Genomic DNA, 1,153,433 nt, shown 5'->3' with positions numbered 1-1,153,433 from the left:
ACTGTGAAGAAGTTCCCATGCACATTTGTGTGGAACTTCCAGTGCCTTAGTTTGTGGCCATTTCCCCTCGTCCTATCACCATGCACTGCTGAGGAGAGTCTGGCCTCATCCCTTTGCCTCCCCCTCCTTAGGTATTGATAGACATTGAACAAATCCCCTCTGCGTCGTCTTTTCGCAGGGCTGACCAGCCCCAGGTCTCTTAGCCTTTCCTCTTAAGGGAGGTGTTTCATGCCCTGTGTCATCTCTGTAGCCCTCTGCTCGACTCTTTCAAGGAGATCCCTTGAAAGAGTCTTTTTTGTACCAGTTGAGCCCAGAACTGCACACAGTACTCCAGGTGAGGCCTCACCAGAGCAGAGCAGAGAGGGAGGATCACCTCCCTCGACCTGCTGGCCATATTCTTTTTAATGTACCCCAGGATCCCATTGTACTTCTTGGCCACCAGGGCACACTGCTGGCTCATGACCAGCTTGTCATGCATGTCCCTCTCCTCAGAGCTCCTCTCCAGCAGCTCATCCCCCAGCCTGTACTGGTGCATGCGGTTATTCCTCCCTAGGTGCAAGACTCCACACTTGCTTTTGTTAAACCTCATCTGGTTCCCTTCTCCCCAACTCTCTGTCCTGTCCAGGTTTTGATGAAGGCAGCACAGCCATTCCTCCCAACTTTGTATCATCAGCAAACTTGCTGAGGGTGGACTCTATCCCCTCATCAAGGTCATTGAAGATGTTGAACAGGACCGGACCCAGCACTGCCCCCTGAGAAACACCGCTAAGTGCAGGCCTCCAACTGGACTCCATGCCACCGATCACAACCTTCTGAGCTCTGCCAGTCAGCCAGTTCTCAACCCACCTCACCATCCACTCATCTATTCCACACCTCCTCAACTTTGATATAGGGATGCTGTGGGAGACAGAGTCAAAAGCCTTGCTGAAATCAAGGTAGACTACATCCACTGCTCTCCCCCCATCTACCCGGCCAGTAATGACAGCATAGAAAGCCACCGGGTTGGTTGAGCACGACCTTCTCCTGGTGAACCCATGCTGGCTATTCCTGAAAGGAAGGTGTGGCTGCTGTTTGGGATTTCTGCTGCTTAACTTGCAGCTACGTGTGCTGGGCAGATCTGTCCAGAACTTGAAATGAGAACATCTGCAAATCCTAATTCTTTCTGGCACTTCTTTGTTCTCCACAACCTCTCTTGACTCTGCAGACTGCTTGAGGAAGAAATATCACAACCATAAAACTGAAGCTCAGGGAGATAGCGACAAAGTTTTGGATTGCACTCTTGTTCTTCAGTGCTGTCTTGTAGCACAGGAGAGCACTCAGCATTCACTGGACTTCAGATGCCATGGTAGGAGAATATCGAAAGATGAAATGTCACCAGAAATTCAGTTTCCCAACCAGCATCAGGTGAGGAATTTCTTGGATATTATGGGTTCACAGCAAGTCATAGCATTTAACTGTAAGTGCTGTTATTAGATTTGTTTAGTTAGATAGGATTTCACTGTCCCCTCATGCATTTACTTCCTTTCCTTGCGTCCTGTGAGGGCTTTTTGTAGTGTTAGCATCTCCACAGGTGCTATTAGCTGTATAATTAAAGTGGTCTTGTGCATAAGCATCTGCATTTTTGCTGTGGCGTAATCATCAATGTGTCTGTCACAACTGTTTAATTTGAAATTGTGATTCAGAGATGAAAAATCCCTCTAGCTGCTTTGAACAAAAGCAAGGAAGATCTGAGGAAAATAGCTCTGGCTTCATGCATTGTTGGATTGCTGTGTGACATCCTCAGTGATTTGTATGGAAATATTTGTGGTTGGGCATCGCTCCTTTGCAGGAAGATGGCAGAAGGCAACTACTTTATACTGGGGACCTAGGTGAAGCAAATTGGTAAGCACCTTTAACCCCCTATGAGTCCCATTTCCTCCCTCCTCTATGTCAGCAGTTTGTTTTCATGCCAAAAGGTAATACAGAGGTTTTTCCGTGCTTGACAGCTGATCAGGATTTATAGCTGAGGCTTATCCAAACAACCTGTTAAAATGTTATGAAGTGTTTCAAGAATAACAGTTGTCATAATTCAAACGAAGAACAAATAAACGTTCATTGTCATGTTCTACTCAGTGTGCACAAAACTGTGTGCACACGTCTGCTGCGATTGGAGGGACAAATATTAGTCCGAGATTTCTTTCTGTCTGAAAGGGGCTGTCTAAATATTCTGTTTTAGTAATACAGAGGCATTAGAGCTCTGCAGACTGCATCAGTTTGCTTGACCTTTATACACAGAACAGCATCATATCCTCCCTTGCAATAAAAGAAAGTAGTGTGCAGATTTACTGTTCACCATATGTAAGACTTGTTAGATTTATTTCTTGACCTTAAATGCAGATTGTGCAAGTAGAATTTGGATGGAACAGCACAGTACATACCAGCTCTCTCAGATCACTGCCAAAAACTGGCAGGTATGTATGCATAAAACCAACAGGTGAAGACTGGCTGTTGTGTTTGTAAGGCCTCTTGCCTTGGATTTTAGCTGACGCCTAAGAGTTACGGTCTGGGAGGAAAGAAACGTGATATGATGAGCACCCCTAATGCCACTGATTGCTAAAATCATGCGCCGTAAAGAAGAATGGGGGAGGCCAAATCTTAGTAATGTGTTTAGCATCAGTTTATGGACATTACAAATAATGTTTTAGAGAGCTTTTGTCTTGAAGTTTAAAGATAAGCAAGAGACTGGCAATTTTGTTATTATAATTAAAGTTGAGAATTGACGCAGGTAGACAAAACTGAGTAACTAGGTCAATTTGCAAGAGGTGGGTATGGTATCTGTTCTCAGCGTTTCATCCTGGAAAAACTGCAGAGATTTTTTCTTCTGGAGTGAATCTGCCTCACAGGAGCACAGATAAAATTAAAGGGCGTTTCCAAAGAACTGTCTGTGTACAGCAGATAGTTTAAAAAATAACCAAAAAACACAAAAGAGTTTTGTTAGGTGAGCAGAGGAATTTCATTTAGCATAGGTGAATCCTGCATTACCCAGTGGGTGACCTACACTCTATACGTGTTAGGGCAAATAAGCTGAAGTCCTTCAAATTTAAAGAAGGTTTAAAACTTGCAACAAAGGCAAGCTTAAAAATGCAGTTCTGTAGACGAGCGAGCAAAGGAGTGCACAGAGATCAGCTGATGATTTTGGTATTGTCACAGAGCTGTCTTTTACCTCCAGCTGCTGTTGCTGTTTGCTAGCAGGGAGGAGATAATAGGCTGAATTTAGGTTGGGGGAAAAATCCAACAACTGCAAGCTCTGCTGTTTGCTCATTCACTTGGAAGGTTTGTATATTTTTGCTCCATAAACTCACTCCAGGGAGGTTTTTTTCCAGGAGCTTGTGTCAGTCACTTTCTTGGCTCATTGGTTTAACATGAGCTTGGACTGATCTTTCTGCCCTTGAATATGTGTTATATTAATGTATGTTCTGAGGACTTGGATTTGCTTTTGACTTTGGGGCAAAGAACTGTCTGAATGTCTTTAAAATGCAGTTAAATGTCTTCTAAGTAGTGCTCTTTGGGTTTGTCAGAGTTAAAGTTTTTTGAATTGTTTCAGCTCACTCTTGTAGTTCCTGTTTCCTATTCCAAACTAACTCCCTGGCATGCATTTTCCCTCCATCTCGTTAGCTGTTTCTGTGTATTCCTTCATGTAAATATTTCCAAAATGTAGCCTGTGTACTTTGGAACAAACTGAAATGTGAGAGAATTGTAGCAATGCTTTTCAAGGAGTGAACAAAACTGCATTCCTTATTCTGTAAAACTTTTGGGACAGAGGAAGCTAACTGCTTCCCTGGAGAGCCACACATGGGAGGACCACTCTCTCCAGCCCTTTCTCATATGCTTATTCCACTTCTGTGTGTGTGTGTTTCCTCCTCTGCCTTTTCCCACCAAACCTTACATGAGATATCACCTGCATCTAGCTCTTGCACACTGAGCCCTCAGGGCCCTCCTGTCTTGCTCAGCTCTGTTTACAAGCAGGCTATGTCTTCCTGCAGACTTTTGCCTCCTGGCCCAAAGCTCAGCTGCTTGTGCTCTGTTGCAGGCTGCAGTTTCCTCAAGCCCAGCAAAGGAGCTGAGTGGTGGAAGGACAGAGCAAAGGAAACCATATGATGCACTGGGAATGTTGAGTAAGGTACTCAGAGGATAAAGGACGACCCGAAGTTGTTGTGTCTGCAGCATGCATTTCTGGTTTTGAAGGCGGTGTGGGAAGGTGCTAAGACTTAAGTGGAGAGTAACAGGATAGTAATGCAAGGAAAACAAAATAACCACGATGCACTGTAGGCATATGAGCAAACTTTTCTGTTCATATGGTGCAAATAAATATCACTTGATTGTGTGGTCTTCTCTGGCTTACTTTTTCTGTCTTTTCACTGTCATGAGATGTGTTTCTGCCCTCCATTTAGAGCCTTCCAGATGGTCTGTACTTGAGGACCTTGGCAACAGACTGGCAGCACTTCTTCATTATAAATGGTGGGCAGCAGTGCCGTTGATAACTGCCCACAGCTATAACATATGTTGCAGTGGGTGCTTTTAAATAGGTGCGTGATGAAGCCATCCATCTTCTGTGTGTCATACATTGTAAGCTTTTGGGGAGAAACAGTGAAGACTGTTAGCACTTGATGCTGAAGTATGGGATACCAATGGCCAAGTAGCATCTTCCTTTGGATTTCATATGATATAACAAATCGTAGATTCGGGACATCATTTGTAAAGGTGAGTTGGTTTTTCAGGCTCTGCTGCTTAAGGATTAAAAAGATAATCCTTGCTGCAGCTGTTGGAGCTGTCTTGCATTCCTCTGAGTGAGATTCAGGTATTTTGATATTTCCTCTAGTGTGATTCTTTGCACTTTCAAATCCTTGTTGCTCTTTGTTTACCGACGAGCACATCAGTATGCATCTGTCCTTTTTACTGTTGCGCTTGCTTTATCATCATCCCATCTGTGTTCACCCAGTCTGCATCTGAGGTGCTTGAAAGAGGATTCCCTATCCCCTGCTGTGACAGCAACAAGCTGCAGCTACATTTCATGCACCCCGCCTTTGAGAGCAGAGCCTTGCTTGCTGTCTGCTGAGCCCATCCTGCAATGGCAAATAGATATGTCTCCCTTCACTCATGTCTCAACAGAAAGAATCTTGAGCATTCCTGTCTTATTAAAAGAATTGCTTTCTTGGCTTTGGAGGAGGCAGAGTAGTAATCTACTTAATGCATGTTGTAGGCTATACTCCAGAAACAAGCAGTGAGGTTGTTTCTTGCTGAAAGGGTCCCGCCTGTAAAAAGCAGAGTTCTCCCTTGGGAGCACCTCAGTGTTTCTCATGCTGTGATTATGGCTTGCTTTTCTGCTAGGCTGTAACGCCAGTAGGTTACAGTTGCTTGTAGGGGAGGGTGCTTTACACTGCAATCATCAAAACTTGCTCAGAGGGATGATTTCCCAGTTGAGCATGCTGTTCCTTGGCCTTACCTTGGCAGTACATGTTTATGTTGCTGCCTCCTCCTTTTGCTTTTGCATGCGTCCATTCCTGTTAGCGTTCCCTGCGGGCAAGTGGTGCCATACAGTGTGAGATTACCAGTATGCTGCTAGTGCAAAAAAGTCCTCTTCTTTGCAAGAAATAGGATGTTTCCCTTGACAGTGTACTTCCAGGCTAAAGTTCCTGGAAGCGTTCACATCTTCTGGATGGCAGTTGTTTTGATCAAAGGAGAACCATTTCCTAGAGTCCTTGAAATCAGTCCATCTTTTCCTTGCCTTCTCTTTAAACTTGGTGCCCTTCTGATGTCATGTTTTGTCATGTTTAGTCTTCAAAACAATTATTTTAACTTCTTTCTGACTTGCATGTACTCTTGACTGGATGGAGTGGAATAGCAAATATGCCTTGAGTTTATCTCTGGATAGTATACATGAGAAATAGGGAGATTTCTCTGAATTTCCAGCATCTCTGCTGTTGCCATCTATAGGTTATCCTTTAGAAGGCAGTCTGGGACTTTTTGGATGCTGCATTATTTGTAGACATCCTAAAACAAGTTTGAGCAAAGCATGTTGCTGTTGGGATGTTCTTCAAAGTTCAGTCAGAAGGATGGTAGCTACTCATGCAGTGGAAATACAGATTAGAGAGTAATACTTTGAATGTGACCATCTCTCCCTGATCTGGCTTGGAATAGAGAGAGACTGCAGGTGGTTGCTTCCTGGTGTGATCCCCATCCTCACTGCTTTTCCGTAGGCCATATATGAGTTTCCTGCTGCTGTTCTGTCTCCATTTAAATGCTATAAAGTTGAATGACTTGTTTCCTTAGAGTTCATGTTGTCTGCCAAAAGGTGCTTGTCCGAATGTAATCTGGTTTATTAGTAGACTAGACAGAGCCCACATAATGGTGCTCCCACAGCTCTGTTCAGGACTGCTGTGTCCCCAAAGCGACCTTTCTGAGTGCAGATCCAGTGGCAGCACTCGCCTTTAAATCCCTGCAGCCTGCTCCTTGGCCCCTGGGTGAGGATGTTATTTAGGTAATCCCATACATCCTTCCAATATTTGTGTCTAAAAGCGTGGCTGCTAGTGTCGGTCCTTTTACTGACCCTTAACAAAGGAAGAAATACTTCTTCCTCAATTCCTAGAATTATTTATTGAAGGACTAAGGCTCCAAATGCTTTTCTGCATGCTGCTCCTGAACACCTATATTATTTAAACCAGTGACTTTGCCAGGTAGCAGAAAAGCAGAAGCAGTGAAACAACTTTCATGGTGACAGTGCCATCCATCAGAAGTGTTAGGTGAATCAGTAACTGATGTTAAATCTGTCACTTTTTTTTTCATAAATCACATTTACTGTGAAGCCTCATGCTAAACCTACAGCTGTATTTTTGCACTGTTGTGATAGCTTTCCCTGCTGATGCTCTTCTGCTGAGGAGGAGCAAAGTGTTTTTGCAGAGCACATTCATTTTGCCTGGACAACAGCACATTTAGAAAAGCTTGCAGTGTGTTTGTAGCCTCTAATCCAAGAGACGAGAGCGAGCTGTCTCTGCTCAGAGGATCTCTAATTGGATTTCTGCATCTATTTAAATTAGGTTATCATCCACTTGGCAGATTTCCTGCTTTTTCCACCAGGGTAAAGTCCATCTCTGCAGCAGCTATCTGTGACTTTCTTCTCCAGGGCATCTGAATGCAGTTCTCTGTCTAAGTGTTCATTTATCACTGTGAAGCCATGCAGACCTCAAAATATGCTAATAAACTTTGGGAAACCGTTTTAGTTGCCATTTAGCTGCAGTCCTCATACCTGCCTCCAGTCAGCTTGCTGCTTGGAGCTGCCAGGAGGAGATGCCCTTAAAGTAGGCGGTTCCTTCAAGACATTTTGCCTAGATCTCCATGGCTTAGTCTTGCAAACTGAACCCTGCTGGAGGAGTTTGGGTGTTGCTGCATCCCTTGGCGCTGTGGCATATGGGTGCATACATTTTCTCTGCTATTTCTGTTGATGTGATAAGTCTCCAGCATGGTTACACTGGATGTGAGCACCAAAACTGAGAGATTTGTGAGAACACCATCCTTCAAAATACCGTGCTGTTTAGCATGTAGCTTGTATCATTCCTCCTCTGGCATTCACTTGCTATGTGTGCTTACCTCTAAGCTGCCCAAAGTCTCTGCTTCCTTCATCTAATCAAGTAGCTTTTCGATCTTGTTGAGAGGTTTTGGTAGTGGCTTCTCAAAATGAAGCTCCTGTGGGAGTTTTTCAGAGGTGTCAGGCATTTCAGAAGTAAGCAAATAGTGTTGGGAGGAGACGATTTTCCTGCTGACAGTGCCAACCATTTCCAATATCTGTAGGATGGAAAATACTAGCCTAGAAAAGGGTGGTGAAGATATGTGGGGTGAGATGTATTTAAATACAGGAGTTAACAAAAAAAAAACTTCCTCCAAAGAGCCTTGCCTACAGAATTTTTATCCTAACAACAGTTTTCAGTAAGAGAAATTAAGGAGAAATTAACATTCTTTTCCTTAAATTATTTTGCCTCTTAAATGTTGAATACCAAAATATGATATAATGAGCAGCAGTGTAAATGAACGGCATGTTTTACTGACATATTTAGAAATGCTAAGTGGAGCTTTCTCATCAACACATGCTCTGCAAAGCTCCTCTGTTCTGCAACTACAGGTCATATTTACACACAAGCAAAATGGAAACATGAGGTTTATTTTCCTTTTTTAAAGGTTTAGATCAGGGCACAGTTGCTTCTCTATAGTTGCATCTCTAAACAAAGTGTCAGTTTGAATTGTTTTTAGTGTACACTTCTGAAGTTCAGAACACACTCTTCCATCCAGCTAAGCTGTAATGGCTTGGCTCAGGATGCTTCACATCCCTCCCAGAAATGTTCTCTCGCGACCTGAAGCCACACCACCTCTGTCTGTGGTGGGAAAGGCAAGCACTGTCATGAACATCAGCAAGTATAGCCAAGGCTCCGTGTTACTCCGCCCTGAACTTGAGTCCTGCTCTATTTCCAGTTAATGGGACAAGAATAGCTCTCCTGAGTTATATTTACATTTCCCTTTAAGAAACGTTTAAAGTTATCTTAGTCTGTAGCCAAAACAAACATCTAGTGCAGAGTTATCAGCTATTAACGGTGTTGCAGACGAGCGGGACTGAGATTTTACCCCAAGGTCTTTTCTGTCCTGTTCTGCTGCCACAGTGTGTGAGTCTTAAAAGAGGATCCATTTATCCTTTTGCAGGCTGCATTTTTAAAGCCAGCGTGATGTACTCCAGCCAGCTAGCATTTTTATTGCATTGCTGTCATGCAAGAAGTACCCACTGCCAGCCTGCAGTGCCAGATCTCCTGGGGCAGTTGCAGGGGCAGACCTCCACATTTCTGTAATTGACTTGTCAGAAATAATTCTTCTAACAACATAAACGCTTTTGTTTCAAAACCACCTTTCCCGAGGGCAGCAGAGCTGAAGTTGCTGGTTGAGGGACTGAACAGGCATCCCTGAAAGCTGTGCTTTCTGCCTCTCTTCTGCAGGAGCTGAAGGGATGCCCACTCTGAGTAACAGTGCAGGGAAGAGACTTTAGCTGTGTTGCTGACAGTTGTTTTGATGCCACGGAAGGCTTTCTGATTTCTAGGCTGTTCTTAAACCTGTGTGTGTGTGACTGGCTGTGTGGCAGTATTCATAAACAGAAGATGAAGTGTCCAGATGAATTGGTGGCTGAGTGGGATGTGCAGCCTTGCTTGTAGATTGAATAATCACACAGTAAGCTACAGCAATTGTACAGCAATACTTTTGTGCCAGACACTGCTGGTTTTTGGAGGATGTGGGCCTTTTTGTGCTCAAGGAACATCTCTAAAGAGAGCTTTAAAACATCTTATTCAGTGGACTTAACTTGGCTACTTTTGATGATGCTGTCCTTTTCTGTAAGTTTTCCTGCTTTTGTGCATTGAAGAGGAGGATGTTGAGGTCCCATTCCAGGGCAGTGTGTGAGCACGTGTTCTGTTCTTGTGTGAATAAGGGCTTAGAAACAGTGAAGTGCTCTGTGCACGTGCAGTCTTTGCTTTTTGTGCTGCTTAGAACTGACACCCCTTGTAAAAGGGAGGTTGGCCTAGGCACAAGTTAAAGACAAATTCTGCAGTTTTGTTTGATACTTTTTGCAGAGCATTTCTGTTCTGCCGTATAGTTTCTGTAAGGCTGGAGCAGTCTGGAGCTGTGTGCTCCTTTTGGAAAGATTTTTTTTTTTCCACAGCCACATTTTGTAGAAGTGTAAACACTTTTAAACATTTCACCGTGTGGATTTCAAACAGGCAGTTGTTGTACATCTGTTGTATTTAGTTCAAACTACATTTTTAGAGCAGTGAAGAAACAGAACAAGAACGATGCTGTGGGTTGCAGTGCTGTTGAACAAGGTCTGCCTATCAGTAAATGCTAAGTCCTCATCTTGTTGAAATTAGACCTTTTGGGACAAAGATTAGCTTTTTGTTCTGATATCGATCGTACGTGTCTGAAGGTGCATATCTAGCATGGAGCATGTGGATTCTGGCTGTGAGTTAAGTGACTGAGATGTCTATTGATGTTGCTCTTTGTAAAATGTAGATTACTGACAGAGTAATGATAGGCTGTACTGTGGGGTTTGGTATATCACTCTGTTCACTACCAACCACTGCAGTCTTCGCTTTTCTTCTTATCTAGGGCTGCACAATACTTCCCGTCTGTATCTGCTGCATTCATGTTAGTTTGTGTTGCCAGCAGGTGTTAGCAGAAGGGCTTTGTGCACTGTGCTAGAACAGGTTTTGCATTTTATGACCACTGCAGCAAAGCAGACCTTTAAACCTTGCCTTTTCCAGCACCCATGAAGAGTCTCAATGTCCTGGATCAGAAAGTGCAGATGAACTTTTTGCAGACATTTTGCATTTTACTCGGAGGTTGAGATGCTGGGTTGCTGTCTCTGGGGAACTGGAGAAGCCCCTGCTTGGGGCTGAGCAGTGTGCAAAGTAACGTGCTTCTGTATTGCTGTTCTGAGGGGCAAATGTTTTCATGGATGAAATTCATTTATAACAGACTTCTTACGGTGCTTTTTGCATGACTTCTGCAGATTAGGATGCAATTAGCTTGTTCCTCCTGATGCTTTATTAGTTACCATGATGGGCTTAAACTCATTTGGGAACGGATGTATCACAGATGATTATGCCCTTTTTATTTTTTAAAAATTTTCTATCGCTTTTGACGGTTATTTTTTCAGAAAGCATAGTTGCAGATTCCTGCCTCTGGAAAGTAAAGTTTACAGCTTCACTTTCTGTTCTGAATGGCCCTCTGCATTGTGAACTGTTCAATTCAGCCCGAAGTAAATATTCCTGAAAGCGCCCCATTCCCGAAACAAGGTCACTCAGAAGAAGTCTTTTGCAAATACTCTAGGTTTATTTTGTTTGCAGGCTGTTTCTGTTAGAAACTTCAATCAAAAAATGCAGACTAAATGCAGTAAGAGATATTGCAACAGCTGTAGCTTGTTTAAATCACTTGCAGGAGTGTTTTTTTGACTATTTTAGATACCTTTTTTGTATCAGTAGGTAGACTCGTGTGTTAACACTTCTGCAGTGGATGCAGCTTTCAGATAGTAATGGAGATGATTAAGGAACGAGTGGTTCACAAAGGCATTAGTTACGGGTTAATTGGGAATTATGAGCTAATTTATGTGCTTTGAGTTTCACATAGTATAAAAATAAATAGAGAAGAAGAAAAATCTATTTACCTGGAGCTTCATCTGTGAATTACATTGAAATAAAGCTGTGTAATAAAATAATATGGAAATTGCTGAAGGCCCTGTATGCACAAGTATGCAGGAATAGCAATCTACATTGGATGAATAATTTTTTAAATTACTAAACTGACGAATACTCTCTTGCAGGAAACAATAGAGTAAATCTTATTGTAGCTATGACAATGTATTTTTAGTATCAACCAATTTTCAAATACATCAAGCTAAGCTTTGCTTTTTTTTTTTTTGAGGTGGATGGAATATTTCTAGATGAAAAGGTTTGTGGCTTACTAGCTACAAAGCGTGGTTTGGTTTGATGCTAATATGCTCAAAACATGCTGTTTGGGTCATAGGGTGCGTGTTCACTTAACAGGCACTGCTCTGGGGCTGCTGAAGGTTCTTTTCTCTTGTGCTGGGCTAGTTGTATTTGAAGTCCCATTTTAACTAACTATCCTTAAATACGGTAAGGTGTGAGGTTAACACAATGGACAATACCAAATGGTATTATAGCCAATGTATGTTATAGATGGTACAGTTAGATTATTGTGATGGAAAAGAGACAAGGGAAAAAATGCTCACCCATGTCCTAGACTCACAATAGGAAACTCCAAAGGAGCGATCTCCAAAAAGAAATCCTTCCCCAGTGGTGGTCAGCCCTTAAATGGGGGTCTGGGAGAGGTGGAGCCAGGCTCCACCCCTTCTGCTCACACAGATGCATTGCCTTCAGCTGTGCTTCTGCAGCTGACTCAGTGCTCGCCTCAGATGATCAACAGTTCCCATACAAATACTGACACCTATTTTGGTCATATTCAAGTGTGATAGAGTTATTTCCGGAATGCTCAGTATTTAGCTTTAAGATGCTTAGGGTTGAGAGGTGGAACTGCTGTTGATGTCCTGTGTCTTTCTCTTGGAATGCTAGCATGCTTCTGCTGTTAAAAGCATTTGAATGACTCAATGGATCTCTTCAATTTCTCTAGTATTTCTATGAGAGCTGCTCCGAAAATAATGCCTCTTATTTTATTACGTTGGCCCGTGATGTCAGAGGCAGATGTTGGTGGAATGGCAGTAGAGGCTGCACCTTTCCTCCAATATCCCATTCCAATTTGTTGCTGTGTGACAGATGGCAGCAGAGGGGCCCTCTGAGAGAGTGGTACCTGACATGGGAGTGCGTATGAAGTGAAGGTGTGTCATTGAATTCCTCCATGCAGAAGATGTGGCACCCACTGATGTTCATCGATGCTTGCTGAACATTTATTGAGACCAAACAGTGGGTGTGAGCACAGTGAGGTGGCGGGTGGTGTGTTTCAACAGTGGCAACAGCAAGGTGCCATGTTCTGGATGGCCGTGCAAAGCTGTCACAACATGAAATGAGGAGTGTCTCAATCAGCTCATTTATGTGAATTGGTGGATTAGAACCAGGGAACTCTGTAGGAAGCTGAATATTGGCCTCAGTGAATTGGAAACAAAGGTGGCAATGCTGGAATATCACAAAGCTTGCCCCATGTGGGTCCCACATATGCTCATGCAGAAACAGGAAGAACACTGTGCAAGTTTATCAGGACCTATTGAACCAATAGGAGGCTGAATGTGGCAGTTGCCTGGATTGCAGCATTACTGATGCCAAGATATAGTGTCACCACTATGAGCCGAAGTCAAAATGGCTGTTCATGGACTGGTAATGTGTGAATTCCCCATTAAAGAAAATGTTCAAGACAGATCTCGGTGGCTAAAGTGATGTATTTGTCTTTTGGGATAAGAAAGTGATGATCTTTCTAGAGTTCTTAGAACTTGGAAAGGGCATCAGTTTTGACAGCTGCATCACATTGCTGACAATGCTGAAGGCTTAAACTTCCAGAGTCAGGCCAGAGAAGAAGACAACCTTTCTCCTGCAACGTGATAATACCAGATCCAGAGCCAGTTTGAAGACCATGAAGCACACTGCTAATTTTGGCTAGACTGTCCTTCCACATCCGCCGTACAATCTGGATTTGGCACTTTGTGATTTCCATGTGTTTGAACCGATTAAAGATAGACTGTGAGGGCAACATTTTCTTTGCAACTATGCCATCACATCAGCATGAATTAGTGGGCCACCTCTGTTGGTGCAGATTTTTATGAGCGCAACATGCAGGCTGTTTTTCATTACTGGTGAAGATGCGCAGCTAGTGGTGGTGATAACTATGTTGAGAAACTGTGTTTTGTTGCTGAGGATTTGCTGTTTTCACGAGTGTTATTGTGTTCTTCATATCTGTTGTGTTTTCCTGAGAAATAAATAGAAGGCATTACTTTCAGAGCAACCTACATATGTTGAAGAGGTTTTTGATGCCATGAATCTGTTGGCTAGAGTTACTCTTAGGCTTTACTCACAATACTATTAAGCTCACAAATTCCAAACGTTTGTTCATCTTGTGCATATTTGGCTGCTTCTCCCCAGAATGGTTTTGTAGCAGATTATTTTAGTCCTTGTGCTGCTCCTTTGCTACTCCCTGGACCAGGCTTCTCAGATCCTTTCAAATCCTTTGTTGTCCTTCATTCCTACAAGAACATTATTGCTTCTTTCTGTGGGCCCTAAATTAGCAGGGAGGTCCAACATACCCATGTCTGAATTCCCTGCAGCTCTTGTGGCTCCTGAAAGGCTGACTTTATTTTGTCAGGGAGACAGTCTCATTTTGAGCCTTGCAATGGAACAAATGGCTTGAATTGGAATGCTGGCTGGTATGACTACTGTGAAAGCTTTTATTATGCGTTCTTCTTCAGCATGCTGTTTGAGTAATGCTAATAATTGGTGTCTTTGTTGTGAGATTTTTGTGGACCTGTGGGGGTGGCTGAGACCAAAAGAGCCATCAAAGCACAGCGTAGAAAGTCTGCTCTTGCTGTACTACATGAAACAAATAAGGAAAGTTAATTTTCTGCCATATAACCAACCTTAAAATTATCAGCTTCTATGTTACTAAAAGCAACGGAAGAATAACACAGATGTAGTTTTCTTCCTGGTGGTTTTTATCTGCTTGAACAAGGGATTAGAATAATAGCGTGTGAAGTTAAACTAAATTTCTCAAGAACAAGGTTTCTGGAACAGTTCAAGTTAATGGCTTTTTGCAGGCAGTGCTTGAAGTCCAGTCTACTTTGCATCCAGTGCTTCCATAGCTCTGTGCTGATGGCCTCTCATGTAAAGTAGAGCATTTCGGTTAAGTGGGTGCTTTTAGGGACTCTAGTTTTGTCTGTACCTAGATGTAGTGTCCACACTTGTTCTTTTGCATAAGTTACTTTAGGAGGTCTTGCAAGGTGTTATAATATTGTGGTTACAGTCAGATCGGAGGCTTCGCCTGTGTTGTCAGAAACAATTTCCTTACTAAACCTCGCACATTTTAGAACTTCAGACTGTTTGCGTGCCAAGCCAAAATTGAGTGTCTAATTCTGTGTGTGCTAATACAACTTCTGGATTTTCCCATTAGTAGTCAAAGCAATTAATTGGTGATGTTCAGCAGTGGTGCCTCCTCTGCTGGATGTCATGGTCTTTGGAATTTGATTAATACTCAGGGAATCACTGCAGTATCACATGCTCTTGTGTTCTCCAGTTTCTGTGATTTAGTAGGGATATGATAAACTACGCAGTAAATCCTTGAACTTGTTGTTTGTATTTCCTTTCACTTTTGTATATGGAAGATATTTTGGGTAGCTCTGTTATTCTTCAGCGTTATTACTGATGTAGCTAAAAAGGGATCTTGCAATTGCATGAGATCTATTTTCATTTCAAAACTGCATCTAAAATTATTTACAAAAATCATTACAAGTTTTTTTTCCCAACTTCTCTGATTCCATCACATTTTTAGAGAAAAAAAAGTCTGGAAATAGTCACTGAAGTACTGTGTGGTTGTGCCAGACTTCATGGGCTATTACTGAGTTCAGAGGATGGACATTTGGCTAAACCTTGCTTTTTTTTTTTTCCCTATTCTGCAGGTCCAAGGAGCTAATAAAGGAAGCAATCCTCGACAATGACTTCATGAAGAATCTGGAACTATCCCAGATCCAGGAGATTGTGGATTGTATGTATCCTGTGGAGTATGGCAAAGACAGCTGCATCATCAAGGAGGGAGATGTGGGTTCCCTGGTTTATGTCATGGAAGGTATGGTTTCAAAAGCTGATATCTTTTTCCTTTGTTTTCCAACATACATGGAGATGAAAAGTTGTTTTCATGGGAAAAATCATTTTGAAGAAAGAGTCTGAAGACATTTTCTAAATATGGTTGTTGAAGAATAGTGCAGACTACTTTTGCTTGGAAAATTCCATGCTAGAATTGTGTGCCTCCCTATATAAAGAAAGAGAGCTAAAGCTCTTAACCCAGCACTGAGATCTGTTGGAATAAGCCACCACTAAATATAGTTCTTGGGCTTTGAGGCAATACATAATGCTTTGCTGTATCAGTGATGGACTTAACAGAAATGGTGGTGACACGGAAATGGAAAGTGACTGTAGAAGGAGGAGAATGTGGTAATAGCTTGCTACCTTATAGGGTGTTGTGAGAATGAGCTTTTACATGTTGATAATGCACAGGGGCATCTCTGCAGGAGCAATATGTTTCATAGTAGGAAATGGTATTTTTCTGCCCTCTGCACAAAATGAGTGTAGCATCTGCAGTTTAGCGTGTCTGATTTGTCACAGTATGTGTTGTGTCAGGGTTTTATATTCTTGTTGAGATGTGAGTGCAGCAGTGGATGTTCTGGTTTGGGGAGCCATTGGCTTTCTGAAAGTCTCATAGCTGGATGGGGGTTGTCAGCGCAACTGGTTTTCCAGAGTGTCAGCTATTTGCATTTTGCATCTTACTCTTTCCACGTTCTGTAGCTTTGCATGTTGAATTGAACATATTTAATATAGGTATATTTTTTATAGGAAGTTTGTGTTTCATCTGTAGGAGTTAACTAAGCTTGATCAAACCCGAGTTCTGCCTACTGCAATGTCCATCTACCTCTGGCAAGTGTCTGATAGCAAGTTCTGAGGTAATTGTTGCTGTTTTAATTCAGTTAATGCAACAAATGAGTTCTCGGCTTGGTTTGATACAGTACACATAGACACATACTTACAAAATATCTTCATACTCCTTAGGAAGCATTTTGTCCAGGTAATACCCAAGGAGAAAAGAGGTATTCTGCTTGTCTTTTGACCAAATATGAGAAAACTCCAGATTATGTATAAACTTGCGTGTTTCTGTGTATTTGCACATGCACAAATTGACTTCTTAAATTGTCTTTTAAACAAAAATATTTTTGAGGCAGAAAGCCATTCTTTAAACATGGTTTCCTGCCAAACTCATAATGCTGTATAGTTGCAAACGCTCTTCACTAGTTTCCCAAAACAGCTTTCAGGTTCTGCCCTTTTAAGGTTAAATCCTTTCTCATGGCACAGCTTTAAGTCCCCCAGCTTTTAGTATTTACATATTTTCCACATTCAAATGGCATTTTGCATTATGAAGTAGTTAGTGGGAGATTCCAAAGCAGATATACGCCCACCTCAGCATTATGTGGAAAGGTGTAGCTTTTTCAGTCTCACATTTTCAATACAGAAACTATGTTTTTGAAGTGCAAGATCTATCTTAGCACTGTTAACAAACTTTTCTGAAGCAATGCTTTATTTTTTATTTTTTTTATTTTTATTTTCTGTTTTTATTTTTGTCTTTATTTTTATTTTTAACTTTTATTTTTGTAAAATAGTGAAGTTTTCATATCACACAACCTGTTTGTTTCCCAGATGCCATCGTGTTGGAAGTATACTTCTCCTGTGTGACTGGGTTTGGATGATGTGTTCCATGTTGTCCCTTGATGAAACCTCATAGCACCAGGGTTCGCTTATCTCCTATATAGTGCTGTTGCATTCTTTGGAGAGGAATTCTGGGAGATTTGCAGGCAGACCTCTTCCCAATGTGGTTTGAAGCACTGAACATGACTTGTGACTCACATGGCCTTTATTTGATATATCTGATGTTGTACTATTACTGTGGCTTTTCTGAATTTATGAGATGTTTCTAATTATTGTTCCAGACTCTATCCTTTGAATCTTATCTTATAAAACAACTGTATGTCAAAGACAACCTCATGGCTTTTGGGCTCTTCAGCTTATTCGTGCTCTTCTGGCAGTTCTCTGTGTGTGAGGGCAGGATTGACTCACCCCCAGTATTTGGTTGGTCTTGTGATTTAATTTAAGATTATTTAGATAGCTATGTAAATATGTATAATGCTTTACAAACAAAATTATGTAGAGTTTATAGTCTATGTTTAGAAGTAATGCAATGATTGATGATGAAGTAATGGAAATGAGAGATGATGTTATCATATGGCTTGGTTTATGGTTGTTACTGTGGGCTCATTTGCTCTTTTTGGCTTATCACAGTATCCTTTCAGCTATTCAAACAAACAAACAAAAGACCTGTAGCCACTCAACTATAAACTTAATTCTTCATAGAGTTCTACTGAAAAAAACCACCCTTATGAATATTAGTAAAAGGTATAAAACTGCATAAGCATTGCAAATGTTGTTTTGATGTATTCCTCTTTCCTTCCTTTCTTGGGCTTAGAACTATGATGAATATGAATACAAATTAGTAATGTTGAGTGTTTGATAACCAGTACTATCATACAAATTTCTAATTTATGAATTCAACATTTAGATAGAATCTCTTACCATAAGTGTGAGTTATATATGGGTGATGTTTCCTAAGACTAATTATAAACCATAATTTAAGTAAGATGGATTTGAAAACAACCGTCACTTTCATTGTTGCTTCCTACGTTCCCTGGTCACTGTGAAGCAGCAGTAGTCTCCACTTTAAATTTTCACTTATCTTCATACAGCTTATTAGACCTGAATTCTCTACAGTAATTATGATCTCTGAGTATTTGGGTTCTTTATCCTAGAGGTTAAGATGCATACTTATGTGACACTTGATATGCTTGGTGAATCTTAGAAGGCTGAATAATGATGAGCCCCAAACTCTTCCTTCATCAGTATGGCTTGATTATGCTTTTGGAAAGTCTAGCAGCACTACTATATTCCAGGGGTGAAAATGGCCATCGTAGCTCAGTGAAGAGTCAAAAAAGTGTTGACTACTTTTCCATTCTGTCTTTGATCCAGTCAGAAAGGTAATTCACTACTGCCCAATATCAGATTTGGGTGAGCTGTCATTTTTATTCATGCATTTGCCCATGCTGACAGGTTTGATTCTTTCTACTCTGCTTTTGTGCTCTCATGCATGTGATGATAGAGTAAAAACTGTGGTCTGTGTCCTATTATTTTTTGCCTTTTGTCAGATTTCCTGCCCTCCTTGTGTTTCTTTTTATTTTCAGGACTGCTAGCACAAACTCCAGAGATTACAAGTTGTTTAATAGAGTGAAGTTTGAGAAAAGACCGAAGCTACTGAGAGCACAAGGAGAAAGCCTTCCATATTATTTCCATATATCAAAATTCAAAGCTGAGCAGGGAGAAGTGAAACACAGTATGGGAAGACAGGAGGATATTGGAAAATGGGAGTCATGCTTGTTAGAGAGTCCTCCAAGGTTACACTCCCTCAGGACAGCCGAGCTGCATGGAGGCACAGGGGGTCCAGCTCATGAAAACCCAAGGATCACCATTTCTCTTGCAGCACCCAAGAAGTTCTCTTATAGCCGTGTTTGAAGGTGAAAATTAATCATGATATAAACAAATATTTATTAGGGGCTGAGATTCTTGGAAAAATGAGCATGCATTCTCTGACCAACTACAGCAAAAGCATGCCTTCGGGCTGTTGAAGTTGGTAATGAAAGAAGGGATGAGTGATCCTTGGCTTATGCATATGAACTAGTCTCTGCTGGCACTCTGACTGCAAGTCAAGCAATTTTGAGGATAAAATAAGCCTACCAAAAATGCTACCTTTCTTATTAGTGTGTGTGCTGCTCTCAGAGTGCTTCATCAGGTTTTTGTCCTAAAAATTTCTTCTAGAGTGAAAAAGGGATTATCTCTGTTGGTCAGTTGTATTCTGCCTCTAGAATTTGTTTTACCTCTTCCAGTTCGTTTCAAGGTTAAGGGAATAAAAAAAAAAAAGTTCTCCAAGCTCTAGTTTTAGAGGTTTGATTTGATTGACTTGAAGCCTTTTTTGGGGGATTACATTTCTAAAACTTCTCAGAAATCTGAAAACCAGGAAAGGTCTCTTTCTGAGAGATGCATCTAGATCTGTACCGTGTTGACAGCTTTGAGTTATGTGTGGGTGTTACCTCGCACTAATGAGGATAAATGTGATATCCCACATCTGAAACCAAATGTTTCCTCTTTTGCTCCTTCTCTGTCTGAACCTGTCAGCTGCAAGATGTCACATTTGATGGCTACATTATGAAAGGAAAATATGTCAGCAGAGCTGCAGATAAATCAGGTGACAATGTACAAGTTTTAGGCTCTCATGTGGATAACAGTCATACCACTATAAACAGATGTTCTAATTTTTTTAGGAGCTGTATTAACAGGTGCGAAGTCTATCTTTCATGTTTGTTGCTATTCCCATGAAAAAATGGAAGAAATAACACTGTGAGAGGAGTGGAAGAGACCTAAAATACTTTAAACGACTGTTTTGCGGCTTAGGATTTTGTGTTGGCTGTGGGTGCTGTAGCATCCTCCTTGGCTGTTTGTTCTTCTGCAAATGAATATTGAGGTTGCACCAAAACTCCAGAAGCTGAGCTGAAGGAAAACAGCCCCACCAACACCTGTTAGGCTTCCCGTGCCACAGGTTTGGAAAGGGAAGAAGCAATTTTGAGAAGAGCCCATAGTGAGAAACAGTCTACTTTCCTCAGCCCTTATTTTAATAGTTTTTCCTCTTAAACATCCTTGAATTTCATTTTATTTTCATCTTCAGTCAAGAGGATTGTCCTTTGGGAGACTTTGTTCCTTACTTTACTCTTCATAGCTTCTCCAAAGTGATGAAACATCTAATTCCTTCCCATGGGGGAAATAGGGTTTGGGGCATCAGAGAAGTCTTGGGAAGGAACATATTCCTAGAAAGTGCAGGATTTACAAAGATACCGAGCTCAGAGTTTGCACAGGAAGACGAGTGCAGTTGTTGTAGCCATTTGAACCACAAAGGGAGATGCAGGAGCTTGTAGGAGATCTCCCAGCAGAGGTGGCAGAGCTGTCTCAGATGAGATCTTCAGGATCTCGAAGCAGCTGCCCAATCTGTTGGGATTTCTGCCAGTGAATCAAAACCAAAGAAGGCTTATAGATACTTTCTGTCTTCCAGAAGACATCAGCTTGATGCTGCTTGGAGGTTATCATAGCTTTTGTCCAACTTTTGTGGCACTGTAAGGTTTTATCATCATTCTGTTGGCCAGCGTGCTTATCTACACTCTCATTTCTGAAGGTGTACCTGGAGCTCATCATCCTTTTCCTCTCCTCTTTGCTTTTGGCAACTGTGCAGTTATGTTGGTCATTTTTTGTTTGTTTGGTTTTAACTGGAGAATGATCGCTGCAGGCTCTTGGCTTCTATATGATCATGCACAAATACTGCGTTCAATCTGACTCTGTGTCACCCTCTCTCTGCCCACTCGTTTGTTTCTTTTTATGGACTATTTTCAGTAAGAATCTGATTTAATAGGACATAATTGCTCTTCTAGCCCTGGGGTCTTCTGAGTTTGTTCCTTCTCAGGCAGAGGATTTGGTACAGCTGTATTTTTTAAAGGAGATGGAGAACAGAGATGAGTTCAGGATTTAAGGAGGCTCTGTGATTTGTTCCCAAATACAAGTGCAGAATTGGGAACTATGATGCAGTCACCTCAGTGCAGCATGTCTTTTGACATTCACATTTATTTTTGTATTATTGTACATTGTGTTTGCAAGAGGTCCCTTACTTTGTAATGGCCTGCTGCTGTTGCTCTCACCCAGCCCCAGTGTGCAAACTTCTCCTGGTTCTGCTGGTGTTCTCCAACAGTGATGGTGGTCATTGTTCATCTCAGAGAAAACTGTAGACACTTGAGGCATTTCTACATTAAAACTTATGCTGCCTTTCACTAGAGTGTTTCAGGCTCTGCATGAGTCTCTAAACCTCTTCTCAAGGCGCTGGATCATCCTTTCCAAGCAAACAGCAAAAAGTAGCATTTCCTGGCACAGATGTTAGATGGCTCTTGAAGTTGGAGAACGTTTACTCAGTGTCCATAAGGGGCACTGTGTAGGAAGAAGTTAATTAGGTATTTATGACAAAGTGGGATCTTCTGCACAGCATGCCAGCAAATCCGCAGTCTCTGAAGAAGCAACCTCTCGCAGTACTAGTTGTGTAAAAATCAATTGTGGCATCAGTTTATTTTTTCACTCATCTACTTATTGTTTTCTGCTGGTTTTTTTTTGTTTTTGTTTTTGTTTTGTTTGTTTTGTTATTGTAGAATTAGATCAAGGTTTTTTTTTGTGCAGTCTGAGAAACTCACTGGCATCCTGCAACCTTTGTGGGTTTCCCATGAAATAATGTTTCCTAAGGGAATAAGTGGTTTAGTAGCTCTCACCCCTCTGGGAAATTTTCATACCCCTGTCCCTGATTCCTTTCCAAATCCAGTCCAGTACTGACACTACTAGATATCAGGAAAGGATCTTTTTGTAAGATTAAATTCTTAAGAATTGTTTAGGACTGCTGTCTTCTCTCTTAAGATCACCTCACTGCAGAACAAGCTGTGTGAGGACCTTTTGGAGGATGCGAAGGAAGAAATACCACTTGTCATTCCAGCCATGCGAGGCATCTCAGGAGCCTCCAATTGGATACTGGTCTTTTGTAGAGCTAGTGTTACTGCGAAACTTGAAGACCACTCTTTGGGCAATGCAGATGTATTAAAAAAGTATTTTTAAAGCTCCTTACGATATGAATTTACGTATGGATCCAAGGTGCAAGGGAGGTTGCCAGCCAGGTTTCTTTGAACAACGCATGCTTCATGCCTGCAAGTGCAAAGTCCTGGGGAGGAATCTGCAGGGCAGAACAGTGAAGGGCTGAGATCTTAGGGTTGTTCAAGTGCCTCACCATCATTACACGTTCACCTTTTGGTTGCTAATTAGTGTGAGGATTTCTTTGGAGTTCACTCCTCCTCCCTTGGAGATCAGGCTTGTTTCTAGTGGTCAGTTGATGTTTTTTGAAACTGTTTAATTTTTAGCCTGAATGTTTGCAAAAAACTTGGTAATGTTACTATGAGTCCTGCTCACCTTAAGAAAACAGTTCTGTTGGTTTTGACACTGTTTAGCAGCTGCACTTGTACTGTTGGCCCATAATACCGTCATGTCCCAGTCTGTTTATATGCTGCATGAAAATGTGGAGCTCTCAAAGTCACCATAACTTATACACTGAATCAGGGAAGCACCTACATGATTGCTATGGCAGTCTGAGCCTCCAGCTAAGATTTGCTTCAGCATTTCAGTGGGGTCTTAATTCATCCTCATAGGTTTCTGGGCATTATAAAAGTACAACATATGTCACTGATGAAGCAAAAACCTGTTCGTTAACTTCTGAGGGTTTCTTACTGAAAGTATATGAAAAGCAAGCTTTGGGATGGATGCTGCGTTACTACAGCTTGGTTTTGCTCTCTTGTGGCCCAGTCTGTGTGAGCACCATTACGTATGTTTGTACTTATATTTTTCCAAATTAATGTATCAACTTAGAACTTGCTTCTAGCACTCCTCCAGTATGGGATATATCAAATGTTCAGAACTTACTGTGTTAGAGCTTTGTGCGTGGCCTGTCTCTTAGAGAAATGGGATTGTTGTATACTACTGTTTTCATACATAGTACATACAAAAGCAAGTTCTCCACCTGTATCTTCCAGTTTCTTAAATTTTACAGTGTCTGAATAACTGACTCTCCTACTTGTAGTTAAATAACTCATATTGGACAGACAGAAGTAAGTATTTCTTGTGCTTATTTCATGACATGTTCATGAGGTCAGATAGGATATGAAATTATGACTGCCACAGTGGTGGTGTTTGTCGACAGCGATTGTGCTCGTGATTAGATGCAGCTTGTATAAAGTAACTATTTTAAGGCTACAGAACTGACTCTGCATTTAAAGTAAGAGCAATAGGGATATATAAACGAAGTACTGGAATACTGCTGCAGGAGACTGCAGGGGGTGCACTCTTTTACCCTATCTATCACCAACGAAATTTCAAGTTGATATATATATTTTAATAGGAGCTCATATGAAACTGATAGACTTTGTTAGCAATACTGCTGAATATGAGCAAACCTGGCTTTGCAGAATGAAAGATTATTGTGTTTTTTTAAAGATGGTGGGGACACCCGTTGTCACCTGAGCCAGGATTTAGGAAAGAAAGCCTGAATAAATCTCACAAGATTTAGATTCTGAGCTTGCAGAAGAGAGATACAGCTCAGATGGGAGCAATGCAGTGCTGTGATGGGTGCCCCACAGCCTACTCCACTGCTCGACCAAGGTACTGCGTGGGGTGAGTGGATGAATCAGCACTGGCAAGCTGCAGGTTATGTACTAACCTCTTCATTAAGAGTGATCCAAACCCCTAACCCTATGTAATTTGTGTTAAGTAATGGCATGAGTTTGCACTTAAACTCAAAGGATGCTATTTGAGTAAGTGATTTCTTCCCAGTAATCAAAACTTAACCTGTGATTAGGCTAAACCAGTGTTTGGTAGCAGGGGAGGAAAAGAAGCAATAAAATCTGTGAACTAACGACTTCAGACCTATCTACTGCTTCCTGGTGGCTATGTGATAATAATAATAATAAAACCACTTCCTGTGTCTCAAGGTACTGTCAAGTGCTGGTCAGTGGACTGGAGGGACTGCACAGTGTTCAATGCCTTTATGTGCGTGCTGCCAAGCACCCAAGTAACTGAGTTGGATGTATCTGTTCTCTCAAGTCATGCTGTCAGCATGAGCTTCACTTTTAGATTCAGCAGAGAGCAGCTGGCAGGCTCTTAAACAATGCTTTTGTAGTTCTAGTGTCAAGATGACCCAAAAGTATTGCCATTTTAGAAATCGATGTCCAGCTTTTTTTGTGACCTGCTCATGTACATAGTTATTTACTGCTCTTGCCAGTTTGCTCATCATTAGATTCTGAGAAGACAACAAATGAAGTTCTCAGCATAGTACTGCAGCGTAATACTGGAGCAAATTCAGAGAATGCTGTAGTCTTTATCGTTAGGGAGGAGTATTCAGAGTTTATCAAATAGATATGTTGTTCTGTAAGTGCATTCATATTCATACAGCCTTGCTCATCTGTAGGCAGCCAAGTGCTCATTTCCCCTTTTCAGGGCAGCAGATGCATAGGTGTAAGCTCTTAAGAAATAAAAATAAATTAAAAAGTAAAGATTTCCAACGTTTTCTCCTCACATTAGATCATAATTGTTGAAGGGCTATTTATTTTTCAATTTCTCAGCATTCTCAGTGGTTATGCAAGGGCTACTTTTGTCCTCAAGCAGGCTTTTATTTACAAAATAAATCGGTTAGATAAAGCTCCATTCATTTTATTAATAGCAGCTGAAAAGGGAGGCACAAATGTATTTGTCTCCTCCACTGTTCCATGATTCCCTTTTACTGAAACTCCTACAACCAAAACATAAAATGAAAGGACTTTTCATTGTAATAGTATACATGAAAGTGTATTTTGACCTTTGTTTCTTCCTATTAAAATACACGGCTGTATAATTTAGACTGTGTATGCTGATAGAAAGACTCCGGTGTTAGCAATCCAAACTATTATTAAGGGAACATTAGAGGCAAGATGTTCTCTTCTGTTAGGTTTGATTCGTTTTGAATTGACTGTTTACTTTGAAAGTTGACCTATAAAAAAAAGAAACAAAACAAAAAACCAACCCAAAAAAGCCAATCAACCCTGAGAGTCCCGTGCTCTTTCTTATGGCTCTAGGAACAAAGGGAGCTCAAAATTAACACTTTGGGAAAGGAGAGAGACTTCTTGGAAACTGGAAAATCAGGTCATCTCTACCTTGTAAGATGTTTTTCTTTAGATAATCTGTGGAAAACAAGAGGATAAAGACAAGGAAATTGGGAAAGAAAGGGACTGCTGCTCTGGAGAAACCCGGGGACTCGGGTACCCAGATCAGAAAGCACCCCATTATAGAGCAGATGAAATGGAGCAGAAGGAGTAGTTTTTAGTTTCCTTGTTTTTCTTTTGGTTTAATGCATCTGGTTCTGATCTCAAACTTTATGCTCCCTGTAGTCAAGTCCTGGGGAAAATGGAGGATTTTGTTCTTAGGAAACTGATCTGATGTTTTGATATCTAAAAGATTTATGTTTGCACTATATTCTTCTAAAATAATGGAGATTACAATGTTTCCCAGCAGCTGCTATTTGTGGCACATTCAGACAGAGATTATAATTAAATGCCATCTGAATACGTAGGAATTTAAGATCGAAAAACTAATAAAAACAAGATGCTTGCCATCCTTTTACTAAACATTTTTATAACCTCTCACTTCTGACTGAAAACAGATATTTTGTGAAATGACTAGGACATGAAATGACTCTGGCTAGGCTTTCTCATATTAAAAATAAAAACAGCTGCTGAGCTTTGAGATGATGCAGATCTGGAAAAGCAATAATCCTGGTGTAGTTATGCAGTTCCATCCTTCCAGTGGAGATCCACAGGGGACTGCTTATCACTGCTGAAATGATAGAAGCTCTTATCTTGGAGGAGAAGGAAATGGGAAGGTCTTTTCTGCCTGGATTGGGGTATTCTTTTCTGGTAATGGTATATATAGCTTTACAGGTTTCTCTGGCCCAATTGTACGTGGTGTTGTTGCTTGACCTTCATCAGCCTTTCCAATTCTGTCATTGCTCAAGGGAGGATGGAGGGATCCAGGAGCTTCAGAAAGGCCTATGTTCTTAGGTACTTGAAACTGTACTTCAGTGAGCTATCAGGCCAAAAAGTTATGTTCCTTGTCATGTCCTCTTGTGGCAGCTATTTCCATTGGAAAACCAAAGCCAATCTGTACTATTAATAAAAGATATTCAGTGGGAAATAAAGAACATTCTGTGCTAAAGCCTTTCTACCTGTACCACTGTAAGGGGTGAAGAACTTGTGAATTTTGGCCCAGGCAACCCTTGGAAAAGATTCCTATGCATCATGGGTTGATTTCTGTCCCTAAGCCTTTTAGTTTTCCAGTGATCCATTGCAGTTTGGAGTAATCCACACGTTAGACATTCTTCAGTTTTTGCTGGGTAGTCAGCATGCCCCAAAATGATAGTTGTCTCCAGAGGTCTCCTGTAAGCACTGGTTTTTCTGTGTTGAAACTAGGACTAGACTGAACCTATGGAAGATTTTTTACCTGAGAATGTGTTTACTCCCAGTCAGTATGAGATAAGAGAAGGTGGTGTCCTTAGTAATGTTCATCTGGAGGGAATAATTGGACCTCACGGCTGCATGATGAATGAAAAGAGAGGAAGTTTATTTTCTGCTTTTCATCAGCAGCTCCTACTTATTATCAGTTGTCAGCTATCTGCAGTACACTGTTTTCCTTTCTGGAAAAATAACAAGTCTTTTTCACTGACCCCACGTGGTTGGAAATATTTAACACTGCAGGACTAACCTTGCTCATAACTGCTGCTCGGAGGATAATTTATTTCCTAGCCATGTGCTCTGTTGTTTGAACAGATCTTAGGGGCATTCAAACATTTACATTTTCATAGGTGCTTTTGGTGATGGTTGGATAGACTGAAGCACTGGAGAGTGCTCAGATGTCCCAGCAGATTCCCGTGTTGTTTTGCCCCATTAAATGTTATTGGTAATCTCAATTTTCTATCTTAACTTTGCAAAGTAGAAGTCTTTCAATAAGCAAACCTACTGGGAAGAAGGCTAGCAAATCAAAGAGCCGAGTGTGTGTTCGTGGTCAATTCTGTTTTTTCCCCGTAAGTGTGAAGAATCTGGGGCCTCAGAGTGCATCCTTGGCAACATCCATTATATTTTACACTGGATATAAGGAAATTTTTTTTTTTTTTTTAGTGATAAGAGTAATCAAGCACTGGAACAGGCTGCACAGAGAGGTTGTGGATGTGCTTCTCCCAGAGACACTCAAAGTCAGTCTGGATGGGAATCTGAGCGACCTGGTCTAGCTGTAGGGGTCCATGTTCATAGCAAGGGAGAAGGACCAGATGGACTTTAAAAAACTAGTATTGCAGCAATTTAGAAACTCGTCTGCTGCACTGTATGTTAAGTGTAGACATTGACTGTTTGAGAGTGGAGGAGATGAAAGTGGAGGAGCACAGTGATGCGGCTGCAGTACTGTCACATCAGCAGGACAGTCTCCATGGGGGGTGTGTCAGGACGCTATAAAAAGGGCAGCGCTGCAGCCCCACTCCCCAGTCGCTGTTTGGTGAGTGCAGCACACACCTCCTAAGGGCCATAGCTCAGGCCATCTTCATTGTCCTGGCTTTGCTGGGGATCTTGCGGAAGCCTGAGCTTCTAGATGTGGATGTGGATGCACACGAGAGCGGTGAGCAGCAGCTGTGTCAGGCCATGGCATGGCTGCTGAATGATCTGAAGCAGGGGAGTGAGGAGCAGAGCCGGGTGGCCAAGGAAGCTCTGCTCTGCACTGCCTTGACACTCGGGCAGCTCTGTGCCTTTGCTGGGCTCCTTGTCGAGCTCCTTGTCCTGCTGGTCGGGCTCTGCTGCTGCCTTGGGAAAAGGAGAGGGAAGCTGGACAGCGGTGGTGAGTCCCAAAGCTCCTTAAGGAAGGAGGAAGAACACAGTGAGGCAGAGGAAGACAGTGACTCCAATGAGATGTGCTGACCTGGGCAGAGTTTGGCTGCCATCATACATGGCTGCCAGGTGCCATATTGGTGGAGCAGCTGGTGAACAACCTTCTGTGGGCCTGCCGAAGCCTCTCCTGCCACAGCTTCATGCCCTGGCTGCAGCAGGTCATCATGGTGGCCTGGGTCTATGAGGGATGGAGCAGCCCTGATTAGAATGTTCTCTACTGCATGCTGGTGTCCCTGAGGCCTCACCCTGGGCACACATTCCGCCTGGAACTAGGCGATGTGGAGGAGATGACAGCAAGGAAGTGCTTCCTGAATGTGGAGCTAGAGGCTTTTCTTCCTTTTTCAGTGTGGGAACTCCCTCTCAGGAGTCTTGGACACTAGAGGTGAGTGTGAGTGTCTGGGGAATGGAAGATTCCCCTTTGGTGAGGCAGGAAGATGGTCTCAGAGTGTCTATGCAACGCAACATCAGTGTGTGTAAATCCATGGGCCGCAATGGGATGCATCCACACGTCCTGAGGGATTTGGCAGAGGTGATCTCTCTGTCATCTTTGAGAGGTCTTGGAGAATGGGAGAGGTGGCTGTAGGCTGTAGGATAGCCAGTGTCACTCCGGTCTTCAAAAGGGCAAGAAGGAGATCCAGGAAACTGCAGGCCAGTCAGCTTATCTTCCGTCCCTAGAAAGGTGATGGAACAGTTTGTTCTGGATGCCCTCTCCAGGCAGTTGGAAGTGAAGAGAGTAGGAGTAATCAGCATGGGTCCACCAGGGGGAGGTCGTACTTGACCAACCTGGTGCCTTCTGTGATGTCAGTACTGGCTGGGTGGATGGAGGGAGAGCAGTGGATGTAGTCTACCTTGATTTCAGCAAGGCATTTGACACTGTTTCCCACAGCATCCATATGACAAAGTTGAGAAAGCGTGGAACAGATAAGTGGACCATGTGGTGAGCTGATAACTGGCTGACTGGCAGAGCTCTGAAGGTTGTGATCAGTGGCACAGAGTCCATTTAGAGGCCTGCACTTAGCGGTGTTCCTCAGGGGGCAGTGCTGGGTATGGTCCTGTTCAACATCTTCATCAGTGACCTTGATGAGGGGATAGGGTCCACCCTCAGCAAGTTTGCTGATGAGGCAAAGCTGGCTGACACACCGGAAGGTTGTGCTGCCATTCAGCAAGACCTGGACAGGCTGGAGAGTTGGGGAGAAAGGACCCGCCAATTCTTTTTAGATCTTTTAGGATGAAATTGTGGTCTTTTTTTCTTGTTTCCCCAAACTGTGTCTATGGTACTTCAGCATTTGGAGCAAGGTCCTTGCATGACAGCAAAGTCCTGTCTTGATGTGTTGCTGTCTCTGGGTTGTAGTAATCTGGTGCTGTGTTTTTACCACATGAAGGTGGTCAGTAAGTTCAACATTCCTCTTAATGTCTTGTCCTCAAGTATGGCAAATAAGATGAAGGAGAATGAAAGGTTATGCCAAAGTGAGAATAAATAAATAAATAAAACGCTCACAGGAAAAAAAATATGAATGGGAATAAATGTGGAGCAGAACAGTGTTTTTATACAGGGACTTTTTGAGATGATTTTTCAACACTGATCAGGCTAGGTCAGTAAGAAATGAAGCAACAAGAGAAATGCTGTAACCTAGGTGACTTACATCTCAGCAGTCTGTGGGTTAACAATTCTCACTGGGCTTTCATTAACCCTTGATAAGTTAGAAGGATGATATGACTTAAATAGGCAGTTTTAGTTTTCAAATAGCTGCAATCTCAAATTGGCATTCAGGAGGCCTTTTCCATAAATCTTGTATTGTATCACAGCATGCAGAAGAGCAATGTACTGAAGGCTTACTTCACTGCCTTGAGAGTTGTTATGCTCTATATTCACAATATTATGCAGATCAGCTGTCACATTGTGGAATATCTGAGTGAAGAACTGCTCTGATCTGAAAATAGAATTCATTCTAATATTACAAATTAATGATTTTGAAGAGCTGCATAAGAAGTAGAAAGAATCCTCATATATAAAAGCTTGCTGCAGACAACTGTGTTGTGTTTCAGCATTGTGGCTGTCATGTCAGTGGTACTTTTTCTTTTCAGCTGAGCTTGTTTGGGAAGTTGCTCCCGCAAACGTCATTTTACAGAGCTGCTGGTGAGAAGGGAGTTCCGCTCTGACCTTGCAGAACTGACCCCCAGTGAATGCAGCACACCTTAACCTCTCACCTCTGTTCCTGAGTAGGGGACTTCATCTCACATCCTTTGACAGCCCATTGTGAGTAACTGGATTTTCAGAATCCACTGGGAAGGGCAGAGAATCTTTCCTGAAGCTGTTAAGAAGGGTTAGAAATGCTTATGCGGAAATAAATAAAAAATTGTGAATGTGCCATTGTAAATCCACCAAAATAATCCCATTAGTACAAAGGGCTGTTTACTAAATAGAGAAGTAAGTGGTACGTACATTTCTTGTATGAAGTCAGCCCTAGAAAAAATTTGCAAATAAATTTAATCTGACTGTCTGGGAAGAACTGTTCCAAGGTGTGCTACCGTGAACTGAATTAGATACACGCTATTACTCGATTAGCAAATGACTTTTCCTTAATTACCATTCTGTCCCCCTTGGAAGCTGCAGCATCTATGGCAACAAATGTCAGAGTACGGAGGCATTTTCCCTCACCTGAATGAAAGTGAAAGCAGGCAGCTTGTTTCTCCATAAGGTTGTGGGGGGACTTGTGGTTGTGCTTCATGTATGGGGTCATTGTGCTTTTATTTTTGCTGTTACGCTGTGGTAAATGGAGCATGTTTCAGTTCTACCGTCAGTCAGTGAACAGCTTTGCAGATTGACACTAATGATTTAACACCAGAAACCCCTTTCTCACTTTTACAAATAAAATTAAGTGGGAAAAAGAAGAAACAGTTATTCAAAGCTGTGTTAGTGATTTAAAAATGATCACAGAAAGGAAAATTTTATTACATATACCAGGGAAGGCTAAAAAAGGCATAACTGTAACATGTAAATACTGAAAATATTGATTTTTTGCATCTTGTATTGGTGGAGGAGTTATGTGCTTGCTGGTTAACAGTAATGAGCAGTTCTGCTAAGCATGTTTTGAGGTCACCTGCTTGCTTTGCCAACACAGGTCAGCACTGCCTATTTGCTCCACTAAGTTTCGTGAGCAGGGAACAGGCTCTGTTCCACTTTGGATTTTGCAGCCTCAGAAGCCACCTTTTTTTATTGTTTATCATTTTTATTTTTAAATCACAGATTGAGTTTTACTTAATTTGTCAGCTATAGAAGTAGTTTTTGTATGCGTAAGCTGAGCACAGCTACTATCAGTGAACTCTCATGACTAAATCTCGCTACTGTGTGGTGGAGGGCTTGGTGTGTCCCCATGTTAAATCTCTGCAGTGCTGATGCTATACCAAAAAGGTGCAATAAGAGCTCCAAGTGCTGTAGGGAGAGGGGTGCTCAGACATGTGTACTAGTTTTACTGGGAGGAATGTCCTAATAACTATTATGTTTCCTTTGAGTGAAGCATGTTACCAACATTACCCTCCCATCCTTCTTAACAAGCCTAGTGATTACCAAATCAACAGGATCATATTTGGGTGTGAGCACAGACATAACTGTTCAACATCTAAGCTTAGTATCAGGGCACGATGAGGAAAAATGTTAGCAAACCAATAACAGATGATTGCTGATGCGCTGAAATATTACTGTTGGCTCTCTCTAGCCCGCTTTGATTTCTGACATCATTCTGTAATATGGTCAGAAAACTGAAAACTATGAAAACACCCTGGTTTTCCTAGAGATGTTGAAGTCCTCTATGTCATGCAGTCAAGCAGACTTAGAAAGAAAAAAAAGACTGAGCTCATTTTCTAAAATAGTTCCTTGCTGCTCTGCATTAGCTTCAGTAGTTCAGATGGCAGCTGTCTCTCTCTAGTGAAGGGTGTTGCTCGTCAGAAGACCATAGATTTTATTGACTTTACAGGCCAACCAGAATTAACTTACTGTGTTTTGAGTGCATAACACCCATCTGCTCTGTGAATAGGTGAGTTTGCACCCACTCAGTTACATAAAAAATGATGATTTTACCTAGAGTTCTGTTGGGATGCAACTCAGCTCTTCTCCAATGTTTCCGATCACGACAAGACTGCTTTCCCATTCTTCTTTGATAGCAGGGAGAAAACAAGGATTAAGCTTGATTCTCGGCTTGTTAACAAAAGTGCGTGACTGCTCCAGCAGTGTGCCTCAGCTTTCTCCTAGCTGGTACTCTGGAAGCGGACAGCTGGAGCTCTTGTCTGTGAAAACCCTCACCTGAACAGAGAAACTGAGTGCTTTATCCTGAAGCCCATATTGGAGAAGGCTAAAAGTCCCTCTAGTGTGGAGTCTGGAGATCAGCTTCTTCTGGCTGAGTTCTCACTGCCAAGAGGATTTCCACCCATCAGCTGCCACATCTCTGTGAATGACTAATGATGCAGTGAAACAGAATAGAAAAGAATTGGGAAGTAAGGGATCATCTGTGTATACCAAGATACCAAAATACAGACTATGCACAAAACAGTAGAAGTACTTATTAGCCATTGGTGACTTTGTCCCCATGGAGAATAGGCTCTGAGCCTGCACGCCAACTGCGCTGCCTGAGGAGGACATGAAGGAAACCAAAAAGTGGACTGGAGTAAGCTGCAACCATCAGTTCTCCCCAGCACATGCTGGCTTTGCAGTTGGCCATGGGAAGGGATGCACCTAGAGGGCCATCCCCTTGGCTCTTGTAGCAGACATTTATTCTTCATGTTTCGACAGGCTCTAAGGAAGAAGAGTCAGGAATATTTTGAGAACTAAAATAGTGCCAAAACCGCAAATCTCCATGAGACAGTGTTGGCATTATGGTTTAAGAAACTGCCTAAGCAAAAGGTGTGTTTTCACTTGCCAAAAGCAGTCACTTGGTTTGAATTGCTCTGCAGTAGAGTTCCTTCTTGGGTGTTGCACGCAGACAAGTGATCAGGTGAGATTTAGGTGTGCTCATCAGTACAAAGGAGGAATCTAAAGGAATAGTTTGTCTCACTTAATAGAAAAGACACAGGCTCATGCAGAGCTAATAAATTTACAACTGTCTTCTGAAGTTCAGTGTGTATTAAAACGCCTGCTATACATAGTAGTAATTAAACCATTTTTTCCTGTTCATTTAAAGTCCATGTTAATGACATAAAAAAAAAGACTTCTATTATTCTGTTGGATAGAAATGGTTTGTGGCATTCTTTTTTCTAAAAGAAGGAAAAAAAATTGTATTGGACTTGGGATTGCAACTTTGTCCTTCAAATTTAAAGCCCGTTTGCTGAAGAACAAGAAGATCTCACATTTTGTCTTCCACCCTATTTCCAGAAAATAGGATTTAATGCAGCAATTTACACTGGAGGGACTCTCCAAGTGAAAATCCTTCATAAGGCAGTCTCTGTCACAGCGTCATGTTAAGTAAATTTGTGTTTTCATTAGATTTGCTTTAGCATCAGTGAGACACGCTAACCTACTGTCCCTAAGCCTCACGTTCCACTTAGGATGGAGAGATGTGGCTGTTTGGATAGTAAGGCAGTACTATCTGCTTGTAAATGCAGAGCAGAGCACTTTAGAACTTCCTTGCAATTTATCTATCTTTTGATCATAAACAAACAAAACAACAAAATACATACCTTCACTCCAGAAAACCAACCAGCCAAACAAAAAGCCATAAAACAAAACCCAAAGCCTCCAAAACCATCACTAAATCTCTTCAATATGACAAGCATCTGGCTGAATTGGAGGAAACTCTTTGGCTAACTCGTCTCTGGCTTTGAGGATATCTGTATTTTTTTTTCTTCTTTTCAGCTTTCCTGAATGATGTCCTGATGGTAGTTACCAGTAAGTTTGCTAACGTGATCCATTTTTCTTGATCTCTTCTTGTACTTCAGCTTCCAAGTGTGATGGAGACTTTCAGAGTGAGCTTGTAAAGGGATCTTCTTATCCAGCAACTAAAGTATTAAATGTAGAACTGAAGGTTTTTCTTTCTTCCTTTAGCTGATAAAACCGGTTCTTTAGTAAGAGATACCAAAACCTATCTGTACAGGGTTCCTGGGGCATCACATCACCTTGTCTTGCAACCGTGGCAGTACACATCTCCTCTGCACCTAAAGCCACGAAGTACAGCACATCCTAAACTGCTATTCTGAAGCTGGCTGAGGCACTTCACTGTCCATTAGTGCACTAAAACAGCATCTTGCATAATCTTTTTCGCATCTTTCTTGTCCTTTCCCAGCAGTATTACCATGTAAAGCATAATTTATACAGCACAAGAGCAGTCAGATAACATTAACAATTTTTAACGAAAAACTTACAAGAGGTTGTTGATTTTTGTTCCTGTTTTCCTGCCTTTTATATTTGTAGTCATTCTCCCTTTAGCTGTTGTTGCTGAGATGCCTTAAGAATTTGCATTTCAAGGCAATCTCCAACTGTCTTAATTTAAAGAACAGCCTCAGCAAGAGACTCCATATCCCCAGACAGAAGCAGAGCTGAAACACTTTCAGGTATGTTAGGTGTATTAATCATGCCAATGGAGAACTGTTTATGCTGCTGTGTGAAGCAGAGGAATCCATTTTATAAGATGCACACAATTCTCATCAGTTCCCCAGCTCAGGTTAATAACCTTAAAAATGATTTTGATTCACAGCCAATATGGGTGAGGCTTTCAGGGGAAGGCAGTATGGGCTTCAGAAAAGGCAGTCTGAGTTTGTCTTTCAAAAGATACCATTTCTTGCACCTTGGGAGCCTGGAGAATGGTACAATGTCATGTGGGATGTGTCCTCTGAACGACCAGGGGAAAAGAAGATGCCTAAACAGATGAAGCTGTTCAGAAAAGTAGTGAGGAAAGATACAAAGGTCTGACTGAATGCTGGCATTGAACAGCAGAATGGTGTTGGTAGCCAAGTCACTGTACCTATTTTAGGCGTAAAGGAGGGCAAGGCTTGTAGGAAGGGAAAATTCTTGTTGATATAGTTTGGAACATCAGGTAGACCTAGGCAGTCGGGTGCTGACTCTTAGCATCAGCCTTGGGTGAACATCAAATAACAACTGCATGCCCTGGGAGGTGAAGGTGATTACACAGGGGGCAGAATGAGAAAGAGTGATGGAGTGCCGTGTGTCCAAGGGATCCCATCCTACACCTTTGGGCTGCATTCAGCACTGATGGACGTGGACCTGTGTGCCCAGAGTGTGCAGCACTTCTCAGAGGGCCGGGGAGTTGTATTTCATCTGCAATGCAACACAACCAAATCCTCTTTCATCTGGGAGAAGATGCTTGGTTTTAGAAGCAAGCTGGTCTCATGCACACAGGTTGTATTCATGTGCTCAGGTTGTAAGTATTCCAGGTACCAGTTCTGAGCAATACGCACATCGAGAACTGGTCTGTGGACCCTTGTGTGAATAATCTGGAGAAATGTGTATTAGGCCATTACTCAATTTTTTCGTTATCGACTCAGGTAAAGATCATCTGATTTGTTTTGGTATGCACTATGAACCAAACCTCATGAAAGCACCGAGTAGCTGAGTATTTCATTGTCCTTCTTGGTGTCCTTTGCTCGATAAGAAATAGCTTGCTCTCCCGCAGACTCGCACTCCGTTATCTTGTCTCACATGACAGACAGCGTGCCTGTTTGTGGTATGTGTGGGTGCTGGTACTCCCAGCTGACAGTGCAGATCAGCTCTTCCCTGGAACAGGCATTGCAGGGAACATGTCACAGCAGTGGGCTCTGCACCAGCACCTCGCTCTGTGGAGTCACCTAAAAGCCACGAAGTCATACATATCGTAATTGCCGTTTCAGGAACTGAGGTGACTTGCACCCTGTTGTTTCTGCCCCAGTCTTCCATCCTCGCATCAGGGGAATTGCGTTTGCCCTTTGGATTCCCATTTCCCAGTCTGAAAACACTTTCTTTCCTGTCATTCATTATCTGCTTCACATTTATGAGTGGGTCAGGAAACAACCTTTTTAGAGAGAGAATAAAGGTGCGGGAGGCGTTTTCTCCCAGTAATTTGAAGGCAGTACAGGAGATTGGCTCGGTGAATCTTGGAAGGCTTAAAAATGTCTCCGTCTTTCATATCTGAGAAAGAAAACCTGTCTGTGATCTTTTATGTAACTTTGTTTACTCTTCTGGAGTGTACTTAAAGAAAAAGAAACCAAGATCTAAGGGGAGTTGAGTATTTAATGCGAAGATAAAGTAGCTGATGAGGTGAGAATAATAACAAATATCACTTACTTAAATACCATTTTTTTGGTCAAAATAAATATCCCTACATGATCCTGAGACTGAGAAAGCTCTCAGCAGCAGCTATGAAGAAATAGGGATGATGTCTGATGTTGCCATCTAAACATTGCTGTGGCTTTTCATCCACAGCAGTAGCGTCTGCCTCTGATTCATCCCACATTCTCTGTTGGTTCTGGCAGGCATTTGGATGTTTTATTTTCTTCAGACATCAAGGTAATTTGTAGAGGTGTTTAATAGCTGGTTCAGATTTGAATTGGAAGCGATTCTATCCTTTCAGAAGATGCTCAGAATTTCTCAGCGTCTGCCCTTTCCAAAGAAAAAAGATCTTGTGGCAAGCTGCAACCATATGTTTATGAGTTCATATTTTTAGGTGGATTTGTGTACTGAATATGATCTATTGGGAGATCTGTGCTTTGCTTCTGTGCGATGGGCATATAACAACACATAGGCATTTTCAGGATGCTTATTATGTTTTGTGGTGTTTTGGTTTGAAGATGTTCATACCCAGTGTCAGAAAATGTGGACTTTTGTCTTGCATATTAACTGAAATATTTTGGCTTTTCCTTCAAGGAGAAAGAATGGTGAGCTGCCTACAAGTGTTGCAGGTGCTGGATGAGGTTTTGGAGTTCCCTTTCAGTTGTAGGTGCGTAGGGAGAGCGGAGGAAGTTGAGCTGATGTTTATGTAATTAAGTGGTTTGCCCCTCTCTGCATATTACTCTTGAATAGTTGTGGCTTTCAAAATGCCATTTTCGATAAGTATTTGGCTGCTGAATATAGCAACATGAGGAAACAAGGGCTAAATGCCTGCTGAATACAGCTTCCCAGGAGCCCCAAAAAGCATAAGAACTTGAGTTTCCCAAATGGCTTTGGGAACTTGTACAGGGAACTGTCCTCAAGTGAGCAGAGTGTATCAGTGCAGTTAGCATCTCAGACTTCTAACACTCCTTGTCCTCTTTGAGGTTGTGCTTCAGCATGTGTGTACTGTGATGGACACAACCTGCCTTACCAAACTGATAGTTTGAGACCTTGCAGTTTTGCTGTAATACTTTCTGAGTTCTGGAGGGGAAGCAGCATATCTGCAGAAGGCAAACTGCCTATGGTCTGAAGTCATCATGGGGGGTGGTATGCTGGGTTGGTCAGCTGAAAAATGTTTGCTTAGTCAGGGCTGAAGTTCAGGTCTGTGTGTGAGAGTCAGGTGAGGAGCACTGTTACCTTCTGGATTACACTCATCTTATCTGAGTTGTCAGAAGCCCTGGTGGAGCCTGGAGCCACTTTTGTCACCTGAAGTCATTCTGGAGCACTGGTGCCAAGTGCTTATGAGGAACTGAACAACAGATGTGGGTTTTGGATCACCACTGCACTGCAAATAACACCTCCTGTGTGAAGTCATCCTGCATTTCACACCCTAGCTATGAAACCTCAACGTTTCCAAACTTTTGAGGATGTGGCATACAAGGAGCTTCCCTCTATCATCCCCAGGGCTCCTTGGAACATAACCTGGCACGGTGCCTGCCCCAGGCAGCTGTTAGCAGGCAGGCAGAGCAGCCAGGGCTGGAAATCGGTCTGGACTGCACTCTCGTAGCGCTTGATGAGACAGTGACCTCATCAAGCTCCAGGAGGAGAAGTGGGGCTTTGCAAACAGACCAAGCCACCAGTGCAGAATTGCATTTTCACTCTGAAGGAAGCCTGGCAACGGTACTGATAACCCCTAAGCAGGGGAGAGCAGAGAAGCAACCAGATGGAGGACTCCCGCAATGCAGAGGCATTATGCTGATGTAAATCTCACCAATTCAGACTTATTTTGTTTGAGAAAAATGATAGCTTGCCTTGCTAAATGCCTGAAGTGTTCCCAGTGAGAGAGAGCTCATGTAGAGGTGCATAGCAAATCTCTGTAGAGGTGCAGAGAAAGAGTTTTCTAACTTAGATGAACCCCAAGAGAGAAATGGCACAGCCTGAGTGTTAAGCTTCACCCATGTGCCAAGTTTTGGATTAAGCATTTAGTTCCTGCTCATTTTGTAAAATAGATTCATCGAAGCTGCTGACGTACTGGTTTGAACCAGGATACTCAGTTATTCGTCTGTTCTGACAACTCTTTTAATCATTTTATTTATTTATTTATTTATTTTTAATTAAGTGTCCATGTGTTGAATTTCATTGTGCTTGCACCAAGCTGCTGATATTTGCATTTGAATTACTTTCCTGGGTCTGATCAAACTTTAGTTTTCAATTTCACAATTCTTTTGCAGTTAGAGATAGTCGAATGAATAAAAGATGAAATGTTGCTGGCTCTGTTTTGACCTGTACGAATTTTGCATTTCAGAAAACTTGCAGAAGAGAAGGTTAGCTGTGTTTGTGCACTGCTATTTGTACTCTTCAAACACCTCGAGTGTTCCAAAATGAGAGTACAAAGCAGAAGGTAATGGCCAGTGCTGAGGACATAAGATAGGTTATGAATTTTGGAGCAAAGATCACCTCTCTGCGTATCAGCCTGTTGAGCAGAGCTTGGTGCACTGTGCTGCATACAGGTCCGAGTCAAACAGCCTCTATTTCTCCATGATACTTCAGGTAGAGTTCGAGTGGTTCAGACCTTTATTCCTAATGGTGATGCTGTCAGACCTAGAGGAAGGATGCCAAGGGAAGGTGTTTGTAGAACTGAGCACAAGCATGTGTTACAGACCACTGCGGTCCTTTGGAGCTTCATTCAGTAGCTGAGTACACATAACCTGAAGGAGATGTGTGTTATTAAGGAAGGAGACAGCCAGGCATTGGTACCTAAAGGTGAATCAACCACAGTGACGCTGCTGCCTTCCTATTGCCGTTCACATTGGGTTTGTGGGCAGCTAGCTGTGCCACTTGTACAACACAGGAAGGCAGTTCATTGCATCAGTAGCAATTCAGCACAGCAGCCAGTAATTCAGGCTGGGTAAGTGGTGGTAATGTGGTCTCAAACGACCAGAGTGGCTGTTTGTTGAGTTAGCTTTATTGATGTGTCTCCCACAACGCTCCCATTACTTCTTGGGCTATTTTTCTGTATTCAGAATAACGTGCTGTTCGACTTCCTTAAGTAACTGTGTTTCTTGATCAAATAACCTCCTAGCTTACTCTGCACAAACAGGAGTTATTGATGCTCTTGTTATACGCTTATTCTCTTAAGGTCTTTAGAGACTGCATCTTCTCCCCCACCATTACTCAGCTGAGCCCCCACTAATCTAACAGGGCCATGTGACTGTGAATATTGACCAGCAGCAGCTAACAGTGGGGTCAGATCCTTCTTGCCCATGTAGGATGGTTCTGCTGGCTGTAAGAGAGAATGGCAATGAGCAGGGAGTGGCAGTGCATCCTGGCCAGCATTTGGCTCTAGGCTTTCTGAATGTTCCCCCAGCATAGGCTAATTCTCCCCTCTCCACCTCTTGACTGAGACTCTGAGGCAGCCTCCATCCACAACAAACAGTAGTTGCATTATTTGGTTCTTCTTTGGGATGTTTTTCTCCTCCAGGAATGAAGTAAATGCCCTTTGCACTGAGATCAGCTTGCTGCCTGAAATGGAAGCTCACTCATTTTCCATAGGACCTAAAACCATTTCCCCACCAGTTCTAATTAAGTACTGTTTGCACTTGAAATCAGGACTGTTTATACAAAATTAATGCTTTCAACTGTGATTAAAAAAGAGTTGAACATAATCTCTGCAAACTGATGAAAAGGAAAAAAGTGGAACAGTTGAAACCAACTTTGTTTACACTCCAGAGTTACTTTGTATGCACATTCACTGCTTTTTCAAATCCACATACACTTTTTCAAATCTAACTGCACTTTTTCCACCAAGCAGCTGATAATCAGATTTGCATGTTCAGTTTAAAGAAACAAAGCATGCTTAAAAGAAACAAGCAAAGAAAAAGCTCACCCCAAACCCAGCTTTTGTTTTCTGTCTTTCCCAGTTGGAGCTGGTGTCAAGAAGCAACCAGGGCAAGGGTTGTGTCCTTAGCAACACAGATTATGATGTTGTCTCTGTTTCAAAGATAGCTAAAGTAGTCTTTTTCTTTCCTGAAATGCAACCAGCTCTTTGTCCCAAAAGAAGCCAGTGTGGTAATTATGTACTGGGGTTAGTGCACAGAGAGCTTGCAAGAAACTGTGCTAATTTAATTAATCCTTCTCTTTTTGTTGTTGTTTTTTCCCTGCAACAGAAAGAGCAACAGCTGAGACTCTTGCAGGGTAAAAACCACAGATGCACTGATCTACAGATTGTGGTTTTGTTTGTCTGGAAGGGTTCACAGACCCGAAGCATTTGCTGCGTTCCTCTTTCCTCCCATATTTTCAGCCTGGAAAATCCTTTTTGCAAAGTGCTGTCAGCATGTCAAGCTCAAATCTGCAGAGGGGCTTTCAGCCCTTTTTCAGAGGTAGGTAAAGGCAGCAGCTGGACGGCCGTGCTAGGCTTGAGGTGAGTCACTGGGACTCATAGTTCTGCTTCAGTTAGTACATGATGTGCTCAGATCTTGGCAGTAAGGGTTGCTGTTGGTGGAGGATGTGAGGACAAGCAGCTTTCCAGTACCTGGACTACTTGAAGACATGGGGTGTTCAAGGCTTTTGTTGAGAGAGCTCATTCTCATGGTAATCTGCATTTGATGCCTTTTTTTTTTTAAGGAGGCTATGGCTGCTGCAGTGATAAGAAGAGAAGTGAATGTTTGGAAGAATTAGCAGAAACTTCTGTTTTCTTTTTGAATTGAATGAAACAGAAGCACTAAAGGAGAACTTGGTGCTTTTTTTTCCTTTTTCCCCTTTTCATACTGCCCAGGGGTACATGTGTCAGTCTGAGGCCATCAACCACTCCTCTTCTTGTCACCTCATTGAGACAAGTCTTCTTGGAAAAGATCTCACATGAATCTTTGGCTGGACTAATTCACTCCTTCTAGGTTATCTCATGCTATGCCTTCAGCTGCTGAGCAAAGTAAATCAACTGTGAGTGAGCAGCTACAGAGAACCCAGATCCTTCCCTTTGCTGGTGGGATGTGCAGATTTAGCAGGGGGATGCCTGGCATATGAAGTGCTGGTGGAAGATCCTCCAGCTCCATCTGGTATAGTTCTGTTTCTTTATTGACATTACTGCTTCAGGTCTCCAGCTGGGATGGCTTTAATTATTGTAGTACTTTATGTTGTGTTTGGAAAATATATAGGTAAAGAAACAGTATTCTTGTGACAGTGGTGTTGTCATCTAGACAGTGCCAGCATCCCAATCTGGCAGGAGGTGGTTAAATGTGACCTCAGCCACATCCTTTTCAGAAGCAAAACTAGGGAAAAGGGAGAAACCAGAGATATGTGCACCAGCATGCTCACTCTTGGGAATTAGAAAACCAGGTTATGTGCACCAGCATGCTCACTCTTGGGAATTAGATACTGACCACTGAAGAAGGTGACGCAGCAAGATTTGAAACTTGCTTGTGTTGCAAGGCTCAGGTTTTCTTAACTGAGAAGAACCAGTGGATGAAAAAAAAATATGTACAGACTTGCTGCCAGCAGTGCTTTTGGGACTGTTTACTTTTTGCAGTTTTCTGTGACCCTTTGGCTTCCCATTTCTCTCCAATTTTGCCTTCTGTCTGCCTGCTCCCACATTTGTCTTGCCTTGCTCTCTTTTGATAGATGTCTGCTGGAAAAAAATTTGATGGCAGGTCTCCTGCAGAAGACCCTTGAGATGGGAGAAGAGTACATGCATGTCACTCTAAACTTACTGTAAGCCCTATACACTGAGAGTAGCAGCTGAAATAGTGGGTTTTGAGTCTCCATGGCAATTTCTTTTTAACGTTTCTTCAGTTGATTGACCAAGGCATTATCCAAAGGCAGTGTGTGCATGGTGAGAACTCTCAAATTGTAGGTGATGAAAGGAGAAGCTAAGAAGAATGCAGATCCTTACACTGACTTTTTTTCTTCAAAGTTGGACTTTCTGCAGTGCTATGGACTGCAGAAAGATGAGCAAAGGGCAGAACAGGAAGCAAAGGTGCTTGGGGGAAGGATGTGCAGGGATGATGACTGCTGTTCCTCAGAGGAGAAGGCCAGTGGTGGGGAGATGTCTTTCAAAGCAGAAAGGCTGAGCAGGCAGAGCCTAGCTTGGATGGCCTGATTGATTCCTGGCACCTCCTAGGCTAAGCCAAAGCACCCACTAGGTCGATAGCTGAAGTTTGTTGGAGCAGGAGAGAAGGATTTACTGAGCTGGGAGGGCAGAATTGCAGCTTATCCCTTGGTTGATACAGAAAGAAGAAGATGAGAACCTGGTGTGAAGCTGCTGCGGCACACTGCATCTCTTCTCCAAGCCTGGGCATTGCTCTCACTGCATGGCTTCATATTGCCCTCCTATTAATTGCTGTTATAAATTGCTAACAGGTAAAATAATAACAGAGTAATTAGTGTATTAAAAAACCCCAGGGCTTGATGTACTTACTATCTGAAAAAACACAAGAGGAATGTGAGCTACACTAAATATTTGGCTGTTAGGGTTATGATTGTAGCTAGATTGCACCAAATGGAGGTTTTCATTTTATTTCCTTTCTGCTTACCTCTGAGTATTAAATTGCACAAGAATTATGAAGTTTGCAAGCAGTGTTTTATTTTGGAATTTCCTTCATATTTTTGCTGTCTTGGGGTTGCATTAATCTTCCTTTGTGTGGGCAAAGCTTTGAAGGCAAGGCTTGGAAATGGCATGTTCCTCCCAATCCAGGAACAAGGCAGCCCTGCAGGGGAGGGTGTCAGTATTGAGCCCAGCTTTTTGTCCTAGCACAAGGAACATTACATTGTGCTGCCAGAAAAAGCTCACCTCGGTAGTCAGAAGAGTTGTTTGCTTCTGGCTCATGCAACATCTCTAGGAGTAAATATTAAAATATTCATTTTTCTCTGCTGTTGTATACTACAACAACCATTAAATGCACGTTGCTGAGTGCTGTCTTCTGCAGTAAACTAATCTGTAGTCATAAAATCATAAAAGGCTGCTGAGGTGTGACTTTCTCAGGAAAAATGATTACTGCCCCAGGCTTTAAGCTTACGTCTTCCTTAGTGGCAGTGCTTGTTGCAGCTGTGTACATCTACAGCTTGTGTTAATGCAAGAGTGATGACAAAAGGTGCTTATGAGTCTATGTAATGTCTGTAATAATCTTGAAAACAATGTTGTGTTACAAAAAAAATGTTCTTCTTGGTATCGTAGGGGGCCAAACTGAATAAACAGCCGCAGTGCTGTGATTTGCTGCACAGCACTGCAAGAGCAGCACTGCTGTGACCATCTCTTAGAAGTTGCACTGTGGGAGCCCCAGATCTGCTTCACCGTGCCACATCTGGAGGAATGTGCAGTGCTGAACCTGCCAGTTTATTCAGTAACTGTTGCTTGCTGATCACTTTTAGCCATAATTACTGCTTGGCTCCCAGAGCTTGCCTGTTAGCATCCCCACAAGATGCATTCAATATGGGGGCATTCATGGGCCAGCCCGGTTCTCTCACCCCTCTAGCCTCTCAGGAAGAACTCTGCAGCTGGGCTTAAAAAAACAACTCAGGTCATTTTAAGAGAAAAGAATTACCTTTCAACCCCAAGCTGATAAAGTAGAGCTCAGAGTTGAGAAGCTCTGGCACTCACTTTCTGTACAGAATGCATACAGATCTGCTGCTTCATGGCCCTTGTGGTTATGCTGTATTCACAAAGCATTGGACCATCCCAGGCTTGCTTAAAGGTTTGCAACTTTCTAGTTGTGATGCTGAGCTTTGCATTTTCAGTGATAACAAAGTGGTAATAAAAATAATAATTAAGAAGTTCTTAAACGTTAAAGGGAAGTATTTTGGAAATGATAAATGAAAAAGAGCATAACTCAAGACCAATGCATGCATGTTCTTTGTGAGGTTATCAGTTATAGCATGAAGTGATGTTAAAGTGACTTTCTGAGCCTGGAGTAATGAGGACTAACGTTTGGTGGGAGGTTGGACAGCAGCACTCGTTGAACATGATGGCTCTGGTGCTGTGCTGCACGTAACAAAGAATGGCAAAGAAAGTTTCTGGACCCAAATCCTCGTTCGAACGCCCGCTGTCCTCTTGTTTAAAGAGAACATACGGTGATCACAATATTCTAAATCACACAGACCGTTTTTAATGTGCTCTTGTTTTGGTCTAATTTTTTATTCCATGTGTTTATTCAGAGACGTTTTGTATTCCCCAGGTGACCCTCATCTTTAAAATACTCTTAAGTGAAGGTCAGTTTTGCCACGCACAGCTCTGTTTTAAAGGATACCCCATGACCATGCGTTTTTCAGCTTGTCCTCTGAAATAAATTTGGGAGCCTGTCCAAGTGCATCAGCAGCTTTAACATGTGAAAATACATCCCAGGGTTCCCTGAGGATTTTGACTAACGCATTTCTACTGAAATGGAGAGAAATTTTGGCTGGTGCAACAGCTGATATAAATCAGTGTAACTTCATTGGCTCCAGCCAAGCCTCTCGCATTTGTAGTAGCCAAGCTTCCAGGCTATACGGAGCAGATTATTTTGTTGAATCGAATACTTTGTCAAAAAGATTAACTTGAACGATTGCTCCCGTCACAGAGCGAGAGTTTGTTGATGGCAATGAGTAGGTTTTCATTTGGCAGGACGTGATTAATGAGTGCTGGAAGCCGGTGACAGAAATCAGTATATTTTTGCTGCAGATCTGATACAGTTGAGGTTTTGCCAAGATATACCACACGTGCATTCTTGGAGCTGAAAACACTTGGAGTTCCCAATTCCTTCAGCTGTGCATCTCCTTTCTGCGTTCGTGGTCTGGAAGATTTAGCGTGAACGTTTTCTTTATCGCTCCGCAGCCTGATAAAAACACGGCGGTGTATTTACAGAGAAGTGGAACTGCAGAAATTGGTGAGGATGCTCTTTGAGCACAGCCGGCGATGTTGCACAGGCACACAGCCTGGGTATGTGGAGCAGATGGAGCTGAGCTGTGGAGCTGCGGTGCTGTTATGCTGTATCTTCCAGAAGATGTGTCGTCCTGGGTGTGAAAGCCTTCGAACCAAAGGCTCAGTTGGGATGTCCATGTGAAACAGCATGTGGGAAATCAGTGTCACTATCACCAGAATAAAAAAACATAGCGGTAAAAGAAACAGATAATTTGAGTTAAACAAATACCTCTTTTCTTCCACTTTTTTTTTTTTTGTTTGTTTGTTTCTTTTAAGGCCAACTCTTTTCTGCAATGTGCAGTGCTTGTCTGTGGTTTCCATTCAGCAGTAAGCAGGGGGAGAATAGGTGTCACCTTCGCTTCTGTGGCAGTGCTTGTTTGCTCATAGGATTATTTCATGTGCTTTCTGGCATCACGTTTGTGCTGATGGAAGTCAACACTGTACTTTTTTAGCAGTGTGAGAAAGCTTTGAAGAAATCTCGGCTACATGTCAACTCACATAAAGGAGTTGTTTGTGTTTACCTTGGGTGTACAGGTTAGAACTGTTCATTTTCAGTCTGCAATGGAATTGCTCTGTCTGTCTGCACGCACTAGCTGAAACAGAGCATTTTGATTCCTGCTGACATGCGTCAGTCCGAGCTCAGTGCTGCCATAGTCAAAGCAGTAAGTGGGAGAGTAATGGAGACACAGTTTGTGAAATGTCACCCTCGTGTAAACACATTGTTCGGCACCTTGTGAGGGAGAACAGCTATGTGTGTTGTGTTGTCTTTGGGCAGAGGGAGACTGCTCTGCTTTCTGCTGCTCAGAATTGTTGAGAGAGAACAGTGCTTTCAGTCCCAAGCAGTGCAAGACATACAGTAGTATTTTCTCTGCTTGAGTACTTGGCCACAGGCTGATTTGTGCTCTTATGAATGTGGTGCTGTTGCCTTCTGACCCATCACTGAGTGCTTAATATTCAGCTGGTTCTTCACCAGACTTCTTAGATCTTGACTCATTTATTTCCTTAAATTGGGTTTAAGCTTGTGAGATTGCTGGGCCCCTCAGTGCAGTTGCTTAGAGGATGCCCACGTGTTAATAGGACTTCGCTACTGTTCTATGGAAGCACTGCAGATTTGGAAGAGATTTTGGACATTTGTTCTCCTTACTGGCAAATGAAGTGCAGATGAAACATGGAGTGGGCTCAGTCTCTGCTGGAAGCTGCAGAACATGCAGCATTTTACAAGTGGAGCTCAACTGGTTTCACTGCATAATGCAATTGGAAAACACAGGGAATAAAGCACTGGGAACTTCAGATTCATGTTCCAAAAGGATGCTAAATGAATTTTTTTTTTAGTTTTGATTATGTGAAACCATGGGAATTGTCCAAGCTTTAGACATTTGGTATTCCTCTGAATATCATGTTAATTAAACTGGTAAATCTCCTTTTTCAAGGCTACTTTTCTTCAGAAGGTCAAAGCAGAAGTCACCATCTGCTACTTAAGTACTGCAGAAAAACAAGCCCCTCTCTGCTCTTGATTTCTCTCTGAGCCTTGAGGTCGTTCTAATAATTGCTGACTTGTATGAGCGCTTGTGTAAATTTTACATGACCTTAATTTTAGCAACATTTGCCCAGTTCCCCGTGCCATTAGGAATTTGGGAAGGTCGTTAAGGGAAAGCTTGCTTGACTTCCATCTCCCCAGTGTGCGTGCAGTAGGGTTGGAGAGTTTCATGCAGTAACTCAGCTTTAGGATAGAAGTAGAAGCAGAAACTGTTAATTTGGGAACAAGGCTTCCCAGGCAGTTGTGTGGCTTGGGCACTGTCCGAGTCCAAGCAGTTGTGATGGAGTTAGTTATGGTTTCCATGAATCTGTTCTGCAGTGCTTTATTTAGGATGCCTTATTTAGGTTTTGGTGATGTTCTTCTGCTTCTTTCTTGCTCTGCATGTAAATATCCATCTCGCTGAAGCCCATCTCATCTTAACATTAATTTTTCAATACGTCTTTGAGAACTTTCTCAGGGCCACTTAGAATAAAAAAAGTTGATGATCTTTCTCTCTGCAAGAAGATGAAACGGTTGTTTACCTTAACTGGCACAAGTTTGGAGCTGGCACTGAGTTGCCCTCTGTGTGAGCATTATTTTTGCTGCTTCTGTGCTGGAAAACAACTGTGTAGCTGTCATCTAGTTATATTCCCACATGCTTCTGGGAGCTGCTGTGCCAGCTGCCAAACCCTGGCTGGTAATTTTGATTGAATAGTATTTACTTAGCATTTAAATCGATACAGGAACAGAACAATTATTGAAGCCTCAAAAACATGGGAAAGTCTTCCGAGGAGAGGTGTACATTGCAGCCTGATATGTGAAAGGAAGGCTACTTCTGATGAGCAGTGTAAAGAAGGTAGAACAACAGGGTTTTCACCTAAAATGTATTTTATAGTGCGTCTTTAAGCTGCTTTATGGGCAAAACCCAATGCACTTGGGTTGCTCCATATAGACAGATAACACAGCAGAGCAACTGGTGGAAGAATGCTCCTGTTTTAGGAGAGAGAAAGAAATGACTGCGTATGAGACAGCTGTAACTACGTGCCTGATGCCACCGTCTGAAATAATGAAGGGTGAATGTGGGAAGTGAGTGCAATGTGGTAAGCATACTGTGAGGTTTGCTCTGTCATGGTGATGGAGAATGGGCAGAAGCAATCCACGTGAGTCCAAGCACTGCTGTTTCACTGGTTGTGGGAGAGAAAGTAAACAGTGGTTTTGGGTAATGATGATCTTCTTTCTTACTTTCCCCTGTCCATCCCTAGCTCTTAGAAAGTCACCATGAAGACACCCATTAGTTGAAAGCAAAGTGAGGATTAATCAAGGAGACAAGCTGCTGCACTGATCTGCTGGAAATGAGCTCTGAGAGAAGGGCCTGGGTGCTCTGGTGGACAGCAGGCTGTCCATGAGCCAGCAGTGTGCCCTTGTGGCCAAGAAGGCCAATGATATCCTGGGGTGCATTGGAAAGAGCATGGCCAGCAGGTCGAGGAGGTTATTCTCTTCTATTCTGCTCTGATGAGGCCACATCTGGAATGCTACCTCCCAGTCTCAGCTCCTCGGAAAAGGATGGGAATCTTCTAGAGAGAGTCCAGTGAATGGCCACAATGATGATTGGAGGCCTGGAGCATCTCCCTTATGAGGAAAGGCTGAGACCCCTGGTGCTGTTTAGCCTGGAGAAGTCTGAGAGGGGATCTTAACGATGCTTACTAATATCTAAAGGCTCAGCGACAGTGGTCATTTCTGGTATTGGTGTCTTGTGGAGAGGGCAATTGTAGAAAGCTTCTGGTGAGACTTCATCCATTTTTTGTGTGTTTAGGTCATCTAGAAACCCATGCCTACAACTTCTTTAGAGTTTTTTGTTCTCAAAAGCCTTAAAAAAATTGGTTATTGTATATTTCTTCCTTAGATTGAAAGCTATAGCTTTGGCTGGAGAGCTGTCTTGTTTGGTTAATTCTTAGAAATGGGAATAGCTTTACAGAGAAATTACTAAGTTATCCTGGGAGCTGCTTTTGGAGGTTTTTCCCCAGGGATCCACCGGCCAACCATCATCACTTTCTTCTAACTTCAGCTCAGCTCCAGAGTATGGCTGCTGTTCCTCCAGTGCAGTGACGTGATAGCGATCCAGTTTCCAGTCTGAGAGGGTCAGGGGAATGTCTGGTTTCCAAAGCCTTTATTTTTTATAGACTCAGCTGTATGCTTTGTGAAGCTGTTCCCAAGAGAAGGAAGTATTCATCTTTGAGAAGAGTGAGCCCTCGTCAACCATCACCTCGGGCAAAAAGGAGGAGTGTTTTGGAAAACCTCACAACTTTCCATATGAGACTGAGGTAAGCAAAAGGCCTGGTCGTCTAGGACTAGTGCTGTGGGAAATTCCTTGTCAAGTGCAGATCTGCATTCTCTTTAGATTTGGTCTTTTTTTTACCAAGCAAATGGAGTGCTCCAGCTCAGGACATGTTGCTGATAAAGGACCATGTTAAGGAACACTCTCAATACTGGATAACAGCATGAAAAGTATATGTGGATGCCTGAGACTTCAAGATTTCTTGGGAACGTATTCATGTGATAAAGGAGAACATTACTTTTAGCAGTGTGGAAGTTTTTTGCATGTTTCATCTGTTGACATTTCTTCCAGAGTTTGGGTACTGCTAATATCAGCTGTTTCCTATGGGAAAGATTGAAACAAAACATGTCCATTACATAAGAAAGAAAAATAAAGTACCCTTCAGAGCAACTTCTTTTATTTTTTTACTTGCCATCCATGAAAATGAAAATGATTAGTAAGCCAGTCCAAATCTCCAGAAAACAGCATTCTGAAGCCTTGGAAATAGAACTTATTGCAGAATGATATTCTATTTCAACACAGTAGTTTTCATGCCAGAAATCAAATATTCTCCAGGAGTTTTGTCCCTGAACTGGATTTACTGAGAACAATACATTAAAAAGCTCCAGTCCAAGCATTATCTCAGCCATGGAAAAAAAAAAAAAAGCCATCTATTCTGCCTCCAAGGACCTCTTGCTTTGGTTCATTTTTAAGGTCACTGATACTGTTTTGTTTGCATTCGCCATCTGAAATGCCATAAACTGTTTGATCAAGATCTTTCTTCTTTTTCAACCTTTGCACCTGTTTTATGTAATCTCAATTTGGCATTTCTGGAAAGCGTGCCTGGCTTGCTGTGTCCTGCACTAAGATTGCCTCTCAGTGGAAAATGACAGACTCAGGATCTCAAAAACCTGCACCAAGGTGCATCCAGTGCCCCTTGGTAAGCAAGTGCTGTGTGGAGTGTGTCCCCATTCAGCTGAAGATCATGGATTTCAATTCTAAGGAGAAGGCAATTGTGAATGGTTTCTGTGATCTTCCTGTAAGCAGGGATTTAACAGAAAAAAATGTGGTTTTGTGCAGGCCTCCGAGAATAAGATTTTAAAATAATTACTCTAATAGATTGTTTTTTTTTTTTTTTTTTGAATACTGCCTGAAATATTAAAAAAAAAAAAAAGTAAAAAAGACCTTCCCAAAGATGAGCAGTTAGAAGTTAATTGCTGATAGGAAAGATCCATTTTCTTCTCCATGTTTTGTAATAAAAAAGCTTCATTCTAAGACAAATCAATCACCAGCAACTCCAGTGTGGAAATCAATAATAATGCTGTTCTGGTGAAAGGAAAAAAGAAGGGAATAGAAAGGAAACCCCGCAGAGAACATGAAACCCCTCCTTTTCATAAAGGTTTCAGTAGAAGAAATATGTGGCAAACTCGAACTTAACTTCACAGCTTTCCTGCGTTCTGCAAAGAAGGAAACAGCCACACAGCTGGGTGGCAAAGCCCAGGGACTGTAGTGCAGTCAGGCACTTCTCTTGTATGTATGAAAAGAGCATCTTGGGCTTTGCAGTTAAAAGTGATGTGTTACAATTCAGCACTTTTCTCCAGTGACTGACTGTAGGCATTGCTTGTCCCCCATCATCTCTCTCCAGTCACAACTAATATTCCTTTATTAATTATTATTCCTAGTAGAGAATAATTTCAATCACCTATTTTTCTGATAAGAAATGCTTGTCTGAATGTTACAAAAATGACGTAAGGGGGAAAAGATCTACCCCAGCTCGGCATAATTGTGACTGAAAGGCAACCTCCAGTGAAGAGAACAAATGGCTTATGGGCAGGGATCCCTGGAATCACCCTTGACTTTCTCCTCCCAGATATGGGGCTTGTTTTGTAGTGCGTATGCTGAGCCTCGTTACCCGAGGCTGTACTTGCACCAGCTGCTGCAAACACAGCTGATCTGATGTCTGGAATTTAAATATCTTCATTTTCTACATAAAAGTTGAACAATAACATGAATTAACACAGTTAAATTAAATTAAAGGTGTTGCCTCTCAGGTATCCTTCCCTCCTGTTTTACTTAGAAGTGTTTGCCCCGAGGAGAAGAGGTGGTCAGCAGAGTGAACAGCAGGAAGTTTTTTGTGGCATCCCTTATGAGAAGGGCATCCTAAACCAGGACCTAGGTGGGTCTTGGTTTTAAGCCTGTAGTTATGTGAAGGGATAGAGTAGATTGAATGAAATACCTCTGTATTTCCATACTTAAAATTTTCACGCTTAAAAAATGAAGCTTTTGCAAACTCTTTTTAAGACATCTTGTATTTTTTGGAAGAGAGGATAAAATTTATTGTAGTTGTGATTTCACATGTTCTCTCCAATCCTTTTGTTCTTTTTCATTTCATAAAGATATTTGGCAGGCCACGTATTTCTGAATCTCGCCTTTTCTTCTCTTTCATATGGACTAAGTTTTGGTTTGGTACAAGGGCTTTATATGGCATATACTTACTGAAAGGAAAATAAACCCAAACTGAAAATCCTTGTATCCCGTCTGGCTTCAAGCCGTACTTTTAAACTGTGTAAGAATATTTTAAGGTCTGGGTCCAAGTTAAACACAGCATTTGCTGTATGAAATAACTGCTGTGCTGTGGATAATATATACATCCCAGGGTCACCTGGAGGATCAGCCCTTGGATTGCTGCTGCAGAGCAGAGTTAATGATGGGCAGATGTTTTAACCAAAGTCCTTCTGCATCTGGTTCGAAAGTTACATTTACATTGTTGCTTCTGGTTCCTTGAATCGACAGAAACGTGTTTCATACTGGTGCCAAAACTGGTCTCAAAGGCGCCAGTCAGCTCAGCTCCGGGAAATCAGATCATGTGTTGTTCGTTGGCTTTGGCAGCGTGCGACAGGCTTGCAATAATATTTTTGATTGTGATGAAAAGGTTTTCAATATTTTCGATGTAATCCACTCATAACCTCCCCTTCGTGGGTGTACGAAATGGTGTTTTTTAAATAAATGCACTTTGTAGGTCCGAGAGACTGACTTGAGTGGTGGGTATGAATGGATAGGCCTTGCTTAGCTATGAAGTCTCTGTCTCTTACGCTGTAGGAACAAAGAGAAGAGATGGAAACCCTAATGGAAGTCCCAGTGCAGCACCTTGGCAGTAGTGGAAAGCCTTCTCCCTGAGATTAATGTGCTGGAAAAGATACAAGAGAGATAAACTGGCTGTTTTTGTAGTGAGAATTTTGTTAATGCCATCTTAAAACTTCAGTGCAAAAATAGTTATGAAAGAAACAGGCAGCAAGCAAGCAAAACATTAGTGCTTCAAAGCTATTTCTTTCTGTGTCAGTTGCCCAAAATCTCTTTTGCCGTCGTTTTCTTCCTTACACCCCAGTTGGTTGAATACAGAAGATTCCTTCTGCTTAATCAGCCTGAAAATGCAGAAGTTTTCTCAGTTAATCCTGTGGTAGTTGGTTTTTCAATGGAGTACTGTCCTGTAGCCTAGCCCAGTGTTTTTTACCTCTGAGGAGAGTGCAGCCACAGCCTTTGTGGTCTGTGTTTTAAGAAGACCAAGGCTGAAGTTATGATGTCCCAGAAGACCTCATGAGCTCATAGAGTTTGAAGTGCTGCTCCCTTTAAGCTCAGAGAGGGAGGGGCTCAGCAGAAGGGTTTCTGTATGTGACTGTCTCATATTAATCTGCTGTCATTTCCATGAATGTCCCTAGGACTCCAAGAGCTCTTGCATTGGAAGTCCTAGCCCAGGAAACACTGCCCAGGCAGCTTCATGTTGTTTCTGGTTCTTGATGGTTCTGAAGACTTTGGCTATTTCAGTCCACATTCCAACACTCTCTCTCCTACCTACTCTTTCCAATATCGTGCCATGCTGAAACTTCTCATTGGTTTAATAAATTGCCTAAGCAAAAAAGAAAGCCCTGTTTGGATATTTGTGTTATCATTTCTCTATGCTTAAGCAAACACTTGCTTCGGTCCAAAAATATATGGCAGCTGGCAAATAGACTGAGAAAAGTTACAGAAAAACAGTGCATGTTTATTTGTGATAATGTGAATGTTTTCTACAGTTTGCCAGTTCGTTGTCATGTGCTTGTGTGTAGGAAATTGCATACTCAACTCTCATTAAAATAATTAAACACAGTTTGCAAAAGGAGCTGCTGGGTGAGGCTAAACCTGCTGAGGCTTTTAGTGTGGCTGTAGGATTGGTGCAGTGAAAACAAATGGGTAAAAATGTAGTCTCTTCTGTGTCTTATGCATTTCACGTTGGTAATTTAAAGAATTTGAGAACTCTGTTTTTCATTAGCAGAAAAAAGTTCTGATTTATTGAATCATTTTCATTTGCAGGTTCTGAAATAGCTTGTTTGTTCAGTCGAATACCAAGAGGCATCTGCAGTTCTGATAACCCAAGACGTTAACTCTGCTCAGACATTATTTTTGCTTACAGCCAGGAGAATAGAAGTTTGACATGGAAATAATGTGCTTTAATGAAGTATTCATCGCTTCTCCCCATTTTTCATCATTAAAACATCCATTTCAATTTAGAAATGGACCTGAAAAGCCATGAAATCCACCATGCAGAACAGATGGTTTTCACTGCAGATGGAAAAAATTCAAGCTGTTCCTGAACAGCAGTGTATGTATTTTAAGCAATTAGCTGCTTTTCTGAAGGTGTAATAGGTCAGCTCCTTACTTCTGTAGGAGGCAGAGGTTATTTGGCTGTAGTGATTAACTTCACATTTTGTCTTGAAATCAGCTAAATGAAGTTCCTATTTCAGTACTATGATTAAATGCAAGGAAGACATAGCTTTTTGGAAGGGCCTGTGGCCATTAAGAGGACATTTTGTTTTTGTGCTTTTGTCCAGTTAACTTCTGCATACCTGTATGTGGTTGGGTTTGGTTCTGGTTTATTGTAGAAATGCTTTGCTGGAAGCATGGCTAATGTTTGTTGGCTGCGTGCTCAGCTGCAGGTTGCAGCTCTGGGGCATGGAGGTTCTCTTTCATGTTCATCCTTCCCACAGAACCCAAAAGAGCACACAATGGGAAAAAACTTTCCTTTGAGATGTTATTCTCTAAGATATTTGTTCCAGTCTCTGAAGGAATGTTTTCCAGACTTCTCTGTGATGCCATAGAGTTTCCCTGTAACTTCTTAGGATCTAGGAAGTTCCTATTCCTTTTCCACAGGTGAGATCTGGGGATGGACTTGCATGCTTGTGCCAGGCTGCTCCTCAAGTCAGCCTAACGCATCAGCACGGCTTTTCCTGAGCCTGCATTGCCACAGCCAAGACCAGATCTGACCCAAGATATTTTGTGCAAGAACAAATCCTCACTGTGGTGCGAGAAGTGCAGATCAGCTCCTAGCTTAGACAGATTTAAGCAGAGGATGCTGCGGCCAGAGTGATTTAAAATGTTCCAGCTCTGGTTATTTTTGAATTGAAAACCTACAGAGGCACTTTCTATTCCGTGTTCATCAGCTTCCAGAAGATTAAATTTCTCTTTGTAGTACTGCAGACAGTGTGACCCCGCTGGATTGTAAAATCCTGATAGGGTGCAATATTTAACACAGTGATGCCCCCGCTGTGAGCCAGGCATGGTTTCCAGTTTATAAATACTGGCGTTTTGTTCTCCCTTTGTTTCTGCATTATCTGTCGTGCTTCAGCCCCGTTTGGGTTAGCAGACTTGTGGCAGGAGCTAATAAAGAAAGTTGACTTGACATCTAACTCCTTCCATAGAGTTGAAGCAGCTCTCGGCTCTCTGTGAAATTTGAAGCCATGTTTCATTTGCATCTTTAGGCAAGGCTGGCAACTGTTTAACCTATTAAAGCCAAGTTTTGGAATGCTTTATTAATGACTTCTGTTTTTCCCAGCAGTACTCCTGTCTGCCAGACTCCGAAAGCAAGACTTAAAGGATTTATGCATAGCTCTGTGACACTTGTGACAGCCACGGATAGGGTGAGGAGCAGTGGCTTCCATGGATGGGAGCCACTCACACTTCCCTGTTTTGTCACACGAGACCCAAAAACACTTCCTTCCATCTGTGCCTTTGGGACTCAAGTTGTGTGGGCAGAAGGAGGGATTTGATAGTGTTGTTCAGAGGAGATGAGTGATTGTTGCATCAGGAGAAAGGGATGTTTCATTTCAACCTTACACTTGATGCCAATCTACAGTTTGACTGCAGATGAAGAAGAGTGAGACCTGGGCATCTGTACTGAGCAGAGTGGGCCAGCAACACCATGGAGGTCTTCTGCCCTCACCATGTGCCTGCTGGGGCAGGATAAGTTCATCTGAACTGTGGTAGTGAAATGAGCATTGATCTTTTCCAGTCAAGATAAAACATCTAATACCAGCAGAAATCCTACTTAAAATATGAGAATAGGCAGCTTGCCTTAATAGATTAACAAGTCAGCCTTGTCTAGAAGGGCAGAAGAGATTGGTCCTCGGATCTATTCCACTGCTGTGGGAGCTGTATTGAGTTAAAGGTGCTTTAACTACAACAGAAATCTTGTGGCAGTATTGAGTATCCTACAGAAGAAAATTGCAATGCAGTTTTTTTTTTTTTTTCCCACTGCACACAGAGTATGTTACAAATATTATTCATACCCCAAATATAGAATGAATATTGGTTAGGTGCTGGGTCAAACATTTCCATTTCCATTTCCATTTCCATTTCCATTTCCATTTCCATTTCCATTTCCACTTCCACGTGCAAGGAGCCCATAACTTGCTGTGGGGCAGGCCATCAGCAAGAAAAAAATCTATGTGGAGAACATCAGTGACTTTTAATGGAAATGAAGTTCTGCTTGCCCTTCTATTTTTGTCCTGCTGAAGGGCAGTAAGACCTACAAGCAATGAAATGTTAGATCAGTTCTCTGGTTTATGTACTGTGGTATTTTGGAGGATTTGCTAGCAGAGTGATGTTTGTTGTGAAGGTGTTCTGCTGTGAGCTTTAAACATTTTGCTGCATTCCAGGACTGACAATTGCAGTTCATGCAGGGAGCTGCCATCTCTCTCACAGGAACAAAGAAGTGCCTTCCTTACACACTGCTAGAAAGCTTTAGACTTTTTCTCTCTTTTCTCCTTCCCATTTTAGAAGGTCAGTGTCATAAAGAGACAGGGATATCACATCATTTCTGGACTTTTCTTATTACGCAGACAAACCAGTGGCCTTCATAATTGAAATATTACACTGGTATGTCAAATAGCCATTGTCAAGCTAATGAAACAAAAGGCGTCTGCCCCTTCTGACAGCTGTAACCTTGCAAGTTTTGATGAACAGATGTAAGAGCAAATGCCAGTGAAGAAAGATCGAGCACTAAACCTTCTCAGCTTTGCCCAGAATTTCCTTATCTGTGCCAGTTATATATAAACAGTATTTAAATAAATAAATGAACCAAATGAACATATTTATTCCCCTTGCTGCTTCTTTGCACTTGTTTGCAGCATTTCCTCCTGTAAACCTGAAGGGTTTCCATGTTTTTCTTATAAACACGGCCAAGCCAAACATACACGAACAGTCAGGAATTCAGAAATCTCTGAATTTGCAAAAAAAAAAAAAAAACCCACTTCTTTTCTGAAGTTTAGAACTTAGTTAATTATTCCCATATGTGCATGTTGTGAATGTAGAGCCTCTATTTAAACGACTGTGCTTTGCTTATGCTAGGGCAGCCATCCCTCTCTTCTCTCCGGGCTTCTGGGTTGGAGCCCAGGAGGCCTGATGGTCCTCCAGGGGCTGGATTTTGCATTGCCTCTCTTTACCCCAAGATCTCCATCCCAAACATCATCATTTAATGACTGGCTCCAGGTGTTCCTTCTCAGGACATTTGATAACATGCCTGTGTACAAGAGGGAAGTGCACCACTGCTTGTTTCAGAGGTTAATCTTATGGATGGATCATGGTGGAGGACATGAATCCTCAGGTGGGAGAGGACCCATCCTACTCAGCATCAAAGGCATCAAGACCCATTTGATTATCACGGAGATGATTGCTGTATTGGATTATCGCACCTTCCTAGTCAAGCAGGAGCTGTAGTCTCACTGTTCTCACTGCAGAAAAGCAGCAGAAACAAATACTTGCCTGATAAACGTAAGAACAGAGGTTTGGGAAAGTCAAAAGCCAGTCTGGAGCCCCACAGTTTCCCATCCCTATTGCTGATACCTCTGGTGGAAGGTCTCTTTGGCTGTGCCAGGCATGGCATTGAAGCCGTGCCTGCACTTGGCCAACATTGGCTGCGCTCAGCCATCACGTGTGTTAACCACCCATACAGAGCTCATCCTTCTATCTGGGGAGATAATTGGTTTGCCTTCTCTCTCTCCCCAGAGAGCAGGACTTGCAGTGAGAATTGCCTCTGTGCTTTGAAACAGATTGGAGCTTTTCTACATTAAAAACAAACAAACAAACAAACAACATAAGACCAGCCAGAGCCATCAGTATAATACTGCAGGCAGTCCCACGGTCAGAACACATTTCTGGCTTTCTGGAAGGACTATGGATGGCATTAATAAAACCTGGTATTTGGACTCTGGCTTCTCCTTTTCATTATGTTGCAGCCACCAAGCCTCTGAACCTCTTGCTGCAGAAGGAACAGGCCCTTTGGTGCTGCTGCTCATCTCTTCATTAAGGGAGCACACGTTGGGATGGGAAGGCAGGAGCCTAGCAGCAGTTCTCATGCTTCAAAGCGATCTACAGAGATTGCTCTCGTTGTCAGCCTTTTCCTTCAAGGCAGAAGGGACTGACACAAAATCCTGGCTTTCGCCCACTCTGGCAGTGCAACACAGCACAGGCTCCAGGTTGGAGCCCAGGGCTGAAGGACCTGAGGGTGCTTGGGGCTTGACATCAGACACTCAGTTAGCTAACACTCAGTTAGCACTCCTTTTTCATTCAAAGACACGGGCTTCTGCAAGAGCACAGTACTCTGGGCTAAGAACACCTCACTACTGTTGGATCCCCCGTGTTGTGAGGCTAAATCCTACTCTTTGCCAGCTTTTTCTGAAAGATGGAGCAACCCATTGCAAGCAATAGCCACACTGTTTAGCGCCCACCATCTCACATTTTTAATGTGTTTAACTCCAAGACCCTCACTCAAGCCTTGGTTCCCATGGGAGATTCTCCTGAATGCTGGGTGCATGCAAGCTGATCTCTTCATTGAATTGTTTCCTCTCAGCTGCATGTGTCACTCATTTGCAGACAAGGTGAAAGTGCAAACACTGAGCCACTGCAAAAAGGGAACGAGCTATTTCCACTTTGACCAAAATTTAGGAATACAGGAATTTTTGCAGTAGTGTTTTTTTCTCCTAGGATTTCCAGTCTGGCTCAAAGAAACCTTGATATACACTTGAACTCTTAGATGGTTATCTGTACAAAACTGCAACTCAAACCTGCTGAGATTCTCCAAACTCTGGTTCACAGGAAATAGTTATTCTTGTTAGGGGGGAAAAATCCCCTAGAGTTAACTTGTAAGTGACTATTTTCCAAAAGAAATATTCCACATCTGAGAGAGCAGGGCATGAAAATGATTTTCACACTTATGCATGCTTTCTTTTTTTTTTCCCTCATCATCCTTTTAACCCCACAGAGACCTCATATGCCAATTACATGCATATTGCCCTTCCTCTAAAACCTTTGTTAAAACCCAGGATGATATAGAGCCGGCTAAGAGAAATGTGCTCTAGAGCTGTTTACTGCTGGTGAAAACGTGCCCACCTCTGCTCCTTGTCTTTGTGCATGTGCTCAGAGTAGCACACTGCAGGTTCACTCTTGCCCTGTTTTATCCCTTCTAAGCACAAGGTGGTCAAAGATATCACAGAGTACTGGCTGACTTGAGGGTTAGGGGCCACCACATCTTTCTCCTGTTTGTATTCAATAGGTTGTGGATGGCTCTTAGAAGCTTTGTTTATTTTAGATATTAACTGGAAAGCCAGAGCAGATGCAGTACAGCTTTTGGATCGTGAACTCCTGGGGACTTTTCAACATTGATCTCAAGGCATGATCCATCCATTCAGTGGCAATTATGATATAAAGTTGTGGGTCAGGAAGCTCAGAGTTGCCTGTATCTGCTTCTGATTTCCCCTCATGTACTCCAGGAGAAGCACATCTGTGGAGCAGGGCAGCAGCTCCCCATTGGCACCTTCACTCCTAGCCAGAGCTGCACCCATGAAACTCCTCATTTCTCACCTGCTCACAAAAAAAACACCAAACAAGAACCAGGAGCAAAGATCGAGCCCTGGACAGCCAGTCACCTGCAAGGGTGAAGTAAGCAGCAGTCATCCCCAAGAGCTCTCACAGCAGCTAATGCCCAGAAAACATCATCCACCACGGGTGGAGGATGCTGCTTTGCTTTGCTTTTGCTGTTTATCTACTTGAAGGCATCTTGATGGTCATTAAAATGCAAGTTGATGCAGTTTGAAATGCTTGGAGCTGGCTGCCAACATGTAGGATCTCGGGTGGCAACCCAGGCATGGATGACTGTGGTCCTCAGTTTGGTTTGTTTGTTTTTGTCAGTATCCTGAGCTAATACATGGTTAGGCTGGCTGTATGTCGCAAGGTACAGCGGGTAGGACTGAATAGTGTGCACTGGTGGAGCTGCTTCAGGATGAAACCGCTTGTGGGATGTGCTTCATTTGTGATGTAATCATTAGGGCTCTCTAAAATTTAGTCTGTGGGGTGTGGTGGGTTTTATGCTCCTTGATCTTTCTGCTCGTTAAAAGCTGTGTGTGGTAACACATGCAAAGCACTGATGAAAGCTTTGTAAGTTGAGCATTAGGACTTCATACTAAGTTAGATTGCATGGATGTGAGTGCAGTTTCTTGAAGGATGCTTCAGGTTGACTTGCACATATCCTCACTTATTTGCTTGTTGAGGAAAACCAAGAGACATTTTCATTAAGCATATACAAGAAATAGGTGTGTCAGTGCTGCAGGAAAGGTAGAAAAGAAAGCAAGCAAAGAATGCTGAAGCCATCTTTCTGGATTGTTGCATTTTCCTCCTCTGTTACTCCATGACTTACTGCATGTTGGTCAGTGTAGTTAGGTGTGAGATCGAGCTGTGCGTCAGGAGCTGCCTGGTGGATTTGAGCCAAGGTTTGCCGTGCTGTCGCAGCCTGACGTCAGTGCATTGGCCAACACACACATTAAGCTGTGCAGCACAAATTGCATGTCAGCTTCCTACGTTGCTCCTTGCCAGCACCTCTTCAGGTCATGAATGCAATTCATATCTCAGTTTGAATGGAACCATAACATTCTGGAAGATTTTGCTTCCACTCTTTGAAACCTTAGGGCACAGCAGGAAAACCATGTATGTATATAGGCCCCCTCAGATACTGCTTGAGTTTGCTGCCACCAGTGCTTTTTTTCAATTAAAGGGGGAGCCAAATGCCTGTTCAGTGTCAAGAGTATCAGTACTGGCAGAGTCTTTCCTCCTGACAGGTGACTGCACATGCTGATGAGACTGTGCTAGCTGATTGCAGTAAAAGAACAGTCTGTATAGACACAGCTCTCACCTTGTTTCATGCTGCAGCCAAATTGTCAGGTCACAGCCTGAACCCGTGGTAGAGCACCAGGTGAGAAAGCATGACTAACTTAGGTGCAAGCAGTGCACCTGAGTGACCAGAGGGGCTGGAGCCTGGATCCACCTCTCCTCACCCTCAGTTAAGGGTTAGCAGCCAAGGGGGCAGTATCTCTCTGGATAGAGTTTGTGTTCTTCTTGAACTGTTGCCTGCTGTTGGAAGGGGTGAGTCAATTTTTCTTCCTTATTACATGCTATTGCTCTGTGGTGCCTGTATCCCATTTGAAGGTACTGTCATTGCCTTCTTTTGCCACACGCTCGCTCATGTGCTGCTTTCCTGCTCAGGGAAGTAGAACACTTGTTGTATATGAAGAAGTTGGGTCATCAGTAGGTTGGAGTGTGCTGCCCACGACCTGTGCTGCCATTTGGGAGAGCAAAAGGCTGCTGCAGTACTTCTGTGCTATGCAAAAATGATGACAACCTGAAGATTTAATTGTGCCAGTGTTAGCAGCTGCGTGGGAATGCATGTGCATGCACATGTCGTGTGTCATGGTGTTGGCAGGGAACTGCATGTCGTGTTTCTCAGTGCTGTTTGCACCCACTGTGGGAAACAGTTGACTGTGATGCAGATTGCCTCCCAATTGATTTTTAGCTAAATCAAATTCTGTAGGGAAGTATGTTGTTCTAGCAGTTTCTAATATGCACTTGGTGTTAAAGGTTCAGAATTGGAGCATAACCAGCAAAACTGGGACCACAGCCCTGTGGATAAGGTATTTACCTTCTGACTAGCATGTATATAAAGTTGGCCAGTCCTGCTGCCTTTCATTTGGGAAATATTTGTGTGTGATTGTGACAATTTCTAGCAATTGGATTGCAATTAAAATAATTTACTTTTAACATGTTATTAAAAAACACTTATTAGTAAGCTTTTGACTATGTGTGAGCACATGGAGTGTTTCTTCTGGTGTAAGGATCTATATTGTTATGGGCTCAAGGTTTACAGTGTATGATGCTATTACAATTTGCATATAATCCAGTTTAGAGATGTATGAAAGTATTCATTCGGGGGGAAAACAAGCAAACACAAACATTTTCCAGTGATTAAAACAATTATTTCCAGAGAATGAAGCATTTGTGTCTGGAGTTCCAGGAAAGCAAGATAATAAAAACTAAAATTGCACAGCTTGCTTGAGTGCTAGCAATTGCTTAGTATGGATTCTGTTTCACTCCATATTTCCAGCTCAGACAAACTATCAGGATGTTTTACCTTTGTTCCAAGATGTTCAGGGTGTGCCAAAACCTCTCCTTAAATCTCTGCTGCCCAACGTAGGGTCTTGTAGGCATGTTCCAACACTGCTCAGGTGGCAAGTGCAGGGCTGAGCATCTCTGCAAGAACTGGGGGGAAGGAGGTGCCTGAGGTCCCCTGCAGGTGGGGTGGGTAGGAACATGCTGGGAGGCAGCAGTGCCATTGTTGCTAAAACTGGACACAGCAGTGCTGGAGTGGCTTCAGTGTTTCAGTATTTACTGGAAAGCAGCAAATTTCATGCGATTTCTGAAGCTTTCCCAAAGGGTTTCTTATTGTTTTCTCTTTTGCTGTAACTTACTTGAAGAGTACTTCATTAAATGTGCAGGAGGCTAATTAAAAAACATTTTTTTTCTTAGTAAATTGTGTTTTATATGACATAACTCTGAAGTAGCCTTCTGCAAGCTGCCAGGCTGTACCCTACCACCCTAATTAGCAACTGTTTTGGAATTCCTCCTTAAAAACATATGTTCTGAGTGACCTGAGGCCTCAGCATGCCCTTCTGTCTGCCCTGCTGTTGTTTATGTCCACGCTGTAAGTGTGGTTAGGATTCATTCAAGAGAATTTGAGATTACTTGGACTTGATAATGTTATGGTCTCAAGGATGCGGGCTTTGTAGCCCAGGCTGTGGCAGCAGCTCTTCTGTCTGTGTGGAAATAGATGGTGATGTGGGACCACGGTTCCCAGGTTTGGCAGCTGGGGCACTTGCCACAGTGTTTTGCGCGGTTAAATTAAGTTCATCTTAGTGCTGCTGGCTCAGGCCCTGCATTTCCACAGGCTGCGCTGCAGGAATCCGGCCCTTCAGGCGCTAATTACTGGGGATGGTGGTGAGCACGGTAATTAAGTGAATACTCTTAAGAAACATTCAACAAGGCTGTTTGCAGCTTGCAGGCTGGTGCTGTCTCCTGTGCCTTGCAGCCGAGTTCTGCACGCTGCTGCGGTAATGCAGAGGTGTGTTGATGTGGCAAAAAAAAAAAGAAGAAAATGTTATTAAAATAACACAACCTAAATTTTTCCAGATCCACAGAACTTAAAGTTGCACTACACATTCAGGTGTTGTTGTAAGTAATTAATTCTTCAGGGGAGGGTCATGGTCGGATATTAATTGGGTGCTTAAATCTGTTGGATGCAACTTGTGTTTCTTCAGATGTAGATGTAAAAGTTTCCTCTTTCTGAAGAGCTGCTGTTTTCCTATGGTGTTGTAACACTGATTCTGTTCTGCTTGTGTGGTGGTAGCACTGGTGCACAGGCATTAAAACAGTAAGAAGTAATTAATATGCTTATGATGTTACAAGAGACAGTGGAAAAGGCTCTCCAACCTATAGGGCTGTCTTCTCACACATGGTTTCAAATCTGCCTATTGTGTCTTACATAAGATGCAGGGTAGAATGATCAGGAATGTACTGCAGAGCCTCGTATCAGCTTTTTTTAATCCAGGTAGTCTTAAAAAAGGATATTGCAAAGCAAATGCTAGGTTAATTGCCATACATAATTGTATTATAGTGGAGAAAAGAATTGTAACAAGCTTGGGAATTAAAGCCAACCATTTAGCTGGAGGAAGGTCTGATTTCTATGATTTGTTGAATTAATTCAATTTAGTGTAAAATTTTATTTAGCTTGTAAGAGTGCTCATTTTCAGGAACTTTGGTGGGGAATAAAGCAAGACTAAGATGTGGCCAGCTTAAGCAATGCAGACAGTGATGTGTGCTGTGTGAGAGGAGCAGCTTGACAGCATTTAAGTTATGGTAAAAGCAGATAAAATCCAGCTGCTATAGCTAAGAGTTGTTTTGCTCTTTTTTTTTTTTTTAAGGAAGTCAGACCTGTCTCTTTGTCTCGCTGATGATCTGTGGTGCTTAAATACAGTAGTGTGCACCTGTGCTCTCTGACTGCTGTTCCCTGGTGTTCTGCCTCACCTGCTCCTTCTCATGTCTGTCCTGCAGGTGCCAGTGATGGACACATACTCGAAGCTGTCAGTTGCCAATGCGATCTGTCCATGTGATGCCCTGAATTGTTTGCAGTTGCGCAGTCTCATACCTAATGCTGCAGTAGAGACAAGTGGCTTGCAATGGAACTGCATTTGTGTTGAAAACCCTCAGTTGTGTCCTCCTTGGGTTTGCATACCCTTGACTCTGGTGTGCAGTGGCTGCCCCATCCACTCCTTGCATCCTCAGTCCAGCTCCTCCATCTATGAGTGCCAGGAAGGGATTTATGTCATTTCCAAACTTCTTCAGAACACAGCAAAGCTATGGGATGCTCCATCCCTGGAGGTGCTCAAGGCCTGGTTGCATGGGGCCCTGAGTAGCCCCATCTGGTGGGGGCGACCACAGCAAAGGTGTTGGAACTAGATGATCATTGAGGTCCCTTCCAACCTGAGCCATTTTATCACTCTGTGAAGCTGAATAGCAGTGAGGAGAATCATTTCTGTTCCTTACCATCAATTGCACTGAAATGATGTTGTGCTGTGTGAGGATCTCATAAATACCTCTGCTTGAAGTCATTGCCCTCCTATGCCTTGTGCTCTTCCCCTCTGTAATAGCATTGGTATGTTTGTGCTTTGTGTGTTCTTGACTATGTTAGAGCAGTCTGAGCATCAGTCATGTCCTCTGCTTCACTCCTTCTCCCTATGAAAGGGAGAGGGAGATGGCTTATGTTCCCAGTAGCATTTACTTCCTGCTGCTGTATTCTTGACTGTAACTTGCATGGACCTGGTGTTTTCACTCATAGTCTATTTGAATTCACCTTCCTGTGCATTGCCTCATTCTGATATCCTGCAGAACAGTCAGGACTTAATCACTATCTTTGATACTTATATTTTTAAACAACATATCTTCCAGCTTGTTTCTTTTTCTTTATTATTTCTCCTTTTCAGTCGGATCTACCCTTCCTTTCTCTTTTTTCTTTTTTTTTTACCCTTCTCTTTTTTTTGGCCTCAACACAGATTTTTTTTTCCCTTCCATTTAAGGTTTTAGCAGACCTTGAAGGTGGTCAGTGTCTCTTGGACCCAGTACTGAAGTATTTTGGGGCAGTAAATCACCTTTTTGGTTGGCCAAGAACCTAATTCTTTCCTTATGGTGTCAGAATCAGGGTGTGCCTGTGGAAAGGCCTGTAGGTGCACCTTGTGTTCCCATGAGAAATATTCCCCTTGCAGATGACACCAAGTTGGGAGGATGTGTCAAACTGCCTGAGGGTAGGGAGGCCCTTCAGAGGGATTTGGATAGGCTGAACAGCTGGGCTGAGCAAAACGGGATGAGGTTCAATAAGACCAAGTGCCGGGTCCTGCACTTTGGCCACAATAACCCCATGCAATGCTATAGGCTTGGGGCAGAATGGCTTGAAGAATGTAGAGAGGAAAAGGACCTGGGGGTGTTGGTTGATGCTCGGCTTAACGTGAGCCGGCAGTGTGCCCAGGTGGCCAAGAAGGCCAACGGCATCCTGGCCTGTATTAGAAATAGTGTAGCCAGCAGGAGCAGGGAGGTGATCATCCCCCTGTACTCAGCTCTGGTACGGCCGCACCTCGAGTACTGTGTTCAGTTTTGGGCCCCTCACTACAAGAAGGACATTGAGGCCCTGGAGCGTGTTCAGAGAAGGGCAAGAAAACTGGTTAGGGGTCTGGAGCACAAGTCTTATGAAGAGCTGCTGAGGGAGCTGGGATTGTTTAGTCTGGAGAAGAGGAGGCTCAGAGGAGACCTTATTGCACTCTGCCACTTCCTGAAGGGGGGTTGTGGTGAGGAGGGGGTGGGCCTCTTCTCCCTGATTAATAACGACAGGACGAGAGGGAATGGCCACAAGTTGTACCAGGGAAGATTTAGATTAGATTTGAGGAAATATTTTTTCTCAGCAAGAGTGGTCAGGCACTGGAATGGCCTGCCTAGGGAGGTGGTTGAGGCACCATCCCTAGCGCTGTTCAAGAAGCATTTAGATGAGGTGCTAAGGGATTTGATTTAGTAGTTGGGTAGGGATGGTGATAGGAGGGTGGTTGGACTAGATGGTCTTGTAGGTCCTTTCCAACCTTATGAACCTATGAACCTATTTACTTAATTTCATCTGTGTGAAAACTCTAGCATTTACCTGGTCTGGTGCTTATAATGCATGGGGATCTCCCATATGGTTTCTCCTCCAAGTGCCTTTGGTTGCAGATGCCTTAGGTGCATGGAAAACCTCCATGTCCCTCTCAATGCCTTGCTTTTAACTTAGACTGCTTTGCATTTAGGACCAGTGCACATGTCTGAAGGTCACCTGGCTGCAGTGACCTGCATTTTTCTGCTTGATTATGCCATGAGGATGCTTTGTCATCTAGGTAAACTGTACTGCTGTAGTGGTTTTGCAGCACAGGTGAAGCACTTAGTGATTGACATCTCTGTAGATGATTGAGTTGTTTTCATAATGAAAATAACAAAGCAGTTGTACTAGTCTGGGACCAGACCACCGGGGACAAATCCAAGTCTATTGGCCTTGACTGTGTGAAAGTTTGACCAAAGCACACGGTGCTGTTGAAAATTCATCATGCTGACATGGACTTGAATGCTAATAAGGGAACAGTAAATGGCAAGATGCTTAAAGATAATGTTACTGCCTAGTAACAATGAGTGCTGGAGGGAAGATGAAAAACAGCAGCATAGAAAACTGCACACCTGCTTTCAACAGTGAGAGTTGCTTGTGCTGAGAATTTTTCACACAGTGAGCGTACACATGCTAAATGCTTGTTTTAGAGTGTTATGTGCTGTTAGCTTCGATTTCCTTGTGCATACAAGTGTTATTTTGGAAACAACTGTTAAAGGGCACTTTCCCCCGCTGGTTTATTTAACAGAAGGACCTAACCACTGCTAAGCAAAATAATACTAATAATGATTCTGAAGTAGCTTGTGCAATGAGAGGCAAATAGAAAAGCACAGAGATGGAGGAGAATCAATCCCTTTTCCAGGGGCGATATCCAGTTTTCTGCTGTTGGCTAGTGGGAACAATGCACATGGATTTATAAAAAAGGATGTCTGTGTGGGAGCACATCTTTTGGGCTTACTTTGCTGGAGACTCAACAAGTGAGTTAGAAAAAAATCTACCTGTACTGTCCTGTTCATCTCTGTCTTCATGTTGCCCAAAGACCAGACATCACAGTTTCATGTTTTGTTTCATTTCAGAACACAGCAAGATCAAAAGAATAATAAAGGCTTCTATAGGTACATCAGCTGGAAAAGGAAAGTCCAGGAGGGCATATGTCCCCTAGTGAGTAGCACAGGTAGGCTGGTGCCAACAGACATGGAGCAGGCTGAGCTGCTTTTTGCCTAAGTCTTCACTAGCAACTGCTCTACACACAGTCTTGAGCGAATAGTTCAGAATGTGAGAGCTGGGGGAGTGATGTCCCTTCTGATGGAAGATCAGGTTCCCAACCATCTGATGAATCTGAACATTTCTAAGTCTGTAGGTCCCAATGAGATCATAGAATCACAAAGGTTGGAAAAGGCCTGCAGTATCATCGAGTCTTGTCTGTCCACCTATCACTAATAGTTCTCACTAAACCATGTTCTTCAACACAACATCTAAACATCCCTTGAATACCTCCAGGGTCGGGGCCTTTACCACCTCCCTGGGAGATGCATTCCAGAGACCTCAGGAATTTGGCTGATGTAGCCACCAAGTCACTCTTGATGATATTTGGAAAGTCACGGTGGTCAGGTGAATTTCTTAGTGACTGGAAAAGGCAATGTCACACCCATTTTTAAAAAGGGTAGAAAAGGAGCCCATAACAACCTATTGATGTATAGCAAATCTGAGCGTGAAGTCTTGCACCTGGGTCATGACAACCCCAACTATCAGTACAAGCTGAGGGATGTAGGGATGGAGCACAACCCTACCAAAAAAGACCTGGGAGTACTAGCTGATGGCAAGCCAGCAGTGTGCACTTGCAACCTGGAAAGCCAGCTGTGGATGTCCCTGTTCATTGCAGTGGAACTGGACTAGGTAACCTTTAAAGATCCCTTTCAACTCAGAAAATTCTATGACAAATTTCCAAACAAGTTTAATTCTTTGCCAAAAGGAAACAAGTTCAGAGGTTTTTGAGGCACTGTAGACTTAAACTTTGTATACGTGTTGAATGGAGTTTTTCCAAAGAGCTGAAATAAAATTTGAAGCCTCCTGTTCCAAAACAAACTAAGATGAGATGCATCGATCTTCCCGATACATTGAACAAGTTTTAAGATGCAGTGTCAAACTCAGTACCTTTGTGCAGAGGTGTCAGGTTCTGAAAATGCCCAGCAGAAAGCCCTGCCAGTTGCTGTGTGAGTTATCCAGTCTTGGGGATCATTCACCTTGAGGGTGAATAACTACTCCATTTCAATCTTGATTATTTTTTTTTTCCAAGTGTTGTTCCTTAGCTGAAGTTTGAGCCAAAGGGTACTTACGCAATGTGACCAGTGAGCTAGAAGTATGCTGCAGAAGAGCTCAGGCACATCAGTGAGCTGCTTTTTTTTTTGTCTCTTTTGCTTGCCTGCATTGTCCATCTAGAACCCACAGGAGTTTATCAAGTGCAGTATTTCATACTGCTGTTGCTGCATGGGGATCAGAGGCTGAAAAGTTGCTGTTCTCCTGGGGATGCTGTATATATGTGTGTTTTCAGTGCTCTTATTTGTGCAGAAGCTCATTCCTTGTTGCTGTGTTGCTGCAGGGAGGGAACCGACTCTCCTATATCATGGAAAGTCCACGTGCAGCAACTGGGAGAACGAAAGCTCATGTTGGCAGCTTGACTTCTCTCTTGTCCAGGAATCTTTATCTGCTCCTTTCTCACTGCAGTTCTTGAGGTGATATATTTTGTTCACAGACACGTTTTGGTGCTGGAGCTGTTTCAATGTGGGGTTGAGCATTAGCCACTCACAATCCTTACTTCACTCTGGACCCTGGATTTCTGCTGCAAGTCCCATTCTTCTGGAGAGCATCGCTCTTTTGTAGCACCTGCAGGCAACAAACAATTCAGATGATTGTCATGTGAAAATTAGAGATGACTGAAGGGAAATGAGGTTTGCAAGGTTTGGCAAGGATGAACTACTTTAATATTCAGGTGCTATCTTTGTGTAGTAAGTTATGTACATGCATTCAGACAGTCCTTTGCAGAACTCCTGCTTACTTCTCAAGGGAAACCTGTGGATGAGCAACCCCCTATGCACCTGCATCCAGAGGGGCAGGTGAGTTGGTAGAGCTCGGTTTGGGGGTGTTCACTACCACCTGCATTAAATACATCTGTTCACCAAGGAAATGGAATAAAGCAAAGCTGCTGTAGGAAGGCATCAAGATGTACAGCGCATCCTTGGAAAGAAAGGAATCAAATCCCCAACCCGTACAGTCATCAAGTATTTGCACAGACATGCATCACTTGAGCAGTTCTGTGGGTCTGCATTATACTGAGCTGTAGAGCAGTGCTGTATGTTTGAGGGAGATTAAAAAAGAAAAAAATTAAGCTCTTCATATCTAAGAAGTGAAGTGTTTATTCCCGGGAAATACAGAGAAAGCCTTCAGAAATGTTGATCTCATTTTGGCATTGAGTTTTCGGGTTTGGAGTGAAAACAATAGCTTTGTTGTTACTTAAAAAAAAACAACCAAACAAAAACTCACCAGGCAAAGGTTGGTTTTTATAATAGGAAGCAGTAATCATTTTCACAGCTTTGTGCATAGTGTTTTTAGAAGAAATAACACAAAAGCAATATCTTCTTGGCACTGGTGACCTTGCAGGCAAAGCTCTTTCTGTGGCTTATGGATGATTAATGGAGCACATGTTCATACCAGCTCTTTGCAGAGGGCAGGGGGTCCATTCCTCTTCGCAGTATTCCTTTTGTCCATTTGAGTACTGTACTATGAGAAGCATGATTTCAGAAAGGATGTGAACGTAGAAGCTAGATGAACTGATTTGCTTAAGCCATGGATGGGGTGCCATCTTTTCTGTCAGCTGTTGGTGTAAACATCACATGGGTCTTTGAGACTTTCTGCTTGTGGACAGCATCTTATCATAGAACTATAGAATCATTAAGATTAGAAAAGACTTCTAAGATCACCGAGTCCAACTATCGACCCATTTTCACCATGCTCTCTTAGCCATGTCCCTTAGTGCCACATCTCCACATTTCTTGAGCACCTACTGGGACAGTGAGTCCACCACATCCCTGGGCAGCTTGTTCCAATAACTTACTGCCCTTTTTGAGATACTTTTCCTAATATCCAACCTGAACCTATCCTGGCACAAGCTGAAACTATCATTTCTCTTCTGGGGAGCAGAGGCCAAGCTCCACCTTTCCATAACATCCTTTCAGTTGGAGAGAGCAATAACGTTACCCCTGGGCCTTCTGTTCTCCAGACTGAACCATCTCAGTTCTCTCAGTTGCTCCTCGTAAGACCTGTGCTCCAGACCCCACACAGCTTCTCTGTCCTTCTCTGTACATACTCTAGAAGAAAGCCCTTCTTGTACTGAGAGGCCCAGCACTGAATGCTGCACTTGAGGTGAGGCCTCACCAGATCCTACTACAGAGGGACGTTCACCTCCTTGCTCCTGCTGGCTGTGCTATGTCTGATGCAAGGCAGGATGCTGCTGGCCTTCTTGGCCACCTGGGCACACTGCTGGCACATGTTCAGCAGCTCATCTTGGAGGACCCAGGAACCTGTTGCCTACCAGGGTTTTTGAAGCCATCTACGTTTCCATCTCAGGATGGGTTTGCAGCTGGAGGTATCTCAGCTCTTAGGGTGCATGAAGAAGATGAGTCTACAGGGGACTAGGCACAGAGGACAAACATCAATGTATATTAAGTTTTTCTGGGGTTGCAGGGAAAAATCAGTTGCCTTTGCAGGTATTCCAGACTAACAGAGAGGGGAGCAGTGAAACTGACGTTTCAGAGCAAAGACAGATACTGTTTTGTGGTACTGTACTCCTCATTGTGTTCTCATGAGGCTCTATCTCCTACCTTTTCTTTTTTGTCTTATTTACTGTGCTCTCTGATTTCCCCTCTAGACTTGCTATTGCCGTCCAGGCCTATCCACTTTATCCTTTAAATTCAAGGGAATCAGTGATAGCAGGCTTCACTGTCCTTCCTGACAAAAAAGGAGCTACTGCAGGCATTTCCTCATGGTACTAAGTCTGAAGAAGTTCACCTATGTTTCACTCATCACCACTTTGTTTCCAGTAGCAGGCGCATGCCGTTGTGCCAACGCATGAGGAAGTTGCTGTCATCTCGACATGCCTGTCCTGCTGCTGCTGAGCTGTTTGCAGTCCTCCTAGTCCTGGAACATAAGGCAGTAGAATAGCTAACGCAGTGCACTTCATTAGCAGCTGCTATTTGTTGAGCCCTCCTAAGCTGTTCTCCACGGAGTTTCCTGCTGTTTTATTCTTGTCAGCAAAAAAACAGAGTGGAAATCTACTCTTCCAGTTGTCACTGGTTTGTCTCCGTTTGGGTTAATTTGCAAGGGAAGTTGGCAAGCTTTGGAAGATCATTGTTAAAGCAGAATGTGGCTTGCTTTTGGACACTGAATTCCTGGTAGCACGTGCCATCACCCCAAGGCAGGGTTTGCATAGGAGGTACAGGAGTCCTAATAATTTGGGCATCCTTGCTATATTTGCTAGGGTCTCACAGTGCATTCCTTGTGCTTGGGTATGCTCTTCTGGCTGTAAACTTCTTGTCGTGGTGTCTGCTTCTCATGGTGTGTTTTCGTTCCCTACAAGGTTGGAGTTGTTTTAGGATGGTGGTCAAAATATCCCATCTCCTTCCCTCTCATTTTCCACCACCTGCTGTGGCCATAGGGACTTAGCAAGAGGCTGCATGCTTTCAGGCACAGGTATTCAACAAAACAGAAGCTAGAAAAAAGAAATGTTTGTTGTATGTTGTGCAAGGTCTATTTTCTGCACCAAAACCTGCAGCTTTTACTCGAACTGTCTCCCTAAGTGCTTCCCTTTCTTGAGTAGCCCTGGGCATGTGGGTATTGAGAGTGACAGAAATCCATCATTGACTCGTAATTGCCCCCTTGGCACGGCAGCTCGTGTCTGGCAGCAGGCAACCCGCTCTCGAGCCTTGAGCATGGATGTGTATCGCAGCAAACAGACCTGAGTGCAGAGTGGGAGAGGCAAGTACTGGGGGAAGGCTCTTGGTTCTCAGGTTTGCGTGCTGCTTTCCTTGCTGCCTCCGCTTCCTTTCTGTAACTTAATTCAATACTCAATGTTCAAATTTCTTTATTTAAAGTATGTTCTTGTAAACTTCAAATGTGCCAGACAAGCACTGGAATGTATTTTTCCAAGCATCAGGCTAAAGATGAATTTTTCTATGATCGCCCTAGAAATAAATGATGGGCTGGTTTAAAAATGCATCAGGAATATGTAATTTATTAATGTGCTGAATCAGCTGCCTCTGCAGCATACTCTTGAGTGGCATTTTGACTACAAATTTATATAAAATCATGTATACTCTCATTCAGTTCCTTCCTATTAGCAAGAATGTCTTCAAGTTGACCGTGATGTGAAATTATTGCAGTTATTTATGCACTGACCGCTCAGTGCAACCATGTAGTTATTTGATCCTTTTGCCAAAGGAAAGTATTCCTCATGTAATCATCTGGAGATGGGAGCATATGGCACTTTCTATTCATTTCAGAGAAATGGATCACCCTCTTATTTCTCCAGGAGCTTTTGTCACAGGTGCTGTGTTGTCTGGAAAAAAAACAAACCTGGTTGGCTCAGAGCCTTTTATTTCACAGAGCTGATTTTCTGAGGTGTTGGTGCACAGATTTCTCTTCTATTCATCCATTCCCTTGAAAATCTCTAGTAGCTAAACTTCTGTTGTCTTCTCTGTTTGCCTGCAAGTGAGTAACACCATTTTCTTTTTTGACTGTCTGGATTTCTTTCTCTGCACTTGCAGATGGAGAACAAAGAAAAAAAGCAGAGAACTCAATCCAGCAAATAGCTACAATACATCAATTGTTGCCAGATTAAAAATCTCTCTGTATCTGCAAATAATAACCAGAAAAATAAGAGATGTTACTGTAGGATCCTTTCGTATCTGTAGGAAAGTTCCCAGCAAGTTTTCTAATATAACAAATTGTTTTGGTTGGGCTTTGTTTTGTTTTTCCCAATTTTAAATCAGGAAATGCATTTTCCTTGCTTCTTAACAAATTCAGTGTCAGAACAGTACAGAGATGTGAAGAGAACTGCACACGGTCACAGCTTGTGGTGGGTGCCAGCCTTTAATTCACGTGGTCTGAGGTGACAGGTTCAACTGCGTGCCTCTTTTTGGTACAGACTGGCCAAGTAATGCATGGTTTGGATGCTTTTAATAGATAATGAAAGCTGTAAAAAGCTCTTCTAGTACATATGTTGCAATAAGTACTTGAGGATCACAGATGCCCATCTTGCTTTTAACTAGGCAAAGTTGTGAAACTATGTGTTTCTATTGCCGGCTCTCTAATTGCATTAGTAGAACGAGCTGTCTCTTTTCCTAAGAGCATAAACTGGATGGAATACTCACAATTAATTAGAAGGCCAGAAATAGTAGCTGGGAACCACAGGGCAAGCTGATCCATTTTGTGTCCCAAGGGAAGAAGGTGCCCACGCAGCTTGTAGTTAGCTGCCGATGGCTGGAAGTGTTTGTACCCACTTCAGTCCTGCTGCCCTGCCCTTCTCCGTTGTGTTTTCATCCTCCTCAGCTAAGTTCCCCTTCTCCCAAGAATATTCTCCATATTTGTGCAGCCTAGCAGAGGCGCAGCTCAACACTTTTGCACTGAAGCCATCGATGGCTGGTGACCGCCTGGATGTTCTGCCCAAATTTTGAGTCTCACTGGCCACTGGCCACAATAGTTGGCATGTCATAAGTCACACTTGTGACATCCCAGTGTGCATCCCAAGCACTTGGAGATGCTGGTGATGCTGTTCTACTTGCAAATGCATGAGGCTGCTTGCTGCAACTAGCAAGGGATGAAGGTGATCTGAAAAAGCAGCCTCTGGAAGGAAAGCTCTTGGTTTTGGAGAGAACTTGTTTGTTTATTTCTCTCCATTTTCACACAGAGTAATTGGAAAGTATCACCAGAAAGCTCTCTGACACGTGTGATTAAGGCATTGCATGAATTGTCAGTGAATGGCTGCAGCCCTTTGACTATTCTCCTGTGGTTTGTTCTTAGATGAATGCTGCCTTATGAGTTAAAAAGGAGAGATGCAATCCAAACATGATGACAACATCTGTATGTTTCTAAGGACGGATTTTTGGTGAAAGCTAAATTTCCAAACTCTGACCAGGTATTTCAGTCCTGCCATTGTGGGCAGAAGGGAGCCCAGGTTTGACTGTGCTCCGCATGCTGTTCCTCAAACAGCTTTGCCTTCGTCTCTGCTACAGAGTGCTTGCTGTGTTTTGGTAAGAGAGTTGAATCCACTGCCTTGCTGGGGCATTGCTCAGCTATAAAACATCCATGTTTGTCCCTGTGCAACTCACAAGCAAGAGTATCAGCCCTGCAAATAGCAAGTAGTTTGCGGTAATATGTGTGGCTTGCACAAGAAGATAGCTTGCTCACTTATTTGAACTATCTTTGCAACAGGGGAGTCTGTGTGATTCAGACCCAGCTTCTCTTGTTTTGCTGCTGTTGAAATGTTCTGTTTATAGATGGTAGAGAGCATCGAATTTGGGGTACTTTGCTTCGACTCCGATTCTGAAGCATAGTATAACCAGCAACAGGCCTCAGACATTTGTTTTAGTTTTAGCATGCTATTCAACATTCTGTATTTTAAAGAGCATCCATTGAAATTATCAATTTAAAGCACACTTTCTTCCTTGAAAAAAAGCACACTGACCTTATCATTAAAATAAAGGCTGCTAATTTGTTTTCCTGACAGAAAATTAAAGCTTTCCATTTTTTAATTTTTTTCTTTTGATCTGGAATTGAATTTCTCTGAGAATTTTGTTTCAGCTAATTACGGTTTTTTTTTCCCCCACTCCACTCTGCATGAAGACCTGAGTATGCCTTACTAGAATATTAAAATGCTGTCCTTGTGGGGAGGAAAGTTGGATTTGGGGATTTAGCGGGGCTGCTGCTGCCAACATCTAGGCATGCTGCGGGTAAGTGAAGCAACAACAGAACTCTGTGCACCAGTGAGATGCCAAAGGCCCCCTCATCACTTGCTTTCTTCATTGTTTGTTTGTTAACAGCATTCATTAAACCATCATTTTTTCAGAAGCAGCACAGTGATACAAGTGAATGGATCTGAAAGCTCATTTCAAACAGTGCCTGGGGGGGGAAGGCTGGTGGAGCCCTGAGCTGAAGCATGGCAGCTGGAGTTGGGTAGAACTTTCCAGTGTTTTTGAATGCAAGGTTAAATTTTGTGAATGAAACTCATTCAGGCTTCCAGATCAACCCTGATGGTGTGAATAACTAATGTAGCTGGTTTTTCAGGCAGGAAATGAGAGCATTATTGTGGAACGATGGGTATGTGTGACTGTGAGAGAGTATTTTTCTTGCTGGCTGTGTAAATAAGAAGCACCAACGCTCAGTTTTCTTTTGTTTTTCATGGCTGTATCTCGCGATCAATTCTTCGGTGGTGCTTTCTAGCTGGGCCATATGAGGATCGATACGTCTGAATATTCTGTGCACCAAAAGAGAAAAAAGTGAATTATTGATAGCTCTTAGTAAGCATTACTATACCTTTTCATCTCCGTTGGGCATTGCTGGTGCTCTTCCTGGTGACTAGCTGCAGTTACGTGTTTTGATTCAGCAACTTCTGCCCCTGTTTGCATTTAGCAGGTAATCCAGATGGTAAAGGAGCAGGGATTGGTATCTCCCCCTAATGAGACCAAGAGAACAAAAAGATGTTTTCAATGTTGAATCCAATAAATGTCAAACCTGTGGCAAATCCAAGCACACCAAAGTCTTAATAAAACACAGCAGGGGAACAAGTAACCCAAATGTACTCTTCCTAATGATTCTTCAACAAAACTGCTCTTTATGTTGCTCAAAGCTGGCATTTGATGGAGCATTAGAGGACAGTTGGCTGTTGCCAGTTTACCATTGCTGTCTGCATGAATCAAAAAGAAAAAGCAAGTGTGTGCTTCTGCAAGAGAGGTGAAATCTTTTGCAAGCAACAGATTCTGCACACTTTCAGTTGTTCTTTATTTTTTTAATAATTAATTGTAAGCTGCTGTTTTTGCTGGAAGCTGAAACACTGTTGGGTTCTAATTATGACTTTCCCCCCTCGTTTGGCTGTTCAGCAGCCTTCACTCCTTTCACCCATTACTGCTAAGTGGTTTTGAAGTGCGTCTTTCCCACCTTCATTTACAAAGGCAGATCATTTTGCTTGATGAGAAAGGTATCTGTGATTTATTTTTAACAGCCTATAATTTTGTGGGCACAACTTGGCTTACCACTGTGTTCTTCTAACATCGCGCTTTCTGGATATTCTGTAGCAATTTTTCGATGTAAACAGGCATATAATACAAATATTCTCATCTGTGTGTTTTCTGTAATAATCAAGGATTGTATCGAGGGCTTTTTGCCCTCTGAAAGAAAAAAAACAACAAAACCCCACAAAATCCAACAAACTTTCAACACAAATTTGGTTCTCAGCCGTCATTTTGAACCGCTTTGTTTTGCTATGCATCCCTAAGCCATTCATTTAACCTCAATCTCTCTCATTCCTCCTCATCTAGCAGGCTTCGCTCAAGCACTTGACATAAAAACAGGGATTACAGCTTGGTAGGTAGTAACACATAGCAACTGCTTCCAGATTGTTTGATACCATCAAAGCACTGCTGTTAATTTTAGTCCCAGTATGTTCCTTGTTAAGCACATTTTTATTTTTTTTCCTGAATAAAGAGCATAGAAATTGTTAGGTTATTGCAAAACAAGTATTTTAAATGGATTTTTGAAGCTGCAGAGGACAATCCTGTGCTGGTTCAGCATCCGCTTGGAGACCACCAGTGGTGGCATGACTCTGCTTTGTGCTGCTATGATTGAGGTTACAGTTAGGACCAGAACTGAAAATGAGATGTCAGCTCCTACCGTGGCACATCTTCAGTTGGTCAGATGCAGAGAGACATTTTTAATCCCACTGGGTCCTGAAATACACTAAAATGTGTAGCTTCTGGTGGCATCTTCATGGGAACACCAGAGCACAAAAGTATTTAACTGATGCCTTACCTTGGCTGGTGCAGCTGATGGAAAGGGTTGCATAAAACCTCCCTGCTTTTTGCTGTAATGAGTTACTCTCAATGTCGATTGCAGCTCAGTACCTACAGTGAGCCTGGAACGTGGTGGCAGTTTGCTTTTCAGAAACAAGGAATTAATGAAGAGATGTTTTTGCCAGCGCAGCCAAGTACATTCAACTCTCCAAGGCAAGCACTTCATTAAGACTCAAGTCTTCCATGTGCAAGGACCCAGTGTGCTCAGGCTTACCAGTTGGTGCAAGAGCTCTGAAGACTTTTTCTGCATGTCCCCATTAAGGAATTTCCACCTTGATACTCGTATGGAGAAGAAATCAGAACATTTTCTCTTCCTGTATTTTTGGCAGCTGTCAATGCAAACCATGTATCTCCTCTGCTGAAGCAACATTTTGCTTCTTGACCATGAGAATACCTAATGATCCCAATGAGGACTGGTGTGCTCTGGGTTGAGGCCACAGGGGCATCTATTTGCATCAGGTCCTGCTGATTTTAACTGAAAAAAAAATCTACCAAGCCTTTCAATATCTGTGGTGATCAGGTGTGTTTCTGAGTGTGGGCCCCCCAGCTGTGCTCAGGAAGTCTTTCCTGATAGCGTTATCGCAAAAGAAACGATGCACATTGCATACATGCCCCTTAGTCTTATTTGTTTTTGTTATTAAGCTTATTTAGGTATTGTGGGGTAAATAACTTCCAAGGATGGTACTTCACAAAGAAATAGTATAGATGATGGTATATTTTGAGCAGTTCTGTTATAGACAGGATGCAAATAATACAAAAGAGAGAATAGCTCACCTTCAAGATGGCAAGGCTCACAGGGGACTCCATTAAGAGATCCTTCCCTGGTGGTGGTCAGCCCTTAAATGGGGTTTGGGAGAGGTGGAGCCAGGCTCCACCCCTTCCAATCACACAGGTATATCACCTCCACCTGTGGCCCCATGGCTGACTCGGTGCTCACCTTGGGTGACCAATCAGTGGTTCAGGCTGTGATTCAGCAGTTCCTATGTGGGTATATACATGACAAAGTTTGTCCAAGATAGTTTCAAAAAAAAAAACAAAAACCAAAACCCTTGTCTCCTGGAGGGCTTTCACAGTTATGTGTTTCAGTGTAGGTGGAAGGAGATCTGAACTTAAATGTATCATTAGTTAAGGAAGAAAAATGATTATTTCTGGCCAGGGGTATGCAGCAGGCTTGTTATTTCAAGCTGTCTTTCTTTTGAGAAGCTAATAGTGTTATTTTTAGTAGCTTTTCGAGTAAATGCAATGATCAGTTTGATTGGAAATGGATTTGGTTATATTCCAGCTGGTCTGGCCAGGGAAGCTTGAGTGTTAGCAGGAGAGCTGGTGAGCACACAGCCTGTGCTGTGTTTCCTAGGTGTGGTGTGAGCATCTTTTATACAAGGGAACATCACGTATGTGCTTCCTTCCTTTATTTCCCCCTCTGTGAGAGCCTGTGTGATGCTTGAATGCACTTTGCATTTGTTGTGAAGATGGGTGCTTCCTATGTGACTCTCACGGTTGTGACCCCAGCTCGGGCCCTGCAGAGCTGTGGACACTATAGAGCTGTAAGGAGTTGGTTTTGGTTTATTGGCTTTGAAAGCTGTAGTAAACTCTTAACTTGTGAGAATAGCAGAAGGCATATAAAGGCATCTCAAGACAGTAGTTAGAGGGAATTGTTGCAGGAGGTCTTTAGGTTGCTTTGCAGCCTGGAATATGTTATCCTGGCAAGGCAAAATAGTATTTTTAGTACTGTTTTCTAAATCTTCCAGATCAGAAAAATCTCATTTTCTTTGTTCTATGCAAAGAGAAGTAATAGTAGCGTGTAATAGCATTTTATGTGAATGCAGACTTGAAACAGAGTGAAGTTCTGTTCTGCACAGTAGGAATTTTTAACTCTCCTTCTGCTTTGTATTAAGCACCATCAGACAGTGTAGCTTCTGTTTCAGAATGGTACTTCTTTCCTTTTCCTTTGTGCTTGCTAACAAACAGGACACTTTTGGTGAGTTTGAAAGGACATGGCATCTCTGCTTAAGCTTGCAACTAACCTGTGTTGGCAGCCCATGCGGCTTGCCCTGTGCTTGTGATAGTCGATTCTTTGGTGTATTGAAAGGCTTTTGGTGTGATGTGGTCGTGAGAGAGGGAGAAAGGAGATGGTTTGGTGGGAAAGCTCTTTTTTTTAACATGTACTTATTCAAAATATGCATTTGAGGGTAGAGCCTTATTCTCTTGAATAACATCAATAATAAACCATTAAGGCGACCAAGTTATTAGCTTTTAAAAATAAGCTTAGCTCTTCTGGATCTGCTTTGCAGTGCTGTGTTTGGGGGTAATTCAGTTGTTCAGCCGGCTATGACAAGCACGTTATTCTTGTGTGTGGATGCCTAGGAGCATAGGTGAATGCCTGCCTGCCATCTGCAACTTCACCTACGTGGGTTTTAATTAGCAGTGCTGCTTGGGATGGGCTTTCTTCCTACACGAATCTTCGGAAGGAAGCTGAGCGTGTTTCAATGTCCATGGAAGATTTTTCCCCACTTCCTCAGGCACCTGTTGCTGAAGAAGGCATTAATACAGACAGTGACTGCCTCTGGTGACAGCATTTAGTCCTAACAAGCTCAAATGAGTAGGAAATGCTGGACAGCTTTAGCAATTGCCAGCTCTAGACTGGCCAAGAAATGTGAGTTAGCATCATCTATATTTCAAAAAGTACCAAGGGACCCTTAATGAGGCATTAACCTCTTCTCTCATCCTGCAAACAGCTCTTCCCAGCAGTGCTGCCAGTGCCCAGCTGCTGTGGGGCAAACCTAAAGGGACGCGGCCAGTTTGCTGATTTAACAATGCCATGCCCTGCAGAACACGGGCTGCTCAGAAGGCAGCAGCTCCTTTCCTTGTGGGATGGATTGTTTGTTGTGTCTTTGCTGCTGGTGCTCTCTGCGAGGAAACCTAGTATCCATCTGTCCGGGTTATTACATTACCTCCATGTACCATAGCAAACTAATTTCAGCATAAAAAGCCCTGAGGCTCGAACACAGAGGATTTCAAGTACTGCTTTAAGTTACATTAGACTCATTAGTAATGTGTTTGCTTCTCCTCCTCTACCTCTTTCGAGCAGCACTTGATGCGAAAGGCAGGCCTTGCTGGCACTGATAGTACCTCAAAGTCTTTATGGTAATGTCTAGGCTTCCCACTGCCTATTTATCTAAAATCTGATAGCAAAGCAAGGAGGAGAGACTTAGCATTTCTTACTTGAGAAGGTGGGTTTGGATATCTTTAGTTCCCAAACCTTCTCACAGCTGACTTAATGCCTTGCCAGCGCTGCTGGAGGATATCATGAGAGATATAAGGAAATAATGCATTTATAATGGAATTTTCACTCTAGGAGATACTTTGTGAGTGCCAACATGCTCTTATGCTCTTCTCCTTTTCTGTCACTCCTTGCCTCTGTAAGAATTCTGTTTTGTTTTGGTTTTTTTTTGGGGGGGGGGGCTGGGGCAGGACAGACCTGCACTGCTGAGACATTTGTCACAGCCCAAATGCAGTCCTGGCAGCACTCGGTACTCTCCACATGCTGAAATCATCATGGAGGGAATTCAAGGCTTCATATACTTGTTCCTTTAGAAGTTGTGCTATCAAAGGTAGTCGTTTTGTGTTGTTTGTGTGATCTCTCTCACTCCCTCCGTTTGCTTCCTTGCTAAGGTCTCGTTACTGAGCACAGAGAACATCAAAGCTGGGGACTGACACTTGCTAAGCAGACCCAACAGTACTGCAGGAGAGGTTTTCTCCAAATATGAGTTTTCTTTTTCTTCTTCAAAGAGCAAATGGATGCCCTCAGTCATAGTTAATCTCACTTTAGATCAGAATGAAGAAAGAGTGATTTTAACGCCTTTTGATGAAGCCTGGAGTGTTTGCTTCCTCTAGCTGGCTGAGAGTTGGGCATCGCAGTGGAACAGTGTCAGGAAACAGGTGAAAACTGTGGATGCAATAGCAAAATGGGTGTATGTCTTCACATTGAAGATATTTCTTCTTCTGTAGCGTTCACGCGCTGCAAATCAAAGTCCTTTGCATTTGGAGTCGCTTTCAGCAGCATTATGTAAATGTTGGAAGAAACCTGGCAGGCCACAAAGGCTTTTAGGAACTTCCACGTAGTACTGCAGTACTGTTCTCACAAGATTCACTTTGATTAAATGCCTGGCCTTCCCATTTAGGGGACTGCCCTGCCCTCTCATTCACATTTGGTTTGTATGAATTAATCACCCATTTTGTCGTGCTGAGGTAATGAAGCTGAAGCTTGAAGCGAGGAGTGGGATAATGATGGTCCTGTTTTGCCCTTAAGATATGCCAAATGCACAATTGCCCAGCACCACCTTCAAAGGAAAAAAGAACCTGAAGGGCAGATGAAAGCTCCTTCATGAGCTGCTGTGAAAAGCGCTGAGCAAAATGAACATCTATGGGTTGTGAAGTTATGGCAAGGATTTCAAGCATTAATATTTTAGTGCTAGGTGATCTGCAGAAAGCTTGTGAAGGCTGAGATTATCTGTTGGGAGCCCAGGATGGCAGGCACAGCTGCCTGATGAGCTGGCAGAGGAAATTAAAGGGAGAATCCTTAGGATCAGACAAGGAAATGGGTGCCTGGGATGAGGCTGAGCTTCTAGGTGGGGAACTGGAGGACTGAAGGAAAAGAAATCTAGTGCTCAAAATGAATTATTTCTATGAAGTGCTTCTTTCAACGCAGTTGATGAGTTTTCTTTTTCATTTAGCTTCTGAAACGCTTTTCTGCAGAGGGGATCTTTGGCAGGTTGACAGTCACTCAAAGACTCCTGCTGTGATGTGCCATTGTAGCCCACACTTAAATTAGTAGCGTCCCAATCACACACCTTAATTACACTTTAAACCATTATTAACATTCATCAAAAATAAATGTCTCTTCAGCGTTAAAGTTGCCTTAAATTGCTGCTGGACAACCTAGAGATTCTTTCTGAGTCTCAGTATGGTTTTGCTATGCTTTACAGTGTGAAAAAATGCAGGCTTGAAATGCTGTGACTTCATTCTGGTTGTTTTGCATGTCTAATATTAATGCACGGTGGGCGGTTGGACTGCTCTGGTTTTAGAAGCCAGGCAGTTTTGGGCATGACCTGCTGGGACACTGCTTTCTGTTCACATTTCAACCACCACGTTTCCTTCTGTAAACAGTTTGTTACCAGTGTGTGATAAATCAGATAAAGAAGAACCTGCCAGCTTTTAGTATCTTCTCCCATTTTCTGCTCAGAGGTGACTGATCGACTTTGCTTTCCTTATTTTTCCCCTTTTCTCCGCTGTCCCTTGGTAAATTACTAAAACCCAATTTAAGGCTTTATTGAATCACAGTGTTTTAAGGAACTGGGTAAGCCAGGTGCTGAGATGTATACCTTGGGTTGCACTGTGAAGCTTATAGATACCCGGGGAAAAAGAAGAGCTGACCTGTAGTGAATGATGCTTTTGTTTGCTGTATGAGGCAGTAAAATTGCACAGAGAATCTTTTCGTAAAAGGGCATAATGGAGCATGCAGTTCTTAGTGAACGGGTCTTTTTGGAGTTCTTCCTCAGTTGTTCTGGTGTTAATATGAAACAGGACTCCTCTATCCTCATGGAGCAGCTCAAACTTGCCTTCTCTCTGGAGTATAACTGCTCCAACAAATGAGTCTCATGAATTTCATTGCCAGTGCAGTGTGTTCTTCACCTCTGGGCTTTAGTCTCTGCCATCTGCCTCTAACTCTCTGCTATGACTACAGCTTCTCTTAAAGAAACGTTCAAAGAGAAAAAAAAAAAAGACTTTTAATATTAAGTCCTCTTATTAAGTATATATTAAGTCACTCGCTTCCCTAGCGAACGAGGCAGCCCCGTACCACTGCGAGGGTATGTCATCAGAGAAAACTGCCAGAGTCATGACATATACCAGTATGGTTAAACCATGCTCCGTTCATTACCTGAGAGCCTTATTCTTGTAGAGTTTAAGACAGGGGTGTACAGAGAATAGCACGCAATCATTGGCTGAGAGCCTTGGAGAAAAACACTCCCAGCTGTTAACAGCTCTGCAAAACACATCCCGAGGAGGTAACTTTCGATTGTGAGATCGTACTAGTTCTGCAGACTCTCTGCTGAAGGTCAGCTCCGTGAGTCGTCCCAAGCCATGCACTCTTCCTCCAATTAGGGTCTGCCATCCCACAGCTTGAACTCGTTTTCCTCTTCTTCTGGAAGTGTCCTTGGTTCTCAGCCTTCCTTTCTCATGCTGTTTATCCTGTTCCACAGCTTCTGCACTAAATACACCTTCTTTTATTCCCACAATTCCCTCCCCCCCCGTTGTTGTTGTTGTTTTTGTTTGTTTGTTTTTGTTTATCAGCCATATATTAATCTACTACAAAATCATAACACAAATTGCATTAATAAGATAATCACACCTTGTACACAGCAGCCCAACCGCCTGATTTACAGCTTTCTTCATTTTGTGTAACACTTTGTAACAGCGTTGAACAGTTCATTTAGGCTATCACAACTTAGTCAAGGCTTCAGTAGTTAACACACTGAATGTAAGAAGATACAAGGCAATCGTATCGTAATGACAAGAAATACTGTTAAACTTATTGACAAAAGAACAAACATGCTTAAGTTCCTGCAACCTGAAAAAGAGTCACTGAGGGTCCCATTCTGTGTGAATCAGTAACTGATTAGGAAGAATCTTCAATTTTTATATACTGATATAGTGCTTTTTAATGTTCCCTAAGATTTATACAACACGTGCCCTTAAAATCCTCACAGTTACATAATTAATCACCTTTGATTAATAATGGAAGATCAGTGGTGGCACAACCTTATGAAGTTGCTTGTCAGATAGAATTAACATCAGTGGGCAAGCCTCCTGGAGCTAGTGGTATTGCTTTCCTTTGCCAGCTAACATCCTAACTTGGAGAGTGGGGCTGAAGCTTGAGCGGTGCTGTTTCGGGGTACGTTTGGATCTGAGAGACAGGATGTCTCAGGAGCATAGGAAAACAAACTGTGCATTCAGAGCAACACAGAGGGTTAGAGTTTTAGTCAACATGCACTCACACACACACTCATCCATTTTAGACGAGTGTAAGCATGAAACAGAAACATCCTAAGCAAGCGCTACCTACTGACCCTTGAGAAATGGCAAGTTGACAGAGAGGAGAGACAGAAGGAACATGCTGGCGGTGGATGCAATAGGCAGTGCCAGCAGGGTGTCCCCTGCTTCAAGGTGCACTTTTCCTTTCTCACCCATCACAGATTCTCTCCTGCTTTTACTCTTCTCAGGGTATGCAGTTTTTTCCATTTGTACACTGCATCCGCATGGCCAGTGCGTGATAGAGCCCAAGTGGAACACCTGCTTGCAAAACAGAATGACCTACTGAAGTCAGCTCTCTCTAAAAATACTTATAAATATCAGTTGCCTTAAAACTATCAGAATACTCTGTTCCTTCCCAAGATCGCTCTTCTGTCAGGGGCCTTTAGGTCCCTGATATAGGTGCTAATTGAAAGAAGCAGTGAACTTAAATATCTGTTGGGCAATATTCAAGCATTCTCTATTAAAATCGTGTGTTGAATTGAAGTAAGATAGTGTGTGCCTTTGTCTCAAGTGATGCATAGTCATATTTTTTAAATTCTGATTAGTGGATGAAAGAGAGTGAATCGTTCTATAGTATAGGGTTAACCCTTTGTCTGGGATTCCTTTCCAGGTTCTGTCTTGACAAACTAAGAAAAGGCTCACTGATAGGCTAAAAACATCATAACCAATGATGAAAGGATAAAACTAAATTAAAAAGGTTATTTCCATGGATTCCAACAGTAGAAACATCAAATCCTGTTCATTTTTATATTTAATCTACCACTAAAAATAGAAAAAGCAGCACACAACAACCTAAATAATACCTAACAATTCTAATTCTTAAGGCAACATTGGTAACACAGAAAAATCACCCATTTTTCTCATACCATGATCAGTATTATTACTGAGATACCATCCAGTGGGTAATCCAGCTGTTTCTCATCACTTACTGTGGCATGCATAGGTTATTTACAGTACAACAATTTAGAAAACAATAGGTAAGAAACACACAATCCCAGTTCTTATGAGGGCTGGATGCTATTTTTCTGTCTTGAGATGAGGCCAAATGTACCACACTGGAATCCATATTCGGCTACTGCTTGAGGAAACACATGGATATTCACGACCCTAAGTTATCTGTAGTAATGGACATTTCCAATGCCCTGTGGCCACATTCTGAATATTAACCATCAGCTGTTCCTTGAGCATTGGGGAGGCCCCAAAATGACAGTCTACTCGAGGTGTATCTGTATGATCACGATTCAAGAAAAATTCAGCACAAAGTCTTACATAACTGTTCTTGTGGCGTGTCTCCCATATTTCCCCCCCCCCCTTTTTTTTTTTTAAGAACGGATTTCAATGTTTGATGAGCACACTCAATGATAGCTTGTCCGGTGGGAGAATGAAGAATGAGTAGCTATTGTTACAGGGACAAATTTTATATGGCCAAATTCGGGAACATGAGTGACATCTGTCTGACACAGTTGAAGAGGTGCTGTGCCATGGGGATTTGTCCCAATTTGAGACAAAGGGACAATTGCCTGGCATGTGAGAATAATGTCATGGGCGTGGTCCACTGTCATTTGTAATTGTTTTTGTAAGGTTCTCCTATTCTGATGGAGAAATGGATGGGAAAGTCATGCCTGTTGAAATAATTGAGGGGTAGCAAGGCGACTGTGGCTTGATCAGCCTTAAGGTTGCACTCAGTTAACTGACCAGTGTGTAATCAAATATGCATAATAAGGGAGAGTACGGTGAGAGACATAATGAAAAACTTGCTTGAGCCGTGCAAACAAAACAGGGTTGTCAACTTCCTTAAGAAAAGATCCTTCAATTCACTGAATGATACCTGCAACATACAAAGAATTAGTTATTAAAATAATCATTGATCTGCAACAATTTGAAAGGGTTGAGCCATTCCAGTATGCTCTACAACTTGAGGTGACCCACTGATGATATGCACGTCTGACTGCCATTGTGTAGCAGTCGCACGCCAGAGAACCACTTCTTGGTGTGTCTTGCCAGAGCCATCTGTAAATACAGTAACAGCATTAGGTATTGAAACATGTGAAAGTAAAACATTTCTAGTAAGGGACAGATCACTCAAATTATGCAGTAACTGATGTTTGGGGGGGATGAATGGAGGTTTGTCCGGTATAATCAGCCATAGCAGTTTGCAAAGCAAGTGAATGTATGAGCATCCAAGATAGATTCGTTTTATTAGTGGGTGTGTAGATACAATCTGGATCAGAAGCTTGTAAAATTTGTAAACGATGTTGACCTCACCATACTAGTATTGCAAACACCCCCACTCGTGATGTAATGGTTTTTGAAAAGGTATGCGGTAAGAATATCCATTCCAGGATAATGAGAGGATCGTTTCTTGAGGTATCCCACTGACATAACAAGCTATACAGCTAATAGGAATTTGTATTATTACAAGAGATACCGGTAGTGATAAACACGATGGCATAATCGATGTTGCAGTGATGTTATTATTACGGAGTCTTAAGCATTGTAGAGCTTGTGGTGTTAACTGTCTTTTATAGGTTAAATCCGGGTCTCCTTTGAGTAGCTGGAACAGAGGGTACAGCTCTTGAGTAATAATACCCAAAAGCAGTCATAACCAGTTGATGGTTCCTAACGATTTTGCAGACCATTCAATGTCTGTATGTGAGGTACTATTTTGAGGATTTGTGGCTGAATGGTGCGAGATGTAATTTTTCATCCTAAATATTTCCATAGAGAACTAAGTTGCCCCTTTTCTTCTGCTATTTGTAAACCAACAGATTGAACTGCCTGCCATATGAGCATTAAAGTGTCCTTTAGACTCTCTTCTCGTTCTGCTGCTATTAATATATCATCCATGTAATGATAAATAAGGACGTGAGGCCTAGCCTTTCATACTGGTTGTAATGCATTTGTCACAGTCAGTTGGCATATTGTTGGGCTATTAAGCATTCCTTGTGGTAAAACAGCCCAATGATATGTCTGAGCAAGGCTTTGTTGGTTAATGCCAGCATCTATAACTCCCGATAAAATAAAAAGTCCCATCTGTGTAACAGAAGAACGTCCTAACAAAAGCGCTCTGCGACCGTTCCCAAAGGGGCCATGACAGCTGCTGGGATAAGAGTCACATTGGTATCGATCAGCATCACAGAAGGCGGTGCTGCGGTCTCAGTGGTGACACGTAGAACCACTTGAGGCAGTGCACAGCTCAGGGCAGCTAAGGGCTCAGGTCTCTGAGACCACAGGCTGAAACATGGTCTCCACGAGACAGCGGGTGTATTCTAAGAAGACTGTGGCTACCCAGACGGAGAGCCTGCCGAGAAATGTTGCTGTTCAGATCTCTGGCTGCAAGGAGTGCCTGAGCCTTCTTCTGCCCTGGGACAGTGGCAGGGACTCCACCTGTGTGAGGTGTGAGCAGATGGACGAGCTGCTCAGCCTGGTGGTGGAGCTCAAGGATGAGGTCCGAGACTTAGGACCATCAGGGTGTGTGAGCGGGAGGTCGACTGGTGGAGTAACTTGCTGGCTTACTAGAGGGAAGAGTTCCGGGAAAAAAAAAACCCAGAAAGGTGGTGGACCCCTGCCCTATCACAGTCGGACAGACCTAACTGATGGGGAAGGTTGGAAGAGAGTCTTGACTCAGTGTCACAGGAGACACCCTCGCCTGCCCAGCCCACTTCCCCATCTCCCTCTAAGTAACAGGTTCCAGTTGCTGGAGGTTGAAGGGGAGCTGAGTGGAGAGGTATGGAGGATCAGCCTAGGAGAGAGCCTAGGTTGAGGCATTCACCCCCACACCTTGAGACTGCCTCTACAGGAAAGAAAGAAAGAAGAGTGGTCATGGTGGGTGTCAACGGTTTACGGGCAGGTTCATCCCGGTTCCGTGACGATTGGTGCGGGGGACCCATGGACCCACGCCCCAGGAAAGGGGAAGGGGGAAAGGGAAAAGGGAGATGGGCCTAGAAACAAAACAGCGGCAACGATCTGAGGAGGAAACTAATTTACTAAATAGATATTGGAAAGCAAAATAACACAATCTAATACAATATAATGGGAATTGAGGCTAATAAATAAAATGAGCAAGAGAGAGTGTCCGATAAACCGAAGGCCTTACGCTAACGCTGAAGGCGGATGGCAGCGAGCACCCACTGCTGAGTCGATCCCAAAGGAAAGAGCGTGTCCCGTGACCGCAGACAGTTTTTATCTTTCCTTCTGAGTGTAAACACGTAACAACACAAAGCATCGCAAAGTCCTCTGGGGAATGGAGTTCTTCTTCTCTTCTGAGACAGGTATACCTGGAACTATCGCTGATCCATGGAGCTGGAGCATTAACTCTTTAACTCTAAATGCACTACATGATGTTATGATGTGGAATACCAGTACCAAAAATCATAAAACCATGACAGTGGGTGATTCCCTTCTCAGAGGAATGGAGGGCCCCATATGCAGATGTGACCCAGGCCATTGGGAAGTGTGCTGCCTTCCTGGGGGTGGAAAGTAAAGGTGACCAAGTGCAGAAGTGAAAGGTACCAAGCAGATCTGCAACCCTATGGCAAGTATATGTCCTAAGTGCAATTTAATTAGCTTCCAGTAAGGGAGATTACAGGCTCATTGTTCACGCTGCTTCCCTTTGGTCCCTAGCTGGTATCCACCCACCTCTTCCTTGCAGACATTTTCTGCTTGGAGTCCTTCACAAAAGCTTTGTAGGGCAGGAGCTCTCCAGCATCGATGGCTCTTTCTATGATGTTCCTCACTCTGGGCTCATCTGTGTAGTCCACACACAGCACAGACTCCACTGTCCTGTCCATGTCACCCTCAAAATCCGCGTAGGCTGATTTAATACCCACTAGCTCCTTCTCTGAATCTTTGTAGTTCTTCTCGAAGTCATGAATATTGATGGTGATCAGCAGCATTATAGGCTTGGGGATGAGTGGCTAGATGATTGTAGAGAAGAAATGTTGGGAAATGGCAGCAGGAGCAGGGAGGGCACGGTGATATGTACGAGCATAGTCTGCACAGCAGCACAGACTATATACTCATGGAAAAGTATTAGATGTTGATAGGAGGTCATGATGTCCCTGGACCAAGTGACAAACAACTCAAAGCGGGCATGAACTGCTTCAGCTGAGCAACCCAAGTTGCCAAGATGTCTATGGGAAACTTCTGTGATTATGTTGTTCAGCCTGCCTTCAGCAAAGGGGGCCTCACAGGACTGCCGATAATTGTAACTATAGGTATTTCTTAGAGTAAGCTGTCCTTGATGGTCTATTCTGTTTAGCTAGCAGGTGTTCCCTTTGGGTTCTGTGTTATGCATTGGCCACGCTGATACCGTGCTCAAAGGAAACTACACTGTGTGAACCTTGAGAAAAGTAAAAGCAGGAGATGGTCTGTGGCGAGTGGGAGAGGAAAAGTGCACTTTGAAACAAGGGACGCCCTGCCAGCACTGCCTTTCACATCCGCTGCCGACGCATTCCTGCCTGGTTTCTTAGGATTAGGATGATATCAAAAGTCGCCTCCTCCAGAATGTGTTTCTCACTGCTGTTAATTGTTGGGAGTTGTTTTAAAGTTGTTTTTCTCAAGGCTCTCTACCAATGGTTGTGTGATATTTTCTATATGCCCCTGTCTTAAACACTATAAGGCTGTCCGGGTAATAAACTGAAGCCTGATCATTCATATATTGAGTCCTGTCGTGCTTCCCCGCCCGAGAGCAATCCACTCGGACCCTGATATCCGCAGCAGTTGGCGCCCGAACAAACGGAGGATTGACTCGCCGAGCTGGGGGGCGATATCGCCTACACCGACCACGAGGGGTCTGCACGGATCCGGAGGGCACAGAAGTGGAGCTCCAGCACATCCCAGAGTGGGCACTGCGTGCAGCGGTGGGACGCGGGTTGCAGTGCACCATGGAAGGACAGGTAGCCCTGCATTTTTTTCAGAGCTTCTTAGCAAAGCAGGAGGTAGATTCTAGCACTATTAAGCAGGTGCCGGGGTTAATAGCCTTTAGTGAAGCAGAGGGATTGTTTGCTCATTCAGACGGGTTCTTTGGGGACACAGAGTGGAGCAGGCTCAGGGATATTCTCTGGTATAAGGTTATTAAAGGGGCGAAGAAATTGATGAAACCATGGCGGAATGTAATAGATTGCATTAAGAAGCATAAAATAGAGAAACAAATAGAGGCTTCTGCCTCACGCCAGCTGGAAGCCTCGGGTCCTGACGCCGGCCGCATTAAGCCCGGGGTCGGCTATATACCAGCACCCCACGTAGGCGACCCTGTGCCTTTTCACCGTGGCGGTGCTTTGGGAGACAGGTCGGCAGCGGCCCCCTTTGCGATGATGACGACGATGACGGGCCCGATTTGTTTCCACCGGACCCTGACGGGGGCAACGGCCAGGAGCTGCGGACTGCACCCCCTGCCAATCCCCCCTCCCTTCCCCCCTCCGCGCCTGTTGGCGGGGGAACTGGCTCGATAACGGTTGCTTCGCCCCTCGAGAGTAAACAGGTCGGCAGTGGCCAGAGAGGCTATGGGTGCCGGGGATATGGGGATGATGGAGGCGGTGAGTCAGGCATTCCCGGTCCTGTATGAGCGCGGGAGTGATGGAGGCTGGCAGGGGGACTATGCCCCGATAGGTTGGAAAACCCTTTCCCAATTAAGGGCTACGGTCAATGATAGTGGCTTACACGGGGAGCCCACTAAACAGATATTAAATTATATTTGGGGGACTAGTGTGCTTGTTCCGGAGGATATCAAGGTGATAGTACGTATGATAATGAGCCAGTCAGAGCAGTTGTTATGGCAGGCCCATTGACAGAGACTGTGCGAAATTAGTGCTAACACCCCGCGGGCTGACACCGACCCTTTGTTCGGAGTAATAGCCCAGCAATTAATGGGTACGGGGCCATTTGCCACTCCCGGGATACAGATGCAAATGGAGCCTAATGTGTGTTTGGAAGGTATGCGGTGGGCAATGGAGATGGTTAAGTCATCTGCACCAACCCCCTCATACGTGTCCCTTAAGCAGGGCCGTGAGGAGTCTTTTGGCAGTTTTATAGATAGAGTAACAGATGCTATTAATCGAGCTGATGTTCCAGATTGGATGAAGCAGGCATTACTTCGTCAGTGCGCGATGGAGAACTGTAACTCCTCCGCTAGGTCCATATTAATTACTTTTCCCATTGATGCTACTATTGAAATTGGGTCGTTGGGTCGTTTAATTGGGTCGTTTCCAACCTTGTAGATTCTATGATTCTGTGATTCTTGGCTCTTGCAAAGTGCTTTGCACAAACCCTTTTCAGCAGCTCATGGTGAGGGCACTCACCATGCTCACAGTGGAGAAGGAGACGTTTCTCCCTGTATAGGAACTGTTGAATCACAGCCACTGATTGATCCACGTGAACTGAACCACTGATTGATCACATGAAGCGAGCACTGAGTCAACTGCAGGGGCACAGGTGGAGGTAATATACCTGTGTGATTGGAAGGGGTGGAGCCTGGCTCCACCTCTTCCAGACCCCATTTAAGGGCTGACCACCATCAGGGAAGGATCTCCTCTAATCTCTTCTTGGAGATCCCTCTTGTGTGGAGTAAGTGGCGAGCCTCCGCCATCATAAAGGTGAGCAACTCTCCTTTTGCTAGTTGTTTGTATACCATCTACAAAAGCCTACCAAAAACATACCATCTTCTGCACTATTTTCCTTGAGTGCTATTCTTGGGGGTTATTTGCCCTACACTCCCTTCCCTCTGAGCATTCTTCCTCCATCACTGGTCTGGTTCTGTGATCCTTGCCATATTGACTGTGGTCGCAGTGGTGGTGGCATCTCCTGTTTCATCCGTCAAGGTCTCGTTGAGTTACACTTAGCAGTCAGAAGGAATCAGCTCACATTTTCACGCTCGCTTCTGGATTTTATTTTGCCAGTAGCAGTGGCTGTTGGAAATAACTTCCTTTTTTTAAGGCAGTGTCATGATTTTTGGTACTGGTATTCCACATCATAACATCATGTAGTGTATTTAGAGTTAAAGAGTTAACGCTCCAGCTCCGTGGATCATCAATAGTTCTGGGTATACTTGTCTCAGCAGAGAAGAAGAGCTATGTTTCCCAGAGGACTTTGCGATGCTTTGCATTCTTACGTGTTTACGCTCAGAGGGAAAGATAAAAACTGTCTGCAGTCACGGGACACTCTCTTTCCTTAGGGATGGACTCAGCAGTGGGTGCTCACTGCCATGCGCCTTCAGCGTTAGCGTAAGGCCTTCGGTTTATCGGACACTCTCTTGCTCATTTTATTTGGTTTATTAGCTTTAATTCCAATTATATTGCATTATATTGTGTTATTTTGCTTTCCGGTATCTTATTTAGTAAATTAGCTTTCCTCCAGATCGTTGCCGCTGTTTTGTTTCTAGGCCCATCTCCATTTTCCCCTTTCCTGGGACGTGGGTCCGTGGGTTCCCTGCACCAATTGTCATGGAACCGGGCTGAACCTGCCCGTAAACTGTTGCTTGGCAGTTCCTTTGCCATGAGCCTCATTTCCCAGCCCTCGTTGTTCAGAGCCTCTCTCAGACCCACCTGGGGGTCTCTGGACTCCAGGAGAGGCCCCACAGGTAGCAGATCATATGGACCACTGCTGAAAAAGTTCATTTTCTGAGTTTCCTCAAGGAGAGACCCACCCACATCTGCTCAGAGTAGTGCTCAGCAGCTGAGAAGGAAGCTGGGAAGACTTTGGGTTTGTAGCTGCAACTGTCGAGTGCCAGAGTTTGAGCAGATTGCATTTAAAAGGGATGGGTCAGCCCAAGTAGCCTCCTTGGCTGTCATTGTCTTTTGTCAACCAGATCATATCCCGCTCTTAAAAAGAAAAGTAGCGGTTGGTCTTGGAAAACCCTTACTTAAATTTCGTCTTGTTTAGAATTTATTTCTGTATTCAGAGTACTGTTTTCTCTGGTTCATTAGTAGATAGTGGTCCAATATCGGTATTAGCATTTAATAGTACATTTTTCGGTGTTCTTTTAGGCTGCTTTCCTAAGGGAATTGGCCACCAGCATCTGGGGTTCCCCAGAGGCAGCTCTGGGTGCTAGCAGAGGCTTCACAGCTTTGGATTACCATCCAGTTGCACTTGTTAATCCTTCCTTTGTTTTTGTTCTCAATGAACACGTGGGGCTCTTAGTTTCGCTGGGTTTTCCTATGGAGCCAGCTGGGGAGAGCTGTGGTGGTATGGAGAGGCAGAATAGTTTCCTGCATGATTCATTCTGCAGAACTCTCCTAGGGATTTGTCATTTCAGACGGCCTCTCCTGCAGGTATATTAGCCTTAGCACAAGTATAATTAGCGGGCATATGGGTTGAGACGCATGTTCAGGGAGAAGAATGGCAGAAGGAAGCTGAGAGCCAAAATGAAAGTCACCCTCCTGTGCAGGAAGGAAGGAAATATAAGCAACAACTATTTTGTTTCCTTTGTGAAATGTTTTTATTTCCATTTCCACTTGAAGGCTTCCTTGTCATTTTCATCCAGCTTCACTGGGCTTTGGATTCCCTTGCATTCACCAGCACACACTGAGATGGCTTTCCTTTGGAAAGCTGTAGTCAGCATCCTACCAAGCCCTGTGCTTGCCTCTGACCGTGAGGTCTTTGCTTGTTTGTGTCCTTCGAAAACTTGGCTTGGCTTGAGAGCAAGGACTGGTGTGCTTATTGCCATGAGGCTGAAGGGGGGCTAATTCTGCCTCCAGATGCTTTTTATAGATGCTAAAGAGGCTGGTGCCAGCTGAAGAATGTGAACATCAGTTCCTAGGTAAATTATTTCTGCTCCCAGTGTCTTCTCAGTGGCCATTTGGCAGGCAATTAACCTTACAATAGAATATGAAAGATAAGTGGCGTAGCGGGTGAGAATTGAAAATTGTAAAGATTTTAAAATTGCTTCTTCAATCAGCATTGCCTGCTTCTTTTCCATTACCCCTCTTCTGCCGTGGCTCAATTGCTGCTGTGATTTGGAAGTGAGTAAAAGGCTGCTTGGTCTCCCCCCTTCCCCTCTCTAAAGGCTTTGACATATGTGTTGCTTCCTTTTAAGCCATGGGTGTCTGACCTTTTGGCTTGCCTGGGCCATGCTGAGTGAAGGGGAATTATCTTGGGCTGCATTTATGTAGGTCACTCTGAAAGTAATGCCTCTTATTTATTTCCATGGAAACTACAACAGATAGAAAGAGTACAATAATGCTATTTGATAGGGCACATTCTCTGCTAGAAAACCATATTTTTCAACATGGTCACCACCAATAGCTGTGCATTTTCACCAGCCTGCATGGCAAGCTTGCAAAAATCTGTACCAGCAGAGCTGACCCACCCCTGTCGTTGCTGCTGTTGAAATGCACCCCGTGCTGCCTCTCTGTGCTCACATCTACTGGCTGGTCTCCATGAACATTCAGCAGGCATCAGTAGGTGTCAATGGCTGCCATGTTTTCCACATGGGGGAATTCAATGACATCTTTGCTCCACATGCAGTCCCACATCAGACACCATTCTGTCTGAGTACCCCTCTGCTGCCATCTCACATGGCAACAAAGTGGGATGTTGGAGGGAAGGTTCAGCCACTACTGCCACATCACCAGTATCTGCTTCTGATGTCATGGGCCAACTTAATAACATAGGGAGCATTACTTTTGGAGCAGTCCTCATGAAATACATAATATAGTTAATGTATGTAAGTAACAAATCTTATTTAATCTTCTGGTTTTTTTGTTGTTGTTGCTTTTTTTAATTAAGCCATAAACAAAAAAAGAAGTGACAAAACCAGTGGAATATTTGGCCTTGTTTTAGTGAGACTAATACAGAATACAGCAGTGTGGTTTGGTGGCAGTGGCTGCAATTGTAGTGATATCTCAAGGTATTTGTCAGAGATTTTTCATGAAACTTTACACTGAAAATAGCTGCTCACAAATTCATGTACTGCCAAAAAGTGATGACATGAATCAGGTGTATCTGCAAGTGGAGGGATATCTCTGCTACACAAATCTCAGAGAAGGAGTCAGGTAATGCTGTATAACCCTGATCTCTTCATGTTTTTCCACACATTCCAGGTTTTGAGGTTTCTCTTTGCTCTGTACCATCCCTATAAAGGGACTGGATCAAGACAGGGGTTTCTTTATACCGTGTCCTTGAGGCATCTTCCATTGCTGCCAACTTGGTTATGTGGTGTGGACAAGTCCTGTTTTGTTGTTCTTGATTTTAAACTTTGATTAAAAACAATACCGAGCACCTCTTAAAAGGTTTTATGTAATGTGATTGAGTTAAGATGTTGTGTATATTGGAAGCCTTAGCTTGTAGAGGAAAACAGAGCTTCTGGCAGCTGTGGCTGAGGCTGTGGGTTTAGGCCCCAGTAGATGTCTGGGTTATAAGAATCACTCTATAATGGCAGCACCTGAAGGAGCTGTTTGTACTGTGTTCATAAACATAGGCAGCGAAGCTGCCTTCAGTCTGAGAGAAATAATGAGTTTTAGGTAATTTGAATACGTCTTTAATTTTCTTTTCCCTTCGTTCTGTCCCTTCTGTCCAGATCTCTAGGCACTACTGACAGCACTTCTGTGGTGTATTTTGCTGCCACCATCCCCTCAACAGGAACAGAGTTGTGATGGGCACATGCATAGCAGCAAGCCCACGAGCTGCTTTTGATTTCCTGTTGCTTTCTAAGGCACGTGTCTCCACGGGCACTGCAGCCTTAGCACTGGTTTTAAGCAGATAGGGTAGGTTGGCACCTTGTCTTCAAAGAGGCAGAACTTAAATCCATCAGACTTATCAACGCGTCACTTTGGCAGAGGAATAGTATGTGTCCTGAAGCACAAAGTGGTTGTATGAGCTCCTTATTTGGGTGTATTTGGAATAATGCTCCTGCATGGGTTGCTGTAATTTTAGCAGATTATCTCCTCATGTCTTCTATCTGAATGTTACTGGTATCAGCCACTACTACTGCTGACAGTGGGAGCACTTGTTGAAGAGGAAGAAAAGAAGTAAAATAAAAACCAAGAAATTGTTAATGTTGCACTGTGTTAAAGCAGCTTTTTTACACAAAACTTTGTTTGATCAGTGCATTGATATATCCATCAGGTGAAATCCTTGTCAAAGTTCACAGTTTCTGTTTTCTGCCCGTCTTCAAAGAACAAAGGGTGAATGAGTCACTCTGAATGAATTGGCTGCCACCTACAAGTGGACTTTTATTACTAATTTCTAATAAATAAGCTTAATGGCTACTTTAAAAAGTAGAATTGTACAGCATAACCACAGTGCAAAGAGATGAGCTTAAGAAACACATTAATTAAAGATGCACCTAGAAATCAAATTCTTTCCTGCCCTTTCAGCATCTGGGTCAGCTTCTGCCTCTTGACTCCAGCCGAGGAGCACCTGCCCCAAACTGCTCCTCATTAGCTGGTGTTATTCCATTCTTCAGTCACCTGTTCTTCCTGAACCCTTGTTCTGTCTGACTGCTTTCTGATAACAAGCCCAGCCAGGTGAGCATGTTTTTTTCCTCCTCCTTCATTCAGATCCATGAATTAGCATTTTGTACTGTACCTCTGTAAACATACTGTTTAGGCCTCAGCCTATTCTTTTCCTTTGTAGTCTTCTAAAATGCCTTGTTAGTACACTCAGGAAGACAAATAAATGTACTTTTTCCTGCTAGGGTCATAACCAACCTCACTGTGGGACTTTTCTTTAAATTCTGGGCCACTTTCTCTGTGTGCTGCATCCTCCATCCAACAAGCACAGCTGGGTATTCTGGTTTCCCTTCTTCAGGCTCTGGCTCCTTTCCCTTTGCATCCTTCTATGCATGGTGAATATGAGCTTCCTGACACTAAATCCTGCTGCCGTTGGCAGGCCCACACACTGCAGTCCCAGAACGGGGCTGTCAGTTGTGACTTTCAGCTGTAGTGATTTGCAGGTGCCAGAGTGTTTCCCGTTACAGGGGAATGTGTGACTTCAGCCTGCCAACAGCAGCCCCACTTTTCCTGCTCACCTTCTGCTGAGTGATTCTCTTCAAAGCCACGGTCCACAGAGCTACAAAATTGTATTCATTACTGGTACTGCTTTACTGTCAGTAAACTTTTATCTAACCCTTTATTTATGGCACCTGCCTCACGTACTGACTGAGCTTTCTTTAGAAGCCCCATCCATCATTGGAAGTACCATCAGCCACTTTATCTCTGAGGATATAGCCTCCTGTTTCTTTCTATCTTTTTTTTTTTCTTTATTTTGTTTGTTTTCCTCTGGAAGAGTATCAGCATGGAGATTATCATTCCTTGCTCCTGCTGGCTGCTCTATACAAGCCAGGATGTTGTTGGCCTTTTTGGCCACCTGGACACACTGCTGGCTTGTGCTCAGCTGAGCGTCAACTAGCACCCTCAGGTCTATTTCTTTTACAGTCTTCCTGCAGCTCTGCCCTAAGCCTGTGGGGAGTTAGACTGGGGTGGTACACCTGTCAAAGTGTAACGCAGGTGTCCTAAGGTGAGCTCAGGGAGGCCAGAAACCTCCCGTGGAGGAGAACGGCAGAAGCTTGCTTGATCTTGATTTTCAGTACGAATACAGACTGTGAAAGCGGGGCCTCGTGATCCTTCTCACTTGTTGTTTGGGCCAAACTGCAAAACACAGCACTTGGTCTTGCTGAGTCTCACCCCACTGGCCACAGCCCAGAGACCCAGCTTGTCCAGATCCTCCTCTGTCTAGGGCCATCCTACCCACAGGCAAATAGACACTTTCTGCCAGCTTGGTGTCATCTATGGAAAGGAGAGGACAAAGGCAGTAATTGAACAGATTTTGCAGACTTCACATGGTAAATTTGCCCTTTCTCACACCATGATTTTGGTGCCCATCTCGTTCGTGGGAGCACAGCTCTTGCAGCAGGCAGAGTGGTGTCCACATGCTGCTGTCTTAAGAAAGCACCAAAGGGAGAGCTAACCCCAGATTAAAGCACTTCTCTGTAAAAGAAACACTTTGGGACTGTGCAGGAGGGGAAAACAGTTTCTCAGGTGCTCAGGTTTGCGCCCGCAGTTGCCATAGGCTGACAGTGGAATGTACTGAGATTGACTGAAGTTAGCAGTGTTAATCAAATAACTTGAGCTTACTAATAAATTGCTCAAATGTACTGAAGACTGACAAATAACTTTATAAACAAGAAAAACGGTATGTTTTCTTGACATACGCTGTCTCCTCATTGTGAGTTAGCAAAAAAAAAGAAATGTCAGAACTCTGTTATCCTTACCTAAATTCCCACTGGTTTCATTATTGCAGAAATGCAAGGGAATGGGGGAAGACAGGAAAATGGCAATGCATGGCACGGTGATCATCTCATCAGGCTGAGCTGCCCCAGGCACTTACAGCACTCACACTGGAGGATGGAAGATTTTTTCCTTTCATTAATGCCCAGAGCTGGGGTTTGGGTCTGAGAAACAGCACTGTGGACTTTGGCTGCTGCTTTCTCAGCTGCACACTGCACAAATAGGTGTTCGCATCCAGCAAGTACAGTCTGTGCGCTGTTCTTGTTTGAGGGGAAAAACAAAAAGGTGAACTGAATGGGCGTGAGTGGAGGAAGAAAACAGTTGAGCGTGGCTTTCCTGGAATCTTAGGAATGATCTGATAGCCCAGTTCTTGGTGTGCCTGATAAGGAAATTGTTCTCCTCTGGCACATGGCTGTAATGCCAGTGCCACCTGCCCTTTCGGAGGTGCTGTTACTTTATTTGATCTGAATTTATTTATTTTTTTAAGACTAGTGAGAACTTCCCTGTGAAAGCAAAGCAGTCATGAGATTGATCTTGGTGTTACAGTGCAGAGGGCAGAAGAATTTGGAGATGGAACACCTAGTGAGGGAATTTTGCTAAGCAGAATTAGGGCAAGATGATATTTGGTCCGTCTCCAACTTAGCAGGTGTGAGGTGTTCGAACATCAAAAGTTCCTCTGCCTGAGCTGCTTCTGGGATTTGGCCAGGACTCAAGTTTGCTGTTGTGTTCAGTTTCATGCTGCTCTCAGCCAGACACTTGCATAAAGATTTTCAGAACATTTAATACATAGTTTTAAGCACTGAAGTTATTCTGTGTGAATTACAAAGGATGCTCCTGTCATCTGGGGTGAACAAGTGGGGAATTGGGACATATCAAATATCACTTTACACAGTTGTCAATAGGAATACTGAAGCTTGATTGTTGGAACTTTGTTCTCTACTCTTGTTTTATTAGAAACTTGGTCAAAATAGCCATGCTTCATGAAGAAACCAGCCACAGTGCCCTGCAGGGTACCTGCTGCACCTCTCTGCACTCTGAGATGACACCAAAATACCTTCACTGCTGCAGGGAATGCAGGAAATGTGCTGCTGCAGTGGATGAAATACCACTCTGGGCAGCAAAATGGCTAAGCAGCTATTTATGTCAGTTCTTCTTTAATGCGTACTTTGATTTGTATCTATTATAACATATGCTCCGATTACAAAATATTTACCTAACAATTTCTCCAGATTGGTCTTTGGAAAATTCTCCAAATGAGAAGGCAACAGCGATGAGAGATATCCTGTAGCTTTTATGTTGACTAAAATACACTTGATTGGCAAGCAGAAGCAGTGTGTGCTGGGGAAAAATATCTGTAGCTCCAAAGTTTATTGCTTTATGCCAATGTAAGCACTCTTTCCACAAAGCACACAGGTTTATTCCAGCAACAGCACAAGCATCCCTGGAGGAGAATCTCTCCCAGCTTCCAGAAATATTTTCTGTTCATCTCACTGAGGGATGGGGCACCCATCGCTGTGTCATGCCCAACACCTATACTCACTGTACACCTCCTCACTTGTACCTACCCCTCTCCTTCATTCATTCCTCTCGACTCAGCTTGCTGCACTGGAGTCATTGTGGGGCTCACCCAGAGCATCCAGGGATGGACTGAGGTAGGCTGCAGGCTCAGAGAGGTGAGTTCAGCTAACCCTGGGAGAGCTGCATCACCCAGAAATCTATCCAGGTGACTGCAAAGTGATGGCTTCCTTGGGTCATTACTGACTCTCTTGGAATATCCAGTGGAATTTGGTTATTTCCAATTGAAATAACAAGCAAACAACTAAAATCTTTGAGTTTGAAATTCCCGTTTCATAGATAATAATGGAAGGCACCCTGCTTTCATGCAGGGTGCTGCCATATAGATTGGGTTGTCTGTTAAGAATCTGTACGGACAGTTGTTGTGGTTTTATGATTTTTTTGTCATTAATATTCTCTTCGTTATCGTTGTGCTCCTAATTACAGTTGTTCACTCTTACAGTTAGATGTTGTGCAATAGTGTGTTTTGCCTGATCATTTCTTTCTCCTTTTCCTGTTCCTTTTCCTATTCCTTTTCCTTTTTTGCTGTCAAGAGCAATTACATTGAATTACTGATTGGTCACAATGCAAATGCCTGCTGCTCTCTGTAAATGAAGGCTGCAAGATCTTAGCAGTCATCCTCTGATGAAGTGGGCACATCTCCCAGTGCGCTGAGATCTGTGCTGTGCAAAGCAGCTCTGTCTGCCTTGTGTTGCTCCTCCTATTTCCATAGGATTTCTTTTTCCATTTAACTTCTTTCTGCCTTTAAGATTTGATGGTTAGCTGTTGATGGTGGCTTGGGGTGTTTGATTTTTTTCTTCTTTTTTATTTATTTATTTTTTTTTACCTGCGTATAGGTAGCCTTGAGGGATCCTTTCCATAAGAAGAGCTTTCAGCCCCCACAGAAAACCCCAAACAAGCCCATGTGTTAGCATTGCCATTTGTCAAATTAGGGAGTGTGCACTAATGACCATGATACTTCTGTGTTAATAAGGAGCTGCCTTGGAGCTGGCTTTATAAAGTGCTGCATCAACCTCCTGCCCTGGATGGTTTTGTCAGCTGTGAAAGCAGGCACCTACGGAGCCATGTGCTTTTCCCTTCTCTCCTTCATTCTCCTCTACCTCCGAACTTTCTAGTATAACCGAGGAAACAGGGAGCCATGCTTAGGGTGGGATGATGAGTTGCTCCAGAAGAGTGAAATTGACCTTGGTTCTTGCTGTTTTATGTTCTTGGTGTGCTTCTGGTGATGGTTGAGCATATAATGGGCATTTGGGGTGAGCCAAAGGGATAGCTCATGGTATTGAGTTGTAGGAGAATATACAGCTGTGTGGAGCCAACCAGTGAAAATCTGAAATGTCTGTGAGGTGGAAAAGCAGTATATCTGTTATTCCCATTAAACCATGGTTGTCTGCTTGCATTTGAATCTCCTGAGCTTGCGTCTGCGTAGGGCTGAGTTTTACTGTGTCAGTTGCCTCTAAGTATTTATTTGTGGTGCTGAGTTAAACAATCATAGCAAATTATTATTAAGGTTGTAAAGCCCAATGCAGTAACATGAGCAGATCTTATCCATGGGTTTCCTTGCTTTCAGCACAGTTGTGCTCCTGGCTGGTGCAGAGTCCACATCTCGGTGCCCCAGTTTTCCCCACATGACTAGGTTTCAGGTGGAGTATGGGTTGGGGTGCCAGGAGGGTGCCAGCCAGCTCTCCACCTCATTAAGCACGGGGCTGACACATCTGGGACTTGCTTCCCTGTGGTCCCCCAGCTTCTCCCCGCAGCATTGGTTTGGCTTTCCCAGGTTGTTCTTACCCGTGTACCCGAAACAGAGCTGGTACATATGTAGGGGTTGTATGCACAGTCCTTGGCTACGTTTCTCAGATGGACTAGCATTAGGAAGCAGGAGAACCCTGAGCTGCTGAGAACAGAGCCGAAGGACCTGTTCTGAATCTCAGGAGAGAAAGCACATGTTTTATGGTGAGACAGCTGGGTTAGTAACAGTTGGTTTAGCTAAAAGAAATCAATTGTACATTAAAATTGAGCATGCAGATTAAAAGAAATTCAGATGCACTGAACAGCTACTTCTGGAGAGGACAGACAGAGGGAAGCTTTAAATAGGATGCAGATATGGCTCCTGTGGTCATGTGCTAACATGTCGGGGCCTTTGTGCTGCTCCTCAGAAATCATTTGGAATAAGTTGCTCATAACTGGCTACTAAATGTAAAGAAATCATTGACCTTCACTTGCTGAATCATAAATCAGGAATGCAGCAGTCTTGATTTTGTAACTCATGCTTGTCCATGGATTTGTGTGTTCAGCACCAGTACAAGGTAGAAAAATGACTAATATGCTACTAAATGGGTGATATGTAAACGTGTTTATACTAAAAGACACTTGTTGAGCAGTTCTGTGATCAAGAGCTAAGCTTCCAGAGAGGTAGAACAAAGTACACCACAAGCTGTGCTTACTGATCTGAAAATATTTCCAATTTTTTACAATCAGTAGGGTACACATTCCTGATGCTGTTCATGAGTTCACAGCTATTGTTTTGTAAGGGAGTTTTAATTAGCTTCTGAATTGCAATGCAGCACATCTGCTGTAAGCGTGTAGGGGGAGATAAGAGGGGGTGAAATATGTCGTCGCGCTGACAAGCCTGGGAACTATATGGTGCTGGTGCTGCCTGACATAAAGAAACTGTACCAGTGTGGTGTGGCAAAAGTTCCACTTTTATTGTCCAGTACATCTCCTTATATCTTCTTCCATGGCTACGCCTCTTAGGGTCTGTCCCTAACTTTTCTACCAACCCCGTATTGCCACATTTTCTCCTTTTGCTTCCTTCTACAGCTACTATTGTTTATACTTAATCAAGCTTAACCTGTTAGTTACTGTGTAAGCTTAGTCATTAGTTACTGTGGTTACTATGGTTATGCCTTACTGCTTTTTCAGCTACTACAGAAATAAGAGCAGTAGGTCTTGCATGACTTCCTTTCGCTGCCAAATTGTTCTAAAAAAGAGCAAACAGGAGGAGGGTTTCTATCGCAATCTTCCACTGTCGGGTGCACAACAGTTTTAAAATATTAATGCAAACTTAATTTCATCATTAAACCTTTGGGGCAGCTTGCGTTGCATTGCCTTTTTCTCTTGTAGCTTTTGGCCATTCTTCCCTTAAATTGAATTTGATACAAATTGCATTGCTATTAATAGATGTCATTGCTCAGAATAAATGGTGGGAGCCACAAGCCTTCCTGCTCAAGTCCTTTCAGCCACGCAACAAAGGCAGGCTTCTCCTCTTCCTCCCCTGTGAGACACAGGTGCATGAAACTAACCACGTAACTGCCTCCATTACATTCTTGTTTTCCATATTGCTGATAAATGCAATTGTCCAAGTAAGGAAAAGTTAAGTAAGAACAATAAAATGCTTCAAGGATTAAGGTGAGCATGCTTTTAACCTAGAAAGGAAGGCCTTGTGTGGAATAAACAAATGATTTCCAAGTGAGAAAAGGTAAGTGCAATGTAAAGCAGTTGTAGTTGTTCAAAGTCACCTATTTGAACACCAGTGCAGATCAGGATTAGAATTTGTATTTGGTTTTACTTGGATCCCTTGTCCACGTTCTGTTCTCCGCAGCCCATCCCTGCTGTTTTCCAGTTTCACCTCTCCAGTGCTCTAGGTGGATCAAACACTTAAAATGACAAATGGAGAACAAAGTTAATTAAATACAGAGCCTTAGATCTCCCCAGGGGAGGAAAAGTATCTGACACCTCATGGTGAAATTGCTGCCACCCCTTCTGCCTCCCAGATTTTGCTTCTGCTGAGTGAGAAGATGGGAAGATGCATCTCTTTATGACCAGAAAGTCAACAAATGAGGAAGATGGAAAGGGATATCCATAGAACCATAGAATCAGCAAGGTTGGAAAAGACCCACAAGATCATCCAGTCCAACATATCATTAGTAGATCCCTCTAAACCATGTGCTTCAGCACAGCATCTAAACATTCCTTGAACTCCTCCAGGGTCGGTGACTCCACCACCTCCCTTGGCAGTCCATTTCAGTGCCAGTTCATATTCATACTGTTTCTCCCCTCGGAGCTGCAGGGGTACACATCCCCTGTGTGCTTACTGGGTGTGTGAGCAGTCTTACTTTATGTTACTCAGGAGGACTCCAATCAGAGCATGGCTCCACTGTAGAGCTTGGCTGTGCAGGTGGGCCAGGAGCTGATGGATTAGTTGATGGCCCTACTAATACAGGGGTCCACATTTTGCTTTCACAGCTGCAGGGTTGCACACGTGAGCCACCAAAATGCATCCTGCCTTGGTTTGGCTGACAGTGTACGATAGCAGGAATAAATTAATGTGCTCTCTGGATGTAGCAGCTCCTGCAGGCTTGCCAGTGAACTACTCTGAAGCCATTTTCTTCTGCCTTCTCCTCTTACCCTTTCCTTATTTCCCTTACCAGCAAATAAAACCAGTTCATAAGACACAGCAGGCACATCTCTGCCTCTCAACAAAGCACCAAACACTAAAAAGCTTCTCTTTTAAGAGAAGTCTATGTGTACCTCTAAGCTGTTAGGCAGCTGTTACCATTCCAGAGTGCTTGGACTGATGTTTCTTCGGGGTTTGCTTGAGGTCTGTATATCTTATTCTGGGACATGCACTCAGTGGACCATCCGTACACATTTCTGTATTGGGATTTTTACTGGTGTTTTTATTCTTCTGTTTGAATCCTGCCTTCTCGTGGTATCCAAAGTAACATGGTTGTAAAGTTGGTGTGAGCTTGCTTCAGGATCATCCAGTGACTGAAGCCAGGAAGCATTCAGCTATCAGTGGTCATTTGGGAGTTAGATGATGCTGTTAACAGTGAGCCCTACTCTCATAACTCTGCTTCTGTTTGGGAAATCCTTACTTCTCTGTGTTTGCTGAGGTTTGTGAAAACAGTGCAAAAGCCTACTCTCCCTCACCCTGAATTGCCCTCAGGTAATTCAATGCAGATAGGTAGGTAAATGCCACCCGAAGGCAACCACAGTGCTGGTGGAGGAAGGCATGGTGGCCAAAAGTGGCCACTATGCAACATAATCAATGCTTCCTGCTCTTCCACTGGGGGAGAAGAATCACAGAACTGTAGGGGTTGGTAGGGACCTCCAGAGATTATTGAGTCCAACCTCCCTGCCAAAGCAACTCCCTAGCCCAGGTTGCACGGGTGAGCATCCAGGTAGTCCTTGAATGTCTCCAGAGAAGGAGGCTCCACCATCTTTCTGGGCAGTCTGTTCCAGTGCTCTGTCACTGCACTGTGAAGAAGTTCCCATGCACATTTGTGTGGAACTTCCTATGCTTCAGTTTGTTGCTGTTTCCCCTCATCCTATCACCACGTACTGCTGAGAAGAGTCCAGCCTCATCCCTTTGCCTCCTGCTGCTTAGATATTTATAGAGTGGATCAGACCTTCCTAGCTCTCCAGCCTGTGCAGGACTCATTGAATGGCAGCACAGCCTTCCAGTGTGTCAGCCATTCCTTCCAGCTTTGTATCATCAGAAAATTTGCTGAGGGTGGACTCTATCCCCTCATCAAGGTCATTGATGAAGATGTTGAACAGGTCCGGACCCTCCACTGACCCCTGAGGAGCACCACTAAGTGCAGGCCTCCAACTGGACTCCATGCCACCAATCACAACCTTCTGAGCTCTGCCAGTCAGCCAGTTCTCAACCCACCTCACCATCCACTCATCTATTCCACGCTTCCTCAAGTTTCTTGTATGGATGCTGTGGGAGACAGTGTCATATGCCTTGCTGAAATCAAGGTAGACTACATCCACTGCTCTCCCCTCATCCACCTAGCCAGTAATGACATCACAGAAGGCACCAGGTTGGTCGAGCATGACCTCCCCCTGGTGAACCCATGCTGACTACTGATAACTGTTTTTTCTTCCAAGTGCCTGGAGATGGCATCCAGAACAAACTGTTCTATTGCCTTTCCAGGGACAGAAGTGAGGCTGACTGGCCTGTAGTTCCCTGGATCCTTCTCCTTGCCCTTTTTGAAGACCGGAGTGATACTGACTATCCTCCAGCCTACAGGCACCTCTCCCTTTCTCCAGGGCCTCTCAGAGATGATAGAGAGATCATTTCTTCCAACTCCCTCAGAAGACATGGATGCATCCCAATCAGAACCCATGGACTTATGTACATGGATGTTTCACAGACACTCTTGGACCATCTCCTCCCTCACCAAAGGGGACCTTTCCATAACCCAGACCCTCTCACTTACAGGACAGTCCAGGAGTCCTGAGAGGGAGTTCCCACAGTGAAGACAGAAGCAAAGAAGACGTTCAGCATCTTTGCCTTTTCTGCATCCCCCATTACCAGAACACCTGCCTCAGTTAGTAGGGGACCCACATTTTCCCTAGTCTTCCTTTTACTACATCCTTAAAAAAACCTTTCTTATTATCCTTTATCTCCTTTGCCAGGTTTAATTTCAGGTTGGCTTTGGCCTTCCTCGTCACATCCTTGTAGGCCCGGACAACATTCCTATATTTTTCTTAAATGGTCAGTTCCACATTTCATGGGTCTTTCTCTTCCCTTTGAGTTTATGCATGAGATCCTTTCTCATCCACACAGGTCTCCTGCCACCCTTACGCAATTTCTTACTCACAGGGACGTACTGTTCCTGAGCTTGAAAGAAGCACTGTTTAAATGCTGACTAGCTCTCACAGGCCCCTTTGCCTTCTGAAACCATAGCCCAGGGGGTAGCTCCAAGAAGGTCCTGAAAGAGATCAAAGTCAGCTCTCCCGAAGTCCAGATTAGCAATCCTACTTTTTGGTTTGCTTCTACATCTTGAACTCCACCATCTCATGATCATTACATCCCAATCTGCCCCTAACCTTCACTTTCCTAACAAGTCCATCATTATTAGTAAGAGCAAGGTCCGGCAACCCCCCACTCCTCATCGGCTCCTTTACCATCTGCATCAGTAAGTTATCTTCAACATACTGCAGGAGCCATCTGGAGCACAGTGCCTGGCCATGTTGCTTTCCCAACAAATATCTGGATAATTGAAGTCCCCCATAAGAACCAGCACCTGAGATCATGAGGCTACTTCCTGCTTCTTGTAGAAGGCCTCATCAACTTCCTCATCCTGATCAGGGGGCCTATAATACACCCCCACAACAGTGTCACCCACACTAGCCTGCCCCTTAATTCTCACCCAGAAGTTCTCCACTGGTACATCACCCTCCCCCAGGTGAACAACATCCCAGCTGCTCTCTCACATAAAGAGCAACTCCACCACCCCACCCTGCCATCCTGTCTTTCCTAAAAAGCACATAGGCAACCATGGCAGCATTCCAGTCATGAGGGCTGTCCCACCACATCTCTGTGATCACTATGAGATTGTGGCCTTGTGACCACATGCAGACCTCTAACCCTTTATTTTTCGTGCTGCATGCCTTAATATACAGGCACTTTAGGGAAGCAACAGGTGCAGGTATCCCTAAAGGGGCTTGAGAAGATTTCAGGCAGAGAATTTGCAATGGGAACTCCTCTGAGTAGTCCTCACAAGATCCTACAGGACAATCCAGAGATGTTTCTCTGCTATCTCCTATGACAGCAACATCCCCAAGCCCTTCTCTGTCCCGTTAGCCTCCACCCTCTTCCCCCATCACATCTAGCTGACAACTCTGAATTACTCGCTCCACCATAGCGAGGGACATTTTCTCCCCTTCCCCTTTTCATACCTAGCTTAATGCTCTCTCAATGAGCCCTGCAAGCTCCTGGGCTAGGATCCACTTTCCTCTCGGAGACAGGCAAGATCTGTCCATAGCCATTAGGCCAGGCACCGAGTAAACCACCCTATGATTGAAAAACCCAAAGTTCTTGTGGTGGCACCAGCCTTTCAGCCACTTATTCATAGCCTGAAGACATCTGCACTTGGCAAGAGCCTTCTCCATGCAACCTTTTCAGCAACCCTAATCGCTATGGTGGATTCCATGCCGAGAACTAACAATGGAGCCAGCACCCTCCAGGGATGAGCCTTCAGCTTGCTCCCAGCACGGCTGGGTCACACACAGCCTGGGAGCCTTGAAGGTGAGATGAAATAGCTTTAAAAGTGTCATTTCCTCCTAAATCTCTGAACTGCTCTTGCTGCAGATTTCCTGTCCCTGTTGATGTTGGCAGAGGGGAAGGCAGGAGGGAACTCTTGAGGAGTAACTAAGAGTGGTTCTGCTTTTGTCAGCCAGCTCTCTCCTTATTAGTGGCTCAGTGTGGCATCACTTACTTGCTTTCAGACCTCTTGGTTGACCTGAGACTGCAATGAGCCACCTCCCTGCACTTTGGTTGGCAGTGGTCCAGTCCTTATTTGCAGCTGATGGGTGTGATTTAGAGGCTGTTTAGGCTTGTATCCTGTACTGGTGCTGAGCCATCGCTGTTGTTTTCCTGTGGAAAATGTAAAAAATCTGTCTCCTACACTGCAGTGGCCACATATTTTCCAGATCTGCTCATTTTGAGTAACAGTACAGGTAGAAATACACCAAATCTACATCTGTTTCATAAAACTGGCATCTTCTTATTTGAATGCCATTATCCTTTGCAGTTGCTCTGCCCTGAAAGTATCCCAAGTTTTTGACTTTGGTGTTTTTTTCCCCGTCCTACACAAAACTTGGAGACTCTTCAACCATGGAAGGAAATCTCAGCATGTTCTGCTGGGGTATAGTCTCATGGTTATCACAAATGGTCACTTTCACTGTGCTTTTCATGCTTGGAGGATGCTAAACCAAGTAATACTTTCAAGCAATACACACCATACTTCTGGAACGTAGAAGCTCCCCTGGCTTTGGGAGGCAGTGACATCTGCTTTGGATACAAATCCTTTGCTGATTCATATTGCAGAAAGTGAATCGGATGTCTACCTACTATTCACTTGAAGATGATATCAACTATAGTTTCTCTCAGGCAGCTCTATATACTGTTGTGTTTTTTTTTCTTAACGTTCTTTAGTACAATCTAATTTGCAAAGGTTTATGCTCAAAGGTGGATCATTGATTTAAGGGCTGTGGAACTGTTATGTCATTCAAAAGGGGAAATCATGATAAAGGAGGATCTATACAATCACAGAATCATTGAGAGGAGTGATCTTACCCATCCAGAGCACAATAAATATAACTGTGATTTTACAGAGCACAGCAGGTGAGTTTGGAGTATCCTCACTGTGCTTCTCTATGAGCTGGTTTATACCGTATTGATGACAAACACAACACACTACAGAAGCCTGCAACTGTCCTCTGCGTTTGTGACTTTGATAAAGGTAGCTTTCCATGTACTAGTGTTCAATGTAAAATGATATACTTGTTATTAAAAACGTGGAGAAGTGTCAGAGCAATTATGAGTTGTAGGAGGAAGGCAACCGCTAGGAGAAGCTGTAGAAAAAAAGCTTTGAATTCAAACTGCTCAAAGAAAGGGAAATTGATAGATCCTCTTGGGAAATAAGTGGGAGTTAGTTCTTGAACATATGATGTTCCTGTGAATAAGAGTAAATAACATCCTGTGGAGCACGGTCTGTGTGGAAGCCCAGTGGTGGGATCACCTCTGGATTTTTCTCCTCCTCTCATCTCCCTGTGCACATGCAGAGCCAAAAAAACAAAGAAAATGAGATTTGTGAGTGGTTCTGCTTCTTGTTTTCTGAATCCCTTGTCCATAACCTTCCACGAACATAACCACTATCTTAGTGCATCTTGTTCCTTAAGTTCCTTCTGCACTTTCGTTCTTTGACCATTTATTTCAACCTGGGGTGAATTTCTCTGATTTACTCTGTTGTATGTCTTCATCTGAGCTCCCAGCACTTGTGTTTGTTTTGCTTTTTGGTGAAACAGGGTGTGATGGTGTGATGGTGGAGCAGCACAGAATGCAGGTACCTGGGAGCCAGGAAGCTTTTGGGCAGGAGGAAATAAGAATGAACAGAAAAAAAGGGCTGATACTCCCCCACAGTGAAAGAGAAGTAGATTGCCCAGGTTCAGCAGCAAGCTTTGGGCTTGTTTCAATATCCATCAGCATCCACAGGGTGCTCCTATGGGACATGGGCATGAAGGCAAGTGTTTGCCATGCAGAAATGATTCCAAACATGCCAAGCCTGCCAAACCAAAACTGCTGCTCTGATTCTGTTGGCATATGCATCAGCCTGTGATCCATTTGATTTTAATGTTTTTCCCTTATGCTTATCAAATATGGATTTTGCCATTTGGATGGGAATGCCTGAACTGGCTTCTAAGTAAAGCTTGTTTCGTTGCCCCATGTAAGGTAAATCTGCTGACTGTGAGCTGAAGAATTGTCTGTAGGCAGCTCATCAGACCTGTCTGCTGTGTTTTCTGAGATTGCATGCCCAAGGACTGCAGCATTAGATTTTTTTTTCCTCCCACTGACAAGAGGCTGGTGATAGAAGGCAGAAGCAAAATGGGATTTGCCAGTCTATATTACCTGGCGAGTTAATGCCGGTGCAGTGGTTCTGGTCTCTCTCTGATGTCTACAGGCAGTAATAAATCACATTTGATCGAGCTGAGGCAACATGCTGATTTGCAAACACAAAGTAACATCTAATAAAAGTCCGCATTTCAGATTCTTAAAGAACAGCCTTTAGATTAACCTGGAGTAGTGCAGGGCGCAGTTGTGAACCCAAGCTTGCCACCTGAAGTTCAGCAAATACTGTATGTATGCAAAACTAATTAAAACTCAATTTACTTCTGTTTCCAGAAGAGACTTTTCTAATACATTAGACTCAGAAATCATGTCTGTCTATACCGCAAGGTGTTTTTCATCTGGTAATTTTCCCATTTGTCAACTTTGATTTTAAACAAGAGCTTGTAGCACAAAGCAGTCTTTTTGTATTGCAGTGATCACCCGGCAAGCCTCATGAGAATCAACATTCACACCTCAGCATTTCAAGCACTGTACAAAACATCTCTGGGTATTTTCACAGCCCTTTTGGCTGTCTGTCTGTGGAGGAGAGGAACCATGATTGTTAGCCCCATCTACACCTTAGAGGATATCCATTCCCAGAAGTGCTTCTCCCCCATATCACAGAATCACAGAGTTGTAGGGGTTGGAAGGGACCTCTAGAGATCATCGAGTCCAAACCCCATGCCAAAGCAGCTCCCCAGACCAGGTTGCATAGGTTGGCACCCAGGAGGGCCTTGAACCTAAGCTTTCTCTTCCAAAGTGCAGCATAGTTTTATATATGCTTGCTTCTTCCCATTCCTTGGCGTGGTTCATTGAAGGTACTTCTTGCACCAACTCAGTTGTTGCACATTCTTCATGCTGGTGTGGCTTTGGAGTGTTGGACCTTTCTAGAGCAAAATGAGGATGAAGAACAGGGCTGGTAAAAATCAAACTGAACAGAAGATTTCTGGTTGCTTACAGTGCTTTTAAGAAAAATCTAGTCTAGTTAACTTCAGTCTTAATTTTGAAAAAATGAGGTTACATGTGGCTATGGAGGCTCCATTTAACAAAAGTGAACTGGTGCCTATGCTCCAGTTTCTGTGTATGGAAAATGCCTTTTTGGCCTTGCATCTTGCTCTTGCCTGAGCCTACAAACACGTACATTTTTGGAGCATTCACAAGATGCCTTTCATTGCTTCCATAGGAAGCAGGTAACACAAATACACAGCTCTGCATGAGGAGAGGAAAAAGGAGGCTGAGTAATGTACTCAGTTTCTCTCACTTCCTACTTTTTATTCTTAAAATCCAGTGTCTTACTAGAGCTGACATACCACAGATTTCCTCTGAATTTCTGACTCCATATTGTGCTCCAGAACAGCCCCTTGATTCCATTCCAGCATCAGGATCGAGGAGAGGGCAACTGCTTGTGTCAGCTGAAGTGCATTGGATAGTTTTGGGGAGTTATGCTGTGTGCAGTATGCAGGGAGAGGGAATTTGGGGCAATGCTGAGCAATACAAGAGTGACAAATGAAGGCTGTTAGGTACACGATCTGCACTAGTTTATTTCGAAATCTAGATCATCCTCATGTGAGAGAGTCCCTGAGGAGTCAGCAGTTTGGTTGCTCTTGACACTTATTTGTACTCTTTGTTCTCATCTTGATTGTTTTGGATGGTTTTTGTCACACTTGACATTTTTCATAGGAGTTATGCTGAGCCAGTGATGCTATTTTCCCTGCTCTCTTACGCAGAAAATGTTGCAAACAGTCCTTCCTTCACATACAATGCTTTTAAGGTCTGGTTGAGGTGCTTCAGATTGTTCTGAAGGTGCTTGGGAATCCAGCAGTGCTTCTCGTGGTGGTAGAGTGTTTTGGTTCTATGGAAAATTAACTGTTTTCAAAAATAAATAAATAAAAGGTTGGCTTTTTGCCTTAGAGAAGTTGCTGATTTTGGCATAGGATGAAGAGTGAGCTTTACCCAGCTCCCAAGCCTACTAATCTGCATGGTTCAACCGTGTCCCAGGTATTTAGGTACCACAAGAACAAGAAAAATAGGACAGTGGGGACCAGGGAGGAGTGCTGCTTTGGGAGCTTGAGAGCTGCCATCATACATAGGTAACCTTGGCTTCTGAGCACTGTGTGTTATGGGGCCACATTTCCTAAGAGTGCAGCTTTGGAAATCTCTCTGCCAGACCAGAGCACTCCCACGTCAGGGACAGTGCTTGCTTCTCTATCTCTGAGGGCAGAGCTGAGCAAAGGACATGCCTACCTATCTGGTGTCCCACTCCTGTGGAGCCTGGTGCCTTTGGTCTAGCCCCATGATGTCTCTTCTGGGATTGTGGCCAGGATCAGGGGCTGGAAAACCTTATTACCCAGGATTTTCCTTGAGTAATTTGTATTTTGCAAAGTCTAATTTCCATTTAGAGCTGTATGTGTTGGGCAGTCAACAGCATTATTTGTTCCAAGCCATATTCGCTGTGTACTTACATGTGGGTAGACAACATATATAATCATAGAATGGCTTAGGTTGAAGGAGACCTTGAAGTTCATCTAGCTCCAAGCCTCCTGCCATGGGATGGGCAGAGTTGATAGCCACCAGATGAGGCTGCACAGGGCTGCATCCAGCCTGGCCATGGGCACTTCCAGGGACAGGACACTCACAGCTTACTGGGCAGTCAGTGCCAGCACCCTCCGAGTGAAAAATTTCCTCCTAACACCTAACTTAAATATCCCCTCTTCTGGTTTAGAGCCATTCCCCATTGTCCCGTCACTATCAGACCATGTAAAAAGTTGGTCCCCCAGTAATAATGGGTAAAAAATAATCAGTGCATAAATGTTTGTCAGTTTTGGGTTTTCTTTTTTTGTTGTTGAATTTCCAACTTTTAGTATTTTTTGGTGCATCTGTTCTCTTATCATGGTGTTTTGAAGTACGTGTTCATCATGTGCAGAAGGGGGGGGAGAGAGGAGAGGATGCTTTTGCCATTCAGAGGATCTCGGCCTTTGGTTTTGCTCTGTTTTGTTTAATAAGAGATTGCAGTGGTTGCATGCCCCACTGTCACTTATCACAGCACATACTAAATGGAGTTTTCATTTGAATTAAAAGAAGAAATGAAAATTGACTGGTCAGTTCCAGCATTTTACAGGTTTATAGCTGGAATTGTTTGTTGTTGTTATTGGTTTTTTTTTTGTTTGTTTGTTTGTTTTATGACACTTTGAAATACTTCCAAAATATTTTGAAAAGCCAGGAAATGAAAGCCAGAGCTCTGAAGAGTGTAGTAGCTAGGAAATAAACTCAGATAGTATAATCCCACAGCCTTTTAGCCAGGTGAACAAAACATTTAGGGCACTCACCAGGAAACTTTGCAGTGTTCTATTTTGTGTAGAAGTCCTGAAGCATCCTTGTATCCGAAGGGATCTCTGAGTACACTGATGCAAAATGCTGGGGTCTAAGGAAGAGCTGGTTGGTGTGCTGCACGCTGCACATGTTTCCTGCAACCAGGGCAAGAAATGACTCATGGAATGGGTTTGTTTTCACAGTGCTGCCTAGTTCCAGCAAAGCCCTGCTCACACTGCCCACCAGTGTATGGATGCTCTATGGGTCGTGCTCACAGCAGGCGTGGAGTACCAAAATGAAGTGACCTGTGCTTGTGGGCATCGTGGTGGCAGTGCCAGGTCAGGAGCCAAAGTGTGAGATTGGCATGAGAGCAGCACTTTGCACAGAGTCGCCTGCTTTGGGGAATGCAGTCTGTGTTGAGGTTGTTGGTTTGTTTGTTGTTGAGGTTGGGATTGTTTGTTCTCGAGATTGAAACATATTTTTTATCGAGATAAGGCTGAGTCAAATTAGAAAAGCAAACAAACCCAGTGTTCCCTGAAAAGTGTTCAGTATTTTACCTAGCGATAAACATGCTGCTCATCTGTTCTCTCTGGTTGACTTTATTTCACGTGCAGCTTCCAAAAGCAGCAGGGCAGCTCTGCGTAGGAGTACAGAGCCCACGGCTTCTAAACCAGGGCTCGGGGCTGTGCAGGATGTTGTACAGAAACTAACATTTGATTTGACTTTGTCTTCATGGTTTCATTTTCTCTGTCTCCTCAGTCCTCGTTATCCCTCTCTCTTTGAGAGAGGCTTCTCTATCAGTGTTTTTCAGCATCCTATAGATTTTTAACACTGTCTCACAGCCTCCAATTCATTATATAGTGCTCGCCTATGCAAGTTGTGAAACTGTACATACCCATCTTCAGTCTAAAGCTGTCAGAAGTAATTCAGAGACAAAAAATACTGAGGGCAGAAGGGATTCTTGAGGCGACCTATCCACACCTTGCACGACTGTATCCCAGCAGTGAGGATTTGGTATTTGAGCCTGGTAAGAGAGGATGCATGTCTCACCCATATACATTTGTAACTATTCTGAGTGGTATTTGAGGACGTGCATCTCCAGGTGGGCTGGATTCTCCAGGTTCTGCTGTGAACCTTCATGTCACCCCTGTAATTCAAATTACAAGTGTCCCGTTAGAAGCTCTGCTTTGCTGGGACTGCTTCGTCCTTCTGGTGGTTGGCTTTGCTGTTGTGCCTTCCTCTCATCTTGGGTTTGCAGCCTGGGGAAGCTTCTTTATCCTTCTTGCAGCTTCCCCTGGCTCCTCTCTGCCCCAGGATGTTGCTCACAGCTTTTGGTGATCACCTGTACCCCTATTCCTCATTTTTCAAAACTGTTTCCACAGTCAGGATGGGAACTGGGACAAAGATCTGCTCTTACTGTCTCTCATCCTTCCTCTGGAGTAGGTCTGAATTTTAAACCAAGGGGAGATTGCTGCTGTTTGCATCTCTGGTCTTCTGAGATGTCACATATTAATTCCCTGTTCCCAGCCCATTTCTTAACAGCAAGCACTAAAAACAAGTTCATTTAGGAAACAGCACTTGCAAAACTCAGAGGTTGAGCTTCAAACCACTGCTGCAGATGCCAGCTTAAAATGAAATAATTCTGGAAAAAGTCACCCAAAATGGTTTTATCTTTTCCAAGAAAGCATCTAAAGACAAAAGTCATTTTTCTCCGTATTCAAAATATTCTCACAACAACTTGCAGTGTCGCCATGTTTTGGAACACATCTTCAAATTTGGCAAAATGTGCTTTTTGTTGTCTTCTCTCTCCACCTTACTGCAGTTCTTCTGCAAAACTTACCCAGATTTGGCTAAAAGGAGAATCATACCAGTGCTTGCAGGGGCTGGGATACTGCTGGGCAACTGAGGAGTGATGGGTGGTGGCTTTACCCCCTTCTCTTCCTTTTAGTGGGGCTCTATCCCCTTGTCTTCCATTTGATCATGATTTTAACCCCTTGTCTTTTATTCCTCCCTTTTCCCTCACCTGTATAATTTTTTTTAAGTATTGTTATAGTAAATTAAATTCTAAATTGATTCTTGCCTGTTGGGCACTTCAGAGTGGGAAACTTTGCTATATAACACAATAACTCCTGCCTCATCGCAGGCTTGGCATTTGGAATATATTCACCAGTGTTCAGGAAAATCTCCAGATCCACAGTGATGATTCCTAAAGAAAATTAACTAGCAGTAATTACTGCTCTGCCTTTAGAGCAGAGCTTGAATAGCATCCGATAAATAAAGCTGTGGTTTGGAGATTTGCCCATTTTTGTGGGGGCTTCTAGGGCCTAGGGTGTAAACCGAGACCCATCACTTGAGAAGTGATAAAACTGCTAAGTCCCATCCATGTCTCAGAAGCACTACTAAGATACACAACTGAAAGTGAAGGAAAGGGTTGGTCTTTCCAAATGACTCTTTTATTGCTCAGGAGGAGAAATAAAGAAGCAGCGATAGAGTTGGGGAGAGTAGCACAAGTTTGCCCATTATATGAATTACATACAGGCTGACAAATTCTTCAAGTCATCTTAATCTGTTTTTCTCTGCGCCTGGAAAGAGAAAATGGCCATTTAATTATTAGGATTAAAAATAACCTTGCTAACTGGGAGAGTCACATGAGTGCAGTTTGCCTTGTAGTTCAATTTGTTGGAGCATGGATGCAGTTGAGACAGGGATGCTATTTAATGTTTTATTGGACAGACCCAACATGATGAAGAAGCACGTATTCTCATCAAAACAGAGCAGCCTGGGAGCTCTGCTTGTCATTGCACAGAGAATGTGTGTGGGATTTTGGGATGCTTGATCAATTGATTTTACCCAAAGGTGGGAAAATAAGTCTGAAAAAGAAGCTGGGAGCCTACTGTGCAGCTGGGATGTTGGAGCATCTGACAGAAGAACAGTGCTTTCAGCTGTTGCCAATCTGTCTGACCTCTTGGAGCAGGCAGGTGGTTCTGGAAGTGCCCTCGTGCCAGTCCCTTGTCACAATCTTGAGGAACCCACACTATGGTCACCGTTTGAGGTGCATGTTTTGACCATATAAGAGTATGGAAGAATAAGAATTTGGGGGAAACCCTGAGTTTAGTCACCAAAGTGCAGCTGCCAGCTTTTACTCTGGGTAAGTAGCTAAGACATTAGACTTTTATTTTACTTTATGCTCTGCCTACATCAAAAATACTTGTGTTGTCCTCCGTCAGTATCTGATATTTTCTTATGGCTGATAGAAAAACATATAGTTTGAATGCAGGCTACATCTCTGCAAAGGCAGCTGTGCTGCAAATGAAATAACGATACTGAATCCAGTAGCACTCAATGCTTTGGCAGAAACATGGCATTTTTGGATGGTTTCTTCTTGCCACGAGTATCACCTGTATAATACTCAGTATTTGCCTTCTGGAGATGGTGCACATTTATGTTAATCACCATTAAATGATCAGTATTGCTTTGCATTTCTTTAGGCTTCTGCATCTAGTTGATGTAACAAAGCAAGCAATTTATTCCCAGCTTGGAAGGTGCCCTGCATAGGCTGCCTGCTAGGAGCAGCAAAGGGATGAAATCCCTTCTTTTTCGGGCTGTGTTTTCAAGGGGGGTGACTTTGGATCATGCTCTGTCGAGTTTGTTGTTAGGTTCTTCATGTTCCAGATTGCTTTATTGCAAAGCAGGAGAATGGGACACTTGCTCTGGTGCAATCAATTGCAATTAGGCAGCACATTTGTCCTGTAGCATACTGAAGAAGAGGCAGCCATGTTCACTTGCAGGCATGTCAGGGGTCCACTGCTTTTGCCTTTCAATTGCTTAAAACATTCTTATGAGAAATTCAACTAGCCTGAGTGCAAATGTTAAATGAGCAAGTAAATCCTTGTTTCTTAAACCAGCAAAGTTTCACTGTTTATTGTTGCATGCCTCTGAAGTCGAGCAGTTCTCATGTAGAAGATCCACACTGAATTCATCAAAAGAAAGTCTTGTATTTTTTTGCTGACTGATAACCAAACCTACACCACCTTTGGGGCATGGGAAACACAAAATGTAATCTTTCTGGTTTTGAGTTAGCCATGAGACTAAAACAACACGGAAATTGAGCATCTCTTGCTTTCTCGGGGCTTTCCTGAAGCCTCTGGTTTTCTGCTCAGCTCTGTAGCTGCATCTTGAAACTCAAAGTAAGGTGGGATAACAACTCATGAGTCAAATAACTTCAGCATTTTTGATCCCCTCTTCTGTAAGTAAAACTAGTTTGCTTTAGCTTTAGTTTTGTAGAACATCATCTTGTGTATTCTTGCTTGTATCCAAATATTTTGGTGAGAAGTCTCCATGCTTTGAAAGTTAGTATTTCAGTTTCATCACCATTATGCTTCTGGTGTACTGGGAGAAACAGTTGATGCTGTAAAGGACCATAAAGACTACATTAAAACAGCGCGGGCAATATTTGTGCCTTCATCTCAGTTCTCAAAGTCTGCTGTGGTGCCCGGGCAGGATGTGGGAAGCAGGCTGCGTGCTGATGGTGTCTGAGATAACACAGAAATGCTAAAGCCCAGCTTGAAATTAGGCTGGCTACTGCTGTAAAGGAGAACAGGAAACCCTTTTACAAATATATTAACAGCAGGAGAAAAACTAAGGAAAATTTCCCTCCTTTACTCAACAAGGCAGGCAATATAACCACAGATGATAAGGAAAAGGCTGAGGTTCTCAATGCCTTCTTCACATCTGTCTTTAATAGACAGGACAGTTGTCCACATGGTACTTGCCCTGACCTGGAAGTCCGGGACGGGGTGCATAATGCACCCCTTGTGATCCAAGCAGAGATGGTGAGAGATCTACTCCTCCATCTGAACTGCCACAAGTCCATGGGGCCAGATGGGATCCACCCAAGGGTGCTGAGGGAGCTAGCAGAGGTGATTGCCGAGCCACTTTCTGCAATCTATCAGCATTCCTGGTTATCTGGAGAGGTCCCACAAGATTGGAGGCTTGCCGATGTGACTCCCATCTACAAGAAAGGCCGTAAGGAAGACCCGGGGAACTACAGGCCTGTCAGCCTGACCTCGGTATCAGGGAAAGTTATGGAACAGATGATCTTGAGGGAAATCACACGACATGTGCATGGCAATAAAGGGATCAGACCCAGCCAGCACGGGTTAACCAGGGGCAGGTTGTGCTTGTCCAACCTCATCTCCTTCTATGACTGGGTGACCAGACAGGTAGATGAGGGAAAGGCTGTTGATGTAGTCTACCTGGACTTCAGCAAGGCCTTTGACACGGTCTCCCACAGTATTCTCCTAAGGAAACTGGCAGCCCGTGGTGTGGACAGGTTCACTCTTCTCTGGGTGGAGAACTGGCTGGAGGGCCATGCCCAGAGGGTAGTGGTTAATGGAGTTAAGTCCAGCTGGCGTCCTGTAACGAGTGGTGTCCCCCAAGGGTCAGTTTTGGGGCCCATCTTGTTTAATATCTTTATTGATGACCTAGACGAGGGAATTGAGTGTACCCTCAGTAAGTTTGCAGATGACATAAAGTTGGGAGGATGTGTCAAACTGCCTGAGGGTAGGGAGGCCCTTCAGAGGGATTTGGATAGGCTGAACAGCTGGGCTGAGCTCAATGGGATGAGGTTCAATAAGACCAAGTGCCGGGTCCTGCACTTTGGCCACAATAACCCCATGCAATGCTATAGGCTTGGGGCAGAATGGCTTGAAGAATGTAGAGAGGAAAAGGACCTGGGGGTGTTGGTTGATGCTCGGCTCAACATGAGCCGGCAGTGTGCCCAGGTGGCCAAGAAGGCCAACAGCATCCTGGCCTGTATTAGAAATAGTGTAGCCAGCAGGAGCAGGGAGGTGATCATCCCCCTGTACTCAGCTCTGGTACGGCCGCACCTCGAGTACTGTGTTCAGTTTTGGGCCCCTCACTACAAGAAGGACATTGAGGCCCTGGAGCGTGTTCAGAGAAGGGCAACAAAACTGATGAGGGGTCTGGAGCACAAGTCTTATGAGGAGCTGCTGAGGGAGCTGGGATTGTTTAGTCTGGAGAAGAGGAGGCTCAGAGGAGACCTTATTGCACTCTGCCACTTCCTGAAGGGGAGTTGTGGTGAGGAGGAGGTGAGCCTCTTCTCCCTGATAAAATAATGACAGGACGAGAGGGAATGGCCACAAGTTGCGCCGGGGAAGATTTAGATTAGACCTGAGGAAGCATTTCTTTTCTGAAAGAGTGGTCAGGCACTGGAATGGCCTGCCTAGGGAGGTGGTTGAGGCACCATCCCTAGCGCTGTTCAAGAAGCGTTTAGATGAGGTGCTAAAGGATTTAATTTAGTAGTTGGGTAGAGATAGTGATAGGAGGATGGTTGGACTAGATGATCTTATAGGTCCTTTCCAACCTTATGAACTTATGAACTTATGAACTTCTGTGTCTAACACTTTCCAGCCCCAGGGCAATCCTTCCCAGCCTTCATCACTCCGCGGGATTTTCGTCTCCTCTTTCTCCCTGTCCAAAGGGATCATCCGTGTTTGAGGAAGTGTTGACTTATGATCAAGTACCAGTGTGAGCACACAATGTGGTTCTTAGCAATAAGACTTTTTAGGGAAACTAATGGTCCATGGGAGAACATAGGCAGCTTTTGACCCGAAGTGGATGATCCACATGGCTTGCTTTGAGAGCAACATTTGCAGCAATGGGACAGATCTCAAAATGCTTCTTAATAATGGTGTCACTTGTGTCCTACTGCTCAGATTTCCTCAGCTTTTCTCTAAAAACGTCTTTGTGAGCTGGAATTGAGGTAGCCCCCTTCCCTTTGCTGATGTTTGTTGTAGAGCTGTGGCAGAAAAATCCCCATGTATTTTTGAAGCATTCCAGGCCATGTTTGGAGTCCCGAATGAATATAAGTTGTTCTGGAGCAAACAAACCACAGGCCCTGAGCTGCTTTCTTTCTGTTCACCCTTTGCTTTTAAACCCCCCTCACATGTCTCCTCTTTGCAGGGTTGGCAAGCACACAGAACAGAGTTGCTGTCCTAGGGTGAAATGCTCACAAACAAAACGTTCTGTAGGATGTGAATTAAATAACAGCCATGGGTCAAAGTAATTTTCCTTTTGGTAATAGCTGTGTTATTCACGGATGAGTGTGCTCGGGGATTAGTTGCCTGGTGAAAATGAGCAAAATTGCTCCATGGTTTTCATCTGTGGTGTTACAGACCTAAACCTTTTTCTTTTTTAATTAAGGAAAAAATGAAGAAAATTTCACCTGAAGTATAATACATGAAGCAAAGTTGACAATGAGCTTAATATACTACTGTTTCCTGACAGATGCTCCACTAAGAAAACTCAAGCGTTGGAAACATATATATTCAAGCTTTTTACAGCTTTTCCGAAGGTTATGTGCTCCCCTGCATAGTGTTTGCTTTGTCTGAAGGAAATTTCCCCTTTTAAGTGGCCTTTTTTTTTGTTTCCCTTCACACAGATGGGAAGGTTGAAGTGACGAAAGAAGGTGTGAAGCTGTGCACCATGGGACCGGGCAAGGTGTTTGGGGAGCTGGCCATCCTCTACAACTGCACTCGAACAGCAACTGTCAAAAGTAAGATCATTTCTGAACTTCACTGTTGAATGGCTTAGGATTTCCTTGGGAAGCAGGCTTCTCCTAGTCTTCCCTTTGGGGTTCCAGTCTCTGTTAGAAGCTGAGCTTGCCTAATTAATTAAACTCTCTGAGGCACAGATTATATTGTTGAATTTAGGAACTGTGAGCAGGAGGAAGATAGAAACGAAATGCTTCACTGGGCTCTTTCACTGAGGTTTGTTCTCACAGGGCACCTCCTGCATTAATACAGTGGTTAATGCTACCATATGTCTGTAGGTTTCTGTATGACAATGATGCCTACAGTAGGGATCAGGACAAGGTATAGGATAGGAGCTTTCATACTACTTGATCACAGATCTTGTGTAATTACCCAAGAAGCATGGGTGAGTCTTGTTAGTCCTGCTCCTGCATTCCTATCCTCTGCAGTATATACTCTTATTTCAAGCCCTATGGATGGACACCAACAGGCCAGGTGGGTGAAAGGTTTCCCAGCACCTTGCTCCATAAGCATTCAAGGGGAACTTTGGAATTAAGGTCAGTTTTTTTCAGGATGAGTAAGCCAGCAAACTGGAAAAAAATCCGGATGGCAGTGATCTTCTGCACTAAGTCTTTGGCTCTTCTCCTTCAATCTGGTTTGTTTGCACAAAAGCGTGGGTTGCACAATAGGTGGAGGGAAATTACATTACTATATGTGCTGTACATATGTTTTCATTTAAATACAGATTATACTTAGTTGGGAGTTCTTGATCTCGAGGATAAGATGAAATCTTAAATGGAGAGATTTTATAAGGGATGGAGTATAGTTCTGTGATATAAAGGTGCTGTAGGGAAAGAGTTAGGACACAGATGGGCTAGATCATGAAACTAATACAAAGACAAAAAAAAATGTGGTATGAAAACAGCAAGGTACACGAGTCCCTCTTTGGAAAAGAGTCTTTCAAAAATATCCGATTTTTGCCTCAAAGAGAGAAGAGGAGCAATGGACAGGAGTTTCAAAACAAGAATGGGTAACTGGATGTTTTGGGAAGAACATGCTGTTCTACATAATCCTAGAGAGGCAGACTGACGCACTTTTGCTTTTGCCTGCATAAACGTTGCCTCTTAACAAGTATTTTTTATTGCGAGGAGATCCTTGGCTAACCCAAGGTCACATCATTGGCAGCACAGTTTATGCTTTGGAGCAATCCATAATCCCAAATGACTGAACAAATGCTCACAGCACTCGGGTTGTGCTAAGCCTTGGGGCACAGCCCTGGCCCCAGAGCCCTCTGGGATGCTTTGTTGGGATGCTTCCTGTGCTCATACTGCTCCAAATCCATGTGGGAAGCACTGCATTGTGGGTATGGGTGGGAAGCAGATGCTGATCCACTCTGGCTTCCTGCCCTTTGGGTCCATTCTCTGTGCAGCCCTATCACCTGTGCTTCCATCCAGTGTAAGATCCAGAGGCTTGGTGATGGAGATACTACAGTGACAGGAGGCTGGGGAGAGCAAAGTGCTCTGTCACCACAAGCGGTACATCACCTTGCACAGTCACACTGGGTTTTGTTCAGTGTCCATTTTGCAGCAAGTTTGTAAAACTGATAAATTATATAGAGATTTGACTACCAGTTTACAGCGTCATAGAATGGTTTGGGATAGTGTAGTTCCAACCTCCTGCCATGAGAAGAGTTATCAGCCACTGTCGGTTCTACTAGACTCTACTAGACATCCTCAGAGACCTTCATTCAAGAAGGAAGTGTTCAACTCTATCCTTCTCCCACTGGCATCGTAAAATTTTGAGAATTCTGCACCTCCTTGGGTTTGCAATCTCCTTTTTAATGCAAGGAAGTAACTGTTAGGTGGTTTCTCTCTACTTAATGCAAAGTCAGTTGCAGTTGTGGTTTTGATTGACTTTGTGTCCTTTAAGGTGCAGTGGTGAGCAAGGTCACAGCTCGTTTTTTGAGAGCTGTTTCAGCTGGACCTAATTGAGCAGAGCCAGGTCTCTGAGGCATATGGATCAATTTAGGGCATTATTGACTTAAATTGCTCCTGAAGCTGCTAATAACCAGCTTCAGACATCTGTTTGTTCTTTTGGCTAAACGATAGAAATGTCATAGATCTTTAGAAGGGCAAACACCGGCAAATATTGCATTAGATCTGATGATAACTTTGATCATTACAAGGTTTGTTTCGGGAGAAATGAACAATTGATGATTATAATGAGAGCAGACACCCAGTCGTCATCAATGCTGGCGGTTGGGAGGTGTGTCACGGGGCATCATTTTGCAGAAGCGCTTTCCATCAGGCCTTCCCAATTTTCAGGAGATGGATTTTCATTACCTCCAGTGTCAGAAGTGCTCTCTCAAGTGCTTTCATTACAGGAATGCTACATATTTCTTCTAAAAATAGAAGTTGCACAAAGACCAAACAAGGATGCATGGTGGTGGTGGAAGCCCAGCGGTGCCTTCAGGCTGTAATGTGCCTTGAGACCATATCAATATCTTCCATTCTAACTTGTGTGTATGTGTGTGTGTGTGGGGTGAATAACCAGGTTTTCAATGTCATTAGCCAGCAGCCTGCTGCGGCTCCTCAGCTTCCATGCACTCCATGGAGCTTGCAACTTCAAGGGATCAGTCGCTACACAGGAGGTCCTTTGCCTTTTGACAGCACTTGAGAAGACTTTAAGGTATAATTGTTTTGAACTGGCTCCTTCTGGTTCCCTATAACCTCTTTCATGAGGCAACGCAGGTCTTTTGAAAGATTGCCCTAAGAGAATTATTGTGGTATTTTTGTAGTGCTATTACAATCTTAGGTGAAAGCACGATGGGGTCTGAGGTTACCCAAGCTGCAGAGTAACAAGGGCTTCCTCCCATCTGAAGCCTTTGCTTTACACTTCTAGTTACTATAAGGAGAATTGAATTTTTCTGCTGGAAAATTCTCAGTATGAGGCACTGTCAGAGCTTTCCAAAATGCAGTCATTTGCATATCACTTCCCTGTGTAAGGGAATCTAAATCCCAGTCACCAGCTGCACTTTTCATGGGTCCATATTGCATTACCTACATGCAAACTTGAGGCTCCTTGTAATGTAAAACAGAATCATAGATCGTATATCATAGCCAACAGGTCATTTTTTTCAGTGCATTAGAATAAGGAAAAGGGAATCCTACATATTACTGTGGATAACTTAGGTGAAAAGGGTGCATCAAGTACCCTGGCAGAGAAGCATTCTCTAAATATGGCTTTTTACTTAGATATCTCAAATTGCTATTGGCACCTCTTGGAGGGAGCAGGTTGTGTCTTAAAATATAAGTTGTTAAGATACAACTTATTGTCTTAAAATCTGTGTTTTCAGACAGGATGCGGGGTAGGAAGGAGATGGATTTGTGCCCATGTACCCTGGCTGTCCCCCAACCACCCTGCTCAGTAGCAGACCCCTTAGGTAGGAGGCTTTTTTTCCCTCCAAATTATGCAGATAGTGGATTAATAGTTCAGGACTGTCATACAGGAAGGCTTGATCCTCATCTTTTGAGGAGTTTGAGGAGCACTGTCCATTGGAAGATCTCTTTGACTCTAGCTTTCACTACTGAAAAACGGTACAGAATGCTGATAGACCGGTTTAAGAAATAGATTGTTTCATACATTAAATCTCTACCTCTGGTAGTAAAACAGAAGGAAAGTTAGTATCTTTTTCTGACTTAAACACTATAACCCAAGCATTGTAAAGTTTCGTTCTTTGTTCTTTTCTCCCTATTTCAGCATTTTTAACCTAGAAAGTCTGAGTGAAGGCAAAGCCCTATTTATCCAGCTCTTAAAAATCACAAAACTGAAATAAAAAATTACTTATTCATAAGGAAGGTTGCAAGCTCTGGCAGCATTTTGTATGATTCTCTGAAATAAAAGGTTTGTCCTTCCCATTGTATTGGCTCCATTGATAAATGAGCACGGCACTTACTTCAGTGCCTGCACATGGGGCAGCTGAAGCATGGGTGATGGTGCAGAGGTGGGTGCTGGTGCTTCCTGCTCTGCTGTGCTACAGAGCACTGAGTGGCCCTGCATGTTTCTCCTTGTCTGTTTATTTTAGCTTTTAGTCTGTTTCCTCATTTTCTCTAAGTCCTTCTTTGGCACCTACTTTTAGGCTGTAGAAAATCTGCTAGAAAGCAGTTAGGATTCACTCTCAGGGATGGGACTTTTAAACTCATTGCAGCTGTGCTTGCAAAATGGAGCATGAAGAAAACCAGAATGCTAGTTTTATGGAATAGCTGGAGAGCAAAAGGTTTGCACAGTGAGTCAGACCGGGAAGATTCTTGGAGAGTGTTATGACTTTCTCCAGGCCATCCTTGGAGAAGTAGCTAACAGCAACTGTAAAATAATTACTTCACAAAAGCTTCTTTTCCATCCTCTTGTTGTTCATGTCTCCAAAAACGTTATTGATGCATGAAATCAGGCTAGAGCAGTTCTGATAAATGGGAGAGCTGAACTTTGCTGATGATAGTAAGCCTTTGCTTTGAGCAGAGTTTGATAAACAAGGGCATGCAATAACAGTATTTGCAGCTTATATTAATTTACAGGCTCAGCTACACGCAGCCTTTTCTCAAGCTGAGACACAAGAGACTGCAAAGGGTCTGGTTTTGATACATCACTATATAAAAGTTTCTTACTCCAGACTATTTCCTGGCACTAATTGCAGAAGAATGATCTGCTTGGTACTAAGACAGACACAGAAAAGAACAATTTGTGGTTCAAAACCAAAGCAAGCCTTCTTTTTTCTTTGAAACCACTTTAGGAGATGATTGGTAACATGAAATTATCTCATGCTACCTTTCCTTATGTATGTGAAAACATACTTTGAAAAGCTATATTTCTTTCTGACAGTAGATAAATTTTAAAGATTTGAGTATAACTTTCTTTACTGGAGGAATTATTCCCTACATTGGAAATCCATCACTTTTAGCAAGTTCCCACTGAAGTTGCCTTAAAACAAAATATCCCAATCATGGGGATAAGCCTAAATACCTAATTAGTCAGGAAATTTTCAACCAAGCTGTAGCATCATCACATGTCATGCTGCCATCTGTAGCATCAAGGACATTATTATAAATAGAGAATTCAGTACTAGTGTAGAACACTGCCAAACCACTCAGACTTTCTGGTTTTCTCTAAACAAACAAACAAACAAAACTCAGAAAAAAGAAACAAATATAATATTACCATTGTTCATTGAAAGTGCATTGGAAGGATGTTTTTATTCTTCAAGTATTGAAAGACTTTTTCTTTCACTGTGATAAATAAGAGTTCAACAGTGAGTAGCTGCATCTGCTCTGTTTTGCTATCTTCTAAATAATGAGCTCTTTCTCTCTTACTTAGCCTTTTATATTTGCACCTGAAGGACTTATGGTGAAGTCTTTAGCTTCAGTAGGATTTCTGACTTTAAATATTAATGATAGAAGAATCTCCGGTTGCCAACACTGTGTCCATGAGCTATGAGCTTGAGATGAGCTTGAAGCCTACTTTTACACCCATGGAAATCTGTTTCATAGGAGTAAGGTCACTTTCCTTGTCCTCCTTGTGCTCCATGTCCTGGATCCCAACCCAAGGTGCTTTGTCCCTGTGTCAAGACCTTTCCCCTGCCCAGGGCAGTGCAGGATGCATTGTATCATCAGCACAAGATTTATTCTCTCGGTGTCTAAAGGTCATCAATAGATCTCTACAGGCCTTTAAAGAGCACATAAAACATTCCCAAAGTGCTTTTGTTGACAGATCAGCACTAACTGTAGTCGCATGCGGTTTTACAATGACTCCTGCCTAATGGAAATGTAGACTCAGCAATGTAAAAATGTGTGCAAACACTGAAACTGCAAGTAGTCTTTTCTGAGTTGCCCCCAAATATGATGCTAATTATTTTTTCCTAATTTTTTGTGTTTTTTTTTAGCTGAGGCAGAGCACAGAGGCAGGCAGGCACCTCACAGCAGTGCTGTATGGGAAGAATACATCTTCCCGTCACGCCTCCGGGCACCTCCAAGGAGTGGAAATCTGGTAGCTGAGAATGGGGAGAGGCAGGAGGTGGGCAGAAAGCCTGTGAGGGGATGGAGAGAAGCTTCTGTGGGAAAGCAGGAGGGTTTGTGGGGTTTGTTGTGGCTGGCGAGCCTGCCCTTGCTGGTGGGAAGGAGGTGGCTCTTCTGAAAGTGGGCTGCTCTCTCGACTTCGCTACCCATGTGTTTCCTGAGTAAGAGCTGTTGGTGGAGCAGATGGGAATGCCACGTGCTGCATTGCGTAGTAGTTGCACTTACTTGTAATGCATAGAAAAACAAAATAGAGATGGGAAACGTGTCTGCCTACCACACTGTTGGCTTTGCTGTAGGTTTTTGTTGCTGTTCACCATGAGTGGTTGCTGACTTACCTTTGGGAGCAGTTGAGACAGGGTCGGTGCCCTCCTGCACATTACCATGCTCTTTTTGAGGGCTGACACTAGTGCCCAGCTTCTCAGCATCTCTCAAAACAATGGGCTGGTATAGTGGCACACCAATTGTTCACAAGCTCCTATTCAGGGAAAACAGGCCACATAACACTGAATTCTTGAATCAGCATTAAGGACCAAGTATGAACAGATGCAAATCTTTTCTCTCCCTCCTTCCAGGAGGAAGCAGTCTCTAAAGCAGAGACACAGCCAGCACCAAGGGTGGCTTTTCAAGCAGCCCTCCCCCCTGATGGCCCCGCAGGCATTCTGCAGAATGAAGGTCCTGGAAAGGTTTACTCAGTACCTGCACACAATGTGGAGTGTGAGAACGTCACCTCCCATATGGGCTCTCGGGGCTGATCACAAGCTAAAGGGAGCTGGGGATGTTTGCTGACAGCTTGTGGTAATACCGAGCTGTGGGCATTATTTAATGTCCAGCACTTTCTTTATTCGTGGTCCTTTTGCCTTTGCTCTCATATTGCTGAGCTGTTCAGCATCTCCATTTAATGGATGCTGTTGGAAGTGGGACATTTTAGCCCAGGTGTTGGGAAAATGCTTAAAGTTGAGAAAGCTGTTTGGGGCAACTGAAGTTGTGCATCAGCTGTCGTCACTGCGATGACAAGAGAAGGAGTTTTTAATCTCCCATTAGGGTTATTTTCTTTTAATCCGCCCATTTAAGGAGGTTTTAATCTGCCATTAACATCTCCTGGAAGCTGTCAATACTGAAGCATTAGCAAATGTTGCTAATAATACTCTGTGATCCTGGTGAGTTGTAATGTTACACCTGTCCAGTAGTGTTTGCACTTCCATTGATTGTTTTCAGGGAAATGTATGCAGCCTCTTAAATTGAGGTTTCTAAATAATGACTTAAAAATGAGGTATTTTGAACCTGAATATTTCAAAGGAGTTAAATACTATTTTATTTCAAGCTTCATCTGGGAATTTTCTGCCATTCCACACTGTGCAGATATTTGACTGCTTTGATTTAATTACAGGAGGTTTATGATATTTACTCAAGCATTGTCCCATTTTTAATTGTTGCTTGGCAAACACTGTAATGCCTAAAAAGACGTGCTAACAGCTGTGCACAGCGAAGCAGTGGTAAATAGGCCGAGCTGTTGGGTTTGGCTGCTGCTACAGTGGGTGTTGGCATGATTTGAAGGAAATTTGTCTTCCTTCGTTTTGTAATAGACGAAGATGAGGATGGTTCAAGAGCTGTTATTCAACTCCTGCTTCATTGGTGGGATATTACTTTCTCCATTCTGGGCCAATAAAAGGTACATCAGCACATTAATAAGTGATGTTATTGTGGTCAGGTGCCCTTCTTTCTTTCTAGCTCTCAACAGCAGCATGGAAAGACGTGGGTGAAAGCATTTTTTTCGTTCATTGGCCAACAGACCTCCATAACTGGGGTGTGTTACAAAGATACGTAAAGATAAGCTTTGTATTAATTAAACCAGTGACTGCTTTGTCCCTTGATGTTTAAATACATGCTCTAAAGACTTGGACATCAGCATCAAGAAGACATCTCTCCCATCCTTCCTGTTACTGAGCCCATTCAACCTTCCCACCCTGCTGAGCACAAATTCACTTGTCTGTACATATTGTATAAGTTCTTCTGAGATTGCAGAATATGGCCGTGTCTTCCTCTTTCCATTTGAAGCCTGTGAAATACTTGAAAGGTTTTCAGAGTATCCTAGAGTTGTCATATAGTTCTACAGTCTGAAGGCAGGGTGGCTAAAATTCACGGATTTGGTTCAACTCTGCAGCATGCCAACAGGGTGGATAAATCAGTAAAAGAAGTAGGGCCCCAAATCCATTAAAGCCTGCAAGATCTTCTTTCACTTCATAGGACTTAAGATTATACCCTGAGTAATTTTTTGGCCATATCATTCTTCTTTATTAATAAATTTAGAGTGATTTCTGTACTGCAAATGAACATGCCAGGAATGAGTTTGAGTTATGCTGGGCTTGGCCAAAAAGGATTCAAGATACAGACTGTGTTTGCAGCCCTGCTCACAGCTGCACCTACATGGGGTACGTGAGGTTTTTCCTTCCAAAACATTCCTTCTTTGTTTAATAAGGGAGTGAAAGCAGCCAACAATGCTGCTTGCTTTTCAAGGAACCCTGGTGGGTTACAGCCTGCTGGTCCCCCAGCCCTGAGATGGTTTGGAAGATCTGGAGGAAGGGCTCTTACTTTTCCAACTCATTTTGGAAATGTAGTCTTTTCTGTGTGTTCACTGTGTGTGCTGGGTGCTGAAAGATGAATGATAACATTATGAAAATAGTCCTTATTTGCTTTTAGTCTGATAAAATGTTACCACCTTCCTTCCCTAGTCTCAATTTATCCTTGAGCGGCATAAGAACAGAAGTCAGTTGGGAAGTAAGTTCTCGTGGAAAGAAATATTCCATTAATATGAATCAAGTAAAACACAGGCAGATTTTATTTTATTGAAGAAAGTAAGGGATGCAAACTCTATGGATCCATCTATATTTCCTAACATGCATCTCTAGCATGACTTCCGACTGAGTGTAGAAGATCACTACATTTTCCTGGGTCACTTTGAAGCTCGTCTTGAGGCACAAATAAAGCTCTGCTTAATGTCCTTCTGTCTCCAGTCCTGGAGTCCCCAGCACTTTGGCACTGGGCAGCAGCAGCACTGGGATCTCAGACCCTCTACTTGCTGACCTTGTCCATCCAGAATGGGGTTGCTTACAAGTCAGTGCTTGCCTTGCTCAGCATTCCTAAACATTTTGGGTTTGATATCTTGGACATGGATAAGGAGAAGAGTCGGGTTCTTTGGACCCTCATGAGGAGAATGGCCTGTCTAGAAGACCTTCAGTTGGATAGATTTTGTTTTAATATGGAGTTATTTCTCAGCTTCTGCTGCATATTTTTAAACATGTATTGGTCAAGATCCATGTAATATTTCTCCAGCAGTAGAGACATTAACCTTTATTAACCACTGTGCAATCTGTGACTACTTAAAGGCTAGCATGATCATTAAAATTAGATCTTGGGCTGTGTTCCTTCCTACTCCAAGTTCATTAACTTTTATGACAATGATAAAGTAGTAATTTGTTTTCCCTCTGCATGGAAAAACATGTGAAGCACTCTGTACTCTGCATCCAAAAGGCTACCAGACATTTGTGCTCATGAATAACACTACCTATAGTTTAGCAAGAGTACCATAGTGACTACAGCTTGTTACTGACACCACTAATTTCATATTCTGAGGAGCATATGTTGAATGGAAAAGCAAAGATAACCCCAAGCTGGGAAAAAAATCACGTCTGGATTTACTCACTCTGCCCAGAGCTATACCTGTGCTATAAATCTCAATTGCAACACCAAGCAAAAGGACTCGTGGTACAGTCACCTCCCTCTTATATTTATATGCTACCGAGTGTCATCCTGGCCACTTTAATATGTTTTTGCCCTGGGTAGCAAGGGTGCGATTTCTTTGCTGTAGGCAAAGTTCCATTGGGAATGTTTTGCTCATCATCTATCAGCTGTTTTCTTGGAACTTATTCTGCATGGCATCCAAAGCTGCTCGCAATGTGCATGCAGTCAATCATTTCAGGATAATTGCTGAGTGCATTTTGATTTGTGTCTATTTTTCAGTAACAGCATTTTTCATCATTTCTCCTTACTAGAGTTTCCAAACCTGTGTGAAGCTGGCACTATAAACAGCAGTGATGCACGTAGGGGGGAAAGTATATTTAAATACGTGGTGAGGCTGACTGTGTGGGCAGGCAGTAGAAGAGGTTCAGAGCTTGCTGCAGGCTTCTGCTCACATCACTATTTCTGCCAGTGGCACGTAGGGTTGGGCTGGTTACATCCCACTGTGATTTGTGCATCTGCAGTTTTATTTCTCCCATCTGCCCGAACATTCTTTTTGTGTTAAGTGGATACCTCAGTGGTCCGAGCGCTTTCTGATTTCTGAGTCAACATTTTCATTTTCTGTGGAAATATTATATTCTGTTCTTGAAACTTTCATTTATACACAGTGATCTTTGAACATTTCTTAGTAACAGAAATGCCCTGAGATACTAAGGAAGGAACTGCACTCCAACGGGCTTACAGAGAAGATTATCCAATGTATTTGGTTAAAACCACATTTCCCATTAAGTTTAGTTACTAATTGCTGTTTTCACTGATTTCTGTGCTTGTTTTGAATAGCTGCTTGAAAGAGCTCTACAGAAGCAAATTTGTTTTCGTAATTCAAAGCATAACACACCCAGTTATTACATCACATGAATGAAGTATATTAAAAGGCATTAAATTATCAGAATATAGACCAGAATTTGTTTGTGAGCAAACATACTAATTAATCCACCATTTCCATAACGTTATTTTATAAGTATGCCAGTACTCCTGTGCTGCAGCAATGTTTACTGGTGTGATTACTATGCAAGTTTAAAATGAGTAAATCATAGTAAATTATAATTTATTTTTAATTAAGTATGACTACATAATAGCTTTTTAACAAGGAGATGTGCTCCAGGGCTGTGTCTTGGCCCTTGTGACATTCCCTGCCAGTGCCTGTCCTGTGTGCATATGTAGGATGGGTTCTTCATCCTTAGGGATGCTAAAACATCTTTTAGTTGCTATGGAGGGTGCCGGAGCACAGACTCATGGAGTTTCCTTGAGTTTTTTAAAAGTTATTTTATTAAACGTGTGCCATAAAATAAAATGAACAAAAAGGTATTTCAGGTTGCTTTCAGCATGTACATACAGTGGCCTCTGGTTCTCTCTTTCTAAAATGTATTTATCCAGATACACAACTCTAAACAAAACAGTGCTAAAATGCAAGCGCAATTGGTTACCATTTTGCAAATGTGCTTCTGCCATTATTTGCAGTAATTTAAATGGTGTGTGGAGAGAAAACAGGCCAAGACAACAAGGGTGCGAGACCAAAGAGATACAGGGATGATCACAGGGATTGATGCTGCTAAAAGGAGAATTAATTTTCTCCGTGTTTTTGTCCTGTTATGGCTGGAGTCACGCCTTCTTAGTAGGGCAGCTTTCTGTGCATACACACAGATTTGTGTGCTTATTTTGGTAGCTTGCATAAATTGTCAGCGCTTTGTTTAGTGCCTTTTAAAACTCCTGGGATGGCTCATTTTGGGCGGACAGGCTCGATATTTTTAGCAACATGTGGACTGCCAGCTGCATGCAGAACAGGCTGCTGACAGCGGTGCGTAACGGAGCCAGAGCCCATCCTGACTTTTAGACCCCAGAGTGATTCTGATGGTTTTATGCTGCAAACATATTAGCTGTAAAATGAGACCAATGAGATACAGCAAACTGGGGAGCTCACGATCTGTTACAACAGATAGCATTGGGTGTGAGCAAGTGCTTGCCTTTACTTACTTAGATATTTTGCAGTTCATTTTAGCAAATTCTTTATTTTCCAGAGCATCCGAAGGCCAGCCTTTGGTTTTCCAGCTCTGTGACCAATTCAAACCGTGATACAAAGGCACCATGAAAACTGCAACAACCTTATACTCTTGTTTAGTCCCTCTCCAGTGCTGCTGCTTCACCTGACCCTTGTTTTCATGCATGCTGTCACTCTGGACTTCAGTGCTTCCCATCAGGCAGTTCATTAGTTGCACTGATCCCTCTGTGCTACTCAAATAGAGCTGAATGAATTTAATTCAGCCTCACAATGCACCTACAGACAGGTAAAACCTCATCTCATTGTCATCATTCATTGAGATTGCTTTTTAATTAGTTTTTATAATTAGACCAAGAATATTCTTGAATTGACAAAGGGTTTTAAAATGTTTTTCACCCCAGGGAACTGTTTTTAGATAGCGCAAATAAATGTGGTTATAGAAAGCAGCATGCTTTTGAGATAGGATGATTTTGTTTTGGTTCAGCACCTGCGGGCAGCTTGGGAAGATGAAGCCCACGTGGAATGGTTTTGATGTTCCATCCATTCTCAGAGCTGTTCCCAAATTGGAAGGTGTGTGCAGTAGTTTTGAAACAAAACAAATCCAATACGTTCAATTTTTTTTCTTCATATTGTTAATGAGGTTTTGCAACTTAAGAAAGTCCATCCGCTCTTTTTGATAATGTGTACAATGAAAATAAAGGCCAGACAAATTCATTACATCAACAGTCATCATAGTATAGTGCAGTGAACAATCTATGGCCAAGGAAGCCAGCAATTACAGAAAAATCAGTGTAACAAAAGGAGGATTCCTCCAAAAATTCTTTCCATGTTTACCAAGCTTTAGATGCACAATACACCTTTGTTCTCATCCAACCTCTTTCCATGGCATGCTTTGGAACAGTGCAGCTGTTTCATGAAGAACAATTGCTTACCATTACCCAAGATAGATACTGGGAAATAAATTCAGCTTTGGCAACGCGTGGCTATCCACATCCCTGATGATGCTTCAGGAATCTTATTTAAAATGTTTAGCATGTTATTGTGTAAAATCACCCTGGAGTTCCATGGAACAGAAAAGCAAACCTTGTATAATCCCTTCCACTGTGCTGATTACCAAAACCTAATCCACAGGAAAGCCTGCAGCAGTTTTATCACGAGCGTCTGTGTTCTTTTCTTACATATCTCAGAGCGGAAGCAATCTGTGTTTTATGCTGAAAAGTAGATGGATGCATGAGGAAAGCCAAATAAATCCATTTTTTACTTAATACCAGCTGAAAATTTCCTCTGAGTTCTCTCTCCCACTCCACAGCCCAGGTTGTAGACATGACGTGTGACGGGGTTCTCGTCCACGTGTTTTGTGTAGCACTCCAGAGAGCAGGAAACCCTCACGTTCCTGAAGGTAAAGGCTCCGCTCCATCTGCACCCCAAGGAAGTGACCCATTCTGTAGGAAAACTACTGTATAAGATTTCCCATCTTCCCAGAATTTGGCTTTGCAAGTTACTTTATGTACTGATTTTGGAAAAGGCAACCTTGTGTCTTGGTGGAAGGATGGTTCATTGCTTTCTTGTTTATTTCCAGTGTAGAAGATGGGGTAAGATATTTCCTATCCAGAAGAGAAGAACATTTTCCAAGTGAAAAAAAATTGCAACAGGAGCACCGATATGTATGTTTTTGGGCAAATATCTCCTTGATGCCATTCACTTAAGTGCTATGGACGAGCATGGATGAGTCAGTGCCTTACGTCAAAGGCTGGCTTTCAAATGGAGAGGCAGCTTGACAGGGGAACATTACCAGCATTACTCCACCAAGTGACATTATTGCGACCACAGTGTTAAGGAAAAAAAAAGAAAATATGGAGATTATGGGATGGAATAATCGCATGAGAAAAGTCCCCTTTCCCTTTGATGGAAAGAGGCAATTCCTGCCTGCCACTCCTTGCTTATGCTAAATACAATATTTGTGCTTTCCCAAATGAAAATGGGCGTAACTCAAAGGGAGGGGGCTGGAGAATGCCGTCTTAGAAGGCGCACGGTTGGGGTAGTGGGGGGCAGGGGAACATCTCTATTTCCATTATTCACTATTTTCTTTGCTCATTAAATGCTCTGTAACTCGCATCTCCAAACTTCTCAACGGGCGTACTGAAATTAATTGGTTGCCTCTCAGAATAAAGATAGCGCTCATACATCATGAATTTGACAGCTGCACTCCCAAATGTGAAGCAAACAGAGAAGCAATTTTGCTTTACATCACCGAGCGGGCTCTTAAAATATGAAATAGAGGGAGGGCATCAGAAATAGCAGCAGCACCAGGATGCTATCAGGTTGCCTTTCCCTAAACGTGTCAGTGAGCAACCTATGCGCTGTCATGCTGGGTCTTAGCATCAGCCCTGTGGAGGAGCTGAGTACTTAGCTCGTTATTGCAAAGCTCCTTGTTCTCTCCCATCAGCCTGCAGCCTGTATGCTGGGGCTGGTTTGCCTTTGGTTTGATTTAGTTAGCTCTTGGGTTGTTTTCAGTCTGATGAATGTGGAAATGTAACTCCTTAAGTGAAATGCCCAGTGTGTCTGTGCTGGGGGGAAGATCTGGGGTTGGATGTCTCCATTCCGATGCAACATCGCTTCCATTAGGTGGCACCGCCAGGAGTTTGGCACCTGCCTTCTGCTATCCAAGTCACACTTTACATAGTCACAGAACTGTGAAAGAAAATGGGTAGAGCAGCTTCTGCCTAACTTGATGCTTTTCCTACAGTCCTGGAATGGAAGACAAGGCATGAGAGATCGGAGAGGGAAAAAGAGCAGTAAGTGGGATGGTTGGGCTTTGAACTCTCCTCCAGAGCCATCCAGAGGGTTTCCACCTTGGGCTTGGCCTTGTGGGTGACTAAGCTCTCAAGTTCAAAAGTACCCCAGGAGTCTTTTTACCTTCAGGTTTTGGAAGTGCCTAAGCATTGGCATTATTAGTAACTTAAGCTGCAGGTGTTGATGTCTGGAAACTGAGGGAGAGGTAAAGGACCTTAAGTAGGCAGGAGAAAGGACTTAAACAACAATAAAAAAATTAAACTTAGAGAAGCACAGCATAGGTGCTTGGCTCTGAATAATAAATCCATTTTCCTCAAAGTGTTGTGATTCCTAAGGATCGCATTGCATTCTTTTAAAGGAATGTGGCCTTGATCTTAAATTGCAATTTCCAGAGGTTAATACCTGGCACATTGTTTGCTGGATGGTTCTTAAGTTGAATGATTGTGTTCTTCCTAAATCACAGCACTTAATTAACTGATGAGATACGAGGTGTTACTCTTGCCTCGGGGTCATGGAAGCTGGCAGGTGTGCTTCCAGAGAAGAGAAAAGCCCTGTCTTGTTGGCTGCAGGAAGGACAGCACTAAACGCTTCCCACATATTGGTTTTGTTTTGTTTTCTTAAATAAGCCCTTCCCTTGTTACTTCTGGTAGTGCCTTCTCTTTTCTAGGGGTGATTCCTCTTGTGCTTACATTAACAAATTAATTAGAGAGGAGAACCGAAAGACCCAGTGATGCAGCTTGTCGTAATTACGCCGAGGAGCTTAAAACATGCAAAACTCCCCAAATTAATTGTGAAGCTGTTTCATATATGAGTAGCCAGAATTAATCACTAACCTAATAATTCCCTTTCCTACATTATTTCTTTGTTAAAAATGAGTAAATTTAATTGGATAATGAGGTGCCAGCGCGACTCATGAATTGTACATTACCCAAGCTAATGGAGGGACGGGAGCTTATGCAAGGAGCATCACAGATGCTGTTACAAATGCCTCCACAGTGAACATTTTATTCTGATAAATTCTTAATTTATTTCCAGATGGCTTCTGAATTCCTAGCATGGTTACTGTCTGCTGTCACTCCCCCGTGTACTGTTTGGCTTTCATGGGCTGTGTGAGTGAGGCTCAGCCCCTTGGGCATGGCCTGTTCCCCAGCTCCTGGCTTTATGTCCCTTCTCATGGCACCAATGGGTGCATGAAGGTTGCTGGATTAGCAGACTGGTGCCAAATAGAGAGGTTACAAGAGGGTGGAAATACTTACTCGTTTTGACTCTGGTTTCAAAAGCATGGAGAACTTTTCTTGTGGGATTATCAGAAAAAATACATAAGTTTCTTCTTGAAATACACTAGTCTGATGGGTCGCTTTTAAAGAACCCACTTTTCTTTTAGAATGAATGTGGTTTTAAGAAAGGATGGTAATTTAAAAACTACAGAGCCATTCTCATCTACTTGTCCTGGCCTCCCCTCCCCTCCTAACTCCTGGTTACATTAATTGTGCTCCTTGAAGCTAATTAGAAATGAGTGAGCTAAGTGGATAATTATTTCCCCATATCAAGGTGCATGTAGGTTAAATGGGTGAGAGCACTCTGCAAGGAAATGCCTTACATATCTGATAATTGAAGAAGGATGTCAACTCTCTTAATACATTTCCAGGTGGCTTGGTCTGATTTGTATCCCCCCAATATTAAATCATTTTTATAAAAAAATAGCCAGTATCTTTAAGACACCAAAACAGTCTGTGAAATTTCAGAAGAGGGATCTCATGGACTTTATTCGGAGCTTCAGGGTTAAAGGCATTCATACAGCTTTAAAAACAAATTGAGTCATCTTGTACCCAGAACCTATACCCAGTACATTGGTTTTGATACCCTCAGCAAGCATTTAAAGTAGGTGTTTGTATAATTACTGTCTTCAAGGAACACACACTCTTCTTTTTTTGCTTTCAAAATAGGGCAAGGAATATGGTGAGGAAACCTAGTTGGCCTTCTTTGTGTTCCTATGGAGTTAGTTAATCAGGTCTTAATCCAAGCAGCTAGATCACTGGAAGTTTTGTGGGTATTCCAGTACTCGGAATCTTACATTAATCTTCCAGTATTTGGAATCTTACATTTAATGTGTGCATAGAGACAATCTGTATTTTGCAAAGTCAGTGAGTACAGACCAATATACCTCTGGCTGGAATCAGGCAGTGATACTGGATGGAAACCAGGAACCATCTCAGGAAACAATCCTGTGTTGCTGCAGTTCAGCAATCAGGAGCTTTGGCTTTGACTTTTTTGAGCTCTGCAGTGCTCATAAGGGTGCCAGTCTCCCAGAACCCCACCCCTCCTCATTTATTGCTTCCAAACCTCACCTGTTTACTTCTAGTTCTGTGTTTTTGTTACTCTTTTGTTTTATGTTTTAATTAAAAAATATTTTAAAAGGAAGTTTTTTTTACTTACGTACATCAACTATATTATATATTTTATATACAGCCCAAGGCAATGCCTCCAAAAGGTTGGACACCCATGCTTCACATTTTGTGAAATTTGGCTTTCCATTTTTTTAATGTCTTAATAAGATTGTTGAATCATAAAACCTTCTGCACTCTTCGGTAGTAGTAGCATCTTGCTTGTTTTTTGATTGATTTCATTATTTTTGCTTTTATTGCTCCTCACTGCTCTGTTGATACTGTATATTGTTTTCTTGTTATTAGTTTTGCAGAAAAAAAAATAAATGGGGATTTTACAAAGACTAAAATAAACCAAAGGAATGAGAAAAGTAGAAATACACTCACTAAAGATCTGTGATATAATATTGTGCATAAAGCTTTTTTCAAGCTTTAGGAATGTGGGTTTGGTGAGGAGAAGGCTGAGCCTTGTCAGAGGCAGAAGGGTTGTGGGCATCAGCTAGTGTTAGACGCTTGAGAATCCACATGTAACACTGATGGGAACGACCCAAAGGTAAGAGGAGCTGTAACTCTGAGCAAATGGGATAGAATAGAAATATTTGAGTGCATTCCAAGCCGACTCTGAGAACAGTGCTGTAAGGAAACAAAGAGAACTTGTGAAATGGAAATGCACCAGTTTAGCAATCTTATTCTGTCTGATGGGTTGAGCCGTCTCACCTTATAGGTGGGATTTACAACAAGATATGCTGCACAAATGTAGGAGCTTTTGCTTGTTCAGGGTACATTTTCTGTCTAGACATTGAGATCACCCTTTGTCTCCCGCTTCCCCATGTGAATTCCCTAACCATTGCTGCTTTCTTTCAAACTTGAGCGAGTTACAACTTCCTTATGAATAAATGAGCACTTGCAAACAGCTGTAGGACTGAGTAACAACAAGCACTTGCTTCTAGTCTTGCTGAAGAATGATAGAGGTGAGATAATGAAGAGCCAAATCTAGAAAAATCGTTGGACTTTAGAGATCATGTCAGAATGGATGGAGGGAATCTTCTTAAAAAAAAGTCTAAGTAATTTGATTTTAATTATGTGATTTCCTACTGGGGTTTTCTGAACAACAGCAAAAAGTCCTAAAGTGGGTAGAAGTTATTGAATAAATTTGTGATAAGAAAGAAATATTCCTGGTGTGCGTGAAATATAAGAGGTAGGTCATTTTTTAAGCTCACCTACCGAATTTGTAGGAGAGGTCGGAAGGAGTAAAAAAAATGATAAAAATTAATGGTTTTATTATGAAAAGTGTGATCAGCATTTTCATTTCCCAGATCTAATAAAAAATATTGACAAAAGCCAGAGTACATCCTGTCAATTAGTAATGAATGTTCATTTAATATTTGCCTTTTAGAACAGCATGCTGGCAGCTTATCGCTTTGCAAGGTAAATTTGTTGCACAAAACAAATTGTCTGCAATAGAAAGAGTATTATCCTTAAAAAAAATAAAAAGAAAAGAAAATCCATAATCCATAGTAATCAGCTGCTCCTTTAACGTCTTTTGGTGCTGTTCATTTGTCATAGAAGTACCTACAGAGTTCATTTCCTTCTGTTGCTGAGGGTTTTGCATACCTTATTTCAGATGTAAAACCATGGTTGTTCACTTAAATTAATATGGTCCCAGTTTCCATGGGTTATTCTGACATTTTTGTCTTAGCAGTCCAAGCAAGATGCCAAGCTGTGGGCATCGAACACCTCCCATAAATGCTCATTGGCATCAGGATCACATTTTACAGCATTAGTTGCATGGTAGCCACCATCCTATCTTCTGGTAAAGCTTTCCAGCGATAAAATTATTTTTATCTTTAGCAGCAATTCAGTGATACAGAAGTCATTGTAAGTGATGTAGGAGATACCATGCAACTTCAGCATTCCTGAAATCTGGCCTTGAAAAATTCAGACTATTAAACTATGGCCAAATCTGTACTGCTTTGTCCTCCATGAACTTTGGTGCCAGACTGCAGACCTGAACACATTTATTTTTTGTGGTGAATTTATCCAGAAATGCGGCAGCCTCCACTGAATCTCTTGCCTTACATATTCAAGGTCCAACACTTGTGAAGACATCTGTCAACTGTCAGGAAGGTTTTGCTTTATTTTGTTTGTAAATGGCTTTTGAAGCAATGATGTCTTACGGAGCTGTGAAGGAAAGGCAGGATGATCCTCTGGACTGAATATAAGACCCCTAAGCTCTTTTCCTGGCTCTGTGCTGTGTGCTCACTGTGGCAAAGCCTCTCCTTTGCATATTGTTTGGTTTGGATAAAGACAAGTTAATTTTTCAGTGGTTCCTCAGCATTTTAGTGGCTTTTAATTTCCATGTTTCCTAGCTTTAGTAAAATGTGAGTTCATATTAGTAGCATTAAAATAAATTTCTCTCTCTAAGTCCTGCCATCCTCTTTTTTTCCCAGACTGCATCTGATTAGTGATAAAGGAGCATAAATGAATACACCAAACTGGAAGGATACCTTGTACCATTTTTTCTTGGTTTCTGAAAGAAGTGTTTCCACCTCTCTCCTCTTCGTAATACCATCTGTGTGTGTGTGTGTGTGTGTGTGTGTGTGTGATAACAGCCTCAGGCAAGTCTGTGAGGTTGGAGTAATTGGGAAGTATGGCAATACTGGATGGGGCAAAAAGGCCTTCTAGCACTGCAATATCCTGGATATTAAGTAGCTAATAACAATTGTATATTATAAATGCAAGTTTGGGATATGAAAATGCACTTCCAAGAGGAGACAGGGAAAACTGTTGTTTTGTTGTTGTTGTTGTTTTTAATTTTTTTTATTTTTATGTAGGCTCTAGCAATTATGGGAAACCCCCTTCCAGAGGTAGCAGCCACTTCTGATCTAGCCTCAAACATTTCCAAGCCATTTTCACCATGCGACATCTTTCTTTATTCCGTATGAAACTGTCCTGTTTTTCAGATATCAGACTTCTAAGTCTGCACAGGACTGCACCCCTGGAATTCAAAATTTACTGCTGTAGTTTGGGAAGCCTTCTGTAAAGAGGTCAGGGAATGTCTCAGAGAGGAAACCCACCTCTTGGGGTTGTCAGGTCCTTGAGATAAATTGTGGGTGAACAAAGACATTTAGAATATATCATTTCTCCAAAGTGGGATGACAAATGATTTTTTTATTAACTTCTGGGAGTCCTGTTGGCTAAGTAAATTGAGGCAGTGACCTGGCATGATAGAGAGCAGAGCAATTTTAACGCAGGGAAAAGCTGTGAAGTCTGCTTTTTTTGTGTTTTTTGTCTGCTTGGTGTATTCACTCTCACCACCCCAGAAATACTTAGGGAGGAGTACTGTTATCTTTGTTGGCAGTGTATGCATCCATATTCCGTCTGACAAGGTCATGAGCTCCACAGAATAGGTGGAGCTCTGTTTTCACATATGCATCAGGCAGTAACTTGTAGTTATTTGGTTTGATCATTGGGCTTTGATAAGTGGCCAAAGCCCTCATCCCCAATTTCTCTACCAATCAGTTTTAACGCTGTGACTCTGCCATCACACTATGTAGTGGAGGACAGGTTAGTGTCGCCAACTCTTTGCTTGCTTCCCTCTGTGAGACTTAGAAACAAAAATGTATGGGTTGATGGGCTGGGAAGAATATTACATAACTCCCATCTGTGTGCGAGGCGAGCACAGGATGCTGGATGTCCGATGTGTTGGATTTGGTGCTTGAAGGCATGGTTAAAGGGCATTTGTACAAGCGTGTGTTTTTGACAGAGGAGTTTCTGGTAGACAGAACACTGAAATGAGACATGTAGATGTAAACTTGCCATACCACAAACTCCACATTCAGTAAGCTTTTGTATTGAGGAAATTTATGGAGCTTGATCACAGTTGCCCATATAATTACCTTTAAAGAGAGAACTGGGTAGGTAAGGACTCTATTACAATCTAGAGAAAAGTACTAAGATGATTTTCAGTTCCCAAGGACCCTGCTAAGTGCTTTGATGCTTCATAGTGGCATAAAAATGTATAGTTTTCACCATCGTTAGCATTGTAGTACAGGCTGGGGTTAGCGACAGCATGATTTGTACTTCTACCTAAATGGAAATAGCAATTTATTCTTTGTGATAAGGTGAAAAAACAAACAAACCAGAAACAAAATAACAGAGCAAGGGCTGAAAACCGACTTCTTGTGAGTAACAGCCTAGATTTGCTCATGGTAACTAGGTGCAGTGCTTCCGGCATCTTTGTTCAGCAACTTTAACAACACAGGTTGAGATTTCTGGCACCTGAGAGCCTAACTGGAAAGCTTTTCAAAAGGGAAAGAAAGGGAAATAAATAGCTTGATGCAATTGCTTTTGGGTTAATTCACAAAATTAATCTTTCAAATGCATACTTTTATGTTCACCCATATGTTTAGATTTAGAAGTTAGGAATAACCTCATAACCCCCTCTTATGCAACAGTGTGATCCTCCCTTCACCTTCATCCTCAGATCCCTCTGTAAATGCATTTTTTTTGATGCTACCTCTAGGGGTGGTTAATTATCAGCAGATGTCAGGTTTTTTTGCTGTCTTCATTTGAATCCTGTGCTAAATTTTAAATCTGGGAAACGTATAATTGTGCTTGCCTGTGAGAATCTCCCCAGCAGCAATAGCTGTTGTAAAACAGAAGGACAGAAATTAAAATCCTGGTGATAGCCAAGTGCTTGCACTTCAGTAATTGGTAGTGTTTCACAGACGCAAGTCCAGGCACTTCAGAAGTACAGAGCTGGCATAGCAGTTCTCATTTCCACACAGTGATGTTGATGATGAAAGTACTGCAAGCCACTATGACGTGACTGTTGTCATTGCTTTTTATTGCCCATCCACAATCAAATAAGGAAGTCAGATATCAGGGCAGCTTCCAGCAACAGAATAGGGAAATGAAGAAGAAAATGCCTGCCAAAAGATGCTGTTACATACAACATCAGTTGAAATTCTCTCTCTGACATTTCCATGTAAAACAAGAGGTTCATCTAATTCTTATTCACGTGATAAATCTTTTGGCAAGGTGAAAGATTTCACTTGTGGGCTGTCCGTTGGTTAGCTAACAGATTTGGTTACTATTTTGTCACCAGAAAATATAGATCAGCATGGTGTCAGAATGTTCTCAGCAGTTTTCAAAACATGCAAATAATAGGATTTTGTGTGAGAAATTGTATAGCTTTTTAACCCACACATTTTCTGTAAAGTGTAAGAGGTGCCTTCTTAAGAGGTGCTCTGGGGTACAGGTAGGTGGCTTTGTATGGATAGAGAAACCTGCACCAGTGTGATCATTCATCACTGACGGTATCTGTGTAAAATGACCTGGTTTCTCCAATGACCAAAGCTGATTATTCCCATTCTCTAATTACATCAACAAATTTCACGTCCACAGGAGCCAGCACTACAAATCCCCATGTTCATAGTGTGGATAAGTCTGATAGCCTGTGAGGCTGTCCCCTTCTGGTGCTGAGGGTAAGGCCATTGGATTTTCCACCAGGGAGTGCTGGAGGCGTCAGTGAGCTTTGTGGCGATATATAAACAGTGTCAATTTACATCTACCTAAAGCTTTAAAAAGGCATAACTCCACACTGGGACATTTACTTGCACTCTAAAATCACTGCAGAACGTTGGTTTACAGAATCATTGTCTAGAATACATAAGAGTATCTTTGGAAAATTGTCTTAAATTTTCATCAGTGTCTCACCTTTATCGGTTATTTCCCAAGCAAGCATTCCTTAATGCTTTGATTTTCCAAGCTAGCAAAGGATTTTTCTGCCTTTTTTTCTGTGAGAAGAGCATAGGAACCCCATTTTAAAATCACATCCCATTTTGATGTGCCTGCTAATATTTAGCAGAAGAATAGAGGGACACAACAAGCATGAAGATTAATTTCTGTCATGGAAATGAGGTGGTGTCAGGTGAAGCAGGGTCTGGTAGCATTCTCCGGCACGCGGTCAGTGATCCGTCAGCTTTTCCTTGCCAATTCCTAATCGTAGCGAATGAGCTGCCTTGCAGAGTTCAGGCTGGCTTCAGATAAAAGTAGTGTTTGAAATTAAGATGAATATGGAATAAATATGCAGATATGTTGCAACAGCTGGTGAGATCTTTGTGGGGACAATTTAATGATGCTCAGAAATTCTTTTGCTTCTGGAGACAAGAGAGTTGGCAGACGGTCTTTTTAACTCTGGAAGGTCTGTTCTCTGAACCAAGGTGTTTGGGTTTTTTCAGCTGAACCTAGGATGGAGCACGTCTGTTTAACAGAGCATAGCATATTAGCAAAAGGATTTGGAATAGGAAGTAAATATTGAACTGAACTGAATACTACATTAAATAGGGAGTGTAGGAAGAGCTTTGCATCTGATTCACAACGGGCTATTGGTTAAATTCCCCTGGCTCAAGAAGGTGCCACCTTTGAAGTTTAATAGTCAAATCTTGTTAGAAGTTGAGCTTTCTCCTGCTCTGTTATGTAGCACCAATCCTGCCAGTAAGATGTTGAGCTTAACCACATAGCCCCAAACAAAACTTGATAAAGTGGCCAAAATTTCCTGCATCACCTAAGCCCCCCAAAGATCTTCCATCTCTGAATTAATTAACCTGATCCTGATTAACTCTGAGCTATGAAGGCATTAGAAAACCAGATGAAGACATTTTCTAATTTGTCAGTGTACTCACTGTCAGGTCATTAACATTATTTCACTGTATTATTTCCTAGAAAACAGTATTTCAGAGTTAACTTGCTGCTTACAGCTGGAAACCCTCAGGAAAAAGCTTGTAAATCCATGTAATAACTAATATTCAGGTTGGATTGTAGGAAAAATGTCTTCTCAGTAGGAGTGTTGAGGCATTGGAAAGGGCTGCCCAGAAAGGTGGTGAAGTCCCTGTTCCTGAAGGTGTTAAACCAACGTGGAGATGTGGCGCCAAGGGACATGGCTTAGTGGGCATGGTTGGGATGGGTTGATGGTTGGAATTGGTGAACTTACTGTGCTTTTCTTACCTTCATGATTCTGTGGATATTTTGAAGGTCCCATTTGCCTGTCTGTCCTCATGTGTGTGGTTCTGTTGTTTGAAGAGAGCCTTTGGGAAGGTTGTAGCAAGCATCAGCAGGTCTCAGAAGGTTTTGAATTTGGAAGATTGCTTGTTAAATTATTTATGTTTGCTGAGTGTGAGTGATACCAAGTGAGAATTAAATTATTATTTTAGATTAGACCACAATAAAGCTGTACACACTGTGAAATACTAAGGATGACTTACCATTTATAGGAAAAAGCAGCCCTTATGTGCCCGTGGGACTTCAAATTTTCATGTTATTACCAAAATTCATCTCTTATTTACTGTTTTTGGATCTCTTTGAATTTAGTAAAATATACCATTTCTGAGAAATCGATGAAGTTTTTCAGTGGTGAGCCATGTGAAATGTGCTGATTGGTTTATTAAAGGAGTGTAATGTATGTGAATGCACATTCAGAAATTCATGATCCTTTTGTTGGTGGGGCAGCAAATAATACAGCTCAACTTCACAGCTCTCTGTTTTGTAATATCTTATTTGATAGAATAGTGAATGTTAATTGTTAACATAGGTATCTCTGTATCTGGGAACAAAACTTCCACTAGTTTTCCAAACAAGTATTACTTTGGGAGTGGAAGAGGCATCACATTTTGCATATATTCCTCATTAGTTCCTCTATATTCAGATTCAATATTCCTTTGTAACAGAAAGCAATACAAACACTGACAGCATTCCTCTTCCCTGTCCTTAGTCTTGCCATTCCAAATGTGTCAGCAAGGAGCGGACAGAAAGATCCATGTGATGACATGAAGTCTGTCTTTGGTAGACGGATCTGAAACATGAGCATATATAATTGGAGTGGAGTGCTAAAGGGAGAGTAGTTCCCACTTGTGTGAACTGCTGTCAGAGAGAGGTTGGCCATAACACTGTGAGAAGCTTCATTTACATGATACAAAGAATATGTTCAGCTGTTTCCTTGGTAATGTTTATTAATTATCTAACAGTATAGTTACTATAAAGCAATTGGAGGGAAATACTGACTTGTCTGTATGCTTATAATGATATTGGTGGGTGTTTTGGGCAGTGATTCTTTGCTCCCTGGAAGCCAGATTATCCCTGCTCCTTTTCTTTTCTTGACAAGCACAGGTTTTTACCTCCTGGATTTTTGACTGTAGAACTTGGAGTGCCTTATCGGGCCAAACCATCCCTGCTTCTCAGAGATGGGTCTGGCTGCTCTAAATCCTGTGTCGTAATCTGGGCTAGACTTGAGGTCAGTACTTTTATTTCTCAAAAAGGATTAAATGAAAGAGCAATCTGTGAATCCTGTTACCCAGGGGAAAACATGTCCTTTTGGGGCAGAAGGGAAATATCCAAGGAACAGATTTCCCATTTAGCTTGCAATAGCCGGTAGCCAAGCAGTGAGATCCTTTCTGCTGTGCCACTCAGACAGAATGTGAATAACTGTAGGTGTCCTGGGCTTTGATTCTGCTATGGATACCTCTCTTCAACACCACCTTTGACAAAAGCAGAGGAAATAGGAACCAAAATGCAATTTTTCCTTCCCTGAGCAGAAGCTGATAGGAGTATTGCTTCTGTTGTTGAGCAGTAAATCAGATTTCTGTCCTCCAGTCCAACTATTTTAATAAAAACTACTAGTCCTCTGCAACTAGCACTGTGAAGGGGCAATTGAATGGCACACAAACTGCCTGCCTGCATTTTTTTTGGCGTGAAGGGACTGACAGTTCAGAGATCACTCTTGGCAATCCACATTCCCATCAGTGCACTTCCCATCCAACCACAAAGCCCCACACTTCCACCCCACCTTCAGCTTGTTCCCCCAAAACTGGAGGCATCTGATGTCCCCACAGAGATGAGCAAGGATGAGTTAGTGCAGGAAAACATGCTGCTCTTGGAGTGATCATAGCAATTATTGATGCATTTCAGCCTGGCCATTAATGTGTTGCTTTCTTGCATTATCCTCCGTGATTTTCAACAGTTTTAGAAATGCTTTCAGAATATCTGCAGTGAACTGGAGCTGTAAATAGTTTCGAGCATGAGGAGAATTTTGTGGGACAGTTTGTGGGTTTTTTTTTTTTTTTTTTTTTTTACTTCATGTTGCTGATTCTAACAAATTTTTTAACAGTGAATTAATAATGGTTTTAATTTGCATGATACTTTTCTGCTTCATCAAGTGCATTACTACCACTGGTAATGCCAGCAGCGCTCTTGTGTGCTTCAGATGGGTTAATATTTCTCTTTTAATCCAAGTAATAAAGAGCAGAGAGACAAAGGGACTTCTGTAGGACACCAGACAGCAGCAAAGCTGGTCTGCCAGTGTGGTGGAAGATCCGGGACCACCTGAATGTGCTGTATGCTCATGTATGTTAGTTTTGAGCCACTTACCTCCAGCTCCCCGTGCCTTTTTAGTTCTCTTCTGTCCCCAAATAGTGAACAAACATAATTACAGAGGTATCCTGCTTGTCTCAAGTTCATTGTGAAGCCAGCAATAGGCTGGAATGATGATGTGATACTTAGTGTTCATTAGGTTAAATAGTTGGTCCTTTGATGTGCAGGAGAAGCTCAGCATGCTGTTTCCCTGAAGAAAATGTGCCTGTGAAATAAACTCTGGAAAAATGCTTTTCCCTGCCTGCATAAATGGTGGCTAAACTTATCTACCGTGGGCATGGCAGGCCCTGTAGCTCATGTGTCCATCTTCTGCAGGCATCTGTCCTGCAAGATTCTTCAAGAAGTATACATTTTTTTAAATCACTTTCAGAATCTTTTAGAAAAATAACAGGAATGCCTTGTTTTCTACCTTTGGAGACTTAATTTAAGAGCTCCATAACTGTGTTTGAAAGGACAGTCTGGAGGTGGTATGTCTGCCCACTGCGTGGCCAGTGAATTGCTCCTTCCACTTTCTTCCCTCATCCTTTGGACTTAGTGGCTGCAAAGTCTGTCTTACTGGTAAAATTATTGCTGCTGTAAACTCTTGAGTATCATGAGAGCCTTACTGTAGTCTTTTTTCTATATCAAGAGCATGCGGTGCCTCTCGAGTGGGAGGCAGTCCTGGTCCACAGCATGGTGCTCTAATTGTGGTTACTGTTCTTAGAATGTGGAGGAAGCATGGGAGTAAGCAATACGTATAGCAAATCCTGTAGGACTGTTGGAAGCAGAGGGTTTTTTTGAGCTACAAAGATTACTCTGTATTAGTCTGGTGGTTGTCTACAGACACAGGTGCAGCCTCTTGTGACTTCTTTCTTCAGTTCTATAACAAAATATCCACCCTCCTTAATATGCTGCCACAGAACTTCTCCAGTTAAATCATTTGCTGAACTTTCTTCCCATTTATTTAATCATGTAATGTTTTTCTGTAGTTGATCATTCCACTGTTCTCCAGGCATGGTGCCTATGACAGCTTAATATCTGTAATACCAAAACACTGGGAAGGCAAAGGCAGCCTCTTAACGACTCAGTAGTGTACAAAGAAATCAAAAGAATTGTTATTAATCACTATTTTAAGTCAACAGTGAAGCATATACCCTTACGGAGCACAGCTTGCAAAGCACACATTACGATGTAAATGGATGTCATTGCTGTTAATGATAGGCAGCAATTGCCACTTCCATGTAATTAAAAATAACATCGCCTATAATAATATGTGTAGTCTCTGGAATGTTTGCATCCTTGTTGTTCAACCTTGAATGGCTGAGCAGCCAATTAGTCATTGAAGAGACTTACAGCAAAACAGAAAATAATCATGGCCAACATCCTGCCATTGCATCGATTAACTTGTCACTATAACTCAGAGCAGCAATAAAAATATTGGAGAACAGCATCAAGATGATGATTATTTTGCACTGCTGTAGCAGATGACATCCAGTTTTCTTTCTCCCTTCAAAAACGTATTTTTCATTCTGTTCCCCGGGAGGAGATAGAGGACACTCCTTTGTGGTCCTTTGCAGCATGTTCTGGTCACTTTTAATCTATTATAAGTCAGCACCTGCAATATTTGAGCTGGATTTACAGTGTCTGCTTCCATTACGATTAAAACTGTAGGTTCAGCACCCAGGCAAGCAGTCACAGAGGGCAAGGTGGGTCTCAAGCAGCTGCTGATCTCATTTAGATCTCTTGAAATAGAAGAAAATTAAGGCTACCCCAATTGCTTTTCTTCTAATACACACACACACACACAAGAAAAAAAAAAAGGCTTGCTCAGGGGATAAAGGGCAGATCAAATGAAGTATGTGTTCATAATGGTATGGGTTTTGCCTTTGGACAAGGACAGTGTTCTAATTGTGTGGCACTAAAACAATACATTATTTTGTACGAGGTTTAAACCTGCGCCAAACCGTGACAGAAGATAATGTTTTTCATGAGGAAGGTCTGCACCTTCCCCCAGCCATCACTCCTATGGGTAAGTGGACACATTCAGAGCAAAACTGTTCTCACATTTCATCACAGAGTTCTCCAAGCTGGAAGGGCCCACAAGGCTCACTGTGTACAACCACTAGCTCAACACAAGTTGCAGCCGCATCAGGCAGAGCAAAGCAGGACAATCTCTTCCTTCAGCTGTCTAGCAATAGTAAATATCTTCGTGTTTGTTCTCTATTACCCTTTCCTCTAGTTTTGTATATGTATTTCAGTTCTGTTTACGATTTTTTTAGGAATGCATTCAGAGTATGCTATACTGTTTTCCTCATTCTCTTCTAATGACCTAATCCTTTAATACTGGAAGTCTCACTCATGTTCTGTAAACTAGATACTTGTCGTAACTAAGTGTTCTTCACTGGAACTGTTGCTCCTGACACCAAACTTTGTACAGTCTCAGTATCAGGATTAGTTACCACTCCCACAGCAGTTGTTTGGAGCCGGCACAGCGAGTGCTAACTGTCTGGTCCACAAAGGAATACCAAAAATAATTGCTTCATTAAATCGCTGCAAACATTGCTTATTGGGCAAAAGGCAAAATATTCTGTCCTTTTGATAAGAACGCATCATTGTGTTAGGTGGTTCAGATAAGTGAAGGGAGAGACATCTTTAAAAGCAATTACTTTGAACATTTTTGTTGCCATAGCAATGAGATGCAGCTCTTGATGAGCTATCATTGCCTTAATGCTGTTAAAAAGTTTAGTTGCCGTAACAACAGCATGCATTTTTAGTTTAAGTAAGTGACACTTCTGCTTTTTACCCTGTGCCTGTAGAAGCAACCTGCATTTTTGGTCTGCCAAATGTTCATGTATGTCAGCATACGATAGGAATGGTGAATGTTGAACTGCTTTGCTGGGGTATGTTGGAATGAGCTCGTTGATCTCTGTGTCATCTTTTGTATGTCCAATTTGGCTTTTAATAATTACCTAGAGTGTGGGAACTTCCTTGGGGTCTCAAAGGAGAGGCTTTGTTCCTTGAGCGTTCAGCATCACTCAGCTGAATCTGTACCCACAAGTGCAAACTGGGGACTGCTTTGTTTGATTTTAACTGTAACCTGTTATGACTCCAGCTTGATAAATTGTGCATTTTAAAAACCTAGGTTTTTCTTTGCGGAATTGTTTGCATCTGGAAGAAGTGGCCATATGAATTACCTCTGCTTCAAAACGTTCAGTAGTTCACAGATTTGAAAAGGCAAAAAGGAGATGCTGGGAAAACTCAGGAAATGGTGTTAGCGTCAGTGTGTGACAGCTAGTTCGAGGCAACCCAAACAAACCAGCAGCCAGTAAATTAGTGATTGCAAGAACCTCACCTTCCCAAATGCTTCTCTTTAACCTCTCCAACGATGCTGCAGTCCTGTCATCACCTCGGCCATAGGACTTCTGCTGACCTTTCCAAAGTTCATGCATGTGTATGCCCCAAGTGTTAGGCTTTCAACATTAAGGAGCTTAATGAACAGAGAGAGATTGAAATAGAGAGAATTCCCCTTTCCACAGCTCCAGCTGTATGCTTCCAGTCTGGATACAAACCTGTTGTTGTGGATGCTTTTAATTGGCACTAATTGCAGGAGCGGCCTTGTGCTTCCATGCTGCCAGCAAAGTGCAAGTAACAAAACTTTAAGACAAAAGAAAAGAAGTTCTGTGTGGGTGAGTGGGAGCAACAGAAGGATGGTGAAGTTATTATCTCAATTATGCAGTGCAGTTTAAAAACCCTCTTCTCATTAGCTTCATGTTTTTAGTTAGTGCTTCTTATGTAAACTGAATTGTCTCAGCCTCCTCCCTCTTGCCTTTTTCCACATTATTTCCCAGTGACTTAGGATATCATTATTCTTCATTAAAGCCACACATGGACAGCATGTTGAGAACTGCCTGTAACCAAACAGCACCTATTGCATAAAGCCCCAGTGCTGCCATTGCCCAGTTTCTTCCTGCCCCACGGAGCAGTGAGGTGTGCACGCCAGCACTTCTATCTCCTCTCTCTCTCAGATGTTGATTTTTAGATGTGTTTTCTGCTTTAAATTATACATGAAAGTGGCTGAGCTTGCTCTATTTGCAGCTGCATGTACTACGGGCTCAGAAATTATTTTTGCTCCATGAAGTTATCTTTAGCTGCATTGCAGTTATACTATTGAACTTATTTCAGAGATTTACTGCATGGTGCAAATTATTTTAGGCTTTCTTCTTTTAGTTTTTCCTCTCCACCCTACCACGGCAGCTGTTTACAAGGCATTCCATGATGCACAGGCTTTCATATGTAAATATCACTACATTTCTTGACAGTAAAACATTTCACCAGCATACGTGGATTTTTGTTGAATGGCAACTCAGCTGTTTTCCAGGCTGTTTAAAGAACACTTCCATGGGGGGAGTGAGTTCATTTGCAGCTTTTCTCTGCAGCTTGTCCTAATTGCAGTTATACCCATTGCTAACATCTCTCCTTGGGAAGGAGGCACACGAGAGTCTCACACATTCCTGTGGGACTTTCTGTAGCACTTTTAATGGGCAAATGTTAAAAATGCAGAATTAAAAATGAATTATTCTTTAATTTCCAAGGAAAGTGGTTTCTTCTGTGCCCTAGGAAGCAGTGAGCTATAGAGAGGTGGGGCCAGGGGCATTATTAAGAAATTGTAATCATAAAATCACAGACCAATATGGATTGTTAAGATCACCTAGTTCCAAACTCTCCTGCTATAGGCAGGGGCACCTCTCATTGGACTAAGTTGCTCAAAGCCTCATCCAGCCTGGGATAATATTAAACATTACTTCAGTGGAAATACTTATGTAAGTCTTGAGTGGATATTGGTTTTCTTTACCAATTTTTGGAAGTGGGAAAGAAAAAGAGATTTTAGTAATGGAATCTGAGGAGATATACCTCCAGGTCCATCCAGAAGCAAAACTAAATTTTATGAGTCCTTAATGTATGCATTGTGTTATGAGGTGGCTTAGTGGGAAGGAAATTCAGGACAAGCAAGGAAGTTATTTCGCTATCTGGGAAATTACTGGTCAGGGCCTCCTGAAAACTGAGGACAGCAAAGGTAGCATTTGTTCTTCGCCACAGAATAAAATAATGCAACAAAAATAGCAATAGGAATGCCACTGAGCCAAAGAGAGGGGCAATGTAGATTTCCTGGCGTATGTAGAATGCAAATCGATCTATTTTATGTTAGCTGCTAACACTCTAGTTGTACTGAAAGCAGTATTTCCCAGTTACGTGTGATTAAAGTTCTGCAAATAATTCTTCACTGTTGGTGTCAAGAGCTACACATCAAATCTAGGGGCTGTCAAAAATTTATCCTAGTTAGCCTTTCCAAAGAAAATTGCTGCAAGGATAGGATAGGATAGGGTAGGGTAGGGCTGGGTAGGGCAGGGTAGGGTAGGGTAGGGTAGGGTAGGGTAGGGTAGGGTAGGGTAGGGTAGGGTAGGGTAGGGTAGGGTAGGGTAGACTGGAGAAGAGTAGAATTGAGTAGAGATAATGATTCTGACGTATTCATATGTGAAGTGATGGCTCTATTGCACAAGTTTTGGAGAATAGGCACAACGTTTTAAGTATATCTCATCAAAGATTGTACCCTGTAATCAAAGAATTGCAAATATGGTACCTTTAATTAATAAAGGTTTACAAACCAAAAGATGCAAATAGGGGAGGTATCACATGCTATTAGTCTGAGATCAAAAGCACACAAAGCTTTAGAAGAAGTTCCAGTAGAAAAGCTAATTAAAGATGTGGAGTTAAATGCAGTGTTGAGAAAGCTTCCCATCTTTCTCTGATGGGGAGGTAGATATTTCACCTGCCCTGATCAAGAAGACATGGATTATTTTTTGCTATGGATTTCTGATAGAAATCTTCATCTCACTCCCAGGCTGATGCACACAAATGCTTGTCACCATCTAGTTTCTGTTGGTGGGTTTTCACAGCAAATGTTCTCTTTTTTATTTCATTTATTTATTTATTTTTTTTTGCAGTGATTTGGTTCAATAGAAACAACACAAAACTCTAATGCAATGCATTGCTAGGTGCCATTAATTATTTAAAATCATTTCAGATGTCAGATTTTCTAGTTACAGTAAGTTGCAACTCCCTGGTGATCCTGGAGCCATAATGCTTGAAAAATAACCCATATTACATTTAATAATTCAGAACCATCTACTCTGGTGCTTTTGTATCAAATGTTAGAGTGACATTTAATGCTCATTAGAAAGCTGTTGGTTTTTTTAAATACTCCATTGCTCCAAGACAGCAGCACAGGGATATGTTGATTTTAATTATATTTTGTTCTGGCTAAAAAAAAAAAAAAAGAAAAGAAAAAGAAAATCACTAAGAAGTTGTCAAAATGTGCCATTTGACCTCAAGCTGTTTTTTCTTTTAACAGTAGTTATTTCATTAGAAAATTCTTTTATGCATTACATTAATTATAACATAAAATTGATGGAATTTTAGAATGAAGGCATATCTCAACAATCTTCAATGGACATAAAGTATTTTCTAAGGTTCAAAATTCCACTTTATGTCTTAATTTATTATTTTATTTAATATTTAAATTTTCTGTAAAATATTCAAGCACATTTTACCCATTTCTAGCACTCTGGTACTACTGGAATACCATATATTCCTTAAGTGAATTAAACTTGTGAAGGAAGACTCCTGAACTATTTGAGAAACAGTGAGAATACCCCATATATCTGTCTGATCTGATGCTGAAATGGTTGTTTTTTTCTTAAGCAATGTTACAAGAATGAAAAAGGAGGCAAAAGGATAACAAATCCCATCTTTCATATTCAGAAAATAATTGTTGTTGCCTTCTTTATGACTTTTCCCATTGCCCTTCTCTCCAGCCCTCTCAAATCAATTGGATTTGGCTCTGCTGTTTCCATGCTAATCAATCTCCTGGCCCCTGAAAGATTCCTGAGAGCCTGTTGACATCACTTCCTAAATTATAAGGGCTGCAAGCACGCCCTGATGCACTTAGGGGCTGAGAGACAGTAAGAGTGAAAAGCTTTCTCTTAGATATGCCAGAGCATTACCGTAACCCCGAGGAGAGCTTCATTAATCCAGGCACTCAGCCAGGAAGCTCCGTCCCAGCTGGCCCTATTCGTTTCTTCCATCTCGATCAATTGAATCCAGTTCTGTCAACTGTATCATTTTCCAAATATAAAAATGCTCAGAGTCAGAGGTTTCTGTGAATGTGTTTGAGCTGCTCCTATTTGCTCAAACAGCAGAAGTTCGGTGAGGACGTACTGGAGTTGTGCGTGGCTGGGGTTTAATCTGCTTTGCATTGATTTTGCTTTAAATTGATTTTCCTTGCAAGCCTTGTGTTAGCTAGTGACTCTGTAATGTGTCAATTTCCTTTTTTCCTTTTTTTTTTCTTTTAATTTGAACCTCAGATACTGCCTATATTTGGCGAATGATGATGATTTCTTGCAGGGGACCTAAAGCTGCCCTCTTATAACCAGATGGGCACTTCTCCCACCTCCTGAAGTCTTCTTTTTGCTTTGGTGCTTGTGGTGAAGTGTCAGAGCACAGTTAAATGCACAGACTGTTGGTTAGGGTTTTGGGGCCTGATTTGCTCATTCCCCTTCTTGCCTCGTTACTAGACACTGCTCTGGGATTGACTTCTCCATCACCAATTGACTTGGAAATGGAGCAGAGTGATGGTGGGATCTTTCCCAACCACAAGGAAAACCAACTGAGAAATCAAAGAGCCTGGCAGAGTTTTCTTCCCTGTGAAGGTGCCACTTGTGGCTATGCTGAATCCCCAAAACAAGCTGCTTCTGTTTTCTGTATACTGAAGCTTTTGCTGTCATTTTGAAAATCTTCTCTCCTAATCCATTATTTTCTTTGCTCTGCAAATATGCCTCTTCTCAAGCCAGCACTGAAGATTTTGTGAGCCCAGCCTTAGCACACTGACCCAAGCTCCTGTCTGGCTTGATTGCAGGGATGGAGTGAGCCTAGCTGTCCCTAGGCTGGAATTTAAATGGTTCATGAAATTGTTTTGCTGGGAAGAGTAACCCAGGCAGGTTTAGTGTAGTGGAAGGGATTTGGTGGAGATAATGTGCTGTGAGAGGAAGAAGTATCGCCTTGCATCTTTATCACAGGGTCTTGCTGTTGGCATTTCCCCCAAATCCAAGGCAAGTATACCCTGAGAGCTTGAAACACATTAATGTCAAAGACATTGTCCTGACATTTTATATCCTACAGCATTAATGGCGTTGGGATGCAGATGATCATTGTCAGGACACTCATAATTCCACACTTTATCTCCAGCAAAATTGTTTCTGCTTCGGAATGTGCTAAGTGTTTCCTTTTGGACTTTTCAACTGAACAACCAGCACTTGCCATGTAGGTAGGAAATGCCAACGTCAGAGAAGCGGTGTAACTGCAACACCCACACTGAGAATGAGGACAACAGAGCGACCATTTGAAGCTGTGTGCAGCATGCATTTTGCACTACAGCTGCATTAACATAATCATATCAATGGCTTTTCCCTCCACAACTAACTAAGCATTAGTAAGACAGTGGCTCTGTTTCCGTGCTTCCCACACTTCTCTGTGATGTGAGCTGCAGTGTTCTCTTGGAAGGTTTTAATGGAGCTCTTGAGATGTCAGACGAAGTCACGTGGGCACGTGCTGTCTTAGAGCTGCTTATTAAAACGAGCAGAATGAAAATCTGCTTGCAGATTGTCGCTGTTGTGGATTTGCTCTTTACTAGCACATGTATTTTCATTCATTTGATGTGCTGAAATGATAGAATAAGCCTGGGCTGTATTTCCTTATCTTGGTTCTTTGCGCACCTCTGCCTATCTGTATAAATACATATTTTAAAAACTTCCAGTTTATAAAGGTATTTTTTTAATGTCAGTAGCTGTATCCAGGCCTTTGGGGTCATTTTTACTCAAAAAGAATAGGTTAAATACAGATTTTCTCATACTCTATCACTGCAGACAATGACAACAGAGAGTTCTCTTGCTTTCTAAGCACTCCTCATCTCGTGAGGAAGAGAAATCTTCAGATAGGCTTCTGTAATCAACATGTATTAATGCATATTCTTCTGAAACAATGTCACAGTGAAACAGTGTGCTGGATAAAGACTTGGACAAGTAATTTCTTGTTAATCATCCCTGTAAGGTGGAACTTCAGCAAGATAGCTCTGACTAAAGCCATAAACTGCTTAGGTTTAGAAACAGAAGCGGGCAGGATTATTCCCAGGCAATTTTCTTTTAGCAGATATTGCATCAAGACATGTCGACCCCAGCAGCAGGGTTTTGACTAGGAGGAGTCACTATTGTAGCCTGCAATAAACATGTTTAGCTCAGTGAGGCCAGCTGCTTTTATCACGAAAGAAGCAGCACAATATCTCAGCGAAGCTATAAGCAATCACACCTCTGGGGCAGAGGATCCAGTAATTTTAGTGGCCACGCATCTAACGAGATGGCAAATCCTGCAAGGCTCCTTTTGAATATCAAATTATATCATTCCCTGAAACAGTCTCCTGTTAAAAACAGTGCAGTGGTGCCTTTCTTTCAGGTATTTTCTATTAGTTTCTCCGATACATTGATTTGGTGTACAAATTCTAGTTAAACAGTATTTTACAATTTTATTTCTGTTAATTTATAGAAACTAGAGAAACCTGGGAACCCCGGGTTTTGATCATGCCTCTGGTTTTAAGTCTTCTTGACCCCAAAGACTCTCCAGTGCAGGGGAAAATATGGCATGGCTCATGAGATCCTCTTTTAGTATACATTTATAGAAATGAGTGTTCTAGTTGGTTATTGCTTGGTATGTTTTTACAGGTTTGCTTTGTTTCCTTAAAACTTTTGTTGTTTCCCCTGAATAGCAAAATTCATCATAGAACAGCACTGTATGCTGAAGCCATCTTTGTAGGATAGTTTAACCAAAAACAGGAGTAATAAACACCGTCTTGAGAAGCAGAAAGGGAAACTTAACAAGTATTATAATTCATTTTACTGTGTGGTTTGTTTGTTTTTTTTTGCTATGAGAAGCTACATGAGTCTGCAGAGCAGATTATATCTGATGTTTGTGTAATAATATGATAATCAGAGCTGCAGTGTTGGGAAGGATTGGACAAAGTCTGCAGCTGACAGGCATTGCTGGTGGGACCCAGAACTTTGTATTAAAATTATTGATCTTGCAGGGAGAGGCACCAAATAGCGTGCTAAGGCAGAAGGATGTATCCTGTAATGGATAACATTTCATGCCCACACACAGGATTTTGATCTGCACTGTTAAGACTTAATGTTTTTATAAAATCACAGAATGGCTCAGGGTGGAACAGTCCTCAAAGTGTTGGAGGCATTTGTTCCAAATAACATTGTCTTTTGATTTAAATGGGAAAAATAAACACAAACTTTCTGAGTAAGCCTAAATTTTAAACCTTAATTAACAAATTCTGCTCACAGATAATACTGGTCTTTTTTGTCATAAGACCCATGTTTGGTGGTTTTGGTGCCTGTGGCTGTGCTGGGGCTTGGGACCATCCCACTGTTCTCCGAGCCTGGAAAATATCACATGGAGAAATATCAATGGTCATTTTTCATACACTAAATACTGTGGGTCTTTCATCACCCATGAAGCCGTTCTTTTGGAGTCATGGAACAACCTAAGTTAGAGGGAATCCCAGAAGGTCTCTATCCTTTGCATAGAGAGAGCCTCCATCCACTTTGTAGCTGCCCTTTGTGTGGGTCTGGCTGCTCGGTGTTCCATGCTGGGAGGAGGTGGAGATTTGATGGTTCAAACCGCATTTGAACTTTCATTGTAGGAATCCAGGGAAAGTTTGAACATCTTTCTGCTTGCTGCTTGGATGGTGCTGTGAAATAGTTTGGGAACTGCTGGCTTTAAGGACACAGAGAGAAAGATCAGTGGGCCAGATGCTAATCACAAAAAAAGCTGTGTCAAAACTTTTCAAAGTTGGATTGTTGACCTGGAAAACAGGCTCAGATTAAGAAGTGTCAAGTTGGTTTGATGTACAGAAAGCAAAAGAATAAGCAAATGGAGATATTTAGTGGTAGCACAGACAGACTGGAAGCAGATTACTTTGGACTTCTTTTGACATGTGCTGTCAGTGCAATATCACAAGATGCAAGATGCTCATTGCTTCGAAGAGAGCAGATTTACTGTGGGATGAGTGGCAGATCCTGGGAATCACTGTGCAAAACTCTTAATGGTCTGTGCAAGCTGTATGAATGGGAGAGTGGTGGTCAGAATCTCTATCTTGAGTCAGGAGCATATGAATCATGAGCATTTTGGATTTATTCTTTCAGGATTATACAGCTCAGTGTGACCTGCTTTTCCATTTGGGTGAGACCTGTGGTAAGGACTAGGTCATCAGAACAGAATGAAGGAAACAATTTTGCATACTCTGAATGCGTTAGTGAAAAAATCTTAAACACAATCGAAATATATGCACAAGAAATAGGGCAGTGGAGAACAAAAATGAAAATACTTAGCCTTCCTGGATGATTGAGGGCAGGGATTGTCCTGCTCTGCTCTGCCTGATGCGGCCTCACTCACTAGCTAAGCACTGTGCACATTTTATTCAGAAATTGTCCCTTTGAGAGTTCATAGTCAACAACATGGCACGTTGCAGACTGATTGCAGAACAAGATGCAAAGTTAAATAGCTGTAGCTCTGTTTTTTGTTTTTTGTTTTTTCTTTAATTATTGCTGATGTAGGTTTGGTGAGTTCCAGAGATTAAAAGTTCTTTGTTTTTACCTAAAAAATGACTTTTTTCACCAGCTTTTGCCCTTAACTCCAAAGCACTAGGCTGGCCCCAGCCTTGTTTGGTAATTTCTTAGGCACCACAAGGGAATGGTGTGACAGAGCCTGTGTTTCTTTCAGTCCCTGTGGTTGCTTTTGGTGTGGCAAATACGTGGGGCTGAGGAAGGGCTGACTGGAGCAAACAGGGCTGCTCAGGCAGGCAGAGCACGTTGCTTGATTTAAAGGCCTCAGTGGTGCGATTGGATTACCATCCTCGTTTAAGCTAACAAAATAGGGAAAATTTGGAATTAGTGTGATTATTTCCTCGTTAACCCAGTGAGTTGTGTGTAATGCACAAGCACATGACTGTACAATGTTGACCCCTGGCCAAGAAAAGTGTCAAATCTTGCCATTTCTTCTTCTTTCTTTCTTTCTTTCTTTCTTTTTTTCTTCTTGGATGTTCTTGCTCTGTTGCTGCTCTTGGAAGTGGCAGTTAAATGACTGAACTTTGCAGGGTAGCCTCAGCAGAAAAAGCACAAGTCAGAAAGGTGGAATGCCTTTTTTGTGAAAGTAAACCTTGAGCTGCTTTCCTTTGTGGATTTTGTCAAAATAACAGTGTTTCACTGCATGGTATGTAAAATATACATTTCAATTCACTGAGTAATGCTTGGAGGAACCTTCTGTTTCTGCCAGTTCAGTAGCTCTGAGCAGTAGGGCACGTAGGCTGGAGGGCAGCCCTCAGTACAGCAGTGTATCTCACCGGTTTGCAACACAGGAATTTGTTTTATTTTATTTTTTTACATGAGATCTTTTTCTAATAGAGTCTATCCTCTCAGTTGTGCAAGTATTGAGAATTTCTCTAGTGCAGAAGTTTTTGAACTGCAAGAAATGAAGGAGACCTCATTTGGGCCTTCTGATATTTAAAGGGAGATTATAAACAGGAGTGAAATCAACTTTTTACATAGGTAGATAATGACAGGACAAGGGGGAATGGTTTTAAACTAAAGCAAGGGTGATTTAGATTAGAAGTCAGGGGGAAGTTTTTCACTGAGAGGGGGTTGAGATGCTGGAACAGGCTGCATGGAGTGGCTGTGGATGCTCCATCCCTGGAGGTATTTAAAGCTAGGTTGGACAGGGGCCTTGTGCACCCTGATGCAGTACTTGATCTAGTGACTGGAACCCTGCCTGTGGCGGGGGAGTTGGAACTTAGTGACCTTTGAGGTCCTTCCAACCCAAGCCATTTATGATTATGATTGTTATGGCTCTGTGGTAAACTAGTGAATTAAGAAGTCAAATGAGCTGCTTCACAAAGATCATATAATCTAATCCTGACTCCATACATGAGAAATAACATAAACTTATCTAGAAAAGAATAGAGAGAAAACGCAGTGTCCTGATAGTTAGTAAAGTTCACTGTATCATGCAGATTTGAGACTGAAAAGTGGGCAGTTGAGTGGATACCAAAGGAGAATATTTGGTTAGAGAAAGGTACTGGTGTGGCGCTGATCACTAAGGTAAGTTAAACTTACCTTCTCCTTCATGTTCCCTACTTTACATAGTCTTACATGCCGTTGGCACACTTATCCCTTCTGTAAGCTAAGATCCAGTAAGACACTTTCTGCCATTTAGTTCCCTTTTCTAGAAGTCCTTTCCCTCTCTTTCCCCGAGCCTTAATCTTTATTAAGATGAACAAATAAACAAAAAATACCAAAATACAATACAAATAAGTATGGTTAAATGTCATCACTGGAATGCTGTGCAATTTTGAACTCCAATGTGAGAACCATGCTTATCTTTAATGCCAGCTATTCAATAATAAAAAACCGGTCTGGTGTAATTGAAGGCAGATCTTCTCCCAGTATGCTGGGAGTCCTCCTTCACTTTGCAGGTCTAGATGGATAGATTTATTTTCCTTTTGTTACCCTAAGACTTCGCTGGCATATTGAATTTCATATATACATTGCATATATACTTCCCCTAAATTTTCCTGACCTTGCTCATCAGTGGAGATAGACTGAAGGAGGAAAAGAATTGTAAATGTAAGTCAAAGGAGCAACTGTGAATTGCCTTCAGTAATTTCTAGGTTGAAATCCTTAGGTGCACAAGACTTTCAGATGAGGTTCGCAGTGTCAGGATTCTATCCCCGTGATTAAAATTGGTGCTCATTACGTACTGGGCACCAGGATGTAATGTAATTGGAAAACACACTGTGTGTTATCAGCATGGAGCCTTCCATCCAGCAGGAAAAAGGTTATTTACTTTCTGTTTGTTTAATGTCTCTGCCTTAATCCAGTGCTCCATAAACCAATTTCTCAGCTCTTACCAAACAATTTAAATGGAAACTAATTTAAGACCTCTAAAATGAAGCGATCTAGTGTCGTGATGGGCAAACATTGCTAATTACTTTTCAATAAACGAGTGAAATCATCATCTCCGGTGCAGAAATAATTTTAGTCACAGTATGTAGATGGCATCGTTTTGACCTGGTTACAACCAGCAGCAAGGACTGTTGTGGCTCTTGGTGTGCCCTGAGCTCAAGCATCAGCCTGCACCCACCTGTGGCTGAGTCCCATGGCCAGGGATGCAAGATTGCTTATTTTACAGCAAAAGCATTCCAGATACAGGGAGAGATGCAATTGGGCACAAAACTGATTGGAGAACACCAAACACTGCACCATGCAGATGTTTGTTAAGAGTGGGACCTGCTGAACATTAAGCCCTGGGTTTCCAATTGTGCTTTGTAGAACAACATCGGTTTTGGTTCTCAATTTCTTCAAACTTCTCAGAGGAAATCTTCTTGTACTGAAAATTAATTTTGTGCTTATAACCTTCCTGAAATGTAATGAGGAATAAATATATGTTTTCAGAAGGGAAAATGAGCTTTCAGAAGCTGAACTATAGTGTTCAGCAAATGTAGAATTTTTCAGAAGGCTTTAATATGTTTGTTAATTTCCCCCTAATTCCAATCAGTTAAATATTTGCCAAAATTAGTTCCCATTTCAAATCTCCATATCTCATGGGCTACTTCATCTGAAATTATATAAAGCTGAAAATCATCTTTGGTATCTAATGAGAAGTTTAGGGTTCCCTCCTGAGAGCTGTAACTTTTTCATTTAGAAAAGAATGGAGTGCTAGCATTTTCAGTCACAAAAGGAGTCCTGTGGACGTGCCCAACAAGTGCTGCTTGCAGTATTAACTGTTCATGTTACAGTATGTTGAAACCCTCTGTATTTCTTTGAAATACTGCTTTATTTTCACCCTTGACAGCATCGCTGTCATGGAAAATTCTCTTAGTCTGTTGGACTGGAGGTGAATCTTGTGAATCTGGGAATTTGTGATTTGTGCATGTGTGCGTGTCATATATCTCATTAGTTGTATATGAATGTGCCCTATCATAGTAGAACTTTTGTAATAAGTCACCCTCACACAAAGCAGCCTGGGCTGGCAGTGGTTGAAGCTTAGCATCCTCAGCCTTGACTTCCTTTAGAAAGCATTAGAGATGTTCATGTTATCTCTGGATTGTACCCTCACTATGGTCACTTTTTCCAAAGTTATCTCTTTGATTCCAAATGTGTAAGAGGCCTTTAAAAAAGCATTTCCTTCCCCTCCCTCCCTCCCTCCCTCCCTCCCTCCCTCCCTCCCTCCCTCCCTCCCTCCCTCCCTCCCTCCCTCCCTCCCTCCCTCCCTCCCTCCCTCCCTCCCTCCCTCCCTCCCTCCCTCCCTCCCTCCCTCTTTGTAACAGCGACTGTTTTCTGCATACGTGCACACTGACATATTTATTTTTCAGTTGGAAACTGAATCAGGAGATATGCCTTTTATTTTTCCACGAAATAAGATAAAACCTCACTGAGTTTTTTAGGCAATGAATTAATAATGAGGTATAAGCAAGATACTCCTGGAAGGCTGAGTATGTACTCACTGTTTGGACTTACTTAGCATTACTGAATCTGTCAGGGATAATTTATATTCTTGGAAACTTGATGGAGAAGGACGCATGTTGTTCAGGAGAGGCAAAGAAGTAAGGACACAGACTTGCAAGTGGGTGGTACATAGATCAGCAACATTTGGGTAATGGTAAATGGAGGAAATGAAACAGATGCTATGTGCTATAGACCACCGTGAAAACTCAGCAAAGGAAGATTCCAGTCACTGGGAATCAGGAAGAGTAGGGAAACTGTGGGGATGAAACTGTTGTCTGGTTCTGAAGGCTGGACCTGGTGATCTTCACTGTTTTCATGAAAGCAGAGCAATGCAAAAGTATCCAGAAATCTCATTTGGTCTCTCACTAACAAAGTAAAGAGGAAGATCACCCTGCAAAGGAGCTCAGTAGCTGAATTGTTTCTACAGAGGACTGTTGTGGCCCATGGTTGCTTTCCTATGGTTTCAGCATTTTACAACCTTTTCCTTCATCGAGGAAGGGAAAAAAGTATGGTAATGAAATCTGTGCTGTGCATAAATGCTCAAGTGCTCAAGTGCTCAGCTCCCATTTGAAGAAGCACCAGACATCTTGGAACCAAAACACCTTTTAAAAAATCACCTTGTCATCCTTTCTAATGAGTGTTGCAAAATGGGAGTTAGGTTCATGAGTCAGTCAAATGGTTTTTGATGTTTGCTTATAGGATTTCCTGAATACTTGGCTGCATTTGGAAAGCTGATTTGAATGCTTGGTGAAAGTGTACCCATCTGATGGTTGCTACTGCACATAATAAAAGTAATTCAGGAGGTGGAAACCCTGTTGAATGCAAACCACTATCAATGAGGAAATGTGTATCCTGCTGAAGTGTGGGAAGTTGTGCTGTTGGATAAGCTCAGAGTTGAAGTAGAGGAATGGGGAGGAGTCCACGTCACTTTGTTTCTTGATGACACCACACATTAGTTGCTTAGCTTTGATTAGCAAATAGTAAAATATAGTTTTATGAGTATTAAAACAGTTCTTTGAAAGTTTAGCCCTTGTTTTCATCAGGTTTATTGCCTGTGGGCTTGAGAGGTGCCATGGAGGTGGGATGCTGGTATGTGTCAGACTGTCTGGGTTTCTGTCCTCTCCTGGGGCTATATACTGTGGGCTTTTCAGACTTCAGATGATATTGCAGCTGGCAGTTTGATCTAAATCCAAAAATAGATTTAATTATTGCTGAAGAATAGGACCTTGTGGTAATTGAGTCATTTTGATCGACTTCCTAATCAGGTTGTCATATCTGACCCTAACAGTGCTCTGCTAAAAGTAGTCATATGGCCTTAGACTCTGTGTCCTGTGTACATCTAATAGGATTTGCATATCTGAATTAACATCAGATGAATACAAAAAAGTCAGTTCAGCTGCTGAGCAGAGCCCACAGGTGAATTTGTACAAGTGGGGTTCTTTTTTTTTCTTTTTTTTTGATATTCCCACTTGTGGCATTGTCGTCAGCAGCAGGCTGTGTATGGATATATTTTCTTAATTTTCTTTCCTCACCCACTGACAACCCAAAGGGCGATGAGACATGCTGCTGTCTGACAGCCCTTCAGTTTGAGGGCAGCCGTTGTTCTTACGTAGCTTTGTGATGCTGGCCATCAAAATCTCTTTCCTCATCCGTCCATCAGGGTTGGGTCTCACCATGATCTCTGATTCACTTGGATAAGTGTTAACTTTGTTGCTCAACTACATGAAGAGTAATCCAGAAAACAGAGCCCCGAGCCTGATGGACACAAATATAGTCTTTGCAGCTAATGAGCCCCATTCAGCATAAATTTATATTAAAATGTGTATATGTAGATATAATACACACACATATCGTAGCTATTTTATATGATTCTGTGATATTTCTTTATATCTCTGTAGTGACAGAGAGCTACATCTGTATAGAGAGATCATTCATGTTCTTATTTGATAGGTATCTGTACTGACATGTATCAGAAGCAGTGCATGGTCATTTGTCCTTTTAGTACGTCTTTAATGCAGTATTTTATAGATTTATACATTTCTAGTCTCCATGGAGAAATAATACTTGGAGAACCGTAAATGTTTCAGTATAGTATTTTTTTTCAGATTTTTCCTACACTGTTTTCAAGGAAATGGAATGAGGCTATCATTTATATGAAAAATAGAAAGTTATAACATGCGGGCAATTAAGATTTATCTGCTGTAGTGTGCCTCTGACATAAGTAAAAAGCCTTGACATTTTTAAAAACCAAAGCTCGAAGTTCTAGCTTATTTTAATCTAGATTCTTATTAAGTAAGAACCAACTCTCACATTGATTATCCTTTTATATGAAGCAGAGCCTCCTCAGTAGCTCTCAGGAAAAGCAAAGCAAAGGAAAGGCTTCCCTAAGAAGCAGTCTGTTGATGTCTGCTATTGCAGCCCAAAGTGTAACCGAGATAGGGTTATTCTGCATTTGTGCTTGACAGCAGCTTAGTGAAACAAACAAATAAACCAACTACTAAAAACAATAACAGACCAAAACCTAACCCAGCAGACCCACAAAAGTCAATGCCCTAAAATAATTGTGACTAGCTTTGAAAGAGATTGCGAGATCAGTGAGGTTGGGGTAGCTCTTCAGACCCTCTGATGAAATGCTGGCCCATGGCTTTGACCTAATGCCTTTTCCCCTTTTCTTTTTGTTATCATACAAATTGCAATTTCTTGTGGCCCCAGACTACTCATAAGAATTCATGGAATGCTTTTCCAGCCTCATGTGGGGCTGGGGTTGGGCATCTGTCCAGATGGATGAACAGATTTGGTAAATTTGGGAAGCAGAGTTAGAAAATGAGTTCTTTCCCTTACAAATATATGCTAGTGAAGTAATAATAGTAATGATGATGATGATGATAATAATAATAATCTTGATGTGACTGACTACATTGGCTTTCACATCATATTCACCAGTGTGAGGCCTTTGTCTCACCAAATCTTTTGCTGAGGGTAGGGGTAAGCTGTGCACCCACATCATCATCACTATGGGCTGATGGAGCAGTCTTCCCCACATCACATCCTTCCCCTGTAGTGTTGCACGCATCCTGAGTCAGAAAGGACTATCTATCTATCTGCATACACTACATTTTATGATGGATTAGATATTATTAAATCAGACTGCCAATTCCCAACTTGGTGGTTTTATTCTTAAAAGTACCAATATGAAAGGTCCAGCTTTCCATCTCATTCCCACATCCATGAGTTTGCACATCCCATTAAAAATGGTGGTGGCAGAGGGGCTTCTTGTGAGCATGCCCTGCAGCTGAGGGTACACAGAGGAAGTTCTGCAGGATTCACTGATAGATACCACAGGTATTGTTTGTGGCATGTAGAAAGCTGTGGTTTCCTGTAGTTTAGGAAAGGAAATGCTGGAATGACTCTTTACTTTTATAAGTAAACTGCAGTGAGTCAGGCTCTCTAGCAACGATACATTCATGCTGCCATCCCTTGACAAAAATGACTTGTTTTCAAGGAGGGATTCATTCCCTTCTGTGCAACAATCACAGGTTAAAAATATGAATGCATTTGGCTGGCACAGATGGATTTCTGCTCTTGACAGTGTCTTTGCCATTCTGGCCTCAGCTGAATGTAATTGAACACAGGTAATAATTGTGTTCGTTTATGGTGCTTGTAATGGAGTGGGATATGATAACCACTTAAAAAAAATTGCTTTTTAGAAATACTTTTATTCATAATACCATACACTTCAATATGAAGTGAGGACAGCTTGAAAAAAAGACAAATGGAGACCCTAAAATCTTATTCAGAAGAAGCAGCACTAAATACAACAGGGCCCAATTTGTTAAAGGTAGAATCCTTTCCAAGTTCTTCTTTTTTTCCATCTGAAAACTGGAAATTTGAGGGCTGTGGAAGAGTGAGAGCAGCAGTGCTCAAACTGACATTGGCACTTGCACCCTTCCTTTGGATGGGGCCATCACTGCTTCCGGGGCATGACTTTGTCTAGTAATGAGGCTATAGCTTATTATTTGTGGCTGAGTATATGAAGTTTGAGGACTCCATGAAGGCTTTGTAGGTCTGTGAGGGACGTTAGAAGAAATCAGAGGACTGGCTGTGGTATGCCTCTCCGAGTCAGGCCTGGCTGATAAGCTCTGGAAGTTATCTGCTCAAGGGACTTGAGGCATGGGTTGCATCTTCCACATATTTCCTCTGTTTTTCCAACACTTCATTTTCCTATCCTCTAACCCTCCTGCTCTTAGGAGAAAATGGTTTTTTTTTTTGTTTTTTTTTTGCATGCCCCGAGAAATGCAGAGTGCCCAGTTCTCTTAAGTTTTCATATACCCTGGGTACTGCAGGAGGGTGCACTTTCCTCTGCTGTGGGAACAACTGTTTTGAATCATTCACAGTTAAAAGCTGACTTCTTGAGTGTATATCTAAGCGTACTTGCAGGAAAGCAAGCCCCCTGCATTGCTGAGGATAATTCAAGTCATCAGGACATGTGTTTAGAAGTCCAACTCTCTTAATCTGCCTAATGTGAGCTAATGCCCTGTGTGCTGCCTGTATGGACTAAATTAGTAATTTTCTCATCAGCAAAATTGCCTTGCCATACTGATGTTTCTTAAAAGCTCTTCTCCTTGCCTATTTGTAAAACAGTTTGATAAGCGTTTCATATCAGCTCAAGTTGCAGCTCATGTTGTTTGGATTAGCTTCTACCCTCCGTGCTGGAGCATGCTGATGTGTCTCCTGACCCTTTTTTGTCACCCAAAAGTGGAGTGGCATTTCGAATTGGCCTCCTGGTGATCTCTGCAAGGCATTTGGAACTGCTGAGCTCCATCACAGTGACCTCTAGCATCAAGCTTCCTGGCAAATGAAGGTGTCCCAGTGGGCACTGCCGCAGCTTGCCTGAGACAGGGACACCCTGCAGCAGCTGTCAAAGATCTGGAAGGCATTTAGTGCCTCAGTGGCAGGTGGGGGAAGCTGTTTCTCTAGAAGAGCTGAGAAGAGAGGGTATGTGAAATCCAGAGGGATCCCACGCAATACAAAGTATGCTTCAGGGCTAAAAGAGCCCGAGAAGAAAACTGGATAGATTTTTTCATTAGAGGGCTTGTGGGGTGTGAAAGTGCTTTGTGTCCTGGCTGACGTGAGCTGGCAGGGAGCACAGCTGAAAATGTTGTGGCAAAAAGTGTCAAGATTTTCTTCAATTTTATTGCCATGTGTTTTAAGAGGTTTCCTGGAAGTTCTAAGTACTAGAAAATGGCTAGTACTTAGAAGTCCAAGCTAGCAGCAACAGTGCTGGCTCTACCTAGACCTGATTATTTATCATGAGTGCCAAGGGAAGCTTTTTTGAAGTACTTTACACACGCTTGTTAATTCCCAGATTTGCTTTTGAGTGCATCTAAAATGAGGACTTGAACCCACTCGGCTTCAAGAGGACATTTGTCAGACTTTTCAAAGAGAAAGGTGGACCCCTGTGCTTATCATTGAATCATCTGAGTTGGAAGGGACCCTCAAAAGTCCCAACAGCCCTCCACTGAACAAGGAGATCTATAGCTGTAGATCCCTGCAGCAAGCCAGCAAGATAGCAGTGATTCCTTAGGCATCTTTCCCCATGCTACAGCTTGGTGTGCCACACAGCTGTGGGAGCCCTGGGAGGACAGGTGGAAGCAATTCACCTGTGCAACTGGAAGGGGTGTTGTTGGTTTTTTTTAGCAGTGGGTGTCATTAATACAATGATCTGAGCAGAGGCTTGAGGAAAAAACAAATGCATGCTTGGATATTAGGAGAAAATTCTTCTCTGAAAGAGTGGTGAGGAATTGGCACAGGCTGCCCAGAGTCACAACCCATGGAGGTGTTGGACTCGATGATCTCTTGAGATCCCTTCCAACCCCCGTGGTTCTGAGACTCCGTGTTGTAGAACTGTTGAGCCATGGTACTGAGGGCTGTGGACAGTATTGGCTGTGACAGGTTGATGATTGGACTTTGTTATCTTAGTGATCTTTTCCAACCTTAATGTTTCTGTGATTTTATGTAGAAACAATGAGTATATAAGGAACAGGATTAAGACAAGATAGAGAAGATATTCATAAAGTCATTACTGATGAAAGCGTTGGCATCCCAGAGTGGTATTACAGTAGATAGCATTTCTAATGGTATTTTCTTCAACGTGCAAATAAATACTTAATATTCCATGTGCATCTTTTGAAGGTTTCATTACTTGAGCCTTGAGACAATAGAAATCACATCAGAGTTGCATCTTTTTGAGATTTAACCAAGGAGTGTTTGTTTGTTTTCAGCAATCTGTTAGTTTGTGTGAATTCTGGTTCGCTCAGCTCTTGGAGATAAGGAATACATAGCAGTAAACTGTCTGCCAACAGATAGGCATGCAGGAGTGTCACGTACACCTCATGTGCAAGGTAAAATCCTGCCTGAAATTCTTAATTCTGGAACACCCATATATATATATATCAGTGAATGTCTATGATACAATATAATGATAGCATAACCATGGCAGGGAGCCTTTCTGCAGCACGTCCCCAGATGTTAATAGCTTCTGCAGAGAATGGATTTAAACATAGAAGCTTCTTTGCTTTGGAAAGAGGTAGGATTGTAATAAACTACAGTAAAAATAAAAAAAAAAACCCTAAATAGCTGCTAAATTATATAGTGAAGTATAAAATCTATAATTAAATAATAATGTAGGTTTAATATAAAGTAGTCAGTACCTCTTTTATCACCAAATATTTGAGTAGTGATTATCCTATTGTAAAATACATGGCAGGCCCATCAAATACACGTCCTTCTGCACACTCCTTTTGGTCTATTTTTTTCTATTCCCCAAATCAGTAGTCTGAACATTTAGATGTGAGTGACTTAAAGTAGCAGTCTATTACAGGACAGTGTTTGTAGGGCTACTTTTAAAGGCGTCTCCTACACAACCACAAAACACATCTCAGTGGGATGGCAAATACTTACAAAGCTTAGCTATAGGGAAAGCAGTATTTCACTCAACAGTCATGATTTGTCTTGGGCCCATTAATAACAGAAAAACATTGGGGGTATTTTAGGGAAATGTGTGATGGTGTTACAAAGGAGAATGAATGCAGGTAAACTAGAAGCTAGATGGAAAGAATAACGGTCCTGTTTCTCCATGAGAGCTGGTGGCCTTGGAGCTGGGGTTTATGATTTAGGACTGAGGTCTGTGTTGATGATAGATTGTTCTGTGAAAGCATCAGGCTGAGGATCTCTCAGAAAATTTGAGTGGTAGGAGAAAAATAGTGGCATAAAAAGAAAAGTAAATCTATGGCTTGGAGTTGGGCTGACAGCTTATTATGGGTGGTGGTGCAGATGGAAGTAAGGAAATGCTCATTAATGGGATAACACCCAACAGCTGCCAGGAGCAGCAGGAGGTATGTTGTAGATAGAGCACTGAGCATTGCCTCGCTAGCCCAAGCTGCAGGAAACCAGCAGCCAGCTTAGGGAGAGACTCTGTTTTGGTCCTTTCATTTTAAAGATAAAATAGAATGTGATGTCTTACATGTATCTTAGGGTGGATAATTCAAAAGGATGGAATTCAGAGGAGATATCACAGAGGATGGTACATTTCCATAAGACTTTATACAAATGGTACACAGACTACCAGTAAGTTAAGGGTGGCTCACCTTTTACAATGGTTGAGGCTCACTGAGGACTCCACACAGGAGGGATTTCCAACAAGAGATCCTTCCTAGGTGTTGGTCAGCCCTTAAATGGGGTCTGGGAGAGGTGGAGCCAGGCTCCACCCCTTCCAATCACACAGGTATATCACCTTCAGCTGTGCCCCTGTGGCTGACTCAGTGCTCGCCTCAGGTGATCCATCAGTGGTTCAGGCCGTGATTCAACAGTTCCCATACAGTATATAATGAACCAGATGGAAAGGAATTCAAGTAAATAAGCGGAAGAAAAGGAGGTAAAGAAAGGAGATGGAAGCCTTAAAATTGGCTGTTTGAGTAAAATACCTGAATGTGCTTGTTTACAGCAAAGAAATGTTAGTCTTTTCTTCTGAGAAAGTGAAGATCTGTGTTGAGGCTATGGCTGTAGAGGAGCTCTGCTTCCACCTTTTGTTGTGTGTTCTGAGTCTTGTTGCAGTATGAAGGTTGGATGGCATGATAGTCGTGCTGCTGATGTGTGTATATCCTTAACCTCTTCCCATTGATAAGTACAGTCGTAGGAGAGGATTAACTGGGGTTACTCTTACCTCATGCCATAAGAATGAGGCAGAAAGTCCAGATGATCCATGGTTCCAGCCTTTGTCCAAAAGGATCCCAGTAGAAGCCCTGTGAAGAAAGATGGCCTCACATAGAGTGCTGTGTCCAGATGTGGAGTTCTCAGTGCAGGAGAAACATGGACCTGTTGGAGTGTGTGTAGAGGATGGCCACAAACATGATCCAAGGGATGGATTGCTGTCCCTATTGAAGCCAGGCTGAGAGAGCCGGGCCTGTGCTGCCTGAAAAAGAGAAGGCTGTGAGGTGGCTTGATAGTGTCTGTCAGTATCTACAGGGAAGCTACAGGAAAGAAGGGGACACTCAATAGCAGGGTCTGTGGTGATAGAAGGGAAAATGGCTTCAAGCTAAGAGAGGCAGATTTAGGTAAGATATAAGGAACAAGTCTTATACAGTGGGGGTGGTGAGGCACTAGAACAGGTTGCATAGTGATGTGGTGGATGCCCCATTCCTGGAGACTTTCAGGGTGAAGCTGGTCTGGTTGAGCTTTGGTGTCTCTGTTCATTGCAGGGGAGTTGGGCTGGGGGCCCTCAGAGGTCCCTTCCAGCTCTAAGGATTCTGTGCTGGCAGTTGCAGGGCACAGAGCCACAAATGGGTATTTCCCAAATAGGCTTCAGCTGGTTTAACACACAGTGCTCACTGGAATTAATCTTGGAATTCTGCACAATTCAAGCTGAAAATGGGCTAAAACAGCCAAATCTATCATGCCACTGATACTGATGTGGGGTGAAATAATGTGAAAGCTTCCTCCAGATCCAGCTGATAAGGAATTATGGGCCAGGCATATTTGCCATGCCAGTTGGGATGTATGTAAACTCGCCAGCTGGGACTGATTTGCCAGCCGTACCCTGGGCTGTGTTGTAAGCAGGGTGGGGAAAGGGATCCTGCCCCTCTGCGGGTCGTGGTGATGCAGATGGAAGTAAGGAAATGCTCATTAATGGGGTAACACCCATTAAAACCAGGTGTGCAGTACTCAGTGCAGGAGAAATGTGGGCCTGTTGGGGTGCTACAAGAAAAGGGTGACCAAAGTGACCCAAGGGGTGGAACATCTCTTCTAGCAGGGCAAGCTGAGAGGGCTGGGGCTGTGCAGCCTAAAGAACAGAAGGCTCTGGAGGGACCTGAGAGTGGCCTGTCAGTATCTAAACGGACTGTAAATAAGGGGGTGGACTCTTCACTGGGGTCTGTCCTGGTAAGACCAGGGGATATGGTTTCAAACTAACAGAGGAGAAATTTAGATTGGAGATGAGGAAAAAAGTTATTTACAGAAAGGGCATTACAGCACAGGTTGCCCAGAGATGTAATGGGTACCCCCTCCTTGGAGGCACCCAAGGTCAGACTGGATGGGGTTCTGGGCACCTGATGGAGCTGTAGGTATCCCTTTTCATTGCAGGGGAGTTGGACCAGATTGCCTTTATATGATCCCTTCCAACTGAAAAGATTCTATGATTTCTGCCTGGGGGAGGTCTGGTACAGATCAGTGGGTTGAGTTGTTTGCTTTGTTGCCACTCAGCTCTTTGATTTCCAGTGCGTGGCACTGGGCAGAGCCAGCAGCAGGTGTGCAGAAGCACTTCGTTTCTCGCTGAAGGGATTGGTGCGGGTCAGGTGTGCGTACTCTTAGTGATCCAAAAACGCATAAAACATGCCAGTGGTAAAATTGGCAGGCTGATTTCTCAAGCTTTGATGATTAGTGCAGTTTACGGTGTAGAGACCTCCATAGCTCAGTCTTGGTGCAGTACCTGATCATAGAAATTTAAAGGCAGCATTTCCAAAGGATGTTTTCTAGTTGCAACTTTAGGGGAGTGGGGCTAGACAGTGCAAGTCTGCAGAGCTTTTTGTTTTTAAGTAAAAAAGAGCAGCTTTTCTTGGATGGATATATGTGAGCATTTGTTCTTGTGCAATTTGCAGGGAATGATTAAGTTGCATGGGATTTCATGGGTTCTCATCGTCTCCCTTGTTTAAGTACTAGATTTTTCTATAGGTTAGACAATCATGTAAAACCCATAGAACTCTGCAAGCTATTCAGATTATTGTCACAATTGTTTTCCCTGTTTGTGCTTTAAGTTGGTTTTTGTGCGTCTGTTGCTGGAGGGTTTTGGTTTTCTAGCAGCCTGGCACAGCTTGACACTGCTCTTGTGACATTCCTGCTCTTCTCCTTTCCGTCATTCGGATGTGCAATCACCATTTTAAAGGTTATCTTTTTTACTTCTGCTATCTTTCTGCACTTTGCCATTTACCCATTATAGCACTTTATTGCTTTATTTAAAGTCCTGTAGGGGACAGATTATATATATTTCCTCCAAAACTCTCATAGGTGCAGTGAGGCAGTTTTTATGCCGCCTTGAATTTTTTCTTTTCCCTTCTGACTGCTCACTTTCATTTCCTTTTGACAAATTTCCTCATTTCTAGATAGCTTCTCTTTGGAAATGAAGCATGCTGTAGGGGGTGGCTTTGATTTATTTATTTATTTTTTCACTTTCTCAGGGATACTGAATGTGAGTATTCTATGTCACAGCAGCGAGCAGACCTCTGGCTCTGGCTCAGGGGGTGCTTTTCTACCAAGTTGAGGCTCTGCTGTGAGGAGGAGACTTTGATGTTAATGAAACAGCTCTGGGATTCCTTCTTCTAAGAACGGTGGAAGTCCTCCAGTGTCTGGCATTGCTGTTTCCATTGGGTTTTGTGCTCTATTACCAAGCATTTCCCAACAAGTTTCTGAGGCACTGAATACCTTTCCTTTAAAATAAGGTGTTGTCATTCGTGTATCTTAACTTACAGATTTTCAAATGCTTATGCAGAAGTGTCTGTAGCTGTACAAAAATAGGTAGCAGAACTAAGGCCATTTTTAGTAATGCTCCTTCAGTAGTCTTTTATACTTGGATGTCACTACTGCCCTACTTCTGTTGGGTCCCCATTGCTAGGGATACAGGCTTCTGAATTGAATGGTTTTCTGCTCCTATAAGCTTCCTTCGTTCATTGCCTTAGAAAACTTTCCAATGAAATCTTATTTTTGGAGCATCATCAGCTGATGGTCACTGTTTGTGATCCCTGGCAAGCAGATCCGGTGGGAAGTTCAGAGAGTGATGGCTAGAACAGGAGCACAAATGCAATATTTTTTTCTTAAGAGCTACTTTTTATTGCTTTGGAGCACTGTTGTTGCAGAAATGTGGTGTGATGCAAGACATAGGGAGAGTGTTTGGCTTCAGTCTTGGCATGGGCATTACTGAAGGTGCATTAGGCATGCCTTGCTTCCCATCTCTCATACAGTGCCTTAAACAATTTTTTCACAAGGATCATGGATGCACAAAGGTTGGAGATAACCAACTGCTTAAAGCTCTCAGATATCAGTATGGGTCTGTAAATGCCTTCAGCTCTTTCCTGTTAATGCTATGCTAAAATAAGCTGGTTCTGAATCTCCCTCTGAATATTATGTTGTAAAAACATATTTAATAAGCCTGCAAGTTCATCTTGGCAGAGCGCAGAAAGATGCACTTCATAAAAATTCAAGGAGATGGTGGAGGTAAACGTAAAGGATTTTGTTCTCTCTGACCAGAATCACAGGTCAGCAACCTGTGCCTCATTCCTCCGCTGGAGAAGGGCTGGGGAACGGAGCTCTCACTGTCTTGTCTCATTCCAATTTCTGCCCAAGTTGCAGGTTCTGCATACTTGCAGAAAACAATTTCTTTCTTATTTAAGGCACCTAATTCAGTCAATTTGCAGTAATTTCAGTGGTGGGATTAGAGCAAGCTAATTCAATCAGTGGAATGGCGATGAGCTGTAAGCACTGAAATAGCGCTGCTGGGGCAGGAGGTCTCAATTCTCATTCTCTTAATATGCATCTGCACTTATATACTTCCCTGGATCATCTCCAGCTCACTCAGCATTTTGCAGAAGCAAAATTCTATGTTAATGTGTTGCAATTCCCCGAACTGGGGGTGGGGGCATGTATGGGCAGCAATCACCTGTGAAGTGTGGCTCCTGCAGGTCAGCACATCCCAGCAGGTGTCATTCACTGAAAAACAGATTTCACACACATTTTAGACTGTGGGAGGCTGCAGTGCTTCTTATCTTCAATTATCTCTTGCCTTTGGGGAGGTAGTGTCAAGTCATAGAAACTACTGCAAATTGCTGCTGGCTGGGGATGGGAGAATTGTAACATAATTAATGAATGTTTTCATCGGAAGAAAAAGAGTCTGGAATCTTCTCTTTTTAAGCATGATTTTTGAACACTAAAAGGCTTCAGTATAGCTAGGATGCCCGCTATGAGCACTGGCTTTCAGTGAGCTGTGTTCTCCTCCAGAGCTGAAGGGATCAGTAATGATGAGACGTTGCTCCTGCAAATCAGCAGGAAAGTTTTATGGGATGCCCCTTTACCTCAAGCCTGAACAAGCGAGGTGAGCAGATCTTGGCTGCTGTCCCTTTCCACGCTCTGGCTGTGTATGAGGAGAGCTGTTGAACTCTGCATGCCCATGGCTCATGCTGCAGTCCCAGTGCAAGGTTTCCCCAGAGGGAAACCGTGGGGTGAAAGATCAACTAACGTGCTATTAGGCCAAGTAGGAGCAGCAGTAAGATGAGATGACATTGTCTGGATGCTTGCCTGTGTGTCTTACTGTGGGCAGAAAGCAGTCTCCTGGAAAGACACTTTAAATCTGATTAACAGACATCAGATGCTATGGTCCTTTTTTAATTCTGCTTGGGAATACAGGTGTGGAGGCTCAGGGCTGGGCTGTAATCCTTCTGAAGGAAAGCTGAGCCTGGAACTTGCTGTCTCTGCTGTGGTTGGGTCTGGTGTTTATCAAGGAGACACCAATTTGTTTAAGAACTGTATTTCAGAATATTAACTTTGGCACCAACTGAAATGTAATGCTGACTCCTGAATGCGGTTGCTTGTTAAAACTTGTTAAAGTAAATGTGCCACCAAAGCAGACAGGTACTGAAGCAACTCAAGTAAGGGACTGTTGTGCCTCTTGCCAGGAGAAGCAGCATCATTTGCCTTGCAGCAAAACATGCTCCCTGCTTTGGTTTTGACTCCTTGCAATAGATGCTGGTGGATGGTACTTAGCCAGTTTTTCCTCTCCATAGAACCAAAGCTGGTCAGATGGGACTTGCTACCCAGAGGTAGGACATTCTTGTTGCCTTTCCCAGACATGAGGCTGCACTTCTCGTTCTCTGTGACGTTAGCTGCTCATGCCAATGTTTGCTGCTGAGTGAATGGAAGTATTAAAAGCTCAGTATTTTAGGCTGTAATGAGGTTTGGGAAAAAAAAAAGAAGCTGTGAGACCACAGAATGTTTTCCCTAGCTGATCACAGTCCTTGGTGCCTTTCCACCAGCACAAAAGGGAGGGGAGGCTGATCACCCCAGGAGCCCTGCATTATCTACATTGTGCCTGCACATCCCTGCTGTAAAGACAACGACCTGGGCAAGCTATATGCTTGCTCCCCTGTAATCATTTGTTAATTAAAATCTAGGGGAAAAAAGCTTAGAAATGGGCTGAATGATCTGATTTACGCATCTCTCAAAGCTCAGTCCCTTTGCTTGGAAAGCAGAGAAGTTCCCACACAGCTCTGGTTGACTGTGCTACTGCTCTGTGGGAATGGAGATTACCAATAGATTGCATTAGCTTGTAGCACTGCTGTATGGTTCCCAGCCAAACTCTGTAGTGTGCTCTTTTCATGGCTTGGCACTCAACAGCTTGAACGTGTCAGAATTAATGAGGGGGAGAATGAAGCTGTAGTGAGTGGAAGTGCAGAAAAGAAGATATAAAGGAAGAGGAGATGAGTGTTTGAGTCACAGCTTAAAGCTTTGAAGAATTAGAGCGCTATTATCTTGTCACATCGTTCAGCTGCTTTATAACAACACAACCAGCATTCTTTTATATCTGTTGGTCTCAGTCACACTGTCCTGGGGACTTCTGCCCTTTCCCATGAAGGTATCTCAGGTACATCTTGCCATCTCAGATACCTACATCTGTTTGGCTGGGGACTCACTTGAGTTTTGAGCTACTTTAACAGGTGCTGTTAAGGCATAGCTAAAACACCAGGGGCTGCTAAGACTTTTTGTAGGCACCCCTGCAGCTTGCCCCATAAACTGGAGGGCTGTGGGAGGTGGTATCTCTGAAATGGGGAAGGTTTTGGATCTTGGGGGAGAGCATGCAGAGGTGGTGAAGAGGTAAGGAACTAGAAGAAATGGGACTGGGATTACATTTTTAGGCAACAAGAGGTGATGAGCAGCCAGAAGGAAAGAATTTAGGTAATACCTAAAATTACCTTTCTCATTGGTAATACCATGGCATCCATAAAACACCTGGAAAGGGAATGTAAAGCAAATGGACCCAAGAGATAGCTGGTAAACCAGGCCTCTAAAAGGTGTGCTTGGGGGAAATTGCTAGTGCCCAGGAGAGAAAGGTCTTGAGCCTTTTGGGGCTGGTGCAAGCCCTTGGACCTCCTGTGTTCTAATGCATTACCTGATTGGCAGGGCACTGGTCTATGATGGGTTATTTCATTATCCCGTTGGAAATGCTGCTGTTGGGAAATAGGGAGAGGTTTTAAAAATGTATTTTAAGCTTTGTTTAAAGTTCAGCTTGCAGACTCTCTGTTCTGCTCCCTGTAATGAGCAGTTTCCGTCTTGTTGAAGTTTCCAGTGTTTGATACTCCTAGCGTGCTGCCAAAGCTACGATTTAGCTTTTCTGGCCCTCTCAAAACATTGTGACTCAAACTCATATCTCAAAGCCTAGTATTATTTACAGACAGCAATTTGTAGTACGCCGCATTTCAGAATTATAGGCAATATTTTGCTGGAAGTACACAGCTGCAAATGGTGAGGGGTGACAAAAATCTTCCCTTGTGATGCTGTACTTGGGTGAGTACCTGGCCATTTGTGATACCTTAAGTTTGTGTGACTGGTGATTAGAAACATAGGTGTATTTTAATCAGAATGTGGAAAACAAAGATGGTTTGTACCTTAGCTCTGCCTTCCTGTTGGTCAGGAGCATGGCTAATCTCAGAGAGGTGGATATTCCCATTTTGTACTGCCCTGGACTCAGCTGTCACTGCTTCTACACCATCCACATAATAAGCTAAGCAATGGAGTTCACATTAATACCATGAACCTCTTCTACATGCAGCAGTTCCTGAACTCATCTTTTGTTTGTGTGTGTGTCCTTTTGCTCAGCAGAATAAAGCTGCCATTGATTTTGATTGTTCTGCTGATAACATTAAGTGAAAAAAAAAAATCTTTATATTCCTTTGCTTTCATATAGGCAGCTGTGTTTTTGCTTTTCTGTTGCAGTTATACTTTATTGTGTAGTTACCGTGGAGTAAATGTTAAGTGTTCATACCCAAAGCCCCAGTGAGCAGCTATGCTCTTTGGCAGGACAGTAATTCCAGATGCACACTTGAACTGTCTTATGCATAAATAAGTGAAAAATGGCAAGAAGGTGCCTTCTGTAGCTTATGCCATGATGAAGCAGCTGAGAAACAGCACTGTCCTTCCACTTTGAGACACCCCAGCCACACACATGGGCACAGCTCTGCAGATCCGAATGGCACAATGCATCCGAGGAGTGGCTGTACTAAGAGGGAGGAGACAGCAAACTGAAATGAGGCCCAGGGGATCCCATTAGTTCCTGCAGCAAACTCTGCATGCTGGAGCTGTGAAGGGGTTTTATGCATAGCAGGGTGAGAAAGGTAGCATGAGAGTATTTTCATAACTTCTGCTGCATTAATTAGGCTTCTCAATCAATAAAATTGTCTTGCCAGAAAGATGCGACCAGTCAATTAGTTATACATGGCCAAGTCATACGTGACACTTCTCTCTTCTCTGATGTTGTTATTCATAAATTGAGGTGTCCCATGGTGTGGAATTGCAAGTGTAAGTGTCCTGCTGTGTAAATGGGTTTCTGCATAGCTTCATGCTGATCTGTCTGCTTGACTAAGCTGTATAGGAAGTTGGAGGTAAGAGCTACCTTTTGGAATTAAACAGACAAGCAGCACCTGGAGCTGTAAGGTAGTGGTTTGTACTTTTAGGAAGCATAATTAATTTTTCTATATGTAAACAGCTATTGCTAGAGTTTTGTATCCCCATGCATGTTCTCCTGTAGGAAGACCTCTACCCCTTAAGGTCTTCTCCACAAGAAGGGAAGAGCTGAACTTGCCTGGTTTGGGTGTTAGCACTATCTTAGGTGTGAAAAAAGAGCAAATGCAGATGTGGAGAGTGAAAAGATGGGTTCATCTGCCTGAGAAACTGGGTGCAGGAGATCTGAAGTCCTTTGAGCAGAAGCAGAGGTGCTTGGCTTTTCTTTTCCAAGGATGTAGTGCAACACGCCATGCTTAACAGCTTTCACAAATACAGTTACTTACAAAGTGCTATAGCTTTCTTTTTAGAAAAGGCATCACATGTGCACTCCTTTTTGTTGTTTTTCACAAGCAGGCCTTTTCTGGTAGCCACATACCCTTAAAGCAGTATTCTTTCAAACAGAATATCAAATCTTACGTTTGTTTTTCCATCATTTTAAAAGTACTCAGCTCCATTGCGATTTCTATGTGTACGTATCCTCTTTAGGATATGGACTACTTTCATCTTTTATTTATTCTTTTAGCCCTGATGAATAATGAAAATAGCTCTAAACTTGTGCAGATTATCTTAAAAATTGACTCTGAGTTCTGCCCTTTTGGTTCCTATTTCCATGCTCGTGTTGTGTACGTTTTCACCAACTTGCCAAGCCATTTCACAAGGTTGTTTTTCAGGCTGAACACCAAAACATGTCTGTTCTTCAGCTACTCTTTCAGTGGAAGTATGATCAAAGCTGTGTTGGTCCAGCTATGCAGACTTATAAGAAATAGAGCAAGTGAAGCCTGTAGGACATACTTATGTGGTCGTTATAAACTCCTCATAAGGCTCTTGTCTATATCAAAATTAACAAGAGCTGTAGATACTGAAGCCCAATGTTTTTCTTTTCTTTAGGGCCCTTTCTACCCTAGTAATGTAAGCTGTATGCATATCTTCTACCCCATTTTGTTTGACAGCAGCAGGGCAATTCCTCCCTTCCCAAATACAGCCCCCACCCATGTAGCAGGACATTGGTTTCCACACTGGGCAGTCTCTTCAAGATGTCTCATCTGTTCACTCCTCTTTTTTCCAGTTGCTTTTTAACAGTGCCTCAACCTTGATTCCTGATTTATCAGTAGCTTCTCTTTCAAATTAGGTCAATATTAAAATATCTCATGTAATAGGGTGTGTTAATCTTCTCTGTTGTTAGGAGCCTGTTTTTCTCCTTTTCTCAAATCATTGGAGGCATTTTGTTTCAGCCCCTCTTCAGGAGCTCAAATGCAGTTATAAGTATTTGTTATATTAAATTAGATATTTGAGCAACTACATTTTAAGCTTCTGACCCTTGCTGGTTTTTCATTAGCTCACCCAATAGTTACCAGCTGCCATCAAACTTAGAGTAATATTCAAAAGTTTATTTTATGCCTTTCAAATTGTTCTTTCTCAACTACTTTAAGGATTGCCTTCAGCTTTCATCCTTTATACAGATGTTCAGTACTGTAATAAATACAGTTTCTGAAGAAGTTGATGAGCTTTTTGTTGAGGAAGGTGAGTTTAATTAAAAACCTAGAGAAATGTCTGTATTGTAGAACTGTAAAAAGGGTAGAACTGTATTTATACAGAAGGGATGAATAAAATGACACAGTAAAGGTTATGTAAAATAGCGTTTAGCTTAAAGACAGCAAATGACATGTAATTACCAGTTTTTGTAATACAAATTATGGGGATGTGCTTTGAAATTCAAAGGAAAAAAAAAACCAATAAAATGAAAGTCTTTTATAAAGCCTAATTAATGCTTGTCTTGGTAAGTTTTGTGTCTCACAAGGAGGACTGAGATATCTGAGGAGGCTTTGGAATTGGTTACAGTCAAATACCAATATATACCCTCAGACAAGCACTGTGAGTTGTACTGAACAGAACCAACCCGGATGGGATTACAGAATCACAGAATTGTAGGGGTTGGAAGAGACTTCTAGAAATCAGCTAGTCCAACACTCCCTGCCAAAGCAGCTCCCCAGCCCAGGTTGCACAGCTCGGTGTCCAGGCAGCTCTTGAACACCTCCAGAGAAGGAGACCCCACCACCTCTGTGTGCAGCTCCAGTGCTCCGTCACTGCACTGTGAAGAAGTTCCCACAAATGTTTGTGTGGAATTTCTTAGGCTTCAGTTTGTAGCCATTTCCCCTCATCCTCTCACCACACACTGCTAAGAAGAGCCCAGCCTTGATGATGTCAAATCATTTGGTAGGAGACATGAGATCGCTTCCTTGGAAGCAGTGGGTGAAGGCTGGGTCATGCAGCTTGCTCTTGAGAGAGAACCATATTAAAATTGGCAATGAGGTGGATGAGTCCCTTTTTAATTTCTATTTCAAATGGACCATTTTGTTATCAGGGTAGTGCCCAGGAGCTTCAGTGGGAAAAGGAGTTGGCCTATGTTCTCCAGCTTGAAATACAGAATCGTAATAAAGGCATAGTGAATTCTCTTAGTTATGCATACTTAAATATCAACTGTTACCCTTTTTCTGAGCTTCTTCTTAAAGACAGCTGGAAGTTGTGGTTGTAGAAAGGACTCGATGGAAATTACAGCTCACCTGCAGCATTTCATGTGGGACAACTTTGATTTCCCCACATATTTTCCCAGTTTTAACTTTAACTGTGGGTAAGTACGAGATGACTTAATTGTGGAGGAAACGAGAACAACCAAGATGCAGGCAGCTAGAAACAGATCGAGTTAGATGGAGAGGGGCAGTCTGTCAGAGAGCCGCTCTATGCGTCACATTATACAATTTGGGAGAATTTTCTGGCAGCCTACTTGAAGATTTTGTGTACTCCGTGTATTCTTTCTGTTACTTTGAAAAAAGACTTTTGTGTGCTGCGCTTTCTGTAGAGCTTGCTGAGCCCTCTCCTTTACACTCAGAGAAGTCCCAGGAGGGGGGCAGTTTTGACGTTGTTGGCTTTGTTTTTTTAATATTTGTTAGGTCTTATTAGTAACCATTTCCATTGGTTTATTGTTGTAGTCATAGTTGATCTTCTCCAGGTATTTCTATGCAGAACATCCAGTGCTTATTCCTATGCAAAATATACACAGATCCTGGGATATCCTGGGTCTTCATAGTTTATTGTAGTGAGAGAAAAACTCTGGAACGCTTTCATTAAGTCATTTCCTTCCTGATTATTTCTTCCTCCGTAATACATCATCAGCCTCTACAGAGAGCAGTGTGTGTCCAGCAGCCAAACACAGCTCTATAAAAAGCAGTACCATTCTGATGCTTACCCAATAGTCTACTTATGAATTTATATACGTATAAAGCACTGGGAAGGGGTCTGGTGCCAAGGGGAAAGGCATGTGGAGAAATGGCAAAAACCTTGGGGTTTTGTATCCCAGACATCGTGGCTGAGAAAACAGTGTTCAACATCTGCATCTCTCTGCTTTATCATATTTGGTAGTCAGTGGTGGCTTTCCTTCTTCCTCAGCTGCTGTGACCTTGCAATCGACCTTCATTTATGATGAAGCTATAGCAATTACAAGAGCAAAAACCTTGGTATCAGGGAGGAGGAGCCCTGCTCAGCTCTGACATCAGAATGCCTGTTGCTCAGTGTGAGTTGGGCATACAAAGGGGCTGCCTCCAGATGAGTGCCCTGGCCACGCAGTGGGACCTTAGAAGCTGAGCATTCTGCAGCTGTAGCTGTGTGCTTCTGCCTCCAGTTCAGTCCATCCTTCACTGCAGGCAAAGACGTGCTATTTTACTCAAATGTTGTGCAAATTCAGATGAGAAATTGATTTTACTTGAAGCCTGAAAAAAGCTTGCTCAAGTACCGAAGCACCATGAACAGCACTTACCCTCAGTAGTCTGGATGAGCACTACAGCCTGGGAGCTTCAGCGCGCTGTGGTTTTGTGTTACATCCAGTATGTACATTTTTGACATTGCAATAGTCAAGTTCAGAAGGAGAGATGATGGGGAGAAAAACAAGGAAGATCAAAGTGAAGATGCAGTCTGGCTCTGCCTCTGCTGGCTCACACTGACGTACTGGCAATTCAAGCACTCATAAAAGCACACATTTATGGGCACTCTGCTTTTAAGGCCATTCCTAATGGGCAGTCCAGAAGACATGGAAGGAGCAGAGGCAGACTTCACTGCACACGTAGCATAGTGCTGAATTATGCTGTGTGTGCTATGAAGCCATGCTCTCACCATGAGAAAGATGTATTTGTATGCCAGGAGAAACCACAGCTCCAGCCACAGGATGCAAAAGTATTGTCTGCTGCTTCTGTGGATATGTTTTCATTTTTGAATATTGAAATCCAATTCTAGGAACACATGGATATAAGTCATGCTGAGAGAAGAAACATTAACATGTTTTTCTCTATCTCTGCTTGAATGCTGCATCTTTCATTGTCCTGGTATAAAACTACTCCTTTGTTTGTGCAGCATGAAGCGGCAAAATACCACAGTGAGATTCAGTTGGGGGGTTTGTTGAGAAAGCAGATGGTATTGGGATGAACCCTTCCTTGTACTGGTGCCACCGTTGTCAGAAACTGGAAGCACAAATGTCTGAGAGTGGAGAAATTTGTTGTTGCTCCAGCTGTTAAATAAATCTGCTCTGTGCCACATCCTGAAGCAGAGCCTGCTGGGGCTTCCTACATCATTCATGGTGCGTCTGGAGGGGAAGAATAATGCAATATGCTCCTTCTGTTTAGTTAAATGTACACATGCTTTTCATCATTATTTTATAAGATAGACACTATGAAACACAAGTACTGGAAATGACTTTGTTCCTGCTGCAGCTTAATTTTCTCAACAATCCCACAAAACTCAGCACAAGTTAGGATGGGTACTTTACTTACACCCCATTGCCAGAAAGACCCTGAGGACACAGTTCTTTGCCTGAGGCTTTCCTGAGCAGAGAAACAGTGATTAGAATAAAACAGCCTAAAAGCAGAAGTGAGGCAATGAGTTCTGCCTGCGGTGCCCAGCAATGAGGGGCTCCAGACCCTGCAGCACAGTCAGCAGGTACCTCTGCTGAGAATATTTTAAATTAAACTTTCTAGTCCCCTCCCCGCCCTACTTTCCTTTCCTTTGCATATGATGTAAAAAAAAAAAAAAAAAAAAAAAAAAAAAGGAGCAGCTCCTCTCTGAGCCTCAGGCTCTTGAGTTTCACCCCCTGGGTCCTCAGGGGTAAAAGAATGGAAAAGCAAAACTTCTTCCTCTAGCAGGACATGCCCCAGCTCTCACCACACTGCAGCATCTCCATCAAAACAGTAAGTCCTGCCATGCTGAACACTGGAAATGCAAACTTGGATATCAGGTTTTTTTTTCCCTGTCCTTTTCTCATCTGAAGAACTATGGCTCCAACAAATGCAGTGGTGATGCCGTGTCAACACTCCTGATCTACAACGTCGTGAAAAACAAAGAAGAGTGTCGGCATGTTTACAAGTGAGATTTAGAAATCAAATAACCCATTTCTTTGTCCTGGGTATCCCTATTGCCCCTACATGTTTATCGCAGTTTTTACAATGTACCCTGGGTAGTGAGTATGCCTACTACAGCAGCACCCATAATTTTTTTTTTGTTATTGACAGCCAAAACTTAGTGGCTTCTGGGATGATCAGTGATTGCATGGTGTGCAATTACAGAAGTAAAACTAAACCCCAGCTATAACATCTGAAGTTTGAAAAAGTGCAAAGGAGCAAATCAACTTAAATTGTAGTATCGCTCCCTTTAGCTCCTTTGATTGCAGTATAGCATTTTATTGAGAAATCTTATGAAACCCACATTACAGATGGGTGTACATACATCTGTTTTCAGTGCGTTATTTACTACTTTCCCTTATGAAAGGGAATCAGAGAATAAGATTTCCTCCTGAAATCATGCTTCCCAAGAAGTTTTCTAACACGTGCACTGTGCAGAGGGATGGATGAGAAAATCACTGCATCACTCTTTATCTTTTATGGCTTAGTTGCTCACTTTGGGATTGGCTTCATGGTATGCATCCCACATACATAGCTTTCATCTCTGGGGCACTCATAATGGTATCTCTTTGAAGCTGCTAACATCCTCCAGTCTCTCAGAGCTTGTGCTGCTCTGCACTCATCCTCCAACACATTTACAGAGGATTTTAAGCATAATGGGATGATGCCCACACCTGATTATTGGCATCTAAATCCCTGCTGTCATTAGCTGTAGTTAGAATATCTGTTTACCATCAAGCACAGTAAATGTGAATGCGAAGTATCAGCAGAGAGTATAATGAGTGGTACAGAAGGGCACGGTCTGCATGTACCTTCACCTGAGCTGCTTGGCCCTGTAGCAAGCTGCTGTGTATCTATAATCTGGTTATATGAAGTGGGTGTGTGTAAACATGTGAAGTTACACCAGTAGAGCTGTAGTTGCTCACATATACTTGCGTGTATATGCATACGTAACTTGGGGGTATGAGAGAGAGCTGTGGCTTTTTCTAGGCTTGTTGAAAGCCCTTCCTCCTGTGCTCCCATGCAGACTGCCAGAGCTGCAGCCATTTGTCTTTCAGGGCAATATCCAGCAGACATAAACAGATCCTTGTTTCGATCAAAATGTTACCTTTGCTGTTAACCTGACCGTAATAAAAAGCTGAGTACGAGCGTGCATGGTTTCTGGTCTTGGGGGATTGATATCAGAAATGTTGTAGTGCTTATGTGGTGCCTGTATCAGAGGGGAATGAGGGAGTGTTGGCTGCTTATCTGGCTCCTTGGTGCCTGCGTGGATCACAGAGATAGGTGCTATCTCTGCAGCTACAGCTGACCCCATTGTGCAAAGGAAAATACACCATGTACAACTGCCATTGACTACATATGTGAAATAGCAAGATGAGTTAGCTGCTAGCTATCAGTCAGATTTAAGGCAGTGATACTGCACCTCCTATGATGTAAGTGTAAGTGGCAGATCTCCAGCATGGCAGTGCGGTTCCTCAGGTGGTGCTGGAGCTGAGCTGAGATGAGCTGAGCTGAGATGAGCTGAGCTGAGCTGAGATGGAGCCCAGCAGGAGTTCGGCTCTGGGTGCCAACCAGACACAGCCATGAGGGGCCAGCTGGCTGGGTCTTCCAGGAGGAAGCTCCTGTTCTTCACCTCTTAGCATGCGGTGATGAATCTGTTAAAATACATCATGAAATTGCATCAGGCAGAATTATTTATGGGAAGGATGCCCTTTCTTTCAGAATTACAGGAGGCAGTAGAAAGAATGGTGAACTTGGATAATTGCAGCCTTTGGAGCTCACTCAACTCGTGGTGTCAGCCGAGCAGCGAAGCCTTTGCTATGAAGATTGTATGAAAACAATATAGGTGGAACCTCTAATTTCTCCCTACAGAGTGTCTGTACTTGATGAACGGATGAACTGCTAAGATGTTTTGGAAGTACATGTTCACATCAGAGCACTGTGATGCTGTTTTATCATTTATTCCAAAATGTAAACTGTATTCACTGGTTGTTTTCTCATTTGCTAATTTTTTAAAATTCTTTTCTACTATTAAGTTATCCATGGTTTTGTCATTTGTGACCAACCAGATTGTCTTATGTACCAGTTATTCATTGTATAAAATCAGCCTGAAATGGCCAGGATAGCTGAAATGACCTACACTTCTTCATGTCTGATGGAAAGCAGCTCCTTTACAAGCCATTGTTTTCCAAGTCACTTTCTAGTGACCTGATGTCAACCTTCAGCAGCAGCAGCAGCAGCAGCAAATACAGCAGGAGAGTTTCCTTTTCAGTGTCCCCCACTGCACTGACAAACAACATTCATTTCTTCCTCTATTATTAGAACTAATCTGAAAACAAATGAAAATGCCTGCTTTACGTAAGAGCAGAACAGAAAAACTGGGGTCCCCTTCATATTACCTGCCTCCTCCACTTTGCAGACTGGGAAGTGAAAGACTGTATTTTACGGAAAGATCTTATACTGAAAGCTATAAATCATACGTTCCCATCCATTTAATTCTAAAACTAAAAGCATTTATCTACAAGGATCTTCTGTATCAAAAACTGTGCTCTAAAAAGAGATTTCTGATAAATTCACTTTGTTCAGCAATTCAGTTTGAGAAGTAAAATCGGGATTTGCACTTGTAAGGTTTTACTTCCTGTGACTGTTGAGGGAGAACCTCAATAACCAGATTGCAAACTAAAAGACTAGAAAATAAAAGCAAAATAATTTCTTGGATTTTATTCATGAGAATATTTCTAAATATTTTATTGAAACTATTTTCTCATTATTTTTCCCTGTAGTGAAATGGGATATGAAGATGAAATTCATTGCATTTATTCTCTGAAAAAAATATGACTGCAGAGGTCTTGAGAGTAGTTTTGTTTATCTGAACTATTCCTCTAAGGAGAAACTCTTTTATTAGGAGAACTGTGTATGAAAATGTTTATAGTTAATACAAATGTCTAAGCTGCTTCTAAGATGAAAATCTGAACCATTTTGGGTTCTGTGCATCGTGTTCACATGATACTGTTTCCTTTGAGCTTAATGCAATGTTAATCTTTTCTATTTGGTTTTTGTTGTGGGATTCTTACTTTAGAAATATGGTGTGTAGTACTGAGAACTTGGAACTTATCAGAAATGTGGCCATCAAAGTTGAAAGAAAAGCACCTGAAAACTCCAAAAAACAGTAATAACGCAACCACAGATGCCTCTGAAGGTCAATGAGAAGTGAGAAGTTTTTCATAGAATCATAGACCTATAGAATTCATTTGAGTTGGAGAGGACCTTTAAAGGCCATCTGGTCCAACCATCTACAGTGAACAGGGGCAGGCTCAGATCCATCACGTGCTCTGATCTCCATCCAACCTAACTCTGTCACCAAGGATGGGGCATCCACCACCTCACTGGGTAACCTGTGCCAGTGCCTCACAGCCCTTGTTGTAAAAAACGTATATCTAAACTTGTCACATACATTGGAAGTAGAATGAAACCTTAATGATTTGTTTTGCCCCTGAAACGTGATAATGTGCTAAAAATGTCCCCAGATCACTAATTGTCATTGGCCACACATCAAGAATGATGCATCCCAGTTGATGATAAACCCAGCCCCTAATTCATTGCCTGCTTTCAGCCTGAGTTCTCCCCATCTCAATGACGCGGTAGGTTATAGCCAATCTTCCCAAAGCCCATGTACAGTAGAGATAAATGTTAGCTAGATATGTATTTAGGATCATTTCTGTGCATGCTTAGTCCATTGTCTGTCAGATGAGTTTTAACATTTATATTTTTGAGGTGTGTACCCATTTTCATGTTTTATCGTGATGTCATTAGTTTCCTCTGCATTTCACAACAGATTTTCAAGTTTTGAAACTTTGCTAATTACGTTTTTCCCCTTGTCTTGTTTTTTTTTTTCTTTTCTTTTTTTTTTTTTTCCAGCTCTCGTAAATGTGAAACTTTGGGCTATTGATCGGCAATGTTTTCAAACAATTATGATGAGGACGGGCCTCATCAAGCATACTGAGTATATGGAATTTTTAAAAAGGTATGACGCTTGTTTTCTTTATAAGAAATACAGTGAAACTGTTGTCCTCATCTCTGACTTTTTGTGAAGACAGTATTTGATTTCTGTTCTTTTCATTTCTTTTTGTTTGCTGTTTAACCATCTCTAAACTGTATCCTCCAGCCAAAGATGGGTGATCGCCAAGAGGTGTTGCACTGCTCTTTAGTTTCATTCCCACTGTGAGTTATTCATTTGCAATGAGTCCCAAAGCCATCATGTAAATGAAGAAGCGTTGCTATGAGTCATTCAAAGCTTCCCTGATTGTAGCAAATGCCCATCAAATAAAAACCTCCCTACGGAAGCATCTGGTTTGCCAACTGTTGTAGAACCAAGTCCATTCAAAGTGTACTTTTGTATTTCTAGAGCCAAAATGCAAGTTTCTAGTGAAGGAAAGGCTGTAGATTTCTGTAAAGTATGGTTTAGATGAGTAGCAAGAAAAGCATAAACTTTCACTCCTTAATTTTGACCTCAGTCTCTCAAGCATCATTTAGTTAGTGCTGTTAACCTGAAGTATGACAAATACTCCTTACCAAAGCAGTGGCTATTATCCTAATAATTCAGGTCTGTCATAGTGGTGAAGAACTGCCTACATTTCATGTCAGCAAAGTGATAGCAAATAGGAGCATAGCATCACTGAATCCTAGAGAAAAAAGTTGCCTGAGTCAGAGTGACGTTGTAATTCCATTGTTTTTAAGTCATTACTGCTGCAGATTTGTCCCAGATCAGAATGTTCCCTGCTGAATCATTCCCCTTCTGAGCAAAAATGATGAGAGATAATGTACCCAAGAGGTACATTTTTATGCTGGAATGTGGAAACTTGCACAAATTCAGTTGGATTTGGACTCCTTCCTCCTTTGCCCCAGCCTCTCTCCATGGAGAAGTTATTCTTGATTTCCCTCTCTTTTTTTTTTAATTTATTTTGAATTCAGCTAATTTTCAATACAGGGAAATGTCTTTTAAATGATGATATAATTTCCAAAATAAGCTGTTTATTTGTTTGATTGATTAATTGATTGTTTTTAATACAAATACGGCTTGGGATATTTGGGGAGAAATGTGTTCTTAGAAGATTAGAAGATCTTGAAGTTTGCAAACTGTAGTAGCTTGAGTAATGATGCATTGCCTTTGAAGGAATATTTTTAACACAAAGTGAATTTCATGCAGTCATATCAGATGGCAGATAATGTATCTACCTAATGTGGGCACACTGATTTTTACCTCACTAAGTCACATGCTTGGTTTACTTTTGTCTCTGAACTTTTAAGTGTAGTTTCAAACATAAAACTTCTAAAATTAGGTGAACATGCACAGTTCATTTGAGTTTTCAGTAGCATAAATTCTAGGAGTGGCCTGTAGAAAAAGGGAGATAGTAAAAATAACGTATAGACGTTAAAGAAATCTATGCAGTACTTCAGCTGATCACCACAAAATTGGGCTGTCGCATGTGGGCCACAGGGGATGACCTCAGTCTTTTCATCTGCAGAGAAGGCTTTGAGGATAATGCAATAATAGTGAAAGATTATTAACGAAGTAGTGAAACTAAAGTGATTGGTGATGCAGCCTGGTCTCTAATGGGGACAAGATGTTACCCCAGGGAGGACCATGAGCTCCATGGAGATGTTCTGCTGCTCAGAGATTACATACAGGAGCAGCCATCAAAGCCCAGCTTTTTCCGGGTGTCTCAGTGGTTATTCACAGGTGTACTCAGGAGAGGAAACAAAAACCTGTTGCTGGGTTGGAAGCACTTAAAAAATCATGAATTCAAATGTTAACGAGCAGTGGCCTTTCCCTTGTGCTGGTGAACGAAACTGAAAAATGAATGTAAGATCAGTTCTGGTTGTTAGCACTTCTGGCTCTCTTTGGAAACAGAAGCTGTGCACGTACTAAGCTCTTAAGCTTAGAGCTTTAATAGAGCTTTTCTAGAAGATCATCAAGATTAATTTGGGTGCATGTTGCACAGAGCCTGCCCAGCTTTCATTTTAGAGCAGATAGTGTATGGAAGCAACTGAGAATTTTTCTTGCTCACAACTTACTACAGGGTGTCGAGAGTGTATTAATGCTAAAGGGCTAAAAAGAAAGCCAAAAGAAAGCAAATGCATTTTAGAAAGGCAAAAAGAGAGCGAACACATTTTCTTTAAATCTTGCTGTTTCATCTTTAGAAAATATTTGCCATGTGCAGCAATTGCAGTGTGGAGCAGTTAGTTGTTTGTATCAAACAATAACTTTCCATTGCACTATCTCAAGCTCAACATAAATTATTTTCTTGATTTCAATGAGGTACTAAATGGTCATTTCCAAGGATGCTCCCCTTCTAAATGTTTAAGGAAAAAAGTACATTAAATCTCGAGAAGGAGGAGTATGTCAGTTGTTCACCTTATTCGTTCATTTTTCCTTTCTCTTATTAATAAGTTAATGAAATTGTTCATTAAGAAATGAAATCAAAATAAATATTTAAATGAAACCTGTTCACAGAAAAGTGGGTGAGGCTGGAAAGCATTATCTTTGCTCATAGCACTCTGAAAAAGTTGTCCTTCATAATCTATTCATTAGTCACAGTAGTCTAACAGTCATTCCCTTCAGCAGAATGCTTTTGCCTACAGACAAAACATGATAGAAATGCAGCTTGTCAGAGTTAGATGAGATCCTTTCTATCTTCTCATACATCTTACTGACAGTAGCCACTGTACATGCACAGGTGTCACCAGGGCTCCATTTGGTCACTACAAAATACTACCCCTTTGGCCAGTATTTCTCATTTGCTGTGGTTTTCTGTAGAAAGAACATACTGATGAAACGGGTCTGCTATTATTTGCTTGGTTTCACCTTTGTATCTTCAGAGAATATGGTCTAGTCCTTTCTTCTGAATGCTGTGGGAAAGCCATAAAGAGTACATTTCCTGATTAAGAAATCCCGATCTCTCGTTCCAATGGTGACTGTGCCAGAAAACGATTCCCTTATCTGCTCCAAGGAGAGATAAATAGTTTTCACGGATTTATAAAAGTTGAAATACTATTTGATTTACATAAAGCAGTGATAGACTGGAGCTAGGAGCAACTGGACATCTTCCTTTTCATAGTTTTTAGGAGGAACTGGTCTCTTTATCCCACTCTGTTGCCTGTAAAGTCCATGGATGATCCTTGAAGTGATCAAAAGATGGCCTAGTTCCATAGCAGCACCTGCTTCAAGTAAGGATGAAAAACCCAGGCTGTTTTTTGATCCCTTCATGTATGCTAAACACCAAATCATAGCACTGATTCCCTTTGAAACACAGATTTTCAGTAGCTCATTATGTCACTAAATCCATGCTAGATTAAGCTAGTTCAAAGCCCAGCTAACATGCAGGCAATGGTAAAGAGTTAAATTATATCGTCTAAAAAAATCCTGTAGATTTGGTAACAACTTATGGATGAAAACGCTGAACATTTCATCTTCAATCTTTACCCAACTAACCGCTTACTTTATGTCATCGAATATATCTGCCCTTACGCAAACAGGAAGCAGCATTATTCTGCAGTAAAGGTTATGGCTATGCTAAATCCACCGCACGGCTCACTGCAGCATTCATAATTTTAAGGCTGTAGTAATTTTCTTCTCAAGTCTGTAATGAAGAACGCTGCTTAAGCAAGATCAGAGTATTTCAGTTAAGGAAAGGAAACATTTATACAATAAAATTGTCCAGAAAATAACATGGGAAAAGGGAGCAGGTGTAATCATTTCCTGCTAAATCATAAAAGTTTTAGGGAGGGTTACAAATACCTTCAAAAAGACCAGGATGCCTTGGAAGAGTAAACATTATAGTTTTCTTTTTGCAAAAACTTTTTAGATGTTCCATAAAGCAGTGCTTCATGTTCTCGTCCACTGTGTAAACTCTGATTCATCCAAGAGCCTGGAACGGATCAGCAACAAATGATGAATATTGTATGTAGCCTTGGAGGAAGAATCTAACTTTAGAAGCAGAAAATTAAAGGAAGTTACATGGATACACTCACACAACCTTTAATCTTGCTTAAACTTTACATGAATGTCAAAAAATCTAATCCTGCTGAAAAAATCCCAGTCTTCAACTTTTAATGCTTTGTTGTAGTGCTTTGGCTTGATCTCAGATCTCACTTACAGTCTCACTTAAGCTAAATAAGTTTAAGTGGGAAGTTTTAATCTGATAAGTATGTCAGTAATGTGACTCTATGCCCTCATGGCTTATTGGCATGGGTAATTGTGCTGGTGAAGATATTTGTGTAGAAATACAGATGTAACTGTTTCAACGCTGAAATACTGAAATTGGTTCAAGGTAGAGTGATGAATTTAGAGAAACTGTTTGCATTTCATTTGAGTCATTTATCACTCAGTGGAAAGCAAATACAAAAATGTGTGAAAGTTTATGGTATGACTGTCTGACGGACTGCCTGCAGTTTCATGCAAAACATTTCACACAGGGCATTGTTGGATGAAATTATACTGGACGGAAGTGGGAGAGAAATGGAAAGAATGAGGCAAAGGGAGGACAGGCTTTTGAAAAAGACAGTTGGAAAGTGAGTTAGTGGAGTATGTATACATTAGGACTGTTTCAAATGACTGAATCTGTGAAACAGGCTTTGGCCTAAAGAAGGCAGTTTTTGTGGAGGACTGGAACATAGGCAAAGTGAACAGGGGAGATAGCTGAGAGAGAGGAAAAGGAAAAATATTTCCAGAAGATAAATAAACACATTTATTCTTAATGCAAATTTATATGAAAAGACAGCAGTACTGATTCAAACTGGGACCTCATCTAGACCAGAATCCTTTTCATACCAAGGTGGTGCCCAAGGCCAAAATGATTGGCCCATCCTACCTGAGACAAGTGTGCAGGGTAGGATTTTTGAACACCAAGTATATCATCTTCCAGTAGTGATGCTCACCTCCCTAAGATATACCCATCAGCCACTTCTAGGATGTGCAGATTTTCCAGGACATCCAGGGAGTGTCACTTGCAGGAAGGAGTTGAACTGTTGTGTCATTACCATGTTCCCTCTGACCACAGAGGCACCAACAAGGCATTCACCCCAGCTGTCCAGGCTGACACCAGCTCGATCCTGTGATCCATGAACTGTGCAGTGTGAGTTACAGAATTGCAGGGGTTGGAAGAGACCTCTAGAGATCATCATCGAGTCCAGCCCCCCTGCCCAAGCAGCTCCCTAGCCCATTGCACAGGTAGGTGTCCAGGTGGGTCTTGAATGTTTCATAGAATCATAGAATGGCCTGGGTTGAAAAGGAGCTCAAAGATCATGAAGTTTCAACCTCCCTGCCATGGGCAGATTCACTAACCACTAGACCAGGCTGTCTAGAGCCACATCTAGCCTTGCCTTGAATACCTCCAGAGAAGGAGACTCCACAACCTCCCTGGACAGCCTCTTGCAGTACTCCATCACCCTTACTGTGAAGAAGTTCTTACACACATTAGTGTGGAAATTCCTGTGTTTCATTTTGTGGCCATTTGCTATCACCACGCACCACTGAAAAGACAGAAACCATACCTCCAGGCTGTGATCTGCTGGATGGAGCAGGAATTCTTGAAACATTTAGCCAGCATCTCTCAAAACCTGAAGATGAAATGATGGGACTTACATGTCAGCTTACCATGCCCCAAAGTGACCACATATGTTATGCGGTCATACTGCATATGGCATACTGCTCAGGAAAGAGTTAAAAACAGAATGAGGTAATTAATACATAGTTAGACTGAGCTGGCTTTCCAACTCCTATCAGTGGAAAGCTCTGAATCTTTTCTCTCTTCTGAAGTATTCACAGGTGCTTTTCAGACCTCTCTTGCCTGTTAGCATAACTCAGGTGAGGCAGATCGCATGCCAGCCACAAATCCAGTTTGTTTTGCAGAACTGTCATATCTTCCTTTCTCTCTTAAGATTCACTGCTTCTTTAGTCACCTAACACTGCCTAAAATTCATTGATCTGCTAAGAGGGGGAAGTTTGAATGATTGATCTGCGTTAAAACACAGTGGTGATTTTAGCTGGAAAATGTAATCAGCTGGCCTCTTTCCACATCCTCAGAGCAAGACTGGCTTTGAAGAGAACACTTGGAAATAATGGGAGCTTATTCAGTGCAGACCATTGAGTTCAGAATTCTTCATAGGATTGTAGGACTACTCCTCAGTTATCCATAAATGAAGAGTTAATTCATTCTTGTTTGCAGCCAGTCAAAGAACTTTCCTAGATGGTATGCCTTGCAGTGTGTTTTTTTTAAGGTGAGACAAAAATACAGCTTAGCTGTTGACTCTGAAGGTGGTGTCTAGTGAAAAAGTCTAAGCTATGTTTTGGATGTGGAAATGGCACCAAGACCCGCCTGTCTGGCCTGTCTGTTTTTACCGCCTTGCTTTAAACTCACTTGGGCTCAGGACACTTGAGGACACCTTGAAGGAAGTTTACATGTACAAGTGGCTGAGCGTAAGGGATGCTTTTTGCTGTGGCATGGTGCGTGGGCAGGTGCTGAAGCAGAACTGAAACGATGTGCCTCAGTATCAAGCTGTCAGCTTGCAACAGGAAAAACGGTCTCTGTGTGATCTTCCGGAGGCAAGAAAGGCAGGACAGGAGATTTAAAAAAAGTTTTGTAATGACTGTGTTTTATTTTCTTTTTTTTTTTTTTAATATAGCCTCCATAATTCTATGTGACGCTATTAATACCTGTGAAGTGGCTGGGACAGGCAATTTTTAAGTAGATGAGAGTTAATATTGACAAATTATGGATTTAATCTAAGGAAAAATCTCTACTGGAGGCAGTGTACCACAAGGGAAAGGGAGGGAGACTGAAGAAAAGGAAAAAGTATAATGTCTCTCATGATACAAAGCAGGAGAAAGAGGGAGGAAAAAATGCTTTTTTATTTCAGTCCAAGCAACCACAGTAGTCCAACCAACAAAGGGGCTGAAGATAGCAGACCCCAGACCACATTATGGAGATTTGCTGCCATTTTCTCTCACTACTGCCACAGATTAACGGAATCTGTGCTTTCACACAGCATATCTGGGTGCTTATCCAGCACCTGATTGTGAATTCAGCATCTGCTGCTAGGAACACCGTTAGTACAGACTGATTTTCTCTGATGCTGCTTTGCATATCTTTATCATCAGTCAGAGAGAATTCTCACTTAAAGCTTGTGGGACTGTTTCTGTTTACACAGGTGCTTAATGCAGCTTAGCAAGTTCGTCCTGAAGTAAAATGGCTTTTCCCTATTAAACATGCTCCCAGCTGTAGCAGTGTTAGGATTTGATTTGCAAAGCAGCAAATAATTTACTGTTGGTGAGGTGATGAGCGACAGGCAATTAGTTTGGCTCTGCTGTCCGTTCTTGGGGCAGCTCAGGGATTTGCTGAAATGTGGGGTTGACTTCTCTTGTGGGGAGACCCGACAAGCGAGAGTGCAGAGAGATGAAAAAGGATTTTGGAGCGCTTGACTTTCTTTTGGTCAGGTCTTATTTTGTTCAACCTGGAGTTTTCTGAGAGAGGTAAAATCTAATTTGCTGGTAGGCTGTGTGACATACTTTTATTACATTTCAAAGGAAAGCAAATCAAGTTCACGTCTCTGTTCTGCCACATAAGGGCTTTTTTTTTCCCCCATAGCAGTGATTGTATCAGTAAATACCTTCAAAGATCTGGTAATGATCTCAGTTGACACAAGATCATATTTTGGTTTTGTCAGCCTTTAAAAATAATGGCTTTTTTTTTTTTACTTTTAAATTTTAAAATCACTTTTCTATGATGAATGCTGTCTTTAATCTGCCATCAGTTACTGTTTTGTTCTATATGGGAATCATAGTTTGCCTTTCTGTGCATGTAGTGTCTGATTTGAAGTTCAGGTCTGTCAGGAAGAAGTATTTTACTGGCAAACCAGGTATCGGGATGGTTTCTTGCTGGTAGAAGTGACCACAGCCTGATTCTGTATTGTTGCAGTGGTGCTTCAGAGCCATTGGGGTGGTTACACTGACATTCTGACTGTCAGGAAAATGAAAATTCCTGTTGGTAATTTTGTGTCAGAGCAAAACAAATTCCTTCTTGCTACCTAACCATCACTGCTGTCAGGATTTGGAGGACAGTGGCTTTCTAAGCTCTGAGACAAACTGGGCTGAGCAATGGCTTTAATGGCTGTGTTGTCTGTGGCAAGTAAGAAATCAAGCTCCTTACAGCTCAGTGCAGAACATTCGGAGTAACTGGAAATATGTTTAGGTCTCGCAGTTTGCTTAATGTAATTCAGTTCATCCTTATGCAGTTGACATTTTGTATTGTGATACTGCGTGGATGTTTGTGTCTGCATACATGACGATTATTTTCCTTTGCTTGCTAAAATGTACTGAAAAGTAGGCACCTTGAGATTTGGGGATCATTCTGCAAATATTGAAGTAGATGAAATTATTGTATTTAAAGGTATTCTATTCTGATCACATTATAGTGTTGCTTAAAAAGGAGACTCAGCATGAGCTCCAGAACAAGACCTGCAGCACATTGCTGTGTACTCGAAAGCCATGAATGGCTTCATTGGGGTGCCCATTGCACCTGAGAAGATGAGCAGGCAGCCCAGAATAACTAAGCAAGACGTACTCAGTTGTTATTTTTCAAGTGCTAGATGGTGATAATCATAGAATATCCTGAGTGGCAATGAACTCATAAGGATCAACAGTGTTTCTGATATTTGTCCAGTTTAGTTGGTTTTGGTCAATAACACTGATTCTAATGAATTATGCAACAGCTCAGAGGTGGAAGTGAAAAAGACAGCAAATACAAAGCCATCATTTATTAAATGGGATGATAATGTTCTTAGGTAAAATACATAACTACTGAAATGGGTTTCAGATCATAAAAGAGGATGATAGAGTGGTGAGAAACAGTAAGCCTTTCTAAAGGCCTACTGTTTTGTTTATTGTAAGATAAGAAATGTGGCCAGAGGTTGAGTTAGAATAGCAATAAGCCCGGTGTTATAGCACTGGTAATTCTGAATTATTGAAAGAAGGTGTAGAAGATTATGATGGATTCTATAATTCATTTCAAAGTCAAGTATTAATGCTTCTCTAATAATTGCATGCTGCTATGAAGTAATTAGTTCCAAAACGTCCTATGCCATGTGTTGTAACAGACTTCAGAGTAAATGGTTTATTATCTGACTTCTTCAATTTACTAATCTGTTATTCTAAATGGGTATTAGTTACTTATAAATAACTCATGCAAATATTGATATTAGTTTTAAAGGCTAGGAGTAATCACAGAGAAGTCAGTCCTAATGCCTTTATCCTGGTAAAATGCAATTGTCTTTACTTCTCCATTTATCAGACTGTACTGCTGTAGCTCACTGGCAGTACTGGAAATAGCAAGGGGTGGACAGTGAAGTGGGTTGAGAACTGGCTGACTGGCAGAGCACAGAGGGTTGTCGTTGGCGGTGCAGAGTCCGGTTGGAGGCCTGTAACCAGCGGTACCCCCCAGGAGTCTGTGCTGGGTCCAGTCTTGTTCAACATCTTCATCAATGACCTTGATGAGGGGATAGTGGCCACCCTCAGCAAGTTTGCTGGTGATATGAAGTTGGGAGGATTGGCTGACATACCTGAAGGCTGTGCTGCCATTCAGCAAGACCTGGACAGGCTGGAGAGCTGGGCAATCAGAAACCTGATGAAATTTAACATAAGCAAGTGTAGAGTCTTGCACCTAGGGAGGAATAATTGCATGCACCAGTAGAGGCTGGGGGATGAGCTGCTGGAGAGGAGCTCTGTAGAGAGGGATCTGGGTGTCCTGGTGGATGACAGGTTGACCATGAGCCAGCAATGTGCTCTCGTGGCCAAGAGGGCCAGTGGCATTCTGGGATGCATTAAAAAGAGCGTGGCCAGCAGGTCAAGGGAGGTGATCCTCACCCTCTACTCTGCCCTGGTGAGGCCTCATCTGGAGTACTGTGTCCAGTTCTGGGCTCCCCAGTACAAAAAAGACAGGGATCTCTTTGAAAGAGTCCAGCGCAGGGCCACAAAGATGGTGAAGAGCCTGGAGGATCTCCCCTATGAAGAAAGGCTAAGTGAACTGGGTCTCTTTAGCCTTGAGAAAAGAGGGGACCTGATCCAGGTTTATAAATATCTGAGATGTGGGGGACAAAGTGGCGAGACCAGACTCTTCAGTAGTGTGTGGAGACAGGACAAGGGGAAATGGACAGAAACTGCAGCACAGGAGGTTCCGCACAAATGTGTGCAAGAACTTCTTTACGGTGAGGGTGACGGAGCACTGGCACAGCTGCACAGGGGGGATGTGGGGTCTCCTTCTCTGGAGATATTCAGGACCCACCTGGACCTGTGCAACCTGGTGTAGGGAACCTGCTTTGACAGGGGGTTGGACTCCATGATCTCTAGAGGTCCCTCCATAGAATCACGATCCCATTGTGATTCTATGATTCTGTGTTCCCTGTCCATCGCTCTGCCCTCAACTTTCATGACCACATGTGACATCTCTCACCTATGGCTCAACTGAATTTTGTACAATTGAAAATCCAGGTTCATTTCTTACCGTTCTTTTTCGGAGGTGAGTTTCCGAAGACATACAGCTCTCTCCATCTCATCCAGCTTGCTATCGCACCAGACAGTCTCCATTCCATAGTCTATTTTCCTGCTCAAATTACAGGTAGATACCTTCACAAGCATCTGACAGTCCCTTATACTCCAAGGAATTAAGTGACATTCAGGAGAAGGATTTCAGTAGTGCCAGCTGTCCAGTTTAAAACATTCTGGGGTTTGACCAGGCAAACTGGAACTGGCCTTCATGATAGTAGCTGCTCCAAATTGATTTCTGTGCAGGCAGAAATGCATCTGCAGGCTGCAGGTACTAATAGGCGTCCAATCCCCTGTGAAAGGATTATTATGATCATTATTACTTACTTAAATGAGTGAGTTAGCTAAACATTTATTGACAGGAATGTGCAGGCTGAAGCTCCTGTATCTCTTTTTTTCTCCTATTGTAAGAAGAAATTTTGCTACACAAAAGCCCTCAGATTTAACAGATTTTTTTATTACCTTTTTTTTTTGGATGAAGCACTATGGTCTGACATCAGTACTTGGATGAGGTGGGTTAATATTGTCTATTATTTGCCTAAATGATGTAACTTCAGAGTTGCTTGCATGGCACCAAACAGTCTTATCAACTTGCAGCCTGAAACAATAGGTACTGAAAAATGGGCTGTAAGTAACAGCCTGGATTTCCTTCAATTCCTTATTCTGCATGCAATGTGGTTTCAGAAATCAATTTTAACTTCTCTTTGCTTTTCCTTTTTTGGTCCAAAGCAACAATTGAATGGGCAGTGGACCAGTGTTCTTCACTGATCTTGCTTTATTAACCATGCAAACCCGTAGCAGAGAAACTTTCTTGCCAGCACTTGTGTGCAAGCATTGTGTCTGGCCAGGGACAATCATGCCTTTGGGTTATATTTGTCTGGAAAAACCTTTGTCATGGGATTCTGCTATGTAGCATTTGAGTGTGCTCCAAATCACGTTTTTGGCTTCCTGTCAATTTCTATTTTCCCATTTTGAGTCTGCATAGCAAGTCATTAACTGGACTGGCCACAAAATGGCATCCAGTGTTGCACAAATAACTCATCTCCAAGGGAAATCACTGCTCCCTTGCTGGATACTGAGCATTTGCTGTAAAACTGACTTCTTCCTTTCTTATCCCAATAAAAGGGATAAGTGCACATTGAAGCACTCTGCATGTCTGGTCATATCTTGGTCCTCCAGCACTTCACAAAGCCTTTGTTTTGGCACATGCCAATACTAGAACTGTTAATCTCCTTGAGTTGGTATTTGGAAAGCCAACTGATGTCTCCAAGTGTTAAGGAATTACCTATGGCCTCCAAGGAAATGATGTTTACATGCTTGCAAATAGAAATGTTTTAAACTTGTTTGACTTTCAAGAGGGAAAACAGTAGAGGAAGTGTTCTTTTTCTGATGCTGGTGGAAAGGTTTGAGTACCTGCTGATTTCTAGAAGGTTATTTCAGACTTCATGTTTAAAAATAGTGTATCCAAACTGTCAGTTGATCCTAATGGAAAAATGTGCCTTCAAATGCACAATGGCAAACAGCTTTTTTGCTAACCATTTATTTGATGAAAAATGCAGATTTAGGGCTGAGTAATTTGTTGACAGAATATTTTGGAAGCAATGAAAGAAACTTCAGCACTCTAGGGGATGGATTCCTTGCACAGTGAAATGTGTTGCTGCAAAGGTGATGAGAGTGTGGTGGTTGAAATTCATTCTGTTTAGAAAGGCTTTTGGCACTGTTGCCCACAGTACTGCCTTTTGGGAGCTGGAGACACATGAGTTACATGCACAGGGGTTAGATGGGCTAAAAGTTGTCTTGGAGAGAGGTAACCAACAGCTTTGATGTTCAACTGATGCCAGTGGAGATTGCAGTATGTCACGGTTGATGCTGGGGTAGGTATTCCACATCTCTATTGGCACCTTGGCTGGTTGTGGCAAACCAGAGTTTGAGAAAGACCTTCAGAAAGTTGTCTATTGCATCAAAACAGAATCATAGAAATTGTTTGAATTGGAAGGGACCTTTAAAAGTCATCTCATCAAAAATTTTGTCCGGGGGAAGCTATGTAACTCCTAATAAAGAGCATGCTTTTGGTTTTGCAATAGTAGAAAAAGCTTACTGTAATTCAGATTGCAAATAAACAGGCAAAAAATTTAAAACACGCTTTAAAAATATACTGTTAGATAAATGTAGCCATGACTTTTGCATACAGTATCTTTGATAGGGAGGAAAAAAAAAAGGCTGTTGCTTAGGCCTAAGCAGTTAACAAGCTGATCTTTTAATTTCAAGGTTAGATACTTACCAAGAGGTAACACTTCATATGATGACCACCACTTGTGGGAAAAATGGGTCAGGCAGGATCACCTTTATTACTATGGCAACTGCCTAATTGATGGTTGGAAGACTAACTTGATGCCTAAGTGTACCATTAGTGAAACGTTAGTTTCATTGCTAGGTCTTAATGAGGCTTATTTTTACAATGACCTGATGGGCACTAAAATCACTAAAACAGCAGTTACCTTCCTAGTACTCTGTGTGTACTTAGAGGTCATATTTAGGCTCTTTTCTGTGTTTCTGCACACTGGAGGTTGTGGTTTATGTATGAGTGAGCTTTCTGCTGGAGGGTTTATGTGTATTTCCTCCTCCTGGCAGTGTTAACACCACTGTAGCTTTATGGGAATGACAGACTGGAGTTATTTGAAGCCATCCTGACTTAGCAGTGTGAGGCGATTGGATTATTCCTATTAGATCCAGCTCCAATGGAAGCAACAGGAAATGTCAACATCAAACTAATGCACTTGCGGGTATATACTTCATTTTTATCTTTTTATTTTTATTGTCTAAACTGAATGGACACGATAAAGCTCTTAAAAACTGAAGCAGTCTGTGCAAGAAGGTGGTTGCAGTTTCATACCTTCTATTTAGCTTCCATGGCAGAACTTTTCATCTATTCCTGGTACTTGCAGATTGTTTTTTATGAAGCTGCAGAGACGACCTTGGTGTGCAACATCCACACACTTTGCATGAGAGAAATACCCAGTAATTGTATTACCAAGTTTGTTAAATTGCTTTGACAAATTCAAGTTGCCACTAACAGAGTCTGGTATGGCAACAAGTCCCAAGCATTAAGACACAGCCAGAAAGAAAATAGCTGAGAGTCTAGGAGGAGGATGAAGGCACGAATAAAAGCTCCAGCTTTGCAGGGCAAAGAGTAAATATTTCATGTTTAATGAGTGTCTCTCACTTTCTGTCTCCTTACAGATAATCTCTGAATTCAAGCCTGTTCTTTAGACCATTCCCAAACTCTAAAATTGTGCATGAGGTTTAAGGGAAGATAAATTTTGTTGAGATTTGGTTTGAAAGGTTCAGGCAGGAATTACAATGCCAGTAAGTAGTTAGCACTCCATTAATTAGGAGTCCACTTTCTTATGAAGTATTTGTTGAAATATAAATTTGCTGTGAACTTGTTCAGTCTTGAGCAACTCGTTCTGCAGTGCAAAGACCAGGTGTTTTGAAGAAAGCTGTAGACTCAGTGGAAACAGCCTCTGTCCTCGGTGCTTTCTCCTGGCACTGCTAGTAGTACTTAGTAATGTGATACTGGCTGAGAACCTGCTTTGGACTCCGTTACAAAAGATGCTTTAGAAACAGTTTTAGAACAGATTGCCTGGCTTGAAAGATTTGCAGCTTGACTCAAAGCATGGAAAATTAATGTTTCATGTCTGGGGAATGGAGGAAAATTTGGGATAGTACTGCAAGAGTAGAGTAATGTGGTACTTAGATGTTGTTAGTTCTTTTAAGAAATTGGAAAGGACTCCAATGACACTTTTGTCTACCATTCCCAACTGAGAAAGCAAGCCTCCTCTAATAGAGGACCATGTTAGAAGTTGAAGAAAGGTGTTATTTCTTGGTGTTATCTAATTGACATTTCTTTTGTGTAAGTTGTAAAGATCCAATACAGAGGCATGTTGATAACTGTTACTTAAATAGCATTATGGAGAAGTGATTTTTCTCTTTGCTGAAAAGGGTTAGCTAGTACATTTGAAGAGAACAGTACATATGTTTTAGTAAGCAAACTTGCATATCAAAGGGTTTAGCTTTCGTTTCATCTTTCCTTATGGATGTCTGACAGCCACCATGTTGTCCAGCTAACTCAGCTGTTGATGAGAAACAGGCTGATGTAAAAATAGAAATTGATGTGCACTTGTACCTGAAATCTTTTTATTTTTCCTGAGGTCATTTGGTAAACCTTTGCTAAAAATTTATCTCAGCAAGAACAAAGATTTCTTCAAGAGTCAGATATTATCTGTCCCTTCAGTTAACTCTTAATAAACACAAAACCCTTAAGATGTGCTTGTTTGAATAAGATGTGCTCTTTTTAAAAATTCACATAATTGTGTTTTGCTGATTGGAAATCTTTTGGGGATTAATATGTGTCGAAGTATACATTTGTTCAAGCAAAAATGAAGTAGTATTCACTGGCTCTTAGGAACTTTGAAATAAAATTAATTATTGCTTCCTCTGCAAATTGGAAGCATACATGTGGGAACATAAAATACATGAATTGAAGTAGATCCTTCTGTGCAGTGATTTTAGGCTTTGTTAATAATCTGGATGAAACAGTTGCTGACTGCAAATAAAACCATGTTGCTGAATACAAAATAATCTGTACTGAGATTAAAAATAGGGACAGGGTCTTTGAATTCGTCTTGTCACAATGCATAACCTGAGAGCACATCACGTGTACTGAACAGTATTAGAGTTTAAAGGCCAAATTAAGTAAAGAACTGGGCATGCTTCCAAAAGAATAGCTCATTAAACTTCAGCCCTCTGTTGGGCTGTCTGTTAGGAAGTGTGCAGGAAGGCCACCCTTTGATACTTTTTGGCAGGGAATAGTGCATCTAATTTTGGATTTGACATTAGAAAAAGATGTAATTTCTTCTACAAATTTCTTCTACACCAAAGCGTACTGCACTGGAGATGATGCCTGAGCAGAGAAAAAGCTGTTACTTTGGTATTTGGGTGCAATTAGAGGTGTGAATATAATATTGTGATAATATTGCATTATATTCATGGGAAAATAACAGTAATTTGCACAGAAAATAGATCCTTTCTGTATTTAGATTTGTATAAAGTGTCCAGGATGAAGGATGCTTTGTGTGTTATGCTAGTGCAGTCTGTATTTATCCACTTTTATATACTGTGTATGCTAATATACTTTCAGTATATGCTTTATGTTTTTATATCCCATATAATAATTACTCTTACAAATTACATCTACAGGTAGGCAAGATTGTCAGTGTCTATTTTGGCAGGCCAAAGACTCAAATGGACTTTAATGAGTACTGAAATACATTTTAAGTTGTCAGCCAAAATCCAGGAAGAAAACTAATTCCAATGTGGTGTTAGAAAGGGTCATTCCTTCATTCTTCACGTTACGTGCTGGACAAGTTGATAAATCAAGCGCACACCTTCAGAGTTCAAGTTCTACATTTAAACAGTTAAGATATACATATGCAGTACTTTTGCATATATATTCATTCTTTTCCAAGAACTCATTAGTATATGTGCATGTGCAGTAATGGCCTCTGGTGGCCTTTGACCACTTACTTTCTTCCCATTTTTCCATCATCAGCCTCATTGCAGTGACTTTTGCCTGAGCCCTGGCAGTTTTTTTTTCCCAATTTGGTAAATTTCCATTGTTTGTTAGACCATAATGAGCAACTTTCTATCTTAGTGCTCTCTAATCCAAAGCAGCATATGTGAAATCCAATGAAAAAGACCTTTCACATGGTGGACACAAAAATAAAAGTAGTCTGTTGTGACTCCAGCGTTTCCATGATGCAGAATCATTGAAAAAAACAAGGCTGTTCACACACCAAGCCAAGTTAAAATGAAAATTTTTATAACTAACACTCACTGATTTCTTTTTCTGAACTAATGTATTGGTACTTAAGCTAATATACTGATCTTGTTGCTAAACAAGTCTACTTTAAGGTCAAGAAGATGGCTTAGGGAGCTTGTACCCTTTCTTCTGTTGTGCTACATGTGGCTGGTTCTGCTCCTCTTGATTCCCAAACCATTCCTCTTAGAGCCACTGATGACCATGGGTAAATCTAGGAGCAAAGCAAGTATCCCAGGCTTTTCTTGAATTAAATATCTCTGTCTTTGACATTAACTTTTACTGGCTTTAGTGATGTAGTACTTCTTAAGTTCTGGGGTTCTGAAGGAGGTGACAGACTGGCAGGAGATGAAGAACAGTACTTGGGTATGAGTAACACTTAAACCTGTGACATTCTGGGCTGCCTTAGATCTTCTTCTTCCTGACTACGTTAAAACATTCACACAGGCACGGGATTTCACATTTTTTCTGAGCATACTGTCATGCTCTTTTGATTTCTCACAGGTAATACTGTCTTTGGAAATACCAATCTGATAGGCAATAGGATTTCTGGCCTGTGCATTAATTCCTGATTTTTCCCCAAGGCACTGGGTGAGAGCAGAATGAGATTACCATCGTGTTCTGGACATGGGTAATGGAGTATGATGAATGGCAGTGGCTCATAAAGCTTGCCCTGCTACCTGAGCAGCCGCTGGGAATGTTTTCTCTATTTCTTCATGACTTACATGCTTCCAAACATCGCATCTGTCCTCTGTGTGCTTTTTCTCTCCTGTAACTTGGAACAAGATGAGCAAACTGATGAAGGTGATGATTTTTATTCTTCTGTTTAAATAACCCATGGTATTACTTCAGGCATTTATCTTCAAAACAGAAAAAAGAAATATTTGTGATGTCTGTGGCATAAATCAATAGCCTTTACAGGGAAGGAAATCTGAAGGGAATGCTTAGCATATCGTTCTGATGCATCTTCTATTGTTTTAGCCTGAGCCTGTACTATTATGAGAATGTAAGGCATTGTTAGCTTTTGGCCACAGAATACTACTTTTTTGGAAGGACAGTGTTTCCCACAGACGTGTGGAATCTGCAGTCTTGGATGTAGATTATCCACCAATGTACAAACACAGATGAAGGGAAGAGTATCAGGGAGTTCAGAAGTCAAGTAGATAGAAAAGCAGTGGATGCTGAAGTGCTGCTGCCTTGCAGGAAAAAGAGTATAATGCCGTTACTGTTCATAGCTGCAGGAGAAATATGGTATCGATGCACATTTGAGTATCGGTGGTTAAAGAAATTTTCTGAGATGGTCTGTTGTTATGGGAGAAGTGTATTGTGATAATGTGACAATAGAAAGGTTATTTGCTCATTCAAATGTGAAGATGCTTTTCCAGCATGAAAACCCGTTGAGGAAGATAAGTTCTCATTTTTATGGTGATATGCCTGAAGGCTAACAAAAGGCACAACTTATGCAGTTTGCAAAGCACATCTTCATTCAAGTCTCTAGTAGAATCCATTTTTTTTGCCTAGTAATTGCTGTGTATTAGCAAAGTACAAAGCCTTTAACGTGATTAGAAATAGCTGTTTAGTTGTATATCTCATTTATTATTTGTAATTATCGTGAGACTTAACAATCTGTGTTATACATACAAATAGTAACTTCCTTTCAGAATGGTTTAACAAGATGAAGTATGAAGATACAGAAAGCATTGATCTACAGATAGGCAAATATAATTAGCAGAAAATAAATGATTACAGAAAGTATCCACTGGCATTTACAAGGGTAGGTCTCATTCAGAAGCTTTTGTTCCATGTGATATCTTGCTGATTATAATTAACTTATTTGATCACTAAATCTTGAAGATCACAGGTTTGGTAAAGTGTTTATTTTGTGTTCCTTGCCCCTGGCTTACGGCATCTCTCTGTATCACAATATGTATGAAATTATTCCCTATGTGATGTGATCCAACTTCCTAAGGACACTGCATATTTCTAATGACATGCGTAAGGCTGGGAGTGCCTGAGGTAGAGGGTTTTTTGGTGACCAGAAAGTAAAAGATTTTTAATGAATGATATTTTCTCCTTCATTGAACTGCAACTGCTAAGTTCGTGTTGGTTTGAACAGAACAAATGTGGTTCCTGTTTGGGAGCTTGCAGCAGAAGTGCCTTAAAATGTGAGCATAGGAGCTTCAGCAAATCAGAGTAAAGTGGAGTTCTACTCTTCAATCTGCTTTGAGCCAAAGAATCTAGATTTGTATCTGATAGATCGAGTTCTATTCTCATTCTTGGGCTGACCTAACCCTGCTTCTCAGGATAATGCCATAACTATCAGATACTTGCCAGGGGCTATTGCTTAATCTCTCCTGGTGAGGAGATTCCCAGTGAAGTGACTATCCAAAAGAAGTGCAAGTGTTTACTAGTGCTTGGTCTTGATCTCAGGAGTCTCTTGCTCCCGTGAGCTGATTTTTTTTGTGGCTATCGATGAAGATATTTTTACATGCACACTGAACAGTTTCCTCAGCAAAGGCTGTGGAAAGAGTGTTTTGATGGTGTGAGCATTTTCCTGAGATCTTCCAATCAAAACTACATGGTAAAGTGTGACAGCACCTGAGAATAATTTTTGAATGGCCAAAACTGCATTATTTTTAATACATTTTTCATTCAGATGAGCAGGTACCTTTCTTTCCTGAGTAATGTTTGAGTTTTATTCAAAACCAGTATTTTGGGGTTGGCTTTTTGTTGTTGTTTTGGAAGAAGGGCTTTTGTTTGTCATGTCTCTGAGGATCTGGGGAGATGGTTCTTGCTCCAGTAAGTGTTTTTTGGTGTGTTTTTTTTTTCTCCCCTTTAAAAGGTATCAATTACATCTTGATGTTGTTACTTACAAATAAGATTGACTGTTAGCATGAATTTAGTCAGAAAATGATTACTCAGAACGAAGGTGAGAAGATGAGAGTGCAAAGTGATGTCAAGCTGGGGCTACAAGCCACCTCCAGCAACTTTACCTGCTGCTGGAGCATGAACTAAAATGTTCTGCTAGCTTAAATCATTTCCAGTTCTGTATGTTTAAATAACTCTACAAAGTGTTTTAGGTATAACAAGCTTTCAGCACCACAACAACATGGAGCATATAGCATTCTTAGTACTGAACAGCATCTGTATTCCTGGAGGCATTTGCATTTGAATTAGCGCAGGCAGAGGAGGAAAACCCATCAGCTTGGATGTACTTCCCGGATGGCTCTCAGCCAGGCTCTGAAAAACAATGCAGTGAAACAAGTGGGGTTTGATCCAGGGTTGCAGTAACGAAAATCAGTCAATTTTGAGATTGGAAAAAGAGGCCATACACAATATTTCACTCTTATGAAAAAAATAAGCCATATGAGCAGAAGATGAATTTGAATTTCTATTTCTCATTTTTCAGAAGAGTCCCCAGGAGTCTTGGGGTAATGACTCGTGATGCACTTCATTACCTGTTAATGTAGTTGTGTGCTGAGCAGGCAAAAAAAAGGGAGTGTTGAGCAAGGTCCAAAAAGAGGCATATTTCCTTGTCAGATATAGACAGATAGAAGGTAAGAAGGGAATTAAAAGCATCATGATTAAGAGCCATTTGCTTGAGGTTATGCACCAGAAGAGTACCCAAGTCAGCAAAAGTTGTTGGATTTTCTGGGGTGTATTTCCATGCCCAGTCCCCTGACACAGACTAGCTTGAAGCTTTTGGTGAGTTTAATATAAATTCAAGTGTGGAAAAAAAAAAAGCTAAACAGAAGTGTATGAAGCAGGAAGGAAGAAAAAAAAGTAGAAGGTGTGCATGGATGTTAGTTTAGAAGAGGGGAAAAAAAGACTGGCATCTCCAATCTCCTTTGTCCCAGGTCCATGGAAACAGCTATCTACTGCAAGACAGAGCTAAGTTTCTGGACTTATATATATATATATGTATATATATATATATATGGTATATTTATATGCTGAAGTTCTATTCTGAATGGGAATAGCTTTAAAATGCTAATAGTCTCCCTTTGGCTCTGTATGTATATCACAAAAGTTGTCAAATAATTTGACAATCTAGATAGGATTACTTAACATGAAACATTGCTTTTGTTTATTTATTTCAAGGAACAAATTCTAAGTTCATAGAAGTTCTACATTCTTATTGATACCAATAGGAATTATGTTTTTGAAATGAAGTGAATTGGGCTTTGTGAAGTTGCTAACAGGAGTGCTTTTTCTTTGGTGACTTCAGAAAAGTTCAGTAAGCATTACCATTTGAGTCTGGATCTGTTAAATGTTTTAACTTCCAGCCTGAGACTAGTATTGTTTTCCTGTATCCTTTGCACATTTGCAAATTGTAATGATCTTTTTATGTGTTTGTCCTCTACTTTCAAGTGATAAATATGTAATGTGCAGACAGAAGGTGACAGCTTTATTGCTTCTATGAACATCGGGAATACATTCTAAATTCAATTATATACTGTCTCTGGAAATATCACGCAAGCATCTTGCCAATAAATATAATTCTTAGATTACTGAAAACTGAGGACAGTAATCACCAGACTGACTTGAACTATGGGATCTGAGTAGAATTCTGCTTTGGACTTTGAAAAATACAAGGTAATGTGTATTGGGAAGAGTAATTTATATCCACTATTAAACATCATAGTTATTTCTGGAAAATGATGGAAGAGTTTCTACAGCTCAAGAGAAGAGAAGGATGAGATTCTGCCCCAGCAGTTCACCGTGCCATTAGAAACATGTATTTTAAAGTGCAGAAAAAACAGGGTGTTATATACAACAAAAATATCACAGAACGTATCTATAGGAATTACACTGATGAGTTAACTTCAGATCAACATGTCCAACCTGATAGTCTTATGTTTTTATTACTCCTTTATTTTAATGTTTTATTAAAAAGTACTTTTTAAAATAGAACAGATCTTGTTGCATAAATACATGAACTATATTGTATATTTCATCCATGGCCCAAGACAATTCCTCTTCACTCAGTGCACTCCAGGCAAGCCACCAAGGTCAGACACCCATGCTTTAGATGAAGAAAAATCAGACTTAGACTACAACATCCTCAGAGGGACAGAGCCAAAAAAGCCAAAACATTTTTCAAGTATAAATAGGATAGATCTTTTTGGAAGGGCCCTTGAGGTCCAGGACAGTGGGATTTACGCTACCAAGTGGCACTAGAAATCCACAAGGTCTTGTTCCTCTGTGTTTTAAGATAGCAGGTCATTGTAATATTTCAGTAAATTTCCACCCTTCATATATGAACTGTGATTAGATTGTAGAACACTGAAACTTTTTAATTGTGCCAAGGTGTTTGCTCACTGGGAAACAGTAAAATAACATTATTATGTTATATATGTCTGGATATATATTAAAGAGAGTAAAGATAACAGAAGTCATCCTCAGGGTCTTCTTTTAATCTCATTACAGGACTAACATAAATATAGTCTTTGCTTTCAGTAAAAATATATCATAATATTTTGGTCAAAAATCTCAGAAACAAAGTTCTCTTTACACTTGCTGTGAATGTGAGGTTTCAGCAGGCACAACAATTCAGAAAGCAAGTGACTCCCAAAACCCCTCTGCTCCATGGGTTAGAAAGCTGCATTGAGGGTGTCTTGGATGACTGAAGGACAACAGAAAGTAACGGTCTCCTCATCCACTACGATTCATTGCAGCCTCCACAGACAGACATATGCCACCAATTTTTTCATAGAGGAGAAAAGGAGTCTCTATTTGAAAAATAAGTAAGTAAATCTTGCCTTGTTGCTACAAACTGGGAAATGAAATCACATCTCAGTTTATCTGATATTTCCACTGTACCTTACCTTTCTTTATCTGTAAGATGATAGAAATATTCAGTCTTAATTTCATTCTAGTGCAAGTAAAAATATTACTGTTTATCTATATCCAACAGTAAAGCACCCCTTTTCCACATTGATTAGCTTAATTATTGTAATATCCCTTGAGCTCTTCCCAGTATTATTCTTTCCTTAGGTATGTGGGAACAGGACACAGTGTTTCTGGACTGTCTCAACCTTGGAAGTGGTGTCACTCATTGCTTATGTGCTGTTACTTCAACAAATGGTAGCTGAGGTGGTGTTTTTTTTTTGGAGGAGGTTATCTAGGAGTACCTATCTTGTTTTAACTCAGTGCTTGTGTGCCTGCACTGATGTTGTGGCTATGATCTGTATGCCTGTTCCAAAAATGAGTTACTGAGTAGTTGGGCTTTAAAAGGGTTATTTTGATAGATGTTAATCACCTGAGGGGAGTAAATTGCCTCATCTGCAAACTTGAGAAACGATCATCGATAAAACAGAAGTGACAGTGAACAAGTAATAGATTTATGGAAAGTGCTTTCAACTGCCATTGCTCACTTATTTTAACTATCTTTTGATACCTATCAATGAGTCAGATTTTAATTAATCTAAAGTGTTCCCTTCTAAAAATATATAATGGCACTTTTAATCAAGATGCCACATAGCCTTCAATAAATCAAAGTAAATCAGCCAATTTGCCATTGTCAGCCAGAGCCATAATCTTATCCCGACAACCTTCTTTATGTGAAGGATAACTCAACAAAACAGACTGACATAAATTATATTTCTAAAATAATTTTTGAGAGAGTCCTATATTCACTTTTATTAGAACAGGTTCTGCTCATCACCAGGCTAACTGGATGTTGTCATGTGCAAAAAGGGTCAGAATAACACGTCCTGTGTTACAGGGCTCAAGGCAAAGATTCAAAACAAAAAATGAATATACCAACTTCTAACCTTTTAGATCTGTCTCCTTTGTTGCTTGTACTTCATTGACATGCTCTTAAGCTAATTTCAGTGTCAAATTTCCATTCTGTGTTCCACTTTTCCCATGTATTATCTCTCTATCTAAATATCAACCATGTTGGCTGAAGGAATACCCACTAAAAGAAGCTCACAAACACTGGAATTTCAGCAGTAGTTTCACTATTCTTCTGAAACATGACAAGTGGAAAAGTGTTAGAGGTTTGACTGTGGACCAAAGATCATTGGGTATCAAAGGACTTAGTCCCTATCAGCTCAGAAAGATTGAAATAGAATCAGAAAATCATCTAGGTTGAAAAAGATCTTGAAAATAATCAAATACATATGTTACCCTGAATTCAAGTCCCACCGGTAAATCATGTCACTTAGTACCATGCCTATGAGTCTATTAAATACTTCTGTGGGTGGGGACTCCACTGATGCTCTGGGCAGCCCGTTCCAATGTCTAACCACACTTTCCATGAAGAAGTCCTCAAAATATTCGATCTAAGCTTCACCTGACACAACTTGAGGCAATTTCCTTGCTCAGTACCTGAGGTGTGATCTCACCAGTGCTGCATGAAGGTGGACAGTCATTTCTATAACTTTGCTGGCCACGCTACTTCTGATGCAGTAGGTACTTGGCTTTCTTTGGCATGCTGCTGTCTCATATTAGCTGGCCGTTGACCAGCATACCCAAGTCTTTTTCTGTTGAGTGCTTTTCCCTGGGCCTGTATTACTTTATGGGGTTATTATGACCCAAGTCTAGCACCCAGTACAACCTTGCTGAATGCTATACAGCTGGATGTGATCCACCGATCCAACTCATCCAGATCCCTCTGCAGAACCTTCTTTCCCTCAGGCACTCCCATCCAGCTTGGTGTCATCTGCAAACTTAAGTGAGGAGGCAGTTGATCTTCTCTCATCAAGGTCATGGATCAAAATATGAAACAAAACTAGCACAAATACTGAGCCCCACCAAGGAACACCGCTTGTGACTGGCTGCCAAACTGATTTAACAATTTTCACAATGATGATTTGGGCCTGACCATGTAGCCAGTTTGAGACAAAGAATATTTACTAAAATACTTTACTAAAGTCCACATATCCATAGCTTTTTCCTTATCTATTAAGTGGGTCATCTTGTCATAGAAAGAGTTCAGTTTGGTAATAGTAGCATTCTCACTGAGATTCATTTTTGGCATACAGAAGCATTTATGAAGACTGCTGATATTTCATATGTTGAATAGCAATTAATTAAACAAATTGATAGATGCTAGTGAAGCTTTCATGCTACAGTAGAAAAAAAAATGGAAAAATAAGATGTACCCGATAGAGAGCAAAGTTATACATCTGTTGCCATTCAAGTGGAGAAAGACAAATTGAGCTTTCACAAAGCCACAATGCAGCTGAACAGATCCAACATGTGTTGGTACAACAAAATCCAGTAATTTCCCAAGAGTTTCCCCTCCAGTACAGGAGTGGCTATTACATGGATCAACTGAACCATAGTCCGTCTGTCTCACTGACTGCCAAGAAGTTTCCCCCATTCTCCAAACCATTTTGCAACTGGTGTACATTGCAGATGCATCCACCAGGCTGGATCCATGTTCACTCTGCTGTTCATCCAAACCCAAGACATGTTTTGGCTCCAGTTTTAGAGTTATGTCAGTTGGACTTCATGCTCCCATTTTGCGATGAGCCCAAGCATGGGGTCGCACCTGGTCTTGAGAGAGATCTCTAAAACTCTGGGAGTCAATTTTGGGGTTACAGCACTTAGATGTCTTTGAGCAAATGCAGAGGAAGTGGTAAATGATCATTTGACAGCAACTGAATAGAGTTGTATTTAACAGTTGAAATAATCTTCCTGGCATGTATGTTGTTGTTGTCGATATTTTAATACTGGTTGTATTTCTTGCCTGTTTGCAATATTCTCAAGATTATTTTCTTAAACAATTGAATTTTCAAACCTTATTTTGAATCTGTCAGTCTTATTTGATTATTTCTCCAATACAATTTAAGCCACTTGAAAATCCTTGACATTTAATTTGTTCTCAGCTGTGATTCATTTTCAGTGCAAAAAAAAATACTATTGAAGTTTTTTGTACATAGCAAATTTTGACTCCTGCGATGCAAGGATTTTACTGATGGGAGAAAAAAACAACAACAACATTATAAACTCAAAGATTAAATTATTCTTCTCCTTTCTTTAATTTAATAACAAGAGTGAAAGTTATCATGGAGAAAGGAAGGTGTACCATTTACAGCTGTAGATGTATTTTTAAGGCATTTGGTCTGCTAAGTTTCCTGAAACATACAGTAGTATAATATATTTCAATCAGGTCCAAACTCTATTCAGCCAAGCATCTATAAAAAGGCATCCAGAGATAACAGAGTTCTACAAAAAGATGAAGAGCAACAGCAGCAGCTGTTCCAAAAGCATGAATAAAAGCCATTAGAAATCAGGAATTAAGATGACCTACCATCTGTTAGCCTTCAGAGGTTCACAAAGGATGAATGTCCCGAATTACACCCCCAAATCAATAATGCGTGTGCCATCCTTACTGCTGTGACCAGCAAATGAGTACACTGATGAGAGAATAATTTTTCTTAAAATAGGAAGGGATTTACTGGCAGTATATTTTTGCCTCGGGCAAAACTTGAAGTCAGTGTTTCTCTTCTGTCTCCAGCTGGGTAGTAATTCAGCTCTGATCTGTGGTTGTACAGGTTAGAAATTAGGAATAAGTGGGTTTTTGCCCTTTAATGTGTTGGGCTAGAAGCTGTCTTTCATACTTACTAAAGTACCTGGGGCTTGCCACAATACTCCTTGACTGTACCAAGGTCTGAAATGCCTCTGTCAAACACTCCAAGATTATCTGATGTAATTCTGTTCTCTTATCTACATACAAGCCTACTTACTGCAGATCTGCACTATGAAGAGAATTGAGCTGTTTCTGGATTCTATTGGCTTGTTCGTAACTTGTTTCTCTGTAGAGGAGGTAACTAAGTCAGTTCCTGGACTATTTTCACTGTTGATCTACTGAAGTGCTTTTGTTTTGATTTGTCCCTCTTTGAATCAACTAAGATGCATTGATCTGGACTGAGAAGTTCAAAGTTGCTTCTAGTCAGTACTGCTTTTTACTGCATCTAGCAATTGATGACATGGCCAGACATGGTGTATTGGCTTTGCACAGTAAGGCTTTGATAGCAAGGGCAGCAGGGGTGACCTCTCTGAGCCCAGAGCTGCCCCGTGGCAGATCAGAGCCAAAAAAGACCTGCTGCTGCCAGAGCTAAGCCATGAGTGATGCTGGCTGTAATTCTGGGAGAGCAGACTTCAAAAAGGAAAAACTGCTGCAACAGCAGCTGGCAGTGAGAAGAGAGAAAATGTGAGAGAAACAGCCCTGCAGACACCAAGGTCAGTGCAGAAGTAGGGCAGGAGGTACTCCAGGTGCAACACCACACAGAGCAATCTCACCAGCCTTACCTCAAGCCTTGAGCCCCTTTTCATCATTTTTTCTCCCTGTTTTTCTGAGAGTGGTGTAGTGGAGTTTAGCTGTTGTATGGGAACTGTTGAATCATGGTCTGATGGATCACCTGAGGCGAGCACTGAGTCAGCCACAGGAGCACAGGTGAAGGCAATGTACCTGTGTGACTAGAACGGGTGGAGTCTGGCTTCACTTCTCCCAGACCCCATTTAAGGGCTGACCACTACTGGGGAAGGATCTCTTGTTGGAGAGCCCTCCCATGCGGAGTTCCAGGTGAGCTTTGACTATCAGTGACAGGTGAGCCCTTCCTAATTTACTGGTTGTCTTTATACCATCTGGATAAGCCATACAAAAACATACTGCCCACCTTCATTATTCTGTGTGTGCTATTCTTTCAGAGTATTCATCCTACAGCTGTCCATCAGGGTGAAACCATCCCCAAGGGTCAGACATGTGAATTGACATGTATAGGAAATCCTGTCCAGTGTATTCTTTCTTCCTTTTTTTATCAGTAAGGTGGGAAAAGATATCTAAGATTATCTAGTCCAATCATCCACCTACCCCCAGCATTGCCTACTAAACTGAGTCCCTAAGTACTATATCTGCTCTTTGTTTAAACACCTCCAGGGTTGATGATTTTGCCACTTCCCTGGGCGATTTGTTCCAATGCCTGACAACTCTCGTCCTGTCATTGCTGCCTGGGAGAGGAAACCACCCCCCACCCTACCACAGTCTCCTTGCATGTAGAGGTATAGAGCAATAAGGTCTCACCTGAGCCTCCTGCTCTCCAGACTGAACAACCCCAGTCCCCTCAGGCACTCCCCGTGAGACTTGTGCTCCAGACAGCCTTGCTGCCCTTCTCTGGATAAGCTCCTAGGCCTCCATGTCCTTCTTGTAGTGAGGGCCCAACTCTGAGCACAGTGCTCAATGTATGAGGTATCCCATATCATTGCTTTCCTCTAGTGCAGAAACTCTTTCAACACTTTCTGTAGTAATTAAAGAACAAAACAAAGAAGAATTATAACGTTTAGGTATTTTAATGCCTGCTTTATGAATCACAGGTTTGTGAATCTCAGCAGCTGTGTCAGGGAGTACCTTTTCTTTGGAAGTTCATTGTACAGTCTCTACTTTCAGATCCCTTTGGTTTGGTGGGTGCTGAAATGCCCACCAGTCTTCCAACAGGTGTTAAATTGCCTGTGAGAATGTAAAATGCTTGTGATTCTGATGATCTTAAAAACAACTACAGCTTTTCTTTTTCTAGTATGTATGTAATTTTGAAGGCAGAAAACAATAATAATCTTTTTAATATGTTTGTTTAATGGTGCTGGATAAAAGGCGGGGTGCAGCATTAGAACAGTGTAACAGCAGTGAACGCTGCAAATCAGAGCCTGTGATTTGGAAATAGTACCGTCAGTGTCATCATCAAACATGTATTATTATGACAATTTGCTGTCAAATGCAGTAGACATCTGTTAGAAAGAAAATGTTTGGCTTATATTGTTTTTGAAGATGTTGTAAATTTCCAATTTGGAGAAATGTGACAAAATGAAGTATGTGTGCAAATACAGCTTTTTGTTTCTTTAGTCTCTGCAGTGCAAAGTTGTCTTCAAAATATTAATTGGTGTTCAAGAATCTCTTTTGAGATAGCTCGAGAGTCAGTAGTGAACATCTTTAATTTTCTACTCGTGGTGTTTGTATCTTGTGTGAAATCATGGTTTTCATACAGTTGGTCTTTATTCCATACCACACTGATGTTTTTGTGGTTTGTTTAGATTCACATGAGAAGAAATCAGGCTAAATGTACTGATTTGGGATTTTCCATGCAGGCTGGGGAATAAGTGTTCATTTCCCACAAAATCTCCCAAAGAAAGTGAAAAAAGCTGGAGAAAAACTCATCGACAGTGACCTTTTCAGTGGTAATGATTACTAGGCATTGTCAGCCATAGGGAATTTAATTTTGGCTATGTTGAGAACGCAGGATCATGGGAAGAAAACTGTACAGAGGTGTGATATTTCTTGTGAGTATTTTTTTAATAGTGTACATAATATTTTAAGAAGAGTCAGAAGATACAGAAGCTTTCCTTTAGGATTATAATTTGATTTACAAATATGAAGAAATACCAACTGCTGCAGCAGGACAAAGCATAAAAAATGGTGTGTTTGAAAGGTAGCTATTGGGTTTCCTGCAGCAAGAGTGGTAGAATAGTAGCACTACTGGTGATGTGAATGCTCTGACTTGAAATGGGTGACCAAACCTGTGCACCGTTAGGGTTGTTGATATTTCCAATTATTTCATTGGTATTGAGAATTTGTAGCAACTGTCCTTTTCAAGAATAATAATCTTGACTAAATTTATCTAAAATAGGTGAATGAGTTTATATACCTACTAATTTTGCTTCTTTTCTCTCATTATGACGGAATATTTTTTCTTCCAATTGTGCAGTCTCCCCAGTGACTGTAAAATGCAGTGGGAGGTCTGTCTCTGATAATGAACCCCTTCTGGGGGAAGGCAGAGATTGACAGAAGCAGGGAAAAAAAAAAACAAAACAAAACTGCAGAATACCTGAGCAGCTTATTGAACACAAACAGTGTGTGGAGGTCTACAACCACATCCTTTTCTGATCCTTTGTCTGCCCGCAGTGGCAGGGAAACCTGTGTTTTCTCCTCATGATGTCAGTAGAACAGTTCAACCATTAGCACCATCATTTCATCATGAGATTTAGAATAAATAAATAAAAGTGCAGTCCTTCAAACTTGCTTTACTTCAGTGTTCTGTTCAGAAGAAAAAATCAGTTCTTTCGCTTTCTGCATCCTGCTGATGTTTATGTATATTGCAACTTGTATTATGCAACCCGGCATCAAAATCCCAAAAAGAGTGGGTTAGCTGGCCCACAGGCAGCACGAAGTAATTGTTGCAGAATTAGAAGTAGTAATAAGGTACTGAGAGGTACTGTCAGTAACACAGAAATTAATATAGGTTGTATCAGTGATACTCTGGCATTGAAAATACTTAGTGATTACCGATTGTTGATACTGTAACAGCAGATACTCATTATGATAGATAGTACTTATCAGGAGCATACTTAAGGTAGGTTATGCTTAGCAGCACTGTATTTACATGAGGGGTTATGTACATATATTTGTACCACTACAGTGACCAGTACCCAGTGCATCAAAGGGATCCCAGAAGGGAAGGCCTTGGTCATACCAAGTGCAGACGGCTTTAATTGAGAAACCATACTCAGAAGATACCAACCTTGAAGGGGTCTAGGGAACCAACCCCAGGAATGGGCCCACAAAGAGGACCAAAATGGTAGATGGAAGTGAACCATGCTGCAGAGTTTAGGAGTCAGTTTTGCAGTGGTGCTGATTCAGCACATTCCAGAGAAGATCTGTCCTGCCCAAGGACAAGTGAGAAGTAATAGTAGAGAGGGAAGCACATGCATGAGCTGCTTGAGAATGTTCTTAGAGAAGCTCCATGTTATGGCAAAAAAGCTGATCCTTTTATATCATTAAGACATAGATGGGTGTAGTACCCGTCATGTAACGAGTAGGTGAGAAATCCGATGGAGGATGGTGCTTCTTCTTTTCCTTTATATTCTTTAAACAACATTTTATTTCCCACCTCAATTCCCACTTTCTGAGGTGATAAGTCGTTTCCTAGTCTCTTGTTTTGTCTTTATCAATGGTATCTTTGGGACATCTCTGGATCTCCTTTGTCCCTGGCTGCCTGGTGGGTGACCAGGCAGTCATTTCCCCATGGTGGTGCTTGGCAGCCATTTTGTGTCAGCACTTTCTCACTGCAATCCAGTTACTGCTCTCACCACTCTCATCTTAAGAAATTGTTTTATTTACTACAAGCACCGCTAAGGAGTTTGTTTACCACAATAAGTTTTATGTTATGGGTGGCAGAGCTTTAGAACTGTAGCTATAACACGTTCTGCCTGGGATGAACAATTGCAGGTTTTTTTGTTTGGTTGTTTGTTTGTTTGTTTTTTGCATTTGTAGGCTGAGCATAGCAGACAGGTCATCTGTGGCAACTGTAGAATAAATGTATTCACTGTTTCTAAAGTTGTGTTATTTGCACTGGTTTCAAGGCTGAGCATAAGTGTAATTAATGCAGGTGTGAATGAATGTCATTTTCTATTTCCCTGCCTTTTTTTTCTACTAATGGTCTCTAATATAAGCAAAATGTCCAGGAAATTGCTTCAGGAAAGCTAGCCTTGACTTACCAATTGCATCTGTAATAGGTAAATACTGTGTTTCTAGAGAAGAAAATAAGCCTTTTCTGAACTTATTAAGTGCTTCATCTTTCCCTCTTCATTCCATGTAGTGCAAAGAAAGTTTGTCCTCTAAGGAATACTCATTATCTGATGGAAAAGAGAAATTGCATTTTTATGCTGAAACAAAATGTCACATTATGGAACATAGAATCAAACCTTTCTTGGTATTTCTGCTCTCTGCCTTTATCAGTGTTTGTTTTTTTGCTACACATGCCATTAACACGTGTGACAGGAACAGAGTCTGTCCTATAACGTGCAAGTGTGATGTGGGAGCCATATAGCTTCTTCAAAAGCCTGGATGAGGCCAGTCTCTTTTCAGTGGTGTGTTGTGATAGGTCAAGGAGTAATGGCCTAAAACTTGAACAGAGGAAGTTCCGTAATAATGTGTGGGACAGCTTCTTTATGGTGTGGGTGATAGAGCTCTGGAGCAGGATGCTCAGAGAGGTTGTGGAGTCTCCTTCTGTGGAGATATTTAAGACCCATCTGGACACCTACCTGTGCGACCTATTACAGGGTACGTGCTTTAGCGGCGGTGGGGGTGGTTGGACTTGATGATCTCCTGATGTCTCTTCCTACCCCTGCAATTCTGTGGTTCTGTAAGCTCCCACTTGAGCCAATGCCGCCCAGCTCTCAGGACAAATGTCGAAGTGGAAAGATAAGCTCTACTTTGTGCCATGTGGCTACGTAGGATTTTCTGGAGCAGTACATGTTGGTTTAAGAAGGCAAAGAGAAGATAACGTAAGTGATTTCACAGTGAATTTGTAAGTGTTTACAAATAAGGCTGGAAGCAAGTTTCTTAGCTCTTTTGTTAAGGCCAGACCCTGGCAGAGCTAATAGTTCCTATCTGACACAACTTGATGGCCCTGGATGGCTGCCTGTTATGGAACATTTCTAGCTTGAGTTGTTGAAAACATTGTTTTATGTGAAAATCCTAAATCAAGTTGTAGTTTCTATTAGGTGAGATTTATCCTCTGTTCGTTCAGAGAGGAGCAGTGGTGCTTTAGGGGCATCTCAAATGTGGTAAAGCAAGAGCAAAAGCATTTAGCATTTTTCAACTTTCATTCCAGCTGGGTGCAAAAGGAGTTTCAGGGAATGCAGACAGGCTTCATTCCCTGTTACTGATTTATTTTGATTTTTAAACTATGCTTACCCATCTGGCCTAAGGCACAGAACAGTGACAACAACTGCATTTGTTACAGTGCCAACCAGTAATAAAAGATAAAGGCTTTGTTTCTCCGTTAACCCACAAGGGCTGCTGACTGCAAAGCTAGATGAACACTTCTAATGAATACTCTTTAAAAGTTGAGGAAACACAACTTGAAGTGCATTTAGGAAGTGAATAACTGCTTTTGTGTTGGGCTGAATACAAAAGACAGCCAAGGACCCTGCATCATTTTCATAACGTCAGAAAACAGATGTGCTGTTGGAGTGCTGGCATCTGTGCCACAGAGCATTTCTTAGGTTAAAATCAGTCCCTTGAGTTGCAGCCAGGAATATTTGGAAGCCCTTGCTAGCTGAGTACTGGGGTAGTCCCCTGGGATGAATCAAAACATAGGCAGTCACCTACTGCATGCGCTTCCTTGCAGATTGTGGTTGTTGCTAGTGAGAAATGTTGCTTGTGTCTAAGTCAGAGGCTACAGATCACTGGAGATCAAGGCCTGACCTTTTGAGCCTCTTCTACCCCCTTTCAGATTAGAAACATCTTTGCTTTTGTATTTGGACAGAGATTCCACCTGGACATTTTTGTGCACCTGTTTTTCCCCATTTTGGCATCCTCTGTTTAACATGTTGAGCTCCCTGTTAGCTTTCAGAGCCAGCAGGAAAGCTGCTCTGCAGTTCCTACTGACAGCAAGCAATTCCCTACAGTGCCCTCATGAGGTCTATGGATTGTCATCAAGTACAAAAGATTCCACAGCTGAATAGCATGAGATATAGCTAACAAAGTTACCTCACTGCCAGCTTGAGCAGCTCTTCCACCAATGAAGCTAGTTCAGTTCTGTTTTGTGGTCAAAGGGAAGTTAGCAAAGCTTGGGACAGGAAGCAATAAAACATTGTGGTTGTGGATTGATTTAGAAACATGAAGGTTTCTGCCATTTGCTGTAGAACTAAATTTGCTTATGCAGACTTGAGCTATGAAGCCACTAACCAGGCAGAAACCCCTGAGTAAGGATCTGGCTATCCTCATCATGTGCTAAAAAGCAGCTTTGTAGGACAGCTGGTTTTGGACTGTGTTTTTGCAGACGGTGCGTATGAAATAGATGTTAGTAGTCCAAGCATTTCTGAGTAACCATGCCACTGTAAAAAATCTTGAAGAGTAGGGTATACTGCAGGTGAGTAGAACTTCAGTGTCTTTATTCCATACCCAGATTTATGCCAGCGATCTCATCATGTAGGCAGAGTTTTTTGTGTTTGTTTTCTTTTGAAACTATTACTTTTATGGGCACTAGGTGTTGCAGTGCTGATTGCCAAACAGCTCTTCGCTTTGCAGGGGTTTTTGTAGCAGAACCAGAGCATGTTCTACAAGGAAGCACTCAACCACTTTTTCCTCAAAATACATTTAAAGGATTAGGCAGCAGGAAAGGTCCTGGTCACCTTCAGTCTGGCCTAGGTGTGCCCAGCGTGTTCAGCCAGGATGAAGAAGAAGCGATGCTGATTCATCCCCCTGCCTGGGTGGGTCTGAGTACAGATCTTTGCCTTCCAATAATGTATTCAGTGCAGGTGGAGGAATACTGGGAAATATTGGGTAGATATTTCAATATTGGGAATACAAGGCAGTTGGAGGAAGTCCCTAGGGCAAGATATTAAGACTTGTGGGAAACGCAGCTTGAAGGAAAGGCTACACAAGTTGTTAGTGTCCAGTCTGTGGAAGGTGTGGTTCTTTCACTATGTACGTGAGGTTATGAAAAGAACATCGCATGGATGTTTTAAAGCCTTCATTACTGAAGTTTCTTAAGGTCTGGGGATAAAAAACACTTGATTGAGAACATTTGGATTTACTTAATACTGCTTTTTCTTAGTCATGGGCAGGGCATAAATCATTTCATAGTGAAGTTGAGCCATGTTTACTATGATTTCTTCTGTCATAAACAATGGATATAGCTGAACTGAAATGCTGGATGTTCTGTTTTCAGACTGAAGTTTTGCAACATGTTAGAAAACAGAATGTAACTCTGCTTCCATGTTGCTGTGCTGCAAAATCTTTAAAGATTTCTTTCTTTGGTGCCTTCCGTTCCTGTTTGCTTTTCCAGTGTATGTTTTATGATCTGCAGCAGTGTGCTACTCAGATGTTTTCCTCTAAGCTGAGGCTTTGTTTTCCTGTGAGTGTGGGTACCTATAAGTGAAAGTATTTTTCAAAGTATCAGGCTTCATATGCAGATCTTAAAATACTATAGGCAGATTTTGGAAGGAGGTAAGGATCTAATTTAGGACTCTGTTTAATACTCTCGTGAGGGAAATGAGATTATATCTTATTTTAAACTGCCAAATCAAAGTGAGAATTCAATACTGCATTATATACTTCAGCACTTTTTGGTGTCTTTTTTGGTCAGTGCTACCATCAGCTCTGTAAGTCTGGATTTATAATGTATTTTTAACAAGTTGGTAAATGTTTCCTCACTTTTTTTTTTTTTTTTCAGAAAGGCATTTGTTTGATGTAGGTTGGGTTTTTTTGGTTTGTGGTTTTTTTGGGGTGTGTGATTTTTCCACACTGATGGGCAGTCCTGTATGGCTTCTTCCAGTGAAGCCCCACTGCAATTGGGCTGTACTGCCACCTCCAGCTGTTTTGAATGTTACTCAATCTGTGATGTGTTTTTGATAATTTGTTTTGTGTTCTTGTTGCATTGTGAAGCCATGTATTTCCATTGAAAAAGAGTGTTTTCTAAGGAGGGGAAGAACAATTGAGAGCCTGAATAGTCACATTTTTTTTCCACGTCAGGTTGTTCAGTTCTGTTCCGCTATTAATACATATATTCTTGTTAGTGTTGTTTTTTATTTTTTGCTGGTTTTGTTTTTAATAAATAGAAAGTCTGGAAATATGTTTTAATTTCACTACAGCGTGGCATACATTTAAGTTAATAAAAGCAAATTCTCCTTATAATTGTGCTTCCAAATTAAGTTCACTAGGCACTTCATGTAACTAAGAAGCTTGGCCTCGGACAGAATATTACTTGCAGTCTTGTTCTCTGTGAAGTCTGCATACAAATTTGTACGGCTACATTTCTTCTGGATGCACAAACCGCCACCAAATTGTGTGTCTAGAAACTGCTTAGGACTCGTGGGATGTGGGTGGGTTGATTATCACCTAGGCAAAGGACAAGACCTGTTCTGGAGCAAGTTCTGGGTTGCAGAAATCTTGTGAGTTTGATTTTTTGTTTGTTTTGTTTTGTTTTTTTGTGTCTAGCTCTGGAAGTTGTGGAGAATAATTTCTGTGCAGTTATGCGATCAAAAGTAAAATGTGAAACCTTGTGTAGAAGGAAAAATCTCATTTATTTAGGGTTCTGTTCACTTCTCTACGGGGAACTCCCCCCAGGGGTCCAGTTGCTCCTAACTTTGCAACTGATCGTCAATGTTTCTGAGACTAGAGCGACACGCTAGGGATCTAAATTTAATATTAGGAGTATAATCTTATGTATATACTTTTTTACTAAGCAAGATAAAGCAGCTCATGTTCTTGGAAATAAAAGAGCAATAGCATCTTGGTGCCACATTTGTACTAATATCTCATGCAGTTGCATTGCTAATTAGGTTACTGATGGATAGGTGTTTTTTAATTACGGCAGTTACAGTGTTTCTTTCCTACCTCAGAAATGTACATAATGTGTATGTGTTTTGTTTGGCATCACCTGGGTATGTTGATGACTCAGTCGACTTCACATTGCTTATCCTCTGAGAATTCAATCTCAATCATGTAGACCATGGGTGTATTTCTCTCCCACTTTGACCAGAAGGTCAAGTCTGTTGTGGGAGATAATAGGCAAGTGAAATTGTACCAAAAAAAAAAAAAAATGAAGTTCCCACTTGGACAAAAGAAAGCAAGCAAACCTTGGATGAGATCTTCAGGAATTTTAACAGATATTCAGTTCTTTTTTGTTGCAGTCCCTGTTCCCTTTGTTTTCCACATTTACGTCTGTGTAGTTTCAATCATTCCTTTATATGCTGCTGATTAGATTTATCTATTTTGCATTTGTGGTCTGCTTATTTCTTTGTTTATGGTGGAGTGGCACAGGAAAAGTTTGTATGGTCATATACATGACTGAACAGATTTGCTGTGCATATTCATTCCAGTTAACCCTTAATTGAGTCATAGTTGATTACCAGCTTTACGATTGGTTCTCTGTATATTTATCACAAGTGGTCTCCCATCGTAACAAGTCAACACTTAAAAATACATCTGAGCTGGTAGATGAAGATTGGATTCCAATGATATATGCTGATTTTCTGCTGAACGCTTGTTCAGTCTCAAATGATGAGGGCCATATATATATGAGACAACTGCAGCTGAGTTTAAAAAATATATATGAATATATGCATTAATTAAAGTTTTAATTGTATTGCAGTGTTCCCACATTCCAGAGCCTTCCTGAGGAGATACTCAGTAAGCTTGCAGATGTCCTTGAAGAGGTAAGTACATTGAATTTTGAGAGCTAATGAGTTCAGAGTTTGTGAGCCTTCTGGTAGCAATATCCAGGATCTTTTCTGAAAGAACAGCTTCACTATTTTACTCCCAATTATGGTTGACTACTCCAGCACGTCAAGATGATGAGAGGAGTCGTATGGAAAAAACAAAAAGGATCCAATTCTGAACAGGGCTTACATATCCTTAATTGAATTTCCATCCTATCAAGGATCAAAACAGTTGTTTCCTGTGTTGTGCAAAGAGGAAACCTTTTGCCCTGGGTCAGTGGTGGAGAAGAGGGCATGTGGAAATGCCATTTCCTCCCAGATATGATAGGAAATTTATGTTGTAGGATAAAACTAGGCCTTAATGTAGGTGCTATGAAAAAGGAACTCTCCTTAGCATTACAGCAGAGATGGGCAGATATAATACATCAAGATATTTGAAAGTCTGGAGTTGTCTTGCCTACCTGGCTGTAGCTGGTATCTCATTATAGTGTCAGGCTCTCAGTGAGTCTTTATTTAAAATCTTGTCCTGTAAACAAATGTGTAAATTGGATGCAAAATGAGTTGCACTGCAGGCAGTTTGTCCACATAGTGTATTCAGATAGCTCTCTATTCTGGACCTGACAAATTGCTTGTTACCGAACGTTACAGAAACTGTTAATAAATCCTTTCAAAATGTAGCTTTGTGTGATTTAACTGTGGGAAATCTGTGTACAACAACTGTGTTTTATGTCATTCCTTGTTACTATTTTTTTTAAATGTATGCCTTGCCATAAGAGCCAGTCCTAATAAATGTTTATAGAAAAATGTTTCTCTATACTAAGTACTGCCTCTGCTACTGATTTTATGAAACAAAGGTGCTGACATTTAACTTGATTTTCAAAGCATTGATAGGACATTATTTTTTTGTCTATTTATTTAGCATACAGATGAATTCATGTTTGTCACGCAACGTAATTGCATATTCATAGATAAGTTTTATTTCCTTTACTGCCAGAGAAGTCTTCAGACATAGAGAAGAGAACTGTAATGCCTCTTGAAGCTATGAATTAAATGTGTATATCTCCAAACAACACGCTTAATCAGAAACAGGTAGTTAACTTGCTTGGATTGCATAACTAATGCTAAGCTCCCTATTGAGAGTCGTCAAAAAGTTTCAAGGGAGAGTGGGCTTCAAGGGGGAATTCAGAACATCAGTGAATAAATCAGGCATGAAAGTAGTAATCATCTGTAGGCTGGTCCAAGACCACTGTCATTGATTTTAAACTCTAAACCTAGGGCAGCTGCTACAGCTATTTTGTAAGATCATTCCCAGTCCTTACTGAGTAACCTGCAGGATATGGCTCCCTAAACGTATTGCTTCATTTCTGACTTGAAGTCATCCTCATTATTCCTTGTGTTTTTCTTTGACTTAATATATTTGTGTGAACTATAAAATCTTATACATTGGGAAATTTCCTTTTCAACTGCTGCAGTTCCGACTTACGTATGATCACTCACATCACTGCAATTGCTCATGTTTTATAGGCATGTGAAAGTCAAAGCACATGTATGGAGCTCAGTATTAGCAGATGCAAATTCAGGCTACCCATTAGACGGAGACACAGCTGCTCCCACTTCCAGGTCCCCTCGTTCTGGGGCTGAAGTTTCCCTGGATCCAGGCTGCCATAGCAGGCACTTATCTTGTACATTACACCTGCAACCAAACAATAGCCAGACTTGGGCACAGTTTCTGCAGGTGCCCAACGCCTGCCTCTGTCTCCTTCCATCCCATTTTTTTATTAAATTAATATCTATCAAAATGATATAGGTGCTTGCTAATTACACAGTGTGTAGCTGACTCTTTAATAACATTTTGAAAATGTTATGTGACCACTGCATATTTCCACTACCATGGGAAGCTGAGCAGCCCTTTCAGCAAAGAGGTTGATTTAGCTTGGCTTTGATGACATCTCTGTTGAAACAGCTCTGCTTGGCCTGTGATTTTTATTGTGTTGTTTACTTTTGTGCTTGCTGAGCATAATGCATGAGTCAATGAGTAATATGTTTCTGCAGCCCAAGACTTGATGTTTATTTTATTTGGGCTTTGGTATTATTAAGGAGGTGGTTTGTGCAGTCACTATCTGCCTGTAGGACAGTCCCCTCAAAGCACTTTTAACTGCTTGCCTAAAACAAGCTTGCTAAGTGGGGGGAAGTATCAGCAATGCAGAGTTCTTATGAAATTGGTCAAAATTATTGGATAAGTAGGGAAAACTACATTTAAATTATTACATATAGGGACACTCACGCACATTTTGTGATCAGCTTAGCCTCTACTTCAAGTAAACTGAGCAAGTGGCAGAGGTAGTTGTCTGAGAGAGCTGGGGAAGCAAAGGTTAATGATGCCCATGCTGCTCAGGGAATTAAGGACCCAAGTTAATTAGTTATTCTGCATGACAAACAACTTTCTTTGTAGGACAATACATATCATCCCTCTTTTGCTGTGTGTTTGAGATGTGAGAGATAACACATTATTATCAAATACACATTACTGTGTTATCTGTCTAGAAAAAGTTCGCTAATGACATTTTTCTATTATTCCCAATATCTTCCTCACTTTCCTTCTTTAGTTCTCGCTTTTTCATACTTTTCTTCAGCTGAAAAATTCTTCCTTGACCTCACTGTGTCCTTGGCTGCTCTCTGTTAATGAAGATGCTCAATGACAGTTGCCTCTGTCATGTATTCACACTCTTGCTACATAATTGCATAGAACTGGTAATGAAGTAGTTTGTTTTTCGTAAAGCCAATTGTCATGTTTATGTTTATAAGGTGTGAGGATAACAGAATGAATTATACCAAATGGTATTGTAGCCAAGATGCGTTATAGATGGTATAGTTAAACAGATTATTGTGGTGAAAAAGAGACAAAGGGAAAAAATGATCACCTGCATCCTAGGCTTGCAATAAGAAACTCTAAAAGAGCAGTCTCCAAAAAGAGATCCTCCCCCAGTGGTGGTCAACCCTTAAATGGGGTTTAAGAGAGGAGAAGTCAGACTCCACCCCTTCTGGTCACACAGGTGAATTGTCTTCACCTGTGCTGCCGCAGCTGACTCAGTGCTCGCCTCAGGTGATCAATCAGTGGTTCAGCCTTGATTCAACAGTTTCCATACAATATTTAAATACTGGAGTATTAATATAATAAGACGAGATAAGTTGCCAACCTGCTGCTTAAACATCGCTGTATGCCTTAACTGTAACTGAGAGGTGTATCTCAGGTGTCCAAATACCTGAACCAGCTGTATAAGTATCCTTGCTCTGTTTCCTTTGGGAAAAAGTTTGTAAAAGTGCCTTTTTGTATATCATTTTTAGTCATGAAACATCTGAATACTTTCAGTTTCCTTGTGTGAAAGAGGGGAACTTATTTGCAAACCAGAAGATTTACTGTAAGTGATTAAGAGCCAAGATCTCTTTGAAAAGGCAAAAGCCAGGCCTATCTTTCCCCAACTTCTGTAGACTTCGAAACAATTTATGATCGTCACATCTGAATAAAGGCATTCTGATTTTTCTTGGAGCTTGAAAAAGTCTCTTTCACCAGGCACTGTTCAATATGTATCAGTTATATGATACATCAGTATGTGTATGTGTCAGTTATATGATACATATCAATATGTATCACGAAAATTAACGCATTTTTATTAGTAAAGAGTTCCTTTGTAAGAACATACATCTTTAGTTTTCTGTGGAGCATATAACAGGAGGTGGTAAATTACAGGTTTTTGGAATGTGCTGAAATACCCACAGAATGAACTTAATTCTGGCACTGTTCAGTTTAAGTTTTGGCCTGGCCTCCAAACTCCATGATACCAGGAAGCTGCAGCTGTCCTAGTGTGTTTTATGGGAAATGTGGGAAGAGAAGATGCAATGTCTGCTGCAGTCTTGGGGACTTTCCCCTCTTCTTCTCATGGGAATAGAGGAACTACTATCTCTAAGGACTAAGGAGTTTCAAAAAGCTTTGTGAGTCATAGCACTGAAAATATTATGTGGACAACATGTGTCCAGTGTTGGAGTTAATGGTATTGGTGGACAAAGGAAGAGCAACTGATGTTGTCTAGCCAGACTTGTGCAAGACCTTTAACATGGTCCCACACACCATTGTCAATTCTAAATTGGAGAGATATGAATATGAAGGCTGGACTATTTAGTGGATAAAGAAGAGTGGTGGTCCGTGGCTCTGTGTCCAGGTGGAAGTTAGTGACAAGTGATGTCTCACAGGAGTCAGTCATGGGATTGGTGTTCTTCAACATCTTTGTCTATGATGTAGATAAAGGGATCGAGTGTACCCTCTGTGAGTTTGTTGATGGCATCAAACTGAGTGATACAGTCGATACAATAGAAGGGATAGGTAATCTTGAATGAGATCACACATTATGTGTGGAATAATCAGAGGATCAGGCCCACCAGCTTGGGTTCACAAAAGGCAAGTTCTGCTTGACTGATTTGATCCTCTATGATCAAATGATGTGCCTGATGAATGAGGGAAAAGTTATTGATGTAGTGTACCTGGACTTTGATGCTGTCTCGCACAGCATTGTCAAGTAGAAGCTGGCAGCCTGTGGCTTGGACAGGTACACTCTTCCATGGGTAAAGAGCTGGCTGGAGGGCCAGGCCTAGAGAGTGGTGGTGAATGGAGTTAAATGCAGCTGACAACCCATCACAAGTGCTGTTCCACTGGGGCTGCACTTTGGACACAACAACCTCAGGCACTGCTGCAAACTTCGGGCAGAGTGATTGGAAGACTGTGTAGAACAAATGGGCCTGGGGGGGCTGATCAGTGCTTGGCTGAACATGAGCCAGCAGTGTGCCCAGGTGGCCTTCTTGGCCAGTAGCATCCTTGTGCTGTAGTAGTGTAGCCAGCAGGAGGTGGGAGGTGATTGTCCAATACACAGCGCTGGTGGGGGTGCACCTCAAGTACTGTATTTGGGCCCTTCACTATAAGAAAGACATCGAGGCCCTGGATCACGTCCAGAGGAAGGTAACAAAACTGGTGAGGGGTCTGGAGCACAAGTCTTACGGGGAGCAGCTGAGGGAATTGGGATTGTTTAGCACGGGAGGCTCAGGAGAGACCTTATCACACTCTACCTTTCCCTGAAAGGAGGCTGTGCTCTGTATGAAGAAAGGTTAAGGGTTTGTTCAGCTTGGAGAAGAGAAGGCTCCAGGGAGGCATTGCAGCCTACCAGTACTTGAAGGGAGCTTATAAACAGGAGGAGGACTGATGTTTTACACAGTCTGATAGTGGTAGAACAAGAAAGAATGTTTTTGAACTGAAAGAGGCGAGATTTATGTTATACTTTCAGTATGTGATTCCTCATGGTCAATGTATTGCGGTCCAAAGAGTCTTGAGAGCAGGTACTGTGAGAAAGGAATTCATGGGCAAACAGAAGGACAGCTGAGCTTGAGATGTCTGTGACATATCTGAGGAGTTAACCTAGCATCTTTGTTCCCTCTGTGGCCAAGGGTAGGAATGAGCAAGAAGTGAGCATGGGTAGTGCTCAGACTCCGTGGGCTCTGACATCTCTTTCTGTTTTTCCTTAGGACAAGAAAAAAAATCATTTTGTGCTGGTTTCCACTGAGACAATGTTAATATTAATAGCACAGCAGTGTTGTGGTTGTTGCTGAGTGTTGGGAATGCTCCAGGAGGTTGGGTGGAGCCTGGACAGCTGGTCTGAATTAGGCAAGAGCTTATTCTGCACCAACTGACATCATGTAGGAGGCTATAGAGCTGTGAGGAGTAGGGATCAGCTGCTGCTTGGGCATTGATGGGCTTTTGGTGTTGTTTCTGTTTTCCTTTTCTGTCTTAGTAAATACTTTTTGTCTCAACCTCTGAGTTCTGTTTTGCTTCCAGTTCTCTCCCTCATCCCACTTGGGGGAATGAGCAGACGGCTGTGTGCTGCTGAGCTGCCTGCCAGGTTAAACCACAACACATTTCCATCTTGAGGTTGGTTCCATTTCTTGTAGCCTTTTCCTCCTTCAGACATATCCTCTGTGTCATTCAAATGTAAAGCTTATATCCTTGGAAGATTTATATTGAGTATCGGTATTACAGTTAACAATACCTCATAATTAAGGTTGTTTGACCTCTTCTGAAACTGTTTCCACTAGCTTTAGATTTTGATGGCTTATCCATTTGATGTAAAATTATTCCTTGCAGCTGCTGGCCTACAGGTGATTTTTCTAAACTTTTTTCTGAGTCGCACTACTAATCTTGTTTCAAAGGGCAAGACTGCTTTGCCTTTGTGTTGAGAATGGGTGTGTAATCTTCCTGAGTATCTGTCCTGGGTTTACTGATTTATGTAAGATAGGGGAAGGGGGTAGTAATCACAGAATGCAGAGAGCCTGGAGAGAATAATGGGTGATCTTACGATTTAAAAGCTTTGTAGTTATAAATGCATAGAAAGGGGTTGAAATAAGGTTTCACTGACGTTTCTGATGCTGGGATTTTCTAAATCCTGTGTACTTGACATTCCTTCGCTGTTTCAGATTTAGCATGTTAATCCACGTCAGATGTTTTCTATGAATCTGAGTGGTTTGATCAACAGAAAGCAACAAAATATTGTCCCTTGTCACAGATAATGTCAAACCTAACTACACTGAATATATTTTCCTATGTATTATGTAGCCAGGGCCATAGATATCTCTGCAATATATACCCTAATGCTGGAGTGTGTATTCCTAGAAATGACTTAAATTCCCCAAATCAAGGAAGCCAGCCACTTAATTAACAAGTCCTATGCTTTGTTTAGACCCTGGGACTTCAGTTCCTTATGTTCCATATCCATTTGGGAAACTCTCACTCTGAAGTGCTATTTCAGAATCTTAATTTATTGTGTTATGGAGTCTTAAGTGCTAGTAATGTGCTTTCCCTAATCCCAGGAGGCTGTGGTTTGGCTACCTCGTTGATCCTGAAGTAGACAAAAGAAGCTGCCAAACTCTTGAGCAGTACAAGGCAAGAGAAATGTGTTAAATACCACAGGCTGATTACGCCCATCCTGAACTGTGTTGGGGCAGCTCATTGGTTGCACGTAGAGCGTGTTCTGGGAGCATGATCTCCAAGTGCTGAAAGCACGGATTGCAGCAACGTGTCTTCAGCCATTTAATTAATGCTGCTGTAAATTTATTTGAAGAGAACTTCTTGCCACTCCTTTTTTCCCCCTCTAAAAGGAATTATGAACTGAATAAGTCATGAATGGTGAAAGGAAAAAAAAACAGAGTTCATTTTCCGTTCATCACTGCTGCTTCTGTTGCGGGGCCTGTGCTTTGACAGCTTCCATGCTAAGATACCAACCATCCTTCTTTCTCCACGTTGTGAATTTAATACAAATTAGAAATTCCTATGATACCTCCATTTAATTAACAGAGTCTGAATGCAGTCCTCTTTTTATATGGAATCACATAGTAACAGTGAGGAGAACAGAATAAATACGCAAAGTTAATTGGCTTTCAGTATTATCAGTACTCTTTCCAAATAAGGCTGAGGATTATCCTTAGGTCTGTGTAGTCCTCAGCTGGTCCATCTTGCTGGTGACAGCTGACTCCTGAATGTACAGTTTGATGGCGGGTTGTGCCTGGGCCAAAGGTGGTCAGCAAGAAATTAGTAACTCTATTCTAGAGGCACAGACAAGATCTAAGCAGAGATAGAAATAAGCAGGGAAGAACAAGAAGTTTGGGTTAGGAGAGGTTTTATTTTCTCTCTTCTGATTAAAGCTCGCACTCTATTAGAGTACATTTAATATTTACCACAGGGGCTTTGGGATATAGATGACGTGCTAGCTGTGGGGGAAACAAAGCAAATTCAATTGCCATTGTTTCATGTACAGACAGAATTTCAATTTCTGATAACTCTATTTCTTCTTATCTCATTTGAAAAATTAATATATATGAAAACATAGTGCAGATTTTGGGTTTACTATGAAAAAACCCCAAACTCATGCATTAGAAAAAAAAAAAAAAAAGAAAAGCAGTTGGAAAAATCATATGCAGCGATACAACAGAGTAGTCAGCTGCAATGTGTGGAGCAGTGGGATAGAATAGCATCTTCCTCTGAAGTATGTGATGCTTTTTCTGACTTTTAAGCCTATGTGCTTCTGAGCGTAGAGCCTTTGACTGATGCTGTTATGGAGCTAATGCCTACCAGCATGTTTTGATCAGTGAAATGTGTGTGTACACAGTGTACGTGTGCTTTATTTTCCACTGCAAATTGCAGCTGTTCAAAGAACTCCAGCATGAAAAAAAAAATTAAGGAGTGCTAAACTAATTGTAAAATCGTTATCTTTCCTTTTCTGTGAAGGTGTAAAACACAGATAAATTACCTAAATATAATTCTAGAGGATACCAGGGAGTAAGAGAAAAACAGTAATGCTTTCCTTTACCTGCTGACATGACTGTATAGCGATGCTAACTTAAAAGTTGCTCTAACATTTCCATTGGGATAAAAGGTATTATTTTGATAAAAGCTTTTCTTCTGGCTTTCTCTAGCCTGTTTTGGCACTGTAAAGGCAGTGATGAATGACCTCACCCTTAGTTATAACAGCAGAGAAAAGGAGTTGTTTGAATATTCCCTGGTCCTTGCAGATATGTCAAGAACCTCAGCATCCATTTATGCCTTACAATTACCATCCTGATTACTATGTTATTCTGCAGTGGTAGAAATGAAAAAGTGTTTCTTGCCATAGCAGTTAGGTTTTATATTGTTTCCTTATTCTTCCTGAAGCACACACTTGCAGTGGATATTGAAGAGAGGATGCTGAGCATGGCAAACCGTTGATCTGATACCACAGAGCCCCTTCCTTTGTTTGCAAGAAGCCATTCATTGATGTTCAGAGTAACTTCTTGAAAGTTTGGGGATGAGAAAGGATAACTTTGTGACTGCACACATCAAAGTACATTCCACCAGTATGAGACTGGGCTCAGGTCAAGACCATCAAATATCTAGTGAGTTTGTCAGAATGAGTGAGTTCTGTAAAAGCACTCAAAATTTCATCAGCTGTACGGTTCAGTCTAACTAGAACAATTTTTTTTTTTTTGTATTTAAGACTGCTGTTTGATTTCATGTGAAATCCAATTGAATCCATGCAGTTCTGTTGTTATTATTTTTTTTTTTTGCAAACAAATGGAATAAGCTATTATTTAAGTCTTTGATACTACTAAAAAATGCATGCAACTTATTTTGATGGTTTCTGTGTCCATTCCATCCAAGCAGAAATGAACACAGAAAGACTAAATGAGAAACACTGGCACAGGATGCTATTTTTCTCTCCTTCCTTTGGATCTGATGCCCAAGGTACACCCAACTGTGCTTTTGTTGTGGGTGGGTATTGAGTGGAAAGCTGCCCTTTTGTCAGCAGTACTGATTCTCTGAAAGCAAAAACCAACCAAATAATGTCTTGCAGAAATTAAACAGGAATGGAGAACTGAAGGGAAGAGAGAAGTACACCTCATATGACTCATGTAAATACCCTAGAAAAATAGGGCTAAATATTGGTTCGTATTATGTGGTTGGGGAAAATTACCACTGATGTTTACAGTAAAGGTGCTGAGAAGTCAAGGTGTCACAAATCCTTGACTCCTTTTTCTCAATTTTATTGCTTTCTATATAAGCATAATGCTATCAGCACCAGCAAACACTGGCACCATCTATACTAACAGGGCATATCTTTAGAAAAAGCATCAAGGGTTGTAAATGCATAAAATTTCCTGAAAATGTACATGTAGCCATTAGTGTAAAGAAGTTTATTAGTGAACCTGTGAGTAGATACTAGTATCACTACCCTTGCAAAATTTAGATATCATAATGAACATAAAGTTTCAGCATCTATATGGCCAAGACCTTGAATGAGTTAATCATTATGTACTCTGAAAGAAAAAAAAACAAGTCCCCTATACAAGAAATGTTTAGCCTGGATCCCTGTAGACCTCAGTTGAGTCTTGGCTGGATTTAAGAGGCAAAAAAACAGATACTTGGATACGTGCAGGGTAGCTTCTCTGCACGTCTGCTTTCTTATTCTAGTTTGGTCCCTTTGCTTGTGTTAATTGTACTCTGGTTTGAACCCATGCCATCAGTGAGAAATAGCAGTTGATTCACCTGTTAACAGCACCCCTGTCAAATGGGGTGGAACAGGAGCTCTCCCTTTGGCTTCAGCAGGCCAAAGGCTGTGGTGGAACCCTGACCTCTGCTCACTATAAAATGCAGAGATCAAATGGCACCAATGGAACAAGAATTGAATCCCTAGTATGCCAAGAAATACCTAAGATCCTGGATGCTAATAAAACTGGGATGATCCTTTAGTGTCATCAGTGTATCTCTGAAATACATTACACTTGTGTTCTGCTCATCTCAGGTGTTTTCCTTAGAAACAGCTCAATATTCCCATCTTGACTAAATCTATCCCTGGCTATTATAATAGCAGCCGCTGCCCTTGCAGCTTTGCAGATCCTGGTCTCTCTTACAATTTCCTTTCCATCTGGGTCAGCTTGGTGATGATGGTCTTGCTCTTTGCAAAATCCCTATTGAATTTTCTTCTCCCCCCTTTTCCTTCACTTACTGCTGAAGCCCTCTTTTCTCTAATAAAATCCCTTTAGTGAATGTGTGTGAGGCCATTTCTGCATCTTCGAAATGACTTCTGAACTGCAAACATATATAGCTTGTGTGTCTTTGTTAGCAGTTGAGCCCTTCTCACAGTGGGACCTGTTGAGTGTTTGCAGTGGCCTATGGTCATTGACCAGATCAAGGCCTGCAGCCACACAGGGCTCCTGCCAAATCATCTTTATGATTGGAGACTTGTGCTATCTTTTTAACTGAGTTTTACTGAATGACTTTTAAAATCTCTCAAGAAGCGGCTTGTGTTTACACTGAAAATTCCAGCTTCTTTGGAAGGATCTCATTCAGAGGCTTTTCATAGGGAGCTGGATTGCTCCAGGGACAGCAGGAATTTATTGTTATTTAATTGGCTGTCAGAAGTACTCCTGTCTTTTTATTTTGGTTGACTTCTTAAGCCACAAACACAAATCTATTTGTTTGTTTTCCAGTGCAAAATGCACCAAAGTTTTGTCAAAGCTTTTGTGACACTATGCTGGAGAATTGCGACGTGTACGGCCCACCAAAGCACGTGGATATATTTGTGTGTACAGAGACAGTAAATCTGTGCAAGAATCTCAGAAGATATTCGGATGGGTGGGAGTTTGAGGTTTTAAAGAGATCTCCGTAGCTGTTAATACAGCATGGTTTTGGCATGGAGCAGGGAGCTGGATATTTAAATGGATGAAGGAGAGAGAGTAGCTGAAGTGCAGGGATGTGCCTCCCCACCTAGAGAAGCTATAGGCTCCTCATTAAGATAAAGCATTAGCTCTCCTGGCTCTTCAGCAGCATCCTTCAGTGAGGGTGAGAAAGCCACTGCTGGTCTTCATTGTGCAGGTGGAGAGGTCTGCAGGGAGGTATGGGGTCATGCTACAACGTGGCACTGGTGTGTACTGGGGAAACAACTGTTTCCAGGTAGGCGCAGTCATGGATGACTTCCAGATATTTCTTATGGAAATAATAATCCAAGGTCATGTCTTGCTGTTACCACTCCTGAGGTGCTGCTCTGGCAGAGGCTCTCAGAGCACAGCCTTAAAAATCTCTAATTATGGCTTATTCTTTGAATGCCTGCAGAGGTCAACAGAGATGATGGAGTTGTGAAATCACGTAGTAGGAATGGCAATAACCTGAAAACAAGTAGAGACTTTTATTTTCAGTCTGAATCTCGAAGTGCAATGTTCTTTTACTGCAAGCTTCTTCATGCGTCTTCCAGTGGAGTTTCAGCCTTGCCTGTTTGTCAGTTGCCTCTGGAGGAGCGTTATCTATTCATGGTTATTATGCTGTCCCCCTGTGTTAAGCATCCCTCTCATTAGTAAATCCCTCTCACGTAGCTCACTGGGTAGAAAAAACACTTCTGTTGTGATGGGTTTGCTGTCAGAGCACATGGCAGTGACGGTGTCGTGGAAGAGTTTCTAAAAGAAGTAACTGAAATGGCACTTCAAGCTTTAGGGTTTTTTTTTTTTAATTGTTTTATATTTTTGTAACAATGGATTGAGTGGTGATTCAATCCTCTTTATGATAACTCCCTGATAAGTTGCTCATTTACAAAGCTGCCACATTTGATGATGCGTACCTGGTTGCTCTGACAGCTTGGATTAAAACCATCTCTGACCTATCTGGAATGTATTTCTGTACTATTTGTAAATGGATTTTTCAACCTGTCCATCACAGCCATAAGAGAAAAAAAAAAAAACACAAACAAAAAAAACCTGTGCTTTTGTTTCTATTGTGATATGATCTCCAGGGTTTCATAGATTTGAAGAAAAGGATTTAAGGAAATCTGTAACATATCATTTGCGTGAGCAGATTTGCTTTTTTAAGCATGCAAGATTGATTTGAATTTTTCATAGCATGTGGGCCAACAGCTCAGTCACAGCAAAGCTCTGAAGATTCAGATAGGTGTCTCCTTTGTGGTCCAGTCATGTGTTTTGTGTTGCAATACTCTCTAGCTCACAGCAGTTTGTAAGAGGCATTGTTGCATGCCTGAATATTGAAACCAATCATGGGTTTGTTTTTGTGATGAGGTTGGAAGGAATGGACAAACATCCACCTCCTTGCTGTCTTTAAGTGAGTTTGAAAGGTTGGTACCATCTTAACTCCAGCACTATGGGCAGAGTACAGATTCATACAGCTAAGAATAGTAAAGTATTATTCTTACTGAGTTTTACCTAACACGATACAGCTTTGTTTCCTCCCAGTGAATTGCACAAGGAGAAAACCGCACGCACCTGTCACACTCCTGATGCCTCCTGCGTCAGCCAGCTAAGCTCAGGCCCAGCAGCCTGGTTTGCAAAGAGTGCCTTTGGGGCTGAAAGCAGCGCCTGCTGGAGCTGTTGTGACAGCCTGTGCACATGGCATCTAAGCTTTATATCCACATCAGTGAGATATTTGCTCAGTGCCATGGCTTTGTGCAGGGGAGATAGAGACTGGGGGCTTCAGCTTGCTATAATGGGAAGCCTGCAAGGAGAGCACATGGCTATTTCTATCTGGTGAGATCACCTCCTGTGAGCTTAATCTAATAGCATCTCAAAAATGCCTTATTTTAACCCACACATCACTGGTTACATTTGTATACAGGCTCAAGTCGGTGGCAGTGAGCTTGCCTGACTTGCCTCATTTTTGTTTTCTGGAACCAAAGAAACAAAATCCAACCTTATTTGCAAATGTTGCGTGAATTGCAATCTGCTGAAAGTGAATTGTTTCTAGTAAAGCTCCTTTTGTCCATAGAAGGTGCATTGTCTGCACTTTATCTGTAAAAGCAGAAAAATACAATTAGCAATTATGATGAATATTAATTAATTTGATGGGTGTTTTCCCTTTGATTTAAATTGGCTTCCCCTATACCATTGCCCACAGTGACACCTACTGGCATTCCAGACAAGGCTGGCTTGCAGGCTCTGGCCTCCTGGGCAAGTCATGCAGGGGATGAATTAATAAAATCCAGAAGATACTAAATATGGCCTTGGAGATACCTCTGGCCACTGAAGGAATGGCTCTGGACCAAGCTGTGAGTTCTGCCTCTCCACCCTGTGCTGGGCATCGTGCTTGGAGTCTTGTCTATAAGTTAAATGAGAGCCTTCAGTAATGGCGATGGTCGATCTCAGTTTCGTGCTAAGAGAGCAAGCAAGCATTAGAATGGGAAGATATATCCCTTCCACATGCTGCAGTGGCTTCTCAAAGCACACCCTTGCTGGCAGGTGTTACTGTTGCCAGGGAGTTTATTTTCCTTGGGAAATGAACTTGCTTGTGCCCTTCTGTGTAGCTTTCATTTTTGTGTCTGTGTATTAAACATTCAATTAAGGTCCTGGGGTTATATGTGAACTGACTTCTTATTTGCCACTATTGGTGTGGTATTTGCAGTGTCTCACAGTTGTAATAATAGTAATCGAAAGTGTCTTTTTGATAACAGAAATTCATTTCATTCTTAATCCATGAAATAGTAGGCATTGGATATCTTAATAGATAACCACAAGACTAAGCTGCTGGAAGAAAGCAGAAAGGCATTAGGGAAGGAGTTACTGATGTGGCAAAATTGAAATGGCCTTATTTCCATACTGAGCAGAATGCAACAAAACAGCCTTTGATATAAGTTTTATTTACGTTTTTAATATGTTTCTGTCATCCTTAATAGGAAATTTTTAGTGAAGCTTCCCAAAGTGAAATTTCTGACTCTGTAGGGGTCAGATGTTGGTCAAGGATAAAGGGACAACGCTTCAGCCTGTGCTGGGTGACTTCAGGGCTTCCTGCTGACCGAATCTGTGTGCCATCCGTCCAACAAGGCTACCTCCTGAGCTTTCCATACCAGCCTTCACTCACCAGAGCCTTCTCACAGCATGGTGAGCAGGAATGCTGGGGTTGTCAGAAGGAAAGATGGAGTGATGCACAGCATCAGCACTCCCTGAGGAACTCATTTGGTACCAGAGGGACCCTTGGGCACACCTTTGTCCACCGGCAGCTGCAGTCCTGATATGTCAAACTGAGAATCTTTCACTTGGAAATCCTGCCAAGCCCACCTAGAGCCATAGTAATGGCAAAGGGCAACCTTTTCTTTTGTCAAGTTCCTTGCGAGTACAAAACCTGGAAATTGAAGTAAGCAACTGCCAGTAAAGCAGGTTTTCCTCTTAATAGTGAGTTTATCATTGACTGGAACAGATTGCTTGGTAGTGGCTGAATCCTCCTCCCACACAACCTGTGAATGGAAATGGGTCGGCTGTCTGCTGTAGGAGTGCTTTGGTTCAATAATGGGTTATCAGGATAAGTGAAGGGAGTGTTGATTTTTGGCTTTACGGGTTTCTTAGGATGGCTGATTCGAATAGATCCACTGACCTTAAAATGGTACAGAACTTAAAATATGTGTTCCTAATCCTCACAGTGTTCAGAGAGTTGGGCACAGCTGAGACCTTTGGCCTTTCGTTGGTGATCTTTAAGGATTATGGAAATTGAAGCACAGGACTGTACTTGAGTGTCATATGTAAGATTGGGGTATGTGGCTTTGGACCCTGTAATGGAATGGGAGTTAAATTTATATCAAAACGTCACAAGAGACCCCTCAGAGTTCAAAACGTAAGCCTCAAGTGGAACTGCTGGTCTATCCCACATCTGAAGGACAATAAATCTTGGGGACTGGCACAATTCTGTCCTGTGGTGCACTGTCCTTGGTTTGGAAGGTTTGGAAAGATGAATGCAAAGCCTGGTCTTGTTGTAAACGTACCCTAGGAACTCTAGGTTGTACAGGTTTTCCTCGTGCTGTCAAGTGGGAGCTTAGGGCATTCCATCATTGCATGTGGAAATATTACAGATACTTGAACATAACTTGTCAGTGTGGCATGAAGATGAGGTCAGCTGCTTTCTAAATGTGAATTTTACAGCAGATTACTTGCAGCTAGATCTCAGAGCTGTGTCGAGGACAAGAAGAACCATCTTTGCAGTGTGTAAGTGCTCATCATCCTCAGGCTTACACGCCAGATGGAAGCTGATGGGTTAGAGCACACAGGGTTGGGCTAGCATCTCCCCAAAGCCTCCTGCTCTATGCACCAAAGAGCACTTTGATCCCCTGCTCCTGTCATTTGATTCTTCATCAGCAGCTTTGACAGCAGATGTCCAGCATTAGAAATGAAATATTAGCTGCTCTGTGGACTCCATATGCTTGGGAAGCTGTAATGCGGACAGATAGCTGAAGCTATATGACTTTCATTTTCCACATTAGGGTGCAAGTGAACAGCTGTGGTGTCAGGAGGTCACCTGTTCTCAGCACATCTCACTGCACCTAGGCAACCCCAAAAAAGGCCTTGTAAGGAGCAAGGTGTGTGTTGGGAAGGCATTGGCACGGATGACAAAGCCTGGAAGTCAGCACCCTACTCAGCTGCAGGCTTCTGGGGAGTGACCATTTGGGCTGCCTTTGGTTCTTCAGTGGAAAGTCCTGGGAAAAAGGATCTTTTGCTGGAGATCCATGTCCTTCAGATATCCCTCCTTCAATCATTGTTACAGCTCATGCTGAAAAATAAAACTCCGAAGTATCTCAGAAATAATATAAAATGAAAACAACTGACTATGTTTGTAATTCAGGAGGAAGACAAGTGCAAAAATAACTCATTGCTGGGAAAACTTACGATACCACTGCAGAAGAAAATGCTGATGTCCTAAATCAGGGCATCAGTGGAAGAGATGCGCTCTCTCCCTTCTGGTTCTGGTTTGCTGCACTGGACTGGGAAATGTGAATAATGTGCCTGGTGTTACCAGCATGCACTTTTGTGTGTGATCTTTTACTGGAGAGTGAATGTTTTCCCTGACTGTGTAGGAGTGGGATTTATCAAGTATCACGATGAGCAATCTTGTTTCTGTTGAAATAAGCTCAGTTCCATGCTTGTACACCCTTAAATCCAAGTTGTAATTTTTCATGAAAGATATAAGATAGAATTCACTGTGCTTTGGAGTTCAAAAAACTCACGAAGTAATCTCTGGATCAGTGTGCCATCCTTGCCTGGTAAGGAAATAGTCAGCTGTCCATTATGAGTGCTGTGTCTTCAGCCAAAAAATGTGACCTAGACGATATTTCCCAGTGTTGTTCTGGTTTTCTTTTCAGGACTAATATTAACATACACTCCAAAAATGCTTTAAAGCACACAGTAGATGTCATCAGTCAAACAGTAATACTCATGGCATGAAAGATAGATGAAGATGTTGCTGGTATAGGGTTAATTCTTTGTATTCTCTGTTAGTAATCTGAAGTTTTATCATGTTCTGAATTATTAATATGATTTTAGTTTCATGTTTCATTACTCATTGGACAAAAGTCTGGAATATGTTGTATGCAGTGGAAAGATCTGGTAATGTTGTTTGTATAGCAGCTTTGTAGCAAAGTTCAAAATGAGATGGTTAGAACTCTTTTTTTTATCACTTTGTGAAGTATTAATGTTGTTCTCTTTTCATTGACAAAAGTTGTTTTTTGCTATTTGAAATAATAGCTTTTCATTTCTCCCATTTCAGTGCATGTTCAGACTAAAAGTTTACCCATCATTGCTTTAATGAGTACATTTTAGGTTCTTTATCTTGCTTACACCAGTGCAATTCTCTTCCAAAACCCATCGTAATCCAGAGCATTTGTTGGCAGGTTGGGAGCAGAGCCTGCTATTTATATATGTGCAGGCTGATAAAGCTGCAGTTCCCTTTGTATAGTTAATGAGAGAAATCTAGGTAAATGGACAGTATTTTCTATCAGCAGACAAAACCCACAGAAGGGAGCAAAAGCTGCAGTAGGTGCTGTTTGATTTGATGCTGTAAGGCTTACGTGCTCAGTCAGAATTGATAGTCACATACTGAAAACCATACAGAAGCTGCCAAACTGGAAGAAACTGGTGAACTCAATGGGTAAAATTACCTGCCTCAGTAAAAAAAAGTAATGCTTTCCATGCTTTTGCTGCCAGTAAATTCTGTTCCTGGGCAGACGTGCATTTGCATATGGAAGGATAGGCATTCTTCCTTGATTCAGACTACAAAAAGAAAATATATTTCATTGGAGGTTACTTCAAGAGTGGCTAAATATATTCAATTAATGTGCTCTTCTATTCCTCTTGATAGATTAGAAAATTGGTTTTGATCCTCATGGCAATACAAATAACTTCTCTGAATAAGCATACAAAATTTGTTGCAAACTAAGAAAATATATAAAGCATACATGAAGATTTACAGTGTTTACTTCCAATTTCATTGTTGTGAGGAATTGATTGCCGTTTTAATAGTTGTGGAATGGCTTTTTGGATTTATGGAGGAAGATTAGTGTTCCATAGACAGTCTTCCACTAAGAAGGGAAAAATAAATCAAAGGTATTCAAGAAAGATGGGGAGAAGAGGGGCTACTTTTCATCCATTTCAATGAAATTTAATTAAAAACCCATATATTTATAAAAATGTTGCTTGTAGTTTTAGAGAAATTTGATGATGCGGTGACACAACATTATGTGAACAGATGCTGCAGTGGTTTTGTGTTTGATGCATTCTGGAAACGTCATGGGACGTTGAGTTGTTCAGATAGAGATTTCAGTTCTACAAAAATTAAATGTGAAATTAAACGTGTGTGGCCCATCATAGGCCTGCAGTACTCTTTCCTCGTGTTAGCATTTCTGATTTCCAGTGGGCAACTTAATGTTAGCATTTCTGATTTCCAGTGGGCAACTTAATTTCTGCCTCCGCCTGCCTCGAGTCTGCATCGACCCTATGCAATTGACTTGCTCTATCATTTTTTTAACTTAAATTTTACTTGATTTAACTGTTCATTGATTTTCAGTCAGAGTAACTGGTTAATTAATTCCAGCCTGTTGCCTAGGTATCCTCTTTCTAATTACTTATCACTCAGTTAATTCTGCACATTTCATGTTCGTTATCCATGAATCTGTGATTATTATAGTCAGCAGGCAAAGTATTGGTTTTTCTACCCCAGTCCATCGATGGTCGATCTGTGGTCTGAGTTCACCATTAACTTTCACCCAGCTAACTTGTTGTCTTTCCTTGTCACCATCACCTCTCCTGCATGTAGGTAGGTGCCTACCTTCAGTGGCTCCACCTCCAAAAATCAACATTTCTATATTCCTGGAAGCTTCCCCTCTACAGAGGTGTTGGGCTGCAGCTTGGGCATCTGCTGACTCGGTGCCCTGTGCTCCCAGTGCTGGAGCAGTCACTGGCCTTGGGTCAGCACCAGACTTGGGGTCAGGATGTGCTGGCTCCTGTGCCAGCTGGTGACAACAGCTTGCAACATAGTGCATTTTCCAGGCAGAAACAGATGTTGGCCTCAGCACCATGGAGAAGAGGAGGCTGCGGGGTGGCTGCCTCAGGGCTTAGGAAACCTGATTGTGCTCCAGAATTACCTGTCAGATCGTGGTTTGGGAGCAGTGGGGAATGGAATGAAAGTTAAAATGTGGTTTCAAATATGTTCATCTACTTTTAGAGCAAATTCAGGCAGGGAATTTATTTAGCAATAATGCATTAAACTGAATAATGTACTTTTGAGATTCTCCTTCTTCCTCTTTCTCCCTTAAAATGACAGAGTGCATTTAGAAATGAAAACTGTTTCTCAGGTCTGCATTACAAACCCTAATGGACTTAGCCAGCCCACATTGTCCTGGCTCACAATCTGTCCCACTGTCAGGTGGCTGTTCTTTTCTACCGTTTAGATTTAGATGTGGCTAAATAACATCTTTAAAGTAAGTCTTTATCCGTTCAAGCCAGAATCTGCTGTTCAGCCAATGCTGAGGGCATTGCAGAGTCTCTAAGTATGATTAGCTTTCCTTGAGACTATTTTGACAGTGGACTGGGAAAGGAACTTGAAGGTAATGGCAGGACTTACCTACTGTCCAAGAAATGTACAAAAGAGGGACAAGCCCCAGCACTGAGCTGATCACTTACATAAGGCATGGAGGGGACAGGAGGGCACTTTTTCTTATAATGGGGCTGTCCTCTGCCTTGGGTGGTGAGGAAGAGGGTCACTACCTTTACAATGAGGAATGGGATGGACCAGAAGCTCCTTCTATCAAATGCATGTTTCTTCCTCCTTGCATGCAGGATACTGGCCCAGCATTTGTAAAATGTAGTTCTTTCTACATTTTGTTGCTTTTTATATAGCTGTGAAAATTGTGTCTCGTGCACTGAAGTCCAGTAGAACCAAGGAAGGAAGCAAAACATGTTTTCAGTATGACTAGATGATACTGCCTAAGTTTTAGCCCTTCTTTGTACCCTTTTTCCTTAGTGTTGCTTCACATAGGGCGTTTTTACAAAGAAGCACATTTATTAAGCGCAAGACTGAAAAAACTCATTTGAGTGTGTATTGCATACAAGTTACAAATGGTCTTATTGTCATGAGGAGAGTATGCATCTTCTGGTGCGATAACTTTTAACTTCTATCGTTTAAATGGAAACAGTACTGATTATCTGTACACCGTGGGTCCTAGAAGGAGCAAGGTATGGACTACTTCTTTCAAGTCAACCAGGGAACATAGGAAGCTCTAAAACTATCAGCTGCAACATCGTATTTACAGAACGGTGCAAAAGTTTTGTGTTTATAGTGAAAACTCAACCAGTGTTTCAAGATTTCACCCAAGTGGTCGTTGAAGCTCTGATCAGAATGGGAAATGACAGTTCAAACATTTCCTTTTGCTCTAAACCAGTTTTGTTAAGTTGCTTGAATTTGTCTAACTTGTGCAGTTTGCATTTCTGTTACCTTATTTCTGTCGCCTGTTTTGCCTTGTCTGTAGCAGTGCTGGTAGGTGCTGCCCAGAGCTGGAAGGAGGCTGTTTCCAGCTCAGAGTCTTTCTGTGGGACTCTGGGAGATGGGGAATTTTTGAGAAAAGGAAGTAAAGAGGGTATCAGTCCCAACTCCATCCCTGTGTTGCATATTCCCCTCCTTAGCAGCTCTCTGTGTAGCGCAGTGAAATTCAAATTTATGGAGCAGTAATACCAAACCCCCAAAGAGACAAACAGGAAATTAAAGCGGTCTTTTAACCAAAGAAGGCAAAATTAGGAACATCTATCACATTGTTACATTTCAGAAGCAGCAAGGAGTGTTGTAGGATGGCTCATTTCAATTTGTACCCGGTGGAATTGGTGTAGGCTGTTCTTGTTTGCATTAACAAAGATAATTGTTGCATATGCCTCTTGGACTGCTGCTGTAATCCATGTTATGTTCCTTTCAGCAGGAGAAATCAATATGTTATTCTCAGAAGGATGCATTATGCCTTGTTGTTGGGAGGTGAGCCACCAACTTCTCAGACTAAGCTAAAGGTTTCTGCTGTCTTACTGGTTGCTATTCGGTGTTGCACTGAAGCTCACCATTTTGCAGGACTTACAGTTTGCCTTTTTCAGGAAATGCAATGAATTGTTGTCAGATTCTTGCCTTCTGTCTCAGGAGAATGCTAAGACAGCTGCAGCAGAGGACAGATAAAGTAGCCATGTGAAGTGGTCAGTATTCCAACACACTGGATGTGAATGTCTGCATGCAGATATTCCCTTTTGGTGCATTACAACTTGTTCAGGGATCTGATGGAGCACAAATCAGAAGCAAACTGGATGGTCTGCAGGGTACCATGTCTGGCCATGATGCCCAAGCAGTGCAGAATGTGTTGAGGAGCACACTGATTTCTCACCAGCTGTGTCTGGATGCTCAGGCTGGTTAAACAGAGGGCTGCAGTATCATGATGATACTGCCCTTCAACCATCTTGAGGGGCAACATTTTTAGGTATTTCATGAGTGGGTCACAGAGTACAGCCAAAGGAACAACGTTTTATGATTCCCCAAAAGTTAATAAAGGGGACTACTGTTTTCCCAAGTTGCCTTTGCAGCATTTTCTGGCATCTAAACACTTTATTTTGCTGACGTTGCTGTTGTCGGTTTAGAGTTGGAAAAAATATTTAATACAACAATATTGTAAATAATATTTTGAAAGCTGCTTATGTTTGAAGTTTTGCGGATATTTTTTAAACAGCAGAATAACATATTTAGATGTATTTTATATATATATATATATATATATATATATATATATATATATATATACACACACGTATATACACCGTGAGGGAGATGGATTATACATTCAGAACTGTCATCAAAGCCCTGTTATCCTCCTTGGTTTATGCAGTGCAAACCTCTGACTGGATTGAATGGAGCGCTCGGCTGCCCAGGGTGAAGCTCTGTGCCTTAAAGCTCCCTTTGTCCTTCAGTTTCCCTTACGTGACCTCATAAAGGATTTGGGCCCCTCCACACTGCAGCTGATGTGGGTTATGTAGCACTCCAAATGTTCCATCCTTTTTTTTTTACCCTTTTCAGATGTTCTCAGAGTAAACACAGAAGTCAAAGGCATCCAGCTGGAGAAAAATGAAGTTTTCTGAAGCCTAGCCATTAGGTTAGCCCCGGTTTCAAGGTTTCTTCTCATGGCTTGTGTCAATATGCCTTAGGTTTTGATGGTGGCCAGCATCTGAAATTGGTGATGGACAAAATGAGTTTGGTGGAGCAGAACCTTCCTTGAGGCACAGGTGGATGATGCTGCCAAGCCTGCACTTTCTCTGATGCATCCTCTAGCTTGCTGAGGAAGCTTTCAGTGCAGTGTGATGGTTTGCTGAATGGACAAGGCTTCTGGAGCTGGAGTGGGAAGCACAGATGTATGGTGGTGCCACAAGGCTGGGTCCTGTGCAGCCCTGTGTCCCCAGCACACACCTGGGATACCCTGCTTGCCAGTTCCACCAAACCAAATTCTGTCTTTTGGGGTACAGTTTTAGGAAATAAGTAAAATGAATAAAATGTTTTCAGTTTCTGAGCTGCAAGTCATTTCTATACTCAACAGAGGGCCTCTCTGAGAAGGACAAAGTGTAGAAATTCAGATTTCTATCTCTTCTCATCTTATTCTGTTAACAGTGTCACCATTGCAAAGGAGAAAAACAATGATAAAGCAAGTGCAGTGTATCATGCTACATCACTTAACAGCTCGTGCAGGAAATAAATTGCACAAACAACTTTCCATAGAGGGATGGCATTAGTGATCTCTGAGAGCACCCGGTCTAGTTTATGCATGTGGTCAGACAAGCACTTCCATGTGGATTTGCTTTCAGTGGAGACTTTGCTTATTGAAGACTTCTGCTTTCAGGTATCACCGACTCCAAAAATGCAGTTATTATCAGAACTGGTGCAGTTCTGGTGGCTAACACCTTGCTGCTTCTTATTTTGTTAATGTTTAGGACTCATCTCATAAAATTCCAACTACTTCTCAAGAGAGTTTCGGTTTCAGGGATGTTCTTCCATTCAAGGCTGGGGCACTGCTGTTCTGCATAGAACCAAAGACTTCCTATTTCCCTTTCCAAAGCTCAACTTGGTTAGACTGCTATAAATATCAGTGTGTTATCAGCATTGTTTTTCTCCTAGAACCAAAACACAGCATCATTCCAGACAGTCTGAAGAAAATAATTCTTTCCCAGCCAAGACTAAAACATTAAATTGCAAAAGATGCCTTATGAAAGATTCAGGCTTCTCTGTATGCTGAGGTTGATTTTAATCTAACTGTATGTGAAGGCCATTTAGACAGAGTACTACATGAATTGGATTAAGATCTGCCTCTGATAAGTAGAGTTGTTAAATAGAAACTACTCGTGTTTAGTTTTTTAACAACCTTAGTTTTTTAAGCAACCTTTATTTCCATTTTATCTTTCCTATGATGAAATGGCAGTTGGGAATGACCATAGCAATCAGAATAAAACTCTGACTGTTACCAAGATTTCAATTTGTTCTGTGAATATTGAATAATCACTGTATCTACGTCTGGCTTGGATGTGCCAAATAGCTGTCATGTGTCTTTCAGCAATGTTTTCATGAAAAATCTCATTGTTGTGGTTGCATTCCAGTGTTGTAAATACAGTATCCCTGGTGTGCTTAGGGCTTTGCTGTAAGTGCTAAACCTTGAGGCAGCTGGGGATGATGGTAAGGTTGATGGCGATGGAGAGCTTAAGGGACGGTGCAAGATATACTGTTCACTGTTTGATCTTGATTCAGATGGTAAAATTTTTGTTGTTCCTAATATCAAAATAAATGCAAGTTAGCTGTCTGAATAGCTTTTGATGCACCTGAGATATTCAGTTTTCCGTGCTGGCAGCTGAAATCTACCATTTAGGGGTGTAGCTATCGCCAACTCCATTTAGCTTCATCCTCCCTTAGACCTTGTAAGGCTGAAATACAGACAGAGGTGCATAGCCTAGCCCAGAACTCTTTTTAAACTGCTGTTGTTTCATTCTGTTCAAAGTCATCTAGGGCCTCATAATCTATGAACACTGCTGTTCAAGCCTTGTTCTCTCAGCCTGACTAATGTTACGTGATTGCAAAGCATGAAGGTAAAGGTTTGCCCAGATGGGCTGTGTCTCATGAAGGTGAGATCTTACCCATCCCAAAACTATGTAGGTGAATTCATGGATCCCCTTGAACTGTGGGGAAAATAAATCTTATATTGGTTTTTGGTGAGGAAATGAAGATACAATGGAAAGCCAATAATTATACAGGTCTCTTTGTTACAAATGTTGCCTAGTGTTGTGTTATCTGAACCAATTAGATTAGAAACCAATTAGATTAGGAAAAAAACAGCTATCAGTTTAGCTTCTGAATGGCTTACAAACATATTTCGGGTTAATCACAGGTGCCTGATAAACTCCCAGGTATTGTTAAAAATAAGGGGTGCTGTGAGTTGTGTACCCAGTCCTGGAGCATCATGCTCAATACTGTACAAGAGACCAGAAGCTGGCAGTTATCCTAGCGAGAATTCTGGATTTAACAAGTTGTTGTGCAGAATCTGCAGGGGAAATAAAAAAGTCAGTCATAAAGGTTGAGAGGTCAGAAAGTGGGCTGCTCTGAAGTGCTAGCAGTGATGTATGACATTGGGCTGGCATAGGGCACTCGAGAAATGCTCTGGTGACTTTGTTATGCTAATTGGGCTGGCTCTCTAATTTTACTTTTCAGTTCACCTTGCTCTTGTCAGTCCTGTGTTGGCATGCATGAAGTAAATTTAATAGGAATTTGAGTTAATGTAGCGTATATGTGACTTTCTTTTGCCTATATTTATATATTGTGTTTGTTTCCTATTAAAATGTTCTGTTTTAGGACCTGCCCTTCTTTCCATGAGAAAACTGATTGCAGCTGCCTCTTTCATTAGCTTTGTCCTTTTCAGACACATCCTTTCTGTGAATGGAATTGAGTGGCTTTGAGCTAAGAGCTCTGCTTCATTGCAAAGACTAGGGAACCTTGATGATGTGAAAGTCCTGTGTCCATAACTCCTCTCCTTAGTGGAGAACAGTAGTATTGAAATGCTTCTAGGATGTATGGGTCAAATTAAAATTGAAATATTAATGGAAGAGTTGGATCTTTGTGGGTTGGTTGGTTGTTCTTAAGAAAACTCTTAATTCTCAAGTTCAGACACACGTTTGCCAAAAAGCAGAAAAAAAGAAAACAAAGGACATTGTGATTTTATCCCTTATTTTCTCAGGAAGAAGCCTACTATCAGACATCAGCTATCCCCAGGGGCACACACAGGACACAGGGTTGTAAGCTCTTCACAGAGCAAACTCCTCTCCATGGGCATCTCTGCATTGGGAAGGAGAATGTCATCCCCTCTATCTGATCTCAGTTGATAAGGAAATGAAGTCTTACAAGGTGTTTCACTAGTTGTATTTCTAGTTACTTATTTGCTGATTGCAAGGGCCACTGGAACTAGTTGATAACTGTTTTAAAGGCAAACTGGGAATTCTTTAACCAGTTATACAGGGCTTTGAAGCTGGAGTTGAAGAAGCTGCCTACTGGTGGCTGTTACCTCCATCAGAAGGGTGCCCTTCTGTGGAGCCCAGCTTTTAACAGCTTGCTGGAGCTTAGCCATTGCATTGCATCTTGCAAGTGCAAGCCTGGAAATAGTGATGAGGTCAGTCTAAGGCTAGTAAAGGCGTGTTTATTGGCCTCCTTCCTTTAATTCAAATACTGCTACGCTGTATGTGCCACCACACTCCAAGAAGTCCCTGTTTTCTCACGTTGCTCTCAAAGTGGTTTTCTCATGATGAGATGGAGCTTGTGATTCTGAAAGCAATGCCATGAATTTATGCAACATACTTGCCAAACTGCTTTTTGCACAGGATACCTAGTTGGCACCATGTGTACCTGAGAAGCCCTGCTACCTTTAAGTGGACATCTAAAAGCGAGAGGCTCGTAATTATTTTTATTTGCATGTGCCATATGTGAGCACTTCTGCACTTTTCTGACTTGGCACAGTGCTTTCAGTCTAAATGGTCAGAAGTAATTTGGTTAGAAGGGCAATGCACACGGATGAGCAGCTTTGTGTTAGAGAAGGAGGAAGTATAAGAGGATGGGAGCGTTGTTGGAGACAGGTTGATTCAAGCAAAAAGAAGCACAGTGGGATTAGTCATCAAAGAAATGGGCTTGAAATACCTAAAGATGAAGACGTGGACCAAAGGAGTGTGGCAGGAAGAAGTGCCAAGGAGGAGGTCAAGCGAAACGAGAGCTCTGCATGACTGGGAACTAAACAAAGCACTGGAGGAAAGTGATTAGAATGTGAGGAGAGAGGCTTGCAGTGATTTGAGTGAGCCAAGAGCCCAGGAAAAAGAAGATAAGGTAGATAAGAAGTGTTGAAGCATCAGAGGCAGGTTGGGATCCTTGAAAGCCTGAGTCGCAAGGCTGGGAGAACTCAAGTTGGGAATTGCACGTGTCTGCAGGACTTGAGTCACAGCTGCACCAGCTGCTCAGTGATGGGATGGGTGGTGAAGAGCAAGAAACAGGGCTGCCTGAGGAAGAACATTTACTGTGTTGAATGTGTTATGTGTAGTGAAATGAAAACCTATATTGAAAATCCTAGGTGTGTATTTTGAACCTTTAGCAATAAATGGAGAATGATGCTTCCTTCCTTCTCTCTCTCTCGTACTTGGAACAGAAGAAGGAATCTGATTGCTGGAGTCCAGCAGGGACAGGGCAACCCAAGCCCTTTCCAGAGTGCTTTCTGAAAGCGTTTGTGACTCATAGATAGTGGACTTTATTTTTTCAATCATTTCACTCTGGAAAGCCTAAGGGTATTGTTTACTGATATGTTCCTTGGATGGTTTGGTTTCTTTCACCCCAGTTTCACCCCACAGTACCCCAGTATTGTGCACACGTTTTTAAGTACTAGCCTAATTCATTACATAATATAGTTCACTAAGATATATTTTCTTAAGGGAATTATTCTCCATTAGTTATCACTACATGCCCAGTGCTTCCGAAGCAAGGAGTCATTTCTGTCAGATGCAACAGATATTTCAGTGTGTACCTTTATGTGTTTTCATGTTGGAGCCTGTTAAGTGGAAACAAGAAATTGGAGTGTAAAAAACCAATAAACACAGGTCAATAAAATACCATTGGGATAAAAAAATAAATCTTTAGTGGAATTCTAGCGCTCGGATTAATTCATCTTTCTTAGCTCAGATCCATGCTGTTGTTTATACATACTTTGGGTTTAAAAGATCTGGCATTCTTTTCTGGAGTTTTGTACTCACTGTAGCTTCAAACAATATCCAACATCTGCACCAGAGCTCAGTGCGTGCTGTCTTGGGGCAGGTTTGGCACAGTTCAGTGCTGGGGCACAGCAGAGCTGACACCCGCAGCCATGTCTACGCTCTCTGCAGAAGCTTGATTAAACTGCAGCATTAGTTTTACCAGCAGGAGGTTTAGGGAAGATGCTAGGTCTTTGCATATCCCTCCAGCTGCTTACGGTTGAAGTGATGTTTGTTGAGTTTGCAGGGTGCAGAGCATCTCTGAAGGAGATGCTAGTTTTTGAGGGATGCTAAATATTTCTGTGGAGTCTTTATTTTTGGTGATGTATAAATGCATAGTGAATTTGATGGGGGTAATGCAAAGGATGAAGCTATCCTATTAAGTTTGTATGCAAGCTCTGATAAGGTATGACATTCAGCAATAAATATTCCAGAAGATAAGACAAAAAAAATAAGAATTAAAAAAAATGCAGACATTAGATTAGACTACTGAAATAACAGGAGAAGAGCAAAAAATTATTTGTTTGATAAAATCTTTGCTCGCAATGCTGGGGAAAAAAAAAAAAACAAAAAAAAAGAAAAATGAGAATATGTTTGTTTGTAAAAATAGTTATTGCAGTTTAATTCATGTGCTGTATTCCCTGTCAAAAAACGCCTGTGTTAAGTTTACTTAGTATAAGTGGATTTAGGCTGTGAAGATAATTCATCTGGGCAAAAGCTGGCACCAGCACAGTAATAAGAAAAATAGGCAAGCCACAAATAGTTTCTTTTTAGTTATTACATTCCTGGACGTAGGGCAATTCTTAAATCACAGCCAGTGCCAAACTCAGATAAAAATGGTCCAGGGCTCTGTTTCCCTAAGTGTTATCCTGCAGAACTGCCAAATTATCTACTGAATAACTGTCTCTGCTTATGTTTGTTTGTGTTCATTTTTTAATTTTTTTATATATATATATATATATTTTTTTTCTTTACAGACACACTATGAAAGTGGGGAGTATATTATCCGACAAGGTGCTCGAGGGGACACTTTCTTTATAATCAGCAAAGGAAAGGTGAGTTGACAGTCTTCTAAGGAAAATGCAATGGTCATGATGTGCTCTTAAAATTCAGTGCCAGGCAGTGCTTTCTTTCCCCTCCCTAAGGCACAAATGTTGCAACACTTGACATTTAATTAAACTTCTTGGCATTGTATCAGTAGGGAAGAGCCACCTGAAGGGAAAAGCAAAAAAAAAAAAAAAAAAAAGATCTCATGCTGTTTTACACGTGTTCACTGTGAACACTTTGGGATTTGAAAAGAGCTATTTAGTCTCAGTAAATGACCATAAAGATCTGTCTTTTCTATTTGGATGGGTTATCTGCACTGGGGACTTCTGTGCCACCCCAAGCAGCTAGCTCAGTTTCTGCATGCCATGTGTATCTCCCTGCTTTGTCTCTCTTTTTATTTTTGCTTTTTATTTGATGACGGATGTTCCCTTACTCTTCTTGGAGTCCCTGCAGGCTTCTTTATCCCATAGCCTTTTTCTTCTTTTTTTTCTTTCCCTTTTCCCAATATACCCTGCAATACTCAACTTTTCTTTGCCGAGAGTCCTTCTTGGAGGACTGACTTCCAGAGTTTATTCCCATGACTATCACTTTATAGCTCTTCCAAATTAAATAATAGGAACCCAAAGCAATCTCAGCTTTCTCTTTGGGGAACTAAAAAGGGTCAAAGTTTTGCTGCTCCTCTGCTCAGAGGGAAAATTTGCTTTTTGACCTCTTTTCACATAAATCCTGGTGGGATTTTATAGATCCAGTTTTTTCCTTCCTCTTGACTTTTTGTTTTTTTTTTTTTAGCTGGCATAATACTATTACACTTGAGAAACATTTGGCTTCTTTCCATGTAGCAGGAGAGAGATGTTTAAGAGAATATACAGTGATTTCCCACTGCAGATCAGATGTGATACGTGAAAAGTAAATACAAGTGAATAAATATACTAGAAAGCAGGCCAACTCCAGACTCCTGGTTTGTGTGTTTGATATTTGCACCAAGACAGATGTTAATATAGTCCTGGCAAAATTAAGGACAGTAAAAAAAAACACTTCATCCAGAGAGGAAGAGTGTGCATGATGTACACACAGTTGTGCTGTTTCCTGAGGTAACCATTAGCTCTCAGATATTAAAAGTAGCTTTCATCATTTTTCCCTCTATCTCTGGGAGCTAATATTTGTCAGGAGAAAAAAAACAGTCTTTTTCAGATGAATAGGATCACAGGCAGGGTGCTGAAATGAAGCTAATAATGGACTGAAGATGTCTAAATTTGATGGTATTTCCTTGTGCTTTTGAGTAGAGTTTCATCTTCCAGAATAAGGACAGCTATGACATGCGCTAGAAATCCTTTCTGCTCAGACCATGTCTGCTGCACCTCCCTTTCCCAGCAAGTGTTAAAACTGCTCCTTGGTACACAAACCACCAGCCTGTTGGTGAGGATGCTTTTGACCAACTTGATCTGGTGGCTCCATCCCTTCCTAGCAGTCTTCGATCCTCACAGTTTCTTGGTTGTAAAAATCAAATCCCTGTTGTTGACACCAGCTGGGCAACCAGTAGTTGACCTGCCTGATCTGTCCACTCCTCCTCAAATCCTTGCAAGGAGGAGAAAGCCACCTGGTCCCTGTGTCCTTGGCCATTGCTCTGAGCTCTCTAATCCCCACAGAGAAGCTCCTTGTCTTTATCTCCCAGGCCCTTACTGCTTTATCTTAGTGTGTCAGCTGATGACCAGAAAAGGGAGTTCAAAGCAATACACATGGGCTTGCTGAGAAATTCCCAGAGCCTCAGCTGGATCTTGATGGCTTGACAGAAGTTCCCACAGGGATGGTTAAATTCAGCCTAGTTTTTTCTTCCATCCTCACTGAATTGCAGAAGAGATATTGGTGACTGAGGAAGGATGGAAGCGAGAGTGTGTTCAGTTTTAATGCCTGTATTTGGACATATGAGCTACACAGTGATATGGAACTACTCCATGCAAAGGATACAGCCCAGGCTAGGAGGAGCAGTGCACTGGCAGTGAAACATGGAATAATCATAGCAGTGCATGCTGACTGGGACTTTTGGAGGCAGAGACGTGACTCTCATGTGCTGAAAGCAGACCCAGGAGGCTTAGTAAGCTAGAAGAAAGGCTGGCTCCATCTTGCATACTTGGGATCTTGCATGTACTTCCTATATTCAACATCATCGTTGAAAGCTTTTGAAAGCTCTCTCCTGCCTTTTTTGAAGCTAGAGCTTCTGTCATGACAGTCAAGTGATAGTTTTTACAAGTGATATTTTTTAGATTTCTGAGCACAACAGTTTTTTCTTCCAACCTATGCTTTGTGGGTATTTCTCTTCATAGCGAAGGCCTTTTCCTTTTTATTCTCCCTCAGCTCCAACCACTGCACTTGATCTGGCTCCTGTTGTCATTTATTTGTGTGGGGCATGTGGCTACTAATTTAACCCACACACATTCCCCTATTGGAGTCTGCCTGTGATCAGCAAGCAGCTCCTTGCAAAATTGAGAGGTGCTTTTAACGCTCCAAAAATGTCTGGGAAACTGTTTATTAGAATGTATTTCCCCAAGCCCATCTGAATAGAAATCAACTTTTGTTCAAAACAGCCTATGTACAGAGATCTGTGAAATGATACATCCATTGAAAACAGTTCGATCCCTTCTGGTTGCTCCTTGCTGCTGCTCTGTCCCATTCAGCATCCTTCATTTACCAAAGAGGCTGCATGTGTCATGCTGTGCCATTGTACACTATTTTCTCCTGAATAGCAATGTTGTGGCACCAATTTGATACTACATCGTCAGTGGTACCGTGGCTGCTCAGATGTGTCATCACATTGAGCTGAGCAGAAATTGCACTCTGGTAATCCCTTGGCATTCATTTCTTAGGATCAGCAGAGGTCACGGAGAAGGAGCTTAAATACATATTAAAGTTGCCTTTGTTTGTCCAAATTTGTTTTTCATCAGCTACAAATCTTCCTGGCTCATCTGTTACGCTCTCCCTACTCTCATCTGATCTCCAGTGAGTCACTGCAGATGTTAAATGTAGTATGTATTCAGTGCTCACTAATGACTCAAATCCTCTGTTCTACCACCCGCTCAAGAGAAGGTACAGGGCAGTACAGTTAAACTAGAATGTCTCTAAATCAGAAGTGAAAGTGTCTCTGAAGTCCCCAGTTTTGTCTTTGTGGATTTGCATATCCAAAGGCTCGTATTAAAACAAATGAACAGCCTGAAATGGAGAAGTGAGATGAAGGATTCTCCCTTGTAAATCCTCCAGAGGGTTACTCATCCAGCCTGAATTTTGGATAGCTCAGTCTTTGGAAATGCTGTTCCTTTTTATTGACTATAGACAGAATCTGGACAAGCAGATTTATAGTTGGTTAATGCTAGGGGAGATCATCCCCATTACACACCTATTGCTGTAATTCACCCACTTGGACATACAGTAGGAAACATGAGTTCCCTCTAATAAAGCTTAGCTGAAAAGGAGAAAATATTTCTCATAGAGGGCTATTAGATCCACAACACACATCTTTCATGAAATCTTGGTAATGAGCAGAGTATGCCATGCCATCCTCAGCTCCCAGTGTTGTGCTGGGGCTTTGTCATTACATGGCTGCTGGGACTTACAGCCCATGCTGGTTTGGGGAACCAGGGCCACTTATAGAGATAATACAAAGTAGAAGCATGTTTAGATGACCCCTTACTGTTTTTCTTCTGATATTTTTTCAGAAAATAAAAAGGACTCCCAGTGATAGGGTGTCATCACTCACAGATGTGAAGCCATCTGCCTGTTATTGCAGTGTCTTCTCAAACTTAGGCATGCATTAGGTTAGGCAACCCAACATTGTACAGGGGGTAAAAGTCTCCATTTCATCAGCACTAATTGCTTTTCTATTTTCCTGCAAAAATCAAGAATAAAAATAAGATGGTATTTTCCTTTAACCTGTGATTTTTTTCCCTAGCTAGGATTATCTCCTCTCTGAATTCAGGACATGATTAGCAAAGGAGCCATTCTTCAGCCCACAGTGCTTCAAACTATTTCATTTCAATTATGACTAAACGTAGATTTTTATTTTTTTTTCACTCCCTTAAGTCAACTTAGCAATGCAAGAAATTGTGTGGAACAAAACTAACAGAAGCCTATGCCATGTGTCTGTCTTAGACACATAAAATATTTGAAACCTGTTTGTGCCATTGACTCCATATGGCCAATGACTGTGCTTGTGCAGTCATCTCCATGTTTAGAGCTTAAAACCTCTGAAAACACGTAAGTACTGAGTTTTTCCAAGACTGGTAGTTATCTTAGTGGAAAATAGCTTCATTTTCTTGAATGGTTTGAGACTGGCTTATGGAGAACTAGTAACTGCTTGCTGATGCTAAGGGTAGAGTGCAGGCCTGGAGAATTACATGATTCCCAGAGAGGATATGGACTGGAGCATTTTCTGAGAGATGTGGGAGATGACTAACCCCTCTCTGAACAAATATGCTATATTCATCAATGAAAGATTTTCTAAATGCTGTGCGTTTTGGCTTTTCAACAGGTGAACGTTACTCGTGAAGACTCCCCCAGTGAAGATCCAGTTTTTCTCCGTACTTTAGGAAAAGGAGATTGGTTTGGAGAAAAAGCACTACAAGGGTAAGTGCTCCTCATGATGTGGCTCTTACTTTGAGATAATTTTTCAAGGACTTCTGTGATCCTCAAAGGGCTCTTGCAATTTGAAAATAGCCTAGAATTACATGGGAAGTGGTGTTATGCCTTTGAAGTTGTGCTTTGTCAGTTAGTGCTCTATGTTGCAACGAGGCCGTGCCTTAAATGAGGATACAATTTCCTGCAGCTCAGTGGCAAAATGTGGATCTTGCCTTGTTTGTAGGCATAAGAAAATAGTGTATGTTGGCACTGATCCTGATCATTCATTTGAAGATCTGAAATGTTTGATATTTTGCTGTTTGACATTTTGCAAATTTGGGCGTATTTCTCATTGATGTTAAGGATACCATTGCACTGTTATGGCTGGAGTAAACAGCTGAAGGCAGGGTAGTGGTGGTGTGTTTCAAATTGTCTTATTGTGTAACTAGGATTTTGGTGGTGCTGGTAATTGTGTACGTGTGACCTGCTTTATATAAACAATTTTCTTTGGAGATGACTTGGGTCAACTAGAAGAATAACAACTATAAATCCATATTCAACAGATTATAAAAATACACTTTACTTCTATAGGGAATAATAAGAATAGGAAAGCATGCTTTAGGCAAGAGCATGGGGCACCCATTAATCTTAGCTGACAAATGTTTTGTTTCACTCCGAGTTCTTATCTCTGCATGCAAGCTGTTGTTCTTCTGGGTACTGTGATAATGTGTTCACTCCCTCTTAAATCTTCCAAAAAGAAACTGGAATGCTTGAAGCCCAAATTTTCTGTTGCTTCTGGCAGCCAGCTAGACCTGTCCAGCACAAAGCTTGTCTTGCTTCTGAAAACCTATGCATTCATTTTAAAATAATATAGTTACTAAGTGTATGCTCTTATTTTGGTGACTTCCTTTAATACTAATAGCAAAAACAGGCAAAACTTCCATCTTTTGAAGACCACACATGGAAAACAAAAAACCTTGCATCTCTAAATAATTGCAGTAGCATGCACCGCCACCTTTAGGAGGATTTCTCAGCATTTGAAATAAAGCATTTTGGCTAACTGACTCAGTCTGCAATTAGTTATTTAAAACAAATAACTCGTTTGTGTGTATTTGAATTTTCAGTATATAATGAGTATAATCTATTGAAAATGTTAGGTTATATGTTGTGATTTCATGTATGGAGGTTGTAATAGTAACTAAAGGCATTTCTTTCTGGGCAGTATAATGTAATAGCTGCAGTGTTGATTCTGCATATTGCAGCACAGAAGGAAGATGGATAACAAACATTGTCTAATCTCTGCTAGAAATATTTATACTGACATCGAAATCCAGCGCTGATAATACGTTATTCTGTTTCTCTCACTTGCACCAGATGGCAGGCATTACTTCACAGTATCCCATTTCACACCATCAGGAACAAAACAAGTCATGAAATTATCAGCCCCATCATCTTAACCTAATACTCAGGGCTCCCAACTATTACACTGCTCTCTTACCTTCCTGGCTAACTAAATCTGAGATCACAGATGTGTAGTTTACAGTGTAACAATATGTCATTTGCAATTACTCACAATCAGTTACTTCTCGTGATGTTTTCTTAATTGAAAAAAAAAAAAACCCTTAGTGCCATTTACAATAATTATTTTTATCAACAGGGAAATAACAGAATTCATTCAAATAGGCAATGGAAAAGAACTTAATGCAACTTTATGGCTAATTTACTTCTCACTAAAACTCTCTAACAGTTACATCATGCTGCTTTGGTTGTATCACAGCTGAATTCTTGAGCAGGAGCATCATCTGTATTGTGCTGCACTGATAGAAAAAGTGTTTCAGCCTACATTAGACAGTCTTGGGGAGAACAGTGGAGGAATTAAAAAGGTCAGGGGGACAAGTTGGAAATTATTTCCCATTGGCTGACCCCAAAGAGCAGCAGTTTGAGCCACTGCTTCCCTACTATAATGTTATTTTTTACATCGTGTATTTGGATAGAACTGTAACCTCGGATGCTGAGGAAGGGTTACCAAGTTTGGAAACCAGGAGCAGCTCCACTTCTTAAGATGAAACAGTAATGGCACGTGGCTTCTGTTTTGAAGGTACAGTGTGGGAGCCTGCCTTGGTTGAATAAAGGGGGTATTCTGAAAGAAATACTAATAATTCGGTTTGTAACACTTGGACTTGAGCTAGAAAATAATGCGTCCAAGGCTTATATCCAACAAGTGGTATTTTCTGATGAGTGCTTTGTTTTATGGAGGAGAGGACTTGTAAAAACTTTGCAAATCTCCCAGGGGTGGCAAGGGCAGAAGAATTGATGGAGAATATGCTTGGTTGGGCAAGGTCTTGGTTGAGTGCTCTAAAATTATTTATATATTTATATTAACATTAATAAACATGCTGAGGTTACACAGTACTGAAAGAGAATAACAGAAACCTAGAGGTTATGCTTTGATTTAAACTTTCAGAAATGCATTACACGCTTCTTTCAGAGATGTTTTCCAGATAGAAAGATGAAAATGGCAGCTTGCTTGTTATAATGCTTTTCTGCTTTATTTCCAGGCTGTTGCTTTTGAAAGGTGTGTTTTTAAGGTGTTTGCCATCAGAGGAAGCTAGTTCAGTGTGGTTGAAGCAGATGCTGGGGAGGCAAAAGAGACTTATTAAAACAAAGCTTAGTCTGCTCATTTGTGCTATCTTTGAAAATGATGATTTGTTTTTCACTTAGAGTTTATCGTCTTCAATCATGTTGATTTATATATCCCCTAGAACACACATTTGCCCTGCAGATCATGTTTTGTGTCTTTAGTTAAGCCGAAATGAAACATTAAGCAAGCAAAACTATAGCTGGGTGACAGCCTGTCAGAAGAGATGAGGATGTCTTGGCAACTGGTTTTAATTGCTTGCCAGCATGGCATATTAAAAAGGTGTGGGGACTGGGAGAGTCTCCCTGCCTCCAGCAGTGGTGGAGTGGGGGCCCAGCGGTGAGCCCTGGAGCAGTAGCTCCTGGCCAAGGCAGCCCCAGCACAGGGCTTCCTCTGCTCTGCATCCTCCTTTGTAAAGAATAAAACAGAGGGTTTACAAATCCTATTATTTTTTTCAGTGTCTGTGGTGCACAAAGTGAAGAAGAAATACTGGTCCTCAGGTCATGGACAAAGTGCTCTGCCATGGTGATGATTATAATGATATTTCAGCTCCTACTGTAACATATATACATTCTTTGTTACCTTTGTGGTGATCTGAAAATGAGTACAGCAGTGCTAGTCTCTCATGGGACATAGCAGCACGTCTTTCAAGAGGTTTTTGTGCTGCTTCCCATTGATATCCCCAGCTCTGCAGGCTTCTGTGTAGTTGCATTCCTGCTGTTACAGAAAGCACTCGTCCTCTGTCTACCTTCCCAATATCTCTGTTATGTGTGCTGTTAATTCACATGATAGATGGAATACATTAGCTGTAGCTGTGTGTAGTAGAGTGAAAATAAAATTTCCTTGTTATTTACATGGAGAAGATACTGTGATGTATTTAGGGACAAATGGCATAAGAAGTAATGCATGTGGAAGTCATAGAAACATGGAATGGCTTGGGTTGGAAGGTACCTCAAAGGTCATCTGGTTCTAGGTCCCCTCCCACAGGCAGGGTCTCCATCTGCTGAATCAGGCACTAAACCAGGTTGCCCAGGGCCCCATCCAACCTGGCCTTGAACACCTCCAGACATAGGGCATCCACAGCTTCTCTGGGCAGACTGTGCCATGGCCTCACTGCCCTCTCAGTGAAAAATTTCCCCTGACGTCTAGCTTAAGTCTCCCCTCTTTTGATTTAAAACCATTAGCTTTGTCCTATCACTATTTACCCATGTTAAAAGTTGACATCTCTCCTCCTTTTAAACATCCTTTAAATCCCAGTAGGCCAGTATCAGGTCTCGCTTGAGACTTCTCCAGGGTAAATAAGCCCCATTCTCTTGTCCTGTTAATAGGAGAGGTTCTCCAGCCCTCCCTATGTGAGATTGTCTTTGTTGCCCTGCTCTGGACCTATTCCAAAAGTTCCACATGTGGAGGGCCCTGGACCTGGATGTAGTACCCAAGGTGGGGCATCACGAGGGCACAGTAGACAGGGACAATTACCACCTTACCCTGCTGGCCACCCCTCTTCTGATACAGCCCAAAATACTGTCCGCTTTCCAAACTACAAGTGCACACTGCTGGCTTGTATTGAGTTTTCTGTCTACCAGGAGCTCTAAGTCCTTCTTGTCAGGGCCGCTCTGCGTGAGCTCCTGTCTTAGTCTGTACACACATCTGGGTTTGCCCTGATCTAAGTGCGATTCCTTGCACTTGGTTTTGTTGAACCCCATTAGGTTTACATGCACACACTTTTCAAGCCTGTCCTGGATAGCATCTCTTCCTTCTCTTCTATCTACTACACCACTTTAATTGATATAATCTGCAAACTTGCTGAGGGTACACTTGATCCCATCATCTGTGTCATAGATTAAGACGTTGAAGAGCACTGGTCCCAAGACAGACCCCTGGGTTTGGGGGGGAGGGGAGGGACAAGCATCACCAGCCTCTACCTGGACATAGGACCATCAATTGTGACCTTCTAAATAATTCCATATCCACCAGATAGTCCACTCTTCAAACCCATCTCTCTTTAATTTAGAGATAAGGATGTGGTGCGGGACCATGTCAAAGGCCTTGCATAAGTCTGAGCACACATCAGTTGCCCTTCTTTTTTCTACTGTTACTCCATTGTAGAAGGCCAGCACATTGATCAGGTGTGATCTGTCCCTGGTGAAGCCATGCTGGCTGTCTCAGATCACGTCCATATCTTGCACATGCTTTAACATCTCTTCTAGTAGAATCTGTTTCATGGTCTTCTCAGGCACAGACATGAGACCAAGCAGTCTGTAACTCCCTGAATCTTGTCCAGCCCCATAGTCTTGTATACATTCATCTTTATGAGGCCATCTTATGTTTGTCTACTCTGCTCTTACAGTGGGATGGATTTTGCTCCCCCAGATCCTATCAAGAGGTTAAGGATTTGAGGTCCAGGGATATGAGATGTGAGAAGTCTGACAGATAGTGAGGGCTGGGGCAAACAACTCGTTGAGTACCTCAGCCTTCTCCATGTCTGTTGTAGGCAGTTCTCCTTTCTCATTTGTACGAGGAGATATGCTCTCTTTTGCCTGTCTCTTCTGACTGACGTACCTGTCAAACCCCTTCTTATTACTTTTCACATCCGTAACCAAGTGATCTTTGTCTTTAGTGATCCCATATCTGTATGTCTATGTGGCATCACAGTATTATTCTTGGGCAGCACATCCCTGCTCCCAATGCCTGTGCATGTCCTTTTTTTCCACCTCAGTTTGACCAGCAGGTCCTTGCCACCCATGCTGGTTTCCTGGTTCCTCTCCTTTTTCTGTGCTAGGAGACAGGAAAGGAGAAGGGGAAAGGCTTCCTTAAGGAGCTGCCAGCTCTGCCCTGCTCCTCTGTCTTTGAGGACAGCTTCCCAGGGGATCTTGTCCAATAGTTCCTTAAGCAGCCTGAAGTGTGTTCTCCTGAACACTGGAGTCTCAACACTGATTTTTGCCAGGCCCATCTTCATCAAGATCAAAAACTCCAAGAGCATGGTCATTACAGCCCATAGTGCCTCCAGTCTTAACGTTTTTAATGAGCTCCTCTGCATTAGTGGACACTTTTAAAGCATCTTTATATCAGCTGACAACATCAGAGCTTTTACTTTTTCAATTAAATTAATATAGGAATTAAATATAATCCCCAAAACTTTTTACAACATCTTTTAGTGGACAGCCAAGATGAAAATGAGACATCAGTAGGGCATTAGAGTATTGACAGTGGCATTGATGTACTTATTTTTCTGGAAAGCTGCTGTTTTCTTTTGCCGTGACTTGGTTTACAATCAAGCCTCCAAAATAAATCATTTTTGTTAAGTGTGTTTAAATACTGCAAGAGGTGCTGGGATTCTGCTAACATTCTTTGTCCTCCTCCCCACAGTAACAGCAATTTTTTCTGTGTGATTACAACATTTCTGCTGCTCAGCTTAACTTTGTATTAATTCTTCCCCAGATTAGAGCTCAGTAGTTGTTTTTAATCAAAAACTGAAATGCCAATACCTGGAAACCTGTTGAACTGACTGCCTGGCCACCAAGCTGTTTTCTCTTCACTTTCTACCCTAGACCTATTTCTCTTCCTGTTCTTCCAGAAATGTTTTTCTATAGTTGCTCACCAATAGCTTTTGAAGGACTACCAGGCTTTATTTACTTGGTTCAAATGGCGAGGGAGCAAGGCTTTTACTCAGCAGTTAGAAAATATCTGATTAGGATGGTAAAACAGATTCATAGTCCATTTGAAATATTTTGTGCAATGCATGACCCCTCACTCAGTGCCCCTTACAATTCACTGCAGCCATAGCTGTTCTGCAGAGGAAAAGTGCCAGCTGTGGTGGCTGCTATTTTTAATTGCTGTTCAGATATATTTGTTTTGTTGCTTTGTTGTTGTTTTGGTAAAATGGGTACTGCTCTTCAAATCGATCTTCACACTCACAGTAACACTGGGTATGTTTCATAATCCCTTGCTGTCAAATGTTTCCTATTTTACCCCATCACTGGACACACAGAGATCTCTGATTATTACAGATCACCTGTTTGGGACATGTGCCTGAAGAGTTGTGGACAGAGAAACCATTTTCATGTCCTTGGCTGAACCTATCAGAGAACACAAGAGTCATGTTTCACCTTGATCGGACGCTTTGCTCTCAGCGTTATTCTTCCACTAAAATCTCAGCATCTGCTGACCTGTTAACCCAATTACCTTGATTTTTATTTTTTTATTTTTTTTTAGAGAAGGAAAAGGTGAGGGTGGCTGGAATTGCTTATTGCTCTGTGGCATTCCTTGGCTGGCCGGGAGGTGTGTTCACACGAATGTATAGGTGGCAAACAGAAGTCTCAGCACAGGCTGGTGTTACAGGTCAGGAGCTCAGGTTCTGTTCTGCCAAGGAGAGAAGTACCAATCTCTCTGTTTTGTTTTGTTTTCTCCTGGGACACACGATGTACCTCACAGCAGCTTTCTGCCCTGTTCTAATTTTTGAGTCACCGTTTTTCAGTGTTCACAGCTAAATCAGGTTTCTTTACCTCTGCTTATGCATCAATATAAGCTCCTAGAGACTGTCCACTTGCCTTAAAAGGAAGCTGTGTGTTGTAGCACTGCAGAATTGAAAACTACCCATCTTTTCCTTGGGGTTCATGACAGACCTTGGGCACAGGAACAAGCCCCTGTGGTTCTCGAGTTCCCCAAATATCCATTGTGCTCCTTCCCCACTGTCTGCCTGCACTGGCCTCAGCTGAATGTATGTTGGTTGAACCTTTTCTTTGGAAGCCATCGGTGCCCTTGGGAAGCAGGTGTCACACCACTAGAAGCACAAAGGGGGCTGTAAGAAAGGAAAGGAGCCTGTGAAGGGGACCAGGATGCCCACTGGGGTGGCGGTCATAAAACTGAAGCAGTGTTTCAAGCGGTGAGGCACAGGGGGACACAATCAACTTTTATCTCTGGCTTATAGGAAGGAGTGTACTTCATCACTCCTGTTGCTAAATAATGGGACTTTTACCCCGACTGTTCAGCTGCCCTTCTCATGTGTGGCTCCTTGACTGTACATCCGGCGTGTGGTCTCCAGAGACCTGCAGGAAGTTATTTTATCCATTACATCAGCTGCTTTTTACATTTATTACCAGTGTTAGGCAATCTTAAAAGGTTTTTTCAGCTATGATGGCCTTATTTCCTGCCCTCTCCTCTGTATAAGATAGATCCGTGCCTGTAATGCCATGGGAAGCCTGGGAGCTGTGCATGGGGGTGTGGGCTGATGGGTTTTGATGGCAGAGGAAGCTGGGGGTTTGGAATAAGGAGCTTGGATAATGGTTTGCGAACAGCCCAGGGGAGCCCTGATTTGATCAGCATGGCACTGAGCAGTTTCAGTCTTCATCCCACAACACTGGGAGTTCCAGGATTTGGGAAAGGGTTCCGGAAAGCTGCTGGCAAAGACCTGAAGTAAATCCTCCGAGGCTCTGGGAGGGCAAGATCCCCAACATCTGGAAGCGAGGAGTGACACCTCAGGAGTGTCACCATCTGCTGCCCCCCTGGACTCTGCATCCTCCCCAAGCATCTGGCCCTGCTGGAGCCAAGAATGGTGACAGGGAGACCTCTGCATTGGTCTCATGAGTGCTCACCACGTTTTCCATGCACCATTAACTTCTAGTAAATGAGTAGGCAGGTTTGCACCAATTCCTGCTATACGTGCTCCAACTCTCAGCCACAGAGACATAGGTATGCCTTTCTCACCTGGTAAAAGTCAAGAGTTCCTTTTAACGCCCCTGCTGCCTTGAAGAAGATGAGGAAGAAGGGGATGAAAGGAAGCAAAGGGACAAGTGGTATCAGCTTTAACAGCATCCTGCCTGTGAGAGCAGAATTGCGACTACAGTGATGAAGGCTGCATTATACTTTTCAGACACCAATAAATTGACAGCATTGACTCTTGCTGCCCTAAGTAGGAGCACAGATTGATCACACTCAGTGAAACCAAAGGTCCATCTCTCCCAGAATCCCTTCTGCTAAAGCAACCAAATGCAAAGCAAGAAAGTCCTGAACCAGAGCTCTGGCTTTGATTTACAGTTCTTGATGGATTTTCAATTTGCCATCAAACTCAAGTGAGTGTTTTTAAAATCCATGGCCTTCTGTGCCAATTAGTTCCACCGTTTAAGTAAGCAAGATGAGAAGAAATACCATTTGGAGGGTCAGTGCTAGATGGGGGAGGGTTGTTCATTTTTGGATGGGCCATCTGCTCCACTCACGAGATGCATCCTAGTTCTTAGTTGTGCAGTTGCCTACAGACATGGCAACAAGCTATTTACTAAGGCTAATAGTTTTTTCTTACTGTGTCTACAGTTTCTGCATCTCAAATGACTTGCTAAGATCTCTGAAACTTGATCTTTTTTCTTTAACAAGAAGTCCAATTTTTATGTGAAGGCCTTTGCAGCAAGCAGAAACTGGGTGTTATAGCACCCTGCATTTTGACAAATGGTTATTCAGTCAGTAACTAGTTTCATTTTAGTTCATGTCCTGGTGATACAGGATACTTAGCCAGGTATTGGTGGCATTTGTGGCAAGGTGTCCAGGAGCTACTTTTCCAGACTTGCATAGACTAAGACTTTCTTTAGGTTCAAGGCAATACAGCAATGAGGGAATGCAGCAAAACCATCTGATTTGGCTGAGTTAGAAGGAGAGTCATACGTACAGTTTTGGGTACTCCATTTTCTATTCCTTGGCTTTAAGATTCTATTATTAGTATTACTATTAAGATTCTATTATTATTCTATAATCTAATAAGATTTCTATTGTCTCATTTAAAGGTCTCACACCTCACTTTTTATTCCAAATACTTTTCCTAAGCTAAACTATCTGAAGAGCAGTTTCTCCATGTCTTCTCCCACCTATCCTATAGGGGAAGATTTGAGGTACACAGCTCACCCAGATTTCCACATCTCCCTCCTGGCTGTGTGGTGCTCGCTGAGGCTGTGCTTGGCAGCAAGAGGTGTTCTGCCAGTTCTTTGCACTCCTACATCCACGCTTTCAAGCAGAAAAAGTGAAGTAACTAGCAAAAAAATCATATCCACAAGAGGTTTTCCAGTGCCTGTGTTCAGATGAACACTGAAAAAGCTTGAGTAAGGGCTGCATTTATGCAATAAAATTGTGAAACTGGGGGGTTTAGCTGCTTGATTTTTTCATTGTCAAATATGTTTCCACGTTTCTTGAATTTCAGTGCATTTGACTTGGAAATCAGATGCAGCTTTATTTTGTAATAAAGCTGAACAAAACCCATTCCAGTTGAATAACAGTAAACACTGAATTAAGATGGAAAAACAAATGATTATATACTTAAGCAAGATCAGTGAACACCAGAATTGGAGTCCTTTGTGTCTTATCAATTGCCTGCCTTGCTCTGCATTCTGAGTAGTTGCTTTGCATTGCAGAAGCCTGTTTACATCAAATACATAATCATGGCAATACATCAGTTGCTGAAGGAATGTAGACAGTCATATTAATAGAAGGCCTTTGCACAAAATCATCTGTGGTTTTTTTTATTGTCTGAGAGAAGGAAAACAAATATCTGGCTTTTTATTTAGCCTATCAAACAGACATGTTCTTTTGGAAAAAAAAAATAGCCATTAGGAGGTAATAAGCCGTAAATCCAAAGTACCTGCTTTCCTACTAAAACGCAGAATATAAAGTTGCATCAGTTTCTACAAGGGAAGTCATGCTCAGAGCCAGCGTCATGACTCAAGATCATAAATAATCAGCTTTCTCTGAGTCTTAAAGATAGTTATCATTAGTTTATAAAGCACATATTTTTAATAGTTCTGGCTTTTTTTCTTGGCGACTGAATTGTAGCCTGGGAACTCAAACTGTCTATTTGTTTTCCTTTGATAATACAGTCCTACAGAGCAAACATGCTGTTCTTCCTGTTGAGTTTAATACATATATATATATACATTTTACATGGGGCAGCAAGAATTTGCCAAATGAAAGAAAGCAAAATTACAAGGGTTTTATTGTCATGAATGTCCACTTGCTGCAGTTTGGGTCTCTGAATTTTACTCTGATGTCTTTATCCCTTAGCATTATTTCAGAGCTTGAAAAGTAGCCCTATTGCTGAAATAAGTACTGCACAGGCAATACCACAGAGGTATTATATTGCTACTTTTTGTTAGATGTCTAAGCTCCTAGAGCACCATTCCTATGAAGTATACGTTCTTATAAGGTATAAAAACAGCACAATTTGGGGGTGTGTCCCCTTGAGGAGTGAAACCGGTTAGCAATAGAAATGATTGCAGGGATCAGGACTGGTAATTCTTGCTTATTTAAAAGCGTGTAAGCCTCAGGCTGCAATTTGCTTCTTCGCCTGGGGAATGTGAAGTAGCCATGAAGGACTGCGGGCTGTCCCCTGGAAGCAGGCACTGTACCTGAAAACGCCTATGGAAGGAAATCACACATTTCCTTAGCAAACCATCTCCGTGAAAATCCGCCTGCTAGCTCTGCTCACGTTTGTAAGCACTAAGTGAAAACTGAAACATGCAGCACAGCTTTATAATTCTCTCTTGGCTGCTCTGGAGTAAACAAATAACATTGCTGCCCGGGGATGCAGGAGCACAAGCCTGAGCTACTGCAGGGTGAGCAGTGCGTGCACTCGCAGCCCTCCAGCTGCTCTGTGTAACTGCCTGTGCTGCACACAGGATAATTCATGTTGGCTAACCCTCAGAGCAGGTTTGCCACTGTATGTAATCATAGAGGAAAAAAAAGAGAGCAAAGCTTTCACGCGATGTCTCTTTTCTATGACCAGCTCCTAAGTCAGTGAGCCAATGTGAGTGGCAGTGCATACATCCCTGAGTATCATTGCACCCATGGCATTCCACAAATGATGTCTGTTTCTGCCTCCTCCCAGCGTGGCTGCTTCCCAGGGTAAGATACTTAATTTATAGATGAGCCCAGGTAGGGCATGTGGCTCCTCTTCAGATCTCCTCATTGTGATGGGGATGGACTTGGCCTTTCACATCACACTTATGACTCCCTTTACAATAACTGTCCTTTATAAAATGTTTATGCGTAGAGAACAGAATGCTTTTCTGCAAGCATTCATAGTAACCTGGTATTGGGATGCAGTGCCGACTCATTTTGTGATTGTTCTAAGGTATTGTCATGATACAGACTATTTGATAATGAGGCTTGTGATTCAAAAACAGAATGCTCCTTAGAGAAGCGTATCAAAGTAATTCTAAAACAGAGAGTAATAAATTGTCATGGCTTTCTTTCTGAATGCCAAGTAATTTGAATAGAAATAGTAGGCCATTTAAATTGGTGGTCTTAACACAGTTGTGATTTAGCCATAGTATATTGTATTAATATAGTATATTAATATAAAACCCGCATCCTTGGAAGAACAAGCTGGTGCAAGTTTAGTACGTATAATCTGTTATTTTCTTAATTATGCTCTCATACTGATTTTTATGTACAATACTTAATCACTTTTCGATGTAACTTATGTCACCCAGGATATTCAGTGCTGCGGGAAGGCGAAGCCACACCTCTGCTGTTTGTAAGATGACTCCTCTGTAGCTATGCTGTGGGTGTCACACTTGGGCAGCCTGTTCCCTTTCTGATCTCTCAGGCAAATCAGGGTCACAACTGATGCTGCCATCCTTCAGCATCACGTACTGGCCACAGGTTATCTCCTGCAAGGCAGGAATCCAGACCTTGCTTTTGCTAAGAGCAAAACATGAATTATGAGTTAAGAAGAAGGAAAAAAACATAGCAGCAGCGAAAATGAAGTTAGCTCTTAAGAAATGTTGGATGGATTGCATAGTTCTACACCACCATGAAATAATCTATGCTTGTTCCAATTTATAGACATTTTCAGAGCGCTGCACATTCCATCCTACTTCGGGGTCAGTAGGCTATAGTTGTTTCTATGATTATCAGAGACACAGTCACCCTTCCAAGGGATATGACTCGTGCTATAGTGAAACTCCTCTGGGGTCTGTCCCTTCCAGACTTGCCGTCTGTCCATGGCATGCAGACAGATGGCTGGTCAAGATCCCTCCCTTTTAGCAGCCTAATGGAGAGCAGCTTTATTTCCTTTGGGGTTAAAAAAAGAAAAAGCCTCTGAGTGGTTGCTTGTAAGTACTGCCAGTGGGAAGCCTAGCGTTGGACATCTATTCTCCAGATTTCACATTACTGCTGTCCAAACATTCAGTAATGCAGTTAACTGCCATGGACATGCTCAGAATTAAGGATGAAATGTTTATAAGATTGGAGCCGGCTGTTTGCATGAATGCCTATTTAATTCTAGTTTGTTAGGAACTCTACTATATTAAAATACCAGTTGAAGATCACCCTTTTCATTGAAGAGTGATAGGCTGATTGAAGGCTCATTGAAGTATATATATAGATATATAAGATAGCAGCGCTCTCTTGTAGAGCTCATAATCTGCTTGTGCCTGGAGTACCCAATTGTGAATTTTTTGGAGGTTTTTTTTTTTCTTGTTCTGTCTGAGGCGTGTGGTTGGTGATGGGCTAAAAGGTCTCTCTGCAGCAGAGCCTCAGAGATATAATGTCACTTGTACATGGAAGGCTTCAAAGTTGTATTGCCAAAAGTCTAGACAGGAGAATCTGATGCACTCATACGAAGTTATGACTCAGCCTCATGCCTCAAGGAGCATTTCTGCAAATAATTGAGTTTTTCACAGACCAGGCTCTGAGTTTTCTTTTCCTGAGCAAGAACAAGGAGCAAAGTTTGGGGTCACCTGCCCTCTGTCAGAAGCCCTCTCCCATTTTCTTCGGAGCAGGGGAATTTAATTGCCCTCCAGACCTGAGCTTAACCTAGCACTTCTCACTTAAAACTTAATGAAGCAAACAAAGCTCTATTTCTCCTGATGTTTAGCTGCCTTTATCTTCTTCTGCATCCTATCCATGGCCCTGCTATTATCCCTCAGGATGCTGAGCCATGCTTGTTTTTCAGCCAGTGCCTACCAGCATTTGATGCATCCCAAAAGGCACTGGGCAGGCACGGATGCCTATGGCATAGGGAGCGACTGCAAGAATGCAGGAGAGCCGGCAGACTCAGAGAACACAAACTTACTTTCAGTTTTAAGTGCTGGAGCTGTTTTCTGTTGAAGAGTAAACATACTGTGGTTCTTGTGGCAGAGAATGGTGGGTAAGCAGCTACTGCTGCTGAAAACCTGGTGTGTAATTATGGTGGTATTGTGTCCTGCAGCAGAAAAGCTATTCAGCCCACATGGGCCCATCTAGCTACTAAACTGAAGAGAGAAATCATTTCTGCAAATGCATTTAATGATATCTGCTGAGCTAATTAACTTTCCAGCTCGTGGTATGCCACCCTGCAAAACGTAGCTGTGTTGCCATAGGCAAAGAGTTACTGAATGTGTAACATCAACCCAATAGTAGTGTGGGGATGGGCCTCTGTACACTACATACACATTTCCAGTGAAAAGCTGCCATTTAGCTCTTCTTGATGTGTGGAGTTTTGCATCCTGAGTGGATCCAGCCACTGGAGATGTTCAAGCAGTGCTGGCTGCATTAGCAGTGGGAAATGTGTGCACACTGAGGTTGGATGGTAGGTGCAAGACTCTGGACCAGGTTTCTTAAGGTTTGCTTTTCTCCCTTCTTAAGTACAAGGAATTTCCCAGAATGTCTGCTATTCCTGTGCCATATATATTTCTATTTCGTGGCAATTACCTTTCTTCCAGGCCCCATCTCTGAAATTAATTCAGGCATTAATTCGGCATTGTTTTCAAGTCTTGGAATAGATCTTTTCCCCATTTCAAGACTTTGCAGTGGGACCTTTCCTTGCTGGCAATGCAGAATCAGGCTCTATCATTGGTTATCAGTTTCGGTTGCAGCCCCTGGACACAAAATAAGTGTCACTGGCTGTTCCTGTGAATGATACAGTTAAGCTTCTAAGTATGCGGTGCATTAAAGCAAATCCATCTTGTTCAGCCTGTCCCTGTCACCGTTTGGTGATGGTGAGGTTCCCAGAGCTACTGGGAGTGTGGAGACCAACTGGAAATACCATTCCTTAGTGTTTCAACATTTAAAAATAAACAGACTGTGTTTATCACTGAACAAAGTCAGGTTTTATTTTAGGCAAACACGAAATCTGAGCATAGCTTTTGTAATACACTGCAGTGCTCCTGTTACAGCGTCAGTTCTCCATGTGGAAAGCTCGTGTTACATTTATGTTTGGCTCCCATAGTAAACAGTCAAAAGCAGATTTTCAGAAATGGCTTTCCCAGTAAGAGTGTATTATTTATATATATTGTTGATATACATATCTGCCTAAGGTATCTGTTTAGTCAACACAAAAGATTCAGGTTATATGCAGCGTTATTTAGAAACGTTCCTCGCTGCAGGTGATTAATGACCTACTAATATTTTGCTAGGATGATCCAAGTTATTAGTGAGCCTTAAAAATTTCATCTGGGGCTCTGGGTTTCCATTTTAAATTTGCTTTTAAGCAAGCCGTGAGCTGTAACTGTGCCAGTTGTGTGGGACATGGCTTGAACTGGACCGACCCCACTCCTGGAATGGGAGCTGTGCTGCCAAGCTTTCCTCTAACCTTCATAGCTGGGATGCTGCAAAGCCCTGCAAACAGAACTTAAATGATGGTTTATTACTGTGCCACTCTGGTAAACAATTATTTTTATTTTTCTCTCTTTTTCTTTTTTTTTTTCTCCAAGATCTATCCAGATGGGAAGAATACTCTCTGCTCTGAAGGCTGCCTTAATGCACGCCTCAGTGAAGTATGAAGAAAGAGTGGTACAAAGCCTGAAAATTATTGAGAGTGGCAAAGCAATTGATTGTGTGTGTGTGTGAGATATTTGAAGTAGTTCAAGTAGAAATGAAGTTAAAATCTCATCCATCTTCAGCTTCACATGATGGTTGTGTTGTTTTGATTGAAATAAGCATTTGGAAATTCTGTTCTTAGTCAAACAAATATTGCCTTTAAAGTCACTGACTTAATGAAATTAAAGGGGACTGTGCATATTCGTGGGTCTCAACATTTATGCAGTATTTTAGAACTGTTAATGCTTATCTGAGAAATAATCTTTCCATCTTATGCCAAATATTTTTTAAAGTGAGTACAAATTGTCTGTCCAAATGCAATAGACCTGGTTTTGTTTTTTTAGAGATGAAGCTAAGAAGCCCAGCCTCAGCATTAGGTTAACCCTTTATTTCTTGAACTTTGTGACAGACAGGGCCGTGATACCTTTTCTATCTCTGAGTTACCTGCTCTATTAAAGCATCTCCCTCAGATCTGCTCCATTAGCAAGCATTTGGCTGGAGGAGAGTCCCACCCATCCCTCTCTGTGGTGACCAAGGCTTCTTTCCCTCCCATGGTCCTGTCTTGCTCTGACAGCCTGGCAGCAGGTGATACTCTGCAGGTTTAACACTCCATACACTCCAAGCCTCCTCTCTCTTTTTGTCCTCTTAAGTGCAGTCCTTATTCTCAATTCCATTTGCTTTCATGCTGTCTATCTACCCTGGCACAAATGCTGCAGCCATACTGATTTCCTTAGTTATGATTGTCTTCCCCATTCTGCCATCTCTCTAAGTAAACAGTGGTCCCCAGATGTCTTTTCTTTCCCTGAGTCATTCATCAAGCTCACATCTCCTTTCTCTGCCCAGCATTTAACTGCTTTTCTCTAAAAGGAAATGGACAAGATGCAACCCTCTTGGCTTGCTGTCCCACCTCCCACCACAGCTCTGTCCAACCTCTTGGCTGTTGTGGGTGCCAGAACTTTTCGGCTGCTCTGTTCTAACCCAAAGGGATATCTTCATTGCTTCTGGTCACATATAAAATTGATGCATAAAACAAAAAACAAACAAACAAAAAAAACACCAAACAGTGGGAGAAAAGCGGGGAATAAAGCAGTGTAGCAGAGCCAGGGAGAGACAGTATTGCCTCGTGCTCACTGCTGCTCAGCTCTCCCAGCTGGGAGGAGATGTGCCTTGCCCCAGTATCCTGCCCCATCCCAACTTCATACTAAGTAATGAGGCTGTGGCCAGCCTTCGTTTCGTATTTTTTCCTGGGTTTGTTCAGGCTGAAACAAATATTACACATTTATGTGGCAGAATTTCCCTAATGAAGCAATTTTCCTGTGGCAGCTAAAGGGGCTGAAATTTAAATTCATATAATTTTTATACTACTATACAGTTCATTTTTTCCCCCAGCCTCTGGGCTTTGTAAAACCAAGTTCTTGATTCCTGAAGTCTAAAGCTATAAAACGCACGTCTTCTAGGCACTTGCTAAATTTCATTATTTCCTCAATCATGCTATAATTAAGTGAAAAAATGTTTTCAATTATAGAATTGGGAAGAAGATAGAACATTTGAGAAAATTTTCTGTCTTGATCTTATTAAAATGATAATGATTATTAAAACAGGCTAGTCATCATTTATCCTAGGTGCTATTTTATTTTCCCGTTACATAGTGTAACTTTAGGTGCAAGATGTTTGGGAACTTCTCAAATAAGTTGTCTTGAACTACTTAATAGTACGTCTGACTTTTTTTGCTTTCAAACAGAGGCCACAAGCCATTGAAATGGATATAAATTTGGCAAGAGGGGCTAAGCATTAAATATGGAAGGAGAGATGATGGGTTTGCTGGCTTGACTTTGACTTTTTGGGTCTAAAACCATTTTATATTGCCCTGGTATTGATTTCTTTAAAAATATTGACTATGACAGTATAACAAAAATAAGTTTTAGAATTTCTTCCAAATTAAGCTATTCCCTTAGGTAACTTCAGTGTTGTGAGCAGCCCAAGTCAGTGCTGTGTGAGCAGTTAGTAACATTAGCAGGAGCCCAATAATTAGCTACAAGTCAAGGAAAAAGCATTATTTATTTCTAATGCTCACATCTGATTTCTGCAAGGTCTGAATGACTTCTGCAGCATTCTGAGATGGGGATGGCAATGTCAGATACAGAGGTGAGCTTCTTTTGGTGCTGGATAGATTCACAGAATCACAGTCATAGAATCCTTAGAGTTGAAAGAGACCTTTGAAAGTCATCTAGGCCAGCTCCCCTTCAGTAAACAGGGACATCTACAAATAGATCAGGCTGCCCAGGGCCTGATCCAACCATGCCTTGGTAGTCTCCAGGGACAGGGCATCAACCACATCTCAGGGCAACCTGTTACAGTGCCTCAGCACTCACACTGTGAAAGACTTTTTCCTTTTATCTAACCTACATCACAGATTGATGCCATCAGTAAACTTGCTGAGAGTGCACTCACCCCCACTGTCAACGTCATTGATGAAGACATTAAAGAGTATTGGTCCCAGCATTGACCCCTCTGAGACACCACTCCTTACCAGTCTCCATCCAGACATGGAACCATTGTCCACCACTCTCTGGACTCAATGCTGCAGCCAGTTCTTTGTCCATTGAACAGTCCATCCATCAAATCGATATCTTTCAAGTTTGGAGAGAAGGACGTTGTGGGGTACTGTGTCAAAGGCCTTTCAGAAATCAAGACAAATGATATCAGTGCCTCTTCCCTTGTCCATTGATGCAGTGACATGATCATAAAAGACCACCAGGTTGTTCAAACAGGATTTGCCCTTGCTGAAGTCTTGGTGGTTCTTCTGTATCACCTCTCTCTCTTCCATGTGCCTTGGTGTAGCTTCCAGGATGATCTGCTCTATGATAGGTGAGGGGAGACTGACAGGACAGTAGTTCCTGGGATCACCCTTTTTACCCTTCTTAAAAATGGGTGTGATGTTGCCTTTTTTCCAGTCACCTGATTGCTACAACTTCTCAAATAACATTAAGTGGCTTGGCAACTACATCAGCTGGTTTTCCTCAGGACTCTGGGATGTATCTCTTCGGAACCCATGGACTTGTGGATGTTCAGGTTCCTCAGAGGTGGTCACAAACCTGATCTTTGTTTATGGTGGAAGGGACATTGCTTCTCCCATCCTCTCCTACCAAACCAAACATTTGAAGACTGCACGGTGAGCAGCTGTCAGTGAAGAGTAAGGCAAAAAAGTTAAGTACCTCAGCATCACAGTGCCTCCTGAAGCTGGAAGTACCAGGCCTCATTGATAAGCTCCACTTGATCAGGTGGGCTGTAGTACACACTGATCACAAGTCTCCTTTTGGCTTGGTCTCTAGCTGTCACTCATAGGCTTTCAACTCACTCGTGACTATGCTTTAGGGACAGTTTTTCACATTCTGTTCCTTTCCTGACGTGGATAGCAATACTCCCTCCCCTCCTTCCTTGCCTGTCCCTTCTGAACAGCTTATAGGTGTCGATAGCCACATTCCAGTCATGAGAATCACCCCACCAGGTTTTGGTGATGGCAACTACGTCGTGGTTCCCTAGTAGCGCAGTAGCTTCCTGCTCTTCCTATTTATTTCCCAAACTGCATGCATTGGTGTAGAGGTGCCTCAGCTGGGCAGCTAGTCTTGTCACCTCCTTAAAGGATAACTCCTTGATTCCTTTTAAATATTTCCCTTGACCTTCCCCATTGCCTTCTCCTATTGCTCTAGCAGTCACTGCCTCATCATCATAAGGATTTGTATGTGCTGCACTGTTGCCAGCACCTCTCAAGGCAGCGGTCCTTCAAGGCCCCTGCTAGCACCCTGTCCATTTAATCTAGCTCTGCCATCCCACAGTTTGTAGTGGGTAGACTCACAATCCCCCCACCTCACTTCAGACCAAGTTTAAAGCACTCCTAAAGAGCCCCATTTGCTTTTCCCCAAGAACCCTTCTCCCCTTTGAGAAAGGCAAACCCCATCCAGTGCCTACAAACCTGGTGCCATATAGGCCATTTGATTATCAAAATACTGATCATCAAAATGGTTTCTTGACTTCTAGATTTGGGTAGACAGGGTCACACGTAACATGGGGGAAGAAAAACTGAAATTCAGGAGGAGGTAAACATATACAATTATTTACCAAGGAACTGACAGACTGGAGACGTACAGCTCCTTCATATCAAGCTGGTGTGCAGTCTCTCTAGAGCCAGCTCATCTACATACTTGATTGCAGAGTTGGTCAAGAGCACCTTCCTATCTCTGCACTGATGACAGTAGTTAAGCAAGGTAAAACTTGATGAAAATATTTGGAGATTAAAAGTGCTGTAATCTATTATTCAGTCCATAAGTAGTTTGACAGATTTTGCAGAAAGTATACACAAACTTTTATGAAAAAGCTGTGAACTAAAGCTTTGTTCCATCACCTAGAGCCTGCAAATAAGTGTGCTTTACCCTTTGCATCTGCTGGCAGAGGATTCCCCATGATTTTCCTATCCTGACCCTTGGACATTTTGAAATTTCCTCCAGTAATAGTTGAGGCCTTGAGAAAAGAGATGGAATGAACTTGAAACTCAGTATTTTCCTGTTTTGAAGCTGGGGATTTCCAACACCTTTCATTACCATAGGTTAATGCAGTATTTTAAAGATGACTCTAGTTGTGATTTTCTTTCCTGTCTTGCATCTGCAATCCTCATCTAAAATTCTCTCAGTGAGAATATTTGTCTGAATATATATCTTCTTTAAGAAGAATGAAGAGGCTGGCATAAAAAGGCCTCTGGTTCCTATTGTTCAGGTGATCTGAAGTTTATACCATGGTTTTTAATGCTCTTAGTGCCAGAGTGAAAGTTTTAGTCTATAAAGTAACCATTGCATTACTTTTCTTGTAATTAGTTGAATTGCAGCTGCTGCATTCAAATAGTTCTCTGGGAAGAAATAGTAACAGATGTAATTGAAACCAAACAGGCTGGCATTTAACAGGGATTATTGTAGCTATTGGCTTCAGAAAGCTGCTGAACCCACTCTTTTATTGCAATGGAAATGGTAATGCATCTTTTCTGCTGCATGAGTTTCAGGGGGGCCACAAGAATCGAGGACTTACCGTATGCCTCACAAATTATATTTGTGTTTTAAAAATTGCATCATCTGTCCTTCTCTGGAGTCCTGGAGCCTCTGAGAAGGACTTCTGTAATTTGGCATTTTTTGAGAGATTCCTGTACCTAGGACAGTAGAAAGCATTTTGAATGCTGCAAAAAGCTTGAGCCTTTTGGGCTTATTATTGCCCAGCTGCTACAAATAAATTATAAAAAAAAATTAGGATTTAAGTTAACCCCAAAGAGTGTCCTTGAGCAGGCTGATGTTTTACAGATAGATATGGCCCTTCTAAGCCAGGGCACCTCACAGGAATGCAAGCTAATTTATAAATTATTTTATAGTTTTAAATCTGAATTTTTTTAGTTAACCTTATAGCCCTATTTTTCCTTTGTCATCTTTCTTTTTTGTTTGTTTTTGTTGTCTCCTTCCTGTTAAGGCTGTAGAAGCTACTTCTCCCATACAGAGATTCCAGATTAAAGATAATGAAAGAGTGGAAAGGAAGTATTTTAATTGTCTGATGCCACGGTGAGACACTGCCACCGTGGCTCTGTGTCTCACTTGGTATTCGAGAATTCTCCCAACAATGATGGGAGTGATGAGGCAACCACAGAATAGGGATATTAATTCAGACCCCAAACCCAGAAATTCTCCCAGATTTTGTTCCAGCTGCAGAAGTTGCAGCGATTTTGTCAGTGGTATTGTTGGCAGTATTTACATACTCAAACAGCTATGGTGATGAAATTAATTGTGCCTTCAGAGGTCCCTTCCAACTCCAAGGATTCTATGATTCTATGTTCCCTCTTCTTTCTATAAATGAAAGAGGAAATCAGTCTTGTTTGTTTGAAAAATGTCACTCCTACATAAAAAGAAAAGTACCATGTTCAGGGTATTAGTGAGCATATGTGTCAGCAGCCATATGGGAATCCAGGGCTGCGGTTGTATCCTTATGAGCCCTGTGGCAGCAGAGCGAGACTTTGCAGCCCCCAAACTCATTTAAGATGTTCAAAGTCAGCTGGGTTATCTGCACAGCACTGCTGTGACACAGAAGCAAACCTCTGCATTCAGATTTAGCTGGAATAAAAACGGCTCACTGTGTGGAGGTTATTTTTCACAAACAGCAGATCTACCTTCATAGTGGGAGCTGCTAGAACTGTGCCTCAGATGGTATTTATTCACCACCATAGGCATGGCTTATTGGATCATTTGATATATAGTGAAGTCCACTGTGCTGGAATTCATAGTTATGGGCGTGAATTTTATCTCATTCCCCTGTTATGAACATGTGATGAGCCAAATGAAATTATTCCAATAATGGGATCTCTTGTGCTCAGAGGCCAGCAAGAGTCGTGCTCTCTTGTACTCCAAGCACAAAATCCAAATGAGTAGCACAGTTAATAGGAAGTGGGTAATTAATGAGTTCACAGTTTGGTATAAAGGTGGATAGTTTGATGCTAGGCTTTACTAAGATTTTACTAAGATTTGTTTGCATTGCAGACTTCTGCTAATCACTGCATTGATTCTTTGGAAATCTTACTTTCTGACTTAATCTTTTAATAACAGAGAATGGGAGGAGTAGTGTTTACATTGCTTTCCAGTTTTATTTAAGAAGGTGTATGGGAACTGTTGAATCAAGGCCTGAACCACTGATTGATCACCTGAAGCTAGCACTAAGTCAGCCACAGGGGAACAGGTGAAGGTGATATACCTGTGTGATTGGAAGGGGTGGAGCCTGGCTCCACCTCTCCCAAACCCCATTTAAGGGCTGACCACCACCAGGGAAGGATCTTTTGTTGGAGTTCCCCCTCCTGTGGAGTTCCTGGCAAGCCTTAACAATCAGTGACAGGTGAGCCTTTTATAATTTACTGCTTGTTCTACCATCTGGATAAGCCATACAAAAATATATTGTCCACCTTCATTATTTTGTGTGGGTACTATTCTTTCAGGGTATAGGGTAAATAACCCCCAAGAATGGTATTCAATGAAAATAGCATGGAAGATGGTATATTTTAGTAGGCCTATATAGATAATACACAGCTAGCAAAAGAGGGTGGCTCACCTGTATGATGATAGAGGCTTGCTGAGGACTCCACACAGGAGGGATCTCCAAGAAGAAATCTTCCCTGGTCGTGGTCAGCCCTTAAATGGGGTTTGGGAGAGGTGGAGCCAGGCTCCACCCCTTCCAATCACACAGGTATATTACCTTCACCTGTGGCACCATGGCTGACTTGGTGCTCACCTCAGGTGATCAATCAGTGGTTCAGGTTGTGATTCAGCAGTTCCCATACACAGGCTATTCACCCTACAGAAGGTAAAGCTTCTTTTGTGCATTTCATCTTTGTGTCATAGACAGTGCAAGGGAGGTGTAGGACTTCTGTTTCTTTCCTGTGTCTGTGGGTTATGCCTTTGTGAGGAGCAGGGTCTGAATAAGCTGTAAAGAAACAGGCATGGAGCAAATCCCTGTAATTTCATTCAGAGATAACATTTCACTAGGCTTCCCTGATTGAAATAGCTTAAGATAAAATGAAACAGAACCCCAAGTTCTTAATCTGATTGTTCAATTCTGTACAGGTTAATCAGAAGAGCATCTGTTTTGTTTTAACTGGACTTTGAGCTCAGATTTTATCTGTGCTATTTAGCTGGATGGAATTTTGCTCATTAATATGTTTTGAAAATTAACTGGTTTACTAATAATAGGACTTTGCTCCCACCAAAGTCTTTGATTCTTTAATAAGGTTAAAATATCAATATATCCCAACATGAGGTAATTATTGGAAAATGTGATTTTTTTTTTCTGTTCTCTGTTTATATTTGTCTCTAGTGACTTATTAAATAATATGCTAAAGAGTAGCTCTAGAGCACTTCACAAAGAAAATGGGTCAGACCCTGACTCATGGGGCTCCCTATGCCAAATTCTGTTGTTGCTGTTCTGCAGTTTACTTTTCTGCCTGTAATATTTGTAGAATTTTATGGTTTGCTACTTATTTCCTTTTCAAAGTACTTTCAATAGAGCACTTTATAACATTTAAAATGTAAAATAAGTTAGAAAAGTAAGAATAATGTGCAGGTATGTTTATGACTTATGTTGTTCAAAACTTACTAAAATATGATGCTTGCTCTTTTCAACTATGATAACACTTGTCTTGAGGAAGCCTACACAGATAGGTGCTTTCCTGTTTATAAATGCTAGTTTCTTTGTCTGTTGGCTTTGTCTAGCCTTATGCTGACAGATCAAGGATGGTAGATAGCTACCTTGTGCAAACATTCTACCTTGCCCCAAATTTAATCAGTCTTGAATGGGATAATTAGAATTTAATATGCCTTAAAAACACTCTTGTTGCCCTCTTGATGTTTGAAATAGTGATGTAATGTGTGAGTTGGACAGTAGTGTCATTAAAGGAGAGCTTGTACTTCAAGGAAAAGATCGGTCATCTCATACTTCTGAGTTGTTTTACGTAGTGACCATCTTAATTACTCGTTCATTGCTGATCATTGCATTACAGACATAATTAGTTTATAATTTAAGCATTAATAGGTGTGGCAAATAAGTAGGTATTGACTACTTTGCTTTGCGATGGTAGAAATCCAGAAGGATTGTGGTGGATATTGGGGAAGCTGGAAGAGTTTGTGTTTTCCCCACAATGGCTCTGTGCAGGATCAGACAAGCAGAGAAAAACTGCAATAGAGTTGAGGTAAAACCAGTGAAGGTTCAAAAGAGTATTAAAAAAAGCCCAAGGTCTTTGTTCTTGTGGTAAGAATTACATTATGAAGCAGGAGGAAGCAACAGTGCTTCCCATAAAGAAAAGGCTGGGGTAATACTGGTAGTAACTGATGCTAAAACCAGAGGTTGTACAAATCTCTTTTATAACACACTTGAAAATTAGCATTTCATGGAGGAAAAGTAGGAGGTTGTAAATGAGCAAGGTTTTATTCCCTAGGCACTCAAGGCAGCGAGCTGTACATATTAATAGATATGAAATCCATGCTAACTTTTTTGGGGGTAGAAATTAAACTGGAATTGGTTGTTCTAACTTAGATCCTTGTCACATAAGGTGGTACAACAAAGATCCTTGTTTTGGAATTGATCAATAGGATGAGAGTTTTGTAATCATCCAGTGCAGGGTCCAGTGCTGAAATTACATGTAGGGAAGTTGCAAATCCCTGCTGTAGTACAAACTCTTGTAGTCCTGGCACAGGAAGTCTAAAAACTCCCAACAGTTGCTAAAAATCCTTAAAACAGTGAATAGGAGAAGAGAAAGTTTAGGGGGGAATGAACCAGTTGTCACCAAAGACATCATTTCTCCATGACAAATCATCTGTGGGAATCGAATTACCACAACTTGATCCAAAAAGCTGTGACTGCGAGTAGGCCAGAGCTTGGAAATGCCTCTGTGCTGTGTACCTTCGTGTGCTCTTCAGACAGTGTTTTGAGTCTGCTGGTGTGATGTGCCTGGGCTTTCAGAAGAAGACTGAAAGAGCACTGTGATCAGAGTTGGCACGGACAGCGGTATGCTCAACAAGTCAAGCCGTGATGAGATTGGCGCAATTACAGTGTTTCAACCCAAATAATGTTCTGTGCATGACTCAGTTGCACAGGATAAAGGAGATATTTATCTCTTCTTTTCCTCTTTGCTCTTAAAAGACTGTAAAACAAGAATGATTTCAGTTGAGTATCCGTAGTGTATTTCCTAAATGTAGTTTCACAGCTGTTCTGCCTTTACTGGATTTCCCTTACCAGCTAGATGGATTCCCCAGGGGACAGCAAAAAACAGAGGCTTTGAGCAGGTTATCCTGCTAAAAAGGCAGAGCAGAGCCTGCCTAAGATAATAGCCTGCAAGTACTCCACTTTCAAGTGTCCTGCACACCCTGATGTTGCCAATAATCCCTTTGTTTCCCTGAAGCAATAAGAAAAGCTGATTAAAATTAATAAAGAGAGGGCTTTTTCAAAGTATGTCATACTGGCTGCATGCTCCTGTGCTCTAGTAATTGATGTTTTGTGCTTTCAAGTGTTAACACCTGGGTGAACAGCTGATGAGAGGATAACTGGTAGCTCTTGCAGGTTTGTAGGTGCACTTCCCAAGTTCATCTGCTATGTTCCCAAAAATGATGCTTTGGCTTCTGCAGCATGGCTGACTCGTATCTAATTTTCCAGCCCAGATGTTAGAAACTTAGTCCATCTGGTCTTTGTTAGCTGTTATTTGTAACTCTTGGTAAGTGCTATTTTCAGAAAACCACCTGGTATACTTTCTTGCATCTTTTGCAGGATGCTGTTAATATTTGGCTTTCTTAAACGTTTGGTGAAGATGTGAATTTAAGACACATCATAAAATGATACCAAGGGATTCAGATCAGGTTTTCTTTTGGAAAGGTAGCACTAGTACAGGCATAGAAGCTTGAACAAAATCTTACTGACAGTTCATTTGAGTTTTATTTTTGTTTTTCAGAGAGCAGGGAATAATCATAATTTTAGTCAGGAAAAGTGATGGAGAGATGTAAGAACCTATTTTCTTACTGTTACTTACCTTTGGTATTTCTCTGTGGCACCTGGAATTTCTCATGGATTGGTTTCCACTGCTGTCTTTGTCTTTCTGCTCTGTGATTCTATGAAGGATGGTGCTCAGCTAGTAATACTTCATTCAGGTTATGGCCCAAAGGTTTGAAATAAACCCAGCCCCCTCTTCAAAAACACACACAACACATGTACAAAACCAGGATGAGTGAAAGCTGCGTAGCAGATATTTCAAGTTTAGCTTCTTGGTTGTATACGCTATTTGGCATCACATTGTTTTATGGATGATTCTCAAAAAAGGAAAAAAAAACCACAAACACAAACTCTTAGATTAATACTTCACAACCTTTTTGATTCTGGGGATGTCTTTATTTTGCCTTCATAAAACTAATAGTTAACCTTACTGGAAATATTCCTGTGAAAGTTTAGTGCTCTAGGAAGACAGTAATTTTATTTAGTCTTTTATGTTTCTTTTTTAAATCTAATATTTTACTATGTGATGAGTGCATCAGAATTTCACATCTTCAGAAAATTAATGGAGAAGAAATTACATTTTCATAGACTTTGATATCTTGAGAACACCTAGTGGTGTTAGTACTGTCAAGCAAAGTCCACACTGAATATTAATATATTAATGAATATTAATGTTGCAGTAAGAACATGTGTAAAGATATATCATTCTAGGTGTCCAGATCACTTCTGTAGGTCCTGAGTGGGTCTTGAACTACTGTATTCAGAAACAGTCTGTATTATTTGGCTGTAGACCTTGGTTCTATGCCTGAGCTTCCTGGGCTTGCCACTGCTCTCACTGCTGCAGGTAAAGTGAAAGTTGCAGGTAGATTCAAAAACCCACCAGATACCTCAGTCATTTAGTGCAGGGTTTAGCTTTGCTGTTATGGAAGATGAAATGGGCTTCAAAATAGTAGAAGAGTACAAAGTAATCCTTGTCAAAGTAATTTTGTAAAGTTTTATGAGTTAGGAGAAATGATATCCATAAATTACAAGTATAGCCTACTTAAAATTCTGCTCTTATCAGCAGTGGTTTGCTGGCATTTGAGCTATATAATGATTATAGGGAAGAAAGTCTGGGTAATCTTTCTGTTACTGAATACATAAAAAAGTCTTATTTTTCTTGTTCTGTAGCTGCTATTACTGAAATAGTGGGATTTTAGCAAGTCGATATGACAACAAACCATAAGCAAGCCTCCAGCAGTTTGCATTAGGTAACTGAAGTTTTGTTTCTAATAGGTTTTATGTCCAAATTCAGACCTTGGCTGAACTTAGTCCCTTTCCAGCTCTAGACGATAAGATTTTCTTCATATATACTGAAGTGGGTTAATGTTAAATGAATTAAGAAATGGTTGCAATCCAACTTACTTTGATGTTTACAATCATTTTATTTAAGCTCAGGCTCATATTTTTCTTCATCCTACTGTATTTTTAAGCCTTTACATCTGTAATCAAATTTAAATAAGAGATTGCCTGTTTTAACACAGGAGATGGATGGTTTAATGCTACTCCAGAGGGGCACCTCACTCAGAAGAGGAATGCCTCAATGCAGTGAGCTTGCTTGCATCCATGCACAAGTCACTCAGTCCCAGTCCTTCAAGTACTGGGTTGTGTGGTTCCATTTCAAGTCCTTCTGTCCTTCCAAGTTTGGGTTTGAATTACAAATACTGCACATACTGGGGCACGTGTATCCTACCAAAAGAAGTTAAGTTCTCACTTGACTGAGAGCCATGTAGCACCTTAGCACTAGTATGTGGGGCTGCAGCATATGGAGGGTTTTCCTTCATGTGATGGTGGTTCAATAAATTGTCCATAAACCAAATGGCTGAGGAGCTGTGCTCCTGCAATGCAATGCCTTTGCATGCTGGATGTATGAAGGAGGGGGAGTCTAAATTTGCATCTGCTTATTCTTACAGATGCAAGTTTCCCATGCTAATTGGCCTAGTATTCAAACATGATATTAGGATTCATCTCAGATTATTTTTTAAATACCTGATCTAAATTATGAAGGGGGGGAAAAAAAGAGAATAAGTTTCTTGAAGAACTGTAATGGCTGCTGGATCTTCCACCTTGATATTCAGGTGTTCATCAGTGCATGTCGTACCAAACTAGCCCTTGAGGTAATAAAATCTATCTTACCAGGCTGGTCTGTGTTCATCCAGGACAAGAGCAGCTCCTCAGTTTTCCCAGCACCATGCTGAAAGAGCAGCTATAACAACATGCTGCCAAGGCATAGGGCCGTCCCTGTGGTAACGTACTTAAGCTGTCACATTTCTTCTGTCCAAGTTGTCAGGTTTTCTTCAGTTGTTTTGGTGGAAAATGTCAGAAACGAGGCACAGCAGGGCACAGTCTCTGTGGTAAGGTATGGAGGGAAGGAGCTCTGGCTACCATCACTTTCCTTGTGTATTAAGGCAACAGTAAGATTCACCACCAAGGCAGTGTCTAGGACCGGAGGCAAGGAATGAGAATCCATCACTTTCCTCCTGGGAATATGATAGGTGACAACCCTAATTGCTCTCTTAACACTTTTATCATACTCCCAGCAACATAATTTCCTGTAGGTCAAACAAGTGGCACCCCCACTGGGGCTGGAATCTAATTCGTTTCTCTTCATGTCAGCTCAGTTCCGTGGTAGGATGCTCAAAGTGACAGAGTAGAGCTGCTCACAGCCACTATTTATAACTCTTTCAGAAGTGTTGGTTGTAAAACTTAATTTACTGCAATGTTAAAAAATAGTCATTTTTATCAGCATATTACACTCACTCGTAGCAGTTGTAATAATCTCAGACAATAAATATGAAGGATATTCATTTTATAAGAATGTGTCAGAGTTCATTTTGATATTATTTTTACAGCTGGTCTACTGAGCAGGCTCATGGAGAGTCAAAAGCATCTTAGATGCTTGCTTTATGACTTCTTGCTGTTATCGGGAGGTGGGGTGATTCAGGCAGCTACAAGCTGAGAAATGGCAATATTATGCATTATTTCAATAATGCTTCCCTTCAAATGTTGTTGTGGCAGCTTGAAGAAAGATGGGTGTCGGCACAGAACCATTTTTTAGGATGAGTTAATGTAGATTATCTGTTTGGCTTGAATGTGAGATTTTAAGTAGCAACACGTGCAGATTAAACAGCATGGGATGGAGATTAGCAAAAGAATTGTAAAGTGAGTATGGATTGGGTAGTATGAGAAGTTCTTGCTGTGCTGGAGTAGAATCTAATGGAATTCATTAAGCGGTGATCTTGAAACTTAATCTGCTTTATTAACATCATTTGTACCATTGTACAAAAGCCTGGTGTGATCTAATCTGGAGTATTACAAACCACGAAGGACGCTTCTGTTCATGGAGTGTGAGCTCTCACTGGTCTATGCCTGGAGAAGGGCTAAAGACTAAGAGAACTTGAGGTGAAGCATTAGGAGGCTTAGATTGGTTTATTTGGAAGTACCTTCAGTGGGCATGCTAGCAAATTGTTTTTAATATGTATATTACATATATGTATTTAATATGTATATATATATATAAAATGCTAACATTGCTTTTAATATGTAAGTTTATGAAAAATTCTATATGGAGTATCTGAAATGGCAGGAGAATAGATTTTGCTGTCCATTAAAATAACTTCCTGTGAGATTCAGGAAATTGGTGCTGGATCCAGGTGTTCTCCTGGAACCCCTTAAGGGGATCCTTTTCCCATCCAGCTCCAGAATTCATGGCACATCAGCTCTGGTGGATGTCTCTGTTTGGTCCCAGCTCTACCAACTTTAGAAACTGAGATAGAGGTCCATCTCTGTATACTAATGCAGTCAATTAGAAGTGCATATACCTGCTTTTCTCAACGATGAAGAAGAGTTACGGTATAGGTGACACATGGGAACACGCAATGGGAGGGGAAAAAGCAACAGCCCAGCTGAAGTCAGAATATTTCCTGAATGCAAAAGCAGCCACACCTGAACTAGTACTAGGTATAAGAAAGGCAAACCCATGATTTTTTTATCTGCATTAGTAAGCGCTTAGATGTCATGTTCTCTGCTTCTATAGGATGTGAGCACAGTTTTATTTTGACAAGTGGACTTGATTGTTACCAGCTACAAAGCATCCTATTTCTAGTATTTCTAGTGCTGTTCAGCTTTCAGTTATAGCTAATCATTTCCTACTGAAATAGATTTAGAAAAATAAATACATCCACCCCCGCAGTAATTTACATTAACTACGTAAATGTAAAGTGTCATGCAAATGAAGGTGGGTCCTGCACAGCTGCTTCACCAGTAGAAGAGCAGTGGCATTCTCCATATCACCAAATGAGGAGGCAGCACATTTTTCCACAAACTAAATTCTGCAGTGGCTTCTAATTTCTGTAGAAGCTGTGACTCTAAACCAGGTGAGACAACCAAGAGTATCAGCAGCTTAGGGGCTATGTTTGTTCCAAGTTGTGCATTATTCCTTTGTTGTTGTTACTGAAAGAAAACTGCAAAAACTGCCTTGAAACAGACTTTCCCCTACTTTTGTATGCTGGGTGGAGGTGGAGCGTGAAATCTCATTGAGCTTGTTCAAAGTTTTGAGCTTCTCTTCATGCTGCAACAAATCAATTTATTTATTTTTTTCAGATTTTTCACTTTTATTTTCTAGGATTGAAATATGCTGCTCTCTAGGCATTACGTAACTAGTTTTAGGTTTTTGTTTTCTGTTGGCTTGGGGTCTTTTTTTGTAAGTCTGCTAATGGTGATACAGCATATTCAGTCTTTTGTTAGCAGTGCTTTACAGAGTATGCCATCTCTTTTTGTTACCAGTTCGTTAAGTTCAATTAAAGCTTTCTAATAGATAAAAAGAAAATAGATTTCACAGAATTGTAGGGTTGGAAGGGACCTCTAGAGATCGTCTAGTCCAACCCCCCTGCCAAAGCAGCTCCCTAGCCCAGGTTGCACAGCTCGGTGTCCAGCTGGGTCTTAAACATCTCCAGAGAAGGAGACTCCAACACCATTCTATGCAGCTCCAGTGTTCTGTCACTGTACTGTGAAGAAGTTCCCATGCATATTTGTGCGGCACTTCCTATGCCTCAGTTTGTGGCCATTTTCCCTTATCCTATTGCCATGCACCACTGAGAAGAGTCCAGCCTCATCACTTTGCTCCTTAGATATTTATTGACATGGATCAGATCCCCTCTGAATCGTCTTTTTTCAAGGCTGAACAGCCCCAGATCTCTCAGCTTCTCCTCATAAGAGAGGTGTTCGACGCCCTTTATCATCGTTGTAGCCCTCTGCTGGACTCTTTCCAGATCTGTCTTTCTTGTACTGGAAGCCCAGAATTGGATGCAGTACTCCAGGTGAGGTCTCACCAGGGCAGAGCAGCGGGGTAGGATCACCTCCCTTGACCTGCTGACCACTCTCTTTTTAATTCACCCCAGGATCCCATTGGCCTTCTTGGCCACCAGGGCACACTGCTGGCTCATGGCCAACCTGTCATCCAGACAAACACAAATAATTCAAGATGTGGTTGTGCCATCACCTTACGTGAGTGTGTGACTGTTAGAGCCAGAGTCTGGCCCTTCTTTCCTGACTATGTGCTCCCACCCATCTCAGCACCAGTGAGTGCTGGCTTTGGGGCAAGTCGCACTGATCTAACAGAAGTCTGAGCCTGCAGAACATTTGATTTATCTCAGACAAGTTTAAGGTGATCAGAGGGCTGCACTCCTGAGCAAACTATAAAATCTGCTCTGCCACTCTGCACAGAAGGGAGAAAATAAGTTGAGGAAATGAACAGCTTCATTTCATGTCTTTACTGATGATAAACTTCGACCATAATTTCCCTTTCTATGGCTTCAGCATTGTAAAATAACATGGAATGAGAAATTGAGTGCTCAGAATGAAATATGGTCCTACCGGCCTGTCAGTGCTGCAGACTGGGACATAGCAGGAGGATGGCTTTCTGGGTTAAACCTGGCCATGGATGACCTGAGTGTGGAGCAGGGCATGGGCTGATGGAGCTTCTGCAATTCTTCTGCACCTGCCAAAGTTTGTGTCAAGCCTCTCTGTGCAACAGCACTGAGCAGTGCTTATAGGAAAGCCCAGGCTTCATGGAAGTGATCTTGCAGTCTTCGAAGAGCTAATCGCATCAGTGGGGAGCTTGGAAAAGTTTTTGGAGGATGCTAATTTATCTCAGGAGCTCTGATAGCTAGTCTGGAAGCTGTCTGTGAAATATTGCTTAATGAGATGTGAAAAGGTCTTTGAAGGGAGAGCAGAGAGTGTATCCCAGCTCCCTTCCTGCTCACTGTGTCCAATGCACTTGCATCAGCAGGTGCCAACGTCAGCCTTCATGTTAACTATTAGCATGCAGGATATTAATTGGGTTGTTCCATTTCAAGGTGGAGGCTTTGGGCACCTCCTGCCATGGTGCTTCTGTTCCCTTTATTGCTATGCATAAATGAGAACTGTTGGGTATCATGGGAGAGTATCATGGGAAAAAGTCAAAGGATCTGTGGGGAAGCAGTGGGATGCAGTGAATTTGGCCTGCAGAAGTGAAGAAAGGATGGGTGGACCTACATCAGCATGGAGATGAAGTTAATGTATGCATGGTCAACCAGTTGGAAGTAGTAAGGTCCAATGGTAGAGGCAGAGCAGTGGCCATGGGAAGACAGTGGTGCCACTGCCCTGTCTTAGTAGGAGTTGCAGTATCCTAAAATAGGGGAATGGGACCATGATACCCAAGCAGTGGGCTGGCAGCATCAGCTAAGGGCAAACACTAGCAAAAAAAATATATATATAGCCTCCCGTGTCTTGTTGGCTTCATCCTACAGCTGATGCCCATAAAGGTGAAGGATAGTCTTCTTATAGTTCCACTTCCCTTCTTCCCAGAGCTTAGAAATTTAACAAAAGCATTGTTTAAAAAAGCATTGTTTAAAATTCTTCTCAAGAAAAAAGTGAATTCACAGTAAATCCTTACAAAAATGTTCTCAATTGAAAGAGCCTCTTCTCTTGCTGCAGATAGGCCAGATATCCTTGCTATGAGACATGGATTTAATAGACAAATCCATTGCTTATCACTCCAGCATCACAAAGAGTATTTGTCCCAGTACTCTGAATGCACAAAGCCGAGGAAGAAAAGGAAGAGAACAGTCAGAGGAGCAAGAAAAAGAAAAAATGCAGCTATTTAAGGACCTGTGAGAAGTGATTAGCACAGAGAAGGCAGGTTGCTGGCCTGCTATCCGAGTGGGCCAGTTCAGGTTAACATGATCTCTGCCCCTGCAGCAATCGTGTGCAGCCTTATGAGCATGCCAGCCTGGTAAGTACGTTAGGCCAAATTGATGCAGTGTCATTAATTCCTGACAAGAAGCCAGATGCCAGCGTTGTTACTGCTGAGTCTGATCGCTGGCTGTATAATCTAATGCACCTCATTTAGACTTCTCATTCATTGGTTTACCCACTTAGAAAACGTGCTTACAAACATTATCATATGCCTTAGATGCTCCTGAGATTTAATTGTAATTGTGGGAAGCTCCTACATGTTTTAAAATGGCATTACGTAAGCACGGAGTTGATCTAGTTAATGTGTAATAGATACAACTCATTACTTTAACTTGGATCACATGATTTGATTTTAATGTGGCTGTTTTCAGCAGTTAATGACAAAATAGTTAACTTACTGTGCCAGGAAAGTGAATTTTGGCTAAATTAGAGTTGGCAAAGGCCATAGATTATTTCCTGAGTATTTAGCAGTTATCAATTTTAGATGAAATATGGTGAGAATATAGTGAAAGTGATAACTCATTGTTGATGCTGTGACCCATGTTGCTGATAACTTCTGTACTGTTGCAGTGAAGATTACCTTGCAGAGAGGAGTTAGCAGAAGAACCTGGTAATGCCTCTCAGCAAGGGGAAGATTCTGTGCTGATCGTGAAACTACCAGGTAGTGCTAGATTTATGCCAGCTTCTTGGTAATCAGCAAGAACATTTTCCTCTGCTTTCAGGTCGTGAGACATGCATACCCTTCTCTTCTTAGAATAGTTTTCAACTGAAAAAATCCCCTCTTGGTTTGCTGAATTGCCAGCGGCCTTAAATAGTGTATATAAATGTGAAGGTGGCAGGCAAAGGCCCAGTTCAAACCAACCTTTAAAAATGCTGCCATAGGTCCCTGTGTTGTTAATACTTGTTGCCCTCTGCATTTTCAATTTGTTTTATAAGTGACAGAAGTGAATTCCTTGAGGCTTAAGACGGTCAATAAGAAGAGATCCCCATCAGCTTTCAGAGCCCTGGCATCACACAGCTCACTTACAGGCTGGGGTTAGGGACTGTGGGGTATTGTTGAGCTTCCCAGGAACTAGCTTGAATTAATTGCGAGTGTTGAAGCACATTGTGCAGATTGTATTGCAGAGGATGCAGGGTGTAATTGCAGTTGAAGGTGGGAGATGATAATAGGATGTCTATAAGCTTTCCATTGCAAGGTAATCAGGCTGGAAGGGAAAGTGTTTTTCATGAACATTGCCTGCCACAATGCCTCTGCTTTAATTAGTACTATTTTTGGCTATATTTATCTGTATTATGGCTTTTGATATGGGCAAAGGTGTTTTGATAATGTAACACTCATTAATTCAGCAGCTTCATTGTGTCAGATTACAGTGCCCTTAACAGCAGATGTTTCCTATAGTTTCTTCTGCCTGTAGAAACGAACGTTCATAAAACAAATTAATTTTTCTCATTTTTATTATAGTAATCAGATATAAGATCTAAGTCAGAAAGGGTTTATGAATGGTAGATGCTGTCTGACAAACCTGATTTCATTCTACAACAAAGTGACCCTCTTAGTGGATGAAGGTAAGGCTGTTGATGTGTCTACCTCGACTTCAGTAAAGCCTCTGACAATGTCCCCCACAACACTGTTGTGGAGAAGCTGGCTGCCCATGGTTTGGATGGGCATACTCTCTGCTGGGTGAAACACTGACTGGATGGCTGGGCCCAAAGAGTTGTGGTCAATGAGTTAAATCCAGTCAGTGACCGGTCACGAGTGGTGTCCCCCAGGGCTCGGTACTGGGGCTGCTTCTATTTAACATCTTTATTAATGATCTTGATGAGGGGATTGAGTGCACCCTCAGCAAGTTTGCATATGACACCAAGTTGGGAGGGAGTGTTGATCTGCTTGAGGGGAGAAGGGTATTACAGGGGGACCTAGACAGACTGGATAGAAGGGCAAGAGTTAACTGTATGAGATTCAATAGGGCCTAGTGTTGGGTCCTGCATTTTGGTCACAACAACCCCAGGCAACCCTACAGACATGGGGAGGAGTGGCTGGAAAGCTGTCTGATGGAAAGGGACCTTGGTGTGCTGATAGACAGTCAGCTGAATATGAGCCAGCAGTGTGCCCAGGTGGCCAAGAAGGCTGATGGCATCCTGGCCTGGATTGGGAATGGTGTGGTTAGCAGCACTGGGAAGTCATCCTACCCCTGTACTTGGCATTGGTGAGACCTCACCTTGGGTACTGCATTCAGTTTTGGGCACTTCAGTACAGAAAGGACATTGAGGTGTTGCAGCAGGTCCAAAGAAGGGCTTGTGAAGGGCTTGGAGAATATGCCCCCCGAGGTGAGACTGAAGAAACTGGGGCTATTTAGTCTGGGGAAAAGGAGGCTGAAGGGAGATCGTATTGCTCTCTTTTAGTATCTGAAAGGTGCTTACAGCAACAGAGGGGTTGGTCTCTTCTCACTGGTGACAGTGACAGGACAAGTGGAAATGGCCTTAAGTTGTGCCAAGGTAAGTTTAGGTTGAATATCAGAAAGCACTTCTTTACAGAAAGGGTTGTTAAGCACTTAAGGAACAGGCTCCACAGGGAGGTGGTTGAGTCACCGTCTCCAGATGTGTTTAAAATCAGTTTGGATGTGGTGCATGGGGACATGATTTAGTGGAGGGTTGATAGAGTTAGGGTAGTATGGTTAGGTCGTGGTTGGATTTGGTGATCTTTAAGGTCTTTTCCAAACTGGGTGATTCTGTGATTCTATAGAACAGTGAAATGGCTTTTTCAGGGCTGTGGTGTAGGCAAAGTGGACGTGGGAACAGTCTCAGTGCAGTGCTTGTAACAGTAGCTACTTCTTCAAGTAAGAATCTAGAATCACATATATTCTTTTTAAATTAGAACATTTGCTTTAATGCCAAATTATGTGACATATTATGTAAACTGGCTTTGATTTTTCTTTCGTTCATGAAACTAAAAGGTGAAAGCCTTCCAGGCATTTTAATTTTCACAAAGTGACATCCGCTATTAATGTAAGGCAGAGAGTAACGGTCAGATGTCACAGACTGTCCTGCAGTTATTTCAGCTTGCTGTTAGTTATAGGGGGTGTTTTGAGTTAAAGCTTGGCATGATCTTAGCAACCATTGTTAGATAGGAGTTGAATCTTCTCTCAGAAGTGTCCATGCAGTAAGGATGAAGCAGAGGGGTTTTGGCCAGCAGTCTTGAGAAACCTGATTACTGCTGCTGAGACCCTGACTTTATGAATATCAAATAAGTAATCAGAAAGCACTCTTTTTCGTAAATCCTGCTGGAAAATTCTTGTCAGGGCTCAACTTTTCTGTAGAGGATGCTGGGCTTATAGCCTGCCAAGAGGCTCTTGGCTATAGTCATATCCTAAAATTTTGTTGTTTTTCTTTCTCTAAAAATACAGATGACAACCCATTTTTCTTTGACGCAGTGACTAAAGGACCCTCCCCAAACACTAAGGGGAGGGGGCTCAGCACGTGGCCCTTGGTGGTGGCAGCCCTGTAGAAGTCACTGCCAAGTGGGAAGGGGCTGTGGTAGAACGCTCATGTCCTGTGGGACTTCTGTAAATGAGACTTCAGATCATTTAAATTAGCTAGAAAATAGTCTTAAAGAGAGTTTTTGAAGAACATATTAAAAAAAAAAAAGACCTTCCCTGATCTAATTTTGCTGCAGGGAAGCTGTTTGCGGATCCCCAGTTTGCTGATATTCAAGTTCCTTAGTGCATTTTCCCACTAACCAGTGCTGCACGTTGACCTTGTTACAGTGGTTTTTAATAAGTTTAAATTAAGGTTTTTAGGACAAGACATGACTGAAGTGAAAGGAAAAAAGTATTATGGGAAAAAATTGGTTAACAACTTGAATTTCATAAATCAGTGTTTCTATCTCCCCTTACTGTTTTGTTGGATATTGTCTGATTGCATCCTCATTTTCACATTGAAGGTAAAAACTACCTTCACTGGATATTCTAGGAATATTTTTGTGATCACCTAAGAAAATCCTAGCTCTGTCCTTTAAGGAGATGGTTTTGTCCACTCACAGACCTTAATAGGTCTTCTGTGTTTTAATTTGCCATTAATTTTGCCTGGCAAAATGCTACTCGGGAAAGCAGAAGAGGCTTAGCTCCAAATTTGACACTTCCTGGGTCTGCATACTCACACCTTTGAAAAAAATCTTCAAAAAAGGAGTCTGCTCACACCATTGGGTCCATCTTCTGGAAATAGTAATAGTGATACTGTTGGTTGGAGCAACAGTTTTGAAGTCCATATGATAACATACTGCTGAGTGGGATCATCTGAACTGTAGCTTCCATTAATCTGAAGGATTGTGTTGGCGTTATCGAGTGGCAGTGTGTGACATGAGGTGAGATTTGGAACAGGGCTCCGATGTAGGAAGCCAAAAGGTGGGAATCATCTCCAAGATTTTAAAATCTAAATTACATGTTTACAGTCAAAGTAGGTTGAATTACGACAGATTCTGTCATGGGACCTTCTCTCAGGTCCAGGCAGCCTGTGTTCTGCTGTTTTCCAGCACAGCTTTATAAACGCAGTGCGTCAGTAGGTTTGTATCAGAAGCCTTCCCTGGAAACCATCAACAGAATCATAGCTTTTAAATCAAGTTGCTGAAATTTCCTGAGATCTCTGCAGCAACAAATTGTAACTTGGAAATAGGTATCTGTATGTCTTCTGCTAAATAATACACTGTTAAAAATGTAGAAGGCTGGAGGGCAGATTCCATTGATCTTTGGGAATAGAAAGATACTGAATTGTTACGAAACTAGATAGTGCCGCTGAAAACGGCCAGGACACCTGCTGTGTTGCAAGGGGTGTTGTTACCCAAGTTGTCCCGTGGGGTTAACGCCTGGCTGGCGAAGCAGGGTGGTGCAGGGTATCCTGCTATGCCCATTCCAAATTCCACTGCTTGCATTTCCACCTGACGCAGCTAGGAACCACCGAGCGCCTGTGACCTTTTGCCAAGTCAAGAGGTTTGAGGCTGGAGGGGCTGTAAAATAGCAGAGCTCGCCCGGAGGACAAAACAGATGAACTAGCTGGAAGCCCACAGGCATTTCCTGGGAGGAGATGGTGAAGGCAAGCGTTAGCCATGGGTTATTCGGACAGTGAGAGCGACTGCTCTGACAAAGAGCGCTATTTCTCTGGGAGCAGTGATGAGTACTCGTGTGATGAAGCTGAGAAAGTATCAGAGTCAGTGCTCGCAGGCAGTGCTTTCCAATACTTGCTTGTTGCATTTAGTGCCACGTAATTCACATAACTGTTTGTTGCACTTAATGCCCCGTGCCGCAGCTTTTGCAATGTGACCTTTAAAATGTGTACTGACCGTTTGTTCTGCTTCAAGGTGATTGAGGTTAATGTGTGGGTGAGTTGCATGGTGCTGGAAGTATTTGCAATCTTTAAAGGTACAGCAAGAGCAGGAAGTGTTTAAAACTCTTGTATTTCGCAGCTGATGAGTGTAAAAGATCAATATGTATTGCTGAAAATGTGCTGCCTTTTTCTTCTGGTTTATCCTCCTGTTACTAGATGCACAATTAGGTTTTGAATCCTGCGTGTGGGGGAAACCCCCATAATAACAGGAGCTTGCTAAGTTTATAAAACCATTTAAGATCAATTTAGGCCAGGAAAACAAGGCTGCTCAGCAACTCAGGAAATCCTGGGACCTTGTTCTTATCTGACCCATCTCCTTCTCGTGACAGTGATTTTCTCCAGAGCAGGTGATACGAGGATATCTGCACTGTAGTGGTGGAATGCAGCCATGCTACCAGCAGTGATAGACCACCAAAATTCAGAGTTGGCCGGCAGTCCTTTTGCTGAGCTGGATTTGCTGCCAATGGCACCTCTGCCTTCCTCTCTGCTCCGGGCACAGGAGCAAAATGCCTTTGTTTGCAGGATGAGCCTCCTTGTTGGGGGCAGAGGGGGTTTTGTAGCCAATTCTGCACAGAGGGAGCACCTCAGGGCATACGTTTTGGATTAATGCTTTTTTCCCGTGTTTGCAGTTTCATTATTCCCTTGAGAAGTGCCATGGGGCTGTTTTGGATGTGCAAACTGTGTGTGGGACTGCTTTGGTGACAGCTAAACCTTGAGCCTGTGACACTTCAGGGTATTCAGAGATGCTTGTTTCTTGACTTAACACTTTTTGTATGAAGAAAAATATAATTCATAAAAAAATATATATTTTTTTCCCCGACTTATCAGTTATTTCTGCTTGTGCGGAACATAAGGAAGCCTTAGAATTGCATGACTTTCTGCATTATAAAAGCCTTTACATCTCTGTGGTTCATGTGTTTGTGCTAAGTAAAATGTCCTTTGGAAAAGAGCCTTCATTCCACGCTAATTTCTTGCTGATTAAACACATGCATCAGGTACAATGCAGTGGAAACCATAACAGTTGTTTGTGTATTTGAGTCTTTAATGTTGAACTTTATTTAAAATGTTTGAACTGAAGCTATAAACCTGTGTTTTATTTGTCTGTAATCTGAAAATATGTAATGATAAGCACTTTGTGACAGAAAGGCATCCGAGAAAGCAGAACATCTGTGTGAAGTTTCAGTGGGAATTAATGTACAACCAAAAACATTATATCCGTGTTTAATGATGTATTAATATATGAGCAGAACTTGACTACAACAGCTTAGTAGAATAAGTATTATAATTTGTTATCCTCTCGGTATTTACCAGAGTTTTAGAAGTGAATTAAAATATTTTTATAATGCTGTTGGTCTACTTTCTTTGTTTTAAACTTTAATTTTGTTTATTGGCATGGATAAATTGGCACGAACACATTTAATTTTATTGAAAACAATCTCAAAATAACGCTTTGGATTGAGCATTAACATTTATTTCAATTTTAATTCTGCTTGCTCTGCTTTAAAGGTAGCTTTAAAGATAGTAAAATTGAAGATAGCTTGGAAGCAATTAAAGGAAATGTAATTAACAATTAAAGGAAGAGTGTCTGTTGTATGGGTGCACATGCACCACACTCTTTTTCACCACACTGTTGCTTTAATACTTGCAGTCTTTGAAGAGGGGAATTGTGATTTCCAATGGCATTTTTAAATCTCATTTTCTACTTCAGTGGAAATAAGCAGTGGTTTTCCAGTCTAAATGAATTAGATGTGTTTAAAAGAGGTGGATCTATTTTGCCTGTAATCCCTTTATATTTAAGAGGTGAAAAGATTTTGAGTGGATTTGAGTAAAGCAGTGACTCTGACTCCTGCATTCTGGTTTGCCAGCATGGAAAATGCAGTGGCATTCAAAACAAGATGAAATGCTAAATAGGTCTGATTAAAATTAACTTATTATTTTGTAGCTTTGGCTGGCCATGGCCAAACTGTGTGACAGAAGAAGGGAAAACACTGAGTATCTAATAATGAGGATACATTGTGCCTGCTTTGGTGTCCTACTTAATTGCATCCTTCGCATTTTAGCAGCGAGGTATTGCCCTCTCACCCATGGCCTGGGTAGATAAAATGTAGGGCTTGGGGGAGGAGCACACAGGCAGAAGCTCATCAATATATTTATGCACATAGCTGATATTTCTATAGCCATTTCCATACACACAAAGATAGAAGACCTTGCCTTCTAGATGGCTAGATGCCCTTTTTATGAGGGAACCTACTGATTTTCTGCTCATGCATATTTTACTGCTTCCATGTGCTTGACTCCTGTACAGGTGATAAACGTCTTTCCAAGTCAATATAAGGGAAAAAGTTGCGAAAACCTCAGTTTTATTCTTGAAGTGCTTAGGATGAAATGCATTCAGAAATAAAAACTTTGCTTAAGTAATGTATCTTTCTTTCAGGGAAGATGTCAGAACTGCCAACGTCATTGCGGCTGAAGCAGTAACTTGTCTGGTCATAGATAGAGAGTAAGTACATCAATTTCCTGTCTTGTGGTGGGGTGCATCTCCAGTTCACACTTTTTATGGGTTTTAACCAGAGCCTTTGATCATTTTGTGTCAAGTTATTTAATTTTGAAAAATGTATTCACAGTGTGTCCTTGATGAAATACAGAGAACATTCCCCTAGATCAGTAAGCTAAAATTCAGTGATGACAAGTTAAGAGAATTAAGAAGTACGGAATGACAAAATGGAAATAGAGAGAGAGTGGAGACAGGTCCAGGTGTTAATGGTGGTATACAGATTGAGTTAGCATCAACAAAATGTTGTGAAGGAAAGAAATCTTCTGTCAAATGCTAGAGCAACATGTTATTCTTTTCCATGTGGGATTGGAGAGCCCCTGTCCTCAGCTCTGCGCAAAGCTGTTCAACTCCGAGATAGGTCATGTGAGCAAAATAATGGTTTTCCTATTTTACTTGGAAAGCTTTGAGGAATTAGGATTTTTTGTTTTGTTTGTTTTGTTTTTATCTAGACAAGAAATGCCTGCACTCTGGAAAACAGAGCTGCAAAGCTGACGTTTTCCTATGACTGCAGAGACTGGGAAAAAAAATCAGCATTACCTTGAAAATCCATGTGACTCTTGGGGTGGCTTTCCAGTTGTGAGGGCAGTGAGGCACTGCAATACCCCATCACACAGAGAAATCTTTTGCCTTCATAGTAGAAGGTGTTGTGATTGTTATCACTGCATAGGGAAAACTTTGATTTTTCAATGGACAAAAAATGACCAACTCAGAGTTCAACATTAATTATAAAAATAAAAATCTATTTCTAGGCTATTGCTACTAGAATTTTTTTTTTTAAGTAAATCTTATCATAGAATGGCCTGGGTTGAAAAGGACCTCAGAGATCATCTAGTTTCAACCTCCCTGCCCTGGGCAGGATTGCCATCGGTTTAGACCAGGCTGCCCAGAGCCACATCCAGCTATGCCTTGAATACCTCTAGGGATGAGACATCCACAAATCTGTGGCTTGCCTGTGCTTCACACACTGTGTGTTGTTCTTATTTCATCCAGAATGAAAAGTTAGATGCCAGAGTTGTTTGGAGATGTGTAAAAAAGATGATTAAGGGAAGGAATGGCTTCTGTTGGAAAAGTAAGTAGGTTGAAACTCTGTTCTGGGAAGAGATGATAATGAAATGAATTGAATGCAGTTCTGTGAAATCACAAGCGATGTGGGTATGATGAATGGAATTGATTTTTCACTGCCTCCCCAAGTGTGAGAACTCAAAGGTAACTGCAGGAAGGAAGTAAAAGTGAAAAGATGGCTCTTCACATGGGATGGCTCATGGAGCTCCTCCCTGTAGGAAAACAAGAAGCTTACAAGTGTTCAGAAAGAAAATAAATCCACTGGATTTATTAAACATGGAACTACTGCCAGCTCTAGGGAGTTTCAGAGAGGTGTAAGAGTGCTGAGGAGTGCTGTAGGAGTAGTGAGACAAATATAAATGCTGGATAAGTCTTGAAGACATAAGATTGATGTAAGACAAAGTCAGAGGGCAGCTGCTGAGTTGCAAGTGACTTCTGAGGCATTCTTGTAGTGTGCTGAGATTAATAGGAGATGCTTCTCGAGTTCTCTGGTAAGCATCATCTAAGTCACCCAAATCCCATTTGATACAGAGTTTTATATTCAATTATCTCTTGATGTTTATCCCAAACCTTTGTTCTAATGTTCTGAAGTAACAGAACTGAGAAAGAATACTTCAAAAATCTTAGTTCTCCTGATATGCTAGTTCATTTATGATCAGTTTAAAAAAAAAAAAACTAAATTATGGTTTAGCTGTTGAAAACAGGTGGTGAACTTCAGGACTGTCAGCTGAGCAGCTTTCTTCCCCATATACAAACAAGGTAGCCTGACAGACAAAACACGTATTATCCCTTGTCATTCTGTGGGCAAAGAGAAGAAGAATCAGCAGAATAAGATACTGTAGCAAACATTAATTCAGAGAAATATAGAGCAAAATGTCATTTCTGCATTTTTTCTAAACTCTTCTATGAGGGTCTTTTTTTTCTTTTCCACCATAAGCATTTTATAAATAAATAAACAATAAGCAATTCCAGATTTAAGTATACTCCTGAGTATTTTACAGACCTCATCTGATATCCCTTTGATTCTGTTTACAATGACCTTGAAATAGTAAGGAAGTACAAGTTAAATTTAACTGATGAAGCTGTAGTTCATCTATACCAGGGATGCTAGTAATACTCAGCAATTAGTTGCTGAGTAACACTATTTATAAGAATACTATTTCTAGATCAAGAAATGTAATGCTATTTATATCACTATTTATAGTTCAAGGAACTGTGTCCTCTGTCTTGACCAGTTCTGACCTTCTTGTCATAGCCCTTCCCTTCCATTCTTATATCATGGCATGCGGATAACTGTAGAAGCTACTTTTAATATGGAGAGAGTGTAGTAAGACATGTAAATCTGGAAAATTGTGCAAGCATTGTTCTGCTGATGAGGAAAATAACATCTTTTTATATCCAGATATACTGCGTATTAAGCCATTTGGTTTGTCGTGGTGGTCAGCTTGAAGGTTGGCACTGAGTTATATGCAGTGGAATCTGGAAGTCAGTTTTGCTGATTACAGTTAGGAACTCTTCTGTACAGAACAAGGAGTGATGCTTGTCACTAAAGTTTTTTAATGTTTTCTATTACAAGCCAAGCTCCTTGCTTAATCAAATGTAACTATTGAAGCAGCACTTTCATGCTCTGTGTATCAAGCTAAAATGATGCTCGAGGAGCGCTGGGACGCTGCTCTCAGACACAGGGTTTGGGTTTATGCGGTCCTGTGTGGAGCCAGGAGTAGTACTCAGTGATTCTTGTGAGGCACCTCCAACTCACATTATTCTATGATTCTGTGTGTTTATAAAGTGAGAAATACGGAAGAGAACATGAAAGTTAATAGCAAAAAAGGGGAATTATATATGGAGTATATTCAAGGAATGGAAGTTAATGAAGATGAGCGAATGTGATCCTTGAGCTGAAAGCTGTATATGGACAACATATCTCATGGTTCTGAAGGAGGAAAAATAAGTGTGATTATGGAGCTTGGGTTGGTTTTGGAGACATGAATAAGTAGATGTGCGCTGGACTGAAGAATTGCAGATACCAGTCAGACATCAGAAGTCTCTGTACAGACTGTGATTCTTTGGAGTTTCATGGACATGAAAAAAGAGAAAACATGAGCTAACAGAGGAAAAGAGAACTTAAAGCAGTAGGCTATATACTGGAGAGTGGGGAAAAAAAGCTACAGGCAGTTTCAGCAGCTGGGAAAGAAAGGGGGAAACCTGGCTCCAACCAAGAACTGGAAGCAGTGAAGTAGTCCAGTCTGTGACTGTACAAATAAGGAAGATTTTGCAACCATTTTGGGAAATTCTGCAAAACCAAGAATTGTGTATGGAGCTAGAGAAGGCGAGCGGAAGCCTCTTAAACAGAGGGAATCTTCATCTTGTCCTGAAAACAGAAAGGCATGCTATGTTTCAGGAGAAAAAGTGCTACATTTGCAGAGATTACAGAAATATGGTAGAGGAGCAATGAACCATGGGATCCATTTCCTAGGGACCCAGAAGACTGTGGAATCTATTAAGGAGGTGTCCAGCATACGTACCTGTTTTGGGTCAAAATCCCTGTGAATGAAGTGGTAACCGAGTAGTGGTGAACAGAGACCTGAATGTGTTTGGAAATGGATGTATTCAGGTAAGAATAGGAGAGATGTGGAAAAAAAAAATTGGCTGAAGAGATGTCTGGACTTCCATCAGTGTAAATGACTATAAATTGACAGACAAAAGGAAAACTAGTCGCTACTAATAGTGGAAGGTTTAAAGAGAAAGTCTAAAAAGTAGTTAAAGAAGATACTGTGGGAGATAAAAGGGACTCTTTCTGAGATCAGGTCAACAAGACCACCTGTGACTCGTTCCATGTTCCTAGAAACTTTCATCATAGAAAGATGACGTATTTAGGAAGTGATTTATAGGGAATTAATGTGTAATCCAGGTGTTTGTTTGAGGGAATGACTGTTGAGAATTGGCTAGATGGTTTGAGATTGATGTTCTGCCAGTATTTTGAAAGTGCACCAAAAATGAAAGAAACTTCAGACGTGGGATCTCCAGGCAAGATGGCAGCAGTAGGAGCAGCCCTGTAGTGGCTAGACTGGGAGCACCATTAATTTTGTTGACCCGAGAAAGCTGGTAATCCATTGGCATAGAATGATAGAACGGTTTGGGTTAAAGATCACATAATTAAAAACCTCTGCCATGGTCATGTTCCTCTTTAATATTAAGAGTTGACTTCTTGCCATAGAAAAACAGCATGTTTGTACCAGTTAAGGTGTATTTTAAAAGACAAGCTTTGTAATAGGTAGGAGAAATTTCCATAGAATTTCAGAATGTATTCCAGGTTTCATCATGCCCATGCACACTGTCTTGGAGGAAGAGGTTCCATTAACCCAACAGGACAAATAAAAACAGGTGGTGGCAAGGCTGACCAGGACAGGCTAACAGCTTTTGAGGGAATTTGGGCAGGTGATCTGTCTGGAGTAGCAAAGATGCTCTTCTTGCCATCACTGAAGCTGGGGGAATTGGGAAATTAGCTTGAAAATGTCATCAAAATCCACATCTTGTGCATGGCGATCGTCAGACTGCTCAGCACAGTTGTCTGTTTGGTGATTTGCAGAACTGTCATGTGCTTGCAGAACTAGAAAGCTTTTTGCAGAAGTATTGTTTCCTTTTGATGGAAGATACGATCTCAGTAAACATATTAATATTTTATAACATTTTTCATTGTCAGACCTCATTTACTTTTTTTTTCCTTGAGAATTTCAAAGTTTTTTGTATTTCTGACTTGCAAATACCCTGTGTGAAATAAAGCAGAAACTGGTGGTCACATGTTACCTATTGTGGTACTGCAGTAATCCATCCTGTAGAAAGAAAGTAATGGTAGGAACTGGACAATGTGGTTGGCTCAAAGGATATTTCAAACTGCTATTAGGTTTGTCGTAGAAGTAAGATGAACTGGTTGAGGAAAAGTAGGTAATTACAAACACTGAATGTGATAGACTCTTTAAAACTTTGCATAAAGCACTTGTGTAGGCACAAGTGGGGCAACTTGTTTTGTAAATCAAATTGAATAGAGGCATACAGACACTCTTCACTTGTGACTAATATGCATGCAGTTAAAGCAGGAAGGAAACTTTCAGAACACGTTTGTAAAATGTGGATCATTACTGACACGCTAGGAGAGAAGTTTGTGCAGCTTTTTAAACTGTTTTTTTTTTACACGTACCTACTAAACCTAGAAAAGCGTTCCTCTTAACTGTAAGAATATTTACACTGAAGCTGATGATTCAGGTTAATCTTTTATTTATGTGACTTTTTTCCACCATATAATTTATTTATGTTGATAAAAAATATTTTCTCAGAGCACTGAGATTTACAAGGTGTAAATGTTGTGGGTGCTGGGAGTACAAAATTACCCAACACAAATGTTAGTGATGAGCTGAAACTCAGGGCACAGCTGCTCCTGACAGAGGCTGGCAGAACTGCCCGGTATTAGCAGATATTGAGTGCTAACTGATCTTTTTCTGCTATTTGTCTCCTTCAGTTGCACATGCTCGTTTAGGGGCAGATATTTTTAAGGAAACTTTATAAATATTTGGGGTATTTTCAATTTGAAGTTTACGTTATTTGTAAGCTTTCTTTTGCTTTGTGAGGGGATAGCTCTAAGGTGCTAATAAAGGTCACTGTGTCAAACCTCTTGGCAGTGGAAATCAGAGAAGGAAAAAAAAAAGGTATTATCCTAGCATGACTGACCTTGTACAAGCTAAGCTGAATGCTTTCATTAGAGATTTTCATTTCTGCTGCTTTACTATTTTTCCCAGTTGGGGTGAGATTTATCCATGGAGAAAATTGGTTATGAGGAGAGAATGGAGGAAAGAAAAAATGAAAAGGGAGGGCTGTGCAGAGAAAAACTGAGCAGCTCTCTGATGAAAGTCTTGGGGATGTTATGACCAAGATGACAGGCAATAAAAGAGTGACTCCATTGGACTTCAAAATCCCATCCAGTCCTAAATCTGGCTTGGGACAGTCAAATAAATACTGAAGGGTATTAGACTGTTGTTACTCCTTTCTGTGACTTCTTATTTGCCTATGTAGTGTTTCTCTGGACACAGGTTTATTCATATTCCTTTTTTTTTTTTTGGCAATGTCCAACCACCACATTTTCCTAACCTCATTAAAGCAACCCCAGCCTTGCTATTTTAAATTGCATTTTAAGCCTTAGATCACGTCTTGTAGCATGTCAGGAGGATTACAGTGTTGCTCAATTGCCTAAATATCAGTTTGTGGAGCACTAACATCTACATCTCGCTTTATTTTCATTGCTGCCTTGCAAGGGCTTGGCTTCATCTTACAGCACATATTCGTCTCTAGACAGACAAACCTTGCTGTGTCAAACCATGGAGCTGAGTTTTTCATTGCTGAGTGAGGAATTTTGCATTGAAAAAAATCCTCTGGTTAATACCACGTCCAAGTAACAAAGCATACAACCTGCTTAACTTCTGCCTTGCTAGAAAAAAACTAATGCAATTTTAGTGGGAGAGCGAACGATCCTTTTGTTCTCCTCTTCATTAATGAGCTCTCATTGCTTTTCCTATGCTGTGTAAACGATTCCCCAGACTGCATAATTAATATTACAAATTAAGCAAAGTGGCACAATGAGAGAATTTGTGTGGGTAGAGGATATTTCCAGAACGGTGATGAATATAATTATACAAAAGGCCATGGTGGAAAGCCCTGTTACAGCACGTAACTTTAGATCCCAACAGTATAAATAGATCTCCCAACTGTGACCTCTTGTCTCGTGTTTATTACAATAATGGGTAAAATACAGCTTTTTCCAGCTGCTGTTTGTAAGTCATGAGCAGATAATAATTAAGCCTTACTTCATTCTTCTGGAAAATGTGTCCTCTGCTCATAGTGCACACACCGTGCTACTTCTAAGGTCGGACATCTCCTGATACAGCAAGACACTTAAGTTCCCACTTAAGAACTTGCAGCATGTTTAAGATTATTCAGCAAAGCATGGTCCAAACAGCTTACCCACCCTTAAGGGCAAAGAGATCACGATGTCACAGGATATAACGTTTTCTGCAGATACCTTCTACTAAAGCCAAATGCGTCCACTGGATGGAAATATCAGTTTAGTGGCTTTTTATCCTGAAATGTCATGCAGTCAAAAACTAAATGTCTTAGGGAACAAAAATGCAAACCAACTGGAAATTGTTATCTTCTTATATGTTCATCATGTGATAAATAGCGTTAATTCTCAATTGTCCTGAAATTAATGAGCAGACAGTATGAAGCATTTTCTTCTTCAATGCATGTAAATATGGCCCTAGATGATGTTGCTCTGTTTCTTTTTTTTTTCCAACTTCTCAGTTAATGTTTTCGACTTTCAGTTACTACTTATTTAACTGTTTGATTTAATAGCTGCTCAAAGTTTATACCTCATAATGGTCAGGACCATGTAGAAAAGAATCTGCAGCCTTAGGGCTGAGGTTATTCAAGGGGCTGTAGTTGGGAGCAGCTTGTCCTTCCAAATTAGCCTCTTCCCTTGTTTTGCAAGTGGCTTTTTCATTTTGAAGGAAAGAGGAAGACGACCATACCTTATGCGATACACACATGCACTGGAAATAATGCAAGTGTGTAGAAGGAAAGTATACTTCCACCCTGTATTTTCAGTTATGGATTTTAATTGATTTCAGTTCTTAACATTATTTATAACATTCAAATTTGAATTTCTCATTTAGTTTCTGACACTAATATGACTAACAGACATAACAGTCACCATTTTAATTATTTTTCCTCTGGAATGATGCTTGTTAGTTGATTGACTGATGGACTGGTTTGCATCTCCCCTGGGGCAGAGAATGGTCTTAGGCCACTGCTCAAACTACTGCTAGCTTGTACTGGGGATGGCTCAGGAGTGCTGATTGTATCAGGCACTGCTAACATTTCATCCTCTCTCACTTAATGTTTAGCCTTAATAAAGCCAAATCTCCTCTTACATGTCATTAAGCAGTCCAGCTTATGATAATTTGCTTGTCTTTCTGCTCATGCTTTCTTTTCCTTCTCTGCTTTTTTTTTTTCCCTCCATTTTATTTCTTCCTCCTGTGTTTTTTGTTGGTGCTTCTCTTGCACTGAGAAAGCTAATATATGGAAGTAAAGATTAGTCTTTACTTCAAGAACAGGCATTTCTTGTGTTTCTGATTGGAGGGCAGAGATATAATAATGGTACTTCACCATCCTGGTCCTTATCAGCCAAATTAACAGTGCCAGATTTACTCTGAAACTTGTTAGAGATAGGGTTCAGTCACTAAAAAAGATGGATAACTAAGCTTAGACCTTCTTGATTATTATCAAGGGGCACCCCCTGGTTGCTGCTGAAGAGCCACACTGACATGCATGGCTCCTTCTAGATGGATGTTGTTCTTTATAAAAACCACACCTTTATTTTCACAGCTCCTTCAAACATCTGATTGGTGGCCTGGATGATGTTTCCAATAAAGCCTATGAAGACGCAGAAGCAAAAGCAAAGTAAGTGTCGGCTCATCGTGTTCAGCATGAAGTCTTTACCTACTTTATCTTACTCTAATGATTTTGTTGATAGTGAATATTGTGATTTGAAGAAACTTTCATTTTCTCAACACAGCAATGTAAAACAGCTTAAAAAGCAGTGAATGAAGGGCTTACTCTTAATTTCCCTCTGGGTGAACCATGCTTTATCTCCCTGGTGCTCTCCATGAGTATGGGAAGGCCAGCTGGGTGGTCCCAAAGTCACAACGATGCGTGAGTCCAGAGAAGCCTCAGACCTTAAGGAAAAATTATAAAGTAGTTCTGAAAGGTGGGAAATTACAGGTCTTGAAAAGAGCAAGTAATGAAGGGAATTGCTGTTTTGAGTTTTCTTTAGAGAGCTCCAGTCTTTCTGAAACATTTTCGTAATGTCAAAACTTGTTCTGAGACAAAGAATGGTAAATCAAGTTTGTCATTTTTGAATGAATGCTACAGTTATTTTGACATGAAGCAATATATTTGTCTGAATTCCTAGCTATAAGTACTCGTTTCTTTCAGGAGCAAGCTGCAGTGTATTGTGATTTTAACGTATTCCCCCAAAAAACACTCATAATTCATCCTTGATGTACATTTTGTTTTCAATTGAGAGATTTTGGTATGTCCGTACTTGATTCTTTAACGGTAACACAGCTTATTAAGAAGAACATGTTACAATCAAAGTGATAGTATGAGCCAATAAGATTCAAAAGCCAGGGAAGTTTAAATGATAACTGAAGTTGCTGTGTAAAGAATCATTTTGCTTTTTTTTCCTTCTTACCACATTAGAGGAGGGGTTGGGTATTTTCTCCAAGTCAGGTATTCAGAATGAGTGTCTTTTAATCAGTGGTCTAAATTTAAGACTGCTCTTAAGTCACACATAGACTTTGCACTAAGCCAGGGAGGCTTGAAATAGCATATTGCAAGGTATTCACACTTGAATGGAGAGAAAACGAGGCAACCAAAATGATTATTCAGCTAAAAATAACTGTTGGATTGTTTGTTTCAGAACGTAAATATACATCCCAAGAGACTTAATTTCTTGAACAAGACTTAGTAATTTTGCAAAGTACCTACAAATTAAGGTTTTTTTCTTTTATTATCGTATTTGTTTAATAGTTGAAATACGTTTTTAACTGTGTTTTTATTTGTTGTGTGGTACTAGAAGGCAGCTTACAGTTTCATTTTTGTCAAGAGCTTTATTCACTTGCCTCTAATCAAACTTTTATGATTTCTTTTTCAAATGCTAAAATCCATCTCTTAATTAAAAATGGAGGAGGGATGAATTATCACCCTCTTCTGTCATCTCCAAAGAGAGGTAATTGGAGCACAGAACACAAAGTCAAATGGACAACATGCTATAATAGTGGATAAATAGCTATTATGTATTATAGACAAATGTAATTATCATACATACTATATAACAGTATAAACTACAAACTGGAAAATAATGCTACTGGCATTTTATTGTCAGTGACAGCTTATGCAGTGCATTTGATGAAGTGTTTGGAAATAAACCCGAGTAATTTCAGAGAAATGGTTCTAAGTACTCCAAGGTAGTATGGTCAGGTTGCGGTTGGATTTGATGATCTCAAAGGTCTCTTCCAATCTGAGCAATTATATGAGTCTAAGCGTGCCCCTTTCTTTTTGCCAGATTTTATTTTTAGCGTTACTGTTCGTGACTTCAGTCTGAAAAAGGGTAGAAAGCATTGATAATGAAATCAGGGATTTTTTTATTTTATTTATGAGATGATGTTGTCACAGAAGCTTTAACGAGTTACGCCAGAATCCGTTGGCACTGAGCAAAATTTCCAAATTGAACTTACCATTATCCCATTTCATCATCCGTGTTCTCACGTTTTCAATTCTGAGCTGCATTTTTAATAGGGTATCATGCAGTAATATATTTTCACAGTGTTTGTGTATGCAGATTGTAATGGAGAGTTTTTCAGGCTGATTCTGTGACTTAGAGGGAAAGCTTTAAGGATCTGTTGCACACTTTACAACATACCTTTAGGAGGACTAATTTTGGACCTATTTTGGATAAACTTTGTGTTATTCATCAACAGTTTTGAGCATTTACATCCTTTATGTCTGTCCTTTTCTTCTAATGCCATCTATGTTGTCCAAATGGAAGGGCAATGCATATTCTTCCTGAAAAGGAAGAATCGATTAATTTTGTTAGTGACTTTTCCTGCCATCTTAAAAGTAAGAGGCCAGTGCTTGAATCCTGTCACTTGATACCGTAGGTGATGTTGACATTATTAACCTTCATATATTGAAGTTTTATCTTAGAAAAAGCAGAAGGGATTGATGTGGTTTCTGCCTTGAGAAACATTACAAAAGGAATGCTCTTCCAAAAAAATATGGCATTTTTTAGTCAAATACCATATTCACGTTTGCTTGGACTTTGAAAGCAAGTGCGTGCCTGCAAAATGATGACTAGAATAGGCAATAATGACAAAGTTGCTCTGAGACTGAAGTGAGATGTATTGTAAAGTTTTATCCCTTGTGTTATTGTTTCTATATCTCACAAGATAAAACTCCTCTGGGAAAAGTCTACTTGGCAGAAATTTTAACCTGGGTTACTTTTCAAGCTGCTGTTAATTAGCTTCAGCTAATTGTCCTTCAGGAGCTTATCTTTTCTGAGAAGTTTGCAAAATGGAAAAAAACAGCACATGAAGCATATTCTGGTCCTCAAACTACATTTAAAAAAATTCCTATTTTTACATCCTTCTAGCTAGCATCTTATTTTCAGTGCTCACATAGCAGTGACAGAATGCATTTGGATGGAGAGAAGCTTTCTTCATATCCTTACTCACCATGTATCAAGTGGATCCACGCAAAGGTCAGACATTCAGTAGGCATAAACACAGAGTAAATGCAAAGGACATCATTCTAAGACTTCATTACAGTGTCCAACTCTGCTTTTGGTTGGTGTGGTGGTCACAGTCGGGGCTATATGTGGAAGTGTAACATTTTATCTATTGCTGCCACATAAATGCAAAGCAAATTTTTTAAAAGTCTACAGAATGGCAGCAGATATATTTTCTTATAAATCCATCAATATCAAGATGACTGTTAAATTCCTATTCATTTATAGACACCTGATCTGCAAAAGTACAAGTGTAAACTACATCCTATTAAGGATTTGTGTTCCTAAAGCTGGATTTAGGTTTTGGGCAGGTGTTCATTGCAGAAATGGGTACCAAATTGGTGGCATTGTATTTTATTTTATATCTGGTTTAGAAGGTGATGAGAACTTCTCAGGGCAGAGCTGATGGTCCCAGTGCAGGACATGTCTGAGTGGTTGTTGTTAGGCACAAGATGTAGGGCTAGAAGAGCTTTCTGTGCATCTAGAAATCCTCCAGTTCCAAAGAGTCTGAACAGCTTCTTGTTAAGTTCATCTCTTTCCAACCTGATGTTTTCCCAGCCAAGCCCTGAGATGTGGCTGGGGTGCTCCTAGAACCTGAGAAAACTTCGTAGCCATCAACGCAAACTACAAAGGTACTGCTTCCTGCTCGTGGGCATGATTTAAAGGAAAGAGCAAGAGCTGCTCAGCTCTTGGACAGAAACAAAATATACAGCACCATTCAAAAATATTTCAGCTGAGCTGAAGGGCTCCCTGCATCACTAAATGAGGTGTCTCTGTGGAATATAAGTCTTATCTAAGTTCTCAGCCCCTGGCAGTGAGAGTTGTAGGTGTCTTGATGTTCTGCATGGGCTCCTATGGGTTGTGGCCTGACTCAGCCTGCAGGGGCAGCCAGGATGCCTGACACAAAGCTGTCCCAGTGCTGTACTGGGAAGGTGCCAAAAAGTCCTTGCCAAGCAGACCTTGAAGCCAGCTATGCTCTGATTTTTCCTTTACCTTGAGAAGGAAGGTTTAGGAATGTGAGGCTGCACCAGGTCTGCTAAAAGCAGTGTCATTCAGTTTCTCATGTGCTCAATCTGAGTTATTTTCAGTGCTATATTGTGATTTTCTGAAATTCATATGGCTATAAAAATTCTGGCTTTAATCTAAATGGAATTTATCTTTTTTTATCCTCACGATTACTTAGGTTGTCTTTATGCCATGAACTTGCTTCAGCACCAGAGCTGATATACTTGTTTACAACTAGTATATCTTTGTAGTTTTGTATTTTGGATGGACCTGTTTTTGCAAGCTTGGGCCATGTCACTTCTCCTTACGTTCATTCTCTGTGATCAGTCTCTTGATTCATAGAACCTTGGAAGTGTTAGAGTTGGAAGGGATCTTTAAAGACCATCTGGTCCAACTCCCCTGCAGTGAACAGGGACACCTTCATCTAGATTAGGTTACTTGGAGCCCTGTCCAGCTTGACTTTGAGAGTCTTCAGGGATGGGGCACGAATTTGATTAGACCACAAATAATCACTGAAGCTGTATAATTAACATTCTACTCCTCCAATGTGTTCAGTTAAGTTAATAAATTCATTGGCTAATGAATATCAGAATTACATTCCTGCTGGTGGCAAGGTGAAGACAAGAGGAAGGTGTTTAACTTGGTTCATGTTCTGAGAAAGCAGGAGTTTCAGAAGGCTACACACTGCACGCGGAGCTTCATAGCTATTTGAGGCAGGACAGAGTTACCTAAGCAAGGAGACCCATCTAAGTCATTCTCTTATTCATTCCAGTTGCAGCCACTACTGCAACTCTCAGAAGTCTGAGAAGAAACTGGGGGTTTCTGCTGCAGTTATTAGTGCCAAGTGAGGTGAGATTTCAGCAAATGCTACTCCCACCAGGCACGCAGATCCTTTCTGCTGAGTCTTCTCCATCTAGAGAATTCCTGAAGTTAATCCCTGAACTCTCCTTTAATCACAAACATGGCCATCAGATGAGGTCTCAGGCTTGGTCCCACTTGTCCTTGGCATAGCTGTGGCAAGGGAGAAACCTCTGTCATTGCAGCATTGCACCTGCAAGGTGCCCCTCACCAGCACATCAAGAGTATTGGTGCTGCCTGCCTGGCATTGCCCTGCCAAGCAGAGCATGTCTGCCCTGATGGCCAGGTTCCCCACACTCCTCTTCTCCTGTCACGGACAGAATAATCTGCTGATGTTGATCTCCTGTGGCAGCGGGGCTTGAAATTAATACCCTATTGAAGTCCAGACACTGGTGCCTTCATGATATTGCTCCAGGCTCTCTGCAGAGGTGGGCTACTTTGATTACACTGTTTGCTTTCTTTCATTCTAGTTGCATGACAACCCTGAGGGTAAACATTTGATACTCACAGTCAAAATCGTCATCTTTTTATGACACTTGAAGGAAAAGGGACCTTTGTGTAGGTATACAGAGGCCTTTTCTTTTTCTAGCGGCTCTGGCCCCAAATGCCATCATCTTTTCTTGTTCTTTTCCCTAAAAACAGCTCCATCCAAGCCTTTTATTTTTATTTTTCAGTCATCCCTTCTGTCACTTTTACCCTTTGTTTTTCATTACATTTTTTAATAAGAGAGCATCTCAGCCGTTTATTGACTTTAGTGATGAGTGTTATTAATATTCTTCAGTGTTGTATCCATACTTTCTAGGTATTTTTCTCCTTCTGTCCTGGCTTTAAAGGTGAATCTGAGTTTATTCTCATGAGAAAGATACAGATGCACCTTTATGCTTTCAAGTAAACAAGTTGGCATGATGCCTCATCTTCCAAGATGGCAATATGTACGTTACATTTAGCACTAGCATTCTCTGCCCTGCCGATTTAGGAAGACTTTTTGACTCAGCAAGTGCTTGTGTACTTGGCTGGTGTAACCTGCTGGTGCCTCTTCCAGGGCCTGGTAGCTGATGCTCAGGTGCCATCTGCTGTTCAGGGCTTCCAAAGTGTTAGGAGAAAGCATTTTCAAGTATTCAGTGCTCCTCGTCTTGGGAGGGCCACTGCTAACTCTGTGTATGTTTCCTTCCTATTCAGCCTTTTGTTTTTTTATAGCTCCATGAGGTTTCCTTTGGCAACTGTTGTCACAGTTGTCTCTGGGATTTGCATGCTTATTGCACTGGATCTGTATGAGAAATTAGCACAGATCAGTAAGAATGGATTTGAAGAAAAAAAATTGTTGGTGTCAAGCACAGACTATGCATTCCAGTGCAGTTTTTCTTCGGAGTACTTCAAAGTCTGCTTCCTTTGGAATTGATGTTGAGCAGTGCAGGGGCCCTGCAGCACATCTTCCAGTATCACCTGAAGGGAGCCCAAGTTCTCTTCGTAGTGTGGGAGGGAACTGAGGAATTGCTTCAGAAGCATGCTTTTTGTCTGAGCTGAGAGATGCTTTAATGACCGTGGGAGCGGAGACTTGTTCTTCAGTGATTCCTTCATTGCAGTGTTTGCCTGCAGGTGGTGGCTGCACTCTAGTGACGCGTGTTGATGTCTCTATACCATAGACATCAGCTCTTCTGTGCTTCGAGGTACCACGGTGTGAGTTGTGGCCAACACCTGTATGCATGCCATGAGGATGGAGTTGGCCCTAATGGTGTTCAGCTCCAAACACGTGCCATGGCAGAACACTGCTTATCTGCATGCCACCTCTTGTTCTGATAAGGTGTGAAAGCTTTGCATGCAGACACTGGGTCCACAAGCACCTCGTTGGGACAGAATTCTTATGATTCCTTTATTTTTCAGAATGATGAGCCAAAAAGGATTTTAACATCTGACAAAATGAACTTTTCAGTTAGGAGTTCCAACATGGGAGCTACTGTTTACTGACATTGACTTAATCAAGGCTGTACGGTTCTGTTGGTCCACAGCTTTTGAAAACTTTGCTGAAATAATCCACTGTTCCCCAGCATCAGTGAACTGTTGTGTGATTAGATTATTGTTCTGCAAGAGAAAATATTTTCTGTCTCCTAGCATACCAGAAGTTGAATGGAGTTAAGGCTGCAGCAATTGGCTCTGTCTCCCTCTGTGTCAACTGTTTTCTGCATTAGTGACCATATGGGAGCTAGCTTTTGCCTAGGCTGTGTGCAGTGAGGGGGAAAAAAAAGGGCTTGTGAGTTATGCAGAAATGGAGGAAAGGATCGCTCATAACTCGACGTCATTTCTTTTAGGCTCAACAAACAATTAAAATAACTCTTGCTATTTTGAGAGAAGGGAAAAAAAAAAAGAAACCACTGAGAAATGTGACTTTGCCTTTCAGTAGTGCTGTTTGGCCTCTAGTGTTTGAGACCTCTCTCCTTTCTGGGAAGTTTTACATATAACAGAGTTTGGTATTAAATAATTAGTAATTACATACTGGAGCCAGTGGCAGTTTGTATCCACGTCTAGCTATCAGATTCTCCCAACTGCCACAACAAATCGTTGCCTACTTAAAAAGTTCTCAGAAGTGATTTTAAAATCTAAGACCATCCCAAGTGGCATCCCCTCACGAAGGCAGTGGAGATGGCTAAACTGTTCCTTTTCTTTGACAGTGAATTGATATTTACTTGCAGGCTGGCATTACTCATGCAGAGATGTGCGCTGAGTAGACTTTATGGCTGCTTTCCTCTGGAGAAAATGCACTGTGTAATGTACTGTGTCTCTCACAAGGGATAGATTAGATTAGCTTTTAAAAACAGGTCATTTTTATTTAGGTAATAATCTATACGCTTCTGTCTTGCTAACTTGACCTTTCAGTATGATAATGGGCTGTGTCAGATGGCAGATTGAAGAGTTAGCAAAAAAAAAAAACAAAAAAGTACTTTTGAAGCAGGCTGCTATTATAGTATTCTACTGCATTTGTTTTATAAAATTAGAGCCCATCTGAGCTCAGAGATGATGAAATAAAAGTGCTGCAGAAAGCTTTCTGAAGATTGAGTCTCATTCTGGAGGAAACAGAAGAATATTGCTGTGAATGCACTGTTGTACTCAGCAGCTCAAGTTGTACCTGCTGGAACTCAGTGGAGGAGAAAAGGAGGTCTGTGTATTAAAATATGAAACATTATTTTGGCTTTTACCTGAATACTTTATTCTGAAACTACTTTGAATACTTTACTAATCCTAGTGCAGTCATTTGTGCCGTGCAGTCCTGGGAGCTCTAAGCAGAAAGTTTGGTCACCTTTGGCATCCATAAGGAATTGAGAGGTAATATTAACAGGAAAACATTATTGCGGTTTCCACCTGATGCTCAGTCTGTTTTTGTGCTGTCCTAAAGATTACCTACATAGCTCTATAAGTGTTAGGGCTATAAGTGTTAGGGCTGTGAGATGGGCTACTTTTGACATCCCTCTGAGGAAAGTAGGACAATAACGTGGGTGCTTGAACAGAGTCAAATATTTGATAAATAAAACTGTGGTGCTTCTTCTGATGAGACTATCCATTTTTTTTAAATACTAGGAGTAGTTGTGGGGTTATCTGTGGCTTCTTTGGCATCCTCTAAAGCACTTATCCATGCCTATACCTGACTAACACTTATGAGATCCACCAGGACTTGGCTCAGATCTCACTTTTCAAACACAAAGCTGGTAAGGAAAGAAAGAAACATGAGGTCAGGCACCTGGGGGATGTTTGGGAGTGAAGAGATCTGGGCCACAGGGAGGGGAGAATGAGGGGAGGACAAGGGAGAGCAACATCTCCCTTCTGCTGATGTCTCCTGGCAGAACTGAGAGATAAAGAAGTTCCTTCCTGTTTACACAAGAAACTACAGACTGTAAAGCAATGGGATCAGCTTTAAAGTTTTGAAATTTTGGTGTATGCAATTATTTAAACACAAGAGAAGAAAGAGAGAGAGCAGAGAGTGAAGTTCCATACTTTGAAGAGGAATTAATATTATTTTCCCTGAGGAAGTAAGCATGATACCCAAAAATACATAGCAAATTCATATTGTTATGTACAGCATATCAGTTGACCCCTGCACAGTAATTGTGTCACACTCAAAAATAGAGTTCAACCACTGAACTGTGAAATGGAAGATATCTAATCTTGCTCTAAGTGAAGCACTTGATGCTAGCTTAACTCCAAAGTTACTGCTGATACCTCCATCCCACCTGCAGCAGAGATGCCAAAGCAAACCTTTTTGTCTTCTTTCTCTCCCTTCTTCCCTGTAAAGTATACGTACTCGGTTTTCCTGAAGGTTCAAGTTAATTCCTGCAGAAGGCTCACAGTGTAATGTGGTACGCATTGAAACTGGGATTTCAACCAGTATCAGACCCTTAGGTCGGGATCATGGGCAATGGTAGACCATTTCAGTGCTGGCAGCATGCTGCCCATGTTGCAGGTTGCTGAGCTTTAAGCATTTAAATCGTCTCCTTAAAAACTAAAAAAATAAATATAGGAAGAGGAAAATCTTGTGTTTAAACTCATCTCACAGCTCTTTCATGTGTACAGTAAGATAAAATGTCAAAGAAAAAGTTAAAATGAAGCTTAGTTTATGTGAGAAAGATGAGTCTCTGTAAGCATCTGGAGAGAAGAAAAAAGTCTGATCTTGCCCATTATTTTGGATATTAATGTAGAAGCACCTGGAGGCTTATAATACCCCTACTATAATTAAATTTCTGATGTAACTTTAAAGGACATCATTCCCAACTGTATTGAAATTCATGTTCAGTAATGGGAATTAAGCATTTCTAGCTTTATCTGCTCAGCGTACCATCACACAAACATTTTTGTGCTCTGTCTTTCATATCTTGTAGGCTTTGCTACTTCATTTTCAGGTGTGATTTTCAGGTCACTCTGCTGCACACATCAAACAACGCAATTTGTTGATAGCAAAACAAGGGATTAGTCTGATACAATCTCAACAAATTGTGCTCAGAAAGCATTTGTGGATTTGCAATTGCAGCTCCTGAATGAGGAAGATTTGCCTGGCTGCTGATTATCCCCTACAAATAACTGTGCTGTACCTTCACCCACACCCAGCACAGCTGCAGGTGCACTTTCAGCTCCTTGTACTGACCCTAGGCTCAAATTAAACCAGGAGATTTGCTGCACTTGGTGTGTTGCCCAATCTGTCATGCTTTAGGAAGATTCTTTCTAATAAAGGTGCATTTCTTGCATGCTAAGGTTTTAATGCATAGATGCTCCTTATTTCATTTAGAGGGAGTTTCTGTGCCGAAAGGGTTTCATTCATCTTTGAAAGCAAAGTATATTCTTATTACTTGAGTTTCTTTTGAGAGCTGGTAATAAGAAATGTGCTGGCAGTCAGCTGTAGCTCTTGTAACGTGTAGGGAAGTTGCCAGTCAGTCCCAACAGATGCTGGCTGTGCAGAAATGCTAGTTACTTGGATACTTTGAAAAATGAGCCATCTCTTTTAAATTTCCCCAGCTTTCTAGCATGCTTTCAGATTTCATTGACGTAAGGAAATGAAGGTCTTAAGTTTATCTTTGCAAGATTTCAGAAATGCTTTATGATCTCATTGCCAACCTGACTGCTTAACAGATAAGCTGTTTTAATAAGAATGCAAAAATTGAATCGTTAGATTTTGTATCTGGGTCAGGTTTAGCTGTAAAAAATGTTTTTTAAGCACTGAGCGTGTGCTTAGTTAAAAGCATTAGCTCCTGCTTGTGAAAGATAGCATTGAAACTAAAGCTCCAAAGTTCACAGCTCAGGAAAGAAAGTCCTGTATTAAATCATTGCTGTTTCCAGTGCACCCTTACCAAATGATGAAACCAACGTTTTAAAAAAGAAATTGCTTTCACTTTTGTTGTTTCAGCCTCTGCAATGGGGAAAGTCCTCCAAGAGTGAGTACTGGGAGCAGCCTCCCTGGCCCTGGACTGTGCTCAGCACTTCACAAAGTCTTCATAGGATTAAATATAGTTAAACACTTTCCTTCCAGTCAACTAAAATAAAACTCTAGTAACCAGAACCTTTAGGTGAACTTTTTAAAGTAATTAAGTGCAAAATTAATGTATTTTCCTTTGTTTCTCTGTGCCTTTTTTATTTAAAGCAGACAGGTTTTTATCATTGTCCAGAAAATCCAACACTTATTGCTCCTGGAAATGGAGAATATATTCAGACTTTTCAAGAGAGAAATAGAAGGTTTAAAGGCTGGCAAGCAGTCCTGTTTCCTCACTTTCCTAATGCGTTGCATAAAGGTTGGTGACGCTTTTGGGTGAGTTAGGAGTCCCCTGAGTGAAGGGCCCTTTTATTGTGAGTCTTTTTGAATGGCTCCAAGCATTTTGCAATATTGCTTTGAACATGGGTGGGGAAAAAAATTCAAAAATCTTTGTTTAACGGGCAGCATCTCCTGTGGCATTTCATAGAGAAGACTCACATGAAAAAGCTGAGCTCTGGGTGTGCCAGGGGCCATATCACTCAAGGAGTCAACAGAAGCCACGAATAATGAATTCCCCTTTCAACATAATGGTTGTTGGATGTCACATGTTGGGCTGGGAAAAAAAAAGAAAAGAGATACCTTACTCACCTGAGCTATTCTAAAGTTTTCCTAATTTCCCACAAGTTTTTAGTTGGTGAAGTGCTTATAAGCTGAGCATTTTTAGTAGAGGCTGGCATCATTACTTCTGCTGGGGCTCAGCACAGGCATCACCCTTAGGAAGCGTCAAGATGAGGTGCTTAGGAGCAAGGCATTCCTAAAGGGGAGTAAGTTTTTGTATAAAGGTGCAAATATTTTTTGCCTGAAAGCGTTTTTAGAAAAGTGCCCACTTGCATTCAGAGATTTTAGATAATATTTTATCTCTGAGTTTAAAAATCTATTCAAAGCTTGATGTCATTTTAGTATTCTCTCTCTCACTTTCAAAGATCCGGTTTGTGACGTGAAGAATCGTAGTATCGTATCTTCTTCACAGTGCAGTGACGGAGCACTGGCACAGGCTGCACAGAGAGGTGGTGGAGTCTCCTTCCCTGGAGAAGTTCAAGACCCACCTGGACGCTTACCTGTGCAACCTGGGCTAGGGAGCTGCTTTGGCAGAGGGGTTGGACTCGATGGTCTCTGGAGGTCCCTTCCAACCCCTACAATTCTGTGATATTGGCAGTTCATGGGGCAATTGAGGTGCTGATTTTCCTGAAGTCCTCCATCTTTAATAAGCCCCTTTATTTCAAAAATGTGAATGAAGTATCTTCTTGGAAAACTTCTTGCAATGGTTTGGGATCAGGAACTGGCACTAATTCTCCACGCACCACTGCCAAGGACATCAATATTTCAGATGAGTCCAAATGCTGCTGGGCCAGGCAGATGGCTGCAGCTGTGTCGTGGGTGGGCCACATGGGCTGCTTCCCATGGGTTGGAGGCTCAGCTTACACAACTTGGTCACCGAAGGGTTTGGTGTCAGGGAAGCTGTTTGGGTGTGCTTTGAGCTGTCTGTTCCATTGGGATCACCTGCTGTAGAGGGGTTTCCTCTGGCCGCACACCATTTTCAAGCTGGTTTTGCAAAATCTGTTCTGCAGAACCTACCCTATACCCTGTTATCGTGGCTGTGGGAGTTGCTTATAAAATGAGCAGACTCATACAGCTGGTAATTAAAGCACAGTGCACAATGAGAAACAGTTATTCAGAGGACTTCACTGTGTACACCCGTGCTCATTTAAAATGATAAAATCCAACTTAAAGCATCATAAACATCTGTGAAATTAGTGCTTTTGTCTCCATTCCTGCACTGCTAAGCTCTAGGGTTAATATATGATATTCAGTAATGATTTAGCGTACCCAGGGAATTCAGGATCAGGCCTGCAAGTATTTTGGGTGTTCTGAAAAAGAATGCTGTGGAGGAGTTTTCAGGCCACAATGGTCTCATCTAGAATGCGATTCGATTCCAGAAAGCACTTATCAGCCTGTTAATAGTCAGCACTCATTGACTCCAGTCTTTAAAATTTATATTCCTTCTACTTCCTTGATAGGCTGAGCATTATCTAGCTTTTCTATTACAAGAGCACTTGTACCCAGTGCCTATTGTTCATATTTATACGTCTAATAAAACATAACACTGTCAGCTTAGACCTGTTCATTTGTATTTTATACTTCCACTCTTTACTCACAGTTTCTATGGGAACCTGGGCTGATGTGACAGTAGAGAATAAAGAACTGAGGAGCAATCTTCAAACCATTGCTCCTTTTTCTGTGCTGAATTGCCAGCGTTACAGAGCAGGCACAAACAAGCACAGAGCCAAATAAACTTGGATGGGAAAATCAAGGCAAGTTAGACACAAGAAAGTTGATGGTAATTGAGTTTCCTCATGGAGGAAGCACAGGGAGAAGATCCTACTTCCTTGAAATATTTTGCTTGCATTGTTTCATGCTTTTCGTTGCTTTGAAAACCTGTGTTTGAAAAATGAAAGTTAGGCTTACATTTTCTAATGAGGAGGTAATAATGTTTATTTCCTGTTTTTACAGCAATTTCAGGGAAAGGTTCTCCACTAGAAGCAATAAGAACCTCTCTGTTTGGTAAAATTATTTACAGCTCATGAGTTGGAAGCGTGACGTACGCATATAATTCCATATATTTTGCAAGGAAACATTTTCTAGTTCATATACTACTGAGTATCATTTAGCATTCACTGCTTCAATATCTGCAGGTGAATCAAGGTGACTAATATAGATCAGCTAAGATAATTAGCTGAAGTAATTAGTAGGAAATAATTAGGAAAACCTCCTCAGGACATTCCTCACAGCAGCACAGTGTGTATACAAATTTCCTTGGTGATGCTTGCATTTCAAACTGCCTTGGACGAATGTGAATGTATTGCTTTGAATGCAAACTGTATAATACTATGACTAAAAAAAAAGTGTGCCTTTCAACAGGTTTGGATTTAAAGACAGAGGTTTTGCCAAACTTTGCTCATATGCAGAGTCACATAAACAGATACACACAGAAAAAGTCTTTGAAACTGAGCTTGGTAGGGCTATCACACCAATAAAACTTAGAAGCAGTTCCTGAAACACGCCGTGTGTTTGTCCTAATGTTCATATGCATTGAGGTGGTCCCGTGTTACAACTTCAAGGAATGTCTGGATGTCCCTGTTTAAAGCTCCTTGAAATACTTTCCCCTGCACTTCCTGGTTGCTTTGTTTTTGCAGTAAAGTGATTTCAAGATTATCTTTTTATGTAACGGTCAAACAGGGAGGGGTGAACATTTCACCTCTTAACACAGCATCTGCACGTACGTTTTCTCCATGCCATGATGTTTGTTTCTCTTTTCAGGCATCTCTTTTCAGCTTTACCCACATTTTTATATATGGTTGCTGTCTGTTGGCCATGAAATTGCCTTTGCGGTTTCAAACTTACTTTTCTTTTTCAACGGTAGAAAAATGTCACTCAGCCCTTCTCCTGGGCAGATCTCATGATTTCTGCTGTTACTTCCCCAGATGATGCTCAGGACATTCTGTCCTCACTACCGTGGTGCTCTGCAGCCCTCTGAGACATCCATGAAAACGTATCTCAATTGTTCCAACTGAAATGAATAAAGAATACAGCAGATTCTCTTCCCTGCTGGTAAATAGGTAGTTTGGGGGATTTATGTTTGTCGATGTTCATTGAGATAAGCCACGATGTAGCAGCCATGGCCACCAGCTCTCTATCACTTCTTTTGGTGCTGCACATCTCCATGGTGGCTGAGAACCGAGGCTCAGGGCAGAGGTCTCCAAAAAGTGGTCTCCTTCACCGAAGGCTTTGGACCTCCCCATTGGTTTTTTGACTACTTCATGAAGGCTTACTGATGATGTAGCCCACACAATTAGGACAGCTTGTCACATCACAGCTTTGGAAGTAACCAAGAACAGGTGGCCATGCAAATAGACTGACTATGTCATGGAGTTCGAGGACCCAGGCATCAGATTTATCCCCATTGTGAGAATTCCTGAAATAAAATGTGGCCACCTGGTTCAGATCACAGGCAGCCTCTGGGAGGTTATCCCCCCGCAAAAGGCACAGGATCTCTGCTGCAGCCCCCGCAGGAAGAGCCAGGGAAGGAAAGCTGCCATCATCTCACACCTGAATTCAGAAATGTCAGCTACTGTGTGCTGCCCATTCATCTGAGCTACTGGATGCTCTCAGCCTTTTGGTTTGTGGAGAAATGTGATCCATCTGGCTCATTGCTCCTGACTCCCGCGCACATCCAAATGTGGGACACCGGAGCCCAAGGATTCCTCACTCCTTCCTGAGGAGGGGGAGAGACAACAGAGCTTTATCTCTTCCGGTGTGCTTAAACTTCTTTGGTTCCCACCATGAGACTTGCATTTGGAGTTAGGCTTGCTCCTGGGGAGTATCCAAACTATCAGAATGCATCAGAATCAGAAGGAAGGTACTCAAAATTGTGCAGCATCCCCAAGGAGGCAGGCATTTCTGACAAACCTCTTGCCCATCAATTTGGCTATAGGAAGGAACAACTGTAAAAACTAAGGGATAGATGAAAAAATGGCAGAAAGGATGGGTTGAAGCTGCCATAGCCCAGTGGTGTCAGCAGTGACAAAGAAAAAAATCAAACAGGATGAAGACATGGAATTAAATAGGGAACAGTATTTTTTTTTTACCCATGCCTCCACTTCCTTTGCCTCTATGATTTAAAACAAATAAAAATGAGCGGCACACAGACCTGACATTAGAACGGCAGGATTTTTAGGTCCTGCATGTCTAGTTTCACAAAGGAGCATCTCTAGCTGACATTTCTCTGCTTCTGGGGAGGGCAGCCTGCACTGCAGATTAATAGAAAAAGAGCAGGCAGAAAAATCAAGAGAGATACAGGAGGTGGGTAGAGTATCAGAGTAGCTAAGCAGGAAGCAAATAACGGGAGGAAAATACACAGCAAAGGCAGAGGGCATCACGTTTCAGTGCGGCTGCTCATCACAGGGCAGCACACCTCTGCAGCCATTCACCCAGCACCAGCACCTCCCTCTCAGGCTGGAAATGAGGGCAGAAAAGAGTGTTTCACAGCTTTTTGGATAAATAGGCTTGTTCTCTCTGCAAACCCAGGTGAGAGGTTCTGCCAGTTTGGAGCTCCACGCAATTGCTGTGAAGAAGGCTCTTGCAGGTCTTGGCTAGAAGGGACTGAAACCCACTCTACTAGCAAATACATATATAAGATGAAACACTGTCTATTAAAAAAAAAACAAAACCTTTTTCAGATTATTATTATTTCGTCCTGCTGGATGCAGACATTTGTAATACCATTGTATCCCTTTGAAATGATTCTGGCCTTCCTTGGGCTGCCTGTTTTTAATCAGGAGTCGGTGGAATTTGACACTGAAGCACCTTATGGTAAAAATTTCACAATTATGCTTGTTGGGCATGTAGCTGAGTTCAGCCCTTTCCTAATTCATTATCAATTCTGTGTCATAGCAAGGAAAGCTAATTCAAAACCACTGCTGCTAATTCCAGGAAAAGAAGAAGGCATTAACTCTCTTTTGGGAGTTTCAAGTGACAGCATAGCCATTAGCAGAGTGGAAATGCAGGAAGACAGTCTTCATCAGAAACCAAGTTTGTCTGCATAATTCCTCCCCAGGAGTCAGTATTTACCTTTTGGCTAAGTATTTTTTTTTATTATGTGGGGAAGAAATTGTTGTTGGGCCTTTCCATCTTATTATTGAGTAGCAGTTACAGCTTTGTAGCTTATTAAAGATGCTGACAAAGCTAGAACAAGAGCTAATTAAAAAGAATGTGATTTTCTTGGAGAGCAGGAATGGATGAAAGATTTTGTATATAAAAGTAACCAGTGGGTGATATTGGAGAAGTGTTTGCAGTACAAAAACTGCTTGCTTTGATCTGATCTTTGTATCATATCATGGAATGAAGGGGATCATTCCTTTGTGACTGCTTAGGTTTCTGTTGGAAGCGTCTTTGTGGCACAAAGATTCATTAAATTTAAGACTTCAATAAAAAAAAAAAACTTATTTCTTACCATAATACAAATGGTGGCACTGTCCTCTTTTTATTTGGGCCAGTGAGATGCTAAGCTATGTTTCCTGCTCCTAAAGTCCTTGTTTTGGGACTTTTGCTGAGAGGGATGACTATAAGGATCATCTTGGTGTCAAAACTCGGCTTCTTCGTGTTACACATCTACAGTAGCTCCAGCGAAACCATTGAGTATTCAACTGGCACTGCAGGCTTGCCCTGCCTATCCCTCAGCATCCTCATGGCTGTTCTCCAGAGCACAAGCTGAGCTAAATGGGCTTTTTGAGCTGATCCCACACATTCCACAGATGATCCCTTCTTAAATAATCCTCCCAGTGGGTCTTCATTTTACAAATAAGGAAACAGATGTGGAAAGATTAAGCAAATGAACCAGAAGTCAATAAAGAAAAGCCAAGACAGAGCTGGAGCTGGCACCATCCTACTGTCTCCTATTCATGGACTGAAATGTAGCTGGCAGAAAAAGGAACAGACTGGGAAAAATTTTGCCTGAAGAATTGCCTCCTACTTTAGGGGCTAACATGGGGCCATAGAAGAAAACAGCAAGAAAATTTTGGTTTTAATTGTAAAAGAATTAGTTTTTAAAACTTAGGAAGTTTAATTTGGAGAACACTTCCCAATAGCAGACTGTGCTCAGTATTACCTAGATATTGCTCAGATCTTAATGCTGAGATATTAAGCATTTAGGTACTTCCAAATATGAAGTAAATCTTGAAAATGCCAGTTTTCAGGCCCAAGAGTCCTGGCTTAGTCAGTCATTATTCATGTAGAAGCCTTTTCTTTTAACCAACCTCATTCTTTCTCAGCAGCGTTGTATCTGTACCAGCATGAACCAGAAGGGCATGGAGCTACTTCGTACCGTAGGTTTGCACACACAGCCATGCAGTTCTCTGTTCCTTACTAGTAATCCTTGACATTCAGTTTGCCTTCTTGACAGTCCTTGACTGCTGAACCATTGCTTTCATGGGACTGGTTGATCCTCTCGGATGCTCATTGCATGCATAATTTAGGTTATTTTTTCTGTGTACAGAAGTTCATTCCTGTTTTGTTTATCTGACATTTTATTGTCAAACAACTGAATCTCCTCAGGTCTTTCCGCATCCGTTTGTGGTTCATCCTGTTTTGTTTTGTTTTTTCTACTTCTCTGAATAGCTTAATGTCAACAGAAAACCTCATCATTTCACTGTTAAACCTTTATCCAGATGAATTTGAAGTCCATCAGACTCCAGCACTGTGCCCTGCAGGATGGCAAGTGACTGACCTCCACTCCCTGCAGCAATTATTTCACAGTTAGGTCTTCCCTTGTATCTCCTGGCAGTTTAGTGTACTTAATTGCTTTGGCTGGACAATATTCTGAGGTGCCTTTTGGAAACCAAGCATACTCTGTCCAGGGAATGAGCCTTATCCACAACCCTTCCAACATCCCTAATGTGTCCCTTTTCCCTTATCGGAAGAGAACGTATCAGGTTTGTTCCTGTGTACACTACTTCTGCTCTTGATTACAGTTTTCACTAATTTAGCTACAAATTAATTTAGTTACAGATCAACTCTGCAAACATTGTTAAATGTTTGCACTGCCCCCTGGGGAAGCAGCGAGGTTGTAACCTACCATTCAGCACAGTACTTCCAATCCATTTGTTATCTACAGGAAAGGTATTTGAGAAGCATAGACCTTGGGGTGCTGCAGGTAATGTAGGCAGAAGGGCATTTCTGGGAGGGAAGAGGGAGTATTGCTGTGCTGTACGAGAAATTAGGGTAAGACTAATGTTCTAGTTGTATTTTTTTTTAATTATGGTATTATTTTGAAAAATAAAAATAAAAAATGAAGCTACTCATAAACATAGGATAGAAAATGAATTAATCTTCAATCATACAAGAAAGCCTCCTGAAGGCAAGGCCTTGCTAGAGCTTTTCTGAGCATATAGGTCTGTGCCAATGAGCTGATAGGTCTCCGGTGGATAATTGAGATATTCCTGCCCTCCAGTGGAAGTATGGGAAAGTGCCTTTCAGAAGTTGTCCCGGCTAGAAAACAGGTGAGAGTTCGCAAAGGAATGTTAACAAGCTTTCAGCAAACTCATTTATTTCGATTCTCTGTCAGTTATCATCAGCATTTGTCAACAGAAGCCCTTAGACCTCTCCAAGTCTCCTGTTCATATGCACTGGTACATCCATCATTACTTTTACTGAATTTAATTTTCCGTTTTTGGAGCACTGAACTAAGTAGACAGTGTGTAGACAGTGACATTTCAGCAGTGCAGTGTATGATCACTCAGCGACACAAGTCATGTCCCACTCTTGGCATGTCCTGAGCCACTCTCCAAAATAAGCTGAGCACTTGGGAGGTGTGTCAGAAAGTACTTTCCTCCATTACAAGAATGGCAAATGAGTTGTACTGCTATGATCTGAGGAGTTTTGGTCCTTCCAGCTTCCTGACATTCCCAAAATGAGACAATTTCCATCACTCTTCAAGCCAAGGAATGATCTGCAGTAGAGAAACTTGGGGGTTTGGGTGGTTTGTTTGGTTTCTTTTTTTTTTCTTTTTTCTAATTAGCACATGACAATATTGAAATGTTGACAAAGCACTTCGCAGTTTTCTCAAGTGGTGATTACAGGATTTGCATCAGTGAATAAGTGAAAACCGTGCTTTTTTCTTTATGTGAGGCACCATATGTTAAATACTGTCTGATAAAAACTTCCTTTTATTGAGTCAAGACAAGTTGTAAGATTGAACAGCTCATCTCTCCTCTTGTACAACAAAAACAGACATCCACATCAGGCGCCAGGCACAGCTCTCCATTTTACTCAATGCTTTTATGTGTTACAAGAAGAGTCCTTGAGTTTCTCAATTTATTCCTGTGTATTTATATACAGATACTTTGGAAGTGCTGATATACTGACGGCCTCACTGGTTTGGTCAGATGAATGATATTGCTTAATACTGTACCCTGTCTCTGTGCTTAACAGCAGATACCTAGAGAGCCAATGAGATACTTACTGATTGGTGATCCGCCATTCCACAGTGATTTGAAACTCAGGGATTTCCTGCATATGGCTGTTTTCTATCTATGTAGAAGCTCTTAGTGATTTTTCCCCTAAATCTGCTTAGCTATTTCCCACATCACATGTTAAGTTCAAGACCTTTTTCGTCTCCTGAGCTGCCTGTTTCCTATGAAGGAAATAAGAGAGGGAATAAAGGTGGACAAATCAGCCCATTGTAGAATGTGTAAGATTAGGATTTTTTTTTCCTGAATTTTGTCTGCATTTCTTTAGAATTTCGAGCTTATTTAATACTTTGTCCGTATCTTTCAGTTCTTTTGTATTTTTTCACATTCTGCTTCTGTTTGCTAGGTTTAGTGATATACTATCCTTGGCATGTTGTCATTTTACTTATTCCTCCCTTTTAGAGATCATCTATAAAGATGCTGAAGAGATTTGAGCACTACTAACCTCCATCCATTAGGAAGACCAACCATTTATTTCTATATACCGTTTCCTGTTTTTAAACTTACTATAATCAATGCAAAGCCCTTTCATCTCATGGTAGCTCAGTTTCTCTAACAGCCTTTCAAACCTTGTCAATTGCCCTTTGTAAATCCAAGCCAACTCTGTCGACCAGACCTCTCCTGCCCATATGCCTGTCGACTCCATCAAAGAACTCCAGTAGACTTGTGGAGCATGTTGGCTCTTCCCCAAAGCAGTTGAATGTTTTCATGTGTCAACTCATTCTGGTAGGACAGATGTTGGGCTCAGTGGTATACAGCACTCTGGATCCTATCAAAAAGACACTTCCATCCTTCGGTGAGCAGAGCTGGTTACAAACCACAGCTCGTAGTTTGTCTTTAGTTCATCCAGAAGTGCTGGGTGAGCACCATCTGGGATGGGAAACATGCTCATGTTCATTTAGTGGGCTTGGATCCCCTCCTGGCACTTGAACGAGTGCTGGTTACTCTGGTAAGAGGAAAGAGGATAGTGTCAGTAGGATGTCTCCAAGATCTTCCTTGCTGAACCCAGGGGTAAAGTGCACTGAGCTTTCCTTCACATGGCTTTGTTCCTCTCAGTGTGCTCTTTGGAGAGCACGAGCCTCTGTAGATCCTACAGCCCATGGTCAGGCTCCTTGCTGTTGCTGTGATAGAGAAGGATTTATTATTTGTCTTCAAGGCTTTTGAAGTTGTAACTTCATGCCTTTTTTTTTTTTTTTTTTTGCCTGCCTTATGGTGTTTTTCCTTTTAACCAGACAGGGTTTGATTCTGTTTTCTTTTCTCTTTTTTGATTTGTTTGAAGCTGCTTCATGTTTGAAAGATGCCTTGCTTTTAATATACCATATTGTCCAGCTGTTCAGCCCCTCCAGCTTCCTTCTGACCTATCCCACTTCCATGTTTGATGTATGTTTGGTAGATGCTTTCAGCCACTTATGTGCTGCTGCTACTCATTGTATTACTCTTTTTACATTTTTAAGTGCAAGAGTGGTGCTTTTATTTTAAACCTCCTTTCAGACCTTCAGCTATGTTAAATATAAAAATAGTGTGGTTCCCCTTATGGGGAGGCACTTCAGTGGTAGTGCTGAGCATTTTCTTCCTCCACGCCCCTCCTGTCTTTGACTTCTGTGCCCCTTGGGTGCAACCAGTGCTTCACCTGCCCCAAAACATCTGGGAGTTCTTCTCTTCCACTTCGAAGACCATTTGCATGACTCTCCAGGTAGCTGTGGACAGGCTGAACCATTGACAGTGAGCACACGGCAGAGTGTCCTGTTGCAGTCACCCACTAGTAGGATGTATCTGTGCGACCTTTGGAGGAAAGCAAGTATTTGTGTCCTTCAGGATGAGCAGACCTTTTCCAGGTGGTATTGAGATTGATTGAAGTGGCAGCAAACACAGCCTCATTTCCATGCCATGCGGCATCTTGAAGGAGGAGATGACCCGGATAATTGCCTTTGTGATGTTGCAGGGTGTTTCCAGATTCCCAGGGCACAGAGCAAATCCCAAAGAGCAGAAGTGACCTGTCCAGAATGACCTCAGAGCCTACCTCTATATCCCGCATGACCCAAGACATTGATTTTCCTTTTGAAAGTGGTACTCAAAACAAGGATGCAGAAAGTTAGCATATGAGCCAAATTAAAAGAAGATTTAGTACAGGATAGTCTGGGGACAGGGCTGGATATGTGGGACTCGGTTTCACTGATCTCTTCCCACAATTTCATCTGTCTGCCAGAATAAACAAGCAGAGGGAAAACCTCCCTTTCTATGCACGCGTACTTGCTTTGTAAGGAAAAAACAGCTTCCTGCCTGCTCCCGCTTTTTCAGTAGGATCTTATGTAATGTTCCCTTCCTCCCCGCCTTCTCCCTGTATGTCACCTTTTTTCAAAGTACATTAGAATGAAACATACAGGATGCAACAACTTCAGCAGGGCCAGCATGACTGGAGCATACTGACACTTGCTAGATGATGGTTTTACAATAAAGCTTTTTGGGGTTTTGTTCTTTGCTGTGCAATGAACAGCTCATCTTCAGTGATTTCTGGACATTTTGGGGGAACCATTTAATTGAATAAAGAGTATAATTCACCCATCAGCTCCAACAAAATCTCCAGGTCCTAATGCTCACAAATCTGCTTGAGAATCTGGACAACATTCCAGGAAACATTACAGAAATTGCTCTGGGCAGCTCTTGGAGAAGGGACACAAGTTCACTCAAGGTAGACCTCTACTTTCTGAGGAATCCTGCTAAGCTGGAAGCTTTCTAGCAAGTAATTTTCTCCTAGTGAATTAGGGCCGTTTAGAAATGGGAAACAAAGTCATTCAAGTCACTGGGCAAAACAGTGAGCTCACTTTTGCTTGAAATCTGCAGGTCTTCAACAAATGTGCAATAAATAGCAAACATGGTGAGCTGGGCAAATGAATATGTCTAACATCAGTAGTATATTGGTTTGTTCTCCACGTTTTTAAAAAGCCTAGAGAAAGAATACTGCAATCAAGTCTGCTTAATGAGATTGTTGTTGCCATGGTGAGCATTTACTTATGCAAGCAACATAGTCCTACATTAAGGGTGGAGGCAGAAGGGCCATTAAGTGTTTAGGTGGTTAGATGAGCAGATTTGGGATTTGTGGGAACTAATTAGCAGTTTGCAACACATTAATTAGATCATGAGATTTTGTAAAGTAGAAGAGCAACAAGCAGAATTAACTGTGATTTGAGCAATGTGAAGCGTAATTAGACTGAATTTTCCGTGAGATCACATCTCACTTTTCCTAAGAAGTGCTTCCTGACGTTGTAAGTTAGCCGTGGCTGTTCCACAGTGACTCTGATACACTGTCTTAAAATAACTTTAGTGTTTGGCTGTGATGCATGACGACATGCTTGGACCAAGCTTGGTGGTTGGGATTCATTGATCATAAAAAGTTCAGTTTGGGTTTTAATGTGAAAGGCTTTTTTTTTTCTTGAATGCTTCCAAGCATGGTGTTTTCCCAAGGGAAAAAAAAAAAAAAAGAAAAATCCATAGATATCTCCTCAAAAGTAAGAAGGGTGAAAAGAAAAACCCTTCATGCAGCCTTCTGTCTACAAATCCAAAAAACTAAATTCAGAACTAATGAAGAGAAGTTTGTCTCCTTATTTACCAGCAGGGCGCTGGAATAGCAAAGATTAAAAAAGCCAGCTGAAGTGCACTGGGCTCTCAGTTTGTTCCCTTCAGCCAGACAGAAGAGCTTTCTCTTTGCAATATATGTGTCATGGAGCACGATAAATGTTTCCTTGCAATTTGATCCTAACCCCACACTTACAATGAGCACAGCTGTGGAAAACACCAATAGCTTCCTTAGGAGTGGGGATGGAGTGGCCAGGGCAAGGAACTCAGTGCAATGTGGTGAACTAAGGCATATAATGTTCTCCTCTGTCTGGTGAGGATCATATTTCCCTGGAAGATCCTTAAAACACTCAGTAAAACTCAGAAAACAAGTACCATGTATCAGGCTGGCATGGATGTGTTGACAGTAGTGGCGTATGTGGGAATAGTAAACCAGCATTTCTCCCACCCAGCAGCTGTGATGATGCCTACTGTTCATGGGGAATTCTCTATCAAAGTGTTGAACTGTCAGTGAGGAAATGCTCTACAGGCAAACATCATTTCAGCAAGAGTTTATTTGGGGGAAAAAAGAAAAAGAAAAAAAGATGTTGCTGGATAACATTCTGAACTGATACTTCAGTCTGTGTCGATTTGATACCACTGAAATGAAATTGAGATGCCATGGTCAGAGTGAAGTTTTTGAGGTACAATGAAAGTTTTGCTTTTCCTTAGAGTTTCGTTTCCTGTGGAATTTCTGGTGGGGGTGTTGCTGCCTGTCTCAGAATTAGAAAAAGTTGTCTAGTTTTTACTTTTCCACTGATATGACTCCCAGCTTAATCCAGCCTACCACACACACAGAAGCACTGTCACTGCTGAGCCAAGATAGAGATGCAATGGCAACAGGGCAATTTCTTTACTCTCTAGCTAGCAACACTTAGAGTTTGGGGGTTTTATTGTTTGTTTGTTTGCTTGTTTTTAAAAAGAAAAAGAAAAAAAAAAAAAAAGGAAACCAGTCCCTCTGCAATGTCTTTTAATACTGTACAGAGCAGGAAACAACACCAAAGGAAGGAATACTCCACTTCCTGCCTCCATCCCTTTTAATTAAAATTGAGTAAAGGTTTTGTAAGTCTATACTGTTGTGTATCTTGTTTGAACTATTTCAGGATGTTCTTGACACTAGTCATATTGCAAAAGTGGAAATATTACTTTCCAAAGTGGGACACTGAATGAGAGTCTTGTTGGAAGCATCAGGCTGTTTCTTTAGAGAAAAAAAAAAAAAAAAAAAGGAGAACCACATGGATCTAGAAGATAAAATGCGCATTTTGGTGATGTGCTAGTAACACTGATACTGTTGTGAAGCGGAGCCCAGGCTGATGCAGTACCCACCTGGGTTCAGCAGGGCATTTGCAAAACAGTGGAGGTAGTTTGGGTGGGCTCACTGTGGGCATAGCTATACTGCACGTTGCTGCTCTGCTTCCCACTGCCTGTGCACGTGGTGGGAGCTCAGAGCTCAGCACAGCAGGCAGGTAGGCTGGCAGTGACCTGAGCCTGATGGTGATTTTTTTCCAGTAAAACTCAGATACCCCATTGTGTTTTTACCTGCACCTTCCTTTGAGTTTCAGTGAAAACAAAGGACTCAGCTCCCTAAAATCCACCCTGAACAATCTTGTGTTCTGTTGAAAGGTCTCTATTTCACATGCAGCATTATCAACAGCCATTCAGCTGATGGTTTTTATGGCAGTAGAAAGTGATGCATATATTCTTCTGGAAACAGACCTGTGAGTTTTCTCACCTGTTTCCAGACCCAGAGCAATGCCAAGAGCTGTCAGATTTCTCATGGCTGTGATCCAGGCAGCGAGAAAAGATGTTTGGAGAACTGCTAGCTGTGTGCAACCACTTCAGTTCAGGCTTTTATACTGCAATTAGACATTTTCCATGAGCTTTAATTAGCAGTTATTTCACAGAATGATGCAATTAACCTTGATCCAGTTAGCCTTGTTGTTGAAAAAAAAAAAATCCTGAAAATCAATGATAGAGAATCCCCGCAAACTGTTTTGTCAGAAGAGCAAGGGAAGAAACCATGGTTGGTTCATCCAAGGAAATTTTTGCTTCCTTCTGGCATATGAGTGAATAGTATTGTGTAGTAATAACAGGAGGCAGGCAATCAAAATTCAACCGTGTTCGTAAGAGGTTGTTGCATCTGCTAGGATGGAGAGAATTGGGGGCTTTTCTGATTAAGTTGACTGTGAGCATAGACACGTATGCATGTGTAGATGCACTTTAAGAAAGTGATGCATCGCCCTGTGTTACAAGAGGACAGGTTCCTTCAACAAACATATGGAAAACTATAAGGTCTGTAGGACTTTTTTTTCTAATTAAGTTCTTCTGTGCATGTCCTATATTCAGATAAGATCCCACTGCAGTGCTTATGCTTGTGCTAGACAGAAGGCACAGAAACTTATAGGCGTAATTTGTTTAAGAAGATATTACCAAGGTTTTGTCACATTTAGGAATTCAACAGTATTAGCTTAAAAGTTAAGATTTTTTAAAGAGCTTAGATGTAGAAAGTCTTTGTCAACTGTTGTAACTGACTGCATTTGAGTACATTCGGATACATTTCTCAGGGAAATTGGCCTCTGTGCAACAGAAAGTCTTTAAAGCCTCGTAATTCAAACAAATCTCTTATTTGCTTAACTGTTGAGGCAACTCACAATGAGCACAGCTTAGTATAACAGCATAACACTGAGTTCACATTGCAGAGTTCTAATTGAAAAATAACGTACATTTAAAAAGGGGAAGATCATTTCTCTGATAGTTTTTTAACTTTATGTTTTTAATTTCAGATCTCCTTCCCCTTCCAGAGGAAGTTAGAGATGCCATAGCTTTAATGTCTGTTTTAGCTGCAACTCAAATGCTCACTTTCTGTAAGAAAATCTAAACCAGGAGGTATGCTATTTCTCCTGATTTGAAAGTCATTGAAGGCAAGTACACTGCAAGTTCAAGTGCTAGTAGGTCAAAGAGAAATTCACAGCCTTGACAGCACAAACTTGAAAAGAAAGAACACCTTTCTTTTCAATGCAGTTCTCCAGGCAGCTGCAGCTTCCAATTGCATAGTCGTCCCTAGCACATTGCTTTCAAAATCCAAATGAAATCTCTCTGATTTGGATTTTCAGTCAAAGGTATAAGAGAGAAAGAAGTGGTAGCAGCTAAATCAGGAATTAAAGCCACTGCACTGCTGACCTCAGAGAGGTGGTCTGGAAGAGGGAGACCTGAACAAAGGAGAAGCTTTGTTACCATTATCATACTTTTTCCTTATATCTGTCTTTCTGAAGATGACTTGCCACTGAGGATTTGCTGCCCTCCACCAAGGAAGAGCAAAAAGGAAAACACTGTATTGATCTTCAGTCTTCCTTTTTTTTTTTTTTTCTAATTGCAAACAACAGTGAAAAAGTAAAAAGTTTATTTCTATCTGCGTTTCTGTATGTATATGTTTATACGTATCTGTAGATAACTTTACATCTCCACGTTATCTGTAGGCAGATAGTTACACAATTACATGTATCTGTAGATAGATAAATAGATACCTTTTACTTTTTCAGTGTTTGCAATTAGAAAAAAAAAGCAGAAGAGTAAAAGATCAGTGTTCTTCCATATTCTCCTTTGATGGAGGGCAGCAAATCCTCAGCTGCAAGAAAATCCTCACCCTAACAGGTCAAGATCTGTGGATAACACCCATCCCTCCCAGGAATAGGTTAATGTTAGGTTAGCAAATACTGTGCAGAGAGTATTTATGGACATACTAACCTGCCTCAGCTCTGTGTCTCTGTGAAAGAGCAGAAAATCCCTTTTTGGGTTAGGATGATGGGACGTCAGTGTCCCTGCCTAACGTTGCTGCTGATGGGACTAGCCACGATGGTTCTGTGCTGGTACTTTTATCCAACAGTTTGTTGTTTCTGATCAGTGTCTTCCTGCTTTCACTCTTCCTGGAGATGTCCTGGTACAATTTTGTGATTATGTATTTGTGAATGAGCTAATAAATGGCAATAATGAGATGGAGTTTGAAATGAATTCAGCTTGTCTGTAATGTTACGTGATTGATGGTAAAGTAGGTAAGAAGCCAGTCTTCTTCTGGCTGTTTTTGTTCTTACTGATCACGGCATGTATCTGAAAGAGAATTTGGAAGCAAAAAGGTGCATTTGCATGTCACGAGAACAACTGATACAAGTGGAAGAAACACCAAACATAGATGTTTCCCACATAGAGGGAGGGAGGGTACTCAGGAGATATTTTCTCTCTGCTACTGTTGCCTATCTGCAGTTTTGGAATGAGCATCTCCCTTTTTGCCCAATGTAAGCCTGCTGTGCACCTTGTGGGATCAGCCAGATTGTGGTCTCCTCAACAGGGTTCTGGGTTAATACCCTTGGTTTGGGGGTTTGTCCAAGGGCATCTCCCCACACGAAGTACGTGCTGACTCCAATAGAGCTGTATCTTGATCAGACTCTGGAACAGGTGTTTTGCACAGGGGTGGGACCTCTGAGAGGAGGAGTGGCAGCCATCAGGGAGTAGAGATTTGCTCTCAATGCCTCTCCAGAATTTGCTTTCAGGCATTTCCAGGCTCTGGATCTTGCTGGTTGTGTAGAATACAGTGTTGCTGTGCCATGCTTCTGTCTGTGGTTAATCCTCTGAGCCCCACACAAACAGGGAGTAGCTGAAGGTAAGGATCTCATGGAAACGCATGAGGTGCTTTTTATTGCTCTTTCACCCATATGACCATTCATAGACCTCCTGTTCTCCCAAATCACTCCAAAATGCCTGTATTTTGGAGCAATCATAGCAGGCAGGCAAAGGGCTGCCCAGGAAGGGCTTGGGAGCAGTAGGACCATTTGCCATATCTACTCTCACATTGCTTTGAGACACAAAGCCTCCTCGTTACGTGAATCCGATCCATATCTTCTGCCACTCTTCATTCATGTTTGAAATTGCATCCCTCTTAATAGCATTAATCTCTCCAGAATTTTTTCCGTGACTTCAGAATAGCGGTCAGCCAAACAGCAGCTGGATGCCACGAGTAGTTCCAGGTTGGTTTTTTTGCCAGCACTAAAACATGTATGTTCAGGGGCACAGAAGAAAGTAGCGACAGCAGTGAAGATTTGAGGCAATTTTGTCTTTCATTTATTACAGACTCATATTTTTTTTAAGTGCAGCATCAGTTGAAGCAGAATGCTAGAAAGAAATTAACCATATTATAAGAATTGCATGGAGATACACTGAGATAAAACCCTAATTTAGCAGGCATCAAAGTACAGCTTGCTTTCGTGATACTTTTTTCCCACCCCACTTGTGGCTCTCAGGCTCATTGGACATATGCTTTCTTGCAGGCTGGAGCTGATCATTGCTATCCAACCATTGCAACTCAGGTTATTCAGGTCTTCGCAGAGATTCTGTCTTTCTATTTGCAAAAAAAGCATTGCTTCTATGTAGTAACTGGACCAACAAAACTGAGTATAAAGGCCAATAAAATAGCTGTTAAATGAACAAGTGTCTCAGTGAGGAAGGCTCCAAAATCCTGATTTTTATCCAACCAACATTACTACATTTGCTTATGGAGAAGCTGGTGGTTGGTTCCCATTTGGTTACAATTTACATCTAGTTGGCAGCACACAGGTGGAGAGAAGCCAAGTTTTATATCAAGATGACTGTTTGGTAACAGATGTCTAATGTTTCCCAACACATTTAGTTCATGTGATAGGAATCATGAGTTGGTTTAGTAAAGCTGAGCAGTTGGGTAATTACAAACCTTTGCTCCCATCATTTTCTCTTCTTTTTAGCTGCCTACTTATGATGCTTCTGGTTTTTTTTTTTGCATTTATAGTTTTGGGAAGAAAAACTTGAAAAGTGTTTCATAGTAATCATTGCCCTGTGAAGCAATTGCTTATTTAAATGGTTGGAAATCTCTAGCAGTGTGGAAAGCCACGTTTTCCTCTCCTGATCTGCATAACAGGAATTACCCAAAAGCTTCAGCTGTGGCACCAGTGCTGCTTTCTCGAAGTAAAGGACATGTGGACAGTGGCATTTACTCATGATCTCCCTGAGAACTCTGCTTTCTCACACCGAACAGCTGTCCAATCTGAAGATGAGCCAACATTGACTCCTTTTAATTAGTGACCCTTTAAGGGTATTCGTATCATCTGGAGAGAGAGAGTAGTGGACCCACACCCCAGCTCTTCCATAGGAGCACACACATTCTCATTGCAAACTGTTGCTGGAGTGAGATTTTGGTAGTTATCTCTGTCATGCAGATTTGCAAGAAACCTTGCAGAAGAGCTTGCTAGACTCTGCATGATGCTAACCTGTGACCTCACTGTGATCATTTCCTCCTCTCTGCTGTTTTCTCCAATTCCCAGTGAGGAAGATACCTCTCCTGTTCACTGCAGGAGGGAACTGTGAGCCCCGCTCGTGCTGGTTCTGTAGGGTAGGTTACCAAGCACTGTTTACTGTACACAAAAAAAAAAACCATTATGAGTACAGTGGGAGTTGATACCTTTCCAAAAATCACGGCCTTTAATTTTTAAACTCTTTTTACTAAAAGAGAGCAGGTTGCAATCTTTGCAAAGATAATGTGAAGCACAGATTTTATGTTATTCCTTGCTATTTGAATCATGTTTGGGTCATGACAAGTTCTCCATATATCTTTGCTTTTTTGTGTGTGTAGTTAGTGTTTAAAATACGAATATTTTCCATCACCCACTCATCCAGAGATCAAAAAGTCATGGTTAGTTTTCTTTTTTTCTCTTTGACAAATTTTGGTTTACCTGTATGGGGCTGCTTATTTAGAATACAACGGCCTTTCTCATTAGACTTCTGAATACCAGATGGGAAGAGACCGTGGCATCTGCAAAGTGGTACTCAGAGTGAATATGCCCTGACCTGACACACACATATTTTTCCTACAAAATGCTGTGTTATTTCCCCATCAGCTTACACAGGTCTCTGCTATTCATCCTGTCTCAGTTACTTTCCCAGGGATTATGCCAAACATCTTCTGCAGTGTCTAAGCATATTCCTGTTGACACATTATTTTTTTTTGTCTATTTCTCTATTTCTTTGCACTGCTCTCCCAATGTTTCAGAAGACTCCTCTTTGTTTTGTAGGTTAACATTAATATATCCTTTATATTTTTGCTTAGATTTTTATAGAGGACATGCTACAAAGTCCTGCTAGTTTTTGTTTAGAAAGTGATGTGCTCAAATGAACAAAGTTGAAATATGACAGTTGAACACATATTCTAAGTTTTAGGATGAGGATTATGCTCTGCTTTCTCACTTATTAGATGACTTGAGAATATTCAAACTTGGAAAATTATTATTTAAGGGACTGAAGGGATCTGCTCTTAAGCTTTCCAGGACTGAAGTGTGTAACTCTGTTAGTCTCTGGGAGTTTGATTTGAAGGGGGACTTTGACCTTTGTAGCTGGGGATAAAATGGAATTTTATCTGGCTGCCATAAGTAAGCATGTGAAGGGCTTGCATGCTTGATTTCACTTTTTTTTTTTTTCCACTGTATATTTTTTGCATTTCTTTTGTTACCAGGATGATTAGAAAACTGCATCAGATTTGTTTTGTAGGCTTCATTGCTTAGGCATTTCCAGGGTAACTTGTGGAGCTTGCAGGGACTGGAACTAGCATCCTGCTTGCCCTGCCATACAGGGGCACATGTTACCTACTTTTGTCCTGTTGTGTCACATGATGTGTACTGTGCATCATTTTTGTACAGAATAATTTTCCTCCTTCCTTCCTGTATTTGGAGACCCTAGCCTTTCTGACATGCTGCTCTTTTGCATGTCCCATCCTCTCCTTCCTCAGTGTTGAGTAATCTTCACAGCTTGCCCAGCAGAGAAGACATGGTGACTGGTTCCCTACCCCCCTGAGCACAAAAGATGCCTTCCTCTAGCATCCCAAGCCTTGGGCAAATTTAACACAGGGCTTTTTTGACAAACAGTTTTGCCTCAGTTGTTTTGGTGTTGAATGGAAAATTTCCAAGCTGGGTTTTCATCTTTCAAGCAATTATAAATTATTAGAGGTATTTAACTGGTCAGGAAAGCAAAAGATAATTTGTACGCTGTCTATATATTCATCATGAAAATTAGATCCAGTCTCGTTGCACTGTCAGCCCTTAAATGATGTGTCTTTTGTGATTTAGAAGGGAACGTACCAATGTGTCTTTCACTTATCAGTGCTTCTTTCAGCTCCAGATTTACTATGCACACACCTCACGATCAGAGTGAAGTGATCAATAAGCATTTGTGGCACTCAAGGTTATCCCAAGTTCAAAGCAGGCTCGGAGCTGATTACTTTCCAAAATCGGATGTGGTCAGGCTGCTGTGGTCACAGGAGCAAGGTCACTGGGGGTATCTGGTGACAGTATAAATAATAAAGCAGAGCTTATCTAGTTTGTTGACAGTCCCCCTGACCCCAGATAAAATTATTCTTTATTGCGTTGTTTTTCAGGCTTTTCTGTGTGATCTCTCACCTTTTGTGACACCTCTCCTTATTTTTCTCTTTCACTTCAAATTTTTCTCCCACTTTCTCCTCCAGTGCCATTTCAGTTGTAAATAATAATAATATTAGAATAAGATTATTAGAATAAAGAAGTTGTTTGGAAGGGAGTAAGTCAGCAAATCAGTGTTATTACTGAATAAGATCAGAGACAGACATGATGGTTAAAATGCATTAAATAGACAGGTAGCTCATGGATAAGCCTATGGTATTTTATCTTTGCTCTAGTGTTTATTATGCTCAAATGAAGCGTTTGGCTGAAATAGTGGATTATGACCTATCTGTTTATTGCAAGATAGTATGCTAAAGACAAATACCAAAAACTGTGTTTGCAAACCCCTTTCCACCTTCCATGCCTCTCTTCATGATACCATCAATGCTCTTTTCCCATACAAGTCTGTGTCACTGACAAGCCAAAGGTTGAACATGCCCGGGGACTCCTCTGGCAGCTGAATGTCAAACTTTATGGAGTGGGTGGATCCTGATCATCCATTTCCCTTCCGAGCTTTTCTAAAAATACCACAAACCTTGACAAGGAGCTATTTTTGAAGAATCATATTCATGAGGATAGTCATGGGAAGCTTATTTTGGCAGGCTTGCATGTGTTGCATTTGCATGCTTCCCTAGTTAAGGACTTTGTGAACTTCTGTTGCGAGCCAGTTGCACATGAGCTAGAGAGAGAGAATCTGGATTTTGGGACCTCCTTGGCTGGAATTTCTACTCCAAGTTGAGTTTATAGAAGCAAAAGAAGTGAAGATATCCTTGTAGGAATGTTAATATGTGACTGAAGTCATTCATTTCAGGCATTTGCACACCAGCCCTCAGCTTATCGGATCTGATTTCATAAAACCTGGCTGTGATTTCTCTCCAGGGACCTTAATGATCTTGCCACTTTCAATAATCATTTATAGAAAGTACTGCCAGCCTGTGGATAAGAGAAACTCATGCAAGAGACTTTCCTTCCAAAAATACTCAAAAGCCCACGCTCTCTTCGCAAGAAGATCAATAGAAAATGTTAAAATGTAGTGTTTGTTGGGTAGCTGGAGCTGAATTACAGTACCAGATACTTGCATTGTAGGCATGCAGTGGGTACGTTTGCTTCTCTCACTTTGCAAATTGTGCAAATTGGAGTTATGCTCTAATTGGGACCAGTGAAACGATGAGCGTGAATAAAAGCAAACTCTAAGAGATAAGATGGACATTAAGCAGGTAAACGCCGTTCCACACTCATGCCATGCGGGTACAGTATTGCGCAGTACTCATGTTTGCACCTCTAAGAAATTTCCATTTTTTCGCATAAAAAAATCCAGATATGAAGCCGAAGCTGCCTTCTTCGCCAACCTGAAACTGTCTGATTTCAACATCATTGACACACTTGGAGTCGGAGGTTTTGGACGAGTTGAACTGGTAGGTAAACTTTTCTTCTCTGTACTTTGTGTGTTCTGGAATCAGTACTGTGTTACGAGTCTTTTCATTGCTTTTCATTATTACACCAGAATTCCTGGAAGAGAAGTATGTGACAGTATTCTGTGTTTTCTAATGGTCAAAGAAAGCTGCATCATATTTCTGGGTAGATACAATTGAATGAATAAACACTCTGCAGTGATTGTGAAAAGTTTATATTCCCATTTTAGGAGAGAGAGGTACGTGTCTTTTCTCTCCAAGTGATCATACACTGCAACAGAACTGTTTGTGACATTGGCTGCCGTTTAATGGGAACCTGAATAGTCATACGGTATTAAAATTGAAAGAGAAACCTAAAATCTTACTTAGCCAAAACTGGGATAACTGTATGATGCTTCTCTGAGTAGCTTCTAATTCAGGTCTACAGGTAGATCTACAAAAGCTGTAGCTTCAACGTGTGAACTGTAATAACAATTCACAGAAAAATGCTCGTTGCTGAATTTTAGTGGAAAAGCAAAAACTGAGCTTCCTTTTTGCTCTGCTTAGATTTAGAGCCATATAGTTTTCATTGAAACAAAGTCTGAGCGGGAGGAGACTGGAAAGGCATCCACTGTGTGCCCATTTGTAATCCAATGTAAATACTAAAATTTATCATGGAAGGAAGGAGCTTAGTTTACATCAGTGTGCTAACCGAGTAATTTCCAATACTGAACACCAAGTGTGTTAAGATCTCCTGTAATTAAGGGGCAAAAAAGTGAGCAGTTATTGCTACCATCACAAAATTCACTGAAAATCCTTGTTCTGCAATTGTGTGGGAGCCCAGAGCACCTTCTTATGTTGTGTTCTCAGTGCTGGAATCTGGAAAACGTGCAAAATAAGCGTTTTGGTAATTATTTGCAATGTAATGGGTAAATTCTATGTTAAACATCCAACTCAGTCTTCCGTGTGATTAACTTCTAACTTTACCTATTTAGATTTATGTAAAACAATGCAGAAGAGAGAACATCAATGAGAGCTTTGATTTCTTCCTGCATTTTTGCTTTCTTTTATCATGTGTTTATTGATATAATATTAACAACCGTTTTTTGGAAGTCAGTCACCAGAGCTCATGTCCTTTCCCTGTTCCTTCTATAGCTGTCTGATGCCGAGGCCACTTCAGAGCAGGAGTTTAATTCAGGTTGCGCTGAACCTCTCTTTTGAAGGCCCTTCCACAGCATAAAGCTCAGGAGATTTGTTTCCTAAGTTAGTAACACCATCAGCTTCTCTGCTCCACTTAACCTGTAATGAGGGACCTACTGCTATGGGGCTTGCTTTGAAAGTTGGGAAAGAGTTTGCTAGGTTCGGTTTCATTTCTAAGTGCTTTTTTGTAGAGGTGTATTGTCAAGCTTTGAATACCTCGAGGGAAGATGCATGAGGTTGTTATCACGAGGTGTTGCTCCAGGAACCCTAAAGCCACAGAGATGTGAAAATTGGACTGTCATTGGTGGTTATGAGTCCTCTACCTTGGGGTGCAGTCAGAGTTAATTTGTAAGCTCTAAGATGCTGATGAAAAGTAAATGGTATGCTTGCAATGAACATGTTGCTACTTCAACTTATCAAATCAGAATCTGATAGAAATATTTAAATTGTAGGAGATTTCCAAATCTCAGAAGCCTCCAAGAAGCCATACTCGGTCTACAAAAGGGGAAAATGGGAGAAGCATTCCCATCACCTTTGTAGGAGTTTTTTTGTTGTTGTTGTTGAATTTAGCACCCCTTGGCCTTGCTCTTAGAGGCAAGTTAGGTCATGTTCTGGGCAAATTATAAGTACACCAGTGAATCAGACAGAGAGCCTCCAGCCTTCTCATCAGCTTAAACCACTCCCCATATTAGTTTCCTGTTGTCACTGAAGTTGCTCATGTGGAGTGGTGACAGTTGTTCCCTGCATTGTGATCCTATCACGTGCAGGAGGAGAAGACAGAAATAGAAAATTTTTCCTTTAGGAAAGGTGCTTTGGTAATCAAGAGAAAGAAGATGAGCAAGAGGAAGACTGCGGGAAAATGTGAAGGTACCAAAGAGCTTGTGGGTACTGCTGAAGTGAGCGTGATAAAAACACACACTTAGTCACTAGGAGTCAAGTGTGGAGAAAGAACCTTAGATTACAGTTCCTGAGATCTCAGTTACTTAGGAAAAAAAGATGTATTACATCACTAAACAGTCCTATCCTTCTGCTAAAGAGACTGTAGCAGTTCCTAAAATTAATAGTGAATTACACACGGAAGGATAAAAATATTGAAAAGCTTAGCTTAACGCTCTGGATTTCATTATTTTTCTTCATTACCAAGGAAAGCTATTTTAATACTCTCTTGGCTTTAGAAAACTAATTGTCTTTCCAAATTGCTGCTTCAGTGCTGAGCACTGGAAAGTGAAGTCATCATGTTATCAAAGCAGGAAACTTATTTTCATCAAAACCAAGCCTAGAATTGCTACCTCTAGCAAAGTACATATTTGTACTGTGCAGTTTTGTACACTCTTGTGTACAAAAAATCTGTTTTATGGTTTAAGGCTATAGCTGCTAAATAATGTAGTGCAGGAGCTGACTCTTTTATTCCCTGAATGTATTAGTGCACAGCAGTGCTGGAATTTGTTCCTGGGAAACATTCCAATTCCTTGCACTTTTCAAGAGTAAAATTGATCGAATTAACCAAGCGCGTTTTAAGGAAGAGGATTATTACAGCTCCACCTTGGCTGCTGTAGGCAAGCCCCTGGGCATCTGCATACCCTTGAAGCTGGTGGTGTCTGGCTGCAAGCTGGAATGTCTGGGTTTTACTTTAGGACTCACTGGCCAGGACCAAATAATGCTCCCATTTGCCTGTGTTTTAGTGTTTAGGTGTGGTTTGTGTAAATAAGCTTTGGTATTCCAGGCACCGCTGTGAATGCTGCCTGTCTTCATAGTTCATCCCAAAAAAGTGAATTTATAGACTGGTAAATGTTTTTTTAGTCAATTTTCAATTATATGGAGATGACACGTGGAAATATCTTTTTGTCTTGGTTTTATTCCTCCAATAGAAATCTTATCTCTGCAGTCTCTTGTGGTGGCCAGTACTAGTAAGCTCATCTCTTCTGGGACCTTTTTTAGGTCATTTTACTTATTGTATATCAAGAAAATTTTCCAGCAGCTTTGCTGCTGTGCATAGTTGCTAGGATTTTTAATGCCTCTATGATGCCCCTTAGGGGTGTTGTTCTGCACCTTCCTCTCTGGCTTGATTTTGCCACAGCTTCATCAGAGATCAATCTTCGGGAGACCACAGCCTGCCCAGGTTGTCTGATGCCACATTCCTGGGGCAGCCCTCCTGCGTTTCCATCCTTAGCTTGGCAGAAGGGAAATAGTAAGACTGGGCTTCTTGGTTTTCAATAGTACATATTAACTGAGGGTATCCACTATTTTTTGTCTTCTGAGCACTGTGTCAGCTGAGTATCTTCTGTGTTGAGATCCAGACACCTCAGTAACACATTACAATAATTAATGAATTCATTGTCTCGGGTCTGTGTCCTGCAAAGCACCATGTTGCAGAGCACGGAGATGTAGGTCAGGAGTGCTCAGCCTTCATAAATCATCTCTCCTGAACTTTATTGCTCTTGTCTTTGTTCTTTAATTTCCTTTTAATGTAAGCCCTATATTTCTAATCATCTGCTCCACATCAGGCATTTTGGATTTAAATCAAGATTGTATTAGACAGCTCTGAAATAAATGTATCGGGGTGTCTGAATGTACGGAGTTAGAGTCATTATTGCTCGGAAATCAGTTCATGCAGGTGATGGCTGAGCACAGGTAGCCTAAAAATCAGCCCAGGCCTGCAGCCATGTCTTGGTTCTATTGAAGTGCACAGTTATTGCTTTGAGCAATCACTCAGATGGAGGAAGGAGATTTTAAATTGCTCTTGTTACTATAAAATTGCACAAATAATATGATTCCTCCACATCCAGTCACAGGTTTGGAGTCGCCAACCATGGAGGTATTTAAGGAATATTTAGACATTGTGTTGAGGAATGTGGTTTAGAGAGCAACACTATTGGTGATAGGTGTATGTTTGGACTGGATGATCTTGTAGGTCTTTTCCAACCTTGGTGATTCTCTGATTCTCTGATGCTGTGACTCAGGACATTCTGAAAATGACAGTGGGAACAGACTGAGGATAAGCCCAGCACTTTTCTCTGACTTGACAAAACACTTCATTGCATGTTCCAATGTTCAGCAGTGTTGCAGAAGTCAGCAGCACTTGCAGCACATATTTCTGGCTGGAGTGGACCTAAAGAGATTACCCGTTACCCGACAGCAGAATCAAAAACATCCAACCAGTCTCCAATAGTATGTCACCCAAAGTCTGTAGGGAATGAGGTTTCCACAGCAAGTTATCCCAATGCCTACCTTGCTGTAAGAAAAATCTCCCTGCCACTTAACACCTCTCAGCTGTAGCCAGCCTAAGTTGTCCTTTTCTCAAGCAGGCTCAGAGGCAGTTTCTTTTCTTTCCTTGTAGTATGGCTGTATGTATTCTAAGATTGTTACCACATGAATACTATCACATGAGAGTGTTATCACTGGAATATTCTTCTTTAGGAAAAATAAATGTTCCTCTTTGGAATTTTACCAGTAATTCATGCTTTCTAGGCCAGTGATTATCACGTTTACTCACTCACCAGATGTTTTCCCCTCTTTTAGAAGTACCCCAAACTAGCTGCTTTGGTCTAACCTGGGCCTTCTTATGGTCAGGCCAAGCAGGACAGCTGCCACAAAGTGCCTGTGCTGTATTTGAATTGTTTATTTCAGGCCATCACTGCAATTTGTAAAATTCAAATTGAATTCCCTTGCTCTTGCAAAAGCACTTACCATCCTCTCTGGCTTGGCTTTAGTATGTGCAAAGCTAATAATTTTCTTCTTATTTTATTATCCAAGCCATTAATGAAAGCAGTTAATGGTGCTATATACTAGACAGATGCCTTTGAAGTCCTCCTCAGAACATTGTATCAGCTTAGTGATGGCCACTAAAAACTAAATTCCTTTATAAAGTGGAAATTAATAAAGACATATGCAGCAAAAACAAGCTTTGATTTCTGCTGCATTTTACTTGGAGCATGAGACCTTTCTTAAATGGATAGTATGGCATTTTTCATTTTTATTTATGTTTTAAGAAATATCTAGCTACAGATGATGTAGTGCAATCAAATTTATTACAGCCTCTAGCCTTCTTTGTAAACAAAAGCATTAGTGAATTAATTGGATGGCAAGGAAAAATACCCTATAATTATCTTCCAGTAGAGTGACAGATGCATAATTCAGACATTTATTAGTGGAAATTTCCCATTCTGTAGCTGCTGTTTTGTTCCAACTGTCATGAAGCTTTTCATTATGGGGATCAGCCTTGTCTTTGAAATCTTGGAAATACATATTTTTTTAATTGTTAAAAATCCTTTGGCCCCCTTCCTTTTGAAAGATTGGGTATTCTCAGTGCACTCAAGGTGAGAAAACTGATGTTTTTACAAAGGATTTGAAGATCACGCATCCGAGCAAATCCCACATTCAGGTGACAATGAAACTGCTGCTGAGGAGCTGAGAAAAATACTCCTTTTGAAGATTTGGCTAATTCTTTTTCTTCTTGGCCGTATGCATGGGGTTGATTTGAAACTTTTAAATGATACTACCAGATGCAAATGGAAGACAGCAAAGATTCTTTTTTTCTTTACTTTTACCTTAATTTGTAATTCTTCATGGATTTGAAAACAGATGGGCAAGTGTTGCTCTGTAGATTAAAACATATTTCACTGCCCACAGCAGGGAGGTTGGAACTAGATGGTCTTTGAGGTCCCTTCCACTCCAAGCCATTCTATGATTCTGTATTCTCGGGTCTTGTCTGTTAATAGAAGGGATGCTGTCAAGGGCTGGAAAAATGAGATGCCATTCGTAGCCCATCTAACAGCATCAGAGTCCTCATCAGGATACGAGCTGTTAAGCTGAAGGCTTGGGCTCAGGCTGAACGTAGGAGTAAGACATAAAAATAGGTGCCATACTGCAGACAAAGCCAAACTCAGGAGTGTGGCCAACTCATGTATGGTATTGGAGTCTTCAGGTCTGCCTCATATTTTCAAGAAACCACAGTAGTGAATGTTTCCCTTAGCTTTAGCACATCTTAGCTATATAACCCTTCTTCTGATATTTACATTTTATTGAAATTATATTATGCATGAAATAATTTAAATTCCTCACAGGTTTTTAGCCTTTTCCTTCTAGACATTTTTAAGAAATAATATTTACCTCTGGGGTTTAGAGAAAGGCACAGATTTTAATCTGTTTCCCAATGTCCTTGCTTATAAAAAAATTTAGCTGTACACGTTGTCAAGTGTTGAGTAGGAATTTTCAGTACAGGGATCAAAACTGAGAGTTACAGATTTTGTGTTTGCTTACGTGCACTCGTAGAGTATAATTCTGCAGTTTGTTTTCCCATAGAGTCCCATAGCACTTAGGTTGTGTTGTGTGGAGGGATATGGTAGTGAGTACCCAACCACTTGAATCTAGACATGTTCAAAGATGAGGACAACAGCATGGACAGTTTCCACTCTGCTGACCATTTATGATTCATTCTTGATTCAGCCTTCTAGATTTGATGTATCCCAAAAACTTATTTTTTTTGCCCTGTGATTTTTTATTTTTTTTTTAATCTTGAGATCATTTGTTTTAGTCTCCAGTCTTACCCAGTGCAATCACCATGCCTGTTCACATGTGGGCCCCAAAAGCACGTGCTGTTTTTAGGGCAGGTGAACTTAGCCCACCTCTTCTTCCAACAGCTGTAAGCACGGAGCTAACCAAAAACTTGTTCATGTGCCACTGTGTGTGAGATGGATGGAAGAAGCACTGGCTAGTCTGCTTGTTATGACTGGTGATGCACGCTACAGTATTTCTCTACACCCTAGGTCAGGAGAGCAGCTGAATCTTTGCACATCTTAAGGAGATGTGCAAAGTATCTTCAAAATCTTAATAGGGACATCTGAAACACTATGAAGCATAAATATGCTCAAGATACTTCCCCAGTTTCCTATTAACAATTCCTATTGTCAAAAAAAAAAAAAAAAAAAAGAAAGAAAGAAAGAAAGAAAAGTGTAAGGCAACAAGTTTTATTATGAGGACGAAATAATAATAATAATGATTATTATCTCTTCATCCTGGGAGAACATAAGCATATCTAACACTGAAAACACGCTGTACTCTTTTGCTAAGGGGAACAGCCTCCTTGGTTGGTGCAGCAGCTCAGCTGTTGGGATTAGGGGATCTCAGTTTGCCTTCTCCTTAGCCTGTATGCAACCCAAGTGCTGCACTCAGCAACAGCTGCTGCTATTTTTGTTGGTTCAGATGCATCTATCTGGAAAATAAAGGACCCCGTACATGCCAAGCAAGCAAAAGCATTTGCACTTTAGCTCCCAAGCTGTGACACAAAGATACTCACATTTTGTGATAGCACTGATTTCTCCATTCCTCTCAAGTAATGCACATAGACTGCAGCTAGCAATGGTCCTATGGGAAAGTGCCTAAAGTACCATCTTTGTTGGTATTGAGGTATCACTGTGCCCACAGGGATTGTTCAACAGCAGACGGCAGCAACAAGATCTTGCCTGTGAGTGATGTACACAAGATTTCAAGAACAGGCCGTGGCCAGCTCTGAAGGAATCACTGTTGCTGAGTGTTTAGGAAAAGCCACATCTCCGGAGTAAAATAAATATTTTTACTCACAAAAACTCCGCTCATTGTATGTTCTTATTTAGTTAGGAGCCAGGCCAGCTGCCAAGAGGATTAGCAGAACACGCTGAAGCTTATGAGCAAAGTTTTTGTGATCCTAGAGTCCAGAAGCTGGAGAAGTTCATGTTCAAATACATCCGTTCCGTCTGTTAGAATCTGGGGACTTGTCAGTGTAACTTTAATTTTAGCTGCAAAAATGAAGGAAGGATTAAGTGGGTTCAGGCTTGCTTTCATGTACATGGGTCTGTTGCTCTTTCATGTCTTTCACGGCTTTAAGTGTCTGGACAAGAGTATCACAGAGGAAAACATCTGTAGCAGCTCTATAGAGAAAATGCACAATTGTAGGGCTTCTTGGAAAACCCATAGCCAAGTAAGAACTGCAACCCAAGCAAGAACTGCAACCCAGAGGCACAACATCTGCAGTAAAGGGGAAATCGAGAGATGTTCTTTCCATTCTTCTCCTACAAAGAAGATCATAATAGGAGACAGGGCAGTCAAAATAGCATGTCCTCAGTCTGCATCTGGAATATGACAAGGCTGAGGCACCTCACTCATCTTCATTGAGAGTAAAACCTTCTTCCAGGGATTGTTCTACATTCTGGTGACTATGGATCAAAGTGTAAAGGTCGGCTTGTATTTTATCATTTCAGTTCTCCACAAAGTTGCACAAAAATTGCTAACATTGTGGATTTAATATAATGCATGTATATATATGATTATATAAAACAAAAACAAAAACATGGAGAGAGAGAAAGTTGTGACAAGGGAGAAGGAAGCAGAAAGAGGAAGAATAAGAAACACAGATACATGCATTTACTCTTGAGGCTTGGAGTTTGTATCTATTTTCCCAAAAAAGCCTGAAAAAGCACTAAGGTAAAACCATATTTATTCGTAAGGGAATTGTAGCTGTATTAACAAATCAGGCCTTGAATGCGCTGTGTTTCAGAAGCTGCAGAAGTTTGTACACTGTAAAGCAAAACAACATTTTTGGAGTAGTTGTAGTATTCTTATATAAGCCCAGAAAGCCCAAGAGAAGCCCTTTAGAAATAAGGACTGAAAAGAGGAAGGGAGATTGGATTTCTTCTGTTGTCCTGATTGTTTTCCTTCTCTTTCACCATCTCTTTGTCCACTTCTTTTCTCTTCCTGTTCTCTCCTCCCGTGTGCTTGCATCTTTTCTCATCCTTGCAGCCTTCCAGTTCTGCTGAACTCCCTACCAACACATCTTCACCCCACTTCTCAAGGGATTTTGTTCAAGTTTCTTTACCAAAACAGCATTAATTTTTTTCACTGATGAAAAGTTAAATGTAGACCTGTGAATTGAAATTATTAGCAGGAAAATGAAGCCCATTTCTTTGACTTGACCTCAGATCCTCTTCAAGGACTTTCTTTGAATGTATGTGACCCATCTGTTTGGGTTGCTTCATTCTGATGACTTCATTCTGATGACAAAAAATGCCTGCTGACCTGTGCATGGGCATGATGCTGAATCACAGCAAAGAGGAGAGGGGAGGCAATGGCTCAGGGGACTCAGCAGGCCCCATGGGGCGAAGAAGACTTTGGGGCTGGCGCAGAAGAAAAGCTGCCTTCTTCAGCTCCTGCTCATCCTGATGCTGTGGGGCTTTCTTGCTTCTGAGGTCTGGAGGGTGTCACGTACGGAGGACAAGAGTTTCTATGAGTTTGGGGTGGAGACAATGGGAAGGGCTTCCACCACAAAAAAAAAAGACACGGAATTCTTGGTGTGGATCCAGAGAAGGGCCACAAAGATGATCAGAGGGCTGGAGCACTTCTATGAAGGAAGACTGAGGGAGCTGGGATTGCTTAACTTGGAGGAGGCTCTGGGGAGACTTAATTGCTGCCCTCCAGTACTTAAAGGGAGAATATAGACAAGAGGAAGACCAACTTTTTACATGGGTAGGTAGTGACTGGACAAGGAGGAATGGTTTCAAATGGAGAGAGAAGATTTAGATTAGATACTAGGAAGAAAGTTTTTACTCAGAGGGTAGTGAGGCCCTGGCACAGGCTGCCCAGAGCAGCTGTGGGTTCCCCATCCCTGGAGGCTTTCAGTGCCAGGCTGGATGGGGCCCCAGGCAGCCTGAGCTGGTGGGGGCAAGCAGCTCATGTCAGGTGGTTGGAACTGGATGGGCTTTGAGGTCCTTTCCAACTCGAACCATTCTATGATTCTATGATAAAAAGCAGGAGTCTCATTGTTCCTATGTAGCCTTTCCAGTTAGTACAAAGATTATGAAGGTGCAGCTGTGGTTCCAGATCTGACTGTGATATCCCATCTCTGCACCATTTGGACCAGAAGAACTGTGAAATATGTATGCATATATCTATATACATTTACATAGGTATCTTATACATATAGGCAAAATACCTATATATGCAAAATAAAAGCAACTATTTCTTTTTTATTATTAAATTGTGCTTCTAATATAGACTCATTTAGTTATAAACAAGATTTCTGCTGTTATTTTCATCACTGGTATGCATATGCAGATATTTCCTGCATGAGAGTCCTGCAAAATGACCTGTTCCAATCAATTTTACCTCTCCTGTCTCTGGTTTTGTACATCACTTCCTCATTGTGGTGCTTGGCTTTATGTAACCATGCTCTTTATTGAATTTGCTTGTCTTCTGAAGAAATAAGATATTCCCATTCCACAAATGAAAAGGGTTATGTCTTCCTCGTGAGATTCATTTCTAACACTGATTAGTGTTATGTCACACAGATTCATCAGAAGGGAGTCTCACCAGAAGAGCATCAATAGCACCTCTAAGTTTATGAGGATTCAGTATTTTGGGGACTTTTGTGTTGGAAAGGATGGAGTTTGATGTTCAGCCTGCTTTGCATTTAGCAATTTTGTTAGCACAAGAGAGGGAAGAGGGGCCAAGTGCCATAGCACAGTGATGAGATGGACACATCATGGGAGCTGAAATGTATGCTTGAAAGTGGAGAGAAAGAGAAATAATATACTGTACCCAGCATATTTTTTTTCTCCTCACCTCTGATCTTTTCAGTAAAATAGACATCATCAGAATTATCGATGAATGTGGACATTTACACTGGCAAACGGTGCCCTACTGTTAGTGCACTGCATCTCCCAGAGAGATAATTTTGGAGATTTTTGCACTGGTGAAAAGGCAATGACTGTGTGAGGACAGAGCGAGGAACTGAGCAAAAAACAGAGAGAAGGGGCCAGAAATTCTTTTCACTTACAAAAAACAGAAAGATAGAGGCTTGTGGTTACTCTGTGCCGACCATCTCACGGAGGAATGATTGAAACCGAAGGCTCCAGTGGGTCTCCACCAAATCAATAGTCCTGGGGCCTTTGATATTTAAGATGTTTCTTCAGATTGTGTCTGCTCTGATCTCCTGAGTGTATAGCAAAGTTTGCAAGTTGCCAGCCTTGGAAAACTGCATGCTTTTCCCCTTCTCTTGAGCATTAGGAGATTTTTGTGGTGGATTTGTTTGGAAGGCTGAGCTTTCTGCCTGACATATCTGCCTCCTTCTGAGCTGAGAGACAAAATCTTTGTGGTTTTCTGGCTTCATGTGCTTTTTTTTTTCATTACATTTGAAGGACAGGGTATTCTTTGCCTGTTCTCAGCATTTCAACATGAATCTTGTATTTCAAAGCAAGAAGTCCAGGTAACTTCTGCTTTTTTTTTTTTTTTACTTTTGAAGTCAGATTAAGATTAGATGTGTTATTTTTTTTTGTTGTTGTATTGTATTTGCTTTGCATTGTAAAAGCAGTCATGACAGTTATCACATTCAGCAATGGCAGTAGAAACCCCAAACCAAGGGGAAGACTAATGCAGGCTGAAGAAGGAGAAGGCTGCAATATTCATCGTCTATGTGGACAACCAGCTCAGAGAAAAACATAGGAAGTAAGATGATCCAAAATTTAAGCCTTAGCTTGAGTACCTCACCAGTGTGTTTCAGTGCATCAGCACATTTAATGCAAATTAATCCCCTGTGCTCTTACACTGATGTAAAATCCTCTGTGTTCAGAAGCACATCATGAGTAGCAATGGAAAATTTATCAAATTCTCCAGTGGCATAAGGTCAAAGTCTTCCATTAGCTAATTGTGGTTGCATGTTTGTTATATATTTAAGCATTTATGCCAGTGATTACGTTATAAAACACTGAATACAAATGCTGCCTTTTGCTTCCTTATAGTTATTCCTTTTTCTGTACTACTTTTGGAGGTATACAAATAAGTATAGGGAAACAGATTCTTTCTTAGAGCCCAGGGATCCCTGACAAAGCAGGATTTTTTAATTATATATATATATTTTTAAGGAAGAAATAGCAGTCAGAACCTACAGTATCAAAATGATACATCAAAAAAGGGCAAACTGAAATTGATTCATATTACGCTTTATTCTATAATTTTGGAATTCAGCGGTCTGAGACTTGACCTGCTTGTCATGTTTATTTTTAACACTGACATCTAAAAAAGATGAACATTAGAGAGCTAGGGATTTGTGTTCTGAGTAAGTTTAGAAGTGCTAAATATAATTTTATTAACAACATTTCCTGTTGAGATTGCCTGAGAATTGTTCAGATTTGCTAGTGGAGCTACTTTTTTGGCTCTCGTGTTCATTTACTGTTTGTCTCTGGACAACCTAACTGGAAAAAATATGTGCTAAAAGAAAACAGATCTGATCTGTAACACATTATATGGATTTGCACGGGCTCTTGCTTGAAATAATTTTCATGGTATCTGATTCACTTCACTTGGGTGGGTGAGTCTGATGAGAAGCCCAGCAATCCAAATTGCCATCAAAAGCATGATGGATAAGTTCTTCAGAAGTAGATTTTTGATCATAATGAATCTGAATGGGTTGTGGGTTGTTGTTTTTTTGTGTTTTTTTTTTTTTTTTTTGCAAGATTTGGTAAATTGCAGTCAGCCTAAAGTTTTTCCCTACTTCGTTATTGTTTCTTTCCCTGTGTCACCTCACTAATCTCCCCACTTCCATCGAACAGCCTGGCTTGATTTAGATCAATGTCAAATAACTTCATTCAAACAGTTGTACTAGAGTTCTTATGCCATTTATTCAAAATGAAAGAAACTAAGAAAAAGCCCTAACCCCAAACCAAAAACATTTTCTATCACTTTCATTCTGTGGTACATGCAGAATTTCATTCTGCTTTGACCTGTGGTCAAAAAGCATCGTTGTACAGCACCAGTTCAATAAATAATCAGAGAGCTCTGTACATAACTTCAGAGATGAGGAAAAAAGGTCTTTATTTTATGTGGATTGTTTAGGCTTTGGTACCCTGTCTCCATGACGATTAAATGGCGATCACAGACTTTGTGCCAAGATAACGAGTCTCTGTGTGAAACGCAGAACAGTGCCTTTGGAAAAACAAGTTTCACGTGGGACTGAAAATACTTGTGGCTGCAGGGAAAATGAATCACCACAAATCTGAGGACAGAAACACCGAGTGGTTTTAAAATGGATAAATACTTGCATATGTATGTGCATCCTTACTTACTTATTAACGTGTATACTTGAGCACACCAGTGTTGCACCAAGAGCAGTGAATACAGACCTGCCAGTCAGGCCCTGCAACAGCAGGGTGCTTTTCTGAATGTAAAACTGGCGAAACTGAAATATCCACAGGTGTTCTGGGGAAGCTGAGAGTCATCAGGAAGTTCATTCCATCTTCTTTCCTGACTTGATTCAATTCCACAGTCCTAAACCGTGTCATACAAATTACACGTTGTGAAGTTGTGCAGCTTCGTTTCTAGCAGGCAGTGACGAGGTTTGTGGTGGTGACGTGAGCTAACTAGGAGGCTTGATGGGCCAGTGATGAGGTTCTCTCTTGTTTGCTAGTGCGGAGAGGGAAGGGCAGCTGGGGGTGAGGGAAAGGCTCTGCCCTAAAAGGTGGTGGACATGGAGCAGGCTGTGCACGGCCCTGATTACTGGAGCTCGGGGTGCACTGGGACACTGCTCTCAGACGTAGGGTTTGGGCGGTGCTCTGTGGAGCCTGGAGTTGTATTTGATGGTCCTTGGAGGTTTCTGCCAACTTGAGATATTCTGTGATTCAGTGATAAGAGGGGATGTCCAAAATGGGAAGGGTGACTCAGTTGTAATTCTTGTGGGGATTCCTACCTGCTGCTCAGAGCTGGGAATGACTCGAGGCTCCGAAGTTACCAGGGTAACACTGGTGAACAAGCAAACAGCTCCCTTCAGCCTCATCTCTGGAATTTAGGCTAAAAATAGGTGGCTGAGGTTTAAGGTTAAAAGTAAAGACGTGACAAAGCGGCGCTGTTAAAAAGCCAGCTCTACTCATCCCTTAAAAACATCCAAGGACTGCATTTCCCAGCCAGAGGCTGTGCATGTGTTACTACTTACAGGAAGCTTTACGAAAGCTGTACATTAGCTCGAAACATCTTCTGACTTGAAAGTAATGCTGACAGTTATGTTTTCCCTTCAACCATGAGTTCTGAAAATGGCTTTTCAATTTTACAGCATATCCTAGTAGCAGCCAGCATTGGGTTGAGTAGCAGTGGTTTGAGAAATCTGACTTTACCACTAAGCTGTTGTCCAACTAGATGGTGCTTTCCATGGAGGAAGTTTGGTTTTGAACTCTTCTGAAGGGAGCGGGTGGGCCCATGCAGTTATCCTGCTCCAGCTTAGTGCCCTGCTTCTAACCAGCACGTTTGCCTACTTTACCCAAGGTCCAGTTGAAAAGTGAAGAGACGAAAACGTTTGCGATGAAAATCCTGAAGAAACGTCACATAGTGGACACGAGACAGCAGGAGCACATCCGCTCAGAGAAGCAGATCATGCAGAGCGCGCATTCAGACTTCATCGTGAGGTACTGTCCCTCTGTCCCTCACACTGCCATGATGGAGCCACAGCATGTGATAAAAACCCCATAGGAATAACCCACGCACCATTAAAAAGACACTTCAGCCATAGCTTCCCTGCAAATGCAGTTCATAGAGTAAGGTCCAGGCAGTGGATCATTTCTCTTCTAGCTCATTAGCTCCAGTTCAGGGTCCATTGACTCATCATGAGTAATTGTGCTAAAATCATAACCCTCCTAAAAACTTAAGCAAATGCAATGCCACAGGGAAGAAGAACAGGTGCCAGTCATTTTTATTTGTTTTTACCCTCGCAGCTAAGTTTTCTGATGTTTTAAGATTATGACTATCTGTCATCAGGGAGCAGGGACAGGCCCTTACATGTTTCGGGATCAGAAAACTGGATGGTTAGAAACTCTTACAGGGTAATGTATCTCCCTAAACTGGGGCTATCTGACAGGAAGATATCTTGCTTAAGCCAAGGGTGCTTCAAAGATGCCTGAAGCCCTTGACTTATGCTGGAGGATATTGATCCTTTCCCCAAAAAGAGCTCCAGAGAGGCATACTAACTCTGGATAGAAACCAAATCCCTATGACAAAGTGCAAGGGCAAGTGTGTGGCAGGGCCAGCCACCTATCAGCTGCCAAGGGGATATTTCCTTCACATGCAGAACTGCTGCAAGTGTTGGCCAAAAGTCTGCCTGATCCCTGGGATTCCCCAGAAGCCCAGGCTTCACCTACATATGATTCATTGGTGACAACTGCATGCTGACATCGTACCCAGCTGTAATTTCCTTCACACTGTAACATTCGATTCACAAACACACTCCTGTTACCTAGGCTAGGGCCAAATATACCTTGCAGGCTATTTCAGCAGATAAATCTATTTTCTGAAGCCGTGAGCTGGCTTAGTATGTTGATGTAAAGGGAGGTGAAATGCATGGACAGCAGACTGGAGGGACATGTTGATACCGTTTCCAAAATACCCACTCGTCAACAGAAGGCTGAGCCTACAGACATTTTCTGATGGAGCCACTATGTTCATAGCTAATAAAATAAATACACCAGAGTTTCTTCATTCTCACTTTTGTTTTACTCTTTCAGTAGGCAAGTGGAAGAAGGATGCAGTAGCCACAGATCTAGGGCAGTGTGCTGAGAAACAGTGATAAGATGAACAATCCCAAACTTTTTCCTTTTCCAAACTAAGCTCAAAAAGGACAACGGTTACCAGAAGACAGAGTGAAGGAACAGTTTTTTACACTGCTTCATGGCCTTGCAGTTTCGATGTAAACCCAGCTTTTAGTTTGGTACAGCCTTCCCAGCACTCCTGCATAGAGGACTTCAGTCAGACTGAGCAACCTGCTTCTTCTGTGTCCGTTTGCTTATTCATGTGTGTCCCTTATGCCTGTCTGAAGCTATAACATTGCTATATACATTGATGCGGCATTACGCTTTATATAATTTTATTTGCATAGATATGTAAAATGACTGTGAAGCATCACTCACAAAGCATGCAGTTCAGATGAAGGCAGTATCCCCAGACTCAGTCTCCTCTTTTCTTCTCATGTCATGCAGTAATTCTTGTTCTTTACAGTAATAAGCCTCTCCCAGACACTTCTAATACCCTTTGGAAATCCAGCACTGGAATGAGACTTTCTAAGCCATAAAGCACCAACCTTTTCTTATTACGTAGGCCAGAAGCTAGAAAATCTTCACTGGTTTATCAAACTGTATACCTGCTTTTCCCTGTCTCTTTTCCTCGTGCAGCTCCAAAAGGGTTTGGTATTGTCTCCTAGTTTCATAGTATTTTTATACCCTTTTTTGGGCCAGACCTGTAGCTCAGCTATTTTTGTTTTCTGGGTGATGCAGTAAAAAATGTTACTATTTAGTAGACTAATTGTGTTTTGAGATGTCAGGTGAAATTTAAAGTGATCTTGAAGCAAGGACACGATCTCTGGGATATCTGGATGAGGAAGACAACGCTCCTGAAATAATATTTTCCTAATTCATCATAAAATTGTTTGTGAAAAATCTTGGGAAGGTATTGCATTTAAGTTATTTAAGTGCATTAAACCATGCAAGATGGCAGAAGAGGCCAAAAGGCCCTCAATAAAACTTACTGTTAGAGAAACTAACAGCTTTACAGAACAAAATGCTGTGTGTGGGTTTGGTGAAGGGGCAAACAAGTGTTGAGCCACGGACACCTGAATCACAGAATCACAGAATCACCAAGGTTAGGAAAGACCTGTAAGATCACCCAATCCAACCACCATCACCAATAGCTCTCACTAAACCATGCCCCTCAACACAGCGTCCAAACGTACCTTGAACACCTCCAGGGTCGGTGACTCCACCACCTCCCTGGGTGAGGCCTGCAAGAGTTGGGCAAATATTTAGATGAGTAAGAATTCGAATAAGGGAATGAATTCCAGTATTGAGACATTTCAGACTTCAGACTGCTTGATCTACTGAAATACTGTGGTTGCATACTTCACATTGTACAGTCCACACGTAAACTTTGCGCTTCTATTAAAGCCAATAAACAACATTTGATTGGCCAATTTTGATGCCCATAAAGTTTTCTGGAAAGTAATTTTTCAGTAGAGGTGCCTTAGCTAGAGAAAGTAGTGCCTTATTTCAGTAGCATTTAAACTAACAAACAATCTGAAATATTTAGTTATTCATATTTGGACTTCTCGTATGTGTAGATTTTCTGTAAACCTTAATATAGATGAGAAGTTGGTATTTTAATATAAATGATATTTTGTCCAACTGGCAAGAAATATGTGTTTGTTTTTTTTTAATTAAATCCATAAATTTTATGAAATGGCCAGCTTGTTTGTTTCTGCATTTCTGGGACAGATACCTGAGGTTTTAGATGTCAACATAGGTAGTATCATAGGAAAAGAAGCTCTGAAGCACAGGTTTGTTTCTTTTCCATTAAATTTTATTTTGGCCACAAGCAGTATATTTTAGGTACAGAATATTTCACAAGTAGATGAGCACTGAGCATGTTTTTTTGTTGTTGTTGTTTTCTTTTTTTCCTGTGACCTCTAATGCATGTGAAAGCAAGGAAAAGTAGGACTGATCCAGGCAGCAGGATCAGACCCTGCCCTAGCTTCAGCAGTTCAATCAGCAAGTACCCAAAGCCTTGCCTACATCACTTAATTTTTTTTTAAACTTCTGGACTGTCTCATAGACCCCCCAGAAAAATAAATAACTGAATTTATCTCTAATTTGGTAGAGCTAGAAGCTGCAAAAACAGCTCTTTTCCTTTGTATCATATCACATCCAGCCTTTTACTCTTTATTCTTAGAAATTCCCCTGAATAGAGCAATTACACCATAGCACAATATCCAAATATCTCTCAGAATCTCCTTTTACTGCAGAATTCAGGTTTTTAACATCAATTTCTAAGCAGTGCAGCTGCAAAGAAACCTGTCCACATATAGCTCGTTTCTGCAGGCAGACTGACACTGCCCATGCATGTAACGAAAAGGCAAAAAACTGTATCTGATACGCAAATGGATTGCTATTAATTTTAATAATAAAGCTGTTAATTTTGGTACGTGTCTCCTGATCTCAAGGTGCCTGATAGATTTCCCTTCCCTGTCAAAGCAAACTCCTCCTCCTCTCTTCTCCTGTCCTCCTGCAGGTTTTTGAGATACTGCTGCTAACCTCAGAGCTATAGGGGGGAAGAACTAGTTTGATATTAAAATTTAATAAAGCAGCTGACAATGAATTCCTTGTGCTCATTTCCATAGTTTTGTAGTTGCATTTGTTTAATCCATCACATTAAACACAGAGCTAGGATTTTGCTGCATGCTTCAGATGACAACTGAGGAGGACAGGCTCGTGAATGTGTCTTTAGGCAAAGTTTCCTCCATATTCAGTCCATAGGAGGAAGAGAAAGGGTACTTTTAGATACCTAAATGTCAGCAGATTCTGTTTAGTCAACCAGATCAGTGGTTTTAAGTTCTGAAATTAAACACAAATCGGGCAGCACTTCCTTGAAATGGTTGAAGACAGTAGATCTACAGCTGTAGCTGTAGCATGAAGAAAAAGATTACATAGACATTACTAATATGGCAGGATAACTTCTCTTTTAAGGGTATCTGGAAAACCAAGTGTCAGGTTATGCCAGTAGAAATGTCAGACTTTATTTAGTACTCAGAGCAATGATGACCTCTCCTTTTGCTGCAATACACTTCATTCAAATGTCCATCCTTCCCTGCTGAATTATTTCCCTCATGATACAAAGGACCAGTGAGGGCCAAACTGACCTCCCTCAGCACAGCACTGGCTCTGTAAGACCCCCCCTCAGTCTTGTGCTTCCTGTGAGAAGTGGGAATGATTGGTGTTTGACTTTTGTTGTGAATTTTCTGTTATTTTATCGTTCTCCATAGGCTCTACAGGACGTTCAAGGACAGCAAGTACCTGTACATGCTGATGGAAGCCTGTCTAGGTGGGGAGCTCTGGACAATTCTCAGGGACAGGTGAGTTTTAAGAAACAGTCGTCTTGACAAGTGGAATATTTTTTAATATGCCTTCAGATAAACAAGAGACTTTATCCTTCGTGAGCAAAACCTGGGTTTTACCATTCTGTGTTTAATTCAGGTTCCCCAGAAGGTGAAGAAATGATGTTGTTGCTCCTGTGCAGTTAACTAGAGTCAAAGGGAATCCAGTTGCTACTGAGAATACCCTTGGGACTGATGAGGTTGTCTCCAGAATGTATGAGACCTAGCCCAGGCTACTTTGTCATGGCCTCTCTAAAAACACAGAAAAGACACAGAAAATAGTGGTGGTAGCAGTGATAGTTATGCAGTCAACGTGGAAGCCATCGCCTAGCGTTATGGGGTTGGGGCACAGAAGTGCCATGGAAAAAATAGTCTCAAAGCATGTAATGAAATACCACATGGCAGCACACAAGCATATGTGGTGCTGGTATTTCCTGTCTTTGGAGGGTTTGACCTTGAAGCGTTTTGGTTTGGTTGTGTGTGCAGAGGGAGGTGGCTGTGCAGTGTGTGTGGTACGTGCACATGCCAGCACTGCGGGCAAGAATCACACAGGGCTATGTAGTAGAGTCGTAATTGGAACATAGTTTAATTACATTTGAAAAGCAAAGGAAATGTGCTGTAAAGATTGATCAAAAAGCAAATATAAAATTCCTTTTAATTAATTATCCATAATGAATTTTTCTAACTCTTTCCTTTTCCTAACGCTGTACCTCATTAAAATGAGCAGAGTAGCAAAGTTAGCAAGTGCTGGAATGTATTCTTCATCTTTGTCAGAGCCTGGTAATTCCATCTTGAATTCTCTCAGCTGTAAATTGTGGTTCTGCTGCCACCTAGCTTAGAGCTGCCTTTGAGTTCAGCCCATTCTGGCCACTGGCTCAAGGCAGGCAACAGAATATGTCATGCTTCTGAAAACTTGCAAGCTGTACTGAAACCATCAACAGAAAGTGCACCTCGTGCTGAATTTATGAGTAACACATACCAACAACTGCGTTTTTTCTATCTTTTGTCTCAGTCAAGAGCATTAATATGGGAGCTCTTGATCTCCATAACTCAAAATCCTTTTCTCACCTAAAAGTCAATTATTATTATTCAGAAATCACCTTTTATGTAGAATATACCTATCTGTACATTTTATTTTTAAAAATGTAACTATAAAGCAAAGCATTTTAGATTCTCTTGGTTGACATATGCTAAATTCAAAAATAGACATGCGTAAGTTTGTGTTTAAATTCAGTTTAGCAGTCATTTTCTACATATTAAGTGATTCTTCTAACCTGTGTAGATATTTTAACAGCAGGATGATATCTGCTAAGGAAAGAGGTTGGACTGGCCTACTATATGGTTTTAGAGTGTTCAGAAAAAGAAATTTTAAAGCTGAGTTTGGCTATAGGTAGTATAAATATAGGTTACTTAAGGTAGAGTAGCTCACTTCTTGCAAGAATCAAGCCCTGACTTCACCACAGTCACAGTGATAATGGCGTATTGTAACAGCTCAGTCTTGCACATACAAATCCCTTTATTGTCTTTCCCTTTCTTGTTTTACGCAGAGGTTCATTTGAGGATTCAACAACCAGGTTTTACACAGCGTGTGTAGTTGAAGCTTTTGCCTATTTGCATTCCAAAGGAATCATTTATAGGGACCTCAAGCCAGAAAACCTCATTCTGGATCATCGAGGTTATGCCAAACTGGTGAGTGCCTGCCATGTCTAGTTTTTTAAAAGACATAATTCCTGACTTCTTTCTAGTGTTAGGCAGCTAGTGTTGTGGGTAAAGAACATAGAATTATCCATAAGGGATCAGAATAGGAGTCCTGCCAGCCCACAGTCCAGTTCTTTATCGTGGCCGCCAGTAGATTTTGAGTTACAGTCCAGGCCAGCATGTCATCACTCATCACTGGGATGTTTTCCCAACCTCCTGCAGTCTGAAGCTGTGGCTGAGCTGGAGTACACTAACTCTGGCTTTGTAGACAGAATTCAGCTTGAAATTCCAGGCAGCAGTCCTGAAGTGGAAACACTTAGAGAAGAGAAGCAGAAGAAATCCATCCAGCTGTTTTTGAGCTGCTGAAAAGCTGGAAAACAGTGGTGGGAGATGGGGAGGACTTGTATTTGTGGGCTTTATAGGTGTCAAGTGAGAAACATTTTGCAAGCTGTTTTTTCTGAGTGAGTTCCTTTGTCTATACAAACAAACAAGTCATTCTTAATGCAGATTTTTACCATGGCCTTCTCGTGGCACAGAATGATCCATTTGCTGTGGATCATCAGACTTCTTACTTGAGGAAGGGGATTGGAGTTTGGTTTCCCTTAACTTTTAATAACATTATAACACCTACAAGCAGTATCTCTGTGAACCTACAGAAAGGGGAGAGGAAAAGACAGATTTCCCTTAGTAAGATGTGCCACTTTACATGTTTTTGGGAGACCCCCTTTCTAACCAGGGGGGATCTAGGCCCTTGGGAAGCTATCAGTGAAGAATGCAGCCCTAAAAGAGTTGTGTCCCAGAGGGGCTAATGCTCTCCCTGAGGGTCTCAGTGGGGCAGCATCTCTGCCTCTTAGACTGGGGACTCTTCCCTGCCTTTGGAAACTTGGGACAGGTGCTCCCAGGGAGCAGTAAGTCAGACCATCACCACTGTGGGACTTACAGACCAGTAGCAGCCAGCATGTGTCACTGTGACCCTCAGCTTAATGAATGACAGTGGATTAGGTACCAGACTGCCCTTTTCCCCACCCCAGGACTATCTGGACCAGGGACTGCTAGTCCCATCAGCATCCCCTAGCTCCTTAGACATTTTGATATCTTTGGTTGCACCCACAATAAGCAGGGAAGTCTCAGCATGACTGACCCTGCTTCTTGTGGGCTTGTCACCGTTTAGGATGGTAATTTAGAATGCAGATGCAGGAAGGTGCAGGAGCATTTCAACCAGCAAGAGACAGCAGAGTGTGCTACAGACCACAGCTCTGGGCAAGCACAGTACCAGGGCAGGGGAGGGCAGATCTATAAATACACTAAGCCTATTAACCTGAGTTCGGCTCAGGCCCCATAGGACAGCTTTGGTTCCCTATGTGATCTCATTTTCTGTGACTGCCTGTAGCATGCTCCTCTGTGCTATGGGTTGTAAGCTGAAATCTGTGAGCCCACCAGTCCATTGCAGTGTGTTCAAATGAGTTGGTTTTACAGCATCGCTCTTTGTATGGGAAGAGAAATCTGAACTTCTCACTGGACATTTCAAAAAGCATTTAGCCCAAATAGTTCTTTGCACGTGGACTTTAAAAAACAAAAAGTCAACCCAAGCTGCAAATCATGTGAAGTTACATCTCCAAGAAATGTTGAGCATTACCATTTGTTCTTCTTCCCTCACGAGAATCTTCTTTTGGAATTATGAAGGGTAAATCAGCAAAAAGGTCACTGCAGCTGTCTGGTTCTTGAACAACCCACACTGTTTTGGTTGCAATAATACTCCCACAAGGAAATCTTCTTTCTGCTTTGCTTCACTTCAAGAGAAACCGAGCGCATGGCTGAAATTCCTCCTCGTGCTCTGCTCTGATGCTCTTCTCCTCCTTTTGCAGGTTGATTTTGGCTTCGCAAAGAAAATAGGATTTGGAAAGAAAACATGGACTTTTTGTGGAACTCCAGAGTACGTAGCCCCCGAGATCATCCTCAACAAAGGTCACGATATTTCAGCAGACTACTGGTCACTGGGAATCCTAATGTATGAACTCCTGACTGGCAGGTATGGGCATCAGAGCTGGCGTAGCTGCTGAAAAAAGATCCAAATATTTCTGCCATTGTCACCCTGATTAGATGACAGGGAAGATTCAGAGCAGGCGTGTGCTGGAATGGCACAGGCAAACTTCGATGCTGTGCTGCTGAACCTCATGAAGAGGTTTGTTTTTATGTTTTTGAGCTAATTTCCATGCAGATCTTTCAAAAGGCAACACATGAGCAGTCTTTTTAGGAAATGTGTGTGAAATGACACAGTATTCTACCCTGGTTTTTGTTTCCGAGCTGCTGTAAACTGAGAACACGATGGGAAAAGGGTTTATAATTCAGCTATGTAAAGAAGGAGCACATGCATGGTAGTGCAGCCCAAAGCAAGCAAACAGCAGCAAACACATCTAGGGAAACTTTATCTACATACTGCTCCTCTTCACTGCACTTGTCACTTTTCTGTTGTACCGTTGGAAACCTAATTAATCCCCACTGAAAGCATGTCACAACATCAAATAGAAAACAATCCAGCAAGCACATCTTGTCTCCTTGTTCCTCAGGCTGTTGGGACACAGGCCATCTTGGAATCAAGAGATTTGGCAATAAATTGATCAAGGAAACATGATTTTACTCTTTGGTACTTCCAGTCAGCCAACATCGATTAAATCCAGACTGTAGCAGAGCTTCTTTGGGCAGCCTGCCTCCCTGGGCAGCCTGGTCTAGTGTTTGGCAAGCCTGCCCATGGCAGAGGGATTGAAACTAGATGATCGTTAAGGTCCTTTTCAACCCAGGCCATTCTGTGATGGAGTGATTCTCTTGAATGAGAAATGGTCATAGACCATTGCCAGTTGTCATCTAACTTTCCTCAGTTCACAATCCCACAGTAGGATACAGTGTTCTGCTTGGTGTTTGTCATTTGTCTGTTTTTCTTTTTTTAATCAAGCTTCATCACTGTTCTAAAGACAAATTTTTAACCTATTTTTTTTTCCTTTTTCCTCTGAAGTCCCCCTTTCTCAGGCCCAGACCCTATGAAGACCTATAACATAATATTAAGGGGAATTGATATGATTGAATTTCCAAAGAAGATTGCCAAAAATGCTGCTAATTTAATTAAAAAACTATGCAGGTAAATGTATGCAATATAATGACTTTTATTTGAAAAGAAATGAGTTGTTGGAAGGACTAAGAAAGTAACCTACCTTGTTATTCATTTTACAGGGACAATCCATCAGAAAGATTAGGGAACCTGAAAAATGGAGTGAAAGATATCCAAAAGCACAAGTAAGTGGCTTCCCAGTCGTCAGGCATTTTAACCCCCAGAAACATGCCTTTCAAACATTTCCATCTTCAGCCAAACCCTCATTTCTTCAAATAGAAGGCCTTTGCCTTCTATTGTGCTTTAAAGTGTGTTGGATGTCTTTTTCCCCTGTGTTTTGGTAGATTCCAGCCTTGCCCATGACCAAAACACATTGCACATCAACCACTACACTTTAATTACTTGAATGCAAAAGCGTGTTTGGAAACAATCCAAGTCTGCCACTGCCTGCTTGGGTTTCTTTAGTTTGCTGAATGATTTCCCAAAGTTTCCCTCCTCCCACAACAAACTTAACTTCTACCCATAGCGTTAATTCATCAAACCTTTTGGTCTGATGGGACAGAGTTCTTTAGTTATATTTTATAAGCTCTGTTTTTTTAAACGGGAATTTATTGCAGAGTTGAGAGGGAAAAAAATAAGTTGGGGGCCACCACAGAGGCAGGTCACCTCAGTCATCTATGCTTATCCTTCTCTGCTCCCATCCCCAAAGCAACAGAAGTGCATTGGATGGACATTTTGGGATGGATTCAACTCAATGACTCAGCTCAGAGCTCACCATTCAGCCCAATCTGCATTAGCCCATTAGCCCATGAGACTTTAGTCTGACTGTATGGGAGGGATTGGCCACATAGGAAGGAAAGAGCAGCTGGCAGGACACCTGCAGTGAGGAACAGTTTTCTTCTGAGCACTGGTAATTTGTACTCGCCATGCTGTCACCACTGGGTTGTGACACAATCCACTTTCAGCCAAGAAATTGTATGCAAACATGATGGCAAAAACGATGAAGGCTAATTAAATTAGGCAATGTGGAGAACGTGGCCACAGGAGTTAAAACCTCTTTTAACCAATTTAAATGCCACGATCTGCTATTTTAGCCGCGTCTAATTTCCCAACCTTCTTTTTTCTTCTCTCCCTTCCAGATGGTTTGAAGGCTTTAACTGGGAAGGGTTACGAAAAGGGACACTGACACCTCCTATAATACCAAGTGTAAGTTTGACTGCCTCTTCCTCATTCCCATTCCTCTGTAACATGAATTTTGTGAGCTTTGGGCACTAGTATACTACAGTTAAGTGGCGGCAGCATGTGATTTATTTCATGGGAGCGTGCTTGTCAGAGAACAAAATTAAGCAAAACCCAATTTGAGAAGTCAATTCAGATACATTTCCACCTATGCTTTGTCTCCTGGCAGTTTCTTCCAGCAGAAGGCTTTTTAGGGGCATGACTGTGATGAAATGCTCTTGGCTGCCCAGGCAGAATCACTCACTATGACATGGTTTTCTCTTTTTCACCTGCTGCACATGTTTCTTCATCCACTTTGCACATTCCAGCAGGGAGCTGCTACTTTCACCCCTTTTCTCAGATGTGTCTTCTTTCTTTCTCCTTTATTCTTTCTTTCTTTTTCTTTTTTTGTCAGGCAAGTGGGATTTGTATGCCATCTCCCTTTCTTTTGCATTAACCTTTCCTTCTTCTTTTCTTTTGTGCTTTTTACCCTTTTTTCTTCTGTCCATGTCCTACATGAAAAGCCCTGTTACTGACTAGTTTATGTTTAACTGGGAGCAGACTCAGAGGTACAGCTCTACTCATTTTCCTTTGCAGCAAAGCCCTTCCTTTGATGTCTTTGTGAGCTCTTTACCCACAAAGCCTGCTGCAAAGGGAAACCAAACAGGATTAGCTGATAGAAATTACCTTGGCCCCTTCTGTTCGGCAGCCTCCCCTCCTTGTTTCAACTTAATCCCTTTCTCTCCATGCCTCTCCCAGTGGATCAACGAGAGAATGACATTAGCAATCGTGTTTAATTGCATCCCTTTGCTCAGTCTGTCCGTGGTCCTGTACCTCCTGCAGCAGCAGCAAGCATGGCTCCGGGGCTGAATCTGCCATCCCAAAGTTTTCCTAACATCTAGGAAAGAGCAAGGGGGTTTTGTGTCCACCCTTTTGCCCTATGGGCTACGAAGTCACTGGCAGTCAGCAGAAGGAATCAGGATTTAGCCTAAAGCAGAATCCCCAAGCAGCTTGTAAATGTTCTATAAAACAAAACTGCTTTATTTTTTTTCTGTTAAGCTTATTTGTAATGACTGTTAATTTGCCAATGACTGCTAACTTGTTTGCCACGTCAGACAATGAAATCAAGTTGACTTCTTTCTATCTAGTTTCAATCCCTGATTTACCCATGCATAGGATGCTAGTGTAGATGAAAATGCCCAGAAAAGTCTTTATAATTTTTTAGTGGATTTTTAGCTAAGCAAGTCTACTTTGATAGGATTATTTCTTGGCATTCTCTCCAAAAGGTACCTCCATTAACTAGTGAACGTCACTGACATTTTTTCCAGCCCTGAAGCTGTCAGTCCCACTCAGCCTGGTTCTCCACAGCCAGTTCAGCTGCTTTGGCACAAGTCCCAACTCTCAGTAAGGGTCATATCTGCAAAGCAACCCAAACCATGAAGCTCTGGGAGTTTTTCAGTTTTTCCTTCCATCAGTGCACTTACCCTCCTTAGCAGGAAAGGAGCCAGAACAGCTAACATAGAGACTAGCTTTTTTTAATTATTATTTATTTCAGAAATAGGCCTCTCACAGCTCTTTAACTCTTAGTACTAGTAAGATTTGATTGAGGCAATCAAAAGCTATTCCTTAGCTCACGTTCCACAGGATTTTAGGATCAATCTCAGTTTGCAGCCTGCTGCCAGGATGTTGCTTTGGGGAGCTGCTGATCCTTGATACCATAGCTTCAGTCTATGACAACCCTTCCAAAGATGCACTGTCTTGTATCACAGATCTTATTTTTGGGGAAGGCACACACTCTATACCATAATTCTTCACAGTATTGAGTTGGTAAGAGACCAGATAGGTGGCACCAACATTTGTGCCCTGTCCTCTTGGACGGAGACGCTTCTCCCAGAAAGAGAATTCACATAGGAATGTGTTGAGAGAAACAGAGAGATGTAGTTCAGCACAAGGGACCATGGAGGAAAAAAAACCTCAGAACTCACCAAGGATAAGAACCACACAGGTGAGGGTTTTCCAATTCAGTGGTGCTGTTACCAACAAAGTAAACAGACTGGGATACTTAAAAAATAAAAATAAAAATAAACATATCCATAATACAGTTGTATTGTTCTTTGATTGTTTTCACGAGTTGAATATTCAAGGAGCTCAGTTTTTCCCCAAGACATTTTTAGCAGCTGGTAAATGCAGCTGAGTAGTGAATTATCCAGGATCAGATATGTCTCATGGACTGTAGGTTGGCTGAAAAGTAAGGCAGGTGTTTCCTACATAGCACTGCTATGTCAAGTGCAGTCCTCTTCAGCCTGTACTATCTGGTCAAGGGACTTCTTCAATATGATAGTGATTATTTTGGCCTGGAGAGCTGCTGGTATACTTTTTTTAAATTTTATTTATTTATTATTTTTCAATTTTTTTGAATATATAATGGTCTCATTGTAAGAAGGTTTCAGTTACCATCATGCAGAAAAAACAACAGCAACAACCAGAAACAATCTAGTTAATGTAGCTTTTAAATGACATTATTTCAAGAAAAAAAGAAGAAGAAATGTACACGGCCCTTCTAAACCTATTTAGAGGTCGAAATTCAGGTTTGATAATAGGCAATTCAGAAGCAACCTAGGAATATCAGTATCTCAGATAGGCTCAATGGGCTGAGGAATACTCAAAGACACCAGAGGCCTAGCTCACATCCTCAAATTCAGAATCCTGATGCCATAAATTGAGAATTCTGGGCTTTTGGGAAGAAAGTTGTGCCTGGAATTCTGAGTCTTTTCTGCCAACCTCATCCCAGTGGGTAGAAGAGTTCTTGAGGCCTCTCGAGGGCCTAGGTCATTCGAGTCACTCGAATAGGAAACATCTGAGGATTCTGTGGGAAGTCCTCCTGGGATTCAGCAAAAAAGTGTTGAATACAGAACTTCACTGGCCTGCTGCAGCTAGTGTTTTCTCGTCCATAGGTGTATTTCTGGGACTGGAGTAAATAAAAAGAACCAAAAAAACCCTCACTTTTGAGTGATTGCCATTGTGAGATGAAGAGATTTGTAGAGGTTCCCAAGGATGTCTCTGATGATGGTCCCCATCTCTTTCACTCTGTCCTTTCCACAGGTTGCATCTCCAACAGACACAAGCAATTTCGACAGCTTCCCTGAGGATAATGATGAACCACCCCCTGATGACAACTCAGGATGGGACATAGATTTTTAATGTATTTCTCTTACTTGCTTCTGCCTTGCTGAAGACAGCTTTCTGGGACATGGCTGCCAGCGAAACTGAAAGAACCGGGGAGGATTCGTGCTCGGGGTCACCATGATGCCTTGATTGATGCTGCTACAGTAAATACAGTGGCATTAGGACTTATTGCTTAGATGACAATAGTGCTCTTCATGTTTTACGTTCAGACTTAATCTAGCAGTTGACATGGTGGTCCTGACGCAAAGCCTTTCACCAGTAGAGAAATATGTTTTTTTATCACTGCAACGATCTCGCTACGCTCTAATTACAAATGTTGAAAGATTCGTAGTGTAAGACACAATTAATTCTAGCTGTGAGGTACTGGCTTTATCAGTAGGATCTGTAGTAATTTATTAAGTGCTGTAGCTAAATACAGTACAGGATTTGGGCTTCTCCCACACTCAACTCGGTAGGTCTTCCGCTGTTGGCCAGTCTAGGAACAAGGGAGGACCACAACAGTACTGGTCAAAGAGTTCATGTCAAAGCAGTGGTACAGTCTGTCCTTTTTCTTTCCAAGCAGTATTCATGACAAGACTGAATGTTATTCTTCTTTCTTTCTGTGATTTTTTTTTAACCTGGTGAAACAAAAGCACAACTGCTCTAGATCCTGTTAAGGCAGATATGGGTCACTTCTCTCATACAGCTGAGAACATAACATAACATGATGTTCGTGGCTTTTTTTCCTTACCTTTGACACAAATAACTAATTGCATGAAAAAATATCATAAAACTCTCAATTTCACATTAAAAGTGATATAAGTGATATAAAATAGCACTTAAATAATGGTCCTATAGTAAAGCGACAACAGCCAACTGGTCTTATAAGTGAGCTATTAGGTGTAAAACCAAGCTTAACATGTAACCTTCTAGAACCCAAAGGAGAAATGTAAGACCCATAATGCATTTTATAGGTGCTATGTACATCCCTCATCTGTGAATATACCAATTCAGTCAGCCACCCTTTCAGAAATATGTAGCATGAGGCTACATATGTAGCAAGAGGTTCTCCATCTTTCTCTTAGAACAGATGAGTTTACACCTCCATTTCTGCATCTCTTCCACGTTAATTACAAAGCCAATGAAGACAACATAGTATGTGATGGAGGGCCAGTTTGCTGACTCTGTTTTTAAACTGGCCCTAAAAATGTACTCCTAATGTCTCATTGAACTAAGTCAGAAGGAGTTCCACAGAAAAGTCAGCTGAGTGAAATGGAAACCTGATATTTCCTGTGTTTGTGTAAGATTTACTGGCCTGCCTTATCTCTGGCACACCGTGTTTAAGGCCTGGGGATGGCCAAAGCTGCGTTGGCTCCTACAGAAAAAGAGCGGAGGAAAGGATGGTGGTGTGTGTACATCTTCCCCTGGCTTCCACTACTTTTCCTTTGCTTTTGTGAAGCCTCTTCTGATTTACACAGGCATAGCAAGGGAATTCTCTCCCATATGCCTGCTAGTGTTATATGTGGGACACGAAGTGCATCCCTATGTACCAACAAGAAACATCACCTTTCTGTCTCTCTAACGGACCTCCAAATTAGCAAATGCCGCCCCACTTAATCTCAAGAGCTGTTACATACACAGGAAGTCAAAAGATCAACTTTTGCTGACTGGTGCTCAGAAAACGCATGTTTTGACAGTAAAAAAATTGTTTCTCCAACGCTGAATCTTTTCCATGTTCCTAAAGAAAGCGACCCACTTAATAGAGCACGTTTAAAAGATGCTTCCTCTGCTTCTTTTAGAGCACCTGCAGTGTCTGCTGCTTGCCAGCAGCCTACAGATTTCTCTTGTCATGGGCCCCTTCAGACCCAGTCCGTTGGCTGAATTTCCTCCATAGTTGTGCAGAAGGGCAGGGTGACATCCGTACTCTGACATCAGGTTATTCCTGTGCTCATTCATCCTGCATTAAGATTTGTTTGGGAAAAGACAGTCATTGCAACTACCAGGTTATCGCTCATACAGGACTAGCACTTGCTTTTCCACAAAGAGGGTTGAAAGCACTGAAAGCAAACGCTGAACACTAGGGCTAAAATACTCAGCCGTCATCCGAGCGGACAGGCAGGCAATGGCCGAACTGCAGCTGAGTTTGTCATCCACCTCCCTCTAGATTTTCACTCAGTGCTGTGGCGCCGTGGAGGAGAAAACTTGGTGCATTGGTTGGCTTTCTGCAGAGCAGAAAGAGCAGGCTGCCTCAGTGTGTAACTGAGCAGCTCAAAGCTGCCTTTGAGCAAAGGATGGCCAGGAGCACCACGGCCCTCAGGGCAGCTCACATCCTTACGGGAAGAATGGTTTCAAGGGGCTGACACATCGTTTTCTTCCTTCGTGCCCATTTTCCTTGTGCTACACACGCAACCTGCATCGTGTGGCATGCACTGTACTGAATATAGATTTATTTTGGTATCGGACACCTCACTCAACTTCCTCCATCACCTCTACTCGGCACCCTTTAAATAACAAACTTAGCATATGTATATTATAGACGCCTTCATTTATAAGTAATATATTTGAGTTGCATAATATATATATATATATATATTCACAACTGATTGCCTCTGTGTTCCCACTTACTGTCCTTTCTTCTTTGTCTCCTTTTTTAATGTATGGGACGGCGGTGTATTTACATAAGGGGATATCAGCTCCCGTATTTAAAGCAAGTGTATGACGGTCGGTGTCATAAGAGACAGATGATCTGTAGCTTCTTACAGTGCTGCATTATTCATAGCAAACTCTTATTTAAAACAACAGGACCACAAGCAGATATTTCTGTAAATAGATATTTTCGTGTTGATATTTTGTGGTACACATATAACTTTTTATTTAGAGTTCCATGGCATTACTACTTCATTTTCTTATTTGTAATGTAATGTTTTTAGATCCAAGTAGACTTGAATTAATGTCATAATTGTCAGTACTATTAAACTTTATGTCGACTGTACTGTTACTCATCGTCCCATAGGTTTAGAACACGATAGCTATCTATCTGGCATTGTTGCAAGTGCCTTAAATCCATGGCATCCTATAACAAAATACAAATTTGGTGTTATGCTGCATGACAAAGACAAACACACCTCAAAATGTTGTCCTTTCTTAGCTTGCTGCGTTTTACAGTTCTTTCTGCTGACAATTTATAAGCCTTTATTATATAATATTGATGAATTACAGAAATGATGAAGTTGTTCTCTTATTTCTGTTAAATGTACCAGAGCTGTGTATCTGTTAATGAGATACAGAGTCATTTCTGTGAAATGTATAAATGTATGTGCGGGTCAAATTAATATATGACATCCTATCAGTCTGTACACAGGTATTCCTGTTCCGCTATGCTGTGCAGCTCCAGCCCATCGTGCAGTCCAGTCCCCATCATCTTTTATAAACCCATAGTTCATGTCCTGCCCACGAAAAAAAAAGAAAGATGAGCACCTGAACACAACCTGCCACCAAGCCGCGTCTCTGACGTGAAACCAAACACCCCCACGGAAGCAAATGCCAAATGATGGGCAAAAACCCCATCACGGAGCTGCCCACAGCCTCCTTACTTCTCCCTACTTCCCAGCGGTTGCTGTACTGAGGCCTGGACAGCTCCAAGCATTAGCGGCCAGAGGGAAATGTCGTTCGGAGTTGCCTCGTCCCGAGTCCAATTCACGCCGTGTTCTGACACTGGTCCTTTATTTTTGTGTCCTTATTTCTCTGGTTTTCTTATTATGGTGGATTCTACATGAAAGGGTTTTTTGTTTGTCACAGAAACGTCTGTCATTCAACGGTCGTCGACCAGTTGCACTCTTTTGATGTGGATTTAAGAACTTTTTTTTCATGAACTTAACCGCTTTTGTTTTGCTCTGTATTTTCCTTGCAGCTGTAATTGCCGAGTGCCTGTTGTATACTTTATAGAGTTGAAATAAAAACAATTACTTTTGAGCAGCGCCTTGACGTCTGTCTTCGGCAGGACTCAGTTTGAGAGTGCTTCTGCTGTTCAGTTGGGTTATTTTACCCTGCTCTGCAGTAGGAGATATAGACAACCAAGCAAAGTGATGCGTGCACCTGCACATAGCCGTGGTTGCTGCTGTGATCAGTTGGCAGTAGCCATGGGCATCCCAATGGGGGTCCTGCATTGCACGTCATGGGCGTCTCCAACCCACATTACTCCATGACAGCTTTACAGGACATCTGCTCTTCAGGGGTGAGCAGTACACCTCAGGTTGCCATTAGGAGGCAGTGCAGAGCATGTGGGGCACAGAGACCCGATGCCAACCGTGACCAGCGCCTACTCCAGAGTGGCTCTTGAGTGGGGTTGTCCCTGTTGTCCTATAGGGTTAGTGTTGGGAGGGGGGGAAGGCAAAAAGCTGACACTTCGTGGTGGGACCGGGCTGATCTCCTCCTTCCGGGCTGAATGCAGTGGGGCCGCTTGGTCTAAGCATGGCAATGGGATGTGATGCCCACCAGCAGCTGCCCTGTACACCAAGTCCTGGCCCAGCAGGAGGCAATGCTGTTGGAGCGCAGCAGTGATGTGATGGCGATGGGCCTGATCAACCCCCCATCCCCGGGGCTTGCTCAGACGGGACGGCCACGAGCCCAGCATCGCTGACAATTTGAGCTGGGGCCGCATTTTCTTCCAGAAAGAAAAAGAAACGGAGAGCGCGACGCCACGGGCGCTCGGGGCCGGAGGAGCTCTCCTCCTCGCCGTTCCCCGCCGCGGCCGCCAGAGGGAGCAATAGCGCAGTCGCGTCGTCGGGGGGCCCCGAGGGCGAGGGGCGGGGGGAGCCGCGCCCCTTTGATCTCCGTGCATCAAAGGCAGAACCTGGCCCGTCCCCGCTCCCCCCGCCGCGGCGCTGCCCCCCCCCGTCCGAGGTCAGCCGAGTGCACTGCTGGGAGGGGGGGGGGGGGGACTCCGACGGGGCGGGCTCTCTTCCAGCCCCCCCAAACTCCGCGGGGCCGGGGATGCGGAGCGGCCCCTTCCTGCGGGTCTGCGCTGGCGCCAGGAAGGGAGCGCGGCGGAGCTGCAGCCGCCGTTGCGAAATCCCCTCCCTCGGGGAGGGGGGGGGGGACAGCGGTACAGCCCCCCGGGGCCCTTTGAAATCCCATCCCTCCTCCCCGAAGGGCGGGCGCAGGAGGCAGCCCCCCGGGTATAAAGAGACGGCGGCGGGCAGGTAGCGCTGCTCGGGGGCACGGAGCGCAGCGTCGAAGCACGGACGGGACGGGGCGGATGGGTCGGGACGGACGGGCGATGCGGGCTCTGCTGGCGCTGCTGGCGGCCCTGAGCTGCGCGGGGCGGGCGGGGGCCGGCGGCGGCCTCAGCTCCAACGCCATCAAGGTGGGGGCAGCCGCCAGCGCAGCCCCCGCCGCCGCCGTCCCCGCGCCCTTCGACGGCAGCAACAAGTCGCCGCCGGCCGCCACCAGGCAGGTAGGAGCGGGGCGGCACGGGGGATGCCGGGGGTTTACCGGGCGGTGGGAAGCGGCGCTGACCCTCTGCCCGCCCGCAGCCCTTCCCCTGCTCTGAGGACGAGGACTGCGGCCCCGACGAATTCTGCGGAGGGGCGGCCCGCGGCGGTGGCCCCCCGCTCTGCCTCGCGTGCCGGAGACGCCGCAAGCGCTGCCTGCGCGACGCCATGTGCTGCCCGGGCACGGCCTGCAGCAACGGTGAGGGGCAAGGAGGGATGATTGGGGGGGTGGGACGGGAGGGGGAGGAAAGGATGCGGGGCTGACAGCGCTGCCTCCCTCTCCCCACCCCGCAGGACTCTGCACTCCCCCCGAACCCCCACCCGGAGCTCCCGAGCTGGACGAGCCCGGTCCCGAAGCGCTGCCCCGACGGACGCCCGCGCCCGCCTGGCCGCCCGACGCCAAAGGTAAGCACGGCCCCGGGGAGCGGCGCGGCCTCGGGAGCCGTCGGAGCGCGTCTCTGACCTCACCTCCCTCCCGCAGGTGAGGAAGGCGACTTCTGCCTCCGCTCGTCAGATTGCTCCGCGGGGCTGTGCTGCGCCCGCCACTTCTGGTCCAAGATCTGCAAACCCGTGCTGAGAGAGGGGCAGGTGTGCACCCGGCATCGCCGGAAAGGAGCTCACGGCCTCGAGATCTTCCAGCGCTGCCCTTGCGCCGAGGGCATGGTGTGCCGCCCGCAGCGCGACCGCGGTGGCCCCGATGCCTCCCGCCTGCACACTTGTCAGCGGCACTGAGCAACGCCGAGGGGGAGAACCGAGGATGGACAGACAGACGGACAGACGGACGGGGGGGGGATGGACTCTAACCCCGCTCGTGGGAGCTCCCCGCTGTGCGCGCGCGGCCGGAGCAGAAGGTTGTTTCTCGAGGGAACTACTCTTAAGCGACTGATTGCAGTACGTTACTGTGTTGTGAATATGGAGGTGGCACTTAGTGTACAGACGTTCTGAGCGAGCCGCCCGGGCGCTCCTCCAGCCAGGACTGGGACGTGGTACGCGTTGGGTTTCCAAGTTGCGCTCGATGGATGCGGCCGCCCCTTCAGGTGAAGGGCAGCCCACGCTGCGCGGTGCCACGCTCCGGGGCGATGCCCCACGGAGGCGGCGGGGTCGCAGAGCGGGACCTCAGCGGCCCTGGCCCTGAGCCGTGCGGTCGCGCCGCTCTGGGCACAATAAAGTCTATTTTTCGCTTCACGTGGCGGTACATCGCTGAGTTCTTCCCTCCGGGCTGGCTTGGAGGGATGGAGAGGTGTGGGGAGGAGCTCTCCCAGCCTCTTGTGTCATCCTTCTCCCAAGGGCGTTGTTGGGTCTTCTTTGTGCAACCCCGAAGCATGACACTGCCTTCCTCGGGTCCGAATGGCACGTGCGGGCTGAGGAGGCCTTAGGGGCACTGTGTCCTGTCTGCAGGGATGCTCAACATCCCTTTGGTGTCCTGCCGTGACCTGACCAAGCATTAGCTTTCCCACTTAGAGACCTCTGGGGCTGCTGACGTCCCCAAACAGGGACAGAGCCTGGGTGCTCCCTGCAGCGTGCCCAGCGCTGAGGTCAGGGCTGTGCTGCCCCAGCACAAGGGAGCGGTGCCCGGTGCTGTGCTCACAATGCCGGGAGTTACTTTTAAAAGAAGTTACTGTTTCACACGCGCAAAAAAGCACTGCTCCACAACAGTTGTGCCCAGTGCCAGCAGCTGGCTGGTATCTAGATGTACTCAGCTCTGGTGTTGGGGTGCTGTATTTTGTCCCTCTGTCATACTAGTATTATTGGGGTTGAGGACTCCACTCCCTGCAGATCCAGCAGGGTCTGCCCCACAGCCCAGCGCAGCCCTGATACATTTGAAGGCTGTAAATCCTGTGCTGGTGGTGCACTCCATAGCGAGCTCACAGCTCTTCAGCTCAGCTTTTCTTCAAACCTTTCCCACTCACTTTTGCCTCCTCTTCCCGAGGCTGCCATCCTCAGCTGCTGGGCAGCGGCACCAGGTCCCCTGGCAGCACTGCTCCTCTCTCAGGCTGCTGGATAGCTGAGGGGGTGGGGAAGAGCAGACCTGGAAAAGACGGGTGGTCCCCATACTTTGGATTTGCTGCTGCCCTCACCCGACTCTCAGGCTCAGCTCCCTCAGCTCGCTCGCATCTCTGTCTCAGGTTGGCATCTGTGAAATGGTTCACTGGGGAAAAATATAAGTTGAAAGCATGTTCCCAGAGCACAGGAGACATCGCAGGAAGGTTTTGGCGGGGAGGAGGGCTCAGCATCCCTTGTTTGTTCACTGCTCCCAGTCATACAACTGAAAGAGTTATCAGAGGTGATCTAAGAAGTTAGATATCATTACTGGTACTGATAAACAGAAAAACCGATCTGCTTTGTTTCTCAGAGCAGCAGAAGAGCATCTCATGCACAATTGTTAGGGGTGTACATCATTGCTGATGCACCCTGTGTGTGTGTGCATCGGTTTGCTGGATGTGTGATGCTTCTGTAAGAGCCTATGGTGTGTCCAGTTCAGTGCTGCAGCCCATGCAGGGCCCTTCTGAAAGTTTCTGCTAGGCTGGGCTGGGCTTGGAGCCCTCTGAGAGCTGCCGAGCCTTCCAGAGCAGTGATCTGTCAGGAGGGGGCTGGTGGAGAGCTCAGCATCCTCCCTGGAGCTGCCATCATCCTTGCACGCAAAACTAGGCTCCCGTGCAAACCAACCCATTGAGTCCGAGCTTCTCACCAGCCCCCTGCTGTACCCAGTATGTATCCTGCTGTACATATGGCCCTAACTCGACCCTCTGCCATCCAGCTGAACCCCTGCGACCTGCCTGCTTGGCCTGGAAACGTGACAGCACCGAACAGAACGCCCTGATGGGACGCTCCATGGATGTGATGCCATGTAGAGTATTGGTTTATCTTTCACTTGTTTCCGCAAGCAGATACGCTGCATCCCTGCTAGTCCAAAATAATGCATATCACTCTTTACTAAATACTTCTTTTTTTTGCAGTTTCCAACCCCCCAGTGTCTGAGCTGTGTCACTAATTAACAGCTTCAGAGCCTTTGGGATGCTTCTGGACAGAGCCCGGGGAGGGAGTGGACCCATTAGCGGCTGATTGAGGTGAGTAATTAGGCATCGGCATGCAAATGGGCACAGCCCACAATAGGCTCGGCTGGGAGAGAGGGATGCTCGCAGGACCGAGCCCCTTCGGTCCCAAGCTGTGTCGGGACTGGATTTTTTCCCCTTGAAATAATGAGGGGAGCAAATGATTATCGCTTCTTTTCTGTTTTATTTATTTATTTATTTATTTATTTATTTATTTATTTAGGTACTGGCTCCACAGGGCCCCGCTGTTGGCTCTTAGAGAACATGTTGTAGGGCTACAAGCGTGTGGGTATTGGGCACACAGGGAAGTGCTGGTTTACTTTCTTTTCTTTTTAATTTTTAACTAAGCTTCCTTTCCAGTTGCTGATTTCCAGCATGGTAAGTAGTCGTACAAGAGCTCCAGCACTGGGAACATGACCCTTGGCAAGCCAAGCCTCAAACCCATCGATCCTCCTTTCTGATTTCCTCCTCTGAAAGAGAAAAATCCATCCTTGTGATGCCTGATGGAGGGCTCCCAGCAGAACGCTTCGTCTGCCTGTACCAACAGGCAGATGTGCTTTCAAAAACACAAAATGGAAACATTAGATTCTACAACTATACACTTCTCGATTAATATCCCTGATCAGGGGTTTTATGAGAGTTACAACAGCTTTGGCTTGTTCTGGGTCCCTCAATAAAGAATGAAAAGCCTTCTCATGCCATGGTTTGTTAGGTGCTTTTTAATCCTGGGGATCAGTGAAACACAGACAGGCATTTCTGTACCGTTTTCATCTCCTATTGATTGCTTGTGCTGCTCTGTAGCTTTGCACTCTGGCCATGGGAGGTATGGGGGATACTTCAAGGTGACAGCCCAGTGAGAGGTCAGGCAGTCCTGGCCAGGTGGGTTCTGGACTCTCTGGTTCTGGTGCCTGGCTCTTTTCTCTGGCTCGTCCCCTGTGCAATGTGTACAAGCCAGCTTTAGGCAGTCCCGATGGTTCAACCAGTGCTGATCCTTCCGTGTGCCTCACGTTCATGAGGCTCAGCTGCCCCAGCCAGAGGAATGCCTGGCCATAAATGTTCATGCAAGAAACACAGTTTCTTCTGGCCAAGGCCCAGCCTGCACTGTGGATGAGTGATGGCCATAACAGCAAACAAACACAGATCCCTTCCCCTGTTTGGAGACTTGTGTCTTGCAAACAGTGAAGCACAGGCTGTGTTCAGAGCCCAGGAGGATTACCACCCCACCCCCCCTCCAGTGGGATAGCTTAATCTCAAGGGCTCCTGAGTGCATAACCCATACCCCTTGTGCAGAAAGCTGTACCTAGATGTTTTTAAAATGTAATTTTAAAATGTAGCTTTTAAAATGTAATTTTGCTCCTGTTATGAGCAATATGGAAGAATTCTTCCCCCATGGGCTGGGGAGAGCTTCCAGTCCCTTCTTGGAGGTGTTTTTCACCACTTCTAACCCATAAATCTTATACGTCTGACAAAAAAAAAAAACCAATAGGAATGTGAAAGGGAGGCCCTGGCATCCCGAATTACTGATGTTTTAATTCTTGCTTTAGGATTTTTATATTCTCCCAGGAGCTCAGAAGCAGTTAACATCATGAGTTCATGCCCTGCATGGAGATGTTGGCAAGGAGAGGTGGGGTGGGTTCCTAGAGGACTCATCCTAGGATTTCCCAGGCTGTGTCCTGATGCTTCTGGAAGCCAGAGAGATTGGTGGGTAGAGAAAAATCCCTCCTGCAACTCAGGGCACTGAAATACTAGCCACATGCACTGAAAATTTCTTTGGATGAGGGTTTTCCAGAGCTATAAATACATTCCCATATATTTATAGGTATCGTATTCTTGAAAAATACCATTCAATCCAGCTTTTGTGTGCAAATCTTGCTTAGATCCCTTTTTAAGCCCATCAAGATTTTGCTGGTTGACTTAAGTTGTGGCATCATGGCACATAGTTTTGTTAGGTTCCTTATTTCCCAGCAAAATCTCATGTTGCTTGCTCTGTGGACTTCCTTGTCTCTTAAGGATTAATAATGCTTGCTGGCACAGGAGCTTTCTCTGAAACACTAATGCCAGGGCTGGCAACCAGCAGCTAGTGAGAAGGCTGATACTTTTTCTCTTCCAGATTTCATTGCTTATTAGAAGTTTATTGACCTGCTGGACATTCCGAGTTGCTTGCTGCCTGTTCTTATTTGACCTTTTGGTATTACAGAGTTCATAAAGGAAATGTCAGGAAGCCAGTGGTGAATACTTCAAAAGATGTCTAGTGTCTATCGAGCAAGCCCATGTACTAGATGCAGCCCTCCTGTCTGTGTGTTGGGCTTTTTTTCTCTCTCTTCAACAGATTGAAGTCATTACACTTTGGTTCTTTATTTGGGAAAAGACTATGCTCTGCCCCAGGAATTTTCTAATTTCACACAGGGTCTCATTGGCAGGTTCTGTGGCAGTGGTTTGTCCCACAGGCTATGGATGCATCTGTGTAACCCAAGTGCTGCCCTCAGACCAGGGGACCTGGGTTCAATAAGTATTCAAACCTACGCTGGCAGTGGGGCATGGTAATGTTTCCAATGAACTTCTTCACTTTCTGTGTTTAAGTCATTCTTCATTGTGTCAGAAATGCTACAGCCTAGGAAGCCAAATTCATTATTTAGGTGTCTTGATCTGTATTTAGATCTGAGTCCACCTTAAGCTGTGGGAAAACATTGTCAGTGGATTTAAAGAACGTTGTTTAAGTAAGGTAAATAGTAAAGCAAGATGCCTTCAAAGCCGGAGTTTCCTTTGTTGTCACAACTTCTTACTACTACATAGTCCATTATTGTGAAATACCTTTGCTGTCATTAAACACCAGCACCTTCTCATCATAGAGTTAAATGTATTCTGTAGGAAAATGTGGATAACTCAGTGATCACAATCTTGTATTTCTTTTATGTATATTGTACCTTAAATATAAAAATACTGTTTGGCATATATTTCAGTTTTATTTCCTCCTTGTTACCAACTCTTTGATAACTCCTGAATCAACCTCATCTGAGGATTTAACAGCAAAAGCTGTCAAACAATACAAGGACTGAGGGCATGTGATTCTTGTTTGAGATGAAGTTCTGGAGCATATCGCACCTGTATCATAAAACATGTGCTGATGGGTTTTTGGTTAGCTCTGTTTCTTGCGGAGTTGTTGAGATGGGAGAAATCAATGCAGGAATTTTGTAAATGAAATTTATGATCTTTTCACGGAGACAAACGCAAAAAAGAAAAGAGGAATGTATGCAAAATTCCTGAAAAGAGGCACTGTGAGTGTGTAGGGCTTGGCACGTGCACAAGCTCTTCAACATACACATATAAAATAGGGATGAGTAAGAAAAGTCAGACATTACCAAGAGCAAGAATAAGACTACATTTTGCTGAGTTCTCATTTTTGTTTAATTTCTTGGACTGTCTTAAGGCAACAAGCTGATGAGGTCATGATGAGTTGTTGTCATATGGGCAGGCTAGAGAAATAGCTGCCTCATCCCATTCCTAGAGCTTTTTAAGGGGTGAATCAACCTCCCTACCTCTCTTCTTATCATTCCTAAAGCTAGGATGAATGATGTGGTATTTCATCAGAGCCAGACCTCCTGTTGCAACCTCTAGCTAAAAAAGAACTCTTAAGGCTATTAAGTTCCCTCAACGTTCAGGCTGTGCTTCATGTTACAAATCTGCTCATCTCCACTCTGGCTCCCAGCATGCATCCATGGTGCTTGTGTCACTGTCTCATGCTCTTCTCCTTCTCCTAAGCCTCTGACTCGGTGGTCTCACTTGCCACCTAGCATCAGCTGTTGTGTGGTTGCTCCCCTGTAATTTACTTATGACTTCTCGGCTCTCTTATGCCCTCTTGACATGTTGGTGGAGACCCTTCTCCCATTTTTGATGGGATTTGTTTCCTTTGCCCTTTTTCTTCCTCTCCAAGCCACCCTATCTGACTCACCATATTGAGTGAAAACAAGAGTTTTCATTTCCAAGGCATCCAGCTTGATGTCCCATGCCAGACTAACTTGTCCTATGACCTTTAAGAGATCAGACATTGAAAACTTTCAGCAAATAACCATTTCCTATGCCTGCCCTTGCTGGAAACCAACCAGGAACTTATACACATACACTTCACTGTCATCCTTTGAATTATTCCTTTAACACCTGAAAGCTTGCCCTAAATGCTCAGGGATCAGGGAGGGCATTTGGGTAGCTACTCGTCTCCTCTAGGAACATGAGAGTGTGGCACTTAAGACTAAGTGTCTTACTAAATTGGAGCGTTTGTGTTGAGGGGCACTCAACTTCAGCCCAGCTGAAGTGCCTCTGTATCAATGTATGCAGCATGGGAAATGAGCTGAACTTCAGGAGAGTGAACTTGAGGCTGTTCGAGGAATTGTTGGATGAGAACTCCTGGGAAGCTGTCCTAAGGGACAAAGGAACAGCTGACAGCATTTTAAGGATGCCTTTCTGAGAGCACAAGAGCTCTCCATCCTGCAGATGTGCAGATGTGCAGGGATGGAGTTAGGGAATTCCAGGCAGAGATGGAATTGAACTTGGCAAGGGCTGTGAAAAACAAGAAGGGATTCTTTTGTGAAGAAGAGAGAGGCAAAGGAGTGTACCCCCTCTGACAAATGAAAAGGAAGAGATGGCCTCCTCACACATGGAGATGACTGAGGTACTTAACAAGTTATTTGCCTCAGTCTTTACAATCAGTCAGGCTTCTAATTCCTCACATGTCCCTGAACTTCTAAGCAGGGGTTGGAGGAGCAAAATATTCCCTGCACAGGAGCAGAGCAGGGACTTTCTTGTGAACAGTGCTTTTCAACATCTTTATCAACAGCATAGACAGCAGAGTGTACTGTTCAGCAAGTTTACTGATGACACCAAACTGAGTGGTTCAGTTGACACAACAAAAGTGAAAGACACTATCCAGAGAGACCTGGACATGCTTGAAAAGTGGGCACATGAGAATCTAATGATGTTTAGCAAGGTGTTGCACTTGGGTCAAAGCAGTCCCAGATGTGAGTACTGAATGGGAGAAGAAGTCATTGAGAGCAGCCCTGCTGAGGACTTGGGGGTCCTGGTGGACAAGAGGCTGGGCATGATTCAGCAATGTGCTCTTGCAGCCTGGAAGGCCAACAGTATCCTGGGCTGCATCAACAAAGAGGTGGCAGCAGGGGGAGGAAGGTGGTTGTCCCCTTCTACTCTGCCTTTGTGAGGCCCCATCTGGAGTACTGTGTCCAAACCCAGGGCCCTTCATACAAGAAGGATGTAGAGCTGTTGGAGTGGGTCCAGAGGAGTGCTAGAGCACCACTTCTATGAAGATAGGTTGAAGGAGTTGGGATTGTTTAGCCTGGAGAAGATCTGGCTCTGGGAAGATCTCATTGCAGCCTTTCAATTCTTGAAGGAATCTTACCAGGACGGACCTATTACACAGTCTGATAGTGATAGAACAAGGGAAATGGTTTAAACTAAAAGGTTAATTAGGTTAAATGTTAGGAAACAAATTTTACTCAGAGGATGGTTGGACACTGACACCCACAGGGAGCTTGTGGGTCCCCATCCCTGGAGGCATTCCTAGCTGGGCTGGATGGTACCATGATCTAGTGTTTCCAACCCTGCCCATGGCAGCACGGTTGAAACTAAATGATCTTTAAGGCCTGCTCCAACCATTCTGATCTGATGATTCTAAGAAATGCTGAAAATAGATGACAATAAATGATAATAAAAGAATCAAGAAGAAACACTTTGCATCAAAGCACTTATGCACATCTACTGTGGGTATAGTGTTGAAGCAAAAAGGACACGTGCCCAATGCAAGATGGAGTACATGAGAGAAAGAGCAGTCTAGACCTGAAGTGTACCACCCACCCATGTATATTTGGTAAAAAAACAGCTCTGCCTGCTGGATTTTATTTTTCTCACTGAGGTACATGTTGCTCTTAAATAAACATAATTATACCCTCCGTGGAGCTGCAGCTTCATCCAAAGGCTAAAAATAGTAGGCAGAAAGTAGAGACATCAATTAGATGCATACTGCTCAACAATTTAACTTCTAATTGGCTTGTGGTTATTCCCCAACTAGGAACCAACCTTGTTGTGTTTAAGGGATTGACAGTCTAGCAAAACAGGGACCCAAAACAAATTCTGTTTTAAAGTGAAATGACCCCCCAAAAAAAAAAAGTCATATGTGTTGCATGTTGAGGAACTCACGTTTGTACACTGCTTACTTTCAGCCTAGAGCTTTTCTGCGGTTTTCTCACCACCATAAATTACACTTGTGTTCAGGACTTCACACTCTCTTCAATTCCATTATTTATAAAATTCTCTAATCTGATTAGAGTTAGATTTGGTTTTGGTGTGGTACTGCAGGAATGGTTGTTGGAGGCATCCCAATAGAATCTTGTTTTCTTCCCCAACTCTATTTTCTTTTCCAGTGATAAACGCAAAGCCTCTATCATCTTAGTTCACTCCATTTTTTTTATTTGTATTTAATTCTTTTTGACTCATCCTGAGCTGGGGTAAACAGCAGAGCTAGGTATGCTGTTTGCTGTGGAACCAAAAAGTGAGAGGGCTTTCTGCATAGCAAAACGCATGTCATGTTTCAGCTGATGATGCACACAAACACTCCTCATCATGGGAGGGCTCCTCAGGTGCTGGCATTAATTGTTATTCCTCAAAGCACATTAATCAGGGTGCAAAATGAGAGGAGGCCATCAGGACTCAATTTTTGGCATAACAGCAAACCCATGCCACTGTCCAGATCCCAGATTGGCCAATTTTTGAGCCTGATTTCAGCCCTTGAAGACAAAGCTCTAGAGGGAGAATGGTGAATTTCAATGGTACACCAGCAAAAGCCTGTAGAGCTGCCCATGTGTCCACCAAGATTACAGCAGCCTTGAAGTCTCCCTACAACTAGGGCATCACTCCTTTTTCCCCAAGATTCAGGAGAGTCCTTCCCTGCCCTTATTTCTAAGCCTCTTTTTCCTACAACTCAGCACTCAAAGAAAACCTATCTGTTGTGGACCCTTGATGACCAGCACCTGGTCTTGTGCTTAACTGGTGCAAATCATGAAAAATTAGAAGAAAAAACAAAAAACAAACAAACAAAAAGAACTATAACCTGCAAGAAAAAGTAGCATGTACATTATCGTGTATTCTCTATAAGAGGTTAGAAGGTAAGTTCTTTGTGTCTTCCCGAATGCTGCACCCCAGGGGATGCCTAAGAAAGCATTTGCACTGCTGTACTTATGAAGAATGCACACAAATAGCTCAGGTTTAGTCTGGTTAGGATTAAATTAAACTCAATCCTTCTTGCCCAAAACCATGTCTCAGCAGCCAACCCTTCTTCATGTGAGTAAGTTTCACTCAAGCAAGAAGCATCCCAGAAACCACGATGGCCTGAATGGTTTCAATTTTGCATTATTTGGTGGAGCTCAACCTTATAATTATCTGACTTCTTGCCAGCGATGTCTGCTTACCAGTGCTCACACACAGGGCAGGATAGCAATGACAGTTATGCTTTTTTTGGCCGTGGTCTTACACTGAAAGTGAAACTATGCTGTGTGTTGATAGAAAGCAAAGACAAGAGCCTCGCTGCACTTGAACTGTTTACTAATTAAGTAGTAATGAAGCTACTGTGAGATGAAAAGTACAGCTTTGGGAGAATAAGCATGTTTCATACAGTTAACACTGAAGGGCAGCTTAAGGAGGTAATGAAGAGATTCAAGGCAGTTTTTTGTCCCCGAAAAAAAAAAATAAATAAAGCTTCGTTTCTCTAAAATAACATTTAGATCTTTTATTTAAAGACTTGATGCCTCTTCATTTGCTGCATCAGATGATTCAATACAATTGAAAAAGAGAAATGAAAAAGATTCCCACCCATGTTTATAATGTCTTTTTTGTTTTGGCGAAGTAGTAAGGTGACATGAAGTGCTGAAAAGAAAGTACGATGTTCCACAAGCACTGCAGTGAATTCGAGCACAGTACTGGAATGGTGATTAGATTAAGGATGGCTTGATGATCAGCAAAGAGATGCTTTTTTTTTTTTTTTTGTCAATCAGCACTCCTGTGTGGTTGACACCCTGGGAGGTGCCATTTTAAAGTGCTTTTTGGCCAGCTGTTGCATGTGGGCTTGGTCTTCCTTTAATTTCATTGATTTTGAAAAGAAAGCAGAATGCCCCTGGTACCCAAATCCATGAAGCTGTAGAACCCACATCCTGCTGCTGGCCATCACCACAAGCCCATCTTGGGATTTTCAAGTAACAGAGCTGTTTGTCACTGTCTGCAGAGCAGGGCCACCATCCTTGCTTCCGTATAGATTTTGCAGCCTAAAAAGAAGAGATGTCTGCTGCTACAAGCGTGCTGCATTAACTCTGACAAGCGTAAAAGCAGCTAAATAACAGGAACAGGAAATAACTACCCAAGGTTTGCCAACTGCCAGCCAAATTCTAACCTGCTCGAATAATTTTCGAACCCAATTTACTAAAAACTGTGATCTAGAGTTAAACATAGCAAGATGCAAATAACACAGGGCAAGAGCTGGCTTGGGTTGGATCCTTGCTTTGGTTTGCAGACCTTGGAATAACTCTCCCTGTTTATTTGGTGCCTGGTGCTGCAAAGTGCTGAGAGACTTTTGGGAGCTCCTAGGGAGTTGCACCTCCCAGGAACTGTTCCACATTTCACAGTATCAGGCCCTTGATGGTAGGTTACCAGTTCCCCAGGATGCACACAGTATACTTAGGGATGCATTGAAATGAGAGACTGCAGATGAACAGATTTTGCTTAGGATCCTTTCATTAAACCCAACATGGATGCACACAAGCTGAAGTCCATCAGCCACGGAGCAAAAGGTAACTATTTGCAAACCTTGTTATGGGGGATCCCAATGTGGACAGTACACTGAAACACCATTCGCATTTCAAGCTTATCTCCAACAACTTTGGTCATGGCCAGTAACACGGAGCACCTAAAAACTTGCTCTGTGTTGATTCCTTGTTCTTTGGTAGGTGAGGTTGGAGGTATGTGCAGGGAGATACGGGCTCCCCATCATGAAACAGTTGGAATTTGACCATGAAATGCCCACCTCTTGAGCTACCACTAGCTGCCAGAGCTTACCCCATAGTGAAAAGACCTCTCCTCTTGGCTTCATAGGATTTGGACACACACTCATGGGCCCTCTGTGGGGTGCCATTACATGGCACAGCTGAATTTTCTTCAAGAGAGACATTGAGAAATACGGGACCTGCAAAAGTGGGTTATGAACCAGCAAGCTTTGTGCACTTTCTAAATTAGGGATAGGGGAAAAGTGATTTAAAGAAAATTATATGGAAGTGTGGTAAGTAAATAAGGTGATAACTGGGAGTGGGCATGCCAAGTGTCCTGGGGCTTTGATCAAATTCCCATCTCAAAATTCTGGATTTGTTGGTGTTAGAATACTGAAGTGGGTACAGCAAAGGACTCTCTTCCTTGGAAATGAAAATTTAATTCTGGGGCCTAGAAGATGCTAGACCCTCAGATAAGTCAACAAATGCCATTATTCATGGTTAGGATGCTTCATTCTCTATGAGAAGCTCAGTTTTGCCAGACTGTGGTGGTGACACTTAGCAATCTCATTTCCACCATTTAAGAGATATCTAACCAGGCAGGTTGGTATGTGATGCTTTCAGAACCAGAAGAGTCCAGACTGAGTACTTTTATTTCAGCTGTGTCAGCTGAACAGTTATTATTTCAGGATTTTGAGGATCAGCTAGTGATGGGTAAAGCAAGCAGAGGAACTGTAGACACAACTACATCCAGACAACAAGCAGGAACAGTCATTGCAAATTGTTTTAACCATCTCTATCATCATCAACAAGCTAGCCCAAAGAAAAGGATGGTACTGAGTGATTTCTTGGAGAGATATGGCATCCATCAGCAATTAGAAAGCTTTGTTAGGTACAATTATTGTTTTCACAGCTGGTAGCATGGCTTGCAGATATTGACGTGGCTTGCCAATGAAACATTAACGGTTTTAGCAGTGATTGTGCTGAATATGTGCAGTTTCTTGTGAATCTGCATCTCACATGATGGCTCATGCGAGGAGAAAGCAAGAACAGAAAAGCAGGGGCAACAAGCATCCCCTCAGACTTTTAATTACACTAAAGTATGTGGGTTTCTTTTTATTTTTATTTTTTTAATTTTTAATTTACTCTCTAGGAACATACTTGTAAATTCTGGGGATGATTCACCAGGAGGCCTATGACTGCCAGAAGCTGCTGGAATCCAGCACTTGGGAGCTCAGAGCTCCATGCACAGCTTCTTGTGAAAGGCAAACAGATTGTTCATTACAGCCTTTTATTTGCTTGTTTATTTATTACAAATGAGCCCTGTGGGTGTATTTCATTTGGACTGGGACATCACTCCCCCCATTTTTCGGTTGGTGTTTTCTTTTGAGAACACTGTGAGATTTTTTTACAGTGAAAGGGTTTTTTTTTTCAACTAAAATAAGTTTATTTTCTACTTTTTTGTTGTTGTTATTTTGTTTGCTGTAACAATCATCATCTGCACACACAGCTCTTGATGTACTGAAGTGACTATTGTGTTCAAGTGAATTTGGTTGGCACTATCAAAGCTGTACTCTCATTTCCTCCTTAAATTTGACTTTAGATAGTGGCAATAAGGCAAGGTGATGCATGAGAAATGCTGTATGTTGTCAAACTCATACAGTTTATAAAATAGTGACAAAATTAGAGCATGAGTTTGGAAACTAATGTAATTGCACAGCAGAACAGGTGTCACTGATGGATGAAAGATGCTGGTGAACACTTTGGAGGTCCAAAAGTGATGGCCAACTTCACGGAAGGGAACAAAAGTAGTAATTCATGTTTCTTAAATGTCAGAGTTTGCATTACAGCTGCTACATTCATTAATATATGCTGTATGCACCTGGAAATAGAACAGAAATTCCAAATATTGAGATATCTAGGTGCGTTAGAACCTAAAGATTTGAAAACTCGGTTGAAGCTGATCATTGTAATGGAGGCAGTGAGCACACTGCTGCCAATGAAGTCGTATTTTGGCAGCTGAGGTATCAACCCTGCAAGCATTGGATCAAATGGATCGTACTAGGTGCTGTGTGTGTAAATAAAGTGATGCTGTTAATAACAAACATCTCTGCTACCCTTTAAGAGGCGTATTTCTTTGACACATGCACAAAGTTAAAGTTACAACTCTGCGAAATTTCAGTTTGCATTCTCATCTGTTTATCATTTACTCTTTGGATGCTTGCTTTAAGAATTTAGTCTTTCAGAATAATGTTTATGGTAGGTGGTCCCTTCAAAGCTGCTTCGTTTCATTGAAACGTTTTGATTTGCTGTGGAAGGCTCGTGCAAACTTTTCCTTTAACTGTATCCAACACCGTGATGAACCAGTGCAAGAACTCCTGTTGCAGTATTTCCTGTCTCAGTACAGTCTGACACTTTGAAGTGTAATTTTTCATACAGTTTCAGGGAAACTTGTTGCGCCCCCCCCCCCCCCCTCCTCGATTCAGTCCTAAGCAAAAAATGTTTATATGTGTGATGGTTGTTTAAGCGTATCAGTGTGTAATCCAAATTTAGACACGCTTTCATTACATACACACGTTAATGTTGTGATAACTGCCATCCTACTGGCTTTGCCAGCCTAAAAGGAAGCACTATACTTTCTCCTTTTTTCTTTATTCTTTTTCAAAAGAGATTTAGTGTCATGCTAAGGATATGGGATAGCCATGCAAGATAAAAATACTTTCCCTTTGCTTGCTTATCTAAAAAAGGTAATATCACATTCTCTTTAATAAGAATTATAGAATCACCAAGTCTGGAAAAGTCCTCCAAGATCATCCAGTCCAACCATCCACCTTCCACCAGTATTTCCCCACTAACCCATATCCCTCAGTACAACATCTAAACATTTCTTGAACATCTCTGGGGACGGTGACTCCACCTCCTCCCTGGGCCGCTCCTTTCAGCACCTGATCACTGGTTCAGAGAAGAAGCTTTTCCTAATATCCAACCTGAATATCCCCTTAGAGGGGTCCCATAAACCATGGATGCTTTCATCAGGGTGCTTATTTAGCATGTAGAAGAAAAAGGAGGCAAACTAAGGATTTAATCTTTCTTTACCAAGATTAATATCACAATCAACAAGTATGCCAGGACATGTAACAACATAACAGGGATCCCCACTTGTGTAGATCAGACTTTGTATGTGCCGTGCAGGCTGAGTACACACTTGCTGTGCAAGTGATGCAAGTAAACAACAAAAAATCAGCAAAAAGGAGAAAAAAAAATAATCAGAGAATCAGTGTGAGGATCCTTTGCCCAAGCAAATCTTTAGCAGTAAAGTAAAAATAAAAAGAAAGCAGGTTTATTTGTATTAGTGGTATGCTACTGGACAGTTAATTCTATCTGTACCCCAGGGTACATGTGGGGAATACTACATTTCTTGAGTTTTTGTTAAATGCTAGAGGTTAAGACTTAGGGGTGTTAATGGCAAATGTTGAAACCTGAACCAAAATATGGCAGCTCTCATCCTAGTTGTATGGGCCACTGCATTGTACAGCTGCAGAAGGCACAGACCCAAAATGTGCAGAGTCAATAGAGGGAAACCCAATGGGAACAAAACAGCTGGAGGAGGATGAAGGCTGACATGGATGGAAAGGTGGGCAGCAGAGACATGGGGAATCCTATGGCATGCATCGTTCCCATTTCCAAAAGCCCTCTCTACATAAAAAGTGACAGATAACAGCGGTAAAATATCAGCATACTGATATGAACACAGAGTAAACACCATTCCCAGTGCCATGGCCTCATCTGTGCAGCAGCTCAGCCCCGGCAGCCTTGAAAGCACAGTGGTGGGAGAGCTCCGACTTCCGCCGCCCGTCTTTGTGCGCGGCAGCACGCCCATAAATCATCCCGCTCACGCTGTGTGCCCCTGCCACAGCGGGCGGCAGGAAGGTGGGAGGGTGAGCGGCAGCCCCGCTCAGCAGGCGGCCGACGGCTCTCAGGCTGGCACTGAAACACTAGCGTGCAGAAAATTGGACGTGTTTCATCCCCCCACCCTGCCCTTTGCGGGTCCAAGCACCCTTGGGGACCAATGTACAGGGGATTTTATTCTCTTCTAATGATGAAGTTTTTAGTTTGATGTGAGACACCAGATGTCGTTCACATCCATTTTCTTCCTGCAGATGGGAAATCACTGAGAGTGAAACTTTGCGAGGGAGGGAGAGAGAGATGCAGGGATTGCAGTCCTATCCCTTCCTCCAACTGTTTCCATAATTTTACCTTTTAAAAATGTACTGCTTTCACTGCCTCCTGCAACCCACCCCAGCGTGGTGAGTGCCTTCTCAGCGATTTGGGGCTGGAAGGAAAACAAAAAAAGTGAGGAAACAGTAATAAATTCTTCCTTAAAGTACCATCATGTAATGGTTGATCTACTGTGTAGAGCAGGGAAAGACAGACAGCCATCGGCTGAACCACATGCAGAAATTACAGTATTTGAGCAGCTGAGAAAAGTGATAGAAAAACAAACCTCAGTGGCTCTGACCACAGTTTGACTCAACTTCCACTGGGCAACCATGAGCCAAGAGGAAAAACTTTTTATGAAATGGGGAAAGATCATGACTTATCAAACCTCTATCCTACTAGGAGCAGAACTCGAGGAGCATGGAACTTTTCTCACCCTTATTTTGATGGATATGGGGAAAACCAGCAGCAGGAACCCCTGGAGCCTCACCCTGGAGGGCAGAGTTGTGCACCTGAAGACACGGATAATCCAGGGGGACCAAGGTGGAGGAACTGTGACCTGGGGATGGCTGCATGCTGCTCTAACATCCCTTAGGTAATACACAGAGTGGAAACAGACAAGACTGCTTTACGAGCACGGAGATTGACAACGTCAACCATTCTCCCTAAAATTTATGTTGCTCCCTTTTCCCATGCCACCTCATTAACCTGGGGAAAGGCTGTTCCAAAAGCACCCTTCTGCTTGCTCCTGACATTGCTTCTGGATGTTGGCAGCACCGAGGCCTGTCCCCATTGCATGTTGCTTACCTTTCTCACCAAGACGTTAATGGGATAATGTCAGTCAAGTGCTTTGAAGATGAAGAAGAAAGACTAGGAAAACAGGGGCAGATAAACAGAGCTCTTCGTCTTCCACATGGTGCTGCACAGAGAGCGTTTCCAATTATTTTTCCCATGTGTCTCCAGGTACTGGAGAAGATGTAGGCCACAGCTGAGCTTTCCTTCTCCCACAGCTCAAGACATAACATTTGGTCCATCCCTGCAGGATACTGCTGTGAATCCCACACTGATGCATCACCTGAGCTGCTGGTTAATTCAACTGCCATTAACCTAAGTAAAACCATAACCCACTGAGTAAACATTTCCCTATTATTTCTAGAGATTACTGTGCTGGGAAGTCATTAATATCCTAGAAGTGCATTCAGTTTATCTTTGTTTATTAGCTGCTTTTGTCAGACACGAGCATTGCCCCCCCCACTTTTGAAGTATCCTCCTATGACTTTAGCCCCAGCTACAGCCCTCGTAAAGTCAACAATCTGATATGGCCATTAATCTCCCACTTCAAAAGGGAAGGCAGGAGATTGAGCAGGAAGATCTCACATCTGCTCTTCCACTTGCTGTTTGCTGTGGCCTAACATCAGATAGCTCGAGAGCCCCTTATAAACGCTTATTTTCACTTCCAGCCTTAGAGGACTAGTAGACATGATGCAAGACCCTCAGGAGACCTATACCTCAAGAAACAGAAGCTGGAGATGTTCCATGTACAGCCACAGCACCTCAAACAACATTTAGTTGAATAAATACCATACCTAGTATCTAAGCCTCAGCCTTCATGGGTACTCCTATGGATACAACATGCAAAATCTCACTTTGTGCACCAAATTCTAGTTTGAGGCAATGGATCCTGGCAGGTCCAAAGCCCACCATCATGTCTGAGGCTCAGAGGATACTATGGCTCACCGAAGACTTCCAGGAGCCATAGGCATAGGAGTACCTCAGTCATGAACGCCTATCTCCTCAAAAGCTAAATAACAAGCATCATCTCCTCCAAGCCAATCCTTCAACCACTATCCATCTTTCTGAACAAAAGGGAGCTCGGATATCCACTGGACTGGCTGTACGAGAAGTTTTGCTTGTTGGAAAAATGCCAGTGCATTGCTTTTTTACTACAAAGATACCACCTGGCTACCTTTCCATTCTTGCTGGACTAATGAAAAGCCAGCTCTCACATGATGAAGGGGTAAAAATCTTCCATTTCTGGCTGCAACAAATGTCAGTTACTTGTCATGCTTGCACAAGTGCAAACATAAACGCATGTGCTTGCACAAAACAAAGCAGGTAAAGTCCAGGCCTTATTATTGTGAAAGGAATGACTTAAAATACTATTAAAATAGCATTTTTTTCACTAATGGCAATTATTTCATGCACTTTCATTACCGCTGGTGCTGCCACATGTCCAGGACATAAGGTACCATTGCAGAGCAGGAGAAGGCAATGTATAATATATCCTCTGTGTCTAAAGGAATAGCATGCTCAAGCCACGACAACCATAGGAAACCTAACATCATTTTTTTCTGGGCAATGTTTGTTGAAGGTACTACAAACATTTGCTTTCTAATTAACTTCTTTCCTACCCTCCCCTAACTCAGGGAATCAGATGACAAAGTTTTACCCTCTGAGTACAGCAACCACTCGGCACTTGTGGGAACATCACTGGAAGATTTTTCTTGTGTAGGAGGAGATAAAAGCTTAAAAGAAGATCTCCATTAAAAAAAATATTCCAGTCTCCCATCTTTTTTTGTTGTTCTAGTCTTCTTTAGATATGATACCTTATTAACATAACGACCAATGAAGTCTCTCGCCCACTGCAGAGAGATGTTGCTGCCAGTATGGTGCTTTCACTGCCACATAACAAACACAGCCTCAGGACTTATCTCAGTCCAGCAGAAATATGGTCTCTGCAAAAAGGCATAAAAGTACAGTGTGATTTCATAAGGACATTATTTCTCTTATTTCTTTTAGCTCCATATGGGAAAAGGAAGGTGAAGCTCTGAAAGTTTGACATAGCTGCTCAATAAACATCTCTTCTGTTTCCCCTCAGTTTTAAAGGTTTTTTTTTTTATTAGTATTATTTTATTGTGCCAAGCTTTTGATTTTATTTTATCCCAGCTTGGGCTTGGTTGACTGTGGGAGAGACCTCCTCTCCTCCCTCCCCTCCAGATTCTGTGCCACTGGGCTGGTTGGATGCTCACCTGATGCTGGAGATTAGGTCAAAACCCCTCCAGGCAAGGAGTGTGCATCTCCCACATCCTAAACAGATGCTTTAATCCCTGAGATATTGCATAAGGAGAGGGAGGATGCCTTTGGGAAAAAAAGGACCTTTACTTAGATTGTTCTTTTAGAAAGGTGTTAGGTCAAAAGTCAGTAGTGACTAGTTCAAGACCTCCTAAGTGATATGAAACCTGCCTTAAAAGAGATATGTACATCTCTGAGCCTTACCTGTAGCTATTTTTTCACAATTTTCTACTGACTGCATTACACGAATCTCGGTCTACTCCTCTCCAGGTTCATAAGTTCATAAGTTCATAAGTTCATAAGGTTGGAAGGGACCTATAAGATCATCTAGTCCAACCAGGTCAACCATAGGTGACCAGATCTGGTTGCCTGCTGAGGTGTCTGGCTTGGGTCTGAATGCCTGGTCCACCTCCTCTACACATTCATCTTAATATCCTATGTTTTCAGTTTCTTTGTTTTATAAGTCTGATGTTTTTAGCCACACAGCTATTGCTCGTGTAGATGTGCGTGGTGCTCCATGACATGGCAAGGGAAAATTGATATAGCCTTTTGATGAAAAGTGTCTCATTTTCTTTTGGTATATTTCAAATTCATTCATGGCGGTTAAGCAAAATCCATTCAGTCAGAACAATAGCAGTTTGGTATTGAGTATCTTTTAAATTGCACATAATACATTAGAAATCATAAGCCTTGAGAGTATTTTACTGCTTTCACCACAAACTTCTGCAAGTAATAAAAGTACTTGGTGGATGGCAAACTGAACATGAGCCAGCATGTGCCTTCATAGCCCAGAAGGCCAACTATATATCGGTCTGCATTCAAAGAAGTGTGGCCAGCAGCTCGAGGGAAGCAATCCTGCCCCTCTGCTCAGAGCTGGTGAGGCCTCACCTGGAGTACTATGTCTAGATGCGGAATCCTCAGTACAGGAGGAACATGGAGCTATTGGAGTGCAGCCAGAGGAGGTTGCAAAAGTCGCAGAAATGATCCAAGGGGCGGAACACCTCTCCTATGAGGTCGGACTGTGCAGCCTGGAGAAGAGAGGTCTCTGAGGTGACCTGATAGTGACCTGTCAGTATCTGAAGGGGCTGTAAGAAAGAAGGGGACAGACTCTTAAGCAGGGTATGCTATGATCTGACATGGTTTCAAACTAAAAGAGTGGAGATTTAGATTGGATGTAAGGAAGAAATTTTTTACAGTAAGAGTGGTGAGGCACTGGCACAGGTAGCCTAGAGTGATGGATGCCTTGCCCCTGTCAGCATTCAGGGTCAGGCTGGACTAGGTTCTGGGCAGCCTGATGGAGCTGTGGATGTCTCTGTTCATTGCAGGGGGCTTGGACCAGATGGCCTTTAAGGGTCTCCTCCAACTCGAAGGATTCTATGTTTCTATGAATCATGATTAAAATAGGAGGAGGGCTGATGGTTAAGAGGGAACTACTGTGCTTTTACAGAAGATTTGTAGATTATGGCAGAAATCCTACCTGGGCTGTGGGACATAGTTTCATCATTTGTTCTGTACCTGGGGGAGACATGAGTAGGCCAGGGGGCCTGGGTGGCTAAGCTAAGTAGGTAAAAGAAAGAAAAGTCACATCTTTGATCTCGGTGAAGTGCTAATTTGTAAGATGTGGGGGTTGTTAGGGCCTTAGGAAGGGAAGGCCAGCACATCAACAAGGGCAGTTATCTGGCAGGCCATTAATGACACATTACTATCTCCACACTTACTCATTTACACAAGTGTTTGAAGACAAGACTATGTGTCAATAAAGGAATTAGACCAGACACCTTGAGCCCATCAGGTTTATCTCACCGTGCTGACAGGAACAGTAGGTGACACCGAGTCATGGCAAAGACTTCAAAGTTTCTCCAGCCGAAGTCTTGCACTGAAGACAAACAACCTTTACGGCCTGCTAGGGACAAACAGCCAGGCAGGGAAGGCAGCTGGGAGATGAAAGGATGGTCCCCTCAGCATATTCGCGGCCCAGGCTGGCCTTAATTCAGCTTGGGGGGGGTAATTTTAATTGAAACTTTCATCTCGGCCCTCCTGAAGGCAATGGTGTTTGAAAAGGAAGAGGGGACGATGTGAATAGTGAAGAAATCACCTGCTGCTTGGGCAAACACCTGGCCAGGCAGAGGGATGTCCATCCTCCAGGCCTCTCGTCCTGCCCTTCCCCAGCCCCCATGTCCTGGCTGGGGAATGAAACATAAGTTTTATTCCTGAAGGAAGGTGGGCTCTTTGTGGCCCTTCCACTTGGCTGAGGGGATTCTTTTTTACCTAAAATTACAGCTAAAGTTGCTTCGTTACACAGCCTGGTTGTGGTGATTGTGAAAGCAGCCTTAACTTGGAGCTTTCCTACACAAGCAGGAAGCACGGAAAAGAAAAAATTGAGAAGAAGGGACAATTTGTCCAACACATCTCCTTTTTTTCTGAACCTCATTTGCTGCAATAGATGCTACAAACCTCGCTCGTGCAGACTTCTGTGGTTGCAACCACCGCTACTAAATCTTGCAGCTGCGTTGAAAACTCCACTGAGCTGTAGAAATTGGATGGCAGCTTTCAAAATTTTCACTGCTAAACAGATAGTGCTGTTTTCATGGTCAGGTAAAATGGTGATCCTTAAGCCTAGGAATAATGTTTGAATCAGTAACTTGAACAGTTTTTTTTCTATGTTCGTTTCCTTTACTGGTTTGCTTCCTTTACTGGCAACTAAATGCAAAGTGATTACACAAAAATCCTTTAAAAAGTTAGTATATTTCACCTGTATTTCTATTGTATGCTCTTAAGGACAAATACATAAGGACAAATAGAGCCACCCTGCTCGCATATTTTAAATCTCTGAATAACACCTCTGAATAAATCCCTCAATAACATCCCTACATGTGGGACTGCTGGGGATCCTTCATTAAGGACCTGTCATCTAACCTTGTTTTTTCATCAAAGCACAGTGCCACACAGTTAGGCACTATGCTCAGAACCAAATACTTTCCCAGCTAAAGCCTATGTTATTTTGCTCACATGGGAAAGAAATGGTTTTCTAGCAGCATGTGGAGGCTTGAGAAAAGGTGTTTATGTGTGCATAAACACTTGTTTCTCTGGTTGGGAAAAGCAGATCAGAGGAGCTCTGAGGGGACCAAGTCCTTCCCATGCACCACTGATGCTCTTGCTGTATTTTGCACAGCTTTTAAATCCATCATTAAGCAACATTTTTGATTTTCACCAAGGCCTTTCCTTTCTTTTTTAGTGCCTGTCATTTATTACAACACTGGGATAGGGAGAAGCAATGGGATGAATGTCACGCATCCCAGAGGTGTCAGATAAGGAAGGGCGTGATGCTGCTTGCACTGCTGTAGCACCACGATGAGTTGGAAGGAGCACCTCTGCCCTCTTCTGGGACAGTCACAACCTCACTTGACCTCTGGAACAATTTAAAGCCCCTCTGATACACAACTCACTGAACCAGCATGGATGGAGGAAGACAACTTACTGCGATTTGGAAGTTTGCGATCTCATTCTTTGCTTTGGTCATCAAGTGAGCACAAAGCTCATCCACGCTTCAGCTTGTGCATCTGTATGTGTTGATCTCATTCACTTGTGGTCCAGGCTTTCTTTCTGTTTTTTTGGTGTTTTTTTTTTTTGGGGCTGCCTTTAATTTGTGTCCATTCAGTAACCACTAGTTGTAGGCTTGCTGGGATCAGCCCTCTTTACAGAAGCTGCTCCCTGAAACCACAACCATTTTAGAAAAATCAGGATGTAATGGAATATTTACTCTTTGATTGTTTAACAACATCGGAGAATTCCAGCAATTCTCATAAGACCTCGAGGAATGCAAAGCCAGAAGAGGAAAAGCCCTTCCAGAATCAGCTTCTGACAATAATGTGTGAGGCACTTTATTTTATTTCTTTTGGATTGTAGAAATCAGAACTAAAGAATAGCTGGGATAATGAAGCCTACACTGTTTTTAGTTTGCTGTGAGCCAACACATTTCTGGAATGTGAGGGTCTGACTATATTCATTTAATAAAGAGTAAATAAGGAGCTATGTGTGGGGGTGTATGGGATGATATATGATGCTGTATTATATATGGAATATAAGGAATGTCACTGCAATACCACAGTGGTCACATTGCAATTCAAATGTATCCTTCCCAAGGGAAACTGTTAGGATCTGGGGTGGGCTCTTTGGATTTATTCCAACAGCACATGGGAAAGAGATTTTCTGACCAGCATTACTGCCTATTGCAGTGCATGTACAGAAGAGATGAGCAAAGGGCTGCATGGAGCATTAAGCAAGAGATCTTCCTGGTAAGTTGCTTTCCAAAGGTCCTGGGGTGCTGCTTGGTGTTCACACCCTCTTAGTCATCCCTCTCTGCATAACTGCTAGCCAAAGATAAGGCTTTTAGTACAAAAGACCAGAAGTCACAAAAAAAAACTATATTTTCACTGCCTGGTTCCCTGCACCATCAAGATATTTATTAAATAACTTCTCAGGTGATCATAGCAGGGAGCTGCCTGCTGCTTGTACATGTGGTAAAGCCCAAATCCAACAGTCCTCACCCAGGAGGCTGGAGGAAATATAGTGATCTCCAAATCAGTTGGAGTAGGACAGAGCCATCACATTGTTGCTACAGAGGAGGACAAAAGTCCAGACTACCAAGAAAAGACACAAAGGATGGGAAAATCTCCCAGCTCTCTGTGAACAGTGTCAGAAAGCTGGGTTTAATAGGATATGAGCATGCTGCAGGCACATACATTACATATATTTACACACATATATGATGTGTACATATAAATGCACAATAGTTAACTCTTCTTTGTACTGCATGGGGAGGATGTCACAAACCGTGTACTCCTAGAGTGAAGCTTTTGAGTCAAATTGCATCTCACATCAACCATCACCTGTGGACAAGCCAACTCTGACATCCTCAGCAGCCACGATTACAGAGCCATTGCAGAAGGCCATTGTTCATATTTAACAACTGCTTTCCTGTTTAACAGACATATATAACCATCTAGGTGTTATTGGTAGTCGTGTGACTGAGTTCCATTTAATACACAACTTGGTTAAGAATGCACCCGAGATTGACTCCTCCATCCAGTGAATTCAGTAAGTGCTTTCTTGCAGGTTCTCTGCCCCATTGATCTTCTGTTGATAGGTTTGCCTGACTGATCTGAAAACCCATCAGATACATAGTTAGGGAGATATGATTTTGGATGCAATGCCTGTGAACCATCTCTGATGTATTTCTGTTGTTTCTTTGCTTGCTGGTGTCCTTTCTAGTATATTAACTACAGTTCTGAAACAGAATCATCAGAGCAAGTCATAAAAATACTGGAAATCATACTGTGTTGGAATAGAAATGCAAAAGTATATTAAACTGCACTAAAAAGTCTTTCAAATTCAAAGACAGCAGATTTAAGACATGCCCCTAAGGCTTGGTTAATGATGAAAAATTCTTCTACCTTCTGTAGAACACAGACATAAAATGAATGATACCTAAAGATGACAAAAATGTTCCCACCCCAACTATTTCTGTTCTGAAACTCATGGCAAAACCCATCTTAAGCAGAGTGTTCAAGCAGAAAAACTGCCAACTGTGTGAACAGGAGTGGTACAAGCTCCCCGCTAGTGCTTGCTGCTGTCATCAGCACATAATATTGCAGAGTGGAACACTAGGCAGGCCCTGCACACTGCAAACCACGACCGTGCCTCTGAGCAGCCTTGTCTCAGCCTTGCAATGAGGTAACTCCAAGCATTTCAGTCATCATCACAACTCAAGGAAGATGGAACAGCTGAAGAATCCACGCTGCTTGAAGAACACACAACAACTGGCCTACTACCTCCAACACCATTTCCCTCCCACATCATATCCCTTTTAAATTACACAAAGAAATTCCCAGCTTGCCATGGTGAGACAGTCCTTTATTATTCTTTTCCTTTCTGGAGCAGCAATCAAGAGCAAGGCAGGGTTGATTCCACTGTTGTCAGCCTCTCTTGAAACTCAAGCATTTGGCTTTGCATCTTGTGGCATCTTTTCAAAAGCACGGTGAGGCAGCTGCAGTGCACATGTGTGAAGGGAAAGCGCTGCCTATTAGCTCAAGCAACACTTTAATAATGGCATTCACTCTCTGTAGTGCTGTTGTGGGGGATCACTTAGTTTCCCATCAAGAACAACAGCTTAGAAAACCATGGAAAAAATGGTGGTGCTCAGATTTGCGAGTTACGCATCGCAGCCTTTAAGCATTCAGTATTTTGGTGTCAGCCCATAGGCTCTGTTACATTGCTGCTCTAATGTTTAGGGAAAGCAGACATTCTGAGAGCATAGGTGATGCCCAGCACAGCAAATGCAAGTTTGACAGAGCTGCGGAAGGGCCACAGTGAGGGAGGTGCGACCCTGAACCTCCTAGAAATCATTCAACAGCTTTTATTCTGAGCCAGTGAAGTTCACACTTTAGGATGAATGCAATAACTGTATTTACTCATCTTCTTAATTTCCTCCTTACAGTTTTGGACGTGAGTATCCTAGTTTTGGCACAGAGAATGCTTGAGAAACTAGGGGTGAAACAGTGAAATTATCTCCCATCACAACCAGAGGGTGATAGACCCAGAAAACAAAGGGGACATCAGCTCCAGGTTGCAGTTTCAAGGCTCCCAGTGAAAGAAAGACAGATCTCTTAAGACAGGTCCAGAGCAGGACTGTGAACATGAGCAGAGGGTTGGAGCACCTCTCCTGTGGAGAAAAGCTGGGAAAGGTGGGGTTGTTTAGCCCAGAGAAGAGAAAACCCCAAGGAGACCTTGTCGTTTCATTTCAGTATAAAAGAGGCTTATAAAGAAAGGAGAGAGGTTTTTTAGCAAGGCCTGCAGTGTCAAGACAAAAGGCGATGGTTTAAAGCTAATGAGTTTAGATTTAGATTTGATGTAAGGAATACATTTTTCACAGTGGGATCACTGAGACACTTGGAAAAGATTGCTCAGGGAAGCTGTGGTTGCCTCTACTGTTGGAAGTGTTCAAAGTTTGGTTGGAGAAATAGGTTTGTCTCCAGCAGTAAAGAAAACTGGTGCTCCACTGGGAAAAAGGAGAAAGTAAGCTTTCCCATCCCTTTCTGAAAACATCCACAGCACCGATGCAGGCACCAAGCTTTGCCAGACATGTTCGAAGATTTTACCTTGAGAAAGTTGCTTTCCCCAGTATCTTGCCAAATCCTTGATCTCATGTTTAGAGATCTCCTTTTGTTTTATACATAAACCAAAAAAAAAAAAAAGAGAGAGAAGTCCATTGCATCTTTCCATTGCTCACCCATCTGATTCCAGCTGGGGCTGAAATGCCCACATGCCTATAATCTCTTCAGCTTTTCTGTCATAATTTCTGATGGTAAACTGGTGTTTGGACTCAAAATATTGTAGACTTGTAAAATACTATAAATACTTAAGTAGAAAGTTAAAGAATACACCTTTGAAAATGGTGCTATGCACAGAAGTTGTTTTGGACTTAAAGAACCTGGCTATACAGCAAGGTTTTGGATGTTCAAGGGCAGAATGCACCTGTAAAATCCCAGGATGCCTTATCCATTTTAATATGGGGTCTGAATTCAATGTTTTCCTTAAAGAAGGGCTGCTGTGGGGAAAGCTGGTGGCAAGGTAATGTTTGCTTCCAGGGAACGGCTCACATGTACTGTAAGCCTGAGCTTCTAGGGCAGGAACTCATGAATATACATCTTACTCCATTTCCTCTGTCACTCTTCCACCTTGATTTTTTTCCCCATCTGCACTTCCTCTGCCCTGGCAGAGAGGAACACACCAGGAGCACATGAGGGCAAGGGGAGCTGGAGGGAAGCAGCTGCCCACAAGGAGAATTGCTTCCCAGCTTCCCTTCCCACACACATGTTCATGCACCTGTGGCTTGGAGGAGGTTACATCTGACCTCCAGCTCTGCAGAAAGGTGGGATGTCCCAGGTTTCTCTGGAATGATGGAGAAAGCATGCCATCTTTTGCATATCCATGCTCCCAAGGCAGCAAAACATATTCTACCCCAATGCAGCAGCATAGTTCGCAGAATCAACTCTTAAACACGTGCTTTAGCAGGATCTGGGGCTTACATTGCCTGTGGAGTTAAAAGCAACACAACACAAACCAACAACAATAGGAAGAGCAGTAGACTGGAACCCGATCTCACTTTCACTGATTTAATTCCAGTGTGATACTGCTAATTCCAGCCACACCAGACCCGCTTTGCACACTTTGCATCCAGCCTTGCCCTACTTACTCTCTCCAGCCCAATATCTCGCTCCCGGAAGGCAAAACACTGTGCAAAGCATCCAGCTCTCTCAGGAGGGAGAAACACTCCTCGTTTACGAATGCTTAGCACCCCGAGCCAGGAGAGTTTTGTATAAGTGCTAGAACTAATGTAAACAGAGAATTACACTATTACAGCTGCATGTGGTGTTATAATTACCCAAGAATGCAGCTCAGCCACTGGTGCATCATATGCGCCACACTGTCGCCAAATTTGCAGATGTTCAGTCTTACTTTTATTAAGCATGACAATGCCCAGCAGGATCTATTTTCTCTGATTATACTCAAATGGAGAGGAATATTAAAAGGCAGGATAATTAAAAATATATGCCTAAACAAAGGATGTGTCTACAATTCTTTTCCTAGCGCTTTGAAATAGTTCAAATTTCTCGGCTGGCTCATGTATACAGGGAACCAAAAGGATGTTTTAAATTCAGACATATGTCTTCATTCTGTTTTATGTGCCAGAACAAAAACATAGCTCAGGACCACCATGAATTGATTTTTTTTTTTTTAAGTGACGACCCGGCAGAGAAGACTCCTCATCCTGCTCTGCCAGACTCTGGGGCAGATTTTGCTGCTAGAATATAATGATTTCCTACAGGGGAAGAAAATACGGAGCTTATAGGCTGAATTTTATGGGGTGGATGTTATGTGAGGGGGATGGTTTATATGAGCTGGCTTCTTAAACACTCAAGCATTAGCTCGGTATTATGAAACATTATATTTTAAAGCAGACTCTCAGGGGAGCACAGATGCAGGGATGCTAAGAAGAAAATCTTTGCAAGCAGAATTTCATCACGCTGTCAATCAAAAGTGAGAGGATGGGAAATGTAAAGGCACTGATTTTGTCTGAATGAGAGATGAAGAATTCAGTGACAGATCATTAGACACAGGGAAGGGAAACTTAGACCAGGAAAAACATATGTAAGTCCACATAACATAAGAGCACAAGTGAAACTTCTGAAATTTGTGTGTTTTTAGGAAGAAGTGAGAGGTGTAGAGCACAATGGATATTGCTGCCGTCAGGGAAGAGGAGGGAGATGAGTGGAAGGACAAGAAGTGTCATACTGAAGGAGCCAGAGAAAGCATGGGATTTAAAAGAGCTGGTTCTCAGTGGTTGTTGCTGGATGCTGCTTGTGTCTCATATTTATGCTATATGCTCTATAGGATGGCCAACCACAACTGGGATTTTTCCTTCAAATGTAGAATCCCTAGTTAGTCAGCAAATAGTTAATAAATTGGAAATTAATGTGATCAGTGGAATGGGCCTAGTACTTCCAAATTCTTCTCTAGGTCTCTAGTTGATGCCTCTACCCCAAAAGAAGCTGCTAAGATGCACCCCATGCTACAAATATCAATGCAAAAGTGAAAATCATCTCAAAAGTGGGTTCAAGAGCCTTAAGGAGTACTCAGGCAGCATTTACTTCCTTCAAATTCAAGTGCTGGCCCTGAAAACCCCCAAACTGCATTATCTGCAGTGCATCCCAAGAGACACTTTGAGGAGCAGAAAGCCTCTGTCACCTCTTCATACTTGGTGGGGCTCTATTCAGAAACAGAGTTGCTCCTGATGCTGAGTGGCTTCTCGCTGACTGAAAACATTGATTTATGTGTGCAGTAAGGAAAGGGGATGTTTTTTTTTTTTTTGCTCCTGCTTCTTTTAACATGACGCTCATCACGCCCAGTCTCCCACACGCACACAATAGATGTTTTATACCCTACAGCTGTGCCATCCTACCCCAACATAAAATATAAATAACAATGAAGGCAAAGCAATTTTATCCAGTACAGCACTTCCACGGTGTTGCAGGCTTGAGCATCCCATAGCACACACCTTTTTCAGTGCCACATGCATGTAGTGTGAGAGGTCCTGCTGCGCTAAGCAATACATTGACAGGCTGTCATCTGGCTGCAAACCCCATGTTGTCTAACGGTGTGGTTTCCAACATTTTCAAGGCTTTGACTTCTATAGGCATCCCAGCTGTGATACCCAGAGTGATGTCTTCCTTCCTGCAGATCCTTTGGACCACAAATGACCAGCATCAGATTCCTGAAGTCTTCTCTACTCTTTCTCACACAGCATAGCCTGCACTTTATGGGAAGACACTGAAATTGTAGGATTTGCTGAGAGCAGCCAAGGAAAGCTGTTTGTGGAAGGTAATGCTGCTTCCATCTCTGGCTGCAGAGAGTGGGAAGTGTACTGATATTCATCAGCAAGAACTGGACCTTCTCCTGCATTGTGGATGGCAAAACTGTATAGGATGCCAAGTGCTCTCTCCAGTCAAGAAACAAAGGAAGTGAGGAGAACAGCAAGCAAAAATAGGTTATGCCAAGAGGAAGTTTGGATTAAGTACCAGGTTTCCTCTCCATAAATCTCGCTGCAAAATGACTTGTTAAAATACAAACTCTTTCCCTCTTGCTTGCAAACACCTTCCTTGCTCAGAGAGGTTCCCAGGACAGGGATGAGCACCTTTGAAATGTTCACAGGTCCTTCAGGATGGAGTGGTTGGAGTCTCTTAGGTTCTTTGGTACCTCATAAAAAAGATTTGGGGCTTTTATTCCCCCTTAAGGAGCCAGATTGGAAATAACATAGGTAAGAAAAGCTTATTGCCACTTCCCCAAGTGAAGTAAAGCTGTGGCTTCTGGAGACACACTTTTGGCAGGGTCACCTCTTTACCTTCATCCTCCAGTTATTACTTCCATGGGCCAATAGCTATCTTGGCACATGTACATACATACATATATATGGATTTCCTATGCTTTGTCTGTACACACTAAATATATGAGATCAAGAAGAGGAAAAAAGCACCAAACCAAATGCAGCCCTTCATGTTTTATTTTCTCCCACAGTCATTAAGTGCTAAACCAACATCTGAGTGCTCTGTAAGTGTGTTATTTAAGGAGAGACAGTTCCCCAGAAGTGTTTATTTGCAGCATCTTCATCCCTGTGGCAGAGCGGCTTTCTGACATGGGGCTCATTGGCATCTCGTTTCACTGAAGTGACTCTTTTGTAGTCTTGATGTCTGTACAATTACCAGAGCCACCAGATTAACACACTAAAAATACTTGTTAGTCTCATTAAGGAGCAGTGTCTAGCAATATCATGCAGGGAGCTCGCTGGTGCAACGCTAGATTTAAAGGCAAGATTCCCTCATTCAGATGGGGAGAGAGCTTGTAGCACCTCTAGCATCATTATACCTTTCTGTTTTGGCTCAGTAGCTGACAAGGATTTGCTCAATGAGCAGGGAGTGATGTCTTAAGCAGCTTTTGCTCTGCTGCTCTTTGTGGTTCTCAGGCTCCAGAACTGCCTTCCAGCTAATGGGTTTCCAGATGACTGCCATGAAAGCAGTCAGCTCACTGTTGGTTTTGGCTTCAGGCCTTTTGTTACCTCCAGTACTTGACCCTGTTTGCATCTTTGCCCTGGGGAGAGCTGGGTACCACCAAGCTTCTCTGCATTCATGGCATTGAAGGGGATGAATGCATGGTGTGGGGGGCTCACAGAAGGGGTGCAGACAGTTTTAACCACCTATACCCAGTTCTGTGTTATGGTTGGTGCTATGTCTCTGTTTGGCATGAGCATCCAGTTCCATGTCAGTCTTGAATGGTCTTCAAAGTTCTCAAGACAGTGATGGGCTTCAGCTGAGACACTGTATAAATTATAGTCAAATGGCACAACAGGAGCCCTTTCTTCCAAATCCTCCATCAAGTCTTGAAGGAGAAGAGCAACAGTATGCTCTACAACTCTGGGAAGTGGTGTACACAATGCATGGAGGGAGTTTGATTAGAAAGTTGAGCTGAATTCCTCTGCATGAAGAGGGCAATAATGCATCTTGTTCAAAGCAAATTGACAAACAAAACAGTGTAGCTCTATTGCACCTGTTCTCACATGTTGGAACATTGGACTTCAATGGAGTAATGAGAGGACTAACTGCTGGGAAAGAAGGAAGCGAGTCTTGTGGAAGAAACCCAAACCAATCGTATTGCCGTGAACATGATGCCAGCTTGAATTTTGCATGTAATTTGAAATACATGGTAATAATTTCTAATGTGGAGATGAAAACTAGTTAAAAAATGTGTTAGTTTCATTACACTGAGGCTGGGTGCCAAGGGAAACTATGGCAAGTACAATGGAAAAGGTCTTGTTTATAGGACATAAGACATCTCAGTTGCTCATTTTTCATCAACAATACTAAGGTGGAAGCAAAGTAATGAGCAAACTGCAAATCTAAGCAAAAGAGTTCAAAAGCAAGCTCGAGTGCCCACTTAACACACCACTCTTGTGACATCGGACTTTTGTTATCATCTATTTGTTGTGTGCCAGGATGGAGAGCCCAGTCCTGGGCTCACATCATAGATCTGTTCATTGCCACTTGATGCTGTCAGTGCAAAGCAAGCAAACAGCTTTTCAGCCTACTCTGGTTTTGGAGGAAGAGGTGCTGTTTGTGTAATAGGCATGGTTTGTATTGTAATTAATAATAATAGTAATAATAATGAGTATTCTTAATAACAATGATTATTATTAATAATTAATAATAATGAGAATCAGGCTTGTGCAAAGCATACTTTTAATTATCTTCTGCACAGACCATCTCCAAGCTCTGGAGAGAAACTAAGAAAGGAAGGAGTTCTGTGCAATCAGATTTTTTTTTTCTTTCTTTGCCTTCAGTTTGGAAGCATATGCAAAAGCACATTATTTTGCAATACACCTCTCATATATTATAAAGCAGAGTAGCTGAAATCAGATGTGCTGCAGGGGAAGGATTTGTGTCATCTTTTCTTCTCTTCTGGCATTTAATCTACAGAGAACCTAGGAAAATCAACCTCATCAAGCAGACACAGGTTTTTTGAGCACCCATCACTCCTTCTTGCTGAACTTCCTTCATAAAATCACTTCCCTACAGCCTGTCAAGGCTGATTGGTGTGAACACATCTTGCTCCGATCGTCCAATCTTTGGGTTTTGACATCCTATCCTGGAACTCAAAGAACAAAGCTTTGGCTTATTTTTTTTCTTCTTTTCTATTTCTAAAAGTGTCTTTGAAAAGCATCTGACAGTGATAGACAATACTAAGTGGCATACAGATGCAGAACCACCTTTAGTGGCACACTTTCCATGTGGGGGAAATGTGGGGCCAAATCCATGCTGCTTTTACATGCACAAATTCGTCTGTTTCCACTGGGAATTCTGGGAGCAATTTGAAAGCTGGCCCTCGCTATTTGATCAGTGTTTTTCTACTGTCTTGATGTTTCAGCAGACACAAATGAAAACTGGTTCTGTTTGTCTGCTTTTTAAAAAATATTATTTTTAAATGCAACGCCATTTAAGATAACGCTTGTGCAGCTTTGAAAGAAAGGAAAGTCCTCAAGGAAATTTAGTAAAGGATGTATATTTTGTATGGGGGATATTATTTCTAGGATTTTTAAGATTGCCCTAACAATCCCATTTAAGTACAGTGAGGAGATTTCCATTCCACCATCCTAGTGACTTATCACTAAGGAGTTTCTATCATAGTTAGCTGCCACAGACCTGCTGGATATTCTGGCATTTGTTAACACTGCATCCAGCTCCATAAGGAAAATCAGCCCACCCTCTACCTCTCCCATAAAATCATCATTTTCTTCTGTACTCCTCCTTTTGCCTTAATACTCTACAGTGTATAGAGTATTTTAGAGTATTTCAACAGGATAATACGGGGGTGTCAAAACCACCGTAAATGACTTGGAAACAATAATGCAGACCCTTGCTCTAGGTATGGTACCTTTGTTTCATTCATATTACTATTTTTCTCCTGGAAATAACGAGGCAAAATACACTCAACTTGGGATTTTCCAGCTTAGCAATCAAATGGCTTTAATGGAGACAAGATCCAACCGCAAAATAGTTTGGAAACTGCAAGTTTTGTGAGAGGAGACAAAATACACAGCACTCACAACAACTGTCTTCTTTTTTCTCTGGCTTACTTTCCAATAGCTATCATGATAAAGCCAGTATTTAAGCATGCATTTTCTTAACGTTATTGTTGGAATACATTTTTAAACATACATCATCTGCCATGCTTCAGAAAGAATTTGAAAGCAAAAACCATCTTCTTGGTAAAATCCCATTTGTGTATACCATGAGTAGAGAAATTCTTCAAATCCTGGCTCAGCTACAGTGTCTCTTTGGGGTACTGTTCCTTGAATTTCATCACTGAAGCAATTTATTCATTCTACCTTTGATTGACTTAAATAAGCACTGCAGAGAGGCTGCTGCCAAGCACTCAGGACTCCTCTACCCACAGTTCTCAGCTGCCAAGACCTCGGTCTCCTGTCTGGTTAATGTGTAGTGAATTTGTGACGGTGTGAAGAAGAGCAAGATCAAATTGTATGTCCTGGGCAGTGGCAGTTGCCATATTTTCAAGCAACCAGGAGCATCTGCACATTTCTCCCAGGCTACTGATTCAGCTCATTCTGGTGCGGCTGTACTATCTTCAAAGACAAAAGGCAGTGCTGTTATAGGATTCCTGGGCCCTCCAAGCTGAACTAGTTGCATTATCTTTAATTTTCCGTCAGCTTGGGTCATGGTGTGCCTGATTTTACATATATTGCTGAGGTCATGATTTCTTTCATTTATACTATAGCACTAGACTTAAACCCCGCTCCTATGGGACTTTTAGGATCTTCACACTTGCTTTCAGAGCTGGAGAACCTACTGAGTGCTCAAGCAACACTTATTCTGGATATTTCTCTGGAATTCCATAGCCAGGCAGTGGAGGATGCCAAAAGTTTCCAATGATTACATCTCTCTTACAGATTCAGTAAACATTCATGTTACTAATACTCTGCCCAGGTTCAGCAACATTCCAAGCCCTTCACACTGTCCTGGGGCTTGAGTTAGAGGTGGGCAAACTTTGCGGTGTTTGAGGTTTTGTGAATTAGGCAAAGCCTGTTTCAGGTTCATGGAGTTTGCTTGCTAATTTAGGGTAAAAAAATGCATTTCACCACCATTCCCAATCATATTGTTTTCGGCCAAGGTACACAGTTTACAAAAAAACAAACATATTTTTTCTGCCTCAGAGAAAGCAGAACACCTCTCAAAGTGCACGGCAGCACAAACAGGCGCTCTATTTATTGACTTATGTATATATAGTTTCCCCCCACACTTTCTAAAGTATCTCTCTGCCTGTTTTTCACTTCGTGTGTTCTCTACTTTTTTTTTTTTTCTCTTTCCTCCATCTTGTTTTTCGTAATTTAAGTGAAACACAAAGCAAACTCGTTTTGGTTTTGGTGAACTGGTACAATGGAGTCGACTGTAGCCATGGGGAACACTCGATATCCACTTTAAACTCTCAAGTATTACAACTAAATTAAAAGGAGCTCACATGCCCAGGAGCTACATTTCAGGATGATAAACAGAGAAAATAAATAATATTGATAAGCCTTTATGTGGATATCTTTTTACTCAACATATTCACAGGAAAAGAAAAATGAATCAAGTTCCCCTGGTTCAGCAGGGGCTGGCTCAATTAACCCTGTGGGTTTTCTGTCCAGTTTGAGAGTGAGCCCTGGAGGCACCCAAAGTGGCTCTAAAACCATCGCTGATCAGACCAGCAGCAGCACCAGCATTGACCATTTGCCAAGGAAATATCACACACAAATCGTAGATCATTTCAGGATTTAGAAGGCATCAGAACTAGTCCAGGGATCTCAGTCACTGGAATTCAGTGGTGGGGATGGTCCTATCCTGCAGCTCTGCTAAGGAGCAGTCACTCTGGTGGAGTTTTGGAGGGCAGGTATCCCCATACTTATTTGCAATGCTTGCAACCAAAGAATTTGTCACATTTCTTCAGAGAGGAAGCTGCTCCAGTTGTGAGACAGAGGGATGATTCACAGCTTTATTTAGGCGCCGTTGTTTTCACAGCTAGTTCTGCAAGCAATATATCATCTCCTGGCTTAGTCGAGGCTACATCCTCTTGCGTGAGGCAGCTCTGTTTGCCTCGCTCCATGTTTTTGCCTGTTGATGGGAGCAGAAAGTAATTAAGCCAGAGGGTGGGAGCATTTCGTTCCTTTTCCTCTTCAAACCAATTCGTCTTCCTGAGCTGACCGGTTACATTGTGTGCTGTGATCTCTATGCTGATAGCAGCTCCAATCGCTTGCAGAAACCTGTGCCCTTCCCTCAGCAGATAATGAGTACCAGACTCTCAAACGTCTGCTGAAAAGAGGAGAAAAGATGCTGCTGGCTTCCCGTCCCACTGAGTGCTTGCGATGCTGCAGGGATAACAAGCATATTAGCCCTGCTCTGGAGATGCAGTATCACAGTGGGCCCTAACTGATGGAATCCCTAGTAAGAGCAGAGTGGAGCCAGCACTGAAATCCTTGCTGTAAGAGGATCACATGCCTCAGGTTTGCCAGCCAAATCTGAATTAGTTAAGTGAAGTGCAGCAATACTCTTTTTGATCATTTTAATGACTGCTCCTGGTAGGTATGCATGTAATGAGCTTATACCTCAGCCTTACCAACACTTGACTTTATGGCACAAGTTTCCAATGATGCCAGTGTGGCAGAATAACAGAGAGGCTGCTAAAGTAGGTGGAGGAACAATAATCCCTGCCAGCCAAGATGATAACTTTTCTTTGGATCTGGCATGAGGTAGAAAGTTTCTTTTGAAAGACAAAGAGGCATTAAAAAAATTAAAAAATGACAATTTTGGGTAAAAAAAAATAACAGAACACTATTATTCGGTCTTTTTCAATTGCTACAAACTGTTTGGATGAACTCAAAAATCCATTTTAGGTAGAAAAAAATATTCCAACAACAACATAGTTTTTTAGGCTTCTAATGGTGCTGTCACATACTACTCCATTTCTGCTACTTCATGAAAGTTTCGAGTTGAGCCCTCTGCTCTGAAAACACACAAAATGTTTTTCTTTTTTCCATGCTTAGAACAACTGGATCAGGTTAGAGCTGGCAGAATGGCAAAGGAATTTGTATGCTGTAGAAAATGTGGTGGGTCAATTGCTTAATGCCTCTGCACATCTCTCACTAGCTGGCTTTCATCCTATGGCCCTTCTTGAATGCATGCAAGTATGTCTCAACCAGTCTTCAAGTTTGCCAGTGAAACATCAGTGGTGCTATTGTGTTTTTCTTTCATTTCTAGAAATCTAAATATACTTGTATATATTCCTAGTTTCTAAATCATTCCACCTTCAGGAAAGTGAAATGATCATTCTTGAGTTGCAGTTGTCACAAGGACTATAGAAAAAATCACAACTATTTAAGTTTTGATGTTTTCTTCTCAGAAATGTGACTTATAACTTCCACTATAATTGCAAGGGTAGTAGGTTCCGTAAGAGTCCTTCACCTACTCTGGATATTTATCATAAAGATTAATTTTTTGTTCTTCTCCATCAGTAACTTCCTTCTCCAGTGCTTCCCCTGTGTTGTCTGAGTTGGAGAATGAGACCCCTTCGACAGGACATTCTTTCATTATGACCTTTGTTTTCACCAAAGACATTATTTCTGAAGTTGGACAAGCATTGGCTACCCAGTGATGCCTCTACGGACAACAGCATTCTGTCAGACTGACTGCTTATGCTGTGGTTGTTCCTGTGATATGTGTGCTGGAGGAGTCAAGTAAGAAAATGATCTCCAGTTGAAAGCGCATGAATTCCTAGTTGATTTTAATAGGCCAGACATAGTTTTTCCTGCACAACTGCATGACTTCAAATTGGTCTTACAATCCAAGGCTCCCTCTCTGTTAGTTAGTAATTATTACTTGTCAGAGTTCATTAATATCTCTGTCCCATACATTATGCAAGAAACATCATTACAGCTCAAGACCTTATCCCATACCATTAGCAGGAGCTTTTGTGTTTTATGTTAAGAATGACTGAAGAGAAGTGCTGCTTTCTCTGACCTGTCGTAAATTATATATTATATATATATAAACATTATAATCAAAAGCCTGGGCTTGATTTATACAGGCTGCTTGCTCAGGCTGCCAGGATTGAACCTCTTAATGCCTATTGTTCCAAGGGGTTTTGGTGAAAGTTGATCTATTTTAATGCAATACTTACTGCTTCTAAGAAGTTTTAGAAATGTAGTGAGAAACGAAAACAATCCTGTCTGAATGATTTTCTTCTACTCTTCATGTTTGCTCCAGTCTTGGATTATTAATTGCTATGACTCTGATATGCTTTGATTTATTTAAATCAAAGCATGCCTCTTTGGCTTCAGTTGCTCACAGTTTAACTTTAAATAGATACTGATACAAGACATAGTGATACAAAGAACATCTGTTTTTGATAAATGACATCCGGAGATGCATAAGACTACTGAGTGAACAAACTCACAAAATATCTGCAGGTTACTTTGCATCATGATACACACATTTATTTTGCTTACAATGCCAACAGGAAAACAAAAGAGTTTATGAAGTTTTGTGCATATACATCTGGATGTCCTAAGAACCAAAAAGAATGGTCCCTTACAAATGTTTATTAAGTAAACACCAGGGAGGCTGAGTTTCATGCATATGAAGTCTCCAGATACCTCTCTGACACCACCCCCCCTCAAAAAAACTCCAAAAAACAAAAAACCCTTGAAGTACATATAATTATGGCTATATTGAAAATAAGCAGAATTGCTGATACTTCCTCCTCAAGTGGCTAGTGTGAAAATTCCAAACCCACAAGATTACTTATAATACCCTGAAAAATTACCCTCTGTAAGCAGGAGCCCAGGGCAGTATTCTCCCTCATTAACTCTGCAGCCTTGGTGCATATTTGGAGGCAGAACACGCTTCCCATACTGCCTAGGATGCACTGGAAACTTGGCTGTAATGAATGATGGAGAGAACATATTTATTTTCTAAATATCAATAAATTGCACCCCATCTGCTGTTTTCTTAGCTTTATACAAAGCAACTGGCTTAGAGAAAAATCCATCCAAGAGCCTAGATGGACAGTGTTTCCTTGATTTTGGAAGTCTGAATATGAAGGGTTATCTCCTGAAAGGTTGTTGGCATGGAATTTATAATATTTAGCATCTTTTCCTTTTTCCCGAGTCTCAGGGGCTAGTCACTGCAGATAATGTAATTCAAATATCTCCCTGCTGACAGAGGGACAAGTGGGACAGTGTAGATGATGCAGACAAGTGGGGCACTTTGCAAATGCCCTTCCATATTATGCTGGCCAAGAATTTTGGCTAAACAGAAACAACTCCTTTAATCTCCTGGGCACAGTCAATAAATGATAGGGATCTCAGCAGCGAGAAAGAAAGTCTCATATCATACCACGGGCAGTTCACAAAGACAAAGGCCAAATGGATGTGCCGTACTGCCCACCATCCATCACCAGATACCTTCTTAAGTTGTAGAGCTGTGTTCTAATGAGTTGACCAAATAATTTCCTGGAAAGCTATTCTCAGTTTGACAAAGGCTATTTGCACACTCTTTGGTCTTTGAATAATTAGCCTTCTTTATGAATTTATTACTATAAACAGGATGAATTACATTATGAGACAGAGAACGTAAAATTAATTTTACTGCAATTCGTGCCAATATATCATCTTTTTTCTAGGTATGAATGTGGTTTTTCACCTTCAGATAAGATCATGTGCAAAAAAACCCCACTGCTCAGCTGTTTAGTGACATACAGAAATTAGAAAGGCAGATAATTTGTTTAACATGAAAGCCTCTGAATCGGGTAATTGCAGTACCTGTGGTTTGCCAATACATGTTGAGTGAGATCACTCAGCACGTGCAAGACAACTAGGGGATCAGGCCCAGCTAGTATGGGATCATGAAAACAAGTCCTGGTTGACCAACCTCATCTCCTTCTTTATCAAATGACTCACCTGGTGGATGTGGGAAAGGCTGTTTGCAGTCTACCTAGACTTCAGCAAAGCCTTTGCCACTGTATCCCAGGGTACTGTCCTGGAGAAGTTGGCAGCCCATAGCTTGGAGTGGTGCAGTCTTTGCTGGGTAAATAACTGTCTGGAGGGCCGGGCCCAGAGAGTGGTGGGGAATGGAGTTAAATCCATCTAGCATCCAGTCAGAAGAGGTATTCCCCAGGAACTGATATTGGAGTCCATCCTGTTTAATATCTTTACTGTTGATCTGGACAAGGGAATTGACAATATCCTCAGTATGTTTGCAGATGACATCAAGCTGGCAGGAAGTGTCAACTTGCCTGGGGGTAGGATGGCCCTACAGAGGGATCTGGACAGGCTGGATCACTGGGATGAGGCTGATGGGGTGAAGTTCAACAATACCAAGTGCTGGGTCCTGCACTTTGGCCAAAACAACCCCAGGCAACACTACTGGCTTGGGGCAGACTGGCAGGAAGACTGCATGGAGGAAGTGGATCTCAGGGTGTTGGTTGACACTCAGCTAAATATGATCCAGCAGTGTGTCCAGGTGGCATCCTGGCTTGTATCAGAAATAGTGCAGACAGCAGGAGCAGGGAAGTGATGATCTGAATGTACTCAGCCCTGGTGAGGCCTCATCTATGTTCAGTTTTGGGCCCCTCACTGCAGGAAGGACATGGAGGCCCCAGATCATGCCCACAGAAGGGCAGCAAAACTGGTGAGGGGTCTGCAGCACCAGTCATAACAGGAAGTGGCTGAGGGAACCAGGACTGTTCACTCCGGAGCAGAGGAGGCTCAGGGGAGACCTCACAACTCTCTACAGCTCCCTGCAATGAGGTTGTGATGAGGTTGGAGTTCTTCTTCTTGTCAGGCTTCTTCTCCTGCACAACTACTGATAGGACTAGAGGGAATGGCCTCAAGATGCACTCGGGGGAGATTCAGGTTGGATATTAAGAAAAATATCTTCTCCAGATGAGTGGCCAGGCACTGGAGCAGGCTGCACAGGGAGATGGTTGAGTCAGCGTCACTGGAGGTGTTCAAGAAGCATTTAGATGTTGTCCTAAGGGACATGGATTAGTGAGGAAATACTGGTGATAGGTAAGCAATTGGACTAGATGATCTTGGAAGTCTTTTCCAACCTTGATGATTCTACAATTCTATGTTTCTATAGCCAGGACAAAAACAGCCATCAGCAGTCTGTGGTGTAGAGATGTCAACACAGCCTTTGCTTTATGGGTCATGATTTATTCCCTGTCATCTCATGCTTGGTACTGGAATGATATTAGAAACACACCTGAGGACCTGAATTAAAAATTCTATCAGTAAGGAAAACATATCTTAAGATGTTTTTACAACATCTTTTACAAAACATCACAAAAATATAATTCTGGTTGTATAAGTTAAATTGATTTTATATACTAAACAAATTCAGTGACATTGGCTAAGAGAAAGGTTTCATCACTTAATGATAGATTGGGGATGACCATCACATTGCTTTATTTCTTCTGTCAAGCTTAAATCATGTTCTCAAATATTTGAGTTCTGCTGCTGTCGTATAAAAATGTGTCAGGACATAAATCTGTATAAAATCTAATTTTACTTATGTTTGGCCAAAATGCTACAAGGAATTAGAATTGTACTTTCACATCATTAAGAAAACAGCCTGTATATTTGATTTAGAAAATAAAAATGGGGAGATTTGTTTACTGAAGAGTGACTGAACTTGCCACCAAGATGAGAGACTCAGAAAAGAACAGTGCAAAGGTGAATGAGGACAGGGGTGGATTATGGCCACAGTGGTTGTATTTTGGTGGCATTATGCTGAGAGAAGGAGGCTGCAGATTGGTAGGAAATACCGTCTGTAAGACCCTGAAGTCAAGTAATTGGGATTGCAATGTTTGAGAACAGACAAAGCTTGAGTGTAGGCAGCCTCAGACCAGATAATCTTCTTGAGCATCACCTAGCTTTGTGAGAAAATGTACATCCACCCTGGGGTAAAGGATTCTCATTAACTTCTCCTCTGGAGGGGGGAACAAAACCCTACCCTGACTTTGAAGACAGGCCTCTGATCATGTCTATTTGCACATTTCCTAGATGTACATATTCAAAGGGATTTATCCCAACACAGCTCCTGAATCCCAAAGACTAAGACTAGCTTATCTCAAACCTTTCAAGCTATTCTCATTATTTCATTGTTTGAAGCTATTTATAAACGTGGGTACAGAGTCACACCAGTGAAAGCTTAAGTGAAATCACTTAATGCTCTTCCTGAAAATGGCAAAAGGAGGTTTTGAACCCTGGCTTATTCCCTTTGCTGAGGGATTGTCTGGGTAAGTAAGGAATGTTCAGGATAACCAAACTAGCTAAGTGCATGCTTACTTAAGTGCTTTTCTCAGTCAGAGTCTTAATGGACTCAAAAGTCCTAATGCTATTTAACCCTTTACTACACTAAAGCAAAGGTCATGAACTGTGCCCACCAGAAGAGAGATAGTGATGGCGAACAATCAGATGTCACTGCCTGCTGGGCTGAGTCCCCAGGAAGTGGGCTACAGCAGTCCAGATCAGCAGTTTCCAATGAGGCTGGTGTGGCAGCCCCAAAGGCCATTTATTATTTGAGCACCAGTCCCTGGAGGGCATATTCCTAGCTTGAAACCTGTGCTACCAATTTGCTTAGAGAGATGAGATCTTCCCTTTAAAAATACAGGGCAATGCCATGCAAGCTCTTTCAAAGAATTTTGTATGAGGTCCTGATAGTGGTATATCTGATTCTGAAGGACCTAAATTCCAACCATGTTTCAGGGATCTATGTTTGAGACACCAACTATATGTGTGTATAAAAGAGTATGCATATGTGTGCATAAATATCATATACTTACAAATAGAATTTGCCATTTTTGCCAGTGATACTGCTGGAACATCCTTGAAAATATCAGTACAGAGCTCTGGGGTGACAGTCAGGAATATAGGGACCCAGAAGATGTCTCCTCCTTCCTGCCAGCAAAGGAAAAGGAGAGGGACCCAAGCAAAAAAAGAAGGAATTAATTTGCTTCTTCCCATCAGCAGGCAGATGTTCAGTCACTTCCAGGAAAGCAGGGCCTCATGCATAATGGTTACTTCTGAAGACAAACAACATAGCTCCAAATGTCCACCCTTCCTCTTTCTTTTCTCCAGCTTTTATTGCTGCATACAACATAATATGATATGAGATACTTTTATGGGCTTACTTGAATTGGCTGTCCCAGATACGTTGCCCCCAAGCTCCCTGTGCACCTAGCCACTGGCTAGTCAGTGTGATAAACAGAGTGACCTTGGTTATGTGTTGGCACTGTTCAGAAACAGCTACAGCACTGGTGTATTATCAACACTATTTTGGTCACAAATCCAATGCACAGCACCATATGAATTGCTATTCATATAGTGAAAAGAACTCCATCCCAACTAAGGCCAGTACAAACTCTGCCCCTTATTCCATACCATTTACATCACTCTTAGGTTCCATATTATCCAACACATTCTCCTTAACCAGCGTCCACCCATTTGCCCTTCAGTATAGACACAGATAGAAATCCTTTAGCCTATGGACCACACCAACAACTTGTTCATAACATGTCAGTTAAATTCACAGTCCCTTTTGTGGTGTGCCTGCTTCAATGTGGCCTTGTTGGTGGACCACAGTCCATTTGGGGTGTGCCTGCTCTGATGTGGTCTTATCCATAAGCCACAGTCTCTTCAGTAGTGTTCTTGATCTTTTTTGGACTATTTTGATCGCAGTTCTAAAACACAACACCATATGTGCTACTGTGAAGAAAACTAACTCCATCCCAGCTGAAATCAGTACAGTCAGCTTCTGTGGTTAATGACTGGCTTGGTACACAAGGAGAGATTAGTGGATATTCTTTGTCTTCAATAAGGCTTTTGACATTGTCTTTCAGAGATTCCTCATAGACAAACTGTTGATGGATGGCTTGAGTGAACAGACAGTGAAGTGAAAAGTGAATGAAGAGAATTCTACAATCTGTATTCTGAGATGAGAGTTTAGAAGATGATGTATGCTATAGATAATACAATAAAGACATTAGCAATGTCAAAAAACGGTCTTTACTGTATGAGATTGAATTGCTACTTGATAAAAGCACGTTTACAAATCCCTAATGGCATAACATACTCAGAATACCTTGGTCATGGAAAGCCAAGCTTTAAGATCACATAGGGTATGACTGTGCACATCCCATAGGTTGGTACAAATTTCTCCCTTTTCCTCCCCTTTCTCTCCTTCCAGAGCACAACTATCTGCAGCACCGCATGTCAGCAGCAAATATGGAACTATAATATATTTCTTCCCTAGGATGTAACGTAAAGAAATAGAAGAAAAATTATCTTAAGGTAGAATGCCACGTGGCATTTATTCCAGGACATGTGGACGCTGCCTGGTGTGGGAGTGGGGAGTAAGCAGAAGAGCAAGATCAGCAGCTAGGGGCATCTGATCTTCACAGTCAAGAGCACACAGGGAACAATCACCACACTGACCTACTGGCAATTTGCTTTGGTATGGAGGTCCTGAGAGCATCTGTTCCAGTTGGAGTTCTAGCTACCTGGGCTCATGGCTCTTTAAAAGCTGCCCACTTCTTTCAGTGACTTTAGAAGCCCAAGTCAGCTCTGCAGGAGCATCTCATTCAAGCTCACACCACTTGTATGCAAACTATATCAATTGAATGTAAATATCTATATATCTGAAAGTAATGCCTCCCATTTATTTCCAGAATAGGAAATAAATATTATGAAGTCTTAGTGAATGGGAGAGGTGCCTGAAGACTGGAGGATAGCCAGTGTTGCTCCAGTCTTCAAAAAGGGTGAGAAGGAGTATCCGGGGAACTACAGGCCAGTCAGCCTCTGTCACCTCTGTCTCTGGAAAGGTGATGGAACAGTTTGTTCTGGATGCCAACTCCAGGCAGTTGGAAGAAAAGAGAGTTATCAGTCAGCATGGGTTCACCAGGAGGAGGCCGTGCTTGTCCAACCTGGTGGTCTTCTATGATGTCATTACTGGCTGGGTGGATGGGGGGAGAGCACTGGATGTAGTCTACTTTAATTTCAGCAAGGCATTTGACACTCCCACAGCATTCTTATAAGAGAGCTGAAGATGTGTGGAATAGATGAGTGGATGGTGAGGTGGGTTGAGAAGTGGCTGACTGGCAGAGCTCAGAGGGTTGTGATCAGTGGTGCAGAGTCCAATTGGGGGCCTGTACTTAGCGGTGTTCTTCAGGGGTCAGTGTTGTGTCCAGACCTGTTCAAACATTTTCATCAGTGACATCCGAGGGGATAGAGTCCACCCTCAGCAAGTTTGCTGATGATACAAAGCTAGGAGGAATGGCTGACACACCAGAAGGCTGTGTTGCCATTCAATGAGACCTGGACAGGCTGGAGAGTTGGGCAAGAAGGGCCAGATGAGGAGCAAGTGCAAGGTGAGGGTCTTGGAGTGAGCAAGTGTAGGGTCTTGCACCTAGGGAGTAATAACCACATGCACCGGTACAGGCTGGGGGATGAGCTGCTGGAGAGGAGCTCTGAGGAGAGGGACCTGGGTGTCCTGGTGGATGACAGGCTGACCATGAGCCAGCAGTGTGCCCTGGTGGCCAAGAAGGACAATGGAATCCTGGAGTGCATTAAAAACAGCGTGGCCAGCAGGACGAGGGAGGTGATCCCCTCTCTCTATTCTGCCCTGGTGAGGCCTCACCTGTAGTATTGTGTCCAGTTCTGGGCTCCCTGGTACAAAATAGACAGGGATCTCCTTGAAAGAGTCCAGCAGAGGGCCACAAAGATGATAAAGGGCGTGGAACACTTCTCTTATGAGGAAAGGCTGAGAGGCCTATGTCTGAGGGTTGGACTAGATGATCTCTAGAAGTCCCTTCCAACCCCTACAATTCTGTGATTCTATGATACCGTGCTCATAGAAATCTGCACTGGTAGATGTGGCCCACCATTTCACAGCTGCTACAATAGCAAAGTTTCTAGGAAAATGTAGTCCACACAATCCATATTTCATTGACTCAAACAGATGGAAGTCACAAAGTGCTAAAGTTGGACGGTACAGTGGGTGCAGTACAACAGTCCAGCCAAGATTGACAATGAATTCCATAGTCTTCAAACTCGTATGAGACCCGGCATTACCATGCTGTGGAAGAAAGGTTATCTTCTTTTCTGGCCTGACTCTGGAAGCTTGAGCCTTCAGCTTAGTCAGTGTCATAATGTAGTAGTTAGGAGTTAACCGTTTGGCCAGATTGCAGGAAATCTGGAAGAATCACTCCTTTCCTGTCACAAAAGAAAATACACATCACTTTAACCACTGAGGGTTGTGTCTTGAGCTTTTTCTTTGACTGAGAATTCATGTGTCACTGCTCCATGAACTGTCAATTTGATTCCAGCTCATAGTGGTGATACCATGTCTCATTACTGGTAATAATGCAATCCAGAAAACTGTCATCTTCAGCCTTATATAAGTTCAGCAGGTCTCGACAAATTGCATAATGTTCTGTCTGTTCCGGTGTGAGCCTTCATGGGATTTATCTGGCACAAACTGCAATATTTCAACGTTGTCATTGTTTCCAACACATTGAAGCTGATAGACAGCTCTGTAAACAGTTCCCTGGTCATCATCTATTGATTTGCATGGTTGAGATAACTGAGACACTCTTCAATTTGTGGTATAACAGCTGGTGTTTGGCCCAGCTGCTGGTACTGGGTCTGGCTGAGGAGTTAAGAGACTAACTTTCTTTATAGAAGCCCCAAAGGTTCTATGTTTTGCATTTATAGCTAAAACTATGTTGCTAACACAATGTCATTTTAGAAGTTGGTGAGCAGTGCTTGCACATTGTCAAGGCTTTCTCTTTCCCAGCCCAAAGTCAGCAGGCTGGGAACGGGCAGAAAGTTGAGTAGGGACATAGCCAAGACACCCAGACTAAGATGACTAAAAACATATACCGTACCATCTGATATTGTATTGAGCAGTAAAAACTATTGGAAGCAGGGGGATGGAGAATATTCATGGTAACATTGGTTTTCCCACTGTAGTGTTATAAACATTATGATTCCCTGCTTTCCAGGAAAGTGCCTGGTAATTCAACTGTTGATAGGAAGCAGTGAATGAATTACTTTACTTTCATTGTTTGAATGCATGGCTCTCGCTTTTCTTAGTACATCATGGTTGTCTTAACACAGAGGACTTTCAACTTTCCATTTTCCTCCTTGTTTCCCAGGACAAGGACATGAGCAAAAGATTGCCTACCACACTGCTCATGGATATATTAACCCGTACCCAGACTCCAGGCTGTGGGTTGAAGTGCTAGCCTGCTTTCAGCCTGTCTCTGTCCCCAAAAGATGCCTGATGTCCTGGGAGGGGATCATGCAGTAAAGGGTCAAGGTTAGAGGAGGGAGGGAAGCTCCAAGACACACATGCAATCATCAGAGAAATGACAAGTCCTTCAGCTGCCACATATCAGCTCTGTTCAATAGTTTAGTTTCACAAGTCTGTCTGCCAGGTTGTAAATGTTTGGAGTAAAGTATCTGTGTCTCACTCAATCTCTATAATACCTAGCAGTGTTCAGTGATGGAGCTGCTACCCAGAGCTGTGCACATGTTAAATAAACCTACTGCAGCTGCATTTCCAAGGTTAAAGACTCATTCATGGCTCTGCTAGAGTGAAACAGACCAAGAAGACAGGTGGACCTTAACACAGAGTGTATTTTGAGTCTACATTTTATTTGATCTTCCTCTTGATATTCTTTCAACATTCCATTTTTATAGGAGCTTTTTTTTCCTAATGAACTTTAAGGCTCTGGTCTATCCCTCTGACCAGGTGTCAAGCAAGTGTTGCTCAGATTCACAACAGTTTTGCAGTCCTGGCACATTATAGCTCAATCTCAGCACAGTATATTTAGCCTGTATAAATACATAGAGTTCACAGACAAGAAAATTCAGGGAAAAGGTGGGGACTAACACCTGTGTCTTGATTAGCCTAAGGCATTGTGTATCATAAGGCAAGTGTCTGAAAAGTACTAAGCTGGGATCACTCGACAGCTTCTCTACATGTATCTGCTCTTTTCAAGGTGATATGAAGGCTGTGTGATGAAGATGTATCTCTGTCAGAGAAGACAGGCATGTGTTTATGTCAACTCTGCCCAATTCTTGCTCTCAGCAATGCTGGCCTAAGTGGGTCAGTGGTATTGCATGTGTACAGGCACAATTAAACTGATGATCACCTTACCACCTGTGACACAAATCCAAGGTCACAGGGGCATCAAAGAGAATATCTTGTTTGGCTTACATTTATTAAAAAGCATAAAAAAATCAGCAAGAATCAGTGGAATCTGAGAGCCTGTGGAACACAACTCCTTGTCATCAATTGAGTTTGTCTGAAAAAGAGTCTCAGTGGCTCAAAAGCAGCTGCTGACAATATATTGCCTGAATGATATACAGGCGATGTATCCATCACTCCAAATTGGAGTGATCCATCCATCAAATCCCTCCTAGTCAAAGGGCTGGGGACAATGGCTCCAGGTGATGAGTGGTGTCCTCCAGGTGTCCATCTTGGGGCTGATGATTTTCAGCGTATTTATCAACAACCTAAACAGAAAAACTGAGTGCACCTCAGCAAGTTTGCTGAGGACACCGAGCTGAGTGGTGCAGTTGATACATTACAAGGAAGAAGGGTTACCATCCAGTGGGACCTGGACGAGTTTGAAAAATTCTGAGAAACCCATTGTAGGAAGTTTATGCAAGGTAATTATGATATCTGAGGTCCAATTTGGTAACCCTGCTGTATTTGTGATGTATCACTGGGAGTGATCTTAGATCATGTAGAGCTGTATTTTGTAACGGAAGCCTGCAAACTCACCCAACAAATTCTTGACCATGGAGTGAATAGATCACCTGCATAGTGAACTGTAAGTTAGTACATAAACTGATGTTTCCAAATACTTTCTGTAGATGACAATTAAACCACAGAAATCTAATTGAGCTTCAAAAGAGCTGTATCACTGTGCTGAAAATTAATTCCAAACACATTAGTGTGCATAGAGATAGGTGTCTGATCGTGTAGAAATCCAAGAGCAGTACTGCCTTGAATTTTTCTCCAAAAATGAGAGTTATTGTGGCCGCTCTATTCCTTGGTCTCTGACCTTTATAGTGATCTTAGTTACTTGTTGCCTTTCTGATCTGAGAAAAGATAAGCTAGGTAAGATTTCTAAACAAATACGAGTAGCTTCCATTTGTGTTGGAAGTTACATGATACAGGTGTCCTTCTTAAATTCTCCACTTCATTTTGTTTGTTCCTAACTTGTGCGTAGCAGTATAAGAGTCGTAAATTGTCATGGCACTTGAACATGAAACAGCATTTAAGTCCTTTATCTTTTCTGCTTCTTGATACAGGTAAATAAGAACAATTAACGGCAGCTGCACTACCTGTAATGGTTGTTATGTCTCTGAATTAGCTCATGAACTATAATTATCAGTGTTAAGGACGGTATTGAGGAATATGGAAATAAAATGTGCAGCTTATGTAATACTTGAACGTTTCAACAGTTTCTTGCAGATGTTGCAGAACCTATAGGTTCTTTAATGTTTCTTTAATGTTCATTTGCATATACATAACATATTTTCTTTATTTAAAGTAAAACATTTCCTTGAGCTTCAGCTGAGCCAGATTTTCCACTCATTTGTGTAACTCCAAGGTACATGCAGTGGAGCTCGTACTATATAAAGGGATATATCAAAACCTTTCACGTGCTATTTCCAGCAACTGATCTGATATTTCACCACAGTAGTGACAAACAAATGAAAAGCTTTACCTTCCCTCACTGCTACGGTGGCATGGAGTAGCATACACGCTGACATTCTACCTAAATGCTTCATAGGTTGTTCATGATATTCTGCTGCTGAACCAGCTAGAGATCATTTTGAGCTGGTACATTAAACTGAATCTCAGTGGAGCTGCAGTAAACCCATCTTCATTATCTTTGGGTTCAATTCTGAATAAGGTTGGACTGCACTCCTAGAAAAAGTCTAGCAGAGAGCTACAAAGATGATAAAGAGCCTGGATCAACTCTCTTATGAGGAAAAGCTGAGAGACCTGGGTCTGTTCAGCCTTAAGAAAGGAAGACTCAGAGGGGATCTGATACGCTTCTATAAATATCTGAGGAGTGGAAGGCAAAGGGATGAGGTTGGACTCTTAGTGGTGTGCGGTGATAGGATGAGGGAAAATGGCCACAAACTGACGCATAGGATATTCTGCACAAATGTAAGAACTTCTTCATGGTAAGGGTGAGAGAACACTGGCACAGGCTGCCCAGAGAGGTGGTGGAGTCTCCTCTGGAGACATTCAAGACCCACCTGGATGACTACCTGTGCAACCTGGGCTAGGGAGCTGCTTTGGCAGGGGTTCAGTCCAGATGATCCTTAGAGGTCCCTTCCAACCCCTACAATTCTGTGATTCTGTGAAGGTTTCTGGAGCTAGAGATATCACACCTTTAATCTAGGTGACATATAAGGACATGTTGATGCTCTCTAGTGACAATTTATATGAAGTGTCCAACTATATTTATTGATTGAAGTAGGTAATTTTCAAAATAAAACTACAAATTGTCGAACAGAAATAGCAAGGAAAGGAAAATTATCTCTGATGAGTAAAACTACAGAGAATACTTGTACTTACTCTCTGATTTACATATCACTAAACTTCATGCTTTTCATAATACACTTTTTTAGCAACCTCCCAGACTAAAGAGAAGGAAAGAATTTTTTCAGGATGATCACAGCAAAGGCAGACTGTTGGAAAGGACACCCATCACTTATTTGCATGATTAAAAGCTCTCAGCAAGATAAAGTTGCATAGAACAGCAGTAACAATTTTTATTATGCACAGCCTTCAAACATGTACAGTACAAGATGTAGCCTCAGGCCCGGAGTATGCTCTAACTTGAAAAAAAAACAAAGCAAGAAGTGATGAATAATGTGGAAAACAGGCTAATATCAGAGTCAAGTTATGGCGCAATGCCCTCTGTGTGTGTTTATATACAAACTGATGAGCAAGTTACTCACTTTGAGCATAAAGTTTCTCAAACTCTACTGCTTTAGATATTTTTGTTTATGAACATACTAAAAATCAAATACTTGGCACAAGAAGAATCCGTGCTTTTTAACTAGCTGGTTATCAGTGTATCATGATGTTTGATCAACAGAAGCACACTTCACATACAGGAAAGAACTGATTTCTGCTCCCATTAACATCAGCTTCGATGGGAGTGATGCTGGTTCCTTGATCTTAACATAACATCCAGGTAGTAAGGTTATTTGTTGCATGGTTTCTGGAATCAAAGACAGCTCGATCAGCTGGAGAGAAGTTACTTAGTAGTTCATTCAGTGCAGCATAAGATGGTCCTACAAAAATGGATGAATAGAGCTGTCAGATCTCTAGACTATTTTTCCTTCCCAGAGCTGATTTTCTGCTCCAGAACCCCAGGGTGAGAGGCAGAATGCTGGGGAGAATGAGGGAGATCTTGCTGAATATTAGCTGAGATTCTGTATATGAAAATGGATGTTAGTGAAGGTTAGGACCTAGGACTAGAACTGCTATTGCTACTGCACAATTTCTTGTAGTCTGCAGCAGTCTGAAAGACTGGCTGGAAGTGAGAATCATAGGGAAGAGGAAAAAAATGGATGAGGAACACAGAATGCTCCCCACCTCCAAGTTAATTCAGTGTGGGCTTTTCTTGATCAAAGTTCCTACTCCACAATATATTGTAATTTATGTGTGTCTGAGGCGTACAGTAATGCTGAGCTAATGTGGTTTTGTACTTAAGTAAACATGTTTTCAGAGTTGCTAATGCATGACAGAAAGTGCTGGGTTGAAGTCTTTCCTGAATTAGGAGAAGAAAGAGAAACAGCTATATAAAAGGAGAAGCATGCCTGACTGAGCAATGTTGTATAAGAAAATAGGCAAGATATCTTAGTCTTTGATAAGGAACTATTTTTAATAATTCCTGGGCTGAAAACCAAACATCCCTTTTTACCTGAGATATTCTGTAGGGCACACAGCTAGTCCTTTTGAAATTTTTATCCCATTTCTTAAGGGCGGTAAAAGACAATCCATCTCAGGCTTTAAGAATGTAAGACACAAATATCCCAAACAGGTTTTTAATTAATAACAAGAAGTTTACCTTAGTTCATGACGAGATAGTAAACAGTGATATGGGTGGGATATGAATGAAATACTACTACTATACTTTAATATCTAGTGGAGTCTCAGCATATTTTTTAATCTGTTTATCATGCAACTGGTTAATATATCATCAAACTAAAAAGGCATGCTATTTGTCATTGTGAAAGGTCCTTTCATAATGTACTTTTGGAGATCATCTTGGGCAGGAGAGTATAGCTGCACGCACGGCAGCACGACAGCACAGACATGAGGTCTAAGTCCTGTCATTAGTGGCTTTTTCCTACCACTCTCTTGAAACGAGATAGTGAAATAAAATACTGATTTTGTTTGATGTATTTTTAATGTATGTTCTAAAGCATCTCATATGATAAACTATCATGAGAAATGGACCTTCCATAGCATTTCCTAACACAGCACATGGTTTGGATCTATAAAGTAAACCACAATAAGAAAACCACGTGTTAACAGTGTGGGAATACCAAGAAGAGAAACCTTTCTTACTGTGTTTTCAATATATTTCTAGATAGACTAGCCCCACTGATCTCTCTTTCATCGGTAAGATTGATCCCTGAGCTTGGTCAGAGTAACAAAGACAACTTGAACTAGGAAAGTTAGAAGATGGAGTGAAGTGGGGGGAAGGGAGCTTTGATGCAAGCTGATGAGCTCAACGGATATTTCATGGGTTAATGTGATACTATAATGATGGAGTAGTTTGAAACTGAATGACAAATGTATCCAACAAATCTCAGACTAAAAATCCATGTGACAGAATCCCTACTTTCCCAGAATTATGAGAAACACTGAGTTACACACTGAGGATCCAGATATCCAGCCTCAGACAACGCTGACAATTTCAAATAAAAGTCTATCCTGTGCAAAAAGAACAGTGCTGGCATAAGAAGTTGTTCAACCTTCAAATCACTAGGGAAAAGGGAACATTATTTTGGAGATGTAAAACTGTACGCTCCATCTGATTTTTCCATTCTTCCCTAGACAACCACTGCCAAAGACAGAATAAATGGGCCTGAAAGATCTTCTAAGTTACCTTGCTGGCTTGTTTTTATCTTATTTTCTCCTAAGTGTAATTGTGAAAACACGTAACAGCTCACAGTTTGCAGACAGGGAAGAAATGAGTGTGAAGAAAATACAGTAGATGTTAGCCAAGATAACGTCAGCTAGATCTTCCTCCTTAACTGTAGACCTGATGTCAATGGACAGGTAACAATCTTGTGACAATATAAAAACTATAGTCACTGAAAGTACTTCATAAATACACATACACGAAACACAGCCAAATCATGCAAGCAGATGGACCACAAGATTATCCACTGCTTGAACTGAACGAATTCAAGCAGTTTCAATGTGACGGATGAGTATTCCAATTTGAGCACACGCTTCAAGTTATTAAGGCACTTAAAGTTAGGTGCATGCTCAAGAGCTGTTACTTGAATGACAAGTGTGTTTAAAGCATTTTCCCAATTTGGGACTTTGCAACATTGATAGTCAGCTATGCAACTGGTGAAACTTAAAATAGAGGCATGCACACACAAAAATGCAAAAAGAGAGTTTCTTTTTATGTCTGTCTGCTATGCTTAGTGGGCTTTCTTGGCAAAGTCTGAGCTAAATATTACTGAAAATAGCATAGTACTGTAGTTATTTCAAAGCACTGTCTGTATTTGTTCTGTGCGCTGGGTGGGCAGGAAGCTTCATTTCATAAATCACTTTCAGCGAGACAGTAGGCTATAAAAAGGGAGGGTTTTTTTCCCTTTAGTGTTTTTCATTCTCAAGGTTCTGATCTGGTACAGCCTACATACTGGGAAAAGTTCAAAAAATGTTTCCCACTGCTCTGCAGATCTTCTCTTGCACACAAGGGATCTGGGGAGCCACCAGTAGGAGCCCCGTGCTAGTGGGTCCCCAAGGTCACTCTGCTTAGACTGGTACAAGGCGTTTTGTCAGCAAAACTGCCAAAGCATCATCCCATTCCCAGCTCCATGGAAAGGCTTCCACAGGAAGTTTCACAGTGCACTGTCTACATCGGGAACCTGCCTGGTCAAACCACTGTACGGCAAAAGAAAATGGGTTAGTTTTCAGGGGAGTCGTGCAGAGACGTGGTGCGGGGAGGAGCAGTAAGAGGAAAGAGGTGAGGAAGAGGGGAGGAGTTCCACACACCTAAAAAGTGCCCCTCAGTTTTGACACTGTCTGAACATGGGTTTCTAAAGTACTTCAGAGATGTAAATATCACTGAGTGGGTTCTACCCAGGTTGGTTGCTTCTCCCCAGTCAGCAAAACTTCTGTAAACAGGGTTTAGGAAGCTCAGGAAATTCACGCCTGCTACATGTTGCATGAACGTAATACAGGAACAGCCATACTGAGTCAGGACCTCAAATCATCCTTTTAAGTCTCTGTTTCTGAGTGTCCCCAGAGCTGAAGGCCTCAATAAGGCACAACCAGCAATTTTAGTAGAAGCCTTTCCCTGGGCTTCCCTCCCATCTATTGGCACTCCACAGCTTACTGGTTTCCTGACCTAATGGTTGAAAACAAACAGCTTGCTGCCTCCCACCAAGAAAGCTTCATGTTCCGTTTTAGAACAGCATACATCTTCCATGTTTGCAACAAGTGGCTATGCCAGGTCAGCCATCTCCTGACCGACACAGGACTCGCTGTGGGATCACTCTGCATTTGATGTTGCTGGGCTTAGAAACGTGTTCCTCAACTATATCACACTGCTAGAGGTCTTGTAGTTCAGAGATTAAAACAGCTGCAAAGGCTCACTCTGATCAGAGTGCCTTCTACAACAAGTTTAATCTACTTCTGAGAAGAACAGATTGGTAGAAAAATCTGTGTAAGGAGCTCTGGGACAAAGAATAGCAAACATGGGAGGCTTTATTTTGAAGCAGGACTCACTATTCTTTTTCCTCTACAAACTGAGCCTATGAAGGGGTAAAACACAATTATTTAAAATAATTGTGAATTGTCTACCAGTTGAATCCAACCTGGTGGAATGACTATATGAGCAGAGCCTTAGTTATGATACTGTCCATATAAGAGAAGAAAATCTTATTAAAATTCATATCTAAGGCTTTGTCCAGTTTACTACATAGATTACATGTAAGATTACCGTTTAAAACCACTACAAGGTTGAATCATTTGCTTTAATCTGAAACCCAATTGTTTTTTAATAGTATTAAGTGAAATTTTGAAACTGGTAAGCAAGGCAGTCCACAACACTGTCCACAGAGTACTTAGAATTTGCAAGTAACTGTTTGTAAATACCATTTTGTGGACACCAAAACATAAGCAGCAGATAGACGTCGAACCTAAATTATTTTCAGTTAGGCTGCTGCAATCATGCACGCTGCTTTTGTCAGCTGACACTACTCCAGCATTTAAGATAACTTGAAGAGAGTTCATGGCAAATTACTACCCTTAAAGTTTAGGTTAATGCTCCATATTTAGAACAAAGGTGCAATTTTTCCAACTCCAACTTTCTATGATTCTACAATTCTAACCATTAGCAATTTGCAAGGCTCACAGGACTTCTCCATGTAAACACAATGCAACTCCTAAGCTTTTCCTACCGCATGGAATTAGTACTCACTGACCTGAGCCATTATTTCTGTGGCTCTGTACTGTGGTGGAGATCTCTCTTCGTTGTACTAATTGATACTGCTTTAGAAAGGAAAGTGTCTTTTATAGGCAGATTAAAACTTTAAATTTTCCATGCTAATTATTAAATGGATCATGAAACTAAGGCCTCTAGCTGTTCCATGTTAGATTTTACTCTCCCACATTCAGTGTTCTCTGTGTTCAGCTCAGTAAGTTTGTCATTGGATTTCCATGAATTTGCTAAGCCTTGAAGTTTGCTTTTAAATTCTCTTGCAATCATGCAAACCACACAATAAACCTAAGCATTGTAATTGGATTAACAGAAAATGAAAATGAGCTATCTAGAAAACAGTTTTCATGGTGATATATTGACTAGGTTCTGTGTGGTTCATTTTGTACCACTTTGATCAGAAATAAAATCTTTGAAAATTAAAGCCAGAAAAGTCTTGCCCCAAACCGAGACTCTGAAATGTAAAATTATTAGTTCAAGCTGAGTGATAAATGGCAGAAGTTTTCTGTTTTCCACAATAGTGTAAACAGTTAGTTCAAGAGTGTTGTTGCTATTATTACATATTTAAAGCTGAAACCTGTTATTATATATCATTTTTCAAAAAAAAAGAGCTCTGGTTCAGACAACATTTTGGCTTTTCTGATCCTAAGAAATGGATCTCAGGTCTAAAAGGAATATAAGTAAGAATGCAGATTATCACTTTTTACATAATAATTGTGTCCCATATATCTTGAATAATGCTAGAATAATGGATTTACATCTTGATTTTCCATGCATCTGTAAAGACATTCATTGTACCACACATCACATTTCAAGATCTGGATATGCTACATCTTGCTCTGTCTGAACTCAGGTTGCCCATTATCATAGAATCATAGAATACCCAAGGCTTGAAAAGACCTCCAAGATCATCCAGACAAACCTATCACCAATATTGCCCACCAAACCATGTCCCTCAGTACAACACCTAAACATTTATTGAGCACAGTGGTTCTCTTATTGTTCTCTTAAAGGCAAAACCACCTGAAAAGTGCTGTGGCATGGAAAATGCACATTTTATCATTGACATGTCACATGAAACTTCATCAGAATTAGCATGAACTGCACAACTCTACTAAAGACTTTTAAAGTAGTACCACTGAAAGTCATCTACTGGGCCAGTCTTGCAAGGCACATTGATCTAAGTTGGTGCTTCTCAAATATTTTCAAGCAGCAGCTTTTGTTGACAAAATCACCTACATTTCAGAAACAAAAGTATATCAAAGAGCGGGCACTGAGGGAGTTGTAAATCCCCTCCCATTCTTCATTACTAGCAGCAACAGTACCTGTAAAATCTGTATGATTTTTAGCAAGAGAGTCTCTAGGCCAAGGTGCTGTCATGAGATACTGCAGAGCATCACATACTGGAGAAAAGCATTCTGTTAGGGCTTAGCCCAGACACTTGTTGGAGACCTTGACTGGAGGCTGGAGAACTGCAGGCATATACAAACTAATGAGAGAAGAAACTAGGAAACTAGAAACCAGACTGAAGTTTTGCAGTGAATTAGTGTGGGAGGTGAAACCGGGGCCTGCAAGTGAAGGACATCATGAAGTCACAGCACAGGGCTCCAGGAGAGGCCAGCTCTGAGTGCTGAAGTGTGTGGCACAGGTAAGTCCCACCCTGGAAGCATGATTTGAGACCTTCAACAGGATGAAATATCTTTCAGCAGTGAAAGCTAAAGAGGATTACCGCATGCCTCACATGTTCTCCGCCAAGGAAAGCCCGAAGGAAGTGGTCTTCCTTTTTCTAAGAAAATACAAAACGACACTATGGAAGCAAGTTAAGGATCTGGGAAGTGGCTTAAGGAAAAACAACAGCTCTCCCTTGTACACTGTTAAGGCACTGTATTTACAAGCTGTGCGCTGGGCTCCCCTCTGGCTTAGCTGACTGGAAGAAGATGATCAGTCTAAATGTAATAAAAGGAGATGCAATGTGTTATATACAGTCTGTGTAGTTTGTTTAGGCAAGATTAATTAGACGAGGCAGGCAGGAAGGAGACACGCATGGCTGGAGTGTCTTGGTCCTTTTAAAATCAGTGTTTTACATCTAGATTTTCAGAGCCCTAGAATTCTTTGAACTGTTTCTATGCTTGATAAGATTTTCCCATAAAAAGTGTTCAAGACCTAAGAAAATGTAACAGAAAGGGCCTCTTAAATCTACTTAACTCGCTCTGCAAACGTAGGACTGGTCTATAAATCTGCACACTTCAAGGCTATTGTGCACATTCCGTTTTAGAACCTGCAGATCAGAATCTTCATTCTTTATACTTCGCTCAGCATTTCATACATCTATGAAAACTTCCTAGATAAGCACTCAAAAATCACATCATTTTAATTTGAACCCAGTTTAAGTTACTGAGTAGCTAGATATAATTATACAGTACCCCTCTCAGTAGTATGATGACATTCTCCACGCATTCCTGATCACTCACATCTTCTAACTAGAGGGTTCTAGTTCAAGATACGTATTTGTGTAATAACTTACATATCTATTGATGACTAATTTACACGAAATGATCTTTTCAAAATCACCAGTCTCTACCTTAAATGTTCATTCCCTCTTTTCATTCCTACTGAACTGAGTGACAAGCTTTTAATGTGTTTCATATCTTTGCTTGCTCATGCTGTTCATGCTCTGATAAGCTAGAGTCACCATTTCTCTTTTGTCTGAGACATATTTTAAGCAGGGCTAAGTGCTTGTTAGGACAAGGAGATGATAACCGAGCTGCCTGCTCACATTTTCTCACAACACAAAACAACACAGTAGTAACCTATTCATTGCATTTCCTGCTTAAACACATGGATCCATTTTGGAAAGAGTTAATGGAAATTTTAAAGTTGCTGATACTCTTGGAAGCTGCTGTTTCTGCTCTGGGCTACAACAGCTTATGAAAGGAGGACGACGGAGACCAGACCAGAAAAGAAAGGAAAAGGACAGGGAGGTGATGGAGAGATGGAAGAGCTGTGAGGCAATGCATTCTGTAAACTGTTTCCTCCTGTGACTTGCTGGAAGGTATAATCAGTCATCTGCTGCTCGTTTTTGTGTGTATGGTGTGTGTATGTGTGTGTGTGTTTTTTTTTAAACTCCCATTGCAATCCCCAAAGACTACACTCCTGGTTTTACTTTTTTTGGTGGTGATAGTGTATGTTTGTGTAAGGGGTGTCAGGGGACTGAAATTGTGATACCAACTAGCAATTTGGGTGTGTGGGTGAAAATTAACTGTTGTAGTTGGTTATTTTATGGGCCCAAAATATGGCTGTTAAAAACCCCAACATTCACCATATGAGCTTTCTGTATCCAGACCATAAAATGTCTGGGATACATAGACGGGATCCAAGCCGACTTCCTGCCATGAAATTGTGCTTCACTAATGATCACTCCAGCCTGTTTTCTAAACTTGGAGACCTCTTGTTTTCCCCAGAGGATATTACATTGTTTGTCTTTGGGAAAAAGTGTTTGTGTGCTACAATTATGAAGTTTATAGAACTTAAAAATTCACCTGAAATGGGACTACTACTTTACACGTAGTTCAACTTGGGTACAAAAAGGAAAAATAAAGCTACATTCAAAAGCTGCAGGAAAGCACAAAGGTAAGGGGTGAAGTAGATGTCTATCAGAAATACATTTCAACTAAGTGCTGTCAGTTCTCTCTTGGATAGGATGTTTCTCCTTCCCTACACCCTCATTATTCTTCTCTCAAATGCACTATTTCCCCAACATACCGAAACACTGCTTTCCAAATCAAATTTTTAAGAAGAATAGATGTCATTTTTATACCAGGATAATCTATTTCTTAATATACAATTATGTGTATCGTAATATACAATTATGTGTATGTGAATCTATTTCTTATATACAATATATACAATAAATTATATTATTATATATAATATATGCAATATACTATATATATTATAGTTATATAATATATATGTTAGATACTGCGCCTTCTGAACTACTGTTCAGAGAGCCTCTATAGAGAGGCTTCTCAAACTGCATCTCTGTTAATCTGATGGTTTGCAACTCAAAGATCTCAGTTAAAACTACTTATGCAGTATGTAAAAAGGCTTCATACGAAGCAAAACAAAACAAAATTTTAAATGCAGAAATGCACATTGCTTTCTTCATATCTCAAAGCACAGTGAGAAAGTGTATCATCACTACCCTGGCTTCGAGCTGACTTTGAAGATGCTAGTAGTTATTATGTGAGTACGCTTGGGAGGCTGAAGGAGAAAGAGCAGAAGGAGGGTAGACTGGCAATACAGCTAGGAGAATAACCAGGTACCTCAAAGATGTACTTACCTGTGTTTTAGGCACTACTTGGACATGTCATCTAAAAGCTAAATACGTTTTTAATAATTTTGATTAATCAGGGTATTTTACTGGAAAGAGGAGAATCTATATTTAGATTTCATCTCAGTTATGGTTTTAAAGACCAAGTAGAATATCTTTTGATTTCTTTTAAATGGAAAGGTAGGGTAATTAATGCCATGGATGCACGTATGCGACATACTGAATATTGCAATGTACTGCAATAAACATGAGCTACTGCAGCCACAGTGCAGGAAATCCAGAAAGCAAAGCTCTTCTTAATTCTGTTTGCATATTTAAATATGGCCATGTGCACATATATTTAAATACATACATATTTAAATTCAAATTGCATTGGCTCTCGTGCAGGCGTGTGCAACTGTCAGGTTCATTTATGATGCTCCATAGAACACAGTCCTGTTTAAGATAGGATGAAAACGCTTTCTAGCAACGTGCATTTCAGAGTAGATGAGATTTCTAATTTGGTCACTCCCTCTACTGGAGGTTTTTTGCCTAGGTCTTATTCAGATGTTGATCAGATTTTCAGTTAATTAACTCTCTCTATAAATTTTCTTATAATTTCTTTAATATGAAATAGCAATAATTAGGAAAAAGCCACATTTAACCTTTTTGGGAGGGAGTTTCCAGAGCGCAAGCTGTGTAGAGCTCTACATGCAGTGAAATACTCAACAAAATTGGCTGTCATGACTCTGTCCAAATGCACAGTCACACGGTAAGGCAGTGAAAGGTGGTCCTGGTGAGTTAGAAGTCTGATGGCATGTTTTCTCAAATACAGGAGTACTTAAAAACAGCTTCTTTTGTTTTAGCTTCCCAGTGTCCGCTTCTGGACCACACACAGTCAGGATGCTAAATCCACTTTACTAAAAGGATTTTTAAAGCTCCATTCCTTTCAGTGTTGTTTGGTAAGAACATGAAAACTGAGCAAAGGGCGTCAGAAGCCGTATCCCAATAGGTTCTAGCTTAAGGAGCAGAAGATGATGAGATCACTATGCATTACTGTAACCTATTTGGCTTTCACTGCCTAAAACCAGCAGACTGGGAATGTTGCTTTGAAGGCTTTACTGCTTATGCATAATACTGATTCTCAAGATAAATCTGATCACAGTTCCAGCCTGTTTTGCCGAGGGATATCAATAAGATGTAGTAACATAAGCAATGGACAAAACATACCCTGTAAATATAATTAATTCCTAGCTTGTCAAAATATTGCTATCTCAGTCGCAGAGCTAGACCAATGCAAAATATTTTTCCTAGCTTAGACAGCTATCAAAATTAAAAGACTGGGGTACTCCATGAATGCTTTTGATGGGAAATGGTTTCTTCCCATAAATTCAAAATCTTTTAAACAGCAGAACTACTCAATGACAGCACAGCATTTCTGCTGTTGTGATGTATTTAATTTTCTGTCTCTTTGGTTGCTCTCACTACAACACTAACCATGCTCAGAAATTGCATGCCTTGAGCACTGCAAGCTTTTCTTAGCTAGATTTGGTTAAGCAAGGACTGTGTTTAAGCCAGGGGCAAGCCTCTGTTAAACACAGACATGTATTCTAAACTGTCTTGTTCTCAGATTGCCAGTGGAAGTTTTCATCTCTCCTGTCTGGATTTTCTTCTGAGCTGCTCACCACAGTTCTTATGAGGTGGAATGGTTTTCATGGGGCTGGTCAATGTTTCTTTGCCTTCTCCCTACTTCTCTCAATTTCTTCTAGTGCTATATTTCCAATCAGTCTTCTTCTGAAAGGACCTTCTCTCAGTGAAGTCACTGGGGGAGGCAACACTTGTCTTAGTCCCATCTTAAGCTTAGCATGCTCTTGGAATTCCATCCTCTTTGTGGGATGAAAATCTTGTAATAAATGGGTCCATTATGTGCCCCATGTGAAGACAAAAATGTTAATTTTAGTGTAAATAGTCAGAACTTTGAAATTAAAAACAATTGAAGTAAAAAAGCTAGAGTTCATTGTCCACGGATATCAGGGCTTGCTAAAGGAACCTATAATCCATGAAGTTCACACTGTGTGTCACAGCCTAACCTCACATCAGGGTAAGAGGATACTATGACAATTTGAATTTTGAAAAGTAAATAAGGTGATCACACAAGATCTGCATTTCTATTTAATGTAGTGTAAGACCTGGTATATATATAAAAAAAAAAAAGTCAGCAAAAGGCCTTTCTCTCCTTACTTTTAGTTGAGAAAGACTCAGAAATTAGCAGTGCAGAGTAAGCATACCTAATCCCTGCCTGCAGCAGGGGGCTTGGATCTTGATGGTCCTAGGGGTCGCGTCCAACCCAAGCCATTCTATGATTCTGCCATCCAAGTCCATACTGGGTACGTGAAGCTAAAAATGAAAGTTCCCAAGGTGAACACCAAGTTGCTGAGAATAATTATAAAGAAGTAACTGGGGAAAAGACAGAATGAAAATGTTGAAAGAGTAAGCATTAAGTGGCATTGCTATTTTGAATGATGTCTAGACAAAGGACGATGGATTTTAAAAAAACTGTTGATTACACCTCATGGTAAAATAAACCAAAAGTTCTGAAAGTTTCTGAGAAAAAAAACAAGAACCTGCTTAACATTTCTTGATAGAAATGGGAAACTTCCTGTCGCTGTCCCTGAAGATGTTTGCTCATATACAAATACAAGAACAGGCTGTAAAAGGTGATCATACAGGAGAGAATTTTCCTATTGCATTATGATTAAATTAACAATTCAGCCAAATAACTTGTGATGAATCAGTGTGTAAAATCACATGGTCAAGTCCAAGCCTGCTATGCAGGTGGAGTACTGCTGTGTGCTTAGATCAAGCAGGAATTCTGCTGCTTCATGGGATAGTTTATTACACATTTAGTAGCTGCAAAGCATATACAAATGTTATAACACTTGAAACCACCAGCTGTACTGTTTCACACTGACTGTGGTAGCTGTGAAGAAAGGCAAGAAGGCTTTAGGTAAACCAAAGAAAAGTAAAACATGACACGAGGCGCAGTAACATAAGACTGGCTCAAAATGATGCGCTAAGTTGGGAAGATAAGCATGTGATAAACTCATGCAGCTGTCAGCTCAGTTCACTCAAATTGAAGTCTCAGCATTTCTCTTCAGTGTCAGAAGTTGATTTCTCTGCCTGGAAGGGTATAAAGCACTCTGAGCTCCTTCACTCTCCGAGTTGAAGAATGTTGCCTGAGAGCACATGGTGTGTTCAGACTCTTCCCTTCCTTCCCTCTGAAATTGTGTTATCCTGGCATATTAAGTAAATAAGCAACCCAAGGACTCTGACACGTAAAAAGAAGGTTTGAGATAAAAAAATTTCAGGGCAGTCATTTTGCCTACTGGTTATCTACATCAATGGTACAGTCCCCTGACCACCCAGCTCACAGCCTCTGGATCAGATGTGGGCATAAAGCTCAGCTAAAATACAAGCCAGTATTTCCAATCCAGTTCCAAACTCCTACAGAACTAAGATGTTTCAGAACTGGGTGGTCGTTCTTTTCCCCAAAATGGTGGAAACCCCAATGAAAATATGGCAAAGAGGAGCTGTGAACTATCATGCCTCGACTTGTCTATAAATCCCAGTGAAATGAATTACGTAGACATTTTTTTTCCAGTCAAATGAACTCTTCAGCCTGCTACCGATTTTCATATGTACTTCCTCAGTTTAAGAGTTTTCAGGCTCTCTCATCTGTTCCTAACTACATCCTGTAATTTCCAGTGCTGGTTGCTGCACTTTAAATCTGGTCAGCACAACTTACATGTACTTATCAGTGACTCATCCACATATTTGAAGATCTTAAGAATGAATCACATATACATGTTTGCTGAATCCCCTCTGCTGTCTGTGAAGGAAGGCTCACACTGACGGAATGCAGAACAGAGCAAGACGAGAGACTTTGATGTTAAGGGACTTTATATGAGTGTGTGCTCTGAAGAGACAATTTAAGCCCGTTTATTAAGTCATGCTGACTTTGTTGTTAAGCTCAGGCAGTGACACCTTAACAAAACACATCCTTCAGTTTTTTGGTCAGTAACTGAACATGAGATATAGTTAAAATGTTTGCTTATAAACCTGGTATTTAAAATAGGGTGGGTTTTTTTGTTTTTTGTTTTTTTTTGCTGTTGTTGGAATAGTACTCTGTCAAATCACATCAAAGGAGAAAGTGTCACTCAGAACAACAGGCCACAGTCTGTGTATGTGAATTGTCTTAAATCTTCTCTTTCAAATGTCAGCTGACAAATCAGAATGAGAATAGGCTATGCAGCAAAAAAAAAAAAAAAAAAAGGTTACACATTAAAGACTTAACACAAGGCTCCTGTCTACTAACGTCTGAGAGCTCCAAATGCAGAGAAACCACACAGAGTTAATGATAATTGATATCATATGGTCTTTATCAAAGCTTCCTCAAGAAAAGCAGCTTAAGGGAAAATCCTTAAATGTGTGTCTTGACCACAGTCTACCAATCTTCTTCCGCATTGGAGCCTTTAACTAATTTGTTGGTTTAATTACTGAGGCACAGGAAAGTTTGCAAGAGTGATAATTGCATATTCTTTGATTGCTGATCATTATATTAAGTGGTCTTTATGAATTAAAAATAAAACCCAAGTGCAATATGTGCATCTAGGAAACCAGGCTCTATCTAAATCTGGACATACAAGCTTACTACTGCTGGCTGACAGCACAAAGCAAAAAAACAACAGTGGAGTTCTAAAAACCTGTAATTGCAGTGACAGTTAACTGCAGCCTATGAAATTTTGGGATACAAAGTGGGTCAGGCAAGATCAATGGGACATCGGGCTCTCGTTTAAGGGCAGTTTAGAGGCTTGTTAGGTGACTTCTAATATGCCACATACTTACATCTTTAATTGGACCAGGTAGTATAGCCTACTGCACCATTCTGAACTAGCGCCAGAGGAATTACTAGAAGGTCAAACGGAAGAGAGAGGCAGGGGGAGGAGGAAGTGGTAATTGAAGAGACAAGAGATGATTGTGAAAGTACTTGGAGGAGCCTGTGTGTCTGGCAAGATGCACTGGGCCAAGCTACAAACAGGAGGCAAGGCACTTACTGGAATAGCCTCTTTCCTCACTTCCCTCCCAGCCTAGAGCAATGCCATCACTAACTGACCCCACCAGCTGCCAAAGTATCAAAGCACTGAAGCGACTAATTAATTGCAGTATCTACCCCAGTGTTTTGTCCAGAAATATTGGCTGCATGAATATTCACACAGTGATCAAGCATATAACTACAGATGGCTCTGGTAAAATATCTTTGTCTTCAAGAGAAAGATAACAGAAATGAAAAATAGAGAGGTGACAGCAAAACACCATAATTGAAAGCTGAACAGTCTTCCTTCAGTTCTGGCTCAGTTTGGATGCCTGCGCTTTCCACTCTTCATCAGAAGGAGCATCTTATAAATGCTTGTATGATTCTGCAATAAAATTTGGCCAGCATTCTCCTAGAAACCTAGAATGAGACCTCATGCATCAAAATTGCTTCTCACATGGATTAGTTCAGAAAAACAAAATGTAGCTAGTAGTATATATATAAAAAAATAGCTTAGATTATTTTTTGTCCAAATAGGTTACTTTTTTTATTTTATTTTTTTCCCAGTCTGATCAGGAAGATAAGGAGGTGACATCATGGGCATAATGGAAGAGTTCAAAGTACAACCTGAAACACATACAGGAAAAGAGACTCACAGAATCACCTAAGGTTGGAAGAGATCTCTGAAGGCCACCTGGTCCAACCCCCTGCTCAAGGGGGGCTTCATCCAGCAGGTAGCCCAGGACCTTGTGCAGGCACCTTTTGAAAATCTCCAAGGAAGGAGACTCCACAATCTCTTTGGATAACCCGTGCCTTTCTAAGCCTTCTCCAGGCTAAGTAGGCCCAGTTCTCTCAGCCTCTCCTCATAGGAGAGGTGATCCCATCCCCTCATCATCTTGGGAGTCCTGCATTGACACTTTCCAGTATGCCCAAGCCTCTCTTGTACTTGAGCTTCATAATGTTCTTGTTAGCCCAGCTCTTCAGCCCACCAAGGCCGCTCTGGTTGACAGCACAGCTTTCTGATCACTGGGAGAGCAGTGAAGGAACAACTTAAGTCACAGACAACTCAGAGTGCCAAAGCTTCAAAACCAGTAAAGGCTGCACTGGAAATCACAAGAGAATAATTTGAACAAAAGCAATAGAGGTGGAAGCATCTGAGAGCCCAAGAGACATCAAGAGACAACGAAAGAAATGACATTCAAAGTAACAGAATGACTCTCAGTCAAGAGTTTGATGATTACAGTTAATCAAAGGAAACAACATCAAGTGCTGAATATCTACTCAGCTTGTCTGTGAGTAGACTGTTTACCTAAGAGGAAATCTGTCATATTCTCAGCCCGCTTTTAGAGCAGCCCTCATTTTACCTGTTTCTTTGATTTCAAAGGATTGCTCATGCAGATTAAATGGGCTCATCAGAATTCATCAAAATTCATCAGAATTTTCAGCATTCTGCTAACCATTGTTGACTACTGTTACCTTATACCTGGAATATGTACTTTATAACCCCCTCCCCAGTCAGATTTCTAAATTATCACCACCTCCAGACTGTGTCATTAAAATACTTGATCTCAGACTTCAGAATTTCTCCTCAGATCTCCATACACCATGTTTTTCTTAGTATACAAACGCATATAACTTTGAAGAAGCCATTCTGACTTGTAGCAGAGAATTTGTGATGCCAAAGCTATATATAGACAGAGAATGGAGAGTTCCTTATGCTGCACATCAAAACTGGATTTGAAACATTTTGCTCTTTGAAAGCATTAAATATATAACAATAGTATTACAGCTAAAGCCCCTATATTGTCTTGATTATTTTTTCCTACAAAAATATGGATGGGATGCATAAACACAAAAGGGTTTGTTGTTTGAACTCTTTTGAGAGGTGCTTTAAGAGCAATTTCTGTTCTCAAAAAGAACATACATCTATAATTAATAAAATATTTGTTTTTAATGAATTCTTTTTTGTGCAGTGTGTACTTTCAGTACAACTATGATATATCTTTATAAAGCACACCATTTACCAACACAGACTCTGCAATCACAAGGAAAGAATCTTAAAGAGTTTGTGCAGCATTTTCATAGTTGTATTATAAAATGCAAAGCCACAACAGTATCATCATTATAATTCAAGTTTCAGGGCACAAAAATTCAATATTAAGTACTTTATTATACTATTGCTCTGTGACTAATTCATTGATATTCTGCTGTGTAAAAGTATAGACAGCATTTCTGCTAATGGGTTTTTGAAGCATGCACTGAACATTAAAACATTTGCAGACACACCTGCTTTTTGCTTGAGATCCATTTCACTCTGAATTGTCATCACTCACGGGGCAAAAGATATTGGTAGACCGAGTCCAAACTTGGAGATGTTGATGAGGACCTAGAAACTTGGTTACAAAGAGAAAAGGAGAAAAGCATAGTTTATACTGACACTGAAGAGTAGGTGTTTATGGCATTCCTTGCTTCATATAATGCTATTACATCTTCCCAAGTATTGCTTGTCATTCTTCACTCAGAAATCATGCAAACCTCAGATTATCCTAGCAATCTCCTCTGGTGTTCTTCTAGTCACTCACATCCTTTTACGGTTGAAAGAACCAGGACTCCAAATGCTTCTTTACACAGACCTGCAACAGATGTCACAGTGTTACAGTGCTCTCCACTTCTAATATTTGAGTTTCTCCTTCAACTTCTACTGCATTCAACCAACGATTTCCATACAGGTGGAAATAATTAGTAGAACGCTTATCTTTGCAGGTGTAAAGAAGACAGCAATTCACTCACCCTCCTGTGTAGCACCACTTTAGTTGCTTTGTGTATCTTGCCACATGAGTCTTTTAATTTCCATGTCCTTTTTGCATCCCATTGTAGTTGGTTCTTAGCTCAGTTCTCCAAAAATGCCTGGTATCATCAACACACTTTGCCATCATATGGTTCACACCCTCTTCCCACTCATTTCTGAGTATCTGAACATGAGAAATCCCTGCAAAACCTGCTGGTGATCCCCCTTTTCTGAGAAAAATAAGTAAATGTAATTCCTCTAATAAAACATGGTATAATGTCAACAGGGGTTATTTGGGGCCCTTTGTTGCACATGCAAGAAAACCGAGCTAACTTGTATTACACTAACTACAGAGTTTCTAATAGTGGAAAGGATTCCAAATCTGTAACAATCCATTTCTCAAGCACTCCCCTACCATCCCACCATTTGGGGTTCTCAAACAGGATGGAGTTTCCCAGTCTTCTTCTTACTGGGCCCACGACTTGCACATTTATAAACTCTATTTATTATTTTCTCCCTTTCTTTCCTTTCCTTCTAAGGGCACCATCTTGCTCTAGCCTCCCTCCCCTCAACCATGCTGGCAATTTGCTAAAGATCCTTCTTAGAACTTTGTTGTTTTATTATGAAACTGGCTATCAATACCATCTGTTGATAACAGGACACAGGAGTTGGAAGTACTTTGACTTGACATTTTTGATGTTCAAGTTGAACATCATCAGCTCCTGGCAAACAAAGAACTGTATGTTGGCTCCACATTTTGTCTATATGCAACTCAGAAATCTATCAGGAGGCAGTGTGACTGCTTCTCCCAAGTCCTTTTGAGTTTGTTGCTTTCAACAGGATCACAACTGGAGGAGAGATTTCTGGCAAGAAGCAGGTCTGGAACCTGATCCACAAAAGCACTCAAACTAAGTGTTAATCTAAGCTACTGTAAAATGCATGGAGGTTTAAGCAGTTAATGCTTCCATGTTTTTTTGTTTCATATGCTACTTAATTGCTTAGTGTCTTGAGTCAAATATATATATATATATATATATATATATATATGTATATATTTAATCTCGCAGAAGAAAACTGGGATGCTCTGAACACTGGCAGAGTAAGACGTAGGAAAGATGGGACCACCTTTAGATCCCTTAACATGGACCTCTTACAGTTTGGGGGAGAAAGCATAGAACAGATTATATTACGTGGTAACTCTCAGATTTTCCCATTTTCTTGGCTTTTGAAGAGCTCTCCAACTGACCTACTCTCTAGCCAGTCTGATAAAGCAGGACAGAAGAGGACCACCTCAGCCAGCTCTGCATGAGAAGCCTCACTGCAGATTATAAGCTCTGAATTTCAACAGCCCAAATAAACTTTCCTATGAAGTTAATGTTTCAGCACTCCTTTAAATGCAGAGTTTAGTCTCCTTGTGTTCGGCACTATTAGCATTGCACACAAAAGGCTTCACAAGAAGCAGAATCAAGACAGGAGCATTTTCCACACATTTTGAGTTTTTTCTACCAGCAGCAGATGTGGTTTTAAGTTCCTCTCCATTGAACAACCACTTACATGCATAGCATGTTTCTGATGCTCCTCAGTGGGCATCCGTATAGACCTTCTGCCTTTACAATTAGATCACATTACCATAATCTTGCTGAAAGTTTACCTCATCCTTAAAATAATTTGGTTACTTTAGCCTGCTATGTGAGTCTGAGTCCAAGGGCTCTGCATTTGCAACTGACTGTTCTAAGTGAATTTAATTGGATCTGATTGAAAGTGATATTCAATGGGAAGTAGTTAATCATTAATGATATCCCTACATCTAAAATCAAACACAGACTGATGGGCTCCCTATCTCAATAAGCTTCCGCCATCAGGAGACAGCAAATGGGACTGTAAGTCAGTGTAAACACAAGGTAAAAGAGAAACGTAAATTGCATGATTTAGCTTACTTGACAAAAAAATGCTTTTCATGCCACCTAGCCTGCTCTGTGAATGTGAATATGTTCATCCCTCATACAAAGCACATACTTGTCATGCACCCTTGAAATAGGGTCCCAAACACAAGAGAGAATCAGAAGACCACATAGTCCCCTCTCCTAAACATTAAGAAACAGACTAAAATCCTGATGACCTCCCATCATAATCAAAAAGCAAACATGTTTGATTTTTATCTTATTGCTCTTCACAAATCACAAAACTGCCACAGAAATTTAGGGTCTTCCCTCACACCAAGACGTTTTGTACTGAACTGGCTGAACCATGAATGAGCTGCAACTTCCTGTTTGTACTCAAATACCAATACAACATTATTTTTAGAATGAAACAGCCCCATCCCTCTTTTACATTAGATTCACTGTTTTTCCATTTGTATTCTTTATGATGTTCCTCCAAACAATCCACAAATTATCTAGCTCTCAGAAAGCCAGAAGCTGTTTGCTTGTATTTTTTTCCCCTCCTCTTTAAACTTGAATGCAGCTTGAGATTTTTAAGATCTCACATTAGGTTTAACTACTTCGCTGTAGACCTGATGGCACCATTAAGAAAAAAGGAGGGTTCTGACACACCATGAAGATGTGCTCGTTTCAGTGGCCAACAAAGAGCCAAAGGCGACCCCTGTTATTACTGCTAGTGAGACTAGATTTACCATATTATTAATCATTAAAGTCTGACTCAAAATTCAGACTGGCTTATACTTTCTCCGTGGGTCAGAGAGCTTTACCAGAGCTCATTAACTGCATGGGCTTCTCATTTACTCTTTCTGCGACAACCTTTTTCCTGATGCACGAGGGGAAAAATGAAACACAGGTGATTTAACTGTTTGAGGGATATTTACTGCTTGATCTCAACAAATAGAAGCAGCAGGAGTATTTTGCTTGTCAAGAGGACAGTAATTCTTCAAATCCCTCTAAAGAGATAATGAGTGGCAGTGTAATGCTTTTGATCTGTCATAATTATAAATAAAAGAGAATGGATGCAAAGCTCACGTGCCATGGGAAGGTCACTTGGTTTTAAATGCTTAGGATTCCCTCTGTGGCTAATCCCAGCATGTCCTGAACATAGGCTATTTTTAGGCACAATTGTGGGTCCGTTAGACATCCTGCTCATATAAAATGAGGGCCTTACTGGTGAGCTTCTCCTGTAGGGCAGCTAATAAGTAGGTAGGAAAATGACATCTCTGCATTTTTTACTTGCATGCTGTTGCAAGGAAGGACAGCAGGAACGTCTCCTCTCTGGCGTCAAACAGTCCCCCTGCAGCATACACACAATTTAAATTATTACAAGTATGAATGCCGGCACAAAACAAAGTAATTACATTTAATTAGGCAGCCAAAAAAGTGATGGCCTGAGACCCACTGCCTTAGATGTAGTCTTTTGTTGACTTAACACAGGACAGGTAATGAATGAAACTTCAAAGTGTAAGCAACTGAATTGCTACTTAATTAGTGGAGCCCCAGCCAACAACACAGCAAAACAAAACGAAACAACCCTCGATTTTTGTTGTTGTTGTTAAAGCAATTCTAACAACCATCACATTTCTCACAAGAACCATGAAATTAAAGATTATTCTATTAAGATTGTGTTTGTGCATAAAAGCACACAGTTGTATTTTGGTTATGTTAAGGAAGAGCTCCTGAAAGGTGCAAGATTGGCAGCCCTGGAGCGTGATGTTACCCACAGGAGGACTTGGTGCAAACAAGTCACTAGCTCACAAGTCTGACTTCTCTGCCAAATATCAAGTGCAGATAGTCAATTATTTTAGTGTTCTGATTCACTGGTACAACTGCACCAAGAAGCCTAGCATAGAGAGCTAGGTTTCAGAAGTCAGAAACAAAGAAAGATGTGGATAAAGGGAAGAAGGTATTGAAAAATTGGGTTTTTTAATGAAAAAATCTCTCAAGTTGCTTTCTCAAATCTAGAATCCCATAGGTTGCCACAGCTCATCTCTGGAATCCTTTTATGCTGCCATAAACTTCCTACTGCATTGTCATACAATTAAAAGTGAAAAGAAAAGTGTGCCTGAATAGCATAAGGAGTTACCCTAGCCTATCATCTTTGGGCCAACATTTTACTCTAATTTTAGAGATAAAAGCAGGCCATTTAAAGTTTTCATCCTACTCCTCAAATGCTTACATCAAACAATCAGGAATTTTAAGTCCACTCCTCAGAAGAGCTCAGGACAGACTGGTAGGAGCCTCAGCAGCCAGTGCAGCCTTTATTTCATGTCTACCCATCGCTGTGTATTTCCTTGGAAGACCAGATAGAAGGTACAATCCAGTATTAAATCCAGTTAATCCAGTATTAAAATTTCTGCCTGTCTGAGGTTTTCCCTCTCAGCCCTCTTCAGCTCAACAGCCCCATCATCAAGAGCGAATAGGTAAAGTTTTGTTAGGGGACTTCATATTACGTTTCAGATATCACAACTCAAGACTGATAGCTGCACATACCTCTCCCTCTGCACCTCACCGAAACATGGCATGGTTGCTAGTTTATGCAGGAGTAATGTGTAGATCAAAATGTACACTCCACAGTCACCTCTGATTTGCAGTACAAATAGCGGCAACGATGCATCTGCTCTTCAAGGGTATAAAATTAATACCTAGAGAAAGCATCACTGTATGTTTGGAAACCTTTTCCCCAGCACTACAGACAACATTGGACTTACAGCTTTATTTATTAGTATGTTCTTCTGTCAATAAACACAGCAGTTTGGAAATGATTCCGTTGCATCACGGAAGTCAATAGGACTATGCTGTAGTTCTCTGCACTGTTTCTTTTAAGGACAGTGTCAGAAAAAGACACTGAGAGAGGGGATGAAGAGAAGAGATTCAACAGAATTTCAGCAAGTTCTGGAGCAGATAAAAGGAGTACAAGAACAACACTAAAAAGACCTATGGGACAGAAGAATTGGATTTAAATTAGATTTCTCCTCTCTTTCACTAACACATAGGAAAGACTTTTTCTGGGAGAGAGAAATTCTGAAGCGTTACTTGAATTTTTGTTTTCCAGGTATGATAAAAATACAAATGGAAGGAACGGGCTGTTACAAATCTGTGTTTGCAGAGGAGCATTTTACTTACAAAGGGATAAATGAAAAAAGTAGTCTGACCCTTTTACCAGAGGGGAACCCAGAATCACTGGGATAGCAACACATACATGTTTCCTTGTGCTGTGCATGTTAATGAACAGGCAGAGTTGCAACACATTAGAGTTTAGGAAAAATTAAGAGAATGCAACAAAATTCTGATGATGTGCTTTTTAGTACATAGCCAGTACTGAAACCTGTTCATTTCAAGGAAATCAGTGGCCACCACTTCATTTCCACTTTCCAATGGCATGCAGGCTCCATAGGCTCTTCTGCAAGCTGTTGTTTGACTGCATTTACCAATAATGATAGACTGGTTGCTTAGTTCTATCATTCATTTGGTAAAATTAGATTGACATACTAACAACAGCATATCAGAAATCTTTAGTAAAAGAAAGCATGCCTGCATAAATCAGTAACTCTATTTGCAGTTCCTTACTAGTCCCCTCTCAAATCTGTATCTATAACTATACAACTATAATCTATGACTACAAGACACACAGGCTCACTGAATTTGTATCAGGACACTTCAACAGTTAAACTCTGGAAGTATCGGAGAGAAACTGCTGTAAACAGGTTCTTGCTTCTCGCTTCATTCTAACCCAAATTAGTATCCGATGTTGCTGGAATGAACTCCAAGAGGAACACCAGCAAAACATGAAAACTCAGTTGAGGGGAAAATCATATGAAGATAAAACAACAACAACAACAACGAAAAACAGCATTATACAACTGCTTCTGGCACAAACATACACTAAGTGACAATTTGAGGTCTCAAGGGTACATTCCTTACACCACAGCCTCAGTTTTTGAGACATTCATCCAGAACAAGCTTTTTCCACCAGTGGAGTAATGTGCTAAGCCTTGCTTTGTGCCAGAACATCAAGGACAGTGCTGATCTGTCCTGCTCACACAACTGCAGATGTAGGGCTTCTAGCCACTTAGTGCACCCAATCCAGCATGTAGCTCTCCTCAGGTTTATAGAATCATAAAATGGCTTGGGTTGGAAGGGACCCCAAGAATCATCAAATTCCAACTCCCCCCACCACAGGCAGGGCCACCAGCCTCCAGCTCTGGTACTAGACCAGGTTGCCCAGGGCCCCATCCAACCTGGTCTTGAACACCTCTAGGGACAGGGCATCCCACAGCCTCTCTGGGCAGCCTGTACCAGCACCTCTGTGCTTCTATCACCTTCCTTGATAAAAACATTGCTTTGAAAGGCAATACTTTTTGAAGCTAGATATCTATCGGTGTCGTAATTCTAGTTGTCCTCTAACAGTCCTCATATTCCCAGGCTGGACTCCTTCAGATCTATAGAGCTTGAAGAGGTTCATAATTTCCCAGAATAGTCAGTATATCTGATGAGTGATACATCTCTGGGATCCTGTCAGAAGAGCCAGTGCAAAGCTTTCCAGCAACATGAACAAAATGAATTTTGCTGCCTCAGGCCACTGAGCTTAGGGATACTCTTCTCCTGCCATGGGAAGGGCAGCAGAGCAACAGAAATTGGAAATAGGACTGAAAAATCTGACAGTCTTTGCAGAGAGTCTTCCCATCGACCTATTGTAGAGCCATCAGATTCCTTTTGCATTAAAAATTTTTATCCTCCTTCAATCAGCCACTACTGTTGTGGGACCTTACCTGCTCAGAGGTCTCTGTTAGACTACAGGAAACAGAGAAGTAATTGTTCCTTGCTGAATAACCAAAAGAGCTGTAATCCCAAAACAAGATCCAGAAAACTCCCACAGACCATAATCCCGATTTTCCACTTTCTGTTCTCCCCAGGGCATTCACTGTGCAAAATACCCTTACTCTTAGAGAAGTCCAAATAGTTCTGAACAGTACATGGCTCATTTTCTGCAAAATAGTGAGTTTAAAGCTCAGTTTCCTTTTTCCTAGCCTTGCTTAGCCTGCTTATCATTTTCTATTTCTTGACAAAGGTTTTTTTTTAGCAATTTTTCTCAGGTTTCCATGCAACTCCCAGTTTGATATTAGGCATATCAGCTGCTTGATCACCATCATTTCACCCAGAGGGGGCCCTGCATTTTATTTATTCCCTATCAACAGATCTGTCCAGGCTCATTTTCAAAGGTTTCTGCTAGCCCACTGCCTCAAGAGTTCCACTCTTCAGCAGTCTCCCACTATCAGCCTCTCTTCTTGGTACACAGAGGTCATGAAAAAATGTCACTGCAGTTTCATAAATAGGACATAACATGCAGGAGTTAACTGGGAATAGGTCTCTGCTCATCTGTACACCATAGAACAAGTTGGGCTGGAAAGGAGCTTAAGCCCATCCAGTCACAAATGCCCTGCCATGGGCTGGTTGCCACCCATCAGATCAGGCTGCCCAGAGTCCCATCCAGCCTGTCCTTGAGCACCACCAGGGATGACGCATCCACAGCTTCTCTGGACAGACTGTATCAGGGCTTCAGCACCCTCTGCATAAATGCTTTCCTCCTAATATCTAACCTAGATCTCCCTTCTTTTAGTTTTAAGCCATTCACTCTTGTCCTTTCACTATCTGTCCAGTCTTGCCTGGGCTGCGCTGTGTGAAGAGACACGTGAAGAGACATTCTTGAGACATGTGTACATAAGTTGCATGGGGGAATTCGTTGATACATCTTCATTTCATTTGAACTTCTTCATCAGACACCATTTTGTCAGACTGCCCTTCTGCTGCTATTTGCCACATGGCAATACAACATAACTGAGTACTCAGAACACAGACTCTCAGAAACACAGGGGTTGGAAGGGACCTCAAGAGATCATCAAGTCAGCATCTCCATGGATTGTGACTCTCCCACTCCCCAGGCAGCCTGTGCCAATGCCTCACCACTCTTTCAGAGAATATTTTTCTCCTAATATCCAAGCATGCATTTTCTTTTTCTCAAGCCTCGGCTCAAATAGATCATCGTATTAGTGCCACTCACCTGAATATGAAGAAAAACTTCTTTACACTGAGAGTGGCAGAGCACTGGAATAAGCTGCCCAGAAAGATGGTGAAGTCCCATTTTCTGGAGATATTCAAAACTTGCTTGGACACTTTTCTGTGCAACCTACTCTAGGAAACCTGCTTTAGCAGAGGGTTGGACTAGATGATGCCCAGAGGCCCCTTCAAAATCCTATGATGCTGAGATTTTCCAAACTGAGAAAATTAAGTCCATTTTCCTTAGCCTGTCTTCACAGGACAGGTGCTCCAGTCCTTCGATCATCTTTGTGGCCCTCCTCTGGACCTGTTCCAACAACTCTTCAACCTTCCTGTGCTGGGGGCCCTACTCCAGGTGAGGCCTCACAAGGCAGAGTAGAAGGGGACAATTACCTCCTTCACCCTGCTGGCAGCCCCTCCACTGATGCAGCCCAGGATACCCAGGCCTTCTGGGCTGCTAATGCATACAGTTGGCTCACATCAATGTTTCCATCCATCAGAATCCCAAGTCCTTCTCTGCAGGGCTACTCTAAATGAGTTCCCCAGTCTGTACACATATCTGGGATTACCCCATTTGAGGTAGAACACTTTACACTTGCTCTTACTGAATCTCATTTGGTTCTTGTGTACTCAGTTTTCAAGCTTATCCAGATCCCTCTGGATGGCTTGCCTTCCTTCTATTGTATCAGCAGCACCACTCAGCGTCATCAGCAAATTTGCTGAGAGAGTACTCCATTTTATTGCCTAAGTATAGAGCACCTCCCCCAAGATGGACTCCCTGGGGACATCACTTGTCAAATTTTGACTTATGTGTTTTTAAAATATAGGTCGTCTTTCCTTTTGTAATACAAAATCCTTGACTTAAAGGGAGTTATGAATTCTCAGGAAAATATTCTAGTACAACTGAGGTCATAGTTCATGAAGGCCATAGTAAACAATTATTCCACGGCACAGAGATACTTTATTCCCTGTCTCATAAATGCCATGATTAAATCCAGTGATTATAGATGCACTTTAACAAGCATTGAGCTGAATCAGATGTAGGAAAGCACATCTCAGCAGATTGGCTGTAAAAATGTCCATCTTACTTACAGACATTTTGGCAAAGCCTTCTAACTTGCTTATTTTTTATGCTTTAACAGAGATAACAGTCTATTTATAAAAGCATTAGAGAATGAGAGGCAGTGTTAACACTACTTTTTGATTGCCACCGTTACGAATGGGTGTAGATAGAGTGAATCGAGTAATCACTCATGCACAGCTAGAGAACAAAAGTATTTTGGGTGTTAACTGAAAATGTCCAGAGGGAATTGATTTCAATAGGATTCTTCCAAGCAGGAAATGGTACTGTCAAGAGAACAGTGTACAAATATTTCAGGGTAACAACAATAAGGTTTTGGTAATTGTTAGTTTACTAGTGCCCTTCTGATCTTTGTTGGTACAGTTGGAGAGGGATTTTTCATATCAAAAAGTAAAGATGTTGTCAACATTTTATGGGCTGGTTCGGCCCAGTTCAGCGGCAATTGGTGCGGGGGACCCACAGAGCCATGCCCCGGGAAAGGGAAAGGGGGAAAAGGGAAAAGAGAAAAGGAAGATGGGTCTAGAAACAAAAAAGCAGCAACGATCTGAGGAGGAAAGCTAATCTACTAAATAAGATATCAGAAAGCAAAATAACACAGTATAATACAATATAATTGGAATTGAAGCTAATAAATCAAATAAAATGAGCAAGAGAGAGTGTCCAATAAACCAAAGGCCTTACACTAACACTGAAGGCGGATGGCAGTGAGCACCCACTGCTGAGTCAATCCCAAAGGAAACAGCGTGTCCCGTGATCACAGACAGTTTTCATCTTTCCTTCTGAGTGGAAACACGTAAGAACGCAAAGCATCACAAAGTCCTCTGGGGAATGTAGTTCTTCTCTTCTGAGACAGGTACCCATAACTATTGATGATCCACGGAGCTGAAGCATTAACTCATTAATTCTTAATGCACTACATGAGGTTGTGATGTGGAATACCAATACCAAAAGTCACGAAACCATGACAGATGTGACCCTTATTCTGTTTTTATGAAGATGAACAACGTTACAAAACATGGGAGATCATAAGAAAATTACATTACTTTGAAAACATCCATCAGGGTCATATTTTGCATCTTTTTCTGGACTGTAACTGCTTCCTCAAACAGTTTATCATCTGTACCTGCCAAGATGGCAGTCAGTTGAGTTTTGAGAAATCTGCAGATCCCACTAGCCCTCCCTTGCTTTGCTTGTACCTCAACTGCATGGAGGCCAGATGAACACAAAGTCCCACAAGCAGGTTGAACTTCCTACACAACCTGACATTTGTAAAGCAAGAAATTAATTTTATTTGAACATAACAGTCACAGTGTGAAACATCAATGTGTTAAAAAATAAACACAACACTAAACAAGAAGGAACAGAAAAGTAGAAGAAAGGAAACTTTGTATAGACGTAATGCTTTCTTTCTACGTGATAAATTCTGTAGTATTCAGGGTTTAAAAAGAAGCTCCATTGAGAAAGTCAGCCTTAAGTCCAGTAGCTTAGTATTTCTGCAGATCTCTAAATGCAGCTTTAATGAAAAGACATACAATTAAGTTAGGATGCCTTCAGTTGATTGAAATTCACTGCTCCACAATTCAGGGTGACAGTAAGAGAATTGCTTTGTTCATATTCATTACAACACTGTAAAAAGGTTTTTGTCTTCTAATACAAGTTTTTTGTGTGGGACAAAGAGGACTGCTGCCAGAAAAAAAACAATTTGACTGCAAAGCTATTTCCAGCCTATCTTTAATGCACTTGCAAAAATTAATTCCTTTCACAATTGGCAGCAAGTTTTAAGCCACCTTTGTCCTTTGGAGAGGAGGCAGACTAGATTGCTACAAGGACAGGAGCACCCCTCCATGACCATCTCAAAGAGATATCCTGCCAACAGCACAGAGCTCTTACTGTGTGTGCCTGACTCTCAGCTGCTAATATATTCACGTTGTTCAAGGTGGATCAGTGCTGCCAGGGACAGATTCACTTCTATCAGCAAAAGAAAAAAGATTTTCTGCAAAGTCTTCATAGAGAAAAAATTATGACAAACCATCTCCTTTCTGTCCTATTAAATTATTTATTTATTTTAATCATGTTTTTTCTTCTGTCTGAGAAGACCAGCTTAACTTTGAGCCAGGAAAGTTTACATTCTACCATGCAATTCCACTCTGTATCAGTAAGGTCCCTGTCAGAGAGCTGTGTCCTTATGTTTCAGGAAAGGTAAGGATCAGCTGAAGTAAGCCTTGAAAGTCTTTCTGTGGCATCCATCAGGAATAACCTCTTTTCCATTCTTGTCTGTCTGACAGTGAAGATGCACTAATAACCATCCTCAAAAAGGTAAAAAGCCACTGCAGGCCATAAGGAAATAAACTGCCTATTCTGTGGGTCTGCAGTGGATGGGATAAGAAGTAATGAGTTTAAAATATTGTTAAATACTGTGGGAGTGTACATGAAGGCTACAAAGCTTCGAGATGACACAAGAATCTCACAGGAATGACTTCGATGCAATCATTTCCAACTCTGGGCAAGGGGCAGGCCTTGAAGATGTCACAAGGTCGCTTCCAGCTCTCTTCTATAACACTATTTTCCCAGTGTTTAAAACCTCCCAGAACATAGGGAAATACCTCCTACACCCAAGCAGAGTCACACCCCAGCCAAAGGCTAAAAAGTGAGACAGTGTCCTCGGCATGCAGGGGAGACATCAGAACTCAAGGCATCTCACCCTCAGGGGCAGAGTTCAATTGTACTTGGGAGCAGCAGAACACGCCCTGGAGGAAACAAAGCATGTGAGGGCGGTGCACTGGGGATTGAAGTGAGAGAGAAGAGGAAAATCCCTCTTTCCATCACTTGTTTTCCTTCCTCCTTTGAGGCGTGTGCCAACAGCCCTGCACAAAGTCCCCTATGTACTCCTTTCACAATACTTCTACTGCACCTTCTACTCATCTCTGCCACCAATCCTCTTAGGAGAAGAAAATGGGGACAGGGGTTAGAAGGCAGAAAGATGAGAAGACTCCCCGTTTAACATATAGAGGATGAAAGATAGGGTTGGGAGGAAAACCAGTGGAGATTTTGGAGAGTAGGTAATTCTGCTGCTCCCCGTAAGGTAGCAGCTACTGCAGGAAAGGCAGCAGACGCCTTTCTTCACACCAAATTCTTGCTGTAGGGGAAGTACACTCTTCTGCAAAGCTGGAGCAGCCTCTGACTGTGACCTGAGCTGGATCAAGGTGAGGGACAGCCTTACCCCTGACTTGGATTTACAAGCTCGTGGGGTTTGCATCCAGATTTCTTCTTGTGGGCTGCAAGTAGGAGCTCCCCATTTGCAGGCCATATGATATTAGGAAGTATACAATGACAGGCATCTTTCACTCCACACTTGATGACATTTGTGTGAAGTCATGCTACTACCTCATCTTCAAGACTATGTATAAACTAGATCTGAAAAGCCAGAGAACGAGAAGGATGAACTTCATACAAAAATAAAGATAACACTGAGTCGCCCTGCTGTGATACACAAATTAGGAAGTGCACTTGTGATATTTTGGTAATTTGGTTTAGCTCTTCTCCCTTCTGAATATTTCTACATATTAAAAAAATTAGTATAGATATTCTTCCTGAAGTAGCGAACCCTCTCTGTGAGTTAGTAAAGCCAATACTATGTTACTGTTTCTAAAATGAACTGGCCATTTTCCAAGAGAAGGGCAAAGGCAAAGCAGCAGGGTGAGCAGCTTCCATAATCCATATTTTGAATGGGGAATGCCATGCTAAAATCATGTTAAAAATACATCATCATGGACAAATGTGTCCCCAGCAACACATCCAGCTATATCTCTTTTGACTCTCCAAACCCCCATAACACTGCCTTTATAACTTTCTTCTCCAGTTCATCCTAATCCAAACATCTGAATGTAGGCCACCCTATGAGGTATGGCTATTTGCAAAGCAACATGAGAACAGACATTTCCATTGAATCCGTCCTGCTTCAAAAGACAGCCCAAAGGCATCTTAGCATAGGCCTCTACAAACAAGAGGGAGGGATCAGCAGCTCACCCTATCCTCAGAGCAACTCACTCATCTTTTCAGACAAAGGTTGATGCACCAGTTTACGTCCCTACTCCTTCGCTCTAAAGCCTGAGCATAACATCAAAAACTCTGATTCCACCTTTGAAAGTAACTCAGATTTTAACTCTAAAGTACAAGAAAAGCCAGATTTCCTAGGGCAGCCCCAAGTAAAGGGATATAGTGAGGAGTGAAGGTAAAAGCACGCAGACAGGCAGCCTAGCATTCCCTTGGAATTACTTATTCCAGGACAGGCACGGAGAACACTCAGCAAGGAGCCTCTGAAAGCTACCAGACAGACAGCAAGTTTCAGTCAGGCACAAGGGCATTAAAATCCTTGCAGAAACCACAGCATGTCGACTGGAACACTCTTCTTGGCCATGTGTACTAGTTACAAAGCAATTACAACATCAAGAAAGAAGTAGCTGTAATATCTATGATTATTATTTTTCACCTATATAGGCTCCATTGTTATATCTTAAGAGTAGATTTGACTTTTGCAAGCCAGAAAGGTGTTCTCACTCACTCATATTAAATATTCATTGTGATTTGTCTTACAAGAGGATAAGGAGCCACACAAGAGATATATTAAGAGCTAAACGCTAAGGTCAAAATTCATCTGCAGCCAGTATTTTCATACCATGAGCCATTACTCATTGTGCTGCATGGTATTTAATGCCTTCTGCTTCCAGCCATTTAATTGTCCTTCGTGCCCAGCAATTTTTAGCCAGTCCTTTCCTCCTACTCTCCTCATTAGACAAGGCTTGGCCTTCCAGATTAAACACAGGTGTTCCTCCCTGACTCAGTCATTTGAGCAACCAAGGTGACTCTCATCACTGTTCATGCAAATTCCCAAAAAAAATAAAAAACATAGAAAAGGGTTAGATACCACCTGAAACTAACAGTCACAGGCCACTGGTGACAGTAATTCCTCTTGACAAATAGACACTGGAACCGCCTCTAGCTCTGATGAAATAGCAACAGGAGCTAAAATGCAGCACTGTGTACCTGTGGGGACCTGCCAGGACTTAGAGCAAAGCCTAAGCACGTCTGAGCAGAGCAGCACCAAGATCCCAAGTCCAGCAGCATCAAGAGCCCAGGCTTCACAGAGCCAGAACTGCACTGTGGGTGCTGAACAGCCTTGTTGCTGCAGGCAGGGAGTGAGGGAACTCTATGATCTTCCATTTCTTCCTTCAGTTGACATCCTACAGTGCGCTGATATCTTGCCCAGCAGATAGCATCATTGCAATGGTACCGACTGGCCCTTTCAGACCACAGGTTATGAGTAGAGAAGCCTGCTACCATTTTTAATGGAATCTCAGAGCTGTATCTGTGGCCAAGATGCAACCAGACACTTGTCTGAGTGCAGTACTGAAACTTTTGTGATACAAATTGGGCACAACCCATTCCAGAGCTCGAGTTCAGTTGCTATCATAGGTATCATCAGTTTTATACCATAGGGTGTGTAATCCAGGGAAAGGATGTGGCCTTCTACTAAGTGGATGAGAATAGATTTGTGTTTTTACCATCTTCAGTAAAATTTGGGTCAGATTAAGGGGTCTTTCTTGTTCTGCATCCAAAGTCCAGCCTAACAACTGTGTCTTCTCAACTTTAGACTACAGTATCTTCTGATATCGATCCAGTCCAGGTGGGGAAAACCTCAGGACATCTCAGCTGTTGTGAATGCTTCATAGCAACAAGCAGAAGGTTATGCATTTCCATGGAGGGTTTGAAAGCTGTAATAGTCCTGCCAGTGTCTTCAGGAACAAGCAGTTGGGCTATACAATATTTTAGGCACCAGCAAACACTAAACAGCCCTGATAAACCCAAGCGGAGACTGGGAAACCGCAAGAGTGTGCAAAGTAAAAAGAGCTCAGAAATGCAACTGAGGTGCTATTGGTCAGAAAGGTAAATTGCATTGCAGGCACTGCCAAACCATTTGTTTTGCTGTTTGTGTATTACATCAGCGATGCTTAGCTCATCCACAGGCTTTACAGAAGGACCTAAATTTTATTTTCCCAGACTTCAACTATTTATTTTTTTCTTCTCTCTCTCTTGTCAGACATTTTGCTTCATCCTGAAATCTGAAGAATAAGCTGTTATGTGGGATCTTCATGTGCATCTTTAGACATTATGGCAAGGAAGACACTATTCATAAATTTAGTAATGAATGCAACTAAATTAAATCATTTCCTAAACAGAAAGACTCACAGAAATCTTATTCAAGAAAGTACAGCATTGCTGGAAATACTGAACTGATTCCACTCAGCCAGGTTTAATTTCCTGCATTCCTAAGGGCATTACAGATTAGGTATTACTGCTTGAAACATTTGGAAACTTGCATTAAAAACTGTTGGACAAACAACGTTCCACAATGCCTGTTGGGAAATTTCAGCACAGTAAAAAAGGCACATGGGTAAGAACAGAATATCCCAAGTTGGAAGATACCTACAAGGGACAGTAAGCCCAACTCCTGATGTAAAATTCAACTCCTAAATGTCCAACTCCAAAATCTAATTTCTAAAATGCAAAACCTGCTTCAAAGTAAAGGAATGAACTTTTCACTACTGTCCCCGTTCCAAATTGAATCAGCAAGCATGTACCATGACCTTCTTGCAAAAAAGCACAATCCTGTTATGATAGAAAGGAACAAAACCATGCCAAAGAGTTCTGATAAGTCAGAACAGAGATTTCATGTTTAGTTTGCTTGAGTATGGTACAGCACATAGATAGAACACGAGGAGATAGTTTCATGCTGAAAGAGGGTAAATCTAGGTGGGATATAAGGAAAAAGTATTTTACAACGAGGGTGGTGAGGCACCAGGACAGGTTGCCCAGAGATGTGGTGGATGCCCTGTCTCTGAAGACTTTCAAGGTGAGGCTTGATTGGACAACCAGGACAAGCTGTGAATATCCCAGTTCATTGCAGGGGATTTGGACTAGGTGACGTTTGAATGTCCCTTCCAACTCTCAGGATTCTATGATTCTATTATCTAAGAAAGATGTAGGTTTGATGAAAAAACCTGCAGTTTAGACAAGGATTAGTGAAAGGATGTATCATAGAATGAAAGGGTTGATACTACACAGTAGGAGGTCAGTCCACCTTAATAATGAGCCTTATTCAGAGCATGAAGCATTCTTGGCCTCATTACTGCACAGTAACAGCTACAGAGACACTTCTCAAAGGCTGATGCTACACTATATCACTGAGCATTAAACTGCTGATTTATACTAACTTCAAATCACAGTTTTAACTATGGCAGCTAAAAAATATAAACATGTATACCTCTGAATCCTACTTCAACCACACAGTTTTAAGTAGCTATTGAATTTATGATTTATCTGAGAAATAAGAAAAAATATCAGAATGGATATATATTTTATGATGGGTAATCAGAACCAGGAAAGTAACTTCTTCATCAACAGGAGACCCATTGCATCTGGTAACTATTATTAGTATTTCATCTGCTGAAGCAGCTTTATATTTGGCTCACAACTGCTCTCTCTTGAAAGCAAAATACCAGTGTTCACAGGAAAACCTTAAGGATTTTTTTTTCTTTCCATCACTAACTGTGTCAAGCACGCAGTGAGCATCCTGCTGTTCTCTGACCTCCTCTCTCTGCAGGTAGTTCTATGCAGAAGGCACCAAGGAGGCTCATGTGGCTCAGCATCCTGCCTCTGTACACAACACTGAGAAGTGACCACATAATGAGGAGGAACAGTCGAGCACTGTATATCACCAGAGCAGACTTTGCCAGGGTGTTACTTATGCTGAAGGAAAGCTCTGCCTCACGACAAGCACAGGCACACTCTTTGGTCAAACTCCCCTCCGAGATCTCAGAGCTGTACAGTGCACTAAGACTAAGCTCTGAAGTTTCTCTCTTCATTCCCTGTTGAACTGTTCTCATAAAAATGTGACCTCAACAACGTTACCCAACCACTGTCTACCGAGTCCTCGTTCAGCAAAATGCCATTGCATCCTGCAAGTCCCTCTGCAAGTTTACACATCTTAGATGGTCTGTCTTCAGCACCATGCTCCAAAAATCTTTGCTTTGGATAGCACTAGTTAAAATCTGAGCAGTATTTCTGTTCACAAGCTGTCCAAGACATTATGGATTTAGCATATAAATCCCAGCTAGATTCTGGGACCTGGTTTCAGATTCTTCAGATGTCTGAACTGGTTGTATCTGCCTTACATATTCCAAGGTTACCTGAGACCAGTTTGTTCTCAAAAGAGAAAGAAAGAAAATCAAATCTCTGTAGAGCAAAACAGGTTTGTGAACTTCTCGGTGTCCTATTTATCTCTCATGCAGCAGGTCATCTGTACCTTGAGGGATTGCTATTAGGAAATTAGGGAAATAATTGAATTTAAAAATAGAACGCATTTAAAAATAAGTGAGTATCAAAGCCAGCCATCAACACATAGAAACAATTTTTTTGCATGTAGGTGACATCTGCTTTGCGCAGCAGTAGCAAGACCATGGTCTATATCCTATAAGAGGAAATTAAAGTTCCCTTGTTTTATTCAAGTCAATTAATGATAGACTGGCTGGATATTTTATTGTTTTTAAATAAAATAAAATAGAAGCAACTTATTGACTAACTTTCCAATAAAGGGTCAACAAATTTTGCTCAAGACCAGTGGGAACTGCTGTGAAGACAACCAACTCATGAAACTTCATTGCTCCTCTCTTGTAGCTGGTAAGCTAGCTACAAATATCCTGTCTGGCAAGATGTCTGCATTTTGCTGAGGCATGGTTGCAAGCACTGTATCAGATAATTTTCTACCATCACTTCCTGGAAAAGCCTTGTTGTTAAGAGCTGCAATATCATGTATGATGTTCTAACCACATCCTGCTATTAAGATTTTACAAAGTATACTGCAGCTGGAGATAAATGGACAAAATAAATTCCCATTAGGAACACGACCTGAAAGAACCTTAGTGTCTCTGTGTTGGACTAAGTATTGATTTTATCAGTACTTTTTGTTTATATTGTTCACATTTTATCAATGTCAGATTGATTATTAAGTTATTAACAGGAACTATTTTCATATCAAGCCCCTACCAGAAAACTGATTGATTATATCTAAATGCGTTTCAGATGCTGGAAACACATTTCCTATTGTGTCATGTATTTTAATCAAGTTTACTAAAATTAGTATTTCTTTTCTTGTCAGCTACAACAGTTGGGATTTTCTGATGGACTGAACAAAGTTGTGCACTTAGCTTCCCATATTATTAGAGCAGAACTACACCAGCCCAAAAGTCTCACTGCCTGCTTTGAAAAGTAGTGTAACAGAGTACTATAGCAAATTACTTCACTGCAGGACTGACTGCCAAGACCAAATTTAACCTCAAGATGAATACAGTATACAGCTCCAGTCAGGCAACATAACAGGTCTTCTTCTGGTATATTTTCTTTTTTCACGTGCTTCTTTGATGCTATAATTTCCTCTAAGAAAATGCAGAATTCATTTCTGAAAAATACTTTCTTCACAGATACCTGTTCAGATGTTTTGTAGGTCATATACAAGTAGAAATTTTTTTTTTACTAAGATTCAGCTATTCCAATTCCACCCTGTCACTTGGTCCTTTATAAGTTCTTAATTTTTATTTGTTTGCTTGCTATAAAGGATTTCATAAGCTTTCCATTTCCCTTGAATGTCACATAAGAAGGACAATCAGCATGCAGGAAAACTTTTGACCTTCTTCTAAATAATAAACTAGTAAAGCAAAAAGTTCTGCATGTGAGCATCTGGTTGCTCACATAACTATTTAACCACTAGTAAGCACAACAGTCAGTAAAGAATCATCAAACTCAGACAAAAAAACTGAACCATAAGTTAGGAAAAAAAAAGACCAAAATCCCACAAAGCTGCTCTTCCTCCTCCCTGCTCCAACCTCTCCACCTCCTCCACCAAAAAAATAAATAAAAAAATAGAGGAAAAGAAACAAAGAAAACTAATCTAACTTCCAGTTCTAGTATTGCCAGCTTGATAACAATCAAAGAGTTGAAGCCTTCCCTGTCTCAGCCTGGTCTCTACAATGGCATGGTCAGATACACCACTATAGAAGCAATTCTATGGGTACAAAAAAAAAAAAAAAAAGAGGATGAACTTTTCCTCTCATTTCAGTGTAAATGAAACTCATCACAGCAGTACTGCACAGGAGAGCCTCATAGGAAAGTCTACACTGACAGAAAGCCTGCTAGAGTTCAGAATCGCAGAAGCAGCACACCAGTGTTATGTCTTGAATTGAAGTAAATCAAGAAAAATCACCCTTTGAAAATATAAAAGCAATGCAAAGGTAAGATGCTGGCTCAGGCTAGTTTGCAGAGTCTTGGTGACCGAGGTTTCCAATCGATGTATAGAAAAATGAGGAGAGTGTGAGGTCAATGTTGCCCAGTGTGGTGTCTGCTCCTGCAGCCTTCCAGCTAACAAGCATGTTCCAGTAAAAGCCAGGAGGTCGATTTCCAGTGCCATTTTCTGCCATACAGCTCAATTTTGTGCTGATTCAGATGGTCTTTCTGTACATCCTTCCAGTACTTCAACCCACACAGTGCCTGGTCCACTCATTGTGCCACACTTACTTGACACCCAGGCTACCTGGTTCACTCAGCTCTACCACTTGGCCATGGTCACAACTATTTGATCTCTAAAAGACTGCTTTGTTTCAAAGTGCTCCTGAAATTTGTCCTGACATTCAACACAAATCCACGTGTTAGTTGTATAGCAACTTGTCCTGACACCCAAACTACAATTAGCTCTCCATAAAGTAAATGTATGGTATTGTTTCTGTTAGCAAAGCCAACTTGGTTACCTCTTGGTTTACCTTGGTAAAATTGCATTACACAGACCAGCCACAATCAGTTTATGCACAGGATCCTAAGGGAATTCACTGTGGGTGAAAGTGGTGAATGAGACAAAGTCGTTGCCAGCATTTCTCAGCATAGAAACAGCTGTGTCAAGGACTTCCATGTGCACACTGACTGCTGTTATCCCCGCTGAGACTGTTTAGGCTGTTTATGGCAATGAGACCTCACTTCCATAATTGTAGGTTCCAGCATCTGGCCACAAGAAAATCAATTAGTTGTCTACCACGTTCTCCAGCAGAAAACAAAGACAAACTTCCAAAGTTCAAATGAAACTGGTTTGTAAAAGAAATAGGTTACAAGTTCATGCGTTTGGCACCAAATCTCTGCTATGCTCACCAGGTTTGGTATCTGTTACAAGGAATAGAGGAAATGGAGGTTTGGCTTTCTAACAAAGAAACATCCTTAGGGACCTAAAGAAAAAAAAGAATGCATTTCCTGTCTGCTAGTTAAACTGAGAATGTAGAGTTGATCTTGAGAAGACTATATCCTTTCTTAAAAAAAAAAATAAAATAATGCTGCTGCTGCTATCCTTACTCTTCTCTGAATTACATCTTTCTGTATTCAATTTCCATAGTTTCAGATTGCAGACAGCACTGTTGAAATGACTGTAATTGAAAACAATGCAAAAGGAAACATGGAAGAATTACATGAAAGTGGTATTTTCAATCAAAACCACTTCAGCAGTAGTATCTCAGAGATGTTTGCAAGCCTTCCAGAACCCTTTGAGTTGGATGCCTCAAGACTTCTTTTATTCACAGGGAATCTATTCAAGACTAGGAGCAATTGCAGCAAGGAAATGAACTGATTGTACTCCTAAAGCTGGCAAATTCCACAACGTTTTCCTTTCTCTTTGCTGCCAGAATTAAAATCCAAGGCCAAAACTTTTCGCCGACAGGATTGTTGTGATGTAAACAGGCACCAGTTTCACTGCATTTCCCCTTTCCCCTTTGCCTGATTCCTCTCCTGCTCAGTGGCAGCAGAATCCCTGCTGAAGGCTGGCAAGGACCCAACACCTGCTACAGTTGGAACAAGTGTGACTTTTGGCCCTGGCTTCAATGGAAGAGCTATTAGGCTCAAACCTGGAGATGCACAGGAACTGTAGCAATGTGGAAATGTCATAGCTATGTAAAAATTCTTTAATGCTATGCATATCCCACAGTATCCAGATTAATCAGGAAGCACTGCCTCCTCCGTGGGATGGTTTGTCCGTATACAGGATGAAGGCTTGGAACACTCAGGGGACCAAAATCAACACTATTAGCCTCTAGAGTGGTCCAAACTCAGTCAAGCCCCTGCACAGCTGTCCCTACAGTGCATGTGCATTATGCATGGCCAGCACTGACCAGCCAGGCAGCATCTGCTGTCCACGTGCTGCATAGATGACCTACGCAGGGCAGTCAGGGTGCATCTGCACTAGGTGCCAGCTCCTGCCTGTGGGAAGGCCCAGCTGTGCAGCACATGGGCTGAGCAATCCAAGGCACCCTGCAGCCAGTCTGACTCTGACCCACTGCTGCATACAATTTCTGCATGTGTGCACATCTTTCTACTTGGGGAAATCTCAGCTAAATGTTGCAAAAAAACCTCTGTTCATGACAAAAGAATTACGGGAGAACAGCATGTTGCTGTCATAGATTTTGATTCACCCTTTAAAACCCACCACTAGACATTGATGAGGGTGGGACAGCAGCCAGGAAAGACCTTTGTAACTTTGCAGGGCCACTTGAAGCTTTTTACCTTATGAATCCCAACATAGAGACGACCTTCTTTCTGTTTTGTGTTTTTAATTATGGCTGACATTCTTCCAAATGAAGTGAAGGAATTAGATTTTTAAATCAACTTGTGTCAAGTGAAGCTGGGTTTCCATAACATATCTGTGTATTCTGTGTAGAGAATATTAGCAAAACTCTACAGGACTGAGTAACAGAGTGTTAAAATGCTACATTGGCTCTAACATAAACTGGTGTGAAAAACCAATCCTATCTTCAAAGTTAGAATGGTGGGGAGCATTCTGAAACATTTTGGTTCAGAAGTGAATAAAAGCAGGATACATGACAATCTCAGTGTACAGTCATAATAAAATAGGAATCAGCTTTCTTAAAAATACAGACTACATTATTATGCTGCTGTCTAAATCCATGTTTTGTCCAGAGCTTGGTTCTGTATGTGTAGTTCTGTTCTTTCTCTCTCTTCAAGATGGACTGATACAGGAAAAAGTTCAGATTGGGACAACAAGTACGGACAGTGGTTCTGGATCAGCCCATTCCTTCACACAAGAAAGATCTGCATAAACCAGGACTTTCTCATCTAGAAAAGACAATACAGAACAGTGACAGGGATCTGCAAAATCATGAAGGGCAAGGAGAGGCTGAACAAAGGCCAATTACTCCCTGACTCCCAGCAGAGAAGCTGGGGGTTATCAAATGGCACTATCCGGCAACAGGTTCAAGTGCTATCATGAAGGTAGTATTCACAATATAAATAATGTACATACAGTGCTTAGTTAAACCATGACATTCATGGCTGCAGGATGTCCTAGGTGTACCAGTTCACGTGTAGTTAAATGGGAGTATGGACACATTCATGGAAGGAAAGTTCTCTGAGCTACTCAGCAGTCAGAAACGATATGTGCATTTGGAGGTTCCTTGAGCTGAAAATAACTAGGATGCTGGAGGGTACAGGATTTTATTGCCCTTCTTATAGAAAAGGTTGTCGGGCTCTGGAATGGGTTCCCCAGGGAGGTGTTTGAGTCACCATCCCTGAATGTGTTTAAGAAACATCTGGATGTGGTGCTCAGGGACGTGATTTAGCAGTGGGTTGTTAGAGTTAGGGAAGTGTGGTTAAGCAGAGGTTGGACTTGATGATCTTGAAGGTCTTTTCTAACCTGAGCGATTCTATGATTCTCACAGTATGTCCTTACAAAATAAGAGTCATGTGAATAAAAAACTGTGAAAAACAACATCTATGTCAGATAGACAAAATCATTTATTCTTAAAGCACTTTATTAGGTACCTCACGTTCTAAGACCTTCAACAGGTAAAAGCCCTCAAACATATTTAAATAATACCATAAAATTTTGAAATGGAAATGATATTTTGCTTCTGTCTTCCTTGGGGACCACAGAAATAAGCTACTATTTTTATACTTCCACCTAGAAATATTTTATTTGAGATCACAGCACATTCCCAGACACTACAAAATTTGCTCAGGATTAAGAGCTTACATCAGGAAAAAAAAAAAAAAAAAAGAAAGAAAGAAAATAAAATAAACTGCTCCTTTTATTGAATATAGTTCTCTATCTTGTCTTTTAAAGGTGTCATGTGAGCAGCATAAATCATGAATTAAACTGCTATTCTGGAAAATGATACCAAAATAGGAAAGCATCAAGCATCGTCTTTTGACAAGAGAATGAGATTGTAATGTATTTTTTTTTATATATATACTGCAAGGTGGTATTAAAATGCTCCAGCAAGTCAAATATATATTCAGCAAATATACTAAAATAATAATTAAACTCATAGTGGACCTGTGTTTCTTCACTTTCCTTGGAAGTCTTTTAGGCTGCTCATTTAAATGGCCTTATTAAGGTCCCTCACACTGCTTAACCAATGTCCCTTTTTGATTATAATATTGGCAAATAAACTCAACCTGCTTAAATTTTTTCCACAGCTTCACAGAATATCACATGTTGCAAAACTCAAAACTATCAAAATCCAAAGTCTATCACCAGAAAGCAGGAGCAGCCTCACAATCACAAACTAATATCCCTACGTAGCTACAGGGCAAGCTAATAGTTGTAGCAAAAGCAAGGAAAGAGAAGTGAGAAGAGAACAACAAAGCAAACATGATTTGTACTTCGACACATTTTAGGAACTGGTTGAAAGAGGCCCCGAGGTATCTTTATTGCTCTCCACTCCACCACACTGTCAGTCATTTCATCACATCCAGTTGGTCAAGCACAATTTGCTCTCAATAAATGTGCTGACTGTCCTTGATTAACCTCTTGCTCTTAAAATACTTTGAAAAAGAACACAAGAGAATGAGCTCATGGCTGTTCTAGGGACTGACAACAAACTGAGCAGCCTACAGTCCCCCCAGATCCCTGTTCTTGCCTTCCTTATGCGTGGATATAACCTCAATTTTATTTTTCCAGTCGTCCAGGATTTCTCCCAAACACCATTACTTTTCATAGGCTGCCATCACGACAGCCAACTCAGCACACTCAGAGCTACTGCACTTGGTCTTACAGGTATGAAATATCCAGATTTCCTACACCAAGGCTGTGGTTACTCCACTGCTGGCTGCCTTTCCTTCCCAAACACATGCTGGTCTGTGCTCATGTGAAATCTATTATTCTAAGGGAAAAATAGCTTTTAAACACATACTGTTCATGTTCTGTTAACACAGGTTACTCTACTGCATGGAAAGCAGGAGGAAGGCATTGATCAGAAAGTTACCAACTGAATATGTTGGAAGCACATGCTCTTTACTATGCAGTTCATGCATTATGAATTTTCAGCTCCAACTGCAAAGTTAGTCCTTTATGCTAACTTACAGCCCATCCCTGGATCCATGTTCTCTTCTGCTCTCCATAGAGAAGACAATACATTGTTTTAGTGTCAGCTCCAGTTTTTACCTTACATCATATACCACTGGAAATGTACATTTACTCACATAGAAGACATCATAGAACACAGGGAAAACCAGGTTTCGAAAGGAACATCAACATGGATTTGACTGGACACCTCTCTTGCTCAAGCTTTTTGCAGCCTTGCAAGAAGCTCTCAAAGTGCAAGGACCAGTGGAAAATCCCTGCATGTGTTTTGTTTGCATATTTACAATGCTTTCTGGATCCTGTCATGGTTTCTAGAGGGACCCTGCATATATCACACCCAGAATCACAGGATGAGAACTAGAGCTCAGCTTCAGCACATGCTGGTGGAACAGTGTTCCATGATGTATCTGTTAGAAGTCTGCCACCCATTTGGTTTTGGTCTGCCCTGGAATTGCACTACTAGATGTGTGTTTTGCAGATGATTTGCAATTTTGATTAATGTTAACTAAGGCCATTTACATGGTGGAAGACACGTTAACATTTGCTATCTCCACAGAAAAGAAGAAAGCACTTTCATTCCAGCACCTGATTGCAGACCAGAAAGCTATTAAAGTATTATTTACACATTGAAGTTTATTTGTCTGCTTATTGCAAAGCTGTTTGATAAATCCTGGGTGCTTTATTAGTAATAATGCAAGCAGCCCTAACACTCACCTTAGACAATAAGCCATTCAGATACATGGAGGTTAACTTCTACATAATTACATACAGGTGACAGCTATCAAGGACTTATAAGGATACTGCTGTACATAAGCCAACAAAGATTACGGGAAATTTGAGACAGCTCCTGAGGGAATTTGGCAATGTAAAAGATGCACCATTAATGAGTCAACTGCAAGCTCCTCGACATGAAGGAGTGATGTCAAGGACTGCAACAGACATTGATATGAATGCTTCATGGAGCATGGTCCTCTGTGCCAATGAGCTCACTTGTATGCTGCTCATTAACCAAGTTCCAGCCTGTCCAACCATTCAGCTGCTTCCAGTAACTCTAGTTTTGGCATAATGGTTTGATGTTCTTTTTCATTTCTGGAAGGAAAGTAGGGTGGAATTTTCTATTGCCCAGCTAAAACAAGAGCTGCATAGTCTCAAAAAGAGAAAATGACTTCCACTTTGTGCTAAGTCCTAAAGTAACGCACCAAAAGTTTAAGTTTATTGTGGTCATAAAAATCTGGGCTGGCCAGTCTTATTTTCATTTGATGACATGTGGTGGACATACTTTGGAACAGTGTTCTGCATTTATCAGGGGACAAAAAGAATGAAAAATAACACTTCCAAAGAAAATTACACACCAAATAAATAAATAAATAAATGCAAGCACAAAAATATGGCAAAAATAGAGTGATTTCATCTTTTCAGCTACAATCATCGTGCATTTATTTATTTTAGATTTTTTTCCCCCTCTCTTCTTTATGTTTAATAGGCTTCAGATATTTTAGAACCTCACTGACCTCTGGCCTAAACATTTGTGACTTGCAGAATCTTGAGGGTTTGTGCTGGCACTAACCCTTGCATCCGGCACCTGGCATAATGGAAGAAGCTAATTTACTATAATAAGTAGACCTATTTGTAAAGTCACTGTAGCAAATACTGAAGTAATTCAATTTACTTGGCTTAAAGCTTTTTTTTCATGGGAAATGCTACAGTTTCTCATTAATACTTCTGCCATTCATATCCAATTTACTCAAGAAATAGCACAACATCCTTTTTCTTTATTTCTTGCTTCCCTATATCTCAAAGAAAGAGTTTGTAATATATAGAGAAGACAATACTGACAGGGCTAAATATAAGGGTTTCTCGTATCAGAAAGTGACTAAATACTTCATTGTTGATTATAAATAAAAAAAAATACAAAAGAAAAAGAAAAGAGAGAAGAGGAACGTTTTGATGGATTCTATTCTAGCTTTCATTGATACTTATGGTCTTGGAAGTCTCAGGAGCTTAATGTTTCCTAAAGTATAAGATCACATATCAGATTCTGTCAGCTTTGCTGTGGTCCTCAAATTGCCTAGCCAGCTCCCAGAGGACTTTTAATGCCTGTAAAACACCTCCTCCTAGCTCAGTTACTTCACTCTAGCTTAGGCTACAAGATCAAAGAATCAGGAGCAAATGGAATGATCTCATTACAACTTCAAGGTAAACCTAATTTGCTGTAAAGCTGCATGAAGTAAAGGAGGACTCATCCACTTGTTTTCTGTACTGAGCAGAGCTCTGGAGATGAGAAGATTCACTCATGTGCATATAGCTGCACAGAAAAACACAGGGTTGAGATGAGCTGTAGAACAGCACAGCAGCTTTCTGACAAATTCCATGCCAGATTACAGCATATAAACTAGACCTCAATACCTGCTGTTCATGCTGCTGGACTTCTTAATCTTCAGCCAATAGTGACCAGATGAAACTCATTCTGGAGGAATAAAACACCCCAAATCCATCTAATTCCAGGTTTTTGCTCAGGCTTGGCCATGAGTGGACAAATCTCAAGTCAAACACTATGGCATAAGATCCTGAATCATTACAGGAGGGGAACAGCCATCAGTAATATGCACCAAGGCTAAGTAGATCAGTAGATCTACTGATCAGTAGAATCTAATCAGTAGAAAAAAGCCTCATATTATTCAGAGTTATACAAGGCCTGCCAGAGGCAGAGCAGTTTTCATCCATGATTGATCTCTTCTATGCATTCCTTCTTATTCCTGCTATTAAAAGGATTTTTATTATCACACTGTCTTTCTCTCAAGGTTTGTGAATTACATTCTGATTGTACAGCACTCGATCACATGAAAAATTAAAGAGGAGCATGGGTTCTACATTTATCTTATTTTAGTGATCAAATACTTTGGGCAAAATGTGTATTCAGAATTAAGCACTTTGTAATTTTTAACTAGGCTAGTTACGGGTTTTTATATATTTCCATAGTGTGCTGGAAAAATTAATCTACTTACACAAAACAGGACTATTAGCCCCTGTTGAATGGAGAAAGTTGCCTTGTTTGGCAGTTTTACTAGAAGAGTTTTGTTTTCAGGTATCATCTGAGCATAACTATCAGTGAAAATCTGTAATATACTTACGAGGACATAACATTACAGCAAAAGTTCTATTCTGCAGATGTCCACTTTCATTCCATAGCTTTACAGGGGATTTTTCAGCACCTTGTAGCTGTGGTTTCCTATAGGACATGAGGCCAAAATCCATGTGAATTCAATTACCTTGGGGAAAAAAATGTACTGTTGTTTCAACGGTGAATTGGTTATCATGACAGTATCACCAGTAAAGGGAAATGAGGAACTAAACACACATCACTTATGGCCAAGTTTCTACCAGAAAACACTGACCAAGGTTCACTGTGATATCACTAACAGCAAATAAGAAGTTGATCCCATCAGCAGTTAAGTCATGTTGGAAGTTGCCAGGTATGAAATGTATCTCAATAGAAAAAAACCTGAAGTTAAAATAAATTTGTGCACTTTTCTAATTGGTTCAACAGCACAATAAACATTAAGAAAACAGTTTGGCACATATTTAGTTTATGTTGTGTTATGTACTACTGTTTGCAGTAGCGTAGTCTACAGAGGCAAAGCACAGCCTGCCCCTAGCAGCAAAAGAGATGTGGCATGAACCAAAGACGCGCGTTTCACGAGCTCTCTCTACTGACGTTTTCTGGAAATACCATTGTGGTTAAAAGCAAGCTATCGAAGAATGGATAGGTCCTGCAAGCTCCTTCCTCTAGTAGAAACACACTTCTCAGAAGCTAAGACTGCTTCTAAAAGCAAACTGAAACTACCTGCAACATCTATCCAGGTGAAAAAGGAGGTGAAAGAATTAAATCTGATCAAAACAACCCCGCTGGGTCACTGGTACATCATGCACCAGCTCAAAATTAAAAATGAGTTTTGCAAACTGCAGCAGAGTTATTTATTTGCAAATAAATGAATCAGTGGACAGGAAGAGAGGCTGGTTCCTTCCAAGGAGCTGCTCACAAATTTTTGCCTCTCCTGGAAATGTTAGTGTGGTGCTATGGACAGTGTGTATCCCTCATTTGGTTGTCGAAGTGTCTGCATCCGGCATTTCACATGTAAGTAGTCGCTGGTGTTTTCCTGCAACCTTTCCTGCAACCATTTCCTAGGCCAGGTCTTTCCTACGAGGCATGAACTATGTTGAATAAACATCCCAGGGCTAAAAACCTTGCTGGGATGATGGGATACCTGTTCTGGAACTAAATTCACATTTGAAAGCAAGTTATATTTGGCCAGCTATAATCTACAATGCCAGATGGGAGTAGGACTAATAGTCACTGTTCAAAAAAAGTCAAATATGAACTTGAACAGTATGAGCCACTGGTAGGTAGGTCCTCGTCAGCTCTACACATCTGGTCTTTCCTGCTTGCTCTTGATCCACAAAGGGAAAAGTTTGCTACTATCATTTAAAAGAGCTGCTCATCCTTGATTAAGTTCTACACATCAGCAATATGATTCTTAGTTCCTATTATCTTCCTTTTCTCTAACATGCTTCTCCTTAGCCCATCACCTTGCAGTCTGATGTAACTCAGTTATATACTTATCCTGACCTAGTTCTCTACACAATCTTCAAAATTCCCTTCCTGAAGTGAGGGGGTGCAGGGAAATAAGGAGCTTATTCTGAGCAAACCAGCACAAGAAATAGGTCTGAAACTTTCAGGGCCAGATTTACTTGGGACAGAAAACTTTACTGACCAGCTTTCATAGATACGCTAGCTTTACATTCCATAGATATGCTAGCTTTACATTCATACACCAAAAATAATCTTACCAGGCATGAATTTGGATATAAATCTCACAACATAATACACTCCAGCTCACAGTTAATATCGTAGTTTTGAAGAATAATTTTCTTCTGCTTATTTTCTTTTCCTCAGGCTTTAAATGTACTAGATGCCATTAAGACTACCAATTACCTCTGTTTTATTAAAGATGTTATATTTCCGCAGAACAGAAATGAATATTAACAAGCAAGAGCAATGAAGATTTCGAAGCAATAATACTTTCAGAGTAAAACAACAGACAATCCAGAAAAGCATTATTTCTTCATATTAAAAAGTAGCTTATGTGTGTATTACAGAAGTGATATTCATGACTTAAGCATACAATTGATATTCTATGTTGGGAATATCCAATAAATATAATGGTTGCATTCAAATACAATTCTCATTGCTGAAATTCATGTTTCTTAACATCTAATACACTGCTGAGGTTGTACTGATGTCCAGGTCTGACCAAAAAAATCCTCAAGACCTCCAAAGCACAGCATGCAATTAGAGTCAGAATATACCAGCCTCTACTTGCAATATGTTTTGTGGCGGTGTGGGTTAACTGACATTTCCAAGGCATGTCCTCAGGGAGCCCTGACTTTTCTGACCTTGCTAATTTCAGTTTAAATTCCTTGGATCCACCACTGAATTTCAGGGCTGCTGGACTTGACTCCTGGCCTTGCTCTGTGTTCTCAGGGCTTTGACTTTGAGGTCAAAATTTTGTGTCTGGTTTTGTGAGCTAGATGCTATCAGCAAACCATTGCACCTATGCAACAGAGAAATGTATTCACACCCACACTGTTCGGGTTGTAATAAAGAAACCAGACAGCTCACAGGAGGCACTTCCAGTGAGGTCACCAAAGAAGGCCACGAGAACCATGCTGATACTTCACTAACAAAGGGATATCACACATGATGAGGAGTTCTATACAAAGTGGGCTTATTTACCCAGTGCATTAAGAGTCTAAAAAATGATAACAGCACTAACGCTCAGTGGGCAAAGTGCTCATTCAATATGTGGAATATGAAACATTCCTGGAAATATTTGTTTGGAATACTGCAGTGGATCTGAATAGTGCCTTATCGACTGTTTTGGCCCTGCGTGGCATTAAAAGTTTTGCTTGTGATCCCACAGCGATTTTGTCAGTACAAAAGAGGCACAGCCCACAGCCTTTCAGACCTCTCAGGAGATTCCAGTTGAAGACTGTACACCTCTACTGCGAACAACAATTTCATATGTTTAAGCCATGATACAGAAAATATCCTCAGCTGCAAGAACATATGGAAATGCAAATTTTACAGTTTGTCACGTGCATAGCATTGTATGTATTGTACCAAGATTACTTGAACCTAATCATGTCTCTTATTAAACACGTTCACCTGATGAGTAGGTTCACCGTGACTTACCATTGCCAAAAACCTGTGTGTAGATGGGAAGCTAAGAGAGGTGGTGGAGAGGAGACAAAAATCAGGCAGCAGTGCAGCTAAATGCTTGGGCCTGACCATGCTTTGATGGACTCGGGCTCCCACACAACACCTCAGGAACACTCCCTCAGCATTGTGCGCAGCCCAGTAATTCCCAATAGCACCCAAGGGCTTTCAGATCCACAAGAGAGGAAGCTTCCCTACCCAAAGGTAAGGAGGGGTCTGGAGCACAAAGGTGAGGGGTCTGGAGCACAAGTCTTATGAGGAGCGGCTGAGGGAGCTGGGATTGTTTAGTCTGGAGAAGACGAGGCTCAGAGGAGACCTTATTGCACTCTGCCACTTCCTGAAGGGGGGTTGTGGTGAGGAGGGGGTGGGCCTCTTCTCCCTGATAATGACAGGACAAGAGGGAATGGCCATAAGTTGCACCGGGAAAGATTTAGATTAGACCTGAGGAAACATTTTTTCTCTGCAAGAGTGGTCAGGCACTGGAATGGCCTGCCTAGGGAGGTGGTTGAGGCACCATCCCTAGTGCTGTTCAAGAAGCGTTTAGATGAGGTGCTAAGGGATTTGATTTAGTAGTTCAGTGGGTAGGGATGGCGATAGGAGGATGGTTGGACTAGATGATTTTGTAGGTCCTGTCCAACCTAATGAACCTATGAACCTATGAACCAAATGCTGTCTACACAGGGTCTGTTCTCTAGTTTCTTCACAATATACGTATATATTTTTCTGCAGAACTGAACAGGGGCAAAAAGGCACCAGGGAGGCATGGCTTTTTCTTACATCTAAAGTGATGGCAAAGATGTGAGGCAGCCTGCCTCAGTAGTTTGTGAGAAGAATCCACAAACAAAAAGGCATTTTCACTCTCCACATACACTTGCTCTTCCACTAAAGCCAGCCCGTTCTAATTTTGTATTTCAAGTGAAGGGTTATTTCAAATGTACAAAAGCCACTCCAAGTTGTACAAGGTGGCTGAGGCAAGGAATGTGCAGGCTGTAACAAAAGCAGGTAGAGGTTTGCAGAGTACCTCCTCAGCCAGTGCCTGAAATACCTAGTTCTGCAGCAATATCCCAGATGTAGTGTCATATAAGTAGTAATAACTGCACAAAAAATGATGGAAAAGGTAATTTTTAGTTTATTAAACAGACCTCTTGTTTCATAAAAGAGAACAAGTTTAAAATGCTTTGAACAAAATCCAGTGGAGGTAATTTTGCATTGACTTCTGGGTGAATACAGTGGGGGAGAGTTGTTCCTTCCCTTTTCTTATGGCTGTTGGTCAAACAAGGTCTGACAAACTTCAGCCTCAGTCAGAAGAGTGGAGAACATCTTTCACTAAAACTCCATGCAGTGAAATTTCCCTGTCCTTTGTTTAAAACTTCATCCTGGGATTCTAACACTTCCTATGACTGCATTTAAATGTACCTTACAGATTTTTTATTTTATATGTATATACATTTAAAGATATATATAGTAGATACGTTTAGTTGTCTTACAGCTAGCTGTCTTATGTAAAAGTCTCTTACAGAGGAGAAAGTTTTAATAAAACACAGAGCACTATGAAAGCGTGGGAGATAACTGAGAAACAATCCCAGTGAGCAAAAAAACTAAAAGAGAGGTAAATAACTTTAAAAAACATGAAGTTTATCTAGAATAGTACCACCTGCTTTTTTAATTTTTTTTTCTATTTTGTAAATATCTCTTAAAAATCGAGGTTGTAAGGGATTTCTAGGTTTTCTTGGCTTAATTTAAAATGAAAAATAACACTTCATGATATTCTCAAATGTGACATTGTCCGTGTATCTCTCATTTTATAAGCCCTTACTCTATGCACTGTATATTAGTATAGCCTTTTCCCCCAGTAAAGGAAGACAGGAAGGAAGAATAACAACTTCCACACATACCTGACCATTCTGTCAGGATTCTGTACCTCACAGGGTAATGGACTGGTTGTTTTAATTGTATTGACAGCAGCGATGGTCTGCTCAACATAACACTGGAGAAAACACTGGTGATAGGGCCTAAGGGAATGGCATGGAGCTGTGTTAAGGGAGCAGCAGGCAGGGGTGAGGAGAAAGCACTGCCCCAGAGGGCAGTGGGCTCTGTCCCAGGTTGCAGAGCTCAGGGAGCATTGGTGCAGCACCAGCAGACAAAGGGTTTGAGCAGTGCTACATGGAGCCACCAAGAGTTGGGCTCTACAGTCCCTATGCAACCCCATCAATTCACAAGATTCTGTTACTCTACTAAACCAGCCCTTTCCTGATCCCCTACATGCTGCAAACTAGCTTCACCTGCTCTGGCACCATGAGCTCGTCAAATCCCTACAGGTGGTGGTGGTGGAGGGGTTGCTAAACCCTCTGCTAGTTTTTGTTTTTTTTCCCATTCTTTTTTCTTTCCTTTTTTCTATTGCCAACCTTCACAACTCATGCAAGTGGTTACTCTGTTTTACGCTTGTGATTGCAGATGTAAATGTCACGATTGCTCAAATCTTTTCCCTCCCCACTTGTTTTTACTTTCAAAATCTTTATAACAGATTTATTTTAGTTCCTCTAGTTCCTCTACGCATGACATGAAAATAAGATAGTCTTCATGTTCAGCAGCATTTGAGGCACCCAGATACTCTGTACCTTAACCAGTCCTGGTTTCAGCAAGTCTGACATAAAGAACACTCTTTTTGGATGGACTAAATTTATTCAGTAACACTCCTGAAAGATATTTAGCCCTTAATGAACACTTTCTTCTCCTGCCACTGAAATCACTGTGCTTTATAAATGGCCTGTTCCATCTAAGAGTTCACAAATTTACCTCATTTCTGATTTAAATGACTCACCAAGGAAACTGATGGAGTGCCTATCTTCTGAAAAGGAAAAGCTATTCTGACTTGATTGTGGTAGTTCCTTCAGTGTGTGTTTTCAGTGCTAACTGAATTTGACTTCTATCTGTTCCTTTTATTTATAAAGGTACAAAAGACTTCCTCTGTTGTAGAATTAGCTGCAATTTTAAAGTAATGAACATATTAATTACATAAATTAGCACCAAAAAGTGATTATTCCTCTGAGTCTTCTCATCTATGAAATGTAGTTTGGCCATTAAATTTTTGTGATGAATCCCTATAGAACTATTCAAAATGATATTTCATCTGCCTCCTTCAGCAGAAGTGACCAAGATGGGCCTTCCCAATAAGTGCTGGCTGATGGATCCAGCTGGTAGTGTACCAAAGCTGATTCCCTGTTAGGAAAGGGAAAGTAGCCAGAAGTTACGTATTGGGCTGGAAAAGCCAATGGATCACAGGGAGTATGTGCTCAAAAACATCTCCAGGATAAGACCAGAGAGAGGCATGTGAGCTTTCTGCACTGGTCTGAACTGGGGTGTGTGGAAAAAACTTTTGAATTGTACCTTAAACCAAACTGTGGAATAATATAAAGGGGCATATGTGAACTCTGCTGCAGTAGTAGATATCAGTTTCCAATCTTCAAGGTATGGCTTTCCTTCATTTCTTTGATAGTAGTAGTGTTTGGCATATAACCAGTAGCTGTGCACACATCTTATGTACGTACTTTGGCATGTTTTGATTTAAATCTCCGTGGCCTAGTCTTATTTTACCTTATTTTGGTTTATTTTCTTAGCCAATATAAATTTCTGTTTCTTACTATGAGGGTGAAATCTCTTAAATAATATTCAGCTACTTTACGGGACCTGATGCTGAGTCAGTACTCTTTCTCTGTGTACATCACTGCCATCTAGTGTTACTTGAGGTACAGAAGAAGGGTAGGAATGTGGTTACTAGTAATGTTGATAGCACACAATGAAAATACAGTAGCAAAAATAGGAGTGAGAATTACAGTACAGTTAAAAACTGAACTGTATAGCAGGAGTTATCAGAGAATGGTTTCTAAAGCTAGATAGGTAGAGTGACCTATTTGGCAGTTGTATGTAGAAGGCACTCCTTGATTATGTGGTTGACTTACTGTATTTCTCAACTGTGATGTTCAGCTTCCAATTCAAGGTTTTAAATGAGAAAATACAAGATCTAAGAGGACTGAACCTGAAGACAAGATCACAACTTTGTTCGTTTACAAAGCAAGTGCTTTTTGGCAGTTGTCCTCACATATCGCATGCACGAACTGAAGACTAGGGGACAACCTACCTGATGTTGGCAGATTCTGTAACTGTCAGAAAAATGTCCTTTTAAATTGAGTAGCCTCCCCTGAGGTGCATTTTTATTTGGATAGCATAGGTAAAGGGGACAATTTCAAAAGTTGGGTCGTGTTAGAATGTGACCCAGAGGACGGTGCTGTCCCAGAGGAATGAGGTGGATCATATGGGAGTTGTAAGAGCCCAATGCACCCAGCATGAAAGGCAGACTGCTTTTCTGAGAGCTTGTGAAGTGTGGATATACTACATAGAGGGGAGCCAAGGGACCATAGCGTGGATAGGTCTAGATCTTTATCATAACTGAACTGCTGTGACAGTTTGCAAATGGGGGAAGTTGAGAAAGGGAAGTCATAGGCATAGCATTAGGAATAGCATGAAACCTACTCTTTTTAATTTAGCACTTAAGATAGCATATCCCATTACTGTGATCAAAGTCACTTAGAAAATAGGAACTAATAATTTGTAAATGTGATAGAGGTTTTTCTATAGAAGCAAGCAGAAAAACCTGCTTGAAGATGCAATGCACACGTGTCATTTTTTGCCAAGTTTTGTGTTGGATGGGTATTATGCCTAGACCTCCCAGTAGACCAGAATGGGAACTCAAGAGTTAAGTGAAAGCAACTAAAATACATCTGTGTGTACAGCTGTGGATTTTGTAAAGATTAATGTGGATGCCTCCTTCAGTCCCAAGTGGATTGAGTTAACACATCATGGCAATATTTGTTTGCATCATTTTGTAAATGCTGTTTTTGCAAAATAAATAAGTTGCTTTATTTATTTATACTGAATTATTATGTTTTAAAAAGTGACTTTGACTTCCTAGGAAAAATGAGAAAATCATTAAACTTACAGCAGGGAAGAGGAAGTGAGAGGAACAACCTCAGAGCAATGTGAAACCAAGAATGAGAAGCTGCTTGTTTTGAATAAGCAAGCCCACTCATTTTGACCATCTGACCGCTCCTTTTATGGGCAAAAATGAGGTTTTTCCCATGACTGCTTTTGTGACTATGAAAAATTAGCCTTTGGTTTTTGTCTTGTAGGTCATTTAAATATCTATTGTAGAATACAAATCTTTACTAAAAAGAATTCTCCCCCAGAACGAGTGTTGTAATTACTGCCACCTTTTATTTTTTCTGACACTACTTACACTAATGTTCACATCATTATTAATTTTTTTCAAAATACAAGACCAATAACAGAATCTATAGAGGGTACCTAGGCTGGTTACTGCATAGACCTACTGTTCTCCTTCTTTTTAGGAGACATTGAAGCTATTGCCTGAATTACTGCTGTCCTGTGCTGACATCTTCTGGGCCATGCTCAGATTTGCACAGAAACAAACCCTGCAGCACTTGTGGAGGGTAACCTGTGCAACCTTCATATTCTGGGTGCTAAGAAACTTCTGAACTGTACAAAAAAATAACCCCTTGCTCTTCTGTTCTCTGGCATGTAGGCACCAGTTCTGGCAGATGACCTCAAAATAGCCCCACAGGCATCCTGGGTCTCCCCAACTTGTCTCTGACTGCCTAAGCATCTGTGGAAAAAAATGCAGTTCTCCTCCTTTGCCTTGAAAGACAGTAGGCTCACAGTGACAGGAGTCTGGGTTCTCCCTTCTGTTGCATAATGCTTGGAAACAGTCAACAAATGAGATCCTGAGCTGCCTTTGGGCTGAGTCACCAGGCACCAGACCCAAGATGAAGCTTTTTCCTCATGCCAAGTGTTATCCAGGGAACCTCACCAAAAAAGAAGACAGCTTAGTGAGGCTGACTGCTTCCAGAATCAACCAGTTCCAGAACAGGAGGTTGTGCAACTTAATTGTAAGGATAAGCTACACGTTTTAGTTTGCTTCCATCCTCAAGTCTCAGCTTTATGTAAGCTGATCAGTAACTTCACCCAGCCCCCATCCACTGTAGCCTCACCAATAATGAACTGGAACAATGCGAATACAGAGCTGAGTGTATCTGGGGTGGATGAATACCCTTAGCTTAATGGAAAGGATGCCACTTTTAAAAACTATTCTTCTTAAAAGTGCAGAATTCTTGTATAGATTGGGCCTTATTCCCCCCACCATGGCAGGAAAGAGCCACGGGGTCAAACAAGCTTTACCCAGAGATGCTGCTGCATCAAAATGCAGACTATTGAGCTCCTTGGTTATTTTTCTCTCTGTTGTGCACAACAAAAAACAAATGGTCATGGAAGAAACAGCTGCTGCAATTGGAGAGGGGGAAAAAAAAAGTGAGCTCACAAAGGGGAGGGAAATACTTTCCGTTTGCATGTAAAACAGATTTCTTTCTTCACAGTGCAGGTGACAGAGCACTGGCACAGGCTGCCCAGGGAGGTGGTGGATTCTCCTTCTCTGCAGATGTTCAAGACCCACCTGGATGCCTACCTGTGCAACCTGGGCTAAGGAGCTGCTTTGGCAGGGAGGTTGGACTAGATGATATCTGGAGGTCCCCTTCAAACCCTACAATTCTGTGGTTCTGTAATACTAATTCAGCCTCAAAAGCGTGAAATAAAATCCTACTTTTAGCTACCTGGATCTGAATGTGATCTGATCATGCTTACTCTACAAATTGAATGACCTGACAGAGTTAAATCACGTTACTACACAGATCCCTGTCCTTTGCAAGCATGACAGGGCAGCCCACAATGCACGACTGCCCTGAACAGCTTATTAGTGGATGAAGTTATTAACATGCTCAGAATCTGTGTTGAAGCCCTCAGTTCACAAGCTGTGAATTTAGAATAATAGTACCTGGAAGAATAATCTATCTGAATATTTTAAATTGATGCTGTTCTTAGCCAGTTGCAGAATTCTGCTAGAGAAAGTCGGAACATGCATTGTGACTTGTGCTTCTGAAAATAATAGCTATATATTTATAGTGCAGGCTAGAGGCAGGAAAAAAATAGACCAGATTAAAACATAGCTATTTCCTAATGTTGCTTTTAAGACATGTGCCACAAGGGGGACTCTTCTACAATTTTACAGGACAAAAATGATTTCCCTGAAAAGGATGTGGGGTGAAAAGATGAGTAAATCATTTCTGCAACTGATTACATAGGGACCATTTTAGGCTTTATAAGCCCACAAGAGTTGTTAACCTGTACAATTCATTAACAGGCAGCAGTTTACATTCATAACCAACTGTTGTTCTAGCTCCTTTACATCTCTGATTTTATACTGCATATTTAAAACCCTGAGTAGCTTATTAATTCATCTTAATGGAGGGGGAGTTAAGAGGCTTTGCTGAGCTACTAGATAGAAACCACAAAAGCAAACAAAAACACACACAAAACAAGCTGACAACCCATAGATACTTGCACTTACAGTGCAAGGCTGAGAGAACCCACTGAACTACAGAGGCTGGACACTGGTATTCCCACAGTAGAGTATATAGAACAGAAGAGGAATGGTGATGGGTGGAATGTGCAGAGAAAATGTAGGACGGGTACAGCTCTGGGCTTTAGGATGGGGTTTGGGCAGTTAAGAAGGGGAATATTCCACAAAAGATTGCTGGGAAGGAGGGAGGAGGTTGGCTAATCAGCATGAGCCTTAGAGAAACACAACATAAATTACCCGAAGAACAACAGAACAACTTATAGTTTGGTAACATGCACATTTCAGCATGGTTTGCTGTACTGCTCAGAAATACTAAGCTACAGTGAAAGCTCAACACTGCATGGCTGCATACCTTAGACACAGCACATTGTAAGGCTTGTCAGTGTTTAAAGTTAATTCCAGATGATGCACCTAAAAAAAATGAAGCATTAAAAATACAAGACCTATTTTTTTTATCTTTTAGAGAGCATATAACAAGGTCACAATAAGCTGTGTCCACAGTGTCTTTCTTGGTTAAGATGCAAAAGAAAACTGGAGTAACTACTTAGTTGAAACTCTGTTATTGTGAAATGATACGTAGTGGGAGCTGTGGGTATATAGTGAAAGTTACCAAGATGGCAACAAAAATGAAACTGAGAATTAACTGAGGATTCAAATGAAGTTGTAGGTGACCTTGCAATTACTTTAAAAGCTACTCCAAATAAGAGACATTATCATTCTAATTAGAACTTAATTTTAGTGGTGACAAAACCGTATTATTCAACTGCCATAATTCTTGATACAAGTGATGGAATAATTGCCTTTTTTCTTAAACAAACTGAATTCCTACTTTATCTTCAAAACATTAGCAGAAACCCGGAGCAAACAGTTTCTAAATCTATGCCAGAGAACAGCACTTCAAACATGCTACTAGTCAATGTGCAATAGAGAACAAGATGAGAGCATCCATATCTGGTTGCAGATGCGAATATCTTGAGATGGTGACTGGTTCATTAATGTTCTTTTTTAAGATGACGGTAGGAGGAAAAAGTTACTTCCAGCATGAGCAAAAAATGTAATAGCAAAAGTGCTATATCATGGCCGGAAACAGTGATAGAGCACCTCATGGGAAGGCAAGGCCAACCCAGGGGAGTTCAGGTGCATGCAATATACCTGAATGACCTGAAGGGGTGTAGCCAGGATCTACCCCTTCCAAGACCTCATTTAAGGGTTGGCAGTGGAGGTGAGGGCATTTCTTTGGTGATACCTGAGACCTTCTGAAGTTAAGAAGTTTTTCCTCCTTTGTTTCTGTGTCCACAGATTATTGGAGAATGGGGACCTATAAGGGACAGTGGTGCTATTATTAAATCCCCTTCAAAAATGGCTGACTTCTTGAATAAATTAGGACAACATTTTTTGACAGCTGAGGGAAGAGTAGTAGCAGCATCTGCCATTGCACAGCTGCTGCTACTCACTATTAATGCGTATCGCTCCTCAAAGAAGAATTAAAAGATGAAAACAAGTATTTAAAAGCTCATATTAGACAACTGGGAAGTAGAATTACATCTTTGATGAGGGTAAACTGTGTCCCCTTCAAATTGTACTTCCCCTTTGAAATGTTTGATGAGCGTGTTCAATGATAGCCTGTCCAGAGGGAGAATGAGGAATGCCTGTAACATATCTAACTCCCTACTCTTGGAGGAAAATTTTAGTGGCCTTAGAGGTATATGCAGGTCCATTATCTGTTTTTATAGTATCTGGGTTCCCCATAGCAACGTAAGGAAGTAACCAGTGTTCATGGGCATTGTGACTGTGTTCAATTGTATGCGCTGTGGCAAACGTGTAAGAAGAAAATGTAGCTATTGTCACGTGCATGTATTTTAGATGGCCAAATTCATGAACATGAGTGACATCTGTGTGCCAGAGTTGAAGAGGTGCTGTGTCACAGGGATTTGTCCCTATTTGAGGCAAAGAGGCGACTGCCTGGCAGTCTGAGCATGTTGGAATAATGTTACAGGCTTGATTCACTGTCATTTGGAATTGTTTCCTTAAAATTGTTATTTGTTCATTTTCATAAATTGTTAATTGTTTCTCCTATTCTGATGGAAAAACTGATGGGAGAGTTGTGCCTGTTGAAGTAACTGAGGGGTATCAAAGGTGACTGTGGCTTGATCAGCCTTACGGCTGCCCTCTCTTAATGGACCGGGCAACGTAGTTTGTGATAGAATATGCATAATAAAATAGGGGACAATACTGTGAGAGACATAATACAAAACTCACTTGAGCTGTACAAACAAATCAGGATTGTGAACTTCCTTAAGAAAAGATTGTTCAATTCACTGAACAATGCCTGTAATAAGAAAGAATCAGTTACTATGTTAAGCTTTTGTTCTGCAAAAAGTCGAAAGGCTTGAGCCACTGCAGTGAGTTCTACAACTTGAGGTGACCTATCGATGATATGCACGTCTGATTGCTTTCGTGTAGCAATTGCACACTAGAGAACCACTGCCCAGTGTGTCTTACTGGAGCCATCTGTTGGGATAAGAGTCTTGTTGGTATTGGTCAGCTACACTGAATGGGCAGTGGCCAAATCCACTCCTGCACTGCCGGCGGTAGCTGATCTCAGGGAGCTGGCCAGGCAGTGGCTGGCTAATTTGGGATTGTTTTTGTTGTCATAGTGCATGGTCTAGCACTCTTCTTCCTGTTTCCCAGCAGATCAGATGGCCGTGCAGCAACAGGAAATTTAGATCAGCTTTCTCTCACCCAGTGTAGCCCCTTGCTACACCAGGGACAGAGCTGGAACAGCACAAGCATTTTTATTTGCTCAGCTAGGCTTTTTACAGTCCTTTTGTACATGACTGTGTTCCCTAAAATTGTAATACTTCATTTTTTGAGCTGTCCCTACATCAAGTTGGGATGCCAGCATGTCTACTAGGAAGGTCATGTTATGACTTTCTGTGCTGATGTCTTGATACACTTTAATCATGACAGTAATGGATGGATCTGCATTCTTTAGGATTGCAAAGCCTTTTGCAAATCCACATCAGCATTTTCTACTGCTAATTGCTTAAGCAAAATATCCTAGGCAGCTTGATTATCCACTTGTCTGTCTAAAATATTTTGTAAACAGTCAAAAAATTTAATGTAGGGCTCGGCAGCCCTCTGCTTAATTGATATAAATGAGACATTAGGCACATTAGTATCAGGTATCCGATGGATAGCGTGCAACACCAAAGTCTTAACTTGTTCAAGGCATTGCCTGTCCATCTGTGCCTGGGCTTGAGGTGTTGCCTGGACCCCCTCCCCTATGAGCTCCTCCATGAGAATATGATTTAAATTAGTCAAATTATTCATAGCCTGGACGGTAGCCAGTTCTCAGTATTCAGTCATAAGCACAGTGTATTGCATGGGAGACAATCATTCGCAACAAAATTTTCCAGTCGTAAGGGGTCACAGCACAGTGTCAGCAATTGCAACCAAAAGATTATACATAAAGGTGGAATGAAATCTATATTTTTTCATCAAGTTCCTTACTTCCTTCTCCACCTCACAAGGCAGGAGGGGGGCTGATGTGCGTGATACATCACAGGAAAGGCTTACAATGTATCAGCATCACCCCTTGATAATACTTCTTTTCTCCATTGCTCTAAAGCACTGTAGTATGCTGTGGGAGCAACAACATTTCTCCCTCCATACATCCAGAGTTGCCTTGTCTCATATGCAGAAAATGGCACATAGTCTTCGTAAACTTCATTTGGTTGGCGATTGCCCAGTCCCCTGATTTGTTAAGATTTGAGTTCTGGGTGATGGTTTGATTTTTTTAACTGGCAAATTAGACCCTACCTGCACTTAGCAGATTTGGAGAAGGTACATCTACCTGCCCACAGCAGCCACAGTTTTACACTTACCTGTGCACCTTGCCACAGCAGGGTGGAGTAGTGGAGTACTTATGTATAGGATTAATTCCTTCCTACAATCCCCATGAAATGCCTAAAAAGCACATATTGCCCTAATCTGATCTTCCATTCAACATGCTATGTGAATGGATGCTGGGAGGATAGCACAAAAAATCCAAGTGATGCACCCTGCAGTTGGAGCAGATGGGGAGTTTTGCTGTTCTTACAGCCTGTTACCTTGCTTTTAAATCTCCTGTTTTCCTTTCATACTTCTTTCCTTTATTGACTGCATCTTCATAAGAGCATGGAGGTTTTAGGAAGGCTGGAAAGAGGTGTCATAATCACAGAGCAGCTTCTGAAGTCAGTGTGACTTTTCCTTGCCTTTATGAACATCACTGCCACAGAGCAATTGCTGCTTCAAAGCCACTGTAGGGCACACAGCACTATGCTCTGTGACCCACAAGGGTCTGGCGGTCATGGTACTGCATAGTGCCGTGTGTTTCATCATTCCTCTGTATCTCCCTCCTCCTGCCCCCCTGAAGATGCATTACAATTTATAAACAGATTTTCATTATTTTATTTACAGTACTTTCCTTAGTCACTAGCTTGTTTTAACAGGAAAGTCTATTACATATAATAGTCTAAGTCTTTGCTATGCGTTTATAAATGGAGAAGGAAGGATGTATGAGTAGGTGCACTTGTGTGTACAGCCACGTATTCATATGTGCACAAAGAGAGAGCAAATCCCTACTAAGCAAGCAAGGGAAAGCTTTGCTGTGAGTCCAGAATAATGTCCCTCCTGTCCTTGCTTAATGATTTTAAGGAAATGAAGGAACCATTGGAGTCATGCAGAGCTTCTCAATGTCAGATCTAGGAACATTACCTATGTTACTGTGCTTCTAACTTACTAGACTTAATCTTATCAGTGTCTGACTACATTGTGAACACCTTTCAGTGTGCCTACAGGCCACTATGTGCCCTTATATCTGCTCAGAATTCACATCCTTACCCTTCATCCATTTATGCATATTGATAGTGCTAACTATGCAGCATTTTCAGTCTGCAAAGGAAGAACGTGTATCAGTAAATTAAGCTGATGGGAGAGACATAAATATTTATTATTCTTACTTGGTTTGATGGTTGTATTAACTTCGGTAGTTCATGACATTCTTATGCTTTGTGTTTCTGATCTAAACTGCAGTAATTAATCAGCATTTATCATTTCATTAAACCCTTCTTTGCATTCGGTGATAGCTCTTTGTAACAGTAAATCAGAGCAGGCCCTCCTTAATCTTTTAAATATTTAAAATTTGCATTTTCCTTTTCCATTTTAACAGTCTCTTCCCAGCATTTCTGAAATAACAAGTTAGAGCAAAATAGCTGTTTGTGAATGCTGTTAGAAAAACACTGAGACTAATTTCTAAAATGTAACATATTAAAAAATAATAATCTTTTTACCTGTGGAAAAATCAATCAGATTAAATAATGACCTTAACACGATTTCCTTCAGTGATCCTTGCCAAGGAAATAAATTCCTTTTAGTTGCTAAAAGTAATCGTGACCAAGTAGTTTCTCTAAACTCCACTGGCTTTAACACAGTCAGGGAGAAGAATCTAAATCGTTACCTTGGTGAGTTGCAGTGTTTGCTACAGGAATGGTAAACACTGTGGTTCTGTCACTTTATTTTTCTTTTCCCACAAAAACAGCATATACTGTACTGAATCACAGCTAAGTTGCAGTAGGGCACAGTTGGGAACTGCTGGTTTTACCACATAGTGCAGACCTTGCCACTGTCTTCACAGAAACACTTAAGCTTTCCAAATTGTAACATATTACAAAATGAACTACATACCAGAGGCTGGGCATAGTCCTTGCCCAAGTGAAATACCATCAGCTCCAAACTAGACGATTGGTGGCCATTTGCTGCACTGTGTAGAGCACTTCTAGGAGCCACATGGCTCCAAGGTTCCAAACTTCACTGCCTTCTGAACTTGCACCCATGTACTGCACATCTAACTGCTGCAGGGAACCATCTATTTCATTAAGCCTCAAGCTGAGCAATGCTGATGTACAACCGAGCTTGGTGGCATTAACCATATCCTCCTTAAATTCTCCCAACGTCTCCCCCAGAATTTGAGAGGACATCTGTAGCATTCCAAGGGCTACCAGGAACATTTTCCCTGGGAAGAGGCACTTGCAAAGTTCCTGGTAACTGCTCTACATTGAGATAAGCCCTTGTTTGCCCTTCCATTTATCTTTGTGAAGTCTCTTCTGCAGTCTCTGGGAACAGAAAAGGAAATCTTGTGTGCAGTAATGAGGGCCAATTTTACCTTTGTTTCCTTAAAGAGATAATTTCCCTAAGTTCTTGGGGACGTCTCAGGAGAGCTTTGAGAATGAAGCTGTTTTTAACACTGTGACACAGCATCTTGTCCTTACTCTTTCAAAAGCAGCAAAAGGGCTGCTTTGCAGACACTGTTCCTTTTTCAAACATGTCCAAACCACTTACCAGCTGTTATCTACCCCACGCAAGGTAATCCTGTCCAGAGCTGTAATTTCTCTTCCATAATATAGAAGAAATGAAACTTTCTCAAAATCAAAAACTGTTTTAAAACTTGCTAAGTTGTACAAAACTGTCTAATGCCAAGGATCTTGTTTCTGTCCCAGTGGATCTATGTGATTCCCCAAGTATTAGATTGGAAACTGCTGCTCTTTGCTAGGTTGTAGGCATAATAATTAAACTTCCTTGGGCTAGAATCACTTATTTCCAAGTTGCCCCTCCACACAAATGGGATTAGGATCTTGCATCCACTAGCACTGTCTCCCCATGCCTGCTCAATACATCCTGTCTCGTTAACAAGAGCCAAAAGGCAGCAATTTCTGAATGCCATGGCCACCTATATGTTTCTACAGCATCCATGCAGGGAGAAGCAGGGAGAAGCAGGGAGAAGCAGAGCTTTTGCTTAATGGCTAACAGCATGCCAAGTTTGCAGGGTTGGCACGTCTCATGAAAGGTGGCTTGGGAAAGGTACACTGCCACTTCATCCTGTATCAGAAAAGAGTGATGAAGTGCCAGGAAGATAAACTTTTGGCTTTCAGGGCCAGTACCACCTTGACAGCTTTGGTTACAAGTGAATTACCTGACTGTACTCAAGTTGCTGCTATGCTATTGATTCAAGTCTGTATGACAGCTTTATCATTTCATCACTTGGGTTTAGTGCTCTGAATCCAAACAGAGACATTAATGAAATGCTCTTCATCAAATAATAAAGAAAAAAGGTAATATTTCTCAGTGCTCATCTAATGGGCTTTCAAGAAGCTGCCTTCAAAATTCATTCGATAAACTACCATCTTGCTTTTTGGAGTTTATCAAACGTTGTGGTTTTATCACTATTTTGTAATAAATGCAAGTCATTCTCAGACTGTAAACAATGAGGCACTCAGTGATAACTTGAAGTCACCATTTGAAGGGTCAGCATGCAAGTGCGCACAGGAGGGAGCTGCCACCATTCTTATTTCTAGCTAGCGCTATGTAATGTCTGCACAGGCACAAATTAGGGCTAAAGGAGAAAGCATTCAGGTTTATATTTCCACTTGCAGCACAATTGTAAGTCTTTAAGAACTGTTTATCAGCATCCATTGGCTGCAAAATGTACTTATTTATAACAGTACAAATAAGTAAGTTTTGAGTTACAACTGACAATGAGAGGCAAACTTACTTTTCAGCCACTGAGATCACACAAAAACAGCCTGGAGATGACCACTGCACCTTTAGATACTAACCTGTTATGATGACACTTCCTGGAATGCCCTTCATAGCAGTAACTGATTCAAAAATACCTGGAACCCACCATGTTTTTCCTCTATGGAAACTGAGAGTTGTGTTAGAGATTGGTGTTCTCTCAATGCTAAAAAACAAACAAAAAACTCTACAGAATTTTCCATCTCTTTTGTGTTTTACCTTACCCTTAGAAACTTCAAATATTTTTCATAATTTTTCAACCAACAGACGTTGTTCTGCCTCACATTGGGTATTGCACTACCCTTCTACAGCCACCAAGTCAGTTATTTGAACCCTTTCTAAATATGCAGCACACAGAGAAAGCCATAGTAAGCCACAAAACTGTTAGTGCCTGCTTGGAGGATCATACAAATTAAATCAATGTCAAGAGCAATAAGTATCACCTTGATCGGTCAGCCCTTGAGCAGTTCTGCCACCCAGGGGAAAGTGCTCATGCCTTGCACCATCAGCTCTGCAAATGTACTGGTTAAATGGCTATAAATTGTATCCCAAGATTGAGATATTCTGTTCTACTTATTGTATCCAACAAAGCTAAGCTAATACAAAACTTCCCATAGGAAAGTACAGATGATTGTCCACCTGTATTGTTATTGCTGCTGGTTCCAGCACCCACTGCTCACTGTCTAGAATCTGTATTATGTTATTCCCATAAAAGAAAAATTTGAAAAAAGAAAATAAATAATGCACTCCTAAATTTTTTGTGCCTGTGAAAGATTTCTTGAAGCTCTCTCTTTCCCATCAGTATTCAAATCATTACAAGTATAGCTAAAATTAAGCCAGGGTTTTAAACAGCATCCATTGATGAAAAATATAAAAGTTCTTACATTCTTTGCATTGTAGGAAAAGGCATAAGCACTTGAACAACACAAAAGAGGAGGAATAAGTAGGTTTTGCACTTGGTAAGTGTGCTCGGTACTGCTTACTACCAGTGTTAGGCATGTCAATCCTTAGAGCACTAAAGCTGGTAGAGCTGTGAATCATCGGTAGAACCAGGTGGGCAGGAAACTGAAAGTAGCCAGGAGATGACATTTCTCTAAAACCTTCTGACTGTGACAATGTATTCAGTAAAAAAGACAGTTGTCAGATCTTGCAGTAAAAATGGCGTAGTGAAATAAATACAGTATGTTAAACAGGATTAAAATAGAACATTTTACTAGTTATTTCAAAGAATAGAGTTTTTTTCTTCCATCATTCTTGTCTGTATGTTCAGAGTCCAGCTAAACTCCAAACAGCTTTTTTTTTTTTTTTTTTTTTTTGTTAGTTACCAAGTCCAAATACGTCAAGGTAAAAGACTGAGGAGAAAGAAATACCCGACCTTTTTGTTTCTTGCATGGTAGGCTACATTGCATTTCTCATGCCTAAAAACAAGTACTGTCACTCAAAATATTTGGTCAGAAACCTCAAGTTGAAAAGGAGGTATTTGACAGAAATGTCACATTTATATTAGCATAACATGCGAATAGCTTCTAAAGACAAACACTAAAAGAAGTTTCCTGTAGGAGAACCTGTGCAAGGGGAAAACAAACAAAATCACAGTAGCACAAGTCCATTTACTACCAGAGCAGAACCAACAACGATCGTCATCCAGGTCTTGAGGTAAAACTCAACTACAGGAACAGGAAAAGAAGGATGATGCTAATCTTTTCCTCATTAATTGCACACATTGATCAGTTGACCCTTCCAATCTTTCAAGAGGTACCAGTAATGCTCTCACAACCAGTTTGATCTTATTCTGAAGAAAAAGTTGGTATAACATGACACTTGAGTTTTTAATCCTAATATCTCATTGGAGAAGAAGGGTATGCTCTGTATTGCTAATGCTTTTAGCTATTACTTGGTAGTTACGAACAACAGTATCTCTCATCTCACTTCTGAAAGTGTAAAATGACACATTCACTACTTCAAGTTATAAGCAGAAATTAAAAGCAGCTGCCAGTTTTTTATATAGTGTATTTTACAAGCAATGCTTACTTCAAAGATTTTGGAAGAATTCTGTGTGTCCTGACAGCCTCTGCCTTTCACAGCTGCATTTATATGTATTAGTCTTGGAAAATGTTCACTTTTTATCCCCTACACCATGATCCGTTTGTCTTACAGCAGGTTTATGTTTGAGTGGAATGGTGTTTGCACCATTTCAACCAACAGCTAGCTGGGTTTGAAAATGTATCTATGCCCTCTTATTAATTATTCTCTATTTCTGTCTCATAGAATCCTGTATCATCCTGGTTTATTTCAGTGGAATATAGCCATAGGATGACAATTATTGATGGATCATAAAAACTGGAGCTAAAAGACTGTAAAAAGAAGAACATATAACTGATGTGGGAAGAGATGAAAAGATGAAAAATTGACTGGAGAAGAAAATTGGAATGAGCTAATTCACAAAAGAAAATGAATAAACCACAGCCAGGTAACTCTGAATAAGATTAATTGCTATGCATTTCCTTCCCTTCTACAATTTTTACTGTATTTAATCAACTATTTCCAAGTTCAGCTTAAAAATGCTGTACTCTTACAAATGCTAATTCCACTGTTATGTAAGTTGGCTATTTCAGTGTTGAGTGAGATTGTCTGCTTGCATAAACTGGTATATCGCTATTGACTTTGGTACTGTTACTCAATTTTAAACCAGCCGAGGATTTGCTCCATTGACTTTCATGGATTTATTTTTAATTTATTCCTCTGAGCTCAGAACCAAGAGCTCTGGATATAAATTTTGAACATAAATAGATACTTTCCAAATCTAAACAGTATAGCCACAAGTACCAATACAGGAAAAACAAGCTAGGCATGTACAGAACTGTCTGAAAAGTTAACCAAATGTTGCTGTGCAATTATTAGTAGTTTACCATTTATTAACTATAAATCAAGATTAAAAAAACTAACTTAAGTGAAGCACTGTTTAGTGGAATGTGAGCCTGTCAAAATAGTTGTTGGGGAGGACAATTAATTGGTACAAATGTGAGTGCAAATTTCATTTTTAAACTTTAAAGCATGTCATTTGTAGTATACAACATATGTGCACGATACAAATTTCATACATTTTCTTCAGTGACAATAAAAAGTGCAGTTTATTATAAACTGAAGTAAAAATTAAAATAAAAAAAAATAAATCACAGTTTTGTCATTGGTATGTGAAGGTTATTCCAAGGGCCCATCCAGAGTTCCTCTTCATCTGACTGTGTGTGTTCACTGTGCGATTCCAAGGGCTCTTTTACATCCTCGTTATCAACAACAGATTCTTGCTCTTCTGTGCTTTTCATTTTGGAGCCACCTGACTTTGTTACTATGTTTTCGGCCCCTATAGAGGAAGCAAATGAGACACTACAAGGTCTTGTGTTCATTTTATCACTAGAAGATGGTCCCTTTGACAACGTGTTCAGTGGGACATTCTCCTCGTGTGTCACTGCAAGCTTGTCCAGTTTCTTGAACTGTTTGCCCAGCCTCACTGGAGATGTCACTTTTAAATTATTAGCAAGGCAAACACGACGGGTTCTGACAACAGAGCCATTCTGTGCAATGTAGATGTTACCATTGACGTTGTTTTGAACATTGGGGTTATTAAGACGATTCCTTTGGCTGGAATCGGGAGCGCTGTCCTCTCCAGTGGAGCTGGTCTCATACTCCGGGTCAACTACCAACTTGATCCTTTTCTTTCTGGCCCACTGTTAGACAGTAAATAGAAATATTATTAAATCTCAGTATGATTTCTCACAGCTTTTTGGGGTGGGTTCTAAAGATGCATTCATCTCTGTTGTCAGTAAGTCAAAGTGTATCTTTTCAGAATTCTGGGAGCAAAGACATTGCTTTGAGAGTAGATTTCTGTATATCACAGTATTAGTAAACCAGTCGTATTTCAGCAAAGCAATGTCTTTGTCTTACAAAGAGATACGAAAAACAGCTGCACTAGTGTTCCTTTCTAACTGAAATCGGAAGGCACTAATGAAAAAAATAATTATGTATTACTTTCAATAAAATATTGTGCTAAGGGGTAAATGCTTAGGAAGGCCTTCAAAGTTTTCTTTCACATTATTACTAAATGGTAGATTCAATGCAGAAGTAGTATCAACAAAAGTCTATTCCATATGTAACGCCATGTAAAGGACAGAAAGATCTCAGGACCAACGCAAGGGAAATTGTCAGGCACAGTGTTAGCAAAATTGGCTTGTTGGAGAAAGACTGACTTAAGGCTTTGTGCCAGTTCCGATGTGGGAGAATCAATGGGGATGCTTTGCTATTAAATAGAAGACGGTGGAGAAATGAGACTTCAGATTTCTGTAAAACTTAAATACATTTTTAAAGAGTTAATGCAAACAACTTCCATGTTGCAGTGACTTTGTACCATAGAGATGAAAAAAAATATACCTTATTTAATTCTAAATGTCTCCTGGCAATAACTGAAACAAGCTACTACTGTTCAATTACTAATGAAGACACTGCTGTTTCACTAAGGCAGCAGATACCATCATGACTGACTCTCACAGCAACACATACACATGCACATAAGAAAAGACAGTTTTAGAGAAAGAAAATCATGCCAGGAACAAATGGGTAGTAATTCTTGAGCTTTTGAAAAGTCACATCATCTCAAAACTAGTTCTAGGTGTGTTCATTTGTTTCTGATAAAGACATATAATTTTCTTCACACAGGTAAATGCCAGTGGATGAAAGGACTAACTAATTTAAATGGGATCTACATGAAAACACTGTGCAGCCATGACTTGGTGCTATATGGAATACAAGAAAGTGAGCACAAATCCAGTTTGTATCTCAAGGAAGTTCAAATCCGAAGGTGAAAACAATTTGTTGCTCAAGTATCATACCCAAGTATAGAAGCGTCATTAAAATTCAGCTATTCTTCTCTGTCGTCTGCAACAGAGACTTCTTGGCAGAGCTTTGGTGAATATGCCAGTTGTTGTACTAGCTTAGAAGTACACAAAAGGCTAATCCATTACTGGCTCATTGCTTTATTTATTTATTTTAATTACTTATCAGGATAAATGGCTGAGAAACAGCTCTATGGGTTTTGACACAAAGCAGATAAAGTGTAGATAGCTTGTGTGCATACAAAGCTTTCAGACTTTGCTGTCAGAATAGATAAGAGCACCATGAAGCAGGACATCATGCAACAGGGGTTGTTTCTTATTTGAGAACTCAAAAGCCCCTTTGAGTTGTAAACAACAGAAGTCCCTCCTACGTAACCATGATCATACTAAGCGGAAATGTGCTGCTGAAAGTGCTATACGATTTCCCTACTAAATGACATTAAATCCTGCAGATTAGTGAATTTTGAAAGATAAATACCAAAATCACTGACATATATGACAGTTACCTGATCACCTTCAGCAATAGTTTGCCATTATGCTTCTCAAACTTTTGAACAGTTTTTTGTTGCTGCTGTTGTTTTTTAATTAAAACAAAACAAACACACGATAAAATGGAAGGGCAGAAGTTTGGAAGCGGAACTAATTTCCTGGAATTTCCTAAATTTTCTGACCAAGTTCGGTTTGTACACCTGATTCTACACGTCTGCCTTTTACATCACTGATACTTGAATCTCATAACCCAGAAACAGTTTAATCCCAGTGCTGCTAGTAATACCCAGCAGATCTGGAAATGTTGCTTCCCTGCAATTTCAGTTTCCTCCCTGGAGACAGGGTGAGGTTTACAGCTGAGAGCCTGTGAAGTTTATTAGGTGTTTTTATGGTGGGTAAACGTAAATATATGACATTTAAGACTCTTGTTCTTCAACGTTTGTAACTTCTCCTTCCTCAAAGTGCCACTGTGTGACGCAGATGTACCCTGCATGAACACAGGGCACTTAACAGGTCTGTGCCATCAGGTTCATCAAGCTATCCATCACAGTTAATTCCAGATGCTACATACCTTTGCTTCACTATGCTAAAAGGAATAAATATAAGAATTAAAACAATGCTATACAATTTAAATTGGCAGAGAAATATTGTGTCTTGCCATTGCTCAATGAAATTTAATCTTTCTGCATCTATCACCACGTGCATGTGAATAGTCTTTCTGAAGAATTATATCAGTTTAGTTGTCCACAGTTCTGTCCTTAAGGCATATAAGATTGATAAGCTGAAGCTATAAGCTTTGTCTTTCTCATTTTGGCTCTCTCTAGTCAAGATGTATTGTTTAGGAAAGACCACACAGAAAGCACAGCAAACAAGATCACTCCTTCTTGCAAAACGTCCACCTACTGTTGTTCCTTTTTAAAAGGATGTAGAATCACCAGCAGTCTCAGACTCTGTAACAGCAGTGTCAAGGGTGCCATCTGATTGAGACTGACTTTGCTCTTGGAATCCCTTTTTTATTTTCTTTCTTTTTGTGTTGATGTCAGAACTCTGAGTCTCAGTATCAGGGGAAGTAGCAGTTTTGCCAGAAGTGGCACTTGTGCTTCTTATCCCTTTAGTACCTTTGGAAATGACACTGATTTCACTTTCTAGGCAGGAAGATTCGTTCTTACTGATAGCTTCCTCTCTGTCACTAGCATCTGTATCAACCTCTTCTGTGTTTTCATCCTCGTTATCCCCACTGTTAACACCTGATTCTCTTCTCTTGTCTTCTTCATTAGCAGCATTTTTAGCACCTTTTGTATTTGCAGATGTTTTAGAAACAGTTTTATTCTTCGTGCTATCTGATGTCTTATCAGGACTTGCACTGACTTGCTCCATATCTGCTTGCTCATCTTCTTCCGAAACCTCTTCTATCGTGTCTTCTATTTCAAGGCTGGCAGAGGAGGTTTTGCTCTTATAGCTGGATCCTGAAGTTTTCCTGTAGCTTGCACCTGATGCCTTTGAGCTGACTGATTTCTGGCTGGATCGCCTTGCTCTGCCACGAGAACTACTTCCCCTGCTTTTTATACTTGACCTTGCAGTACTACTTCTACTGCTGGAGTCACTAGTTCCTGATTTGCTGAATGAACTTTGAGTAGATGAGCTCTGTGACAGGCTGTCATCTTCATCACTGTCAGACTCTTCCTCATCACTGTCTTCTTCAGAAGAGTCCTCCTCCGATTCACTGCTAGAGCTGGATCCAGAGCTATCATCAGAATCCCCAGACTCTTCATCAGAGTCCACGGTACTTTCAGTGGCTTCATCTTGGTCCAGAGTTACTGTCAAATAGTCTTTATCTTCTGATTCTGAGCCAGAGCTACTACTCTTTGCTGATGATTCATCTGAACTGTATTTTCTTACCTTCTTCTTCTTCTTTTCATAATCACTGTCCTCATGTTCACTCTCTGCTGTGATACTTATTGAAACTCCTGATTTTGCTTCATCTCTGTCTTCCTCTTCTTTTCCTTCTGCATGCACTGCATCTTTGCTAGCAGTCTCTTGAAATTTTCTGGAGACACTAATGCGTTTTAACACATGATTTAGCTTTCTCATTGAAGGTCTGTCATCTATTGATTTCTGGAAGTAGCTTCCCCTGATAATCATGCTTTTCTCACCATCCACCTGGCGAGCTGACATCAACTTGGCATAACTGGAATCCTTCCTACTACTTTTCACTTTCTGCAGAATCATTGGGAAGATCTTTGTTTTCTTCCATGGAGAACGAGCAGACTCACTTCTTCCTACTGGTTTGTGAGCACTGACTGCTACGCGACTTAAATGCATCACTGCTTTTAGTTTCCTCCTTCCCTGGCTGGTTCTATATGCTCTTCCAGAGCCATGCCTTAGATCCATCCCACCATCTAAAGGTCTACCTTCTATTTGATCCCCTGCTCTCTGGCTTACACCTCTGCTTGAAGGACCTCTGCTTTGACTCATTCCCTGCAAATTATGAAAATGGAACTTGATTAAAATTTGAAAGATAGTTATTATGAGAACTTGTATCCCCAATGTAAATCAATAGGAACAAATGCAACACTTTCTTTAATTTTTTTTTGTTTTTTCCAACACCAAAACTAACTTACATGTTTTAGAATAGCTTTTCACCAAAGTTATGGGGAAAGTTGAACTTTCAGAAGAGACTGCAAATGTACAACCAGCTTGCCTTGCAACAGAGAAAAAGACTGGCTCTAAAACATTCTCTCTTCTTATTTAATTAAAACCCATGTGATGGATTAAGAGTCTGGTAATTATGAATATTCGGTAAAAAAAAGTGTACAGTTTCATATCCTTTCTCCTGGCTGCCACTGACATTTTAAATTTTCTTTACGTTCAGTTGTGAACTTTATGTTGCATTAGTTTAGGTGACTGATTTTCTCACTGGAAATTCAGCAGTTATAGGGTGAATATTAGTAATACTTCCTCCAGTTAACAGTGTAAAAGGGAATTACCTAAGGCTATGTGGACTTTTCATTGAAGTAGAAATCCACATTAAGGGAAAAAGCCATGTGCATATTAAAAGAAACTTTGCAATTGCTTTTTATTTCTATAAAAAGGAAAAGAGGTGCTGATGCAAATGTTAGCAGTCATCTGAAGGGCAAATGATAATTAAGATTGGAAGAGCTGATTATTTGGTCTATATACAATTCTCAATATTCTTATCCATTAAAAAAAAAACATTTGATAAGGTTTACAGTTGCTTCAGCTTGTTGCAGGGACAGAACCAACGTGCCAGAGATGCTTACCTCTTCTGCTGTTGATCCATGCGGACTATAGTAGTAGCCACCATCATTCTCCACCATGACTTCCCCATACTCATCATACATCCCTGAAGGAGACAACAAGCGGCGGCGGCTCCCATACTGAGGCAGTTCATACCTGGCAAAAACACCACCAGCTTTTCGTTAACACACACCAATGTATTCATGCATGTCTTCACAAATTGTAACAAATGCACACACACACGCATCCCTAAAGGACATCTTTACTCTCTTTTTTTTTTTTCCCTCTACCATTATGAAGTATTTTTAATTATTGTCGTTGTTACATCAGCAAACTGAACCCCCTCCCATTGGAATCAGCCATAAGCCCATTACAAGTGGAGGAAGCTCAAAATGCCAGTCTCATCCAAACAAGGCAGAATGACATTTTTCTAGGTAAATGTAGAAAGCCTGATGCTGGCTCTGAACTACAAGGAGAAAGTATTGCTGAACTCAGACTGGAAAGCCACAAAAAGGCAATTTGATTGAAATTCACTTCCAAGACAACAGATATACACAAAGAAAAAAGTGAGTATAGAAATGTAATGACAAAAAGGGGCTACATTCTCTGTGGTAAAATTAGCTTCCTAAAGGAGCTGTGAGTTATATAACGTGCATTTAAGTTTTAAGAAGTTAGTTTTGTTCATACCATGCTCAGTTGCGGATGCAAAGATTAAAATAATCCTGAGGTAAAGGAAAGGATCAGGTGCTGTTATTATCCCTAAACCTTACCTTGAAAAGCAGCATTTCAGAAATATAAATAGGAAAAATGAAAATATACCCATGCTCATAACTGTAGTAATCTTGCCCATAGTATTCCTGCCCTGGATCAATTCCAGACTCCATACTTAACTCCTGTCAAAAGAGAAATGTGGATTGAATGCACAAAGTAACACGTGAATAACACATGAAAAAAGATACAAAGAATGAAGTGAAAAAAAAAAAAAAACAACCCAAAAGAGCTATAAAAGTTAAAAGAACACTGATACCCATCAAAAACTATAGTGAGAAGTCAACACAAGCTTTAAATGACCTCCTCTTTGGTGGATGACTGATCTAAGTCAGCTAAATACTGACACCAAACTGAATTCAAGGTGATTTCTTGAGCCACTCTCAAAGGTAAAATCTGTGTTCAAACACTAGGGCTATTTTACTTATACTCTTTGTTCAGATTCTTTTCTTACTGTTTGTATCCTACAACAGTGTTCTTAAGTTGGTATTACGCTGCTAAGTGGAATGTCTCTGCACTGCAGTAACAACTGAGCACAGAGGCTTTGGCATGTTGTCTCCATCACACAGTTCCAAGGAGGAAAATACCCTGCCCAATTAAAGTTGTTTCTGAACGTGTTCTTGTTATTACTGTAGAAACTGCCAGCATTCTCCACCACTGATAACAAACCTCACAAAAGTTACACTTGCTCTATTGCTTATTCTGGGAATGACGTAGGGTCTAAAAGATTTGAAAGATGAAGCACTGCATTTATAAACCATCACTTCACAGCAGCATGCTAATGCTTTCATTATCTTGGCAGGCCAACTGCTTAGTTCATCTCCAGGTATAACAATCAATTATCACGTGACTGACATCTGAAATAAATAGAGCGTGATTGGATATCAAGGAACTGAACACAGAATGTGAGGTGCAGACTCATCAATACCAAGTACAGAGGGGGATCGATCACCTCTCTGCTCCTGCTAGCCACTCTATTTGTGATACAAACCAGGATGCCATTGGACTTCTTGGCCACGCAGGCATGCTGCTGGCTTATGTTCAGCCAGCTGTCAAGCACTCAGGTCATTTGCTGGCTAGCAACTTTCCAGTCACTCTTCCCAGCCCTGTATTGCTGCTTGGAGTTGTTATGATCCAAATGCAGTGCCCAGCCTTGTTGAATGGATGCAGCCCATTGATCCAGCCCATCCAGATCTCTCTGCAGAGCCTTCCCACCCTCAGGCAGATGGACACTCCCACCCAGCTTGGTGTCACCAGTCAGACTTAATGAGGGGGCATGCGATCCTCTAATCAAGATGGTGGGTAAAAAGATTAAACAAAACTGGCCTGGGATTGCTTGTGACCAGCTGCCAACTGAATTTAACTCCTTTCACAACTGTCACCCATGGCTTGGCAAGCACGCCTATTCTGGGGCTGGCAAACTGCACAGCTGCTCAAGCCACAAGCAGCCCAAGTATCAAAGGTACTTAATGCAAACTATATTGATGGGTTAACAAAATTAGGACCTTTCATCTAATATGGTCAAGAACAAAAAAACAAAACAACAACAACAACAACAAAAAACACAGGAAAGATGAGTTTTGATTGGAAAATGACATAAAAACATTTTAGAAGTTACTGAATAATTAAGACATGAATAGTGGTACCTCTGGTCTGAGAAGGGAAGGTCTCAGCAACTGCTGTTGCTATAAAAGAAAGTAAGAGAGGGTTTTATTAGGCAGCAACAATTAAGAAAGAAATCTTACAAGCACAAAACCTTCAGAATATCTTGTATTCAGTCTCTTGGATACTTCCAAATTCAGCAAGTAGCAGAAAAACGATATGCACCTACCATGGGTAACGTAACTTAATAGTGCACTGTTTATTTTACTTAATATGAAATTATTTAACTCAAAAACTTTTATCAGAGCCCAAGAGAACTATTGCATCATGTGTGTTGGGAACAAGAGGGAAACAATGGCAGACAAAAATTACCTACAGTGGATAGAAAGCAAACTTACATGCACCTGCATTAAAGCCTGTGATTCTGCAATTAAAAACCTGAAGTGCCTTCTATCCCAAGCTTCTGCTGCATTCCTTTCATTTTCTATCTGTATTCACATACGTCTACAGATTTTAAATTGAATACCTTGCAACCAGAAACATAATTTAATTCACAATCCCAATAAGATAGTGGAGCATTATCTCACATTTTCTTTGCAGCTCATCTGTGATTTCTTACTATATGCAGGACATCGTGAGAAACCATGAGAAAAGAACACTGGTGTGGGCAAACAGGGAGGACTGGCAGGTCTATATCCTAATTCCCAGGTGAGTCACAGTTGAACACAGATCATTTCTGGCAGTCACATTTTTAATTAGACTACAACTTCAGTTTTCAGTAAATGACTAAGGCTGATGATAATCAAATTTGTTCAGGGAGATCAATGTCATCCAAACAGTCCTCTGAAAATTTGGGGGGCACTGTGTCAGCCAACTTCCTTGGCCAAAGCTAAACAGCATGAGATGGGAAAGACCTGTATCTGAATTAAGAGATACAAATCAACTTTGCGAAAGGGAAGACAGATCACAGTGCAAAAGAATAAATCCGCAATTTGTAAACCTACTAAATAAGAAGCAGCAGACTCCAGAGGCATATCCTAAGATTAATCAGAAATGATCCAGCTCTCATCAGTAAATATCAGCCATTATGATGGGAATGTATTTTGGAGAACTTACTGAATGAGTTCATTTAGAAAATTCTCCATGTGATTCATTGCTAGAAAAAATGATGCTATGGTTCTTTGTGGGGAAATATTGGTGGTAGGTGGGTGGTTGCTCTGGATGACCCTGGAGGTCTTTCCCAACATTGGTGATTTTATGATTCAGCAATTTCTATGAAAAAAGACACTGCTTTGTGCTGAGCCCATGTGCTGGGCTGTAGCAGATGATCAGACCTGCTGCTGTAAAACATGAAAAGCAATGGAGGCAATTCCCAAGGAAACTTTTGGGCAGTCAGTCAAGCAGCAGTCCTCCATCCTGGAGGTGATGTTTGTGCCACAATATCTACTAGCCACCAGTGAATCTATGCCTCCTGAATGAATCCAATCTTTCTGAACCACGTTGGCCTTTAAAACATCCATTGCTTCACAACACAGGCTGTTACAGAAAAAGAAAAAAAGAAAAGTATGTTGATAGGATCAGTAATTTAAATGTAACCAGGGAACAGCCTTACCTCTTGCTGTGCATATCCTCGCCTTGAGGTCAGAAAAAGAAAAAAAAAGTTACATTAGTATACCTCTGCTCGACTATATAAAGATGCATACTGCCATTCTTTCTAGAGAAAGGTGAAAAGATAACGTGATTAGAAATATTACTAGCAAGAAATGCGTATCTAAAATACAAAATATGTTTGTCTTTAGATTTGCTCTGAACATACAAATTGTTGCAGGAGGAAGCCTACTGAATCTTTGGGATCTTTTCTTGCTTTAGATTGCAAATGAGTGAGAAGAAATCCCTAATCCCCAAAAGCCAGAGAGCCAGTGCAATACAGCAAAGGGGATCAGGGTTAAACAAGCATAGGCTTGTTTTTTCCTTCTGTTCCCAAAAGATGTCCTGCCAAGTCACCTTCTGCGTTGTCCCAGTGACCTAGAAAGGCCATCTACAAAGAGATCGTTGTTTCACACAAAACTTTTTTAAGCAGTGAAACAATTTCTCTCCTACTTCTGGACTTATCTACACAAGACTTGCTAGCAATTGGTCTGAAGCTTCTATTAGTAATTTAACTACATTATTATCATAATTACACATTTCCTAACACTTGGTCAGCAGGGAGTGAGTGGTATTATTTTTGCTATCTATGATATATTGTGCCATAGGCTTTGTGCTCTTGATCTCTGGAATTCTTTTTGGTTCTTTGAATTTGTTTTCTTGGAGCCTTTCATGTGCGTGACAAATGCACTTATATCTATCAAGGACTGTATCTTCACATTTTGTGCCAGAAAATTAAAACAATTAAGAACAGCAAATAGCAATTTAAGTCTTCGTATCACTGTTGTTGTCTTTTTTAAAAATTATTTTCTTAAGGAAGGGAAGAATAAATGTTCAGAAGTACGCTGAACTTAACATACTGCATAGCCAACAGTCTCAGGGAATCCATTAATTACACTTGAGTAAATAAAAAAAGAACAGAATAGAAGTCCTTATTGTTCTTTGCTATTATCTCTGAAGTCTACTATTAATATTCAACATATGGAATTGATTATCAGCATTACGTTAATGCTGTTGCCCGTATAATATGAAAATGATGAACAACTGAAATGAATATCACAAGATGACGTGACTTTTCAAAGCCTACTTAAGCAACACTGTATTTAGGGTCCATATCCCCTATAGGAATCTTCAGAAAAAGGTCTCGTGTCACACAGGAGACAAGTAAACCTATTAATCTTAATCGCTCTTGAGTAGTCACTACATTGCAGATTAAAGTTTTAATATAAAGATTTATAACTTAGTTTGGAGTTCAACTTTCTTAAAATTAGCATAACACTGTATTTTGAGAGTTGCTTATATTTCACTTATATATCATTTTTTTGTGGAGAGAACTAGGAAAAAAAATAAAAATAAAAGTCAATTCACTCAATACAGCACAAGGATCTATTCCCTCAAAAAGGCAAAGGTCATTGATTGTCTCCAGGAAGGAATTTAAAGTGCCTATCCACTGAGGGAGGAATTGCTTCTGGATAAACACGAGCAGCTAGTATCTCACTGCAATCTGTCTGAGAGAAAGCAAGAATGCTACACCTGTGATGATGTAGGATAATGTGCCAGCTACTATTTAATATGAGAGATGTAACAAGAATGAATTTACACGTAGCAAACATGGCAACCTTTCACAGGACTGCTTTGCTAACATGAGTTGATGGAATTATCTAAAGCAACAATTTTCCCAATTACTAGCATCCCACCATACTTTTGCTATTGCAAACCTTTTATCTGTTTTCACATTAAAAGCATAGGAATCATAAAACCCAAATACTGCAGCTAATAATCAGAGGAAGCAACTGCTCATTAATTTGCCTTGAGTTTTGAAATGGAGGTTTCCCATGGTTCAGAACTTGAACCTGAAGAGAAGAAGATTCTGAAAGGGAGATGAGTAATGATACGCTACTGCTTGATTTCAGCTTTGCAAGCAGTTCATAGGGAGAAAGAGTTCTCCACAGACACAGCCTCTGTTCCTGCTCAGAACTCACCCCAGTCAAGATGTTGGTAAGAGGACCGGAGGTATGTCAAGGATCACAGCTGTCTGCAATTAACTGAATCTGACAAACCCAAGGAGGGCCAATACGCTTATATATGGTCAACTGTCTGTCAAGTAGCTTACTGTTTATAACATTTCATAGTGGTGCAGAACGGCAGTAGCATCCAGACTTTTCTATGGGACAAAACTTCCCTGGCACGGGTTAAAGTGCATGCTATTGGTACAATTTCTTTCCCTGTCCAACACAATGCTATTTTATTTTATTTATTTTATTTTATATGAAGGCTGTTCAGGAAAACAGCAGAAGAACCAAGGTTGCATTAATTGTAGACAAAAATAAATTAGGTTTCATAAACTCTTCAAATTAATAAGAGCTTCAAGAATGAGAGAAAGTAGGTGTTCCTCATTAGTGAAGAGCTGATTGCAATGACCCCCACAGGCTCTTTGGAGACCGACTGGATGAAACAATATATTTAAAAAGGAGCTTTTGTGTGATTTCTGACCTTTCTGCCTAGGGAATGGCAAAACTTTGGAGTTTACCTTGTGAATTACTAAACATCTGCAGCTCTACTGCATGCCACTATAAAATTAGGCCACATTTGTCTAATATTTCACTAGTTGATGTAATGAGCATCACAAAGGTATCTGTTATGGTTCTACAGGCTCTAATGTTGGATTTGGAGACTTAAATACAAATCACTGATGCAAGAGTTGTTCCACTGCAAACATGCTCAGCACAACAATTTCTCACACTCAACTCCTCACGGTTTCAATTGCCTGCTTCTGTGCCTGGACCACAGCAGGTACACAGAAGGAGGAATTCAAGCAAGCCGTCTTCCAATTCCGGCACTTAAACCTTCAACGTTTCTCTAATTGCTGCTAAACTTTGACAATTTGCTGTTGCTGTGCCACTCAGAAAACTTAGCACTGTGGGCAGCTAATATACACACACAAATCTCGTAAATTACATAGACTCTATGGCAAATATGCTGCAATAGATAATTATTCCCTGGCTTCTGTTCCTGCTCCATTACATCTCTTGGAATTAGTCTAGATCAACAAAGAGTACAGACATTATGAGGCACAGAAAAATTCTAATTCTAAAATTCAAGTTGGTGAAACTCATACAGTGGACTTCAAGGAGTTTGGATCTGGGACAAAGAAAGAGAAACTACCTTCAGCAGCTTCCACACACGTCCTAACTGCAGATGTAAGAAAAAAAAAAAAGAGAGAGAAAACAGAAAAAAGCCAAGCATTGTGGAAACGATAACTACAGACAGTCAGATAAATAATTAGTTAGCTTTCTGCTCTGAATTATAACATTGGATTCTGGTTTTTAGTATTTCCTCGTTCTGTGATACCTGCCTATCCCTGTGTGGTTTTTCTTTTTTTTTGTTTTTGTTCGTTTTTTTTCATTTTAAACAAATATATTCTGCATTTTGGAAGAAAACAAATTGAAACGTACAAGTTGAACCAACCTAACATCCATTTAAATGCCTAAATTACTTTTACTTACCATTTGTTTCAAAGGACAAGCTAATGTAGTGAAAATCCCATATTAAATGTAAAAGTGTGATTTAGATGACTGTGAGCAAAAAAGCCAGCAAGTAAATTACATGGATTTTTGCAAGTACTTAAAAAACCTTTACTTGGTGACACTAATCAGAGTGACTTTATTATGTTTTAAGATGAGCAAGATGTTTTAGCTGTGAAGTTCAAAGCATGAAAGTTAAAAAGAGACATCAACAACATGAACATGCAAAATAAAAAAAAAATGGTTTGTACATTAAATCATTTACAAAATAAAAACATTAAACATGCAGTTACAATATAAAAAATGCAATGGAAGGCATGATGTATGGGACACAAAGGAAAACAGCAGAAAATCAAGAGAATACCCTTCTTCTGACTTAGGAAATGCAAATGTGAGCTAAAAGAAATCATGCCAGCATAGCAGAGCACTGTGCCATCTCCCATGGAATAAAAAGATGTATTGCTGTAACAACTCTGGCTCACTATTGCTGAGCCTGATTGCTACCAGTACTTGCTTTCTTTGACATCCAATATTTGACAATTAGAATCCTCCCGGATAGTACATTTTCTGGGCAAAGCAAGAAATTCCCATTACAGCTACAGAAAAATCACTCTGCTTACTGGTATTACCTACAGTGAGGGTAGCTTAATGTAAAGCAGTTATCAAGCCCTCTGCCACCTTTGAGTGAACCTTGCAAACAAATGGACAGTTTTCTCCAAGATTTTCAGGTAAACAGACTAAGAACCAATGTCATGGAACAGCGTGATGCACTGCTGAGAGAACAACTTGTAACATGACACGTTGCACATTTCTGAGTGAACAGGTAAGACAAAAGTCTTTCAATTTCAGGATTAGGACCAAGTAGTAACAAACAGCAGAGAAAAGGAAAAATTCTGCATTTCTGGAGTCTGAGGCAGATGCCATGTGCTGCATTAGAGTCATCGTGCTCAAAACATTACATGCAGAAAACCAAAAACATTACAGTGCTGTCGATTGAGATGGAAAGCGTTTCTCAAGCTCCTCCACAACACAGCTCAAGTTGCCATTCTGCTGGTTTTGCTCAGCCACAGCCTCTGGAGTTGGCAGCTCTGGTGTTGCAACAGGTTTGAGCTTGGAAATATGTTTGGGCATAACGTGGTTTTTGTCTATTTGGCTGTACATATTGGCCACGGACTTCTCAATTGCTGCTAAATTCTGAATGTTTTTAAGAATACCTTTCAGCTCCCTACGGGGAGGTGGCTCTGGCGCTGTGGCCAGTGGTGGTACAGCTGGCTGTTTGGCAGGGGATTTTGAATGCTTTGTGGGGGAAAGGTGCTGGGAGCTAGGAAGAGATGAAGAAGGAGGAGCTAGGGGCAGAGCTGGAGGATGTGGTGGCAAATGAGGAGGGGATGGAGGTGGAGGAGGCAGTAGAGGAGGTGGGGGTGGGGGAGTTTTAGGCGGGTCTGGAATGTTTTCAGTAACTTCTCCTTTGGTCTGAGGAGCTAGAAAACTTTGGCAAACTGGTTTCTTTATCCTAAAAGATGGAGGAGTTGGCTTGCGAGTTGGTGGAGGAGAAAGTTCTTCAGGATAGTCATGGTGAGTGATGATTACAGAGGGGACCGCAGCGGGCTCCGGCTCAACTACTTCAGCACAAGGAGTTGGAGAGGACAGAGAAGAGCGAAGGCAAGGAGAAGCAACCACACTTTTAGGAGACTGCTCTAGCACATTCTCTCTTTCTTGGAAACAGATGCTGTGTGTTGGTGAACGGAGGGATTTCACATCAGGAGATTTCACTTGCTTCATTTCCTGCAAAGCCTGCTGCTCAAATTGTCTTGCCTTCTCTTTTACAGTTAATGTGGGGCCGCTTATTTTTTGAAATAGCGGACTGCTAATATCAACTCTGCTATGCTGATTTTCAGTTCCTTCATTCTCTGCTTTGAGTCTTTCCTGTTGCCACTGAATGGGGTCCATGATAACCGGCCTGTTCAGAGAACCAGGCGCGTGTCTCTTAGTAACATGAGCTGGTACCGTCCACGCACGGTGACTGCCTCCCAGAGAGGCATCTCTCAAGACTAATTGCATAGGAGAAAGAGTATCTAGGGCATCGCTTCTCTTCCGCAGCAACCCAGCAGCAGCAGGACTCTGAGTGATACCTTCCACATACAATGGGTTTTGAGTAGTTAGTGGGTTCTCATCAGATAAGAAAGTAATGTTACTTGAAGATTTGGGGAGGTTATTGTTCAATGATCCATTGATATTAGATTGCTTGTGAGCCTCAATAGCACGGGAAGCAAAGCTGCTTATAACTCTCTGTCGATCTCCTTCTTCTAAGACTGACTTTTTTCCCCTGCTTTGTTGGAAATGGTAGAGAAGAAAAAGACTTGAAAGAAAAGAAGATAACCACATGTAAGGAAACATGCATGGACATAGATTTTTATGAGAGAGAAAAAAAGAACTCATTATGATATGACTCACAGCCAAAACATTACTTCCAGCAAACTATGACTATCCAACAGAAAAATACTAGACTACTGGGCAAGACATTTACTTTTATGTCTTCATTAGGGAGGAACGACTCACAGAGGAAGAGATATTAAAACAATTTTTTTGTCTACTCAGCAAGTTCAGAAATTGTTGACCTCTTCTAAAAAACCTCAGATTTCCGAAGTTGGAAAGCCAACACAAAATATACACAGGAATTTTTAAGGTAAGCCTATTCTATAATAATTGTGCTTCAAACCTCTGCTATTGTACAGAAGTGTGCATAATTAGGCAGACTGTAAATGTGCCTGTGCTGCCTTTTAAAGAGTGCCTATAGGTCTCTCATAGAATTAGAACTGTTCTCCAAGTCAACACGAGCCTGAAACCACAGCCCCAGGGGAAGTGAGAAGTATCCCCAGGCTTACGTGAAGCTCAGAGCTGTAAGGTGTAAGCCAACAGGAGCTGAAATCAGTCAGCACATATGCATACTGCACTTCTGACCATTCTTCTGAAACGGATTCAGTCTTTGTTTTTACAATATGTATATTAATGCAGAGGTATCAGTGTGAGCATGAATTCCATCTCAGTGCCATGTTAAAAACTCTTGTAGTTTGATTTTAATTTCTAGTCCAAAAGTACAATGTCTCACTGTTTTCTGGAATTTACCTAGCATCTTGGAGTGACACTTTAATCTACCTTCCTCAAATACTTTTAATACCACAAACTTCTGAGCAAGTTTTAAGATGAGCAGTATATCAATATCAGAATCCTCAGTTTGTCTGCTAGAAAAGAGTGCCCTCAGTGTCCTACTTTAAGTAATGCTTACCTGGGGCTGAAAATAAACTTATTTCCCCACCATCTGTGAAAAATTTGAGATATTGGCCAACTCCAGATATAGTTAAAAATGAAACCCTTGTACTTTCTAAGACATGATTCCCCTTGTCAAAGTGGCTCAGTAAAAATAAGTTTAGATTGCTGCCATATTAAGATTAATTATAAGCAAACAGATCCCTGTCTAGTATAAGGAAGTAAGAAGATCATTAAAAAAGATACTTATTCTGTAAGTTCTCTGGGAAATTTTAAATATATCTGCAGGACAGTCAGTGAGGAGAATATGACAATGACAGGGGACACTGTGGCAGAGTGGGGTGTAAAGATTACCTTACTGCTTTTGTAGAATCTGTTTGCGACTTCACTTTTTTTGCCATTAGTTAAGACGCTTTGCTGGTACCCCATGTGTTCAGTGCCACAGTGAAAACCTGCACCTTTTCTTAAGCAACTGTGGCTAAAGTATATCGTGAGAGCAATGACATCTACACCAAAAAAAGCAATTCAAAATACCACTGAAACTATTCTTGGGGACTCTGAGCTGTCTCAACAGAAATGGAGATAACAACTTCTGCATTTACAAAAAATTTCAGTCATACGCTGGTAACCTCTGAAAAGAAGGAGTAATAGAAAAGTTACAACACTTTCCATCTTTTGCATGAATGTTGGAAGAAGCATTATTAGACCTCTTGGTCAGATTGTCCCATCATGTAGAATGGGACAGGGAAGGGCTCACTTCTCCCAATTGCAAAGGAGTAGCACCCAACAAAACCATTGAGAGTTACACTACTGCGTAGCATAAACTCTTCCCTAAGCACTGCAATTCTCCAAAAATCATAATGCCTTTGGACAGAATATAATCATACACTGTAGATAACTGTTGAAGTTGAGTTGGTATGAAAAATAATTGATTTCACACTAATAATAAACTAATTCTTCATTCTCAAACAGCAAACTGTGAGATTAATCAATCATCCTCCATCTATTTAGAGATGAGTGAAATAAACAATTCTGAACTTGAAGGAAGCTCTCCAGTAGAAAGCTCATGCAAGATGACATAACCTTTGCACTACTGGAACGGATTATTTCAAAAGCTTCTCAGCTCCTTCCTTGCTTCAACTGAGTCCTCTCACAGATGAGATTATCCTGAAATCACCTTCTGTTTATGTACAGGCACTTTAATCAATGAAAACATCAGCTCACCAGTATGCATATTTCTGTAAATTGAAAGGTGAGCACCCACCTTGTAAGCAATTACAAATAGCAGACTAAAAGATTTTGCTTGCATCCAATTAATGGATCTTAATCTTAAGTCTGTAAACTGAAAGCAAATCTTTGTGGACGCACTCAGGACTTTTATTTATTTATTTAAGCTAGTGGGACTATTTGGCTTTAGAAATAATACCGTTCAAGTTCAGCAATCATATTTCACCTCTATTTCCTACAAAAAGATGAAGAGGCATACAGGTATTGGAACTTCACAGTAAATGTCTTTCCTGTACTTGATCCATGGACAAATAAAAAATGAGTTTCGGACTGCAAGGTTTAATGGGGAAGTAAGGAAAGGAAAACTAGCATTTCTAGTAGCTATGAATATTAAGACAATGAAATGAGCTTACTTACTGATGCCTATGTGTCCAGACAGAGGAAAATGAAAATTATGAGACAAGGCAGATTTAAAACTAAAGAGCTTGGTTCCATTTCATTTGCTATAAACACCAAATTAAGAAAACAAGACACAAGGCAGTGCTACAAATGAAAGATGACTCTCAAGACAGCTAAAGACAAGACATACTTTACTAAAATTCACATTAAAAAAATAATAAATAATACTTCCTAAGGAATCATTTCCCAGGTTATAGCAGTGCCTTAAAATCAAATAATTGTCAGCAAAAATAAAAAGATGATTTGCACGTTTTTTTATTGTACTATAGTATTCTTTAAAATCCTAAGAGTGTTCATTTAGTTTAAAAAGACTTTTCTTAGTAGGTGTTTGATCAGTTCCTTAACATAATGGATAAGAGCTGTGTGCAAAGCCATCTGGGAGAAGGTATTCCAAATGCACAATCTCACTTCAGTGCTGTGAAAAATATTTCTAAGTCTCAAAATCAATATTGCAAATCTATAAATTGATGCCTGCATGTTTCAGTACTAGAACATAAACAATCTTTGCAGGTAAAATAGCCAAGCACAGTGAGGCTTGATCTGGGTTTAGCAGAAGGTATTAACTGAAGTACAAAACACAGATTCAATCATTGGGACATCCAATCTCCACAGATTATCACTGTTATTAAAATCAGCAGAAGTCATTCATTAGTTTCAGCAAGTATTTAGCAAATGCAAAAGAAACAGGAATTCTATCCAGCATTTCAGAGCATATGTAAGCATATAGATGTGATCCAGTTTGGTTCACAACCAGAAGTGCTCAAATTCAGAGACGTTACTACATGTTCCCTTCCTGTCCAAGCTATAACATTTCACAGAGGCAAAAGATGTAAGGAGGCAATCCAGCAGTCAGGAGAAGCAGTTCTTGCTTCGAGTATAGCTCTTTTCTCTATGTGAAAAAGCTCAAGCTCCAAAAAATACGAAGGAAAAAAGAAAAAGCTCATTTCAAACTCAGTCTGCTTTCAGATGGCCAAGAGTCTGCTTTCAGATGGCTCAGAGTCTGCTTTCAAATGGCTAAGCTGCAGCACTGAGCTTTGTCACACCTCCTTAACATTTAATAAAATCAATCACAGCACCTTTATCATTTCAACACTTGGAGCTAAACAAATTACGACGGGAAATACAGAAGCTGGCAGTCCTCACTTAAAACAGTATCTCTCTTCCTCTGCCTCCAAACATGATTATCGTTATGCTCTTCACTGTTACTTGTTTTTAAAACATAAACATAGATGAATAAGAGTGGGAAGCTTATCAGCAACACTCCCTTACTATAATACAAATATTAATTGGCTCTTCTCCGCTGTCATATTCCAATACTGAAAGTTAAATTGCTCTTGGAGTCCATAAACTTCAGATTTACAGAAGCATGAAAAGGTAGGCATCTCTGCATTACTGTGTGATGAGCATATAATAGGTAAAAGACGCATCCATTGCACTGCCATTGGTTTCTTTATATTGATACTTCCTTTATATTTAATTTTCAAATGGTTTCAATTAAAAAAAAAACAAACAAGAAAATAACACTTTACCAAATAGAATATTTTATACTGCAGCAAATAAGGGTTTTGGAGCAGCAAGTTTACTAGATGTGCTTACTCAGTAACTTTGGAAAAGGTTGGTGTGGGTTTTTATAATGGAAGCCATCCTGGCTTACCCTGGCAGCTGCTATCAAAAAAAACCCACATCTGATTGTGCCTCAGTTTTTGCCAACTTAATACCTGTTAGATAATTCCCTGTGCACTAAGAGAAATCTTTGTTAGCAAGTTAAATTTTTCTAAATCTCCTTACAGAGTCATTCGATTCATTTTCCAGATGTTTGAGAACCCCAAGCAGTTGGAGAAATCTCCCATCCCAAAGGAAAGATTTCTCCAAGTGAAACCTCTGTAAAGTGAATCATGGCTTCAGTCATTATCATGTTGATGCATGTCAAGGAATACTTACATAGTGCTGTCACCAAGCTCTTCGTAGAGGTTATTGGCAGCAGTGCTTGCTGGTTTGCCTGCTGGTAGGGCCATCTGGATCCTTGCAGTCTTAGCGCACTCGGCCTGTCGCCTTTGGTATGCCGTGTAAGGATGGAGAAATAGACTTGTTAGAAGCACTCTGAAACCCAGCAGGAGATGTGAATTTTTCTAGTTATTTTTTTTCTTTTTTTCTTTTTCTGAAGGTTTCAAAACATTCTTGGCTTTCAACTTTTAAAGAGAAGTGGTAACATGAGAGTTTTTACCCATCTTCTTCACCTCTGCATCAGCTGTTCTTTCCTGAGGGAATCCCAGAGCTCCTCATGGTCACAAACCTCCTGACCCGCTCCTTTGATCACAGAATCATAGAACTGCTCAGGTTGGAAAAGACCTTTAAAGATCATCAAGTCCAACCTCAACCATGCCATAGTACCCTTATTCTAACAACCCACTGTTAAATCCTGAGCACATCCCTGAGCACCACATCCAAACAGATTTTAAATGTGTTCAAGGATGGTGACTCAAACCCTGGGGAGCCCATTCCAGTGCTTAAAATCAAGTGCTTAATTCAGATGTCAAGAGATTGTGATTTCAAACATACAAAAAAATCTCTGGTGAAGTTTAACACTTACAACTCCTTTCTCAGTGCATTTGGTTGGTGAATTTTTGTCTCATAAGTTTTCCTGATTTCCCCCCTCCCCATGGGTAAATTCACTGTACAAATATAATAATTATATTGCTTGTCTAGAAAATGAAACCCGTGCTTTCTCATTTGCACTCCAGCCTGATGTGCACCTGCTTGTTTGAGGAATACTACATAGGGAAATCCATTTTTTGTCCTCTGTGGGAAACAGGCTACATTGAGGTCCGCTTTATTATTTAATGTGTTAGCATGCATGAATAAAACATGCTGTGTAGCCATTAAATCACACTAATACATCTTGCCACACATGATGTTCAGGAACCAAACTGGAGGGTAGGAAGCGAGTCTCACTGAATTCCAGTCACCTCTCACAAAAACTAACATTGGTAAGCTGTCAGTATTCCTATGCAAGCCATTAGAAACAAAGCAGAAAATAAATACTTACTCTTTGAATCTGTTTTGTTATGCAAGAAAAAGATGAAGAAATAAAATGGAAGGTTAAATTAATTCTGTTTGCAGCAATTGTCCTAAACAGTGAAACTAATAGGAGTGATAAACTAGTTGCTACTTAATTATTCCATACATAAAATTAGAGAATTAATGACATGTTTAAAGAATCGTAATTTCCAGAGCTGAACAGTGTTTGGTTGCTATTTGCAATACTCTTGAAGCAATTCTGCAGTCAGCATAAACATGAATTACAGCAGGGAAAATTGCTTTGGGCTTACAGAAAACCAGTCCCTGCCTCACATACGGACAGACAGAAAAGAGTAAGGTGGATAAAGAGGATACTGGGGTACTTCTTTATCAGACAGGCTACTGGGGATGTGTTTTTATAACTCTTTCTTGTTTTTACATGTTTCAAGAATGCTACAGAAAATCTCTTTAGAAGGGATGGAGTATTGGTTTTAGTTTCTGTTTAGGAGATAGCATTTTTTGTACATTACACAAATGATGTGTCTACCTTCTGGTCGTACACTCAATACTGTATTTCAAAGGCACTATTTAACACCAAGGAATAATGAGTTTCTGGCTTGTTTACGAAAGCTATAAATGTAGGCATGGAGCCACAAGTTGACAGTGATCATTTTCCACATAGAAGACAACTCATGTAATTTAACTAGTATTTTTAAAAGATTTAGTAAGTAGAATGAATTCACTGAATGTTAACATGATCATTGGTCTGGAAAGCACTGAAAAATGGACCTATTGCACATAAAAAGTTTTAACAGTGAGAAAATCTTATCATTCCCACCACATGTGCTGTGAGTATGAGTTACATTTTATTCCACTATAATTCCTACACTCAGTGGCAGACTGGAGCATCTACTTTGCCAGCCTGCTATCAGGAAAAATACCAAAGTACCTTACAAAAAGGAGAAAAAGGCTGTGATGACCGTATGGCTTAGGCTAGCTTTTGGAATTTACTAACACTAAAATGCCTCTATATTTTCTTTGGTCCTTGTCAGTGATATGTTTTCCATAAAAGTACAGTTTACATACATTGGTCTGCTATAAATCCAACTCCAAATCACACTTCTAGACAATTTAAATGCGATTTTTGAGGAAATGAAGTTAGGAAGATTCCTTAAAGCTCCTCAGCAACCAGCACTGAGGAAAAATATTGCTATTATCTCTCTTAAGGAAACAGGCAACTTGGATAATAAAATCAATAGTAACAAAACTTACTGAACAGGCTCAGTAGTGTTTCACTGGAAGCAGATTTTACATACAGGTTTGGTAGGTGTAAAGTAGCTTTGAGATACACTGCCATCCCATGTAATTGCTCTGTGGTAACACATACACATTTGGGTTTTCTTTGTCCCATCTTCCCATAGACCAATGCAAAACTGCAGCAGAAGAGCTGCCCCTTTGTTGCCCTTGATATAGAGAGGGGAGCAGACAAGGCATCTGTGAGGGGGAGGGAAGCAAAAAAATCCACCTGGGCTCTGGGAACACCTTCCTGCCTGGCCCTACAGAGCATGAGGAGGACACATTTATATTACATTCTAGCTTGTTCACCAGTTTTAAAATGGAAAGAGAAGGACATGGTGATACAGACCAATGTATGCAAAAGCTGAATGCAGCTCACCACTGAGGAAGATGCAAATTATTTATGTTTCAATTTTGTAATGATTGAACATCCTTTGGTTTAAGCATGCACGTGGAATTGGAAATCTTTCACGAGAAGCTAAGTAATTTTTAGTGGACCTGAAGTTGTCCATTACACAGAAACTTGCTTGTGATATCAATCCTTTAATTAGCTTATTAGCTCAATTACTTAAAACTCTATGTCTGCAAAAAATGAATGGAAACATCAAGCAAGTTCTTTCTGGTTATGTTGACTTGGATAGTGCTAAAATGGCATAAAATCAATCCTTCGTTAAAGGTTTGCAATTAAGAAGCACAAAGCTTTGGAAAAAAAATAAGTATTTTAGTATTTAAATAATAAAACAGTTGACTCCTCCTTTTATTTTGCCTAAGCTACACAATCTGATATTCAATTCACTAACTCAGCCAGACTCTGTTTGTTTGGCATGGAATTCAGGTCTGAATCTACAATTGCATTTCAAATGCCTGGCTTCTGGTCTTGTGTTTCATGACGTTTTCCAAACCAGTTACTGCACAACTTCAGAAATATAACAAGACACTTCATGTGCCTTTTCCTTCCATGCAAACCCTCACCAAGTCTCAACCAACTACCGTGATATAAGGGATGTTAAATATATTTTCCTGCATATGGACTGGCGCTAAAGGAAGTTCTTCAAAGTACATCCTTACTGGCATCCTTACTACAACTTTGGCATCACAAGGAGTAAGAGTACTTACTGTCTGTAGCTGACCATGACTATTAAAATAGCTGGCATACAGCACAGGATGATAATGACGGCCAGAGCCAGTAATGCACCTTCTGTGTAGCCTACAGCTTGTGCTTGCTTCTTGACATTTGCTACCACGTCCGGGGTGCGGATCTCCAGGATGCGTCCTCCCTGTCCCAGGTATGGCTGAAATTCTTTATTGATATCCAGCAGTTTGCCATCGAGGAACCTTCAGTGCCAAAACAGAAAACTATGATAGACAAGGTCATTAACTGTGTTGGAATTACAGTGTAGATGGGCTAATAACTCTGCTCTGATAAGGCACATACCTCTCCTTTACATGCTTAAGAATCTTTGTAATTTACCAGAATTTCTGTATCAGCGATAACTCCAATGTATTTAAAGCCAGAACATGGTTTAAACACTGAAAAGGAGAGGTGAGCTGAAGCCTATTCTCATTTCTAGGGGCAAAAAGTTCTTCACGCCGTAGAGCGGCATGGTAAAGTTTGCTTTGTGCTTTCTTCTTTAGTGCTCTGTTGCAAATGATTAACTAACTCATGAACACAACCCTCAGGTTCAACTTGATGATAATGTAAAGCCAGCTAATTTTGAAAGAACTTCCTACAGTTTCTTAAGGAAATTTTTTTTTTTTTTGGTGGGAGAGCCAGCCATCTATTGTTTTCCTTTTTGACCTTCCTTGCAATATGAAAGTGATAGAGAAAAATATACTAAAATAAAAAAATATATACTAAGATTAATAATTCCCCCTTAATGCATCTCCACAGCTGAAACAATTCTAAACCACGTTCTTGTATCTGCTCTGCCTAGTTAGGCTCCATGTCTCTACTATTTTCTTAAAGCACAGTGCCGATGCTCTGAGGTTAATTATTTGAAAGACTTTTTGTCTCTCCCTAAGGATGGCAGGAGGAAAGCACAGAGGGACAATTACGAGATCAACTCATCTCCAGTGGGAATGAACACCAGAGCTGTTGAATGATGTGCCCTTTCAAAATCTGGCACAGCATGGAGGTTTTTCACTGGCTTCGAGCTATTCTGGTTTAGAGCAATTTCTCCAGTTAGGGCAGTTTTAGGTGGAACCTGTAGCAACGTTCCCGATAGAGGCAGACTGGAAGATAGAGGAGAAGAAAATTTCAGCAAGTCATCTGTACTTGTTTCCCTAAAGTCAAACTGGAGGTCACAAACATGACAGACTGTGAGATGAATGAAAACTGATTCCCTCTTTTTTTTAAATTTTTTTAATGAGATGGAGCTCAACTCTTCTGGAGTTTCACACCTCTTCTAAAAGGAAAAGCAGAACTGTATATGATAAATTGTCATTTAAACAGCACAGGTAATCCGAACACTGATATATATCAGAACAATCTTGACTAAAATTAGTAATTATATGAACAAAATGATATCCATACAGCTATCAAAATAGCTGTATTAAGTAGCCCTATGAGTGACATAGCTTATATCACAGGGATTAGCTAATCAGGAGCTCTTGTCACTGCTTGCAAACTACAGCAATTTTCATCTTGTGTTTAATTTCAGATTTAGTCTCCCACCTAAGAAAGGAGTTTGAAGAGCACAGTCACCAAGGCTAGAAAAGTCTGCGAAAGAGCAAATGTGGTGGAAAAAGTTCAGCGTCAGATCTGGTAAATGGCAGTTTCAAGAGGGGCAACCAAATCTTAAGCAAGTAATTTCATTTCCCTTCTAATAGTAAACATTCTACTGGGCGACTTGTTTTTGACAAAACAAAACAAAACAAACAAAAACAAACAGTAGTTTTGCTAACAAAATTAGCTTTGGGATGCTTTGGGACTTATTTAGGGCAGGGCTGTAATTTCCAAAGGAGAATAAAAATTCTCAAATCACATTGGAAGTGAGGGTTGACTGTTTCATAAGCTGCCAAGTAGTTTCCTTAAATCCAGCCATAAAGTTTTAAGTGAGATGCACCCACCAGGATGAAGAGGATATGGCTGCCTCTGAGCTATGGTAGAATTCTTGCTCTGTCCACCTACACTTGTTTTTCTACAAATTATTGTGATCAACACATATTAAAAAAAAAAATTAAAAAAAAGCCCTGAAATTATTTCTGCATCTAAAATTCGGGACGCTTAAAGGAAATTTGAAATAACTTTTATTTTGTTCGGATGACCACAAGTGAGAAATTGCACTCCAAAAAGGCTGTTCATATCTTACATTTGATTTCCTCTAAAGCAAATTCATCTGCTGATAAATCCCCGTGCTTGTTCATTGATATTTTTTCTAACTTCAGAAAGTATACACTGTGATCTGAGTGTGTAATGCATCAGTTGGATCTCCTACCATGCAGAACAACTTCTCTCAAACGATGGAATGCTGAGTACCAGTTTTATGATGCCAGGCTCAAAGTGGAGCCTTGGTTACTCACAGACCTGCAATCCTAGAGAAGCAAACCAAGGCATTCTGAAGAATAGATTCCTTTTGTATTACTTGGCTCTTCTAATATTCAAAACTAATGCTGTGCCTTCTTCCACAAAGTATTTTTTGGGTAATTGAGCAAAAATCTCTATTCACAGCCTGAAGATGTCCAATGATTGTATGCAAGATTATTAAAAAAAAAATAAAATAAAAATACAAACAGAGCTCCAATTCTTTTGTTGTACACTAGATGTCAGTGGTGCATGCTACAAGTCCTTCTCGTTGGCCAAAGACAGCATTCAGCTAGGACAGCATTAAATCTCTGTAAGGTTTTAACAGCCCCTCGTAAAAATTCTGTTGGCATTTTCTTGACAAACCCTATTTTAACAGGCTTGTAACTCAACAGTGCACATTAACTCCATCAAGAAGCATGACACACAGTGCAAAAGGATTCAGACAGGGTAAGCATTCTATTTCTAATAGTGGACATTTTCCACTTAATGCATGCAGGAGAAATTTTCTGAATTTCACTTATTTATGCTCTAATAAATCAAACACCCTTTCGTATGAAAGACGGAAAAAATAAAGGAGGCTGATCATTTCAGTCTGCAGTATTATCTAAATGGCCTCAAAGTCTTTTAGGGGTTTGACGAAGAAGGAGAAAATATCAAAGTATAGTTACCATTCAGACATTTTTCAGCTTAACAAGACAGATTGCTGGTTAATAAAGATGTCAGGGAATCAGTTGTAGGAGTCCTAAGGTAAAGGATGAATCTCTCAATGTTTATCAGTCTTAAAAAGTACAGGACAGGGGAAAATTAGCGTCTATTAAGAGAGACAGAGATTTTTCCTGGCTAGCAATTAGGAACACAGTGCAGCTATTTGATGATTTCTAAACTATGCAACCTGACTATACAACCTCTCTCCCATCATTCCCCACTGTTTTGATTGAAGCTTTCTCTGATTAATCTATTTTCTGCTACGACCCCAAGCAGATTCCTGGCTGGCTGTAGGATGACTGTGGTTCCCGGCAATCCGTTCCCAGTAGCACTGCTTTATGTCCTGTGATCCCTCAAAAAATAACAACTCCAGGGAATATGGCCACAGAAGGAATTCCTTTTTAGATCTGGGTAAGAGCTGAGTGAAATCTCTTGAGGTTCACCCACTTGATAGCATAAACTTGTTAACTTCAGATTCCATGCTACAGAACTCTTCTTTCATTTCCCTCCTTTTACTTCTAGTAAGCTGACACTTAATCACCTCTAGCCTAAAGCCTGGAAAGCATTCCCCAGGGTTTTGCTCATTTACACATTTAAAAGCTTTTGAAGAGCAGGGAGAGAATTAAAAAAAAAAAAAAAAGAAACAAAATAAAGCTGAGCATGCAGGCACATGGCGCATTCCAATGGGATTGCTTATACGTTGATAATATCCTATGCATTTTCAAACCAGGCAAATGAATAACTTTCCATTCTCACTTGAAAATTTGCTTTTTAACTTCCTTAACTCTTCCTCTGCGTACTTCTGTGGACACATAAACACCCCTAAAAAGACATCTCTGCTTTTTCGATGGGCACCAAAATGAAGGACAAGACATTTTCTCTCAAAGATAGTCTGCAAAAGGGAACTATTCTCCCCATGGACTTGAACAAACTCCATGGATAATCACCAGCAGATCCACAGGGTGCTCTCCATAGAGAAAAGGATAAGGGTTTACAGGATTTCCAACTGTAATTGTGGTCACGTGTTTTCTGAATTTGGACAGCATTACATAACTTATTTTTGAGCTTGTGTATTTCTATTGGGTTCCCACCACAGCCATATTTCCAACTAGTTAAGACTGGAAGAAACTTGCTGGATTTAGATACCCCAGCAGGGGAGAAGTAACAAGTAGGACAAATCGCTCCCAAGACCAAAAAAAAGACCATATGAGTGAGAAGTTCAGAGACTGGAGAAAGTCCAGAGAAAAGTGTAAGCAATTAAAAAATGTGAAACGTATTTCAGAGCACAGAAGGCAAGGAATTTGTCAAGAAAAAATTAAGAGGATAATGTGATCATAAGTGTCTGTTTTGGCCAAATGAGAATTGAAAGGCACCAATTGAGTGCTTCGATCTAGCACTCACAGTTGTAATAAAATTCAGTGGTTGAATCTGGACAAATTAAAAAAAAAAAAGGCAAAAAAGCTGTAGTTTTTGACAGCAAGAATAATTACCTCTGCAATAACACAACAAAGGTTGTAGTTGATTGCATTTTCTTGTGCAGTTCCTTTGCTGAAAGATGTGTCCAAAACAGAATTAATTCTGGGAATTCCTATGATCTTTATTACACCAGGTCAGACTGATCACAGTCATCTTTTCCAATTTATAAACTCTGAATATATGCAGAGCTTTAGTATGCTATAATTCATCTGTACTAAATTAAGAGCTTGAGAGAACAAGCCCTTTTTCGATCACAGTCCACTGAGATAGCTCACAGCCATTTGCTTTATAGGCTGCTGACTGAGGCACTGCTTTTTGCCATCATTGAGCAGCCTGGTCTTGTTTTCACTGTGATAAAAAGCAAACACAAAAATGGAAAAGAAACAAAAAGAGTCTGCTTAAGAGGAAGATTTTGACTAGTGTTTTTCTTGTATGGATACGTATGCAGAACGCTCCAACAGATACACAGTTTCTACCAATATGATTCCATTACTCTGTGACCACACTCATATACTGGCAGCTGAATTGAAACACTAATTTTGTCTCAAAACTTACTTGCTCCCAGTGATGTCTCAAAAAAAAAAAAAAAAAAAAAAAAACCCAACAAAAAAAATAGCCATGTCAAGACATTACATTAATTTTGTTTTCTTATCCATGCAATATCTAGCTTTTCTCTTCTCTTGTTTTTCCCCCAAAAATGAAGGAGAGAGATGTTCCATACAGCTACTCCAGAAAGCCTGGAGGGGAATGGAGCAACCAAAGCCCTAGCTCAGACCTCACAGAGCAGTTTTGATACAGAAAAGGTATATTCCTTCAGAGAATTTAAAACAGAAGCTCATCTCCAGGGCAGATCAAATGGATTATAAACTCACACAGGAACAGAATCTAAACCACATGCACTGGGGTTGTCCAGTTCACGGGAATGGATTGGATCTTAAGCTATACATCCTCCAGATGTAGACATCGTACATTGGTTTCTTCAAAGGATTTCTTCTGTTCCTGTTGTTTTGAACCAGTTACTAACAGAGAGAGACCAACAGGCTTCAGAACAGTCCTCAGAAGCATGAAAAGAATGACAAACAATATACTTACTTAAAAAGTTCATTTCTCATTATAGCTCTATTTGTTTGTGGGTCAATTGCGTAGACCATGAGGTCAGATTTGGTATAATCCTCTTCAGAGTATCCATCCCCAAACCTCCGTGCACCAATGGATTCCACCACAACGGTTGCACCAGGAATCTGATCTTGGACATAGCGTTCCAGAATCCTAAAGGTGACATGAATGAGATACTACTAGACAATAATCACTGACTTGGATGGTAACCTTCAGAGCACTTTTTAAAAAAACTTCATTCTAACATAATCTCTTTAATGCTCAACTCTTGGGAAAAGCTTAGCAGTGTTAGGTCATTAGAAACAGCGACCCTTAAGTCCACCATTTAGTATTTATGACATCAGTTGAGTTGTAAATGGCTCATAGGAAACACCATCTATATTTCACCAAAACCACCACCTTGTCATCTTTTATTAAGCTATATGATTTCAGAACTCTTCAGTTCCAGCCTCACACAGGGTGCATACAGTAAATTTTCACACCCAGAAACAACAACAACGGGAAAACACTTTCTGTGGGATATTTCATCTGTTCCTCTAACACAGCACAACGCATCAGGTGACAGAACATCTGCTACTCTGGAAAGCATGAGCAAGTTTTATAGCCGTAAGAAAGTTGGAATATTGGGCTGATAATTTTACCGCAGAAAGGAATATAATAACTGCAGAAGTTTAGCAAGCAGAAGAAAGATGTCATTGGAATTTGCAGGCAGGTATGCCCGACATCACAAGGGCATAACAACAATAAACCAAAACAAATACGTCATTTTTCCAAAGAGAAGGTTTCATTACAATCTGCCAGAGTGTAGAAAGGCACACTGAAGATATGTACAACAGTATGAGAATACAAAAGAACAATGCAATTCTGAGGACATAAAACCTATTAGAAAAAAATCCTTTTTTTTTTCACTTTAATTGTCATTTGTTCTTGATGATGCAGCACACTATTACTGAAGATACCTCCTTTTTGTTTTTATTTTCAGACTACTTACTGTCCAGAAGAATCTTACTATATGCTTCGGAAGACTTTGTTTTGCATTCAAAAAGTCACATTTTTCTGCAGCTTTCCATGAAGAATTGTTTATGGGGTTATTCATAAAATGTGATCTTATTCCTACAATATTCAAAGAGCCAAAAAGAGAATCTGTTGTCTGCAGAATGTCCCTCCAAACAAAGAAATCAGGTGTGGTCATGCTGAAAGTGTTCGTGGTATCTGCAGAAGCAAAATGTCAATGGTGCAAGGACATCACTGAGCACCTGAAAACTTTCTGCACTGACAGGAAGCACACGTGCACCTTAGATGATTTTATAGAAAAATTATGCTTGTAATTCACTGCTGTTCTAATGAGCAATTTTAGAAAGGAAATTGTAAGAAAAAGAAAGAAAAAGATTGTAAAAGAAATTGTAGAATCTTACAGTAGTTAAAATATGTATGTTATTTCCTTCCAATGTCTGATCTGCTACTCTGATGGGGCCTGCAAAACTTGCTGAGCTTCTGTAGCAGACTGCTTTTGTGTAGCTGCAACACTGCTTATCCAACCAGGAGATACAGTGGTATTAGAGCTCAGCTGTACGTGCTTCAAATTCTGTATGCAACAAGCAGAACTGGTGCTCCCATCAAGACCAGTTTGGACGGACAGTAGAGACGGTGGGGAGTCAAACTGCAGCAAGAATGGATGAAGCCAGAAGGAGAATGGAAAGCTGGTTAGACAGCAATATCAGGAGAGCTTTATCCATAGCTGTTGGACACAGAATTCATCCCAAAGGAAATGGGAAAACCCTTGCACGCTGACCTGCTGACATGGGGAGGTTTAAAGACTGAGGCTGAGAAGGGCAGACCACTGAGAGATATATTAACAAGGTCATAAAATCAAATATCATCAATATTGGATACAAGGGCAAAAAACAGGCAGAGAAAAAAAAGAGAAGCTGCAAGTCTCTTCATTCTATCAGAACTATGAGTTACTGAGGAAGCACAGTGTTTTTTAGGCTAATTTATGCAATAGAATATCAAAACAAAAAGCAATAGCTTATTTATGATGCAAGAGCAAGGGAATGAGAGGAAGCACACTGCCTGATGCACCCAAGATGCAGAGGCAGACCAACCTCATACAATAAGATCATCAGTGACTATAGAATCATAGAATCCTAGAATCACCCAGGGCTGGAAAAGACCTCCAAGATCATCCACTCCAACTGTCCACTTATCACCAGTATTTCCCACTAACCCATGTCCCTCAGTACAACATCTAAACATTTATTGGATATCTCCAGGGACAGTGACTCCATCACCTCCCTGGGCAGCCCATTCCAGTGTCTGACCACTCTTTTGGAGAATTATTTCCAAACTTCCAACCTGAATCTCCCTTGGTGCAACTTGAGGTCATTCCCTCTAAAAGTCACTTGCTGTTTTAAACAAAATCTTTTGCGGTTGCTGAGGTTACTTTACTGACACCTAGTAACTTTGCACAACCACTGATGCATGTTTATCCACTCCCTTAACTCTGCTCCTCATGTGAAAATTTAGACCACCATTAAGAAAGAGGTACTCCCCCAAGATTTTGAAAGACACAACTCTGTCAGATAGAGGTTCTCTTCTCTCTCCATAATGAACACACACTTTTAGTGCAGAGCCGTTTTTGTAGTGAAAACAGAAGCAGCAAGAAGCAGACAGGCTGGCACAGTGCTGGCTGACCAGTGCCCTGTTGCACGCCTGCAGCTCACAGATATGGTAAACTCATCTCATCTCCGCCTCCAGCACACCCGTAAGTGGCAGCCAGGGCACTCACCTGTCACAGCCACCTGAACAATAACAACTCTGCCTGGTAAATCTTGACAGAACAAATCCAGGACATGCAGATTACCATAACAAATCCTTAAACATTAGGTGAGTACAAGGGATTAAAGAAACCATAAGCTGTCTTTAGAATGGTGTTTTTTGCATGGATTCGCAAAGAACAAGTCCATAAAATGTCTGCCTCCCTCATTAGTATACAACCTTCTTTTGCTACTGCAAGAGAGTTTGCTATTGCTTTCTTGTACACAACTATTATTTTGCCTGACATAAAACAACCTGTAAAGTTGGATGGCTCAAAAGTTGGGACACTTCTGGCAGAACTTGGTAATAAAACTCCCTCTCAGAAATTCCTGGCATGGCTTCTGCTGGAATTCGTTGCCACTGAGAATAGCTTCTAACAAATCAAATTGGAGAACAAAGAACAGACTACTATCAGACTTAGGCACGTTGCAGCTGTTGGCTTCAGCTGGCATCGCAAGACACACCACAGCGTTGTGGAGCATCAGTAAGATTTTATCTGAAACACACAAACTGCATGTTTAGGCTGAAATAGATAAAAATTGCATGGAAGACTGAAAAGCAGCAATTAAAGACAGTGAAGTTGTTTTTAAAAGCCATTCTCCAGAACTTGTCATACTGAAAAATGCAAGTAGATGGCCCACTCCATGCAATACTTGTCAGAAGGACAGTTTTTTAAAATGATTGAAAGTTACAAAAGCATATGCAATTCTGTTGTATTTATTAGTAAAAGTTAGATTAAAATTCACCTATTCTTTGTTAATGCAATGAGAATAGTTCTCATCCTCTCAATAGCAGTGTGCACGAGTGGTAGAACCAAAAATTAAGTGGCAATGATGCCTACCTACTTCTCTACCTTCATTCAGCTCTGCAGATATGATGTAATGAGAACAAGTTCCTCCCTGTTCATCCTCATTACTATTGCTATCCAAATTCCCATCAGCAGTGCCTACAGAGTGAAAGGAAGGACAAGAGGATTTTCACTGTCACTGAGGATACAATATGGCCTCAGATATTCAGACAACTCAAGCCCTGCTGCTAAGAGAGATGAGAAGAACAAGGAAATGAAAGGCTCTCTTGAAAACCACTGTGAAATTCCACACGAATCAGCTAATCCACCTGAAAACACAGAATACAGAATCAGCCACATGAGAGCCCAGTGGTAAAAGCAGCTCTAGAAGACTCATAGTCATTGCTCAAGATTTGCTAAGTCAGCAGCCAGTTTTAAAGACCTCTCATTATCTCTGGCAGAGAAGATGCATGACAAGGCCTGAAAGCACTGTGACATTCCAGTGGTTTTACATCCCTGAGCAGAACTGCTTGGCTGTATGCATATACTCTGAAGCTGCTCACAAAATGCAGAAACAACTCAATCTTAGGGACGTTTTAGACTCTTGCTATTACCTCAATTTAATGAGCGTGCAATTTCCTTAGCAGAAAATTCCATGGGGAAAAAAAATGTATTTCAGTTCTCTGGCAATGATAGTCTGCTGTGTTTAGTTTCTGGAGCAGATAGAGGTTATTTAAGAAAAAAAACACCTGTATTTCCTTCAGGACTCTGATATAGCAGATGCCGTGGACTCTGAGCTGTAAGTACTGAAGACCATATACTCTGTGTAACTTCTAACTCCACTGACAATTCTGGCTTCTCACAATTTCTTAGCAATATAAGTCCAAACTCTTGGTATCTGAAAGTATAAGTAAACATGGCAGCAAAGCACAGCACACAGTCAGGTTGTGCTGCTCTGCAGAATTAAAAAAGCTGAAAATGCGGTTTATTTCAATCCTGAGAATACTCCTTTGCAAAAGTCTTTTGACAAAAATTATTTCTTCTATTCTATCAGACACAATACAAATTAGATATAAAGAATGTACCTAGGCAGGAAGGAGCACCACTAAGCCAATTTACTCCGCATGTAACAACATTAAATTATTTAGAAAACAGCCAAGAGATAATGCCTTTATACCTAATTACCCCTCATCCTATAAAAGCATATTGGGTTATTGCTCAACATAACATATCTTAAACAGTACTTCAGGTTTTTTCTTCTTTTGTGCTCATTATGCATAATCCTGTCCTCCAAAAACCCTACACACTCTTCAGTGTTTTGTTTCTGTATCACTTCCCTGAGTCCCAGAGGGAACATTACACTATGCTCACCCAAACAGTAAGACAGACATCTGCACTTTGACCACAAAGACCAATCTTCAGATCCCAACATTAAGGATTTTTTCTGCTATAGCAAACAATTTCAAACTAAAGGAGAAGTTTACAGCTTCATCTGCAAAGTCTCGCACTGCATTACAGTGCTTCAGAGAAAATGCATTAACAGAACAGTTGGTATTACTTGAAAGGAGGAGGAAGGAGATTGCTGAACTGGTGTTTCCCAGCTGACAGTACTACATAAAGAAGCTGAAGTTGAATAAGTCTCAGTCTTTATCACATAACATGGCCTTATTGATTAAGGACTGGTCTCTGTTAAACATCATATACTGCAACAACTACGTGGAGTCATTCTACAAGCAGTCAAATTTAGTCTGGAAATGAAACACAATGTGGTCAGTTCAGGGCAAATGTCTCTCTAATTTCATTATTTGCTATTTTTGCAATTTACTGTAATGTGAAAAATGTCAGTGAGGAGAAGCAAACGGAAAAAAGGCAGAGAAGAGGTGGGCCAAAGAGCTGGGAACAAATGAACTCAGCTAGCAGCTCCTCAGGTCTCCTTGCCAGGAAAGGGAAAAATGCTTCCTAGAGCAACATAGATAGAAGACAGGCTCAAAAGCCCCAGTATGACCAGTGCAAGCATTTTGAGAAGTCTGCCTTTGCCCAATGGAAATCTCTTGATAAGGCAACATCAAGGGTTTAGTGTTTATAGTTATTATGTAACTGACACTAAACTATAAACCAGTTAGCTATGATTGTACCCACGCACTTCTCAGAATAAGCTGAATCCATCAGACTTTTCTGGTGAATGACTCCTTCACCACCATGTTGGAGATTTTCTTCATACAGATGGAAAGCAAGCTCCTTTCATTCCACGCTCACTTTTCACTCTACTGAATTCACTTTCTTTAGAAGTCCCCCAAACAACATTATTTCCATTTTGTAGGGTTTAAAACAGTCTTTTGAGAGGAGTATCTATGGAGTATTTCACAGAAGGCTTCACTGAGATACTTATTATTCCACTTCAAGGTCATCTTCCATATGTATTGTGCATACAAAGGAAGTAAATGCACGTGACATTGGATGAGAGAATCAGGTGTCTTTCCTGGTCATGCTGGACAGCTGACCCTATCTAGAGCAGTAGGTTGCAGTCACATGAAAACCAAAAACCTACCTGATCAGGCAGCAAAGTTGGGCATTTTGTTCTAGTTGAAAAGCTGTTGCTTGCTCAACAAGTAAGCTTGCAGAGCAACACTGCTGTATGTAAAGAAATGTGCCCCTAGTTACTGCTGTCTGCCTTCACCCAGAATCCTGAAGGAGAGCAACATGCACATTAATTTTCTACTAAGCCTCACACCATTTTCTGTCACCTACAGCAGATGCAAATCAACAGTCATAATTGAAGTGGGTGAAAGAAATGGCAAATCTGACAGTGATGTGCAGTCCACAGGATATGGAAAGCTTGTGGATGAAATTAAAGGAGCTGGTGGAAAACTGAGGCGCTTATTGAATTACGGCAAGGAATCATGACGCCATCAGAAATGCCAGCTGAAGACATACTCATTTTATCTCTCAAAAAGTGAAAAATCCTATGCCAAGTGGAGAGTGATGTTTTAAATCTTTTCTTCTGTGGTGTATTTCTTGGACCATTAACCAACACACTTTTCAGGCTATGCTGAGTAAGCCTTTCCAGTGCGAGCATTCTGAATTATGTATTTCCTAATAGCTTGTAACCACTCTCTAGTGAATGTTACAGGCAGCTGGGGAGAATCTGATGTAACCTGCTGTCCTGTTTAAATCACCATTTTGTGTATGTGTGTGTGTGTGGGGTGGGGGGGAGATCACTGTAATTTCAAAAACTATGAACTGTATGCTTTTCTAACATATCATATCCTCAATGTATTGCAATTTGTGCTTAACAGTATATTCTCAAAGCTTAATATTTAACAGCACTCCACTGGCATAAAAAAGTGACACAAAAGAGCTGAATAACCTCTGGTGTGGCCAATTTTGCTAATGACAGCCTTTTTTATGCTAATGAATTACACCGAATGTTCTCATTTCATAAATTAATGAACCATCTGTGTTGTGGTTTAACTCATCTCTAGAGTATGAGAACCAAAAGGCTCACTGTCAACCTTGGAGATAAGATCAGACCATTTTCTCTGTCTGTAGAACTGCCTGCTTGAAACCAGGGCTGCCATTTTCCTGGAAGGACTCTCTCTTGTGACTGTTTTCCAGTGTAACTCATGTACCTGTGCCTGTAGGGTCAAGGTGGGTTTTCCATCCCACTTCCACATATCCCTCTGAATGGTCATGCAGGTAAAATCACAGAATGGTACATGGTGTGTACCCACTATATCCTCTCTCCCAAGCAGAGGAACACTTACTTCTAATAGCTGAGATATTGATTTGTACAGGTGGGGAACAAGATATACTGTCTTCAAATTGCTGGACCTCCTGAGACAGTTTCTCCATAGCCAAGACACCGGCCTGTAGAGAGGAAGAGAGACTATCTTTATACTGTCTAAGCAGGATAGCCACTTTTGCCATCTTTGCAGTTCAGTCCTGCCAGGGTGCTGGTATACGATGATGGTGCAATTCCATACAACTCCCCACCACATCAGTCACATCTACATCATGTTATCTGAATTCTGGGAGTTGCTATCATTGACCAAGTTCATTCCATACATCATCTGCACCACAGCTAGTTTCTTCAAGAACTGGACATCTTTTTCCACAGTGGCCCATTTGCCCAGGTTAAATACCAAGCTTTCCTTGAAGGGATTATTTTCCCTCATGGCTGACAGTCACCACCATAGGGTGAAAGACTATCAATTTTTCAATTGCTTTATCAATGTCACTTGTCCTAGAAAGAGATCCCAGCTGCATGGCTTCACTGCACACTAAGTCCAGGCATCACCATTCCAGCTCTGGAGCAGTCAGATGGCAATGTGCACAACTGAACAATGGCCATAATCTTCTCACAAATCTCACAGCTCAATGTTAGGAGTTGTGTGGTTTCTGTCTCTTCCTCTTCCTCCTGCTTTTGTGGTGGCCCCACTTCATCATCTTCTTATTCTCCAAACAAATAAGCTTCTCTCTTTGCAAAACCTTCTGACTTTCACAGACATTTTCTTGTCTTGCTAATAGGAACAATCAATATTGGCACTGGTTGGTTTTCTGGTTGAACTGTGGGGCTTGTCACAGAGATTGTAGTGACCACAGGACTGGTTGTGATGGTTGTGGCACCTGTAGGGCCAGACAGAAGGGTAAGAGTAACCTCATGGTCTGCCAAAAAGGTCAGAGCAACTGCAGGATCTGTTGCAGATGTTGGAGCTGCTGCAGGGTCTAGCACAATTGGAGGGACTGTTGCATCGTCATCAAACCCAGAAGTATTCTCTTCCCCTTGAGGATGCTTAACGGTGTTGAAAAGAGCTCTGTAGGCATGGGCCAAGCTCCAGCACACTGCAGTGATTTGTGTCCCTTTAGGACTGCCAGGACAATAGTAGATCTTTACCAAATATTCAGGATTCTGCAGCTGTTCAGAGGTGAAGATCCAAATGTCTGGGAGGGAGTGCCACTCAGAACTATCCTGCATCAGGGCAGATCTCTGGGTGACATTCTTGAATAATGGTTCAATTTTAAACATAACCTGAAACGCATTAATGGTTTGAACATCCCATGGACATTCAAAATTCTCAAGTGTTGTTGTAACTAGCTCTTGAGCTCTATGGAAAGAAGGAAAAGTGAAAGGGATGCGGAGGGACTGCTGGAAAGTGTCCTCTTCTATCTCCTCCATAGCCGGGCTCCCCAGCAAAGTGTACAATTACTGATAGTATTAACAATATGGATTCCATAGCCCAGAGACGATTGCAATGCTGAATACATACAAACCAAAAGTTTCTCAGCTGCCAATTTTATCACGATACAGGCCAAGGCCACACAGCATAGCAAAACAAAAACATTACTCCAACCCCAGAACTGACAAACAGCGCAGAAGGGAAAATAAGCAGCAAGCAAGGTGCTACACAATATAGCTCCCTAAGAAGTCTCTCAAAGAGCTCCATAAATAGGGAAAAAAAATAACATTGTGACCAGCAACTATCAAACTACCACAGCACACAGTGCTGTGAGATAAAACTACTTACTAAGAGAAAAGGAAAAGAATCATCATTGTGGCAAATATATGTATGAGAATGTATATAACAAGTGATGCACAAGCAATTGCTCACCACCTGATGACCAATGCCCAGCTAGCTCCTGAGCAGAGGAAGAGAGAGATGAACTCCCCACCCCCTTCATAACTCCTTCCACTTGGAATACCTCTTGGGCCAGCGTAGGGTCAGCTGCTTAAGTCATTCTGTTCCCTCCCAGCTCTCTGGGCCCATCACTGGGAATGGCCTCAGCTCTGTACAGCACTGCTGAGCAGCAGCTGCACACATCAGTGTGTTATCAGCACTGTTTTTCTCCTCGAACCAAAACACAGCATCATAACAGGCACTCTCCAGAAAACAACTGCATCCCAGCTGAAGCTAAGATAATCTGAACTAGCTCAGAAAGCTTTTCAGATGGAAACATTTTAGCCTGACAAAGTCTCTAACTTATTTGTTGTCTCTCTGCTTGCGATCCCATATAGTGCGCCAGAATGTTATAAATTCCTGTTATTTCACTTTTATGTTCTGCTTAAATCGTTAAAGCCTTTGCAATAATGGGGAGAAAACATTCTTATAAACCTCAGGGAGAAGATCCAAGAAGTATGAACACGACAGTGAAACAGATAGGTTTCCGTGACAAAGAGACACATACACGTATGCAGAAGAACATTTGAAACTTTCCATCTCTATAAGAATTAAAAATAAATAAATAAAATACAATCTTAAACAATGCTCATATAACCTAGCAAAGGTTGTGTTTAAAAATATATCTTTAGAAGTGAAACAAACTGTTTTCATTTTCTGGCCTCACGGTGTAGCATTCACAAGCTAATTTTAAGCATTCAAAAGCTGGCTTTGTAAATTTCATGTTTATTCTCATCCAAAAGCTTCACTCGCTGTGAAGTATTGACACATCTGGCCGAGACTTCCATGCATAAGGACTAAGAACAGCAAGAAACAGTTCTGGAAGATTTCTAATCTGGCAGGAAAGGAAATTTTGGAGCACAGACTGAGAAGCATTGCTCTAGGCAGTTTTCCAAGACTGCGCCTGGCTCTGCCAGCCACTGAGCCCAGGAGGAAAGCTTTGAGGGGATGGCTACAGCACAATGTATTGTTAAGGCTCTGAACACTGCTACGACCTGCTGGGAACTGGAAACAAGCTCTTCCAATGGTTACAAAAAGAGATTTTTGCAGGGATGAAGAAAGGTTGAGAAGATATTAGTTCTGGCTGCTCTTGCTATGCTGACTGTTTCAGTATTCATGGTCTCAGTCCCCCAGCAAATGTTATGCAGTTGACATTTCTTTCAAGGCAGGCTTGCACAACCCCATCTTCAAACTGCTGTCTGGAAAAGCTCTGTTTTGCTGCTGGCTCACTTGGCTGCATGACAATCCAGAACTGGGAGGACTCAAATGCAGCCTAAATCCAAATTAAATGTTGTAAGATCTGTGCTACGTTGTGTAGAAGCCTGCAGGAGTGAATACATTTGCCCTCTGCACTCAACAAAAAGGAAGCCCTGGAAGGCTACAGAAGAAATTTGTGTGTAGTAAAGCAAGCTATGGTGACCTTGAAGGCTTAGGAAAGCAGAGGCCAATTTTTCATATTACTGTCAGGAAAAGATACAGTGTTCTTCATCTCTCCAGTCAACACCAACATTTGACACTTCCTGAAAGCAAGATCTTAGTGTTAAGCAAGTAGACTTGTTTATTATTCATAGCTCTAAGAAACTGAGTCCCTGTAAGCACAGACTATTGCCTGAGAAACTTAATAGGAGCTTCTGATGTTAGAATCAATTAGAGAGAAACTGAGAGAAAGAGGGAATGTGTCCTAAACATCCAGAAGCAAATCCATGAACTATTTTTTCCTACCCCAATGAAGACATAAGCCATTCAGACAACGCACTTTTTTTTTTTTCAGTGAGTGATTCTATCATCAACTTCAAGGTATTTCAATTTCTATAGAGTTGGTAAGGTATGATAGTAGTTAGGATGGAACAGATCTGTATAAATCTGAGAAATACCATTAATCACTGACTGAACTCAGACTAGTGCCAAAATGTTTGTAGTCACCTGTAGCACTTTCTTTCCTATACTGTCTAATTCATTGTTATATGCCTTATGACATAAAACATAGAAAATTATACCTGACTTTGTAAAGGACAGTACAAGTGGCTCCTGGAAACTGCTGCTGACATGTATGAGCTGCTGACATATTTTACCCGAAGTTTTATTGTTAGCTTCAGAGTGTGATAAAATACCACAACCAAACTGTGAAGCACTGATGTTTCCAATGACCGGTCCTCCTCTCCCCCAACACATTACGCCTGTTAGAGCTCATGAATAACACTCCATTACCGAGTTTTCATTATTACTTTTATGTGGTATCAGTGGTATTAGTTGTACCAGAATACATTTTCTAAACTCTATGTGACCCAAATAAAACCATATTCGAAGCCACATCACCCCTCAGTGGACACACTGCCTCCGTCTCCTGGAGTCACACTTTATCCCATTTTCATCCCAGATTCTGACCAGCGTATGTTCTGTCACCAGTGTTTGGAGGCTCTGCTGTGGGATGGACTGAAACCAAGTATACAAGCAAAGATGTGCTGTACCTCTGTGTCCCTCCAGAAGAGGAGCAAATTGTGGGTCTGGGGGGGCCAGTTCCATCACCTAGCCAACTGCACTCCACACCAAAACACTTGCTTTTTCTCTAGTCTTTGGCAAAAAATAGTGTGGCACAAAGGGAACACTGCTTGCTGAATCTAAGCACAAAACCAGTGAGTTGTCTGATACTTGCAGATTAAGTAAATTGATTACCCTATGAGTTGATCTTTGTTTTGTTCCACAAGGGTGGGAGGAACATTAGAGACGATGACTTGCATATCCAACTGATTGACCACAGAGACCTGGAAACAAAAGAGTGAAATTCAATTGGCACTTCCACGTGTAACATCCTCTCTGTACAAACAGAATGGAATAATTGCTTTCCTGCCTTCAAAGCCTTGCGCTGATGTACCAACTTCTCATTTAATTGCAGAGTAAGAATGCTGGGAAATCCTGCTTTGCTTGGCAGCCAGAACCAATAAACTGCAGGCAAATATTGAACCACAACTGTAACTGGAGACCCACATCAGAATTGCATGCAGGTTTTTGGAAGGAAGTAGTAATTTAGCATTTACTTACAGGATCATGAATCTCCCACATGCTACATTCAAAATCACTCATCAGCATTTCAGCATTTCTGATGACATGCCAGGAAAATCTGACTTTGGCAACATTCAACTTGCACCAAGGTAAGTGCAAATTTATTATTTAATTTATTATTTAAAGTGCAGATTAATTCAATTAGATCAAGATCTTTGTTAGAAAATGAAATTTTTGATCTATTTTGAATGAACTCATCGGTGTAAGTATTTCTTTTATCTCAAACTCCTTCAACTTCTCTCTCTATATGGGCTCAGCATTTTCTAGGACAAAGGCTCCTCCGTTCCTCAATGACAGGTTGGAGCGTGAGCGTGCAGAAGTGCCTGCAAGTGTGTAATACATTCAGCAGAGCTGGCAAACTGCTCCTCATCTCCCAGTCTAGTTTCTTTGAGCTATGTTTAGCACGATCCCAGTCAAAGGCTGCCTTCTGGTGAAATGTGTGCTGGTTTCCTCCTCCTAAAATGTGTGTTGCCTCCTGCAATAGCTCTCTCTTCACAAGGAGGACCCAGCTTGCTGATGACAGCAAACATCATACCCCGCGTATCACCTGCCTATAGAGGATTCCAGAGCTAAATCTGGAAAAGTAAGTAGGACAATGTTAAAACAGATAAACTTAAAAATCAGAGATATTCAATTCCATTCCATCAGAAAGAACAACTTGTGAGATTTTCAAAAGAGAAGTGTGAGCCCTGCAAGCACTTCAGCAGAGAAGCTCGAATATACTCTCACATCAAACAGCGATTTAAGCTTTGAAGCTTAATTCAACTTTAAATATTTAAATGTTCTTGAAATGTCATCAGATGCACTGATCAGCAGTACAGACTTCTGTGTGAGAAATACAGAATTATAATGAGCTCAAAATAAATTTTAGACTATCACCATTACAAGGAACTCTGAAGCAATTAACAGTTTAATATACCTAACTATATTACACAATTCAAGCAATGGCTGCACTTATTTACTGAGTACTGCATGAACGTAAAATGTCTCTTGAAACTCGAGGAACCACAATTATGATTTACTGTTCATTTACTAGAATACAAAGGGAAACAGATTTGTGACAAGCTATAGCAAACCAATGGTGTGGAACAAAAAGCACAGCAGCACTAACTTGTATACTACATGCACTTGTGAAGATTTTCATTTTTTTCAATTATAAAAGCAGCATTAAGCTGGGGAACTATGTAAGATTTAACTAACGCTGTTCTGAGATAAGCTGTGGGAAGAAACTGTTCCCTTCACTTCTCAAGGAGTGGGAAAACGCTCAGAGCAGAGGTGAAAGGCACGAGACAGTGAAAGCCCTTCCTGAGGCACCACCTTTATTGCTCTGTGGTGGGGGCACCGTTACCCGGGACCATCCAAACCACCGTTCCTTGCAAAGCTTTCCCTATTCCATAATCCAAGCAAACAATCTGGTCTAAGCAGCAGGCACTAGCTTAATGAGTAAGGGCTGGCAGTCAGCATATTCAGACACCCCTGTCTATGAGTATCTGAAGAACACGCGGCTGAGAACTAGGAAATTTTCAGAATACATTAAATTAGTAGCAGAACAAACTGGAAGTTTCTGGCAGAGGCCAGGAAGGCATCAAGCCCATAAGTGTTTTCCCTTTGATCATCTATTTAATTCATTAGGCCATTATTTTCAAGGCCAAGCACTGGGGCACTACCTGACTTCTGGGTGTAACTGACACTGAGTGCTAAAAGAGGAAGGGGTCCTGTGACACCCTACAAATTTTAGCAGTCCTTTGATTAAAGATGATACCATAGTAAATATTCACAGTCCAACCTCACTTGCTGATTTTAGTGCTTAATGGCAGCAAACTCATTATGAAGTGTAATTTCCTATTTCTTCCTTTCATCTCAAAGCTATAAAGGAAAATTCCATCAGGTGGACCCAATCTGTAGAATGAGATGTCTAACTGTGGCCACCTTGCCAGTCCCAGGTAGCAGAACAGACTGGCAGCCTCTATGCAGAGCAGCCCTTATAGCAGAAAGACATTTTACCAGTGGATTTGGTGGTTCATGCTGCTCACAGAGCAGTGCCAGCGCATGGAGGCACTGTCCTGGCCCTGATTCTGGAGAATATCTGGCTCTGTCCCACGTTTTGTTGTACTATCCCTTTGGTGTTGCTCCTCCTCCCTATATTTTTCCCAGTATTCCCACACATCTTAGCTCTTTTGTGTGTAAGCAATTGACTTCATTTTCCTCATCAACAGGCATTCCTTTAACTTGTGCTGAAAGCACTAACACCTTCCAGTCTGAACTCCTGCCATTACATGATGTCTTTTGGCAGTACAACAAATTCTATGGAACTATGAAGCCCAGAACAGCTTAGTCTGGTCAGAAAGGATCTTTTTGTATGGACCACATTCAGTGAAAACCTACACTTTCACATTAGAATAGTGTCAGTCTGTAATTTCTTGAGAACACTGTGCCAGAGTGCCCATCATTCACTAAGACAACCTAAATACACCTCTATAAATTAATGAGACAAACGTCACTTCCTAATTTTAATGTCACTACTTTCTGGACATATTTTAATCTAGTTTTCCCACACACACTGCATGAGAATGCCTTGCCATTTTGAGAAGCTAAGCATGAGGGCATCATACATTATGTTTATTTGCTCAATTACTGCATAACTCAATACACCAAGTATTATGGCTATCATCTGTATCGTTTGATAGTGTTCCCATGAACTAGATAATGTACTTCATCCCTATGACATTATGCTAATATTAATCCAATCCATCATGCTATACGGGCTTTGAAGAAATTAAGCTCTGATGGTTTCTGTGACTGGACCAAGTCAATGTCCTTTACTCAGCTCAAAAAAAGGAAGTCAGGTCCTATAGCTGATGCCATTTTTGAATTGTCGCTATCCCTGTAAGCTTCAAGCTCAAAGTTATTTCTTGCATCTCTCTTCCAGACATGGGCAAGTCATGTGTCTTCTAGTTCTCACACAGCCTGTTTGCTCAGCTCTGTACCTTCACTGCATGCCAAACAGATATCTAACTGTGACCCAGAAGCTCTGTAGTGACCTTAACATAGAACACAGACTAAGTTAGTGAGCTCTTAGCTTTGTCTATTCATTGGGGGTTTTAAGACATATTAGCTCTGCCTCACATATTCTGAAGGGGAGCTGAGCGTACCTTGCTGCCTTAGAGAATAGGTAGAGCAGATCTGTAAGCAGTTGGGTGTTTGACCGACTTAGAATGCACAATCACTTTATTTTCTGCCATCTGTGTCCAGAATGCCCAGAACATAACTTATTCCACACTTAACATAAACAACTAGAATTGAAATTGAATCATTAAAAATTGCACGTTGAACAAATAAAATACCAAACATCATGTCTAGTGTGGTAACTGAAATCAGTACCTTTGTCCTGAGACATGAAGGCGTTTCAGACAGGCATTAAAGCTTCTGATTTAAAAACTCATTTTATTTCAGTGACTTGTAAAGAGCAAGCACACTGTTTATGGCCTCCCTATAGGTCTGCTTAGAATTAAGCTTTATGTAATGTTCAGATCTCCTCACTAACCACTCTAACAAGATAATGCCTGGCTCATACTTACAAGTACGTCGGCTTTGCTGCTCAGTCCTTTTCCAAAATTGTCAGTTGCAATGACCTGAAACTTGAAATAGGATCTTCTCATATTTTTGAACAGCATAGCGGTTTTTATTAGCCCTGTGTAAGCTTCAATCACAAAACCTTCTTTACCATCCTTGATTGGAGGAATGATGAGCCTGTATTGCATGGCACTGTAATTCCCAGTGTCTTTATCGTCAGCCTAATAGGGAAAAAATAAAAACAAGCACAGGCAAATAAAATAAATACTCACACAAAGAATCATTGACCTTGTCCTTTACATAAAGTTGCACATCGGTCCAGCAAATCTTTCCCACTGACTTTTAAAATATTAGATTCCAGAGAGCAGATACTGCTATTCTGTAAATGGTTCATTTAACTCTGCCGCATACAGTTTTGCTTTTCCAGCAATTTCTCCTATGTTAGCACCAAACTGCTAGAATAAAAATAAAATGAAAGTACTTTCCAGGTCTGCATCAAACTGAAGAGGTAAGAGCAGTATAATCCCGAGAAACAGCCGCTATCGAATTCTTGTTAGCACATATTAAATACAATAGAGAAAATGAGCATTGCACACACACAGACAAGAAGGTCATCCTCTTTTTAGAGACGTTCCTCATTCTCATGGATTAAGGACATATTTTTGGAGTACTTTCATCTGTCTATTTTTTTTTAAGCATTCTGGTAGTGCTGCACAAAGGACCAGATGGACACAGTTCAGGACACAAAGCACTCTCCCACCAGTGAGCTGCTGAGGAAGTGGGACACAGCAATGGCATCACTGAAGCTGCCACTGGAGCTGTTCTAACTCCGACCTTGCGCCCAACAGTCCTGTGGAGACCTGCTCTGGCTCCACACATACTCCACTCCAGAAGTCAGTACATATATTCAGATAAAAGGGTTTCTAAAGGCCCTTAGAATGTGTGCCTCACCTAGAAGGATGTCAAGGAGACAGCAGCTTATTGCAGCTGTACCTTTGCCTGCTTGCTGGGCTGGGCACTGCCTCAGAAGCTGGAATGCTTCAGCATCTGTTATCAGGCTTTTATCAAAGCACTGGCACGGCATCTTAAGTCTGCAGCCTCAGTAAGCATTGGAGAAAAAACGCCCTCACCATCAAGAAAGGTTTAAGTTTTTCTGTGTAATGCATAATTCCTCACAACTGAAAAATAAAAACAATCAAACCACAGTCAGGGTTTATGTCAGTGTTAAAGAGTTTGTTTACCATGATACGACACAGGCTGTCTGAAAAGCATCATCTGTACAAGGTCATTATGCCTTAAGATAGATGGTCATTAATCATCATTAATTGTTTTCTCACCTTCAGCGAGCAAGATCTGTAAGGTGTAAATTGTTACTAACTCCTATTTTATCTTTATTATTGGCTAGTTTTCATGATGTATCAGTGAGGATGCAAGTCTCTGCAGCACAGTGCATTGCTTTCAGGAGACAGCAGCACCCAGCCTTGTTGAGCTGGAGGCCATGAGCATGCCACACGCAGCACACCAGCCTAAATACACACATAGTAACATCTGGTGCAATCCATGCAGAATTCCTCATGCCTGCTGCCCGAAGAGACAAAAATCATCCTTGGAAATGACTTCATGGGGATGCATAGCAGCCAACCTTTTTGAACAATCACCTCATTGCTTCACGCTCAACACATCACTGCATGCACGCATGCGAGCCCAAGCAAGCACAGTTTGCACACCACTTACATTGAAGCCAGGAACAAGAAGGTAAAGACCAGTTTGGGAAAAAAAGCTGGGCTTATCCACACTCAGCTTTGCATATCTGAGTGTAGAGCTAGGGAAGCAGAAGCCCTTGGGCAGTAAAACAGCTTGTTCTGGCACACGAGCATGGCTGTAAGGCCTCTTTGCGGCCACTCCCCAGCAAGCATAGTGACTGCCCAGCAGGCAGCTTCCCAGTGGTGCCCTTCGAACAACAAGTCAATTTTGGTGCTAAAATGAATGCGTTACACTGCTGCAGTTGAGCAATGAGCCTACTGCTTTCTTTTCGTATTAGCAAATTCTACCCCAATAGAAGGACACGACTTCTAATTGTTTGTTTCAGAAACAACAGAAATCAATTTCACCTTCAATATTTCACACTTGTGTGACCAAGGACAAACAAATTTGGACCTAAATTAAGGTATCAGTATGACAGGCATGGACACTAAGTCAGTCATTCCCTCTGAATACATGTCATGACACTGACGCAATTGCTTGGAAGAAATGCAGCTGAGTTTAGTGAATGAAACCTTCTATAATATAGACATTTTTTAGATTTTAAGTATGAAGCACTTTGAATCCTGCAGCTCCAGCCCCCAAGGCTGGTAGAAAGGCTGCAGGTTCATCTGCAGAAGTTAGGAGAACTTAGTGGCACTCCAGAGAAACAGCCTCAGCATCATTAAAATTCTGGCTATTTCCAACACAGAAACCATCTACATGCAGATGAGCAAAGCAGGTGCAGAACAGCCTGAGGAACTTGGAAAAATCATCAAATTCCAATTTCAAATATTCTAACTTTGTTATTTTTTTTTAAACCACTGTTTCTACTTAGATCAAACCTAGCAACGACTCTGAGCACTGTTCAGCTGTGCAGGACCACCAGAGAGAGCTTGTGAGCTGCTGACATCCATCTACCAACTTCCTTAATACAGAGTAAGGATGTTTGCTGTTCTTGTAATTTGTCCTGAAGGTAAATATTTTTGACACTTCATTAGGAAGAGATATACGATGTCTCAAGAGTTGTGTTATGACTGTCAAAGAAGAGAAAGAGCAATACTTAATCTTAATATCATAGTAGTATATCTTCCTTTTGTTATGTGTGGGAAATACAGATGTCTCTCAAATTTTACTGCAGCTGAGAACTGATAAATATGAATAATCTCAAGAGTCACCATGCCAAACCCTGTGCTCCCACAGCTGAGCACAGGCGTGCCCACAGCAGCGGAGCTTGGCCAGCATTACCCAGTGCTGCCTCCAGCCCTTATCTTCCTCTCTACAGAGGTGAAGGAGTGGCTGTGGGGCTGCTCCTAACTCCCCCACAAGAGCAAGTTATGCAGACAGGTATCAGCTGGGATACACTGCTCTGGGACCTACCACTGAGGGTATTTACCTCAAGATCTCTAACAGTTCTATTGTGTAATTTCACTGGTTGCAACATCAACAGGATGATGGACACAGCTGCTTTGCTCCTGACAGAAAGTGCTTTTACTCATTAATACCTGGTCCATCACCTTAGAAGAGAGAGGAAGCAGAAAGGTACTTGGTTTTGGTTGTTCTTCACTTTGGAAGGAAGGAGAGAGATAAGTCCTGTTAGCTCAAGTGTGGAAACTTGCAGGACTTGGTATTGGTGGTAGGATGGACTAGATGATCTTAAGAGGTCTTTTCCAATCTTAATGACTCTATGATTCTACGGCTTGCATATAATTGCCAAAGTCTAGTCAGGCTGTGTCTGGAAGACAAGAGATGAAAATAAATGAGCTAAAAACTCATAAGTGCCATGGGGAGAGGGCTGCAAAGGAGGGAAACAATAATAGCTACAACAAACTTGCTGGCTTAACAGTCCATAAATCACAAAGCAAAAATGCCTCAAAACCAGTCCAATGGCAGATGTGGCTTCCAAACTGAAAATATTTAACAATCTGTAAATTCCTACCAGCAAAAGTGGTCTTGGTCTGAAAGCCATTTTAAATGCCAGTAGCTGATTGGAAACAGTTGAATTTGCCATCTGCTCAGTGGCACTAAGCTGGGAAGTAAAAAACACAACAGCCCAGGCCCATTCATTTCACATGCCCTATTAGCACCCTCAGGCTCAAATCTTATAATATTTCATTTTTAAAAGTCATGAGGGTTGTTTATTTTTAAACATTCCCTAAGTTTGGTTAATCTCATGTCACTTTAGGACCAGCACGACCTCTCTTCCTCTCCTTTGAAAACAGCGTGGCACTACAGAGCAAATTCTTCTCTGCACTCCAACTAAAGCAGCTTTGATATTCCAGTACACTTTACAGTCCAATATTGACCCCCCAAAATAGAAGGCAATCTAATTTGAGGAAAGACTTTGCTCTGTGTAGCCTAGCTACGACACAAAATCACTGCACGTGCTGAAAGAGCAAACGCTGTGACTTTTTCAGATGGAATGAACACTGCCAACACAAGTGCTTTCATAGTAAAATGTTTGGTAAGCCAACATATTATCTACAGACACATTCTGTGCTGGAAATTACCTGTGTGGTTTGAGTTAGTGCAATATTATTCTTATCAGGGGAAGCAGATCTCAGCCAGAGGCCAGATGTTACAGCAGATGTGCACGTGCAAGAGTTGCTGCTGTCACTGCAAATATGCTTCATAGTAGATTCTTACTCCTACCAAGTATCTTCTCTCCCTTTGGCTTACTCTGATTCACAATCACATTTAAACTAATAAAAAACTGCAACCAGAAAGGCAGCTCATCCTTTATAAGGAAGCTGTTCTCCGGTGTACATGCAAAAGTAGAATCGGTACCAGGAAAACTCAGCCCCACCTTGCCATAACCTCTCCCTTCAGGGAGGTGTAGAGAGTGATAAAGTCTTTCCTGAGCCTCCTCTGCTTCAGACTGAACCATCCCATCTCCTTCAGCCTTTTCCCATGAGGCCTGTGCTCCAGAGCCCTCACCAGTTTCACTGCCTTTCTCTGAACATCCCATTAGCCTCAGCCCAGTGTCCCCACCTCTGTCATCAGAGAAAAAAGGAAACACCAAAAATTCTAGAGGTTATGAACAGCAATAGGTTCAAATACAGATGAATGTGTCTGGGCAACAAAGTAAGCCCAGGGCTCCCTCTGTTTGCAACACATCCATACTTAGGAATGTAACACATTCATTCATCAATTGCTTTGTTGCAATGGAATGCAATGTTTAAAATTTGCTGTCAAAGAACTTGGCTAAATTTCTGTTGCCCTGTGCACCAGCTGGGACAAAATAAATGCCGTGTAACATAGCTTTGCTGCTCCATGTGCTGAAACACTCTCACATCTACAAAGAAAGGAGACATGTTACCCACCTTTATCAAGAAGGGGTGCACAAACAGAAAAGGTTTGAAGTGAAAATGTGAGCCAGTCAGTGTAAAAGGAGGGTTCCTTCAGGATATAACCCTGTTTCAGACCTCACCAGCTTCCGTTGGCATCAGACCTGTCTGCTGGCTTTGTACTGAAGCCATTTCTGTAAAACTCAACATCAGCTGCTTCCAGACACGTTGATTCACTGACATTTATTTTGGCAAGCTTCCTTTTCTGCAGACATTGTTGGTACAAAAATACCCTATAAACTCAGGAGTAACTTTGGAAAAAAAAATACAACACAACAAACCTCACTGTCTTTATCAGATTTATGACCTCTGATATGCGCTCATTTAAATGTACTTCAAGAAACAGAAGCAGACAGATTAATCCTGTAAAATTAAAAAGCTTAAAAAGAAAAGGGTAATGACACATCGTTAGTGTGAAAAGCAAATTCCTGCTAGTAATTTCCCTAAAGATAGCGTGGGTTTTAGTTCTATTTTCATAAAGCAGATTGGAAACACAACACTAAAGGCAGTCTGGGTTCTCATGAATGTTGAAAATTCTGGGGCAAGAAATGAAAAAAAGGTGAGAGAATGGAGATTTCAGTAACCCCAGTCCTCATCAGGTCTACCCAGCATCTGAAGGCTTGTCCTGAGCCCCACCACGGCTGTAATTAAAGTAATTAGGCAGCCTGCTGTCCCATCACAGAAGGTCCAACTGCGGTATTGCAATGAATGAACCAGAACCAGAGCAGATGGCAGCTGCCCCACACCAGGGCTTCCCACCCACAACCACTTCTGGAAAGAAAACCCAATTATGCAAGTTATAAGTGGTTTAATGCATTATTAAGGCTACCGGATTATGATACTTGAGCAGCCAAAATCATTCCAATCCTTTCTGTTCTGGCAAATCATGCTCCTAGAGAAGAGTGGAAGCAATGGGAGCTTTCCGTGGGAGGCTTTTCCCTTTCTACCACGTTTCTCCTCCTTTCCTCTGATTCAGAAGTGCTGCTGTGGGCACTCAAAACTGTTAGGCCAACATGTGCTGGGACTGCCAAACTCCAGGGTGCCCCTCCAGGAACCCCTCAGGATTCAAATACAAGGAAGCCTGCAGTCAATTGGCATTTTTTGAGCTAACAAGAATTAGGCCATTCACATGGGAATCATGTGAATGAAATATGGAAAATAGTTTTTAGGATTATTGAAAGATGCTATGGGCCAGGTCAAATGATCCTCTAGAAATTCACAGGGTGTCATGGTAGAGGATCAAAGGTTTTTTTGCTTAAACCCTTTGGTCTCAGATCAAAACATGAACCACGACTCAAGATCTCATTCACACATAGAGCATCCTTGCCAGGCTCTGGGGGAAAGGAGGCTTGAAAAGGTGGCTACATGAAGCTGCTTGAACACTTGAGAGGTGATAATCAGCCTCAGCTACCATTACAAGACGGTATTAATCGCAGCTCCACAATTCCTGCTGAGCTATTAGCAATAAAAACATGATCTTTAAGATGCAAAGAAAACAGTCTTGCTTAGAAAGTCCATTTGAACACATTATTTTACTTTTTCTCTTAGAGACATCAGCACTCACCAGCTTTCAGAATACACTGACTTAAAGCATATTCATGTACAGCAATTAGAATAATTCATACGACAGAACACTAACCAAATTAATTATATCAAAAAGTGACTTTTTGATGCTTTTTTTTGAGATCAAGCTTACTTTTTAAACTACCTATATAATCATTTTGAAAATCTAGAGCAAGACAACACTTTATCCTACTCTAAAAGGATTTTATTGTCAAATGAATATATTAAAGGAAGTGATTACTGCTGCCAGCAAAATTGCTGTACCTTACAGAGCTGGGAGAAACAATCTATACCATTTGCCTTAGTCACATATGTAGCTGTTTCCATGATGAGAGAAGTGTTTATCCAATACTTTATTGGCCTATTTGTCTCTAAACTCAATTTGTGTGTAACATTATGTACTCTGTACTAGTTCTCATCTCTCCTTGATTTTCTTTTGGTGAGCGTGTGGCCCATCACAGCTTCCTTCCTACTCCCAGAGTTTCCCACTGGGTTCTGCGTAGCCTCATCAGTGCCCAACCTGGGCTGCTTAATAAAATATTTGTCAGGAGGGAAAGAATTGCACTTTGATGGGAGGGAAGAAATTCTGCATAAACCACAGAAGAGGGAATGATTTAACAACCGGAGTTAAACATACAGATGTTCAGCAGTGGTATATTTGTGAAAAAATTAACTAAAAGTGATTTACATAAATAGCTGTATTAAAAATTAACAGTTATTGCAATCGTTAAGGACTACTAAAGAGAAATTAATTGCATTTTTTAAATTTGAATGGTGTAGGTTTTGCACAGGGTAATAAAGCTGGTTGCCTTAATTTTATATGAATTGCACTCCTCAAACATGAGCTAGTGACACTGTACAAAAACAGAGTTTGCCAGGAATCATTTGTTAAATGTCCAAACAAGGCAGAGGCAGAATTCTGTCTGCAGCCCAGTAGAGTGGCAGCAGGGCATTGAGGCCCAGCACAAAGCCTATGCAGACACTGCTCTGCACAAACCTCTGGTTTCCTCTTAAAAAATGCAGATATTTGGGTGGGAAGAATGCTGGGGGCACTTCCCTACACGCACTGTCCTGGAAAACTGCTGGAAGAGGCTGCTGCAGTCTTGCTGGGGTAGGGATCACCTGGAAGTGAGGACTGGAGCACCAACACAACTGTTTATCTTATCTTGTGGCATGGCCCACCGTGGTAGTGATGGCAACATTCCAACATTTCTAACTATTTTACCTTTTAAACAATTGCAAAGTTAAATACATTAAATACAATGAAATACATTAATAACAAAAAACACTTAAAGCATTACTTATCTCTTCCTTGATGCAAGCCAAAAATCTCTGGAGTTAAGACACATCAAATTTCTAACCTAACTGTAAAACAGTATTTGGTTTTTGAACCTCCTTAATTGCTGTAGTGGTAACCAGCTACAGTTTCATACTTTCTAGGTAATTTCTATCTGCTCATCTCTCTCTCTCACTCTTTTTTTTTTTTTCCTTTTATTTTTACCTTGTAATTTGAAAAAGAAGGAAAACTATCCTAGTCTAAGCTGCCACTAAACAGCAACTGTTGGCAAGTGCTTGCCGCTGCAATGGTTGTGCATAACTAATTCAATTACAGTACTGGCAAACAGAAGCAGGAATACCCTGTAAATCACAGCTAGCTGCAGGAGCCATCTCAATATCTAACCACCAGCCACTGCAGTTCCTGTGATTAACCAGTGCCTCTGCTGATTCCATAGCAGTTTCACCAGCAGCGACCAATTGAAGCCAACTTGCTCCAACTGCTTGACAGGCAGGAGCTTCTGGCTGACAGCACTGTGTCACAGCAGCTCTGCGGTGGCCTTTAGAGCTGCCCACCTGGCAAGCTGTTCCAGCTCTGTCAGGCTGAGCTCACTACCAGTGCAACCCTCTTAGCGTGATCTGCCCTCTTGCCCTTTGATGCTCAGCTCAACGCTGCATACTCTGCAAAACCAACACTGAAAACACCTGAACTGCCAACAGCCTCCCATACTGCCCACCTATGACCGGTGAGAGGCGTCCTTGCCTATAGCAGGGGGGTTGGAACTACATGATCTTAAAGGTCCCTTCAAACCCAAACCAGGTCAACACTATCCTGGGCTCCAACAGAAGAGAGGTGGCCAGCAGGGACAGAGAGGTGTTTGTCCTTCTCTACTCTGCCCTCAAGAGGCCTGGTTTGGGGGTCCCAGTACAGGAAAAATGTGGAGCTGCTGGAGAGAGTCCAGAGGAGGGTCATGAAGATGATCAGAGGGCTGGAGCACCTCCCCCACAAGACAGGCCGAGGGAGCTGGGCTTGTTCAGCCTGGAGAAGAGAAGGCTGTGAGGAGACCTCATTGCAGCCTCCAGTATTTAAAAGAGGATTATAAACAGGAGGGGAATCAACTTTTTCAAGGGTAGACAGTGATAGGGCAAGAGGAAAAGATCTTAAGCTCAAAGGGGGACGGTTTAGACTGAATGTCAGGGGGAAGTTCTTCACAGAAAGAGTGCTCGTGGGGCACTGGTACAGGATGCCCCAGAGATGCTGTGGATTCCCCATCTCTGGAGGTGTTCAAGAGCAGGTGGGATAGAGCCCTGGGCAACCTGGTCTAGTATCAGAGCTGGAGGTTGGTGGCCCTGCCTGTGGCAGGAGGGTTGGAATTTGATGATCCTTGGGGTCCCTTCCAACCCAAGCCATTACCATACCATAAAACAGAGCAGTGAGCTGTCCTCACAAGCCTCCTACTGAAGTCACAGACAATTTTGACCTGAGTCTTTCAAGAGTCTTGGCTTTCTGCTGTAATACTTCCACAGAAACCAATGCATGGATAAATGACAGCAGAAATCAAACCACTACTCAGCACTTAGCTTGACATGAAATTCCCAACTCTGATCTTCAGGTGTGAAAGGTCAAAGCAGATACAGGAAACCAGATTATGAACCATTACCTCAAGTATGACATAGTTAACTCCCCCATTTAACTTCAATATAAATAAAATAGCACCTGTAAGATTATTGCAAGAAACCTAACTGCTGTTCTCAAGACAAAGAGCTGAAAAGCAGAAGAAGGCCCTCCCCCACAGCTAGCTGCTCCAGCTAGCCCCCACTGCGTTATAGTCATGGCAGTGTCAGACCACTAGAGCTACCAGAGAAAACTGAAAGACAAAATAAAAGTATTCTGAATGACTGAGGTGACATCAATGATAGCAATAACAAAATAGTGCAATATTCTCCAAAGTAAGAATAAATGTGGAGCTCTGGCAAGAGTTCATCTGTACCAGGGACTCAAACAAGGTTCCCAAATTTTTTTTGCTATGCAAAGTCTACCAATGACAATCCCTGCTCGTGTCCATTTTTGGGTCTGAGTTCCTGGAACAACATGCCTGGACTGCTGTGAAACATCCTACCTCCTTTCGAGTAGTGTCAAAGCATGTTGGGACTATCATCAGAGGAAGTTCAGCTGACAAAACGCTTCATGAGCTAGAGACGTTAAAGCTGCAACAGTTTTTGAATCAAGAAAATCACTACCTCTTGCAGAATCTGATTTGTATTTGAAACTAAAAGCTGTCAGAGTGAACACTGTGGGGTACAAAATTCCAGCACAGCCTTTTTCATACTTGCTTGTTCTCAGAGTTCTCTTGCTATTCAGCATTGCCAGCAGCCTGCTACTCTAGTAAAAGTATAATGATGAAAATGTTGCTTTAAAAAAAACAAAACATCAGTAATTCTTCAAAGATTCAGCATCACCTTCTGATCACCTCCCAATCAAAAGCTCTGCAGCACTTTTATTAGATTGTTCCCAACGCTATAGCAGAAACAATGAGAACTTGTTAAAGGCAGATCAAATGCTATCATCCCACCCAAGTAGATGTTGCATATTCTGTATAAAAACATTCTGTATTAAAAATGTAATACCTATGTTTACCCATACGCTTCTCTCAAGACTCGTACATTATTTTAACAACAATTTCAGAAACTTCAGTTTCAATAAGGAAACAAAATTTCCCTTTTGACCTCCCAGATTGTTTGGTTTTTTTTTCCAAATACTCTGGAATAGCTTTGAAATTAAGGAAAATCTGGCTTCTTGAAGTGATGTCAACTATTCACAGTATTTTCTACAAGCAGAAAAGCCAGCAATTGACTTAAAATATAGTCGGCCTTTCTGCCACTTGTTCTCAGGTACAAATGCTTAACATTAATCTATAGTGAAAGTAAAAGGACGAAATATTTTGTGGGGATTAGAATGCCTTACTAGCTGATAGACATCATGAATTCTTGTTTGCCACAGTCTCTTCTCAGAGCTTTAGATCATCTTTTAAATAAAAACAACAAAAAGAGGGTTGTAGGACAACAAAACATTCTTTTGTTACGTTGCATTATCATTCATTAGCTGCACATATATTCCTGTGCACCGATCTCAGCAGTAACTGATACAACTGCTGTTTGAAAAGAAAAGACATGCACTGTCTAGTTTACTACATTTGTGATGAAAATATGTGTGTGTGAGGATTGTTTTCCTTAGGACAAAATGAGTATTTTGTTTCCATTCTCATTTAAATGCTTCAGCCTTGCGGCCTGCTGCAGCACTGCAGTAGAATGTGATATGCTCTGTTGAAGACACATCCCTTTTTGATATCCAAGGAAGAACTTAGATTGACACAGATTTCACTGGCCCAGGCAAGAATATCTACAGGTTAAAGCCATAAAGAGAAAAGAATCTACAACGTTCACTATTTTCAGCATTTGGAAGAGAGGAGCTAGAAATCAAAGGACCACACCTGATCACCCCTTCTGATTGCCTATGAACACAAAGATGCTTCAGCACAAAGGTATTGTAGAATCATTAAAGTTGAAAAAGACCACTAAGGCCATCATGCCACTGAACTATGGACCTCAGTGACACATCTACGTGTTTCTTGAACACCTTCAGGGATGGTGACTCCAACACCTCCATAGGCAACGTGTTCCAATGCATTACCATTCTTCTGGAGAAAAATGTTTCTCTAATACCCAATCTGAAGATCCCATGGTTCCACTTAAGGCCATTACACCTTGCCACTGATAACCTGAGAGCAGAGGCCAACCCACACCTTCCCACAACCTCCCATCAGGGAGTTGTAGAGAGCAATAAGGTCTCCCCTGAGCCTCCTCCAGACTGACCCATCCCACCTCCCTTAGCTGCTCCTCGCGTGATGTATTTTTTCTGATAGCTGTCTAAACTTTGGCCAATAAGAGTTGGTATCAAACACATAGACACATACAGTGTATACGATCACAAGGAAAAGCAGGAAATCGAAAGAGTTAGCCTACTAGCTATATCATCTACTACTCATAGAAGTGTTTCAGATTTTCAAGCCAAATCCGTCACTGTTAGATGAGATTCAGGAGAAAAATAAGAGGAGCCAAGAGATAATTAAAAGAGATTGTGCTGTACCTCAACAATATATTTTTTGTTTAGTACAAGGAAAACACTGGCTCAGTTTAGGATCCATCCATTTTGGTAACAGCAATCTTACATTTAATTGTAAATAAACACTCTCTCCTTCTGTCAGAATAATGAAGTGTAAATAAGTAAGAAGTTCAGAAGTTAATGCTACCCCTACTCATTTTGCTGCTACTTCACTGAAGTTAAAAGGAAACCACAACAAATTTGAGTCTTGGTGTGTGGGAAGTGTCACATATTTGTATACAACCCTGCATGGCACTACAGAATCACAGAACAGTTTGAGCTGGAAAAGACCTTTAAAGGCCATCTAGTCCAACTCACCCTGCAACACCTGCAGCTACATTAGGGTGCTCAGAGTCCCATCCAGACTTACACTGAGTGTCTCCAGCAACAGGGCTTCACCCACTTCTTTGAGCAAATAAAATGGCTCTCCGTAATTTAGAAATATTGGTTCACCATGTCCCATTAACAATGGTTTCAGTCGTCTATACAGAGTAGGTTTACATTTTGTTTTTCTGCTAGTCAAAGATGACTAAAGTTATCAGTGATAGAAGAATGAGAATATGCTGAGAAGATTGAGAGTATATATTGTTTTATTTTCAAGACTACTCAGCAAGTGATTGCAGCAGATAAAAGTAAATCACAGAATCACTAAGTCTGGAAAAGACCTTCAAGATCATCCAGTCCAACTACTCACATATCACCAATATCTCTCTAAAATCTATCCTCGCTGCCCCAGTCCATAGCTCTCCTCCTACCTGTTATAGTCTCAAGTGCTATTTGCCTGCAGAAGAAGATGGGCATGGGCCAGATTTAAGCACCATGACAATTCCTTTCCAAGTGAATTTCAGTAAAAATTCCCAGCTGTTTGCTTGGACTGTTGTACACATTTCTAGGAAAGACTAACATGGAAATTCTGGAACCTAAAATAGCCTAGGAAAAGAATTTATGTAAAATAAATAAACAAATAAAAACAAAACAAAAACCTTCTGAACTACATCACAACACAAGAAAACTTTTTCAGCTGTCTTCTATCCAATAATCAATGCTTAACCGTATCCCACTTCTCGGCTGCCCCTGGGTTGGTTTTGGGGAGGATTGCCATGGAACAAAAAAAAAGCAGTGGACAACTCAAACAAGCTCTGATATTCTCTGTTTCATTCCCGGTACTCTGAGTACACTTTGACATCAACATAAAACTCCTGGTGGGTCATATATCTGTGCCCTTTCATGCATAAGCCGGAATCAGCAACTTGAAAGATAGTCCACTAACAAAGTGAAAAAGACGCAGGGGGCCTGCTGAGGTAACAAAATTGAGGCAGAGGAAACAAGCTGAGTTGGAAAGTCCTAGCAACCCAACCTGCCTCCAGCACATAAGACTGCACCACAAAGCATTTTTAAGAAAAAAAACATACAGCTTTTATTCTTAGCTAGCTTTTCTGCCAGAGGCTAATTACATTCCAGATCTTACCTTTCCTTGGATTTTCTTATTTCATTCTTTGCTTTTTATTTACAAATAATCCATTTTACTCAGAAATTGTGTCCGAGAGCACAGACCTGAAAGTGCTTCCCTAATTTTCAAACACAAAAGTATCACCTGAACATTAACATATATAAAATAACAGCTAGACATTTTTCAACTGATGGCCATTCAGATTCAGCATGAATCTCCACATCAGCCATGTGTCCACGACTGCTGAAATACAGGGCCAACACAAGTACATTGTACACACATGGAGATCATCAGACTTGCAATTGACATCAAACACTAACTTTACAAAAAGAATTATCCTCTCTGTGTTCACCATACTTGTTTGTAAAAACTAAATAGGGAAATTACTGCCCTCAGCTCAAGCAGGTTTAGAAGAAACATACTCCATACCTCCTGTGAAAATCCAAACGAGGAAGTACTCTACTGCAAATGAGCATTAATATAAAAACCCCAGACTCACCTTAACTTTAAGCACTGATGAAAACATCTTAGCATCTTCAGACACTCCTCCAATGTACAATTTTTTGGTAAAGACGGGTGCATGATCATTTTCATCCTTCACTTCAATAAACACCTTGGCCGTATTACCTAAAACCAGGAAAGAAAAGCATAGCTAGACAGTTGGTCTTTGGCAGTTGATCTTTATCACCCATTGCAGTTTACATGTTTACAGCCCAAATGGATCTTGTGAAAAATGTGCACAGATAACACTGTAGAAATAAACATGTAAGAAATGACAACACATCTGGTATTAAAAACACGAGCTTGAATGAAGTTAAGGGATTTTATGCTTTTCCCACCTTTCTTTGCCATTTTTTTCCTACAGAAAATGAGTGTACACCTGCATTTTGCTACTAGGGCTGTGTGAACTCTCACGTAGGCAGAAAGCTCCTGTGGCATTCTTTAGAAAGCAAGCAACCAGGGAGGAATAGAAGAAAAGACCTGTAACTAATTTTTCAAATGAATAGAAAAGTAGAAAACAGAAGAGCATACTTCAGTAACACAGATCTGGTCACATTAAATTCTCACAAGCATTACAAAGAAGTAATGAACGTGCAGTGTATACTAACAACTAAGCTATGAAGAAAACCTCACCTTTTCCCCTTCATGTGCAACTCGCTTAATATATTTTAATTCATACTAACTTCCGTGCAATTATTTAACGAGGGGTTCTGCAGCACTGTCTGTAAACTCCAGATTATCAACACGATAATGAACATGGCAAGTCAATACAGCCCCATCTACACCTGCCTAAGCACAAATATTAAAGGCTCAGTACATCTGCAAGAAAAGAATACAGTGGTTAAATAGTTACTGTTCTACCATCGAACAATTAGCATCTCCTTCCTCCTGTAAGGAAAAATGGTCCAGCAAAAACTGCAAAGAAAGGTTCGACTGCACAGTAAATGATACCAAGATTTGTTTTCCCCTTTCAGAATTGTGTAATCCAGAAAGAATGCTGGAAACGATGGCATCCAGTTCATTAAAACCACATTTTCAAGTGATAAATTGACTCATTTCAGAAATGATTTTCCCAGCCTCTTTCAGTGCCAGTGTAATTTAGATGCTGCACAGGTGCCATGCTGATTGGCACTAGTTCCCAAAAGCAGGCTCATTTAGAAAGAGCTTAGTGCTTCTCCGGCTGGGGGGAAAAGCTTGTTACAGCCAGACTGTATCTAAGACTGCCCACGTCATTCACAACACTGCAGGTGAGGGGTCCAGCTGATGGAAAAGAAATATGGGATTCAAAATATCAGCGGGAATTTGAGAAAACTGTTTAAAACATCATCCACCATATTAGCATGTAAAGAAGAAAAAAAAAAAAAGGATTAAAAAAAAAAAAAAAAGGGAAATGACATTTCCTCTGAGGAATAATGATTTTTGCACTTGCAATACTGACATGCACAAAAGATACAACTACTTGTTTACTTTTTTGAAGCTCTCTCTTTAAACTCAAAAAACTGGCCAACAAAAAAAAAGATTTAAGCATGTGACATAGTGTTGACATAGTGATCTATCTGCGATCATGTTCAGTTTGCTTATTTAAAACAAACGCTTCCACATTATTTATTGTAGTTAAGAGAAACGTCCACCCAAGAGCTGTTGTAACACTGTATGAGAATCCAGTCCCAGTTAAAAACTACAGCCCCATAGAGAAAAATGAGGTTCTCAGACAGGCTTCCTCATGGCAGCTCCACCCTTCAGGGAAAAAGGCAATTTCAGCAGGATCACAGCACTGCACAGAGTGAGCTTGCCCTGCTGAGCTAATAAACAGTTCCATCAATAGCTGGCACCAGTTTTCTGCTGTAGGGAAGAGCTTGACTGTATCCTCATTCAGTGTTGGCAGGAGTAGTGTTTGCTAACCCACACCAGCTCTCCATAATGCTCATCAAATATCTTCTATATAGGGCTCACAAGTGGCATCATTTTAAGCCTGTTTTGGTGAGGAGGCTGAGCCTCATGCAAAGTTTGCTTTGCAATTTGCTCAAAACCATTTGTTTAATTTGCTAGTAGTTCTCTGAGCCGCCAAAATGCTGATTTGTTCAGCAATGGTTGAACACTTTGAAAATGAGAATATTATTACACAAAAGTCAAAGCAAACAAAATACTCTGCATTTTTCCAGACCAACATCAGTATCGCTGGTGTTGAATTAAATATATATCTCTGCTCTATCTTACAGACCAGTACACACCATGTATAGAATCACGCAAACCTTAGAGTTGAAAGGGACTTTCAAATGTCATCTAGTCCAACTCCTAGTCCAACCCACTGCAATGAACAGGGACATCTACAGATAGATCAGGTAGCCCAGCCTCGCCTTAGAAGTTTCCAGAGATGGAGTATCCACCAGCTCTCTGGGCAGCCTGTGTCAGTGCTTATATCTCATTCCTTCTGGGAGATGGACAGGAACGTGGTGGCAGTGAACTCTTCACTGCTCTGTGCCTTCAGTCTGATTCCAGCCTGCAGCTGGTCGCAGTGAGTGACAAGTAGCCAGCTGCAGAGGTTGATGTATTCTCACATGGAAAAAGCTTAGAAGAGGCCCACATAGAATCCGTGACCAGAAATAGAGCCATGACTGTGAAGGCAGTGCCAGAACCTTTGCAATGGGGATGCCCCAGCTGTGCTGCTCCATCCAGTAGGACATAGCTGCAGTCTTGAAGGCCAGCCAGCCCATTAGGGACATTTCTGCACCATCACCTCCCGCAAGGTCTCCTGTGTCTCATCCATCTCCTCTTTTCAGTACACACTGCAAGAGCTGGAGTGTACAAAGGACATGGATACACAGCTGCTTTTTAAACATCTCCAGCTCTTAAGCACCTAACACTGCAAGCACTGCTCCAGATCATCAGCCTTTCCCCAGGCCAGAAGATGAGGCTTTTGGATTCTTTCACCTTAAGGAGAGTAAAAGCATGCAGAAAAGCTCTAAAGGGAACCTGACAAGCCTCTTCAAGAGCTAAAGCTAGTATATCTAGAATGGTTCATTTAGAAGCAAAAATAGCAACTCTAGGGAGATGGTCAGAACCACTTACAGATGTTCTTCCCAAACGTGGTTGCAGAAAATCTCTTTTCTACTACAGCTGCTTACCTAAGTGTGTTACTAAAGTGGCTGCTTCATAGTTTCTGTCTAGACCACAGAAATGAAGTTGAACTGAGGCAACAGTGTTTGAACAATGGGACATCAGAAGGTGGTTGAGCTCTGATTTGAGTGCTACTGGACTTGTTCTACAACGTGCTTTCACCGGTGGTATGACACTGGCCTACCACCACGTGCCTGCCATAACAACCAGCTGATACAGTTGCTCATCACACACCTAGAACTTTAACATAGAAAATCTGAAAAAAATCTGGGGAAGCCAACCCAGCTGCATGGCAGAGGAGATAGATTTGCAGCCTTTTGGGCTGCACAGTGTCATTTGTCCACCTGTCACAGCTCCCACATTTGGGCATGAGCATGGCTGTTGACTCACAAAACACCGCCAATGTCAAATTTACAACACATTTGAAAACAAAAATGTAAGGCTATTTGGAAAATCAATAAACACCACAGAAACACACAGACTGCATTTTCACATTAAACCTAGCAAAACTCTCATTCGCAATTAATGTGGAGCGGTCGTGAAATTTTGGTAGCAAAACTAGTTTTATTCCTTTTCTCCTTAGGATTCCCAAAGGTTTACTTTGTGATTAGAAAAGCAAACATGTGGCAGGAGAAATGATCTCCATTCCCTTTCCAGCAGTGTGGCACAGCCCTGCCTCACAGCTGGGACTCAGCATCAGCGTGACAACAACAGTGATGTCCTCGGAGCAGGTCCTCTGCATCCCTGAGGGAAGCAGCCTGCAGCAAATCTTGCTTGGGACTGTGCCAAAGGCACAAAATAGTTCTACCTGATAAGTTAAAGGTACATGTTAAATTGAAAAGTGCATTTTCTCTGAAAAACTTTCAACATCAAAATAAAAAACGCTTTTACCAAGAGGGCACATTGACTCCTTGCAGTAAATGTAGTATTTAGCAAAGCTGAGTGGCATGAAAACAACGTGGAAGTGCATTATCCTCTCAGCTGGTCTAACACTCCTGAGGTATCTTACCTTTTTACTTTCTGAATCCAACTTCTAAGCTGATTTTTAAGAAGCATGTGTGCTGCTCTGAATTCTGCTGCAGCCCTCAGAGCTAGGAGGGATAGCTTCAATTCACCCTCACACTTACAGCAGGATGGAGGCAGACACAAAGAGGGCACTCGCAATATTTGAGAAGGAAATCTGCTTACTGAGGCAGTGCCAGCACAAGTGTAGACACAGCAGATTCTGTTGTTTTCTGTTTGTTTCTATTCTCATTAAAAAAAACAGTAAAATTACCACACGATTCTTGCATCTCAGGAACCTGTAACATACCTGCTTTTCTTCCTCTCCCTACAAACTGAGGCCAAGAGTGCAAGTAGAAATGAAAAAAGGGATGCAGGAGAGACAGGTTTCCAAATGAAGATGCAGGTGACAAGATCAGGGATGCAGCACAGAGTTCCGCCACACGTACAAGTCCAAGTCATGAGAAATCCCCCTTTTCCCCTCCCACAGTCCCATACTGCTTACTGGAGAGGCAGTGTGAATGTGAGAAGGTAAAACGTGCAGAATAGTAACCTGAAGCCAACAACACTGCCTTCTGGTCTCCAAAGCAGCAGATTGAGCCAGAAGCTCAGGTGACTTCTCCTGAAGATGAGTGTTCCAGACAGCACTTTGCCAGCTGGTACCACCTTTCCCTTGTAGGCCTAAATTGCTCAACAATCTGTTTGCATCCATGTCTGCATGCAGACAGACACTGGCACAGCCTGAAGTACCAGGTTTAGCAGCCACAGAGGGCAGGTAAAGCGGTGCCCAGATGGCAGCAGTAACTCAAGGTAACAGAGCAAGTGACGTATGTGAATACTTGGGGAATGAAAAGTGCTTTCCTCAGACGCTGGAAACTGAAAACACCAGACAATGTGAGGCTGCCACCTCTCTTCTGAGCTCTGAGGGATCTGCAAGGCCCTTTTGTTCACAGCATTCAAAACCAAACATTCTGGCTCTTCTTCCTGACTTGAAGACCCACTATCTCTCACCATGGTTCACATTTTGTGTCTGGCACAGGGACCAGATGCTCACAAATGGTTTGATTCTTAAAACTGAGACCATGACTACTTTGGTGATAAAAACCCCTTCCTAATCTTTATAAGTCTCCACTGCTTTTTCCCAATGCATTTGGGCAGCATTTCCTCTTTTCTCTTCACTCTGCCTTCCCCTGTCTCCTCCTGTCCCTTCCTCCTTGCCAGCAGTTGTTCTGAATGCTCTTCCCCCAGGTATCAAACCTCAGGACAGTGAAGCTCTGATGATAACTCTCAAAAAGTCAACTGTATGAGTAAAGATCTGATGTTTTGTTGGTTCTTGGTCAACTTTTTGTTCAGTGAATAGCTAATTGTACTGATACCAGATCTGAAGGTTAGCAGTCCTGCCTGTGGCATGGGGGTTGATCCTTTGTGTCCCTTCCAACCCAAGCCATTCTATGATATCTTCCCTTCAGCTTGCTACTTTCACACCCCAGGGTGCTTCTCACTGTGGGATAGATGACAAAGCAGCAACTTCACACTGCAGAACATATCCTGCCGCACACAGCTCTTCATGGTTCCCTGTATGTAACCATTGTCCTGTTTTCCATCCTACCCAGCATGGGCAAACTGAAAGCTTCTAAGTGGAAGCTAATGACCACAATCCTCATTTGTCTCACAGTGTGCTGTGAGTTTATAGACAATCTCAGAAGCAAAGAGTGGACACGAAAAAAACCCAGCTGCTAAATTAAACTGAAATGATGAAGTTCATTAATACTTGAGGTCACTGAGGGTTCAGCATTACCAGATGTCGATTACTCTGGCCAGAATTCCAGCTTTTTAACTTCACTATCATCAGAAGAACTGTCATTCTGTCCATTCAAATGAAGTATAAAAACACTGTAATTTCACATCATGAAGTTTCAGTGAATGTTACTCATTTAAGAAGCTCAATTTTGCTGAATCTGAGAGAGCAGTTCTGCATGATTAAATATAATCAGAAAAGAAAACTGAAGTCTGCTACAAATGTGGGAATCGAACCAAGAGATCGAAGAGTTTTCATTATGAAGACTTAGGTAATTTAGTTAGCCAGATACTTGTTAAGTGTTTTACAAATACATCGTCTACCAAATTCTTTAGCAATCAATCCAGCAGACTAAAAATCTAATATATGCTATTTACATATTAAAATTTATATTTTATCCCCTGAATTATAATCTGTACGCTGTACTTTTGTGAATGTACACCAAACCAGCACAGAAGTAAACTGGAGATGGCTTTCCTAATATTTACTGCTTGTTAATTACTGTATTCATTAGAATGATAATCAGAAGTCTAATTACAGAACAGGACAGTTAAACATGTCCCTTCCTCTGCCACTCAGCAACTATTAATTCCACCCATGGGGTGGGAAAGACCATCTGCCATGGGACAACGTGGTCACTTTTGACAACAATGGATGGCTCTTGGGGTCCCTTCCTTGCAAAGTGTTGACCAAAGAGCTGACACAGGTGCAGAGAGGGAGTGCTCACCTTGTGCCAGAGACATAACTCACGCACGCTCCCTGTTCCACAGAGCAGGCAGAAAGGTGTCAGTTCAGTGTTAGTTACCCTGGGCAGACCTCAGCTCATGTGAGGTGGAATGGAGTGAGGTGGTACAGCAGAGAGCAACAAAAATGACTTCAAAAAGACTTGCAGTCAGTTTCCAGTGAATGGGGAAGGCATTATTCTCATAGCCTTTAAATAATGTTCAACCCCTTGCTACCTTTCTCTGTCTGACATTCTTGTGATCTGGGCTTACTGCCACTGAGACCATGACGGTCCTTAGCTACAGATCATAGAGATCATAAAATATAGCAAAAAACCAAAAACAAAACAAAAAACAAAATGCTTTTTTTCCTTTTTTTTTTCTGGTACAAGCTATTAACACTTTTGTAATTAGAGCTGAAACATGGTTTAAATAGGAAGGTGTAAAAGATGGGATGGGACACTGAGTGAAACACATTCAAAAGCCAGTTTGCCCAGGCCCTTTCCTTACAGGAAACACAACAAAATCTCCAAAAGTCCTTTTGAAGTCATTTTATTCAAACAAGAAAATCAATAAAAGGGGGGAAAAAAAACCTCTCCCTAGGAGAGAGCTGAAAGAAAAGTTATCAAACAGAACTCCTTTGTGCCTGGAGTTTCTGCAAAGAAACCTCCTGCCACAGACTTTTCTTTTCTCCAGTTTGCTCTCAGATGGAGTCATAATAAGCTTCCCAAATACCCCCAAGAGGTGCTTAGGACATCTTGTTCTTCCTTGTCACCCTTGCTGCCTATCCATCCCATATTCCTCCCTGTAGAGTCCTCATGTTTGTTGCTTTCCATTGCTCCCCTGTGCTTTGCGCTCAGTTTGTTCTGTCTCAGAACAAACTGAATTGAGACATTCCCATGCACAATAGTTCCAAGCATAGCAGGGAAGAACAGTTTGCACTTGGGCTGCATAACATATTTATGAAAAACTGTCATGTTCTATCATGGAAAACCCTAATTACACTGAAAATGTTTGATCTGTGTCATCAGCTTTCTGTATAAAAATACAAGCCCTGTCTGGATCAGTGAGAGCTCTGTGCAACACAGGCGTGCTTTGGGAGGATCTACCCCAAGAGTTATCATGTAGAGAACAAGAATAGAGGCCCACAATTACTCTGCCTTTTACAAACCACCATCACTGCTCAATTTCTGAGAACACAACAGTAGCTAGAGTCCAGTTATGGATATTGTAAAAAAAAAAAAAAAAAAAAAAAAAAGAAGAATACATACAATAAAAAGATATTCAACAAGAGTATTTTTAAACTCACTTTTGGATGGGACACGCAGGTTGGATCGAACCACTTGTAACGAGTCTGCCTGAACTCGAAGTTCATAACTTGTCACAGTTTCATAATCCAGAGGCTTTTTAACTGAGATCACACCTGTTCTGTTATTAATAGCAAATGTATCTGAAACACAGCAAAAGAACAGAAGTTTTTTTTAATGACAAAATGTTTCTATTTTGTGACATCATTTCTCTGACACCACCTTCAGGCAGCATGCTAGAGTAAGGGAACATACTGTCACCAGTGGAGGAGACTCACACTGGACATGGGAGACAACTCTACATTAATAATAAAAGAGATAGGGTACAAAACTTCCCAACAGATAAGCACAGGCTCTACATAAGGTAATTTCATTGCTTTTTAAGGAGCAAAGTCTGTTCCTGATCTGTTTTTGTATGCGGCTGGACAGGCTTGGTAACAGCAGCAGGAACAGTCCCTCCTGCTAGTACAGATGATGTGGGACCTCACTTCAGCGGCTTTTCTTCTAATCACTGTTTCTTGAAAAGTCCTAATGCTTGCACTATGCCCAAAACACTCATTTAGATCAAGTAATTATTACTTACCCTCTTCATTTCCTGACACGATTGAATATACAATAGTCTGGTTCAAAGCAGCTGCTGACACCACAGTGACCACAGTTCCTTTTGGTGCACTTTCACTCACTGGGGGTGGTCTGCAAAAATGAACAGAAGTATTTGTGTTATCTTCCCATTGCCTGAACAGAGAATACAGACAAACCTACTCTTCGGTTGGCAATTTCAACCATCCATTATGCTGTCAAAGCAGGATGATCTGAATTAAGGAAGGTTTAACCTTTGCCTTCTGCAAATATGAAAAGTCCAATGTAGGTAGGTTAGCTGACAAGAGATGAGAGTATAAAGATAAAACAGTCCTTTGACATGAGAAATAAAAACCATGAGATAATGAATAGAATATATCAGAAACACAAGGACCATCACACCCTGATAACATGCAAGTAAAACCTTAGTCTGTAACAGCTCTTTCATTACACTCATCTCTACTGAAAAAAAAACCTGTAATCAACCAGAAACACATGCAGGAAAATTCCTACATGGGTAACCCTATTTAAAATCTGAACAGTGAGCACTGAAAAGTCACCTTCATGGGAGCTTCCACTCTTCAGAAAGAGCTGGAAATTGCTCAACTAACCTACTTCCTTTCATAAAAGCCAAGATGTTTTCAGAAAATTAACTGCAATCCAAGTACATAGATGTCTTTTATTTGTTTAGTAAATTCATTTTGATTCACTGAGCACTGATGTGTGAAAAAAGAAAAACAACTGTGCTACTAACATGTATGTCATCTTCTTCCTATTCTCCAGACACTGTAAACTGATGAACTCATGTTGTATGAAAATAATGAGCTTCCTCCCGAAACACACCTAAGTGATTTTTCTCCCTGTTGTTCAAACACTGTCTCCTTGGAAAACGTCATGAGTAACATTCTGAGATGCTGGCTCCTCAAGGAAATCACAACTACTTTCTGATAAATGAAGAGTTCATTTACACTAAAGAATTCTCACAAAGCAGAAGTATTTTGGTTTGTATTCTTCTACAGAACAATTTTACTAATTTCAGAGCATACTTTACAAACTCCTTCTACACTCCTACTTTCAGCCTCCTCCAGGTACTGTTAGAAAACATCATCCTGTCTGGTACTTTCCCATTCCAAGAGCAATAAGTTGTGCTCCCAGTTTGCAATCCAAACTGTTGAATCAAACCTATTCTTCACCTTCACACACCAAGAAACCAGTCTGTCCTTAATTACAGACTTTTCCTTTGGGATTAACTCATCACAGGTACAATTTCTACACCTCTCTGCTCCTGCCCCAGATTACACTATCCATAAAGAAGATGCCAAAAGGCACACCGTATCCCATGACCTGCTGGGCTCTTTCTTCCCTTCTTGTGACATCTTTCATCACTTTATTTCCTTCTTTTGGTTTTTCAGTGCAGGAAGCCTAGGCCCTCTTTAATTGAATCAGTGCATCTCCTTTAACATGGTGAGATACCAGGTCTTCTGAGATGCCTTCCAACACACAAATTAAGGGGAAAAACATAATTCCAGGCTGTACCAGAACACTGGTCCCTAGATTCTTTTCAGAAAACAATTATGATAAACTCACTCTTACTCATTTACACACAGAACAGATCACCCTGGCTCTCATTCTTCTGCCTGAAATGTGTTATCAGCAGTAGAGTTCATTATTGGTGCCTGATTTATTAAGCTACAGATCTAGTGTTACACGATGTTTATTAACACACATTTTACAACTACAAAGGTTAATCTCAGAGAAAGAAAAAAGGCTGTCAAATCCAAAAACATTTCAAGCTGTAGCTTTTATTTATTTTTTTTTAGAGGTCAACAATGTAGGCCAGAGTGTAAAACAACAATCCACGTAATGCCGCATTCTATATTATTTTTACTTTTTCTCCTAAGGAACATAATTGAACCCAAACCCCATGACTACGTATACACAAAACCCACATTTCATCTGATGCAGACTTTCAGAATATTCTTTTAACAGAAATGGCCTTGTGGCTTCTTCTCTGACGTAGCTGAATTTAATGAATTGACATAGCAATATTTATTAGCAAATGGATTTTGTGCACACTGTGAGAGGCCATGGACGGAATGGACAGAAAACCACCATAGTAATTGTATTGATTTCATTTCCCTGATTAACTAAGGTGATCAGGTTCAAAGGGAGCAATGCATCAGCAGAATTAATACATCCAGCCAGGCTCTTAACATCTTGCTGAATTGTAGCAACATTAACCAGTGAAAGACAAAGGTATTCAACTGACAATACATGATTTTTTATCCTGTACTATGAGCTTTAATAATCTTTCTTAGGAGATAGGCTTTTCATGTGGTATTTTTTCTGTAAATGTCACAGTAACATATAAGTAGGATGACATTCATTTCAGTGCTTTGACAGAAATAATAAATGCTACCTTGTTAGCATGCAGGGTGAGATGACCCCATCTGAGGTGCAGTGGAAACCCTATATGGTCCCTGGTCTCAGCACAATGCCACCACATTGCCCAAACCTTTCCCAATGAGCTGCAGTAGGAGAAGAGGGCATGAAGGCAGCAGAGTATACAATGGAGCAGCCTGAAGGTTTGCACCATGTTGAGGTAGAGTTGGATTTGGGAAGAATAAAGCACCTTCAAACTGGCCAAATATTGATGCTTAATAATACGCCTTCTGTACTACTCTTTGCATTTAGTTATCCAGAACAATCTTAAGAATTGCATATATTTATATTCTCTCTTTAAGGCTTCCACTGTGCTTTTTGCTGTTTATGTGCCATAAGCTGTCAATCAAAAGAAAAAAAAAGAAAATAAGACAAAATGCCATGTAACGTAACAAGATTAAAATAAATCTATTAGTTATAAAGAAAGACACAGAAAATGTAAAAAAAAAAAGACATACTTGAGTTGCAAAAAGGTAGCATCTTTTAATTTGCTACATCTGAATTATTGTAATCTTGGATCAAAGGAGGAAAAGGAACAAATGCTAAATACACTGGTAAGGTACATATTTTTAAACCTCAAAGAGAAACTTCTCCCCATTTCCCCTTTGCTGAACAAGTCAGACTCTCGTTCATTTTTCAATCTGTCTGCTATCCAGTGTGCTTTAAATGCACCATGAAATTTTTCTATCTCCAAAAGCATGAACATGAGATTTAATCAAAAATTAAATTTAAAACCAGCAAACCCAATAGTAAATTGGAAAATTGGTTTACTACTGAAGTTTAATGGCATGCATGCTGCATTGGACACATCAGTTGATTGTTATGTAGATTTTATTTTAGTTCATGGAGGTCCACAAGCACAGCTCAGAAGGTATTTTTAACCTTATTTTTATAGTTACATTGCTAAAATTCTTAGCTCAAATTGATTAAAATGTCATTTTGACCTCTCCTTGTAAAATAATCTCCCTACCTTCTCTTACATTACACTTTCTGGAAATGTTTTGGTCTTAGCTATTTTCAACACTCAATGGCATTTCACCTGAAGCTTTCTGGCTGAAAAATTTCTGAGCACTGCATCCGCTCCTGCACACACCTTTCATCTCACTCCTCATGGGAATCAACTTCATTTGGCTTTCTGTCCATCTGATGTTTTTCATTACAGAGAAATTATGTAAGTCATTAAAAAAAATTCTACGTATTTTTCTGGAGAAAGGTCAAGTGTAGACAGAGCAATAAATGTACTAAAATGAGGTGAGCTAAAAGTAAAGCTACATGGAAACCAAAATAGCTGAGAACAAATCTACAACAGAAAATCCTGAAGTATGCCTGTCAGTGCAGCTGAGTTTTAAACAGATGTTAAAGAAAAAAAAAGTTTAACTGGTGTAGCACTGGTGATAATTACAGAAACGAGAAAGCATGAAGTAATGGCACCTCCTCTTGTTTCACCAACATTCATGCTACCTTGGCTTCCCCTCAAAAGTGAAGGATCTAGCCACATTTCTGAGCTGTAATGGAACTCTCGTTGTCCAGTTTGTGCAACTCTAACAATCTGAAGGGTTTGACAGAGACTGTGAGTTGTCTTCTCTGGAAAAAGAGCTTCTTGTTCTTACTTAGATGCACCTACCAAGCAGTGCATGTTCCAAGTGTGCTAAAAAGGATTGTGTGCTCCTCATTGTACTTAACATCCTCACTTTCTGCCTCAATTCATAAATGGGTTCAAGACATTCTGACCTTTTCATGGTATTTACATCTGATAAGGGAGTTTGGACATTGCTAAAGTAAGCTTCTGTCATAACCTATTATCTTTAAAACCAAACGTCAGATTTTATTCCCGGGAGCTCTCTTGTCATTAGGCATCATGCCTAATGTGTGATCTCACTGCTTTTTGTAAATTATAGCTGAGGACGTGAAGACATAAATATTTCTGTCAAGGATTACTACAAAAGTGAAACAGGAAAAAGCCTCTGACAAGCAGAATGCAGATCTCACTCATATGCAAATTTGCCAGACAGATGGGCATCAATGGGATCAAATCTAAGACCATTGATAACTCAGTGGTTTTGTGCTCTCATACAACTGAGAGTTGGTTGCGTTTAACACTACATTTGTGACAGTACTTCTTTTTCACTTTACCATTCCTACAGTGATCTGGATCTATATTTCAGCCTGCAACATGGTGACAAAAGCAGTCCTCAGCCCTGATGCTCACACCAAACACAGCACAGCAGACTCTCTGCACTCACCCAGGCCCCATGTTGCTTCTGGTGTAATCAAGGCAGCACATAGCTAGAGGCACTGCTCAAGGAGAGACATTAATTAAAATGAGAGTTCCTGTCTAATCTGGTAAAAAGTAGCAAGAGATGTTAATAACTGTGCACTCAGCAAAATCAGAAAAACAATGATCTTTCTACTCCACCATAAGCATCCAATTTCCCTAATTTTTTTCCAACAGAAACCATGCTTTACTATCTGCTGTAGGAACCTGTTTATTTCCTAATATTTCATACACACATGCTGAAGTGTGCTTTTGTCCTTTGCATTAATTCATAACAAATAATTGCCATGAGAACACCCCCATACGATACTGATCCCAGAGCAAAATCACATACATTCACCTGAAACTAAGTCTCCACTGACACCTAAGGCCAATTAAAACTGCACGTTGGAGTCCATTCCACTAACTCCAGCTTGGGGAAAAGACTGAAGCTTCCTCCAACTCAGAGATGCTACATCAAAAATGTTGCCAGTGGTACTTCCCTCTTTTTCATGTCTTTATGAAATGCAAATTGCACAGCAGGGAACGTGGGATGAGCAGGACTAGGACTTGGCCAGCCTTGGAAAAGAATTGCCCCCATGGATGTACAACATACTCTTGAGGGACAAAGCCGACATCCTTTACAAGAAGGGGGAAATGACCCAATCTATGAGCACTGCTTAGCACAAGAGGGAGCTCAGAGAGGAAAGAAAAACTTCAGTAAACAGAGGCTTAAAGAAACAGAGCTCACGAGCACCTTGATGAAACAAATGACCACATTTAAGTTAGAAACTTATATCCTGATACACTGAATCACTGTTTTATTTAGGAAGTACCTAGATTCCTGAGTAAAGCCATTTGGCTTGTATGAAACAAGTTACGGCCTCTAAAAGTGCTTGGATTCTCAAAGGAATGTGCCAAAGACAAGCAAGAATAGCTTGGAAACCTCACTGTTGCTCACAACCCTGAAATATTCCCCTCCCCTTTGGACCTCTGGTGTCTCTGGGTTGGGCTTTTCTTCCCTGTCCTTCTGGTTTGAAGAAAGGACATTCTCTGCTGCTGTCCTGACTTCTGAAAAAAACTTGTCAGTTTTTTTTTTTTAAGAGACATGCAGATGAACTCTTTCCTCCTCCAGGATTAGCCATTTTTTCTTCATGTTCATATTTCTTTAATTCGTTTGAAAGAAAAGGAGCCAAACTCTTAGAATAAGCAGGACAAGAACTGCAAAGGTGCTTCTACCAAGCCCCAGGCATTCATAACAGAGATGCTGCTCTGTGCCACACATCACATCTTTTGCTGAACAAGAGAATATCACGTATCACAAAACCTCTCCTTCACACAGAATGTGTTTTCATGGTAGTGTGCTGTGCCCAGCACAGAAGTACAAGGCCATGCTACATTTACCTCCTGTAATAGCCTCAAAGCCCCAGCTCCCCTCAAACACTGGAATCCAAACTTCAGACCAGCATACAAGAGGATGCACACGTTGAAAAAGGATGGGGACTGGCAACACAGCACTAACAGAAGCCACAAGTTTCCAGCATTCTCCTTTTTCTGCTACAAAATGGCTGAGCACCTGATTAATGTGCCACAGGCACTAATTAGGAACCAATGATGCTGCTATTGGTTAACATTTCATTTTCTGCTGCAGCAGCATACCGCTATTAGCAATGACCTTCTAGTTGCAAACAGGATGTGATCTTTATTAATTAACAAAACAAAGAAGATTCCCAAGTCCCTTTGAACCTTTATATTTAAAAAATGATAATGTTCTCACAAGAGTACAGGCTTGTGAAAAAAATATCTTCATATTCATCTGAGGCTCACTTCACATCTGTTCTTCACTGTTCCACAGCACCACTAATTATGAACTGTTAATTAAGAAATCAAAGCACTGCCATAACCTGTTTGGAAGTAATGGAAACTTCAGGAACAATCACCAGGTCTAGGGTTCAATCAAGATGTGATTTAGGATGGAACCATCGGGACAAGAAAAATAACAGGGTAGTATGGTTTGGTTGAGGTTGGACTTGATGCTCTTGAAGGTCTTTTCCAACCTGAGCAATTCTACAATTCTGTAATGGTGTGGAAAAGGAACGCTCAAAATCAGCTCGTTCGAGTTTCCCCAGGAAGTGATTTATTACCACAGGCATGGCTATTTCTCTGGCATAAGCAGAACAATATCCAAGTCAGCATGAAAAATTTTAAGGAACTGTGCAGATGGCCACAGCCAGCAAGCCATCACTGGGCAGCCAAGCAGAAAGCCTGGTTTGTTGATGTACCCTCCATCACCTTGCTGTGCCCCACATCCCCAGACTCATCCTCTGCAGGCTGCAGGGCTGAGGCCCTACATGTACACTGCTGCTAAGTGCCCTGCACACAGACTGGGGCACAGTGCCTCACTCTGCTGTCAGTGCTCCAGAGAAGTGGCAAAATCTGACTGTCAGAACCCCACAGGGAGATGCAGCCAGAAGAGCATCACCAGCTCAGCATCCTGCCCTGGCAGCACGAGGTCAAGTAGGCTCTGAGGTGGATATCCACGTACAAATAACCATCTGCATGTTCTTTTTATGCCTCTCCACCTTTGTGTTTTTACTGAATAAGCAAACAACATTTGTCTGCTTTACTTTGCAGGCACAGCTGCCATTAGCCCTCTCAAAGTCACATCTAACAGAGAAGGATACGAGTGGATAAGATCCACACTCCTGGGGCAGTGAAACCCTGAAGCTTCAGTCCCAGGCCTGGGTCAGGAGCACAGAGTGGGGTAGCAGCTGATGTGCTGTGGAGGCAGCCAGGCTGGCACCTAGGGATGCAGCAGAGGGTCATGATTGTGTGGCCACAGCAGTGATGGCTTCATGGTTGAACTAGATGATCTGAGTGGTCTCTTCCAACCCTAATGATTCTATGATTTACAGTATTTTGGTGCCTATACAGGACAGCCACATGGGCCTGAATGATCTAGTCCTTATTAATAGCCTGCAAGCCTCTGGGTTGTCATCTTTCTACCTGCTGAACACACTGATTCACTAATGGGAAGTTGGGAGCTGGTGCAGAGAAGAATGTCCTAAAGCACAGTGCACCATGGCTGATAGACACTTCAGCTTGATCTGCTACTTCCTACCAGAAGAGCTGTCTGTTTGCAGCAGATGGTTTTTTGATGCGACTCAGTGGACATCTATCTCCATTATTAAGAAATATATTTTAACACACATTATAAACTGCTCCATTTTGTACATACTGGTTCTCAGAGATCTTGGCTTCTCTGTGCTATTGTTCTATAAGCATTGAGCAACGGCACCTGTAAGTCTGCAGTTATAATTTACAGTCCAAACAAAAAAGGAGGTGCGTGGAGGAGAAAAGACTAATTAATTTCCTCTAAATCATGCCATGTTACCAGTGGGCAAAAGGCATGCCTATAACTCGACCGCTGCCTACTGCAGAAGTCACTTTAAGGCATGGAAATGTATCAGTCAAACCCTCCCATAGCATGAACAGGACTCCAGGCAGAAGTCCTCATGTGCTGGGGTGTTTCTGACAGCACAGGGCAGCCAGATCAACAGCTCAAGGCACAGCCACGCTTTCATCTCCCAGACTGCCTCTTGTGGCTAGGCCTTTTTGATCATGCCATCTGGCCCCCGCTTCTCCTACATTTTATATTTTTTTCTGATTTGTAATACAAGCTGCAACTCTGCAGGCATCTTTAGTCTGTAAAAGTGTTCAACTGTGACCTCTTTCTAAATCCACAGAACTTTGGAGAAGAGCTAGAAGAAACTGCTGGAATCATCTAGAATAATGTAATTATGCAAGCAAAGATCAATACTTATCCACTCTAAAGCCACCAGTTCTCAGCCCTCTGAAAATTCTAGTATTGACATCCAGAAGTTTATCATTTTGTGACGGCATCATTGCTCTGAGCTGATGTTTACCCTAAAGATATCTAATGTCAACTAAAACCCACAGTTTTATGAAACCTGCCAGCTTCAGCTTGCATCACTGTCAGGAAGCCAAACAGGAACTGCAGTTTGCAGAGTAAGAATCCCTGAAAACCTAAGAAATTGAAAACAGCCCTGCTCCATGATGTCATGGAATCTCAGAACTGAATCAGAAAGTTTGGGGATTATTTTCATTTTATTTCTGACGTTGAAGAAAATGAATAACTGCTTTTGCTGCCCTCAAAAGACTTCTGGGAGCTTTATACAGCAGTGTGCATCTCTAAAAAAAATTACTGAGAATGGAGCAGGGTTATTTCTTTGGAAAGAGAAATCAGGCTGTTCACCTAATCCTATGAATTTGTGAGGAGGAGAAGATAAGAGGGGTTACTGAGCTGTCATCTAAAAATATTTAGGGGATATGGACAGCTTTTTACTTTAAGCTTCCTTGTCTGTAGGTAAATAAAGGTCCTATCTCCTGGAATAAAGGTGAAGCTTGAGGTGGCCTCAGGAAATGTATGCTTGGTTCAGAAGGCAACGTCAACTCTAACCGCAAACCTGAAGCTTAGATTCCCTTCCCACAATCATACAAACAAAGACCCTGTGCTGCTTAACGTGGAAGTGCAAGAGAACTCTTCCATGCTATAGAAGAGGACCCCACTGTGCCCTGAGCACTCTCAAGGCCATACTCATGTGCTGGGCTCTGCTCAGGTGGTCATTTGAAAAAGTTATGAGTAAACAATTGGCATCACTACATGTGCATCCAGTAGTGAAGAGTCCCTTCAGCTGCTTCAGCCACTGTGTTGACTCCTGAGGCATGGTGAATTAGCTTTTGGAGTTTACCCAAAATGTTGAATGTCTTGGAAAGGTCTCAGCATCATGTCCTCTTATTAAACACTACTGTTGGAAGAACTTTCTTAAGACTGAAACAAAAGGTTTTGTCTTCTTTTCATCAGCTTACTCTTTACTGCCCAAGACTGAGTAACAGGACATCATATCATACCCCAAGACTTCACATTTTCTACTCCTGCCTCCTCTCCACAGTTACTACCAAACATTTATTTCAATTAGAAGCCTTCATTAGCACAGTTGTGGTTTTAGGTTCAAGGTATATTTTCCTACTTGCCTTCTTTTATAAGCGTGATTTAACTTCGCAAGTGACACACTACAAGAAAAATTGTCAAGAGAGTTTCCATATCTCTGTGGCATGGCTTTGAGATTCTGATACTCTAATCATGAGAAAAAACAATGCACATCATGATTTTTCTCTAAATCCCTTAAAATAGGGGACAATGACTTGCCATTTGGGTCTGGAGAAGCCAATAATACTGCGTTCTGTTTCTGCTTTCTGATTGCCAACAGTATTTGGCTTTGAAACTAGATTCATAAAGCCCATTAATATTCTGATACTGATTATAGCATTACATTTGATGCAAGAGCACATACTGCAGCAAGGTTATAACATTTTGAGACAGGGAGGCTCTGCACACTGATCTCATTATTTCTTATTATAAAAATGTCAGAAACTGTTTATGAACACTTTCATGGAAACCAAACTTAACAAACTAATCAGCCTGAGCATCAGTTTGTTTTTTCACTTCATTTTAAGAAAATGGGGCTTGATTTTATTTATTTATTTTGACAGTGTTTCAAATCACGACTGAGTAGCAATAATAATCACCTGCACTTCTTACATCAAAGAGCTCAAGCGTGAATTCCCTCTTAGAATCACAGTGTCATTAAGGCTGGAAAAGACCTCTCAGATCATCCAGTCCAACCATCCACCTATCACCAATATTTCCACACTAAACCATGTCCCTCAGTTCAACATCTAAAAGTTTCTTGAATGCTTCCAGGAATGGTGATCTTACCATCTCTCTGGGCAGCCTGTTCCAGTGCCTGGCCACTTCCTTGGAGAGGCATGTCCTAATGTCCAATCTGAATCTACCCTAGTGCAACTTGGAGGCCATTCCTTCTAATCCTAGTTACATGGGAGAAGAAGCTGACTCCTACCTCACCAAAACCTGCCTTCAGGGAGGTTGTAGAGAATGACAAGGTCACCCCTGAACCTCCTCTGCTTCAGAGTGAACAATCCCAGCTCCCTCAGCCTCTCCTTATAAGCCCTGTGCTCCATACTCAACAGCTTCACTGCCCTTCTCTGAAAACGCTCCAGGGCCTCCAGGTCTTTCTTGCAGTGATGGGCCCAAAACTGAACACAGTACTTAAGCTGCAGCCTCACCAGGGCTGAGTACATGCAGATGACCACTTTCCTGCTCCTGCTGGCTACACTACTTCTGATACAAGCCAGGATGCCATTGGCCTTCTTGGCCACCTGGGCACACTGGTGGCTCATGTTCAGCTGAGCGTCAACCAATACCCCCAGGTCTGTTTCCCTTACATGGTCTTCCAGACACTCTGCCCCAAGCCTGTAGCATTGCCTGGGGTTGCTGCGGCCAAAGTGTAGGACCCAGCACCTGGTCTTGTTGAATTTCATCCCATTAGCCTCAGCCAAGTGACCCAGTGTGTCCAGATTCCTCTGCAGAGCCTTCCTACCCCCAGGGCAGATCAACACTTCCTTCCAACTTGGAGTCATCTGCAAACTTACTGAGAGTACACTCAATGCCCTCATCCAGGTCATCAATAAAGATATTGAACAGGAGCTCTTGTCCAATACAAATGGTGCACAGGATCAAAACACACTCAAACTGACTGAAAACAACAACCTGACGCCCCAACAATTCCAGCCACACCTCTGTTGTAGAGTTTTGTTTATCCACACAACTGACATTTTCAACAGTTAAGAGGAGAATTTAAAACAAGCCTCTTGCTATGGTCACCCACAGCTTTTCAGCTGGAGACAACCTATTAAGATGGTAATATTGCAGCACTATCTGCTAAGATTAGGGAACGGCTGTCTGCCAAAAAACTTGTGGCTAAGAGAAAGAAACAGCTCTGAAGTATTCTGCTACCCTGACTTTGACAAATCAGAGTCCTGCATGTAATTGCACACATTTCCTCTTCTGGTGGACTCAAGCGTTAGCACTTTCCTCAGAGCAGCATCAAATTCTATTTCCTAGAGAACAGTTAACATCAGAAAATGCGTTATCAGCTCTAAGCACATGAGGTTTCTGGTGCACTGGTTCAAACCTTATTTTTGTGACTTATTTCCTCCTGTGAGTCAAATGGAACAAGGGAAGGAACAAAATCTGAGGTGAATGTAGGGTAAGTGCTTCCACGCTGTAACAAACATGTATCAGACCAGCACTCAAAAACAGGAACTTATTTCAGCTTAAACAATGACAGCTGTAATGTGAATGAATAAATGCTTTACCTGTATTCGTCCTGCGTGAACCGTGGGATTACTGAAGGTTGAAGTACAGCAATTTCTACAGTAGTGGTGTTGAACTTCACAGGATCTCCATCATCATATGCAATGACCACAAGCTATAAACAGTGCAGAAAATCACTCTTAGTATAGGCAACAACATTTTTTTGCCTTGACTTGCAACAGCACTTACTGCATTTTCAGGGTCTAACACATCTGAGATTTTCTTTCACTACAGGTCAGATGCTTTACAAGAGTAAAACGCAGAGGAAAAAGGTGACAGCCATCCACAGGTTGAACCATGTGCTAGAAAGCTTACATAAATACAGAGAAATGGAATTTCAATTCCATAGCCTTCTACAAATACATCTCCAGAATCTCTGACAGCTTCAAGTACACAATTTACATTTTTCATGGGATTCTCTTACATCTTATCAAAAATAGTCCTTACTCAAAACACTAGAATTCATTACAACTTCTCTACTGGTATAGTAAATTTCAACATTTAGGCAGCGAAATACTTATTTAAAAAGCAAGCTCCCCATAAAATGAAAAACAATTTTTGGGTAAGAATTCTGTTCTGCGAGCAAACATTAATATCTAGAACTGAAGTTTGATATCAAAGCAACAACCAAAAAGACGCTGTCTGCCCCCAAATGACAACAACAACAAAAATCCCTTTTAGAAGATATCCTCAGAATGCTAGAACGTGGACAAGATCTTCACTCAAGGCAGCCTTTTACAAATCTTTTGCATAAACAATTGTTATTAATATTTCTTGGTACTGCTCTGCTGGGACCAATTCACCTCCTTTCAGCATTCAAACAAATGTGAGCACAAGGATAAGAGATCAGCCCACTGGAGATGCTCCAACAAACAGTTTTCTACTTTTCTGTCTCTACATTTGTCCTTATTTCAGGAGATCACTAGGTGGAGTAGATCAGCACTTCACTCTAGCAAAGAAGCAGATCAGCACTGTACTGACACAGGCTGCCCAGAGAGGTGGTGGTGATCCATCCCTGGAGACACTCAAGGTCAGGCTGGATGGGTCTCTGAGCTCCTGATGGAGCTGTAGGTGTCCCTGTTCATTGCAGTGGAGTTGGACTAGATGACCATTAAAGACTCCCTTCCAACTCTGAGGATTCTATGATTCTCTGAAGTCTGCTGTTGTCAGAATAGGTCAGCGAAAAGACAGCCTAGAGCAACAGGATGCACTTTTCCAGCCAATATATCAACGAACTGCAAATTACTGCAGTTCGTAGAAGCATGTTAAAAGTTGCCTGGAAAACTTCAAAGATTCAGTGCAGCCACAAAAACCAATGCTCTAGATGCAAACAGCAACTCAGGAAGACCCCACAGCTCAGATTTCTGGAGACCACTAAGCAGTAGAAAATGCTAGATAATTTTATTTCCTTATAACTGAAAAATATACAAATCTCCCTTTCATTCTCTATTCAAAACAAAATAACTGAAACACAAGAAGACACGAAACATACCTTAATGAAGATTCAGAAAGTGGGCAGATCCCATGTAGGAAATCATATATAAACCCTGACTTATTATAAGCCACACTGTTTTGCTTACCGAAACACTTTGATTTTCATTTTCAGCTAACCCCTTCATTCAAGGATTGAAGAGAAGAGTTCTGTCCCAGTGATTTTGATTGAAATAATAAACCACTCCCGACTAAATATGCTTGAAGCTCCTCAGGAACAGTAACAGCACAACAGTAATTTATGCCTTCTTAAAGCCAGTGTTTTGACATCATAGTACTTGAGAACAGAAGTCCCAGACTACCCAAATGTGCATTAACTTTATTAACAAGATACACTGCCATTCTTACAAATCTTTCATGAAATTGTTGTGCTGACAGCCACGTTGAAAGTGAAACATCAGCCACGTCAACTTTCAGAAACTGAGGTTTCCTTCAGTTGCTTCCCTATTTCTTTTCCCAAACAAACACCAGAAAATATATCCATCCAAGACCTTTCTGAAATCAAAAAGGCCAGAAAACGTGTACCAGAAAGAAATTTAGAGACTGAAAAAAGAAATAAGAATTCCACATATTTCTTTGGAATATAAAGCTAGAGAAAGAGAAATGTGAGAGGAATACTACTAAGTGCAAGTAGCATTTTCATTGACAGTACACAGCTATATGAATTCTTACCTTAAACACTGTACTTGGCTCTTCATTTAGGTTTACCCGAGTTACCACACGTCCTGAGGTTTCCTCCACATCAAAAATGCTGGCACTGTAAGGAAACTGGACAACATCTACCTTGTATCGGACTCGACTTGCTGGTGTGCCCTGGAAGGCAGAAATAAAACAACATTAATACCCTTTTATTTTTCGCATTCCTCCTTAAGTTACACAAGATTTAAAATTCTAAAAGATTTAAAACTCTAGCAGCTTACCTCCATTCTCTGCAAGTGACCCTTCACTTTTGTTATTGCTCACTAGTTATTTGCCTGCTCTCAAAGGCCAAAAGTTGACAAAGTAGCAGCTTCCTAAATCACTGGGAGCCACTAAGAATATAAGCTATGCGCCAAACAGAAGGAAAGAAAGCACCAAACAAGGTGGTGAAAGCAAAGAAATTATTTCTTTTGTGCCTATTATATACACAGAGAAGGGCTACAAAGATGATCAGAGGGCAGTAATAAGTAGTAAGTGATACATCATGCTAGTAGGTGAAAGTACTTTACTGGACCACGCACACTAAACACATGAAAACCCCTTGCAAACAATACATTTCTGATATCACTGTGTAACAGAGGTGATTACACAACCTTCTCCCTGTCATTTCTCTTCAACATCCTAACAAGAGGAAATTACCTGCTGCACTCCACACCACTTGTCCGTAGAATAACAGTCCTCACATCCGCTTGCAGGACTAGAAGCTATTATCATCATTAACTAGGCAATTTGTTTTTAAATAAAGAAAAAATCTCATCAAGTTATTTTTCCTGATGCGACTATCAAATACACCTCTCTCTGGTCTTTTCTGAAAATAAGAAAATGTGAATTTATTTCTTATTTACTGCATTTTGGCACCAATATAATTAGAAAAATCTCCTGAGAAATTTTCCAGGGAAATCTATTCAGAAACAAGTTTCAGTTATTTCAAGTACTAATCTTCTTTTGCTTCTGTTTTAAATTAATTCAGATGCATCCCTATGTCTACAGGATAATTCAAACAAAAGGCTATGCTCCCAAATAAATTATACAAATAAACCACAAAGACAGAATTTGAGTTGGCAGGAACCATCTTCATCCTCTAGAAGCCAAATTTTCCAAGGAGTTCAATAATACAAAACTCAGATCTAAAGATCATCCGTCTTCAATACTTTACTTCAATACTTTTTTTTTTTTTTTTACTGCTGTGTAATTTCTTAAGTTTCCATTTGTTCTGGGGAAACTACACTCAACTGGTACACAGTTGATGGCCACAGCATGAAAACATCCCCAACATTTATATTAGCGCATGAGGATGCGCACGGAGGCCCTGGAAAAGAAACCACATAAGAGTGCACATGTGCACTACTGAGATAAACTCCCAATGGGCACAGAGAGGTTGCACAAAAATTAGAACGCAGAGGAGCCATGAAAAATTGTGAGCAGCGTAACAACAGTTAACATCTTCTGTATGTTTTCACGCACATTTCTGGAAGTAAGTCAAAAAAAGAAGCAAGGAATCATTGCTCCCAATATCCAAAACTGGGCAACCGAGGTGCAAAACCAGATACTTGAGGAAGGAAGTGCCCAGTGTTGGTGTGTCTCAAACCAGCTATGGATTGTGAACTGTGCACCTTTGTCTGTTTACTCTCATTCACCAGTTATTACTATAAGTTTATATATAATCTCAAATTTTAGTTATTTTATTCTTTTGTATGTAACCCAATGAAAAAGTCTGCAAGTCTGGATTAATTCTAGAAAATCTGAATTAAAGACATGCTGAACATGAAAAGAATATAAGCTTTTAAAAACGTGAGATAAAAACATGAGCTCACTGAATTTTCAGCGTCTTTCCCTTATACTGAACTCCAGTAGATTCTCTGAAATCCAACAGCAATAATTTTTTAAAAGATCAAGCCCTGGACTGTTCAAGAATGCTTTTCTCTCTTATTTAATAGGAGATTTCACAGATAATTAATATCTGTTAGCACTGTATTTTCAGCTAAAGCTTGTAAAACAATAAGGACAATTACTCTCAAAAGGGATAAATTGAATGCAGGCTTTACAAGGTGTTATGACATTGGATAAGCCATTAAACAGGATGATCCAGAGCTCTGGAAGCTGGCTGGTCATTAAAATTAGCCTTCTGCACCTGATTCTACTGACAATTCAAATCAACAAAAGCAGAATGTACAGGGGAAATGCACTAGAAAGAAATATCCCAGCTTTCACTGTGATAGCCCATATAAAGAGCCACATATAAGATCAGCAAAGACCTTGTGATACATCAGTCCTGGGAATATTCACCTTCTGATTATTACATCAAGCACAGATAGTGCCTTTTGCCAAGCCAAAAATAAACTTTCACCATTCAAAGCCCTCCAAGTACAATGATCTCACTTAAAAACTTTGGTACAGAACTGGAAATAAGTCACGTTTAAAGGCCTTTCCTATCACCAAAGCCTTCCCAGTCAATCAAGTTCAAGGACTGAAGTTTCAGTGCAGACTAGTGCTCTGCTACGCATTTGATTTTACCATTCCACCACAGAACCAAGAGTCCATTTTGCTTTCCCCTTTCCTGCTCCTAAGTGACTGAAAACATTATTGTCATTCAGACTACTTATCAGCCTGCACAGGAAATAGAGTGCCCCTGCCTTTTGTTTTTGTGACCAATATTCCTGGTTTAAGTTGAATTGAAACCTAAGATGGAAGGAAGGAATAGAAGAAAGGGAGGCTGTTGAAATGCAGTTCTTCTCTGGAACAAACTGAAGCTCTTGTGTTATGGAAAGTAAAGCAGCACATACACTCATACCAAAACTCTACATTTGATTCAATATAATTGCAGCTGAGGTGTTAGAAGCTGCCTCAGAGAGACCAGTCCTTGGGCATCCACATCTATTAACATCTCACAGTCTACACTAACATGCCCTAAAAGAAAATGTCTTATTTCCATCTGACGAAGTATTTACTTCTTTCTGTCTCTCTCAACAGATTTTTCTTTATTATCTTGCAGTCTTTGACTCCTCCTCTTTTATCCTGGGCTATATTTGTAACTGTTCACTTATTCCCATTAGTCCTCTCAAATGTTTTTATTCCTTGTTTTTCTAGATAAGCATTCTTCTACAGACACTGGCACATCTACTTTAGTTGCTAGAAGCATTTCTTTGTCATCTCCAATAGAGACGTAACATTTTAGTGTTTTCCAACAAAACAAATCCACGCAAAGTAATGCATGTCACAGGATACCTGCTGGCACTGTTCCTCAATTCTGCCTTCATCCTTTGGTCAGATCGTTGTTTTCAAAAAGGGAGTTGGTTTGGAAATAAAATTTAAATTGAAGTAACAGAGTTCCTCCAGGAAACAGACAAACAAAGCAGTTCAACAGTAGAAAATAGATCTATATTTTAGATAAGGTTTACCGTTTATTTAGAATCAAAGATGTACTCAGGCATACCCTTGGCAGCCACGTATGCAACTGTGGGTCTGCTCCATTACAGTAGTTCCCTTTATTTTCCTTGTCCATTTTTTATTCCTTTATGCTCAGCATTTTGTTACCCTTTGCCTCTAAGTGTGCCTAGAATTAGATGTAAGCTGTTCTGGGAAAAACAGTGTGAGGAACTATAGGATGTATTAAGTATTAATAAATAAATAACAGGAAAAGGACAGGAAAGGACAAAATGATTAGAAGTGAAACTGACACGTGCTTCAAATCCAATTTCAGACAATGAAAAGCTTTGGTTTCTATGTTTTAATTGATATTTCACTCAAGTAAGCAGAAGTATCACCAGAGAGATCTCATGCCTCCAAGCCAAGATTTCCTTAGATTCCTTTGAAATCATGGGTTAAAATGCACGAAGTACCTACTCAGTAGCACTATTTGAATCTAGCAGAGAGTTTCTCTTTTTTCATATTAAATGAGTAATTATTAGCAATAAGCAGAAATCCATATTTTTTTAGGACCAAATGAATCCTATTACCGACACTTCCATTCTGCTGATGGCTCAACATTCTAGGTATCAGGTTTGTATTCTTCAGTGAATAAAATTTCACAACTTTATCCCAACTCAGTCATTCTTTCATTTACACGTACGAGCATAGACTATGCTGAGGCAAGTAACTTACTGCACAGAAATGCAAAGAAGTTTTTTTTACAAGAACAAGATCACCTTTAATCTATAAATCCAACCAATTAATGAAACAGTACTTCATTAGAGAGAAAAAACAGACCCATCCCTCTTGTGATTTTCTGCAAATGCACCACAGCTACTCAACACACTCCATTTCTATGCTGCAAGTTTCTAAACCACTTAGGAAACGCACTGCTACTGTAAACCAGAGCACTCCATACCACAAATCTCTTCCAGCCTCCCATCTTTCACCTGCTTGACAACCAGTACCCCCACCACACCTTTGGTGACCACGTAACACTTGCATGTACGTTTGCAACTTGCCTTTAGAAGTCAAAGGGCATAAGACAGGATGTTATCTATTCTCAGGAATATCACTGAGTGAATACTTCCTACAATGAAAAAGGAGCACCTGCACGCTATGCTTCAGACGATGTTTCATCCTCTACCGCTTACATTGCCTGTGACTACCACTGTCCCCTTTGCTATGGAGAGACTGAAATCTTTCAGTACTGCATTCCAACCTCCAAGCTTACTCTTCTGCTGTTTGAAAACATACATCTGCCTTTTTTGTAATTTCATGCAGGTGCTGAGCATTTCCATTTGAATTCTCACGTCATCTACCTCAATACTACACTGCAGTGTTGTAAGGTGAATAATTCCCAAGGATGGTACTCAAAAAATAGTATAGATGATGGTTTATTTTGAATAATTCTATATAGATAGGATACAAATAATACAAAAGAGAAGATGGCTCACCTGCAGGATGACAAGGCTCACAGGGAACTCCACATGGGAGGGATCTCCAAGAAGAGATCCTTCCCTGGTGGTGGTCAGCCCTTAAATGGGGTTTGGGAGAGGTGGAGCCAGGCTCCACCCCTTCCAATCACACAGGTATATCACCTTCACCTGTGCGCCCATGGCTGACTCGGTGCTCACCTCAGGTGACCAATCAGTGGTTCAGGCCGTGATTCAGCAGGTCACTTACAAGTGTGAAGTTGGGATTTGCTGAAGACAGTGAATCTCTGAAGAGTTCCTCTGTCCTTGGAGGTGTTCAAGAAACATGTAGATATTGTACTGAGGGACATGGTTTAGTGGGCAATATTAATATAAATGTACTGGTATTGTGGACAGAAGTTTCCAGCAGGTAGGAAAACACAAAGTACCTCTCCCCCGTGCTGAGTACAACGACTAGAAATATTCTTTCCATTACAGCAAGGTAAGGCACTCTTAGAGAGAAGTTTGTGGTTTTTCTAAAAAAAAAAAAAACAAAAAAAAAACCAAAACACCACCAACAACAAAAACCCATGATTTCTGGTGAAATCATAGCAAATACTTTGTGATACCACTTACTGTGAAAACAAACTCCAATAAATACACATCTGCCATTGATGCAAATCATTTAAACAGGTTCAGCTGAGCCAGAAAAAGAAACAAAGCCATCCATGGTTTCCTGTTTCTTCCTTCTTTGAAATTAAAAAGTAAAAGCTATTGACCATTCCTTTGAAATATAATATCAGCTTTTCTCAAATGATTTTAAAAGCTTTTTTCCTCCAAAGCTGGCTATCTTTTATGTCTAGCGCATTCATTTAATGCCTAGGGGCAGTTTTATTTTAACGTTGTGATACAAATCAAGAGTTGATTTTCAAGACCATTACCATAACATCATTATTGACTGCTATATTGTAATAAGTAAGACACAGCATTCAGTGCTTTTGATTTCTGCCTCCTGTGTGCATCCATTTCTTGACAGAAATAGAAGCAATCCCCCCATTTTTCAAATACAAAACATTCAAACCCATATAAAAGAACTATATATAAATATGTGAGGAAATCACAAGAAAGGAATTTGGCTTTAGTCTAGTTTTCTATTCTCCTGCTCTTGTCCTAACTGGAGATGCCCATTATTATCCACTGTACTGAGCAGCAGGCAAACTTACTCATGATCAGTTCCTACATTTTTCTGTCCATGTGATAGAGATGTTAGAAATGGAGAGAGTCCAGAAGGACAAGGGGCAAAACATACTTGTAAAAAAAAACTAGGCTGACACTTTGATGAGTTATTAGGAGTACTTCTGGTTTGCTTTGGTTCTTAAGTAAGAAATAATTTCGCGTTATAAAGTGCAGATTCCACAGAACTAAGAAAAACTACATACTTCTTTTTTAGTAGTCATGAATACTTTATTTTTTAATCCCATTAACTCACTTCTGAACAAATCTGCCCTATTTCACCAATCTTTACCACGCTTTTCTGCACAGTGTTTTCAAAGTTCAGTGAGATGATATGAGCAAATACTGTACTGGTGCTGGGACCCAGCCAGGACTGAAGAACAGTTAATGATGGATTTAATACTTTAGATTTCTACTGTTGCAATAGTCATGCAAAGCAAGTTTTCTCCACTCTCCACTGGCATATCGTTCTGAAGTGACACCACTTGTAAGACGGGCAGAGTGCTTTCTGTTTAATTATTTGCTGCTAACTACTGAGGATGAAAGCTGTTAATAGAAATTGAGTCCCTGGCTCCCAAGTCATTCCTGGGGAAAGCAACAGAGAATTTTCTCCAGCTAAGCACCATCTGCTGAACTCCTGGAAATAATGAATGCACCTCAGACCCATTTATTTGAAGGCATAGAGTACTAATTAGATAGCAGTACTACAGCAGCTGAGTGCTTTCTTATTCAGAAATGATCCAGGATATGTTGATAATATTATCTTTTCTATGTTTTGGACATAAACAGACCAGACCATCAGCAGATACCAACTACCTTAATGCCTCAAAGTTCAGTAACTCACAGCTAATGCACATCACTTGCAGGGAATTCACTTATTATTGTGTGTTAGGACTTTTTTACAGGGGGATAGCAGGACTGTCCTTACAGAAACACTACTATAGCATTCTGTCCTTGAGTGGTAAATAAATTACTATGAAGCATATTTAGCTAAGCTACTGTTGATTTGTGTCAAAGCACTGCCATCAGCTTTTAATGTGCATGGCACATTCACTCTGAACAGTTCTCCCTGAGGATTATTCTCCTTAATATGCAAAACACTAACAATTAAAAATTAAACCTGGCTGGCAGAACATCTTTGGCTTTTATTGTCCTCAGCGGATCATCTGGTCACCAATGTTCATCAACCTCTGATTACAAAAATTGATATTGCCCTTCAGAATAGCTAACAAGTCAAACATATGTGCTCAGTTCTGTCAATCAACTGCTTCACTAGGGAGCAACAATAAAAGCCAGTGGCAAGAATAAGCCTCATCTCCAAAACATCACCACTCTGCTGAAACAAAACATGTCCAGGAGGGCCAGCCAGTGGGTCATGTAGTTCCACGTGATCCAGAGCAATGATTGTAAATCAACTAAGCAATAGTCTTACAGAGCTGTGCTTCGTTTCCTTGTTAAGCTGCACAACTGTACAAAAACCAGGCACACATTCCCTGCTTCCCTATTTCTATTATTCACCTATCACCAGGAAGTTGAATTCAGTGGTTTCTAAAAATCTTCCTGTTAGAAAGGAGCTGTATCACTGACTTGTCACCTTTGGGAATCATCATTTTGCAAATGCAGCCTCTGTCCAGAGTGACAAAGGATAGGCTGATGGAAATGTTTGAGTTACTGCCCTGTGAAATTCATAATGATCCTCTTTGTTGTTGAGAGGGGTAGGTCACTTGTAGGGGTTACAGATATTTTTCCCTTTGGGAGCAGAGTATTACCAGAACCTTTTTGCTTACCGGGGGATCTTGATCCTCAGCTGAAACGGTAGTGATAACAGTGCCCTTGACAGCATCAGGAGCAACCATTCCTCTGTAGAGCATCTTGCTAAATACTGGCGAGTAATCATTCATATCCTGCAAAACACAATTAAGAGTTTACTCCTGAAGTTTAAACAACATTATAGACACATTTACAATTGATCTTTCAAACACTACCCGACCACTCCTTCCTCATTAGGAAACCTATTTGCCATTCACAGTCATGACTCTCAATTCCATGATCACCACGCAAAACTAGCACAGAAGGCAAAGGAGCCAAGTTTCAAAACAATATATTCCTATGAGACAGGTCAACAGAAGGGAATTCTGCAGGAAAATACAGAGATTTCCATGACAGCTGCTTCTTGAGCAAAGAGCCAGAACATGGTTTCGCTGTTTCTCAAACTGAATGATCTTGTTGTTTTCGTGATGGCATGTAGCTACAGAGGTGCTGCAAATGCCCACACTGTCTAGTGTGCTATGTTATCATTTAGAACATTCATCCACACCTCAACAGAGGAAACAACGGTGTAATAAACATCTGTGAGGATGAAGAAATCACTGCTACAAATCCATGTCATATGAGGCTGGATAATTAATGCATTATGTTCTGCTGAAGGGTCTGCAATTCAAGGCTTCAAGGCATTGGAAATGCTTTTTTGTTGATTTTCAGATTTTCAAAGACACAATCGGACCATCAAATTACAATTAAAAGTGACAAGTAGGCAATTCAAACTAGGAGAGCCTTCTAATGAAAAGATTTTGGAAAAGTGTCCTAATTCAAACAAATTAGCATTTCTTTGTGGAGTCACAGGCATTGCATCCTTCACTTTCAATGTCTTGATCTGTATGCAATAAGATTATATACCTAATCTGAGAATCTAAAAACCAAGGACTTTTTTACATGAACAATTTTGCTCCTCTCAACTCTTCAAAGTGACATAATGTCTTCAAAATTAGCTCTCGTTTGTTCACTTCTTATCCCCAAAACACTGCTGCAGAGCAATGTAGTGCCGTGGCAAAGAATCCAACACCACCCAGCAATCCCAGTCTGAAAGGTCCCATTTACAGACCATCCGACCTCGAAGAAAAGATGCAGAATGAGTTCCTTTGAAGTGGACACAAAAGTATCTCAGAGTACTGAAAACCTTGGCAAATTAAAAACTGAGTATTAAAAGTAATCTCCAGTATGATATGAGGAATCTCCTACAGTGGTGACATGCACAGGTATTACAACTGTGTAAATCTGGATGCTTGAGAATGTCATACTTTGTAGACCCTGGAAGTTTTTTAGTGGGACACACAGCCTTTTATAAATGACATGGGCGCAGAGAAGACACCTTCTGTCCTTCATAAGACAACTCCACGTGGGCTAACAACTCAGTACAATGCTCACAATGATTTGACTTTTCCTGGAATAAGCTATCCTTTCATTTGCCTTAACAAAACAAAACAAAACCACAAAAAATCCACAGCCACCTCTTTCTCCTGACCTCCTATCCCCAGCCATAGCTAGTCTCTGTTCCTCAGTGCAGCAGCAGCAGATTACACTTGGCTGTTTGCTCACTGCAGGGGAATCACTGTGTAACGTTTTTGTTATCTTTTGTGTACCTTAGCTCCTAAAAGTCTGCAACTTAAAGTGCTGGAAAGGCTAATCTTGTTGAAAGATGATACACTACATGCTCTGCTATAGAAAATGACTAAGTCATTCTACTTACTACATCTATTTTTCAAGATACATGGATCAATAGAAAATATCCAGGAATACAAAGCGAAACAAAGTAGAAAGGCAGAGAAGGCTTTCTGTCCTAACTTATCTTTCCTCTGAGTGGAGCCTTATGCAAGCTCATAAACCTAATCCAAGACAACCAAATAGACACCAAACATTTCAGTCATCCCTAAGCAGAATGGCTCCATGTGTTCTTCCCTGTGGCTCATCTCTCGCTGAGCCCTAAAGCAGACACATGTTCCATGTGGCAGGGATTTGATTTAGTAGTTGGGTAGGGATAGTGATAGGAGGATGGTTGGACTAGATGATCTTGTAGGTCCTTTCCAACCTTATGAACCTATGAACCTATGAATTCCAGCTGATGGCCTCACTTCTATCAAAATGAACGACGTGTTCCCATCACATAGCTGCAGTAAGCACTTCAGTGGGAGCATGACTGAGATTACAGACAGGTGATCAAGTCTCTCACATACTCATGCAGATGACATGGACACAGGCTTTATTGGTTGTAATGGTTTTTCATTCTAGTAGAAGTCCTTGTTCAGAGAGAGGAGCTAAAAAACGCACTATTATGGGCTATTTCCCAGGCAGCAAGAACTGGTTTTGTTAGAGATACATTGGGGCATTTCCTCCCAACATTATCATCTCCTTCAAGCAGGTAACATTTCTCCTTATATACTATGGACATTTAAATGTACTGAAAAGGTCACAGAGAGAAACTTGCTTTTCTGGCAGAAAGCACCAACACTGAGGATAGACTACAGTACAGATCTCATTTTGTTAGGAGTACAGAAGGACACCAAACTCTATACTTCTCTAAAGAATAGCTTAGGAGATCACAAGCACAATCCTCCCAAGCCCTGTGGCCTTTGGAATCAGACTTCCCCCTGTGTCACAGTGGACTTCACAGTCAGTACTGCTCAGCACAGAGGACTCCTCTGACTGACAGAGATACAGTTTGCAGGTTCTCAAGACAGAAGAACTCTGGAGAAAAATATAACATTTTAGAGAAAGTACTGGGTCTGTCATGACTGGAGACCAAGGACATGGACAGATATGCTCTTGCACATCTATTTCACTGAAGATAACCTTAGACAAGGAGGCTTCAGCTTAAACACCACAAAAACCTGACTTTGCATTGCAACGAATGTGGCTTATTGGTGCAATCAATAATCACAGGTTAGGGATGGAGTGGTAATCTACCACAAAGTGATGATAACAAGCAGCATGTTATTGTGGTGCATGTGCCCTAGTGGCCAAACTGTGTAAGCATCTTACAACTATTCACACTCCTTTGCTTCATTCATATCAATCCAGGTAGCTATTAACTATGAAACACACACAAAAATGTAAATGGAAAATATAGGTAATGGGCTCTATATATCTTGCTTTGAAATACTTGGGCTGTGCATTTTGACAGTAAGGTAATAGCAGCCACCTATTTATATATAAGTACAAAATTGCCTTTGTGTCACTGCTCATCCAGCTGAAGATTTATTATGCTTTTGTATGCCTTTGTTTACACAAAGAATCAAAGTCAAAGCATAAAAAAAACACAAAGCTTTCTCCCTATCATTGTTTCCCTTTACCTAACACTTCTGGCTTCGTATCATATTGCTCACGCTGGGCAGCACACAAGAAGAAGACAACAGAAGTCCTTGCCTTTCTTCCCTTCCAGAAAGATTAAGAATGTAAAGTACAAAAGAAGCATAATATGGGAAGCATACATACTCAGATATTGCTATTTTTGAGGATTCACAACAGTAGTCCCAAAACTCAATGAAAACTTAAGGAGACTTCTTGATGCCAACTAATTTGTTACCTCAGACGTCACCCTCAGCTCCAGCCAAATCCCACTCCCTGACCAAGTTCCTTACACTCTAAACGAGACACATCACATTAAAAAACTTGAAGAGATCTGAGTGAACAAATATTGACTGCTCCATAGATATTATGAGAACAATGAACTAAAATGTTGGTGAACTAAGACACACACCAAGGAAAGTGAGGAGAAAAAAAAAACAAGGGGGAGGAAAGGAATCGCGAAGCAAATCAATATGTAATTTAGAAGCCATTAAGGCAGTCACCAGCAGTAATGTACTAAAACAAAACTAGGTGCTCCTCCACAGGCGGTACCGCCAATGTGGGAGGGCAACGCACAACCGGTGCAGAAGAAAAATATCTGCAGTACAGCATTCCCAGCACAACATTAACTTGTAAACTTAAACAGACTTCAGAGATAACAACAGACCTTTGATTTCTGGGGATGCTGGAAGATATCTGTACTTTACCAAGTCAAGAACATAAGCATTCAACATTCTGCTCTTCCTCCTCATTCATTCATTCGTTCATCTGGGAAATGCACAGCGCAGATTCAAATGACTGCTTTCCTTGTATCCTCACTGCCCCTCTGCACTATCTGCAGTGCACACAGAGCAGAAGTGAGCCTAGCTCAGCTCCTTCTGCAGCTCCTCCACCCTGGAGCCACCACTGTTTCTGACAGGCACAAAAAAGAGAGGTGACAGTGCTTCTCTGTGACTTTGAAAGTGATCCTATAGATCTATCTGCTAAAGGATCCCCAGTAGCATGCATGACAATAAAGCTCTATGCTTCAAAAAACATACCCTGAGCAGCAAAACCTACAATAGTCAAATGTGCTAAGAGTTGCTATGGCAGTCCAAAGACATTTGCACAATTCTTCCTAAAGAAGAAAAATATGTCAGGGTTACAGCACAAGGAAGCTATGATGGGATTGGGACATGGCCCCTGCTCACTCAAGTGAACTACAGCTGCAGCTTGTCACTGCTCCCCTATTTTAATTAATGGCAGGCAACATTGCAGTGAGAGATTTGACTGATTTGAGCATTATAAATGAAGACTTTCTGAAAAATAATAATAATAAAAAGAAGAGAAAATGCTTTTGGTACAAACCTCATTTTTCATCAGCTATCTTGAAACAAACATAAGTACTACAAGGTGACGCTCCGATATTATTTTATATATTTACAGAAACATATGTGCACCTACATAAATGTATGTATACACATCTGCATCTATCTCAGACATAATCATCTGTGCAATAGCCCTTTCATCAGGCAAAGGGAATCCTGCTGCTGCACTTGACTCTGCTGCCTGCAGCCCACAGTGCACTAGGGGGCAGCCCTACCAAGTAGGAACGAAGCTTCTCCACCTCCAGCCCTTATAAAAATCAATGCTTTACCCTCTTCCCAGTTTTCCTATGGAAACAGGCTAATACCTTTTTCATCCAGCAGTCATTTTATATAGTTTACAAAATCAGCTTGGTGTATTTTTTAGCTCCTGTTTATTTCTGCTTGTGACCTATTATAATCAAGTATTGATTATTAAAATAGTTGCAATTCCATAGTGGCAAAATCCAGCCGTTAATCTGCTGAACAGTTCCAGAGGGATAAACTCCCACACAAAGGACAGCAAGCTCAGAGGTACTGCTGATGTACCCACACCACCATGAGTCCATCAGAGGATTTTTACCATCATCAACTGAGTATGTATGCGGAAATGCCTACATGGGGGGACTGCACTACAAAAGCAGTTTTGAACATAGCTGCTCTTTTCTTCTTGTATCTCTACTCAGCTCCTAAAGCAGAAGCCATACACTGTCTACAGGCCTACAAAGAAACACTTGATTTTATTTCTGACCTACTAAACAAAATCACTCTCGGTCAGTTAGGGAAATTAGCTTCGTAAGTATGACGTGTTTGTGGTTTGTGAATCACTTCACAAAGAATTTTAAGTACATCCATGGGTTTTTCATACTACTTTGGGACCGTATTCTTTGATTATAGCTACAGATATTAACGTTTCCAGTCATCTGTATCTAAGTGGAAATAAACATGCCCTCACTATAAAAACCAGAATGACTGAACAGCGTCTGTGCTAATAAATGCATATTAGGCATTTACAGATCCTTTTGCAGTCTACTGGCTTTTACGATATGCAATAAATAGAAAAAAAATGCATTTTAAATGTGGCTTCTGCTTCCACTAAAATTAAATGTGTATTAATGTAATCCCACTAAGGGAGAGAGCATGCAAGTTTACTTCAAAACATAGTTGATGTCACACTGCAATTTTCATACTTTCTCCATTTTTGCCCTGATATCAATACACTTAAATTTCTGCTGTCATTTTGTTTTGAACATCTGTCAACTAAGTCTATGTCCACAGTACCAGAACTGGTGGCTTCCCATCTAAGCTGCCTCCAAGTGTTCAGTAACCAGCAGGGATTTTCAAACACCAGGGATTTCCAAGGAAGAACATTCTTCTACTCTCCCCCTTTAAACTCCTTTCTACAAAGCATTTTTTTCTTTTTATATCAACATACTTGACAATTATTATTCCTCATGAGTTTTCTTTAGCCATAGAAAGATGTTGTTCAACGCAAAGTTCAAAATACTTCATTAAGGAGAATGAAAATCCCCCAAAGCCCCAAGATCTCAAGCCCCTAAGGGCACCCTCAGCCCTGCCTCCCCTGGGCTCCTCCAACACCCTGCCCTTGGGTCCAGGACCCTTCATTTCAGCCCTGCAGGGGCCTCTCTGCAGCTATGTTTGCAACAGGCACCTGAAGCTCTGCTTAGCTTTAGAGGAAGTGCCAAGCACAGTTTAGTACGTAGTAGAAACCTCTCCAGGACAGTGCTTTCTGATGCTTGCGTGGGATCTTTGCTACCATCATTACATTTCAGCTACATCATCAGAAAGTGCCATATTTTGTTACAGTCTATTCTTCTGATTCATGCTAACTGGTGAAAAACATCTAAGGCCCTCCATTCCTTCTGTGATCAATCGATTTCTGAAAAATTTCATCTGATTACTTTTTTATTATTAAGCTTGGTAAGTTCCCAAAACCTTTCAATAAGTTACTAATCATCATAATTCAGAACAATTTTAAATATTCAAAAGCAGATTTCATCTTCACGTTACAAGACAGCCTATGAACAAACTTTAAAACTGTTCTGAATCAGGGCCTCTGCATTTGGAGTCACAGATTTCAGCACCAAAATAAGTGAGAATTTATGCCGTGACTTTAGAAAATTATTCTCACAATGGAGAGAATTTTCCCAAGAGAAAAACCAAATGTTGTTCACATGTAATCCCACTACCAGAACATTAACTTTTCATTTAAACATCTAGACACAGTCTCCCACAGCATTCTCCTCCAGAAGCTGGCAGCCCTTGGCTTGGACAGCTACATTCTTTGAATGGAGTTAAATCCAGCTGGTGATCAGTCACGAGTGGTATTGGCACTGGAGCTTGTCCTGCTCCATGTCTTTACTGATGACCTGGACGAGGGCACTGAGTGTACCCTCAGTAAGTTTGCAGATAACATCAAGTTGGGAGGAGGTGTCAATGTACCTGAAGGTAGCAAGGCTCTGCAGAGGGATGGATCTACGGTCTGCATCCAATTGCATGAGGTTCAACAAGACCAAGCACTGTGTCCTGCACTTTGGCCATAACAACCCCATATAGCACTACAGGCTTGGGGCAGAGTGGCTGGGAAGCCATGTGGCAGAAAAGGATTTAGGGGTGTCAGTCAACAGCCAGCTGAACACGAGTCAACAGTGTGCCAAACAACTGAATCCTAGCTTGTATCAAAAATAGTGCAGCTAGCAAGATTTTAAGCAAGCTCTCATCTTTCAGCTAAATGACACTTTAAAGTTAACAACACTGGTTATCTGTCATAATTTATCTATATATTTCTGTGGAGTGGTACACGGCAACGAAATATTACACAACTAGGTCTATCTAGCCTTTCAAATAGACTGCAGAGGGATTAGAAATGAGTATCTGTGCAATGACTTGTAATCACCAAAGTAAGACAACCCTTTTCAAGATATTGCCAACTGTCATTCCCATATAATTTGTGCTTTCATTTTGTCAGTTTCAGTAACTGATGGCAAGATGAGCACAGAAAAATTTTATACCTTCCAGTGCATATGATAAATATAATGGCAAAGAAAATTCTACTTTTAACTTAACTCACTGATGCCTAGCTCTAAAACTGGTTTTCCAAATGCATTAGGATATTTATTTTATTATCAATAAGTGTTGAAAATAATCTCTTGTTATTTTCAACTCATATGTAGGAGTGTTTCTTCCAAGTTGTGACAAAAAAAACCCCCACAAAAATCAACAGATACTGGAGCGCCTAAAACTCTAAGACCCTTGCCCATTCTTTCTGCAATTTCCTAAGCCTCTTTTAATCAGCACATAGCATGTATCACCTTTGAGCTTCACACATCTTACCAGTATACTCATTCCCTCAAGGTATATGCAAACATTTGCTAGCAAACCTTTATTCAGGATCCCATATTTTCATTTGCCAGTGTATTATTTTCATTTTCTATTTCCTTTAATTCCAATGACGTAAGCCAGTCCTTGAAAATTATTGGAACAATTATTAGAATTACCTTTTGGATTACAGTATCAACCTCATACTAACATGCAAGGACTGAGGTTAGAGTCGGGCAGCACTGAGTAACTTTGAGCTGCAAGTTTACAGTTTTTGTGATGACACAGAACAATGCAACAAACTGTGTGAACTCATATTTTGTGTTCAGCAAACCTTCAGCAAACCTTCAAGTAGCTCATAATATAAATTAAGGGATAATGTTCATAGTGGAATATACGAGGCAATAAATTACTTCAGCAGGTTATTGAACAGGTAAGTTGGGATTGAAAAAATACATCTGTTCACTAGACTACAGTCCAACACTGCCCAATACGCCATTAAAGTCACAAGAAAAGAGAAAAAATAAGCAGATACATTTTGGAGGCAACACAAATCTTTTTTTTTTTTTAGCCTTCTTGTAAGTGGGGTGCCACTATGCTGGACTGCCCCATTACACAATGAGAAACGGTTTTCTTTGCATGTTAGAAAGGAAACATTAATTCCTTTCTAACATTACTGAAGTTACTGAAAAACATTACTAAGTTTTATTTTGACATGTTGACAAACCACATGTTTGACCTTCACTTATTCACTAGTGTATTTCCTTTCCACGTATCCTTCATTACCTGCGTACTGACAGCAAATATTCATTAGCACTGTAATTCAACCTCACCAAAACATGAAATCCCACCAGTGATTTACTACTGATGATGTGCTCATTAGGAACAAGATCAGATGAAGTTTCCACTTAAAAGCCAAAAGTTCTGCTCCTGTCTATTATGATTCAAAACTCAGGTTGTCAGCAAAACATCAGGGGAAGGTTGGGGCGGGGTGGTTAGGGAAAGGTTCTGAACCAGAGAGCAGTTAGGCATGGAAGAGGCTGCCCACACCTTCATGCATTTGGTGACTGCCCAGAACTCCAATTTGTCAAGATCTCTGCAAGGATTCTCTACTCTCAAGGGAATCGACAGCTCCCCCCAATTCAGTGCCACCTGCAAACTTACTTTGAGCTGTGCATCAGAGCCATTGATGAAAACATTGAAGAGAACTGGCCCCAAAATTGAGCCCTGCAGAATGCAACCAGTGATCAGCCACCAGGCTGGTGTAGCCCCACTCACTATGTCCCTATCAGCCCAACCTGACAGCCAATGGCTCACCCATCCATCACATTATGACTGCGTCTAGCTGTATGCTGGACATTTGGTCTTTGATTGAAGACTGTAAGGAAAGAGTACTGAAAGCTTTACTGAAATGCAACAAGATGGCACTAACTAGCTTCCAACAATGCCTCCACAAAAGCAGGTTTCCTGACTTCATTAGTTATTTCCCTGAGCAGCCTCAAGTCTGCTTTCCACATATTCGGGATAGAAGTCTGGGTGACAGTTCTCCTGCCACCAGGGACTTTTAACCTGACTACAACACAGCCACTAATGGCCACTTGACATTGGAGACACTCTATTTACGAACAACGAATCTAGGTAAGGCAATCTTCCTGCAAGCTGTGCTCTCAGGATCTTTAAACAGTTTTGTTTTTTTTTTAAAGATTTTCTGAAATCCCAGATGACTCATTTGTTGTGGGCATATTGTTAACTAAAAGCAGTAACAGAAAATAGTGAAAACAGTGAAAACAAACAAACTGAACTCCCAAAGCCTCCGACCTCCAACCTCTTTCTCAGAGAGGCAGGACAAGTATTTTAAGTGGTGTATCCTCTCATTGCTGTACTTCTCTTAGAAGATTAATTTGACAGCTGTAGTTTGGGAATTCACTGTCCCTTCGGACAAATGGGTACAGTCAGGTTTGTCAAATCTGGAAATTCATCCTGTAGTAACAGCCCGCTGGGATTAAGGCACGGTAGGAAATACATGAATTGTTTTGCTGGTAGAACTGTAATAGAGCACTACTAGAAACATACAGATCTGTTTTTATTTATTCATGTTGCTCTAACACCTTGAATCAACGGCCAGAGCTAATGGTTCCATTATACTATATACTCTACTTGAAAAAGTAAAAAGTAATCTTTTCCCAGATTACAGAAGGAGGAGAAAAAAGCAATTATAATAAACAAGAAAGAGACAAACTGATACAAAAAATAACGACGACACTACCAGTAAGAGAAGGTCATAGCACACAAGCTGCTTACAGGCCCCATGATACAAAAATTCTTACTGTGTACATTTAGGTACACATTATTCATTTAACAGAAGCATAAATAAAAGAAAAAACTTAGTCTTTTTTTTCTCTGAAGCAGCTCTATCACCATGGCAAATCCTAATATAAGCACACCATTCGAACAGTAATGATTCTGCTTCTCCCAATACTTAGAAACATTTATACTGTGAGAGGATGCTTAAAAGTGCAATATGCACTACAGGCACTCTTAGCAGATAATTCAGCTCTCTCAGACCCCTCACAAATTCAAATCTCTGCTGATAGCATGAGGAGAGAAATGAGATCTCAACGGTGGCAAATAAATTGTCTCTTGGTGTTGCTTGTATTTTCATTTCTTTTTTTTTCTTCTTGTTTTGCTTTTTTTTTTTGTTTTTAATTTTTAATTTTATTTTGCAAAAGGAACACTGTGCCACTTAACACTATTCCTCTTCAGTAATATCAGAAAGAATACAACAGTGCCTGATTTATAAAACAGGAAACCAGAGAAGGAAATAAATGAAATTTTGCTTTAAGGAGGCTAATAATGCTACTTATTGGCTAAATACAGCTTCTTAAAGGCATATTCATGCGCAGGATGCATTTCCTTATTAAATACACAGCTCTTTAATTTACTTTCAATTTCCTCTGAATAAAAAGTCGAAGTCATACCCTGCAAAGGGCCACTTGGCTGCAGCAGCAGCAAAGAATGTATTTCAACACTGACGTGCAGGTAACAGATTAAGTTGTTTTGCAGTCTGTGCTTTGATCAAGTTCAGGGAAGGTTAATATAAACTATTTGTAACTTGTCATGCCGAAGGCTGAGTGTCTAAAGAAAGTCACAGCATGTATTCACCCTCTTCCTAGCTGCAAAGATCTGTGTGATTATGGGCACTCTGCACTGCTGCTCGTACACTTTTACATCACATAAATAATAGATGACACCACCGGATGTTGTATGTAGTTTAATGGAATCCTATCACAGAGGAAAAATATATAATGGTTAGTGTTTAAAGCTGGGCTGTGAAAAATGACAGACGTTAATAGAAAAGAACAAACCCAAAAGGACTGTATCCCTCATGGTTACATTAACTACCACCTTGGTCCCAATACTGCCTTACTGCTTGCTTCTGGTTTTCTCTTACGTCAGTTTTGAGCTAACAAAGCCTGCAAGCTGCCTAACAGATGTTATGGGGACTACAATACACACACAGTTGGTTTCTTTCCTATTTAGGGTCACACATGCTGTACTAAAGAAACTGTTCTGATCTCAGTAACATGAAAACACATTTACAAGTAAGAAGAACACACCACACTATTCTGGAGTAAGCAGGCTCAGCAGGAACGACACCTGCAGAGCTGTGGCACCGGGATGTGCATCCCCAAACAGAAGCACCCTATCCCCAACTACAAATTCTGAGCCAGTTTTAAGATCCCTATGATTCACTGCATAGACATCTTCCTTGGACCAAGGAAGATGAAAAACAAATATGCTCATCAGGAGTTGTCAGTTCAGTCTGCCCTATAGCAACAGATTCAGACCATGGTTATGAATGCAGAGGAATTAAAGACCAGATTGTGATCAGACAACAGACAAATGTGGGTCTAGACTGCTTCACATAGCGTCATTTATGCCACCATGCACTCAAGATCTAAGACCAGATTCAGTACCCTGTAAACGTCCTCACCAAGCTGATGACCAGAGCTTGCCAGGATGCGCAGACACTGGCTCCATACAGCATGCACACTTCTTTCCTCAAGTGAACTTGAGTCCTGTGCCTTTTCAGCACTGATCTGGACTTCATCTCCCGTCAAAGCACATTAGCTCTCTCCCTTCTCAACAAGGACAGATGAGAGCAGTTTCCATTTGAGAACAAACCCAAACTTGCATTGCAGCATGCTTTCTCATTGCTTCTCATACCTAAAGGCCAGCTGCTCTCCTTGTTCTTGTTCAGCTGCTCTTGAATAAACCATTCAAGTTGCTCTCCTAGAGATCCTTCTCATTTCACATAAGGTTCTGATTTCAATCTGCTTTTTCATTCCCCTAAAATTCTAAATTTTAGTAAGGTTCCTCCATAATCTCAAAATAAACCATTATTCCCTTTCTAGACCTTTTTTGAGATCGAGATTCTAAATTTTTAGCATCGCTCTGATATGTACCCATTAATGGCATCTGTCCAACAAAGTGAGATAACAATTTTTTTCCACAAGCCCTCTGCCACTCTCAGGAGCCACTGAGAGCATTACTCTCCTACCTGCCATTCATGGCTGGGACCTACACATTATCCTCACTCTGCAGTTATTAACTGATATTACTGATGGGCTGAAAAAAGTCAGCCTTGCACAGAGCCTGACAATAGTCAATCCTTTGCTGTTTTTTTTTTCTACCTCTTTCTTTCCTTCTTCCCCTCCTCCTCTTTCTCATGTAAAATATAACCTGTTTGTCTTCACTTTCAGGCTCCGTTCTGTCCACAACACTGAGACCACTTAGAATTGCAGCTTTTCTCTGAATGCCTTCCTATTTGAGAACAGCTACCTTAACATCAAAACAAAACAAAACTTGATCCATGCAAAAAGAATACTGTGCTTGGGAAATGGTTCTTCCAGAAAAAATGCAGGTTTGAGCAACTTCCTCCTTGAAAATATAAACAAACGCTCATGGGATGATGTCAAAAGCTATTTGTTTTTTTTTTAATTGCTTGGAAACCACTGGTTCAGAGGGCAGACTAGTAGGAAGCAGAAGCACTGCATCAAAATTTTTGCAGAGACAGAGAGGTATTGTAAGAGCCATCTTATATTGCCATCAGCACTAATAATCCAACAGATTTGCTGTCCTTAGAAACTGAGCACAGTAGAGACTAACAGAATTACTCAGCATCAGCAATCCACAGTGTTTGTAGACACAGTCAAACTGAACCACAAACCGATGAATATATGCTGAATGCTTTCTGCAGAATTACATTGACACTGAAGTTGTCAGGTACTGAAGTTTACATTTCTGAGCTACACTTTTGCTTGTTACAACTTTGTTTTGTAGCTCAAATACCAGACATTAAATTCCCTTCTCTCCAACAGCTCATATTCACCAAGAAATTAAAAATAAACAAATAAATACACGAAGCAACCAGACAGAAGGATTTGTCTGATTGTCTCCATAACTTCACCGTTGTAAACACAAGGGAACGTGCTTTAGAGGATCTAAAGTATCCTTAGATATGAGCACATCAAACAATGAAATATTGGTAGAGTACTACTACCTCTGCTACAAACACTTGGATCATCACCAAGCAGAAAACCATTATCCTCCTATTACTGGTGAGACAGCAGAAATAGACGTGATATAACTCACGGCATAAAAATGATTCATAGCACAAGACCACTGAATAAGCTTGTTTCTTTGCAGCTCTGTATTTTCAAGAAGCTGAAACTGAAATATAAGACTTAGCGTGCTATATCAGCATTCAATACACCTGAATGGTTCATAATATTACAATTTATGAGAGCTTTAAATGAAACATGATGGTGTCATTTTTGCAAACAATTCCATTAGGTACTTATTTCAATCTTTCAGCAGTTCTAAGGGACTAAATGTGCACGTGTGTCAGCTATTCTGGATCTCCGAACCAAGATTTAACTATGTAATTGGGTATAGCAAAGTAATTATAGCAGTTACAAAGCGTATGTTTAACAGAACAAGTTGCTGCCAGAAAAAGGCAGTTGTGTCCTGCAAGTGAAAAAGCATAAATGCTGCTACTGTGCTCCTGTGTATCACTAGGACACCTGTAAGGGGTGTGGAGATGGTCTGTAATAGATAGGAGAAGATGCTATCAACTGACCAGCTGCTGCTCTTACCTTCACCCTCACTGTGACGGTAGCAAGACCCGGAGGCATAGTGCCCTTGCTGTCGAAGGCTTCCACAAGGAAGGTGAAAGTTGCATCTGTGTCAGAGAATGACTCATAATCCAAGGACTTCAGAAGCGATAACTCGCCCGTATACTTGTTCAGTGTAAAATACTCTAGTGCTTCCTGCGTCCGGATTCGATACGTAACATTAGCACCAAGATCAACATCTTTTGCCTAGAGCAAGCAATACAGAAAAAAATAAAAAACGCCAATGGAAACAGAATCCATTCTACAATAACTGTAAACACATTTTGTCATGTTACTCTAATACTTCATACTACTGCACAATAATCCACTGGAGGTTATTAAATTAAAACATACCTGCCATGTGAAATGAGCACAATATTTTGGGCAAGAGTCAACATAAGGTTCTGTTCTTGGTCTCTTCCCTGGGTAGCCACTACTGGCCACTGCCAGGGAGAGAATGCTGTGCTAAGCAGATCTTTGACCTTACTCTGTACAGCAGTTCTATTTCATACCAGTATTTAGACAAAGAATATTAATTTTAATTAGGAGGAATATTACACGATAGCTTTAGCTGTTCATTTGACTTACAATTTACCTGTAGACAGCTTCTCATTAATGTATGCTGACCAAAACTTCAGGAGGCTCTTGCCAGCTTATGGAAAATGAACCTCAGCTATATTTAGAGATGTGGCCCAAGGATGAGTCAGAACAATCGACAATTAACTCTTACTTTGTTAAATCTTTCTGGTGGTTCCTATAGTTAACAAAGAGAAGACAACACCTCCAGGTGGCACCTTAACTCCAGCTATCTCAGATGACAATCTTTGTACTGGATTGATAACTCTTTGAAACAACTACTCATCTTTACTTATGAAGGCTGCACTGAAAGTAATGCCTTCTATTTTCCTGTGCTGGTTCCAAGACATCAGAAGTGGATGCTCGTGGTATGGCAAGCTGGTGAAAATGCATAGCTGATGGTGCTGACTATGTTGAAAGTGTGTTTTGTACCTGAGAATTTGCTTTTATCAACTACTGTCATCATGCACTTTCTATCTGTTGTAGCTTCCACAGAAAAAAAGAAGAGGTATTACTTTCAGAGCTACCTTCATATAATGAGAGAATAGATGCGTAGGTTTAACTTAAATGTTTGAACCCACTGAGACAAAGCTCTGTCTTTTGCATCCTACATGAACACCTAGGAGCAGCATGATGAGCTTTCAAGCAGAAACCAAAAGCACTTAAAGAATTTTGTAAAACGATGTTCCAAAATATGACAGTAGCAGTGCTCTTCAATTTTATAAGTAATTGCTCTTATTTCCAAGTGAACCTCAACAAGTTCACACACAAAGGCCATTAATTTTTCAGTCTAAATATCACCTCCCCTGATTTCAGTTTGCTTTTTTTTTGTCTTACTGACTAGTTAACAAAAAACATGCACAGTACTGCAGAACATTTACAAAACATTCTCTCCTCTCCCTAACCCTTACTTACCTCTATCTGCAAGAAGACAGTGCCAGGTGGTAGATTTTCAGGCACCAAGACAGCATAAGAAGCATTTGTAAAAACAGGGCTATTGTCATCGATATCCAGCACCTTGATTGCTAAAGTTAGTGTTGAACGGCGAGGGTCCACAGCTCCATCTGTTGCTTCAACAATAAGTTCGTAATAGTCTCGTACTTCTCTGTTCAGCTTAACTGCTGTATATATGCTACCATTTGATGTGATTCTAAACAGGTTCTTGAAGTTTGCCAGACTGTAATGAACTTGACCATTAACACCCGCATCTGGGTCTGTAGCCTAAAGAAACAGAAAAAAAAAGTACCATGTTTTAATGAACATCGTGCATTTTTTATTTTACACTGTGATTTAGGTGTTTCACAGCTGCCATGATGGATCACAGAATCCATGCTTAGACAAATGTAGTCAGCTAGAAAGGAGAAAAAATTCAATCTTTCATTTTAATTAAGGTTTGTCACATCTATTGACATTTTAATCATTGCTCACTGAAGAACTACTTTAATTTCAACAGTTTGCGTATCATGCTCTTCAAAATCAACACAATCAAACTTCATACTCACTCTTCATCACATAGAAGATGCCGGTAATTGTAATGGATAAAATGTTTAGATTTTGTCCACTTGGTGTTTCTTTACCTGAATGGAACTAAGCCTCAGATTTCAGCATCAGCTAAGCAATTCTGGTTATTATGCAACTGCCCTGACAGGGATGGACACAATTCACATTCATTATTCCTAGAGGCACTAGAGCATAATTTCAATGCTGACCAGTTGTTTTCCCTCCTCTTAATTAAATTAAGGCATGATGAATAGGGTCATGTAAATTTAACATGGCCAATCTGTGAGAAAGGTATTTTCATTCATCTGACTTTGAAAGTGTGGCTACAGACATCTTAGAAGATGAGAGAATTTTATGTTCTGTTACAAGAACAGCGCTTGGGAAATACCCACGTATGTGTAACTCCGGTGAAGATGTTAATTTGAAGACATCATAATGAAGCCATTTATCTTCCTAAGAATCAATTAAAAGTTAATTAAAAGTGTTAACGAGAAAAATTCCTTTATGCTTTTTCCCTGCACTACATCAGTGCACTAAGCAGTGATGGCCACAAATTCATAATGACCAGTCTATGGAGAACTCTTTCAACATATAGTTGACTGACTCAGTTTAAAATCAGACCTATTTCCTCCATGGCAATAACAGATTTGGAGAAGAAGAATCAAACAGATGACATATTGGAAAACTATCCAAAACTTGTGAGGGAAAACAAATGTCAAAAATGTAACAGACAGCCCAACTTAAAGGAAATTGAAGCATGGGAAATGAAGAATTAGTCATAAAGCTCCTGCATAAGAACCTCCTGGGGGCTCCTGGATGCAGCTGGGGCATCTCCAACCTCTCCTCATGGTGCCCTCTACCCCACCACCACTACCTGCACACAGGCACTTAGTACATGTATATATTTCAAATTCAGGTTCATGTCTTTGCAGAATCAAAACTTCTTTTGTTAAGAAAAAGCTGCAAGAAAATGCTATAGTTTGCCCAAATTAGATTGCTTGTAGAGTGTAAGATGTTCATTAATTGTCATTTTATTGCTACAAACTTAAGAAGTGATAATGTACCAATTACAGACTTAAAATCTTAGACTGTTTTCTAAAACAATGACATCTCAAGGATATACAAAATGAACTTCCATGTGAATATCATTTCCTAGAGCCTCTGTGGGAGCAGCTCCCTGGAGAAGTCCTTGAAGGAGTCACTAGCAGCATGGAGCTGCCTGCATCTTTTGGGAGTTACTGCTTTTATATCTAAATGGATGACTTCAGTCATCCCATGTTCATCCCTGTGCTCAGTGTTACCACAGAAAGGCTCTGCCACCAGCCAGACCCAGCTGAGGAGGTATCATAATCCCCAACCAAAGGGGAAGCAAGGAGGAGCTCCACAGACCAAGAAGCCAGGCTTTCGTAAGTCCTGCTTTAAATACTGGCCATGCTTGAACTAATCTCTAGTATAATATAAAAGAGAAATAAAAGAGAAACTTAGCAGCACCCTAACTGATTTAATGTGTTCATTATTGCAGTATACAATCAACAGAGGGGGAGAAAAGCAAAAGCCCATTTCATTTGGATATTACTGTAGTCCCAAGGAAAGTTTCAAAGACAAAACCAAGCAAACCAAGCAAGACTAGGAAAGCAGTCAGGCCCAATGCATCACACCAAGCTTTTACAGTAGCTTTCAATCACTCCTCATCCTCACAGATTCACGCATAAGAAGTACAGTAAGAGCCTTGAAGCTTGGCAAAATTAGTCACAGCAGACTTTCTAGGAGGAGTAGAATTTTGCACAAGTGCCAGTTTAAAGGATTGAGCTTCACAAGCTGAGCCACTGCAGACTCGGATCAAGAGTCTCTCCCTGATGTTCGAGTCCGCCATCTGCTCCTGACTTTTCTAGTCAGGGCTTTCCGCAATTGTTCACAAAATTGAACAGTTTTGCTAGAAAGAATGAAAGGATCCCAGACATGGGATCTCCAGTGTCTTCAGCAACCAATTCCCTTGCCTTTTTGTAGCAACAACAGTGCAACGCAAACCACCGATATTAACTTTCCTCTGGGCTACACCAATATCTTCAAACATTTCTTTCAATAGGTAAGGCCCATCAGAAGTAACAAAGATCAAGGTAAACACTAAACATAAAACTGGTTAGATTTCTTCCTACTCTTCATAGAACAACCTCTTTATCACTCTGGATTCCAAGACCCCTACATAACCAATGTTGCTGCCTAAAAACCATTTTTTTCCTAAAATGAGAAATGAAATATGCGTAGAACACAATCTCCCTCTAAAATTTCCTAAGACAATCATTCTCTTCCCTCATCACAGCACAAGGTCAAGACCAGACAACTGAATAAAGAACATATTCAATCCTTCATTGTTTATCTGATAAGAAAAAAAAGGATATGCTTTCATCTGCTCCTAATCCAAGTCTTCCCTCTCCTCATCCCAGCAGCTGTCAAAGGGAAAGGAAAGCACTAGTTCACCTGTCCTTGGAAGAACAACACCTGGTAACAAGCAAGAGAGCGAAAGAGCCTGAAACATTCTCAGCTGTCACATAAGAGCACTCGAGTTCCCATCCCAAAAATCTACATACACATTCTGCTTTTTGATCACTTTAAAGCACACGCAACACAGACCTGGTAAATCTGGACAGGAGACGGTGTTTGCTCGTTTTCCCCTGCTCTTCTTCAAAGTGGTTCAAGCAGCTGTTAGGCAGATGTACCAAATTAGTGTCATGCAGCTGGAGTTTCAGAATTACCTTAAGTCACTGTGGACCAGTCAGAAGGGATTTCATTGGGATGGAGCAGTTTCTTTAAAAAGGTCTAAGGTAATTTATGAGTACACCTGTGAGTTACTGAGAAAAAGAAAACAGTGGTATCTGTCTCCTTTTATCAATGATTGTGACGAGAGATGCAAGGAGACAAAACACATTCTCTGCCTCCTATGCCATTGTGTACATTGAGAGACAGGAAAAGCACACTCCTCTAGTGACTTCTGTTGCTGCTCCAGTAATGCTTCAGATCTACATAACTTCTCTTGTTTCCACCCTTCACAGGAACAGCTTGTAAAGTACTGCATGGTAAAACAAATCTGCAAAAGCTACATGATAACCTTTATCTATTGTCTGAATTACCAGCTCTGCATAAATATTACTAAGACAACCTCACAAAGATGAACCAACAGTGTTCCAGAGTAACAAATTATCTTCCTCCAATGCAGCTTGAAAATAAACCACAAAATATGAGCTATTTTCCAAAAGCTTGGAAATACAATTCTGGGAGACCTGAATATCTCTTAAAGAATCATTAATTCTGAAATATAATGACAAATGCTTAAATGTCAGCAATATTAATTATATCATTATTATTCTTTTCAGAAGAAATCTCCTACTAATATCCTCAACTCTTGCTCACAACGGGTAACAAGAGAATTTAAGCAGGTTAACTGAGGATTTACACTCAAACTGCTAGAGATGAAAAACAGCAAAATAAGGCAGAGTTGTCACTCATACTTGTCTGTACAGTTCAGCCAAACATGACAGGTATCCCTTCATTAATGCTGAATCACTTCTTTGGAACCACTCTTCTCACAACACCCTCAATTTAGTATTTCCCGCAGCTCTTCTTCAGAGACAAAAGTTTTCCATCATCTGTCCTCACCCCAGCAAGACCTCTGGCTCTCTGACAGCCTCTCCAGCAAATACCACAGCTCCAGGGAGGGATGAAATTGTGAGGGAGGGTGCAAAGGATGCTGTTGGTGGGAGCTGGCTAATTGTTTTCAGGGAAGATAACAAGCTTTTTATTATTATTATGGGTTTAAAAGATTCCCAAAGCCCTCAAATTGTGTCAAATAACAAATCAAATGTGGCTGGAAGTGCTAAATTGGATTTCGCACTTCCTTTTTAAGGGAGATTAGTGTTTGTGCACACAGGACAAAACTAATATCTTCCAGATATAGCAAGGAGCCACAACTTCTGGAAAAATTTCTGGCTCAGTATTTACTTAAGAATATCTTAAGTAGTGAAAATCAAGCTTTCTAGATAGCTCAGTGTTTTTCTTCTTCTATTTCAGAAAGGCTTTATCTATTCTGTTACTTTCTGCCTGCTTTTACAGTCCTCAGTTTCCCTATTTCATTAGGTGCTCTAAGCAAATGAAAAGACTGGAAAGTACAAACAGTTCTGAAAGATTTCTGTCAGCTGAGCTCCAGATGATGCCAAAAGAAGGAAGCATAGAAACACTTCTGTCCTCACAGTATTGTCACAGTGTTTTCTCACACACTTCTCTCTTGCTGCAGGCAATCAGATTAATAAATAGTGCTCCTAAACATATGGTGTCACTGTGTGCCCTTTTCAGATAGCTGTAATATTTCCTCACAGTCTTAAAACATACAAGACTTCATTTCTGTGGAGTTTTCCAGAAAACTGATATTCAAATGACTTGTTGAAAAAAGATATGATATAAAGAACATACAATAATATTCAACATTGGTCTGTCAGTGGCTGCGGCAGTCCAATTGAGTCTAGCTGGTCTAAAATACAAGGGAGGAAGCAAAATGAAACTCATGGGAATTATCTTCACATTTTCCCAACCTTGAAATTTCAAGACAGTCCTTCCAAACTAATGCCTCCCTCACCTCCTAAATACTTTTGAAAAACACAAGAGGTGTTGGGTATATCCTCCAGGAATCTTTTCACAGAAATTAAAATTACTGGGCTACCATGCCAAAGCATTACCAGCTTATCATTTTCTCCTAACTATAAGGGCTGTAAACTTGAAGAGGGTAGATTTAGACTAGAAATTCTTTACTGTGAGGGTGGTGAGACACTGGAACAGGTTGCCCAGAGAGGTTGTGAATGCCTCCTCCTCCCTGGAGGCATTCAAGAACAGACTGGATGCAACTGCAAGCAACCTGGTCTAGAGGGAGATGTCCCTGCCCATAGCAGGGGGGTTGGAACTACATGATCTTAAAGGTCTCTTCCAACCCAAACCCTTTCTATGATTCCATTCTGTACTTAGTGCAATTTGTAAAGACATTACATGATATATTTTCTAATGCTGACATATTTTAGCCATTATACAAAAATGGGAGAGCCTTTGATAGTTACCTTTCATAGCCAATGTTAATTTCAGTCCATCTGGATGGTGATTTTGGAAACCAATTAAATGTGACTCTAAATAAAACTACATAATAAGAATAGTAAAACAATAAAACAAACAAATATAAATTAAATGAAAGTCAGAAAGCCCACGGCTGCAAAAGCATGATTTAATTAACTTGTGAGCTTCCTACAAAACTTAATCACATCGTAACATTCAAAAATAGACAAGCTTTCTTTAGGCTGGCACAAAACCAACTCCTAAATTTAGAAGCTCACTCTGTCTGATTTTAAATGAAAAGTGAGTAGAAATTCCGCTTTTACGAGGAGCATGTAATTTGAAGATGATACAATCAAGCTGTTCAGAGATCCATCAATGAATACACAAAGCAGCAAAAACAAAAACCAGAAGCTTATAATCCACGGATGAAATGTATTGTTTAAAATTTCCATATTGAAATGGGCTCCTGTGGATTTCTTTAATGGGTTAGTCTGGTGCAAAATTATTTTTGCCATTTCTCCTAGGTACTGGGCTCTCTTTATAAGACCACCTAATTAGAGAACATCAGATCTGAAATGGATCTTAGCAGCCAATGTTTGCATATGAAACTATTCATCTTACTATCCAAACTTTTGGTTTTGTTCTGTTGTATTCTCTTGTTTTCAAAGGAACACTTTACAGGAAATTTGTTTTCTTATATTAGAGAATTCAAGGCCACAGAGTTTGGAAATTACAAAAAAAAAAAAAAAAAAATAAAAGGGATACTTGACAAGCATGTCAGGAAAACTCTCCAGCTTGTACTTCTACCAGGCAGCCTTCAGGAAAGGAAACACTAATCTTGAGAATTGTTCAAGTTGCCAAAAAGCACTGATAAAGAAAAACTGCAGCCAAGTTAGTAGGCCCAGAATAAACTACTATAATTTGCAAGCCCAGGAAAAACAATTTGTTCTCTCAGATAAAATTCTAAACTGCAAAATCCAAACAGGCAGAATTGGCCATCAAAATCCTAAATGGTCATTTATTAGAGATGAAAACCACTGGCTCAGATGGCCTAACATGGCATGAGCTGAACTGAAATATGTGAAAGAGCTTAAAACAGACTGGGATTCAAGTTGTTAAGCAGACAAAAATAGGAATTCCTGTTGATACACAAATCCTTGGTTCTCGACAATTAGCTGGTGTGTGTGTGAAAATGGTTGAAATGCTCCTCTCTGATAACAAGTATCAAAATTTCCACTGCATTTAAGTACAACTGTTATCACTCTGAGAACAAAGATGCAAACATAACAGCAGGAACAGGAAAAAGAAACAGATTTTGAAATACAGTTAGTTAAAAATGCCTCCCTACTTGCTACACATTATGGGTAGCAAAGAGCTTTTTAAGTCTATTTGGTCTGCGTCTTAAGACCCTCTAAGTTCAAGGAACAGCTGGAAGGCAAAGGCAGCATGGTCATAGTCACTTGCTGTGAAGTATCCTGCAAGTACTATTGAACTCTTTGGGGTGACAACAGAAAGAAGCTAATCCTGGCCCAGCACTGCTAGGTCTAAGATGGAAAAAAAATCAAGTGTAAAATTGTTGAGATTGAAGGGCAAAGAATGATAAAATGAAGTTAAATTTCAATGTGAGCACTAATGATAAAAGTTACTATTTCTTGCACTTCTCATTGCCTCTTAGATCTCATCCCTCCATGTTACAAAGAAGTCATTTCCCAAGGGTTGCCATTCTGAGGACAGCAAGCAGGAAACAACACAGAGCAACCAGAAGCAAATCCCAGTGCCTTGTCTGTACACAACTGTAAGCAGCATTTAAACAACCTAGTCTGATCATGCACGTTAAAAATATTGAGGCTAGACACTCTAGATGCTGAGACTCTGAGAAGCTGCAATTTTTTCACCCCAATCAGTTATCAGCTGCAGACAAACCTGATGTGGGGTGGGTAAGATGAAGAATAAAAGCACTTCCAAGAGGACTTGAGCATATATGTGCTTTATTGAAAGTACACTACCCTCAGCACATCTTACCTGAAACATCTCACATGACATTACGTAGGCATGTACATCACCAGCATCTCTATGAACATTTAAGGTAGACGGTGTTGAAGACATTTTTAAGGGTCTCTACAACTAAACATAAACAACTTCCTTAATAAGCATGCAAGAAAATGATACCAAAAAAGGGCCTACTGAAATGACCTTGTGGTGATCCCACACATGGAGATTATAGAAATGAGCAACAAGAAGAAAAAAAAGAGAGATAATGGAAAAGAGTTTACAAATCATTTTGCACTGATAGGTTGTACATCATACTTCTACATGTGGACACTGCACAGTCATACTCCTAAATGATTATCCAGATATATTAGTCAGATGCACACGTTGCAACCAAATACAAAAGTCTGAACTTCCTCTGGTTGTGGCTCATTTGCCATGCTATGGCTCTCCAATCTTAAATTCTGATTAACTTTAGATAGATTCTCAATTTAAAATCCTATCTGCTTATACTGCTTTGTATATATAAAATCTGATCATCACCATGATGATCACAGGTCTGAAGCACCTCCCCCACAAGACAGGCTGAATAAGCTGGGCTTGTTCAGACTGGAGAGAAGAAGGTTGTGAGGAGACCTCATTGCAGCCTTCCAGTATTTAAAGGGGATTATAAAAAGGAGGGGAATCAACTTTTTACAATGGTAGACAGTGATAGGACAAAGTGGAATGGTTTTAAGCTCAAGGAGGTTAGATTGAGATTGGATGACAGGAGAAGTTCTTCACAGAGAGAGTGGTGAGGTGCTGGCACAGGCTGCCCATAAAGGCTGTGGATGTCCTGTCCCTGGGGATGTTCAAGACCAGGTTGGATGGGGCCCTAGGCAACCTGGTCTAGTACCAGACCTGGAGGTTAGTGGCCCTGCCTGTTGCAAGGGGGTTGTACCTTGATGATCCTAGTGGTGCTTTCCAACCCAAGACATTCTATGACTCTGTATGTATTAGATAAATGTAAAATACTTTCTTAGGTAATGTGCAGTGGTCACAGATTTGCTCTCTGTATTTGAAATTTACTTCAGAGATGTTGATTCTACTCCTCTCTTCCCCAGAGGCTTAATTCCTTACCTTCATCGACTGTCCTTTCTGCCAATAATATTCTAATTTTTTCTGGTCTTGTACTTTTTCTCCTTTCCTCTACCTCCAATTTTCCACAGCTGTCTAAAGGTACAGGAAACCTGAGAATTTAATTCTGAAAGCTGCTACTTCTAATGCAGGTGAGGTGTTATCTACAGTGCAGGTAAATGTGTGTTATAACACGATAAGTCATACTCCCTTGTATAAGCCTTCACGTAGAAAACAATGACAGTGGTGATTTAGGTAAAGTGAGATTCCTTTCAGGGCTTTCTGTAACAAAATCTTGTAGCATAATACCTCAGGAGCATTCAAAGCAGTTTCCTATATACAGAATCATAGAACAATTTGAATGTAATGGCTCTCCAGAGGTCACTCAGTCCAACCCAATAAGCTCTACTGACATCTGTGAAATTTAAACTGAGTTTTAAATTGTGAAACTTGCCAGGCTTCCCATCCTCTGCATTTCAATTAAAAATAGTAGCTTCTAAGAATTCACTAATATTCATAGAAAACTCAATTAGGAAATTGACATCATAATTGTGTTCTGCTACCATTCAAAAATAATAGTTGCTTCTGTAAACAACACATCTAAAACACTTCCATGCCATTGCAAGAAGTAAAATGTGAAATCTGTACACTGCCATAGAGGCGGCCTCTATTCTCACCTACTTGCCTGCAGTTGCTCTGTTCTGTAGTGGACAGATGCCACTTGGTACATACCAAAGTACTAGTTTACACATATTTAATATGTAGAAAAACAAGACTTTTCATTTTACTGTAGAATTAAGTAAATTTATCTAAGGCTCGGTTTTTCAATTGAGTAGAAGAGCTCCATGTCAAAGACCAACCTTCTATTTTTTTTTTAATGCATTTCTCATTTTAAACTGAGACACAGATGACAGAGGTATTAGGCACGCTGCGTGCAAATCTGTTTTCAGCATCGGAGCCCATTTATAGTGCCTTCATTTCAGGGAAAGTCTAAGGCTTGGTGATATTTGAGCATCTGATTATGAGTAGGTTGTTCACTGCCATGCAATTCTTTAATCGATATTTCCTTATCACTTCCTTTCACGTCCCTAGGTCACAATGGAAATTGCAAAAAGAGATCAATGACATAAGCATGTTCCTAGAACTAACAATCATTAGGAGGGGAGGCAAGAGAAACCAGGTGAATAGGAAAAAGCAGATAAATGGAGCTTGAGTCAAGGGGTGGGCAGAGGGGTATCTCCTCTCCTGGTCGGTCCCCATCAGGACAATAGTTTATTATTTAACCCTCAGACTGTATTTTTAAGTGCTGTAACAAACTATGCAGGACTACGTTTCATGTAAAAGGAATGCAAAGCCATTTGCAAACTTTGAAGCCACTGCTAGCCAACTACATTTCATTCCACTTATTCCACTTCTCCATGTCCCATGTACCTAACAGTACTGATAAAGAGAATGCTGATCATTCAGATGCTGTCTCTTCAACAGGACATCAGGCCACTCTAGACTGCAATAGAAGATAAGATGCTTCTATTTCATTTTCAAGTTTCCGATGTGAAGCTTTCAGTATTCTGTTGGTCATCTGTAGAGAACTTCACTCAGCAACTCTGCTCCTGTCTTGTTCAGGGATCCTGATGATCAGACATGACAGAGCAGCAATACTCCTCTGACCACCCCATTCAGACAGCGCTGTAAAATAGAAGGGATTTCAAATACATCCACTACACTGTCAGCCTTATCCCTTCTAGCTTTTGTTCTTTTCATCTTCAGTGTGCTCCTGAAATCCCCACAGGCAGCGGTCCTGTGCCAGTGCCTTCATGAACTCCAGGTGGAAGACACAATCATTTGAGTGGCAGAGTGAGAGCACTTCAGAGGGCTAGCACGGCCTCCCTGCCCCAGACAGGCCCACCTCACTCCCACATCAAGTCTTTCATTCTATGTCTCCTTGGGAAACTAATTCCTGACTATTATCTAAGCCCTTCTGGGAATCCCTTTTTAAGTCCAACTTTCCCACTCCAAACAGAGCACAGAAATCTATTATCTCAGGAGGAGACGTACGTGGGGAGCATTTAACTGTTCCTTTTCAGAGCCACAGAATTGTAAGGGTTGGAAAGGACCTCAAGAGATCACAGAGTCCAACCCCCCTGCTATAGCAGTAGATTGCACAGGTAGGCATCCAGATGGGTCTTCTCCATAGAAGAAGATTCCACAACCTCTCTGGTCAGCCTGTTCCAGTGCTCCATCACCCTTATGTAAAGAAGTCTTCCGCCCAGACAGTTACCAGTTGGTCAGGTATGATTTGGTATATTTATTACGGCTGTTCCCATTCACCTTCTTAGCATCCATTTGTTTGGGAATGGCCTGTCTTCCTAGAGATCGTGGTCAGACTCACCATCTTGGAGATCCTCGAATCCACCTTTCTGCCACCGCCAACGATGAGTGCAATGTTTGCCTTCCTAGTTAGAAGGAAACACCACTCCTTGGAACCTTTCAAGGATGACAGAAAGCATCTGTGCAGCAATGCCAGTTAACATTAGAACTTTTGGATGACCCTCATCTGCTCCCATTACATCAGCATGTACTTCCTTTAGCAGCCCACAACTTCATCTTCCTCGTGGGTATTGCTTTCCTCCTTCAGGCTGACGCTGGTCTGAGAGTTCCCATACCACGCCATTAAAAAAACACGAGGCATCAAAGTAGTGGAGCACCTTCTTCATAACCCTCATCCCTATGTCCTCAGCCCCAATGAACTGTGGGGACTGTACCTTTAATCTTAAGGTACAAATATCTTTTTGAGAAGTCAGCATTCAGAACAGAAAAGAACATCACAAAAAATAATTATTTTCTTAAATCATCTGTGCCAGTGCTCACTGAAGTGAATTTCAGTTGTTTGAAATGACTGCAGTAAAAGAGGTTCTGAAAAGAAGCCTCACCCATCAGCAGTTTAATTATTAGTGATGGAAACACATGAGACAGTAAATACTACTTTCTTTCACCAGGTCCTTTTTATTTGAAATAGCCTTTTACATTTAAACCACATTACAGCTTTACGTATAAAACATTCATACAGAACCACAGTAGGTGTGGGAGAGGTTTCTAGTATAGCATGAAGGACAACGTAACAAAAGCAACTTTGTTGTTTAAAGAAGAATCTCCCTAATCAACACAGCTATATCAAAAGGATAATCATCCTGATTTCAATAATCTTGTTGAGGCCAGAAAATAATTCCAAGTGCCCACATCACTCTGTTCTATACTGCTTGTATGAATATGAAACATTAGAAACTGCATTCAGTGTTTCTGAACAAAGAGAAAGCTCTTTCCAACCAGAGTCTGAGAACTAAGACTAGTGATAAACATGAGAAAAAAAAAACAACAAAACCAGTATAGCCAGTTTCTATCATTCCACATGAAGGAATAAGCCACCTAAAGGTTTCATTACATATTTTCAACACAACTTAGAAATTAAACTAATTTATCAGAGAGAGAAGTTCTGTCGCAATGACATATTTTATAATTCCATCTAGACTAAAAATAAACTCAATACAAAGTTTTAGAAGATTACTGTACCTTGAGGGCACCAAGAAAATAAAACCACAAAGTGGATTTTAAAGATACTTGGTACTGTTTTAAAATATCACATCCATACATTTTAGGATGCAAAAGGAAAAAAACGGCTACGTAAAATGAACAATGAAAAAAGCTTCATGGAAACAGCTTCAAGCACAAGGATCTTAACATCTGCATATGCAAGGATTCAAAACAGCCTGTGACGGGACTGATAAGTCAGCTTGGCTTAACAAAAACAAGCTTTTGGAAATTTCTAGTTTTCATTAACTTTTCTTAAAAAATTATTTCCCTTTAAAATTACACCTGAGCTCAGGCAGCTCCAGAGCAGTACCTACCTTTAACGGTACCGGGTTGAAGAGGAAGCAGAGCACAGACTTACGCAGAACCTCTTCAGTACTAGTGCAAACAAAACCATACTGAAGGAGCTTGCATATAACCTGAATTAACTCAGACTTTCAAAGCAAATAACAAAATTAGAAGGAAAGGCAAGCCTGTCCCTAGGAAAGTTTCTCAATTTACAAATTGAGAATTTTACATTTTTTTGCCAGAAAACAACTCAAGTTCACTCAAAAAGAATGGAAAATTAACAACAAATATGACACATCGTGGGTATTTACTGGGTAATAAAAACTTTGAAAGAAATATGGTTATTATGGTTATATGCCTTGGCCCCTTACAATGCTACCTAAACTGTCATATCCTATCTGGAGGCATTGCTAAGATAGCAGTTAATGAATTGTTAGGACAGCACCTGTGTGATACAATTGCAATGGGAAAGAGAGGCAAATGAAAGAAAGGAAATGATTGTGTGTAACTTCTTGAAAAACCCTGCTTCCCAATCTGTCTTCCATCACTTACAGCTCGTATTATAACCCAGCCTTTGTGCTAGCCCCTCAATGAAGGAAATATGGAGCACATCACATTCAAACACTCATCCAAAGCACCAATTCATTCTTCCTTCCACTTGACTCTGACAAACAGATGCTGCACGTTTCAAGAGACTGAATCTTCGATTGGTACCCCAGAAGACCCATACACATAATAAAAATTTACACGGCTTCAAACTACTTAAATTAACAATAACCCAAGCATAATCTATCATTATTGCATCTAATGTTTCGTTTTGGTCAATACATTAACAGCTTTCCCCCTTAATGTCAGCAAAAATTTACATTTGGGACAATCTTTTCTATGTATTCAGCATTCAGTCAGAGAATGAGGAAAATACTTGAAAAGAAATCAGCAACAGTATAAAAATGTGGTGACTGTTATAACGCTGGAGATCTGTTATAAGCAAACATTTCTAACAGTGTGTGTCTTCAAGAACAGCCTTCTGATTGTGACTTTCTAACTTACTAAGCATAAGAGACATAATCAATTCTGTATTTTAAGGCCCAAAAAATCATTTTGTTAACTGCTAATGTAAATACATCTGACTATAATTAAACTCCATCTATACTTCAAACACTTGAAAGTGAGTTTTTCCAAAGGTGCAATTACTTTGCTCTCTTTCTTAGTAGTCTGGAATGCTTGCGTAATAAATAATTTAACTGCATTTAACAACTTACCCTGACTTGACCAACAAAAGCATTGGCTTCCTCTTCCTGTACGGACAGGTTTTTAGGTAGAAACATATCAAAGACCGGCCCGTTGTCATTTACATCCGTCACCACAATATTAACAGTAGCAGTTGAAGTCTGCAGAGAAAAATGAAATTATAAATGAACTACCTTCTAATTTACAGCAATTTTATTGCTGTGTTTTAGAACCATCCAGTATAGAATCCCTGGTAAACAGATGACCCATTTGTTTTTGCATATTTTTGCCAGACAGGAAATGTTATTCATTTAAAGAGCTTATAGTTGGCTTAAAAGAAAAGAAAGGAAGAAAGCATATCAGATATGTTTTGCCTAATGTGATATTTTAAGGGTTTAAGGATCTTTAACTTAAAAATCAAGCAATAGGAGAGTGAAATGCTTTGCACTGAGGTAAAGCACCTCAGTTTGAGCTTCATGACTTTAAACATTTTGGCACCAAAAACACCCATGCTTTTGTTTTACATCCTATGCGTATAACTACAGAAGAGCTGCAGCTAGTAATACATGTTCCTGTGTCCTATGACACAGGTTGCAAACAGAAGGAATGAACAGTCCTTGTAATAATCCAACCGGGAAAAAAGAAGCACTTAGGGGAAAAAAAAACAACATAGAAAGATAGAAATATTACACCAGGAAATCCTTCATGTTGCAAGAACAGAGAAGCACCAGCATAGAAAGCACAAGGATGCTCTACCCCCAAGAGGAATACACACCAGCACCTTTCCTGCCCAGCTGCAGCCATGCCAGAGGCTGTGATGGAGCACTGGATGGGCATGAGGCACAACCTATTCCTAAACCCAAATTGCTAAGTCTGATGCTACCATTTTAATATTCATTAAAGGATCTCTGATAGCTCTAAAGCTCATTGACATCTATCTGAAACATCTGCTGCTTTACTTCCTTCATTCAGAACTACGGCTTCACAGGTCCAGAATAAAAACAGAATTTCACCTCGTTTTTATTACAGGGCATGCTCCTTGTGTTTGCCACAGAGCAGCATGTACACTGGCACTTTCAAAGAACAACTAATGTACTCAATATCTACTCACTGTCTTAATAGTATGTGGTCATGCTTTCATTGCTGTGTCAATGCCAGTTCAATCTGATAACTTACTCTCTGCAGGAGTGATCCTGGAACAGGTCAATCTCCTTCACCTTCCAAATCCTTGCATTGGCAAGCAGCCCAGTCACAGGTATTGGAGCCAGCTGTCTCTTTCACACAGCTATAAACATGGCTGTTGTGTTTGCACGGTGCCCTGTGCACTTCACTGCAATGCTACCTGTGCTAACAGGCTGTATTAGCAATCCTCAGTACTGGCACAGCAAAGCACAGACCCCACATAAACACAAGTGGCACAAATAATAACCATGCACAAGGCAGCTCATCCAGAAAAAGAGTTGTTCTGTAATTCCTTGTACAACAGCAAATGCAGAAAACATAACTGCTTCCCAATAGGCAACCTCCAATAACTGCTTAATGCATTACAAGTAAATAAGTGAGAATATTTTGAAATGAACAAACCAATAAAGATGCTTTCAGGCTAACTTCTTATATTGGCTTACATTCAGCTGTTTGCTAATTGTTTCTGAAACTGTCATTCCCACATTCAAGGTACATAAGGAAAACATACTCTGCAATTCATGCATCACTGTCAACACAAAACACACTCGAGAATGTTTGCTCAGATGATGCACATTGTGCAGTGAAGGTAAATTAATCTTCCTAAGCTTACTCGATTCCACAGAATGGAGAGTAATAAAAACTCTTATATTTAATAAACTGAGACAAATATGGCATGGAAAATATTGGCTTCAGAAAGTAGTTTTCATTTTGAAAAAATATTTCTTCTCCATTGCAGAGAATTTTAACAGACTATGTCTGATAATCTGCAGTATGTTCACTTCTGACAACACTGAATCAACCCACAGCAGCTCTGAGAACAGCTGCCAGAAGACACATTTGCATTTGATAGCTTCTAAAGCCAGAGCTGAAAGCAAAATGACTGTTGTGATTTACTTACAGGTCTCATTCCTGTACTTGAGCGTGTGCTCTGTGGGTGCTCACATACTTATTTCAGATCAACACAGCAACTTGTTATGAGGAACTCTTATGAGTCCCTTTCCTAAAGGACAGTGCTCTTCTAAATCTAAGCAACTCTACTCCAGAAGCATGCCCTGCAGTATTACATTGTCATGAGCAAAAAAAATGGCACTATTTTATTTTACTTTACTTTATTTTAATCCAAGTAATCTTGAAACCCAATCATGGTAATATCAGAAATATATAGCTTACTGAAATGCAGCCTAAGTTTAGAAGGGGTCATCTGAATAAGCACCAAAGCAGACTCAGGTTCCACATAGGACAAGAAGATGGAAACAGCACGGAAGGTTAAGTTCTGCTTAATACAACCTGGATTTTAAGATGAATTATAAGATCTTCTTTAGCATCTTTGTCAAAGACCTGGAGGAGCACACACAGTTTCAAGTGATGAAGCACAACCAGCTTCAAGTTTGCAAGTGACAAGCTCCTGCTTGTCTTTGCAATACTGAGAACCTGGTCAGAGCACTCCCTGGATAAGACCAGGAAGAATCACACTTCTGATGCCTTTATATCATTAGATAGAGTTTACCTGACAAACAGAAAGTAAAGCTACCAGCCCAACTTCAGCATATGGAAGGTGAAAGGTTGGTTCCTTGAGTTATTCAGTAGGTTATTCTGTGATGGAGAGTATGACATGCTGAAGAAGAGGGATTTCCAGGTCACTCGAGCCACCAAGATAGAAAGAACCAGAAAGATGAAAGAGCTTTCACTTAGCTTAGCTCTACAAGAGAAAAAAGAAAGTTTGCAGTATTTCACAAGAAAGAAGGAGACAGGAAGAGAAAGATTTGAAATGGTTCCCAACTCTTCTGTTATCCACAGGTTTGCACCCTTCCTTATCTGCTTGCCAACACTGCCATAGAGGACAGATCCACTTATTGAGTCACAAAGTTAAACTGAAAAAGACACTATCATTGCAAAGGAGTATTATTTTTTTGAGATGCCAACTGAGAAAAATCATTTTATAATATTAAATTTTATGTTTGTATCTAAGCTTGCTAGGGAACTAAAATGAGACCTTGTAATAAGACTGTTTCAAATATATCTTATTTTTTGTGTTGGTCACCATTTACTGAACTACTGATAAGAGGATCACTACAGTGGCAGGATCATCAAAAGAAGCATCCATACTGAGTTGTTTTAGTAGCAGCAATGCTACTGTGTACCCTGGCAGCAGCAAACTCTGAAATTGAGAAGAAAAAATGGGGAACACTCCAGAAGTTTTCTACTTTATCTACATTCAATAAATGCTCCTCATCCCACCGATGACACCAACCTTTTAGGTGAGGTAGCTGTCAGTTGCGTACAGCCTGTATTTCTCTGAGATGCCCAGAGAAGCTGTTCTGCCATTACCACCAGAAACCACAATAACCAGAAAATAATTTTTTTAAATATCAACACTTTTATATCTCCATTAGATGGCTCCAAAGTTTTGCTTAAGTTCTTTGAAAGTTGACATGCTGGTGCGGTGTGAAATAGCCTTTATACAATGACTCAAATAACTTGCAGTGTCCTATGCAAAACTGCAGCATGGAGCAGTACTGGTAGCACCACGATCATCTGTCCTCTAGACAATGTAAAAAGTCACCAGAAACACTGAAATCACGTTGACTAAATAATTATTGCTTTAAAGTTACATTCAGGGCTTGCCACAAGCTCTTTGTCTGTTGTTGGAGGAGAAAATAACAAAGCAAGTACACTGTGGGTCATATCCTCTGCAACAGCAGTCAAGGTAACTACCTTGCACATCAGCCAATGCAGGAGGGTGCCAGGACACTAAATGCATGCTGTAGGGATAAGAAGTGTGCCGCAGAGAGGATAGAAGTAAGCACACTGAGATAAGGTCATCCTATTTTGTATGGAGCTCAGTTTCCTGTACCTGTCATTTCTCGCCACCGTTCACAACCACACGTGGCAGTGGCTGCCTGAGATCACTCCCAGAGCCATGCAAAGTGTGCTTCATTTTCCACATACCTAGAGTAACTTCTGCTAAGGCAGCCTGAAGCAGATAGAGGTGGGGATGCTTCTCTCACAAGTCATCACATCACTATTTTTAAGTTGGCAATTAAGAGCATTTAATTCTGCAAAGCCAGCTTTCTTGTCTTATTAGTGTGGGGGGGGGAACAAAGGTAGCTATATCACACATCTCAGAGCCCCAAGATGCAAAAGAAGAAATGCCTCTTCATTTACCACTTTTACCATTTCAGAAGTGCTGCAATGAATCTGGAACCTACAGCTCAGCTCCCATGGCCTGCATATGACAGACTAAACTTAATGCAACACTTAGAATTACCAGATCGCCAAGGATTTTCCTTGCAAAGTTTAGGAAAAAAATAATAGAACATGTGAAGAAAATATGTTTGAAAAAAAATCAGCTGCAGCTAGCGTCTTTTAATTCTCCCTCTTTATTCTTCCTCATGCTATATGATTGATTAGAGTCTTCATAATGAGAGTACCTCAAATTTCTTACAGAATTCAGAGGAGTTGCTGTGTTCTCCAGAGGATCCTAAAAGAGGCATTAGAACAAAATCCTCTCAAGAAAGAGGAGTTGCTTCACTAACCCTCATAACGTTGCTTTAATTGCCACTGAAAGTCTTTGAACGAATGTGAGTTGCAGTAACATTACAGAGGTCTAACTCGCGACTGGTTCTGCCCATGGATACTCCTCATGTAAGATCCAAGATAATGCAATTAGAGAGATGGATAAAAAATACCTTGACTTTTCTACAAAATATTTGTTGAATGTGGTTTGGAAAGCAGCACTGAAGTTGTTACTAGAAATTAAGGCGGAAGGAAAAGTGGTACAGCTTCGTACCAGGCTCTTCTCATTCATTATTGAAGCAAACCGTTCTTACTTCTCTTTCATAATGACTGTAAGTCAAACATAAAGACCAGTGGCTGCAATTTATAGCTTTCTTAGGGCCAATAAAACACTCCCTATATATATAAAATTATTCCCTAAGCGATAAATGCATCATTTACATAGCCTTCACAAATATCTTTTGTTCTAGGTACACCAGACCCTGATAAATGTTACAGATGAGAAATCTGAAGATTGCACTCGTGTCTTATTCTCACGCTGCCATTTAAATTGAGACTGGGAATTGCTGAGAGCATTGTCTTCCTTGGAAAGGAAGCATTCTCAGCTCTGATGTCAAGCAAGTTTAACTTAGACAAACGTTACTATCTCTAGATTTAACTAGTTTGCATACAATAAGACCTGAGGCAAAGCCCAGGGCTTCATCTGATTAAAAACATGCAGTATAATGCTTCTGATCTACACATCAGGACTTATCTATATTATTCAGGAGATCTACACTCATGATATCCAAAATAATAGCTATTCTTTACAAAGCAGGAGAAACAGCTGCTTGGATCTTAAGTTACTGGGAGTGATTGGGACCAGCATAAAATACACATAGATGGTATAGTAGGCAAACTGTTGTGGTGCTCATGTGTGCTCCAGGAAAGTGGAAGCCTGAAGAATGACACTACTATCAGGAGAATGTTTAATGTTGTTTGGTGACAGTACTGTCCTCACACACTTCCTTTTGACTTTTAGGGAATGCTTATTCCATCAAAATTACTTAAGCCCTCATGAAGTGAGATGACTTTCCATTTTAGCCATGTGGCCTGGCTGACACCACTTCATCACTTTACATGCCTTATAACACTCTGGATTGCTTAAAATGCTGGACTATGCTTCCTAAGTTACTGTTGCTCTGATTGATAACCTAGAGCATTAACAGGCTGTTGGTTTTTCTCTGACCTTGGAATACCACAGCCTGCCACCTCTCACCATTAACCCTACAGTCTGACAAACAATTAAGGATGCATTAGCTGAGTAGTCAGGAAAATATTTTTTCTTTCCTTAGCAATGTTGTAGATTTGTAGATGGACAGGTAAATGGAAAAAAAATAAAATGCTAAGCTAAAACAAAACTCTGTGTGGATGAGAATTCAAGGCAAGAATTTGTCTTTGCATTTCAGAGGGAGTATCTGGAAATAAAATGTATTCTTGACTTTTAATTGAAAAAATGTTTTCCATGCTGTTTATTTTTGGCTTGGATGATCATCTGTGTTGACTCATATATAGTACAGGAAGCTCCATTATTGTTTTACTGTGTACTGTATGATTTAAGAAGAATTTAAACCTCCAAATACAAATGTCCAGTCATAAAAATACTCACCCAGCACTATACCCGCCTGCACTGATTTTGACTGCTCAAGTCCTGGCAAAACAGAGCAGCTGAGTGCCTTGTTCACAAAGCCAGCCAGGAGCTAGCAATTCAGTGTGCTTAGATAGCATCCCATGCTTTCGGTGCTCAGATTATCCTGTGTCACAGAAGACTCAGCTTTACGTGTCCTGTTTTCCTGGAGTGCATCTTAGTCACCAGATCACTAATCTATTTTGGAAGTTCAGAAAAAGGCAGTTGTCCATCTTTCCTTTCTAAGTTGCTGAATTGGCATTTTAGAAGATGTTTTAAGTCATTTTTTGTGTCTCATCTATGAGTTTCTGAGTATCTGGCACTGATTAATAAGCGTGAACTGCCGCAATATTTAACTTTCAAGTATGGCTAAAGCACCCATGGGTTTGCACAGTAGTCCCTACAGGAGCTTAAATCAGATTGGTGAGGCTTAGAATTGAGAAGCTAAATAAACATTGCTGTCTCAAGCATGCAGAAATGTGGTGCTCCTTGGAAGTCAAGGTAGTCTCTTTGCCACGGCAGTGCCCGCCGAAGCCACTGAAAATTGTTTGCTCACCTAGTGGTATAGTTTAACCATTGCCACAGGCTGTTGTTAATGAAAATGGAATAAAAGCTGTTGTGTCCCAGATGCTAGGCAAAAATGTGGTGGAGCAGCTTATCCTAATAGTCTGCTGCTGGGGCCTTGGGGTGCTCCAGGGAAAAGACAGACACTATTCTGCCTTTCTGCTTCTCTTGATTTGAGCAGTGCAACATTTCAGGTGGGTGTTCAGTCACTAGGGGAAGCAAAAGTAGTCTTATTTTAGTGCAGTGTGTGTTTCAAGAAAGCTGCACTTTGGTATTTCAGTCATTGAAGAGGATCACTAATTATTTAGAGCATCCATCTCCCATGACGTTTGGATTAATTACAATGCCTGGAACCAACAGGTATCATTAGATCAAGGTAATTTAGGCGAAGATTTAACACTTTGAATAGCATTCAGGGAGTTAATTAATTACAGTAAATTTTCTATTAGTGCTGTAAATATTATCTATGTCTGCTTCATACCAGCTCCCTTGTGCATTAAGAACAAAGGATGTGCAAGTCTAACAGTCAGTACTCACTGAAGAGATTTTAGATACATTCAGGTTTGTATTTTAAAAGGTTTTGACTTAGCTGACCTTTCTGTAATCAGTAAAGTGTGATTGGAAAAAAAAAATTATAATAAAGGAATTTGTACTGCAAAACTTTAGAATTACTTTACTGTGTCACATTTATTGTGATACTTTGGTGCGGTGGAAATTGGTATTTCTTAAACACATGAAAGGGGACAATAACATGCATCCTCCCTTCCAGAACATCCCTTGAAATGATGTTAACTATAGAAATGGTAGCTAAAGAAAAAAACCACTGTTTTCCTGATGAGTTATGTGCTTTGTATCAGAAAACCTTAACATTTTTGTTTTGTTTTCACTTCACAGGTGCCTAGCCAGGCTTCCTGTTTAGGAGGGATGGGTTTTCTCTGACCATGAGCTTGCTTTTTTCACACCAGCTGTCATATATTGAAGTGAGATTTAGGAGACTCCCAAACTTACAGTGTTTATGAGGTTTAACAAGAGAAGTGTAGAGTCTTGCACTTAGGGAGAAATAACCACATGCACCGATACAGCTTGAGGGGTGACCTGCTGGAGAGGAGCTCTGAGAAGAGGGACCTGGGTGTCCTGGTAGATGACAAGCTGGTCATGAGCCAGCAGTATGCCCTGGTGGCCAAGAAGACCAATGGGATCCTGGGGTGCATTAAGAAGAAAGTGGCCAGCAGGTTGAGGGAGGTGATCCTCCCCTTCTACTCTGCCCTGGTGAGGCCTCACCTGGAGTATTGTGTCCAGTTCTGGGTTCCCTGGAATAAAAAAGACAGGGATCTCCTTGAAAGAGTCCAGCAGAGGGAGACAAAAATGATAAAGGGTATGGAACACCTCCCTTATGAGGAGTGGCTGAGAGACCTGGGGCTATTCAGCCTTGAGAAAAGACTCAGGGGATCTGATCAATGTCTGTCAGTATCCAAGGAATGGAGGCAAAGGGACAAGGCTGGAGTCTTCTCAGCAGTGTGCATAACAGGTGTAGTGTCATCTGTACATCCAACTATGTTGAGTGATGTATATTCAGCACACAAAATGCTCTAGATTTGAAACATTCAACCTGTGCACATATGGCTTGGGATATGAGCTGCTTGTGGCTCATCTCATAGGAACAGTAATACTTAATTTCTGTGATACCAGGATGCTTCTGTGGGGTAAATAACTCCCAATGATGGTACTTCGCAAAGAAATAGTATAGATGATGGTATATTTTGAGTAGGTCTATATAAATAGTATACAAATAATACAAAAGAGAAGATGGCTCACCTGCAGGATGACAAGGCTCACAGGGAACTCCACATAGGAGGGATCTCCAAGAAGAGATCCTTCCCTGGTGGTGGTCAGCCCTTAAATGGGGTTTGGGAGAGGTGGAGCCAGGCTCCAGCCCTTCCATACACACGTGTATATCACCTTCACCTGTGGCCCCATGGCTGACTCAGTGCTCACCTCAGGTGATCAATCAGTGGTTCAGGCTGTGATTCAGCAGTTCCCATACAGCTTCTCAGGTGCTTTAGAGCAGATCAATACTCTTCCTACTCTGCAAATAGACACAGTGGGTTGGAGCTCTGGCTCCACTGTCGGTAGCTGGAGATGTCCCACCAGTGCCATGCACTTGTCAGGGTGCTTCTTGAGTGTATGTTGGTTTCTCTTCCCTGCCAGCTGAAGTTCTCACCATCTGTGATTTCTCTTTCACCACATGAGTTCTTAGTTTAGAGGGGATTTTTTTCTTTTCTGTTAGGATCCTCTTCAGGGATTTTTTTCTTTTCTGTTAGGCAATGTTTCTTGTCTTCTTCCAAGGCTTTTTGTGATCTTTTTTCATCACTGCTATTATGGACAAGCTCCAGCCTTGTGTGCAGACACAGTCTGTTCCCTCTCCTAAATTTCTTGCAGTCCAGCTAGACATTTCTTCTGTATAACTTGGAAAGGAGTGTAGAGAGTTAGTAGATGCCACTTTTAAAGTTCTCATACCCTGCACAGCTTGCTGACAGGAGCAGACTGGAAAAGAACAACATGGTCCTCTTTCCTTTACCCATCCCTTTTTCTAACTTAGGCACCCTGCTGCCATCCTCCTTGACCAATAATTTTTGGGCTCCTAGGTTAATAGGTTCATAAGGTTGGAATAGACCTACAAGATCATCTAGTCCAGCCATCCTCCTATCACCATCCCTACCCAATTACTAAATCAAATCCCTTAGCACCTCATCTAAACGCTTCTTGAACAGCGCTAGGGATGGTGCCTCAACCACCTCCCTAGGCAGGCCATTCCAGTGCCTGACCACTCTTGCAGAGAAAAAATGTTTCCTCAGGTCTAATCTAAATCTTCCCTGGCACAACTTCTGGCCATTCCCTCTTGTCCTGTCATTATTTATCAGGGAGAAGAGGCCCACTGCCTCCTCACCACAGCCCCCCTTCAGAAAGTGGTAGAGTGCAATAAGGTCTCCTCTGAGCCTCCTCTTCTCCAGACTAAACAATCCCAGCTCCCTCAGCCGCTCCTCATAAGCCAGACCCCTCACCAGTTTTGTTGCCCTTCTCTGAACATGCTCCAGGGCCTCAATGTCCTTCTTGTAGTGAGGGGCCCAAAACTGAACACAGTACTCGAGGTGCGGCCGCACCAGAGCTGAGTACAGGGGGATGATCACCTCCCTGCTCCTGTTGGCTACACTATACAGGCCAGGATGCTGTTGGCCTTCTTGGCCACCTGGGCACACTGCCGGCTCATGTTAAGCCGAGCATCAGCCAACACCCCCAGGTCTTTTTCCTCTCTACATTCTTCAATCCATTCTGCCCCAAGCCTATAGCATTGCATGGGGTTGTTGTGGCCAAAGTGCAGGACCTGGCACTTGTCTTATTGAACCTCATCCCATTGAGCTCAGCCCAGCTGTTCAGCCTATCCAGATCCCTCTGAAGGGCCTCCTTACCCTCAGGCAGATTGACACATCCTCCCAACTTGGTGCCATCTGCAAACTTACTGAGGGTACACTCAATCCCCTTGGATGATGACCCCTAGGTCATCAATAAAGATATTAAACAAGATGGGCCCCAATACTGACCCTTGGGGGACACCACTCATAATAGGATGCCAGCTGGACTTAACTCCATTAACCACTACCCGCTGGGCACGGCCCTCCAGCCAGTTCTCCACCCAGAGAAGAGTGAACCTGTCCACACCATGGGCTGCCAATTTCCTCAGGAGAATACTGTGGGAGACCGTGTCAAAGGCCTTACTGAAGTCCAGGTAGACTACATCAGCAGCCTTTCCCTCATCTACCAGTCTGGTCACCCAGTCATAGAAGGAGATGAGGTTGGACAAGCACGACCTGCCCTTTGTGAGCCTGTGCTGGCTGGGTCTGATCCCCTGGATGCCATACATGTGTCGTGTGATCTCCCTCAAGATCATCTGCTCCATAACTTTCCCTGATACTGAGGTCAGGCTGACAGGCCTGTAGTTCCCTGGGTCTTCCTTACGGCCCTTCTTGTAGATGGGAGTCACATCGGCAAGCCTCCAATCTTGTGGGACCTCTCCAGATAACCAGGAATATTGATAGATGGCAGAAAGTGGCTTGGCAATCACCTCTGCCAGCTCCCTCAGCACCCTTGGGTGGATCCCATCTGGTCCCATGGACTTGTGGCAGTTCAGATGGAGGAGTAGATCTCTGACCGTCTCTGCTTGGATCACAGGGGGTGCATTATGCACTCCGTCCCGGACTTCCAGGTCAGGGCAAGTACCCTGTGGACCACTGCTCTGTCTATTAAAGACAGATGTGAAGAAGGCATTGAGAACCTCAGCCTTTTCCTTATCATCTGTGGTTACATTCCCTGCCTCATCAAGTAAAGGAGAGAAATTTTCCTTAGTTTTTCTCTTGCTGTTAATATATTTGTAAAAGGATTTCCTGTTCTCCTTTACAGCAGTAGCCAGTCTAAGTTAAAGCTGGGCTTTAGCATTTCTAACTTTCTGCGTGCAGATCTTGGCCAGTTCTCTGTAGTCTCCCCAAGTAGCCTGTCCCATCTTCCAGAGGACATAGACTCTTCTTTTCTCTCGGAATCTCAACACAAGTTCCCGGTTCATCCACACTGGTGTTTTTCTCCTCCGGCTCGACTTATGGGACTCCGGGACAGCCTGCTCCTGTGCCTTTAAGATTTCCATCTTGAGGACAATCCAGGCTTCCTGGACCCCTTTACCCCTCAGGAGCGAGTCCCAAGGGACCCTTGCAACAAGCGTCCTGAACAGGTCAAAGTCTGCCCCCCGGAAGTCCAAGGTAGCAGTTTTGCTAGTCACCCTCTTGACATCAGAATAGCAAACTCCACCATTTCACGGTCACTCTGGCCAAGACAAACTCCAACCTTCACATCTCCTACTTGTCCCTGTTAGTGAAGAGCAGGTCTAGCAAAGCATCTCCCCTGGTATGTCAGGAAGCAATCATCCACACATTCTAGAAATCTCATGGACTGCTTCCTCTGCGCAGTATTATATTTCCAGCATATGTCAGGGAAGTTGAAGTCCTCCATGAGAACGAGTGCTGGCGATCGTGCAACATCTACGAGTTTTTTATAGAACACCTTGTCTATTCCTTCATCCTGACTAGGCGGTCTATAACAGACCCCCACCACGATATCACTCCTAAAGACCATCCCCCTGATCCTTATCCATAGAGACTCTACTTTATCATTTCCAACCTCAAGCTCTTCAACATCAAAACACTCTTTGATATAGAGAGCTATGCCACCACCCTTTCTTCCCTGTCTATCCCTTCTGAAGAGCTTGTAGCCATCAATCCCAGTATTCTAGTCATGCGAGGGGTCCCACCATGTTTCTGTAATAGCCACAAGGTCATAGTTAGCCTGCCTCACAGTGGCTTCAAGCTCTTCTTGTTTATTGCCCATGCTGTGTGCATTGGTGTAGATGCACTTCAGCTGAGATATCTGCCTCACCCCTTTCTTCAGCACAGCCTCCTTAGGCTCTTTACTGGAGAGCCCTGTTTTATCCCCTTCCCCCGTCACAGCTAGTTTAAAGCTCTCTCAATGAGTCCAGCTAGCTCCTGTGCTAGGATTCATTTCCCCCCCCAGCTGTGGGGACTGGCCGCTCTCACTTGGTTCCTGTGAGACAGGAACCTCCCGAACCCCCCCTGTACCTCAAATCAGCCACTGCAGCTCCAGCTGTGCCGATTTCAAAGCAGTTGATCACGAGGACTGAGAAGGTCTTGGGGGTGCTGGTGGGCAGCAGGCTGGCCACGAACCAGCACTGTGCCCTTCTGGCCAAGAAGACCAATGGTATCCTTGGGTGCATTAGAAAGAGTGTGGCCAGTAGGTCAAGGGAGGAGGTAATCCTCCCCTCTGCTCTGCCCTGGGGAGGCCACATCTGGAGCAGTGTGCCCAGTTCTGGACTCCTCAGTTCAAGACAGTCAGGAAAATGCTGGAGACAATCCAGCAGAGAGCTATAATCCAGCAGCATATCTCCCTTACGAAGAAAGGCTGAGAACCCTGGGGCTGTTCAGCCTGGAGAGGAGCAGATTGATCGTCTGAGCTGCCCCATTTCAGCTGTTTATTAATAAAAAAATGAGGGACTTCTACAGCTTCATTTTTGGTACCTGCCTAGTGAGTGGCAAGTCCAGCTAACTCTTCATCCTTTTGAATAGTGTCAGCAGAATGTTAGTGTGCATGAGAAGTTAAGTCTGCGTTTCAAGTAAGCCAAATTCTATAACAATTTTAAGAACAGAAGTGTCCCTGCTGTCAAAAGAAAGCATCTTACCAAAAGGGAACAGCTACGGCCAGGTAAGAGACCCAAACCAAGAAAATGGAAAAGAGAACACGCAAGTTAAAAGGTGTGACCACATTACGCTTCAAGAGCAATCAACACACACATGCAGATACAAAGCTAGTAAAAACAAAAACAAAAAGCCTACATGATACTGAGGGAGGAAAGCAGATAAGGAGATAGCAGGGAAGTGAACACAAAATAGCTCTATGTCTCAAGAACACACAGAACCAAACAGTTAAGTGATGCAGTGCTTTTTTGCTCAGCCTCGTGTCTGTCAGGTGACTGCTATACTAGTTAAGAACTTATGTTTTCTGAGAAATGGTGAGCATTATGCTAGCATTGAGAAATCATTAATATCTTCCACTGATGGAAGGTATTAATCCCACTTCTTTCGGTGATAATTATTAGGGATCCTAAACCTGCCTTCACTGGCCTTCAGTAGCCTTTCTATGAATAGAATGGTATTTCAGCAGCACAATGTAGTCCAAAAACAAAAGCAATTTTTGTATTTACATCATCACATTTCACAGCTAGAAGTTTGAGATGAAAGCAAGTGAACTCATAGCTATCAAGACCATTCTTGATAATAGTCCACAAGTAATAAAAATGAAAACATTAAGATGAAGTACTGAAGAGAGCTATAGCCAGGATTTTAATGGAAAAAGGGCAGGCTCTGTTATGGTTACACCATATCACCACGGAAAAATACCAGGGCTCTAAAACTTTATAAATACTCTGAGGAAAAAGAATCTGAGCAAAAATTGAGCAGGAAGGCAAATCTTTGTAAGTAGCTGAAGCAATGTGCCAAAGAAATAACACATGAGATTTTCCTTCTGCACCAGTCAAGACACGGTGAGCAAGGGTCCAAAACAGTGGAGATTTCTTGATGGCTTGTAAACAAACTGGCAAAGATTTTTCTGTTTCAGTGTTAAAGTTTAACACCAGCTTCTGGAATAGCCTAGGTAATGCGGATGTATTATTCTACATCTTTCTTTACAAAGAGTAATTTTAAGGTCACACATTTAGAGACTTCTCCATCTATGCTATTATTCTGCAGCACGAGACCGCAGGAGAATGGCTGCACTGCATTTATCTCACATGACTTCACTACGGTACATTCCTCTCATTGACACTGATGCAGACTTTTAGATACTATAGGTGGACTATTTCAAGTACCTGGCTACATACTGTAGCAGCTCATTTCTTAATCCTTCAGAGGAAACTCACCCCATCTGGTCTGCCATCCGAGGCTGTAATGATCAGAATATAGCGATCAGTGCTTTCTCTGTCCAAGGGTTTTCCTAAGGCTAGCAGTCCAGAACTAGTAACAAAACAGAAACATGAAACATTATCAAAATGACAATTTTTAAATGTCTATAAGCACTTTTATTCCACTACTTTGCATTACATGACTACTTCTCCTTGAGCAAGTTAATAAGTTTTTAAGGCTTTATTACAACTGAAAGTATGTTTTGTATAGCAAAAGCTAATAAAGATGAGCAAATTTCTTAGCTTTTTGCTTCAGTACATGTGTAATTCAGGACTAAAATAGAAACACAGTAATATACAGGATTACAGACAGACAGTCCTACAAAGGGCTCTCATTTGTTAGGAAGCTGCAGTGCTATAACAAAGGAGAGAGAACCGAAAGCAGTCTATCAATCACAGAGGAGTACTGATAGCCGACAGGATTACAGCACTAAACTTTGGGAATACGACATGGATGGTTATAAATACGAATGTCCTTAGAGTTTTATAGGACAAGGCTACTTACTTGCATGTTGCATAAGTGTAATAAAAGTGCTGCTATGAGCTAGAGTCCTTTCAGTGCAAGAACAAGACTTACTATATTCCCTAATAATAAAGTATTAACGCAGACACGAATGTTATGGAGAATAAATCAGTGATTATTGATGCTCATTTATGATGAAAGACAATTTGGAGACCACATACACAAGGAATAAAATAAACAACGAATTGAAGTGCTGCTCCAGAGAGGCAAATTCCTGTAAACACAGACACATTAAATAGACAGACACATTAGATCATCTCTAGGATGATCCGATTTCCTCCTGCAGAATTCTGACAGCTACCAGAAGTTTTTCCAGAGCAAGACAGGGACAACATTCTATCATGAACTCATATGTTCTGAATTAGGAAAGACAAGAAATGCTTTGCTGAGTTGACAGCCCTATCCGAGCAAACTAACCTCAGCTCAACCTCCCTGGCACAACTGATCCTTCCATGACCAGTGCTAAAGCACATACTGGTATTTGGTGTCTGCTTAGAGCATCGTCAGTCAGGCAACAAACAAATGCCCCTCTTCAATAACACTCAATCCACAGTGTATTTGACAAATATGCACTAACAAACATGGATACACAATGATATTTGTCCTCTTATAGCATGGGTGAATAGCTTCTTCTATGAAACTCCAGTATGGCAATTTTTCTGTCTTGGTATGCAATGACTTTCCACGTTATTCCATTTATTTTTACAGGCACATCAGAGACAAAAGTATTTGCTGGGCATAAGTGTAAGTTTAACTGGTTGAATGTGATCTACATTCGTAACACCTAATAACAACTACTTGCTTAAAAGTTGCTATCTTTTCTTCATTATCTACAGCTGTGCATTTTTTTTTTTCTTTCTTAATATCCATTTTGAAGCTCTAAGATAGCCCTATTGTTGCTCCCCTGTGTGGACTCAACTAAGTATGGAACAGTACAGACACAGCCTCTAGAGCAGGAGTTGAGGTACAGGACAAAATATGCAAAACACACCATATATGTTAAGTTCAGATATAAGTTAGATTTCCACACAGATGAGGAAAAAGATGTGTAGTACAGAGCATATTATCAAACAAAAAAATTATTATCCTAGAGTGAGTAGAGGGAAACCATGAACCACCTCCTTCTCCTCCACCCAGGACAGAACTTCAGATGCTGAAGAGTCAGCATACAAACTTGTTCCAGAAGAATAAACACAACTCCAGAGAAATGGACAGATTTTTTGGGTATATACTTATATACGTTTATTTATATATGCATATGTATAGAATAATTTATAAATATACGTGCATGAAACACTAAACCTATCTCTTGCAATTCTTTTCTTTCTTAGGAAAGTAACAGTGAAAAAAAAAAAAAACAAAAAACAAACCATGAAATAATTACAAGTAAAATATTAATTCACAGAAGAGCCAAAGGTGAACTAAAAATAGAATATTGACAACAAATACTTCTTTACTAACATCGACCTACAGTTGCATGCATCTGTGTCAGTTTTTGCAATACTTCTGCACTATCCTGTACTGATTTATCAGTCCCTTCCTTTCTACCACTTGAGCAGCAGCTGATTTATAGACTCCTGAGTTTAAATCAAGGATTCAGATGTACTTGCATTCATTTAACATCCCAGCTTTCAATCACCACTCTCTCTGGTATGGAACATTACAGGGCACTGAATCAGTACAGATTGTGATTAAGTTATTTTACCAAAGGAAAAAACGAAACCATTTCATGTTCCTCCAACTGATTCCCAGATAAAAGAGATGTAGTAGATAATATACCACTGACGACATTCACTATCCATGCTGTTAGGTGGGCAACTACATGATGAATAACTGAAATGTTCCATGATGCAAGAAAATAATTCAAATGAGAAAAAAGGAGAGGAGATGGAGTAATGGTCACTGCTTTGGCCTTAAAGATTCTGTCTAAAAAAGGATCACTCCTCACGTAAAAACACCTCATGTAGCCTTCATAAGCCAATCACAAACTGAAAGCTTTAATGTTAATCCTACTTTAAGCTTCCCTCCAGGCATTTCAGCATTTACAAGAAAACGTGTGAACAGCTGTATAAATATTTTGCAGGGCAAGACATGTAAGGATAACAAAAAGGAGAAAACACTTTGAAGAGCTCTGCTTTTTACCAAGAGGCATCATGAGCTCAAAAGATGGGGGAACTGCTGAGTTTGTGCTTAAACCCCTCAAAACACCGTGATGTTCAGACATGCACATGGAGGGATGTGAGCATATGGACTCTGCAGGTCAGGTTGCTCATGAGAGGCTCTGGAGACTGAGTGGCACCGTGCAGGAGTGCCACTGCCCCTCCCTTATAGGGAGATTGTCCCTGTAAAGACTGGTGACACAGATCAAGGTGGTGAGGCCTACAAGTGCCCTCAGGGCCTGGCACCTTCAACACTGCCCAAAGACACAGACATGTGCTGTGTTCATAGTCTTCAGAGAGAACATCAGTGTTTTCTTACCTGTTTTCAGACTCTGTTCATGGTTGTGAATTCACATACCATATATAAAAGCTTTGTTTCAGCCTATGTCTGCACTGTTTACATCCAAAGCTGAGCTATACAGGAGCTGCGCAGGACTCTAGACTGCTCTCAACACAGTGGGTTTGGCAGGCCACCCAAAGATGCCCAGAATGTGTGCATTTTATTTACTTATTTATTTATTAATCTCTCTAGTATGGAGAAATATTGGGATTTTGATGACGCAAAGCAAAAAGTGCCGTGCCAAACACAAACTATGCAAAACAGCAACCTGCTGAGTAACCAGCCCTTGGAGCATCTCCACTGCAATCAGGTGCACTCTCTGTTATACAAGTTGCAAAGGTCACAGAGTATGACAAATCAGGCTCCTCTGCTCAGAGGATGATTACTAGTATTGCTAGTACAGAAAAGCCTACAGACCTACAGGGTGCACACTCCCCAGTTTGCATTGAAAACTCCAGCCTTAAGCAATGAATGAAACCAGCAGCCCAACAATGTTTCCCTTCTCTGATATCTCAGTGAAAGCCTACTCTCTAAGCTGTCCATTTCCTGGTCTAGCATGTATTTATTATTAGAGAGCCCACTGATACTAGCGGCTAATATTAGTGGCATTAGCAACTCTTGGTATCTTCAAGGCTATTTTCTACACTGTTACACAAGTTATTTGACTTTCCACGTATGGGAGAGATGCAGCAGTCAGTAATTTAATTGCTTACTCATAGAATCATAGAATGGCTTGGGTTGAAAAGAACTCCAAGGACCATGTTCCAACACCCCTGTCACAGGCAGGGCCACTAACCTCCAGATCTGGTACTAGACCAGATTGCCCAGGGCCCCATCCAACCTGGTCTTGAACTTCTCCAGGGATGGGACGTCCACAGCCTCTCTGTGCCAGCACCTCACAACTCTCTCTGTGAAGAACTTCCCCCTGACATCTAACCTGAACCTTCCCTCCTTGAGTTTATAACCAGTCCCCTTCGTCCTATCACTGTCTACCCTTGTAAAAAGTCATTTCCCTTCCTTTTTATAATCCCCTTTTAAATCCTGAAAAGCTGTAACGAAGTCTCAAAATTACTCAGAATATAAGGACCCATAAAATCTCCCTCACACCAAACTAGGAGAGTTTTTACTATTCTATCCATGCTATGAGCAAGCAAGTAAGCCCCAGGTTACATCTGTCCCACCACCTACCACCGGATGCCAGCTCCCACCCTCCATTCTTCCTGCAAATAAGAAAGATACCCTGGAATATAAATAATAGTTGCTTGTGCAAAATAAAGGAGATGAGGCAGATACAGACCTACACATCCTGAAGTACTCTCTCTCCCCAACACTAAATTGGTATTCAATTAAAGGATAAGAGGTTATAAAACAAAGCTCAAAAGATTTTCCACCACAGACCAAAATTCTTGAAGGTGGGAATCTAAAGCAAAAATTGTACCTGTCATTAGTCAAGAGCTGACAAGTGTAAAGGTTTTTAATTAATCCCTGGTCACTCTTTTAAATAGAAAATTTCCACCTCAATGGGCTTTACCTACTAAAGTGTTTAAAATAAATAAGTAGTCCCCTGTGAAAAACTCCTGAGTGCAGAAGCATTCACAGAGCTCTCATTAGTGTCCAAGGACACTGAATACATCTGATTACAAGTCTTTTGTTTTGCTCTCAGCCCACATACTCATTTGACTGGAAAGTTACAGGTCTATATTCTAAGGCTTTTCCACTTACCTTTGAGAGAGATTAAAAACTTGTTGTGGATCTCCATTTTCAATGAGGTATCTTATAGGGTCACCCTCTCTATCAAAAGCCTTTAGGAAAAAAGGAGATAAAATGAAGTCAGTTACAAAGCTCTTTCTTCTTCCCTTCAATTTATTCGCTGGAAAATTAACCCCTGAAGTTTCATTGAAGTTCTCTACAGAAATGAAGCTGATCTATTTCAAAGGCAGTGCTAATAATTACAGATGAGCTGCTTAAGATCAAGATGTAGCACATCAGAATTCTTATCCTACAGATGAATAGCAGTATCCTAAAGACAGACTTCCAGATCATTAATACATGTGGGCACACAGCATTGCAATATGAATCTCTAACTTTATTCAGTTACGTTTGCTCAACTACAGATCAATAAAACCAATCTTTTTGTTTCCTTCATTCCAATTTCTTGTTCTCACTTCTTATCTAGGTTAATTTATCAGAATCCCAGTCCTTTTGCTTATGCACTGAGAAGCACTGGTATATCAGTTTTCACCTTACACCCTAATTTCTTTCTTGGGGGATGAAAATCTAGATGAGAACTTAGAAAAGAGCTATTAACAGCATCAAAGCAAGTCTGTTCCACTTACTAGATGGCAAAACAATTTTCTGAAGTTCAGTAAACTACTTGTGAGGATAAGCTTCTGCTAAACTGTTTTACACATACTTCCCCCTAAGACTATTTGGTGCTTTCCAGAGAAAACACTATACACATTCAGTATTCAAAATACAAAGTGACAGGAAAAACAATAAAAATATTTCTATGAGTATGGCAAGAAGGCCAACCAACAAATTCAACATATAGGATTTAGAGGAGACATAAAAAATAAAAAAGAAGATAAGGAGAGTAAGTATTCTGGTGTTTCTCATTTTCAACAGTTATCTTCTTTCTTATCTAGTTTTCTGTAGGCACTTGCTGTAGACCAAAGTCAAGGACTGTGTACCTTTGGGCTAACCACCAAAAAATTGTTCTTAAGGTAAAAAAATATATATACCATGTAAATAAACAAGCAAACAGAATCAACAAAACTTCCCAACCTAACTCCCTATCCACGAAGAAGAACAAACAATGTTCAAGTTAGAGGAAGTCTGAGAAGCGTGGAACTACACCACTTAGTAAAAGCAGGAAGGATGATGCTGAGCAAATGGCTAACACTTTGCATCCCAGCTGCAATCACAGAATCACAGAGTTGTAGGGGTTGGAAGGGACCTTTAGAGATCATCCAGTCCAATCCCCTGCCAAAGCAGCTCCAAGGTGTCCAGGCGGCTCTTGAATGTCTCCAGAGAAAGAGACTCCACCACCTCTGTGTGCAGCTCCAGTGCTCCATCACTGCTCTGTGAAAAAGTTCCCATGCACAGATATTAAGCAGGTAACAAAATTAACTGTGGCAACAAAGGGGTAAAATTTCAAATTAGAATAGGGGAAGAACAACACAGAGAATACTACATAAACAGAGCTTCTTCAAATGATCTGCTGAAATTACAGCCTGATGAAATTCATCCTAGTGTATAAAAACATGGGCTGAAGCAATCTCAAAGCCATTAGCAGTTTTCTTTGAAAACTCACAGAGGACAAACGTGCTGAAGGACAAACATGAGCTACATCTTTCAAAAGGAAAGAGGATGGAAATCACGCAGTAGACAGGTAGAGCTCAATTCCCAGAAAACAACAAATAATCAAATTATTTGTAAGTACTTGAGATGACAATATGGAGATAGATAATAGCAAAGCTAAATTTCTCAAGAATAAAAGATATCAAAGCAATCTAATTTTCTTTTACAACAGGACAACAAGTCTTGTAAGAATGGGGAAAACTGGGGATGTAATAATGCATCCTCACCAGAGTAGGGTGCAATGTCACACCGCATTATGTGACACTGCCACAAACCAGTTATGAAAAGACTGCGACCACATGGAAGGTGAGATTAAGCTAGAATTAAACTGATCACAAATTAAGGTTCAGACAGCATCAGATATCATTCAGCATTGCAAAGGTGTCTATCATTCCTCCAGTACTGATCCATGTTTTCACTAACACCAATAGTGGCAGTAGAGGGGATTGGTTTGTGAAATCCACAGATGGCACCAAGAGACAGGAGGTACTAGAACATTAAATGGTGTCAGCAGAATTTTGATGGCCTCACACTAAAGACAGGAAGGGACAAGATTTTGCTTGGTTAAGACAAGGAAAAAAACTGTTAACCGAGAATATAAAAACTATTTACTGTTTACTAATACTAGATATAGAAAATGTGACCTATGAAGACAACAGTCGATCCTGAATCACTGAAACCACACTGCTGCTTCTGCCTTTAATGGTCCTTTCCATACTTTCCTATCAGGATATTCTCTTAACCGTATTTCCAGGGGGATCTGCTCTCAACTCACATATAAGATCCTTCCAGAGGCTCAGTTGTGGTCTACACTCATTTGAAACAAGACTGGAGTCGCTCAGAAAGACACTAAGAAATAAAAGACTGCAAATAAGAACAAGTTATTACATATCTAAGATTAAAAATCTGCAGTTCAGAAGAAAGCAACCTACACCTACTGTTTCTAAACCAATTGCACACAGTGATTTCTGACAGAGTGCATGTCACCTCTTTGTTTGGCACCACACCTGCACTACAATAACAGTCCTACTTCTGTACTGTAGACTCCCAGAAAGATGATATTTGCATATTTTAATTACCGTCTGGTAAAATGCAAAGCAATAAAGCCTCCCAGGCATGCAATAAATTCAGGTTTATTTACAAATTAATACAGAGAAGATCATTTAATACCACATTACTTTGTCTCAACTGCTGTTAATTAAAGCACCTATCACAACCAACAGGGTATATTATAAAATAAATAACACATACATAAGAAATAATGTTAACCTTCCTTCATCAACATTAATGTATCAATAAGACTGCTTGTGAAATTAAAAATCATCATAAAAATCAACACGTGATGTCTGTAAAAAGTTTGGGAGCTGGTAACATCACCCATTTGGAGGCAATATCCCAAGCTACTGCTAGAACTCCACAACAAAAAATAAAAATAATACAAGATGACTAGTATATAACTTCACATGGAAAAGACAGTGGAAGATTTTGAAAGCTTAAATACTAAGTTTATGAATGTTTAAAATGTCCTGACCAATTTTATGCAGGAAATAAAAAAGGAGAAAGACAGAAATATACTCCACACAGTAAAAGTCCTTTAATACAGATGAGCATATTAATGCAGAATGAGGAAGCTGAGCTAGCTCTATAAAGACAAAGCATCTGCTTTCCACATCCAGGACCATCAGTCCTGCAAGAGAAACTGTCTTTGACAAATCCTGAAGAGATTAAGCCACACACAGCTGTCATTTAAAAATTAAGTATTTTTCATAAACAAAAACTGTACAACTTAACTCATGCACGCTGCACTGGTAATAAGATAAATCTACATTGCAGTAACAATAACCAAAAGACAGCACTTCCTGTGTAATTTCAGCTCTCTTAAAACTGATGTATTTCACTCTTTTCCAAACAGGGTAATTGGTCCCTTCTGGCCACATAGCAAGAGAACAACTGCTGCTCTATCACCATCATCTTGGCTGGGCCCCAGCCATCTCCCAGCCTTACTCAGCATACTTTACCAAGGTTCATTTGAAAACAGTACCTAGGCAAAACACGTGGTACAAAGTTAAACATTAACCACATTTGAATCACAGAAAATCTTGAAACAAAAAACTGCAGAGGCTTTTCTGCCTCTGAAGACTACTCCGGTCTTCAGCCACACATTCTAACAGCTGCCAAGTAAACACAAGTGTTTCTGCTTATCGGTGTGCTCCCAATTCTCTTTTTTTCTGTGGTGTTTCCAAAGGCAAGCAGCTCCCCACTAGTGTAGGGAAAGCTCCCAAGCAGCATGGATCTCCAATTCTGAACTCACATTAAAGGTGTGCCAGCAGCTAATTTTCAGTACTGAGCTAAATGCCTCAGCACAGGAGACGATATCAGCTTAACCATTCACAGTCATCTAAAAACTTCCATCAGTTTTCAGCAAGCTAGTGAAACTCACCCAATCACCTGCACCAGTGACTCAAAGTTCCTCTATTTCACACCCTTTGGGTCAGATCATTTATTTTCTGTGCATTTACGGAATGTGTACAGAATACAGAGCCAAACTCCTCAGCTGATACGGACTGATGCTAACGCCACTGAGTCACACAGACTTCAGTATAGCTACACTGACTTAAAGCAGATAAAGGCTACTGCACCATATGGTTCTGTTTAGCTCAGGTATCTCCAGCTATCTTCCTCTGTTTGGCTTTATATGAAGTCTGAATAATGCTGCAATGTTTACAGGGGAGAGGGAAAAAGAAAGGCAAGCTTGGGAGAGCATGCTGCCTTGAGTTCATTGCTTTAGACTTAAAACCATAATTATTTCATAATAATAATAATAATGTTCATGTTCTGATCCCCCAGAAAACACATTGAAAGAATGGTAATACATCTGCCTGCTTTGCACAGCTGGCTTTCAAGACACAGCGGCACAAAGCACAGAAGCTTGGGGAACAGTAAATAAGCCAGTAGAAACCTGATAGATTAACTGTGCAGCACCACACAGAGAAACAATATGGGTCTGCAAAACAGGTTAATGCAGCATTATTTATAAACAATACAGGATTAATGTGTTTTCACTGCTTCCACCTGCAGAGCTACTTTGTGCGGGGTAGTTGCTCCGAACAGAGATTCTAACACACAAGAAACTCAAGAGGAATGTGATGAAGGCTTACAAGGAAGTACCCGTACCTGCAGGTTTAACAAAATGGCTCCAGTCCTCATGGCCTCACTGACTTCCAGGCTGTACATCAGCTGGGGGAAGCGGGGAGGGCTCTGGTTGTTGGGTGGAAGGACCTCAATATAAACAGTAGTAATAGAGCTCCTGCAATGAGACAAAAAAAGCACAAGCTGAAGTCAATACATCAGCAAACACAGGGCTACCAATAAGTCATTCTTTGTGTGTTCTGCAAGTTTCACAATCTCCCTTTGGCTCTTTGAAAAGCTTTGGGACGTATTTCTTCAATATAAAAATAAACTTTGTAATCCCTTAGATAAAAACCTTGTAATCCCTTACTCCTCCAGAACAGGAGGACAAATCCTGGGATGGTAACTCCTCCTGCTAACACACCACCTCCCTGTAGCATCCCCGTCATGGTACAGTGTGCATCTCTTCTTTGGAAGAGAGGGAACTGAAAGCACTGTTGGAGTGGTAACGCTCAGAGAAGGCTGATGTACACCAGCAGGCTGCATCACTGCTGTAGTTTCCAGTAGCAGGATAACAGGTTGGTGTGTAGGGCATTCAGCTGCCATCAGGGGCTGAGGTGTTCTAAGGAGACCATGGGGCTGCCCCTACTGCCTCCAGGATGCTCTGGAAGCTTCCAGGAGTGGGCACCCAGCAGCTGGACATGTCAACCCATCATCTGCATCCAAACAATGGAGACGAGCCGTGCTCCAGCAAGCCTTCAATAGTTGAATGGCACCATGCCATAATGCCTCCCCAAACTTCCATCAGTGCCCAGCAACCCTGTTAGCCCTGGGCATTCCCAATCTTCTAGTGCTCAGTGATGCAGTGCCTAATCACAGCCACATGTCTCTGGAGCACGTGCCAGACTCACTTTTACTAATACAGGGGATGAGAAATCTTGCTGCTTTGATCATAATAGCCAGCTCCTTATTTGATGTAATCACACCTGAAACAAGTATACAACTTGCACTGAAATACATTAGCGAATGACAAAGCCTCACCCATCCATCATACCAGGCAGGATTTAAGAAGCTGAATTTGCAGACTAGTGGCTCAATGGATATAAACAAATCTAGACATTCAGGGGAAGATGGACACTCACAACTGCAGTTGATTGCCCAGTGTAGACTACCTCGTTACAAATGAGTCAGTTTCTAAAATTCCCTGCCTTCTTGTCTATGGTATTCCATCATATCCCACTTATCTTTCACATTCCTCATCTACACCGTTGGAATAAAATAATATCATCACCAAATGATCAAAACCAGGTATGACAAATGAACAGACAAAATACCACTGCAGAACACAGTCTATGTGTTTTCTTGAGATAGCTCATGACTGTGTTTGATATACACAACCAAACAGTTGGGTTTCAGCACACATTTTTCTTCCACTGCTGAACATCTAATAAAAAATGACTGTTTTTTACCACTTTCTCCTAATCCTGGTACATTTCAATAATGCCCAAGCTGATTCATTGCCTAACAAACTCTCTAAAAAAGGGTTTCTGCTCGCCACAACAGTAAGCAAATTTTCTTCAAATCTTTATGAAAAGCTGACAAAAGTAAAACACTAGCAGTCTGCAAACTAAAAGCAGCATAGGATTAAATAGCTACTTTTTTCTTTCTCATTTCCAATCAATTTCTTACTAGCACTCTGCTATTTTATCTTTTATATATATATATATATATATATATATATATATATATATTTAATTATGTGCAGCCTTTTTAGTGGTTGGCAGAACCTACACTTTTATGGAAATAGGAAAGGGGCAGAGCTGACAACTTCCAACAACTGCAGTTGAACTTTTAACGCTGCAAGAACAGGTGAATACCCTGAAAACAGAGCAGAGGAATTGAAAAGTATTCACAAAGTCACAGAAAAGCATGGAAACAGAGGTTTTATGCTGCTCCAGATAAACAGTAATGCAAAGAAAGCACAGCCAACAAACCACTGAGACTGCATCACCAACTCTGCTTTAGCTCTGTGTGCTTTCTACATACCACTATATTATACAGTGTATAATGAATATACTCATATATATGTGCCCCAGCTTCTCTCTGCCACACTCTCTCTGCATATGCAAGTCAGAGAGAAAGTGCCCCTTTCCACTACATATTTCAATAATCTCACAGTCATGTAGTTCTACATTGTACAGGGTCTGGCAGATCACTGTTAGCAGTAACTGAAACGATTGCAATGTGTGGAAATCTGGTGTGGGAAGATGGTGACAAGACCAAGGTCTGAACAAATGTTTTTTGATGTTACAAATGCCATTCCTGGTTTGGTTTTTTGTTTTTTTTTTTTTCTTACTTAAGGGCACTTCAGGTCAGTAACACTTATTATAGATAGGCAGAAAACCTTGTTTTATGCACAGTTACATATCAAGAATTTAAGGTGCCTTGAAGAAAGAGGTAGACATAAATTACTGTAATTTACCTTTGTGCTCAGAGAGCCAACTTTCATAGCTTGCCTCTGCTTTGTGCAGAAGCAGAGGGATAGTTACGAGTTCAAATCAGTTTACACCTGACTACAGTCAACCTGGAATGTTTTGTATTAGAATGCAGAGTTGGGAAGAAATGTTCAATTATTTTAAATTACATCAAATTTCCTTATTTATTTTCTAGGGAGCAAGCCTTCCTACATGCACACACACAACATCTGCCTAGAACTAGCCCATTCCTAGAAGTCTTAGCTACTGGGTATTGCCTCACCAAGGCAATGGTAAGGCATCTAACACAATGTGATATCATTCTAGATGAAGTAGCAAGAATTTCTTGCAACCTCAAATGCAAGATGCTAAACACTTCACAGCTAAAACGAAGGAACTGAAATTTAAGTCATGGAAAAGGACAGCTTTAAAGAGCTCGGAATTGCAGCTCACATGAGCTCATCCTGGCTCATTATGTAAAATCATAGGAGGCTGCAGAAAGCCCTGACAATTTGATTCTGGTTTTCCAATCTCAGAGACAAAAAAACAAAAAAAAAAACAAGAGCAGGAAGGTAGCAATATCTTTGTGTCCAAACATACTTCGCCAATCAATCTGAATTCTCCGCATAGTTTCTTATTCTACAGTATCTCACTAGAGCTCTGTGATTTTCTAACCTTCACAGACACACTATAAACAGCCTTAGGCTCCGAATACACCTCAGCTCAACAAGGCCAGGTTTACCCTAAGGATGCATGCCCCAACTACAGGAGAGGTTTGTGGCACACAAACTAAAAGCTATGAAGCAAGTCGTATGCTGTAATTCCATAAAAAGAGAGGCAAAGAAAAATGATCATAAAATAAGAGCTTTTCCACTTTTAGAAGATTATTTCAAGGAAGAGGTTGTCAGAGAAGGAAGCACATCCTCCCAACACACACCATCAGAAATATGTATTTTAGGACAGAAAAAAAAAACAAACAAAAAAAGAAACACAATTGACCTTAGAGCAATCAACATTGTACTACAGCAGCCACCACTGCTGGATGGCCACGCTGCTGGCTTCTGAAGCTCTTCTGAAGTTGCATTATTGACTTTCATTCACCACTTTAATACTGTGTTAGCACACTACAGCACTAAGTGCATAATAGTCCACAATCTTCTTTTCAGCACTGCTAACAGCCTACCAGCTGCTCTAAGAGACGGTTTATCAAGAAAGCAAACAACAGAGAGAAAGGAGGAGGAAATTCAATCATAAAACAGTGCTATCAGATACTTGTGCTACAAACAATCTAACAATCAGAATGCTTCAGCGACTGAAAATGCAGTTGCAGAATGTTTGCAGAACAGAATCAGCTGCTTTTTTTGAAGATATGATAGAAACAGAAGGTCATAAAGAAAAAAAAACCTCACAAAACTCTATTTTTACATTTACTCTCCTTACTACCTCCTTAAATAAGAATGAAAAGTTGGTGGGTGATTTAAATGCCGCAGATTACTGTTCTTCTCTACCACACTCTTTGGACAACAAGGTTGATGAATTATCTGAACATGATACCATCAAAGAACATGAAAGCCACTTCTATGCAATTCCCTCAGGACGTGACAACATTTGTGCACAGCAGCCAGAATGCAAAATCAAAAGCAGTCCATCAGTGAGACTTGGCATCTTTCATTTTTTGAACATGAGAGCACCCTGTTCTAACCACGGTAAATCTGCAGATTAATTTATCCATGGATGAAGAACCTAAATAATTCTGCTAAGCATTAAGGTGGGTACACTGCTCACCATTGGCACACAACCTGTCATGTATGCTGCAGCACATCCTACACGTGGGCAGAACGTCTCCAGCTCAGCAACCTGTTTCTGATCCTTTCTGCATCACAGCAAGCTGAATTCTCAACAAAAAACACCTTCTTTCTCACTTTTCTTCCTTATGTCCCTTCATTTCAATTTCTCTTAACAAATGTGCGCACAACTACAACATAATGCAGAATTAAAAATAATAAAAAAAAAGCATTACAAGCAAATGAAGTAATGAAATCTACGTACTACATGTAAAATACAATTAACTAAAAGCAAACACATTAACATGATTTCCAGTATGACACTTGTCCAGGAAAAGAGCCTTAGACACCAAACGGAACACACTGAATCTTATTTAGAGTTATAGGCGTACAGGTGTGCCACACTTCTTATGCACTGCTAAGCACTGATTAAAAATTAGTTTCATTATAAGATGAATTACCTTCTCTGTGCAGGAGGAGCGCTATCAGATGCTTTGACAGTGAGAGCATAGGATCGCCCCACTGACAATACAACTCCTGGAGCAATGGTGATAAGGCCTGTTCGGTCATTGATGATGAAGTCTCCCTGATCCCCAGCCAAAATTTCATACACTATCTGTCCATTGGGTCCCTCGTCCGCATCTACAGCAGTGAGCTGCAATTCAAAACCAGAATGTCAGCATGCGTGATTCAGTGGTGTATTCTAATATCTTATCATTAAAAAAAAAAAAAAAGAAACTAACTTGTTATGGGTAGAGGAAGCAGAAAAGAGAGAAAAAGAACAACTGTAACATATGCTCTGATTTCTAGTTACAGTACAAGAAGGATTCTGTTTAAATGAAGAATAATAAGTGAAAGAACATAGTGGAACAGAGAAAAACTGCTTACCTAAGACTGCAAGAAAATTATTTTAAGAATGGAACTTAAAGAAAACTAATAGAGACCAAGTTTACCCTCTGTTAATTGGAATTTATAACACCCTGAAAAAACAAACAAACAAAAAAGACGTGGGGGATCCTTATTGTGTTGTAAATGTAACAAGAGGATCTTTTCCAATTACTGATATTTCCCGTCCCACTCTACACTCTTCAAAGTCTAATATCCAGGTCTTGCTTTACAAGTCCTCATCACATGGAAGTGGGAAACAATGTTCATTTTACTCCTATGCTCCCACACCACAGAGGAAACAAAATGGAAGAGATGTGGCAACAGTTCCCATACGGATGCAGATGTAACAGACACAACTCACGCACCTCGCAGACACACAGGGCTCATTCCACAACATGACACCTTCTATCTGAAGGGCTCTGCTTATGGGGAGCCCAGTTATAAACACAGCTTAGTGGGGATCACACATAGTATTTCTACCACAGAATTATGTAGTTTTGATCCTCAGCATGAAAAAATTTTAAGACCTAATGTTTTAGATACAAATTTTAATGATGAACATGAGTTTGCTACCAGTGAAATGAGGAAGTTCTACTGTCCTTAGAAAACTCACCAGTTTTATCCCTATTCTTTAGCATGCCTCACAAAATTTATGAAATTGTTTATGTTGCCAGAAAAAAAATCTCAGCATTCATATTTGTTTGCTCCTAGCCAAGGGTGAAGTACCAACAACTTTCCCTGCCATAACACAAGCAACTAGCAATCTGAGGTTTATTATCAGACTTCTGCCATAACAAATCCAGAAGTACGCATCCATGGATCAGTCGTGCAGGTTGACAGTCCAGGCTCTTAGCTTAGCCTTCTCATCTCTCCTATTCCATTACTCACGCTAAATTACATGCTAAATTAATACAATTTATTCTATGTATAACATAGCAAACTGGTTACAATGCCTGTCACTTGAACTTCAATATGAAACTTAAAATCACAACTTAATTACCATCTTCAGAAAACAAAAGGGAGCATCCTTACAGGTTAGATTTAGGGTTGAACTGACAAACTTAACACCAAACTACACCAGTATCTATAGACTTTCTAAGGTGACCGTCTTCTTCCAACAAGCATCACTTTGCTGATAGACCTACTGTTTCCCATGTGGCTTTTAATTACCTCAGAAAATAGCAGGGGTTGACAGAGAGCTGTATGAGCAGAACTTGAACCTTGACAGAGGCCACTGCCACAGCAGGCAATGCCAGTGATGCTCACATAACCAGCTGGCCCGTACCAACAGCAGCAGAGTCAAAATGACAGGGACTGATAGCTCAGCAGGCTTCTGCTGCTCCCAGCTGCAGCTGGGAATTTCAATGTGGGAAATATAGCAAGAGGCACCAGCAGGTACAGTGGCAGAGCCCTCCTGGGGATGTACAAAGCAGTGAAAAATCTCAGCCTCAGAAATAATTCTTTACAGTAAGAATGAAAAAAAAAAGAAAAAAAGAACAAGTAAAACAACACATCTAACTTCCTGAAAGGTTGCTGTTGGCCTATCATTGTTGGTTTTCTCAATCAAAACAGTCATGCCAGCAGGCAAACTTGTATGGGGACTGCAAGTCCAGGATTTAAGCATAACACATGATGACAAAGCCTCTGTGATGACCATGAAGCCAACGGTAGGGTCAACAGACATCATCTGAGCCTAGGGCAGCTGAGACAGCAGGCTAAATGTCTATCAGACACCCTTTTCTCATCCCCGTGATACTCTCACAGCTGACAGCAGCACAGACAGGTAGAGAAACTGATTCAAGTCTCTTCCATATTAGAATATATTGCCATCTCTTAATCAGTGTAGCATCATGCTCACCTTCAGCAGGTCACAGCTCTTTTTGAGCCCTTTCTAAAATTGCAAACCAAACTTTGCCTGTCACAGTCATGTACTCAAAGAGCAAGCAGGGTAAAGAATTAAACCCAAAGCTGCAATACTCAAATTAATAATATCAGCATATAAAAATACCCACAAAAGGAAGAACACAGAAATACTCAGGGATTTAGCTGCTTTATAGAATTATCTTGATTCTCTATTCAAACAGGCTCAGCAAAATATGAGATTTTGTATGTGAAGTCAAAAACTTGCTCAAAAACAAGAACCAAGTCCATAATAGCTTAAAGAGATTAATGGATATGCTGAAAGATAAATGACTTAGGTGTATTAATAAAAGTGGGTTTTACTTTCTTTAATAGGAGTGCAAACATAGATAGAGGGATAGAGTTACTTAGTGGAGGAACAGCCATTTCTAACTTGGCATGGAGTGTACTCAGTATCTATCAACTGAAAAGTATGTTAAGTTTCTTTTCTCCTGAAGTACCTCTTATCACACAGAGCACAGTGATCCAAAGCTAAATTTCCAATGAACAGAAGTATTTAAACTTTACCCAAGCTGATTTCATTTGAATGTATCATTAAATCTGTTGTCCCCCAACAACTCCACTATCACCTCTGCGCCTGAACTAGCAAATCCTGATTAATCCAGAATGCACTGAACACAAGATAAATAAGCTGAAATATCTTGAAAATTACAAAGGAGACCAATTATTTTCAGAAATTTAAGAAATAAATATCATGTTGCTCTTAAGAACATCTCTCATTCTCCATCTTCTTTTAAATTATGAAAAAGACATTCTATGAAGACTGCACTTTTGTAACCTGCTTTACATTTCATCCAGATGATATTTTGACATATCAATATGTTGACTTTCAATGGTCAGACAGAATCAAGACACCAGAGCTGCATACGCTTACAGTTTAGAGCTTAAACTCCTCTTTAAACTACATCTTTGGTGGATACATCTGAACACATTCATTAACCTTGCAAAAAGTAACCATCAAACTACGTGACACAGTTAAGAGAAGTGTTGTAACAACATTTCTTTACTTGGAAAGTAACAGACACAAAAAGACAAAGAAAGGCTTTATGCAAAATACAAGGTCCTAAGCATTTAATCACAGGATTTGGAACAAGGCCAGTTTTTACAGTGACGACATGAAAAAGGAAATTAATTGTCTACACAAGTACATAAATTAATTAGGTTAATTAAACTTACAAATATCAAATGCTTGAAAAAAGAAGTGATATGAATAATGTTCTGGGGCAAAAACATGAATAAAAATGAAGTTTTACAGCTGCCACAATACATGATTCTATAAATTCATCTCCAGCTGTTGAAGACTGATACAGTTTCATAGTCAACACAACTTTAGAAATATATCTAAAATATATGTGAAAAGCAGTTCAAAACAGGATTTAGTTTACTTTCCTAACAACTTTTTACATCCAGCAGCATCAGTTCCAATGCATTAATATGTAACATACTGCAAGTTTTACAAAATAGGTGCATATTCTACTACAGTAAATGTTCAAGGAATGTTTAGATGTTGTGTTGAGGGGCATGGTTTAGTGAGAACTATTGGTGGTAGGTGGATGATTGGACTGGATGATCATGTAGGTCTTTTTGAACCTTGGTGACTATGATTCTAAGAAGTAATATTCTTGAATGAGTGAGGAGATATACAACTACCTAACAGTTTACAAAAACATATTCCTTGTCACTGCACAAACTGAATAGTCAGTCTTATTTGCACTTGGAGGAAAACAGCCTTTCTGTAGTGACACCTTCAGTTAACCTTCCCTGGACAGTCAGAACAACTACCAATAACAACTTTCCTGCAGCACAGTATGTTTGACAAATTAAATGTTCAGCAGAATTGGTCTAACTCATAGAATCATAGAAAGGCCAGAGTTCAAAAGGACACCAAAATCATCTAGTTTCCATTTCAAACCCACAGAATCAGAACTGCAGGGGTTGGAAGGGACCTCTAGAGATCATCTAGTCCTGTGGGCAGGGTCACAACCACGAGACCATCATACTACCCACAGAAGCTGCAACATGTCACTATACCTCCCAACAACAGTCCGTGAGGTCACCATTTCAGTGAAGCAAGCGCAAGGCTCCTGAGTCATGTTCCATACACAAGTATCTTGTCAAAAGTCATCAAGGAAGTGTACATGTAATCTGGAGTAATGTACCAGTGAAAAATGCTGGGCTCAGTCTCTTCCAGCTTAGAATATTCTATGGTTATACATTTACACTTTATGTTGAGTGCCCTTACTGAGAAGTGCAAACGTCATCCAGAAAAATTTTCCTGTTAATAACATTTACTGTGTAGATAAAAATGAATATGCTAATGGACTGAAGACAAAGGGTTGCAAATAACCACATAAATAAAGCCTCAAGTCTGACTCAGAGTCAACTTGTACAAACATTTCCTCTAAATTGCTCTGGAGGTCAACAGCAAGGTGCATTTTTAAAAGCTGAAAACTACAAGCATGAGCAAAGCTGCAAAGACTTATATGCATCTCTAATAAATACCTCAGTATGTATCTGTATATGAGGACGTCTTGGGTCATGTTTGAATATGCGCTGAGAATGAAAGGACACTGTTTAAGAGACAAAGTGATCTAGCACTGAGAATCCACATTTGAGGCATAAGAGCAGAACAATCCCAGAGAACGTACTTATTTAATGGCCCTAAATAAAATCTGTCCTCATGTATAACTGGAACTACTGCTACTGTTCAAGACTAATCCTACTGTGAGCAGGAGACAGGTGATTTGTAGATTTACTGTCTGCAGCTTTTCCATCTTTTATCTTTTGTTTTTGACCTTTGCAACAGTGGCCAGTAATACTGTGTTGCATCAAGTTAAATGCCCTGTTTAACCAACACCTGGGGCATTTCCTCTAAATTAACCTGCACGGACAGTGTAAGAATTATTTCAAGTCTCACAGAGTGATCAGGCACTGCACTAACTCACTGCAGACTGTGTGATCTGTTTGCAGTCACAGTTATTTAATTGTTCCTATGGGAGTACCCTGAAATTTTTAAAAGCATAGAACACAACTGCAACACAAAATCAGGTAGAAATTAAGTCACGTATATGAAACAAAATACTTTTTGTTTTGTTTCATAAATTCAGAGCTGTGGTAACCAGCATGCACTTTTCAAGGGCAGTTCATTTTTCCTGTAAACTGAAGATACAAAAACAAAAAACAAACAAACAAACAAAAAAAAAAAACCCAACAAAACCAAACCAAACCAAAACAAACAAACAAAAAAAAAACCCAACCCATTGTAGTTCTCAAAGGCTAAGGAAGTTTTTAACCCTCAAGCAAACTTGCACAAAGATCTTGGTGGATTATAGTCTTTGCTGCCTTCAGTCCTTTCTCTGCACTCTCATTTTTCTCTCAATTAATATTGCACAGCTTATACTGTATACAGAAAGGAGATCTGTCTAACAGAGCAAATTGAACTGATTTATATGAAATACTATAGCTTTATAGCTGTATCCTCATCAACATGTAGCTGGCTTAAGCATCTGAATCACCAGGAACACAAAGCACTAACAGAAACATGGAAAATAGGATAGAAAAACTGTAACAATATAGAAATGATTGAATTCAGTACTTGAATAGGTTTAATATTAATCAGCCTTGCTAGCCATAGTAGTTATTCACTGCACATTTTACTGTTTTATATAACAAATTTCTCAAACAGCTATGGTCAATAGGAAGCACAATCAAGTCCCTGTAAAAGCAGACAGAGAAATCAGATAAGACATTTTCTAGCTGAAACAGACAGAACACACAGATATTTAAACTTACCTGAGAAACTACTGACCTCAACCAGGGTCTTGAACAGTTGTTGGAAGCACTCAGAGCAGAGAAATGAAATACAAACTTCCCAAATCAATTCTGTTGCCAATACCCTGATAACACTGCTGTAGTCACTACCCAAGAAATCAGGAAGCACAGAATTCACATTCTGCTCCATAAGGACAGAGGTGGAGAGAGGCCTCTCCCTGTGAAGTGGAGAAGGCCCTCTACCATAAGCTCCAGCTTTCTAATAGGCACACAAACGCTGCACCTCAGCCTTGCAACTGGAGTGCAAAAGGCAAATTATCCACCCTGCCACCATGCTCACAGGGGAAACCAATGCAACTCAGTAAGACTTAACTTCACTTCCACTCTTTAGCACTCTTCTACTAAAAGCAACAGGGAAAGAAGGGAAACTACTTGAAAAAAAAAAAGTATTTAGAAAACAGTCAACAATTTCACTCATAATGATTTTTTTTTCCCATCTATTTATGGTTATTTTCAAGCAGAGCCCAAGGAACAGCATTATTGTTCTGTGTACTACATAGCAAATACAGAACTCTTTTTCTCCAACCCCGGGAGTAAAATCAAAATTGTTTCCTACAAAATGGGATAACAAGCAAGTACCAGATTGGGGTTATTTGTACTTATTCATAATAGTCCCCTCAGCAAATAAATCTTAATTCTTTTTTAAGCTCACGAAAATAAAATTGAAGAGAAACCAACATGAGAGCAATTGTACTGTTAGCGTAGAAATTAACTTTTTTGTTGTTGTTGTTGAAAGATGACATGCTTCATACAGGAAATATTTTCTTGAACATCCTGAAAATACAGTCTGAGTGGGGAGTTAAGTATGTAAATGATTATGAGATTACAGAGATTCACTGAGGTCAGTGTTCTTTTTCTAACCTACTTTCTGTGATTAAAGTGGTTTTGAAAGACTAATCACATCTGACCTGGGTAATTTTCCTTTGGGAACTATCACAGCTGATCATCACCTAATAGCTGCAAAACTCAAACGATTCTTAAACTGAAAATGAATTAGGGTTATGAGATATTTGCTTCACATACAGAGAACAAGCCAAATATAACATAAAAATGAGTGTATAGCACTTCAGGATAAGAAGCCAGTTTTATACTTGAGAAGACATTTATAAAACAGAAGCAAACACTGACAAGGCAGCATGTGTCCATCTTCCTGGCCTAGAGAAACCTGAAGGCATCCTTGGCCAACACAGTTGGCTTTGCAGAGCACTCTTCTTGCTTTCTCCCTAAAGGAATCATTTTCTGTGGAATTTGTACTTGCCATTCTCCTGCTCTTTTTGCACATCTCTAAGGCTGATACAGCAGAGAGTCTATCTAAGCTTTCCAAAGAGTACATTCCTTTTAAATGTCTAAGTACTTTAGCATTACAGTGCTTTAAGAAAAGCAGACTAACTGTTCTACCTCATCCTAAGTTTTTTCAAAAAGAGAGGTTGGGCAGCTCAGAGCATAATTATGGCCAGCCTCAGGTACTGTAACCATTCTCCTTTCACACAGGCTGAAATCTTGTTTAACACCAACTTTTGCCTCATGCTTCCTGGTACATGCACCTCCAACCAAGAGGAAACAACATTTAGATACTTAAGATACCTTAAATCCATAGTACACTACTATGGGCCTCACATCTGTGCAATAAAGGCCATGGCAACTAAAAATTTATGGACTAGTTTGTTTATTCTTTAGGAAGAACCATGTCTAAAAAAATTCAGACCTTTATTTTTGCACCTTAAATATTCATGATTATTGACTGAGTTAGGAGTTCACAAGATGTAGCAAAGGCAGCTCCTGTTGTCAATCTTACACATTGCTTCTGAGCTCTGCCTGCCTCGAGTTCAGTAAGGAGAACACTATTTCTCTCTTTTTTTCTTTCCATACAGACACCAATTCTTGCAGAACTTGAAGGAATTTCTTTTTTCCAACTTCTTTCCCCCCAGATCTTGCTGAAAATTTCTTCAGGGCTCTCAATGATCCTTCTCACATTTGTAGCCCAGATTGATGAAAATATAAAAATAACACTACCAAAGATTCAAAGATAACAAATACAGCAAGCCCATGCATTTCGAGTACGGCCTATGCAAAAGCAGAAAGTGAACTCTCTCCTAATCCTGTTAGACCATTGCTGACTTCAAATGTATTATATTTATGAGAACGGTATTGTTTAAATCCACTGTTTAATTCTTTTTGAATATCCCTACTGCCTCCTACTTCCCTTGAATGTCAGCCTCCACTAACGTCATCACAGACTCTTGTTTTCTCATCTATTAAGACTGGGAACCACTCAGGAGGATGGCTGAGATCTTAGAATAATCATCACAAACAAAAATTCTTTCCATAAATGTCAGTTCAACCATGTTTCACCTCCTCTGAAACATTGTGCCTGCAAACATTCATTAAAATGGCTACGCTGGCTCTTCTCCTTATGTGGGCTGGCATTCAATACGCTTTGCACTGCTCAATTGCTCTACAGACAATTTAAGGTTCTGTTTCATGACATGATAAGACACTTCTGGCTATTTCCTCCTGAACAGCTTGGTTTGCCTGCTCTCCTAACGTGTTTTATTTCAGTAGCCCTCCGGCAATTTAAAATTTCCTTTAAGTTCGGAAGTTCAAGAAAACATCTATTCCTGTGAGAGATCAGGTCTGAAGTGAACTAAAGAAGTACAGGAGAATGGTTGTGTTTTTTTTTTCTTTAGAGGATTTTACAGAGGAAAACATTTCGTTAAACTTTGGGTGAATCAGCTGAAATGTAGCCATACATCTGAGATTACTTTGTTTTAGGAAATTCTTCATAACTAAGTAATGAACAGGGTGGACAGAAATGCACAAACTTTATTTCAAGCTGTTTCCAGTGTGTGTTCAGTGCATATTGACAAGACTGCCTGTTGAGAGCAAAGAGTGAGTTAACAAAGCAAATAAAAAATGGAAACATTACCTTTATAACACCTTCCCCAGGCCCCATATCTGTGTAAATCTTGATATTGTATGATATATTGGAGAAGGTGGGGGAATTATCATTTGCATCAATCACCACAATATTGACTGTCACTGGGGTACTCTCCTGTACGCCATCAGATGCTATCATCTTCAGGAGGGGAGAAAAAAACAAACAAACATAATTTACCAGCGTACTCTTAGGACAATTGCAATTCTGAGAAAGCACAGTATAACAAGTAACAATCTGTATTTAGCTTGTTTTTACACTTGTTTTTTAACATGTACCACGTGAATTACAGGAAGCTTAAACTGAGGTCGAGTCAGCAGTGTGCAAGAAACAGGGCAAAAGCACACTGAAAAAGTTATGCGTCAGAAAAGCAGAAGAAATAAGAGTAGCTGTATTCCAGGGCTAGGATCTGAGCTAGCAGTACGCAGCTGTGCTGGACACCTCAAGGAGCAGGACTTGCCCACAGCACACTGACCTGTTCAACAGTGCACGTCTCAGGCACTGTAACACACAGGATTTGCTGTCCACCTACGCTGAATTTCAAAGACAACATTTTAACATGGGACGTGAAGAGCTAGGAGGTTGTCTTATTCCACAGACAAAAATCTGAACGCTCTTTTCAAATGTGTTTTGCCCATGTACTCGTTTGCAAACTGGTTTAGAGCTGTAACAGTGTTTCCTGACTGGCTGCTAACTGCCTCTACAAAAACAGAAGTATAAAATCACGTCCCTAGCCCAAGGGCTAAGAAAAGGCCAAGCTGGCTTCAAGGCCAAGCATGAAAGAGGAGAGTTGGATTGTATCATGGTGGGTGGCAAAGAGCAGGATACAGGCCTGCAGCCATTGACACGATGCCAATACAGGGACATAAATCTTGCTAGCATGTTGAACACATGCTTTTTGGAAGAGAACACCATTGGATAGCTCCATCACTTTGCCACTTCTTCCTCTGTGCCATTTCAATAAACATCAATGGTGTTGTAACAGATGGCTTTTCAACCCATGCTCTGACTAATGTCTGGAATGCCTTCAGAAGGACTGAGCTTACCGAGAAGGTATAGAGCTGCTGGGCTTCTCTGTCAACAGGCTGCAGCAGGGTGAGGTAGCGGGTGATGCCACTCTGGGTCACAGTGAAAAACGTATTGTAATCATTCAAGAAGAGATAGAGCTGGGGGTCCTTGGTCTTTAAAAAACAAACAAACAAACAAAAATCAACAAAACCACCACATCTTATTAATAATTCATATATGACATTAAGTTTCCAGTTAATGCATGTGCTATGTCTCATCAAAACACGTTAAAAATCTTTAATGTACAAGGTAAGTTCACCCAACTGTAAGCAAATTACTGTCTTCTTGTTTGAGATGTCTTCTTCCTTCAAACAGAAGATTTTTAAGCCTAACACAACTAACTTACCAGTAACAAAAAATGAAATTCAAGTATTTGTTTTCAATCATATTGAAAACAAAACATAAACTATCTTGATTAATGAAGCAGTAATACAGGTGGGCCGGTGCAGTGAAAAAAAGATAATCATACATGTTGAAACATACTACTAAATTAATGCTATTTAGGGATTTTCTTTGTCTTGGACAGAAATCAAAACATACTGATGAAAAATTATTTGATCAGATCAAAACTATACTAGAACAATTATGGTACAATTTTTGATTTGGAAGTATAATTTACAGTAAAAACAACAACAACAAAAAACAACCCAAAGGCATTGTATTTTCTTAGTCAAGGCTTTCTTAGGCATCTTGCTGGGGACACAGATTACACACTGTGCATGGATGGCTCCATGCACAACTGGGCAAGCACCAAGAGAGATAATGTAATGCTGCTGCAGCATGCAAGACCACGGGACAACAAACCTATCATTAAATATACTGAGCAAGCATTCAGGAGCTCATCCTTTCACTTCTATCCTGTTTCATCCTTCCTCCCAGCTTGCTTAGTAGATTCTAAGAGAATCAGAAGAAAGGAAAAAGTCTTCCCTGGGCAAAAAGACTGAAATTCATTTTGGTGCAAACAGGATCTCAGCTATGACAGAAGAGGGAGAAAATTCCTGCTATGGACGGAGCCAGACGTTATTATTCAGAGGGAACAGAGCAGCTAATTAAACTTTAGAGCCTCAAGCCAGTTCTGTCCAGTGTTTCCTGAGGTTGCTAACTGGCTAAGAAGCTTCAGAATAGACTTGCTATCCTGAGTCCTTATCCTGCAGGTGACTGGATGCCAGTACAGAGCAAACAAAAGGGGTTTTTTAGCACCATATTCTCCGGTGTTTTGAAAAGCCCTAAAAAATAACACACTTCTTCTGTGAAGAAAGTTTGTGGGAACTAGGCTTCAGCTTGGAGAAAAGGCCCTGAGGAGACCTCAGTGCAGCCTTCCAGTTCGCAAAAGGAGCATTAAGAAGGAAGGACTTCATACGCAGACAGATAGTGACAGAACAAGGTGGGAACTAAAAGGGGAAAATTAATTTAGCTATTCAGGAGAAAATTTTCACTCAGAGGGTGATGATGCCCTGGCACAGCTGCCTGGAGAAACTGTGGATACCTCATCCCTGGAGGCATTCAAAGGAAGGGCCCTGGGCAGCCTGATCCAGTGGGATAAAACCAGCCCATGGCAGAGGGGTTGCAAATGGATGGGCATTAAGGCCCTGTCCATTCCAAGCCATTCTGTTTCCCTGTCGTTGGAATGACAGAAGTGTAAATTGCAACCAGGAGTAAGTATTTACATTATCATCCTCCACCTCCTTAAAGACAATTCTTTGTTACTGACATGATTGCTAAAGGTCATTCCATATTACAATTAAATTTGAAAAAAAAACCAAAGTTCTCTCTTATTGTCTTCTGTATTTCAATAAACGTGCCTATGGCCTTGTATGTGAATTTAATCCTAACTTAATACTTTATTCTCAGTTACTATTCAGTTTATTTCTGCTGTGAAAACTGCATCAAACTGTCCCATATAATGTGGAGATGAGAAGTCAGAGGGCTTCTACCAAGAATAAAACTTAACAGAAAACCCAGTGGCTACACGAACCATAACCTGATAAGTAGATTTACCAGCTGCTTTTCACCACAACTCTACCGAATGTGCCCCATATGGAGTAAGATGCAACGGCTAGCTCAATTCAATCATTATCCAAAAAAGTAGCAATATTCTTCACTGAATGTCTTCTCAAGCTGAATCCAAAATGCTTCTAGAAAGTCAATACCTGCCTTATTATTATCGTTTTTCCTATACAAATTAAAAAAGAGACTACAGGAAAGTTCACCAGTCCCTGCAATCCAGCAGGCAAAGACATTCAAGCTAACTCTGACATGCACTGTGTGTCATAATAAACAACTATAAGGTCAGACTGGGACAACAGAAGGAGAAAAAATTATTTTTAGCAAACCAAAATACTCTAAAGCACCCATTTTTGGAAAGCTAAGATGACAGTATTTAAATGTAAAACCATCTCTGTTGCTGAATGCTACATGAAAGAAATATCAAAGCATTCCAAATCAATGGTTTCCTACTGCCCAAAGCTTTGCTGTAACTAAGCCAACTTTCAGTAAAACTGAAATTCATTTTACAAATAGCAATGCAAAGCGTAATCTCTTTTTTCCATGCAAAATTATGGAAGGAGACTGACAATAATTGTTCACTTTGTAGACAGGATAAAATCAGTCAAAATTTCCAAAAGTCCTAGTTGGCTGGTTGGTTACAGTTCTTGATTGTCACATCATTTTTGAACACTAATGAACAGAATTTTTTCCCCTACTTTTTTCTTGGGAAAAACCAATAATGGAAATCCTATATCCACCAAAAGTCATCTAACCTATTCCTTAGCTATTTTGTCTTAAAAATGTTATCCCAGTGTCTAAGTTAAATCAACTTTACTGCAATCAATACCCATTTTTATTGTTTCCATGCACATTGGACTTAAAAAGCAATTTATTTCCTTAATCTTTGCATTGGTTTACTACTACATTTTTATCGCATTTCATGCTGAAAGAAAGTCTGCATGACTGTGCACATGTCACCTAGCAGATACTATGAATGAACACAATTATGGGAAACATCTCATTCATGCTGGCTACAAAATTTCTCGTGCTTTAGGTTCTTAAACTATTATTTCAGAAAGCCCTGGATTGACCACTGATTCCTAACCACACTACAGGTTGATGTGAACTGATTTGTCTGTGATAAATTACACTTTGATGGAAGCTACGAAGGAAAAACACATACCTAAAATAAACACACAAGTAAAGAAACATAAATCTGCCAATGATGAACATCGTATAAAAGCAGCATGATTTGGGAAAAAATGGTTACAGACAAAAATACAGTGAGATGCTAAAAGTGCTTCCATGTACTATTGATAAACAAAGCCTAGGTTTAAGATCTGTCTGCTTAAAGTCTCTGCAGTACAAACAGAAAGTCTGAAAACCTGTGCTGATGTTAACGGTACCTTTCTGATGTTCTTTTCCACTCATTAGAGCTCACAGTTCCTTCTAGAAAAATCAGATTTCTACAGTTTACTAAGCAAAATTACTTGATATTGTCCAGAATGAATGAGCTGACAATGTGTTTCAACATTCCAAGGGACTTATTTGAAGGAATGTATTTGGCTTCTAACTTCTTTTTTGCCCAGAGAGGTGGTGGAGTTTCCTTCTCTGGAGACATTCAAGAGCTGCCTGGATGCCTACCTGTGCAACCTGGGCTAGGGAGCTGCTTTGGAAGGGGGGTTGGACTAGATGATCTCTAGAGGCCACTTCCAACTCCTACAATTCTGTGATTCTCTAGGGAGCCAGAAAAAGCCCCAGCTCTATGGAGCATTTCACAACTTCGGCATTTTTCCTACTTTATGTCATTAGGGAACACCCTTTTCAGATTTGTGAAAGGACAGTCCAAAATATAGGAGGAATTTGTGTGTTAGAAAGCAAAAAACAAATTTGCTTTACTAAACACCAACTGTGCCAAGGCTAACCCCTGCCTAATCCCTTCAAAGCTCTGAGCTCACAAACACAAAAATGCCAGCCTCAGAGGGAAATACGCAAGGAGTTCTGCAGGGTCTGGTTGATCCACCAGCTTCACAGTAGTTTGTATTGAGACAAAGTTAGATACAGTATGTGGAGTGCTTCTCTCTCGTCTTTAACTTTACTCCTAGATATCAAGAGACCAACTAAAGCACAGCCTCCTAAGAAGTTTTTACGATCATTGAATCACCATTATTGTAAAAGACCTCCATGATCATCCAGTCCAACTGTCCACCTATCACCAATATTCCCCACAAAACCATGTCCTTCAGTACAATGTCTAAACGCTTCTTGAAGACCTCCAGGGACAGTGACTTCACCACCTCCCTGGATAGCCTGTTCCAGTGCCTTTCAGAGAGGAAGTTTTTTCTTAATGTCCAACCTGGATCTCCCCGGTGCAACTTGAGGCTGATATCTTCAGCTGTACAACTGTTCAGGCAAACAGAATCCATGGAGAAGAACGAGTATAAATCCTAAGTAAATGGCAAAGATAAAAGCCAGCCCAAGACAATTTTGTCCAGAGCACATTGTAAAAGCTTTTGTTTTTCCTCCTTAACTATTTTTGTTTCTTCAAAGCGAGGTCATTAAATAATACTTGATTGTACAGATTTAAACCAGCAATAGCAAAGAAGGCTCCACCATTTATGCCACCTCCACTTGGGAGGAAATTATGGCAGAAGACTAATGAGAAAATCAAAGTAGATACCAAGTAATGCTTTATTTCCAATTTCTTTCATTAACTTCCAAAACCTCACTGGTTCCTGCATGGGAAGGGTTGAGAGGCACAAGTGTGACTATAAGATTAGATTTTCAGATGTTTTTCAAGTTGAGGCTCTAAAGGCCATGCTCCTTCCTGAATGAAGAGAGGACAGAAGTTATGTAAAATCATCTTCTGTTCTTCATACAGGTGAGCCAGTCCTGGGAGAGGGCAGGGAACAAATGTCAGCATCTTTAGTGCTGCCACTAATTAGCATAGCATTGTTTTAACACAGGGCAGATATACAAAAGACTAATTCCTTGAGGACTCAAGGCAGAAAGAATAGCTTCAGAAGGCAGGCGCCATTAGATATTTATACTACACAAATAAAGAAATCAAATGCTACCATAAAAGTAAAGAATTTCTTTTTTCTTCATAAATGAGGAAAAAAGGATTCAGAAAGGAAAGAAAATCTGTCTATAAAAGCCTAAAAAAGGAAAAGAAATACTCTTTTCTCTTTTCATTTTTTTAATGGTGGTATTAAGTGGCTGTTACATACAAGGAGACTATTTCCTGAATTAATATTTTGTAATGTGACTGTTAGAATGTCAGAGAAGAGCCACACAGGGATGGCAGTATTTTGAAAATGCTCCTCTATGGAAAACACTGGCTTCAAAACAAGTTCAAATAACAACAGTGTAAGATACAAGCAATATGGCAAAAATCAGAGCAGAACGCTTTACTATTTAAGACAGCTTGTGGTAGGAATCCATTGTTCCTCCTTATCTGCATATATTCATGAAAACCCATAACCTGAATTTTAAGTTACATTTAAAATTCGTCCATTCACCCATTCTTTGTTCTGCCCTTTCAGTTTAGTATGGAGACACCTTCGTACAGAGTAATCTTTCCTTTGAATTTTCCACGTTTCCCAGAAGCATGGATGCTGAGCAACCACCTACCTAGTCTGACTAAGGATATCTACAGAGTGGGAGGCAAAGGGACAAGGCTGGACTCTTCTCAGCAGTGTATGGTGACAGGATGAGAGGAAACAGCCACAACTGATTCATCGGAAGTTCTGCACAAATGTGAGCAGGAACTTCTTCACAGTGCAGTGACGGAGCACTGTCACAGCTGCACACAGAGGTGGTGGAGCCTCCTTCTCTGGAGGCGTTCAAGAGCTGCCTGGACACCAAGCTACACAACCTGAGCCAGGGAGCTGCTTTGGCAGGGGGGCTGGACTGGATGATTTCTAGAGGTCCCTTCCAACCCCTACAATTCTGTGACTTTAACTTCATAGTCAATGAAGGATAAGACAAGAAAATGATCTGGTAGAAGAGGAACAGAGGAAGTGTGGCACATTCCCCTGCACCAGGATCTGCTGAAGCATCAGGGTTACTGCACAGATGCTTTATGAAGGAATGCTGGTACACTTTATAAACATGCCACTGTTTCGTGTTTTAATGAGCGATGCACAAATTACCTTACTCCCCTAATTATTGATGAATTATATTCATCAAGACACTGTGTGTGGTTGTGTGTGGTACCTTGGCAGTGAAGTAGCAGTAATAAATGTGAATGCTCTCTGTTTCCTTTGATTTTGAAATTAAATTCTGTCTTTTAGTGTAATTTCATTTTTGGTGCATGCTTCTAAGACATTCTATAAGATCAATCACACAAGGCAGTAAGGCAGTTTCTGTATAGTGTTTTTCCCCAACCTTTTAAAAGGAAATATCAGAAATTAGTATTTTCCTATGGATGCAAAAAGAAGCGTCTTGAGAAGCCCTTTGTAAACATCAGTCAGACCATTCAGTTTATAATTCCTCATCTCGCCTTCAGTTTACTTCGGTCTTAAGGTACTCACGTAGCTTAATTTAACTTATGCCACTTAAACAGACTACTTAATTATATCAGCACTTGGCAGCACTGTTCCAGTTAAAAGTCTGTTTGAAACGTCACATTTACAAATTAATTTTTGGAAGGCTTATAGCAAGACCACATTATAATTCCCAGGAGGTTTACATTTAGAATCTGAGTTGTATTTGCCCAAGATACACGGTTAAGATGACCGCTTTCTTCGCAGATTGATCTGAGGGCAGGGAGTTACTTTAATTAGAAATATAATCGACTGTTTTGTCAGTTAGAATACTGAATACATTATATTTAGTTGGTGCCACTATTGGAAAATAACTTGCACAAGCACGCAGATGATTTATATCAACTTCTCATCAGCAACCCATATTACTAAGTGCATTAATTTACAGTTTGGGCTGCTGAGACACAGCAACTCCTCCCACCCCTTGTGAGGCTTGGGAACTGAGCCCTGCCACTGATCCTCATCCTTCCTTAAGAGAAGTGACCCTGTGGGTATGGAGTCAACCCAGCAGCAGGGAGAAGGGCAGAAGATGAGGGTCACAGGCTCTTGCAGCCCTCCTACCATGGCACATGGTATCAAATCACAGCAGGGCTAGGGATTTTCATGACTTTGTCCTCACTTTTGGGAAGGTCCAGGGGTGGTATCAATTTTTTTTTTTTTTTTTTACATGGTTCTGGTCAGTCCCAGTATGAGCATGGGAACAATCAGAAGCAAAAATAGATTTCCTTGCTGCAGGGCAAGCAGGATATAGCCTGCCACATGGATACTTCCTTCCCAGCCCTGTTCCCACGTGGAGTCAAGGCACCAGAGCAGCACAATGCAGATGTCTGAAACTGTAGCAGAACAGCATAAGAGAAGCCCGTAATATAAACAAGTTGATACAGGGGTTTGGGAACTGCATATCTGCTACTTAGTGATGGAAGACTGTGAGAATGCCAGTTTTGCCATGCTATGAAGAAGCACAAACGCTTGAACACTTGAGTGAATGACCTTTCTCCCTTTAAATTTCATTTGAAGTTCAAGTTGCACCTGAAATATTTTAATAGACTAGCGTTCTTGCAGTGAATCAACACAAGAGAGCAGAAGCAAGCATTTATTATGCAATACCTTTAGCACATTGTTCCAATTGTCCATCACACAGTAGGAGGCTGCATTAGCACTTCGTGCCACATCACTTCATAGTCCAGAAAGCCCTGGAAGTTATTTATCATGCAAAACTGAAATATTAACCTTTTTCATTAATAAAGAAATATCACAAGCTGGGATACTTTTGGCTGTGTTGCATTTTGTGTCATATAAATGAACTTGCTTGTCATAAACCTATGGACATCAGGAAAAGGTTCTTCAGCAGTGTGGTGGGCATGGAACAAGCAGGAGACACAGAGCCCTGTGGTCAAACCTATTTGCAATAAAGATGATTTTGAGCTATCAAATGCTGAGTTTTCAGTTTCACATAATGTAACATATAATGACACCAAGAAAGAACCTTACATGATCAAATCTGCCTTTGACATTTTGTGGTTAGAAATCTGCAACCACCAGGAAAAGTACCATTTAAAAAGAGCACTGATTACTAATCTGAAAAAGCTCTGGAGGTTAATGAAGATGAAAGTCCTTCCCCCATTCCCTTAGAGAGCATAAGAATATCTGCTAGGAAACAGGAGAGAGTCTAAGACAAACACCAGAGTACAAAAATGCAAAATAAATTCATATGTCTAAACTAGGACAATGAGCTCTTTTTAATTAGAATAGTTGTTCAATTATTTTCATGAAGGAATGGATAAGACAAAACAGTCCTATCACCACAGACCCTGCTAAAAAGTCTGTCCCACTCTTTCCTATAGCTCCCCTTTAGATACTGAAAGGCCATTATCGGGTCACCTCACAGCCTTCTCTTCTCCAAGCTGCACAGCCCCAGCTCTCTCAGCCTGTCCTCACAGAGGAGGTGTTCCACCCCTTGGATCATTTTTGTGGCCCTTCTCTGGACATGTTCCAGCAGCTCCATGTCTCTTTTGTACTGAGGACTCCACGTCTGGATGCAGTACTCCAGGTGAGGCTTCACAAGCTCAGAGCAGAGGGGCAGGATCACCTTCCCTGACCTGCTGACCACACTTTTGATGCAGCCCAGGATATGATTGGCTTTCCTGGGCTGGGAGGGCACACTGCTGGCTCATGTCCAGCTTCCCATTCACTAGTACCCCCAAGTCCTTTTCGGCAAGGACTTCCTGCTCTTCCACGTGTCTTAGCATAGCTTCCAGGATTTTCCCAGGCACTGAGGTAAGACTAACAGATCAGTGGTTCTCCGCATCACCCTTTTTAGCCTTCCCAAAAACAAGTGCCATGCTGCTTTTTTCCAGTCACCAGACACTTCACCTGACCACCATGACTTCAAGTATCAGTAAGATTTGCAGGGCAACTACATCAGTCAATTATCTGAGGGTTCTAAGATACTCCTCATTAAGACCCACAGACTTGATGTTCAGGTTCCTCACACGATCACAAATGTCATCTTCACTCTCAGCAGGGAGGGGCACTGCTTCCCCAGTTCCCACCTTCAAAACCACCTGCTTAAGGATTGTGTGTAAAGCAGTCACTAGTGACAACTGAGGCAAAGAACTCTGAGTACTCAGCCTTCTCTTCACCTGTTGTTTCTAGACTGTATTGCTCACTAGGAAGGGTGAACTTTTCATTTTCCAGATGATTCACCTATAAAAGGCATCGATATTCCTCTTAGCATCCCTTGCCAAGTTCAGTTCCAGTTGAGCCTTGACCTTCCTGACATCATCCCTACACAGCCTAGTAGGATTTCTTTCTTGCTCTCCAGTTTGACCAGCAGGGTCCTCGCTCTGCCATGTCAGTCCTTCGCCATCCTTTCCTGACTTCCTTCACCTGGGGATGAAGAGCTCTTGCGCATTAAGGAAAGCTTCTCTAAATACCTGCCAGCTCTGCTCCATTCCCTTGTCTTTGAGGACAGATTCCCAGAGGATTTTGTTGACTAGCTGCCTAGCTCCCTAAAGATCTGGAGGTTGACTTTCCTAAAATGAAACTTTCTGATTTTACTCTTTGCCTGTCTGCTACCACTCAAGAATGTGAACTCTACCATTGCACGGTCACTACAGCCCAGGCAGTCTCTAATCCTGCTATCACCAATCAATTAACTTGTGTTGGTGAGCAACAGGTCCAGCACTGCATAGACCCTGGTCAGGCTGTCTGTTACCTTGCTCAGAAATTGTCCTCAATCACATCACATCAATTGTCACATCAGGAGCCTCCTGAAACACCTATAACTTGCTGTGCTACTTTGCCAGCAGTTGTCAGAGTGCTTGAAGTCCAACAGGATGAGAGCCTCCTTTCTTCCTGTTTCTCATCTTCTCAATTGTCCACAGAATAACTCCTTCCATTCTGAGTTTCCCTTTCCCATTTCCCCATAAACCACGGTAGATCTACCCTTCTCATAAAATGTGTTTTTATTTCCTCATTCACACTAAGCATCCATTTTTAACAGAACACAATTAAGCACAGCTAGGCAAAAAAAGTTCATGAGTACTTTGAAATCCAATTGGTGAAGATAAATCTATTTAAAAGTAAAGTGAAGATTTTTTAAATTTTTAACATTTTTCTTCCAGTAAAAACATGAAAAAAACCTCCAGTAACACTGGAATAAGAATATTTAAGTCTCTATGTAAGACTAGAAGTCTCTATATAGAGAAACATACCTCCTCAACATCGTTGTCCAACACTGTGATTTGTAATGGAGAAGTCAGATTCCGGCTATCTGAGATGGTTGTTCCCACTGGGGATGATTCAAGGATAAAGCCCTCATATGTAGATTTTGTAAAGTAAGGCTTCTGATTGTTCTCATCAAGGACTTCAATATGCAAATTGGCAAAGGCAGGAAGAGGATGGCCATTGTCTTGTTCAGCCTAAAAAAGAACAGAAAACTCATCTCTCAAAGGGCCTCACAGACAGCCAAGTAAAATTACGAACAGTTACTAAGCAGCGTTGGCTTGCTTTTATGGATTACAACACGGTCACACATCATATAGGTCACCTTATGGTGAAATTTTGCATTGGGAAATAAAATGCCAATGACAAATTACCTAGCTGTAAGAACAAGAACAGTTTCAGTTACAGTAATCTCTACAGTTAAAATAAAATTCAGCAGCTATACAATACACACACACAATCTTTCTTCACAGTATCAAGAGTTTGGAAAAAATCTTGGAAAGAAAGAAAACTGGAAAACGCTGACTGTACAACATAACTTTGATAGAGAAGAGAGTTTTAAGACAGAAGATGATGACAGTAGCTGTGGACATAGAGTACTTGCTATGGATCCCTGGGTACAACACTCTCTCCCCCTCACACATCCATCGTTTTAATGGTAAGTGGAACTTTAATTTTATCTTTGTCTGTTTTAAACGTCAAGCAAGATTGTTCCTTTCTATCACTACTTGTCACCTTCCAAAAGCCACGCACCCTCTCTCAAGTGTTGTCATTGATAGTTCTACCTGATCTATTCTTATTTTCAAGCTTCCTACATACAAAAGCACTAATTTCTTCTTCCAGATTGCTAATTCACTGCAGATGTACAGTTTTACTTTTTTTTAGTGACCACCTACGATCAATTAAAGTGAACAAGCATGGAAGGCAGAAGACAGGTAATTTGTTCTTTTATAATTTATAAAAGGCAAACCCATTTTAATTACAGTACTACTCACGATTCCACAAAAAGACAACAGCAAAGTGCTGTCAGTCTCACACTCCTATGGCTTTAATTCCAACATCTGCAGTAATGCTGTAACTTTTTGTAGATGTGGGAAATTCTGTAGTATAATAAAATTCTGAGGAGCTAATTATTTCTGAACAGACAGAACATTACCAAATCCATTCTTAATTATACTTCTTTGCAGAGACAGTATTTTCATTCTGGTATTTTGCCCATTTCAAAAAAGGTGATTCCTTGTTTCTTTTCAAATTCTCATTTCTTACGTCCAACATCTTAGAGGCCTCCTTCTGCAAACCCACAGTTTTTATTCTGGCAACAACTTAACTTTTATTTCGTCTTTAGACAGTTCTGTTCCTTTCATTTTATTTGGTCTAACAAATTTTAAATCAATACAGAGCTTTGCTTTGCTTACAGAAAAATAATAGTTGAAATAGTGTGACTAGAGAAAAAAATACTGTTGATGATGAACACTACATTGTGAAATAAAGTGTAAATATCAAAATTGCTATTTTGCTCAGTAATTTGTAAGAAACTCATTCAGAACGCTCAGTTCTTAGGAAGAATGTATTTTCCTCTTGACAGAGATGGGTAACAATGAGACTGGCAGAGATTTAAAGCAACCACCAACCTCTCTGCTTGTATTTGACTATTTTCTTACTGCCAAGGTGATATCTGGTGAGTGGGTCCCTGCATAACCAGGCAGCAGCATTTGAAGTTAGTAAATCCTTTCCAGTAAGGTTAATTTTGGCTAACAAGACAAAACCCTATTGAAGAAATTGCAAGTTCTGTTAATTACTTCACTGGTACATCAAAATTTCAGTAATCGGGATGCAGGAGGTGACAAACAGCTCCTCATATGTACTTCTAGGATACAGGGTCATTACACACAGTGTGGTCAAATTTGTAGTTGCTTCAAATAATTACTACCATATAAAAACCTTTTTTTTAATTATTTCTTTTACCCCCAACCAGCTTTATCATTCTGTAACATTCAAAAACAAAAACAAAAAAACCCACCATGGGACAACAGTTCAACAGACACAAGTCCACTAATGCAGGACCAGAGCAGAGCTGACCTCAATCAGTCTTAGAGAGGTTTGCATTAGCTGAGGAAGTCTATCTTTTCATAAACTTCAAAGTAAAATAACCTCACAGCAATTAATTGAAAACTTTCTAATTTCACAAGATTTCATGCAAGAGAGCAGAAGTCAAACATCTGTGAGGAAATCCTGGTCCTGTAGAAGTAAACAGCAATGTATTTCAAGAAACATTTTCATGATGTACTGAGGGACATGGTTTAGTGGGAAAATAGTGGTGATAGATGGATGGTTGGACTGGATGATCTTGGAGGTCTTTTCCAACCTATATTTCACATCTAACATAGCAGTAGTGGTGATATCATTAGAGATTGTTTAAGAGATTCTCATGCTGAAAATAACATACAGAATTGAGATTCATTTTCGAGTTCATGTCCTCCTGAGTGAAAATAAACTTCAAATGTAAAAACTGCAGTCACCAAAATTCCTTGAAAGTACTCTGGTAACTGAACCAGTAAATAACGAAATCTGAAAAATGCCCTAATAAGAAAAAGTTATGCATAACATACCGAAAACATGAGAAAAATCTTAGAGTTTGCTATATGAGCAACAAATACATACAGATTTGATTCTTTTATAAGGAGAAGTACAGCTGGACACCATTAAATGCTCTGTCCTACTTCATAAAAACAAACAAACAACAAAAACAGGACTCTTCAAAGTAAAAATTATAGCTGCTGCAAGCGTCTTTAAAACAGACCTGTATGTTCCTCACAACCACTAAGAAAGATGCTAAAAAAAACCCACAAATGAGGGTTCCAGTCTTCTTAACAGCTTAGGGCACAACAGCAATTTTCTTGCTTAAAAGTCTAAGTGAGCATTCCATCCTAGCTTAAGAGAAATGATGTACCTGTGCAGGATGATTACTATACTATCACCACAACATTTACTATCCAGAGTGAGAGACAGGGCACTGAATCAAGTATGGTCAAATACAAAGATGCAGGCTCCTAGAATTCTCAGCCCTAGACCATAACTGCAACAAAAAGGATTCCTTTCCCAGCAGGCACTCCAACTCTAAAGTTCTTAAACTTTGACAGTGCTTTTCTTTCTGTTCACTAAATAGGTACATACTGGTCCATAGCCATTAACTCTGGCCTCCTCAGTGAGGACTGGGCACAATCTGGGAGCTAATCCTGCCGACAGTCAAAGGCACTTTCCAACTTCTCCAACAAAAAGAAGTGCTGAATTGCTATTCAACTCTCAGCGTATTTTCTTTGATTCTTAGTAGTTCTTAAATAATTCTGCAAATCACTTTTTCCGATCTAACACCCCTACTTGTGGGATCAAAATTAAGACTCATTTCCATTTAGATTTACAGACTAGAAATATTCCAACTTGACATTGGAACTGCTCTGAACAAAGAAAATAAACACCAAAGAGAAAAACCTCTATATTCTGATTCTTACAGTACATAATTAGATGTTAAAATATCAGCCCTCACATTCTTAGGAGTAGAAAGAAAAAAAAACTTCTTGAAAAAATTTAGCTCAGTTCTGTAAGTGAAAACAAATGAATGGTTTCCATACAGGGCATCCTCCAGAGGCACTCTGCTTTATGCCACTGGAAAATATGAATAGCCAATGGACTTCCTTTTGGACTTTACATGCAGTGGTAGGTAGTCCAACAAAGCAAATGAACTAAAAAGGAAGATAGGAAAATGCTAGTTAAAATATTCACTTTCAATCAGCATTAAGAAATCATTTTCTTTAATCACCACTTTTTTTCCCCGTTGATTAAAAAAAACACTTTCCTAAAAACATGGAAACTTGACTTGTTTTCATATGTTACATAAACAGATTCCCAGAAGTAACACTTAGCTAGAAAAAGACCACACATCTTTGATATATCCTCAATAACTTTGCAAAAATCATATAAAAAGACAGCTGTAAATTAAACATTTCCACAGCATCTCCTGTTCTCTTGTATTTTATTAAAACTTAAACACAAAAAAAAGGATTTATATACAGCACAATTTCATAGGATGGCTTAGGTTGGAAGGGACACCAAGGATCATCAAATTCCAACCCCCTGCCACAGGCAGGGCCACCAACCTCCAGATTTAGTACTAGACCAGGTTGCCCAGGGCCCCATCCAACAAGGCCTTGAACCTCCAGGGATGGGGCATCCACAGCCTCTATGGGCAGCCTGTGCGAGCACCTTACCACTCTCTCTGTGAAGAGCTTCTCCCTGTCATCCAATTTAAATCTTCCCTCCTTGAGCTTAAAACCATTCCCTCTTGTCCCATCACTGTCTACTGCTGTAAAAAATCGATTTCCCCCCTTTTTATAATCCCCTTTTAAACACTGGAAGGCTGCAATGAGGTCTCCTCACAGCCTTCTTTTCTCCAAACTGAGCAATTAGTTCAAAACACTCAGTGCTGATGGTGAAATCAGTTTTTCTCATTAAAACACTCTCGCCCAGCTTGCTGGTCACAGATAGAGCATTTTTCTTCCTAACAGTTTCTCTGGAGCACAAAGAAGAGACTTTGTGAATGAGATTTAAATAGAAAACCACTGATATTTAAGACACAAAGCATTCTGATTCAAGGTTATTTATTTTGTATCACTGTTAGTAACACCAATAATAAATCTTTCCCATCCTTCTCTCTCTTCAGCCAGACCACATGTCAGATGGTCCACGTAGAGGTGACCACTAAGACAACATCAGAAGAGCTGTGTTCTTCCCCAAAAACAACATGCTTTGTTGACAAAGCGACTTGCCCTTTAAACCAACCAAAGATCAATACTACGTGAATGAATGAACTCGCATTTCTGCAGTAAAGTTGGTTTAGATTCAAGACATACAATCACAAGGAGATATTAATAGAGAAAAGAAGAACAGATGTATACTGAAGCCTTGTCCATACCAATCCATGCTGAGATGAAGACTTAAGACTTTCACAGTCATGAAACCTAACTGTAAGAGAGCAGCAGGTATTTTCACACTACCACTGAGATACACAGAATTAGACTTCCAGAAACTTCTACTCTTGATAGGGGAAGAAAATAAAAGGAAAAGAAGAAGGGCAAAGTAATGCAAAAAGTATTAAATAATTCTCAAATAAAACATAATTAGCTAAATGTTTTAAGTATTATATATTTTTCTGTGTTATGCATGTTTTATACTGAAACAACATCAACTTAACTTTTTCAAAGCAGTGGACAAAGCAGTTTGTAGAAAGAAAGAGGAAATGAAAGCAATGCAATAGAATCCCTGAATCTACTGGAACACAAAAAACACAGTTCTCTCTCTTGTTGAGCTACCAGGGACCTGTTTGTTGAGATAAACTGCCTTTGGCAAAAGAACAACCTGCAGATGGACAGATGCCAAGGCAAGACTGCAGGTGCTCCTGCTGCACTTCCTCTGCTCCCTGTGCTTGCTGCCACTGGAGAAGGACTGGGCAGACTGGGGGGGAATACAGCTGCTGAGGAATGCAGAGGGCTGAGCAAGGCTTCTGCATTGTTCAGAGTCAGACAGAACCACCTGCTTTATTCTAAACCACATAAGGTCACAGCATCACCTCCCGCAGTGCAGAGCAGCACTGATTTGCTTCAGAGAAGCAACTGATATAAAGCAAAACACAGTGTCACCTTTGCTTAAACTTGGGATTCCTCCTTCTCTGTGGATCTACAGAATCTGACTCCTGCATTTCATTCCCTGTAGGACACTTCAAGAATACTTAGTGCAGAAAACAACATTGTAAAAGCTGTTAATTCCAAGCAGTGTTAACTCACAGCTTTGACCTCCCAGAAGGTGCCTGCCACCTTTTCCAACCCACTAGAACTCATCTCATTCAAACCCTACCTACAAGGACATGAGTAGCATGGAGGCAATGAAGTGCTGCCATGCCTGTTCACTCCCAGCTCTGGCCAGTTGCTCAGCACCCAAGAAGGTTCACGAGAGCATAAGCCAATCCAGACAAGGATTCTTTAAATGAGAATTCTGTTACACTTTGCCAGCTCTGACTGCCGTCACGCTAGGGTCAACAAATACCCGACATCAGGTACCAGCCCTACCACTCTTAGGAGCAATCTTTTCTCTAAGAACAGCTTATTCACATCCATGAAGAAAAGCTTTGCTATAACTAGAGCCACCGGTCTTATTTTTTTTCCTCCCACAACGCTTTTCTATTTACACTTAAGTCTCCAAGTCATTTGCCTTTTACTACCATAATCTTCTTAAATTCCTTGAATGATTCAATATTTTTATGCAACAAAAACATTTAGATGGAGTGTTTTCCTTATGCCTTTCCAGCCTATGCCTGTTATATCTGCACCAAACAAGTTAACTTCTGGATACTGCTTCTTCAAAACTGTGATCAAACCATTGCATTTTTTTTTCCTGCAGGACTTGGCATAGGAGATGCACAAATAATTTAAAATGATGCATTTGGACTCATTTTTGCTCCCATTCATGAAATATCCACAAGGAGATGAAAGTTTTATTTAATGGATCCACCCACGGTTAGTTTGAACCGTTGAATTTTTATTCTCTATCAGATTTTTAAAGAACATGCAAAATTCATGGTTTACTTAGCAACTCCATATAGTAATATTGTCTTTTTTTTTTTCTGATTCAGCAGTAGTGACACACAATGCCAATATCCAACTTCTTAGGTTACAAATGAGATTAAACATGAAAAATATCTACCCCTTCATTCATACAGTCCTATGCCAAAATTTGACATTTCACCCCATATATTTAAATGTTCGCATAAAAGCAAACAATCAGAGGTTATGTGAAGAGGATACCTAAAAATTGAACTCAGGTTTTCAGAAAGATGAAAAAAAAGAAAGATGACTTTGCTATTAGAAATCAATACTGAGTTCACCCCAGCATTTCACAAGATGCAGCAAAAGAAGGAAAAGCCTCTGGAAAACACGAGAGCCCACTGTAAAAAGGAGTAGTATTGGAGAAACATGGGCAGGCCAATTTCTGTTTAACACAAAAAAAAGGAAAGAGCCCTGGAACTTCAGACATTCACACTTAAAAGTTGACCTCCAGCTGTGAAGAAGATGGAAACGTTATAAAGCATTTAAACCAATATAACTGAAGAAAGAGCAGTCTGTACAGGTTCAGAGAAAGAAGGTCAGGTCTGAAAAGCTTAATTTTAATTTGTATTTTTAAAGAGCATGGCTGAATTGGGAAATAAAGGTGAACCTTGGGACGTAATTTATCTAGATTTAGGGTAAGGACTGTATATCACACACTGGATTAACGTACAAGGTCAGAAAGTACAGCATAAGGAACGAGCTACTGAGAGGGATTAAAAATTGGCTTAAGGACAAGCTGCACCAAGTATCCTTAGAACATAGAAGAAATTTGACTTTACTGTCAGTGAAGCTTGTCATGTGGCAGTGAAATGATATTGGCACATAATGTGTCTAGACAGCATGCTTAAAAAAATCCCAAAATACGCATTTTTATTTCACGTGTCAAGGGTAACAGACTTCAATGCCAGACTACAGTGCTTTAAGTGAACAGTAATACTTCCAGCTGACCATCTTCCCACAAAATAAAACTTTCTTCTTCCCTTAATTTAAAGACAACGCCAACTACAAAGTCAGTATACTGAGTTGTAAGTGATGGATGGATGGAAATTGAAAAAACAGCCCAAGAAAAGCCTGTTTACAGCAGAGAGGAAGTGCAGCTATTTCTGCTAATGAAACACATTAGAGAGTTTACCATTTATGGATTTTAATATTTCTGCTTCTCTGTTTATAATGACATATAATTTGTGGTCAATCTTAACTCATAGTCACTGGTCTTGTCTAATGTGTATCTGTTATTTAATGCTCTAAATAGAAGTAAACACACTCACCATGCTGAGTTGCTGCTACACATAGGAAATAAAGGCTATTTTCAGTATGCACGTGCTAACTTTGGGCTTCTCAATTATGATATTAATGTCTTGGAAAGGTTTTTAGAAGCATTTTCCTGCTCCTTTGCTATTCACAAAAACTAACCACGCACTCAGCTTTTCTTTTCCACAACTCATCACTGTATTACATGCAAGACATGAAAAGGCCACCTCAAAGAGAACAGAAATTTCCAGATTACTTGGACTTGGTACACTTCTTTTACAGTGATAAGTCACCAGAAGTAATTGAATACCGAGTTCATGTTAAGGGTGAACTTTTGAAAAGCCAATTTAAAATACGGTTATTGCACTTAATGCCTACAGGAGATGCACAGCAGTTCAGCCAAACTAATGATTCCGTAGATTTCATCACTGTCAGGAAGCGGACTGACCAACTCTTTAATGAAAAACCATTTCTTTCATTCTTTTTCTAATCTGTCACTGCGAGTACAAAAAGCACTCTCATTTGTTCAGCTCGTGATCTATTTTGAAGCAGAGCAATCACCCTGTTTCCCATTATAGCTGATACATCTCTAATGTTGTATGAGAATGGCAGAAGAGGGTATCTTCAGCTGCATTTCAAGAGACAGAATCAAAGCAGTTCCAGAGCAAGGCCAACACATCTTTGGAAGATCCTGCTTGTCACGTGGGCTATATTTTATTTTCCACTTTGCACTCGAGAGGAACTTGAGAGAAAACAGCCCAAGTCACTGATATTTAGGAAGACAAACTTTTTAAAATCTAGCTTACTTTTTAGAGACCTCTTCAATAACAGACATTACGAGGGTTTTTTTGTTGTATTTGCTTCTTAAAGTTTTGCCTGTGGTAGTCCACACATGTAGTTCAGATCACTAAATCATCATGTGCATGATTTGGCTTCAATCACATTGATTGCAGTCTAGTGAGGCCCGATGGATGCTTGCTGTCTCACTGCCTGCTACCACTGTGTTTACTTCTGGTGCTTTTATTCAAATTCTTAAGAAAAGCACATCAAAAGAACAACAAAACTAGACCAAATCAATAACCCATGCAGCGCAACAACACAGCTACAAGCAGCAGCCAAAGAAGCCAAGAGAGAAAAGCAAGGAGCTCCTATTTCAAAATAGAAATGCCCCTGAATTTCTTTAGGGTCGTTCCTCCAGGAACCCACCTGGCCTCCCCTTAAGCCCATGCCAACCTTCAGCCCCACACCGCTGCCTGTCAAAGCACTCTGCAGACAAACTGCATTAGATAACCTCCTCCTGTTTTCTGTTTGCAACCTGCTTGTATCATTTAACTCCTCGCTCTTGCATCGCAGAAATGAGCTAGTGATTCCTCGCCACTGTCAGAATTGTGACAGTATATTTCACATGTTTTTGTTGCGTTCCTTCCTCCCCTGATTTGAAACTGCTTTAGTTCGTCCAGAACAAAGATCAAAGCTGCACACTGTGGTCAAGACACACACACTGCTTGGATGTATAGAGTGCTTCAGTGATTATCTTTTGTTCTGTGCTCCATTTTTCCTAAAAAATTCTAATAGCCAATTTGCTTTTTCTTGGCAGCCTCAGATAGCTGAGCCAACCTTCACTCTTGGTTATCAGTTACAGCACCAATATCTCATTCCCACAATAGGAGAGATTCCATCACTTTGAGCACAAGGCTAAGATGGGTCTTCTCTGACTTGTTTCACCCTATTTATAGCTATGCACAATTTTATCAGTCATTTTATTATCCACTTATTTGTTCTCACACAAAGTCCACAGAGGTACCTTGGCAAGCTGAAGAAACGAGCAGATGGAAACCTTGCCATATTAAAAGTAAGAAAAAAAAAGAAAGGGAAATGCCAAAGCCTGCACCTGGGGAGGCACATCTGCAGTACATGTTTGTTAGGTGACAGCCAGCTAGAAAGAAGCTTCAGAGAACAGTACCTGGGGGGGTCCCACCAGATGAACTGCCCTCAGAAATGCTGTGCTGCATTAAGAAAAGGGCTGCCAGCAAGCTGCTTAGCACTGCTGAGACATCTGGAGGTCACTTCTGTGCAAAACTGAAATACAGACTCCTGCACTTAGCCAAGAAGAAGAGACTCAAATATTGGGCCAAATTGCCCTGAGGTTGTAGCGTCTCCAGCCTGGCAGTTATTGAACCCCATCTACCTTGCACCAGAGCTGCAATGGTCAGTCTCCAGGGATGCCTGCCTATCTCCACATTTCTACTGTTGCGTAATAGCTCAATTTCAAAATTAACATTGCTATTTCACCCTGAGAGATTCTTTAGAAAGGTTCTAGCCCAGTGCAGTGCTTGGTGACTTAAATCTTTGAAACTGATCACTGCCTTGCCTTCTGCAGTTCCTAGTGGGAGAAGCATCCCTCTAAGCATCTCTCTCTACTTTCAACTTTACTCATTTTCAGAGTAAATCTTTGTTTAATGAGTGCATCAAACAAAATGTAGCACTTCACCTCCTGCTTTCAGAGTGCACGTGTTCTCTGCTTAATCCTTTGATCACTGCTGAATGTCCAGCCCTTCTCACACAACGTACTGGCCTGCAACAGCCTCCCCACACAACTAAGATGGAATCTGGGCTGGCTGATAGTGGGAATCAGTCTCTACATGCATACCCTGAGCAAGTACAACTTATACAAACCTCCTGTTCTTCGTCACGGCTGATATAAACGCCACTGCCAAGCAGGGAGGAAAAAGGAAAGAAAGCCTTCTAAAAATTGGAAATCACACTCCATTCAGAGATTCAAGCCTGGAGAGCACACAGAGGAAATATAGCTGTTGCAAAGTTCAACGTCACTGCTTGCACAATAAGACCCCGAGCCAATTTCTTCATAATGTTGGAATTTCTAAGTCTGTTCAGCACTGACATCCTGCACTGACCTTCAGCTTCTGCTGAAACAACAAGGAAACACAATCTCACTACAGAATTGTTTCTATGGCATTATCTTCCATGGGGTTAATGACAGTCCGACTGAAATGCCATCTGGGGAAAATGTATTTTTGAGGCAGGTATGTAAGATCTGGAAAACATTTGGTAGGGATATTCTTCAAGACAATCTGCACAGTTGCTGCACAGTGCTGAAGAGTACTTCTGCTACCAACTGTGCTGAGAAAGTATCAAAAAAAAGCCCCATGAGACTGTGACATAAAGCAATTCCTCTTCATAACAGCCTACTCCCTATGAGCTACAGAACTCTCACATCCAAAGAAAAGCCTTGTTAGAGTTATGCTACACATGTTACTCGAAGCTGGGATCCTGATTTCCCACTTCCCTTTTTAAAACATTCTAATTGGAGATTTTATTTACATGAATGCTTCCCAGTGACTTGAACACAATCAAATATGAGACAACAGTCTTAGAACTAACAGTACACATCACAGGAAAGCCTACTCTCAAACTACATTATCACTGCACTACCCAGGTGCCCAGATGTGATTAACAAAGCATCCCTCTCTCTTTCCACATCATGTAATAATACTTACATTATTTCTAATCATTTACATACAAGTATCTGCAGGGCCACTAAACATGGAAAATCAATTTTCATAAAATAAATTTAATTCCTAACCACCCAAAGCCATGCTGCTTCGGATGCAACCCAGGATACAGTTGCCACAATGACAGTACAAGACCTTGCACTGGGATTTGTTGGACCTCATGAAGTTTCCCTGGGCTCACTGCTCAATCTTTCTAGGTCTCTCTGGATGAGAACAAATCCTTGGGGTGTGCTGACAGCACCACACAGCTTGGTGTCACCCACAAACTTGCTGAAGGTGCACTTGATCCCACTGTTGATATCATTAATGAAGATATTTAAGACCACCGGTCCCAGTACTGACCCTGAGGGACAACACTCATCACCAATCACCATCTGGACATTGAGCACCATTATCTGAGTATGATCTTGCAGCCAGCTCCTTGTCCAGAAAACAAGCTACCCATCAAATCTAAATCATCACAATGCAGAGAAAAGGATATCGTGGGGTACTGAGTCCAAAGCCTTACTGAAGCTCAGATAGATGACATTAGTGGTTCTTCCCTTGTCCACTGATGCAGTTATGCCATGATACATGGTTGTCTTTTTGCTCTGCAAGTAGTCATTATGTTTTTAATGAATTAGTAAAAACACATTATGCTGGTCTGATAGTTCTTGTAATCTCACCATTTATCTTCATCAGCCTGCTCTGAAAGCCATACAAGTGCCTAGGAACTAAGTGACAGCTCACCATGAACACTTCTCAAAATATGACCTCTTTTAGGTGTGGCAAATTCCTCTGTAGCATATCATTTCTATTTATTAGTATTTCATTAACTGTGTAGCACAGCTAGTCTTCAGCCACTCGCTCACTTTGCAAGTTGATTTTAATGCTCCACCAGGTTAGATTTGGTCTGACTGAAAAAATAACTGATATTCAAATAAGAAAGGAACAAAGTGCATCAACTTGTTTAGCTTTTCTGTCTGTTTCCTGACGTACACGCGTCAAAATCAGCAACAATGTAAGTCAGCCCCCACTCCAACTTTTTCAAGTTCGTGACAACAAGCATGTAGTTTCACCTCTACAGAGCACTGGTCATGTTCTTTCCAGAAATATGAGCATTCTTTTCTAAACAGCTATATGCCCTCCTACAAGCAAATATAAGGTTAAAAGCAGAAGTGAGATTATTTCTGCTTTGGAATAAGATGACTACATAACTTCCTGTTACAATTTTTTTTTTTTTGTCTTCCAGGAGAAAAAGCAGCTGTAGTAACAGTGCTGAGGAAATGTACTTTTAATTGGTTTATTATTTTATTACAAATCTCAGCAGATGCTTAAAGCAAGGCTGCATTTACAGGCTTATGCACTTTGAGGTAAGGAGGTCTCAATACAATCTGTTTTTTGTTGAAGTATTAGCAGCACTGGAAAGCCCTTTCAGGTTCAGCTCACTAAATCCACCTGTTTCTTGTGACAGCCTTACAGTTGCCACATGGAAATGCAAATGGAAAACACAAGGAGTGTACATTAGGGAAAAGTGCTCATGACAGCGCAAGGAATAGGAGTAAAAGGAATTTCCCTAGGACAGCCAGAAGGTTTTCTACCTTACTTAAAACACCTTCTGGAGATAGCTAGAAGGATGAAAACCAGCTTTTCTTGTTAAGAAGTCTAGCTTAGCTTGTCTTCCTATTTGAGAATTGTTTAAACATTTATCAGCTATGCAGTTTTAACGTAATAAATAAATAAAATCAGCACACCAAACTCCTTCCATCTTGCTTCACAATTCTATAACCATGTATTGACTTAATTGCCTTTATCTTTTTTACTTTTTTTCCTTATTTTGGAAGAAGAAAAACCCTAATTCCAGAGGGAATATTTTAAGCATTCCACACATTGAGCAAGTCATAGAGAAGCATAACTCATGTGTATTTACTGAGAATTCCACGCCTGTGTTTTCTCATCTGTCCCAGCAACAGCAGAACTCCTCAGCAGATAGCACAAAAATGGAATACAGAATATTCAAATTGCAAATTATTTCACTCTAAGCACATGTAAAGCTTTGTGCTTGGATGCACAAATGCAATACTCAAGGATTAAAAAGTTATTGAAAATGCCTCTACATTGCACTATTGCTTCTCTTCTGCCACTCCATAATGACACACGTTCTTCTGAATATACAGGAAGTACGTTAATAAAGAGTACATTAACGAATTTATTACCATCTTCCCAGGAAAGAACTGCTCTTTTGTGTTTAATAAATGCTCTGAGACAAGGAAAGAAACAATTCCTACAAGATGCAGAGGTACCACACTGCAGTTAGGAGAGTCCACTCTTCGTTCTACATAAAATACAATAAAAAAAGCAATAGTCTGCTTGAGTATTTAAAAAACAATACTGCAATTCCTTATTCTTGCTTGCTTATTTGCTTCTGTGCTTACCAATAAACACAGCAAAACCTACACAACTTTCTGCGTCGTTAGACAACAGCTTCAAAGGCAACTTGCAACTGACTTCAAAAGAACCAAAAGTAGTTCTGCTTTGCTGTCATTAGAAAACATCTTTACTGAATTAATTTTCAGTCCCTGCAGTAAACCTTGTACCTTTGCTCTAAGAGAAATTAAGTTTTCTGCATTTGTAAGGGTTGCAAAAGCAGAGAGACCAGCACAAACAAGGAGGTGTTACAAAAACGAAGGAAAATTAATGCCCACCCACCTCTGAAGATCTAGGCTGGTAGGGAAGAAACTCCAAAAAGGAGGGACGACAAGAGATCCTTCCTCAGTGGAAGTCAGCACTTAAATGGGTGCTAAGAGGGGTGCAGCCTGGCTCCACCCCTTCCAGTTGCACAGGTGAATCGCCTTCACCTATGCTCCCAGGGCTGACCACATCTTTCCTTCAGGTGCTCATTCAGTGGAATTCAGGCTGAGACTCAGCAGTTCCCATATAGCATTCAACATACTAGTGGTTTTTACTTTGTTCACATGGCGTCGACATAAAATTAAACGCAACAGCTCTAACATGGCTTTTCTACCTCTAACAGAACCTTCTCAAAAATGCTTCACAGCCATCTCTCCTATGATGGCATCTATTGATGATAGTTTAAAAAAAATCCAGGAAAGAAAAGCAGAATCCTCTTCTTTTTCTCTTTTTGTCACTAGGCAGTTTTCAAAAGAGTATGATACTAAGAAAGTAGTCAAAATTACCTTAATAACCAAGTCAAACTTCTGGTGCAAATCCCTGTTTATTGGCTTCAGGAGAGTGAGTACAGCTGTTGTGAGGTTCATATGGAAATACTGTGGGTAATCCTCGGGAGTACCTAACAAAGAAAACACCAAGATTTGAACAAATCTGAAAGATATGAGTAAAATATATTGCTTAACGATTAATCACCAGAGGAACAAAATCCAATCTTATTACTATAAGGGTAAAACATGGCATAATTTGTACACGTAGCTTTACAGCCCTGCAAGCTTTATGCCTTTAATAATATCACCACTTCTTTACTTATCATACTGTGCTGAAGCCAAATGGCTGCCAGACATATGGAAGGGCATAAGAATCGAGCTGTGGTGATTTTAGCCACATATCTCTCGAAGAAACAAAAAAAAAAAGAGAGCAAGAGTGAAGTATTAATTGCTAGAGGTACATGAAGCCATAAAAATATCAGATGCTGTTGAGCAACAGTCTCTTGTCTACCTGACAGTAAAGCCTACAGCACATTTTTCCTAAAAGACTAAGGTATGTTCTAAGACCTTGCTGGTCTATCAGCAAACTTTGTCCACCTACTGCAGTCATGTGCCATGTCCCATTTCATTTGGGTTTAATGGCCCAACTTTTCCCTCAACTGGCCTGACTCCCAGCTGGGAAGATCTGAGAGACTCTATCTCAACAGAGCACGGCTCCAGCAGCCACAGTGTAGTACAAATGCCTCAGTAAGTCCCCCTGAGCTTCACGGGTACTGCATCTTGAAGCAGCCCCAAGAGCAAGACAAATACTGTCATACCATACCCCCAGTTCTGTAAAACAGGCTATAAGATCCAACATAAAAAAGACCACTTCTCTGATAAATGATGCTCTTATTGTTCACTTTTGAAGTGGAATGAATAGAAACTGCTTTTAGAAAGACTGTAGCTTCCCCAGGAGACAGATCACTGTCCAAACTCATGTGCAATAATTTGATTTGCACATCATCATATGATATTCATTTGCTATATCGTGTGTGGGTATATATATATATCATAGAATCATATACAGGGAGACATCACAGAATCCTACATCCATCTCATAGAGTTATATGTATACACAGGCATACACATCCCACAGATATTCTGTGAATTCTTTGTATATATCCGTATCATACATCTGGATAGTAGCAGGAACAACAAGAACAAACAAATTTTCTTTAACACCATCAACATAAGTGTAGGGTTTCTAGGTCCAGGTCCTCTTTTTTTTTTCCCATTCCTCTCAATTTCAACTCCTAATTAACAAAACTGATTTTTTTTAAGAACATGGGACAGATAACATATTACTGCAATCTTAGAAGGCTGTGTACCATAGGTGTTGATGCTGAAAACCAAAAACCAAAGAAGATCCAAAAAAGCACTAAGGTTCCTAGAAAGATAACCGATAAACAGGGGAGGATGGAGATGGCTTTAAGAAGCACTAAGTGATCTACAGTGCGGATAGTGAAGCTAATATTGCACAAGGATAACAGGAAATATTCCATGGGAAAAAAAAACAACAAAACAAAACAACAAACAACACTTGAAGGTGGAAAAGAGAGCAAGTAGGATGATCAGAAAAGAAGAGATTCAGGCATAACACAGCTGGAATGTCTAAATCCTAACCAATGATGCCTGCCCAGATGCTGTCTACCACAGGAAGACTCCAAAGACCAGAAAGCCTTACATTTTGAAAGAAAGTTTTCCAGGAACTGCTTCTGCACACACACAAGAATCTTTGCACCTTGAGAGAGCAGAGCAAGCCTTAGCCCATGCTGTTGCCTAATCTGCTTCCAGAAAGGTGAACTGCTTACTACAGCTGTAACTACAATGATGATGCAGGACAGGGGAATGGCCACTATGTGAAGAGCACTCGTAGTCTGATGTTCTTGGAGATGGATGAGGGCTTCACTGTGCAGTTTGCTGCCTGCCAGGGAAAATCAGGAGCTCCCAGGGACAGACAGACATACCTGGGAACACTGATGTATTTTTTAGCTCTTGATATTTGAAGATCATGAAAGTAGAACACTCAATTGTCTGAAACTGGTGGAAGAAATCACAGAGATAGTTCCACAATGAAAAATAATAGCTCAGGATTTCAATAAAAGTTGGTATTTCCCAAGGAACAAACCAGGGAAAAGGAAAACTGAAAAATATTGGGGAGACTTTTAAACAGGGCTAAGTTGTACATACAAAACAAGAGTAGCACAGGGTTGTGATTCAGTTCACACTAATGAAAAAATGAGGCTAGGCAGCATATGAGATTGGCTGAGACCTATCCTGCTTTTACTTCACACAGTACACTTAAAGGGAAGCGACTTGTATACCAGCAAAAGAGATGAGCTGACTGCATTGACTTGGAATTTAAAATTGCTTAAGGCCAATGAATGGAAAAATCATGCATGAAAAACAAAAATGCAAATATTAGATTTCCAAGAGATCAAGCATAAGAGGTGAACTGCTACATTATGGTTCCAGTTCAGTTCTCTTATCTGAAGCACTTCTTTTCATCATGTCCATTAGGCAATACTTCAAACAGAAGACAACAATCCCAGTAGCACTCGGCTGTAACTAGTTCTCTACCTTAGGGTGATCCTTCAAGAATATTTAAGACCTATTTTTCAATCCTTTTAGCAGTATCAGCTCCTAACTACTTGAACAAGTACATTCAGACATGATACATCCTTTGAGAGGACTGCACTCAGGTCAGAATGAAAAAGCAAGCAGAAAATAACAGGCTTGGGCTGATTCCTAAGTGCTTTACCCTCAAGCTACTTTTGTCTTCAGTGGTGTTATGCTCACATCAATGTAACAAGACTTCTACAGGCATTTATCTCATTGAGAAAGTCTCTTAATTCCTTTTCAGTGGATTCCTGGGAACCTGCTGTTCTTCAAAGCAGAGAGGTTTACTTGCAACCTCTGCATTTGTTGCAAGCAGCACTGAAGCATTTACTTGAACAACTGAAAGGCCAGTTATCTTGAAAGTGTGACAGCCAGAGATCTTTATGAGCACTAAGGACAAAATTAGTAGGCCACACCATGTAGAAGTAAGTTCTTGCCGCAGGGCATTGCTAACAGAAAGACTTCTTGACATTACACCCTTAAGGTACTGAGATAGATGCACAGACTTCATATATATATAACACGTAGTGCCTAAAGAACATGGTGAGACTCAACTTGTACAGGAGGAGAAAGAAAGCAGTGGAAAAGAACCACCAAATTAGAACGCAGAAGAATCAAACAGAATTCCAAATCAATCTCACATTCAGTAAGTAGCTTATTTTCTCATTCTGTATGCACATCTCAAACCTTTAAGTGTTTAAAAACATATATATTTAAGAACTACCTTTAGATCTAAAGCAAGGGAAAATGCATATAATAAGGAGTATCTGCAAGGCCTATTTCTTGTGAAACTACTTAAAATTTTCTGCAAAGTCTACGATATAAACAGCACCTTATGATTACAAAGATGAAGATGGACTAAAAATCTAAAAAGAAATTCTTTTGAAGACCACGGCTCAAAAAGGAAAAAAAGGTGAGAGTGACAGCACTTCCAATGAATGAGCAAAAGAAAAAAAAAGAAAGAAATCTCTATAGTACATCTTCCTGTATTATTTCTTTCAGGTCAAAACAATTATTCAAACACGAAAAACATTACAGGTTGGTGAAACACGATTTTTAAAGTTAAACTCTAAAGATGTTTGCAAGTTACTTTTAGAACTTTAAACAAATGGACTAAATGTTGCACTTGAGCATGGCTGTTGATAGCTAACATGAATAAACTATGAGAGCTTTCAAAAACGAAAGTACCTCATATATTTACTCTGCAAATATTTACAAATTTCCTCACAAAACAAGTTGGCTGGAAAAGGAATAGCTGAAGTAGCCCTTGGACTTCTAGACTAGAATCCAATTACAGTCTGAAGGAAATGAGTTTCTTCAATGAGCATCCAAACAAAACCTGAATTCTGCTGTGCTGAGGCTGGTCTGACACCTCTCTTGCCTCTTTCTGGTGGGAGTAAAGTACTCAAAATGCCTCAAGATCAGCCTGCTGCCAGCAGGATGTTCATGCTCCTGCACTAATACACAAATCTTGGGACCTGAACACTCACTACAGTGCAGCTTGGAGTTAGTAAAAAAAATGTTCCCAAGTGGCTGCATGACTTAGCAATGAGACGTGCATCTGACTTTGCTAGGTACCTCCTTGCTCCTTAAGGTCCTGTGAAGGGCCACAGGATCTGGGACTTGGAGAACCAGTATGAAAAGGAGGTGGTGTGACTGGGAATCTTCCCACTGTGGATCATCCCCAGAGTCTAGGAGCCAGGGAATATCATCCCCTGAAGCAACAAGAATATTGGGAACAATGCTGAGAAGGAAAACACAGGGGTTCCAAAGGCAGCTCTCTAGGAGCAACTCATTGTGGAGAAAAGAAAGACCAACATAACATAATTATCAAGAAATGTGTTGTTATTCATAGTCACAGAGTTAAACATTAACAGTTTCCTATGACCCTAAGCACTGGCCAGATCTATTTTGGTATGGCAGACACTCTTCTGTTCTCTCTCAAGATCTGAAAATGTTAGATACACCAAAACACCAAACTTCTCCCCTCTTTCACAACAGAATTAAAGTATATAGGAACTTATTCTTGATTGACAAGCAAAAACTATGCAAAATGCTTACTGAAATGTATACTTAGCAGGAAATCCACATAGCTGCAGTTTAATCTAGCAAAAAGGAAAAAATGCATTTACACAAACTGAACAATTTCTCAATTCCCATGCTAGTCGCAGGGTACCAAAAACACTATGATGTTCTCTGCTGTGCAAAGAATGGGGCAGAGGGAGGACTGGAACCACAAACCACTCCCTTAGGCCCTTCCATTATCAAATCACGCAAGCTAAAACAACTGGAAACAAATTCTGAACAGAAGAAAACTGCAGGAGAAAAGGAAATAGCAGAATGCCAGACATCCGTCAGTGAAGTATCTATCTCTAAACTCTTTCTATAACCACACAGGCAGCAAAACTAATGTTGGAAGCAGTAAGGTCCTTTAAACTGCTCTACATCAGAAGACTTCTGGGAGGAACCTGCACTAATTGCCTTTCTCTACCACCTCTTATTGCACCTCTAAATGAAAAATATTCACTGAAAAACAGCTGTGAGCACAGACAACTCTCTCTTTGCTTGCTGTGTCACACTGTTGGCTAAAACAATCACGAATTTAATCTGAACAAATAATAATAAATAATGTACCCATATGAAATAAGCTGCTAAATAGTAATTAATCGTAAATAGGTAGAGCAATGATTTCAAATGTCCCACTAACCACAAAATGAACTTTTATTAGGCTTCCACACTCCCAGTCAATCTTTCTCTCACAATTAGGTGATGGATTATGAGCGATAGCAAGAGTAGAAGACACCAACCAACTAGGATGGAATAGAGGATGCCCGGTCGATCAGAAGGAGGCTGGATGTTTCGGTCTTGATCTATGGCTTGTATGGGTGGAGTGACACTGATAGGGTTCACATGTTCCTGAAATGAAAAATCAAATTTCAAACAAATCAGAAAGCCAGTAGGCAGGTCTTTAATACAAAAACCAAAAAGGATATTTGCTGAAATTGCAGGACAAAAAATATTCATCTTTAAGAGAATACTTACAGCCCAGGTCCTAGAAAAATACAAATTTAGTAGACAGCATATATATTTTTATAACAATCTTCTATGTTTTGATACATTTTATATTATAAAGACACCTACAAAGAAAGGCTTGAAGTCACAAATATCCACACAAATGCTTAACTACACTGCTATAGACAGTCCCTTGAGTCAGATGTTTCAGATGTCATCATAGCAGTGAAATACAGCAAATGCTTTTAAAAAAGAAATGAAAATCTAATTTGTTGTAAGAATATATAGTAGAATATAAATTCAAGTCAAAGTATGGACACTGCAAGGATGGGCAAACTGGAAAGTTTGGATGGACACTGCATTAACTTGCACTGCAATAACTGCCAACATTATGGATAAGTGGAGTGGTCTCACATGCTGAACATGGAAACAGAAAGCAAGAAAACCACTTTCCTATCCTTATTCACGTTTGCATCTTGTGCAGTATTTGTATTCCCATCTTTCAGTCTACCAAATTCAGCATGTTCATGCCCAGTGGCAGCAGCACACCCTTGCTTTTGCTTTGAAACTTTTTGGAAGTTTTCCCATGCCAATACACTCTCTGGTGGTAACACCGTTGCTGATGTTCCCAAGTTGAAAATAACAGTTCCAGTAACCTAGGCTGTTTAGTAAATTAGAAATCCAGTTTCTCAATGAACACACAGGCTCTTAGTTTTTTCCCTTTCACCTTGTAGCTTTTATTTGTGTGGTCAAAATGTACAATAACCTCTATGAAAAACCAGTTTTTTTAAAATATCTTTACTGATGTCTGGGACAAGGGGATTGAGTGCACCCTCAGTAAGTTTGCAGATGACACCAAGCTGGGAAGAAGTGCCAATGTGCCTGAAGGAAGAAAGACCCTTCAGAGGGATCTGTACAGGCTGGACTGCTGGGCTGAGTCAATGGGATGAAGTTGAACAAGATCAAGCGCTGGGTCTTGCATTTTGGCCGCAACAACCTTAGCAATTCTACAGGCTTGGAGCAGAGTGGCCTGAAGACTGGATAGAAGAAATGGACTTAGGGTGCTGGTCAGTGCTCAGCTAAGTATGAGCCAGCAGTGTGTCCACGTGTCCAAGAAGGTCAATGACATCTTGGCTTGTATCAGAGACAGTGCAGACAGCGGAGCAGGGAGATGATTATCCTCCTGTTCTAAGCTCTAGTGAGCCTGCACCTCAATGATGTGTTCAGTTTTGGGTCCCTCACTACAAGAAAGACACTGAGGCTCTGTAGTACATCCAGAGAACGGCATCCTTGAGGTCCCTTCCAATCACAAGCCATTCTGTGATAATGAAGCTGGTCACGGGTCTGGAACATAAGTCTAATGATGAATAATAGTGGTAGGTAGACAGCTGGAGTAGATAATCTTGGAGATCTTCTCCAGCATTGGTGCTTCTGTGGATTGGTGATTCAATTGAACATGTAGAGTTGTAATCTATCAAACAGAATTACTGTGCTCATAGTATCTGCTGCAGTTTCCATGAAAATAAATGGGAGGTGTTACTTTTGGAATGACCTAAATATACATGACCCAAAATTATTCCTCTTCACTCATTGTGGCTTAGGCCAGCTAAAAGATTGGACGCCCATGACTTGAGGCTTTTTCCACAGTTCCCCACTAGCAAAAAGAGGTCTTTTGTTTCCACTTTTGACTCCTTAAAAAATTAAACTCTTGAAAGTGTAATGAGAAAGACTGGCTCAAAATAGGCATAAAGAAAGAGAGGGAATGATCTATTTGACATACATTTGAATTTTTAAAATGGTTTAAGACTGCACAGAAGTTACATTGCTGAGAGACAAGATTATGCAGAATTGTTCAAGACAAAAAAAAGTTATTTTTATAAGTAAAAACCAGCTGAAGCACCCACAGACAAATCTAGATTATGGTTAGAAACACACTTGCAACAAAGCCAATCTCATTTGCTAAGGGCAGCTCAGTTTTAAATCCACAATTGCAATGTAGCAGGTCACAGGAAAGTGTTTGGCTGGAGAAGCAGTGAGCTATCAAATCTCACTAATAGCAAGCTGTCAGCTGCACCTCACCACTGAAACTAAGCTGAAGCAACACTTAGTAGGTACGCAACTCAGAGAGCAAGGGCACGGACTTTGCTTTACTTTCCAATTCAAGGAGAAGCTCAAGATTAGCATTTAGAAAGACCACACTTGAAATATAGCAGATTTTACTTGGAACCAAAGCAATCAATAGAATAGAATCAAGTTGTATAAGAAAACAAAGAATGAAAGATGACATCCTTCACCTTCCTCTTCCATGCAACCTGTAATTTGGTTTTCTAAGTACTGCACACACTCTGAATGGGATGCTCATACAGTAGAAGATACTATGCAACTCAATCAATCACAATCAGTTCAAACGTTCAGGGATAATTTGAAGGGGTTTTGAGTTAAATAGACATGTGCCTTGAAGCAAAGCTAAAGGTATTTTCATATTATTTTAATAATCAGTAGATAATGTAAGCATCTTTTTCAATTAAACTTTAATTAGAACTATGAAAACATAACTGCACTGATGACAACATCATTACATTAAAGTGCCTTTACAAATTCTTTAAAGATCTTTCCAGAAGTTGTGTATAAACTTGATGACAATTACTTGAAAAATTTGTAGTCAAAACATGCTTTGCTCAATAGACCATAGTTATTACTTAGTTATTACATAGTTATTCTTGCTTATGTGAGCATTTGAAAATTGAAAAGGCTTCAATGGGTGATTGCAGCATCTCCCAGGTCCCCCTGGTATGGTGTCACAGTGGGCAGCCAAGCTACTTGGGCTCAGGAAGCCCAGCTCTGTTCCCCAAAATGTCACAGGCAGATTAAAACTCTGGCATTGCTCAGCCCTTGGAGAGAAAGAACAAGCTACAGCCACACAGGAGGCAACTTCTGACTGAGTCTGCTTACATCTCTCCAGAGTGAGCACAACCCAGTACAAATATGACAAAGTGAGGGCTGTGACAGCCATCAGTGCTAGTCAGATCCCATCATCCTTCAAAAAGACACACAAAGAAAACATCACTGTCACACTCTGCCTCAAAAGAGAGCTCCATGGTGGAAACTAATTAAAAAGAAGAGAAAACAGGCTGCTTGAAGAAGTAAAAACCCGATGATCTTTTTCCAAACTGAGCAATTCTATGATTCTATGAGAGGCAAAAGCACTTGTGGCTTTTACTGAGACAGATGTGAGAAAGAGCAAAGTGAGTCTATGCAGCTTAAGCAGCAATGCAAGCAGAGTTGCTTCTTCTCCATCGGGGAAGAGATCTCTCAGCTACTGGGTTGGGTATTAATAGACTTCAGGTGCCTGCTGCACTACAACACACAATGGGGCAATGCCAAGGAAAGAACCCAAATAACAAACTCGCAGATGATGTCATAAAAATAAAACAAAAACCTTTTTTTATAAGAAACTGTGAGCGGAAGGCTGCCAGAGACTGCAGCTTCCAATAGATGGTCAAGGCAAAATAAAAAAAGAAGACAAAAAAAATACCAGAGCTGAACTGTGTACTAATAGCCTCTCTCAGACACACCCCAGAATACAGTGACTTCATACGTTACTAAACAACAGCTCTGAAGAGACCTAAACTCCCTCAGATTAATACCTCATTTCTACTTGTACCTGACACTGTTCTCCCAATATTTTCTGTTACCATGTTGAAGTCATGAAGTACCAGACCCTAACTGCAAGACTGTACAACACTTGAGGATCTCCAGTTAATGAACCACACTATATTGCACATGGTACCATGCTGAATTAAGGCTGCCAGTTCTGTTCAAGGCCACATTTCCATCATGTGCTAAGTATCAAATGAGGAAAGGAAAAGCATCAATTGGTATTTGCTCTTTGTCACAAGTTTAGAGAGTTTTAAAAGCAGGTCTGAAGACAGATCGACTTTAAACCCTGGATTTACTACTTTCTCTATGTCTTGTTGAGATACAAAGCCAAACTTGATCGATTCATGGTGAACCTCTTCCTCTTGGGAAGATAGGGGGAAAAAATGGTATTTTCAGAGTTTGAGTTCTCTAATGTTTTGCACAGAGCATTAAAACTATCATGTACTAAGAAACCAAAAAACAGTAACCTGTAACAAATTTGGACTTTGCTGGCTTAATGCAAGAAGTTTATTAATTAACTCTTTACATGATTGACTTCACCAATCCTTAGCTAGAGCAAGTGATGACCAGACCATGACATGGTCTCAATCTGGGGTATTGCTGACAGCTCCCACCCAAAGCTTATCCCTGTGCATTTTACTTGACTTGAACACAAATTCAACTAAGAAAAGAGCATACTTACTTTATTCAAATCTTGCAGATCATAACATTCATGAATATATGGGGGAAGGCCAAAAAGACTTCAAAAAATAGTAAATATAACAGTGAGTAAGTACTTGCATCAGTATGAGTTCAAATGACAGCATTGCTACAGGGATTGTGTCTGGCTCTGGAAGACTGATGGCATAGATATGACACTCAGTTGTAACAGATGTCTAAAAGTCACCTTTTTCCCATACATTTCCAAACAAGCACTGTGCTAGCTTTGTGTCAAGTGGCATGCACTGACACCCTCAATGAGCACCAGTATTTTCAATGACTGCTAGCACCAAGTGCAGGCCACCTGCAAACACTGAGGCTGGAGACATGCTTACTTGAGAACTCCCACTCCTTGCCCAGGCTTTGGGATGAGTTTAGACAGTCCTCTGTTGTATTTTTAGCCAAGGAAACCAGGAACTGAATTCTGCACTAACCATGTGGCTCAATGACCTTCAAGAGAAGTAAAAACATGTCACTCTGCCCTTCTGTTGTTGGGACAAAATGTTCAAATGGAATTGAGCAAATTGGTACAGCCAGGCTGTCTCCTGCTTGGACAAAGCTAAGGAAGATACACAAAATGCTTTGCAATGCCTGAACTGTGTGCATTTCCAGATGTAGCATTCTTTTCTCATGTGTCTATCCTGTAATTCTAGGAAGTACATTTCATAATAGTGAGTTTCTCTGACAACCATTCCAAACAAAACAATACATCACATTTAGCTATTGCTTTTTCTGGGGTTTCTCTCCCTGTGTAAAACAATAAAGACTTTTTTTATCACAATAGGGTCATCAGCGCCCAAATGCACTCCCAGTGAAGCCTGGGGCCTTCAAGACACATCGCATGCACAGCCAGGCTGCCAAACTAACTGAACCAGGAAGAACACCATGCAGACGAGAACGAGAAGTTTTTTTGCCAAATACAAAACATTAGTAAAGCAACACGCATCACCCTGTGCTGAAACCCATAACTCCTTCAAAGCGACCCCTACAGCATTAAACTAAATAAGTTTCAGATGAGCTGATGAATAATCAGTGAACACGTGAGGTTGGAGAACAAACTGTGAACCAGAAATTAGCAAAGCGATACCCATGCTGTGCAGAACTGCATACACTACTGCCAACACACAGCACTAAAACAGCAGGGAGAATTGCAAAACCATTCCAGCATCATTTCTTGCTGCTGCTTTGGATGCTCTGCCAATACAAGGAGGGCCATGACAACTAATGCTCATAAATCTGATGGCAAGTACTCTTGTGTCATTAAAAGAAAACCCTTTGTGGAGCTATCCAAACACAAGCAATGTACGTGGAAAAAAAAAAAAAAAGACTGGAAAATGATATTCAGAGCTAAGACACTTCCAAAAATGCCTCATTAGTCAGATTATGTCACATCAAACCCTGTACTTGCAGGGTGTCAACATTCCCCGCTCTCCTTGCTACCCTAAGTTCAGAGACAGGGGGCAAATACATCAACACAAGATGAATGGGATTTCCTGATCCTCTCTCACTTAGTACAGAACACCAAATTTTTAGACTCTCTGTGGGAATTATCACTCCTGTATGGGAGTGATGAATCACAGCCTGAACCACTGATTGGTCACCTGAGGTGAGCACCGAGTCTGCCACAGGGGCACAGGTGAAGGTGATATACCTGTGTGATTGGAAGGGGTGGAGCCTGGCTCCACCTCTCCCAAACCACATTTAAGGGCTGATCACCACCAGGGAAGGATCTCTTCTTGGAGATTCCTCCCACGTGAAGTCCACAGTGAGCCTTTATCATCCCAAAGGTGAGCCATCTTCTTTTCCTTACTATTTGTATACCATCTATAAAGACCTACTTAAATATACCATTTTCTATACTATTTTCTGAGTTCCATCCTTAGGAATTATTTACCTTACATACTCCTACAATAAAAATATCCCATTTTAAGAAACAAACTGCAAAAATGGCATCTAGCTGATACGCTACCTGTAAAAATACAGTAATAATTCAGCTACCGTATCAGATGCAAAACAGATATCTCTGGAAAACTGTTCCTCAAGAAAGAAAGCCATATAAGGAAAAAAACTCCCTTAAAACACAAGTTCCTCAGCCTCAGAGATGTGCAGCCCATTCCCCAAGCATACTTCTTGCCTGAAAACCTGTAAACTGAAAAGCTCACACTCTGCTCAAATAGTACTTCTTACCACACACTGAGTCCAACCACGCAATATGGAAAGTCCACACTCATGACAGAAGTCAAATCTGAGCAGCTTTCCTGGCAGTTCCTGCTTTGCTGTGCAGCACTTTGCAATAACAGAAGTAGAATGGGTAGTGTGTTAAACCAGCCTGCCCTGAGGAAACTTTACAGTGTACAGAAATGTTAGTATTATGAAATCATCTTTGAAACTGTCCACCTCAAACAGCTGTATAGGCAGCAAGCAACGTAGGCTGATCTGCAGATTTAATCATTTGAAGAACAAATAAATCTTCTGTTTACTTTTATGAAGTTTATCTTCACAAGTTATAGGCTAAAAGCAGTAGCAGATAAGTTACGCAGTTGACACGCCTGAACTCACCTCTCAGGACTTCTCTGGAGGTACAAAAAGTGCCTTACTGACTGATGGGAAGAAGTAAAACATGAGAGAGGCTATTAACAGTAAACTGTTTTCTCAATTAAGCACTGCAATTGTCAGGTAGCTTTTAGCAGCTTACTTGGCTGTTCACATGACTCATGGTAGCTGTGCTCTTGGTTTACTTTTGTGTCCAGGGTTTAGGTGGATTAATAAAATGAAAAGCGCAAAATTCCAATATCCAGGTAGACCAAGATGTTAAAGTAGATCAAGATGTTAAAGCACGCTGCCAAAAAAAACACAACTTCTTCATTTATTGGTAAAAAAAAAAAGCAACAAAACAAAAACAACAAAAAACAGGCCAAATATTTTGAAGCAACAGTAAGATAAATCAGAACAAAGAGGAAAATAGAGGCTATTTTTATCAATGATGTTCTTCCAGAAACAGCAGGCCCAAAAAAGAATTCCATCAGGATCTGGTCACAGTGCTTACTAAATTGCTTTTTCTGTGTCTAACACTCTTTATAAGAAATGTCTCCAACAGAGAACCTGTGCTGGAGACTAAACGAAATGCATTATGCAATGGGCCTCATGCCTCTGTGCACATACAATCTCCTGTGCAATTCAGGCAGAAGCAGGAATTGAATTTGGAGGCTGTGCTTGTTACAATGTGATGACTGCGGTTACAGAACAATAAACGTTTCCTTCTGACATCCCATTTTTTTCCCATACAAACCACAGAGATTGTTTCGTTGGCCATTATTTCTGTTCAGGATTCAGAACAAGGCACAGAAGAGTCACAGGAAAGCAATTGCTAAAATCCAAGCCAGACATACAAAGACTCACCAGAAGCACAAGACAAAGATCAGTACGACACTAATGTAACAACTGAAAGGTTTTCTTCTAAAATCCTTAAATTTATTACAGTAAGAAAGATTATGAAACAGTACTCCCATTTTGTTTTCAGTTAAACATATTTCTCTCGGGGAAAAGAAGAGAGTTTTAATATCTGCCAACAGTTGCTACTTTCAGCTGAATCTGCACATGCTTCATCTTACTCGCTGCTACTAAGGAGAAGAAGCTGATGGCTTCTTTATGCCATTAGGAAAATCATCTATAATATAGTAGGAGATGCATAAAGAGATATGAGCAATAGTATCACTGAGAGCTTGGAAGAAAAAAAAAAACGAGTTTTTAAAACAGCGCTTCTAATTGTGCCATAGGATAACCCTCTGGAGAACCAGAACCAGTGCCACTGATTGATCAGTGACCTCGATGAGGTGATAGAGTCCACCCTCAAGCTGGGGGGAATGGCTGACACGCCAGAAGGTTGTGCTGCCAATTCAGTGAGACCTGGACAGGCTGGAGAGCTGGGCAGAAAGGAACCAGATGAGGTTTAGCAAGAGCAAGTGTAGAGCCTTTCACCTAGGGAGGAATAATTGCATGCACCGGTACAGGTTGGGGGATGAGCCGCTGGAGAGGAGCTCTGAGGAGAGGGACATGGGTGTCCTGGTGGATGACAGGTTGGCCACGCGCCAGCAGTGTGCCCTCCCGTTGGCCAAGAAGGACAATGGGATCCTGGGGTACCTTAAGAAAGTGTGGCCAGCAGGTCGAGGGAGGCGATCCTTCCCCTCTACTCTGCCCTGGTGAGGCCTCACCTGGAGTATTGTGTCTAGTTCGGGGCTCCCCAGTACAAAAAAGACAGGAATATCCTGGAAAGAGTCCAGCAGAGAGCTACGATGATAAAGGGTGTGAAGCACCTCCTTTATGAGGAAAGGCTGAGAGATCTGAGGCTGTTCAGCCTTGAAAAAACAAGACTCAGAGGGGATCTGATCTATATCTATAAATACCTAAGGAGCAGGAGGCAAAGGGATGAAAGCCAGACTCCTCTCAGCAGTGCATGGTGATAGGACAAGGGGAAATGGCCACAAACTGAAGCATAGGAAGTTCCGCACAAATGTGCGCAGGAACTTCCTCACAGTGCAGTGACGGAGCACTGGAGCCGCACAGAGAGGTGGTGGAGTCTCCTTTTCTAAAGATTTTCCAGACTCACCAGGATGCCTACCTGTGCAACCTGGGCTAGGGAGCTGCATTGGCAGGGGAGTTTGACTCAATGATCTCTAGAGGTCCTTCCAACCCCTACAATTCTGTGATTGTGATTGGACCTTTTCATCTGTTGGACTGCAGGCAAAAGAATAACAATACAGTAATTCACTTAAAATAAGAAAACCATAACACAGAAAATGAATGGGTCAGCTTTTCATCTAATCCTTTTCCCTCTTTATTCATTTATTTAAGCACTTAACACTGTAACGGTAACGTTGCTACGTATGCTTTTTTATTCACACATTTTACACATTTAAGTATCTTCCTACAAAGGACTCTGCTTTGGCTATTTTTCACCCCGAGGAATCACCAAGCAAAACAGGAAGTCTCTAGTGGGAGGAAACTGCACAATGTTGCATCTCAACTCCAGCAGCATTCCCATCTATATCAGGCTGATAGAGCAGTTTAAAAGTTGGTGTTAAAAAGGCCAACACTACAGAACGCTACTCAAAGCTTTGTGAATAAACATTTACATTAGCTTTACTAATTATTTACCCTGTAGTTCCAAATAAACAGGCACATCTCTCATTCAGGCACAGGAACACCACCTGCAATTACATATAATTTTACTTATTCAAACTCTGCCCACCAGTGTTCTTTTCTCATTCATGTTTGTTGCTCTGTCAAAAGATAATTTCAAGCAGAGTTTTAATGTAGAGACTCAGGTATAAATTTGCCACCATAATCATGACCACTTCAATATGCTTCTTTGGCAGTAACATTAACAGGGGCATTACTGCCTCTTTTTGAGGGAAGGCCATAGAAAAAATAGTTTTCCAAATATATTTGAAATATTTTTCCAGTAAATTTCAATAAATTTCAATGAACAACTTTTAAAAAATGTGTATAGTTGCATAGATAAATTGTGGGTGCACACATGCAACTCACTATCCTCACATACTTGGTTTTTGGAAGAAAACGTCTATTTTACTAAGAGAAGCAATTTTGCTGCTCCATGAACAGATATGCCTGTATTACACTTCTACTGTTCAGAATGAGATGAACTTCACCATCACATCCTTTTCAAACACAGCAAAACCCCACTCTAATATGTGAATGTTGTTCTCAAATCCCAGTACTACTCCTGAAGGAATAGCAGGACCTGTTTACAAACTTCTGCAGTTGACACGTTAAAAGGAAGGGATGCCATCTATACGGATCTTGACTAAATTGAACAGTGGGCTTGTGAATTTAACGAGTTTCAACATAGCAAAGTGAAAGGTTTTGCACTTGGGTTGGAGTAATCCCAGGAAAGTACACAGGGTGGGAGAACTCTCCTGCTTGAGAGTAGCCCTGTAGATCTGGGAGTCCTGGTGGATGACAAACTGAACATAAGCCAGCAGTATGTGCTTGCAGTTCGAAAGGCCAATGGTATCCTGGGCTCCATCAGAAGAGGGGCAGCTAGCAGGGACAGGGCGGTGATTGCCCCTCTCTACTCCGCCCTTGTGAGGCCCCATCTGGAGCACTGCATCCAGGTGTGGGGCCCTCAATACAGGAAAGATGTGGAGCTGTTGTAGAGGGTCCCAGAGGAGGGCCACGAAGATGATCAGGTGAACACGTAGACATGTTCATGTCCACACCCTCAGGTATGTATGGTGCAACTGCTGATGAGGAAGTAACAGCAAGTCCTGCTGCTCCATTTCCCATAGCAGCCGCTGGACCTGGAAGTGATGACAAACTACCTGGGGTGGACGTGTACACCCCAGAGAGGAAACTCCTCTGCTCTTTTATCTCCAGTTTTCTAAGGGTGTGTATTTGCCCCTGTCTGCAGAACCTTAATTGCAGCATTAATATTTGATCAGTTGAACACCTACTATAACCTGCACTCTCAATATTGTGACAACAAAATGACAAGAGCCATATTTTCCCCAACCCTTAATGAACAACTAGTTTACAGTTTAATAGGGTAGGCTAGCTACAGAAATTATAAGAAGTCAACTTATGACATAATGAGATGTTATGGTTCTATGATTTTTTCTGAAGTGAAATTCCCTGATAAGGCACCACTGTAAAAGTATTTTGTCTAAATGTCAACATTTAAAACCCTTAAATGTTTCTAAATGACATTTAAGGATCAAGTAAATTAATACACAACAGTTCCTCTGACAATAGCTGCTCTTCATGCTGTAACAAACACTGTTTTATAAAACAGAAAAGAGAAGAGCATATTGTCAAAGTGGCTTTTTTTTTTTTGTCATGGCAAACATCCAAGACAGCAATTAATTCACACTAGTAGCTGATTGTACATTCAACATAGAGGTCTGAGCTTGGAATAAGACAGAGACGACACTTTCTGAGGCGCTCCTTCCTCTCTTGAAGTGAAGGTTTAGAGGAGAAAAAGGCGCAATTACTTCGTATCTGAAATCCCATCATGGCTTTACAAAGAGCAAGACAGTCCTACATGCCAGGTTGAGGGATTTCTTGAAGAAGCAAGGAACCACACTTTCCTGCTTACAAAAATAATTACAACTGCATAGTCTAGTACATTATGCTGAAGCCTTATCTATTTTAAAGGGTGAATTTTTGTTGTTGTTTTGTTTTTTTCTCTAACTTTATAATGAAAACTCAAGAATGAATAAAGAATGTGATAGGATAGAATAGCAAGATATTTTAATTAAGACTAAAGCATTTAGTAATTTTTGTAATTCATTAATTCCGCAGATGTGTGCCATTAGTTCTGCCATATAAAGAGAAGTAGGTTTACACCAGCAAACCTGTGCTACTGCACACATCAAACTCATGCAGGAGCTCTGGAGATCTCTCCTCAACACTTACATATTTGGCTTACTTGGCTGATCTGCCTGTCCAAATCTCAAATCAAAGAAGACTATTTTCATTTCTAAGAGGAAATGACTTCTAATTACAGCTCCACAGTTACTTTTCCAAGCAAAGAAATCAAAGCCCTTTTTCTTCATCGTTTCTGACAAAGCTATAAGAATTCAATACGCTAAATTAGCATTCCCATTAAGTTTCCAAAGAAAATTATAAACAACAGAATTCTTCTGAATATGGAGATGGTTTCATTAAAGTTATGCATATTACCAAATTGGTCATTTTTTTCCATTTCATTCTCTTTTGCTTTCAATTATCAAAATATTATTCAAATATTGAAGGAAACTCTTTAAAACTTCACTTTATACCTTGATAAATACCTAGAATATTTGCTCTAAATGTTTTCACCATCAGCCAAATGCACAGTTTAGACTAGATCTCTAGGGATCCACTAGAGTTCTTGCTCCTCCTGAGTCTGTCAGGTTGATCCATAAACACTGTGTATACAGTCTGTTTGATAACTCAGTCCTGGAAACAAACGTCTTTATCTCGCCCCAAGCATGTGTTCAAAGACCATCAGTGATTATATATTTATATTTCTTTCTATTTTATAGAAAGATTAGTATTACTGAAAAGCCAAAGCTTGTAAAGCATATTTAAGCAATTTTTTGTGCACATTAAGAAAAACCATGTCCATGAGTCCCGTTCTATCATCAACCACACTCCCCTCCCAGATGCCTCACTCCTCTACCACATACCAAGCAAATGAGAGGGAATCTCTGCCATAATAATTCCACATTTAAATCACATTTCCTGTACTATTATGGTTAAAAGGAGGCAACTTTGCCTGTCCTCTGTCTAAAGTGCATTTCTGTTTAAAATCACTAATTAATCTTCAGTACTGGACAGTGACTCAAGCAGGTACAATGTGGATTACTGAGAACAGTTCTCAGCTGTGTGTGATCCTATATTAAAGTCACCATCAATTTTACTGATAATTCTTTAATTAATCATACTGTTTATGTACAATCTCAAACACATAAAAATTAATTACCTGTGACTTTGCATCCTTATTATTTTAACATTTTCATGCTTCATTCATTTTCAGTTAAAAAAAAAAAGTCTCTACTTATCAAGAGATTGCATATGGAAGATAGGCAATCAATCGTAACAGAAGACTTAAAACTCCTTTTATGACTACTTATCACGCACTAGCAGATAATCAATAGCTTACCAAAGCCACCCATTTAGACTTTGCCGAAAGAGACATTTCCATAGTTAATTCAAATAATTGGCATCAAGTTATTTGAAAAAAATATTAAGCCAGTAAATCTAGTGTGAACTCTACTGTGTATTTAACATCGTATGTTACCTTGAACTTATTATCAGATAACCTCTGATATTACTGTAATTATAGTAAAAAGAATGAAAAAAATGCAAATGGAAAGTTTATCCATAAATGTCAGAAGGGAAACTGCACCCAAGAGAGGATTTTATCATCGGTTTTGAATTGCTTTCCAACTTCCAAAGTAATTCAAGAATGCCTATCAGTTCATCATGCATCTCTGCTTAAATTTAATTAGAAAAATTGCTACCTGCTGTTCAGATATACTGAAAACAACTTGGCCATAACAATTTACATTACGCTGACAAATACATACCTGTCACAGAAATCAATCTTCATTTTCCCTTTCCTAATCTGAGCCTCAGGTTTTACCTAGATTGCTAATGAAAGATTAATACCTGGAAAATGGGCCAATTTGCTCATTTTTCAGCCAGTGGCAAAGGGCCTCAGGCATGAAGGAGATTCTTCTCTCATTTACTGAATAAGAAACAGCCCAAGAACGTATAGATACAGCCCACCTTTTTAATGCATTTCTCTGGTTAGCTCTTATAGCATGGCTGAAGTGACAGATGCCTTTACTGCCTACCAACTAGTTTTTTACTTTTAAATAATACAAAAGAGACCCTGTGTATATCTTAACAGTTGAAAGCACTTGCTCTCTTTCCTCAGAAACTTTAGTCTAACACATGTTAAGAGTTGCCCTGCTTTTCTATAGATCAATATTCTAGTACATAATCCACAGACAGGAAAGTACACAGACCCTTCAGGTAGGAAATAAAGATTCCCCACAGTCTAATGCTCAGAAAGGCAAGCACTTAGGAACAAAATGCAAAATGGTTATGGTATTAAGTATGATGAACTTAAATGAAAATGTGGGCTACATATATATGGTGAAACCAAACATTTAACAGCCTACCCTGTAACATGAAATCTGATTTTTCTACGATCTGGAGCTCCTACATTTATTAGGGAACAGCTGAAAAGATCTTTAATTTTCACCTTTGATCATTTGTCACACTGATTTGTCACACTAAGAACTCTGAAATAATGGCTGTTAGAAGTTGTTGTTCCAAACTAAATATTTATTTAAAAACTAGGCATGTTTACTTCTCATTTCTATCAAGCCCTGAAGCCATGAGATGCAAAGAACATGGGTATTCATTATTCTGAAGTTCAAGAGAGATCCTCGGGCAATGGGAAACTAGTAAAAGTCACAGATGAACACAACATATTTAATAAGAAATTCGCTGTTTCCCATGTATTGATTACCAATAAATATATATCAGTATGCAGAGCTGAGTTTCTAACATTGGAAGAGATAAAGAATTAGAAGAAAAGAAATCCAAGCTTCTCAGAAAGAGTGTAACTACCAAGCTATGCAGCAAGACGTGTCTCTACAATGAGACAACAGACTCTCCTAGAGTCCCCGACATACTTCCATCTTCAGCTAAGTATAAATGCTAGGCAGTATTACACAACAACTTATCCAGAATGCTAGGTCACTTCTGGGTCTGTTCAGCTAGAGGAAAAGAAGACTTAGGGGGGGAATCTGATGTTTATAAATATATAAAGGGAGATGGGAGGCAAATGGATGAGGCCAGGCTCTTCTCAGTGATGTGTAGTGATAGAACAAAGAACAATGGCCTAAAACTTGAACATAGGAAGTTCTGTACAAACTTGCAGAAGAACTTATTTATGGTAAGGGTGACAGAGCACTGGCACAGGCTGCCCAGAGAGATTGTGGAGTCTCCTTCTATTGAGATATTCAAGACCCATCTGGACACCTACCCGTGTGACCTACAGTAGGGTACCTTCTTTAGCAGGGGAGTTGGACTCCATGATCTCTTGAGGTCCCTCCCTTCCAACCCCTGTGATTCCATGATTCTGTGATTCTTTCCTTGCCAAAAATATTAAGAGAAACAAACAATTCTCCTACTGATGAAAGCCACAAAGCCTCAGCCACACTCCAAATGTTCAACTGTGCTCACTTTTAGTCTCATTCTAGGATGAAGTGCAAATATCACCCCTGATGAGCAGAGCACAGAAACTTTCCACAGTACACTACGTGGGTTTATCTAACTCATCTGTTTAGGGGTCTAAACACACAATGTTATTCTTATAATCATGTTATAGTGCATCACAGAGCAAGTAAAAAAAAAATGCAGTGCATTTACTAACAGTCCCAAAACTTTGAGAGTATTTACTTTGCTGAGAAAGGAATAATTAGAAACCAATTAAATCTCAACTTATGCTTACTGTAACTAAATCATAAGCACAGCACATAATCTATACATACAAAATAAACCAAAAAGCTGGCTTGTCTCTTTTAGTTTTTAAATGAAAGATTCCAAGTCTTTGTTCATATATATATATATATGTGTGTGTGTGTGTGTGTATGCGTGTGTGAGATAAAGAAGAAAAAGGCATGTTGAGATACAACTGCTTCAGAACCTAATGACTTCCTCAACGCTTGCAGATTTGAACATGGCCTACCTAACCAACAACTGAATTGGTGAGAAAAGCCCAGTGATTGAACAGGATGTCAGTGTATGGATTGTGACTGCTCATCCTCTTATCCACATGTGCTGCCTTTCCATGGTCATGAACAAAAGATCATTTAACAAAAAAAACTCACTCTTGTCATGGACAAGCATTCCTGCTTTTCCATTACTTTTTAACCTTCATATAGGAAAAAAAACAAACAGTAAAACCAGTAAAATCCCCCTTGCTCCACTGTAAAAAATACTATTAAATAGAACATTTTCATGAAATTAAATCTTTGACAAATATTTGATCTTACAATGATTAAATGATTGATATAACCTTATAAGTTATTTCTGAAAGTTTTAGACACTTCTCAGTACAGCTATGTTTCATTAAGCTAAGTTTCATTTGTTTGTTTTGCAGTGAGTTTTATATTAATGTGTCTCTTAGACAACATCTTCAGGACATTCTATATTTGTTCCATCAGACAGCAAGGAACTGCCCTGAAATCTCTTTAAGAGACAATTGCTATGTGGTCACCATACTCTCAACAAACGCTGTTTGGGCAGAACCTGGTTTCTTACAGAGGTGCCCCATGTTCCCTACAGTATCATGTGACTGATTTCAGAATTAAAGCAAGTAATGAAAATATAAAAGGCAATGTTTAGAAAGCAAATATCAGTTGATGGCATAATCATTGGTCTGATGTAAAAAGCATCTTTAACATTAACTTGGAATTCTGCAGAAGATTTGCAATCTCAAATGAGATGTATTTGTATGTTTTGTCAAGATATGCTGAAGTTTTGTTGCATTAACTGAATACTTAAGATTCGTAACATAACAAATCAACAAGGCATGCAAATGTTGATGGCTTACTGTGCTTTGCATATATGAAAGTCAATGAATCTTTTTACCCTTGCATGAAGTATTCAAAACTCAAGACCCAATTTTATGGTGAAAAAATAATAAATCAAAACTCAGTTGGTGTAGATCCCACCTTACCATCAAAAGTCAGTTTCAAAATTGTTTACTTGGAGGAGATTTTTGCCACTGGCTTTGAGTTAGTGCTCTTATGGTCAGACCCATCTCCTTGAGCCCCAGTGCTCAACAGGGCTGCTCACCCCACCAACTGTGAGGTCCCTGCTAACTCCTAAGGACTACAGGATAATTAGCACAAAAATAAATACTTTCTATATGGAAAGATTCATCAGCAGCACATTAATAAGCAATGTTCCATAATGCAGCTAGTTGTTTAAAGTGTTAAGTCTTGAATCAGTACAAAGAAAGCCACGTAGGTGTCATAGAGTACATGAGTTTTCATGTGGACTGATAATTATCTGATGGAACCTGATAATGAATCAGTTTGTTGCAAAACCAGCCTGGCAGCTGATTAAATCAGCCTAATCTACGTTTTACTGCTAATGACCTTTCAGTCTTTAGCAAGATGATGAAAAATATCTGAGCACAGAGTAAGTCCATCTTCACAAGTCCATCAAGAATTGACTGAATGAGGAGAAAGTACCCTTCCAACACTGAGAGGCACAACGGTTTGTTTGTTTGTTTTTTAATTTCATTTAATGACTTGAACATACTGTTAATAAAATGCTTATTTACTAAGGACTTCCCAAGAAAAAAAAATTGCTATATTTGATCGGAGACAGAAAACAGAGGCAAATATAAAATGACACAACAAAGCAAGGCTTTCTCAGAAACTGAAATATAGCTAACTGAATTAATTCCTAGAGAGAAAGTAGGGCAGTAACAATTAGGAAAAACAGACTAGTATTTGGACTAATTAAGAAAGAGGTTCATAAATGTAACCTTCCATCTGTCAGAGACAGACACTGCTTTTCTTTTTGTTATAAGGCAATATACTTGACTTGTAGGACTTGAATTTATTTAAAAGGTTTATGCCAGCTCATTTTAAAATATCTCTGAAGCTGTATCTTATACTTTCCTGAAGGAAATTAAGATTTGCTTCTATATTGTAAGACAGAGCTTTAAATAATGACATTGAATGTTGTTTTATCATGGGATTTTCTGTCTTTTCTGAAAGACAATGAATTTTAGATGAGTTTAAACTTCATCTTCCCCTCCCTGAACTTCTGAATCAGACAACAGGTGGGACTTCACAAGCCAATTAAAGCCCAGGGAAGCCATAAATGATCTAGGTGTGAATTACAGGCTGTTAATTGAGCTCTATGTTTGTGCTTCAGCAGCAATAAAACAGTTCAGCTCCCAGTGCTCACTTTCCACAGGATAAAGCACTCATAATGGCTAACGTGCTCTCAATAAATGAAAATAGATGTTTACTCCAGAGGATGAGATTTTGCCTACTCTAAAAACTTTTAACAGGACAACCATTTCACAACAGTAGCTGGTGCTTATGTTATCTTAGCTGTAATCATAAAGAGAATTGTACAGAGAGGAACCTTAGGAGATTTAAGAAGGGCAGCTCTTGGACCTAGGGAGGAATAACCACATGTGTTAGTACAGATTAGAGGATAAGCACTGGAAAAGTGCTCTGAATAGAAGGACCTGGGGGTCCTGGTGAACTGTGAGCCAGCAGTGTGACCATGTGGCCAAGAAGACCAATGGCATCCTGGGGTGCATTAAAAAGAGTGTGGCCAGCCAGTTGAAGGTAGCAATCCTCCCCCTCTGCTTTGCCCTCAGAAGACCACATCTGGAGCACTGTATCCAGTTTTGGGCTCCTCAGCTCAAGTGGGATATATCTAGAGAGTCCAGCATATGGCCATAGAAATGACTTAGGCCTGGAGCATCTCCTGTATGAGGAAAGGCTGAGATACCTGAGTCTGTTCAGTCTGAAAAGACTGAGGGGATTTTATAAATACCTAATGGGTGAGAGTCAACCAGATAAAGTCAGGCTCTCTTCAGCAGGGTCCAGCTACAGGACAAGAAGCAACAGGCACTGGAACATAGGAATTTCCATCTGAACATTAGGAAAATCATCTTTACTGTTGAAGGTGCCGATGCCCAGAGAGGTCCTGGAGTTTCCTTCTCTAGAGATATTCAAGACCCATGTGGCTGCTTTGCTGTACAACCTGCTGTAAGGAATCTGCTTCAGCAGGGGTTTGGACTAGGTGATCTCCAGAGGTCTCTTCCAAATGCTACAATTCTGTAATAGCCCTTATGAGTTTGTGATGGTACTTAATTACAGTGGATCGCTGGTGATGAGCTGCAGAAGGGACAGTCACAAAGTGAGGCAATCATCAATGAAGTCCCATCTTGTGGCCATGCTCAGTTAACACACTGAATTAGAAAGTATTATATTTTATTCTATACGCTCACCAAAGCAGACCATAAGATAACCTCTGTCTCTGCCATGAAGATGTGCAGCTTTGGGACAATTTGCATCATCTGTGCAAATAGCAAAAATGCAAAACAGTTTTTTACAAGTGTATAAACACTAATTATATATCACTCCACACAGCTTGAAGCAGATTTAATATTATTAATACTGCCACGAGGCAGACATCAGACCAACTCTCTGAAGACATAATGTAAGTACTTCTACTGTTTTTCAGGAAAAACTGTTTCCCTGGTAATGAAGAGACCCATTAACTTTGCTGGTCTCTTTCATTTCACCATCAAAGACCAAAAACAAAATCCAAGCTGTACAGGTGCCCTGTTGCTAATGCATCAAACTGCTTTAGAGCTTCTAAAGGAAAGAAGCTTGGAAAGACTCTATTTGCCTCAGTAAACTCATAGGTAGAAGCCAATTAAAGACAACTAACCTGGAAGACCGAAAAAACCCAAACCTTTTCTTTCCAGTTACTTTTCATGTTTTACTTATAAGTGCTCCATTTAAGGGGTCAGTTGAGTAGACATCTTGTAAAGCAGAACTTTTCAAGCTCTGCTTTTGAATGCTCCATACCTTGGCATTCTTTGTTAAAGATTCATTAACATTCCATTTCATGTTCATTGTAAAAAAAAAAATACAAGTAGTACTTAAAAAGTAAATGATGATGCTAAACTAAATATACCCCTCTAGTCTATGTAGTTAGTTACCACTAAGGAAGGAAAAACAAAGAGAATAAAAAAAAAATCCCAAGCAGTATATTCTGTTGTATTTGCTGCTCTTGCTGGAAGACTCAAATCTTAACAGAGTAGTAAATTTCAATTTTCAAAAAGCAACAAAAAATTAACTAGTGCAAGTAACTTGAAATTAATCATTCTGGGGAGCATGCTGGCAATCATCATCTTCTATACCACCTGACACTGGGGACAGGAGCTTGCATCATTATGAACTCTTGCCTACGTGGTATAACGCAAACTTTTTATATGATGCAGCCATCTCCAAAATACTTCTGACTGAGTTTCCCTGCTCAGGCTGCTTTGTCAGAATGGAGGATCCTGTTACTCCACTGCCAGCCTCTGCTTACTCCACTCCGCTCAGGCCTCTCTGCACCTTTATCATACCGCTGTTTGCAAGACAACTGTGTGCTTTATTAATTGAGTTTTTCTTTTAAATTATTATTTGATATATATAATATAATCTCTATTGTCTAACTATATTATAGTCTACAAGTCAAGTAAATACTTCAAGTACCAAGGCAAAACATGGAGTAAAAACAACCATCTTCCACTTATGTGTATCAAAATACCTGCAGCACTGAAAAAAGATAAACAGCAAATAGCAGCTACTTTAAGCAAAAGAATCAGCTTCTCATTTTACAGATCAGACTTTTCAGGGTGCAATTTGACACAAAACAGACAGAAAAACAAACAACCTAACACCTGAGCAGATTGCAGTTTTTCAAGTTAAATGAATATATTTTGCAACTCAGAAGTAATTGCCAGTCAGATTTTTGCTGGCCTTCCTGCAGACATCACTTTTCCTTGTAGTGCCCAGCATATGCCTGGCCACAGCAAGAGCAAGAATGAAGACAGAGCTGAGTTCCTTCCACCTGTGAGAGCTGCCTCAGGAAGAGTAGATGATCTCTGTACTGCCTTTGGGTAGCTAGATTATAAATAAATAAATGTAATAACCAGGCACTGATTTTTCTTAATTACTGCCTTATCTGCCTCTGTACTGTGAATGCTACTTGATCTGTGTGGATAAAATGGGGTCACAATCTGTCATTCTCTGCCTAGTTTGGTTACCCCACTAACCCTAATGAGGCCACACACTGAGCTGGGGAATAACATGTGGTTACCTTCAAATTTGCAAGCCACATTAATCTAATGCATGTATTTACAAAGTCAAATTCAGCCACTGCAATTAGAAACACCAAGGTGTAGAAGTGAAAAAAGAGGAGCATAAATCAAAATTGTAAGGTTAAATACAGAACATGCCTTCTATTCCCTGCTGATATTCTGCCGTTACAAGCTAAGTATCAAGGCTCCAATTCTCCTATAACTTACAAATAAGGATGCAGTTCACAGAAATGAACTCTTTTTAGGTGCATGAGGCCTATAAGATCCAATCTCCCTCCAGTTTGCCATCAGGTCCAGTCTGACTTGCATAACCTCCCCAAAACTTGTCACAGACCTTTCTTAACTAAAAAGCACACTAATTGAACATCATGATTACAATAAGCTTCCTCTCATCTCCTTGAGATTTTACTGGTTGTTTAACCAGAGCCTGCACTGTTAAGATTGTAGAGAAGGAATGGATGAAGCCCTGCATATGTTAGACAAAGTCTCAGCTGATCCTAAAAATTGATAAAATGACTGTGAGAGATTTTGAAACTTGCTAAGGACATCATCCTGAGTCAACCAAGCAGGGTGGCTGCACTGCTTGGAATCACTGCTCAAGCATACTTACAACAGGTCCCAAGCCCAGACAAAGTGGGAAGCCTAACTCATGGGATGGCAAAAGCCTACAAGAACTTTACAAAGACTACAGGACAGCAAGGCAAACAAGGCAGAGAACAGCAAAAGCCTCCACACTTACAGCCTCATCCTCCCCTGTCTCTTGGTCAGAGATAGTGTCCTGAGATGTAAAAGGGAAGTTGTGATCTCAATGTCAATAATCAGAGTTAACCTAATGTCAGAGTTGATTGGGTGGGTTGATTTAAGTAGTTCTGCTATTTTGCTGTCATGAATTAAAGGACATTTATCAGCATCAATTAAGCAACTCACATAAATCAAATTAGTCAGCTGAAGAGCGTTTCTCCTACCCCAAAGATGCACATTTCCAGCCTAACAAGCAGAAGCTCTCCTGTAGGGAAGAATAAGAACTACCTTGCATCAGGATTTTATACAGCTTCCACCTCTTCTTTTTGTGATCCACTGTGCATGTCCCAGGGTGAAATGACTGAATTTTATACTAATCCTAATTGATGTATTAACCAGCATACTCATTATAATCAGCTACATGGGATCAACACACATCGGTCTTTAGTGCCTCCTGACTGAAAACAAATAGAATGACAAAGAAGCTTTTCAGGGACAAGTGACTAATGCCTTTTTCCCTACAAATCTTCCCCCTGAAGTCTCTAATACTAAACAAAGCAACATGTCAAGTCTCCTTCTGCAAGTGTTTTTTTCAGAATATTTCAAGAGTACGAGGACAGATCTAAGAAAGCAATTACACAACACCTCCAAACTTCAGCAAGACTCCTGTACTGAGCAATACACTATTGTATCAAAGCTAGAATTTCATCTATTCCTACACATTTTACCCCAGTTTTCACCTGTTCAGCACACAAAACTTGCACAAAGCATGCACATTTCTTTCTAGTTTCAGTTCTCCACTGTGTTCACAGACAGTTGACAGCTAGTTATAAAACAAACATACAAAGCTTAGAAAAATCAAGAGGACTTACAGGGTCAGTCAGTTCTGGCAAGCTTGCTTGGTAGGTGAGAGGTCTACAGTCACGAGTATTATTCACTAAGACACAAGGAAGAAACATTGGTCCCAAATCATCCCCGTCCAGCACATCCACTGTGAGGGTGGTTGTACTTGTCCTTCGCTCATGAAGATTCTGGGCTCGGTCCTGGGGAGCAAATGAGAAACATCCTGTGAGATGTTCAGAAATCAGAATCTACACAAAGATTTAAAGATATAACCTCTCCAATTGTGCAGATTCTACACAATAAATAATTATGGGAATTTCAGCCTCAGAGCTATAGCCTTTAATTTCTAAAGATTCAGGAGCACTGAGACACACCTTTAGAGAGTATCTTCTCTTAGGGAAATGCTGAACACACCACAAAATACACAGGGAAGTAAGTTTATATTACTGCAAAACTATCTTAAAGTTGCTTTAGGAATCCTCATTTTCTCCATAAATGGAAACATTACCACAACAGTGGTAAGCAACAGAAAAAGTCTTCATTTCAGCCATTTATCTGAACAAAAAACAAACAAACAAAAAAGCTTTTATAGCCCTCAAGGGCACCAAAAACTTTTCCAATGACAGATATATTAGATACAGTTTAAACATCACTTTTCTTCCTGGTATGCATTATCCACTGCTAGCCACTGCGTAAAAGCCTCCATATAACCATGTAATATGACTTGAAAGAAAAATCACCTCCTTAAAGAAAACCACATTTCAAACATGAAGTATACAACTAAATTGCATCCATTAAACTCATTTGACATCAAATTAGCATTGCTGGATGTGTTAGAAGATAAACACTTAGTGACACTAGAGTGCACTTTTCTGCATGGGCTGTACTTCAAAGATGGAACTTGCTCCCTGCCAACCAGAAGGATGTTTTTTTCTACACATCCTGAGCAAGTTGTTTGTTTTTTTTGTTTTTTTTTTTAAACAGCAATAATATGTCTAATCTTTCAAGAACAGAGAGCATCTAGATACATCTTAAATAAGGTCTTCGGAATAAGAGCGCATCAGACCTGATATTTTAGAGACAACATTCCTCTCCTAGGAAAAATCCATATCCAGAAACTTAAAGGCCACCTACATAAGAACTCTAAATGGTCATTATGAGATCTATACTTACATTTGCTTGAACAATCACAAAATAACGAGTCTTTTCCTCATAATTTAATCTCTCCCGTAGAACTACTGCTCCAGACAAAGTAAGAGGAATATCAAAGGTCCTGTTGGAAGTCTGCAATTAATTAAAACAGTAAGATGAAACTGAGCATGCTTTGAAGTTCAAGAACATTGATCAGCCACAATGAGATGGTCTAATGGATGAGATACTAAAATGGTATGTCTTTCAGATTAGAGCTTTTGAACAGTTTCTAATCTCAAACTGAAGCCTAACTCTCCCATTTCTTACTGATTTGCCACGCTGAAAAGTACACTGATGTTCAAAAAGCCTTTCCTTATTTATGAGTAGGGAATTCAGGTCTTCAGTTTGACTTACCTTCATTTACTTTCACCATTTTGCAAAGTACCAGGTAGCAGAGACTACAAAATCCTCATTATTGTACTTAACCTCCTCTTTATTCTGCCTTTTATGAAGGTGACAAAGTTGTAAATATCAATTTACAACTGGTACACAATTAGGTGTACCAGTTCACCATGGCAGTTATGCACACATTCATACAAACACAGATTTCAGGGTAGATCAAGTGAAGTTTAATTTGCGCTGCTCATTTGCTTACACAGATTCAGACTGCAAAGCTGTGGCAACAAATGGCACACACCTGTAAAGAATTTGCTTTGCTTAATCACCCATTTTGAGGGAGGATTATAGGTAGAGCCACAGGTTTCAGAGGCGAGATCTGATTCCTGTTCTGTTATCAATTAGTCACATCAAAATCTTTCCATGCATAAGTTTACCAGCATAGAATATACTTAACACTGAAGTATGGTGTATGAGTAACAGCTGTGGAGTAGTCCAAAAATCTCTCAAAAGGAAACAACACAGTGGTTTGAAATACCACCCTTACCTTAAGATAATACAAAAAGGTCCTTCCTGACCCCCATAAAAGTTCAAACATTTGCATTAGAAGTATTATTTTCAGCAATTATATGATAGCAACTGTTAACTTTCCTATGTGGACGTAGAAAAATATCATTGGAACATCCATCAAAGACACAATCATACAAGCTACAATTTGCTCATGACCAAGCTCAGCATATTTCTTTTTGAATAAATAACTCTGGATATCTAAGAAGTACCCAGTGGTACTGTACGCACACACACACACACACATATATATATATATGCTTACGTATACAACGTATCAACAGGAAATACTTATAACAAGGCAAAAGAAGAAGCTAGAAGAAGAAGAAAGAACTCCGTAGGGTTCACTGCTTTTGTCTTCCTCTTGGGAAGTGAACCATGCAAGTAACAGGTAATGTTTTTAACTATCATATGCAAACAGTGGTGTTTGTGTGTATATGCACACTCATGCACTTGCTTGGGAACTCCAGCTCAGGAGTAAAATCATTCTGGCTGCTTTAGTTCATTTATCTCCAGTTAAAAAGGCAAGAACCAACTGGAAAAGCCTCTGTGGCAGAGGATCAGCCAACACACTCTCAAAATAGTGCCTTCTTTCTGGTACTCCTTGGCAAAATGAAAAATGCATTTCAGTCAAACTCTACAATCAGAATTGTTGAGAAGCATCAGTGGAATTTCAACAAAATCCCTTTAACTTCTTCACAGACTGCCTCTACCTGGAGAAGCAGTCCCCTCTCCCTTCAGCAGAGTAGCAAATTGCAGTAGTTACTTAGTGATGCGAAGTTTAACTTCCAGATATGACTTTGTGCCACAACTCTGACAAGTATCACATCAGATTCACCCCACACATATCCCTCTGATTGCTCCGCAAAATCCACTTAGTCTTGCTGCAATACAAACCATGACCAAGCTCCAAGGCAACTAAGAAATACACAAAGAGATGTTCAGCTGCACCTCCATCCAATACTGAAATGAGCCAGCATACGCAGGAAGTCAGGGACATCTAAAGCCCTTTTATGCTTTCTGGCAGAATGACACTGCTTTGTCACCTGCACACTCCAAGAGAACAGAACTGATTCTCCTTTGAAAAGCTTCAAAAAAGAAATACTAAAATGCTTTCAGAAAGCAGCCCTTATAACACAGCATGTTCACCAAACTTAAAGCAGTGGAATGGCATCCTTCCTGCAGACTGGAGGCGGAAGGATGGCAAGGATCACTTCCTGGTGTCAGACCTAAAATTGAACATTTTGTGAAAATTAGAAAGTCACTACCAGGTCGTTCATCTCCATCCCCTCAATAGCAGAAAGATGGTGTTTCACATTACTATCACTACCTGTTGGACAGTAAGGAGCACAAAACCATTTGAAGAACGACACTTCTGAAATTCAGAGAATTTAAAGTGATTTACAGGGCTTTCTAAAAGATGATCTAAGCACAGATGATAACACATCAGACAAAAATAGCAAAATCCCTTCTATATCAAAGGCAGGTCTTAGAGTTCAGTAGAATCACAGAATAAGGGAGGCGGTCAAAGCTCACACGGGCTGCTCTGTGCCTCAGCCAGTCAGAGAATATTTTCAAGGGCAGAGATTGTACCAGTCCTCTGGGCTCCTGCTTCACTCTTTGATCACTGTCACTGCAGGGAAAAAAAAAGAAAGAGTACGTCCTACCTTCTGGTTGGTATTTGCCATGTGGCAACTTGTGCCTGCTAACTCTTTTGCAGCATGTCTCTAAAAGAAGTCTGCTTTTGTCATCTCCATAACAAGCAGTATACAAGAGACGTAAGATTTTCCACACATTGCTGCCTCAGCCTGACTATCTGAGACAGATACAACTTGAATCCCTGTTAGACGGACCGTTGATGTAACTAATTCTGATGCTCAGACATTGCTCCTTCAGATTTGGTGTATCTACTCAAAGCATAATTACATTATGTTTCTATTGACCCACATTTCCAAGCAGCTTTGATGTTAAGTGTGCAAGTTTTACTACCAACTCTTTTGTTCATGCTAGCTTCTTGTAATATAAGCTGCCATAGGCCAGCACGGTACTCTATAATGCAGCAGGATAATTCCTATTACCCAGCCCAAGCCACAGTCTTTCCCTCGTATAATAAACTGGCTTAAAAAGAAGTGCTGGTGGTGCTGCTTGGCTGTGCTCCCAGGTTCTTGCCTGGGAGGTAGTAGCTAAGAGAATAAAAATAACTCCTGCAGTTTCGCTTTTCACTTGTGCAGGTGCACGGGAGAGGTGGCAATCCACCTTTTGTAGCAAGGCTGCGTGCTCTGGAGAGCCTGGTAGACTACACATTGCTGAAATAAAACCACTGAGATATAAACCACTATATAACAACTACACAGAGGATAAATGTTCCATCTCCTCCCACAGATAGGAAGACCTACTGAAAAAAATAATACTGATTCCTCTGTGGTAATGACGTACACAAACAAGAAGAGCAAAGTTTTGTGCTTTTCTCCCACTGGAGTTTCAGCCTGTCTGTACCTGGTTTGCATGCGCTCTCAGGTACCCAGACAAACATTTAATGCACACACCTGCAAACAGCATCAACGACGCATAACAAAACAGGAATATTGCTCCTCTCTTTATTACAATAGAGTGTGAATTTCCAACAGAACCCTATCGTCACAGGAAATACTTTTAACTTGCAACTTCCTAATAAAAGAAAATGTCACTGGGAGCATAACATCCAATTACAGTTCCTTTACACTCCTGAGAAAGATCCAAAGAGAACCATGAGGTCCCAAAAACAAATGACTGTACAGTAACTACCTGCCATGTCATTCATCTGCAGCTTTGGTATGTTGCTCTGGGCTCCCATGGAAGCTTTGTGACATAAACCATGAGTATGAAACACTGCACAGATAACATGCTGTAAGATTCAGTGTAGGTGTGGCAAAATACCATGAGACAAACTATTCAAAAAGGGAAAGTCATCAGGAGTCAATTTCCACCCCAGATGTGGACGTGATACGTTACAACTCAGCACAGCAAAAGCATTATCCATATCCCTACCTTCACAGAAACTCAAAGAGAATAACTGTTATCCTCAACAAACAATACAGAGAATCCCAGCAAAAATAGCTTGCAAGGATCGAATCCAGAACTTTTTGGTGGATGCATTTGTCTCAGCCTTCAGGTTGAATCAGAGTCCTCAGAGATCTAAAATAGACTCTGCATTTGAAAATTTTTTTGGCAATATAATCTTGATCATAAGAGCCAATGGCAATTTTATGGCATCAATCTGTACAACAACTAAAGAGACCAGAAAAACATCCAATCATTTTGTTGACTTGACTTTTACTTACCTTCCTAATTAAACAACAAAATATTTAAGCTAAATTGAATTCTAGATAACACCTCTGTGTTTTTTTGTTTTTTTTAAACAATCTTAATTTTTAATTGGTCTCTAATGAAAATTACCAGCATTATAGCTTTCTCAAAAGCACCAGCCTGTCACTGTTAAAAAAAGCACTCTGGGCATCTTCAACACAACATGGGAGGATCCTAGAAATAGAGAAGCAAGAATACCTCTCACTAAGCTGTACACATCATTTTTGAGGGTTTTGGTTTACAAAAAAGGATCACCAAAAGAATTTTACTTTTTGAAGAAAATGCATACGGACACTTAAAAGAGACCACTCATGCAAATAAATAAATAAATAAATAAATAGTCATGAAATTCACAAATCTGAACCTAAAGAACATTTATTTTAATAACTCAAACTTTTTGTCTCTAAAATATGTTTGTACGTATCATAGACACAGACCATTACTGTTTTATTTTAGAAATATGTATTTTTTTTTGCAAATTGCTTTAAAAAATTTATACAGCTCTATGCAGGAAGACAGAATGTCTCTTGTGAGAAACTTAGCAGTGACTATGAATATATCTTAGCTATGAATCCATTAGTGTAAGTGTGTAGGAATGAATACAACTATCTGTCACAGACAGAAAACACATGCCAAAAAAGGTGTGTGAACAACACTAGAAAAGATGGGGATGATTGACACTTCAGTGTTATAGCTGATAGCAGCATGGCAACGAAAAGAAAGATAAATTTGGGTGAGTTTATGGGACAAGCAAGGCTCAAAGGCAGAAATTATAATCTACACAAGGAAGTAAGTTTTCAAGTGTAGAATTTATGATGTCCAACAGCAGACACTCATTTCTTATTATAAAATCATTACATATATATTATAAACAAATATATTCTTATTTATACACACACAGAGTTATATACATATTTATGATAAAATATATATTCAGAAAGGAACGAAAAGTAAAGGCACATACTTTGTCATTAGGATTGTACTGGATGACATACTCTATCTGGCCATTTGGACCATCATCGATGTCAGTAGCACCATTGTTTCCAGAAAATCCTGTAAAGATGGTTGTTCCAACTGGAGTCAACTGCAAGAGCAGGGAAAGAAAAATGCATGTTAAAACTCTACAGCGTAGAAGAAATGATGGAGAACTCATTTATGAAAGGCACTCAGTTTTTTCCCCATTGTTATAGTATGTATATTCCAGCCACTATTCTCTTCTCCTCTTTATTCAGCCTGGAGAGGCATGAACGAGCAAACATTTATACACAATATACTCAGAGCACATGCTTTAACTGATGCGAAGGGTCACGCAGAGTGAAAGAAATTTCCATTTTTATTACACAGCTACTATGCATCAGGGCAGCTCTGCATGTTTTAGAAAAGGTGAAGATGAAAATAAAATAGCATTCATTAAATAAACTTAAATAGATAAAAGTAACTAAGAGGCTACTTTTTCAGACCAAAGAAGGGAAATTAAAATGACCTGCAAGGCAAACAGAACTTACTCAACACGCATGAGAGCCTTACCAGCACCAAACAACACCTACACACATAAAAACACACAGCTTCATGGTTTTAAACACAGGAAAGAACAATGTTGTTTCTCCAATACTTTGTCGGCAGAAACTGAATAGTCACAAAATTACATTTTGAAAGCGAATCAATTTCTAACTACCCTAGGATAGACATGCTGCATTAAATTGATACCCACTGAGATTGTGGATACTAGGAAAAATGTCTTCTTCAGGGAGATGGTGGAGTCACTGTCCCTGGAGGTGCTCAAGAAACGTGCATATTTGTACTACAGAACATGGTTTAGGGGGAAAATATTGGTGGTAGGTGAACAGTTGGACTGGATGATCTTGGAGGTCTTTTACAACTTTAGTGATTCTATGATTCTGTACTCAAAGGATAAAAAACCTGCCATTTCAAGAGCTGTCATTTCTGACTTTTATTATTCAGAAAGCTTTGTGAGTAATCCACCTGAGAACCAAATGAACAAACAGCCCTGGATCTGACACAGACATTGCTCATAGCCATGCCTCCTGCTGCTGTCCTCTCACCACGTCAGAATGCCTGGCCCCCAGCCTACATACCCCGATCCACCTTCCTTCTTCACCACGAGTTCCTGCATATTTTAAAAACTATGGGATCTAAAACATTTCAAGTGGTATAAGAAGAGAAGGTGGCAAAGGATAATGGCTCATTTGGACATTTGCTGCAAACGCGGACTGCTATTTAATTTTCACACTTAATGGTTCATAACATGAAGCAAGTACAGGAGGAAATAGGTAGTTCTCAGATATTCATAGCTCCCGGCCTGTTGTCCGTTTATAAACCTGCTAATTACTTAAAGCCATTTAATAGCTGACAGTGTCCTCTGAGAAATATTTTCACAGCCGAGAATACTGAAGCTTTGAAGTAAAAAAGCATCAACTCCAAAGCTTTAAGCTAAAACTGGTGTGGGGCTTAATTTCTTCAGCACTGTTGTGCCATCCACACTTAGGGCATGGCTACAAAACAAATTACTGTTGGCAGAGGCAACAGAAGCATCCCACACACATGCTATAAGCTGGCTCCCTGGGGCTACTAATTGCTCCCAAGGCAGCAAGGTGACCCACAAAGCTCTGCAAGTCTTTGTCTTGCACTCTGCCTGGGTGCAGGGGCCTGCAGGGAACAGGCGGAGGCATCACCACAGACATACGCACTGACTGATGGTAGAAAACCAGACCCCTCTGCTCTGTTTATGGGATCCTGACAGGGTTCAGATAACTGATCAGTAACATAAAAAGGCTCTGGCACTGTAAGCTGCATCATTAAATGATAACAAAGGAGACAGTTTTAAAAATGAAAGAGCGACATACATCAGAATTACAATTGTGTGCTCTTACAGCACAGTCAAAAGATGAAGTCTTGGATTTGGCATGTTGCATCCAAAGTAGTCAGCTACAGGTGTGGACATGTACGCCTTCATGAACCTGATATGCAGGGGCCCAATTTCCTTATGCTTTCTTTTGTGCACCACAAATATTCGAAATGAGACTGATGAAAATCTCGTATCCCTCAGTTATTTCCGAAAATTGGAAAAAAAATAACACACCTGCTCAGTTTTCCACACTACCTGAGATCTCACATCAAAAAGCAGTACAGCTTCTGGAAAAATACTTGCTGGAAAAATGCCTACTTGCCCAAATTCCATATGCAATCATTTCAGAGGCACTCTGCATGTAAAGCTACACTAGATCTGTACACCAAGGTCTCAGACTGTGACAATTTACTCTAGCAACATCACAGCACTCCATAGCCACTCCAAAAGAAGTAAGCCACCTGGGGTCCTTCCAGAGAAGAGCAAAATAAAAGAAATCTGATGAGGTTACAAATGGCTTTAGGAAAACACTCCACAGTGAATAATAGACACCCTATGACTCCCTAGGAAAGCTAGGGAGACATCTTCCCAGAGGATCTCAAGTAAGGCTATTATTTAACAAACAAATGCTTTCTGGACATAAAATAGCAGTGAAACAGTGATGATTTCATGCTTTCCTGTATAACAGTGAACACATAGCTTTTCTTCAGGATGTTCTTAGGTAAATAACTCCCAAGGATGGTACTTCACAAAGAAATAGTATAGATGATGGTATATTTTGAGTAATTCTATATAGATAGGATACAAATAATACAAAAGAGAAGATGGTTCACCTTCAGGATGTCAAGGCTTGCAGGGGACTCCACGTGGGAGAAATCTCCAAGAAGAGATCCTTCCCTGGTGGTGGTCAGCCCTTAAATGGGGTTTGGGAGAGGTGGAGCCAGGCTCCACCCCTTCCAATCACACAGGTATATCATCTTCACCTCTGCCCCCATGGCTGACTCGGTGCTCACCTCAGGTGACCAATCAGTGGTTCAGGTCATGATTCAGCAGTTCCCATACACCATCATAAGAAATTCCCCTCTTACCACCCATTTCTTCTCCCAGTACACTCCAGCATAACATTATCAACTTCTGAACTTGTCTTGGAGTATTAAGCAAACCATAAACTTGCTCTGTTTTCCATTTTGGGCTTCAGAGGGCACAACAGAGAACTCCGCTGTATACACTTTGACCATATATATGGCTGTTCTTCATCAATGCAAACAAGAATCCCACTGTTATTGCATAAAAAAGAATTATTTGTATTTATGGCCCCTTATAAGCTGCATCCTTAAGAATAAAGGCATACCATGGGAATGAAAGGCACATTCTTCTTCTGAATATTATGGAGCTGTCTAAAAGACACACACAAAAAAGTTGAAAACACAAACCCAAGCATCTTGAGGAATTTTAACCCCAGCGTCTCTCCTTTATCTCAGGATTTCCCCCCTAAAAACCTTCCCATGGACACCTCTACTAGTGAAAACAAAGCCTGCGCTAACTTGAATGATCCAACATTCAATGGTCCAATCTTCGGTAAACTTTGCATCTCCAAGAAAAACTATAGTGAACTACAGCAGTTAAGTCACAGGCAATTCAGTGATATATTGCAAATTTCTCAACTTTTACCGAACTGCCACATCTGCATCAGATCCACACTGAAATGAAATTATTCAATTGCTGGTCTAATCAAGCAATGAATCTGACAACACTGACCCTGCCTGAGCAGGCACGCAAGAGGGAGCAATCCAGCCTACATCTTCAACATGAAGTTCGTACCCATTCTTAAGTTGCTAACTTGAGACTGTATCTATATAAAAAAACTAGACAGAAGCAAGTTTCAGTCACCAGTCAAGGCTTGCAGTTGAACACCAGATTTCCTTTGGCAACAGAATTTCTTCACAGGTTGAAAATGACAGATCGGGTGGAAAAATCTTCTGGCATCAAGCATTCTCCACCAGGGAGGTGGAGAAATGTCAGGGCTGGGGAGTGGGGAGAGGATCCCCGGCTCCTTTGGTTTGCTTTTCCATCCTAGCAGGTTCCAAAAACAGCTCCACAAAGTGGTACTTGAGCATCTAGAGCTCCACTTGTCCCACTTCCCACTAGATGTAACTACCTCACAGAATACCTCAGTCATTCTTTTTTTTCCTCCCTATTAAACTTAAGTATCTCCTGCAGAAAGGGACTGAATGCACACAGTAAGCTAATGTTTGAGCACTGGGTGAGTTTCTGAGCCGATTCAAGACGGAATCATAAAGAAAAAACAGATATTAGCATTACTGTCAACGTAAGGATCATCTCTGCAAGAATTCAGTGTGTAGAAAAGGAACCACAGTGACAAGAAACAAGATTTCAAAAGAATGTAATTAAAACAAATAGAGAGGAAATGCATACGACAAATTCTACTCCTTCCACAGCCAACAAAATTAATGCTCAGAAATTCTTTTCTACATGATTGATGTCTCTTAGAAATCTAGACGCAGACAGGAGTGTTGCATACTTCCATAAAACATTTTGAAAATAAGTTTTCTTATTATTGCCTATTTACAAAGCTAAAAGTGAGTAATTTTTCACCATGGCCCTGAAGAGCAGAGCAAGGAATTACAGTTAATCATTCTGAGCTAATATTCTTTTGATGATGTCTATCTGCCAAGATTAATTATTTCAATACCACATGGAAAAAGGTACGAATAATCATACCAGAAACAAAGAAAACTCAGCACAAGTTCAAATTCTCAACAGCACAAAGCCAGACTTTTAAGACAGCTGAAGCTATGCTTATTTTAGAAGGACTTAGAATCTCTGCCAACTTACAGAAAAAGAATTAAGCCTAAAATAATGGTTTTCAAGTGAAAAATTATCATAAGCTTTAAGGTTATGTACACGTATTAAAGCAACACTGACTTCAAACAGTATTCCACTTACTCCATTAATGTTTCCAAACAAAACCTGTGACCACTACTGAGACTATCAGAACATTAGAAACAAATAAGGACCAAGCGAAAAATGTACACCAGAAAAAAAAGCCTTCTAAGAACACGGGCAATGCAGCTGTATTCAGATGAAATAGATTTGATCTGATCAATTTAATTGAACACAAAACAGCCAACATCAGCTGCGTCTAAGCATTACAAGATTTTAGGTTCTCATCTGCATTTCAGGCTGCACGTTTTTAAAACCCTTAGAGCAATACAAAACATTTGTCTATACAGTGTTAGCTGAGTTGCACAATACTCCATTTAAAAAAAAGCTGTATGCATTTCCAGCCTGTCAAAATGTTATTTGGCTATACTGCAATAGCAAGTATCTTCAGGTCACTAATACGCATGGTCAAACGCAGACCTGGGCTAATATCATCTTGTCAGGAAGCTTTTCTAAATAATGATGTGATACTTTCAGATGAATATATATACACACACACATATATACACATATATATGAAAAACAAAGGAATAACCTTTTAGAGTATTTCTCGTGATCAGAAAATACTTAGGATCAACCTTAAACAAGTAGTTTCTGCTTTTATGAGGAGATCCATAAGGCTGTGAATACCAGTTGGATTTGGTATTGTCTGGGATGTTTGCAGTTTTTGTGTCTTGACAAAATTTATGAAAAGGCTAAGCTTATCTCTAAGATTGTGACAGCTCTCCGCTTGTGCTGTGCTAAGCTATCTCAATTATTTCCAAATCTGTTTCATAACCCAGAAGATTACAAACCATCAATAGTTTAATTACAACTTAATTTTCTTGTTAGCAAAATATACATTAATTTCAAGCAGATCCATCCTTTGTGCCTGCATTAGATCCTTACAACAACTATTAGGACCACAGAGAATTGAGATTTTTATATTTGTATATATAAATATATAAAACAATACAGACAAACACACAGATATATGCACGCACACACACAAATAAGAGTAGCTGCATCTAAATGTCTACTACATACTGCAAACACGTCTCCTTTGTGCTGATTACTAACAGATTATTTAATCACTAAGAGAATAAGAAATGCAATTGTAAAGCAAAATGAAATAGTATCTGCTCAAAAAAACCCAAAACACAACAAAAAAAAACACAACAAGAAGTCAATCAAATAATATGGACAAGTCCAATCCACAGATTTCTACTCTATTAGAATGTATCAGTAAAATACTTCAATTCACAGACACCATTTAATAAACAGTGGTAAACTAAACTTTACCAGGCTACAATGGTCTCGAAAAAAACTTCTGGCCTACTTGCTCTACACTTGTTTTTCATAAATCTGCTTTACTTTCAGTCATGATGATAAAGCTGCACAATGTAGTCAAACATTTTGTAAATTTAACATAAACCAATGCTTTACTCATTGAGACAGAGCTTCAGATTCTGGTTGCATACATTATAAACACTCTGGCATGTTGATCTTTGTAACTGTTAGGAAGAGTAGCTTTCATGCTAAAATCTTAAGGATTTAATCTGTGTAGTGTTTCTCCAAACTGACACAAATGAAGGGATTTTAAAGCTACTGAATTTATTGGGTTTTTAAACAAGAAATGAAAGAACTGAAGTTGGCTTCTTGCGACAAACAATTGATATATAAAAAAGGAAAGAACAGAAAGAAGAAAAGGAATCAATTCTGACCTCGTTTACTGCCACGTAGTATCGCTGCTGCTGGAACTGAGGTGAGTTATCATTCCTGTCTCTCACCACAATCCGTACCTCATGGTTGATAATGGTGCCCACTTTTTTGTTAACACACTGGACTTGCACCACAATGGACTGGATGGACATTGGAGGCTGAAATTAAAAGTGCATATTGATAATACAGTTAAAACATGAACCAAATGAAGAGTTGAAAGTTACACCAATGTTAATATTGCTCAGGTTCCTTGTAGCCCATCAATCAGTGTTATGCTTGATGCTGTACTGTGTCTGTCTAGATTTAGAAAGCTCCTCCAAGAGTGACTACAGCTTATACTGGTAGTGTTTCACATAGACCTCCACATCTCAAACCTGTACTGTGCAGACTGAACTCTGCCAGCTGAACATGCTAATACAAAAATAAAAATAGCATCTAAAAATCCTCAGCATCATTAGCTTTTCACACCTCTCACAGGAACGTAAGAAAAAAAAAACATATTTTGACTTGATAATTGTTAGGTTATTCAAGAATCAACTCAATTTCAATAATCATTTGATTATTGAAAGATACCTAGAAGATGTCACACATTTTAACTTCTGATTGGTTAATATTTGAACCCAAAGGTTAAGTCAGAAATAAATATTCTATCACTTGTATTTATCAAGTAATTTAAAAACAACTTAGTTGCTTCTAAGTGAAGACTATCCAAAGCCCTCTTGTATTTATTCCAGTGAATGCCACAATATTTGAATAAAAGAAAAACCATTTTGATTTAGTATCTAATGCTCAGCAGAAAGCAAGAATGGAATGGAAAGGAAAAAAAAAACAAAAAGCTCTGCATTTATTAACCTCAAAGCCTTCAAAAAAAAATAAACAACTAGCAAGCATAATTTAAAAATGCCTATGTACTCTACAGCACAATGAACACAAACAGGTTTTTGTATTGAGATTCCAAGACTTACAATTATACCATAATTATATATCTGCATAATTACGCTTTCACTCATTCTAAATGCTACGATTTCTCTGAGTGATTGATTTTTTCCAGTTTTACTACAATGGATTTCAGAACCATATGGTTTCTTTACCCTTTAGACTGCAGTACTAATTGGTTTTTAAAGAGTCAGTAGACATGGGGAAAGAAGGGGGAGGATTATGCTGTTGCTGAGATCTTACATGAAAATCTATTCCCTAATCTCTTTAGACTCAGCTTTCTCAGCAATTAGGTACAGCATGAGCATTTATCCAGAAGCTGGTTCTCTTTACAGTAAAAACCTGCAGCCTATTATGAGGTGGTTCTACTTCTAACAAAAGCAGGAACATACCAAATACAATCAGTAACCTAAAAATTAAGGTTTGAGTACTATTATTTCTATTTTTCAAGCTGGCACTCTTTGCAAGCTTTCTGAATGGAATTTCTAGGCCATTTTAATAACAGAGGTCATCTGCTGCTTCTAGTAACACCCAAGAAAACCACTGTTGTTTGTAGCAGTATATAAGTAAATCCACAGAGTTCTGGATTTACAAGCATCCCTTGGTCTTTTTGATAAGAACATGGAAAAAAACAGTTTCACCCCTCTGCTGAGATATGACCAGTGTAGGACTATAATCACATGTAAGTTCAGCTCAGTCAGTGTTTAGCTATAAAATCAGATCTTTTAATGAACACTTGCTGATTTCATCACTTAGAGGCAATGAATGTAAATATCTAATAGCACAGTATATATTTAATCACACTGGAGACAAATTATTCTAACACACTGCAGCAGCTTGCTTCCTCTCCCAGTTATGATTCATCTCTATTCATCCTTCCTAAGTACTTGAAGCTTTGGAGTCTGGAGTTGTCTATCTGATTTTGTTGGCAAAATATATTGTCATTCTTGGTGAAAATCAATCAATGGAATCTAATAAATTTCTCTCAAGAAAAGTAATAAAAATAATGAGACCAGGTTATCTGGATCAGCAGAGAGATGACAGGCAGGGATATGGGAGAATAATGGGAAGAGAACCTAGATATATTGCATGCCATCACATACATTCCATCTGCGACTGAGACTCCAATTTCTGCTCTGTAATCAAAAATTTAATTTTAAGGATTGAGTTAATAAAAAAAACAACAACACCCTAATTCTATTGGAACTACTAGGATTTGTGTAATTTTCACTTGAGAGATGGGAAATGCAGCTTTTTTTTTTTTGTTAAACAACCAAAGGAAAGACAAAAACATGCTCACTCTATTGGAAGTTTTGTATAGCTCTACTTCTGAAGGTTGGAAACAACCCTTAGATAAGAGACACATTAATCAAGTCCACAGTGTAAGGCTCACATACCCAATTGATCAGTGGGTTCAGTTTTCACAGGTTGCTTTAATTTTCTTTAACTTGCAACGGAAATTGAGACTGAGACCCCAGAAGGTATGTACAGTGGAGATCACACCCAAAATATCAGTTATCCTAAATTAGGGTAACTCAAGGAATTTTACCCAGCAGCAGTACTAGGGATCAAAATGTATGTAATCCTCTTTCTGCAAATACTAGCCTTTCCTGTTCTAGTTCACTGTAAAAATGAGGAAATAATCCCTTACAAACTAATCGAAAAAACAATATTACCTTTATGTAAATTATGCAAACATATACCATCCATATGTTTCCTTATAATTTGAGTCTACTTGGAAAGAACAACACTGTAAATTGTCTCTATTCATGAAAATGAAAAGCACTTAAGAGTTTAGCAAGACTACTGAACTAGTGCTGCTGCAACGGCATCTGAGTGTTTGGCACTTGAGGCACTAGGATTTCCTTGCCCCATCATGTCCATTCTGCCATGTTTTGCACTGCATACCTTTGCTTCACACATTAAAAGTTTGTGAGTGAAAGCTAATTTAAGTCCAGCTAGAAATTAGCTGCAAAAAAGAAAAGAGAAATGACGATACATTTGCATGTTGTTTTTGAGAACGCTTCAGAATAAATGGAGAGGACAAATCAATTATCTAGCTAATATAAAACAAACTGGTGCACTGCAAGGAGAATTTTACATGATCTTTAAATCACTCTTTCCACATTGATTACGGTGAGCTAGTGTCTCTTGCAGATTCTGCTGTAGAACTGTAGTATATGCTGCAGCAAAATGGTGAAAAAATATCTGCATTTTTAAAAAGCATTTCTCTCAAATGAAATTGACACAGATGATAACACTCCTCCTCATTTTGTAGTTTTAGAAAAATAATAAAATATGGCCTGACAATATTCATTTAATACTAATAGGAAAAAGCATACCATATGAATTTAATGCTGTCTTCAAAACAAACAAATATACAGACAACCCCCTCCTTAAACTAGCAGATCCTTTGAACACATTAAGCTTTAGATGTGAATTGTATTATATATAGCTCCTTAGCTTTTTCCTCCCATATCATAGGCTAAAGCACACAGCAAGAGCGGACTTTTATGAAGTATAAAAGACACAAAGCATAAAAGGGACACGAAGTGAGCAGCACTTCACCTCCCAGACAAAAGCAGCAAAGCAAAAATTCTCTTAATTCAATAAACAATCAAGTTTGGCTCTGCATCTATTCCTGCCAATACACGGTCATTTGTTCTTTACTCTCGTCTTTGCCCACATGTAATGTTCGTGCACGTGACCGAGTTTCACCATGCTCCTAAGTAAGCTCTAACAAATAATCAATTCTGTTTACAGCCACCTGGGGACAAAACATATTATATTCCAACAATTCTTACATTCGCAGTCATTCTGTAAGCACACACAGATTCAGAAAATAAAGTCTATGGGGAGAAAAGAGAACAAACCAGAAGCTCCAAACTTACATCTCTGTCCAGAACTCGGCCAGTGCTGTTTAAGTACAACCTCTGGCTGATGGGATCAAGGATCACCCAGTAATCCACGTTGTCCTTTAATGAGAGCTCAATGGTGGGGTCTGGCCCTCCTGCTGTCCCTTTGATCAGCATATTGTCAACTAGGATAGTGCCTGCAAAAACAAAGGGCACACATGGAGGAATTTTATGTATGCATTAATATTTTTTATGTATTTCGATAACAATAGCAACACTGAAAAATACCAGAAACTTCAGTTAGGAAGCTGTATTTTATGTCTCAAGTCATGTTTAAGCCTAAGTTTTATTATCTGTAAGGAAAAACTGCTTCTTACCCTTAAGTTTTTTCATACAGCGCTACAAGAAAACACAAAGTGCACTTAATATGCAACTTACGTTGAAGAAAACATCCAACAGGGATACCTATTTAAAATTATGAGTCTTTTCTTCATCGATTAATCATTACCCAATCTTACCTCAAAGGAATGCACTAACATAACAACCAAAATGGAAATGTATTTTCCATAGGAAGAGTGATAACACCATGGAGAAGGAAAAAAAAAAAAAAAAAGAATTGCAGAAAAATCTTTCAGAGCTTAACAATACAAATGGGATACTAATTTATACCAAACATCTTTTCAACATACATTCTTTTTCTTTTCTCTTGCCCCATCAAGCCAGTTACAAGTCTCACCCAAGAGCTTGGCTAGCCAGTTTACAGTATCCATGACGTACAACCTCCTCCGTAAAACATTCAAACTTCATTTCTACATGGTAAGCATTACTACTACAAATGTTCCACTGCAGAGTCTTATATTTGCAAGCTCATTATAACACTTCCCTAAGATTTCACTTTTTTTCTGAAGAACTAGCACTAACATGCAGTATTGAAACAATCTCAACTTAAGCTAATTGACAGTTCAGAAGAAAACACGTAAGCACCACTACTGGCAGAACACCTAAATTGATTAAAATATTGACAAGGAAACCTCACAGGACATACGAATAACATAGGTTAGAGGCCCGAAGAGTTTATTTCAAAGAATTGAGTAAAGTTTCTTTATGCCTCCACCTTACAATGACAGTGATGTGTGTGGGATTGAGTTGGGCTAAAGTTTTTTTAAGGATAAAACAGTAACACTAATTTGTGGTCTTTTTATTGTTTTACAGTTTTATTAAGGAAAAACACAACATTAAGGGTCTTTCAGTTGTTTTGAAATCCCTGTTTTAGAGATGACAGTAGCACACCCAAACATCATTAACATCAGAATGAGTATGTTACCCAGCCAGCAGGGTTCACAAAGGGCAGGTCATGCTTGTCCAACCTCATCTCCTTCTATGACTGGATGACCAGACTGGTAGATGAGGGGAAGGCTGCTGATGTAGTCCACCTGGACTTCAGCAAGGCCTTCGACACGGTCTCCCACAGTATTCTCCTGAGGAAACTGGCAGCCCATGGTGTGGACAGGTTCACTCTTCTCTGGGTGGAGAACTGGCTGGAGGGCCGTGCCCAGAGGGTAGTGGTTAATGGAGTTAAGTCCAGCTGGCATCCCATTACGAGTGGTGTCCCCCAAGGGTCAGTTTTGGGGCCCATCTTGTTTAATATCTTTATTGATGACCTAGACGAGGGGATTGAGTGTACCCTCAGTAAGTTTGCAGATGACACCAAGTTGGGAGGATGTGTCAAACTGCCTGAGGGTAGGGAGGCCCTTCAGAGGGATTTGGATAGGCTGAATAGCTGGGCTGAGCTCAATGGGATGAGGTTCAATAAGGCCAAGTGCCGGGTCCTGCACTTTGGCCACAATAACCCCATGCAATGCTATAGGCTTGGGGCAGAATGGATTGAAGAATGTAGGCTTGAAGAATGTAGAGAGGAAAAGGACCTGGGGGTGTTGGTTGATGCTCAGCTTAACATGAGTCAAGTGGCCAAGAAGGCCAACAGCATCCTGGCCTGTATTAGAAATCGTGTAGCCAGCAGGAGCAGGGAGGTGATCATCCCCCTGTACTCAGCTCTGGTGCAGCCGCACCTTGAGTACTGTGTTCAGTTTTGGGCCCCTCACTACAAGAAGGACATTGAGGCCCTGGAGCGTGTTCAGAGAAGGGCAACAAAACTGGTGAGGGGTCTGGAGCACAAGTCTTATGAGGAGCGGCTGAGGGAGCTGGGATTGTTTAGTCTGGAGAAGAGGAGGCTCAGAGGAGACCTTATTGCACTCTACCACTTTCTGAAGGGAGGTTGTGGTGAGGAGGGGGTGGGTCTCTTTTCCCTGATAAATAATGACAGAATAAGAGGGAATGGCCAGAAGTTGCGGTGGGGAAGATTTAGATTAGACCTGAGGAAACATTTTTTCTCTGCAAGAGTGGTCAGGCACTGGAATGGCCTGCCTAGGGAGGTGGTTGAGGCACCATCCCTAGCGCTGTTCAAGAAGCATTTAGATGAGGTGCTAAGGGATTTGATTTAGTAGTTGGGTAGGATAGTGATAGGAGGATGGTTGGACTAGAAGATCTTGTATGTCCTTTCCAATCTAATGAACCTATGTACCTTTCTTCTTCAACTCAGAAGAAAAACACCCTGTTAGCCATGTGAGAAAGACAGTTTTAGGATGTAACCTCTTGTGCAATAGGTTCTATACAATTTTACCCAAAGCCACTAGAACTGAAGCAGCATACAGCTTTATGTAGATTATCACCATTTTTGACAGAAAGAGGATTTTACCAGGAAAAGCAATCTGACTATCAAACCTGCAATGGTTCCAAGCTTCTACGTTCAGTTACCAATAAAATCCACCAGTCTGTACTTTGCCCTCGTTATTATACCTCAGTGATGATGCAAAGAAAGGTCAGCAATGTATACTAGAGATCATCAGAATAAAAGGTGCCTCAAAAACAGTTTCCTCTGCCACTCCCTCTAAAAAGAAAAAAAGCAAAGCAAAGCAAAGCAAAGAAAAAAATCAAGATAACAAACACCACTACCACCATAACAGTTGGAGTGTTTCCATTTCTTACAGCCTTTGTGTTCAAACCTGAATGTTAAGTCTACGTTCTGGCTACATCTTTGGACTGCAGTGCCTGAACATGGAGGAAAGAGCTGTAAAAAAGTAGTACATAGCAAACGTTCTACTACATGCCATTTGTATGTAGGTCACTCTGAAAGTAATGCCTCCTCTTTATTTCCACAGAAACTACAACAGATACAAAGAGCATAGCAACACTACTTGATAGAGCAAATTCTTAGCTACAAAACACTATATTTCAACATAGTCACCACGATTAGTCTGTTCACACAGATCAGCTGATTGAGACACTCTTCACTTCATGGTGTGACAGCTGTGCATGGCCTTCTGAAACATGGTTTGTCTTTCGCACTGCTGTCACCACTGCTAAATATACCACTTACTGCCTCACTATGCTCACATCCACTGTTTGGTCCCCATAAATGTTCAACAAGTACCAATGAATGTCAGTGCATGCTATTTTTTCCCCACACAAATTCTATGACAACTTTGCTTCATCTGCACTTCAGCATCAGATGGCAATTTGTTAGATTGCCCTTCTGCTACCATCTGTCACATGGCATCAAAATAGAATATTGGTGGGAAGGTTCAAGCTCTACTGCCATACCAGCACCGTTCACCTCTGATATGGGCCAACATAATCAAATAGAGAGCATTACTTTCTGAGCAGCTCTTGTAACTTTTGTTCAGTATTATCTTGTTGCTCCGAGGAGGTCTCAACCTTTGTCGTATAGTTTGTAGAAAACAGGCTTCTGTCAAACTGAACCCTAAAGGGCTAAAGAGATCAAACAATGACTCAAATGTTGAACACAGCTGAAAAAAACTATTCCAATTACATAGGTTATTTTTCTTTAATATTTAATCAACTTGGAATCTTGATGCGATAATGAATTTTGTATAGTCTTCAGTAAGCTACTGCTAACTTAACTGACCTCACTGCTTTGAATCCTGCACTCAATTTCTCTCTCCACTGCTGCCCTCCATAAAAGCTACCTGCTAGATTTAACAGAATATTTCTATTTGGTTTTCATACAATAATTCTTTTGTTCTTAAAAACAGATTGGGCTTTCTCCAGGTATTCATAAGGCACTAATACACTCTCATCAAGAGATAGTAGCTTGCCTATGAGTCTTTTAAAACCCATTCTTAAAGTATTATTTCTGTAACATGCTATCCAACATTGCTATGTTTTTTGTGTTGGCTTTCCTACAACTAACTGATGCTCCAGTTCTTATGCCCCACCTCTGCCCTTGGCCAATAATGCCAGGGAAATAAACTGCTACCAGTGAATCCGATTACGTGCCGATTCTGTGGCAGCTGTACTGATATCTTGTCCATGCATTCACTGTACATGTGAAAGCAAACAGAGCCCTTGATATCTGCAATGCACTAACTCTATAGCTCTCTATAACCTTTTTGTGAAAAGGCTAAGCGATGATCTAGATGAAATTAAGTATTTCACCTAGTTAGAAAAACAGCATATCTTCCACTGTAACTAAATTGGAATTTCCATTTTATGCTACTTGGGAGATGGCTGTTCAAGGCCCATGGAGAGCATGAGTAAGGATCCTGCATATCACATGAGGATGAACAGGGGTCTGTATAAATGCCCGTTCCACATATCTCATTTACGCTCCAGATAAGCAAATGTTCAATAGTCTTTCAACACAATTCCCTACGCTTCAGTTTTATGTGTAGAGGTCATTGATAAGGACAGCTGGGGCTATAATTAGTGTTTTTTTCCTGGCTTTTTTTGCTGGCTAGTTAAGAAAAGACTGATGTTAAGATTTCACATCAGCGCAAGTAGAGCAGTATTTAAAATGGCTTTTTGTCATGTGTGGAGATCAATATTGGACTGCTTCTTCACCTCCACTGACACTGGATGATCACTAAGGTATCACGTGGGGAGATTATACAAATTGGCAAAGGGATTAGAATGGAATTAGTCCTAAGAGATCAGCGTCAAATGAGTTGCTAGCTAAAAGCAACAACAAAAACACAACAACCACCACCACATAAACAAACAGTCTACCAAAGAAGAACAATATTATTTTCAGGTGCAATATGATTCTTGTGAAATAATGACATTTACTCATAAATGTTATCTGAATTTGTTGGGAATAACCTGACAGGTAGTTACAAAAGAAACCAACAAAAATAAAATTATGAAGCACTGTTGCTTTACTTGTAAATACTATGACAGCAGTTCTACACTACACGATTCCTCTGAGAGGAATCTAAAAGCTAAAAACCTTCATTAGACTGAAATAACAGGGAAGCGTTTTGTCTTTACACGTTAATCTCAGCAGAAGGTGATCTTTCCATGGGAAGGGCATTTCAAGGGACTCAGATGCAGAAGTCATGAAACATACAATTTGCTGTTTACACTCTACTCAAGAGATCAGACCCTTAGTGCTCACAGAGAACTTACTTATTAAATGATTTAGATACATCTTGGGATTTTTGTAGTTGAATGTTCCAGCAAAGCTCTTTTTATAAAGAGCCAGTGAATTATGTCTGTCCTGGGAATAATCCTCATGCCAGCACATGAATCAGAAAACAGGATCTAGCTGAATAAAACCTGCAGAGCTTAGCTTTCAGTAGTTACATTTACATCAGTTTCTGAATTCCAAAGACTATAAAACAAAAAAGGAAATTATTTACTAGCCATCAGCTTGATGTAACCCCATTTACAACATATTATTTTTATGCTTGAATTTGACCCATCAGCCTATTGTTCACTCATCGTGTTATGTACTTGTCCAGAAGGGTACTGTGACAGCCAGTCTGAAAAGCTTTGCTGAAATCCAAAAGAGATTACACAGAACCATAGAATCACTGGCTTCCCTGAGCTAATCAGGACTTTCCCTTTATAAACCTGTGGACAATGTCTGTTTTGTCATCTGAGTTTTTTCTCAAGAACTTTTTCATCTTCCTCCTACTTGAAGCAATGATGAAAAAGACATAACAGAGCCACAGGAGCAGGGTTTCAATTTCTGCAATCACTGAGCTCAAGGCACGTGGAACACATCCCACTGCCACAATGATGATACCAAAAGGGTGCAGCAGTGCAGCATGCAAAGGCCTGACTTTGCGCATGCAACCAGGACTGAGGATTTTTATATCCCAGATGATTAGACTTGGTGATCAAGAATTGTATCTCACTGTGAAACATTAGGCAAGCTGAGTTTTTGCAAAAATATGAAATGCACACTAAACAAATCCTATCAACACAAGACTCTTGTAGACAAAAAAGCACACAGCCTTCCACAAGCTACACATACTGGACAGGCCTGTAACTACATTCAAGTGTGGAAAACAGACAGAAAGACAAAAAAAAAAAACTAGCTAAAACTTGCAAGCTACGCAGCTGAAGCTTGAAGAGAAGTATCTGAAGCAGAGACGGAGCTACAGCCTGAGGTTTCTATCATCTAAATGTATTTATTCTTCCTTCAAGAAAAGTCTGAAACTTGTTATTTATAAAGTTGACAGAAAGATAAAAACCTCTTGCAACAACATGATTAACCTCTGACATCACTGAATTACATTAGCAGCTACTTCAAATGATTGATGTATGAAAAGGTTACACAATCAAAAATAGTATTTTGTTGTTCACACAGCAACATATTTTTCATTTCAGCATATTAATCAAGCCTATATAACAAGCCCAATAACATGTCAGGAAACTTACACTAAAAAAATAAAATAAATAAACAGGATGTTTTCTATATCCTAGAACAAAAATAGGTAATTTTTCAGCCTGCAATATTTAGCCTGGGAGAATTATCCATATGGAAGAAGTGACTTCAGGGAAGAGTCAGCTATCCTACACACCGTACCCACACAAAGGCACAAGTATATTAAATGAGAAACACGGCATACTACATATTGACTTAGGGGAAAGAAGATCAGTTTACAAAAGACAAATTAAAAAAGACATTTCAAAGGCACATACATACAGGTACTTAACTCTTTGAGCTACAGTAAGGGCATGCATCAAGAACAGTCAACAGATGGAAGATAACTCATCACTTCCACATTCTAAAACAGTGGGGGGGATTTTCTGCATAAAGTGTAGTCAACAAAGAAATAAAACCAGCCAAGCAAGAATAATGAGAATTGGGAGCCCTGTAGAAACAAGGAATTCCTGAGACAGCTAGCTGTTGTGGAGAGCAAGCTTAGACTTGGTAGTGGTGAAAATGAACCACAGCTGGAGTGGTATCCACATGGAGATCTTCACTGGAGCTGGGAAAGCCACTGTGAGACACACCAAGAGGTCAAAAACCTTTCAGCATTCTACCAAAGGATGAACAACACTCTTCTTGGTACCTCCCTGCTTACATCTTTTGTTGGCTGAGTTAGAGAGACCTAAGGAGGTGAGAGATTGCAGGAAGTCCCTATATGCAAGCTCCAACTCTGTCTTCTCAGGGCCACTGACAATGTCCTCCAGAACGTGAGTTTCACCTGCAGCACACCCAGTGGTTTCTCCTCCATTTAGTGACCCCCAGCAATGGTTACTCAGCATGCAACACAACAGGTTTCTTTCAGACAGAACAAACAACACATTATAAAACTTGTCTCCATACTTCTTTCCTCTGCCTGCCAATGGTTTTAAAGTAATTTGAAAATGGACAATAATTTCTCATAGAAAGGCATTAGATGGATCAGCAGTTGCTTACTTTGATATTCTACATAGTTTTCATAGCAAAATCTTGATTATAAACTTATTTTTCTACATTTCCAGGTGTATGTCTGGAGCAAAGGATGGATTAAATTGCAATAAATAAGAAATTAAAGGAAAATGAAAACCATATTGCAGAACTAAATGCTGAACACTATCTTCAACTTACTTAAGACACATGCTGTAGATTTGTGGACAAAAAAGTAAGATGATTCTGCAAAGCCACATCTGGGATCACATCATCAGCAGAGATCTTTGAATTCTTCAAGGCTGTTTCAAGATTATTTCCCTACCCTTCTGGCCCATTTTCTTTCTCTCAGCTATACATACAGCCATGGCCTCTGAACAAATGCAGAACATTGCTGAAAGTAGCTCACTGCTTTGACCTTAAGGAGCATAAGAAATTCAGATTTAAGCTTTTACTTTTTGTCAACCCACTAACTGCAATAATCTGAGTACTACAAGGAAAAGGTCTATTCTTTATGACTTTGCACAGCACCTATTTGGTTCCAACACAGGATAAGATGACCTATGGCTTTGTTTTAGTTCTTCCGAGACAGCATAATGCCATATGTCTAGCACAAAAACTCCTGCCTCAGGCTGAAAGGATGCAGCAAAATAATGAAAGATGCTTCCTCATGAGGGAAAGGCAGCAATGCTGAGATCACAGCTACCTCATACAATACATGCACCTGTCCTGTGAGACATTAAGAATTACAGTTTCTTCCATGTCTTCCCTCTGCTTCATCAATGTGACCAGAGTCCCATAAAGCCACAAAAAACGCTCATTACTTCATGACTCATGTGACTTGGAAAAGTCTGATCCACAGCATTTACTCCCTACACAGTATCACAAGAAGAATGAAAAGTAACTGGTAAAGGAAAAGGTAAAATGTGAACTAACTAAATATTGAAATACTCAATACTTGCCTTTCTAATTGTGCAAAGCTAAATCAACTTGCTTTCTTTTTTTGCCCTCCTTTTAAGAGGAAGCACAAGAGGAAAACAGAGAGCACGGAAAGAGAGATGTAAGTCCAGAAGAATGCATAGCAAAGAGGAAAGTGGAGAGTTTGAGTCACACAGCAGCACTGAGAGCTGAGGAGAGAAAAGCAAGCCAAAGGTTGGAGCAGGGACAGAGATAAAAAAAATACAGGCTGTAGATATGATATCGCCCTGTCACAAATTGTGCTGAGGACTGGGCCCAAAGTGTACAAGTTGCAAGCTTACTTCATGTAAAACCCTACACAATTTGCTCAGGGATGCATGCTGAAGAATTATGATAACAAAAAAGCATTTCAGACAAAAATAAGTGCCTCACTGCTCCGCAAACTGTCATGGGAAAGATGTGAAAACAATGAATTCCGAAAGCTTAAAAAAAAGGGAAATGTGAAAGACATTTATTCAAAAACTTTCTTTTTTTTAAACACTTGGGGTTGCAGCAGCAGGATTACTGCTTGGTTCAGATGGGGTCCTCTTGCTCCTCCTTTAATGTCTTTCTGGGGGAAGGTCACGACAAGACCCCATACTGAGGCTGCTGATGTTGATCTTGTATTCCCTTTCTTCAAGTGCATCTGACAGAAGGTCTCTTAGTACTGGGAAACTTAAATTATGTAGGTAAAACATGCTGGTATCCAAGGATTGACTCAGGTCTGTAGATTTTTAACACAGCAATATATTATTTCTGCAACAGAATTCATTATTTCTATCTATCAATTGGGTGTACATACTATTTCTCAACAGAGCATTCCTTCACAGTACTGCTACAGAGTCATAGAGCTATTTGGGTTGGAAGGAACCTTAAAGCCCATCCAGTTCCCCACTGTGGGCAGGGATATCTCCCATTACATCAAGATATCCAGGACCTAAACCAGCCTGGACTTGAAACCTACCCAGAGCAAAACCCAGAGTACTGCTCCCAGCTATTACAGTAAAATGAGATAGGTAAATGAGAAAAAGAAACAGCTCTCTGCCCAGAGAACGTCCTACCTCCTGCTACAGTGGCCACATCAGTTTCTAGCATCTCATTTCTCTCCTATAACCAGCTCAGAACACTCCAATGACAACTGAGCACCTTCACCACTGCCCTATGCTTCAAAGCTTTCTGCGATATTCTGCTCCCCCTTCAGTCAGTGCTGCCACTGAACTGAGCGTCTAAATAACACTGAAGGATTTTTTTCTACATTTAAGAGTCTTTTTGCAACATGCAACCACAAGAACATCTTCCTTGGAGGGGACCGTGGTCTGAAAAGTCCTCCACTAAAGGTATGACAACACTTCACTGCAAAACAAGGAAAACAAGCAGAAAGAAAGCAAAGAAAGAAAGCAAAACAGACTACAAGAGAAAGGAAGATGCTTTCACTACAAACCAATCTTTCTTTTCCCAAAGTAATCTTCAAAAACTTCTCGTTCTGGAGTCTTTTCTATTTTTCTTAATATCTGCAATCTCGGGAGAGTATTCCAACAGCCTTTATATCTCTAACAGCCCTGAATGGACTTTGATTTCAAGAGGTAAAATAAATAAGTCCATCAAACCCCATTTTTTTGAGAGATGTTGTACAGATAAACTCAGTGCTCTTTTTTGTTGTTGCTGTTCTTGCTCACCCATTCATGCAAGAATCTCGCCCCTCATGACATAACATAGGTTTTGCTAAGAGCAATTGCAAAACGACTTTAGTAAATTGTAACTCCTTCATCCACGTGCTCCTTGGCTCCAGATCTCTCTTGTCCAAAGGCTTAATGGCTTGACAGGCATTAAAGAGACATTTGAGGCCTTTTTCAAATCACACAAACTCTAGTTCGAAAGCTTTTTAAAAGCCTATGACTGCATAGAGTGATTAGAGATTATATTTTGCTCGAGGGACTATTTCCAAGAAGCTAACTGCACACATTCAAAGCACACTGACGTGCTAACAGAAGGCCAACTAACAAACATTCTGATTGCTGTCCAGGCCAGCGACCACGGCTCTGCAGAGCAGCAGGAGAGCTGGGACTGGCCCACGGGGAGCTCAGGGCTGCAGGACAGCCTGGCCCACAACAGCCAGGGGCACCCAGGGCCTTCTTGTCTGCCAAGAAGGCTGCTGAGGGTCTGACAACTCCCCACAGGTAAAACGTCTACTGCAGTAACATTTTCAAGACTTTAAACTGTAGGATTCCTCATCTGTGTTTTATTTTTAGCTTAGTGAATAGGACTAAAACCAGATTACAAAATTCTTCATTACCTACAGAAAAGCCTCCATCCTTGGAAAAAAACATAACACCTGGAAAATTTAAAAATAATACAAAAATATTCTTCTTATAAAACACCACAGAAATAATAAAAATGCACATGACAGCTAGCAGCAAGATAGAAAGTCTTGGTGCTATCCCAGCACACACTTTGCTACTCATCTCACTTCCCAGAAGACCTTGGCAATGGCAATTCTTGAAGGCAATTTCTATTTTAAGACACAGTGCACATCAGCGAGGATATATATGAACGCAGACACTTGAAGGACCTTGTTATTTGGAAACTAAGTGAGTTGCACATCCTCTGAGAAAGGAAATGCACCATCCCCTTTGAGGATGAGCCCTTCAACTAATTAGCCTGACTGAAAATGGCAAAGGCACACAAGCCTGGTATACCCTGGCTGTTGCTATCCCTCTGTGGAGACGGTAGCCCTGGAGCCACGGACTGAAAGAAGAGCCAGAAGTATAAGCTCCTCATTGTAAGGCTTCTTAGAAGTGGCCTACAGCATTGGATGTCTTCAGGAAGATGCCAGACCAATTCAATCAGGAAAATATCCCTACAGCTGGAGCCAACTCCGTGTTATCTTGGTATTTTTTGAGACTCAGCAGAAACATTGGCCAGCACTGCTTCCACTCTCGCACACAGCTTGTCCCTGAGTTTGGTCTAGGTCTTATGTATGTCACAACTGGAAAGTTACTCTTCACCTTACTAAACAGAGATAACAGAGAACAGCTACAGGGAAACCCTGGAGCAGAAGGTGCTCACAGGTAAGTAAACTTTCACAGAATTCCAACTGTGTTCTGCCATGTGTTGTGACACAGAAACTACCCAAAGGTAATGAATTTTGGAAGCTTTTTGCCACAGTGCTAAATGCAGCAAATTAGCTTTTGCACTGAAAGAGAAAGTTAACAGTTCAGAAAGTAAGCTTACTGCACCTTTACATGCTGCAAACTCCTGGCTTTATTTTGATATTTTTTGGGGGGGAAAAAAAAAGAAGTATATATAAGTAAAGTTTGTGTATATCCAAGCTGGAACTGAGCCCCTGGGAATACAAAATCTCTGATTATGTACATAGTTTATTACGTTAGGAACCTGCAAACAAAATGATTTGCATTTAAAAGAGAAGTGATGCTCCCAAGGGTATCCAAGCCATCCCATTTAAATATATTATCAACACTGCCAATCTCATTTCTATTTCAAATCCTTCTTATTTTACAGTCACCATTTTAATAAACATTTATATATATTATATTTACTCTTCACCTGTCAAGCAGGTGCCACGCCAGGACAAAGAAGAATCAAGGCTCAGCTGTGATCATGGAGCCAGGACACATGTAGTATTTTCTAGCACAACACACTTCAGATTTAAATTTATTGCACCTGCACAATATGGACAAGATCCTCCGAAGTGAGAAAGTCCCACACATCCCAGACGCATCAAAACCCATTCACACACAACTGAGTCCTGATTCTGAACCTTCCATCTGGGAAGTCCCAGCACACAGAAATCCAGTCCAAACATTTGTAGGTGAAAGATAATTTTGATAAAGAAATAGAAGAAATACAGTTTACAAAAAATGCTGCTAAAAAAATACAACTGTTCCCGCATTAACTTAGCGCCAACTGTAATGTTTTATTTTTTTAGACAACTTCAGAGCACATGTGATGATGTTCATATTGTCAGTCTTTTAGTTTCCTTGAGAAAGATGCAATTATAATTTGTGTTATCAGAACATGATAACTTCCTGGACAGTCAATTTTGACAAACACCTCTGCAATACAAACAGGTTTTCAGCAGAGACCTGCCTTATTTTTCTTGGACTTTCCTGGTGGCTGGAGACACGTGACAAGACTCTCAACACCAACACACATCAGGAACTCAGAAAACTGTGAGCCAACACCTGTGACTTCCTGGGCCAGTTCAAACACATCCAAAAAACTCACAAAATCCCCCTTGGAGAATGAGAACCTCCAAAGAGAGCTCGTGTCTCCCAAGATCCTTGAGCTTTGGGGCAGGGAGGCCTGCAGTTAAGGCCACTTGAGGATTTTTGGTTCTTCCTACCAAATGCCAGAACCTACAAGCCCCAAGACCTCAACTTAGGAAGAATCAGACAGCTTGGAACAATGAGAAGTTCGCAGCTCTCTCAAGAAAGAAGTCTTAGAATGCCAGAAGATAGCCACAAAGCAGAAATCCTTCAGTACCCCCTCCTTGACTTGGGTTTTTCTCTTGAGGATCAGCTCCTTCATACATGGAGACCATTTGAATCAAAGAGCCTGCTCATTTCACTTCCATTTATAGTTTTATTTCTGAAATAATACCATGTTTCTATTGCCATACAGCAAAAAAAAAAAAAAGTAAAAACATCCCACTTCCACTTTGGCAAACACACTTCATAAAAGCAGACTTTTGTCACTAAGGAGAAAAGCCAGGCTTTGGCTACGTTTGCCTCTCAAAATAAGACATCCATCTTTTAAAGTTAAACAAAACACCTCTGGGATGGTGCAAACAGGGTGGGATTTGAAGTCTCAAAACAAGCAAGCAATATTGATATAAACAGGAAGCAGGCATGTGCATGAAGTCTGTCTTCGATCAGTGAAATACAAGTGCACATTGCTTGATCAAAATGAGGGTTTTCAGCATGCAACAGTGAAGATGGAGAGCAGGGCAGCTGTCCATTCATCACATTTATTCGGGAGAACCAAATATTCAAGGCAATCTGTTTCAGAGATCTCGGGCACATTTCAGGTTGTCAGATCACAAATAAATATTAAACACTGCCTTTGCAAATTGTTTACTTTCCAATTCCTTCAGCCATTACTCAAGCAAATTAACACAGGTTTATTGGTTTTCTGTTTAGAAAAGTCTAATTTACACTTTAAACACTCAAGAATTCATAAATAATGAAACAGGTCAAGCGCCCTGCTGGGAACACCGTGATCAGGCGATGGCCACTGAAGGTGTGAATTATATGACTTGAATGTTTTCAGCTTAATTTGGAGCCATCCTAGAGTGGAGCTTGCATTCAGGGAGGCAAATATTATAAAAGGCCCACCTAAATACTGCTTATAGCTATTTGCATAATTCATTATTCAGTACTTCCTAGGCATATACTGTGCACTGCAACAATCACATGCATCTGTTTTCTCCTTACTAAAGAGGGGAAAAAAGCACAACTTACTGATGCTTACTCATCCTCTACTTCTACAGAGAAGGATCTTGACAAAAACACAAAGAACACTGTCAATGAACTTGATTTTCTTCATGCAACCCATGCAATAAGGAAGGCATGGCAATTAACGTTGTATTCTCCAAACTCTTGAATCCTGACTGCTTAGCCTGGACTTTGCTCTAGTACCTCAGCTGCAAATTCAGTGTGTGCGAAAAGATAACAAGAATCATCACTTAGACAGAAGAAGGAACAAACACAACTGCTTGTGCCTGTGCCAGGATTTGGACACAACTCTTGTAGATAATTCAGCCTTACTGTATACTACTGCTTTGACATATTCCTTATTTCACGTGGTGTTTCAGAAGTAGCAATGTAGGAGGAATTACCACGACTGGCAAATGACAGAAATGTCCAAAAGCAGAACAACAAAAGGAGCCTCTGTCTTTGAAATGTTTTTTTGCTGATCCATAAGAGTATGCTTTCAGAGGAAAAGTCGCTTTTTATTTGTAAATGCTTAAGCTTTCAATGTAATACTGCCTATCATTCCCCCTTTACAGGGATAGGGAAACCATTATTTCCCCAAGAATTTATAGAAAGATAAGAAAACCATTTCACAGAAGTCTACAAGAACATTTATAACCTATAACTGTGCATACACTTTGATGAGCTGAGTTCATGTCAAGTAATGAAAATTCCAAAAACGTTAAAAAAAAAAAGCCTCACCAGTGGTTTTGCAACAGAATACAGTAAGTGATGGATTACAAGGGCCAGAGGAATGCAAGTATTCATCTAATGTCTTTCCATTCTACTCTGTTCTCATTTATAATCAAGAACACACTGTTGGGATGACCCATACCACTGATACCAACTTACAGTCATTCACAGACAACTATACAACCAATCTACCAACTATAAAAACCTGAAATACTTGAGATTATACATGTCAAAGCATGAAGATATGGGATCAGGAAAGCCTAGGTTGAACCTAACAAGGTTCAACAAGGCAAGGTGAAAGGTACTGCGCTTAGATCTGGGCAATCCCAAATACGTTTACAGACTCCTTGGTAGAACTCCTTGACAGAAACCCTGTGGAGTAGGACTTGTCCAGCTTCTTGCCCACAAAGACCTCCACGAGCCAACAGTGTGATTTTGCAGACCAGTATGTCACTGTATCCTCAGCTGCACCAAAAGAAGAATGGCAGCAGAATGAAGGTGGTGACTGTCTCTCTCTACTTCGCACTCATGAGGCCCCATCTGGAGTACTGAATCCAAGCCTGTGGCTCCCAGAAAGATGTGGAGTTGTTGGAGCAGGACCAGAGGAGGGCCATGAAGTTGGTGGGAGGGCTGGAGTTCTCCAAAGAAAGGCTGAGGAAGCTGAGCTTGTTCAGCCTGGAGAAGAGGAGGCTTAAGATCAGAAGGGAGATGGATTTTAATTTTTACACCAGCAGATAGTGGTAAGACAAAGGAGAAGGGCTTTACAGTAAAAGAGAGGAGATTTAGATGTTAGGTGGAACTTCTTTACTCAGAGGGCAGCAAGGCCCTGGCACAGGCTGCCCAGAGAAGTTATGGATGCATCATCCCTGGAGGTGCCCAAGGCCAGGTCAGATGGGGCCATGGGCAGCCTGAGCTGGTGGGGGGCAGCCAGCTCACGGCAGGGGGGTTGGAACTGGATGATCTTTTAAGATCTTCTCCAACTCTACTAATCCTTTATCCTTGCTAGAAGCATTTTTCTCTTCTCTGAGGACATTCAACCGAATTCTACACTGTTCTGTTTGTTGACCCTACAAGTCTTCAGTACTGACTTCCTTAATTCCTCAAATTGCAGCTCCTTAATGCCACTCAAGTGCAGCAGTAGTGTCATCATCAGGAAAAAAAAACAAAACTTTAGTTAAAACCCTGCTCTTTCCACAGACAGGTAACTACTTCAAATTTCCCTTAAACCAAAGCAGAAGGTAACAACCCTACAAGTGTAACATGAGGGTTTTAACCTTTTCATCACTTACTCTGAAAATAATGACTGATTTTTCAGACAGACTTACTCTTTTTTTTTTTTTTTTTAACCTAAGGGAAATAACACAATAAAAGGCTGTCTGGAACAAGTCTTTGCATACAGAAAATATCATCAGGCAGACTGAAAACAAACAATTGGAGGAGGCTGTTAAGAGAATTTACAGCATTTCATTTTGCATGTAAACTGAGAGTTCTCCAAGTAGAAAAGCAAAGTCAGAAGAAAGTAATAGACTTGAGATTAGCTAAGTTTCTGCTGTTCAACTGTTATGCCCTATGGAAACGGAAACTTCAGGCATTTGCTTTATCAAGCCATTGCAGTAAAATCCAAAAGCAACAGAAAAGGCCTTGGTGTATAATGATGCAAAAATCACTGAAGCAATAAAACATATCCATGACTATATGTGCACAATTGGTACCTTCTGACTCAAGCTGCAGCCAAGCATCTTGCTATGACATTACATAACGTTTAACAAGCTGAGGTTACTTCTTAATAGAACAAGGATTTTGTCTTGAGATAGTTATTTTTAATGACAAAAAAAAAAAAACAGCTGAAGGTGAATTTCTTTGCATCTTTAAAGATTCCTGCACCTTGTAGTTGTTAAATCTTTTATCTTTAGAGAGGGATTTTGAAATGCAGCAAAGCATTGACTCACATCAGGGTCATACCACTTCTTACCCTGTGAAAACTCACTCACATGCAAGCTACTGAGTAACACACACTTCACACATTCAGAACACATCCAAGAAATTCAGTATCTCCATTAGAAAACTTCATCTCTGAGCACACCAGTACCTTGCTCACTGCCAGCCCCAAAATGGTGGCACGTCATCCACTTCCCCAAATCACCTGATCAAGGCTGCAGCTGGAAACCTCCAGGGTGAAACCTGGGATTAACAAAATGATCTTAGGTACAGAGCCTCTCGAAGGACTACAGACAGAAGCAGGACGTGCAAAGAATCAAGAAGGATGTTTGAACTGGTTAGTGCAAAGAACCCTTCCAGGGGGAAGAGCAGGATTCCCATAACTCACTGTTTCTCTGGTACCAAGATGTGTCTGTGAAACTCAGCAGTAAAATACTCATTGCTCTGCTGCCAGTGGCCCACACTTGGGATTCATCAGTCCTGCGATTGCTGTCTCTTATACAGTAGATCCATATGTTCCACTTGGGTGATAGGCAATTATGCTGTGCAAACTTCGTATCGTTGATCTGCCAAAAAGGAAGCTCAGGGGAGACCTTATACAGCTCTCTACAACTCCCTGAAAGGAGGTTGTGGGGAGGTGGGAGTCAGCCTCTTCTCCTGCATAACTAGCAATAGGATGAGAGGAAATAGCCTTAAGTTTTGCCAGGGGAGGTTCAGACTCCATATTTGGAAAGATTTTTTCTCTGAAAGAGTGGTCACGTGCTGGAATGGGCTGCCCAAGGAGGTGGTGGAGTCACCATCCCTGGAGATGTGCAAGAAACATTTAGATGACGTACTGATGGACATGGTTAAGTGGGGAAATATGGGTGGTAGCTGGACAGTTGGACAGGATAATCTAGGAGGTCTCTTCCAACCTTGATGATTCTATGATCCTATGACTCATGATGCAAGTTCTGGTAATATATTTAATGAAAAAGTCCCATCTGATAAAACCTTTTTGTTACTGTTGTTCTGGTAATTCACATTCAAGGCATTTGTATGCTCTAAAGATTCAGCTGACCAGACAGCCAAAGCTATCAACTTAACTCACCTTTTGCAATAATTTTGACAAGCAATGCTCAAGGTTATTCTATTTTTGGTGGCAGCTGACACGTATGTTAAAACAGATACAGCTTAAAACAGATGTGAGAACAATGACTTCTTTTATAATGAATCCAAGCACAAAACAATTCAGACTTTCCCCATCGAAACTTTCAGTACCTCATTTTTATTTTAATTTCTGCTAGGCAGTAGGCTACCATAGGCAGTAAGTGCTCAGCGCATGGCAGCAAGGGGGATTTTAGCTGCTGCTTTGCAGTACTTCACAATGCAAGGGAAGTTATGGAAGTCTGAATTGCAGAATTGTATTTTACTCCACATATCTTCCTAAGCACCACTGGCCAAGCTACCAAGAACAGCGTGATCTACTCCTTATAAAGAAGTCAGTTAAGAAGTAACAGAAGAACGAACAGCATCAGCACTGTCTTTCAAACACTGACCATTCACAATTATTCATAACTTTCAGTGTTTTCTTTCTGCTTTTCTCAAGTTTGCCTCCGTAGCTACCGTAGTGGTGAAATAGACTTTGAGCTATTTTGTCTGGTAACTTTGTAGAATCACTCAGGTTGGAAAAAACCTCAAAGATTGAGTCCAAAAATAACCTAACCATACTACCTTAACTCTAACAACCTTCTGCTAAATCATCACATCCCTGAGCACCACATCCAAATGGTTTTTAAACACGTAAACAAAATCCAGGCATTTAATAGATGTGAAAGAAGCCTCATTAGTGGTTTTGTATGTAGTTACATTGCCATTGTCCATGGCATCAGTCTGTCTCTGGATGGGAACTGAACCCCGTGATGGTGAACAAGTGCAGCTTTCTAAAAGAAACTTTAGGAAGAACCGATATCTTACAAGACAATACTATAAGATAATACTTTTTACATAACCTATTTTAGACTTCTTAAAAAAAAAAAAGCATTAGGAAGCAAAGTCTGCCCCAAGCAAGGTGCACTACCTTACTCAATGCAAAGCAATCTGCAGCAAACTTCTTAAAACAAACTACCTAGACTGCTTGCCATCTTGCAGGCATACCCTAATCCTGTGTAGGAACATTGTGACTTGGTCATTGCATCTCAGGAGAAGTGGACAGCTATTTACACCCTAAAATCCCAAATACCCATCATCTTAGCTATACATGTGCTGCCCAATCCAGAATTACATGTGCACTATAAATGCATGGTAACTGCCACGTCTAGCCACACAGATATCAGCTAACTTTCACTACAAAGCTCTATAGTCTGAGCAACCAACTTTTCTGATTGTGCTCTTTTTAGGCATTTTCGAAACAATCTTTCTGTAACATCTGACTTCCCTTACCCAAGGAAATAATTGCAACTCTTTAGTCTCCTTGCTCCACTCAGGTAACACAAGGATCTGCAGAGCTAATGGACCACCTCTTCCAGAGTCTGTCAGCCCACTGCCAGCTCTGTACTGTGTCTCCCCGGGAGCTCACGGTCACGAGAAATCTTTCATTAAAGACATCTCTAACAGATTAGCCAGAATCCTGTGAAAAAGTTTAAAACAATTTCTACTTATACAAATATTGAAATGTTTTTTTGAATATTAAGCAAATGCATAGCACAGACAGCTAGTCAAGTCGGCAAGAAAATATAAGGTTAGTAGTTTCAGATTATCTGCTTAGACCTCAACACAAGTGATTTAAATGCTTTCTGGTCTCAACTCCAGGTGATTTTGTCTCACTTGTATCATATACAGTTAGTCTCAGTGATTTTAGAGGTCCTCTCCAGCCTTAATGATTCTGTGAGTGAGCACATTAAGCATGGGATGATGCATGGACTTGATCTTACAGGTCCTTTCCTTTCCAACCTTAACAGTACTATGAGTGGGCACAGGTCAACGGTTGGACTGGTTGGTCCTAGAGATCTTCTCCAACCTTAACGATGGTATGACTCTATATCTGCCAAATTTAAAAGAACAAAGAATATTATAAAATCTTCTATAAAGTAAAGCCTTTTCATTATGCCTTGCCAGAAGTACTGGAGAAATAACCTTACTTAATTGTCAAGATCCCTCCTTTGGGGTGAAGAATACATGGAGGCTCTACTGTAACATTAACATGGGAAAAATAGTACATCTAATATGACATTGCAGAAGGTCTATGTAAAAAGAGACAATAGGTATAGATCTAACACTTTTTGAAGTGAAAATCAAAGGGAAAAGAAAGCATCCACACAAGTCATCACACTTGCAAAACACTGACAGAAATTGGCAACTGCAAAGGACGTGATTGTTGTTCTGCATACAATTTAATTACAATCGCACACAGTCAGCTGTTTACTGAAGAGTCCTGCCCATCATCTCAGGGATAAAAGTTGGTTTCGGCATCCTTTAAAATCGATTAGCACTTCATGCCCAGGAAAACCTGACTTTCAGTGAGATCATCTTCATGTTCACATTTCTATCATATCCTCACAATATTCGTTCTGAACCATGAAACAAAAGCATTTATGCTTTAGGACTTCAAAACAAAAACAAAATAAAAGGAACAAGCCAAAACGTAGAGCTTCCTGTGAAAAAGGTCTCAGAAGACTGATGATGTTTTCTGTTGCTTTCTCAAACACAGCATGCTTTTATCTACCAAGCAATTCCAGCAACAACACACGGTAGGAGCAAATTATTTCAGCAGCTGAATAATTCTTTCAGTGGTATTTCTTGGTTTTTGTCTTTTCTGAACACTTGCTGCAATCTTTTTTTTTTTATAGAAATACTGAATAACAGCAGTATGTGGGTAGAGTTCAAAGCTAATTGAAAATAGGAACAGAGTCTAACAATATTAAATCAAAACCCATGTCAAGTTCAACAACAAATCATTTCTATCTCCTTTATTTTGATGTACAAGTTCTTTGTTTGCATAGAAAAGGAGAAACAAAAATAGATGTCAACTTACTTTGTAAATGGCTGGTATCCAATAAAGGTTGAAAAGGAGGATCTCAAATTTTCACAGAGTGCCAGCACTTCTGAACTACCAAAAAAAAAAATCACTGCAAGGCAGAACTGAAAGGGAGAAGAGGAGATAACCCCTCACCCACTCTCCAGTCTTCTGTGTAAGCTTTGCATATTTCTCCTGTATGAACCAGTGCCACAGTCCAGACTGGAGCACTGAGAGCAATGCTGATTGCTGGACCATGGCTATCAGAGTCTCCAGGATGCTTTTCACCATAGTCAGCCAGCTCTTGCCTAAAAAACAGCTGTGCACAGCTGGGGAGTTGTCACTGCTCAGGTCAGGATACAGTAGAGGCTAGGAGGCCAAGAAGCACAGAAATGGTCCAACTATCCCAGCTGGCCTCAGAGCTGCAGGGAAGGTCCTTGCAGCACTCATTTACCAGTAGAGATGAAAGCACACCGGCTCAGAACTGGTATCACTCCAAATGTAAGCAACTAATTAAATCCTGGCTTTATCACTCACATTGCTTCCAGGTCCCATCGCTCACTCACTGATGACCCAAACCCATACCTGGCAACTGTATGTACTAGAATCTTCACCTGTACAGTTCTCCTCCCTGTTTTCTTCAGCTTTCAAAGGTAAGGCTTGAAGCAACGTGGGAGAAAAGCTGAAGGTTTTAACTACAGCTGAGGCTTGATGTTATTCTCAGATTTGGCTCCAAACATAATTGCATTAGTATGTTAAAACTGAACACAAAAGACAGAAACAAGGGGACACTGCTGTCCCACACAACTCCTATGAGCAGCCCTTGTACATTTGAAATAAACAGAGCAATTTACTAATTAGCAGAGGAACTACTACAAAATCCGATCTTGTGAGAGGGAAGCTGCTCTGCCCTGAGCAACTGCAAAAAGCACCACAGAATCAATCCATCACATGCCTCTATGTTCTTCAAACAAAAGTGCATTCTGGCATGAAGCTAACTAGTCAAATCCTCTCCTAACTGCTGTTATTTTATGCCTGGAACCACCAAAGTTGCCTTTTCTGGCATCCAGAGTTCTTAGCTAAGGATTTTTACAGAAAAAGAAGAATATTTGTCTATTGAAGTATACCTCTTCATCTACACAAAGGGGAACATCAGAATCTATGAAGTACCCAACTTGCTCCCTCTACCTGCATTAAATACAAACCCTGTAGTCCTTCAACACATTACTAAGAGAAGAGAATCTGAGATGCCATTTTAATTCTGTACGTGAAACTGGCTAGCCTCTAGCTGGAGAAGGGACCATAGCTCTCAAGCTTGCAAGTTAAAAAAAACTGAAGTAGGAAAGAATCCAGTAAAGGAAGAAAAATGCAACCTTGCTACTATGTAAGTAATACCAAGTGAGAAAGCATTGAAAGACCTGAATCAGCTGAACTGTGAAAAAGGAGAACAAGAACTTATTTGATCCCTCTGTAGGAGGGCTGCCAGTACCAACCAGGCAAGGTAGAGTTACTGGAGAAAAAGATAATGACAACAGTGTCCAAGTGCTAACAATGTAATTAGGGAACTGAAAAAGACAGTGCAACTAAACATTGAAATTAAGCAATTAGGTTAATTAAACACAAGCATAATGCAGTAAATGTAGTGTAGTTCAATGCAAATGTGGTGTAATAACAGTCACCATCCTTTAAAACACTTTATTTTTTCAGATGACATGCTTATTACTGTATTATAATATTACCTCTACAATACAGAGTTGACTTAATTTAATTGTGACCCTGAAAGCCATGAACTCCAAAGGAAAACATACACAGCCTTTTACCTAACCTTGTAGCAGTGTTGACAAAGATCTCCTTCTCTGGGTCAGTTGAACCGTCCCTATTCATCACAGAAATTGAGAAGAGTATCACAGTGTACCAGGAGACTTCTGGACTAACGTGGACTTCTTTATGGTAAGGGTGATGGAGCACTGGAACAGGCTGCACAGAGAGATGGTGGAGCACCCTTCCATAGAGACATTCAAGACCCATCTGGACCCCTACCTGTGTATCTATCATAGGGTACTGCTTTAGCAGGGGTTGGGCTCAATGATCTCTTGAGATCCCTTTCAACCCCTGCAATTCTGCGTGTGTGTGTGTGTGTCAGACCAAGGCAGGCAGCCACACAGTGCGTAGAAGCTGTGACAGCAGCCATGAACCCGGGGCAGAGCACCCTGCAGAGCCCTGCCTGACTTCCTCAGAGCAAGTGAACCCCTCAGAAATGGCAGCTATGGCAACAAGGGCAGGGATGAGCACGTAGCAATGAGATTCTTGATAGAACACTGGGATTATGTTTCAACTTCTGGCCTCAGCTATTTTATCTAGATACAAACTAAAACTCTACACTGAAATCAAGCCTACTGAGTCAGTTAGATACAAATACCTGTGATCTCTAGCAAGAAAGGCTCTGATGTCCTTTCTTTTTACAATCTTGTCTCATAGCTATATGAAAATTACAGCATTTGAATCTGAATCAAACCAAGCAAAATTGAGGAACAGTGTGCAGATCTTCAGGGGGCCTGTCCTGAGAACAACCTGAAGGGGCTGGCAGGGACCTGGGCTCATCTCCTGCTGAAAGTGACACTGCATTCACAGCATTTACTACAGGAGCAGTATCATAAATCTGTAACCCGTTCTCTCCATAAACTATACAGCTGTACAGCATATTAGACTCTCTAACAAACTGTACTACTTTCCCTCTTACCTCCCAAGTGTGTAAAATAAACAACTACAAATGAGAATAACTTGTAAAATGAAGCACTCAATATTTTTACTAAGAGGAAAAGTCTATATTTGGGCATAAATTATTTTCTCACACAAAACATCTCCTCTCTGCCTTAATTTTTATATCTTGTGGCATTCTGATCGTGCCAACTAAATGCTGCTGACTGCCTCTGAGTAGTGACTGGTCGGTGCTGTTTTTTTGCTTTGGACCTAGGACCTGACACCTCAGGGACCAAGCAACATGGCACTCAACATAAAGGATCAATTCTGCTCCAACCGTACCAGCAAAGCTTCTGAAACACACTGTATTTTCAAATCTATGTTTAACCCCAAAAGTGTTTCTACTCAAAAGTCCAAAACAAAAAGATAGGCAACACCCAAACAGCATTTCTGTTTGCAATAGCTCTCGGCTTTGTTGTCTGCTGCTCTACAGTCTGTATGCAACACATACCATTTTCTGAGGCTAAAAGCAGTTATTCTCTCTCTGATGAGGACACAGCGTTTATGGGGTTGTGTCACTCCTGACTTTGCAGCTGTTAACTATAACACCAGTCCTTACCCTTTCCTTCCTTACACTCTCTTGCTTGGACAGGATGGAGCTCTGTTGCCTCTATTTTGTCATCTTCAGCATCCCTTCATCATGTCCAAAGTGAAGGAGATTTGGGGAGGGTGAAGAGTCAAAGAAAATCAAGCAGAAGACAAACAAGAGGAGCAGAACTGATCAGGAAGAGTGGCTTGTCCCTGGCAAGCCCAGGTCCCGTGCTTTCCTAGCTACTTCAAGGGCTCACAGCACAGCTGTCAGGCCTACTGCACCTCCCCTTCTCACATTATCGGCTATTTCAGACTTTGTTATAGTGTTCACAAGCCTTGGTTATTGACCCTCTGTACATTTTTCATGTAAATTTCATGCTGCAAACTGCTCTAACAGAAGTTCAAATGAAACCAAACCGTAATAATCAAGTCGAACATCTAAATGCCCGAAACCATTTGGTTGCATGTCTGTAACAATGATTTAATGACAGCATTGCCAGTTCAGCTCATAACTGAACTCAATACTTTTGCTGCAACTAACAACTTGTTTCAGTTTAAGCATTCACAAGGCCTGTTCCTTCTGCCAGATGCCTGTCCTATTCCTAATGGGGCTAGGAACAAACTTTATTCCACATATGATACATACAACATCTCAGCTCATTTTGGTAGTAACAGAAAGCACCAGTGCATCCAACTTGGAGGAAAAGGTATAAGACAACATCTAGAACAATACAATCAACCTCATTTTCAGAAAAGAGCAATGGGATGTGATATACAAAGATAAAAAGGGAAAAAAAAAACCAAACAAAAAACCATCCAGCTTCTCAGAACAGAATACACTAGATGCAATAACAAAAACAACTTGACAATTGAGTAGAGCTCAATATGTGCCATACAAAGCTATTTACCTATTGCACAGTGGAGGGATTGGGCAGATAATTGATCCAATGGTCAGAAGTCTGTTCGGAAAACTTTGCAAAGCAGAGAGCTTTGCTCAAGCTGGAACTGACCTGTAAAGTTTAATCAGGAAAAAAATGTCTGTCTTTATTAATATAAATAAGTTTACATGACTTGGTTTGACTTAATGACATACAGACAGTCGCAATATAGTTTATTGATGACCACTGCGTTGCTACATAAGACTTCGGAGTGAACTGAAGGAAGGAGAATGCCTCAACATACACTAACTTACATGAAGAATCACAGAAAACAGTGTTAATCTCATGGGCAAATAAGAAGCCATAAGTATTGCACAAATAAAAATTAAGGCTGAAGAAGTCAAATGACTGCAAGTCACTTCTTAGGAAGGCTGCAAAGAAATGTACAGTAGAAGAACAAAAGGAGGTGGAGTGGCCAACAGCTCCTGGAGAAATCCCACAAGACTTGGGGCTAGTTGTTCTCTCTATAGTGACAATTAGGATCTTCTTATATTAGGAATACTTGAAAAAAGAATAAACTTTAATAAAGACTTTCTCATCTGCCTACTCAGATCCAATGGTATCAGCTGCCACTGTCCAGAACAAAGCAAAAGGCTATTTCCAGTTTGTATAGGGAAAAAAAAAGTTACAATTTTAAACACAGGTGGATTCAAACTTGAACACTGATGACACACAAATCAACCAAAAGCCATCACACTGAGTCATTCTTCAAGCCAAGAAATGGCTCAATTCAAACTCTGAGTTACTGTTGCCTAGCAACCTGCTTAAGGGTCATTTGCAGAACAAAGATGAATACCCAGAATAGAAATGAAAATATCTTTAGACACCAGAAGACTCAGAATTGCATAGTATGGCTAGGCATCATATCATGACTGTCACTTGGGCTGTGCCTGCTGCAATGACGCTACAAAATGACATCTAAGGGGAATTTATCAACTTTTAAATATGTATATATTTATGTATATATGCAATCGTATATATTTAGAAGTTGATAAATTCCCCTTAGATGTCATTTTTAGCATCATATATATAAATATGTTAGCCTAATCAAATACAAAGGATACTGGAAATAACTTAATTGGAGATTATGGTTCTGGGAAATGATAGGACTGAAAGCATAAATGAGTGCAAGATGAGCATGTCATAGCTGTCATTTGTACAGAAACAACTTCCTCACTGAAAACTGGATTAAAACCATAATAATATTCTTTTTCTCCTTTTGTTCTTGAAATTTCAAGTTTGGTGGCAGCCAAACCATACCCATCAGACAACCAAAACCAACCAACCCCTCCAGGTCTTTTATAAGTGGTGGGAACCGGTGGGAACCCTTACACATCCCTGGCAAGGAAGGAGCCAGAATCTCAAAATAAGAACATTTCATTCCGGGTGTTGAGAGTTTGCTTTGATTTGTGGTTTCTTTTTAATTTCTTACACACAAAGGCAAAATAATAAAAATAATAATAGCAACAGCAGTTAGTTCTAGATTTAGCCTTATTTCCAGTAGAGAAGTTAGAAGCATTTTCAATAATGTGAAAGTTTATTTATTTCTTTGGACAAAGAACTGTCAAATTCTACCCACGCACATCAAGAAATATTATACACAGGAAAGCAATCTAATTCTCCCTGTCACTCTTAATCTCACTCTGTCTGTGAGAAGGCTTGCAAACAGATCTTTGCAACTGTCTGTCACAGACTTCCAAGGGAAACTTTCCTCCCTTACACCTGCTTTAAACTGCTCTAGGTCTTTTGATTACATACAGTCATTTCCAGCAGGAATATCTTTTGCCCTGCCTATGTTGAAACGTTCTGTCTCATTTGCTGCAGTGTTAAGTGGCCTGTTTACTTGAAGCTGCCAAATCATACAGACACTGTCAAAGATTAAAGAGTTCCCCGTATCAGCAGTTGCTGTAGTAGCCACCAAAATGATCCACAATAAATTGGAGAGGATATGGCTCCATTCTCAGCTGCAGGGAAAATGAAAGGAAAATGTGATCACAGGGAGCAGATTTTTCAGTGATTTCTGGGTCCGACTTAAAGCAAGCAATTCCACCAGCAATTCAGCAAGCAAAGTCCGCTTTCTCTGCAGATGGCTTTCTTCTGACTCATTTTAACCAAAAATTCTATAGAAAACATACAAAGATACACACGTAGCTCTTTTTCCATGAATTCCTTTGTCAGCAGCAGCATGGCAAACACATGTGATTATTTGTGCTTATGATGAGAATGACCTGAACGCAACAGAAACACACCACAGTTTTTCAAGTCCTTGTTAGAACCCACGGCAGTCACACTGGGTGGTTTGTGGGTGCACAAAAGCACCAGCCAGCATCTTTTCTACACAGTTTGTGACTTTTTACACTAAGGAAAAGCAATATATTTTTCCTTACTTACAGCTTACTCCTCACCCTGCCAGACCCCCCCCTCCCCAATCCGACAGTGCTTTTGCTGATAAGTTTCTCTTCTGTCCTTGCCCCAGGTAAAATTCTCCTGTTGTATGAGACAGGACAAGAGAAATTGTACATACCTATGTGCTTTTTTTCCTGCCACTGCCCATTCTTTACAAGTCCTAAAGGCTCTGAGGCATTATTCTCACCCATCAGGTAGCTTCCGCAAAGTTACGAAAACCAACAGCAACATTCTTTCATATTCATGGCAAAGCAAACAGCAATGAGGAAGCTTTCAAATTTACAAAGCCTCTTACAAGAGAATGGCCTTTTGTGTGGACTGTCACTTTGCAGGCCACTGATGGTCAGATAGTGCTGGTGGCCAGGAGATGAGTGCAGAGCCACAGCCAGCCAGTGTTACTGTCTCTCCTCACATGTGCTAGTTCACTTTTTAAACTCATCCATGCCAACTGATGAGTAAATTTCTGTTTGATGAGCCATTAAAGTAGAATAGGAGGCACTACTTCTGGAACAGCCCTTGTATTAACCACAAACTGAAGCTTGCAGCAGACAGTGCTGTGCCACAGGTTAAGCTGAACACATGAAAGAGGTTTGTAGCCAGGCTTAAACCCACACTCACAGCTACACAGCACTGTACCACTTGTAAAACCTTGCTTTTGTTGAAGTGCACAGGCACTCACCCTGGGAAAGGCACGGTACCCCCTAGGAATCACTCAGGACTTGCAGCACTAGAACAGCACATCTAGTGCTCACTGCACATAAGCTGGAACCAAGCTGCCTGATGTGCAGAGCTCCTCCTGCTCTGCTAGTGCTTGCTTCATAGACACAAGTATCTTTCCCACTGCAGAGCTCCTGAGACAAAGAATATGACAGTGCACACTAATCAAAACTATTTCTCAAGAGCGATTAAGCTATTAACTTCAACTGTGCACACGTTGTGAAGTTAAACTACACTGTATGTAGTTACCTACTTTATACATTCAACAAGCAACTAACAGCCAACTGCTCATTGTTTATTCACAGCTTAAAATTAAGTGCCCAGCTGTGCCCGTTAACCACATTTTCCATTAACATAGAGGGTGGTTGTTCGTATTCAACAGACGGTTTATTTTTGTCATAAGGGGGAGGGAGAAAGGAAGCGTGCCAGAGGCACGAATCCCCCCAGTGTAAGAAAGTGCCTCGCAGGTGGTTCTGGGGCACAAAGAGTGCAGGGAAAGACTCTGGCAGATTATGTTGGAATTACACATTTATCTTGGAATAACCCTGAGTCCTGGCTACAGCAGCCATCATTATGCAGGTTACTGCCTGAAGCTTTGGGACATACCCATTCACTTCCAGTATAAAATTATCAAGCATGCTTTGACACCCACTTACCTACTTCTTTATTTCAGCATATTTTTATCCTCTGAGAGTTGGCACTTAAGTTCCCTCTAGCAAATATAAGAGCCATTCCATAAATGTTAAACCTATGACATTTTTTTCTGTTCCAGCAGAGTAGCATCTGCCCCTTTTTCCTTCCTGCATTTTTCCTTCTCCATCTCTTTCTGAAGATGTGCAGAGGTTTTGGCTGGACCATGCAACAGATAGAACTAATGGCACAGGCAGTTATCTTCATACTCCGAAGCTCTCCCTCTATCCAGAAAAGTCCTGAAGCTGGCCCTGTGTCCCCCCCACACACCAGCTCACAACACCTCTCAGCACAGTCAGATTACAGCCAGGTCAAGCATACACATCCCAGTGGCTTTCCTGCAACAATAATTGAGGAAAATACTTGATCCACTCACTAGGTTCAAGTGAAGATCTCTGATTTACTTTCAAGGCTTCTGCAATCCGCTGCTCAGGAAAACCCAGAGCCTGCAACCATAGCTGGGCCAACAGGTTGAATCAATCCCCAAAGCAGCCTGGATAGATGATTTTCCATGACCGACTCTTTTTTGTGCTCGCTTATTTCAGCGGTTTGTGGCACTGGGCGACTGAGCTTAATGAGCCACAACAATGAGGTTCTGCTTGCTTAATCACACAGCCTGTCAGAAAAACAGCTTTTCCTGCCATTTCTGGCCCTACAGATCTAAATCACTGTTGACTTCTATGAGAACACCATGGGTGAGTCCATTAAAGGCACTGTTAGAATGCAGCACATTGACAGCTGCCATGCCTTGCTCAGAAGCAGATGCTAAGGGCCAGGCTCTTTCCCCATTCAGGCATGGCACTCATCTATGGAAACACTAATACACCCGTTGTGTAATTTACCTTTTATAAATCTGTGTGCTCTTTAGGACTCCAATATACCTGGTTACTCCTGCTACATGCTCTTGGCTGCTTAGAAGCCCATCAATTCTCTACCTTCCAGCAGGTTTCTGATGTGCATGCTACAACAGTAATTTCAAGTGTCCAAAGCACAAAGACTTCAGTTAGCCATGATAGCTTTTAAGACTTCAAACATTAACACAACATTTTGCCTATTTGGGCTTGGTCTGGTTGGTTTAATCAGAACAAAACCATACTTCTCATGTCACTTCTTCATTACTTCCTACCTGAAGTTAATCAAATTCTGCCCTATCCCTGTCTAAGGAAATAGGTTTTCAGTGACTTCTACCACAGATGATGAATTCCCTCAAACAGCTTATTTGTCTAATACTCATTCCTCAAGTTTCTTATGGCCTTCTACCTTCAGATAACATTTTAGCTTACATTAAATCTGTCCTTGTTCATGACAAGGAGTCAAGAACAGTGATGAAATTCAGAAGGCACTACTGAGCATATTATCTACCTTATTAATAATATTCAATACTTATTCAGTATTATGAAAATAACAAAAACATGAGTTTACCCACCTATATTCTTCTGCATCAGCCCAAAGTACCTAAGATGTGCAGCCTACTCAATTTTATCACTTTCTTCACCACCTTTCACCAGTGGAGAGTAATGGCAGTGAGAAAGAGAGTCTGGAAGCCACAAGTGATTTTGGCTCCCTCATCCCCTCTTATCATGAGGCCATTTGGATTAAGCACCTCAGACAGGGTACCAAAAGGAACATCACACACCACTTTTCTGTCCATTTTGGATTGTTATCTTTTACTATGCCACAAATCTTATCAGTGACTACACCTGGGAAACATGGATCTTCCAATCACAACCTCCTTGCTGAGTTTTTGAGAGTTCACACTGAGGGCAGTTTGGCAGATGACACACCTAACACCTCATTCCAGCACGCCACATCCCCAACAATAACAGCACATATATTCATTTGATGGAAGCACGTTCACAAGAAAAACCCTGGAGAATGTGTGATGGCTTCGAAGAAAACGATTCCTAGTTCCTTCTCTCTGCCTATACCCTCAGGTAGGTCACACAAGGCTCACAGTTTTAGATCTGATTCCAGTACTGCATTTTCTTTAACAACAGGCTTCCAGCAGAGAAGCCTGTTTATCAAAAACTAATTGTGGAACAGCTTTCAGAACAATGTTAAATGGCAGGCAGTGCTCTCACGGAGCATACAGTCTGAGCCCCAGCTGTCCTTTGACCTTGCAGTCCTCTAACACTTCTGGCTGAGTACTGACTGGCACCTACAGGAGACAGCTGGACACTACCACACGTCACAGAGATGGCAATCACAAGTTCTTATTTCCAGAACCTTAACTTTAAATTATATTTAAATATCACTACAGGAAACAGCTTCAATCTTCTTTTCCAATGTTCCCATGCTCCTAACAGGAAACATACGTTTTGGACTGGATCCACTTGAGATAGAATCAATGTTAACTGAATGTTATCTGAGTGGCCATAAATATTCCTCATAAAATAAGTTATCAAATAGGATTGATAAAGATTAATATGGAGAAGGTGTATTACATTGCTAGTAGCTGCAAAATCAACTACATCCTTGCAAACATCAGGTACAGATGATTCACAGATTTGTAGGGTTTGGAAAGGACCCCTTCCAACCTTCATCAGGGCATACTGTAAGGCCTCTTGGTCTTAAAAGAAAGAAATCACTGACAAGGAGGAGTTTCCAATACTTTTTTTCCTCAAAAAACAAAAAAAAAACAACACATTAAATGCCAGTACAAATGTTTACTATAATGCTTACTTATTAACTGTTCACTTTTGTGTTGAAAAACACAGCTCTTGATCAAATTCAAGTGTGCCTAGTCTTTGTTCAGGCCTTCATTTCACATCTCAGTCCAAGCTTTCTATCATCTGATGGCTTGTTACGTTTTACAGAATCCGAACCCTGCTGCAGCTCAATATTTCTGTTCAGTAGACAGAGAAGCTGGAAACATTTAAGTGTTAAGCATGTAGCTTAACAGAGGGTTATAGAAAATACCAAGTAGCCAACTAAATGATATTTTTAATACAATTACAAGCCTAGATGACAAAAGGGGTGCAACCTGTCAAGATTACACTACCCATGGCCTGAGATCACAGATATTGACTACTAAACTATGAAAATAAAATAGACAAAAGATATATGGATGAAGACCTAGTTAGCTGAGGCCCCAGTTGGAGAATTAACCACATGTAAACACCCTGCCCAGGTCTGGAAACATTCTGGCCCACAGCAGGAACGGTCAGCCCATCACCAAACAGTCAGCTGCAAGGCCCCTTGAGCACCCTTTCCTTTTGAGATCAAGCAGTTGCAGGCTTTAAGTATGCTCAGGGCCAATACCACACAGGCTCCTCTTGCAGACATTTCTCCTCTAGCATTTACCAGCAACTACGGCTGGAGACAGGACACAATCTGCAAAGGCTGCTGCTGCACAGAGCTGTAGAACCAGAGGGGTACCAGGGACGACAGCACGATTCTGGCTACTGTTGCAGTTGGCATCAGCACAGTTCAACAAGAACACTGGATTCCCAGTCCTGCAGTTCAAAACTGACACACTGAAATTAATATGCATTATTTAAGAGAAATGAGAGAAAAGAATAGACAATTGACCAAACCATAGAATACTTGATACCACGGTGCTTTATAACTATTTCCATCTCACTGAACAGCAACTGAGGAATGATCAGACCTGCATTGCCTTCAAGCACCAGGGCAGAGATTGCTTTCCCCGCAGACAGCAACAGTTCAGAAGTAAAACCATCAAGCAAAGCAGGCATGTATTTTTAAAAACTTTCCAAGCAGTTTTTGCAAGTGGATTGTTCAGCTAACAGAATTTGGTTAAAGGCTGTGTGGAAAAGCCAATCTACCCTGCATTAGGAAATCCATATACCCTGACCAGGGTGCAGCAGCTCTGTAATCCATTCAGCCAGCTGCATCACGTTCTGATTTCCTACTTCTGTCTCATCCTTGCACTCATCAAACAGTAAGGTCGATATTTTGACTTGAGCTGGAAGAGCATTCTCCTTAGCTAATATCCTGATGTCTTTGATGGGATGAAGCAGGAAAGGGAGAGAGGCTTATCTTGACTTGTGGCTTTTTCTCTCTTCCTCTCCATTTCTATTGGTTTAACCAAAGACACAGCAATCGCTTACAAAAAATTGAACTGACACAAAATGAATACAACTCACAAAAGCTCTTCCATGGCTGTCATGTCACTCAGCCTGCTCAGGCTCTCATTAGGGCTAATCTAAATGGTACAAAAACTCCATGGCTTGGATCAGCTGCTGCACGAAGATGACTGCACAAGTCAGCAGCCAACTGAAAGCAGCCAGCCCCTTTCAATGGATTCTAGTGCTGACCAACCCAGCTTATATCAAGCAGGAGAAACAGGCAGGAGAAGAGAAAACCAGCTACAGCAGATAAAATTCAGGCATGGGCTAACTGAAGTCTGGCAGTGTGCCTTCATGCAGAGCTGGCTTCCAGGGCTTTTGGAAACCATAGGCAGGCCACACACGCTGTTCTATCTTGCCTTTGACAAAGAAAACATTTCATAAGCACACCAAAGACCTTCACTTATCCAAACTAATTGGATCAGTAAGATTTTAAGAAAAAATGTCATGAAGTCTATCTATTTATATATATAGATATAGATATATGTAGGTGTTTTAATTACACCAATGCTGGTTTCATTTACTCAACTGCCAGTCATAAAGAACACCAGCTAGTTATGAAGAACACCAGTTTTGCCAACTACAATGTACTGAATTAATGTACTAATCCAACTACAACATGTACTAATGATCCTCTTCTGATTAGCCTCCAATTAGTAAGGATTCTTACAGTCCCATTACATAGCAGAATTGCTTAACAGTATACTCTCCTAAATGTCTTAATTTTTAGGAGATTTACATTCTCCAAGAATGCAAATAATACTATCCAAATGTTGGTTTACTCTAAGAGGCTTGCATCATACTGTTTCCTTGTTCTATTTTCCTAATTGTACAGAAGAAAAGATTCTGATTCTTGATTAACAATTTCTTCTGTCCCAATGGGTCAGAAATGTAAATGTATATTTAGAGATTTTTTCCCTCAACTGCCGCTGTTTAGTTGAATAGCATTTAATTTCCAGGCTGACAACTTGTGATATTAAATAGCTATTTTCTCACAACAAAAACTGACAGGAACAGCTTTTTGAAGGTAGGAAAAGAGTAATTTGTTCCTTCACTTGTGCTGGCAGCATAGAGAGCCAGAGTCATTGTTCTTCTGTGACATTAGGACTTAAAAATATGTTCTTACAATTACAGACCATCTCCTGATGCTCGCATGTGATCCCTACCCACTTGAATGGCATTTCCATCCTGTCAGAGGGCAAACATGTCCCATCTTATCAGAACTCTGCAACAGAGCAAGGGGACTTGGCTAAAAAGTTCTTCCATCGCTCTAAGATGTTTTTTAGAATATACATCAGAAGTAACTGTATGCATCTTTGTTCAATCCACAGTGTGTCCTTACTCTTTCTACAAGTTTAGCAGCTTCATCTTCACACACTGACACAAACTTCAGCATTCCTTTTCTGATGCAGAAGAAAATGTAAGCAGATTTGAATGCTAATTTAAGCCAATGAAGCATAATGTTATCACATTTCTCACTGAAATATCACTCTAGAATCAGATGCAATGATCCTGTTTCACACACAAAAAACCCAACCTGTACAATTTAAGCACTGCACAATGCAAACTTTGTACAGTATATTACGTGTGGTATTTTAACTGCAATCCTATTGTATTTGCACTCATTTCTCAACCTCTAAAAGCACAGTCTATTTGACTGTACCATACTGTACTTCAATAATAAGAATAAAAAACCCTAAAACAATGCCTAATACTCAACGTGCCAGTTGGGTGAAATTTCTCTTGATAAAGAAAATGATACTTTCCTATCTGTCTACACAATAAAAAAATTAATTAGGAAACATCTTATTCAAATTGTAAAGTAATGATGCATCAATATGTAGCTGCTTCGGCTCTATCAAACTGAATTAACAGCTACAGCATGCAAAAGAAGGTTTTTTCCCCCTAGGGTTGATCTTTTTTCCATACAACTGTCACTAAAGCAAAATAATAATAATGGGGAAAAAAAAAGGAATAAAGGCATAATCACTCAATCATTTCTCCATTTGAAAGCAGCTCAAATACACTCATCTAAGTTCTATTTAACCTTACTATACTGACTTACCAAGTTTTCATATGTTGATGGTTCCAAGCATGCCTGGGCTGCTTTCAGGAGAAGGCACTTGCAAGTCAGTAAGTGCCAGCAGATGCACAACAGCAGCTTGCACACTGACTTGTGCTGCAGTTTGGGAAACAAGAGATGAAATTGCAAACCTGAGTTCTCCCATGGTAGCACTGCTCCTCTTAACCATGAGAAATTTAACTTGAGGAGCTTAACTTGAGGAGCAGCTGAGGGAACTGGGACTGTTCAGTCTGGAGGAGGCTCAAGGGAGACCTTACTGCTCTCTGCAAGAGTCTGCTTCTTCTCATAACTAGCAGAAATGGCCTTAAGTTGTGCCAGGGGAGATTCAGGTTAGACATTAGAAAATACTTCTAAGGAGTAGTGAGGAGCTGGAATGGGCTGCCCAGGGAGGTGGTGGAGTCACTGCCCCTGGAGATGTTAAAGAAACGTTTAGATATTGCACTGAGGGACATGGGTTAGTGAGAAATACTGGTGGCAGGTGGACAGTTGGACTGGATGATCTTGGAGGTCTTTTCCAACCTTGGTGATTCTGTGATTAACATAAAAATTCTAATTGCAGTTCACGTTACAATTATTTAAAATCCCCAGGTGCAACATAAACTGTTACGTAAAGGTCCTGGATTTCAAAAGATCCCAGAAGCTGCACAGAACAATGCTGAAAATGCTGTCTTTAATCTCATATCCTCTCACTGAAAGAATGGCATTTGATGGAGTTTGGATGAGTACTGTTAAAACACAGCAGGCAGAACTTCACAAAACGGTATGTTTGTATCATCTCTTTCCTCTCTGCCCCTCCATGTTGACTCACTGAACCTGAATAAAGCATGCAAGTTTTGAATTAACTACAAAAACATGTCCTGGTAATACACCTCCCATGCTGACATTTACTGGTGCTGAGGAACTGTTTGTAATCTTGGGCTCTAACTGCTATCAATTACCATAAAACAGTTAAAATCAACACCTACTGCTTTATAAATAATGCATTAGAACTTTCAAAACAGGCAAGAAGTATGCTTTCAAGATCTTTAATGCTTAATGTATAAGAAGTAGCAGAGACCTGAACAAAGCCCACTCCCCAGGTTGCGGCACGGTGCAAGAAAGGTGCTCTTCATGTGCCTTTTACAGAGCTGGCCACTATTCCAAATGTGGCTAAAACCCTATGGCCTACTCCTAAATGTCACTGATTAAAAATAAATGGAATGATTAGAACAGTTAGAACTGGTATGATGTGGAATTTCAATGGAAAAACAAGAGTGAAATCAAAATGAAAGCTGAGCAAGGATGGTTACTGTACCCAACAGCACCAGTTGGAGATCAACAGTTCCTCAGCCCTGAGATGATGGAAGTGCCTGGAAGGGCACCTGAGAGCCCAGAAGGTGGAAGGCTTGTGCTTCCAAAAGCACCATCACTCCACGATGCTCCAGCATGAGCTCCAGGGGTCCTGTAGAGAACTCAGCCTGCAGCTGAATTTTTCTTCAAACCTGCACCTTTTGTGCAGATTTGCAGAAAAACCTGATTCCTAGCCAAGAAAACCAAGCATACCATCCATAACATACTGCAGAAAAGCCCAAAGATTTCCTTCTTAAACATGTGCATGGGCTACTCTGTAAGGGCCTTGCTTTGACAAGAGCAGTAGGAGAAATTAACTGCACGGTGCATTCTTCTTAAATAAATGAAGGCAAAGATGAGAGGCAAATGGCTTTAAGAGCTCCCTTTAGAGACACAAATGCTAACATCCTGCTGAGGGTACAGAGTTTGTCTTGAGGAACAGCCTTAACAAACTTCCAAAGTAGGACAAGAAGAACAAAACGAGCAATCCTTCACTGAAACATGCAAAGACAAAAGTGCTGACAAATGGACTTTCACTTACCTTACTGATTAAAAACAACACAAAACAATTCTATTTGCGTTCCCAAAGAAAGAACATATGACTCCACCATCTTCCTGGGAGCACATGACACCAATTATTTGGCCTTTTTTTTTATCCCCTTCTTTAACGGTAAGTTTCTTAATAATACTGAATTAATAAAACCTCATTCTGTTCTAACCTTGAAACACAAGTATTTTAAATTTTGCCTCAAGCAAGTTGCCAAAAAACTCGGAACCAGAGGAAATGCATGCGTTGGTTGGACTAGATCATCTTAGAGGTCTCTTCCAACCTTATTAAATTCTATGATTGTATACATCACATGTCAGAAGCTATTCGGCGTCAGTACTGGGAAAAGACAAACTCTGGTGTAGGATCATGTCCTTGCAGACTGCTCAGTAACACATCAATGTTGTACTTCAAGACTCAGAAGAAGATTTAACACATTCCACTGGAACCTGAGAAATGAAATAGCATGAAGTATCCAATAAAGTGGTTAAAAATAGAGCAGGGTGCATCACCAGAAAACAAACCTCTACTCTTGGATCACTTGTCTGCAAAGATAAAGCTTCATCGCTGTTTGCTCATTGCTGTAAACCACACCTGTCAGCACCCACAGAAGCTGCCAGGCAATAGAGAAGGAATGCACACCAAGCATAACTGCCTATCCTTGGTAGAAATACAACAACACAGCAGCTACCTGATTCTGGAGATAAGCAAGTCTCAGCATTCAAAACTCAGTGCAAGGCATTTGGAATTAAGTAAAGCAATAAGACATGCTCTCCAGCAACACTTCTCAGATCATAGTCATGGACAAAACTCCACGCAGTCCCAACTCTATGCAATGTAACTCAACTGGAAAGAGGATAAATCCCATAGATATACACCTTCCTCCTCCTGATAGGTATGATGTGATACTGTGCAGACAAGCAGCCCCAGCCCAGCCCTGTCACATCATGCCTAGCAACACAGAAAGCTGAGGATACATCTTCCATGTACTCCGTGCATCTCCAAGCCTGAGAGCTGTTGAAGCCAGATCATTCTCTTCCATTTGGGCATTGGATTTTCTTAAAAATTTGTATTAAAAGGCTAAGTTTGTCATTCACAACTGTACTGTTTTAATAAAGCTCTTTGAAATTCTAAATTGCAAAGCAACATGCAGAATGATAGAGCACAGCTGGTATAAAAAAAAAAGGCTCTATTTCAACCAATAATTTCTTACAGAAACCAACAGATGCAGTTCTGTGTCTCACAGTGAGAACAGACTTGACGTGTGGGCTTTTCCTACCAAAGGCATGGATGGCCCACAAGCAAATGTCTCAAGAACAGCTTTGCTTGATCCTTTCCTTCATCTGATCCTCCTGTTTTGAGGCACACTTGATTTTCAGTCCACCTAAACATGGTGGCTTTCATTGCTTCCACACCTTTTCATCAGCTCTCTGGACCCCAACCTCAATTTCATCATAAGTCCATCACTGTGACCCAGACAAAAGGTGTTTTTTTTTTTGTTTTTTTTTTTTAGGTTGGAGGCAATGTCTGGACCACTTTCAGCCCATTTCTACTCCTAAATGCAGCTGTCTTACTCAATATAGTCTTTCAAAAAAAGATTTGTCAACTGAAAGAATATTTGTTTTCAATGTCTGATTCGCCAGATTTTGATATTGTCATTTTCTGATGTCTTGGGGAAAGCAGTCTTTAACTACATTGTTCACTTCCCATCTCTTTTTATTTATCTGCTCCATTTTAAACATCCTGATCGAAAAAATACATACTAATAACCTATTTATATTCCAATATAGCTTTACCTACAGTGAAAAGCTGAAAATCATATTGATTACATATTGACTTATAAACTTAAAATTAGTAAAAGAGCTACGGAGATAATCATCATCTTGAACCCTTTTCAAATACCATTTTTTCTCCACTGTCTGAACTCTGTTTGTCCCATCTCTTCCGACACTGTGCTTAACTATCCAATAAAAAAACTAAATATTTTTAATTCATGATTTTTTTATTTTTTATTTTTTACTTGGAGGCTGTTGACTCTATCTAAATACAGAACATTCTGAATCTCACATCAATGCAGCAATTGACTAAATATCTTGAAAAACATGCATATAGTTTCTCAGGACCCTCGCTGATATCCTGTAGGTTTTTTTGAGCAGAATTAAATGACCAGATAATAAGATGATTAAAACACTACCATAAATCATTTTCAGTTCAGAGTTAAAGAGAGAGTGCCTTCTTCCCCATTAGTCACTCACTTGCACCTGCAAGGCAAGTGCAAGGCTCCCAGTTCATCAGAATAATCTTTAACAACAGAACATCCTCAACTATGCTTTAAGTGAGAGTATGGCATTTATACTCTGTGAGTTAATAACCAAACTTAAGGTTTTGGATTTTGGGCAGTCCTCTTCCATCTACTTTCACCCACATTCTCAGAATTTCTAAGGACATAATTTCCTTAAGAAAATAAAGGGAAATCTCATCTTTGACACTTCTATCACTTCAAAGCAATATAATAAAACTACAGGATAAGGAGAGGGATAAAAAAAAGGGGGGGGGAGGGGGGAACAGCCACTCTGGGAGTTGTATCAGCATGATATAATAAGAAAAGAAATGATGAATGAATGGCCATCTCTGGCAAACTGGATAGAGGTGAGGTCAAGACAAAGCTAGAAGTGAACTGCCTCCAATGGTTAAGCAGAGCTAATTCTGGAAACACACACTGACTATTAAAGGTAAAAAGAGACCTTAAGATAGATACGAGGAGCAATCTACAAGTTCCAAGTCTTAATCACCTTGAGTGTTTTGGATACGTCTGAAGGCAAAACTTCGTCTCCAACCTTGACCCCTAACAGAGTTGGACCAGAAAGTGATCACAATCTCAGGATGGATGAAACCCCAGGTATAGCTGAATGCAGAAACTTGAGGGCAGGGAACTATGAGGGGTAATAGGATGAGTAATCACAAAGGGAAAAATAACGAACAAGCCCAGAGAAAAATTATCAAAATACAGACACACTGGAGAAGTTCATCCTTCTTCTCAGATGCTGCTTTCCTCAGGGATGCCCTTTTCAAAACTATTAATTCCTTATGCGGAAGATAATTTATCACTGAATTGCTCCTTTAAACTTCACCTTGTTATGACAGTGACAAAATAATAGGCCCAACACAAATGCTCAGCAGTGCCTCTCAGAAGCAATATTTGCCAGATTTTTCATTGGTCTCATAAACCATCCAGAAAAATAAAACTTAATGCCTGGCAGCAGTCACGTATAATTATTCTTCTGAAAAGAACTAATACACATTTGGGCTGATTTAGGACTTGGCATAAAATAATTAAGCTACAACAGGAATTTATGCCCAACAAGCATTGCGCTCTTTACATGTTGAGTTTAATTTTTATTCTGAAGGCATTCAGTACTGCAGCTACTGCACCTCCTACATATACCCCAAACAATAATAAAACACCTGCTTTCTACACAAGACTTCAGTCCTGAGGGGCAGCGAATCAAGCTTGGTCTTAAAACAACACAGGCTCCTGATGAACAGCAGCAAGGTAATTTGGAACTCCCAGTTAATTACAGCTTTAGTCATTCTGCAGATATGTACACCAAGACATTTTTGTCCCTTGAGACCAAGCTATTGACCACCACACCCCCCTGGACCACAGCTACAGAAGGTAGTATGGGTCTATCAATGGGAAACTATTAGTAGGAACAAGTTAATAAAATACAGACAGGCATGCAGAAGGTTGAGACATGGTGATTTATTTTGATCAAGTTGTATCCTTCTAGAACTATTGGGTCAGAAGGATAAAATGTAAGATATCCATAGTAAAGATGAAAAATGGCAAATGAATAAAAATTAAAAAAACAGCTGTGGAGGACAGTATTTGGCTTGATTAATGTGACTCTGGAAATCTAGAAGTATACATCAGTTTTCACATGAGGCTACATAAAGCAGATATGATTGAGACAGTCAAAGCTTTGAAATCCATCATTTGCTGAATTATTATGCTCTTACAAGCACTCCGCTGTTCCACATAAGCAGTAACTTGAGTGTTGTTCTCACCAGCATTTTAAAGTCCAGAGAAAGCTAGAGCTACTAATGTATTCAGAGCAATTCCTTGCTGCTTAAGCACACTAGGAATCTGTTGGAGAAGAACACATCCTGAGTTATCTGCCATTTCAAGATGAAAGCAAAACAAATGTAATTAAAGCACTAAAAATAAAAGAAGTTAGAAATTAACCACTGGCTTCATTTTTCTCAAAAAAAAAGTTATCAATGCTTATGAAATTATCAACAACAGCTCACTGCTCATCAGATCAGGTCCTATGCTTCCCCTTTAGGTGTGTGTTGGAGAATGAGTGATACAAAGCTGTACCTTTTCATTCAGATGTGTTGCAATAGTATCATCATTTTAGATGAAAACTGAGTTGATGCTCCCTGGAAGCAGGCACAAATGCAAGTTTTGCTAAATGACACTGATCCTCCACACACCCATGCACTTTGGGATGCATCCAAGTTATCCTCAAAAAGAGATCCCCAAGCTAAGATTAATTCCAGTGTACTGTAAACCCACCTGTCTGCTCACTGGACCAGTCTAACCAAGCACAGCCAGCTTTGTCTGCAGGCTTTGAGCAGCAGCTTACTGGTCTGAATGAGTGGCAATGCTGCTTCCAACCTTATGCTGCAGATACTCATGTCAGGCTCCAAATTAATTCAGGTATAAAATAAAAAAAAAAAGCACAATCTTAGAGGTCTCTTCCAACCCAAACCATTCTATGTGCCCCACAAAGAGGTGTGCCAAATGTAAACCATGTTTCCACACAAAGCTTTCAGAACAAGAGAACTTGGCAAAAATTAGTCATGTGAACCAGTAAAAGCAGTGGTGCTTGGTGAATATTTAAATACCTCGTCAGGCTGATCCTGTTGGGTTGATCTACACATGCTACTCTTGCCTCTCACAGCACTTTCACAGTGCCATGATCAAAGAAAGTGGAAGACAGCCATGCACACAGGTTGTGGAAAGCAGTATTCTCTGTTCAAAATATTGTCAGGGAAAGATATCCTGCTTTCACAAGTTTTGGAACATGCTGTGAACAAAAATTTCAGTATAAGTTTCGTTCAGATTTTTCCAGTGCTACTCCTGACTTGCTTCATAACATGAAAGCACCTTAGCCTACTGTGGGTATACATGTCAAAACGTCAGGTAAAACTATACCATCACACAGCACAACCCAGCATGTCTGGAAATTACCACAGGAGTACTGTTCATACAATCATCACCCACTCCCCAGAACAAAGTGGATTTTAAGCAGGCTTAAAATACATTAAGTACTCCTATCCTTGCACAGCTTTGCTGGAACTGTAAAGGAGAAGAATACTGCTAGTAAAATTACATTCAATGTTTCAAAATCATGTGAAGGAAATAAATTGCTGAAATACGCAGTTCTTCATTTACAAAGGTAAACTGACAATCTGAGAATAAGAACGCATTGAGTACCACAATCTAGTATGAATAATTTATTCTGACTACTCAAACTGTCAAAGAGGAGCTGTTCAGAAACTTTAAATCATTTTGATGAGAATTTCCACTAAAAAAATACATCTCAAAACGAATCTTAAGAAGCCCTCAGCATTACACAGAGTAACCATTATTCAATAAAACACTTAAATCTGCAATAGAATGGAGTTAAATACCAAATTTTGGTCATTTTGAACGTCAAGACTGGGAAAGACTTGTGGATCTTGCCTGATCTGCTCATTACTTACAGTTATTCAATATTTAGTGAGCTAAGCTCAGTATCTCACAGCACAATGAGTGCCTGTGGGTGCATTAAGATGGCTCCGAGTCACAAACACAGGAGATTTACAGTGGCTTAAAAATATATCATGTCAAAATGAAAACAAACGGGCATGAATGAACCAAAATTATATCCACATATTTAGGCCTGTTTCCTCCACATCATGAATTCACACATTAAGTCAAAGATGTTGGCTAGAAAGTGATACTCCCGTTTACAATTGAAAAACTCAAGATAGCAGTTGGAGCAGCAGCACGTACAAGCCAGCTGCTGACAAAGAACAGAAGGAAAACAAATACAAATTACACAAAATGCTCCATATTTGATCTTGGAGAAAACATTTATTAGATGAGCATAAGAAAATCTTAAAACTTCTAGTTCTTGCGCTTGCCTTTTGACTGTCTTGTTCTGTCTTCTCACCTGGTAAGAACAGCTATGGTAATTTAGGGTATTTAACCTTCCTTGAAAATAGAAATTTGTTACACCTCAGTAAGACTACTAATGCTGCTAATAATTTGATGCTTCGGACAGTCAATTAAGAACAAACAAGCATTAGTCTTCATTAAATGCAGCTCTGAATAAAGAACGTAATTTCCGTATTTGGCAATAAAGTATGCAAGCCATGAGAGGAAAAAAATGTTTAAGAAGCTTTTACAAAACCATGGAATATCTGCTGATTTTCCTCCATTTTCAAGAATTTTAAGGTCATTCAAAAATTCATTAACTATAAAAGAAAGCTTTGCCAGAACAAAATAGGGAGCCAACCACAACCAGGTATCTCATACTGTTACAGCCTGCTGCATGCTTCCCACACCAAAGCAAAGAAGCTCAACAGCAGTCAGCAAGACATCTTTCCTGCAGCTTTTGCTGACATTTCCCTGATCATACACTGTTCCCCAAGGATTTCCATGGCCCAAACTCTTAAATGGCAAGGAAACACCGAGAACAATCCAGACCTGGAGACAGTATTTGCCAGTGCTGGGCACACCAAGCAGCAGGCTTTCTTCTTTGGATGGCCTGACCATCTGATCTTAACTTTCCAGGTACAGTCTAGACTGGACCTGAACCTACATGTGCACCTGTTGTTCATCTGGACTTAGTGAGGCTTCAACAAGGAATACCTGTGCTTCACGATCAGCTTAGAGGTACTGAGACATTGTCAAACCACGCAGCACTTCAGTACTCAGCACAATGCAGCTAACGTGGCATAGCCATGTCAAAACAAGTCCTTATCTTGCCAGGCTTTGTTCACAACATTGTGCAAGGGTCAACTCCAACAGGTATTACTTGATCTGGCAGACTGGATTATATTTAATGTATGATATTCCTTCCAACATGAAAAAAGCCAGAATAAACTCTGTACTGCGTGCCCAAATTTAACAAAACATTATCATGTGCCTGGGCCTGCTCCAGATCAAATTGGTATTGCTAGATAATCAAATACACACCAAGTATTAATGAAGCAATAACGTCAAAGACATCTCTGTAGGACGGATGTATTGGAAGATATTAACATGCTGAAGTACCTCCTCATCCTTCAACTCATTAATTTGTGCTTTTTCAAAACAGAAGAGAAAATCAACAGAAGACCACAAAGAAGCATTTGTGAAGGAATGGTATTCTCAACACAGTTTATTAAACCACAGTAACTTTATTTCTAATAGGAAACCCTATTTTACTAAACCGCTTTCTCCACCTTAGCCAAAAGAGCTGAAGGCACTCAGGCTGGAACTGGCAGATGATTCATGCTTGAGATGAACAGCAGGACTCACTCTCTGTAAGACTCATTACTTCAATCCCAGCCCACACCAGTAGTCACCAAAAACTTCATTAAAGAACAGCAGCTTGGAAACCTTCATATAGTCAGCACGAAACACAGTTGGTATGCTTGAAGCCCGTGTCAGACCAGAAGCTATACGGGCATTTTCTTCATCTCCTGTCCTTGAAAAACAAGTTAAAATACTTTGGGTATGATGTTGCTGCAAATTTCTACACAAACAACACGCTTCAGCGATCAAGTTGATTCTTCCAGTGTTACATACAATAAAACTGTGAGTAAATTTGTCCAACAACAGCAGAAAAAAACCCATAATCATAGCCTGTGTGCCTTCACATACTTACTCCTTGCTTTCCATTTAACCCTCCCCTTTTGCAGGAAGATTGTGTAGGGAATTTGTCTGAGGTGATTACACACCCTCAGTGTCCTCAGGAAGCGAGGCTGACAGAAGACCACTGCCAAAACAGAGGGAAGATTAAAAGGTATTGAAGTAGTCTAAAACCCTCCCCTGACAGTGAGGCTCATTGCTCTTAACTGTGCTTGTACAAATGCCAAATAGCCCCAAAGAGATTTGCAGAGACTCTTCAGAGACTACATGATTTAGTAATGATTAAACTCTATATGCTGAGAAGAAACACTCAGCACACTCAAACTAAAGCTAGTATCTTCAGAGCATACTAAAATACCATCGCTAACAGTAGCATATGTCATTGCAGTGTTGCAAAAATCTAATAACTGGATATGGCATGTAGGTATAACGCAAAGCATGTGAACACAACCAGAAATGAAAGAAAAAACAGCCTAGTGCTGTTACAGCACATAGGCACAGTGCCAGGAAAGTAGATGCTGCTAGCTGCACTGCATCCTGTGCTGTGCCTATTTCAGTTAAAATAGTTAAACCTACTGCCAGCTTAAGCCATTTTTTTTCCCACAAATCTTGAAGTCAATGAGTAGTAGCCCTCATCCAACTGCTGAGCTGCTGGTCTGGATCCAACCTTCATTACCTTCAGTCACACACAGCAGTGGGGAAGATGCAACCTACCACTTCGATAAAGACAGCTGAACATCTGAGGACATTTCAGTACTAGAGCTGGCTTCCCAGGAGATACATTAATTTAATCCATATTGTGGCTTACAGATGAGGTGTATCGTTTCCATTACCTACAACACTAATTCAGGTTTCTGCTTCCTATTCAATTTATTTAGCGGGGAATTAATGGTTCATAGGAATTCACAGTGAAACAGATACATTAAACCTTTGCAGGCACATGTAAAGCTTTGAGAAAAAAGTACACCTCGTCCCACCATATCCTAATCCAACAGTTTCTCTCAAAGGGAAGAAATTTCCAATATTTAATAAACGTTGACTTCAACATTAAAAAGACAAGAAACAATGCTCAAGTACCAATCAGAGGGAGACAAAATTCTTACTGCTCCTTATTTTTTGTTTATGCTTCAGATGACTACGATCAACCTCTACCTTTTAATTTGTTTTGCACTATTCTTCACACCACATTCTTCAAATAAAAAACTCAGTTGCTGCTGGTATGTAAGAAAAGCCATACAAGTGCCAGCACCACCTAGATGTAAAAACAAGGGCATTTGCCATTCAAGAACATTTGACACCTTCCCAGAACAGTGGCACATGCTGTAAATTTCATAAGCATCAAATCCCACAGCTGAGTAGTCGTGCCATGGTAGAGGTATCAACTAATGCTCACACCAAATAACAACCACCAACAAGGAACTTTCCTAAAGCTGCATGGGAAACCCAAAAGACAACAACATCAACACTCTAATCAAATTTCAGAGAAAGAAGCTTCCAAGTCTTACCTTACCACAGTAAAAACCTAAACAATCAGAGATTGGAAAGATCTTAGAATAAGAGCTACGCTGGTAACAATAAGCTGACATGGGAGCAACAAAGGAGTTAACTCACTCATGTAGACCGTAGTTATTATACCACTTATAAGTACTTGTTAAAACAAGAAGCATTCTCACAAGAGCAACCCTAAGTGAAAGACCCAAGTCATTAAGACGTGTAATTGTCAGTAAGAAACAGCACCTCTCAGAACATTGGATCCCTTTGCCCTTCCCACCAACATCCCCCACTGCCAGAAGTTTTCACAGACCAGTTCTCAGCTGCCAGGTCAGGCACAAACACTTTGCTCCCCTGTGGGAGCCTCTGTGCCCTGACCAGAGGCTGCAGCTGCATCACAAAAACAAAGGGCACTCACCATTCCGACTCTCTTCATCAATGGGAACTATTGTAGCTGGAGGACCTGTTCTGGCCAACTTGCAATCTATAAAGATAAAAAGAGAAGTTATTTCTGATTCCAGAGAGAAGGCCTTGGTTTTTCTTTTTGGTCTGTTTTATGGTTTTGCTTATTCAGCATACTAAAGAGAAGCATCTCTGAAGTATGACATATGTATAGGCTACAACAGTTTACAGCTCATTTACACTCAGAGGATCAAAATCTGAGCTCTTCATTTATCTTCTCCTCAATTAAACTCTAAAGCAAAGGAGAATTCCATGACCAAGAACTTAAAATCTCAGATGCTAATCTATTTTTTAAAACTAACTATTATGAACTTAACACAGCTCGCTGCATCCTCTCTCAGGTGAGCTTGCCTTCCCATGTCACTATTACACACACCAAATCCTCGTCACATACCACCACGCTACAGCATGACAGCTACACTATGAACATCTCCACATCTTGCAGGGACTACAGTGAAGCACAGTCCTTAAGGAGAGATATAATATGATGGTATTTTATCCCACAGAAAAAAACAAAAAAGGAATGATTAAAAGGTATAAATCATAACTAAAGCTTCACAACAGAAACAAACAATTTGAATTTAATTGCAACAAAAGGATTTAATTAAAGGGGGTGAAAAGAGTTTTAATAATGTTTGAAGGAAAATAAAGATTAAAGACAGACAAGCAATGTTCAGGAAGTTTCATCTTGACATCTTACCCTCATATTGCCAGTCTGGAGTCAAAAGTTTAGAGGCATCAATGGAAGCAGAGCAGAATAACGAAAGAAAATAAGTAAGATTTTGTTGCTTTACAGAAATGATAGCTTCAAAGATAAAAGCAGTACATGCAGAGCTAGCAAACATATAGGTGTAGTCCTAAAATATATAAAAGCAGGTATACTACTTGCAGCGACTACTTGGTGAACAATTTCATTTTCTATATTAAACAGAAGAAAAAAATTACTTCTCAAAACCACACAGAGGAAAAAAAAGGTTAATTAAGAAGCACTTTTCACAGTGCTGCTAATACAGCACTCTGTAAGAAAAGGTTTCACCTTCCCCTTTCAACACAGAACCATATACAGCGCACGTATGAGCCAGACGGCATTGGATGTTATACATTCAGGTTAGATGTTAGAATTTCTGCTCTAGAAGAGTGGCCAGGCACTGGAATGGGCTGCCCAGGGGGGTGGTGGAGTCACCATCCCTGGAGGCATTCAAGAAACATTTAGATGTTGTACTGAGGGACATGGGTTAGTGGTGGCAGGAGGACTGGATGATCTTGGAGGTCTTATACCACCATGGTGATTATGGCTCTACAGCTACAACTGGCACAGAACTAAAGGGATTCAACTTCAGTAAAGTTTCTACCCAAGCACTGGAGCTTCACTGTATCTTTTGAGAGGTTTAAACACTTGAAGCAAAATCCCAATATAAATAATCTAAATTAAATGCAACAGCAAGGAAAGATAAAATACAATTTCCCAGCCCACATTCATTGACTTCAACAGAATTATGTAGCAGCTAATTCCAGGCTGTAATTGCCCCAGCACTGACCACATTTACAAAGGAAGATGAAAGCAAAGCATTTATGCATACTTCTGTTCATATGAGACCTCCAAAGGAGATCTCTGTGGCATGATGATTTTCTCAGTGATAGCTTTGCAATTGAGCTAGTGAGTACGGCTGAACAGTACGGGTGCCAGATTCAACTGCATGAGTCTTGGAGATTGCCCATATTCATGAATAGCTTGAATGCCAGCTTAATTGTTACTAATAATATCATTTATCTATTTATTTATTCTTAAAAGCTGTGGGGGCAAACCTTGCACTGAAGATAAAAATGCAGAAAACTGCACCAGCAGTTTCATGTACCTGCTTCATTTGCTATCCTAAGAAGTCTACGCAAGTCTGTTCGGTGCTCAGCTCTTCTTTATATTCTCATATACTCAATTTGGATACATAAACATTGCATACCTTTTGCTTACAGTACTTTTTGTTATTACTTTTAGGCATTAAGAAAGTAAACAGCCCACTTGAAAAATGACACCTTCCATTCCACTCCTGTTTTCATTGCTAGGAGCAATCTCTGGAAAGATAAGCAGTATTTGCTTATCTACCCAAAACATGGATTTTTTTTTTCCATGCTCTTACTCTATTCACCAAATGCTATAAGAATAACAGGTTCATAACTAATATGGCCCTAACCTTTCCCACAGACATTTCTTACAGTTTTCAAGATGTTTACAAGCCAGCTAACTGAACAATCCTTCAACGTGCTCTTTGTTAGTGTAATGAAGCTCACCAGAGTTTAACTAAAGAGCACGACTCGTGCATGCACACACATGAAAAAAACAAAGCAACACCCTACTGTGAGTGCAAAGGAGAAATGTCTGTCCACAAATACAACAGCAGATTTCCAGCCTGAACTTTTTTTTATTTTGGACTGGAAGAGAAAACAGATCCTTCTTCTATTTGACTGTGGTCCTCCATATACGTCTGTTGGAGATTTTCAATGCTTCCAATTCTGTGCTGCAGATGATCACACCAGATCACTGATGCTTTCCTAGCCAACAGCTCTCATTTTCAATAAGACCTCTGCAGTTCCTAAGAAGGAATGGTTTACTCACATCACACGGTTCCTTTGACAAGAGGTCTCTTGCCCCCGTGAAATTCTTGGGCATAATGGACTGGTCATGGAAGTCATATCATGACTAACTGAACTCACTTGAAGAAAAGTCATGTATTTATGCATCATTTATGAGCTTCCCTCACTACAGTTGTCACAATATAATCCTATTTTATGTTCAAGCAGCAGCAACAGTACTCATGATACAGCAAGGTCCCCCCAACCCAAGCACCTCCCAGAAAAGGCTGCAATCAGCAGGTAAACGAAGCAACAGGCTACAAAGGATTTCCTAAGAGCCTGCAATTTTGTTCCTGTTATTAACTTCAGTTTCTTCCAGCTAGTGCTTTTGCTTTACAATTGCTTGATCAAAGCCAAGGCAGACAAAGTGCCTGTCTCCTTGTGACTCCAGTGAAAACCTATTTAATAGACTCTTCATGGAACAGCTACATGGCTTAGATCCACTTGCTTTCTGACAGCTAATTTTCATTATTTTAATTTCTAATTATTTTTAATGAGATAGCTCAGAAGAAACCCTCAATCACTGCTCTAGGTAAGATGCTCAGCCAAGGTCACACAGTGTGAGTCGACAACCTGAACAATGCTGTATTTTGGCACCATAGCATCGCCTCATCATCACTTCATTCTTCCCAGCCTCACTCTTTCAATGCCACTTCCCATACACTATGTGGAGTGCCTGGAGCATTTCTCTCCATGCACTTTGCAACCAAAGTAAGCCAGTGCAGCATGGAGTTCTGCCACCGATGAGCTGACTTCTCCCTGCTACCATTCACAGCCCCTCTGCACCATATCTATGACACTTCATAGATCTCTAAATTCAAGCTAAATACGACACTTTAATTAGCTAGGAGAAGTGTCTGTAGTTGACTGTTGTGATCATTAAGACATGACTGCAAGGCAGGCAATCACATTAGCTGTTTAAAAGTCCAACAACGAAAGTGACTTGCCCCATACAGCCTTAAAATTTTAAGTGACTATAATCCAAATCCGGACTCCTACACAGTTTACAAGGAGGGTTGGGTGTTCCCAGTAAGCCAACGATCTTTTAAACTTGATTAATGTAGTCCTGCCCTCAGGACAAAGCCAGAAAAGGCCACCCTGACACCAAGGGCCCAGCAGGAAAAAAAGCATCCCAACTTAACTTTCCCATGGCTGCTACCCCATGCAATAACTACCAGCTCCTCCTGAGTGCTCTTGTAATTAAAACTGAAAAAAAACAAAGCAACAAAAAACAACTACGATTTGCTAATCATCAGCTTTTCCTCCAGCTGTTTCAAAAATACCCAATTAGTATTCTAGGTTATTTAACATTTTATTCTGCATTTAATTTTGCTTTCAGATATTCAAATGTAACTAAACAGGTTTGATTTATTTATTTATTTTAAAGCAAATGTTCGTGGGCTGTAGGACAACAGGCAGCCCCAAAAGACTGACTCAGTTCTAACAGATACGCAGCCAGATCTGAAGGACTTCAATAAAATTCCACTCCCTACTTGAGGAAAGAAATTACTTCATTTGGTGGCAGAACAAAAGGTAGATTTTCATTCCTTAATTGGTCACTGGAACAAAAATCAGATTCTAAATGCCACTGGTGGTTGAAAGTGGCTCTTCTCAGCATCTATCCACTGCTTACCCAGGATTTCTGCTGCAGTCAGGAAATCACAGCACACAAATACTGTGTTTAGGCTACAGCCACTTCTGTTGTACTAATGAGGTTTGGAACATTAAATTGAACAGTTAATCAGCATTAGCATACACCTTCAATCCATGTGGAAAATACTTTGAAAGGTGATGTGTATCACACAGCAGCTTTCCTACAATGCTATGAACTCCAAGGTCTAGATTCAGGCCCAGGCTGGGCAACGTGTGGATTCAGAGCAGCCTTGTGGAGAAGGATTTCAAGGTCCCAATGGATGAAAAGCTGGATGTGAGCCAGCAGTGTGCTCCTGCAGCCTGGAAGGCCAACAACATCCTGGGGCTGCATCACAGAGTGGTGGAAGCAGGGAAGAGAGAGTGGATTGTCTGCTCTGCCCATGTGAGACCCCATCTGGAGCACTGCGTCCAGGCCTGGGGCTCCCAGCACAAAAAGAAACCTCAAGCCCATGGGTTTTAAAGACAGACATTCCCAGCAAAGCTCTTGGGAGTCTGCAGAGAAATGGAAGAGATTCCATTCTAACAGTCTGTGTCACTGGCTGAGGTTACAGTACCTCCGAACATACATTTCCTGGAACACGTACTTCTGCTTTCAGATGTGCTTCATTCTCCGAAACGCCCAAATAGCTCATTAGATAAACAACCCTTTGCAAACCATTGTACTTACACCTCCACGTTCATACTTCCACTGCTCATTCAGCAGAGGACACTCACTGGGAAAAAAGCCGTGAGACCGTCTCTCTGAAACGCCTGGACTTACAGAAGACTGATCCTAATAAAGAGCCACACAGAGCCATACATTTAAGCAATCTGCGTAACTAAGCAACTAAAATACAGGGGAAAATGTCCTGGCTTGTTTCCTGTGTTGCTGAATTCAGAACTACAGCTGTGCCATTTAGGATAAGCTTGGCATAACCTTTACATTAGCAGGCTTGTGCAGCAATTGCACTGCATTGAAAATAGCATAAGAAGGGCTTTCACAGGCTATTCTGAGTTCTTCCTGAAAGATATCTCTAATTGTCAAAGCTGGGAAGGAACAACAGCAAACTTGAGTTTGATTCCAGCACGTTTAGGACTCTTCTTATAACTACACTAAGTTTCTGTGCTTTGATTCAAAAGTTAACAGCTCAGTTAAGCACTACTCTATGATTCATCTCTTGGATCCAACGACTCCACTCCAAGTTAATCTAGCTGTTTGTCTGAATGCATCTCCCCTTTGGGTTTGGTTTCTTACAGAAGAAAAGGCAATGCTCATAGATAATAAAGCACAAAAAGGACAAAAACTGAGTAAGAGTACTATTCTAAGTTCTGTTTGTATAGCCTCAGACAACACACTTGCATCCAGAATATGCAACCCTAACAGCTGACATTTTCTGATGCTTTATTCCTCCATTCTTCAAGCATCTTCATAGGAATATAATATCTATAAAGGGTCTGCTACATAGCACTTGCAGGGCAATTTCCATGTATTTCTATGCATTGCCATGTATTTTATTTTTACTGATATAGAAAAACTCAGTACCATCTATCTTTGGAGCAATATTCCTTTAGACCGCAGCAACTTCAATTTCACAAGCAGTTTTGGAGTTGACAGAGCCTTTTAAAAGTCATACTCCTGCCCCAAAACACCGTAAAATGCAAAAAGATGACATGGGGCCAAGAAGCACCTCCAAGTGCTATTAACCAGAAGTAACTTTAAGACTATGCAAATAAGCTGCATGACTTGAGAACAGCTGTAATATCTTTAAATGCAATAACATTTTAGAAGCTGACTACAGCTGCTTTTAACCACAGCTATGCACACTGCACTAAAGTTTCACAAGGTCTTCAATACTTCTGAAATCTCTACTACATGTCTGATGTGTTTACGACAAAAAACAAACATACAGAAAGGATGAAGAAATACTGTGCGTTTGGATTAAACTCAATTCAGATATTACAAGTGGATTTTGAAGTTGCAGCAGTTTTAACTGCTGTATAAAAGTAGATTCCAAACTACTCCTGCAAGCAACTCAGAAAGAACAGCTGGCAATGTTTTCCATTCTTGAAACTTATTTCCATGCAAGCAACATAAGATTAGCACTTATTGACTGAAATATGGGAGAGAGATTTGATTTAGTAGTTGGGTAGGGATAGTGATAGGAGGATGTTTGGACTAGATGATCTTGTAGGTCCTTTCCAACCTTATGAACCTATGAACCTAGGGGACAGTTGAGCTGTGCCTATAAATGAGCTAATAACATTCAGCCTTCCCATTTCCCTAAATGGCCCACACATGACTTTTAGACTTCAGGCAGAGTACCAAGGCCACTGCTACTATAATAATGTTTAGTTATCAGGGCTCTCATCTCTCCCTGAATGGTGTCTCCACCTTTCAGAGCAGCATTCTTTTTGTACACAGCAGACTCAGACATCTGACTCAGACATCTAATGCTGGTGTCTTCCAGAGCCCTTATTGGGATTAGCTAGGAGAAAGGAAGGAAGAGTTAACAGAAAACCTCAAAGGGAACATTCAGAAACAAACACCATGTAGTCTTACAGTAGACACAGGAATACTTACTTTCTTAAAGACAATGTGAAATAGAGTATTGCCATCTGCAAATAGCATTGAGCCGTATTCTTACAAGACTATGGTTTTAACAAAAATGTAATGTACTAGTGGACAATCTGAGGGCACGTTGAAAATACAGATCCATATGAATCTTAACAGAATGACTCAGTTACTAGTTAACCATGTCTTGGAGATGTTGTGCTTTGGTCTTGAAAGCAGAAAATTGTAGATAATTCAAGCAAAAGATGTTGTATCTAATGCAAGCAACAGAGGAAAAAAAAAAACAACCAGCCTGAAGTGTGGAGGCTTCTTTAGGTCTATTTCAAAGCAGGGGTGTAGTAACAGAATGGAGGAAACAGTATATGATCAATTGTTTGCCTACAATTGGCTTCTGTGACTTCATGAAGTTCCCTTTGAGAGGACAACACTGAGATCTGACTGATGGCCACAGACATCTTCACTTCCTCATCTATGAAAACTGCCAAGCAACGAGACTTCACAGAAAACATTGTCCTTTGAAGTATTTGCTTAATAAACAATGGTCCAATTGATTCAGTTAACTCAAATCTGAGCTGCCCAACACAGATGCAGTCTGAGTCTAACAGCCCGAACTTCAGGTAATTATAAACACTTGAGCATTGCATAGCTATGAAATACTTTTCTTCTCATTAGATCCACACTTCTGATACCTACTGTTAAGCAAGAATTGATGAAATTCCACTTTATAACTCTAATTCTTCCCATATACAATGGCAATTATACTTTCTCTTACAAAAACCGTACTTAATCTTTTTGGTCCTGAAGTTTATTAGATTTTCAGTTGACAATACACTTCCCAACTCAGAGCACCAGCAGACTTCTTCCCAAAATTTATACACTTATAGTAAGATTTCTTGTTTTTCAATAATACCAGTGAAAATAAAGTCAAGGCATGGTTTATCAGATGTCAGAAACCTTTATCATCAAACAACGGCTAACACACAAGGAAGCAGAGTAACTATGTTTCTGCTATACTGGAGAAGACATTTCATATCACTTGCAATATGACTCCGAGCCCTAGAAGTATTTCCTTTTGAATTTGTACCTACTAAGAAAATATTTTTAAAAGAAACATCTTATAGGACATACCAATTACCCTCAAAATCTCCATCTTCCACTACCTTCTGGGATAAGTGAAGACAATGGAAGAAATATCTTCAGCTAAGACAACGTTTTTCTTCCTACAATGCCAAAGATTACCACAGAGATGGCATAATAACAGTTAAATCAACTACTACAAGTGCTATTGAGTATTTAAACTAAAATGCAGAAAGTCAACTTTGTGATACAAAGACTGTTAAAAATGGAGAGGAAAATGTCAAACAAGATGATATTTTATGGCAGAAATTCAGACTGATCTGATATTCCTGCAAGGTCTTCTCAGTGTTTCAGCTCATGTAAAAAACTAGAGGTGCTAAAAGAGTATCAGCTCATCCTGCTAGCAATTCCTTTTCCCCTCCAAATTAATACATACACCCAGGCAGATTTCAAAATGGCATATAACCAATAAGGACAAGTATCAGTAGGACTACTTGCTAAGTCAGTTCCATCTACGTAAGCATTCAGACAAATTTTATATCACCAAGGAAGGGAAAACAAGAGGTTTTCCCTTCAACTACAAAACCATAACAACTTGAAAACACAAAATACATGGAGGTTATCAGCAGGAGAAAATGCCTCCAAGCTGGACTCAGTTTCAACTCCATAAGTGGAAATATGAAAAGATAAGAGACTTTCAAATTCTTCCCATAAGGTTTCCACCTAAGAGACAGCACTTAAAATATTCCAGCAGATAAAACAGTGATTGCACAGATGTTTCTGTGAGCTTCGAATGCTTTCTTAGTGTCTGTTAGTGTGCAAGACGACCGCTCTCCCCCATTCTCTTCCATTTCAACCTATTTTTGATGTTATCTAGCAACCAGATGCTGATAAAGTATTGTTGACTAATGCAAGTGCACTCAGCTTCTACTCCATACCCAGGCTGTCTGTAATGGAGATACTAATTTGTACGAGGTAGACACACAACTGAAAATAAATCCCAAGCCATTGGTTGTACTGAAAGAATAAGCAATTAAGACATTTTTCCCATACTTCCAGTACTTACTTGCCCAAGGACTGTACCCACTGGACACAGCTGTGCATTTCATTACCAAGTATGACTAACATTAACTAGAAAATGGCTTATCTGGCAAGGGTACGAATCTACTTCACTGTAAGTCTGTCTCTGTATAATTAAGAAAACAGTCACTCATCTGAAATGATTTACTCTATTCTTCTTTCTTTAGCAATACACTCTTAACTATTTGAATTATCAGGTGACAACAGGTTCAGAGAGCCTATGGAATTGGGTAGGGACCATGCCTATCTGCACCTCTCTTCAATGGTGCTTTGAGTACTGAACAATTCCAAGACACTAAAAATAGTGCAGCCCTCCTCTCTTAGTACCCAGGATATTATGAACCAAGCAGTTCCCATCACCTGTTAATCACTACCTCTTTAGCAGAGTAGAAGGCCCAAGGCATGAAAACAAAGCAAAACTGCTAAGCCCCTGGAGCTGTGAAATCACTAGCTTGTGCTGCTATACTCATTGGTGCTATTAACTAAAGAGATAAAACTGTAAATATGAGGAGCAATTGCCTTGAGCAGCATCCCAGAGATGAGCTTCCATGTCTTCCTGATTAGGCTCACTCAATGATGTCACCTCAGTTGCTCAAACTCATTAAAGTAAAAATAATATTGCTTTTCTGAAGGTTGTGCACTCGAGATTCAAAAAAATGTACGCTATGGGTACACCTTTGTGATGCTGCCCAAAGAATGAAGGAGCAACTACAGCTGATCAGAAGAGAGGCAGGCTATCTCCTGGGCCTGCATTATTCTCAGTCTCACTGCAATCTCAGTGCCAGTATTGCTTATTTTCTTCTAAATCCTTGGTCAATTTTCACCTGAAAAAAAAATCACTCAACCTCCTCCCCCAAGGGAAAAAAAAAAATTGTAGTTAACAAAACAGCTTGATTCAATAGCACCAGGAAGCAGTCCAGAAAGAGGCTTTACTTATCCAGAAATGACTCCAGAGCTCTTCTGAGCAAAAAACCCTCTAATATGCCAAAGTCACATTGCACATATAGAAGCAGTCCAACCTTTGCAGAAGATACCATACTGTTACCCTGACAAGCAAAACACAGCCACTTTATAATAGGAAACACAAAAACAACTACTGATACTAACCCTATCTGGGCCAAATGAAAACTACTTCCCAAAACATATCTCTATGCTTAAACAGAAATTATAGGTGCATAATTTAATTGAAAAAAAATTTCCTAAGGGCAAGCATTATTTGTGAACATCAGGTAAGAAACGGAGCATGGCATTTTAGAGAAGAAAATGTAAACAAAATCTCTGTCCTCAATAAGGAAACTGAAGGCTGTATAACAGCTCACCCTTAAGTGATTAAGGTCTGCTACTGAACAAAATATAAGACAGTGAAAGCTCGCTACAATTGCATCTGTTACCAATATCAGTTTGTTCTGGTAAAAATGATATGCATATGCATCTTTTTCTCTCAAAAACACACAAAACAGTAAAGGTCAAGAGAACAGATGGCTCACAAGACGTACCTAGAGATCAAACTTGAAAATCATCTCCTTTCACACACAAAACAATCCTCATCAAATGGATTTGGTGGGACTAGGTCATAACATAGCTTTGCAGTACTTCCAAGAAAAGACACTTCTCCCCCCCCCCCCCCCACATAAAAACTCCTGTGCTGTTTTCAAACAAGAATTAAAAAAAAAAACTCAAACATTTAAATGCTTCTCAGAAGCAAATCATCATAAATAACCCCTCAGGCTTCCTCTCAAAGGAATTCTTCATCTGCACTGATAAATACTACTTCTGTTTTGTATTTAGGACGAAATGCACAATCACAGAACTGCAGCAATTAGAAGGGACGTCTGGAGGTTTCCCAGTAAAGAAGTTTCTCCTCATTTTCAGGTGGAACTTCTTGTGTTCCAGTTTGTGTCCTCTGCTTAATTTTCTTATGCAGGGGGAAAGACAGCTTTCATGCTTTCAGAAAGATATCCTTAAAGAGCTGCCAACTCTGTCCCATTCTCCTATGTTCCTAAGGACAGTCTCTCAGAGGATCTCATCCAATGCAATTCCTTAAACTGTTCGCTCTCCTGAAGATCAGGGTCCTACTCCACTTTTTGCCAAGTCTGTGTTCAAGACCACAAACTCAACCAGGGCATGGTCACTGCAGTCCACAGTACCTCCAGTCTCAACCTCTTTACTGATCTCCCCTGCACTGGTGAGCACCAGGTCCAGCAATGCTTCATCTCTGGTCTGTCCACCCAACACCTGGACCAGGAAGCTATCCACAACAGACCCCAGGAGTCTCCTGGATTGATTTCAGCTCACTGTGTTGTTTTTCCAGCAGATATCTAGGAAACCATTATTCTTAGTAAGAACAAGGTCCAGCAGCACACCTCTCCTCATTGGCTTCTGTATTGACTGTGTCAGAAAGCTATCTTCAGCTCTCTGTGGGAATTTCCTGGACTATGCTTCCCTGGCAGCATTGCTTCTTCAGCAAATATCAGGGTGGTTGAAATCCTCCATAAGAAGCAGTGCCTGTGATCATGAGGCTACTGAATACTTTATAAAAACTTCAATTTTTTATAAATGTAGTAAAGAAGAGTATCCAATTTTTTTCTCCCAATGAATTTTGCAGTGTAGAATAGAAAAGAAAAATCAGGAAAGAACAATAACAACAAAGAAAGTACCGAAGGAAGGGAAGAAGAGCTGAAACTAGATATCTGAAAATCTGCATGTGGAACAAACCTGTTGAAATATTCTGGCTCAAAAATCCACTTCGCATCTTTGAATGGAATCCTGAAAAATAACTTGGGACTCATTTCCGCACCATTTAAAGCTTTCCATGCCTCAGTGCATTCAGTGCTTTAATAAATAATCATGCTCTGGTGTAGTATATATTAAAAAAAACCACCTCAGTAAAACACTTGCTTTTTTCTTCTTTTAAATAACCAAAACTGCCTCCTTCAGTATTCCCCATGAAGGTTCCTTTTGCCATACACAAAACATTTCTAATCTTTCAACAGTGATTCCCTAGAAAAGCAGAGAGGGGCTATTTGCCTGGGGGAAAACCAGTGACCACATCCACACACACAGGCTGAAGTTCTCAAGTTAAAAGTTTCTCCAAGTCCATTCTGTTTGCTCTAAGTTCACGTTACATATGTGAAATCTTACCCACTGGGAAAATATTTATTGACTGGGCACAGTAGGACACGCTAGAAACTGCAGTCTCTCCAAGAACAGCACTAATATCAGTGCAAAAAGAAGCTGTTCCTTTGTGTTGTTGTTGTGTGTCCCACCCCACCCCAAAGAAACTACTGATCTTCTTTCTTTAGTAATTAAAACTTAGTACTAATTGCTGCTGTAACTGGAAGCATCCTTGCAATAACACACTGCTCAATCAGCTGCCTATGCCACATAATGAAACAGCTATCCCTGTTACTGATGCAGTTAGAAATGCCATTCCTGATGAACTGCTTCGCTGCTGACCCATAAGATAGATTTTAATTCATATTTCTTCAAAGCTAGTGCAATGTATTAGGCAAGAAACAAACACAGAACCACAGAGTTGGAAGGGAAAAGAACTTTTCCTAGCTCCAACCTTCAGTCCAGCATAGCACAAAGCAGGCAAAGTGTTTGACCAGCCATACTGGTACTGAGGAGGATCCTTAATGTCAACGACCGCTTCCAAAAAAGAAAAGCTGCAAATCCTCTCCCTTCTCTGAAACTCACAGTGAACACTACTGATATAGCAGCTTTCATTTCAGAGGAAAGCAGAACAACTGCATGTGATCTCCGCTCCCCAAGCAATTTGGATAATAAACACATTAGTCACTGTCGATTACACTTTTTAATTACAAGGGGCACATCTCAAGGAAGCAAACTAAGCAATGCATGTCTCTGATTATCTCTGCACAATAGCTGTTCTAGATCAACTACTGGATTTCTAAAAATGCCAGGTTTTGGTGGCTTATTTAACTTTCATTTTTTAAGTAGTTTTATCAAGACAGTAATGATAAGCAATCAAATGGTCTCACTCATTGTGAAGTTAGTCACAAACATTTTTCCATTCCGTCAGAAGTATTGTATCCCAACAGGGACGGGCCAGTGCATGCACCCTCAAACTGGGTGCTGGAAACACCTCAAAGCAAGATCCATAATCTGTAACGCACATAAGTTTTGCTCTCGAGGACACAGGTATCACTATGAGTTGGTTCTGGTTTGACTTTATCATTCCCTAATTTTCATGAAGTTATCAAGCAGAATTCCCCATGCCTTGCTTAAAGCAGATACATCCCATCAAAAAAGGAATCAATTGAGACAGGGAGGTAGTTGCACGCAGTTAATTTGTCAGCAAGTGACAGCCTCATATAAGCATTCAGAAAATAATTCTTACTGTTGGTCTGATTAAGAAGGAAGGAAAATGAGATGGGAGGTTGAAAAGTAGTATCAGGGAGGGACGGTGACACCTATTAACAAAAGGAGCACAGTGTGCTTAGCTAGCAATACAGCTGAATGGTTGGGCTGGAACACCTACAGATAAATGAGCTTCATGCACAAAAAAGGGGTTTTAGAGAAGATTGAGCAGATGAGAACACACACCAGAGCAGGTAATGTGCAGAAGGGGGACTGTGGCAGCTAAATCAAGCCTAAAGAAAAAGATGTTAGCAGAACTATAGCAAAGTTTGTGCAGTAAGGTGATTGCTTAAACATCTTTAGAACAGAGATGCAAAAAATTCCAGTAATGCATACTTCACATTTTAATGCATATGTTTGCAAAGAGATTTGGAATATTCATGACTGAAGAGCTTTACTATTGAATAAACACACTAAGAGCATTTACAATATAATCTGTACCCAACAACACACAAGTTGTACCTCATCTTCCTAAACCAGGGTGAAATCCACACCTCAGAAAGCACCATCTCATTCATGTTGCCTCAGTCAGGTAAAAAGGAATTAGTTTCAGTGGAATTGTTAAACCTCTTCTGTGAAACAGGATGGAGATCACAGTTATCACAATATTCTCTGAAACACGCCTTTCATCAGACTGATTCTGTTTATATATTGAAACACTAATCCATCCAATAAGTGTACATAGACACATTTTTCCCTCACAAAGACACTTTCAAATATGACCACTAAAACACAAGAACAACCAGCAGAGAGTCAGGTCTGCTCAACATGCATGCTCTACAGTCAAAAGCCAACACACAGATGGACACAACTGACTGCTTTTAACAGCTCACTACCACTGGAGTTATTCTCTGCTCTACAAAGACCCCAAAACAAAACACTCTCACAGAGGGGACAAAAGCTGTGCCAGTGCCCTTGAACGAGGGCTTGTTCTCCATGCATCCGGACCCGCCTCTCCCCAATAATAATCGCAACCCTTCAGGAAAAGCAACCTTCCTTTGGAGGGGTCTGGCTGAATCATGTTCACATCAGACAAGTCACAGAAGACCTGAAGAACATGCTTGCAGTTACACATCCCATGCAATGTGATAGGAATCTGACACACGATACCTTGTGAGTAAAAGAATAAGGCTTGAGCAAAGAGAGCATGGCAGGTCAGCACCTAGACAAGGCTTCTTCCAAGCTAGACCCCATACTGGGAACAAGGCTTTGTCTTTTCCTCACAAGCAGCTCATCCATCACAGGGAGTACACAGGGGCTTTCATCCCTTCCCCCATCAGGGGACAAAGAAATGAAATGTGTATGCAGTAAGGAAGATGAAGCTCACTTCTCAGACCTTTATTTCACATCTTTAAGCTGCCTCTTGCCGAAGAGAAGTAGGTCACCTGCAGACTCAAAACGTAGCTAGTGGTGTGTCAGATTTCCTATCAGCAATGCTTAGAAAAACTAAACTCTTTAAAGGAACTAGTAGTTGAGCTCCAGATATCAACAGCAGCTCCTTTCCCTTTATCACCGCTACAGAACCAAGGTATCGAGCTCCTAATCAAAAGCTCTGATCTTTCACAAAGCAAACAAATGACTTCTGTTCCAGAAAAGAGCAGATGTTTTCTCAGGCAGCCTGTAAGGCAAGCTCCTGTTTGCATTCTCTCTCTTCCACTGTAGGTACAGGGCTCAGGAAATAATAAGTGGGGGTACCTGTATTCAAATAGGCATTTTCCTGAATGAATTTCCTGCCTGACAGTTATCCATCGATATCTGAAACCATTTCATTTTTAAAGCAGCCTCTTAAAGTGATTTGTGAGGCCGTGTAGTTACTCAATTTTTGAAGCATAAAACTATGCTAGACTGAATTAAAGACAAATTAATAGATGGGTGTCACGCAGAAGTAGAACAGCTCAGAGAACTTCTGCCTGCACAATCCTTGTGACAAAGTGAATTAAAATTGCATTTTTTTTTTTAAACAGGAAAATTCTTACTTAAAATGCAATCTCCCATCTAAGGTAACAATGAAGACTATTTAACTGAGTAAGGTCATTCCTTATGTATCTTGATAAAACAAGCATTTGGTCCCTATGGAGGAGGAAACATATTTGGGCTCCCTCTGATTAGGTTTATTCCAAGTAAGACTGTATTATTTCATTTTAGATGCCAGCAATACCTATTAATGGACAACTTCTCAATTAGCTCCAAATCTTGTAAATGCTCAAAGTTCACAGGAGATGCATTTCATCCTGCCTGGCTCAAGTGCCTTGAAAAGTCTGACTTTCAGTATGAGAATTGAGAGATGTATTCTTACTTTCTGCCCAGCCTGGCAAACATTATCAAGCCCCTCTGGACTCACTATAGTGCTCCAGTGCTGTAGATGCAGTGTTATGCAGCTGCAGGATGAGTCAGCTGAACTTACTGGAAGAAGATGGTTTGGCTCAGACCCAGCTCCTGAACACTACACTCCCTCGGGAGCCTCTGGATATCTCATGCACAAGGGAATCACCTGCCTCTGTTACACAGACCACCCGAGACCATGACCTTCAAAGCATTTCATTTGCTGAACTATCTAATTTATGCAATGAAGTGAATAACTGCATGAATCAATTTGAATTTCTTATATATGTTTTGAAATATTACTGGGAAAATCTGTATCTCTAATCTGTATCCTAAAACTCAGAGTTGTTTACATATTTGTAGAGTAGACTGCTACAACTGGTTATGTTTCTGACAATGCTAAGGGTTTAATCTAAAGAGCAGTTAAGTCATCCCTTCTATCAGCATCTCTTTTCAGGACAGAAAAGAGGAGCATTTCTGAAAAGCCTCCATCTATTTCGGCAAATGCTCCAGCACCTCTGCCTGTGGCAATCATCTCGCCTGCTAAGAGCAAGAAGTTTCTAAGCAGATCTCATCAGAGTCAGTTATTTCCTCTATTTCTCCCAGGCAAGCCTATGCTCCCACATATGGGGAAAACATTGATAGAGCCCTTCGAGCGTCTTCATTAGCTTAAGGAAAAATAGCAGCGTCTACTACCTTACATGAGAATATTTTCCTTCTTTGTGGTTAGACTGCAACAAAAAAGCTAACAATACATGCCTTCATGTTGCCTAAGAATGACATCTCCATCCTGCAGAGGCATTGCTGCTAGCATTTCTCATACCCCAAGAAAAGCAAGCAGATTAAAATTCAACACAACCCACTGAGTCATCAGTAACACACTTTCCATGGAGCAACTGTCAATGGCACATCTCCGGTTCGGAGGGCTACAGAAGTCAAAAGTAAGGGGAAAAAAAATGTAACCAGAGGCTTATTAGAACACAGGAGCATACAGCTTCTGTGCCAAGTTGAAATCCACCCTACTACTGAAAAATGTTTTAAAAAAAGATTAGATTCTTACCATTTAAATTTATATTAAGATATAAATACTGGTTCAGCACCAAACAAGGGAAAGTGAAATAGTGATGTTCTCAGGAGCTACACAACAGGGTGGGGTAACAATTTCCTAGATGGAGAGGTACAGGGGAAAGTTGTACAGGGAAATGCATGCAGATTTGCAGCAAGTCCAACCTTCTCTCTCTCCCCTCAAGAGCTCTGTGGAACACAATGACAAAGTGATACTGGCACCAGGACGCCCTCATCTCCAAGTATTAACCATGGATGTTTGTTAGTATTCTTGATTTTTACTTGAAGAATTTTACTCGTAATAACTCCTCAAAAGCTTTTATTTTTGTACAGAAAGAGAAAGGCTAAGCAAGTCAACTTTAGGTATAAAAGGTCCCAACCAACATCTATCATCAGAAATCTTTCAGATGTTGCCATATTAAACAGACCACAGATTTCACAATTCTATTAAGCACTTCTATAAACACAATTAATGAACTCATCACAACCCATTCCTTTTGTTTACTTCTAAGGTTTTCTTTTGTGTCTTTTGCGCTCTTCCATTTTCAAAAAGTCATCAGATTTGTTTTCACCTTCCCTTTAGCTTTTAGGACTAAAAGGAAAGTTACTGAGGTCCCCAGTTCACAACTGTACCCTTCATGATAAGTAGATTCATTTTCAGCAGTCAGACTTGAATGCAAACCTGCTATTTGTCACATGCCTATTTTTGCTCTGTTTGTGGCACCAGTGCACATACAGATGGCATTTCCATTCAGCAGCGTTCTCTACTGCCCAGAAGACTGCTGCTAATACGTGCTCATCAAATACACTACCACTACTTCATTGGCACTCCCACATCAGATGCCATTTTGTCAAACTTCCCCTCTGCTGCTGTCTGTTGCACAGCAATGGAATGGAATATTGGTGGGAAGGTTCACCCTCTACTTCCATACCACAACCATCTGCCTCTGATGTTGCTGTGGGCCAACATAAAGCAGGAGGCATTACTTTTGGAGCACGATTTGGCCTAATTTCACATACTGCAAGGCCTAGACTGAATTTTTTTAATTAAGCTAATGCATGACTAAAGCAGGAAAAAAAAAAACATTTGTAGCCATTTTTTGCTGCTTGGAAAAAAACAACACACAAACTAGAGGCTGAGGAAAATACCAGATTGCTTTCTTCACAAGTATTAAGCGCAGTAAGAGATGGATACGAGTATGAGTAGCACAGAAAGCGAGCTAAGCAGGAAGAGCAGGCAGGCAGGCATTCTGTCCTGGAAAGTTATCCCATCCCTACAAATGCATAACACCACATGACTGATGCTTCAGCTCTATGTAAACTCCAACCAAGACAGGCCAGGCAGAGCTGCTAATGGGACAAATGGAAATGAATGTACAAATCTGAGATTGGTCTGCACATTTCAGACAAATGTTATCATGGATCTCTGCATCCCTGTGCTCATCTGTTACAAATCACAGCTGGAGAAGAGAGCACTGAATTACATTACTGCATAACCAGCAGCCAACAATATGCACGCAGTGCACTTTAGTAGGTGAAGTAATTCTAAGAGTAAAGCACGAGTGGAATCAGAAAGGGCTGGCAGGAGGGCACCAGGCAAAGACACCACCAACCACAGAGGAACCACAGGCAGAAAGGGAACACAGCAGCACCACCAGGAATGGGAGGAGAAGCAGAACTCAGCCTTCAAGAGCAGCCTCAGAAATGCCCTCCGTTCAGTTCAGCAAGCAACAACCTAAAGGGGGAACTGCTGTTCTAATGTCCATTTGACTGAAAAGTAGAAACATCAGTGATGGAAGCATGCCATCTGAACTGAAAGACTACGCAGGCATTATCAGCTAGCCATGAATAAAATCAGGGCAGAAACGGGGCAACCGCATTGAGACAAATAAACAAATGAGACTCTGGGACAATTTTCTTGTCAGTACAGGAAGCAAGAAACCTCAGCTTTTTCTGAGACAGCCAGTGAAGAAGCTTTTAAAGTCACTTAGAAACAAGAAATGCCGTGGCTGGGGAAAGAAGTGGCAACTCAGGAGGCCAAGCAAAAACATCTGAAATAGCAGAAGTATGGACTAATGGTGCTAGATGCAGAAACACGGACATGCAGCTAGCCAAACACGCTCAGCTACAACCATCAAAGCAGATCATCTGCATGCTAGGTGCAAAGAAACAACTTATAACGTATGTCAATTCATTTCTATTCTTGATGGTTGCGCTGTGAAAATAATGACGCTATTTTTAAATTTTAATTGCTAGAAGAGAGCATCTGTTATACTTGCCATAAGTTAGATTATAAATTTTACCATAGCAAACAAATGCAACCCTATTGGTCCAAGTCATTCAAAAGTACTTTTCTGCAATGACATCAGCATGGAACAGCTTCCTATTTCACTTCTAGAGATACAACTGAAATTAGGTTTTTGCATTCTGTGTCTCATTAGCTAGGGGAAAGCTGTTGAGTAACCAATATCCCACCCGGACTTTTAATTATCATGATTTTTTTTCCACTCCTAATAGAGCATTATGACATTTATACAGAGTACATCAAAGATAACAGCAGCACTTTTAGCTAAATTCACACTTCCCTGAGCACAGGATTCTTGAGTTTGCATCAGATGCAGCATGTTCCTCAAGAAAATGCATGTCTGAACTTCTCCCCTAGAAAAGTAACCATGCTCTTGACTTTACGAATCAAATCTACATTCAGCGAATGCCAAGGCATCCTCCATCTAATGAGAAAACCTACATAGTAAACACAAACCCAAGTTCTGAGCTCAACAGAATGGATCAAGCCAAAACAGATTAAAAAAAAAACAAAAAACACATCAACCCAGGAGGGTGGCCAACCCAAAAACACATCAACCCAATTAGGTGGTCACACTAGCAGGGATCACTGTAAATCTGTCTGAAGCACTGGATTAAACAGAAAATGCAATTTCAAGAATCTAGGTTAAAGCACTAAAGAGAAGCCTGCAAAACCCTGATAGAGTCTGAATACAGTCTTCAAAGTGGTGGATAGCTGGAGTAGATAGACTTAAAAATAAGTCATCCAAAAGATTTAGACACGACTTAAAGATACTCTGTATTTTCAAGTCTTCTTCATTTCCCGGTGACAGGAGTAAGAGTTTTACTGGCATATGTTCATGGAATTGCTGCAAATATGGAATACAAGAAGCAGATACGTCAAAACAGTGAAAGGCAATTTAAGAAATAAACAAAAAAAAACTTATTTGTTGAATTTCTGCTGCCATTACTATCCATCAGTTTTCATTACTCCTGAACAAGACCAGGAAGCTGCAGGGCTTCTCTCCTACCTTGGGATGCCATCAGGCAGCACAGCCATGCAAGCACTGTCTGCAGCTGTTCTAAGTGAGGATGCCACTAAGTATTTTCAAGCATCTAATCATTAATGAACAATAGCCATGAATAGCCATCTTACCTTTCCTCTAAAGCAACTTTAATAAAAAGGCAGGAAGATGGAAGTTTGACAGGTAGCAAATAGAAAACAGCAAAGACTCATACCTGAGGAATCTGTTTTCCTATTTTGAAATGTCCTGCTGGGTAACATCAGTGATTTCTGGGCTATCTTTGCCACACAGTTTGCACACAACAGCATAATTCATGAATCGTTAGGAATTAGAACTCAAGTGAAATTCACAGGCAACCTTATTTTGATCAGGAATTTCCTTTTGGATGTCTATCACCATATTACCTACCCAGCTACAAAGAACATTGCAGTAGACACTATTGCTTTGTATTTTTCAGCCTGCCCCAACAATTTTTTCCTTAGCCCAGAAGGGATACAACACCACGCAACCCCATCATCCTGCTTCCCTCCCCACTGCCTTCCAGCACCTTGCTCAACACACTGGGGGACATCCCAGTGCCACGCAGCCCCTCCTCCCTCAGTTCTAGTGTTTCGCTGCTCAAAGAGCACTTAGCAACCATAGCAGACTCTAAAGTAACAAGGCCCAATGGCTCACTATAATGCATCATGAACAAGCAAGCTAGTTGTATCCAAGCAGAGATCAAGCATCTAGAACATGTGCAGCTCATACACCTCAGTGTCAAGAATAACAGCTGTAATGACAGTATGTAAAAATGGCCAAGTTAGCTTCCCCCTGCATCATCACTTTCAGGTACAATACACGGTTGGACTGGGGGATGGAAAGGAATAAAAAGCACATCTGAAAAACCATTAGTACTACTAGCAAGAAGTATTACTTAATACAAAAAAAAAAAACCAACCCAAACTTCAAGGAGGATGAACTACTTCTCATAAAAGCAAAATTACTTCATAGCTGTTTTCATGTCCACCAGAAGAGTTTTCTGAGACAAAATCCAGCCGCAAGAATGTGTCTAATACTAACGTGAACCTTTTCTTTTAATCTTACCTGGTAAATCAACACCTTTATTAAACAAAAAAAGGCCAAGACTCAAATGCCAACATACACAAACCTTCCTTCATTGTATAACCTCTTTACTAGCAAGTACCAAACCACTTGTTCACACAATGATACCAGGAGGGCCAAACAACTCACAAAATCATCCCACCCCTCCCACAGCTACATTCCCACAGCAGAAGCCTTACCTTCATCATTCTGGGCCAAGGAACTTGCTAAGACAGTAGTCACGGCAATCCCTATAGCTAACCACTTCCAGAGACAAAACTGCTGTAGCATTTTTTTGTCAAACTTCACTCAAGCCAGATCTGAAAAAGAAAGATTTGATTTGTTAATCAACCAATTTACATAAAGGTGACTATAAACTATTCCATAGCAAAGCATGAGTGTAGGTATATACAGCCCTTAATAACACAGCACTGCTTCTGTTAATGTTCATCTCATTAATACATACAGACATATGTTAGTTTTATAATCACAAATGGACAGCCTCCAAAGCAAAATCTTGCATTTGCTTCGCTAAGTCTGAATTTCCATAAAATTAAACCTTTATTCTATTCTTCCTGCTTGAGCCTTATGCTTTACAGCATTTAGGGGAAGTGATGCTATTGGAGGGGTTCTGCTTATTGCAACTGATGTTCAACTGCACGAGTCAGCCAAGACTTGGTATTCAAACGCACTGCCCAGCAGAACCTTGCCCAACAAAAACATCACTGATTCCCATTAATGACCTCTAGTCATACTTTAGGTTCGTGGCCAGCATCAGAAGAGGAAAAACAAGAAAAAAACAAAACTCCTCATGGATATGAAAAAAATAATCAGAGGAATATACCAGTCAAGATGGGTCTGGATGAAGCCCAGAGCGTATTTAGTGATTAACACTGAAAAGTTATATAAAGCTTTGTTTTATTGCTCCATTAAAGAGAATTAACATATTCCTGTAGCCCAGAACTGAATTATTTAAAAATATTCCTTCACATTAAAAAACACTGTGACAAATACAATGAACTTCCTAGCAACAGAAGCATGAAACGGGGAGGGAGTTATAGCATCATAAGAACAAGCTATTGTATAAGAAGGGTTTAAGTGCTGTCAGTTTTCCAAAGCAAAACACTTGACTCAGATTTCATTGCCATTTTCTGCTTATAGCTTCCTACCGTGGTTACAGAACTGCTGCATTTCATTCCAAGTCAAACAAACAGACTATTCCCCCACTTACAGCTTCAGTGTTAACACAGCCTGACCGACCTCAGCAACAATTTACTGAAGTTGTGCTACCATTCCCTCCCACAAACTGAGCTCACAGAAAAAAGCGTACAGATGTGGTCTAATCTGTACCACTAAACAGAACTTAGAGCACGTGTTTCCTTCTGGATGGTGCTCAGTATTACATATGCCAAAAGGAAGCACTGTTTCCACCTCCCTGTACAGCAGGTTGCTCACAGCCCCATGCAGCCTGACAGCTTCCAGGGAGGAGGCATCCACAAACCTCACTGGGCAGCCTGTTCCAGTGTCTCGCCACCCTCACAGTAAAGAATTTATTCCCATTATCCTGTCCAAATCTACCTAGTTAGCTGAGATCCCACTCTTCATTTGATTTTCCTCCTACTCAAAAACTTGTTGTGCTAGGAAATTGAAGTTTTAGGCTCACAAGTGCATTACCAGTAATTCAGTAATATAGAACTGCTAGAGGAAAAGAACAACAAATTCTCAAGGGGAAAAAAATTGGGGAAAGAAAAAAAGAAATCCATTCCCTGAGGAACCCACTCAGGAGGTTTGCTCAAATCATTTTTATTTTTCCCATTTTCTTATCAAAATTACAAAAATGCTTATAGGCAAGAAAAACTTATACGCTCAACCAGAAAAATGAAAAAAAGAAATGAAAGAAATAAGGTTTGGGGGAATTCCAATTTCTGGCATGTGTACATTTAAAAAAAAAAAAAGGCTTCAATGAAGCTCTCCCAGGAGCTCTTGGTGCTGGATGCTGCACAGGCACTGAGAAACACACCTACACTGACAAACTGAGACACAACAGCACACATACGCGTTCCCAGAGGAGCGCTGGCAGGAGCTGAGCACTGTAGGTTTTTGCAGCTCGACTGAAGCAGGCTGATAATTGCACTCCAAGGAGCAATCACATCTCATCTCACTTCTGCTTTATTATTATTTTTTCTCACCAGTGTAACTACTGAAACAGTGAAAACTCCAACCGGTCATCAAGTCATCTCAACAAGTTTTAAGGGGAGATAAAGACAAATGGAAAAAAGAAACGTCAAAAAGTCAAACATCAGTTACCGCATCCAAGCATCTGGAATATATTTAAGACCCAGTGATACTGCATTCACCTTAAACACCTAAGATTTAAGCTAAGATAAGAACAGTACTTGAAAATACTGCATTCGTTTCAAGCTGAAAGGAGAAAAATTGACAACTAGAATAAACAGTCAGATCAAAAATAAAAAAAACAATGCAAATTTGTTCTTGGTATGAAAATAAAACTGGAAGTTAAGACGACATTTGAAATTGGGAACACACTAGCATGCGACACAGAACTGCAGGAGTTGGAAAGGACCTCTGGAGATTGAGTTCAATCCCCCTGCTAAAGGAGGTTCCCTACAGCAGGCTGCACAGAAAAGCATCCAGGTGGGGCTTGAATATCTCCAGAGATGGAGACACCACAGCCTCTCAGGGCAGCCTGTTCCACCACTCTGTCACTTTCATAGTAAAGAAGTTTGCTCTCATAGATGGAACTTCCCACGTTCCAGTTTGTTCCCACTGCCCCTTATCCTGTAGCTGAGCATCACCAAAAAGAGCCCAGCCCATCTTTCCTGCCCTCTACATATTGACATGCACTGATAAGATCTCCCTCTCTGTTTTCCTTCCAGGCTAACAGCCCCAGAGTTCTCAGCCTTTCCTCATATCAGAAGATGCTGCAGACCTCCTTCATCTTTGTGGCCCCATGTGGGCTTTTTCTAGAAGTTCCCAGACTTTCTTGCATTAGAGAGCACAGTGCTCCAGCCACGGCCTCACCACAGCAGAGCAGAAAGAGGGAGAATCATCTCCCTTGACCTGCTGGCCACATTCTTTTCAATGAACCTCAGGATATCATTGATCCTCTTGGCCACAAGGGCATACTGCTGGTTCATGGCCAACCTGTTGTCCACCATGACATCCAGGTCCTTTTCTGAAGAACTCCCCTCCAGCTCCTACCTTATGTTGACATGCATGGTTACTCTGCACTTGCCCTCGGTGAACTACGTCAGTTTCTTCTCTACCTTCTCCAGACCTTCCAAGTCTCACTGAATGTCATCACAGCCCTCTGGTGTGTCAGCCACTGCTCTCAGCTTTGTACCATCACTTGAAGGGAACACACCATCCATTCATCCATGTCATTAATAAAGATGTTACTCAAGAGAGGACTGAGGAGAGACTTTGAGTAACAACACTAGTTACAGGCCTCCAACTGGATTCTGAGCCCACTTTGAGAACTGTCTGACTGCTGGAGCTATCTACATCACTGACCACTCACCTATCCCACACCTTTTAAGCTCACCCACAACGATGTTATAGGAGAGTGTATCAAAAGCCTTGCAGAACTCAAGGTACACAACATCTATCTGTCTCTCCTCATGGTGTGACACTGGTTTTCTTCCAGTCCACAGGCACCTCTCTCATATTCCACAGCCTTTCAAAGTTGTGAGAGAGTGGCTTGACAATCACTTCTGCCAGCTCCCTCAGCACTCATGGGTGCATCCTGTCAGGGCCCATAGATTTGCGCACAGTTAATTTGCCAAGAATCCCTGAACAGATCCTACTTGATGAATTTTTCCATTCCCCCGACTCTCTTTCAATCTAGAGTGCTGGATTCCCAAGGGGCAGTCTTAGCAGCAAAGACTGAAGCAAAGAAGGCATTCAGTAATTCTGTCTTCTCAGTGCCCTCAGTTACCAGGGCACCCACTTCATTCAACAACGGACCCACATTTTCCCTAGTCTTCCTTTTGCTATTGAGATAAAGAAACCTTTCTTCTTGTCCCGGACCTTCCTCACCAGATAATTCCAAGTGGGCCTTAGCCTTCCTCGTGACAACCCTGCATGTCCTGACCAAATCCCTATATTCCTCCCACATGGCCAGACCCCCTTTTGACATTCCATACACTTTTTTCTTCCATTTGTGTTGTTGAACAGAGCTCCTTGCTCATACACGCAGGACTGATCACAATAAGACTGTAGCCCTGTGACCACACACAGACCTCTAGTTCTTCCTGTTTGTTCCCCATGCTACATGCATTAGCATGAGAAGAAAAGGGAGCATAGAATGCAGGTTTCCCTAAAGAGATACAAAAAGGTCCCCCATACACCTTTGGTGTAGCATTTCTCAACTCGCCTCCATCAACTTCCTAATCCCAGAGTAAATTCTGAACTGCACCAGAACACAGAGTATTTCATTCTAAGGACACACATCCCTAAGCATACATGTAAACAATTACTGGCCATTTCATAAACATGTGAACAACAGTAGCTCCTGCAAAACTGCTATGTCCGGATGATTAAGACAACCTTTTTATGAATGGTTTAACACCTATGCTATTGCTTCACACATCCAACCAGAACTCCTTCCAGTACTGACTCTTACGCGTATTGCTTAGCGGTGTTGTCTTTTGATAAAGCACTGAAGTACACTGTAAACTACTCTTATAAGCCTGTGTACAGAATGTCTTGAACACAGGATAAAAATAGGGGATGGTTTTATTACGGCCTCATCTATATCACCACAGAGCAGATAAAATGCTTTTAAAAACTGTAGACACAAAAGTAGAGCCCCTGAAGTGCAAATGTTTGTTGTGAGAGGAACAGGTACCTTCACATATCAGAAACGTCCAGCAACTTTTTGCCTTTGTTTCTAATAAAAAAAACAAAAACCTCTTTTACAAGCCGAAAGAGAAGATAAATTCACTTCACAGTATGACAGTGTTTCTGGCTAGGTTAATGCTATAGCCCACTAAAACGTATATCCCAAACGTTTTACTTTTGTTGTGAAACAATTACATTGAACTATCAACGGGAGAAAATACTTGGAAAATACCTAAATACAAATGCAACCAGAAAAGTACCTCTAGTTTGTCCCAGTGCCATTCTTAACCAATGTTGCTTTGGACAACAGGCACCCTCACACAGCCAGGCATGGCAGAGCACCCACCCGCTCCCTGATTGATGCACTGTGGGCATCCTCCTGTACATTCCTACACATGGGTTTTGGGTTCCAGCATCCCCTTGGTGACCTGGGTCCTGAGACTGAATTGTACATCTGCAGCACATCAGCTGGGAAACTACATGGCTACATACTAGCTAGGAAAACACCCTCAGTTAAGACTTAGCCAGAAAAAATAAAGAATTCCAGTTCAGGACTTAAGGGACATCCCAGGAAGTCAGATGTCAGCCCATGAATTCCCATGCCCACTCAGTGCACTTCCCAGACAGCTGCTGAGCCCAACTCATCATCATCTCACCATCAGCACAGAGCAAGAGCCAGCACAGAGAGAAATTCAGCCTTGTGAGCTATTTACAGCTCCAGTTCACTGTAACTCCAAGTGGGAAAAACCATGCCGAACTGTTAACTAAAGCCAAACATCTTCCTGTATGCTTTTCTGAAGAAGTTAAGCACATGCAAATATTTGGCTTTACTGGTGCTATACTGAAGAACTTACAGTGCAAATACTTACAGTGCAAATACAAATTTTTATCCAATTCTGCATGAACCAAAATCCAGACTATCACAATTATTTTGCTAATGTTGCTTGAGCCCTTCCTACGTAACTGTTTGTGCCTACGTACTCCTCAGTATACCCAACTCCTCATATTTGGTGTAAGATCTTCACGTTATCAAGCCAAGACAAATCACATGGATTTTATTTATTCTCTCACTGGATCCTTTCAGCAATATGAACATTTTCAAGACTGAGTTTCAATATCAAATATGTTCACAACTCACTCCTATTTCGTTCTTCCTCACTAGGTATATTCCTACATTTCCCCCTTGCCCATGTTCCTCGGTTTCAATTTTCCCCGACTCTGATTCTTCCCTGCCTCCTTCTGACAGAAGTGACAGTTTTTCCAAGATGGTCATAATCACTACACCACAGCAAAATACTTAGAAGCTGAAGCAGAGTGTTGGTAATGGGAAGTTACTTCTCTCCACATTAGCTCAAAAGTAATTGAAACTTCAGAGTGGCAGCATCTCATCCAGATTCAGCGGATCCTATAGCTAAAAGGGAATGACAACACAAAAATAACTTGTACTTCAACAAAGAATTGCTTCATTTTACTTCAATACTGCATACCACAAGCCACAGTAACTGGTGTTTCCCTACACTCCTACAATATAAGTTTTTTCTTTTTAAATTTTCCTCTATCTATGGCAACGTCAGCCAGTGTGCATATGGTCTGATTCGCAGCAGGTGACATCTTAAGAGCACTCTGCCAAATCCCCCTGCCAGAATAACACACTGTAAACACACCATATTAACACTTGATGCAGCTTGCTGTTAATTTCCACAGGAATGAAAGAAGATTGCTAAGTTTATGCACGTCTGCTCAGAGAAATGTCAACTACACTACTCTAAATAGAAGAAAGCTTTGACAGAATAACCGAGATAGGGCTGGAGAGGGAGTTTTGTTTCTTGCTTCCACCATTAGTTGTCATTGCTTAACTTACTTGCCATATTTCTGAGAAGCGATCCAGCTAGGAGAGGGATTACATCTTAATCATGAGTGAGTAAATAGGATAGCAGATTTTTGTCCTTCCCACAAACCCAGGTTTTTATCACAGAAGCCAAAAAACCACCTCTGTATGCACTTAACCTGCCAAACAATGCTGCTCACACAGGAGGCTGCACCTGCTTCACCCAATGGTGTCTGCAAGTTCAGGCCTGCATCATGCTGACATGCGAGCCTACTGCCTTGAAGCTATTGAAAGAGGGGAAAAACGTCCTAAAGATCCTTACTTCCCTGTCAGTGAGCTTTAAGAAATATCATTGACTGCTTGATATAAAAGCATTAAAAATGGATATAAATCTATATTAGAAGTGTTTAATTTAGTTCTCCTATAGTCTTCACCTTTATAAAATATACCCACAAATCATAAATTGTACATAAAAGAACAGGCTATTTTACTGGTTAATAATAGAAGTACAGTTTGATATAAAAGTACAAAATAAAAGATCAGCCTTCACTGCAGGATGAGTATTGGATGACATCCCAGAAACCTCTCCATTTCCCCACTGCTGGAGCTGTCTCTCTCCAAGGACCACTCACTGTGCTCCTGCGAGGCAAATCTGACATTTTCTTACCATGAAAACTAAAGAAGGTCTTGGTAACCATCACAGGGAAAAAAACAAAACAAAACAAAAACCAACACAGTCACCAAGGTTGGAAAACACCTGCCCCTTGCAGGAAACCAAGAACTTTCTGAACTTTCTTAAAGTATTTGCTTCCCTCATGGCAATGGAAATACCCCAAACTTCATTGCATGAATTTCTTTTGTTGAGGAAATTTACATTTTCTTAAGTAGAATTTACATGCTCCAACTTCTCTCCTCTGAATTTGGGTGTAAACTGCATAGCAAATACACCAAACTTTTCAAAGCAAAGCCTATCTTTCTGCAGAAAGCCAAAACGACCATTTCTCCTTGCCTGTTACCATCACACAAAAGTAGATTTAGAAGTAATCACACCTTTTTATTAGCTCTGTTAAAACAGTTCAAATGACATTTCTGAATTAAGATGCACACTGACACACTTAACAGAAGTTATCTTCACTTACCTGAAAGTCAAATTGAAACTTGTATTGCTATACAACACCAGGCCAAAAGCTTTGAAGAGCTTCTGAAACCAGCTTACAAGTGTTGCAGCCGATTGAAACAGAGTTTTTCTATGGCTGCACTCCATTCTCACATGCCACATAAAATCAAATAGAACTCAGAAGGATAAGAGGTATTGTCTTTCTGCTATAAGTTCCTTAAGTAACATGAAATTTCCACTTAACCCCACAGAAGCAGTCTGCTTTTAAACCACACCTAATTACCAATTATCCTGACAAACAAACCCATTCAGAAGGGTCCTTAAGTTGCCTGCAGTCCAACTTTCAGTGTTGCTCCAAACAATTACAGGCCTAGGCAGACCCTCATGGAGATGGAACAGCTCAGCACACTTTGTCACTCAGTGAGCTTTGTTTAACTCACTCACAGAAAGTAAAACCATGGTCCTCTATTGCTGCTGCTTGCTGGAATTAACTCTATCACGATACTGAATCACTGAATGCAGCATTCAGCTACATACTTTCCATCATATGAAATCTGATGTTCCAAGATGGTACACACATTCAGGTCAGCCCACCCTCTTGCACACCCTTGGGATATGGGGTATCTGCCTTTCTTCATTTCTCAATATTTCTCAGATGGCTCAAAAACACCCATCACAAACTGATCTACTGAACAAAGAATTGAGGTCTCTTCTCTAGGTATGTACAGTAAATACTAAACATCATCTTCTGATGTATCTTGTATACCAGGTAAATATAATCTATCATATTCTACTACACACTTACTGGGCATTTAAACCAACAAGTCACTTAACCCATAAACCAAGTACTCCAAGTTTCAAGACATGAATCAGCTCCACAATCAACAACACAATTGTTTAATCCTCTTATGCATTGCCACCATTATGTGAAATCATGGACAGAAGAGCTACAGTGTGCTAACAAAGTCATAAGCAAGACCCCCACCATTTTAGCCAAATTCACGTGGCAATTACACACCCTGTATTTCGAGCCTTGTCTAGTATCTCTTGCCTGCACTGGCTTGGCTTGCCCTTCCTTTTCATTCTGCTCCCACCCCACTAATATCTAATAGGTGATTATGTCCAGGAGATTGAGTAGTTCAGTCAGAATGGTGTATTAAGCATCCACTGCAGCAACTAAGAGTCTTCCTGCAAAAATAAGGTACTTGAACATACAACCAAACCCAAATAAAAGCTATCAGGTACTGTTTTTACAGCTTCTATTTCAACATCACAAAATTAATGCATTATTTAGAGTAGTAGTTAAAAACAGCAATACAGTATTCTCGAATTTCAAAATAAGAAGTCAGTTACGGTAAAGAAAACTGTTGAAATAACTTCCTGTAAAGTTTTCTAAAGGAAAACAACAAGATTGTTAGTTTAAAGACTTCCAGACAACAACATCCTTCCAGCCACGCAGGTCATCCAAGCAGCACTACTTTGGTTCTGACCACAGCCAGCTGTGGGATGAATAGGCAAAAGGAACAGATGGAGGCTTTGTGATGCTGCAACACTCCGGAGGTGGACATTCCTTATGTGCCAAAAGGGCAGGATCACATCTCTTACCCCCATCCTACTCATTCCCAGCATCCTGCCTGCTATTTTCTTGTTACTAAGCTGACATGTCTGTGAATTTCATAAAACCTGGGAGCTCAGAAGGCTTTAAGTTGAGCTGGAGAAGTTGAAGTGAGCCTGCAGGAAGGCAGCAGAACTCTGATGCTCACTGACACCCACACAGTATATGCCTGAGTCAAAACACCTACTGGGAAACAATCACACATTCAGTAGTGAGATAAGGGAATAGAAGTTTTATAAAGAAAGGATTAAGATATCTCTTTTACCTGAAGTAAAATAACTTGATCCTAAGTTGGCCCTGATATAAAAAAGTAATTCTTGATGTTGACCCTCACAGACCTGCCAACATTATTTGAGTGGAACATGCAGAAGCTCATGATGAACAATTAAGCAATGCTTTGTATTATTAAACAAGAAAGTCACACCTATCCATTCTGGAAGATGCTCTGACCACAACACCTGAAGAAATAGTTCAGACACCAAGAAATCTGGCATGGGTGAGCCAGAAAACTGCCAGGGTGACTGTTAACACCTCCAAACAGCTGGAGGCTTGGAAACTGTCCCACACAACACTCACTGCAAGGTACTGCTCAACTCAGACAATAAAGCATGACAGCCCCAGACAACAGGGAAAGGCCCTTGCTCAGAGAGACAAAACACAAAACTGCAGGAAACAAAACTTTACTCAGACAATTCTAATGAGAAATACAGTAGGAAAATTAAGAAGTAACTAACCAGATGAGCTAGACCACAAGTTTACTTCTGCACTGGCATTGGCTGATGGAGATGTAGGCACCAGTACTGCAGTAAGTGGAACAGAGTGAAGCAAAGAAATGCCAGCTGTGAGAGCTCCCTGGTCCCATGCTGTTCAGCTGGAGCTTGTAACAACCCTGGAGGATTGCAAGCAGCTCTGTGAGGATTTAAATGCATTTGGTACCTGAGCAATAGCTTGGGAAATGAATTTCAATTGGGATAAAAATGCACATTGGGATAAATAATATATTCATGTATGCAAATAGGGATTCTGAATTTATCAGCTTTTTAGACATTATCCCCTCAGAGGAAGCAATATAAATAGCTGCTGTAGTGTAATGGGTACTGAGCTAGAGTAAACAAAATGCTTGGGAGCATTAGGAGGGATAGAAATACGACCTAAATTATAATGGCATTATAAAGGACAATAGAAAACCCCCAGAACATTAAACACCATCACTTCACAAGGAGACTCCAGAGAAGGAAACACTCCCAGGAAGGACAGCTCAACTGCCTTCAAGGCACCCTGGGACATAAACCTTTCATCCTCAAAAGGAACAAGATGCGCCCACGTACACACATAAAAAACAGAACCACCTCACCTCTGAAAGACCAAACCCAAGCACTACTTATAATGAAAAAGAGATGTTACAGAGATTGACTGAAATCCTGGTTACCAAAACTGCTGCAGTGATGTACTTCTCCCTTGATTAAGGCAGTATTTCTGTACTACAGGAATACAGACAGGAATAACAAACAGGAATAAGTACAAAGAAACCAACGAATGAACATTTGGTTTGCTCATGAAGTTCAGAAACAGCAAGTTCACTCCCAGCTAAGTTATCTTCCCAAACAATATTATTTTAAACACGTCACCTTAAGGCAGTGATATCCTGTGCTGCAGGGCTTTTGCAAACCGCCTGCGGGAGCCATAAGGGAATAGGTGTGCACTGCTGTACCACTACTCACCTTAGACCATGGGTCACAGGTGCTATTTAATTTCTCTTGAACATGCAACAACAAAATGTCCAATGAATGTTATTGATTAATGGCTTAATTCAGTTGTAAACTCATGTTTCTTTTCCAGCTGTGCATTTACTCACAATTTTCAGCACTTGTTCCAAACTAAAAGAAAAAAAAAAAAAGGTTTCTAGAATAAGGTATTTCCTTTACCTTTGTTCTTTTGACTTATTTATGTCACTTGGGCCCTCAACATACAACAGAAAGGAGACAAAGAACCATACCTGAGCAGAAAGGCAGTTCATTTTGGGAAACTTGGCCTTAAAAACAGCTGTTTCAGCAACATTCTTGATCAGACCACCTGTAGTCATGTTGCCAACTACAACTAGTAGCTCCTCACACAAAGGTTTTTGATGCCTCTGCCCTCGCTCCCTCACATACTTCCCAATAGATATGGTCTATAAATATCAATTTCAGCCTACAGAACAAGCATTCAATAAAATGATATAGTTTAATTGCTTCTGCATTAAAGGAAAACAAAAAATAATTTTGATTTTCTTAGCATTTACTGAGGCACAATGCTGCAAAGCTAGAAGAGAAATGGGTTTCCAGCTTACAGAAGGAAGAGTTCAAGTCCAGCAAGTGAAAAGACAAAGTTAGGTAAATAAAAATAATGTAAAACCCACCATGCTTTCACTTATTTGATCTTAACAATCACAGAACAAACTATGAGGAACAAGACTATCTCACTCTTTGAAGCGCATGATTCAATGCTGTTTCCCATTTGGAATCTGTATGTTTTGTAGCACACAGTACAAGAAATCCAGTACCTCACGATGCTGAAATAAGGGCTTGTGACACCTTCCTGCAGGTATTAGCTTCTACTTGAAACCACTTGCACAATACCATTATTGCAGGAAAATGAGATACTAGAGGGACAGAAGGTCTTAGGCAGCAGCACAGTAAGAGGCTCCAACTTTTCAGTGACCACAATGCCATTTCCTCCCACAACAGGCATTACAGCAGAAAGATAACGTTTGTCTGCTCATTCTCTAGAACGGTTTTATATTTGCTTTTGTGTGGATGGCTTTCTAAATGCTCCTGCTGGACTCCAGAGAGCCTGAGCATCATCATCTACTCCAGAGCAAGGTGTGCCCAGAGGGCACGGCCATCCCTGTTGAAATGATCGTCTCACATCCAGGGTTGAGTCTGACCACATCGAGCACAGTACCAAAGTGTATTATTTTAATAGCAACACTTCTAACCACAGAACTGTTCACATATCCCCATAAAGACTATATACATCATTTGACAACAAACTGTCAGCAGTTACCAAGGTGTCATTTCTAGTACACGGTCTAGCTCTTCTCAACACTCAAATTAAGGACAGAAAACAGTAATCTCAAAGGTCTTTCTTGGCTAGCAGACTGCTTACATGTATTAGCCACAGCACTAGCTCCCCAGGACCCAGGCTGCCATCCTCTAAGATTGAGATTTTTGCTGTGTTGCCAGTGCTCATTTCATTAGTAAACAGAGTGTTTTGGCCTGAAAACATAGATACATTACTGCAACGACATCAGCTCTTCCCTGGAGCTAGCTCCTGATTTGAACAACTACAATAGGAGGTATTCCTCCCGAAGAGAGAAAACAGGAAGCATCTGCTTCAAGACAAAATATCAATAGAATAATAAGGAGTTTTGTCTTAAAGGCAAGCCATAAAATGCAAGGCAAATCCTGTATGGATTAAGTATTATCAGAAACCTTTGAGAAACAATATCAAATAGGATCCATGACAACAAACTGTCCTGAGGATACAGTCAACCTTAAGTGGAACAGCCTAGTAAAAGATGTCCCGTGATATGAATGCTGCTGTATAGCCTTACCCCATTTCTGAAGATTACATTATCAGTGCTCTCTCAGAAATTGTACCTCAAAGGCATTGGATGGTTTTAAACTTGCTGAGACCACAGATTTTAAAAGAAAAAGCTTCGATACTATAACAGAACTGATGTTGTGAAATCACTGTGACTATATATGCTGGACTCCACTTTCTGCTTCTCATCCTCAAAAGCAGAAAGGGAAAAAAACAACCAACAAAGAACAAGCTTTGGACGTAATATGGAGAAAACACACCTTCTCCCAGCCCCCTGCATCAGAATGAACCTACCCAGATCAGAAAGGCAGTAGCTATTCAGCAACAGCTTATTCTAGAGCAACTTGCACTCTGGTAGGTGTACAGCTCACTTAGGGGGCTACAAATCACTTAAAAGCTGTCCATCTCCATGCCAAATCTACAGTGAATCTCTTCATAAAAAGCTTCCTATACTCCTGAAGATTTCAAGTGTTTCCCAACTCTTCTAGAATTTCTCCTCCGTCTTTTTTTTTTTTTTAATGCATTCACCTCTGAATCAAGATTGCTTTAGTCATGGTTTATTCTTTCCTTAGAAAACTGCACAAAGCAAAACCTCGAAACATTATTTTTTCGGTATCACTTAGTGGGCCATCAGAAATACTATGTATATCTGAAAGCCCATCTGACATGCAGATGGTAAAATCTGGTTTCACCAAATGTCTCACCAGGAGAACTTTGGGGGACTGAACAGTTACACAGTGTTTATTGGTTTCCCTTAATATTGGCCTCTTATGGGATCTTGAAGAAATGAAATCCTATTTGTGCTGGAGGACATGCATTGCAAAAAATGGGATTTCATTTCTACAAGATACCATAAGAGGCCAATTTTAATACATCATGTCTGTGGTGTGCATCCTTCCCACAGGGAACGGCTCTTCCCAAGTTGGACAGCAATGCAAACTTTTACTACATTTTTATATGAAGTGAACTATCATTCACAGCACATCATCTGTTAAATGCAGGTGATGTTAGATTACAGTCTCTCCAAATGTTCCTAACCCAAACATCTTGATTTGAAAAGCCATTTAATTTTACAATGGAAAGACATAGGAAATTCATTTACCCATCACAGCTGCTCTTTGGAATTGTGCAGTATTTTCTGTATAATTGTAATTGCTTTCAAATAAAATTTACCATTGGATTGAACCAATTTAAATAAAGCAAACAAAAAACAACAGAAACAAATTCAAATTTCTCTTTCATTCAAATAGAAGTATTCCTCAAAGTCTGCTGAATAACAGACTTGCAAGCCTGGAAAACTGGAAAAAGAATCCTAATTTGAATAAAAGGTTTTCAGAATGACTGTGTTCATGAGATTTTACAAGCTTTGATCCAAATTAGAATTTTAATGAGTTACATAATTCTGTATTCATTAGGAAAAGAAGTGACCCAACAGTGAACTACTGTATTTCTTCATAGCTGCTCCAGACTTTTCTTTTCAACTCAAAGCAATAATTATACTTTAAGTCCTATGAGGGTGGGGAAGAACAGCAGGCAGGACTCGGTGCTTGCAAAATACACACTGTATTTTGGAGGAGACCTGCACTTTTAGGATGTAACAAGGATTTCAATCACTTTACATTCATACATGGCCTCAGCTGAGGAATTACAAGCATAACTCCAGATAAACTTCCATTATGTCAGAGCCTCTCTGCTACATTTTGTTTTCATCTGACCCATTGTTGCTTTTCTCCAGGTACCCCCAAGCCCCAAGTTTGCTGAATGGGGCTTCGAGCAGCCTGGTCTAGCAGGAGACATCTCTGCCTATGGCAGAGGGGTTGGAACTACACGATTTTAAAGGTCCCATCCGACCCAAACCATTCCATCATTTTATGATTCTATCATCCTGTCATTTCCAGCACAAACACCCAGTGCTTTAGCTTTCCATAAACATTAGAACAACCAACCAAATACACAGTTCTCCCCTACATCTAATCTCCATCAAGATGCGATAACATTAAACCCCATTTCTTCCCTCCACAATACACATCCACTATTTTGCATGCATACCTGAACTAATTCTATCAGCTGGATCATACTCATATACCTGTCATTACCTAAAGGAATGAAAACCCACGTGCTCTCACTCAGAAGTCTTCAGAAACAAGTAGCTGCCCATTTAGTTTTGCACAACCCATGTGTTGGTTGCCAGCACCAGCACAGATCCCACGGTCTGCTTTCCTTGTAGTAAGGTAGCCACTGTCACCCACATATAAGGAAAGTGGACCCTAAAGCAGCTGAAACACTGCTAAGGCATCAGTGGTAGAAGTGACCAACATTCAGAGAGGCTCTTTTTGCAGAAAAATGAAACAGCACAATGAAGGGCACAATGCAGTTAGATATCGGAGAACTTATCAAACATGAACTTATCAAAACCATTGAGTTCATGCCACTGAGTTCTGCTGCTTTTCACTAAGCAGAAACTCCTAAGCAAAACTAAAGCCAACAACTTCTAACTACAAGAAGAATATTTACTGGGTGCAGACATAAAGCTCAAAGAACTAATGCATTTAAAATACCAGAAGCAATTGAAAAGCATGAAAGCTTCCCAAAACTAATTGCTGAGCTTATCTCATCTTAACTTCTCATTTGCCACTATAGAAACAATTCCTGGCTCAATCTGTTTCAACTGTAGTAATTAATATTCATCTTTCCCATTGCTTTGTCTTCCTTCAAGCTGAATTCCATGGAAATGGGTCTTTTTAAAAGACTGTTTTTTCCCCTCTGGGGATGACTAACACAGAAGGCCTCTGACACCAATCCAGTTATTAAAAGATGCAGAGATCTGCCTCTGCATTAATCACATGTGTCCAAGTAAGGTCACTGTACAGTTAGGAAAAATAAGAATTATTTCTAAGGTAAAGGACATTGCAGATCAGACAAGCTCAGGAAGTTGGGCAGGTCATTGTATTTTCCAATCACACAATCCATTGACAGCATAGTTAGGGTATAAGCAGAAAAGGTTGTCTTAATAGTTCAGATCTTTATGCTTTAGAAGGTGTTGTCTATAGGCTCTGCTACACAATACGTTTATTTTGCAAAATCTCAAGAGGAAGGGAGGAAGCTAAAAACAGGACCTGAATTCCTCCCAGAAGAACAAGCTACATAAATACACTGAAACAGACAGCTGAAAGATTTACTGACCTGCTGGAGTGCTTAATGAAATTATTCTCATGAGCACAGTCTTTATGAGCTGCATCATCATTATCTGCACCCAGAAACCTATTTCCATTTCATTATGTAAAGGGACTCCACATACACCTCCAGAGTCTTTGTTTCCATCACTCATGCATCTAGAAGAAAATTGTAAAAAGTCATTTAACCCTTCCACTCACCTGCCATAAACATTCTAGAACTGAAATCCGAGCATCTCCAAAGACAAAATGGAAAGCAATTCTGTTTTGTGGGAAAACACAAGGATCACTCAAATACTTTGTATGACCTTTAATATTACTTACATTCCCAAGCTGCTCATGACTTCTGTGTTACGTACTAAATTAAGAACATCATTAACAATGAGAACCAATACCAAGCAGCTGAACAAAAAACACACAGTAAAAAGGAAGGATTGCTGAAAAACCATTCAAACTGAAGTCAGAAGTACTTCAGAAGCACTAAGGAAAAATTTCTATTTTAGCATTGAATTGTTACTACAAATTTTATATTAAAAGTTTCCATAACAGAAAAAAAATTATAACTAAGCTGAATTGTTGGCTTTACTTCTGATAATTGTTTGTTGAGCTATTTCAATTTATTCTTCTCATAGTTTTCATGAGAACAGTACATATCCATAGCATTTCTACACTAAGACATTTGAATATCAACTCTACAACCCACTTCCTTAAGCAATGTCACAAACAAAGGATTTGGATCAAACCAAATTTTACCTGGAGAGAAACAAACAGGATATTAGGAAAAAATTACTCTCCTCAAGAGCAGTCAGAGTCTGGAACAGACTGCCCAGGGAAGTCATGGAGTCACCATTCCCTAGAGGTGTTCAAGAACCATGTAGATGTTGTACTGAGGAACATGGTTTAGTGGGAAAATACTAGTGATAGACTGGATGATCTTCCCCAACATCGGTGATTCTATCAGGATACAGCATGTTTCTCAAAAACCTCAGAGGGCTCTCAAGACCCTAACAGCATAAGCAACAGATGCACCAGCTCATCCACACTTCACTGCAGGGCAACAGAATAATTCTACTTGCAGACAAAGCACAGAACTGATCACTTCTGACCTTTAGAACTAGGATGGCACATATGAAAAAAGAACAGTGTTTAATTTGCGTCATATTTCAGTCCTCCACATTTTCCTTGGAGCGTAGCAAAATGCATTGTTGAAACTATGTGTCAGTCCCAACAAGAACAGATCTTAGCACAATTCAGTAGTTTGAGAAATTATTTCTAGAATAAAAACCTTCAGTGAAGTTACAGTGCACAAGCCAAATATTACTACAGAAGAGCATAATAAAGACATCTGTCAGATTTGACAAAAACACTAGACTTTTCCAAAAGTTTAAGAAGTTTCTGCTGTTTTTATGATTTTTTTGAAATTTTTTCTTTATATAAGTGTTATATAAGGCCAGATAGAGAGTAAACACTAAGTATATATTAAGAAACATCTTGCAGCTCACTGTATACTTATACTGAAAACGTGGAGCGATAAATCCCAGGGGTTCAAGATTTTAAAGCATTGAAACATTTTTCTGCGTTGTCAATCAGTTTGGGGAGTGGAACACTTACCCAAGGGTAGTCAAGCTGAACACAGTAAAGGAAGTGACAACTATATCCACTAGTGAAAATAGCTGGCAGCAGTATCAATCATACAACAGGATAATGCAACAGTACGCATTTACTTACATTAACACAAGAATTTTCATACCAGCTAAGTAAACCTTATCAAAACTGACAACAACTTGAAAGAATTAAGAATACCTATCCATTTTTTCTCCCTTAATCAGTCTATACAAGTTTTGGGTGTCACTAGATGCAGCTGATTTGCCTCCAAATCAAAGAGATGGGAGATATCTACCTACACTCCCCTTTCCCTCCTGATTACATACCTCCAGCACATTCCATTGTATCTTTCCCCCTTCAGATGAAGTTCCAGCCTACTTAGTAACTCTTCACAGAGTATTTATATTCCTGAAGTTAGCTGCCCATTGAATTTGAACCAAATTTCATGAAATCTTAATGGGAAACAATAAGATACTAGTTCCAAGGGACAACAAACAAAATGTTTTTTCACTCCCTGTGTTTCAGTGGAGAAGCTGCTACATTATCACCTCTACAAAAAGTGAACATTCAGGAAGACAAGAACCTGACAACATGTCATGGTACTGCTCAAGCACAGGAGTAAAGGCACATTGTGGCTGTTAACATGAACTACAGTGGCACAGCTGCAGGTCAGAACCTGACCTACTCATAACTTCCACCTCTGTGACCACTGTGCTCAGCGTGAGGATACAATTCCCATCATTTGGGATCAACTGAACATTGACAGCTTAATTGTATTACCTGCCTTTACTACTCTACTGATGCATCATGTGGTAACCCGGGAACAAAGCAAAGTAACAACAACTTAATCTCCACCTAGCTAATGGAAAAAAGCATCCGTACTTTTGGCTTGTTACAGTTCTTCTGTGATCTTATGGATGATCTTAACTGAGGTCAGGAGTCAGTTATTACATCCTTGCCTGTCCTGCTTAAGCACCAGCTCATTCCCTTCCTTCCATCCTGTTAGCTCACCTCTCCAACACATCCCTGAGAAGCCACTCTCCATTTATTCTAATCTTCAAGTGGCACTGACAGTACCCTACCTTACAGAAACAGACATAGGAACAAGATGCTCATCCTCTCCCTGTCCACTAAGAGAGGACATTAACAGACATGAAATGCAAAGGGAAGGAAAAGTGTTTTTGTCTCATGGTTTCAAACAGATGTTAAGCTAATTCTCTTTATCAGGCTTACTTATTTATTGCTGGAAGGTAAAGACACAGTGAGTGACTTGCATAGAAAGAAACAAGATAAGTCACCTTGCAAGAGGAAAAGACCATTAGGATGTTGATACACAGACAATGAGCACGTATCTCAGCAGGGGAGCATTCACAACAGCCATGCACCACGAGAGCAGGAATACCTCTATACTTCACTTATGGGAAGCACGTAGGTGAGCTTGCACACCAGTATGATCAAGACCGGCTTCCACAGAACAAAACCTCCCAAGATGACAGGCAGAAAGCACAAGAAGCACAAGCAAAATGCAGAGTCAGGTTTGTAAACAGTTTGCAAAAACAGCTCCTGATTATAACTTACACATACAGAAACCTGAAGGCAGAAAATTAATTAACACCTTTAAAACCACTCTGAAGCAATACCATTAGCACCACCATCGTTCCTCAGGTCTGACTTGGGAAAAAAAACACTTGCCCTTAAGGAACAACACTCAGAACCAAAAGCAGCTGGGCTCTTTTGCTTCTTTCTCCTTCAAAAATAATTTACTTTAACAAGAGACAATGAATACAAACTTCACAGTAAAGGTTAGGTGAGAGAGTAATACTCTTGGGAGGCAAAGAAGTATATTTACATATGTTGGCTGAGAAAAAAAAAGATGCTTTTAAAAATCAACATTTAGTGAAGCAGAACAACTGCATTTCATAAAGCAAATCTAAAATTATGCCGCACAGATACACATCCCAAAATGGAAATTGGCCAGAGCTGCTGAAATACCATAGCATAAATGAAATTATTTTCTAATTGAATAGTTAGCTACTGCCTCTGTATACCAATTACCGTTCAGCTACTGTCAGGCTACCACACTTTCCCGAGTAGCACCAGAAGGTGATCCATAACACCGGTAAATGAAACGGCTGCTACGTCAATAAGCAGCACCATAACTGTTTGTTAGAAGCGTGTTTTTAATTCAATAGATAATAGCAAGGAAAACAACACAAATTATCTTGTTAGTTACTAAATTAATCATCTGATAGAATCAAATAATATTTAATAACAAAGATGATTTAATTCTTACGGATGAGCAAAGCATTGGAAGGAAGATTCTCCTCTATGATTACAGCTGCAGAAAGGCAATGTATTACTGCATTAGTAGCTGCCTCATTACCTATTTGCCGCTGGCCAAATAAACAGCCAACTGAGAGAGGCAGGCATCTGCACTCTCCAAGAACACAGGCATCCCAAATATTTGGGGGAAGCACATAAATGCAAACATGCTACCATTCCGCAATCCAGTGGTTTCCATTGGGTTGAATCCTCCTCCCTGTCAGTTAAAGTACCCCGTGTAAATTAGGCTGCTAAAACATTTCTGCCTCAGAACAATTCTGCAAGATGAAACTTGTTGACTCCCAAGGAATCAGAAAAGCTTGCAAAACTTAAGGACCCCAGTGTTTCTGTGAGCAAACTCAATTTTGAAAACATTCACCGCTTAGACAACTTAATGAGCTTATTAAATTGAGCTCCAAATGTTTTTCAGAACTATTTTCCTGGATTCTGCTACTGTTCCACTCCAAAGCAGAATACACTCAAATTCCTCCATGAACAGAAAAAATTAAAGTGTCCTGAAAGCTGAGACAAACTTTATCTACTACTTCTTGGAGAGCAAGATGCCTACTGCAGCACCCCAGGCTTCAAGGACAATTTAGCATTTAAGGAAAAATACCTCTGTTCCGTTCCACAGGGTTTTAAAAGCATGCACAACATATGTGGCACCTACATATCATAGGAATGACAAAAAGCATGAAATAGGAGAAACAACTTTCAGTCAAGAGATTAGTTATCTTAAAAATAGGGATTCTGGAATGAGTCTCAAGGGACAGGGCCCTCTTCCTACCAACTGAATCATTTCAAGCTAGTCCAATGCCCCATAAATCCTGTCCCCGTAATAATGACTTAACATGAAGCATTTGATCTGCTAGTGAAGTTTTTAATACAATACAACCCAAAATGAGTAATAAGAAATACAGCTGTTTACTATAGTTCTGGACACTGGTACAGTTTTCAACACATATGCAAATTCTCCTGGGGAGTTGTAAAGCAGAATCCATCAATGCTCATTGCCAAGTCCACTCACCTAGCGTCTTACAACATGTTTAAGATTCATTTGATGGTCTGCTCTATATAATTTGAAATCTTAAAATTCGGACAAAAAAAACCTCATTCAGCCCAGAAAGACTTGGAGCAAAGACCTCGGATCCAGGCAGTCAGAAAGAGAATGAAGCTACACCCCAATTGGATTCTCCAACATCAAGCACAAGCATTTCCAAGACCATTTTCCCCCATAGCCAGAGCTCTTTCAAATTCTTCACTCACCGAGCTTCTGTCCTCTTCAAGAGGATTTTAAAAATAACATTTGTGCTAGTGCAGAACACAGGCTATTCATCATAACCAGCGTGTCTTGTAATTCTAATTGACCAGCACCTAAACTTCACTATTTAATTCTCATTGTTCATGTACAATTCTGTTCAGCTGAAAGAGCTCACGTCTTGCAATTTGAGCTGATCATACAGGAAGGCAATGAAGTAACAAAAGTAGAAGGTGTTATAGGCAATTTAGCTTTTAATTAATCTAAACTGGGAACTAAAATTATGATATGCAATTTAGTTTTATGTTTTAATCAGACTCAACACAGCATTTTAATCTCCACAAGCACTCACGCACATTTGGAGGGGTGCAACGAAGGGCTCATCTGAGGTCTCCACATTACTTTAAAACAACTCCTGAATGTTAATTAACCTGAAACAACATCATTGTTCAAGCTGAGCACTGCACTAGTGAAAATTGAGGAAAAGCCCCAAAACTTCCTCTCAAAACAGAAATCCCAACTTCTCAAAAGAAATACAAAAGCACTAAAACAACAGCTGTCAGAGACAGATAAAAGGAAGAAGGGAAGGAGAAAAAAATAAAAACAAGGACATCAAACCTGCCTGGAAAACTATTTTCAGTGGTAAGGTTCACATCAGATGTTTCTGCTGGGAACAATCCATAGTGAACTCTTCTGTCACAGGCTGGTGTGCAATTTAAACAGAATATGTGGTCAAAAACATATTTACAGACTTAGAGTATAAACAGTGAGAACTGGAAACTGTAATACTCTGGGCTTGCTACCAGGCTGCATTTCACCAAATCACAGAATCAAAGTTGGAAAAGACTCCCGAGGTTATCTATAGTCCAACCAACTACCTACCACCAGTATTTTTCCTCTAAACCAGCGTATGACATCTAAACATTTCCTGAACACCTCCAAAGGTGGTGACTTCAGCACCTCCCTGGGCAGTCTGTTTCAGTGCCTGACCACTCTTACAGAGAAATTATCCTCCATAACAAATTATTATTCAACCTGAGGATACCTCCAAGTAATACACAAGTCATCTGCTGCTGATACTCACTTTTAAATGATTGCATCTACTCCACTTTCACGATTGAACACACATCATCAACACAATGAGAGTGAGAAGATAGGTTAATGATAAAAACATGAGAGAACAGAGGCTTTACTGACAATTGTTAGAATTAAAAACTGATCTTGCTTGCATCTCTGCTCACCCACAAAACACTACGCACATCAAGAACTGTTTTTTTCCCCCACTCATTTTAGTACATAATTACATCATTTGATAAGTTTGATTCATGGGATCAAGTACATATCTCCATGCTAAGAGAAATTTCAGATGCAGAATTTAAACTGAAAAACTTTCCATACAGTTTTATACTCAGTTTAACAATACAGAACAAGAACTCAGATTAAACATTTGGAGTTCAGTGTGTGTCCAATGTACACAGCATACATACAAACACCAAAAAAAAAGTCTCTGGAGTTTATAATAGCCTCAGTTACAAGTATTTTACTTCAGAGTCAATTTGGGTAGGTTCACAACTGATGGATGCCAAGCAACACAAACAGAACCTTTAAGATATTACAGCCAACTACATTTCAAAGCTACACTACCTGAAAAAAAAAAAACCATCATAGTAAATTCAGATCATAATTGTTACTCATCAGCTTTCATGGGGTGGGCTCACCAGAGAAACCTTCTCAGTTAGCAAATCCAAAAGAATGCAGTCCATGCATACATACTGTAGTACAAAGTTCGTGACAACTTGGTGCTGCCTTCAGGCTTTGGGCAGGATGCCAAAGTGGTCCGTAGTGGCAGACATTTTGGGACCACAGTAAAGAAAACTGTTAGAACAAGAAAAATGAATGGCATGACTGTGGAAAAGAAATTAATTGAACTTGAAAACTGAAATTCTTGGCTCTTAACTAGCCTAGAAACATCCAAATCACTGTCCAGTGTGATTCATGTTCCAGGCTGAATCATCTGGACCAATTAAGAAAATGTAACCCACTAACTTTGCTCTGAAGAACAATGACTCTAGCCCATGCAATGGAGTGATGTTGCTTTGAATCTCCACAGATGCAGTGAATGAGGGCAGGAGAAAGGTCCAGTCAGACTGCTTATAGCTATGGGCCTCTTTTCTCCTCTTGCCAGTAAGACACAAAGGATGCAACCATACTCTTGTAACACAAATAGTAAAGGTACTGTGAACTTGCAACTTTACAGTCACTTTAATAAACAAAGTGGGAAGATGTACAAAACAGAACTTTCCTGGATCCTGCAATCTATTTGAGTTTATGAGGGAAAATAAAACACGGTAGCATGATCTAGATAACTGAATTACATTGAGTAATACTCAATGTGATTTGGAAACATTTTTCTACAGTCTGAAATGGCTAGGAATGTAAAAGATGACTTTTACTCTCAAGTAGCAATGCCAGAACCCCCATTCAGGCACTCCTCAAGCAGTGTGTGCAGCTGTCAAGTATGGACATGGCTCAATTTCTTCACTGACTAATGTATTACTAATGTAAATAGACATGGAATGATAGAAGTGAGAGGGAAAAAAGCAGCTAAACTACTACTCCTCTGCACTCTCAATTGCTTCCCAACATTTACAAATAACTTCTCTAAACAAGTCATAATCAGTAATGATTTACACCTTACCCAGTCAGTATGTAAACAGTCAGCAGTGCTTAAAGAACCACCCTGCCATTATGCAAAGCAAGTAATACTTCTAATCCAGTCTCTCAGGATTACATTTCTGTCACCTTCCCCATTCCATGCTTCTTAAGTACAATCAATGCTTTGCCTTTCTAAGACTTAGCTTTTTTTGATCCTCCTTCCACCTGTTTAGCTACCTCACACTAGTAACTGCAGAACCAAATACAATGAAAGAGTCCAGAAATCTCACTCGTTTCTCCTATCAGGCAGATGACTAGCACATTAAATGAAATAGAGTTCTTTAAAGAACAAAATCAAATCCAGTGTTCACAAAACAGAAACTCAATGTTAATTTCGTAAGTAACAAATATCATCTTAAGGGACGGCCATCAACACATTCATAAAATTATATCCATTGACTACCTTGGGGAGGTGCACAGACACTGGATGTCCAGATTTCCTTTGAGCACCTACTGAATATTATGTCCAGTACAGAAAACGACCACCACAAAAAATAGCCTAAATTTAAAACATTTCACTCACCGGCAAGCAGTGGAAAGCCAAGAGGCTCTATTCTCCATGGAGTACAAGAATGTGTGAAAGAAGCACAGTTACATAGGTCACCCAAAAGTAATGCCTCTTTTTTTCCCCATAGAAACTACAACAGACACAAAGAGTGCAGAACTATTTGAAAAATCAAATTTGCAGCTACAAAACACTTTTTTCCCCCAACAGTATCATCACCATTAGCCAATTTGCATGGATGCGTTCATAAAAACACTACATTTCATGGTGTGACAGCTATGTATGACCTTCTGGAATGTGGTTTGTCTTTCACATTGCTGCTGCCACCCCTGGAACATGCTACCCACCACCTCACTGTGCTCACACCCACTAGTTGGTATCCATAAATGTTCAGCCCTAGTTCAGGAGGAACTGGCAGAAAACAGCAGATACTCAGCAAATGTGGCTTTGCTTATTTTCATCATAAGGATTGGTGACAATTGAATTTGTGAGAATGTGACAAGCTCCTTTCCCAGCAACAGTGGACTTAGCCTGTTCCTGGCCATGCTCTTATTCAATACATAAACCATGCAGTGCCGAACAGGTCGACACAAAAATGCCAAGTCCATCAGTTTTCCCTGCAAATCTGGTGATACTTCATGCATGAAAAAAAAAACAGAAAAGTGAAGCTCAAACAAAAATAAAACGCATGGGCCATCTGCCCTCTATGCTCTTTCCATTTCGAGCAAGCTGACCCCTCTGACTGCCAGCAACAGGAGCCACAGCCTCTGGCCACTTATTACAGACCCACCCAGTGTCATCTTGGTAGTCTAGGGGGCCTTCATGCCTCTTTCCTTTAGCAAACTACAGCTGTTGAATTACAATACAAATAACAAAGCCCAACAAACCTTACCAAGACTAGTACTTGGAAGCACATCACCCAGTCGTCAATACAAGAGAACCACCACGTAATTTTGTGTTCACTTAATGATGATTATCACAACCTTCAGCCACCAGAACGGGCTGCTTGCAACCTACCCCTCAGATTGCTGGTTGGCAGGAAATAGCAACAGAAGTGATGAAACTAAGAAGTGGCATTAGTTACCTTACAAGAAAGTCAAATTTGGCTGCTAAGTTGAACATGGCTTCAGTAGAAAGAAAGAACTTGAAACTTAAGGCCAGCAAGAGGAAAATGCAGGTCTTCTCTTCACCCTCCACCATAATTATTAACCATATATCAACTTAAAATCATTTTCTTACAGGTGACTACCGTTCAGGCAAAAGAACCTCTTCCTTCTAAACTTGTTCCATATTGCAGAACCATCACAGAATGGCTTGGGTTGGAAGGGACATTAAAGCCCATCCAGCTCCAACCCTAGACACAGGCTAGTTGCCTCCCATCAGATCAGGCTGCCCAGGATGCCTTTGAATCAGGCCTCAAGCACCACCAGGGATGGGGCTTCTCTGGGCAACCTGAGTGCCTCAGTATATTTATCCTCTGGGTAAAAAAGGAAAAAATCCACCTAATAACTAACCTAAACCTCCTCTCTAAGTCTAAACCCATTCCCCCTTGTCGCATCACGATTAGGCTATGTGAAAAGTCAGTCCTCCTTCTGTATACATGTTCCCTTCAAGCACTGGAATGCCACAATGAGATCTCCCAAGAGCCTTCTCAAGCTAAACAAGCCCAACTCTTTCAACCTTCACAGAAAAGGGGCTCCAGCCCTCTGACCATCCTTGTGGCCCTCCTCTGGACTCACTCCAACAACTCCATGCCTCTCCCATGCTGGGGGACCCAGGCCTGGATACAGTACTCCAGGTGGGGACTTTGCAAGGGCAGAGCAGAGGAGGACAAACATCTTCCTCACCCTTCTGGCCACTCCTCTGTTGATGCAGTCCAGGATGCTGTCAGCCTTCTGGGCTGCAAGAGCACAGTGAGCTGATGCCTACCTCTACAACCATCAGGACTCCTTCCAGTCCTTCTCTACAGGGCAGCTCTCAATGAGTTCTTCTCCCAGACAACACACATAGGATTGTTCCAGCCCAAGCACAGCACTTTGCACGTGGCCTTGTTGAATTTCATATTCTTCTGGAACACAGTTGATGCTGAGATTTGTCACTGTGATATAAAATAGGCCTAAGTTTAAGGTCATATTGTAAAGAGACACTTATAAACCATTTACACACACTGGTAACCCCTCTCAAATTCTGAGTAAGTTGCTGTTCCATGTTGGTTTGTAACGTTTTATGTGAAGGTGCGATAGTGAGGGAAAGCAGTTGTGGCTTTTAATTAGAATATTAACACAGTGAGGCTGGTATTGCTTTGTGCTGCTCACTGCCTTTCAGAACTGGAAATACATCACAGAAATTTCCCAAGAGGAACAATCCAGTTGTAGCTGATGACTATGACTTCAAACAAGCAACAACATATTTTAAGAGTATGACAAAAGGTCTTCAGCAGTTTACTCATTCTTCCAATTAATAACCAGTCGTTGAAATTGTGAAACAAATACTAAGCTGATGCTAGCAAGATATTCAGTATCTACTCTCAAACATGCGTACAGCAATTTAAGAAAGTGCTTAAACAATCAACATTTACAAGTTCGGATGCTGCTAACCATATGTTATTTCCAAACCCACCACAAGCCAAAAACACTCCACTGTGCTCAGACTTTTGGCTCACTTGCTTTAATGCCACTCAAAGCAATTTGCTCCCATCATGCACAAGGTAAAGGATTTATTTCAACCAAGCAATGCCCACGTGAAGTCTGAGGAGTTGCAGCTCAAGCATGAGCTGTTTTAAAAGATTTGCATTTACAAATAAAATCTCAAAGAAAAAAGTAAACTGACAACATCCCACGCTAATTTATTTCCATGGTTAACTACCTTCAGTAAAATATTTACAGCTTGTTTACAATTTGAACTTCAGTAATTTTGACTTCCAGTCATGATATTTTGTTACACATCAGACTGCAAGAATAAAGGCCCTCCAGCACTGAAAATTCATTTCAACATAAATAATTATTTTTTAATAGAAATGCTTCAATTAAGGAGTATTAGCAGTCTAGCACACATGCCTGTGTTTCTTATTGTGGCACTATGGTTCACATCCTGCAATAGGAGCCAGCTCTCCTCCTCCCTAGTCAAGACACATCTTCATAGAGACACTGCGATATGGATGCTGCCTGGACCAAAACCCCCTCACAGGACACTGGGACATTTGGTAGCTGAGCTGATCGCCATGGAGGGCAGCAAGGAGTGCCATGCATCAGCCTGGATCGAGCCCAGTGTTCACTTTGAATTTTCTTTTTTCCCTTAGGCAAAGGGCAGTTGTGCTGTATAAGCTTTACCATTATACATTCTTACTGATCACTTGAATCTTACAACGTACATTACATGAAAACCATGAAAAATATCTTCATATGGCTCAGACATTGCCACAAATGCTGTTTGAAACTGGGTCCACATAGATAATTTACAGGCAATTGGTAATTGTAACTGTGCACTTTGCAGATCCATTAATAAAATCCAGGCTCTCTATAACATTACAAAGTCAGGCTACAGCAGAGGAGTTAACAGAAATAGTATGGGTGAGTTAAGTATGAGGGCCAGTGGAAAAGCAGAAAAACAACAGTTTTTTTTTTTTTAAATCAATATCTGCCTTAATAATAGGAATTCAAAAGATATTGCAGGCTGTTGAGATCCACAGTGAGACCATAGGAAGATCTCACTATTTCCTATGTAATCTCAACTATCCATCATTAGATAATCAAGATAAACTTCTAGTTCTTAGGAGCACTGGAGGTAGACAAATGAAGAGATTTCTCCCCATTAGGAAATGCAGAGCTTACTCTCCAAGAGCCTAAAATCATATTTTGTAGAGCTACGCACAGAACAGGAGACAGATATGGGCTACTCCTCCATCTTGTAGGCAACAGAAAGAGGACCACAAAATTCACTCAGGACTCTACCCTGCTTCAGAAAACCCACCAAGGTGCACCTCAAGACAGCGTGCTGAAGATGACACATGCTAGTGCAGACCATATATGAAAGACAGAAACTGTGCTTTTTTTTTTTTGTCTCAAAGCTTGCTTCATGAGGCCTTTCTGGTGATAAGACTCTAAGTGAGAACTGCAGGTTATCTAGGTGGGTGTCACTGTGCCACAGTGCCTCTGCTTATTGTTGTAAAGACAAGCAGAAGCAGGGCCAAGCCTGTCTTTTTTGAGGTCCGGCTTGAAGAAGCTGATCACTGCAAAAGACAATAATGCTTGAGCATGGCAACAAAGGTACCACTCCCTGCTGGAGTATCTGTTGGGCCAGGCATGTCACACTAACAGAAAAAAAAAAAAAAAAAAAGAGAAATAGGGGATAAAAGGCCTTCACTAAACTAATGACTTTGGAGAAGAACTCCCAAAGAAAACATCTTTGATGGAGAACTCCCGAAGAGCAAATGGAGAATTCCCTGAGGGGAGGAACTCTTCGGACGAACCCCTTGGCCTGCTTGCTGCAAAACTTCCCAGCTTTCTCCCATCCACCCCATGGTGACCAGAGAGTTCCTGAGATCAACCTACTACGAACCTCGCTGGATCCACAGTGGTGATTATATCTCTCTTGCTTTCTATCAAGACTCCTTACTTTTTATCCCTTTTCTATCGCTCACCTTCCCTCCCCCATATCCCTAAGCAACTAGTATTTGTAATAAACTGGTTGGGCTAACATTTGACCCGTTGTGTCTTAATCTCGCCCTTGGGTATACACATAATCAAAGAACCTCATCTCCCTCCTTTATATTGGAGCGTGACACCATAATATAGTACCCTGTTTGCTTTAAGGCAGGAATGGAATTGAAGGCAGCTGGGGATGGAACACATCAAACAAAAGCTTTTTGAGGCAAAGAAATATAAGAAACAGGAGAAAGGGTAAATTTTCTCTCAGCAGCTACAATCCATTGTTCAGGACACCTATTGTCTTTATATTTCATATTTAATCTAATACACTGTTAATGCGTATTTTAGTGACCACTGGCACAAGTAAACAGTTTCATGTACAAACACCAGGTTAAAGGTACACATTTGATCAATAAACATTTACGTCTAGGAGGATTTTCATTGAAATAGGTTCAGACTGTTGTAAGTTGTTGATGGACTCTTGGGACAATTTAATCCTTATCCTTTAATCCATGCATATGAAGACTGCACCTCAGACAAATGATCTGATTTTTGGGAGGTTCTTTGTGGAGCCAGGGGTCAGACTTGATGATCCTTATGGATCCCTTCCAACTCAGGATATTAAATGATGTCTACTAGTTTGACCCAAAAATACACAGAATAGCACAACACATACAAAGAAGTTTTCAAGACAGGGAAGGCATCACATACTTTAAAACTGGATCTCAAGGCACAATACAAGAGAAAAACACAAGGAAAACTTAACTTTCAGCCACATACAGTGAATTCAAAAGTGAGATGCTTGAAGGATGGTAGAAATAGCATTCTTCATACTCAAGAGCCTACAGTGAAAGTGAGCTGTTTCTGAGTTTCCACAAAAAAACAACAAAACATGACAGTAAGAATCACAGAATGATAGGTGAAAGACAACAGAGGTGCAGGTTGTGCATATGACAGTTGATTACAAAGCTACAGAAAAATTGAGAAAACATCTTGCAGAATAAACCATTTCCTTGTTGACTCTTCTAGTCAACCAAATCAATCTAAAACACTTTTTTTTGTGTCCAGGGGCATACCATATTAACTGTTGCAGAAGTATAGTGCAGTCTGGTCTCCACCAAGGAGTTTTTTGAGGAACAGAAAGAATATCAGGAAAAAGGTAAGACGTATCATAGACACTCCAAGGTTGAAAATGACCTCCAAGATCATCCAATCCAACTGCCCACCTGCCACCAATATTTGCCCACTAAACCAAAAACACTCTCAGTGAGCATTAAATCATTACCAGCTGAGATTAACAGAAACCACTATGCTGAGTGTAATGGTTTTGTTATGCAAGCTACATTTAATATGAGGCCGAAGACAATCCCTCTTCACTCAATACAGCTCAAGACAAGCCAAAAAGTTGGCCACCCACGTACCAAAAACTGACACAGAACCACCAAATTAAACCCAAAGGCTGCAGGAAAGCAATTGAAATGAATAAATGTATTTGCTGCCTCCTCAAGAAAGTTAAACATATATATTAACTGTAAACTGCATTTTGTATTTCAAAGATGCAACAATGACACAGATTTTCAGATCTTGGACCTCTCCTGGGGTAGTCATCCATTACAAGTACTCAAACAACAGCCTCACACACCAAGTTAGACACCATAATGCAAGCAAGCATACACATGAGGAACACCTAGAACCAGACACACACAGTATCTCTGAATTCCTTTCATGTGTAAAGCTCATGTCACCAGATTCAACTATTCCCTCCCCAGTATGGGTCTTCTATATTTCTCCATTTTGCTATGATGAGACTCCAAGATAAGACAGGCTTCAGACTAGCAAAAAGTAATATAAATCCAAAGGAAAAACCTCACCATATTCTTTGCAGCAAGTATTTGCAGATCTGATATACTCAGGCAATAGTCTCTATTTGTAGAACTCTTAACCAAATAATTATAGCTTAAACATGTTTCTTTATGTTGGGTTTCTCCCATCTGCAAAAAGAGCTTCAAGAGCTTGAATTCCTCCTCACTTTAGTTGCAAGTACCACTCCACATGGTATACCACCAACTGAAATCAAGCAGCTGATGTTTGGGCTGTCTAATTAAATAAAAAGCACACACTCCTATCTGCTTTAGAAGCTCACAACAATCCAAGGAGATACAGAATAGGAACTGAATCCTAACCTTTTCCACAAACAGCAAGCCATTTCCTATGCAAACTACTTCCCTTCTGAAAGAGATGCATTTTTGATAAACAGAATCACCTCTGCATTCTTCTTAGTCTAGGTCTTCTGCACTGACATGTGCACATTGTGTACTTGCTCACAGCAAGCATTACCATTCATTAATTAGCATGTTATCTACAGAAACAGCAAGCAAGCTCTCAGAAAACAGTTCTTAAGAGCAGGAGTTATACATCCACTTTCATGAAAATGAAGAAAAACTTGGACTTCGTCTATCTCTGCTCTTTCCTTTGTGTGTGGCAAACAATCGGATATGCTCAAAAACACAGCTGGAAAATGCATAACAGTAAGCAGATGGGGCTCATCTGAGGTTGACACAAACACTTCCATGGTGCTGGACAGCTGCGCCTTCAAGGGAAGCAGTGTTCCTAAAAATCAGCCCCCATTCTTTTTCTCTCCCTTCTCCTTTTTTTTTCCCTCTTTTCAAAAATCAGCTTAATTGAAAGTTCAAAAAAGCTAGGAGCCTTAAAGCAAGGCAATTATAAGTTATCTGTGCCCACATCACCACAGGCAGCAACAGGGTGAGACCTGTGCTGCTCCTTAATGTCAAGAAGTGAACCAGGAGGCACCCAGGTGGCTGTGACCATATGCGAACACCAGAACCTCACTAGGAGACATAGTGAAAATTCATACTTAGGCACATTCTCTCCATGAGAAAATTAGGACTAGAATTCAAGCAGAGATGCAACTCATGTAAAAGATGGCATATTTATAGTAATATTAAAATAGCTTGAAAAAATAAGAAAACAGCAGCTGGGTATTACATTACAGAAAGAAAGCTTTGCTGCTGGACAGCATGTCTAAGCCAAAATAGGAAAATCATGCTACTGTACTAAAAATACAGAACAATCAATGTTGCAGAAGCATAGCACAAAGTCCTGAACAGTGGCCACATAAAAAAAACAAAAAACATGATAGGGAGAAAGCATGATGCCCCTTTTCTACAGGTAGAAGAAACAACCATTTCCTTAATGCTAAAGGACTTAGGAAAAAGCAACCTGGACCTTCTGCTCTAGAACACTGCCTATAACTCCTCACCATGGAACTTACTTAAAACATGTACAGATTTGCAGGAACACTAATTTAAAGGAGATTTATACTTCACATTGTACTGATAGGGTGAAACTTCAAATACCATATCATTAAAATCATATTAAAAAAAGGCAGCTGTTTTTGGAACTAAACCAGAAGTGTTGGGTTATTCTGCCTTTTTATACTACATAAACAAGGCACTACACTAGAAAAGATGAGACGCAAACACCAAATCCTAGTTGTAGTTGACAGTACCGAGTGCTTCCTATTACTTCAGCATAGTTTCATCATACCTGAAGGCAGATCCAATTGGGTTTGTGCAACATAAAGATATCTACCATATGGGTTTCACCTTTTTATAATGAGTTCTCAGTTAAAAAGGCAACAAAATAACCAACACACTGATTCAAAAGTATTTAGATGGTGCTTTCTTTAAGAACAATTGTGTTATTTCTCAAATAATTTTTTGTGAGAATGCTGGGAAGGGTGAAGCCAATACACATATCCAATCTACACACCTGATTTTCACATTTTGCCTACAGCCTCATAGAAGTCAGAATTAATCTCAAGAGGACAGCCTTGCAACTCCCAGTTTTTGTCATAAATCTAAAGCAGGCATATTTGGCACTGCGTTTCCAAATCAATGGGAAGTATTTGGTGGGGAAGTAGAGAAATTTTAAGTTACAGACATCCAGGGGAGTACGGATTATAAAGAAAGCAGCAGGCATAAAGCTACTTGCCCGCAAACTAGTGACTGAAAGTGCAGATTCAGCACTCAAGATGAAGGCCTCGGACATACTGCCTCCACACACAGACAATAGGTCCAGCCCCAAGTATTACAGTGTACCCAACTAAGATGCAAAATCCTACAGCAAAGTATGTGACTTCACAATGAAGGAAGGAACTTGTGACTTCATGTGACCAGAATCACCATGGAGACAGCCAGCATTTCTTTTCTACTCCAGTTCATTAGCACTTCCCCCAAAACTGTTGGGTGCACATAGTCATACTTCCTGGCTTGTCAAGCAGCCCTGAAGTTCCCAAATTTGAAGAATTCAGACTGAGCCTACACAGCCTACAGACTACCTGAGACAAATTGAGATGGACCAAGTCTCCAAAACCAACAGTGGTCAGCACACCAACTTTCAAGCTTCAAGTGCCTCATTATCTCTAAAGTAAGTGATTAAAACGCTCAGAACGAAAGGACTACCAATAGTTTGGGTTGGCATCTTTAGGCAACAGTACATAAGGAAGCTCACTTCAGCTGCTTGAAGCTCTTACAAGCATCAATCTGCCCATATACTGACCAACACTGAAATATTGACGGGAATGTGAAAACATTAAGTAGAAGGCAGAAAGTTAATAAACGATAATTGGAAAACAATTTTGCAACAAATCTGGAAGTACAGGATTAGCAGGTTAGCTCAATCTTCTTGAAACTGTTTTCAATATGACTAATAAAGCACAGCAGAAACAAATAATTGGTGCATGACAAAAGGAAGGTATAAACACAGCTACTGTTTGGAAAAAATAAAAGCAAACAATTAGGAAGTTTATATATATATAAATACACATAGATAAGATTTTATGCTATTACCTCATTATCTCTCAGTGGTTATAATGACATCTGTGGGTTTGGAACCTTCTTATAGAAAACATCTTGATAGGAGTTCATGTTTATAATCAACCAAACTCATCTAGTTACCCAGAGAAGTTTTGCATCTCTCCCCTGCAATGAGACTGACGCAGCCTCCTCCTTCCTAATGAACCTTCAGAACCACGCTGACAAATCACACAGCTGTGCTTCTGGGTAACTGACACAGAGCAGGTTACACAGAAGTATACACAGAAGTATATCAGAAGAGTTTGCTTTTCCAAAGTTTAAGTTGCATTCAGTGAACATAGCACCAATATAAAAATTGAGCCCTAAGAAAGCCTTAATACAGAAAGTAGTTAGCTTGCCACATTTCAGGTAGGTATGAGGACTAATTAACAAGAAAAGAATTAGCTAGTTTGTGCCTCTGCAGTTCACATTCCCTTCTCACAGAAGGCAAGTAAACACGAATGAGAGAACTGTTGTGTTGGATCACTCATCAAGGTAAAGTGAAGAGAAAGGAAGGAACATCAACTCAAACACTACCCAGCAAATCGAGGCAACTCAGTGTCATGGCCACCTTGTGGCAGAGGACAGCCCAACAGCCACCTCAAGAGCCAAAGATGGCACCTTCTGCTACCATATTTAACTCAATGCTAGGAAAATGAAGAATACAGAAGATCTCAAGAAAGAAAAAAATTACAAATTCACACCTGCGTTTGGAGTGGGTTGCAGCCAGAAACCTCACCCTTCTCCGCAAAACACTCTGAGCAATCCCAGCTCCAGTTAACACAAGAAAATTTAGAACAAGAATATAAAATCTACATTCCCTGTTTTCCCACATACACAGAAGCCAAAGCCAGAATCTATTTTTAAAGGGTCACACACTGCTTTGGCAACACAAGCAAGCATGGAGGGCAACTCTCCCTCTAGTGAATTCTTCTGGCAGCACAAACTCTTATTTCTTACTCAGAAAGAAAGATTATCTGGATTTCCCAAAAATACGTATATTGTACCCAGGCAGTACTTGCTCAACATCTTAGCTTCTTGCAGCAGTGGTTTTCACATGAATTAATCTCTTAAACTAAAAGCAACAAGTCACAGAAATTGGCAACTGTAAAGGCAAAAAGAGCAGCACAAACAAGAAGGTGCTACAAAAAGAAGGAAAATGAATGCTCACCCATCTCCAAAGATCTAGGCTCATGGAGAAGGAACTCCAAAAGGAGGAATCTCCAGAAAGAGATCCTACCTCAGTGGTAGTCAGCCTTTAAATGAGGTCTAAGAGGGGTTGAGCCTGGCTTCTGATCACACAGGTGAATTGCCTTCACCTGTGCTCCCAGGGCCAACCAAATCTTTCCTTCAGGTGCTCATTCTCTGGTTCAGGCCATGACTCAGCAATCCCCATAAACAGCATTCATGAAAATGCTTTACTGGTATTCCTGAGCAACCAAGCATTTAGAAATGCTCAGAAACAGCTGGTGGACCTTAAGAGCACAGAAACTGGAGATCAGCAGCAAAAGCCCTTCCTAGAACCCCAGGTAATTGCCGTTTTATTTATAGTTTGTCAGTGCATGACTTGAAATTGTCGAGTTCCCAGAGGATAATCATTTTGCAAAAAATAAAAATACAAGAATACACAGCAGGATTTGCAAAGACTCTAAATGCCAGAACTATAAATCTTGAAAGCGCATAATTTGTTTCTTCCTAGCCTTTCAGAATTAATGGGATTATTAACCACAGTATATCAGAAATGAGCAGAGTTTAAGCCTTCATTAATTTATGAAACATCTGATTAAGCAGCACTGCCCGTGTCCCTGTGTGCACCAAAGCTGTCTGTGCAGTCTTCCTAGAAATAGTCCTACCTCGAGGTCACTGTCATTCATAATAGCAGAGCTACTTTAGGACATGTTTTCAACAACTGTGCAGAAGACCAAGTCCATGGCAGCCTATTAAATGACCGCAGCTCAAAACAAACAGCATCCTTCAAGAAGAGAAAAAAAAAAAAAAGAAAAAAAAAGGCATTTCAAAACCCTACAAGAGATGAAGAAAGAATCCAAAGCTAAACAAAACTGCATCACCACCTGCTGGGCAAAAATCAACATGGGCTTAATACTGGATCAATCTGAAGAATTGAAGGTGACACTCTGTGGTGAAGACTCTGGCAGTCTCTAAGTCAATGGATTACAATGAGCAATTTCTATCAGCATCAAGCAGACATGATACAGGAATGCAGTCCAAAAGAGCTGGTACTTCGAAATGGCAATATCAGGAGTGAAATTATGGCCCTACAATGATTTGGCTCACTCTCAGCTACAAAGCACTCTGCAGCAACTGGCCCCAGTAATCCAACTAGAAGCTGCTGAATGGCACCTGAAGCTGAGCACCATACCATCAGCCTGAATTCAATGCATCTGGTGAGACTTCAAGACTTGCCTGTCCTCAGGAACTGTCCCCTGGCTCTGCAAACTTCTTGCAAAGAACAGGGAAAGAGCAGATATAATTACAAACCAAAATAGCCCCAAGCAAAGAAAACACTGAGCATAGAAACATCTCCGTAGCTACAAATGACTGTAAAAGAAAGGGAACTAATTTCCATTACTCTGTTCAAGTCTTGTATTAATGAAAAAGCTCTGAAGTGGCCCTATGGAATTTAAGAATTTACTTATCAGCCACTGTAAGCACTAAGTGCAGCATGCAGCCATCCCCTGCAGTACCTCCATCCCTTATGGATAAGATCAAGATCCTGAGCACCTTTGAAAAACTCTAGTCCAAAATCAGTGAGTTCTTAACTGGTCTCAGAAATAGAAACATAAGCACATGCTACCCTGCCCTGGATCTTCAGGAAAAAAAAAACCAAAAAACAATGAGAGATCAGGCTTTTACTTCATGAAATACCTATGACACAGGCATTGACACCTAGCTGAAAGAAATAAAAACATACAAACCTGCAAAATGGAGTAACAGAAGCACAGAAAAAAAAAAAAATGAAGCTCCGTTTGTTACCACTGAGTTTGGTAAAAAGTCCATAATACATGCAAGCTTTCTCATTTTTAAAAAGAAACTAAATTAGCAACAGCAATCATTTAAGGGGGATTATTTTTTCTCCTTTTAAATGCAAAACTCGCTGTCTGAGAAACATGGAAGGAGAAGTGAGCTTGCTTTTGTGACCTGCGTGAGCAGAGCAGAGGGAACGATGGTTTCTTGCAGTGAATACTAATCACAATCAGGGGAAAATGAGTGCATCTTCACCCAGTGGGAAGAGTCACAACAACTGCACATGTGGTATGTGATTAGCAACTGTGAAATAGCGCATTTATTACAGAGCTCATTATGGGAAATATTAAAAAAATCTATGTTAAATGTAAATTTGAATTCAAGTAACCAAGGGAAGGAACTGCTTAGCTGGAATATAAACACTGTATTACTCTGAATGCAGCTTGCTGTATCCAGCTCACATGCAGAAATTGAGACATAGGACCACAGCTAAGGGACCACTGAGAGCAGTGAGAGCATTTGAGAGAAGCAAAGTGGGGAACACAGGTAGATAGGTAGAGACGACCTGTACTGCTTAATTGGAAGTGCAACTTGCACTCAAATTTAATCATGAAAAATGGCCTTGCTATAAATAGGGGTCTCCTGTATATTGTATGAACTGCACACCACACTGAAATGCTACGTTGCTGGTTGAGATTAAAACCGTGTTCAACAATAGACCTTGGGGTGTGCAGGGCAAACAGTAGAGAGGGGCAGGTATGAATAAGGGGCAGGTAGCATCAGTGTTGCTGGTACTTTCTCATTCCCATTTGGAGGGGAGCACAGGCAGATGAATCTCACCAAAATAATTCTCAGGAGGGGAGGACATGTAAAAACAGAAACCACATGGAACAAATACAGAGACGACAGCACTGAAGAAACGAATTTCCAAATGTGCTTCACACAGGCAGCTGCATAAGCACAGCATGCACATGCAAAAATGTAACATCCTTTTCCTTCCACAACACAAAGTCACTTGGCAACATTCATCTACAACATTTAACCAGCAAGTAACATATATACATTTTACAGACCACATCAAGATAGGAGGAAGCATTGATCTGCCTGAGAGTAAGAAGGCCCTACAGATGGTTCTGGATAGGCTGGATCAACAGGTTGAGGCCAACTGTATGAGGCTGACCAAGTGACAGGTTGTGCAGTTTGAACACAACAGCCTCATATAGGTAATGGTCTCAGCTTGTGCAGGGGGGAGGCTCGTGTTAGTGGAGTCACTGTCCCTGGAGGTGTTGAAGAAATGAGCAGATGTGGCACTCACAGGAATGTTGGTGATTGGACTAGATGATTTTAGAGGTCTTTTTCTTAATGATACTGCCTTAAAACACACATAAAAGTTTCTCAGAAGCTGCAGGGCAGGAAAATGTAATGAAAATACCTGAAAACAGGAAGGAAGACTACAGAACATCATTTTTCCAAGCAGGAAAACAAAACTATATTCGAAAGGAATCATACAGCTGTAAGACAAAATGATTTCTGATCTAATTTAAAGGATTATCTAAAAACCTAATAATCTCTGCTTGTAATTATATAAATGGCATACACAGATTGATTAAGCTTGTCATTTACAGCAGGAGTACACATTCCTCTTCTATACAAAAACAGAGAAGATGCACAAATGGAATATTCTTAAACTGAGAAATACCAGTAGGTCAAAGTAAATAGCCCATGGGAGGTACATTTTTAACACATGGATAACATTGCAGTACTTCAGATGGGCCTGAAAAGTCACTTTTCCACATTATTGATTTATATTCTTGAAATTAAAAAACCAACCAACCAACAACAACAAAAAAAAGCCAACCCAAACAACTCCATAGAAGGCCATTTCTTTTTTCCTGCCCCATTTCAGGGTGGCTGTCTGCCTTTTCCATTCCACACAGTGGCACGTATAGCCAGGGTTCAAGCATCATTTGCCACTACAGGTTGCTCAGAAAAGATGTTGCCATGCTGGATCTCATTCATCAGCATGTCTTGCTAATTCTGGTAAAGAGCAAGCAAGCAACTGTGGGAACAACAAATGAGGACCATTCATTCAGCTGTCACCTCGACCAATTTCATTTTCCACTTAACTGTTACCACCTCAAATGCTCTCATCTTCCCCAGGTGCTTTCCCTGAAATGCAAATGCCAGATTCTGCCCTGAGCTGCCCACGTGAAGGAGAGTTCCCATCCTCAGCAGCTCTGGAGGACAGAATTGGTGAAAGAAGACAAACTACATGCATATCGTGCCAGCTGCAAGTGTTATCTTCTTTAAATTCTGAAAACTACTGGAAACATACCACAGTGGTGTTTAGTGTACAGACTTGGCGCAGACCTTTCCACCTCTCCCACACACGAACATGTTTAAAGTTCACCTACATGGCTCAAACCCCAGAAACAATAAGCAACAAAGTGCTCCCAATCCTCTGTATGATGGAGTATTTAGTTGCATCTCCAAAGCCACCCTGAATACAAAAGGAAGAAGACCTAACACATCTTAGAAATGCTGAGAAGTAAGAAAAGGAATCATACCATGAGTTGTATTAGAACTGCCCGGGTTGAATGAGACAAGAAAATATGCTAGGACAGTGAGGATACTAACATACACCTAAAGTCATTAATGATTGAGAAAACCTGACTTTTCCAAGTGAAAGGCTGCTACTTCTGTTAATAGGCAAGAGGCTCTATAAAACTTGAAGATTAGCAACCTGTACTTACAAGCTTCTAAGAAAATTTTTTATTTATTAACACTGAAAATGATTGCACAGGACTCTACACGACACAAAAGTCATCTCCACTCACACCTGCCCTGGACTAGTATGATTCAGCTTGACCTCCTGTGTCAGACAAAATGCCAATAGTTGCAGTAATAAAAAGTTACTTTGGGAGCAATGCCTCATCTTCTGAGTGCAGCAAGATGAGTGATTCACAGAAGGGTAATAGCTTTGAAATGCCCTAAGGCAAGCCACTTGGCCTTGACCTTAATTTAAATAACAGCTCCAACAAAAACCCCTAATCTCTTCCCCCTCCACTCCCCAAAAGCCCTAATAGAATTGTAATATATGCAAATAAGCAGGCTAGCAAAACTTAAGAGTATGTAAAATAGAAAAAAAGTCTTGAAGATAAATATTAAACAATACCATTGGACTGGTTTTAAACCACCAGTACTAAAGTAGGCAAATTTATGTTAAAATATGACATGAGAGCCAAACACTCTGCACCTCTACTGAGAACACCTAGGAAATCACAGAATCACAGGGCTTGGAAGGGACCTCTGGACATCTTGCCCAACTCTCCTGCTAAAGCAGGCACCCTACAATAGGTCTCACAGGTAGGCATCCAGATGGGTCCTGAATACTCATCTCCAAGAAATACTACTCTATGAGAAGAAAGCTGCAATTTTATTCTTAAAGGTAGTTAACCACTTAAAAGCTTAGTAAAGTAGTGTCTTTTCTAAGTTTATTTTATAAAACATTGCTCACCGAATATGATTAAATAACTGCCAGATAAGAAAAAGCTGACATCTTATATTTTGCTCCCGAAGTATTGTATTTGAAACAATACTTTACTGAGGTGGAATGCCTCTCTTATGCGGAAAGGCTGAGAGACCTGGGTCTGTTCAGCCTTGAATAAAGAAGTCTCAGAAGGGATCTGATCCATGTCTATAAATATCTATCAGGAGCAGGAGGAAAAGGGATGAGGCCGGACTCTTCTCAGCAGTGTGTGGTGATAGGACAAAGGGAAATAGCCACAAACTGAAGCATAGGATGTTCTGCACAAATGTGCATGGGAACTTCTTCACAGTGCAGTGATGGAGCACGGGCACAGGCTGCACAAGAGGTGGTGAAGATATTCAAGACCAGCCTAGATGCATACCTGTGCAACCTGGTCTAGGAAGCTGCTTTGGTAGGGGGCTGGACTCGATCTCTAGAGATCCCTTCCAACCCCTACAACTCTGTGATTGTGATTTATTCTTATATATTCTCAAATATTCAAAACCATTTAAAAAAAAGTGGTTTTTTTCTAGGAGTTAATGGATATTTAATGGTATTTCAGATCTATTAAGTGAGCAAATTGGGATCTTTTTTATATTATTTATTTTTAAATAAATAGTACAAATTACTCCAAAACCCTCTTACGGAGAACAGCTGACACTGTGCTACTGACTATAATGTCACATTTTGCAAGCAGTAGTTTTCCTGAAATTGTATAGTGCTTATTACTATTGACAGTTGGAATGTAAGACTCCACCTATCCCACCCTATGAGTAAATATCAGAAAATGTGACAGAAGTCCAATATCGACAATTAATTTCTATCGCCACACAAAATAATCCCTCCAGTTCCCAGATGCTTCAGAAGAAAGACAGTGGGGAAAATGAACCAAGAATCACATGCAAGAGCTGTAAGAAAAAAAAAACAATTAGAAAGAAGTAATCACACAGAACTACACAGCCAAAAAATAGAACCAACAGTGGGCATAAGCTATTCTTTGTTTATGGCATGAACAAACACATTCTGTGTAGCTTCTCATTTCAGCCAGGTTATATATAAAGGAAAATGTATTTACGCAGAGCTATGATTTTCAAAACACTTGCTGTTTCTGAAGTTATGTAACTGATATTTTAACTGTAATATTCTAAGCGTAGTACCCGGTAGTCAGTCTTCTAATTGAGCTCATTTATGTCATAGAGTAGATATAAAATAACAACCTTCTTTCAGCTACCCGCAGATGGGAATAAATACAGAGCATGCATTATACATATTACACACTAAGCGCTGAATTTCCTTCCCAGTCTGATATCAACACAGTGGAAGCATTCAAAGAAATTGCAGTGCAAGGAGAATGTGTTGCTCTGTAACAGTGTGAACTGCATGGCTTTACAGTGTTTTCAAAACAAATCATGCAACAAAACTACACAAGCTAAGGGCAACCCCTACCCAGCCTCCAGCACAGCTAAGGAGAGCCTTGTAGTTCTCCTCACAAGATTCCCACATAGGAATAAAATACATCAATCTGGCCCAGCCTGCTTCTGGGTTTATTCAGAAGTTTTCCTTCTTTCTCCCCCACATCATCCTATGCATCATCCTCCCCCAGCACGATTGGGCTTCGTATATTCTTCCCATTCCTATTGCATCTTCTTTCCACCTTCCCCTACTTGTTTTCATGCCAAATCCTCTCACGTTTCTCCCTCAGAAAACAAGAAATAAAGCACTGGATTATTTTTCTCAAATTGCAGCTACTGATCACGATTTGAGGTCACGGCCCATAGAAACTAAGGACTTTGTGAAAATCAAGTATACCAAGGCCACAAAAAGCAGAACATATGGCCACAATATCACCTACAGACCTAAGCCATCAATCCACTGTTTCATATCCAACCTGATCAAAACTATGGGAAACCACTGCTTTAAAAATACTGCTCCATCATCCTTGCCTCAGATAATGAACAGCTGAGCACAAAGCAGCTCCAGGAGCTCTGAGTTTGGAGGAGCCAGGCCCCAAAGGGGATTCTAGATCCAGAACACTCTAGGCCTCTTCATTTCATTCTACCCTCTCTTTCAAGATACCATTAATTGTTGCCAGCTATTCAGGAAGAACTGATGCAGCAGTTCCAGTAGGTCTTACCTAAAAGATGCAACGAACGGGGATACTCATCCTTCAAAGTTCATTTTCAGAGATGGAGCTACCATTGTTTAGCCCCCTTTACTATTCTAGAAGGACACAGGGAGAAATCAGAGGCCAAGATGCCGACATGGTGATGGCAACTCCCTATAATCCCTGCTGTAGATCTAACATCTGTGCATTTCCCTGTTCCTGGGTGAAAAGCATGACACACATGGGGAATATTCCAGGAAGAAATAATGATTGTCTTACTGCATGAGTCCACCAGGCTTTTGGCAGAGCAGTATTTACTATACAAGTCTTAACTAGCTGGTTGCAACCTACAGTTCAGAAACCCTTCTTTCTGCACGAATGAATGCTTGCAAATAAGATTACTGAAGTTGGTATTGTAGTACTTTGAAAATTTCTTCATCAGAATTCTGCAGAATTAATACAAAATAAAGGTTAGTGAAGATTTTTTTTTTCAGCTGATGGCATCTCAGAGGACAGTCCTCTGAATACAAGTGTATTCTGAATAATTCTCACAAAAAATCTGACCGCAAAGGTACTACAGAGACCTTCCAAATACTAACACAAAGGAAAGCTCTTCTCCGACAAATAATTTGTGCTTCCATACGGATTCAGTGATCCAGAATCAGAAAAATGTCACCCGGCCACCACTGTCAAATAACAGGAAAGCATTCATGAGCTGGATTTACTATTAGCATGATGCAGTTCATTAAGTATGCCACTGTCTTTATTGGTACAGGAAACTGTTTATAATTCTGCTGGACGTGCTCAAGCTTCCCTTTCACTAGGGCTGGAAATGAAAGACATTTCCAGATAATGCAAGCCAAACATCTGGCACATTCAGAGAACACTTGCATGCTAATGATAGTGGGAGAAGTAATCTCTCTCATCAGTTCATTTCATAACAATCACGTAGGTTGTGTGGCAAGATAGGAAGCACAGAAACCTTTTTCTTTCCCCTCCCTATTGGACACTTAGATTTGTCTCATTTGCTGTGCATATCTGCCAACATCCCAGATGTCTGTAAGCTAGAAACCAAAGACTACATCAGCACTGCCACTGCTTATTGATTTCACTTTCCTGCAGGTCTGCTACACTTAGGTAATGTTTCAAGGGTTATACATAAACTCTAATTCCAGTCCCAGAGCCATTTCTAGTTGTGCTCTTGCAGACATCCCACACAAGGAGCAAAGAGCCTTAGTGTTCAACCCAGAGTGGTAAGGCTGCTCCCTTTAGTGAGGCTGATGAGAGCCAGGGCTAAAGGCAGTGCTGCTGCTTGTAGGGGGTGCAGATGGAGATGTGGGGGATGCAGTGCCTGCTAGGATTGGAACTTGAAAGGTTCACCTGACAGCAAGCGTGCCTGCAGGACCTCGGTAGGAATGGCAATCAGAGACATCCAAATAGTGGCATCACTGAGGTGTATACTATGTGGAAGTATTCTTCGCTGAGCTAAGTCACTGTGAGCAGGTAAAAAGAACTAAGTTACACCAGCATATAAGCAACAGATCCATCCTCCCACAGGATGGTTCGTGTTACATTCTTAAGTCCCCAGTGTTGATGTAAAGCCACAATAGCACACAGCCTTGAATCCATCAATCATCTTTCCTTGGGAGAGCTCTGTAAACGCCAGCACCAGCCTTGAGCTATGTCTAGTGCGGAACTCATCAGCTGAAACAAGTGTAATAATAACCATGGTCTACCGCAGCTCATAAACTGCTGTGTGGATTCCACTTCCAGCTGACGCTGGGAAATCCAGGCAAGTCTAAGCTATAATATTTTAAATTACAGGACCATAAGTTCTTATCCTGCACCCTGCCTATAAGGAAAGCCTTACCTATGGTGTGTTTCAACATTCAGTAAGTTGGAATCACACCAGAAAAAAGAACAGGAAGCAAGATTCACTTACAGAGGCAAAACCAGAAAACAAATGGGGCATTGCATAGCTCTGATGTGGTCTCAGCTATACAAATTAAAAAAGCCTCCAAGGGTTCAGAAGCAGACTGAGGCATTCATATCCAACCAAATCCCCTGAGCCATTTTGTATCAAAGCAGCCCAAGCTCCAGTGAATCTGAGGTTTGCCAACCCAAGCCATGACACTGCTCAGCCTGTTGTCTTTCTCACATCGTCTCACACCATTCTTTGGTGATTCCAAAAGGTGCAGCGCTACATTCTCTGACTGGGAAGCTCGAACTTGAGACACGGAAGCAGCAGTGAATATAGGGCTCCTCTCACTACACATTACTAAAGCAGCTAGGCCAAGCATGGAACGTCTAAAATTCAGTTGCTGAAGTATCAAGTGTGCTGGAAACAGTTACAAAACTGTTAAAGGAAGGGTGCAGCGTGAAAGTACATCAACAAATTAAAATTAAATGTCACTTATTTATGAAGCTACTGTGTAAGTTTATGGATCAACAACAGCTCCGTATTCCACCCTCATCTTTTGACCTATTGTGTCACACAGCAGCTGTCTTACTTGGCTATTCCCAATCTGTGAGTGCTGTGATTATGACCGTGCTCAAGGTGGGACTTCTCAAATTTTTACCATCTGCTAACTTGTAATTAAAGTTTGCTTTCCCAAGACCAGCCATGTAGCGGGGCCAGCACACGCTGTCACAGCTTGAAACCGTGGAAGCACTTTGCGATGACACTACAAGAGCAATACAAACAACAGCAACAATCTCCCTGCCACTTCTAAGGCTCCTTTCCACCAGCAGCCAGAACAAAGCCCATGGCTGAGATTAGGAAGATGCATACAGTTTACAGACTGTGTCTAGGTTAGGAACATGCAACTGAGGAACCTAAATTATTCTTCTGATACCTAGAACCACCCTGGCTTTCAGAAGCAAGCTGCAACAGATCTTATTAGTGAAGCTCCAAAAATTACATCTCCAAATTCTCACATCTGGTCTGTCACAATCCCACTCTACTCTTCCCTCAGCCATCTGACTTAACGTAAATACTTAAAAGCAAACATTTATCCCATTTATAATATAATGTTGCTATAATGTGTTGGCATGCTGGGAAGGAAGCAATGATAATTCTCTGGAAACACAGAGACACAAAAGGTGTTTTAGCATCTCCAATACCACACTGGAAGTAAATTCCACTTACATGTCAATCCATCACAGTTCCAAAGGCAAAGCACCAGTAATATTCAAAAGAGAACTATTTCAGGGAAAAAAAAGGTGTATTAAAAAGATAAAGGGATATTAAACTGCTATAAAACATCGAAACATTTAGTGCTTTAATAGAGCTTGCAATTCTTTCTGTACATTGTGATACAGAAGTCTTATTCCTGAAAGCCTGGATTTCAGTCTGGATTTTTGCACTGAAACCTTGCTGATATTTCTTTGTCAAACCAACAGTTAATATCTATCCGTGCATGAACTTGCTGTCAATTTAGCTGATGGTCTACTCAGCTAAGTGGAACTTGCATTAAAGCAAGTCAGGCACCACCAAAACAAGGACTGGAGCACAGATAAACAGGCAGCTGAAGCACCTATACCGAAACAGCTCTGTACTTACCCTACACATTTGCACACATGTCAAATGCATGTATATGTACGTATGTGCATATATGTAAACTTAGGTACAAGCACAGCAGTAGCATTGCTGTACAACTGCGTCATCTGAGAGCACAAGAACAAGGTGTGAGCCTAAGAAATACTGTCTTCAGTGGAATTCAAATCAGGTTGTGCATTATTGCAAACAACAAGCTCCAGGTTCAAATCTTCTAACTTCCAGGCATAGCCTCACCACAACCAGAAAACTATAAGATGAACAGCTAGAATGTGATCATCCTATGCTGGGGAAAAAAGGAAAAGGAAACCATCAGTATCCCCTACAGAGTTCAGCAAATGACACTGATCAGATTTAAGGAAAGCCTTCTGGGAACCACTTCAGTTCCATCAAGGCAGATAAATTCCACACTCTCTGGGTGTAACAGCTGCCCTTTGGTAAGAAGCTCACTACAACAAAAGGAGAGCACAGCAGCCACAGCTAAGGGCAGGATACCACTGGATTTGGCTCATTTTCGGTAGAACTCTTCCAACTAACCTAATCTTATTATTTCCCTAGGCATGCGCAGAAAAGATACTCACTATAGGATTTTCAATTTCAGTAAAGAGATATAAAGCCAGAAGAGCACCGTATGTTAAGACTTCAATATTGGTTTTGACCACAATTACTCTGGGAAGGGATGATCCAGTCAAATTGCATTTGAGTGCAGTAATGCCATAAACCCTGAAGGACCACATAGATCACAGTAACGTTCCTAGAGAAATAAGAGCTATTAGAAACTGTGCTACCATTGGAGAATTGAATTTTCCAGATACAACGAGCAAATAACGCAAACGACAGTGTAATTTGTGTACTCTCATATATGATTGATTCAGTGGATAACCTTTATATCTGTAAGAAATAAGGTTAATTCATACTCAATTGTCAGAAAATTTTCTCTTGGAAAGTAAACTGGATTTGAATGGTAATAAGCTGATTAAATAAAATGGAAGAACAAAAGAAAACAGATTTGGAATTAAGGCTTATCAGCATTTGTTTAGAAATTAAAGGAACTTACTAGAAAGAAACCAACTGAATCGAGGAGCTCAGCCATCTCAATATGAAAGTGGCACAGATATCTTCAAATCCAACGTATTCAACCAAGGAACAAAGAGGGAAAGACTTTCAAGCAGACTTTTGGCTAGTACAGGAGCAGACAGACAGCTGGACTTAATCTTTTTGGTCCCCAACTGAACTGACCAGTTTATTCTACTCTAGGATGGGCTGCATTTCCCAACCCCCCCGCCCCCATGAATGAATACACGCCTAATAGTATGTCTACATTAGAAGGCCTGCAAAAAACAACAACAACAACAACAAAAAAAACAACAAAAAAACCCAATCCTAAAAACCATATGCAATGAAGAGGCCAAGAAAATAGGATATTGTAGGAATTGATGTAGAAGAATCTAAGGAAGATTTCTAAGTCCAAAGACAGTGTTTTCCTGTTTTTGATAGACTTATAAAGTTTCTTTGATGTTACAAGTAGAAACAATTGGGAGAGGAATGCTCTGTGATCACACACAGAGCAAATGGGTTTTTGGAAAGGATACTGAAGGCCATTTGGGACCTTATTCTTATTGTAGTATGAGAGGAAAGGGATAGATGGTGAAAAAAATACTGTGAGGAATACAAGGGCACAAAAAAGGAAATCAATGTGGAATTCAAAACTTTAGGGCCTGTTAAAGAGTTAGATCCCAAGTTTTGAAATAAACGGCACACAGAATGGAATATTGCTAAGACCTATCTTTTAAATGGGATACTGCATACAATTAAAGAACAGAAAATAAATTATTCATGCTCTCAATAAAAGAATTTCCTGCCAGCCTATAAAATTTACTTCAGGGGCACAGAGACAAAGTATTCTTCCCATTGAATTTCCTTCCAAACACATGAAAGCAGTGGAGAATGTGACCAAATTTAATATGGGTTTAACAAAAGGTAGCTTGTGACAAACTAGCCTAAGAGATTACTTCATCAGATAACATTCTTCAAATGCTGTAGATCTCATTAATCAGGATTATAGCAGAGTATTCAGCAGTGTCACATGGGAACCTGTTAGCTAAGCCTCAACTAGCACAGCAATTTTGAGATGGGTGAGCATCTGTTTCCAGAGTAGACTACAGCAGAAGTCCTGAAAACTTAAGTGATTGTTATAGGATCTTAAGAATCTTCTTGGAACTGATCTTATTAAACATTTCTGCTAATAACTCCCTTGCCAGTATTAGGAATAGGCTTATAAGACGCAACACAATGGGAATATTGGAAGAGGAGCCAGACATTACACAGAAGTAATTAGATGCTCTGAAGAAATGAAGTAGCAAAAACAGGACAAAAATTCTGTAAAGCACAACACAAGGTCACACACTTGGGGATTACAAGAGGTTTCCCACCATGCTGCACACCTCCCAGTGAAACATGTGAAGAACAACCAGTGAGTTACAGTTAACTGTAACAAAATTATAATGAATAACGAACGGGATTCTGGGTGGAAAAAAAAAGTAAATTTGACCCCTTGAATCAGGGTGCATTTCCAATAGAAATGAGAAAGGAATATTACTGAATGTTGATCATGTACACAAAAATGAATGCAGTGCATAATCTTCTTCACTACACTGAAAAAAGAGGAATTTGAGACAAATGTACTCAAAAAGACAGCCGAGATATCAGCAAGAAAAGATTTGCAGTGCAACAAACACTCATGACTGCATCTACCCAGGAAATAAGGAGAAGAATTTCAGTGGCAGAAGCTCCACACTTCCAAGAAAAGAAGAGCAAAGCAGCCACCCTTTGGTTTTAAGAAGGGGCTCAATATGTTCTCCAAAGATGCTGGGGCTGCAGGAGTGAGAACCACAGCCGGAAACACGGATGCCTCTTTCCAGTCTTAAGGACCGAATATATATTTGAAATTATGAATGTGGATCTGATTTGTATCCAAAGCTGGTTATCGCATCTCAGCCTTGGAAGCTCAGTCTTGGTATTAAATTCCACAAATAACCTTTTACAAGCTCACTTTATGAAAATTTTTCTCTTTCTTCAATTTTTATTAAAAGATACCTCTCTGTGGAAAATGGTCTTTTCTAGAAGAAAAAGTTACAAAATCATAAAACATATCAAGCAGAAATAAAGTTCAGAACTGGACATTCCAATTAAAGCCCACAGCACATGAGGAATCAATTCTCACTTAACACCTTTAACCCTTACAACAGGGTTAAAACAAGACCAGAATCCAGCACGGTCAATTCATCTTGTCAGGCCTAGCAACATCAATTGCTTTCATACTGTTACTTCAATGTTTTTAAGAGCAAATGGTTTTTCACAATAAAGATCTGTCTGTTATTCCCAACAAAGATGTTAAAAGTCCCAGTAACCTCATTTATAAAAACCTCAAGACAAAAACAAACAAACAAACAAAAAAGCCTTGAACAACTCTCCCCATCTTTGGGAAGAACATTAAAAAACTGCATCAAATTTTATAGGCAACAGCCTTGCTGGCAAAGCTATTACACCTGAGCAAATGTGACAGAAGGTGACAATACAATTATTCCAACCAGTGATCTAGCACAAGTAGGTAACTATAAAGAAGCTACTTCGTTGCAGTCTGCCTATTCACTGTACAAGGTAAGGCATGAAACACAGCAAGTGGGGCTAACTTTCTCGCCTCTGCAGCTCATTACAACAGCTGAGAGAGGAGCAGTTCATCATTAAGCAGAGTAGCACTCTCATTAAATTGCACTCCTATTTCATAGGGTTGTAACTGCGAAGCCACGTGGATTATGTTCCATCAACCTGAGCACTAACACCATAGATAAAAATGCATCAAATAACCCTGGCTAACAAAACCCCCCAGGGAAAGGAAACCTAAAGCAATAGTCACAGTCAGGTGTGAGTAACTGGGGATTCAAACACAAAGTCTCAAACTCCCTGAAGTGCAACTCAGACCTGCTGAAGTCCACAGCACATTAATATTAACATCATGAATTATTTACTCTGCTCCCCACACTATTAGATTACCAGCTCCACCAATTAGGTGACTCCATAGGAAGGAACAAAATGTGGACCTAGAGTTAACCTTACACAGGAGAGTGTAATAACAAGGCTTTCTTCTTCCACATGAAAAATATGCACACACATCTATTTTGTCCTCCAATGACACCTATGGTACAACACATTGTTCTCCATACTAGATGGGATGCAATAATCAACAAAAAAATCTACTTTTAATATTATTATATAAACTAAGGTTTGGGTTTAACTTGATTGCAGTGTTGCAATGAGCACTGTGCAAGGAAAAATCTGGGAACCTAAGAATAACATTTAGTAAAATGAGACCAAGCCGTCCAAGTAGCACACCAAGAATCAGGAAAAGAACTGTTATGCATCAAAATAAATTAAAAAAAGAAGAGTTAATGCAAAGGGCTTTCAAGTTAAGATCAAATAACATAGTTGTGGAATACAGGCTTGTAAGATTGCCTGTGCTATGAGAAAGAAGGGATTAGGAGGATAGAGAGTAACACAAAGTAGTAACAGAGCAGTTACTACATATCAACAAATGAGCCGTGAATACAGGCAGTGAGCTTATGAAGCTCCAACTCGAAAAGCTGCAGAAAGAAGCTAAAAAGCAACCCGGTGTGACAGGATGTTGGACAAGGGGTTCCCCTAAGCAAACCGCTTTCAAGACGCAGAGAAGAGCCACGACAGCTTCGCATTGCAACGAGCACTGAATAGCAGTATAAATAATTGACAAAGAAACGTGAAGACTGTTCCTATATCGCTGCAGGGAACCAGGCTGATGGGAAAGAGGCTGAGGTGGCACAGAGGAAGCCCTGCTAAGCCACAGTGCCAGTTTCCATGCTGGTTCCCCTGCTCATGCAATACCATGGGTTCGTGGCAGCGGATTCCCTGACCAAACTGACAAATAAATAAAATGCTGCCTTGAGGCAAATCCTGCCACTGATGCACCCCCAAGGGAAAGGCGAACCACATGAAACCCCGCCACCTCTCACTCGGCAGCACAAAGTTTGCCCGGTGGGGCTCCGCAGCAAGTTTCCCTACGCGCAGAGCTCGCGACGACCCCCACCTCTCTACCTCCAGCCCAAACCTGAACCAAAACAGCGCGGCAGCGATCCCAGCCCAAGCAACAGAGGGGAAGAAATACCTTGGCACATCAGGCGGAGAGGCACAGCGCTGCTCAGCATCCCCACGGCCCGGCTGCGCCCGACTGCGGTGAGATGCTCCCTCCTCTGTGCCAGCGGCTCTCAGAGCACTGCCGGGAGAGCAGTAAGCTCCTTACTGCTCAGTGCCGCGCTGCCTGGAAGGAGGGTGCCCGGTGCGAGATGGGAGCTCGCTTCAGTTATCCTCATTAAATTTGAAAATCGTGCACTGAAACGCCTGTTTCTCAAAGCTTGCACAGGATCGCAGCGTGAGCGGTGCAAGACTGCACGGGAATCTCATCCAAGTTTATTAATAAAGTTGGGTGATTCGGAAAAACACCCCCTCCGCAGAGAGCCCCGCCTGAGTCCGGGCTCAGCTTTAACAAGGTCTGCTCAGCGGGAGAAGTGCAATTGGAGCCTCAGCTGAAAAACAAAAATTCCTGCGGGCGGCAGGAGGGCACCTCCCCCATGGGACTGCTCCAGGAGCAAGAGCTGGTGGCCATCTCCTGAAGGGCCTCAATGGCCAAAGGGGAGTCAGCTCAGAGGCTGGGGGCCCATTCCATAGAATTATAGTATTGTTGGAATTGGAAGGGGCTCTTAAAGGCTACCTGGTCCTGGTCCAAATTCACCTGCAATGTACACGGATACCTACAGCTCCATCAGGAGCTCAGAGCCCCATCCTGACCTTGCATGGTACCCACCACATCACTGGGCAACCTGTAACAGTGCCTCACCACCCTTACTGTAAAAATGTTTTCCCCATATCCAGTCTTCCCCTTGTCCTATCAGATAGACCCCACTAACAAGCCTATCCCCTTCCTTCTTACAGCCCCCCCCCCCCCTTCAGATACCGACAAGCTGCAACTGTTGTACCAACCCTATCACAAATCCATGCTCTTTCTCTCAAAAATAAAAAAAAAATACCACAGCACATTGGTTACTTCAGAACTTGTGCTGAGAATAAAATCACTCTTTTTAAAAATATATATATATACAGAATCATGTTTCACAACTGCCTCAAAGTTCTGCTCCTTGTACACAAAACCTGCTCCGAAGTACTACTCAATAAGACATGCAGCTCTTTATTTCCTTCAGAAAGATCTAACAAAACTTGATAATTGAGGCAAATTGGAAAGAGAAAAGTATTCTCTGTCCTTTAAGACCAAGATTATTATTGACATAAAAGCACAGACTGAAGAACAATTTCAAGACATATATGAGTAAAAAAAATGGAATTGAAACTATTCAACTGTTTGTTAGCTTCACCTTCCCCTAAGAGACACACCTGCACATAGCCCAAGGCACAGTCTCTCCTGCCCTAGCAGCACTGTGTGCCCATGTTCTTCGAGCACTGAGCCCAGCTCCTGCTGAACCACAGCTCAGGCTCTGAGCCTGTATTCTGCCTGCCCAGCATCAAAGGAATTCCTACAGGGAAAAAGGATGATACAGGAGAATCTGCTGCAGAGAGAGAACAAACTTCTTATCTCGATGCGGATGAGTACATTAAATTTTTAATATGGAACAACCATGTTATTGTTGTTAGTTTTGTATTTTCTTGGAATGTTATCAGAATGAACTAATTCACCTGGAATTAGTTATTGGTCTGGAATAACTTTGCACATACAAGTTACTTTCAAAGTGTGAAAAGCAGACATAAAGCTATGGTCAATGTAAAAAGTATTCATTAATTTCTTTACCTTTTGTAAGGATCCTATGTACCTCACGGGTAGAGAAAGAAAAGGTCTTCAGTAATGTCTTAAAATAAGTACTTTGTACAAAGCTACTTTCCATCTTCTAGCTATTTTAAACATCTTATGTGACGTGAAGATCATTGGAAATAATGGAGTGAGTCCTTGCAAACCACAGACCTGGACACACTAAGAAGCAAGCGAGTGGGATCAGTCAGCCCCTATTTAACCAAGCTCGGTCATGCCTGCCAAACCTGCCTGCCTCCTGAAATGAAATGCCTGGCCTGATGGATGAGAGGACAGCAGCTGTCATTTTCCCCAACTTCTATGAGGTTTCCAGTGCTGTCCTCCTCTGTGCTTCTGTATCCACATGATTATGGCACAGTCAGAATGCAAAAAGGGAATGGACTGAACAGCTGCTTGAATGTTGGAGCTCTGACCTGGCAGGAGGAGAGACAACAGGCACACATTAAGGGAAGGCAGCTCAGAGAGGAAGTAAGGGATGCCTCCTCGTGAAGACAGTGAAGCTGCACAGTCCTCTTCCTCAGACCCAGGGCAGACAGGCCAGAGAGGCCTTGAGTAAGAACTCTTGTCACCCTTGGTATTACCTACAAATCACACATTCACATATGCAGGCAATGATTTCTTTCATCACTGAAGAGCTGCTAAATACAACTGGGAGACAATAGCTACTACTTAGGAAAAGAAGTGCTATTAGATCACGTCCTCAAGTTGCCAACATACACATTTCTAGTTAAAAACAAGCCCATATCCAGGCAGAACAGCTTGTGCTTTTAAGGTTTTGACTTGTTTAGTTGAGGCAAAGGCAACTGCTGGCAGCTGTATGGGTGTCTGCTTCAAGAGACAACCCTAAGGATGTGGTAATTGCACCAAAATATAGAATCATTTTATCTGCGACTTAGTTCATTTCCACTGCCTTCCCAAACAGAGAAAAACTGGATGCTACAGGAGACAAAGATGAAAAAAAAAAACCAAAAAAACTGCCCAGAGAAGACTGCCTGCTCTGACTAACACCAGGAGAAGAGGTTTGAAGTAACAGGTGGTAAGAAAGCTAACAACAGTTGGACCCCATCCACAACCATTCCGACTGGTGCTGCTCCTGCCCTTTGCAGCACTGCCACAGGACAGAAGGAGCTGAAAGCACGTGGTGCAAAGAAAGACCTGCAACCTGCTCATGAGCTCACTGGGAGGGATTACAGCAGCCCCTCGGAGCTGCTGTATCCACAAATCCAGGAGGAGCAGTAATTGGTTTACTCAAGTTTGTTAGTGACATAATTCCATCGCAAACGCCTCTCAAGGCGAGTCCTTTCACAGTGCTAATTTTGGTCTCTTTGCAACAGCCCATTTGTTCTGTAGCACTATAAATATTACGTGAATGAAAGTCACGGGAAATGGCTCTTCTGAACTCCGGCACTTTATTATTAGATACGTTCCTCAAAAAAGCCCACAAAGCTAATTGTGTCTGCATTTACATAGCTCCTTCCAGAAAGCATATCGAGGACTCTTTGTAGAGCATCAAATCACAAACCCACAGCATTGACTGCATGCAAACAATCCAATATATTCCATATGCAGCTGTGAGGACTGCCATAAACATTTATATTCATGCCAGTTCATCTGTGCTGGGATTAACTGAGTGAGAAAAGCTGGCCAAGGACACCTATTTAAAGATCCAGCAGGTTTAAGTAGATGGAACCAGCGCACTAACTTCTCATCTGAAGTACAGCACAGCTAATGACTGCATCACCTGTAATTGGTCCTGCAAAGGTAACACTTTGTGCACAATCCAAGGAAATCATGTTTGATGGGCAAGGAGGCCTTGTGGTGTAGGACCCCTGCATCTTTTCACAGAGCAAGCAGGGGAAGGAGCCTGCTGCAACATGTGATGCTTGGCAGAGGGCCTGGGAGGGACCTGGTAAAGCAGGTTCCTGAGTACTGTGGTGCTCCTGTGGGCAAAGCAGAAGGAAGTGCCCCTGTGTGATGCAGTTACAAGTCAGCAAGTCAGCAGCCTGAACAGAAAAAAAAGATTTCAGGGAAATAGGCATTTGAAATTGCACCTAAATCAACATCACAAACTTGAGAACCTCCTCTTGCACCCACTAGCTCCACACTGCTGCCAGACCCCCCACAAGTGATGCTGCATTTGAGCCTCACAAGCCTCAGCTGCACAGAGTTCCCTCTGTCCAGGCTCAGAACTTGGTCCAAGGCTGAGAAAGCCAGTGCTTCCTACCTTAAGCCAAGCAAATCTCAGGGACTAAACCCAAGAGGAAGCAGCTTTCTTCCATTCACTTCCCACATCCTTCACAACGAGAAAAGTAGAAAACTCAGCCAGATGAGGGATGGAAATGCCTCTCATCCCCCTCTTAGGGAACAAAACCAAACACAACCTTCAGGGTCAGAAGACAAGAAGAACACACCACTTTAATTTGCATGAAAACCCTTTGAGCACTGGGATATTCACAGTTCTTGCAGACATCCCTCTGCTACTGACAGCAAAGCAGGCTTTACCAGACTGCAAAGACAGATTAAGAGATAACTGCTCAGCAGCCTGGCAATCAGGCTCTTTAGAGTACAGCACAGAGAAAGTCCCAGGACTGAAACTCCCTGTTGGCATGATTCACAGAGAAAATGGGATCTCTCCTTAGCCACTAGAAGAAAGAGGATAGAAATCCATTCCCAAAGCAGTGACCGGGTGGTGGGCCCAGAGCTCTCCTTTTCACAGCCCTGAGGATTCTCAACCTGTCTGGGGTTGCAGCATGGGCACCTGGTGTCAGCTGGAAGGAAAAGGAGCCCAGGGCTGCAAGGTCTGTATGGCTACACTAACACCTATGGCTTTGGGAACAGCACGTCCCAGTGAGCACGTCCCTATCTCATGCAGGATTTGTACTGGGATCCAGGCATCTCAGAAAAAGAGAACAAATTGGTGACATTCACTTAAAGGGGCAGAGTAAACACATATATTGTATTGAACGCATAAGAGTTTCACATCCCTTTTGTTCATTTTAAGCCAACACAAGGTCAGAGCACCAACAAATGTACAAGCAGTTAAGGCACAAAAATGAGCCAAACTACTGAAGTCACAGTCCCACAGTACGTGGGAATTGAGACTGTAACTATCTCTTCTCCCTCAGAATGGCTGAGAAAGGTGACCTTTGAATGGCTCTTTCAGGTAACATGGTAGTGACAACACCTAGCAACACCCACGTACCGTGGTCATGCCCCCAGAAGCCTCCTGGCAGTTCAGATGCCTACACACTTCTATCACACAACAAGGCATGAATACCAGCCATGAAGGAAGCTTTCTGCAGTGAATACCAACACACAAAGCCAACAGCTCCAGAAGCACATGCCATAGGCCTGGCTTCTCTCACGGCCACACCAACAGGGGGTGTGAGCAGCTGAGCTGCAGATAAATCCTGCCTTACACCTGCACTGCTACAACCCCACTTGCTAGGGTTGCACTCTGCTCTCGCTGTGTGAACTGCAGGCAGCGGGAATGTGTCTCAGTAAGATACAGAAACACTATGGTTGGAAAAAAAACCCTATGATCACCAAGTCCAACCATCAGCCCAAACCCAGCAGGCCACTGAGCTGTGCCCCGCCGTGCAACATCTCCATGGTTCAAGTGCCCTTTGTGGGAAAGGGGTATTTTATGTTTATATTTTTTGTGTGTGAAAATCCTACATCTCCTCAAATTCCAGAAGAGATCTGTCCAGGACATTTCTCTACTTGCTCTGGCAATTACCCTAAAATTGCTGTAGGATTTTGACACAGCTGTCTCTCTCTCATGTCCTGCTCAGAGTTTGTAGTCAACACACTCACTGCATTCAGTTGATCATCTGCTTTTCACTCCCTGAAAATTTATTCTTTAAGCACTTATTTATATATCACTCATCCAACAAAGTACTTTGAAAGGGGAAAGACTCTCTCAAAGAGATCGCTCTACTCCCCTGTCTGTACCTCAGAAAACACTACAACACTGTATATTATACAGTAAAATACTCAGTAAATTTACTTTTTCTAAACTATTACACAATATTTTGTTATTATATTCTTATTTTCACAGCTCACCACACACGTGGCCCTGATTGCTACATACTGAAGACTAGAACTACCTTTTTCCATCTGACCTGGATTATTTTCCCTGCAGGAAACAATGGCAGCATCAGTTGAGACAATGACACTTCTGCTTGGATCCTCATATAAATTCCCCTTCCAGCCAGAACTGCTTCATTTCAGGAGTCTCATACACCATATACACGGAAGCTGAGGGACAGCTGCAAGAAAACTATATGCTAGCTGCTTGTCAGGCAAGGCTAATCCTGAAGATTATGGACGTAAATCCACCAATTCCCCTGGGTCCTAAACCCCTGCCATTACTGAAAAAAATCTTGTTCCTCTTTAATTATCTTTTTAGATAAAAAAGATAACTGATTTGCTCATTCATTATTACAATCTGCACGATAAGCATGAAAGGAGACTACTTAAGAACACCAATCTACACGCCATTAGCTTCCAGACTTCAACCACAAACACTATGTATGTTACCCCCAAGAATTCCAGAATCACACAGTTCCTGGACCTACAACCTCAATCCTATCTTCTGTTCCCCTGGTGGCACTCTATGCAGCTGCTCTCAATAAACAGGAGCACTGGAGCTCCTAGCAAGAGTCTTGAAACTCTGTGTAGAGATAGAAGATGTACATCATTCCTTGTTCTTTACCACAAAATGAAGACCTTTCCCTACTTTTAGAGAAGCACTCCTATTAAGGACTATCCTCAAAGCCTGTGGGTACTACTTGGCACGGGTATCTGTTCCTATGCTTGATCACAAGCCTGAGCTCTCCCCTTTACACCCTGTTCATAGCTTTTCCACTTCCTCACCTTTTTTTTTCCCTTTGTCCTGAGTCACTTCTCCTTCTCAAGAGGGAAAAACATTGAACTACAAGCTCCCAACAGGAAGATGCTACAAACAAGCTCCCTCAAATACATCTAAACTGCAGATAGCTCATAAAACACACCAGACAGAGAAGAAAGAATGATTCATTGGACTCCAAACCTTTTTCCTAACTCTGAATCAAGACTGATTTTCAGTACAGTTTTAGCCACTTTTCCAAACTGTGGCATGACTGCAAGGCTGCTCCTTCGCTTCCACCTTTGGATTTTGAGTTGATTTTTCCTTTTTTTTCTTTTTTTTCTTTTTTCTTTCTCTTAATTCATAGCATCATAGAACAGGTTGGGTTGGAATTAACCTTAAACATCTAGTTCCACACCACCCTGCCATGGCCATGCTGGTTGCTCCCCACCAGGTCAGGCTGCCCAGATCCCCATCCAAACTGGCCTTGAGCACCTCCAGGGATGGAGTATGCACAGTTTCTCTGGGCAAGTAAATATCAGTGTTCAAGATGAGGATCCAGAAATATCTGATTTCCAGCTGAAGTTTGACATTTCTGAATTTATTTTATTAATATTGCTAATGGGTTAAAACAAAAACCACTAAAAATGAGACCTTGTCACTTAAACATCATAATGGCAGAAGTGCCATTTTCTGACTTGTTGTATTGTAGGACACACAATAAGTGAGCAGGAAGCAAATAATTACCTCTCCAGTGCCAACGAGCTTATTGTGCACGTAGCTGGAGCAGATTGACTTGAGCTAGGATGCTGAGCGGAAAGGATGCTGGCATTCTGGCTCATCCACATTGCCCATGGCAAATTGCTGAGCACTCAATTTCCAGGACTTTTGTTCTTCTCTAGTGTTGGCAGTATGTGCTTCTTAAAATTCTCTGCAGAGCTGGCATTTATTTGCCGTTGAAAACTCTTGATTGTTTGGATACATTTCATGCGGTACAAAAAACACGTAAGTATCTATAAAACACTCCTCACTTCCTTCACAGTTGAGGGCAGAAGACTGTAACCAACTATTGCCTTCAACTTCACCTCTTGGAATCATTTCTATGTTAATACATCATTATGTGATAGACTTTGTGCAAGGGTCAAGTAGTCCTTAGAAGAAGTAGTATTGTGAAAGTTAATGGAAACATCTTTGAATTGTACTGAAAAGAACAAAGAGTAGATTAAGAACACCTTCAAGTATTCCCCAAATTCATTTTTATGTTATTTCAGGTCTTATAGGAAATAAGATAAGAGATTTCAGATGGCATTGAGATTTCTCTTAAATGTATTACACAGAAAGGACAGAGGTAATTGCCATTCTAGTTTAAAATCTTCCCTAGATAACCCCCTCAACCCCTTTTCATCTCCATGTGCTGCTCTCCATCCCACTCCTAATTTTCATACTTAAGTAATGCAGAGCTGGATGGACCAACCCCAGAGACAAGCACAGCAGCAAGAACCATTGGTGTTAAACCAAAATGAATAATTTAGGAACAACCACTTCTATGTAGTTATACTTTTCTTTTTCCGACACAATGAGCCTGGCAAAGCAGAAAGAGGAAGGTGGGTTATTGTTACGCTTTACTGAGTTTCTGACCAAAACCCCAACAACTGCAACCATCACACAGGTTGTCCTAACAGACAGGAACTTTTCAGAAGCCTCCTTGTTAGGGCTTCTCCAATGGGACCACACAAGGGAGGATCCTGCCACAGTGCTCTGCTGCAAGTACAAGTTTCCAGCATCCACATCCCATGCTCATGCTGTCTCTTGTGACATAGTATGTATGAAGCTACTTCACAGATTTACTTGCAAACAGACTAAAACCGAACAAAGAACATACAAAAATTAAGCCAATACAAAGACAGGAAAACCCAGCAGTGAAAAAAATCAGGTGCATCCTTTGGTACTTGGTGCTGCCCCAGCTCTTCTCTGCCTGAAAGCTGACCTTGAAAGCACAACTAAGGAGCCACTTGATGCTGGACGTCACATTTAAAACACACAGCTGACTCAGAACATCTGCTGTCTCACTTTTCTCTCCAAATAATAAAAAAATGACGTAGAAAGTAAGGAACAACCCTAACAGGCCATGCCCTGAGCACAACATGACTCTGGACTGAAAGCAGGCTGCAGAAACTGGGATTTGTATGTGCTAGGGATATGAACATGCCCAGGAAGATAGGTGCTGGGGAGCCTTATTGTCCTCAGTATTCCCCACTCAACCAGAATAAGTTATGCCATATTCCAGGGTAGTAAAAATCTTGGAACCAAGTTACCCAATGATAACTCAGTTACAATGGCTATAATGCCCTCAATACACAAGAATTTATCTAAATAACATACTTGCTAGTCCTGGCTCTATCTGTAAAGTCTATGATATCAGCAGGCCAACATGAACCACTGAACAGCAAAGCCAGCCCAGCTAATACCAGAATACAGATGATCCTACAAAATTCTCTGCTGCTCTGCTCATCTATTATGTTGTGTCTAAAAGAAGATTAAGAATAATGACAAATCATATTTAATAAATACAAAATGTGAAACACTTGAACTAGCATGCATTCTTGCTGATTATTATAACTGATCTTCAATATCATGTTCTTACCAATCTTCATAGAACAAGACAGCAGCTCACTGATGAAAAAAAACAGATTTTGTTTGCATAGTAGCAAGTTACAGTTACCTAGGAATAAACACTCCCTTGTTGGTCATTCAGACTCAAACTTAATTTCAATGCAAAGTTCCAATCTTCAACTCCATTTCTTACTTCTCACCCTTCTGGCTTAAATGTCATGTCTGCCTTTTTGACTCACAGAAGTACGTGTCATTGTCCAATAGAAGCATCAGCACCCCAGTGAGTTTTCTCATTTTAAACCATTCCGTGATCTGTACTTGATTATCATTTTCAAGAGAGAATAGCACTTATGATTTATACAAGCTGGATATCCAACTTGTACATTCTGTATAAGAGAGCATTAACATTTTAAAATCATAATGCTATCAAAAAGTGAAGACCCCACTGAGTATAAATCAATACAAATAAGCAGTCATAACCACTAAAGTATGTACAAATATAGATCTACTCATGATAGTGGTCCTTATTCCTAAATATCCACAGACTTTTCCTAAAGGATTTTCTCATTTCTTTAGAAGCAACATAAGACATCTTACAACATGAGTCTTCCTTTGCAAAGGGTACGCATTAGATTTCAGCTACTTTTGCTGAGGGACACATAGTTATAGTGGAGAGATGAACTATTTTGGTAATTCAGAAAAAAAAGTAAGGGTCTCTGCACTGAAATTCATTTTTAGGTTAAGACTATGGGTAAGCAAATTTTAAGGATCATAAAAGCTTACTCAGTACACTGCACAGAAGATCAGTTCCTTTTAACTATTGCAGAATTATATCATGTAACTCTGAGTCTACATACCTGATTACAGCCATCACTGTGCCAAGTTCCCATTGTAGAATGGGACAAGACAAAGGGCAGGTTTCCCTTCCTAGTCCTCTCTATGGGAGCCATCATATAGCAGCAGCACCCACAAGGACACTTCAGTCTTACACACCTCAGCACATCCATGACATCTGCTGTCACTACAGGTAGCTAACTTTTATTCAGCATTAAAAAAAACCCAAACATCTTCATTCTCTTGCAAGAGCACTCAACCTTGCTTAGTGATGATATGCCACCTTAGTGGTTCAGCCAAGAAGCTGGCCTGTTCTGACTGCATGATTTATATTATCTATTGCAAGATAACTTTGTCATAGCTTTGCTGCTCATTACCTGGAACCCATCAAATTGTCCACTGCACTGCTTTATGGACCACTCTATTTCACACATCAAAACCGTCACAGCGAGGAATCAAAGTTGACTTTTTCCCTCTTAGAGGATAACAAGTTTTCTTCAGGAGAATTCAAAGGATTTCTTCAGAACATAAAGTAATGGTGATAAAACCAGTCAGAAGCATCATACATTAAAAAGACAAAAAACAAAAGACAAAGGGATTGCTAGGGATGGAATTAGTGATTCACAGCATGTATGTGCAGAGCTGTATTGCCCTCAGACCCAGACTCTCACACTGACCAGGTGGAAGTCAACAAAAATGGATTGTCCCTTGTTAGCCAGTGCTATATTTACTACTGCTTAGGTCTCCATGTGCAATGAAATTTTGGATATGAGATGTAAATTGCTAACTGCTTGCCAAAGGAAAAGCACTAACCCTAGGAAATCCTTCAGTTTGCAAATAAATGTGGTACTCTGGAGTAATGATTTTGAAACAGCTCTTTTCGTGATTTTCAATCTGCATCTTTGGATTTAGATGAACAACAGCACTTGCAAATCACCATGCCATAATAACAGCAGCAATAACAACAATACTAATAATGAGGGTGAAGATGTTGTTTAAACCAAAATTAACTTGCAAAGAATGAAAGTATTTTGTGTTACTCATGGCAACAGTCCTCCCCACTCACCTTGAAGAAAGTGATTTATAAGAGGAAAGAGCAAGTCTCCATCTTCCCCTGGGATGAGCCCTTGGGTACAGTTATAGGTACAGGCTGGACCAGACACTAAATTGGGGGCAGCTGCTTTGTGAGAGACAATGACAGCAGCACCGAGTAGCAAGGAAATCTCTATTCTGGGATCAAATTTAACAAGCACCAGGGGGTTTGAACTTAATGATCCTTGAGGTTCCTTCAAACCCAAAGCCATTCTATGAGGAAGAAACATGCTCAAGAATGGGAAAAGCAGAGGCAGTCTTGCTAAGAAAATAGCCTTATAAAACAAAGGCACCCTGATAACCCCCCTCCAGGACCACAGGCACTGTTGAAGGTATGCATGGATGGCATTTTAACTTGGTGATGCAGCCACTGAAAGCTCACACTTCTGGGAAAATCTGCATGGCCCAGTGGATACTAATGCCAGTGGCAAGATATTTCACAGAAAGAGCCTTCATTTCAGAACTCCATTAGCTTTATCCTCTCCAAGATAGTGAGATAAACTGCATGGTCAAGGATGGGTTCAACAGTCACTCAGGAAAGCTTTAAAAAAGGCTAGATAATGGAGAAAAACACGATTGTGTAAATGCAGGGCAAAAAGCTGCCACAAATGTTAAAACAGAGACCAGATTCCAAGCAAGTTTTTTTTTCCCACAAAACATTAAGGGAAAAGCATGGTTTGCTGATTTACATTTATTGACCCTTTCTTGAAAAGTTGCAGTTGTAAAGACCTTGCAAAGAGCACAGAAAAGCACAAATTCTCCTAAGATGCAGAAGCCCTCAGCTCTGCCTCATTCCTCATACACGTAGCCAAGTGCCAGTGCTGCAGCAGGAGCCCCCATCACTTCAGAGCCCTGTGTTCAGAGAGCATCCCTCTCCATACAGGCACTGCCTCCAGAGCTGGCACACTTGAAGCAGCTTTTACAGCCCTCGCCTGATGCAGCCTTAGGGCTGCTTAAAATTAACAGCAGCTCTGAAGCTGTACTGGGCATTTCTGGAGACAGTTTCTACTAACACAGCCACGTCTTTCTAGAAATCTGAACAGTGTTTTTGGAAGATCTGGGGAGGGGTATTTAGTGCTCTGTGCTTTCAGGAGCCAGTTCTCTCACTTCTCACACACAGCAGCAGTGCCCCACACAGACTTGGGGATTACAGACACCAGCAGCGCAGCTTTCTTCCTCTGCTGTTACACTCCGAATAAAAGACTTAAGCATCTTCCACACTGCTTCAAAACCACACTGTAAGGGAATCACACACACGATGCAGATTACTGAAGGGTTCCTTGTACAAAGCAGCTTTATCTGCCTGTTTAGGGCATCTCCGTGCAAAACATAGCCCAGAAATCGCTGCAGAACACTGGAGCCACAAGAGGCTTTTGCAGGGGTTCTGCACCAACTCATTTGCTAATGTTCCCTGATGACTGATCTGAGCCTGGCCTCAATCTTCTTTTAATGAAAGAGGAAGGCCGGGATACTTTATCAGCTATTATTAGCTTTTAGTACCTGTTGGTGGAAAACAAAGCAAACCAAAGCAGAGCATTATATTCCCCAGGCTTTCTCAAAGGCCTATGGGATATTGTTTTTAACATACATTAAAAAAAAAAAAAGAGATAAAAATTCAAACAAAACTTTGCAACTGCCTGGCAAGGGCTGCAAACCTACATGGGACCAGTACAGGCATTCCCTTGCTCCAGTATCTGCAGCTGGGATGAACATTAAAAGAAAAAAAATGCTTGATTGCTAACATCTGCACTTTAGAAAATTCTATTTTAGCTCATCTACTTTTGGCTGGGGCTCTTGAGGTGATTAAGGTGACCACCTGCTTTTCTGACACCATAGGTTTTAGTACTGGCTTGCAGATCTACATGTGACAAGCACATTTGTTCCCTCCTCCTCAACAGTCTCCACTGGACTCAGTGCTGCTACCTCCCTCCAGACTACAAAGCTGCATTTCACTCCACCCTTCCCATCAGCAATCTCCACAGCACCTTGCTCCAGGCAGAGCAGGTCTGGGGGAAAAGGGAGGGCTGCCCACAGCTGATGAAGGAGAAACAAAGGGGCAGCCCAAGGGGCACCCAGGCAGGGATTCATTTACTCACAGCAGGAGCAAGGGCCAGCAAGGCAAAGCTGCCAACACTGAGAAATGAAGAGGCCTGGCTTCCACTTCTGAAAACAAGCACCCATTTCCTCAGGTCCATTTTAGTAAACAGGCAAAGAATCGGATTTTTTATTTGGAAGAAATAAGCTCTTGTGTTATGTATTTACTAAAGGATGGGCTAAAACACCTCATGACTGTAAATAAAAACCAAAAACCCAAATAGTAATATATGACTGCTTGCTGAGCTTCACAACCTGACAAATACCAGCTATGGGGTAAGTGATACATGTGTAAAGGCATTACGTGTCACAAGTTCAGATTGTGCTGGCTAGATAAAGCAGCTACACACACTTCAAGTACAGCACAGATTGTGCTTTCAGCTTCATTCTACTCACATTATGCAGCCTGAATAATTTAGAGAAAGAGTGATTCACAGCAAAATTCACAATGAATTTTGAACTATGTAGGAAGGCACGTATTTTAAGATCGAAATTGCAGCAGCTTTGTGCCACGCTCATTTTCATTTACTTTTCCCCACTTTGTTTCTGATGAGCTGCAGGAACCCTACTTTCCCATTTGCCTACTTACATAAAGGTGAACAAGAAAATAAGGAACTTTCCCACAAGAAATCCTTCGGTGTCAGCAGAGAGGTGTTATTTTTACACAAAAATATTCCTGGCAGAAAAACAAGTTTTCTAAATATATTAATCCCCGCTGTTTATAATTTGCGCTGTAAATTATAATCATCAGCAATTTTCACCTGGCTGTCTCTTGGTAAAACACTAATTAAAGCCAGAGTCTGAAATAGGGCTGGGTGAACCTCACTGTCCCTGAGTTGTCGATGTCTTTTGCATTCACTGTCACCTGATCCACTGAAAGCCTTGAGGTGGGGGGGGTGGACTGCCTCCATTTCCCATGAAATGCCCATCCCACCTCCCTCAGCTGCTCCCCTTAAGACACACGCTCTGGTCCCCTCACAGACTCACTGACCTTCTCTGGACATGCTCCAGGCATGTCAAACTGCAAAAACATGGAACAATCCAAGGCAAACTCCCAAAACATATCCGGTTCACACATCTCCCTGTGACACAAAGTTCACATCTGAAGGAAGACTCCACCTGCTGACCCTGACTCATGAGGAACTTCTCCCTCTGTTTTCTGTGAAAAACGGTGAGAATCAAAGGAAATTAATAAATCAGAGCCAGTTGGAACCCTTCCCCATCTGTGCTTTATTAACTTATCTTTGCTTATCTCAGAGCCAGGAAAGATCAGCGCTGCATGCATTGTTGCTGCAACCCACTTGTCTCACCCAATGGTGAAGCAAGGCCTGGCACTCGTGCAGAAGCACTGCTGCCAGCTACAACCATTGAGCCCACAGCACAGCTCAAGCCCTGCATCCAAACAAGCCCAGCAAAGCAGCCCTGTAACAGAGCATGCTACAGCAGCTCAGTGCACTAAGCAGGTGGAAGGGATACCTCCAGAGAGGCAGTTGGAGACACAGATAAATAAATCAACAGGGGAAGAAAAGAAGTGCAGCACAGAGCTGACAGGCAGTTGTTCAAACCCTCTCATCAGAAAGCTGCTTCACAAATAATGCTATTTCCTCCTCTAAAACAGCACCGTGGTTCTTCAGCAGCCATGAGGAGAATCCCAGCCATTCTGAGATGTCTTTGTTCACACCACATGCTTCACCAACAGCTTCCTCCTTTTTTGCTACCCAGCTAAACTCCCAGATTGAGATCCTGTATGTGGGGACAAAAGGCAGAATACCAAAAGAACGCATTTATTTCTGTTGTTATACCTCCTCAGCAAGCTTGCTGACACTGCACCAGCTGCATTTTCATCAGTTGAGACTAAAAATGATTTAAAAAAATTAAAAGAATATATATATATATTTTCCTATAGTGGAGAATTAACACCAAAGTTCAATTTTCTTTATCTAATAGGTTTCAATCTTGAAAAGGAGTAAGAAAAGCAAGTGTTTTAAGTATCACAGATGCACCATGGTTGCAAAAGACCTCCAAGATTGTCCAATCCAACCACTCACCTACCACCAGCATTTCCCACTAAACCATGTCTCTCAAGTACACATTTCTGGAAACCTCTGGGGGTGGTGACTCCTCCACCTCCCTGGGCAGCCCGTTCCAGCACCTGATCATTGTGACTGCTTTCCATAGAACCGTGGCAAGCAAGTGCTAAGATGTGAGCACAAGGAAGAACCCCAAACAGCCCTAATGCAAATGATACAGCTTTTGTTTGTTTGTTTCTTGCCATGAAGCAATAAAACACAGTTTTTCTTATGTTCTACAATATTTAAGAATAAACAGTGGCAGTTACAATCCAAGGGACAAGCAAAGCAGGTAGTGTAGTGCTATGTTATTAATAGATTCATGAGCATTAGAAACACCAAATCCTTCAGAATTTTCTAACATTTTGAAGGCAACCCACTGGTCTGCAAACCCAAATGAAGAGAGAGAATGGAGGAGCAGCATTCCTTAAAATAAAAAGGGCAATTCAGCTCAAAGGCAGTTTGGAGATGAAAACCAGCTACCTGTAGTGCCCCTTACTTCTTCCAAGCCGGGGCACCAACTGGTACCTGGAGGACAGAAAGCTCAATTTGCAAATGGGATTTGAGAAAAGACAACAACTGCCGAACTTCTTAATTTATCAATTATTTACACATTAGAAGACCTTCCCTTTTATTTCATATCAGTTCAGCTTCTGTCAAGACCTTTTGTTAGAAATCATGCCAAATACTGAAATTCAGCCACATTTCTTTGTCCGTAGCCTCAATAGCAGCTCCAAAGAACTGCTGTTTAATTGCAAGGAAATAATTACCTGCCAGAAATTAAAGGCTACGCACTCAGACACTTCTGTGATATTACAGATGCAAGTTCTTCACTGAGGTTTTCTGTCCTAGCCTTATTTTCCTCGAATCATTTATTTTATGCCTCTGTTAATACGCTTCCCCTTGCCCACAGCCACCTCCTTTGACCAGTCCATTACACCTAGGCCCTTGCTCTGGACTGATAACACTGATCAGAGTGAATCATCTTACCTTGTAAATAGTGAGCAGCCTGAGAGCCCCTTGAGCTCTAATCCCCAAAAGACTGCATCTAACCCCTCCAATTCCTTCTAAGCACTGTGAAGTTTGAGTGACTGTAGTCTTGGGGTATTATTAGAATATTCACCAGAGGTAACTTCTGAAAATGTCCTCCTTTTGAGAGAGGGTAAACCTCCTGGATCTACTCCACAACAGTTCCCTAAGCAATGCAAAACCTGCCAGCCTTAGACTGTTAGCAGCACCGGGCGAACCTGGTATGACGACTCTAATAACAACATGGAAAGTGGAGTAGGGTGGAAGTCCTGGGAGCAAACCCTGGGATCATCCTGCAGGGATGAGGACCCAACGATACTACTGCAACTAAGCTAGCAGTTCTCCATTTTTCTGTCAAAAATGCGTTCTCCGAGTAAACTTTGCAAAACACAGTTATATTTGCCTAGAGTCACTCAAGCTCCATGTGAACATAAGAAAATAGTATAAAAATGGTCTAAGAGTGAAGGAATATATGGGAAGATATCATCACAAACAAGTCTAGAGAACACCAGTGGCTTCTGGGACCAGCTGATGGTCTCAGCCTCTTTTGCTCTCTCCTGTAAAGACACCTGTTGGGAAGATTCGCACATGGCCATACCAGGTGATTCTCTGGGAAACTTAGAAATCTCTATAGACATATTCCATGATTTAACACAATGCTGTTTGTCTGCATTATTCATTCAAGTTCTTGGTTAGCTTCACGTGCTTTGCAGAGAGCATATCCATCACTGGCAATCCAAAAGAACCTGTAAACCATTGTTTTAATAAATTGCACTATTCACTAATCAAGCCATGAGAGTTCCCATTGAGCATGGCCAGATTCCTTAAAGGTGATCCTGAGAGCCCATTCAAACACTGCTAGACAAATTGGGCAGTGCAATACTTGCAAATCCATAATCCTCACAGTTCATATAATGTGACTGGAATTAGAGTATCAAATTGGGCATCACTCAATATAAGCACAGCCTCTCCCAGCCCATTTGCTATCTGGGGACAAACTGGAACACAAGGGATTTTATTTGCTGCCAAACTAATTTGCCCTCTTCACATGATAGCTACTGGTCTCATGAGTTGTGTGGTTAGTATCTTCCATCTGGCATATTTACAGAAGAACGCACTGGCCCTCATGCAATCTTCCAACTGCTCTTCCAGTGCTTTCTTGGCATGCTTCAGTGTTTAATCTGTGAGGTATAGATTTCTATTTTCTTCACCTGGACACAGTCTTGGCTTTCTAAACGACTTTTGTACTTCTACAGCAACTATCCACTCTTTATTTCTGGACAAGATATATATCTTTTGGATTTTCTCCTCTCTCTTTTCATAGCTATCATGTTCCAACTATCTAGTTGTCTCATCACTCCACACTATTCACAAGAACTTAAATTCAGGATTGATTGTAACAAGTTTCCATGGAAAGTTATTCCTTCTCATTAAATAAAGCAGAGCAGGAGCACAAATGTATTTTTAGGCTTCTCCAGTTTCATCTCTGGATGCATCCTTGGTATTTTTCCTCTATCAATGTTTACACATACTCAAGTGTATTTCTGAAAAGAACCCCAGAGCTTAGCTTTCCCTTCTTATAAATAATCAATCGAAAGAAAAACTGCATTTACACAGAATATTGTTAGTGAAGCATACTAGCACTATCGAAAGTCTTCTGAAAGAAAATTCCAGAGTCTTCAGTCTAGCATTATGGAGTATTACGGAGAAAATGAAAATAATGCATTGAGGCCAATAGGCCTGTAAGTTAGAGATAATAAGAAACCTTTGTGGTATGCTTTCTCTAAGAAATGAATTCTTGGCTTTTGACATTGGTTCTTTTGGTAGACTACATGAGAGGACAAATTAAACATAAGTAGAGGCTAAAAGCTTATTTCCAGCCTGCTGTCACGAGCTGAAGTGTAAATAACCATATTTATACTTTCAACCAACAGCTTTTCCAGAGAAGATGCTTTTATTCTTGGGATTTCCTATTACTCCTGATTCATGAGGTGCCTCCATTTCTACTTATCCACAGATATCTTATTAAACAGTTCAAGACATTTGTTAACTCGTGACAGTCTAAAATGCAACACTTAATGGACAAAAGAGAGTAAGCTGATTTCTCTTAGTCGAATGCTCTCCAATTTCAGTAAAAAAAAATAGTCTTTATATAGATATGTTTAAGTATCTTGCATATAAAAAGTATATGATACACAAAAGATTTACAACCAAATTCTACTCAGATTCGTGATTTCTGATCCCAGTCTGCCCCATCCCTTCCAGGTGCCAATTTAGACTAACTCAACAAGTTTGTTCCCCATACCTACTGAATTCTTGGCCTCCCAGCTCTTTCTATCAGCACCATGACTACCAGCTGCCCTGCTGGCAGAACCCATTAGGAACAAGGTAATAATGACAGTATCCTGTTTCTCAACATTATCTGAAACGCTTTGCAAGCATAGCAAGTTCTCACCAGTATAAAGAAGTGAAAGCAATAATTTAGGAACTCCATATAAAATTGCTTTCATAAAATAAAACCAATGTTACAAAACTTTCCATGTACAGAAGGAATTTTAAAAAACATAATTTCTTTATGAATTTTACAACTCTTAAATAAAAATGCAACACAAAGGCAAGGAAAGGAAATAGCTAAAAGGATGTCAGATAATGACTGAGTACTCCAAAATTATTATTCAACACCAATGTTAAGAGTTATCTTGTACCTTATTCAAAATGATCAGACTCACTCATTAGAGCCAAACCACACCATGATTAAGTAATTCCTTAGAAAAATAAATACTTGAAATCTGCAAAGGCAAATAATTGTCTTTGCAGTATCACTGAACTTAGGAAAAGACCAGGAGGAAGAGATGAGATACAGTTTTGTAGCTATCGATACAGACATTTCTCTAAGCTGTTCTGCTCATATTTCCATAGATGTTCTGCACGCTACTGAAACAGCATAGGAGTAGATCTAACCCACACCCCAAATCCTTTATTCCCCTCCTCCCCCCCCACCCCCAACACACACTCTTCCATTGACTGAAACAATGCCTTATTCACTATTAATCCTGTTTAGCATCCTGCCCAAAGGATGGCTATTATTTATTATTTCCATCTCCTGAGACAATTTGCAGGGCATCATAGTACTATGAGAAATGTGGAGAGCCCTGGCCAGGAAAGCAAGAGGGGCAGCATGGGGCAAGTCTCATATTTAAACACTCACAGCTCTGAGAACTCGAGCTTACAACTCCATGGCACAACTTTTCCCATAAGGAAATTTGGCATTTGCATTCATCTTTGTTTTATATTTAAAGGTTTTTGTGCTTATACAGTTCAAGTTTACTCTGCAAATAGGATTGAGTCATACTATAAACATAAAGATTATTAAAAGAAAATGGAAAAGTTATCTTCTTTTTTGGTACTTTCCTATGAAAGCTTATAAAACCAGACTAACTCTCTTCCTATCTGCAAGAGGTGAGCTCCAATAAAATGCAGAGTAGGTTAAGCAAGGTTATTTTAGTGCCTGGATTCAACACATTCCCCATCATCAGTATGGCTCTTAACTCATATTTGGTAGGTCTATTTGCAAGCATTGTACTGAAGTAGCTATGAATACTGGTCTGCTCCAGTTAACGCACTCATTGAGCTCCCCTAGAGCTAGCAAAGGTTATTTCTCAGTCTCAGAAAGTGCTGAAAGGCCTAAAGATCAGAAGTGTAATACAGGCACATTAGAAACAAGAAGCTCAGAAAATTTCATAGAGTCAGTGAAGCAATACAAATCACCTACCACACATTAATCCCTATCTTCTACCTCAATCTTTGCTTTCATGCTTGAAGATTCTTCAGTACTAAACTTTTGTCTCCCAAGTCTATTGCTTCCTTCCTTCATTTGCTGTGGCCTTATGGAGGCTTTTTTTACACACTGCCAGGATGATGCTCCATAATTTGCTGCCTTATCTGTACACACACCTAAGGTGCTTTTTGTTGTATGACTGCTAGAGTGAAGAGCACTGCACAGATAGCTTGAGCTGTGCTTTCCTGTTGTTGTTTCAAGTGGACTCTGCTTTTCCACACCGTTCTCTCACATTTTTGACAATTAAGCCTCCCAACACAGACCTGCAGACGTTTGGTTCAGAATCAGATTATTTGATTCTAATTAAACCATGCTCTCACTGTTACTTCCTATTTATACTTCTGTCCATTATGTATCAACAGAAATTTGTTAGAAATTAGGCATGATAGGGAGTCACTGAACCAGAGACAGCCAGTAGCATCCCTAGTGAGATGGCGTGTTACCACAGCAAGCTGTGTCCCAGTTTAATCAAAAGAAGCCCTTCATTATTTCATTGCTATATTTTTCATCCTGCAGTATTGCACAGTGTTCAGACTCTGGTACTTTCCCAAATTCTAATCACTATAACCACTTTTCCACCTATCACACTGCACAGTCATCAAGCTTTTGAGTTATTGTATTGAATCTTTCTTGCTTTAAACCCAATCTTGCGCTGAATAAATCCTTGCATTTCAATTACAACCCCCTTATAAATTTCTACTGCTAACAACATGCTCATAGCCCTGCATGACAAAAGATACATTTAAGCCACAGGCTGAAGACACTCAGCAAAGATTTGTAACTTGCGTATACCTTAGTTTATGTGCATTAGTTGCTTTATTAAAAGCAAACATTAGGAGAGAGAACTTTGCCATGCCGTAGTGCCTCTGCTTGGAGCTTGCAAGACAAGCCCAGGGGAGAAAGCAACAACAGGAAGCCATGCAATGATTCTTCCTCACAGTAATCTCCAGTCACCAGCTGCTCAGACTTGCTGTAGCCTGTGTTATGACTTCACAGGGAATGCCCTGTAATGGATTTTCCTTTCACAGCACCTTCCAGGAGCTCCCGGAGGAAGAACAGCTTCCCCAGTTTACTTGGACCCTGCTATCTCCCAGATGCACTGCCTGCTTTCTAAATGGTGAATGCAGGATTTTGTGCTACTCTGTTACACTCAGCACTAAGTTTTCACTTTCCCAAACTGAAAGACATCAGCCACTGTTGCCACTCCTTGTAATTATTTCTTTTTTTTTTTTTTTAACAGATCTTCACTAACTCCTTTGCAGTGACCAGAACTGCACTACATACAGATTACTACTATAATCTTGCTATTTTGCTATTGTTTTTTTTTCCTCCACTAAGTCTAGCACTAGATTTTTTCTTCTTGACTGCCACAAGACACTCAGACAGAATACCTATCAGACTTCAGACAGCAGTTTCCTTCTTCAGTTATACTGGATTCCACAGCATTCATTTTCCTCACCTAGGCACTCAGGATCTACAAGTCCTCCTGCATTTCTTATCTAACCATCACCACTAACGCTGAATTCTGCAAAAAACTCGGCTTTTTCAGTTTCTGTATGCTTGTTTAAAACTGGTAAATAGGTTATCTACCAGCAAAACTGCTGCTTTCAATACTATGTTAAAACCAAAAGTACAGTCCTCACATAAAAAGACACATAGGTGTTCAAGGAACATTTAGACATTGTGTCAAGGGACATGGCTTACTGACAACTAGTGGTGGTAGGTGGACAGTTGGACTGGATGGTCTTGTAGGTCTCTTCCAAGCTTGGCTTGGTGATTCTATTATTTCACTATACTTATCAATGTAGCTATCTCATTTCAACTTCAAAATAGGTGTCTTATCTACATATGGGCTTGTATTCCAAAGACTGTGCTTCAACTAATGCTTTTACAAGACAAAACAAAGCAGGCAAGCTGTTTTCCACCACCATTCCTGCCGGATATCTCCACTTTAGGCAATTCATTAGGCTAGCACAAAACTACCAAACACCAAACAGACCAAGAACTCTCCTAATGTCCTTTTCTTTGGTATTCAAGGAAAGCATCTAGGCACATTGAGCAATTTTCAACATATTTTCAGAAGTCTTAAGATCAATCCCTTTTTTTTCCCCTTCTTTATGTGTTAATTACAATGCATTAAGGAACCCACCCATACACAATCTACTTCAACTTCCTCTCCATAATAAAGAAAGAAATATTAGCTGACAATCCAGGCTGGCTAGATTGAATCAGGCTGGCCTACATCAGATGAAAATCACAAAAAACAAAACACAAGCATTAAAAAAAACCAAACACAACAATACGTATCTGTTAATGCCAAATTTCAGATTTTACTTCCATGCAGGATGCTTGTTGGTCCTACTGCTAAAATCAACTGCAGAGCAGCTAGCTTTGATTACAATTTCAAAGAGAAATTTGGTAGGAAGAAAAAACTTTGAATCAAGCATATTTGATGTTTGTTACATTAAGTCAATAACCTCAAATTTCTGGGGTAAAATTAAAAGCTGCTATCAGCAGCAATCTCCTTCACCAAAAGAAAGAAGGTCATTATTAGAGAGAAGCATTTGGGTTGGACTGATCACAGATGTGGGCGAGTCCTGGTTTACATGCACATCAAAGGATGAAGTTCAGATGGTTTTTTATTATTATTTTTTCAGAAACAGTTCAGTAGAAATGCTTGTCTTGCAGTTGTATTCAACTACTGAATTTTTGAGTATGAACTTTATTTAGTGTGGGCCCATATGTTATCTCAGTAAGACAGATTGCTGTTCTGGCTACTGAAAAACATTGATGGAAGAGTTAGACACAAGGGAAAAAAAATCAAACAGTGCCCTGTGTGTGATTTAATCATAGTAGAATATCAAAGTACCAAACAATGAGCTGTTCTGATTCATTGCCTATGTTGTGAAAATAAGTGACTGCAGCTTACACCTAGTCATGTGTTTCAAAGCACTTCAACCAAGGTCAACGGAGAAACAAAACAGTCTGCACATTTTGTAAAATTAAGCTCATAATCAAAAAATCCCAGACTCAAACTTCCCCTTTTTCTGAACTGCATCTAGCCTCTGCCTGAAAAGATGACTTTCAACATGAGATCACTTGCTGCATAGTCTCTCATGCGTCTGAAAGATTCATGCTTGAACTCATTCTTAAGGGTAGTGTCCATGATCCCTGTGCACCAATACTACATTATAAAATCATAAGCAACGATTAAGAAGGGATTTCCCATGTTTACATCTGAAAAAAAAAAAGAATATTAAACAGTATTTGAAAAAAATATAAAGAAATAAGCTTATCCTGATTCATTACAGCTTCTCTCCTCTGTCTAATTTCTACCCATTGGACTCAGACAGGCTCTCACTCTGACCAATGGTCTAGAAAGCTTAGGGTGTGAGTTGGCAAGAGGTTCTCTAGTATCTTAAGCCGCAGTGAGAACTAAATTTTGATAAAACCTAACCTGCCCTCAAAAAACTTGGAATAGTGAGAGAAATAAGGAAAAGGCTCTGTTAAACCAAAAAGTTAAGCACATTACAAACATCATGGTCACCCAGGAGGCCTGAAATATACCCCTGCTTTTAGAAGGACAGCACAGGTGGATGTACCACACCTAGAAACAGAGGAGGCCCCACAACACAGCCACCCCATTCCCTGCAGCTCCCACCCACAGCTGCAGCATGGCATAACCCCTATGCCAGTGGTAGGGAAGATTCAGCCAGAATGAAAGAAGAACATGACAAGAGGCAGAACAGCACAACTTTATAACTTAATCCCAATTCCAAAACATTCTCAGGTGTTCAACATGAAAAATGAAAATAAAATACTCACTAACAGTAATAAATTAGAGAACTTAACACTAGGCTACAGGAAAATGTTCCTTGTAATGTTCAGTAAGGAATTACTAAGCACACTAAGTGTTGACATCAAGAAACAATTTTCTTGATTTACTGAAACTATAAAGTTGGCTACAGGTAGTTCAAGAAGGTGTTTTTCTCTTTTCCCCCCTCCTTAACCTACAGAAGGTAAATGTTGTTAGTAGGACTTTGTGGATTATACTGAAACTGTTTATAGATCAAAATTCAGATTTCTGCTTGAGGCTTAAAACTTCCAATTCTATCTGGGAGTTGCTGGATATGTTGATATATACAGTAATTTTGGAAAACATTATGGGAACAGGAGTAGAGTAGCATTCACCCAGATACCGTTAAAAGCCTAAAGCATCTGGGTCACAGTGAAATGTCAAGACATAATAAATAGCTATTTGTATTGCTCTGAATTATGTTAGTAATTCTTCAGTATTAAACAGGGATAACTTCCCGAAATAACTCACTCTGCTGGCACTTCCTGGAGCTTCCTGGGCTGAAAAACAATGGCTGTGCAATTCAAGAAGAAACTCAACGAGAAAGAAATTTTTGCCAACCATCAAAACAAAGGCACCAAGAAAAACTCCTCTGAACAATACAGCTCCTGAGCTGCATTTTGTGCTACAGAAAAATATTCCAAGCATAGTTATTTTTTTGCACTTCTTGAAACTGTTCACACAGTATTCAGCTACTTCGTCATTATTAATGAAATAAAATAATGGAAAAAAATTCCCTGCATTCAACTTGCCCTCCAAAAGTGACGTGTCCTTGTTGCTTCCCTCACAGTGATTGTCAGAAGCAATGTTCTGCTGCAGAGAAATACAGAGGTTCTTTTATATCTATCACAAACAACACGCTTGGTGGATCACACTTGTAGAAACGAATAGACAGAACACATTAAATTCTAATGCCAATGAGTTGTGCAGTAACAAATTACAGTCATAGGTTTTTGAGTTATTAAACTGAGAGAACAAGAGGTTTCAACCCTAAGGACTAAACCCAAATGTTTGTGTTTGTCAGCTGACAGTACAGCTGCACAACCTCATTTCCCCTCTCTACTTTTCTTCGGCCTAGGCATTAACGTACATGCACAAAACCTTTAAAAAAGAACATTTTAAAGAATATTTTCAAGGCTTTGATTCAGTCTCTTCAGCATGTTTCAATTCTTCTTTTCTTCATTGAAGAAACCTAAGTTGGGATGGTTTTAACAGGGCATACCAACCCACATCACCAGATCCATAAAAGCAACAGGTGGTAAATGGTATATGAAAAAACAATCATTTCAGTCTACGCATTTCAGCACTTCACATGATTTTTCCTTGGGTCATTTGCCTGTACTGTCTCTCCTGTTCATGTATATATGCTGACACAGAGCTCTAAATAGAGCAAGGAAATAAAATGGAAAGAACTAACATCTTCATAATGCTCTCAATCAACTCATCTTTCTATTTATTTATTTCACAGTTCTGCTCAATAAGCAACTGTTCATATTTCTCTGTTCACACTGGAGATTCCAAAATTCCTAAAGAAAAGAAAAAAAATCAAAAGAAAAGTCAAAAAAAGAGCAGTAACAGGGAAGTGCTTTAAGAAACATCAGAACAACAATTGTCTGATTTCTGGGTGGGTGGTCCTGCATGAAGCCAGGAGCTCGACTTGATGAGGGGACATTTCCAACTCAGGATATTCCACCTTTTTTTTTTTTTTTTATCACAACTGCCACAGCACATCAGCAAAGGACCCAGACAAGTGCATCATAACTTGGCACTTATCTCTCCCATCCTTACACCTGGATTTGAGAGCATTTGCAGACAGCCATGCACAGTTCAGCTGAGCGCTACTCATCGCTGAAGGTATGCCTGGACAACCAGATAAGCAGCAAAAGCTTCTGGGCAGTCTAAATCACCAAATCCCACATCTTCCCAAAAACACGAGACCTTCATGCACTCATCCTTCCAAGCTATGGAAGAAACTCAAATGTACCGTAAGGTGAAGAGAAGTTTAATCATGATGTCAAGCTGTTCCTTGTGGTGCCAAGACTTAAATAGTTTGTGAACCACCGAGCACGACAGTGAGCTTTTACGTAGCAAGAATACTCCATGCTGTTTCTCCAACACATCTGCTAACCTAGACCTATAAATGAAGAAGAGTCCAACCAATTTTGCTAGCAAAATGAGCCATGTAATTATCATGAGCTTAGTATTGAATCTATGTGGATTGTGGACAACCTGGAGTTGCTGTTGTTTACTGCAGGTCATGTCTTGCTACAGACGCACCTAACACTTCTAAGACAAGGAACAAAAGCAGCAGCTGATGACCACAGTCCTTCTGAGCTACCTTCTTCACCCAGCTGCCCTTAAAGGTGAGAAATAACTTGGAGAAGTTACACACATAACTAACAGAAAACTACAAGAGCATGAAAATAAATCCATCCACCATTATTTGGCACATTAAATATGAAATGTGCACAGAAGAGATCAGATAACAGGCTACTTAAAACACTGAGCATCTACAGCTCTGTGCAGCCTGGTATCTCTGCACTGTCAGGTTTACAGCATGCCTGAACACCTGCACTTTGCAACACTTGCAGAAAAAGCTGCAGGAGGAATTATCTAACTAGGTGGTATAAATCTATTTTTTCACCCTAGAGCTCTTAACCAAGACTGCTTTATTCAGAGTCGAAGGAAACCTGCTAAATTCCTATAGTGTTTACAAAAAAAAAAAAAAAAAAAAAAAAGCCCTTCTCAAAAGCATCCAGAAAAAAAAATGTTGCATTCACTGATTTTTTTAAAAGTACATTGGACATACACACAAGAGGGAAATCAGTGAGCAGAAAAGCTAACCTGCAAGAAAATCAACCTCAATAGAATTCTGCTCCCGTTTAGTTAAAAGAAAGAAAATCTAAACAAAACCCTGATTCCAGACAAATCAATTCACCCAATACTCAGCTAGAGAAATGGCTCCAAACACTCCATTTATTCAAGCAGCCCAGGGATTATCTCAGTTCCCATCAAGGTAAACAATCCAGTACTTTTTTATAAATACCAGAGAGAACTGATAAAAAAAAAAAGCAGGCACTTAAAATGGTAATAAAGAGAAAGGAGTTATTCAGGTATAATCCCATTGTATTTCAGCTCCTGTGTTAGGAGTCTTCTATATTCATCTCTACAATTGCTCAAAATGAAAGCCAGTTGCTCCAGCAACACCCAGCTCACTTGGCCATCTAGTGCACTGTTTTCCCTCAGGAAGTATCAGGCCCAAGAGGTCAGGGATTTACAAGAACTGTAACTTCATGATGTATTTCATTTCAATGTAAGATTACACAGACGTGAGATTACAAAGCTTTCTTAAATTCTAGATTATCACATGTCAAGAAACTCATAAACAAAGATAATTACCATGCCTCTTTCCAAGGTGTCCAGTATATTCTGACAAGGTACACAGGGAACATCCCTCCCTCTACTACAGGCACTTGCATACTCAATCTGTGCAAGCATAACACATCCAACAAGTTAGTTTTCCCTTCCCCCAGAGGTTCTAGAACTCACAAGCTCCAATCTCTCTACCCTATCTGCCCAGATCTTAAATGTACTCATCTGATCTTTGATCTTTTCATACTGTTATCTGCAGTTCTACCCAGGTTATTTATACTTTCTTTATGCTCATCATTGCAACCAGAAGCTCCTGTAAGAAGTGCTTCAGAGGTGCCTCCTCGTTTAAACCTCACCACTCTCATCAACAATAAAGCATGTTGCTGGAAGTGACAATTTGCAATGGCTCATTTGTGCTTCAGGATTTGGACATCAAGAAGGAGAAATACTTCTGAGATGCACCAAATCCCCAATCAACAGGAAAATTAGGAAGAATAAGCTGCAGATCTATATACATTAATCTTCCATGTTCAACTTCCAAACCTATGTTTAAGAAAAATCCACAACAATACTGATTCTTGGTGCCCACATGAGTGGCAAGCACTGATGGACAAAGTCAACCCAGTTATGTCCTTGGCTTTACTTGTGCCACTGTACACTTGCAATAACTGATAAAATTGCTCTCCATTTGGGATTAAAATTTAAGAATAAATTCACTTTGGAGAGGAGTTACGAGATCCACGATTAATCTTTAGGACAGAGATACTGATGAATCAAGGATGCCTCCACAGGAGTGTGGCAGTTCAGGCCAGCCAAGCACTTGTGAGGTGACCACTGTTATCATTCCCATGTATAGCACAAGGGTGTGCACTGCAGGGAGCACAACTGGCAGTCTAAATCTCCAAATCCCACATCTTTCCAGTAACATGAAACACCATACAGCTGCTTTTATGCACACAAAAACAGGCACTGCCACTTGCTATGTCAAAAATGAGAATTTCTCCCATTTTAAGTATATTTTTTCCCTCCCTAGTGAATGAGGGAACCTTCATTTAGCTCTAGGAGAACCTGTGCTATTACCTTAAAGGGTCGTAGAAGTCAGTGCACAGCAACACCAGAGACAGTCACTGCTGCAACCTTACTTTCCCTTTTCCTAATTTCATTTGCAAGACCTCTAGAGGGCAGTGAATAAAAGAAAATAAAGTGCCAGAAATGGCCAGGAACATTAAATATAATTTTAGAAATTGGAATCTCCTCTAATTATTCCCTCCTATTGAAAGCCTTCCAGGTAATTATATGGATTTATGGATTAATCCAACGGAATTTCTCCAGCCCCCAATTCTTTGCTCTGTTGCAGTTTGCACTGACAGACTTTACAGCAGTGTTCCAGCCATTTACGTGCTTTTTCTTCCCCAAGCTGAATCACTTTCTTCCACCTTAACTAAATTATGCAGCAAGCTATCTTATGTCCATTGTGCTCAAAAACAAAGCATTTTCATTCCTACAGAAAGCCACACTAAAATCAAGCTGACCAGCTTACTCAGTCAAAAGCAGTATATTAACATTCAGGTTCACATCAAAAGAGCCAGGAACTACAACAGAAGGTAGTCTCAGATAATTCCTCTTTGATTTTTGAGCACGGAGTGGACACAGATTAAGGCATACTGCTAATAGCTTCATTATTCATTTCACTATGGCTTACACAATGAACAAATTACCAATAGAAATATGTAAAATTGACTTAAATTGGGTACATCAGACTAAAACAACAGGGTAGGTGCAGTATACTCGGCCTTATCTTGGACAGTAAGAACAGTAATCAATACAGCACCAGCCTACCATTATATCATTTCAGCTATGCTTTAGTTAACTTCCTACAGCTTTATGCATCTGAAATCAGTTATGCAACTACCACAGGCAGAGCTGTCCTCACCATGAGTTAATATTCTGCTTATTTTTGGAATGCATATCAGATGTGTTAATGCATCTAAAAACATAAGGACACCAAGAGCTCCACAAAATATGTGTTAACACTTGACATTAGGGCTCTGAGGAGCATGCATGGCCTCCTGGCCTGCCCTCACTGAGGTGGTAGGAAAGCAGGTCCCATCCTTCAGTGCCCAAAGCCCCTCCAAACACCCCCAAAGAAACCACAAAGAGCAATCAGTAATGTGCTATCACTCCTCCTAGACTCCTCAATGCTCTCAAAAAGTCAGAAACATTTGCATTTGTAAGACACACACTTACATGAACTTCTGAGCCCACCTCATAGTCCATCGAAGTTTGCTGTGCTGTCACAGAGAGATGTCCTACAGGGATGAAAAGTAGGAAGATGTTATTCTTGCTCATTTCGCAGAATGCAACCAATTTTGCTTACTACCCCATCCTGAAAGCAAGGCTAAGGCACACAGGGGCGGGGGCAATAGGGACTCTGCCAGAAGCCATTCAGCACTGACTTCACAGCAGACCAACTCTGCACCCCAGAAGGTAACCATTTTAGATACCCATTTTAGGTACTCATTTGTCTCCTCCAAATCTTCTCCTAAAAATGTCAGACAAAGCTGAGCATTAACTTAGGCTATTTTCTCTTAGTAAATGTACAAAGATTTGTGATTAGATCCAACTTATCTAATTCAGGCACTTGCAGAAACAATCATGAACTTAGTGAAATGGAACGGGCACCGGAAGAGAAGGTCTATGCAGGGACAGAGTGCTGTGGTACTGAGAAGAGCATTCTGGGCTGTAAAATGAACTTACAAATCTTCCAGCGCTTGTTACAAAGCCAAAAAGGAAAACAGATTTGACTCAACTCATTGCAAAGCCTGCTAAATAGCAAGTTTCTTATAAAGCCCACAAATCCACACACATCCATGGAAGCAGAAGAATACACGCAAGCACTGTTAGCAAACACCTGGAAAAAAAAATCAGGCCCAAAGCTAAATGTCTGCTTAAAGAAATTGAATAAATGATGAAAAATATCACGCAATTCTACAGTCAGACATTACCTTAATTCCAAACGAAGAAATAAAACATATCTATATTGGACAACTACTAAAAATCAATCACTTATCCTTACTGATAGTTTTCACTAATGCTTCCCAAAGCCTGACAAATTCTAACCACATCAGTCGATGTCTGCGTGATGGGAAGATGCACTGCTGATGGAGACTGAAGGAATCCCTTTTCTCTTAGAAAAAGCCCTTCTTGGCAACAGTGCTCTGCCTACAGACTTCTTTCCATAGAAGGAAACGGGTAAGGCAGCGCACAAAGGCAAGGAGAAGTCGAAAGTGAAAATAAAAGACAAGAGCAAGTACAAAAGGCAAGAAAGAATCTATTGTGATTCAAAAAGGCTATCTCAGAAGGGGGAAAGAAGAAGAAACAGATGTGTGTCAAGACCTCGCAAGAGTAGCTTTCGGTCAAGGCAGCCCTGGGCATGCCATAAATATTGTTAGATCCCCAACAGCGAGTACAGATGCCTCCAGCTGTGTGTACCAATGGCACATACTCAGAGAGTATACTTCATTTCTGAGGATGGAAATGCTGCTAGTTCAGGACCTTCTGGAATCAGAGTTTGTGTTCTTTTCAGCTAAAAATGGTTACATGGCATTTCTCACAAGACCCTCCATTCAGAAGGTTGCTTCTATTTTACTAGCAGCTTTATACTGATTTCTCTGTTGCCTTAAAGTGCTCTTCAATGAGATTAAATCAAAGTCTGAATGGCTTGCGAAATTCTTCCCTGCCAACCACAAAGAATCAAGAGGGATGAGAGACTGAATCCCCAGATTAAGCAGGAAGGCTGGTGCTGTCCCAACTAATGAATGCCAATCAGAGTCTCTCATTACCCAGAACATCTCAGATATAATCTAAATCACACAGAGGTTGTGTTCTTGATACAAGTGGCTGTACTGCTTCTGAGATGAAAGAGTGGGAACCACAGAGAGGTGCTGAGCTTCACCTTCCCCACAGCACCTGCAGACACACTGCAAATGGATGAGAAGAGGTCTGCCTAGGAAGCACAATTAATAATGCCTCTGCTGCTCTTGTAATCTCATTAACATCTTTGCTTACAGAAATCTTTTGCTTGAGCATGAGCCAGTCACTCCCTCCCCCAGGCACACAGACTTCCTCATGCTGAACAAACTGCCCAGGTACACAGAATTAGATCACCTCCAAAAGCAGAAAACCATGCAGGTGGCAGACACGACTTCCTCTTTCCTCCACTGGAAAACAACCACGTAATCTTTCACAAACTAAGAGAAGACGGATCCTTTAAAGAAACCATCTGCTTACAGCTTGCTCCTCTGGGAGTAATCCAAACACTGTGCTGCATTTCCAGCAGTAACAAAGCATATTTTCACTCGAACCAAACAAGCAAATGTAAAAGGTTATGTTTTGAAGATGCAGTTTTGCACACAAATTTATAGCAAGCTGAAACAGAACCACTAGCACTGAGAGGTCACTGTCCTGGCTTTCTCTGCATCGTCCCTCCCTGACATTCAGACTACACACATCACCTTGTGGTGCAGAATCTGGGAGGAAGAAAGCTGGTGAGGCTTTCCTGGTGCATAATCCTGATCCTCCCCATCCTAAGGTGGAACTTTTCAGACTGCATCACAAGGAATAAAACCCATCTTGATCATCATCACCTTTTGAGCAGCTTGGTAGTGGAGACTGCTGTTACAACACACTTAGTACTCCTGGAGTTGTTTGCTTTGGTGCTCAAGGCTCAAGATCATGTCTCCTTATATACTCTGCCCTTTTCCAGGCCACCAAGCCTCCTTCCAGACGCTGCCCTGCAACTCCTTGTAGAGGACAATAGCAGCAGCTGGCAGGATTCGGAGAGATTTGCTCTATTTCATGGTCTTTTGCTCCAAATTACTTGCACATTTGGTTATGCAGAAAATTAGGCAAAAAATAAAAAAAAAAAAATTACAATAGCAATAAAGCTGCATTGCAGCAGAAAACAATTTGGCCACATAGGACACTGCCAAATCGGAAAGGCTCCTGTGAATCTACTGCTAGCATAATGAGGTGGTAAGTCATTAGCAAATGGAAACATTTAATCCAAAAAGTTTGAAACAATGCCAAATCCGCTTTCTGTCTCTCATTATGAAATACCCTGAGAAGCTCCTAGTAAGCACAGTCATGGCGCTCATTAAAAAATAAAACCTGAGAAACAAGTTCACTGAATGGGAACAGGTAAGGCTTGATGTCCCATCTCCACCATCATTTCTAACATCCTGAAAGTTTCACCAGAGCAAAATGAACTTCTGTCTTCACACACTACGATTTACATCTGAAATTACAATCCCTGCATCATGGAATGGCTTACATTGGAAGAGACCTTAAGGGTCATCTAGTTCTAACCCCCCTGACATAGGCTGGCTGCCAAACATTAGATCTGCCTGCCCAGGGCTCCATCCAACCTGACCTCGAATGCCTCCAGAGATGAGGCATCCACAGCTTCCTGGGGCAGCCTATGCCTGGGATTCACTATCCTCTGAGTCAAGAATTTACTTCAAACAACTACCCTGAATCTCCCCTCTTCTGGTTTTAAGCCATTCACTCTTGTCCTATCACTATCAGGCTATGTAAAAAGTTAGACCCCCTCCTGATTATAAGCTCCCTTTAATCACTGGAAGGCCACAGTAAGATCTCTCCAGAGCCACCTCTTCTCCTAGTTAAATGAGCCCAGCTCTCTCAAGCTTTCCTTGACAAGAGGTGCCCCAGCCCTCTGAGCACCTTCATGGCTCTCCTCAGGACCCTCTCCAATACCTCCATGTCTTTCTTGGGCTGGGGGCCCTGGGCCTGCTCTGTACTTGTAAGCAGCTGGTCCGGTAAAATCTCAGCTGTTTCTGGTCTGTCCAGTACCTGGACAGGAGTTATCCTCAGTTCAATCCAGTAGTCTCCTGGATTGCTTTCAACCCACTATTTTGTTTTCTCAGCAGATGTTTGCATGGTTGAAATCCCCCATCAAAATGAGAACCTGAAACCATGATGCCTCTCATAGTTCAAGCAAGAAGGTCCCATCAACACATTCTTCTTGATCAGAGAGACTGTGGTATAGGCACTGATCACCAGAGGTCCTTTGTCAGGCCAGTCCCTCATTTGATCCCACAAGCTCTCCATCAGGTAATGGCTGTTCCTCAGAGGCAGCTCTTCACAATCTATCCACTTCTTCATGTGTATTCACCAATTATGTGCACCTACTACTGAGTGACTGAGTGGGAACCCCTACCATCAGTACTAGGATAAAGCACCAACACAACCTCATCTATCTTAGCAGTGTACTGCTGGCATCCTGCTGCTTGCCTAAATCCCCTCCAGCTGCTCTGCAGGCACCATCAACCTTCTGTCTCTCAGCCATCCCATAGGACACTGCCTCCCTGCACGCAGTGCTGGTTGGGTGCCCACGGTAAACACAGGGTCACTGCCTGCAGCATAATGATCTCCAAACAAAGAAATCTCCAGCTCTTCAAGGCCACTCCTTCCTTGAGTGCATACAGCTTTAAAAAAGCTGTTATCTTGCAGTCCATGCAAGCAATCTTTGCAAGATCTATCTGCAGTGATCCTAAAGCAGCCAGGTAAGGGATCACTGCCTGCATCTGGGCTCAACCCAGGGTTTTCTTCTCTGGTGCCAGACACAAATTTCCCCCTCCACAGCAGCATGCAGAATGACCCAGTGCCTTGAGGAAGCTGATGGCACTGGCAAGGAGTTCCTAGGAGCTCTAATAGTGTTGCAGTGTATTTAAAGCCAGTGTATTAAACAGAACAGTTAAGAGCTGCCCAAAAACCCAGCCTGTCCACAGCCCAATATAAAGCTGCAGTACCACTCCAGATGGAATCTGAAATGCTTCTGTACTACAGGCAAGCAGAAAAAAACACTTCACCTTGCCTAAATTGGTATTATTTCTCTATAACTTGATTTTAGCCCCTACTTAGATTCAGCTTTTTTCCCCTAATTAGAGCAGCCTGCAAAGCTGAGCTGTCCCTGTCCCTCCAGCAGCTGCAGCTCCTACAGACCCATCAGTGCACACATGGCTCTCAGGCCTCTCAGAGAGAGCACAACACTCATTTCAAGTAAACTGGCCAAGGGAAAGAAGGCACGACCTTGGTGTTGCAGCTGAATAAATAATATACCAGCACCTTATCACATCCTGCCTGCATGGGGAGGAAAGAGGTGACCAAGCATACTGTTTTTTGTTGGTCCTCTACACACCTACCAAAGTCAACAGCTGTGCATGTAAAAGAGCAGGAAACACACACTGCAGCCTTCCAGTAGCATACCAGAGCTACCAGAAGCATGAAAAATATTGTCCAAACTGTTCTTTGTCAACCTCAATCGCAATGACACCTTTCCCACTTTCATTTTTCAAGTGTTTTCTGCTCACGTTTTACTTTGGTGTATTTTGTCTTTGCTGTAGGCCTGAGAAACCTCCCCCACCTCATAATCTGAGCTTTGCAAAGTGAAATATTTTGAGGGAATTTCCAGGTGAATGCTATCTAGCTATAATTTTACTTATAAATTGCAAAATGAAGAAATGTGAATTAACCCTTCTTCAGAATACTGTTTGTCTGCTGTTCTGTCTGTAAAATGATCCCTAAAAGCATTTTATCCTCACATTTTACTACATAGGCGTGTTCACTTATTGACGTAGTCAAAAGCAGAAGATAAGCTTTTCCTTTCTGTTGTATTCCACAACACATATTCATTGTCAGTAGATATCAGTGTTACTTGAGGTATGTCACTTTGAGCCTGTAAGTAACAAAGCTACCTAAAGGAGAGTGGAAATATTCACATTACAAGATCAGCTGGATAACCTGTCACACATTCAGACCCCCACACACTTAAAGGTCTGAATGCATCTTAGTTTCATGATCATAAAAATCAATTTTAATTTTTTTCCATCAGAAATTACCAGAGTATCACCATGACAGAACCAATACAACAGGAATTCAAGAGTTTTACATTTAACTGAAAATATGCCAATGATAAATATACTTTCCTCATTTTGGGTAAAATACAAAAATACATAAATAAATCAGTCAGTCTATGGAAATAAGCATCAGAACAAGTGAATTCCTGAAGATCTCTCTTACACATCTGAGCTCTGCACCTCCTAATTCACCTGTGGTTGTTGTTTGGAGCACATTAAAGATGCACGTTTGAAACTGCTTCCATTTAGGAGCCTAATGTCATAGCCTCATCATTAAAGGCTGATCTGAGTTTAAAATTCAAAGGCAATATAATTCCAGATTTGCTAGTTTGTGCTTGCAAAGAAGAAGTATGCAGAAGTAAGGAAGCAGCAACTTCAGGGGGTTTGCTGCAGCTTACACATCAAACCCGCAATTATGATAGATTTTATTGCAGCTCACATCAGTTCAGTGGCTGAAGCTGGTCCTCATGGTTACCTTTCTCTAATCTCAATGCAATTGCCTAAGCTCTGCTTGCTTTCAAAGCACATCACAGAAGGAGATGGTAACTCTTCATCCACAGCAAAAAGGATGAAGGTTTCAGCAGCAGGGGCTGGTCATGCTGAAGCAGAAATGCTTAGGGCAACTCTTAAAGCCCCCGAGAATAAGACAAGTAAAATAGATTACTTCAAGACTAGTTTGACCACTTAAAAAATAAAAGGGGAAAAAAAAAGAACTAACACCAAACAATCCATGATAAAAGGACTTTTAAAATCAGTTTTCTCTCTTTGCTGTGAAGGCAGCTCATCAGGAAAGTAACCATACATGCATGTGAGGCTGTGGGGCTAGCATGGGTATGGACTCTCATTTTCTCCCCAGCTCCTAAGCCATATTGCTGAAGACTCTGGAAACAGAGAGAGGTGGTGGTGAGAGTTCAGACCCCTGAACAACCACTGACCTTCCAGAAATACCTCTCACTTTAAGGTTCAGCAATATGGATTTTCTGATGAGGTCACGTTTCTCTGGAGGACGGGAATGACACATTCTGTATATTACTCAATCAAGAGGTGAATTACCGCTCTTCCAAACTTGGCATTTGATTTAGCTGTCATGCCCAGTGCATTGCAGCCAATAAAAGGCAGTGGGCTGTTTCACTCTGCTGACTCGCAGGTCACGGAGAATGAAGGAGACGGTGTTGGCTGTGCCTTGATATTTAGAATAGAGACTTGCCAATGATTAAAATTTATGTGTATAGGCTCTTTTTCTAGACACTTAATAAAATGTTCCAGTGTTGGGACAGGGGGACAGTCTGGATTTATACAAGTGTGGGAATGTTCCAGGATAACTTATTGCCTATTAGGTTGCTTTTTTTCCATTCTTAGTGACAGTTTCAAGATAAGGGCAAGTAAGGTAAGGCCTGGACCTGGTAAAAGTTCAGGTCTATCTCTGGTATTAATTTGGGGTATGATTTCCTCCACACCTGCCTATGAAAAAGACACGCAAGGTGGCCTTGTCACAACTTGGCAGAGGGGACAAAACCCAGACCATGTACCACCATGCTGCAGCAAGCAACGTGAGCAAAGTCCAAAGGAGGATCCAAAAGTATATGAGAAGAAACCACACAGAAGGAAGCTGAGTCTGTGCACAAAGGAATCATTCACAAGAAGATTCCGTGTTACAGGCCAAGCCCTTACTGCAAACTCGTGCAGATGGATAGGCAGTGACACCTCACGTGAATGACAGCACTACTAGAGAATCAAAGGCAGTTTTCTCAAACACACAGCCATGGGCAGAACATGGGGAAAGGGATATCTAATAGTATCAAATCTGCTGCCTTGCTAAAGCACCACTGTGCACGGCCAGGAAAGATGAACGTTAGCACTCCTAACTTTCCATATATAGTATTCCAGAAATACCACGTTGAAGATTTTCTGGGATGCAGGAGGGATGGCTTGCTCTGTCTGAGCATTAGCTTGATTTGGAACAACTTCTATACACACAGCTATATATGCTTAGAACTATCTAACAGCAAATCACCAGGGATTCTGAGGTCTAACCATGCAGGAAGTACAGAATTGTTAGATCAGTGGGAGCCAACTTTAGTTGTGATGACACAGTTTGCAGGGACAGTAAATAGTTCAGAAGAATTAGGTCTTACACAGTCAGTATGACATTACAAGCTGTCACATTTAATAAAGTACCCATGCTGAACTAATCACTGGTTCTTCGGAGTCAGAAGCACAGGATAAGCTAAGAAGTCCCTAAATAAACCTTTTAATTTGCCTAGAAAAGCAATGGTGTATTTAACAATATGTCCACATCTCCAAAAAGGACTTCTGGTAGCAGAAAGGTGGAGTATAAGAGAGTATGTGATTGTTCAGTGGGGGCCACACTGTTGTAACACATGAACCTTGTGAGCTGAATCCAAGCCAGCTTTGTCATTCTCCTAAGGGCATTTGTATGCCTTGCTGCTGAAGGCTCTCCAGTGTCAGGAGAGGTTTAACTGCTGCTCTGAAGCACTGATATTTACAGAAACAAAACCTATGCTAGCACTGTTGAACACCTCAAAACAAATGACAGATCAATTTAAAAGCTGGGGAAGCATTAATGTGTCAGGAATACCACGATCTTGTGTTCCTCTCCTCAACTCAATGCTATACAAGACTCTGCAACTTTATTCTAGGTTTACTGCTGCACTTGTGTGCAATAAAGGATACAGACCTCCTCATAAACTTCTTTATACACTCAGCAGACTTGGTGTCAGGTTAAAACTACCACTAAGTTGAAGCCAGGATCAGCGCATGCCAGTGGTCCTGGTTATGTCAAGAACAAGTTTCTAAAGACTCAAAAGAAGCTTAGGCCATGCTAAGAACAAGGAGAGCAGGCAGGGTGCTTGTTGCTAAGGCTGGTGGCAGTGAACTGCTGACCCTTGTGGTTATCAGAGAAGAGTAGGAAAAGATGTAGGTTCTTCAAAGGGCACTGTTAATAAAGAAGAAAAATTCTCTATCAGATGCTAGTATATCTTGATTAGAATTCATGATGACTCACACTCAAAGGCCTGCTTCTAATCCCTATATATGATACTGACTTATCAAGACAGACAGCTGGTTGCAAAGATGCTTTAAAGCATAACTAGCAAACCCAATGATTGGCATTTCTTTTCCTCCTTGTGAAATATATCAAATCTTTCAGTATTTTAACTGTCTCCTTTTTCACACCTCTATGCTGGTACATAGTAGTAGCCATCATTTAAATTATGCATTGATGGTGAATTTATGTGATACATTATCTAGCAGCTAGAGAAAAAGTAGACTCTGCTATCATAACTGTTGAGCTTGTTTTTCCTTCCATGTTGATTTACATTCAAATAACCCAACTTATCAACCTTGCAAATGTCAATCTGCACTGAGGCAGGCTGCTGAATAGTTCTTAAGCAGCCACTCTCCTTGGGACTGAAAGGTCACTGTGTTACTGATTCTTATTGTGGAAACATTATGCTTGGGTTTGGGAGGACTTTCTCACTGTCCAATGAAGGATTCAACAAAGAAACATCAAAGCCTCAGATTAAATTAAATTTTAAAAGTGAAAAGTAATCAATTTTGTTAAAGTGTGGGCAGAAATACACACTTCTAATAGACTCGATAATGCAACAGCAGAGTATCCAAAGGAGGAGCACCCACTGACTCAGGAAGCTAGTATCTCACAGATCTGGCCGCCAGCTCTTTCCTGGAAAGTCAAAACTGCAAATTCCACTGGGGTTGATTCTAGGTTCCAGAAAGGAATTCCCTTATTGGCACCTGCTTTCTACCAGTTAATAATTCCCTTTAAAACATACTTTTCTTCCCTTTTCTTTCTCTCACATCTCTTCTTGGAAACACGAACAACTACACTTCCCCAAGGGATGCAATATAAAAAGTGACGTTACAGCGAATGAAATCATCACATAGAACCTGGGGCTCCCTGTCCTAAAAATACAAGGCAAAATCAGGAGAAACCATCTGTGCTATTGGAGGCACCCTGTAATAGTTCAGGACCTGCACTGAATCGGAGCAGTATGGTTGAAATGCTAATGAGAGCTGAGGTGCCAGTCCGACCATTCAAATTAGAGCTGCAGTTCCTTAACTGAGAATATCTGTAAACCAGATTGCCTTCAAATAATGATCCTATTTATGTGCAAAAGCACGTGCTTGTAGCATAACTGTTGGTGTGCGTGAATGTGAAATGCATAAGTAAAATATGGGGCCTATCAGCAAACTTGTAATAGCGTGTGTAAGAATAGAAACTGTTCCAAAAGAGATCTCCAATGATCTTTAGCTACCAGTGCTGCTGGCTGGCTAGCCCATACTGTGATGCTATGGTAGCAGCATTGCACCAATATATTGTTCTTTACTGTTTTAAATGAGAAAATGCAGTAGATGAATGTGGAAATAGGGTAAATATATGGCCTGAGAAGTTGAGCCCCATGGTTAAGTGGAGAGTCAGATACAAGAGCGTACATCAACCATAAGACAACAGCACTGCAAGATGTGCAAGAACCACTGTGAGTGAACAAACAGTAGTGATTCAGATGTTACTGCAAAACTAATCAAAATATTCTCAACTCTGTAAGAATAAAGCCATTTTTTGGCATAAAAAAAAGGTATTCTTGCTCTCAAGCAGGCTTGAGCAGGGCAAGATTTGCCCTAAGTAATGGTGAAATCTTGTGGTAACATCACTGTCAAAGCACCTAGATGGTTACATACTACTCATACTCTGTTCCTTGCTACCTCAAAAGAGAACAGGATTGTGCTTGAGAGCACCTAGCAGCATCAGACAGGGTGGCAAAACTGATTCCCAGACAAGTCAAGCTGCCAGACAGCAGAAAAGAATAAGGCACAGCCTTTCCTTTAAAGCAGGTTAGTTCAATTATGCACTATAATTATGTATACAGTAATAGGAAAACCTTGGGAAAAAAAAAAAAGTATATACATTAAAATAAATTCACCAGACAAAAGGTTTCACAAATGAGCTATGTGTTTAAAGATTTCATTTCATTTCACACTGTTTTTTAGTGTGGAGAAGATCAGTGTCCGCTCCTTCATCTGTTAATGTCAGTTCTTTGATTTATAACATACTTTTGCCAGTGAATCACTCCCACATCAAAAGCATCAGAATGCTTATTGGTAAACATTAATAACGGGGATTTCTAAGTCAATTTCTCAAATTTCAGCACATTATTCCATATCATATGAGAACTGAAAATTAACACACATATATATATTTTCTTGATAGTGCCTAACTGCACAGTGGTGATGCAAAAAGCAAATCAAGCATCAAGGGAATGGAGAATAGTACAAAAATACCATAATGATTTTACACTAATTTTTATGCCTTCCTGCAGTAACATTGTTTATAGAATAGAGAAAGTCTTTGATGAAGAAAGGAATCTCCTACAAAGGCAGCTTAACTACACATAGTGGAAGAGGTGAAAAAAGCCACCAGGTTCAATGGGGATTAGAGCTCAAGTACAGCTAAAGCTATCACTGCCTGCCTACATAGTAAGAATGAAAGAGCAAGTCAGCAACGAAAGAGCGCAGTCATGAAAGTGCACAGTCATGAAAGAGCATAGTCACTGGGACTGCAAAGGCCACCGGTGCTGCAGTTGGGTTACTGCTTCACAGCTTGGCAGCTGGAGACAAGCACCTGGGCTCAGGATCCTAGCCCACACAAGGAAAGCAGATTACACGCAGTACTGAACCCACAAGGTGCTCCTGGGTTAGGGCTTAAGATGATTAAGCCTGAGGATGCCAGGCTTTGAAAAAGGGAAATGTTGCTAGTTCAGGAATGAGCTGAGGAGTTGATGTGGAAGAAGCAACAGACTCAATTTACAGCTAAGAGGCAAGAGAACTGGCCATTCTACAGATAGAGACTGAAGGTAACGTGACTGGAGATCATTATTGGGGTAGTTAAATATTCTGTGGTTTCACTATGAAAATCATTTGTAAACCCCTTTTAACAGAAAAGTACTACACAAAAAATGGGAAATATCATTTCTTTTCAAAAATTGGGGCATCATATTTGACAACAAAAACACTTCTTTTTCTGTCCTTGCAGGAGGCTTCTGGTCCTTGGTGTCCAAGTGCAAAATTGTTTTTCTTCATAGAGCAGAACAGCAGGCAGTTTTGACACTAAGCTTCTACTAATGAGTTTACAGTTTTCTATTTCATAATTAGCAGAATTGAATCAACTCTAGCGTTATGTTTTCTTTCCAAGAGAAAACTATCATTTGTTACTTTGACATCAGTATTCTCTAGGGTTTTGCTGTCTTTTTTTATTTTCTTACAAAGACCTTCCACTATTTGGATGTGTGACCTGTCTTGGCAAATTAGTGACCCTGTTCTCTGCTGTCTGAGACTCGACAGTCTGTTGCAGGGCTAGTCTTGAAGGAGACCCATCTTGGTTGGCATTACTCAGTGAAAATTCTTTTGTTAAGAAATCACCTCCTTTGGTTGAAAAGAAGGGACCACCAGCCTGCTGCTTGATGTGTCCTGCATCTGGGCATCATGCTGCTATCAGAACAGAGAACATACATTGGTGGGATGATTCTGTCAAAAGCCTAATGCAAATGCAATTCCATGGCTGAAGCTGTTCCTGGGATGACTCTCTACATTTGCCTACCTTTTAGCACTTCACACACACATTCATAAACACAAACATGATTCTCCATCCCTTCTCTCTCACCCTCCTCCTGCATTTATCTTCATAAAGGGTTAAAGGATTTGTCTAGGATGAAGCAACCTCAAGGTAGTTCTTGTTACAGTAAACCAGAGGCATAAAGCACCATTCAATATTACAACTGTGCAGATGGTAGTCTTTGCTGTTTACAGGTGCCCTGACAATACTACCTCAAATCCCCAGGAGACTGGCTCTAGTTCCCTTGTAGCAAACCACATCACAAAGCCGCTCCATCAGTCAGATTGTTCAGAATGCAGAAGCACGTTCCCTTGCTGGTTTGAACAATAAACAACATATTATGCATTCCCTGCATTATTTATGTTGGTTACTTTTAACCACAATATTTATGTATTTGAAGTTTCCATCTGTAAGTTCTGGATACCTTTCAAGCTGCTGCCATACAATCATGCTCTAATGAGTATCTGTTCTCCAAAACATCTGTCCTCCAGGGTCCTATTACAATACACAAGCTAACAGTGACAGGATATTTGTACTACTCCCATTTCTCACAATTTTTCTCTGAGGTTGTTCTTCAAAAGCCCAAGAATTGACTCATTATAAGTTCCCTTCATTATTAATTAGTTAGTTAATTAGATTCACATCCTCATGACTTCTTCATTCCTGACAAGCGTCACGTCTGTATTTGAAATGACAAGCTACAGGATAGGGCAACATTTAATGTCGTTCTAGGTATTTTATGAAAAGTGAGTCTGTGAAGATGTGTTACTTCACGTGATTAGGGCTTTTCACATCCTGAGTCTTCTTTTAAATTGCCTTTTCATTATTTCGCCTGATGTCTGGGGACTGCTGAGTCATGGCCTGAACTGCTGATTGAGCACCTGAAGGAAATTTCTGGTCATCCCTGGGAGCACAGGTGAAGGCAATTCATCTATGTGACCATAAGGGGGGGAGCCAGGCTGCACCCCTCTTAGACCTCATTTAAGGGCTAACTGTTGGAGATCTCTTTTTTGGAGTCCTTTCCTTGTGTGCCCAGACCTTTGGAGACAAGTGAGCATTTGCTTTTCCTTTCTCTTGTAATATTCCCTTGTTTGCTCTGGTCCCTTTGCCTTTATGCCTGACATTCTTACTGCAGATTGCCCCATGATTATTTATTATGATGCTTTAAAATAACAGAAAAATCTTTTAGGCTTTAAGCATGCATGTTTTATATGGTTCCAAATAATTCAGACCCAATGTATCTAACATCACTTGATTGTGAGCAAGAATACATACTGAGTGTTGCCACATCTGACAGCCAGCACCCACCTCTCTGTAAGATGGACCCTTCCATCTAGAGATGTCCACGGAGCAATATAAAAGTGTAAACAGACTGTAGCACTGTTTGCTGATAGTAATCTTCCTCTGCTAATTCCACCAGTAAAAACATATCAGCATAAGTTTCTGTAAGTACAACTCTGAAGGCTTTTCTGCCCAACACTGAAAATTTTTTATACCCTATTACTACATTGTATCTTTACAATTGCTGTTAGTCACTGGAAACAAAAAAGATGAAGGTACCTTCCAAGCGAATCTTACACTCCATGTAGTTTAATTTCTATGAATTATGCACAGGACTGCATGTATATGAGTTCCTGCTGTCCTTAACAAGGTAGCCCCAGATTTACTGCTGCATTATGATTCAGCTTCTGCACCTCCACCCCATCCAGCATGTGTCTGTGTGTTCCAAAGCAAGTTGTGTGCTTCTTGAGTTGGCAGCAGCAAAGGTGCAGATGAAAGAGGGAAGACATTCTGAGGGAAGACAGCTTTTCAGCTATGTTCAGATAAATGCAAAGCGGGTAGGCTTGGAATCCAGCTAATGAATTCAGCATCAGCGTGTAGGCCTGACAGGACCACCTGGGTCACAAATCCCCACTATGCAGGCAATTCTATCATAAGTCTTAAGACCAAAGTTTCTTGCACATCAGTCTGCTCTCTCCATTGGCATAACACAGTGAAGTAGCATTCTTAAAAAAAACCCACACATACTTGGCAAATCATGGTCTTAAGAATACAAGCTCAATGCCTCAATCAGAAAAGGAAAGTCCAGGAGGGCATATGCCCTAGTGAGTGACACAGGCAGGGTTGTAACAAAAGACAAGGAGAAGGCTGAGGTACTTAACAACTTATTTGCCTACAGTCTTCTCTAATAACTGCTCAACACACAGTATTCATATGTCTGGGGAAGCAGTGTCTCTCCCACTTTAAGAGAAGATCAGGTTTGTGAACATCTGAGGAACATGGGCATTCGCAAGTCTATGGGTCCTGATGAGATGCATCCCTGATTCCTAAGGCTTATGTAGTAGCCAAGTCACTCTCATTGGTATTTGAGAAGTTCTACCAATCGGGTGAAGTCCCTGGAGAATGTAAAAAAAGGCAGCATCACACCCAGTTTCAAGAAGGGTAAAAAAGATGATCCAGGGAACTACCAGCCTGTCAGTTTGCATCAATGGACAAGGGAAGAGACAGTGAGGCCTATGACACGGTACGTCCACAACAAGCTTCTCTCCAAATTGGAGAGATATGGCTTTGACGGGTGGAGTGCTCGATGGACAAAGAACTGGCAGCAGCACTGAGTCCATAGAGTGGTGGTCAATGACCCAATGTCTGGATGGAAATTGGTAACAAGTGGTGTCCTCCAGGGGTCAGTCCTGGGACCAATATTCTTGATATCTTCATCAGTGACATTGACCGTCGGGTTGAGCACAACCACAGCAAGTTTGCTGATGAAACCAAGATGTGGGGTGCAGTCAATGCACCAGAGGGACAGGGTGACATCCAGAGTCCTAAACAAGCTTAGACAGTGGGTCCAGGTGAACCTCATGATGTTTGACAAATCCAAATGCAAGTCTTGCACCTGGGTCAAGACAACCCTCACTACAAATAAAAGCTGGGGAATGGAAGGACTGAGTGCAGCCCTGCCTCAAAAGACCTGAGGGTGCTGGTAGATGGGAAGCTGGATATGAGTCAGTAGTGTGCACTCGCAGCCCGGAAAGACAGCCATATCCTGGGCTGCATCAAAAGTGTGGTCGACAGGTTAAAGAGGTGATCCTGTCCCTCTGCTCTGTGCTGGTGAGGCCTCACCTGGAGTACTGAGTCCAGATGTGTCCTCAGTACAGGAGAGACATGGAGCTGTTAAAGTGCATCCAGAGGAGGGCCACAAAAATGATCCATGGAATGGAACACCTCTTCTACAAGGACAGGTTGAGAGAGCAGGGGCTGTGCAGCTTGGAGAAGATTCCGGGGTGACCTGACAGCCCCCTTTCAATATCTGAAGGGGGGCTGTAGGGAAGAAGGGAACAGACTCTTTAGCATGGTCTGTTGTGACAGAAGAAGGAAAAATGTTTTCAAGCTTAAAGGCGGTAGATCTAGGTGAAAAAGTCTTCTATAGTGAGGGTAGCAAGGCACTGGAACAGTGTTGCCCAGATGGTGGATGCCTCATCCCTAAAGTTTTTCAAGGTGAGGCTAAATCAGGCTGTGAGCAGCTTGATCTAGCCATGGATGTCACTGTACAGTGCAGGCGAGCTGGACTAAGTGACCTTTAAAGGTCCTTTCCAATTCTAAGGATTCTATCTCAAAATCATATGAGATGAAAAGTGAAGGAGAGCAGAGAAGGAATGACTGGTATTCTAGCCCTCTGAGGTGGCTGGATATGACGCATGAAAACATCCATAGCATCCTCTGAGACCAAACCAATGTAAACAAATACTGCCTTTGAGTCCCAGCTGTGTTTGGAGAGTCCTTTGAGAATTTCACTCATGTCTTTGGCTGCATGTCTTCTAACTTCAAATCAAAGCATACTGAAGTCATCCTTAAATCCACTTGATTTTGTATCAGTATTATGTTTTATTACCTCACTTGTATTTCAGCCCTTAACGTATTTTTAAAAAGCAAATAGACTTATTTTGTTATGAAAGCACATCAATACTGTAATGGAGAGGCATGGAGGCATACCATGCCAATACTTGCCTTACAGTCCTCCAAGCCTAAATCTATCTTCTTCTGATAACAAGTAAAAAGAAGCCTAAGCAACATGCCTGTTCCTTCTTCCCTGTACTTAGCATACAGCCATAGAATGGCTTATGTTGGAGGGGACCTTAAAGATCATCTAGTTCCAACCTCCTTGCCATAGGCTGGATGAGGCTTCCCAGGACCCCATCTTTGTAGCCCTCCTCTGGACCTGCTCCAACAGCTCTGCTTCCTTCTTGTACTGGGCACCCTGGGCTTTGAATATTCAAGACAGGGCCTCACAAGGACAGAGTAAAGGGGGAAGTTATCTCCTTTGCTCAGCTGGCCACGCCTCTTTTAATGCATCCCAGTGTACAGTTGGCCTTCTGGGCTGCAAGTGCACACTGCTATGTCCAGATTTTCATCCACTAGGACCCCCAAGTCCTTCTCTACAAGGCTGCTCTCTATGAGCTCTTCTCTCAGTCTGTAGTCATATCTGGGATTGCCTCAATCCAAGATTAACACCTTGCAATTGGCCTTGTTAAACCTCATTAGGTTCTCATGTATACAGTCCTCAGGCCTGTCCAGGTCCCTTTGGATGGCATCCCTCCCTTCTATTGTGTCAGCTGCATCACTCGACCACTCAGCGTGGTGTCATTAGCAAACTTGTTGAGGGTACACTTGATCCCACTGTTTATGTCAGTAGTGAAAGATATTTAAGAGCTCTGGTCCCAAGATGGACCCCTGGGAGATACCAATTGACACCAGCCTCCACCTGAACACAGAGTCATTGACAGCCTGAATGCAGGCCCTGGCAAACAGCAAACCCTTTTAGAGAGGTTACTTGTTAGGCACAGCCTGAAATCACTTTTGAAGCTTTTGTTGTTGTTGTTTTGTTTGTTTGCTTTTAGCAGCTCCACCAGCAGTGGCTCCCAGTCCTTTTACTTAAAGCCCCATAACAGATGAGCAGCCCTTCATGTGAAGGCACACTGGACCCATCCTTGCCTCCATGGCAACAGCAGCACCCAATGGAAGGAAAGAGCCAGCCTGCAGGAGAATTTCGTTCCCCCAACCTGATGCCAAATACATTCGTGCCAAATACATTCAGTTCACTTACTTCCTCATCAGGATGTATAACCTTTATGAGGTAAACAGCCCTGCTATTGTTTGTTTTTACAACTACTGCTGAAATTAAAGGTCACACCTTCCTAGAGGAGTCCATTTCACAACTTTATCTAAGCCCCACATTTCTTTAAGTCAACTGGTGGCAGCAGTCAGCTCAGCACTCATCACCTTGTGTGTGGGGTTGTCATCCTTCTCACTCTGCACCCACCTATGCTGAATGTCACCTGTAACTGCCTTACCCTGCCACTTAGCTTTGCAGAATCCTACTGCCGTTTTTCAGAGTCAGCACTCATCTTCGCTGCTCTGAATAAAAGCATCATCAGCACACGGCTATCTTTTCCAGTTCATTTATCAGAGAATATCACAGGTTTTAACATGGATTTCTTTGAGACCCTCCTACCATCATCTGACCCTCTTACCATCATCCTTTCACTCAGAAAACTGATCATTCAGTTCTAACTTCTGTTTCTTATCTATAAACCAAGTCTTTTTCATCTAAGCAGCTTTTCTTCTGACAGAAGCACAACTTTATGATAATAAAATAGACTATCTCGTCCTTTTGGCTTTAATCACTAATTCTCACAGAGTTAGTCATAGGGTAAAGCTTAGCCATATTGCCCTTGGGAGGGCTTCCTGTTGGGTTCATTTTTTCCCTTTTAGTAATATGATGTGATTCTGCCATGTATCTGGGGCTAATCTGAATGGTTTGCTCTAAAATGCTCCCAAAGACTCCTCCTCCATCTCTTTCTCAACTGTTTAACGTGTTTTGCCACACTCCTCCCTCTCATAGCCAAAGGACAACTTTATCAACCATCTCCTGGGTCTCACCTTGCACTGAACTGCACTAGCTGCTTTCAAGGTTTGGGAGGATGTTCAGAGACTTACGGCAGCAGGAGGCAGATGGGCTGCTTATGTGAAGATCAATTCCTCATCTGCTACTTCTTGTAGTCCTGCAACCTCCTACCTGGACATCCAATGCAAAGCTAGGATTCACACCAGCAGCTGCCTCAAACTTCACAGGATAAGGTTTGGAACTTGAAGTTTAACATCCAAGAATTTCTTTGATTGGAATTTATCACACAAGTAAAGTATCAGTAAAGTTAAGTATCGCACAAGCTTAAAAAATTCTATCAAAGACTTCGTGCCGAAGTTACTAAAGGAAGTGCTCCACAGAGCTGTTCATGAGACCTATCCCTTATGAATACTTCTAATGAGTCTCTTGCAACCTGGTAGGCCACCTTTCCTTACAGCTTTCCACAGTCCCCTCTTTACCCTGCTCTTTATCTGTCTGAGCCAGCTTCTTATAATTCCTGTATTAATCTGCACCATCTCCACTTTAAATAATAATTTCCTCTGGGAAATGTACTGAATGAACACTTCCTTGAAATCTAGATAGCTTAAGCCCACTGTGTTACTGTAGTCTGAGACATCCACTTTCCTCAGCAAAAAGAAACATTAAGTTAGTCTGAGAAAATCTCCTAACACATACTTTTTTGCATTATATCCCACTTTTCACTTTTATTATGTTCTTGATTACTTTTTTTTTCTCTCCAGTAAATACAAAGTTTGCAATATTCTAATTTGTATGCAGCTTTCAGGATTTCTTTTTAAGTAGTTTTGTGTGTATGTTAGCATGCACTGGTCAAAGGCCTTTTCCCCATATTGAAACATACATGATGATTTTTTGTTACCAGACTGCCACAGTCAGAGGTAAAATAAGTATAGTAATGTATTCAGTTTCTACAGCAGAGGTAACTAATAAAAATGTCAGCTTTCCTGTCCCTTACCCATCTCCAAATAAATCACACAGACCCAGCAAGAATAACAACTCTCCTTTTGGTAGGAGGAAACAATTCAACTGGTCATACAGTAAGAATGGTTTCAGTAAGACAGGGTGGCTCTGTAACATAATATTTGCAATATTAAACTAATGATGGAACATTCAGAAGTGGAATGGAAACACTGATGAGAGAAGTGTATGGACAAGAATTACACTACATCATTTTAGAACAACTGCCTAATATTCTTCATTAAGTTTTTATTGTGACAGCCATAACACTTCATTTGCGTTTTCCATAGCAAAGAAAATCTTTTCACTGAAGTTTATACCACAATCAAAATTCAGGGCAAGACATCAAGGAAAAAAGAATCTGAAATATTTCCACCTTCTCCTACTTTGCTATTCTTTATTTCATATCGCAGCTAAAAATTTACAAGTGAAAACATGACTTGAAGAGAGAGAATCCAGGCCATGACATGCATTACAAACAAAAAGGACCATCTTTTCCCTGTGGTACAGCAGAGTTGCTTAGCTGATTTCCATCTTGTGATTCAAATCAACAATTTAATTCTTAGTGCCATGGAGCGTGCAGCAGACATCATTCCAAAAGCTTCCTATGGATAGATTTGCAATCATTTCCCCACATTGTTTTCTAAGTTAATCTTTATAAAGGACATGACTTGCAGTCACAATTGCATCCTATAAGCCTTACTCTTATCATCTAACTCTACACAGACATTTTAGCATAAGAAAGGTAAGTAAAAAAAAAACAAGCAGTTTCCAGGAAAAGTGGTAGATGAAATGGGACATGAAAACAACAACCCATGAAGAGGTATATTGAGCTTCCAGGAATGCATGCTACTAAATGGATTGCTAGATAGTGAATTTTGGAAACCACTTTTGCCAAAAACATGAAAATATTCAATGGGAAATAATGGTACCTTAATCGCACTTCTCAGACACAACTGTTTAGATGATATGTTGATGACCTGAAAAACAGAAAATAGAAAATTAGTAATATGAGTCATATTTTAATTGCTGATTAGTAAGAACACATAATACTGTATGTTTTTCCCTTATTAAGGCATCCTTCAAAACAAATAGATTTTTGCTATTTTGTTCCTGATGAAGATATAAGAAAAATAACAAGAAGACAATGCCTGAGGTTTTTGTTGAAATAGTTTACATATTTACATGAAGGTTGCTGTGGGGTAAATAACTCCCAAGGATGATACTTCACAACAAAATAGTACAGATGATAGAACTACCCAAAATATACTATATAGATAGGATACAAATAATACAAAAGAGAAGATGGCTCACCTTCAAAATGCCGAGGCTCACAGGGGACTCCACATAGGAGGGATCTCTGAGAAGAGATCCTTCCCTGGTGGTGGTCAGCCCTTAAATGGGGTTTGGGAGAGGTGGAGCCAGGCTCCACCCCTTCCAATCACACAGGTATATCACCTTCACCTGTGCCCCCATGGCTGATTCAGTGCACATCTCAGGCTGTGATTCAGCAGTTCCCATACAGTTGCCAAGAAGAAATGAAGGAAAAATTCACAGTAACTTTTGTATATTTGTAATATCTACCTTAAGGCATAGCAAGCAGGCACTTATCTCTAACTTCACTTTAGGACGTTCTTTTTAACCTAAAACACATAACAGGAAATGGGCAGAGGCCTCAGGACAGTGGGGAGACACTAGGAGCCCATGAGACAAACCTTGTGGTCACTGGGTGCACTCCCATTTTTCCCTCAGAATGCTTCATCCTGGTAGTATCTTGCACCAAATTTTGGAGGCCTGCATGCATGCTACCTCTCAGAATAGCAGCCTAGTATGCACTTCAAGGATCAGAGCTGCTTGGATGGTTTGCTGAGCCAAAAATTTGACTGTAAGCTAACGGTGTTCAACAAAATTCACCTCTCAGCATTTTCCAAATGTCAAACCCAAAAGTAATCTAAAACCAAAAAAACTGTATATAGACCTACTTTCAGAGGGCAGGGACAATAGACCTAAACCAAATCTATTTAAGAGTTCCAGAATTGAAAAAGCCACAGTGTGAGAGGCACACCTACAGCATGGGCTGAGCACTACTTGCTCCACAAAGTCCAAATCTCAGGGGTGGGTCTGACTCAAGGCATTTGAATGGGACCTCTTCTTCGGTTGGATCTTTTACGTTCTTAGTAGCTGGCTTGAAAACTGAATTGAATCATTGCTGGGATCGTTTCACCTTCCTCAGCAAAATCCAGATCTTTTTAGGATGAAAGCACTCATCAGCATTATCTACAGCCCATTTCGTGTGAAGCAAAGACATTTTGCAGGTTGCTGCTTTCTCCTTCATTTCAGTGTTCATTAGTAACCAACGCAATAGGACTCAATTGTCCAGGATATGCAAAAAAGCCATGACTTGATCAGTAAAACAACAAAACCTATTCTTGAGGCTGTTAATTGACAGCGAAGAGGCTATTTACTACATTTGAGTAAGCCAGCTTGCCAAACTCTTAGAGCAGAAAGCAGACATAGTTAGGAACAGCTGGTCTACTTTGCAATAACTGAAGCTGTTGTTTTGTTCCCAAGTGGAACGAATGCACAGTAGGCTGAGTAGGAAGGATTTATAAAATAACTTGAGCATTTTTAAGGTTGATGGAAGTTTGCAGACACATGTGGAAACTGTGCTGACCTCAAACAAAGTGTCAAAAAAGCAAATAAATGGTGTTTTATTAGCCTTCAAACAAGGAAGTAAAATGAGGTAACTTCACTAACAGCAGCGTGTGGAGGAGTACCAAACTTTTCCCCAGAACAGGTCAGACTGATCAAATCATTTCTTCCTCTAAAACATAAGATGTATACACAAACATTAAAAACAGAATAAACTTAAGAAATAAGCAAAATGCAGTTCATTACAGCAAATGACTCTTGTGCCTTCTAGTAGGCAAATGTTGTACTGCTCAAACTCCTAAAGGAATACAGATGTGGGAACAGGACAGCTGCTGGAGCACGTGCACTGGTCCATATGAAATACTGGACCATCCTGTCAGCACCATGGTTACCACTAATTCAATATTCCACCAAACTAATTAAATATTTCATCTACATAGACCTACAGCATTAAGGTTCCAATTAGTTTGTCCAGACAATGCCTAGCCTTCCATGCATGTCGTGGAGGAACACAACAAATTGCATTGCCATGGGAACAAGGATTACTGCTGGCTTTACCAACAGATTAATGCCTACTGTCAGCAGGTTTTATGATAAATGATCATCATTTTGAATTTCTGTAATGAAGATGCATCATGCTTTCTGCTGTTCACACTGCAGAACACTCTTCCTCATACTCATCAAGGGCTTTTAGTCCTGCACATTATTTTCCAAAACTATAAGCTGTTTAGATTGCGGTAATAATTGATTTTGTAATTAAAAAAAAAGAACGATGCTTCAGCCCTGAGTTTTCTACTGTGCTACAAGGTCACTGAACCCATGGCATTGGCCTGGGATGTGGTGCAAGGGCAAGGATCAGCAGATGTAAAATGGCTGCAGCCATTTCATCCACACACCATGCAATGTAGCTTTTAAGCTGCACTCACATCCCCCCCATACCTGTGGTTCAAAGCAGTCTGAGGAATCCATCACTTATGCCCCTGCTAGAACGAGCAGAACTTTTGGTGCCACTAGAACTAGGCTTCTGGATGGGCTTCCTCTAAAAGCAATCTCATTTCACGTTCACCAAAACTGCTTTAAACTGACTGAAAATGCAGTAAACACAAAGGACTGATGGATTCACTTCAAAGACATATAAATGCTCCAGAGCCATATGTTAACTATTTACTCCCAGAAGAAAGGGATGGGATATAAGAAACTGAAAATAACTCCTGTAAGGCAGAGTCAAATTAGGATGTGCTTTTTACTTAATTTAGAACTCATTCCTAGCCCTTGTCTGAAAATATAATGTAGTATTGAAGTCATCTTGGGAGGCAAGAATGGGGGATCCATCCGTTATGCAGTAAGCAGTCAACCCTAAACCCAATCTGAGATTGGATGTTTGGCCTCTTATTTCTTTGCTGTTCCTTCAGTGATACAAGAATCAACAGAAGGCATTCTGAAATTCTGCTGCCATCTCTCTTGTAACCAGATGTGTACATTGTTATTAAATTACAGAGGAAGCACAAATTGCATGTTTGTGTAATCATTTCAAAATATTTTGCTGACTAAATACATTCTCAAGGCTGTAATTCAAGACTCTTAATTTCTATCATTGATAACCACCTAAAAAACAAATCTTGTCATTTAATCTCATTTAATTTCAATAAATTTCAAAGATCCTCAGTTTTTTTAGGACAATTTTCTCCCTTCTGAGTAATACAATAAAATATCTCAACAGCAGGAGAGAAAAAAGGACAAGCTTGTGAAGAGGACATGTTCAGAAAACTCTGCTCGTGGAAGAATACCCATGAGCAACACCAAAGTCATGAAGTAGTTCTGCCTAGAAGCCTACAATTACTGATTTCCTGAAGACTGATGGAATTGATAGGTAAGTACAAATGCTTCCAGTATGCAAATGGAAAAAAACTTTGCTGTAATAAGGGTTGGATTTCCAGCAAGGAGTTATGTGGGAAGATGAGGAAACCAAGAGTCGGAACTCAGATTGGGCAGGAAGGTACCAGAGTATGACCATGTCCAGAGAGCAGGAAACAAGAACCCAGGGGTAGGAGGCAGCATCCTGAGTGCAGCTCCACTGACAGCACAGATCACTCAAGAAAAGGGATCTTATTTGTGATGGAAAGAGCTAATCAAGGGGCACAATGGCCTAGTTATCACTTCCCCGCCCCTTACTGTCCAAGGAGGATATTTGTCATGAGAGTGCTGACCCCTGAACTCATAGCTCAGCAAGGCTGCCTCATAGCAGGGTGAGCAGACACTGAAGATAGTGAGCTTAGGGAACTTCCAGCCTCCTTGGCTCTTCCAAGCATGCTTCTTTCAGCCATAATGAGCACTGTTCCCTTCCCACCACTTAAAGTTTACCCAGTGTTGTGTGTGGCAGCTGGCCTAGCTGTGCCGCTATCCAATATCACATAACAGAAAGAAAGAAGAAAAAAACAACAGCATAAAAGTATCTGGGTTCTGATTTGAAGTAAGGTTTGACATTCAGAATCAAGAATAAGGGAGAGATGTCAGGCTTAAGTTGAGGGTAGGGTTTCCAGTAGGTGGTTACACTTTAGTTCATGTCCTAGCCAAAGGTCCCATCCCAGAAACCATGACCTCTGCTGGCCCTCATGGAGGATATTGTTAAGAACTTCTGAAAACAACATTTTCATACAATTTATTAATTTTACTTTTCATTCTCTGATTTAATCTCTTTGCCTCCACTTTCACTCAGCCTCTTCTTTCACTAAAATGAGTGACTCAAAAGTAGTTGTAAAAGTATGTTGCAATCAGCATGAAGAGTAATATCATCAAAACTATCTAAGGAATGCAAATCCACGCTTTGCATGAGGCAAGAACCTTGAACCTCTCAGGCATCTGAAGCCGAGAAATCCAACGTAGTAACTTAACACACCAATGCAATATGTCAAGCAGGTATTCCCTTTATTGCAGCGCTGGGTGCATGGGGGAACTCTCCACCAAACGTGCATACTGAAGAGGGAAACGAATACATATTTAAAGATATAGCGCATGCATATTCATCACATTCCAAACCCTGGTTATCGAGGGGATTAAACCTAAGGGTCAATTTTGCTGTAAATCTTCAAACCTTAAAGAGGGAGAGCTCCTCATCACTCAAAAAAAAAAAAAAAAAAAAAAAAACATCACTCAAAACACCTGTGGGTGTTTTGTTTAAGAGAGACATCTGTTTGGTTATCTTGTTGGGACAACAGGATGTCTGTTCTGCTTTCTTATCAACAAGTTTAGCTGCCTCCACATTATTGTATTAGTTTGATTTAAGTTTTGTTCTCTGCTTGTGTAACACATCTGGCCCAACAGATAAATCAACAGGGAGTAGCACCTTCGTATCTGGATGATTTACAGTTGTTGTTACTGTAGAGAAGCTGTTCTCATGATTCACATCACTTACCATTTTTATTTTAATTAGGCAAATGTTACCTACAGTGATGCTGTACATGTATTTCTGCACTCAACACCTTGGCAACTTCCATCTCTACACTTAAATTCTTATGCTGCTAGAATACAATCACGTTGTGGTTTCGTGGTTTTGATGCCGGTATTCCACACCAGAACATCACGCAGCAGTGAAGGAGTTAATGCTGTGGGAGCAGCAGAGGGGCGGAGCTCCGCACCGGATGCAGGCGGCGCTCGGCCTGGGCGCGTTGCTCTGGGCTGCCGTGGAGCTTCAGCACGTGTGCTTCCCCTGCAAATCCTCCTTAACGTAAGCTCACAGCTTTTGGTTTGGAAACTTCATTTCTCTCTCAGTTGTTCAATTTTATTAGATTTAGTCAAGTTACCGTTCCTTCTCAGATCGTGCCGTTGTTTCTTTTTGTAGACCCATCTCTTCTCGCTGTTTCCCCCTCCCCCCGGAGCGCGCGGCTCTGCTTAGGCGGCCGCGTGGCCACTGACGCAGTTTGATTTTTTCTCTTCTCTCTCTCTCTTCGGTTTTCCCTTGGGTCACTGTCACGGATAACACCGTGACAACTCAGTAAATAAAAAAGAAATCACAAATGTTTAACATCTCTCTGAACACTCATATAACTTCCTTTCTGCACAGACTAACTACATTTTTTCCCCCATTCATAAGGAAGAACTCTCCCCTTCTTAAAGCTGAATTCAGATTCTCTCCTGGATTTCCCAACACATCCTTTGGAAGGAGGGACCAAGAGTGAATTTCTCATATTTTTTGAAACTTCATTTAGGTGAGCTTGCAGTCCAAACAGGCATCCCTGCAAATGACAACAGGATCTGAGATGCAGCATTAATACATCACAGCCACATTAAGGCTTAGCAATGCATGAGCTGTTGAGATTTGTATTCAAATTTGTCAAAAAAAAAAGACCAAAAAAAAAAAACCTGTCAAAAACTGAGGAGGTCTCAAGATGACATTCAGTTTTACCTTTTCCCCTGCAGACAAGGCTTGGTTCAGAGGCGTGGCTTCACAACACAGTTTAGAATACTTGGCTACAAATGTGTTTTTCCTCGTCAAAGGAGACTTCTTTGCCCTGTCTCCACTTTTGCAATTATATTATGTAAATACTAATTTCTGCAGTCGAGCTCGTTTTAAAGATGGTTTGCATAAGAAGCTTTTCAGTCAATACGCTGTCATGTTTCAAAATATTTACGTGCTTTGTTTATGTTACTTTGTTAATTTTATTGTAATTTAGTACTAATTAATAGCTCCGTGGTTATAAAGTGTTTAATCGGTTATAACTCTTAATTATGCCATGGCACTCCTTAATAAAACAATACACTATTGGGATTAAATCAAACTAATTGAATTAATCTGTTATCCTCTTTTACGGGTAATTTGGTGCATGGATAAAAGCAGACACGGAGTAGTTTTCATGGCAAGGAGCCCAAAACGACTTTGCATGCATCCCCCCTTTTTTTTTTTCTTTACCTTGAAATGACAAGAAGTACCCCTGATTTCAAAGGGCATCTACAGGTAGCTTACTACCTGTATGTTGTTCCAGCCAGCATGCAGGGCAATCTGGGAATGGACAGCATTGCTCCTGAACAGCTGCTGAGCCACAGGGGCAGCTTCCCAGCCCCGCTCGCTGCCTGGTCACTGGATGCTTTCATTTTTCACATTCTAATCCCACTAAATCACCTGAAGCTGCTTTTCCTTGTCCATCCTCTGTGTGGCCCCAGCCCACCTCCCCTTGCACACAGCCACCCCACCAGCCGCCCTTCCTGCTGCCTCCTTCAGCCCTATTATCTGTGCAGAGCCATTTACTCCGATTGGCCTTGCTTAGCACTCATCACGAATAAATTCAGGTTTCATTATTTCAGATCATTTCTGCACGTGCCAACATCACTTAAAATCACTAGCCTGTCCCTCTTGAGGTGCTCCTGAATCTTGCTGAGGCCGGTACCGTCCACGCCTTTGCAATTCCAATCCTTATTATACCACACAAGTGAACGAAGGAAGAAATCGAACTTGACAGTGTACTGTCTAGCATCTATCACATGCTTGTGACAGGCCCAGAAACACTCCCAAGGGATAGCATGCATGTAAGGCGACGACGCATAATTACCTAGGAGCAAAACTGGATTTAAAAATACCATAAGACAGATCATTTACCCCGTCATAAAGGCTAGCTTGTCTCTTCTGACTCCAGCCTGCTTTGTTCGAGGCAGCATCACAACGCTGTGACAAAGGCAACTTAAAATTTGCCATGCAACTTAAAAGCAGGGGAAAAACAGAAGAATAAAGGAGAAAAAATGAAGCAAGAGTGCTTAGTGTTTGCTTTCTACAACTATGTTGTTATGCTAATGTATTTAGATCTCTCGTAGGAACACAAGCACCCAGACACGGTCTGATGCCACACTGTCTTCCAGAGACAGTTAAATGATGTCTGTCAGGACATCATACAGTGCAAATTTCAGTGACAAGATGACATAGATGCAGATAGAGATGATGGCTCTCTCTGCTAACCCCAGGTTGACCACTAAATTATTCACTGCTAAAGACATTTTGCTCTGGTTCTCTGGTAATGGCCAAGAGGCAATGCAAACTAACACGCTATTTTACAGCTTGTAAGTTTAATCCACTTGTACTTTCCCCTCTCCATTTCTAGCAGGTCAGCAGCTCCCTGTGCCTGTAATGCATCAATCTGAGCTGCCTCTCAACTAGCTCAACAACTGCCGTAAAAAACCTGTGTGTATACAGAGGTAGATAAATAGATAAATATATACATCTTGTATTCCATAACCATCACCCAAGGAGATTTTTATTCATCATTTTTACTTAAAGCACAGCTAATAAAGAAAGTGACATCTCAGAGAGCTCCGCTCGGGACAGAGCTACTGACAGCATCAGAAGAGACCCAACATCTACCAGGCAGTGTTTATAGAAAAAGAGTGAATTGATCTTGTTATATCAACTTTGAAACTGCCTTCTGTAGCACCCAGAGAGAGCTTGCCCTTCAGGCGGGTTTTTACAGGCTCTCACAGCTTTACTTTGATTGCTGTTGTAGGCGAAATATATAGCTTTAGTTCGAAGGGATTATCTGTTATCCTACCCTTTGGGAGAACCTCATACTGTGACAAAGACTTTGCTCTGCTGAATCTCTTAAATTTCACAAAACTAACAAAAGTACAGCACTCCTCGCTTTTCCTTTTTTCTTCTTCTTCTTTTCTGATGTCCCTTCAGCCCCTTGGGGGCTAGACAGTCATTGGATGGTATTTAAAATCTCTGTATATGAACCTTAATTTACTGATAAACTGGAATTTGGTGACATTTTAAGGTTTGTAATCAGAACTGTCTAGTGTCACAAGCCTCTGCTGTAGCTCAGGGAAAGAGCAGAGCAAGAAAGAACTAGTTCATGGCCCTAAAAATAAACAACATCGCTTTGGGTTCAATTGATATTGGTATATTCTTTCAAGCCCTACCCACAAGCAAAGCCCCTTGGTGTCAACAGAACCATTTAATCCTTCATTTTGGTTTCCTGTACTCTCTTCTGCCTTTGAAAAAATCTTCATCAGCTTCCTCCTGAGAGGTAGCATTCTGCTAGTGAAATGCCAGCAGCCTGTCTGGACACAGAACATAAGAATCAGAGCTCATTATAGAGAAGAAGAAGGGGGCAAACCCTGAGGGTATATACTGAGCCCTGTGGCCAGTCCCTGATCTTCTTACACCTCCAAAGTCAGAAGATACGAATGAGAAATTAGAGTACTGAGCTCAGCTCAGATAACCTGGGAACACTTGAGCTGTTCAGAGTGCAGCTGGAGATCTGGGTTATTACGCTTCAGAGAGGGGGCAAGACCAAAGCAAGCAAGTGAGCACAGGCCCTGGACCCTCCAGAGGACTTGTGGGACTTGTTTCTGCAGCTAAGGCCCAGCACTAGCTGCCATCAACAGTTTGCATCGGTTTTCAAGTCAAAGACAATTGAAGATGCCAAGATCATTAATACTGCGCAATTAATGAGGGCTACATTAAATAAATGGCTAAGAGTGAAAATGAAGAAAACTCCTCTTCTCCTACTTCAGCTTGTTTGGATTGAAATACAAATACAGAGACAGAGATCCCTGCCTACAAGAACACACAGCAATAAATGAGAATTCGAGCAATCACCACCACTTCTTCCCTTCTACCACCAGCCCTTCCATGGAGGGAAGGCATGTACTCATTAACAGAAGGGCATTTCTTTCCACCCTCTCAGCAATGACAGTTCACAAGCAAGCATCCTTAGGTGCTCACATGAATTACATAGGGAAAAGTTTCTGTCAAAGGAAGTACAATATTCTACATCGTGTAGTCCTTTATGAACACACTGTCTAACAACGGGGCTACATAGTACAGGGGAGATACAGACTGGATATAAGAAAGAAGCTCTTTCCAATAAATGTGCAGGGGCACTGGCTGCCCAGAGGGGTGGGTGCCTACCCCATCCTTGGGGATGCCCAAAGTCAGGCAGGATGGTGCTTTGAGCTCCTGATGGAGCTCTAGGTGTCCCTGTTCATTGCAGGGGAGTTGGACCAGATGACCTCTAAAGGTCCCTTCCAACACAAATGATCCTAAGATACTAAGAGGTAAGATTTTTCCCTGCTACTAGATATTCAGGAAGAGAAACCATTTTTCCCACTGGCTGTGCTGGGTACCATACAAATATTTCTGAATGTCCAGTTTTGAACCTCTTACTGACACTATCAACGTCCTTAAAATATAAATGCATGTGTAGACATTAATCTTGCAATTCATCTACAAGAAGAGAAACCTACCTTAATGCATGACAAATGACAGAAGTACAAGAAAATCATTAGGCAGATCTCCTGTCCTTCCTTTCTCATCATTCACTGCGCAATATCATTTGGAAAAGGATCTTCATTTACTGTTAATATGCATGTTATTTGATAATTTTATTTATTTTATAAATAAATAGTAAAAGCAAGACAAAGGGAGCTAATGGTAACTCCCAGTGGATAGAAGGATGACAATAGGAATTTTAATGAGAAGACTACATGAGACCGTTTGATTTTTTAAAAATGAGAATGAATATAAATTTGAAGCATAATAAAAACTGATTGCTTGTTTGAGTAAGAAGGAAAAACAATCAAAGAAACCAATCATGTAGAAAACAATCCTATCCAGTGGTAATTATATCGCTATTCCAAACAGTTAGGCAATACGTGAGACCCTGGGTGAGCCAGATTTTTGTCTCGATATTATCATTTCCTCTCATCCCAAAACATCACTGCTGTTCCAGTCAAACCATCGACTTGCTTATGTATCTGTCTCTGAATTATTCCTGGAAAAGCATGCTTGAGAAAGTATGATAACACTTGACAACCATCAGTTAATGGGAACGAATACGGAGGTTATACTTTCTCCCTTCCTCTGTCTGGATTCAGAACACGTTCAAACAGAATGCTGGTTTTGTTGTTTTAGGATGTATTTTTTTTTCTCCTGTATAGCAATTGGATGTTCACTAAAGCTTATTTTTATACTAATTCTATCCCTTTCATGCACCCTCCTTTAATTGATCCCATTTGTGTGCAGTGCAACATTTATCTATGAAGAATGCAATTTCCTCTTATGATACAGTGGGGGAAACTAGTTTATGATCCAACTGCACTAACTTATTTTCTTACAATGAATTCCATGATGCTCTTAGTATTTGAAATGTAAATAATATCTAGCTTAAATAGAATATTTTTCCATATTTATCTTTGGAAAAGATCCTCTGGTACCATCCTCATTTAAATGAAAAAACGATGACCCTTTTGTAGAACTTTTACCTAACAAAATTAATCATGAAATTATATGCAGAGATAAATACTCATTAGCTGAATCAGAGATTATTTCCAGGAAGAGACCTTCAGTGCTGGCAATAGAAATGCTAAGTTTCCCCTGGTTAAATCACTCACTATAGGTGTGAGCAGTCTTTCAGAACTCATTCTCCTTTGCAGGATAATCAGTGGCAGAAGGATGAAGTCAGAACACACACCTTGTGCCAGATCACCGTGCTAGCCTTGGCAGAACACAGCAAATGAAGAAAACTCTAGCATACAAATCTAGCGCAGCGACATAGGAAAGTTTCAGGAATGCCCAACTCAGAGCAGCCTGTGTTTACATGCTTCCATGGTTTTGTTTTTTCCTAGTACAGCACTGAGCTACAGAATATCTCAGGTGCTCTTTAGCAGAGTAGCCAAGGACAGCTCTCCTGTGAAGCCCCATCCCACCCCTTTCCTTTCCCCCTTCCTTGCCCTTCCCCTTTCCTCTCACCAAACCACAGCCCAACTCTAAGCCTTTGCTACTGGCAAGGAATAACTATTTTAAGGCTGCTGACATATTACTCTTCATGGACATTTGAGTGTCATTTTTAATTTTATAAACCAAAAGTAATATTCATTTACTTCTGGATGACTTTGGTGATCTCATTCCAGGTACTGTAGCTCAACATGCTCCCATTACTAATGAGGAAATGCACAATCTCCCATTCTCTTGGTCCCTGGCACAGAACCACCAAGAGGTCAGCCCTCCAGGTCCCTGCAGCTCCAGGACATACAGTGTCTCAGTGCTGCTCTTCCACCTCATCTCCCCAGCCCCAACCCCACCCAGGCCCAGGACAAGCTCACTGTGGGATTTTTCTTCTCGTTAATTCATCCTGCATTGAAATTGGGAACACAGCATCCACTGGTATACCTCTGGGATTCTTGCAATGCCTGTTAGTTTTATAACTAACGAATACATTATAGATGTGAAGTTATAGAAGCTGCTTCTCCTTACTAATTCACAGGGGAAAATACCCATTTTTTTTTTCCGTGGTGTGGAATACGTATTTACTGACTCACCATCCAAAAGGAATTTTATGAAGTGCTCAAAACTGACATGATGAGAGTGACAGGTTCTGGCCTTCCACCATCACCAGAAGACAGCAGTGTGATCTCTCTCCTATCTCCCTGCAAGCTGCCAGAATGAGCAATTTCAAATCACACTAATTAATGGTTTTAATTTAACCATGAAAAATATAATGGCGTTAATATACCAAACTGGAAAGAGAGATGGGTTCATATGTAAAGTGCTACAAGGTGTAATTCCATACTATGATTATTAGGACATACAAATAAATTCTAACTATAAAATCATGGCTGAGAACAATTACAGGCCTAAGCAAACATGCAGTTTCAGTCTCGTATCACGAATGTTGTTATTTTGAACTGTGCTTCTTTATTAAGTTACCTTAAAGGAGCTGAACTAAGAAAATCTGGGGTTGTTGTGACCCAAGTGCAAGTATCAGCACTTGGTCCTGTTGGACTTCATCCCACTGGTCTCAGCCCATCAATCAGCCTCTCTGGGTCCCTCTGAAGGGCCTTGCTACCCTCAGGCAGATTCACACTTCTTGCCAGCTTGGTGTCCTCTGCAAACTTAGCGAGGATGCACTCAATCCCTCAATTCAAGCCTACTGCAATTGCTATCTTTTCCCTTGTACATTCAGAAAGGTTCTTTAGAACCTGCCAAAAACTGTAATTCGTGGTTTGTTTCACTGTTCTAAACTCCTCACTCCCCTTCCAGCTTTGGCATAAAGACTAAAAGGGTTCCAAGTGTTTGTACATTCAGAAGTTGGTAGCATTTACGTTACAGAAGCAGAAGTGTTTCTCACATTTTTTCAAATGGTGAGCCATACTAAAACATAGGTTCCAGACAGCATCTGAATGCCATTAGTTTGAAAGGAGAGCTCTGTCCTAACAGAGGGATAGAAACAAGCCTGCATCAAATTACAGCTTGAAACTACTCTCCTGCATAAACAGCATAAGCTTTGAAATGGGAAAAATTGCCATGCAAATTACAGTGGCTATCAGGACATGTTCTTGACAAAGGTGTAACATTCTGATGCATAAATACTGTGACTTTTCCAAAATAAAATAAAATAAAATCATTATTCTGTAGCAGTGTAAGCCTGGCAATTTAAATTATATTTCAGTCTGAAAACATTTGACATTGGCATAACACAAACGACAGTGCTGTTGTAAACTTCCAAATGCAATTTCATACTGCTCTTCCTCTGAACAATAACACAGCATTAGATTTAATGCCACTGACTGGTACTGATGCAGCTTATGTGGGACAATATTAGGAAGATATATGAAGGACAAACACATCTCACATTCAGGCAAACCCTGCACAGATTTACACGTCTGGTGGACACTCTGTTACCTTCCATGTAGCTCTGTGCAGAACAAGCAGCTACTCCTGCATAGAGCGGTCTCAGGCAGGTACCAGCCCCCATCCCAGGCAGCAGCAAGCCTCCATGGTCACACACTCAGGCAGGCTCTGCTGTACCACTGTGCATGGGCTGGCCTGCATCTCGTGCAAGAGGAGGAATTATTCTGAGTAGAACTTCTATCTGCATTTTCAAGAAGACTTGTATCTGAAGGGTACAACTGAGTAACTGTTCTAATCTGAGGAAACATCCAGTGCACTTGGACATGCAAGACCCTCCTCCCACCTACAATACAGACCTGACCCTTCCTGCCCTTATGATTTCCAGGCACCAGCTGATCATCACCTACAGAACTCTGAAGCACTTCCCCATGGACTTACATGGTTCCTATGAGAAAAAGCCTCACCACTCCTCCAGAATGAATGCTCTATTTTAAGAACCTCCCAGACCCTACACTAGGCACTGCTGCTGGCTGTAAATGCTCCTGCTTTAAACATCACAGAAGAGGAAAGAAGCGCTACTCCAGCTCACCTCTTCCACTCGTTTCATGCTAAAGCAAATAGTTATAAAGCAGAAATGATTCTGCTGAGGCTGGAAACGAGAAAGCTAGCCACTTAGGGCTAGATATACAGCTGCCAGAGGGAAGATTTCAGAAGAGTACCCCAAGAGAAGCTAACGGGGAAAACAAACAACTTGATGATTACCATGGTAATTCTATGAACGGGAGAGCCAAACGAGCTCCCTCTGCCCCACTTGCAGGCTTCCTTTGAAACCGTTTGCTCACCCTCGGGTGCCAGAGCAGCACTTGATGCTGAACCTGCACATATAATGATATCTGCTCTGCCTGGAAGCAGACGGAGTTCAGACATTAACGGCATATAACTTTAACATCAATGATATCAAATGTATCATGGTGCCCAGGGCTGACCTCAATCTAATTCTCAGCAGCAGCCTGAGAGTGAAAATAAAAACTATCTGCGCCTATCTACTCCTAGGTTCCCCGGAATTCCTTTTGCACTTATTCAAGGCTCAGTATGTACGTAAGAGTCTTCACCAATCAAAGCAAAAAATGTATATAAAAGTTGGGATAAAAATAGGAAGATAAAAGGCAAAGAAACAAGGATCCAAAATGAATACAGCAGTGACTTCTGAAGGTCTTAAATGACAGATAAATTTACAGACATTTGTTTTCTCTAAGGTACATTATAAAACTCCATTTCAGTGGCTTCTCGTCTGCTTCAAAGATTTGCACAGAAGAAACATGATGAGATAAGGATACATCATCATTGTGAAAATTAAACCGCTATCCCAAATCACATCGATGTTGTTCATTTTCCTCTGCAGAAAGGAACTCGTAACTCACTCTAAGTGGCTGACTCCTAGAGGGGAGACACCATAAAATTTTCAATATCCTACAGGGCAAATGTCTGCATGGCAAGACAGTGTAGAATTATGGTATACACGAGCCTTTAGCACCCTTCCCAGTGACAATGTTTAATTACCTGCCACACAGCTATAGCAGCCCTAATCTTAAAAGGGCAATGATCTACTGAACTTCAATTGGGCAGAGGTCAGGATCTTTGCAAAGAGCAAGCTTCTTCAGACAGCACATGTTTTGGAGCCTACAAAAGACTTACATGTATTTATTACAAAACAATAGCTATCATGCAGTGGGCTTCCAACCAGTCGATACATTCAACCACTCTGCCTTTGACAATTTCAGGTTTGGACAGGTGCTATTATGAGATGTTAGTTAAGGGAGGATGAATGCATATGCACAAAAAGCTCAACACTAAACTAGCATTTCACAGCTGACTCCTAGTACTGTAGAGCTGGGAGGGAATTACTCTCAGAAGATTGTGCCTTAGATGATAATTTTGTTCATTCATTTTCAGCCTTACTGCTTTGTAGGAATGCACTAACTTTTCCCATTATGAGAGCTCTTGACACAGACCCATGGCACCAGGGAGGTTCCAACATGCCAGTGCTGAGCCTCCTTCAGCCTTTGGGATCCCCAGCCTTATGCTGGCTGAAGGCTTAAAGAGTGCAGTAACTGTGTCCCAATCTCTCTGCACTGCTTACACTTCCCCTCACACAATCCCTATGCTGCTTGGGGATCTTTGCTGCCCTTTAAACTCATTTACCATGAAAGACAATTAGTCACAGCAATTATGATACACTGAATTGCTTCAACCAAGTTAAGGATCAAAAAAGATCTAGAAACAAGAAAAAAACCTGAACAACTAAACACCAAGAACAGAAAGCAATACTTTTACACAAAAAGTCTGCGCTGCATTAAGAAATATACACCATGTTAGTTGATACTTGCACTGCAGTTTATGAATTTGTATTCACATAGCCATGATATAAAAGATTACATGAATGTAAAAAATGCATTTTACCTCACAGCACTTAATTTCCACAGCATTACCTATACCCTAAGTAATAAGTAAAACTGATGTTCAATAATTCCAGGCTTTCAAAGTCTTTGGGAACAATTATGTAAATATACAGTGATTTACCCAACTGAATTTCTCCAAACATACGTTCACAACTCTATGCCCATCTCCATGGCCTCAGGACTTCCAATAGTAACTTTGATCACATATATAAAACCTCACCAAAAAGTCTTGCCGCATTACCTGCAGAGAGAGACTGCTGACTGCAGGATACTATTATCAGTTCTCCATCAAAGAACTCTGAAAATAACACAGTAACTGCCAGCTAATGCCATGCTGTCACACTCTCTTTTAACCTAGCTGCAAGCAAGTGCTGCTGGACACCACCATTACGTCCCAGAGTGCCTTGTCACCTTCACTGCAGCAGCACGCTGACTTACCAGTGGATCGGAACAGGGGTTCCTGTGGCATTACATGAACTTCTGCGACCTCAGCAGAGGACTGAAAGAAGCTATAAAATGAGGACCAACACAGGTACATTATCTTTGTTTTCCTTCTCTACCCAGGCACATTCTGATTTTTGCTCATACAAGGCGGTTAGGTGGCAAACCATCAACCACCATGGTAAAGTGCCCCCCTGATAGGCACTGCCCTGCATGCCTGCAACTTGAGGAAGGGGCTGAGAGCCCATCACCACTCCCTGCTGTATGGTGGTTCAGGAGGGCAGGGTTTTCACAAGGCACCCAGCATTGCACCTGGCCAACGCTGACTCTGCTCTCCCAAGGGACCCCAAGAATGATGCCGCCAGTAGTCTTCACCTCATGGCTCAAGAACCAGAGGCAAATTGCTTCTGCCTTCAAATCGACCTGGATTATATGGCTATGGGGAAGCACAGAAATTCAGCACTGTTTTTCCCAAGGCAGGATTTATTAGCCATCTGCCATCTGCATCTAGAAAGAGGCTGAAATCTTTAACACACCCTCTGGGAGAAGAGCCACCACCTCAGTTCCCCTTGGCCTCTGACTCATTCTCCACGTTGCAGCACAGTAAACCTGCTGGCTGCACTGCCACTTTGGGAGCACTCAGCAATCCGTACTGCCTCCCAGCCAGGACGTTGCACCAGCTCTTCCTAACCCATTCAACCCCATTGAGTCCTGTGGATTTCTGACTAGACATGCCACCCCACACTCTCAGGAAGCTGGCAGCTTCAGCAGCTGGGTGCTGGATTTGATGGTCTCTCTCCACAGCTGCACACTGATGTAGTGAGGATGAGCAATGTGATGTCACCCAGAAGCCTTAGGGGGCTGTCTATGAATGGGGGGTTTGTCAGAAGTAGATAGCTTTCACAGTTTAGACTGCTCACTGAATAGGCTGATAAGCAGGCAATGGACATCAAGCATACGGGAAATTAGACAGAAATACGACCTAGAAAAAATATTTTGAAATGAAAATACTCTGTGCAAGAAATGCAGATATCTGGACAGATGATGATGGACATTTAAATACATGCAATTGAGTTCCAGGCTTGTTGTTCAGAGAAGGGCTCCAAGCAGCAATGAAGAACCAGCCTTCAGTGCTGCTTGCTAACACAGCTCACGCACACAGCAAGGGGCATCACCCAAGCTGCTACACACACAGTCCCCATCACAGCAGCAATAAAATATTAATAAATTCCACTTTAAAAAGTGATTATATACTAGCCTAGAACTACGGGTGTGAAAAATAATCAAGTCTAACAGTATTTTTGATATTCCTTTTTCCTGCTTTTGGTATTGAATTCCCACTCAACCTTTGGCATAACAAATACTGAACACTGAAACAAGTCAAATGAAACTTTCCAGGTTATTGTATTATACATCGTTGTTTGCATAGGTTCTATTCAATCACTAGTGGTGGTTTGTCCTGCTTCTAAGACTTTTTAAGCACAGAGAAATCATCACACTAAAAAAAGGAAATAAGTCTCTTGCCACCGTCTTATTTAACAATATTAATAGTACACATTAAAACTTCCAGGCCATATGAAAGAAATGGCAAATAGGCACCAGCTGACCTGCAGTGTTTCAGGGTCATATTCTCAATATAATTCAACACAGAGTCATATCATCTTTTTAAATGTACCAGTGATTATTATGAAAATGAGCTTAATTCTATAAATTATCAATCCCTGTTGACAGAACATATTTTCCACTAAGTAATGGCCAAGAAGTGATTACATTTTCTCCAAAATTAAGAGTTATTTCAAGATAATAATATTATCTTGAAATTATCTGGCAGTATACAAAACCATCATGGGAAAGTCCAAGGTGTCAGTGCATACCATTACTGTGGAGACAGCCTACTCACAGCAAATATACCTTCTCACATTTTATACTGATGAAAAATGTATGGCATACAAGTATTTACTGAGTGTTGTAATGAAAGTGGTACAATGCTAAACAAAAGTGGTTCTACCAAAGGACTACTTGCTCCATTTTTTCTAAGGTCTGCTTGGCTGGAAGTTCTCCAGCTTTTCTTCTGAAGGGTCAGCTAGATGCTGCCATCTTACAGCTCACAGAGACACACTGGTTTTGCTGTGGTACTAGTGTAAAACAACATCTTTCTGCAACTTGGATGCACTTCATGTTTATTCACAGTCCAAATCTTGGCCATGGCTTTCAGTTTTGAACACCCTGCTTTGCAGCTTCAGTACTGGCACCTCAGTGACACATACACACATGGAAGCTTGGTGATTGCACTGCCTCAAGTACTGCTACAGGTACCAGAAAGGAACAGCTCTACTGTGTCTGACAGAAGTGAAAGAATAGATGGCTGTGAAAAACAATATGACTCTTTGGGTCATGGATTGGAATGGTAACATGGTGCAGATTTCTGCTAAGGTCAGGATGCTCAACGCAGGTCTGTGACATGAAAGCATGCTTTTTAGGCCTCAGAGATGGATGTTCACATCTTCCAGCACTGTTGTGACTACATGAACTGGTAGAAGGAAGTGTTGTAAAATACCCCAGGTGTCCACTGTCAAACCAGGGTAGGGAGGCAACTCCAGACCTCACTGTGGATGCGTGCCCTGAGAGATGAGGTTGTTTCTTCTGGTTCCAAGTACAGACCATCAGCTCACGCATCTCCTTTCCTGTCTGGCCTGATACACAACCCACAGAACATGCTGATGGAGATAAACTCAACTTTCTATAGAATTTGCTGGTGACTTAACACAAGTTCCTTTGCCTAATTTTGTAGCATTCATTTGGGCCTTCAGATAATCAACAAGCAACTGACAAATATTAAAGCTCCGGTAAGTCTTAGGACTTGTGTTTCTTATTATCCAATTGAAAAACAGTCCAAACTTGCCCATCTGTTTTGTTATCCATATGCATTTGATATCTCAGCAAGCATAGGAGTTAAAGATAGTCAGCATACTGTATTTCTGTGTACCTATATTCTAACAATGGTGCCTGTAAAGTGAGACAATGTCTTTTAAATGAACATTTCATCAGGTGACAATCTCCCTTCTGAACAATCATAATTTCACTGTGCCAAAGAGCTTTCTGAATTTGTTTGGCTTTTGAATTCTGACATTTTCCACACCACTGCTAGATTGCAACTACCCTTGCTGCTATATAATGTGCTTAAAATTATACTCCTCAGCAGAAGTCATACCAAACCATCTTATTATGTGTCATTACCATAGTCAGTATGTCATTCCTAGCTCTACAGATGTCCTCCTTGAGAACACAAATAAATTGGTCACATTCCTCAGAACAATTATTTCTGGATAGCTGATGTAAAAAATAAACTATACTTAACATTTTGTAGACTACTCAAATCTACACTCAGCATAAAATGATCCTCTAGCATGGTCGAATTTTCACCCTGTATGTTTTGTTGTTTTCAGTTTTACGTTTTCTTCAGCAAGTACAACATGTTTGCACAACCTTCATTTCAGCTTCATCAGCTCCCATCCTTGCAAAATATTATTCTTCTTAAGTGCTAAACTGGGAGGCCAATTGTATTCACAATTGTACAACTGCACAACTGTATTCAATCTTCTTCCCCATCTAGTTCTCTTCAGATGGGAAATCAAGGGCATGCAGGGAGCTACAGGACACTTAAAGAGACTCTCCAGGCTAAAGCATCAAAGGACCAGGAGTATGACAGAAGTTCTCACAGTATGTCTTACCTCCAATAAGCACTTCGTGTCTAAACTACCATCTTCCTCTTTCCCTGTAACTGCAATATAAAGTAAATTTTTGCACTTGGTCCTTCTCATCTGCCCCAATGGTCTTTCCAAACAGAAAATATTCTCATCTACAACCTTCTGCATGTCTGTCTCCACACATTTATGGAGTGCTCCACTGGAGATAGGGTACCTAGCTGTCTACCCCCCACTCCTCTTTTCCACTCCTGTGTTTAACCCCCTCAGTCCCAGAGCTCCAGCACTGAAGAACAGCTTCCTGCTGCTGTGTTGGTAGGAGCCACAATCCATCCATCTTCCCCCTCTGTCAGCCAAGCGCTTCAAGAAATATTCTGATGCTCCATTAAGCCAGATAGAATCGGCCTGGAATTGACCCACTAATGCGAAGAAATCATATTACTCTGAAAAGTACAGTTTGTTACAGGACTGCATGCAAGCCTGCAAACTGTCCAATATGAGAAGAGTTATCTCCTAGCTAAGCAACTATGCCCACTTGTTGATTGGGATCTGGTGAGACTATGGAACAGTGAGCACAGGAGAATTAAGTGCCATCAGAAGACACCAGTAGCTCTCAGTGTGTCTGTATGTGCTGTGACACCAGGCACATGCTGTACGGATGCATGCACCCTTTGTTTCTCCTGGGCTTCTCTAGCAAAAGGTATCTGCCTCTCTCACCACATAACACAGCTGGCCAAAGGTCTTGCTTTATCCTTAGAGTGCTAAAGGATACCACCACAATAAAAAATTTCTGTGGTTAGTGCTGGACATCAACCAGAATGTTACATACGAGATCCCCATAACCCAAATGCATTTGAAGCATTCCTAATGCCTGAGTCGAGCCCTGCCTGTTAGGGTGTTGAGCAGCCACCAGTCCCCTCCTGCTTTTGTCTCCCTTTACACTTTCATTGCTTTTGCTTTATAAATCTTCTGACTTATAAAAACACGTGCATATTTTACATCTGTTAGGTTTAGTGCTTGCTATTAGCTTAAGCAGTAGCTTCTCTGCAGAAAAGACTTGCTATCTCATGGGTACCTACTGCATCCCCACGTTTATTTTCATTAAACTTCCTCATTTCTAAACAAAACTAAGTTGCTCCAGCAAGACAAAAACAATCTTTCCTCCAAAACAAGAAACAAGAGTAATGGATCCAAACACTACAGTTGTCCCACTCAGATCTAAAAAAAACCCAAAAGTTTGAATGCAAATGAGACCGTACAGAAGTGATCTCCAGCACAACCTGACAATGTCTCCTTGCTGCCCATCACAGTAGTACAGCCCCTAGGGAGCAAATGAAGCAAAGGCCAGCAAAGCATCCACAGTCTGATCCTGAGGAGACAAGGGCATGGATGTCCCAGCGCAATGAGTGTGCTTACAAAAACAGTGGCACATTATTATTATTTTTATATTATTTTTATATATCCTAACTCTAAAGCTATCATCTAACTCAAATCCATGCTTCAGAACTGATCCAGATGTCTGCAGAAAATACATATCCCTTGGTGTGAATGCACTCAGGATTTAAAGTTGTCTACACTGCAGCTCTCTTGGAGGCAGGAGCTAGATTCTGTGTGTGCACTACCTTGACCAGGCTCTACAATTGCCATCATGGTATAATGAATAGCAGCATCACACCACATGTGGGGAGTGCGGTGGGGCAAATGGACATGAACAAACTGGAGCAAGAGGCAGCTAAACATCAGCCAGCTTCGGGCAGCACACATTCTCATAAATATGCAAGATCAGTAGGTTCATGGTCTGTCAACTCACAACACTCTGTGTTAGAGCTGAAGGACGAATGAATGCAACCTGGCAGATGCAATTAGGAAGGAAAGCATTAGGGATGAAGCTTTACTTTGCATTCCTGAACAGAAACTGATCATCATATTTGCCAGAAAATTACCTAAGACTTGCAGAACTCATCCTCCATGCAGAAACTGAGCATCTCTGGAAGGAGCTCACTGGAGGAAGTGAAGAAAGCTTTGAGTAGACCAGCATCCTACTGAACATAATACAAACTGCTCTTAACATAAACACTACAGAATAATGCAACTTTCAGCATTTTAAGAATTAAGCTACAGGAAAAGTAGTGGCAAACTGTCTTTTCCCCTTCCAGTTTGCAGGAGGACCACAAAAAGTTCTTAGCACTCAACGTGGAAGCTGGCGTTTTAACACTGTAAAATAGCAGCTCTCAAATCAGTCTGTAAATATTAATACGCTGAAGCAGATACATCTGTTTGTGTTGTTGCTGTTGCTGTTCTAACCGTGATTCCAGGATTAAAGCATAGATGTCTACCTTTGGAGAAGGAAGGCTCTTCTTTCTGGGTAAGTTACTTGGGAGGGTGAGCCTCTCTCTTGTCACTGTCACTACGAAGCTCTCAGTGCATATTGGACAACGTTCAGAGAGAGTGATCCTCTTTTTCACAGGCCCCATGTTAGCCAGGGGATGTGTCTGTCTCTGGTACAACAGCACAAACTGTCACATGTGCTTCTGCAGTGAGGCAAACGTTGGACAAGGCATCCATCTGCACACTACCAGTACAGCATTTGGTTGGTTGGTTTCATTCATTTTTACCCCACAAGACACCCTTGTAATGTAAGGAATGCATGACTTCCATGTCAAGCTTCCAGGAACTATGCAAATTTAACATCACCATCTGGAATGTGTGACCAGTTGGAATGAGACTCTGTCCCAAATACTTTCCAAAATTAATTTACAGAAGAACAAAAAAGAACATTTTGGGGCTGTTGGGAAGGGACGCAGTGGACAGGAAACTAACTGCACCTCTCAGTTCTGGATTCCTGGCCAAGTCTGGAACAGAAGCTTGCCCACAGGATGAGATGAAGCTGCTGAAGAACCAGCAACATTATTTCCACTGTAAGAAGGTATGTGATATGTCCACATATTATCACATACACACAATGGAAATACAGAAATAATTTAATCTTTTCTTTGTAGTGAACATTTTTTGTATTAGTAAAAAATTAAATACACATGTGACACTGGGTTATTTTAAATGCTAATTAAGTAGCATATGGCATTACTACCAGCGTGATACAAGTAGTATACTCTTAAATGTGAAAGAAAGTGAGATGAAAACCCAGATAAAACAAGCAACCTGAAAGCAATCCAAGTGAGACTGGGTCACAGTGTATTCAGTCACAGGCTGCTAAATATGGGAGCTCCATTCCACCAGCTAAAGAAAACAGATTGGATCAAATGCTGTCAAGCACAACAAATATGTTTGCTAAAGACAAAACTTACTGCACAAATAACTTCTGATATAAGATACAATCTAGCCAAGGACTACTCCCACTTTCTTCTGGAAATTCGGAAAGCCATTCAGCAAATGTATTAGGAAAAGATCTGCACACCCAGAGGCTGGTTCTGTCATTACTTAATAGATACTGATTGCTTATATAGCAATGATCATGTATGTAACATCTCTCAAAATATTTATCTTCACATTTATAGAAAATAAGAGTAACTAAAATTGGAACAACTTGATTTCCTCCAGAACTTCTCCTCCCTTTCTCCCAGCATCTCAACAAACTATCCACAGCTCAGAGCAGAGTATAGGTACCATCAGCCCAGAAGCCCTGCGGTCATGTTAGCCTTTGGCATGTGCTGATACCCATGTCTCTACTGCAGGCTTGAGGCCTTGCAGACTGGAAGCTCTCTCTCTCTCTTTTTGTTATAAATCTTCCTTTGCTTGCCAGGGGAATGCTCACACAGGGAGATGTCTGCCCTTTCCAATATTTTTCGTGCAGTATTCATTTCAGCAGTGAAGACAGTAGCTATTAAGAAGAGAAAGCATAGCTTCCCAGACAGACGGAAGAGGGAAACTACACAACAAAACCCAACTACTATCACAGATGTGAGTTAATCACTTAAAGAAACTGGAAACTTGACTACACCACGAATGCTGCTAAGGAACTATAAGGCTGCACGGTCTGGATGCACCATGTTCAGAGAAGGGAAGCAAAGCTGTTTGGGCATTGCAGCACAAGTCTTATGGGGAATGGCTGAGGGAACTGGACAAGAGAAGGCTCAAGGCAGACCATACTGCCCCCTTCAGCTCCTGAAAGAAGATTGTGGTGAGGTGGGGGTCAGCCTCTGCTCCCAAGTAACAGCAATGAGACAAGAGATGATGGTCTCATGCCGCACTATGGGAGGTTCAGGTTGGGCACTGGGAAGATTTCCTTCTCAGAGGGAGTGGTGATGCATGGGCACAGGCTGCCCTAGGAGGTGGGGGAGTCACCATCCTTGGAAATGTACTGGCACAGGTTGCCCAGATTGGCTGTGGATGCTCTATCCCTGAAGGCATTCAAGGCAAGGCTGGATGTGGCTCTGGGCAGCCTGGCCTGGTGGCTGGTGACTGCCTATACCAGGAGGGTTGAAACTTAATGATCTTTGAGGTCCTCTTCAACTCAGACCATTCTATGACTATACGATACTATAAGAGTTCAGGAGACATGGAGATGTGGCACTGAGGGACACGGCTCAGTGGGCAGGTGGGGGTGAGCTGTAGTGGTAGCACTTCCTTCAGATAAAGCCAATCCATTGGCTTTGGGGCTTTGATGTTTTGAAAAATAGTACTTGTAACTAACATTGGCACAGTGATACTCTGTTCTTTAATATAAACATAAAAATAAAAAAAATAAAAGCTAGTAACCATACCACAATTCGTTTGCTACATAGCCCTATCATTAATCTAAAAGTCAAAGAGAAACTGAGCAAATTTGATTAATTATACATATAAATTCCTTTTACTACAGAAATATAAAAATAAATACATGCTCTAATTAAAGCATTAAAACCTTTGCGTCAAGCTAAGCACTAAAATATGCTATAAAATTACTGAAATAGCATTTATTTCTGGAAAATTCTCCCACATATCTACCAAAGTGACAACCTGAAGTACAACTCAATTCCCCATATTTTAGGAAAGGCTCTTAGCACAGCACATCACCACTCCAGGGCCGCTGAACTCAGAATTTGCTGAACTCAAGCTTATTGGTACTTAGCAAGACTCCTGGCAAAGTACACTCACAAGGAGGGGAAAGATTGATCAAGTTTCACCTCATTAGAAAACAGAAAATACTTCAGATTTAACCTTTTTACTCAGAAAACGTACTTCTTGCTTTCAGAGCTGAAGTAAAACTTATCTGAAAGCATGAACTATATATAAATCAAAGAAACTAAATGATGTGTAGGAAAAAAAAAAGTGGAATTGATTGCAATGCTTCTTACCTCTTAAAATTTCAGTTCCGCTTTTAATTCCTATGGGAGTTTTGCACTTCAGGATTTGATTTTTCACACGTTGTAAATTTAAATGATAATTTACAACCTTAGAACTATGTTTTCTTTCTATACTTTGCATCATGACAAAGGGGTGGGATCAGGCTCCTGCCCTGGAAATCAGAGGTACATGCCCACAGCCACTTCATCACACAGACTAGGTCCCAGTTCTACCTAAATACTACAGGAAGATATTTACTTGGTGTATGTAAAATGCCTCTCAGAGTCCAATTTCTCTAGTGATTCCGAATCTCTGCCAAAATAAGACATTATTTTATAAATGGTATTTATTTATTTATACACTCATACATCTTCATTGCTTTATCTTCTTTCTAAACCTTTCTGGTTCATGTTTTCAAGGGTTTTCTTTTTTGAAAGCCTAGAATTTCAGTTTTACTGACAATTTGAAATTGATATGCTATGTGTTACTTCTTGTGTAATTGCAGTGTACATGTACATCTTTGAAACCCTGTAAACAAGAATGAAATCTTTTTGTATTTTAAATACATATCTACTAGAGAAGAAAAGCCAGATAGAGAAACTTTCTGAATGTATGTCGGATATTAAAAAAATATGTATTTAAATCAGATAAAAAGGATTCCAAGACCACTTGCAGTGATCCTATGGCAAACTAAAGCAAAACTCACGTTATCATAGCCTACTGTAGGAATATCAGCTCACAACTAACAAGTTTGCTTTACGGAAGCACCTTCCCCGCATGACCCACACAGCCCCAAAACCACAGCCCCATCATGTCAAGGCTCCAGAGGACACCTGAATGCCCCAGCAAGTTACCTGCCTCCAGCAGGCCAGCAGCATCAATGAGGTCCTGCCACAGGGAGGATCTGCTGATGCCGCAACAGGACTGAGCCGCTTATGTAGAATCACATAATTAACAAGAGTTGGAAGGGATCCTTAAAGGCCATCTGCTCCAGCTCCCCTGCAGTGAACAGAGGCACCTACAGCTAGGTCAGGGTGCTCAGGGATGTCTCCATGGAGCACCCACCACTTCTGTGGGCAGCCTTCACCACTCCTATTTCCACTTCCCCTTGTGCTGTCACAACAGACCCTTCTAAAGAAGTCTGTCCCCTTCATATCAGCCTTATTGCTACAACATGGTGCCTGAGTGACAATGGACAACGTGTGCAGGTGCTGGATGTGGTTCTCCATTCCTTTCAGATGACCCCAAGACCACCACAGCCCTGATAGCATTCTTCTGGCTCAGACTGCCTGAACCCCTTACTGCCACAGGTGAATTTGTGGCTGCTGTGAGCACGTTCCTGTGCCTCCTGCAATCACATCCTGCTGCAGGATGATAGGAGGTGTGCTCCATGGGGGTCAGATGCAATTTCACAAGATTATAGCATTGCAAAGCCACTTTAATAAACTTCAGAACTGGGATCTGTGTCGGATGATACATACAGATTTTGCTGCTCTTTCCAACAATGGTATTTCCTTGGCAACAAGAAAGTCACATGGGAAAATACTTTTCAGACTTCAATAATTCATTTATTTATGTATTTACTAGAAAAGCTCCAGCTAATCATGTATGCATGTCTGACACACCCCCAGAAATGTCATTTTCTTCATATAAAGTGAAGCATGACAGAGTCACAGAGGTACTGCAGGTGAAATAAAACACCCTTTATCAGAAGCTAAGCCTCCAAGGAAATCATGGAAGGGAAGAAAAACCCAAGGACTTGACTGCGACTAACAGCAACCTAGGGCAATATGTACACATTGCACAATACTGTTCCATCTGAGCTGGGCTCTTTCCAAAGCTGTGCAGCTCTCTGGGGCTTGAGGTCTCTGTGGATGGGACATTTGTTTTTCTGCTGCTATTTGTGAGATTGACTTCACACTGAGGTTCAGCCTGTAGTAAGTGGTATGATTTATTTCTGCAGAGACATAAATATTTAAAGTACTACCTACTGAAAATTAATATAGTCTTGAGAAGCAGGAAGTTATTCTCCTGGCTGCCTCTCTGTCTAACACATATTGGCTCTAAGTCAAATTATGGTAACTAAAGATCTTCATCATATAGCGCATGAATACAGACTTTATAGCGCTGAATTAGAAACTACGAATTGGAAATGAGCATCGCGCTTCATGAAAGCTTCTGCCAGACCTAAAAACAACTTAGCAGAAAGCATTAGGAACAATTTGCTAATACAAGCCTCTTCATAGTGGCTCAAGTCTGAGAGACCAAAGTTGTCCTAAAAACCTCCATGGCCAGGGAGCCTGCAAACACCACTGGGCAGACTACCTTCTGTCTGCAGGGAACATGATGCTGAGGTTTCCTGAGCTGACTTCTCATCTCTGCTCTTAGACTACAAGCTCTCCCGAAGTTCTCAGGCCTGTGTTTGTACACTCCTGCCTCTCACCATGACTGCCAATGGATGATGAGGAGCAGAACAAACACAACGATACCCACACCTGCTCTGTGCCTCAGTAAGTTATCCCAGCTCTGACACAGTGAGGTTGAAGGTCAATGCAATAAGTTTGGAGCAATTCATTACTCTCTGTCCAGTTGTCTTTAAAACATGATTTTCCTCTGAAAATAAACTACTATAAGAAGAACTGGAAAGGTTATCTAATGTAAACTCAGCAGTCTAAGCAGGACATTCAATAGTCCTAACTCACTGTAATATCAAAGATCTACAGTTCAGTTTGCTGCATGTTCTTTCAAGGCATTACTGAATCTACTGTTGTTGGTTGGGTTTTTTTGTTGTTGTTGGGTTTTTTTGTTTTTAACAGAAAATTGAATGAAAATTGAATTCATAAATAAATGAGGATGTCTATGCCTGTCACTATAAAAAGGATTGGTTTGAGGAGAATATGGGTTTAGTTCTTAACATAAACCTTAAGATAATCAACGCACCCCACACCTATGAAACATCCTATTTCTTAAATATCAATCATTTCCCACAGCTGCAGCTATGCCTAATGAGAAGAAGCATGCAAGGAGGCAAGTTATCTTGCTCAGAAGATTTCCAAGCCTGCAAGCACCACCACCAACAACCAGCTTCATCCTTCAGCCATTTCAAATCATCAGAGCTAGAACAAAAATCCACATCCTTGCCCTTGATCTGTTTGTCACTAAAAGTCCTAAAAAAAGGGAAAAAAATAAAAAAAGATACTTCACCTAAACAGTGTATCTGAGGAAAGGCCTTGTCCCACCATCACTCAACCTTTTTCCGTGTCCCCTGGAAAGTTATAGGGAAACAGGCAAACCCATTCATACGTTGGTAAATCACGGTGGTTCTGAGGGTGTTCATTTTTCTTTTTTTTTGCTCTGTGTTCCTTAGTTGTATAGATTAATTAAATTCTAATGGCAAAAGGTTATTTTCCCCCAGAAACGAAGGAACTAAGAGATCTGAAAATCACCGCTGGCTTTCTAGAAGAATAAAAATAAATGAAACAAAACTAGAATATGCACTGTGAAGCTTCTGAAGAAGACACCTATAACGTGTCTTACACAAGTAAGTCTGGTAGATCACTCCCACTAACTCATCTTCATGTATTTTAGTAAAACCTTTAAGGCCAGTTAGCATTTATACCATTTCAGCAAGTCTCGACGGTGAAAAAATGATTTACTGTGACCTAGCACTTACAAAACAAAGGAACAAATGTGTATTGCTAAATGAGGTCACTTGCAAACAGAACCAGAGCAAGAACTCTCATGAACCCCTCTGATTGAATTCACATTCTTCCAGCACGACTGACTGCCTTATTGACTTATCTGGACTAAATATGAGCATCCTGCTTCTTCCTCCTCTTATGTCCTTGAACTCCTTGCTAACATAGTGTGCTTTTGAGTTTGTTCCTCTGTTAAAGCCAGTGGAAAATGGCTAACAATAGATTGCTTTACCTGATAGTGGATAATAACTTATTTTCTCATCTGAAATCCATCTTATTTACTGTTCCTAGAGTGGAAATTTGCCAGAGCTCTGCCTTCTGCTTTTTCCTTCTACCAGTTGAATCCTGAGTTGCTTCTTACTCCCACTTTCTACATATATTCATATTATATAACTGAGTCAACATACAATATAACATTGACTCAGTACAATATTTTATGTCTTATGCAGGCTTCCAGAGTTCAGTTCAGGCCCTTATGTACTTCAGCTTCTTCAAATCTACAATTTAAGACAATTTTTTTCTACTTTTTAAATTAACACTGCGATGCACATGGGCTACACAGAGAAGGTAAAACTACATGGCAGAAAGGAAATACATACCTAAGAAGCACAACAGGCTTGTTGTGATACAGACCTGTACTGATACACAGGCACAAATATGTAGTCACAGACTGCATCTCTACTCTCTCCAGGAATGTCTATTTTCTCTGCTTTCTGGACAACTCAGTGCTCCTTTATGCACTATGAGAAATTTCACGTTGATATGTACACAGCTGTTTGATTATCAGGATTTCCTTTGTAAATCAGTAAGTTGCCTCGGTATTTTCATCACTTGCATACTCCAATCCATCATGCATACTGTACGCTTTCTAACTTGTGCTGCTGTCTTTCAGAGCATTCCAACTGCTAAGTGAAGATCGTACTTAATCTTTTAAAATGGTCCTAAATAAAATTACAGAAGGAATCATCTCTCTGCTACTACAAGGCCACTACCAGTCATTCTTGTTACCCTGAGTAATAGGGGGAAGAAGCTGCTGCTTTAACAGCTAATTTAGTCTGCCTGCATGCCATGTGAAAAGCTGTGGATCTGGAGAGCAAAAGGAGCACTGACCTCCTCTATACCTTGTATTGCATTAAACACACACACAGACCCATCTGTTGCTCTCCCTCCAATGTCAATGCTTTGTTTTCTGTGCTCAGCATCTCAAAATCAAAGTGGACATGCCCATTTGAAAAAATGTACCATCCAAAGCTACTTACCTACAATGTGCTGTATACTAAAAGAGAGGACAGGACAAAGTGGAATGACTTTGAACTAAAAGAGGGAATATTGGGATTAGAACATTAGGAGGCAGTTGTTTACTCAGGGTGGTGAGGCCCTGGCTGGGCTGAGAAGCTGTGGGTACCCCATCTCTGGAGGTGCTCATGGTCAAGGTGGATGGGATCCTGGACAGTCTGATCTGGTGGGTGGTCACCCTGCCCACAGCAAGGGATTGGAAATAGGTGATTGCTAAGGTCCGTTCCAATCAATGCCATTATACAATTCCATTTCCTTCTTGTGTTTGTTGTGCCCTACAGCATGGATGTGTATATTCTTTGCACAAGAGGAAAAGCTACAGACATAGGGTAACCAGAAGCTCCAGGTGATCATCACCTCCACCACCAAACCCTGTGCACCCTGGTGGAGCTGAACACCAACAAGGGCACCTGCATTACTGATCTCTCTGGTTCTCACTGTATCACTGACCACAGATTGGGTGAGACACTTGTGGCTAGCTTATAAAAGCCTCAGTGCTAACTTCGTCATTAAAATGTGTAGTAAGGAAAGGTATGCTTCCAACAAATGCACTTTCTTCATTAACTATTACAACAAGGTAGCAATCAGCACTGAACAGACTGCAGGGCACTTCCCTGATGGAGTACTGGCACCTAGGCATGAAGGCAGGATGAATAAAGCATCTTTTATTTGATCCAAGTGATTCTTTGTGCAGCACTAAAACAGTTAAGAGCACACAGTTGGCTCCCTCCAGCACTCTTGCTGATCATGGCTCAGGCCTCATCATTTTAGCTGGATAGATCATTAATTTTCCTAGATGTTCATTATCCACATGAAAAGTCCTATTCCTGTGGTATGAAGTGTTTTATATCTGTGGCTTTGCCTGGTAAGATCAGAGAGATGACCAAAGACCTTGATATTATCCTGATGTTATTGCTCAGTATGACATCTCCATGCCTCAGTCTCCTGAGCATACTGAAAGTAGGGTTACACTCACTTTGGTTGCCAAATAAATCAAGCCATAATCCCCTTGCCCCTTCAAAATTCATGATTTTTATATTTTTTACTGAGATAGTCTCGGTCCTACAAGACATACTATATGACTACCTACTAAACTTTGTAGATGATGAATTACTGCACTGTATTAGACAACACAACTTACTACATATGCCAAATCGCATAAAATCTTGAGATCTTATTCGTAGATTGTGTGCCATTTTTGAGGGCAAGCTCTTTCCTAAAGACCTTGTTTCTGATGTTAAAAGCAAAGCGTGACAGTTTTATCTGTTAACTAAAGCATGAATTTTCTGAGAAGCGACAGGTGCCCATATGTCACATGAAATTGGTAGTAAATCTTTTTATCCCAGCACACTCTGTAAGCTTTTGTTTGATATGTATAACTTCAGTAGAGCAAGCATAACAGTACAGCAGTGCATACTTCACCTATACAGTGTAAATTGCTTTTCCCTCCCCCCCCCCCCTTATTTTTCTTTTTAACACATACTCATAAACACTTCTTTCCCTGAGGTGTGAGGTCAGTCCCTGAGAGATGCCACTTCAAATAGCTCTGCTCACAGCTGCAGCTTGATTTCACACCCTCCCTTCACGTTACTGCCAGCATAACTGGGACCACCTTTGTTAGCACCTTATTTTTAGCCTTCTATTAGTTGCACTAATGTCAAGGACAATTGTGCCTTTCATGCCATACAGCACATTCACACGTAGTTTCCTTCTCCTCCTTTTATCTGCATCAGCTGTAAAATCACTTTTCATCTGTAAGTCCTGTTCAAAAAGAAGTATCCAGATAATTTTAGCATGCCATTTGGAGCAAAACTTTGCTAATGTTACTCTCAGTCTCTTTAATATGATCCTTTTAAATGGAGCAATATCGCAAGGAGACTTCTGCTCTGCATATCTAACACATCAAGCTGAAAGCAAGGAGGTGGAAGGCAGGAGATGACTGTCCCCCTGCACTCAGCTCTGGTGAGGCTGCATCCCAAGTGCTGTATTCAGTGTTGTGTCCTTCACTATAAGAAGGACATGAAGGTCCTGGAGCATATCCATAGAAAGGCAGCAAAGCCATGAGTGGTCTGGAGCACTTGTTTTATGGGGAGTGGTTGAGAGAGCTGGTATGGCTCTATCTGGGGAAGAGGAGGCTCAGGGGAGACATCACTCCTCTCTCCAGTTACCTGAAGGGAGGTGATGGTGACATGGGGATTGACCTGTGTTCCCAGGTAACAGTGATAGGATGAGAGGAGATGGCCTCAGGTTGCACCAAAAGGGGTTCATGTTGGGTATTTAAGAAACATTTCTTATCAAAAGGAGTGGTGAGGCATCGGCACAGGCTGCCCAGGGCAGACATCACACTGGGTGACATGGTTTAGCAGTATGGTGGTGATAAGCAGATAGTTGGACTAGATGATCTGTGATGTCTTTTCCATGTCTGTGCCATCCCTTGAGCTTTCTACCAGTCTGACTCCACAGGAGCCCTCTCTGCAGGGTCAGCAGACCTTCCCTTCACTGAAAGATATGCAAATACTGATCTGTAGTATTTGCGTATCTTTCAAATCAGCTTTGTACTGCACCCAAGACAGGATCTGCACTGACTTCAAAGAAAAATCCCATTTTCTTCTTGGATGTACACAAAATAAAGATATCAAGGTACGTGCCAACTATGTGGGTTTAGAGGAAACCAGCTAATGGTAAAAAGAAAGGAGAGACAGTAAGAAAGCACAGAGGAAGCAACTGTTTTGGTTTGACTACATGCTAGAAATGCTCTGATTTGAAAGGACATTGGTTTGAAGGCACAGAAAAGGGCTGCACACATGGCCACTATGGAGCCCAGAGGACTTAACTTAGCCTCGCTACTTGAGGCTCCCACGAGCTGCCTCTTCCCACTTCTGCCTCTGCCTACACAGGAGCAGAGGGCACCTAGCAGCCAGTCTGCACATCTGAGCAGTCATCCTCATATGTGTGCAGCTTAATAAGGTGTGGAGGAGGATGCAGAATGGTAAACCAAAGCTGCATGCTGCAGAGAAATGCACCCTGCTGCATGGAGCAGGGTGATTGCTCACTCTATCACAGCCATATCTATACCGACAGCAGTTGTGCAACTGCTTTCCCAGTTGCTCTATCCCTCAGACAGCTTTTCTGCTTCTATGAAAACACCTGGACAACCTAATGGCAAATAATTTAGCTGATACAGAAGTAGTGCGGCACTCGTCCTCAAAAGCAACTGCTAGAAACATGGAAAGCTGAAATGAAAGAAATATGCAAAAGGAGCCTTATCTCTACACCCACATGCCTACAACGCACATGCTCATCTGCCTTAGTAATATCTACCAACGTCCTCCAGTGAAGCTTTAAGCTGATGCCACACAATTAAAATCACATCTGTAAAATTTTTAGTAACACTTCATCCTTGATAACATCAACCTGGCAACACTGTGCAAGTCCAGGATGTTTAAGCCCACAAACAAACTCACTCACTCACTACTCAGTCAGGAGAAGGTGCATGCTCCCTGAAAGCACAGTTTCCATCTTCTGCTGAGAACATTTGATAGAGCAGGAAAAGGCGATGGCCTGAATTCAAAGGAACTGCAACATTGGAAAGCAACAGAACTGTGTGATAAGCTGAGAATGAGGTGACAACTAGGCTTGCTCACAAATCTGGCACTCATGACAGTCGATTTGCAGTCCTCTACAAGCAGCAACCACCTCTGAAGATACAGGCACACACAACAGATTTCTCCACTGAGCGCTTGTGAAGCACAGTCTTCTGAAACCAAACGTTTTTGTCCTGCATTGCTTATATAATTTTGCAGGACTAGTAGCACCTGACAATCCTCTGGATGGATTCAGAATCCTCTGAGCCAACTGCTACAAAACAAGTGCTTCCATGCAGTTTAGGCTCGTGTTGATGAGCCAGATCAAATACCCTTTTGGTAATAAATTTCCTAGCAATTGCATCTCTCCCTTAACACAGAATCACCACACTGGAAATCGGCTATTTACTTGCCTTTTCTTGCAAAGTAAAATCTCAAAACACATCACGGCATCCTTTTATATGCTGTATGAAAGCATTAATTACAGAAAAGGAAGAAAACACAATTTTGGACTTGCCATTTTTCAACAGCATCCTCTGAGTCACAGAGGGCTTCAAATGCAGGCAGGACAAACTTCTCTATTTAACCAGCTCTAAAAATGCCAAGCACGTGGCTAAGAGGGAAGTGTATGCTTTTAAAATAAGTACATTTCATAACTTTTATAATCTTGAGACAAGTGAGATTAAGCAAACTCAACTCATCACTGGGACGTGTGTCACCATGAACTGGAAAATTAAGTTATAAAAACATATTCTAATGTTTAATAACCTTGCTAACAGCTGCTCTCCAACTGCAATGAACCCAGAGAAGATACTTCTTACCCCCCAACCTGTAAGCACAGCTTGTGGGGAGATGCCCATGTTTGGGTTACACATTTTATCAGGAAGCCAGGCAGCTCTTTGTAAAAGATTACTGTAGCATTGGTATTTCATAACCCATTGCTTTTATATCCTTTGTTTCACTGTAGGAGTTTGTAAGCTTAAGGTTGGAAACAAATGGGAAGTTGTTAAAATCATTTAAATGAAAATGTCATTTCTTAAGGCTCTGAAAAACTACAGGAGGAGTAGATTCCACTGTCCATATTATCCAGAGTAGAACATTATCATTCATATTTTGTTCAAAAACTGGGAAATCCTTGAAGGGACAGCATGGATGGATGGATGTGCACATGCATGTGAAGATTTTATCTCATCTGATAGTTTTCAGTCCTTTCAGAGGAAGCTAATACTACTTCTAAATTGAATTGATGATGGATTCCAGAAGAGGGAAAAAATAGGGGAGGAAAACAGAAAAGGCTTTCACTATCTTTTATTCTGTTAATTTATTCCTGCTTTGAGGTTATGTTGAGGAAGAGCTCAGCTAGAGCTGTTAATGGTGTCTTTGATGCAAATTCTATTTCTTTATGTACTGAGTGGTCAGCTTTTGTTTCAGGCTACTCTCCCTGTGTCTGTTTTTGCTAGTGGGTTGTGGATAATGTCAAGAGTGCAAGCCAGACAGAGCTGCTGTCTATGCAAGAATTTGACCACAAGCCTTGGATGCAGGCTGTGTAAAGATAAGCTGACAAGGTAGAGATAACCACGTCTGAGGAGTGAAAAGAAACAGGACACTGTAACAGAAGGCGATAGGGAACTGTTTATTTAGACGATTAGGAGTGCTTTGTATTGTTAAGATGTTTAACCTTAAGGAATGTAACCGTCGCCCAATCAGATCTTAACACACGTTGCCTTTCTGTGTATATAAGCTTTGAGTTGTTGCTTAATAAATGAACATTAGCTTGCACCAAGCTGGGTTCCCGTCCCTTCATTGCAGCAGTGGGTCATTTAGACATTACACAAAGTCTCCAAAGAAATACATTTTGGCAGCCATAGCCTCATTGGATGTCACTTGTGCTCAGTTTCAAAGAAAGATGGTCATCATAGCAGGAGTAAAAATCAAAGTTAACAATCCTGCAGTGGTACTGATGCCTTATTTTGTGACAAAGTTGGAACCAAGCCTTAGATTTAGCTTGCAAAACTCTCTGTGCGTTGTGCAGTGACAAGAGAACTGTCACACTGCTAATAGGAGAGGTCTTTATCGGAAGCAAAGACATATATGAGATGAAGCATCAGTAGTGTTGAATCATATCTGAATGCACAGTTCAGTGCAGTAATGTGCAGAGAGCCTCCTTCAAGGAGAATCCCTGGGGTGGGCATTTGTCTATATGATACGAGACAGAAGCTTTGTTATTTGGTGCAAGGAGAAAGCTATCTGAACTGTGTATTATGTGTATCACATTAGCAGTTTTTATCATGATAGGAGGAAACTAGTCATATTGAACTGATCAGAACTGAATTAACAAACTTGTGTGGTGTAGAATGTAATAAGTAAAATCTCTGAATGCAAAATGTTTTGGAAATGTACCATTGCTGTTTGCAGAGCTCTCATTTTAGGATCAAGAGCCCTAGCCAAAAGCCAGGATGCACTAAAAAGTGGTGAGCGGCTTTTCAGATGAGCATGGAGCAGGGAACAGTACACATGTTAGAAAATAGACTGCTTTTTACCAGTGAAGCTTCTGGAAGCCACCAGAAAATAGACACCTTTAAAATGCCCCACTGTGCAGGGTTTCTGAGAAACCTGATTGCAATTGGAGATGTTGGGACCGTAAAAATTAGAGTGATCTTTTAAAAACACAAGCACAGCTGCTTTTTGTTTTCATTTCTTTCAGTGAGATCTTAGTAAGTAGGGAGGCAACGTAAGGACTTTGCTTAACAGCTGCAAAGAGGAGAAGAATTAGAGGCAGTGGAAATTCTTAATTTCCATGGGTAGGAAGAAATGCCAAAGATCCTTAGGAGTATATTCATTAAACCTGTTATGAGTTACTGTTTTGGACAGAATAACTCATCTCTGATTTGCCTTTTGCATCATCTTGCTCCCAACACACCTGACGTTCTGTGATATGAGAGGTTGTGCTGGTGTTAGGGGTGGACCAAAAGAAGTAACTAGTTTGATGATAGAGATGCACCAGAATGAAGCACGGGTAGGCTTGAATCTCTGTCTGCCCAATAAAATGGGAAGCTGGTTGTGATTCAGAAATCCAGAGAGCTCAGTAGGGTCACAGTTTACCTGTATTGTGAGAGGAGGTGTAGTTTGCAGCCAGCAGGCTGTTGATCTTTTAGCCTGCCATACAGGCTGCACTATTGCATGTGGAAATGTCAAGTAGCTATGTTAGGTTTGTGATGTGCCTAAATTTGTCAGGAGAAAATGGTAACAGATTTAGCTTGCACTTCTGCTTGCTCAGGCGTTCAGAGAGTGGCACCAACACAGGCTGCATGGTAATTTTTATAGGTGGAAAAGTTAAAATAGGAGGAGAAAAAGGACCTGATTTGCTCTGATGGCAGAAGAAAAAAAAAAAGATGTTTTTTTCTGTTGTCTTTTTCAAAGATAGTGGCTTGTTTCTCCTCACGGGGCTCTGGCTACTGGAATTCATCTCAGCTGGGAAGAGTGAGACTGCACAGGCCAGAAGATATGATGTTAAGTGCAGATAAACAGGACTGAAGACCTTTCCTTTGATCACCTACGTGTTGCAGTTCTGAAGAGCATCTCTGTGAGGGTAGGCAGTTGCCACATGAGAAAGAAATCCAGAGTTGTTTCTGGCTTCAAAGATTCAAAGTTACTGCATTACTGCATTCCTGTTGCCTGAAATATTCTCCCAAAGATGGACATGTGCTCCTAGACTCTTTTAGCCCAGAACATGGAAAATAAGGTCCTTTTAACAGTATCAAAATAATTTCTCTGTTTTATTTTAACATCTGTTTGTCTTTTAAGAACTTAGGACTCTGCTCTTGCATTGATATATAGTGTTGCTCCATTATTTCTATCCTGATCTTGAGATCTGCCTTTCAAATACGCGAATACATAAATGTTCTCAAGTGGTTGTTGCAGCAAAATGAATTTAGATCAAACATTTAACTGAAATAGGATGAACGCCCAACCATATGTGTTAAGGGAACCTCTGGAAAAGTTGGGATTGGGGAAGAAATACTGTCAATAGTTAGAAAACATTCTTAAAGGAAAACAGATGAGCAAGGTGGAATAATAGAACACATTAAAACAGAGCTAGCAAATACAGATTTAAAAGTATGTTTCATACCATTTTAGATGTGGGAAACTAAGGAGAGGGAACAAAATGGTTAATATCAGGGGATGTCTTCTGTGAATCACACCTGGATCCTTTACTGTGCTAAGTGCATTGTGTTGGGCTGGGAGCTAGTGCTGCTGACACAGGGATTCCTCACCCGCCTCTCCTAAATTGTTTTCCAATCCCTAAATAATTTTTATACATGTAGAATTTTCTCATTGTTTCATCATTATTCATCTCCAAAGTAAACAAAGAAAATAAACTTGAAGGCTGTAATTTCAGAGAAGGGAGCAGTGAAGATGTCAGAACTGGGTGGAGGTATATATAATTGGGGATTCCTGAAGCTTAGTGTGTTTCGTACACGTTTCTGTAGATCTGCTCCATTTGGACTTCAGTGAAGTATGATACATTCTTGGATTAAAAACTGTTCTTGTTTAATGACTGAGTATTTTTCAGGGAGTAGGACACTGGCTGGAGCAGTGGTAGTAACGGGCAGTGAACTTTCAGTGGTGGTAGAGATCATTCCATCCCAGGGTCAAGGCTGGTGTGGTAACTGGTGGGTGAAAGTAGGCCATTTATTGCGGAAATTATGTGCAGGTCACCATAGAAATCAACTTTGCAAACAGCCCTTTAGGAGGGACCTGGGGGAAGTGAAAGGAACAGAAAACATTCTTTGTATGTAAATATATACATATATAAAACATTATAACATATTGTTGTGGTTTTGTGGTTTTGATGCCGGTATTCCACATCAGAGCATCACGCAGCAGTTAAGGAGTTAATGCTGTGGGAGCAGCAGAGGGGCGGAGCTCCGCACCGGATGCAGGCGGCGCTCGGCCTGGGCGCGCTCCTCTGGGCTGCCGTGGAGCTTCAGCACGTGTGCTTCCCCTGCAATTCCTCCTTAACGTAAGCTCACAGCTTTTGGTTTGGAAACTTCATTTCTCTCTCAATTGTTCAATTTTATTAGATTTAGTAAAGTTACCGTTCCTTCTCAGGTCGTGCCGTTGTTTTTTTGTAGACCCATCTCTTCCCGCTGTTTCCCCCTCTCCCCCCAAGAGCGTGGCTCTGCTTGGGCGGCCGCGTGCCCACTGACGCAGTTTGGTTTTTTTCTCTTCTCTCTCTCTTCGGTTTTCCCTTGGGTCACTGTCATGGATTACACCGTGACACACATATATATCCTGATGGATTTCAGAAGTATTTAACTTGTGAATGTTAAATCGTTGTGGACCCTGAACAGGAGGCCCAGGGATGCTTGCTGCATTGTCCGTTTTGGGATGCTGTGTTGACTGGTGCTGTCTACAAGCACTCGGTCTTTGACACTGTCACACGCAGTGACAATGTCCTACACAACCTTGAAAGCAGCAGGAAAAATGGGAGAAATATGCCTTGCTTCTAATAACTAGATTTGTCTTTTAGGAATGTACTGATCACTTCATTGCTAAGACACAGTAGAAGCAATGGTCATTATCTAGCTTTGCTGCACTGTAAATACGTTTCTAAAAAGTGTCAACTCTTCTCATTTAAAAACAAACAGAACTGTCTCACAAACATGAAAATACCTTTTAAGTACATTCTCCCTATAATCAAATAGGCTTTTGTTCACTTTGGGTGCAGTTTGATTCAGAGAACATTACCTTCCAAATACATAAAGATAGTGCAGTCTTGAACTCAATTTCCATGGAAGATAATGGAAGAAATTCTGGGAACGTTTTGTCAAGTACTAGAAAAGTGAAGATGATAAGATAAAATGGGGCGATTCAGTAATCCCATTGGAGGAAGATCATCATCTCTGTAAAAATAAGGTGCTCATTTCAATCTAGGTTTGTTTTATGGGATGCACTGCATGTGCTCCTTTCCTGGTATCACATGCAGCAGTCAAATATAAAGCAGATAGTGGGCTCCAGGGGAAGGGCTAGAGCTTTGTGCTGCTGTGCATGCAGCTCAGAAAATGAGAATGTATTCATTTTTTCAGAAGAATGCATCTCATTATTTTTTCCCTTTCTACAAATATAGAGAATAAAAAAGCCACATGCTCAAATATTTGGGGTACAGTGAAGCATTTTTTTAGGCTTCAGTAGAAGAACTCTACAAGAACTGGTATATGTAGAATAGGATGCATGTTGATTTCCCCTGAGTATCAGCCACACGCTGGTACCTTTTTGTAACAAAACGTCATTTGCACAGAGCTTGAGAGATGGAGCCTAGGGTGGAAAACATGGAACACCTTTATTTTTCACTGTCTCCACACTGGAAACCTTGAGCTCCAGCCGGTCCCTTCTGAAGCTGCTATCTGCAGAGGTGTGCAGCCCATCACAGAAGCACTGGGCATGGCTTCCTGCTGCTACTGGAGCCCATCCACCATCCATCTGTTCTGAGAAAAATGGGCACTTGCTTGCAGGTCAGCTCATTACAAAACCTCAATGTGTGACCCCTTGTTTTTCAGTCAGCTGCTTTTTCTATAAGCATTGGCATTAGTCTGATCTCTCTATAGGATTTAGTTCTTATCAGTAATACTTCCACTTCATCTCCTTCTCTTGCCTTGCCAGGAACCAGCTCCCAGTGTTATGTTGGATGACTCAGTCTACAAACCTCTGAATAACTTGTCCTTTGCTGCAGTTATAAAGACTTTGTGATGACCTTTTGATCATTTTAGTTTTCAGGAGACTAAAATATTATGTATTAACACATTTTCTCCTGCTGGGAAAAGTCCAGTTTGCCAGTGATTTGGGAAAAGCAATGAATTCACTTAAGTGTATGTACAGTAAGACCATGTTTACTTCTTGACAATGCATTTACAATGGAGACATTTTTCCTGCTTCTACTGCTTAAAAGCTGCACAGTTAAAAAAGGGGAAGAGCTTTCTCTAATCTTTCACATCTTAAAAGCTTTCAGAAGGTACAGAAAGAAGCCTTCCCTTGCAAGGTTTTCTCATTCCCACCTCTGCATTGTTACTGCTGTGGTTTTCTGTTCTTTTATTTGCTTTTTTTCCTCATGGCCTTTATTCTGCTCCCTGAAAAGGTCACTGTTTTTAACTGTTGCAGTCATTCATCTAGGCATAGGCACGTGCAGCACTCTAACATTTGCTCACATCAGGGACTTGAGGGTTAAGCACTTTTGTTCCATGGTAGATTTCTGATGAGAAATAATTTCTGCAAGTGAAGTGTGTGACCTACTGTTGCTTTAAAGCTTTTTATATTCTTTTCTTATGACACTAGGCTTCCAGATGAGCTTTGTGTGACCTATGACAAATGTATATTCTGTAAGGTGTAGAGTTCCTCAAGCAAGGCCAGCTATGTAGATTAGTAGCGAATACCTTGTCTGGATCATTAGTTAATTTTCCTCACTATATAACTTAAAATAGGTTGCATAAAGACTTTATTTAATGCACACTTATTTGATACCTTAAAAAGTCTTGGGATCACTGGGCAGGCTGTCTAATTGGCAAGCAGTAGTCATTTTAATAACTTCTTTTTTTCCAATGGAAAAGATTTAGCCTATGTTTCAGTATTCATTTTTACATGAGCAACGGTAGACTTTTGCCTTGAGGAAGAAGATATTTGGTCTAAGTAATGCATAAAGTTTGAGAGTTCTGTTTATGTGGTATGCCCTTTATTTACTCTTGATTTGACATACTTCGTACGTGTCATTAAACCACACAAATGTATCAAAGTAACGGGATTCTCTCATGAACTCAGCATATACAACACTACTCTGAACGCAGATTTCCAGCCTGCAATCTCTTGATCTTCCAAAGAAAGCAACAAATAAATTCAAAAGAATTAAACTTTTTTTTTGTGTGTTAATTTTGAAGTTTGATTTTCTATAGCTTTTTCATTTCCAAATATATTCATGAAAACACCTCAGAGAAGTAGTAAATGGGACCAACTGTACATGAGCCATGAACATGTAGTAAACCTACAGAATCAGGAATCAGTTGTGTCTAACTCTAAAGCCCTACTTCACAGTCATTTAATTTTGGAACCCAGATGTAATTACATATACTCCCTTTTTTTTTTTTTTTTTTCCCAAGTTCTCATACCAGTGCTGATTGAGCTTGGACTCAAACATCAACAAAGACTGCTGAGCTGTTAAATCCTGAAGCCAGACAGTGTGCTCTTCATGCCAGGTGCTCGCGAGATCAATGCTGCGATCTAGAACGTCAGCTCTTCCCTGTCTCTGTGAAGGGATAATGTGGGAGCTCTCTCAGGCAGCGTCAATTTAACACTTGGTTTCAAATCATCAATAAAATGTGAGTGGAAACCTGCCAGTGCAGAAACCCATACCTGCACACTGTCTGGGAAAAGGTTTTCTTTTGTAGCTTGATTGTCCTTATGAAAAATAAACTCATTAAGAATGGCTACCGCTGAATGTAGGCAAGGATCTCAACAAGGAAAGCTAATCAGTTAAACCCTGTAAACTCCCTCTCAGACATCCGTTGCGAATTTTTTCCTGTATACTTGAAAGACATGCATATTAAAGTTAATATTACCTCCTCTACAGCATTTATGAATAGGAATGTTTTTTTTCCAGTCATCAAAATGCTGCTGAAATTGTACATCGTTCATTTACTCCTATGCACGTTTATTGTGACAACTTACTTAAGGCAGCACATGTTATTTCTTGCAGTGTGTTTTTTTGTCAAGTCAAAAGCACTTGATTTTGCATTTGTGATGGGTCCACAAGAAAATTTCACCCTGTAAATGAGCTGGCAAAAATACTGCACGTGTCAGATCTGGTGTAAAAGTTAGCCTCAACCAGCAGATGAAATCACATTGTGAAAACACATTGAAATCTACCTGCACTCCAAGTCTTAATTATTTACATACAATTTCAGGATTGGATGCACGCAGCAGAAGAAAAGCTGCTTGCTACTATCAATTTTAAAGCCTCTCCTCGTTTTAAAACAAACTAAATTGAGCCACTCAAATTTTGAGTTACAATAACGCAAGGCAAGGGAGCACATGCTACAGAATATTTTCACAGCACAGACTACCAATATGTAGCTAACACGACCTAGATTTTGGCAAAGCTGTTTAAAAAACAGTGTAACACTATCCAGTACAAGGTGACTTGAAGTCAGCAGATACAACAGTAGTTTTTCTACTCCTTCGCAAGGAAAGGGAAGCCTACTCAGAGAATGAGGTGGCAGCACCCACCCGTGGTCACTCCTGCATGGAAGTGACCTCTCACAGCATTTCCACAGACTGAAAGTAGTAGCTCTTACTGCTGCCTCATATCCCCTCTCTGTTTCATTTGAACGTTGGCACAGATCCCCAAATTACAGTATTTCTGTTTTTGATGGAATTGGTAAATACCCGCAGATGCCCGTGATTAAATTTAGGAGTAGCATAAAATGTTTCAAGTGCTCATTCTTATGAATGTTTTCTTCTCTATTAGAAGGAAAAGCTACAGTTCACTGAAGTAAGTTTTATTCAGGTACACCAAAAAGCCACATAGTTTAGAGACGACCTTTGCAATGGACGGGAAAGCAGGATACGTGGATTCTGTTCCTAGCTAGAGATGAAGCTTCAGGCAGCTCTCTTATTTCATCCTTGATTGCCTGAACACTGTAAAAATGAGGAACTTTTATTATACCTTCCAAAGTAATAGTGCTGCCTACCCCAGCAAAGTCATCTGAAGGCCTGCCTGAAAGGTCTTTTGAGGTTCTGAGATATAAAAACCTTGCTAGTTGCCAGGAGGTAAGAAGAAAAACGCCATGAGGAGTTGGGCACTTGTCATTAATGAGGTGTCAAAACATCTCATTAAGGGTCAGGTTCACGTAAGTGTTTCTGAAGGAAGTTAAACACAAAGCAGATTTCCTGAAAATTCCTGATGAGTGCTGGGCAGCAGCTGTGCGTGCCTGTATTTCAAAAGCACATTTTTTATCTTAAACTCCTTTTGTTGCCTACAGCTAAAACACCTCAGCACTCATTTCTATGTCATGGGAAAGTAAAAACTGAGCTACGTGAGGGTGTGACGTCCTGAGATGATCGAGATGTCTTTAGAAAGCTTACTGTACAGCAGGACCACTGGGCTCTGCTGACATCTCCAGCAGTTCTGCCGCTGGGCCTCGTTTCAGGGTACAAGCCAAAAAACATCACCCAGAAAGTAGAAGACTTGGGTTAAGTTTCCTGTTTCCCCCGACAGGATTCAAAGGCACAACTCCCACTCCCTTGTCAGTGAAGACACCTTGAATGTTTCCATTTGATGATGTCCTTGGGACTATAAAGTGAAATCACCTGCTCAGGAAAGAAAAGGGGAATGGAAGGAGGGATGCAGGTTTAAGGTGAACGTACAAATCCACCTTCTCCTACTCCACTCTGGATGTGGGCAAATTTCAGGACGGAAACATCTTGATTGACACAGCTTTTACTTGGAAGCCATGATATACTTGTCAACTCCAAGCTGAAAACTACATGCTCTGTGGCTATTTCAGCTTTTCCAATACAAGCAACCTACTAAATGGATACATCTCAAAGAGATCAAGCAAAAACAATGGCAGAAAGAGTCATCAGCTGGCCAGAACCTAAAAGTTTGCAATGCATTTTTCTCAATTAATTCACTTTAAGCTGCTCGTATCTAGTTTTGCAGAAGAGAATAAAATAAAACCTCCAAATACTAACATTCTACAAGTGCTATTAGTAACATACTTCAGTTACATTTTTATTGGTGATATCCATTAAAAAATATTTCTCCAAACCACATTCCATCTCTTAACAAATAGTTGTACGAATATATGTGTTAAAAACAGTTTTCACATCACAAACTCAGTTACACTGAGTCTTGATGCAAGGCTGCATAGCAGTAGTTTTGGTCGGTGCCTCCCAAGCATTCCTTTTTATTTCCTAGGCCAGCTTTGAAGAACTGTGTTCTCATCTGAACACTGTGGTCCTGAACAGGAAAGTTTTTTTTCTGTCTGAAATAACTACGTTAATCTTTCCAACAGTCACATCAGGGATAACATGACATCAAACATTATCAATTTGTATCTCATTACCCTCTGCAAGAATCTAGTTTTTATTCATCTACTCAGCTTTAAACAGTTTTAAAAATGAAATAATCTGCAGATTTTGAACCTGCATCTGATCTTAGATTTTAGCACTGTAAGTGGGTGCTCCTCAGTTTATGAACTGCACCGACTCATTTCAAGAAAATGAAGAACCACCAATGGTACTGTTAATTCAGGAAACTGTATTCAGGATCCCCCTTCCATCCCCAAATATCGAACAAATGCACCTGCAAGGGCAACTCCTTAGTTCTGTCTTTTGTCTACAGAATAATCAATACAAGATTCCTGCAGGGAAACACTGCAAAGAAAGGCGCACTTTTATGGAGCCTCGTTACAGGTGGATGTACAAGTTCAGTGTATTAATGTCTGTTTCTCTTACACCCCAGAATAATATGAACAGATACAACACTCAGAGGTGGTGATGCACTGGAACAGGTTGCCCAGGGAGGTTGTGGATGCCCCATCCCTGGAGGCACTCAAGGCAAGGCTGCATGTGGCTCTGGGCAGCCTGGTCTGGTGGCTGGCAACCCTGCCCATGGCAGGAGGGTTGAAACTAGATGATTTTGAGGTCCTTTTCAACCCAGGCTTTTAGGACCTGCAGGTAATCTTTGGAACCTGCCACACTGTTCTTTAGTGCAAGTACGTTTTTCTTCATTTTCTTCTTCACTTACCACATCCTTCATCTGATCCTTTGGGGATATAGCTCTGCTCTACATTTTCATTTACTGAATGGAGGTCAAGGACTGCCGAGACAAATGTATTTTATGAGAAAGCGTTTCACTATTGCCACTGCCAAAGGGTCAAGCACACAAGATGCATGCACACTTAGCTTTTGATAGGACCCCCGCTCTTTCATTGCCAGTCTCATTGCCTCACAATGCTGTGCCTCTTATAATCCCACAACCCAGGACTGAAAGAAGTCAGGAGGAATTATATTTATCACTCTCTAATCAAAATTGCAGCTCCAAACCAGTGTTGTGGGGTTGCTCTAGGACCAACACAGAGCCAACCATGGAATAAAGAGAGTCATGCAGCGACCAGGCCAGGGCACCACACAGCAGCTGCCCTACAAAACACAATCTTTGCTCTCTCTGTGCCTATCAGCTGTATATACATGAAGAAACAAAAATGTTTGACGCTTATCCAACTTTAGATACAGCATGCAGGGAACAGGAGGAAGGATAAGAGATGGCTTGTAGTAGTGCAGGGAACATGGAAAGAAAAAACAAGTTTTTTCTAGTTGTTCTCTCATTCCTCTTCTTCATACAAATGCTAATCTACTGGGAAAAAAGGCCATGGATGGAACAGACATTAGTAATGCAAGCTGAGGCATCAGGCTATGTTTCCCTCCCACCCAGCCCTAATTAACAAGATCAGGCTGTCTTCTCATGTGTGTGCTGTTCCTGTCCCCTAGGAGTGTGTGACCATAAACTTTACAGTTGGACTGCCATCACTTCTGCTCGCCACGGTTTCAGAAAACAGAACTCTGCCAAATTAATTGTACAACACTGAGGCAGCATGTCAAAACAGACAAGCAAACAAAAACACAGACCCAATTAAAAACAAAGCTGAATGCTTCAACATCACATGGACTATATCCAAGCTGTAAGAAACTAGCTGTTAAATACGTGAAGTATAAAATGAAGCTAATTTTACCTAACTGCTACTAAAGATACTTGAGTTCAACTTTTTTTCTTTTACCCAATATCTCAATGAACATACAGCAATTTAGTTACAAAGTACAATACTGTTGAAACTCCTACTTACACCCTCTTTAATATGAACTCTGTGTAAACTGTTTATCTTACCTGTTTATCTTGTTTAGCTTACAATTGATGAGCAGAAAAAAAAAGTACTGCAAGTATGATTTTTATTGTAATTTGCATTTTATAACAACAGCACATAAAGAAAGGCAGGACAGGAAGATCTGAAATCCTCCTGGATAGTCAGCAAGGCTCGAATTGGAAAAGACAAACGTCATGGGTCTCAGTGCTGCCATTACTTATAGGGTTCAGTGATGAATGAAGACCAGCCCTCACCCTTCAGGGCATCCCTGAAGCCAACTGGACTGCTCCACCGTCACTGGGGCAGTGCCTGGCAGTACATCAGATCCTTTTCGTTCATTAGACTACACAAGAATGCACAAATTGAGATCGGTGAAAAATTGATATTGAAAGTGAGTATTAAAATGCATAATTTCTTGATATTATCTGTGATTACGCCTTTCAAAACTCAGAGGTATCAAAGCAGAAGATGCTTCAAACATCCTTGACTGCCTGCTGCAAACTAATTAGGCTGATGTTTTCTGAGGACCACATATTGTGATGCTAAATGTAGGGCTGCATGGTCAACAGTCTACAACATCATTCAGAGCTGTCCTGTTTAGTATGTTATTTTCTATGGCTTAAATAAAGGAAGAGTGTGGGTTTTCATGCTCATTTGCAAACTGGGTTTCTGAAAACATTTTAACTGTAAGTATTTCTGCATTGCAGTACTGTCACAACTCAGATGCATTGGTCAAAGCTGTACACACAATAACGTGTATACTGGAGCTGTCTGTGATTGTTGCAGGCAGTGTTACCCACATAACTCTGATGAAGCAGCAATGTTTGCAAAAAGGTTCTGCTGAGGACAAAAAAAATGCACAAGCAAACAAACCCCAAAACAACAAAAAAGGCAAGCCAACCTGAGAACAGCATCTCCTTATCAGAGTTAAAGAACAAAGAAAAAAAAATCAATATTCCTAGTTATTTCTTTCAACTGTAGGAAAGGAGAGAGAACACATGAAATCTCAGAGCCACATGAAGCATTCTGAGTATCAAGATACAAAACGACACTGGTACCAGGTGTTTTGCCACAGCTCATTTTAGCCAACAAATTCTTCTAGGAGCACAATGAGGTGATGACCCTGATGGTGATATACCCAGGGGCTACCAGGGAAGCAGAGACTACTTCTTTAATAAGGAGGCTTGGTAAAAACAGTGGATTGTGGAGGATTCTGCTTAAGCTGGGAATTCCAGCCATGCAATGGTACTTCTCCCTGCTTCTGACAGGGACAGAAACCACCAACCTCAAGCACTGGGCCGTATTACCCAAAAATAGTTTGCTGTAAATCAGCGTTTTTTCCTCCATTTTTATGGAAAATGCTTGCTCTTGGCTGTAACAAAAAATGCCAGAAGACTAGAATTAGCTTTCTTTCATGCCTGTTGCTACAAATAATTAAATTCTATCACAACAATTCACTTAAGTGCAGCCAAAGAGCCATTCTCAAAGCACAGACACTTCACAGGGCCAGAGGAAGCAAGTGCAGGTCATTCCATTGGCAGCAGTGAAAGCCTGTTGCAAATTTGCAGCCCTTTTTCATTGAAAGAACAAAGGAGGGAAGTAATTTAAAGAGACAAGTATAAAAACATTTCTGAATTGCATGTGACATACTTCAAGGCTCAGTCAAATCTCTTTTCACTTAGGTAAAGATACCTTGTTGAAATTCTCATACTCTCAAAATGAAAAACTCAGTGTTACCATGTTCTCGATCATCTGTGCATTCAAACACACTGCGTGAGATGCCACCACAAGTTCATTTAGCCTGTATTCTTTCAAAAGTGCATTTTAGCATTTTGTGGTGGGTTTATTTATCTGAAAACTGGATGTGTTTTACCAAGCCAGCTACTTCCACAGTTCAGAATGGATGTGCTGCTCAGAGCTGCAGGAGGAAGCAACACTGCTCAGCATTTCCTCCACGGGTGGGCTCTGCTGTGACACCCACACAGCAATGCCATAAATCACAGGTCTCCAACAGGGCACTCACTGCTTGGCCATGGATCACCTCTGAGAGAGGCTGAACAGGGTCATATCTTCATGGATATGGAAATGCAACAGTATACTAAGGCAAACCAAAACGTTTCACAGTCACACGCGAATGTGAAATGCTAACATTTACACCACCTACTCATTTGACGGCATTCAGATCATCCATCCACAAAGGCCAGCTCCGAATAAACTGATCTGGTTATGTTGGCTCAAAACGCATATCTGCAGTTCAACACAACTCAGTTCTCACTTGTATGTGAACTCTTAACTAATTTTTGAACATTTTTCTATCCACTTGTGAGGGAGAGAAAGGAAAACCTACCCAAAGAGACCAACTGTCTCCACTAAAAACAAAACATGAAGTTCTCTCAAAAGAAAAGGCTTAAGAGAATTTAGAGAATATGCTGCCAAAAGTATGGCATTATTGTGTGGTATTTGCTCAAGAAACACAAGCAAATGTTCTTGCCCAGAGAGGCAGTGGATGCCCCATCCCTGTAGGCACCCCAGGTCAGGCTGGACAGGGATCTGAGCTCCTGATGGAGCTTTGGATACCCCTATTCACTGTAGCGCAGTTGGACCATATGGCCTTTAAAGCTTCCTTCTAATAGAAATGATTCTGTGATTCCTGTATGTACATTTTTAAAGCAAAATATTTTACCCACGAGTGGCAGACATCCATAGAGGCATTGTTTCTTCAAAAGAAAAAAACAAAGCCCAGCATGTTACAGCAAAAGACCCAGTGTGAATGCAGTGTGCACAGTTCTGATAGATGAAACCATCTCTTCTCTAAGACCTCTGCATCTCACTGTGAATATGCAAAGGACGTACCAGGCAGTTGAGGAATGTAATTAAAAGACCGTTAAGGAGAAAAGAAATTTGAAAGCAGGAATGCATCTTTGGTTTCAGAGTGTGTATCTCAGCTCTTTCAAATGAGGCCTCTATGTTTTGTCAGTGCTTTATAAGCACAGTTAACCCTTCTTGGCAAAGCAAGCCCTATTAACCTCTGGTAGCAGGTGCCACGCAGGCTTTGAAGTCTTTTTGGAAGTTTGTCTGAGTGGCTTCTTTAGGAATGAAAGGCTTCAGTAAAAGCTCAGCAGCTTTAGAAGAGCAATGCCATTCTGCATGTGCCAGGCCTGGTGTACAAGGATTTACTCCCAAATCCGACCAACCTCACATGCAAGAAAAAGTATTTGGCTCTCTCACAAAGTCGAATATGATACAAATGCTGTGCTCATCATGCACAGAAATTTGCCAAAACATAACAGCTTTCAGTTAAAAGCTCAGTTACTGCTGTTGCTTCTTAACACTTTGCTGAGATCCCTTTCGAAAGTAGTGACTGCACTGACGTGCACTGGAAAGTGATCGCATGGCTCCACACTTCCACACACACAAGTTATACATTTCAAACTCAAGTCCCAACGTGCTGCAATACACAAAGGAATCGTTTACATGTAAGGAAGACTGATGTACACCTGCATAAAGAAAATGCTTCATTACTGTAAGGTGAATACCCTGAATAAATAGTACCCACACAATATACTGAAGAGGGACAGTATATTTTTGGATGGATTATCTAGATGGTATAAAGACAACCGATAAATTAGGAAGGGCTCAGCTGGAACTCCAGACAGCAGGGATCTCCAACAAAAGACCTTCCCCCAGTGCTGGTCGGCCCTTAAATAGGGTCTGGGAGAGGTGGAGCCAGACTCCTCCCCTTCTGGTCACACAGGTGCATTGCCTTCACCTGTGCTCCTGTGGCTGACTCAGTGCTCACATCAGGTGATCAATCAGTAGTTCAGGCCATGATTCAACAGTTCCAAAGCAATTACTGAAACAGACAACTTTAAAAAGACACTATCGCTATTCTTGAAACAGCTGTAAGCTGAAAGTACCTTCATCAAGTAGCTGTGACCCAGCTATTTCCCCATCTTTCTGAAGATCCCTATGTAAACATATGAAGGACCTTTACGTTTTGATCCTCTAGACAATGACTGAAGTTCCAAAGTGGTCAAATGCTGGAGCAGAAGCCCTGCTGCTGTCCTCTTGGGAACAGCCCTTTGTCCCAAAGACATGCAGGTGAGGAGAGCCCTCCCAGTCCTTCAGGACAGAGCCCTGCTACCTCCTAGACAGCAGCAGCCACTCTGCAGTGTTGCACTGAGCTTCATTACAAGAATAACTGAAACAAGTAGCTTCAAAACAATGCTCCAGTTTACATCCGCCTGGCTTCAGAAGAATAGCACACGCTGCTGATTAAATGGCAAAACCATTTTTAACTTGGGCATCGGGAATTTGCTCCAGATGCCATTGGAAATCAGTTGTTCAACCCTCCCCCTGGACTTCATCAAGAATAGAATTAAATCTTCACATATTTGCATGTCAGTTCCCCTTTCTTGCAGTTACAGTGCTCTCATCCATGACATCTGCAATTTAATGGTACATTTTCTATGGAAAAGCTACACTGCATTTCTTTGAAAGGCAGCAGCTATGTAGTAACATTGGCCAAAACAGAGTAACACTGAAAGATGTATATCCTTTCAAGAAGAGGAACTCTACAAAGCTTTGACGAATTGGCACACACCTTTCTTTCACAAATTTCAAACAGATCCCAAAGCTGGCTGGAGAGAGGCCACCTTGATGGTGCTGCACATCACCATGTGGCATGTGATGGATGTTCATCTCGTGGCTGCAGCAAGGGCAGTGCTATCAAAGCACACATACAGACAACAGGAGAACAGAAGCGGCCTCTCCTGCTCACGCAGAGGAACTAGACAGCACCTCACAGTGTTTCCACAGTACTGTTTCTGTTGTCAAAGACTTGTTCTGATCATTTTAATTCACACACACTGTACGGGCAGCCCTTGAGGCATGTCCGGAGGTGAACAACAATAGATCATATCAGAGCAAAGGGCCTCCACCACTAACAAACGCACACAACCCTATGTGAAATCCACTCACACAACGATGCGTGAATTAGTAAGAAAAATGTATATGTTGCTTCACCATTATTCCACTGAGAAGAAAAAAAAAAAGGTTCAAGAAGTTGTGCTCATTTATTAAATACCTACATAACCTTTACACAAACCTTTGGTGCTTTGATCCTACCTCTCCAGCATGTAACCCTACAGAAAACTGATTTAAATTCATTCCCATCTCCAAAACCATTGCTTTATCTTCTCTATTAGTATATTTTTTAAGCTTATTTCTTCACTCAGTGAATGAGTGCAGCTAATTTGCCAGCATTTTTTTAAGTTTCCTTCCTATTTAAGACAAAGGCACGCCACAGAATGTCTCCTGAAGCAGTTCTGCTGTTCATCTCAACTCCTATGAACCTTTCCAAGACTAAAAATAAAGCATTAGACATTTCTGGATCAGATATTGATTGTTTTATTATTTTCCATTTTAACTGCATGCTATTTTTGGCAGAGAATACTGATGTTGGCGGAACACCGCAATTCATCTTCTAAAACATCTATAAGTCAAAAGTCAATAATTCAAGTGACAGCATTAATGTTTAGATTCTCTGTAAACCATGATTAACTTTTGGGGTTCTGATTTTAAAAGACATCTGAAAGCAATATAGGCTTATTCACTGAAGTAATTTTCATCTTAATGTCTTAAGGTTGTGGTTTTGGACCACTTCAGAGTAATAAATGAACATTACTACACTGTTTATTAAGTTGTATATAAGATGAGCAATTTTCTACATTATTAGTGCTGACACCCAGTGTAATTTAAAAGCTTTTTCCTCTTCTGTTATTTATATTACTCTTTTGTTTCTCTCACATAACCTTGCAGTATGGGTGAGGGAGTCATGCAAGCATTTAAGGTATAATTCTGGGTTATTCTGCTAATTTCTCCAGGACTTCTTACACCTTTGTGATTAGACCTGAGACAAATAATTTATTTAAAGCTTATTCCCTTTGACAAATTTCCTTTAAATTAAGCAATACACAATGGGGAGGCAATTATATGATTTTTATGCGCCTGTTTTTTGTTATTTAAGCTATATTATCACTCTTCTACAACTTCAAAACCTCATAGCACTATTTTATAATTCCTCCCATTCAGGCAATCCATACTGCTTTATTTTCTCCGCAATTCTGATATTAAAACGTCTCTGTGGATTGTGTGAGCAAGCTGAAATAAATTATAATTACCATCACAGACAAAGCAAGCTTCTATATCCGATTGGCTTATTTTGCACAACTCTGATAGCACGAAGCAGGTGGAAAGTGAGTTTATAAAGCTGGTAGGGCTATGAGCAGATGGCATATGAGGCACAGCAGGAGAAAAGGATCCTACTCCTGCAGTACCCACCTCAGCAGCTGCCGGGTCTGACAGCTGGCAGGTGATGCTGCAGTGAGGTAGAGCTTACAGGGTACTTCCAAGCCACTGACTCCTGACAGGTCACAGGTAGAGCAAGCCACTAAGGTTTCAAAGCGGTAGCTCCGCTGAATGCTTCCTCATGTTCTGCTCTGGTGAGACTATGAGGCTCTTTGTGTTCAGGCTGGAACACCCACACATATATGCAAAACCAATACCTAATTAAATGCAAATGACAACCTGCCATCACTTGTCCAAGTTGCCTTTTTTTTGCATAGAGAAACATTTAGAAGTAAAATATATATTAAATAAGATCATGGAAGTCTTGAGAAGCAAGAAGAGGAAAGTTATTAATAAAATATCCTGTCTCATTCTTCTCTTCCAAAAACTGAATAGACCCAGGTTACTCAGCCTTTCCTCACATGGAAGATGCTCCAGGCCCTTCATCATCTTTATGGCCCTATGCTGGATGCCTAGATGATCTCTGTCTTTTCTGAACTGGGGAGCCCAGAACTGTACACAGCAGTCTAAATATGGCCTCACCAGGACAGATGGATAAGATCACCTCCCTTGACTCACTGGCCACATCTCCAGCAGAATATTCACTGCCTGAACATGAAACCTTAAGAGATGATTTTGAGAAGAAAAAAAATAACAAATAAAAGGAAATCCCATATTGATTCTCTGTTCCTTGGTACGTGAGTTCCCACCCTATCATTTTCAACCGCATCACATACTCCAAACGGGCAAATTTGGAATGTGGATCCAGGCTGTAACCTCTGGTTGCAATCTAACCATAGGGAAAATGTGTTCATTATTTAGAAGAAATTAGGAAACATATACATTAAACCAACAGCATGCATGGTTTGCTATGTTTATTTCATTATGCCTCAAAATAGCTTGTGCCTCTACAGCTAATTGGCATGTTTTCTTAGCAGAGCAAATAGATGTTCAGAAAACTCATAAATCAGACTAGCTGTGTTTACAAGCTGTGTTTCTGTATCAGACAATTTCTATTTTTGCCCAGAGAACCAAGCTGTTGAAATATCCAAACTGCAGTGGCACCCAGCCTTACTGAGACTCTTCAAACAAAAAAAGTGTTCTGTTCCAAGACTGTGGCAGAGTAACACCTGAACACAGCACTCAGTGAATTGTCAGCTGTGCAGCTGAAAAACAAGGGGAACCTTTTCTGTGGTAGAAAGAGCAGTTAGGCCCCAAAATAATTTCTCTGTGAGAAACCCATTTCCTGACTTCCTTTTTTTTTCTCCAGTGTTCTTACAGGATTCCTGTAGTCCCTGCGCTGTGCCCTGATGGGGAAGAACAGCTCACTGCCAGAGAAGACAAGGTCCAGTAACAGCCAGCTGAGAATTGGAACAAAACTGGGGAATTTTCTGTAGGATAGGCCTGCCTGCAGGTTGATGGGGGGAAAAAAGAAAAGAGATGAAAGCAGAAAGGGATATCTTTGGAGGTGAATTTCTCAGCAGGTACACGTGGTGGAGATAGCTAGAGGAAATACACACGAGGCTGAAATACATTTCAGCCCCCAGTCAGCAGATAGGACATTGTGTGCCCAGTTGTTGTCTGTGAGGAGCCTGTGTCAGAGGACTGGGCTTCTCCGTCCTGTTAGAACTCTCATAGATTTAATTCCCACTATTTCTCAGTTTCCCCACTAGCATAGCGTGGATATTCAACTACAATAAACACATAGCTATCCAGCATCTACTACTCTCCCTTATTTTTTTGCCCACAATATAATTACAGAAGGCTGATCTTTCAGTAAAGCTATTTTCTAAGTTTCAATAATTCCACTGTCCACACACCTAGGCAAAAACTACCACCTAAGGTCACATCTGGAAGTGTCAAGCTACACTTACACTTCACTTTGACTGTGCCAGAGTATCCTTATTTGCACACACAATGGCAGCTGTCTTCTGCATTTGAAAGAGTCTGCTCACACAGAGCTAGCCAAGGCTGCAAATCTGGCCTTGACTATCATGTCCCTTTATATTGCAGACCAACACACTGCACTGATCACATACTTTCCATATATCATCCCGTAAAAGCATCACTGAAGCCCTGTGCTGTAGTGAGCAAAGAAACAGAGTTAGACACAATAGCAAAAATTAAGCCAACATAAGGCCACTTATGATTTACCAGTTTTTCAGGAGTCTATGTGGGGATAGAACTCAGTACCAGCTGCACATTTATCAGGAGCTATTGGCATTTGAAGTAAATTCACATCTGGAGTGCTTGTTGAACCCTTTCTTCATAATATTAGCTTAGAAAAATACAAGGCCACTGAAAACATTTCAAAAAGAAAACCACTTGTCTCTAAAAATTTCAATGCAATTCTTTTACTTCAGTCTCCTAAGTAAAAAAACAATCATTGTTTCATTGAGAAATCTGCATTCACTCTTCATCTTCTTTAAAAAGCTCCATATTGTGATTAGCTGAACTCTGCTATTAATATCCAAAGCAGCGCTCTTTTGTTCGAACAGCTATAGATACAACAGGGCTGCAAAACAGTTTATATTCCTTAATCTTAAGAGATGAAGCTGTGCTTGTATTTAAATTGAGAGTTCATTAGAAGTTGAGATCAAATGCTGAGCCATACAGTTAGGGCAGCTGGAGGTAAGACTCTGGCTTGCAGCTATCTCCAGCACACACGTGGAAAAAAAAATGATTCTTCATTCCCATCTAAAAGATTAATAGCTACTTTGATTATTTAATGCTTTACTACGCAATAATTATGCCAATATTTCCTGTCTTCCATCTCAAAGGTTATAATCAAATTTAGAAGTAAATATAGTTGCTTGCTTAAGACAGAGGTAACATGTTTAGTGGAAATTGTGCAACTTAATGAAAAAATGTAAGTTTTCAACTTACATTGCACTGCCACTGCTGTCCAGAGCTGTGGGCGTCACATCACTGGAGGTGCCCAGTGCCATGGGGTACATTGCACTGCCACTGCTGAGGTCCTGGGCAGCCTGGTCTGGTGGGGGGCAGGTTTTGGACTGGATGGGCTTTCTCAAGCCATTCTGTGAATCATATCGACATCTGGTGTAGGGACCAGCTGTAACACCAGTCAAATGCTGTTTCACAGAATCCAGCTTTTCGTTTTTAAACCCAATCAAGTTTAAAGGTGAGGGCTTTTTTGGTGTTGTTTCTTGTTGGTTATTTTTAGACACAGTGAAAACTAAGTTATAGTGCAGCTTACCAGCTGGGTCGTATGTGAACAAAATACACAAAAAGGAGATAATGTTACTTGAAATTTCTTTGAGAAACTTGTTCCTGCCTTGCATGTCAGTCCTTAGGCTACTTAATACTAAGTACATTGAAGACATTCCACTGTGTAACAAAAAAAATTATGACTTACGACCACTGAGAGCAACAAAATGAGTGTGAGAAATTACACAGCCCCAGTGGCTGCAACACATACTGAGAAAAGCAAGATGTAAGGAGCTGGAAGACCTACTGCCAGGTCTGGCTCAGTTTTATCTAATTACTGTGCAACTCCAAATTTCCATGCCATAATGTCACTGCAAGCTAATTAGAAATGTGCTGTGAAATTATTTATTATCCTCCACCTCCTGTAGAGTACAAGAATACATTGTTTATTTAGGAAGGGAAACATCCTTCTGTCTGTCTGTGCACATGAAATGTTACATGGTTTTAGGTAGAATATCTGTGTTTCATTAATTACAGTACTCCTGGATACACACCATCTGTGCTAATCTAGATGGTATCTGTACTAAAAATATCCTATAAATAATTATCAGTGATAAAACGAGGGCTCTTTTCTTTCTAGGTATGCCAGAATACCTTCAAATGGGGGAAAAAGAGATATGCACACACACAAAAAAAAAGAACAAAGAAAGCTGTAAATGTTACCGTCAGAAGCATCTGGCCACTAGGGGACACTGTCACGTCATTTCAAAAGTACGAAGAGAGAAGTATTTCCTTCAACACCATTAAGTCAAATTTAGGTATAAAAATGAACTCACAATGTAAGTTGCTTGCTTCCTTACAGCAGAATCAGTGAAAAGGAGAAAGCCATGCCTAAAGTAACACAGTATCTTATAACCATCTTTGAGTTTATGCATCATACACATAATATCTAACAACTTAAGTAACAATATAAATTCTGATGCCTGTCTCCCTCAGTAAAATATCGCCATAGTGTAGCATCAGTGCTGCTTACATAAGCCATTACTGCTCCAGTGTTGTTGCTGGCAGAATACTGGACTGCCTGAAACCTCAACTTGTTCATGGAAGAACAAGTTCTGCACCAGCTCTTCTCACACCAGGCAGCACCTCCCAGGTCTTCTCTGAACTCATTGGAGATAATTCAGAAGACAACAGCACTGAAATCAAGCAAAGATAGCAAAATCTAATTAACTCTATATGCTGCTTATTTTCAAGAGCCTGTCCACATCTATCCACTACCAAACATGTCAAAACCATGAACATGAGTAGAGGAGACTGCTAGAAAATCAATGCAAAAGCAGATTTAGTAGTCACAGAGACTTCTACCTGCCTCGAGAAGATGAAGATGTATTTAAACCTCTTCAAATCAAGACAGTCAAAGAAAAATCTATTTATGTTGTTTCTATCCATTGATAACAGTAATTCTTCAAAAAATGTATGCACATTGAGAGTGAGATTTATTAATTTCTAACTTTTGGATTTACTTATGCATGGAAACTTCTTCACAGAGCAGTGACGGAGCACTGGCACAGGCTGCACAGAGAAGAGGTGGAGTCTCCCTCTCTGGAGACATTCCAGACCCACCTGGATGCCTACCTAGAGCACCGTGTCTAAAATGTTAACATCTACATTTACAATGAGATGAAAGTATCTCCGATAGGTATACAGTTATATTTTAAAGCCATGATTTAGTTTAATGCAATCTTTTTTTATTATTGTTTGAAGGTGTAGGCTTCCTCCTCCTTTTGCAGTACCTATCTGGATAAGCACTAAGCAGTAATTTACTTGTCTTGGGTGGCCCAAGATGTATAATGGTAAGCTAGGCATGTACTTGAATTGTTATGTACATAGGAAATACTATTTATATCAACTACAAACCTAATATATTTCTGTCTAGAATAGAGCATGCTACATTAGAGAAATCTAATTAAAAATAAGCCTTAGTTCTGAACATTTTGTCCAACTTCAATATCCAAGCCAGCAATGCAGACCTAATCTCATCGGTTAAAACCCCTCTTTGTGCCCAGGCAGATGAGAGAGCCCAACAGTCCATAAATGCAGAACCGTAAGGGCTACTGCTTCCATCAGGAAAAGTGATCTGACGTTTTTATGTCTGTTGGAGTTTTTTCCCTAACTTTTTTTCTCACTTCAATCTCACTGGGCATTCTCCTACCTGAAGCAAAGTATAGCACTCGTTCTAAAATTCAGATAAAGAGTGAAAGCTTTGGAAGATTGGAAAAGAGATTTCTACATCAAACTGTCAAGAGATAATCATACAGAAAGGTATAGGTCAATAGATGTTATGGGAAAACACGAAGTAATCTAAGAAGCTTCCAACACTCTTCCAGTAAAGCTGAGAAAGGACGTTCAGTTGTAAGTTAGCAGAGTTCACACAATTTTCTGAGCTTGAGCCATAGTAACTGCCTGGCTTGAATGGCATTTGCCTGGTCAGAGCTGAAGGAGCAGGTGTGCAGGCTCTGGAGCCGTGGTGTGGTTACACACTGCTGTCCCCTGATGCTTCCCAACACTAGTGAGCTGTGAGTGAGAACTGCTAGTTCTATCAAGAGGAGATTCAGCTTCCAGAACAACCAAGTTAGCTCAAGCTCCTTAGAAATGCTTGAGGCATTTTTGGAGAAGCCCCTGGCAAGGTGATTTTGGTTTTGGTCAAAGGCACGGACTCAGTTGCTGCAGAGGTCTCTTTCAAGTCAAGTTACAGTTCAGTGACTCTTCTCTAATTAGTTAAACAAACCCAAGTGACTAAAAGGAACAGAGGAACATGCTCTTAAAGTTGGCATCCTTCAGGAGACATATATCTATACTGATATGAGTCGGAAAAGAGACTGTGCACAGCCTTGGCTACTCCCATGTATTGACAATCACATCTATAAAACATTTCTATAACATCATCATACCATTTACTTTCAACTGAAACTTTCCACCTAATGTGAACGTGGGAAAAAAAAAAAAAAGCAAAAAACCCCCACGAAAATACAGATTAAGGTATTACCAAACCAAAGAGAACAATATTGTTATTATACATGTGTCATGTGTCTCGAGGATTCTGAACACTCAGGTGAATAAAGTTATTTTCTATGCAGCTGTTTCAATTAATAATCCATAATGTTAATGTGTGGTGGTGTTCACTTTGGTAAGATCCAGTCTGCCTGGAATTGAAAAATGAAGTCATTTTCCTAAGACATAACAGAGCAATTTTGCTTTATTAGTGTTCAAGTATTAGAAGGTTATTGTCTGTGGAAGAGCAAGCAGAGATCAGATAGATAAGGCCTATTTAATATTTTTATATTCTTAAAACTAGAGGAGGAAAAAAACTTTGATGCATTCCTGAGCCTTGTCATTTCTTTTTGCAGGCAGTAAGTGCTGAAAATTGGATCTCCTGGTGCTCACACATGACTCTAACAAACATTTTCAGTTCTGACATTTCTGGGACCGTCAGTGGGCCTCATTCAAAGTCCCAGATACTCACAAAAGCTTATGTCTCTCAGAGATAACACTGAAGTGTTCCAAACCTGCTTCATATAAATCAGTAAAAGCAACCTTTTCGAGCACTTTTTAGCCATGCATTTTACTTAAGGACGTTGAAGAGGTGTTAAACACTGATTAGCCTATTTTGCAATTATAAAGAACTGCATTTCACAAGACATGACAGTATCTCATGCTAATCTCAGAGTTGAACAGTATTCGTGAAGCAGATTTTTTTTTTTAATTCATTAAAATTAATAACTTTGAACAGAAAGAACAGCAGCTGAAATTCAGGCTTCCATCAAACAGATTTAATGGCTTTTCACATCTCACCTAGATGGACAACTGCCCAAAACCCTTCAGTGTGCTCAAGTCTGTTCCTTAAATGCTCATTCCACACGTTCATTCAGTCATGACGTAGGGCAGGATAATAAAATCTGATACAGAAACATGTTGGAATGCTGGGAATGCCTAAAGCCTTCACTGAAAGTAGGGGGAGAACATCCATAATGCATACATGTGATTGTGAATTACATTCAGAGGGGGAAATAAAGTTTTTTGTTCCTATATATTGTTATTTCCCTTCTCATTTAAGAAATTCATGCCTTTGTCATGAAGAGAAGACCCCAGAAGGAACAAAACCTTTTCTCTTACGTCTACCCAACTAAAACCAGAAACTTAAGGCACTAAACAGGTTAACAGAGGCTCTCTGTAACAAGCAGTCCAGTACAGCACCCAAGCTCTTCTCCATTTAATTTGAAACAGTTTGAAATAGTGCTATACACCAATAATAACAAAAACAAAATATTCTTTTCTGTATCCTTGCTATGAATTAAATGGTTGAAAACATTTCAAACTCCTGTACTTCAGGACACACTTCATGTGGGTGTTTTTACATGTATTTCTACAATGTCTGGCATACAAGGACAAGAAAAATGGATATGAATGGAAATTGAGGGAAATCCTTTTCAACAAAACTTCAGTGTTTGGTGCATTTTGAGCCACTTATCCTATTAAATAAACTGTGCACCTGGTGTAGGGAACCTGCTTTGGCAGGGGAGCTGGCCTCAATGATCTCTAGAGGTCCCTTCCAACCCCTGTGATTCTGTGATTCACATGCCAATTTTTCTGTTTATGGTACATAGTATTGTGTGTCTGCTCAACACAGAATCCTTCCAAAGCCTACTAAGGCTCTTCTTGGGCGCAAAAAATTGAACTCCTTCATAAAGTTGCCTCACGCAATGTACTGCGATTTAAATGCAGGCCAAGATGAAAACCTAAATGTCAGTTTCAGTGTGCAGATAGTCCTGAGAGGGCCAATGAAGTCCTTAAAAGTTGAACACTTCTATACTTTCTGTTGATTCAGGATTGAAGATGGCTTTAGACAGAGTATCCTCTAAAGGATACCTAATATTTTAGGATTTAGTATCATACACAGTGATATCTAGTAACTCAGCATAAAACTACTATTTTTTGATGTAACAATTTGTAGATTTGTAGCATGGCTCTCAATATTCACAGATTTCCTAGACTGTCTAATGCACCCCTGATAGTCCCTTTAAATACACTGACTACACTAAATCAAAATCAATGTATAACCCAAAATGGAATCTCTGATCTGAAGTCAGAAGCTGCATCTGAAACTGTCTGGGTCCTAACACAAATCCATGTAAGACAGAAAAATAGATATTACCATCCATACAAAATCCTAACTTCTTTCCATATTAAGTCATTAAAATGAAAACTGACAGAACACACTTGTCAGCTTCATTTAACCAGATAATAACTGACAATTCCCACACAGAGCTGGAGAACTGTGTCTAAAAGGGGACGTACAACTGCAAAGAAAGAAGAACTTGTCAAGTTAGGTGATGTGGATACAGACTTCATAAAGGAAAAAAGGTGAATTTATTAAATCAATTTTAAATTTCATGATAGCTGAAGCAATCACTCCAGCCACTTTGCCACCATTCTGACAGCGGTGCCATGTCTGCATGGGAATAAATGCTTCCATGCTTTTGAAATATCTAGAAATACTGGGCACCATAGAATAAAACCTGCCTGTTAAATATCTTTTCCTTCCATTTAATTTTAGCATTAAGAAAATAAAATGCCTTTTAAGAGCATGGTAGAATAAATCAATAATTTCAACTGAAACATATCCTCCTCCAACACCCAGGGATGCTGCTAATGCAAACTTGGAGAATAGTTTGGGACTATTAATAATTTATCAGAAGACTGATAGAGGGCAAAACAAATAAAAGATTTTCAACAGGAAAAATGTTAATTATTTACTTATATATAGTATATACATATATACATATATATATATATATATATATATATATATTTAGTGGCTGGGTATTTTTATTTCATCTTCAAACATCTGATGTAAAGTGTACCTTTGATTTCATTCTGTCAAGCCTGCAAGAATTTTCAGCTTCAGAGATGCAGCTATTCCCACAAACATCTCAGTTCCATAAAGTTCAGGTTCAAATTGCTCAGCTTGTGTAGGACTGCAGTTAGTGGCTGCTTTCTTGTTTCTTCTGCCTGTTCCCTTTCTGCTTACTTCCCATGCCCAAGAAGCTTACTATGGATTTAATCTGAAACAGAGGAGCTCAGATAATCCAATCTGTATTATTAATCCACAAAGAAGCACACCACCTTTGTGACCGTCTTCTGCTGTGGAATACAGCAACTGTCTTGGATGTTAAGAGACCCATCCTGTTGGGAAAGGTGGTGGTAGCCTTGGAAAGCTTGCTGGAAAGCCATCTCACTCTGAGGAGATGCGAACCTCACGGCTTACAATACTATGGGCACCAGGACTGTTGTTCAGCATGCAGCTATGTGACAAGGCTGAAGCAGGGCTTCTCTGACCACCTCTTACATGCTGATTGCAGGAACCATCAAATCTGGAAGAGAATAGGCTCTGACTCACCAGCAAGAAAACAAGCATACGGAAGGCAGGAATTGTTTTTTCAAGACTGAAAGGGAGTAAGTTCTAGTTGTGCAGCAGCTGTTCATAAAAATAAAGAGCCACAAGGTAAGGACAGAGTCCCCCTCATGGCTTCCCATGTCCCTTGGCCTTTGCTCACACACTTGTTTTGCACCTTTCACCCCCAGCTCACTGCAGACCACATTAGAGGAGGCCACTGCACAACTAGAGCTGGATACTGCTGCATCTCCTCACAGTCACAGGAGGACGCGCAGGAGGCTCACAGTCCTGCCCTGCAGCCCAGTCTCAACTTAGCAGGGAGGGAAGCCAACTGGAGGGCCTGGTCAGGCCAACATACACATGGCCTAGAGCATAAGCCATACAGTGAGCACAGGAACACCTGACAACCTACATCCATTTTGGAGTGCTTCAAGAGGCCAAGGAGAGCACTGAGCCATTGAAGCCCAAAGCCTAGCTTGTTGTGCAAAGCACCAGATGCAGGGGATGTGATCTACTCCCCATGTAACTACTTCTTCTGCAGGGACTTTAAGAAGCACTGAGTATTGGTGAGAGTACGAAACCCATAGCCCTCTGCTGTGGTGTCTGATGCATGAACACAAGCCAGGAACTCCAGGGGAGAAGATGCCAGAGCTGAGGAAATGGGCAATGAGCAGACCACGCACACAACAAGGTAGGATCCTGGGCACACCTCCAAAGGACTTTCTTGGTCTAAGGGAAGAATGAAAATCAGGTGAGAAGTGGAACCATAATTGGGCAGAGAACTTTAGCTGATTTTCTTACTGTGAATGATGACTGCATAATCTCTGATGTGCAATGGGATGGGAATTACCTTGGTAGAACTTGGTGGGTGGCTCATTTCTCCAGAGCAACCTTTCCCCTACCCTAATTTCCAGAATCCACTTCAAAAGAGAAATGGAATATACTGGTCTCAGTAAAATTCACAAAAACATAGAACCGTTTAGGCTGGCAAGGACCTTCAATATCACCAAATCCAACTGTCAACAAATAACTGCAAGCAAAACAGTGCATGTGAAGAGCATGCCTCCCCCCAGCTCCCTTAGATGTCTGTTATTGCTGCCCTATCAACACACAGCTACCAGGGGGCATGTACCATGCGGAAAACTTCCTTGCAGTTCTTGTCCAACTAAAGTTCAACAGCAACATACTATTTGAGCAAAGGACACCGATCCTTATGTCTCCAGTCTTCTACATTCATATTCAGCATCCTTTGTAAGATCTGAACAACGTTTTGTCCACTCACAGCATAAAAGGCTATAGAATTTCTCAAGGAAAAAAAAAGCAAGACACTGGGAGATTTTGAAGAATAAAGTCTGAAGCTCACAAGCCCTCTCCACTCATCACTGTACTGCCCCATCATGAACTCATCGTACAAAGATGAGTATTGAACATATTGCTAAATAAGGTGACTCCAAAATAACCCATGGAAAGCCACTCAGAAGTTTCCCAGTCTTTACTGTTAGAAATTTCTTCACATCACCCAACAAAAAATCCTGTTCCTACAACTCAGTTTGTTGTCCTATCTACCAAAGACATTGACCTAGTTTTAGCTGGGATGGAGTTGCTTTTTCTTTCACAGTGCCTGGTATGATGCTACGTTTGGACTTTAGGAGAAAAACAATGTTTCAGTTGTTTTTCTATGGGATGTTTTAGCTGTTGCTGAGCAGTGCTGTACGGAGCGAAGGACATTCCAGTTTCTTAGCTTCTCATGCTGTCCTGACAGTGAGGGGGCTGAGGGAACACAGGGAGCTGGGAGGTGACGGAACCAGGACAGCTGCCCTGAACTGGCCAGAGAGATATTCCATACCATATGCACGTGAAAAAACTGTAAAACTGAGGGGAGTTGGCCAGGGGAGCTGCCATTACCTGGGGACTGAGCTATTGCTTTTTATGCCACATGTTTAGTGCATGAACGTATATAAAATTATCATTACTGTTATTTCTCTCTTTTCTGACTCAGTAAACAGTTTTTATCTCAAACTACAAGTTCCACCTCTGTTTCCAATCCTTTCCTCCATCCCTCTGTGGAGTGAAAGGCTATGTGGCGCATAGCTGCCTGCCAGGTTAAACCACAACAGATACATGGAAAAAAACTCCTGCTAGCAGTATGCCCCGGACTTGGAGAATGGTATGTCCATTCTCCCCCTTGCTCCAAATCCTCTAACTGATACACGTACTTGATGTACCTAAAGAATACACAGTCAGCCTAGCCAACACATCTGAAGCCTGCCCTGAAGTGCCATTATGCAGTGAGGCACAGAAACCAATACCCATGGTGCCTCACAGCAGGCATCTCTGATTGCCTATGCAGCCCATGAATCAAAAAGGCTTTCCTCTGCTCCTCATGACCTGAACTTTCCATGCTCATCTTCAATTGGCTCCATGCAGAGGCAGCACACAGAGAATCCCAGGAAAGCTTTCTACCAACGCAAACCTTCCTGACATCTTTGAAGCCTGCTGCTGAGCACACCTAGGTGTATGTGTCCAGACTGCTCCACAGTCCCTCCCCAAACAAACACACACATTACTTTTTGTTGATCAAATAAAAACATCAGAAAACAATGATTAACAATGAAGTGCTAATAGATGCATTATAAATGGACACTACTAATGACATCTGGTGCCCACCATTCCGTTAATCCACGTAGTTAGGCAGATTTTTAACTTCTCCTAGCCAATCTGGCACTTGAGCACTGCTAGATAACTGCTGCATTCTAGTGCTCCATAAACAGATCCTACCCAACTGTCCAAAGCCCCTCCTGACAAAGCACTCCTAAAGTTCTTATGATCTTCATGGCCAGGGGAGTTTTCCGTATGTTTGAAGCATATGTGCTGAATATTTGACTAAAATCACACAAAAAAACAAAATGAGGAAGAAGTACTTTCCACTTCAAATTCATACCGTGCCAAAACAGGACTGAAAGATGAAAAGCAAAAGCCGTTTTTCCCTTTACTTCATACGAGCATAGGACAAGCTGCAAACCCCATGAATGCTTATTTAATGTTGTCTGCTTAGCTGCTGCTACCAAGGTGTAACATTTTCTAAAGGGAGAACAATGAAGCAGAAAACATCTAGATTCCAGTTATGCTTTCCCATATAAGCTCCTGTTCATGCGCAAACATGTTCAAGAAAGTTAAGAGTTTGGCGATAAGGATCTTCTCAGAATTGCAAATTTGACCCAATATGAGGAAATTCAATACATATGAGACATCCTCCTCCTTATATTTAACTAGAAATGAAGAACCACTTCTAAAGTAAAGGAAGCATTTTGGTATTCATCTGCTTGTGGAATCAGTTGCTGCAATTTTGCCATAAAAGTAATCATTCATTCAGCATCGCTCCTGTTAGTTAAGTCAAATATGTCTCGAAAGGTAGTACTGCTCTTTCAAATGTGACTACAGAATGAACTTCCTTTGATTAATATCCCACAATCTTATTTTACTTCATCGACCGAGAACCAGTGCTCTCAGGAAACTCTGAGTATATATAGTTATCAAAATGTTAATGCAGCCTGTTTGCTTGTTAGAAAAGAAAATACATTCTAGTCTCACAGTTGTTCTACTCAGATGTACTGTGTATGAAACAGATCTCTTCCCTTCTACAGATTTTACTAAAATTAAGTGTAATGCAGATACCAACATGTCACTTTTACTGTGTAACTGCATAAAGTCTGTCATACCGTAGTAACGCTTCCTAACCATTTTCACTTCCATGAAGAATTCCATTTCACAAAACTGGATCCCAATACACTTAAAAAAAATACTGTTTTCAGTATGTCAAATTGAATGTTTCACAATCTTGTTCATATCAAAAAGCTTTTGAGAAAGATCTGATAAAATGAAATTACATTACCCAAGCATCAATCCCACAGTGTTATTAACTTGCTTTCTGTTTTGACACTTGAAAGATTGTGTGCACAGATTAAGCAATTAAACTGCCTATAGACATTCAGAGGCTGACGGTGCAGGGGTCTGTAACCATCCCCAAGTATCAAGTCAGAGCAGTATCTGTTCTTTCATAAAAGACCAGAGCATTTCTAGTGATTTCAAGATATCTTCTGAATTATGTGCATCTGGACATTCATCCATAATCATCATGAAAAAAGAGAGTTGTTGCAAGCTGAAGTGGCTTGCGGTCTTTTATATCAATCCCAATCCCTCCTAACTAAGACTCAGAATGGAGTCAAGGTGTTGATCGAGCAAGAATGTGCCTTTATTACCAAGACAGGTAAGTTAGAGAAGGAAAAGGGGAAAGGGAACAGAAAGGGAGTCACCAATGAAGGTCATGGAGGGTTGTGGTTGGGGGTCACCAGAAACTATCTCAAGCAAGATAATTGACTCCTGGCTTGTCCACTGTGCATGGGCATATTTGTTTGTTCTGAGTGCACAAGATGGTTACAGTTCTGTTTTGCTGGTCACCAGTTAGCTGTAACAGTATCTCTTTATCAACCAGAGAGCCAGAACTCACCACCTTACAGCTCTGTATGGTGTTGTCACAGTCTCAGCCAGAAATGTCACTTCATTCTCACAACAGCAGACCCCCTTTTTATTCCTACACTTGAATTCTAAATATTTTACAGGCTACATAATATTTTAAATAACTAGAACTGTTCAGCAGTCCATAAAATCATGCAAGATGATTCAAAGGCCTAGTTGTTACCTGGTATTGAAATTTTCCAACAGGAGGTCCCTCTTTCAGACTATATCATTTAGACAAGATCTGTTGAAGTGATTGATATTTGCCACACTTCAGGTGGCAAATTTTTGCCTTGTGGCTCCAGAAGTTTAGCCAATCCTCTCAGTATATAAATTTGATTTATTTACCGAAACTATCCCGTTTATCCTAGTTGTGATTACCAAAAACTTAGAGCACTACATGTGACTGAAAAAGATGCCTCATTATATTACACTGCACGTAGAGACAAATCATTTCATATTATTTATTTATACTGTAAGAATATTTCTCTTTTATTCACAACTTTTCAGCTTTATTTTTATGCCAACCTCTTTTTACCAAAGGGTTTAAGTCCATTATCCAAGGATCAAAGAGTCCTGCCTACATACAGAACATCCTCTCAACTGAAGTGAGATGTACACTGAGTACATGAAAGCCCTTCATATGCTTAAAGGTCTATGCTGGGTCTGGAAAACAGAGGTGAGGACAGTACAATCATCATTTTGAAGTTTCACTGCCCACATGTCATGGAAACATGACATTAAAGATGACTATTTGATTAATTCAAATGAAAATTAAAAATAGATTTTTACTCATCAGAGTAATGTGCATCTGGAACAGTATCCCAAAAGCATCAGGTAAATAAAATACCAACCATTACCAGGATTGACCTTTATTTTCTGCAAGGAAATTCATCATGTGATTGCTTATAATGAGTGTGAACAGTAATTCACAATCCTGAGGTTCTCACAGTCTTTTCAAAGAAATAATACACTATTGGAAATAATTATTGAGTAACTCTGAATTCCACATCTATTTCAGAACACTGTCATTGCAATGGAGATATCCATAGCACAATGGGAACTTCAGTTCACTAAGAATATAAAAACACACTGAGAGTGATAAATTCTGTAGAAGATGAAAAATAGCTGAAAAAAAGTAATGTAAAGATGTTAAGTTCAATAAAAAGCAATACACAAATCTTAAAACTCTTGAGTATTCCCCAACAGACAGAGAACATACTTCATGCACAAACTACAGACATTTCTTAGGTGGCACACGTTTGTGTTGCTATGCTATATTCTGGAGATATTCAGCTTGCCTGGATGGTTTCCTCTGCAACCTACTGCAGGGAACCTGTTTTAGTTGGGGGGCTGGACTAGATGACCCCAGTGGTCCCTTCAGTTCTGTGAATCTATACTGCACAATCCCTGGTTATCAGACTACGCCTTCAAGTCATTTGCTCATAAACCAGCAATATCATTCCAAGACATTAAACCCATTTCAATCTGATTATAAATTCATGCTCATTGAAAAACAGTATTTTCCCTCTAGCTTGCACAGAGAAGACACCAATTTTGCCACAGTGTCTTTAACCATAGGCTTTCAGCACTTGGTTTCAATGAGGACCTCTAGGCACTACTCTAAAAGATAAGATTCCTAATAATAAACATTGACTTCAGGGAGTTTCTGTTTGATTCATTTAAATCTAAAAGATACATTAATTGCCTTTCCTGTGCATGTGATAGTACAACTGTAGAAGCCCGCAGACAAAACAGAGCTCAGAGAGCATGTGAAATGTCAACTGATTTTTCTGTTACTATAGGAAAAAAAACCACATTATTTTATCTCAACAGATTATTTTCTAACTAATGACTGTTTTTCTTCAGCACAAAGACACACATGCAAACATTCAACAGGAAAGAAATATTTAGTGACACTGCAAAAGATTACAGCAATGGATTTTCCTCTCCTGTTCATCCCTTGATTATAATTAATAAAAAATACAACTATATTAGTCCCCATCTCCTGACACTTAATGACTCAGTTGATTGGTTTTGGATCACAAAGTTTTAAGTATCATTCAAAGTAAATAATAATAATAATAATAATAATAATAATAATAATAATAATAATAATAATAATAATAATAATAGATATTGGAACTGAATAGACAAACATGATTTCATAAAATTTATATAAAGATTAAGTAATCCAATCTATTATTTTTCATATTTGCTAAAAGAAATCTGAGATAATTTTTTGATTAACATTAAATGAAAACTATTGATCCAAAGAAATCTTGACTTCCATTACAAGATTGATTAGATATATAAAACAATTTTGATAGTTGTCTTAGAGAATTTTTGAATGAAGCGTAACATGCAGGTTGAGTCAAATTGAAACTCAGAATCATGAATGCAATAGCAATGCATTTTACAAATAGTCACAGAGAGTACAATTGTTACATGAGAAGGAATTAAGAAGGTAGGAATCCCTATGCTGAGCACTGAAATAAACAATTGCAATTATTCCCTTTACTGAAGCGAACAGAACACAGAAGAACAGAACTGTTCATGTGGAAAGGACCTACAAAGATCATCTAGTCCAGCTACCTGAACTCTTCAGTGCTAAGTAGAAGTATGGGGCATCAGCCATTTCTCCAGCAAGGTCGTTGCAGTGTTCAACCTTGCTCATGATAAAGACACTTTTCCCAAGTCTGACCCTCCTATAGGACAGCTCTGTGCAATCCCCATCCAGTCAGCAGCTTTCAGGAGCAATCCTAAACCCCTTCCTTTGCTTCCAGCCCCCAGGGAGCTGCTGAGCATAATGTGGTCACCTCTCAGCCTTCTCTTTTCCTCCTGAACTCAACAATTCAGGTATCCTCAGTCTCTTCTCACAGGACATGCCCTCCTGCCTTTCCAGGTGCTGAGGTTAGCCTCACAGGGCAGTAGGTAGTATCCTGTGCATTCTCCCATGCCCTTTTCATAGATTGGTATCATGTTGGCTAGCTTTCAGTCAATAGGGACCACCCCAGACTCCCATGACCTTTGACAAACTATTGAGAAGGCCCTAACTATAACATGTGCTAATTCTTTCAGTACCCTGGGGTGAATCCCCTCTAGCTCCATGAACTTACAAGTGCTGAGCTGACAACTCTTCCCTTACAGTGTCAGTGACCACAAATGTAAAGTCACTAAACCCATAGTCATAGGCCTCCAACTCTGAGGTCTGGGCAGTCCAAGCCCTGTTGTTATTGTTAAATACTGAGATAATAAAGACATTAAATGCCTTCATCTGAAAAACCTCCTTGTTAGGTGTACATATGCTCCAAATATCAGTTGTCTTCCTTTTGACCTCCTCTTGCTATTGACAAAGTTCATTTTTCAGCCAGTCTTCTCTTCTGCTCTGCCTGATCCATGACACAACTTGCCCCTGGGCTCTTAAAAGGACGTTCTAGGAAAGTGACCAGCACTCATGGACCCCTAATCTAACTGGAGAAGATTCCCAGAGGACATCAACTAGCCCTGCTCTCTTCAAAGCCCAGTGTGGCATCTTGGCTTACACAGAGATTTTGTGTTCAGTCAATTCACGATCAAGGTGGCCAAGACAGCCATGAAACAGACAATGGTTGTCTGTCCTGTGATGGCATTCATCTTGAATACTCTTTAAATAAAAGAAAAAAGACATAATGGATGTCAGAACTGAATAGCTAAAGAAAATATTTTCACTTGCTGTTATTAAACACATGATTAAGTACCTCCCCTAAGAGAGAAGAAAAAACTCAAGAAGAAATAGCAATTACAAAAAGAAAAAAAAAAAAGACATTAGTGTGCAGCATATTCCTTCCACTAACTTTCACACTTTTGTTTCAAATGTTTCACTACAGCATTTTCTGTTAAAGCACACAGTAATAAAATTGATCTGTTGTTCTTCAGGCTAAGAGCAACTCTAGGGCTGAGTCACCAATCTCTGGAGAGCCATTAAACGAGGAAGGGAGGTGCCAGGAGGGAGGACTGCAGTGACAGAGTGGCTTTACTGCAAATGATTGCTACATCCAGCAAGCTCAACCCCCTCCAAAGTCCATCAGTATTTAATTAAACACCATTAGACTTAAACAAACAAATAAAAAAAATGGAGCTGTGTCAGGGGAGGGCCTGGTGGACGTGAGGGAAAGGCTCTGCCCCAGAGGACAGTGGGCACAGCCCTAAGTGCTGGGGCTCAGGAAGTGTTGGGACACTGCTCTCAGACACACGGTTTGGGTTTAGGTGGTGCTGAGTGCGGCCAGGGGCTCTACTCCATGATCACTGCAGGCCCTGTCAACTTGGGATATTCTATGATTCTATGCTATCAGAAACTCCGTGTTGATTGTTGAGCTTCAATTTAATTTTCCTCAAAAATCATCATGTGTTGGAGACTACCAGAAGCTAGAGCTTCAAAATGAAGTCTGTGTATGTTCACCCAACATGGTAAAAATCAAGATTTATGGTAGATTTTCCAGAGGAATTTAGGAACTAAAGATCTCAAGCTATTCTTTGTTCCTCCAATATTAATAACAATGAAAGCATTAATACAAAAGCCATAACAGAAAAAAAGAATTATCTTTTTCCACACACAACTATTCACTGCTTTATTTGTGTTTGTTACATAATGTTTTAATTAGAGAAGATTTAACTTCCATGGGAGTTCCCCCTTCCCGTGACCAATGCTTTATGGACCTAGTTGCAGTTCTGCCAACAAAATGCCCAAAACCATGACTAGTGTCCTGAGTGGAGGTCTGCAGGTTTGTTGATTATCTTGAAATATGTTTCCCACAAATGCTCCTGTAGTGCTTCAGATCAGGAAAGTGGAAGAGAGTATGCCAGTGAATAGACAGTGTAACAGAAGCTGGAAAGAACCACAGAGAGGGGCTACAGATTGGATCTGATAACACAGTGGAGGAGGCAGTAGGCATCAGCTAAAGAAAGAGAAAAGGGAACAAGAAATCTCACTGTGATCAAGAAAAATGGACAAGAATTAAAAAGAGTGGGAAAAAAAATCACAGCTGATTACATTTTGAGGGCAAAGGATAACAGTTTTGTAAGTACTGCATCTGCCTCTAAAAGTGAACAAGTGCATAGGGATTTTTTTTTTCCAAGAAAAGAACACAAATACTCCCCAAGACAAGAAAATGATCGTTTCAGTTCACTGGAACACATCACAGCAGTTGATTATGTGAAAAACGTTGCCATACTATTGTTTTAATGTACCACATCAAATTGTTCTACTGCTACACTCAGCAGCATGCAGCTAGCTACATGTTGAAATTGCATTCTTGGCAGAAATGACCACAATATTAACATAGAAAAGCACTTACAAAACAGATAACAATCCAGAGATGAGAACACCATCCAGAGCAAACCTACATACTTAACTTGGCCTTGGTATTTCCAGGCTGGGAGCTGGCTGCAGCAGAGTACCCAAGTGCTTGGACAGCACTCAATGGACAGCTCACATATATGCACTGCCACAATCCTCACCAGACTCACTCCATACTGAATTCACCTGAAATAGCAGAAAAGTCCTGTTTCCATTGTTTAGCTCTGAACACAGGTGCTACAAACCCTCCTTATTCCAAAAACTTACTTACAGACCTATACAGGAGAACAGTACATGTTCCCATGGTGTGCTCTGCCCTTTCCCAGAATTTTGGCAAAGGACTTAATTCTCTTTCAGAACATTTATTTGGGGAGCCCTCTGCATCCATTTGTTAACCCAGCTTGAAACTAACTGGTAGGTTTACTAGAAGCAGTCATCCTCCACAATCCTGTAGGGATGCAGGCCACAGGTGGGGACACGAAAAACTACTGCAACCTTTACAAAGACTAGTAACAAGAAGTCACTCTGAGAAATGTACAGCTATGATATACTGATAAGATAGTTTACATTCCAGAGGCATGGAGGACACCAGTGCTAAGGGTTCAGAGGTGTTTTGTGTGACAGCTAGACTCTCTGCTGGTTAGGAAATAGCAAATGTTGCGGTGCAAGGGGATGGCATAGAGCAGAAATACAATCAGTTACCTGAGTTCATTTCACCATGAAGAGATGCAATTTCACATTTATCTTTTATTCATGCCATTTGAGTAGAAGGGAGAACTAATAAACACTGTACAACTTCTAATTTCTTATTCTGGGCTGGAAGGATCATCTATTTGTCCTGAGGAAAAAAAAGAGAACCATCTCATCTTCATACCCGAACACAGGTATTCTCAAACACCCACATAAGTCACCTGCACAGGGCATAAAGCAACTGCATTCAAACTACTGAAGACCATGACCACAAAATTCATAGCAGAAATCTATTTTCACGTCAGTGTGAAATGTGGTACATTGCAATAAGTGTTAAATATTTCAGTATTGGCATAACACAGCACTGCTGATGTTCTGTTCTTCTTCTCTTGTTTCAAGCAAACAACTTGCTGGCAAGGTGTGCTTTGTACCTGTAACAGCAGACCACAAATTTGAATAGCAGCCTCTCCCTAGAAGTGACATTTCCTATACCCATAGGGCCCATAGCAACATTAAAATGGCCCCTAGACAGCATTATCTGAAGAACAGAAAGCCTCAGCTCTGGAAATCAAGTCAGTTAGCTAGAAGCTTAGACAGAATTAGAATATTGTCTACCCTCAAGTCTCTTCATGAGTAACAGCACAGGACACTTTGAATCTCTGAATACCATAGGCTGGAAGCAACCTCTGGCAATTGCTGATCCAACATCCTGAAGCTGGAAGAACTACAACATAAAATTGGGCTGGTTCAGTGTGCCCAGTCATGCTCTAAATCCAAGCTGAAGATCCCTCAACACCTCTGAGCAACCTGCCCTCACTGTGTCAACATCCTGATTAAAAGTTTCTTGTCCAACATCTCAACAGAATTTCCACTGATGCAATTTTCTATTTCCACAACTCCTTAGGACAAAATTAAGGATTTGACTCTTCCTCTCTAATTTTATCCACTAAGAAAAATGAATAGGTTTTCCAGCTACATCCTTCACTTCTATCAATCTCTAAAACAATTTCAAACTCCAGTAACCCCACAGTAATTCCACTTAAAAAGAATCACAAAGAACCTAACTATACACAGACCACATACATTATTGGTTAAGACTTAATATACTTCACATTAATGAGTTCAAGTTGTGTGTCTCACTAAGCAGCTATATTTGAGGCTTAATAACGATTAAAAGAAAAAATATGAAATCTGAAAATCAAAAGAAACTTGGTGCTCACATAAGAAAAACAGAAAGGTTCAGGAACTCTGATGGGTTACTAATAAATGCACAACAAAGCAGGTTGACCAGAAGTTACAAAAACATGTTTGCATCATAATTTAGATAATCTTTTCCCAAACACGTTCTGCACAGAAGAGGCTTGCCAAGGAGCTTGCAGAGGCAACAGAGTCAAACCATAGAAAATAAATTTGGAGAATTTTATTTTTCAGTATTTTAGCAAGATTAGTTCAGATATTAGGGCTTTGCAGAAACAAAGTAAACTACAGATCCTGATGCTTGCTATCCTTACCAGACAAATTAGCAGGAGTAACAGTAAAGAAGAGAGTCGGTATACGAAGAGAAAGATTCAGGGAAGGATGGAAGATGCTGATCAGGTGAATAAAGCAGCTCTCAGAGTAAAGCAGCATCATGGACCGGCACAGGTCCAGCTGGGAAAGAGAAAGCTGAGGGGAAATATAAGAAAGACCTGTAAGCAAGGAAGTCACTCCAAGAAAGAGCAGGAAACACTAATTGATACAACCAACACAACACCAGAAAAATTCTGGATCAGATTAGAAAAGAAAATATGTCTTCCCTATATACGATAAAGGCATTAAGACTGCTAATTTCAGAATTTTAGATGTATAACAAGCTGATGCAACATATCAAAGCCAGTAAACTTTGTGGGTTTTAAGTCTGACTGAAATCAACATTATTTCTCTTTGAATAAAGGGTTAAATTAGAGATAGAGATTTTTGACCTTGGAATTTTTGAATGAGCAGTAAGAGAAACTACACCACATGAAAAAGTTTATAAATTGCATTAAAAACTACAATCTAAATGTGTAATTAATATCTAATTATAACCCTAATTCCTAGTGTAATGCTATACAGTGAAAAGTGCTACAGTGTTCACATGAAGATGTTTTCCCTCATTATCCTTCCATTGTTTTGAGAACATCTCAAAAACACCTTGAAGTACTTGAGGATTTCCCTTTGGGAAATTCAAGGCCTCTAGGGCTCAAAGACAGTATGGAAAAAAGTTCTTATACTTCCAATTTCCTCTTACACTGATTCTTTAAAGGACATAGTTTTCATCAACCTTTTGAAGGCTGAAGGAGAGGATAAAACATGCAATGGATGACTGACAACACAGCGGCTAGAACAGTGCATCACCTTCAGTCCAACATCTCCATCTTTTTTCAACATTTTATGTAGCTTACAGGTTTACAGAACACCAAAACACCATGCCAATGTTATCTCAAAATCATGGTGATATCTTTTGTGATCCTAATAGAAAAGAGGATCTTAGATAGATACACACTGAGGACAAAAATTTTACAAAAGAAATATGGAATTTGCTATTTGCTGGATAATATTTTCTATTCATCAGTCTGCTCTTATAAACAGAACTCCCTGAAGGAAAACCAGCACCAGTTCTGGGGAAGACTTCTGGTAATCCAGCACAAGTGACAGCACAATGAGCTGGAAAAGTGTTGCAAATCTCTGCAAGTCTCTGCAAAGGAGGAGGCGATATGCAGGAATAAAATAGTATACAACCTATCAATTTAGAACACAGCAACCAAAATTGGAAGAGCAGAGTAACAGCAAATTATTGAGGCTTTCTCAGAAATGGTAAGAGGGTTCCTGTTTTAAAATAATCAAATTACCACAGAAAAAGAAAAAATAAGGAAATGAAAGAAACTGGGCATAAGGCACTAACAAAGGTGGGAAAGAGGATCAGAATGGTTAGGAGAGTTTGGATAGAAAACTGAAGTAATATGATTTCAGAGTAAGTGATATTCCTGCTATTATAAGTGGTTAGAGCTGGAATTCCATGTCAAGGTACAATCACACTGCAACACAGTATCATCACCTGGGGAAACAACCACAGCTTTACAAAAAGGTTCAGCATGCGTAACTTCCAGCACTGTGATGAAAAAAATACACATGTGCAGAAGCTTCTCAAGCACCAGGACTCCCAGGACTTGAGACTGGCACCAGGAACCTTTTACCTAAGCCCATACCAGACAGACCAGCACTGCACAGTTATTTGCATAATGGGCTGTCACTGTACATCTGCTCATGTGATTTACTTTGGGGCTGGGAAGCTGCGTCCAACCTTTAGATGGATACCACAGCTGTTATTCAGCCTCCTTCATCTTATTCCTGCAACATCAAGTCCCCAGAAAACAGGGCTCTGCTCCTCAGACATATATACCAGAACAAGACTGATTCCTCTGAAAGCAGCTGTTCGTTGCAGCCTACTGTTCTGAATCAATATGACTTTGTTATTTTCCTTAAGAGCCAAATGGATAAGGATTAGTCTCCATTTGCAAGCAATCCACTTTGCTCATCCCTCCTGGTAACAGAAGAGAGGCACTCTAACTATATGGTTCCAATCATGGCTGGGAGATGGCTATTGATAGCAGAGAAATGGCATGGTGTGATGCATCAGTCACGCACACTGCATATTTGAGCTTTTGCATGGAGAGCTGGCTTACTGCAGCCCCAGGGAACAGAGTGCTTCTAGATCAGATTTAGGAAATGATGCAATCTGAGCCTGAAGTGTTTTAAATGGAGAATTTAGAAGCAATCAGACACAGATAGAGGTTTAGCCCCAAATTTAAAATACGATGTAAACAATAAAAAAACAAACAGGCAAGGCAGCAGTTTCCTACACCTAAACTAGACATTCTAGACACTCTGGGATAAATTGCGTTGAATTGATTTCCAGATCAGTTTTCTACAAGTGATAAAATATTTCTGTGCACATTCTGTATATGACTTATTTTTGCACTGCTTTCATTCTTCTTGTTGCCTGTGCTCCTCTTAACTGTGTAAGTGAGAGAACACACAATGAGCAGCAATTTAGTTTCTGTAGGCAAACAGATGTAGTGGTGAACTCAGCACTTTTAAACCAAAACATTTCCAGAGAATGCGTGTTCTGCTTTCTCAGCCTTTGCAGTGGTTAAGGACTGACTTGTGTGACTTCTCTTATTTGTGCATCATTGCCTGCCACATGAATAAACAGAGTCCATGTGCTTGACCTCTTGAGAAAGCTGCCTTGGATTTTAGCAACAGCAGAAGAGCTCTCTGCAATAACAGAAGTCTTGATGGGGTCATGCTCATGCCATGTGAACAGCAGGCATATCTAGAAGTTAGTGATCTCACATTCTGAAATTATAGCAGAGTATTTGAAAGCCTAACATTCAAGGTTAACATTCATGTGTAATGTGGTTTGTACTACCATGTTTTACTGATTTTATTGAAGCAAGGACATAGGATGAAAGAGTCGCTGACATTGAGATTGGGATGTGTTAAAACACTGACCAGTGCATCCTAATTGAACTGCAGGTACCATACACTTTCCTAGATTAATCAAATGGAAGTTAATGCCTGTTACAACAGTCCTAGGGAGCTGTCAACACAGACTACAAAAGGATGCCGCTGATCTTAAATTACTGCCATTTAAGTAATAATATGGAAAAGATTTCTAAAAATATTTACAGTTCTTGTGGTTCCTGTCTTTGAGTAGCTGTGACAGAAGTGAGCAGTGTAGGATGTAGCAGTGAAAAAATACTATTTGTCTCTCATATAGTCAAATACATACATTCATATGTCTTTCTAGCTGAAAGTTAACTGGTTTTGTATAGCTTACCAAAATCATGGAGGCTTTCAACAGATGCAACACTGTGGACGATGGTTTCCAAGCTTCCTTTAAATTAGCAACATGCCACCATGTCCCAAATTGATCAAGTCATCCAAAACTTTTGAGCACTCCTACCACAACTCTTGAGCTTGTAAGAGGATTTGAGCAACTCCGCTGCAGCCTTGTACCTGTTCTTGAAACCATGCTTGGGTGTTCATTTCCACATTATCATTCCATTATTCATACTTCTCATTTGCTCATGTTGAAATCTTCTAAGGATGCCCATGTTGTGTAGCTATGAAAGCCAGAGTGACTCAGCAACAGTACAGTGGAGGATTCTACACTCACAAGTTACAGACAGACAACAGATCTTTGAGATTACTCCACTTCATTTTACAAAAGCCCTAATTGATTATTCCAATAAATATCAGCATAAAAGCTTAATATATACAAAGACAATTAGTTCACTGGAGGAAATTACACCACTGTTAATTCTGCCCTATCACCATCTTATTACAAAGACACCAGGAAACAGAATTAATGAATCTTTAAATGATCCTCCTCCTGGAGATCATGTTAAAAGTGTGGTCACTGTTGCAAAAAATACCCTTCAAAGAGTCCTATCAGAGCTATTAACAGTTCTGTAACATTTTACGAGCATCACACTGTTGTGTGTTCTGAAAAGAGATAAAGTGTGAATCTTGTTAGAGGTCATTACCACAGAAGATCACATAAGCAAATTTCTTCTGAGAAACAAATTGCTAGCACTTCCATCTCTTTGGGGTAGGGGATAGAAAAGGTTTCACGTTCTACTTGAGCAGAACTGTCCATGTGAAGATTTTTTTTTTGTCTCCTCTATTCCAGTGTTGGTAATTGCTGGCATACTGGCAAAATCAGAAAGAAGTGGAAGCCAGAAAGGTGGATTTTGTTTGTTTACTTCTTTTAACTGAGATGACCACACTGGAGGTTTCCTGGCAGAAGCAGACTGCTCCTAACATGAAGCCAAGCAGATGTTGACCATTCCTCCCTGGGTAGCTCACTCAGTATTTACACACACAGTGGCTCAATGTACATTCCATGAGCACTTCTAACAGCATGCTGCTATGCACACACTGAGAAACAGTTTTTATATTTGCAGTCAGGTAGGAGCCTGAACTGTGGTCTAACTGACCACAGACGAGTGCCATAGTCACAGTGCTGTTGGAAAAAGAGCAGGTAGGAAGAAAAGGTAGGAAGATGGCAATCAATCTTGGTCCCGGACTAAAAGTGTTGGAGATCACACCTGCCCAGGACCAACATCCAAAGACAACACATCCAAATTGTGCACTGCCTTACAGCGTACAGCTTAAGCTGGCTTTACTGAGACAAGGTTTCTTTACTGAGGAAGGTTTTGAACAAGTGGAAAAAAACAAAAATGGAATAACGAACTCATGCTGATGCTGAAGCTATGAGCAGCATAGCTAAAAGCTATGGGACAAAGCTTTTCTCGTGCTTTACTTTTATAGATATCACAGAAGTTTAGAGAATATAATCTAAATTACACACATCTATATTGAAGTTATATGTTGGCAATAATTTTCCAAGTTATATTCTGAGGAGATGAATGTAACATTTAGAACAAGCAGTCTGAATTGCTGTAATGTTTTAAATGTATTCATCTATCAGATTCATACTTTCTTTTCTTTTTTGTAGAAGACCAATAAAACCAATCTGTATCTAAAGCTGGAAAAATCATGATAATTCACATTTTAGTAAATGCATATAGCAATGAGCATTTCTACTAACCTCCTACTGTTCACACACAATTGGCAGTATGTCTTAATAATGTGTGTAATCTCATCTACAGTACTACACAGTAATAAAGAGACATCAACAACACAAATTCAGCATCAATGCAGTCAGTTCCTTGCACCACATACTAAAGTAATATGGTTTCTGAGAACTGGAGTTTAAACTCATATGCTCACAAATTACTTCCCTGAGAAAGACAGCTTCCAATACAACTCTGTTGGGAAGAAGCAGAATGACTGTGACGTGATTTTCAAACAATGCTGAGTATGGATCATACAATAGCTGATCTTCAACGAATCACCAAAGCTTTGAGACAACCATTTGAATTCACAGTAGCTGAAAATGTTGGCCCTTAAGCCTTAACTCCAGTGAGCAAAATAAGAAAACTCAGATATGTAATTTCAGAATAAAGGATCAATTTGAATGTTTAATTTCCTATCACATCCATGGGCCAGAATCTTATTCTAACTTAATACTACTGTTCCTCACATAAATCATTTCAGAATCCTTCTGAAGTTCAGCCAGCACACAGAGACAGCCCTTCTCTGAAGGAGCCGATTCAAACCCACTGCACTGATCTATGTGAGAAATATTTTTTCTCATATACTCCACAGCGTTCTCAAAGCACGAGGCAGTCTGCGGCTGCAGCAACATTCATCTTGCACGCTTCTTTCACCCACAGAAGCACTGTCCTACTCTTAATACACCTATTTCTTGTGTCTTCCACTGACTACTTACATTTGTAAGTTTGTTTCACCAAAGCAAGCACCAACTTTGAGAGTTCTCTGAAATGCTCTCCTGTCTTCTCTTCTCATGCATTCACCATAAAGATACGGCTAGATATTCATACCCTTGGATTGTGTATTCACAGTCTCAAAACATGACTTCTCAGTGCTCCACTGGATGTGTAATCAGCACGTGGAAATACTTACAGCACTTTATCTGTAGCACTTCAGTTGGAGTCATGTATGAAAGCAGCAGCAGAATACAGATATACAGAATACAGCCAGCAGGTACAGATGCCCTCTGTACTATCATCCAGCAGTATCACAAATCCCACCATCTTTATATAATACCTAGTAGCATTCCCACAAAACCTCATTCAAGATTTTTGGAGACAGAAGACTATTCTTCTATGTATTTATTATTATTATTGCTGATAGTGGGATCACCACTTAAAATACTCTCATGTAGGGGAGAGAGCACGCACTCCTCCATAGCTGTCCGACAAAGACCGAAGATTGCAGCAGCACATCCCGCAGCATCCTGACACGAGGACCTGCGGACAGGACAGTCTCTCCAAATGAATGTAGGAGCATGTGGCTCAAAATCTACTGGCAATTGTTATTACTTTTTTGTTGTACTTTTAAAACCCAGAGACTGATTTTTGAATCTTCCCTAATTGATCAAGTTTACAGTTAAGTCATACAGTGAAAAGCTTTATTCTCAGATCAGGAACTGTAAGGTGGAACTCAAAAAGAAAAACAGCATCCTCAGTTTGATTGGGTATTTTAGTGGGATTATGGAAACTTCTTTTCTTTAAGGAAGGGTAGATCTCACACTGAGTGACATGGTCTAGAGTGGTCATAGGCGTGGGTTGATGGTTGGAGTAGACAATCTTAGCAAACTTAATGCAGTGTATAACCTAATTCTGTTTTCAGGTTGCTCCAAAAGTAACATCTCCTATTTCTTTCCACAGTAATCTTAGTTGATAGAGCAAATTCACAGCTACAGTTTTGTAGCTGTGTTTACTAGTTTTCAACATAGTCACCATCATTAGCTGTGCATTTTCAATGGGTGCCATTTTTTCTTCATGGAGGAACTCAACTCCTTTTCTTCAAAAGCACTTATATGTCAGATGTCATTTTGTCAGACTGCCCTTCCGCTGCCATCTGTCGCATGGCAACAAAATGTAATAAAATACAAGAGGGAAAATTCTGTCTCTACTGCCAAACCGCCAACTCCATGGAGCTCCATGTCTTTCTTGTACTGCACCAGGGCAGAGCAGAGGGGGGAGGATCACCCCCCTCAACTTGCTAGCCATGCTCTTTTTAATGCAGGATACCACTGGTCTTCTTGGCCACAAAGGCACACTGCTTGCTCACGGCCCACTTTGCACCAGGACCCCAGGAAAACTAAAATACGTCACAGTAAGTAGTGAAGAAATTGACTCATACTACACATCCAGCTAGTAAAAAATTATCACAGATTTACAGAGTTGTAGGGGTTGGAAGGGACCTCTAGAGATCATCAAGTCCAACCCCCTGCCAAAGCAGCTCCCAGGTTGCACAGGTAGGCGTTCAGGACCTGCCTGGACATCTCCAGAGAAAGAGACCCCACCACCTCTCTGTGCAAATCCAGTGCTCTGTCACTGCACTATGAAGAAGAAATGAAACTTAGGAAAGTTGTCAACATGATGTAGATATCTACCACCCCAAAACTCCTTCCTGAAGCTGTAATACTAACTTTCAGAAAACAACAGTTAGCGAACAAAAACATAAGCACCAGCAAGTAGTAATGTTTTAATGAGTTTCTGACTTTCAAGCTATTTTGAGTGATTTTCAAGATCTATCACAAAAAATGAAACACTTGGATTTCTGTGGGTCCTCACATGCTCCAGTTAACAATTTTACTTGCCTTAAAATGGGGCTCTTTAATAAGCAAAATACCCTCAGATATCTAACATGTTCTGACTTAGTAATGTTGGGTCACACTAATGTCTACACTCACAGATAATGAGTTATGTGCCATGAGACAATAAAGGGAAATGTGGCACAAATTTTTAATAATGAATTTTCCAGATATAAATCACAGTTAAAAAAAAAAAAAAAAAGCAAAGAAAGGGAGAAAGACACAGTATGTACATGAGCTGGACTTATTAGATTAGAATAGTAATTCTATACCTCTAAACTTCTTTCTCAATGTCTTTAATGGCTGCTGTAAGACCCAGATGCTTTTACACTGATGTTTTACTACATTTCAATGGATTTAAGTAACATAAATACATAACTGAACCATAGAGTAAGGACAAAAAAATAAAACTGCTTGTTCAGTCATGTTCGATACTGTAAAATTTAAGAAGAAACAACACTCCTCAGTGCAGTATTCCTATAAGATAATGTCAGTGGGTGTGGGTGAGAGCCCTGAAGGAAGGAGACCACACACACATATGGCTGAGGGGCAGCTTGAGCAGAGACACGGCTTCAGCTTAAAGCAGTTCCCAACAGCTCTTGCTCTTCAGGGAGCTGACCTAAGACCCAGCCAGCTGACCTCTTCTGCTTTGCCCAATTATACCTCTAGAAGAGTGCGCCCTGGGTACTGCCAGCAGCTGCAGAGGTCATTCACTAGGACATGAAAGAACTAAATTATTTTCTGTATTAAAGTAGCAGTAGACAATCCATCCTTCTCCCTCCTCCCTCTCAGTGAAGATTGCTACAACAAAGTCTGGGTAACCTTAACAAACCATATACAGATGTATCTAAGCAACTCACTTCCTTGTTAACAAGCATTAAACCTCTTCAACATCTTTTTTAGAGTTAAGCCCTTTTACTCTTAAAATTTTGCTGAATTATATTGGTTAACAATTTCTTATCCTTCTATTACAAACTGACAGAACTGACATTAATGTGTTTCAGTGGACTTCGCTGAACACAAAAGATTTGATGATATCACAGTTTCTACCTGAGACTGGTAAGGAATGCTCTGTCTCGAATCAACGTGAGACAATCAGCAACAGTTTGTGGACAGTTCTACATTGGAAAGCATTGCTTTGGACAGAGCCAGAAGCTGTCTGCTTTCGAATGAGAAGGCCTAGGAATGAATGAGCAAATATTTTCATCTTCATACAGATAGTTAAGAGATCATACCACTGTATCTTGTGAAGGCAGGATACAAGCTGGCATCTTCCTGCTTCCTCTTATGCCTGTGGATTTAAATTTGCAAGGCTGGGAAGACAGGAACAAAGAGTTCCTGCTGTGATCCCCAAACCTTCCACTCCAAAGAGAAGTCTTGAACGCGCTGAACTTTAAGTAAGAGAACATGCATGTCTGTCACTGTGGTCAACTGGCCATCACACTTTAGATGTGTGATCACTACCCAAAAATCAGCACCTTCCAACACCAACACCAACATCCATTGCTGGATCGAGAAGTGGTGAACCACTTTGCTCTTCTGTGTTTGTTTACCTGTTTATCTGTACATCTCCCTGTCTCTTTCCCCTTTTCTAATTTTAATTTTCATCTTCTTTCATTCTTTCACTCTTTGTAGTAGCCACTACTTAATACTGTCTTAGAACTCCTAGCATAGAAGTAACTCCTGTGCCAAAGTACTCTTACCTGACATGCTTATTAACCATTACTAGCAAATTAGCCAGTGTTAGCAAGTAGAGTATGAGTTGCTAGAAAGCTCCCAACGTATTATTCTTCTGAGTCTTGGATGACTCCATTAGGGCAGTGACCCCTGCTGACTAGGGGAGAAGTGGCTCAGGACATACAAAAAAAAAGATTCCCCTCCCTGGTAAACCAACAGAGTAGAACTAGATACCACCTAAACACACTTTCCACACAAGGAAGCCGTTTTATTTTGTCTTTAACGATCAAGCCAGGTATACAGCCCTTTAAACTACATCATCTTGCACTACAAAGTAATCACATCTAGGCTGGGTTTTTTTGTACATATAATATATATACATTTGGTATGTGCATGTGCACACATAATTCACATTGACAAAACTGTAAATAGCTCATTTTAATTAAACACAGCAGATGATTGTCAGACACCAGACTTTCAAAAAGCATTTTGTTACTTTACAATTTTACATTTGAAATACATTGGTGTATACTAACTGAATAGATTTGACACTTGTTATCATATGAGAATGTGGGAGCAGCTACGACTTGTTAATGCTGGTAAACTTGGGAAAAATTAATACTCTATATTACTTGCATCATTTCTCCTCTATGAGACCACAGATTACTGCACTGATATTCACTAGGAAGGGACCCACCTTTATGCTCCTAGTTCTGCCTTTGAATGCTATCCATCATACATACACGCATGCCTGTTTCACACCTATCTCTATTTCACTCCTCTTGAGAAAATAGTTCATGAAGACATATTTTTGTTTCCATATGGAAAGTATGTGTTTTTTAATGTGTTCTCACTAGCTTTCATTTTACACTTCAGTAGTGAATAGCCCAAAGACGATATGTTTGGGATAAATCAACAGATTTTAGTTGCACTTGATCAGCTCTACGTATATTTTTTTGGTTTAGGGTTAAAAGCCTTTGAGCTGCATTAGTGCCATTTTAAAGAAAAGGAGTAAAAAAAAAAAAAAGCTATCAGAGTAGTAGCAAGTTATTTTTCCTCATTATTTTAGATATTTCGGCTCTATGTTTGGTCCATGGACAACTCCATGGACCAGAGAAAGCTCTTATCAACCAAATTTTCATCACTGGTAACATTTTTTGAATGTGTTTTGTCAATGCTTTTCAAAAAATATTCATTATTTCATACTTGTGTCAGTCTCTATGTTCACAATACAACATGACATGCTTTTTCTTTTATCCCCTGCCATCACATTTTAGTATTGTATACTAATAATTTCCTTCTGAATGATTTCTTTGTTTTAAGAAGTGTCATTTGCTCTTATCTTTAAACACAGCTGTTGTCAGTTTTAACACAATGAGTAAAAATGCACTGGGTTCTGAAGTACAGCCTGTTCTAAAACATGAATGTGGATTATTGCTAACTATGTCTTTTGAAAATAATTATATTTACAATACCTATCTTATTTTCCAGCAATTTATTTGCTAACATCAAAAGATAGGGTGTAGTTTTATTAAAGATTACTAATATCCCTTTTGTTATGCATACAGTAATTAGAAGCCTTGTGAACCAGTGCTTCTAAACCCTTATTTTGCTAGGCACAACTGACTGCATCAAACTGAAGTAAAGCAGCAAAAGGATGTCTTCCAGTAGCCTGATCAAGAGTCAAACAGAATCAGAACATGTACAAATGTGACCTGTTAATTACCTTTTGCTTCTTAGGCTGCAGAAGTTTGTCTACACAGAAGAAAATAGGAAGGAAGGTTGGCTACTACTGTGCATGCATGGTGTACAAACAGTTTTGCATCTAGTCCTGCATCAGACTTTCAATAAGGAAAAGGAATGGAACCAAGCACTGTATTTTAGTCAGGGTATATGATACAACAGAAACATCAGGAATGAGGTGCCTTTCTCCAGATTGGATATATGGACATGAGAATAAGCAAGCCCTAACCCGAGGCCAAGGAGATGCAGAAAATTTCACATCACAGATACTGAAAAAGTTATTTTGCTTGTTTGTCACTTATGAAAGTTGGGATAAAACTGAGGTATTAATTCCTTCTCTAAGACACAAGGACACAGAGTCTGAGAGTTTATACCCTTGGGACAAGTTCTGACTATTGTAAAACAGTGCAATGAAGAAAAGGTAAGATTCATCCAACAGCTCAACTACCTTACGAGTTAAGATTTCATATACCTCTTCAGTGCATTTATCAGCAATTGACCCTGGGCATGATGCATGTCTGCACAAGTTAAGGCATTTAATTTAGAAAATTCTGACTTTCAGATACAATTTTCATGAAACTAGTTCCTCATGGGAAAAACAATTTGTTTTCCTGTAAATCCTGTGGCTATTGAGAAGCAGCCAAGAGTGCTGGCCTAGTCTAGCTTCCAGAAGTCTTCAGTATGCTTGTACCATTCATATTGTTAAAAACTGAATACAAACACAACACTCTACCTATCATCTGTGAGCTTAGAAAAACAAAATGGGACACAGCCAAGAAAATATTTTTAAATAAAATTGTCTCTCTGCTGACCTACAGATGCTATTGAAAAACATTGGGAAAAGCTCCCAATATGCAAATTCCTCACTTCCATTAAAATGACAATGCTCCCACAAAACACTAACAGCAAATTACTGCTGATCTAAGGCCTGAGTTCGCAGGATCAAGCTTTCAGCTTTTAATCAAGTAGGCAACTAATCAGAAAAATTAACATTTTGCAATATATATGAATCTTCTAAACTGCTGTTGGTGTGATGAGAGATAACATTCTATTGATGGCATGACATGCAGTTATAGAAGCAGGAAAGGATAAATGTATGCTAAATGGTATAAATGTTAAAAATATATTTCTTAGACTGAGATATTATGATACAAAAAAAATGTTGACAAGTATCTTCTTATACTAAATGTCAATCTCTACCCATTATGATATACATCTTGAACGTGAAGCAATTGTCCATCGTACTTAATAAAAAATAACCATAATTGAATTGTTCTTTGCATTGCAGAAAAGACAAAGTTTGCATAACATTTTAAGAAGACTAGAGGGAGACTGATCTGTACTTTTACGTCATGTTCTTGTAATCCTGAAGGAACCAGAAACACTTACAGCAGACATTATGCAGGAGTTTGCCTTTTCTTTTAAAATTACTTTGATAATGCAAGCTCACAGGGTAACAAGGGAAATACCTGCTACTCCATGAAATCAGACCATAATTAAACTGAGATCAAGAAGCATTTGCACAACATCCCCCCCCCCCAAAAAAAAAAAAAAAAGAGATGCACACCCTGTTCATGTAGCTGGGGACATATTAAAGAAAGAGGGAGGTAATTTTGCAGAGAGATGGAGCTGTGAGAAACTAAGAAGAAAAAAAAAGACATTTGTACATGGCTTGCTTTATGGGCAGATTACTGTAGTGTATCATGCAGCATCTTTGCCAGTGTATACCATACCTTTATTCCACGTTTGTTTCTCTGGCAAAACTGAACTCCAGATTCAAGAAAACTGGAGGAAAATGGAGAGGTGATTGAGAAAGGGCAAAGCTGACAATACCCCTAAGAGGTAGGGTATGAAAAATCATGAACATAAATATTAAGATTTTACCAATAATTCCATTTCCGAAACCTTTTTTCTTTTCAAAATAAAAACCAGTCATTTTCAGTTTTGAATACCAAACTCATCATTACCAGATAAAGAGCGCTACGGATGCACACAGTTTTGCCACTCTCCCATTCTGCTTCACCAAATTGAGTTTAATAACTCAGGGAAGCACTGCTGTTCATACTGATCTACTCCCTCTATTCTGATGCATCACTGATGGAAATAGAAAAGGCTTCCTTTTCCTTACCTCTGATATTTTCCTTAAAAAACTTCAAAGGGAAAACTATCAAGGAAAATGATGACATGCTGGGAATAGTCAGAGAGAACAATCTACCCTGTCTACAAGAGATAGTAAATGGCCTGGCAGAGCAGGGAGAGAACCATGCTGAGCCACGCATCCATGGTAGTACTAGTGTAGCTGACCTTTCAGTGCCATTCTAGAACTAAGCATTGGTCTGCCCTACAGATTTCTGCCAGTTAAGTCAGTACAGGATGTGAGAAAATCCACCATTTTCAATCCTCAGGGTAGAAATGCATCTGAAGTGATGTAAGAAAACCTCTGCTGCTTAAATCCATGTCTTTCACAGGTTGGTATAGTAAGAAAAATCCCACAGGATCCACCTGCTTTAGTTGATCACAGTATGCTTTCCAACAACATGACAAGAAAATTTTCTTTTCATGAAGAAAATTGGTTTTGTTTCATTATCAACGTGAATACATGAATATGAGTAATTAAGGTAATTCTATCTGAGCCAAATACATTTTGGTCATAAGGAGTGATTAAAGGCACATCTGGTTATCATTTTGGAGAGAGAATTCACTTAGGTATTGTTTTTACTTTATGTCCTCAGCATAACAAATGAGACTGAGAAACTGGAGAATATTAAATGCACGGAGATGGCATTCAACCAGAAGGCCTATTTCATTACACAGGAAAAACTCAACAAGAAAGCTTAGTCTGAAGGTAACTGACACTCTAGTCAAAAAGTCCAGCTGAGGCCAGCCCTAGTTACTTCCGCAAAGGAGGAACTTAAAAGATAAATATACCTCTATGACGCCAGCCTCCTTAAAAGTCCATGAAGGCATACAGATGCTGCTCCACTGAACAAAAACAAAATGAAAGAGCTATCAACAGCTTTATTACAACTTCCAAGGCTGTTTCCTCAAGAAGGTACTTGAGAATTAATTCACAAGGAGTTGCGCCAGCATCACCATTTGTTTGCTAGATTCTTAATCATAGAATCATAGAATGGTTTGGGTAAGGAAGGGACCTTTACGATCATCTAGTTCCAAGCCCTGCAGGGGACATCTCCCACTAAACCAGGCTGCTTAAAGGCCCATGCAGCCTGGCCTTGAACACCTCCAGGGAGGGGTCATCCACAACCTCTCTGGGCAACCTGTTCCAGCGTCTCACCACCCTCACAGAAAAGAATGTTTTTCTAATATCTGGACTACAACTACGCTCTTCCAGTTTAAACCCATATCCCCTTGTCCTGTTGCTATGTGCCCTTATAAAAAGTCCTTCCCCAGCTCTCCTGTAGGTTGCCTTCAGGTACAGGAAGGCCTCTATGAGGTCTTCTCAGGACCTTTTCTTCTCCAGGCTTAAAAGCCCCAGCTCTTCCAGCCTACCCCAGTAAGAGAGGTTTTCCAGCCCTGTGACCACCTTTGTGGCCCTCCTCTGGACCTCCTCCAATAACTCCATGTCTTCTTGCACTGGAGACTCCAGAACTGGACACAATACTCCAGATGGGGCCTCACGAGAGCAGAGAGGCAGAATCCCCTCCCTTGACCTGCTGGTCATGCTTCTCTTGATGTAACCCAGAATAAGGTTGGCCTTCTGGGCCATGCCAGCTTATGCTGAATCTTTCATCAATCAACACCCCCAAATACTTCTCCTCAGGGCTGCTCTCAAGCCATTCTCCACCCAACCTGAATTTGCACCTGGAATTGCCCCAACCCAGGTGCAGGACCTTGCACTTGGCCTTGTTAAACTTCATGAGGTTGGCATGAGCTCACCTCTCAAGCCTGTTCCTCTGGATTTTCCCTTCCCTCTAACATGTCAACTGCACCACTCAGCTTAGTGTTGTCTGCAAACTTGCTGAGGGTGCACTTGATCCCAGCGCCCATGTTGCCTACAAAGATGTTAAATAACACCAGTCACAGCACCAATCCCTGAGGACTGCCACTCGTCACTGGACTCCACTTGGACACTGAGCTGTTGGACCACCAGTCTCCAAATGCAACCATACAGACAATTCCTTATCCAGCTAGTGGTCCATCTTCCTCATCTTGTGCTTCCTCTTAGACCTGTAACCAACATCTTATATCCCACTGGCAATCAAGCCTCAAAGGAAAGCTGTGACGTTATTAATAGACCAATTGTTCCTCTCAAGCAGTTGTATTAGTTGGCAGTTTCTGTTATTTGGCCAGCTCACTGCTGAACAGCTCTATTCTTCTCTCCATTCAATATGAAGTCATGGCATACTTCATGCCATTTGGCACTGATGTCTGCCCAGACATCAGAGAGTTCTCACTTGGATCTATTAGTACCTTCTAGCATAATTACACTCTATCAGTTAAAGAAATACATAGAAGGAGGTGGCCTGCCCTGAAACCTTAACTCTCATGTTCAGTTGAATAAACTCAGATGGCTAGCACTGACACTGAAAAATCCAAATCCTCCTAGCTAGACAATGCCTATCAAAACAAATAGAAATGGGCAGAACAGCTCCCTATCCTGTGGTTTTCTTCTATTCTTTACTGCAGATTAGGGTGTGGGGACCACAGCACACAGACAAGAATATCCACTGCTGATACAGTCTTCGTGGCACAACCACTTCTGCTCCTTCATTTCTGCCACCCAGACATACTGGAAAACAAACTTCTGATCACAATGTCAAAATGTGGCAAATATTAATTTTTGCATCTCACAAACAATCGCTCAAACAACCCATAAACATCTAAAGACATTTCAGAAGAAATTAAAATTAACCGTGTGCAGAATATTTCAATTAGTTTACTAATGAAAAGCTGAAATCAATTTTCAACATCATTATTTTAGTTTTGGTATCAAAATGAACAGCAGATGGGGAATAGGTTTTTGCATTTATTTATCTACACATTAAACACATTCTCTTAATGGCAATCTCTACTGAACTTGACGATTATGATGCAGCAATTTGAGGTTTTATGGCTTTTTCCAGACTCTGTCATGGACCCTGAGTTTTCTTATGACCGTGCAAATGAATCAATGGATACATGTTAGAGGCAAATGCAGAGAAAAGAAAGAATGTCACAATTTCTAAACTATAGATGACCTTTGATGATGGTAACATTACAAATGTATGCCACATTAGCTGTGCTCAAGACCAACTACTGTACTTAGAAGCAACAGAAGCTCATCATGTGCCAATATGAACGGAAGCTATAAAGGCACTGGTCACTGAAAGAGATATGTGTAGAGTTATAAGTGCTTATGCTGGGGTTTGAGAACCAAGTGGAGCAAAAAAACCCCCCAAAAAACCAGAACAGAACAGAACAGAAACACACACTGCAATCAAGGACACATCTTGCAAGTCAAGGAGATCAGGAGGAAAGGTGCTTAGAAACCCTCCATAGTCCTGTTGTTCCTAAAAAGATATGCACTTGAGCTTCTGGTAAATCTAGACATGATTTTACTCAGAGTTTAGGAGTATTTCAGTCATGTTTGAGAAAATCACATTAATGAAAAGGCTATCCAGATCTCTTTCAATGCTCTGACTGGGGTCTAAGCATGGCACTAGACAGCATCTCAAGTGTGCATCACACACAAGCAACGAAAAGCTTCTTAAGCATCAGATGAAGCTGAAACATCACATGGGCACAAAAAATATATGATTATTAACAATGATGATTTCACTTTAGCAACACTGTAAAATGACAAATAAGCACTACCAAACTGTATGACTTCAACGGGCTGTAGTATTTTGGCTCAAAGCATGAGTCTATAGGCGCAACAAACAGCAACTGCAAGATCAACAAGCCTTATTTCCAAGACAACATGTGTGCTGAAAGTAATTCCTCCCAAGCTGACTTCAGGCTGGACCAGCTAGTGACTCTGCAAGATCCCTGACAAGCCTGATATGTCATAAAAACATTCCTCACGCTACCTTTATCAAGGTCTCATTAGAAAACATCATTTAGTAACAATCAAATGACCATTAAAAAAAAAGTAGACGTGTTAATAACAACATCAGTTTTCATCCAGACTCTTCACTGACATGGTGCACAACAGTTAAACGATGTTTGAGTTCATCCTAGTCCAAAGCAGTTTTAAATCTGCAGTTTATTATTAGAGAAGAAAGGACACAGTTAATGACGTATTGCACAGAGAAACTCAGTAACTTATTAGCTTTAAATTTCTGAGCAAAATATGCATCTTGACGAGAGCAACCATCATATAATTATTTCTGCAAATGAGAAACATGTTCATATGATAAGTATTTTTATCCAAGTTGCTATCAGTTATACTTCAGAAACAAGTAATTCATTTAGGAACTAATTTGAGCAATAGTCTGCCAAATTGAGCCTAAAGCTTCAAAAAGCAGAGTTATGCAATAAGAAGTTGGTTCCCTAATTTCCTGCATGAATGGAGACATAAAATTAAGACCAAGTGTCATTTTATCGAGGATCAGAAAACATACTTTTAGAACTAAGGTGGTTTTGAATTCTTCAGCTTCCACGGCACTTAGAAAAAAATACTTGTTTAAAACATTTTGGTGATGAGGCTTAATGGGCTGAAGGCAATCTGTGTTAATGGTGTCTACTATGAAATGTATTATTTTTTGCTCCGAGTGCCTTTAGCTCAGGAATAGCTAATATCTGTTTGTCTCCAGTTTCTTTTTATTACTAACTACAGGGCCGAGAAATTATCAGTCAAACTGGGATATCAGCTTACTTAAATCAGAGATGGTATGAGTGCTGCAGGGAGATTTGCTGTCGTCCTAAGTGGATCTATTAATTGTTAGGAACTTAAAGGTACGAAACCGTTCCTCCCCTAATTACCCATCTCACACATTACTAAACTCATTAACAAAATGGTGCCACTACTTCATGGCTGACAAATTATCATTTGTATGGAAAATTAGAATGTATTCCAGTGATAAAATGTTTGATTTTAAACACGTACTGTTACAACAGTAATGATATCAGGTAACACAGCAAAAAGGGTACCAAAAAGACTAGTTAAGGCTTTTGAAAAACAAAATTCTCTATATTTACGCAGTGCAATTTGTTTCAATAAATTTGCATATTTTACAATGGCCAATTGTCTTGAACTGATTTAAAAAAATATTTACATACAGCTTGTATAGTTTTGTGAGTCATGCAGGTAGGTAAAAAATACAGTTCTCAACATGAGATCAGTATCACTATATGGTAGCAGGTCTTGACATTTGATGTAACCAAAATGCATTTTGAGATGGCTGACTTGACTCAGAGTGGATTTTAAGAAGTTTAACCATTCGGTATACTGTATCTCACTTGCACCTGTCTCTTCCAAAATGTCCATTTTTGGATAACGATGTTAAAATTATTTATGTAAATTTAAATACCCCTTAATTTTCACAGACATTTTCAATTCAGTGCAACATTCATATTAACTATATTTTAATTTTACAAGTGAAGAACATTCACTCAAATCACACTTGTAATTGTCTCATTACAGTAAATCTGACCTCTCCTCTGTTACATTATGTTGCTTTCTCTACCATTTTTTTTCTGCATGGTTCTTGACCATTTTAATGCTCTTTTGTCATATGATGCCTCTGTGCCAAAGGTACTGTTCCAACAAAACCAAAAAGAGAGTTGAGAACCACCACTACGTACATATACATACAGAGGTGGTTCTTCATCCCACACACTTACACACTAGAATTAATAGCTAATACTAAGCAATTTCCTCAGCTGTGTCTACTAAAAGGGGAAAACTAAGAATCAAAACATTTCCCTATTTACTTTTATGAGGACTATTACCCTGAATGTGACTAACAACAGAGCAAGACCACCGCGTTGTTAGTTATTTCCAATCATTTTCCCAAAGCAGCAACCTAGATCAAACATTTTTTGCCACAGTATCTCGTAGTATCCTACTACTGGTGCTTGTCTGTTTATGGCTCCTTGCTGCTTTTCCCAGATTTCTGCTGTTTTAAGACAGTCCTCTTAACAATTACTGCCTTTATCTGCATCTTGTCTTTATTAAGAAGATAATATATAATAACAAATCCAAATACTAACCAATTTGGCAATTACCTGTGCTGGCATACAGTTCCTCTTATTACAAGATGCTTCATTATGATATAATGCATTTAACCATTTTGAGATTAATTTTGAAGTACATTATCCATCAGTTTCAGAAGTGCTTCATTTATGTCTGTATGGGAACTGCTGAATCACGGCCTGAACCACTGATTGGTCACCTGAGGTGAGCACCAAGTCAGCCATGGGGGCACAGGTGAAGGTGATATACCTGTGTGGGTGGAAGGGGTGGAGCCTAGTTCCTCCTCTCTCAAACCCCATTTAAGGGCTGACCACCACCAGGGAAGGATCTCTTCTTGGAGATCCCTCCCATGTGGAGTCCTCTGCGAGCCTTGTCATCTTAAAGGTGAGCCATCTTCTCTTTTGTATTACCTGTATAACTGTTTGTATAGAACTACTTAAAATATACCATCTTCTATACTATTCCCTGGTGGAGTATCGTCATTAGGAGTTATTTACTCTACATTTGGCGAGCCAGGCAGCTCTAACTAAATCCATAATGTCGTTTATTTGGAGTATGTTTAAATGGGCCAAGGGGGAGAACGTTACCCCCCTAGAACAGACAATCCCTGGTCTAATTCCAGGATTCATGGGGTCACCCTACTATGGATTGGCATCCGTTATTGAGAAATGGGGACCCATGCGGGTTCCAGGGACTGCCGCTCCTTCTCCATCTTATTTGACTGACTACTTCGTAGGATTAGATAAAGACATACTTGTTACCAAGGAGCGGCGGTTAGCTGCCTCTGCAGTAGCCTGGCCATTAGTAATGGCCATACTCAAGTTAGATGTTGCAAATGTTAATATGGAGACTGAAAATCAGTTATTACGAGACCGTATTGAGAAACTGGAACAACAGCTGGGTACGTTAACAACCAAAAAGCCTGGCCTAAATGTCCCCACAAGACAAATAAGGAATATATTGGTAGAAGACACCCCAAAATCAGAGGAAGAAGACTCTGATATGACAGGGGAAAAGATCTCTAAGGCAGATCTCGAAACTCCATCTATGATGGACCCATTCGAGATTCGGCCTATTATAACTCAAAAAACAAAGAAGGTACAGGATAGACCAGCAGGGGTGCCTCCTGACCAATGGCCCCCTGCAGAAACCTGCCTCCATGTGACCGCTCGTCCATATACAGCTAATGAGTTGATGGACCTAGTACAGCGGTTCCATCAGAAACCAAGAGAAAGCATACCATCATGGCTCCTAAGGTTATGGGATGCAGGAGCTGAAAGTGTTTTAGTAAATGGAACAGAAATGTCAAAATTAGCATCTATAACGATAAACCCGGCATTAAGACAAAGATTATATGCAGCTGTCCATTATAATGAGGAAAACCATTCTATTATAGATTGGTTGATGGCTGCATGCCGCTTAACATGGCCTAACAAAACCGATATCCCTCTTAATACTGGTTTGTGGTCCTCTATGGAGGACCTCCAGACCTATATCAGAGAACTGGGTATGAGGGAGGCTCTGTATGCGGACACTTTTGAAAGCCCCGATACGGAAAAATTTACAGCGGGCATGAGAGATCTAATACTACAGCAGGCCCCCTCCCACCTATATGGGATGTTGGTTTCCATATTAAATCCATTGGTGGCATCAGAAGCCATCGTACAGCAGGCAGCCCAGTTAGTAGCAGACTTAGGGGAGACGGAGCGCGTAAGAACCAGGCGTAATGTTCGTATAGTGGAAGATGCTGAGGCCTTCCCTATTAGAACTAAAAAGCCTGCTCCACGGATGCCCCGATCAGGCCCCGTACGGGTATCCCGGAGGACTATGTTTAATGATCTCATACGGGCTGGGGTTGCATTTACCAAAATTGATGGGCAACCCAACCATGTTTTGTTACAGCTGTGGAAACAGCTTAGAAATGATCAGAAATTTCAGAGTGCTCCCAGAAAATCGGGAGTACGAATTATAGAAAAAACACCAACAACAACCTGGAATTTGGCTGACTTTATAATACCGAACAGAAGGAAAAAAAATCCGCAGGTGTCACAGGCTACAGTGCCTGAGCCACCTGTGGCAAAAGATTTAGATCTGGCAAAATTCATGGATTAACGGAAAATTCTGGTCCCCATAGGGCCTCTAGCTGTGACCGGAGGCCCTATGTAGAACTAACAATATTCTGGTCCAGGACAAATGTGCAGAAGGTGATGGCTCTAGTGGATACTGGCGCAGAAACATCGATTATATATGGAGACCCAACGAAATTTAAGGGTAATAGAGTGATGATTGGTGGGTTTGGGGGACAGACTATTCCAGTCACCCAGACGTGGCTGAAATTGGGGGTTGGGCGTCTCCCGCCCCGGGAGTATAAGGTGTCGATTGCCCCAATTCCAGAATATATCTTGGGCATAGACATTCTATGGGGTCTGGCTCTCCAGACAACTGTGGGAGAGTTCAGACTACGGCAGAGGTACATTAGTATCCGGGCAATACGGACAATATTGAGGGGCCATGCGAAACATGAGCCCATTTGTTTGCCAAAACCACGCCGGATTACTAATGTAAGACAGTACAGACTCCCGGGTGGACAAGAAGAAATATCAAAAACAGTGCAGGAATTAGAGAAAGTAGGTATTATAAGGCCTGCACACAGCCCATATAATTCCCCCATATGGCCAGTACGGAAGTCGGATGGAACATGGAGAATGACGGTGGATTATAGGGAACTGAATAAGGTCACGCCGCCCATCCATGCGGCCGTACCCAATATTGCCTCCTTAATGGACACTCTTAGTAGGGAAATTAAAACCTACCATTGTGTCCTGGATTTAGCGAATGCGTTTTTTAGCATACCTATTGCTAAAGAATCACAAGATCAATTTGCATTTACGTGGGGAGGCAGGCAGTGGACCTTTCAGGTCTTGCCACAGGGGTACGTGCACTCACCAACATACTGTCATAATTTGGTGGCACGTGACCTGGCTGATTGGAGGAAACCAAACAGTGTGAACCTATACCACTATATTGATGACCTCCTGTTAACATCCGACTCACTGGAAGCAGTAGGGGAGGCAGCAGATTCATTAACTGCCTACCTAAGTGAAAGAGGATGGGCTATCAATCCTCAAAAAGTGCAAGGTCCAGGACTGTCCGTAAAATTTCTAGGGGTAGTCTGGTCAGGAAAGACCAAAGTATTACCTGATGCCGTCATAGATAAGGTTCAGGCATTTCCAGTCCCTACAACACCAAAGCAGCTGCAGGAATTCCTGGGTATATTGGGATATTGGCGTTCCTTTATACCTCATTTGGCGCAGCTGCTGAGACCTTTATATAGACTTACCAAAAAGGGCCAATTATGGGACTGGGGGAGAACAGAACAGGATGCTTTTCAACAGGCGAAACAGGCGGTTAAACAAGCCCAGGCACTGGGTATATTTGATCCTACCCTTCCAGCTGAGCTAGATGTTCACGTAACTCAAGATGGCTTTGGCTGGGGCCTGTGGCAACGTCAGAGTTCTGTTCGGACCCCCATTGGATTTTGGTCTCAGGTGTGGCATGGAGCAGAGGAAAGATATAGTATGATTGAAAAACAGTTATTGGCTGCCTATTCTGCATTACAAGCGGTAGAGCCAATAACCCAAACGGCCGAAGTTATAGTCAAGACTACATTGCCAATCCAGGGGTGGGTAAGAGATCTGACCCACCTTCCTAAGACGGGGGTGGCCCAGGCGCAGACGGTGGCACGATGGGTTGCCTATCTCAGTCAGAGGAGTAGTCTATCTTCCTCACCGTTGAAAGAAGAGCTTCAGAAGATTCTTGGCCCAGTAACGTATCATAGTGATGCACCAAAACAAACTTCGGTTGCTCCACCACAGAAGAGTCCCGTCCAGGAAGGAAAATATCCTATTCCTGAAGATGCCTGGTACACGGATGGGTCCAGCAAGGGCAACCCAAGTAAGTGGAGAGCAGTAGCGTACCATCCTGCCACAGACACAATCTGGTTCGAAGAGGGGGATGGTCAAAGCAGCCAGTGGGCAGAGCTGCGGGCGGTGTGGATGGTTATAACCAAAGAACCTGGTGATGGTATCCTGAATATTTGCACAGATAGTTGGGCTGTGTATCGGGGGCTCACTCTTTGGATTGCACAGTGGGCCACCCAGGATTGGACTATCCACTCCCGACCGATCTGGGGCAAAGATATGTGGTTAGACATATGGAATACAGTCAAACACAGAACTGTGTGTGTCTACCATGTTTCTGGTCATCAACCCCTACAGTCACCAGGAAATGATGAAGCCGACACACTGGCCCGAGTTAGATGGGTTGAGAATTCTCCATCTGAGAATATCGCTTACTGGCTACATCAAAAGCTGCGGCATGCTGGGCAGAAGACCATGTGGGCAGCCGCTAAAGCGTGGGGACTGCCCGTACAACTATCGGACATCGCTCAAGCATGCCGAGACTGTGACGCCTGCTCTAAGATAAGACCGAGGTCGTTGCCTGAAACTACAGCCCATCTTGCTAGAGGACACAATCCTCTACAGAGGTGGCAGGTTGATTATATTGGGCCTCTCCCTCGGTCTGAGGGGGCGAGATATGCCCTAACCTGTGTCGACACCGCGAGTGGGCTAATGCAGGCCTATCCAGTACCAAAAGCCAACCAGGCATACACTATAAAGGCACTCACAAGGTTGATGGCTGCCTACGGGACACCGCAAGTCATCGAGAGTGACCAAGGAAGTCATTTCACGGGTGCAGTGATACAACGCTGGGCAGAAGAAAATAATATTGAGTGGCGATTCCACCTGCCATATAATCCAACGGGGGCAGGCCTTATCGAACGTTACAATGGTATTCTCAAGGCTGCCCTGAAGACAGACTCTCAGTCCCTGCAGGGGTGGACAAAGAGACTCCATGAGACCCTGCGGGACCTGAATGAAAGACCTAGAGATGGCAGACCCAGTGCCTTGAAAATGTTACAAACAATATGGGCCTCCCCACTTAGGATCCAAATTACGGGCACCGATAATGAAGTGAAACCTCAGATTGGCAATGAGAACAACCTTCTGCTCCCTGCCCCTGAGGACCTAGAACCAGGTACCAATAGAATAAAATGGCCCTGGAAGGTGCAGGTAGGACCACGATGGTGCGGCCTACTTGCACCTTGGGGGAGATTATTGGAGGTGGGGGGTTCGGTAGCTCCTCCGGTTATAGGTACATGGCCTACTGAAATAATGGTTAACACTCCAGTCTTCATTGCTAAGGGGACCCCTATCATGTCTCTGTGGCAGATCAGGACACCCCCTTTGGTGCCTGATATAGTCGTACAGCCACAGACATCGGGTCAAAGGGTTTGGTACAGGCGACCAGGGCGTGCCCCTGTACAAGCTGAAGTGTTAACCCAAGACAGGAATACGGCCTGTATCTTGCCCTGGAAAGCGGATCTTCCCCTCTTGGTACCTCTAAAACACTTGTATTACTCCCCATAAGTCTATGAATCACCAGAAGGAATCAAAACAATACTGCAGTGTTCCAGAGTTGTTATAAGACCATGTGAAGCATCTGGTGATGGTCTAACCGGGACTGATGACACGTAAGATGGACCTGCACTGTATGATTACATGCTTCCAGTAGATACCACCGAGCACTGGCCCAAAGAAGAGTTCGACGGATGCGCCGATCATCACTCATATCAGATTACATCAGCATGCGTTGCGACGGGCAATTATGTAAGCGTCGCGATGTATTGGGTCTCTGTATCAAGGGGAACTCACCTTATGGTTACTTGATCAGTGGTTCATGTCGTGAAGGGGTGGAGTGTATGGGAACTGCTGAATCACGGCCTGAACCACTGATTGGTCACCTGAGGTGAGCACCAAGTCAGCCATGGGGGCACAGGTGAAGGTGATATACCTGTGTGGGTGGAAGGGGTGGAGCCTAGTTCCTCCTCTCTCAAACCCCATTTAAGGGCTGACCACCACCAGGGAAGGATCTCTTCTTGGAGATCCCTCCCATGTGGAGTCCTCTGCGAGCCTTGTCATCTTAAAGGTGAGCCATCTTCTCTTTTGTATTACCTGTATAACTGTTTGTATAGAACTACTTAAAATATACCATCTTCTATACTATTCCCTGGTGGAGTATCGTCATTAGGAGTTATTTACTCTACAATGTCCTCGGCAGAAATAAGCCTCACTGGTAAAACCTGGCAGAAGCATCCCATAGTGACCAGACAGGGGGCTCCATGCATACTTGGTGTAGACTATCTCAGAAGGGGGCACTTTAAGGATCCCAAAGGGTATCGATGGGCTTTTGGAATAGCTGCTATGGACACAGATAACATTAAGCAGCTGTCTGTTTTACCTGGCCTATCAGAAGATCCGTCTGTTGTGGGGTTGCTACAAGTGGAGGAGCAACAGGTACCGATTGCTACAAAAACGGTACACAGACGGCAGTACCGCGCTTTCCTTGCTCCCCATTCATAACTTGATCCGTCAGCTAGAGAGCCAGGGAGTGATCAGCAAAACTCACTCACCATTTAACAGCCCCATATGGCCGGTGTGTAAAGCCAGTGAAGAATGGAGGCTGATGGTAGATTACCCTGGCCTGAATAAGGTCACAACCCACTGAGTGCTGCTGTGCCAGACATGCTACAACTCCAGTATGAACTGGGTTCAAAAGCAGCCAAGTGGTATGCCACCATTGACATTGCCAATGCCTTCTTTTCAATTCCTTTGGACACAGAATGCAGGCCTCAGTTTGCCTTCACCTGGTTCAGTACACCTGGAACCGTTTGCCCCAGGGGTGGAAACACAGCCCAACCATTTACCATGGGTTGATCCAAACTGCATTGGAACAGGGTGGTGCTCCTGAGCATCTGCAATACATTGATGACATTGTTGTATGGGGCAATACAGCAGAGGAAACCTTTGAGAAAGGAGAGCAGATTATCCAAATTCTCCTACAAGCTGGCTTTGCTATCAAGCAAAGCAAAGTGAAAGGGCCTGCACAAGAAATTCAGTTCCTAGGTATAAAGTGGCAAGATGGATGTCGTCACATCCCAACAGATGTGATTGACAAAATTACTGCCATGTCTCCACCCACCAGTAAGACAGGAACCCAAGCTTTTCTGGGTGTAGTGGGCTTTTGGAGAATGCATGTTCCAAACTACAGTCTCATTGTGAGCCCTCTCTTTTGGGTGACGCAGAAGAAGAATGATTTTGTGTGGGGCCCTGAGCAGCAGCAGGCTTTTGAGCAAATTAAACAGGAGATAGCCCGTGCCGTGGCCCTGGGGCCAGTGCGGATGGGACAGGATGTAAAGAACATCCTCTACACTGCTGCTGGAAAGGAAGGTCCCACTTGGAGTCTGTGGCAAAGAGCTCCTGGAGAGACCCGAGGCCGACCCCTTGGATTCTGGAGTCGGGCGTACAGGGGGTCTGAGGAGCGCTACACTCCAACTGAGAAGGAGATCTTAGCTGCGTAGGAGGGTGTTTGAGCTGCTTCCAAAGTAATCGGTATGAAGTAATCGGTACTGAAACACAGCTCCTTCTGGCACCTCGACTGCCAGTGTTGAGCTGGATGTTCAAAGGGACAGTTCACTCTACCCATCATGCTACTGATGCCACTTGGAGTAAATGGACTGCACTGATTACACAGCGAGCTTGAATGGGGAACCTCAACCATCCAGGAATCCTGGAGGTGATCATGGACTGGCCTGAAGGTAAAAAGTTTGGAACAATGCCAGCAGAGGAGTGGTCACGTGCTAAAGAAGCCCCACCATATAATGAACAGAGACCCCACCAGACAATGAAAAGAGATATGCCCTGTTCACAGATGGATCGTGTTGCATTGTGGGTAAGCACTGCAGATGGAAATCTGCTGTGTGGAGCCCCACACAACAAGTTTCAGAGGCCACTGAAGGAAAAGGAGAATCAAGTCAATTTGCAGAGGTAAAGGCTGTCCAGCTGGCCTTAGATATTGCTGAACGGGAGAGGTGGCCAGTGCTTTATCTTTACACTGACTCGTGGATGGTGGTAAATGCTTTATGGGGGTGGTTACAGCAGTGGGAACAAAATAGTTGGCAATGGAGGGGTAAACCTATTTGGGCTGCTGAACTGTGGAAAAGCATTGCCGCCTGAATAAAGAATATGGTTGTAAAGGTGCGCCATGTAGATGCTCATGTTCCTAAGAGCCGGGCAACTGAGGAACAACAAAATAACCATCAGGTAGATTGAGCTGCCAAAGTTAAGGTGGCTCAAGTAGACTTGGACTGGCAACACAAGAGTGAATTATTTCTAGCTCGGTGGGCCCATGAGACCTCGGGCCATCAAGGAAGAGATGCAACATATAAGTGGGCTAGAGACCGAGGGGTGGACTTAACTATGGATGCCATTGCACAGGTTATCCATGACTGTGACACATGCACCACAATTAAACAAGCCAAGAAGATGAAACCTCTTTGGGGGGAAGGGCGATGGCAAAACTATAAATATGGGGAGGCGTGGCAGGTTGATTACATCACCTTGCCACGATCTTGCAATGGTAAGCGTTATGTGCTCACCATGGTAGAGGCAACTACTGGGTGGCTTGAAACATATGCAGTACCCCATGCTACCACCCGAAACACCATCTTAGGGCTCGAGAAACAAGTCCTTTGGCGACATGGCACTCCAGAAAGAATTGAGTCCGATAATGGAATTCATTTCAAAAATTCTCTTGTAAATACTTGGGCAAAAGATCATGGCATCGAGTGGATTTATCATATCCCCTATCACACACCAGCTTCTGGTAAAATTGAAAGGTACAGTGGGTTGTTAAAAACAATGTTGAAAGCAATGGGTGGCAGAACATTTAAGCACTGGGAGAAGAATTTGTCAGAAGCTACCTGGTCGGTCAACACTCAAGGATCAATCAATCGCGATGGTCCTGCCCAATCCAGCTCTCTACCTACTGTAGAGGGAGAAAAGGTCCCTGTAGTACATGTGAAGAACATGTTGGGAAAAGCAGTTTGGGTCCTTCCAGCTTCTGGAGAGGGCAAACCTCTCCGTGGAACTATTTTTGCTCAGAGACCTGAGTCTACCTGGTGGGTGATGCAGAAGAATGGGGATGTTCAATGTGTACCACATGGGAATTTGATGTGGGGAAAGCGCCCTCAGTAATTCTATTAGTATGTATATATGTATATATGTATGCATGTATGCATGTATATATGTATGTTGTATGTGTTTGTATTTAATGCTTGTTAATCACTGTTTCTTTATGTATATATAAATATATTAAGCATGATGTAATGATGTTGAATAAGGGGTGGAATGTTATGGTTTTATGATTTTTGTTGTATTATTGATATTCCACATCATAACATCATGTGGTGTATTGGGAGTTAATATCTCTTGCTTCTTTTCCTCTATATACAGAAGGAAACTAGTAGTTTGCGACAAGCTGAGTTTAATTTTTATGTGTTAGTTCCTAACTAACTTCAGAAGAAAAGGTAAGCTCCTGACCTAACGTTTACATTCATAACAACAGCAGAGATGAAGGTGTGATTTGCCATCTGCCTCGACTACCTCTTGTTTCTGCAATTTATGTTCATTACAGAGTACGTCAAGTCTGTTACCCAAAGTATTCAGCATAGGCAGCATACCCTCAAACATACTAAACCATCACTAGTGCAATCACAGCACAAGTTTTGTTTGAGAAACACCACATAAAAGAAGATTGATTTTCATCTTGAAAATGTCAAACTTCTGCCTATAAAGCTCAGCTACATTTTTCTGAAAAGGCAAACTTCCAAAAAAGCCATTGACCTGACAGATCTCTGACGCATCATGATAGATGTGACAGCTCTACTACTTTACCAGAAGAAATGTGCTCCAACAGAATGAGGCAATCAATGAAGAATAATAAATCTAGTCCAGATAGTATAAATATTCTTTTGTACATGCATAAGAAAAGAAAATCTAACATAGTTGGGCTTTTTGTTGTTGTTGTTGTTCTAAACACATATCAGGAACATCCCTCTTTAACAAACTACTACTCGATCTCTCTTAAATATTACAGTACATTACTTAATCTTTCTTAATCTATTTTCTCTGTCCAGCAGTTCTCCATGTAAAGTCTTGATGTGCACTTATGTATTATTAATCTAGGAGGAAAAAAACATATCTAACTTTAAAACACAGTTTCCACTGAAAAGAACAAAATAAATTACCTTTCTTCCTGTTCCCTCTGTCAATCAGATGAACAACAGCTGTTCCAGAAGTATCTACTGAATTATATCCCCATCTTCCTAGAAAAAACAGTGGATTGATACTACGTCAGGATTTTACCTTGAGTGGACAATGTGAGTACTTTCCTCCAACCCGCCCCCCCCCCCCCCTTCAAAATTCCTGTATTTGAGATAAATTAGAGCAACTTTACAAAAGTTAATTTCACATTCATAAATCAAAGCTTTCTAGGTGAAGAATCTGCCTGATTTATAACTAGAACATTTTCTACCCTCTAACTCTTAAGTAACAGCCTTGATGTCAGCCTGAGAGGAAAAAACCTCCTAATTAAGTATTTACTGAAATTACTTGACAAAGCACTAAAAAAACAAGCACACCACATCACTCTTAAAGCACTGATAAAGATGCACATGGTAACACGAGCATGTTCAAGGTTTTCAGTAAGAAGAATCAATAAATCTTTGAACTGCTACGCGAGTAGATTGATGGTTACTGCGTTTGTGCAAGATTTCAAAAATATATCAATATATCACTGTCGTAACTCTGTAATTTCTTCCATTTTTAATACGTTCAAACACAGATAATACTTAATGTTGTAGTAACTCAGATTGAATTAAACAGTACTGCACACACAAAACAAGTAGATAAGTGAATCCAGCGCAGCAGATTTTGAAATGGGGATCAAAATATGAGAATTTCAATATCTATAGAACATCTGCTTCTTCATGTATTTTTTTTTCCTTAAGACTGTAGTTCCAAAGAAAAAACAGAAGGAAAAGGGTAAGAACACGGTGCTACTCTTATACTCTGAAACATGATGGTTGTATTTACAAAGAGGCTGAGAATAAATAAGTATATAAGATGTTTAAGTCAAACACATGCCTGTATCAAACATATTTGCACATACCTAGATATCATAAGGTTTCAACACTTAACTTTGTATTATATACTCTTGGAAAGAATATCTTCCTCTGTTGTCATGGGTTATGCAGATAATATGCAAGAAGTTATTCATACAAACTGGAATTTCTATTAACACAGACCTGATATAGCACAGCATGTTCTTAGCTACTCTCTCTCATCCCCATGTGCAAGGCTCAGAGGCCCATCACACACCAGTTTCCTCCCACATCACAGCTTTGTGGTTGGCTTAGACAATCATCTATTATCTAGTTATTGAGAGTTTAAATCACATTTTGAATTTACATTTATTTTTAACAATATGCAAATATTTTCCATTAATATAATCAAACTCGTTACTGCATCTCAAGCTATTTCTGAATTTTCCGTAACTGGCACAGCAGTTCACCTCATCATCTCTAATTTTGCTATCATCCTATTACCTTCTGATACAAATGCAGGTTTAAAAATAATGTTATAGAGAGTAAATCTGAAACTGATAATAACTCTTGCTGCACTGTGCCTTTTTTATCTTGTTTTGCTACAAAAACAAGCTTTCAAAACTTTCCCCTGATCAAATTTCATCTCTGTTAGTAAAATTACTATTAGTAATCTATAATAGAAATCAGCAGAAATGAATACTTTGATAATTTGCTTCACTTAGGATTTTTGTTGTTGTTGTTGTTGCTGTTTTACACTTAGTTTTGCAAACAAAACCAACAGGCAGTTGCACATCCACCATACTCAGATGGTAGTGGCTCACTTTATACCATTCATTCTCAACAAACACATAAAAGCACTCGCTTCAACTGTTCACAAGTGGCACATGATGCTACAGGATATATATTATATGCATATATTCAATACACATATTTTAAAATATTAGAACAAGACATTGATAACATAAACTTCATTAAAACCTCAATTCCTGGAGATCTTCCATTGTTCTTCATTCCAATTGCAAAACCTATAATGAGCACCAAATCTAGCTATCAGCAATAACATGCCTTTAATTATCTTAGTTGGTCAAGGTTTATTTGGAATCTTTCATTTATTCTCAATAAGAGATTCCCAGCTTGTTCTCTGACAGAAATTTTCTTTATAGAGGAAGGAGCATTATCTGCAGAAGAAAAGGAGCAGAGCACTTCTATTGGGGCATGAGGCTTTCAGAGGTGAAAAGGGTGAATAACAAAGAGAAAATGGTGCAGTTACCCTTAGGCAGGAATATTTCTGCATACAACTCAATGTGACAGTAGGATACAGACAAATTGCAACATTAGAATCGTAACAGCAGTAGAATATCCAGACTTAGAAGGGACCCACAACGATCACTGTGTCGAACTCCTACATCAACTACACTATGTTACAGGAAAGACCTTTCGCTGTAATTCAGCCCATGCACAAGCCTCCTATACTAGGGACCTAAATAACTAAGATGTAGATTTAGGATTTCATATAGAAGTCTAACATCAGAAGAGAATTCAATCCCCTAGCTCCACTTCTGTTTTCTACATATATCAACAACATCTAGAACTAAGTTACCATGGCTTGTTGTGCAATGGATCACTATTTTCCTGCTTCTTCAGTCTTCCCTGAGTACTCTTCAGTTCATCCTTTCACCTCCACAAAATGCTGGAGCAGGACTTTGCTCTTCACTAGGTGTCAGATCAGGTACCTTGCAATTCTACCCTGTTCACCAACAAAACAGTTGCTGCTGGCTCTCTGTAACGTGTAACGCTCATTCTCTGCCAGCTGGCTCTACAGACCAGTAATTCCCTATTCAAAAGGAGACACTGTCTTTGGACAACTGCAAATCATATCTTTCATGCATTGGTTCTCAATGTATTTCATAAAAGCCCCATCACCTTAGTTTACACATACTGATTTTTAGCCTCTACAGCAAAAGAGAAACCCGCCTGGACGCCTACCTGTGCAACCTGGGCTAGGGAGCTACTTTGTCAGGGGGCTTGGATTAGATGATCTCTAGAGGTCCTTTCCAGCCCCTACAATTCTGTGACTCTTTGTGCTGTGGTACCTGCAGCTACCTGCAGACATACTGACCTTATTTTTAAGCTTATTAAATGTACCACTCTGCATAAACTGTTTCAATATAATTGCAAAACCAAAGCAACAGGAAACATTTATTTTTCAGTATCTGATTTCACTCACTAATAGAGATAACACTTAACACCATTCCTCCACATTACAGCTGAAGAACTTTTTTCTTGATTTTTCTCTTCAAATATCAGTGAGGTGATGACCATAACTTGTGTTTACGGCAGAAGAAAGTTTTCAGCCCATTCAGGCTAACAGCAGTCTTTGAATGACTACTGAAAGTCTACTGTAGGTACAACAAAGTACAGGTTACCCATCTAACACCCATAGACTACTGCAGGCTTGGGCTGGCCAGCTTCAATTCTCATGATAAAAGAAACAGAATTAGTCATAAGTAAAGTTAAATCTTCTTAGTATTACTCCCTTTGTAACACTGTATTCTAAGTCTGACTTATTTTCATTTACTGTGACTTAAACCTTAAAAAGACACAAAACAACAACAACCACAAGAAACAACTGAAGGTAAGCAAAGAAAATGCTTGCTTATTTGGGCAATTTATGCTTTCTTCATAGCATCTTGCCTAATTCAGAGTCTAAATGCTGGTAAGATTCAGTTCTTATAAATGTCATAACTCCGGCAGTATTGACACGCTGACCTTCAATTCTCATTTCCTTGCTTTGGATACGGCTGTGTTTTGACAGATTCAGGGGAAATCTGCACTGCTGTTTTCCAAAAGAAATAAAAAGGTAAAGTCATCCATTTTAGTAAATATTCAGAATGAGATTCAACAATTGTATTAGGCTAGCTTCTCCCTCAAACAGATCTAAGAAAAACAGAAAAACCTTAGCTAAACAAATGACAAATCAGTTCACAACAGATTTTAGAGCAGATTACACCACTGCACTATGTAGTTTTAGTTCAAAACTGTTTTTTCACTTCTTAGCAAAAAAAAAGATTCCTTATTAAATTAGGGATAATAACATGCAAACAAATGTTGCATAATTTTTAAAATTTCAGTTGATTGTAGCTGCAAAATAAACATTTTCTTCTAACCCAATGCTGTAGCAGTTCTGGGAACAGATGACATAGACTTGCCTGCAACCTTGAAGATCCTTACCCTTTCCAAAGAGACAAATAATAGGAAAAAAAACCAAAAAAACCATGAAGACTCCAGGGAGTCAGATGAGGAAAATATCAAAAATTTTCCTGAAGGAATTAACACTTAGTATATTCTGAAACTATGATCTACAGGAGAAGATACTTCTTTGATAGGTACAATAAGAATTTCAAAGGCTTTTAGGAAATAAAACAATATGGGAACTAATAACACAACTTTCTTCTGGTCAGCATCTCTTAACAGAGTACAGAGTAATTACTGAACTATCTACCTAAATTACTGTGATTCTAAACCATTAGACAAATACAAACACTAAGATAACCATGGCTAAAACTCAAGAAATTCCCCCTTGTTCTTAGATTTGTGAAGAATGTGTTATTTTTATTCAAGATGGCCTTAAAAAGGTGAAATTAAAAAAGGAGAGGAAGAAGGATGACATCTTACAATTTTTTTTTCACTGAACATTACATTAGAAAAATTAGAAAAGAAATTATCTTTTACATCATCTAAGCATACCTCATGTGGCTTTTCATTAATCACTGAAGACAACCTATTGCTCAGACAGAAGAAAACAGAGCAGCAGCAGTGAATAAGTCTTCCTCAGAACTCCACGAATATACTTATCCACACATGGAACAGCCAGTTTCTGAGGCAGTAAATAAGATCTATCCCTTCACTGGGTATGAAATATGGGAGGGTAAGCAATCATCCCCTGAATATTAGTTAGAGTGTGCTGAAAGTTTGACCTGGAAAGACCTGAAGGTGCAGTGGTGACCTCAGGATGTTTCTACCAAGTGGACAGCCTAGTGGAGAACTATAATTTAAACATTCCATCATGTGTCTACCTGTGCTTTTATGTACCATTTTCAGTATTCTGAGCCCTGGTTGGGAGCAAAGACACTTCTCAGAGATTACTAAGAATCACCTGAGAAAATTATTCCCATTCCTCATTACCTTGCTCAGACCAGCATTAATTTTCTTGATGCTACTACATCAGAACCAGTCAGAAGAGAGAGTAGGTAGTACAAGAAAAGACAAATCAGCACTGAATCTTCACAGCCCAGTGGATGGTCAAGAGTTGGCCAAATAAATATTGGCAGTTTTCACCACTGTCAATGCTCTCACACATGCCCGATGGCCAAAATGCTGTCTGAACCTGCACACTCTGCCCTTGGCACAAAAGCTGGTGTGTCGGCGGTGTATTCCAGGAAAGGAACGCCTCCATGTTGTGGTTTTGTGGTGTTGATGCCGGTATTCCACAGTGAAGGAGTTAATGCTGTGGGAGCAGCAGAGGGGCGGAGCTCCGCACCGGATGCCAGGCGGCGCTCGGTCTGGGCGCGTTCCTCTGGGCTGCCGTGGAGGTTCAGCACGTGTGCTTCCCCTGCAATTCCTCCTTAATACAGCTCACAGCTTTTGGTTTGGAAACTTCATTTCTCTCTCAATTGTTCAATTTTATTAGATTTAGTCAAGTTACCGTTCCTTCTCAGATCGTGCCGTTGTTTTTTTGTAGACCCATCTACTCCCTCCGTTTCCCCCTCCCACCCCGGCACACACAGCTCTGCTCGGACGGCCGCGTGGCCACTGCAGTTTGTTTTTTCTCTTTCTTTTCTCTCTCCCTTCTCGGTTTCCCTTGGGTTACTGTCACGGACTACACCGTGACACTCTGAAACTCTTCTATTTTCCACAAACTCCCTTCTAAGGCCTGGATGTAAGAGGGTCTTAAAATCAGTCACACTACTGTCTTCTTGGCTTTTCTTGCAGGCCTCTATTTATCTTTCCGTATTCCAAGAGCATGCAGTAAAAAGTAAACTGCAATATACATTAGGGTTATAAATAAGTATAGCTATCACTCCCTTTTACTGTACCAATAAATAAATCAGTAGGATAAAAAGGCAGAGAGAAAAACAGGATTAGCATTATGTCTACGTTACCAGAATACTTTAAGAAAGTTAAAGATCAAGTCTGCTTTAAGGCTGACTGGAGGTATTTGTAAAACTCACTGTTATACACACTGATCTTACAAAACATATTGTACTCCAAACCCACGAATCTAATCAAGCCTTCCCAAAGGCAGCTTCTTCAGAATTTTTCATGTCTGGCCAATATAAACGATATATATGCCTTTAAGTGGCAATGATTTCTGAATTATACATTTACGACTGATTCATGTTCTAAGCGGTGTATAAAAACTTGACAGGAAGTTTTGAATTGATGAGGATTCCTACCTTGCTCGCACTGTTTTTAAAAGAAAGAAGAAGAAAAAGCCCATGCTATAAAGGTGCCTATTAGTTTGAATTCCTTAAACAGAATCTAACTTTTAAGAGATTACAAGGATTGAAGAGTGCTGCTGAAGTGCTGACAGGATATTCATTATGAAATAAAATTAGTGGGAAGCAAACACTAAAGCAAAAGAACTGCAGAGGCTGCTCTCAATGGCCAACACTGTACCTGAAATCACTAGGCTCCTCTGTGACCAGTCAAGTAACACCAACAACTAGAACACCTTTTGAGGTCAGGTCAGTTTAACCATCACTGCTAAGAGAGGCAGTTTTGACATTCAAATGCATATTAAGACAATTAAATACTGAAATTATTAAAAAACACTTCAGTTAGGGAATGGTATTTTCTTTTCTAGGGAAAATGCTTTCTGAAGGTTTCCCACAATTGTTTTTCAGCATTAGTGGTACCTGCAGCCAATGACAAATAGTCAAAGTTCCATGCAAGGACTCAGACACAGCAACTTATCTTCTCCAAGCTAATTAAAGGGTTTTTCCTCTGTGCCTGAAGCTACCTAATCATGCAAGAATTCCCCTATTATTAGAGAAGACTCTCTGGAATTAATTTTTCAGCATGATGCAGACTGAATTTAGTACCTGACTTTTTAATTATACAAGTAAGATGCAAATCTGCCTAAATTTTACACAAATATGAAAAATAAAAAAATAAAAAGCTATGAGAGTAACACAATTATAGATGTAGTCCTATAACCAAGTACTTATACACAAACACTCAAGGATCTCTGAAGGTCCAGATAACGTACAAGGCATATCTAATACACCACTGCAACTAATAAATCATAATGGATTTACAGAGTCACAGATATAAAGAGCAGATCTATTAATTCCCTCACAACGGGTCAGTTCCTGCAGCAGGTTAAGTGGATAAAGAACTCCAGCAATGGCTACGGAAGGAAATGTTCACCAGTGCTCCCAAGAAACCTGGATGCTACTCACCACGAGAAGTTTTTGGCTCCTGCACACACTTGCAGAAGTCATTTCAGACTGTTCCATTCCCACTACTTCAGTTAAAGCTGAATGAGTTGCAAGAAAGGGGGTAAAACTGATAGGCAGAGAAGTCAGAAATGGGGGGGAAATGATCATGGAAGAGATGACACTGGACTGAGAATTTCAGTAATAATCTGAGCTCCATTTTTTGTACACATTGCCACATAAATTGTTTGAATATTGAAGGAAATGCAAAGCAGCAGTAGAGACAACAGGATTTTCTAAGGCTGTGTGAGACTTCTGGTATGATTTTTAGTTGCTCCTTTTTCCTTATTTGTTCTGAGCTACTGAAATAACACTTCCTCTCAGCTCTGGCGTCAGGCTTAGCCTAGCAAGATTTCAAAAGCTTTCTGTGCTTCCCAAGTCAGCTTCAAACCCACCTCTGTTTTAAAATGAGAACACCGGAGTGAGTGTGGTCATGGATAAAATCAGTACCTATCTCTGGAATAACTGTTGCTTCTTGCTCCAGTGTGATATATTAAGACTAACATTTGATCATCGAGTATGACAGACACACAAGGCTGTAACACCAGGGAGGAGCTGCGGGAGACATACACTTGGAAGAATTGAGCTTGCTGCATTTCTTTCCTGAGCTATTAAAGAACTGTGCTGTGTGCTGGAAAACAAAGACCTAAATTGCTGAGTAAAAACACTTCCTTTGTGTTGCGTTGCTCTCGCACTCAGTGTGTTATACATTACCCACCAATCAAACAAGTTTGGTGATGCAGCTCTTGTAAATCATCAACCCACATCCTCAGGTACCATATTCTGACTCATGTTCAATAATATCCTCTGGTTAATCCCATTATGCTCTTCTCCTTAAGATCTTCTTTCTTCTGCAAAATAATCAAGCCATTCACATTGCCACACTATCCTGTAATTAAAGACCCAGGAAAGCAAGGAATACCATGTGGCAGTGCACTCCACCATCCTGCTGCCTGTGAAGCTAATAGCAGGATATCATCCCAACAAGTGCAGCAGGCTTCTTAAAAAAGACTGAGATTTCTCATTCTTTTGTTATTTATAAGTGGACTTCAACTGAGAAATTTTGGTTTTCTTTTCAAAAGACGAGCATAATCCAAATTTTAACCAGCTCAAAGTTTATACATATCTGACACTGCTAAACAACCAAACACTACATACACAGACATGCTATCAGTCATGCCCGATAAGATCTGCATATCATTTCTCCACATTACCCTCAAGCATTTTAGTCTTAGCAAAAGAAGGAGCAACTGTAAAGGGTAAAAAATCTTTCAAAGAGATCTTTTAATTTCCTTTTTATTCTTCAAAATAAACAGAATATGTCTTATTTTGCTGAGCTGAGTTAGATAAAATGTTTTAAAACAATGTTGATTGATATCAGCATGAGCATAGCTGCACATCCTCTATCAGTTTCGAAGCTCTTTGCACATTTTTCTGGAGACACTGGCTATTCCAGGAAATAAAAATTGCTAGGAAGAAGACTATATTGAGGTTACAGAACACATTCGACTTGAAAAGTTTTTATTTTCTCTGGGACAAGGAGAAAGAGACCAGGGGAGGGTCTTGGGCTGAAGCTGCTTCCCTTCTCTTCCTCTCAGAAAGGAGATGGGAACCAGCAGGCTGTTTCCAACCACCTCGGCACCTCCTGCACAGCAGCCCTCTGCAGCAGCAGCAGCAGCAGCAGCATTCCCTACCAGCTGAATAGCATGTCGAGATACAAACACAGCAGAGTTCAAGCTCTGGCAATGACTGTAATGCTCCTTCTTACTTGGAGCTTACTAAAAAGCACTTCTGGATTGTCTCAGCAAACCACAGAGTGCTGGCTGGAAAAGCATGCTGCATTTGCCACTGCTGGAAAATTGTTTTCTAGGTCAGGTCCAGAGGAGAGGACATGGGACACAATCTCCTATTCTGAGCACATTTAGACCTGAAGTAGCTCCTGTGTGTTCACAGCACTGTTGTCTTGATAGCTCAACAGACCACAAAACCTTTCACACTGCCATAAATTGTGAAAGTGGAGAAGTCAAGTAAAGAAGTTACATGGAAGGGCAAGGCAGCGATGTTTTATTTTAAGGAGCAGCAGCCTTCTGAACTGCTCTAATGCTGATGCAAAGAGAGAAGAGAGAAAAAGGCATAGTCAGAATAGACCAGTGTGGGTGGACAGGAGCTTCCTTAGAGAGATGTCAAGAAAACATAAAAAAGATTAAGGGGGGAGAGGATGAGAGGAAAACAAAATCTAATGTAGGCAGAAAACCCTGGGGTAGGAAGTGTTTGTGTAATAATCATCAGGAATTTAATAAACCTTGGAATTACATTTCATTACAAGGTGTTTCCTACAACTTGAAGGTGAGAAACAGAGACCATGCTAGAGGAAGCACCAACCACCCAGGGTATGGACAACTCTGGCTGCAGAGCCAAACCTAACTTTGGGGACAACTGCAGAAGAAAACTGGAGTTTTCACAAAACCTGTCCAATGAGCCTCACCTTCCCACACACCAGCATTAAAACTTGGATATAAATATTCTTTCACCAACAGAACATCAATATCAATTTAGTTATGTCCTGCATTCCCCCTTGTGCACAATCCTCTTCTCAGATACTGTTAAATAGGCACCTAAATGTTCATATTCACAACGCTGTCTTGCCTGAAGTAGTTTATCATAGAATCAGCGGGGTTGGAAGGGACCTCTAGAGATCATCGAGTCCAACCCCCCTTCCAAAGCAGTTCCCTACACCAGGTTGCACAGGTAGGCGTCCAGGTGGGTCTTGAATATCTCCAGAGAAGGAGACCCCACAACCCCCCTGGGCAGCCTGTGCCAGTGCTCCGTCACCCTCACCGTAAAGAAGATCTTGTGCACATTCGTGTGGATCCTCCTGTGCTGCAGTTTCTGTCCGTTCCCCCTTGTCCTGTCTCCACACACTGCTGAAAAGTTATGTTTAGCTCTGTCTCTTAGGCAGAACATCTCCCTGTCTAAAAGTTAGAAAACACATCCTTCCTCAAAGAGAGATTCAGTACTCTTTATTACTGAAGGCAAAAGCACCAAAAATAAACAGAGCGATTAAGTAACCACTAATGGGAACAGTTTTCATTAAGACACTATCTAGAGGGTAATGCAAGCATTCATAAAAAAATAAAATAAAAAAAGAAAACATCAACACATGGTATGGGAATGAATGCAATATAAAAATTATTTAGTGAAAGTTTTTAGCAGAAGTTAGGGTAGTAATTTCACTGATAACCAGCAACATGGGGAAAGTTTCTGTGCAATGAATAAAAACTACTCTCATGGATAATTTTGTGGACTAGGTTGCAATTGAATCCAGATTAAAATCCAGCATGTACCAACGAAAAATAAATGCATTTAATTGTATTGTTCTTCTGTACCACTATATTTTAAGGAATAATTGGACAGGAAGGAGTCGTGTAAAACAAGATATACATTCTACAGAAGATCCAAATTCCAACAGATAGTTTATTTTAAAGAGTATTCTATCCTGGCCTTGTGATTACACTTCTAGTGTCAATTCATTGTTCTTAATGGATAGATTACAGAAAACACAAGGCTACCTATAAAGCCTGCAAAATAACAACCTCCCAGCAGCCATGTTTGAGCATTAACACCACAGACACTGAGGATTTGAAATTCTACCACAAAACATTATTGAACATCACTGCCAAATTTTTATGTCATCTTCATAATACACACCAGAATTTAAGCAAAAAGGAAATCTTAACTGGGATTACTGTTGTCATAGCTAATAGATCTAGCATACACTTATCATGTCATTCCAAAACAGTAAGGAAAAGAAAATTTAACAATGAAAGAAGAAAATTATTCCACTTTGTAGTGGAATTGCCTGGTCACAGCCTGAACCAGTGAATGAGCATCTGAGTGACCTGAGTGGAGAAGCCCAGGTCCACCGGTCCTCCCCCTCTCTCCCTCTCGGCGGTGCTTCCCGGAGCACAGATACGCTCAGAGCCTGCGCGGGTTGCCCCCCCTCCCCGGCTCCCTTCCCGCCGGCGCGCCAGTGTTCGAACGAGAGGCGGCTGCGTTCCTTAACTAGACGGTCGCCGGGATTGGTGAGTTCATTCCCCTTATCTCTAATATCTCTTTCTGTAGCGCCTCTACCTCAAATAAAGGCTGTGTCACCGCCTTTGCTTGCTTTACACACTTACTTTGCACTTTTGTTAAGTATAAAAATAAATGTACATGCTTTCTGTGTGCATTTGGAATTGACTATCAAGTCCGTGAAGTGGATTCTTAGGGCATACATGATGTTACAAATAGCCAAAATATCAAACCCTGAGAAGTACTGTCAAAAAATGACCAATTCGCAACGTTAATTTGGCCCCTTTGGGTACATTTTCTGTGATGTACTTTTCCCGTGGGACCTCTTCCCTGACCATTTCAATGGCTGTACAAGGCCAGATTACTAATGAGCCTCATCTATTTTTCCCTTCTAGAGTATGATTATAGATTTAGAACACTGAAAACTGACATTTAGAATTACACACTGAGCTTTGCTGTGATGTTCACTGGCAGCACGGCATCAATGGCTTGGAGAAATCTGAACAGACCTTCCCAAGGAGCAGCATGCCCCATGGGCAAAGCAGAAGCAAAGCATAGAGGAACAGTAAGAAAAGTGCAGAAAGAGCAGTAAGATTTCACCCCTTTCAACACTAGAGGAGAGGGGGAAAAGCAAGGGAGAAAATAAGGGGGAAAGGGAAAGGGGAAAAAAGGGGAATGGGGAAAAAAGGGGGAAAGGGGAAAAAGGAAAAAAGCAAATAAGCAAAAAAAAAAAAAAAGCAAAAAAGGATAAAAAAGGAAAATGAAGAAAGAAAAAAAAAAAGGAAAACCCAAGTCTGTATGATCCAAATCATAGAACTGCTCAGGTTGGAAAAGTCCTTCAAGATCATGAAGTCCAACTTCAACCTAAAACAAAAAAAAACCGTCAGTTTTTCTAGTACCAGGTTGAGCTAGAGGACTGCAACACATGAGGTTTCATCTAGAACACAATGCCTTGTCCTGCTGACATACTGGAAATTAATCTTGTCTGAGTGCACAGCTGGCTACATATACAGAGTCAGGCAGGGAGCAGCATTGTTTAAGACCAGACAGGGTGGTCATCTTACATTTGGCTAAATGAAGGCCAAGCAAAGATCCTGCTATGCTGTACACACAGCAGGTATATGAAGGGCAAACGTAAGCTAAGCCAAGTGAAATTTGTTGGCAGAAAGAATAAATGTGTCTAAGAGCCAGTCTGAAGCACTACCTTCAAAACAGCCTCTCTGTAGGAGGCACAGAAACGGAATGACCTTCTCAAGAGAGGAGCACACTGATTAATGTGCTGAAGGATTGTCTGGCATGGCGAGCAGCCAGGGCAGCTACCCAGCAGCCTGCACAGTACTAGCACCTTCTGCTGGAGCCAAGACTACTGAGAAGGCTGGGAAAAACCATTAATGCACTCACATGGCACACTAAGGCAACACACAGCAGTACCAGCACGTGCAGTGTGCTACAGCAAATGTTTTCTTCCTGCACTGACAGAACAAGCATGGTTCTCCTTCAACTGATGAACAATGCAAATGCCCCAGCATGGGAAGCTCTCACGCAGTCACTGCATTTACCCTTTCCACCTGTGTATCCTCACTATCTAAACAAATAAGTCCTGCAAAACAGTCTGCTCAAGTTCTCTTATTAGTACACCTGTACAAAAAAAAAAAAAAAAAAAACAAACAGAAATTTGGATATGCACTCTATCCTTCCATATGATACAGAGCTGTGCTCTTAAAGAGGTCATCTGCTTCTATCTTCACTTCTTTATCAATATTATCATCTTATTCCTGGCATCTCAGTTGTACACTGATGGTCAAACAATTCAATTTTGTGTTCTCAGAACAGAGTTATCAAGTGTCAGACAAAAGAGGATAAATCTGTCTCCGTTCCCCACACAATACCTTCACTCAAGGAGAAGCCTGAAGAAATCTATCAATCGTACTTACCCAGACTGCTAAGTGAAAAATATTTCATTACAGAGGAAATCCAAAGTGTCAGCCCTGAGAGCTTCCTCCACCACACAGCAGCTCAGGTAACAGGACAACAAAAATGCAAAGTGTTATTGCTGTAAATCTGAACAAAGCACTCACTTTTGTGCTGGAGCAGTGTCAGACCCAGTGAGTTCAGCCTGACTCTCAGCGCTAAGGTTTGCCTCACAGTGCTGGTGTGCTCAAGGAAGAGATTAGAAGGAAAAAAAAAGAGTGCATATTCTCTAGACAGAATATGCAGGTATTTACTGGCTCTATGAGAACATAAGAGTACATGAGAAGCATGAGACCACTAAGAGCTAGAGGCTCACTTTAGGATGTGCAGTCTGAGATCGTTTCAGTGACAATATGACTCCTCTAGTGTCAACGCAATAGCATTAATTTGCACTATGACCTCAGAGTGACTCAAGACTCAAACCTCTATCTGATCCACTCAGGTAAAACTAAATGCAGAGTCTAGTCTAATTTACTTAGAAGAAGTGAGGACTAAATCAGGATAGATGTTAAGGCACTAATTTGGAGTGAAGCAGGAATATGCACAAAAAGAACCACAAAAGCACTGCAGTATGGTACAACGATAAAAATACAAGTGCGAATAATCTGTTCAAGATAGAAGAAACTTTTGAGACAAAATCTCTGTAGAAGAGTTGGTCCAGGTGTCACTTCAACTACAGAAAATCTCAGAACTTACCTGCTGCAGCAAATTAATTCCCCCCCAAACACCATTATACCTTCACATTTTCTATACTGTCGATTATTTTTCTACTAATAGCTTTAGTAACCTACAAATTCCTTCCTTATCTGCTGACCATTTGGATTCTTCCAAAGCTCATACCATCCCATCAAGAAACTGATAAGGGTAAAGGCACCGTGTCCAGAGCACATTTTGGTGGGGATGAAGCTTAGTCCACTTCTCAGTGCTAGAAATCACCATCTTATAATTTGAATCATGGTAGCAATACCAGCATGTTTTATTTGCATTTTTGATTTATGTTTTATTGTGGAGATGTAAAACAATCCAACATTTTCCCTTTTATTTTTATTTTCTTTTTTGAGAGAGAGGGTGAGACAGGTGATGTCTTCTTGCTTTATTAGAAAATTTATTCTAAGTATGGAGCTCCTCAAGGATATAGTTCAGGGGAAAAGGAAAATAAGCACTGACTCAGCTTCTGAATTACAGTTATTGCAACCAGTTTTAAGAGGCAGCACAGAAGGAGTTAGCATTTGTTTCCAGCCCTCTCAGGAAGTCATGTAAGCACAGAATCGAGTAATTAACATTAGCATTCATTTTCGTGACAAAGCAGCAATAGCCTCCGTTCATATATGCACTGACAGAACTTCAACAGCAGAAAATACCATTAGAATACAGTAAAAACTGCTGTGTACGCATCTTTAGTAGCTGCTCTGAATATTCAGTACAGCAGAAGGAGGCGACAAAGCTTACTCAAGGTAGCTGCAACACTAAAATCCATGTGGCAGCTTCCAAGAACAGGAACATTATGTCTCCAGATCATGTTGGAGCAACAGTGTAACATAATGTGATTGACTTCCAAACATACTATGCCTAAAGTGGGCTTTTTTATGAGTTTATTTACTTGTTTGTTGAGAGTATGATTTTATCTTTGCTTCAAAAGAACAACTGAACTTTTCTTTAGTGGGAAATGCTCTTATAAGACCAAGTAGTCTATGATCAGAGTACAGTACAAGACTAAAGGTTAAAAAGCACCATTAACTGTAAGGTCTAAAAAGGAGTCGTTAATTGGTGTTCTCTTTCACAGTTTTCAGAGTCTGAAAACATTTCCTAAAGAGAAATGAAAGACCTGGCACGAGCTGCTGGATGCAGGCCAGTGTGGCCGGATGCTGCCAGGGGAAAACTTGCTGGCATGCCTGACAGCCATCACTGCCTAGCAGGTCTTCTTTTCTGAGTAATTCATTGACATAAATACTGAGTAACATTTTATTTACTTTCTGCTAATAAACACTTACTTACTTTCAGAACAGTTATAACACTCTAGGTGGCATAACATTTTAACAACCACTTTTACAGATGCCAGAAAAGGTATAGGGATGTGTGGACCACTCTTATAGGGTACTTAGGATACAACTATTGAAAGCAAACATACAGCAATCCTATGATATTCTGGGACAACACATTGACCAGTTTAGTCGTGGAACTATGGAGAACAGCTTTTAGCCTGAGGAATTCTTGCTTCACATTAAGAAATACTCATCTGTAACAGCAATGCTCCATGATGTTTTTCTGAACCTCCTCCAACAGCAATATGAGACTCAGAATAATTTTAAATACGTATATATATATACATATAAAATACATATTGCTAGTTTTAAGCTGTATGCTAACAAGGTACACATATAAACACATAAGGTGGCCTTAAAAGATGACTGAAACAACCAGTTTAAAATAGCCTCGGATGTGACATGCAAACAATCCTAGTTTGGTGAAGAAGGGAGGTGGGGGAGGGCTCTTCCCATCCCCTCCCCAATATATTTTTTTTAACTTTTTAAGATTTATTTATTAACTTATGTAAGATTGGCAGTAACATTTATACAATCCCGCTCTAAGCAAAGTCTACATGTTTGTGCCTCATTTATCAGCAACTCCCTCCTTAGAGCCTCCTGCACAATTCTGCAGCATAAAGGGCAAGGTAAGAATTACATCACAGTTGTAAAGCATGAATTCTGTGGCCCTGAAAGCAGCATTTGACTCCATGAGATTTCTCACCTTTTAAACATGCCACAAGTAGATCGTCGTTCGCATGTTCTCCCGAATGTCCATTGAGCCAAGAGGGTTTTATAACTCTCTCTATTTTCCAATATTCAAACAGCTAATTAAATAACCTCTGCAAGCTCTCATTTTTATTTCAGCACAAAGATACATTTCTACAGGGTAAGCATAATGCCATTCAGAGGTGGAGACAGAAATTCAATTTTACAGCCCTGAGGACACTAACCATTTTTTTTTGTTGTTGTTGTTCTTAAACCCAGAGCAAGAACAACTAGTTTGGGGATAGAACTTCTCACAGAGGCTTACACTTGAATTTCTCATGGCAAACCCTCCTTACCTTCTTACCCCTCTCTGCAGCCCCTCCTGCCTCCTGGGCCCCACAGTGCCCCTTTAAGGGGCAGCTGCTCCAAACAACAGCTAAGCTGGCACTGTGCAGCAAGCCTCTATTTCATAACCACAACTGTGTTTCCTTCAGAAAAGGTACCCCTAGGAGACATCGGGAAACTACACCATGGTTAGAGAAGCAAATTGGCTGTGACACCTCCAGCACAAACTACACTTATGCATCTTGGAAATCGAGAATTGCAGACCGCCTGCAAAAGCTCATCTCAGTCCTACTAACACTGAACAAACACAGAAGAAATGCCCACCTCAGCAGTTACCAAAAATGATATATTGAAGTATTTGGATAAGGCAGTGGAGCAGAAAGTCATAAAATGCTATTGATGATTTTTGAGCTGCAGTGGAAGCAACCACCATTAGACCAAACTGAGAACAATACATCATCCCTCTGGGAGTCCAGAAAACATACAATGCTTATACATTTATAAAGAACAGTGTCAAAGAAAGATTCTCCTCCCTTAGCACTGAAGTACCCATTTCCTATGTACTTTCATGTCTTTATATCCTGGGGATGTTCAGGATGCCAGCAACATCTGGGTCACCTGCCATTCAGCAAGTGAAAGGAAAGAAACTTCAATATAATCAACACATCCCAACTTCCTAGTTTCTAACACTCACATGGGATTAATTATGCATAATATTTAGAATATCGAAATTGAAATTCTGCACAGCTCTTGATTCTTACACTTGAGAGCACTAATGAATCATACTTTTATCCTGTCTGGCTTACAAGCAGTTGCAAGAACAGAAATTACACTAGAATTAAAAAAAACCACAATAATAAACCACAAACAGCAAAAAGTTGGAGACAGATTAAAGTTATCTCAACATACTTAGCTCTAGACTACACTGGCAGCTCCAGTGATCCTATTAAGTTTGTTTTCAAGTTCCCATACATGTAACTTTACTCACTAACTACACTAAATGTTTAATCAACAACAACAAAAAAAAGAACATTTATTTTTACATCATAGATTCATGACTTTAAGGTAAAGAGGCCATGGCCATTTCTAAGTCAATGCTGGCCTCTCATCTTTTTCTTACTTAGATTTTTTCCTGTAAGGTGGAAATAGATTGGAGTAGGTTCTCTCTGCAATATTTTGGAGAAGAGATATATCAGAGAAATAAATACTGAGTAATCTAAACTACACCCAAAATTGATGCCACAACTGAAAACCTCATGTTCACAAAGACATGTTTTAATTTTAATTCACAATGAATTATCTTAAAATTTTGCCTCGTTGTACACTTCAAACATTCACCTTCATTATATTTACTTCTGCTACTTTACATCTTATCTGTAAAGTATTCCTGTTTTGCAACAGATAAATTCTTAACTTCTGGCCTTGAAGACCAAGTCTACAAGATTTGCCTTCTTTCCCACAGTTCACATTACTGACACCTATTTCTTAGAAACCCACACTCCTCTTAGCTCTACTCCTCACTGCAGCCAATTAGAATCACGTAACACTTCACACATTCAAACAGTTTAAAAGTTATAGGTTTCATTTGTTTAACGTGATTGCCCAGATTGATCTGTTATAGAATATTACCATACAAATGAGAATGACAGGATGTATTTATTCTTACATTTACAAATCCAAGTATGCGTCATTACTTTGTAACAAATGGTTGGACCCTAGTGATACATAGCAAGGAGAAAAGTAGTCAGAAAATAATTCTGAGGATGCCACATTTTACTTCCACACGATTTCTAGACAAGCCTCTTTACTGTTACAGTACTTCCAGAACAGAATTAAGTTAGTTATGTACTTCTCCATCTGTGAAGCAAGTGATTCCTGCAGGGTCCTTAGATTTGACACACAGCTCTCTTGTCAAGCACACTTCATTTACTCAAATTAAAATAAATCAGTAAAAACTAGGGTCCTTATGATACAGAAATAGTCTTTACCTGCTACTTACTCTGCAAATTACCTTACCAAGGACATCTGAAGGAAACTACATTTGTGCAAAGCTAAGGAAAACACAGGCGAGAAAGATGCAGAGACTAAAAGGATTGACTTGGTCTAGAGGTGCTTTTCTTTAGGAATGACTTTAAAAGTGCCCTACTGCAGCCTGAGAACATCCTCCCTCTCTGTACCCTGTAGGGAAAGTACAGAGAAGGAAAGACCAGGGAAGTAAAGCAATGTGCAGTAGACCTACTGCAAGCTAATGAATAATTATTCTCTTCTTATTTGCATTGGTCCCTACAGTCATCATCCAATTTACATGACCAAAAAGAGCAGTATATAAGGAATATTTGGAACATGATAAAAAAAAAAAAAGCTATTCTCAGAACTCTAATTTATTTATTTCATGGACAGTTAATCTGAGTTAGAAACTTCTTTCAAAATGAAAGAGTTTCTGTTTACAGTTGAGTGAAATGCCAGCATAAACATAAAAGAAAATAGAAAAATAAATTGAAATATCTCCACTTAAACCTTGTCAACATTTGCACAGGCCTGCCTATCTGCACACGTTATTTTATATTCATAAATCTTTGCCAAGTGACAAAAAACTTATCAGAACTAGAATTCGTGGAGAAAACGCTTTTTCATCTTTTAAGAGAAACTGAACCCACAAATCAGATATCAAGCTGCTGACCCACCAGTACTCATATACCAGGACCAAGGAATCAATTTAGTAGCTCTCACATTATAATTATCTTTCCATTGCAAAAACTTTGAAGCACTGCATCCTATGAAGGGATTCTGGATAAGTGCTTAACAAACAGAAAAAACATTTGTTTCACTGCCAATGCTGCCTAAGTACTACACCCCTTTTCTAAATCTTCAAGGTATTTGAGGGATTTTTAAAATTTGTTTTTAAAAATTCCTATCTGTTGCTGTCTCATGGCTGCTTTGATATTAACTATGATATCACATCCTGTAGCCCCTCTGTAAGAGCTGCTCACATGCGAGCTAGTTATGTCTCCAAGGAACAAACACTCAGCATCACTAACACATTGGAGTTTTCTGCATTTCTTATTCACCAGTTACATCAGCTTCATGCTGACTGCCACATTTAGAAAACACAAGTATTTAGAAGTATTACTTAGTAGACACACAACATCCACATGCTATCTGTGCAGAATGACAATATTACAACTAATTCACTGTCCAGAGTAAGTCTTGCCTTAAATACACCTTTTTCTTAAGATCATCTTAAGATCACCCAAGACAGTTGAAAGTGATCAGTTTCCACAAAAACTTGGCCAGTCACGTTTAAAAATCTCAAAAAATGGAGTTTCCTCAGCCTCTGTAGGAAAAAATATACATCTTTACAGCTACTGGGAACTTCTCAAATTCTACCTGGTGTCTTTTCTCAAGTGAGAAGAGCCCAGCCCATCTTCCCTACACCCCAATGCTCATTCTTTGAAGACTAGTACAAGGATGCATATAAAAGGGGATCATTTTCCCAACCTTCTTACATAAGTATATTTTATTTAATTGATTACCACAGAAGAAGAATCCGCTGGGACTCAATGATCTCTAGAGGTCCCTTCCAACCACTACAATTCTGTGATTCTGTGAATACAACACTGAAATTTTCTGAGTGTCATTCATTGAACACAATTTCCTTTTTACCTTGGCCTTCATATTTTGTTTGTTTCATTTGAGGAGCAGTGCTCATGTATGACCGTGAAGAGCAAGGAACCACTTAACTAAAATGACTAACATATCAACAAAAAAGGAAGAAAACACAAAATACTAGAGGGATTACAAAAATCAATCCAACTTAAGTAATTCATTTACCGAAATGTCACAAACTTTACATTGTGCAACCTCACCTGTGTGCTACAGAGCCTAAGTATGGTATCAGAATTCCTTTAACGCTTTTGAAACACATCACCTCGGAATCTTGGAATGAGGCTTCGTTCCCTTTCATATATTGTTCATTTTTTAATTAAAAAAGAAAGTGATTAAAACAAAGTCCTTCAAAAAAAAATGACGTAGTATCTACTGACATTTTTACTGATCCGCCCATACACCACATGGACACCTGTCATAACCACAAAGTAACATCTGCTCTTTACTTAAAGGGAAAAGGCAAGAGAAGTTTTAGAGATTAACTAGAAGGTTAATAGATCTAAAGCGATTAACTGTGAAATGAACTGAGATGGACATGGAAATAACTTCCAGTTTTTGCTGCCCGAGTCCCATTCCTTCTGCCTGCTTGTGGCAAATAAGGCCATATGGCAGAGAAAGAAGGACGGACAATATGTATAAGTGCGAGTATAAAATACATTGTGAATAGAAGTTTAAAACTCACTGTCCTCATATAATCTGTCTGAAGTAAAATGCGACCTCCTAGAAAAAATTTTCTTCAGATCAAATACACAAAAGCAATTTTCAGGGCCAGTTTCGAAAGGCAATTTGAAGGCAGAGACTCCTTGTGGAGAATGAATAATTCTTTCTTTTTTTTTTTTTTAAAAGGCAATTCTGCTTCAGTATGGCTTTTCTTCGCAATCGCCACTGTTGGGAACAGACTGCTGCTCTCATAGGCCCCTGACCATTTTGGACTTCAGAGACCAACTTCCAAAAGCACAGAGCAGCAGTACCTCCCTTACCATTTTTCCCATTATGTTTTCAACATCTTTACCTTTCACTGAGTTGAGAATGACTCATAAAACCTCAATGGAGTAACATGAAGTCAAGGGAACAAACCTATGCATTTAAACTCCTGTACTGCCAAATGCCACTAATAGCCAGCATTTCAGCCATCTCTCCAGCATTCAACAACAGGGGAAGGCTTTGAGTATTGAGAATTTGTTTTCTTTTGCTCTATGTTTAAATTATTCTACTCATTCTCCTGCAGTGTTGAAATTGAACATTTTATTTCAAAAAATTGAGTATTTCCAAATATATAATTTGAATATGCAAACAACACTAAGTATTCTAAAAGGTGAAAGGAACAACTGCAACCCAAAAATCCATACTTCAGAAGAGTACAGCTTATAAGAAGAGCAGCTAGTTTTTCTTTGAAAATCCTAAAAGATGTAACATTTCTAACAATGTAATCTGATAGCCCAAGAAAAGTCAACTTTCTTCTCCTTATTTATTCAGGACCTTCTTAAGAAAGGAGCATTTCACGAAGAGTTCTGTTTACACTGGTGTACTGAAACCAGTTTGGTGCTGCAGAAGACAGGAACAATCTGCACTCATGCTGAGACAGGGAACAAGGAAGCATCTTTTCCCACGCACATGACTACGAACACAAAGAGTAGATACTGTGAACATCAAAAACAGACCCAATGTTCAACACGCTCAACTTCTTATATTCTTTTCCTCACTCTGCTGCACAAAGCATTGGTAATTCACCTGTAGGCAAATGCTTACAGCTGGGATAGATCTCCGCAGCTATTTAGTAACCTACCTGGATCATACGAAGCACACATTCCAAAAGAAGCACTCTAACTTGAAGGCATTAGAGCACCAAATCATTGAGAGATGGTTCCATTAGATTTTCCATTAGAAAACCTTTTCTGATTGTATGGTTTGAGGAACTGGCTCAGGAAAAAACCCTCACTCCCTGAGACGTACAGAATTAAGAGGCAGCATATGCAGGTACTCTAAAAATTACCACTGCTGCAAGCTTATTTCCAGATTAGTTCAGTAAACAGTAGGAAATGTGTGGCTCCCTCAGCAGAAATTAGCAGCACATCCCTCCTTCCTCCACATAACCCGTGGCTGAAACAAAGAGATTAAGTAACAGAGATGTATTTGATTAATGTACACACAATAATGTAGTTTGCATTTCAAGTACATCCCATAGCCTCCCTTGCTGTTTATAACAGGTTAAGCTGTGGTAGTGCAATATGGGTTTTATACTCATGGAGATGTTTACAAAACAGTGTGTGATCTTAACTGCAAAGCTAAACCAAAAGTAACCAGAAGGGCAAAGAGGCTATTAAAACACATGGAAAAGGATCGAATAATGAATGCAGTACAGGAAAATTAAAATGTGTTTTCAAGCTCTACACAACTGAGATGCTGTTTTTTGAGTTTGGTTTAGCCATTCCTATTCAGAAAGGTGCCATGTCAGCCTGTTCATGCTTTAGCATTATGTGAAGCATAACAATACTGTGAGGTACAGAAAGAACACTCGTCTCGTTTGGCAGACAAATTGCAGTAAATTCAATTTCACTTCTTCTGTTAGCACAGCACAGAGATAGAGAAATTTTGTCTAAAATCCACCGAGACAGGAAGCAGACAGCTAAATTGGGATTGCAAGGTTCTGAATGGCATATATATGCTGCAGCAACTGCTGGAAATTATTGCCTAAGTGAAGCAATTAGTGAGGTAAAAGATAAACACAGTCATTTGGGTCCAAGTGACTATTCTGCAGTTATTTTCAATTGATTACTGACGTTGCATCTAGTTTCTGATTCCAAGGGGATCTGATATCACTAGGAAATATATAAAATCTGTAAGCATCCATCTCCATGTGCACAAGTTCAAGATTCGCTGTGCGTTATTTAAAGCAGCCTTGTTAACTCACTGCTCATTCTCTGAGATCCAGTCCTATCATGATATTTATATCATTAATTATATAGCCAGTGCATCCCACGTCAGTTATTGTTTCATTGCTAACATGTGTTATGATAGGAAGTTGGTTTCCTGCAACACATAATCATGATTTTAAATGAACTTCTGCTAAAGATAACAGTCTCCCAACTCCAGCCCATAGTTTCCTTTTGCCAGAATGAGGCAATGTGTTCTAGATCACAAAGCAAGGAGTATCAACACCTGGGCTGCTGACAAGGAGCAGCGAGCTCACTGCAGTAGCTTAAGCTTCACAAAGCGCCTCATGCTTTGTCTTTACCCTCTGCATGTTCAGAGACACAGGGACACACATTCAGATGGGCACTGCACTAAGCTGCACCTAGCAGTGTGACTCAAGCAAAATGCCAGAGAACAAATTGAAAATATGATTTACCACGTCATTTTCCATTTCCACACTGACAGCAAAACTCGTGCTCTTAAGGAACACCTGAGAGATTGACGACATTTTGCCTTCCATTTCAACATTTCGTTATCAGCCCAAAGTAAAAAAGCCATAAAAAATAATAATTTTCCTTCTGGTTAGAAGGGCCTCTTCCTAAGCATGATGTCTCTGTGTGCCACACAATGATTTCAACCTGTTTTGCAAAGCTCTCCAAAAAAGCCTTGGGGTGGGGAAAAAGATTAAAACAATTATGAAAATCTCTCTTGTGTTAAGTTAGTCATCTGCAGGGTAAAACAACACAGCCTAGAGGGTCCTTGTACATATGGCATAATAAATATGAGCTGCAGAGCACTTATATACACACATTTTATAACAAAATGGTCCTTTTTTATCCTGCTGTCACCTTACAAAGTTTTGCAATGTGAAGACTTGAACTAATAGGACCTGCACTCTTATTTATAAAACTTCAGAACAGAATTTCTTATTTTTTTAATTTTATCAGAAGTCCACAGTGTTAGGAATGAAGCTAACAATTAGACTGACCCATTCAGATTCCAGGTCCTTATGAGAGCAAGGTGCTACCAAGACACTCAGGTTTTAGGCTACTATGCATTTCTCATTTGAAGAGTGGTACTGGTAAATCAACTCATGCATTTTTAGCAGGGAGATTGTCTTCCTATGAAGTAAAAGAACATGAAAACAGATGTTGTTCAGATATTTCATATAATACATTATAACCTACTGGCTGCTGCTTTTTTTACAGCTCAACTTTACAATTACAATAGATTCACAAGATTGACAGATCACATTAATCTGTCTTTTTGAAGTAAGACATCACAGCGTCACAGATAACTGCTAACGACTACAAGGCTAATTGGAAATTAGTCAGTGTTAGGACAGTTTTCTTATAAATACCAAGAAGACGTCTCACAAAATACTTTTCAACTGCAATTATGACCATGACTGATCCACACTGAAATTTTGCAACACACTACCAATTTTGGTAGTGATGCACCTCTTTAGAACTTTTCCATGCAATGCTTTAGGGCAGAAGCAGTACTTTCAGCATCTCACAGTGTGAGATTCTAGGAATCCCATAAGGACTTGGGGAACACACAGGTCAACAATCACGTTCTTGCAGCCTTTTGAAATACCGTTAAGAAATGCATTTAGAACAGTTCTGAATGAAAATCTGCAACATCTCATAGAACAGGTCTCAGAGTAAGTACATGCGCAGAGGTAACAATAGGTTTCAATGACCTACCTCACTTATCATTTTGTTTACCAAAATCAATCTGCTCACTTGCATTTGATATTAAAAACAAGAGGCACTGCTAAAGCTAGAATGATGCACAGATAGAACTATTGAAGACCTTAAGTGAGAGAAATGAATTCAGCAAACTATTTGTTTGTGACAGGATGTTCTACAGTAATGGGGAGCGCAAAATTGTGACTACACAGATCAATTAATCTAGACTTCTTGAAGAGGCAGCTAAATAAAGAGCTATTTGATCTGATAAGGCCTACTAGACACATTAGTTTCAATAGACAAATAGACAGTAGGATCAAGTGTACCCTCAGCAAGTTTATTGATGACATCAAGCTAAGCAGTGCAACTCGTATGATAGAAGGAAGGGATTAGGAAATCAACCTAAATGTGAAAAATACTCTTCACATTTTTATGGAAATTCTAGCAACATTTCATCATTACGGACAGTAATGGACGGCAAAAGTGGATGAAACCACAGCCAGTCCTTTCATAAGAAAATCCACCATACATCTGGGGATGGGAAGGGAAACTGAGTGGAAGCAATTCAAGAAAAGGAACTCATGCAGGATTCTTCAGTTGCACAAATCCTTCATGACACCCTATCAGACTGAAGAACTATTAAGTATAACCGCTACCTCTCTATAAATTACTTTCAGATACGTCTTTCTGTGTCACTTTGAAATCTCCTCAGTCTCTTTCATTTCTTGTTCAGCAGTTCCTCATGTTTTCTGCAGCTGCTCTGGGCAATGCATAAAGGCAAGTGGAAAGGAAAAGAGCTGAGTTGCAGTTAGCTGATTGGAGTACTACTACCGAAAGTCATCAGAGGTTGCTACCTAAAGAGTCAGCTTCTCTTTCGAAGGGAAGAGGTACAAGTTTGTGTTTCATCTATGTTCTACCACCAAGTTGCTTCTAAATAACCCAGATCATTCCGCATATCAAACAGGTATATTTGAAAAGCAGTATTAGAGCCATTTCATGCACACAAAGATTTAACACAGCTCTTAATCCTGAAGCTACTCCAAAGGGAGTTATCTTTAATGAAAAGCCTATTATTAAAGGCGCTCACAGAGGCCTTTTACCTCCTCCCTTATTTCTCACTAATCCCTGCCCTGAAATATTCTTCTAACCTGCCAAGAACAGAACAGTTCCAAAGGCTGACACTGAAATAAACACAACACACCACATAGCTCCAAATATATACCCTCAATGCAAATAAAGATTTTATGTACAAAAAAAAAACAAAACAGAAAACAAACAAACAAACAAAAAAAAACACAGCAGCAACAAACCCAGGATAGAAACATTGTAGTTCTAGTTTGGAAGAGATTTCGTTTTATTTTTGAAGTAAATGTCACTCCTTCAACTGAGCTGTGGGAATAACCTTTTGCTAGACATAGATACTGCTTTTAGTGTCCCAGAGAAGGGATGGTTTCCTACCAGCAGGAAGTAGGGGCTGGCAGGAGTCCTGTGAAATGCTCTCCAGGAGAACAGGCAAGTGGAATAGCAGGCAGACAGCGAGGCTATGCAGCCCTTGTCCCTGGAATGTCTTGGGATGCAAAACAAAGCCCTGAGTAGGCTACACTGAGCAGGTGGCGGACCAGCGTCCTTCTCAGATCCCTTTCTAGTTGAATTATTCTGTCTCCAGCTTCTCACTACTACAGCACTCATTCTAGAAGCCGGGGGGATGCTGCACTGCAAAGGTCTTCCTTCTAATTGCTTTCTGCAGAGTCCTTCCAACTTTGAGTCAAGATGTTGAAAACTACAGAATGTGGCTGTACAGAAAGAGGAGCTGAGAACTGCCCAAGTGACAATTAAAGAACTGCCTAAAATATTTGCAAGAAAAGATCACAGAAGATGTATTAGAAGTTTCTTAAAGAGCGTGGCCTGCAGTATAGACATGACATTGTAAGTGGTGATGACATTTTATTTTATTAACCAGTACAAGCCCATCATAGAATACAGTTCTGATCCAAAATGAAGGTACATCTAAATAACATCTAAATAAATAACCTAGAACCTCAAGCCAAGTCCCTGAAACAAAGTGACACACCTGTATGTTTGTTCTCACAGCATTACAGTGCAATTAAAAGTACGCAGATAAATGTGTACATAAGAAGTTGATCAATTTCATACATCTTAAAATTTCACACTAAGCACCAAAATACAAACATTAGCACCCTGACCCTAAATGAACTAAAGTATTCTTACTTACATAAGACAATATTGTGCCAGTGACCAGAGATTTGAGTTCAAGATGAATTTTAAGATTCAGACTGCCTTTTCTCACCAAGCTAGCTACTCAGGAACAATAAAATGACCAAAGCACAAAGTTCATCAATTGAATTTTTAGGAGGTAAAATTCTAACTGTAACCAATCATTTGAAACCGTAAAAATGAATAAATTAAAGACACAGTAGAGTTACACAGACTTAGAAATAATCCTTATTGAGTTCCAATAGAAAAAAACAATGCAAAGAAAGGTATGAGTCAACTTTTTGGCTGCATTCTTAGTCTCTGCAGCAAGTGGTAAACCATAAAGATGAGAACACAGCTGAGTGTTATTTATCAAACCTCTTCTGTTCACATACTACCATTTATCATATCAAATAATGGTATCATATATATAATATCATAATCAAATATCAATATCATAGCAAATCTCTAAGGTTTTTGTTCTTTTTCTAATCCATATATTGTGTAAGATTTCATATTTTTCAAAAACAGAACTGTAATACAACACTTCCCTTGGCTCCTTTAAATAACATGGTTAAACCTATTTACAATATCAAAACTGCATTTATGTCAATCAAAAATAACAATATTGTACTGTAGGATAATAAGATCTGTGTATGTTCTTATTTTGAGTCTGAGTCAAACCTGAAGCAGCATACTGACAGAATCATGCATTTCAAAAAGCCAAATGCAGAACAGCAGTAAATCCTTAAAGCACAACCATCAGTTAGGACAGTTTGCAGATAGGCACCATCACACATTCAATGACTCTCTCAAAGTGTATTGCTAGTGTTTGTTGCAGCCGTCTGCCTTCAGCGTTAGCGTAAGGCCTTCGGTTTATCGGACACTCTCTCTCTTGCTCATTTTATTTGATCCATTTGCCTCAATTCCAATTATATTATATTATATTGTGTTATTTTCCTTTCTGATATCTATTTAGTAAATTAGCTTTCCTCCTCAGATCGTTGCCGCTGTTTTGTTCCTAGGCCCATCTCCCTTCTCCTTTTTCCCTTTCCCCTTTCCCCTTCCCCAGGGTGTGGGTCCGTGGGTCCCCTGCCTCAATTGTCACGGTACCGGGTCAAACTGTCCCGCAAACTGGTGACAGCAACATATTTAACTCTGCCATCAAACTTCATGATTTGGGTTGGAAATGCTGGTTGGTAGCTCAACCACAGCAAAAGGGTGGAAGACAAATCCCTCTGTGAGGACTAGAACTATTTGTCAAAATCATCATTGGAAAGCTACAATATTCTTTGAGCCTTGCTGTTTATCCTCTCCACCAAGAATTAAAAAATATTTAAAACTCACACTGTGGATATGAAACCAAATGGAGTGGTTAATACTCTAGATCAACTAGGCTAGATCAACCAAGGAAATATGCTACGAGCAGACAAGAACTTGCTCTAAATTATCGTGCAAGCCTATCAAAAACACCACAATCAGTCATGATAATGGTGATAACTGACCACTTCATAAAGTGGTAGCTCAGGTGCACTGCTACATTGTTCTTCGTTCTCTGGAGATCAAAGATAAACTGCGTCTTTCCCAAATCTATCAGTCTATGTATCTATACATTTATCTATAAATCTCTCCTGTAGAAGCATTTTCTTTTGAAGATGTATTCCTAGTTAGCTACATAATGTTTTTAGAGTAAACAGAAATGGCAGGGATGCTCCTAGCACAGCAGAAGCTTGGCTTATAACATGGCTTTGTTCTTCTAAATAGAAATATAATTTCACCCAGAAAATCAAGGTAAATAGAACACAGGCCCAAAGCCATCACTGTGCCACAGCTACGTGACATAGAGTAAGACTGAGAACCTGTACTAATTACCCTTAGCACAGCTGTCCATAGCTTCAAAGACTCACAGAGAAGGGATTTAGGGGCCTGCATCACTAACAGGCTGATAAAGCCAATCTCTCACACGTATGTACTGAATGTTGGAAGGGAAATTAGGACAGCTCCCATGACCGCTTCCTGCCATCGATAAACAGCCAACTCCACAAGTCCCTGATGTCCTGTCTTCAGCAGCTCATTATGGTCGCTTTGCTACTTTTCTGCACTTGGCTGCCCTTGTGCAAATAACAAAGCAAGGCAGCTCTGAATTTCATCTTTCAACTCAGGTGGTCGTGTTATCTTAGATACAAAGACAGAGGAGCAATGATCAAAACTACTTCTATTTCTCCACTTCTTCCTGAGATCTTTTCCTCACATCAGTTCAGACAGAATGTGTTACATGTCTCAGCGTCAAACACCGCTATGTGCAGAAGAAATAAACAAAAAACCCATGACCTCCGCTCTCCAGCTGATACATCTCAAGCAGAGGCATCCTCCAACAACCTCCACTTTCAGACACCTGCTGCACAATACCTTGGAAATGCAAGAACATTCACTTTCTTCAAAGCTTCTCTGGAGTTAAATCTCCCATCACTTTCAATCTAGAGGAGTTCTTGAGACCAAAACTTCTTAATTATTGGAAAGATTCGCACAGAGCTTCCAAATGGAATCAGTCAAACACAAGTGTGCATTTCTGAAACTTCACATTTATCTTCCTCACTTCTTAAGAGCTCTCCAGTCCTTTCCCACTCACATCCTAACACAACTATTCTTGACATCCTCTAGAGACTTGCATCACAAAAAAATTCACAGAGATTCCGCTCAGCTTGGAAAAAAAGACTACACTTCACCACTCTGAGCTGTTTCCCTCTATTAGGAAGAGTGGACTCCTCACTGAGCCCTGAAAATGAACCATCATTGCTGTTCTGAAATTAATGCCTCCTATTTTTATGATGTCAACCCGCAATGTCAAAGGCATTGGGTGGTGTGGTAGTAGAGGTTGAACCTTTTCACCATTATTCTGTAATGTTTTGTTGCCACATGGCAGATGGCAGCAGAGAGGTGGTCTGACAAAATGGTGACTGACAGAGAAGGGAGTATGAAGCACAGATGTGCAATTGAACTCCTCCACTTGAAAAAACTGGCACCCACTGACATTCATCAGTTCTTGCTGAACAGTTTTGGTGACCAACCAGTGGATGTGAGCACAGTGAGGCAGTGGGTGGTGCATTTCAGCAGTGGCAACAGCAAATTTCCTCCACTGGTGAAGATTTTTATGAGTGTGGCATGCAGGCTCTTGCACATAGCTGCCAAAAACACAGAGCTCATTGGGGTCACTATGCTGAAAAATTTGTGGCTGACAATTTGCTCTGTTGAACAGTGTCATAGTGCTCTTTGTACATGTTGTAGTTTCGATGTAAATAAATGGGAGACACTGCTTTCAGAGCCATCTACGTACTTTACCAATCCATACTGTTCAAAACTTCTCAATGGCTGGGTATTATTCTGGGTATAACCTCAGAAGCTGATGCTCTGAGGGCAGGGTACTGCTGAGCATCTTGCAATGGATACATCTCCATAACCACACATGATATGTCTAGTAGTAATTATTAAATATGAGCAAACACCAATCCCATTCTTCATCTCCATTCTAATTTCCTCAGTTATGTAGAGTAATCAATCACCAGGATTGATGCCATATCTAAAATAGGATTTGAGATTAAGATTATCTGGGGTATAATGGTAAAGACAGAGTTAAATATACTATACAGTTCTCTGTAGTAACCTGAAGCATCATTTTTCTTGTAGAGCACCATACCAAACTCTAATGACCTATTCCACCACATTTCCTACAGAATATATACAATTTTTATAAAAAATTAAACACTGGAAATTTGTGGCATCATTCAACCAATGCATACTTTGTTGCCATGTGGCTTTCCATTGTAAGAATATTGATATCACAAGTCCTAAAATACAGACACAATATCCCTAGGGCCAGTGCAAGTCAGCTGTTTAAGTCATTCTGTTCTCTCCCAGCTCCCTAGGCCCATCACTGGGAATGGCCTCGGCACTGTACAGCACTGCTGAGCAGCAGCTGCACACATCGGTGTGTTATCAGCACTGTTTTTCTCCTAGAACCAAAACACAGCATTATAACAGGCACTCTCCAGAAAACAATTCAATTCCAGCTGAAGCTAAGGCAAGAACACACCTTAGGAGTTCTATTTAAACTATAATCATGCTATTGAAGAACATATAATACATGTTGATGAAGTTTAGAGAAATTATTTACCCCGGCAGGATTTCAGAGGAAGTTTCTAAAAAGCAAATCAATAAGTGTTTGCAGATTGAAAATCTGATCACACTCATGACAGTCCCAAGAGGGAGCTGTGAAATTGTCATTGCAGTCAAAGGATCTCAGCAGAATTAGTTATCTGTCTCTGAAAATTGCTAAAAGATAGAGGACAGCAGTGGGTGCAGCGAAGGCAGGCAGAATCGATAGAACAGCACTCTGTTATCTGTACTAGCAGGCCTTTACCTTATTTGTGATCTCTGTAATAGGGAAGGTTAAAATTTCTGTTATGCTTCAATAAAACATTTGATCAAGACTGTATGACTATTTGGGAAGGTTCTAACGAGGTGCAATTGATAGGTATGATACCGTGATGCGTAGAGTTTTTATTTCCAGCTCATTAAATCAAATCTGACATCAGGGAACCAACAGCCTCTGAAAGCTCATGGACTTATTCATTTATTTTTGGTCTCAGCCTTACTACTACTGAAGCAGTTACTGATATCAAAAAGTAACCGATCATAAAGAGCACTACTTCATATTTCTATTGGTAAATCATGCATAGCAGTAAATCTTACAGAGAAACAAAATTGAACACCATTTCAGTGTCAGACCTTTGCAAGATGGTTTTAGAGACCCCAGCAGAAAAAGTCAGAGATGATTGTTACCCTACATCTTCCCCACGAGTAAAGAAGTATCCAGGTGCTATTCGAGACAAACTTCTGACACCACACAGGCAGCTCACTGAAGGTTCTCAAAGGCTCACTGTAAAGCATGCCAGCATTACAGAGGAGGGTACAAGCACAGCTGCTCCTCCAGCAGCTTCACTGTGCAATAATGATACACAGGAAGGGTCAGAAATGCAGAAATCCACAATTTATGTCAGTGACCCAGCACCAGCCAGGCTCACAGCCACCTTCAGCACGTGGCTCTAGCTCTCCTTCCTTTGCAAATATTTTCATCAAAACAGCATCACTGCAGTTTTTCTCCTTCTCACAAGTACCTGGCTGCAGCACGAACCACTGTTCACATCTGTTCAACTTGCATATGAAGGTCTAGCAAACTCTTTTCCTTCTTTGTTTTCCCTCCTCAAGAAAGTAACAATATATGAGAGCACACTACAGTGGAGCCATACCCCAAGAACACAAGGAATTTACAAGATAAGAGATCAAGAACATGCATGTAAATAAATAAACACACAAAATATGCATGTAAATAAACACACAGTTTTCTGCGTGCCTTCCTCACCTCAGCAGAGGCAGAATGAGACAAGGGACTGAACTTTCTCCAGCTCCATTGCTGTAGGTTGTCATGGACTACCAAACAGTTTTGCATTTTAATGCTCCATGGAGAAGCTGACACTCTTTTTGGTTTTGCACTAACCTGTTACTAAAATGGAACAGAAACAGTTCAAACAACAAAAATGGAACTTCCCCATCCATCTGCAGGAGGAAATGATCTCAGAGGGCATAAAAGCTCTTTTCTCCTTTCTTTCTTTAATTCTCTTTAACATTTCTTCACCTATCTTATTCATCTGCGAGCACGTTTCATACCCAACAGAGCAAAACACTAGCTAGAACTCAAGGGATAATTCATGAGATTACTTTCTTAAAGATGAATTTCTCCATGGGCTGTAGAAGGCAGCACAAACAGCAAATTACAACTGGATAGTTCCTCACATCATGATCTACAGCAGAAGACAGGAAGGTTTTGTAGTTGACAGGCACTTTTTTTTCAAGCTGCATGTTCTCATTGGTATACTACTAACATACAAAAATATAAGTAGCTTCTTGGCCAGCCTTCAGTAACAAATGCAGTTAATGAAGCTAGCAGGAAACAAAGCAACTAGAAGAAAATCTGGGGTACAGAGACAAAAATGAAGCCTGTCCTCCACTTGCAGACATCAGTACCCAATTTGATTGCAGACCTAGTACTTTTGGTACTATACATTTGCCTTATATACACACACACACCATTAAGATAGCTTTGTATTAGTGTCTGCAAGAGCTCTGCTGTGAAGCAGTTCTCCATGAACACTGAAAAAGGATTAATGACGATGTGCCAATCAGCAAATGCTTTTTAAATATTCTCCAAAATTTTTTCTATGAACTTGGATGACTTAGGTAACAATGGCCTGATACTTATGGTCTCTCTGTGCTCTCTGGAAAGGACAGCCAAATAAATATTTTAATTCAGCTATCATTTAACTTGTCCGTGAGTTAATTATTAAAAAACATCCATTATATCTAAAGTTTTTAGAAGAGTGATACAGAGGCCTCAAAGGATAACTTTTAAATATATTTCCTTCCTGATAAGATATACTGGAAATGACCAAACTTAGAAAACCTGTTGCACACCCATCTCAATCCCGCTTGGTCTCACACTCCATTTAGTCAGACTACTTTCAGAATTCCCTTTAAAACTTTGCTCTGCAAATCTGACCCCAGTGGGATTTTCAGGACTTGAATGGAAGAGATATACCTCCAGTATGGAGCTTTGTGTAACAGCATTCAGCAATAAATTCCTTTGAAATCACCAAGCCTGACCAATAAGAATGAACTTAATTATAGTGCTGTTTCACATGGGCATGTAGGTTACACATCTCAGAAGAATATCACAGTAACTATTTTAATGGGGGGTCAATCATAATTCAGTGACGCATTTGAGAGTGCTCCATGTGGTCCAAGCATTTGTAAAGAAAGATTTCATCAACTGCAAAATTATTCCCATGCTTTCTACAGAAAACGTTTCTTTGCTACCATGAAATAGAGAAGACAGCAGAAAACATCAGAAAGAAAAAGGAAAGCTCTTTTCATGGCCTTACCCTGCTGTGCTTCTGGTATTTAAACAGAAGTGTCCTCTTTTCTCAAAGACATTCTGAAATGCTCTTCCTATTTGAGTATGCATCAGATGTAATCAATAGGCAGCTAGGAATCAAATCTTCACAACCAGGCCGAGCCTGGCAGATCTCATTCTGACCTGAACACCCAGTTTATCAGATGCTCAAGGAAGTAGAACCATTTGGGGACCTGATGTGGACCCTTGTCATAAGCAAAATGCTTTGTAGAACCAAAATCTTGTCTCCCTGAACATTCTGCTGTGTAGAAATAGCTGTCTTCATTCCTGGACTGTAAGAAGAGGTTCATAAAACATAAAATAGATCAAAATCCTTTTGTTGTGTTGTTCCAAATGCCCAGTAGTATTAAGGTATCACATTTTACTTTCTAAAATGCAAGAAACTGATTCCTTGAGAGCTGCTTCTGTTCCCACTGCTCAAACTGATAAAAAATGTGCTTTATGTTAAGGATACCTTTCCTATCTTGTAAAATTTGACTGTGACAAGTCAGACATGTTCTTTTAAAGAACAGATAACAACAACAAAACCAGCACATACAAAGATTAGGACTATATTGATATATTTAAACATGGGTTTCTCCCATTGAATTGCAGTTTCCTCACAAATCTCATAGCAGACTACTACTTAATAAATAAATAGATAGAAAATAGTAAATAAATAAATAAACAAATAAATAAAGGCATTGCTTGCCCTCAGTGACAGCTCCTACAGTGGATGCCACTGCAGAAAGTAATGTTGCTGAAAAGCTCTATCTCATCTGGAAATAGCTTGAAGCATATTGAAGCTGTAACTTTTGTACCAGAGGAGAAGGGACGGTGATTTAGAGCCACCTGGGACAGAAGATGAATGTAAATGGTTGGAACTTGGTCAGCAAAGCATTGGGAGGTAAGGGCGACAGAATGAGAAAGCAAAAATGGACTGAGAAATGGCACTGAGTACTCTTACGTATCACATCTTCAGAGCCTCACAATGGGGAGAAAGTTGAGAACGTTGGTTTCTCTATTTAAAAGATGTTAACATAACAACAAAAAAATTACTTTCTGTGACATATCAAATAGCACTGAAATAATCAACAAAAGAAACTGTGTAAGGGAACAATTTAATCTCACAAGTTCTATTTGAGAAGCACAAAGTAAAGAAGGCAAAATCCCAATACCGATTTAAACACGCTGCCTTACATTTACATACAAAATATCAATTTTGTGCTAGGAGAGGCAGAAGTGCTACCTCCATAAGGGAAAACACAAGGAGTACACTACAGGTCATGAAATAGTAAGACACGCAAAAACACATAGACTCAAACTATGGAATAAACCACACTTTTAGCATCTTCTGATTTTGCACATTGAAAAGTTACACAGCAGCATCATTTTTAAGACAGAAGCATGTGGTTCTAGTGTTAATTTAGCTAATAAACAGAAGCATCTTTGATCTTCACTTGTTTGCTATTTTGACTCAAGTACTAAAAGCTATGTCAAGCTAAAAAAAAAACACGCAAGATTAAACATTGTATTAGTATTTATATTGCTCTAGTCTTGAGAGAAGAGCATAAACGTTGTGCATTAAATAATTCAACCTCCATAAGCAGTATCAACTTCCAGAACAGAGCTTTTGACAGGAATTTACTGTAACCACAGATGCTTCAAAAAGCATAGCCAGGGCTGTTTAAGTTACCAAATGCAAAAGAGGGAATTAAGAGTTATTCATTCCAGTTCATTACTCGTGGAAGCCATGGAGATTTCCTATTGCTAGTGGTGGTTACTGAAGAAATATCCTTCTGCCCATACCCTCCACTTCACATACCCTCTGCATTACCAAAAAAAATTCTTTAGAGCTGGGGAGAAGAGAAAAAGAAAAATCAAAATATCTTTTCCGGACCACACAATGCATATTTGCAATATTACTCTCTCATTTGAAGGTTCAGGAAATACACTTTCCCTGGGCTTCAAATCTGCTTCCCCTTCCTTCTTCCTCACAGAGGCACAGAACTGTTTGTTCACTGGGCTGTTTATTATTAGAATGTCTGCCACAGAAGGAGAAAGCAACCAGAAAACCTCCCAGCTACAACTTTGCTCTGAATATACCAGGCAGTATTTAACACGTTCGAATATCATCACAATAATTTGCCACAGAATAAAGGAAAAAAGCGATCAGGAGAAAAGCATTGAGACATGAATCTCCAGGCTTCTCCCCAACTCAAACAAAGAACAATGTGTTTATACCCATGTAAATCCTGTACAGCACCTAAAGACATTTTTCATCCGTGAAATTTTTTCATTATGTTTCCTCTGTGTTTTCATAAACATGAAAATAATGAACTGAATGAGGTCTTCACCAAGCATGAAAAGGAATCTTATGTCAGCAGTCACATACAAGGAAGCACCAGCAGAGCTGGCTCCTGTTGCTTCTGCCCAAGAAGCTCATTACGTCAGCCATGGCACACCTTGGACCTCAGGACCTGCTTCAGCGCAGGAGATTTTGTCAGAACTTATTTCTTCCTATGTTGAGAGTGTTCCAAAATCCTCAAAAGAAACCTTTCATCAGAAAAAGGAAACGTGTGCCCATTTTCTGACTTCCCTCTTCCGTACAAATTAAAGTTTCAAAAGCCTCTAAAGGAATAGGCTGGTAACCTCAAGAAAATTCAGGTTTTCCTTCCATAAGAGGAAAGAAATTCACTTCCATATATGCCTTCAATTAAAACAAACAAAGAAAACTTATCAGAAATATAGAGATGAGAAGTATTGCTTGCTCTGTACGCCTTCCAGCAGTGGCCTCATTTCTTCAGATTACAGACTGTATCAATGATTTATTCTGAGGGAATTACACTCATAGGATGATGACTAACAAAGTAAATGAGGGCAATGAGCAAACTAATTAAAGCAGTAATATGCCAAAAATCACCAGCCTAAAGGAATGAGCATCAACAACTGCAAGCAAAATTGTTGATAACGCAAGCGATGGAAATTCAACATAACTTAGAAAGATCAAGCATTACTTTTCAGAATGGTTGGCAATAGGGAAAAAGTGGAGAGAGTTTAGAGAAGGATCATGAACAATATAATTGGGTTACAAAGGTGCTCCTTGTAGTGTGGAGGTGACAGTTTGGAGAAAAGAGAACGAGAAAAACAAACAGAGTAACACCAGACAACACAAAGTGCTCAATTAATGCTCTGTCCTTAGAATAACAGCTTCATTAGGGAAGACAAGCTAGTGGAATAAATAATAGCACCATATTATTTGAGAGAAGGCTTAAAAAGTATTTGTGTTAAAAAGTCTTATGTAAGAAAATGAAAACATATGCATGACCTTAAATATGCATCTTATAGTAAAAGATCATAACCTACCATCTTTTCTATGCTCCATAAAGTTCTTGTGTTTCTACAACTGCTGCTCACAGAACCCAGTTTCACCCAAATTCTCTTTGAAAATCTATGTCTGCTCTTAACGTTTTCCTCATCAGCCACACCAGTTTAATAGCCCAAAGCACTGATCCAAATGAAGCTATTAAACATGAACACATACACAGTACTTACTCTACTGCATTTTTACAGAGTTATGAATAGACTGTCTCTTTGTTCGGGTTAGTTATGACTCAGTTAAATACAAACTACTTGTCGAAGCACGTATATCCATGTGACATACAAACATTTTATACATATGATAAATGTCACCTTTAAAGCCAAGGACAACCCTGACTTTAATGCACTACATTCTGCTCTAGCACATAACATTTATTTCATGGGAAAAAAAAAAAAAGCCTTATTCCTTATTTCCTTTCTATTTAAGCTTTCTGTACACACCAGTGAAGTAAATTATAAGAAACAGAAAACAATTACAAATGAAAATATCCAGAAATTTGAATGCTACAAATATAAACTGACTGAATGTTAATTAAAGGTAAGGCTGCCAACTGCTGATGATTTATACATACATGAATTGACAGAAATATAAATACAAAACCAGAAAGAAACTATCATAGCATAGTGTAGTATAACTAGAAAAACTGGTTTGGGCAGAAGCTTCTCATGGAAGAATAGAAAAACTCAATGCTCAGTGTAACATTATCATTCTCATATACATCAGGTCACATCCAGGCATGTTGGAAAATATGACATTACTGGTTTGGATTCTGAATATGATGTCAGCACCTCAGCGTCAACACATTAACTGCACTTCTTTAACAGCATCTCTTCATATAGCAGCCAAGTACCTTTCTTGCACTAAACAACTGAACCTCCCTTTCTAAACATGTGATTTCCTGTTCCAGAAAGAGTTTACTCTGTAGTTTTGCTGGATAGGAGCCCAGAGACTACAGGCCAGTACATATCAGGTATTTTCAATGATGCAACACAAAATGGCAAATAAATCAAATTCGTGTCCCTTACCAGTAATGCACAAACTCTGGTAAACCATTTAATGAATCATGCATTTTTATGAACTTCATTAGCCAAGGACTCCATTTGTAACAAGGTCAACTAAAGAAATGGTTGGACACCAGAAGAAATCTGGCATGGTTGAATACTGTCACCTGATATTTTTGGAATGTTCACTGAAGAATTAATGAGGCCATTACCACCTCTAACGAGTATAAAGATGTCATTTTGTTGGTGTAAAGTAATTGCCTGAATATACATTGCTTTGGTGACATCAATAAAAAAAAAAAACCTCAAAAAATCACTTCATTAAAAACAAAGTGATGAAAACTGCTATGAGATGCCCATTACCTCAGGATTTGTGATAAAAGTAATGGCCTTGTGTAAGAGACTAATATTTTATACCATTGCCTCAAAGTTTGCTGATGAACGTGTCCAAACATGTCCAAGCTAGTCCTGGGCAAGGGTTGTGAAATCCCTTGTCTATGGGACAAGCTGATGGGCATGTCCTGGAGCAACCTAAGATGCAGCTCAGTGGCCAGTGAACACTCTTTTGTGGAACTCACCTCCAGGGGGAGATAACCATCTCAGGTGATACCCGCCTGATGCCCAAGCAGGAGGGGTTCGTCACATAGACTGGAGAAATCTGGGAGATACATAGAGGGGTCCTGCATCCACGAAGTTGGAGGGATTTCTCTGGAGTGGCTTCCTCTTGGAGAAGCTTTCTCTTAGGAGAGACCTCCCGAGCTGATCACTGCTTGCTGCTTCCTGGAGAGGCCTTCTCTTTGGAGAGACCTCACGAGCTGATCACTGTTCACTGCTGCCCCTCCTGGGGTTGACCCCTCGCCTCTTCTCCTGTGCTGACCCGGTGCCGCTTCTCCAGGACAGCTGCTTGCTGCTCAGGGCTGCCCGTCGCTGCTGCTGTTCTCCCCGCTTCTGCCACCCTGCTCTTCTGCCTCGGACTGTCAGAGCTGCTTGCAACCGGACCACCCCTAGGATCCTGGCTGGTGACTATCCCTGCTTTGTACAAACCCTTGCTTCTTTCCTATCTTTCCTATCGCTCTCCTTCCCTTCCCCATCACCCTAACAGTGTCTGCCTTCCCCATCTCCCTGGTTTATAGTGGTAATAAACTGGTTGGACCAACATTTGAACCGTTGTTTCTTAATCTCACGCTGAGTATATACATAATCTAAGAACCTCGTCTCCCTCCTTTATATTGGAGTGTGATACCTTGGCAATGAGTACATCAGAACCATAAGTAAGTGAAGTATGAAGTAGTCCACTAATAAAAGGAAATGAGAGCTACTGACAATAGAGAATCATCAGGAGAAGTACTGCAGACTGGATCACATTTACAGATTAACCCCATGGAAGTAGCAGCTGATGCGACCGAGACTTCTGAGAAATCTGGCAGGGACCATCTAACATGAGTCCTTCTAATAGTGACACTTCATTCTCTGCCGCATGCTGCATGGCACACATTTCTGACTGGTATATTAATGAGGTTACCTTGGTGAGTACTTGTATTTTATTATACATATTATACAGATCTGGTCAAATTTACTCCTCTGCCTGACTTCAACTATGGTTTTGGCCTATGGACAGAGTGGTAGCAACAGAGCTGCAGAGTACAGCTGATGCACGTCTTTGTTCTCTCTGATATTTATTGCTTTATTTTCCAACTTAAATATTGAACTTTCACATCCTAAAAACCATCTCTCTCTAAACGATACTAAAGCATGCTAAACACTTCCAGATTCTCCTATGTGCAGTAGATAATGACTGATCTCAACCATAAATTATTTTTCACACATATACATTCTTATTTTCCTTATTCTTACAAAAAATATCCTCCTCTAAAATAGTCACAATCCTTCAGGCACCCACTGTCAGGTTAATCTGGTATTGGAAAGTCATGTTTTCCAGTAAAACATAAACTTTGAATTGTTTTGAAGCAAAACCTAGCATAAGCAAAAAAGGTTCTCACTACAGCAACACTGCACAAAACTTCACAAACTTAATGCCCATACTTCCCCTGAACACCAACACAATGCAGAAGGAAAAAGAAAGAGTCAGAAGCAGCATATTACTGCCAAACTTTGTTAGAATTTAAATCTATAAATGCAAACTTTATGTAGGAAATAATCTTGTTTGCCTGAACTTTTCTGCCTTTATACTCCCAAGGTGTGCACAATCACACAGATGTCACAGCAGTGACAGTACTGATGTAGATACAAAGGTTGCAATCCTGAAAACATTTCCAAGACTGCTTTTACTTGTTTATATACTACTTCTAACTCTATTTTACTTCAATTTTTATTTTGTAATGTTTTTTAATGATATTGTGGAATTGCTGACTGGGAAATAGAGCCTATTTTTCTTGCGTTGACAAACACGTGTAATAAATTGCTGTGTGCACTGCTTGCTTACAACCAGCACCAGAATTGAAATATGCTGCTCCCTGGCTCATCCTGTGCCAGCTTTTCTTAGAGAAAACAAGTGCAGAAAGGAAAATACAAGGGATGAGGCCAGACCTCTCTGCAGTGGGTGGCAATAGGATGAGGGAAAATGGCCACAAACTGAAGCATAGGAAGTTGTGCACAAATGTGCATGGGAACTTCTTCACAGCGCAGGCAATTGAGCACTGGCACAGGCTGTACAGAGAGGTGGTGGAGTCTCCTTCTCTGGAGACATTCAGGACCCACCTGGATGCCTACCTGTGCAACTTGGGCTGGAGCTGCTTTGGCAGGGGGTTAGAACTAAATGATCTCTAGAGGTCCCTTCCAACAATTCTGTGATTTTGCATTTGCACTTCTGATCAATTATGGATGAGTAATGTAAGAACATTTTGTGATAACATGCCAGCAAGTTGAATTGGCAAGTCCGATCCACTTGTCAGACTTCTACACCTTTGTTCAGCCTTCCCCCAGCAACCAGGCAGATGTTCTCAATAGACATAAATGGGCGTTACAGCTGGCCCATAAGAAACCAGACAATCATCTGCCTTTCTGTGCTTAAAATGAGTTTCAGACTCATCTCTTCATGCATTACCTCTCTTCTCCAAACCAGTCCTACAGGCAGCTGTGCATTTATGACTGAGCCAACACTGAGATTCAAGAACACGGCAGCTATCTCGCTGTGGTTAAACCAGCACACATCTCATCTTGGTTAGGGACTCAGGCCTCTGCTCTAGGTCTAGTGAAGTCCTAGAATTTAGTAAGCAATAGGAAATTCAAGATAAATTTAAACAAAATATTCAATATGTAGGAAGATTTGTGCAATCTGAGTGCAGTACTGAAGTGCATTCTTCAGCACTAGGGGTGGTTTGTAAAACACACAGGCAGGCAGCCTGTAACTTAGGCTGTGCCTAGATTCAAGCTTTTTACCAGGAAATGAAGGTCCTGTGCGCAGCAGAATGCCTTCTTCCCTTCTTTTCCCCACAGAGTGAAATGACAAAGAGATTTAGGTTGTTGTTCTCAAAGTCAGAGGACTGTACCAGATCTGGGAACAGAAACTTGCTGTGTCTGAATGAAGAGCCATCAGACATGTATAGCCCTTACTCAGTCAGACAGGGAGTTTTAGAAAAGCCTTAAGGCTTTACAAAACAAGAGGCATTTCACACAATTTGTGAAATAGAGCATTGCAACATAAACAGAGCCCCGTGCTGGAGTGTTCTTCAGAATTGTATAAATGGCTGTTTAGACTTTCAGAAGTCCTGAAACAATATTTACCAACAGATGCCTTTCTGAATAAAAAAGCATTTCTAATAGTTGAACACTATGACATTTGGCCTAAACACAGCACTCAGAATCCACATGGATGCACGTTTCAAGCATTTGACACCATCTCTTTATTAAGTATTCTCATGCAAGAAATGCATCTTCTCGACAATACACTAGGAAGATGCAAGGACAGCAACAAGATTTATGCCCTTACCTCACATGCTTGGTACTTCTTGTGTTGACATTCTGCTTCCATTTAATCACAGGGGAAAAACTGTCCCACCTCAAACAGCCATTTAACCATCTTTCTGATGCACCCAGATAGCTTTGAAATACACAGTTAAAACAGTATTATCTGTTTTTAAGATACGCTTAATTTTACATTTACTATTATTTTGTTGTCTTAAGGAAACACAAGTGGTGACACAGGTGCATCAATATTAAACTGGGCCAAGAGTATGCACTGGCACAGAGATTTTATCCGAATTGCCCTGAAATAATATATTTACTAAGAGGCTTTCTACCATTTCTGATGAGCTGATATTTAGGCCCACAAGCATCAGAGAAGCTGACATTTAAGACAAAGCAAAAGCACTCCTGCTGCCCCTGCAGGATGCCCCTCTGCCACGCAGCTGGCTCCGCTCTCCCAGGGATGTGGTGCCCTATTAGGAGCAGTCCTGCAGCCAGCAGCCTCTGCTCTCCCAGGGATGTGGTGCCCTATTAGGAGCAGTCCTGCAGCCAGCAGCCTTCCCAGCCACGCTGCCAATGCACCACGCACACAGCAGCTCCAAGAAAACACGATCCATGATGTAAGCCCCCAGAGAACAAACCAGATCCTCCCAGCACCTACTGCAATGTAGAGAATTCACTGTCTCTAGAATTAGTTGAAAAACAGCTTCCTTTAGATCAAATCCATCTATAACAACATATCCTCTCAACATTTTCTATTTGAAAATGTTGTTTTTTTAATACCAAGAAAGCTTTTGGTATGAAGAGAGCTCGCAAACACCGAGCAAAGCAGTGAATGAAGAGTTCATCACCTCCCACACAAAGCACTTCCAAACAACACCCAAAACCCTATTTGCAAACACCTCATGCTAATACCAGGGAAGGATTTATTGTTTCAATTACCCACGAGATTCTTATGTTATATCTGTAAGATGGTATAAAGCTATCAAAAAGATTAATTCGCCCAGCAATGCGGACGTTTACCCACAAGGAGTAAACAATCCTGGTTTTTAGCCGTGTCAAACAACAGAGCACAATCCTGATTGCACAAGTCTAGAAGAGATGAATGACATTTTCTAAATGGGAGTGACTTTCCTGTTGTTCAGGGGAACCAATCTACCCATGTAAGCTTCAGATTACCTTCAGGTATATGTCAAACTGCAAACACCAGACTGACATTTGGGATAAACACTAGGCAGGTAGCAAGGACTCCTGTTCTGACACGTGGCTATAGTGAATACGCATGGAGGTGAGGCTTCACGTCAGTCCAAACCATTTTTTATAAACTGCCAAATCGGTAGAAAAGACAATTGTATCTCAAGTTCTCATCAACAGATCTTAAATCTTACACTCTACCAGCTGATTCTTATTAACCCTTTAACAAGGCTTCTTGAAGTTCATGGATTGATTTTTTTAACACACTGCTGGAAAATCTCCTCCTCACTTGTATTTTCCAGTCCAAAGTGTCTTACCCTGCTTAGACATTTATCAGACAAAAGTTCTTGCACTCTTTCAGTTTTCTTATTGACACTCCCTCAACTGTTTCTGACTACACACATTGTAAGACAGCAGAGAAGCACAGTGAAAGGATGAAGCATGGATATACAAACTGGCAGCAATGCCTTGTCCTGCTGTCAACTGCCTTTGAATAATTCCTAACATTTAAGTTGATGCTTTCACCGCTGATAAATATTGACTGGGCATTTTCATGGACCTATCTGCTGTAACTTTAGGCTCTTGCTCACAAATGGTTATCAATTCAGAGATGAAGTCAGAATTATTTTCCCCCTGTGTACATCTTTTCCATTTATTTGCACAATTTCCTCTGTCATTTCAATGGCAGTCACACTAGTAAGGTCTCCTGCAGCTCTTTCTTGCCAGCTCACATCTTTAGTACAACCTAAACAATTTACTAGCATCAGTAAATTTTGTCACCTCACAAGCAATGACTTACTTCCTAAGTCATTTAAGGTTCATTTACAAACACCAGAGATCGTGGTGGCATGCCAGTGGTGAATTGACTGTAGAAGCTCAACTCTTTTCCCAGTAGTTGATCAATTATTGGTCTGGGCAAGCATTTCCCTTTCAAGTCAAAGGTGCCTTATTTCTTTAAAATGCCTTGGCAAGGAGTTTGGCCAAAAGGACTCAATGCTCAACCCTTATTAACATCCACCAGTGCTTGCCACCCATTGCAAACAAGAGCTGACACAGGTACTGGTTATAGCAGAGACGAAAACTCTGGATGATATCTGGAAAAGCAGTATTACCGTACTTAACAATGTGAATAAATATGTCATTTTTTAGTATTTGAAAGTCTTCTGAAGCAAGATGTTTGGTACAGAAGTCTTCCTTTTGCCTTAAACCAATGCAGTAGAGGTGGCTAGTCTTTCCTCTAAAAGTTTTCTAATGGATATCCCCCCACAGAATGCTTTGATTATGTCTACAAGGCATCACATACAGTTCAAAGCTTACATGTAGGATATTTCACAGATCATGAGTTGGCACTCCATAAGATTAGAGGATGTCATTGAGGAACTTCTGTTTTTAATTTTTAGATTTCTAATCATTAACAGCCACTGACCTTGAATTAGAAAAAGATGCCACAAAGGATGAGCCACTGTGTCAGAAAGATGAATTTAACTACAACTACTGGTCTTTGGCCATCTGCAAGAGACCAGGAAGAAACCTTAACTCTGAGGTGTCTGGGCCAATTGCAAAAGTTCATAACGTGCTGACTTCTGCTATATACTTCTCTGATGTGAGAATTTCCCTGCAGTGATCTGAAAGCTACAGTAGCCAGGATCCCAGGCTTAAATGAAGGCATTGCATTTTAACAATATCAAACACGTGAGATGAGTAATTATTTGAACCACACATACTACAGAAAACCCACACCTTGCTATTTACACTCTATGAAAACATGCACCAGAAAACAAATACAGATGCACGTGTATATTTATGTAAATTTGTAAAGAGAGGTAATAATCACAAAACCCCAGATTATATTCAAGTGAAAAGATGTACCTGACAAATCAGCTTACTCAAGTGATTACAAATCAAAGTCATGTAGATAGTTATGTCACTGCATATTTCAAAACAAGCTCACTTTTTAATTACTAAAGCTCTTGAAATGCCTTCAGTTCTGAATTTTAACTTCTATTTTTCAGCAACAATCAAAACCAATCCTTGAAATAGTTTAAAGATAAAATCCATCTAAGTTTCTATATGCTGTATTACCTAGTTATATCTCATTACATATTTTTTTTACATGCACAATACAGCAAGCTTCCTTAGACCAAAGATAACACAGCTTATTCTCCATTCAAGAGAGAAATGACCAAAAATTACTTCCCCTCCTTTTGAGTGATTTCACTCAATTAATGTTCTCTTTCTAAATGAAGCAAATTACAATCAGTGCCCAGCTGGCAATGTTCTGCTGATCCTATGACTTTGGGTCGATTGACACTGGTCACCAGCTCTTTCACCACTTCTCCCTTTTTCTAAAGCAAGTTATTATCACATACATCTTCATATTACCTAAGGGAACAATAAATAGGGGCCACTAAATAAATTTGCTTGAGAAATTTATTTCAGATCTGAAAGTTTAGTGCAACTGCCAAAAGCTTCTGGAGTGCTGCGAGAATTGATCTTACTACTCATTGCATTTATAGATTCACATCAAGCCTCTGGACGTCAGCATAGGTGCCACTGCTAAGAAATAAGAAGTTTCCAGGAAATCCGTATATAAATTTAACTGATTGCCAAAACATAAAAATAAAAGGAGGGACATGATCTATATGCCAGTAGATGGAATATTAATGCATAATTATGACTTTAGGGATGCTTTATCCAGTACAGGTTTTTTAATGAAATTAAAGATAAGACAACATTCCTTAAGCCTGGATTTTCAGTTACTCTTCATTACAAGTTGTAACTTGCTGAAGAGCCATCTCGACCCATGCTGCTCCACTCTGCTGGATAAGCAGCAAGAGCCTAATTCTGCTATAAGTTCTCACCCTCAAGTACAAGGTTCTATTTTGAGGACAGTGTAAAACAGGGAGTGAGATTTGGAGTACATTTACTACATTTTGTGGAGGATACTTGAGCTTATGAAGTATCTGAAAAACAATGAAAAATAACAAAAGTAATTTTAAGCAACGTAACCACTGAAGTATCACCACGCTATCCACTCCAAAGCTGAGCCAGGCTGTGTTGAAAAAAGAAGTGCTTCCTGGGACACTCATTTGATGGAAATGGTACCTAAGTACAAAAGCAGACCCCTGAGAATCCAAGGTGGATCTGTTCCATGCTGCAGATGTTCTTAACTCAAAGTAACAGGAAATACTTGCCCACCACAGTTTACAATTATAGCTAGAAAGAGTACAGGAAGATAGGAACAGAGCTAGAAAGCCTTCTTAGCATCCATTAACTCAACAGGAGTATGAAATCAAAGAGCAACCACAAGTCATCAAATACCTTTCTAAGTTTCAATACTTCTGCCATTACTACAATCCCAACTTAGCTCTAAGTCATACTGCAAATGACAGGCTAGCAGTGCCCTGGAGTCAGCACCAAGGTGTGCCCACCAAGACACAAGCTTAATGCATCCACTAAACATGAGAGTTTCCAACAGTTATTCAACTACAGTATAAATGCAAACACAATGAGCAGGAATTCCCCATGAAAGAACAACATTTATACTTAAGAGAAGAGTGAAAATGGAATTACTTAAGTTCACGTAACTCCTTCTGAAAACCTCCCTTGAAGCACAAGTGCTAACCATGGGTGAAGCAACACAACAACCCATCCAGAAATTGAAAACTGTGAGGTTGAGCTTGGTACAATAATAAAGACATTTGTTGTCTGCAAATAAAATTGACTGAAATGACTTAAAATTCACAACGATCCTCCTGCACAGCTGTGTAGGAAGGTCAAAAATGAGAAATCAGTTGAGATTCATTCCTTTCTACTCCTAGCTAGAACAAGAAGTAGTTAACTATAAATACTAAGAACAAGAGCCTAATAAAGCATTTTTTTTCTTGTTGAAAAATATAAATTCAGAATGTAAAGGGGAACGCCAGCTTAAACATGACCGCTCAACAATGACAGAAAGAAAATGACAAAAGCCATGTAGCTTATGCAGAAAAATACATTTGTCAAGACAGGAATTCTATAATCTTACTGCTCTCTTTGTCAGTCATAGACAAAGATCTTCTCTATAAAAATGTCCAAGTGGTGTTGGTTCTGGACATGCTGCATGCATATGTGAATTCTGAGTCTGAGTCCAGCTCCTAAAACTTCTTTCCAATAACTCCAGCACTTTCCCTTGACTCCCTGCTTCTGATTGTCTGAAAAGATATTTATTATCCACAAATAAAAACAATATAAAACATAACTGACCAATTGGTGAGAAATAACTTATGATCAAATTTTAGGCTTTTTCCAGTGTAAGGGTAGGGTTAACCAACCCAGTAGGACAATTGTGAAATGGGATTCTAATTTAAGAAGAGAATACTTAGAACAGAAGCTCATTAGAATGGCCTTCTTTTTGTAAAAGAATACAGAAAAACTCCTTGAATTGGACAGGACAATACATATTTTAGGGATGGTTGATTCTTCAAGAAATATTTTGGATAATCATGAAGTTTGCATTTTCTGAATGTTCTGCTTTAAATTTCAACTTTTAATGGGAAAATATAGTAAGAATCACCTTGATACCTTCTTAGAATTCTCTGATGTTTGCAATTTTGCCTGAACAAATAATAACTTAGTTTTATCCTCTGAAGTCTTTATAGAGCTGTGCTAAGTGCAAAACATAACCAAATTTATGTTTCTTGAGGCATTATTTGACTCAGGTGTTGCACAAGTGTATTTGCTATTTTGAGATACGCTGATTAAACAACGCCATAAAAATGTAACCTATAACTTGATACTAGAGCTATTCTAAGAAATTTTCATCCAAACTGTAAAGGAATTTATTGCCCAAGTAATACCTAGCTCATTGACCTATCAGACAACAAGTCAACTTGCTAAATTTCATATGCAGATCCTGCATTCAGGGCTGTGCCACAAATCAGTCACACTTTTCCACTAAGACAAAGATAATCAGAAGATAGCTGAGAGAGTTGAGGGTCCTGAGCTCCAGGGGGACCTTACAGAGACCTTCCAGTACCTGAAGGAGCCTACAGGAAAGCTGAGGAAGGACGTCTATAAAAACACGTAGCAACAGGACAAGGGGAAATGGTCTTCAACTGAAAGCGGGTAGTTTAGACTAGATATTAGGAAGAAATTCTTAATGTGAGGATGATGAGACACTGAAACAGGTTGCCCAGAGAGGCTGTGGATGCCCCCTCCCTTGAAATGTTCATGGCCAGGTTGCTGTGAGCAACCTGGTCTAGTGGGACCTGTCCATATAGCAGGGAGATTACAACTAGATGACCTTAAAGGTTCCTTCCAACTCAAATCAATTTATGACTTCATTTTATTTCCTTCCTACAACCTTCACATTATTTTTCTACTTTTTGTAACTGAAAACCCAAGTATAGTCATAAAACATCCACAGTAGTTTTCTCATCTGTAAGGCAGATCAAATTGGTTAATCAGGCAAACCTCAAAAGAAGGAATAACACCTAATAGTGCACTAAAAGATTACTTTCAATTAAAAAAAAAAAAAAACCTGCCTTTGTGTTATCAATTTTTTATAAAAAGAAATTGTCAACCTCAGATAGATTTATACGTCCCACAGAGAATCAAAAGCATAAAGTTAATTAAGTGGGTTGACTGGGACGTAAAATAGATGTGAATATATTAAGCTTGATGTAATTAATTTCAGTGCACAAGTTTTAGATCGTACAACAAATAAAGGTCAGGTTGTACTAGTGGGATTATCAACAACACAAATTTTAAACCTTTTATAACACACTCTGCACAGAGCAGCATAAGCAGCCTTTCAGGCAATGATCATGTGAGCAAATACTTGAAAGCCACACTTAGAAAATTACTTTGTCCTTAAACATGACAACGTACCTTCTGTCAGCAGTTCCAAAAGAAGGTTATTTTACCCATGAAATGCAGAATTAGGTTATTATTTCTGAACAGTGCCATTCCTATCAGTTCCTTTCTACCTGGCATGCTTCTGTCCCCTTCTTCCTCTTCTCTTCACCAGGCTGAGCTTCTCAGCACCAGGTATTTCCCCATTTAAGATACAGAGGGAACACTTTTTCTCATGTACAGAACACAACCTGCTCTCGTTTCTCCACCTGAACATTTCCTTACTATGTCTTTACTCACCCCTGATTACCAGCTGTGATTTTATCCACCAAAATGTAAGTAATATGAACAATGGTCATTTGCTCGGATGTCCCCTGCAAACCATAATTAAGCATGTCTTAGGCAGCTCCAGGGTGGTATTTAGGAATTATACACAATTTCAGTTTAATGGGACCAGTTATTGGGACAAATGCTCTGATCTTCAAGCTAATTTCCCAATACTCTTTCTTCCTACTCTGTATTTCTTTGATTTCAGCCGCCTACCAACAATCCTGTTATGGTCCTTCCTGTCACTCCAGTCGGACTCCAATTTTCAAGCATTTGTTTCATTCTACACACTTCCTAAGTTCCTTTCACTAAACTGTCAGGTAAGAGTCATCTCCATTAAAATGTCTTTCCTAACAATACTGAAATACTGCAACATCTGTAAAATCAAATTCTAGGCAAACTGGATAAACTAAAGCAAATCAGCATGAGTGCTTCTCCAGATATCCTTAGGAAAGATAAATATTAAAGACAAATAAACAATTTGTTACGGAAGTCTCCCCCCTGAGAATCTGCAACAGCTGAACAGAAAATTAAATTAAAAAAAGAGGAAAGCTCACCTTTCAATCCTGGACGCATACAGCTTCCAAAACAACTCCAACTGTGCGCACTGTATCTTTTCTGCTTTTCTTATGTGACTTCAGGACTTCTGGTTTGCTTATTCTACATACACGCAGAGGAACCCAAGTTGTTATTCATAGAGCAGTTCACTTCTACTCCTTTCCAAAGTGTTAAACATGCAACTTCTGGTAGCAAGGCTGCTGAGAAGCCAACGTATCAGATCTGTGAAAGAAAAAGTTGGAATAAATCAGGGCATGCAGACACAGCACAGGGTGGTCAGATTCACAGACCCTCATCACAACCCCAGGATGAGAACAAAGCATTGAAAATTGCAGTGAGCAGGCAGAGCAGTTTGGAGGTTCTAATGAAATAACCTCTGAATTGGAGTCACGACTGAAAATCTATTTCAAAAGCATGAGAACCTTCATTAGCTAGAAGAAAAATGAGAAGTGAAAGCAGGATCTGGTATAAGATAAGCAACTGCGCAGGGTGAGGTGGCACAGAACTTGTTAGCCTGATTGATACCAAGGGATGAGCCTTGTAAAATGATCAGTACTCGAATGACCAAATGAAGGGCTTGGTTGCCCTCCCTCCTGCCACAAACTAAACAAAGTCTCTACTTCTAGACATTTCAGACTGCCCAATACAAAAATTCTAACAATATTTCCAGAATTAGAGTTCTGCTCAGTGTACTCCTAGCTGTGAAAAGAAAAAGAAAATCTCTTACTACTTTTTTCTTTAATTACGGCTTAAAACCCCATGTTTCTTCAATAAACTCCAATCGATATTGAATAGACACCCAACAGCATACATCAAAATACAGCATATACACTGGGAAGATTTCAGAGCTGCACCATGCAGTGGGCACAGAGGCTTCAAGCTGAACAGCAGAGAGCTGCTACAGAAACAAGGGGAAAGCAAAGGATGAACTGAGCCAACGGTTTGTTCTTGACATCTTACTTATTTCCAATCATTTTTTCTTAATGAAAAACAAATTGATTTGCAATGCTCTTTTCGTAGATAAATGAGAAAAAGGGTTGGTCTAAACAGAGAGAAAGATCTACACAATGCTACAACTCAATCATCACACACCAGAGGAACATAAGCAATGAGTTTTAGTGGTGAAACAGGGTAGAGCAGGAGGGCATCTTTGACCACACAAACAATCACACCTGAAACAAGAATTCAGCTTCTAAGATAGTTCTCATGAACAAACAAGCTAAACTGCTATAAACTTTCAGTCAATTCATGTTCAATTCCTTAAGGAAGGTGAAAAGCAATGACCCTCATTTCTCCACTATCTGATGCAAAGAAGATGAATCACTTGCATAACACCACATCACTCAACCACTGCTTATATTTTTAAGATGCAAACAATTACAAGGTACAAACACAGTTCACAAGAAAATCAAACCTGCTACTGGGTCTTAGCTGGCACTACGTAAAATAAACTTTTCTACAGCTTCTTAAGCAAAAAAAATACCAACCCATAAAAGTACTTGCACTGTCCTTCTAGGCAGCAAAGGTGCTGAAAACATCATATTTTTTGTCTTTCTCGTGCAATCACAGTTCACCTCCACTGTATGTATTCATCAAGAAACAATCTGACATTACACTCCCCTGCTTCAGAAGGCTCCTATCTGGCTGCTATCTTAAGCTCAATGCCAAAGTGGAAAAAAAGAAGAAAAAAAAAAAGAAAAAAAAAAAAGAAAAAAAAAATGGTTTGTACCTAGTGGTACATTCAACATTTCCTAACTTCTGAGGGCTGAATTTGTAACTTTACAAATTTCTTTGATTATATCCTTTGAGCAAAACCTCTGTGTACACATATAGGAATGTATCACCTCTGTGTCAAAAGTTTTACAGTTCAAACACAGTTCTTACAAGACAGAATAACACAAAGAGATCTATAACACCTTGCAACATTCAACATTTTCATCTAAGATGCAATGAAACAAAAATAAACATTGGAATTTCTCATAAGAAGGCAAACCACTATCACTTTTCTATTTGCTTCTATAGCATCGGTCATCAAGGAATTTCATACAGACCTGGAAGTTTCCAATCTAGCTGCCAGTGCTCACAAGTACAGAAAATATTAAGGATTAGAAAATGCCTTCCTATGGCTATTCCAAGGGATCAAGAGCTACTGTGCAATCCCAAACTATTCAGCTGGGTCTAAGCGCAGAGGCATCACAGAGGACGTGCAAGGGAAACAGGATGCTATACCTCCTGACAAGGTTGTTGTCTCTAAACAAGGGTTCTTGCACTTCCACATTTCTTACGCAGAGCAGCAACACAGGTGTGAGCTGTTTAATAAAAGACAAGCCTATTTCTCCAAGTACTGCCTTTATCATATATATATATTTGACAGTACTTGTGTTTAATTGTATCATGAGTACTTCAGAGTCAACTGGGTCAAAAGAAACAGTCCTACTGTGACATATTTAACCTGAGTATTACTTCAAGATCAAAATAAAGATGTTAAAATCACTCTATCATAGGTAGAAGCATGCAGTTTCTGTATAGTTTCGAGTGTACCATTAATTAATTTGAGTCTATTCACAAGGTTGATTCAAATCCCAAAGTATAGCAGGGCTAAGAAGGATGGTTTCTCCTTGCTGTGCAGTCAGCTTTCCCGCTCACTGTCTTCAGGGAAGCCTCCGACTGGTGCCTTCACGTTTCAGATTCAAAAGGAGATTTCAAATAATTTTCTGGCAGTTCTCCAGCATTAACTATGACAACATCAATTTAGCAGAGAGATGCCGGATTTCATATCAGCTCTGAGAGGGTGGGATTGACAGTGCTTTGTTAATGCCCGTCTCCCTCTCTGCTTTTATTACAAATAATTTTCATACCTATTTTCCTATCAAAATTTGATTTTGTCAACATACCCAGTGGGCTTACAATACAGCTATTACTGCTGGAAATATCAGCACTTCAAATGTGATTCTTGATGCAGCTCTTACAGGATTCTGAGAAATAGCCACGTACATTTATTATTTGTATCTAAATGTCCCTTTAGGTATAATAAATATTACACACCATGAATAGAAGTATGTGCATCATATATTAATGTGACGACCAATATAGGATAAGAAATAAAATTAAATCTCTATCATACAAGACTATAGTACCCAATGTTAGCACAGGATGTCAATGGTCCCTATAAATGGAAACGTACAGCGCAGATTAAAATAATTTTGTAAGATCCTTTATTGCGATCAAAACCTGGAAATATAATGAAACCAGAGTTTAAAACACAATACACCGGCAGCTATTATAAGCCTTGTGCAAGGGTGAGTTTAGAGAATTTTACTTAGTGATACACCTTCTATCTTACATCACCAACATAACAACTGTATTCTCCTGACACAGCTTTCAGCAGTGTCTTTTCAGCCTCCATCTGAGTCCCTCCACAGAAGTCAACAATACTTCCATTTATGGAAGCTGAAAAAAGATCAGGGAAAACAACTTTGCATACAGAACTAATTGGCTAAAACGCAGAGAAGAGGAAGCTGGAGTAAGTGGCCAAAGTTTGCACAGTGCAGTCAGCTCACCAGGGGAGCTTTGCTGTTCAACAGATTCATAATTAAGCTGGGAAAAGAGGAAAGGGACTTCTTATGGTCAGTGCTAAGGCAAGACAAAAAAGAAGAGGGCCGCCTGTGAAGATCTGCAGATGGATCTCCCATGTTTCAGTGACTGAGCAATCAAAGTGATAGAAGAAACGCAGCAAAATTAATGTAGAGGGATGCACCCCTGGAAAAACAATCCTGGCTTTACATACAAAATGCTGGGCTCTGAGCTCAATATCAGTATGCAGGAATGATAACGTGGTGCTGCAAATGTCAGTTCTATGACAAAATCGGCTCAGACTCCTCCTTGACAGTCATATACAAATTGACCTAATTAGAGAAGAAATAGAGAACAAACAGAAAAATTGTCACCATATAAAACCCACGGTGTGCAGTTCTTAAGCACAATTCTGACGCCCCTAACCTCAAACAGTGTATGACAGACTATGGAAGGTTCAAAGAAGGACTAAGGCTTTTCAGACAGAGATGCCTCAGAGGAGGGAAGATAGAGGTATGTAAAATCCAGAGTGAGATGGGGAGGGGGAATGGCCAGGCTGCTGCTGCCTGCTCCTCTCAGGATCAGAGCTGTATAAGTGTCTGACAGAGCTTCAAAATGATCAAGGTAGGAACCCTCTCTGCCATTCTTTCTTAATATCTTGTCAGCGGCTTGCGAGACAGTTTGACCCGGTACCGTGACAATTGAGGCAGAGGACCCACAGGCCCACACCCCGGGGAAGGGGGAAAGGGGAAAAAGGAGAAGGGAGATGGGCCTAGGAACAAGACAGCAGCAACAATCTGAGGAGGAAAGCTAATTTACTAAATAAGATATCAGAAAGCAAAGTAGCACAATATAATACAACATAATTGGAACTGAGGCTAATGAATCAAATAAAATGAGCAAGAGAGAGTGTCTGATAAACTGCAGGCCTTACACTAATGCTGAAGGTGGATAGCTGCAACGAACACCCACTGCTGAGCTCCATCTCAAAGGGAAGAGAGATGGTCCCGTGACCGCAGACAGTTTTTATCTTTCCCTCTCAGCGGAAACACGTACAAATGCAAAGCATCACACAGTCCTCTGGGGAACGTAGTTCTTCCTCTCTTCTGAAACAGGTATACCCAGAACTATCGATGATCCACAGAACTGGAGCATTAACTCTTTAACTTCCAATACATCACATGATGTTATGATGTGGAATATAAATAATATAACAAAAATCATAAAACCATAATGTATCTGGGTATCCAAAGGTCATGAAGGTCTCAAGGGAGACAGGAAAAGTGGGAGAAAACTGCAACCATCTCTGGCTACCCCACAGCCTAAACTTGCTGGAGGCTGAAAGAATCATCTCATGAAGTTTTACGATATACTTGCTCTCAACTCATACCTCCACACAGGTATCTGGTTTTCAGTGAAACACTTTACAAACAATCGAAAGGCACAAAAAACAAGCAGCACCTAAATACAAGCCAGAGAAAAACTAATCCATCTTGGGCTTAAAACAGCTGTGAGACAACTGTCAAGTGCGAAGCACTGCATACATTCTATATTATATGAGAATGTAAGTACTTCACGCGTATAAGGGGAAAAGAAAGATTGCATGCAGTATTGCAATTATCCTCTGTCAGCCCCAGCCCTCAGCCACTGGAAACAGTATGAACTGAGAGCTGAGAATTTCTTTGGGACTATGTGGAGAACTGGCTTAGGGAAGGAGGTTGTGTGTGCTTATCTCTGTAGCAGTGCGAACAAAACAGCATGTTCAGATCACTGGATTTTGAGAAGTGGTACACCGTTGACAGGGCAACGATGAGGGAGTAAGTTTGCGGTGGAACCAGATGGCCCTGGTATGTGTGGGAAAAGAAGAACTAATTGGACACTGTTTATCTCGCAAGGACAGAGCAAGAACCACTGCTTAACAGTTATTCTAAAAATAGCATATGTTCAAGGGGTATAAAAGTATGTAACCTGTGCAATAAAGTTGGCTCAGCTGCATAATCATATTGATGTCTCTCTGAGTCCTTGTATCGGCATCTTAAGAAGATCGTTTCGACGCGGCTGTGGTTCATCCTCCTGGGGTCACCGCAACATCTGGCACCTGAACAGGGACCCTGAAGCCACTGCCGAGCTTGGGACGTGAGGAAGGTGACCGGTGCTTCACAGATGGTTGGCACTGCAGCATTCTAAACGACGTAAGTGTTGCGGTAGCTGGAAGCGGGGTCGCGACCTGCCCTCTGTGCCACCATGGAGTGGGAAGCTGCAGAGAAACTGCTTCTATGTATTCTCTCTAAGGGAGGCAAGCAGGCATCTCCAAAAGGCATTTCGGAGCTGATAAAATGGGCCCGAAAAAATGGACATTTATCAGAGGTTGCACTGATATTCAGTGTCTCTGAGTGGCATGAGATTGGAAATCATATGTGGAATGCAGTTATAGAAGATAAAAAGGAGGGAAAACAATTAGTATTGCTAGGCCCAACCTGGCGGGCCATTATCAATAGCTTGAACCATATGCAGGCAGAGCGTCAGGTTGTAGCAGTGGCTGTCCAAGCCCTGTCTGCTCCCTCCACTCCAACTACATCTCCAACGACTACGATAAACCTGTTAAACTTTCCATCACCAGGCATAGGGCACCCCGTTTGTTCAACAGCAGCCCAAGTAAAAGCGGCATTGGAATCTTCCTCTGTAGAGGGCAGAGAGGGGGCTCAGTCTGCTGGAATGACTGGTACTGAACGAGTAAAGGAGCAGGATAATTCTGATTCAGAAGCGCTCAAACTAACTCGACAAGGAAGGGCAAATTTTTCCGACTGTTCCCCATGCCCCCCTCCTCCACCCCCGCCGCCGTCCCTCAGCACGGGAAGCAGCTCCTGCCGGGACTCGATCTCTGATTCCAAACTCACTCCCGCCCAGGTAGCGGGGAACTCGACACCTTCTGCTGCACCCCTGCCTCCTCCCCCACCCTCCGCCCTGCGCCGTAGCCGCTCACCGTCTCCTCCGCAAGCCGCTGTCATGCCACTCTCGGAAACTGAGCCTGATGGAGAGACTCAAACAGGTCTGGCGCAGTTAGAAAAGGAGATGAAATCCCTAACAGAACGACTTAGGCAACTGGAGCTTAAGATTGCAACACCTGCAGCGCCGGGGTCTCAGATGGCCATTCCATCCGCTCCACTATTGCCGACACCACCGGCAGGGCCCCAGCCAGCGGCTTTTCGTTGGTCTGGAGTTATACGGGACGCGATATTAGATGGGGAATGGCAAGCAGCCTCCCGTGTACTGTGTCCAGTCATCTATGATCAGGCTGGTGTGGCTCGATGGGAGTCACACGACTGGAAGCTATTGCAGCAGGCGAGAAAGACTGTTACTGAATACGGTTTAAAATCTGAGGCGTCTAAACAAATTATTCAGTGGATTTTTACTGCAGATGTTTTGTTACCACTTGATGTCAAAAATATTGCACGTTTGTTATTAACACCTTCTGAACTGCTTTTATTCAATCAGGAATGGGCAGATCGGGCAGGTAAAGTCACAGCGACAACTCGTCAGCCCAACGATCCCCTTTATGGTCTTACCACTGATATGCTGATAGGTGCTGGGCAGTACAGTAGTGGGGAGGTTCAGCTCACATTCCCAAGGAATTTCCATCAGTTATCTGCCCAACTAGCCCTAGAAGCTATTTTTGCTATACCGGCTGGAAAGAGAGAGCCAGCTTTCGCTTCTGTGCGCCAAGGCGTAACCGAGCCTTTTACACGTTTTGTTGATTGTATGTGGATTGCGATTTGTGATAGTGAATTACCAGAGGAGATGAAACAGCAATTATTTCAAGTAATGGTTCATGATAATGCTAATGCAGCTACCAAGTCAATTCGTGCGACCCTTCCACAGGGTGTGTCGGTAGAGGTTATGTTACAACACATAGAGAGAACAGAACAGAGACAACAAGCATTACATATTGCCGCTGCTGTACAAGCAGCAATAAGCAAAAGCAGGAAGGAACCACTAATTTGGGAAACCATCAAATGTTATAAGTGCGGATCGCTTGGACATATGAGGCGTCAGTGTACAAAACAGGTGTGGTGTCATAAATGTAACCAACCTACACATGATTCCAAAACCTGTAGGAAGCAGGGAAACGGGAAGTGCAGTGTAAAACCCTGTCACACAGAGATACAAATATCGGGGCCAAGGGAACAGGATATCTCGATATCCACCGTCCACAAACCCAAGGAAGCCTTGGAGTGGATGTGGCAATAGCAGTAGATGTTCATTTAACAGATACACAGATGCAAAAAGTTCTATTTGATGCTGTGGGACCACTATCTACCACTTGTAAATTACATGCGATACTAATAGGATGGTCCTTTCTCAGAGTATCACATGTAGTTCTAATACCAGGGGTAATTGATGCTGATTATAAAGGGGTGATTTACGCTATGGTTTTTACAGTTAATCCTCCAATCTTTATCCCTAAAGGGACTCGAATTGGGCAACTTATCCTCATTCCGGCCACTCCTCAGAATCCTGGAATGGACTGTGAGCAGTCAGGTGCTTTCGGTTCCACAGGGGAAACGGTCCACTTAGTCACTGATCTAGGGGAGTGACCTACCATCAGTGTCACATTATGCTATCAATTAAAACAGATTCAGGTAACAGCATTGCTCAATTCTGGGGCTGACATTTTGATTGTGGCAACAGACAAGTGGCCTTTGGATTGGCCGACAAGGGTTGTAGCTGGAGTTAGCGGGGTGGGTGGTGCTGATCAAACTAAACAGGCTGTTAACCCTGCAACAGTAAAAATGAGAGACCAATGCCATACTTGGTGCATGTAGCCCCTCTGCCTGGAGGATTACAAATGTTGGTTGGACGAGACATACTCAGTCAATTGGGTGGGCAACTAACAAATCAAAATTTAGGATAGTGGCCACTGTTGCGCAGCTATCGATTACTCTTAGTTGGAAAACTGACGAGCCAGTATGGGTGGAACAGTGGCCTATGACAAAAGAGCACATTGAAATAACACGACAGTTGGTTCAAGAACAAATGATGGCAGGGCATATTCGTCCCTCTACATGCCCCTGAAATACTCCAATCTTTGTAATCCTTAAAAAATCTGGAAAATGGCATTTGCTACATGATCTCCGAAAAATTAATGATCAGATGGAGGCTATGGGAACCTTACAACCTGGTATGCCATCCCTATGTATGTTGCCCAGAAACTGGCATATACTGACCATAGACCTTAAGGATTGTTTTTTTTACGATTCCTATAGCAGAGCAAGATTGTAAACATTTTGCCTTCTCAGTACCTGCCGTAAGCAAAATGCAACCTGCACAGAGATACGAATGGGTTGTTTTGCTACAAGGCATGAAAAATTCTCCATTGCTGTGTCAACTTTTTGTAGCTATAGCATTGGTACCAATCAGGCAGCAAAATCCCAATACTATTATCTACCATTATATGGATGATATCCTTTTTTGCCAACAGGAACCATTCACAAAACAATGGGAAAAAATCATTGTTGAACATCTTAAGGAGTTCGGCCTTAAGGTAGCTCCTGAGAAGGTTCAACGGTCAAGTCCTTATTTGTATCTTGGTTGGTCTTTGTCTGATGCAACGATTCGACTGCAAATTGCAGAGCTGGATGTGAATGTACACAATGTAACTGATTTACAAACAGTTCTGGGCCATATACAGTGGTTACGACCTACAGTAGGGATTACGAATCGTCACTTAGAACCATTGGTACAATTACTTAGGAGAAAATGATCCGCCAATACTAAAATTACCTTGACTAAGGAAGCTATGGATACATTGCAGGAAATCAGCAAAATAATCAAAGCAGGAATATCTTATAGGTATTGTCCAGACCTTAGGTTATCGGTTGTTATCTATGTCCAAAGTACTCATGCCTTTGCAGTTGTTTGTCAATGGCAAAAAGAAAAGGGGGATGTGGGGGATATTAGGCAGCAATGTCTACAACATCTAAGAAGGATGCCATTGACAAACAAAGAGAAAGGCAATGACAGATTACCTATATCTAATAAGCTGGGAGAATATCATTCACCACAAAGGATTGCAGAGGCAGTTTCATATCAGTCAAGCTGATGCAAGACTGATTGTGCAAACATGTCCACAATGCAGACATCATAATGGAGGTCTTGGTATAGGGATCCGACGACAGGAGAATGGTCCAGACCAGCCACACTAATCTTCTCTGGTAGGGGTTATTCTTGTGTCTCTACAGATCAGAATGGACCAATTTGGATTCCTGCTCACTGTGTTTGCCCTTGGCGTGACCAGAAAAAACTACATCGCATGGATCAATGGGAAAACATGAGTACCTTACATGGATTCCAGCATGATACATTTGGCCTTATCTCAAGGCAGAAAATAGCATCCAACCCTCATAGGGACTGGGATTGTGTGTTTCTATCTTATTGTCATTTATTTGCAAATTGTTGTATTTTTTGATAACTTATGTATGCCATAGTATGTGATGAGAAACAGCTGGATTAGCCACTGAATGGTATCTCAATAATAACACTTATCATGGTATGGTAAATATGGGTGATTTTTCTGTGTTACTAAAGTAGCCTTTAAAATTAGAATTATTAGGCATTATCTAGGTTGCTGTGTGCTTCTTGTATTTTAGTAGTAAATCGAGTGTGAATTAGATAGGATTTGATGTTACTAATGTTGGAGTCTATGGAAATAGCACTTTTAATGTATTTAGAACACATAGTTATGTTGTTAGCCTATCAATTAGCTCTTTTCTAATTTGTTAAAACAAACCTGAAAAAGAATCCTAGGCAAAGGAATGATCTTGTTTTAGAATGATCAATTCTCTTTCAATTCATTAATCAAGATAGTTCTTCATAACTATGCATCACATGAGATAAAATCACACTATCTTACTTCAATTCGACATATGATTCTAACACAGAAATATTACCCAACAGATATTTAAGTTCACTGATTCCTTTAATTAGCACTTATATTAGTAACCTAAAAGCCCCTGACAGAAGAATGATCTTGGGAAGGAACAAAGTATTCTGATAGCTTTAAGGAAACTGATATTTATGACTGTAAATATTTTTAGATAGAGCTAACCTTGGTAGTTTATTCTGTTTTGCAAGCAGGTGTTCCTTTTGGGTTCTGCATCATGCACTGGCCACGCATATGCAGTGTACAAATGGAAAAAAACTTGCAAACTCTGAGAAGAATTAAAGTTGGAGGAAATCTGTGATGGGTGAGAGAGGAAAAGTGCACCTTGAAGCAGGGGACGCCTTGCTAGCACTGCCTTTCGCATCCACCACTGGCATGCTCCTTTTCTCTATTCTTTCTGGTGATTTGTCATTTTTCAAGGGTTAATAGCTAATAATGCACTTGTTTAGGGAATTTCTGCTTCATGCTTACTCTTATCTAAAATGGATGTCTGAGTGTATGTTGAATTAAACTTTAACCCTCTGTGCTACTCTGAATGTGCAGTTTACTTGCTCCTGTTCTTGAGATGTCCTGTTTCTCAGATCCAGCATACCCTGAAACAGCACCACTCAAGTTTTAGTCACAGTCACCAAGTTAGGATGTTAGCTAGCAAAGGAAAATTATACCACCAGTGATGCTTTAGCAGGTTTACTCACTGATGCTGATTCTATCTGACAGGCAACTTAACAAAGTTGTGCCACCACTGATCTTCTATTATTAACCAAAGGTATGATGGTGAAGATTTTAAGGGCACATGCTATATGAATCTTAGGGAACATTAGAAAACCACTATATCAAAGTATATAAAAATTAAAAGATTCTTCCTAATCAGTTACTGAGTCACATAGAATGATACCCTCAGGGACTCTTCTTCAGGTTGCAGGAACTTAAGCCGTAGGTAGAATATATGTTTGTTCTTTTGTTAATAAGTTTAATAGTATTTCTTATCATTATGATATGATTGCTTTGTATCTTTTCTTACATTCAATGTGTTAACTATTGAAACCTTGACTAAGTTGCAATAACCTAAATGAACCTTTCAATGCTGTTACAAAGTTTTACACAAAATGAAGGAAGCTGTAAATCAGGTGGTTGGGATGCTGTGTACAAGGTGTAGTTATGTTATTAATGCAATTTATGTTATGATTTTGCAGTAAATTTATACTTGGCATTGTAAAACGCTTACTGTCCAAACTATCTTTTGCTGTTTTGTTAGCGCAAAAAGAAAAAGAGGGAATTGTGGAGAACTGGCTTAGGGAAGGAGGTTGTGTGTGCTTATCTTTGTAGCAGAGCGAACAAAACAGCATGTTCAGATCATTGGATTTTGAGAAGTGGTGCACCGTTGACCGGGCAATGATGAGGGAGTAAGTTTGCGGTGGAACCAGATGGCCCTGGTATGTGTGGGAAAAGAAGAACTAATTGGACACTGTTTATCTCGCAAGGACAGAGCAAGAACCACTGCTTAACAATTATTCTAAAAATAGCATGTGTTCAAGGGGTATAAAAGTATGTTGGCTCAGCTGCATAATCATATTGATGTCTCTCTGAGTCCTTGCATCGGCATCTTACGGAGATCGTTTCGACGCAGCTGTGGTTCATCCTCTTGGGGTCACCGCAACAGGACTATGCTGGTTTTTGATCTCAGCCAACTCCTGCACATGCTGCCAAAGAGCTCCCCAGCCTTGCCTGGCCTTCACCAAAATGCCATGCAAGCTCCTTTGGAAGCGACACATGCCTTGACCCTTTTTGTCAGTCGAAATAACTCACTGCTCACACCAGCAACCCCTGAGCCAGAGTATCTTACCCTTGATCAACAGGATAGCACTTACACACATATGCAGACAAGCACACAAAGAGCAAGAGATAGCAATTACACGTTTCTCCTTTTTTAGGATACCCAGCTCTCAAAGACCAGTATCCAAACTCTAGATGGGGTCCAAGGGTCTAATTCATTTGTTCAAGGTTACACAGCCAGCTTTTGCAGAGACCAGGATCAGACTGCAGTCATCTGTAGTATTTAATTGCAAAGTATCACTTCCACTAACAGATTTTTCTTAGTTCTACTTCTCTAAAAATAAACCATCCTCTATAATGCCTGACATCTCATTATGAACCCCAGTCCAATCATTCAGAATTATTAAGTTATCTCACGTTTACATAACTGTGTATTTGAACACCTCAGTGGCAGAGAAGGTTTTCAGGCATTTAAAAAATAGGTAAATTTATTTTTACATCTGAACACAGGTGACTGGCAATTTGCTGCTTCACATTGCATATTATTAAGTGCAAACATTCACTTACACTGCAGAACGTTACTACTTTCCATATGAACATCTCAATGGCCAACAGTATCAAGTTGAAAGCAAGATTTCATTTAATGGCAAACCGTCTTGTTTGGACATCAACACCCAGTGCCCATGTGAATACAGACATTGAATTAATTTTTTTGTCTGAACACTCACTGAAACAGAATGACATCACGGGTGCTCATGAGAAGCTAAGCATGACTGATAAGAAAGCAATGTAAATCTCAGCATATATTTACAAACACTGCTACAATATCCAGCTGATTCCAACTCCAGCAGATTACCAACTTCCTCCAAACATTCACACCTTCATCTCCTAAAAGTATCCATTGACAGAGACAGCACAGAAGCAATTTAGGGTGCCCAAACTTTAATAAATCAGAGACATCGATTCAATCTCAGGTAAATGATGCTTCCCATTGTCCTTCCAAAACAAACAAGGAGGAATAGAGGCCTGCTCATAATCACTAAATTACAAAGAACAGATGTGAAACATTAGCAAGGAAACGCTCGTGCTGGCTAGGAGAAAACGCTATAAAACAGCACGCAGCATACCAAGCCAGATTGGCTTTTCAATGACTCATACTTAGGAGATTAAAAACAAGGAACCAAAATAAAATAGTTCATTTGACTGGATCTAATACACTTCAGTTACTTTTAATTAACTGCTACACATCCAATTTCTCTCCTTTGTACTTTTCCTTCTGACATCCTGCTTAAAGGCCTTGATGGAAGGGAATTTATGATAAAAAGCACATTCTAACTCTAGGCACTTCCCAGTTGCAAATTCCTTTTAGCAGCAGTGCTCTAAACAAAACAGAGGCATTCATCTCCCTGTGAAGAAAGCATCTCACTCCATTGCCTGCCCAAGTACACAAATCTTGCATTTCTCCTCAGTTTCTCTAATCAATTCACTGAAGTTTTCATTCAGTTCAACCTACTACATACAGCCTATTTCTCACCGTTCAATGAACAACAGGAACAGGAGGAAAAGGATCACTTCATGCACTGCCCAGCAGTGCACCTCTGCAGAGGTCTGTGCCAGGCTGCTCCAAGCACCCCTGAAAAAGCAACTCAAGTCACGGGACTCAGGAGAGCAGAGATGAAGGAGAACCATGAACTTCAGAACCACAAGTACAAAATGCAAACAGCCATTAAATTTCATTATACTTTGAGATCTTAAAGTCAGCTATGACAACGGTTCCAAAATAGTTTTTTTTTTTTTTTATCTGTCCAATTGGCATTGGCAGTGCCTTCCACTCAAAAACACACATTTTGTAACCCTGTGTTTGCCTCACAAGATTTGCTTCCCATTTCAAGTAGTTTTATGCTTTCTTGCTCGGGGACCGTTTAATCAGCACAGACAACATCATATACTGAAAAACGCTATTTTGACTGCAACACTAACTCACAGAATAGCTTGGGTTGGAAGGGACCTTGAAGATCATCCAGTTCCAACACCCCTGCCACGGACAGGCTTGTCAACCATTAGATCAGGCTGCCCAGGGCCCCATCCTGGCTGGCCTTGAGCACCTCCAGGAATGGGGCATTCACATCTGCAGCAAGCCTATGCCAGGGCCTCATCACCTTCTCAGTTAAAAATTTCCTCCTAATTTAAAGCCATTGCTCCCTGTCCTATCACTACCAGTCCATGAAAGAAACAAAATCATTCTCCGTACCTCTTACACACTCCCTTTAAGCACTAAAAAGCAGCAATGAGATCTTCTGGAGCCTTCTCTTCTCTGGGTTGAACGAACACAGTTTCCTCAGCCTTTCTTCATAGGAGAGGCGCTCCACCCCTCTGATCATCTTTATGGCCCTCCCCTGCACCAACAGCTCTGCCTCCTTATTTTCTATACCATGCTCACTGCAGGGGAGTTGGACCAGACCACCTGTAAAGGTCCCTTCCACCTCTAATGATTCTATGCATTGGGCATTGACACAACCCAGGTGCTACACCCTGCACTTGGTCTTGTTGAGCTACATTTGTGTTCAAGTGGGCCCTCTTCTCAGGCTCACCCAGGTCCCTCTGGATAGCATCCCTCCCTTCTGCCACATCAATTGCACCCCTCAGCTTGGCGCCATGGATTGGGCATGACCAGCTCGATTGGCACATTCCTAGGCGGCTTTTGGTAAACATGTGTCCCAGTGTCAGAATGTCCCAGCACACATTGCTCTCAGCGCAGCCTTTAACAGTCCATTGTGTGGTTCGGTGTTCCCAAGGCTGGTGCATGACAGGGGACGTGATATACCCATTCAACGGCATGCACTTCGGCACAGGGAGTTATGAGATTATTTCAGAAATTAGTCCCATTGCCTGACTCAGTTCTTTCTGGGCTGTGATATAAGACTTGCTTTTCAAGACCCAGAGAGCATTTAAGGTGGCGGCATGGGATATGTTCCAACCAGACAGCACTTGCCTCCACCATTGTAAGCACTTCGTGATATTGTGTTACTTTGTATTCCAATATCTTATATAGTAAATTACCTTTCCTCCTCACATCATTGCTGCTGTTTTGTTTTTTGGCCCTTGTTCTTGTGCACTTGCAAACATTTCCTTAAAGAGCTGCCTGCTCTGTTCCATTTCTGTCTCCAAGGACAGTCCCCCAGGGGATCCCATCCAGAAATTGCTTCCAAAAGCCAAAGTTCACTTTTCTGAAGTTCAGGATCCTGACTGTGATACTTGTCAGGTTCAGATTTCTTGAGATCACAAACTTGACCAGAGGAGGATGGTGAGGCAGAGGAAGACAGCGACTCCAACAAGACGGGTGACTAGGGCAGAGTTTGGCTGACACCATACATGGCTGCCAGGTGCCAAATCGTGGAGCAGCTGGTGGATGACCTTCTGCAAGCTTGCATAATATAATATCATCCTAATATTCACTTAGGTATGCTTGGTATGCAATCAGGTTTGTTTGAGCCCCTAAAAGTTCCACAGTAGCTTTCTAAGTGTCCAGAAGTTCATACAATGCCCCAGATTTTGGCTGATCTGATTGCTCTCAAACCTTCCATGCTCACCAAGACACCATCTCCCTACTGTCCACTACATCAAAAAAGCTGCCCTGTTGTGTACATCCTTTGATAGAAAGGGGAACAGGAAGAATGCTGAGGGATTCACCGTATGGCTCTGAATTTCTTGTAAGCTGCACATTATTACGAAAATATTCACTTAGGTATGCTTGGACTTGGAGAAGAAGGAAGATCATCAGTGGAAGTTTCCTGGTCTTCACTTGAGACGAACTGTAAGAAGCCTTCTCACGAATTGCAAGAAAATAGCAGAGAACTTTATCACATCCCTTACTTAACAGTAGCCATTACAACAAACACATGGAACAGAAAGTGCCAAAAAGGATACCAAATAACGCTATCTTGGCTGCAACACTAACTCACAGAATGGCTTGGGTTGGAAGGGACCTTGAAGATCATCCAGTTCCAACACCCCTGCCACGGCCAGGCTTGTCAACCATTAGATCAGGCTGCCCAGGGCCCCATCCAGGCTGGCCTTGAGCACCTGCAGAAATGGGGCACCCACATCTCCAACAAGCCTGTGCCAGGGCCTCATCACCTTCTCCGTCAAAAATTTAATAACTGATAACGGATAACTGATCTGTGATTCTTTAGGAAGAAATAACTGCTAATCCCACACACAGGGAAACACATGGGGCAGGTCCTGCGCCAGCAGCCCATTTGACAGCTGGCAATTGAGAGAAGATCTGCTTCGATAACAGACAGCATCCTCCTCACCAAACATGAAACTTCAGAAGCTTAAACACTTCTCAGTGTTTAGGCTGTGAGGCCTAAACCAGAAGCATTTCAGTGACCGTTCCTTTACCATGGCAGCCTAATTTTTAGAAGTGAACAGCAAGTTTCTTGCTATTGTTGGAACACGTGTAATATTCACAGTTACTCTTTGCCAAGGGCAATAGTCATAGTTTGAAACACAGCCTTCCTGTGAATTAGGTGGTAATTGAATTCTTCCTGGCTTATTCATGTTCTTCCCTATTTATTTATGTTAGAACATTACCAGTGTGAGTAATTCATCACAGTTTGAGCAGTGCAGCCTGACAGAATAAGGACTCACGGACAAGAATATGAGCTGTAACAGACTGACACATTCCAGCTCCAGGACAAGACTATTCTTATCAAGTCTGAGCATACCCAAACAAAGCACAGGGATCTAGGACAAGCCTTGCACTGCAGGGCGAGAAAGAGCCCAAAGCTTTCTCTACTTCCACATAACCAGTGATAATATTAACTCTCTTACATCCTGGACAGAAGCAGCCCTGTATTCAGGCAGAGCCCATACTGGGGGTCACAGACAGCTGGCCGCTGAATGTGCTGCCCCTTTTATTGCATCTTTCTGTTGCCAAGCAATAATCCCAGAGACTGACACCTCCCCTTGCCCAAGCGGACTTCAGCTAGAGATGAGTCCAAACTTCCACTAACTCTGTCGCTTGCAAATTATCCAAGTTGCCATCCTTCTTTTTAAGAAAGAAAAATGGAAAAGGACGTAAGTTACCATCTGCTCAAACTTGTCTCTGATCTCTCAGGAATCTGGACACAGAAATGGAATATTTATCATATTCCACTAATCAGCTGCAGCAAATTCTTCTGAGCTGAACACCACTGTTCTATTTGCCGGACCAAATGTGGATCCCAATTATGGCACTGATACTATTTAAGTGCCACAGAGAGAGAAATCAATAAGGGAAATGTTTGACGTTCTCCAAGCACTGGTTGTTTCTGTTCTAGTATGAAGAAGGCTTGTGCTAGCCCTCAAAATAAGTTCAAGATTCCTGACAAAACTGAAAAGAGAATTAAAACGTTCAACCAAAAGTAAGGAACAGCATTAGTAATGCAGAAAGAGAACAATTAAGTATGGCCCCCATTACCTCCATAAGGCAGAGGGCAAAGAAGAACACAGTATGTGGTACCTACTACTGATGATGAGTTGATTCTCAGCTACAATCCCTCACACCTACAGCTCAATGCTACATACCCTAAATGGAGTAATTAATTCCTAATTATCGATACTTTTCAAAACTGAGGGAGAGGTCTCCAGCTATACAACAGCAGCTATGGATACAGAGCGTTTGGGAAATTATTTGCAGGTCCAATCACAGCCAGACTCGTTCCCATGTTTCAGAACAACGCCTGCCAACTATCCTTAAGGGCTCAGGCAAGGATAAATAACAAGGAGCAAAGCACGTGCATTTTATCCTAAGTGCTACAAACTGATGGGAAGCAGTTTCAAAGATTTAATATTTGCTATTAAAATGTTTCCCAGAGATCGTTAATGAAACACAGTGATCTTAAACATCACATAATGCTTTGTGATAACAGCTATTAACAGCGTTTGCAAATAAAATTCATCAAAAGGTAGTAATGTGTTTTGAGCGTACATATGCAGCTCCTGCTTTCAGCACAAGACACCAACTGCATATGTATTTAAGCTTTGAATGGGCACATAGATCTCTGTAGGACAAACAATGGGACAATAGGGCCTCATGCCTCAGTAATTGGTTATGTATGATTCAGTAACCAAGCATTGCCTTAGTCTCATGGGAAGGTAACAATTACCATTGTACATAAGATGATTTAACTATACCCTTTGATCTGTGTTCCTTAGCATATGTATTCTTTTGATCTCTGTAGTGTCATGTACCCTCTGCCCTCTGGATATGATTGATGAACTTGGTTGTATCTTACTAGTTAAAATTAGACTACTGCATAACATATATAAACCTGTAAGTCACTTGAATAAATTTGAAGCTGCTTCACTCACATTGAGTGGTTGTGCTTCCCTACACTTACTAGCAGGTACTCTGGTCAAGTGTGTTGCAACAGATCTCCATCTGTCTAGAAAGTAGTCCATCTGACATTCTGTGATTCTAAGGATGCTGGAAACTCTTCTAAATTTACCACTTTTGTCAACTCAAGGAAAAAAATACACAAGTGATTAGATTATATGTATATTTATGGAGGTCACTCTGAAACTAATGCCTCCTATTTGTTCCTATGGAAGTTAAAACAGATACAAAAAGCATAGTAACATGGTTTGAAAGAGCAAGTTCTCAGCTACAAAACACTGCTTTTCAACACAGATACCACCATTAGCTGTGCATTTTGGCCAGCGATGAACAGAAGCATGAGTGCCACACTCCTAACAGTCTGCTCCTGTGGAAGTGAACCTCCTCGTTATGCTCACATCCACTGTTTGCCCTCCACAAACATTCAGCAAATACTGATGACCATCAGTGGGAATTCAGTCCTGTACCTCCTGCTGCCATCTGTCACACAGCAACAAAACGTAAAGGAATCTTGTAGGAAAGGCTCAACTTCTACTGCCATACCACCAAAATCCACCTCTGATGTCATGAGCCAATGGAAAAAAATAGGAGACATTACTTTTCCAGCAGCCTGTGTGTATTTTAGAATGAAATCCCAAGTGTACCCATAAACTATATCTGAACAAAGCTATGATCCGTACTATTTTTTTACTCATAACTGCATAGTTTCTATTCTCTAAAATTATTCCCCGTTTCTAATGTGGAGAAATGAAAACACACACAAAGACTAGCACCAAAAAATGACTTTTTAAATAGCCCCGCGTTCATTCTCCTCTCGTGCTCCTTCTCACCTCATAAAAACATATCAAGGTTTTCTACCTGTGAGAAGCTTCTTAACAAGGGTCTTCACCCTCCATATCTTTCTAATTATCAATTTAAAATACCATTTTATGATGCACTCTCATTACTAGGATAGTATGATTTCTTCAGATGTCCTGGATCAGTCTCAAAACGGAAAGCTGAGCAAAGTGTTTATGATTGCACAGGCTGATAACAAAAGGAACAATCAGATATGACTGTACTTACATTTATCCCTGATTTTTTAAGTCACTTCAGCTGACGGCCCAGGTGAAATTGAAGAGCTGGCAGCCACCTCTCTTGGTGCCTCAGCTTATCCACAAGGAGCAGGGGCACTGCACCAGCACAGTAGCATTGGGGCTGACAGCACTTCTGATTCAACCTCTTGGTGCCCCAGCCAGGCAGCAGTAACCCATGCACACAGTGCAACCCTGAAATGCTCCACCACCCGAAGTGTTCCCAAATATGCACCTGCGTCCCTCCCTGGACACGCTGTTGGCTTTAGTGTGATATTTGTGGTGTGGGTATTCTCCGCCACAGTGACCAAGGGGAACCTTTCCTGACACCTGAAAGACACATGCCATTCAAGACAGGCTGTGTGGCTTCCTTCCTACTGCATTTGGCCAAAGAACCACCTTCAAGTGCATCAGCTTTAAATGAGCCGCTCCTGCATACAACAGCGCAGCCACGTCATAGCAGCTCCAAGATCAATTCTTGCATACAGTTATTAATAGCAGTGCTGACAGTTACTCATTGCTGCCTCTGGGGAAAACTTCTTTCGGGCAAAAGCTCCAAACATTGCTGAAAAATCTGAAAAAGTGCACAGCATGAAAATATTGAACTTGCTTCTCTTTCTGCAAACAGACTGAATGGAATTATCAAGGACTCCCAGTGGTGAGAAACAACAGGTTGTCACACACAACACCACCAGATACCAAACAGTAGCAGAAGAAAAAGAAATCTGCTGTTCACTTTTATTGCTCAAAGACTCGAAGATGTAGAAATCATGGAAGAGACAACATGCTGCAATATCCGTGGATTCAGTAAGTGGCAATCTTTAACAGCATGCATTCAGCATGAACAGCAAAATCATCCAACAAAAGCAGACGTGTAATGATGAAAATTGAGTATTAATATCCCTGTGAAAAAGACTTTTGCCAACAAAATGGCTGAAACTAAAAACCATGGAGAATTTTGTGGATTACCAGATGCCTAACAGATCACAAAAATCAGAGGCGACCTTTACTCCCACTGTAATTGTCACTGCTTGAACAGACCTGACGCTTTCCCCAGAAGGAATCTTTACAAAATGTACTTGGGAAAAGCCTGGTTAGAAAATGATGGAGATGAAAGGACATCTGCCTGAGTGCCATCAGTGTCCCCTGTGCCTGGAATACAGGCACATGGCTCAGAGCAGCCCTAACATGACCACCTGGAAGCCATCAGCAAAGCCAAGGCATCCTCAGCTGCATGTTTATGACCTGTGTGGGGTAAATAACTCCCAAGGATGGTACTTCACAAAGAAATAGTATAGATGATGGTATATTTTGAGAAGTTCTATTATAGACAGTATACAAATAATACAAAAGAGAGGATGGCTCACCTTCAGGATGACAAGGCTCGCAGGGGACTCCATGTGGGAGGGGTCCGCGAGAAGAGATCCTTCCCTGGCAGTGGCCAGCCCTTAAATGGGATTTGGGAGAGGTGGAGCCAGGCTCCACCCCTTCCAATCACACAGGTATATCACCTCCACCTGTGCCCCCATGGCTGACTTGGTGCTCACCTCAGGTGACCAATCAGTGGTTCAGGCCATGATTCAGCAGTTCCCATACACTCCACCCCTTCACAACATGAACCATTGATCAAGCAACCATAAGGTGAGCCCCCCTTGATACAGAGACCCAATACATCACGACACATATTGATGTAATCTGAGATGAGTGATGATTGGCATATCAGTCGAACTCTTCTTTGAGCCAGTGCTCGGTGGTATCTACTGGAAGCAGGCAATCACACAGTGCAGGTCCATCTTATGCTTCATCAGTCCTGGTTAGACCATCACCAGATGCCGCACATGGTCTTATGGCAACTCTGGAACACTTCAGCATTGTTTGGTTCCTTCTGGCGATTCATAGACTTATGGGGAGTAATATAAGTGTTTTAAACGTACCAAGAGGGGAAGGTCCGCTCTCAAGGGTAAGATAAAGGCCGTATTCCTGTCTTGGGTTAACACTTCAGCTTGTACAGGGGCATGCCCTGGCCACCTGTACCAAACCCTTTGACCCGATGTCTGTGGCTGTACGACTATTATCAGGCACCAAAGGGGGTGTCCTGATCTGCCACAGAGACATGATAGAGGTCCCCTTAGCAATAAAGGGTGGAGTGTTGTCAACGGTTTACGGGCAGGTTTGGCCCGTTTCCGTGACGATTGGTGCGGGGGACCCACGGACCCACGCCCCAGGAAAAGGGAAGGGGGAAAGGGAAAAGGGAAAAGGGAGATGGGCCTAGGAACAAAACAGCGGCAACGATCTGAGGAGGAAAGCTAATTTACTAAATAAGATATCAGAAAGCAAAATAACACAATATAATACAATATAATTGGAATTAAAGCTAATAAATCAAATAAAATGAGCAAGAGAGAGTGTTCGATAAACCGAAGGCCTTACGCTAACGCTGAAGGCGGACGGCAGCGAGCACCCACTGCTGAGTCGATCCCAAAAGGAAAGAGAGTGTCCCGTGACCGCAGACAGTTTTTATCTTTCCCTCTGAGTGTAAACACGTAAGAACGCAAAGCATCGCAAAGTCCTCTGGGGAATGGAGTTCTTCTTCTCTTCTGAGACAGGTATACCTGGAACTATTGATGATCCACGGAGCTGGAGCATTAACTCTTTAACTCTAAATGCACTACATGATGTTATGATGTGGAATACCAGTACCAAAAATCATAAAACCATGACAAGTGTTAACCATTATTTCAGTAGGCCATGTACCAATTAACGGAGGGGCTACCAAACTCCCCACCTCCAATAATCTCCCCCAAGGTGCAAGTAGGCCGCACCATCGTGGTCCTACCTGCACCTTCCAGGGCCATTTTATTTTATTGGTACCTGGATTTAGGTCCTCAGGGGCAGGGAACAGAAGATTGTTTTCACAGCCAATCTGAGGTCTCACCTCATTATCGGTGCCCGTAATTTGGATCCTAAGTGAGGACGCCCATGTTGTCTGTAACATTTTCAAGGCACTGGGTCTGCGGTCTCTAGGTCTTTCATTCAGGTCCCACAGGGTTTCATGGCGTCTCTTTGTCCACCTCTGCAGGGACTGAGAGTCTGTCTTCAGGGCAGCCTTGAGAATACCATTGTAACGTTCGATAAGGCCTGCCCCTGTTGGATTATATGGCAGGTGGAATCGCCACTCAATATTATTTTCTTCTGCCCAGCGTTGTATCATTGCACCCGTGAAATGACTTCCTTGGTTGCTCTCAATGACTTGCAGTGTCCCGTAGGCAGCCACCAACCTTGTGAGTGCCTTGATAGCTTATGCCTGGTTGGCTTTTGGTACTGGATAGGCCTGCATTAGCCCACTCGCGGTGTCAATGCAGGTTAGGGCATATCTCGCCCCCTCAGACCGAGGGAGGGGCCCAATATAATCAACCTGCCACCCCTGTAGAGGATTGTGTCCTCTAGCAAGATGGGCTGTAGTTTCAGGCAACGACTTTGGTCTTATCTTAGAGCAAGCGTCAGAGTCCTGGCATGCTTGAGCGATGTCTGATAGTTGTACAGGCAGTCCCCACGCTTTAGCGGCTGCCCACATGGTCTTCTGCCCAGCATGCCGCAGCTTTTGATGTAGCCAGTAAGCAACAGTCTCAGATGGCAAGTTCTCAACCCATCTAACTCAGGCCAGTGTGCCGGCTTCATCATTTCCTGGTGACTGTAGGGGTTGATGACCAGAAACATGGTAGACACATACAGTTCTGTGTTTAACTGCATTCCATATGTCTAACCACATATCTTTGCCCCAGATCGGTCGGAAGTGGATAGTCCAATCCTGAGTGGCCCACTGTGCGATCCAAAGAGTGAGCCCCCGATACACAGCCCAACTATCTGTGCAAATATTCAGGATACCATCACCAGGTTCTTTGGTTATAACCATCCACACCGCCCGCAGCTTTCCCCTCTGGCTGCTTTGACCATCCCCCTCTTTGAACCGTATTGTGCCTGTGGCAGGATGGTACGCTACTGCTCTCCACTTACTTGGGTTGCCCTTGCTGGACCCATCCGTGTACCAGGCATCTTCAGGAATAGGACATTTTCCTTCCTGGATGGGACTCTTCCGTGGTGGAGCAACCAAAGTTTGTTTCGGTGCATCACTATGATACGTTACTGGGCCTAGAATCTTCTGGAGCTCTTCTTTCAACGGTGAGGAAGACAGACTACTCCTCCGACTGAGATAGGCGACCCATCGTGCCACCGTCTGTGCCTGGGCCACCCCTGTCTTAGGAAGGTGGGTCAGATCTCTTACCCACCCCTGAATTGGCAACACAGTCTTGACTATAACTTTGTCCGTTTGGGTTATTGGCTCTACCACTTGTAATGCAGAATAGGCAGCCAATAGCTGTTTTTCAATCATACTATATCTTTCCTCTGCTCCAAGCCACACCGAGACCAAAATCCAATGACGGTCCAAACAGAACTCTGACGTTGCCACAGGCCCCAGCCAAAGCCATCTTGAGTTACGTGAACATCTAGCTCAGCTGGGAGAGTAGGATAAAATATACCCAATGCCTGGGCTTGTTTAACCGCCTGTTTTGCCTGTGGAAAAGCATCCTGTTCTGTTCTCCCCCAATCCCATAATTGGCCCTTTTTTGTAAGTCTATATAAAGGTCTCAGCAGCTGCGCTAAATGAGGTATAAAGGAATGCCAATATCCCAATATACCTAGGAATTCCTGCAGCTGCTTTGGTGTTGTAGGGACTGAAAATGCCTGAACCTTATCTACAATGGCATTAGGTAACACTTTGGTCTTTCTTGACCAGATTACCCCTAGAAATTTTACGGACAGTCCTGGACCTTGCACTTTTTGAGGATTGATAGCCCATCCTCTTTCACTTAGGTAGGCAGTTAATGAATCTGCTGCCTCCCCTACTGCTTCCAGTGAGTCAGATGTTAGCAGGAGGCCATCAATATAGTGGTATAGGTTCACATTGTTTGGTTTTCTCCAATCAGCCAGGTCACGTGCCACCAAATTATGACAGTATGTTGGTGAGTGCACGTACCCCTGTGGCAAGACCTGAAAGGCCCACTGCCTGCCTCCCCACGTAAATGCAAATTGATCCTGTGATTCTTTAGCAATAGGTATGCTAAAAAACGCATTTGCTAAATCCAGGACGCAATGGTAGGTTTTAATTTCCCTATTAAGAGAGTCCATTAAGGAGGCAATATTGGGTACGGCGGCATGACCTTATTTAGTTCCCTATAATCCACTGCCATTCTCCACCTGTGGCCACATGGCTGACTTGGTGCTCACCTCAGGTGACCAATCAGTGGTTCAGGCCGTGATTCAGCAGTTCCCATACAGACCTGTGAAGCAGGAATTAACTTGATGCCCTATGGAAACATTTTATAGGAACCTCCCTGGTTTAACATGGCAGTTAAAACTACAGAACTTGCATCAAGCAAAAGTATAAATTACATTCATTAACTTTTCCTCCAGAATCTGTAAGATCTGGCACACAATTTGAGCCTGATTCCTGCCCATTGCAGCAGCAAATCAAGGGAGGGAGGGAGAGATGTAAAATCCAGTGCCACACTAATGAAGCTTGAATTCCAGAGGAAGAGGGAAAGAAAAGATAGTGTAAATACTTCATTTCTTTGTGTTTATGAGCAAGACTAAGAGCGGAGCACCAGGTCTAACATCCAGTGTACCTCTGTGCTGTGGTGCAGTGGCACTGCAGGACCCTTTCCCCTCCTGGTCACTGAACACAATGCCATTGGGACAACTCCTAGAAGGTACAGCTGGCTATAAATAGCACTGTTCTCCCAACTGCTGGTCTCCAGGCTTCCTTCTGCATGTGGCTCAGGCACATACAGGAGATTCCCAACCATTCCGAAAGGGAGGTTCTTCCTTTTCCCTTTAAGGAACTCTACCAGGTGCTGCAGTGCTTGCACTATCGCCTGCCCACCCTTACCCAAGCCTCTGGAGTTTTTGTCAACTGTTACAAAAGTGTATGTAACTGTGTGCAGAGAAGAGTGATAAAGGAGCTTGGATCTACAAAGGAACCACACACGATACATGTAAATAGTGTTGAATAGAAAGGAAGAAACAGATTTGTCTTTCCCCTTGCTCTTTGAAGCCTCCAGGCCATCACTGTTGGGCATATTTCTGCTCAAATAGGATTTCTTGCTTATCTTAATCCCAAAAAGAGACAGAGGAGTGTTTAGCTTTCTTTATGCAAATAAAGGCAGAACTACTGAGGTAGTTCCCAGTAGGATCTCTCAACCTGTCAGAGGCCACAGCCTGCTTTTACCCCTGTATCCTAGCTCTATAGCGAGCGCTTCCCCCCTTGCCTAAGGTACTCAGAGTTCACATTCTTCTCAGTTTGCCTACCACATGCTCTTCCCCCCCAGCAGGTACCCCCCTTCTTTTCCTTTGTTTATACATACTTTGTAGTACAGATTCAGACTCCGTTGTTTTGCCCAGCTAGCACTATCTTTGTATTCCTTTCGACTAAGTCCATCCCTCTTTTTTTCTGTCAAGCGTGCAAGATTTACAAACAGGCGCTGGGCTAGCATCTCCTGCCATATATCTGCAAGACAAGTTTGTTTAACTAGTTCTTCTCAGTCTCCGTTCATCAGCTTTATCTTGTTTTGCAAGGACATCCTGTCCTTCCTTTGTTCATCCCAATTTCAGCTTTTCTTACTTTGCAAGGACACCTTATCCTTTCTTTGTTCATCTCATCATCCACTAGAAACAACTCAGAAGGAGAAAAGATAAAGGGATGATTTCTTAAAAGGGGGATGGTTACAGAACATCAAACACCCTTAAAAGAGCTCACCAAGAACAGCTTTCTGTCCAGACACCCAAGCACTGCTGTGTTTACCTGAGTACTTCTCTGGCCTGGTGCTCTGCTTTCTGCAAAACAAGACAGCTTTCCCTTTTAAAAACAGATTATACAGCAAGAAAAGCACATTAAATTTGTGTCTGCAACCTGGCAGACCAGGAAAGCCTGCCCTAATAAATAATGATTTTGCCATTGCTGTCAGAAATCATTAACTGGTTGTTATCCTGACAATGCAGGGTTTCAGGACAGGTCAATTAAAGTAGTCAAACAGAAAAAAATCAGTAAACACTTAACATAAGAACTGACAGTGATTTACACAACAATAAGCTGGTTGTATGTACAAAAAGAAACCGCCAAGGGTTGGAAGTTAAACACAGCTGGGACTCATCGTCCTTTACCAATACACCTTTTCTCATAATACTCTGACAATAATTAAGTATATACACGTATATACTACAGGGTCAGATCTGGCTGGAACCATGTGAAAGACAGAAACTGTCTTCTTTCTTTTTTTTTTTTTTTTTTTGTCTCAAAGCTTGCTTTGTGAGGCCTTTCTTGTGATAAGACTCTTAAGTGAGAACTGCAGGTTATCTAGGTGGGTGTCACTGTGCCACGGTGCCTCTGCTTATTGTTGTAAAGACAAGCAGAAGCAGGACCAAGCCTGTCTTTTTCGGGGTTCAGCTTAGATTAGCTGATCACTGCAAAAGATGATAACGCTTGAGCATGGCAACGAAGGTACCACTCCCTGCTGGCTTATCCATTGAGCTAGGTATGTCGCACTAACAGAGAAAAAAGAAAAACAAACTGAGAAACGGGGGGATAAAAGACCTTCACTAAACTAACGACTTTGGAGAAGAACTCCCAAAGAAAACATCTTTGACAGAGAACTCCCGAAGAGCAAATGGAAAATTCCCTGAGGGGAGGAACTCTTTGGACGAACCCCTTGGCCTGCTTGCTGCAAAGCTTCCCAGCTTTCTCCATCCCCTGTGGTGACCAGAGAGTTCCTAGGATCAAGGGACCTACTACGAACCTCGCTGGACCCACGGTGGTGATTATATCTTTCTTGCTTTCTATCAAGACTCCTTGCTTTTTATCCCTTTTCTATTGCTCACCTTCCCTTCCCCATATCCCTAAGCAACTAGTATTTGTAATAAACTGGTTGGGCTAACATTTGACCCGTTGTGTCTTAATCTCGCCATCAAGTATACACATAATCAAAGAACCACGTCTCTCTCCTTTATATTAGAGCGTGACAAACCAACGTATGTTTCCAAAGCCTACAAATGTGAGGGATAGACACAGAAATAAGAAATGATCGGATAAATCCCATTTCCATACAGCAACCAAGGGTGCACAAGGGTAGAGAAGCACAAGGACTACAGAGGAAAGAAACTGGGCAGAAACATCACTCTTGTTAAAAACACAAGCGAGCAGGAGTCCTGCCAAAGCCTGAGACGTGCTGTGCACTTATCTGCAACTGAGTCTATAGGTCCTCAAGACTATGTTTGAATGTTGTGTTCCACAACGCACTCTGAGTAACCACACTTCCTCTGGGTCTAGATCCCCATGAACCTACCTCAAATTGCATCAAGAACAACAACAAAAAAACCCAACAACAACAACAACAAAAACAAACAAACAAAAAAAAAACCCACAAATTGAATATTTGATGAAATTAGATCAAATTTTTATGCTTTAAAATCTAACTAAATATTCAGGGGGGGTTTCTGAAGCTTCACTGCCCAAATTCTCACACCATAACACCTATCACGTATTGAAGAGAAAAACAAAAGGTAAAATAACTGTAGGAGCATTACGTCAAGCAATCCAGCATATCAGCACAAGCAACAGCCATCAGATATCCACACTCCAGCCCAAACAAACGACCTCTTCTTGCACACAGAAGACAAAGTCTTCTTTCCAAAGCAAAAAGGATGCATTGCTGCTGCACAGGAGCTGTGGTCTCACCTTCAGCCTGCTGCAGCTTCCAGGCATGCTGGACTCCCAATGGCAAAAGAGTGCAGTGACTTCTGAGAGGAGATCTGTGCCCCACAGCAGCGATACCCAGAGCTGGGGGCTACATGCAGAACCTATTTACAGATACATTCGTTTTTATTTATAAAACAAAGACTACTAGTTAAAGATACCAAATCTCAGGTAGGAAACACAGGGCTACGTGGGAACTGTCCACAGAGCAAGATGAGTATTCCTTCTATAGAATTCCTTTAACTTTACTTATTATGACCATTTTCTTCCAAAAGCCAAAGTTCACTTTTCTGAAGTTCAGGATCCTGACTGTGATACTTGTCAGGTTCAGATTTCTTGAGATCACAAACTTGACCAGAGCAGGATTGCTACAGCCAAGACTGCCTTTGATTTTAATGTCTTTAATGAACTCCTCAACACTGATCAAATCATGCAACCGATCTAATCATTATGTCCTATATTCAGATGCAAATGATGTCAAAGAAACTGTTTCCTTTCCTTTTATCCTGGAACAAGAATCTCATTTGCCTGTTATGATGCTGTGTTTTGGTTTGAGGAGAAAAACAGTGCTGATAACACACTGATGTGTGCAGTTGCTGCTCAGCAATGCTGTACAGAGCTGAGGCCATTCCCAGTAATGGGCCCAAGGAGCTGGGAGGGAACAGAATGACTTACCCTGGCCTAAAGGATATTCTGTAGCATGACATCATGAAGCAGAAGGGCTTTTGAAGGGGGTGGGAGTTCATCTCTCACCTTCTGCTGTTGGGATGCTAGCTGGGCACTGGTTGGGGGTTGGTGAGCAATTGTGCATCACCAACTATATACATATACATACACAAATACAATTTTTATCCTTTTCTCTATCTTAGTTTTATCTCAACACTCAGATAGGCGTAAGAAATGTATCAGTTGACACCCCTACCTGCTAGTGAAGAAGACCAAAAACCACAGAAAGTACTGGACGATCAGTCAGGCTGGCTCAGTCCAGTAAACTTCACAGATGGAATTTTTCTTGATTTCGGGTTTGAATGGGATTTTTGTTTGGTCGGTTTTTTTTTTCCTCTCTAAAACGCAGGAAGGGAAAGGCTTTTTAAAATTAATTGGAAGAAAATACACGATTAAAAATTGTGTGATTATTTAGATTTAACCATGCTGTAATCAGCACTGATACATTGGGCAGACACTATAACTAAATATATTTATATATATATTCACACACACATATATGTATGTATGTATATATACACAGCAGCTTCTGTGGCTAATAAGAGTTGTATGTAAAAATCCTCTTCCTGAACACTGGAAAACCTTGATGTGGTAGACATCACGATTGCTTGTCTTTCAAATCAATCTCTTAAGGGCAACCATACAGAGAACATAGGCTCCAAACCAATCAGGTTTGTTTGAGCCCCTGAAAGTTCCACAGTAGCTTGCTAAGTGTCCAGAAGTTCATACAATGCCCCAGATTTTGGCTGATCTGATTGCTCTCAAACCTTCCATGCTCACCAAGACACCATCTCCCTACTGTCCACTACATCAAAAAAGCTGCCCTGTTGTGTACATCCTTTGATAGAAAGGGGAACAGGAAGAATGCTGAGGGATTCACCGCATGGCTCTGAATTTCTTGTAAGCTGTGCATTATTACAAAAATATTCACTTAGGTATGCTTGGACTTGGAGAAGAAGGAAGATCATCAGTGGAAGTTTCCTGGTCTTCACTTGAGACGAACTGTAAGAAGCCTTCTCACGAATTGCAAGAAAATAGCAGAGAACTTTATCACCTCCCTTACTTAACAGTAGCCATTACAACAAACACATGGAACAAAAAGTGCCAAAAAGTATACCGAATAACGCTATCTTGGCTGCCACGCTAACTCACAGAATGGCTTGGGTTGGAAGGGACCTTGAAGATCATCCAGTTCCAACACCCCTGCCACGGCCAGGCTTGTCAACCATTAGATCAGGCTGCCCAGGGCCCCATCCAGGCTGGCCTTGAGCACCTGCAGAAATGGGGCAGCCACATCTCCAACAAGCCTGTGCCAGGGCCTCATCACCTTCTCCGTCAAAAATTTAATAACTGATAACGGATAACTGATCTGTGATTCTTTAGGAAGAAATAACTGCTAATCCCACACACAGGGAAACACATGGGGCAGGTCCTGCGCCAGCAGCCCATTTGACAGCTGGCAATTGAGAGAAGATCTGCTTCGATAACAGACAGCATCCTCCTCACCAAACATGAAACTTCAGAAGCTTAAACACTTCTCAGTGTTTAGGCTGTGAGGCCTAAACCAGAAGCATTTCAGTGACCGTTCCTTTACCATGGCAGCCTAATTTTTAGAAGTGAACAGCAAGTTTCTTGCTATTGTTGGAACACGTGTAATATTCACAGTTACTCTTTGCCAAGGGCAATAGTCATAGTTTGAAACACAGCCTTCCTGTGAATTAGGTGGTAATTGAATTCTTCCTGGCTTATTCATGTTCTTCCCTATTTATTTATGTTAGAACATTACCAGTGTGAGTAATTCATCACAGTTTGAGCAGTGCAGCCTGACAGAATAAGGACTCACGGACAAGAATATGAGCTGTAACAGACTGACACATTCCAGCTCCAGGACAAGACTATTCTTATCAAGTCTGAGCATACCCAAGCAAAGCACAGGGATCTAGGACAAGCCTTGCACTGCAGGGCGAGAAAGAGCCCAAAGCTTTCTCTACTTCCACGTAACCAGTGATAATATTAACTCTCTTAAATCCTGGACAGAAGCAGCCCTGTATTCAGGCAGAGCCCATACTGGGGGTCACAGACAGCTGGCCGCTGAATGTGCTGCCCCTTTTATTGCATCTTTCTGTTGCCAAGCAATAATCCCAGAGACTGACACCTCCCCTTGCCCAAGCAGACTTCAGCTAGAGATGAGTCCAAACTTCCACTAACTCTGTCGCTTGCAAATTATCCAAGTTGCTATCCTTCTTTTTAAGGAAGAAAAATGGAAAAGGACGTAAGTTACCATCTGCTCAAACTTGTCTCTGATCTCTCAGGAATCTGGACACAGAAATGGTTTCCCACGTCCTTTGCTATGTGAGAGCAATATAGGCAAAGCAAAAAATGGAACTCGAAAGTGCCATACTGAGCTAATATTTATCATATTCCACTAATCAGCTGCAGCAAATTCTCCTGAGCTGAACACCACTGTTCTATTTGCCGGACCAAATGTGGATCCCAATTATGGCACTGATACTATTTAAGTGCCACAGAGAGAGAAATCAATAAGGGAAATGTTTGACGTTCTCCAAGCACTGGTTGTTTCTGTTCTAGTATGAAGAAGGCTTGTGCTAGCCCTCAAAATAAGTTCAAGATTCCTGACAAAACTGAAAAGAGAATTAAAACGTTCAACCAAAAGTAAGGAACAGCATTAGTAATGCAGAAAGAGAACAATTAAGTATGGCCCCCATTACCTCCATAAGGCAGAGGGCAAAGAAGAACACAGTATGTGGTACCTACTACTGACGATGAGTTGATTCTCAGCTACAATCCCTCACACCTACAGCTCAATGCTACATACCCTAAATGGAGTAATTAATTCCTAATTATCGATACTTTTCAAAACTGAGGGAGAGGTCTCCAGCTATACAACAGCAGCTATGGATACAGAGCGTTTGGGAAATTATTTGCAGGTCCAATCACAGCCAGACTCGTTCCCATGTTTCAGAACAACGCCTGCCAACTATCCTTAAGGGCTCAGGCAAGGATAAATAACAAGGAGCAAAGCACGTGCATTTTATCCTAAGTGCTACAAACTGATGGGAAGCTGTTTCAAAGATTTAATATTTGCTACTAAAATGTTTCCCAGAGATCGTTAATGAAACACAGTGATCTTAAACATCACATAATGCTTTGTGATAACAGCTATTAACAGCGTTTGCAAATAAAATTCATCAAACGGTAGTAATGTGTTTTGAGCGTACATATGCAGCTCCTGCTTTCAGCACAAGACACCAACTGCATATGTATTTAAGCTTTGAATGGGCACATAGATCTCTGTAGGAAAACAATGGGACAATAGGGCCTCATGCCTCAGTAATTGGTTACGTATGATTCAGAAACCAAGCACTGCCTTAGTCTCATGGGAAGATAACAATTACCATTGTACATAAGATGATTTAACTATACCCTTTGATCTGTGTTCCTTAGCGTATGTATTCTTTTGATCTCTGTAGTGTCATGTACCTTCTGCCCTCTAGATATGATTGATGAACTTGGTTGTATCTTACTAGTTAAAATTAGACTACTGCATAACATATATAAACCTGTAAGTCACTTGAATAAATTTGAAGCTGCTTCACTCACATTGAGTGGTTGTGCTTCCCTACACTTACTAGCAGGTACTCTGGTCAAGTGTGTTGCAACAGATTTCCATCTGTCTAGAAAGTAGTCCATCTGACATTCTGTGATTCTAAGGATGCTGGAAACTCTTCTAAATTTACCACTTTTGTCAACTCAAGGAAAAAAATACACAAGTGATTAGATATATATATATATATATTTGTATATATATATATATATATATATATTTGAGGGTGGAAAGAAATACTAAGCACTAAAAAACTACTTGAAAAAGGACACAAACCAACAAACAAAAGACTGCGTTACGAAATCACACAACTAATAATGAGCTTTCTTTCTTTTAATTATGACAAATGGACCCCTTCTCTTCCTCCCCTCATGAACCAAACCCACAAAATATTAAGGTCAAAGCACTATATATGAGACAAAAGAAACCCTGAATTCATGGATCTTTTCAATTTTTCTCTCAAGAAACAGCACCAAAATTAAGAATGATTTTTGATGTTCATTTTTCCTCTTCTTCATGCTTCATTAAGTATATATACACAGTGTGTTTTATTAAACAAACAAACAAACATAAAACAATAGAACCTGCTGAGTTTCCAAGAGCAGCATTATTGGTTTCTGCAGTGCTTCATACAGAAAAGAGACAGTTTATGAGAAAGGCCCCTGGAGATTTCCTCTGTGACTAATATCATCTACTCCTTAAAAATCGCAACAAGTTTTAAACCACCTCTGTCTAAAAATAATGGAGAAAGCCTACCAATCCCTCTTCAAGGGCAATAAGCAACAAAGGCAGAAAAATGACTTACAAAAGGGACCAAACAATTCCCGCAGCTTCCCCCAGATAGGCAAAAGAGCAGTTGAGCAAACAGGTTCTGAAACCTATGTTAAAAAATAGCTCACCAAGAAAATAATAGCTGATTACACCTGTCTATATATAGATGTCCTATTAGTGCATTTAACAAAGAGCAAACACAAAAGCAGGACACCTGTTTTTCCAACTGAGAAAAACAGCAACAGCTAGGAAGACAGAAGTTACAAAAGGCAGTGTGTGAGTTTATGCAGGTGTTAATCCTACTGCAGGCAGAAGAGCCAGCCATGCTGTCAATTGAAATGCCACATTACCCAAAATTGTTCCGAAGACTCTCGGAAGCCCGGTGAGGCTATCCAAATGCCAGAAGCAGCCATGTAAAACCAGCAAAGGCAGCTTTAAGAATGACCTTTCTTCAGGTGCTCAGCCCTTCAAAGTAATCAGGCCTTGACCAGGCCAGAAGGGACTTTATTTATATTGTATTTCTATAGCAGAGGTGCTACGAACACATAATCTGCCTTCATCCTTCTCCTAAGTAACATATTCAACACCCTGGCCTCTTACTTTGATGTCACATTGTTAAGACCTGGATCACCTTCCAAAACAGGGGCAGACTTGAAATATGACGAACTGGATCGTATTCTGAAAAGAAAAACACACCCAGGTGTTTCAGTGGCTTCAGTTACAGTACTCCAAAAATGGATATATCCATCCAAGCTGGAGAACTGCCAAGCAGCCTTTAAGCCCAATTAATGAAAGGCTCGCAGTGTGCCAAGAAGTTGTAGAGTCTCCTGAGAGCAAAATACCAACCAGTCCTCTAAGCAACCTCTCTCCATTTCATTACACTGTGTTCTGCAAGGGAACCAAGGCCTCGTGCTTGCTGTTGCTAACATGAACTGCCTCCCCTCGCCCTGCTGGCTGAGAACCACTGCAGTGTCTCATGGCTGCTTTCAGGAACACGACTGCTGCCATCCTCTGCTCCTACAATGCAGGCACTACAAGTTGTGACTGCTGCTGGAAACAAATTACAGAACAATGTGTTATAGGCAAGTTTCATAGTACAACTGGGCAAGAATTAAAGGCAGAATTAAGCATTACATATTCTTTCAGACTAAACAGCAAATCATTTCTACCATCTTGAAAAGAGCCTCAGATACTCACAAAACAGTGAAAGCAAGTGTGTCAGGGGAACACGACAGCTGCTTCTCTTATCTGAACCAAAAACAACTTTGGGGAGTAGCTTAAACCCTTCAGATAGCAGTGGTTACCTGAAAACGCAGGCATTCCTCTGGCTCATAATTACAATATTCATTTCTTTCACCTCTCAAAAGCATCTGCCAAAGGGGCTCTTTCAGACAACTATGCTGTCAGATCTTTGCACATCCTCCCACTTGAAGAGCATGGCTATTGTCTCTGAACTTTTTAGTTTTCTTAAGTACAATGTTTTTCTTCCCTATACTGCCATTTTGTGTTGTTTGCTGTTGATTTTTTTATTTGCTTGTAACGGAGCCGAGACAGCTACAGATAAATGACAACTACAGGCATGACTTTGCATGGCACAGTTTTCCTTGATACAGCTTTTCACATAATGTGTTAACTATTTATTTCGATATGACAGGTGATCTCAATGGAAGTAATATACACCACAACAGTGCTCAAGAAGCTATTTGAAGTTAATAAAAAAGAGCCTGACACCTTCGAGTTTGGACAAATCCCAACCTTGAAAGACAGTCAGCTGCAAAAGCACTCTCCTCCCCTTAGCTAACACAGCATTTCCCTATCCTAAGAAACCTTCTTACCCTAAGAAAGCTTCACCGGTTCACAAAGCAGTTATCAATGTTCATTTTCAAGAAGGACCTCACAAATACACTTCAGTCATCATGAAACAATATTTCATTTAATTTAGAGGGATGTTTCCTTTCTGCTGACACATTTTGGGACTCCAGGGATGCACAGAAGTTATTGCCAATTTCTGTTATGGTACGTGTCTGGCAGAATAGCATGTTCATTTAGGGCATGGTTACAAACTGCTTCTCCTGGTCTTTTTTTTTTTTTTCTTAATTAGGAAGCTTTCTGTGGGCATTTCACAGCTACATTTTTATTAAGGTTTGGACTTATTTTTTGTTACTTTCCTTTTCAAACCTATGACTAAGCCTCAGCTACCACAACACCTTCCTACTCCTCCTTAGGTCGTATCTTCTTCCAAGGTAAATAGCAATATACGTATGGCTGAAAGTGTGTCACCGGTTTGCGGGACAGTTTGACCCGGTACTGTGACAATTGAGGCAGGGGACCCACGGGCCCACAACCCGGGGAAGGGGAAAAGGGAAAAAGAAGAAGGGAGATGGACCTAAGAACAAAACAGTGGCAACGATCTGAGGAGGAAAGCCAACCCACTAAACAAGATATCATAAAGGAAAATAATATAATATAATATAATTGGAATTGAGGCAAATGAATCAAACAAAATGAGCAAGAGAGAGAGTGTCCAATAAACCGAAGACCTTACGCTAACGCTGAAGGCGGACGGCTGCAACAAACACCCACTGCCGAGCTCAGTCCCGAAGGGAAGAGAGAGTCCTGTGACCACAGACAGTTTTTATCTTTCCCTCTGGGCAGAAATATGTAAAAATGCAAAGCATTGCAAAGTCCTCTGGGGAATGTAGTTCTTCTCTTCTGAGACAGTACACCCAGAACTATCAAGGATGCCCAGAGCTGGAGCATTAACTCTTTAACTCTAAATACATCACATGATGTTATGATGTGGAATATCAGTAATACAACAAAAATCATAAAACCATAACAAAGTGCTACATGAAGGTTTCCGACATCCTCAAAGAAAATGAGTGGGGAAAAAAAGAAGGTACAATTTTTACATAATTACAGGGAGGGCTTTTAAGTCAAAGGCAAGGGTCCGTACACTAAGCATCCCACGCATCAGTAACACCACTGTGTCTTGTTAGAGGTGAGGAAGATTAGGGACACCAGCGGGCATCTGGAAGCATTGCTAAGCCCTGTTTTACATGACAACACATACATCGACCTTAAAACAGACTTAAAATTTCCTCATAGCAATTTCCAAACCAATGAGCAACATGATCAAACTGCTGTCTTCTTCAAAATCATCCTCTCGCCATTCCCCAATTTGCAGAGAGAAAAAACCACTCAAGCCACTACATAAAGCATGCAGCAGAGAAAATGGGTTTGATTGTGAGAGACACTTTTGCATCTCAGTGCTGCTGTAACAGTGTAAATAGCTGAAGGATCAGATTGCAGATAATATCTCTGTGTTTAAATAATTTATTTTCTTGCCATGTACTCCTTTAAGTCAATGTCAAACAAAAATACAAAAGCAACTAGAGCAGCAACTCACTATACCCCTGCAAAATTTCACTCTTAAGTGAATTCTCTCTTCTCTGCTCAACTATGAGGGTTAGCAATGACAACCTTCTAGAACTTAGTCAAAATATCTCTATCTGGACTAGTATCAGTCTCAGTAAACCCAGTTAATGCTCAAACACTCAACACATGTTGCTCCCCTTAATTTCCATTTCTTCACTGTCCAGCAGCTTTTCCACTGTTTTTCTTGCATTGTTGAAAAAGTCATGCAGATGTCTCAGTACTGCATCTCCCAGCTTTGGTCACAGTCAGAAATCATTTGTGTTCTTTAAGAAAATAAATAATTTGAAGTATTCCAAAACAGTAACACCATCATAATTAGTCTGGAAAGATTCATTACATGTTCTTAATTATAATCTTAAATGTATTTGACAGCTTTCTCCCCCAAAATAGCTACCTCCGCCATGGGGGTCAGAAAAGGCTGCCAGTGAACAGTGAGCAGAGATAAATGACATTCACCTGAGAATTGCAAAAGAAGCTGGAGACAGAGAAGCTGAATGATGCCCCAGGAGTGCAACTTTTCAGTATCAGACAGAATGCAGGTGACTAACGCAAGGCCCAAAGGAAAGAAGCTTTCAGTGGACAGCATTGACAAGTCCAGTTGAGCAAGTCTGACCTTGGGAAAGCAAACTAGCAGAGCAGTTGCCAAGAGCAGAAATAGCATGTGGCTGAATAACCACAGAGTTTGGGGGAAGAATCAGCCTGGCTTGTATATGACCAAGGGTTTGGTGTTCAGTGTAACCTGCTTCCACTTCCTAAAGGTTTCAGCACGAGGGTCCAGCAAGGACTGCTACAATAACTGAACTAACACAACCTCTGAGCTAAGGTCTCTGCCATGCTCAACAAGAGGCTCTAAGAAAGAGAAAAAATGATGGGAGGAATACAAAGCCACTAGGTTGTCTCAGGTTCTGTGCCATGCAACACATTCCCAAAATAACCAGGAAAAGGAGGTAGGAAAATGAAACAACAAATTTTGCACCAAATCAAAATTTCAACTTATGCATGGTTGGAGTTGAGTCACAGAAAATACCTTTTAGATCCTACCCAAGCTCCCAGAGATGCAAAGGAAGTGGTAAAGGATAGGAGAAATGGAAACAATCATCAGATTGCTATGGCAAAAGGACACTGGCACGTGATGAGAAGAGAGAGAAGCACCCACTTAGTGGGAAGAAGATGCAATGTTCACATTGTTTTTCTCAGCAAATCTTTGCTCACTGTCAGATATCCATCCTAAAATCCATTCTTAACTGGTTGCATACCGTTAGCTGAATGACAAGCACAAGATGGTCTCACACTAAGTAGGATCTCACAGAAACACTTTGGATGTGAAAAAGTAGAACAGCGTTAACCTGTAGCTTGACAAGATTCAAAAATCGCTTTTCAAATGCTATGTCAATAACTGCTTTCAGAAAGAACCATTTTAAAACTTCAATAGCCTATTCAAAGGTGAATCTAAAACACTTCAGGCCTCTCTCTCCCTGTTAAGAGTAAGGAAGTTTAAATTCCTAACTCCATATAGGAAAAAATAAAATTGAAGTTTAATACAATCTCTTGGGTTCCATACTGTTCCTAGAATGCATCAATCCTTATGTTTATGCCGCAAGGAAGGTACGATACCATGTTGAAACCTTGTCTAAGGAATCAAGCCATAAGAACTAATACCATTTGCTACACATCTTCCAGTTAGCTTGTAGACTAAGGAAGCTGACAAAGCAAAGCAATGACAATAGATTACCAACAACATGCAGTTTCTAGAGAGTACTAATGGTCACCAATATGTCCTGCTGACACGCAGCAGCACAGAACAGGCATACAACCTCATAGGATACTTAAAACATGTCATATTTCACCCTACAAAAAAAGTACACTGAATGAAGGGCTACCAACGTAACTCAGAGAGACTCAATTTTGACTAGAATCCTGTCCTCATTACCTGAATCTTGGCTTTTGGGTTGTAAATCCAGCGCTATCAGCATGAAAAAAAAAAAGGGAAAAACAAGAAGCACAGTACTATGGCATTGTGTTCACGTGCCTATAGCAACAGAAATAAAACATGGCTGCTTTGAAATGAAGAAGCCAGAAATGCTTTCCCCTTGTGCAGAAGTCAATGTGAATGGCAATACTAACCATCCAAGAACCTGCTACAAGAAAGCACACCTAACAGTGCAGCCCCTCATTGCAAAATGTCTTGAAGACCCTAAGAAACACATTTCAGCACAACAGTATGAAAGCTGTTGCCACAAAATCTGATGCTTCTTAACTCCAAGTTCCTGCTGGCAGCAAGTTCATCGCTTAGCTGTCATTTGTAACCTATACTTTGATCTGAAATTGGATTTTTTACCCTCATGAAAGTTTAACCAGAGAAGAAAAATAAGATACGTTCTTGCAAAGCTGTGAAACACTCAGTAATGGTATTTTCACATCAGTCCGTACTTCAAACAGAAATTATAGATACCAGCTTATCTTAATCTTTCAACTCTAGATGCATGAGTGAGCCATCTAAAGCAAATCATAATCAGCACATCAAGAAAAACTTTTCGTACCAACAGAAACCACAAAGTTGCTGTTTCTGATAGAACTGCATTGACAATCCATTACACGTAGCTCAGTGGCAATGAACCGAAACGTCTTTTTCAGTACCTGGCTCAAAAAAAAATCAGTAAGCTCTGACTGGGAAATCCTCCTATGCATCTTTGACCACAGGACTGAAATGCAGACGTGTTCCATTGCTGGCATTTTACTTCTGGAGGACTTGGTTATGGCACATCTGTGATAAGAAGCACGATCAACAAAGTCAGCCCCATGTGCCATTACAAACAGTGCAATTCAGTCAGCATATATTTCCGGGTTAGGTCTTCCAGTAACACAAGCTCACAGATTACACCAAGCTGAGTGGTGCAATTGATAGGCAGAAGTAAGGGATGCCACCCAAAGGTACCTTGACAAACTCAAAAGGTGAGCCCACACATATCTAATGACATTCAACAAGGCCAAGGGCAGGATGCTGGAAAATAGTTTTAAACTAAAGGAAGTGAGATTTAGATTAGCTATCAGGGGGAAGTTTTTCACTGAGAGATTGGTGAGGTGCTAGAACAGGCTACCCAGAGAGACTGTGACTGTACCATCAATGGAGAGGTCAAGGCCAGGCTGAATGGGGCCCTGAGCAACCTGATCCAGTGCCTGATCCAGCAGTTGGCAACCCTGCCTGAGGCCGGGGTTTGGAATTAGATGATCTTCAAGTTCCCTTCCAATCCAAGCCAGCCTATGATTCACTGAGCTCATCCCATCACACACACTGTTACTTTCTTTGCCAAATTACACAGAGATCCACCTCAAAGGGCACTTATAAATGTTTAACATATTTTTCCTCATGAGAATACATAGTAAAACCTTTCCTAGTCTAATGTTTTTGCTGACATTTTCTTTTGGTTTTGGCAACAGCTTGACTGTTGACTCACTTTTAATTTTCATTCACTGCATCTCCAAATGTTTTTCTCTAAAGCTGTTACCTAGAAGTCAATCACCAAGAGTATTTATGTGTATTTTGCTTGCCCAGGTTCAGTATACAGCATATATCCTTTGGCAATTGCATGGTATTTATTTCAAACAAGTCTTAAGTAGCAAAAGCCCTCCTGCTGCACAAGCCATGCTGTCAAAACACTTCCATCTCTTCCTTCCTCAAATCCCCAACATTCAGAACGTAGCAAGCATATTCCACTAGAAATGGCATCAATGGAAAAGCTGAATAGGATTGGACCAAAAGAGGCTCCATTCAGTACATCATTACCATACATCAGGTGTAAACTACTGAAGAACCTTTCCAAAAAGAGAGAATATATACATACATACATATATTTGAAAAATGCTGAGAATAGCTTTGCAAGGACCAGCATTTGTTCACTCAGTGCCTCCCTGACACTGGGCAAGACCCACTCTGTCCTTAGCACTAAAATGGAAGCATATGGGAGAACAATTTATATCTCAATTATAAAGCTTCAACGGTTGGAAAATCCTGATTCAGTGGACTTCGGAAAGCTCTGGAGGTACTGGAAATAAGCAGAGAGACAGAGACAGAAAGGTTGGCTTTTCCTGAAGGAGAAGCAGAGAAATTTCAATCCAAGAAAGGAATTCCAGTATGAGTATTAAAGCAGCTTCATATGGGCCAGAAACCAACTTCCTTTCAAAGAAAACCAGAAATTAGAACAAAAGCAAATGACTCGATGCAGTTTCACACCACATTTGATCTAAGTGAGGTTGCAACCAAACAGAGCTAACTGTTCTTGCTTCTATTATGCACTATGAATTCCTGCTACCTTTCTGTGCTGATCTAGCGATCACACAGCTGCTGCATGAATGCTAAGCTGATCAATGGGATGGAAAAATAATATGTCCAAAAAAAAATTAACTAAATTAGTTTGTTGTATGAGCATTGAGAGCCAATGGTGAAACACAAGTGCTGCTTCTGATGCCATAAAATGCACCCTGAAATGCAACCAGTGATTCCTTAACAGGGAAGGTAAGTAATCCTATATGCCTGCCTGAAACACTCATACCTTTTCAGTATCATTCTTCACAAGCATTACATAACACCAGACGTTTACATCAGCTAAACAGGCTTCAGAAGCTCTAGCCCCAGCAAACTGGGGAAAAAATGGTTAAAGATTATTAACATTATTTAATTTTGTTCAAATCATCAGAGCCAGGTAAACGCTGCTTTTAATTATTTGAAGAACTAATGCAAAAATATCTCCAAAGTAACAGAGGACTTGGGATATCCCTGAGGTCTAGAGAAGGACAAATACGGGACTCGCTCAAAAATAGGATGAAGAAGACCTTAAGGAATTAGAGATCCATCAGCTTGACTTTGCTACCCAGAGAGATACCAGAACATATTATTAATCAATTTACATGCACCTGGGGGATAATAACTGAAAGCAAACAGCCAGCATGAATTTGCCAAGTACAAATCATGTCAAACCAACCAATTTCTGTCTCTGACACAGTAGCCAGATTGGTGCATAAATACAAAATCTCTTCACTAAAACTCCTACCAGGGGTGTGTGTGTGTGTGTGTGTGTGTGTGTGTGTGTGTGTGTATGTGTGTGTGTGTGTGTGTGTATTTAGAGCAAGTGAGTAAAATTTCAGTTAATTAAAAAGCACAAGTCATTTTTAAAGTGTTCTCTTTCAACCTGAAGGACATCTCAAGTACAGTTCTAAAGAGATTCAGCCTGTGTTCTTTAATATCTTCACTAATGATTTAAAAGATGAATAATGAAGTAGACTTACAAAACCTGCAGAAGACAAAGAAGATAAAAAAGGGTAAAAATAACCCTGGAGAACAAGATCAAAACTTGAAGCTGCCTCGAGAAACTTGAAGATACATCCAAAATCAAATGAACGAAAAAACCCACACAGGAAGAACGACATCAGAAGCAAAAATACATACAGGGGACCTGGTGGCTGAGGGCAATGCTGCACAAAGAGAACAGTGCTTTCTAGAAGCAGCACGCTCAGTGCATATCCAACAATGCAACACTGCTGCATGAAGAAGAAAAAACGCACTCTGGGCAGATAACCATATGAGTGTTGAGTACAATGAGTAGAAATGAATTTCCTCCTGCATACTCCCAGTGCCTTACCTACAATATCTGCTCCAATCACATCGCTGTGTTATAAAGATGACACAAACTACCTGGAAAAGTCCAGTGGAGATCAAGCACAATTAAAGAGCATGTTAGAAGTCACTGAAATAATTAGGTTTCCTCTTAAAATAATAAAATAAATACAGTAACAGGCACACAAGCCTTCAGCCACATAAAGATCGATATGAAGACAACAAGCAGTTCCTCCGTGGCTCCTGTGTGGCAGCACAGTCAGGAGCAGGCTTCGCTCATAGCACAGAATGTCTCGGTTGGAGCTAGGAAAAGCTTTCTGAGCACAAGGGCAGCACAGCCCCAGCACGATGCACCCAGGGAGTTTGTGAACCTCTCCTGTACAAGCAGATTTAGGCAAACATCTGTCCACACCTTGTTTGCACCTTCGGACAGGGAGACCAACTGAGATGAACTCCCCAGGAGCCTTCCAGTTTAAAGCTAAGCTAAATCCTCGGGCTGAAAGAGCTCACAGTTTCAAAACAGAACGCTTCAGAATGATATTTTCTGATTATTCACTTGGTTTTACAAGATAAACCAGATAAGCCCCAGTTTTCATGAGCTGACGAGCCAAGCAAACAGAAGGATACAGATGGAGCTTCATTTAAAACACCTATGTTAATCAAAGTTTCTGCTTTTATTTCAGCTTAAAGTTTATAGAAAAGATCAATTCACCTCACAGTGTGAGATACAGAAGAAACAAAGGAATAAACATAGCTACAATATATATTTTTTTTCCTTCCAATTCTGTAACTGCTAAAAAAACCAACAAGTTACTACGAGAATCTGAAGTTCCCATTTTCAGTTCATGTATGTTGAACAACCTCTGCTATCCGCCTCCATCCTCAGCCTGGGTGAGCTCAGTAAAGGAGGACTTCCAGGGTACTTATCAGCACCCATATGCAGGCTGGCTCACTGAGGCTTCTTTTTCTTCCAGAGAGAACACATATGTCTCGATCTGGATCACAACAGGAGCTTTCAACCCCACACTTACTACTCTCCTCTCTGAATACAGGATGTACTACTGATTTGCTTACACTGCCAATGTAGCCTGGCACAGTAACTTTCTCAGGGCTATCTTTATGGTTCTCATATTAATCATTACTGGTTCTTTCATTTTTTAAACACTAAAGAATTGTAGCTGCTGCATGACTCACTGCCACAGAATTCAACAAGGACCCACTTCAGTTTTGAATTATTTCTGCTTTTTGCATTTCTGTCACTTCTACGTTTAACCTTGCTATATAAAAGTCACTTCCTAAGGATGCTAAGAACACCCAAGAGAAATGTCCCAGGCAACATGTCACCAACTGGACACACACTGTGATGTAACCAAAAGGACATGGGCTTTGTAGTGCCATCCAAACGACCACAAGAGCACACAGAAGGTGATGTGGAAGTGAGCAAGGAGGAGGTGGAAGGCTGTCACCGTGCAGCCAGTAAAACAGCTCCATGCAGAAAGGCAGCGTGCACAGGGGCTGCAAATACAGCAATCTGACAGCTGGAAGGAAGGGCTTTAGATGAGATGGATGGATGAAGCTTATGATTGCTTCACACATCACAAAATACTTTGCTCATCCTGTTATGTTAAATAAAATAGACAAGAAAATAACGTTTTCAACATCAGTCTGACTGCGCCAAAGGAAAGAATTAAATATGCATGTAATCCCACGAAACTTCAGACAAAATACTTTGTCAGCCATCATGGTACTGGCTAGATAAACGAGCACTCAAAGGAAAGGAAGTGCATCTATTTCCCAGCTGTCTCCCGAGGCTGCAGAACTCTGTGATCCTTTGCCACCAGCAGCACCAGCAGTGGTACCTCACCTCCCAGTCTGTCTTCTCCTTATGAAGACGTTTCCTTCCATCAGCTGGGTGTGATGAAGTGTGATGTGAAGAGAACAAGAACAAAGATACCAGCGTAAAGCTGCCAGAGAACAAGATGATGCATTCCGTTTAATTTGGCGTGCTAAGTACCAAATTACAAGCAGATACAAAGGTAGCGTCTATATTTAAAGATAAACTATTTGCTCTGATGTGGGTGATGAGAGAATGGTTTTCATCAACCCATTCATTAGTTGTCATGGTTTTAATTTGTTTGCTTTGTTAGGTTTGTTGTTTCATTCCTTTCTCCGCTTGAAGCGGTTGAAATTTTAACCTCCAGAGTGATTAACACAACACAGAACAGAGCCTTCATTTCAATTCCTACTAGGGGATGTTCAAAACCATGCTTTTGGTTTAATTCAGTGAAAGTCTGCAGTTTAAGAGTAAGGAGGCAGAGGCTCCAGAACACATCATATTCCCTTTTTGTACACAAAACCAATGCAATAACTAGTAGAAAGCCACTACCTAAAATAGCATTTCCATGAAGGAGTTGAAGATTTTAGAGTTTACCTTTTTGGGCACGTTTTACAACTGTTCAACCTCTCCTGCAAAATCAAAATAGTCTAATGTAACAGAGAACTATAAAGACTTGTTTTTACCTGTCTGCTTTGGCAGGGGGGTTGGACACGATGATTTCTAGAGTTCCCTTCCAACCCCTACAACTCTGTGACTCTGTGAAACCCAGACCCATGCACAACTTCCTTTTTATATCTGGGTTCCCACAGACCAGCGTACACTTCAGTGTTGCATTCCACTGTATCACAGAATCACAAAATCTTTTCAGTTGGAACAGTTATCACTGTTTCCTAAGAGAAGCATGTATACAATATCAATCCTGGTGGCAAGAAAAAAACTGACAGAACAGAAGCCCCCAAAAACACAAGGTAAAGCTGTTAGAGAAACACACTCCAGACAGAATGATGTAAATAAATCAGCCTTGTTGAAGTGAGCCCTTTCTTGCCTTCTATTTAAGGAAAGAAAAGATCACTCATTTCTCCCTTCCCTTGACTCCCATTCTGCTCTGGGAGTTGCATGACATAAATAAAGCATCAGTTAGCCAGAACCGTAGGAAGTTGAGGTTAAAGAAATGCTAGCTCCAAAAACCAAGACTTGCAGCTTCACTTCAAAGAGGATGAGGACTCCCTGATTCACACATTAATGACTTCATCCTCTCCCTGAGTTTAACTGCAGGTGACAACCGTGTGGCCAGAATAGAACATTTCCTTGTTTGTACAGAGAAAGGGTGTTAAGGAGAGCAAAGCAGAGGATGCCCTGAGGGGGGGGAAGATAAAAGTTATCTTGCAGTTGTGCACTCACCAGTAGAAAGCACTGAGACACAGCACTGTACTGAACTCCAACACCCATCACCCAGTTTGCGCCATGAAACCAGGAGACACTGTTGGCAGCCATGCACCCACCAGCCAGGCATGGCTGGATAAGTGGCAACAAAACAAAGGTTTTCACCAGAACACATCTTTGGCTACTAAAGAAGACACAGGACCATGCAGGAAACTCTTAGAACACATCCAGTACTTCTTCACAGCAACCCACATCACAGGCTCCACAAACTTCAACATGTAGCAGTAATTTTGCATGCATCAGCAGAAAAGTTAGTTTATAATCTGTGTCAAACCTTTACACATACTTTCTGCAATGCTTCTCTTCAGGTGTTGGGTACCTCGCATGAAAATCACTCACTGTTTTCATTTTATTCCAGATAAAAAAAAAAAAAAAAAAAAACCTGAAATCCAAGACAAAGAAATCCATCCTCTGATCTGAGGATTACTCTTTCGAACCATCAACCAAGGCACGTGACCTTCAGGTTCTCCAGGTAACAGTGCATTTTACTTCTTGCTACCTCCTTCAGGGACCACTGCCATACCCTACTTATTCATCAGGTTCCTCCACATTCATATCCCTACTTTTAACAACATCTTAGAACAAAAAAAAAAAAAAAAAAAAAAGGAAGCAATCTGTTATGGACAAATTACTTGTTTTAACTACACTCTGTATACATATAACAAGGCAATCTTGTTAATACCAGCTTCCCCATTCACTACTTCCAATCTTAGCTCAGATTTAAAGTTTTTAGTGGAAAGGACTGCATCTGTATTTGTTCTGTTAACCTTCTGTAATACAAGAGAATAGCATGTTCGTAGCATGCACAGCTTCCATTTTCCACAACAAATTCAAAGGGGCAAAGTATACCTAATGTACAGAGTATATATAATGCAGATACAGAACACAGAGCACAGGCATTAATTATCAATCCACAGACATTTAGCAGGCTACCAGGGCATCTTATTTTCCAGCGGGATAAAATCAGTGGCAATGAACAGATGTATGACTGCTACACAACCTTCCTCAAAGACTTATATCTGCCTGTCAGTTGGCAAATTGATGTTGCTATGAATATGCATGGCATCATGCTGATGCACCGACAAAGAACCAAGTGGTATTAAAGGAACAGCATAAATCAATGACTGTAGAACAGTGAGAAGAGTACCCTAGTTTGGGAATCAACAAAGTGTAATTGAAACAAAGAGCTGAGAGGTAAAGTTGGCTTTCTTGCCCAGGCTCTGACAGCAAAAGTGTTTCCCCAGCACAGCCTTGCTCTCCAGCCAACAGTGTGCACCCACCAGGTGATTCTTAGTACAGGACCAACCCAAGGCTTCTCCCCCCCTTCTCCCCCATGGAAATCCTTTGGAAGGTGTTCGCTTTCGGGGTCGAACAAGTTGCATCTGACCGAGCGCACTGCACGTTTTCAAACTATGTAAGCTGAAGTACTGTCATTGGGCTTGCCTGTGTGTAAAAAACAGCATGTGTTTTGTAGAGGAAAGTACTGGTCACACTTGCAGTGTAGCTTTCATCCCTTTCACCCCAGGATGAAGCCTACATCCATGATGGTGCCATTGCAGAGGTGTAAGTCCATGATGTAGTACCACTCAGAGCAAAGACCTCAGTCAGCACCTACTACACAGTAAGCCGACTCCTTCCAGTCTCAGGGGCTTCTTCAATAATACTATTTGGAAAGTAAAATGGGATTTCTTTGGCTGAAATTTCCAAAAGCCTAGGACTGAAAGAGCTGCTCTGCCTTCCCTTCAGCTAGTGCGTTTAGCTGAGCTAAAAGCTAACTCATCAATCAATTAGTTCATATATGCCATTTTTGGCAACTCTGCTAAAGCACAGACCACTCTTAATCAGCTCCCAAACACTTGGGATGAGAAAGAAAAATGGCAGCTGCAATGTCATTTTACCTACAGAAAGTTGAGTTAAAATAATGACTTTTTTTCTGTCAAATCTGAGAAGGTTTAGCAACAAGTTATTTCTTCAGCAAGATACATATATACATATACATATGATCATACTTGACACATATATACACACATTTCTGATATATCTTGCACACAGCTGCAGTTTTTATGATGCATAATGTTACAACAGTGCATTAGCACACATGAGCTTGATAATACCTGTCTCATCTGCCACTGTTCTCTCAGAATTGCCACATGCATTTGATGGGTCTGGAATCAAGAGACTGTCTCATCTCTTCATTTAAAACAGAGCTGTTGATTTGCTTGTTGAAGCCAATAGAGGAAAAAAAAAAGGCATATATTTTTCATGATGTTTCATCTTTTCTGGCTCACCTCCTGCCAGCTGCCTTTTGAGAGCCACCACCTCCATTCCCTGCTCACAAAGCGTTCTGCGAGCACCCAGCAGTGCACTGTGGCTCCAGCACAATGGACCCACAGCTCTTAAATGAAACACCATTCACACCACAGACAGAAAGCACGGGCCCCCTCATTGCCAAAGGACTAATTTAAAAACATAGGCATTCTGCTACATAAAAAACTGTGAATGGCCAAGAGAATGAGATGCTTAGGACAAGCTTGTTTGCTTGTAATTAAGGCTGTATCCACATACAGAACAGTTATTGCCCGGCTCTGAACAACGTATTTCAGGTTATTTGATTGAAACACCATAGAATAGACTGCTACAAAAATGCAGAATTGTCCTAATTAACTCACTTTATTTCTTTGCCAGATTCAGTCATCATTTCTCATTAAAAATCATCCTATTCGATAGCTGTCCTTACAAAGTACCGAAGGATGTAAGAACCTGGCACAGTGTGGCTTTTTCAGGCCGAACTACAATTGCTGGAATCCAATCATTTAATTTTTAACACTTATAGTTGGCTAAATGTATTATCTATCAAAAAATGTAATCATGGAAATAGTACACCATGACCACTGGAGACAGAAAATAACAGTGACATCAGTCACACAGGTTAAAGCTGCTGGAAACCCTAACAGGCAGCACAACTTTACCACAGCTTTCACTGCACTCATGGAATAACTATGGGATGATGGGGAAGGGTCAGAAGGAGCACTCTGAAGCCAGACATGAGTCAGTGCCCAACCCCAGCAGAAGAGTAGGGAAGCTGCAGAACTGTAAGTCAGATGACAGATGCAACTTTTGCATTATTAAGACTTGAATTCTATCCGGTTGTTTTATTGAGATGAAGACTATTTTACTTTGGCTATAAAGAATGGCTAATGGAAGAAGGGTCTGACATCAAAGCAGAGATCTTGCAGCAGACATGCAGATACTCTTATCTGAAAAGGCTCCAAACATTTCCTGAGAGCCGGTCTCCATGTCTAAATACAGAATACATTCTCTCTCAGAACATGAATTTTCCAGTAATATCCTTTAAAGTCACTTCACTGTAAAGTGCAGATGTCTTCTTCTAAGGTAAATTTTTATTCAGATCTATCACCAACAAAATCTACAGTCACATAAATCTGATACTGCTTCACAAATGATCCCACACGATATCTGTATTCCACTGGTGTTTCCTCATTTTTATCAACTATGCACTTAAAATGCACACAGTTTTAATTTACAACTAGAAGGGTCGCTCTTTGGTGCAGGCTCCCTGAAGGTTTTCCAGTCCCATCACTCCCAGCCCATCTGGAGGTCAAACTGGATCAGAATGTAGCATTCCAGCTCAAGCAAAATGAACAAACAGTGCAGGAAGTTGTGAAACACAGAAGCATAGAATCCTTAGAGTTGGAAGGGATCATTGAGGGCTATCTAGTCCAACAGCCCTGCACTGAACAGGGACAGCACAGCTAGATCTGGTTGCCCAGGGACTGATCCATCCTTGCCTCGAAAATCTCCAGGGACAGTTCAACCTCATCTCTGATGGGTCTCTTTCTTTTCTGTAGCCCCCCCCCCTTAGATATCAAATGGCTGCTCAGGTCAACTTGGAGCCTTCTCTTCTCCAGGCTGCACAGCCCCAGCTCTTTCCCACTTCACAGCACGGGTTATAACAAAATTATCCCAAACCATCCCACTAAATGTAAGGAATCAGAGCGCACAGCATTACTAAGCTGCAGGAGTTACCATGGGATCTTCTGATCCACACGATCCCAAAAGCAGTCACGGTTACTTGCTTTCACTTGTTCCAGTGGTTATTACCTAAAAAGATGTCTGAGAGTCCTCTTTTTCAAACGTGCCCATGAGCACCAAGCAGCAGCAGTAAGAGCAAGGCAGTGGTAGGAGAGGAGGCAGCCACCTTCTTACCCTTCCCTCAAGCAAACTGTGCACTACATTAAAATGCCATTTTCATCTCAGTAAGGGCAGAATTTGACTCAACAATCCCTTGCACTGTAGTTTCAGCTCCAGCTGGAGGAATAACCAGATGAATGGCTCTCACATGCAACCTAATGGCCAATGCTACAGATACCAAATTCTTCCCCCTCCAAAGCACTTGGGAGGCTCTGCCCTGAGATGAAGCGTTCCTCCTTCTAAAGAGGAACGCCAGGAATTCCAGTATTAAGAGAGCACACTGAGGTCAGTATGGTTAATGAGTAACTTCAGTTTTAGCTCCCAGCAGACGATCTTGTCTGTGAAACAAGAAGCACGACCAGGCTGGGAGGGAGCTAATGGACATATAGGATGTTCAGTCTTCAATTCAATCCCCATATTCCTAAAAGAGGAAACTAGGACAAGTTTCAAGCAAGCTAGTAACACCAAGTTGAGTATAAAAAGCAACAGCTTCAGAAATAGTATTTTGCAGAAAGAGAGAGTAAAGGAGTGGCCAACAACACCTAAAGGCCACGTACAAGTGGCGGAATATGAAGTTGGGCATCCTGGAAAAAGAGTGAAGAAACTTATTTGTTTTCTTATCCATTTCATTATTTATCCATTACCTTAGAGCACTCACAGCTCCACCAGAAGGTGTGCAGAACTTGAGACTATTCACACACACTTGAAAATTCAGCCAGTTCACGCACTCTTATCTGAAGAGTAGTACTTCTCTGACAGCGTTCTGTGAAAGAAAGGCAGCTACCCCTCTCTAAATAATATTTCCCAAAGAGCCAGGCTACATAAAAAACGGTATGATTCTATAAAAGCTGGTAATAAATTTACTGTGAAGCGTGTTTTAAATAAATAAATCCCTTCTTTCTGTAGATGACAGTTGTGTGCTACTGAACACAGCTGCCTCTGTGTTTGCTTTGGCAGAGTTCATAAGAAATTTATTTTAAATGTACTTGGCAGTTCAAAGCTTAAAGAATGATAAAATTTATATTAGTTACGTACTTCAAAGTGACATTCACACACTGTCACCATCACAGGCATCTGGCACGCCAGCAAAAGGAGTCTGATGCGTGTTGGCAGCCGGAACATTGCTGATGCCCTCACCAGCATTGGTTTCGTGTGTTACTTCTTCTCTTTCTTCTTTAATTAAGCAGAAGGATTTACTCCCTGTTTAACAGCTGGTTAGCACCAAAGTCACTCATACTGCCCAACGTATTCTGCTATAGTCCTAGTTCTCCTCATGCTCCAGAACACACATCTGTGCATTCACTCACTTAGAGATTACTCAGGTTTTGATATCATGAAAGCTCTGTGCAGAAATGCTGTTCATGAGAAATTAAGCATCAGTTTCCCAGGTTGGGGTCTGAAAACAAAGACAGATGGGTTATTCAGGTGATTTACCAAGTCCCCATCAGGGAAACACATGCACCCTGCTCACGGAGAAGTAGATTTGGTTTTTCAAAACAAGAATAGATATAAAGCTGAAAATCAGTTAGTTAGAAAATAGTAACTTTGGAGCAAATTAGAGAGAGTATATGAAGAAAGCCTGCTCAGTACAGACTTTGAGAATCCAATATTCACATGTACCACACAGCTCCAAACTGCTGCACCCATTCTTAGGAAAGACTTAACCTTTCAGGTTGCCTTACATGTGATAAAAACTCGCTTTTAAGAAATAAAACAGCACAAATTCTCTTGAATGCAAATAATGCTTTAGGGTAATTAAAACTGGTAATTTAAGAGTCTACCTCCATGGAAGCTCCCAGAATTTTGCACAGATTGAGCTCAATGAGAGCCACACACAAGAATTAGAACCAGAGGCAGAAAATCTGAATGTGGTACAGGTCACCCAAAGAAGTTATGGGTGCCCCATCTCTGGAGCCAGGCTGGATGGGAACTTGGGCAGCCTGAGCTGGTGCCTGACTGAGTAGTTGGCAACTCCCATTGCAAGGGGTTGAAACTCTGAGGTCCCTTCCAGCCCAAGCTGTTCTATGATTTTTGCATTACTTAATGATCAAAAATGATCAAAACCCTTCTATGCTAACGTTCCCTCTAGAGCTAAAATCGACAGATATTTCTTCAACAGCCTGGTAGTATCCCAGAGGGGAAAAAGTCAACCAGGAGAAACTCAGCATCTCTATGAAGACCACGAAAGATGCCAAGGAGCAGCAAGATCCACAAGAAAGAACTTACCGTTATTTTAGTTCTGAATACTGAATAAGATGAAGCACCATACTTCCACTATTAATTTGTGACTGTAATGAAGCCATGCATTTAGTTTTCCCCAGTGCAGTATTTGTACTATTGATCTGAACCAACGAGACTGCAAACTCGCTTGGGCCCAAAACAGCAAAATGTCATGGCACGTGCAGTGCTCTCAAGCTAATAGGGTCTGAATGGAACTCACATACTTAAAATTAAGCTGTCACTGCTAAAATGCTTGAAAGGATCAGAGACAAAACCAACGGTATAAACCAAGCATACTTTTTATTAAGTCTTTCACATAAACAGCTTTCAGCAGCCTTCAGAAGTTACCTGTATTTCGCATAGAGATGCAGCTGGCTTGTAATATACTCTCCTTCTAGAAATACATTTACAAAGTAAAAACTCTTCCACAAAGTAATGAAATTTCAATACATGAACAACTTCTTGTCAAATCTGGATTAGATGAGTAATTGATGATTTAAGTTAGAAGCAAATGGTTCTAAGGGCTTCTAGAGACTCTTTGGTTTCTAGAACACAGGAAAAAGAAATTCATGCACTTGCCCCCAAAAATTCCTTGTTCAAGCAGCCTTCCATCAGCTACGTATCACACAATACTGAGAGTTAACCACCCTCTCCCAGTGCACCCCTTGGCTCAACCAACAAAATGCTACACAGAGAGAGGATGGGTTACAGGAGGACTGCACAACTGCCATGTACAACAAGCAACAGAGCCTGCTTTCACAGCTATCACAGCACATCTACTCCTGGGAAAGCAGAGCAGCAGAGGTGCCACTGAGCAGATGAGCAAGGATACAAGGCAACTTGGCTGTCTGCAAACCTACCAGTGTTTGAGAACCAGGCCATTGGCACCAGGAATCCTGGATTATGTCAGGAAGAGCTGCACTGAACACGGGTTGGTTCACACATCCAGCCAGCTGCTCTGACCAGTCACACTCCTGGTGGGTTTGGTTTAACCAAGTACATAATTTCACACCTGGGCCCATTTTACACATATACATACACACATGCCATGTTAACCATGTATATAAAACACCTGGCTCTCAGCAACTGAACACCTGTACAGGCCTTCTGACAAAACCATCTTGCTGTTACAATGCCAATACAGTGCAATAGATTATTAAAGGTTCTTCTTTCTGAGCGAAGGAACATGTTAATCTCATTACCTCCTCAGCTGCTGCTATCAGGAGCACAGAATCAGGCTGACACAGACAGCACTGGATCGAGCAGCCACAAACTTCTGAGTCACTATGAGAAATTAAGTTTTCAAGAGTAAGAAACACACGAAAGCACTGTGAGATAACTATTGTAAACACATAAATACATACACAGTGACTACTGTGACTACTACTACGAGCTCCTGTTCTCTTTAGTTCTTATACTGCTGTTTTTACAGAGGGTTGGATACAGGGGCTAACACAGTATGTCATAGCAGCCATTTAGAAACCTACTAACCACTGTGCCACACCATCCTATGCAAGCTGTGGCAGGGTGGGTATGTGCATGCTGTTTTTGTTGTTGGCACCCCGTCCCTCTCCCTGTCCCAAGCAGCACCTATCAGTTCCCATAGAACACAGCGCTGATGCCCACCACCTTTTGAATGGCATTTAACGCGGTTCCCTCCCACAATTTTTATTGCGTGGCCTTTCCACGGGATTTAATCTAAGACCAAATAACAAGCACTGGCAGCTGCTACCTCTGCAGCGCTCTGGACAGCAGCATAAACCTCATTCTGTATTGACTTCATCTGTTACTTGATTTCATATCAATACTATTTGGTAAATACTGAAGCGTGAATGATCGCTGTGGTTTTGTTCTTACAACCAGATCGATCCCAAGTCACTTAAGAAATATCAGATTTGTTTCACCAGCATTCCTTATGACTACACTCACACCAATCACTGTTTCTTCACTGCAGCACCATTTTATCAGTTAGGTATTAACCCCCCAAGTAGTCGCTTTTAAAACCTGCTTTTCAGCATTAATCAAAGGAATCTGCTCCTTATGCAATAGCATCCTTCACTTCTGATCTCTGTGAAATAACCTTTTCTCATTCTTCCTCAGGTACCAAAAAGAGGTCGGACTCAAGCTCTCCAGCACTCAGCTGAGCATCAGATTCTAGCTCTGCACAGTGTCCATGGACAGACTTCACTGATTGCACCCTACATAAAAACTCATTAAGGAATCAGTTTCTCTCGCTGCTTATGCAATGATCACCGACAGTAACCAGATCTGTTTTCCAACAACACACAGAGCCAGACATCTTCCAGCATCGTGTGCTCCCCCTGCCGGGACAGACCAGGGGAAGGGGAAATGACACACGGCATCGGCTTCTCTCTTCCCATCACAGTTCTCCCGGGGACTGGCTTTGCAGTATGGCAGCTCATGGGACTGCCTTCTGCTTGCTGGCAGTTACTGCACCCGACAGTGGCTCACACACCAACACGGATGCTCCCTTCCTTCCACATGAAACACCTGTGGGCATCTATTCCATGTGCAAACCTTCTACAGCATCCAGGGCTGCTACTCATGATGATAGCACTGAATGCAAGCTCCATCAAGATGGCATCACTGATACAATGATTCCCATTTTCTTTCACCCAGGATCACCTTATATCATCCAGCGCACCTTATATGCTTACGTGAGGTACAAAAGTTGAGTGGCTATCAAGCAGTATTCCAAGAAGTACTGCTGGGATGCACTACCTCAGCCCTCCTGTAAGACCTGTGCCACCATAGACCTCCCTCCAGAGTTCACTGCAAGACTTGGTAGGAGCAGACCTGCTAAGGGAGCACCCATTGTGCAGTGCACCCAACCAGTTTTCTGGCTCATCACAACTGCAGTGAATACTACCCATTCTTATGGGCTGTAGCTTTTAGGGGGAAAAAAAAAAAAGAGGAAAACTCCTGCAGAACTTAAACTATGTGTAAATTATACAGAACATTACATTAAAATCTGAGTAAACACTTTGGCATACTTGTAATGTATGTGCATAGATTACTCGGGCGTACTTCTGGGATAAGTACCATTTGATGTTCAGATTATTGGTGGATATTTAAAGTTGATTACCCCAGAGGAAAGGTATAATTGGTAAACAAGGAACATATACAGAACAACAACACAGCTACAAGCTGTTTTTATTTCACAATTTATTCTTCCATTCAGGACAAGAATTCAGCAAATAGAGGTATATATATATTAAATCTCATTAATCGAAGAAGTGCCACAAAAGCATCACTTTTTGAACACTTTTTGATTTGAACCTTCAGCCCCATCCATGCCAAAGGCCCAATACAGCCCTCCTGGGGAAGTCACTGAGCTCAGCCATAGATCTCCACATGAGACAGTATTTGTTGCTTGTAAAGTGCTCATAGAAACAAGTGACTACTGAAACTACTACCAGAGACAGCAGGCAGGACAAAGGTTCCTAGCACAAGGGAAGAGCACAGACCTTGTATATGAAAAAGGCCTCTGGGAACAGAGGTGTATGGCATTCAGACACAAAAATCCTGAGAGCATGTGGTGCCACTGTGGCTTAACTTGGCCACGTGCGACTTCTACAGGGTTCCACAGAAGAGGTATAAAAATCCAAATGTAACACTGCTCTGCCAACAGCTCATTCCTCCAAATTATTTGAAATTAGATCACATATGGAGAAGCTTTCAAGAAATATGAGCAGCTTCTCCAATATTCTCTGGTAAGTACGTGGCATAGATAATACAAAGTGATGTAATCCCAAAAATCCAGTTATGCTAGCAGAAGGTACAGTTATCTTTCTAGAAGGAAAAACAGCCAGCTCAAACAAGAAATGAGAAAAAATGTCTTTATCATAAAAGAACAATTTTCTGATGTACTTTGAGTACTGAAAAATGTAGGATTTACTTAAATTCACTGGCAGATCTCAGAGACATTGAACTCAAAAAGATTATATGAAGTGGTGTGCATCAATCAGCTGCTGCACAAAGACTTCCTCCCCCACGGCTGAACATGGCAAAAAGGCACATCAACCAGACTGGCATGCTCGAACTGCCCAGACTTGATTATCTGGACAGACTATCACACATCTGTGCAAAACATCAAAGCATCATGTGTTGTCTCACTTCTGTTTTTCCTCTTCAGTTCCGAGAGAAGTATGCCACCATGCCATCACAACTGACAGAGAAAAGTGATTTCAATAATACACCATTATCTTAAACCATCTAATACACCTCAGTATTCTTCTGCTCAGAATAAAGAAATGATCATTCTTTTTTTTTTCTTTCCTTCTAAGAAGAGTGTAAGTCTAGCAACCCTAATAAGAGAGAAAAGTGATGATGGGAGAACCCAGAGAGGCTCTGTGTACCAAGGCCAGTACCATCTGCTTGCTTTCCATTCCTCTTCCTTATTTTCTTCTTAAATCACAGCAGGGATTTTTGATGTATCCAACTACTCTTCTTCTCTTTGCTACAAAGGAAGAAATCTCCTTCCCACTCCTCTTTGCATGCTACTGTATCCTAGTAGTCCACACCAGTAAAAAGTATGTTTCTTTTCTTACACTTGGGAAAACAAGCTATTAAAGCCAGTAATTTAATTCATGTGAGACAGGCATAAACAACGATGCACCAAGAGGGACACTGGCTTCCATCAGCCATTACAACTGAGGGAGTTGACTAAGCGTGCAGCAGGCACTGTGCTCTAACAGATTCCTCTAAGCTTTCCAGCACAAACACCATGACAGAGGAAACCTTTAAGTTAGGAACAAATCAGTGTAGAGTCTGAAAGCAACATCAGTACAGATGTTGTACCTAACCTACATTTTGTCTTGCCTAAGATGATCATTAATAGAACCATAGGACAGCTTGGTTTGGAAGGGGCCTCAACCCACCCAGCTCCAGCCCCCTGCTGTGGGCAGTTGCCAGCCACTACATCAGGTTGCCCAGGGGCCAACCCAACTCAGCCATCAATGTCTCCAGGAGTAGGGCACCCACAGCTTCTATGGGCAGCCCATGCCAGACCTCAGAAGATATGAGAGAAAACTGCTAAGAAAATAACTCAAAAGCAGACCACTGTCACAGCACCGGCCTCGCAGCAAGCTGTGAACTCTGACGTGCAGCACATATTTCTGATACAGTAAGATGTAAAAGTTGCTCACAGAAGAATTGCTCTGAAGTTTACATATTTTTTTTTCTGCAACCAGACACTTAAGGCCAAAATTCTCATTTATGTCTGATTAGCATGTGAAACCATGCATAAATCATAAACTGGCTTTGTTTACAAGACACCTGTCTTGTCTGATTAACATGAAAGGAGGCATTCATTTTGGATGACCTGGAATGACAAACAGAACTCAGCACATTAGGTCCAGCAGCACACCAGTCTCATCGCAGGACATGTGAGCAGCATGTTTAAACCTGGCTCTAAGAGTTTGCTGGGTGCTGCCTCTGGAGGTAAGGAGAACAGCCACCTCAGCCCACGAGCAGAGGCATTGGAAATGCAGGATGCAGCCCAACTTTTGCTAAGTGTGCTCTGTTTTGATCAGGCTTGCTTAGAATTTGATATTTAAAACCTGCACGCCACAGGATTTGTAAAACATCCACTCGACATGAAATATTGGACAGAAAAGTTGCAGCCCTGCTCATAACCCCTCACAAAAATTCAGGGCTACAAAGCAAATTCAAATCATGCTGCAGCATTAACAACAGACCTAAGCCAGAGAGACTGCCTTAAGGAAGAAACTAAAAGCTTTCTTAAATGATGTTACAGTTACTGCTTCTTGCTTTGCTGCTTTGGAATAGGTCTGTCACTGCACTTCCATACCAAATGGGATTGTTGTTGTTACAGTGGGGGATCAATGAACATTGCTCATTCACAGTCCCACACTCAGTTAAACACTAGTTTTATCAAGTTGTTTTTTTTTCCTCCCAAAGCACAAGCTTTAGGGGATCTAAGTTGTTATTGCTTGTCCTTCTGGGTTTGTTATAAACAAAGCATCTTTCCTTCTAGAGAGAAAAACTCTTCTGGGGAGCAGTAAAAAAAAAAGCATTGGTTACATCACCGTTCTTACAATAATGCAATCAGAATGGTATTTTGCTTGACAGATTAGAACATAAAATTTTACTATTAGAAGGGGGAAAGCTTTTCATGGAATATTAAGTGCTACAATCCTGAAGTAATCACCCCACTTGAATACATTTTCCAAACATATAATAGCATATTATTACTGGTATAAAGGGATTTTTTTCCCTGTGCTAAATAAAAGCACTGCATGTGCAGAGACACAGTTTCTCAGCTTTCTCCTTTCAGTCCCACTTTCCATCCAGTCATAACACACACCTTTTGTTTGTTTCATGCCGATTAGCAATCAAATAAAATCAGCTATTTTAACACAGAGTCTGTTTCTATGTGAAACAATAGAAACTCTCATGAGCAACAGAAATTACTGAAAGGATTAAAATAAAGAAAATCAGAAGTTGAGAAAAATCTACCTTAAATTCGGAGCACCTGAGCAGTGGCAAATTCTGTGGCATGCAAGAAAGGTATCTTGGTGTTTAGTGATCATCACAAGCAGGTAATTTGACTAGTTAGCTGGGGCAAAGGCTGTTCATACAGATGGTGAGTGGCTCTTTAGTAGGAAATTTCTTTGACCCACGTGTTTTAATTAGATGGAGAAAAAGTGTTATAATAGATCTCCAAAGTGGAATATGTTCATCTTCAGTTGAGCAAATGCTAACTAATATTTTCAATTAACTTCCTAAACCCCAGCAGTTTGGGAGCGCTGGCTCTTCTGTGGGCTTGGCTGCTCTGCAACAGTAAACAGAAGGCTGGGCTGGAAGGAGGAAGAAGAGCATCCATCTCTTCTGCCAAGGTCCAGCATGCTGCTTCAGAAATGGTGCTCTGGGTAGATGGAAGACTGCTGGCCTCAGTGTTAGGTGAGACCTCAAGGTGCAGCAAGTGACTCTTCTAGTTACATGAAAAAAAATGTCTCGTTAACACAACCATCATCTAAGGCAACATAATAAAGCACAAGCAAGCGGTGTTAGAACTAGCAGCACTCAGTTAAGGACCTCAAGCCTAAGGCAGGACAACGAAGCTGACCCCAAAATAACAAAGTAACGACTAATTCCCAGGTGCAACAAGTGAAAAATCCTACCATGGGGCAGGAACAGCCCCAGCATCAGGACACACAGCAGGTACCCAATGGTGAAACAGCAACAAAGGTCCTGGAGTCCTCGTGGGCCCCCAAGTGAAACACTAGGCAGCAGCGTGTCCATGCTGCAAAGAAAATGAGAAAAGGGGGACAGGGCAAGGGAAGAGAAGGCTCAGGGGGAGCTCATCCATGTCTCTAAATACCTGAAGGGAAAGCATAAAGAGAACTGATCCAGGTTCCTGATGGTGACTATTGCCAGGGTAAGAGGCAGTGCGTACAAAACAGAGCACAGGAGGCTCCCCCTGCGCACCAGACACTGATTCTGTGCAAGTGCCAAAGCATTGGCACAGGTACCCAGAGAGGATGTGGGTTCTCCTCCTTGGAGATCTTCAAAAGCTGCCTGGACATGGTCCTGCTCTAAGTGGTCTTGAATGAGCTGACCTCCAGGGTGACTTCCAACCTCAGCTGTTCTGTGCTTGCCATAACTCACTGCTGTAGCTCAATATTAACTGCTATGGTCTCCAAGCCTCAAGTTCACACTTGAAAGACACTCAATGAGAACAGCTCTTTTATTTCCAGCCTAAGTGATAGAAGCTCACCAATAAACATTTTTCATTTAAGCAATTAAGTCTTTGCTTGTAAAACTACTCAATAAACATTGCAAATAGAGTAGTGTAAGGATTAATTTCCAAGACCTACAATTTCCACACTTTTATAGACCACATGTCTATGGACAGATAAGCTCTCAATCACCAAACTGGCAAAAAAAAAAAAAAAAGAAGAGTAACAAAAGTAGAAAATAAATTCAGTAAGATATTTCAAGTAACAGAAAAGAAGTATTAGCGATATAAACCCATTCAATGCTTTCTTAAATGCATCTCTGTTCACATTAGCATCCGAAAGTAGAGTGGAGCCAGGTAGCTTTCCTCACACAGAGGATGAAGTATATCAGAAGCACTCACCCATACACTATTATTAATCCATATCCGCTGGCATTCAGGATGCCAAAGAGGCTGCTTAAGTGACCATTTATCAAAAATAATTCAGGAAATGAGGACAAGAGGGAAGTGCCATTTTAAAGATAAATGCTATTTATTGCTTCAGTTTAAAGGTTGTGTTATTTTGATAATGTTGCCTGTGAAGGTAGCTGTACGTGCTACAGCACAAAGTTAATAGCTATGAAAGTAGACAGGCAGTTCAATCAAGAGTCAATTTCCCTTCATGTTCATTAACTGAAAAAGGGATTAATGTTTTATAAGCGATGAAAATTTAGGAGACTTCTGAAACCTGCTCCATCCTTCTTCTGCAATATCCCCAGCTACCCCTCTGACCCCTTGGATTTATCAAACTCCTACCTGACACTTCTCCTAAACAATCTCAATGCAGACAGCTTTCTCTGCTCCCTCTCTAGCATCCAGGAATCGTTGTTGCCTGGGAGGTGGGATGAAGCATGGCTCTGAACCAGCCACACATAAGGGAAGGTCAGAACCAAGCCAAATACAGACAGGTAACTCTTGGGCCCACACGACAGTCTCTCTCTTTGGAGATACTCATTTGATATTGCTTTCTACAGTCAGTTAGAAGGACAAAAAAGGCACTTAAGATTGCAGTGAGAAACCCAGCTAAACTCACTCTATGGGCCATGGTCGACAGCTTTGCTCATGCCATACACAGGTTTTGAAGACCAACACTCACACAGATGTTTTTCTGCTCTCCTTCCTATTACATTATCTGCTGACATAAATGAGCTGAGTAGCATGTGAGTGCAGGAAGGGAGGCACTGTGCAGTGCTGTACATGAACACACTTGGCACTGGTGGCCAAAGAGCAAAAACCAGAAACTGGAGGATGTCAATTTCTTTACTTGCTACCACAGAAACAACTCAGGAACATAAATTAGAGCGTTCAGAGCTTCTGAACTATTAGCATACCCTACAGACATACAAGGCAAAGGCTTTGATTCTCAGAGACCAAGGAGGCTGTTCCAACAAACACAAACAGGCTGTTGGACGTGCTTCAAGCACACGTGCCTTGCTCATTCTGCGACACCACAGCACGATAGTCAGCCAGGTGGCTTTAGAAGACACTTCAACTGTAAGAGCAGAGGAGGGCCGACAGACAAAAGCAGCCTTCTGCACATGAACCATTCTGGCACGCTGTACCTGGTGTGTGTCTGCAAGCTGTTGACAGAAGGACTGTTCATGCTGTGAAGGCAACAAGAGTACTCACTCGTACTCGGGTTTTTACAGACAGCTGACATGTTCCAAGGCCAACCGAGCTGTACGAGCTCAAACTCCATACCAGGATGCAGCACACTTATCATCAGATTATCAAGAAACAATACTAGCAAGCACATTGATCCACACACACTTTAGAGTGTTCAAACAGTAGATGAACTGCCTGAAGTGCTGTAAGAAACTGATTTGTCTAGGACACAACACAGCAACGCCTCGAGTTCAGTTCGCATTGACTTTTGTGGCCAAGACATTTAACACGAGAACCGTAGCTCAATCATCTTCACTGAAGTTGCTATATCAACACACTGATTGTTCATTCACTCTGTCAATGAGTTATATATAAAATGAGCTCCACAGTTGGCACTTAACAGCAGCTGCTTTTCTTTCCTGAGCAGCTGGCAAAGTGTACCCTATCATAATTCACAAACCCCTTACAAGCCACCAGCGCTTCTGGTGTGATGAAAACTCAATCTGGGTTTATCAGTAGCTGTTCTAACAGCTCCTGTGACACAAGAACTGTCCTCTCCACCATCGCTTTAAAACTAATTATTATAGCAGGCAAGCTAGTTGTACAAAAAATAAAGCAGCCAGCACACTGAACTGCCCGCTTCCGCAGCATCTCTCCATCTGGATCTCCGCTGGGCTGCTCCCTGTGAGGCAGAGCAGTGCTGCACGTCCCACTTCTGAACGGGAAGTTGGAGCCTGCTCTGTGCTCCTGAGCGCATCAGTCAACCTGCCCGTTTTTGTTCATTTATAAAAAGAGGATAATAGCTATACCAACTGCACAGCAGTGTTTAAAGGATTAATTAGCTAATATCTGCACAGTCTTAAGCATGCAGAACATCACAGATGCACAGTGTAATTACAATTATTAGGGGAGTCATTTCTTTGACTCAATGGGACAACACACATTTTGTCTTTTCTTTTTCATGGCACAGAAGTCTACCATCAAACTTCCTCACTTAAAAAGAAAATTAAGTAACATGGTATGAGCAATCCACTACAAGGCTTTACCTTTTGCAAGCATCTATTATTTCAATTAGCATACAGAGATAGAAATTAGTGGGCTGCTGATAGTCATGAAGCCTTACTAGCAGCCAAAAATGAGTCAACAGAAAAGATACTGACCTAATTGCTAAGTGGAGGGCCCCTCTAAAAGCAGTGCTTGAAAGTAATCTAAACATGGTCAGCTTTCCCTGGCTGCTAAGCAATGCCACTAGGAGCTTTCACTGCTGGCCAAAGCTGTGCGATGCCAACCAGATCCTGACCTATTCATGTGTCAGCCTCCTTCTCCGCAGTGTATGATGATGTGGCTGAGGACACAGGAGGTACTGCAGCATCAATAAGATGCTGTACAGCAATTAAACTTATTGAAGAATGCCATAAAACTGACAATTTTTCCTCTGGCCTCAGTACACAATGTTGATAAACTTTGAGATCTCCTTTAATGCTTTCCTGAAAGAAACTAGATATTAAATAGAAGACACCATGCACAAATAAAGACCTTAATTACAGCAGGCTCTAAAATAAGGTAAACCAAAATAAAGTGATGAGAGATGCCAAGAGTAAGAATTCAGAGGGATTCTGAAACCACTTTATGTAGTGCTGTCAAACCTAGTTTTATTAGCACTTCATTTGCACCTCCTAGGAACAGTTCATCGGTAATCAGTGCCTGACACATTATCATTCTTGCTAGGCAGAATGGCAGCAGGAATGCTAATTGCACAGAGGCAATGACAGATCAGACCTGCCAGCAGCCTGCTCCATCACGGACAGACAAATGCACACTGGAGAAGGTGGACGTCATAAAACATGGCCTAGTACAAATGTGGGCTGTAGCTGATAGCTGAACGACTGCGTGGAAACAAACAGCGTAGCTGGAGAAAGAGCACTGTTTTGAAGATTTCTGATTCTAAAAGCAGTTTTCGCAGATAGAAGATTGTTATTTTTACTTACAGCTTTGTGAGGTGAAAATTAGCAGTTACATACAATTTCAGACACTTCGTGGTTGTTTAGATGGAACCTCCGGCTTTTACTTTATGTAAAATCCATATCAGAACTGAGGCAGAAGCCACTGAATCTGTCTGCAGTCTGAACATTAACCTGCATTTTACAAAACCACTATCCTTATATTTCTAATGACAGTTCTTTCACATCTCCTCCTCAAACTGAATTCCCAGAAAACAAGGGAGCTTCCCTACAAAACTTACAGACACACACAGTCTTTAAACGTGAAACAGTTCAAATGACCTTAAATGCAGACACTGTTTGAGGGTTACAATGGAAAATCTAAGAGTCTACCTCCACGGAAGCTCCCAGAATTTCGCATAGATCGAACTCAGCAAGAGCCACACACAAGAATTAGAACCACTGAGGCACAGAATGTGAACCTGGCACAGAAGAAGCTGTGGGTGCCCCATCCCTGAAGTCATCCAAGGCCGGGCTGGACAGGGCCTTGGTCAGCCTGAGCTGGTGGGGGACAACCAGCCCACGGCAGGGCTTGGAACTAGATGCCCTTTAAGGCTGCTTCCAACACAAGCCCTTCTATTCAATTCCAATGATAATCACAGATCAGTTTACATTGCATGATGCTCTGAAGTTCTATTCCCAGAGTTAGTGTACTGCTCTAGGTGCCGCCAACAGCTCCCTTCCACCTGTGTCCTCTAAAAATATAGACCTATCAGTTCTGTGCAACACTACAGATTAGATTCAAAGGAGATGCTTTCAAAGTCTCTAAGAACACAAGTTATGATTAATTCCTGCTGCTATGTAAAATACGCCTCATAGGATGTACCCACATCAATTAAAGTTGCTGCAAAAAACAGACTGCTGATGTACATGGGGAATAAAGGCCAAGCAAACTGTTGGCTATTCACCCTCTGGAATAACTGACCCAGCGTCCCAGAGCAGCTCTGACTCAGAGCTCCTCCCACAGCTGTTGGGCAGTAATTCTGTCCCTGCTCACTGTCTGCTCCACCACTTCTGCATGCCACTCCTTTGCTCTGCTTTAAGCCTATTTTCTTCCATACAGCAAAATGACCCTTCCTCGCTCTGCTGACTCCATGCAGGAAGGAAGTTCCTTCGCTGCCACTTTGTGCCACTCCTCTTGCATGGTGTGCTCCTCAACCATACAACAGAAAGCAAAAAAATTTATTATTATTATTTTTAACCAAAGTCCTGTGTCTCTTATTAGTTCTATATATGAAAGCAGTGTAGGCTGATGTATAACAAAGACATCCCACACCCTTTTCCTTCTAAGAACAGTTTTCACCCTTACTACAACGCGCATTCAAAGCACAGTCAGACAACATGCACTTGATATCCACCAAAAAACTCCTCCAATGTTTCCCTCTTAAGAACTGGTAGTCAATGACTTATTAAAGAAACAGATCCATCTAGTGGTGACACAGCTCTACGCTAACTCCTGAGCTAAAGCAGGAGTGGGGAGGGCTGGTGTGAGGCCACTTTATTCTACCAGAAGACCACTTGGAATGAGGTTTGCTTGTTAAGTAAAGTAAGGACTTCTTTGGTGAAGGTGTTAAGCAAATCTTCTGAAATCAAACCATTTATTAAACATTAGTACTTATAATTCTTAGAAGTGATGAAGCCTCGCTACTCAAACTTATCAGTTATCAATGTCAAATTGCTGCAGAAAAGGCTCAGAGGCACGGGAAAAGGAAACTGCTGGTGTCCTCTTCAGAAACTGGAAATCAAAACATCCTAAGCCACTTCACAAGATTTAATTGTAATGACTAAATGCATCCGATCCTCAACAGTCTTCAGTTTTGATTCGCTGCGTGTCCTGCACAGTTGGGCTTGAGCTGGTGGATATGACAGTGCTGAGCATGAACGATCCCAGAGGATTAAAAAAAGAAAAAGGCAAAATATGTGCCAAAAACCAAAAGCCTCGAAGTGTTAAGCCTGTCAAACCACTCCTGGTAAGAAGCACTAGAAAAATGAATAGGAGCCCATCTAATACTGAATTGAAAATGACAACAGAATTAGCATCACTGGTCATGATTTCATGGTAAATACATCTTGTCAAAATAAATCATTATGCAGTTTTGTAGTGGCAAACCTCAGACTTGGTTACTTGACAATTCAGGCCATCTCGATTAGAAAACAAAAGCAACACAGCCACACACCAAATGGATCCAGCTCTGTGAAGGCCCCAAAGGCAGCTGAACTCTAAGAACTGAGATGCACACACTGTTGTAGGGAACCAGCAACTTGTTTCCCACTTGCCTCTGCCCTCTCCCAAACTCCGCAAAGGCAGAGTAGGAAACACACAATTATCAATGAGGAGGTTTAGGTTTACAGAAAACACTAAAATGGACTATGGAAAAAACACAGAGTAGCAAAGGGAACAAAGTGGCTTACGGTTTCTGATGGGCTCGAATGCAAAGCATTTTGGTGAACAGCTACTAATCAGAACTGTAAATAAATAAATAAATAAATGAAAAATGACAGAATGGGAACAGGACAGTGAAGAAAGCAGATAGCAATGGCTTCAGTACAGGGGGTAACTGGAGGCAAGGCCTTGCTTAACGTCACTGTTCCCACCCACAACCCCAAACCTTCCTCTTCACCTCTACCGTGCATTACAAAGCTTGTTATTTAAAAGCTTGCTGTCATTCAGAAATGTGATCTGGTGATTAAAAAGAGAAGTGCCACCAGAGGACATGACTGGTCCCAGCAGCAGCAGCTGCAACCCAGCTGAACGGCAGTCACGCTCCTGTCTGATACCAGCGCAAGCTCCTTCAACTGGAGCCCAGAGGATGCAGCCCTGAGCTGAGTTCTGACACCCTTAAGTTGGGGCCACGCAGAAACTAAGCTGTTATAGATTAAACAGTGGCACTTCTGATCTCTCCCCTCTCCAATTCTCCCAGCATGAAAGCAGGATTTTTTTCTTTACTCCAAAGCTCCATTTCACATTCATGTATTCAGTAAACTCTTTTGATTTGATGCAGTGAATATATGCACAGGGTCTCTGAACTCAAAGCACAAACAACAAATTGGCACCCAGTTCAAGGAGCATCTTTTTGGATGGTGTGAAATTCCAAGTGTAACTGCTGGAGGAACCACATCCTCACTGCTCTGGAAGCCTCCTTTAAAAGATTAGGCTGCTTGTAGGCAGCTTCTCCCCAAGCAAAAGCAGCACTGAGGAAGTCCATCTCAAGAACAGAGCACTCTTTTGGTCCCTGGGACTCTCCAGAAATACAACAAAGCCTGCAGGGAACTCATCTAGGAGCTCTGTGGAAGGCTCCCACCCAATGCTACCCAACAGCCCATTTGTCTGCTGTAGACATTTTCCAGGGGAGTCCTGGAGATAAATTAACTACTCAAACGATGCCCAAAGGAAAAAAGAAAAATGAAACTGAGCAACACATCCACAAGGATCACAACCACATTTTTTACTGAAGATAGATACCGTGAGCACTCACTCCTGAAATCCTGACAGAAGGGAGGCGAGGGGGGGGGCAACCCGCGCAGGCTCTGAGCGTATCTGTGCTCCCGGAAGCACCGCCGAGAGGGAGAGAGGCGGAGGACCAGAGGACCTAGGCTCCTCCACTCAGGTCACTCAGATGCTCATTCACTGGTTCAGGCTGTGACCAGGCAATTCCACTACACTCTGCAAATCAGCCCAGGAACCTAAAGGACAAAAAATTAACCTCACAATTCTGCAGAACAACAGAGCTACAGAAGGAAACCACCGAGCTGTAAAGTGATTGCCATGAGCTGGTGAAAAGCAGTCCTGGGTCACTCACCTCCTGCCTCCTGCTCTGAAGTGCGCTGCCATCCAACCACAACAGGCACGGCATCTAAGTGGCTCCAATGCTAATTGTGCTGTATTGTACTAAGTACCTCTAATACAAAGGTTCTGAAGACTTAATACACAAAAAAACAACAAAAAGAACGTAATCAAAGCCATCTTTTTCCATAGCTGCTCTTAAGGGGAAAAAATGTGGTACACGTGGAAGGACAGATGCACCTAGCACTTTAACCTGGACCTGGGCTACCAGGCATCACGCGGCCTTTACACCCCGCAGAGCTACAGCACAACACAGAGCAGCATTAGCACTGCAGCTGCCCACAGGTGAGCAAGAAGGCTGCTCTGGAAGCTGGGAAGCGAGCCTGCTTCTACTTACATTTTATATATATGTATGCCACCATGTGTATGTAGATATTTCCACACCACAGTATGGACAGGTTGGAACAGGAAAGAGCTGCCTTCAGTCTTCTATCATCCTTCTGCCTACACAGCAACTGCTGCTGAGCTTACACGTTCAGTAAACATCCTCTGATTCATCGTGGTGTGCATGGAACCAGCGTGGCGTGTATGGATCAGAGCTAAGGGCTATGGTCACAAGAGGGTCAGCAGAGAAGATTAAAGGAGCTCTATGTTTTTAAAACATGCTTATCAACTATCATAACAATTGCTGTTTTGCAGTAAAAAAGTACTGTATTAGATATTGTGGTAAACTGCATACGTGGATTTGAGTAGAAATTGGGCAACATCTTTCTTCTTCTTTACCACAGCCCACCACTTAGGCTGGTAAAACACAAGCTCTGCCAGGTCATTGCAGCAGAACTTATTTATTGCCACTTGATCTCGAGGAATGATTAAATGAGGTGGTATTTAAGCACTATCCCAAGCATTTAATAACACTCAGCGTAAGATCTAACTTGAAAAGGTGCTAGGGAAAGTAAAGGAAAAAAAATGCTATGTGTAATTCTTGTATTTTCTCTCATCCTACTGAACTTAGTCATGGCACACGACAGGATTCTTCTTTTGTGGCAAAGAGAGTCTGTCAGCCTTCTGAACAATAAATCTGTGCATTCCCTTCCAGAAAAATAATAGATTGCTGGGCTTTTGGTTTTCTTTCACCCTTTCCTTTCTGTTGTTAGCATGTAAGAGACAAAGCTCACATTTGTTTTTGCCTCTGGTCTCTTTCTGACAGACAGGAACAGTTATGAGCCATTCAGCTAACTCTGTTCCCAAGCTGGGCAGCCTCTCCAGGTGCGAATTACTTCCCTTCCAGCTCTCCTCCAGGCTTACATATTTGCATTACAATGGGATCAAGCTTTACCCTAATAAAGGAAGATGTCATTCTAGGTAAAGCCGGAAGAATAATCCCCTGCATCAGAAGGAAAGGTACAACAGGCATGCTGTCATCCTGCACTGATAAGCCAGTCCTTCTACAAAGCTGTTTTTAACTCCTGTCTTTACACTCCACCCAACACCCCACACGGCTTTGCTCAGACAATTGAGGCAAAGGAGCCGCAAGAAAAAGGCAACACTCAGAGTAAGTCCAGCCTTCAGTTATGGAAATGTTGAGAAAAGACCTCCAAAAGAACTGTTTTACATCTGCTGTTATGATTGCATCCTGGTGCTAGAAGCTTCCATGCCCCTTCGTGTTCAGTTGCCTCACTCAGCTCTACGCACAGAGATGCAGAGTGTGCCAGCTGAACTCATGCAATGTTTTCCCTGAGCCCCTTCCACTTGTTTTTTGCTGTTGGTTTCTTTTTTGCTAAACAAAGGATAATGCTGCAATATAAAACATGGGTTACAAGGAGGATAAGGAAGAACAACAACAAGAAATAACACTGCACTTTTAAAAAGAAAAAAATTACAACCCTTCAAGGGAAAAGGACACAACTTGTTGCTCCTTCACTATGAAAAATCATGCTTAATCATTCCATCTCGAAGCTTGAAGACTTCCCTAACAACTCATAGACGATAAACTTGCTCTCTCCACCACACGGTGCTGACAGTTTCACTGAAATCCAACTTCTACAATTTAGCAGTGATTTATTTCAATTTAGAAATTCACTTTTCCTATAAATTAGATTCCATATATCTCAAGCATCTGCCATTTTACCTTTGCCAATACGCATCATTTATTCTGCTCTGCAACTCAGGGGCAGATTTCACATTGACAGCACATTCAAAACCTTTTATATCTCTTATTCAGTGCTGTGTTGATGTTTTAAGAGTGCCTTTTATACGTGACACTTATCTTTTTATTCAAGTATTACTTCCTAATATACTGTCATCCACAGAAATAGAAATACTGTGGGGTAGTGCTTTTCATTATGTAAGGATGTTGTGGTTTTTTTTTTTTCATGTACTTTATTAGGCTGGTGGGGAAGTAAAGAGCTGCCAGGTAACATGAGCGGCTGTGCCAAGCCCTACCTTCACTATACTTGCTGCTAACTTCTTGGTTCCTGCTCTGATCAGACATTTGCCCTATAAAAATCAGTTACAAATCAATCAGTAATTTTATTCCACACGTGCTAACCTAAACATTCTGCATTCATATGTCTTGCTATAATGAATCCAAAGGAGTTCTTCTTTACAAAACCTGAAATTTCTATGTTAAAAGTATCACTAAAACTGTGACATTTTCTAGTTCTACCAATAAGCAACACAGTTCTCACCCTGCAGTCTGGCAGAGCGAATTGTAGCCTACCATTACCGATAAAGAACTGAAGAAACCAAGAGCACAGACAACAAAAATCAAACACATCCTCACTCTTTTCCTCCAGCTGCTCTCTCCAGGTCAAGACACTCCCAAGCCAGAGTCAGAACGCAGCTGTGGGATGGCTACGGCCAGCATGCCAAGAACACACAAAAAACAACCACCGTAGACAGTACAGCCAGCTCTATCAGCTCTCTGTGTAACTACAGTGATGACTGTAATGCTGGAGAAGAGACAGAAACAGACCTGGGGACTCTAAAAGCACGAGGACCATGAAGGATATCCCCCAACAGGCCAACACTGTTAAACTTTCCCCACAAGATCTCCAGGAATTACGTTCTATAGACAGGAAAGTGTGCAAGTTTCTACTCAGACAGAAAGAACAAGGACCACCAGTATCAACAAGCAACCTGCATCCTGTCAGGGATTATTTGTTTATCACCCTGAACTCAGCTGGGAGTGTGTCAGTCTCTGAGCAATCTCAATCCATCAACACAGGAGATCACATTGCTATAGCAAAAAGTTTAACTGTCTTTTTGCTCAGTCATCATTTCCGAGCTCCTGCTTCCTAGCTTCCAAAATGCAAATGCAGAAGAGAAATGCTGACAGCCACAATGCAATACCTGCCTTGATGCGCAACCAGAACTGTGAACTGCATAGAGAAATACGAGTGGAACTTGTCTCCACCCCGAAAGGTGCTCATCTTCTGCTCAAATGACTGCTGCTGTTACCTGTCAGGGAACGATTAAAAAAAAAAAGGAAACTATTAGCAGTTTTTATTGTTATTATTATCTGCATGGAATAATGCCACTGAAAATGGACGAGCTATGTGACCTGCACTTGACTTGTGCAATAGAAGACAGAAATAACTAATACAACATATGTCAATCAAAGGCAGGTATAAAAAAAATTCAAAATCTGAGCTTTTTTCTTTAATATTAAAAATAACAAAAATTAAACCACCTGGGTTTTGCTATTTCTCTCAAAGGGACCTAGCTTATACTTCATCTTGCCTGCCCTGAGATGTTATGAAATTTCTAATTCTGAAGAAGACAAGCAAACAAATCTCCCCCTTATGATGTGTGAAAGCTAATCACTTTTCCTGGGGAAGCCTGTTGGTCTGGTAGCTGATCCTAAGGTCCAGTCATCCTAAGGCTGATGATATATTTCTATTCCCTGCAGACCAAAACTCAGACCGTGAAAATGATGAAAAATCCAATTCCGTTCTTGTGGTGCAAGAATCCCTGTGACAGCAACTGGGCTTGCAAGGCACAGAGCCCCAATGGCACCGAACCTGAGAGCTGACTCATCTGCTTAGGAAACCACGCACACAGGGGTTGTACTTCATTAGCTGCTGATGTACAGGCGCTGGACAAAGCCCAACAGCATGAGCACAGCTCCTGACAAGTGACTGTGCTGCTGCTTCCTAGGATCTGCTTTTGCCCAGTGTCTTCAGCTGAGGGTCCCCACGAGTGAACATGCCGTTTACCTTGCAAAACAAACAGAAGAAAGCCAGGCCGCTGCCATGAAAAGAGAATGAAACCTAACAGGAATAGAGGATATTAGTTTTTTATAAGACAGCAGAGCTGGCAGTGCTCCTTTAGCCCACACTGCTCATTTGTTGGTCCTGATTGCAGGCCATTTAAATCTCTCCTCAAGTACCACAATTTGTTTAATTTACCCCAGGAGTAAATGGAAGAAATAATGAATATCAAATACTTTAAGAGGCCAAATGTTCTTCTTAAAAAAATAAAAAGACATTTTCTAGGAGAGACTATAAACACAGTATGGTCACTTTCATATGGCTACCCATAGCAATTACGTGGAAGAAAATGGTATGTAAATTATTTGGCAGAATATAAAGCATTTTTTTCCCTCCTTATTTCCTTTCTATTGTAGGACTTTAAAACAAGAAGCAGTAAGTTTCTTCAGGTAGAGAGCCTTCATTCTGGCAACAGTACAAAAATGTAAGCAGCATGAGACAGAGGCCAGGCTAACACTCACAAAAATAAGCATCTTTCACATCCTCTCTCTTCTTTAAAGTTGCAAATCTGATAGATTTCCTGACTGAATTTGTAAGATCAAGAACAAATGGAGTTAAGGGAGTTGAGCATTATGAACAATTATAATAATACTAATGGATACTTAAAATTTAAAAGAAAATCTCAAAAAAATCTCATTTATAAAGCACTGAAAGGGAAAAGGTCTTTCACACACGGCTGACATTTTTCAGTCCTTCACGTTGTTTAAAACTTGACTGAAATACCTCTTATTTAAGTGAAAATCAGTTAACAGAGGAGCATACACATCTCAAGCTGGTTCATGGACCTATGACTAAAGGCAAAAAATCCACCATCAATGGAAGAATGAACTAATTTGATTATTCACTTGACAAAGCCCTAGTTGTATTATTCTCATTTTTCCAGACAATTGTTGAAGAATAATAAGATACTGAAGATTCTGAATTGATGTTTTCAACTCAGCATTGACTGCTCGAAGTCCAAAACCATCACTAGAGAATAGGTTTCATTTTCATGTTTCCATCAACATTTAATCCTAAATCTCAGCATCCCATTTCAATTCTCACCTGTCTGTAGTCCCTTTTGTTGTGAGCTTACATCAGGTAACACCTGACAAAATAAAGACTGTCCTCATTGAGATTAATTAACGTGATTGTGAGATCAACTGAAGGGATTGTCAACAGGATGCCAAGTATGCGTGTTGCTGAAATGGCACCAAGACAAATAGCTGGTTATCAATTCCCAGAAATTTCAAAGCTCATTTTTTTCCAACTTAGTGTCAAAGGTGAGAAGAACAGGTGCCACCAACGGTTGCATTTGAGCCAGAAAACACTTCGAGCATTTGAGATCCAGTGGAGGTCAACCATAAAGTACTTCTCAAATCCTATTGTAAGGGTTGTGTTCCATCTATAAGACATACACAACTAAAGATACCTCATAGTTTGGTGAAATACACACAGTAGCAAGATTCTTAGTGTCAAAGAAAGAATTCTTATTTGGTGAAATTAGAGGAACAAGCATAATTAAACAGAAGTCAAAATTTGAATGTAAGCGTCGTGTTTTAAACGTGAAGAACAAGCACAAAAACAGAAGTACAGGCCAGTCAGCATTTGATAAGGCAAGTGAGAAGAAAAACAAAGGGAGTACCACCTGTGCCATTTCTCTTATAATTTTTATAAAGGCAACACATCAAAGGAGAACTCTTAAAGGGAGGAACTTAGAACAAGAGACCTCTCCAGGCCATTTATGGCTTTGACGGGGGTGAAGAGCAGCCTGTAAAGCACCACGAGGCAACCTCTCTGTTACTGGTGAGATGTGAACTGGCTAGGAAGGATCTTAAAAGGAGCCCCTTTTTAACTTCCTTGTATCTTAATGACTCTGATATAATCAACACATTATCAATTAATATATACCAAAAACATATTATTTACAGAGGATGCCTCAAAAAATCATGAAAAATTAACCACAGTCCTTAGATCTCAAGCTACCCCACAAAGGACCAGGTTCTTCTCAAGGAGGTATACACGCATGAAAAAATCCCAACAGCCAGTACAATTCAGTACAGCAGATGAAAAGTGATCAAGGTCAACAGCTGAGTTCCTCAGACCTTCACAATACCCAAAACATATGTAGAGGCTCCTTCTCCCTTCAACAAAAGGGGTTTATTATTTAACAAAAGGCAGCTTCTGAAAGATACAGCAGGAACACTCAAGCATAGTGGTTAGAATTTACGGTGTTTCAATTCTGTGACAAAATGAGCAAGAGGGCTCATTTTCTCCGGAAGCCAATTTCTTCCCTCTAACCACTAACTTTCATATTCTGCAGCTTTGATCAACAGTTACAGCTAAATTAACAGAAAGTTGAAAGTATCAACTCTTGGTAAATATGCATCCTCTACTGCCCTCAGAAATTCAGAATAAACTGCATTTCAGTATCTGCTAGGTAGAATTATCCCAGAAATTACTTAAAACAGTTCAATTAAAATTAAGATTCAGTGTTTCAAGACAGTTCACTCCGTATGTTGACAATGACTGTAGTGTGAAACACTCTCTAGATGACAGTACACATTTGGTATCTGATAATTCCAGCACAACAAAGAAACACGTTTAATTAAGAGAAATAAAAAACTGAAACATGCAACAGAACTCATAACAGGGACACACACATTTAAGAAAGTTAACATCCACAGAGAACTTCACACCAGCATTACAGAGATTTTCTGCTATCAAATTTCCATCAGATTCCAGCTACAACATAGGACTGGGTCAGCCTTCAATTGCATCCTAACAACAATTCCTTATGAGACTCACAGACAGGTTTGCCCTGTTTTGGAGACCAGGTGCCATCCCCCATTTTACTGATAGCATACACAACACACCTGCACAACTGGCAGTGTGTACCTGTAATAGACAAACTCAACTCTTCAATATTTATGAGCGAGTCTTCAGCTAAACACCACCCATCCACTTGCTCTCTCATTACCCTTTCTTCTCCAAAAGAGGGAGATCTGACACCAGCAGCAGTGAAAGAGGAACACTTCTCTCGAAAGGTTTCAGAGGGTCATTCTAACAGTAACTATGACATCCAGAGTAAGATGGACTGATGTCCCATAGGATTGGTACACCAAAGTCCACAATCTATTATATACAGTTTCAAATGTAAACTGCAAATTGTCATTGCTAACTGTCTTCAGAAATAAGGGGAAAAATAATAGGTATAACACATTGATCTTTTGTAATCTTCAGGCATAGGCTAATCACAAGGGAGACTGGCATCTCAGTTGCAATTTACATAAGATAATGAGAACTTCAGGTTCATCCATAGTAACACCAAGCATCTCATAAATGTTTTCAGTGTTATGAAGAGGCCAAATCAGGGTGACATGTAATTGCAGCTAGAACCTTTGAATACTTTTTCTATGAGACAAGAATCCACAAGATAGCAACCATGTAACAGCAGTATGAATCTATGGTTTGAGTTATGCATGCCAAATCTAATGCAACTTTTTTTTCTGAAAATGAAAACGTCTGTTTGTTTCAATCACTTCATTTCGGTAAAAGGTATTTCTGCAGTACTCTGATTCCTGTAGCATTGTAGGAATCCCCATTTTTCAATGGAGTAAAAAGCAGACCCTGAAAGAGTGTGGAGAAGCAAATGGTATATGTCACCTATATAGATACATTCAGGACCAGGCCACAGATGGAGTCCTCTCAGGACTATCAGCAGTGCTCCAGTATCACTGATAAGGGTACACATTAGATAAAGAAGAATCCCTTCTTCATAGTTTTTGGCTATTATATGTAGGGCAAAATTTCCTTGTTCTAAATATTTTCTGATCATCTTAACTGCCCTCAGACACTGAAACTAATTCTGCTTTACAACTGTGCCACAATGCTTTTACAGGTCCTCACTGCGTCCAGCTGGAAACAGTTGCACGTGTGATGTGAAGCCCAGGCATGCCTTAATTTTAACTATCACGCCACAGATATCTGCTCTCCAGTGCTAAGCATATCTGCTTGTGGTTCACGAGCTCCAGGTCACATCTTCTGCATGAGCACTTATTGAGAAGCTTAAATTTAGACACTGAAAAGTTACTAAATTTACCTTTGGCAATGAAGAGTAATTTGATCCTTATTTTGGAGAAGCTGAATTCAGATTTAGAATATCAATGGAAATAATGCTTCTTTGTTGAGAAGTTTCTGTAATTGCCAATTCTCTTTTCCATGCTGAGACTGAAAACATCTACCAATTAGCCTCTTTCTTGTCATCTGATGTCCTTCTACTGACTTTCTTGGACTGTCATTCCCTGCACTCACAACCACAAACCACAGGGTAAAACACAGACAGAGGGGCTTTAAGTCTTCCGAGCACACTTGGTAGTGATCATCTGCTAATCCTGAAGTGGACGCCAAAAGCAAACAAACAAAAACAGAAACCGACAAGCATTGAGAGCTCAAATTAGCAGGCTCAGAAATTCCCTCACTGCTGCACAGCACATAGTGTTCAGGAACTTGTGCACACCATCAGAATCCTCAGTGTGGTAATGGCTGCCCCAGATGAGAGAGAATAAGAGCCTTATCAGAAGAAGACAATGATGGTCCCTGGCAGAGGGTGATACTTTATATTCAGTTGGCAAACAATCAGACCAAGCTAGTATTAAAGCCTGCACAATGGGAACATAGTAAAAAAAAGACCAACAAAAAAAAACCCCAAAAAACCAGCTCTGATTTAGGATACAGATGCTGGCCTTCTGGCATCACACAGTCCTCATTGCTGCCAAAATTAAACCAAGGCTACGCAGAAAGTGACCTTAAAATCATCTCAAAAGAGGCAAAGATCTTCCTCTTAGCTGCTCTACTTAGTGATTAGAAGTATACCCTCTGTGTCTCATTCCAACAAACTCCACCTGATACTGCAGGGTATGACAGAGTCTCAGAGTCACAGAGGATACAAACCCTCCTTCCTCAAAGGGTCACAGTCCCTGCACTCCATGAGCCACTCAATCACTGCACTGCCTGAGGACAACAGAAAGTGTTGTGAGTACCAGTGCAGTTACTGGAAAGAACAAGGAGATTGGGGAAATGTCCAGGCTGTAGAATACTGAACATATCTAAAAGTACTTTGAAGTCTTAGGATTGGGTTTTGTGGCAAGTGAGCTATCAAGGTTGAGCAAGTAGATGGCTTACCTGATCAGAAACGGGTTCAACTCGGTGTATGCACCCTACACAACACATCCAAATCACATGTCATTTATCAGGATTTTCAAGCAAGAGATAGGGGGAAAAAAACCAACATCCAATTCTAGACCCCTTCACTGTTGTTCCCCTCCTCCCCCTTCCCAGAAAAACTAGTTAAAAAAATAATTAGATTATACAACATACTGAGACCAGAACTCCAAAAACTACACTATAAAGGAACAACACAGGTTTACAATTCTTACTAAAAATACTATCAGACCAGTTTTGATCTGCAGATACTCTTTCAAGACTACATTTTTGCAATGGAAAATTCCCTCTCATCTCTTCTCTGCAAGCAGCAGGCAGCTGCAAGCAGTTCCCCTAAAGCTGCCCTGCGTCCTGCTGGCAGCTGCCTACCATCACTGCCCAAGCACAGCTCTTGCTGCTGTGTGTTCAAGCACTTGGGCAGAGCAGCAAAGGACTGCAAGAGGAGCAATTTCAAACACTTCCTCATCTCTGAGTTAATTGTCCTCAAGTGAAACACCCTCATTCTCAGGAGAGAAGCAGGCTTTCATTTAAGAGAACTTGTCCATAAGCAGAACACTGCTCATGTGGTGCTGAGCCCATCCCGTGCACGTGTGACATACCCCGATGATACATGTTTTGAGCATGCCTCCAGACAGCACAAGCGAGTCAGAGTGCAGACAAATATTCAATCACTCTGCACTGTTCCATGTTACCTTCTTTCCATTCCAACCCACTTTTTTTTTTTTTTCAAGCTTGAGAAAAGCTCAGCTCATACACCTACCTATCAAGTTGTTGGGTATTTTTGTTAGTTTTAGGACTGGTGCACAACTCTGCTGTAATTCAAATGTAATCCAATATTGTTTTGCTAGGTACCCGTTTCCATTCAATCAGCAATGCATCTGCCCCTCATTCCATACCTGGGCTCCAAAAGCCCTAAGTTTAACCAGTTTTACCAACTTGTTTCACTTTTCTTCCACGTATTTCCTCTGCAGAACTTCAAAGGACAGAAATATTAACTACTCTTGCCTCCCACCTTCTGAGGATGTTTCTGATCATTAAATTCAATCTTTGGCTGCACATCATTTCACACCTATGCTTCAGTAGCAGCAGAGCCAAGCTCCAATTGAAACACCACTTCCACAAAGCCACTGCTAATATAGCAGAGTGCTCCTCTGGTCCGTGCTTCAAGAACACAGTGGCTAACTTCGTGTTTTACTTCATTGTGTCACACCGACCACGTTTCACACGTGGTGCTTATACCCTTCTTACAAATATGTACCCAGAATGAAGCAATATTCTTTCTCCCTGTGAGGGCCTGCAGTTCTGATTTGAGAACTTCAGTGAACAGTTCTGGTTTCATTGGCTAACATATTACAGCTTCATCCCTGCTCCAACCATGGAATGATTATAAATGCATTTCTGACAAGCTTATTACTGAGCTTACATCTCCTAATTATGTTTTTCTTTTCCAACAGCCAGCTTTATCCTGGTTCTTTGCTGTGAAAATTACAGACTTGCTTAGACTTTACACTGAAGACATATGCATTCCTTGGCCTTTTTTTTTTATTATTACTTTTTTTGAAGTAATCCAGCATTTGAAATCCAAGCCCTTTAGTGCTGACAAACACACCCCAACAGAATGGATTAAATATTTCTCAAGGCAATTTCAAAAAACACAGGTCTTTCATCCTCTACTACTTTTCATCCTAACAAACTGGGACATCAAATGGATGGTATTTTTATTGCAGCTGTGAACTGTCAGTCCAAAGACCAAGAAACAGTAAAGATAGGGAGGAAGCCTCTAAGCAGAGGGCTGAAAAAAATCTCTCTCTCTTGCTTTCAGTTAATTCAATTACAAAATGGTCTTATTGATTTGTATTCTACTTGGTTTGGGGTTCACTGTGTATGAATCAAATCCTCTGGGCAGAATATATATCCTGTAACTTCACACAAGGAAACAGCTGTTTCTCCAAAGTCCTTCCCTGCAGCAAAACAGCACTCTCAAAACAGTGACTGCTGATGAATTCCTTAATGACGGAAGCATCAAACCACCAAGGGCCTAAACAGAGAATCCAGGTTCTTCATAACCTAATTCCTCAGAGGAGGCACCAAAACCAAGATCTCTCCAGCTGTGCTTATGCCACCAATAACAACAGATACATCACACACTCTGAAACACTGGCAGTTTATGCAATTAAAATTTGCATATAGGCATTTATTAAAGTAAATTTACAAGACAAGCCACACTCATTACAGCTATTACAGTGAACACATTTTCATATTTTAATGATTACATGCTTTCAGAAACAAGTGACAATGCTCAGACATCCAGAGCAGTGTTTTCAGACTGACTGCTACTGCGGCTCTACTTCAACCAACACAACTCAAGACCTCTGTCGAGAACTGAGCAATTGTTCAGAGAGCAGTATTGCTATTTACAGTGTCTTTGTAGCAGAAACAGGACCAGTGACAAGAAACACTACTGAAAAAAGGTTTTCTTCAATTTCACCTTGTGAAAGTATAAGATTACCACCTTGGGCTTTGTGAGACCTTACACAGCAGTTGGTCTAGCAGCTTGGTGGCTGTTGACTTTGGCAGGGGGTTGGACTTGATGATCTCTATAGTTCCCTTCCAACCCATACAGCTGTGTGATTCTGTGATTCAAAAGCCTTTGGATCACAACAAAATGGCTCCTAGAAGTCCAGATGGACAGGCACGTCAAGTTTCACATACAATGAATGCACCTGTTCTCTGCATGCCTCCCATCTTCATACCAACCTGTTCAGACTGCTCTGTTAGCATGCAGTAAACAACACCTGGTCACAGCACACGAAGTCACAAATTTGTTAGTGCCCTTCTTTAAACTCTCAGCTCTTGTTAGCTTCTCCACAAAGAGAGCCAGCTGCTTTACTCCAGGTGAGCACACAGCATTCTGACGTGGCAAACCAATCACATGCCAACTAGAATTTTGTCTCTTGGAAAGGAAAAAATAATAACGACATGTTTGCTCCATGCAAATAACATACAAAGATCCACTATACACAGAGATAGCAAATGTACAAATTACTTCTACACCTTGCTAGGATATGCCCTAACTGCAAACATGGCAATACTGGAGGATGAGATCAAGCTCCCAGCTAATCTCAGATTCAGCCTGGAATAGCCTCATCCATCCAGAACTCAGAAATCATTTTTATTTAGGAGGTATACCTCCCTCTAGCAGATTAGAATGTGTTCAGTTTTACATTTTCAGGACTCCACAGCAGTATAGTGCCTCCAGCACTGTCACTGCATCTATGCCAGCAGGGGAGGAAATGCAGGATGGCTGAGCAGGGAAGGCAGAGAAAAGAGCTTTTAGTTTTTTTGGCAGAGGATACTTCAAAGATTATACAGAAGAGAAGAAAGCAACCTTAGTATTGCAAGCATAGCTGCATCAGAACATGACAGGGAAAAGGTTAATTCTCTCTGTCTCTTCAGAGCCAGGCAGGAGGAAAGCTCAGGGTTCCTTATCCATCCTGTTGTTCTCCTTTACCCCGTCTGCCTCATCCAACTTGGCTTGTTGGTTGGTTGTTTCCTTGTTTGTTAGTGTGATTTTGTTGATGAGAGACAGAAAAGAATTAGAGTAATTAAAAATAAAATTAAAAATAGAAAATCCTGAAGTTTTGAAATCTACACAAAACAATTTTGGCCTTTAATATTTAAACACGTTCCAAAAAAAAAAAAAAAAAAGAACACTTTAAAAACTGATTCTGATGCCACAGAATCCAAGATAAATAGACTTTATTTTCCTCTACAGGAAATAGCTTCATTTGGAAGATCTCTAGAAATGTTTGAATCCTTGCAAGTGATCTACTGTTCGTTTCTTCATAAGAATTTTATATAACTGCATAGTGGCTAAATGGAGAAAAGCATTTCCATCTTGCAAAGGATTTAAGACTAAAATTTATTTTCTACTGAACTTGAAGAGACTCAGATATGTGTAAAGTGCTTCTCTGAATGTCAGCCAAGACCTGCCAAAACAGCAGGGTGCTGGGGAGAAGCTCTGATTCCATAGATGCATTGATCACAGATCTACGGTACTGCTATGCATTGTATCTGTTTAGACCTTGGTATGTGCTGATGCGGTCAGAAAGTTGCCTGACCTACTGCAAGGAAACCGAGGAAAAATCCATTAACCCCACGTATCAGTTATTCAAAATAATATAATCAGAGGTAAATGCTGTGAAAACTAAATACATCCATCTCAATAACTTAATGCTCCAATGAAGTGCCTTCACCACATTGTTCATTAGGTACCGAAAGTGCACAACCACACGTCAAATGTACATCTCAAAATACTCTGTGTAAAAGCATGAATCCTTAAGTAATTTCTAAGCATTTTAAGTTTTATCACAATGCTGGACTAACACATTTACATCTCTCACCGCATTTTCTGTGCCTCATTTATCAGGAATAGATCTGCAAAGCCAAAATCCCACAAAGGTTTAACAGCCAGCAGTACATATCTGAAAGAGAAGAACTGTATTTTGGTGGTGGTGCTATCTTGAATAACAAGTTATTAATGTCTACGCAAATAAAACATGAAGAAAGGGAATGTCTATTTTGTCACTGACTATGCAAATCTACCTAGTTAAGAGTAGGAACTGAAACCTCAAGTGCAGCTTTGATAGCATCCTCCTAATTCAGACTACTGAGATTAGCAACAAAAATTGTTACTGCCTACTAAAATCTGCCTCTATAGCAACAACAGTCATTACCTCCTTCATTCATCTCAGGTAAAATAAACTCAGTGGTGTGCTGCTCTTTCAAGTCTAAGTTTAAATTTGAATCAACTGAGCAAGGGAGCTGTCCACAGCCCAAGACAGAGGTTACCGTGTTGTTCTGAAGTACTTACAACTTTCTACCCATAAATAACCGTCCCTTCACCTGATCTCTGATCCATAAGCACAAAAGATTAAGTCAAGCTCATAACTTGATTCCATTGCTCCTTTTTATGTTACCCTCTACCCCACAGCTGCAGCCCACAGATGGGTTTCCCACTGCACATATCACTCTGTCATAGTTGACAACACAAAGTCACTCTTCTGCTCAAGAACCTGTGGCTGGTATGCTGCTCCAACCCAAAGGACAGCTTAGGACCATCTCTCACACTGGGCTGGGACAGAGTTGCAATCAGCAAGAACAAAGCAGGAATCCAGAGAGAGCAACCCAAATCTGTTTAATCTTGCCCAGATTTTTAAGGATCAACTGACTCCAAAAACAGACATGTAGACATACCAGTACAAAGGGGATAAGTGACTAATTATACTTGTGTCCTAAGAAAACAAGCCTTGAGGTAGCCTTCATCTAACACATTTTCTGACCGGCTTGCTGTTCCTACTTCTTTCTAGAGAAGTTTGCAGGCTGATTCTGCAAAGTATACACACATTCTGGCTCCATCACGTGCCAGTAAATCTGTTACAGATATTTTACTACAATTCATTGATTCAGCCTCTAACCACTACATTGGAAAGTTCTCAAGCCAAAACTCTAACAGGAAGGATTTTTTTTAGAGCGAATTTTTTTCCTGCCAAGAAGTAGGCAGCTGAAACTCTTTGCCCAAACCAGGTCATACATGATAAACACTTCCAACTGAGTAACGCAGGAGATTCTGTTTCACATTTCAGAAGACAAACAGATACAGTTTTTAGGAACATCAGTCACCAGCTTTCACTGTAGCCTTCCATTTCATCTTCAGAGATGCAGGCGACAGTATGGACTGGAGGAAGGACAAAGAACTTAAATCTTTTGCACCTACTCAGAAGAAAAAAAAAAAGAAAAAGCACACCTCCTACTGAGATCTCACTACCAGCACTGAAGATATCCAAGCTCTTACTTCCCTATGAATTTTTTCAGTGCCTTAGAAACAGTGCTCTGCACTGAGGGCAGATGTTATCATGCAGTTGGCGTTGACCTAGGAGAGGATACGAGCTTTATTTCCAGAACAGCATGACGTGCTATGGGGGAACAGAGGAGCAGAGCATGCAGGAGTGACTGAGGCAAAGAAGTACATAATTGTACTTCTCTTTCCCAACAGGAATAAGATATTTATTTTACTGTCTTAATTTTTTTTTCCTAACAATTCCAAATACACAGTGTAACATACAAGAACAAATTGTTTTTCCACAGAATTTTCATGAGAACCCCTGCTGTTTTACTAGGAGAGTCCGGAAAAATAGTACTGAACTTGCTTCTGTTGCTACAGTTCTTTATCCCTGGAGGAGTTCCCACAGCCACATAGCACTGCTGCTGTACTTTGAGGGTCTTTCAGAAACCAGTCTACGCTTTGCTATCTGCTTAAGCCAGCCTTCCTTCATACACTTCATGACATCAACTGTGTCAAACAAGAGCCCTGTGAAATTTAGCTCCAGAAAATATGTCTTTAAATATCACTGCTAATTGAATTACGTACTCATTGTGTCTCCCTCACTTTTAAACATTTCTCATTTGTGTTTAAGCACTATTTATATAATGATTAACAGGACAAAAACACACATATTGCATCAAGGAAGTCACTTTGTTAAGTGAGAGCCATCATTCTGCCACAGCTTAAGGCACTACAATCCAGAACAAAAAGCACATAAAGAGCATTTCCTCACGAAGGCAGGCAAGGGAAATGAAAAGCAAATGAAAAGCTTCTTTCTTTTTTTCTCATTTTCAACACTTTCAAACTGATAAGAGCTGGTCTCCTAACAGGGTGCTTCTGACACCCAAAGACAAAGCACAGTGAAACAGACACACTAAATATCTAGAATATTCCAAACTGACAACAGAACCTCAATGAGAAATCTCTGGGATTACCAAGCTTTTGTCTCAGTGTAAAACCACTCCACAGCACCACACAATAAAACAGAAATGCACTCAAAGATTGATTTCACTGTCTTTGTAAAACAGCTACAATGCCAAAGGACAACTTCAGGAGTCTGTGCCTAATGGTCAAGCCTCGCAGCCATTAACTGGCATTTCCTGCCTGCCTTTAGGTCCTGTTTTTAATTCATACCATGAAAGGGAGAGCTCCATGCAGTACCCTGCTAAGCATCAGTGCAACAGCCATGCACCAGCCTCACATGGAAAGCTCTCCGCTTCCCTGACTGGAGCACATGCCCAGAAAGCTCATTTCAGCCTGGTCTGCCTGCAGAAAACTGAGCAATTGTTTTGTTTTTTTCCTATTGATTTATTTTTAATAGTCTGCAAAGACTAGAAACTTATTTTGGACAGACAACTGAAAATCACTGCAACTCTTGTTTAGGCATGTTAAAGCACCATGAACCCACTGCAGCAGGAAATACAAGGCTTAGCTGCTCAGAGTGCAACGCGTGTGCAAAAAGCAGCACAAACCAAAATACTTCCAAGGAGCAGTTTCAAAACATTCACTATAGCTTTCAAACAAAAGCAGTGCAGGATAGCAAAAAATTAACCTCGTTTAAGATATCAAGGCATAGAATTCCAGAGAAGTCTTCTGTATTAAAAAAGCATATGTATATATAAATATATGTAAACAATACATAACACATATATATATAAATATATATAAAATACTTGAATTTCCATGGAATCCTGTGAAAACTGCCTATTGATGGACAGATCTGGAGTCAGCTCCTCCATGCAGGTAGCGTTCCTCATTCCACTCCCCCTCACTTACATCCTTTCAGTTAGAAAAATATCAAAGGCCAAAACTGCTAACCAAACCCACTGAAGAGCACTAAGGCACCATGTTAACAATTTAATTCTAACACAACAGGTTCAAGAAGAAATAAGCATTTCTGACTCACTAGAATGAGCACACATCTAGGATGACTCGGAAGGCAGGTTGAGGCTGCCTGGTTGCCAGTATCAGATGGTGGCTACATATGCCTTTGCCTACTACACAGCTCTAATTATCCCCAGAAAATGATATGGATGCCAATCTGTGCTGGCCAGCCAGTAGAGAACCAGCAAAGCCTGTGCTTCTAGCAGCAAGTCCCTTAAGACCACTTGTTCTCTCTGTCTCCATACAGGAATTATTTATGAACCATTTCACTCAACAGAAGGATTTTTGAAAAATCATAGTCGATACAAAAGCACTTTAAGAGAAATTACTGCAGTGATTGAACTAACTACTGTATAATTTCATATCCAGAAGAAAAAAAAGCTTCAATACTAAGGTTGATGTTTCTGATGGGGAGAGGGAAATGAGATCTTGGACGCCGTACAAATACCATCTGAATCAACTCAACCCAAGCAAACCTGAGGGAAGTTTTCTTAGCAGTCACATCCACTATCATAAGTCTGAACGCTGTTACTTCCAATTCTCCTTCACATCTGCTGTATCCTGTCTTGCTAAAACCTGTATGACATCTTTTCCAAGTGAAAAACCCCATTTTCCCGATTTCATGTGCCAGGAACACATTCCAGTGTGCTCTATTCAGAAGCCAAGAGAAGTTCTTTTTGTTCAGCACTATGAGCTCTCAATTTTTAGTCCAAGTAAGAGCTCATAGGTTGAGTTCTTTCCTTACAGAAAGGGCTGCTTTGAGCCTTCTACACTTTTGATTTGCCAGCATCTAAATATAGTCCTCCTCAACTCCAAATCTGGGATTCCTCAATACTCAGCAATCACAGATGCCCTTTGTTACCATTTCTAACCTCCAACAGGACTATTTGTATCGCAGTTACTCTCACATAACACTTTCTAAAGCTATGTGTAACACCAACACCCAAATAATTTCCGAGACGAAAGGCTTCCTGCACACAATACTCAACATTTATCTGTACTGAATTTCATCTGTTTTCCTATTATGCAGCCACCTGATGCTCTCAGGGCCCTGTGTACTCCTCACCATTAGCACTCATCTCTCCTAACTGAAAAGCAGTCATCAGCGTATGTGTACTTCTTTCAAAGCAGTGAGGAACAGGTCTGCCAGCAACTCCTCTGTATTGTGGAAGTTGATTCATTATTCCTAAATTTAATTTCTTACCTTTTAATCACCTTGTATCAGTGCAAGAATCTTTGTTCTTATTCCCCTTGGTATTTTGACAGCCCTACCTGATCCCTTCAAAGACCTCAATAATTGCAATAGGATCAAATTCCAGCTACAAAATCCACATGAATTCTTCTATATTTTACTCTGCTTCTGTGCATCAATCAATTCAAGCCTTTACTAAAGGTTCAACCAACTTGCCTAGCACTGACAGAAGACCTGTTGATCTGTAAGCTTGCCCAACATCCTTGAACTACTGAGGAAGATGGAGCAGGTTTGTGACTTTCTTTTTCTCAACTGTCTCACATTCCTCTTAATCTGCTTTTGTGTGCCAAGCCCAGCTGCAGAAATCTCTGCTTTCAGTCCCGCAGCACATTCTAGGTGCTACCAGATGGGCTCTTCCAGCAGCATCACCAATCACATCCTCTGCACGGCTCAGGGAAGGAAAACAACTCCTATGGGTTCCCTAAATAGCTACTCCCTACAGCAGTGATAGCATTTTAAGTTCCCCACCTTGTTTCTTACGGACATCTGAGTGTCCATGTCACCGTACCCTCCTTAAAGAGCACTCTGTTCAACCTTTCCTGTTTGCTAGAGTTTTATATCTGACAATTTTTTTTCTACTGAAGAAACTGTCAAACACATACCCCTCCTGGACAATGTCTTATCCCAAACAATATGTATTTGAACCACCTTACAACTCAAGCAATTCTACAACAATACATGCAGCATTTCAGAGGACATTACTGTAGGGGTTCCAGCCTGAGGTCCCACCTCACCAGTTTACCTTAGAGATTTTAACCAGTGGTACAGAAACGAAGCATGACCACTGGCTCGTGTCTACCAACAATATGTCCAGAAAAAGCAATGAAAGAAAATGCTTGGGTTTGCAAGCAAATTACTTTGTGATCTCTAGGACCAAAAATTCAATCAGAGAAGGAATCCCTATCAGAAAAGGGGTATTCTCATTGAAAATGAGCACACAGCCATCAAGTAACAGGGAGGGGCTACTGACATAACCACTTCTACGTTCACTGCATTGATGATCTCCTGCATAGAGCTTTCCCCATCTCAGCAGGTCTGCAGCTGCTCTCCTAGAGATGAGATTGCTCTGGGACTCCTGCATTAGACAAAGTTAACAGCGCGTGGCAGCAACAAGATTGAAGTTCTGAATCAATTTCCTTCACATCAAGCTGGTCAGTTATTTCAAGTAAAGCTTGCAATTACTAAATAAAGCATCAGAAAGCAATGAAATGAACAGACTTAAGACCTTTATACAGTTAATTTCCATGCCTATTAAACTATAATTTAAAATTAGGAGCTATATCACAAAGATACAGCTGCAGCTTTTAATTTCTCATTGAGAGAACACAGATGGAGAAGAATCATCCCTCAGAATACATTCAAATGAGCAAACTAAGTTCCTCTCAGTGTAGACACAAATACAAACCTTGGCTTTCTTGCTCTGTGTACAGCATCTACCTGTATCTCCATACCACTGATGCACATATAACAGCTTCAAAACACTGGTGGCCCTTGTAAAAAGTAGCACCGCTCCTCACAGCCCAGGATGGAATCTTGATGGGAACACCTTTTTTAAAATCATGGAAAAGTAATGTGTGACACTATAAGTTACTTGCTCTGGAATTACATTTGTTCCACAATTGTTGATTACTGAAGGCAAATGGCTCCAGTCCAGATGGAATTGTTACTGTTTGGGGATGGAACAGCTACAACAACAAAAAAATCACCATGGTTGTGAGAGTCCTATTTCATATTTTCCCAGATGGCAGTGCCAGAACTGAAAGTCACCTCGCTTCAACATCGGTCAGATTAACTGGAGAATTAAAAAAAAAAACTCCCCAAGAAAGAAAAAATTTAATATTTCCTGGTTGTAAGGTAGTGTATTCTGCAGCTATAATGTAACAGCACAAATATATAAATACACTCCCCTCATTTCTTTCAGGAGTTGACAGGAGTGGTTGAGAAATTAAAAAAGAAAGACAATGTTGTGAGAACAGATACTCCCTCCTGAGAGGAAAGAGTGTATGAAGTGGTAGCAGAGAGCAATCAAAATGCCATACAGACTTCAGCCACATCCCCAGACCCTTACCTTGGCAGAATTTATTTTCCTGTCTCTGATGACTCATTCACAACTTTCAACTCAACAAACAACAGTGCAAACAGATGATTCTCCTTCCAATATTTTTGTAAAGGCATTCATTTTGTGTGTTGTGTTCTATTTTTTTTTTTAATAGTTTTGTTTTTTAATTTTTTTGCTCCCCTGGAGAGGCTCTCAACCAATACTGTTTTGGAACATATTTCACCAACTGACATGCTGTAGATGCAAGCCAGTGATGGGTAACCATTGCTGCGTTCAAGATGTCGGTACACGCAGCAGACATACTGTGACAACTTTGTGCAGATTAGCACAAACTGTGCTAGCCAGCTTCTTAAACACTCACCATGATTCTATGAAGACCTTGCAACCTTCTCATGGTTCTTTAGTCAAATTAGTCACTAGGCAATAACATCATATGCCAAATGGAGAAGAAAATGTTTATTCTTTCAGAAAGGAACACAACAGCACAGAGCCCGCAGCTTACACAGTAGGAATTTGTGTAATAACTAAGGATGTCAAAATAGAATAAACTACCAGGAAAAGGTCTGGACAAGCTCTTCCCATTCAACATGAACATGGTGGTGAGAGACCAACCAGTGCCTTGGGTTCCCTTGTCTTGTACCTGAATGAGAGAGGTGCTGGTCATATGCAAGTTGGAGCTATGTTTTGCAGTTCCAACAGTGATTTATCCATCATCCTTTCTATTCTGGATAAAGCTATCCTTCTCTGGGATGCAACTTGTTCATCATTTTCAGGGCACTTCTGAATAAACCATTAATCACTTGCATTAAATACATCTGAACATTTATTTCATAAGTAATCCCATCTGTATAGAAGTGGTGTTGCAAGTAGAGAGGATGTGAAACATTACAGAAAATGCTGCTCACTGGACTGTAGTAGCAAGGCTTCATACACAGAACTGTGTAAGTCAACAAAGCATAGATGAGGTTGCTCAGATGTGCTGCCATGCACATTCAATTTACAGTAAGAGACCTTTGAAGTTAACTATTACTACTCTATGCTGATCTTGCTTACTGCTTAAATGCTGCAATTAGGGCTCTCTAACATCAGGTTCATCTATTTTAACACAGCTTCCCTATACTAACAATAAATACTATATGAAAAAATTTAATGCTACACAGTGGTTTCATCAACAACCATATCTTACTATTATCTTCAGAGGTTTTACACAGAATATTCAAACTAAGGCTCAAGATGAAACAACAACATGGCATTTGGAGACATGACTACAGTATGGCGTGACCCCTATGAGGTCAGGCTGAGAATGCTGGGGCTGTTCAGCCTGGAGAAGAAAAGGCTCCAAGGTCACTTGATAAGAGCCTGTCAGTATCTAAAGGGCAGCTGTGAGAAGGAAGGGAACAGAGCATTCAGCAGGGTCTGTTGTCATAGGACAAGGGAAAATAGTTTCAAACTAAAAGAGAGGAGATTTAGACTGGATATAAGGAAGAAGAGGTTTTGTTGGGTTTTTTTTTTTTTTTTAACAGTTACAGGTAGTGAAGCATTGGCACAGGTTGCCCAGAGAAGCGGTGGATGCTCCACCCCTGGAAACATTCAGAGTCAGGCTGGAGAGACTCTGAGCACACTGATCTAGCTGCAGGCGTCTCTCTTCATTGTAGGGAGTTGGACTAGATGACCTATAAAGGTCCCTTCCAACTCAAACCATTCTATGAATTACTCTTCACTAAGTTTTTTCCCCCCAGTGAAAAATGAAATTATTAGCAGTGGAAGCACTGTCCAAGTTCTGCTGGTGAAGTGTGGAACCATCACACCTGGCAGTAATGATGGCACTGGGCATATGAACAATTGATCACATTAATAACAAGCACTTTGGGCAGCTACTCCTTCCAAATACTGATGAGCAAATGACAAATATTAGAAACAGTACCAATTTTCCACTGCCTCGTGATTACTGCCACTGCCACTCAGCATTTCTGGATAAAATTAATTCCCTACATATTGTATACCCCAAAGTACAACGAGTACGATATTACTTTCAGTAGTTTTCAGAAGCAACAAACCAACAGCACTACTGGAAACACTATATACTGGGAGAAGGGAATACACTCTGGTCTCTTGATTAACAGCTGCTGATTTATCCTGACCTCAAAACCAAGGATTTTGCCTTGGGGAGCACAAGAGACTGCTCAAACATATCTTTGCTCTTTCTGCTTGTTGGCTGTGCTGCTGTGTCACACTGCTGTCTGAAAATCACAACAATGGGCAGCTGCAATACTCTGAAAGGCAGAACGAGAAGTACAAATTGAAATGGCTGTCTTCATAGGTGGAAAAAAACATGCAATATAAATGTACGCACTCTGGAGGTCTCATAAAACCAGGAAAAGAGAGAAGTGGATGGAAGCAGATTAAATAGCTGGTTCTGCTCTTGGTCTGCATCAGACTGGCTGGTCTGCTGATCAAAACACTGTAGTTTGGATCCAAGCTCTCATACTCAATACAGAGCATCTGGGTGGAAAAGAAATATGCACCACAAACAAGAGGTCAGGCCAAGATGATTTGCAAACTGAAACTCAGTACCCCTGTTAATTCCTGGACTGTTTTCCTCTCCAACTCAAGATCAGCCAGTTCAATTCTCTGGATAGCATATTCAAGCTAGAAGCATACAGTCTTCATGCTAATTAATGCTACCAGCCTTCCCAAAATTTCCAAGGAAAGAAAAGCTTATACCAAAGAAAATAGCCTTCTGATGTTTTACAATGCTTATTAAGTCCACAAAGGAATGCTTGAAGACTGAAAATCCATACCTGTTCATCACAAATAGTCTTTGTCTCTTCCTCCCTAGTGGAACAAAACAATGAATAAGGCAAAGCTAATGCAATGATTATGTCTTTCACATCCCAAAGTATACGCAGTGCAAGTTAGAAGAGAAACAATCTCAAACACCCACAAGTCTGGAACTTCTGCCCTGCAGTAGAGTTGGTTTCCCCCTCACGCTGCACAAACTCCACTTACTGAAGCCTACAGCATCCTGGTCTCTTGTATTACTCATCAACTTTTCACTGTGTTTGACAACAGAAAGCTGTTAGCTTGGAACAAAAAATCCTTTTCAACTCGCTTCAAGGTAAAACAGACAGGAAACAAATGTCCCAGTATCATTGCTATTTATGATATCCAACCCTCTAACTTTCTATTCAGCTCTGACACACCCAGTGCAAACAACCAGATTCTTTTCACAGCAAATCAATGCTTCCAGACATCAGCAGATTTGTATCATCAACTAGTAGTGCAAGAAACATACACTTTTCTGTGGGTGTTGCAATAATCTGTTCACTACAGAGTAATGATACATCAGTCCATAGCATGCAGTTGGGCACATGCTCCAACCCCCATTGCAGTAGACTTCGACAATCAGTTCCATTCACACAGGTTTATTTCCCAGTCTAGATCCCACTACAAGTCTCATTTCTGCCCACCATGCAGGAATAACCACTTCCACCAAACACACAGTGGAAGCAGAGCCCAAAGATGCTTGAAACTATACAGCTGCCCACCTCTGGCCCTAAGCACTTTGTTATGAGCCTATCCTCCCCTCAGAAATAAACCATAGCTTTAAGATTAAGGATTAAATCAAGGATTAAAATCCATGACAGTGGGAAACCAGTCACTTCCTAAGGTTTTCTTTTTTATTTCCTTACAGCAGCACTAGTCTAATCCCTCAGACAGCAGTCCCATTACAAGGAGCTGCCAAGTGGAAGGAGGACAAGAGGGCTGAGTATCATCTCACAATCACATTTTTTAATGCTTTCACCCGAACGTTTTTCACACGATAGATACGTTTATCACAAGAAGCCTTTTCTACTAATAAAAATTGAAGAATCAGTGTAATTTACTCTTCTGCTGCAGAACACTGCCACTACTAGGGCAAGGTAACACTGTGGATCCTATCAGCTGATTTTAAGGCTTGGTACACGTCCCTGAAAGTAATCTAATGCAGTACGTGCAAGGCAAATGCCACTGGGAGGGCACAGACTGCTTCCAGCAGCAGCTGCTGTTACCTGTGCTCAGGCTGGGAAGTGTGATGGATGATGAGGGCTTCTTCGGGAAACATGTAGGTGCATAACCAGGGAGCTATCCACCCTCTGCAAGGTACCAGCATGCTGCAGGGAAATCCAGGCTAAAGAACAGCAAGGGAATTCCAGCAAGACACAGATCCCTAACTTCTCTGCGTCCACACCTAGAAAAGTCACTTCAAAATTAACCTGCATCTCTGCTGTACTTATTTACTCCAAATATCCAGGGACAGAGTATTTCTCAAAATAGAATATTAAATACCACCATTCTCAAAACTGCTTATTGATTTCTGCACAGACTTAAGGTATTTGACTTTCTGAATCCGTACTTGATTTTTTTTTTGGTTGCTATATTGGTTCTCCCTGATCTTTAGTCCCTTCTAACATTTTTGATTATGAGCATCATTCTTCTTTTCATTGTAACGGTGTGTGGGAACAGGAAGCACTGTGCATCTACCAAGCTGCTTATTTGGAAATGTGGCTGTTTCTAGTTGTTCTGGAAGGACAAATACCAAAAATACAGACAATGTAGGGATATCATTCACTAATACCAAAACAATGGCTCAAAGAGTAATTAGCATTCTGTTTTAAATTGTTTTGGGAAGTTCACAGTTGTGTCATACTTGAGCAACAGGGGAAAAAAAAGACCAACAAAAAAAATCAAGGTTCTGAGATGGATGTGCAACCTACCTACTTCCTCAGAAGTTTACAAAACACTGCAATCTGCCTGCACCCACACGTTTTGTCTGTAAGCTAAGGGAGCACAACTTGGAAAACAAGAAATGCAAACATCAGAATTAGTTTAATTAAAAATAATAACAACAACACTGAGTCTGTATTTAAGCAATGTCTTTAAATGGGAAACTGCATGGAAATCATTGACTGATGTCGAAGAAATGGTCTTGCTAGTTTCGTACTCCTTTCCTGCAGAGAGTTTCATCCACTCAGTCATTAGGTTAACCAGGAAATCCATACTAAGGTTCTGCTTCAGCAAAAGCGCCCTAAAACCTTCCTGGCTCCAACTCATAAAACATAGTACAGCAGAAGATTTAAGCAGCGGGGAATGAGCTTAAGGTTATTTCATATATATATATGAATGAATATGATAAATGTATATATATGAATGAATATATATATAAATATATATTCATTCCTCTAAAAACAATATTTTAGTCACAAGAGACATTGCAGGGTAAAGTTATACTGTGCAAGGATAAATGAATCTGAAATTGCTTTCAAGGAATAAACATCATCTGAGCTCACAAAATGCAATATATCAAAAAAGGGTATAAGCACCATATTTCAGGGCATTCACTGACGGTTTATCATCTCCTATTTTATCTCCAATTTAGACAGTATTATTCACAGCTATTGTTAATTTATATCCTTTTGTTTTCCTAATACCACACAAAAGCATCTGATAAAATAAAGGTCAAAACTAATGCGCGGTTGTTTTAATACAAAGAAATCTTGATGGAGGCCCTGCATAAAAATGCTTTATCAAGAAAGAAAAATAATTGCTTCATGTTACACAAACAGAACAAACTGTGAACTGCTTTCTCATCTCAGAAGCGTAACAGTCTAGAAAGGTACCACACTAAATAGGTGGGTTTAATGGGAAGAAGCATCTTGAAGGTGCTGAGAAAAAAAGAGAGACACAACTTAACTGCTCTAACTTCCCTTCATATCCTTCATGGACAAAGTAAGTGATGAAAAAGATGTCTTTGTGAAAAGAAAAGGATTTCCAGTATTCAAAGAACACAAAGGTGGAGACATCTGTGTGGCTGAGCAGTAGTACATACTAAAAAGATAAAAAGGTTACTGCACAGAAAGGAGAGTGGTGAGAAGAGCAGGAACAGCTTCACCATCACTGTTCAACTCAAGTTCAGATTTCTCTCATCCTCACTTCGATGTGTGGAGAGAAGACTGCTACTACAGCTAAAGGATGAACACAAAGGGGAGAAGGAGAGAAATACAACTGCAGCTGAGCAAATCAGTATCTCCAGCACACGAGTTGTGCTCATTAGTCCATAGATAAGTTGTTAATGGCCTTTTTGATTGTTGATTCTTGAGCGTTTTAAAGATACATAGAAAATTAAAAGACTGTAAAAATGCTTGGCTCTTAGAAACAATAAATAAAGAAGAGCAGAAAACTACTGAGGTAACCCTGCTGTTAATTCATAATATAATTTAAACAGGAAGGTTCAGCACTTCACATGTTGCTCAGTCTGTCCTATTTGCCAGGCTGTAATTGCTGAAGCAGTAATAAGTCTGAGGAAAATATACATCTGGCTATGGCTGTCAAGGAAGAGCTTTCGAAATTCAGATTATCACCATAATTGTTGGGTAAATGGCACTGTTCTCCATACATGGCCCCTAGTACCATGGATGAATCTAAACCTATTCTTAATGTACCACTTCTTTCATTTGAAGAAATTTTCTAAAACAAAATTAAAATCCATTCTAGTGGATTTATAATAGCCTAGGCAGATGACCATGTACCACGATACGCCCACACTTCTGTGGTGCATCACTTTTGGACATTTGCCTCCAGTTTTCCTCCCTCCCTTCTTGCATGATGTGAAACAAGTCATAGTTTTACATGATACAACCTTGTGCTAGAGAAACAAGCTCTCAAACTGAGGCAAAGAGAGCCAATGCATCTTTTGCTTGTTGCAAAGTGACAACAAACTACAGAATGGCATTATACACATACACTTGAAATACAAAATCTCTACTTCATTGCCATGAACTGAAACAACTGGGATTTGACAAAGGTACTGGAATCACTGACCTTCAGTTCAACGCACCCTTGCGCTACTCATTATCCAAACTCATTCTCTTACCCTGAGACAAATGAAGACCAGAAGTCAGATTAGTAAATGATCAGCTCTCACCAAATGCACTGGATCCAGAATCTTCCACCACCTTCAGAACCTCACAGAAGGGTGGAAATAAATGAAAGCAGTGTTTACTGGGACAGAATATCTATGAAATAGAAGTGACCAGTAGTCAAAATAACCTAGACATTAGGCAAAGTAGTACAATGTATAGCCACAATGCCTTCTGCTATGTACTACAACAGGGAGGAAATAGAGCTACATGCCAGAAAGGATGGAGACAATGCAGGTAATAGAAGCGAAGAGCCCACCAAAAACTGTAGAAAAGATCTCTCATGAAGGATGCACAGTTCAAACCTGGGCGTACAGATGGCATTTAGTACTATGCAGTGAAAGGGAAAGTTCAGGGTACTTGAAATTGAGAAAGCCTGTCTGGCGCTGCTCACTTAGAAAGCCCCAGCACGTGAATTGCATACTGTACTGCTGCAGTAGATTTAAACGTTTCAGCACAAGCACCATATCTCTAGTTACAAAGTAGGAAAGAAAGTTTTTAATTAAAAAGGTGAAGAAACAAAATAAATCTGAGTAACTAAAAATCTGTAAATTCACATATCTAGTATGTACATAGCTCTGGGAAGGAAGACTAAGCTGGAAGATACACAGGTCAAAGAAGGGTGAATAAACAAAACATGAGCTCGCTCCTCAGAACCCACAAACATGAGGCTAACAAGAAATATTTTGGAAAGTTCTTCCTCTAAGGCAGCAACAAATAAGGCAGATGCGATGCTCCACCACCTATCAAAACTATGGAGATGTACTTGGTACAAAGTCAGGGCAAACTAGTCCAGAAAAACAGGAACCAGAAGAACAGGTTTGAGGAAAGACGAAAATAGAATTAGAAAGGAACAAGGCTGGAGAGATACAGTTCCCCTGCTGATCACCAGAAAAATCCAGCTAAAAGTCTCAAGGAGTGCAGCAGCCATTGGACAGCTGCTCAGCCAAGAAAGTAAGCCACACCAAAGTTTATTCCTCGATAATTTTTAAGCAAGTCTGTCCTTACATCTTTCAGGTTGCAGAAGGGCTCATTACTTGGCTACATACAACTTGGTACTCAACCTAGAGGACTCAGAAAGTGCTTTTACAGAAAAAGAATGGAAGGCACAACAAATTCTTCCACCAAAAGGTTGAATCAGATACAGTCACAAGTCCATTAGTGATGGATATGTATCTTAATCAGCAATACCTGCAGCTTTTACTGATGGGGTGCATAACAAGGTACCTGGCACTGGACAGGACAGATGGAACACACCAATAGCTCTGATCTGAACAGGAACATTTACACTACTCTAAATGTGAACTAACTAGAAATACTTACAGGTTACAGGGTAACTAGCTCTGGCTCTCTCTTATACAATCAGGGAAAGACTGGGTTGGCTGGGGACAGGACTGTTTCTCAGTTTTTGCATAGAGTCCCTCCACTTCGTAAGTGGACTGCAGAGGGAGAGAAGAGAGGATATTAATACTTCGTAACACTTCCCTAAATCCAACACTCCTCACACAGCATTCCCACAAGCCATGTTTTGTCCAGTCCATGTGCTAAAATAAAAGCTTGGGTTTTTTTCCATCTTCCAAAGAGCCAAAATAACATACTGTCCACAACACTTAAGAACCAGAGAAAGAATTCTTTGTCAATTTAACATTCGCTTGCAGAAAAACCACAGAAGTTTGTACCTTTTAAGATGTTAAAGATGAAGCAGAGGACAGCAGCATGCTTGCTCCGCAAAACCACAGGCAAAAAGCAAGAAAACTGCTATGTGCAACATGGATTGTGGATGCCTGGGATATGGAGTAGGGCAGGAAAGTACTTACTTAAAGGACAATGCTGGCCCAAGAAAAAATGAGTACATGGGCCTTACATAAACAGAGACTGTAAGTGAGAAATAAGCAAAGGTCTTAAATGAGAAAGGCACAATTATTTGAGCAGCCAGCCTTTTGCTGAAAGGGGAAGAGGGAACATAAAACATGACATGCACTGCTTGTGAAAGGGAATTTCCAGCCTGGCAACTGCAGTAGCAGGCAAACAAATTCAATGACCTATGAGAATTTTAACAGCAAATGCACCTGTTTGTTTGAGCACTTGGATGAAACAATTTTCTAAACGATCTCTCACTGAAGAGAGAGAAGAAGGCAGAGTTTAATAGGAATACAGTACAGGTGAAGGTAACAGAGCTATCAGCAATGCATTTGCGTGAGTCCAGAACAGGAGGCTGCCTAATAAAATGTGAGCTCTTGCAAGTATACAGCCAAGGGTTTGTTTCATGTTTTAAAGGGCAGTCTCTATCCAGCATTTCCCATCTACTTTCTCATAATCTTGCTGCAAACACAGCAGGCATTTTTGTTTAAAAAAGGCCAAGAACAAATTCAGCTTCAGTTCTTTGAAGGTAATAAAAGGAAAAACTAAAACTTGTATTATTTTCAAGAGCAGTGAAAGCCTGACATAGCAGCACATTTAAGAATTTGATAAAGTTTAAAGTTTTGAAATAGAAACAGCAGAGAACAGGGAGAACAAGACTAAGGCCCACTAGCTAACAAGTGATACATTTGGAGAAAGGAGATCTGTTGTTCCAAGAGCTTTCCTGAGCTTTTCTTCCCCCCTCCTCTGAAATTTTGCCCATCTCAAAAGGAGTCAGGGTGCATAGGTGTCACAGATTTCATTCTAATGGACAATCTCTAAGAGTACGCACTGTGCCTCACACTTGAGAAACTCTGTGGGTTTCTTTTCATTTCTAATGACTTTGAAAAGCAATTCTCCAGATTTTTGTTGCCTTATTGCTAATGACTTCAGAGCCCAAAATTCATTAGTATGCTTTTCTAGCTCTCAGTTGACACCACTGCACAGAGCAGCTATCCCCCTTACAGCACATAGGCACAGAAAAAATATGTGTTTCTTGTTTGTTTTTTTCCTTTCTGAATAATATGGCATCATTGGAACCATGTACCCGCTACTATTTGCAGTTGGGTTGAAATGGAGGAAAAAACATCTCAAAGCGTATGAGCTAATCTTCTCATCTGAAAAGGTAACTTCCAGTTATCAAAAATAAAAAGTATATGGTCTGGCTGAAATAGTACAAAGGGTAGACAGACTGGGAGGCTTGCTGTAATTCCAGAATACCTACATTTCAGTTCATGCTTTTGTCACAGTTCATTACAAGCACAATGATTTCTAACATCAGTGCACATCAACAGCACAAAACACAATAGCACTGCACTGCTAACTTCTTTCCAGCAGGTTACCACAATGCTATCTGATGTAGCAGCAAATCAAGGTCTTTTTTCTATGCTCTCCCAACCTCAATTCTGCATCACTATAGTAACACACAATTTAACACCTCTGTAAGCAATCCCAAATGCAGGGATCCCTTTCCTACATTTAAAGTGCAGTATCTTCTACCAATAAGCACTCTCCAGATTGTAAAATGGGGCTACAAAATCTTTTGTGTTCACAGCACTGGCTTTTGTACTATTTACTCTGCAGAAGAGCCAAGGAGAGCAGCAAGCACAGATGTTAAAATGATGAAATACAAATATATTACAAAAACCTGTTGCACAGAATGTGGAATTTGGAGTAAGAGCAGTAGAGTATCACGGGACTGTTGAACAAACTACACGGCTCCACACTAGCCACAGCAGAACAATTCAGTGCCAACAGCTCCCTAGACTTGCTGCTTTGTGAAAGGAAAGGGTCTTGCACTGGTTTTGATATTTTACTTATCTGTTATGATTAAAAAAAAAAAGATTTACTCATTTCTTATGGAGAAGTTGTATAAGAGTATCTTCAGAAAAAAAAAAGTAATTGAAATTTTATGACCCTCATGACATCCTTTTCAAGCCAATGACAACGACAGTTCAAGTGAAACCTGCCACTACCTTAATAACTGGTGGGTGGGAGAGAGGACATAATATCCATATCACTGATGGATGGCTCCCTTTAGTTTGACACTCCCTTATTAGATAGAAGCTATGTTTTCTCTTTGTTACAAACTATAATAACAAACTGTTTTAATCTGCCTTCAAAGAGAATAAATAGAAATATTATCAAAAACTCAAAGTGATAACATCATCCCTTCAGAAGAGAACCCTGTTAAGAGACTAAATAATCCTTTGTCCTTTACCTTCCATGGTGTAAACCTATACACCATCTTCCATTGCTTCACTTTTTTTTAAGTTATGGGCAAGAAGAAACGAAACAAAAAAAGGAAAGCAAGTTGCCTGCCAGTGGATGAAGCTTCAGTTCATTACAGTATTCACAAAGTCCAATTCATCTGTTCAGTAGTTTCCATTCCATCAGTTTGCAGCAGGCTCCCTCGACAGATGACAAAAGGCCATTGAAACAGTAAGTTGGCTTCTCCAAGCTCCTGCAGGTGCTTCACTGTTACACTTCCCTTATTGAGATCAGTCCCTACCCAAATTGAGAGGAATTGACATGAAAAGGTAAAACATCTCCCCGCCACCAGCCTTTCACCTCCCCCCCTCTGCTTTGCTTCGAGGTGGCTGCCTATCACAACACGGTATGTTCTGTTTGAGGCTGCTGCAGTATTCCTGGAGGATGCACACACTGCCTCTGCTCCCAAGCGCAGAGGCAACCACATTTTCTACAGCAGCTAACTGCCATCTTATTCTCTAGAGTTTCTTAAAAAAAAAAAAAAAAACAGATTTTTATGAAATCAAGTTCTGGCCCACGGTTCACCAGCCATAAATCCCATCTTATTAAAGAGCCTGTGCTTTAAAACAGAAAAACAAAACAAACAAACAAAAACATCAACAACAACAAAAACACAATCCTGGAACTACTACAGTCTGAAATCCACCACGAATATTTATCCAGATCTTACCCAGTGATAAATACTTTGTAAATATTTTTGTTTCACATCAAATGTTAAGGAGACATTTTCTTCTAACTAGACTTTTCATCTTATAAAATGCATTGCTCTCAAGCCACGTCAGGCAAAATAAAATAAATAAATTCAAGTTTTAAAGGGCAGTAGAAGAAAGCTGCTAGAAACCATTATTTGCTGCCCTATGATTTGTGGATCTAAGTGTAAAAAATAACAAAAACTATCAAAATGAAATGAGCAAGTATCAGAAAGTTCCTTGACAATCAGAACTGATATTATGAACAATTTTTTTGCTGGCAGACATCTATGCAACTGGTACTTCAGACTGTTCTCAAGAGACTTAAATATCCTGTTTGCTAATGTCAGATAAGGTAAGTGGATTTGGAAGCCAGTTGGTGCTTCCCCAGAGGCAGCATGTGCTGTATAACCTCCCATGGGCAGAGAGCTACAGGCTGAGCAGAGTGTGGGACTGCACAGCTCCAGTAGTGTAAGATGCTCTCAGCACCAGAAACTCAAAGCCTTAAAAGCAGGTTATTTTCTTTCAGAATTACTCTATTAGTGTGAACACTACTTTCAGAAAGAGGCCCTGTGATTATTTGCTGGTTCCCACCCATAGGCATATATAATTGCATGGAATTAAGGACAAGATTTCCACTCCTATCATGCAACCAGGTTCAGCTGACCTATGCCAAATCCCAGGATGTGTTAACGTTCCATTGTAGCTGCCTCAACAGTGCCTCCTATGCAGTCCAGAGGTTCCCTTAGAAGAGTTCTTCCTCAGAAAACAAAACAACCAACCAACAAAAATAAAACCAAACAGTGCAGGCCTGAAGGACTGTTCTGGTGCAAGAAAAGAATAAGCAATAATTTCCTTGATAGATGGCACAAAGCCAAAATTCTGCGCTCGCGGGAAGACATGTATATTTAAGCACTATATAAACTAAGTCTTTACAGTGTGAAACAGACTAAAAGTGAACTTGCACATTCCTACACCAAGCCATCAAAAATATTTCTTTAATAATACCTTAAGACTACATAGATTTGGATGCACTGCAATTGACTTCTGCTCACCCATCCCACAGCTTTCTTACAACCCACGAAACAAAGCACGGCGCGGAGCTGTGGCAGAGAGCCAAGAGCTTCTCATGTCAAGGCACACACAACACCAAGCTTCACACAGGAACATCTTCCTTTTCACAAATGCAGCCAGGTGCCAGATGGAAGACAGCAAATCCTGAGACAGGAGCGCTGCTTCTTAAAATACAGCGGAGAAACTCTAGGTAAACAGAAAATGCTGTAATTAACTATTCAAATCACCCTGACATGCTGGGATTAATGTTTTTGTTCCCATAAAAAGCACTGCATGAAATCTAATGACAGAGTGATAAAGACTGTAGTTCCACATCTCATCCATCCAAAAGAATAAATTGCTAAAACCACTCCTGTGGTTGTGCACTGAACCATAATTTGAACGGAAACCCAAAAGGAACATCTTCATTCTATTTAAAGTAGAAAAACTACTGTGTGATGTGAGACGACCAACACCCTGGCTTTGCACGGAGGCTCTGAGTTACCATGCTGACAAGTATCAATGGGCTGAAGCCAATGGGATGAGGTTCAATAAGACCAAGTGCCCAGTCCTGCACTTTGGCCACAACAACCCCAGGCAACACTGCAGAAGTGGGGCAGTGGCTGGAAGACTGCGTGGAGGAAACAGACTTGGGGGCAATGGTTGATGGTCAGCTGAACATGAGCCAGCAGTGTGCCCAGGTGGCCAAGAAGGGGGACATGGTTCGGTGAGAACTATTAGTATAGGTGGATGGTCAGATTGGTTGATCTTAAAGGTCATTTCCAACCTTGCTGATCCTGTGATTCTAAGAAAACATGCTCATAACCCTCCTCCTGGGGCTCCCCCAGGTCCCTGAATGGTGCCATCTGGGAGCTCAGTCTTCCAACTTTGATCTTCACTTTCTACAGAAAACAAATTTTAAGCAGAAATACATCCAAATATGTATTTCTGGAAAATAAAGCAGTTTCACCCACAGATTCAAATATGAATTTGGTCATATAACCACGAGAATACCAAATAAGAGCATCAGCAGAAGTGGGCTGTAAGATTCTCTCACTAATTAAATTATTCCAGCAAAAAGAAAGGAAACAAACGGTGTTTTATTGCTGAAATGTTACCTTTGTGTTGGAAAGCACTCACCACCATTCCACTAAGACCACACCTGAAGCTATCTCTAGGCAGGATATTTTTCCCTGCATCCTTCCCAAAAACATTCCATAACGTCTGTCAGCTTTTAAAGCCACCTGTCCTATGACTTAGTTTCTTCTCCCACTATTACGAATGGTTTGTTCAGATCAGAAAACAGAACAGGGCTGAAGTGAATGAACTAAATGAAAAACAAGCCAGTAGTTCACTAGTGACAGAAAATAACTGCAGGCTTTGCAGCAGTTTACTCTGAAATTCTGCTGTCTCTCTGCCCTTCAGAGTGCACTATTTCAGGGAACTCATTTGATCCAGGACCATGCATTTTTGTGTTGCAGGGCATTCTCTTGATGGTAGACAAAACAGGCTGCAAAAGGAAGTCTGCCGCCCTTCCTCAGGCAAGCATCCACTACAGCAAGATTCGTTTGTTTGAAGTTTGAAGCAAAATTAGGACAAAAATCCAAGATTCCTCTGTTCATCTTTAGGATAAAATGCCAGTCTAGAGGCTACTGATGTAAACTCCTCATAACAGCACTACTTCTGGGCAACTTTCACCAGTATGAGCAACACAGCTGAGATAACAGTTTCATACACAGGACAAGAGCCTGACTGACACTGAGCTCCTCACTGCTCTCTGCGGCTGAGATATATACCAGCAGCCTGCCTGGGCCTTGCTCTGAAGCATTACTCAGCAGAGACACATTTTCAAGGGAAAAACAAAAAATACCCACTACGCACAGACTCCGACACGGCCCCTTCTGCTCACCCATCACCATGGCAGGATGTTGCAACATCCTTGCACCTCAAGCAAAGCTCGTTAATGTCAGCTGAGGATCCAGGACAATGGCATCCAGCAGGTTGAGTCTGCAGTGCAAGGGGAACCCATACAGGTCAAAGGGAAACACAGACAGTCCATGGTTGCAGGTGACCCTTTGTAAATATTTTTAATGCCTTCTCTCTTTCTTTTTTGAATCCAGGAAGAATACTCCTTTCTCTCTCTCTGACATCCAAAGCTGTGGTTCATGTATATAGATGCTGTATTGCCTTTGATAAAGGCCTCATATATAAGCACATATAAAAATAATATATATAACATTTTTTAAAGACTATTTTAAATCACTTTGGCTCCTACACAGAGTTCTGTCAGTAGCTATCAGTCAGGTAAGCAGCCAAAGAAAAGCATGTGAACCAAACAGATAAAAAACACATAAACCCACTGCTAATAGATTACACTGACTGCCTGAACTGCTGAAACAAATCAAACCCAATTACTACCAAGTTAGCATTTATTGTAAAGTCTCATAATAAATCAGCCAAACATCTCAAGTTGCAGGAGCATATTCTGTCCCAGAAGCATCCTCTGCTGCACTCTTAGAGGCTTATTAGGCACTCAGTGTTTCCTTCAGCAAAAAGCTTGCCTCCCAATGAATGCACAGAGTAGAATGGTTTAGTAGCAGCAAAAAGAACAGCAGGCGTGCCTTCATCCATCAGTTGATTATTATTTAATTTTAATTAGAAGAAGAAGCTACGATTACCAGTTTTAAGCAGCAATCCTTTCCATTTCAACTACTGTTTTCTGTGGTTCCCATACTGAATCTGTAAACTGTTGGTAGGAGAGATGAGCAAATCCCTTTGTAAGGACCCAGCAGCCTTTTGGCTAGACTCACAGCTCAAGCTTCAACTAGTGAGAGTTACCCAGCTGCAAAGGTAGCTTTGATTAAAAAGATTGTTTCCAAAGATTGCTTCCAAAAAAATACACTATAACGGGAGAAGTGCCAAAGTTATATGTTTGTTTCCTTGCTAACAGAGTTCTAATAACAAAGTACACCCAATGTTTGAAGTTTTCATATAGTAGTTAAATAGCAGAGTTTGGAGGCAAAGCTCCATGTGTATCTAGCTGCATGAGAAGAGGGAAAGCAGCAGAACTGATGCAGATCTGAAGACTTCTTAAGAAACTGCCCCACTGAAGTGCAAACTTAGCTCCTAAATTTTTAAGTGCACAAGTCACAGTAAAAACACCAAAGAAGTTCAATAAATGCTTACTGATAGAAGCAAGCATCATCAAGCCTAGCAAGGCATTCATCTAGCCTACCGCACGCTATGAGGAAACCCAACCAGTTCCAGGCTTCCTCACCAGCTCCTGTATCTGCTCTTACAGGCAGCACATACCTCCCCAGTGTGGCTGGCTCTGCAAGGTGCCCACAACCCCAGAGCAGCCCAGCCAGCAACAAATGCACAGACATCTGAGACACAAGGCAGCAACTGAAATGACCTGCTGCAGCAAGCTTCCACCAGGACACTGAAAACGGAGCCTGGAGCAGACTTAAGAAACCCATGCACACATTTAGATGACTGGTACAAATGCTTAGCTGGTGGATGGCAGCCTATAAACCACACCTGAAATACTTCATCTGCAAAACACACTATATCAGTGCTCATCTAAAAGGCTGCATTGGTAACTCTTTATCTGAAGATAACGAATTAACTCGCACCTTCCCAGAGACATGTACTCATTGTAATTCACAGAATCAAAGTTCTTACTGAAGCCGAACATGCAACCATCAAATCCTGAACTAGACCACGTTCGCTTTAATTAATAAGTATTTGCTTATCAGACTGCAGTCTCTCCCTTGAAAATTCCACATCAAGTACAGTCACTGAACCTTCCAGAGGGTGGCATAAGGGGGCTTGCCAGATCAACGGCAGCTGAAGCAGGAGGGGAGAGGCAGCACTCCCCGATTCCAAAGTAAACTGCCAGGACACTTTTAAAGCTCCACAATGCAATGTTCAAGGCACAATGGATGCACTCCGGTCCCGAATATGCCAAGCAATACACGCGACCTGCTCACATTTGTGCTGCAGCACCAATGAGTTCACCCCCAGCTTCCATGAGGACAAGCCTCGTTTACGCTGAGTGGCTGCCTGGCCATGCAGAGCAGCACGGCTGGGAAGCAGCAAGAGACAGCATCTCTCAGGGAGAGCCGAGTTTGGATGAGGCACACAACAGGAACAATTTGCATTCCTCTCCAACTTGCTACGTGGGATCCTGAGAACGTTCCCTTTAACGCTTTAAATACGCAGTCTGATTTTATTTTTAAATCTCTCTCTTTTTCCAGCCATCAGAAAGCAAAACAGTTTTTGGACAAAATGGAAAACAAACGAAAAAGCACCAATGCATCTCACTTAACCCTATAAACTCTCCCAGAAACAATTCAAGAATGTCACAAACCATCTCCCATCTTCCACGAGGCATGGAGGGACTGAGCAAGGAGAAGCTTTCACCTTAACTTTTGATGATGGGAAGCAGATGGGGTGTTTTCTTTAGTGTTTTGTTTTCTTCCCTCCCCCCCTCTGGAGTCCAAATGAGTCAACGTGAATTGACTCTTGGCCATCTATCCCCCAAGCACACACGGCTCTCCCCAAGCTGACACTGGCACAGCTGTCACTGTTAGCAGAGCGGATGCCCCACGTGCGGTGATGCCGGCCCGAACCCATCTTTTCCCCATGGAGCCCCGCACTCCTGGGGCCCGTTATCAAGTTAACGCACCGAGCCCCGAGCCGGTGCGGGATGCAGGCACGGCCGCGTCACCTACCGGCTCCATCCGCTGCTGCAGTCCCGCTCAGACAGCTCCGGGGCTCTCCCCGCGTCCGGGGAGGTTTCCTCCCGCAGCGCTGCGGGCAGGAGCCGAGGGAAAGGCGGCGGATGAGGCACCCGGCGTCATTCCGCTCCTTCGAGCGAGTTCGGAAGCGAGACATAACAGCAGCCTCTCCCCCACACCGAGTATCGCAGGAGCGGAATACCAAACCGCCTCATTTGTCTCCCCGATCACCACACGCAGATACTCAAATCCGCGCATCGCGTCTCCTCCAGCAGCCCATTCCTCTTTTAACCCTACCTTTAAAACCAGCACCGCCGATAACCCGAAGTCACCGCTTCTCCTCCGCCTTCCGCCGGGGAAGGAGGGCTGCACACGGGCGTCCGCCCTCACAGAGAACGCTCCGCTCCCCCGCTAACTTCGCGCCGGCTGCGTACGGGAGCGGCGGCGGCTGCGCGGGGCCGTGAGGAAAACTTTGCCGCGGGAGGGGCGCCTCCGATTAAAGGGGCAGAGAGAGCCGAACCCGCCCAGCCCGCCCCACCTGTAGGCTCTCCGCCCTCACCCCCGACGTACCCTCGGGGCAGCGCACGGAGATGGGATGAGACCCGCGCAGCGCTCTGCACGCAGTGCCGACCGCGGCTCCTCCTTATCGACCGCTGTGAACATCACAACTCCCGACTCCTCTCGCTCTTTACCCCCTCGATGCCGCCGCTCCTCCTCCTCCTCCTCCTCGCGGCACTGCAGCCGCCCTGCGGCGGCGGGAGCGGCCCCTGCGGGCCGGGCTGAGCCGAGCGAACGGCAAACAGCGCTGCCTTCACCTCTGACGGAGCGAAGCGTTGCTCTCCCCTGCAACGGCGGTGCGAGCACAGACCGTACCCTGCTATGCGCCGGCTCCACGAAGCAATGCACCAAGTATTTCCACGGGAATGCGCGCTACGGCGATGAGCTCCCACTTCACGCCTCGGTTACTGTGCTTTGCAAGCAAACAGTTGCATGAAAACCTGACTTTTACGCTCCCTTCCCTCCCGTGCCGTCTTTCCTGAAGCATCCGAATTGCAAACTCCGCTGACCTATTACCCGGAGAAGAGGGAGTGCGGGGAAGTCCCTCAGCAAGAGCAAAACGCGTAGCAGCACTGGAGCTGGTTTCCCACACCAGCACAGTTAGATGAGTCACAGCGATCTCAGCAGACAGCCTCGCTCACGTTGGGGAGGGATCCACAAATTCAAGAACTGAGCAGCTTTTGCACGAACGCAGACTTCAGAAGTGCTCCTCACAGTGCGCGGCCTCGGTTGAAAAGTAACGCTTTGAAATTGGAAAGATTTAATTTCTACTTCAGAATTCGGTGAATGACTTTTTAATAAGAGAGTAGGAACTATGAGCCAATGTGTCAAGACCCCGTTAATTAAATGTTTGCATGTGCTTAGGTCGCTCCAAAACTAATGCCTCTTATTTATTTCCATGGAAACTTCAAAGAACACTATAACTCTGATACAGCAAATTCTCTGTTTCAGAACGCTATTTTGCAACACAGCTGTGCATTTTTGCCAGCGATGAGCAAGAGCTTGCATGCCACACTTGTAAACATCTGCATCAGTGGGGATGACCCTCTGTTACCACTGCTGACATGCACCACCTACTGCCTCACAGTGCTCACATCCACTACTTGCTCTCCCTAAACTTTCAGCAAGTATCGATGAATGTCTGAGTGCCATTTATTTGTTTTCCTGCAAGAAGGAATTCGGTTCCACACCTTTGCTTCATACACACTCCCATGACAGACACTGTTCTGTCAGGCTGTCCCTCTGCTGCCATCTGTCGCACAGCAACAAAATGGAACGAGATATTGGTGGGAAGGTTCGACCTTTACTGCCATATCAACCTCTGGCAACAGAATAAAACAGAAGGCGTTACTTTCAGAGCAACTCTCATTTAATTTAAAGACTGCCATTTCTTCAGTCTCAACATTCAGAGTGAGATTTGACACTGTTTAAATGTGGATACATTGGCTGAGCTCATACCTGCACCCTCTGCTTACTCTGTGCTATGGCTCAAAGTGACAGCAAGCAGGGTAGTATCTACTACTATGTCCCTATGTTCTTTTTTAACAAATAGTTAACCATATGAATAACGTGCATATGCATCTGCAACACTTCTGATTGTTTTCAATGGCCAGCTGTACTGAGAATTTGTTCAAGGATCAGTGTGCATTTTCCATAAATACAATTACAGTTGTGAATGTAATTCCCCAAAGCCCCAAATTAAATTTTCCTAATCCATCATCTCTTTCTGCTACTGAAATGAATGGAGATTTTGATAGTGATTTCACTGCAAGCAGGTGCAGCTCTTTTATGAAGAAGCACTGCAGCCCACTTTCTCCAGTGGCATTAACAGGTATAAATCCAGAGTAAAATATAAATCTCTACTGACACAATCTAATTTCCCACCACAAAGACACATTTTCTTCCAACACTCCAACCCTCACCCTCAATTATAAATTTCTAAAACTATTTATTTTTCTTTAATACCATCTGAGTCCCATCCAGCCTTCCTGAAGTTAATTAAAACCATCTGAAACTATTCCCTGCTGGTCGGTACGTTGGCTTCCCATAGGGATGGACAGAGAGCAATTAATCCACCTGTTTGAAAACACACACTCTCTACCCTAACCCTTGCATTAAGAATGGCACCTGTCAGGGGAAAAAAAAATACATCTATTCCCTAGCTGAACTGAGTTTAAAAATACACTGATTTGTACATAAAAATACAAGCAGCAAGCACTGTGTTCAGCTGATAACTGGGAGTCACCAAGTCTGCTGACGAAGAAGAGGTCCTGTAAAATGAATTAGCAACACTTTATTTATTTATTTATTTGTTTGTTTGTTTATTTTGGGGGGGGTCATAAAGACAATCCAAGTTGTTACTGTTCCAAGCTGCTCTAACACTAATAGAAAGGTACCTTTAAAAATATGTATTTTTAAAACATACATACATCCCTCTGGGGATGCCTGGGATGTATAAACATGTGATATAGTTTTATACAGGTGTAGGAACACCGTGTCACCAACAACACCCCAAAACTGCTCTGCACTGGAAGGCAGTGACTCCACAAACTATTGTTTGGGGCGTTTTTCACCAAGAATACCTCACAGATGTGAACTGCTTTACATTTCCTTCAACATGCGCTGTCTTCATGACAAAGAAACATGCCGGAGGCCATGCTGCAAATCACCTGCAGAGGAAAAGCTGACTCACCGCAACTTCTGTCCTCCTACCCATGTCCACGTGTCCCATTTGCTCTGACAGCCCAGAAACACTGCCCATGGCTCCTATCGATTTCATTTGCACCTGTAAGTGCTCAGCACTTTTGCACATTAGGCCTGAGGAGTCCAGGAGCTGAAACAAACATAGGAGCCACAAAAAGGCATCCTGGCTAAAGCAGCTTACTCAGCATGAGGCACAAAGACTACAGCAGGAACAGGGACAAAAGAGAATTCTTCTCGCTCATCTCCCTTTATTGCAGGATGATCCTTTCCCTTCCTTTAATCTTTTCTCCATGTGCCTTCAGATTCTACAGACAAATTGGAATCCCTCTGTGTCATGGTTTTATGATTTTTGGTATTGGTATTCCACATCATAACATCATGTAGTGCATTTGGAGTTAAAGAGTTAATGCTCCAGCTCCATGGATCATCGATAGTTCCAGGTATACCTGTCTCTGAAGAGAAGAAGAACTACATTCCTCAGAGCATTTTGCGATGCTTTGCGTTTTTATGTGTTTACACTCAGAGGGAAAGATAAAAACTGTCTGCGGTCATGGGACAATCTCTTTCCTTCGGGATCGACTCAGCAGTGGGTTCTCGCTGCCATCTCGCCTTCAGCGTTAGCGTAAGGCCTTTGGTTTATCGGACACTCTCTTTTGCTCATTTTATTTGCTTTATTAGCTTCAATTCCAATTATATTGTATTATATTGTGTTATTTTGCTTTCCGATATCTATTTAGTAAATTAGCTTTCCTCCTCAGACTGTTGCCGCTGTTTTGTTCTAGGCCCATCTCCCTTTTCCCTTTTCCCTTTCCCCCTTCCCCTTTCCTGGGGCGTGGGTCCATGGGTCCCCTGCACCAATCGTCACGGAACCAGGCTGAACCTGCTCGTAAACCATTGACATTTTTGTCGCCCAACGTGGGGCAAAACCAGCTGCCTTAGCCGGGCAGAGACATACTTTTAGAACGAATCTCTCTTTGCTCTCAGAGAGCGCTTCGTTAGGAAGCTTATCTCTACTGCAGGTGCTGTACAGCAAAACACGACCTTGAACTCTGGGCATACTGCCAGTTGTCCTGGGATATTTGTAAACTTTTTTGGGTACTGCCAGCTAGTTTTAGTAAAGAAAAAAAAAAAGGAAAAAAAAATACTTTCTCTTTTGAAACTACTATTAAAGGGACTGCATTTCATCGTTTTTTCCCTTGTAATGCTCAGAACGTACAGAACGTACTGGGACTTAATTAAGTTTGCCAGTCTGATCCATGGAGCTTGGTCTCTATATGATAAACTAAAAA

At 41.0% G+C, this 1,153,433-nt stretch overlaps 3 protein-coding genes across 4 annotated transcripts in view; 2 read left to right on the top strand and 1 right to left on the bottom strand.

The window, feature by feature from the left end:
- The window catches only part of PRKG1 (protein kinase cGMP-dependent 1), a 406,800-nt gene extending 36,255 nt beyond the window's left edge, over positions 1–370,545 (top strand). For both annotated transcript variants that reach the window (XM_065746469.1, XM_065746470.1), the window contains exons 2-18: positions 15,194–15,360; positions 121,012–121,125; positions 188,891–188,996; positions 225,552–225,615; positions 253,749–253,826; positions 258,338–258,432; positions 299,472–299,537; positions 308,088–308,162; positions 341,359–341,455; positions 355,910–356,049; positions 360,444–360,533; positions 362,102–362,243; positions 364,118–364,281; positions 365,263–365,385; positions 365,478–365,540; positions 366,495–366,561; positions 369,676–370,545. In XM_065746469.1, coding sequence (XP_065602541.1) covers positions 15,194–15,360; positions 121,012–121,125; positions 188,891–188,996; positions 225,552–225,615; positions 253,749–253,826; positions 258,338–258,432; positions 299,472–299,537; positions 308,088–308,162; positions 341,359–341,455; positions 355,910–356,049; positions 360,444–360,533; positions 362,102–362,243; positions 364,118–364,281; positions 365,263–365,385; positions 365,478–365,540; positions 366,495–366,561; positions 369,676–369,774 — 1,750 coding nt within the window. In that variant the 3' untranslated portion in view covers positions 369,775–370,545. The remainder of the gene's footprint in view (positions 1–15,193; positions 15,361–121,011; positions 121,126–188,890; positions 188,997–225,551; positions 225,616–253,748; positions 253,827–258,337; positions 258,433–299,471; positions 299,538–308,087; positions 308,163–341,358; positions 341,456–355,909; positions 356,050–360,443; positions 360,534–362,101; positions 362,244–364,117; positions 364,282–365,262; positions 365,386–365,477; positions 365,541–366,494; positions 366,562–369,675) is intronic.
- Positions 370,546–374,964: 4,419 nt separating this feature from the next.
- DKK1 (dickkopf WNT signaling pathway inhibitor 1) lies at positions 374,965–376,415 on the top strand. The gene is made up of 4 exons (XM_065746438.1): positions 374,965–375,193; positions 375,273–375,429; positions 375,525–375,635; positions 375,712–376,415. The coding sequence occupies exons 1-4, from the start codon at positions 374,996–374,998 to the stop codon at positions 375,960–375,962; spliced, it is 717 nt and encodes a 238-aa protein (XP_065602510.1). The 5' UTR covers positions 374,965–374,995; the 3' UTR covers positions 375,963–376,415.
- Positions 376,416–491,535: 115,120 nt separating this feature from the next.
- Positions 491,536–1,090,478, bottom strand: PCDH15 (protocadherin related 15). The gene is made up of 42 exons (XM_065746677.1): positions 1,090,413–1,090,478; positions 1,043,134–1,043,356; positions 992,944–993,021; positions 888,683–888,730; positions 868,511–868,572; positions 787,628–787,747; positions 766,978–766,992; positions 766,234–766,299; positions 719,584–719,744; positions 715,759–715,914; positions 709,190–709,309; positions 703,960–704,070; positions 702,816–702,986; positions 680,201–680,309; positions 674,751–674,863; positions 660,125–660,331; positions 649,854–649,988; positions 648,799–648,948; positions 639,695–639,888; positions 635,021–635,153; positions 630,209–630,288; positions 625,423–625,516; positions 610,993–611,121; positions 597,077–597,382; positions 595,568–595,792; positions 581,394–581,510; positions 573,524–573,664; positions 571,363–571,475; positions 559,411–559,520; positions 558,830–558,970; positions 550,880–551,007; positions 536,849–537,064; positions 532,884–532,972; positions 520,908–521,084; positions 515,225–515,443; positions 512,841–512,849; positions 511,736–511,846; positions 501,283–501,304; positions 499,715–499,753; positions 498,120–498,193; positions 497,324–497,456; positions 491,536–492,392 (listed from the first exon to the last, which is right to left on the bottom strand). Exons 6-42 carry the CDS (start codon positions 787,716–787,718, stop codon positions 491,841–491,843), a joined length of 5,157 nt encoding a protein of 1,718 aa, XP_065602749.1. The 5' UTR covers positions 787,719–787,747; positions 868,511–868,572; positions 888,683–888,730; positions 992,944–993,021; positions 1,043,134–1,043,356; positions 1,090,413–1,090,478; the 3' UTR covers positions 491,536–491,840.
- Positions 1,090,479–1,153,433: the final 62,955 nt, after the last annotated feature.

The sequence above is a fragment of the Cyrtonyx montezumae genome, unplaced genomic scaffold (assembly GCF_038088225.1).
Source record: "Cyrtonyx montezumae isolate F1298 unplaced genomic scaffold, pur_monq_1.0 scaffold_4, whole genome shotgun sequence".
Classification (NCBI taxonomy): Eukaryota; Metazoa; Chordata; class Aves; order Galliformes; family Odontophoridae; genus Cyrtonyx; species Cyrtonyx montezumae.
Note: the sequence above shows the minus strand (reverse complement) of the source record. Positions and strands in the feature narration are given on the sequence as shown.

Coding starts and splice junctions, on each gene's coding strand:
- DKK1 (XM_065746438.1), top strand. CDS start 374,996: ATGGGTCGGGACGGACGGGCGATGCGGGCTCTGCTGGCGCTGCTGGCG. Junction 375,430..375,524: donor GGGCACGGCCTGCAGCAACG/GTGAGGGGCAAG, acceptor CCCACCCCGCAG/GACTCTGCACTCCCCCCGAA. Junction 375,636..375,711: donor CTGGCCGCCCGACGCCAAAG/GTAAGCACGGCC, acceptor TCCCTCCCGCAG/GTGAGGAAGGCGACTTCTGC.
- PCDH15 (XM_065746677.1), bottom strand. CDS start 787,718: ATGCTACAGCAGTTTTGTCTCTGGAAGTGGTTAGCTATAGGGATTGCC. Junction 558,971..559,410: donor CGTGTCAGGAAATGAAGAGG/GTAAGTAATAAT, acceptor GCTGTGTTTCAG/ATACATTTGCTATTAATAAC. Junction 521,085..532,883: donor AACAAAGATCAACTCATAGG/GTAATCAATTTA, acceptor TGTCACCTTTAG/GATTCTGGAACGCTATGTCC.